This window comes from Rousettus aegyptiacus, unplaced genomic scaffold (assembly GCF_014176215.1).
Source record: "Rousettus aegyptiacus isolate mRouAeg1 unplaced genomic scaffold, mRouAeg1.p scaffold_m13_p_1, whole genome shotgun sequence".
In the NCBI taxonomy this organism is placed as follows: Eukaryota; Metazoa; Chordata; class Mammalia; order Chiroptera; family Pteropodidae; genus Rousettus; species Rousettus aegyptiacus.
Window position 1 is genome coordinate 84,813,661 of NW_023416284.1, and position 1,153,433 is coordinate 85,967,093.

The 1,153,433-nt window shown below is 37.1% G+C and overlaps 4 protein-coding genes, 1 long non-coding RNA gene and 2 pseudogenes across 10 annotated transcripts; 3 read left to right on the plus strand and 4 right to left on the minus strand.

Annotated features, from left to right (window-relative positions):
* The first annotated feature begins 240,063 nt into the window (after window positions 1–240,063).
* GMDS (GDP-mannose 4,6-dehydratase) lies at window positions 240,064–829,994 on the plus strand. 6 transcript variants are annotated; one of them, XM_016124269.2, is made up of 11 exons: window positions 240,070–240,372; window positions 365,160–365,204; window positions 373,113–373,200; window positions 374,734–374,843; window positions 492,576–492,768; window positions 493,588–493,692; window positions 524,395–524,522; window positions 697,762–697,880; window positions 729,645–729,741; window positions 829,286–829,354; window positions 829,568–829,994. In XM_016124269.2, exons 1-11 carry the CDS (start codon window positions 240,271–240,273, stop codon window positions 829,628–829,630), a joined length of 1,119 nt encoding a protein of 372 aa, XP_015979755.1. In that variant the 5' UTR covers window positions 240,070–240,270; the 3' UTR covers window positions 829,631–829,994. The 6 variants fall into 6 exon arrangements, with proteins under 6 accessions (XP_036093461.1, XP_036093454.1, XP_015979755.1 ...); XM_016124272.2 differs by having other exon boundaries at window positions 240,277–240,372; window positions 373,113–373,204; XM_016124271.2 differs by lacking the exon at window positions 240,070–240,372 and adding an exon at window positions 364,968–365,030.
* LOC107499781 lies at window positions 645,704–666,010 on the plus strand. Its single transcript, XR_001594352.2, has 2 exons — window positions 645,704–656,179; window positions 662,407–666,010. It is a non-coding gene; the product is annotated as an uncharacterized LOC107499781 (long non-coding RNA).
* LOC118606693 lies at window positions 822,605–822,726 on the plus strand (annotated as a pseudogene).
* Window positions 829,995–839,926: 9,932 nt separating the features above from the next.
* FOXC1 (forkhead box C1) lies at window positions 839,927–844,453 on the minus strand. Its single transcript, XM_016124274.2, has one exon. The coding sequence runs from the start codon at window positions 843,355–843,357 to the stop codon at window positions 841,693–841,695; it is 1,665 nt and encodes a 554-aa protein (XP_015979760.1). The 5' UTR covers window positions 843,358–844,453; the 3' UTR covers window positions 839,927–841,692.
* Window positions 844,454–955,257: 110,804 nt separating this feature from the next.
* On the minus strand, window positions 955,258–955,370 carry LOC118605156 (annotated as a pseudogene).
* A 101,128-nt stretch (window positions 955,371–1,056,498) lies between these two features.
* Window positions 1,056,499–1,061,907, minus strand: FOXF2 (forkhead box F2). Its single transcript, XM_016159495.2, has 2 exons — window positions 1,060,692–1,061,907; window positions 1,056,499–1,057,321 (listed from the first exon to the last, which is right to left on the minus strand). Exons 1-2 carry the CDS (start codon window positions 1,061,905–1,061,907, stop codon window positions 1,057,155–1,057,157), a joined length of 1,383 nt encoding a protein of 460 aa, XP_016014981.2. The 3' UTR covers window positions 1,056,499–1,057,154.
* A 70,654-nt stretch (window positions 1,061,908–1,132,561) lies between these two features.
* Window positions 1,132,562–1,135,244, minus strand: FOXQ1 (forkhead box Q1). The gene has a single exon (XM_016159516.2). The coding sequence runs from the start codon at window positions 1,134,686–1,134,688 to the stop codon at window positions 1,133,513–1,133,515; it is 1,176 nt and encodes a 391-aa protein (XP_016015002.1). The 5' UTR covers window positions 1,134,689–1,135,244; the 3' UTR covers window positions 1,132,562–1,133,512.
* Between the last annotated feature and the right edge of the window lie 18,189 nt (window positions 1,135,245–1,153,433).

The following is a 1,153,433-nucleotide window of genomic DNA, read 5'->3' on the forward strand; positions in this document are numbered from 1 at the left end:
CTAACACTGGTCACCATGTCCTAGTGATTCCCTGAGACCTCACCCCTCTGAACTTCTGGGCCCACACAAGCTGCTTCCAGTAGATTTCCATACAAATGGCTTGTCTTGGCTCATGCTGCAGATGTTCATAAAATCTCTCAAAGTTTCACAAAACCTAAACAAACCTCGGTGTGCCCCGTTCCTCTTGCCGAGCAGCCCCAAGCCCAGAACTAGTGGTAGCTGGCTTCGGTTTGCAGCCCAGCCTCTCAAGGCAAGCCCAGTGGATTGCTTTGTGGCTCATATGCCAGGTGGCCTTCGGCAAGGCACAGGCTACAGCTAAACTTAGCCTGTGGCGGGGCCCTTCCCAGGAGGCCCCAGACTGCATGTCTGGTGGCTGGCTTCAGTCTGAGCTGAAGCACCACCCAGGGTCACATCTAAGGGCGACACACACAAAGGGCAGACAAAGAAGATACTAGAGCCTTGCTAAAGCGAATCTTGTCATGTAGGGCCAGCCCCTGCACAACAGCTCCCCCAGTGGTCATGGCTGGTCATCATCACAATCAATCCACCTGAGAGCTAATCCCTCCCATTGATGAGCAAACAGCAACCAAAGCTCAAATATAATAGGAGGGCAAACACAACCTACACAAGGGACACACCTAGAGCACTGAGCTCAGGTGATCAGAGAAGACTGTGCCACTGGAACCCACGGCACATTTATAAGGTCACTCTACTATGACTAGGAGACATAGCAGCTCTACCTAATATAGAGAAACAAACACAAGTAGTAGGCAGTCAAAATGGGAAGACAGAAAAACATATTTCAAATGAAGGAACAGAACAAAGCTCCAGAAAAAGAACTAAACAAAATGGAGACAAGAAATCTACCAGATGCAGAGTTCAAAAACTTATTATAAAAAAAAAATGCTCATTGAACTTAGGAAAGAGTAGAGGAACTCAATGAGAACTTTAACAAACAAACGAACAAATAGGAAACATAAAAGTGGAGTGGAAAATATAAAAACAACCAATCAGAAATGAAGAACACAACTGAAATAAAGAATATCTTAGGAAGAATTAACAGTAAATTATATAAAGTGGAGGATCAAATTGACAATTTAGAAGATGAGGCGGCGAAAACACCCAGTCAGTACAGGAACGAGAACAACAAAAAGCATAAAAAATAATGAGGATAGTGTAAGGAGCCTATGGGACAACATCAAGCATACTAACATTCTTATCATAGGGATACCAGAAGGAAAAGAGAGAGAGCAAGGGAATGAAAATCTATTTCAAGAGATAATGACCGAAAATTTCACTAACCTAGAGAAGGAAATAGACATATAAGCCCAGGAAGCACAGAGAGTCCCAAACAAAATGAACCCAAAGAGGCACACACTAAGACATAACAAAATTAAAATTCCAAGGGTTAAAAAAAAAAAACAAAGAGAAAATATTAAAAACAGCAAGAGAAAAGCAACTAGTTACCTACAAGGGAGCTTCCATAAGACTGTCAGCTGATTTCTCAACAGAAACTTTGCAGACCAGAAGGGATTAGCAGGAAATATTCAAAATGCTGAAAAGCAAGTATCTGCAACCAAGATTACTCTACCAACAAAGCTATTCTTTAAAATTGAAGGACAGATAAAGAACTTCCCAGACAAGAAAAAGCTAAAGTAGTTCATTACCACCAAGCCAGTTTTACAGGACATGTTAGAGGGGCTCTTTAAGAAGAAGGAAAAAGAAAATAGAAGATAAAAAATATAAAAATAAAATGGCAATAACTACCTATCTAGCAAAAATTACTTTAACTGTAAATGGATTAAATGTTCCAATCAAAAGATACTGTGGCTGAATAGATAAGAAAACAAGATCCTTACATATGCTGCCTACAAAAGACTCACTTTAGAGTGAAAGACACACACCGACTGAAAGTACAGGGAGGAAAAAAGAAATTATTAAAATGAAAGCAAACAAACAAAAAGCTGGGGTAGCAATACTTATACAAGACAAAGCAGACTTAAAACAAAGCCTATAACAAGAGACAAAGAAAAACCCAGTAATCCCACTTCTGGGTATTTATTTGAAGAAAACCAAACAGTACTTTGAAGGGACATGTGAATCCATATGTTTATATCAGCATTATTTGCAATAACTGAGATATCAAGGCCACCTGGGTGTCCATCAATAAATGAATGGGTAATAAGAGATGGTACATATATACAATGGAATATTACTCAGCCATAAATGAATGAAATCTTGTCATCTGCAACAACATGGATGGACCTAGAGAGTATTGTGTTGAGAGTAATAAGACAGAGAAAGAAAAATGTCATATGTGGAATCTAGAGAACAAGATAAACAAACAACAGAAATAAGCTGATAGATACAGAGAGCATTTTTTTTGATAGTTGTCAGATTTGGAGGTGGGAGGTTGGGTGATGGTAGAGGGGATGAAGAGGTACAAATTGGAAGTTACAAAATAGTCATGAGATATAGAGTATAACATGGAGAATATAGTCAATAGTACTATAAGAACTGTGTTTGGTGTCAGATGGGTACTGGATTTATCAGGATGATCACTTCATATGTCACACAAATGTCTAACCACTGTGTTGTACACCGGCAATTAATATAATACTGTATGTCAGCTAAATTGAAAATGTAATAAAATTAAAATTAAAAAAGATACAACATCCATTTATGATTAAAACACTCAGTAAAATTGGTATAGAAGTATCTCAGCATTAAAGGCCATATACAACAAACCCTCAGCTGATATACCCAATAGTGAGAAACTGAAAACTTTTTCTCTAAGATCAGAAACAAAACAAGGATATCCACTTTCACCATTTGTTATTCAACACAGTACTGGAATTCCTAGCCGGAGCAAGAGAAATCAAAAGGCATCCAAACTGGGAATAAAAAAGTAAAATTGTCACTTTTTGCAAATGATATGATTCTAAATATAGAAACCCTAAAAACTCCAAAAATCCATTAGAAACAATAAATAAATACAGTAAAGTTGCAGGACAAAAAATTGATGTACAAAAATCTATTGTGTTCCTACATACTAACAATGAAATATCAGAAAAAGAAATGGAGAAAGATATCCCATTTTCAATTGCAACAAAAAGGATAAAATATCTATAATAAACTTGACAAAGAAAGTGAAGGACCTATACTTTGAAAACTATAAGACATTGTTGAAAGAAATTGAAGAAGACACAAAGAAATAGAAAGATATTCCATGTTCATGGATTAGAAGAATCAACCTAGTTAAAATAGCCATATTACCTAAAGTAATATACAATATAATGCAATCCCCATCAAAATCCTAATGGCTTTTTTCACAGAAATAGAACAAAAAATCTTCAAATTTGTATGGAAGCATAAAAGACCCTGAATAGTTAAAGCAATTCTGAGAAAAAAGAACAAAGCCAGAAGTATCACACTTTCAAAATTCAAATTATACTACAAAGCTACATAATCAAAAAAAGTATTAGCATAAAAAATAGGCATATAGAAAAATGAAACAGAATTGAGAGCCAAGGAACAAACCCACATAAGCAACTAATATTTTACAAAGGAGCCAAAACCATACATTGGAAAAATTGGATAGCCACATGCAGAATAAAACTAGACTGCTATTTGACACCACACATAAAAATTAACTCAAAATGGATTAAAGACTTAAATGTAAGACCTGAGCTATAAAATATATTGAAGTACACATAGGTAGTAATTTATGGACCTTGGTTTCAGAAAGGAATTTATGAACTTGACCCCCCATGGCAAGGGAAGTAAAGTAAAATAAATGGATGGGACTGCAGCAAACTAAAGAGCTTCTGCACAGCAAAACAAACCAAACAAAATGAAACAAACAAAAAACCATCAACAAAACAAAAAGGCAACCAACAGAATGAGAGAAGATACAATCCCTCTGATAAGGATCTGATATTCAAAATATACAAAGAACTCATACAACTCAAAAACTAAAAAACAAACAATCCTGTTAAAAATAAGCGAATGACCTGAACAGACACTTTTCCCAAGGATTCATACAAATGGCCAACAGATATATGAAAAAATTCTCAACTTCATTATCTATAAGGGAAATGCAAATCAAAACCACAATGAGATACCACCTCATATTGTTGGAATGTTTATTGTCAATAAGACAAGAAATAACAGGTGTTGGAGGGGATGTGAAAAGGAAGGGAATCTTCAGACACTGCTGATGGGAATGCAACTGGTACAGCCATTATGGAGATTCCTCAAAAAATAGAGAATAGAGCTAGCATATGATCTAGTGATCCTTTTCTGGGTATCTCTCCCCATATTTGAAAACTTTTATTTGTAAAGATATGTGTACCCCTATGTTCATTGTTCATTATACATGGTCGCCATGACATAGGAAAAACCTAAGTGCCCTTTGAAGGATGATTAGATAAAGATGAGGTGGTACATATATACAATGAAATACTATTCAGTCATAAGAAAAGGTGAAATACTTCCATTTGCTACAACATAGATAGGTCTTGAGAGTATCATGCTAAGTGAAATAAGTCAGATGGAAAAAGGTAAGAACCATATGATTTCACTCATATGTGAGATATAAAAGAGAGCAACAAATGAAAAAACAAACAAACCCACAAACTCATAGACCCAGATGACAGTAGTATAGTTATCAGAAGGGAAGTAGGTATGACGAGAGGATGAAAAGGGTGAAGGGGATCAAATATATGGTGATGGAAGAAGACTAGACTTTGAGTGGTGAGTGTACAATGCAATATACAGATGATGTATTATAAAATTATACATTTGAAATTTATATAATATTATTAACCAATGTCACCCCAATAAATTTAATTTAAAAAGTATCACACAAATCCAGAAACCAAAAAGAAAAGATTGATTCATTTTACTATATAAAAAATTTAAAATTATGCCAAGGAAATAACTTTTATAAACAAAATCAAAACACTAAGCAAAAATTTGGGGAAAAACATTTGTAATTCATAACACAAAGAATAAATTTTCCAAATATATGAAGGACTCCCACAAAGCAATTAAAAAATTCAACAGTCTAATGGGAAAATAAAGATTATTAAAATAGAATTCACTATAAAAAGTTTATATAAATGACTCTTAAACATACAAAAAGATGTCCAATTTCACTCACAGTAAGATAAATCAAAATTAAAACTACATAGAGTTCAATGTTTAATGCAGGAAACTAGCAAAGATAAAAAAATGTAGACAACACACTGCATTGGTAAGAATATGGATGAAGAGGGATTCTTATACATTGTTGCTGTTATTAGGATCGGTTCTTACAGACAGAACTTTGGGTGGAAAATTAGGCCATATCTATGAAAACTAAAAATTCATCTTGTTTTTAACTCAGCAATTCCATATCAGATATTCATTCTCTATATAGAGTCATGCACGTGTAAAATTATGTATGGTTAAATTAATTATGATTCATGATTGTATCCTTTCTTTAATCTCTGTGCACTGATACAAACAATGCTGGAGACACAGTCTTAGGATAAAAAAAGCAATGTGCAGAGAAATATATCTAATGTGCTAACAATTTAGCAAAAGAAAAGGAAAAATTGTCCCCCACACACACTTATCTACGTGTAGCATATCTCTAGAACGCTTGATATAACAAAGTAGCAGCAGAGCTTCTGGGTGGCTGGAAGACAGGGATGGGAGGACAGTGATGGGAATACACTTTTCACTATAAATGTTTTTGTAGTTTTTAATATTCTAACATATAGATAAGAGACATTTCTTAAGAGAGAAAAAAACAAGCATTTGTCTCTTTTGTTCTTTGTTTTCTGATATGTCAAAGAGGACAAATGCTTTAGCAGGAATGTTGGGGAATGAGGGGTTGGGGAGAAAGATCTCACAGGTATGGGAAATACTGGAGGTGGAAAACACATCCATTAATTAATCCAAATATTACCTTACTTTTCATGTGTTCATTCAGTGCATTAGCTTACCAATATTTCATTTACATCATTTCCTTTAGTAGACCTGTGAGTTAATTATCCATAGCATTTTTATTTCATGTACAGCAGGGTCTAAGGACCCCTAGCAGAGATCTAGAGTTTCGCTGCTGGCCTGCCCTGCCTTTCACTCCATCAGTATTTTGCACGATTGTATGCATGAGAAGGAAAGACACATAGGGGAGATATGTATAATGAGTCAAATGGTCTGGTGCTTGCTCCTGTCTGCTATTTCACACTCAGGGGACCCAATATATAGACAGCAAAGCATGAGGCCTGGGCAACTAACAAAGAACGTGGGGTATGAATATTCTCCAGAACCAGGTACCCCAAGGGCTCAACCTGTGCAGTGAAAACACCTGCAGTGCCCAGTGGAGCAGCGTTTTCACAGAGGGAATCTCTGGGCTTTGAATAGCAGATCTCAATGAAAAGGCCAGAGCAGAAAAAAACCTTCTGGAACACAGTTCTGAATTGAATGTTTGTACTCCGTCCCCCGCCTCAAATTCATATGTTTAAGATCGATACCCGTAGTGTGGCTATATTTGGAAATAGGATCTCTAAGGAAGTAATTAAGATTAAATGAGGTTGTAAAGTTGAGGTCCTGATACAATGGGATTAGTGTCCTTATAAGAGGAAACACCAGAGAACTTTCTGTATGCTATGTGAGAATACACAAGAAGGTAGCTGTCTGCAGCCAGAAAAAGAGATCTCACCAGAAACCAAATTGGCCACCATCTTCACCTTGGACTTCCAACCACCAGGACTATGAGAAATAGAATTTCTGATATTTAGGCCACCTTAGTGTATCATATTTTGTTATGGCAGCCTGAGAGGAATAATATAAAAACCCTATTGGAATTCTCACTAATAAAATTAGGGAAACTCCAAGAGGGAAATTGAGGTTCTGTAGTGGTGCAGGCAAAAGCTTCAAAAGAAATTTGATAATTGATACTAATATGATTTCATTGGGGACCACAGATTGGTAAAACCCAAGAGAATACAATATACTATATAGTAATGTGTGGCAACACAGACTGCATATGCAATAAGCAAAAAGTTTGTTTGCAATGATGAAAGAAAATGTTGAATCCAACTATGATGTTGAATTTGATGCTAGTTCTGGGTGGTTTGAATGGATGACAAGGTTCAACATACCGTCCACCCCTAACCAGCCCCCACTGTCCCCTGCACATACACCTGTGTACATGAACTCACTTCCCTTCCCTCCATTTCTCTTCAGCTCTTTTTCCTCCCAGTCCTAACCCCCAACTCTCTCTTCCTCCCAACCCTCCCCCTCCCTCTTCCTTCCTCTCCTTTTTACTATTTCTGTTATGAGCTTTATCTCTCTGGATCTCTTTCAATCTCTACTCTCCCTTTCTCTTCCTTCCCTTTCTCTCTTCCTCTCTCCCTCCTCCTGATATGTACTCTCCCTCTGAGGGCACTGCCCTCCACAGCCCTCCCCTTGGCCCTGAAACACTCATTTGCTCCTACATACACACCTTATCTTTTATACAATATTTTTACTGTACCTTTTTTATGCTTAAATTTGTTTAGATACACAAACACTTACCAGTGTGTTATAATTACCACAGTATTCAGTACAGTAACATGTTATACAGATTTGTAGCCTAGGAGCAATAGGATATACCATGTAGCCTAGGAATGTAGTAGGCTGCACCACTAGATTTGTGAAAGTACACTCTCTAATATTCACTCAATGATGAAATCACCTAATGATGCATTTCTCAGAACATATCCCTGTTGTTGATACAACTGTAAACAAAGTTATCAAAAAATAAAGTAAGATAAATATAAGCTTTTGCCCTTAAAAGTCTATGCTGGCTTTAATTTGCATTTGGTCTAGAAAGACAACTTGAATGTTTACATTTATATAATGAGAATAAAATTATTTAAAATTATTTTTCTAAAATTTTTAAATTCTGAAATAGCTCAAATCACAAAAAAGTGAATGAATAACATAAAAACCACAGTTTTTCACCCAGATTCTCCACTTGCTTACATTTTGCCATGTGTATAAAACTATATATATGAGAGACAGTTTATATCTGCCATATAGATGTGTTTTATATATGTAGTTTATATGTTACATGTATGTGTATATATAATTATAGACATATGTAGTTTTGTATTGTTTTGTTTTTGCTGAACCATTGAAAAATACATCTTAGACATCATGCCACTTTACCTTACAATATTTTTAGTGCATTTTTCCATGTAATCCCAGCACCAATTTGAGTATATATTTGAAAGTAATAAAGAAAATTACCAGTAAGTTTGTGATATAATTTACTCAATAGTTCATATACAAATTTCTCCAGTTGTTTAAAAATTTAACATCTAGTTTTGTTTTTCTATATCCAGTTCAGTCTCCAATCAAGTTTTATACTGCATTCAATTAATTTTTTTTTGGTCTCTATCTGGAACAGTTCAATCTCCTCCCCCACTTTTTTTAAATCCCACATATAAGTGAGATAATACAGTATTTGTCTTTCTCTGACCTATTTCACTTAGCATAATGCCCTTGAATTTCATCCACGTTGCCAAAAGAGGTAGAATTTCTTATTTTTATGGCTGAATAATATTTCATTGTATGTATGTGTACATTACATTTCTTTATCCATTTATCTGTTGATAGATTCTTAAGTTGTTTCCATATCTTGGCCATTGTAATAATACTGCTATGAACAGAGGAATACAGATATCTCCCTGACATAGTGATTTTATTACCTTCAGATATATACCCAAAAGTAGAATCACTGGATCATATGGTAGTTCTATTTTTAAGTTTTTGAGGAATATTTCTTTTGTTTTCCATAGTGGCTGTACCAATCCTACCAACAGTGCACAAGGGTCCTCTTTTCTTTACATCCTTGCCAGCTTTTGTTAGCTCTTATCGCTTTGATGATAGCCATTCTAACATGCTTGAGGTGATATCTCATTGTGGTTTTGATTTGAATTTTTTAAATGATTAGCGATGTTAAGCATCTTTTTGTGTGCCTGTTGACCATATCTATATCTTCTTTGGAAAATATCTTTCAGGTCCTTTGCCCATTTTTTAATTGAGCTATTTGGGATTTTTTGATATTAAGTTGTATAGGTTCCTGGATATTTTGTATATTCACCTCATATCAGTGTATGATCTGCAAATATTTTTTCCTGTTCTGTAGGTTCCTTTTTTGTTTTGTTGATTATTTCTTTTGTTGTACAGGCGCTTTTTAATTTGGTGTAGTCCCACTTATTTATTTTTTATTTTATTGCTTTTGCTTTAGGAGTTATACCCAAAAAGTAATTGCCAAGCCTTATATCAAGGAGCTTTTTTCCTGTTTTCTTCTAGGATTTTTAAAGTTTTAGGTCTTATATTAAGTTTTTAATCCGTTTCAAGTTAATTTTTGTGAGTGGTGTAAAATAAGGGTCTAGTTTCATTCTTTTACATGTAAATATCCAATTTTCCCAACACCATTTATGGAAGAGACTTTTTCTCCATTGAGTATTCTTGGCTCCCTTGTCAAATATTAGTTGACCATATATGCTTGAGTTTATTTATAGGCTCTCAATTCTTTTACATTGATTTCAGCGTCTGTATTTATGTCGGCACCATAGTGTTTTGATAACCATAGCTTTATAATGTAGTTTGAATCAAGAAGTGTGATGTGTTCCACTTTGTTCTTTTTTTTCAGGATTGCTTTGGTCATCCATGGTCTTTTGTGGTTTCATATAAATTTTGAGGTTATTTTTTTTTATTTTGGTAAAAAATGCCATTGAAATCTTGATAGGGTTTGCATTAAATCTACTGATCACTTTTGGTAGTAAAGATATTTTAAGAATATTAATTCTTCTAGTATATAAACATGGGATACCTTTCTATTTACTTGTGTCTTCTTTGATTTTATCAATGTCTTGTAGTCTTCAGAATAGACATCTTTCACCTATTTGGTTAAATTTATTGCCAAGTATTTTATTGTTTTTGATACTATTGTAAATTGGATTATTCTTAATATCTCTTTTGGATATTTCACAGTTAGTATATAGAAACACTAGTGATTTTTATATTAATTCTGTATCCCACAACTTTACTGAAGTCATTGATTAACTCTAACAGTTTTGAGATGGAGTTTTTAGTATTTTCTATATATAAAATCATGTCATATGCAAATAGAGATAATTTTTTTCCTAATTCTAATACATTTTATTTCTTTTTCATGTCCGATTGCTCTAGCTAGGAATTCCAGTACTATGCTGAATAGGAGTGGTGATAGTAGGGACACTTGTATTGTTCCTGATCTTAGAGGAAAAGTTTTCAACCTTTCACCATTGAGTGTGATGTTCATTGTGGGCTTGTCATATATAGCCTTTATTATGCTGAGGTATGTTTCTTCTATATCTAATTACTTAAGAGTTTTTATGAAGAACAAATGTTGAATTTTGTCAAATGTTTTTACGTGTCTATTGAGATGATCATCAGGGTTTTCTCTTTCATTCTATTAATATGATATATTACATTGATTGATTTTTGTATGTTGAATCATCTTTGCATTCCAGAAACAAATCACACTTAAATATGGTTAAACTTTTTAATAAGCTGATGAATTTGAATTAATAATATTTTATTGAGGGTTTTTTGCATCATAATCATCAGGGATATTGACCAATAGTTGTTTTTCCCCCCCTGGCTTATGTTTTTTTTCTGGCTTTGGTATAAGGTCAACGCTGACCTCATAAAATGAATTTGAGAGCGTTCCCTCCTTTTTCAACTTTTTTTTTGATGAAAGAGTTTGAGAAGAATTGACATTAATTCTTTTTTAAATATTTGATAAAATTCACCAGTGAAGCCATCCTCCAATGTTTTTCAAATTGCCTTGCAGAATATCTAGACTTGTCTTATTGTTTACTCATGAATAGAAAAAATGTAATATTTTCTGAAATATGTTAATAGGCTTTTTTCTCCCTTTTGCATTTTTAGAATTGATCTATCACAAGAAGAATCATAATTTTTCCAGGGGGAATTAGAAAGAAAGAGTTAATATTCCACTTGTGACATACAAACATTTTTTTCAGTTCAGAGCAAAACATAAACTGAAAATCAGATTTGTCAGGAGAGAAGAGGAAATTCTAAACCCCTCACCTATCCTTCTAATACATATTGAACAAAACTAAAAGACTCAGACCACTGAGTTTTTTCCCCATGGAGTTGAAAGGAAGCCCGTCTTGAACTTGGGGAAGAGGCTATGAGGCTGGTAACCTAGAGAAAGTAAGCACCTAGAGAAAGTAGAAGGCTAGACTAAGACTGAAGAAGAAAAAGGGGAGACTATGATGGAATGATGGAGTCATCATCAAGCCCCTTTTCTTCTACCCTCGCTAAGGGTCATATATTGGGACTGAGAGAGGAGTCCCCAGTGTTAACCTTAGGTCACTTGATCCAAATAAAAGCAATAACGACTGTAGCAGGTAAGATGAACAGAGTAAGCTTAGGCCCCAAATTCTCCTTTGCCTCCCAGTGATATACATAGCCTCTAGGAGTTCCCATCTGCCCCACTGAGGCTCCACTGAGTGAAGAAGGAAAGGATAAGGGGTACTGGCAAAAGAACTGGCTAGGGAATGGTTACCATGGTGGAGGCAGAATGGCTCCTCACTGAGGGCTGCAGTATACAGCTAACTGTAATAGGATCTGAAGCCAGAAGGGTCATTTCAAACAAAAGAAAGTGGGTAATACTCCCAGGACCAGTGCCCTTGCCTGCAGAGGGAAAATGACACAGCTTCTTTTCATCAGCTCCCTGCCCTAAACTTCAGGATTAAAAGCCAGCAGTACACCTAGTGAACAGACAGATAAAGACCACCCTGCAGAGGAGCTGGAGGGAAATACAAGGAACCCACATGTGTGCCAAAGGCCCTTACCTTCTCTGTCACTCTGGGGCCAGGTAACCTATTCCCCAAATGCCCTGGAGAGGACCAAGTGTAGGAATGTGAAAACCTGAGCATTGACCTGGGAGACATTCAGTTACCTAAAAATGCTGTTTAACTTATTGAAATAAATTTAAATTGGACAAATTTTAGTTTCTTCTCTGCCATCTACAAGATGGAGTCTTATAAGGAAGATCATATAGTTATAAAAAATGAAGACTATTTTTTTGTCTACTTAAATATAGTACAATTTTTTTATCCAAATTATTTTATATATTCATACACAGTGGGGGAAATGTGAAAAAATAGACAAAAACTATCTAGTGTTTCCAACCTCCAGTTTCTAAGCTCTTCATTTAGCTTCTTTCCTACCTATGAGTGCCCTATGTCTTCATTCTGTGCCCTGAAGGCCCAACTAGGTCTGATCTCCTAGCTTTCCTTTCTAACCACACCCCTGCTTCAGTGGCTCAGATTAGCTGAAATCCTTCAGTGTCCCAAAGCAACCATATCACAGAAGAAAGTGACACGGCAAACCTGTTTATTAACATCCGTGATGGAAGATAAACAAAAATCATTTAATATGTAATGTGAACAAGGTTTTATTCTTTTCTTTCTTTTTTTCTCTTTTCTTTTTGCGATATAAAAGAAAATGCCTAGAGTCATAAGCCAAAGAAGTTTTTAGCATGAGTATTTCAGAAGTCATGATTATTATTTGGGTCCTCAACTAACTAGTTCTCAATGTCTGCCAGTCATACCTCATAGATTGCTATGTCAATCAGGGCCCACATGAGAAGGAAATTCAATTTTTTTTTTTTAATCGTTGAGCTTTTAATGAAGAGATTATTTACAGAGGTGGGCAAGGTAAAGGAATAGTCAGGTACTCCAGGAGCAATAATGAAAAATCATTACCACTCTCATCTAAAAGATAAAGCAGACAGAATACTCTCTATAGAAGACACAGCCAAAGCAGACCCAGGACAGGTGTAGGAGTGCTCCTCATGGCAGATATAGATACTAAAGACCCAAAGCAGAGAAATTGTTTCCATAAGGGGCACAGTCAAGCTGGGAAAGTGCTCCACATGATACACTGCAGAGCCAGAGCAGGTAGATAAACTTCCAACCTCTTTGTATTGCATTCTCTGATAGGCAGCTGGTATGGTCTCCCTGTGCACAAAGCAGGCTATGAAGGATGAAGAGTAAATCTGGGTTCCGTGTCAATACATAATGGCCCGCAGAGCCACCATGTGCACTTAAGGCTCAGCTGAACTTCATAGATAGTGTCTTTTTTTTCCTTCAGCGACAGTGTCTTTCTTTTTTTTTTTTCAGTGATTATACCACTAACAGTAGAATTTCCAGTGTTCACACTTATTTCATGTTCATGAGGACTGGTAGGATTTACCCTCTTGCCAGGGTATAAACTAAAGTCACTGAGAAGCTGAAATGTGTTACAGAGAACTGATGCAGTATTAAGTCAGAAAGATCACTTAAAGCATGTCTAAAAGTAAATAAAAATTTAAAAATTACAGGACACCACTGAAAATCAGTGCTTATATGTATTCACAAATGCCGAAATGTCTAGGATAAATTCCATCATCTATAAAACAGAATTGTAATATTCTCTGCAGATATAACAGGGATACAACAAAATAAAATGATGTTTGTAAAAGTTTTTGTTCAATTGGAAAGAATTAGGCAAATATAAGTTTATATTATTATTTAATACATTATTATAATATAAAATTCTATAATATTCTAATGTAACACATTAATAAATAAATGCTATATTTATATTATAGATTCCAAAGAAATTCTTCTTTTATTAAACAAGTATTTATTAAGAACCTGACATGGGCTAAGGCTCTAGAATACATAAACATGAAAAGTCTCAGCCCTCAAAGAATTTATACTCTAGTAAGTACAGAGCTCAGCAAACTGTGGCCTATGGGCTCAATCCAGTCCTCTGTGTGTTTATTTACATCCTATGAGCTAAGAATCATTTGTACAGTTTTAATTTATTTTTAGAATTAAGAGAAGAATAATATGTCATGTAAAAATTATATAAAATGCACATTTTAATGTCCATGAATAAAGTTTTATTGGAATGCAGCCACACCATTTGCTTACATGTTGAATATAGCTATTTTGCACCATAACCACAGAGTTGAATAGTTGAACCAGAGACTGTGTAACCCGCAAAGTCTGAAGTAGTTATTATCTGGCCCTTCACAGAAAAATGTTGCTGAGCCCTGGTCTAGCAGAAGGCAGATCTATAAACAACTGCAGCAAGTTCAAGCCAAATATATAGAGGCAAAGTCAGGGCAAAAAGTAGAATAAGAAGACATCTGCCTGTAGGGGAGGGGCAAAGAGAGGGGATCCAAGGATGTTTACAGAGGAAGTGGGGCTGGCCATTTTAAGAGCAAATTGGTAGTATCCATACAATATTGATGAATTTACACATCAACACGACTTCTTCTAAAAACTGTTTTCCAATGTTGAGGGTAGATTTATACAGGTCCCGCCAAACGTTGGTTCTTTTCCTTGGCAACCAACACCAAGCACTTGCTAAATTGCTAGATTAATACATGACTGGGCATCTTAAATATACTATATCTGGCCATGATATAACCGACTTGCTCAGAAGCTGAAGCTGTGCCAACCTATAGCCTTACTGCCATTGGATTTCCATCGACTATACTAACTAGCCAGAGAGAGAAATGGGGAATATGTGGTTAGAATAGATTCAAAGATGAAAAATAATAAAAAAAGAATTGAGTTGAAAGCCAAGGACCTTAAGTGGAGAGATAACTCTATGAAAAAGCAGCACTAACTGAAGGACAGAGACAAGAGGATAAAGTAAACAATCAAAGGAGGGAAAGAACAACAGACCATGATAAACATGCCCCAAAGAGCAAGTTGTAAGGGAGCGTCTTGAAAAAATATCACACCAGAACACATAGCCTGGTGTGACAGGCCAGTACAAGAAATTCATTTCCTCTCTCCAAATTTCAATAATATAGTGAAATGTTGCTTCCTGACAGGAGCAAGAAGGCCATGCCACTGAGTTATTCGAAATGGACTAATCATTTTGACAAACAAGTTAATTTATGAGAGCTTGATACTGGTTAAGTCTTCTTCTTCCTTTTGGTTCTTTCCAAGTGTTAGCCATAGTCTCTGGCTCACTGCACAATAGTGACTCATGCTGGTTAGAGGGAAGTATCCCTTGCTCAAATCTGGGAAGAATTTCCAAAGGAGAACTGAAGGAAAGTGAGGTCTTGATGTGCAGAGAAGATTCACAGCTACCTGACGGGGATGTGAGTGACTGCATCCCACATCTTTCACAGGTTCAATCAAAAGAGACCCCAAGTATTTAAAAGACTCTCATCTTCCACTTGAGTTCTGCAGAGCCAACTGCACACAGCCAGCCTTCTCATTGTCTGGTTACCTAAAAGTGAACTAAGTTTCTGGCATTGCAACTGGCCAGAATTAAAGTAACCTAGTCGCTGCCTCCATCACACACACACTGATTGCCCAAAGTTTCTCTCTAGTCAATCTTTTCGAATCCCATAATAACAAAGAACTAAAGAAATCTTTGCACAGATCTCTACTTCACTTCTATTTTCTGGAAGATGTGTTCATTTTCATCCTCATGATAAGTGTGTGTTAGCCTCTTCAGGACCCATGGCACTTTGCTAGGAATTATACAGAAGTCTTCCTCAAATGTGTTCCTTGCCTAAGAGGAGATGACTATTTGGTAGCAGTGATATCTCCTCTGTTGTATTTTACAGATTTAAAATGTTTATGTCCTATATAGCCTCACAATAGTGCTATGGGCAGATGATTGTATTCCCACTTTACAGATGAAACAACTGAGACCTAGAGAGGCAAAATACTTGTCCAAGATGATTTAACTAAAAAGTACTGGAGAAGCCAAGTCCTCAGTGATCCATTAGCTCAGGTTGCCTGGAGATACACTATAATTAAAATGACTAACTGAACACAACACACTTTCCAAAAGAGTTAATATTAGAAGTATTTGTTTAAGCCTATTCCAAGAGAGCAATACTTTTCTTTAAGGAGTAAGGACTAGATAGAAAGTGAATAAATTAAATATAAAGCTGCTCATTTGAAAGTGTGTGTTTGTGCACGCGCACACACGCATATCTGTCTGTCTGTCTGTCTGTCTGTCTGTCTGTGTGTCTATCTGTCTGGATATAGGAGTTAGATGTGGGATGTATGTGATTTCTCTGTAGGAGCATATATATGTGTATTATTGAGTGCCTCTGTGTGTGTGTGTGTGTGTTTGTGAGAAAGAGAGAGTGCGTGCACGCACATGTGCACAAGTACACAAAGCTACCTGCCCCTCAAAATGGCAAAAGTAAGAAGGAAAATACAAATTACACTAACCATAGAATTCGGTACTGCCCTAGGTATTCAGAGCAAGCAAGTATATCAGGGAGAATTTTTCAGGGAAAGAAAATCTTGAGTCCTGAAGTATGGGATCCCTCAGAGTGGTATGTGGTTCCACCTCTCCTTTCAGCAAGGACCGGAAGGCTAATCCTTTATCTCACTCCCGATTTTTCATGTGTGTTCCCTTCAATCATGAGGAATTTCTGAGAAGAAGCTGAAGAAATGGATATTCGTTAAAGCAGATCAAAAGTGAGGGTTCTATAGGTTATAGCATAAGTTTTATTGACAATTTCTCTGTGACAGTTTTAATCCTATTGGCATTCTTTACGTTACTCTTCAGAGCATTTTTATTTGTGAAAAACAGCAAATGTTCATCTCTGAAACACTAGATAGTTTTGTGACTCTGAAAATTATAAATGATAAAACTCTGGGCCAAATTTTTTATATGACTCTCCAAGAATTAAATAGAATGGGAATCTGACCCTTTGAGAGTTAAAAATGTTTTAAAGATGGAGAAGACTTAATGTACTAGAGCCAAAGTGCATTAAATCATATTGGTAGTGCAATTATCTCTCAGCAAAGATCTTTGCAGTTTAAGTTCAAGCTGGGGGTCAAGAAGATGGTTGGGGGAAACAGAGTCCCCCTTGTTAAAATAAAGCAATTAGTTTAATATATACTGTAGGGAAAGGAGAGAAGGGACGGGAAATTCCTCTTGTCAAATGTTGAACATTTAGAGTAACGCTTAGAGCAAAAGTAATAAGGCACTCTTCATGAAAAAATTGGCCATATACCATGTCTAAATGCAAACATGTGTGTTCTTTATTTCTTTAATTCATTTAAACTCTGTTAACTGGGAATATTTTTACGTGCATTCTCAGTCATTCCCTTACTCACTCGAACAAAGATGTGTCAGGGGACAGGAATGGTGCCCATGGTTGCAAGTACATTTAGATACCATAAAATATTTAACAGCTCTTTTTAGTGTAGTTAAGTTGCCCCTCCCAAACAACTGAACAAACTTTAATTTACAATTCATAGGCCCGAGCATTCAAAGGGCCATAATATTTTGCTGCCGCTAATTTATATCTCTTAGAGAGACATTAAATTTAAAATGAGTCATTTAGAAGTTCCAAAACCCACATTCATTTTTGTGAAATAAAGATCTCTATTTCTAAGACTGTACATTCTCCTCTCCTAGAGAGGAGCAACATTACTTTACTGATTTGAAAGGTTTTTGCTCCCATAGAGATTCTTAAAAATCAGCCTGGAAAATAGGTGATTTTTACCCAACTGAGATCCAGAGTTTGTTTGATTTGTATAAGTGGAGTGAAATAAATAAACTTCTGCTATTATACACACAAACTGAATGGTTCTCAAAAATATTATCCTTAGTTTTCATTTACCGTAAGGCCTTATCCAAAAGGTTATCTACTGTATGACTTTATTTATCTGAAGTTCTAGAGCAAGCAAAATAATCTATATTGAAAAAAATCAGAACAGTTGTCTGGATGAAGGGAAGAGGGATCGACTAGGAGGGGACATAAGGGAACTTACTGAGGTGATAGTAATGTTTTATATCTTATTAGGGGTTTGGGTTACCCATTTGTCAGAATTCAGCAAATACACAATTAGGATGTACATTTTATTTTATGTTAGTTTTACCTCAAATGAAAATTGGTTAATAGTTAATAGATGTAGTTAGGAGAAGCGCACTTATGTCTATAATTCACTCTGAAATGCATCCAAAAAAATAAGACAGGCTGATAGATAGAGAGATATATGATAAGACAAGTATAAGAAATTTTTAACGATAGGATCTAGGTAGTAGGTATAGAGATATTTCCATAAATCCTTTGACATTCATAATTACGTGAAATTTCTCATAATAACAAGTTGGGGAATGGGTGAAAGAAGGTACTGTTAGCAATTAGATTAGGAACATAGGCAATAACTTGAAACTGTCTCATATGAGCTTGAACATATTGACACCCCACAAAAAAGTAATCTTGACTCTCAATTTAAACCCTCCTCAGATTCAGTTTCATGGAACCAAGATAAGTATTTCCTCTGGATTATCTTAGTGTTAAAATCCTCACGAAGCTACCCAAAAGTCATAGAGTTCCCCTTCTTCTAACATAGAAACTATAGAATTTTGCAGCAAATGGTTAATATGAGAACTAGTTCTAGGCTATGAGATGAGTAGGTGTCTTAGGGCAGAGAGTTCCAGAAAGCTTTTTAAAAAGAAAGACTCAGAAAGCCTGCCCCTTTTCGCTTTTTTGCCCTTTTTCCTTCATTCATCTCCTTTTTTCCTCCCTGAAATATAATACCTGAAGGTGCAGCAGTCATCTTACAACTATTAGAATAAAAACCCACACATCATGGATGGCAGAGGAAGGAGATAGATGGAGCCAGGATATTAGCCCTGTTTCAGCTACACTAATATTTCTTATTACATGACACAAATAAATTCCTTATTTTTAAAACACCTTCAGTATTTTATTTTTTTTTACATTAGTCAAGCACACGCCTAACTAATATCCAGGGTCTCTTAGATCAGCTCTCAAAAGGATTTTACTTTAATTCACATTAACTTGAGAAATGAATACATTGTTTTGAAAACTTTAAATAGGAAGGAAGAAAGGTGAAATGCCATACAACTAAAACAAATGGAGAGGTTATGAAGGCCAGGTGTGTGGGGGGTTTGAAAGCAAATCAGTATGTCTTCCTGTTCCTCCTTTGGTCTCCTTAACATTTTTGTACTGAATCTGTTATAAAATAAAATAAAATAAAATAAAATAAAATAAAATAAAATAAAATAAAATAAAATAAAATAAAATAAAATAAAATAAGATAAAATAAAATAAAAACCGTGAAGGGTAGGCTTGAAATGAAGAAAAGCTATACCAGAGAGCATGATACAGCAGCCTGGGACGGGTGGTAGAAAGAACAGGGGAAATTGTTGCCAAAGAGCTAGCCCTAGGGTTACACTAATTGTGGGTTTGAATATACATGAGGACCCAGTCAAGGCTTTACTTCAACTTCTAACACTCTCCCTCCATTCCCAGCAGATGGCTGTATGGGCTTTCAAATGCTAGGACTCTTGGAATAACTCCCATGCAGTGATGACCCCAGAGACATCTTGGCGATAGTGGTAGGGAGTAAGTTTCATCTTCTTTTTCAGGGCTGGGAGTCACAGGATGTATACTAAATTAAGATAACCGAGTTATTCTACAGGTGTTGCTGCTACTTGCCAACACTAGGTTCTCAGACCAGGTTTAAATATAATAATTTGAGCAGAGTGAATTCACACAGAGTGAATTCATAAAGGAGATACAAACCTGTTCTTTTCTTATGTTTTTAGAAATGGCTGGCTTCCTGCCCAGGGCATATGTAAAACTTTAATCTGCTAAACTTTTAGAAAGAATGTTTGACTTATACTGGTAGGTAGGACACTTTAGATAAGGTCCTTCTTTGTCTTACAGTTCAGCATCTTCATATCATTTTGATATTATTTAAGCCTCCATTTTTGAGCAAGGCAGAAATACTAGGCTGGTAAGGCAGGCAGCTAAGAACGGGAACACAAGCAGAAAACTGTCAGACTCATCGTTCCTGTTGTCCACATGGTGAATTTCACTGGACACTCGCTTATTACAAAACTTAAAAAATATTGTAAACATCTTTTAAAGCCAAATCTTGCCCTATTTCAACAACTAACGTAATGTGAGTGGCCTGTGAGTTTATAAATCTGGAAGTCACAACCAATCACTAGCAGAAAAGGGAGTTTACTTTCATGGCCAAACCTGTTTTCTGCTTATGACAGGTTTTTTTAAATTGCTAGTGAAAATTGCTATGGCACAGATGGAAAATTACCAAGCCAACACTAAATATTTCACTTTGTGGTAATTATTTTGCTCTCCTTTGTTTATAAAAAAAAAAAAGTGGCTTTTTTTGAAATAGAAAAATTGTATTTTCAAGTGTTAAAGTTCTTGCCCTGCCTTGGCTACATGCAAGGCTTAAAATAAGCCATTTTATTTCAAGGAGTGTATGAATATGATCATATTTATGTCTCTGGTTTAATCATTCCAGCTATTACTGAAGCCTTGACTCTTTTGGTTTGGTGAGTACCGCACAGAGACACTCAGATATCTATACAACCAACACATCAGACTCACATGTGAGAAGCTTAGTGCAGATTAATGCAAACATCTGAGCATTTGAGTCTTTGACATTGTTTTACCTTAGCGCTAATGCTCAATATCTTGCAGACAGGGCTTCAGTTACATATGTCATCCACATAAACCCAGACATTTTGTCACCCATTCTTGGCAAGGTGTTAAATGCAAAGAAACATTGTCAGACATCCAGAATTTTAATTAGAAAAGCAATTAAAATATATTTTACTTGGGTCTCTTTTAAATGAAAAGGGGGATTTTATTAATTAAAAACAAACATAAGAGCATATAAAAGACTCCAGAAAGTCTTCTTTCCCAATTGTTCTTTTACTTTTAATGTGTTAGTTACATGTCATCTTTTAAAACTCCTCTCCTATTTTTCTCCAAAGTTGTCAAAAAGACTCCTTCAAGTCAGTTTAAGTCGAAACTTGCCTCTATCCCTGCTTATCCATCCCTTTCTCTTCTGAAATTTTCTGGAAATTAATCAACTCTACCTAGATTCTTTACCTTTACTTTAACCCTGACCAATGGAGGCTCAGAAGTGGAGTAAGTTAAAACAGAATCCACCTCATTGTGTGGGGGTATAGGGGAAGGAGAAATATATATTAATAATTTATCCCATTACATTTATATTGACGGAGATAAAGATTCCATAATTAAGAAGAATATATAAACATTCAAAATGTTTTCTTCACCTAAATTTCAATCTCTTCTCTAGGTAATCGGAACTAATAGTAAATCCCAAGATTGATAGATTTGAATCCAGTTCTACTGCATGTATGTGTGTATGTGTGTGCGTGTGCGCGCGCGCGCGCGTGTGTGTGTGTGTGTGTGTGTGTGTGTGTGTGTGTATTTGCCACTGGAATATATAGGATCAACTCAATAGGTTTTACTCAGCAAATAACTTGGGTAGTCACTTGCTCCTCCATTTTCTTCTGTACCTGGAACAGTGCAGATGCACAAAAAAGAAAAAGAAATTGAGTTAGAAATACACAGAGGATCATATTGCTAGTTTTCTAGTTTTTTTACAACAAAGTCAAATCATTGCTACATGTGTGAGAAATGGCAATGTGAAGTGGTAAGCATCTGATATGAGGTCCCTCCTATTAAGTATTGGCCATGGGTCAACTGCCCTCAGTTGACTCCTTTGCATTTTGTCTCATTATGTGCTGTCGTACAGCCAGCAGATCTCTGCTCTCCTATTCTTTCTGTCATTAATGATTGGCCTTCATTCTGGCAGCTTTTTGGCTTGAAATTGAACATTTTGACAAGTTCTACAGAGACAAAAATTTAGCCAAGGGCTCTTTTGTTAATTAAAACATGTTATCCCACAATTGCTATCAGGGGCTTTCCAGGGCTCATGAGGTTCCCATTGCTATCTGGATTTCAAGAATAAAGAGGGAAAGTGTTAGACCTTCTGAAGTCACAGGAAAAGCAAATTCTTACCATCTTACATTTAAACATCTGCCCAGAAAGGAATCATACAGGCAAGAGAGCATTCTCCCAACTTTTCCATGAGCCATTGTCTAGTGATTTGGAATCACCTAGATAGTCAAAGGAAATAAATCAGATCTAAGACACCACTTCGAGGTTCTAATTGTCCAAATTGGCTGTCTAAGCAAGCTGCTAATTCCAAATGATTCTAATTCACAGGAAAATTGTTGAAACTTCTGTTTCAGCTGTTGAAAGCTGACCTCAAGTTTCTTAATATTGTGAGGATTATATGGAAACTGCACAGACATGTTTCTAAAGCATAATATACTTATTATTATATGGTGATGAGTGTATAACTGAAATTCAGCAGAAGCCTAAAAATGGTTTTTCGCAGCCTAAATCACAACTGTTTGGTATAAAACACCAGGCTGTGTTTTGATGGTCATTTTTTAAAAATTACTTCTTTTATTCAGGTCATATTTCCCTTTTTGAGATGATTTAAGAACTTTAATAAACTGTAATCTGAACACTCTCAGGAAGTTCTTCTTGCTCTTTTGGGAAGAAGACACACAGATAAACCCAGGGCTGAGACTGAATTATGTTCTGAAAATACAAAGACCAGGAGATCCGGTCCATCCTCAGAGCCAGAGTGGCTGATTTACAGTATCACCGAAATCCCCACAGATGTATGATCACTTCCTGTCTCCACTCCTTTGTAAGTTTTGTGTAATTTAAGAATGTTAACGCAGATAGAATAGGAAGCATGCGCAAATACTCACAAATCAAAAAGTTATACCCAAACTCAAACTTTCACTTGCTCAATGCCTCTGAATGGAGATTAACTTTCATTTCTAGCAAGATGAGAAAACTATTAGCTTGCTGACCTATTGGTTTAACTTATTAAATTTCTTCACAAAACTTTGGGTGTGTAATGTGAAACACTTAGGTGAAAACCAACAGAAATTGTGAAGAACCAAATGAGATAGACATGATATGCTGAACTGAATTACCTTGGAGTGTAAGATATTTCAAAGCTAGATCTTGTTCAAAGTTCTCAGACCCAGTATTCTCCAAATTTGTGAGAATTCTTCATCTCTAGAGGTCCCAAGAGAGGTCTAATTGTGCAGAGATAGCTCAAAAAATAGGATAATGGAAAAAGTAAGAAAGGGGATAAATGACTAGAAAATTAGGAAATTATATGCAGAATGTACTCCATTCTGTTCTCTCCTCAAAATGATGAAAAAGGGGAAAATTAAGAGGTCAAATTAAACATTTTCAAAGCTAATTTCTATACAATCCAATTTTATTAATGATATTATAGATTTATTTGCCAGAGTGACTTTTTAGCATAATCTTTTAGGTGTACACTTTCAAAAAATATTTTTAGCACAATCATTTTTTCTATTTCTTGTCTTGTCTACATTAGAGTAAACAGCAACAGTTGAAAAATAGCAACATAGTTATGCTTAAGGACTGAGCAGTCAGGGGGCCACAGAAAAGCCTTTAGCAATTTCCTTCTCAGTTACGATTTTATTATTATTTCAATCCAAAAATCTAGAGAGCAAAACCCAAAACTGCTCCTGTTTGTGTGGAGAGTGAAGATAGTCATTCGATGATAACAAATACACGTTAAATTACAACTATAAATAAAGCTTCAAAGGAGAGGTACTAGGAGATCTGAGATCTTCCAATATGGGCTTGACCCAGTGGGGATGTCAGGAAAGACTTCATAGAGGAAACAGAGACTGAGCTAAGGTGGGAAGGATAAGAAGGGGCAGGAGTTAATAGGCAAAGCTGGAGGGAAATAACTGTCCAGGTAAAGACACTGATATATAAAAAGCAGGCCCAGATCAAAGGGTGAGGTCTGAGTGGGCCTGACATGGGAAGTGAGAGGACCTGCTACGGGGCTGGTGTACAGAATGCAAGAAAAAGAAGGATGGTACAAGGTGATTCTGGGTAATAGGCCACACCACATGAACACGCTTTCACCTAAGGACAGAGAAAAGCTAATGACATGGGTTGGGTTTGATTTTTGACAAAATTGTTCTGGCTAAAGCATGAGAACTCAACTTGAACAGGCAACAAAGGATACCAGTAGAATGGAAAACTGCCTTGGGTCAAAAAAAGACTCCGATGGCCTGGACTGAGAAGTTGGAGATGGGGATAGAGATGCAGTGGGTGTGGTGTAAAGAGCCAGAGAAGACTCTGGTATTATTCACTTGTACCCTTGGTAGTTGTGGTGCCATTTGTTAGGAAGAACTGGGCAATCTCTAAGCTTTCGAGGAAAAAGCTGACTTCGGTTTTGGACATGTCAAAATTGAGCTGCTCTATGATATTTCATAGGAAGTGTCAAATGAGCAGTAAGATACACAGGTCTGGGTCTCAGAAGGAGGTCCAGGCCAGAGATAGACATGACAAGTTATAAAACATGTTAAAGATTAAGTATAAGCATAACTGGCATTACTAATCTATTCACAAATATGATGCTGGGAACAAAATTTAAAGTGATAAAAATATCTGGATACCTCTAACTATTATCAATCACTCTTACCATTGTTCTCCTCCTTTCCTCCCCTCCAGGTTTGACACCATTATAACTCCCCTAAGCCTTTAGTTTTAAAATTGGAATTCTTCTAGGAAATCTGTTTGACCTAGTTTCATACATTAGAATGTTTTCTTGGTTCCTGGTTGAGACAATTAAGATTCTTCAGTTCAGCAAGAGTTCTAATATGTTGATCTCTTCCACTGCCTACTGCTAAATTTCCCCAAGAACTTGAGCTATACATTGTCCAGAGAATTCCTCCTACCTCTTGGAGCACTGGGCACAGGCTGAACAAGAGAAATGATTAAAAAGAATACAGCATTTATTAAATAGTATAAAACTAGTGATTTCCTTTCTCCAATAAAATGACAATTTTCTAGGCTTTTGCCTAACTCTTCTAACTTTCTTAACCATTTTTTCCCTCCCTGGTGTTCAATAGCTTAAATCCATGTTATGTATAAATATTCAAAATATCAAAAATTATTTAGAGCATCTGAGACTCCCACAGACTTTATTCTGGAAAGAGTTTGGCATTTTGAAATCTAGTTTACCAGGCAATAATTTTAATTAAAACACACACACACACACACACACACACAAACACACACACACACACTCACTTTTAAAAAAGGTTTTTAGACAAATAAACAAAACTATAATTTAACTATTAATGGTTACAATTTCATTCAATTCGAATTTAAAATGTATTATCCTGATCTACTCAAAAGCAGCAGTTGTTACAGAAAGAACTTAACTATCAGAAGATCCAGTTTTGGTGCTAGTTCTTCCTCTTTCTTCATTTATGACCTTACAGAAGTCACTCAGTCTCTTTGGACCTCAGCATCTTCATCTATAAAATTGAAATATTAGTACCTGACTTCAAAGGATGGTTTTAAAAACACTATATATCTATATTAACTCTCTTAGATTTACACATACAATCTATTGCTTTATTATTATTTGAATGTAAAATATTATTATTGCTAAAACTTTCAAAAAGAAATCTTTTCTTATAATTTTCTTAATGATCTATCTCAAATCCTTTTATAATTAGCAGTCTGTTATTTATGTGTAAACTTGACTGGGCCATGGAGTGCCCAGATATTTGATTAAAATGTATTCTGGATGTGTCTATAAGGTTGTTTCCAGATGAGATTGACATTTGAATCGATAGACTGAAGAAAGCAGATTGCCCTCCTTAATATGGGTGGGCCTCACCTAATCCATTGAAGGCCTGAATAGAACAAAAAGCTTGAGTAACAGAGAATATGCTCTTTTAACCTGACTGTCTTTGAGCTGGGACATTGTTTTATTTCCTGCCTTCAGACTTAGTTTGAACTAGAATTTACACCAGCAGCTCTCTTGGCTCTCAAGCTTTTGGAATTAGACTGGAATTGTACAATTGGCTCACGTGGATTTCCAGCTTGCCAACTTCAGATTAGGGATTTGTCAACCTCCCTATTCACATGAGCCAATTCCTTATAGTAAATCTCTCTCTTATTCTATTGTGAGATAAACAGATGTTTTAGATAGATTATAGATAGATAGATGATAAATAGATGATAGATAGATAGATACATAGATAGATAGATAGATAGATAGATAGATAGATAGATAGATATCCTATTGATTCTGTTTCTCTTGAGAATCCTGATTAATATACACTCCTTCTTCTAAACGTAAATAGTCAGAGGGCCAGAATGTCTTTACAGCACCATGTGATTGAAAGAATGTGGTCTGTGGAGTCAAGGACACACTAATAAGTTATGTGTTTTTGAACAAGTCACCTAATCTCTCATAACCATGCTTTTCTTATAGTAAACTAATCTTTTAAGACTTTACAGTAGAGCAAAGTGGCTGGCATATAAGAGGCTTTCCATTAATGCTAGTGACTTTTTCCTTTCTCCTTTTTTTCTTCCTAAAGTCTCTTCTAACCCGTGTGAACATTCACTCCTTAGAGAGGGCTGTTTCATAATGCTGGTGGCCATGGGGGAGGGCAGCAGTCCATGGTGGGCACTGCTGATGTGTAAAAATTCTGACCATGAACCACAATTTCTACACGTAGAGCTGCTAAACGTCTTTAGGGAGTTCACTAACCCTAAAAGGCTCCCAAGGCAATTCTGAATCATAAATACATGAAACATCAGAGTTATGTTTCTGAAAACAATTTCTAAATGTTTTTAACTCCCCAGATATAATTCACCCTTACTGCATGTTCTCCTCCCTAGTAGTGCTAGCAGACCCACAGAAGCTGGGAGCTACTGTCATACACCATCCAGCACAACAGGTTGGTGATAGAGCCAAAGCTGTTGGCATGGTTCTCCTTACATAAATCCAGACGTGGGCTCAGTCGCTTGTTTCCTTTCTCCTTTTTGGGAGGTTCCATACTTTCTCTAGCATCCTTTCTAAGCAGTAGAACAAGAGTCCTCGTCCATGAAATACCCTCTCCACATAGTTGCTGGCTGAAATCCGTGCTCTTTATGGGTCTGACCAAATGTAAACACATATGACCCAAAGGGCAGATTGGTTATTTTTGGAAGGGTACTGCTGTTTACTTTGGAGAAAACTCACCATGCCAAGAGTGACAAATACTTTTCCCTTTACTCAGTGATAATTTATTTGGGGCAATTTGGCAATATCCAAGTTTTTAGATGATTTTAAGTACCAGTACTGAACCATAAGTGAGAACTGTGTTTGGTATATTCCTGTACTCCCAAGAGAGATGAAAAATGAATCAGCTTGGAGGAAAGGAAAGGAAGTTGCCAGCACCACTGGAGGCATTGAGTTGTCCCTCTTCATATTGTTACTGAAGAAAATGCAGAACCAAAGAGACAGTGCAGGTCTTCCCAGTTGGAGGAACTCTAATCTGAGCTCCCATCATTTTCTGCCTGGGTCTCCAAATAGCTTGCTCTGATGGCTGACCATCCCATGGAGACATGATCCAGAATGACATTCCTTCAGGAGAGTTGTCTATGCATTTAAGTATGTCGCTATGAAGTGTCATCTCAGTTTTCTACCTGCTTTTCAGTAAAAATTAAAGCTGCTTCGTGTGTACACAGTTTCAATTTGGGAAGATAAAAAAGCTCTGGAGATGGATTGTGGTGATGGCTGCACAACAGTGTCAATGTACTTAATGCCACAGAACTATACACTTAAAATGGTTAAAACAGTGCATTTTATGTTCCATGTATTTTACCACAAAAGAAAGAAAGAAGGAAAGGAGAGAAAGAAAGAAAAAGAAGGAAAGAAGGAAAGAGAGAAAGAGAGAAAGAAAGAAAGAAAGAAAGAAAGAAAAAGAAAGAAAGAAAGGAAAAGGAAGGAAGGAAGGAAGGAAGGAAGGAAGGAAGGAAGGAAGGGAAGGAGAAGAAAGAAAGAAAGAGGTAGGGAGGTAGGGAGGGAGGGCGGGAGAGAGAGAGAGAGAGAGAGATCTACATTATGGGATCTGTCAGAGTATGGTTTGTCCTTATGTCATTGATGCAGAGCTCAAAATATTTTAGTATCAAAAAAATTAACTAACGGTATTTCAGATTGCCACTAAAGTATCTGTCACATTTCACTATACAGTGTTCTGACTTGATGTCAAGTGCTTTTATATACTAGATATGCATCCATCAAAATTAATCTCTCTAGGGATTTATCTCTCTTGTTCCTACACCTAGAAACACACACACACACACACACACACACACACACAGACACACACACACACACAAAACTATAGAAATAAGAATTATTCATGAAATGAGAGAGAAATAAGAAGTTAATTACATAATACAAAGGAATGGAGCTACTATTTTTCAGACAAATGTTAGTAATTAAGCTGAATAAATACTTTGCTCTTGAAGATGGTAGACATAGTGCTCTCAGGTGCTTTAGCACTTGTAAGTCATTCAAACTTCTCAAGAGTCTGCTTAAACTTATTATTTGCTGCTCAAAATCCTTCAGAAACCATTAGCTTATATTAAATGTAAAGCCAGTAAATTCTTTCCTAATGACAGAATCATTTAAAGTGGCTAGTTTGAAAGACGTATAGCTAACTTTACACCAGGGACATTTTATAGAGAAACTAGACCTGGGTGATGCCTTCTTTAAGTGCCCCTTTTCAATCACCCCAGCAGGAGTTGTCTTGGGGCAATAGGGAAAGAAAATTACACCAGTGAAAGGCAATGCTTTTCATTTTCCTTTGGCTCTAGAACTTAATGGCACACCGAAGACTAGCTGTCTTGTTTTTGAATTGTGGCAGCTTAAAACTGTCAATCACTACAGACAACAACGATCATATATTATGTTTATAAACCACTTTTCATCTTCAAATGCTTGGCAGGCACAGAGGAATTATATCAACCACTTTTTCTTCATGTGGCTTAAGAAATTCTTGAAGAAATGCTTGCTTTCTAACAGAATAGCACTAAGTGGGAAATGAATGCAGGTATCATTTCTACCTGTAGAATGAGTCAGGCTTTTAAGGGAAATTTTATTTATATGATCATATCTGAATTGCACGAAGAAGAGCAGAACAAATTATACCCATTCGAGACATGAAAAACGGAAGACCTGAAGCAAAATGATCACAACCAAAATTTCTATCTCTTAACCCAGATATGCCCAGATATGTGCATTGAAAAGTGCCTGCGGGCTTTATTAGCCTGTAATTTCTCAGTGATGTTTTGAGTTTTCCTAGACAACCCTTGATTCATCTTCTTACACAAGAAGCCACCCAACATTTAGGTACTGCATATAGTGACAGGAAAGTAGCAGAAGGAAGAGGGCTTTGCTCTTTGATCTAGAGGAAGATATTCAATGCCACTCGCTCCTCTGTGAGAGGGGAAACTAAAGGAGACATTTTGACATACCACTTCCCTTGGTGAAAATAGTAATAATGATTGATCTCTAATGAGCACTTAGCATATACTAAACACTGTTCAAACGTGTTTCACCTGCATTAACTGATTTCATCTTCACAATCATCTTATGGAATGCATATTATCAGATGGGTTCTATTGGAAACAGAAAATAGGAGTCACAGAGAGGCGAGGTGGCTTGCATAGTTTGAACTTGGCAGAGCCAGACTTCTAAAACAGACAATGTAGCTTCAGAATGGTATTTGTAACCAGTCCTTTGCCCATGTTGCTATTCAGACAGCTATTTCACAAGCGGTCAAATCTCATGTAATTATCAGAATACTTCTATTCACCCTCTTCACCCTGTCTTCACTCTTTGTCCAGTAAGGAAGCAGGATAAGTATCATACACACACACATACACACACACACACACAGAGAGAGAGAGAGAGAGAGAGAGAGAGACCCAAGACCCAAGAGTTTTCTATCCCTGGGAGTTTGAGGAAAGAATGTGTTGTGTATCTATATGTGTATGCCTACAAGCATATGGGTCTCTGTGCAGAGGTAAAAGTCTAAAAATCTGGTGTCCACAATAAAAATTATCTTACTTTATGGGATGTCGCAACTCTGATCTAGTAATAGCAGAAGTAGAGACAGGCAGAACCATGAGGACTTTAGAATACTTGTTACTCATCAAACAACTGTCCACTCTTCTCCTTTCTCTGTCTGGCTAACATAAGTTCATCCTTTGAGTCTTGACTCAAATGTCCTTTCCTCTATGCTACCAGACTCCCAAGGCAAGGTCAGCCCCATAAGTCACAAAGTGACAGAATAGTGGGATCTTTGTAGCAAAGATAGTGGGGAAATGACTGAGAAATTTAGAGATATGGGGTTAGTTGGTCTAATGTGAAATTCTTCAAGGAGACTAGAATCTATGCATCTTCTATTTCTGGTGCCTGGCGTCTCTAGCATTATGAATCCCTAGGGATGGGATGGATACATGGTAAATGTGAATAGAGTTCCCAGGTGCCTATCTCATTCATCTACGGTGTGTATCCACAGTGACACTAAACTTGGTACATCAAGATTCTGGCTTTCTTTAATCCTTTGCATCAACTTTTGTCCAGAAGAGTGATGGGTGAAGATTGTGTAATTTAGGAGTCAGCTGAACTAACTAGGTCCTCCAGGATTCAAATAGAATTGGCTAAACCTCTTTCCCACATCCTGTGGGAAGTCCAGGACCCTACCAAGATTTCTGCAAACTCCATGAGAGTAACATTCCCATGGTCACCTCTTGTTCCAGTTTCCTGCCCTGCTAACCTTTCTGTCTCATTCACAGCTCACCTCTGGTGACTGTTTCTTTCTCTCCACCTTATGTCAACCCAAATCTGACCACAGACCTTTCCCTTGATATCACCAAACTCCACTTATACAAGTGAATGGGTATATAGAAGAGTTTCACTCAAATTAAAGATGGGGATGGAGTGTACACAGAACTGTATAGCAGATGGTTTCAGATGAAAGGTTAGGCATCCCTTGTTCACACCTGCTCCAGTGAATTTCTTATTGGCTGACTTTTTCCCTATCATCCCTATTCTCCCAACATGGTAGAAATTCAGTCTTTCAATTTTCTCACCTCATCTTTGTCTGTTGTATTGTTGTTGTTGCTCTCCACCCACTACATTCTTGTTCTTTTCTGATACCATGAAGTTTTCCCATCTCTTGGTGTTTACTGCCCTCACCTCCATAAAAAAAAAATTATTTAAATATATTTCTAAACAAAGTCAGTTCTCAAGAGAAGAATGCTGAAGTCAGTTCTCAAAGTAATAATTTTCCCCCCAAACTTTCCCAATGGGAGTTATAATGACCCTGGTATCAAGAGGGAAAAAATGAGTAAGGGAGAGAAAGGTGGATAGAGGGTGAGATGTAGCTGTCTTTTCAGGCCACGGACCAACAAGTAGCCCAAATTGTAAATGGCAAAGCCACACAGAGACAAAGCCACCTTTCAGTTGGTTCATAAAGCCCTTAATATGTGATGGTCACAGGTAAGTATTTGGCCTAAAACACAATAAAAATTCAACTCATAATCAAGGCATTTCTTGCCCAGGAGCAGGCAAACAGGCAACACAGTCTATAGTGCCATGAGATCTGTGAGAAACCAGCGAGGCCCAGCATACTCATCTGATCACTAAGGAGGAGAGGTTAGCAAAATATCAGGGTTGTTGGAGCCATGGTTTCTTCCCTTTGTACCAGTCTCTTCTGTTGCTATCATGGAAAACATAAGAATGTACATAAATCTCAGGATTCTGGCCTTTACATTCTCATTCACCTCCATTGTCTATCCCTTCCCCATGGGCAATCAAATAGTTCACATCCTACAAGTCTCTCAATATACTGCACACTGTTAATTGTCTGACCTACACCCACAAATCCCATTTTCTTCCACATTTTATTTTTATTTTTTTAATTTATTTTTTTAAATTTCACCCATCCCCTCATCTCCTCCCTTTGGCAGCCGTCAGCTTGTTCTCTATATCTATGGGTCTGTTTCTGTTTTTGTTGTTTGTTTATTCATTTGTTTTGTTTTCTTAGATTCCACACATAAGTGAAATGATAGGGTATGTATTTTTCTCTGTCTAACTTGTTTCATTTAGCATAATACCCTCTAAATCCATTCATGTTGTCACAAATGGAAAATCTCCATTCTTTTTTATTGCTGAGTAATATTCCATTGTATATATACACCACATTTTTTAAATTCATCCAGCTATCAATGGACACCTATGTTGGTTTCATATCTTGGCTATTGTAAATAATGTTGCAGTGAACATACGAGGACATATACTTTTTCAAATTAATGTTTTTGTTTTCTTCAGATAAATACCCAACAGTAGAATTGCTGGGTCATATGGCAGCTTTATTTTTAATTATTTTAGGAATCTCCTTACTATTTTCTATAATGGCTGAATCAATTCGTAATTCCACCAACAGTATACAGGGGTTCCTATTTGTCTACATCCTCTCCAATACTTGTTATTTGTTGACTTTTTGATAATAGCCATTCTGACAGGTATGAAGTGGTTTGATTTTCATTTTCCTGATGATTTGTGATGCTGAGCATCTTTTCATATGTCTGTTGGCAATCTGTATGTCCTCTTGGGAAAAATGTGTATTCAAGTCCTTTGCCTATTTTTTAATTGGGTTGTTTGGTTTTTTGGTGTTAAGTTTATAAGTTCCTGACATATTTTGGATATGAACTCTTATTAGATGTATAATTTGAAAATATCCTCTCATTCGGTGGAATTATTTTTTTATGGTTTCCTTTGCTATATGAAAACTCTTAAATTTGATTTTGTCTCATTTGTTTATTTTTTATTTGATTTTCCTTGCCCTAGGAGACATATCCAAAAAGATACTAAGATTAGTGTCAAAGTGTTTACTGCCTACATTTTCTTCTAGAAGTTTTATGGCTTCAGGTTTTACATTTAAATCTTTTAATTCATTCTGAGATTATTCTTGTAGATGGTGCAAGAAAGTGGTTAAAATTTATATTTTGGCATGTATCTGTTTAATTTTTCCAGTACCACTTATTGAAAAGACCATCTTGACCCTATTGTATATCTTTGTCTCCTGTGTGATAGATTAATTGACCATATAGGTGAGGATTTCTTTCTGGGATTTCTAGTCTATTCCATTGATCTGTGTGTCTTTTTTTGTGTGTGTGCCAGTGCCATAATATTTTTTATTATTGTAGCTTTGTATAATATTTTGAAACCAAGGAGTGTAATACTACCCACTTTGTTCTTTTTCAAGAATGGCTACTTGGGGTCTTTTTTTTCTGGTATTATATAAACTTTAGTATTAATTGTTCTAGTTCTGAGAAGAACACCACTGATATTCTAATAGAGATTGTATTGAATGTGTACATTGCTTTGGGCAATAAAGACATTTTAACAATATTAATCCTTCCAATCCATGAGCATAGGATAGCTTTCCATTTATTTGTATTCAATTACTTTCTTCAATATCTAACAGTTTTCAGAGTGCAGGAATTTCAACTCCTTGGTAAAATTTATTCCTAGATACTTTATGCTTTTAGATGCAATTGTAAATGAGATTGCTTTCTTAATTTCTCCTTCTGATCATTCATTATTAGTGTATAGCAACTCAACAAATTTTTATATATTAATTTTTTATTCTGCAACTTTACTGAATTCATTTATTAATCTTAGTACTTTTTTTGGTGGCGTTTTTAGGGTTTTCTACATATAGTATCATGTTGTCTACAAATAGTGACAGTTTTATTTCTTCCTTTCCAATTTGAATGACTTTTATTTCTTTGTCTTGTCCGATTGCTGTGATTAAAACTTCTAAAATTATTTTGAAAAAAAGCAATAATAATGGAGATTCTTATCTTCTTCCTCAACTTAGAGAAAAAGCTTTCAGCTTACATCATTGAGTAAGATGTTGGCTGTGGATTTGTCATAAATAGCCTTAATTTTATTGAAGTAAGTTCCCTCCATAGCAATTTTGTTGAGTTTTTATCAAAAATAGATGTTAAATTTTGTTAAATACTTTTTTTGCATCTACTAAGATGATTGTACAATTTTTATCCTTCATTTTGTTGATGTGACGTATCACATTTATTGACTTATGTATGTTGAACCATTGTTGCATCTCTGAGATAAATCCCACTTTGTCACAGTATATAATACTTTCAATGTATTGTTAAATCTGTTTTGCTAATATTTTGTTGAGAATTCTTGCATCTATGTTCATCAAAAATATTAGCCTGTAATTTTTTTTTTTTTTTGTAATGTCTTTGTCTGGTTTTAGTATCAGGGTAAAGCTTGCTTCATAGAATGAGTTTTAATACGTTCTTTATCTTTAACTTTTTAAAAAAGAATTCAAGGATAGGTATTAATTCTTCTTAAATGCTTGGTAGAATTCACCTGTGAAGCCATCTAGTCCTCAAGTTTTATTTGTTGAGAGATTTTTGAGTGTTGCTTTAATTTTGTTGATAGTAATTGGTCTGTTTATATTTTCTATTTCTTCCTGACTCCATCTAGGAAGATTACATGCTTCTAGAAATATCCACTTCTTCTAGATTGTCAAATTTATTAGCATATAATTGTTTGTAGCATTCTTTAACGATTATTTGAATTTCTGTGGTGTTGGTTGTAATTTCTACTCTTTCATTTATGATTTTATTTATTTGGGCTCTATATCTTTTTTTCTTGATGAGTTTAGCTAAATATATGTCAATTTTGCATATCTTTTCAAAGAACTAGCTCTTAGTTTTATTGATCTTCTATTTTAAAAATTTTTTTTATGTTAATTTCCACTCTGATCTTAATTATTTTCTTCCTTCTGCTTACTTTGGGTTTTGTTTTTCTTTTCCTAATTATTTTAGATGTAAAGTTAGACTGTTGATTTGGAGTTTTTAATGTTTCTTGAGATAAGGATGTATAGCTATGAACTTCCCTCTTAGAAGCTTTTGTTGCTTAACATAAATTTTGAAAAGTAGTGTTTTCATTTTCATTTTTCTCAAGGTAACTTTAATTTCCTGTCTGATTTTCTCTTTGATCTATTGGTTGCTTAATAGCATATTGTTTAGTCTCCATGTATTTGTTTTTTTTTCCAGTTTTCTTTCTGTAGTTGATTTCTAGTGTCCCACCACTGTGGTCAGAAAAGTTGCTCGATATGAATTCAATCTTCTTGAATTTATTGAGGTTTGTTTTGTGGCCTAAAATGCGATCTATCCTGAACAACATTGCATGTGCACTTGAAATAAAAATGTGTTTTCTGCAGTTTTGGGATGAAATGTTTCATAAATGTCTGTTAAGTCAATCAGCTCTAATATGGCATTAAAAGACATTATTTCCTATTAATTTTGCATCGGGATGATCTAATCATTGATATGAGTGGGGTATTTAAACCTCCTAATATTACTATAACACTGTGAATACTTCTTTTCATGTCCATTCATATTTGCTTTAGATATGTAGGTGCTCCTATGTTGGGTGCACAGGTATTTATAACTGCTATTTCTTTTACTTGGATTGATGACTTTATGATTATATAATGTCTTTCTTTGTCTTTTTTTACATTCTTTGTTTTAAAGTCTGTTTTGTACCATACAAGTATTGCTGCCCCAGCTTTCTTTTTGTTTCTATTTGCATTAAATATCTTTTTCTGTCCCTTCATTTTCAGTCTGTATATGTCTTTTGATTTGAAGTGAGTCTCCTGTAAGCAGAATATAGATGAATTATGTTTTTTAATTCATTCAGTCACCTTATGTCTTTTTATTGGAGCATTTAATCCATTTACATTTAAAGTAATTATTAAGTATGTACTTACTGCCATCTTCTTAATTTTCTTTTGTTGTTTTTGTAGTTCTCCTTTGTTCCTCTCTTCTTCTCTTAATCTCTTTCATTGTGATTTTATGGATTTCTTTAGTGTTTTGTTTGGATTCCTTTCTCTTTATTCTTTGTGTAACTTTTATAGGTTTTTTGTTTCTAGTTACCACGAAGTTTATGTATATTATTCCATATCTATAGCAGTCTATTTTAGACTGATAAACATTTAAATTCATATATAGTTCTAAAAGAACTATATTATACTCTCTCTTCTAATTTTCATGTTTTTGATATCATATTTTTTGATATTTTTGCTTTGTGTATCTCCTGCTTATTGTTCAAGTTGAGTTTTGCACTTTAGTCTTTTGACATTCATAGTGGCCTTTTAAATTTGCTTTATTTATTAAATAGTTGGTTTTACCTGTGAGACTTTTTCCCATTCTCATGTTTTCTTATTTCTGATGATGAGCTTTCATTTTCTAATTAAAGAATACCCTTTAACATTTGTTGTAAATCTGTTTTAATGGTGATGAATCCCTTTAGTTTTTACTTATCCGGGAAACTTTTATTCTGATTTAATTCTGAATGATAACCTTGCTAGGTAAATTATTCTAGGTTATAGTTATTTTTTTCCAGCACTTTAAAAATGTCCTGCCACTACCTTCTAACTGTAAAGGCAGTGCTGAGAAATAAGCTAAGAGCCTTATGATGTTTCCTTTGTATGCAACTAGTTTTCCTCTTGCTGCCTTCAAAATTATTTACTATTTTTAACTTTTGCCATTTCAATCACAGATATTACTGTGGGTCTCTTTGGAGTTATTTTGTCTGGTGTGGAGTTCTCTGTGCTTCCTGGGTCTGAATGTGTGTTTTCTTTCCGAGTTTAAGAATGTTTTCAGCCATTATTTTCTCAAATAAAGTTTTTGTTCCTTTTTCTCTTTCTTCTCCTTCTGAGATCCCTATGAGAATGTTTTTGCACTTTATATTGGTCCCTGGAACAATCCCCAGTATTTCAATTTTTTTTTCTTTTTGCTCTTCTTGTTTGATTTCCTATAGTCGATATTCCAGATCACTGATTCATTCTTCTGTATTAGCTAAAACGATATTGATTCCTTCTAGTGTATTTTTCATTTCAGTTACTGAATTCTTCAGCTCTATTTGGTTCATTATACTTTTTCTTTGTTGAAGTTCTCCCTAAGTTCCTCTATTCCACAAGTTTGGTGAGCATCCTTATGATTGTTTGAATTTTATCAGACAAATTACCTATCTCTGTTTCATTAGGATTTTATTCTGGTGATTAATCTTGTTCCTTCACTTAAGAGATATTCTTCTGTCTTTTCATTTTGTTTGACTTTCTGTTCATTTATATGAATTAAACAAAATGACTATTTTTCCAATCTTGAAAAAGTGGCCTCATATAGAAGCGACCTCTGTAAAGGGTATGTGTGCCAGGTGTTTCTGAAAGTCCTATTGGATCTAAATGAGAGGCTACGTCATTCAGAATGCTGGCCTACCGAGATGGAGTGCCTCTGCATGGGGAGGTCAAGTGTGTGCAGTAATGACTTGCTGATCTCGTTTGCTTCTGTTTGGAGCTGAAATGGGTTTAGGCAATACATCTGAGAGCATGCTGCAGTAACCTTGAAGATATGCCAGATCACCAGGATGGAGCTCCTGCCTGCGCTATGAAGTTAGAGAGGAATGCATACAATGTCATTCACCAGCACCTCTGATAACAGAGAATCCCAGTAGTTACCTAAGAACTCCTATGCCTCCTCAGCCCTTTTTATACAGTCTCTCTCTCATTTGTTGTATAAAAAGTGATCTCACGTAGAAATGACCACTGTGTAGGCTGTGTGTGCTGGGTCATCTTGTTAGCTCTGTTGGAGCCAGCTGGGGACTTATGGTGCCTGGGGAGGTGGCTTGCCAGGTTGTAGCAGCTCTAGGCAGGGAAACCAAGTTTGTAAGATGACACCCACTTGATACTGCTTGCTCCCTTTGTGCAGAGCTGAAATGGGCTCCAGGCAGTGTGGCTGGGAACACACTACAGCTATCTTGTAGGTAGGCCATAACACTCAGAGAGACTTCTGTCTGTTCTACCAAGAGAGAAGGGGACATAAACAATGGCACTCACTGGCACTTCCAAGCTCAGGGAGCTCCTGCAGATTCCCTGCCTTAGCTATACAGTCTCTTTCTCTTATTCGTAATTCAGAAGCTATTCAGTCACCTCTCAGTTGTCTCTCAAGAATAATTGCTCTCTTTATAGGTGTGTATTTCAGTGTGCTTGTGGGAGGGGACAAGTTCAGTGTCTTCCTATGCTGTTGCCATTTTGGATCTCTCTTTTTCTCTTTTTCTCTAATTTATTCAGGTATCTTCTCCTCCCACAGTGACTTCATCTTTTGGCCCAGACTAGGTCCTGATTTATATTAACCAATCACAATTACCCTCTTTTCACCTGGGAGGGATTAGTAGATGAGGGAAGCCTGCAGAGGGAGCATCTTTGAGTTGTTCCCTTCTCCTCAGGTGGTAACTTGTGTCTGAACAGGTGTCCAGACTGTGCAGCCATTCTGCAGCTGGCCAGAAGATGATGGACAAGCAAGAGGGATAACCTGGATCTCCCATGATATTGTTGAGCTGCTGTTCTGTGAGATAATAAATTACCAAGTTTTTCAAGCCAGTTTGAGCTGGAGCTGTATGTTATCTATGACTGAAAACAACTAATAAACTCAGAGCACAAGAACTATTTCTGCAAATAATAATATTAAATAACATTAATGCTCTCAACAGGAGTAGTGAGATCATTTGAGGATTGTCACAATAATTGGTGGGGAACACTCCACGTAGTTCCTGGAAGGAAATAGGAATATTAGATGTCCTGTAATTTATAGAAATATTGAACAAAATCATCATCTCATATTCCACAACACTAAAATATTCTATTATACCACCATGATAACATTATACATGCCTAGAATAACCCCACCCTAGATATAATCACAAAGTATTTTTGCACAGGCTTAATATACAGCTATCATGTAAATCTCATTATGCTTGTTTGGAAACATAATGAGACTTGAGCACTGTTTTGAAAAATCTCATAGACCAGAAAGCTGCTCATTGTGTTTGACACTCTCACTCGTATTTGTTTGCATTTACACTGTGGCATTCCTGATGATTTTCTGTATAAATATGCTCATCTGACTTCCTCATTATGTTTCCTGATGCATAATATCTGGGCATTTAGTAATTGATCACTATAGTGACTTTTAAAATATTTTTGTAGGTGGATTATATTAGCTATGATTTTTTTCCATGTAGTGTTACAGAATAATTTACTTTCAAAAGAAAATAATGATGGAAATGGTTTCACAGGCATACATATACAAAAATGATCACATTGTATACCTAAAATATGCACTATTTAGTATACTTTCATTATACCCCCGTAAAGATGGAGAAACAGGGGGTCTTAGGTGTGATAAAATTGAAAGCAACTGAGATAGGTAATCTATGAAGTCTTTTCTAAAATTTCATAAAAACATTTTTTTACAAAGAATCTTGAGTCAAGAACTCTGAACACATAAGCCACTTCCAGAGACTTATGTATCTTTAGAGGGCACAGGTTGATCTCTTTGAGTTTCCTCTTTTACTGAAGTATGCCATGTAAGAAGACACTCGATGGCTATTGCCTGATCAGAAGACTCACCATTCTAGTGAGTATCTAATATACCTAACCATTCTATTGCTTAATTTTGGAGAAACCTGAATGTGAAAATCACTTTCAGGTCCTCCATACCCTATCCCTAAATATGATCCATATTACTTCATAAGCAGTTACTTTTCTGTCTGGTTGATTAACATTTAAAAATATAGTAGACCCAAAGTCAGTGATGTGCTAGAGCTAGCTCACACTGTTTTTTAAAGAAACAATTATGTGCTTTTCTTTACAACTCCACATTGAGTGCCTTTATATTGGTGGCTTGATATTAGCCATTGAGAGAGCTTTTGCACCATGGAAATAGGCAAATGCAAGTGCTACCAATCAGGGCTTCTTTCTCCCTGAGAACAGATTATTAAACATTTACTAGCTCACCACTGTTCAGAATGTGAGCAGACACCCTCTTCACGTAGATGTGTCCAGACTGCAAATTGAAACATATAAAGTAGCAAATGCGTATTCTTAAAACTTCAAATAAGGTGTAGCTTTTTTTCTGAATATCAGAATTTGCTTTTACATTGTCATAAGACAGAATACATACTAGGACACTGACCTTTTCTACCAGTAGGTAAAAGATCTCTAGATCATTGGTGAAAAGGTGGGTTCATGAATAGGTGGGTAACGAGAAAGTAAAGATGATGCCAAGTGTGTGTGTGTGTGTGTGTGTGTGTGTGTGTGTGTGTGTGTGTGTGTGTGTGTGAAGAGCAGGGGAATTGGCTTGAAATCAAAGCTAACAAATTTTGGCTCCAACTAATAGATATGACGTAAATGGTATGATTTCTGGAAGTTCATTAGTACACTTGTATTGAATGGGGTTTGGCAGTGGGCTTGCTTTCCATTGGCATGAGAAAGTTAAAGAAGAAACTGCCAACAAGGTTTTTAGCCAACTAGATCACAATCAGCACACTCCACCTGAACTTGGTGCCCACATAGCCATGTCAGTTAAAACCTGGAAGTATCCAGAACTTGGTAGGAAGCAGATAAAAAGATTTGGAGATGAGGAAAATGTGTTAAGGGCCTGGACCTAGAACTCACAGAGACTCAGACTGCAGTCCTGAAATATGAAGCAAACCCAAATATAATGAGATTAGATACATGCACCCTGACAGCAGAAGTCACACTGACAATTAGAGATGTTGTATATCCTATGTATTCTAATCCAAGGAGAGGGCATGAGGACTTTTCAGACATCTGGACTGTGAACTGGATCAAGGGATGTTTACCTTTGTGGTCACCTTCCCCTCTATACTCTTCTCTTCTTTCTATGTGATGTCTCCTTATCTCCCTCAAGCACACATTTATTCAGCACAAATATATCATGGAGCCCAGGAAACCCTATTGCTCTCTCCTAATTCCTCATTAAATCTCACTCCCAGAAAAGGATCTAATGTCAGACATTTCTTCCTTACCTATCTCAGCCCAGTCATATCAAATCAGAAGAAATGTTCATCTTATATACCACTGTGCTGCAGAGACCATAACTCTGGTACATTTTATATCCTAGAAGCATCTGAATTATTGTACATCAGCCTGGTTGAGTTTTGCTTTCTCTACCTAACTGTGGAGTTGACATACTGTGAAGAATTTTCTGGACACTTTGTGGATACAAATAATTGGATTCTGACAAAACCAAGCACTTCTCTGAGTCTGATTTCTATAAATTATAACTTTGTTGTCTTTTTCTGAGTGATTAGGATTAACAGCAAAACAGGGCGTGGGTGGATGGCTATTGAAGAGTGTGTTTCACTCAAAAGATATTAGAGATATAAAAAGAGAAAAAAGATAGTATTTGAACTATTTATATTAGGAAAAATTCTCAGTAATAGAAAATCAGAAAGCCATCACTTCAGACATTATGCTTATGGGGACATTAGACTCAAGAAGACAGTGGGTGGATCTGCTAATCGAAGCTGAAAAATCACCCGTGTTCGCAATTAGTCGGAAACAGTGATGGAGGATGGCAACTGGATGATTCTGAATAGAAGGGTCTATTTGTCACATTAAAAGGTGAAGACTTCTTTATATATCTCTACTGCCATACACATCTGTTCAGGTATCTTTCAGAAACATGTTTTCATTTTTACAAGTATAAATCATATAGGTAAGGTTTCTGTCATATACATATATTAACAGCATTTGTAAAAGGTAAAAATCATTGTGGGTTATGCAAATACAAAATGAAAAATGTCAGACATTTTATTTACGTTGTTAACTAATGAGGGAATCAGTAAGATGTTAAATGAGTTCAAAATACAGTTTAGCACACACACAGACATACAACAAAGGCAATTAGAAACATTGAAGTAAATTTATAAATGGATGTAAAATTAGTCAATATTCACAAGGCAATAATTAATTGCATATCCACTAGACACAATACATTTGTATTTCAATGGTCAAGAATCATTTGTATTTTCATGCAGTTTCTTCAATTTACAGAGTTTTAAATTAGCTCAAAAACAATGACTCAGAGATAACTTGAAAATGTATCTATAAAGGATAATAAGTAATCTCTGCCTATTCCAAAATTTTCAAAAATTTGTGTGTGTGCGTGCATAATTTTTAATTGGATTTTTGTATCAATGGATGAAATCTACTTTTATTTTAATAAGAAACAATTTAGCAATAATTTTTTTTACTAATTTTGTTTTTATACATGTAAATAGGAAGAAACTTTGCTTAAATCAATAAGTAGTTGGTAAGTGAAAGATTTGTTGAGGCAACTCTATTCTTTGAATTTCTGAGTTATATGTCAAAAATTACAGAATGATAGATAATCAAAATAACTTTCAATGATCTATTAGATAATATTTAGGTTTTTTTAACTTTATTGAAAGAAAGGAATTAGAAATAATCTAAGTTGTTACCATCATCAGAGTCATTTACTTTCTCAACACAAAATTTTGAATTGTTACTTACTTTGTTGCCCCCAAGGACATGTACATCCTGGAATAATGCATCATAATAATGTGAGTAAGAAGTATGCCTTTTATAAAATGGGGAAGGGCAATTGAAAAGGAAAAGGAAAAAGAAGCATTACTCACAGTGCTATTTCTCTTGATTCTTCCCATGTCTGGCACAGAGTAGGATTTTTTTAAATTAACAGCAACCAAAAGTATGAGTGAATAAATAAATGTCAAAAGTAGATTTACTATAAGATTAATGAAGCTCAAGTTTCAGGGCCTTTAAAAGACCTGGATAAACACTTCAGAAAAGTATCCATATGAGCATATGTTTCTTAAGTGGGCCTTTAACAATATGCTTATATTTTCATATGTAATAAAATTTTCAAAAGTAAAATAGTTTAACAGCAATGAGTTAATGTCTTTTTTATTCTTATTTCCTGTCAATCACATTCTCTCCTCTTTAAGGTGAGGTGGAGTTGTTGCAGGGCCCTTGGGATTTAGTTAAGGGATAGCTGAGTTGGGGATATAATTAGTTTAGATTTAGCAAAATAAATTTATGGGAAGTTATCGCTTATTATTTTGATGTATAATGGCTTCTAGGAATGTCTCTATTACACACTGTGTCTAATCATCCCGCATCAAGACTTGAAGATGCAAGGCCAGTTCTATAGCACCCAGCTAAGTGTAGTAGAGGAGAAGCAGGTTTTGCTATGTATAGATCCAGAGGCTAGTCTGTGCAAAATTCCTCCAATCATCATTATGTCAAATTGTATGAAGAGGATCATCAATACCTATCAAAACAAAAGTTTATGATATGCTTTCTTTTTTCTTATTTTATGGAGTGAGATATTTGCTACAATACGAAAACATTTTTCCTGCATTTAGAAAGATGAACATTTTAACAAAACAAATGAGAAATTATAGAGTTATGATTTGTATGTACATAAATGTATATCTATGAATTTATTTGGATGTATATTTTCTTTTTTCAAGCTTAAACTTATTAAATAATTAAGAGAAAATTTTGCATTAAATTTAACAGAATACAAACAAAAGTGAAAATTTGTATAATGGAGTCAATAAGAATTATTACCTGAATTTTAACCAAAAAAGTCCAGACCATTCCAAAAACCTTAATTCATCGAAATGAAAATATAAATTCTGAGTAGAAATCATGAATAGGATTGGATTGTAGGAAAATCTAATCAATGAAGATGTAAGAATCATATGAATACATTGGGAAAAGATTTAAATGTCTTCTTGATTTGAGACGAAATACAATGAAGATATCATAAAACTCACAAAAAGTTGCTCTGACTAGCCATTGATGAAACTTGTTGATGCATATCATCAATTCAAGGAAAATTTATGATTAGTCATTGTAAAAAAAATATGAAATGTTCTGAAATTTCACAGTTTATCTATGACAAAAGTTTTCCCAAATTTCGACATTAACAACAATCTTAAAATTATATAACATGGCCAACAATGAGTAGAAAAGTAAAACAAATGAAAGTTTGTAAACTTCAATAATAAAAGCTAAAGTTTAATTAATCATGCTAGAGAGAGTGAATTCTTTCTATTCTCTCCATAGGAAATGGTACTACAAAATTATTCTCTTATGAAGAGGTTATCAAAGAGATTGTGGCCAAAACATGTAGGGAAAAAGCATATTAGAAGTATGTTGGGAAGTTTATAAATAAATTATTTTTCTCAATTTTGTGAAGTTAAGGTATGTTTTAGATTTTCACATTTACAATTTTTTGGAAAGATTTCTATCTTACCACTTCCAATATTTCTCTCATATATTCTCTCTCCTCTTCTGTTGATGTTAAACCTTAATACTATATTCTCTGTCTCTTACCAAACTCTTGCATTTTTCTATTTTTTGTCTCACCATACTTTATTTTGAATATTCTCTCCTACCTAATTTCCAGCTTGCTAAGTGTCTCCTCAGCTAATGACTAATCTACTATTAAATCCAAATATGAGTTCTTAATTTTGCATATTGAATTTTTCTGTTTTGGAATTTGTTTTGTTTTGTTTTGTTTTGCTTTTGCATAGTCAATTTTCTGCCAAAATTCTTAGTATCATCTCATATCTTTGAACATAATAAAAATAGTTATGTTGAAATACGTATTTCTATTACATTTTTTATTTTTATTTTTCTATTTCCATTTAATTTTATTTTCCATTTATTTTAAAATTTGTAATTCTGTGGTCTAGAATCTCTGTGTATCTGTTGTTATTATTGTTAGTTGTGTCAGCTGATGTTTATACACATTATCATGTCTCTTGAGAAGGCTAGTTATTTTTTAATGTATGCTAGATACTATAACCCAAAACTGTTTATAAAAATAATTTGTAGCTCAGGTGCTAACAAAATAGTGAAGAATTACTGGACTAAGATCCAGAAGACAGAATTGAGCCCAGCATTCAAAGCCACCTTTTCCTGGAAGCATTTGCCTGTTTCTGAGAGAAGAGCTGAGTGCCGAGTGATGACACTGACTAACTTATGGGTCCAGGGGATATCCCTAGAGTTCAGGGCTTGCCAAGGTGTGTGTGTGTGTGTGTGTGTGTGTGTGTGTGTGTGTGTGTGTGTGTATGCCAATGACACAGCTCATCGGGACCCCAAAGCAAAGTGAGTGGAGGATAGGGGTACATTTAGTTTGAGTTCATGGGCTGTATTTATGTGGTTCACCACCATTTCCAGAACAATTAGGTTGTTGTTGCCATCCAGGTGCAGACGTGGCTTCCAGGAATGCTCATAGAGCCCATTTTGCTGATGCACCTGGTGTGGTAATCTGAAGGTGCAGGGTCATCTCACAGTTCAAACATGTCCTGCAGCACCTGTGCTGTAAACACTTGGGGAGGGGAAGAGAAACAAGGTTTGAAAACTATGGAATCAGAAGCCAGTCTGTGGAAAGGTTTTCCAAATCTTACAGCTTAAAAATGAAAGTAAGTGTATAGAAGTTATCCAAAATTTGACAAACCACTAAAATTTACATGATGTCAATAGTGAGTTGCAAAGCTAACGGAAATTTTTGTGAACTATCCATAATAAACAAATTTTGATTGATTGTGCTAGAGGAAAAGCTCAATTATCTCATTAGCCTCTATAGAAATAATATTACAAAATTGGAGTCAATAGAAAAGGCAATAAAAGAGTACGCAGCCAAAATATAAGGAAATAAGAAATATAGAGGTGGGTAGACAAGTAATAAAGATATTATTTTTCTGAATTTCATGCTGTTTGTGATATTTCATAAGTTTTGAAAATTGGTAAAACATTGTGATTTATTTTCTTTTTAAGTGATAGAAAATTTATATTTAATTTTGGCTCTTGTCATGTCACCTAAACTCTGTGAACTTCAGCTTTAGTCATCTGTAAAATGAAGGAGTTGGCCTAAAATTTCTAAGGTCAACTGCAGTTGTAAAAGCAGTGGTCTTGTGATGCTATGAATTGTAGAGGCAAGAGATTTAGTGACACTTAGTTCCCTTTGTGACCTTGTAAGATTACTTGTCTTCCTTTGACAGATGATGAAAAAAAATGACCCAGAACAAAAAAAGCACACACACTCACAACTTCAGAACTCCTGAAAGGAGCAATGGAGAAGAACAGGAGTGGTGAGGCAACTCTCAACTCAGCACCATCTCAAAGGTATAAAATGGTTAGCCCTGAAAATAGTAGAAGATAATTTATTTAGAAAGATCTTTTAGAGCCTATAGCATTTTCTTCCATACCCAGAAGAGCTTAGAATTATTATTTTCACTGAAATAGATCTTTTAATTATTAAAATTAAACTGACTAGAAATGATCAGAAGAGACGTGGGTTTGGGTTTTGCTTTGTGTGTGTGTGTGTGTGTGTGTGTGTGTGTGTGTGCATTTAATGTAATATGATTAGAAAAATCACAGGATTTAATCCCAGAGTTTATCCAGGATAAAAAGAGGCCAATATAGCCAGTTTGCAGGAGCAGTCATGAAAAAGAATAAAATTATTTAATGGTTACCATTAAGTTCCACTCTTTTAACTTACTGCTTTCAAAACACTAGATACAGAAATGTTATATAAACTATACACTTAATTTCATAGATAAGTAAAATTTAGGAACTTTTTGAGAGATTGATACTGGGTTACCGAATCCTTATTTTCTCAAGTAAAAATACTTTTAAATTCCACCATCTAAAATTACAAATATTTCATGAGGAAAAATAACTTTATACCAAGAAAGTATGAAAAAGTATAATGTTTATTATCAGAATAAAAAATAATCTTTGAAATTTAATAAATTCAACTTTATTAATATTTATCTCATAATTCTTTTTCCCATAGATAAGTAAAGAATATAACAGACCCGGGTATAGAAGTTTTAAATGAAATGTTTATTGAGGCATTGCTTTTTTATTGTGACATTTCATAAATCAGAAAAAAAAACACATAATGTTCATTTCAATATTTCAAACCTATTTAGACTGACATGATCCACAAACTGAGGCACAGACTTAGTCAAATCTCTTTGATTTTCTCACAGAATTGTCCATAAGCTCTAAAACTTTTCTGGATCCAAGGCAGAGACAGGACATAAGTCCTCATGCAACGGCAGCTGGAGAGAAAACCCAGTGTATCACCACTGCATTGCTTCCACTGACACATGCTGGTACTATTGAAGCTTGTTCTTGCACAACAGACTGCGCCGTGACGGGCCTGCCCAGGCCTCAAGAGGTCTTCAAGAGAAGACAGATTTCTTCCTAAGTATTGCTTGCCACCAAAAGTATTCTATATTTGAGCCCCGAAGTTGCAGCTCTTAAAGATACATTCTTTCATATCACATAAAGAGGCACTTTCCAGAATGCCGGCCAGCCCAGGCCCAGTTCTAACGGCTAGTAACTCACAGATCTGGATCCGCATACCCTTCCTTTCTTCCATATAGGTCCCTTCAAAAGGTGTAGGCAAGTTTTCCTTTAAAACTCTCTGAACACAGATATTCACTGTATTCCCTCCCTGGACATCAGATCCCCTTGTTGAAAAATCACCAAGGACCCCAGTGTTCCCCTCATCTTCTGTTACACAGAGGACAATCTCAGTCATGGCTAGATAATTTTCCACTGAGGCCTCTACTACAGAAAGGCTGACATGTCCCTGTGTAAAGAGAGAACACAAATTTAATTTCTGGTCAGGCAATCATCTGCCAAACATCCTCCTCATACCTTGCCATAGAACCACTGTGGACACTGGAAGAACTATGAGTAAGCCGTGTGGCTGTGAGGCTCTACATAATACAGAAAATATAAGGAATACAGTGGTGCAGGCTGTATTGATGGCAAATGACAAGCAAACAAGGGGACCGGAGCATTAAGGCATAGCCTCACCTCTGCTCAAGACAATCTGGAAGAGCCGATCTAGCCTCACAATCACTGAGGGGCAGGCTGAAGCTTCTGTGCAATCTCCAACAGTCCAATTTCTCTCTTCAGCAAACCCCACTCCCCTCTCTCCCACCAAAGTGGCTTATTAAGAGGACTCCCTAGTAAATGCCCCACATGCTAATCTCAGGGTCTGCTTCCAGGGATGACAAACTGCAATGCTGGCCATTCTCCAGAAGTTCTAGTTCTGCTGGTTGAAGTCCTCAAGATCACAACAAGGAACGTGAATAACTAACTTAGGACACTGAGCAGTTACTGCACAGGAATGTGAGAATATACAGTGGAAGGTGAATGGCCCCAACAGCAGCATGCTGATTCAGTGGCCTCTCCAACTTCATAAATTGGAGAGTAGTGCAGGCATTCTACAGAAAGCAAACTCATCTGTCCCATAGTTCTTCTAGGACTTATTTCCAGTAAAGAGGAATCCGGCAGCCCTGTTTGGCATCTTTAGGTATGGTGTGTCTCCACCATGCATCCCTTGAGCATGGCCCCTGCATAGTTACATGGAGTGTGAGCAGTCACTCACTCTGGAGACAGGTTTGGTTTCGCAACTCTGATCAGCTTGTTACCTGAGCCACAACCACTCAGCCAGCAAAAGGTCAGTGGGAGGCACATTCTCAAAAGGTGATTGTAGACTGGGCAACATCAAGGACTTCTAGACTTCTTTTTTATACCATCCCTGAGTTGGCAGTATAGATAGCACAGTGATTTAGGACTGCGGCTCTGAAGGTGGACCCTGGGAAATCATTAGAAACACAAGTTCTCTGCCCTGGCCCTGGCCAGACCCATTGAACCAGAAACTCTGGAGTAGGGCCTGGCTTTCTGTGTTTTCACAGGCTCTCGGGAGGATGCTAACATTGGAAAACCACTGGTTTAGAGCAGAGTTTTGTAAAATTTTGCTGTTAAGGATCAGATATTAAATATTTTGAGCTTTATGGGCCACATGGTCTCGTCATCACTACTCAGCTCTGCCATTGTAGTGTGAAGACAGCCCCAAGCAGTATGTAAAGTAGTGAATGTGGCTATATTCTAATAAAACTGTATTTGTGGACACCAAAAATTGAATTTTATGTAATTTCCATGTGTCATGAAATCTTCCCTGAATTTTGTCAATTATTGGAAAATGTATGAGAGAACATTGCAAATGGAAAAGTGACAAGAGTAGGAAATCGGAAATTTCTGTAATAGAAAAACAACACACCATCCTGAAAAGATACTACTGAGAGGGAAGATAAGGCAATACGAATTGAAACGGTGTGAGGGTGGCCTTAGATGGACATATCAGATGATTCAGACATGAAATCATGGCTAATTCCCAGGCAGGTAAAAAGACAGTGACACTCCTGGGTTGGGATTCTGGGCACTGGTGACCCTCACACTATCTTCCTTGTGTTCCAGTGGTTGTCTTTCTTCCATTGTAGCATCCTTCGAAAGCCTAAGAAGCATGCTCCATGCTCCTGATTTTTCGCTATCACCTCATGTCACAATGTAAGCGTTTTCTTTGCTCCAGTCTCAGGCTTATAACTACATTGCTATGCTTTTGGGTGCCAATTGCTATTGCTCACTTCTACCAATAAGTGAAGGTTTCTGGCTGTCCATGATATAAAATAACAGAACATGCTAGCAGGGAAGTATGAAGTGTTTGCCTCTAGAAATTAAGAGTAAGAGACAGAAAAAAAAATGGTCTTCCTGGTTTGACACTTTTCTGTTTCCTTGAATAGAAAGTCAGAGTCTAATGCAAAATGCAAAATTTAAAGGCACACATTTTATCTGGACATTATCACATTAATTTATCACAGGAACTCCAAGAGGTAATTAATATTTTTTCTATTCATAGATGAATCAACTGAGGCTCAGTGGGGTTGAGTAAGTTTCCAAATGCTATAACCAAGCAATGCAAGAGCAAAGCTAATAGTCTATTTTGCCCATGACTGTGGGCCAGTGAGAAATCACTCCAAAACAAACTGATGAGCGAAAAAATGAGGAAAAATGCCCTCTATAGAAGGCAACCTTTAAGTAAGGGAAGCTCCCCGAACACTGCCAGAAAGTGACTACATATGTGTCACACTTAAATTGTCACTTCTGTGTGACTTTTTTTTTTTAACAAAATTAAATAATTATTAGGACCAGTTTCCAGAACAACACTTTCTTTATCTTTCAGTTGTCACTTGTTATGCTCCCTGGTAGTTTTTTTCTTTTCTTTCCCTGTGGAGATAACAATTTGTTAGAGGTTGAAACCTCTAACAATTTTATCATGTGAGTGCCTATAATAGCTATTCCTATCCCAGCCCTTTGAGACAAATGCTGTAAACAAACACTATTTTTTCTTCCTCTCTTCCTTTTCACTCCAGCTCTGTCTCAGTTGTCACTCTAGGTTGATTCTGACTCTTGTGTGGGCCAAGGGTCAAGTTGAGCTCTTCCCAGTGCCATCTAGGTACAACAGAGATGAAGGAGGCCACAGCAGGCAGTGTCCATGGAATATCATCTTGGTTAGATTCTTTCCAAGTGTCCAAAGTTTTTCTCTTATCCTGAAGGATTTTTAAATGAACTTGTCAAATATGGGAACTTCCAGTAAAAGTTGATGAGGAAACCAAACTGAGAGCTATAGGCACACACTTCTTAAAGACCAAATAGTTAGACACAGACCATGAGCACAGAAACATCTTAGACAGGCAATCTTAGGTGAAGGAGGTTTATCATTCCTGCTTCTCTCAGTAGAAGCCAATACCGGTAGGAATCCTATCTGACATTTAACTAGAACTCTTAATCATCTTTTCTATACTCTATATTCTGTCTTTCAAACTTTGCAGCCTGATATTTGATTTTATCCCTAATTCAGGGAAAATTCTATGTTAAAGGTGTACTTTTTGTTGCCCATTCTTCTCTTTGGCATCAGATGGTGTTCGTTAATTTTGATGGGCCTCAAGATCTAAACTTATGACAAAGGTTTGCCTGGGCTAATGCTCCTGACCCCTTAAGTGAGTGGAGACTATACCACCTCCCACACAGGCACTCATCATGTTATATATAGTGTGGAAAGTTCTTACTGGTAGAAGGGACAACCAGTGGGGCAGCTCTCAGCCCTGGTTCTCCTTCTCCACTGAGCTCATTACTCACTGCTGACTCAACCCTACCAACTCTCATCATATATTTTACTTCAGAGCTTATCCACAATGTTGTGTTAAATCTTTGCTTAAACATTTTCTTCACAGCTCAGGAAGAGACAGATGGAGGACACTTGCCCTCTGGTCCTGCCAGGAGTCCTCAATGAGGCGTCCTGCTGGCTGGCAGAGGGATGATAGATGTCACCCCTTCCTATGTGTGCAGGGGAGGCTGCCTTTGTCTGATTCTGTCAAGTTAGCAAAACAGGAGGAGTTGCCAAGACAAACAGCTGAGGTATGAAAGTTAACAGCTAGCAATCATTGTGGTGTGAAATGGACCCATGAAATGAGACATCAAGGATGCTTCTTGGAATAGCTTGAATGTCAAACATTCTTTCCCAGAAAAAGGATAGACAATAGCACAACAGCAGTGTGAAAGACATGGGCCAGGCAGGCACATATACATCCCAGGGACTGGGGAGGAGAGCCCACTTCAGATGCTGAGAAATCAGGCATCATGCTGGGAGGTCAGGAGACAGGGCCCACTTTTCACCCATCCCATGTCAACACTCCCTATCACCTCTCTACCCTCATCCAAAAATTAGTTATTAATAGGTCATATCAAAAGAGCCCTTGTAGTTTATAATCATTTTCATCTGGCTTACAAAAATGCAGTCTTAAAATGTCTGTTGGATGACTGCTTGGGCCAGCGAGGCAGGTTTCCATCAGCTAGTACTCAGAATGTGGCAGCAGCTGACAGATGAGGCACAGGATGGTTTATGGTCCTTAATGCTTGTGCTGACATGGAGGATTGGGATAAGATTTATTCTAGCCTCGGGCCATCATCAAACACTGAAAACCAGTCATTATAAGCCAGATGACAACTGGAATGCAGTAATCACTTGAAAGAATATTTATTTGGTTTTTAAGTTTTTGGAGGAATCTGGTTTTCAGAAAATGAGGGCCTGCTAGGAAGTCAGACTATGCCATTGTTACATCCAAACCATTACGCCTTTGCTAGCCAGTTATGTAATCCTATATGGAAAATATAAACAGAAGTTGGGAGAAGCCCCAAGACACGAAGGCTCATTATTGTAGGCCTCGCCACCATCACTCCATTTGTGGTTACTACACACTCTAAATATCGTTAATGGACCAAAAGAATCCAATACTTATAAAGTCTGGGCAGTATCATTAAGTCTCTGGCCCACTGTGACAGTGAATTTGATGAAGTGGCAATACATATTAGACTACTTTTCTTCTGACTCATTCTACTGAATTTCAGGTGATAAATAGAATAGCAAAAATACAGCTGGACATTTTTATTGAGCCCATTATCAGCCTGAAGATTTCAATTAAGCTTCTATAAACACATCTTTTTACACTAAAATCATCCCAAATGTTAACATTTCTACTCTCAAGCAAGTCGTCCCTTGGAATTAATGACATTGACTTGTAACATTTGAAATGATTCTCGCTTCTTCCGGATAAGTAAAGGAAATTGGGCACAAATGACTGATATGCCACTATTTCTATGAAATACAACAAAACACTTCCTGTACAATCTTTAATTCATTCCATCCCACTTAGCTATCTTGTTTTTCTTTCTTTTCCAGAACTCTAAGCAAGCATTTTTCTTGATAATTTTTCTCCTCAGGAAAATCCATCATTTTTCAAGTGAACCAGAAACGAGAAGCCTGGTCTGATTTATGGCCCACTCATCCTCATGGTAGCTGTCATATACCACCTCACATGTCACTTAGCCTGACTCAATGGCCAAGTGTACACAGTCCTGGTGTCTGTGTGGCCAGTGTCCATGATATGAAAATTCATTGAACTATTTGCTTATGGGCACCTTTCTAAGTATATGTCATACTCCAACAAAATAATTAATGCTCTAAATGTACACAAACCATAACCATAGAAGTGTTCTCCTTGTCTTGTGTATGTTAAGTCTAAGATACGTGAAAAACAAATAAATGAAAGACCCTTCAACATAGGCTGTGATTCTGGAGATTTGGGATGCATCATAGTCTGTTGGAGAAAAATGGTGTGACGGTTTAAGGCAAGAGGCAGATATTGGAACCCCAATCTCCTGTCACTTAATTTGCTATTTCCAGGGCCTGTGCTAGATTTCAGGAGTTGTGTCTTCATCTACCTCCAGCTCATTCAACTACCTCTACCTTGTAGGTTTTCAATTTTGTTACATTTGCGTTTAACAAGCTTAAAGAGGAGAAGCTTCAAAAAAGAAAAAAAAAATCTTATCACTATGTTTTTCTTCCAGGGCAATACTGTGTAAGGAATTAATTTTGTTTCTTTTAACTTATTTGAGGATCATTTTTTTCCCATGTTGGTGATCAAAATATTTCTAAGATGGTATTTAAAGCTAATGAATTAGACAAACACAAGCTCGTTTTGTTCTGCAATCAAAACTGTGGGCTTCCAAAGCCAGCACACAGAGGACCTGGCCAATAGCTGCAGCACCCAGCTGTTCTCTGTTCATGGTCTCGATCGCAGCACATTCAGAGCCTGCCCCATGTGCTCTCTGTGTGTCCATCTAGATCTCCTCTGCATCTTTCTCCATACTGCTATGGGGTTGGGAGACTCCAATGGCCCCCATTCTCTGACTTCCGGTTGGGTTTGGCAACATAGAGTGAGGTCAGAGTATTTGTTCCCCCAGAAGGCTTCCTAAAGAGTTGCTCTGACCAGCTATATCCTTTGAACTAAAGTGAAGCTCTTCTCAAGGTGGCCCTCTCCACAGGATTCCCTATAGGCACTGGCAGCTCTCATTCCTTCACACTGAGGGGTGGTAATAGCCCTAGCTGTTATTAGTACTTGTTATTTCCCTGTATCCTGATTTCAACTTTGTAAATAGCCCCCTCATTAAATTCTCCTTAAAATATCATAATTTGAAGATGCCATATATTTCCTGTGGACACCTAACTGATACAGGGTCTGAAGGGAAGCTATTATCATACATCGAATGGAGTCACCACTATATATTGGCTTATCCAGAGGCTGTTTATGGCTATGGAAAAGACCTGTTCTGACCTCCAGTGCAGTCCATCAGGAGTGTTTACACTGGAGGCTCTTGTCAAAGTTTTTGGCAGTCTATCTCCCTGTTCTGTTGTCTATACTCTACTATACTCTACCACTGAACACTATTGGCCTCCTGATTGGAGTACTGGAAAAAAGGGGCCTGGCACACGATAGGCCCACAAAAATATTGTTGAATATGTACCATTCACAAGCGAACCACTTGAATTTCCAAAAAGTGAAAACATATTAACAGCACCCAAGTCAAGAAACAGATGTCATCATCACCCTCCAAGCACCCTCATGCTCCTGATCACCCCACCCCCACTGGTAGCCTTTACACTTACTTTTAGCACAATAGATCTGTTTTTCCTAGTTTTGAACTTTAGATAAATAGAATCATATGGTGTGTACTTTTTTGTGTCTAGCTTTTGTTTTTGTGTCTTACGTTATGTTTGTGAGTTTCATCTATGTTGTTGCATATGTTCATTCTCATTGCTGTATAGTTTTCCATTTTAGGAACATATCACAATGTATTGATTTATTCTATTTTAGAAGAACATTTGGGTTGTTTCTACTTTCAGGGCTATTAAAAATAGTGCTGCTATTTAAAGTCTCGCACATGTCTTTTATTGAACCTATTGCATGCATTAGTGCTACAATTTGTGCCACTTTCTTGCTACCCCTTCTAACTCATGTCTCCTCATAATTAGCACTGTTGAGGGCACACAGAAAAAGAGGAAACTAAGGTTTGAGAAGAGAAAAGGAGATGAAGCATACAGCAAAGCTTAAGATTTCCACAGAGCAAATTTGAGATCGATCAAAGATGGAGGTGCAGAGTTAATCCAGACCTTAAAACTGTCCTGTTGCTCATGTGCACAGCTTTGTGTGCTTGGGCAAGGGGGGTGGGGCTTTTCCATATCAAGTAGACCCAGAAGAAAATGCCTCTTACTTTGCATTACATGACAAAAAGGAAAATAAAAGCACAGGCATCTTATTGAAATGGATGAAGGGGGAAATCCTGAAAAGCTCTATCAGTCAAGGAACAATAAATGAAAAATAATTGTGATGTTCTCATGACTATCAATTTAAGATGCATTTAATGCTACTGCTAACCTCTAACTGGTGTTTTATCTCTGTTTTTCCATTTTATAGTATAGACAACTTAATATGGACTATTATTAGTTTCCTAGGGTTGCCATAACAAATTATGTCAAATCAAGTGGCTTAAAAACCACAAATTTATTCTCTCACAGTTCTGTAGGCTAGAAATCTAAAATCCAGGTGTCAGCAGGATTGGTTCCTTCTGCAGTCTCTAAGGGAGAATCTGTTCCAGGCCTCCCTCTGGCTTGTTTGCCAGCAATCCTTGGCATTTCTTGGCCTGTAGATGCATCACTCTACCATACATAGATATATGCCTCCACCTTTACATGGCCTTCTGCCTGTGTATGTTTGTGTTCAAATTTCCCCCTTTAAAAGGACACCAGCCATATTGGATTAGGGCCCACCCTAACTCTCCATTATAACCTTAAGTTGATTACCTCTGCAAAGACTCTATTTCCAAATTAGGTCACAGTCATAGGTTCCAAATGGACGTGAATTGGGGGGCAGGGGGTGCTTTTAAGTCAGTACATCCCTTACCTGGTTTTTTCCCTATAACCTTAAGATTAAGTATGATTTTTTCCACATTGATGTTCAGCATCATAATTTTTGCTGTTGTGGAGGGAACCCAGATATATATAATGAGCCTTGAGCTGGAACAAGAATGTGAGTTGAGAGTAGAGAAGAGGTCTTGACCCTTCTATGATACATGTAACTCTATCATCATAACTTAGGAGACAGGAGGATGGGAGGAGGAAGCTCAGTGGACCATTTCTGGTAATATTGGCCAAGGTTTTATAGCACAGTGAACTAGCTTATAAACCTGGAGTGGGGAGTGTCCAAAAAAAGAGGAAAATGCAACCTATGCTTAGCTAGGAAGAAACAGGGTTTCCTCTACTTTAGGAGCTAATTGGTGCTTGCCAAAGGCCTAGTTCCAGACAGCCCAAAGCACTCAACTTCCAGGAGAGTAGAGCTTCCATGAAGATTCACAGACACTTATAAATAAAAATCGTGTAAGACTTTTGGCTTTAATCTATAATGCAAAGTTTATTTTCTCCATAAATTTTTCTTTTTTGTTGGAGTGCATACAGCATAGCCTCATGACACCATTGCAGTGTCGCCCATGAACGGGAAGTGGGGGAAGACCACCCTATTCCATGAAATGATATTCCCAGTGTTGCTGAGCAGTGTTCCCAGTGTCTCCAAAGCAACAGCTGGAAAACCTCTGGAGAGCTGGGGAGGGGTCTGCCACTGCTCCACCTCTGATCTCCCTGTCAGCATGACCTAGCGCACCAGAATTGGCAAGCCCTAGTGATAGTAGTGTAATTCTTCTGGTTAATTATGATGCAAACGTACTTTAGATTTCAGGTAGCTGATGAATAATAACCAAAAAAGAGAAAATTGGAGAATCTAACTCTATCGTATACTTTTTTATTCCATATCAAGACAACTCAGATCATTCATCCTCAAAGAAATACATTATTGTGTGTGCTCAGAGATGCTCAAATTACCATAATTTTGAATGATTTCTTTTAAACATTCAGTGTAACACTAAAGAAGCTGAATAAATTATGAATCCTGTTAGCATTACCACTATGGGTAATTATAAAATTCACATCCCGGTTCTTTGAAAAATAGAAACTGAAAAGTGGTGGTCAGATTAGGTCTAACGTTTGCGTAGAATATGGTACTTCTTAGAAACTCTTCACAAGGGAGCCTTTCAGGCAGAGGTTTCTATAATAATTGCACATGTAACAGAGCAGAATTATTTTGTTTCAAATAAGCTTTTACTAAGGTGCTACCCTGAACCATTCTAAGACTGATAAACACTGCTGACTTTTGTTCTGACTTTTGAATACACTCATCTCTTCACCTTGATATTTCTTGGCTAGTGATGGGTATGGGCTGAGTGCAAGCTGAAGTTCAGTAAAAGATTACAGAAACATCGTGGAAGTAGAGGCGGGAGAGAAACACACCAGGAAATTCAAATTCTGCTGAAAGTGCCGTCCATCTGTCTCAATTTTGTAGTGGAGCTGCACCCGCCTGGTGTTTAGCTTCAAAAATCAGTACTTAAGAAAGAAACAGGGTATCACCTGAGCAATCCTCAGAAAGCCCCACATTGGACATATCTTCCACAATTTCCCTCATTGTTGGAAGCACTGGCTGTTTCTGTGGTTGAATGCCAAATAAAGTTAGAGGCCAGTTCTCTTTAAGCCCTAGAGTCACAGTCGATTTATGGGATGTTTATAACATGAGAAACACATGTGGTCTTACCCAACTGACGGCATGATGCATCCAGAACTGCCCACCTTGGTTCTTCCTGGGCTATATATTAACAACTGATCAGTGTTTAATACTGTTTTGCTTTTTGCTAAACTCATAAAGTTGAATTCATAGAAGCGAAATGTAATTTTGATACAACTCTATTTCAAGAAGACATTTACTTCTGAGTGGTGATGCAGAAAATATGTACTACCTACCTAGACTCTTGTATGTGGCATCTATAGGTTTAATCAAAACCAATGAACTGACCCAATTATAGTTACTGATTTAATAAGCTTCTTGGTGGAAGAAACACACCTAGAATTAAAACTAATGAACTTAAATAATTGATTTTGTGAGGCTCTAAACACAAGCTATAAACTATAAACTTTTAAAGATATGTTTTATGAAAGATTATGTTATTGTAAGTTGGAGACAAGCAGGAGCTAAATAAGTGTCATCGGCCTAAAATAATGGAACTAATCAAGTTTTGGGGAGAGAGAGAAATGTAGATATTGATTTTTGCTACTGGATACTGGGCACTAAAATTAACCCAAATATATTTTATTTTTAACAAAGACTATTTTCATACACCAAATAAATAATAAAAAATTAGGATCAATGGATGAAGTTCAAAAAATTTTTCTGACAAATAATTAAAATTAAAAGAATAGAAAACATAGTGATAACTACAGTCATTTATTTTAAAATATTGCCATCTTAAAACAAAATATCATTAAATTATGGATGATTTAAACAAATTAATCACAGAAACAGCTGAAAAGCTTTGGCAAGCCTTGTGATCTTTGTATAATTCTCTGCCCCAGCACTGTCATGGGGGAACCAAATGTTTGAGTGAACATTTTCTTATCCAGTTTTAGCAATTCTTGTTTCCTTTTTTCAAGCCAAACTCTCCCCTCATCTCTTTCTGTCCTGGAACAGACAACAACTAAATCTCAGAACTGACAAAATTTGTCTCAAAATCAAGTCAGAAAAGCTTATAAGACTCAACTGACCTATATGGATAGGGAAAAAAAACTCAAATAATTAAAAACTCTTCCTTGAATATATAATGTTAAAGTTTTGTTCTGGAGAGAGAGGGAAAAAATGAGCTTTGGGTCCTAGGGAAATAAATGAAGTAAGACAGGTTTCCCTCTTTCACGTATTTTCAGGAGCAGCCTATTGCAGAAAAAGAAGCTGTCTCATTTGAAGACTGATCCATCTGCACCCAGCAGAGCCAGAATAAGAGTCAGACCTGGGCTTTTGGTAATGAGCCTCCATCGAAGGTAGATGTGTGAAGGGCTGTGTTTATCATTTGTCTAAGAACAAGAAAATTAAATGCATTTCCCCAGCAATAGAACATGTGGGAGCAAATCTGATTTGTCATAAAAATATTGACACAAGGACTCAGCTTGTCAGAGATACACAACAAGATATTTGTGATCCATCACAAAGTCAAAAGATCACCATAATCTTATCACATGTGCCACATGCACACACATTTATACACGTACCCATTCATACCCACATACTCATGTACACAAGCTCACCTACATACTGACATACACACACACTGCTTCCTTTCCAGTTTACGGATGTGGCATTGTATATACAACTCGTATTTATTCTTGCCAATGTACTTAGTGTTGAGGCATGGTGCAGGGGAAGCTGAAGCAAAGTGCTCATCAAACACAGAGGACTAATTTCTGGTTAAAAGCAACAAGGCTACTGCCGGCATCAACCACACTACATGTCTTCCATTTCTGATCTGGGACTTTCTTAGGGATGTCCACCAATTTCACAGACTGGTGTGTGTGTGTGTGTGTGTGTAACTGTTATGCAGACAGATGCCCACAAGAGCCTGGGTCAAGACAACCAGCCATTCTTTCCCTTCTGAATCAAGCCAGAATCTGAATTCAGGTCTCCAGAGGAGAGACCTTGCCAAACCATCCACTGTAATAATAAGTGTCACATCCACTGCAGGCAGAAGTTCCAGGAACAACAACAACAACAAAAGGCTTAGAGAAGAGAACAGGACTTCAACATTCTCCGTAATCCAAACCAGCATGGTTCCGAAACTCCAACATGGTCCCCTTGAGGGACACTTGTCTATTTGTTTGCATCCCTTGGTTTCCTATTTTTACCGAAAGTCAGAGAAAGAAAAAAAAGACACTAAAAGCAATGGTACATTCTTGCCATATTTCTCATTCATTCAGAACTAAGAAGCACCAGAAATCTTGTGGGAAAGCCACTTCTCAAGAGATTTCTAACTGATTTCTCAACTATAGTGGTCTAGAGTTTTTGTCTCAGTTTTAGATAAAGTCTTAATTCCTGGTTGCTTGTTTGCTCAAATTTCAAATTCTTCTCAGGTTCACATCAATCATTCCAAGAGACAAGCAAAACATTTCACACAACAAAATTCATTGGTTTTTAATATATCTTTGGTTTGAATTTTTAAAACTTCCATGTATTTGAAGAAAAACATATATCTGTGACAAAGACCTCTCTCTCTTACTCTCTCCCCCTCCTCGATCTGAAGCTGCTCTCACCACAACTGCAGACTCACACTGAGCTACTAAGCTAAGTGTGTTCTTAAAAAAATGTATGAGGAAACCACAGAAATGAAGATAATTAGGATAAATAAGATCCAGTGATCAAATATAGCTAATTTGTATCCATAATATTTGGGAGTTACAAAGTCTGCTTCGATTTAAAAGATATCTTCCAGACCACAGTGGTTTTTTTCAAGGGGACTGCCTTTTGCTTTTAATTATTGAATCTTAAGAATTCTTGCTATAATTTGGGGTTACCTTGTAATTCTTGAAATAGGGAAAAAATCTGGCCTATAAATCCTTCTGTATTCCATCTCTTCCAATCATAGACTTTCGTGGCCCAATTCACCATCAATTAACTATGGGAGTGGGTAAAGGCAGAAGGGAAATTGAAGGACTAAGTTCACAGCAAGCATGGCTTCAAAAAGCAGCAGGGTGAATGGACACTCCTTGGTAAAGAGCCTTGGCTAAATAAAATGTATAAGAAATGTCTCAAAAATAGAACATGTACTGAGGAAAAAGTGGATTCTAAATAGTAAGATTTTACCCTTCTGTTTTAAGAGATTTTGAGAATTCCCATAGTAAATAGTAGTTATGTGTTTGATAACATTGCCTACATTTTAGGAAGTATATTCTGATTATTATCAACAATGATCCCTGTGATAGAAGGTAGGGCATGCCCTTGTTTCCACTCAGGTATATAGCAGTGCACAGGGGATCCTTACAATGAATTGTCATTTATCCTCCAAATAGGGCCTGCAGTTATGATGACAACAGACCTCATTCTCCCTATTCAGTAAAATAGGGGGTTAAAACCATATGTCCCTCCTCTTGGCTCTAGATCGCTTTACAAACTCATGCAGTCTCTCAACGCATAGCATCTATTATAAGCCAGTAACAGACTGTATTAACCGTGACTTTTATTGTCTGTATTCTAATATTTTGACATCTTGAGTCCTTGCTGACCCTGGGGGGACTGCCCAACCCAAGGTTAGTCAGTTCCTGGAGATAGTAAAGGACTCATCAGCAAGTGAACCTTGAATATACTAACCAACCAATCCAGAGTCTATGCACTCCCACACTCTGGGCCACTATCCCTCTGACTAATCATGTCTGAGCCAGATACCAGACAACCAGGGATAACCTGATGTCCCAGAGCCCATGAAATCTTTCAGCCTGGTCAATTCTGACCTGCTTACCTGGCTCACCTATTCCTTCTCCCAGAAATCACAATAAAGGTTCTTGCCACAATTTCCCCCTCTGCTTCCTGACAGACCTTGGTGCTTTCCTGTGTGGCCCTGGATAGCATGGATGGTATGACCCCTCCTCTTGAGGTTCGTAATTAACAAACTATCTTCTTTTTTTGTACAGCTTTATTGAAACATAATAGATAATTAGTTGCTCATATTTACAATGTACAATTCAATGAGTTCTTTTTCAATTAGTATAAAATAATATATTAGTTCAGTTGTATAGCATAGTGATTAGAGATCTATATAACTCAGTCACCCCACTAAATCAAGTACCCCTCTTCCCTCGTACAGATTTTTTAAAACATTGTTGACTATTTTCCTTATGCTACATTTTATATATCCAACACTATTTTGTATCTAACCATTTGTACTTCTTCATCCCTTTGTCCTTTTTCCCCACCCCACAACCCCTCTCTCATCATTCTCTGTATCTATTAGTTTGTTTCCATTTTTGTTTTTGTTGCTGTTGTTTGTTTTATTCTTTAGATTCCACATGTAAGTGAAATGATATGGTATTATCTTTCCCTATCTGACTTACTTCATTCAACACAATACCCTCTAAGTCCATCAAGGCAATATCTTTTTCCATCCCCTTCCTTTTAGTCTGTGCGTCTTTTAATCTGAAATGAGTCTCTTGTAGGTAGCATATGTAGGGGTCTTGTTTTATTTTCCATTCAGCCACTCTATCTTTTGGTTGAAGCACTTAATTCTTTTCCATTTGAGGTGCTTGTTGATAGGAATGTAGTTATTACCATGCTTCATTCCTATTTCTGATACATGTTTTTTTCTTCTTCTTAAAGAAGTTCCCTTCAACATTTCCTGTAATACTGGCTTGGTGGTAATGCACTCCTTTAGCTTCTTCTTGTCTGAAAAGTTTTTGATCTGCCCTTTCACTCTAAATGATAGCTTTATTCGAAAGTAATCTTGTTGTAGATCTTGAGTGTTCATCACCTTGAATATTTTGTGCCAAGCTCTTCTGTCCTGCATACTCTCTTTTGAGAAATCAGCTGCCAGTCTCATGCTTGCTCCCTTGTAGGTAGCTAACTGCTTTTCTCTTGCTGCTTTTAAGATTTTTTTTTTTTTGTATTTAACATTTGACATTTGAATTATAATGTGTCTTGGTGTGGGCCTCTTTGGATTCCTCTATCTTGGGACTCTGAGCTTCTTGGGGTTGTGTGAATATTTCCTTCACCAGTGAGGAAAGTTTTCCATTATTATTTCTTCAAATAGCTCTTCGATATCTTGTTTTCCTTCAGGCACCCCTATGACACAGATAATTTTACATTTAATTGTGTCCCACAGGCTCTTAAAATTATTTCATGTTTTTGGATTCTTTTTCTTGTTAGCATTCTGATTGGATGTTTTCTGCTACCCCATCCTCTATATCAGTGACTCAATCATCTGCTTTATCCAATTTGTTGATTCCCTCTAATATGTTCTTCATCTCAGATATTATGTTTTTTTTATTTTTGGCTCATTCCTTTTTATAATTTCCATTTCCATTTTTATGTTTTTTATCTCTTTGTTAAAGTTCTCACTGAGTTCATCTACATTTCCCCTAAATTCATTAAGCATCCTTATAACTAGTGTTTTGAATTCTACATCTGTTAAATTGCTTGACTCCATTATTCCTGGATCTCTGTTCTATTCCCTCATATGGTTCCTGCTTCTTTGTCTTCCCATTTTGACTGCCTTTCTGTGTCTCTTTCTATGTGCTAAGCAAAGTTTCAAAGTCTCCTGGTCTTGTTAGTATGGCTTTGTGTAGTAGATGTCCGGTGGCACAATCTTGAGAGAGTTTCAGTTGCAGGCCAAGTTTAATCCTAGGCTTTGCCCCTCTGGGGCCACCTGATAAGATTTAGCAAGCAATCCACAGATGCTATGCTTATAGTTGTCTCAAGAGGCCACAGCAGCCATTGAAGCCAGGTGCTAACAGTGTAGGGCTTAGAGCTGCTTAGCAAGGGTCATAAGGCACGCCAAGGACACAACTGGATATGGGTAGGGCTGAAAGTTGGTGGAGACAGTGTCAGGGAATCCTTTGCACAGAGCAACCTCTCTTATCCAGCTTGATGATGTCTCAGCTATGGCGGTGCTGGGATAGGGGAGAGCTCAACAGAGGAACAATAGATACTGATAGCACTTCTGCCTGGGAGAAAGCCTCATCTCTGGCCCTTGCTCTAACAACTCAGTGTCCTTCTATAAGACCCTAGTGCTCCCCGTGCAGCTGACCCAGCTGTGGTGCTTTGAGCAAGCGAGTTTGCCACAGTGAAAGTATGGTGGAGGACATGGCCCCTTTAAGAGGAACATCTGCACCTGCCAGCTGCAGCTGCTGTAGCTTCTGTCTCACTCAGCCACCAGGACCAGGCAGCCTCGTGTCTTCACCCTCTCCTACCTCCTCCTGTTGCAGGGTGATTTCTTATTTCTCTCCCTAGTTGTAAGACTTCTGTTCATCCAGACCCCAGGTGACTCTGCTTGATGTTTGCTCCATGTTTCTGTCACAACATTGGTATTGTCTCAAGAGGAGATGTACAAAGCCTCTATCACATCTATGCCATTTTACCCACCAGCAACCAACAAACTATCTTCTTAACAGCAATTGTCTCCTGATCTGTTGGCCTGACCACACTTGAATAAAAATAAAACTTATATTTTAAAACCAGGCATTTGCAGTCAGAGGCATCAAAGGCCCAGGAATTCCTTCTGGAGAAGAGGAGGTTCGTTTTTGAGGAAATAAAAATTTTGAAAAGTAACAAAGAACAAAAGCAATCCTAACTTTTAAAAATAAAATATTTTCTATCACATTGGCAATTAAAATATGTATATTTGCAAGAGTATGCTATAGGAAAATGGGCACTCTCATTGATTGTTGGGGCCTATTAGTAAGAACTTTTTTGTAAGACTATTTGGCAGAAGTATTTAAAGTCTTAAAAATGTGCATACCCTTTAACCCAGAAATTCTACTTTAAGGAATATGTTCTAAGGAGAAAAAAATCTAAAGATTTAGTTAAATGATTTTTAGTAAAATTGCAACAAGTAGGAGGATGTTACTAAATATCCAGTAACAAATAACTGGTTAAATAAGTAATAGTATACACAGAACATAGGTTGCCATTCTGCCATTTAAAATAATAGTGTAGCTTAGTATATATTAACATAGAAGAATGTTCACAACATGATTTTAAGTAAAAGAATAAAGATATTACACAGCAGTTTGTATAAACAAATAAAATGTTTTTAAATAACTATAAATACAGAGTACTCCAATTAAAGATATGAAGAATTTATCACTATATGTTCTCACCATTAGAAAAACAGATACTAGCAAATACTTGCTCTGAATGTCTTGCAATCACAAATCGCCCACCTTCAACCCCTATGTGTTATGGAGAGAAATATCATTTCCATGGTACCCACAGAAAGGTCATTGGAACACTAGGGACCAACATATCAAAAGACTGGAACAGTATACTCAATTTGTAAATAATGGTAATCTCTGGATGATGAAATCATGAATGCTTTTAAATCCTCGTTGTTTTGCTTATTTGTATATCTAATGTTTCTATGATGAACATATATCTTTTGTATTAAAAAATGCTATTTTAACATTTTTAAAATAATCTTTCTTAAGGTATGGACAGAAAGGTCAACTCAAAAGAGATATTGATATACCTCATCCAGAATAAGTTGTCCCATTTTTAGCACTATCAGGATTCCTTTGGGTAAATTGAGTATTATTCAGACCATAAGGACTGGCAACTTGATTTGCTGAGTGACTGTGTCTTCTAGTACAAAGAACAGGGAATATAGTTTGGCAAATGTGCCTGCTTTTTAGAAGTAAGACCATTCCAATTATGACAATCGTGTAGTTGCTGAACTAGTCTAGCCTTCGAAAATAGCAGACATCTACAAGCTCAAGGCTTAAAGGAAAACCAAGCCAAAGAAAAACAAAGAAGAAAAAAGTAAGCAAACATTGTTTCTAAACACTGAAGAGATTGTCCTGCATTAAATTATCACTGAATTCACTTCAACTCAGCAACATTAGGGAGGGTTTCATCTGTGCCAAGCAGATCTGTGTGCGGAGGACAGAGACTCTGTCTGTCCAAGGCAGGGTAGTTTATCTTCTTCTCGTCTAGTGAGCCGCTCATCCCAAAACCACCAGGCAAACCTCGGACACCAGCTCAGAGGAGTGATTACAAAGGCCCCTGGATATGTGAATGCAGTGAAGTCTAGGCAAAACAGCCACAAAGTCAAATTCCAGTGATTGGCTAAGTTAACTATTCTGAGTTTCACTTTCCTAATCTGCAAAATGGGGATAATAACAAATGCTTCATAGAGATGCTGTGAAAATCACAGTTAAGAAGGATCCAACTTTCTATGAACCATTCCACATCCCACTGGACCAATGGTTGGCACCACTGGAGCAGTCCAATCCTGCTCCTCAACCAACTCAGCATTTTCTCCGTATAACTTAGAATTGTTATTTCAATCAGTTCCAAGAGCACCTAGTGGATGTCAAGCATCAGCACCTGTACAGAGTTCTCTACAGTCTTCATCCGATCACATGAATTTCCTAAGAACTATGCCTGCAATGCTTTTATGAAGTAGAATCATTTGAAGTAACCAAAAGAAAATTTTGTGACATGCTTTTCATATGTCTTAACTTATTTTCTATCACATCTTTCTTGTGCACATTTAAGGAATTTTTAATTTTCTTACAAATCTGATTCACTTTTCAGCTCTTCAGACATTCTTTTAAATTGCTGCCTAGGGGTAGAAAAATAATCGATAATGTTGACTTGTCATAGAATTCAAATTTTCAGACTCTTGGGGTTGGAACAGGAGGTTTCTTCAGTGCATCTGCTGAACTTACCCCCTAAACAAGGCCAATTGTTAGTCCCAGTCTCCAAGAAGCACCATGAAGAATGGGGAGAGCTAGGTGAGGCTGGGAGCACAGAGACTGGTGGCAAGGTTTGGACCACTCCACAGTCTAAGGACATTTCCAAAAGGCCATCAGGGAGTTCTCCAGCCAATGTTGCCCATCAGAAGAGTCTCTGGTCTCCCAGGAACTAGTCTGTCTCAGTATCCCTACTGCTTAGTCATTGGCTGATAGCAGCCTGTGGAAGATGGGTTCAGAGGAAGGGTCCATTGCACAGCAATAAATTTCATAGCCCAGAAGTTGGTCCCTGAACCCTTCCACTTCTGGAGTCGAAAGCCTGTGAGACATATTATCCGGGCCACCACACCTACACGGAGGGAAACTCATCATTGTGCAAGTGTTCACACATGTGTTAAGTAGGTCCTCCTATGTCACTAGAGTACCCATAGATAACTCAAGATTTTAATATTACTTTACCATGGTGCTTCATATCTTTCAACAATCTCCTTGTTTCTTCTCAATTAATTTCAGCAAATATCATCTGAGAGCCAGGCACAGTCCCAAGAGGATAAAATGCAGCAGCCGTCTTGGAGCAAGTCCAGCTCAGGACAGTGAGGCATATAAGGCCACCTAGGAAGAGGAGATAGACTGAGAGGAAAAGAGGTCAAAAGAAGAGTGTGGACAAAATCAAAGTAGGGTATATTTATGAAAGCTAAAGAGGAAGAGAGTGTTGAGGGAAAAAGGATCAACTTGGCAGACAGATGGAGAAGATTTAAGAACTTTGAGTCGTAGGCAGGAAAACACTGCACAGTAGTTTCCCTTATCTGTGGGGGATACGTTCCAGGCCCTCCAGTGGATGCCTGAAATGCCCCATAGTCTATATAGTACGGAAACCTATATATACTGTGTTTTTTCCTATATATACAAATATTCTATGGCTTCTCCTTGGCATATTTGAATTGCCAGCATCACTGCTCTTGCACTGTGGGGCCATTTTTAAGTAAAATAAGGGTTACTCGAACATAAGCACTGTGAAACCACAATGGTTGATGCAATAATAGAGATGGTTATAGTGCGGAGAATGTCTACAACATGGATATGCTGGACAAAAGGATGATCCGTGTCCCAGGTGGGACAAAGCAATACTTCTCAGGACTTCATCACACTTTGCAAAACATTGTGCAATTTAAAACTTATGATTATTTATTGCTGGAATTTTCAATTCAGTATTTTTGGACCATAATTGATCATGAGTAACTGAAACTAGAAAGTAAAACCATGATAAGGAAGGACTACTGTATTTCCACGATATCGATGAGACTTGGAAACTTTGAGTGTCTTTGTTTAAGTGTGCACAAGGACAGCATTATTCTCAGTTCTGGGGCTCATTTTGTGAATCTACTATCTAAGCATTCCTTATCCCTCCCCTTACCGTTTATCTATTCATAGCTGTTATTTTCGCAGCAACTCTATGATCTTCCTGGGTCTCCTCACATTGCTTTTCTTCAGATTTCTCATCATTTAAGAGGTGCTACTAAGGCTCCATCCAGCTCAATAGTTTTTGATCCTGCTAGGGAAGATGATATATTGTCATACAAAGTGGGTCTCATCATCTTCAGCAACACCCTATCCGGGTCTCCATTGATCAGGCACCGAGGTTCAGACAAAATGCCAGAAGTTACACAATATGAGCTAATGGATAGGCTTCACTAGAAAACATTATTAGGCCAAAGGTCAACAAGAGAAGAGACAGCATGGGTCCCCCTAAACTTCCTGACATATCACAAAGATATGTGCCCAAACCAAGAGACGGCTTGGTCTTCAGTATGGATTCAGTAGAGAGGCACTCCACAATGTGTGTCTCCCTTTTTGTGGGTCTTCCTTTTTATGGATCCATCACAGCAAAGCATACCTGTCAATGGAGGAATAAAGAGGCTGCTCTGAGCCAGACAGTCTGGGTTTGGGACATCAGCTCTTCATAGGATTAAACACCTGTTGAAGAATGTCAGCCACCCCAAACATGGAGACTTTAGGGGCCTATGGGAAATTGAAGTATCCTCTTCAAGAGGAGAAATCCCCAGTCCCAAAGAAAGCAAAGCTCAGGACACCTCCTCCTGCTGGAAAAGCAGAGGTCCCCTGGTACCAGAGAGTTTATCAATCAGGCAACACAAAGTCAGGCCCAACGAGCAGTTTTGGACAAATCTACTCACTGTATCACAGATCTATAGCCAAAATAACTATATTATACAAGTGACAGGTGGCATTAAAAACAGGTGCAGGGCAAATGGGATGGCTGTTCAAAATAGAAAGAGAGCTTTAACAAGTGATATTATTGGGCAAGTCTTCATAAAAGAGATAGAAAAATTTGATCAGGGCCTGAAGGGATAGCAAAGGTTTGGGCATATAGGGTGGTGGATAAGGGTAACTAAGATGTAAGTTGGAACTAAGTCACAGAGAACAGAGAAGAAAGTTGGAACATGCATCTTATCAGAACACATGTGGCTGTCAACAACTGTAATATCTGAAAGTTGGAATGGAGTTTATGAAAATGTCGAGAACCATTTCCTCTTAAAAATTTATTTTAAAACAGAGAGTAAAATGGTGGTTACCAGGGGATGGGAGCAATAGATGAGATTGATGGTGTTTAAAGGTATAAATTCATAATGAGTTCTAGTAAATAAGCCATGGAGATATAATGCACAGCATAATGAATATAAACAATAATAGTGTAACTATAATTCTGTAATGTGATAAATATCACTACATTGGCAATCATATTATAATATCTAAATGTATCAAAGTAGCAGGCTGTGAACTTTAAACTTACACAATGTTATTTGTCAAATTTATTCAATTTTTTTAAATCTCAGAATGGAACTCAGAAATATTATTTCAATCAGATAGATTATAATACTGGCAATTTAGATTTAATGAGGGCTTCTTAGTGTTTGCTTTGCTTTTCTGTTAGTTTGGTTTTTCGTTCCATTAGAATCCAACATAATTTTTTGGCTTTTCATTGTTTTACACCTCAAATTTTGCTACTTAGTATAGAAATCCCCACGACGGAATTCCTTATTCTTCCCAAATATGCTATTCTTTTCAGCTTAATTTAGATGTTGGAATTCTGAATATTTCTTGACATTTTGAGGCATGCTACCTAGCGTGGAGATGTTACAGGATAAAGAACTTCTGGGGAAAAAATATGAGTTTCTCAACCTGACAAGGAATGTCTAACGAGGGTACTTTTGCACCAGGGAGAGAGGAGCTACAGGTCTGAGCTGAGGTGGCCTAGCACCCAGCTCCCTCTCCTTGCTGTATTGCTCTATTGGCCACCTTTGTATTTCAAGCTGCGATGTATTTCCAAATGACTCCCAAAATGTTTTCCTCTTCTTTATATTGTTTGTCTTGAGGTAGACTAGGTGTTAAAGATAAGCAGGTTTGGAACCAGAATGGAATCAAATGTAACTAATCACCACTCACTTGTGCAAGAAATCCTTTCACCTTCCTATATGCCAGAGCACATCCCTCCTCTGCATTCTCTAAATTTCAGGTTGAGTCCTGCTCCCCCTTACTCCTTCCACCTATGAGAAAATTCCTCCAGTGGATAGCAAATTCAACTCAAGCTATAACACTGCTCTTCAAGCCTATGATATGCCATTATAAAGCCAGAGCTGAATGGTGTGTACATCCATGCTGACTGCTGGTTCCTCTGTCTGGCTCTTGTTTCTAGGTGAAAACAGAGTTTTACTCCAAGCTCTGCAACTAGTTCATGTTGGGACTTTTTGTAAGTCAATGATTCTGAGTGTAGGTTTCCTTATCCATAATAAAAGGAAGTTGGAAAATATGAGGCATCACTACCTCTCCCCATTTCCAGGTTCATAGGAGACATCATTAATCAACCATGACACTGAGCTCCAACATGAACTTAGAATCCTTCTCAACTCAGGGCTCTAAGTGACCACTATCAACCAAATGGTGTTCATTTTTGAAATAAGAATTATTTGCCATCCTGGGACTAATCTTGCTTCCAGATTTTACAGGCTATTACTGCATTAAATGAATGTAATGACAATATAGCATTAAGAACAGTGGATGGACCAACTGATTCTGATGCAAATCCATCTTTTTGTACCTAACATTAAATAAAAGCTGCTTTATTTTCTTTTAAAATAGTGTATACCTTTACGTGAGGTAAAATAGCTCCAAAGTCTATGATGAAATTTAATCCTCTTTGGGTATGACAATAAAATTTCTTTGGTATACTTTGAACTCCTTCCAAAATAAGAACTAGTTTTTTAAAAAATCATTTCATAGCTCAGACAATTGATATCCAGTTATATTATCTAAGTCATTTTCTTCTTTCGAATTGTGCATTTTACAAAATTTAGAGCAATCAAATAAAGACAAATAACTAATGACAAATCTATCTTCAGTAAAATGAATTAAGTAGATCTAGTATTCCATGCACATATAAGAAGGGAGAATGAAATCCTTGGTGTCAGAAACTGTCAAACCTAGTGATAGGAGATTCAAGCTGAGGATCTCCAAAACTTAGGAAATGTTTCTTGCATGTTACACAGTCTTCATCAGTTTAATGCATCTCCCTCTAATGCCTATAAGCTCCTCGAGGACAGAGACCCTGATTTATTTCTCTCTAAATCCAAAAAGTCTGGGACATCAACCAGCCAATCACAGATAAATGGTTTTGACTGAATCTTCTCATTGCTCAAGACTCCAAAAAGCAGACTTAAAAATGTATAGGGGTTTTAGAAGGCAGCCTGCACTCTATCTGTGCACATACCCATCACTGCTAGGTGGTGGAAAGTTCCCAAGAATCCCTTCTTTCCTGGCACATAATTCCTGGAAAAGTGAGTAGAAATATTGTTTCCAGGCTTGACTACAGTTTCTATCAGGCTGATTCAATTTGCAGCCTCTCCAGCGGGCACACAATGTCCAGAGGTGAGAATGGGGCTTCTTTGAAGAATCAATAGCAGATGGTGGGAAAGGCCCAAATTTGGCCCTCGGGCAAAACACATAAACTTGAAATGACAAAACCCCCAAGAAAGTTCATTAAAACATCTGGACACCTTAGCAGGGATTTAATCAAGCTTTCCAGAGTTGATCCAAGGTCTGTTTTCATAAAAATTGCCTGCCCATGAACAGTTTATGCCAAGGATTTTTCCTTTTCTTCTCCTCCTTCTCCTTCTGTTTTTCTTTCTTTTCTCCCTCTTTCTCTGACTTTTACCACTGCAAAAGTTGATTCTGAGATAGTGAACAAGCCTCATATTAACAGGCCTGCCACATACACTGCTATTATTAAACAATTATGCTTAAGTTAACCACTCTATGTCAAAATAAAATAAGTGCAGTGGACATCCATCATCACAGCTTGAACTGAGGAATTAGGTGAGGTTGAATTACCCTCTACTTTTGCAATTGGGTCCTTGGCCAAGACAACATAACCTTTCAGTCCTAATTTGTATAAATAAGAAAGATCTTTATATGTTTTACTGATTTTTAAACTGGAAATTTTATAGCAGTCACATATTTCAATTAACTAACTGTTATTCCTCTGTACTTGTGCCTTGAGATGATTTAACCTAAGAAGTTGCAATCATAGAATTAAAATAAATAATGATATTTCAACGGAGTACTGCCTGTCTATACAAATCAACAACCTTTGTTCATAGCCTTGGGGAAAACAATGTTCTTTAAACAATTAAAATGATATTACCATAGCATCGACATAAACTCCTTCTTTATTTCTCTGCTCTACCCTGATTTAGTTGATATGTTTTCTTTTGTGATTTATTCATTTACATGAATAAATTAATTGACAACAGCAGTCAATGAGACAACAAAAGGGGGAATTTGCAGACTAAGTAAGGGTCCTCAGATCCTGAAATTCTCAAGGGTCCAAAGGGTCTGGAAACTCAAGAGCCCAGGGGTCTAGAAGACATGAAAGATGCCAGAGGCTGGAAAGAGAAGTTAAAACCCAAGGACCTGAAAAACCAACTAATTAAGTAAATTAAAGTGTTCACTTAATTTAAAAGATAAAAAGAGGAGTGGAACTAAATAGGCAACTATATCTTATAAAGGTCTTCTGGGTGATAAAGAAATAGCTGCTGAAGAAAAATAGTGAGATTCAGTCTAATCCACCTTCAAGCCTATAATGGGGATATATATATATATATATATATATATATATATATATATATATGTATGTATATTTTGGTTTTGTTTGAAATTGTATTTGAAATTTTATGAAGTATAGTTTTAATATTTTCAAAAAAATGTTAAAATCATATGGCATGGAATTTTTAATATCTAATTCCTGACTAAGCACCACTCATACTTGAATTAAAGAAAGACTTGGAATGATCCTCAACTACAAACATGTGACAAGACTGGATTTTCTTCATTTAAAAATCGAGCACCTGGCATCCTAGTAAGGTTACATAATACACCAGCAGGTCTTCTGGGTGCCCCTAAATTCTTGGGCTTGGGCTCTCATTCTCCATACCCTATGTAGGCAGAGGAACCACACCTTGCGTGGTTACTGATCTGTGTGCAACAGGATCCATGTCTACACAACTGGAGATTTAAGATCTCTTTGTCCACACGTAAGAGAACAGTTTTAGGCCTTCCATTTGAAGATGACTTGCCTTAGAAATAAGGTATTTGAATTGGATCAGAACATCTAAATGTGGGGCTTTCCACTGGCTTCCTGTTTACTTCTTTAGTACATCATTACTGATGCACACACAAGCTATCACTTACACTTAGTCATTTACCTTGCAGTCTTTGCTATTTCTCCCCACCAGATCTCTTCCTGAGGACAAGGTCTGAACATGGTACAGCCCGTGCAAGTCTTAGTCACCTGTAAGTAATCATGTGGTGGTGTGGTGTGGCGTGGCGTGGTGTGGTGTGGTGTGGTGCCTAGGATGAAGCATTTAAAAGACTTTGTTTCTCCTTGGAGTCCTAGGAAAAAGGAGGGCATTTCCACTTGGTCAAATGAAATATGGAGCTTACTTTAGAGAACATTTATTCCTAATTCCTTAGGTTTTCCCAGAGAAAATGGAATTTCTACACAGTCCTCTCAAGGGAAAAACATGGAAAAGCTCTCTCAGCTTCTCTGCATCCCTCTCTTCTTCCCAGAGAATGGGAATATTATGGAGATATTTGTATAACTGGTTCATTTGGAAGAAGGAAATATTGACATACCAGACTCTACCTGTTCTGGGTTCTCCATCTTCAGATCAGGTTTGTAGTGTTCTGCTCTGTTCTCTCCATCAAGGGATAGATCTAGAGCTGCGCTTGACACTGGTGGGAAAGTTTGGCCATTTTAAGACTTATTTATTTAAAAAGTCTTGTGGCTACTGGTCCAAGCTGCACTTTCCAACAGAGCTGATGATTTTTCATCTCTGTCTGACTCCTGTGTCTTGGCTTGTCTTGTCTTGTCTTGTCTTGTCTTGTCTTGTCTTGTCTTGTCTTGTCTTGTCTTATCTTATCTTATCTTATCTTATCTTATCTTATCTTATCTTATCTTATCTTATAATTACATCCAATCTCCAGTGAAACATGGGGAGAATGTATCCTAAAAAAAAAAATGCAACAGAGTGAGAAAGAGGGAAAAAATACATGTTCAGGGAATTATATGTCCACAGGTCTAGCAAGATGGGAGTTCATGCTCAAGGACCAAAGAACATTCAGGTCTCTTCCCTGGTGTCCCTTTAGCCTGAGGAAGAAATGGAGGGTAATAGAAAGAGCCTGTGGTCTTTGTCTCTGCTTAGGGGCTCTTGGTTTTCCTTATTGTGTCTTATGTCTACATCCCTGTCTCCAACCAACTTATCTAGTACTTGCCAAGCTGTCTTATACAGTATTTAATTTTTCCCTTTTTATTTTTAGCTTACATTTGTATTTCACAAATGTTTAATATATTCTTATTATAAAAATTTGCAATGCTACAAAGTGAATTTGCCACTTAAACTTTCCCCACATCTCTATTCCCAACATTCTTCTCCGAGAACCATCACTCTCAAACACTTCCTGAAGACACACACCAGGGACCACTGCTGCAAAGTGGTCTCCCTTCTCCAGAACACTCTACATACCACCCCTCTCCGGGGGACCAGACTTGGTTTATTTAAAACCCAGTGTAGCTATATCTCAGGGTATGAACTTCCAGATATCTTAATACTTAACCAAAAGCATTGGCTGGTTTGGCCACCAATAACAGAGAAATACATTAACCATTATAATGCAGTTAATAAAATTAAGGTTATAGGACAAATGATAGGACAAACAACCCAGTTTCTTCAACAAAAACATTTGTAGATGAAAAAGGAGAGAGAAACAGAGGTAGGAAAACCTAATAGATTAAAAGAAACATATTGACAAAATGTAATGTGTGAACCTTCTTTGGATCACCATCCAAACAAACCAATAGCAGAAAAATTAAAAGACATCGATGAGACAATTAGAAATGTAAGCAATGACTGGATATTGGATTATAATAAGAAGTCACTCTTAATATTGTTGACATATGATAATAGATTTATATCTTTATATTTATGAGTTATCTTTTAGATATCTAATCTGAAATCTTTATGAAGGAAATTATGTGAGGCCTGAGATTTACTCAAAATGATAGTACAGGACAGGGGAGAGTGTGTGGCAGTAGAATTGAAAGAAGATTGGTCATGCATTGATATTATTAAAGCTGGGTAATGGGTATCTGGAGGTTTTCTTTTGCATGAGCTTAAAATTTCCCATAATAAAAGTTAGAGGATGGAAGGGGGAGCACAAAACTTTGGCCAAGTTTTACTGGCACAGTCCTGAGGAAACAAATCTTTTCTTGCCATCCTCTGGACCTATTGATCTGGGTGCAACTGATGCAGAGGGCTGGTGGCAGGTGTGGGCACAAACCAAGCTGAGAAAAGTCCCAGGGAGGTAGGGTGGTCCTGACCCTCAAAATGAAACTTGACTAGTCTCTGCAGAATGCCAAGTTATGTCTTGCACTCAGAGAGAAAATATGAACAACCTCCTTCACAATGACCCCAGCTTCGAGGTTCCTGTCATTTTATTGAAGGACTAGGTTCCCACACCCTGACTTAATTCAAAACATTCACACACATCTCTTCCCCATTATTAAGAAGTAGAGAGATGAGGGTTTTAAAAGCAGCATTTCTCTGCGATTGCATGGGGGATGTTTTTGCCTGGAATGTGGGCCGCCTGACATGTGATGCTGAAAGCAGATGCAACTAAGCAGGGCTTAGGACTTTGCCCAGGAGTGAAGAGATGATTGGAATATTTACTTTGAAAAGTAGCCCCAGTAAATGGGAAATGATTAATTCATCATGAGGAATTTTATACTCTACAGGGTAATACCCTCAGGACAGAAAGGGCCTCTTTGAGAAAACCAGATTAAGAAGGTCTCTGTTGGTCCCTTCCTCTTCCACACTCATGTGACTATGTGCATTCATAGAGCAAAGAGGCAGCATAAAGAATATGAAAGAAGGAATAAAATCCCTTTATCTCTTTGAAAAAGTAGTAATCATTAAAAGACATTATCAAGAAAGTAAAAAGACAACTACAGAGTGAGAGAAAATATTTTGAAATCACATATCTCATAAGGGTTTAACATCCAGAATATATAAAGAACTCTTACAACTTAATAATAAAGAGACAATTCAACTTGAAAAATGGACAAAGAACTTAGATATTTCTCTGGAGAAGATATACAAATGGCCAACAAGCACATGAAAAGATGCTTGATATCATTAGTCATCAGGGAAATGCAAATCAAAACTACAATGAGATACCACTTCATGCCCATTAGGATGGTTTTTGTTAAAAAAAAAAAAAAGATGCATATTAGCCGCCCTAACATGTGGAGGAATTAGAACTCCCTTACATTGCAGGTGGAAGTGGAAAACAGTTTGTTAGATGCTCAAAAAACTAAACTACAATTACCATATGGCCCAGCAATTGCACTCTTAGGAATATACCCAAAAGAATTAAAAGCAGGGACTCAAACAGATCCTTTACACCAGTGTTCATAGTAGCATTACTCACAATAGCCAAAAGGCAGAAAAAATCCTGTTTATTAACAGATGAAGGTGTATATGTACAATGGAATAATATTCAGTAATAAAAAGGAAGGAAATTCTGACATGCTGAATGGACGAATCTTGAAAACATTATGCTAAGTGAAATAAGCCAAACACAAAAGGACAAGTATTGTATTATTCTGCTTAAATGAAATATCTAAAATAGGCAAATTCATTGATATAGACAGTGTATTAGAGGTTACCAAGGGCCAGACGAAGGGGGAATGTGAAGTTATTGCTTAATAACTTCAGCCAAAGTTTCCATTTTTAAGCAGTTTCTATTTGGAGTGATGAAGAAGTTTTAGAAATAGAGATTTAGAAATAGAAATAGAGATGGCGACGTAGTTAATTACATACTTAAAATTATATACTTAAAATTGTTTAAATGGCAAACTTTATCACAATTTTTTTAAACTAATAATGTAATATACCGAAAACCATTGAGCTATACACTTTAAATAGGTGAATTGTATGCTATGTGAATTTTATCTCAATAAAACTGTACAAAAGATAAATAAGGCAATACACTAAAAAAAGTTGTGACTCCTCACTCATGCTGTTGCCCATCAAGGATGTGGCCATTGGAGAAGGCAAAGCCACCAGTGCCCAGTGTTAAATGACATGATCTCGACCCCATGGGTGCTGTCCCCAGTTGCCCCAGAGTTGCACAGATACCTCCCCACCACCTATGCCAACCAGAGTTGACTTGTTTCCCACCCTCTGGCAGACCTTGATTACAGGTGTAGACGTGCAGTCTTTATATCTTCCAACATTTTAGGGTAAAGGGCTCTTCCAGCTTCTACTCAGCCTCTCAGCCAAGGTTGTAGGAATCCAGTTTGTGAACTGCTCAGTGCATGACTAAGCCATCCACTTGTCTTTAAACAAGATTCAGCAACTAGGGAAAACAGACACCTCTACCAAAAAGTGATTTGGGAAAAGTGTGAGGTCCGGGTCCTCCTTAGGCAAGGCAGGATGAGTGGAGGACAAGCCAGAAGCCCACCTGTGAAAGAGACTGCCATCCTTTCTCTGAGTGAATTACAGTCACAGCAAGTCCCAAATTCCAGTTGCTGCCTTCTCTACTCAATCTCTCTCTTCCTATCCATGGTTCAGCCACACCACCCTGCCTGTTTTTCCCTGAATTGACACTGTGTTTCCTATACCTCAAGACTGTTCAGGAGTTTTTCCACCTGGATTCATGCTCTGCCTCCTTCTTCCCTGGCTAACATCTACTTTGTGTCTAGATTTCAGTCTACCGTTGCTTCATCTTTGAACCCTTTCTAGATCCTCCAAGTCTGAGTTAGTCAGCCTTCCTCTGTACTCCCATCTGTAACACAGAACTTGTATTGTCCTAGTCTATCTCTTTTTGAACCATGAAGTACATGAGGACAGGCCTACGTGTTTATCTCTGTATCCTTCTTGACTGGCACAATGGCGGGCACATGTAGGTATGCTTTCACATATTGAATAAATGAATGAATGGCCACTGCATTGAATAATCCAGGGACAACACTCACGGTGAAGAGGGGAAGGGGCATTCTCATTCCCATAGACTATGATGTAAGTGGGTCCTGGAACTGGAAGAGCTTGAATGACTACCATCTATATTCCTGCAGGTTATGCATTTCCTCAAGTAGGCTCACAACCCTCTCAAGAAAGTATAAGGGTGTGTTCTCCCCCAAAATTTAGATGAAGAAAGTTATTTGTCCAAGACCCCCAAAAGGATAGTTCATAAGTAATCATTTGTCAGCCCTTAATCATGCCAGTTCGCATATCCTACTTCAGAGGTTACATCCCAGATTCTGTACTCCAGGAATCTGGGAAAGGATTTTCTCCCCAAATCTGTGTGTGTATTGGAGGGCTGGAGTGGGAATGGGCAGCAGTGCCAAGGGAGAGAACTTTTGATTTCCTTTTCTCCATTTTCATACCAGCCTCTTTGCATTACCTAATTTGTGATTTCAGTCAAAACCACATAAATAAACTAAATTTTCCAGTTTTCTAGATATTATATTTTTATGTGGAAAGCAATATATATCAGTTGCTATGGTCTCATTTTTTTCCCCTAAAATATCTAGATATCATTTTCATAGTATGATGTGAACTTTATATCTAAGGTCCCCCCCCCCCCTCCAAATTAAAGAAGCTTAACAACGGTAGCTTGTCAATACCAATTTCTACTGCATATTTCTATTTAAACTTGAATTTTTCCCTAAGATTTCCAAACGTGTCTCAGACTCTTTGGCTAACTCCAGTTTATGTCTCTTCGTGCTAATATGGAAATTACAATGAACTGAACATTTATTGTTTTCTTTTTAGTAAATGAGTATGTGTTGGAGATTTTTTTACTACATAATAAAACCAACATAAAATGAATTTGCTCCAGTGTTTCCTCACTCTTTAAAATTACCATGTGTCCCCCTGCTCGTGATAGTCTTTTGTTGGCATCCTGCCCAGACATAACTAGGTTATCAAGCCTTGTGATGGCAGCAGCCCCAAGCCTCAGAAATTTTGCCGAGTCCGAGTGTCCTGCTGTCTGCTCATTTGGGGGTCCCCATACTAGGGGCAGGGACTGTGATCGGTGTGCACCCCAAGGGGGCTTGGCCACTGTGAATATTGCTTTTATAGACTCTGGTTATTTCTGACCCTATGTTTTTTATTACATTCCTTTGCAATTCTAGCAGCTGTTTTTGTCAAGAGTCTTAATAAAGTTTCAACTGCTAAATGAACTTTATGAAAATTGGTCACAGAAGAAGCCTATGTGGTACCTTTTAGAAAACTAGAGGCTAAATTGCCCCATGGCTACCTTTCACACTGGCTGTAGTGACAAAATAAATCCAGCAGTGTGGGTGAAGGAGGGTGATTTTGCAATTAATTTCTAACTAAATTTCCAGACCAGATTGCTGAGAGATTACTCTACACACACAATTAGTTTCTTTAGCTTTATTTACCATAATTTATTTAAATGTTTGGCTGTATGACCCAAATTATGAAGATGCTTTAAGGACCTTTACCTTTTAGGAGAATCATTTCAAGTTTGTTTCTTGTTTTGGAGGATTTTTTTTTCAGGTTCTTCAACTTTATAAACCCAAGACTCATAGAATTAGAGGTTTAGTAGAATTCTTTGCTCTATAAAAGAAAAATAAAGTACCTGAGATACTACTAGCTTATCTCTGTTATTATTTAATTATACTAAAATATCGTTCCATTTTGTTAAGCAGATTAATATGGCCATGAAGTTACCTTGATTCAATAGTATCTACATGCACCAGTAAAGAATTCTAAACTTGTTCTAGACCTGCTTTGAGTATAATGGTTTATCCTCCATTTCACATAACAATGTTATGGAAGAATAACTCACCAACAGACCAAAACTAACTATTCGTTTGTTTGGGGTGTGACTTAATACATTTCCATGAATTAAACAAACTCTAAAAGCAATAAAACCGAGTGTCTCAATAGCTTTAGCCAGGTACCTGAGTACCCACCTCCCAAGTTCCTCTACAACAAGTGGTACTTTATTTAACATTTCTTTAAAAATGAATTTTGCCACCAAAACTGAGAAATTTAAAAATAAAATAAGCTATTAGCAATAAAGTTGAAATAAAATATTTATAGATGACCAATGACTTTAGGCAAGTCCCTTCAAGCTTAAAAAGTGTAAAACTAAGAGGTTGAACTAGATGATCTTGGAAGGTCCTCACACTTCTGATACTGAAACATCTAAGACAGGATGAGAATTCCAGGCAGAGATGAGAAATGGGACAAAGAGGTGGTCACCTTAGATAAAGGCATTGTTAGCAGGGTGCTTTCACTGTAAATTAAACAGATACTTCACCATTTCAGGTGGGCTGGAACAGGAAGCACTTGACACTAAGGTCCATCTCTCAACTCTAAATCAAACTGAAGTTCACAAAGCCTGTGGTTACAGAATCAGCACACGAATCCAGGTTCCTTTTAGTCTGTTGAGAACTGCATTTGATTTTGATTTTTTTCTTTGTCTGTCAGAATCTATTCCAGTGCAAACAAGGGGGAAATATAATCATGGTAAAGAGGCTTACAGACTTTGCAATGACATCATAATGAAATACTTAGTGATTTAGAGTTCTGTTTTTGTTTACCATCTAGTCAGCAAACACTATTTATTTTTTTTGCTATATTTCAAAAAAATAAAAAAGCTCGATTCCAATCACTTATGTCCCAAAATTCTAATGCCTGTGCTGCAAACAGCAAGGGAATCTGCCTTAAGTTGAAATTACCTGCTTTAATGGGTCTGGTTTTCCTGTCGACATCATGAAAGCACATATTTCCCCTTAATGAACAGTGGAGGGTGCTGTTGTATTTGATGTGTTTCTATATTACAAGTTCTGAGGAAATTTTTTCTTTCTAAGGGAAAAGGCCTCTTTCCCATAGTAATAGAAACATGATGTATGATAATGAAAGTAATAACTACATCAACATATTTTCCCCAGAATTTGTTTTTTTTTTTCAGTGTGAATGTGAGGTTCTTACTTATAAGATACAAAAATAAATAGACTTTAGGAAAAGATGGAAAAATATTTTCAAGATGAACATGGGCTTCCCAGATCTTGTAATTTGACAACTTCGACTACTGCATATTACGAGTTTCATTGCATTTCATTCAGCACTATAAAGATAATATAAAAGCAATAAAATATAGCGAATAACAATATTAACATCTGGCCACAATCAACCTGGTGTCATAGAATATACTCCCTGACTAAGTTTCACAGGGCGTGAGCCTGGCAAGAATGATAGCAAGATGCACTTTTAAACTGTCTTGTGACAGCTAAATATTATTTTCAACCACTACAGTTATGATCTGTGCTAGGCACTTCTCCATTCCCCTGCCTGATGCCTAAACTCCAAAGACCCAATTTCATACTTGCCTTTTTCTTTCCCACAGTAAACTTCTGCTTCTGCATGACAATACCTTTTGTGTAGTTTCTCATTAATCAGATACTGCTTCATGTCATGTAAGTAACTTAATACATCAATTTAAGGAGCATAAGCATGCTTATAACAAGCAAGGAAACCGAGCTTTTAGTTCAAGCACATTTTCATAAACCTCTAGGAGGTTTGTCAGATAAAATACAGAACACACAGGAAATTGGAATTTCACATAAACAACAAACAACTTTTATATAAGTTTATAAGTATACCTGTGCAATATTTGGGGTACACTTATACTAAAAAATTATTTGTTGTTTATCTGAAACTCAAATTTAGTTGTTCTTTCTATGAGTTTATTTGATACCTCTAGATACCAGGGCACCCAAACTGAGAACAACTATACTATATGGTCTCTATAGAGCTTCAATTTTAAAATCCTTTTTGTCAATGTTGCATGAACATGTAAAGAAAAGTCTATGAATTTACGAACATTTAAAAACTTGCCAGCTCTACAGCTTTTGGAGAAGATATGCGACAGGTTTTCTTTTCTCTCCTAACCTAGTCTCTTGCCAAAAGCCAGATGGAGTTAATCTGGCTGATTTGCTATTCTGTTTGATGGAACTCAGCTAATGGAATAATGTTTTGTGAAGCCAGGCTGACAGTTAACAACAGCATTCAGCCCAAGACCCACCAAATGAGAATCAAAGACTTAACTACTCTTCTGTAAAACCTAGATACAAACCTGAGGGTCAGAACAACCAGCCCACCCAGTGTAATCCTTGACTTGGCTTCTGTTACTCATTAACTTTGCTTCCATCTTGGTCACCTGAATAGGATATCTAGCTTGAGCTATTTCCTGTTTTTGTTTTTGTTTTTGTTTTTCCAAGAACAAAACTAAGCAGGTGTTTTAATGTGTTTAGCAAAGAGGGATACCTACATTGGAAAGGGATAATGAACCAGGCTTTCTCCAGCAGCCAAGTGAGTTAGGCATTTAGGGATGTTCCATAAGTCTTTCGGACAATGGGAAGCAAACAAAGGCAGTCTAAAATGCACTACAACTCCCTAAGCTGCTGGCTATCACGACTCCCTTAGAAATCCACTTAATACCAGAGAATAAGTAGTTGAAGGACTAAGCAGAGTAAAACCTGTGGCTGCAATTACTCAGCAGCACAGTGAAGTGTAAATTGAAGAGCTCAAGCCCCTTCTGTAATGATGATTATTGAATTCCCTGAACCATCCATCACCAGTCAATTAATTGTTAACTAAGCAAAATTAAGTTTATTTGAGCCTACTGCAGTTAGAAAAAACAGCTCCTTGACAGACACTTAGCGGTGTCTCAGAGGGGAAGTCAGAAGGGGAACTCATATAGGGCTTTGGACCCTAGACTCCTGTCCTTTAAAGCCAGTAATTGAAGCTGATAGGGATTGGGCAAATTTGTGACAGACAAGTTTAGGACTGGTGGACAAAGTGCAGTGAGTATTGATAAGTAAGCTATTGCTTTAATAAGTATGCTGTGTGTGCAGGTAAGCAGACTATTCTCTCTGATAAAGTGATTGTAATAATTTCTTGAAGTGAACAGTGAAGTTATTTTTTCCTTTACAGCTTTCTCTTTCCTGGATAAGTTTCCCTGATACGAATAACCAAATCATGTTGACATCAGCCATCTCAGTTCTACCTTCACGCAGCAACCTTTGGTTTCAATTGAGCCCTGATCTAGAATTATTACTTAGTGAACATCTACTCTATGCCAAGTAGTTTCTATATGTTTTTGTATATGAAGGTAGTTGTTGGTATCCCCATTTATTGATAAGGAAACAAGTAAAAAAGATATTAATTCACAAAATCTTTCTGGATCAATCATTACCTGAAAGAAAAAGATAGCAAAGCAATTCTTATCTGACATGCATAGAAAATGAGGCAAATTTAAAGATGTTGGCCAAAGTCTGCAGCCATTGGGAATGATTCTTAGATACTATTTAAAAGGTGAAGTTGGTTCCACTGACTTCTATCTAGAATTCTTCTTCTCTGATGCCTCTTAATTTAAAATCAGTCTCTTCTGGAGAGAAGTTCATAGTCCGATCTGTTCTTCCAACAAGCTAACTCAGTGTCTACTCTACCTACCTGTAAGATGAATGCCATTGATGCCTTAAAACCCAGCACCTGAGGCTTAGCTCTGTGTTCAGAACATTTTTTCTCTCCAAGGTGGACTTCACATGAGGCATAAGAAATGATCACGTTACTTTCCTAAGGAATTAAATGGGCCAAGTGCTGTAGTGTCTTTTCTTTCCCAGTATAATCCCTTAAAAACATGGCCAAAATCATGATAACACTAAGTCCCAGATTTTCAAAGTAGGACATGAAATTTTATCTCAGCAACTTCCTTTGACCCAAAAGAAAAATGCAAAGCTAGCTTTACTTGGTTTATCTTCTTGTTAATCGTGAGGGAGGAGTGTGTTTAAAACACTGAACAGAATAATGTCATTTTTCAATTTTTTCTTCACAATGTTAGATGTCTCTTAAACTACAGTATTTGTTTAAGTTATCAACTCTAGTGACCTTGCTCTCTATATTTATTATGCTTTGGATAAAATAATATTGTAGGAGTTCTTATTTTTTTAAATTCCATGCTACTATAAAATATACATTGGATCTATCACTATTCTGCCAATCTGTTCATGACTTTGAAATCATAAATGGGTTATCTTTCAAATCTTCTCTTTCTCAGAAAAATAAGATAAACTCTTTCATTTACCTTGGAAAGTGCTAGTTTCTTTGTTTTAAATACACAGCTCAGATTCATGTTTTCTTTTTAATAGAATTTTCTGTTTTCCTTATACCTCTCCTAGATAATCCTCTCTCAAAAACAGAACTGCTTTGGGACAAATACCGATTCCACAGAATTAAAAGGGGATATACTTCTATAAACATAAAAGAGAAGGTTTTCCTTCGCTCTTAATCATAACAGCAGCAATAAAACCAAGAAACTTTAATAATATTCTTCAGCATGATGTTTTTATAGTAAAGATGACAACTTCATTTTAACTGATTGCAAATTATAAATCTATTAGACAAAATAGTGTCTATAATAAATAGGCTAGGATTTGCCATTTTTTAAAAGGTTATATTGATTTTATTCATTTTAGTGGGAATAAACTTAATTTACATAGCTAATATATCAATGTGAACATAGGTGTGATATATATTGGTAAACTATTAGCAATATCAAAGCTAATTGAAATAAAAAAGTTATATTTTTGCCCATTAAGACTGGCAAACAGTTGATGTACAGTTGTACTACTCCCTTATCTAAAATTTGAGTTACCCATGATCATCTACAGTCTGATAATATTAAATGGAAACTTCCAGAAATAAACAATTTATCAATTTTAAGTGGCACACCATTCTGAGTAGCATGATGAAATCTCGTACCACCCTGCTCTGCCCTGCCTCAGAACATGTGTTATTCCTTTGTCCAGCCTATCCTTGCAGTAGGCATCACTTGGTCATTAATCACTTAGTAATTGTCAAGGTTATCAAATCACCTTTCAGAGAGAGATAGGTAGAGAGAGGGAAACATTCACATAACTTTTATTACAGTATATTGTTATATTATTCTATTTTATTATTAGCTATGTTGTTAATCTCTTACAATACCTAATTTATAAATTTAACTTTATCATAGGTATGTACGTGTGGGAAAAAACTAGTATATATAGGGTTAGGTACTATCCGCAGTTTCAGGCATCCACTGGGAGTCTTGGAATGTATCCCCAGAAGATAAGGGGTGACTACTGCACCTATTATTTCTGCCTATCCAGGCTATAGGATCTCTTTATGAGTAAATGAAGTTACAGACTTCGAAACTATAATTAGTGTTAGAAATAGCAAAATATCAAATATGTGACCACTTAAAATAGTGTTTCCCTTCCTATTTTTCATTATCACCTCTCTAAGGACATTTTTCTTAATCAATCCCCCATGAAATTTTAATGCCATAGATAGTGTTTATGGACCATATGTGTATATCTGTGACCTAGACATAAAAAGAGTAAGTTTTTTTGTATACTCCCTCCTCAAGAACAAAGTTTTACTAATTCGGAAGTAATATTACCTCTGCTGATTTTGATGGTTTTAAAATGTAGAGAAATATAGCCGCCCCCACATTCTCACTTTGAAAGAAGCTTGTTCTACTTTTCTTTAATTGGAGCTCAAAGAATGCGCTTAAATTACATTAAGTCCAAAATCATTTTCTGAGCTAGGGTAGGGAAAGAAATTTAGCCTAAGCTAATTTTTTCCTTGAAAATATTAGTTTTATCTAATAACAGTGAATCTATTACTGACTGAAAAAAAACTGTTGACTTTGGTACTCAGGCCTATATATGATCGTAAATCCGCTTCACCCATTTGTTCATTAGTATTCATTAGTTCATTTATTGACTTGTTTATCCAACACTCTCTACCTTAGGAATTAAAGATGCAAAGATGACTAACACTCAACTTGAATTTACTCATCACTGATGAGACCACAAATTTTAGAAGTAGTAAAAAAAAAAATTAAACAGCTTTACAAATTCCAAAATACTTTAGAGTATCTAAAGAAGAAATTATATTATTATTTATAGAAAAGAGACATAATACTAAGTGACAATGATTGTGCATCACAGACCAATTACACTGTATGTATAGACAATTCCATTCTTTTGATTAAGCATGCAGTAAGAAAACAGCCTAATTTGGCAATTCATAAATATATTAATAAAACCTCCTTAAAACCAATTTGCCAAAGTTTAAATTATAACTTCGCAGTGCCTATGAAGGAATGAAGAGATAGTGTCTTGTGGCAGTCAACTTCTGCTTTGAATGTAATTATTTCAACCATTTTAAGTTAAATATTGGTTCTCAATAAGGGATAAGCATGTTTTTAGTTTTTCAAACCAGTCACCTCTTCCATTCATTTTTCTCTCCAGCCAGCCTTAAACCTCAGACACCACTTGCTTTAAGAGTTCAGTTTAATATCTATGATGTAGTGGGAGTCCTTTCAGCTTTGGCAAGCATACAGTTCACTGAAAAGCAACTTTGCACTAGCACACCATTTATTTCTGAAATGCTAGCAAATTGGAAAGAGGCTCTAACTCCACAAGGAGCAATATTTTTCTTCAGGAAAATTGTCAACACAGATAGAATAGCTGTGTGCAAATTAAGAGAAATTAGCTTTTGAGTCAAATTTTTATAATTTGGGGATGATATTTATTGACATAAACATATTCTAAAGTAATAAAAAGTAGGGTTTCCTAAGTGAGATTCAAGGACACTGATGATACTGTATCTATGATCTATTACCCATTTGAGAATAAAGGGGGAAGTCATATCATCTCTAACTATTTGTCTCTTCCCACTCCTGTTAATGAGGGTATGGACTCTAACAATCAAATGGTGGGAGGAAGGTCAACACAGATGGAGATGTGAGGACAAATCATATGGCCACCAAAAAAAGAACTGATGTCCAAAATTATCCCAGAGGTTTGCCTTGCCAAGCTTACAATATAATCTCCATTTTTTTTTTTCTGTGATTTAATAGCTGCAAAGAGTATGGATATTGTGAGAGAGAATTTAGAGAGCGTAACATGAGTATTGTAAGTTTGGGAAAAAGCAATGGAAGAAGGCTCTTTTAGCTAACTAAGAAGGAAAGTATTACCTTTTTAAAATTTTTACTTCTGAGTCCATATTTTGAACTTTGCTAATATCTATGAAAAAATAAATAAATAATGAAGGCTTGCTTTATGCCAAGAGATGAGTTACAAGGGAAGGGTATAGAAATAAGACAAAGACAATAAAAGATTAAAGGCCTAGAACTAGAGTGAATGTAAAAGTATAGGTAGTTATACAGCAAGAGATATTAAAATGTAGTCAGAAGAATCAGACATTTGGGGGTAAATTATTTCTTTAGACAAGCATTTCTCAAAGTATATTCCCTGTACCACAAGTGTACTATATTTAGAAATATGTATTCATCTCTAATTTGCTCTTTTACAATGCACAGTTCTCTATTAAATTCTCTAAGAAGTCCTACAATGAGGGGTATTTTACATTTCATTGAAATAGACTGTTCAATGGTAAACATCAGTCAGGTTGTGAGCTGGCTTGTACCAGCTTATGAGAGCTGATTCTTAAATTTTCATAAATTTGTAAATAGTTTTTAAAAAGAGCCATTATTAAAAAGTATATTACATATACTTACAGTTAAATATATTATATTAAAAACAAAAGTAATAAACACATCCTATACATTTTTTATTTTGGTTATTATATATTTTATTTTTTATTTCCATTTGTTTCAAGTCTGTTCATTATTGCTTCTTGGAACATTTTAATAATAATTTTTCTAATATCTTTGCCATATAATTCTAATATCTGGATGCTATCTTATTAGTGTTTATTGTTTGCCTTTTTCATGACAGTTGAAACGTTTCTAATTCTTTCTATGCCAAGTAATTTTGGGTTGCATCCTAAACGTTTTGGGTCTTAAATATAAGGGAAATGTTGATATTTTTGTTTAATCAACTTGGGTGAGTTCAAGCTGCAAATTAACACACCATCTTTTTAAAACTTATAATTTTAAGTTTAGTTCAATTTTCGAAGTCTTTGCAGTGTTATTTGGATCTGCCCCTCATATGTGTTACACAGTATCTAGTCCTAGACCTGTATGGTGGTCTAGTTGTTAATTCAGTTATCAAAGTCCTTTATGTTCTGATTAGAATCAGAATCATTCATGGCTGGCTCAGGGGTGAGCGCAGGATTTCACAAAGAATTTTACAAGTTTGCTTTCCCAAACTCCTCTCTCTTTTTGTGATCTTGTGAGTACTTCCCAGTTTCCTGGAGCCCACTGTTTTTTACCTCCATCTAGAAAGCTGGGACTTTTTTTACCCACTCTCTTGAGCCCCTCCACAGCTACACCCACATCATGGACAAACTAGTGGAAGAACTGGAGGGAAAAGGTGGTAATCTTGCTGTCAATTCAGTGGTACTTTGAATTCTGGTCTTTTTCTCCAATCCACTTTTCACTACCTACTCTTCAGGGCCCTGAAGTAGCTGCTCCACTCTGTCCAGGTTCTGTAACTACACTTGGTTAGAAGAAACAGCAACAGTTCCAGTCCATCAGGAACCTCCCTACACTTCTGCCAATCCACCTGCATTCTGTCCTCTGAGAGAAGCCTCCACTGATTCCCTATTTCTCTTCAGGAGAAATATCCCTGTTTTTGGATCATGATTCCTTACAATTTATCATTTCCAAACTCCTTTTCACCTAACTCACTTGCCTCTGGATTTTTCCAGATTTATTAATATCTTTCTTAAATTGTAGTACCCATAATATAGAACTATTTCTTCCCTTGATCTGGATACAGTAATGTATTTATGCAGTTTATAAGTTGTTAGCTTTTTCAGTAACTGCATTTCTTATTGGGGCAGACTAAATTTTTGAAAATCCCAGGCCTTTGCATATGCATAACATCAGTTCTTTACTATACTGCTGCCATTGGTCTTTTTCACAACAAATCAAGGAGTTTAGAACTGTTAATGTTATATTTACCTATTCATTATAGTTCATCATTCTTGCCTATTGAAATATTTGGAATTCTAATCCATTCTAGCCTTCTACAGAGAGAATAGAAATTAGTTTATTATGTTCTGAGGGTCCTGGTAGAATAAAAGACAAGTCTACCTCTGCGTTCTGACTTCGGTTAGTAATGCCCTTCCCCCAACACATCCCTTTAGCTTTTTCTGAACATATCTAATCCCATCTGTGGAAGAGTTCGAATTCTCTCCCCTGGAGTTCCTCTTCCCCATGGCAAACAGGGGCTCTGTCTAGATAACTTTTTCACTATATTAAGTGTTTAGCAGACCCACCAGAGCAGAGGAATACCCTACAGTGGCTGAGTGCTTTGACCCATTTACTCTAGAGAAGTTTGAATTTTAAAAATAACAGGACCGCTTTTCTATACACAATTGGGAAAAAGAGCTCAACTGGTACTGAAAGAAAAGAAAAAAAGAAAAAGGAGAGGAAGAAGAAATAAGAAATAGTTAAAGGCAATAAAAATAAGGGAAAAGAAGGGGAAAGGAGGCAAAACTAGACCCAGAAGGGAGGAAGATTTTTAGTCTAACAGAGCCCACCACTGTTCTCTTTAGCTTGTGCTCTTGATGGGGCCTGATCTTTTATACTAGCTTTGACAAAAGCTAGACTAAGAACACACAGACAGACACACATCATAATAAATACTGTCCGCATGTTGAATTATCTTTGGAAAGAGCTCCAAAAATTCCATTGTCAGAGATAGTTAACTGGGCAAAATGGTATCTTTTCCAGGATAAACATTTAGGGTCTAGAAGAGAAATCTATGGACCAACAAACCAGAATCCAGTAAAAGTGGAAAGTGAATCCTGGGGAGAACTGAGGGAAACATTTTTTACGGAAAATTTCAAACATATTCTAAAACAGAATAATGCCATAAACCTCTATGTACCCAACATACAGCTTTAATCATAATTAACTCAGGACCAAGTTGCTTTCACCTACAGCCTCATCCATATCCCCATCATCACCTCAACCCACCGGCTTATTTTGAAGCAAATCCCATACCTCATACCATTTCCTTCATAATTCTTCAATATGTAGAGAGAAGACATTTATACCAGGATAAATTCTATAGAAAGAAGTTATATATAAATTCCAAGAGAAAGTAAAACTTGAAAACAAAAGTAAAGCCATTAAAGAAAAATGTGAAGAGCCAAGTGGGGAAGAGGGAAAAGGAATTCATTCCTAAGAATTATTCTCAGATTTTGATAATATTTTACTTTGTAAATAAGACATAAGATTCTATTACCATTTTTTTCCTAATCATACACTACAGCAAAAATCATTTACTAGAAAAACAAAACTGATGTTGGAGAGGAGGGATCTATCCACCCCATATGGTTAAACATGAAAGAAACATGTTCAAGCTGTGTTGGTCCATGGTGACAACACTTTTTAAAATATATGAGCCGTGACCATATTTTTAAAGTTTATATTTATTTTGATTCATTCCATGAGATGTAAACTGTGCTATTCGGTTATAAAAGGGCATTTTATTGCTTCTGGGTAATTCCCCAAGAGAGGAAAATAACATTCTTCCCCCCACCACCACCACCACCAAAAAGAAGTGATAAATGTTTAATGAAACATCTAGACCTTTCACCTTAAAGTTAAGCATGACTTTTTAGAATATTTTTATAAGAGTCTGATTTCTTCCACCTGAATTTAGCTAATGAATGAGTCAAGGTATGAGTGTAGAAAAAGGAGAAAAATACTTGTGGCACTATTAACAAGACTTACTCTTCAGCAGAATTGTCCTTTCAAATGAGAGTTCTGTCGTTGGGAAGGATCATGGATTGCCAGGAAAAAATACCTACTCAGAAACCACAGATAAGGGTTCAAAATGTTAGATTTAGCTCAAATTGCTAGTTGCTTGAAAAAAATTATGAATGTTTCAAACACAGAGGAGCACATTTACACACACACTCCTAAACAGATTTTCATGCATCGAGCAGTTTTTAACCCAACTAGTTCCAGAGAAGTATAAACCAAAAACAAATGTATATAATGTGTCTTAGAATAAAACAAGTTTTCCAGGCAAGGAAGAAAGGAGGAGAAATTTTGACAAGGTCCACTCTGAGTTTCACCAAGATTAAACCTTTCTTAGGGCTTCCTAGGGCCAGCGACTCTATGTTGACAATTCTGCTCACTCAATAGCATTCATCCACCATCATATCACCTTCATGGAGTGTGGCTGATAAAAATTGTAATTATGAATACCTGTGTTGCAAATGTGCACTTTATTCAAAGTGCGGTTTTTTCCTCCTCTTCTCTCCTTTTATTTCTTGTTATAGTGTTATTTGCTGCCTCGTTTTTATACCTCTGGTTTCTATTAAATAAAAACCAGGAGTAGGAGACTGTAAATCTCTTCCTGTTCTACTCAGCTCCAGGGCAACCAGTCCACATCCCCTACCTCAGGACCTCTACTGCCAAAGCCCACCATTTCAGCCCCAGGAGACAGGGCAACCAGGAAGGGGAGGGAAAGGAGACTTTCTTGCCTAGGGCCTGTTAACCTGAGTATACTTTCCCTTTCTCCCGTTTGTTTTCTCAGCTGGTGGCATATGCTCTGCTCCAGCACCACTAGGTCTAGTGGAAAACAGCTTCCTCCAAGATCTAACGGTCCATTTTAAAGAAGTGGTTTTGAGCTAAGAAGAAGGGAGCTCAGTTATAGCCCTGTGCCCAGCTTTCTCTGTTTTTCTTAGTACATGGAAATATAAGCTGTGTAAACAGTTCATATTTCACATTCCACCTGTAACAAAATCAGCCAAAGCAGACAAGGGAGGCTCTTTGGACCTTTCTCCACCTCAATTACTATATTAGTGTCTTCCCACCACTCTCTTTATTCCCCCATCGCTCTGTTTTTCTACCAAGTGCATGTGCACACACACTCTATTGTCCATATCCCAAGGGAAAAATATGTCTTTTCCCAAAATACTTCATCCTTACAATGTCCTATGACTCACTGACTTCTCCACCCAGCGGCCCCCACTATACATGGCAATTGGAATGCTTGTTACCCATCTGAGGGTTTTATTCATTTTTTTCCTCTCTAACTGAACATCAGTGAATGTTGGTCTTTAAGAATCTAGCTAACAGCTTTCAATTGGGAACTGAGGAGCAGAGAACCATGAGAAGTAACCCATCTTCTTTCTGTGGGTGTTCCACAGCGACCTCTTTCCTTTTATCTCAGCTTGAAAATGGTCCTAGAGCTTTGGTTGGCAAAGAGCCCTCCTGTGTGTCACATAATATACTCAACCATATCTAGAGAGACATCAGTTTGGAGGAGAAATAAGTAAATGATTAGAGATGACACACACCAGTATTTGCAAAGCCCTTTATTAAGGAAGAGATAGAGGAGCCAGTTCCACCTGGCTTCAAGGTCTTTAAGTTGTAACTTAGAGACCTACTCAGAAGTAAGAACTCAGTGGCCTTCAGGGATGCCTACTGGTGAAGTCAAACCCACCCATTAACAGCATCTCAGTCTTGAGGCTAAGCCTAGAGGAAAGGTACTGAGTGTCAGCAATGCTGAATTCTAATTCCAGGTGACTCCTCTCTGGGTTGAAAATGAGAGAGGATGAGGGGAAAGCTTTTTTTGTGCTTTATATTCTCTAGGTTCAGTGAAACGTTGCAAGAAAAGAAATTAGAAGAAAAGAGGGAATGAAGGGGGAAAAAAAGACAATGGAAAAAAGGACAGGATAACTTCCCTTAGGACAGTTAGACTGGTCTCACATGCAGCCATAACACCAGCTTCTAATTTCAAGTTGTCAAGATTCATCTCCCAGAAAAGTAAGAGCCGAAAAGAACATGTAATCTTCTCAAAAGGGACCCCACAGTATCTCCAGATGTTTTGGTTTATTCTGTGGGGAGGGGAAAAGGCCTAGGTTGAGAGAAGCAAATATGTTCAGTCCCTGAAAGGAGGAAGGTCATCAAGTGGGAACAGTTTATTCGCCTTTGGAAGTATTACATTTCAGCAAAAGAAGCCAGGAATAAGATATCATTTGTTAACTTTGCTAATCCATTAAGTATACGTTGGACAACTGAGCTATTATTTGGAACTCTCTGCTATGTGTCTTCTAACAAGGAAACAATGTCCTGCTGAGTTTAGGTGTGGTGTGTGCTAAGACTACATAAAACTTTCAACAGCTTTGTGTGAAGTTGATTTTTATTTTGGGGAACAGCACATATTGAATCAGTAGAAGAGAGAGAAACCATGGCCTTCTATACTGTATAGAAGCAGATGTGAACAAAAACTATCTCCATTTTTGTGACCTTTCATGCTATGACTTTTGACCAACCTCGCTGTTTTAAGCAAGCATATCAAAGCTTTCTAATTGATGGTTATCTGTGTTCCTCAAAACGTAGCCATGAATATTTCTGTTAGTAACACTCAGAATGACATAACGACTGAGATAAATATCAAACTGATGAAAATACTGACCACCAGGAGGTACAGCCCCTGGAGCTACTGCATTCTTTGTTCCTTTGTCCTGTCAATCATTAGTACCTGAGTTACATTATAAAAACAGTACAGTAATGGTAGTCTTTAACAGAGAATAATCTGCACAGAATTGCTACGTCATCTTTTTCCCTCTAGCCCAATCTTCCTGGAAGTAAATTACCCTATAATAATGTCTGCTATATTCTCTGGAGTTGTCTACTTCATTTGTCAGTCTTAAGATACCTTCTCGTTACAGTGGTAGCCATTGTACCTTTGCTCACAGTTGGATACATACTTTCATCAGGAAATGTGTAACTAGTAAATTATTGGATAGTTTAAATGGTTTATGGTGATTTTTATCAAGTCAATCCCGGGACATTAGATTTATATTTTGTGTGTGTGGTGGGTTTTAGATATTTCTAAATGAAGTATCTCAGAATCATAGAAACTTTTTGAGTTAAAAGGAGTGTTTGTGTCCTAGCTTCTAATTCTACTGATAGAAAGTTGGGGTCTAGGGATCAGTAAATGCATGAGTACACAAGTTAATTTGGTGACAGAGCCAGGACTAGAAACAGGGATGATATTTAATAAGACGAGGCACCAACCAGTGAGAACACAGATGAACACAGAGCCAATGTGGCTGTACCAGCACACACTGAGTAAATATTCCTGTCACCCAGCCACTCTAGTGCTCTGACGAATGTCTGCAATACATCTTGTCTTTGGGTTTAGGGCAGTAGCTCTTTCTTTTCTCTGAATATCTCTTCAATCTGTTACTGTTTGGGTGATCTGTGCATTCTTTGGGCAGTCTCTGGGCTGGGCCTCTGTTCCTTTGTTCTCCTGTCACTTATGGCTGACTAACTACCCAACAAATTTGTAGTCTGAGCAGTATTGAAAGGTGAAGGGCAGGATGGGAGCCAGAGTCCTATGCCAGGTACTATGTGGAATAAAAAAGATGCATAAGATACAGTTCTTGGAAATCTGACCCCTCAATAGCATTGTTCTGTATGACTTACAGATGATTCACACAGACTCGTTAGAACTGGTTGTTTGCATGCTCCTTCCTCATTCCCATGACACAAGACAGGGCATGGCAGGTAAAGACAGAGGGCAAATTGAAAATATAGGTTAAAAGTTTCCCTCTCTTTGATGCCCATTCCTTTGACAATGACCCATCCTAGGAAGTGTGTGGCTGACAGGAGAGGCAAACTGACAGATGAAGGGAATCAGAGGCTAAACCACAATCAAGAAAGGGGGGTTGGCCCAGAGCCTCATGGTGTTGTTGCCAACTTAGAGCACTGCCCCAAACCTGTGGAGTCACCAACTCCTCCTTACAATAGACAAATATTATTTTTGCCTGGCCAGCACTCATTTCCTGTTCTGATAACAGTACCTCTCTGTTCCTATGGGAGCCTACCCTACCTCACACTCAGACCTTTTAATGGTTGGCTCAACCTCCAAACTCCTGAGGTGGGCAGAGAACACAGGCCTGCACCATAGGAGCATTCCACTTTTCTGGCCTCAGTGATTGGCTCAGGGGTGAGTTCGTGAGCCAAGTCAGGCCAGAGACTCTATCTGGGGAAGTTTATTGGAAAGAAGCATTCTCTTTCTGCTAAAATTGCCAACCATAAGGTAATTTAACACCCGCGGTTTTAGTGGCCCACCTGAGAGCAAAGCCAACAGGTATGAAAACAGATCTGAGAGCCGGAAAGCCAGAGAAAAGAGAGAAGGGGAGATCTAAATGACACCACCAGAGCCACTGGATTCAATATGCCCAAGGTGAAGTCCAATACTTCTCAATACTTTCTCTTTTTTACAATAGGATTCATAACACCAGTGTCCACACAGAACTCTGGGAAAGGACAGAAATACTGTAAAACAACTGCAAGTCCTGACAAACAAGAAAAGAACATTAGGCTTGATCATGTTCCACTAAACATTAGGCCATGTGTGCTTCTTGGAGGTAAAAATACACAACAGCAGTGGCTGCCATGTTGTTGGCTGCTTTGAATTGAGAGTGAACTGTGCTATGGTGGAGGTATATGCAAGGTAAAATGAAAGTGCAGAGAGAGATAATCTAACTGAGGTTGAGATGAAAGACAAGACTGCACTCAAATGCCATTTGCTGGATGAGGAAAAATAAAATGAGAAGTAGGTTGAAGAGCAGAAGGAGAGGAAGAACTCAGTTTTAGGAATAGTAAGTTTTAAGCTGTGTGCAAGACATCTGAATGATGGTGTCTACTTAACATGTGCATATATAGCTCTTAAAGTAAGGATGGAAACGAAGGTTGGAAACACCAATTTGTAGCCAACAGCATGAAGGAGAAGAGTGCCTAAAACTGTGGGCACAGATAGATGAGATAGTCTAGAGATGAGGATGAGAAGAGAAAGATGACCATGGATAGACTGTGCAGGATAGTGACATTTAAAGGGCAAGACCCAGGAAATGGAACCAGAAAGAAAAAGAAAAAAAAAGTAGCCAAGACGAAGAAGGGCAATCAGTGGGAAATATCACTGAAGCTAAGCAAAAGAGCATTTCTAAAAATGAAAGCAATTGGGAAAACTGAATGCCACAGAAAAGTCACAAAATAGAAAAGCTCAGAACTGTTCCCTGGATTTGGTGATCTCGGGAGCAGTTTCACAGTGTGACGGTAACATGAAGCTTGTCAGACATACTTGTGCTGTCTCTCTCCTGAAACACCCCTCTATTTCCAAGAGAACCCGTGTGTGTGTGTGTGTGTGTGTGCGTGTGTGTGTGTGTGTGTCTCACTTTTCTTTCTTCCTGGTGCCTCCATGTATGTATTTTTGTCACTTCTCTTCATATATATCTCTATGGCAGCACTAATGCAAGGAAATTATTTTTTTCACATTTTTCTCTCTTACTAGCCTACTAACTCCTTGAGACCAGGAGTTATCATTCACCTATTTCTTTTAAGCTATTTAACTGAGGCATAATTTACATAAAGCAAATGCATACATCTTACATACACAGCTCAACTAATTTTTATATATGCCTCCACTTATATAATCTCCAGCCAAATCAAGATAAACACATTTCTAGGACCCTAAACATCTACCCCGTGCCCCTTCCTAGTCAACACCCCAAAGATATGCTGCTACGGACACTCTTGAACATATCTTTCAATGAACGTATTGCTCATTTTAGAGGTATCTGCCCAGGATTGGAAGTCCTAAGCCTGTTCTTTGATCTCTTATTCTCAGTACTTGTCACTTCATCCTATATATCAGGCCAATAGATACTAGTAAGTATAAATTGCCCTTGAAATAATAAACAATTTTTCAACCAATCACTTGTATAAAGTTAAATTTAATGCCATTTACTAAGGCCTTGGTGGTTTTACCAACAAATTTTTTAAATCAATTTCCAAGTAGGCATATCAAAATCTAAAGACCTGGCCAAAAGTTCTATTAGTGGAAGATATTAAGCCCTTCTCCTTAAAGAACTCATAATACAAACTGAAATTCAGGGTTTTTTAAACTACACAATTTCAATAAATAAGGTAAATAGTCTCTGAAATGAATAAGACAGGGTATGAAGAATTCATTTCAAGGAGGACTAAGGAAAGAGATCTGAAGTTTTGTCAAAGGAGAGGATAAGACACATGTTTTACTCTAAGTTAAAAGATCTTGAGCAATGCAACAATTTTTTGCACAAAAAATATGTTTGAGCCTGAGCAGGGCTTCAAGCAGTTGCCTCAACAAATGACCCAGCAATAACATGAAAAGAAAAGAATCTCATCTATCAAGGTACCAAATATGTGTTTTCCTTCTGAATGCCTCCTTCCGTTTTTACCAGTTAGAAGAAGTTAATACCAGGGAAAGTAGAGGAGGTGTGAGAAATGGTCTATCATCGCATGGAGAATGGTGCCTGGACTATGCCAGTGTTGGAGATTGCCTGCCACCCCTTCCTCTTCCTAGTTTCCTGACGGACAAAATCTGACCACAAGTTTGACCTGAATTTGCCTGAAAAGGAGTCAAGTTTTACCTGAAAGAAAGGATAAAAGGAACTGAAAAGTAATGTGACTTCTGGTTTGGTTCCAAGTCTTTGTCTTCTTTTCATCTCACTCTATTCTCACAGCATCCCTGCCCAACCCTTTGCCCTAAGGCATGAATCAAGTTCAAACATGAAGTCAATAGAATTTATTGGTGTTTTTCTAGGACTCCTCCCATCCTCTTGGAAATCTTTCCTAGAGAGGGAAAAAATGACCCCCTGCCTATCTAGGTTAAACTATCAATAAAAGATGATTAAATAAATAATTTAGACAGAGGGAGATGATGAGTATGATTCAAAGCCATTAATCCTCTATGGCTGGCAGACACTGATAAGAAATATGGTACAAGTTGAAAAAAGAATGAACAAAAGAGAAGATTGATCTTTTCAGGCTGGGTCTGCCCCATAGGGAACAAACGAATATATCTCCTCTCGATATCTAACTCCTCTTGTTCAGTTGTCGGGTTAACCATAACGATACTTTTATATATTTATTTGTTCTGTGGTTTCACACATTAATACTATAGAGAGTTTAAGTATAAAACAGCCTGAAAAAAACTTTATTGGAAACATTGACATTGTTTTCACCCGTGGCACAGGAATTTCTGGAATAGGCAATACTGGGGCAGACAAGAGGAGTTAGGAATTTACTCACCCAGGTTGAGATTGCCAACTTCCTGTTATGCCTGCTCGTGAACAGTTCAGAAATTTTAGCACACATTTCCAGGGAGGCACAGGGCAACTTTTTTCACAGCTCCAGGGATACCATCTATATATTGGGTGTGTTACTAGGGAACAGAACAGGAATCGACATTGTAACTGGGATTGTATTTCTGTATTGAACATTGGCTACATGTCCTGAAATATCTGAGACAATGTTGAATTTTAAATTGGATATTTCATTATCTTGGTAAATTTACTCACAAATATCAGGGTGATAAGTCCTATGTTTTGGAAGTACACACACACACACACACACACACACACACACACACACACACACAATGTTAACATACCAGTTGGAGGCGATGGGAGGGAGGTGGCTACAAAAACTTTAAGAAACAACCCTATACCAAGAAACATCACCATAGAATAATCACAGCTAAAACATTCCTCTTGCCAACACCATTGTCCCTTCACTGTACACTGGGGGTTCTAATGGTCAATACACTATAGTTTAGTTCTTGACTAAAAATTTTTAGAAAATGTTAACCAAATGAAAAGTTCCTTAAATGGTATGCATACAACATGGTATAAAATAGATAATCAACAAATAATTTTTATTTTACTTGACAGCGCCCCCCTTTCCTTTTATTATCCTCATTAAGAATTAACTTAGTGTTAAGAGAAATATAGTTTCTAATAACATTAAAAACTTTTTATCTCTATAATATTCTTTATTTTTGCTCAACCCCACTAATCCTCAACTGTAACAATGCTTTCACCTCACTGATATATCCAATCTATTCATATAGCCTCTTCATAGTCCACAATCAGGTGAGGCCCTTTAAACTTCTTCAGTTTAAATTAAGTAGTGAATCACGTCTCCACACATATTTCAACTCTTTTACTTCTTTCTAGTTTGGTCATGCTTCCTTAAAAAACAAACAAACAAACAAACAAACAGAAACACAATCTCAATTATGTCCAACTCTCAATAAAATTAATTCTACCTCATTTACTTCATACTCTAATATCATCCATCAATCATGCTCCTTGATATTCATCCAAAGGAGCTGAGAATTTATATCCACACCAAAACCTGCACAAGGAAGTTTGTAGCAGCTTTCTTCATAATTGCCAAAATTTGAAGACAACCAAGATATCCTTAGTAGGTGAATGGATAAATAAGCTGTGTTATAGCCAGACAACAGAATACTACTTAATGGTAAAAAGAAATGATCTATCAAGTAATAAAAGACATTGTAGAAACTTAAGTGCATATTACTAAGTGAAAGAAGCCAAACTGAAAAGGCTACACACTGTATTTTTCATCTATTTGACATTCTGAGAAAGACAAAACTATGGAGGTTGTAAAAGATTATTGGTTACCAAGGGTTACCTGGGGAGGGATGAATAGTGGAGCACAGAGGATTTTTAACTTAGTGAAACTACTCTCTATGCTACTATAATGGTAGATATATGCCATTATACATTTGTCCAAAACTATAGAATGTACAACACTAAGAGTGGGCCATAATGTACACTATGAACTTAGTGTGATTATAATGTGACCGTGTAGAATCATCAGTTTTAACAAATGTACCACACTGGTAGTGGGTGTCGATAATGAGAAGATTGTGCATGTGTGGAGACAGGGGTCACTTGACAAATCAAAACCTTCCTCTTGGTTTTGCTATGAACCTAAAACTGCTCTAAAAATATAAAGCCTTTAAATAAATATATATACGTGTGTGTGTGTATATATATATATATACACACACATATATATATTTAAATGTGTGTGTGTGTGTGTGTGTATGCACGCACATTTAAATAGCTGTATAGGTTGCTGAGGCTTACCAGAACTAAGGAATTAGACACTACCAGGAGTGAGGATAGAGAATCTGCACTTTTAAGGAGCTCGCCAGGTAATTCATATCCATGCCACATATCCATGAAGATCACACTCTAAACTTTTTAGACTTCAAAATAATGGTTTCAAATATTAAAGTTTTCAACTCTTTCCTCAAATATCAGCCTATAAACTCCTAATAGGTCAAACAGACAAACTCAAAGAACTCTGATTTAAGCAGAAGAGGGTCCTTGGAAACCCTTTCTCCTTGTAGTGGCCTTTGAAGGGACAGTGTTGGCCTTCCCAAGGCTTCATAAAGTATGCAAAGATCTCTGGCATAAGATATAACTCAAGGTCTATTTCTTTTGGGAAATTTTTGTTAACATTAACTTCTTACCAACTCAACCTATCACTTTTCATTCAATTAGACTCTACTAGCATTCAAAATTCCTCCATCTCAAAGATGCTAAGGTATAAAATTTCCCTCTGTGAACACTTTTCCTCCTTCTGCAGCTCCTCTTCTCACTTCCATTATAGGACTTCAGTCTCTCCTTCCCTCTCTTCTGAGGCTACTGCCTTCTAATCATTCTGGCTATATTCTCTACAGCCTCCTCTAACTCTTGCCACATGGACTTTCTTCTCCACTGGCCTGTCCTAATTCCAACCCTGGATCTTCCTGAAAATCTCTTGTTTCCATTCCTCTTCCTCAATTTTCCAAATACTGTGAAAGAAAATTATGTACTCATGTTGACTTGCTCCATTGCAAACTCACGTTTTTCTATCTCAATGGGAGCAACGGTCTTGCACAGTAATCTACGTAAACATCTTGGGTCAGTTAACCTTCCCTTCCCTTTTATGAAGGCCATATGCAACTTTGCCTACACTCTTCGAAATGACAACTCTTTTGCACTTCTTAATAGATAATCCCTTCTGAGCTAACAGAGAAAACAGAGACTATCTGTCACTCTCTCCCTCAATTTCTCTCTGCTATTTTACTGACCTTATTAAATAAAGTCTTTATATTTGCTGTTTCAGAAAAGATGTCTATACTTCCTTTTAAGATAATTTGCTCCCATGCCCCTTAGTCTGTCTCCTCCCTTCTCCTCTGAAATGTTCCTCTATTGTAACTTCTACCTCTTTCTTTCCACTATTTTTACATTCGACTTGAAAAAAAATGCAAAAAGAAAATACATACATAAAGCACTCTCTTGACTCTGCTCCCTCAAGCTACTTATTGTTTCATCTCCCTTCTTCTAGACACCTCCAAACTTCATTTAAACATTCAAATAGCTATCACTACATTCTCATCTCCCATTTACTCCTCAGCCAATATAAACTAGACTTTGTCCCTTGCTTTTTCAAGAAAATGCTCTCTCAAAAATGAGAAATCTTACTTTCTCATTTAATCACCAACCCAGCCCAGTGCCTTTCACATATTGGATTCGACGAGTTTCTAATTTCCCAATAAAACTGCCTTTTGTCACTAGGCTTTATAGGCTATTGAACTAGTCTCTCTCTGCCACCCTAGACAATATTCTTCACAAATCAGCTTAAGAGGTCTTTTAAAAACATGTATAAAACATGGTGAACAGACTTTAAGATTGCCTCTATGAACCCCACCCCCTGATGTTCATGTTCATGAAATCTATGACTTGCTTCTGTCAAAATAATATAAACAAAGCCACTTTAAAATAGATCCAGAGCTTCCATCACACAGGAACAGCCTTGCACACCTTATGCCTCAAATCTTTGGAATGTTAGGACAGAGCAAAATAGCCTTTGGGCTAAAGCAAATGTGTGTCCCAAGAACTATTTACAAAGATAACAAGGAAGCAGTTATTATGACTACTGGACTGAAAATTAAAAACATCATTTATAATTAACATCCCTATGTTATGTTTTCTGCACCAAGAGAAATGCCTTGATGTAGTTGTTCCCCTTCCCTTTCTCAAAAATACCCTTTGCTTTTGTCTTCTAATCAGAACACTATTTGGGCTTCTGCTTAAATCAGTATACCCCAAATAGATTTTCTTATTGATTTCAAATAAATATTTGTTGCCTATCACTTTAGAAGGTCTTATTTTTAAGTTAACCTTCTAACAAATAGAATATGATTACATTATTTTAAAAATATTTTTTTTTGCTAGTAGACTTACTTTATAGTCTTGTTCTTGCTAACTTTGAAGAAACAAGTCATTATGAGTACTACAGGCCCAAGAAAATGAACTCTGCCAACGACCTGAGGGAGCATAAAAGTAGGTTCTTCCTCAGTTAAGCCCCGAGATGAGAACACAGCCCAGCCAACACCTTGATTACAGTCATGTGAAATCCTGACCAGGGGACCCAGCAAAACCATGCCCAGACTCCTACCCACAGAAACTGTGAAATAGTAAATGTTTGTGGTAAGTTGATATAAAGCTTGGAAAACTAATATATCAGATCACAGTACTCCCATGCTCAAACTCTGAGTACATTACATTAAAATACTACCCCACACCTGTAAGAATGACTATTATCAACAAGACAAGTAAAAATAAGTGTTGGAGAGGTTGTTTGGAAAAAAGAAACCTCATATACTGCCAGTGGGAATATAATTGGGTACAGCCACTATGGAAAACAGCACAGAGGTTCCTCAGAGCATTAAGAATAAAATTACCATATGAACCAGCAATCCTTCTTCTGAATATTTATCCAAAAAACTTGAAAACATTTATGCACAAAGATGCACCCCAATGTTCATTGCAGTATTATTCACAGTGGCCAAGACATCAAAACAATGGAAGTGTCCATCAGTAGCTGATTGGATAAAGAAGATGTGGTACATATATACAATGAAATATTAATCAGCCATAAAAAAATGAAATAAAATGAAATACTATCATTTGTGACAACATGGATGGATCTCGAGATTATCATGCTAAGTGAAATAAATCAGACAGAATAATTTGAGAACCATATGATTTCACTCATAAGTGGGATGTAAAACTGAAAGCAACAAATGGACAAGACAAATAAATAAAACCTCATAGACACAGACAACAGTTTAGTGGTTACCAGAATGAAAGGGGAGAAATGAGTGGTGGATAAATGTAAAACAAAACAAATATATGGTGACAGAGGTTTGACTTGGGTGATAAACACACAATGCAATGACACAGATGGTATAGTATTGAATTGTATATTTGAAACCTATAAATTTTATTAACCAATAAATTTAATTTTAAAAAATAAAACTGCAAAAAAAAAAAAAAAAAAGAACAAGAATAAATCCCAAAGTTCCTACCGTGGCTTATAAACTCCCGTAATCTGGCTCCTACACCTCTCAAGATTCATCTTTTTCCACTTTTCCCCTTCCTCATTCCACTGCAGCCACACTGATTTTCATGTTGTTCTTCAAATACCCATATCCATTTCTCTCTCGTGGCCTTTGCACATGGTTTCCCCCACCTAGAACATTCTACCCCTAGATCTTCCCATGGTCCACTCCTTCACTTCATTCAGGACTTTATTCAAATGTCAGCTCCTCAAGGAAGCTTCCTCAGTCCACATCCCTTACTCTAGCCCTTATATGTACCTAAAATTATGTGATATATATTAAAAATTATATCACGGTTTATATTGTACTTATTATACATGTTTATTTATTTGTTATCAGTTCCCTTTACTAGAAAGTAAGCTCCCTGGGGGCAGAAATATTTAATAATGTTTTAGGACAGTGCCTCTCATTTTAGGACAGAGCCTAGGATAATACATTGAGTAAGTGATCAAGCAATTTTTTTCCAATTGGTAGATAAATTCTTCTACCTGACCTACCTGAGTCATTCAATATTATTGGTTTTCTCCTTGAAACTTTTTCTTCTTGCTATTCTCTTGGTTCCCATTTCTTTGAATAATTGACATTTTTCTCTGTTGATCACTTTTCCTCTCTCAAATATCCATGAAATTTCTATGTAACTCTAGCCCTTTGGCCATGAGTAGATTTCCGGAATTCTATCTCAGGAATTCTATCTCAGGAATTTGAAATGCCCCAGTGAAAGATCTTAACAGCCGTCCTACTTTGTGCTGCCAAGTCATTCATTTTGTGCATTCCTCAACACCTCAACATAAACCCTTGTCATTTCTGTGCTTACCTGACATTGCCTAAATTTCTCATTGACTAGGAAAGATGAAGTTCTACACTCGTATTTAAATTTACACCTGAGTTTTTTATAACATAAAAATGGATAAAAGGGTCTCTCATTACATGTGTGCAGTACTCTAATACAACAGGCAAGGCTTGAGTGCATATGCCGACTAGACAATCTCATTAAGATATCAGATTGTGCGGTAGCAGACATGAGTGTAGTGCGACATGTGATAATGTTATACCATAGATAGTTTTTAAGTGTAGATTGTCTTAGTTTATGATGAAGATCATGAGCAATTATTAAGATATTTATTACTTTCTGTGAGAATCAGAATTTTTTTTAATTCTGTGCAATCAAAAGCAAAATTGCATGCTGGGATTTAAAACTACAATCTCTAATTTCAAATTTTTGATGTGTATCATCAAAGCATCTAGTTTTTCTTAGTGTAATTAATAAATGTTACAAATGAGAACTTTTAAAATAACAAAATGCTAATAAAATGAAAAAAAAAATTCTGATATCCTAGTTTAGCCTGATCTAGTTTCTTAAAGGGAACCAAGCCATGACTATCATCTACCATGTAGACCAAGAAAAAGGAAAAGCCAGTCAGTGGAGAAAGAAGCAGGCTTACTCTAAAGGAGAAGAGGGTGTAAGAGCACTTTTTTGATACCAATTTTTTGCCGAGTCATGGCTGCATTCTTGCTCTTGATGTCTATATGATACCATGGTCCTTACATCAAAGCCACACTTTTCACTTAATCCAGACAGAGTTTGTTTCTTTGACTATAACTGAGGCGATGGCATGCCCTGGTTTTCTTGAGAAGTACTAGCATGAAGATTGAGAGGGTCCTCTTTTACTCCCTAAAACATCTTAGTTTTAGATGACAAATTGTATGATTGTTTACTTATAACCAAAGAGTCCCGACCTATATACAAATTATTCTTTCTACTAGATTGAACAGAAATGTTTCCTTAGATTCTTCAAAGTGAATGGGCCATGTGATATAACAATATCTTTACCACAGACAGCCTCAAATTTATAGGATTCTTTCTTATAAAGACCCTCCTATAAGTGGATGATATCACAATAAAGATCATGAAGTGAATAAATCTGGAAATGTATGTTTTAGAAGCCTATTAAAACTGATTAATACTACGTATCCAATATTCTTGCTTATATGATGATGGCCTAGTCAAGGGTAAGGGCTGTGGAGGTAATGAGCCATGCCTCAATTCTAGATATATTTTGAATATCCAGCCTACTGGTGTTGGTATTGGATTGGATATGGAATATAAGAGGAAAGACTACAAAAGATGACTTTAACTTTTGGTTGGAATGTTGATGTCATTTATTGAGATAAGAAAGAAACAGGTTGGGAGGATGAAGTAAAGAATTCTATTGTGATCACATTTACTTGTAAATATCTGTATGGTTCCCAAGTAGAGCTATCCCCTTCATAGTTGGGGCTTATTGGAAGGATGAAAATGATAGTTTAGGTAGTAGATAGATTAGATAGATAGATGATAGATAGATAGGTGATGATAGGTAGATGGATAGATAGAAGGAAAAAAGTCAGAAAGAAAGGGAGGGGAGGGGGAGGGAGGAAGGCCTGAGGAAGGCCGGAAGCCTGCAGAGCCGTAGGACGACGCCAGACAGGCCGCAGGCCTGACGGAGCGGACCAGCCGGCCTGCCGGGCAGGACGGCCGCATTCCCATGCGCTCGCTCCGTCCGGTCCTATACCTTGGAAGGAACATAGTTGACATCTAAAGCCACAAAAATGGATGAGATCACCTAGGTAGAAAGTAAATAAATAGAAAGTAAGTATCAAGACCCTGATGTGCCCCACCATTAGAGCACAGGAATAGCAGCCAGTAAAGGTTAAAAATGAGTGGCCAGTAAGGGGGGAAAGAAAAACAAAAGAGTATAATAGCATGTAATTTTTAAAAAGTTTTGAAATGGAAAAATGGTTAACTTTGTCAAATTATTTAATTTAACTGTGGCTATTTAGATTTGGGTAATCTGGCAGAAATCATTTTGAAATAAATACAGTGAGCCTGTCACTGTAAGAAAACAACTATTGGTCTTGTTGGTAATAATAAAATTTGAGCTATCTAGTAAAAATTAAACTTTTGGAAAACTTGTATCTACCACCATGAGAAGCTTACCAGTACTTGATAAGTTGGTGATAATACTGATGAATGTAACTTTTTTATATTGTAATGAAATATGCCAATGTTTAGAAAATGTAAAAATTTAATGAACCAACATTTTCAAAGTGATCAATAAATGATATCACAAACTCAAACATGGGTAACATAAAGACAGAGACATAGACCAGTGGAATAAAACAGAAAGTCCAGAAATACACACTCACATATATGGTCAACTGATCTACAAGGTATCAGAACCATTCAGTAGGAGAAAGTACAGTCTTTTCAACAAATAGAGAAAACTGAATATTCACATGCAAAAGTGGACCTTTACCTTAAACATGTACAAAAATTAACTCAAAATTCATTAAAAACCTAAATATGACTATAAAACTAAATAAGACTGTAAATTGAAACTATAAAACTTTTAGAAGAAAACAAGAAGCTTCATGACACTGCATTTAGCAAGGAGCTTCCTGATTATGAGACCAAAACCAGAGACAAAAAAAGTAAATTAGACAACTTGGACTATATCGGAATTAAAAAAAAAAAAATGTGTGCATCAAAAGACACAATCAACAGAGAAGGCAACCTATGAAATTGGAGACAATATTTGTAAGTCATATTATGAGAAGGGGCCAATATGAAGATGAAAGACTCTTACAACTCAACAATAAAAACTGAAATAACTCAATTAAAAAATAGACAAAGAACAAAATATAGCATGTCAAATTTATCAAATTAAAAAAGGGCAAAGAAAAAGATGCACAAAGAGCCAAAAAAGACATGAAAAGATGTTCAACATCACTAATCATTAGATAAATGCAGATCAAAACTACAATGAGATATCACCTTATAGTCATTAGGATGGTTATTTTCTAAAAAAAAAAAAAATTAAAAAGATGAAGAAGAAAGAAAAGAACTAATGTTGACAAGAATGTAGAAAAATCAGAACCCTTGTGCTCCATTGGTGGAGTTGTAAAATGGTGCATCCACTATGAAAAACAGCATGGCATTTCTTTAAAAACTTAAAAATAGAATTACCATATAATCCAGTAATTCCACTTCTGGATATCTATCCAAAAGAATTGAGGAGGATCTCCAATAGGTATTTCTGCACTCATGAACATAGCAGCATTATTCCCAAAGGCCAAGAGTTGGAAGCAACCCAAGCATCTATCAACAAATGACTAGATAAACAAAATGTGATATATTCATACATTGGAATATAATTAAGCCTTAAAAAGAAAAAAAAATCTCACACATGCTACAACATAGATGAACCTTGAGAACATTATGCTAAGTGAAATAAGTCAGTCACAAAAGGACAATATTATATGATTCCACTTATATGAGTTATCTAAAGTAGCTGAATTCATAGAAACATAAAGTACAATGATGGTTGCTGTGGGGTGGGGCTGGAGGTGGAAAGGATAAGAAGCTGTTGTTTAATGGATACAGAGCTTTAGTTTTGCAAGATGAAGAAGTTCAGGAAATTAGTCCACAACAATGTGAATATATACTGCACAGCAATGTGAATATACTGAACTGCATACTTTAAAATAATTATAAAAATAACAAGTGTTGGTGAGGGTGTGGGGAAATTGGAATTCTTGTACACTTTTGGTGAGAATGTAAGATGGTATAGCTGCTATGGAAAACAGTTTCTCAAAAAATTAAATTTGGAATTACCATGCAATTCTACTTTGGGATATATAACCAAAAGAATTGAAAACAAGGTTTCAAATGACATTTGTCCACTCATGTTCATAGCAGCATTATTCACAATAACTAAAAAGTGCAAGCAACCCCAAGTATCCATCTATGGATGAATGGATAAACAAAATATGGTGTATACATATAATGGAATATTGTTTGGCCCTAAAGAGTAAGGAAATTTTGACACATGCTACAGCATGAACGAACCTTGAGGACATTACTCTCAGTGAAGTGAACCAGCCACAAAAAATCAAATACTGCATGATTCCATTTACATTAGGTACCTAAAGTAGTTAAATATATAGAAACAGAAAGTAGAATGGTGATTGTACTGTGCTGGGAGGACAGGGGAATTATTGTTTAATGGGTTTAGAGTTTCAGTTTTGCAAGATGAAAAAAGTTTTGTAGATGGATGGTGGTGATAATTGCACAACAATGTGAATGTACTTAACAGAAATGAACTGTGCACTTAAATTTCATGTTATGTATATTTTACAGCAATTTAAAATAAATAAATAAAAATAATCCATGGATAAAAGATTCATTCAAAGTACAAAACATACCAATGATACTGAGTTCATTGTTATAATTTCAGATTTTCTATTACAATTAACTTTTTAAAATTATCATTTAATTTGTCTAAAGACAAAAAATATTTATAATTATTTAAAAGGCTATTAAAATATTCCTCCTTTTGCAACTGCATTTCTATGTGAACCCAGATTTTCTTCATATATTTCAATCAAAACAACATATTGCAACAGATTTAACGCAAAGCAAGAGAATTTAACTGTCTTCTATTAAGCCAGAAAGGAAAAAGATTTGCAAAAATATAAAACGATGTCACTCTACTCACTAATATTTTTGTTTTGGAAAATATAATCATTTTCATAAAACTATGTCATGTATGTCAACATGTAATAGGTTTGCTATTTCTTTTTATTTGAATAAATATTTTAAATTTGCTCAGTTTTAATTTCTCACATGGTAAATATCTATAGAAATACCCCACATAAAGATAAGCTCTTTGGAGTCCTCGATAATTTTTAAGAGTAAAAGGGGTACCAGGGCCAAAAATTTTGAGAACTACTGATTTAGACTAGTGCAACACAGAAGATAAGGTATTTAATACTCCTTGTCTCACTCCTCTGCCCTTGAAAGATTATAGCTTTAATCAACAGAATTTAGAAAATCACATTCTGGGGTCCAAAACCTCGAAATCAGCATCACTGAGTTGACAACATAATGTCGGCAGGGCTGAACAACCACCAGAGACTGTCAGGAATAATCTGTTTCTTGCTTCTTCTAGCTTTTGGTGGCTGCTAGAATTCTATTGCTTGTAGCCACATCACTCCAATCTCTGCCTCGTCTTCAGATGACCTTCTCCTCTTATGTCTGTTTTCTGCCTTCCTCTTCATAGCACTATCTTCTCTTCTGTCTGTTTCTTCTCTTCAAGCTATTTCAAATCTCCCATGCCTCTCTGTTATAAGGACACATAGATACCACTTTCTAACTTTATAGTTTGAGCCATCTCAGCATAATTATATTTGTTTAATCTTTTATGAAGTCCAAACAATGTCGAGAAGAAAAAGTTTTTAAAATGTTTTTCACAGTGTGCTTTGTGGTTGATTTTCTAGTCTTTTCTTAATCCACAATAGAGAGATACTAGTTAGGGTATTAGTTCTGGAGCTCACCTACCCAGATTTGAATCTCAGCTTCATTAATTCTAAGTAATGTGTTCTCAGGAAAGTTAGTCATACCTTTGTGCTGCAGTTTCCTCATTCAAAAAATGAGGATGATGATGATAAAAATGCTCACCATTTAAGACTGTTGTAAGAATTAAATGAGTGGATACTTGTAAAACACTTACAATAGTACCTAGACATTGTAAGCATTATATAAATGTTAGTTACTATTACATGAATAAGGCTAAGAGGAAGAAATTGGGCATGGCTTAGGAATTAGGTCATTGGATTTGAGATTAATATTATTGATATGATTGTTGCTGATGAAGCGTTTGTTAAATAAGACACAGTACACTGGGACCTGGTACCCCAACAAGGCATCACTTTACATTTCTGCACTAGAATCATTTGTATTTTTCAGAGGTTTCCATGGCCATGCAATCATACCCCCTCAAAACATACCCCTAGGGTACACCACAAGGGAACTTCTCTTAACAGTCTCCGAAGTCAGAGAAGGGAGGCACTATGAGTTTTTGTCTCCAGCTTTAGGCATAGCCTCTTTCTGAAAATGAACAGCACATATTTTCAGAGGAAAAATAACAGCATATTTTCTGTGAATTGCTACATCATTTTTATTCCACTTCCTGTTTCCAACATTTGGAGTATTTATAAAGTTTTCCATTTGATCCTTTTTGGGACAGACTGCATTTTTTCTTTTTGAAAAAAAAATAGAGAGACAGAGCTAAATAAAATGGAGTGCAGGAAAGCTATAAATGGCATTGTCAACACCACCCCTCCTGCCACAGGTGGAATGAGCAAGTATCTCCGTTAGTAGTAAAGGAAGCCAGACTTGGAAGGAACATCAAGAATGGGCAAATGCAGCCTAACCAGCATCAGACCTGCGTGGGCTGACAACACACAGCGTGCAGATTTCTTCTCTTGCCTGGAACTCATTTTCAGTCATTACTTGTGTGTGTGAAGAGCAAAGGCAGTTGCCCAGAAAACAGAGGATGGAAAATGAGGGTTATCGCAGACTGTATTAAATAGCTCTGTGGTTTCTCTCCCACAAGAATCCGGAAAAAGAAGGCTCTCAAAAAGCTGTCTCCAGATAGTCTCTAAAGAAAACCTATTAGCAGAAATGAAACTCTAAATAATATGAGTAGTGAAATGACAGGCTGAAAAAATGAAAGCCTAGAATGAAGGGAGAACTGTGGCTATTGGACAGCAAATATGAGGCTACTCGTCTGGGGACCTTTGCTGATGGTCCGTTTCTCAAGGTATAGTGACTTTCTGTGCCTGGAACAAATGATTCATTCCGTTTCCCAGAATGATTTTTCAAGCTGGCTTCTTTGATGAATTGGAGACCCAACACCCAACCCGTCTGTTTGTAACATGCTAATTTCAGGGCAGAGTGAAAGCCACTGATCCAAAGCTAACCCAGAACCAAAATAGAATGTACTAATATGGGGACAGTTTTGAGCTTTCCTCCTCAAAACCCCTTCTGAGTGAAAGGCACTCCCTGCAGCTTGATTCCTCAAAGGATAATGCTTGATTTTATTGAAGTCCCTGTGTGTTACATCATGGGACACAGCGTGCTTTCTATCTTTTGTTGCTTACTTTTAATCTGTCTGACCTTTAAGAAGAAATACCTCAAAACTTGGCTCCCACCCTTGCCACCACAGAAGAACAAGTGCTGGAACTGCCTGCGCTGAGTTTGGCAATGCTGAGGCACTTGCTCATCATGTTTTCTCCTTTTAAAAAATACCTCCATGGCCATGAGTGGCACTTATACAGCTAGAAGAGCTCTGACCTTTCCAGCCAGCACGGCCAACAGGAGAGAGTCCTTGTTAATGGCAGACTCACGTGGTGTTAGAGCCAGAAGGGAACCGGAGGAATACGGGAGCACTGGCCCTGACCAGCTCTCCAAGAGGATCAGAAAAGGTCATAAAATTGCCATCAGGATGCATAACTAGCAAAGGTGATTTTAGAGAAGATTTCCAAGGCTGATAATGAACAGATGTTTTGCACGTGCTCAAATACTGTACCAGAAAGTACTTTTTTTACAAAGCACACAAATGATCTTTTAAAAATTTTATTCAAATGAATATTTTAAGTCATTGCAAAGTATTTAGTCCTATTAAGTAACCAAACCATCTATCTTGGTAAAGGAAAGGGAATTGGAGGTTAACATGCTTCTAAGCATTTCATTCAAGGGAAAAAGATGAGGGAAAACACGTAATATATCTTACAAACAGTAATGTCCTGTTATTGTTAAAAACTGCTGGGACCTCATTAAAGCCTATGAAAACATCATCTGTAAGTACTGAAAGGCAATAAATCTTTAATAGCCAAAAAAGAAAATGGGTAAAGGGAGGGAAAGGCAAGAGGGAAGAAAGAGAGAGCAGAGGAAGAGAAAATAAAACACAGAAGAAAATTACCAACTACAAGTAGTCCCCTGGTATCCACCAGGGATTAGTTCCAGGACTTCTACAGATACCAAAGTCTTCAGATTCTGAAGTCTCTTACACAAAATGGTGTAGTGTTTACAAATAACCTATGTACGTCCTCCTATGCACTTTAAATCATCTCTAGATTATTTATAATACCTAATACAATATAAATGCTATGTAAATATTTGTTAAAATGTATTGTTCAGGGAATAATGACAAGAAAAGAAACCCAACCATCAGATCAGTATAGACCCAACTATCATAGACCTAAATACATAGTACAGGTCAGCAACAACATTAACATTTTTTTTTCCAAATATTTTCAGTCACCACTTGGTTAAATTCAAGGATGTGAAAACCATGGATACTGAGGGCCAACTGTCTCTTTTGATTTTCTCACCAAGCTATGAGCCAGCAATTTTCGTGTTTGCCTGCCAACTGATTTCCCAGAACAATTGTACGAATTCAGTGGCTTGTTGCATATTGATAAGTTAGGAATCTATATTAAATATTTTAAGTAGTTATAGACAATTAATAAAGTCTGTTTAGGATAGTTTGTTTGTTTGTTTGTTTCTTTTTAATTTCCATCATGTAACTTTGTAGTAATCTTGATTTCTTCCTCGGACATGGAAATTCATTTTTGTAAACTATCCTGTGACTCAAGTTGAGTCAATTCTGAATAATTGAACATAAATTAAACAATAAAGTTTCAAGTTGCTAATTTTGGACTAAATAAAGGTTACCTCTAAAGTCATTGTTACTGGCACACAGTCAAAGAGTACCTTCCAGGCAAAATGCTTTTTTCAAGATTACAGGGACTCTGCAGTTGTTTTTTCTTTTATAGAATTGAAAAAATGGTCACAGATAATAATAATAATGCTCTTTTTACAAAAATAAAAGAATTACAACTTCAGCAGTGAGCTATGTGAAAAGTATTAGACAGGCAGAACATGCAGTGTAATCACAGGATCACAAATTTGTCAATAAAGAAAGGAATCTCTTGATAGAGAACATACTATATTCTCTTTTCTCTATAAAAGAGATTGGTTAGTTCTTCAACTGGCCAATCTGATGCTAAAAATTCTTCAATATCTGTATGGCTTTGTGTGAAAAGGAAAAATATTCTCACAATTGTTCATACTATTTTATTATTCATTGACTTTTTAAACACTTAGCACTTCTCTAAATATTTTACACAGCACTTCCATAAACTTAACTATTAAATAATAAACTAAGTTATTACATTACTATTATTGTACATCAGATACCAATCAACTTTTTAGCTCTTTTTCTAAGTAAGACATGGTCTAATTTACTCAAGTCTTTGCTTGATTTCTGTTACTGAGACATTATAACATTTCTTTCTCATCAAATATTAAAATCCATGATATTGATATACAGACACCAGCAAAAACTCATTACCCATTATTCATCTCTCTTTGTGTATAGGAGACTTGGATGGCACAATTCTGATGGCATCCTTCACATCTTTAAGGCCTCAGCTACCCTTCTCCTCCATCTTCCTTTACCTGTAGACTTAATGAAATAAGTGCGACATGGAAATGAGTGATCAGAATATTTTTCAAAGAAATTGAGGAATGGAGAAAAATGATCTCTTTTGGACAGAGTTATTTTTAAATTTCACTTTGACTGAATTTGTTTATATTAAAGATGAGTACTACCTGATTATTATTGTGAAGTTTTGTTATCACATGTCTTATTATTTCACCACAGCAATTTTCTAAGTATGGTCCCTGGACTAGCACTATCTGGAACTTGGGAGAAATTTAAATTTCTGTGGCTTTCTCAGACTAACTGAATAAGAAACTCTAAGAGCTGAACTGGCAATCTGTGTTCTCACAAATCAGCTAGTGCCCCTACATGATTCTGCTGCATGAAAAAGTTTGCTTTGGCATCACCGTTGAGAACTTTATTTAGTCTTTTTATTTTCTTGAATCTGTAGTCAACATATAGAAGGTTATAGTGAGATGTTCTCCAAATTTTAACATTACTAATCTTTGAGGATGAATCAGCAGGAGTGATTACTTACCACGATAGTCTTTTCATGCTCAGAAATAACCCATTCTAAGAACTGTTATGTATATGTACTAGAAATGAAGACTGACAAACATGCTCAATCAAGTCGTAGGTTGGGTTACAATCGAGAAAAACAAATATCTGATTGAATTAAAACTTAAATCAAGAAGAATGAATCTAAAAATAGAGAAATTATGTAGGGAGGAGGATAGGAGGAATGTCAAATAGAAAATGTATACATTGGTATCTGCCCCTGTTTCTTGACACAATTACTAAATCTCTTGGAATTTTTTAGGTGATAGGAGTGACTTTTCCTCTAATGAGGCAGTTCTTGGTGGGTTTCAGAATGCAGGCTCGAACCAGAAAGACCAAGCCATGATTAGAAGCTTGGAACTTCAGTCCCACTCCCCATCTTCTGAGAAGAGAAGAGGGTCTGGAGATTGAGTTAATGATTGGTCAAGTGTACATAATGAAGTCTCCATGAAAATCTTCACAGTACAGGGTTTTGAGGGCTTCTAGGTTGCTGAACACATAGAGGTGCTGGGAGAGTGGCATGCCTGGAGAGGGCATACCTCCCCCCATACCTTGTTCTACACATCTCTTCCATCTGGATGTTAATCTGAATCCTTGATAATATTGTTTTATAACAAACCATGAAATATTTTTCCCTGAGCTCTGTGAATCATTCTAGCAAATTATTAAACCCAAGTTGGTCAGAAGTATAGGAGGACTTGCAATTGGCATCCGAAGCATGGGGGAGGAGAAGCAGCCCTATAGGACTGAGATCTTAACCACTTATGGGATTTGATGCTAGCTCCAAGTAGATAGTGTTAGAATTGTGTTAAATTGTAGGACACCCAGCTTGTGTCAGAGAATTGCATGATGTGCGGAAAATCTACAATTTTGGTGTCAAAATGTGAAGTATGGTAGTTATGTTGTAGTATTGTGAGAATAAATAGAAACAGAAGCTTTTTCCTTATACAAGGAGAAAGTAATTCTATGCAAAAGACTAAGAATTCTGGATTTTAGAAAGCTTTAATCTGTTCTGCACATAGACAATTCAGCTGTCCCCTTCCTGCCCTACATCCAAGCTGGTTATGCTCCTGGAGAAAATCATGTGATAGTATAGATGAATTCCACTATAAATTCTTGTTTTTCAGCATTACTTGAGCCAAGAGTGGATTCTCCTATCCTCCTACTTGCCATTAGTCATCACCTTATTACCTGGCCTTTCACTCTCAAAAAGCAACTTTGCCTCCACTTCAAGGAGAAAAGAAGTCATCAGATCAGAAATCCCTGAAATTTCTGCCATGAAACATGTAGAGTTAACCTGAAACCATACACATCCTTTCTTCTTTCTTCCTTTTAAAATTAATAGATGACTTTCTTCTTCATCTAAAGGTAATAACTTCACCTACGCTCTACATCTGTGCCCTTGGAAATTTCCCTCCTTATCACCCCCTTTCTCCTTTCTCTTTAATACCTCCTTTCATATAGGTTCATTTCCAATAACAAAAGAAAAAATGCACTCAAACCCCTCTTCCTAAAAAAAAAAAATCCTTAATCCCATATTTCCCCCAACTGTTTATATTCTTCCAACTACTTGGCATTCTAGTTGAATCTAGGTAGTCTCTCTGCTAAAAGAGCAGAGTCTACCAGGAAATATCTTTATCCTTCTCTTAGCTCATTCCAAGTTGTTCTGTGGAGTTTGTTCTCATCCTTGCCTACAGGGAATATTGGGCAGACACAATAGCTTGTCTGCTCACATCGAGTTGTAAGAAAAAACAGGAATGCTCTTCTTTTAGTAATTGAGTTTCATTTATTCCATGGAAATAATGAAAATAATAAAGTTTATTTAAAGCTTGTCCCTCTTCCAACTTTTTCCTGGAGGTCTTGAGGTGAAGAGTTTCCTTTTTCTTTCCAAGCTTAATGCTTCTGCTTCTGTTTCCTTCTTTAGAATGTTCCCCTGGTTCCTTCAGGGAGGAAGTAGGAAAAACAGAGCCAGGAAAAGTCTTATTTGACAGGAAGTGCCTTCATATTCTTATAACACCTCTTTGAGTACATACAAAACTATTTTTCTAAGAATGCATTTGTAGATTCTTCAGAGACATTCCTCATAACTGTGGCTATCTCACAAACAGCTTCCTACTTTCTCCATTCAGCCACTTACAACTTCTCCTTGATTCTGATGATCCAGTCAACACATACTTCCTCTGTTGGGGTCTAATTGGCCCTACTGGCAGCCCTCTAATTTAAGGGCCACTTAAATATGATTGCAGGCATTTATTTCTATCAGTATGGTGAACTAGAACCCCTAAATGCCCTTGGGCAACTGATAGATGAAATCTTATACATTCTCAAAAGGAACCCAACCTCACCACAAATCTCAAGGAATTCAAAAGATAAAGTTTCAAGAAAATAAAACAGAAGGAAATAAGGCATCATGAATAAGAAGCAGCAAAACACTTACTACACACACACACACACACACACACACACACACACTGTAGATTGAGTTTTGTGAAAGCAGCCACCAGGACAGAACTTGGGATACAAGATGTTTATTAGAATCAGCAGTTGTGAAAGAGAAGGAATACAAACAATATTAAAAAGAAGGAAAAGTCGAACTACAGTGTAGCTCTGACAAAAGCTTGTCCAACATATCAGAGAGCACTGGCAAGAATATTGTCCATTAGCGTTGTCCTACACTAGGCCAAAATAGTCAAGTCTTGAAATCCTCACTCATTTTCCAGATACAGGCTATTTTGGAAAGGACATGGCCATAGCAAGGGCATTCTTTGCAGATGGAAGCTGCCTTCTGACTTCATTTCTCCCCACAGCTAGGCATCAACAGCTAGGCATCAACTCTCTTCTTGAAGAGAAATATAGGTGTTGCATCTCTGTGTCAGATAGATAGATTAGATAGATGATAGATAGATAGATAGATAGATAGATAGATAGATAGATAGAGAGATAGATATAAAAGTAGGTCAGATAAAAATTATTTTTTATCATGACATTAGTTAACAAAATCCAGTAAATTTCAGCTTTAACTTTAACAATAATGCATATATATATTTGCACTGCGTGTTCACCTCCCATAGTTAGAGTTCTTTCTGTCATCACATATTTGACTCTCTTTACCCAATCTACCTCCCTGCTCCTGGCTCCCCCTACCTTCTGGTAACCATTAGTCTATTGTCCATATCCATGAGTCTCTGCTTGTTTGTCCTGTTCGATTGTTGCTTTTAGGTTCATATCCTACACGTAAGTGATATCATGTGATTTTCAACTTTTTCTGTCTGGCTTATTTCACTTAGCATGATTATCTCGAGGTCCATCCATGTTGTCATAAATGGCAGTATTTCATCTCTTCTTATGGCTGAGTAATACTCCATTGTATATATGCACCACAGCTTCTTTAGCCAGTCATCTATCATAGGACACTTTGGTTATTTCCATGTCCTGGTCACCATGAATAATGTTTCTATGAACATCAATAGGCAAATACCTTTTTGGATATAGGTTTTCAAGTCTTTGGAGTAAATACCCGATAGAGAGATTGCTGGATCATATGGTAGATCAATTCTTTGTTGAGAACTTCCATACTGTTTTCCATAGTGGCTGTACCAATTTGTAGTGTGACTAACAGTGTATGAGGGTTGCCTTTTCTCCACATCCTCTCCAACACTTGTTATTACTTGTCTTATTGATAACAGGTATTCAAGCAGGTGTGAGATGGTATCTCATTGTGGTTTTGATTTGTATTTCCCTAATAGCTAGCAATGTTGAGCATCTTTTCAAATATTTGTTGGCCATTTGTATGTTCTCTAGGGAGAAGTGTCTGTTCAGGCCCTCTGCCCATTTTTTGATCAGATCATTTTTTATTGTTGTTATTGAGTTGTATGAGTTCTTTATATATCTTTGTATATTTAGGCTCTTATCAAAGTTGTTGATTGCAAATATATTTTCCCATTTGGTTGTCTCTTTACCTTGTTAATTATTTCTTTTGCTGAGCAAAAGCTTTTTAGTTTGATGTAGTCCCATTTATTTATTTTAGTGTTTACTTCCTTTGCTCTTGAGGTCTAATTCATAAAATCCTCTTTAAGTCCAAGGCCCTTGAGTTTAGTTCCTACGTTTTCTTTTTTGCGTTTTATTGTTTCAGGTCTTATATTCAGGTCCTTGATCCATTTTGAGTTAATTTTGGTGACCGGTGATAGACAACAGTCTAGTTTCATTCTTATACAGATGGCTTTCCAGTTTTCCCAGCACCAGTTATTGAAGAGAGACTTTCCTTTCTCCACTGTACATTTTTGGCTCTTTTCCCAAAAATTATATGCCCATATAAATACAGGTTTACCTCTGGACTCTCGATTCTGTTCCACTGGTCCATGTGTCTGTTTTTCTGCCAATAACATGCTGTTTTGATTATCGCTGCTGTGTACTATAATTTGAAGTTGGGCAGAGTAATGCCTCCAGCCTCGTTCTTTTTTTGTAGGATGGCAATGGCAATTTGGGGTCTTTTTTGCTTCCATACAAATATGATGAGTTTTTGTTCTATTTCTTTAAAAAATGCTGATGGGATTTTAATGAGAATTACATTAACTTTGTATAATGCTTTAGGTAATATGGTCATTTTAACTATGTTGATTCTTCCAATCCAAGAACATAGAATATCTTTCTATTTCTTCATATATTCTTTGATTTATTTTAATAGGGTCTTGTAGTTTTCATTATATAGGTTTTTCAGATGTTCAGTTAAATTTATTCCTACGTATTTTTTGTTGTTGTTGCAATTGCAAAAGGAATTATTTTTTCCATTTTTTTTCCTGACTACTCATTATTAGAGTATAGGAATGCTATGGGTTGATTTTGTATCTAGAACTTTACTATATTCGCTTATTATTTCTAGTAATGTTCTTGTGGAGTCTTTATGGTTTTCTATATAGGGAATCATGTCATCTGCAAATAGTGGCAGTTTTCGTCATTTCCTACTAGAATGCCTTTTATATCTTTTATATCTTTCTCTTTCTTGTCTGATCGCGCTCACTAGGACCTCCAATGTTATGCTGAATAACAAAGCTTTGCCTTGTTCCAGATCTTAGAAGGAGAGATTTTAGTTTTTCACCATTATAGTTTTTCACCTCAGTATAATGTTGGCTGAGTGTTTGTCATATATGGCTATTATTATGTTAAGGTATTTTCCTTCTATACCATTTTTGTTAAGATCATAAATAGATGCTGCATCTTGTCGAAGGCTTTTTCTGCTTCTATTGATATAATCAAATGATTCTTATTTTTAAGTCGTTTATGTGGTATATCACACTAATTGATTTGCATATGTCGAACCATACCTGTGTGATTGGGATGAAGTCAGTTGATTGTGCTATATAATCTTTTTAATATGTATTCAGTTCACTAGTATCTTATTTAGGATTCTGGCATCTATGTTCATGAAAGATATTGGTCTCTGGTTTTCTTTTTTTGTGTGTGTTATCTTTACCAGGTTTTGGTATCAGTGTGATATTGGTCTCACAAAATAAGTTTGGAAATATTGCCTTCTCTTCGAGTTTTTGGAAGAATTTAAGGAGAGTAGGTACTAAATCTTTGAATGTTTGGTAGAATTAACTGGTGCAGCTATCGGGTCCTGGACTTTTACTTCTTTGGTAGGTTTTTGATGATTATTTCAATTACCATACTGCTGATTGGTCTATTTAGATTTTCCGGTTATTCTTGATTTAGTCTAGGAAGATTGTATTTTTCTAAGTACTGGTCCATTTCTTTCAGGCTATTAAATTTGGTATTATATACTTTTTCATAGTATTCTTGTATGATCCTTTGTATTTCTGCAGTGTCAGTCATGATTTCCCCTTTTTCATCCCTGATTTTGTTTATTTGTGTCCTTTCTCTTTTTTCTTTAGTGAGTCTAGTCAGAGGTTTGTCAATTTTATTAATCTTCTCAAAGTATCACCTCTGTGTTTCATTTATTTTTTCTATTGTTGTTTTCAGTTTCATTTATTTCTGCTCTAATTTTGATTATTTCTTTGCTTCTGCTGAATTTAGGCTTCATTTTTTCTTCCTTTTCTAGTTTTTTAAAGATAAAGTGTTAGTATGTTTATTTGGGCTCATTCTTGTTTTTGGAGGTGAACCTGTAATGACACGAACTTTCCTCTTAAGACCACTTTTGCTGTGTCCCAAAAGTTTTGATATGTTGTACTATCATTATCATTTGTTTCTATGTATCTCTTGATCTCTCTTTTTATTTCTTCTGTAACCCAGTTATTCTTCAGTAGCATGTTGTTTAATCTCCATGTATTTGTGGTTCTTCCTGATTTCTTTTTGCAGTTGATTTCTAGCTTCAAAGCATTATGATCAGAGAATATGGTTGGTATGATTTCAACCCTCTTATGTTTGTTGAGGTTATCTCTGTGTCCCAGCATGTGGTCAAATCTTGAGAATGTTCCATGTGCACTAGAGAAGAATGTATAAGCAGTTATTTTTGTATGGAAGGCTTTGTAAATGTCAATCATGTCCAGTTAATCTACTTTGTCATTTAAGATGATATTTCCTTCTTGATTTTCTGTTTGGATGATCTGTCCATATCTGACAGTTGAGTATTTAGGTCCCCTGCTACAACAGTATTTTTGTCTGCTTCTCCCTTTTGTTCTGTTAGTAATTCTTTTACATATTTTGGGTCTCCCTGATTGGGAGACCCAAATAAGTGTTATGTCTCTTTGGTGCATGATTCCCTTTAATATTATGAAGTATCCTTCAATACCTTCTTTATTTTGAAGTCTATATCAAAATTCTATTAGTACCACTACTCCTGCTTTTCTCCGAATGCCATTTGCTTGAAATAACATTTTCCACCTTTTCACTTTGAGTCTATATTTGTCTTTGGAACTGAGATGTGTCTCCTGGAGGCAATTTATGGTTGGGTTTTGTTTTTGAGACATTCTGCAACTCTGTGCCTATTTATTGCTGAATTCAGTCCATTTACATTTAGGGTAATTATTGAAATATGAGGTCTTCTTATAGCCATTTTATATTTCACTTTCTGGTAGCTCGGTGTTTCCATTGCTTCCTTGTCTTTGTGTTTCTATTGTTTGTTATTTGTTTGTTTGTTTTGGGGAGGGGTGGGTTTTGTGGATTTTCCCTCTGGTTCTTCCTGTTTTATGTTATGTACTTCAGTTCTAAATCTTTGGCCTGTGGTTACCATTATAAACATGTAAAGGATAGTTATATATAAAGTCATACATTTTTTCTACACGTGCCTTATCTCTGTTCCACTTTTCAGTCATTGGTGTCTCTATTTGTGCATATGTATGTTGAATGTTCATTACTATCTTGCTTTAGCAAATCTCTTATTGTTTAAGCTTATAATGCCCTGTTCTTAGTAAGGGTTGCACTCTTCTGTTTCTATCTGCCTGATAGTCACCTTACTCCTAATTATGTATTTTTTTTGTCATTTTGTTTTAGATGAGCTGACATCTTTCAGTATTTCCTACAATGTAGGCCTCATAGTGGAGAATTCCCTCAATTTTTGTACATCTGGGAAGGTCTTCATTTCTCTTTCATATCTACAGGAGAGCTTAGCTGGATACATTATTCTTGGCTGGTAGTTTTTAAAATTGATTCCACTCCTTTCTGGCTTGTATGGTTTGTGCTGAGTAGTCCAACGACAATCTAATGATTTTTCCTTTATAGGTTATGGTCTTTTTTTCCTTGACTGCCCTGAGAATTCTGTCTTTGTCGTTTATTTTTGATAACTTTAATACAATGTGTCTTGGCGAAGGCCTTTTTAGGTTGAGATAACTGGGTATTCTGTTGACTTCTTGAATTCCAGTCTCTCGCTCATTCCTTAGATGTGGGAAATTCTCATTCACTATTTGTCTGAAAATGCTTTCTAGTCCCTGCTCCTTTTCCTCCCCTTTGAGAATGCCCATTATTCTTATGTTTCCTCTCATGATGGTGGCAGCTAGTTCTCGTATTTCTCTTTCATTATTTTTCATTCTTTGGTTTCTCTCTTCTTCCTTCTGATTTATTTCTAGATTTCTGTCTTCGATGTCACTGATACTTTCCTCCATTTGTTGACTCTATTTCTCAAGCTTGCCATTTCATTCTTCCTCTTTTTTAGTGTGTTCTTCATCTCTAGAAGTTCTATTTGGTTCTTTTTGAGAGTTTCAATCTCCTTGCTAAAAAACTCATTCTCTCACCTAGTTGTGTTTTCAATTCCTGGAATTGTTGATATGAATTATTTTGCATCTCATGGAGTTTTTTTCAGAAGTACCATCCTGAATTCTCTGTCATTTAAGTTGCATATTTCTGTCTGTAAGCTAATTTTCTGGAGATTTTCCTCTTTCTTTCTGAGATGTCTTGTCACCTTGGTTGTTCATGGTTTTAAGGGACAATTTCTCTGCCTGGGCATTAGTAGAAGTGTAATCTTCTCCTCCTCCTTCTCCTCGTCCTCCTCGTCCTCCTCCTCGTCCTCCTCCTCCTCGTCATCGTCCTCCTCCTCCTCCTCCTCCTCTTCCTCCTCCTCCTCCTCGTCCTCCTCCTCCTCCTCCTCCTCCTCCTCCTCCTCCTCCTCCTCCTCCTCCTCCTCCTCCTCCTCCTCCTCCTCCTCCTCCTTCTTCTTCTTCTTCTTCTTCTTCTTCTTCTTCTTCTTCTTCTTTTCCAGAAAGAAGATTTATTATATAAAGTTCTCTCTTTAGCCTATTGCTAAGAAGGCACTTTTCTTTTGGTTTTCAGTAGGTGGCATCTAAGCCTCTTGGATCCCTGCTTTACATAAAGCCTTAATAACACCTTTTTTTGGTCTTATATTCAATCACACTCACTACCCTCGGTCTCACTTCCTGTCAGTGTTAGTGACAGTTTTGATAGCCTTTGCTCAGATTTCCCTGGGGCTCTGCAGTGTTCAGTCTTGGAGTATATGTGGGGAAGGGTCATCTGGGTTAGGGGATAGGGGCAGTGGCTCAGCTTCTCGTTTTGCAGAAGTGTCTGGTAATGATCAGCTGTTGCTTCTCCCAATTCATGGGCACTGCCACTGCATGGAGCTCACAGCTCTCTCAGGCAAGGCTATTCGGGGAACCCGCCACACTTTCTCTCCTCCCCCTCTTCCTGTAAGGAACTCTGGGTGCAAGAGCCAGCTTCTTTGTTTCTCCCAATCCACCACTCAACACCCAGGGTTCTGACCTTTGGTAGCCCTTATTTGTAGATCTCTTATTCAGATGTAATTGTGTGCGGATTGGGTGTTTTTTGTTGAATTTTTTAGATGTTTAGCTTATTGTTGTTTCAAGGGGAGAGATCTGAGAACATCTCTCACTCGACCATGCTTCTGATGTCTGGCTTGATTTTTTGAAGACTGACATCTTGAAAACAAAACAAAATGTTCCTTTTACTCCCTACAAGCACAGCTTGCTCTAGCTAAAGAGCCAACAAAGAGAGGAGGAAGCAAAGACTTGCTGCTTATATAGGATGCCCAGAGGTGGACAACACTTTACAACTGGGGATTGCCTATCCTCAGGCAAGTCCAGGTTTAGTAATAACTCCTGAAGAACATCCTTCTCCCTGCCTACACTGATTACTTATGAATTCAAGAATAAAGCCTTGAGTGAGTTTTCTTTCTTTTCAAATAAATGACACAGGCCTGGACTGAACCATTTGACAAACTCCAGTATTTTTGAATTCCCTGTAATCAGGAGCTTCTGCCCTCAGCTACTGAATTACTCACCCACAGACAGAACTAAGGGAAGCCAGGTAGTCTGGATAACACAGAGAAGAATGATTAGCAGACAGATCTTGAGTAGCTGGCTCTCTGGACAATGACGGGAAGCATGAGGTCAATGACGTGAATGAGCATGTGTTCTGCAATAGCAGCCTGTGGCTCCCTGCCAGAGGCTCCTACTTCATGCATCACGTGTCTTGTTGGAGAAAATGAGAATGTCTTCCAGAAATCCCAGCCACCTCGACATCTGGTTTAGTGCTCTTTCCAGCAGCCTAAATAAAATGATATGCTGCTTTCAAAATCAAGTCAAAGTAATAGAGGAGAGGCATGTTTTGACAAATAGACTTCACTCTATCTGGTAAACATGAGAAAAAAAAAACAGGCTAAAGCCTTGTAAAAGGAAACAATGAGTGAGCAGACTGCAGTATATTTGGGTGAGTTAAAAATATTGAAATTCAGGTTCTAAGACAGCTTGTCTGCTGGGATGCAAAACTTGAAGGGGAGCAGCTGTATCTTATAAGCTTGTTTTACTAGGACTTTACTATTATGTGTTTGCCATTTGGAAGGCAAGCATTATATTGTATGTGGTTCTCCAAGAAAATATAAAGTATCAAGGCCCATAAAGTGTCAGACTGAGCAGCTGCAGCCATCTCTGCTATTAAGGGAAGAGAGAGGACATTAATTGAATATCCTTATGCGCTTACATATATTCTTTAATATACTCATTACAACAAAGCTGAAAGGACAGTGTCATCATCCCTAATTTATGAATTAGATTAAGGAACTTAATCGAGTATATACAACTTAGGTAAATTTTAGAGCCACGATCTGAACCTGAGGCTCCAAGTCAGTGTGTTCACAGTATTATAGAGTACAAAGTACTACCTCTAGGCTATGACCACTGTGTTGCCATCTTAGGCCACTTTGTTTTCTGGTTCAGTGGAGATTCCAATGGACCAATAGCCAATCACAGTAGGCTCTTGATCAGAGCATTCTCAGCAAACATGAACCTATAGGCTAAGCACTCTGTTTCTCTTTTGTAATCCTGCCTTTTATTGTATTGGAACTTAGTATATTTTCCACAAAATAGAATATCAAGGTAACTGTATAAAACTCACACTCGCTTGTGATTTTTTTAAAGTTGAAAATCCATATTCCCCATCTGCTCACAAGCCTTGTCTGGAATTAACCAGACAGAGTGATATCCTTACATTATGGAGTGGGTGCAGAGTTAAGGATGTAAATTGAATTTACAGTGGTTACCCTTTTTTGCCAAGAAACTCATCCAACTGGGATTGGAAAACCAATCCTCAAATGTTGGGTATTAATTGGACCCTTGGCCAAGGCAATCACTCTATCAGCCAATTAAGGTCCTTGAAGCAAGAGCATACTGTCATCCAGAGCCAACGCAGATGGCTTAAGCCCTGGTCACACACTATTTCTCTCTCTCTGCTGCCAAACCCTTGACTTTGCCCTTTGTCTTCAGTGACTTGAATTTCCCTTCTTCAGTATGCTGGCAAAATTAGAGGGCTTTTAAAGTTCTCCAGGACCCAGCTATATGTGAATATTTTAAAAAGGAGCCACAAGTAGTTATTGAAATGTATGGAAAGTTCGTGAGTTTTTACCAAAGATCCTGTAGAAGTTTGTATTCTTCTGGAAAGAGACAAAGAGAAATGGAGAACCAAGAGGAATGGGAATTCTAGAGGCCAGAGGATAGGTTGAAATAGTCTCTTATCATTCACTTTTCTAATATATAAAGCAACATAGCCAGGACCTGCAGTCTTTCTGTCATCACTGTTTTCAGCATCATATTTGCTAGCAATAAACATGTTGACCATCGCTTATTGGTAAGACACATAAATCAGAAGCTCTAGTATCCATTAGGCTTAGACTATAATCTAGATTCTGCCACTTTCCAGTTAAGAAATCCTGGGCAGGGAACTTTAAATGCTTAAACTTCCATGCTGTCAACCTTAAGTTGCCAAAATGTTAAGTATTTCACAATTAACACATGATATGTACTCAGTAAATATTAGTAACTATTGTCATTTTTCTCTGCTGACCATTTTTTCAACTCCTCCCTTAGTTGGCAATGCTTCTCCATACAAGAACAAGCATAAAATTGGACATTAATTGGAGACTCAAATCTGGATAATTATTTTTTAACTTAGGCCAGTGACATTCTTATATTAAGATACATGTAGACCAGGTTAAGCTACAGGGGATTTTCTGGTAAATTGCATAAAGTGGAAACTCCTCCCATGTATAAGAAGCATTTTGACATATGACCAGAAAAATGGAGAACTGAGGCAACTGCATTACAATTTTGGCCAAAGAGAGTATTTTCACTTGAAATAGTCCCATGATTAAAGAAAACATGAAGGCTTCTTATGGATTAAATTATCTGACTTCCCTACAGCACACAATCTGCTTGGCAGCCCACTGATGCAATAATATCAGTTTATGATAGACTATACTGTTGTGAAAGTTGGGGAACATTTCCTAGTTGGCAGTTATTAGCTCAAAGGGCTCTCTGGAGCCAAAGGTGGTCATTTGGCTGAGTGGAATTTCTACAAGGCAGGGTTAGTGTGATCCGACTGGCTGCAAGAGAGCCAACTGTGATATTAAAAAAAAAAAAAACAGAAATATTTCATTTTGACCTTTCTGAGAATAATCCAAGATTTGGGACATTTGGCTTTGTCCAGAAAAATTTAGTGGCTACCACAAAGACAACTAATGGAGTAGCCTTTACTTCCAAGCCAAACATAAAGAGTGCTATGGGAAAAAAAAACATCCCTGTCCATCCACTTCTGACTTCTGCTCCTTGACTTCCTGCCTTCATTAATTATCCTCATCATATTCACATTCCTTGACATTGTTCTCTCTCCTAGAACTGTTCTGAGCATTAAACCAACAATGATAACACAGGTGTCAGTCCAACATATATTTTTACCAAATTTGCTTAACATAAGCAAAATAAATGGGCATGAGAGGACTGGGTTATGGGTACACAAAGGGTTTACTGTCAAACTGATTCATTTACCACTAGGTCAAAGTCATATGCCAAAGACTTCGAAGATCTTAACAGAAAAGATCTCACTAAAACAGACTGCAAACTGTGAAATGAGCCACAGGGAATTTATAGATGAGCAAAACATGTCCCTGGAATAAAGACGCTCCAACTCCTCCCTGCCATGTACAGTCTCACCCCCAATGGGTGTCCTATTCTACTGCCAGATCAGTAACTTTCCAACACCTGCTTTGCCCAAGCAAATACTATTAGTTGAACCTTGGTGCCCTGCCATGTCTACTCTGACCTACTACTAGAAATAGTCTTTATATCTTGGTCTAGTATGCAGATACCTAGGGCAGGATATAGACTGTTGCTCCAGAAGACACTAATTCAGAAAACCTAAAACAATCATAACTTTTAATAACTGAATTTTTAAAATTTGTTGCATTTACAAGTTAGAAACTAATGAGTTCCTTCAATAGCATAGAAATAATAGCATTAATAAAAATACCTACTGAAATAAAAGCAGGATATTGCTCAGGTGCACCCTTTGGTATCAGTGTCTGTGAGTGAAGTGCTCAAAACACAAAATCAATCAGAAGACCTGCTTAGTACTACCTGTTCTGAGCACCAAAAAGTCAGGCTAGAGCTTTTAAATCCCTTCTGCTAGGAACACTGGTCTGGGTCCTAGGTGCCAGGATGGTGAAGGAAGGCAAAGGGGAATGACAATCATCTCCATGGCTACTATTACCAAACAGTGGGTACTAAAAGTTTTATATCCATTTCCTCATTTTATCCCATCAATAACCCTATAAAAATAGATATTTCTGTGCACATTTTAGAAATGAGGATCTGAAGCTCAAAGAGACTCAGAGTAACTTGCTCCCATTCCAGTTAGTATGTTGCAGGATTTGGGGTCAGAATCAGAGAAATGACTATTTGGCATATAGTATTTGGCATATGCTATTTGGTATGTATTACAAAAACCCTATCTTAACCATTATATCAATGCATCTCAATCTTGAAAATGCATTTGAGTCACTTCAGAAATCTTGTCAAAATGCAGACTCTGATTCTATAGGTCTGAGTGAGGCCTCAGTTCTGCATTTCTAGCCAGCTCTCAGATAATAGAGATGCTGCAGGTCTTGGACACCGCTCTGAAGATGGGACTGACCAAGGCAAATACTGCCTCTCCTGGCTAAAGGGGGTACCCAAAGTAGGACTATTAAGAAACCTACTAAGTCAATAAATCTCTTTCATGAAATCTCTTAACTGGGAACTAAATTCAACCTCTGTGTATCTATTTCACATATCTTACCTGGAAACTTGGGCCTCTACAGATTGGCCTAATTTTGCATTTTAAGAATTAGCCTCCAAGAACAAGAAGTGGTCAAATTCTTTTCCCCAGGATGAATCCTAAGGACATGGTAACAGCCACAATTAAGTACACCTGAAACTTGCAAGTGTCTTGCCCTATGCACTCTAGCAAAGTGAAAGCTGCTTACCTTTAAGGACATTACAAAATCATCCAAGGTCATACAAGACTGGCTTCTCACCTAGAATGGTGCCCATTTAATGGCACTTGCTTCCTCATAGAGCTTTTTGGAGAACGTTTGTGGAAGTTGAGTTTTATTTTCCCTGAGAGCATCAGGGATGATTCTTGAGAGTGAGGTTAGCACATGAGTGACATTGCAGACACAACTGCTGGCATCTGAAACTCCAGTGCTGCACCCAGGACTTAAAGCAATCAGGAGCACAGACATGTGTATGAGGCTGACCAAGGCAAATACTGCCCCTCCTGGCTTCCTTTGCCATGTGTGGCTCCCTCTTTCATTTATGGGCACCCTTTCTCTTCCTCACACCCAGAGACAGAACCGGGAAGTAATCAATGCAGATATGCCCTTGTTCTTGGCATGAGCTCACTCTTCCAGGAGAAAACATGCAGTGTTGTGACCCCCCTAAAGAGCATGGTGAGGGTTAGGCAAGAAACATGATATGTTTTTATTTCAACTTTCATAAGTCCGTGGCTGGAAATTTTAATGAGTTATTCTTCCATGAAATTGCCATCCATTGATCCATTTATTCAACAAATATTTACTGAGTACCTACCATGTAGTAAGCATAATACTAGATACTAGGACTTGCAAATAAATACTGATGATACATACCATACCTCTAAATTATCTCCAGTCTTGTGTGCAGGGCTGGGCTATCTGATGCTATAATAGAGGCTTGCTCAGAAGTGGAAGGAAACAACAGGAGAGAGCATGTATATTTATCGAGTACCTACTATATGCCAAGTAATTTAGAGCTTTACTTCAGTGTTCCCCTATCTTTTTCACATCACTACTCATATAGAAAATAAGAATAGTCCCTTGACAGGCACAGGTAAACCCAGGAAGCCTAGCTGGAGGCCACCTGCTGGAGGCCACCTGCCCAGACTCCAGCCCTCTATAGACTGCAGGGAACCACATATCAGCACCACCTAACCCATTCTCAGGTGTTTCACTGTGTTATTTAACCAAGTGAAATTACATTGCAATATACCACTGAAACCTCACAACTCTACCAATGGGGAAAGTAAGGCTACATGAGTTTAAGTAACTTTTTCAAGGTCTCTCAGCTCCTAAAATGTGAGACTGAGATTCAAACCCAGGTCTTTCTTACTCAGATTAATGGGGCTTTCCCTTTGGAATTACACTGCCTCCTGCTCTGCCTTGGGGAAACACTTCATCAAGGAGTGGGCCCCAGGAAAGGGATCTTGACAAATGAGTAGTTGTTTGGGGAGAAAGAAAGCGAAAAAATTTCCAAGCTTAGGAAACTGCAGGTGCAAACACACAGGGACATGAAATAGGTTTTTCCATATCTCAAATTAAGAACCATATAATAATATTCATATATGATAAGAATAAAAAATTATTATTATAGCACAGTTTCCCTCATCATCTTTTAAAATAGAAAGGACACTTTGCTAAAGCAAGTTAGATTTCCAGATCTGTTTCACTGATCAGGTTAGGAGATGAAGAGAATGTCAGATGCAGAAAGCAGCCCTTATTCAGGCACTAAGGAAAGATGAGGGTGGAGTTGGGAAGAGAGGTGAATCAGCACTGCAAGAAGGGGACAGGAGGAGCAGAAAAGAGTGAGAGCAGGGAGAAAATGAACTAGATACAAGAAACTGAGAAAGAGAAAGAGAAGAAGCCAGAGAGACTTTAGAAAAGATAAGGGGAAAAAGGCAATTCTGAAGAGACCTTCAGCCAAGGCCTAAAATAGCTCCATGTTTTTAGAAGTCCATCTATGTTTCTCCTAGCTACATCATCATGTCAAGAATGGCTTCGGGGCAGCTTGATACATTTGGATTGCACTTTTGATCTGCAAATATGGTTTAGAGACCTTACTCTGTTCCAACTGGTGTGCTGAGTAGTGACAGAGAGTACAGTGAAGAAAAGCACACAGGCCCGCATTTGTGTGCTCGCAGGCAATCGAAGCATACAAACCAGCACATGACCTTATGAAGTGGCAAGACATTTCAAATAGAAGGGCCAGCACATGCAATCACCCTTAACTTCTTTCCTTTTTTAAATATTTTTTAATTAAGTTAATCAGAGTAATATTGCTTAATAACATTATATAAATTTCAGGTGTACACCTTTATAATATGACATCTGTATACTCCATTGTGTGCTCATGACCTGAAATCTAGCCTCCTTTCATTACCATACATTTGACCCCCTTTACCCATTTTGTCCACCCGCTACCTCCTTTTCCCTCTGGTAACCACCATTGTTATTTGTATCTATGAGTTTGGCTTTTTTATTTGTTTTGTTTATTTATTTGTTGTTTTTTATTTTATATACCACATATGAATGAAATCATATGGTTCTGTCCTTTTCCATCAGATTTATTTCACTTAGCACGATACTCTCAAGATCCATCCGTCTTGTCACAAATGACAATAATTCATCTTTTTATGGCCAAATAATGTTCCATCATATATTGATGCCACTTCTTCTTTTTCCAATCATCTATCAGAATACCTGGATTGTTTCCATATCTTGGCTATTGTGAATAATGTGGCAATGAACATAGAAGGTACATATATCTTTACAAATAAGTGTTTTCAAATTTTGGGGGTAGTTACCCAGCAGAGAGATTGCTGGGTCATATGGTAGCTCTAGTCTTAATTTTTTGAGGAAATCTCCACACTGTTTTTCTTACTGACTGTACTACTTTACATTCCCAGCAGCAGTATATGAAGGGTCCTTATTATCCACACCCTCTCCAACACTTATTAATTCTTGTCTTATTGATAATAGCCATTCTAACAGTGTGAGATGTTATCTCATTGTGGTTTTGATTCACATTTCCCTTAGAGTAATGATATTGAACATTTTTTTAAATATCTGTTGGCCCTCTGTATGTCTTCCTTGAAAAGTATCTATTCAGGACTTCTGCCTAATTTTAGTCAGGTAGTTTTGTTATTGTTGTTGTTGTTGTTGTTGTTATTGTTGAATTGTATGAGTTCTTTATATATTTTAGATATTAGCCCCTTATAGAAGATATCATTTGCAAATATGCTCTCTCATTCAGTTGATTGCCTTCTTGTTTTGTTGGTGTTTTCTTTTGCAGTGCAAAAGCTTTTTAGTTTGACATAGTCTCAGTCATTTATTTTTGCTTTTACTTTCCTTACCTTTGGGGTCAAGTTCATAAAGACCCCTCTGAGACCAAGGTATATAAGTTTAGCACCTATATTTTCTTCTATGTATCTTATTGTTCCAGCTCTTATTTTCAAGTATTTGATCCATTTTGAATTAATTTTTGTGTATGGTATCAGATACCAGTCTAACTTATTCTTTTGCATGTGGCTTTCCAGTTTCCCCAGTATCATTTATTGAAGACACTTTCTCCATTTTATGTTTTTGGCTCTTTTGTCATAAATTAGTTGCCCAGATATACGTGGGTTTATTTCTGGGTTCTCAAATCTGTTGCACTGGTCAGTGTGTCTGTTTTTCTGCCACTACTATACTGTTTTGATTACTATAGCTTTGAAGTGTAGTTTGAAGTGAGGAAGTATGATACCTCCAGCTTCCTTCTTTGTTCTCAAGATTGTTTTGACTATTTGGGGTCTTTCATGGTTCCATACAAATTTGATGATTTTTTCATTCTATTTCTGTAAAAAATGCCATTGGTATTTTCATTGGAATTACTTTAATGCTGTTTATTGCTGTAAGTAACGTGGCCATTTTAACGATGTTAATTCTTCCAGTCTATGAACACAGAATCTTTCCATTTCTTTGTCTTCTTGAATTTCTTTCAACAATGTCTTGTACTTTTCAGCGTACAGGTTTCTCATGTCTTTTGTTAAGTTTATTCCTAAGTATTTATCATTTTTGTTGCAATTGTAAATGAAATTTTTTAAAATTTTTTTCTTTTGATATTTCATTGTTAGTATATGGGAATGCAATGGATTTTTGTATATATTTTTCATATTCTGCAACATTACTGTATTGGTTCATCATTTATAATAGTCTTTTAGTAAAGTCATCTGCAAAAAATGACAGTTTTACTTCTTTATTCACAGTTTAGATGTCTTTTTTATTTCTTTTTCTTGCCTGATTGCTCTGGCTAGGACTTCCAGTGTTATGTTAAATAATAGTGGCAAGAGTGAAGATCCTTGTCTTGTTTTTTATCTTAATGAAAAGCTTTCAGTTTTTCACCATTGAGTATGATATCAGCTGAAAGTTAATATAATAAGGCCTTTATTATATTTAGGTACTTTTCTTCTACACTCATTTTATTAAGTGTTTTAATTATAAATGGATGTTGTATACTGTCATATGCTTTTCCTGCATTTATTGATATGATCATAATTTTTTTATCTTTTATTTTGTTAATATAGTATATCACTTGATCATGATATATTGTCTTTTTAATGTATTGTTGTATTTGATTTCTTTTATTTTGTTTAGGATTATTGCATTGATGTTCATCAGAGATATTGACCTATAATTTTTTTCGTGTATGTGTTGTCCTTGCCTAGTTGAGGAATCAGGGTTATGTTGGCCTCATAAAGTGAGTTATTACCTTCATTTTAATTTTTTGGAAGAGTTGTGGAGGATAGATATTAAACATTCTTTGAATTCACCAGTGAAGCCATCTGGGACTGACCTTTTGTTTGGGGGAGAGATTTTTAATCACTGTTTCAATAGATCAACATCTATTTATGTTTTCCAATTCTTTATGGTTCAGTCTTGGAAAGTTATATATTTGTAAGAACTTGTCCGTTTCTTCTAGATTATCAAAGTGGGGGCATATAACGCTTTATAGTATTCTTTTATAATCCTTTGTATTTCTGTGATGTCCATTTTAATTTCTCCTCTTTTATTTCTGATTTTATTTATTTGAGTCTTTTTCCTTAGAGTGAGTCTAGCAGAGGTTTGTCAATTACAATAATCTTTCAAAGAACCATCTCCTTGCTTCATTAATTTTTTCTATTGCCTTTTTTTCTCTATTTCATTTATTTCCTCTCTATTTTTTATCATTTCTATTCTTCTACTGACTTTGGGCTTCATTTGTTCTTTTCTTAGTTTTTTAAGGTATAATGTTAGATTTTTTGAGATTGTTCTTGTTTCTTGAGGTAGGCCCATAATGCTATAAACTTCCTTCTTAATATTGCTTTTGCTGCAACCCAAAAATTTTGGTATGCTGTTTTCTTTTTCAATTATGTCTATATATCTTCTGGTCTCTTCATTTATTTCTTCTTTGAACCAACAGTTTTTCAGTAGTATGTTATTGAATCTCCTCATTTTATGGCTTTTCTAGCTTTCATCTTGTAGTTAATTTCTAGTTTCATTCCATGGCTGAAAAACATGCTTGGTATAATTTCAATCTTCTTAAATTTATTGAGACTAATTTTATACCTAAACACATTGTATATCCTTGAGAATTTTCCATGTACACTTAAGAAGAATGTATATTCTGTTGTTTAGGGATGGAATGTTCTATAAATATCATTATAGACATTTGCTCTGATGTGTCATTTTAGGCCTATAATTCCTTATTGACTTTTTGTTTGATCTATCCATTGCTGTCAATGCAATATTCAGGTCTTCTACTACAATTGTATTTGGTCAATTTCTCTTTTTAGGTCTGTTAGTGATTGTTTTATATATCTTCCTGCCCCCAGGTGGGATGCATATACATTGATAAGTTGTTATGTCTTCTTGAGGAATTGTCTCCATTATCCTTATAATATGTCCATCTTTGTCTCTTGTTACCTTTTTTGTCTTGATATCTATTTTGTCTGATATAAGTACAGCTACACCAGCTTTCCTCTGGATGACATTTGCTTGGAGTGTCATCTTTTATCTCTTTAGTTTGAACCTATGTTTGACTTTGTATCTGAGATGGGTACCCTGAAGGCAATATATAGTCGAGTCTTGTTTTTTAATCCCTCCCGCTACTCAGTGGCTTTTGGTTGGTGAGTTTGATCTATTTACATTTGAGTTAATTATTGATATATGAAGATTTATTACAGCCATTTTTTGTTGTTGTTGTTTGCTCTATATCTCCCTTCTTTTCCCTTGTGTTTCTGTATGCTACTTTAGTATGGTAGTTTTATATAAATTTTCTTCTGTTTTCTCTATTTTTATGTTATGTCTCAATTCTAGGTTTTTGTGTTGTACTTGTCATTAGATTTATTTAAAAACAATGTTTCATACATATTGCAGTCCTTTTTCTTCTGATTGCATTTTATCTTTACTTACCTGTACAAGTTTTCTTTTTTCTCCTTTCTTTCTGTATTTTTGTTGTCACAAATTATCCCTTTTTATGTTGTGTGTTTCCAAATTGCAGAAGTTATAGTCTTTTCATAAATGCTTTTCTCCTTTAAACTTAATGCTATAATTAAATGTTTAATACACTATTCTGAAGTAGAGTTGCAATTTCCTGTTTCTGCCTGTCTGTCATTTTACTCAAAGTTTTGTATACTTTCCTCTTTTTATTTCAGGGAAAAAAGCTCCCTTCATCAAGTTTTTGTTTGTTTGTTTTATTTTATTTATTTATTATTTATTTATTATTTATTTTTTTGTAAGGCAGCTCTTGTGGTGGTAAATTCCTTCAGCTTTTGTCTGGAAAGGCCTTTATTTTCCCTTCATATCTAAAGGATAAATTTTTTGAATATATTATTCTTGGCTGGGTTTTTTTTCCTCAATATTTTGAATATTTTATACTTTCTTTTAGCTTGTAAGCCTTCTGTTGAAAAATTCGATGGTAATCTAATGGTTTTTCCTTTGTGAGTTTCATTGTTTTTTTCCTGTATGCCTTGAGAATTTTTTGACTTTTGACAGTTTGAATAAAATGTACCTTGGAGAAAGTTTTTTTGCATTGATATAATTAGGTGTTCTGGTAGATTCTTCTATTCTAAAGTCCAATTCTTGCCACAGAATTGGGAAGTTCTCATCAATTATTTTTTTGAGGAGGATCTCTGTTGCCTTCTCCATCTCTTCTACTTCTGATATACCTATATGGTGCTTTTTCTAATGGAGTTAAATAGTTCTCATAGAGTTCTTTCATATTGTTTTTAATTATCAGTTTTCTTTCTTCCTCCTCCTGGGCCCCATTTCTAGGTTTCTACCTTTGAGTTCACTAATTCTCTCTTCCATCTGGTCTGCTCTGTTTCCAGTGCTCTCTAATGCATTCCTTATTTCATTTATTGAGTTTTTCAGCTCCAGAGTTTCTGTTTGATTCTTTTTTATTGTTTTGATCTTCTTGGTAAAGTACTCCTTTTATTCATTAGTTTTCTTCCTGAGCTCATTGAACTGTCTTTCTGAATTCTCTTGTATCTCATTGAGCTTATTACTAACTGCAATATTAAATTCTCTGTCATTTAAATCACAGTCTTCCATGACTTTGAGTTTGGCTTCTGGAGATTTTTCATTTTCTTTCTGTGCTCCTACATTACCTTGGTTGTTCATGGTATTTGATGGATTTGATAGATTATTTCTCTGCTTGCACATTTGAGAACCAGTTTTGCAAGCTTTAAGCTATAACTCCTTTTCACTCATGGTCACTGGCCCTGCTGTGTTTTTGGAGACACCTCTACTGTATCTACCAGACTCTGTCAAGATAGGGGGATCTGCCTGGTTGGATGAGGCAAGAGAGGCAAGTTCATAATCTCACAGGTTCACTTTCCTTCCAGCAACAGCCATGGATGCTGCTGAGCTGTCTGGGGCTTTTCAGCTATCTTTACCAGGCTCTGCCAGGATGGGTGAGGTTATAGAGGCAAGTTCATAATCCACGGCTCTGCCTCCCTTCCACTAATGGCTATCAGTAATGCTGTTATTTTTAAGCTTCCTAACCACCTTTACAATTGGAGAGGGTGGAAGGAGATGCCTTTACTCAGGAAACCACTGCTTTTGCCCCTCCTGCAATCCAGGGTGTAAGGTGAGGGCTGCAGTTTCTGCCTTTTGACTATCATAAATAATGTCGCTATAAACATCCATGCACCCTTTTTTTAGGCACATATTGTCATTTCTCTTAGTTATATACCTACTAAGAGTGGAATTTCTGGGTCACATAGTACCTCTATGATTAACTTTTTGCACTTACTCTATATCTTACTTATTAATTTTAAATATACTCTATCCTCCTTCCTCACCTCTTCTCAAATATAAACTCTATGAAGACAAAAATTTTTGCCTGGTTTGTTCATGGCCATATCTCCAGTGCTCAGAAAATAGGTGTTCCATATATATTTCTAGAATAAATGACTAAATAACTGAGCAGAGGCCTGAGGGTGAAACAGCTTTTTGCAGTCAGAAAATTGCAAGTACTTGAGTATGACTAGATTGTAGAATAAAAAAGCTGAAGGTCAATGCTGAGGTTAAAGAAGTAAGACACAGATATGAAGGACTGGTGAGACTTGCCAAAGAGCTTGGGCTATACTCTGGGAAGAAAGAGAAAGATGTTAATCAGGGCAACGACTAGATTTATATAGACAAGTTCAATTGCAAATTACAGAATGCTAGCTTAAATTAACCTAAGCAAAAAAATAAAAATAAAAAAAGGATTATAGTTGTTCACAAACTTGAAGTCCAAGGTGAGGAGCCAGCTTTACTGTGGGATCTAGAGGTTAAGATGGTCCTTCTTCTCCCTCCATCTACCTTTGTCTTTTAGGTTCCTTTCCCAAATTAGCTTTATTCTTGGTCAGCCTTTCTCTTTGCAGTGGTAAAATGGCAATGGATTCCCAGGCCGTTATCATCCTTTCGGACTGTGTAACCAGATAACAAAACTTCACTGCTGCTACCCCATATCCATAAGCATCTCTCAGAAGGTCTCTGATGAGCTCCAACTAGGTTTCAAATCTCTTTCAGGGACATTTATTCAGCCTGTGGTGACTGGTCCAAGTAACCGAGGGGCCCGCACAATCACATGAAATGGGCGAGTGTTTATGCATATGTGTGCTCACATGTAGGGTGTGTATTTTCACATGTGTGTGTGCATAGATATGTATATATGTGTGTACTGGCAAAATAAAGAATGGAAAAAGTAGGGAGGCAAGAGGGGAGAGGTTAGAATAACTGCTAGACAAAATGATGACTAAGCCTGGAATATCTCGGTACAATGAGGTAGAAAGAAGATGGGTAGAGGGATTTTCCAGGGTCGCAAAGCACCTAGTGACAGGTAAAATAAGCAATTCCTAGGTTTCGGGCTTGGGGATTTCACGTGTCCCCATATCATCAATTAAAATAAGTAATAATGGCATAGAAACACGTTTAATGGAATGGCCTTGGTTTCCTGGTTTTGTTACTCTCTTAGCACATTTTCCAGTTTTGACACTCTCATAACACACATTCTGACTTATTTCTAATTTCAGTTAAAAAGATATGACTGAAAATTGTGACCAATAAGAGATAATGTCATCAGGGCTACTTAGATAAAAAAAAAAAAATCTAGATGCATAGTTTCCTTTTCTTTGAGGTGTGAGAGCTAATGCAGGCAATGTCAAAGAACACCCTGAGATGTCATAAACACAAAACAAAGTTTATTTTTAAAATATATGTGTATATTTTAATATATATGTATATGTATGTAAAAATGGAGTACAGAAATTAAATACTGCCTCAAAGTGAGAATGGTTAGAACTTACGACTTCTTTTTAATTAAGAAACTGTTTTTAGATTTCATAAGATAATTAAGTATGTACAGTTAAAGTTATAAGAATGAGTTTTCAAAAATAGGAATACAATGAGAAGATAAGCATTGAAGATATTAAGATGGATGATAGATAATAGATATAGATAGATAATAGATAGATGACATGATAGATAGATAGATAGATAGATAGATAGATAGATAGATAGATAATAGATAGATAATAGATGATAGATAGATGATAGATAGATAGATAGATAGATAGATAGATAGATAGATAGATAGATAGATAGATAGATAGATAGATAGATAGATAGTTTTTTTGTGGCTACTATAACAAATGATCATAATTGCGTGGCTTAAAATGACAAATACATTCTCTCACAGTTCTGGAGATCAGAAGTCCAAAATCAAGGTTTCAACAGGGCCATGCTCCCTCCAGAGGCTCTAGGGCAGACTCTGTTCCTCGTATCCCAGTGTTCCCTGGCTTGTGACTATATTGCTGCAATATCTTCCTCCATGGTCATATGGCTTCCTTCTCTTCTGTCTATCTCACCTCTGTTTGTGTCTTTAAAGGACACTTGTCATTGGATTTAGGACTTACCCAGATAATCCAAAGTGATCTCCATGTCTGAGATCCTTAATTACATCTGAAAATAACTTTTTTTCAAATAAGGTCACATTCACAGGTTCTGGGGGTTAGGATATAGACATATCTTTTTAAAGATCACCATTTCAGCCCACCAAAAGTAGACAGATAATATACAGGGCTTCCATTTACATATTACATTTTATTTAAATTCCATCCAGTGTCTAATCTTATTTATTCTCTTCTCTTAGTTGCATAACTATTGCAACTTAAGCAACTGTGAGTAACCAGCATTTGTTTCACCATATCATTTAGGGTCACAAGCTCACAAAAGACTACATTTGTAAAAAGATGATTACCGAACCAGATGCCAGAAGTTCTCATGAGACACTATATAATTCAAACCACAGTCTCCTCAGGCTATGTTTTTAGGACGTCCCATAATAAAACTACTGTGTGTACTTCCCCTTGGCCTTCCATAGGCTTAGTCATACACACACACACACACACACAAAACCATCACCTGTGAGCAGGCAAGGTTTTGGAACTTGATAGGTGGACATAAGCAAGTACTGGCTTGAAATCTATCATTCAGCCAAGAAATAGTCACCGTGCTCACAGTCAGTTATATAAGGCATGTTTATGGGGGAAAAAAATTGTTTAAGAATATCTCATTTCTTAATCTCCCATTCCTATTGCTGAAAGAATTCAAAAAAAAAGTAATTTATTTGGGCCAGTGGAAGAGAAAGATTGGGGGTTATTTTTGTTGAATTTCCAAAAATTCAAACAACCAAAGAAAACTTTTGATTTTCTTTGCATGGAAATTTGTGGTATGGTTGTCAGTGAAAGTGTGTTGAATACTGACCCAACTGGCATAAGACAGCATGCCCAGAAGAAAGGGGGAAAAGTAAAAATTACTAGAAAAGTTAAAGGAAGTAAAAAAGGTTTTAACAAGAAAATATTTATATATACTGTAGTGAGGTACAATGACTATGTTTGTTGATTTTAGTTGAGCAAATATCTCTCTTTGTTTATAACATTTTGTTTTTCTTTGTTTCAGTGAAAATTCTGAGTTGGCTTATGAAATAGCTAATAGTGTTATTTATTTCCATAAGCAAGCCATATTTTCACTGATGTGCCAAAATGAAACAGAGAATTATTATTATTATTTTAAAAAACAATTGATTTAAGTCATTGTATAACTTCTCTTTGGCAACAATTAACATAGCTGCAAAGACAAACCCTCAGTAGCTACTTTTATTCAGGAGATTTTCTAACATTTGGCTTGCTTTCACTTTGGTAGGGAAAGCTTCCATTTCATTTTATTTTTCACTTTACATGAATACTTTTTGGATTTTCAAATGTATGCTTGAATATATATATATATATATATAAACTCTGTATATCTATATCTATATCTCTATAGATATAGATATATGGAGACATATCTATAGAGATCTTACCAACTCCTCATTTTGTTAAAGTTTTATCTCTGTAGTATATAGAGATAGGGATAGAGATGATAGAGATAGAGAGATAGAGAGAGAGAGAATGAGAGAGAGAGAGAGAGAGAGAGAGAGAGATGGAGATGGAGATGATATAAAGATAGAGACATTGAAATAGAGATATAGATTAGACATAGACATAGATATAGAGATAGAAATGTATGTCTATACCTATATACCTCAGAGATATTGTAGGTTTGTTTCCAGATCATTGCAATAAAGTAAATATCGCAATAGAGCAAGTCACATAAATTTTTCGTTTACCAGTGCACAGAAAAGTTAAGTTTACACTTTATTAAGTATGCGATACCATTTTGTCTAAAATGACAATGTCCACATCTTAATTAAAATATATTTAGTTGCTTAAAAAAATTCTAACCATCATCTGAGCCTTAAGTGAGTCATAATATTTTGCTGGTTGAAAGTCTTGCTACAGTGTCAATGGGCAATGATTGATCAGGGTGGTGGTTGCTGAAAGTTGGAGTGGCTGTGACAATATCTTAAAATAAGACTATAATGAAGTTTGTCACTTCAATTAATTCTTCCTTTCACAGATGATTTCTCTAAAGCGTGCCTTGCTGTTTAATAGCATTTTACCCACAGAACCTCTTTCCAAATTAGAATGAATCCTCTCAAACCCTGTCACAGCTTTATCAATTAAGTTTATGTAATATTCTCTATATTTTGTTGTCACTTCAACAGTATTAACAGCATCTTCACCAGGAGTAGATTCCATCTCAAGAAAGCATTTTCTTTGCTCATCCATAAGAAGCAATTCCTCATTTATTAAAGTTTTATTATGAGCTTATAGCAATTTAAACATACTTCAGCCTCCACTTCTAATTCTAGTTCTCTTGCTATTGTCATCACATCTGTGGTTACTGCCTCAGCTTTCTGTCTTGAACCCCTCAAAGTCATCCATGAGTGTTGGAATCAACTTCTCCTAAACTCCTGCTAATGTTGATATTTTGATATCTTCCCATGAATCATGAATGTTCTTAATGGCATCTAGAATGGGGAGTTTTTACAGAAGGTTTTCAGCTTACTTTAGCCAGATCTATCAAAGGAATCACTATTTATAGCAGCTATAACATTACAAAATGTATTTCTTAAAGAATGAGACTTGAAAGTCAAATTTACTCCTTGATCCATTGGCTGCAGAATGGATGTTATGTTAGCAGGCGTGAAAGTAATGTTAATATCTTTGTTCATCTCCATCAGAGCACTTGAGTGACCAAGTATATTGTCAACGAATAGTAATATTTTGAAAGGAATCTTTTCCTGGTCTAGCAGTAGGCTTAAAACATTCAGTATAGCATGTTATAAACAGTTGTGCTGTCATATAGGGTTTGTTGTTCATTTATACAACAGGCAGAGTAGATTTAGTATAATTCTTAAGGGCCCAATTATTTTTAGAATGGTAAATGAGCACTGGCTTCAGCTAAAATTCACCTGCTGCATAAGCCTCTAACAAGAGAATCGGCCTGTCTTTTGAAGCTTTGAAGCAAGGTTGACTTCTCTCTAGCAATGAAAGTTTTAGATGGCATCTTCCTCCAATTGAAGGTTGTTTTATCTACAGTGAAAATCTGTTATTCAGTATAGCCACCTTCACTAATTATCTTAGCCTAATATTCTAAATAACTTGCTGCAGCTTCCACATTACTTGCTGCTTTATCTTACACTTTTATGCTATGGAGATGGCTTCTTAAACTTCATGAGCCATCCTCTGCTAGGTTCAAACTTTTCTTCTACAGCATTTTCACCTCTCTCAGAGAAAACCGATGAGAGTTGGAACTTTGCTCTGGAACAGGCTTTAGCTTAAGGGAATGTGAGGCTGGTTTGACCTTCTATCCAGAACGTTAAAACTTTCTATATATCAGCAGTAAGGTTGTTTTGCTGTCTTATCATTTGCATGCTCACTGGAATGGCACTTTTAATTTTCTTCAAGAATTGTTCCTTTGCATTCATAACTTAGCTAATTGGCTCAAAAGGCCTAGCTTTAAGACTATCTTAGATTTCAACATGTCTTCTTCACTAAGCTTAATTATTTCTAGCCTTTGATTTAACATAATAGACATGTAACTCCTCTTTTCACTTGAATGCTTAGAGTATGTTGTAGGGTTGTTAATTGACCTAATTTCAATATTATTGTGTCTGAAGGCATAGGGAAGCCCAAGAAGAGAAAGAGAAACGGGGAAAGGCCAGCCTGTGAAATAGTCGGAACACGCATAATATTTACCAATTAAGTTTGTACTCTTATATGGGCGAGGCTCTTGGGATCCCAAAACAATTACAATAGTAACATCAAAGATTCACTGATCACAGATTACCATAACATATATAATAATAATGAAAAAGTTTAAATATTGCAAGAATTATCAAAATGTAACACAGGGACACAAAATAAGCAAATGCTATTGGAAAAATAGTGCCAACAGACTTGTTCAAGGCAGCGTTGCCACAGACTTTCAAATTGTAAAAAATGCAATATCTGCGAATGTAATAAACAATGCACAATAAAATGAGGTATGCCTGTATATATAATGGCCTTAGGTAGTTCTGTATTTATTTATACATTTACTGGCATAACATTTTATATGAAGAATTAAGAAAATGCTCCAAGTGAAAACCACATTTACTTCTTTGTTTTATTTTGTTTTGTTTTGTTTTGTTTCTAGATATTTCAGGCAACGGGAATTAAATCCATGTAAGTGTTCATATAAGTATCTCCAACAATTTATATAAGTATCTCAAAATTTATCTATATTTTTTATCTTTGTGTCTCTGTTGAAAGCTCCTTTACTTAAAAAAAATCTTATAATATAATATTTTTTAATAAAAATTCCATTAATAGGCCAGAATTATGTAGGAAATAAAATGAGCTAGAACTAGTATTATTCATACTACCATATTATTAAATTTTCAATTCCTATTATTAAAATGACATTTATATCCTGTTCAACTGCCTGGGTAAAAAAAAAAAAAATCAACTCTTAAGAAGTATAAAGTCTAAATGCAAAATAAACTTTAGAATTAATAATGTTTAGAATGTTTAGAATTAATTGCTTTTATTACTCAAAAAAATGAAAAGGATAATGTAAATGAAAAAATTTGCAGAGAATAACTGGATAGCTATTGCCCTCTTGATAGACATTACCTTAATTGTGAAATAATTCCCAAGCCAGTATATCATCATTTAAGTTTGCTTTTCTGTCACTTGTGCAATATTTTACTATTCTGTGTCTAATTAATAAAGTTCATCTACTGTCAATTGCCAATCCAATAAAATAAATAAACTTTATAATTAGCACAAGAAATATGTGTGTTTATAGACATTTATGGTAAATTTTCTGTGCATTTTATAGATTTTACAACCAACAGCAAATCTCTAAATGTCTAAGACAGCGTCTGCCCTGAAGGCATTTCCCAGCTGTTACACTGAACATTAGTCGCTACTTATTTTGTAATATTTTTAAATTAACACATGTTATGATTCTACTTTTAACTGGTACTTCATTCATCCAGTAGGACACTTAATGGGTGCCAGGTGTTATGACAAGTCTGAGGGATATGTAAGATTTTACCAGTGAAGGGCTGTGTTTCCTGATCTCATAGAGAGGGTAGCCAATCAGATGCTGAAACCTTGAGAAAGGTGTATGAAGACGTACTTATTGACTTTTACTTTAATAGTAATTCTAAACCGAACCTCTTTCCTAGGGAGTTCACAAGCCAATTGCCAAAACTAAAATAAAATTATAATTATTACAATAATAACAATAAATAATAATAAAATTTTAAGAACATTATGGATAACAGTACAATCTAGGGAATAGAATTAGGTAACATATACGATGGACAAAGTAAATAGGAGGTAGGACCATTAGCAGCCTAACTTGCATGATACACATACACAGGCAAACATCTTGGGCCAGCTCTCGGAGTGGCTTTCTGTGTTTAAGAATGCAGTCAGTGCTTCCTTAGTTCAGATGAATATATTTATATGTAAATGCAATTGATTCTCCCTATTTGCAGTACACCGAATTAGCCAATACTAAACTAATGTCTCCAGGAGAAATGAAGGGTTGGGTCCCTTCAAGCACCTGGTCATAACATTTTTGCCAATGGACCTATAAAAACCTTGTTTTTTGTGTGTTTCTGTTTAAATATGCCTTCTTTAATACATAGTGTTAATTGTTGATTAAGTAACATTGAACTCATGGCTAGCAACACTATAAATCATGCATGAATAAAGCTCATTTAACATGTGTTTTCTCCTTGAGGCACATCACTGCCTTCTTGTTCTTTGGAAGACTAGACAGCACTTCAGCACTTTGGGGGCCATTTTAAACAGCAAAATCACCAACAAAAAAGGCACAAAAATGGGGCGCTAGATAGACTGTAAATGGACACTTGTTTACAGTATGAGAGCTGAACCAAGGAGGCAGATATTATCTTGCTCAACCTTACTTCATACCACACACATTAGGTGACTCAAAATTTTTGCTGCTGTGAAAATCCATGAATGACCACAAAAGCCCTGTAAGTGTGGATATGGAGGTTACAAATAAATTTTAGCGAGTAGGTGAATGGCAAATAAAAAGAATCAGTTTAATGCAGGGAGGAGGCAAGAGAATTAAAAATGTCAATCAAGCCACTTTCAGAGACTGCAATATGCTGATCAGCCCTACAGCCAGGCCAGGAGGACACATTCAGAACAAAGGAAGATTTCTACTAGATTACTAACAACCCATTCTCCACACCTGTGAAGGGGAAACAGGCACCAAGAGTCATTCCCTATGGCTAAAACCATGGGCAACCTATGGATTAAAGGCTAGGAACTGCCAGCAGGCTTTTCACGCTACATACTCTTCCCTTTCCTCACTGTATGTCAATATCAAAGGAAATGGGTTAACAAAGTCTTTTAAACAATAACTGACAGGAACTACAAAATGATATATAAACTGATTTCCCTGAATACTTGGCTCCTCCTACTCACTGTCTTTCCAAGTGTCTCCTGGTCCCTCTCGCTCTCTGCCTCAGAGAGGAGACAATGCTCTATCTTTGAAGTGTTACCCCTTTTCCAATAAATTTTCCTTTTGACTTTAATTTGGCATGTGTGTTGAATTTTTTCTATACTGTCTGCCAAGGACCCTCTTCTTTTCTCTGTGCAAGGCTTGTTCTCCCTCCACCAACTCAGGGAAATTTGCCCTTCCTGCATCAAATTGTATATGAATAAAACTGTCAAGGCACTCTCAAACATTTTATCATGAAAATGTTTGAACACATAAAAATAAAGAGAAAATTAATTTTTTTTCCTATCTGAATCTCTTTTTTTTCAAAATTGCCTCTATGACCTACCTTTTTGAGAAATTTGGGCTTATCTGTTTCAGATAATAGAAAGATTAGCACATAGCCCATCTGGCTGATAGGCCTATGACCTGGTATTTATGCACTTGAGTCTTTGATGAGAGTCAGTAATGAACGGAAATCATAATGTGCATGGCATAACAAACAAAAAGGAGTGATAATGAAGGAAAATTGGTTGTGACATAAATACATATAAAAAATAAGGCTTTTACTTGAAAAAGCAGGGATTAATAGATGAAAATAAAATTTACTTATTAAGAATATATAAATTATATTTCATGTCGATTTGAGTCCTACATAAGCTTAAAGTTAATGGCACCCAGAAGCTAATGATTAGGCAGCAACTATCCATGTTCAAAAAGCATTTTGGTGGATTCTAGACAATCTAACGTACTGTGGAAAACTGACCTGAAAAAGCTGGCCTAAGTTAGTGTTTTGGTTGGAAATATCAGAAGAGAACCCAAGTACGGGCTAGATGAATGTGAAATTACTACTCTGAGAAATTTTGTAATTTTAAACAGACACCTCTTTATCCAGGGGTTCACATGCTAACTGCCAAAACTAAAAGAAAATTATAAAAATGATGACAAAAACCAAATTTGTAAGGAAAAAAATAAACCTTTTCTGTGAGGGGGGGGGGTCAGGAGATACAAAGAAGTTAAGGATTCTTTTTCTCTAAGTCTCACATTTATCTATTTTTAGATGTGACGTAAAATGGCACACAGCATAGTAAGTACTCCTACCATAAAATCTCAAAGGTAATTTCTAAACAGTTTTGTTTTCAATCTCACATTCCTGAAATGAATACAGAAATTGAAATCTCTGCTGCACGCATGTGAATTTCAGTCCCTGAGCACATACCTTAGCAGACTTTCAGAGACTAACACATCCTTAACCAAAGATTTGGATCACCTTTCCCTCTTCTGTGCATGCCGTTCTCCACAGCAAGAAAATGTATCACATATCATATCATTTTCCCCAAACCAATTTTTCCAAGTTTCATGATCATCATCTCCCTATTCCTGGAACAGAACAGTCATGTGAAATTTGCCAACAGTAATTCAAACTCGGCTGCTAGTCACTTCCTAGACAAGGCTGTCTTGACAACCAATACCTATTTTCCCAACATTTCCATCTATGTAATGAAATGTTGTTGCTCTGTCATGTGGATAGATGTTTGAGTGAGACGCAAGATAGAAAGGTTTATATGTAGCCTCAATTATCTACCCCTGACTGGTCAGTAGAGACAGCGTAATTGGGATAATGGTTTTTGTGGAGGAAAAAGAAAAGGAAATTAAGGAAGCCAGAAACTAACTAGAAAACTGGTCACATGTTAAAATGTGTCTCTCTCTTAAGGCACCAGGATGGGGGATGATGGGTGGAGAGGATGTTAGGAAGAAATAGACCAGGATCAAATGAAGGTGGCTAGCTTTGTTCTTCATCAACCCAGTGCTGGCTCACTTCCTGGATCATTCATTCAATCTTCATATTTCTGGCAGTTGACAATTGCCTGCAACAAGGCATTCCAAAAACGTTATGATCCAAAAATGTCTTTTATTTACATTATGATATTCAACACAGCTCTTATTTCTTAATTCACATAAGTAAAGACATCTTAAACTTCTCATTTTAGCATAAAGCAATATTCTTTGCTCTGATCAAAGACAGTAACTCTTGGGTTCTTTTTGCTTGGTTAATTTTAATACAATGTACTCCTTCAACAAATTAGTAGTTTATAGAAATATTAATAGTTTTAAAGAAATAATAGTAGTTTTAAAGAAATAACAATAGAGAAGAGCAGGCAGTGAACCTGTGATTTCAGCAGGAATCAGCTGAATTTATCCTTGATAAATTTAAATCATCTAAAGATTAAATGTCCCTTCTCAAAGAATCGATAATAATTAGGTAGTGACTATTTTACTCATTCAACTGAGTTACTTTCCTTAGTGACATTTTTATCTTGGCTTGGGAAACCGCAGTATCCAAAGAATTATTTCCTTATTTAAAAAATTTAGTATCAGCTTCGATTTGAGGAAATTTTTCTACCAAAATTAGATAGACGTATCTATTTATGTATAATATCTAGATATTATTGATGCTGAAAAAATTTAGTGAAATAGGAGAGGTTTTTTACCTAAAGAGAAATATCATGATGTTCTCTTTTCCATCTCATCTCTTTCACATTCCATATTCATTATTTTCTAAGTCAAAGACAATGCATACATTATATATTATACATCTGGGAGATCCAGTAACCACTTTTTTGACTGTGTGTGTGTGTGTGTGTGTGTGTGTGTGTGTATTAGAACCCCTATTTATTCCATCAGTTATGTCTTTATTGATTCCTTAACACAACTCAACCATTCACATATGTAGATATATACAGATGTGTAGGATATGTATATCCCTATGTATTTTTGACATGTAGACAAAATCTATGCTTTATCAATTTGATTTACTTGTCCTGAAGGTTCACTGATCACAAGCTGGATTACATTGCTCAGTCTTTCCACTGACTAAAGCTATTGAGGAAGCCATTCGTACTGGTTCTGTGTTCCAAAGGGAAACAAGATATCATAATTTGAGTTTAGCAGAGCATGGCTAGAACATATGTACATTACCCGGAGTACAAGGGCATTTGGCCAGGAGAAGCATATGCTGAGACAGGGTGATCTTTCTACTTGCCCGGCTGCTTTTCTGGGCCTTCCCCTCCCTCCCTTTGACAATAGTTAACTTTTCCTTGATAGAGCCTGCCTGCCTTAATCTGGGACCACTGATTAAGAAGCATGAACAGGAGGATTCACTTGGTCACTTCTTCATATATTCCTTTATTTAAGTAGCATTCTTAAGGGCCTACTATGTGTCAGACATCACAGTGAACAAAATAGACATAGATCTTGCCTTCATAACTTTCACAGCTCAATAGAGGAGACAGACTTTAAATAAATACTATCATCAATTAATTGATAAACTATCATTGCCATAACCACAGAGAACTAAGAGAATAACATAGTGGATGCTCTGTAGCTGTTCCCCATGCTAAATGCTAAAGCCCTCCCGGCATCTGAGATATAAAATACTCCAGTGTAAATTGCTGCAGTACTAGAGAAAGCACTAAGAAACTCTGCAGGACTGAGGGCTTCTTATAACTCAATTATCTTTTCCAGTATCTAAAGTCAAGGTGTTAAATTATAGTCTTGTTTAGAATTCTGTCCTTCAACCGAATTGATTGGTAATAATGTTTTACATATCTATAATGAGAGTTTCGAAGCACTTCAATATGCTGAGTCAGTTGCTTTACATTCTTTTTTATTTTTTGAACAGAGCAGGATATTAACAAATTATCTGTTTTGATCTTTGCAACCATCCTGTGACATAAATAGAAACTATTTTTAAATAAATTATTTTATTTATATTTTATTTATTTATATTATTTAATTATATATAGATTATTGTACAGATAAGGAAATGGAAATATCAGGGCTAGGTGACTAGTTCAATCTACATGGCTAGGAAGTTGGGACAAGGTGTCTTCCCACTACAGTTGTCACTTCTTTACTTGTATAACATCATGGCAGAGTGATTGTGTGTTTGCATGACTTAACCACTAGGTAACAATCATTCATTCTTCCTTATTTTAATGAGGTCGAGCAAGAAAAAAAAAGGCAGAATAAGCAAATAAAGTTATAAACATTTAAATACAAATTTATTTTTTATATCACCTGACTGTGACAGGCAGGGCTTGTTTCTTCCATGGACATACTTTCTTTAAATCTGTAACCTTATAAGTGAGTTCACATCACTCCACTTTCCCCATAATTCATAATAATTTAGGTAGGACTTACTTGCATAAAGTAGCTTTTAGTTTTGTTACAAGGAGTGCTAAAAAACATGTAATTGAGTCCCCGTGACATTGTCCTGCCTTGATTCCTAAGTTCTATCCCAATGAATATGCTAAGGCAGGAAGTTAGATTAAGATCAAATACAGTTATCTCAAATAACACAGTCAAATAAGTATGAGTACAATGGTGTTTGTCAACAAAGAGGAATAAAATGGGCCTGGACACCTTGTACCCATTAGGCTTTATTTATGTGTACATCAAAGTCAAAAGACAATGTTTGGAATTGAGAAAACGTAGTAAGAAAAGCTGTAAGTCTCCTACATCTCTCCTGAGATGATTTTTCCATGCTCTTTTAACATTCTACAGATTCTATCTTAAGTGGTTTTCATTGTAAATAAATTTGTGATAGATCACTTCTTAAATGAGTTCACCACCTGTCCTATATCAGAAAGTGGCTGGAGAAATGAAATTAAATATTTACCATTTGTTTTTAGTTATCATCATCATCACCAATTTATTATAACAGGCAATGATACTTTTAGCATGGATTGTATAAAATGTTTTATATGAATTTTGTGTCTTTGTTATGCCAACGCTATATAGGTTGACAACAATTTATAGCTTATTAAATTGCTGGTTAGTTTGCGCATGTTTACAAAAATCCACTATGATCCAGGAATGCCCTGATATTTTTTTTTCACAATTTTGCCCACTTTTCAGCACTTCCACACACCCAGTAACTTTATCAAGGTATATCTTCCCCAGCCCATAGCAGGTACTCAGCAAATATAGGAAAAAAAAAAAAAAAAAGGACTATCTTTTATAACTGTCTCATATACCTACTGTTTGAAGAAAAAATATTTAAAGAACTAGTTGCCTCAAAGGTATTAATAATCCCTAGGATTATATGCATTTAAAATAGATCTTCCTTGTAGGAAAATTGTTTAAAATGCCCAGGGGCAACTCTAATATAGAATCAACAAGACCAGCTCTAAAAATAATGGATCCGAGGTCAAGATTGGGAAACACTGAATATGTTGACCTCTTTTGAGGAACAGTAAAGGCTCTGAGAAGTCCCACAGAAATGATCCTGTTTAATAGTCCTTAAACCTGGAATTGACTGTGGGACCTTCTCTTTCTTCCTCCCTTCACCTTTTCCTTCCCTTCTTCCTTCCTTTCTTTTTCTCTCCAGCCCTCTTCTTTCCTCCCTTCTTTTATTCCCTTCTTTCCTCCCTCCTTCCATTTCTCCTTCTTTTCTTCTTTTCTTTCTTTCATTTTCAGAGCACCTCACAAGACTAGTTGGGGAACACTCTTTATAGAAGAATCTCATCTTACCAAATAACTTGCTACACCAAAAGAATAGGATCCTCCCTCAAATGGGAAAAGGCCTAGCATCATTCAGAAAGATCATTATGTAGGTGTCTGCTTTCTCCTCTGTGATACCGGAGAGTACCTCACAGGGCATGAGGATTTGCTGAATTAGTACACGTATGATGCTTAGAGCAGTAATGTCACACCTGGTAAATGCTCAATAAATATGAGCTATTGTTATTGTATTATTGTTGTTGTTGTTAGTAGTAGTAGCAGTAATTACTGAGGTTAAACATAGACCTAGCCCTGAATGAACCTTCTTTGAAATATCAAGCAGGGTATATGTTCAGAACACTCTTCTTGGTGGCAAATATTTTTGAATCAACAAATGAACTGGCTGCTCCAGGGCTTGCTATTTTTAACATTTTTTTTAATGACCTCTCTTTCTATTACATGGTGGGTGGGCAGCTGTTTGTAATTACTGCTGTCTATGTGGTCCGCAGGTAAGCCAGGGTTGGGAAATCTGGCTTTTTGAGAAATGTTTTCAAGTAATTTGCTGCCACATTACACTTGGCAGCCAAACCACACCCAATGGAAATGTGCTAAAAGAGATGGGCAGAGTGATTGCTCCCTTAAAAAACAGAAGTGACTCATGCTCATAAACTATCATTACCATGGTAATTCTCTAAACATACTGCCCAGTCTGGTCAGGGAGGGCAGGCAGTGGGGGAGGGCATTTCAGCGAACTGCTTATTGGCCTGTTGTTGAGAATGTTGAATTAATAATGGTCTTCTCATTTGGGCATCCTTATTTTTTATTGGTGTGGCCAGAACACAAGTTGGTGCTGAACCCAAAGGTCTTCTCAGCTGGATAGGAAAGAAAATCTTCCTTGATTGCTACAAACCCGGAAGCATAAGCCTGTTTGTAACCACATGATAACAGCCATCAATGACAGTGTATATGATCAGATTGGTTTTTTTAAATTTTGCTTGATTTTAAAATCATGAGATATTGAAACCAAGCACATAGTTAAATAAAAGATGTCTAGCAAATATGCCCTATTTTCATCATTGTAAAGGCTATCAAACTTTAGAATATGAAAAAGACAGTTTTTGAAAACTATTTGAAAAGAGCGTTCCACTTGTTAAACCCATGTACATTCATATTTCCCATTGCCTCACTGTTCTTCAGTTTCTTATCCTGTTCCTGGCTATGTTTCTCCAGAGATTTTCCCCATCCAGCTGCAGTTGTTCTCACACAAGTCCATGTACATGTATGTGGTATGTGTATGTACACACATGTGTATGTGTGTGCTGAATGTGTGGTGTGTGCACACATGCCTGGTGTGTGTGTGCATTGGGCATGGAGAGGATATATATAGTGTGTGTGCATGCACGTATGTGTAGGTACATGTGTACAGTATGTGTGTTGGGTTGTGGTGGTATCTGTTATGATATGTTGGAGGTATGTGGTGTGTGTTAGGTGTGTGTGTCCATTTGTGTGCATGTGTGTATATGTGTGGTGTACATATGTATGACAAGGGACAGATACTCCTAGCACAAACAGAAAAGATTTCTACTCCAAATAAAAAAATGATAACTCGTATTTTATGCCATCCCTTATAGTCACTGTGAGGCCAAAGCTTCATTCTTATTATATAACACAGGGAGAAGATATTCACATGCGCTGTGGGCACACAACTTAGGAGACTAATAAAGTATACAGATTAACTAAAAGTTCCCAAATGGTTTTTCTGCATTTTATATTATGCTGGCTATATTGCTGACTGTCATATATTAAAATAGTACATCTTTTTTTTACTACTTCTTTCTAATTTGTTCATGTTTATTGTCTTGGAACAGAGGAGAAAGAAGTTGAGAAGAAGGAAAAGTAGGAAAGTAAGGGTAATAAGAAGGAAAGAAGGAAAGAGAAATATTTAAGGCAGAAAACTGGGAGCAGGGCTAATGAGATTGTTGGCCGACATTGCCTACGCGTGCCAAGGAGAAGCACCATATTCTAACTGCCCGGAAACTCAGAACAATTGCCTGAGTGTATCTGAGGATAAATGAATTAATGGCTTCAGCACTGTTGTCACCCTAACACTAGCACATTCTCACCTGTGGCATGTTGGCTGGCTGGGCTTGCAGGTTCAAACTGTAAGTTTTGTGTATCCATTCCCTGGTGAAATGAGTTGGAGTTTCCCCACACGCACACTTTTACATAATTGTTGCATGTTCTTGTGCTTAATGAGAATAACATGATAAGAATGTAAAGAAGCCCCAGGTGGTCTGGAACAGTGAGTGATCTTTCAGATAAGATCTTGGGGTGGGGAAGAATTTTTTAGACACTGCGCCCAAATTCACAATCTTCCCTCAACCCCAATTTTCCTTAAAATGAAATAAAATCAAACTATTATTACCAAACAGCTGACTGGCATAATGACAGTAGCAAGCAATGCAAGGGCTCTTGTGATTACACTACTTTACCCATAAAATGCTGTGCTAAATAAACTTCCAGCTTTCATTTCCATCTGTCTAGGGATTTTATTTTCAATAGATTCATTCACAGAATGTTACAGCAAGAAGGGACTTTAGTTATCATCTGGTGCAAACACCTCATTTTTGGATGAGAAACTAAGGCCCAAATGGATAAAATGACTTGCCTGAGGGGCCTCAGCAGGTTTGCAGAGAAGCAGGTTGGGAACTTAAAGCATGCTCTCTGCACCCAGCTTCCAAAGGAACCTACCAAGAAATGAGTGCACAAATGATGAAGAACACACTGACTCATGACAATTTTATCAAGGAGGGGAGAGGGGATCTTTAATACAGACTTCATTTAAAGAGATGCTTTTAAAAGAGCTCTTGTAAATAACCTTCCCTAGACACCAAGCAGATACCCACCTTCTTGTGCCAATTCCAAGGAAGAGATTGTATGTAGTTTGTCATGGGTAAAGATGCACACAAATTAAACAAGGTCTACCCAAGCAGATCTTACTCATAATACATTTTCTCTAAAATAAATTTTTTGCAGAATAAGATGCCCTTTCCATTCTCATTTGAGGGCATCTGTATTTAAGTGACATGAATGATGAAAAGGGAGAAACTATCATTAAGAAGCATTCTTGAACTTGGAATTAAGAATTTTTAAACTATGAAATATATGTATGCATTTGTCTTGCTCATAGAAAGAAATACGAGAGCAAAGTTCCCTTCTTTAGGGGAAGGGGAAATAGGCAAATATATTACAAACTCAGAGCACAGGACAGTTTGGCAAATACAGACTGGTCTGTCTGCTTTATTACTTTTGAGATTTTGTGAAATCGAGGTGGGTGGCAAAGTGTAACTTCCTCCTGTACTGGCTAAAAAAAACAGTGTAGAGTCAAATGTCAATATACCTCAATGAGCAATGAACTATCACAGAGATGATATTCAGATATTTTAACACAGATCCCAGGCCAAAAGAGAAAAAGCTGAAAGGAAGAGTTTGCAAATATCTCAGTGAAATATTATCAACATATCCATAGACATCCTCATTTTTTTATTCCTCAAAAGTTTCCAATAACCTGAGCACAGACCCTATATTTTACCTGAAATTTTCCTTCTATCCTTTTGGTTTATCTAATGCTACATATGCTTAAGGTGTCAGCTCAAATACAATTTCTTCCAAGATGCTTTTCCTGACACCTAATGTAACCTAGATTACCTCTATTGCAGGATCATAATGCTCGGGCATATCTTCCCACACTTGCATCAAGCCATCTGCCATTCTAGACTGGAAGTTTTCTGAGGGTAGGAAGCATGTGTGTCTCTCATAACTGTCCCCCTAGCAGAATACTAGGTACATAGAAAACTTTCAGTAAATATTTATTGGATGAAAAGATGGACGCACACTCTCTCTAGTTTCACAGGCTATATTCAAAATACCTCTTTTCAAACTATAGAAGGAAATGCTTTTTTTCCTCAAGCCCTGTTTTTTTTTTTTTTTTTTTTTGCCACTTTCATCCAACTGCAATAGTTTTCAATAGAAACAATATTGGAGTGTTGAAGATAAGGCACTTTGGCTGCCTCTTGCATTGGCCAAGAATTTAACAAGTGTTCCACCAAATAGTTGATACATGGAGGATTTGAGACACCTTAGGTTCCAAGTTTTGAAGTAAAGCAGACCCCCAAATTCTAGCTCCACAAAACTTTGAGTCAAGAACAATATCTGATTCATTTTCAGATCCCTAGTAGATTTCCAATAAAATTTTGTAGAATGATGTTCGTTTTTCTCACGAATCAAGAAAACAACTTTATATAACACTGATATGCAAATTAGAAAAATCATAAAGTAGCTTGACTTAGACAATAAATTGTTGTATCTAACTTTATATCAGTGCTAAATCCCTAGCATCTGGTAGTGAGAAGTGGTCTAAAGTACTCCAGAAACAATAATCTGTAATATGTAAACGTATTCCAAAATATCGAATGCCTCCGATTACTGAGTACTATCTCCTGATAAAATACCCAGTTCTGCATTGGGCTTTAAGAGGGCATTAGTGCGAAGACTTATTACCTTAGTTTCAATGAGCTGATAAATGAATGAACGAATGAATGAATGAATACCAGATTGATCATAGAAATGAGGGGTGAGTAAATTATTCATGCAACTATTTTAGGCTTTGCAGGGTTTTCGGTTTTTGTTGCATTTTCTCAGCTTGGTTGCTATAGTATAAAAGCAGCCATAGATAATACATAAATAAATGGGCATGGCTGGGTTCCAATAAACTTTTATTTACGAAAACAGATTGACAACTAGGTTTGGTTCACAGGCTATAGTTTGCCCATCCTGATCTAAATAATGCACTGAGCCAGGTGAAGCCCAGACAATGTAGAGTGTTACAGAAAAACTCTAGTAGTTTGAACAGAGAAAAATGACAGGAAAATATAAATCATTTTGTAAAAGATGATAAAATGGTCATATTGCATTAAAAATTAAAAATAAACAAATCTTGTCAATACTATATTCACACTGAAATGATTGATTAATATATAAATCATTTAAAATATAAACTTGTAATTATAGAATTCTGTAATGTACTTGTTGAATTTATAGTAAAGAAGTTTATACATTGTTGTATAACTGTGCATACTTAAGTATTACAACAAAGGTAATTCATTTAAACTGGACGATACTGTGAGAAATGTTTTTCTTTAAAAGAAGTTTATCTGGCTATTTCTCAAGATTGAAAACAACTGTCCTAGCTGAAATTTACACTCCGTAGACCCTCTTCATTCAAGAAAGCTTGAGAACCAAAAGTTACAGTGAAGGGTCAAAGGCCAGACTTCAAATAGAGAACATGTTTGATGGCACTATTTGTGTGACCACAGCAACAGCTTCGAAATATGAGGAGAGTCTTGATCAGATATCTGATTTCTTTTTGGCCTATTCGGTTTTGTTTCCTTAGGTTTCAACATTTTAAACAGTGAGTTGACACAGAAGTAAGAAAATGCTCAAGTTTCAGGGTCTTTTTGAAGAGAAAACATTACAAAGTTTATGAAGCCGATATCACACACAAATGCACATGAGCCCCAAGCAAACAAGCTTTTGCAGGGGCTCTGGCCCATGCCTGAATTTAGCTTGTTTAAGGCCTCAGCTTTCTCCACAGTTCCAATGTTTCATCATTGAGTATGATGTTTGCTACTGTGGGTTTTTGCGAACATTCTTTATCAGATTAAGGAAATTTCTCTCTTTTCCTAGTTTGCTGGGAATTTTTATCATAAAGGAGTGTTGAATTCTGTCATTTTTCTTCATTTGCCTATCAAAATGATCACATGATTTCCTTTTTTTCCCTAGTAATCCGATGAATTACATTGATCCAATCTTAAATGTTAAACCACTCTGAATTCCTGGAATAAACCACACTCAAACATGATAAATTATCCTTCTTATACATTGCTGATTTAGTTTGTTAATATTTTGTTAGGGAATTTAACATCCTGTAATTTTCTTTTCTTCTAATGTTCTTTTGAGGTTTTGATATTCAGGGTAGACTGGCCTCATTGAAAAAAAAAAAAGCAAAAGTGCTACTATTGAGTGTCGAGTCATGCCAGGCTCTCTTCTGAGCAGCAGGGATCAAAGGATGAGTGTTTGCTCCCATAGATTCAGCTTCTAGTGGAGAAATTCAATAATAAAATTTAACATATAAACATATTAAATGTTTTGAAGGCACAGATGCATTTTATTCTTGGTACAGTGTTCATTTGGTACTCAATATTTAATTGACTATGTGAATGTATTCTTCATGGTTTATAGATGATTGTGTCCTTAAAAATAAATAAGGGTAACTAGCTCAAATATATATATGAATTCATCGTCTTGTAATACAGTATTCTAATTAAATAAGTTAAATTATCTGATACTTATTTTTATTTTTAGGAAAAAACAGAAAATATTACCTTTTTTCAATATTCTGAAAAAGTTTGTGTAACATCATTATTGTTTTATCCTTAAATGTTTGGAAGAATTGTCCAGTGAAACCATCTGGACCTAATTTTATCTCATATAAAGAATCCTAGAAATCCTTGCTTTATTTTTACTACATTTTATGATTATGAAATCCTATTTCATAATAGGACAAAAGTCTACATAAATATCAAGTTATAAACTGGAGCTCCCCACCTCTGATACCTCCCACACGGCACCTCCCAACACCTGCTAGCCGCTCTCTCACTCTTATCTTGTACCCTGGAAGTGCAGGAATGTGGGACCCTATTCTGCCACAGCTTGATCCATGTAAATCCTTCTGCGTATCTCAGCTGCACTATGAGTAACCACGGACTAGTGGAATAGTTACCAAAATAGACTGTTTAACATGCTTCCCTCTCAGCCTCATACTCAAGGGATCCAAATCTTGTAAGACTAAAAGTTCCAAGGGCCCCCGAATGGGTCAGAATAAATCACATTCTGCTAGCAACTCCAGAATCTCAGAGACGTACTCCATCAGAGATATTTTACTTGCTGCCAGGGCATGACCATTTCAGGTCCACTCCAGCTGTGCTCTGAAGGTCCTCTGGGACCCAGACTGATGGAGTAGCTTTTCTACCTGGAGCATCACTTTCATTATCATGAAGGGAAAGGGAGTATGCAGAACCATGTACTGGCTACTAAATTTTCTACTCAAAAGCGGTGGGTGTCACTTCCACTTACATTTCTCTAACTGAAGCAGGACAAATCCAAACAGAAAACAACAGGGCAGGGATCTATCTGTGACCAACAATGTTCTAATCAGATTTAAAGCAGCGATCCTCAATGTCTTTCCTGCCTCCTTACCGATCCCCAGAGGCACATACTAGTCTTGGACAAGTTGCCTAACCTCTCTACCCCTCAGTAGCCACATCTTCTAAGGGAATGAAAATAATATGTTCTCCCTAGGGGACTTCTAATAATTTCCATTTTAGATTCACCATTCCAGTAAGCATTCAGCAAAGATAGTTATCACTATTATTTCTCACTGTGTGCAACAACTGTTAATGGGGATAGGGAGGTTAGAAAAGGAAAGAGAGAAAGAGTAATTTGAAACCCACTATTCTAAAGGTTTTGGAGTCTTAGGTGAAACAAAAGTACTTCCCATCATCATCAGGCCCAACACACGTGTGTGTGCACACGTATACACAGACACACACAAATACGAAATTAGGTTCTACAGAAGGATTCTTCAGACAGAAGAATCCTAAACCTGTCCTAGTTCCAATCCAAATAGCTGCATAAGCCTAGGATTGCTCTAGGCCTCAAATCTCCTTGAGTTCAGGTTGCTCATCAGAGGGGCCATATTCTTTTGGTGTTAGAACAATTTCACTCCAATTAGGAAGAGTGGCTTTCATTTCCTTTGACAGTAGTTCATTGATTATGTAAAGAAAACACCCAAATGCACTTTATTGAATAACTCCATCTAAGCCCAGCTGTTTGGTTCAGCGGAATGGGTCTCTCTCGCTCTCTTTCTCTCTCTTTCTCTCTCTTCCTCCACCCCTTTTTCTCTGTCTTCTAGTATTCATTCATCCATTTTTCTTGTGGGTGAAACAGTACCTTAGTCTTCCTCTGAGGACCTGCTTCCGACCCATGCCAAGTTCTGGTGGCAGGTCCTGACTGAGTTAAATCCATGAATATGTCCCATTCTGGACCACAGTGACAGAGAGCACAACCACCTGAGGTGGTGAGGCTGGGGCACCTGTTTGCTGAGACTTGTGGGGAACAAGAATGTCTCTCCTTTCAGAAAGGGGGCGAACCTCTCTCCCATAGAAGAATATGCTGTGAGGATGTGAACTAAGCAGCTGCCACTGTCATTTACATCAGGGATACTCACCATCAGTTCTATTGATGTTTAAACTAAATAATTATTTGTCGTGGGGACTGTCCTGTGCAACAGAACAACACCCTGGCCTCTACCCACTAGATGCCATAGCATACGTTCGGTTAGGTCAATGAAAAATGTCTCCAGACATTACCAACTGTTCCCTGGAAGGCTAAATCAGCCCAGTTGAGAACCATTGCTTTCTGTTAGACAGTTCCAGCAGAGTTTTCTGTCATTCACAACAAACATCATCTCTTAGAAATATTTTAAAGTGGGATAGTATAAATTTAAATTCCACTTAAAAATTTCATCTTTGCTTGTTCTTCAAGCACTCATTTTAAATAAACTTAAAGCTTACTTTCATTTATAAGGTTCTAAAAGCAAGAAAAGGTTTTACTTCAGAAAACCACTTTTAAAATACTGGTTTGATCTAAATATTAAATATGGTTGGAAAAAGAGACACAAGTTTGAAAGATTACTTCTAAAAACATATTTCCAATTGGTACACAGATTTCAAGGAATTAGCCTATTCGCACAGAAGGAAGAGTAAGATTAAGAAATAAGCAAAGTCACTATGTTCTCTCCTTTCTTTGTAAAGGAATTAGGTCATTTGCAGGGCAAGGTCAAGAAAAAAAGTCTCAGCTACCAGAGGGAGGACTGTGTTTTTGCTTTGTACTTATTATTGACAATCAGTGATCAAGTGTAGATACCTCCTGGGGAGGTTTGAGACCTTGGACTTCCACCATTCTCTTCAGCCAGGGGCAGTGCCCAAGGGGAAGAAGAAGGGTCAGCTGAAGATTGTCAGCTGTCAATGCTATGATAGATCTGAAGGGGGAACCAAGTGGCACAGATCCGCTGATCCGAGTGGCTGACCTGAGTGGGACAGCATCCCCTCTAAGGCTTGACTGAATGTTTAATAGTAAATATAAACCTTGCATCACTAGATTATTGGCTTCAGAAGAGCATGGACCTTGTCTTTCTTATTCATCATTGTATCCTTAGCACCCAGAACAGAGCCTGCACATGGTAAGGGCTTGATTAAAATGTTTGGTAAATTAGCACTGAGACAGGCGGGTATCACTTCACGAGTGCTTCTGTATTGATTATAGTAAATCAGTTTCAGTGTCACTCCAGGTTTCTCAGATGGATTATCTGTAAGAAATTTTGCACTACTAAACCATGTAACTTCATTATTTCTTGCAAGTATTATAAAATTTTACAAATGTAGGTATAAAGTCCATTTGAAATGGCACAAAGCCAACCACCCACTTGCAAAGGCATCTCAGTGCTGATGCCAGGGTACTCTTAAGAGAGAGGTGTGAGGGGGAGTACACAGCAACCCTCAATGTTGGAACAAGGCAAGGGATGCCTCCAATGTCCTTCCTGAGGGACAAGAGGCCTCTTAGCACCTAGTGCATGCCTTTCAGCCAGGCCAGCTGAGTGAGAGAAACACACACTGAGATGGCTGGGGTTCCACTGTGGAAAGGGTGTGGAGAGCATTTTGGACAGCCCTTTGGAAAGCTATAAAATAAAGTGCAGCTCAGAACACATGGTGTTTGATCAAACAGAGCCTCCTCTCAAGTGCCAAGACAGCTGAGGGACTTAAAATTGCATGTTATAGGCCAGCGTTTGCTTCCATATACATCTGTGTATTATTTTGTTCTACTTGGGAAAAGAATCGAGTTGCCAAGATAGGAAGGAGTGTGGGACATGCACGTGTGTGCATATGTGAATGTGTTATTTGTGTGTGTGTGTGCACATATGTGTGTGTGCAAGCATGTGTGTGTGTGCATGCATGTGTATGCTTGCACACGGTACGTTTCACAGGATATTTATTTCTCAGAAAACAAGTCAATACTTACTCATTTTTATTGTTTTTCTTAGTTCAAGTATATTTTCTCCATAGAATTACAGTCTTCACTAATTTCTTTTTAATTTGAAGATTATTATTTGTTAAGTGAGTTACTTTTTTTTAATTTCCAAAGAGAAGTCATCATCAGTCTATTCATTGGCTGACAGGAGACAAATAGTGTGCTTTATTTAAACATATAGTGTAGTGGTCACCAGCCTTCATTTTTTAATTTTTAACTTAATTTTATACGTGAAAAGTTAGTACTTGGAAATTATACATGATTCAAAATCATATGTAAAGGAACTTTGAATTTCTCTCTTCCTGTCATTATCCTCTAGCTTCCCAGTTTCTTTTCTAGAAGGAGGCACTCTTGGGCACTCACTGATACCAGCTTTTGGTATTTTCCTCTTTTTATACAGATGGAAGCTTACACTGCTACACTGTTCTGCACTCTGTATATTCATTTCCTAATATACTTTGGAGATCACCTCATTTCAGTACAGTTTCTTGGCTTTTTTTTTTTTCATAGCTACAAAATATTAGCGCTTAGGTTCTTTCCAATCATTGGCTATTTTAATTAATAGCTTGTAGTTATGTGGTTTTGCACATGTGCAAGTGATGCGTAAAAATCCTTGAAAGGGAACACATGACTCTATAGAGATTGTAACTTCTAGTGATGAATGACTTATTTTTTTACTTTTTCTCCAACAAAGTGTAATTTTTTTAAATCTTTGTACATCTCATAGGTGAGAAATGGTATTTCTGGGGAAAGTAGATGGAAGAATATGACAAAATAAGACTGGCCATCAGTTCATAAATATGGAAGCTGAGCGACGGCTTATAAGTCACAAACTTCAGTACAAGTTTGAAGTTTCCCATAGTAAAAAGTTTGGTTAAAGAGTCATTGATTTGTATTGACTTTTCAACAACAACTGCCTAAATCCTTTTCCTATTTTTCTATTAAATTATTGAAACTTTTTCTGTTGATTAAAAGGGATATTTTAAGTATTAGGAAAATTAGCCCTTTGCTTGTGAAACAGTTCCTACATATTTTTCTTACTTTGTCCTTTAACATTTGAACTTTCAAAAAAATTTTATGTATTTGAATTTAATAATATTTGTTTTGTAACTTATAAGTGTTATATCATAGTTAGAAAGACTTTTCTCATGCCAAGATTTTCTTTTACCATGCTCTGTGTAGTATTTCAGTATTTTATTTGTTCTACACTTAAAGCTATTGTAGATCTAGACTTTAAATAGAGCTAATTTTGAGACAGGGCTCCAGTTTTATTCAGATGTTTCTTCTGTTGCCCTAAAATCATTTATTATATGATCCATTTATTCTTCATGGAGCTTACATTCCCTTTATCAAATACTGGATCTCTGGATGTTTTAAGGCCTATTCATGGGCTAGTGCTTCCCATGATTTATCTGGTGTAGTTAAAATCATGATTTATTTCTCTTATCTAATTGCATTGGCCAATACCAACAAAATGCTAAATAATAATAGTAATTGTGGACATCCTTGTCTTGTTCCTAACTTTAACAAGAATATCTTCATTTCCCTATGAAGCATGATGCTAAGTTTGAGGTGGAAATAGATATCTTTTATTTTAAGGAAGCATGTGAGTATGATTCATTTCAAACTAAACTATCGAACTATTGCTAATTTCAACACTAAATTCTAAATGGCTTAAAAAAATAATTTTGTTTTGTTTTTAATCACTCATATCATTGCCCACTACAGATCATCAGGTAATGTGAGGGCTCTGTTTTCTGTAGTTTCTCAGGGACTTTTGCTCCTTCCATCTACTGGTACTGCCATCTCCCAGAGCCTCGGAGGCATCCCTGGATTCTCCACATCTGGATGTGGGAAAAGAGGAGAGAATATGCAGGCAATTGTAGGGGAGATGTTCTAGGGATCAGGTCTAGAAATGGCTGCTATCCATTCTTTTCACATTTCATTGAAAAAAAAAAAAAAAACTACCTGCAAGAGAAGCAGAACAATTTTTCTTATATTTGCCTAGAAAATAAAAGAACAGAGTTCTGTGATACATACATATTCACATATGTAATTTTATGTATAAAAATGTATAGTTTACTTTATCAGTCTGCACTGGTTAGGTTATGCTGCAGTAATAGACAACATAAATGTCTCGGCTTATTTCTTAGTAAAGATCCATATACCCAGTGCAGATAGATAAGAGGACTGGCTCTGCTCATCTCAATTATTCAGGGACTCACACTGATACAGAGGCCAACTGACATGCTTCCATGATATTTGTGGCAGCTGAAGAAATGGCTAGGAAATCAGGCATAGAATTCAGTTGGCCATAGCAAGTCACAAAGTCACAACTAACTGCCAGGACAAGAAAATGCAATTCTCCCATGGGCTTAGACATAGAGATGAATCAAATATAAGCAGTACTTTTCCCACTTAGTGTGTACAAAGTATAAATCAGTGTTCTAAAGCCTATTCACATCTAATCTATAATTGTTTTCATGTCCATAGACATATATCAATATAGTTGGAAAACATTGAAATGCATCTCACTCCAAGGATAGGACAAAGTATTTAAGAAAATGTTAAAACCTTGGTCTGTTTAGTCAATGCCAATACCATTAGCCACTAAAGGCAATAGAGCCTGTCTAGAAAAAGAGTATCTGCATTTGTTTATTATAAAACCCATAAATCAATCTAAAAAGGATTCAATTAAGCCATGCCACAATCCTGCATTCCAGGGACTAACATTTACTATGGCTAAAGATTTTAGTTCAGTTGGAAACTGTCAAATACCATAAAGAGGCCAAAACTAAACTCTCTACTAATGAAGGTCAAGATACAATAAATAAATCTCTTAAATAGTTACAGTTTCAATGGTCTTCAAATTTTAGAAACAAATTACCCTTCTTTTCTTTGTAGACTATCAGGTAAAAAGTTTCAGGTACCAAGTTTTACTAGAGAGTATTATATTACAGGGAAATAAACCAATTAAGAAATGTGAATGAATTAAATTCCTACTATGGGCAACAGCTCTTGAAATGTGGGTAATTTGTTTCTCCGTTTCTAGTTATTATTCAAGATCTAATCAGAACTTTATTGGTCGTTGGATGGATCAAAATAAGTCAGCATGAAACCTGAGTTAAAAGCGCTATTTGGCATGGATAATCTTCTAAGATTTGTCAAAAAGTAAGTGTAATGGGTATATTATAAAATAATTATCAATTTTGATCAATATCCTTCCCCCCATGTTTTGTTTCATCAGGAAGGATTTTTGTAAAATGTGACTGTCCCGTCACCATATGTTTGAGCAAATGATCTGGGGTAGGCTTTAGACTCTTACGTTAAAGAGAAAAAGAAGGGGGGTGTTGAGAGGGCTTTAGGGAATTCCCCCTTAGTTTCTAGGGTCACATTTGCTTTCCTCTGCTGTTTTCTAGCTTCCACAAGGTTCACCTGTGTCTGCAGTCTGCATTTTCCCCTTACTTGCCCCTTCAGCTAACATTTACTGAGAAGTGCCATGTCTCAGATTTTGTGCCAAGTCATGGAGACACAAAATAGAATGAAAGTTGGACCCTACTTTTGAGAAAGTCAGAATCTAGTAAGAAAATGGAGTTTTAAATGAAGGCAGTACATAGGAACTGCTCCACAATGCTTGGGGTACTGCAAAAACAGAACGAGCTCGAGCCTCCACTTACAGATTGGCAGGAATTCCAGGATCACAAACATGCACTTTCTTGTCCTCTCCTGGATCACCTGAGGATCATGGAGGGCTCCACCACAGTCTTTTTCCAAGTAATGGAAAACCCTGTCATCACCTGCTTCCATTGCTAGCCTGGTTATCACTGTTCCCCACTTTCTCACACCATTCCAGTGCTGACCCCTCATTTGTCAACATTGCTGACCCATACTGCAGCCAGTAGGGTCCTTCGAGAGAGGTGCTCTGCAGCTTTCTACACTCCCTCCCTCTGTGCAAAATCCACATGGGTCCCCATCTCCTGATTTCCCACGGTTGGCTCTAACTACTCAGTCCTTCCGACACCCTTTCTGCATTCTCTTCCATGGCTCCTCTTCCTTGAGGCACACAACTTCAGACCCTTCATGGAGTCCACCACGACTTGAAAATCCCCTCAGTGTCGTGAAAACTTTTCAGTCCTGGAGATACACTGGCTCTATTTCTTCTTTTTTCAGGCACTGTTGCTGCGATGGACCTAGATCTTTGGAATGCCTGACAAGCAAGAGGACCTCTTCCCAGAGAGTTCAGGATCTCATTTTGTGTTCTTGAATGAGGGCCACATCTTACAGTGTGAAAGCAGCACATTGCACAATTTCAAGAGTGGGATGGCTGGGTCAGAGGACAGGTGCACACTGAATTTCACAAAGAAACTGACAATTTTCCACAGTGACTATACCAGTTTGTAGTCCCATTTGTCACTCCTTGTCAATGCTTGAGTCATCCTTCCTTCTGTTGACATTCTGATGGATCTGAGTGGTTTCCATTACAAATATTTCCAAAGCTGGACTATCGATGACACTGAGCTCTTTTCATTTATAGTCAGTCTGTCTTGGTCATGCATCTATGCCTTAGACAACTAATGATTTAGAAATATGCTTAATCTATATGGTATATTTTAAAGATGACAAATAATAGCCAACCCTGCCTCTCTCTCTCATGCAAATATTACTTATTTTGAAGCACCCTAAATGTAACATCTCCTTGGGTCCTCCAGCCAGATTGTATCCAGGACCTTCCCACGGCATGCTCCCCCTACTGTGAGTTAACTAGGCACATCGCCAAGGTGCTGTGGAGGGATGGGATCATAGGCGACATAAGCAGAAGCTTTGCACTGGAGTTTTAAAAATAGGTAGTGTTGATGGTTGCACAATAACATGAGTACACTTAATGCCACTGAACTGTACACTTAAAAATTATCAAAATCATAAGTCTAACGTATATTTCACCATAATTTCAGAAGTCACTCTGGTTACTTTATGGAGAAGTGGCTGGGAAAGCAGGAGTGGAAGCAGTTAGAAGGAGACTACAGTAGCCTAAGCAGGAAACATGGCTGACACTAAAGTGGCAGCAGTGCACAAACGGTGCACCTGTCCTCTGACCCAGCCATCCCAGCGTTGCCCACTGAACATCAGTAATTTGTTCCTGAAAATCAGATGTTCTCTGAAAAACACTAAGAACATATTTCCCATTGTTTACAAGTAGAAAAAAGGAAGTTGTATGACATTGCACAGGAACCCGAAACCCTAATGAAGTTTCAAAAACATAACTATGACACAGTGGAATGCATCTATATAAGTGTAGTTGGTAATCATGTAGCTGGGACCAGCAGCTGAGAGAACAACCCCAAGTCACATTCCTGGATCTCTAAGAAACAATGAGCAAATAGAACCACAATAGCAGGAGATATATTTGCAGACCCAGGGGAAGTCCCTAAAGTCACTCTTGTGTATGGCTTTAAAAGAGCCATCCTATAGTTAACTTTTCCTCATTATGGCAGTAAAAAAAAAAAAAAAAAAAAAAAAAAAAAAAAAAACATCCCTAGGTGGAGATTTAGGATGCTAATGAGGCATATGACCCATGAAGTAGCATGTAGGCACACTGCACAGGCACGGGGAAGGAACCGTCTCAACATACTTTAGGGGTTAAGGGGAGGAAAGAGAAAGGGGTAGCCCCCAATCTCAAGAGCCCATAAAAACACTATTCTTGTAAACCTCCAGGAATCACATCTATTCTCCTCTGGCGTGCTCTCCTTGGTGCACCCAGCTTTCACTTTAATAAACCTTTCTCTCTGCAAAACTAATTCACCCACTCTCTTAGTTTCTGTCCTGGGAAGGGCAACGACTCCCTCATTGGTATCGTCAGTAATGTCTATATATAAGCAATACATACTGTTAGAGTGTAAAATGCTTAAAAGTTTCTTTCCTAATTTCCAAATAATTAATGTGATTCTTTCATGTTACATGATTTGCTAATTTGGTTTTCAGGCAATAATAATATGTACAGCTTGTATACTGTAACATAAACTTTTTGTTTATAGTGGGCCATGGCAAATAAAACACGATAATGAATTCATTTACTTATAAAATGCAAACAAAATTTATAATTAAAAAAATAAGGTTACTTTCCATAATGAACTGTTTCTCACCATATTCACATGGTTTAGGAATTAGGGCATAGACATCTTTGGGGTGGCAGGTAGTGTGGAAGAACAGAAAAAACCTGACTTCATGATACTGAGCGGCTGAACCTGGAATCACCTCTGGATCTCTAACTATATGAAATAATAAAATTCCAAATTATTTAAGCAAAAGATTTTTTAAAAGCCCTTATAGTAGTTTGCTTTGTGGTTTACTTTGCGATATTAGCATCATCATGCTGTATCATTTTATCACATAGATACTTCTCAACAAAATTTACACTTGTGAACACCAAAGCACAGACTAAAAATTCAGGTAGGTTACACCAATGATCCAAGAAAAACAGGAGAAAAAATTTACTTGTCTATTTCAATCTATCAAATTATAATCACTACTTGGAGCATTTTAAAATTAATCTTTATTATTAAAGCACTCTTTTGAAAAGGAAGGAAGACTTTCTCTCTCTCTCTCTCTCTCTCTCTCTCTCTATCTATCTATCTATCTATATATATATTTAAAAGACTGAGGTAAAAATGCTGCCAGTCATATATGGGCTGATCCATATTAATTTAATATGCCAGCTTTTTCTAAGTTTGCTTTTTCTAAAAATGCATCTAAACTAGATGTCTCGGGAGTTCTTAAAGCACTATGTTGCTTCTCAGCAGACGGGAGCTCTGGTGGAAAGGTACCGAAAAGAAGAAAAAAGCAAGGAAACATCAGAGTTTGGTCTGCTTGAAAGGAGGATTAAAAATACCCACAAAAGAAAAATGAGAATTAGAAAAAATATAAAAGCACCTTTTTTTAATCTCTCCTCTTTTTTCTTTCCACATATTATTTAACACAAGTGTTGCTATAATAGGCTCTCATTAAACACAGCAGATTCAGAGAAAGAAAGAAAGAAAGAAAGAAAGAAAGAAAGAAAGAAAGAAAGAAAGAGAGAGAGAGAGAGAGAGAGAGAGAGAGAGAGAGAGAGAAAGAAGAAAGAAAGAAAGAAAGAAAGAAAGAAAGAAAGAAAGAAAGAAAGAAAGAAAGAAAGAAAGAAAGAAAGAAAGAAAGAGAAAGAAAGAAAAATAGAAGAACTCATCAGTTGGGATCATTTCTATGGGGAATAGCAAAGAGAGTAGGAGCATAAATAGTTTTCAAAAATTTACCTCCTCTTCCTCACTCAGCAAAAGCCACACATCTTCCTTATACTCAAGCAGATCATATCTAATAGCTGTAAGAAGTGCCGAAGTCTAATCATAAAGTCGTTTTTTAATGTAAGACTCTAATTTTGAAATCGCATGGACTCTATTGGGTTTTTAGTTTGTATATTTTATGCATCAACAGAAAATATAAAAATATATTTATAGGCCCAAAAGACTATTTTTAAGTAATGGAAACAAAGTGAACCAATTAATGTGTGAACAACAGTTAAAAAAAAAGTTTTAGGTAGTAGAGTCCAAACACTCCCTACTTATTTAACCTCCATCCTAGCCCTGACTCAATGAGAAACATGTTTGATACTGTAGACAACTTAACTATTCAGGATCTCCTGTTTCCAGAACAAAGGCAGGTTGAATCAGGTGGTCGTTACAAAGTCTTTCAGTTCAAAAACAGGACACCATCATTTTAGTGAGTAGTAGTTTGAACTAATGTGTGAAAAAGTACAAATGCCAAGCACTCCAACTAGAAGAAACCACCAAGTAAGAAACCCTGAGCTATTCTGCAAGATTCTTAAAACTTACTTAGAGTCCAAGGAGACAGAATTGCTGAAAATAAGTTATGCTGCCTTATGGATACCAAATCAAAATATGTTTTTAACCAAAATATTTGATTTGTGTGCTCATACAGACATACTTTTAATTATCTAACCCCAACTTCCAATATTACAAATGTTATTTTAAAGTCTAAATCTATAATTAATGGTTTTTTGGGTGTGTGTGTGTGTGTGTGTGTGTGTGTGTATGATATTTTGTTGTTGTTTTTGCTTTTGTTTTTTTGTATGGTTGGTTGGTTGGTTTGTTTTTCAGCTTGAAATTCTTAAATCCTGCCAGTAATACAGAGTTCACTTTCTTTTGACATTTATGCTACACTTCAAGTTACACTCCTTGAAAACTTTAAGTATGGTATTATTATTGTGTTCAGAGTTAGATATTATAGCTGATCTAAAATCATAAAATAAACAAAATCTAAGTTTTCATGGAAATTTTTCTAAATCAACCTCCCACCACACACTTTTAAAAGCATTTGGCCTATTATAACAAATGTTGCTTATATATATTTCTTCCCTGTAGCTCTTACTGTTTGCAAGCACTCTATTCAAAAACAAAACAAAACAAAACAAAACAAAACAAAACAAAAGTGATGTCAAACACAGCCATATTCCAGAGATGGCAGCAAAATCATTTTGCTACATTAATTTTCAAAGTCAAATATGTGGTTCCCAATTCATTTCTTGGGAAGTAAATGTTTTCAGTAAAAGAGTATATACAGATATAAACATCAGGGCCTTTATGATTAAATCAATGTAACTGCATTAAAATAGTAGTATTCCATGTCAATGAAGAATGGATGTAAAGCAGAATAAATCAGGCTCTCACTTTAAGCAGTAGTTTAAGCTTTCTATTCACCAGACACCTAAAGATACAAGAGGCTACTGTAAGGTTCACCCTCTTTTCTTTCTTTAATTTGTTTCCACTATGGGTATATTTTAAAAATGAAAAGACAAAAAAATTGGGACCATGGATATTTACCAAAGCAACTATTAGCACCACAAAGATTTGTAAACTCTCATAAATTTCATAAGTATCCTGGAAATGATTGATAGTTATACATGATCCCAATACATATCCACTCATATTCAAAAAGGTGTCATACATAAGGGCACATTTCTGTGAAAGTCACTGGCAAAGATAAGAAAATACCCTGATATTTAAAAGACTAGAACTTTGCGCCATCCTGCCAGGTGATATATTTTTATGGCATAGTTACCATGTAAAACACAATGTTCACACATATAGCCTTCCTCAATTAGACCAGCAGATGGCGGTATTGACTGCATACCAGAACGGCCTAAACCTGTCTGGCACGTCTCATTTTCAATAGAGAAATTCCCAAGAAATACAAATGAGTTAATCTTATCTGTGTTTCGAAACTTTCAAAGATATTATTCCATCCTAGTGGAGACTACTGTGAACACCCTTTGCAAAACCTGATGATCTATCTATTTATCTTGGCTCCATGTAGAACATTCAAGAGATGGGGACATCTTTCATTTCCAAGTCTTAGTTAACCTATGGGATATACACTTTATCTGTCTCATAATTAGGAAAGTGCCACTGTTTATCTTGTCCAGGAAAGAACTTTGGAACTATAGGGAAATATTCCTACAAACATACAGAGCAACATATAATGAAAGAAAAGCAAGTTCATATTTGGAATTAGAAACATTAAACTACTTACTCTAGGCTGTCTTTGGGTTATTTTACACACTCACTATGATCATTCAAGACAAGGTCTTCTAACAAACTTGTCTTTAATTGTTTTTTATTGTATTTTAATGAGATAACATCCTATCTGTGAATTTTTTTTTTCTCAATTATTTGCTTACTAAATAGAACAATCTCATTAACAAGATTGGTCATATCATCAAAGACACATTTATAAATATAAACACTAGTGCATCATCTGAATAAAATTTTCTCATTACTTTTTATTACCAAAGTTTTCAGGTTTGTTCTACATATTTCTTTCAGTAGGCATTGTTGAAATAAATGCTGGATGAGTTATTTATCCCTTTAAAGTAGAACAGTGTTGGCAAACTTTTCTTCAAGGGATAGATAGAAAATATTTTAGGCTTCAGAGCCAATAGACAAAATTGAGGACATTATGTGGGTACTTATACAATCATTTAAAAAATTTAAAACCATTCTTAACTCAAGAACAGAACAATATCCAATGACAGGCCAGATTTGCCCTGTAGGCTATAGTTTGTCAGTCACTAGAGAATAAACGATCATGGGATGTATGTGTATTTTTTAAAGTAAATTCATAAAGATTCTCAGAAAGATAGATTCTAGTCTGTATATTATGTTAAAATTTGTCCATTTAAAAATGTTTCCCGTTTAAAGTTTGTCCATTGTTCTTTTTTCATATAAACACACGTTTGAAATGCCTCTTTTTCAGACCCCTAAGAACCACCCTCAAGAGAGCACATAATGTTGTTAACTATCTTCTAATCCAATCATAGAAATTTCCTTGCCTTATTTTCTCCCACATTCATGTAATCATCCTTAAATTCCCTCCTTAATTCCATATGTATAAAAGAAGCTGCAAACTGTCATTCTGGAAAACATTTTTCTCAGTCTGTTGAGATCTGCTTCCAGGTGTGCCTTCTGGCTCAAATAAACTTCAATAAACTCTTATGAAAATTTCCTACAGGTCTGGACATTCTTACTTTGACAAGCTGTACAGTAAAATTTGATACTAATCTTTAATATTTTTAAAATATATATTTTATCATTAAGAAATAAAAATCCTAGAACTAAGATGAGAAAATTTGGTCCCAAAGACACTCATGATGCTTACCAGTGGCCTGGGTGCAGTGAGGAGAGTGAGAAATGGGGGCGCTAGAGAGAAAGCAACCAGGCACACCCACAAGTAAATAACTACAGTGCTGCTCACAACTAAAAAAACACAGCATATGCTTTTCAGTAAAGGCTTTAGTTAGAATGTCTTTAAAAACTCAGTGTTAATGAGTTTTCATTTAAAATTTTAAAACCTTCCCATTTAAATTAAAATTTATAATTTTTAAAAATCCTTAGTATTGTAAGCTTTTAAAGAAAAGATTTTCTCTCTTGCAGTCTTTAGACTGTATAGTGAGCTCTCCTGAGGCCAAGACCAAGGAGCATTAGGAAGTGGGCTGGTGTTAATGTCCATCCTCCATGGAGATTTGAGAGGCTAACGAACTGATCTATAGAACTAATAGAACAAAATGTGAATTTAGCTTTGCAATTTCTTTTTCTTCCCTTTTACCAGGATCATGAGTTATTTCACAAAGTAGATTAGCTAGTAGGAAAGGAATGACAAAAAATAACAAACTCAGTCAATAATTACTTTGTCTTTGACTTGACAGTATTGTCAGAAATATTCTCAAAAGTTTGCTTTTTAGAAATAAAGAAAAGAAACCTAAATAAGTATGCTTCCATGCTGGGTCCCAACTTATAGCTCGGAGGGACCTTCAGTATTATTCAATCCAAACCTCCTTTTTTACAAATAAGTAAACTATGGCCTAGAGAACCGATGTGGCTTACTTGGAGTCACAAGGAACTGATTGGGCTCATGTATAGTTCGCTTAAAATAAATTTTATAGTTCCAGGGATAGAGCTAAAAGCAAGTTATTTTTCTTTCAATGAATAGGTCTTTACTTAGACTCACAGATAAGGGTGAAATATAAGATAATTTAAATGCCTTCTAGCATTGTCCAGAGACTCAATAAAAATGAGAAATAAGGGTTACAGCTCTTCCCACTCAAGGCCAGCTCTTGTGCAGACTGTTGGGAGTTATGGGGGTACTGGATTTGCTCAGCCAGCCATTAGATGCTCAGGAACCTGAATGCTGCCTCCTCTGAACAGGAACCAGCCACACTGTATCTAAGGGTCTCCACTCACGGCACAGATCAACAATATGTCTCACTGCCCCACACAGAAAGTCACTGATACCTTTTGTGAAATCAAAGGAAAATACCAAGAGAGATCAGGCATTTTCAAGGCTGGTTCTCTAAACACAAACAACAGACTAACCCTTTAAACTTAGAAAATAAGACAAAAGCCTCACACATCTTCACATATAAATCTATCTAACTGCTTCATTATAGTCAAGTCACAACAGTGAGTGTAGATTTTAGATCTAGGGCTTCTACTTTATGGGACACTCTGTTACTCATAAAAATAAATTTTTTATCGCAAAGCAGTATTTGCTCACAGGGGTTCCCGGCCACTAAAGCAGATTACCCTTAGGCTCCCTATCGAGATGGCCTCAATGTCTAGATTCCAATGTCTAAGACAGTTTTCATTCTGTGAAGGCATTCCACCTCCTAAATCTAAACTTAATTGCCATTCAGCCTCTCCATCTATTCTAGAAAAGAAATAGCATAGGAGGATGACTTTTTTAAATTTCACATTACTTTTTAAATATATTTTCCTAATATGAGAACAGACAAGTGCCAACATTCTGCCAAAATCAATGTGCATATTGGTTTGTAGGCAGCAAATATAGAACCGTCCCTGCTCCCAGCCTCAGCAGGCAGCCCTCTTCTCTTCCACAGGGAAGAGAATCTAACGAAGGCACAGTATGAACTCATTACTACCCTCTGAAGTGGACAATCATTATCCCATATGCCCAGAATAGCACTCCTCTCTTCTGGAAAGTGTTCCTTCAAAATCATGTTGCCTAGAATGGCTGCCATCACAGTGTCCCTCGTGTGCCCCTAAACATTGGCTGAGCCAATCAAAGCCCACCCTAGAACTTTTTTTTTTTAGCTGTAACTTTTCCTCTTTGGCTGCAAGGTCTTAAAAAAGTGAGACTAAATCTCTTGGGACCCCTACCCTGGCACTGTGATAAAGCCTGTCTAGAATAGGAGACGGATACAGAATCAGAGCTGAGAGGCCATGATATGACAGAGAGAGAGAGAGAGAGAGAGAGAGAGAGAGAGAGAGAGAGAGAGAGAGATTGAAGCCTAACAGCTCAGAATTCCTGATTCTGATAACCTCTGGCTTCATCCTTTCCCTACCCAGCTAATAAACTGATGAATATCCTATTTTGCTTAAGGGAGTGTGAATTAGAATTCCAGTCACCTGCAACCAAAGAATCCCGGCTGAAACAGAAACCACTGCAAGGGTCAGTCCACTTACTGTTGTGATACAGGAGTTAGCGTGTAGTTTAAAAGGACAGTAGTTTCACTCCCTTGCCAAATAAAAGAAGAGAGTATGCCTTATCTCTTTACATTTTCCATCTCAAGAAGTCATCTCAACTACTGGCATTTGGAAGGAGAGACAGTCTCTGCCAATGCTGATCTTTCCTTGTGGACTCCTATATCAATTCACTAGGGCTGCTATTTCAAAATACCATAGACTGAGTGGTTTAAAAACAGAAATTTATTTCTCACAGTTCTGGAGGCTAAAGAGTCCAAGAACCAATAGGGTTTAGTTTCTGGTGAGAGCTCTGTTCCACGCTTGCAGATGGCCACCTTCCTGCTATGTCTTCATATGGCAGTGAGAGGGGAAGAGAGACAGAGAGACAGAGACAGAGAGACAAAGAGAGAGAGAGACTGTGAGCCTTCTGAAATCTCTTCTTAGAAGGACACTAAGCCTATTAGATCAAGGTTTCACCCTTATTACCCCATTTAACCATAATTATCCCATAAAGGTCCTCCCTCCAAATACAGTCACACTACAGATTGGGCCTTCGATGTATGAATTTTATAGGATATAGATATTCATTCTCTATGTAAGAGAAAGACTCCTTCAGAAGCACAAAATCCAGAATGACAGCTGTTTTAGAGGTAGGAGGCACAGCAATCAGACCAAACATTGATGAATGGTTTAGTTCAGCAAACATTCATCAATTCTTTGCTATATACCAAGACCTGTGCTAGCACAGGGAATTAAAAAATGGATAAGCTATATGCCTTGCCCTCAAGGCGCTTAACGACAAAGGAAAAATCAACCAACAAACAAATAAATTCAATGTAACACAACAAATAATCAGACTGATAAGTGTTCAAGGTACCCTTTACCCTTCAGGACCCACACATAAGCATCAAAAGTGAGGCTGGAAAAGGATGGAAATGGATTGCACAAGGTGTTTGACCCATGAAAATATAAGTTAGAAAAAGAAGCCCGTCAGGAGGTGAGGCTGGTTGAGAAAAGAAGGGGGTCTATAATAAACTCCTGTTGGCATTCTGGAGGCTTTACGGCGGGGGGGAACTATTGGTCAGATTTGTGTCAGTTACATAATGATTGTGGATGAGTGGAAGGACAAGAGCAAATGTGGGAAGGCCAATTTAGGAGAAGGCTGTTATGGTTCAAGTGATAAGGGTCCTTTCCTGAACTGAAACAGATTTTCTAGAGATGAAGGGATAGATTTGAAAAATATCTAGACTAGAAGGGAAGAAGTTATGTGGAGATAAGGCAGAGATTAGAGGGATGCAGTTACCAGACAAGGAAAGCCAAAGATCGTGGGCAGTCACCAAAAATGAGAAGAGGTAAGGAAGGATTTCTTCCCCAGAATCTTCAGGGGAAGAATTCTCCTACCGACACTTTGATTTTGGACTTCCAGTCTCCCGACCAGTAATAAAACAAATTTATATTGTGTTAAGTTAAAAAGAAAATATTTAGGCTATAAAATGGGTAAAACCTGGTGACTAATGGTATGAGGAGGAGCATGAAGGAGACCAGGAAAATTGCAAAGTCTCCCCGAGTAACAGTATTGGGCAGAGTTATGGACTGGGAGCTAGTGTAGGAAGTACAGGGTAAGCGCAGAGACAAGACTAGCACACAGGAAATACAGTTTACCCAGAGAGTGCTAACCTACACAATATGAACAATAAGCACAAAATGTCCCCTAAACTGCAACAAGGAAGAAGGTGAAAAGTGAATCTGGGAATATTTCTATGATCTCTAAAAGTGTTAAATGAAGACTGGAAAATACCATGGCCCGTCGTGCTGGGGTGATAGACTGGAGGCCTGTGGGCTGAAATTGCCTGCCCATATTCTGTTTTGCCTGCACAATGTTGCTTTGTTGTTTCAGTGAATCAGTTGCCAACATTAAAACCTGGATTCTGGTCTCTCAGTGACAGCGTGTGGGAGTCATGGCACTGAGCCTGCCTTCTCTGTCAATAATAATCTGGGCTGGGAACTCAGTACCAGGCTTTCCAGACTAGTCAGGCACTGTTAGACCTATCTCTAGTAAGTATTAAGAGTTGGCCTTGTTGTCCCACAGCACCACAAAGGTAGGAGAAAAACAACCTTACCATAATCAACCCTGATGAGATGTTCCCACAATTATCATCTAATGAAAATATAAATCTTTCTCTCAAAATGCAAGGTTAGGACATTTTCTCAACCGATGACTGAGCTCTCAAAGTTTTTTTGTTTTAAACTAAATGTAATGAGGCCAAATATTTTAAAGTATTTTTATTCAGATTCTGTATATATACTATACTAGCTATTACTAACAATAATAGTATATCCATTACTTTTCTCTTAATAGTTCAAAGTGTTCTAATAAATCATAAAGTAAAGTTTCCAAAGCCTACATTACTTGTGACCTTTATCTGGAGTCTTCATCAAATATAATGGAGAGGGCAAAGTTATAGACAGAACAGATACAACTTGATTATAATAGAGGAGTCCTCTCAAGAAATACTCCCTCTGATGTGCATTTAATACCACAATTTCATTTGCCGAGTAAGTCTCTATTAAAATTGCAGAGGTAGTATCACAGGGCAGAAAAACTTTTTCGGTCAAGGGCTAGAGGGTTAAGGGCTGTGAAATAGAGAAAACTATGGGTTATTTGAAATGGCTGCCACCTGTATGTGAGGAAGAGGTTGACCAAAAGCATCTGGTAGAAAAAGTAACTACCAGCAATTGGTAAGGATGACCATCTATATTTATGGATAATTCGCACATGTGGATAATTCACCTGAGTGTTTAAGGGCAGGCTGTTGGGCCTTTTTCTCATTCTTTGAAGCATCTTAATTTATCTGAATTGAGGGATTTTTCTTTGGGTGGGCGGGTGTGTGTGTGTGTGTGTGTGTGTGTGTGTGTGTGTGTGTGTGTGTGTTGTGTAAGAAGGCATTTTTTTCCAGCTTATAACACCTACAAGGGTCTTGTCAGTAGTTGGGGCAATGGGCCAACTAGCTGTGTGATCTGCCAGACAGGTTACTTTGGCTCTTGTCTCATTTTTAATCCAAAGCCCTTGTCAAAATGTTCTGCCAGATGTTTTAGTCCAGCTAAAAGGCTAGTACCCATTCCAATTTCTGTTTTCAAATTAGATCTCCAATTTCAGACTCAACTCCACTGATAAAATGAGATGAACATGCTGCTATTCCACCAGTATCTTCTTTAACTCTGTAATGTTGTCCAAAGGTATTTTTTAATCTATCCTAAAAATCTCCTATAGTTTTATCATTTTTGTTTATTTGTTTGCATAATTAAATTACAATCCAATAGGTTTTTACTGGAAATGTTTTGGGTATGACTTCTAGGAGACTTTAATGTACATTTTTGGTCTTTCCTTGACTCTTGTTTATTAAGGAAAGAGAGATCCTATAAGTCCATTTCCGGGTCAGATAAATCCGCTTTTATCATCCAAGATTTAGACTCTGAGGTTCTAACCAACATGGGTTCAAGTTAATATAAGTCAGGTAATCATAGGTCATATGCCCCCCAAAGAATTATAAATTCTTCTGTGAATATTTGCTGGTCTTGTTTGGGTTTGGGGAAATCTTTTATTATAGTTCTTAATTCATTTCAATTTCAAGATTTAAATTCTACACTTTTCTGCTTATCTGACTCATGTGAGGAATGGATATTTAAAGGCAACTGGCATTTGGGTGCTGGGAGGTTTATTTGGAAAAGGCAGGGTGTCTAGGCAAGGGAAAGATGAGGGAGGAGTTGACAGAAGCACAAAAGTAGGGGATCGGAAGGATCATTATGGAGAGGGAGAGCTGATATCAAACAATTCTAGTTTGCTCTTGCTTTTGTTTGCCTAATGGCTCATTAGCTTTGGTCAAAAAATCTTTGGTAAAGCCATTTTTGACTCAGAATTGTATGTGGAGGCCTCTGCATACCAACCAAAGAATGCTGCCTATTGGGCCTGAGAAATATCATTCCCTTTTCTTCTTCTCAAATGATCATTATATTCTAATCAAATGTTCTCCAGAGTGGCTACTGAAGACCTAAATCATCCTTGGTGAGTTATGCCATTTTGAAAGATAACCACAAGAAATAACATTATAAAGAGAGTACATATAAGAAATAGGAGTCTTTCCAGGTAGAAGAGACAATTTAAAATTAGATGATGCCTTGAGAATTGGTAATGGTTGGTAGGAACATAATGCATGCACACCCAATATCTTAGGCTCCCTGCAGGATGCTTGGCTGCCTTCAATTGTAGACCCCATAATCTGTGCCTCCAGGAGGTGCAAAACAGTAAAAACACTTTCTCTGGATCAAAGCTAAGGTCTCAGGACACAAAATCAAACAGAAGAACCTCATTCAGTTTTATTGGTGACTCCCAGCAAAGTTTGTTCAAGGGGGCATTGGTCTGCTGAGAACTACAATCACGCCAGTCTGTGAGTTTAGCTCACACAAAAGGCTTGTAGGGCTTATGCCTGTATTCTATCCTGTGATTCTCCTTCGTATGACAGCACAGCACAAAACAGTGACTCAAAAGAGAGCAAAAAGGGATGAAACAGAGTGGCCTGGCTACACCAAGGATGCCAAAAAAATAGGAACCAATAACAAAATCTGGGTACCAAACTGAGAATAAATAGCCATGGAACTCAACACAGAGAGAGTAAAGTTTAGACCCAGTGCTGACTTACAGTACCATCACTGTGAGCTGCAAAGTACAAAGAGCCTCTGGAAGTTCCACACCTGGCCAAAAGTTGGACCCATGGCAACAGCCAGTACAGACCATATTTCAATGAGACCGTCACGATAACTATGGAAATAAACAAAGACAATCAAATGAGAAAAGCAAAGCCTATTAATTTAGAGCTTGCTCTAGCAAGGGAGTCAGCCACCATCACTTGTGTTTGGCAGAAACTCAAAGGTAGTCAAAAGAGTGAAAAAACTTATAGCGGAATAAGAAGTACAGAGCATGTCAAGGCCAGCTGCTACTTGTTTGGAGTTTGTAAACCTTTCAGAGATTTTAGGGAAGTCCATAGCATGGGCTGAGGCCAGCCACTTATGAGTATCAGCCGCTGAAACAGTTTTGGGTCTGCTGTTGAGCAGGTTCTCAAGAAATAACCAGTCAAGGTGGGGTGAGTTTTATGGAGACTCGGATTTGGTGCCTACCTGCACCTGCAGGCTAGATTGGAGGAGGGCTCGACAAAGGAACAAAATGACAGGAAAGCTGCCCCCCAGCCCCGACTCTGAAGTCAGACAGTTCAGCTCAGAGTGTGTGAACTCGTCCTTGAATGAGTGCCATGTGTGGGCCCTTTAAGAGGATGCCTGGTATTCCAGAAGCTCTTTTTCTAAACCAGATGGAGTCCCAACTATTTTCACAGCCAGATATTGTAGAGATACCCCTTCCCAGCACTGGTAGTCAAGGCTGGGAAGCCTCGATCCTCAGCATGGGTTGCTATGGATGAATTTTCTTCCTGATTCTTAACTGCCACACATGGGTGTGGGACCAGCCTGTTTAGCATCTCCGCCCCTCTTAACAGTCTCTACATGGTTTCTTCTTTATATCCTTAGTTATAAGAGTTCTGTACAGCTAGTCTTCAGGTGATTCTCAAGGGTGGTTGTTCTATAATTTAGTTGTAATTTTGATGTGGTCATGGGAGGAGATGAGCATAGCATTTACCTAGTCTACCATCTTGACTGGCAATTATAGCATTGTTTTTGAGAAACACATTTATTCTATCATGAATTTGGATGTTAGAATACATTTACAGTAGCAATGTGGCTGTTTAATTCAAATTAAATAAGGTTCTTGGGACATTATTTAAAAGAAGTAGTCAGCAGATTTTTTTCTCTAAGGAGCCTGAAAGTAAATATTTTAGGCTTTGAAGGCTATACTGTATCTGTCACTTATTCTTTGTTTGTCATTGTTTTTTATTTTTAGCAACCTTTCAAAAATGTAAAACCTTTATTATTTCTAGAGCTGTGTAAAAACAAGTCACAAGCTGGATTTGGGGTTTGCATAACTTTATCTAAAAGTCAAAGTTCATTGACTTTTTCTTAAGAGGGCATTTTGAAAAAATATTTAAGTATGAATAGCTAAATGTTCTTGAAAGGGTATAAAAGGGACTTTCTCAGGCATAAAAAAAAAAGCAACAAAATAAAAGAGATTGAAGTGACTACTGCCAATGAAATAATGTTCAAGCTTATAGAAAAGTTTTATAAGAGTTTATTCAGCCAAATTTTGAGGACATTCCCAGAAGCAAGACCTCCACGGACTGAGAAAATGCTCCAAGGAATGGAAGTTTTGCAATTTATTTTATACATTACAATCAAAGGATAAGATGTAACAAAGATGCATAAAATCTACTGGTGGAAGATCAAGGAGGAGAGAGAAAGCAAAGCAGAGAAATCTCTAAAATTGGATAAAAATGTAAATTAGAGAAACACACTTCTTTTACTTTGGTGGGTACAGGATAATTAATTAACATTTATAGCACATAGAGACGGTATCCTGCAGGGAACAAGATAACAATGAGGGGTTCTGTGATCCCATGCTCTGATAGGCTTGTGCTCTGGTACCTGCAGTTGTACTTTTGAGGGGTCTTAGAAAAGAAAATTACTATGACATTTTCAAAGATATGTTATCCTAGATACATAAAAAGAATGGACAGGGCTCACTTAAGATAAAGATTGGACTTTGCTAAAGAAGTTGTAGGCATGACACTATATGACTGCCTGCCATAACCTGTCCAGTTAGGAATTCGTGATCAGATCATTCTGTGTGATTATTTCTGGTCACCGAGTCTGTCAGGCCTGCCATGTGGCCTCCCTTGAGCTTGTCATGGGCATTATATAGCCCCTTTTTCATTCATACTACTGAAACTTTAGAATCAGAATCACCTTGAGGACTTATTAAAACCCAGATTGCTGTGGGAGCCAAGTTCCCAAGTGATGCTAATGTTTATTGTCCAGAACCTCATTCTTAGAACCACTGCTGTACAGATGGAACTATCAAATGAAAGCCTCTGATATTTTTATTTTCTGCAATTTTTCCTGTGCTGCATCTCCCCTCAGAGCTGCCCGTGTATTAAGTACTTCATAGATGCCCCCACTGAAACTTCATAGTCTCACCCAACTCTGAGGACAAAAGGAAAAGAATGTTGTCAAACCATTAGCATCCCCTGAGGAGCAGCACTGGAGTAAGAATACAGCAAGTATCTAGGAGTGTGATCCCCTTTGAACTGAGTACTTTTTATTCTCCCTGCCCCCCAGGTAAGTACTGGTATTGAAGGCTGCTGTTCTGTGATAAACCAGAATAGAATACGGTGACAGCCTGTGTAACCTGTGTGACCAGTTCAGACAATCTTCAAGGACCTTAGTCTCCAAGATAGCTGAGTTTCAATACTTTCTTTTCTTTCTATTTTACATGCACTTAATTTATTCTATCCATATTGTACAATTGTTATACAACATTCAGAATAACAAAAACCTAATCCATTTTCCAATACCAGATCAGAGCTAAGTTGCAAAAATGGAAAACAGTACAGTAAGTTACAAGAAGAGTTCGGGTGTTCTGTTTGTCACTCTGCCTGCCACATGATGTATTTAAAGCTTTAAGTATTACCACAGAAGAATCCTTTGTCTTTGCAGTGACCGTACAATTCCTGTGGATGAGGTCTTCTTAGTCTAATGTGTTTTTTCTTTTGAGAACAGAAACATAAAGATTTTGAACAAGTCTGATATGGATTACTTTTACTAAAAATTTTTTGGCATTTTCAACAGAGTTGTTTGAAATAAATCTCGTATAAAAAAATATATATCTTTTTATAATGGGAATAAATGCACCACAGGTAGGCTCTACCCTATCTGGCCTTTAATATTGACAGCCATATTTAAGTTCCAAAATCTGAAAGTTGGGCTTCCTGAGCAAATCAAAAGTGTCTCCCTGTGCCTGCTTGCTCTTCCTTTCCTGAGATATCATCAACATCTTCCTCCCCCAACACATCATACTGCCCTAAGTCCTCTTAATCTTGGCCTTGGTGGTGGCTGCTGTGGCTGGACCTTCGTAGGAACAGAAAGCTCCTTAACTCCCTGTCTTACCCATTCTTCTGCAGCCAGATCAAATCCCTTCAGCCAATCACTGGCAAATAGACTCCCCGGACTAGCAGGGGTGCCTTGTAGCACGTGCTGCCCCAGGAGAAGTGCCACACAAGGTTCCAGGTCCCAGCAAGTGCTACACAGGCTTGTCCACCTGCAGACTCACCTGCATGCCCATGTCCTTGGTGTTCGCCTTGAATAGTCTCAGGCTCAGGTGGAGGTTCACAAAGGAGAGAATGGCCTTAATCTGCCCTCTCTTGTACAGGTCTATGCTGTAGTTGAAGGCATTCATGGACACCAGTAGCCCCTGCCTGGCTAGGAAAGTAGGAGGACTGGTATTTTGCCTCCAATTGAGCCTTTTGTGCTCAAAGAGTCCAGGCTGAGCCAAAGACAGTATGTTTTCATAGCCCTGGTACAAGCAGTCAAGAACACACACAAAATTCTCCATTTGCTCACCAGTGCCTAGGCGCAATATCCTGGTTTAGTTTGTGTCTTACTTTGGACTTCCACCTTTAACTGCTTCTTTCTCCTGATCAAATTAGTCCTTGGTCCTTGTTTAAATGGATTCAGATGTTGATGTTAGTTTGGTTATTAGGGTTACCTGTGAGAAGTTTTGTCAGTCCTTAACCACACTATATGTATGTATTTCCCCTGGGGTCAAATACCAGCTTATTTGCTGAGTTAATATAAACACTTAAAACAGTAGCTGGTACATAACTTGTGCTATACAAGTCACAGGTCTAACCACTTGCTATTATTATTCACATTACCTGGCACAGAGCCAGCTTAGTAGGAGCTAAATAAATATTTTTTAAATGAGTAAATAAATAAATAGTAAGGCGACTGGTTATAAGCCCCATTCCTCTAAGGTTCTTAAAGTTTACCCATTGTCCTTAGAAACACAAATAACACAGGAACCCCATGTGATTGACTTTGGAAGACCCTCCAGACAAGACCTGTGTCAGTCCTAAACATTCATCCAAAATCTTCTGCTGGAACAAAGGTGTTCCTGTGAATAAAGACAGGGAAGCAGCAATTTAAAAAAAGGATATCCCTTTGGGGTATGCTTAAAGGCACAGACACAGGAAGCCAGTGGAGTATCTGTTTGTATTCTTACTTCCCTGTGGTTATGGGTAGTATTTCCAGTTTAAACAATCTGCAGGGGAGGAAGATGGAAGTGGGTGGGAGGAAGAAACAAGTAATATTTTTTAAAGTATGTTAAGCAGCCAATAGAGTGACAACTTCAGTTATTTTCAGAAGGAAAAATGCTGGAATAGCTGGCAGCAGGACTGTATCTGCTCAGTGAGAAAGTTTTAAAAATCGGAGAAGCCATTATCACTTATACTGAGGAGAAAAGAGGATTAGGAAACTGATAGGGTATAACACAACAGAGATGTCCTGTTATCAGCTATATGTAAATTCTAATGGTTGAATACATGCAAGTCTTCATGGTTTCCCAATACCTATACTCAGTCTGACAGAAAATAATGGGTTTCACCAATAGAAGAAAAACATTCAAGACATCGAAACCAAGTTTAAAATGAACAAAGGCTTATTTTAACTGATTTAGTTTCTAATTCTTTCTTTAAATAATAGTTTCTTGTTAATTAAAAAAATTATATGTCCAAGAGCACCGTGAGTAACTCTTGCAAAACCATGCAAAAGTAAACATGGACATAATTTCCACTCTCAAAAAGTTGAGGCAAATTTTGCTTCCTCAGGGATTAAAATACACCAATTGATATATATGTAGAGTGGCACGTTCAATCAAAAATAGGCTCTTTTTAGCATCAGTACTGTATAATTACAGCATTTTAGTCTATGTTCCCCCTCCAGGTACATGGGCAGTGATCCACCCCATAGGCTGATCTATGTAGCATAGGTACCATACTTTAAAGGATTGATTTAGACAAATTGAAAATAAATGATAGCATAGATTGTGTACAAGTTAGTGAACTGTTAACTCAAGAAAACAATATATTTGGAGAATATGCAAATAATATTTTGGCTTAATAACTATAAGTTTTTAATAACTATCAATTTTCCTTACATAATATTAGTAGAACTTCCAAGAATAACCAGGAAAATATGGGCTTTTTAATAGATTTGTTTCTTCTGATAATCATAGTAGTTCTATAGAACTCTATTGGGGGAGGGGTGCTTATTTTCTTTCTCTTCTCCTTTTGGGACTTCATTTACATAATAATTTAGTGTTACCAGAGGCCCATGAGATTATTTATTATTTTTTCATCTTTTTTTCTCTGTGTTATTCAGATTGGATTTTTTTTTTATTTTTCCGATCTATCTTTAAGACAGAATTTCTTTTTGGTTCTTACTTATAGTTTCTATTTTCCTTCTGAAATTTCCTCTTTTCACTTATTATGACTACATTTTCTTTTATATAATTAAGTGTGGTTAATATATGTTTTAAAATCTTGTCTGTTGAGTCCAACAATTTGGTTGTAATGGATATCAGTCTCCAGTGATGGACTTTCTCTTGAAAATGGGTCACATTTCACCTGTCTAGTAATTTTGGATTATACTTTAAACATTGTGAATGATATGTTGTAGAGACTGAAATTTTATTATATCCTTACTGAAGTTTGTTTGTTTGTAAGTTTATTTGTTTGGTTTAGCATGCGGTTGATGTAACTGGGTTCAAATTGTAAACCCAGTCTTCTGGGAAACAGCCAGAATGACCAAGTGTCATGATTTGCCTGGCACTGATTGGGGTTCCTGGAACATGGGACTTTCAGTTATAAAATTATGAAAGTCTTGGCAATCAGAGACAATTTGGTCAAGTTTGTGGCAGTTCAAAATCTAAGTTGAGTTCTTTTAGTCTTAGGTTGGAATTGTTTGCAGTCTGTCCCACATATACATAATGTACATACATGATTCGAGGATTAGCCAGAGATCTGGACAGAGTTTAAAACACAGAATCTTTGCAGATGAGAACTTAAACACATCCAACTTTCTCCAAGAGTACAGATATAATTTACATTTGTGACATCCTCCTCCAAAGAGATTCATTTGATAGACTCATTCAAGACATATAAATGCTCACAAAGGAGCTTATAAAAAGAACATGGATTGCTGCCTCACACACAGTACAGGGCCCCACCATCTTGGTTAAATTCATGAAAATTACTTGATAAGCCAAGGATCACTTCATCCCTGACACCGTCAAGAAAAAACTATTGACTCTTCCAGCACCCATACGAAAACAAACCCAATGTCATTTAGGTCTTTTTGGATTCTGAAGGCAACATATTTCTCATTAACAAATTTTATCTAAGTCCATTTACAATCTTACTCACAATTCAGCCCACCTTAAATGAGACTTTCTACCATGAGAGTCTTTATACTTTGTCCAAATTGAAATACAATGGGCACTCCCATTAGTGCCACATACCAACACCTAAGGTTCCTCCACTGTAGAGGGTTTAGCAGCCTTATTTCATGACTCCTGGGATTTCTAGACTCACTCATAATGGCCATAAGTTGCCAGTGGGCCTCCTGCGAAAGAAACTGACCTCTTCGGCCCCTTGCTACATGCAATTAGAATGTCAATTGCTGGCCACATACTACACTCTCATGAAAATAAAGGTTCTCACAGACCCTGAGACCATGATCCTCCATACCCAGATTCTTACTCTGATTTGAGTCATTAAAACAGCATCCTGAAAACTCAGCATGGCCATAAAGATCTTCTTGACAAAATAAAAATTATATCGATATATAAAGACAAACCATCTCTAGGAAAGGGTGATTTTCCCTGGCCTTGCCAGGGAGTTTATGTGCTTCTCAAATGGGATTGCCACTACACAAATAACAGCCTACTGGAAAGCTGCTGCTTTTCATCACTTAACTGGAATGTTCCTGATATAGGATGGTACCCTACAAGGTTTACATTTGGCTGAACTTCAAGGTGTCAGTTATATTAGCACAGAATGCCCTGGCCCCAACAATGGAACACATCTGCATATTTTTTAGATCCTTGGTCCATTGCCAATGGTTTGACTGTTTAGCCTGGCCAAAGGCAGCAACAACAATTCTTTATTCGAGTTTGTCTATCATAGAGTAAAGAACTCTAGAAATATCATGCATAAATCCTTAAACGTAAATCAAGGTTGTATACATCTGTGCACATACTAAAGCCAAACTACAAATCTTCATTAAGACACACCTTAAACCCCTTTGGAGTTCCAGATATCACTGATAGTAAAGAAGGCATTTGTTTCACTTTTCAAAATGTATAACATGAGCTCTTGAACAAGGCATTCATCAGAAAATTTACCTCTCTTACTGCTCTCAAGCTACAGGCCTCGTAGAGCATCATAATGGCTTAAACAAGCTCTAATTCAATTAAATGAACCATGACACATTTGAGTGTCAGGGATAAAGCAGCCCTCAGCTTATCAAATAATATAAACAAAAACGCTACTTCGAAAATATACATGCACTCCTATGTTTACTGCAGTATTACTAGTAATATCCAAGATGTGGAAGCAATCTAGATGTCCACCAATACATAAATGGATAAAGAAGAGGTGGTATAATGGATTATTACCATAAAAAATAATGAAATCTTGCAATTTGCAACAGCATGGACAAAACTAGAAGGTATTATGCTCAGTGAAGTCTGACAGAAAAAGACAAATACTGTATTTTTTCACTTATATGTGGAATAAAAAAATGAATAAACAAAACAAAATAGAAACCCACACATAAATATGCAGAACAAGCTGATGGTTGCCAAAGGGGAGGGTGGAGGATGGAAAAATTTTTAAATGGTGAAGGGGCAATCAATTATCAATCAATAAAACTGATAAATTTAAAAAACAGAATAATCAAATGTAAAATAAAATAAGTATGGGACTGAGTCATATAGAGAACAAAATAACGAAGAAACCCAAGAGAGCTATGAAATTTGATCAGAAAGGCAAATATAAAGATAATAGGTAAATGGAAAGGAAAGGAGAGAAATGGGGAGATTGCTTATTTTAAAAAAAATAATAATAGCTGAGAACTTTCCAAACCTGTGGAAGGGCATGGACATACAAGTTCACCAAGCCAATAGAAAACCCTATTACCTCAATGCAAAAAGACCTTTTCTAAGACACTGTCAAAGTGTTTTTAAACTGTCAAAAATCGGTGATAAAGAAAGAATCTTAAAGGTAACCAGGAGAAAAAGAATCCCCATTAAGGCACTAGCAAAATTCTCAGCAGAAACTCGATAAGCCAGGAGAGGTAGAAAGACATATTCCAACTATTGGAAGATAAAAACTGCCAGACAAGAATACTTTGTCTGGCAAAGTTATCCTTCAACTTAGAAGGAGAAATAGAGGCTTCTCCAAACAAACAAGATCTGAGGAAGTTCACCATACTAAACCTGCATTGCAAGAAATGCTCAAAAACTTCTATAAGCTGAAATAAAACAAAACGAAACAAAACAAAAATCACACTAATCAGTGACATGAAAATATATGAAAGTACAAACACTTTGGTAAAGGTGAAAAATAGACAAAATGTAACTATATTAGAATAGTGTATTAATCACTTAACTATAGTAGAAATTTAAATAAAAAACAGTATTGAAAAGAACTATAGCTACTATAATTTTTTAAACAAATACACAGTATTAAAAGGAGGAAATAGCCCTTCTACTATGCATTTAATATCACAATTTCATATGCAAGGTAACTCTCTCTCCATAAAAATTGCAGGGGTAGTATCACAGGGCAGAAAGAACTATTTTTCAGTCAAGAGCCAATAAATTGTGACTTTAAGCCAAAAATAAGAGACAAAGACAATTTTGATATAATGATACAAAATCCAATACATTAAGAAGATATAACAATGGTCAATGTTAGAGTATGTAAATATGTTAAGCAAAAAATAACAGATCTGAACAGAGAGATTGACCACAACCCAATCATAGCAGGAAAAGGAAACTTCAATACTCTACTCTCAGCAATGAATAGATTATCCAGATAGGAAATGGACAAGAAAACATTGGAATTGAACTACAGTTTAATCTAAAGAGACTTAATAAATATATACAGAACATTCCATCCATCAGCAGCAGAATACACATTTTACTTAGGTGTACCTGGAACATTCTCCAGGCTAGATTATATGATAGGACCCAAAACGACTCTTAGCAAATATGAGGATTGAAATCATACCAACTATCTTTCCTAGCCACAATAGTATGAAACTAGAAATTAACAATAAGAGGAAAGCTAGACAATGCAGAGATATGTGGAAACTAAAAAGCACACTACTGAACAACCAAAGTCAAAGAAGCATTCAAAGTGAAAATAAATCATTACTTTAAAACAAATAAAAATGGAAATACAACATAACAAATACTACAGGATGCTGCAAAAGCAGTTCTGAGAGGCAGTTTTATAGCAATAAATGCATATATTAAGATAGTAGAAAGATCTCAAATAAACCTAACTTTGTACCTTAAAGAAGTAGAAAAAGGACGAATTAAGCCCAAAGTTAACAAACGGAAAAAAATAATAAAAATTAGAGTGTAAATAAATGAAATAGGAATGAGAAAAGCAATTGAAAGAATCAACAAAATTATGAGCTATTATTGTGAAAAGATAAGCAAACTTGACAAATCTTTAGCTAGACTAACCAAAAAATAAATAAATAAAAGATAAGACTTACAAAATTAGAAATGAAAGAGACATTATAATGTTACTACAGAAATACACATAAGATCATAAGAAACTACCTATGACAATTATATGCCAACAAATTAGAAAACTGAGACGAAATGGATAAATTTTTAGCAACACACAACCTACCAAAATTGAATCCGGCAAAAAAAAGGAAATGTGAATGGATTGATAACAAGTAAAGTGATTCAATCAGTTATCAAAAGCCCTCAAACAGAAAACACCAAGATCAAATAGCTTCACTGGTGAATTTTAGCAAACATTTTAAAAGGAATTAATGTGGTGCCATACTGGCCATTGTGGTGGCATACCGGAGCCCTCCTCAGTGACATCAGAAACATGGCAGAGTGAGAGACGTCTCCAGATCTCTCCCCTTGAAACAAAAATGAGCTGAACAACAAAACAAAACAAAACAAAACAAAACAAAACAAAACAAAGCAAAACAAACAAACAAAAAACAACCGACCTGCACACCAGAATGTCTGAGCGTGAGATCTGTGCGTAAGAGCTACCACAAGTCAGAACCCAAGAGTCAAGTGATAGACTTTGAGAAACAAAGAAGCTTCTTCTTCCAGCTAGAGATCCCTATAGGAGGAGGGGGAGGGGAGAAGGTGCGGTGGGTTCCCTGAACAGCCCTGCCTGGGACAGCTGTGATTTCCATGCAGCAGCTGCGGTGCTCAGGGATCAGGGCAGAAAGCACAGTAGTGAGTATGGCAGAGAAGCGGGGATGGCAGAGAAACAACAGTTGATTATTACCAACTGCAGCTACAAAATGTGAGACTGAGCCTCAGCTCCCATTCCCCAACCCAAAAGGCCCAATCTCCAAATCCGACAAGACCAAACACCGCAGAGCCCAGAGTAATCTGAGCAAACGCTACAAAACTGTCGCTAACACTGACAAGGACTGAAACTGAGGATAATGAGCATGATTGAATATCTATTAGGGAAAAAATAGGCATTATTAAGACTTTATGTAAAGCGGCGACCCAAGAGGATTAGACGCCACTTATTGGAAACCAAAAGAAAAATGCCTTCTTTGAAACAAACAGACCTTTATATAATAAATCTTCTTTCTGGGGAAAAAAAAAGCAGAAATAGGCAGATAAATAGTCCATTAAACACCATGAAAAACAAGGTAACAAGGCATCTCAGAAAGAAAGAGAAAAATATCCAGAAAATAAGTTTAAAGGCATAGAAATATGTGACTTACCTGAAAGAGAATTCTGAATGGTACTTCCGAAAAAAAGTTCAAAGAGATCCACAATAATTCATATTAAGAATTCCAGGAATTGAAACACAACTAGATCCGCAGAATGAGTTTTTTAGCAAGGATATTGAAACCATCATAAAGAACCAAATAGAAACTCTGGAGATGAAGGACACATTAAAAGAAATGAAAAACAGAATAGCAAGCTTGAGAAATAGAGTCGACCAAATGAAGGAAAGGATCAGTGTTATTGAAGACAGAAATCTAGAAATAAATCAGAAGAAATAAAAGAGAAACCGAAGGATGAAAAATAATTAAAAAGAAATACAAGAACTAGCTAATAATATCAGGAGAAGAAACATAAGAATAATGAGCATTCTCAAAGGAGAGGAAAAGGAGCAGGGACTAGAAAGCATTTTCAGACAAATAGTTGACGAGTATTTCCCAAATCTAAGGAATGAGCTGGAAACTGGAATTCAAGAAGTCAACAGAACACCCAACTATCTCAACCCCTCCAAAAAACTTCTTCGATACATATTGTATTAAAGTTATCAAAAATCAATGACAAAGAAAGAATTCTCAGGACAGTAGGGAAAAAAAGACAGTAACCTATAAAGGAAAATCCACATTATTATCGTCAAGCTTCTCAGCACAAACCTTACAAACTAGAAAGGAGTGAAATCAAATATTGAAACTATTAAATGAAAGGAACTATCAACCAAGAATAATGTATACAGCAAAGCTCTCCTTTCAATGTGAAGAAGAAATGAAGACCTTTCCAGCCATACAAAAATTGAGGAAATTCACTACAAGGCCTGCATTACAAGAAATATTGTAAAACAAAACAACAAAAATATACATAATTGGGAGTAAGGTGACTATCAGGCAGATAGAAGAAGAGGAGTGCAACCCTTACTAGGAATAGGGCATTATAAGCTTAAAATAAGAAGAGATTTGCTATAGCAAGACAATAATAAAGCATACATAGGAACAAACTGTGAACAATAACTAAAAACAGGAGTATTGAGAGATTCAAATACACAAACAAGAATGGAGATAAGGCAAGTGCAGAAGAAAATGGAAGACTGTATGTGTGTGTGTGTGTGTATACGAATATTACATATTCGTAATGGTAACCACATGCCAAAGATTCAGAACTGAATTTTACAACATAAAACAAGAAAGACCAGAGAAAAAACCCACAAAACCAACCAAAAAAAAAAAAAAAAAAACCAGACACCTGAGGACAAGGAAATAATGGAAACGCTGACCTACCAGAAAGTAAAATAAAATATGGCTATAAGAAAATCTCATATTTCAAAAACACCCTAAATATAAATGGCCTGAACTCATCAATAAAAAGTCACAGGGTCGCAGATTGGATCAAAAAATAAAACCCAATCATATGCTGCCTCCAGGAGACATATCTCAGTTCCAAACACAAATATAGGCTCAAAGTAAAAGAGTAAAAAATTATATTTCAAGCAAATGGCATTCAGAGAAAAGCAGGAGTGGTGGTAGTAATATCACACTAAATAGGCTTCAAAATAAAAATGGTAAGGAAAGATACTGAGGGACACTTGATATTGATATAGGGAATCATGCACCAAGAAGTCATAACATGTATTAATATCTAGGATCTTAATCAGGGAGCCTCAAAATACATAACAGAACTAAAGGGAGAAACAAAACAAAACATAAAAAAACGTCTCTGCCCTCTCCTTGTCTGCCTAAAATCAGGGTAAACATTTCCCTTGTGAAGCTAATCCCCTTTCATTCCAGGACGGAAAGAACAATATCACAAGACAGATATTCCGTGTTTTCGAATTGGAAGAATCAACATAGTTAAAATGACCATACTACCTAAAGCATTATACAGATTTAATGCAATCCCCATAGAAATCCCATAGGCTTTTTTTTTTTTTAAGAAATAGAACAAAAAATCATCAGATTTGTATGGAAGCACAAAGGACCCCAAATTACCAAAGCCATGAGTTTTTGTATTCTTTATGATCCTTTGTATTTCTGTGGTGTTTGTGGGAGAGAAAATTAGGTTTAGATAAGGTCATGAGGATAGGGCTCCCATGACAAGATTAGTATCCTTTTAAGAAAAGGAAAAGTGTTTATCTAGAGATACATACAGAAATAATTATGAGGGTACAGATGAAATGAGATTATCCATCAATGATAGTTGTTGAAATGGAGTGACAGGTACCTAGTAGTTCTTCATACTATTCTACTAATCTTTTCACATAACAGACAAATTAGTTAGCGCAGTCTTCCAAAAAATAAGTGAATTCATATAATTTGATTCCCTTAACATTGTACAGGAGGAAAAAGAAAACCTTTTTTTCTCTACTCTCTTACATTCAGTGGCTAGGGTCTGTGAATCGAACTGGCAAAAGATTAACAGGAGAAAAAAGTTAATTCTATGAGCATGGGGCAGAGAGTTGGGGAGGCTCACAGAAATGAAGTGAAAATCCCAAAGAGATGGTCAGCCACAGAGGCTTATATACTATTTTATTTTAGCAAAGGGTAATAAATTTCTACAGAAGTCACAACACAAAGGAGAAGTGTTTTGGGCTTTTAATGGCAGTAAATTTGGGAAAGTAAATATATAGGAGAAACTAATAGACAATAAAGGTTATTTAGTGAGGTTCATTTATGTAGTCATGTCTTGATGCTGTCTCCATCTCTTGTGATATTGTTCTTTCCGTCCTGGAATGAAAGGAGATTAGCTTCACAAGGGAAATGTTTACCCTGATTTTAGGCAGACAAGGAGAGGGCAGAGACGTTTTTTTATGTCTGCTTTTTCTCAATTGCTTTCATTTCAAAATAATCCTATGCGAAAGTGGTATATTCAGGGGGTGGGGATGAGGGAGGATATTCTGATGACTTTTAATGTCTTCAAGATAAAAGTTATCTCGTTTAAAGGAATTAGAAATTTCTTTCCCCTTCATATTGTCCTGGGCTTTGTTGGCAGAGGCTCTGTTGACCATTAGGGAACCAGACTCCTTCTACTTTGTTTCTCTGCCATCCTCAAATGCATCTTCAATGGTTTCCACCTCATCATTCATGCTACTCAAGATCTTGTCATGATATCCACAATCTAGACAGCAAAGAGAAGGAAAGGATTAAGAACAGTATGCCTATCTCTTGTTACAATAGCTAGATGTTACAAATAATTAGCTAAATAATTCTCTGCATTAGGTACAAAGTTCTAAGAAATTATCACTTTTTTTCAATAGGCCTGATACACCAGATCCCTCTTGCAAAGTAGGAGGTTTCTCACATTTCCGCCTATGGCTAATATTTTCTGGTAGCAATAAAATAAAATTTCACATTTTCCCCAATCATTTGTGCTATTAGGCAAGGAGAAACATACTCTAGTATTTAAATAAAGTGTCTTTTGGTATGGAAAATGGCAAATCTTATCCCATAAAACTTCAAAACCAATCTAAAATTGGTATAAGAACTGTATAGAGTGATTACATAATTTAAAATGGAGTAGAAATATTAAAATTGAATTTTCAAAGACCAAAAATACATATTATTTTTACATAGATGTCAGTGAGATATTTCAGTAGTACCATCTTGGGACTGAAATAAAATAGGGCTGATGTTTGTTTCTATTCTCATGTGCACTTTATTCTGGATTCTCATCATCTTTAATTTTCTTGTTCTTGAGAAAGGCTTACTCAAACCTGAGGCTTTTTTGATAATAAGACCTTTCCAAAGGTCTCTAGTTCAATGGTACTCAATAAATCTTTGAAAATAGTAAAATTGGAAGCAGCATTTTAAAATGCCCTAGGACAATCATATCCTGTCTCACAAACATTAGAATTAGTACTCAAGAAAGATAATTTTTTATAAATTATTGACTGATCAGTGCAGCATACCTCGCAGTATCCTGGAAGTGATCTCCCTAGTGAGTAAAGCCAAAACTTTCTAAAAAGCTTAGTTATAAGATTATTTTGGAAAATCTAGTCTCTGATTCAACAGTGATTCTCCACTATTAACAACTTGATGATGAGTAGGCTTTAAAGAATAATAAAGAAAGAAAGAAAAGACATTCCAAGCACTTCGGGTGATGCATACCTCATTATTCCAGGCAAAGATGAGATATCTAGCAGTTGAAAGTTTTTATCTGAATTTCAGAAGAACAATAAAATTAATACTTCTAAAGAATGGAGCATTAAACTTATTTGTGGAAAATGTATACTGTTTTACTTTTTAGAGACATTTAGTGAAATAATTTTGTTTCCTTAAAACTTGACTTTGTAGCTTCTAAAACATAATTAAGGCATACTAACTTTACTATTGTGGGAATTCATTTGGACTCCCACACTTGGTACAAAGATTATTTTTAATGGAAAACATTGAGCTACAGAAGAGGTAGAGAAAACAAAAAATCTAATCTGAACTTCCCATGTCTGACTAAAGCAAAGTCTCCAAAAAAAATACAGCTGCCATTAATCCCCCTTTGAGGGTGTTTTCTTTAAATTCAGCTATCATGGGACAGACTTCCCATTTTTATTAGCGTCAAAAAGCCTAATAGAACCTTCCATGCTTTCCCATTAAAACCCTAAACTCCCCCTTGTTAAGTTGATATATAAACCTTTATTCTTGCTATTCAGCGAGTTACTCATTACTAAGCAACTGCTAAGTGCACACATTCATAAGCTTCATCTTTTCTCCTATTGATCTTTTTATTGTCGGTTAATTCACAGGCCCCCAACCATTTGAATCTAAAATGGTAGAATAGACTTCCTCCCACTGTTACCCAAGTCTCCAAGACTACTCTTCTTACAAAGACCTGTTGACTGAAAAATAATATCAGCTAGGTATTTTATCATGAAAAAGGATTCATTCAGGAAAAAGAAAGGGTTGCAAGCCAGGACATGCAGACATGGCAAGCCACACGTGCACTCTGGCCTACATGCCAGTATGGAGGGGTATTAATATAAGGGAAAAGGAAGTTAATGGAAGGGGAAGTTAGAACCATGGAGCTTTATTATAAACATAGAATTCTTCCTGCAGGGTTCTTGAGTTTACTCAGAGTGTGAGAACTTCCACGAGCCCTAGGTCCTCTCATAGAACCTCCTGACTGATTATGTTTGCTTAAAGTTCATTTGTCTTTAACCTACGCTGAGGGTGGGGATAAAATAATGTAAACTTGAAAGTAAAAAATCAATTTTTGCATTCTAAAACAGAATACCTTACATACCTGGCTGACAGATTTGGCTTGATATGAAAAATCTTTTTCCATTTTCTCCTGTGTTCAAACTCTCAAGAGCTATGCCACCTAATCCTAAAGTTTTCTCCAGGAGGGTGATAAAATGGGATTGATGTTTAGGTGAATACATTAAATACATTTATTTATTTATTGTTTAATGAGCTTCTATTTTGTATTTAAGCAACTGAAAATCCAGAGGTTAAAAGACAGTTTCTGCCTCTAAAAATTAAATGTAGGGGAGCAGCGGGAAGAGATTTGCAAATAAAAGGACAGTAGAATTCAGAAATGTAACATTATGGTAGATGTGAGCCTATAAGAGGCACATAACTTGAAAGCTTCTTAGAGAAGGTATTAAGTTAGAATAAAGGGGGTGGGGGGAAGGAAAATATCCTTGACACAGAAAAGAACAAATAAAAGTAAGGAAATGGAAAAAAATACTTTTATTAAATGGCAAGTATTTTAGTAGAGCTAGAATTTAAGTAAAGAAGACACTATGACAGCTATGACAGCTAAAGCAAGATCCAGACAACCTTTCATGCCACAAGAAGTTGGAATTTTATCTTGAAGGTAAAAGGGAAAGCTTTGTGAATAAATCTGACAAATTCAGTGACAAAGTAACCTCACGAGGTGATGTGATCGTAACAAACTCCTAACTGGGCAAGTTAGGAGTGTACTACTCCTGATAGGTAGTCATACCCCAGATTTGTAGAAAGTTAATCTTTGCTTTAAGGTCTGCTCATTGTTCTTATGTATCTGGGTTAACACATCTTTGAAATGACAGAAGTAGTCCTCTTTTACAGACCCCTCAGAGGGGTAACTACCCTCAAGTGAGCATATAAACTTGTTAACTATTCTATTTATTAAGATATCCCTGCTTTGCTTTCTCCACTCTTCCTGTAATCTTCCTTATGGTACCTCCTTAATTCCAAATGTATAAAAAGAACTGCAAAGCTGTCATTGAGCAAAGGATTTGAAATCTTGCTTCCCAGTATGTCCTCTGTTTGGCTCAAACTCTTATTAAAAATTTCTATAAGTTTGGATATTCTTACATCTATAGCTTTTATGTGAAGTAATGAAAACAGTTGACCAACATTATGAAGAATAAACTGGTAGGAGATGAGACCAAAAGAGAAACTAGATAGCAAACCCTACATTAAATACTTCAGAAGGAACTTCATGAGTAGTATAAAAGACCTCATTAATATATTAAATAATCAGATTGATTGTAACATAAAAAATATCTATATAAGGGAAGTTCCTGTCAAGATGGCATAGTAGTAAACATTATGCTCACCTCCTCTTGGAACCAAATCAAAATCACAACTATGCTACAGAACAACCATTATTGGGAGTCACCTGAAGTATAGCCTAACAGAAGTCCTACAAGTGTGGACATACACAAGAGGCCATCTTGTAACTGGAGGGCCACCGAGTCTGGGGCTCATTCTGCCTGTGCTGTTCAGCCAATAGACCAACACAGGAGTCGGGATATTTAGAATAAGCATTTATTGTCAGAGCTCTACTGGTATGAGAAGGCAGCAGGCTAACACTTTAAAACTGCCTTCTTTTCTCATTCTAATTTAGGGTATTTAAGAGAAAATCTGGGCATTATTCCAGAGGCTGCATGATAGTTCCAGAGCATCTGTTGTGCTTCATGAAGGCGTTCCTCTAGCAACATGGTCCTTCAGTGGTGTTAGCAACCCTGGAACAAAATTGGAAGTAGTCTGGAAAGAATGCTAGACCAGAAGGGTTGTGATTAGTAAGCATAAAGACATTAATCATAAGTTTCAGGGCAACTTTCTATAGGAAGGGATGTTCCAAGTTCTGGGTCAAGCCGCAGGGGATGATCTATTGGTAAATTATAGGGTAAGGAAAAGTGAGGCTGGGGACACTATGAGGCCTCCACTACAGGAGTCCCAACCAGGCCCTTCTTCAACCTCAAGACTGGTGGGCAGAGACACAGATTAGGCTGGTCCCATATCCATGCGTAGTGGTTAAAAATTAGGAGGGATCTCTTAGCTACAGAGGTTCCCCTGGAGAAGCAAGGGGTCTAGGCCCCACACCAGGCTCCCCAGCCCAGGGTTCCAGTGCCAAGCAGAGTAGTCCCCACAACTTCTGGCTGTGAAAACCAGCAGAGATTGTAGCTAAGTGAGGTAGAGGGAGGCTGAAGTTGCAGGCATTCCTCCTAAGGGGCATTCTAGTTGACTTATTCACTGACAGACTAACTGGCTCTAAGTTCCAGCACTGGAGCATCAGCTTGAAAGGCACCAGGAACATACTGGGAGGAACTGAATTACCTGGTCTCAGGACGAGCGCTGAAGGGGCAGATTTCTCCCAGTCAAAAGTGCTGGCAGAAACCATTTTTCCTTTGGTGAGCTGTCCCCATGCCCAGTGTGCAGATGCAGGCAGCCACCATATCAGAGACTCCATCAAACTGGTTAACACTGGTTGCCCCACCATGGTAATTTCCTGAGACCCTGCCCCACCCAACTTGCAGGCCCACCCAAGCCATTTCCAGAGGGTTTTCCAGACAAACAGCCTGTCCTGGCTCATGCTGCAGACTTTTCTGAAACCTCTCAAAGGTTCACAAAACCCAAACAAGCAGTACTTGGCCTCAGCATGCCCCCATACCTCTTGCTGAGCAGCCCCAAGCCTCTCACTAGCAGCAGCTGGCCTTGGTTTGCAAATTGACCTCTCAAGGCACTTCCAAGCTCAGTGCAGGTGGAGGCCATTTGCAGATTGCTTGGTGACTCTTGCCAGGTAGCCCCAGGCAGTGCAAAGGCTTCAGCTGGAGCCCCCCCCCCCTCCACAACCCTGCCCAAGGAGGCTCCAGGCTGACATTCCCACTGGCCAGCTTCCAAATGAGCTGGAGCACAACCCAGGACTGCATCTGAGGATGACACACACAAGTGGCAGACTCAGCAGGTACCAGAGCCCTGCTAAAGTGAATTCTGCTTCCTATTATCAGCTGCTCACCAGCCAGTCCTCACAACAGATAGCCCAAGGGTCAATCCCCATCCCTATTGACATGGAAACAGCAACTAAGTCTCAACTACAACAAGAGGGAAAACACAACCCATACAGGGGGCACACCAGGAGCACCTGGCCCAGATGACCATGGGAGACTGAGCCACAGGACCTCACAGGACACCTACTACATAAGGTCACTCTACTAATACTGGGAGAACTAGGAGCCCTGCTTAACACATAGACACAAGCACAGGAAGGCAGATAAAATGAGGAAACTAAGAAATATGTCCCAGATGAAACAACAGAACAAAACTTAAAAAAAAGAACTAAACAAAATGGAGACAAGCAATCTATCAGATGCAGAGTTCAAAATACTGGGTATAAAAATGCTCAATGAACTTAAGGGAAGAGTGGATGATCTCAGTGAGAATGTTAACAAAGAGATAGAAAACAAAAATGAAGATAGAAAACATAAAATGGAACCAGTCAGAAATTAGGAATACAATAAATGACATGAAATCATTAGAGGGAATTGACAAGATATTATTTGAGCAGAGGATCAAATCAGAAATTTAAAAGATAAGATAGCATAAACATCCAATCAGAACAGCAAAAAGAAAAAAATAATAATAATTTAAGGATCCTCTTGGGACAACATCAAGCATAACGACATTCACATCATAGGGGAACCAGAAGGAGAAAAGTGAGAGAGAAAGAAGTTGAAAACCTATTTGAAGAAATAATGACGGAAAACTTTCCTAAGCTGGTGGAGGAAATAGATGCACAACCCCAGGAAGCACGGAGTCCCAAACAGGATAAACTTAAAGAGGCCCACACCAAGACACATCATAATTAAAATGCCAAAGGTTAAAGACAAAGAGAGACTCTTAAAAGCAGCGAGAGTAAAGCAGTTAGTTACTTACAAGGGAGCACGCATAAGATTGTTAGCTGATTTCTCTACAGAAATTTTGCAGGCCAGAAGGGATTGGCACAAAATATTAAAAGTGATTAAAAGTGAGCACCTACAACCAAGCCTACTCTACCCAGCAAAGCTATCATTTAGAATCAAAGGACAGATAAAGAGTTTCCCAGACAAGAAAAAGATAAAGGAATTTATCAACACCTCACCAATATTCAGGAGGACATTCTTGAAGAAGGAGGAGAAAAATGGAGGAGGAGAGGAGTGAGAGGAAAAAGAGGAAGGAGAAGAAGAAGAGATCAAAAATATGAATAATAAAATGTCAATAATGATATAACTAACAACAATTACTTTAAATGTAAATGGTTAAGTACTCCAATTAAAAGATTAAGTGGCTGAATGGATAAGCAAACAAGACCCTTACATATTCTGCCTACAAGAGACTCACTTCAGATCTAAAGACACACTCAGACCGAAGGTAAAGGGATGGAAAAAAGATATTTCATGAAAAAGGAAACAAATAAAAAGCCAGGGTAGCAATACTTACACCACATAAAATAGACTTTATAACAAGAGATAAGGAAAAACTCAGTGACCCCACTTCTGAGTATTTATCCAAACAAACTCACAACACTACTTTGAAGGGACATGTAAATCCATATGTTCATTGCAACATTATTTACAATAATCAAGATATGGAGGCACCCTGGGTGTCCATCAATGAATGAAGAAATGAAGGAGAGGTGATTCACACATACAATTGAATATTACTCAGCCATAAAAAAAAAATGAAGTCTTGCCATCTGCAACAACATGGCTAGACCTAGAGGCTATTGTGCTGAGTGAAATAAGTCAGAAAGAGAAAGACAAATGCCATATGATTTCATTTACATGTGGAAGCTAAAAACAAAAATAAAACAGAAAGAAACTCATAGATACAGAGAACATTTTAATGGTTGCCTAATGGGAAGGAGATTGGGGGATGAGTGAAAAACAGAAAAGGGTTAATAAGTACAAATTGGTAGTTACAAAATAGTCATATGGATATAACATATAGCATAAGAAATATAGTCAATAATATTATAACTATGTATGGTATCAGATGGGTACTAGATTCACTGGGGTGATGTGCTGGCTAGAAAATTACTGCTTGGCTATCGCTCATGAGGACATAACATTCTGGCAATAAGCTTTCTGCTTCTGTACCCCTGCTTGCACAACTGACCTGTGGGCTGACAGTGAAAAGAAGAAAAATAAACTTGTGTTCAGACAGAATGAAGAATGACGTTTAGGGCTTAAAAACCCTGTACCTCTACATTTTGGGGCTGCTTAATTTGGAGTCTGTGTACCCCTGGCAGACCCAACTGGCTGAATAAAGAGTGTGTTTCCTATAACTCACTGATTTCTAGTGGTCTGTGTGCCTATCGGGGGCTGGCGGCTACAACAGTGATCACTTCATAAGTTATATAAATGTATAAATCACTATATTGCACATCTGAAACTAAATATAATATTGTATGCCAAATGTAAATTTAAAAATTTTTAATTTATTAAAAAATAAAATACTTTACAAAAAAATACCCACATAAGGCCATATTCCTATACCTCATACATTGCTTAATGCTCCTTACCATTATCTACAACTTTTCTACACAGATGAATGTAAGGTTGAGAATGAGTCATCACAAGATGTGCCTCCATGATATAATTATTTTGAGCTAGAGGCAAATAAGATCCTGTGGGCTCAAGAGAAACTTCTTCTCCTACTCAACTATTCAGAAGAATTGGAATTAGGGGCCTTGTTCATAAGAGATTATCAAAGATAACACTTGTTACCTATCTATAGGATAGAGCAAACTTCTAAAATTACTAAACATCTACTCTTCTTATCCTGCAATGACCCTTTGAAAGCCCTAAGGTATTTACCTCATTCTTAGCTCAGAATGTCATATATCTACTTTAATTATTTGATTATTATACCAGCCAAGAGAACCTTAAGTCTATGTACAGGCAGCAAAGTTTGATGCTAATTACAAACTCCCTTTCACATCTTTCTTTGAACATTCCATGTGGAAGTGAAGAAACTTTAGAGATACTTTCGTTTCTCTCAATAGTGTTTTGTAGGTTTTGATATAGAGGCCTTATACATTTTTATTAGATTTATTCTGATGTTTTTTATGTTTTTTGAAACTATTATGTAAACTATCTCTTTTTAATTTCATTTTTGCTTTGTTGCTAATATAAAAATGATGTTTGTATATTCACCTCACTTTATAAACTTGTTAAATTTGCTTATGAATTCCAACTGCTTTTCTGTAAAGACTTTTGGAATTTGTAAGTACATCTTGTTGCATAAGATTTCTTTCATATTTTTGTTAATGTGGTGAACTATGCTGATTGATTTTTGAGTGGTAAACTAAACTTGCATTCCTGAAATCAATTCCATTGTATACAGTGCAATAGTCTTTTTTTTTTTCTATTATGGTGACTATGATTAAAGAAATCCAGTAAGTTTCAGATGTACAATTGAACACTGTCATATACATATCGCACTCTGTGTTCAACGCCCATAGTTAGATGTCTTTCTGTCACTACATATTTGATCTTTCTTACCCCATTTACAGCCTCCTGCCCCACTACCCTCTGGTAACCACTAGTATATTGTCAATGTCCATGAGTCTGAGTTTATCCTGTTTGTTTTTTACTTTGAGGTTTATAGCCTAAATAAGTAATATCGGTGGTTGTCAACTTTGTCTGAAAGGCTTATTTTGCTTAGCATGATTTTCACAAGGTCCATCTATATCGTTGCGAATGGCAGTATTTCATCTCTTCTTATGGTTCACTAATATTCCATCATATACATGTACCACAGCTTCTTGAGCCGATCATCTATCATAGGACATGTCAGTTGCTTCCATGTCCTGGCCACCGTGAATAATGCTGCTATGAACATTAGTTTGCAAATATCTTTTTGGATATATGCCTTCAAGCCTTTGGAGTAAATACCCAGTAGAGGGATTGCTGGATCATATGGGAGATCTATTCTTAGTTTTCTGAGGAAACTCCATATTGTTTTCCATAGTGGCTATACCAATTTGCTGTCCCACCAGCAGTGTATGAGGTTCCTTTTTCTCCACATCCTCTCCAACATTTGTTATTACTTGTCCTGTTGATAACAGCTATTCTAACAGATGTGAGATGGTATCTCATTGTGGTTTTGCTTTGCATTTCCTTAATAGCGAGGTTGAGCATCTTTTCACATATTTCTTGGCCATTTGTATGTCTTCTGGGGAGAAGTTCATATCCTCTGCCTAGTTTTTGATTGGGTCGTTTGGGTTTTTTTTGTCGTTTTTGTTGTTATTGAGTTGTATGAGTTCTTTGTATATTTTGGATATTAGGCCCTTACCGAAGGCATTGCTTACAAATATATTTTCCCATATGGATGGTTGCCTCTCTACCTCGTTGACAGTTTCTTTTGCTGTACAGAAGCTTTTCAATTTGACGTAGTCCCATTCATTTACTTTTGCTTTTGCTTCCCTTGTTTTTGAGGTCAAACTCATAAAATTCTCTTTAAGTCCAAGGTCCTTGAGTTTAGTTCTTATGTTTTCTCCTATGTATTTTATAGTTTTAGGTCTTATATTCAGGTACTTAATCCATTTTGAGTTAATTTGGGTGACTGGTGATAGACGACAATAAGTTTCATTCTTTTGCAGGTGGCTTTCCAATTTTCCCAGCACTGTTAATTGAAGAGGCTTTCCTTTTCCCACTATATGTTTTCGGATCTTATGTTGAAACTTATTTGCCCATATAAACATGGGTTTACTTCTGGACTTTCAATTCTGTTCCACTGGTCTATGTGTCTGTTTTTCTAACAATACAATGCTGTTTTGATTATTGTCACTTTGTAGTATAATTTGAAGTCAGACAGAATGATACCTCCAGCCTCATGCTTTTTTCTCAGGATGACTTTGGCAATTCGAGGTCTTTTGTGCCTCCATTTGCATATGATGATTTTTTGTTCTATTTCTTTAAAAAATGCCGATGAGATTTTGATGGAGATTGCATTAAATCTGTATAATGCTTTAGGTAATAAGGTCATTTTATTTTGATTCTTCCAATTTTGATTCTTTTATGTTGATTCTTCCAATCCAAGAACACAGAATATCTTCCTATCTCTTTGTATCTTCTTTGATTTCTTTTAATAGGGTCTAGAGTTTTCATTATAAAGGTCTTTCACATGTTTCATTAGATTTATTCCTGGGTATTTTATTCTTTTTTGTTGCAGTTCCAAAAGGAATTATTTTCCACTTCTTTTTCTGATGCTTCAGTATTAGTGTATAGGAACACTGGATTTTTGAACATTAATTCTGTATCCAGAGATTTTATTGTATTTGCTTATTGTTTCTAGCAGTGTTCTTGTGGAGTCTTTGTAGTCTTCTATATAGAGAATCATCTCATCCACAAATAGTGACAGTTTGACTTCTTCGTTTCCTTTTTGGATGCCTTTTATATCTTTCTCTTGCCTGATTGCACTCTCTAGAACTTCCAGTGTTATATTGAATAATGGTGGCGATAGTAGACAGCATCATCGTTCTTGATCTTAGAGGGAAGGTTTTTAGTTTTTCACCATTAAGTATAATGTTGGCTGAGGGTTTGTCATATATAGCCTTTGTTATTTTGAGATATTTTTATTCTATACCGATATTATGAAGTGTTTTGATCATAAATGGATGCTGTATCTTGTCAAAGGCTTTTTCTGCATCTACTGATATGATCGTATGGTTTTTATTTTTTAATTTGTTTATGTGGCATATCACATTAATCGATTTGAGTATGTTGAACCATCCTTGTGTCTCTGGGATGAAGCTCACTTGATAGTAGTGTACAATCTTTTTAATATGTTGCTGTATTCAGTTTGCTAGTATCTTATTTAGGATTTTTGCATCTGTATTCATGAGAGATATTGGTCCATAGAGTTTTCTTTCATGTGTTATTTTTATTAGGTTTTGGTATCAGGGTGATATTGGCCTAATAAAATAAGTTTGGAAGTATTGCCTCCTTTTTAATTTTTTGGAAGAGTTTGAGGAAAATAGGTATTAAATCTTCTTTGAATGTTTGGTAGAATTCACTGATGAAGCCATCTGGTCCTGGACTTTTACTTTTTGGTAGGTTTTTGATGATCGTTTCAATTTCCATACTTCTGATTGGTTGATTTAGATTTTTCAGTTATTCTTTATTCAGCCAGGGAAGGTTGTATTTTTCTAAGTACTGTTCCATTTCTTCAAGGTTATTAAATGTGGTGTTATATACTTTTTCATAGTATTCTTGCATGATCCTTTGTTTTTCTGCAGTGACTATCTTAATTTCCCCTCTTTCATCTCTGATTTTGTTTATTTGTGTCCTTTCTCTTTTTTCTTTATTGAGTCTAGGAGGGATTCATCAATTTTATCAACCTTTTTAAAGAATCAACTTTCTGTTGTATTTATTTTTTCTATTGTTTTTTTTTTTCAATTTCATTTATTTCTGTTCTAATTTTGATTATTTCTTTCCTTCTGCTAACTCTAGGCCTCATTTGTTCTTCCTTTCCTAGTTATTCAAGATTAAGTATTAGGTTTTTTATTCGGATGTGTCCTTGTTTTTGGAAGGAGGCCTTTAATGATATGAACTTTTCTCTTATGATTGCTTTTGCCATGTACCCAAATTTTTGACATGTTATACTATCGGTATCATTCATTTCTATGTATTTCTTGATCTCTCTTTTTATTTCTTCTCTGACCCAGTTATTTTTCAGTAGTATGTTGTTTAATCTCCATGTATTTGTGGTTCTTCTCACTTTCTTTTTACAGTTAATCTCTTCAAAGCATTATGATAGAGAATATGGTAGGTATGATTTCAACCCTCTTATATTTGTTGAGGCTATCTCTGTATTCCAGCATGTGGTTGATTCTTGAGAATGTTCCATGTGCACTAGAGAATAGTGTATAAGCAACTCCTTTTTTTTCTCCCAGTCCACCGCCTGACTATCTGCCCTGTGATAGTTCTTATGTGCAAATCCCATTCTCAGATGTGCTGGTGTGCAGTTTGAGTGGTTTTTTTTTTGTGGAGTTTTAGATGTTTGGTTTATTGTTTCAAGGAGAGAGATTTGAGTATGTCTCTCACCCTTTCATGTTTAATCCTGGATCAGCATGTTGTTTAATCTTCATGTATTTGTGGTTCTTCCCACTTTCTTTTTACAGTTGATATCTTGCTTCACAGTATTATGATCAGAGAATATGGTTGGTATGATTTCAATTCTCTTATATTTGTTAAAGCTATCTCTGTGTCCCAGTATATGGATAATCCTTGAAAATGTTCCATGTGCACTAGAGAACACTGTATTAGCAGCTATTTTGGAATTAAAGGCTCTGTAAATATCAACTATGCCCATTTGGTCTACTTTGTCATTTAAGGATGTTATTTCCGTATTGATTTTTTGTTTGGATGATCTGTCCATATCCAAGAGTGGGGTATTTAGGTCCCCAATTATGATTGTGTTTTGGTCTTTTTCTCCCTTTAGTTCTGTTAGTAATCGCTTTATGTATTTTGGGTCACCCTGATTGGGAGCATAGATATTAATAAGTGTTTTGACTGCTTGGTGCATGATTCCCTTTATCAATATGAAGTGTCCCTCAGTATCTTTCCTTATCGTTTTTATTTTGAGGTCTGTTTAGTGTGATATTACTACCGCCACTCCTGCTTTTCTCTGAATGCCATTTGCTTGAAATATAATTTTCTACTCTTTTACTTTGAGCCTATATTTGTATTCGGAACTGCGACATGTCTCCTGGAGGCAGCATATGGTTGGGTTTTATTTTTTGATCCAATCCGCAACTCTGTGCCTTTTTATTGGTGAGTTCAGTTCATTTACATTTAAGGTGATCATTGAAATATGAGGTTTCTTTATATAGCCATTTTATCTTTTGCTTTCTGGTAACTTGGTATTTCCACTGCTTCCTTGTCCTTGTGTTTCTTTCTTTGTTTTATTTTTATTTTTATTTTTATTTTGTTTGGGTTTTGTGGGTTTTCCCTCTGGTCCTTCTTATTTTATATTATATACTTCAGTTCTGAATCTTTGGTATGTGGTTACCATTACAGACATGTAGAGGATATTTATATAGAGATTAGTCTATTTCCTTCTGCATGTGCCTTATCTCTATTTCCCTTTGCGAATTTGGATCTTTGAATCCTCTCTTTTCTGTTATTGCTGTCTCAATTTGTCCCTATGTATGCTGAATGTTCATTACTATCTTGCAATAGCAAACTTCTTCTTATTGTTTAAGCTTATAATGCCCTGTTCTTAATAAGGGTTTCACTCCTCTGCTTTTGTCTGTTAGTCGCCTTATTCATAGTTATGTTTTGTTTGTTTGTTTGTTTGGTTTTTGTTTTTGTATTTTCTTTAGGTGTACTGACCCCTTCCAGTATTTCCTGCAATGTGAGCCTCGTAGTGGAGAATTCTCTCAATTTTTGTATATCTGGAAAGGTCTTTATTTCTCCTTAATACATAAAGGAGTGCTTTACTGGATACGTTATTCTTGGCTAATAGTTCTTTTCATTTAATAGTTTGAATATATGTTTCAACTCATTTCTGCTTGTTTGATTTGTGCTGAAAATACTTTCTAATCCCTGATCTTTTTATTCCCCTTCTAGAAAGCCTGTTATTCTTATGTTTCCTCTCCTGATGGTATCAGCTAGTTCTTGTATTTTTCTTTCATTATTTTTCATTTTTCGGTTTCTCTCTTCTTTCTTTCTCTCTTATTCTGCTAATCTAGTTGTTTTCTCAATTCCTGGAATTGTTGATGTGAATAATTTTGTATCCCACTGAGTTTTTTCAGAAGCATCATCTTGAATCTCTGTCATTTAAGTCACACATTTCTATGTAAGCTTATTTTCTGGAGATGTTTTCTTTCTTTCAAAGCTGTCTTGACACCTTGGTTGTTCATAGTGTTTAATGGACTATTTTTTCTGCCTGGGTATTAATGGAAGTGTATTCTCCTTTTATTCCTTTTTTTTTTTCAGAAAGATTTATTATATAAAGATCTCTCTTTAGCCAGATGCTAAGAAGGCATTTTTCTTTTGTTTTCTAGCAGGTTGCATCTAAGCCTCTTGGATCCCTGCTTTATATAAATCCTTAACAACATCTTTTTTTGTATTATAAATATTCAGTCACCTTTGCTACCCTTAGTCTCATTCCCTGTCAGTGTTAATGACAGTTTCAGTAGCAGTTGCTCACATTCTCCTAGGGCTCTGCGGTTTTCAGTCTTGGAATATATGCAAGGGGTAAAGGGAATGCCCTCTGGGTTGCTTGTGGCTCAGCCTTGTGTTTTGCTGGAAATGATAAGCTGTTGCTTCTCTGCTGTCCTCACTTTGTTTTGCTTTCTGCCCTGATCCCTGGGCACTGCACTGTGTGAAACTCACAGCTCTCTCAGGCAGGTCTGTTCATGAACTCCACCATACTTTCTCTCCTCTCCCTCCAGCTGCAGAAAGCTCTGGCTGAGAGAAGCAGCTCCTTTGTTTCTCTCAGTCTACCACCTGACCCCTGTGGTTCTGACCTGTGCTAGCTCTTATTCACAGATACCTCACTCAGACATGCTTGTGTGAAGATTGGGCGTTTTTTGTTGTTTCAAGGGGAGAGCTCTTTCACTCCGCCGTGCTTCTGACCTCATTTGTCTTCTATTTGCTAAAAATTTAAATATTTTTTCTTGAAATTAGCCTATAATTTTTCATTCTTGTATGTTTTATAATTAATATTGTACTAGGCTTATAAAAGTTTTGGTATTTCCTCTTTCTCTATTCTCTGAAGGAGATTGTGGGAATTTGCTGTTTTTTGATTAAATGATTAGAAGAATTCACCAGTCATTAAATGATTAAAAGAATTCATCAGTGAAACCATTGAGTCTGGTGGGAGGTTTTGTGTCAAGGTTTTTAATTATAAAGTTAGTTTTTATGATATATATAAACTTTTACTTCTCCTTGTGTCCTTTTGGTAAGTTATTTTTTCCTAGGGATTTCTAAATGTCATCAAAATTTTAAATAGGATATAATTATTCATCATATTTCTTATCTTTTTAATGTAGAACTTCAGGGACGTCATATTTTTTTCCCCTTTATATTGGCAATTTGTGTCTTTACCTTCTATTCATGATGGCATACTGAAAGCTCTACCAATTTAATTATTCTTTTCAAACAGTACACTTTTTGTTTTGTGTACTGTTTCTACTGAACATTTGTTTTGTTTTACAAATCTGCTCTTATTTATTTCAGTCCTTTTAATTCTGCATATATTTTAATTATCACAAGATATTAAATTATTGCTTTGTATGGGTGATATTTATATTTACTATCATATTATGCTTTTTAAATTTTCTTTAATTACTGTTCTAAGTTTCTATTTTGCTCCTTTCTGTAGAATTACTTTTAGTATTTCTTTTAATGCACACCTGCTAGAAATGAATATTTTTGTTTTCTTTGTTTTAAAATATCTTTAATTTGCTTTCATTTTTGAAGAATAGTCTTGTTCATTATAGAGTTATAGATAGCAATTGTTTTCATTCAGCATTTTTTCAATGTTATTCCATAAGTCTTCCGTCTTCCATTATTTCAGCTAAGAAGTCAATTATTAGTTTTTCTGTTGCTCTTGCAAGTATAGTGTCTTTTTTTTCCGGTTGCTCTAAAGATTTTCTTTTGGTCTTCAGTTTTAACAATTTTATTATAATGTGGTTAGGTGTATTTTCTAAAGTTCATCTTGCTTTGAGTTGGTAGGCTTGGATCTGAGGTGTCTTTGCTATCTTTCATCAGTTTCAGATAATTTGCAGGCATTATTTATCAAAATATTGTTTCTGACCCATTCTTGTACTTTTTTTCAGATACTTCAATTTCAAGAATACATAATACACTTCTGTTTTATTGACTCTTTCTATTCAACCTGCTTCATTCAGTCTACATATGTTATATCTACTTTTCTCCTGGTTCACTAATCTTTTGGTCTTGTGTCATAAATATGCTTTTAAACACACTTATTGAGTTCTTAATTGAAGTTATTGTACTTTTCAGTTCTAATATTTCTATTTGCTTCATTTTTATGAATTCAAATTCTCTGGTCAAATTCTCCCTTTTTTCTTTAGTGTCTTGACATATTAATCATAGCTATTTTAAATTATTTTTCTAATAAGTCTAATGTCTGTGTTTCCTTAGGATTCTTTTTATTGTCCTTTTTTTCTCTCTTATTTTTCACCCATAAGGTATGTTATGCCTAGTAATTTTTATTGAATTTTATGCCTTTTATGTATTAAATTTTTTAGAGGCTCTAGGTATTATCTTTCTTCAAATATTTACTCTTTTCTTTGCTGGCAGATAAAACTGGTAATTTATATTCTGTTAAATTTGCAACTGAGGTGACTATAGACCCAGCCTATTCCAATTCAACCCTCACTCTTTGGGCATAGCCTCCAGGTGGTCTAACTGAGGACATGCGGAGGCCCGAATTCTACTACTTCCCTTCTCTCTCACCACTGATTGATTACAAAAACATTTATTCAACTTTTGATATTCTTATTTTATCTCTAGTCTCCATCCCAGCACAATCTGAAAATCTAGCAAATGCCATCAGGGAAATCCAACAGAGTATGGAGAGCAGTTTCCTACTTCTCTTCTCTCATAAAAATCTATCCTCTACATCTCTAATTATATCTTTCTAGTATGAGACTGTAAAAAGCTCTGCTGAATTTTTTGTTTTTAATAGTAACCATCTCCTCAATCTCTTTGCCTAAATTTTTTGTCACTTGCCCTACACCCAGAATCAACAAATGCCCTGAAGAAAAAAGTAGCTGCATACTGTCAGCTCAATTCTCTGCATGGTTCTTCTTTCTCCAGGGTTCTGTCTCCTTAATTCCTTTTTGTCTCAGTAGCTCTTTGATGCTTTCAAACATATACCTAAACTATGCATTTATCTAACTTTTCTAACTCTTCTTTAAGAAAATATTGTTTGAGCCAAGCTATTCTGTCATACTTGGAAGCTGGTTATCCTTTTTTAAACACAAATTTTATTAGGTTCTCCCCAGCTTGAGTTCTTTATTGCCTACACAATAAAATCCAAATTCTTTACTTGGTCAAACAAGTTCCTTTTTACCATCTGGTACTATTGTACATTTCTAGCTTTGTCTCCTTCTGTTCCCTTTCATTTACCCTATAATTCAGTCAAATTGAACTGTTCATCAATTCTGAAATACATCATCTTATCTCACCTTTTTAAGCCTTTTCATGTGCTATGTCTTGCTAGAAATTTATCTTCCCTTTTTAACTCCTCCCAAGTTAATACTGATAATTAAGGCATATCTTAAATGCTACATCCTCTACTAAAGCCTTTGCCAGTGCTCCAAGACAAAATTAGATGTTCCTTCCTTTATATACCCATGTTTATGCTTCCATCTAACACTTACTTTATAATATCTGTTAAGGTATCTATCTTCTCCAATAGATTCTGAGATGCTTAAAGGCAGGGTATGATATTGTGATGGTTTGTATCCTCAAAGTTCAGAATAGTACTGGACATATAATGTCAGGTTTAGAACTTGATTTATTTTTTTTTCACCAAGAGCCCTTGATTTTTGTTTATTTTTACTTGCCATCCTAAATGTTCCTTTCCCTTCCTGCCTTTTACAACCAAACTTTTGCCACAAATGGTCTACAACCCCACATTAATTACCTGTTTCTCACCATCCAATATTTCCTCTTTTACTGAAATTTGGCAATTACTCTCACTACTTTACAATATCAATATTCTTGAAACCCCCAATAATTTCCGTCTCATTACATACCTTGTTTTAAAATAACTTCTATACAAGACAAACAAATGGACAAGAGGTACATGATAGGTGCTCAACATCACTAATATACAAATTAAAACCACAATGAGATACCACCTCATACCTGTTAAGTGGTTCTTATCAAAAAGATAAGAAAAATAAGCATTACAAGGATGTGGAGAAAAGGGAACCTTTGTGCACTATCAGGGGGATTGTAAATTGGTATAGCCACCATGGAAAACATTATGGCATTTCCTCAAAACATTAAAAATAGAATTACCATATTATCCAGCAAATTTACTTTCCCATGTTTATTGCAGCATTATTTACAATAGCAAGACGTGGAAACAACCTGTTTCCAAAACATCAAGGGACGAATGGGTAAAAAGGCACAGACACACACGTTACTAGAATCTGGGGTAGAGAGCGGGCAAAATGGGTGAAGGTGGTCAAAAGGTAAAAACTTCTAGTTATAAGATAAATAAGTCCTGCGATGTAATGTACAGGATGGTAACTACAGTTAACAATACTGTATTGTGTATTTGAAAGTTGCTAAGAAAGTAAAAGGTGCTAAGGGAGTTAAAAATTCTCATCACAGGAAAAAAATTGTAACTATATGTGGCAATAGATATCAACTAAATTTATTATGATCATCATAATACGTACATACATCAAATCATTCTGTTGTAGACCTTAAACTTCAGCAATCTAATTCCATTTGTCTGGGGTTCAGCCCAGGCATTGGTATGCTTTTAAAGCTCCCTAGGTGATTTTCATGTATAGTCATCACTACTGGATAAATGGTTCTTTACACAGAAATATCACATTTACTGCCACCTTCTCGCCCTCCAGAGACCAGGTGAGAAAGGATAGAGAAAACTCCTAGCCGAAGAAGAGAATTAGGAGTGTTAGTTTTTACCACTCCTGACAGAGTAGGGCATGTGTGCAACATGGAGAAGAGGGGTGGATTTTTCCAACAGTTACCAGGTTCTTGGAAGGCTGTGCCAGAAGGAATCACATTGACAGGAATATTTTTGCAAACACTATTGCTTCAGGCTGTTCCAGGGAGAGGCCATGAAGCTGGGCTCCTCAGTCACATGGGAAATGACTAGGAGAGCAGGAGTAGAGGTTTTGCAGGCAAAAATATGATCAAGCCTTAAAAAATACATAACCAGAAAACATCTACATGCTATATTCCAACACAGAGCTGGAGTCTGCCTTATGGAAGGGTTGAGAGCAGAATGCATCAGTTAAGTTTCTGACAACCAAAAAACATCAGTGCTTCTCAACCCTTTCATTCATTTCATGGTAATAATGGATAGTAGTATAGTTGTCCATATACTGGGTAAATTGGAAAGAATGATGAAAAGGCATCTTTCTGTGTTGGACTTCATGAAAAAAATATTACATTTTCCTTGTATTACATGATTAAAAGAAAAATTAAATGCTAAATATTCAGGAAAATACTAAATATTGAATGCATTTAAAATTTCCAAATAAAATCTGATAAAAATTTTAATGAGAAAATTGAACTTTTTTCTTTAGCACAATTCATTTTTCTTTTGGACTTCAATGGGTTTTTTTATACCCTTTAGTTATATCCTTTGTTCCTGCAAGGCTTACTTTTTCCTTATTCCACTCTCATTGTATGCTGCCTTGTCCCTCACCCCATTGGTCAACGACTCTACTCAGTTTAATGTATATTTTTGGTGTGTATGTGCTCTTATAAAATGTGCTGTGTTGCTTTATATCAGTACTTTTAATTTATGTAAATCACATTGTTATATATCACTTTTTATTCTTTTACTTTGTTTTCAGTAAACTTTGTTTTTTATGCCCTATCCATATTGTTCTGATTATTATTATTATTATTATTATTATTATTATTATTTATGCCTATAGCATCTGGTCTTCCTAGGTGGTTTCCCATCCAAGTACTAACCAAGTTGGACCTTGCTTAGCTTCCAAGATCAGACGTCAGGCTTGTTTAGGGTGGCATGGCCATAGACCATGGACCGTGGCTCCACTAGAGCATGAACCTAGGACCTTCTGCACGTAAAGCAGACGTGCTAACCACTACATTATGGAACCACATGTATTTTTAATTCATTACTTCTAATTACAGTGCAATGTTCCATGGAACTCATGTACATCTTTCACCTACCTACTCTCCCAATTCTGGATACACAGGTTGCTTTCAATACTCTGTCACTATGCAGGAGTATTCTTTTTCTGCAGTTGAGAAAAATTCCTTGCCTATCAATCAACTAGAATTTAGTCCCTTTAAAGCAAACTTATTTAAGTCTAACCATTTCTTCTTTTGAGTGTACTGTCAAATCTAAGTCATAATGCAGTGGATTTTCAATCTAGTTGAATTTTTTATATTAAGTATTACAAAATAATAATGGATCTTTTCCACAAACATACTCTCTATCACATTTGTCATTCTATTATTTTCAACAATTCCATTCAAGGACTCAAATTACAACGCCATTAAGCTTCTTTGGTGAATTTCATTTTACCTACTTTTTAAAGATTGAAGTTTTGCTTTAAATCTTTAAATTTTATCAGTACATGATATTATATATTTTCACACAGCCCTTACAATTTTCCTGTCCTGGGTAAATGACACAGCTTTAAAATTCTTTTGCATTTGGTGCCTGATGCTCATGCCTCAGGTCAGGACTGCTGCAGGGTGGAAGTCCACAATTAGGAAGGCGAGATATAGTTTCTTCTCTCCCTTTGCATTTAGTTTCTACCCTTCCTCCCCTATCTTGCCAATTATGGTTTCTGATCCCTCTCTGAAATGAGGAGAGAGGAAAGGAGAGGCAGGAAAATTTTGTCTTGTATGCTATTGTCAAAGTTGTATTGCTCTCTTGATCTGGCAGATGTTTTTAACTGGGGTTTTCTCATCTACAGTTCCCTTGTTATGGATGATGTACTTTCCTTCTGCTCAAAATTAAGATCTTGTCTCAGCATCTGAGAAACTGATGGTTCACTTCCAGACTCTTTTCGCTGAGCGCCTCTTATCCCTCTAAGCAGCTTTTAGGCGACCTGCATTATGTTCCCTGGTTTGCTCTTGTACAAGACCCATACCTGGTCTATAGGATCCATACATGCATCTCTGCCCTGACAAGTCTGGGAGTGACTTACTTTCCCAATGGAGCAGTTTACCAGCTCAGCTCTCATATCTCACATTGTCCAGACAAGAGGCAGAGACCAGTCCTCTGTCTTCTATACAGAAAAAGAACATACATCTCTGGTCCCAGGGAAACCCCTTTCTGGGTTTCAGAAGAGTTTAGACAATTTTGCCATTTGGGGAGTAAGATTTACACTTGGAAAAAGGATGAGACTCACACATTAGCAATTCTCTCCAAAAATAACCCTCAAATTCTCTTTCTACATTCTTTTTTTTTTTTAAACGCTTATAGCACCTGGTATTCCTTAGTGTTCTCCCATCCAAGTACCAACCAGGCCCGACACTGCTTAGCTTAGGAGATTAGATGATATCAGGCACATTCAGGGTAGTATGGCTGTAGAGTCAGTCTCCACTCTTAATCCCTTTGTGCTCTTGATATAGGTGAGGTATTGTCTAAATGGCTTTCTCTCCCTTCCCTTCTGTATGTCTTACACAACTGTCTGCTTCAATATTCACTCTGACATTTAGTGTCCAGTGTCTTAGGCTATTAGTTGAAAGTGTTCATACGACATTCAGTTGCATGGATGTTATACCACTCCTGCTGAGAGGCAAGTAGACAACCTTTGAAGAAAATGACAGAGACAATAGGAAAACAAAACACACGTACCACTTAAGATTTGTGGTCCATCTAGTCTATGATTCTACTGCTATGACAGCCCCCATGTGAGACTTTATGACAATAGCGTAATTTCTTTGACATTGACATTAAAATTAGATACATCGCAGCTCTTCTTAGTAGCTGGGAGTAGTTCTGTTTATTCTAAACTTAAATCATCCTTTTGAAGTCAAATTCTATTTTTTGCCAGTTTGCAGGAAGAAAGGAAGAGGCAGGGCGAGGTTTCACTGGAGCACCAGCCTGAGCTGCAACAGAACTAAGAACAACAGAGGCAAAGACATCTGACAACACAGGAAATGCCAAAGGGGAACAACAGGTGAAGGGAAGCTCCAGTTAGGAACCAAAAGGTCCTCAATGTTGGGAAGGAACATAGCCAGATTATTGGAAAATAATTGCCTGATTTGGGAGGCACTGAAGTTGACATATGAAGCAGAGCAGACATTCTGAAACCAAGGGTTTGAAATTAAAAATAATGATTAGAATAATATTTTTTATTTGTGAGAATTATCTAGACATTAAAAATAATATAAGCAAATTACCTTAGTATATTTTTACATATTTTAATCAGTATCTATCTATCTATCTATCTATCTATCTATCTATCTATCTATCTATCTATCTATCTTTTATTTGTTATTGTAGCGACATTGGTTAACAAGATACAATAACATTCAGAAGTACAATTCAACAGTAATGCATATATATACATACACTGTGTGTTCACCACCCATAGTTAGATTTCTTTCTGTCATCACATATTTGACCCCTTTTATCCCATTTACCTCCCCCCTCACCCATAACCTCTGGTACCCACTAGTCCATGAGTCTGCTTATTTATATTGTTCCTTTATTGCTTTTAGGTTTATATCCCACATGTAAGGCATATCATGTGGGTTTCAACTTTTTCTGAAAGGCTTATTTCACTTAGCATGATTATCACGAGGTCCATCCATGTTGTCACAAATGGCAGTATTTAATTTCTTCTTATGAATGAGTAATATTCTGTTATATATATGCACCACAACTTCTTTAACCAATCATCTATATCATAGGACACTTTGGTCGCTTCCATATACTAGCCGCTGTGAATAATGCTACTACAAACATCAGTATGCAAATATCTTTTTGGATATATGCCTTCAAGTTTTTGGAGTAAATACCCAGTGGAGGGATGGCTGGATCATATGGTAGATCCATTCTTAGTTTTCTGAGTAAACTCCATACTGTTTTCCATAGTGGCTGTATCAATTTGTGGTCCCACCAGAAATGTATGAGGATTCCTTTTTCTCCACATCCTCTTCAACACTTGTTATTACTTGTTGATAATAGCTATTCTAACAGGTGTGAGATGGTATTCATGTGGTTTTGATTTGCAGTTCCCTAATAGCTAGTGATGTTGTGCATTCTTTCATATGTTTGTTGGACATTTGTATATCTTCTTGGCAGAAGTGTCTGTTCATGTACTGTGCCCATTTTTTAATTGGATTCTTTATATTTTTGTTGTTATTGAGTTATGAGTTCTTTGTATATTTTAAATAAATATTAGGCCCTTATCAGAAGCCTTGCTTGCAAATACATTTTCCCATTTGGATAGTTATCTCTTGACCTTGTTGATGGTTTCTTTGATTTATTCATTTATTTTTGCTTTTACTTCCCTTGTCTTTGAGGTCAAATTCATAAAATCCTCTTTGAGTCCAAGGTCCTTGAGTTTAGTTAATATGTTTTCTTCTATGCATTTTATTGTTTCAGGTCTTATGTTCAGATCCTTCATCCATTTTGAGTTAATTTTGGTATGTGGCAATAAACAACAGTCTAGATTCATTCTTTTGCAGGTGGCTTTCCAATTTTTCCAGCATCATTCATTGAAGAGGCTTTCCTTTCACCACTGTATGTTTTTAGCTCTTTTGTCAAAAACTATTTGCCCATATAAATATAAGTTTACTTCTGGACTCTCAATTCTGTTCCATTGGTCTGTGTGTCTGTTTTTCTGCCAATACCATGCTGTTTTGATCATTGTTGCTTTGTAGTATATTTTGAAGTCAGGCAACGTGATGCCTCTAGCCTCATTCTTATTTCTCAGGATGACTTTGGCAATTTGGGGCCTTTTGTGCCTCCATATGAATATGCTGATTTTTTGTTCTATTTCTTTAAAAAATGCAGATGGGATTTTGATGGGGATTGCATTAAATTTGTATAATGCTATAGGTAGTAAGGTCATTTTAACTATGTTGGTTCTTCCTATTCAAGAACACAAAATATCTTCCCATTTCTTTATATCTTCTTTGATTTCTTTTAATAGAGTCTTATCATTTTCATTATATAAGTCCTTCACATGTTTTGTTAGATTTATTCCTGGGTATTTTATTCTTTTTGTTGCAATTGCAAAAGGAATTATGTTTTCCACTTCTTTTTCTGATGCTTCAGTATTAGTGTATAGGAATGCTATGGATTTTTGAACATCGATATTATATCCAGAGACTTTATTGTATTTGCTTATTGTTTCTAGTAGTGTTCTGTGGAGTCTTTCAGGTTTCTATATAAAGAATCATGTCATCTGCAAATAGTGACTGTTTGACCTCTACATTTTTTATTCGGATGCCTTTTATATCTTTCTCTTGTCTGATTGCACTCGCTAGGATCTCCAATGTTATATTGAATAACAGTGGCAATAGTGGACAGCCTTGTCTCATTCCTGATTTTAGAGAGAATGTTTTTATTTTTCCCCCATTAATTATAATGTCGGCTGAGAGTTTGTCATATATAGCTTTTATTATGTTAAAGTACTTTCCTTCTATATCGATTTAAAGTGTTTTGATCATAAATGGATGTTGTATCTTGTCGAAGACTTCTTCTACATCTATTGATACAATCATATGATTCTTATTTTTTATTTTGTTTATGTGGTATAACAAATTAATTGATTTGTGTATGTTGAACCTCCCTGTGTCACTGGGATGAAGCCCACTTGATCGTTATGTATAATCTTTTTAATGTTGGTGTATTTAGGATTTTTGCATCTGTGCTCACAGGAAATATTGGTCTACAGTTTTTTTTAGTGTACGTGTGTTATTTTTACCCAGTTTTGGTAATATTGGCCTTATAAAATTAGTTAGGAAAAATTGCCTCCTTTTTGATTTTATGGAAGAGTTTGAGGAAAATAGGTATTAAAGCTCCTTTGAATGTTTGGTAGAATTTACTGCAGAGCCATCTTGTTCTGGACTTTTACTTTTTGGTGGGTTTTGGATGATTGTTTCAATTACCATATTGCTGATTGGTCTATTTAGATTTTATAATTCTTCTTGATTCAGTCTAGCAATATTTGTGTCTTTCTAAGTACTTGTCCATTTCTTCTAGGCTATTAAATTTAGTGTTATACATTTTTCATAGTATTCTTGTATGATCCTTTGTGTTTCTGTGGTGTCCGTCATAATTTCTCCTCTTTCATCTTTGATTTTGTTTGTGTCCTTTCTCTTTTTTCTTTAGTTAATCTAGCCAGGAGTTTGTCAATTTTATTAAACTTCAAAGAACCAACTCTTTGTTGCATATATTTTTTCTATTGTTTCTTTTTTTGTTTTCAATTTCATTTAAATCTGCTCTAATTTTGATTATTTCTTTCTTTCTGCAGATTTGGGGCTTCATTTGTTCTTCTTTGTTTAGTTTTTTAAGATGAAGTGTTATGCTGTTTATTTGTGCTCGTTCTTATTCTTTGAGATAAATCTGTAATGACATGAACTTTCCTCTTATTATTGTTTTTGCCATGTCGCAAAAGTTCGATATGTTGTACTATCATTATCTTTCATTTCTATGTATCTTTTCATCTATCTTTTTATTTCTAATCTGACCCAGTCATTCTTCAGTAGCATGTTGTTTAATCTCTATGTATTTGTGGTTCTTTCCACTTTTTTTTAACTGTTGATCTCTAGTTTCAAAGCATTATAATCAGAGAATATGGTTGTTATGATTTCAACCCCCTTACTTCTGTGTCCCAGTGTGTGCTCAATCCTTGAGAATGCTCCATGTGCACTAGAGAAGAATGCATAAGCAGCTGTTTTGGGGATGGAAAGCTCTGTAAATGTCAGCTATGTCTAGTTGGTCTAATGTATTATTTAAGGATGTTATTTCATATTGACTTTCTGTTGCATCTGTCCATACTCCTGATTTTCTCTGAATGCCATTTGCTTGAAATATCATTTTCCACCCTCTCACTTTGAGTCTATATTTGTCTTCGGAACTGAGATGTGTATCCTGGAGGCAACATATGGTTGGGTTTTGTTTTTTGATCCAATATGCAACTCTGTGCCTTCTTGTTGGTGAGTTCAATCCATTTACATTTAGGGTAATTATTGAAATATGAGGTTTTCTTACAGCCATTTTATCTTTTGCTTTCTGGTAGCTTGGTTTTTCCATTGCTTCCTTGTACTGGTGTCCCTTCTCCTTCTTCTTCTTCTTCTTCTTCTTCTTCTTCTTCTTCTTCTTCTTCTTCTTCTTTTTAAATTTTGGTTGGGTTTTATGAGTTTCCCCTTTCGTACTTCTTGTTTTATATTATATACTTCAGTTCTGAATTTTTGGCATGTGCTTAGCATTACGAATATATATGTAAAGTATAGTTATATATCTACGTGTATATATATACAGTAGTCCAGTTTCTTCTGCATGTGTCTTACTCCACTTGCTTTTGCAAATTTGGATCTTTGAATCTTCCCCTTTTCTGTTATTGTTGTCTCGATTTGTCCTTTTGTATGCTGAATATTCATTACTATTTTGCAATAGCAAACTTCTTATTGTTTAAGCTTATAATAAAGGTTGCATTCCTCTGCTTCTATCTCTTTTACTCATAGTTATTTTTGTTGTTGTTGTTGTTTTGCCATTTTTTTAGGCGAGCTGACTGCTTTCAGTATTTCCTGTAATGCAGACTTGTAGTGGAGACTTCTCTCAATATTTGTATATCTGCGAAGGTCTTTATTTCTTCATATGAAAAGATCTTTGCTGGATGCATTTTTCTTGGCTTGTAGTTCCTTTCATTCAATAGTTTGAATATTTGTTTCCACTCCTTTTTTTTGCTTGTGAAGTTTGTGCTGAGAGATCTGACGATAACCTAATAGGTTTACTTTTATAGGTTATCATCTTCTTTTCCTTGACTGCCCTGAGAATTCTGTTTTGTCATTGATTTTTGATAATTTTAATAAAATGTGTTTTGGAGAAGGCCTTTTAGGATTAAGGTAATTGGGTATTCTATTGACTTCTTGAATTTCAATCTCCAGCTAATTCCTTAGATCTGGGAAACTCTCGTCAACTATTTGTCTGAAAATGTTTTCTAATCCCTGATCTTTTACTTCTCCTTCAAGAATGCCCATTATTCTTATATTTCCTCTCCTGAAGGTATTAGCCAGTTCTTGTATTTCTCTTTTATTATTTTTTCATTCTTCAGTTTCTATCTTCTTTCTTCTGATTTGTTTCTAGATTTCTGTCTTTGATATTATTGATCCTTTCCTTCATTTGGTCAACTTTATTTTTCAAGCTTTCTAGTTCATTCTTCATCTCTAGAAGTTCTATTTGATTTTTTTCGAGGGTCTCAAAAACTTATTCTGCTCATTTGGTTGTTTTTTCAATTCCAAGAATTGTTGATGTGAATTATTTTTGGATCTCACTGAGTTTTTTCAAAAGTACCATCGTATATTCTCTGTCATTTAAGTCTCATATTTCTATGTCTGTAAGTTTAGTTTTGGAGATTTTTCTCTTTCTTTCTGAGATGCCTTGTCACCTTGATTGTTCATGGTGTTTAATAGAATATTTCTCTGCCTGGGCATTAATGAAAGTATATTTTACTTTTTTTTTTCCAGAAAGAAGATATATAAAGGTCTCCCTTTAGCCTGTTGCAAAGAAGGCATTTTTCTTTTGGTTTCCAGTAGGTGGCGGTCTAAAGCCTTTTGAACTCCTGCTTTATATAAAGTCTTAATAATGCCTTTTTTTCCTCATAAATATTCCATCACACTCACTACCCTCAGTCTCAGTCCCTGTCAGTGTTAATCACAGTTTCAGTACATTTGCTCAGATTCCCCTGGGGCTCTGCAGTGTTCGGTCTTGGACGATATGGGGGGATGGGCTTTCTGTTGTGGAAGATGGAGGCTGTGGTTCAGCCTTGCGTTTTTCAAACCCAGGGTGGTAATGATCAGCTCTTGCTTCTTTGCAGTCCACAATTCTCTGCTTTCTGCCCTGATATCTGGGCACTGCCACTGCCTGGATCTCACAGCTCTCTCTGGCAGGGCTATTCAGGAATCTCACCACACCTTCTCCCTTTCTCTTCCTCTTGCTGGGAGCTTCAGCTGTGAGAGGCAGCTTCTTTGTTTCTCCAAGTCTACCACTCAGCTCCCGGTGTCTGACCTGTGGCAGCTCTCATTTGCAGATCCCACACTAAGACGTGCTGGTGTTTTTTGCTGAGCTTTAGATATTCGGCTTATTGTTGTTTCAAGAGAAGAGATCTTGGGACATCTCTCACTCTGCCATGTTTCTGATGTCCCCTTGATCAGTTTCTTTGCTGTATCTTTCTCTAGTCAATAGTATTTTTGTGAAGATTTTAATTTTTTATTATCATTATTTTTTTTTTCACAAAATTGCTTGCAAACTGCTATAATGGTGTTTTTTGGTTAACACCTTTGAGATCTTTTCGACCACTTCAATTGATCTTCTTTCTCTATAGATCATATTATTTTCAATGAGAAAATTTCTCTCCATTGGACCAATGGCACCTACCTGGTAAGCTCCAAGCAAATTATGTTAATGCTGGGCATTCTCAATTCCAGTTATTTTAGTATTGACATATGTAACTATTGGTATTGAAATGTGTAAATATTTCTAGTTATTTTAGTGTTAAATTGTGTAAATGATCCCAGGTATCGCATTTTGCCCATGTCCCCACTTCTCACAGCCTTGGCCTTGCCATGAACCTCAAAATGATCAGGTCTAATCTCACCAGACCCTTAATATGTCACTGTGATACAGGTCCAGAATTCTCCTGGAATCTGAGCTCTATAATTCCTTAAATACTCCTTTCTCTGACTTTGACTGTCATTCTTTCAAGCTCCTCAGACCATTACCTTGTTTTCTCTGCAAGAGAATGATAATGGAGCTATATATGTAATTTCAAATTTTCTAGTATTCATGTTAAAAATGTAAAAGGAAACAAGTGATATTATTTTTAATATATTTTAATTTGATATATCCAAAATATTATCATTTCAATATATAATTAGTATAGAATTTACTGAAATATTTTATATTCCTCAAAATCCAGTGCATATTTTACCTTTATGGTACATCTCAAGTGCTCAATAGTCATATGTGGCTACTAGGTACCCAATTGGGCATAACAGAACAGCCTGTCATAGAACCTCAGTACTCAATGTATAGTCCAAAGACCAGCAGCAGCACCACTTGGGACTTTGTTAGAAATACAGAATTCCTGAGTTTGCCCAAGATTTTCTGAATCAGAATCTGAATTTTAACAAGAACCCAGGTGATATGGTTCCACACTAAAATTTGAGAAGCTCTGGTCTTGAAGACATGGTCAGTCCTCAGTAATACCCCCATACTCTTCACTTTTTACTTAGCCTGAACATTGCCTCATCGCTTGGCCTTACTGAAACTTGGCCTTGGCCTGTAAGAACTACTTCCTCTGCAGCTCTCTCAGGTGGTGTCTGTTTTTTCTGTCACACTGTTGTACTCACGAGCCTATAAATGGGGTGGATTCCTCCTTCTTCCTATTTGCTCCTTGTGGGCCATTCTTCTTCCCACCTACCTAAAACCTCACAGATTTGAATCTCATGTTGACAGATTATATCATCTACTTGATCTCATTGCTGCTGTTGCTGTTGCTGACTGAACCACCAAGTCAATTCTCCTAATTCCTGTCTCCTTGTCATTCCTATATGCCTTGGTGGTTTCAGTATCCAATTATCTATCTAATGCTTTGGCTATTTCCATTCTCTTCTCTTCTCTGAAGAGCTTGTTTTCCATTCTTCCTCAAACACTTGCTCCCCTAAGTAGATCTTAGACCTTCTCATTAAAACAAAAACAAAAACAAACAACAAAAAACCTGCATCCTCACCATAACCTCAATTTCAAGCAACTATTCTCCAGCCACTGCTTCCTATTTTCTTTCTCTCCTCTTCTAGCACTCCAACAGTTCTTCTACTTCACCAGAACCCACAATACATTATTCATCCACCATTTGCTGTCCTTCACCCCTTCTTTTGTCACTTCTCTCCTTGCTGAGGTTAATTCCATGGCTCATTATTATCAGCACATTATTTCAAAAACCTCCCTCCTCTCTTATTGGGTCATACTCTTTTGCCAAAATCACAGTCTTAGTTAAATCCAGCTCTCTGCTTGGGCCATACAGTTGAACGTAACCCAAGAAAACTCATATCTACTGACTGGTCTTACTTTATATACACAGTAACTAATCAAGTAATCCCTTAGTGTTGTCAGGCAAGTCCCCTAGTCCATTCACTCTTCTCCTTTCTTGAATGACTCTCTCACACCCTCTCCTCAAGTTTCCAACACCTCTCTTCCATTCTCACTCTTAGCCAATGACCTTATTTTCTATTTAACTGAGAAAATGGAAACAAACAGAAAAAATTCTACAATTCCTCACTGCCAAACCATCTATGTCAATCTGTGTACACATCCTGTGTTATGTCACTATGAATAAGTTGTCTGAATTCCTAGCTAGGGCTGGCCTATGCCTGTTTTCTAGGTAGATGTTATCTGTCTTGTCTCATCAGGGACATAACTCCAGCAGATCTCCCCTTCTCTCTCCTACATCACTAGTTTGGTCCTTCCTAACTGGATTATTCCCACACACCACAAATATGCTATCATTTTACATCATCCTCTGTCTCCTTCCAGTCTTCGTTCTATTTCTCTCCTTTTCTTTAGAGCGAAACTCCTCAAAATCTCTTACATTTGTCGTTGTCATTCTTATCTCCTTCTTTTCTCTTTAACTCACTCCAAGCACCAGTCTACTGAAATTGTTTATGTCAGGGCCACCACCTCCTTAGTAAATCCAATGATCAGTTCTCAGTATTTATCTTACTTAAACAATTAGGTGCATTAGACATGGTCAATCACTTCTTCCTTAAAATAATTTTATTTTTGGCTTCCAAGACACCACACTTTCCTAATTTTTCCTACTGGCTGCTCCCCATTTCTCCAATCTGTTAATGTTGGAAAACCTCAGGGCTCATATGTCAGACAACACTTTTCAAACTAAATTTATTCTCTTTGTATGTCATCTATATGCTGACTTGTATTTCCAGCCTATTCTTCTCCCCTGAACCCTAGACTTAAATATCCAACATCCTGCTCAATAGCTCCATTTAGATGCCTAAAAGGCATCTCAAACTTAACAAGTCTAAAACTGACCTCCTACCTCCCACCCAAACTTGCTTCCTCTCACAGTTTTCTCCAGCTCAACTAATAGCAAGTTCATCCTTCTAGTTGCTCAAGCCCAAACCTTGAGATGATTTTTGACTCTCTCCTCTTTATTTCTACTTCTTTTGAAAATTCTGATTAAACTTAAGGGACATTCAGGTACAGCTGCTTTTCACCATCTCCACTGTTAACATCTTGTTTCAAACCAACATTGTCATGTGTGGTTTTATTAAATAGTTTCTTAATGGTTCTTCCTGCTCCCTACGTTTCCCTTAGTCTATTCTCAACATAGCCAAAATGGTCTTTTAAATACGTAAGGCAGATAATTTACTCTTTTATTCAAATGTCCCAATAGCTTCTTCTCTCACTTAGGGCAAAAGGTAAACTCACTAGGCTACAATTCTCTACCTGCTGCATAACAAAGTACCCCTAAAACTTGGCAGCATAAAACAACATTTTAAAGAAATGTTTATCAGCTCACAATTTTGTATGTCAGGAATCTGAGAACATGTTAGCTGAGTAATTCTGGCTCAAGGTCTCTCATGAAGTTGTGGTCAAATTATTGGCCAAGGCTACAGTTTATCTTGTTGTAGCCACCAGCCCCTGAAAGACACATGGGCCACCAGAAATCAGTGAGTTATAGGAAACACACTCCTTATTCAGCCAGCTGAGTCTGCCAGGGGTACACAGACGCAAAATTAAGCAGTCCCGCAATGTAGAGGTACAGGGGTTTTAAACCCTAAACCCCATTCTTCATTCTGTCTGAACACAAAAGTCTATTTTTCTTCTATTTGCTAACTGTCAACCCACAGGTTGGTTGTACAAGCAAGAGTACAGAAGTAGAAAGCTTATTGTTAGAATATTATGTTCCTATGGGTGATAGCCTATGTTCCCATAGGTGATAGCCAAGCAGTAATTTTCCAGCCAGCGCAATCTCATGCCTCTACTGGAGCTGAAGGATCCACTTCCAGGTCTAGCTCATGTAAGTGTTGGCAGGCTTTGGTTCCTTGCAAGATGCTGGACTAAGGGCCTCAGGTCTTCGCCATGCCATGTGGTCCTCTGATCTTCTCCATAGGGGCTGCTCCAAGCATCAAAGCTGTCTTCCTATAGTACAAGTGATTCAAGACACAGAGAGAGGGAGAGACAGAGAGGATGTACAAGATGGAAGCCATAGTCTCTGAAGTCACATTCCATCCATGGTGCCATTTTCTGTTCATTAGAAATGAGTTAATAAGTATAACTACACTTACAGGAAATGGTCACACAGAGGGGGGAATCCCTAGGGTTGGAGATCTTTGTGGCCACCTCGGAGACTTCCCACCACAGCAATCTTCATACTCTCCCTTCTTTAACCAGATCACAGTGCTCCTGTCTTTCTGGCTTCTTTTCTGTTCTCTATGGAAACCAAATATGCAGTCAGCTCAGAACTTTTGCCTTCATTTTTCCTTTGCCCTGAGAACTTTCACTCCAGATGTCCTTATGGCTTACTCCTTTACTTCCTTTAGATTTCTCTTGAAATGTAACCTTCACAGTGAGACCTTCCTTAACTATGCAGTTTAGAATCACAGCCCTCCACCTTAATCTGCTGATACCCTCTATCCCCTTCTCTGCTCTATTTTTTTATTGTTATCTAACATATTGTTTTACTTACTTATTTTGTTTTCTAAATCCTCTTACTATTGCAACATCTTCTTAACTAGCTGTCCTCCAATCTTGATTTCCTTCTATAACCAAATTAATATGCTATTAAAAAGGCAAAACTGACAATTATTGCTTCCCATTCTAAAATGCTTCAGTGTCACTTGATAGCCTAATGCAGTTGTCTTGTTGGGTGAGATAAGGCCAAGACAAGGTTGGTACTGACTCTAGAAGGATGTTTAGAAATAAATGGGCTATGTAGCAGATAATAGTTCTCTGTCTATATTCCTTGGGGCTTAATACTTCCATATGCTCCAGAACTTTCAACTCTATCAATTTTCAAAGAAATAGTCTACATCTCCAAACATATCAGCAGCCTTCAGAGAAGACTGACAGAAATTGCAGTATAAATACTTCTGTTCCCTTGCCCTGGTGAAATAACTATGGGGTTCTATTCTATATTATTTCCAAGTTTTCCTACATGATTAGGCTTAGTCACCCACAGCAGTAGCTACCTTGATAACATATCCTGCATTGGTTGCCTTCCATTCTTTGTATCACTTTCTCACTCCCTTACTGATATTTCCTGCACCAACTAATCTACTTGCATTCAAATACTGTCTCAGTATCTGCCTAAGGGAGAACATTAACCAAAACAGGGTATGGGGAGTGTCACAACTGGGGATTAGGAGGCCAGGTAGCTAAATGCCTTGCAGTGCTTGAGACAGCACAACCCATGATGAATTGTTTCTCCTAAAATGTCAGTAATACAATCTGGTTCCTTATTATGCCTAATAAGACTCATCATTATCTGTTTTCAACTTTCCTCTCCAGTCTCATTTCCAACTTTCTTTGTTAAGATCAATCCTTTATTTTATCTTTGGATGTAATTTTTCTTAGTTTTAAATCTTAACTCTGTCATTTCAGATTAAATTCAGAGAGACAAAAAGGATAACAAGTCATTTACATCTACCTAGTATAATTCCTATATTCATTCTGGAGAATGGTCCCCCAGGTCTATCCTGATGATCTATATACGGTCTCTGAAAGAATCTAAACATCCGGGGGTCCTTAAAGAAGACATCGAGTCTAGTAATGTCTCTCAACTAGAATGCTCTAGAATGGAACACAATTGATCTAGTTTTGTACATCATGGTTTTTCAAGTGGCAGAAAAGTTTCACCATTAGGTTCATTAAGATTGTGGAGTTATAGCTAATTGTTGACTCACTAAACCAAAGTATGTTATTTTTCACTAATGCTTAGTTTCATTTCACTTAATTTCAGTACCAGTACATTAGGTAATAGAATGGTGCCATGGCTTTGTTTCACTCAAACTTTATGATCTTTTTAATACTTCCTAAGTCAGAATGCCTGAGATTTTCTCATCTTGATTTATGATAAGTGTAGAGTAAGAATTAGAGAGATAGAGAGCTCCTTGAGTTTTACCTAGTTCCATTTCCTATTTTTCTGTTAATCTTCTAGGATAATTGTCTTACTTCTCATCAAAAATATGTAATGTTCCATATTATACTATTTCCTTTAGAAGCTCACTCTTGCAACTAACCCAGCATTAGCAGTTAGTAAATTACAGTACCCAGTATGCAGTACACTTATATTTTCTGAGTGAAGGTTGATTAAATAAACTGTTCTATCAAAGTTTTAAATTTATGTCCCTTTCATCTTTCTTAAACTTCAGCAAGAAGAACACTGCTCAGAATTTTTGTCAAAGTCTTTTATCAAACTTGAAGAGAACACCAACCAAAGGTGCCTTTCCTCTTGACAACATGACTTTTTAAAACATTTAATAAAAAACATGTTTTGTTTTTAATTTTTTATGGCAATCCTGGTTACCCGTGTTTGTATATTATGTAGGAAAGAATACTGAATACAAAAGTTTAAAAGGCTGCCAGAAAGAGTGAGGAGTAAGGAAGGAGAACATTCTTAACTTTAAATATCATAATCTAAATGGATTATATTTAAGCTACTCTCATAAAATAAAACTGTTAGAACAGCACTGTCTTTCTCATCAAGATTCAATTTAGTAAGCATTTATTGAACATCTTTCAAATGTGTTTGAGACATGTTCAAAGAAGTAAAATGCACAGCCCTGCTTTTGAGGAGCTGGCAGCTTAAGAAGTGCTCTTCTTTCTCAACAGTTTCTTAAATCATTAAGAACTCTGTTTCGATTTACTATAATCGAAGAAAGCTTTTGCAGGAAACACTAATTTTTAGAGTTTACACGCTTTAGAGCTTTGAATCCAGAGGCAGAGACAGACAGGGAGGTGTGAAATTTTTTAACAAGAGTTTCCATTCCCTTTAAATTGTCTCTTTCCATTTGGCTATTTCATGTTTTTTCTTCTTCTTCTTTTTTTTTTTTTTCTAAATACTATCAAGGATTTATGCTGCATTCCAAAGAAGTTCATATAAACTTTGCGTATGTAAATGGAATTCTCACCATAGCAGAGTGAGTAAATGCATTATAACTTTTTCCTTTTACTTATTCTCATTGCCCTTTGTACTCCATGAATTAGCCTTTTATGTATTTTTTTTCAGTAATTAAAAAAGACAGGCTACAGCTTTTTACAAATTGCAAACACCATTCTTAGATGACACATTAAAAGGTTCTGTACAAAATTCCAATGTGTGGGAGTGTTGCAGCATCAGTTGGTTGACCCAAAATTCAACTTAATTCTGATACTATATACACAGAGATGGCTTCAGATTTCATAGGTTAAGTGCTCAGTCCCACAGGATTGCCCTCCACTTCAGATGCCAAACACTAGTCCAGGTTGTTACCTGTGCCTCTGACCAACCTGGCTATAGATGGATGGTTCCAGCAGCCTCCACCTTCAGTTCAATCAATTTACCTGTGCAGCTCACAGAACTTAGAAAAGTATTTTATTTATTAGATTACAGGTTTATTATAAAAGGATATTGTTGCAAGAAGTGACATCTGATGGAGGAAATTAGACTTTCAGACAACTTTGTTAGAGGAAGAATTTATTTGCCGGCAGAGTGCATGGGCTCAATAGCGCAAAAGCACGAGTTCCCCCTGGTTAGATTTCTTACAGCTTATATATCTCCGCAGTGTCCATGAAAGGGGAGCGTGATTCCTTTGTCGAAGGTTCTATGTGCACCTCGTGACTCAGGATGGGAAGGGGAGTTTTGAGTGGGGGTTGCAAGGGGGAAGGAATTCCTGGACCACCAGTCCTATCTGTGACAAAAATTTCCAGAAGGCCATTTAAAGATCTATAGGGAGTGGTTAATCTATAACCGGCTGAGTCCATCATTTCTGCAAGCCCTTTTCTTCGCATTTTTCAGATGCCTCCTCTCTTAATATAACTCAGAAACAGCCTGATGGAAGGGATGCAAATGGCAAGGTATGGGGAAAGGATGCAGAGCATCCACGTTCTCTCCAAGTGCACCACTCCCCCCAAACTCCACAGCTCTCTGAACCTGTCCTTTTTATGGAGGCTTTATTACATAGGCATGATTGATTAAACCCTTGACCATTGGTGATTGATTCAATCTCCAGACCCTCTCCCTTCAGAGATCAGGGCGGGAATGAAAGTTCCAACCTTTTATTCATAGTTGGTTCTCCTGACAACCAGCCCCCATCCTTAGGTGCTTTCCAAAAGTCATCTCATTAACCCAGTTGTAGTGGAAAGGGGTTTGTTATGAACAACAAAACACCCATTATACTTTTATGGCTCTGAAGCTATTTCAGGAACTAAGGACAAGAGACCAAATGTTATGACAAAAGATGTTCTTATTGCTCTCACTGCTCAGTAAATTCCAAGGATTTGAGGAGCTGTGAAATAGGAATCATGGATGAAGGCCAAATATATATGAGAAATTTATTTTAGTCATCTGAATGACTATATCTACATTTATTAAAAATCACATCACGCACATTTAACCAAAAACAAAATTAAAAAAATTTGAAGTAGTCATTTTTCATATTTTAGATCAAATTTATTACTAGCTTATGTTTCACACAACAATATTGTATATTTGAAATTTTGTTGCTTAAATACATGAATGAGCTTTTCTCTGCAGATAAATTTTATGGATTTTCTCAGAATCGACTTGGAAGATATATAATAACATAAAGGAAAATTTTTAGTAACATTCTTCATTTAGGATATCAAGAAATTATTAATGTTTGGTGCAATTTATGTCTTAGTTGATTTAAATTCATGCTAACTATAACTGAAAAGAAAATCTGGTTTCATCAGTTTTTAATGATCATAGATTGTTAAGGGTGGAAAATTTTCAAGTGAGCCAACTTCTGCTTACTTGTTTGCTGTTAACCAGGGTGTGGTTAATCTGCTTGCTTGTTTGATGTTAACAAGGGTGTGCTTCTAGGCTTTATAAGCTGCCTCTTTTGGGAGCTCGGGGCTGATCTCCTCTAACCCTGCATGGTAGAGATTCAGTTGCTGGCTGGCTAATAAAGGCTCATAATTCATCTCAACTGGCTCCATAGGTCTTAGAATTGATTGTGCCACAACATTTGGAGGCCCCAGCGAGAACTCTCCAGAGGAGAAGATCTTCTAAGACCTGTGACTCTGGCCACTTTAGGCGAGGACCTGCCCCATCCAGGGGACAACCACTGAGAGACGTCCCTCAGCCCTGGAAGCCAGGCGGACTCACCCAGGAGGGCAGGTGGACAAAAGATTCAATTCTGTAACAATTGGGCACGAGCCATCTGTAGCAGCTTCACCAGTGAGTCAGACTGCACTTGGATCTGTCAGTGGGCCCTAAAGAAAAATAGTGGAAGGCTGGACACGGCAATACGTCCCTAGTTCGGTCAAGGTCTGAGACATCAGACTTGACTTCAGGTATTATAGGTATTCAGGTTTTTGGGTATCTGTCTGTCAGTGGACCCTGAAGAAAGCTAGTGGAAGCCTGGACGCAGCAATATTTCCCTAGTTCAGTCAAAGTCTGAGATGTCAGACTTGACTTCAGGTATTCAGATTTCTGGTTCAGGTATTCAGTTTTTTGGGTACGCTAGCATTTTGTGTTACCTGTAGTTTGTCTTGTCTGTCTGTATTTTGTCCGTCTGTCCGGACTGGTCGAATGTACTATTCTGTATTGTGTCTGTCCAGATTGGTCAAATGTACTGTTCTTGTCTGTCTGTATTGTGTCTGTCTGTCCGGACTGGTTGAATGTACTGTTTTCCTTAGATCTGGCCTCTGTGGCCCCGTCCGATTAGACTCTGGGGTCAGAAGCTAATTCTAGCCCTGGCTTATTTGGCTTTTGTGGAGATTCTCTCTTTTCTTGCCTGTTTTACTAACATGGGCCAGGCTTCTTCCTCGAATCGTCCTACCCCGCTGCGGGGACTGAACCTCAGAAGCCTTTCAGTATAACTGGAAACATCAGAACCCTTCTTTCTCAGAGAAACCACAGGGACTAACATCTCTCCTGGAGACTATCTTCTTTACTCACCAGCCAACCTGGGATGACTGCCAGCAACTCCTCCAGGTCCTTTTTACCTCGGAGGAAAGAGAACGGATCCTCCAAGAAGCTGCCAAAGCCATGTTAGAACCGAATGGGCAGTCCACTGCCGATCCTACCCAGGCCCATCATGTCCTTCCAAACACCCGTCTACCCTGGGACCCCAACATAGAACAAAGTAAGGAGACTCTCAAACGGTATTGCCAGCTTCTGCTCCAGGGCCTCCGGTCTGCCGCCCAATGACCCACTAACTTATCTAAGGTAAGTGGGGTCATCCAAACTAAGGATGAATCACTGGCGGCGTTCCTGGAATGACTCTTAGAGTCATACCGGTTGTATACCCCTATTGACCCAAAAGACCCTAATAATATGAGGGCTGTGAATTTAGCCTGGGGTCAGTCGGCCGCATATATTAGAAAGAAACTACAGAGGATGGAAGGGTTTGAAGGAAAGAACCTGTCTGAGTTGGTCGAGGTAGCTCAACGAGTATACAACTCTTTCAGTAAAAGGTTTATACAAGTCCTACACGTTGATTTTGTGCATCTAGGATTAACACATCTTTGAAATGAGCATAGCCACTGTCCAGAGAGCACATAATCTTACCTATCCTGTAATCCAATCCCCACCTTTGAGTAATCTTCCTTACTTTCTCTTCTTATCTCAAATACATAAAAGAAACTGCAAAATTGTTATTCTCTGAAGCATTTGAGATCTATCTTCCCAGTAATTGTCATTAGTTTTGGCTCAAACGAACTCCTAAAAAATTCTCTACAAATTTGAACACTTTTTATTTTGACAAATATGATAGGGGTATGGTTCTATGATCTTTCTGTGGGGAATATCTGTCTAAATTACCAATGAACTGTTGGTGGCACAAAAGAGAAGAGTCTAATGGTAGATTTGGGAAGGCTGAATTTAAATAGAGAGGTGATTAGATGACAGGAAGGAGATTATAAAAAGAATCTGGGTAAACTTTTTTAAGGAACTGGAATTCTTTGGATGGCCAAGGACATCATATGGAAGAGAGTAAAGTCTTTCATCCAGAACTTATTACTTGGCAGCCATTGGATGAAACACTGCTCTTATCGTTTCGTTATCCCTCACAGTTTTAAAAGGTAGGAAGTATCTCCATTTTCTAGAAAGAGAAGTTGGCTCAAAAGGAAGTTAAGTAAATTGCTTAAAAGCTACTTAGTAAATAATTACAGGGCCATACATAAAATTTAACTGTCTGACATCAATGTCAATGTCCATTAAGTCGATAAATAATTATTGCATGGCTACCACAAGCTAGATACTGAAATAGAGGGTATGATTTAATAGATGCTGCTAAACTGCCTTCAACAACAAAGGTAATAGTAGTTTACATTTCCACTTACAAGATATAAAAGTGCCTGATTTTCTAGCCTGTTCTTCAAACTGTATAACCAATCTAGAATTCTTTAAAATTTGATGATATCAGTTCTAACTTGTTTTGAATTAAGTCAAGCATCTCTACAAATGGGTGTTTTACCATTTATATTTTTCTCTAAATCGTTTTGTCATACATTAAATTGTGTCCCCCTAAAAATGTTCAAGTTCGAACTTCAGGCTTCTGTGAATGTGATCTTATTTGGAAATAGGGTCTTTGCAGTTGTCATCAAATTAAGATGAGGTCAAATTTGAATAGGGTGGGCCTTAAATCCAAAGTGACTGGTGTCTTTATACAAAGAAGGAAATTTGGACATAGACACCCATAGGGAGAATGACTTGTTTTGACAGGCAGAGGTTGGAGTGATACATCTCCAGACCAAGGAAACCCAAGGATTACCAGTGACTACCTGAAGCTAGGAGGAGTCAAGGAAAGATCCTCTTCTAAACCCTTCAGAGAGAACATGGCCCTACTGAGACCTTAATTACAGACTTCAAGCCTCCAGAACTGAGAGCATAAATTTGTTTTAAGCCATCAGTTTAGTGGTAAAGTATAGGAGTTCTAGGAGACTGATACACTGTTGCAGACAAGGTTATTTGACTCTAATTTTGGGTTTAGTAGTAATCGGTGAAACAGATGTAGGCAACACCAGGTTTTTTTATACTTATGAATAAATTCCCTAATATATAACCTTAGTTTTCCAGCATGAAACCAAGCTTAGAACAGAAACAAATATTTAGGGGTTATATAAATAAAAAAGAAAAAAAAATTAAGGAACTATAACAACAAACTTGTTTTCTCAGCCCACCTGGACTCAGGAAAGATAGTTAAATGCATGGATCCCCAACCAGTGAGCCCCAAAGGCTCCAGCATTCCCTGTCAGTGTGCCAGATGATTATATGCTCTTAGCAACCATTAAAATTTTGTGGGTGCCAGGTTCCCTTCACCTCCACTGCTTGGTGGCCTGGAGATATGTGTCAATAAGAATGCATTGAGATGTAACAGAATATTCAGTTAAAGTGGTTTAAAAATTAAGAAACTTATTCCCATAACAAGAAGCCAGGATATAAGAAATTTAGAATTGGTTACTATAGCTTCTCATTATTTTAGGGTTTTGAGTTGCTTCTGTATAATTTTCGACTTTCTCCTCATAGTCACAATATGGCTGCTATAACTCCAGGCATCATACTATCACATAATAATACCCCAAAATGGAGAAGTAATATATATATATTTTTTGCTCATTTCTTTTTATGGAGGAAAAACCTTTTCTAGACGTTCTTAGAAGACTCTCTCTTGTGATAGGCCCACTATCAATTCCTCTATGCCATTCATTGTCTTCCGCACATCGACAGTTGGAATCTAATTTCCTCCCCTTGAGTTTGGGCTAGGCTTACTCAGTGTTTGCTTTAACCAACAGACTGTGATACGAAGTGGTATTTTGAGACTTCAAGGCTGTCATAAGGAGCCTTGAAGTTTCTTCCTAGGTCTTTTAGAACTTTTACTCTTGGTAGTCCTGACCCAATGTGTAAGCTATTTACCATACTGAAAGTACCATGTGGAGAGACAAATGGAGAGAGGCTTTGTCATCTTAGATACCAGCTGAGCCCAGAGTTCCAGCCTTCCCTGCTAAGGCACAAGACTGTGAAGGAAGACTTTTTGGACCCTTTAGACCAAACTCGCCATCATCTGAATACCACAGAGTGAACCCAGTTAATGTCACAAAGAGCAGAACTGCTCAGCAGAGCCCTGCTCAAATTACTATCTTGCAGTATCATGAGAATTTTTTTACAGAGTAATCAGGCAGGATATGGTTGGATCTCTTTCAGGAGAGGCAGAGTACCATCAACACTAACCTAGTATGTCACCTAGGGGAGTTTGGGGGGAAAAGAGGAGACTCAATAGCTGAACAATTTTACCTATCACATCTCACTAGATAGGGTGGCATCACATGTCTCCATAAGTCCTTCACTAACAAGAAGAATAAAATTATCATGATAAGTTCAGAGTAATCAACATTCATTACTGGTGCTCCTTCCCCTGACTACTTGCTGGACACTCCTTTTGTTGGGAATCAGGCCACAGTGTGTGCTATAATGATTACTATTGCCACAGTCATTGTGCCAGGACAAGTGACACTGATTTTGTCCAACTATCTTCACTGTTCACTGACAGCTGAAGTTCTGTCCCCACCAGTGCTTACTGCTCTTCAGTGAGGTTCCCAGAAAAGTGGCTTCCTTTTTTAGAGTTTACAGTTTTCTTTGAGAACCTGAGGCAAATTACCTCAGAGCTGCATCTAAGAATTATTTAGAGGCTCCATCTACTATTACATCAAAAGTGAGTCTTCTCACTAATGATTAGGACACAATCCAGGACAGAGCCCACATACTCTTCAGCCCTTCTGCTATCCTAAATTCCTTAAGGCACACCTCCCAGAGGTTGAAGGAAGATTTTTCTTGGTGGGAAGAAAGGGGCCATTTAATAAATTCATTAGTATTGAACTTCTCTCTACTATTTCTCCCAGGAGGTCTATCAAATTCTCTAATGCAGAGAATTTGTGGTACTTGCCTTTATAATCCTAGTGTTCCTCTATTTCCTGTATATATTAGGCCCGTAGCCAAGACTTTTACTAGGCATATAGGTACTAGGAGGAAGATTAGAAGCCATTAGTAGTCGAAATGGACTCAGCCTGGAGGAACTTAAAATTTATGACAGCATCTTGAAAGTGTTAAACATGTTAGTACAAGAGTAACATTTATCTGGAATTAGAGTGCTTAAAATAAAAAATGAGACCTATATCTTAACCTTAAGGCAATTTTGACATATAATTATCTCTAGTATTTTGTGTTATTGGGTATTTACTTGTAATTAAGCAAGGCTTAAGAAAATGTCACAAAGAGAGGAGTGAAAATTTATGTGTTCTCTAATCCAGCCCAGAGAGTAGAATGCTGAAAATAGGAGCAAAGGAAGACTTAATGCTTCACATACTTCCCCTGCCTGGGTTTGATACCACTAATGGAAAAACAATGTTGTATGCCTTGAGTGGAGATTTTAACTAGATTATAGCAATGATACTAAGGCTCTGCTCCCTAAGAGTTTGTGAATTAAAAACTAAGATTACCAGAGTGGAAAACTTTCCCAACGAGTTAGCTCTTCTATCTCAAAAACTATTAGTACGACTAAAAAAATTAAAAATTAAAAAACAAAAGCAACATGACTACGCATACATGTTCTACTCATTTGCTTGAAGACAGAGAGCTCTCAAATGGAAAATTGTTAAGGGTGAGGATATAAAAAATATGTCTCTTCAATTACTTTGAATACTTTCCTCCTTTTATAAAAACATGGCCTAAAAAACTTGCCATAGTGTGATTCCATTAGTAGAATGGTATAGTCCAAAGTTTAGGTGACACATTTCAGTAAGTCATTACAAACTTCAGAGCTATTGCATCACCTTCCAATTCTGTTTCCAAAATTATGCTGTTTCTGCTATAAATTATACTAAAGGAAACTCACACAATTTATTTCCAAAGAGTAACAGTGGAAAAACAAGGACCTAAGTTGTCTCATCTCTCATAGAGTTGAATTTTATAAGATTTTATTTAAAAATTATTTCCTGAATTGGAAAACTGGTATAAATCCTGAAGTGAAGGGAAAATAAAAAGGAAATGATCTCTGCTTTTCTCCTGTATGTTTTCCCTGCCAATCATACTGCAGTCATACTCACATACACAAATAACCATTTTATTGGTCTTTCAATCTTGGTTAAGAGCCAGGTTTAGAGTTTGTGCCTTGTTTATACTATTGTGTCAAAGTTTTGAGTGGAACACAAAAATCACTGTAGGCATTTTAAGTAGAAAGGGATATAGTGCAAGAAATTCTGTTTATAAATTCTTTGCAAGAAAAAAGTTTGGCAGTTTTTTTTAGAAAATGAAACATGCAATTACAATATGGCTCGGTGATTGTACTCTTGGGCAAAATGAAAACTATATTCACACAAAAACCTATACATGGGAATGTTCATAGCAACTTTATTTGTAGCAGCCCCAAACTGGAAATACCCCAGATATCATTCAATGGGTGAATGGCTAAACAAACAATGGAAATTCACACCATAGAATACTATTAAACAATAAAAAGGAACAAACTACTAAGATACGCAACTTGAATGGATCTCCAGGAAACTTCGGCTCAGTGAAAAACAGACAGTCCCAAAAGATTACAAGCTGTATAATTCCATGTATAATACTTTAAGTGACAAAATTTCAAAGTGGAAGACAGACTAGTGATTTCCAGGAATTAGGGACGGGGTTATAAAAAGACAACATGAGGCATTCTTGTGTTGTCAGAACTATTTGGAATTTTGATTTTGGTAGATGAACAAATTTATACATGTGATAATATAGTATAGAACTAAACACATATACATGCACAAAAGAATGAAACTGGGGAAATCTGAACTAGATCAGTGAGTGAAATGTATCAATTTCAATAGCCTGCTTGCGATGTTACATTATAGCTTTTGAGGATGTGACCATGGGAGAAATTGAGTTAAAGGGTACATAGGATATCACTGCATTATTTCTTACAAATATATTTGAATCTACAATTATCTTAAGAAAAACTTTGGTTAAAAAAGTCTTTGTAAGGAGTGCAGAAACAGAAGCCCGGGCAGTTGATGCCAAGGGCATACCTCTAAGCCAGCCATATATGTCTAAGCCAGAATTTAGGAAACTGCTGCTGCCACCACCCCAACTGGCTCTGTATTCATAAAACTTGTGACTCGATCCAAACTTGGAGTCTAGTTGTTAAAAACTCTCAGGTCAGTTTGACAAGAAGTGGAAAAATGCCTTCCTTTTCACTTTATACCTGTCAGATTAAAGAGGAACGTGTCTGATTGGCAGAACTTAATCTGCTTCCAAAACACTGGGTGCAAAAAAATCTGGGAAATGTAGATTTTCGCACTTCAACTTTTCCTAATAGAACATGGAATGAAGATTGAAAAATTCAATCGGAACACTTATCGTAATCCACTACTAGCTATGTGACCTTGAGCAAGTTTACTAAGCTTTCTGATACTCAATTTTTATAAAACAAGTATTGTTATCACACTTACCTCATAGAATTAAATGAGATATGACACATCTTACATGTGCACTCAAAACCAGATAATCGTTGGTTTTCCAACCTGAGGTATTGTGAAAGAAGATTAGCAAATGTTCCATAAGTGAAAAGCAAAAGAATGAAAGATTAAAAAAGAAGAGAAGATTTGGAGAGGAAAGCAGAGGCATTATTCTTGAACAAATGGCATCTACTCAATGTCAAGAAATGGGAAACAAAGATGTGGAAAAAATTATTCAATATATAATGTACTGTATAAAAAGGTTGATGCTGTGGACTGTACAGTACCTTCCCCAAATTTTATGTTGAAGCCTTAACCTGCAATGTGATGGTACTTGAAGATGGGGGCCTAGAGATAGTTAGATCATGAGGGTAGAGACCTAATGATGGCATTATTGGTCTTATTAGAGGAGGCACAAGAAAGAAAGACATCTCTCTCTTGACCATGTGAGGACACAGCAAGAGATAGCCTTTTTCAAGCCAGGAAGAAAGCTCTCACCATGAACCAAATCAACCAGCAACTTGATCTTAGACTTCTTAGTCCCCAGAACTGTGAGAAATACCTTTCCGTTGTTTAAGCCACCTAGTCTATGGTATTTTGTTTTAGGAGCTTGAGTTAATACAGTTCACTTTTATCCATTGAGAGAACTTGGAGTTTGTGGCCTTGCCCTTATCTTCCACATTTTGCATCATGTTTAAAACAGCCACCCTTTTGACCTCCCCAACCCCCCTCCAAAATAAAAAGCCAAACAAGAAAACTCTTTTTTTCACTTATAGCTGCCTGTTTTGGACTGAATTGTGTCCCCTCCACCCCCCATTCATATGTTAAAGTCCTAATCCCTAATAACTCAGAATGGGACTATCTGGAGATAGGTTCCTTAAAGAGGTAACTAAGTTAACATGAAGATACTGCAATATGACTGATGCCCTTAAAAGAAGAGGAAATTTAGACACAGACACATATAGAATGACATGTAACATGAAGATGACTATCTATAAGACAAGAAGAGAAGCTGCAGAAAAAACCAATCCTAATCTTGGACTTTCAGCTTCCAGAACTGTGAAGAAATAAAGTTGTTGCTTAAGCCTTCCAGTCTCTGGTATTTTGCTATGACAGTCCTAGCAGACCAATATACCATCCTACTACCTTTCTTCAGAGAAGTTTTCCAGAGAAATATCCTTCATTTTTCAATTTTTCACTGTATGTGTGAACTACCATGTCTCTCAGTATTTTGTAATTATTTTATTTATAGGATCTACAATATTATCCATTTTTTAATGGGTCTTCTACTGTCATACTTCTTACTAGAACAGGCAAATGTCCAGAGTTTTGTAGCATGATAGGTCTCCCAGCTGCAAGATAAACTTGGCACATTCTCGAGTATTCATTTTTTCAGAGATTTTGGGGACAGTGTTAATTTATTTGTAAATTAATTCAAGCATATTTATATTAAATCAAATATGTTATTAAGATAATCTAGTAGATTTCAAAGACATTTCTTGCTTATAATGAGTTCTCCTAAATGAAAGTCTTTATTCTGCTCTGCATTAATTAGGGCTTTTTCATTGACCACTCAGTGGGAGACTTCTGTTACTGCTTTTAACACTTATTCAGTCATTCTCTATTGAATGAGCAGAAGATAGGCAACATGTGAAACCTAAGATAAGCCTATCTATAAAGCTAAGGAATATTCCTGAGAGGCTTAGGGAAAAAAGATTTTTAATTTCATCCTGATCTTTTCTGATTTGGGGATTTGTGGTCTGGAACATGTCTTGTGTGCTAGATTGGGCACTCTCCTAGTTACTTAATTTGTGATTTAAAGTTATGATCTGAGGTGATCTGTTGGGGAGAGGAATATGTACAGATAAGCAGAACAGTGAGATAGGAAAATTTCTGTTTCCTCCCTGGATTCTAGTCAACTCATTAGGTGTACACTACACACATCTGTTATCCTCCCGGTGTCTGAGTCACCTCTGTTCCTTTCCCTGTCCAATTGCAGCTGCCACATGGAAGCCAAATTCAACAGACATCAAGCTAGATCCTCACCTTGCATTTAAATTACTTTTTTTTTGAAGTTGGCCAAGTTCAGGTTTACTGACCCGTGCAGTCTTTTCAATATTTTCTTATTGCACCCATGGGCAGAGCTAGAGACTATCTTGTTGCGCCCTGCCAGTACTCTAAATTGGAAGGCTTTCAATCCAATTTCTTGGAACCTCATGTTTGCTTTCTGCGGAAAGAGCCAGAAAGCCAGATTGGAGGTGAGCTTAGTTCTCTGCCACAACTGTGATGCCATTCAGAGGCCTTGTAATGATAGTGCCCTTCAGGAAACATAAAACCAGACTCTCCTCAGAGAGCACTGCAACAAGTTTTCAGAAATTTATCAAAGCCTTTGACTTAGGCCCTGTGAAGTGCAGATGTGGCATTCAGGGCTTTCTCCTAAAGGAAGTCAGCCCACGGTGCCTCCCAGCACCCTCGGGAATTATCAGTAGGGCGAAGTTGAGGACATGGGGGTTCCGTGGAGGCTATGCTGGTGAAGTACAGGTTTACCGATGGCCCGCCCCCTCCACTCTTAGCCTTGCCAAGGGACCTACCAGGAGCGGAGACCTGGTGTCATTTCCTTTCCTGAGATTGCGGGTTAGCTCCAGCCACAGAGGCAGAAGCTAGAGGTAGAGGCCGGCTGCAGGCCCCGCCCCTCCGACGCCCCGCCCCACCGCGCAGCGTCGTCGGGAGGCGGGTCCTCAAGCAGGCGCAGCGAGAGCGTCGTGGACTGACGAGATGACGCGGCGCCCACTAGGGCGCAACCCCGCCACCCGGCAGCCGGTCCGCCTCGGCCCGCCCCCGGCCCTCCCCACCAGCTTCCCGAGGGCCCCTGTCAGATTGTGGCGGCCCGCCGCGCGGTGCGCTCTTTCCCTGCAGCCGGGCGAGGCAGCTAGCGCGCGGGCACACCCCCACGTCCCTCCGGCGCCACTGCCTCAGCGCTGCTCGCCTCAGCTCAGCCCTGCCCTCCTCTGCACGCCCGTGGGGACATGGCACACGCGCCGACACGCTGCCCCAGCGCCCGGGGCTCCGGGGATGGTGAGATGGGCAAGTCCAGGAAGGTGGCGCTCATCACTGGCATCACGGGCCAGGTGAGTGCGGAGGCGGGGGCCCGAGTTGGGCCCGCTGCTGCCCGGGCACGTGTGCGCTTTGCCCTCCGCTCAGGGCTGCTTGCATTTCCAGGAACAGCCTTCTGGCCGTCCCGGAAGGTGTCTGCTGCCGATAGGTCGGAGACAAGATGTAGCTTGTGGGGAGTGTGCTCAGTGCATTGAATGTTTCTGGTCTTCCCTTGTGGCGCGGGAGCGTGTATTCTGCCTGAGATGTGGTCCTTGTACCTGAGTGAGACTAAGATTACCCTCTCTCACCTGTCGGACAGACGTCTGGAGCCCTTGTTTTTCTAAGCCCTCTAGGGTGCACTTGGAATTTAGTTCTTTGCGGATCGCAGTGCCTGGGAGAGAAAAGGACCGTTTATCTGTGAATATATATGTGGAGTCACCCTGCTTTATCTCGGCATAAGGAACACATAGCTGCTAAAGCTTGGGGAGTTGAAAAGAGAATTCCTTGATGTTTTAGTTCCGCCTCACCAGATTTCTATGTAGAAAGAAGATAACAGAAAGTAGTACTGTGGAGTCACAGACCAGGAAATGCTTTTTTTTTTTTTTTTTTTAAAAGCACACCTCAGAAACTTTTTAAATTTCACTAGCTGCTGAGATTCATGTTTACACATGCTAGGGTTCCAGTTCCAAATAAATGAATTCCTTGAGTGAGGTAATTAGGAGGAGTCTCGAATGTTGGAACCCCACGTGCAGGCTGAGTATAGTTTGTCATCTCTTAGAAGTATTGCAACAGGTAGGGGCTGACCAAGTGTCTTATCAAGCTGTGCTGTTTCGATTCACTGCCAATCAAATAATTTTACCCTTGTATTTTTGTTGAAAAAGTGATATCTGTGCCCCTAGAGTCTGGCGGTGACCAATATTACTGTGAAATAAAGGTAATAATAATAGCTAATATATTTTATGTTTATCATTTTTCAGTTATTTGACTGATATTAACTCATTTAGTTTCTACAAATAGTTTTTGAGGGGGTATCCCCACTTTACAGATGTGGAAACTCTAGCATGAGAGTTTGATTTGCCTGAGTGAAGTCTAACAACTAAGAAGTGTCCAGTTGGAATTCAAACTCTGTTCTCAAAGCTCTCTAGCATTACAAAAGAAGTTGAAATAGGCCAGATGATAGAGTCAAAGAAAAATTAGACAACTTAACTATGGATACCTGATTAATTTCTGGTTATTCATGCATCTTACTTTGCTTAAGGTACTTAAAATAAACAGGTGTTTGAAAACTGGTAAGAGAGGTGGTTAGGTCAAGGATCTGAGGTTGAGGAAGAGAACCCTTAAATTTAGGCAAGGACCTATATACTGTCTATCTTTTTGTAACTCTTTAGATGGTTCTCCTTATTACAATTTCTTAGACTGGCTTTGAGGCTCAGATGTGTATTAAGCTTACACAAGCTCTTGAAGGTAAAGTGTTTTTTTTGTTTTATTAAGTATCGTGAAGAAATTAGTTAAGCTGTTAATGTAACTATTGGTATGACTGATACCAGTTTAAGTGACCAGCAGTATGAATCAATGCAGATTAGAAATAGAAAGCTATTTAGATCTTTGAGTGCAGTCATGTGTTTGGTAGGAGTGGTGAGGGATGTGTTGTCTCGCCTCCCCTCCCCCTCAGTTTGTCTTGTAGATGGGGGCGGGGGAAGGTAGTAGTCTTCCTTAAGCACATGTTCAGCAGCTAACCCTCTGACCAGATGTTTTTGGCTCCCCATGTCATTTTTAACTTTAAACTACTGATTGTATTTCAGTCTCTTTTTAACTTCCACCAATGTTTCCCACTTCCTTCCAACATCCACCCTCTGCATTGTCCCTTTATTGGGTGTTGTGTAGCCCCTGACACAGCTGAACTTTGTAGCTGCCACATAAATCCTTGCTGATGGAATTTACTGCTCTACTGTGCTTTGCATTTACCTTCTAGGATGCTGACTCCCAACCCGGGTATCAAGGATCTCTGGAGGACCGTGAAGTTAATACAAGGGGTCTGAAAATCCATACCTTATTGTCCATTTTAAAAATAACACTGGGTGAAAGCTTACTGAGCTTCTCATTTCACTAAACATTTCATATATCTCTAGTTTTACCCCCACTTTAACCCCGGCTAAGTAAGGTTAAATATGTTCCTTGAGAGTGCACACCTTATGAGTGTCAGAGTTGAGATTTGAACTCAGGAGTCGCTCTAAGCAGTTTGTTATACTGCCTCTGTGGTAAGTCACACATCAAATTACAGTTATATGTGTACTAAAACCCAAAACTGTGATAGCTGCTGTCAGGTGGGCATAAAATTCAGCTTTGAGGTTCCTGACAATCAAGACAAAATGGATAAGTGTGAGAAACATTTTATTAGTACTAAACTCTCCGAGGAATAAGTTTTGAACAATAGACTCAGTAACATGATACACAATATTTTTCATAGTAGTTTTTAAAGAAGATAGGGTATCTCTCTAGGACACTCTTATATTATTCCCTAATGGAAGGTGAAAGCACACTTTTTGGTAGGTGGAGACTTTGGGAGAATTGAATGATTAGTGCTTGTGGATTTTCCTATTTCTAGTATCTGTTATTTCAAAGTGGTTACTACCAGGAGAGCAGGCAAGTTGGAACCGTAGATTACTTTGTCAATTGTGTTTGACAGTAAGTTTAATATTGTTTTTTTAAATACAGAAACATTTGACATGGAGAGAGCCTTCCCACTTGCAGGTTGGCCTAGAGTTTCCTTAGGAAGTGGTTTAAATCTGGTCAAACATTTAAACAGGTACCAATTCAGGATTCTAGAGTTCTATACCATGATGTGTGGTGGACAAAGTATCTTTAAATAGTTGAATAGTTAGCCATTGTTAATAGGAGTTAACTCATTTGCAGTTGGAAAACAAACTTTTGGTAAGTTTTGTCTAGATGAAAAATGGATTCTAATTATCAATATCAGATTATTAAGCCATATTATTTTGTTTTAGAATTTTATTTTTATGGCCTTGTTTTTTTTTTATTTTCACTAATTTCATTAATTTCTTTTGACTAATGTAACATAATGGAACATATGTAAAATGGATCACCTGATTCTCTAGGCTCAGGTTGCTCTTACAGGCTTCATTCATTCTCTTCAATTAAGAATTAAGCAGATTGGAAAATGGTGATTGAGAATTGGCAGGAAGTACCATTTCCCCCCCCAGTTTTCCTTAAGTCCTTAAAATACAGCTTCATTTGATTTATAAAAGATGACAGGGACATTACTTCTTTTGATTTTATGTCCTAATCCACATTTAGTTTCCCACAAATTTCTACGTTTCAATATAGGTAAGAGAATCATCACTTGTGTAGATGGAGATTTGTGAAATGTGATTAGGGCTATTGAAACAAGCCCATTTGATTGGTAATAACTGCATGGAATCCTGGAGCCAAGGCTGTATCCAGTTCAAGAGAGAGGCCCATGATTGATAAGTGATGTTTGCCTAGAGAGGGCTTGGAGTGATGGCACATGTGCTATGTCTTTATAGGATTGTGACTCCTTGAGGATAGGAAAAAAGTTTCTTTATCATCTAGCATAACTCTTTTATCTAGCATAACTGTTATAGGTTAGATACCCAAAAGATTTGATAATTAAATTAATTGTAAGTTACTGATATTTATTATCTTGTAGGAAACTTGCCTGGAAATTGCAGAAGTCTGTAGAAATGGAAATAAAATGTTATGATGCATCTCTTTTGTTTGGTTACTTGCAAGACATTGCCAGGGTACTGGAGAGAATTGGATAGTATATACCTGAACAGTCAACTTGCAATTTAGGGGATGAAATGATTTGTTTTTAGATTTAAAGGACTTGGAATATACACATATTATATATACATACAGTATAACATGTCCAGTTCTGTGTGATAGATTTCCTGTTTTTGGACTCATATTAACCACTGAATTAAAAAGAAAAAAATCTCTTGTGACGTTAGGACTGGAGTTAAATTATCATCATGTAGAGGAAAGGAGGCTGGAAAAGTGGGATTTCCCCAGGTCATACAGCAAGTTATGCTAGAGTTAGGATTAGACCCCCAGATTCTTGGCTTTTCATTGTTTTAGGACTGATCAGTACTGCTCTGTACTAAGAAGAAATAGAGAGTAAAATTAAAAAAATTAGTGTGAAAGACTGTATGTAGTAAAATGTATCTTATAGGGTTCTATAAAGTTGAATGACAATAAATGTACATCTGAATAATCAAATCCATTTCAATATTTAAAGAAAAGATAACTTTATATTAACCTTATAAAATTTAACATCTTATTTTAACAAATATTTGTAATCTGAAAGATTGAGAGGCTTAGGGTAATTAAATAGAAATCTCTAGTATTTGATCTATAAAAGAAAGTTAATAAGATTATAAGGGCTAAAGAACGGGGTTAATTTACAATAACATTCATTAGAGAATTTAGGCATGCACTATCCATTCAAGGCTGTATACTGTCCTGAGCTGGTAGCTTCCCTCCAGTGCCTCCAAACTCTTGGCCGCTCATGATGTGAGAAAACCTATAGCTGCATATCTCCTCGTTTGGATTCAGGACTCCAAGGCTGAAGTTGAGGGTGAGTTTTATTAGTTACTAACTTGATTTTTCAGGTGAGCTAAAAAGTCTTTTGATCCTAAATGGCTTTCTGTGAGGTGTAGTGTTCTTGACTTGCCTATCCTTTGAAGCAGTCTTTCCTGAACTTTTATTAGACTAAAGTTATCACTAGAGCAGAATTATTTGGCTGTGATTCCATGTAAAGTATAAGGCTTAAGGGGTGAGGTGAATGTTTGCCTTTAACCAAAATTCTGGCTACTTGGTAGATAATTATTTGGAGGGAGAGTACAGAAATAAATTTACTGACATTGATAGAATGATTATTGTGTGCCAGGCAATGAACCAAGCATTTTATATAAATTATCTCATTATACCCCAGGTGGTATGTATTTATACTTACATGAAACAAAGAAACTGAGACTTGGAGAACTTCAAGCTTGCCTAAGAACCCTTAATGTGCTAGTTTTTTTCTCAGCACCTTCTCCCCTGTATCAGTCACACTAGCTCTGTTGGTCAGTTTGTGGATAAACTGTAGAGATTCACTGCTCTCAAGAAATAAATTCTTTTAAAGACTGCTATGTATTTTGATTAGTGCTTTACCATGACCATTAGGTGATGTTAACATTATTAGTTTGTGTGTCAGAAGAAGTCTGGAATAAGGGTGTGGGAAGGGAGGTGGAAAGCTGTTTTCTGTGCCTGTGGCTCCTTTCCCCAGCATTCTTCTCAGTTCTCTGAGGATTTTTACAGTAAGAGAAGAAAGTGAGTGGAGCACAGTGCCTTTTTCTGCACATAAACTGCTGATTCTTCCAGTGGAGGGTCAAGTGCCAGTAGACCATTCATGGGATCTTCAGGACTGGGTAGGTTTCAGGGGTTGCAGCTTGGGTGATGGGTTGTCTGAATGAAAATTGTTAGTGGAGAGCTTACCTAGGAGCCTTGATGACCACATGCATAGTCTCAGTTTTCAGTTAGTGGAGAGAGGCAGGTGAGAAGCTGAGATGCTTGATTTTGTGGCTGCTACAAATTGTTTGCAGGGACCCTTCTCCTACCTGAATAGGGATCTGAGATTTACAGTTCCCAGTTCGCTTGCTGTCAGTCCCATTAGATACATTTCGTCCTTTCTCTAATGCTGTTTTCCTCTATAGAGTGGGGTTTGTTCTTGCTGTCATGGCCCAGTTTAGATTTTCCTTAGGGGACTCATAAGTCCCCTATTTTAGATACTTGTACTGCATTATGAACAAAGAAGACTCTCTTAACCTTAACATTTTTGGCTTGCAAATTGCTCTTAGCAAATACGTTTGACTTGACGTTTCTTCTGGTGTGTTAATCTGAGATGCTTCTTTGACTTCAGAGTAGCCTCCCTTTTCTCTTGCAATAGGCATTGTATTTGGGCTACTAGCAGTTCTTCATTTACACCTCTCCTACTTTTTCAAGTAGCAATTTTTATCCATGCTTAATTAATCTTCTCTCCCAGAGGCAATTACATTTTGGTTCAGGTCGTCACTTAGTAATAGAAGTATTAATAATCATAATTAATTCATTCAACAAATGTTTGGATATCAACTATATATCAGGCACTCAGGATACAACAGTCAACAAAACAGACAAAAATGACCATCCTTTTGACACTGATGTTCCAGTAACACTGTAATATTGATGTTGTAGACGATGATGATGATGGCGATGATGATTATGATAGATTACAATAATTAACATGTACTGAGCATTTACTTTGTGCCAAGAACTGTTTAAAGGGTTTTATATTTATTAACTTATTGAAGCAACAGAACACTCCTCTGAGGTGGTTTTCTTATTATCCCCAAGGAACAGAGGTTAAGTATATTGCCCAAAGGTCTCCAGAATTTGCAAAGTCAAATTTGAAATGTAAATTTCAGTAATTTTATTTTCTGTTAAGTTTGTAATTAGTATCAATAAATAAATTCTAAGCAGAGGTAAATTGTACATCAAATTTGAAAAACAAAGCATATTTGATTTTTTTTTTTTTTTTTTTTTTGCAGTTGTGGAAAGGTGGATTAAAGTAGTAAAATAAGCATGCATTAATCACTACATTATTTTATTTTATTTGCTGTCATTTGAGTCATATCTTTAGCTAGCTTTTTTGGAGAGCCCCTGTTGATGACTAATCTTATATAAATTCCCTGAAGGCTAAGACTATGTTTTAGGGCAAGTAGAGGATTTCTAGGCCAACTTGAGTTTGAATTACTGCTTAGTTACTTATGAGCTGTGTGGCTTTGGGCAAGTTATTTGCCTTTGCTGCCAGGTTGGAAGAGTAATTCCTACCAAATAGAAATTAGCCTGGCACATAATAGGGGCCTTTGGCCCACTACTGAAATGGACCTTCACAGAGTTAACAAGATAATAAAAGATTTCCTTTAATTCTAGGAAAGGAAGTTGAATGTAGAGGGTATTAGTATTTAGCTTTACTTTGCATGGGGGATCTATTATCTCGGGGCAGAAAGTTCCATAGTATTTGGAATCAACCACAAGGCTATCAAAGTACTCAGAGGCTAACAGATTTGACATCTTGTGAGTCTTACAGACTGTGCAAAGCAGATCTGGGAGCCTGTCTTATCTTCCCATATAAGAGGATTGTCAGCAGTGAACTTTACTCTAAATCTCCCTTAATGGGATTTGTGGTCCTGGGATGAAAGGTTTGGCATAATTAGAAATGAGAAAGATGTCTTGAGTACTATCCTACTTTGATCAAAGACTGTTATGTGGTAGAACTGTTGTTTTTTTTTTTTTAATATATCTTTATATTTAAATGTTATTAATTGATTAAGTGAGGATAGAGCATGGAACTGAGAATCCAAGAGGCTGGGTTTTAACGCCAATTAATGGAATAGCGGCATTTTTTTCTGAGTCTTATTTCTTAATCCATGATGAGAAGTTAATCTCTAAAGTCTGTTCAGAGCGTAAAGGGCTACAACCTTAGGATTGAACACTAAATTATAATTGATTATATGCAAAAAAGTTATTAAGCAGTGTAATCATTTAATAACAGTTTTAAAGATAAGGTCAGTAGGATAATTAAAAAAATGAAACCAATGAACTGTTAACTTTAGTAAATTTATAGTGAAGAATGTAAACTAAGAAGAAATTCAAATATGAGTTGTATATTGCCAGAATTTGTTAGGTTAAAGTGAGAAATCTGAGCTGTCTGCCCTTGTAAATTATACCAGATTAAGTGATCTTTTGCTGAGGAAGGATTTTAAAATTCCTGTTATTTTTTTTCACTTGAAATATTGGAAAATATAAGCATCTGTATTTTGAGCTTAGTGTTTAATAGTTGAGGTTTTATTTGTTTAGTTAATATTTGCTGAGATTTATTCTGTGCTGAGCTCGGTGCTGGGGATATAGCCTCTAGCAAGATGGAAATGATTTTGTCTTCAAGGAGCTGCTAGTCTAGTAGGGGAACAAACAATTTGACAAGTAATTTTATAGCGTGTTAAATGCTATGACAATAATAAATGAGTCATTGAATCACAAGATTATCCCTTATAAATAAAATGCTCTAACGTAACATTAACCCAACAGATTTACTGAGCATCAGTTACCTTGCAAGTTTCTGGTTATATACTCCCTTGTATTAAAAGGGTTAGTTGTGAAGGTTAGTTCTTTGTGTAGGAAGCTGAGCTGCCTAAGAACTACCTATATGCTACTGTATTCTTTTTGACATAGAAGTCTTTTGAATAATCTTATATTTAATCTTATAACCGTTTAAAGATGTTGCTATTTTCATTCTCATTTTTCTCTGTCTTAAAAGCTGATTTCCAGCCTTTAATATTTATTCTAATTGGAGACCTTATCAACGGTTTGATCAGATATATTTATGTATGCACAAGGGGATCATGGCCCAAGTGAAGAAGCATTTGATGGATTCTCATCTTGTGATGCCATAGTTTAGGGGCTAGGTCAAATTTTTCTTTTTGGCTGATCAAATTTGAATTTAACAGAACATTCTCAGTATAGTCCCTAATGGTGAGTTAGTGTCAACCAGGGAATTAATATTTGTTTTATGTTTTGATAACTAATTTTAGAGCCAGTACAGTCATGTGCAGATTAATGATGGCGATATGTTCTAAGAAATGCCTCATTGTGTGATTTTGAGATTGTGTAGACATGATAGAGTGCACCTGACACAAACCTAGATGGAATAGCCTACTACACACCTAGACTACATGGTATAGCCTATTCTTCCTAGGCTACATGCACAAAACAACACGGGATTAAATCAAGCACAAGAAAAATGATGCAATCAAAAGATGTATGAGGCTGCTGCCAAAATAACATGGAATACTGTGTTACAGCAAACTTTTTTTTTTATAAGTAGAAAGAGTACACTCTAAAATAAAAAGTGAGTATAGTAAATACATAAACCAGTAGCAGTTGTTTATGATCATTATCAGGTATTATATAATTGTATGTGTTATATTTTTATACAACTCCCGGTGCACTAAATATGTTTATACTAGCACCACCACAAACACAAGAATAATGTGTTGAACTATGATGTTATGACAGCTATGTGTCACTAGGTGATAGGAATTTTTCATCTTCATTATAATCTTATTGGACCAGTGTAGTGTATGAGGTCTGCCATTGGCTGAAACATCATTATACAGCAGAGGGCTGTAGTGTGACCAGAGACTTAAGAGTATAAAATCAGATAACTTTGTTTTATACTAGAATATTAAGTATTTATTAATTTGAATCAATATACATTTTTAAATGTTCACTCTAGTATTCCTAGCACTTAAAATAGAGTGCCAAACATGGTATTTGGACTTGGGGAGCTTAAAGTAGATAGCAAAGAAAAACTAATGTGCAGGAACTCAGAGAAAATTATGTGCCTGTGGCTTTTAATGGTAAGAGGTCAGTGAAAGAAATGGCTGTGTAGATTGTAACGGGAAAAACTGAGGTCAGTGGAGACTAGTATAGCTGGGAAAGTTCCATGGGCTTGGTCTTGAGGGATGGTCAAATTTTGAGAAAAAGCATGTGGTATATTTGGGGTGTGGCAAGGGGACTGACCTTATTGGAGGGGTTGGTATATGGATGGAGTACTGGGAAATAATATATTGCAAATCTGGATCATGGAGGGCCTACAAAAGCCGGTAGGGGTACTTGAGTTTGATGAAATAGTAGTGAGAAGGCAGAGACCCTGTGGTGTGATAGAAAGATTGCAGTCAGTCTAGAACAGGGATTCAAATCTCACTTTTAAAAAAGTGCATGTAAAAATGTCTGCCATTTACTAGCTGAGTTACCCCAGGTAAGTTACTTGAACCTTAGTTTCCTCTTCTTTAAAATGCAATTAATTATAAGACATTACAGATTGATGTGAGAATATGTATGACAATTATAATAGTGCTTAGCACAGTGCCCAGTACATACTGTTTTTGAAATGATACATATAATAAATATAATGTATAATTAGTTCTCAAGTTGGGGAGAGAAGGCAGTTTGAGAATGCAGTTTGGTGTAGATGTACAGAGTGAATCTGAGTAAATAAAACAATGGAGGCAGGAAGACTTTTTAAGAGCCTCTTGTAATTATAAGGATATAGATACATTGTGGGGAGAGAAAGGGAATCAGAGACAACAGGACTTTGTGATCAATTAGGTAAAGGGAATGTGAGAAAGGGAAGAGTTGGAAATCTCAAGATTATTTAAATTTTGGAGACTGGCTGGATAGTATTACCATGCCCAGAAATGCAAGCACTGGGAAGAAAACCAGTTTTCTGGGGAAGATAGTGAATTCAGTTTTATTCCTCTTGAGTGTGAAAGTGTGAGCTGACATTGTAATGCAGGTGAGAGATCATGGCCATGTGGTCTTTTATAACGACCTGTACAACAGCTGTGGAATGGTAAAGTCCTTTATGTGTCCATTGCTGCTCTATGGTACCCTTCACCAGTCCTCTTGCCCCATCCTCCAGAATTGTCTGTAGCTTCCTCTTCCCTGACATCAAAAACTAACATTTTTCCCTGTAGTTTTATGATTGAAGTTAACCAGGGTATTCCAGTATACTTTAATCTTCTCTTCCTCTTTATTTATTATTTATTTTTATTTATTAATTATTTAAATTTTCCTAATGCCATCCTCTTGTCTAAGATCCCTTTAGCTTGTCTCTCTTTACTTCCCTCCTTGAGAAATTTTGGGACTCCCACATTTCCTGACTAATTGGAAGCAAGGTACTCAGTTCCACTAACATTCCCATAGGAGCTCAGTACATTTGAAAGGACTGAGTGAAGCATACTTGGAAGATAACCTTGTGAGATAGAAAGCTGATTATTGGTAATGTTCTTGGCAGTGGAGCCCCAGTGTGCCAAACCTCGTCTTTGGCAAGCCAGTAAACAGTTTTCTTGCCAAATCTTGTGACTTAACCATAAGTCATAACTCAATTGTTTATATAAGTTTACTCATTTAAATAGCTGCTTTTTAGGATGGTGTTCAGTTGTGTAGTGCTGAGTTACCCGGAATTGAGGTTAGATGATTTTATACACAGTGACTTTGGCGAAGGGCGTTTGACTTATCTTTTTCAGATTGACTTATCTTTTAAGAATTTAACTACTTGTGAATTTTAGGGGATCCTTTCTCTGACTTTAATATTAATGTGTGTGTGTGTATGTGTGTGTGTGTGTGTGTTTTCTTAACTTCAAGAGTGAAACAAAGATATTTACTAAGTATTTATAGAAAGTATTTACACTCAGTAATTACTATATACTTGGAAGTTATACCATTATTGCTTGGTCATATTGTATATTGAATAGTGTGTTTGATTATAATGCTGAAATGAATTGCTCAGTCACATAAAAGAAGCCTATTCCTTAATGCAAAGTGAAAAAGCCTCTAATTTGGACCTCTAGAAGTCTTTTTTTAAATTATTGTAATATGATTTCCTATGTTTTTTAGAAGAGCACTTTATGTTTATAACTTTAGAAGTCATTGATTTTCAGTATTTTTTCAAATTAAATATTTATAGTCACTCTTTAAAAACAATGAATTAGAATTTTATGGATATGTGTAAATTTTCGAAGCAATGGTTTTGACTGATATTGATAAACATAAGCATATTTATTTTAGCTTAAAGTAGAATCTCTCGAAATGTAAACTTGATTGCAAGAGACCTGCTGCAGTGCCATATGCTTCTGTTGGGTTAAACCAAGTCAAGGAGAAAGAGACTGGGAACCACTGTCAGGAATTGTCAGAGGCCCGAGATTTCACCCTGCTTGCAGGCTAGCAAGTAAGCCTCCTACAGTTCTCTGAATGATGGCCTAAAACACCATGCTCCTGGGTCAGAGACAAAGGACTTTATTATTCGTAGCACGGTAGGCAGCATGAATTTCATGTTTGCATCAGTTTGTTTGCATCAGATCCTCTTGCCCCTCAAGGCCTGTGGGGGCAAAATGGGAGATGTTGCAAACGCAGGGGGTGTACAACAGAGTTGAGGAATCTTAAGGTTAGGGAACCCTAATCTTTTATAAGGGAGCTGCTAGCAAACCTGATCAACCTTTGCCTGGAAGGGAGACATTATCTTTATTCTCGGTAGCATACAGCTCTTCCTTTCCTCTGCTTCAGGAAAAGGGCACAATTTCCATTTTAAAAGGCTATATACTTTACAGATATCCTTGAAAAGATAGTACTGAAAAAAGTTGTCAGTGAGTTTGCTCATGAGGCATGCAGAAACAGGTGAGACCCATGAAGAATTGCCTCTCAACATTATTAACTGAAACTCACCAGTTTGACAATATACAGTTTTCCCCATATTTCCCCATACCCATCTATGGGGAGCTTGAACCTTATTTTGGATCCTCATTTTCTTGTATACTTTTTGCTTGAATAACGAAACGATAAGACCTGGACTTAGGTGCTTAGTTTAGCATGGGTGAATAGGCATTGGCCCTGGGGAATGCTTTTAATATTTTGTATGTATAGGAGTGGGTAGTAAACTGATATAAGGAGAACTGACATATTGCCACTGCATATGCAGAAGTAGCTGTAAGACAGGATAGTGTTAAAGCCACATAAACAGTATAAATATGTGTATGGTTATTCTGGGGCATGTCTTTGGTTGGGGAGACAAAGGAAAACTTCACTGAGGAGATGCTTCTAAATAGTACTGTTTAAGATGGCAGAACTTTGAGATGATAAACTTCTGGGCAGAGAGGTATGACCAAAGGCATGGGAGGAAGACACAGGTTGTTCCAGGGATGTTGATAAGATTATTTGACTGAAGTGTAGAGGTCATGTGAAAATAGTGGAGGATACTGCTGCTGCCCTGCTGAGGAGAAGAAAGTGGAAGCAAGAAAGAAGAATCTGAGGAGTCTGATGATGACATGGGCTTTGATCTTTTTGACTAAGCTTCTTTTGTCATATGGTCAATAAAAAGCTGAACTCTGAAGGGGAAAAAAAAAAAAGAAAATAGTGGAGGAAAGGCTTGTCAGGATTGCATAGACCAGATTATGGTGAGCCTTGTAGCTTAGAATCTGGGGTTTGAACTTCATCTATGAGTAGTGAGAAGCAATCAAAAGTTTTGAATAAAGAAGTTTTATGACAAGAATTTTATTTTAGGGTATTAATTGGAAGAGAGAGTGGTAGACAAAACAGTTCGAAGGGTAGTTACAGGAAGAAAGACATTTCTTTAGTGCAGGTGGGGTGGGGGTGGTGGGATAAGACTGAACTAATGTGGTAGTTATTTGTTCACTCAGGAAATATTTAATGAACACTTAATGTAAGCCCATGCAGTAGATAGGAGGGAAACTGAAAGAAAGATTGCAAGAGAGGAATCAAAGGACTTAGCTACAGATCAAATTGTTGGATTGGGGGGACCAAGGAAGAAGTGTTTCTGTCGCTTCTGCCAGTGACATCTATGTCCATGAGTACAAGAACTGTATTTTACTACTGTCTCTAGTATAGTGCCTGAAACATGATGGGCTCTCAGTAAATATTTTTAAATGATATCTGAAATTAATATTTCTTTTGTAAAAATCCTGGATGGAATATTTACTGCATAAAAAAGGCACTGGGAATGTAGGTGTGCAATATATCATACTATATAGCGAGGGTTGACAAAACTACAGCCCATTGGCCAAGTCCAGCTGCTGCTTGTTTTTATAAATAAAGTTTTTTGGAACACAGCCATACCTGTTTCTTTCCTTACTGTCTGTGGCAGCTTCCATATAGAGTTAAACGGCTGCAACAGAGACTGCAGCTTGCAAAGCCTAAAATGTTTATTATCTGGCTCTTTACTGAAAAAATTTGCCAGCCTTTGCTTCTCAGATAAACAGTTGAAATGCTATGTACATAGATGATATCTCCAAATGGGAGACTATGGAGACAGAAGAAATGATAAGTGAAATGGAGAAAACACCTACATTTTAGGATTAGAAGAGCTAACGAGGGAACAGTCCTGCACATACATGGTACTGGTGGTGCAGAGGCTGTCTTCTTTGCCCACAGCAGTGCTGTCTTTGTGGGAGCTGTTCTGAGATGTCATTTTAGGTGTTTGTTGTTCCTGGTTGTGGAGTTTCTCAGCTTCTTAATTTTGCACAATAACTTTAATAGATTTCTGATTCAGTTGATTGTGGAATGCTTTGTATGACTTGCCCATAAGACCTCTAAATTAGATTCCAGGGGGGATAGTGATACTATTAAGTGGTGAGTGAGGATGTGGATAGGGAGATTACAAACCAAGTTTGAAGTTCCCTAAGAGAAACATGAAAGTGCATGTATGTAGATCATACCAGTGAAGTTGTTGTGATTTGATTAGGGTTTTTAAACTACATTTTCTGGTGAGAAGTGTTCAGAAGCAAAGAGAGTATTGTGGCTTGATGTTTCAGAAGTGGCGTTGGGAATTGAGGATAGGTATTCTTACTGTATCCCTTTTTTGGGTTTAGGGAAATGAGTGAATAGGAGTCCTGAATATCAGTAGCTCCTGGATTTTTAGACTTCACAGTATGATAAAAACAAGATTGATATATGGTGGCCAAGTTTTTATTTTGAAAGTAAAAAACCTTAAAAAATAGCAAATTTCTACCTGCTACCATTCAATTAGTTAAAAAGAAGACATTTTGCACACTAACTGTTAAGAAGGATATACTGTCAGAATAAAGAACAATCACCCAATTTTATACTTTTGGCTCTGCGACCTACTTTAGTGTGTGTATTTTTCTCATTTTGTCAAAGAATGGGTTAAAAATGTGGCATAGATAGGCATTAGTGTATTGACTACATTTGGGAAACCCATTGAATATTGTTGTATTTAAAAATCATTCACTCATCTGATTCTGAGAACTCAAATATAAATTTCTTGGTCTGCAGTGACCATCTTTTTCTGGGCCCTAAGATAGGACACATGATCTCATAACTATGTGATCTAGAAAGGAGCTGAATACTGGAAACTAGGACTGTCTGAAAGAATCTGAAGTTACTGTACTTTCTTATACTTTGTCCTTCAGGTACTCATTTAATATTAAGAACCATAAAAGGTGCTTGGTAAGCCTTAGTTGGTCGACATTTAATTTTTTGCTAATTCCTTTGGCATGCTGGGCAGATTGCTTAGCTAATTTTCGTACCTCACACAGAATACCAATAGCTAATAGAGTCAGGATCCACAATTACCCTTACAGCTCTGTTTCTGAAGCTGTCCCTAGTCTCTAATGGTGCTTAGAAAGAATATTCAAATTGTTATACTGGTTCATCTTTAATTTGGGAACCTGAAACTGAAATCAAGTTTTGGGGCGTTTCTGAGTGAGTGGCTTTGACTTGTTTTTTTGTAAGGTTGGTCAACTCCAGGAAAAGTATTGAGTGAATTTCTCAAGGGTGAATGGGAAGATTTGGAGGGGATTTATTTTTGAAGGGTTGTGATATTACATAATAAATTTTTCAGAGAGTTTTGCTTCCCTACTTATTTAAATATACACCTTGAAAAGGAGACATAGGAGTCAGAACGAAATCGAACTGCCTTTGTTGTTTTTTTCTTTCAGCTTTTTTTGTGGACAATAGTGTTTTTTCATTTAACCCCCTCATTTATTTTGCTATTTTGACTAAATTAGGAAGTTTTGTATAATTTTAATATATAGTATTTTCTTTCCACTGAGTTGTATTTTAATCTTTACTGATTTTTGAACATATAGATTTTAAACTATATAAGCACAATCAAAACTTTACACTATTGCCAGGTTGTTAGTATGGGAATTTTGATTTTAATTGCTAAAAACAAGAAAGTGTTTTAGAAGGAATTCTTTTATCTAGACCAGGCAAATGATTGGGAGTCTATCTGGAAATCTTAGAAGACTCTTTGTGTAGGGCACAATGGTTAGTGGAGGGCTTAGGGTTGGGTCCAGGAAACCTGAAATTACTACTTAGCTCTTTAAGCAGTGCAGATCACTTTATGGGGTATGGTTTTTTTTTTCTCTTTAAATATACATTTCAGGAAATAGATGTAAATATTCATATAGAGTAATGACATCTAAATTTTCCTTTTGCTTTCCTAGGTTAAAATGCTTTCTTAGCATGTATAATGAAACCTGGAATTTAGTGGGATATTGACGAATGTTTGGATTTGGAAAGGATTTCAGGAATTAGCCTGCTGTAGGACTCTGAAGAGGAAGGCCAACTGTTGGCTCTTTGAGTGTCATGAGGGCTGTCATGGAAGAGGCAGCAGTGTTGTTTCCATAGCACCTTGGTATGATGGCTGTAGTAAATGTAGTGGCAGAGGCTGCTCCTCAGGGGCCCTGGGAAGGAATGAGCCTTTGAGGTTTATGAGGTAGAGGCCCATGTAGGACTGACTGGGTTGCAGTTTTGTCTTACTCAGGTAGAATATGCTTTGAAAGTTTATTTTATCTCTAAATCGGAAGCTTTTATTTTCTATTTAGTTGCAGTAAGGTTGTGTTAATATGCAAATATTTTTTATCAGGGATGATTTTAAGAAAGTACCCATTTCTGGCATCCCAATCCTGGCTTTGGATTGAGAAATATCTGTTCCTAGAGGAAGAGGAGAGCTGGGTAAACATGAGTTTGAATCCTGACCTCAGTACTTACTGGAGGCCACAGGCAAATTTCTGCATCTCTCTATACCACTCTTATCTGTGCTAGGAAGTGTTAAACCTACCTCAGAGTGCTGTGAGGATTGAATTGTAAGAAGGTGTTTGTGCAGTGATATTCAGGAGATGGGAGCATCATAATCCTAGAGGATCATTTTAGTCTTTTCAGTATACCAAACAGGATTCAGGCAGTCCCTTATCTCTTGACAGACTATTGGCTTATGTCACATCTCTGTCTCCTCTTCCACCCATATCTGCAGTGGAGCTCTGGGTCATCATGGTGGAGCCACAGGAGTCCCACCCTCATCCCCACTAGCAGTCTGCTTTAGGGACTCCTGTTGTTCCCTTCTCTTCCTTCTTCCCTATTACACATAGCCATGGAGTTTTCCCCAGGATCTTCTTGCTGCTATTGTTGCCAGTAGCCTGGCTATCCCCTTCCATCCCCCGTTGTTGACTGGAGCTTGTTTCACCCCATTCTTTAGACATCATACTTGGACCCCCACATGATAAAGCTCTCAACAAGAGTGTGGAGCTAATTCTGGATGGCAAAAGGGAGCTCTACAATACTGCTCAGTTAGATCTGAGAAAGCCACTCCATATAGAACAAAACATTATTAAGGGTTATTCTGAATACTACATATTATGTGTTTCAGAAACCAAATTTGTGTTCAACTTGAGTGCTCTTCCTATGGCAAAATGGGTTGCAAGTTTCAAATAACTGATTTGCAAGTGTAATTTTGGCATGCTTTGTTGAAGCATACCACTTTGATCAACTAGTAATATCAGTTCTAAAGCCCACCAAACAGGTGGAAGCATGGCTACTGTGGGGTTGGGGAAGGGCTACTTTCTTGACTGCACTCCACAACAAGTGTCTCCTTCCTCTTAAGTGTAGTTTTTCCTGGTTAGAAATGGGCTTAGCTAAGTAGAGACGGGTTGGAGTGGACAGTAAAGAGAGAGGGAGAGCTGTTAAAGTAGAAGAGGAAAGGGAGAGGCAGGCCACAGAAGTGCTGAGAAGCATAGAAAGGTTATGTTGGCTTTTTAGTGTCATTTCTCACTATAAATAAATTGTTTTAAATCAGCGATGAGATGTCATAAATATTTAATGCTGAGCGACATGCAAATTAACACGGCCGTGCTGCTTATATCTAAGAAAAGCCATGCACAAACAGGTATCGCCCTTTCTGTTTCTTTAGGAAACATGCTGAAAGTGAATTGTGCCTCTGCTACTCAGCAGGGTACATTTTAACCAGGTTCAGCACTAGCAGGTTTAAGTTGCTGCTTGCTTTCCTGTTATATTGTGTTTTCCAGTGTAGATGCTGCACAGGCCTGGGCTATGCACTGGAGAGAAAAAGGGCTCCCATGGCAATGCCTTAGTTTTCACTAAAGTACAGGAGTGTGCAGATTTCCCAAGTTGTCTGGAAATGCTGCTCAGAGCTGGGAAGGTGGAAACAGGTGTGAGGGCCTGCATTTGGGGAGCTGTAGGTGAGTTTTGGGTAGCTATACACACATGGCCATGGCTTTTGCTCATTTGATTGAATGGCCACTGAGATGCAGTGGCCACTGAGATGCAGTGGCCACTGAGATGCAGTTGCCACTGTGACCCAACCTGCACCTGTGCAAAATAGCCCTTTATTCTGGAATCCCAAGGAAAGAAGCTTGTTCTATCCACCCAGTCCTTCAGCTTCATCCTGATTAATCTATCGCCTTCCTCACTGCATCCATCTTGGTATTTCCTGCTGGGGTTTCTTTTTCCTCTGTTCACTTTACAGGAATTACCAAAATTCTCACCAGAATCAGCTATAACTTTAGATTTTGAGTTCAACCAAAAGAATACTTTGTTTTTAATCAAGATTTTCAATTTTCAATTTTCACCTTTGCAGCTAAAGTAGGAACTGTCTGTAAAGCATAGCTAGCTCTCAGTGTTGGTGACACAATAGAATCACCTGAGTATCTTGAAAAAGTCTTGGTTCTTCCCCTATACAATTTAGTGGGTTTAGGGTGGGACTTCAACTTGCCTGGTTTTAAAAATGTTCCCAGTGATTCAAAAGTGAGATCAGGCAGAGAACCACTCATTTAAGGGGGACTTTGATAATGGCTTGAAGATGAAATGATTTTTTCCCCTTAACATTTTCTCAATTATGAAAATAATAACATGTTTGCTATAAAAAAATTGGAAAGCATAGGAAGGTATAAAAGAAAAGAAAAGCAATCAATATCCATAAACACACCACTCATAAGTAATCACTGGCAGCATTATTATTATTTTTTTCTACTGTTTAAACTGCTTCTGACTTGCTTCACTGCTTTTCCACAAATATTACTGGCCTAGAATAGGATGTGACTCTTAGAGTGGATCTGGAATCTTTCCTCAATGCTTTTTTAAGAGTTAACAAGTACTGACGAATACAAGGGACTGCAGGAGACTGTGGAGCACATCTTTGGGTTCAGGGGTGAGGAAAACCCCATCTTCAAAATTTCTAATTGTGTAACCCATGTAGCACCTCTTTGGCCTCTTATTACAGTTGTCTCATAATAAGACATCTGCTTGTATGTTTTAGTTTAAGTGTTACTCATTTTTATTGGTTTTATATTTTGAGTGAGATGATGTAATTTATGGAAATTAATGCAGTTAGAATCAGAGTTATTTAATTTTTTGACATGATATATGCAAAAACTTAAAAAATTCCTGTGATGTTTATTGAAAATTGCAATTTCAGATATTCATATTCAATTAGTGCTCATCCTGATTGGAAGGTTGTTTACTTTCATCGGTGGAAATTTTACTCTTGTTATATATTTTCAGATAACTTTTGTTAATGATATCTCTGCGTAAGCACTTTATTAATTCGATTTATTAATATTTAAATTCAACTATATAATACATACTGATGGCAGAACTTAGTTGTACTTGAAGGGGTTCAGAACAGGCCTCCCCCCGAGATGTGCCACTTTGGCATATGAATTATTTTGAGCTGAAGGCAATTGAGACCCTGCAGGCTCATGAGAAACTTTTACTTCTCCCTAAAATGATTTAAATTAGGGACCTTGACAATAATAAGAGTTATTATCAGAGAAAACTTTTTATGACCAATCTATAGAGCAGGGCTAACTTCTAATTACTGAACATCTGCTCTTCTTTTCTTCTTGTGAATGACTTTCCTTTCTTCTGAAACCTTAAGCTGTTTTACCTCATCCTTAGCTCAGAATGCCATATATACCTCCTTTTTCCTTTCTATTTCTGAATCTCTTGTGTGTGGGGTCTCTGACTCGCTCATGTATGTGGAGTTCCCGTACTACATACATATGTAATTAAATTTGGTTAACTTCTCTTTTTAATCTGTCTCATGTTGATTTAATTATTACACACTTGCCAAAAGAACATTGGCGAGTAAAGAAACACTTCTCCCTCCTCTTACACTTTTATTCTTATGGACAGTTATATGTAAATCTAACTCCTAGATCCAACTAGTGATTATGATCTCACAGGTCTCCTTGCAGCTCTGACATATTCTTTCAAAGTTTGTGGACTGCAGTTTGGGCAACTACTAACTTCAGAGGTTTATATTATTTCTACCTAAGAACCAGAATTCTGCATCCATGGCCAGTTTTGAGAAAAATTAAGTATGTCCAAATGGCCAAGAAACATATGAAAGGATGCTCAACTTCGCTAGCTATTAGGGAAAATGCAAATCAAAACCACAATGGAATACCATCTCATACCTGTTAGAATAGCTGTTATCAACAGGACAAGTAATAACAAATGTTGGAGAGGATGCAGAGAAAAAGGAACCCTCATACACTGCTGGTGGGACTGCAAATTGGTACAGCCACTATGGAAAACAGTATGGAGGTTCCTCAAAAAACTAAGAATGGACCTACCATGTGATCCAGTAATCCCTTCACTGGGTATTTACCCCAGAGACTTGAAAGCTCATATCCGAAAAGATATTGGCATACTGATGTTCATAGTAGCATTATTCATGGTGGTCAGGACATGGAAGCAATTGAAGAGTCCTACGGTAGATAATTGGATAAAGAAGCAGTGGTACAAATATACAATGAAATATTACTTAACCATAAGAAGAGATGAAATATCGTCATTTGTGACAATATGGATGGACCTTGAGATAATCATGGTAAGTGAAATAAGCCAGTCAGAAAAAGTTGAAAACCAGATGCTATCCATTATATGTGGGATATAAACCTAAAAGCAACAAACAAACAGGACAAACAGACTCATGGGAATGGGCAATAGACTAGTGGTTACCAGAGGATGGAGGGGTAGGGGGAAGGTAGATGGAGTAAAAGGGGTCAAATATGTGGTGACAGAAATCTAGCTGCAGGCGGTGAACACACAATGCAATACATTTATGCCTTACTGTTGAATTGTACACTTGAAACTTACTGGATTTCATTAACCAGTGTCACCATAATAAAAAAAAATTAAGGATGTCATTGGCAAGTGCCTGGAACAGGGTAAGCACTGGGATTGCTCTTTATCCTAGGTGGGTAGAGATAGGGACTCCTCACTTGACATAAGATTGAGGTTCAATCTGGATTTCTCCGTTGTTTTTCTTTTGAAAGTTGGTCTTCTATTATGTAGCCATGTTGAAATATTAGAAAGCGCTAATAAAAAACAGGGTGTAAATTTTGACTGCTAACCTGGCCGGCTGGATGTTATCTTTTAGAAGCTGTCTCTTGTATGATTATTTGTTTTCTCCCACTCTCTTTTTGTTTTCTCCTCCCTCCTATTTTTATTTTATATATATTTTTTTCTTTTCTATCCCCCACACCCTCACTACACTTTCCCCTACTTCTTCAGGTTAGGCCTTCAGAAGTTGAAGTGGGAACAGGTTATTGTTTGGGCACAGAATTCATATGCCAGGAAGTAAGAGTGTGGCAGGAGGGCTGTAATGGTGGTACTTGCCCTCCTGTGGTCCCGACTGATTACCTTGTGAGTGGTAATTATGCCTTAGGTAAGTTTGGAAAGCAAATAGTGGAATCTTATTTAAACAGTTCTGGAAGGAGCTTTAATGATGTAGGTCATAGTCCAGATGGAAACTGGCACTTTTCTGAATCTACCTCTCTCATTTCACCCTTGAAGCATTTCCTTATTCTAATCCATGTTAAGGTTTTACAATCATTCCCTGCAGATCCCTGGCTTAATGTGTAAATTACAGGTGCTTTTCTTCTTCCTTTTTGCTGTGGTTTTGATCATCAGTGTCAGTCTATAGCAAACACACTGATCCGCACGGAAGCCGGAATGTCTAAGGGTTAACAAATGATTGATCATTCACACAGAGTGGTGCAGGACCAACCAGAGTGAACTGTAGAAAAGAGCTGTGATATAGGAACAGGGCTTTCACTAACAGGAGAAAGTATAAATTAGAGGAGCTGTTTGCTCTACCCTTTTGTCTTCAATATAGTCAATGTGATAAAGGGTTATTGAATCTCAGTCAGTGTTTAAAATTGTGCAGATACACCTGTGTTCAGATGGCCTCCCTTCCATTCTTAGTTCTGTGGTTTTGAGGCAGATATTCACTCTTTGCCTCAGTTTTCTCTTTTGTAAAATGGGGATAATAACAGTACCTACCTCATAAGGTGAAGGTGAGATGAGATAATGCATGCTTAGGATGTAGTGCTTGGCATTAATAAGTATACATTAATGTTTTAGTATTAACTATTCTGAACATTAGTCTGCCTTGCCCCAGAATTCTTTTCCTGAAGATATGCTATAATTTTGACAAGAATACTCCACTAACTTTTCATGTCCAAATAAACATGTTTTTATGAAGATACAAATGCTTTTTTCTTTATCAGCATTTGTTCTGAGACACAATACCACACTTGTACATGATATTTCTGGCCACTGATGCCTTTTGCTCCTGTAACTATAAACTTATATGTAAAATACTCAATACACTCTTTTAGAATTAACGTATTTTTTTTCTATCCTACTTCTCCTGCCTCCCACCTCCTCTTTTACCCCCAACCCTAAGCAACTACTAATCTACTTCTCTCCGGATTTCCCTGTTCTGGACCTTCATATTAATCTACTTCTCTCCGGATTTCCCTGTTCTGGACCTTCATATAATATGTTCTCTTTTGGGACTGGCTTCTTTCATAATATTATAATGTTTTCAAGTTTCATCTATGTTGTAGCATGTGCTTCCTTTGGACAGTCTTTCCAAACACAAAACCGAACTGGCGCAGTACTGTCACTGGAGTGATTAGTGTAAACCAATGTTTTGCTTTGGGAAGACTATTTCTCTTTTCTTTTTAAAAAATTATTGGGGCGACATTGGTTAATAAATAGGTTTCCAGTGTACAGTTCAATAATACATCACATGTATATTGATGTACATGTATTATATGTGTATATGTATGTGATATCTGTACATCCGTATATCTACACACACACACACACACACACACACACACACACACACACACAATTCCCTTCCATCACCAAATATTTGACCCCTTTATCCCTATCTACCTGTCCCCTCCCATCCTTCCCTCTGGTAACCACTAATCCATTGTTCGTGTCCATGAGTCTTTGTTTGTTTGTCATGTTTGTTTGCTGCTTTTAGTTTTATCTTCCACATATGAGTGAAATCATAGGGTTCTCAACTTTTTTGTCTGACTTAGTTTGCTTAGCATGACAATCTCAAGATCCATCCATGTTGTGGCAAATGGCAATATTCCATATTTTTTATGGCTGAGTGGTATTCCATTATATATAGATATGTACCACCTTTTAAAAAATCTAGTTATCCATTGAAGACACTTGGGTTGTTTCTATATCTTGGCTATTGTGAATAATGCTACAATGAACACGGGGTCCATATATTTTTATAAAAAAGTGTCTTCAAATTGTATGGTTAGGTATCCAGAAGAGGGATTGGTAGCTCTACTCTTAATTTTTTGAGGAACCTCCATACTATTTTCTTTATTAGTTGTTCCAGTTTACATTCCCAGCAGCTGGTATTTATTATTATTGTCGTATTGATAGCAGCCATTCTAACTGGTGTTAGGTGGTGTCTCATTGTGGTTTTGATTTGCATTTCCCTTATAGTTAGTGATGTTGAATGTGTTTTCATATATCTGTTGGCTCTTTGAATGTCTTCTTTGAAAAAGTGCCTGTTCAGGTCCTCTTCTCAGTTTTTAGTCATATTGTGTGTGGTTTTTTTTTTTTTTTTTTTTTTTTTTTTTTTTTTGTCGTTGTTGAATTGTATGAGTTCATATATTTTAGATATTAGCCCCTTATTGGAGGTATTGTTTGCAAATATCTTCTTCCATTCGGTTGGTTGCCTTTTTATTGTTTCTGTTGCTGTGCAGAAGCTTTTTAGTTTGATGTAGTCTCAGTCATTTAATTTTATTTTTACTTCCTTTGCCTTTAGGGTCATGTTCACAAAAACCCCTCTGAGACCAAGGTCTATGTTTAGTGCCTGTGTTTTCTTATATGTATTTTATTGTTTTAGGTCTTATATTGAATTCTTTAATCCATTTCGAGTTAATTTTTATGTATGGTGTCTGATAGCAGTCTAGTTTTATTCCTTTGCACGTGGTTTTCCAATTTACCCAACACCATTTATTGAAGAGACTATATTTTTTCCATTTTATGTTTTCGGCTCCTTTGTCAAAAATGAGTTGCCCATATATTTTTAGGTTCATTCCTGGGTTCTCCATTCTGTTTTCTTGGTCTGTGTGTCTGGTTTTCTGTCAATGCCATAGTGTTTTGATTATTGTCGCTTTTTAGTATAGTTTGAAGGCAGAGTATGATTCCTTTGGATTTGTTCTTTGTTCATAATAATGGAGCTGCCTCTTTAAGGGGCAGCACTGAGTGTCCTGCTTTCCCTTTTGGCAGTGATTACCAATTGTGGTTTCTTTTTTGTTGCTTTTACTACATGGCACATTCTGAAAGTAATTTTTTGTTTGGGACGACTATAATGTTGCATAAGAATTTCTAATTTTTTTACTCATTGTAAAAAAATTTTTTACTCATTCACTAAGGTTACTGTAAAAATTATATTTTAGATGACACTATTTTTAATAATGTAATATTATGTTTAAGGGAGCCTGATGAATATAGGAAGATAAAATGCAATTGAAGTCAAATGGATGGGTAAATTGTGACATTAAAAGTGAGAACAAGAAATCTAAAGTGAAGCCAGGCATAAAGCTGGAAGGCTGATGAAAACATACCACAAGTTTGTACATCTGTTCTTAGAAGAAGGAAGGCCACAGGTTTTTCCTTAAGCTTTATTGCAGCCAAAACAAAGAGGGATATACAATTACTTGCATAGTGTATGGTATTTGAAGAAAAAAGAGGGTAAGCAGGCTGCTCAGGAGCAGTATTTATTGGTTAGAAGTCAGTGAATTTATTTATTTATTTTTTTGTTTAAGTCAGTGTCCAGAGGTGTGGTTTGTCCACCAATGCAGTCCTGGAACTAATTGTTACTGGTCTGTGACAAGATAAGTACAGAGGATGATGAAACTTTAGAAGCTTTTATAGCAAGGTGACATCCTTTGACATTCACATAGCTGATCATTTCCCTAGTAATTCATTTTGAATTGTATTTACAAAAGAACTAGTTCACGATGGACTAGAAATTTAAAATGATGACAAGGACAGTCTTCACTGCAGCAGTTTGAGAAGCACTGGTTTAGAGGAGACTATGTCAGAGTATCACAAAGTTGTCTTCTCATTGGACATACCTTGCTGTTGGTTGATGGAATTGTCATAGTGCCCTGCAGTTAAAACATTTCTCTGGGGACTCAAGTTTGCAGTTCTCAGTCTTTTACTGAGTTTGCCTTATTTTTTTTTAAATTATTTATTCTTTTTGAATAGACAATAATTTATCTAATTTAAAATACAAAAATTCCAATAGGTGTTCAGGAGAGTCTCCCTCCCACCCCTGTTCCACTTCCCCTGTTCCTCTTCTCAGAGGAGTCACCTGTGGCTTATGTCTTGTGTTAGTTGTATATCAGTATCAGTATCAGTATCAGTATCCTCAGTGAGAACATTTTGAGTTTTGAATAAATATGGAGCAGCAGTGTAGACCCCATAGTCAGCCTTTCTGTGTTGCTAATTAGATGTAGACCATTTTCTTTTGCTTCAGACAAATCATTGTCTTTTAGTAAATGATGAGAAGAAAGTACAGTCTTTTATATTTACTGACTTACCTTTGTGGTAAGAATGGTAGACTCTGAAAGCTGACAGGGACAAGCCACAGAGGTTGAACTCTGCTCTGCATGGAGTTGGGTTCAAGGGACAGTCTCAGGTTCTCAGTAATTCTTCATCTTGGCAAGTAGAAAAACTGCTCTCAAGGGCCCTAAATTTTGCCTCATAAAATATATTTGTAGTAATTTTAATCTAGAAATTTTAAAACTAGATTTGACATAATCTTAGCTATGAAATAATCTCAGTAAACATCTGTGGAACATTTAATTCTGAGCAATTTAAATTCTTGTTAATCTTCTGAAATGTACCCCAAAATGTTCCTAAATGTAGCCTGAGTAACCAAAGGAAAGGACTTGCTATGTAGAGGAGTTAAATATTCTCTTTAAACAAGGTGGTTATTCTAATGACTGTGATGATAATTAATGGGAAATATATGCTGATGAAAAATGCACAGAATATAGAAAGTGGAATAGAAAGCAGCATCGTGTGATATGTAGAGCTTAAGCTTTAGGTCAGATTTTGGGTCTTTGTGACCTTGGATAAATTTTACCCTTTGTGAACCTCAGTTTCTTAATATATCAAATGAGGATAATTAATACTTAATTGCGGGGCTGTAGGCACATAGTTTAGTTTACAGTAAATGGTATGGAATTTATAATCGGAAATGCTTTAAAATGTACACACATTAAAATATATACATATGAAAGATTCAGAACTTCAAATTGCCCATATTTCAATATATGGAAGAATTATGGGAAAAATAAAAATTAAAGATAATGTTAATGTCCTATCCTATCTGAGGTGGATAAAAAAAGCACCTATTTTCCATTCCAGGAAGTGAAAGTATTTGCAAAATTGAATCATTAATTTCTGGCAAAGATGGGCTCTCTTAATCCAAGAACAAATTATAAACTAAAGTGGTTTGTAATTATTGAATGCTCTGATCTAACTGGTTTGGCCTCATCTTGCATGTCTGTGGGCCAAGATGTTTCTATCCCTTTTTTCCCTCATTATGATTAAGATGAGGGAACTTTGATTTGCAATACAGAAAGATAGGATTTTATGTTGTTGTTTATCACTTTTCTTTAACTTCCAAATTTCCAGGGAATGGGTTCTGGATATCTTGGTATTGTTACTGGGACAAAAAAGGGGTCCATCTGCCTGTATACATCTAAGCCAAAGAAGAGATATGTGTAGGCTTTGCAGCAAAGAAAGTAAGGTTTATTAGAGAGTTGCAAGTGCCAGAAACACAAGTAAGCTGTCACTCAAAGGCCTGGCTCCCCAGGTGTTCAGGAGTACAGATTATAGAGGGAACAATCAGTAGTTGTGGAAACTAAGGGAGTTGGGGCTGTGGGTGCTACTGATTGGATGATTGGAAGGGAATGAGGTAAGTGATCATTGTGTCCAGTTCTGGAATAAAACATGATGCCATCCGATTTGGTCCTGTGTCCTGGTCTTGTGGCAGGTGGACTTGTTCTGCCATGATGGGTCTGGGGCTGAAACACATCTAAAGCCAAGATGTTACCCTTAGTCTGAAGTCCAAGGGAACCTATCGTCCTTCTGATTATAGACCTGAGGCTTGGTTAATCTTATGTCCGAAGGTTTAATAATTAGAAGACCAGGCATACAGAGGATAAGGGCCAAGAGTAGGGCGAAAAAAGCAAGTGAGTCACAATGCCATTATATGGGTAAAACCAGCATGAATCAGAGAGAGAGAAAAAAAAAAACTATATTAAAGAAATGAGATTTGTTTGTGGTTACAATTCCCACTTTCTTTCACTCATTCTTTTGTCTTGAGTGAACAGAGGCAAAGACTGCTCTGGCTACTTCCTGCAGAAAGGGGGTGGAATTTAGGGGTTAGAGGAATGAAAATGAAGTTTCCTACATTCAATTGAAAATATTCTTTAGTTTTCGGTTTACCGTGAATACTCTGTTACTATAATGTTTGCTTTTTCTCTGAGAGCCTTGCCTTCAGTCCTGAAGATGAGATTGTTGGTCAAAAACATACAGCCTCTAACAGAAAGCACAATTTGATAAGAATTCTCAATATACTACATCCCTATAATAACCTACAAAGAAGTCTCCATTTCAGAGGGTAGCTAGGAAAAGATTGTCTAACAGGCATTTCTTACAGCTCGTAGCTGAATAGCCTTCTGCATGATTCTATTTATGTGAGTCTCAACTTCTCCAGAGGTGTCAGTGTTGGTGTAACATGTTGTATTAGCTACTGCATGGACTCCTTCCTTCTTGCTTTGCCAGCAAGTAACCTAAAGCAATTATATTATTGTCTAGGACCCACGAGCAGAAGATTCTTAGGTGGTCTGTTGGAGTCTGAGAGCTTGAGCATTATGAAAAGCCAAATGGCTGACTATAGGTTAAATTCCATAATATCAAGTATTTAATAAGAGATATGTCTATGAAAATAAAAGAAAAATAAAGGTTAGTAATCAGAGCAAATTATAAACTAGTTTCAGAGTTTGTAAGGTTATCGGTTTCTAGATTTTCTTTTGTAGTTTGAAATATCCCTGATGATGTCATCAGGTGCTCAGGTAAACTTTCTGCGTGGTGTACACAGCATTGGTCACTGAGATTGTATAAATATGAGCTGTTGTGGCAGTTTTCTGAATTTTATGTTATTTATCTTTAGCTTGCACGGCTTAAAAAAGGCAGCTTTAGTTCTCAGTGATTCGTGGACAAAAAAATATGAGAAAAATTGGAAACATGTTTGGAAAGTCACACAGATATTGGAGGAAACTAGAATTCAGGATCTAGTACAATTCACAGGTAGAAAACAAAACCCAAAGGACAATGAATCTAACATCCACAAAAGTATAATTTCTATTGAAACATATTTTTCTCTCTAATCACCCCATCTTTACCAAAGAAGCCAAATTAAGACTAATTTATTTGCAGAATAAGTCATTTCAATGAATTTGATCTGATCATATGCACAAATCTAGCCAGAATGTCAATAAACCACATAGGCACTTTTAACTCTGCTTTGCTGGATATCCTTCATAAGGAATCTTCAGATTGAATTAAAAGGCCTCACGAGGCCTAAAAAGCCAAGGCAAGGACTTGTCATCAAAGGATGCCTGCATTACCTGTAAATTTCTGGTGAGTTCCTTTCTTCTTAAGGTCCCCCAAATGTCTTGGGATTCCTGTACCTTTCAAGAAGTGACGTTCTTTACCAACATGATAAGGCTGCTGGGAACCATGTAAACAAAGTACTAGGCTAATATTTCCAAGAGCCTTTATTGACTTCCATAAGTCAATCTGAATTCCTTAAAGCTGTCTGGTCATGTCCAGAGTCTATGCATTTCTCTCTCGAACATGATATTCCAGGCAAAATCTTGGTAATAAAAACCAGTTTCCAATGTGTCCTGTTATGAAGAGAATGGATTCTTAGTGAACTTGTATAATAATCACATCACCATGAAAATAAAAATACTCAAGAGTTTTTAAATTCCGGAGGAATTGGTAGGGAGAAAAAAAATAAGTTCTAATTCTGTTAACAAAGCTTTATTTACCAAATTGCTAAGTCTTGGGTGTTTTAAAAAGAAGTTTCCTTTTATTTGGAAAACAAAAGATTTTAAAAATCAGCACTATTTTAAACAAAAATTCATAAAAAATATTATCCTCAGGAGTTCACTCAGTGCCATATAATCAATTTTTACTGATCTTGATCGCTTGCCAGCATTTTATGAATATATTTCCTAGAGTCCTATAAATCTGTCCATTTTAAAGATATGATTTGAAAGTTTACTCTCAAAGGCCTATATTTTGAAATAAGTCAGAGTCTTCTCTATCTTTCTGAAGATGAGACATCTTTGTAAAAGTATCGGAGTAAAATAATGATTGTAAATGACTAAAGCTTAAAATGACATGGTTATAGATCTGATTACAATGCTATTGATGAAGAATTTTTTTTCTCCTGCAACATAACATTTTAATAAACCAACTAGGATTTGAAATGACAATATAATATCTGGATGTTGCAGACTACTGGAGATCATAATCTCCTGAAAATTCACTTTAATAGACTATATGAATATAAATACAACAGAGTTATTTCTTTATTTGACAAAGCTTCTCAGGTAACTTTAGTATGTCGAATAGACCTAATTAGTTTAATTTTTTTCTTTTATAAAGAGAAAGAACAAATCTTTGAGGCATTCCAGAAGCCCACTGTAATAACCCAAAGCCATTTCCAGGTTATGAAAAGTCTCCTTTTACATTCTGAACCCTGGGAAGTTTGTCAAACATGCTTGATCAAAAGATCATATTTCAACCAATATTAAATTATTCATTTACTCAACGTGATAATAGAAAACTTTAAATATAAATGCACAAGTTTATATAATCATTAGCAAAACTTAGTTCTTACTATTGTGGAGATTCACTTAAGTAACCAAGGGCCTCATTAAGACAACATGAAACATAGAAAATTATTTTGATAAAACACAGAATCTGTTTTCCAGGCAGTATACTTTTTCATGATGTCAGTTAGCAGACCGGTAGTCCAGGAAACCTTGTCTTATTTAGCAAAGGGAGAAAATGCAATTCTAATTTTGCATGACCTTCCTTTTGATATTTAAGTTAACTTACTCTATTGAATTTATTTTAATCTTATTCAGCTTGACCATAACTAAAATTTCCTTTCTCAAGATTACTTTTCTACAAGCCACCTACAACTTTCCTAGTTCCTCCTTGTTTTTCTCTTCTTGCTCATTCAAAAATAACCAACCTTATTTTAGAACAAGCCACTTTTTCATTCATTCAAAAATGTATTTCCACACCTTGTACCTTTCTTCACTGAAAACAATCATTTCCACCCATATTAATTAGAATTCATAATCCTTAGAAGCTTAATTTCTAGTGACAACTAAAAGTAATTAGCATTCTTCAGTCTGGCACATTTAGGAATCTGTAACCTTTAGAAACATACTTTCTTTTACTGGCAAAGCACAAAACATTTTCATTATAAGATTGAAATTTATTGTTTCTTTGTAATCAGGGATGAAAAGTAGGCAAACTTAAACTTATGTAAGCAATCAGTGTTTTAGTATTTCATGTTATTTGGAAATGTCTAGATATTCAATGATTTTTATCCTCTGACTTAGTTCTAAAGTTTCAAGTTACCAAAAACAGTTTGGAAAACCATTAAGTACATATACAATAAAGTTATTGCTAAAGAGTTAACCTAAAGAAAACTTTTTATCCTATTTACATTTATTTATTTGTTCCTAACGATTAGTTTTAGATTATGAATGAAAATTTTACCATACCAAGTTATTTTTCTTGCAGACAAATTTTGCATAAATTTATTTGACTAAAAAACTCAGGTAGAATAAAGTTATTTAATTTTGATGATTCTAAAGATATGCCTATTTAACCCAACCAAACTCAGAACCAGCTTTAATATTAAACAGTTTTTCATACATGTGACTTTGAAAAGCATTCGGGTTAGTCTATTATATTTTGAGAATTCTCAAATAAGTGCTTGTTTTTTGTTTAAGCCAATTTAATATTACAAATTAGCAATAGCAGAAATATGTTATATCTAGAACATACATACGTAGAAGTATATACATATACAAACAGAGATCTCGTGGCTTTCATTTTAAAATGCTAGCTTTTATGTCTCTGGTCTAATGCAAACTTAGAAGACAAAGTTGATCCAAAGTATGTTTTTGGCAGATGGACTAATTTAGGATTTTGCTCAGATGTCCAAAGCTTTGCACGCTGTAAGAATTCTTTAAAGACCACTTTAAAATTAATTTATAATCAATTGTAGAATGCATTCCATTGTTTCTGGGAGGCCTGAGAGCCTCTTCTTCGAGAGTGCCCCTTGAGGTGTATTTGTTGACAAACACAAAAACGAGTGTGCACAATAAAGTTTGAAAACTCAGAAAGTAAAAAGAGTGGCTTCAGAACACCTGAAGTTAAAGTGGCAGATTTTCCCAGAGGAAGATGGTGCTGGGCTAGAGCCCAAGCACAAGATGGTGACTGCCACATGTCTGAAGATAAAGAAGATGGGAGAGGGAAAGGAGAAGCATCAAATGCCATTTTACCCCTAAACAGGGGCAAACAGCAAAAAAGAGGAGCTTTTTCTGTTTGTTTGTTTGTTTTTGTTTGGTTTTCTTGATGGCCATAGTGAACAAGACATGAGATAAATTCTGACCATGTACCATATGGATTCTTATCCGGCACCAACAAAATTCAGGTAAGTGAGCCCCATGTACGATGAAAGCCCAGGAGGTGTGCATTAAGTCCCTAGCAGTGCCTCTCTTCTGCAAGTCAGAAAGCTCTCATAAGGGAGTTCACTGAGAAATTCAGTTATTAAAAGTCAAGGCATTTAAAACAAGTAACATTGACAAATACCATCTCACTTACATTCCCACATTTATTTCTGAAGAGATCTATTCTGATACTGCAATGTGAATGCCCGGACATAGGGGATCTCATTCTATTGTTCTTCCCTATTTACAAAGTAGTTCTAGCTGTAAGATGGTAGTGTAATTTAGAGATCCATCCTCTTGTTACCAGTTCTGGGGAGTCCTGGAACTCCCAGTCCTCGGTTCTTGGCATCCGGCAACAAAGAATTGAAGGCAGACGCCCAGCAATTGTAAGCAAACTAGCTTTATTGAAAATGAAAGTACACTTCTCAGATGGGAGAGTAGGTTGCCAATAGTAGTCTAACCTGAAGAAAAGTACACTTTCAGAAGGTTGAGCAGGCTGCCAAGAGAGGTCAGCCCGGAAGCCTCCTGGCTCTGGTTCTTTTATTCTGTCTACAAGGCTTCAGTCCTTCCTTTGCCACCGTGGCCCTTCCTCTATAAGCCTTGATTGACACATAGGTTTCTTACATAACTTTCTCTTTGAGCATGAGTATACCCATAATGCACTTGGTTTGCTATAAGAGAGAGGTCAAAACCAGAGTGTATTTATTATAATGATCGTATAATGAAGCAGAGGTGAATTCACACTAGTAGTCCTTCGGCGTATGCCTATGTTGGGGAATTTCCCTATCATCATCTCGCTATGTGTCAGGTCCTTTGGTTAAGTTCAAGACTAGTTTTCATTTTGGCTGCTCTGAGGAGGGTCCCTAGTATAATTCCTACCTTACTCTGGTCAGTTTTCCCAACTTTTTAGCTCTGTAAGATACAGTGCAGAGGACGGTATTGGAGTATAGAGGTAGAATTACCCATATGCTGATGTTCATTAAAGTAGTTATTTAGTTACAGCTCGAGCAATGTAAACCCTAGGAATTAACAATCACTATAAAAGCAATGAAAAGCAAACAATCACAAAACACAAAGCTTCAAGGCTATTAGCAAAACAAACTTCAAAGAGATTAGGTTTCCTATGTTGTTTCTGCTGGCAGAGAAAGATCTTAAAGAGAGAAAACAAGTAAAAGACCAATAATTACACAAAACAACTGGATCTCCTGCTTTGTTTCCCTGAGTTGGTAGAGTGAGAGACTGGCACAAAACAGATATCCTTCTTCCAGTGGGTTTCTCTGAGTCCAGGAAGATAGGCATTCTTCTTGGGGTCATCACTCGCAAAATCTTACCAGAAAGGCATCTTTGAAGAACCGAAACAGATTCCAAGTCCAAACCTTTTCAAGTTCTTGTTTATCTTGATGCAAATAATAGTACCACAGGTCATTGGTGCCTGGTCAGGGACCGCTACTTGGCCTTCAAGACAAACAGGTCTGGGCAGCAGTTAGATGGGAGCCTGGCGGCCAGCCCAGGTCTGCGGCCAGTAAACCAGCAGGCAAAAAGGCCCCGTGTGGAGTACCAAACTGTTATTGGGACAAGGAGTCCATCTGCCTTTGCGCGCCTAAGCCAAAGAGGAGATACGTGCAAGTTTTGTTGCAAAGAAAGTAAGGTTTATTAGAGAATTGCAAATCCTGGAGATACAAGCAAGCTATTGCCCAAAGGCCTGGTTCCCCAGGTGTTCAGGAGTACAGATTATAGAGGGAACAATCAGTAGTTGTGGATACTAAGGGAGGTGGGGCTGTGGGTGCTATTGATTGGATGATTGGAGGGGAATGAGGTAAGTGATCATTGTGTCCAGTTCTGGAATAAAACGTGATGCCATCCGATTTGGTCCTGTGTCCTGGTCTTGTGACAGGTGGACTTGTTCTGCCATGATGGGTCTGGGGCTGAAACACATCTAAAGCCAAGATGTTACCCTTAGTCTGAAGTCCAAGGGAACCTATCGTCCTTCTGATTATAGACCAGAGGCTTGGTTAATCTTATGTCCTAAGGCTTAATGATGAAAGGAGCTAACATATAGAAGATAAGGGCAGAAAAAAACTAGTGTCACAATGCCATTATATGGGTAAAACCAGCTTGAATTGGAGAATAAAACTATATTAAAGAGGAACACAGGAAAAATGGCATAGATGATAGGGGCTCTGTTCATCCCTCCAGTGATCAAATCAAAGTTGTGACAGAAACAAGGAGCAGACAGCAAGAAAAAAATCTCCTGGGATCTAGATGAACAAGCCACACAACTAGGGAGAAATCTAAGAAATCACTCTGCAATGGCAGAAGGCAGAATGGAGAGAAGAAGCGCGGCTGGCTGGTTCAGAGTGGCTGAGTGGGATGGAGGTGGTGGCAGCTGCAGACGCCTCTTAAAGGGGCCGTGTCAGTGAGCGGACTGTTGCGGTGACAGACCTACTTTCTCTGAGCACCAGTTCTAGTTTGGCTGTACAGGGAGCACCAGGGACCTACAGGGGAACACAGAGTTGTCGGAGTGAGGGCCAAGGCGACTCATTCTGAACAGAAGTGCCAGTGGTATCCATTGTTCCTCTGTTGAACCCTTTACCCCAGTAGTATGCAATAACAGCATAGCCAGCCGTAGCAGGGACTTCATCAGACTGGATAACAGGTCACTCTGTCCAGAGGATTCCCTGAAACGCCTCCTCCTCCAAATCATGGCCCCACGCAAGCCACATCCAGGTGTGTCCTCACTTAGGTTCCCCTTGCTGAGCAGGGCCTAGATTCACTGGTGGCAGCTGGCCTGAGTTTCTGGTGTGGATTGCTAGCTGAATCTTAACAGGTGGCCCCAGAGGGGCACAGTCTGGAACTAAATTTGGCCTGCAACTGAACCCTTCTTAGGACTGTGTCACTGGACACCTACCACACAAAGCTGGCGTTTGCTTGGGTAGTCAGGTGACAAAAAAATCTTTGTGAGGTATCCTCTCAGGCATGAAGCAGTCCTAAGGGATATCCACTGCATCTGGCTCATCTGGAGATGTGCAAGTAAAGGCTGGTTTTCCCAGAAGTTTGGTCGGACTCTACAGGTCTCAAAGAAAAAACTAAAATAAATATGGGAAATCGCGCCTCCAAGGCACACAAGCCCCCGTGACAGTCAGCCTCCCCTAATAATACGATAGCCAAAATGAGGATACTTAGATATCTCTAAATTAATTTTTGGGTTCACAACTAGAAAAAGTCAGCTATAAAATTAGAATAGAAAACATTTGCTTAATCTCTCAAAACTTCAAGAAGAGGATTTATATAAATTAATCAACTTGCGATGCTGCTTAAGTGTCAACCTAATTATTTATTAAAAGCATCTATCCTTGCTCTGGAACTCTTCCTGGGATTTGCCAACCACGTAGCTTTCTTGGGCACTGCTCTCCGTCGCAAAGCCTGGCACGTGAGCCTAGCCCTGGGCCAAAAGGAAGCCAGATGTTCTCTGTGTTAATTATGTAGCTGTCTAAAAGGAAAATTTTATTTTACCCTTTTCATAAGTTATAAAGTTTACAACCTGCTAAACATTTTACCCAAATGTGGGAAAACTGAGTAGAGATGCAAAGCACAACAAAAGAATTATATGAAGACGCACCTAAAAATGGCGTAGGTTATGATAGAGGCTTGGTTAATCCGCCCTTATGACCATATCAAAGTTATTATGGAAACACAGAGCAAACATCAGGCAGAGTCACCTGGAATCAGCTCTTCCGTACCAGAGACATCATCAAACTGGATAAAAGAGGGTAGCTCTGCCCAGAAGGTTCCTTGAAACTTCACCTCTCCCAACTCATGGCTCCACCCAAGCCACATCCAATTAAATCCTAGGTGAGTCTGGTGCTCTTTACTGAGCTAGCTCCAGGCCCCCCACTGGTGGCAACTGGCCTGTTTCAGACACGGTCCCTTGAGGCAACTATAAGCACAGTATCTGTGAATTGCTTCCTGAATCTTAACAGGTGGCCCCAGAGGGGCACAGGCTGGGGCTAAATTTGGCCTGCAGCTGAACCCCTCTCAAGACTGTGCCACTGGACACCTACTACACAAAGCCATGTTAATAAGACCAAGATACTTAGGAGCTTTGCTTAGTACATAGAACAGACACAGAAAGGCAGCCAAAGTGGGAAGACAAAGAAACAGAAACCACAGGAGAGAATAGACCAGAGATCCAGGAATAATGGAGTCAAGCAACCTACCAGATGCAGAGTTCAAAACACTGGTTATAAAGATGCTCAATGAACTTAGGGGAGGTGTAGAAGAACTCAGTGAGAAATTTAAGAATAACATTTTAAAAAACCCATAAAAATGGAAATGGAAATTACAAAAGTGAAACAGAAATAAAGAACACATTATCTGAGAGGAAGAGCATATTAGAGGGAATCAACAGAGTGGATAAAGAAGAGGATAGAACCACTGATATAGAGGAGGGGGAAGCCAAGGACACTCAATCAGAATGGCAAGAAAAAAGCCAAGACTATAATAATAATTTAAGGAGCCTATTGGACAAAATTAAGTGTAAAAATATCTGGGTCATAGGGGTACCTGAAGGAGAACAAGAAGCTGAAAAGCTATTTGAAGAAATAATGATGGAAAACTTCCCTCATCTAGTGAAGGAAATAGACATAAAACCCCGGGAAGCTCAAAGAGTCCCAAAAACCAGGAACCCAAAGAGGCCCACACCAAAACTCATCATTAAAATGCCAAAGGTTAAATACAAAGAGAGAACTTTAAGAGCAGCAAGAGAAAAGCAGTTACCCACAAGGGAGCGCCCATAAGGCTGGCAGCTGATTTCTCAAAAGAAACTATGCAGGACAGAAGGGTTTGCCACAAAATATTCAAAGTGATGAAAACCCAGGATATACAACCAAGAATATGTTATCCAGCAAAGTGATCATTTAGAGTTGAAGGACAGATAAAGAGCTTCCCAGACAAAAATAAGCTGAAGGAACTTATGAACACCAAGCCAGTATTACAGGAAATGTTGGAGGGACTTCTTTAAGAAGAAAAAGTACCAAAAACAGGTATAAAGAATGGTAATGACTACATTCCTATCAACAAGTACCTCGAATGGAAAATTAAGTGTTCCAACCAAAAGATAGGGTGGCTGAATGGGTAAGAAAACAAGACGCTGACATATGCTGCCTACGAGAGACTCAGTTCAGATTAAAAGACACACACAGACTAAAAGGAAAGGGATGGAAAAAGACATTATCCCAGTGGACCTAGAGAGAAGAATTATGCAGAATGAAGTATATCATATGATTTCACGTACATGTTGAATCTAAAGAACAAAATAAACAACAACAAAAAAATAGAAACAAACTAATACAGATAATATTTTGAGGATTACTAGATGGGAGGGGATTTGGAGGGATGGTGAAAAGAACAAAGGAATTAAGAAGTACAAATGGACAGTTACAACATAGACATGGAGATATAAAGTACAGCATAAGGAAAATAGTTAACAATATTGTAATATGTAAGACGGAAGTGGATACTAGATTTTGTGGGGTGACCACCTTGTGAGTTATGTAGATCTCTAATCACTATGCTGTACAACTGAAACTAGTGTATTATTATATGCCAACTATATAAAAAACTCATTCAAATGTAAAATAAAAACTCATTGAATTGTAAAAAAAATAATTACATGAAAATAAAAAAAAACAACCATTAAAACAGTTATTTTAGCTGGCAGCACTTAAAATTGGTAATTTGTATATTTATAAAGTTGCATAGCTTTAAAGTTCTATGGATGCAAGACAATTCATTGCTGATTAACTGTTAGGTAGTTTTAATTAAGAGGAAACTATATTTAAAATTATAACTCAGTAAATAATCCTGGATTTAATTAATTAAAATGTAATTAAGTGACTCTTTTTATCCTTTAGGCTGCATCCTGATATTGTTAAACCTTTAAAAATATTAACATGTTTTAGCTTTCTTATGTAGGAGTCTATTTTCTACTCTTGGGGGAAAAAATAGAACTTGTCATCATTGTCTATATTCTGAGAATGTTTTACTGCCTTGGTTTCATATTTAAAACTTTAATTTATAAGAAGTAAGTTACATAGTCTTCAATTTAAAAAGAGATGAATACATACATGTTGAGAAAAACAGATCTCAAACTAAAAGAAATGTATCAAAACACAACTAGTTTTACAGCTTTAGAGAACTTAATAGTAAATCAACTTTTTTTTTTTTTTTTATTTATTTTTTTTTTTTAAAGTGACTCCTTTGAAAAGAGGGAAGGTCATTTGGAACTTCACTTGTCAAAGACATATAAACTGTAAATGCGTCCAAAATAAGAGTTGGACTATTCTTTTATGAACTAGTGAGTTTTTCTCATGGCTAAAAGGTCTGTTCATCTGTCTCTGTGTGTATATACATGTATGTTATAAATGTGAGATAATTTTCTAACTCTGGATGATACTGATAAATTAAAGGTAAGCACTGGTAAAGATTTGGGTATTTTGAAGTTCTCAGAAATATTGAATGTAACCCAAATGCTTTTCAAGCTCATGTGATCTAAGATTAATCTTTAGTAAATAAAAGTTAAAGTTGTTGATTTAAGTAGAAATGACATGTATTTCAAGTTATTGATATTAAACACAATATTTATTTTACCTAGTTTACAAAGACAAGTCCATGTTAATAACTGACTTTGATGTCTATGAAATATGTTTCTAGAGGATGGTTATAGAGTGTCTTCATAAATGTGCCACACTAAAGAATGGTAATTGCTTACTTCTTGGTTTTCTTTAGAAATTGAGATTCTAATGGTTAAAATCTCAATATATGCAGCAATAACTTTTCAGTGTCCTAGATAGGCCCCTGGAATATCTCAAGAGATTTGTTTTTATGATAAATTGCATTGAAATCATTGTAAAATAAGTAATGAAAAACTTCTAGGGTATGTTGTATGGGTTAACAATGATTGTAAAATAAAATAGTTGGGGCTAAAGAAAACCAAGATGGCCACTTGGTTTTTCAAGGCTCCCTGGCAAACCCCGTTTTTTGTTTTTTGCATTCTTTCATGCATCATAGTGCATTTAAGCTGGACTTAAATTAGGTGAAGGAATTTATGAGCTGACATTATTGGGAGAAACCTTATGCCGTTGCCAAGATTTAATAAAGTCACTTCAAGAAAATGGCGAATAGGTAACTACTTCATTTCATAGTGAGCTCCCAGGAGATTATTGACTACCACCTGGAGATTTTGTTTATTGGGATAGATATCAAGTAAAAAAACTCTCCAAACTTGTTGGAAGGGACCTTATCAAGTGCCCAATCACAAATGCACATTTGCCTTCCTCTATGCCACTTGCCTCTACCTACAATAGGCACCAAAGACTTCTCAAGGAAAAGAAGCCACTGACATCAGAGGCAGACACCTATCCCAAGATACTGAGGAGGTCTGTACACTTATTAACTGATATTGAACTGAGAATCCATTTCGTCTGATGGGCTTTATGAGTTGGCTAATGATATCAGGCATAAATGACAGACACTTGTTCTTTGGGTTTTTCTATACAGTCCAACTGTTTAAGATTACTAAAGATGAATAAGATAACAGTTAATACTCTTATGATTTATGTAAATGATACCCTAGATGCCAAATATAGAAAAAATGAGACAGAATGTGAAAGTCAGATCGTGATAGTGCATAGGATAGAAATGACCCAGTGTTTCTTCGTAATGAAGGCCATAAGACCTGACTATCTTCCATTTACCCGTCCATCGTTTTTTAAGAAAATTTGGCCTAGACTTACATTCCATGATTATATTACACCACTCTCCATGGTCCACCGTTTCAAGAGGTCAATATTTAGACTTCCCAGGAATGAGCTTTCCTAGAGCTGTGAGACCACACTATCCGAACAAAAGGTTATTCCATCAATGCATCCTTGAACTGATTTACAACCAAGAAGGAGAACTGTGTATGAAAAATGGGTTCTAAGGGAGGTAGTCTCACAGAGTGATCTTATTAAAAATTCCTAACTGGGCAGGTCATGGTGAGTTATATGCCCCAGCATTTAACTTCTTTAAACAGGTTTATCTTGCTCTTAACCAAGCCCTGTCCATTGTTTCCCTGCATCTAGGTTAATACACCTTTGAAATGTCTCTTATTTCAGACCCCTCCTTTTAAAGCTTGACCACCCACAAGATAGCACATAATCTTAACTATTCTGTAATCCAATCCCCACCCTGCTTTCTCCCACTTTCATGTAATCTTCCTTACTTCTCTCGGTTCCAAATGCATAAAACAAACTGCAAACTGTCTTTCTCAGGAGGATTTAAGATCTTGCTTCCAGACAATTGTCAGTTTTGCTTAAATAAACTCAAAACTATTCTCTGCAGGTTTGGATGTTCTTATTTCAACACTTTTTATCTACAGCTAGATTTTTCCCAATTGTTTTCTCCCGCCTCCCTCAACTACCATTAATAGATTTCATGTAACTTTCCTTACATTTCTCCTTTTAGTCTAAATGTATAAAACAACCTGCAAAACTGTCATTCTCTGGAGCGTTTTTTCAATCCATTGAGATCTTCCTTCTGGGCATGCCCTCAAAATTTGGCTCAAATAAACTCTTATAATAAAACTTTTCTGTAGGTTTGAGGATTCCTTTGTCAACAAACCCATCCCTTTTGAATTACAGTTCATGTAATTAAGTATAGTAGAACTGCGTGGGGAATTTTAATGTTATATAGTACCTACTTGTTTTTCATTTAGAATCTGTGTTACATTTCTCTGCAATTCAACTTATTTAAAAAACCCAAACTAGATGTGATATTTTGTTATGTGATAAAGTTATACCACCTTTAACATGAATTTCTTTGAACATTTGGATTCAATTACAAAATAGCATTACCTCAACTAAGTGGCTTGAATGTTATGTTCTACTTGGGAAAGTTAGAGTTCAAGAAGTTCTTTCTCAATGACTAAAGTAGGCAAGCACATAAGCATGTTCACAATTTAGAATTTTCCCAAATTTAGACAAAATATTGCTTTAGCAATAAGCATTTGCGGGACTACCATTCAAAGAATTTTGCCTGACAGAAAAAGAAATGAAAATCAAAGTGACAAAAATCCAAGAACATTGCAATTTTTAGATAATACAAGTTACAAGATATTCTTCACACACTTAAAATTTACACTTAAACATGCATATCCTCTGAAAATTGCATAGCCCCAAACTCATGTTTAGCAAAGACATAAAAATGATAAAATTACTATAAAGATTGTGATTGCTGGAGAGAACATCCTCAGTAGCCTTTGTATTAAAAAGGGCCTGCTTACTCTTTTTCCTTTAGTTATTACCTTCTACAGTATACCAAATTTATATTAATTCTTTTTGAAAGACTCAATTAGAAACACTGAATTTACTACTTAAAAATAATCTAAAAATAATCTTGGACTTGTACACCCCAATATAGACTCTGAATTCAGACCATAAGAGCACACTGTCATCTTGAAAAGTATAAAAGAGCAGTTATTTTCTGAATAGTTGTTTTTTATAAAAAATCACTTTACAATTTTAAAAAGAAAAATTTCTCTTTTTCTTATAATTTTTTCTGTATGTTCATGTCATTTTTTACCTAAGGTTACTACTTCCTCTCCAGGTGACTTAAGAACCTCAGGTAAAGAGAATTAAAAAATACTACCCACTATACATTATCTCAGTATTTTGAACACAATAAAAGAAATACAAGTTTTCACTGCAAATCTCAGTTCACAGTATTAGAAATCATAAAACTGTAATGAAAAGCAAAAGCTCATCATAAAGGAGAAAATATCACTCAGGAAAGCCATTTTAGACAATCTCGACTGAAGAATCCCTCAAAATATTTTGCAGGAGGAATTCCTTGATTTATGGTAGTCAGTGAAGCACAGTAAAAAAAACCCTTCTGTGGCTTTAATTTCTTAACATCAGCTGCTAATTAATCTGTTGTTTACTAATGATAGGACCTTAGACCTTAACGAAAAGCTTAACCTGTTAAGCTTCCATTTTCTTCATTCATAAAATGAAGAATACAATACAGACCAATGGTCTTGACAGAGCAGTTGTAGGAATTAAATGAGACATATGATGTGAACTCACTTTGAAAAAAAGAACAAATCAAATACAAGTTAATTTTGTCATAAAGATAAACAAAATAGTTCTATTAAGGGGGAAGGGGAGTACATGTAGAGTGAAAAACAAAATGAAACAGAAGCAGGAGTAGAAGAGATCGCTGGGCTGCACTCCAGTATGGTCACTGTGTGGGAAGAAGCACCATTTAACAAGCAACCCTAGGAGGCAGCACCTCAGGAAACTACTGGTCATAGAGTGCTATGAAAGAGGAAAGAGACCTCTTAGAGGCCACAGGCATGCCAAACTAAGGGGCCTTCTCTTAGCTATTTTCATACACTTCTGAGCAATCCCATCATATCTGAACCTGTAGAGACAATTAGCTAAAGATTTAAATGTAAGACTGAAACCATAAAACTTTTAGAAAACATGGACAGTAAACTCTCTGATATTACTAATAGGTATTTCTTTTTAGATATATCTCCTTGGGCAAAGGAAACAAAAGAAAAAATAAACAAATGGGACTACATCAAACTAAAAAGCTTTTGTACAGAAAAATAAACCATCAACAAAACAAAAAGACAACCCACTGTTTGGAAGAAGATATTTGCTAAGATACATCTGATAAGGCATTAATAGTCCATGTTTATAAAGAACTTATACAACTCAACAAAAAAACAAACAATCCAATTAAAAAATGGGCAGAAGACCCAAACAGATACTTCTCCAAAGAAGAAATACAGATGGTTAACAGACATATGAAAAGATGCTCAAGGTCGCTAATCATCAGGGAAATGCAAATTAAAACCACAATGAGATATCACCTCACACCTGTCAGAGTGACCATCATCAATAAATCAAAAAACAACTAGTGTTGGTGAGGATGTGGAGAAAAGGGAACTCTCGTACATTGTTGGTGGGATTGCAAATTGGTACAGCTGCTATGGAAAACAGTATGGAGGCTCCTCAAAAAATTAAAAATGGATATACCTTTTGACCCAACAATGTACTTCTGGGTATTTATCCAAAGAAAACCAAAACAATAATTCATAAAGATCTATGCACTCCAATGTTCATGGCAGCACAAATTACAATAGCCGAGATATGGAAGCAACCTAAGTGCCCATCAACAGACAAGTGGATAAAGAAATTATGGTTCATATATACAATGGAATTTTACTCAGCCATTAAAAAAAATGAAATCCTACCATTTGCAATGACATGGATGGACCTGGAGGTTATTATGCTGAGTGAAATAAGTAAGAGAAAGATAAATAACATATTATTTCACTTATATGCGGTATCTAAGGAACAAAAAGAACAAACTAATCAAAAACAGACTCACAAATATAGTAGACAATTTGGTAACAAAGGGAAAGAGGTTGGGAGGTTGGGAGGCTGGGAGAATGGGGTGAAGTATTAAAGAAGTACAAATTAGTAGTTGATAGTGGGACACAGGGAGCATGGCAGAGGGAATGTAGTTAGTATGACTACGATGGCTAAATGGAGGGCCAGGGGAGGGAGGGAGCAATTCGGGGGATTGTTTTATGAACATTATAACTGTCGGACCAATGTACTGTATATTTGAAAATAATTCAAATAAATAAATTTATATATATAAAAAGAAATAAACCCACCCTCAAGCACCTTGGAAAAATAACTGATTTCAGATGTAGAGCAGGGAAAATAAATTTATAGTCTTGTCATATCAGAAAACAATGAAGTGAAGACTACTAAGGCTGTATCAAAAAAATGCAGAGGCCAAATGAAAAGATTCCCTGTGGTCAAAGATTAGGCAATTTGAGCATCAAGAAACAATGGACTGAAACACAACAAAAACATTTAATTCTATGAATCTACAATGATACTAAAAAAAAAAGTCACTATGGGAGGATGGTATGGACTAACTCATTAAAAACTGGAAAAGTTTATTTTGCCTTTGATCATTTATTTTGCCTTTTCTTTGCCCCAGGGTAACCAAATACAAGCTTCTCTGTTTAGAAGCAGTTCAGCCTATCAATGAAGAAAAAATAATAGAATCCAATTATTACCACTTTGCAACCTCTAATAAAATAATGGACCTTGATGATCTGCAATGGCTACTAATAAAAGAAAACAACAAAACATTATACGTCTCTTAATGGAAATACACAAGACCAACTATGAAATACTCTTGCCTTTACCTCACCACCCGCCCCCACCAAAAAAAGAATGAACTTTATCAAGCCTTTAAGCCTAAATACCAATTTACAGAAAATATAAGAGATGAAAGAACACCATGGAAATGAAATCAACCAAAGCCAAACTGTTAGATAGGTAGGCAGAGACATGAGCAACTGGAGAATGAAGGCCCCTCCCAAAGACCTCCCTAGAACACTCATTTTATGGTTATAAATTACCCTTGCATCCTGAGGAACAAAGAAGTACAAAGTCATAAAATACAAGCCTTTTAATCCACAAGCACTTGCGAAGTCAGTCCTACGCTAACCTTCCCATGACCTAGCCTCGTTATACCAATGTTACAATATCCTGCCTATACCCTAAAGTCCATAAATCTAATTATAGCAGATTGAACTCTGGGTAATCACAAGTGCAGTAGGCAAAAGGTTATATAATAGCTAAGTGTCAATCAAAATGAACTCACATGCCAGTCACTTAGCACCACCCTTGTAACTGCCCATCACGGCCCTAATACAGACCTCCCCACTTTCACGATGTTACAGCCCTCTTTGCTGTAACCCGTCACTCCTTGAAGTGTACTTTAATCAAACCTGTTTCTCTCTTGAAACATGCTTTAATAAATCTTACTTTTTCTAAATCTTGCTGATCTATAGTTCTTTACTGTGTCAGCGAAAATAACCAAGGACCCATCAATACTAGCAGAGCGACAGAAGATTTCAGGTCATCCCGATGGTAACAAAACTATGAAAACAAGACATAACAAATGGCCAGTATTTTCAACAAATAGATTGTGGGGAGGAGGGCAGTGAGAGGGGAAGAGAGGTAGGGAGAGGCAGAAAGAGGGAGAGAGAGGGAGAGGAAAGAAGGGAGAGGAAAGAGGGGGAGAAAGAGTGGGAGAGGGGGAGGGAGGAGAGAGAAAGAGGGAGGGAAGGACAGAGGAGATTATAACACTTAAAGAGACTTAATCAATTAATTATAAACGTACCTTATTTGGACCTTGATTCAAACAAATTTTAAAAATTATGAGACATTTGAGGAAATTTGAATACTGATACCTGATTATATTATTAACCTATTAAATAGAATAATGGCATTGTTTTTATTTTTTTGAGAATCATTTAGAGATACAGCAGGTCCTCAAATAAGGTCACTTCATTCAAAGTTGTTATAATGTTAATGAGATGCCATGGGAACTTAACACTTGTTTATATCAATTAGGCTATGGAAAAATTGGTTTTGTCATAGGTCATTTTGCTAAAAGTTGTAGAACCTATCAACAAACTTAAATAACTTACTGTGTAAGAAATACACACACCTGTAATAATACGCCTAGAATTTATTGTAAAAAAAGAGGAGGCAACCATGGAAAAATAAAGAGGTTACACATAAATATTGCTACAAGTTAATAATTGTAGTTAATATCTAAGCAACAGGTATGTAGAGGCTCAATATATGTACTATGATTTATATTTTAGTACATATTTGAAAATTTCTTTAATAAAACTGCCTTGAATCATTTTAGCGTTAAGGCAGAATATGAAAAAAATTTAAAAGATTTTGTATTACTAAAATGATTTTTTTAAAGAGGATAAGATATTAAAAGGGCTCATATCATGAAATATTTTTAATTTCTAATTTTATAGAATTTAAAGTTCAGAAATATGTGGATGTTTAAAAAATTATGCAAATAGAATAATACTCTATAACCATTTCACAATTCCTAGATTTATGGTAATTTTGAACATTTTAAGAAAAACATGATCGCCATTTGTTCAAGTTAGTATGAAACAGATTCCAACTTAGAGGAACATGTATGTTCTTCAGGAGACCTGTGAACCTGTATGGTTGTATGGAGGGGTATGTGTGTATGTATGTGAATGTGTATAAGTAAACGTGCATGTATGTGTCTATGTATATGTCTATGTCTATGTGTGTATAAGCAAGCACGTGCACACACTTATTGCATTTATGTTTTTCTATGGGTAAAGATTCAGGTTTGGGTCAAAAGGGTATGTAACCCAAGAAGTGTTTTAAAAGAACACTTAGAAGTGCTTACTGTCAATTCTCATACTTACAATTTTTATTTCTAAGAATAAAAGAGAACAACTAAAATCAGACATATCCCCACCACTACCACACTGCAAGAGGCCCTTTCGCACTGTATAACACATGCTCCAAATACACTGTACACTTTAAAGAAACCATACTCAGCTATCTAACCTGCTCCATGATGCCTTCCCCTTCCTACCATGGTACCCCTATGGCCCAGGTTCATTATTTACCATCACTCTTACTTTGCATAGGGACCTATATGGGTAGTGTCTGTCTCCCCAGTAAGACTAGGAACCCCAAAGGACACACCTGTTTTTAGTTGTTCACTGAGTTCTGAGGGCCAGGCAGTGCCCCATCCAATGCAAAGCTGTGAATTAGAGGTGCCACTCCAGCACCATGGAGGGTGTCTGAGCTGTAATAAGTAGGTAAGCAGCTCAACAGTAGAGAGTGATCATTATAAACCAGTTTCACTGAAGCCCAAGCTGTGGTCACTTGTAATCTGTTTAAAAGCCTTCTAATCCTCTTGCTTCACCTCCCTCCCACCTGACCCTCTACCCTTTGCTTCCATGCTAGTACTCTTCTGTTCTCAATCCCAATCCCATCTCTAGAAAAAAATGTTCTTCTCCCTTTGTTTTCTCTTCTCTCTGGTTTTGTTATTTCCATTCAACTTAATTTCCATTACACCAAGGACTACAGATCACTGTTACACGTGTTATTCCATAAAATAGGTCTGAAGCATATTTTTAATATACTGTAATGTTTTTATAACTTATTTATATAATAAAATAGCATATTATATGTATTTTAATTTTAGGTAAAGGTTTATATTTGTGATTTGTTGTTTAATTTTAAAAGGGATATATATAATTTCAGCAACTTGCTTTTGAAGTAAGCCTTTCACTGGGGTATAAGGTAGGAGAAAGGTCTCTCAACCCTGTTTTAAATAGTAAATATCAAACTGTGCTTATAAAAATTTTCCAACTATCTTCTATAACCTTGTGAGGATTAAATATGCAAAAAACTTTAGCACACGCAGGGCTTGGTGCATATCGCACTCAATATATTTTAGCCGCTATTATTAACCCCAGTAGTAGTTAGATTGTAAGTAAAATGGCTTTCAGTTTTAATAACTGAAATTTCAGGACAGTTTACAGGTTAAGTCCCTGAGTGTAAGATGGCTCTTAATCTTCTCTGAACTCCCCAGGGCCCTGCTGGGTGAACCCTTCTGAAAGAGTTGGCGCCAAAGCCTACCAAGAAATAAGAGACCTGTACAACCTTCTTTAAAAGGGGGAAAGACGAAATTAGTTTTGTTCTGGATAATTAAAAGCCAAGCAACAGTTTAACCAAGTTCACTTAAATTCTGGAATAACTAGCTGTGTCTGAAAGAAAAACTGACTGAAAACAAATGCTCTCAGGTTCCAAAGGAACTGAGAATGGTTTGTAAAACTCAGTATTTACATATGCCCTGTGGGCATGTCCCTGAGTCTCCTCACCACTTTTTACTAGAGCACTTTTTACACTGGTGCTACAATCACCCCCTTGGAGGCCTGATAAGCCATTTTCTTATCTCTTTTTTAAAACATCTGCAGGGTTGGAATGGTAACCTCTGGAAAAAAGGAAAAGAAAGTTAAAGGGTTATAATGAATTCATCCGAAAGCTGTAACCACACAAAGACTTCATTTTTTAAATATTTTTTCTATTTTTTCGACTTTATTAAAAATTAGTTGTATTTACATTGTACAATTCAATGAGTTGTTTTCAATTATAGTTGGCATACAATAATACCAGTTTCAGTTATATAGCATAGTATCAGAGATCCACATAATTAGCAAATCAATCACCCCACTAAATCTAGTACCCTTCTGTCCCCTTAAATATTTATTACATGTTATTAATCATCTTTCCCATGCTACACTCTACATCTTTAAGTCTATTCTGCAACTATCCATTTGTACCTCTTAATATCTTTGCCTTTTTTTGTCCCCCCAACCTCAGCCCATCTAATAGCCCTCTAAATGTTCTCTGTATCTCTGAGTTTATTTCCGCTTTTGTTGTTCTTGTTTATTTTGTTCTTTAAATTTCACATGTATGTGAAATCATGTCATATTTGTCTTTCTCTATTGACCCATTTCATTCAGTGGATCAATACCCTCCATGTCCGTCAAGGCAATATCTTTTTCCATCCCCTTCCTTTTAGTCTGTGTGTGTCTTTTAATCTGAACTCAGTCTCTCGTAGGCAGCATATGTCAGCGTCTTGTTTTCTTACCCATTCAGCCACCCTATCTTTTGGTTGGAGCACTTAATTTTCCATTCGAGGTACTTGTTGATAGGAATGTAGTCATTACCATTCTTTATACCTGTTTTTGGTACTTTTTCTTCTTAAAGAAGTCCCTCCAACATTTCCTGTAATACTGGCTTGGTGTTCATAAGTTCCTTCAGCTTATTTTTGTCTGGGAAGCTCTTTATCTGTCCTTCAACTCTAAATGATCACTTTGCTGGATAACGTATTCTTGGTTGTATATCCTGGGTTTTCATCACTTTGAATATTTTGTGGCAAACCCTTCTGTCCTGCATAGTTTCTTTTGAGAAATCAGCTGCCAGCCTTATGGGCGCTCCTTTGTGGGTAACTGCTTTTCTCTTGCTGCTCTTAAAGTTCTCTCTTTGTATTTAACCTTTGGCATTTTAATTATGAGTTTTGGTGTGGGCCTCTTTGGGTTCCTGGTTTTTGGGACTCTTTGAGCTTCCCGGGGTTTTATGTCTATTTCCTTCACTAGATGAGGGAAGTTTTCCATCATTATTTCTTCAAATAGCTTTTCAGCTTCTTGTTCTCCTTCAGGTACCCCTATGACCCAGATATTTTTACACTTAATTTTGTCCAATAGGCTCCTTAAATTATTATTATAGTCTTGGCTTTTTTCTTGCCATTCTGATTGAGTGTCCTTGGCTTCCCCCTCCTCTATATCAGTGGTTCTATCCTCTTCTTTATCCACTCTGTTGATTCCCTCTAATATGCTCTTCCTCTCAGATAATGTGTTCTTTATTTCTGTTTCACTTTTGTAATTTCCATTTCCATTTTTATGGGTTTTTTAAAATGTTATTCTTAAATTTCTCACTGAGTTCTTCTACACCTCCCCTAAGTTCATTGAGCATCTTTATAACCAGTGTTTTGAACTCTGCATCTGGTAGGTTGCTTGACTCCATTATTCCTGGATCTCTGGTCTATTCTCTCCTGTGGTTTCTGTTTCTTTGTCTTCCCACTTTGGCTGCCTTTCTGTGTCTGTTCTATGTACTAAGCAAAGCTCCTAAGTATCTTGGTCTTATTAACATGGCTTTGTGTAGTAGGTGTCCAGTGGCACAGTCTTGAGAGGGGTTCAGCTGCAGGCCAAATTTAGCCCCAGCCTGTGCCCCTCTGGGGCCACCTGTTAAGATTCAGGAAGCAATTCACAGATACTGTGCTTATAGTTGCCTCAAGGGACCGTGTCTGAAACAGGCCAGTTGCCACCAGTGGGGGGCCTGGAGCTAGCTCAGTAAAGAGCACCAGACTCACCTAGGATTTAATTGGATGTGGCTTGGGTGGAGCCATGAGTTGGGAGAGGTGAAGTTTCAAGGAACCTTCTGGGCAGAGCTACCCTCTTTTATCCAGTTTGATGATGTCTCTGGTACGGAAGAGCTGATTCCAGGTGACTCTGCCTGATGTTTGCTCTGTGTTTCCATAATAACTTTGATATGGTCATAAGGGCGGATTAACCAAGCCTCTATCATAACCTACGCCATTTTTAGGTGCGTCTTCATATAATTCTTTTGTTGTGCTTTGCATCTCTACTCAGTTTTCCCACATTTGGGTAAAATGTTTAGCAGGTTGTAAACTTTATAACTTATGAAAAGGGTAAAATAAAATTTTCCTTTTAGACAGCTACATAATTAACACAGAGAACATCTGGCTTCCTTTTGGCCCAGGGCTAGGCTCACGTGCCAGGCTTTGCGACGGAGAGCAGTGCCCAAGAAAGCTACGTGGTTGGCAAATCCCAGGAAGAGTTCCAGAGCAAGGATAGATGCTTTTAATAAATAATTAGGTTGACACTTAAGCAGCATCGCAAGTTGATTAATTTATATAAATCCTCTTCTTGAAGTTTTGAGAGATTAAGCAAATGTTTTCTATTCTAATTTTATAGCTGACTTTTTCTAGTTGTGAACCCAAAAATTAATTTAGAGATATCTAAGTATCCTCATTTTGGCTATCGTATTATTAGGGGAGGCTGACTGTCACGGGGGCTTGTGTGCCTTGGAGGCGCGATTTCCCATATTTATTTTAGTTTTTTCTTTGAGACCTGTAGAGTCCGACCAAACTTCTGGGAAAACCAGCCTTTACTTGCACATCTCCAGATGAGCCAGATGCAGTGGATATCCCTTAGGACTGCTTCATGCCTGAGAAGATACCTCACAAAGATTTTTTATCACCTAAGCAAATGGGAGCGAGAGCTTACTGCATGTTGCTGAAACTGCGATATTTCCCAAGGCACAGGTCTCTGTCTTAGGGTGCACCTATTTTAGGGTGCCCCGCCTTTGTCTCTGGGGCTTCCGCCATCATCGCTGGGATCAGCTGCATTATTTCTAGACATTTTGCAGTGCCCATCTGTGCCATCTTGGATTTGGGGATCTGCAACAACTATTGTCACTCCATTGGCTGTTCAGGTTGGGGAACTCTCTTTTTGAGTTAAAGAGAGTTCAGGCTCTCTTTTAACCAGCAGAGATTTTGTTCTGACTCTGGGGAATCCAGTTAAAAATCTGAAATTAAAAATTGTTTTTCTGTTTCTCTTCCTTGCTGTTTTTTCCTTTCCCTGGGTTATAACCTTATCCACCAGGAGGATTTTCTTTTTTCTTTCTTTCTTTTTTTTCCCCTGAGGATTTTCTAAGAATAGCTCGAATAATGCCAAGGCCTTACTACCTGAAGCAAGGAGTCCCAGATTCTGTTACTGAACTCAAGGGATTCATTTTACCTGCACACATCAAAGCCAAAAGAGATATGGAGAGGAGTTTGCAGGAAAGAAAGTAGAGATTTATTTAAGGATATGGTGCTAAGCCCCAAGACACAGGTTAGTAGGTACACAAAGACCTGGCTCCCCAGTGGCCTCTAGGGGATAGGTTATATAGGGAAAAACTCAGTCTTGGTAGCTAAAGGCGTTGCGTTCTACTGATTGATTGGGGTTAACGTAGGAGGCAGTTAATCATTGTCTCAGGCTCTGATATCAGTCATGGAATAGTTCTGTCTTCTTTTAAGGGGATGCTGATAGGGTCCTTTTGCCTTCTTGGGGGTAGAAGTACAAGATGTTATGTTTAGTTAGATTGAAACTTTTTCTGTGGTCCCAGACTTGAGGCTTTGTTTGATGCTGACCTAAGGGTTTAATGATTATGGGAGTGGTAGTCCAGTATGCAGAAGGATAAGAAGAGAAAAGAAGCAATTATGTAAGCCTAAGGCTAGTTTGAATCGATGGAGAGAGAGAGAGAGAGAGAGAGAGAGAGAGAGAGAGAGAGAGAGAGAGAGAGAGAGAGAAAGGAGAGGGGAGGGGAGGGGAGGGGAGGGGAGGGGAGGGGAGGGACGAGAGGAGAGAGAAGAGAGAAAGAAGAGAGGAGGGGAGGGGAGGAGAAAAGTCTTTTTAAAAAAGTTTACAAGGTTACAATTCCAAGAGCAGACTCACAAGTTAACCTGATGTGAAGCCAGGGGACACAGTGGGTACTTGCTTGTACCTAGCACTGGATCTGGATCCACAGGGTGGTCCAGAGTAGATTCCTTAGGAATCCTGCCGGCTACCAATTAAATATCAACATAACAATGTCCCAACCTGTAGATAATTTTTATGAATTTATTTGAGCCAAACTGATGATGATTGCCAGGAAGCAAGATCTCAAATGCTCCTGAGAGTGACAGTTTTCAGTTTGTTTTATGCGTTTGGAGTTAAGGAGAGAAAAAAGGAAGATTACATGAAGGTGGGAGAAAGTAGAGTGGGGATTAGATTACAGGATAGTTAAGATTATGTTCTTTCTTTGGGTGGTCAGGCTTTAGAAAGAGGGATCTGAAAAGAAGCATTTCAAAGGTGAGTTAACCTAGATGTAGGGAAACAATGGACAGGGCTTGGTTAAAGCAAAGGTAAACCTTTTACTGAAGAAGTTATGTGGGTGACTTCACCATGACCTGGCCAGTTAAGATTTTATGTGTAGATCACCCTGTAAAGTTACTTTTGTAGAATTACTTTTTCCCCACAAATGCAAATTGGAGAGATAAGTGCTTCCTTTACATTGATGAATACTGGATAGTTAATACTTAACATATATAGATGATATTCAGGCAAAAAGATAACAGTGAGGACTTTTATGGTCTTGTTCTCTGGTGCCAGCAAATGTGTCTTTGAGGGAGGGGTCTCAAAAAGAAGTTACTTCAACATTTCAAAGGTATGTTATCCTAGTTATCCTAGATGCATTAAGAACAATTGACAGGGCTCACTTAAGGTAAAGGCCGACCTTTGCTAAGGAAGTTATAGGCTTGGAATGTGACTACCTGCCATGACCTGCCAGTTAGGAATTTATGATCGGATTATCCAGTGGTCGCTTTCAGCCACTGAGCTTGCCAGCCTGCTATGTGGCCCCTCTGAGCTTGTCCACTTTATTACATAGGTTCCTTTTCATTCAGAGGTTAAATTATCAATAAAAGGAACCTATGTAATTACTGAAAGTTTAATTAAATTTTAAGTGATTAAACTGGGAAAAATGATAGGAAAGTTGTATCTTTAGAATGCTTATGTATTATGTCTTACAAGAGTATTCAATTTTAGATCCTACTTTGGCTTACCTAAAAGGCTAGAGGTTGTTAAATTGGTAGACTTTTTTTTTTTTTTTCAAATTGAGTAAATATTTTATGGGAATTTAAAATTTTATAATAATTTCCTGGACTCATTTCTCATTTTCACCAATGCCTATTTTCTGATCCTGTAGCACAGATGATTTTAAGAATACTAACATAAAAAAATTTTTTTTGCCTTGTATGTTTTTAGGAGTTTTTAAAAAACTGCCTACTGCTTTATTGATGGAAGGAGTTTCACTAAAGAGATACATCTTTGGACATAAGCAGGTATTTAAAAAACATATAGGAAAGATAACGCTCATGAATTGGGCTTGTCTAAAGTTTAAAATGCAAATTAGAGGCTTGTAAAAGAGACAGTAATTGATACTAACTTAATACATTGAAAATAATCAGATATTATTTGAAAAAACAGATACTTTGTCAAATACTCTTGTCAGGAAATAAGTTTAATTACTTCTTCAACAAATATTTGTGGAGCATCCACTATCTTCAGGGCTAGCCCTAAGCCAGCAGGAGCTTGTGGGTCCTCTGGCCTCAATAATCAAGTACTCTGACAAGAGAAGTTACATACGCATCCCAAAAGACATCTTTCCTCTCCCTTCTGGGATGATCAAGGGAATATAGATGTATAATAAACAAGTAAACAAACACAACTATTTTAGGTTGTCATCAAATACTTAGAAAGAGATGAACCACATGAGAGGGTCCAAAGTGGCAAAAGCATTTCCAGGTGTTGTGTCCAGAAATAAAGGTTCAGAAGGAGTCTCCTCTGCCCTTGTCCCTTTCTGTTTCTTTTTCTCTTAGGAGTAAGAAAATCTTTTCAGAAAGCCCCCACCTGACTTCCTTTCATTTCTCATTGGTCTGTACTGACCCATATGTGCACTACTAACCCATCATTGGCTCACTCTTGGGATAGAGTTGCATTGGGGTGGGATGGATAAACACATTTGGGATTTTGTTAAAAAACTTGGTAGTTAACAAGCACCAACCATGGTAATTTTGTTTAATAATAGCTAAAATGTATTAAGTGATTAGTATGTGCTGAGCTAAGTACTCGCAGTACTTTATGTGCATTATTTCATTTAATCCTTTTACCAATATGCGAAGATAGGTAGAGAAACTGAGGTGAATAGAGAAAAAATATTGTATTGTGGACTTGGGATACTAATCCAGCACTCTCATCCCAGACCTTGCAGTCTCAAAATGCCATCTGTGGAAAATAAGAAATGTATTTTTGAAATACATATGTTAATTATTATTAAAGAAGAATTGAGGATCTAAACTGATCACCCATCAGCACCTAGAAAACTCATTATGTGAAGCTTCTTATTGCTCTACAGTGTGGAACAAACAGTTATTATTAATTTTTTACTAATTATATATATAACAGACTACATTACTTTTATATATGTTCAGGCTATTTTGCTTAGGAATCCTTTCATCATGTAGATATCAGCTAGGTTTTTGGGATTGATAGTAAGGACCATATGTTCTGTCTTTATGTGGCTCATGGCAGGAGTGCTGAGATAGGTACTTAGATCACTGAGCCCTTGTTTTCATTGAAACAGCTTTAAGAATATATTTTAAGTTTTGTGTTAAATATTGTGGTAAATCATGTGTTATTTTTCCCTTTAATTTTTTAGTATATTTGTCTTATTTTGACCTTTTTAAGGACCACTTAACCAATTTTTAGAGGTTTTAACCCATTTCTCATTTGCCCCAAGAATACTCACCAGCAGCGCTTGTGGCTGCAGTGTTTACCCTAAGATAACTTGCAGATTATAGTTGTAACCTTACCCCCAAAGGTTGTCATGAAATAGCTCGCTTTTATTATTATTTTCTCATTGCTTTAGTATATTGATAGTTTTTGTAAACAAATAACATCATTCTATTTATAGCATTATTTTTAGTAGTGGTATTTCCATTTACAAAATTCAATAATTTTCAAGTGCTGAAAATGTCAAATCTTAGAAATTGTAGCATTTCTACGGGTAACGTTAACATAGTTCTTGAACTGTTGTTAGTTGAAGATTCATTTTATTAATCCGATTATGTATACATTTTTGTTACATGAGGATTAGGGACAAGTTCTGTTTAGAAATAACTCCAAGAACAGTTTTTATATTTTATTTTCACATTGAAAACCAGTCAGATTTGCTTCATCCTCAAAGAGTGTGTTTATGTAAAATTAAATTAACACTGGCAGCGAACTGCACTTTTTTTCTAAATGGAAAATAGGTTAATAAGTGCATTTTTTTGATAATGATAAACTTCAGTAATTTAAGCAGTAGAAATTTTTCTCAAATTCATTTAATTGTATGTTTCTGTGTGTATGTATATGTGTGTTTTAAAGATATATTTTAGGATTTGAACATGGCTTTTATTTTTTTACTTGGCACTTGTAAAATCTCAGACTATACATGTATTTATTGGTGCCTGCCTGTTATTGAGTAGGTCTTGACTAAGGACACTGGCCTGTTGTGCAGGAACTGCTCCCCCTGGAGGGGGAAGAAATTCTGTAATTAGTCATAGAGCTGAGGAAATGTGAAACATCACACTTGGAAGGGCACGTTTAGCACCATGTATCCCCCCCAATATATGTTAATTCTGGGTTCAATACTGGACTCTTATTTTGTCACCTAAGGATATTTAAAATGAAACCAAAACTAAATAGAAACTCTGCCTTATACTAATACTAAACATGTCCAGTATTTAAAATAAAGGATATTTTAACACTGGGATAGTTAGGAATCTTCTCAGTGGTGGAAGATTTTATAAGAAGTCTGTGCATTGAGCCCTGGGCTTATCTGACATTATCTTAATTTCTTTTTGTTTTGTAATGACCTGGTGAACACTCAGTCAGGGGCTTGCACAGTTAAGAAGTAGGTTCCTCCTCCTTAACAGTTAAGGAGGAAATTCAAAAGTAATGGTAATCCTGAAGTGACAGAAGCATTTTCTAAAACTGAGCCTGAGATTTGGTTCAATGAGATACCTGCTCTGGTCCTTGGGATAGGACCACATTGTCAGGTTAGTGTCTATGCCAGCAGCCGTCACATAATTATAATTATCTATGCTACTTACAGAGTTAGATTACCTTAACCTAAGACACCCTTATTTTTCTTTAAATAAAGATGGTGATTGTAAGTGTTCAGATGGCTGTTTCATAGCTTTCTTAATGTAGTCCACTCTCTAAGACTTAGAATTCATTTAATAATAGTTATTTAACAAAAGTGTTCAGGCTTAACTTGAAGAAAATAGTAAAAAGTGGTCTTTCTAAAATTGTGGATCCCCAAATTATCACACCTTGGGCATGCTATTTTTTAAAGTGCTTTTACTTTTAGGTATTTCAGCTACACTGAGCTCTTCCACAGTCTGGGCTATTAATCTATAGGAAAATGTTTTGAATACTTATATAGACAGCTCCCTATAAGCATCTAAGATATGTGGACTGCCATCAGTACCACCTCTTTGTGGCCTTCTAAAGCAGTGGGAAAATTGTATGTATGTTATTTGTACAACACTAGCCAGTTTTCTTGTGACTGTAAGATGTGTGGACTTGGGGCTCAGGGATAGTAGCTTCTTTTTTCATCTTTGCTATGGATTTAATATTTATATCTATGTCAATTGTTCAGCGTTTCTTTGTGACAATTTTGTCATCTGTAAAACTAGGAATAGTGAATGCTGTTAAGGTAGCTGGACAGTTCAGCTATAATATAGCTGGAGACAGAACAGTTCATGTTTTTAAAATGATAGATGAATTCTTTCTAATCTGGGATAGGGAATACTTGTCCACCTTTCCCAGCTCACTTCTTCCCATCCAGATTTTTTGCATGCCTGGAAAAAAGGCTACTGAATTGGCAAACTTTATGCTTAACTTCTTGATTACCAAGATTTTATATTAGATTCAAATTTTTCCTATCTGGAGGAATTTACTTGTGTAACTCCCTTAGTTCTTAAGAAAATTGCTTTTGGCAGTGTTAATATTGTAGTCTTCCCGGCCTTGCATCACAGTGGAGAAGTTTGATTACAGTTCTAAACTCTGTCATTATAAGCTCAGTATTTTGTTCTCATTGTGACATAGACAACTTTGGTCAAGTTATGCTGTGTCTTCAACTTCCTCATTTGCAAAATGGGGATCCATCTACCTTGGAGGTTCCTGGGAGAATTAAGTGAGAAAAAGTACGTTAAAATGTTTAGAACAATACCTGTCAGATAGTAAATTGTCAATACATATTGATCATTACTATTTTTTTTTGTAAAGCCTAACACAAAAACTATTAATATTAAAAAAAGCTTTTTGTCAAAACATACATACTGTATATTGACTTTTGTTATGGAAAAACAAATGGTCATCATAACTTTAGGCCTTATAGTAACTATGTAGGAGATAAGAGACAGATAGCCCCTGACACAAATATGGGCTAAAAAAAAGTGCTCCAGTAAATTTGTAGAACTAAGTACTTCTTTAAGAAAGCATGTGACACAAATTAAGGAAGTTTGAGCGTCAAATTGTTCAGATACCTCGACCTCACCTCAAGGGAAATTATACCATTCCTCCCTCCCCCAAAGAAAATGTTGAATGTTGACATATGTTCATCCACACTAATTTTACCTAACTGATCATTTTTATTTTTACAAAATGCATTTGGTTTCCTAAGAAATTATGTGACCATTTAAGGTTTTCATTTCTTGTACTGTCATGAAGATGTTTCCCCCACCCTCCTTCCCAACGTTCTACCCTACTACCCTCTATCTAAAAGGACCACTGTAAGGTTTTCTAACAAAATGTAACACCTAGGAAGAAATATGACAGAATCATCAGAATCAACCTACTTATATTTCTTCAGTATACCAGTTAGACTTTATTTTAAAAACACACAAAAAATTATTTTAGAGTCAACCACTTTCTCCAAATCATTTCAGAAAACATTGTAGGGATGTTTTAAAAATCGTTTTAAAAAATCTTGACACATAAAACAAAAATTGCAGCCTAAATGTCACAGCATTATTCATACAGAGCCTCCACAGCGGGCCTACTGTAATATGTCTAAAGAAACTTGGCATTTTGTCTAAGAATAAGTCAATAACAGGAACTCAATAATAAATGCCCTGGTTCCTGCTAATATAGGACTCCATTGCTGACTTGCACTGGGCAGGAGCACCCAAGTTTAAATAACAGCTGGCAGTAAAACCTGACAGGGAGGCAGTATTATTTTTAAATTGGGGAATTGTTTTTCATAAATTTCTTTTCTTACATATTATTTTCTAATTTTACCATCATTTTTCATTTCAAAATTGAATAAATGTCTTCAAAATGACAGGAAAGACTACAACTGAATCAATAAATGTAACTACCTTCAGCCCTCCAGTGGCCTCAAATAGCTTCAGTATATAAGCATCAGCCTTTTATTAATTGGACAAGCCTTCAGAAATGAGGAAAAGTAATTTATGTTGGCAATTTGATTAACAGGCTTCCTATGAACACACATTCTTATAAAGTTAACAAATATGAACCATTCAAGACATACCAAGAAAAGTTCTTAGAAACCTTTCAAATGAAAATAGAGCAGAATACTCATGGCAAAAGGGGTGCACAGGCCTCATCCAGGTGCCTTTGTTACTTTAACTCAAGCTTACTCTCTGTAGAACCTGTCAAGTGTGAAGGCTTGGAATTGCTTCTCCAGGACCGTGCACATGATTTGAAATCCCTTCTTCATTTCTTCCTCTTTTGTAACCACTCTGTTCACTGTGGTCCAGAACCAAAAACACAGCTCATCTTTATTAGAGTAAGGAATTTTAGGTCAGAAGCGGTAGATTCTACTGATAAACCACTTGGTATCATGTTAAATTCAATCGTTCTTCTGTGCCTCCCTTCCTTGGCCAGGATATAAGTCACAAGTCACAAGTCACAAGTCTAGTCTCTGAGCTTGTGGGCTATCGTGACTATTCCTACCTCACCTGGTTTTCATATAACCAGGTCTCTCCTCCCAGGCAAAGGGCACAGAGAGTCTTGAGTAGTCAAATATTTGAGTTGAAACCATATAGTCAAGCACACCAATGTTAGAGAATATTGTATCTGTCAAAAAGAGAGAAATTAAGAATATAGCAGTACTTGTACATGACTGTGTGCAGTTCACGTCTCAGTTACTGAGAGCCAGCTATGTGCAACTTGTATTTTATCATTATGTAATTATTTAAGATTAAATTAATAACAATAATAATGGCTGATAGTAATAGCATTGGAAAGTGCCACATAATAGATACTGAGTTGAGTGCAAGCAAATATTACTATTTTTTAGAAGTTTGTTCTATAAAGCTTAATAGTTTAAGAAAATTTCATTTTTTTCATACAGTATTTAAGTATTTTCTGAGCTAATCTGACATTTTTCTTGTTATCACCTTTAACATCTGCACAATAGGATGAGCTGAATGTTAATGAAGACATGAAAAGAGCTTAGAACCAACACACAGTCTACATGAAGCTAAGGACTTCTCTTGGGGAGTAGTTTTATGAAATTAATACTACTAAATTGTCATCCCAAAAGTTAGGCTGAGTATTGTAAGTGCTTGTTTATAGTTAAAAATGAAATCGCCACCAATTGAGATGATTTATGTTATTCTTTTCAATAAATTAGGTTAAACCATATGAAATTACCAACATTCAATCAACCATTTTGACTCATGAATATGGCATTATATGACTCAAGATTAAATTTAGTTTCAAGATTTTAGATGCCTGCTATTATGTTCACTCATTTAAGAATTTGCTCGGCTTTAATTTAGTATGCTGCAGTGGTATGGCCATGCCTCCTATTGGCCTGAGTTCAAACTAAAAACACATAACACTAAAGTATATACTGTAGAACTTCATGGAGTCTTACAAGTTGGGAGACCCTTGATACCTGAAGTGGTAGCTCCCCAGATTGGGATAAGACAAGCAATAGCCTATGGCCCTGGATTCCTCCAGATCTGGGGTTCTCCTCAAATAGGCTACACTTACTGACAAACTATAAGGGTGCCTCTGAGAGGCTAGTCCCACTTTCTAGAGTATATTTATCTCTTGTGTGAATTCAGGCATCTTTTCTTTCACTTAATTTATTTGAAGCCCTGTCATTGGATTTGTACTCCATTGAGAAAGATTGCTTTGGTTTTTTTATGAAGTCACTTGCTTATCATTTTAAAACGTCTCTCTTTATCCTTGGTAATATTCCTTGTTTTGAAGTCTTCTTTGTCTGATATTAGTCACTCAGTTTTCTTATGGTTAAGATTGTGTATCTTATGGTTGTATTGTGTATCTAAAAATGTTTGTTGTTGAGTTTAATAGTACACTAATAGCCTATGCTATTTATTTAGAGCTTAGACTCCTGGAAATCTGAGTTATTTGGAAAATAGCCTCTATTTTTGGAAAGAACAAAGCTTTCTAAGTCATTAAAATAAGTGCCCTATGTCCCAAACACTAGTTTATAGCAAAGACCCTCACTTCTACCTCAGTAATTGCCAACTAATCTCCCTGCTGTACCCCCTCCTCTCTGTGATCTCTCTTCTATGTAGTGATCAATGACTCTTTAAGTGTAAGTCAGGTCATGTCATCCTCTCCTCCAAACCTTCCAGTGGCTTCTCATTTCACTCAGGAAAAAGCCAAAGACCTTACTATGGTCTGTTAAAACCTTTTAAGAAGTAGTTCCTGCTTCTTTTACCTAATTTTCCACCACTTTTCCCTTGCTGGCCTCAGTCACACTGGCCTCCTTGTTCTTTGGATACGTCAAGCAGACTCCCAGCTCGAGTCCTTTGCACTTGCTGGTCCCACTGCCTGGATCATTCTAGCTTAGATGTCCACGTGGTTTGCTGTCTCTCTTCCTTCACGTGTTTGCTAAAATGCCATCTTCTCAGGAGGCTGTTCCTGAATTTTATTTTAAATGTCAGCCCTCCCTTCCCATTCTCTTTCCCCGCTTTTTTTTCTCTATAGTACTTGTTATCACCTGACATGTATATCGTTTATTATCTATTTCCCTTTTTTATAGTGTACACTTTCCAAGTTTAAGGACTTTGATTATATTTCCTCCTGGAATCTCTACTGCCTAGAATACTATCTGGCACATAGTAGGTGTGCAATGAATATTTGTTTACTATATGAATGAATGTATTCTAGAGCTATCTGTACCTAGAATAAGGTTTCAAGATGACAGCATTCCTATGTATAACATACAGTTAAATACTACTTATGATCTTGTATAGGCTAGAATAGCATTTGCTATATGGTTTGGAATTTTTTACCCTTTACCTTTTGGAAATTCTTAATTCTCAGACTATACTTTACAATATATATATATTTTCTGTATGTGTTCTGTGCTTGGTACTATTTCTGGATACTGCTAAAAAGTGGTGAACAATCAGATGAGTCCTGCTGTTAAGGAATTCTTACTTGAATGAAAGAGACTAAAATGAATGCAGATAATTTCAACAAATGATAAATACCATGAAGAAAAATTTAGGAGTAGAGACTAAATTAGGCTTGTGAGTAGGGTACTGTGTTCACTCATTGGTAAGAAAGCCTTTTGAGGAGGCATCATAGGAGCTGAAAATGGAGAGAAGGAGCCAGCAGCCTGGGGGAGGTGTTTGGGTCGTGGCAAAGAGTGGGAGGAAAGAGAATATAAAGGCTGAAAGTATGTAGAGGACAAATTATGTTGGATTTTGTAGGACGTGGCATCAAGTTTACATCATAGTCCAGCTGAAATGGGAAGCCATTGGAATGACGTATTACATGATTTACATTTTATCAAGATTTCTAGCTGCTTGTAAGTTTGTGTCAGGGAATTAACTTATTTTGAGTTCCTGTTAAGTTCTAACAGAGATATTTTAGTATAATACTTAACTTTTATTGCCATCCATAAAACTAGAATTTTTTCATTACATGGGTTTTAGGAATTTCTCAATAAGTTAACAACATTATGTATTTGTGGACATGAAAGTTAAAAACCAAATAAATTAGACTAAATATTTATACCATTATGAGGAATAAGAGATGAACAATATAGTATTTTAAAGTCTTATAGGAAATTTCATTTCAAATGGTATTTTCAAATATTTAAAGTATTGAAATTGCATTTGAAATGAGTAAATTGTTAGAAATTGGGAATTCAACTTCATTCACAAGGGTACTGTGATCTCTCTTTATGGTATCAGTGGCAAACATTTATCTCACCTGAATTATTGCCTTCACAAATGGCTTTTTTCTGTCTCTTTCCATTCTAAGAAAGGTCGGAGAGACAGACTAAAGGCACATTAAAGACTAGTATAATCTGACCTTTGCAGCTTGTATTCTAGACACCAAGAAGTGTACAGTGCTTAGTTTTTTTTTTTTTTTTTTTAACTCGTTGGGAAGTCTGATGTGGTATAGAAGTTATAATAGTTCTAACAGTTTCCAGTTTCACATAGTTGGTCAATCATAATTTTCTGATTCTGTAAACCACCTTATATCCATAAAATAAAAATTTCCTTAGTTCTTACCTGTAGCTCTACTTTTCTTTATTGCTCAATTTCCTTATTAATTATGTTTCTAATGCAGTGACCTCTGGGTCAAGATTAAAAATTGATATAACTTGGACCTTCTAGTCATTGAAGAGTCCTGCCATGCCTTACTATTTATTGTAGAAAGGAAAGTAAACTGATTGAATGTTGTGTCATTGAGGGAGAAACAAAGTACATTAGTTTATAGTGGTGCCCTCAAAGTCTTAATATTTTGGACATATTTCGTTTCCTAATGAATAACAAGACGGCCTTTTCTTCAGGAAACATATAATCTCTTAGGAATTATATATATTTGTATATGTATACATGACACATGTATGTATATACATATCCCAGTCTCTCATCATGGTCAAGAAAATTAATCCTCAAGCTCCTGGTGCAAGTTCTGCATTTTTTATTCCTTCTTTCATCAACCACTTACTGTTTCAGCTTCCAGTGGCTGCTATGGGTGATGAGGTTGTGGATGATGGGCATTATTTCCTTGTTATAGATGGGGACAAGAATGATTGTGTTGCATCTCCCCAATGGTAAATGTCAGAGCTAGAATTCGACCCCAGGCCTTCTGACTCTAAAGCTCATATCCTTCCATAACCCTTGTTTCTTAATAATTTCTTAAAAAAATGAAAGAAAGACTGAAACTTATACCTACCTTTTGACCTTGCAGACTGACAAGAGACTAAGAGAAAGATGTTTTTTTTTTAGGAGTATTCTCATTTGTCATCTTTACCTTGCTGCAGACCTCATATAAAAGCAGTACCAATATTTGTACATATTGTGACGTGACCACCACAGTAAGTCTGGTTAACATTCATCACCATACATAGTTACCATTTTTTTTCTTGTAATGAGAACTTTTGAGATCTACTGTCTTTGCAACTTTCATTGTCAACTGTAGTCACCATATAATTTATGTCAATTATAGCTCATTAAAAAAAAGGTGGCATTAAAGAGAAAAAAAAAAACAGTGCCATTGTTTCCCCTCACAATGTTGTTTATTTCATGGTAGTGCCTAGAACTTGGAAGTTTTGAAAGTAAAGCCATATTATATTTTGTTAGAGTATTTCAAGGAAATGGGACCCTTTGATTTGTGCTGAGGAAATGTTCCGTGACAATGTCCTGAACCCATGTCTCACTTTTTGATGTATTCACAGCTAAGCCAGAGCTTCTGAAGCCAAGGTGCTCTCCTGTGAGGGCAAATGGTGCAGAACCAGGCAGGCGTTTTTATGGGAAGTGTAGTCGTTTTTATAGACCTGGCCATTGACGTGGTCAGGTTTAGCAACTTAACTCAAGACCACACAGGGAGCTGGAGAAACAGCTGGCAAAAGAGCCTTTGCCTTCCAGCCAAATGGTCTTTTCCTAAAACTGTCTACCTTCCTCAGGAAACTAGTCTTTTAACAGCAGCCTAGACTCTACCAAGAAGCTGGACTGAAAGATGAATACAGCCATCCTTTGAGACTTCCTATTCATTCAGTGTTTCCACTGGGCAAGTTGTGTGGCCTTGAATCACGGGGATGAGTCAGGACCATGAAGGATTTTGATGTGAATGAAGGTGAGGAGTCTCTGCAGCCATGCCTACTACACCTCCCAATAAAATTAGTAATGAGAAGTCATGGTTACAATGTATGTATGAGTGTGCTCCCAGCTTTTCTTTAATGTTGAGTTTTATTGGTTCTTCATTGAAGAGATCACTGAAACGTAGAGGGAGGGATTTGTTTCTCCTAGGAAGGGAGTTGACTGCTGCCGGACACAGAAGTTCACTTCCCTTACCTTTTTACTAGTTAACAGGTTTAAATTGTCACTGATTTTTCGGCAAGCATCCATTTAGAGTCACTATTATATATATAATCCTTACCATCATCATTGTTAGGGTTATCATGGCTATTGTGTAATATATTCTAGCTGCTAGGCCAGTATATTTTAAGATATAAGTATGCTTTGGACATTCTGCTGTTATAAAAATTTGAGTACCTTAATGTATTTAGCAATTCTTTCGGTTGCCATAATCTGATGTAAAAGCAAGAGTCATAAAGATTGGCATTCTGTGTGTTTCCTCTTATTAACAGCGTATATACCTCTTTTATTTGTTGTTGTTGTTGTTGTTTTAACTGTCTCTGAGCACCTATTGCCACCTTGCTGACAGTTAAGACAGTGTCCTGTTAGAAGTTAAATTTGTTCTGTTCTGAACTGCCAGATGTAGGCAAGAGGTAAATAAACCATGGGCAAGTCTGCTGTGTGATCTACAGTTACTTTGAATTTGTTTTGGATTCAATGCTTAGCGTAGGTGGCAAACACTGTTGAAAAGACAAAAACAGTTATAGAGACCTGCTATGGTACATTTTCAGGAGTGAGTTCCATGTTTAGCAACAGTGAATTTTTTTAAGTGCTTCTGAGTAGAGGTTTGCCTTGTGACCTACACTATTACTAAATTTTGGTAAGTATAAATCCTCTTTGGTTTTGGCACCAAAAGTAAAACGTAATGTAGAATCTAAGGTTGTGTGCATGGCATGTTTATCAGTGCAGTGAGAGAAATAAACCACTAGGTGGCTCAAGCATATAGCGTCTGCACTTTTTAGTCCTTGATAATCGCGTTTAAGTTTTGCAGTTGCTTTGTACTTCAGAGAGACTATTTAATAAAAACCCATTGTGAAATTTTTTTTTCCCCACACAATCTTAAAGCGAAAGAATGCCTATGTGAATTGTATCACTGACCATCATTTACACATTTTTGGATCCAAACACTGTTTTGCTTAGATTTATACGAAAGCTTGAATATTATTTCTATTTTTGGCTGAATTAAGTGTCTCAAATTCTCATCTTAGAATTTAATAATTTTTTATGTATTTATTTTATCATATACTTTCCAGTTACAAATAAAATGAATAAATACCTAATTTCATTTTGAAATTTAAACTGTCAACATGGTTTGTGTCATCTTATTTTTATGCTTCCATTCTATAGGAAGTAGAGACACATGGTACCTGAGAAATCAACATACACTTGTTTGTGAAGTTATTTTTTCCCAAGAAGAATTTAAAAGTTTATTTTATTTCATGAGAAGGAAGTTGCTTACTAGCTTCCTACTAATATTAGACAAAAAAGATTAAAATACTAAAATGTTTGTTTTACTTTAGAATATATGTACAATAAAGTTCAAGTAAAAGTAACCCTTGGGATATGTGCTATTTTAGCAGATCAAGACACAGCATCTTAATTTTGGTTCTTATACTTTTTTAATCATAGATTTCCTGGAATTAGGATTTTTTTTTTTGATAAGCTTAAGGTATACTGGAAAGTAAAACACTTCTTCAGCAATTTAATGCCCAGTTTCCTGTTTATCTAGTTCTTTTTCTTTTTGCTTCAATGTTTTTAGACAAAATCATTAGGTACTATTATTTCTGTTATGAAATAGGAAAAGAGAAAAAGTGAAATTTGAATCAGGTTTTTTCCTGATTCAATAAATTGCTAATTCTCATTAAAACTTTCTTGGAGAAAAGATGACATAAGATTTTAAAAACATATTTTAAAATTACTATGATTTAATTTACGCTTGTTAACTTGAGGTAACTGTAGTTACCTGAGTAAAGAAACCAGTCTTTATTGATATTATTAAGCATGTTTTCTTGTTTTTTAGTGAAGTGAAGGCTGATAATTCCAAGGCTGTTTAAGTTAGAGTTATTATGACTAACAGAATAGCATTTATTGAACATCGCTCTACTGCAGTTGGTCAGAACCAGTGTTTACTGCATCTGAAAGTCTTGATATATGTTCAATCGACTATAGTAATTTTTCCTTTTTATACATGATTAGCTATGTGGTAACCAAGAGTCTTAAACAATGAATCTTTGTTGAGGTATTAATTTTTGTCAAGGAAATTGATGCGATTAAAAAAACTTACTGTGTGTGAACAGTGTAGAGGAAGCCGTATATATGACTCCCCCTCCCTCACAATTAGGAAAATAAAACAGCAAAAAAGTGTATGTGTGTGCGTGTGTGTGTGTGTGTATGTGTGTGTAGTGCTTCTTAATCGTAGTTATCTTTTATTTATGCTGGTAGCTTGGTTTGAAAATTGAATCTTTTTATCATAGAATAAAAGAATTAGAGATGCAAAGCAAGATGATTAAGTAAGGCAGTAAAATTGGTAGTAAATGTTTAAAGGTATAATTTAGTATTATAATACTTTTAGATGTAATATTTATTTATTGGATTTAAACAACTTATCGGATTTTAGCAATTTATTGGATTTAAACATACACACATATATGTTGTGTATGTGTGTATGTTTGTGTATGTTTAAAAGAATCCCATGAAAAATTGACCTTTTAGAATCATGAAACATACTTTTCCCCCAACTCTATTTTTCCTATTTCTTTACAAAGTTTTCAAAATTTTTTGCATTGTGAATATTTTAATGCCATTCCTGCTTTAAAATTCTTTTCAGTTTTACTTTGTTGCTTCAGAAATTACAGTGAATTTTTAAATTAAGCTTTTATATGAAAAGAAATACTGAATATAAAAGTGCCTTGATCAGTTGGAGTCTCCCCTCATATATACATAGTCCAAACTGCTGACAAAACTGAAATTAAGTCTGGATTTCCTGAGGCATGTAAATTACCTACCTAGTTGACTTGAATCATGCCAAATTGAGATAGATAGATAATATTTATATGCCTTTTTTTTTCTTAGCACTTTTCACTAAGCTTCCACTATTTCAGGGGTCTTTGTGGCCATTTCATGTGTATTTGATGCCTTTACAGTCTTAAAATGAAATTTATGGATAACATAACTGCACATGTTATTTTTAAAGAAATACATATAATGTTTTTACTACAAAAAAAGAGAAAAAGAAAGTAGTTTGGTGGGAGAATTTGCATTTCTCTATATAAATGTATAGATGCTGTGCATTAGAACATTTGATGAAGCACTCATATACGTTCACCTACCATAATCCCAGAGGTGATGGCTATAGATGGAGATTGTGATACTCGTGGGTAGTAGTGGCGACTCAGTACACACCAGTGGCCATACTTTTGTGTCATAATTTTTTGAAATGATCCAATTTGGTTAACTTTGGAATAAAATAGTGGTTTTCCTTAACACATACTTTATGCCTATATAAAAATCTAATTAAGTTCCATGCTTAGATAATGAGAAAAAGTCCCTGCTCCTCTCCGCCCCCCCCCCCCCCCCCCACACACACAGAGCACAGAGGAATATTCAGCAGGACTTTTGAAAGTTGCGAAGGAAAAAAACCCAATCTTTGGCTGTGCCTCTCAGGTACTGACGTACCTCTAGCATTCTTGGTTTCCAAGCAGCAGCATCCCCCAATGGCTATAACAATCAGAATGCCTCCATAAATTTCCAAAACCCCTATTAGGGCTTTGGGAATGTGGGCTATGAGAGTCAGTTATAAATCCCCAGCGAATTACCTGGCTATGTTCATTCAGCAACACTGTTAAGAATTTTCTTTGTGGTAGGCAGTTATAGGTGCTAGAGAGTAGAGGATGAATGACACTGAGCATTCTTATGTGTGTGAGGACATATACATGTAGTGCAAAGGAAAGTAGGATAACTTGGTCACAGGTAGTATCCAGAAAAAAAAAAATCATATATAGATCATTTAAAAGATGAACTACTTTCCTTCTACCTTTATATTCTCTCTTATATTGTGGCAGGTCCTTAGGATCATGGCCAAGAAGACACTGCCATGAGGAAGCATTTGGTGGGAATTCCAGCTTTGCCTCTTACAAGAAGTGAGATCTCTAACAGAAACTTGTTCACACATTGTCTTTCTCTTTTATAGAAATGAAGATAATGAGATCACCTACATAAGATAACTATAAGAATTAAATGAGAAATGCTGTCTGTGTAAAGGCAGAACTTACGTCTTACAGATAGCATGTTTACTGTAATAGTAAACTTATGTTTGCTCTTTTATTACAAACATTTTCCACCACCTTACTCTTGCTCTTCTCTCTGGTTATCATTGAAAATAAAATATAAGGACTCAGGAAACGTGGTGGAGTGGGAGATGTCCCCAGATCTCTCCCTTTGAAACAGCAATAAGCTGAACATCTAAAACTCAACAAAAAACACTCAAACTGCACACCAGCATATCTGAGCATGGGATCTGTGCATAAGAGCTACCACAGTTCAGAACCTGGGGTGTTTGGCAGTCATCTTGGAGTAATAAAGAAGCTGCCTCCTGCAGCCCCCTGAGCTCCTTGCAGGAGGAGGGAGAGGGATGAAGGAGCTGTGAGTTTCCTGAACAGTGCTGCCTTGGATAGTTGTGGCTGCAGGGCCAAGTCATCAGAGTAGAATGCAGAGAAGTGGGACAGGACCACAGAGGAACAACGGCGGATTTTTGCCAGCTGTGGTTGCAAAACTGAGGCTGAGCCACAATCCTCAGTCCTCCACCCAGAGGGCCCATCTCCCTATACCCTCTGAGACCAATTGCCGTGGAGCCCCAGGGGAATCTGAGCAAACGCTGCCAAGACTGTCGCTGACACTGACAGGTACTGAAATTGAGGGTAGCGAGCGTGATTAAACATTTACAAGAAAATTTAAAAAGCGTTATTAAGACTTTATATAAAGCAGGGATACAAGAGGCTTAGATGTTACCTATTGGAAACCAAAAGAAAGTGCCTTCTTTGCAACAGGCTAAAGAGAGACCTTTATATAATAAACCTTCTTTCTGGAAAAACAGCAGAATACAATTCCATTAATGCCCAGGTGGAGAAATAGTCCATTAAATGCTATGAACAACCAAGGTGACAAGGCAGCTCAGAAAGAAAGAGAAAAATCTCCAGAAAATAAGCTTACAGACTGAAATATGTGACTTAAAAGACAGAGAATTCAGGATGGTACTTCTGAAAAAACTCAATGAGATCCAAAACAGCTCAAATCAACAATTTCAGGAACTGAAACAATAACTAGATGAGCAGAGCAAGGAGATTTAAACCCTCAAAAAGAACTAGATAGAACTTCTGGAGATGAAGAACACAATGCAAGAGCTGAAAAATGAAGGAAGAAGAGAGAAACAGAAGAATGAAAAATAGTGAAAGAGAAATACAAGAACTAGCTGATACCATCATGAGAGGAAACATAAGGATAATGGGCATTATCGAGGGTGATGAAAAGGAACAGAGATTAGAAAGCATTTTCAGACAAATAGTTGACAAGAATTTCCCAAATCTAAGAAATGTGCTGGAGCTTGGAATTCAAGAAGTCAACAGAATACCCAGTTTTCTCAACCCAAAAGGGCCTTCAGCAAGACACATTGTATTAAAATTGTCAAAAATATGCAACAAAGACAATTCTCAAGATAGCCAGGGAGAAAAATTGGTATCTTATAAAGATAAACCCGTTAGATTATCCTTGGACTTCTCAGCGCAAACCTTACAAGCCAGAAAGGAATGTAATAAAATGTTTAAACTATTAAGTGAAAAGAACTACCACCCTAGAATAATGTAACCAGCTAAGCTCTCCTTTAGATATAAAAAAGAAATTAAAACTTTTCCAGACATACAAAAATTGAGGGAATTCTGCACTATGGGGTTGCACTACAGGGAATACTGAAAGGGGTCAGTTCACCTAAAACAAAATGACAAAAACAAAACAAAACAAAACAAAAAAACATCATTAGGAGTAAAGTGACTTTCAGGCAAATAGAAGCAGATGAGTGCAACCCATACTAACAACAGGGCATTATAAGCTTAAACAATAAGAAGAGAATTGTTATAACAAGGTAGTAATGAACATTCAGCATACATAGGAACAAATTGAGATAACAATGACCGAAAAATGGGGGATTCAAAGATCTAAATTCACAAAGGGGAATGGAGATAAGGCACATGCAGAAGATAATGGATGACTGTACATATACACTATCCTTTACATATTCATAATGGTAACCACATGCCAAAGATTCAGAACCATCATATATAATGTAAAACAAGAAGGACCAGAGAAAAAACCTATAAAAGCCAACCAAAATAAAGAAAACAGAAGCACAAGGACAAAGAAGCAATGGAAACACTGAAATACCAGAAAACAAAAGATAAAATGGCTATAAGTCCTCATATTTCAATAGTTACCCTGAATGTAAATGGATCGAACTCACCATAAAAAGACACAGAGTTGCAGAATGGAACAAAACACAAAACCCACCCATATGGTGCCTTCAGGAGACACATCAGCTCCAAAGATAAATATAGAATCAACCACATACTGGGACACAGAGATAGCCTCAACAAATATAAGAGGGTTGAAAACATACCATCCATAATCTCTGATAATAATGCTTTGAAAATAGAGATCAACTGCAGAAAGAAATCAGAAAGAACCACAAATACATGGAGATTAAACAACATGCTACTGAAGAATAACCGGGTCAGAGAAATAAAAAGAGAGATCAAGAGATACATAGAAACAAATGATAATGATAGTACAACATATCAAAACTTTGGAAACACAGCAAAAGCAGTCATAAGAGGAAAGTTCATGTCATTACAGGCCTATCTCCAAAACCAAGAATGAGCCCAAATAAACAACTTAACACTTCATCTTAAAAAACTAGAAAAGGAAGAACAAATGAAGCCTAAAGTCAGCAGAAGGAAAGAAATAATCAAAATGAGAACAGAAATAAATGAAAACAAAAAAAGATAGAAAAATTAAATGCAACAAAAAGCTTGTTCTTTGAAAGGGTTAATAAAGTTGACAAACCCCTGTCAAAGTACCCTATGATAGATGATTGGCTAAGGAAGGTGTGGTACATATGTACAATGGAATATTACTCAGCTGTAAGAACAAATGAAATATTGTCATTCGAGATGACATGGATGGACCTCAAGAGAATTATGGTAAGTGAAATAAGCCATATAGAAAAAGTTGAAAATCACATGATATCACTTATAGGTGGGATATACAACTAAAAGCAACAAATGAACAGGTCATACAAACAGAGACTCATGGACATGGACCATAGGCTAATGGTTACTATTGGGGTGGGGGGTGAGGGGGAAGGTAGGTGGGGTAAAGGGGGTCAAATGAGGGGTGCACTTGTTTCACATTCTACAGATGATGCCATTGGAGTGAATATGTTCTGGAAGTCTATTCAGAACTATAAAGGTAGGAGATTATAAACTGCAAAGTGAGCAGAGTACTGTAGAACAGTGGTGTCTATTCTTGGCTTCTAAATAATTTCTAGGCCCCATCCAGATCTACTTAAATAGGATTTCTTAGGGTGGGGTCCGGGGGTGGGGTGGTCTTTGCTTCAAATTAGCTCCCCGGTTGATTCTGAAAACTAAACCAAAGGTAAGATTAGATTGCGTTTCTAGTTGTCCATTTGATATCTCTATCTGGATGTTCTTCCCATATCCCAGAAATCAACACAGGTTAAAAGAAACATCTACACTCCTGACCCCCACCCCGCTTCATCCTAAATCTGAGTTCTGTTATTAGCCTGATTTTTCTCCTATTGCTCAGGCTCAAAACATCAGTTCCCTTGGAAGGGTTTTCTGCTCCTTTTTACCCCTAAGACCAGTTTATCACTATATATTCCATCTCATTTTTCTGATCAAACCTTGTCCCTTCTCAGCACCACAATTCTTATCCATGTTCTCATTAACCCTCACCTGGTATTTACAGTCTCACTGAGTTTACTGGATTCAATCTTCCTCAGTAGTATATATAAAGATGAGGTTCGTTTTCTTAGAGCATCATGCTGATATTGTGAATTAAATGCTTTATCCTAGCTTTCAAGCCTTTCCACATCAGCACAGTTTTACCCCTTTCTGTGTATCAGAAGTTTGGCTATAATGGACAATTGATTGTTCTTTTACTCTACTGTACCTTTCTCCCGTACCCACATTGTTCCTTCTAGGAATGATGTCCTCCTGCCTTGGGCCTCACCCTGTTGCTCTTGCAGTTTGTCATGACCTAGCTCAGTGTCAGGTATTTGAGGAAGTATTCCTAATTCTCCTTTACAAGATGTGCCCTCATCTACCTCCAAATCTTCTGTGGTGTGTTATCGTTAATTGCTTACCGGTTTATTCTTATTATTGGACATAAAGCTCCTGGAGAACCTATACTTACTCATCTTGATACCCCTGTAGCACAGAGAAAAAAACCTCAGCCATTGTAGATGAGGCAGTAACTATTTGTTGGATTCTTTAGACTTGAGATTACCTGGAAAATATTCCATTGCTGCATGGAATAAGAATTGAAACCCCTTACTACCTTTTGCAGCAATGAACCCAAGATATCAAGATAGAGCATTTATTTTGGGACTTAGGGGGCAGTTGATTTCTGACATTTTAGAATAGTTTCAGACATTTCAATGAGGTAGCTGGAAAGACTAAAAGAAAGTTTTTGATACTGTTTTTATAGGCAGCTTTAAATTATCTTTAGTTGGAAGTAAAGTTTAAATCTGGAAAAGCTAAAATTTTATTTGACTATTGATGAGTTTTAGCTATATCTTTGTGTCAGAGGAGAGAATTCTGAACATTTAGGTAAAATAATCAAATCTATACTCCAATTGTGTGCAGTGAGGAGCCCTTGTGCACCTCCCCTCACCTGCCAGCCCACAATGATTCCCTAACTTTAAATGCCCCCTCTTCTGTGGAAATGAGCACATTATCTCTAAGAATGTAGCCAACTGTCAGCCTAAGAGAGACCCGCCTGAGCGTATAGGTAATTAATTTGTTAGTTACGAATGGATGAGGATTAGGATGCTGATTGTGTTAATACTAAGCTAAAAGCTCTGGAAGGAGCCTGGAGACTATACCTTTCTGCTTTCCTGAGCAAATTACTTGTGGGCACTGTTTTCCACTGTTTTAGAGGCAAGAGTTGAATTCAGTAATTCTGAAATGAGAGTGCTGGTTTCAGTCTATAGTTTTTCTGCTCTTTAGTAATTCATCTTATGGAAAACATTTAAAAATAATAATTGCTCTGAATAAAGTAGTTTCAGCTTGGAAACCATTGCTGTTGCCCCCTAATGTGGATGCTATTTTATATCACTTATTATAATGAAAGAAAGACAGATAAAAACCACAGCCCAAGGTTTAAATCTTTACTGTTTTACTTGCTTCACATGTCATCTTAGGCAAAGGCTTCTTAACTTCATTTTAACTTCAGTGTTCGGAAAAATCAGAATAGCTCTCATAGGCTTGTGGGTAGATTAAATGAAATGATGGATATCAAGCACTTAGCACTGTATCTCTTATGATGTAAGTGTTTTCTACATGGAACACTGCAAGACATTTTTGTGCTTCTTCTATTTTGTGTTTTGTCTAAGAGCTTGGTACCTCTCCAAGGAGTAGCTTAGGTCTACTTGGATGAGAGTCAAGCTTATGACTGTTACTGATGGGGCTATAGGTAAATCAAATCCAGAGAACTAGGAATGCCTGTCAAGTGATGAATAAAAAGAATGGAACTTGTTTCCCAAGTATGTTATAGGTCTTGCTAGTCACTGTGACTTCATTCCAGACCAATGGGGTGGAGCTGAAGTAGAATCTGAAAACATGAAAGGTCTGTCCTTGGCCTGAGTCAGTAATGCTTTACCAGCAGACCTTCTCTCTTGCCCCAGTGCAGAAAGAACCAGTGAATCAATTTATTCATCTGTTTCCTTTGTGAACTTGACATATGAATGAAGACTGTCTCAGGTCTTAAATTATCCCTTTACAAAATCAATAAAGCAGGTATGATACATTTTAAGATATAAAATAAGATTACCTAGAGCAGGAATTATTTAGGATATTTTAATGAGCTGGCAGAGTTTTAAAAATATTTGTCATTTTTAAACAGGGTATCACTAATGTTTAATAGCAGACTTTTAAAGTATCAAATTTGTCACATACATAAACATATATATATATATATTTACTTGTGAATTGTGGCAAATACCCAAGTGAAGACTTCTTTTAGGTGCCCATTGGTTTAGAAAACCAACAACAAGGGGGTTAGCACATATCCACTAATAATTTCAGTTTTATACCTTGATTAGTCAGATCTTGATATAGAATCTATGTAGGCGGTTGTGTGGTTTTAAGTCTTGCTTGACAGAATGGATTTTCCTTCCTTTATATTAGTAAAATCTAAACAATGGTCTTCAGTGCGTATTAGCAAAAATACTTGAAGGCAGCTGGAGGGGACACCAAATATAGAGCTGAAGTTGTTCTAGTATGTTTTAATTTATTGGAGGAAGGTTAGCTAATACATTGTTTTCATAGAAGTAAGTAACTGTAGGAGCTTGTTACAGATCTCCTTCATCCAGGTTGTTTCAGATATTCAAAAACTTAATGTAATTCTTTAAACAGTGCCCTTGGCCTTATTTTGGGAATCAGCTAAACTGAATATGTAGACTTATTCCAGATTCCATTAATTGCCACTTTTGCTATTTTTAAGGGATATGCCCAGTCCTGCATTGCAATAATGTAAACAGGTGCTTTTGAATTGTTGCACAAATTATATTCTAATAACATCATTCTTAAAACATTACAGTGGTCCCTGTAAATTTTTTAAATGAGTATCTTTCATTTTCCTGCATTCCCTTTATGTTTTTGTTCATGTGCACACTTGTTGTTTACCTGATGAAGTTCATTGCTTCATAGCGCCAGTTTGGATGCATTAGAACTAGAACTAGAACTACCAGGCAGCTTTGATAATGGCAGCTTCGGTGAGTTGAAGCCTATCCAAGTTTGAGAATCATTGGTAAGGATATAACACTGTATTCAATAAAATAAAGTTTTAACAAATATATGTTAATTGATACCACATGTATTTAATTCTCAGTTTTCTCAACTGTAAAATGCTAATAAGAGCAATATGGAGAGTTTGGGGGAAGATGGTGTTTTGGTTGAACAGGAGATACTCCTAGACACTTCAGAATGCAGTCGCAGATCTGCTAGTTATATAAATGTGGACCAGTGTGTTTTGAATGGGACTTCATTTTTAATTATGTACTGATGAGGCTTAAGGAAATTGAGTTACATATTTAATAGGTATAACATCATCATGGCCCCAGTTGTCTCAACATGGCTCTAGGGTCGCAGCCAGAATTTTCTGCCGAGGCATTGATTATATCTTTACTATTGATCTAGGAAGGTGAGTAGTATGCATGTAGGGTAGAATAATGCTAGCAGGAGACACTTAGCATAATTTTTGTTGGTTTAGTTGTGGAAATTAGTAAAATGGCTATGAAAATGTCATTATCTTTTGCTCTAGACACTGGTTGAAGATGTAATTTAATTCTTCCAGCATATGTTTTTATAAGTTGTTATTTTGATATAAACATTTGACCATTACATAATGTGTGAATGGTCCCCTGCCAGTTTTCTGGCTTTCATTGTTTCAGTTCTGTACCCCTGAGCAGTCCCGAAGTGCCCCAGTTTCTGTCATTCAAACCACAGACTGAGGAAAGTAGCTTGATCTACCAATAATTAACCTGTACTTCATGATTAGCCTTTGTCAAAAAATTTGAGCCATTATTATACTGTATGTTTCTCATCTTTATGTATGATGAGATTGGTGTATCACTTTAATTTCTGTTCTTAAATGATAATTTAATGGATTTTATTTATATGGCAGTTAATCAAAATTTAAAAAAATGGAGAACCTTAAAATGAGGTTTTTTTTTTTTTTTCTTAAGCCTTTTGAATTCTCTGTGGACATTGATATTGCAACTTCTTGAAGTCAAATTCTAATGATACTTTTAAATTTCTTTTAATTTTTAAAACTCAACTGCCTCTTTCTACAAAGGAGTTATTTTAGATTTAGGTTAGACTTGTTCTGTAAACTTTGTCATATTTTATAGTGTTTATGATGCTTTTCTATGTGTACTGTGGTGGTTTGCGCTTATTTTTCATCTTTTGGATAGATGGTAGTGGTCTTGAAGGCAGCTAGCATTTTTATTCATTTTTATAGTCCACACAGGGAGTAAAATTGCTCTTGTACAGAGTAATCATTTAATGAAAAATGTTGAGAGGTATCAAATTATTCTGTTCTGATAATGGCATCTCTTTTTTTTTTTTAATATCTGGTCATGGTATAAATTATCTTTAAACAAAGAATATGTTTCAGGAATATTTTTTGGTGTCAGAATATCAGTGTTAGTGGAGGAAGTCAGAACATAGTTCAGACATTGGAAAGGGGAATTATAGGAAAACTCTATTAAATCCTGCCTAACAGTGCCAGTGGTGCTTTTATCCATATTATTGTCCAGTAGTTTTAGCTTCGTAGTCACCAGTCCAAAGCTGTTTCACTTTTCTGATCTCTCCAGGTTTTACCACTGACCCTTTTAGCAAAATATCTTCTTCCTACTTTATTGAAATAAAGCCTGCCCTTAAATCACACCTCATCCCTTTAAGATCTCATTGTGGTTTGATGGTTGCTCTCCTCTTTGGTCTCTGAAGAGAAAAATATGCCTCTTTCTTACTGAGATTGGACCTCCCAGCTGTGTTCTTTTTACCTCAGACTATTCTCTCTGGGTTCAGCTCTATTTCTTTTGTACATTTTACTGTTGCTTTTTTTCCCCACTTGCTAACAAACTTTCTGAGATTGTCTGTCTTCTAAAATTAAATAGCCCCTTTGATTCTCCTACCTGCTTAGGTTGTTTCCCTACTCCTCTGCTTGCCTGATGGCCACACCTTTTCAAGGTGTCTCCTTTGTGTCTGCCCTTTCACCTGAGCATCCCTCATTCCTGTTCTCTGCTTGCCCAATGGCCATACCTTCTCAAAGTGTCCCCTCTGTGCCTGACCTTTTTACTTGACTATCCCTCAGTCCTGAGCCTTGCACTGTAGCCCATATTCAGAGCTGCATGCAGCGCTGTTAATGAGAATTACTAGTCCTGGGGAAGGGACTTCAGCAATTGCTTCTAGGCCAATTCCCACTTACACTCCCTGGCGTTTCCAGGAACGTGCTTCTGAGGAGGGAGGTTGCAAGAAGGATATCTCCTTAGGATTGTTCTCTTCCAACTCTCCTGTTTTCATTGGTGCCCTCAAAGTCCCCTCTCCCCAGGTGTAGGGTTGTCTCCATACCTAGTTAAAGTAAGCCATTATATGGTTTCTGTGAATGTTCTCCTGCTTCCTCCTGGTCTCTTCCCTCCGGCTGCCGCCCACCTCCCACTCATTTCCTCCAAACTAAGTTGTTGTACCAGACACTGTGTTAGGGAACTTCATGCTTTAATCCTTGCCCTACTTCACGAAGATCTGCATACCCACTTCACAGATGAAGTATAGGAAAGTGAAATGACTGAGCTGAAGTTACAACCAGTAAGAGCCCAAACCTCTGACTTAAAAATCTGTTTTTCACCATTACTGTAATGCTTTATTGTAGTTTTCTAATGCTTTTAAGTTCTTTCAATGGTGAGATAAATTTTAAAGCAAAAACTTTAGAAAAACTGCTAATATGTAATTTGTTAACAAATACAGTGAATCAGAATTTGTTGTTTTGATACTATTTGTTAATTAGCAGAAATAAAATTTTATCCTGGGTGGCCGATGCGGGGATGTAGGCAGCCCTGGTGGTAGATGGGGAGGTCTGTGACACCACAGTCAAAGATTGCTAATATTTTATTTTGCTTGGAGTCATATTGCTTGCTTTTAGCTACTTGTGGACAAATCAAAGCATCTTTGCTCCGAGGCACTTTGCTATGATACAATTATGTATGTAGGCAGCTTGGTGAGAATACTGCTGTTGCCTCCATTTCTTCATCTCTAAAATGGGGGTAAAAATAGTACCATATCAGATGGAGATACTGGTACTACAAACTATGTGGACTTGTGAGTTAATAAGTATAAAATGCTTAGAACACGTTTTGAGGGCTATATTGTGTTAGATATAAAATAATTATTACTATTATTTTTAATAGAGTCTGTTATTGGATATTTTATTTATGGCAATTTGAGAGGGGCAGTGTGCCTGATTTGTGCATGTGTTAAAACAAAAGCAGGTTAATTTCTTAGGAGCTCTGTTTCTCCGGACTTGGATAATTAGAGTGTGAGTGTGACAGGAAAGTTGAATTTGAATGGGGAAATTAATTCATTGAGTGAAATGGTGCAGTGCTCTCTCTGTTTCTTCACAGAGCTGAAGCATACTTTCTTTATTTCTATCTGCATTAACTCCCACAGGAATATTGCTGGTTAGTGGACCTGAAGACTCTTTTGCTTAACATTCTTTACATGGAAACTTATCTTCCTCAGGTAGCACATCTTCTTGGCTAAGCCATTTTAAAGGTTAATAATATTTTAGTCACCTTAAATTTGTTATTCTTATATTGCTTAAGATGTGCTATTCTCTTTTTGAGTTAATTCTTTTCAAATTAACTTATATTAATAACTAAAGCATCTTTTTCAAGAAGCAGAAATGTAATTATTTCTTAAGTTACTGAATTCGACCAGTTATGAGAATCCTTGGGACATTTTTGAAATGATCATATTGTTTTGTGTGTCTCGTTGCTAGGCTCTGGGTTCTTTGTTGTGCTCCGGTTGAGAGAAGAGAATCTTTTCTATTTTACGAAGAAGGACTTTGTAGCAGCCGTACTGGGTCCTATTGGCCTACCATAGTTAGAGACCTGGCCCTCAAACCTATGAAGCTCTGCCCTCCCCAGCTATAGGCCTTTTGCTATTTCCTGTATTTTGCATGTCATTGAGCTTTTAAAAACTAAGCACCTTTCAATTCTACTCCTACTTGTTATATTGTTCTTTGACTGTTCAAACAATATTTAAGATGAAAAACGAAATTAAAAAAATAGGATGGTCATACCCTACCACAGAAGAATCTTCTTTACCCTGAAAAACATGCAATGTAGGCATTTTTTTTTAAAAAATGAAATGGGTGGGTTTGTACATGAGGTTCTAAATTTTTCTACGTAAGACCTGAAGATAGCAAAATAGAGAAGAATGGGAGTCAAAACAATGATTTATCCTTTTTAAAAAGTATATTTACAAGCATTTACTCATTTAATACCTACACTTATTGAGGTAATAATATATTTGTTTGCATTTTTTGAGATTTGGAACTCTGAGTCTCCAACATTTAAGCATAGAACCTTGCACACAAAAGAGACTTAATACTATTTATGGAATGAGAGAGAGTATCAAAAGTCAAATATCTAGTTAAATGTTAACCAGGAGACTATAATTTGTCTATACTTAGTACTTATAATGTATTGAGATCTGGGATTGGAATCCTGACTTGCGCCTTTCCTAATTATATGGCTTTTGGCCCATTATGGAACTCAGTTTGCTCCTAGTTAAATTGGTGATGCCAGCTTGCCCTCTGGTCCTTAGGATAAGAAGAGATGTTATCCAGTTCCTGACACACTCAGGTGCTTGAGCTAATCTAGTAAAATGTTAGCCTAATACTCAGTGGCTATGGAAGCCATCTATTTTATAGTCTCAGAATTTAGGGTTTATTTTCCTTATGAAGACTGCTCCTGCAGTAGTTCACAAACAGAGATATTTTCCTTTACTCTTCATTATGAAAACTACTAGCAGACACAAACAACTCTTATAGGTAATCAGGTAAATTTGTTTTCCTTGCACAGCTGATGTAAAATAGAACTGTCTGTATAGCTTCAATTTATGCCCACTCAGAATTAATGTATTTATACTAAGAAAAATGGTTACATTTTAAACTTTCTTCTGCATCCTAAGTCTCTACTTTTTGAACCCTTTTAAACTTGTGACATCTGTGGAGTAGTGGATCTGATGCTTTCCTGCCCTCTTTACCTCCCTGCCCTGCTGAAACATGTAAGCATTTGGTATTAGTTAATCTTATCAGTCCATCAGCTGGATACAGGTGGCCTAAAACTGGTTCATTCTGAAATGCGTTGTCTTAAACTATGGACTTATGCTTTAACTCCTTTGATTCCTTACTGTGAATGAAAAATTTCTACCCACTGCCTTCCTTTTAAAAGAAACTATAGATATCAGCAAGTAGACATGAAGATTTTTATTTGTTTGCTTAATAATGACAGACTTTAAGGCTATACATTTTCTTTGGAGTTATCTGATTAATTTCCTAAGTGTTGATAAGTAGTAGTCTTGTTATTTTAGAAATAACCATAATAACCAAAAAATTTGGCTTTTTTTTTGTCCCATGAATTACTTAAGTATATATTTTAAAATTTCTAATTTTTTTTTATTGTTTAAAATTTGTTTCTAATTCTAATGCTTTGGAAATTGAGACTATGGGTTTTATACTGTTTATATTTGTTAGGAACTTTCTGAGGGTTTTTTTTGTGTGTGTGTCCTGATATATGTCAATTTTTAGAAATGTTCCATTGATGTTAAAAGGAAGATATATTTTTATATGTGTTGCAGAGTTTTATATAAATCCATTAACTTTATCAGTTATATACTCCCAGTCCTCTGTGTTTTGTAATTTTTCCAGTGGAATACTGAGAGACGTATGCTCTTCCAGTGCTGTTAGATTTTGAAGGACTAATTTTCCATGCACTTCTAATAACTTTTGCTTCTTATTATTTCTGTTCTTTTTTTTCTTTCAATACAATGGTATTTGACACACAAATTCATAACCATTACATCTTAATCAATTGTTCCACTTAATGCTTTTGCCTTAAAATCTACTTTGTCTTATATTAGTATTGCTACTTGTTCCTTTTATTTTTTTCTGCATGATATTTAACCAATACGGCTATTTTGAGAGATGGTATTTTATTTTTTCCCCTTAATTTGAAAGATTTTCTCTTTAATAGAGGGGAGTTAAATTCATTTATAATGATCATCATGACAGATAAGTTTATACATACTTCCGCCTTTTAAAAAAATGTTTAATGTATTCTTGCCTGGTGTGGGGGCTTGGGATTTAAATAAATAAATACGCACACACACACACACACACACACACACACTGTTTTTTCTTTTGTGTATTTTACAGTGTTTGGAAGATATTTGTTTTTAATTCTACAATCTGAGAAAGCATCTCAAATTTGTCTGCCATTAAAATTTTTGTTTTGCTCTTTTTTGTGTCAATTTTGCCCTTCACTGCTTTCAGTGGGGATTTAAATTCTCCTCTTACAATTTTAATTTCCTTCTTTATTTCATTCACCATCCTTTTTACTTTATATTATCTTTTTACTTTAGCTTGTTTTGTTATGTTTTTTTGCACCTTTTTAAAAAAGACTTTTTTTATTCTAATGAGGCTATTAAAGAGTTTTCTAGTACTGCCTGCTGGTCCTGTGATGGATTGTTTCAGATGATGTGTTTCTGAGTCTTTAGAATGATCTCTTTTTCTTTTTCTCTGCTATTCATCTCCCTCCTCCCTACCTTTCCTGGGAGCACTGTTTTGTATGTTAGTTTTATTTTCTCTTCATTAACTCTGTACTTATTGAGCGCTTGCTGTAGATAAAGAGATAAAGTAGACAGACTGTTTTCTGAGTTAAAGCCTGATTTGATTTTTCTCAATTCAGTTAATTCCATATATCTTATTGTAACCTGTCAGCTATTTTCTGACATATGCTTGTCTGTCAGGGGTAGTTTAGGGGTTTTTTTTGTTTTTGTTTTTGTTTCTATTTTATGTTGCCATCAGCAATGAATGAAAAGCTGAGTGAATGTGCCACAGGGACTGCATTTTATACTTGGAGTTTGATGAGAAAACAGCTCTAAGGGATAGGAGACCCCTGAAAAGACATGTCTGGTTTGTTGTGAGAGAAAACTGGGTTAATCCTTTAAGGTTAATTTGAGAGGGTTATTGGTAGATCCAGTTCTTGGTCCTTTGCCTGGAGAGGGCAGACTGGACCAACACTGGGTGTTGCAGGCTAACCTGCTTGCTGCTGGGGGCCAAGGAACCAGTATGTGTTTTTGTGTAGGCATTTCTTAATACGTAAAGCCCACTTATCCTCAAATATGTGACCTCTAAGCCAATTTCTCCAACACCTGTGTTAAAATTAATGTAACCAGATAAGATGGTTAAAATCCAGATAAGTAGGCCCACTCCTTCAAATAAGAATCTTGAGGTAGGGGCAAGGCCAAGACTATGTATTTTTAACAAGCATCCAGATTTTTTTACCTTTCATAATGGAAATCATGAAAATACAAAAGTAGGGAGAATAGCATTATGAACTCCACATGCTCATCTATCTAGGTAGTGTTTTATACTTCCATCAGGGGATGTTTAATGTCTGGTCTTCTCTATTTTTGTGAGATTTTCTTTGAGCCATTGATATTCATTGTCTAAATCTGTTAATTTATTAAGTGTTGCAAATGGTGATGTTTTAGTTCTGTGTTTCCTTCTTGACCGATTAGCTGTAATTCCTGTGTAAAAACAAAAAAGGAACTTTCCCTTGTTAACTATTTGGTTACCCTAATAAATCATATCATATAGAGAAGATGGAATAATTGCTTGATTATTTATTTACAAGCTTTCAAATTGAGGAGGTGGTATCTTAGTACATTAGTTTGCTAGAGCTACCATACCAAATAACACAGATTGGTAGGTTAAGCAACAGAAATTTATTTTTTCACAGTTCTGGAGATTAGAAATCTTAAATTAAGATGTTGGCAGTGTTGATTTCATTCTGAGAATCCTCTCCTTGGTTGTCTTCTCCCTTTCCCTTCTCATAGTTGTCCTTTGGTCTGTGTTTTCTGTATTCTGATGCCTTCTTATAAGGACAGCAGTCATACTGGCTCATCTATATGATCTCATTTTACCTGTTATCTCTTTTAAGGCTTCATTACCAAGTACAGTCATATTCTGAGATATTGGGAGTTAAAACTTCAAAATATAAATTTTGGGGGGGGGGAGAGGAAACACAATTTACTCCATAACACCTAGCATCTTATAAAGGTGGAATTTTTTTTAAAGTATCATGATGAGCACATTTTGTGTGTTTCAGTCTATTGCAGTTACCATCAGTGATGCTCAAATTTGGCCTCTTGGGAGCCTATTTATGTTATTCCTTCAGATACAATCCCAGTATTCTTGAATAACTTTCTTGCTTTCTTCTGTCTTTCTAGAACAAGATGTTCTGGGTCTGTCTTGCTGCTGCAAACCTACAATCAGATATTTCTTCCTGGAGTCCTGGTTTCTTATCGTGGGATAGAGTGCCAGATGATTCTAAGCACACTAATTTTTGGAAACCTCATGGCTAGGGCTTTTAATTTCCATAGTGTAGAAGACACTATGGCGTAGCAATTAAGAGTGTGGGTTGTGGAGACTCATATTGCCCAGATGCAAACTGGTTCCATTACTTAGAAGCATTATTTACTTGATTCTAGGCAAGGTACCTAAATCTCTGTGCCTTAATTTCATCATCTTACTTCATGTACTCTATACAGACCAGGACTTTCTGTGTATTTTTCACAGCTCAATTTTGAGCACCTAGAAGAGGCCTGGCACATAAGTGGTACTTGATAAATATTTCTTCTATGACTATATCTATGAAATGAAAATAATAGGAGTACTCTCCTTGTAGGATAATGGGATACTTAGGAGATAGTATTTATAAAATGCTTATATCTGTCAAGGACTGTGATGGTTCTAAGATTTTACCCCACTTACAAGCTAACAAGTTGCCTGCCAGTTTCATGGGTATTGGCAGAAGACATAAGACTCTAGGGTGAGAGACAAAGGGCTTTTTTTACTTATAGCAATAGTGACCAAAGGATCACATTTTCTTATCATTTCCTAAACCCCAATTTTTATAGGGCAGTATGAAAATGTGCAACGGGTTGTGTTACGGAAGAAGAACCTTGAGTTTAGGGAACCTGAATCTTTTAAGCAAACTGATTCTGGAAGGAGACACTTAATTTTCTAAACTGTTCACCATATAAACGTCCTTGAAAATATAGTTTGGGACAACAGGACATTCAGCGTCTCTGCCTGAAAGATGTGCAGAAACACTGGAGACCCATGGATAATTGTTTCCCAATAACCAGCATTGATAGATGTAGTCAGTAGGTATTAGTCATGATGATATTGCTTATGATTATCTTGTGCTCATTTTCCAGCGTGAACATAAGTTTTTTTCTTGCCACCTTAATCTAATTCTTTTCTAATCCTGTCTTGCCATCTTTTGTTCTAAGACTCCTGGATTTGTATTTTGTGATTTCTGGCACCTTGACCATAATTTTATTTGTTAATTTCTCTTTGCTTATTAATTTAAAAATAATAGCTCTTTATTCTGCAGTAATCCTCTCTGTATTATAATTTTTAGGTCTTTGTAGCATATGGCTGAGCATGCCTGCTCCTTCCTTCCATTTCTTCCCTCTTCTCCCTGCCTTCCCTTCCTTTTTTCTCTTTGATAAAGTTTTAGTGGAATTTATCTGATAGATTGATAGATTGTGTTAGAAGTGTCATTTTTTCTAGCAGAGTGGCTCCATGATGAACGAATTACTTAAATTCTTTCTCCATCCCCTATTCTTCTTTGGTAGTTATTTTTATTATATTTTGAATGTGTGTAAGAGCTCATCACTCCATTTAATTAAGCTTATAAAACCTTTGAAATTCGTGTGACAGTATCATATATTTTACTCCTTAGACTAAAAGCACAGACTCTTGAACTCATGATCATGAGTTTCTGAATTCCTTTACCAACACATATTTGTAATTTTTAATGCTTTCATTTTGACTAATAGATACTTAATAGTAATACTTATTGTCAGTTGGATATGTATTGGTTTTTAGAGTTTTAGGTCTTCTAGAAAAGGTAACTGGACAAATGAGTGAGTCTTTAATCATGCTTGCTTGCTTATTTATTTATTTATTTATGCTTAGTTTAGGAAATAAGGTAACAAAGATAAAGGAGTTAAAGCAATCTGGAAGTAACAAGATTTTCTTACAATTACATTGGGGAAATGGGACCCGCTATTCTATTATACCACCAAATAGCACATTCTAAACTAGCCCAAGACTCTTCAGGCAGTAATTGGGAGTTGAGCATTGCCAACTGAAGACATGTCTGTTTCCTGAGTTTGTTTCTGAGGATGGTGTTTGGCTAGAGGAGGGGTGTGAGTTAAAAATAGCAGGTCTTGACAACTCTTTTATGAATGTAAGGGGAAAAATAAATTACTCTCAGTGGCTTCATTGAGTTTCTTTTGTGATGATTAGTTTTTTGGTGCCTCTGTTTTCCCAGATTTAAATTTTTTTTTTTTTTTTGCTGCTCAGTTGCTTTAAACTATTATTACTTGTACTATTGTCGAGTGAGCTATTTCTTGTGAAGATTTTAAAACTTTTTTTTAATATATTAACTGAGCTTTTGGTTAACTATTTATAGTGACGTTAACTTCAGTTTCATTCTTTAGTTTCTCAAAGTGCCTTTCAGTTCTTAACTTATCCCTGATTTTTGGCTGGTGAATGTAACACTGCCTATATTTGAAGTTATTTCTGATATTAACAAAGTGAATGATTTTTAATTTTCCCTTAGAAAGTTGATTATGGAGTCTAAAATGAAATTTACAGATTATGTCTCCTAGTATCTTTTTAAAATCCTTTTTATATCTGTGACTTAAAACTTTAAGTATTCACATACTGTAGTCCCTATTCTCTATATTGTGTCTTGTCAATACAATGTGTACAGTAGAATTTAAAATATCAATTATTGTTTATTGTTCTTTTGTTAACTGTAAAGACTTAAAAATGTGAAAATTGAGAGCGAACTTCTTTCTTGTAAATATTCAGAAGTAGAGCTCCTTTAATAATTTCGATCTTGCTTACAGTGGTTGTATTCAACTTATATTTAGAAACAGAGTCTTTATTTGGCATCTACATTGCCCCATTTTGAGTTTTTTTTTTTTTTTTAAGAAAAATAAGTGGTGTTTGTGTTCTGAGTAGTATTTGAAGAATATAACTAATTCATTCAATTTCAGAAAGTATAGCAAAGAAAAGAGAAAGTATATTAGAGATCTAAATTTGTGGTATATGAAATGAGCATAGTTAGGGCGTTTTTGACATAATATCCTCTTTGAATAGTGTACAAATACAGTGTGCTAGTTATTTCACATTTATTTGTAATTCCATAGGCTCTGCCTACACATTCTGAGGCTCACATTGGGTTAGTAGTGAAGTGACCCTTTACTTCTCTCCCAATTTCTTCTAATGATGAAACTTAGGCCTTGAAATGGTGCAAGTGAAACTGTCAGCTAGGAAGGGAGTTTTGGTCTTAGATACTTTATTGTGATAAACAGCAAACCTTATATTCTTCCCTCCCTATAGTTTGCAGAGCCTCCCAGAGCTAAAGAGGGGAAATGGAAAGACTTGAAAAATCAATATTGCGAATACGTATTGGTTTTCGTTCCTTCTGAGGACGGAAGGGAAAGGAGAATGTAGAAAAAACATTCACCTCCTTTTTGATAGCGGCACCCTAGAAGTTTGTATCAGCTCAGTACAGGGGTGAAATAACCTCTAGAAAGTAGAGCCATGCTATTATCTTACTTCCTGCCCCATTCACTGGCTAACATTTACCTTATGGGAATTTCCCGATTTGTGGGACCTTATAAATTGTATAGTCTGGGCTTGTTAGTCATCCAGTCACATGTTTGTTCATTTAAGAACTAATTATTGACTACCTGTGATGTGAATCCAGCATTTTTATTGTGCATTGGAGATACGAGAAAAATGCAAAAATTTTGTTCCCAAGGAATAGACTGATGAAGAGAACAGTGTACATACAACTTAATAGAGTAGGACATTGCTGAAATGGAAGTGTAAGTGACTTGAGATGGGAGCGAGGAGTAAAGAGAAATGCTTGGATGAGTTATTCCACACTGGCAAGCTGGGAGCAGGGCTTGTAGGTAGAGGATGCATGTAAAGATATGAAAAAGCATTTTACACGTGGTGGGTAAGGGAAGGACAATGGCAAGAGATTAGGGGAATGATAAGAGTCTTGTATGTATTCCTATGGAATTACAGTGTTTTTTTGTTTTGTTTTGTTTTGTTTTGTTTTTTTGTTTTTTTGTTTTTTTTTGTTTTGTTTTTTGTTTTTGGTATGGGGAACTTTATAGGGAGGTTGATTTTGATCAGTTTGCAATTTAAAAAGATTCTGGTAGCTTTTAAAAGATAATTCTGGTAGATCATATTCTGGTGAAAAGTGAATTAGAATAGAGAAACGAGACTATTGGAGAAAAGACCAGTTAGGAAACTACTGTAATAGTTCAGGTTAGGGAGTATGAGGAGCTAGATGAGGCCATATAGAGAAGATAAAGGAAATGGGTGCGATATAAGTATCAAGGAGACAGAATAGATAGAATTTATTGATTGATTGAAGGATATAAAAGGCGTCCTCTGGGATGACATTCCCATTTTGCCTTGCGTGACTGGGTAGGTATATTGGTTAACCAAATAAAATGCTGCAAAAATTGCAAGAAAGATAGTGTCTTAAAAATGTCCATTGAATTAGGCATCTTGGAAGTTGTTGGTGAATTCACTGAAATGGGAAAGCTTAATGAGTCAGTCACAATTTAAAATTGTTCGAGAGAAACAGCGGCCTAGAAGATTTAATAAGATTGCTGAGCAGTTTTGTTGATGCAGTTGGGTTTCTGCATCATCTTTATTTGAAGAAGCATTGGGATTTTCCTTGGCCCATGTCACCTGCCTTGGATTAGGAACAGAGAATGTAAACTAGAGGCTGAAGAGGAAAGAGTGGAATGGTAGAGTTGGGGTTTTTTTCAGTGGGTGTAACAGGCTGGCAAGGTGGCAAGGTCTTGGGGAAACTGAGAGAAAGGTCAGTCTTGGCCATGTTTTTACAGATGAAGAAACTGTGAAAATGATGTATGATAGCAGAAAGAACATTGCTTTTGGAATATGATAGATCTAGATTTAAAACTGTTACTTATTGACTCTGTGACCTGAAAAATTTATCTTAAAATCTTTGTCCACATAGAGCTTATCCTCCTATTCCAGATGAAGAAACTAATAGCTATTTATGGGAAGTAGTTATTATTAGTAGTATGAATAAGCTTCTAGGATTAGAGTCAGATCTGCATTTGAATTTCAGATGAGGGATCTTGCATAATTTACTTGAATTTTCTGAGCCCGATTCTTCATCTGTAAAATGAGAATATGAGTTATCTGACTTGTCTGGGCCTGACACACAGTGACGGCACAGAAACTGGCAGCTAACAACAACAATAATAGTAATGTTATTTTTACTATTATTTTACTGGAAATGGAACTTTTTTTCCTAGAAATTTGTCACTTTTTGGAGTTTCAGTAAGATATACTAGGAATGGATTTGCTCTTATTTATTTTGTTTAATACTTGAAACACTTTTTCAATCTGAGGACTGTCTGTCTTCATTTCTGGATAATGTTATGCCAGTGTTCATTTAAATATTCATTTCCCCTATTTTCTCCCTTCTATTTCTCAATATGCTTATTGAATTTTTGTTGCGTTGTTCAATGTATCATTCACATTTCTTAACTTGTTTTATATATTTTCTGTCTATATCTTTATGAATCATTGTGAATATCTTCCAATTTGCTGCTGCTGCTGCAGATGATGATGATGATGATGATGATGATGATGATGATGATGATGATTTTTACCTTTGAACTGGACCAGAGGGGCACAAAGAGGTTACATGAGGTAGCCCAAATGCTCATGATCCCATCCCTGTTACACTGCCATCACTCTTAAATTGCAGAGGAAGATTTTAATAATCAAGTGGATAGAATGACCCATCTTATGGCTATTCAGTCAGCCTCTTACCTTGCCTCTCCTGTCATCACCAGTGAGCTCATGAACAAAGCGGCTATGACAGCAGTGATAGAGGTTATGAATGAACTCAGCAACATGGATTTGTGCTCACCAAGACTGACTTAGCCATGGCCACTACTGAGTGCCCAGTCTGTCAGCAACAGAGACTAACACTGAGCCCCTGATATGGCACCATTCCCCCAGAGTGATCAACCAGCTACCTGGTGGCAGATTGATTACATTGGATTACTTCTCTCATGGGGAGGGGGGTGGGATGACAACATTTACTGGACTATACATTTACTCTAAATGCAGATTTGTCTTCTCTGCATGCAGTGCTTCTGCCAAAACTATCATCTGTGAAGTTACAGAATTCCCTATCCACTGTTGCAACATTGCAGAAATCAAGGAACTCTCTTCATGACAAATGCAGTTCAGCAATGGGCCATTGTTCACGGAGTTAACAGAATTCTGCATGTTCACAATATTAGTGACCTACCAGCAAAATTTTCAATTTCTTTTCCCATGACTTTATGCCCTACAGCCTTTAAGTCTTAGTTCCAGAAGGACTTCCACCAGGAAATACAACAGTGATCTCATTGAACTGGAAGTTAAGATAGCCACCTGACCACTTTGGGTTCCTCATGCCTCTGATTCAACAGGAAATTAAGGGAGTTATGCTGTTAGCTGGAGTGATTGATCCTGACTATCGGGGAAGTTTTACTACTGCTCCACAATGGAGAAAAGGAAGAGTATGTCTGGACTACAGGAGATCCCTTAGAGAATTTCTTAGTATTACCGTGCGCTGTGTTATGGTGCATGGACAACTCCAACAGTCCAATCCAGGCAGGGCTACTAATGGCCCATACCATTCAGTAATGAAAGTTTGAGTCACCCTACCAAGTGAAGAACCATGATGAGCTGAGGTGCTTGCTGAGGGCAAAGGATAATAGACTGGGTAGTGAAAGAGGGTAGTTATAAATACTAGCTATGATGACATGAGCATTACAGAAATAAGGACTATAATTATCATGAGTATTTTCTTCTTATTTTGTTATGAATATATATGTTTGTGTGTATATACACATAACATGTATATGTATACATATACATATATGCACATATACTATACAATATACATATTATATATAGCAAATATCTTTGTTTTTTCCCTTTTTTACCCCCTTATCATATAATTTAAGATATATTGACTTTATATCGGAGTATTTAAATTATTAATTGCTTCTGTTTCTCTGGAGAACTCTGATTCAGGCTATTTATTGTTTGCTTCTCCTGGGCTTGAGAATTCCATATGACATGGCTAATTTGGAGATCTGACTTTTCACTAGTGAGTTATTTCCCACCTGAATCAGTGTGGATGACATGATTACATACCCATTCCCTGGCAGTTTTTCTAGTCCTCATTCATTGTTAGGAAATTTCTTATTGTCATCTGGGCCACACACTTATGCTAATTCAATATTATAAACCTAGCCTCCAAGGCACATGTCAGCAGTCTTGATTGCATCTTAAGAACTTGCCTAAATGCTCCCTACAGCAGTTTCACATCAGCGTGTTAGTGCTGGAATCATTGAGAAAATTAGAGTTGTGTAAATTGGTGGGCTGTTGACTCTCTAATTTTTTATTCATAGATGTAGCCATAGTACATTTAGGGTGATAGGGAAGGATGGTTGCAGGCACACAGAATGGAAGGAATGAAGTGAAATTCCAGTGGCCCTGGAACCTGGAGATTGGGAAGGAACAAGCTGAAAAGCAGTGTGAGTTAGCAGGACATTGTCATCACCTCCACGGTTGCTCTTTCAATCCAAGGCTACTTTTTATAAGTTATTAATCTAGCTAGTCTCAGATCCAGTCATGTAGCAAAGCACTAGGAAGACGTGTGTGTGTGTGTGTGTGTGTGTGCGCGCGCGCGCGCGCGCGTGCGGGGGTGGGGTAAAACATGAAAACATGGTGTATTTGGTTCTATCATTTCAACCAGGAATAATTTTATTAGCAATAAATATAATTATTTTAAGTATGAAGTCTAATTCCAACCCTGAACATGTGAGGCTTAATACACAAAAACAAATCTACTCTTATCAGTTACGGATCAATTGCTATTTGCTATAGCAAACAAGTAGTTTCAAGCTCCAGAGGTGTAAGAAAAAAAAAGTTATGGGAAAGGACTTTGAGAACAGATGTCTATTATTTGATTTTAGCTACAGACAATTGTGGAACACTAGTGCTCCATGAGAGGAGAATTTGAGAACCAATGAACTTGTCTAATCAGTTACTTTTCACCATAATATTCTGCCAAGGAACACCTTAATGACACAGGAAATTGTCTATGGCTGATAAGGTCACTACTCTCAGAAACAAAATCTCGTGAAACTAAACTGGCCCCAGAGCCACACCATGATAGATATTCTAGTGCCAATTTAAAAAAAAAAATAAAAGCAGCCATTTTCCAAGGATGGAAAGTACACCTTACTGTGGGCACCTGAGCTCTACTCACAGTTCTGCCCGAAGCAATGTGACCTTGAAATCTTGAGTAAGTCAATGTATAGAGGCCATTATTAGTACTGGGACACAATTTATGAACAAGGCAGATAGAGCAGTACCCTCATGGAGCTTCAAAGTGTTTCTTTGAGGATTGCTTCCATTTGGATATACTTGAGGATCTGGAAATTCATTTTCAACATCATAACAAATTGTGCTTTGAAACCCTCATCCAGAGGCTGGGAAGACCCCAGTTTTCCACCATGAAAATGGCTGCTTTTATTTTTTTTTTTTAATTTTTTTTTAAATTCGGTTTCTCCATTGAGGTCCTTCATCTTTTTCTCAGCCTAATGTGGGTTCTTTTACTATCCTAGGGAAGTTAGTCTGAGGGTCATGGTGGAAAACTGGGGTCTTCCCAGCCTCTGGATGAGGGTTTCAAAGCACAATTTGTTATGATGTTGAAAATGAATTTCCAGATCCTCAAGTATATCCAAATGGAAGCAATCCTCAAAGAAACACTTTGAAGCTCCATGAGGGTACTGCTCTATCTGCCTTGTTCATAAATTGTGTCCCAGTACTAATAATGTTCAGGATAGTGGGTACTGTAAGTGCTCTGTGAATATCTATTGTCACTCATGTCATTCATTGCCATTTAAATCGTTTGTTTAAGTCAATGAGTAAAACCAACATATACATGGAATCAAAGATTAATTATACTCTATAATTACCTTAGTGTAATACTTTTGACAAAGTTTATTAAAAATGCTTCAAAGAGCTGCAAGGTATGGCTTTTATTTATTTAGGTTGCAAGAATAACTAAAAATACCATCACGAAAGTGATATTTATTAGAATATTTGTAATCTGTTGGTTTAGCAAATTGAGTTGTCATTAAGGAATTAATTAAAATATATTAATATATAAAATAATGAATTTGGAGTTTGGCATCAGGTATGGGTTGAGTTCTTTCTGAGATGGTTTCAACCTATTAATGGGATCTTAGTAGGGCTTACTTTTCAGATCTTAGTGAAGGTGAAATGAAAGAAATTGTGTTTGCTGCATGCTTGCATAGTACCTGGACACTCTTGATAAATGTCAGCTGCTATGGTCATTCTTCTGGAGAAGAATCACTATCCAAAATTCACTCTTCTTAGAGTTCAGATGTGGTATCTGTATAAAAGCTGCAATTTGTAGAGATAAAAGTTATTATAATTTTTTTTCAGAAAATTTAGTCATTTATTATAGTTAGAGATATTTACATTTGTCTTAAAATTTACTTAAAGATATTTAGGCTTAAGGAGATCATAGTTACCTCCTATTAACTGTAAAAGGATTAAATTACATTTGTAGTCAAAGAACTTTTTATTGGCTTCTTTGTTAGTTTATGTTCCTATACATGGTGCTAATATAATGTGACTGTAAAACTGCATATTTGCATATTTGTACATACACTTACAAAGAATGGCCTACGTTTAATATATATCCCCAAAGTTGGTCTTGGTTTAACTTAACAAGTTGTATAAATTTTGGTTGTAATCTGCAAAGTGTCAAAATTCTAAAATATTGAGGGAAAATAAAAATATGGTCAAGTACCTATCTTGGTTATCGCTTACACAGAGTGCATATTATTGATCCTCCCTCTGCCCCCTACTCTTGCTTTCAATGATTTCTTTTCCTGTAGGGTTACTTTGAAGATTATTGATATAAGTGGCTGTATTTGTTTCAAACAACTAAGGACTTGTGAAGGACCACCTCACTATCTGTGGCAGGATAGGGAATTCATTAAGATGGACACACTGAGGGAAAGAAGTACCCGTTTATGCCAATAGAAGGAAAAACTATTATAGTTACCATATCTGGGTGTATTGGTTTGAGTGAAAGTTAGGGGGAGTAATCGCAAGAGATTTCGTTAAGCCCTCATCTTTTCTTTTTAACCCCTAGAAGTCAGGGCAATGATTTTAGCATCAATCAAATGGTCAGCAGGTATCCAGTGAGCTTTTACTAAGGAGGGACAATTGTGATCTGTGATTCTTACTGAGGTTGGGAGTTCCTACATTAATGTCATCTGAAGCATTATCATGTAGGAAGTATCATTTTATTTTGGCATGTAGATGATATATATTTGAGGTTGATTGCAAATTTAGCTTCACACTTCTAATTTATTTTTCAGGAAAAAAAAATTGCAACAGGACATATTTATGCTTTACTTTTGTTTTCTATTCTTACCATACTCTAGAAAATGTTCTCTTACTATAAATTAAGGACTCCTTCTCAGAGAGTTATTTGAATGTGAACTGAGATAGCCTTTTGATTTCTATGTTTCCATTATGTATACATATAAGTTAATGCGTGTATGTGAGTGTAATATTACTAGTACTATGAAGGGAAAATAAAATTTGGAATCAGCAAGGTGATGAAAAGGCCACGGTGGGAGTTGAACATGAAAGAATGGTGCTTTGAAAGAGGAGGGAGGTATTGATGTGGTTCGGGGGCTAAGATTTGTTTTTGTTTCAGCTACCATCTTAGCAAATCAGAACTGTATCAGACAGGCAGGTTTTAATTCCCATTTCCAAACAGAGATGCCTCTCTTCAATATACATAGAAAGGCTAGCATAGACAGTCTATTTGTTCTGCTTTTCATTTTACCTTTGCAGAACAAAAGAATCCTGCTTAACAGTGCCAGCATTAGTTTAGGCTGAAACACATAGTTGTATTTGGTAATAAAGGAATTTAAAAATTCCTAGTTCCTCCCTTCCCCATGGCTCTCTATCACAAAACAGGCTAATGGTGAAATACTTCTGTAAATGTTCTCATTCATCTCTGAGTGATGCAGTATGTGTAGTGGCTTGTAGTTTCCGAATTACTGAAGTCCTAATTTCTTTGGCAAGTTTGTCCTCTGTCTGTAGATTTTTTTTTTTTTTGGCAGCAAAAATATTTACTCACAAGGTGAACACCAGCTTATCTGGTCAGGACATCTGTGTGTTGAGATTTGCTGTAAGACGGGTGATCTTTAGTATTCATAGCACCATCCTTGGTCAGTGGGGCTGAGGCATACATAGAGTTTCCATCTTGTTTCCTGAATCACTTAAAATGAATTCGAGACTGATAACACCTTTGCACCACAAAAATTATCATATCATAATGTCTACATTCAGAAAGTAGAAAAAGAATTTGAATGCACTTAAAACTTGAGCACTCATCCTAGAGGAGGTCTCTGGAACCTTGCTGTTGTAAGTGTGGTTCACAGACGAGCAGGGCCCTTGAGAGCCTGTTAGAGATGCTGTCTCTGGGCCTGCCCCATCCCCATGGAATCAGAAGTTGTATTTTAACAGATGTCACATTATTTGGATGCACAATAAAGTCTGAGAAGCCCTGCCCTGGAACATACCGAGTTTGTAGACAATCTGTGTTTTAACTGTGTGACAAATAGAGTTTTTAGTGGATTTATCACTCATTTTCGCACTTTCCACAAAAGCTAAATTCCTCTGAAATAAAAAAAGGAATAAAAGTTTATTATATACATCAGTAGAGAAAAAAATCTGAATTAGTTCTGTGTTTTTCTTTGATAATAACAATTTGGTGATAATTTTATGTTCTCTTCTACAAGTTTAGCAATGTACGCAAAGCTACGGCGTTTGGCTCTCTTATTTTAAACCTGAGTGCTTTTCAAAGCTTTCTTCTCATTTTAATAGGACATTGAAGAATGTCTTATTAAATGGGTTAATATTTGATGTATGTTAAGAATATAGCACATTCAGAATAGCATAAGAACAAAAATAATATCTACCCCAAATATGTTTTTTTTTTTTTTAATGGCAATGTGTTGAAACATATTCTGTGTTTCTTACCTGACTTTAGGATACTTTGTTGGTAACATTATAAAATTTTAAGTTTTTAAATTTATTTTTATTTTTTTAAATTTTATTTATTTATTTATTTTTACTTTAGTATTATTACTTATGCCTACAGCACCTGGTCCTCCTAGGTGGTCTCCCATCCAAGTGCTAACTAGGCCCAACCCTGCTTAGCTTCTGAGGTCAGACATTGGGCTTGCTCAGGGTGGCATGGCCATAGAGCATGGACCATGGCTCCAATGACACAAACCCAGGACCTTCTGTATGTAAAGCAGACATTCTTACTGCTACACTATGGAATCATATCCAAGTTTTCTTAATTTTTAAAAAACTAAAATATCAGTAGTCTTATTTTAATAGTTATCAAGTATTTTAACATGTTTTAAGACTATTTTGAAAACCCGAAGACTTTTTAGTTTACTGTGAAAGTCAGTGTGTATATGCCTAATTCTCATTAGTTCACTCATTTACCTCATTTATTTATTGAGTGATACTGCAATGCCTGGGCCTTGTCCATTTAGGGCTTAGAAATCTTTATTAGATTTTCTTAGTAAAAAAAAATGAATATAATTTTTTTAGTAAAAACATTTTTTTTTCAAGTTTGCAGTAGTAGGGACATACATATAATGGAATTATCTCTGAAAGATGTTTTTTGAGTGATTGAAAATTTCTCTGCTGCTAATATTTATACTTCATACTTGCCTTGAAATTATGACACACAACTTACAAATATGGGGGAACTAGTTTTTAAGGTATTGAATAATTAATATTCTAAGCCTTAGGACAGAAAGTTGTATCAACTGAAAAGATTTAAAGGACGAAAACACTATACCATTTATTTAGATTTTTCTTAACATTTAACAACGACTTGTAAGTATTCTACCTTCCTTGAATCTCTTTAGCTGTTTGAATTTGCTAACAGGTTGGTTTAAATTATCTTTTTAAATCATTTCAAATTATGGTCTTTGTATTTGGTTTCACATACTTAATTTCAACTCACATTTGTAAAATCTTTACAACTTGATTAAAAAACACCTTTCATCAGAAACACTGATTCTTACCCTTCACTATAGAAAGAGAAAACAACTTGATGAAACTATTGCTTAAGAGGAAATGGGCATTATGGCAGTTCTTCTTGTACTTCATTTTTCTTAAGGATATGGTATCCTCACATGTTCTATTAATAAAAAACTCCTCTGAACATGGTGTCTTAATTTGAAAATTTTATAGCAATTATGTTATTCTTATCTGCTGCTTGAGACATTAATTTTCTCTTGTCAGTCAAATGCAAATTAGGTTGAAAGGTTGAGCTCTCATATATTGGTGGTAAGGAAGTCAAATGTTTTCTTTTAAATGGGAAAACAGTTTATGAGAGGTCCAAAATAAATTTTGGATATTTGATCACAAGATTTAGCCACAAAAGACATCCACCCAAATCGTAATTACCTTTAAAGCCAGTCTGTGAACCTACTTAATTTTTGGAAAATGACCAATTTTCTGATTATTAATTGTCAAATTAAGAGAAAAAAATTGTCTTTTTTTGTACTTTTTATCTCATTTTCTGTTTCATCTGTTAAATATAATTGCTGGGAAATAGTAAAGATAAACTTGGTTATACATAAATTTTTAATTGGTAATAACATAACCTCATGACTAATCATCTCCGTTATATCATATTGGGCATATAAAACCTCATTTAAAGAAATTTATTTCTTTTTTTGAGTTGACAACATTTATTAAGTACTTGTGCTAGTATTATGGAAGGACCTGAGACTAAGCATCTTTTGAGGAAGAGCCTCACCTCTGGTTTGGGAAAAATATTTCAAAAATTTTTTGTGAGTTGAAAAAAAAATGAAATGTTATAAAAGAATCGATTAAAGTAATTGGCCTCATCAAGGTTTAATATTAAGTTGAACCATATATATGAAATAGGTAAAAATCTATACATAAACTATTGAATACATTTCATAGGGTTCAACCTATCATAGTACTCTTAGAATTGGCTGGTTTGGTCTGAGGTAAACTTATTTTGTTTATTTATTTTTTTGCATCTTCTCCATAAGAAGCTTTTAGTGAACTCACCTTTAACTAGGTAACATTCAGCACAGAGTTGGATCTAGCCAGATGTTCTTATCCTTAAGTGATAAATCTTTTGAAAAATGAAGCTCTTCCTTACTCTGATCATTTATATAATTGTATTTCAGTGCATATATTTATTCCTGTGTTAAAATTATTAGTCTAATACAATAAATTTAGAATTAGTCAAGAGAAGAAGTTTTGGGTGGTACCAGACAATGAATATCTGGAAATTGAGTGGTCTAAGTTTAGGTGGAAAAAATCTTTTACTGAATTTAAGTTAGAAAAAGACTTGGTGTACATTTGTGGTCACTGACTTTCTTTCTATTTTATATGCCCAAATTGGAATCATAGATCCTAATCCCAGTATTTTAATGTAATTTTGAGTGTGAGTGCTTCTCAAACATTTTTGTGTATTAGGTGATTAAAATTTCTAATAGCAATCTGAACAGAAAAGAAAATTTAATATGCTATTTTGGTATCAAATAGAATATCTGAAACAGAGATAAAAGATTTCCCAAATAGGAGCACCGTATATATATGTTCACATACCATTTTCCCTTTAAGACTAAATATACATAATGTCCTTTTCTACTTTCATTTCTAAAATCTACCATGAAATATATTTAAAAATATATTTAAACTTGATTATGACTTGGAGTTGTATGCATCTTTGGGAAGAATAGAGAATACTTACATGTTGAAAACATGAAAGCAGCCTTAATAAATACTTTCTTTTATACAAAAGTAATATATGGACAGGCAAAAATCAAACTGTGTAAGAAGTTGCTCTCATTGTATTTATCTCTAGTGCTCTATTTTTCCCTTAGAGTACATCTTTCAGTGTATATCTTTTCAGAAATATTTTTGTGCACATACCAATACATATTCTTTGACAATTTGCATAAATGTTATACTCTTCATACAATTCAGCTTCTTGCTGGAATAAACATTTTTGTTCACCCACATGTATGTAACTGGGTAAAAAGTATAATATTGATATCTTATTTTGATTTATATTTCATTTTGAGTAAGAGTCAATATCTGTGGAGATATATTGTGCATTTATACCTGTTTTCTGTTAGTTAAATACTTGTTCATAACTGCCTTTTTTCCTTACTAGACTATTTGTTTTTCTTCTTAGACATGTTCTTTGTACATGTGGATATTAGCTCTTTTTGTCATATTAAGATTTTTTTTCATTTTCTCACTTGCTTTTTAATTAATTGATATGTTTTTGTCTCTACAGAAAATTTCAATTTTTCTGTAGTCAAGTTATCAATCATTTTCTCTATGATCTGGATTATGTGTCCTGTTTAATATATTCCCTGTAAATATATTTATATATACTTTTTCTAGTATTTTTAAGAGTTAATTTTTAACATTTGTTTGTTGTGCTAGAAATTTATTTTGGTATAAAACATAAAGTAGGGCGGTAGTTTTTTTTTTTTATTTTTTCCTAAATCTATATTTTAGGAAAAATGCTACTTCTCAGCAGCATTTGTTTAATAATCCATCTTTTCTCCATTGGTTGAAATGTGCTTTATCTTAACTATATTCATGTATGTATTTGGGAGAGTCTAGGTTTGTATTATATATTGTGTTTTAATAGTCCATAATTTTCACAACAGGATTTCATCCTTCCTACTAATCTTTTCGGAATTTCCAGGTTATTCTTTCATGTTCGACAGTAGCGTATAATTTTTTCACCTTCTGTTCAAAAACCTATAACCTGACATTGAATCAAACTTAAGGTTAGTTGGGGTATAATGGATATCTTCATTATGTTGACTCTTGTAATCTAAGAGCAAGGATTGTCTTTCAGTATTTTAAAATACTTTCTGTTTGTACATCTTTGAAAAGCTTAAAGCTGTCTATATGATTTCTATTAATATCTTGTTAACTTTATCTTTAGATATTTAAATTTTGTTTCTGGTATAAATAGGATAGTTGCCACAGTATAATTTTCTTACATATTATTTTTAAATTGAAAACTTTTAATTTTGAGTAATAATTTTATAACCAGGTAACTCGATAGAGTCCTGTGTTTTAGGTATACAGTTATATCATCTGCAAAATGATAATTTTTATCTTTTACTTTCTCATCTACTTGCATTCACTAATAACAGGAAGTAATTCTTAGCTTTTTGAATACTTTCCAAATTGACCAATAAAGTATTTGAATGTATTAACTGGATTATAAATAGCCTTCTTAGGAAGATAACTCTTGAATTTAGTTTTCTGTTCAATAAAGGGAATTTAAATACTATTCTTAAAGATGTAAAGCCAAATTATAAGAAGATAAAATATAGATTTAGGTTCTTATTTAAAACATCAATATTTTCATATTATAAAACTATCTTTATGACATTGAAGCTTATGTATATCCTTTAAGTATGGTGGACTTTGTACCAGATGGGAGGTTTAATTTGGAAACATATATAGACTAGCAAATGCCAGTTTAGTTCAGTGTTTCTCAGAACTGTTGGTAAGATAAATATTTTAAGGAGTATATTTTAATTTAATAGCTATATATTTAGTTATCTTAGGGAAAAATTATTTACCCCCATTTCTAGTGCGTTTTCATGTTTGACATTTGCTCAGAATGAGGTTAAAGACACAGCAAAATCATTTAGAGAAAAAAGTAAAAGTGCATAAATGTTGTAGAGCTCTTTAAGAGATTGAAATTTGTACAATTCAGTTTTAGATTAATGATATTGTAAATAATATTTAAGAGATCAAGAGCAGTTTTTTATGTACTCTGTTAATAGCAATGCTTAATAAATAAAACAGGTTTATTTATTAACATTTAATAAATACTCGTACAGGTAATAATAATACTTTTGCAGGTAATAATAATACATTTAATAAGTACTTGTACAGGTAATAAGAATACTGATGATTTTTGTGAACCAAGGATTACACTAAGAGCTTTTTATACATTATTTCACATACTAATTATCAGAATTCATCTTCCTAGTTGTACAGTCTCAAAGAAATGATGCAGCTTACTTGCACAAGATCATATGGCTGTCCTGCACTTTATTGTAAACTTTATCTACCCAGAATTGACTCTGACTCACATTTACATGACATAATTATTTTTGAAAATTATACTTACCTTTAGGGATCTTCAGTTAAAATAAAATTAAGTATTTTAAAGCTAGTTTTACCATGTAGACAAAATATTAAAAATATATTGTCTCAGCACGTTCCAGTATATCACTAATCATTCAGGTGTCTCCAAGGGAAATTTAACAGTGTAAAAGCAGTCTAATCATATTCACATTCAAAATTGCTAAATATTCAGACGAATTAGAAGCTATGAACTTTAAACCGTGATCAATATAATTTTTTGTGGAATGGAAAGAGAAAACTTATATTAGATATAAGGTAATAATTAATCAAAGAAGTATTGATACACTTCAAAATATTTGCTAAATGTAGTGCTTTAAATTTACTGAGTGATTAGACTCTATGTATGGCCAGTGTCTACAAAGTCTGCAGAAACAATCTATTGAATATTGTTTAGTTTCTATTACTGTGAATTTTAATAGGAAAGAATTATTTCATATAAGTAGCAATAATTTCAGAAATTATTTTAGAATTAATTTCTGATTTTATAGATGAGAAAACTAAACCCAAAAGCAGTAAGTGATTTTCTCACAGGACAACATAATAAAAAATAAAGCCAGTTGGATGATGTAATCCATATCCCTAGAATCTCATGGAGATAGTTTTGTATTAGTGGGAGAAGTAAACTTCAGAGCCAGAGGAATCCCACTCAGTGAAATTAGTAATTTATTTCACCTCTGTAGGAAGTTTTGATTTCATAGTCATCCTAGTCATTTCCTACCCAATACTATTAATCTTTGTGTATCTGTTTCTAAAAGAAAATCTTTAGACAAGTTATTTATTCTTCTTTAGTAATATGTACTAGATGGGAGGAACATTTTCTGGCAAAAATAATAAAATACAAATGTTAAGAATATTGTGTCATGCCAGTGTTTGCCTTAAGCACCTGTTATTAACAAAAAATGTTTTAGGGCTCACCATGTGTAGCAAATGCTTTTAACTATTTCTTGTTCTTGGGATACAAGATAATTTTAAGACACTCTGGGAAAACTGGAAAGCCACCTGCAAAAGAATGAAACTACACTGTTGTCTACCACCACACACCAAAATTAACTCAAAATGTATTAAGGACCTGAATATAAGACTTGAAACAATAAAATGCATAGAAGAAAATGTAGGAACTAGACTCAAGGACCTTGAACTTAAAGAGGATTTTATGAATTTGACCTCAAAGGCAAGGGAAGTAAAAGCAAAAATAAATGAATAGGTCTTCATCCAACTAAAAATCTTCTGCACAGCAAAAGAAACCATCAGCAGGGTGAAGAAGCAACCATCCAAATGGGAACATATATTTGCAAGCAATGACTCTGATAAGGGCCTAATATCCAAAATATACAAAGAACTCATACAGCTCAATAACAACAACAACAACAACAAAACCAAACAATGCAATCAAAAACTAGGCAGAGGATATGAACTTCTCCCTAGAAGACATACAAATTGCCGAGAAATATATGAAAAGATGCTAACATCGGCATTAGGGAAATGCAAAGCAAAACCACAATGAGATACCATCTCACACCTGTTAGAATAGCTGTTATCAACAAGGTGAGTAATAACAAATGTTGGAGAGGATGCGGAGAAAAAGGAACCTCATACACTGCTGGTGGGACCGCAAATTGGTACAGCCACTATAGAAAACAGTATGGATGTTCCTCATAAAAACTAAGAACGGATCTTCCATATGATCTAGCAATTCCTCTACTGGATATTTACCCCAAAGACTTGAAAACCCATATCTTAAAAGATATTTGCACACCGATGTTCACGGCAGCATTATTTACTGTGGCCAGGACATGGAAGCAACCGAAGTGTCCTTAGATAGATGATTGGCTAAAGAAGCTATGGTATGTATATACAATGGAATATTATCTAGCTGTAGGAAGAGATGAAATACTGCTATTTGAGACAACATAGATAGACCTTACGATAATCACGGTAAGCAAAATAACCCAGACAGAAAAACTTGAAAATCACATGATGTCACTTACATGTGGGGTATAAACCTAAAAGCAACAAATAAGCAGGACAAACAAACAGAGACTAATGGCATGGACAATAGACTAGTGGTTACCAGAGAGGAGGAGGGAGAAGGGAGGAGGGAGTTAGACGGGGTTAAAGGGGTCAAATATGTGATGACAAAAAGAAATCTAACCAAGAGGTGAACACACAATGTAAATATATATATGTATATATGTGTGTATATATATATATACACATATATGTGCTTTACTGTTAAAATGTATAGCTGATACTTATCGGATTTTGTTAAGCAATGTTACCATAAAAATAATTAATTAAAAATAAAATAAAATAATAAAAAATAAATTGAAAAAGAAAGAAAGAAAAAAAACTACACCAAAAATCCTCAGGACTTAATGCATATAGCTCTGGTTGGGATCTGCCTTGTGTACTCAATCTCCCCACAGCTTGTAAAGTCAGTTAAATATAGTCAGCAAATAGGAAAAGAAGGGAAAACGAGGCTTATTAGTGAAAAACACTTCAAAGTAATTTATTTTGACACTTTTTAAAAGCTTCTTTGTAAATGCTCTTTAAATAGTAATTCTGTTTCTTTGAATCCACATAAGAGCATAAAATAGACTGAATTCAGGAGAACTGGTGTGGGAATATTTTCAGCTCTTTTAACTGCTTGTGTTGGGACAGCTGCTCTCCTCTGCCCTGCACAGTTTTTTTTTTTTTTTAATGGACCTAAATTCAGGTTACTGAAAAAACCATTCTGTGATACACACCTTATGTGCACGTTCGTTGTCTGTGCCTGTTCAACAAAGTTTTGTGGTGGTTATACTGTTCACCTCTTAGCTTTCCAAATGAATGAAACACATAAATGACCCAATATTTGGTAGCAGTTGAGTTAGTAAATAAAAGGTAATATACCTTGTTGTTCTTACATCCATTTTAATGAAGTTAACTAAACTGATTGTCTCTTCAAACCAAACCACTGGCTCTTCAATGATTTTCCCCAATAATTAAGAAAATAATTATCTATTTTTTTCTTATTAGTTAATTACTCTACTAGAAAGCCTGTAACCTCCTTAAATTGTCTGAGGCAACCTTGGACAAGCAAAAGAACAGTATTGTTTTTGTGTTTTAATCTTCCCATATTGTTAAGGTTTTGATTTCCTCACTGGTGAAGTAATTAGATTTAATTGGTCTCTAAGGCCCTCTCCAAGTCTAATTTTATGATTCATAACTGTTTCAATGGTGCCTTGGAAGCCCAGTGCACCAGCAGTATCTTAGGTGTTGCATCTGAGGGGTTCCATTATAATCCACATCAGCAATTTCTTACCTTCTTTTTTACCGAATTTCTACACATTTGTGAATGTTGCTCCTGGGGACTTACTCAGCTTTGGGCTTTTCATGAAGCACAGTTCCCTAAACTCTTTCTCTTTAACAAAGCTGATGCAGCACATCAGAGTGTGACAATAGGTCTTTGAGAAACCCTACTCTCGTCTACCAGCTTTGTAGATGTGAACACAAACCCAGAGACCAGAGGATGCTTTTAAGTCTTGTATTTATACTCTGCTGCCCTACGTATGACTTCAACATGCATGTTGAGTCACTGAATAGATCTCTTAACTGGAGGTTTTCACACTACAAATCAGAGTTTACCACACTCAGCTTAGTCACACCAGGATTTAATTTATTTTGGATCGGCCCCTTTAGCAAGGAATTTAAGATTTTACTGGTTTCAAAATCCTTTTGAAACGTTATTTACCCTGTTGCTCACTCAACATCTGAGAAAAATGTGAAAGCGCTTCCAGGAATAGTAAAAATGTGTTTCAAAACATTGGACTGAAACAGGGAACTTAGTTCTATGGTATGAGTGCCCCGCTTTGAGAATGTCTAATATACAACAACCTTTATAGAGGCTTTTTCACAGGATACTTTTAAATAGGGAATACTCTTAACATATTTCAAATGTGAGTTAATATATAAATATTTTTTTAAGACATCTTGTCAGCAACACATCTATTTCATTATGCATAAAATGTGACCATTTTTAGTTTAAGTTGCTGAATTATCTAGTATGCTCAGGGGAATTTCTTTAAAGCATTTATTTATTAAGCATGGGTACTCTTATGTTTTCAAGACTCTTACAGAAAAGTTCTGTATTTTGTAGGATAATCTGCTTTGTAAGCATCTCATTAAGAATTGAATCTCTGTGAAAAGTACAAGATTGTTGCTGTTCTCTTTTGATAGATGGTGATGGCGTGCATATATGTGGGAGGGGAGGGATAAATTGATAAATGTTGGGGACTCCAGAGTGATGCAGAGGTTTCCAGTATCATAATGCCAGATTAGAGAATTAATTATAGAGTTTCAGAGTTATAGCAATTTTATCTCTTTCCTCCTCCTTTTGGAATATTATAAAAAATATATACATATATTTTTATGATACTTTTAGACTAGGTCACTAGAAAATTTAGGTTCAGAATCTCATGCATCTCTGCTAGGCTAGCAATCAGTTACGTACCACTGTAATTAGGGACTCTCGGCATGTGTGTGTGAGATTGGTCTTCTAATCTTGGTAGAGTTTGCTGTATCAGAGGTTTATGCATTTTAAGCATCCTTAGTAAACTCTTGAGGAACTAAACTAAAATGCAGATCTATTCATATTTCTGTTATTATACTCCTAATTTGGAAATTGAGGATTCTTGCCCTGGTGCTAGTGGCCCTGTGCTTTGCCTCATCTCTACCCTTACCCTGCCGTGCTCTCCCAAGCCCCTCACTCTAGCAATGTCTAGGCACTTGTAGCTGACTGGCTTGGCCAGCTGACATTTTCGTGAGTCAATCCCTTTTACTGAACAGTCCATATTCCATTCTTATCCTCCTGCAAGTTTCTACTTCTCTTTTCGTACCTACTTCAAGTTGCTGCCTTTTCTGTGGAGCTTTTCCTAACATTTCTAGGTGTCTTGTTGTGTCCCCTACTAGGGCTGTACTTTGTCCCTGGTTCTGGTGTTACACCATTGCTGCACTGAGGATGCAGGAGGCATAGAAATTGGCAGGTTTTAAGTCACATAGTTGGATATATTTATATTTTTAATTTTCTGTATATTAGGATGTTTCAACATCTTAATCTTTCTGGTTTCAGAGAGACTGCCCCTTCTCGCGGCCAACCTTTACTTAGAAATAGTAAAGAGCCCAATTGGGAGCATATCTTTGATGTAAAACCAACTGATCCAGAACCAGACGTCTCGTATATGGCCCTGTACACCCAGGAGACACTATTCCTTTGCCTTAATCATCCCTGTGCCAGGTGCCAGCCATCTGGCACATCGGGGGACCACTTCTATAATTTAGAGCCTGCTGAAATTATTCAAACTAGCTGAAGTTAACCTGCTCTGCCCTGTCTTATGTTTCTGCAGGAACCCCAATAAAGGTTCCAGCCTTTGCTTTCCTCTTGCTCCTGCTTTCTTCCTCCTGACCACTCTGAGGCTTCCCCATATGGCTCTGCACAGTGTGCTGTACTTCCTATTCCTAGGACCCGAGAGTATTAATAAATTTTTTTTTCTGAGCTTCCGTGGTTACACTGAACTGACCATCATATAAAAGATTACAAAAGAACTGATTCCAGCCCCCCACCTCAGTTTTATAGAAATATAATTGACATACAGCACTGAACAGAGATTTAAGGTGTATAGCATAATGACTTAACTTATATATATATAGTGAAATGACTATTATAAGTTTAGTTAACATCCATCATCTCATATAGATACCAAAAAAGAATGTTTTTTTTCTTGTGATGAGCATTCTTGGGATGTACTTTCTTAACAACTTTCACAGAGACCATACAACACTATTAACTATGGTCATCATGTTGTATGTTACAGCCCTAATTCCTTTTTTTATTTTATAACTGGAAATTTGTATCTTTCTGCCACTTTCATCTAGTTCCCTACCATACTTCCCACTCCCCTCCTGCGTCTGGTAACCATAAGTCTAATCTAATATCTTTTTCTGTAATTTTTTTTTCAAAGCCCACATATAAGTGAAATTCTAAAGCATTTGTTTTTATCTGACTTATTTCACTTAGCATGATGTCCTCAAGGGCCATCCATGTTGTATATGGAAGTTTTCATCTTTTTTTATAGCTGAATAATATTCCAGTGTGTGAGTGTATATCTCTGTGCATATCATACCTTCTTTATCCATGCATCTGTCAGTAAGCACTTAGATTGTTTTCAGGTCTTGACTATAGTAAATAATGCAGCTATGAACATGGGGGTGCAGATATCCCTTCAACATAGTCAAAAAGTCTGATTTTGGGTGTATACTGTGCTTTTTTCTAGCTGTGTGACCTGACCTCAGCTCCTCAAGATTTTGCTTCTTCATCTTTAAAACAGGGATAACAATCAGACCCTGTTGATTGTTAGGGTTGTTCAGAAGGCTCATGCTTATAGAATACTTCTATCAATTCTGTCCTGTGGTAAATATTGTCTGTTACTTTTGTTATTACTGTTATTATTGCATATACTGATTGACACAACTCTCTCATTTACCACATTTTCATTTCCTGAAGAGCAAAACTTGCCTCTGTAACACTCCATCTAGAATACCAATAAGTATTTGACACATGGATGAATGAAAAAAAACATATGGCAGGGAAGATTGGAGCCAAGGTATAAAATGCCCACATTAAAAACATTTATTTGGTTAGGGTTTTGGGAATGGAGGTGTTAGTTAATTGGGAGTTTTGAGTTCTTTACTAGAAAGTTTAGGTTTAATCAGATGGTCCAGTGGTTTCTAAACTGTGTTTTGAAGAGGCCCAAGTGTCGTGGAGATACATCAAGCTTTGCTAAGGGCTTGGGAGTAGGGGTATGACCCAGAGGGGAGTGGGAGGCCAAGTGCATGGGAGGGACTCTCACCTCTCCCAAATCCCTCCACAGCTACCCCCACCCTCAAGGCAGACTGTTCTGTGGTGACCCCTTTTATGTGTCAGATGTATGCTTATATTTCACTGGAAAAGGAGTTTAGTTATAGTAGTAGCAAAGCCCTGGCGTGCTGGGTGTATGATGGCTTAGAGACTTTAGTCAGGAAGACCAAAGCAGTGCCCAAATGATGTGGATAGAAGGTGATGGCAGCTGCAAATCTGAGAAGTGTCCTAGGGAGCTCACAAGGCACTATAGAGAGCCTGTGGTGCTCTTCAGTTGGCAGTATGGCAGGGAAGAGCCCATTTGTATCTTCATGTTTCAAGATAAGGAGGCCAAACTGATTGATGAGATGGTTTTTGATATAGAAGTTGCAGACAGGGCATTGGCATGTCTGCTGGAGTTTAGTACTTGTGAGATTAGAAACCCAAGGACATTGAATTTTATTTTACTGAGCAGTTATGTGCTGCATGCTAACTACTAGCAGGCAATGTGATTGGTCATGTGAACATGATGAACCTGTGGGTCATGATGAGCAAAGTGGTTGTGGTCCAGTCTTCATGGATCCTAAAGTCAGTGGGGAAGGCACATAATCCATTGTCACTGACACACAATGAGACATGTGACAATAGATGTGAAGGAGAGAGCTGTGTTTTGTTTTTGGCAGGGTTGTGGATCTGACTCAGGGTAGAGCAAATCAGGAAGGAGTTTCTGAAGAAATAATTGTTAAACTTACACGTAGAATTAAGGGAGTAATACTAAGTGGACTTATGAGGGACAAAAGTGGCCAGGAGAATTGAGGAAGAGGGAGCAGCCTGTGTGAAGCTCAGAAAGGGCAGATTATAGAGCCCGAAGAAGGTCAGCGTGGCCTGCAGGCAGAGCACTGGGAGAAAGGACTGGGTTAGCCTTGAACCTTGTAGTTCCTGACAAGGTTCCCTTTAGGGCCTGACAAAGTTCCCTTTAGGGCCTTGTATTAGTTTGCTAGGGCTGCCATAATAGAGTACCACAGACTGTGTAGATTAAACAGAAATTAATTTTCTCATAGTTTTGGATGCTTAGAGGCCTGATCAGGGTGTTAGCAGGGTTGGTTTCTTTAGAGGGCCATGAGGAGAATCTGCTCCAGGCCTCTAACCTCACTTTTAGTGATTTTTTTTTTTTTTTGCGGGGGAGGGGGGGCTGGAATGGGGAGGGGACAGTATTTGGGGAACCTTGGCTGGTGTAAGTAAGCATCACTTCAATGTCTGCCTTCAGCTTCACGTGATGTTCTTCCTATGTGTGTCCATGTCCAAATTTCCTCTTTTTTATAAGGACACCAGTCACACAGGATTAGGGCCCACCCTACTCTAGTATGACCTCATTTAACTAATTTCATCTGCAATGACCCTATTTCCAAATAAGGTCACATTTTGAGGTACATGGGTTAGGACTTCAATATATAAATTTTCAGGGGGACACAATTCAACCCATAACAGGTCCTATTTTTAGCCTGATATTATGTTTTTAGAAAATAGCCCTTTCAAATATGAACATGAATTTTCTCTTTTTTGTCTTAAGGCGTAGAAATAGAAACATAAAATTGAAACTGGCTTGTAGTAAACGTGCAGTAAAATTTAGATAATAAGGTCCTTGTTCAAGTGCCATAATTTATCTCCACCTTATAAGAAAGTACAAGTGCTCATTGTTGGCCATTAACCCATTAGACAGTTGCTTCCAAATGGGTATTATTAGCTTGAAACCAGTGGGATACAAATTTATGCTATAGGAGGGTAGGGGGACAGAAGGAAAAGGAAGAAGGACACAGAGACAGAGACAGAGAATGTAACCCAAACTAAACCCAGACATCCTGGCATGGAAGTAGTGTTTGCACAATGTGCCAAGTAGACACTTGAAGACTGTGGTGCTGCAGTGTGTGGCTGCCGGGCCACGACTGTAGCTGTTGGTAGGTAAATGTCAGATGTCCTGTGTATGGAAGGTGGTTTCCAGGCCACCTGGTCATCCTTCCTTTCCATTCTGTGGTTTCCTAAGACTAGGGACTTATTGGCAATTCAAACAAACGGTTTTTAGGTGGTGGTAATTTTTCTCTCCTTTCTCTGTTTTCCTGCCTGCTCAGAGTTTCTATTCAGCTACAGGTCACTGTTAATAATTTTATGAAGGTAAAAATTTATCTAGTAGGTTCCCACCTGTAGGTATATAAACTGGCAACTGTTTTTGTGGGTTAGTGTCTGTGCTGCACATGTTATTAAGTATTTTGAATTTCACTCATATCTATGTAGGTGTGATAAACAGGTCTGTGACCCATTTGGAGCATGAAATTAGAGTTGGAGGAAGCTTGTTGGTTTTCTGGACTAACTTCCTACTCAGTGTGGATTTTTTTTCCTCCTTCAGCAGTTTAACAACTGATTATACAATCTCCCTAAGAGTATCCAAATCGACTAGAAACTTCTTACTGCAAAAGATCATGGAGGGCTTAATGTTGAGCCAACCCTACCCCCTTTAGTATTTTTTTTTTTTAATTGAATCCTTTGTAGTTAATTTTTTCTGTTTTTGTTTTGTTTTGTTTTGTTTTGTTTTGTTTTGTTTTGCCCTTCAGTTACTTGAAAGTACTGCTATTTTGTCCCCCCTTTAAATATTGTTACCTGGGAACAATACTTCTTTCATTCTTTTATGCCATTTCTTACTTGTCACCCTCCAAAGCCACTTTAGCTTGTCAATGTCCCTGAGAAGACTTGAAACAGCTTCTAGAGGTTGTGATTTCATCAGGGTAGAGTGCAGTAGAGTCTACTATATTGTTAATGGAGTGGCTAGCTCAGTTGGTTACATGTTGTATTTCCCAAAGCAGTGTGTTCTGCCACTTCAAAGCCAGCTGGAATCCAGGTTCATAGTGTCTTACGTCACCTCACCCCTAATGGTTAACTTCTTGCAACACTTCTCAAAAAACTCTATGATTCTGTATCAGTTGAATTAAATGCCTTCCAAAATGTGTCTTAGGTCAGGATTTCCCAGACTTTGTTATTGAAGTACTAGGTCTGCCATTGTTAACAGTGTTTTACCATTAGCCCTACCCCTCAGAGAGAGTGAGGATTCTGCCATTAAATAAATTGGGATGACTTCCTTCTAGATACCTCTCATGCTGATTCACAAGGTATATTTGTATGCTGAAGTTTTTGAGAGATCCTTAGATATGTATTAGTTTCCTCGGGCTGTTATAACAAATTTGTCACAAACTGAGTAACTTAAACAACAGATATATTCTCTCCTAGTTCTGGAGGCCAAGTATTTTCAGGGCAGTACTCTCTCTAGAGGCTCTAGGGGAGAATTCATTCTTTGCTATTCCAGCTTCTGGTGGTTGCTGGCATCCCTTGGCTTGTGGTGGTATCACTGCAGTCTGTTTCTTTGGTCACATGGTCTTATCCTAGTCTGTGTGTCTTCTATCTATGTAAAATCTCTCTGTGCTTCCCTCTTAAAAAGACACTTGTGACTGAAATTAAGGGTCCATCCAGATAATGCAGAATAATCTCCCCATCTCAAGATCCTTATCTTAATCACATCTGCAAAAAATGTGTTTTGATATAAGAGTATTCATAGATTCCAGTGATTAGGATGTGGGTATGACTTTGGAGGGCCAAAGTAACAAAACAGCTGATCATCTTTTGTTCATTCATGACCAAGTAGCACTTTGCTCACACCTCTCACACATATTCCTCCTTGCCCCAGATTGCTTTTCCTTTACACCTACATTACAGGCTTGCCCACCCCCTGGGCTGCAGACTGGTCAGTGGCCTGTTAGGAGCTGGGCCACACAGCAGGAGGTGAGTGGTGTGCCAGCAAATGAAACTTCATCTGTATTTGCAGCTGCTCCCCAGCACTAGCATCACCGTCACTGCCTCAGCCCCACCTCAAAAAGGTTGGGGACCACTGATCTACAACATTTATCTTAAAGCTCAAGTCTTTCTCTTTTTTCACAATGGCTTCCTATCAGTCTTGGCTCCATATTTTTAATTGGAAAGTAATTTGGTTTATATTTTTTTTAACATACCTTGCACCTCTTGTGTCATTTCTCATTAAACTCTGTGTGATTATTGATCTTTGGACATTGAAATAGTGGGCAAGAGTCTCTGGAGTCAGACTGATTAATAGCTTTGTGACTTTGGGTAAATCATTGTGATAGGAGGATAATTCGACTAAATACTTTAAAGAACTGTTGTAAAAAATACATACATAAGTTAATAAGTATAAACTGCTGAGAACACAGCCTGTGACTACACTGTCCAAAACTGTAGCCATAAGCCATATGTAGCTATTGAACAATTAAGATGTGGCTGTCACAACTTAGGAGTGGAATTTTTGGGAGGGGGGAGAAGGGGAAGTAGATAAGGATAAAGGGGGTTAAATATATGGTGACAGAAAGAAATTTAACTTTGGGTGGTGAATACACAATGCAATATACATATGACATATTATTGAATCGCACACTTGAAACATAATTTTTTTAACCAATGTCATCCCAATAAATTTAATGACAACAACAACAACAAACAAGCAATATAAAATATATTTCTGTCAAGCATAATGTTCTTTTGATAGGACTACATTTCACTTTAACTGCTGTATTTCACACAGTTCTTGTTGGTGTCAACTAATTTATTCACTTTGAATGTTTTTTCTTTGTTCTAACAGTATAGTGTGTTTATTTTAATATTTTACACGGGGAACATAACTTACAATGATACATGTTTATCGTATTAAATCAAAATGTTTATAATTTTAATTAAAATATAATTCTTTTTCTAGTTAAAAATACAGGCCAGTTTTAAAAAATTAAAACAAAGGCACTTTACTACTGCAGAATTGAATTCAGATGCAGAAGCTAGTACTACAGTCAGAGCAGTGAAGACAAAAAGAAGCTGGGAAATATGACTACTGGCATTTGTAATTTTCTATGCCACAGTAGAACTGAAAAGCCGTTTGTCGAGTAAAAAAAAATAATTAAAGAAAATAAAGTGGGTAATATTAAAAGTTATTTTCAAAAAAATCCACAGTGGATTTGATAAGGAATTTTCTTTCTAAGGTCAAAAAGAAATTAACCCGTTTGGTTGCCCAAAATCTGAATTAAATATCCCACCAATTTAAAATTTTTAACAGGATGTGAACTTGTAACTTTGGCTACCTGTAAAATGGGTTGGATTAATACACAAAAGAGGAAACCATTTTTATATGCTGAGATAGTAAAAGAAATCATTTTAGTTGCCAAAGCTTTATCAGAAAATTATGAGAAAACACAAAAATATGTTTTACAAAAACTCAGACTCATAATTACCTATAGTAAAATGTTGTAAATTTGTGACCCAAAATACTGAAATATCATAGATATTTTTGGATGTCTTACATTTGATGGATGTGAAAAAACTAATTTCTATCACAACAAATAGTACCAGCTATGTTAGGTCAAATGTACACATTTATTAGAAATTGAAAATGAGAGTGGATTTCTCTTACTTACTGCTTTATTCTATTATATCCTGACACAAACTGTGAAAAGTGTCATAAGATACCTTAGTTAAAATTGTTCAATGTACACATGAAAATCTATGAATCATTGCCAGTTTATACACCTGTTAAAGGAAACAAAAAACAATGAAGGCAGTGATCTTGTGCTCTTAGCCAGCACTCATTAGTAGAGTCATGGATGAGTCTTAGAAAAATTTCTGTAGTATTTACTCCAATATAAGATTTTCTACTTTGAAACAAAATGCTTGTGAAACTGCATATAAGGGGGGACTACTGTACATACACACATTTTTTTTAGTATACCTGAGTTATTTTAAGCAGATATTCTTAATAGCGGATTATTGAAAAAGTAATTAATACTTATTTACAAAGTTATTTTGCACTAAACTATATGTTTTTTATATACATTTATTAGTTAATTGTAAAGCTTTAAAAAAACTCTGGCATCTCGTTTTGGTTGAAATATTTTTATTGTGACTGAAGGAGAAGTATTGTGGAAATAATACTGTAATTAAGATTTGACAAATTGGTTTTGTATTCAGCCAAGTTATCTACCTCTATGACCTTGAACAAAGGATTTAGTTTTCTCAACTTCAATTCTCTAATCTGGAAAAATGGGGATAATATCAGTTACTTCACCAGGATGTTGTGAGATAGAAATGGGAAAAATATTTTAGAGTACTTAGCAGGCAGGCATAAGGAATTATAGAAATGTAAGATATTATTATTTCAGTAGAAATAATAGTATATACTTTGAAGAACATATGCGCTATAATATAAGGTTATGTCTATTGAAAGGTGATACCTTATCTGAATTTTAAGCCTAGTGTTTTGGTGGAAAAAAATACTTTCAATTTTTCTAATTGTGTGATCTAAATCTGCAAAAGTGTAGCTGCTGAACATCTCAAATAAGTCATAAATATTAGGAGAGAGAATAGCTGGGAGACAAAGTAGTAGTTAGATATTTAAATATTATAACATTAGATTGAAGGTGGACGTGATCAGGTTAGATTGAATTAGAGACACTTGTTATCAGTCCAAGACCCTGGCAAGGCTGGAAGTTTGGAGCTTGGTGCTACTGTGACCAAGATGGAAAGTTGTGTACAATTCCTGTTAGGATAGGCATTGTTTTTCACCAGAGAATATCCATCTCCCCACCCCCAGACCCCCTAATCACCCCCACCCCCCCACCACCGCATACACACTCCCCACCTCTGTCTGCCCAAACTCTGGTCTTTCATGGAGTGTAATTTTGACAATGTTTTCTATCAATCCTTTTAAGTCAATATTTTAAAAAGTATACAGTTGAATAACAGCTAAGCCCCATTGCTGTTTGTGAAAGAAAGCAAAATGACAAAATAAAAACTTAAACCAGAAGCCCTATAGAAGTTTGAACTGCCATTTGAGTATCTCACAAAAAATTCCTTTCATCCTCTCTGTTTCTGTGTTAGGACTGAGCTATCTAGGGATGAGCCTGGATTTTAAGGCCTAGAAGGCAGTGGCACTGAAGAAAGAGCTGCAAGTATGATGGAGGGATATACTTTTAAATATGTGATTTCCCTGCCCTAAAATCGGTTTTGAAACTTTCTCTTAGTGGCAGGACCCTTACAGACAATATATAGAACAACCTAACAAATACAGAGATTTCCTAGCCACAAAATTGAGTTTTACCAGCTGAACCTACTCCCAGACTCCACACCTCAGTGAAATCTACATTGTTCATACCTGTTAGGAACTCCATAATCATTCCTGCACCATTTCATTCTTTATTTGTCCTTGGGCTCTGAATGTGAGTTAGCTTTATTAGTTTTATGGTATGCAACTTTCTGGGTGGATGCTTACACATTTCTGCATTTACATTCATGTACATATGCTTCATCTGTCTTTCAATGATTATAAGTTATGCAAATCACAGTTCTTATTTTGAATCTTCAGTAATTTACAGGAGGCTGGTAGGAGACATTTCTGTCATAACATTCACTAACTTTTAGAACATTCTTAACTGAATTGTGCTAATTAATTATATCCCTGAAAGAAATTGGTGTAAAAAGAGCAAGAATATTTATAAATAGTTAAACTCTATAAATCACCAAGGGTGACATTTTAGTAGCAACTTATTAAATGAATGTACAATAAAATGGTGAAAGATATAGTCATCAATTTTTGTTATTCTTATGACCTTTTAAAAACAAAAAGACATTTGTTTTGTCTTCTTGAATCAGGACACAAATTATAAAAAGAAATGTACAAGGAAATGTTAATAAATCGGATAAATAGTAAAATTTCATAATTCTCTTCAGTACCTTTTTTTTCTTCCAAATTTCAGGTGTTTTTTTTTTTTTTTTTTTTTTTTTAAATTTTGGCCTTGAACACTGGACAAACTGCAGTTCTGTTTTAGTTTGAGTACCTGCAAAAAAACATTTCCTCTATAAATCACTTGGATGATTAGAACTACATAAGCATGTACTTTGCAAAGAAACAGACTTTAATTGTATAGCCTTTCACTTTGAGAGAGAATGAGAAAGGGAAAAGGAAAGGGAGAGGAACTCTATTTTAAAAATTTGTACAATTTTAATTTGTATGTGCACATATATATGCACACATATTTACTACAAAGAAATTGTTTAAAAATTTAAAAAATTTCAGTTACAGTTGACATACAATATTATATTAGTTTTAGGTGTACAGCAGAATAATTAGATATTTATATAACTTACTAAGTGATCATCCAGATAAGTCAGTACTCATCTGACACCATATATAGTTATTAAAATATTATTAGCTATATTCCCTATGCTGTACTTTACAGCTCTTTGACTCTTTTTATAACTACCAATTTGTATATCTTAATCTCTCCCCTTTTTCACTCATCCCCTCAACCCCCCCTCTCACCTGGTAACCATCAAGATGTGCTTTGTATCTATGAGTTTGTTTGTTTGTTTGTTTTTTAGATCCACATATAAGTGAAATCATATGGCATTTATCCTCTCTGACTTATTTCACTTAACATAATACCCTTTGGGTCTATTTATATAGTTGCAAATGGCAAGATTTCATTCTTTTTTATGCCTAAGTAATATTCCATCGCATACATGTGCCACCTTGTCTTTATCCATTTGCCTATTGATGTATACTTTGGTTGCTTCCACATCTTGGCTATTGTAAATAATGCTGCAGTGAACATGGGGTGCATATGTCTTTTTTGAATTAGTGTTTTGGATCTCTTTGGTTAAATACCCAGAAGTGGGATTGCTCAGTCATGTGGTGATTCTATTTTTAATTCTTTGAGAACCTCCATGTAATTTTCCAAAGTGGCTGCACCAGTTTGCAATCCTGCCAACGGTACCTGAGGGCTCCTTTTCTCCACATCCTTGCCAACATTTATTTTTTGTTGTTTTATTGATATTCTGATTTCTGACAGGTGTGATTTTAATTTGCATCTCCCTGATGATTAGTGATGTTGAGCATCTTTTCATATTTCTGTTGGCTATCTGTATGCCTTATTTGGAGAAATATCTATTCAGTTTGCTTATTTTTTAATTGGATTGTTTGTTTTTTGGCTTTAAGTTGTGTGAGTTCCTTGTATATTTTGGATGTTAACCTCTCATCAGATGTATCATTGGCAAATGTCTTCTCCCACTCAGTAGGTTATCTTTTCTATAATTGTGCAAAAATTCTTTAGTTTGATGTCCTATTTGTTTTTTTTTTTTTTCCTCCCTTGCCCCAGTAGACATATCCAAAAACATATTACTAAAAGCAATGTCGAAGAAGTACCTCCCTATGTTTTCTTCTAGGAGAAGAAAACTATGTTTCCTTTTATTGTTTTGGGTCTTACATTTAAGTCTTTGATCCATTTTGAAGTTATTTTTGTATTTGGTATAAGAAAGTGATCCAATTTCATTCTTTTGTATGTGTCTGTCCAGTTTTCCCAACACCATTTATTGAATGGACCGTCTTTATCTCATTGTATATTTTGCCTCATGTTTCATAGATTCATTGATCATATAGATGTGGGTTTATTTCTGGTTTCCCTATTCTGTTCCATTGATGTATATGTCTGTTTTTACGCCAGTACCATGCTGTTTTGATTACTGTAGACTTGTAGTATAGTTTAATGTCAGTGGCATGATAACTCCAGCTTCGTTCTTATTTTTCAAGATCATTTTGGTTATTTAGGGGCTTTGCAGTTCCATATAAATTTTAGGATTATTTGTTCTAGTTCTATGAAAAATACCATTGGTATTTTGATAGGGATTGCATTGACTCTATATATTGCTTTAGGTAATATGAACAATTTAACAATATTAATTCTTCCTATCTATGAGCATGGTATATGCTTCCATCTATTTGTATTTTCTTCATTTTCTTTCTTCAGTGTCTTATAGTTTTCCAAGTACAGGTCTTTATCTCCTTGGTCAAATTTATTCTTAGGTATTTTATGTATTTTTTTGATACAATTGTAGATGGGATTGTTTTCTTAATTTCCTTTTCTCATTGTTTGTTACTGGTCTATACAAATGTAGCCAATTTCTTAATATTAATTTTGTATCCTACTACTTTACTGAATTCATTTTTCAATTTTAATAAATTTTTGGTGGAGCCAAGAAATTATTTTTAAGCATGAAGTTTACCAGTAATTTATTATAAACTTCCCTATTGATCTTTACATATCTTTGTCAGTGTATTTGTAGTCCTGAGTTTAAAAACTTTCAGTTAGAATATTGTTCTAAACTTGAGAGGAGTTATTCACACTAGTACTGAACTGGCCAGTTAGGCAAGTCTTTTAAAGGTTTTTGAAAGATATATGCATTTTGTATTTCTCCTGATTTTTTTTTTCCCCACCTTGATTTTATGCGCAAGTATGGTGATTTACTGTGCCATCCAGTATAAAAGGGGTCTGTATGGTATTATTTTATAACTTTTCTTTTATGCATACAGCCTTGCCACCCTCTCTCCATGACTTGTGTATCAACTGGTTTTCCTTGCTAGCAGAACATTTGGATTACAGGTTATCTGTACAGGTTACCTGGTTAATATTCTCATCCTGTCCCCCTATGAGTTTGCTGATGCACATGAAATGTGGGGCCCTCAGCCTGTGTTGAAGCATAATCCTATCTAGGCCAGCAAATGCCTGGGTTCCCAGATACTTCTCATAGCATTAGGGCAGGGACTAAATCTCTTCCTTCCTGTCTTCTATTCTATAAGACCTATATCCCAAGTGAGTATTTCATGTTCATTAATCTGGAATACTTTGCATGTTAATAAATTCTATAAAGACCAAAATTTGTGTTAAACTATTGTAGGCCTGTCATTATAGAGTGAATGATCTCATTAGTGAAGCAAATTGCCAAATAAATAATTCATTACAAATATACACAGTTCCAATCTTTGCTCTGGCTACTAACTGAGATCTTGTATAGTTACTTAGTCTCAATTTACCTCACTTTGCTCATTTGTAAAATGGAAATACTAATAGTGCCAACTGTGTAGGGTGAAGATTTAAAAGTTAGTGTAAAGCATTTAGAGCATGCCTGTTATATACTTAGTGCTATGTAAGTGCTTACTATTATTATTACCATTATTACTATCATTTGTAGTAACAGTAGTTTCTTCTGAAGGATAAAAACTTCAGCATGTCAAGAATGGGAGAGTGTGAGAGAGAAAAGCACAAGAGTGTCAAACTAAAGGAGCTTACATTTAAAAAAGGAAAGAAAATCAGTGGGATATGGTATTCTTTGGGCATACTTTTATTCATGTGGAGTTGTAGCTTTATATTATGTATACCTAGCACACGTGTAGGCTGTTAATAAAATGCCTTTAGATTTGCTTTGAGACTTTTAAAAACAGTTTTTGAAACTATGTTTGGAATATCCCCTGTGTGTTGGCTTCTTTCTAATCATGCAATTAGAATTTTCTTTCTATAATTTATTAATAACTGTTTCCTTTCCTCCCCTTTGTTTTATCTTTTAATCTCATTTTCCTTATAGCATTTGCCTAAACTACAGAAATTTATTTTTGTGGAAATTAATGATATTATAAATGCTAGGTTGTGCAAATATGTCTGGAGTTCAGATTTTGGTGATTGCATTCTTCCTTGCTCATTAAACTGAGTTTACAATAATCATTTGCAATTTGATGGGAACGTGCAATTTAAGCCAGGTTGTTATAGGAGTTCTACCACTGAAAATCTGCTAACCTGTCTCAAAATAGTTTTTGAATGGCTTTTATTGGAGATAAAAATTAGTCAATTTTATATACATTCTAGATGCATGTAAGAGCAAAACAATTGACAAAATACATTAAAATATATTAAAAATATGAGAAAAGAATAAATAATTCCCAGAAGAAATAGACTATGTAGTTATAAACAAACACAGAAAACTCCTCGGTCTTAATACTAATCCAAAACTGAAAAGAAAAACAAAAGTCACTTTTTAACCTATGAAACTGAGAAAAAAAAATTTTCTAAAAATTAACCTTGTGGGTCACTTCTTTCCTCTATGATTTTTTTTCACATGTAAATCTTTTTGAAACATTTGCCATGAACATAAAACTTAACATCCCAATCTTTTGAAATTGAGCATGTTTTGGGGGAAAGAATTCAAGATGCTGTTAGACCAATACGTAGGATGACTGGAGGTATTTGGCCTCTTTCTAAAATATTGCTTTTAACTTTTAACTTTTAACTTTTCAGCTCATCACGATTTACTGGAAGGTCTTGTGTTTGGCAGCAGAGCCATTGCCACTTCTTAATGTATAAAGAACTAATAAGTACCTGCTTAAAGGGCTCTTAGCAGACAGTTAGAGGGGAGGGGTAGTTATAGAAAGAGTATCTTAGCTGCTGGGCACAATCAATTCTTTATTATTCAGAGTTTGTTGATCACATTTCTGGATTCCTGTGTTCCTCTCTACCAGGAACAAAGGATGTGAAAATTAGTTCTTTGGCAACTGCAGCTCTTATGGTGAAATAATTTTCAACATTTAAATACTACAGGAGATGTGAGTTTTAAATATTGATGGTGTTCTTGTTTATTGTCTACCAGTCGATCAGTTAATTATCACTCTACTGGTAAGTGTTGGTGATATTCTTGTTTTTTACTCTAGTAATACATTGGTATGTTTTACTTGGTTTTCAGTTGTAGACATTAATCCAGTCTCTTTATTTTTTAGTGAAAAATTCTGAGGTCTGGGAGTCCGGAGACCTGTGTTTTGTTTTATTTTCCCCTCCATGCAGGTTGCACTACTTTCCAACTGTGACTTTACACTAAACGTTTAACTGTTTTGAATCTCAATTACCTGATCTGTAAAATGAGAGAGTTGGATTAATTAATCCCTATGGTCTTTTGAATTCTGTGAGTCTGACAAATTTTATCCAGTGATTTGTGTTACAAACATGAGCCAGGTTAAAATCCTTTTCAAATATATTCTGCTTCTGGGTTCTTCACACTACAGTGGTTAATATTCTCATTGGAAGTTTTCATTCTAATTCAAAATATCATCCTCTGTTAATTATTGAGGTGTTCGTATGTCTCTTATTGGAGATATAGATTACTTTCATAACTGTAATTGTGATTAGCCTGAAAGATGCTTTTTAAAGAATAATTAGAATATATAGAGTTAAAGAGCATGAAAGGCTGTATAAATTGGTGCTTTCTCTTCTTACAGGAATTTTCTATTTCCTGATGCTTGAGATGGTCTAAACAAAGAAATTCATTTTATTAGTGGCATGCTTTCTTTTGCCCAATACTACTTAATCTTATTCTGTTCAAAGAAGCTGCCAAAAGGTGCTTAGGCAGAAACATACAGTATACTTTAGTGTGTGGTTCAGGGGGATCACGTTCTCAGATCATATATGAGAAAATATCCTGTTCATTTTGTCCTTCTGGGCTATAAGTGAATCCATGTTTGAACAGAGAAGAGAAATGCTAGTCTCTCTTCTCTGCAGGGGGTAGGCTGCTTGGCATGCACTTATGTGTTTGGACCTGGGGTGGAAACGAGGGTCAGTCAGTGCTTATTTCAGCCTTCTATGGCCATTGGGAGATGGAAGAAACTTTCTGTGCTTCCTTTAGTTTTTTATAGATGTGAAATTTTAGGTAGTTTTTATACTACAGCCAAGATATAATTCAATTAATTTCTGGAATTACTCTTAATTTTTATAGCTGTTTAATTGAAACATTTCTGAATACTTAATGAAAAGTATTGAAGAGATACCCATATATAGGGACAGTAGGCACCAAGCACACCTAAATCTGGCCCTGTTTGACCCTGGGCAGTCACCTTGCCCCCTTGGCCCGAGAGTCCAAAACATACATCTACCGCAAATCCGTGTCCACCTCCAAACACTATACTGCTTCCTAAGTAGTGCATGTGCCCAAACGAGACCTGAGAAATCTGTGTCCTGTTTGTCTCCTCTGAACTCTGGAGTGTTCTAAAATTATATGATGTCTCTGGGTTTGGGTCACCTGATTAAAACTAGAAGTACTATTTAATCACTCTGTAATGGAAAATGACTAAAAGAATTTGGTTTAAAAATTAATCCACTTATGGTCTTTTATTATTTTGTTAGATTTTGACATGCTTTGGTAGGTCCTAGGTAAAGGAGGGTGAGAAGGGAGGTTGTTTCCTAAGTCAAAATTATGGGAGACCTGGATTCTAGTCCTGGCTTCATCACTAGTAGTGTGATATTAGGCAGGTCGGCTAAACTCCATGCGCCTCAGTTACCTCAGATACCAAATGACTGCTTGCCTTCTAGGCCTAGTTCTTATAAGAACAAGAAATATTTCTTTCTTGAAAATATTAAAGCCATGACAATTACTTAAAACTACATAGCATTTAGTATGAAATGGGTACTCTTAATAACCGTGTGTAAAAATAAATTTAAGAATCACAATTGGGACATTATTTTTCCAATTAAAAAGTTTTCTATAATAAGAATTGCACCCAGGGTGGAATTTGTATCAGTTTAATTGTGTTCATAGCAAATGAGTTGGAAATTTAGTTCATTAGCTCCTCGATTTCTGAGGAGTTAAGTGTCAGGATTTAATGTTGGTTGCACATTCTCAGGTGCCATGACATTTCAGTTGTCAGTTTGATTGAAGCATTCTCTAATAGCCCTTTTCTTCTAGAGGAGGCAGAAATAATAATCCCTGCTGACTTAGTGCATGCCTGCCTGCTTAGATACTGTGTCTCCCCCATGGAGTCCCCTCAGGGACCTGGGTCGAGGACGAAGGGAGGCCAGCTGGGTTCCCTGGGCCAGAGACCAGGAGACTTCGCTCTGCTCCATTTCCCACTCATTGTGTAGCCCTGGCCCTATCACTTGAGAGACCTGGCAAGGAAGTGAGGAGGAAGTGAATGCCACTGCTGGTTCAGAATGTTCCAGTGTTGTTGGAAAGTTTGAGAAGCAGCCTGGGTAAGAAGAACGAGACCTTACTGACAGGGTTTGGTCCTGGTCAGGTCTGTTTCACATCAGCTTTCTAAATAATCACAGCTCTCCCTGTCCCTATGGATTTCCAGCACTTTCACCTTTGCCTTTAAAAAACAGAGAAACAAAAACAAACAAACAAAGAAAAACATTTTGTGCAACCAAGAAAGAACATAAAGCATTTTAACTTTTTTATTCCAAGAGAAATTATATGACATGGGAAGTATAGATATTGCCTGCTTCAAAATGACACCAAGAAAAAAAAATGAAACAAAATGTATTTTCTAGGGCTTTCCACCCTACTGTAAAATTATTATTCTTATTGTAAATTCTTTTTCTATTAAGCTTTTTTCTCATTGATTGATTTATAAGACTAGCGACTATTCTCACATTTCCGATGGTCATGTAGAGCAACCTGGCTTGTCCTGGACTGAATTATTTAGCCTTCTTATCTGACTTAGTTTCCATATTGGGTATATAAATATTATGCACTTGTGTATATCATAAGATTGAAAGGAAAAGGAATATGCCAAATCTTTTCTCTTCTCCACTTGAGTCTATAAACCAGAATATTTATGTCAAAAAAGTTAGAAGAAAATCTTCTGGAGGTTTTTTTACAAACCACAATATATGTCCTTTGTATACCTTGCCTTATCATCCTGCCTAAGTTTATGCATGCCTTCTGCATTACTGTAGTAAACATTCTCTTGGCAGTCCTGTCACTTTCAGGAGCCATAGGTGTCTCCAATTTCTGCCTTAAGTCAAGTAATAATAATACTAATGCTTTCCTGATTTTTTTCCCCCTAATATATCTGGTAGGAACTTTCGAAGCTCAAAGGGATATTTTAAGCTTTTTCAGATGGAAGAAACTAATGAAAACCCAAATATTCCAAACTACTGTGGAGTACATAAATTGAAGTCTGGATGGGATGGAGAGGACCTACCTAGACTAAAAACAGAAGAGCAGTTATGGGATTACTTGCAAAAAGTCTACACAATTCATTTTCTGAGCAAAGCTGGTGACTTCTTATAGTACCTCTAGAATGATGATTTCTTTTTTTAATAGTTGAATTAGTTGACTCCCATACTTTTCCTAAAAGTGGCACGTGAAATATTTTAGTGTAAATGGACCCCCCCTTACCCAGCAAATTTTTAAAGAATTATTAAAATCCAGTTGAAAAACCTCTGTTTAGTTAGACAGCTTCGTCTTAATGTAGAGATTAACTGCATGATTTAAGAGATATGCAAATGAAATATTTATTATTTTATAAAAGATAAACACCCTCCTTTTATGTAAAGTTCATGCGCATGTACATGTGCACATTCAGTGATAATAATATAAATCTGATCATGACTACCATCCCCCCACCCTGACTCTTGTCTTGAAACCCTTTCTTTAGTGACTTTCCATAATCTTTGGTTAGAAGCAAACTCCCACCAGTGCCTAGAAGGGCTCCCTGCAAAGGTGCTCGCCTTCTTCCTCTCCACCATGGTGTTTTTTTTTTTTTTTTTTTTTTTCCAGTAATGTCAGCACTCTGGTATTCTCTGCCTCACATTGGCCTTGCCCTTTCCCTAAGTCTCCATAGCTACCATTTCATCCCTTCCCCAGTGATTCTTTTTTTACAGTCCCCCAGACTGTCAGATTTTTGTTTTATTTTCCTACAGTACCAAGGTCTTCTGCTTTGCCTCCCACATTTTGCATATTTTACACAGCTAGGAAGTGGCAAAACCGAAACCTAAATCCATCTGATTCTGAAGTGTCATGTTCTCCCTGTTGTCCCATATTAACTTTCTATATTTCAGTTTCTTTCTCTGTGAATATGACTATGATAACACTTTACTATGCATCTGAGGTGCTCAAGGTTTGTTTGCCATGATCCTTAATTTAAGGTCATAAGGTCTCTTAAATGCTTTTCTCAAAACTCTTAGTCTTGGCTGACTTGGCTAGCCATGATGAGTCTGACATTTGTCAAATTTTCTTTTCTTCGCAGGATGGTTCGTACTTGGCTGAGTTCCTGCTAGAGAAAGGCTATGAGGTGAGTGACTCAATGAGCAAGCACAGGCTGGTGGAATCACTTAGACGCAGTGACCTCCTGCTTCCTCTGCTGCCGTCCTCTTGTGTGTGTTTTCCACTGAAACTCTGATAACAAATCAAAATCAGGGGAAGAATGTTCCTCTTGGCTTGTCACCCTGCCAGCTCATTGTACTATTTATCTGCTGGTGAGCACTGATGGCTTCTCCCATTCCTTAGTGTTTAACTGCTTTGCATGCTTCCCACATTCTCAGATAAAGCAGCAACCTACGTAAGCTAAAAGCTTAACATTATTAGGGTTAATTTATGATGTAATTTGTTATAATAAAGTTCCACTCACAGTGAAGTCACTTAATACAGAAATAGCCTGGAGCAATAAAAACTAAGGTGATCTTTGGCAAACTTGAATGAAAAATTTACACTTAAAGATTTTGCTTTCTAATCGGCAGCCATATATTTTATGGAAGCTGAAACTTCTGGGTTTGCTGCTGTCATCATTGCCATTGTTGTATTCTTTTTCTTCTTCTTTTCCTTCAACAATTTTCTGCTTTCATTAAAAGAAACAAGGGTGTTATATTAAATTTTATATGACTTAGTGTGTACATCTTACTTTTTAAAGAACAGTTTTCAGATATATATGTATGTGTGTGTGTGTGTGTATGTATGTGTGTATATATATATGTGTGTGTGTATATGTATGTGTGTGTGTATATATATATATATATATATATATATATATAAATAAATTCATGGTGCACAGAGAATAAAACCTGTACAGCGACCCATATGATCCAGTCTGATTTGGGAGTGTTTATGTTAATAATTTTGGATTCTCTGATTATCTCAATTGGAAGGGCATTATTTAAAAAATGTGCACTGGGAGCAAATGGGTAAATAACAAGGGATTTGGCATCTAAACACCGACAGGATTTGAAGAAAAGGAAACTATTTTCCTTATTGTAACTCATAATCTTTTCTGAGAGCCTTGTCTTTAAGAAGTGATAGTAGGTATGTTTATCACTTTCTGTACCTTTATCTAATAATTAGTTCTATCTTGTGCAGTGAAATCAAAGACTGTATTATACATACACATATGTTCATATACATAGATTGCTACAATAATTGAATGATAAATAATATTCTATAGAGCACTGGATTTTTGGGTGGATTATATATAGTGCAAAAGAGTTGATTTTGGGTGCAGACTGATTTTTATTCAGGCTCTATTAACATAATGTAATAAATCTAAAAGGAAAGGTTTAGCAGAGAGACATAATTACTTTGTTTTCAATGTTGGAACTTGGTAAGAGGGCTAAGAGGTCTTTGGTGGCTAGAGAGGAGTTGTGGTTTGACTGCGTATCCAGAAAACCAAGAGAAGTTGATGAGGTTCAGGATGTGCTACTCCGAAATATGGCACTTTGGCATATTGAATATTTTAAGCTTAAGAACTTTGAGAAAATAGCAGAAGTTTCTCTCTAAATTTGTCTGTTTAATGTAGAGGACAAAACAATTTTCCTCAATCCTCTTAGGGTCCCTGGCCGGGTCTGAAAATTAAACTGAAAAGCATGTAAATTTACTTAATATAAGTTTTACGTGATAGGGAGCCTTCACGAGGAAACGAAGATCCGAAGAAACAGTTAAACCTAAGTATTTTTATGTTAGATTTGATGGAGACTGCACAGTCGTGGAGTGTGAGGTAAGTGTAGTAAGCAGTGGGGAAATTTAGCAAGGTCTTTTTGTTAGAATTCTTTTTGGTATCCCCTTGTTTTCAGAGATAAAGATGGTCCTTTCTTCTGAGTATAGAAAGGGTACCTCTCACAGGGGTGTTTTTGACTGCTTCTGGGGAGAAGGGCAAGGGGATGATCACAGTGGCCTTCCTGCTTCTGCCATTTTCTCAAACTCCTTCTGCTTAAAATATTCAATATGCCAGGTGCCATATCTTGGGGTAGTATGCCTGAATTCCATCATAATCATTACAGTTTTGGAAGAGAGAGATAATATATCAGAAGGAATACTTGAACTTCATGGATGCTGAGATCTACTTCCAAGGTGAACATAGGGGATTGAGACTTGAGGATGGTGGGAACTGGTAGTGTCTGTAGCTAGTCCATAGAAAAAGGGAGTGGCAGTGTGAGATGTGATGGTCTCTCTGATAACATGGTGGACTAGTAATAGGGTCTGGGATTAGTCAGGATATGATAGATGGTAAACGTTCTCAATCATCAGGATGGTGCTGTTAGTGTTATTGCGAAAGGCCGGGAAAAAGACATGCACAGAGATGCAAAGCTCCATTTAGGTGTCTTCTTAAGGAACTAGCAGACTTCAGAAGACAGGTTGTAATATTCCTAAATGGATGCAAGACTTAGAAATTAATGCAATAAAAACCTAGGACTGCCAGGTGATCCACAAATATTGGCATTTGAAATTTTAAGAGCAGATTTGATTCTGATAAAGACAGAGAATAGAAGTCCCCCTTGGCAAGTCTTAGTTAACAGGAGGAATGAATTACTGAAACAATGATTGGCAAGAGAAGAGAGGGTTAAGAGTGAGGTCCATAAATTGATAGAAACAAATACTATAGACAATACAAGTGGAAAGTACAGAGCTACAAAGCCAAACCAGAAATGATTCTTCCTCATAGCACAGAAGAAATGTGAGTTTTGTAGGAACAGAGGGAGTAAAAGGGTATTTTTTTCATACTGTATTCAATTTTAATAGGTTGCTGTGTTCAGTTTTAAGAGATTAATATAATTGGAGGATAAACCCTGAAGAGGAATCTCATTGTGGCACGAGCTTTATCTTTTTGTGCTTTGGTCAAAGTAAATGTGAAAGCAATTTTTCTAAGAGCCTGCATTAGAAAATTTCCAGAATTATCAGCTAGCTGTCCCTAGTTGCTCAAGACCATGAGCAAAATAACAAGGTTAGTAAATTACATGCAATAGGATTAAAGGAGGACATACCTGTCTGTACCTGAATTGACAGGGTCAACATCAGCAGTTTTGGATAAGCGCTCAGTAGATTGTCAACCTTTAGTATGCATCAGAGTTACCCAGAGACCTTTGAGACACAGGTGGCTGACTCAGGTCTGGGATCTGCCTTTCTAACAAGCCCCCAGTTGTTGCTGATGCTGATCTCCTGGGTACTATAGTTTGAGGACCACTGAAACTAAAAGTTCAAATGAAGTAATTTAATCATAAGATATCTTAATTTGTGGAGCTTTGCTTCTCAGAGCTCTCATATTATTTTGAATCTTTGTATAAGAGATATCACTAGGTTCAGAAGTAACTGGAAACAATATACTTTGGGGTAGCAAAGTACGAGCCAAGAACAAATAAACACTGGAAAGAAGAACTACAAATTTTATGAATAGGCTTACTACTGAGACTGAATTCTTCATAGAAAAGAAAGGGGCAAACTTTAATTGGCTAGCATGGCAAGATCAGTCTTTCATTATGAAGATGAGGGAAGCAAAGTGAAGAGTAGACAGCGTAGTGATGATGGAACTGAATAGGGAAGAACAAACCCTGTACGAAGAGTTGGTAGTAGCAGTTAGGTGTTCTCGTTAGGTATACTCCTTTACGCCTTTCCAATGGAAAAAAACAAAGTAAAGGGATAAAAAGTTTGGCTAACCTTAAAGTAAAAACATACATTGGCATATGACTTGAAAAGGAATACTGTATATTAATAGACTGATTTGTCATAGTTAAATACTTTGTATGACCTCACACATTAAATACTGAAGCTTTTTGGCATGGTCATCTAATGTGGACGATGATATCCACACATCTGATCATGTTTTGAGTGAACTGTTTAATGTGAAAAAGTGAAGGAATTCTTCATCCCTGGTCCAGTTCTCATTGAGAAGAGACTATTTAAAGATTTAAATTTAATGATTCTTAATGTTGTTTCTTGATTTTTTCTCAAGATTAAACATTAAGGAGAACATAAAAGGAATGGATCTAACACGAGTTCATTATAGAATACAGGTGTCATTTTATGATGGGGAAAATTAAGAATTGTCAGGATTTATAGAAAATCACCCTTAAAAGTTTATGTATTTAGTTCTACACATTGTTGATGTGCAAAGGATAATTCTCCTTTATACCTTCTCAGCCCACTCAGAGCAAGGGAGGTGAATGAGTCAGTTCAGCTCACTGTGGAGAGGAATCCCTTGGGCTCTGGTGCTGGATAGCCTGTGTCCTCTTTCTGCTCTGCCACTTGTTGGCTCTGTGGCCTTAGGCAAGTCATTGGGCCTCTCTAAGACTTAGTTTCTTCACATAAATAGGGATGTCTTAAAAATTAGGTAATACAATCCATGGAAAACAGTCTAGAGGAATTCTGTGGGATCTGTGGGGCTTATTGATATAGGAGGGACAGATGACACAGTGCTTGATGCTGACAAGCCAAGGGACACAGATTTTGTAGAGGGCTGCTTAGTCCAGTTAATTAGCATTAGCAAACAGCAGGCATGTTACATTGCCTAGGATCCTAGCATATTCCTTGTCATCCTAAGGGAGAAAGGAAACTTGACAGAAGTAAAACTTCTTGCAAAACTACATTCTAGTTTCAAGTGCCTTCCTTAGCATTATTGTACCCATTTTGCACAAAATACAGAAGAAGCCAGAAAAATGAAAGGCAAGGTTAAACTATGTAAAAGCTAAAATTTGTCTGGGAATATATGGAAAATCTATGTTAAAAAACTTGGCAATAACTACAACATAGTGTATTGGAATTGTAAATAAAGAATAAGTAAACTGTGGATTCCCCTTCCAGGAGATGAACTATAACTAGGAGGATCAGGAGAACAGAAAAAAAATGGGATATAAAGATTGTCCAGTTGTTATCTCTGATAAGTTATTTGTTAGAACATGGAATTTCTATGATTCCATTCTTTCTTGATCTGTTAGAATCTTTGAAATACTTTTTCTGGGTTGTTGGATATCCCAGAAGCTTTGGTGGAAAAAAGGCAAACCTTTTTATGGATTTCATTTTGAAATCATACTGAGTGTTGGCACAATGGACCATATTTACCCTTTAATGTGACCACTTACTAGCTGTGTGGTCTCAGGCAGCGTCCTCATCTGTAGAATGGGAATAGTAATAGGAAGGTTGTGGTGAAGATTAAGTGATTTAATGTTTATAAAGAATAGTGTCTGGCACATTGCCATGTAAATGTTAGCTATTGATGTTATCTACATAATCTATACTTTTCAAAAGGCAAGTGGCATTACCATCCCTGGAAGTCATCCTTGCCTCACAAGAAAAATCTAGACACTGAAGTATTTGAAATCCAGTGATAATATGTTCTATTTTCTTGACATACATACATACATACATACATACATACATACATATGTAAATGGAGGGAAGTGGAGGCAGAGAGGGAAGGAAGGAGAAAGGAAGAAAAGAAGAAAAGGAAGGAAAGAAAGAAAGAATGAATGAATGAATGAATGATGGATTTCTTTAAGTATTGCCTAATCAGATTCTAGGTTCTGATGTTAAACCAACTTTGTTCTGACATTGAGAGAATTTGAAATTTTCCTTTTCATCATTTTAGTTAAATGAGACATGAAATTTGTCAAAATACTCCCATTTATTTTAAGACCTCAGTTTTTCAGAATTATAGTTTGTTTTTGAACTGTAATTTAATAATGATTTTGATTAAGCTTCTATGGAGTCACATTTAGTTCATTTATTTTTTCACTTCGGTTTTCTAACTCCTCATCTTATTTCCCCTAGTAATGCTTATAAAAACAAACAAAAAGCCCTACATACATTTCTTTGTAAAGAGAAAGCTACTAATCTCAAATTCTTAACTAGATTATCCAGTTTGCACACATTTTGGCTTGTCTTAAAGTTTGTATTTCACCTGTTTCAGAAGCAGACAGACTTAGCTTTCATTAGTTTGTAGAACAATACTTGCTGTCATGGATTAAGCATTTGGCAGGTCTTTCTTTCCCTGTATACATGTACGATAATTTGGGAGTGAGGGAGAATTAAAACACCTTTTTTTCTATTAAAAAAGGCAACCCCCAAACTAGTGCTTTATGCTCTATTGTCACAAATGTGATATTAAAGTCCTATATTATTTATTTGCTGTCTGATATTTATACTGAATTCATCGATATCATTTAATTTTTATCAGAGCTTTATAGGTTTATGTACAGTGTGTATGTCCGGCATTTCTCTTTGTTTTGGGTTGTTGGGATATGAGTCTTACCCAGAATTCAACAATTAAGAGCAAAAAATAGACTTAACCACATTTTTATCAAGTTTTTCATTGTCAGTTAAATTATCTATTTTTAGATAATTTAAATTCATCTCATCTAATGAAATAAAGTCCCACTTACATCTGAGAAATTTGTGTTTCAGACGTAACTTTGGTAGTAAACCCCAATTTTGCTATGTAGAAGCATATATATGAACTTTTTTATTAAATAACATTAAGTTTATAGAACAGTTCGGCTTTGCAATCAAGTAACAATTTGAAAAATTGGAGACCATTAAGTATAATAAATCCTAATATGTTATTTTCTTCACTTGTAAATTAAGAGGTGGATATGTATACCCAAATCTCAACTTAATGTTTCCCAAATTTTACTATTTACCTCCTTGAATTTCAACCAAAGTTGTTTTGTTCCCTTCTTAAAATATTTTTATGTTTACCAAATTTTCTTGGGTTTAGTTCTTTTGGAAAATAGAGTAGATGAGTGCTTTTCTCTTTCGCTAAAGCAGCTAACCAACAAAATTATTAATTGTGGGTGTGTTGTATCCTTTTTGCAGACATTAATTTCTCATGTATGCCATATAAAGTGATGATGACATTCCTTTCTGTTTGAATGAAAGTCTTATATACTTATAATTTCCCCTTGCAATTGGAATATTCGAGTCATGCCAAGGATTAATTTCAGTTTGAAATAGACATAAAATGATTGAGTTAAAACACAGAAGTATATTCAGCTGCAAATGAAACTACCCAACATTAGAAGGAACACTTCTAAAATAAGTGAAGGATTAAAACTGCCACCAGTAGAACTGGAACTTGGGCAGCAGGTGACATAAGCTAGTATTAGCATTGGCAGCACAAAGGGAGCAATCTTGACACAAGAAGGAAGTGATACCAGGTCTTGAATAATTTCTCTTATGTATCAGACACAAATAGTCTTTTCTTCAGTATTATAACAGGTATACTTTCTTGTTCCAATGATTTTTTTTCATTACACTTATCATGGTTAAGTCAAATATAAAAATAAAAATAAAAATCCTCTCTTCATTTGTGTTTTCTTCATGTCTTTAATCTAGTAGTATATAAATATTGTCCCCAGCCTGTGCTGTTTAGATTTCTTACTTTTCCACATAGTTGCATAATAGCAGCTGTTCTCTCATTTTATTTGTGGACCCAGATACATATAAATAATAGGCGCAGGATACAAAAGTCTGAGGATACTAGAAAGATGTGGTAGCATCAGAGCCTCTTGGCCTCATGTTTTGTGTTAAAGAGGCTGCAAGGCTGTTTTACTGATATGGCTTCATGTGGTCTGTCTTCAGTTTCAAATTTAGGAGATATTTTTGTCAGCAGTAGGATTGTAAGTGTGTGTGTGTGTTTGGAAAAGGAGACATTTGAGTATCTACAACTAAGCATTTGCTGTGAAGTCACATAATTATCTAATTTTGTTGAGATTGGCAGTAAAAACACTGGTGAAAGATGAAGGTAGACGGTACTGGTTCCTAGAGGGCAGTGGTTGGGGAGAATGTAAGCAGTAGAACTATATGTCATAATTTAAAAATAATTTTTATAGATGGTATATATTTTTTCACAAAGCTAAACATAAGCAAAAGAACTTCTGAGTTACTTATTAATTTTCATTACACATTTATAACTTATTCTTATCTTTCACACTAAAAAATGCAGGTTCATGGAATTGTTCGGCGATCCAGTTCATTCAATACAGGTCGAATTGAACATCTGTATAAGAATCCACAGGCTCATATTGAAGGAAGTAGGTAATTTTCTTTTTCTAAAATCTCTTTCTATAACTTCCTACATTAGAAAGTATTTTAAAATGTCATTTTTCTCAAAGTCCATCAAGTTGCAGTTATTTACCCATTAATTACCTGTGTTAAATGCCATCTGCATGTTTTGAAAACCCTTCATTGTTTGCTGCCTCTGGATCACAGTATCATCTTGGTTAGGCTGTTACAAGGATATTGGTCAGGTGATGCTACTCCAGACACCAAGAGTAGACATGGCATCGATCACCTATCTCCAGGTGTCACTATCCCCTCAAGTGAGATTAGTTCCATATTCACAGAGCATTTCTTTGCTTTTTACAGTTAGTTTAATTAAGTTAAGCAATCTTTGTACATTTATTTAATTTTTAAAATAATTTGTAAAAGCAGGTCTAAAAACAAATGGCAGTAAAAACTATATTTAATTGCTTTACAGATTGTTGTCAGTCTGCAGTCATTTGTTATTTTTGTTAATAAATTTGCCTGCATGTAGCTGTACTCTTTACATAGCACAGTCACAGTGTTTTCTCATTTCATCTTTCCAGCAGCTCCCAAGGTTGTGAATGAGACCGTTTTACAGATGAGGAAATGGAGGCCACAAATCATGTAAAAGATGGCTGAGACTAGGATACAGGGATTTTTACCTTCACATGTAGCCTGCTTTACCCATTCAGTTTTTCCAGCTAGCAGGGATGATCTAGTCATCTTGTAAACCGTGATTTTTGTATTCACCTCAGAGCCTAGAATATTACTTGCACAGGTGGTGACATTGTCTTCTAGAAAGATGACCCAGTTGTCCCAGTAAGGGGATAAGATTTATATTTAGGTGAACTGTAATATTTAGGTTATTCATTATATCTTCCTTGGAAATTATTATTTATGTGTAAATTACAGAATGGTACTGCCATTAGATCTAGGCATAGATCAATATTGTGTAAAAAGAACGAAAAGATGAAGTTAGCAGATCATCCGTATGTGTGTGTCAAATTCTTGTACTAATGGATTCAGTGTATGGCTCTGCTTAGATTTAGGGTTAGACTAGGCTAGTTGTCCTTTAATCATTTATGTCACTACTTCAGGCATTTCGTGGATAGCTTAAGGATTGATTATGAAGTACTTAAAAATTCATGGATAAAAGTATCTGAACATAGCTGTCTTCACTTTTATCAATGTGTTAGATTTCTTTGGAGATTATACACATTATGGTGAGATTTTCTTTGAATCTCACTCTTATGTAATACATCTTATAACCACCTGGGAGCCATAAGCTATAAGCTATGTTAATTGTTTAACATCTGTCATGATATTGAGATATTTTAAAAAGTCCATCTTAGTTTTATAAATCCTGTAGAGACAAAGGCAAGAAATATGAGTATCTTTCTACTACTTAGGTTTTTAAAGACTGCTGCCCCCTACCAGTCTGGTTTTCAGAGTTTCAGAATATGTATTTCAGTTTTGATATTTTGAAAAATTGGACTTGTGTTGTTTTCTAATGTCTAATGCTATGTTTTTGTATTCTAAAGACATGAAGTTGCACTATGGCGATCTCACCGACAGTACTTGCCTTGTGAAGATCATTAATGAAGTCAAACCTACAGAGATCTACAACCTTGGAGCCCAGAGCCATGTCAAAGTAAGCCATTTTCATTATCACTGGGTTCTCCAGCTGTGTTCATGAGTCATTCTATATTTTATTTGCTTCTTCATACAGTAATACAACCACTCATCTCAGTCCTTAAGTTTAATCATTAATATTAGTTTGGATATTACTGAATACTAATAGAAATACTAATGTATTTTTTAAAAGTATGTTTTCTGTTATTGAACAATATAGTAAAATCTTCCTGCTAACATTAAAATAGCAGTATTCAATTTGGGGGTTGCTCTTGTAGTTGTGAGCCACACTTGGAAGTATTTTCTCCCATTTCAAATCACATTGTAAAAGAAGCATTTTGTTAAAATTTTGGAAAATGTAACTCATAAAACTTTTAATATAAAATTTTTTTTGGTAGTGGTTATATTACTGGCTGAAAAAATAATATTTTTGAATTTCAATAATATGTTAAAATTAGTGGAATTAACGTTATTATAAGTAGTAAAAAATCACTGGAAGAAAAACTTTGTAGCCTTTAGTCTTCTCAGTATGATATAGCTAATGTTGATTTCTTTTCCTTTATTCAGATTCTAGGTAGTCCATCTACCTCTCTTTAGTTTTTTATTCTGGTACAAATTGCAGTAAACCTGAGAAGCCCGGGCGGATGCCCGGATTCTAGTTGTACTTAATTCAAGATTTTGTTTTGCAATATTCTAGTGCTCAGTTGAGTGAGTGAAATCTGAAGCCTGGGATGATAGGACATCCGTTTCAATCAGAATAGTTCGTGGAGCTTTGAAATAAAAGCAAACTCACTCTTAGTTAAAGCAGCCCCCAAACAATCTCTCTGCAGTTTTTGCTGATGAACAAATTCAACATTCTTTCAGAAAGTATTTAAGGTGATTTGCTTTTTCTCCATATCCTCAACTTTAGGCAGAATGGAAGCTATATGCCTATTTTATATCTCTGCTAGTTTAAGGGAGAAATTATAAACTAGATCAAATGAAACCAGGTATAGAACATAGAGAAATATAATGGTAAGCCCAGTTTTGTAATTGATATCAAATGTAAAAATTGAGTGTAAATCCTCATAACTTTTCTCTAAAATGTTAACCTTGAAGGATCGCGCTTGTGTGCATGCTTGCGTGCGCGTGCGCACTTGTGCACTCTCTCTCTCGCGCTCTCTCTCTCTCTCTTTCTCTCTCTCTCTATATATAATATGTATGTGTGTGTATATATATGTATATAAACTTCTTGATTGTCTGCGGTGTCTCAGAAAAATAAAATTTTTACCCCTTTCTTAAACTCTGATGATGCTGGTTTGTATCCAAGCTTCAGCTTTGAGCTGTGAAAGGTATCAAGGTTAGAGCAGAGTGGGTTTTCTAAATGATTCTAAATGTATTTTCTCATTTTGAAAGGGTATCTTATGCATACTATCCTTTGAGAAATAATCACCCTTTTTTTCTATAGAGAAGCAGTGACTCTTTATCACTCCAGGAATGAAGACTTCATTTATCTCTAATTGAAGTAACCCATCCATCTTCCATATTTGCTCCTTCCGCACTATAAATACATGCATGTCCCCAACGTTCTAGCTGCTTCTTGGCCTTCCTGACCCACCATGAAAGTATCTTTCAGATAAAATAGAATGTTTGGGAATGAATGCTTCATTATTTAATTTCCTTCAGATTAAGAAGCTTCCTCTGTGATTGTAGATAGTTTATCACCTCTGGAAGCTATATAAACTGGCATGGTGTGCGATTCATGAAATTTTATGAAAACTTATTTATAGAAGGTCTCTCCTCTGCCATTTTGGTATTAAATGAGCCAGTCTTCTTTTTATAAAAACATTTTTGTTATTCAAAAATTCTGAAATACTTTTCTCACTTGGAGTAAGCCTAACAGTATCTGGTTATCGTTCTTGGGTGATCATTCTAGGACATTGAGTTTGATTCCTTCTAAGTTGCTATGTATGTGAAGTTTATCTGTTTTTATTTTGTTTTACCTGTTTTGTTTTACCTGTTTCTCTTAAAGTCTGGTTAATTGGCAGAAATAAATTTTGGCTTGTGAGATCATTTACCCCTTTAACAAATATTTGCATGCATCATAGAGTAGAGGACACAGATGCGTAAAACCCACTTCTGTTGTGGAGGGTCTCAGTGATTTGTGGCAAGTGACAGATGCTGGCATCAATATTTTTGAGTCTTTAGAGAAGGAGATTATGCGTGGTATGAGGAGGAGGTTTAGGGAGGAAATTTATAGACACACTTAGTGACAACTGGTAGTTAAAATGGAGGTAACGATATATGGCCAAGAGTTAGAAGTGAGAAAACTTGGGATATGTTTGCAATATGATGAACATTCTAAATTACCTTAGCAAAAAATTTGAGGAGAATTGTGAGGTAAGGGTAGGTAGGACATTGGGCTACAATGGGGCCATTCTCTACATGTTTGAATGGGGAAAAATGGATTCAGAGATGAGTTTTATAGATAATAGTCTAGACGGAGGGCTTTAGAAGAGATAGGAAACTGTTGTATGAAAGTTGGTGGCATTAGAAGTGGGAATGGTGAGGATGAAACAGGATGTCTGGTAGAGCTACTCCTCTGCTGACAAGATATGGGAGCCCGGGCAGAGGGAAAATGGTGCTCCATTGCCCAGGGTACCAGGCAGCTGATGGTACCTATACTAGAAGCAGACATTCAGGGAGGAACTGTAGGAATTGTGTAGAGGAAATGAGAAGTTTCCTCTTGCATACATTCCACTGGTAGTACTTGAAGGACATTCAATGGTGAAGCAGGTCATGAGATAGTTTGAAAAATGTGAGGTTTGTGAGAGATTTGGGGGTACAGGGATGTAAATTCAGTTCAAGGAGTTCTTGAGATGCCAAGGTGGCAGATGGAAAAAGAGGAGTAGAAGACTGAAGATTGAATCTTGGGGACATGCATGTATTTATAGTGTGGAAGGAGCAAATGTAGTCACTGATGATGGGAAGTGTAGAAGATAAAGAGGCAGGAGGCTGGAATTGTGTCACAGAAGTAAAAAAAGTTAGCTCATTCAAACAGGAGGGGATGTTAGCGGTGTTAGATAGTTCAGATACATCTAGGGGAATGAGCACCAGGAAACAGATATTGGCCTTGACAGTTAGGTTAGAAATGATTTATGACTTGTTAAAAGAGCAGTTTAGCACTATGATAGAAGAGTTAGCCAGAGTGCAGAAGACTGGAAGTTAGGGGGTTATGAAGGAAATGTAAATTGAGTGGATTCTTTTCTAGAAATTTCTTGATGTAAGGAAGAAAGAAAATTTAATAAAGCTCACTTTAGCATCAGCTGCAAGTTGCTGGGTCCTTCCCCAGAATTTCTGATCCATTAGGTCTAGAGTGGGATATGAGAACTTACATTTTTAGGATATGTCCAGGTGATGCCGCTCCTAGTCTGGGGACTTCGCTTTGAGAAATACTGCTCCAATATTTCAGGTTTCTTGGTTTATCCATATATAACATATGCCTTAAATGCATTCTTCTTAGGACTTCTTCCTTTATGTATCAGCTTTTGAATCCGATATAGAGTAGTCCCATTCTTTGCCAGTTAATGACTACATGTGCTTTTAAAGCCTAAAACTATATATACCTACAATCAGGAATGATAAGAATGTAGAGAGTTTATGGAGAATCCGACATATGTTTATACCAACATTCTTCACATTCAGAAATCTTTTTCTGAGTAGTCTGTAGTCCATGAGAATAAATGCGGCTTAGGTACTCCTCATATATTAGGGGAATAGTATGAGTACAAGCTGTCAGAAAGTCCTTTAAAAGCCTATGTTCCATGCCACTATTTCTGCTATGATCTAATGTCAGACTGATTCCTAGTTGTGGAAAGAGTGGGTATGGGACAGGGGCTGGCATGATGGCAGCTGGTGATGACAGACTGCCAAGTTACTTGGCGGGGGTGGAGGTCGGGGAGATGAACGGGGGATGTTGGTATGTTTCCTACAACTCCCAAGCTCTGTGCACTGGGTAGCTTGGTAGGGGTTAGGATGGAAAACACATATTTCTTTGCTTGTAATTAATTTATCTGTATTAATCAGCTTTGTAGGATTTATTGCATTCATATACAATAGTTTTTTTAAAAAATTCTGACAGTGGAATGCTTGCAATGATATTAATTAAAATGCATTTCTTATTATTTGGTTTGGAGCCCTTTTGAAAGAAGGTTCTAATATTAGCACACTTTGAATTTAATTTTGAATCTGTGACTTCTAGACTGGGCATTGTTTGTGTTGGCTACTCTTTGCATAGAGTAGTCTTCTATCACTCTCACTTCCAGTTAATTTGATGTGGGCTATGGTATGCTAAAAGTAAGAAAAATAAAATAATAGGAAGTTGGTCTGGTTTCCTGTAGGAAACCAGTGAAGATGAAATTGGTTCTTGGAATAAACCCACAGCAGTCTGGGAAATACTGACTGAAGACATTTTTTTCTGAATCATAAACAGAAAAATTATGACTCACAAAGTGTAGGTCATTGAAAGGCTGATTCGATCTTATGTGGGAGAAAGTGAGAGGTGACTGAAATGTACTAGTTATTAAAAGTAGTTAAACCTAGCATGATGACATCTTTCAAGTAGGAACAAATTATCCAGTGTATAGCGACCATTTTGATGGGGAAATATTTTAGGAGTCTGCTTTACTGTTCTTTTTTTTCTCTATAAATAATATTTTTTAGTAATTTCTGTTTTAAATTTCTTATCTGTTCACCATTCATTACGGACATAATTTTAGATCTTTCCACTTTTCCTCACAACTTCTTTGATAATCCTTTATCACTCTTGAAGTTATAGTGTTAAATGAGATCTTTCCACAATATATCTAGTTCATTATTTCTCCCTTTCATCTTACAACGTCATGTTGGAGCTGCCTTTTTTTTTTTTTTTTTTTTGAAAATTATGGAATCATGGAATTTAACAAGTTAAAAGGAACTTTAGAAATCATTTAATATGATTTTCATTTTATAAATGAAGTCACCTGCTGAAAGTCACACATCTGGCTCCTGGCCAATCCAGGACTAGAACTTAGATATTTGAATTCTATAGTTTATATTAAAGACCATCCAAGAAAATGATTATCACTGCTAGTAACAATTCTAATGTAAGATAGTCCTCACCTTAAGTACTTTCTTCCCCCACATATCTTTCTTTATATTTTTTCCTTGTGTCTTTAGTAGAGACAGTCATTTACACTTCTTTTTTCAGTTTTGAGAAGAATTTTCAAATTTCTTCTCAGTGTTGAAGACCATTCTTAAGTTTTTCTTTAACTTTGTTATATTCAGATTGAAGAACTCCATACTTTTCATTCATTTTCTAACTCTTTATTTATTACTATCCTTTCCAATTCTCTATAAATGATTTGTTTAAGTTTGTTTCATGACAGCTAGGAAGTGTAAGTGCCTGGGAGAAAATTGGGGCATCGCTGAGTGTAAGGGAAAGGGATTTCTTTTTCTAGATGTGTAGAACCAGTTAGCAGATTCTGAACATGGAAGTGTAAGAGCCAAGTCTAAATTGTCCACATAGTGGTACTTATAGCCCAGAAAGCTAGGCAAGAAGCAGAGTTGATTGTGAGCCAAGTAGCTAGTGTAGTAACCAGGTACCAAGTTGGAATCAAGGAAAGATGAGACAAAAAAGCTAGTCTAGGGAATGAAGCTGGGAATAAAAACATGCATGGGAATTAAAGAATGGCTCCTGGGAAGGGGACTGAGCAGTTTAATTACCTGAATTAAAAAATTGTCATCTCCAGTGGCTTTTTTTTCTGGCTGGTTCTGAGAGTTGAAATTTATAGCTGGAGATCTAACCCCTATATTTATCTCTAGGAAGCCTAAACCTCTTGTGGCTGCTCTAATTGAGGGGAGTTGGGTGGGTGACTAAATGCATTGGTAGAATTGCCTTATGTTAGGGAAGGGCAGGTGCCTAGGTTGAATATCTGGTTAGTTCCTGAATAACCCAGTTATAGAACAAAACAAAATTGCAACAATGTGGCTCTTTACTATGTAATTAAAGCAAGGGTTGGGGGTGGCCTATTAAAAACCCAGAGCAAACAGCAGAGAGGACTGTTCTCCTATGTCCTTGCTCACTCTTTTGTTTATTTTGGATCTGGGCAGCCTGACAGGGAGGTGTGAGTAGAGCAGGGAAATGAGGACTAGGCAGGGGCATAGCTGTCAGAACATCCTTAAACGTGGGTGAGGCTCTAGCCCCACATCTCACACAATTGCTTGTTAAAGTTGTGTGATTACAGCTATTAACTCTGGTTGCTGCCTTTTACCAGGCCCTGTGCCAGCAGGATGCATGAAGGGGCTCACAGATGAAAAGCATTGTGATGAGTGTTAGAATAGATGACTGTGTCATGGGGCAGAAGGGAGGAAGATTTTCATGAGACACTGTAGTACAGGCAAGAGTTCACAAATCAGGGGTACACATCAGAATTCCCAGGACACAGTCTAAAATTTAAGACCCAGGCCCACCCCAGAACCTGGGCTTGCTGTTTTCTCTGGCTTCAGATCCTAGCCATGTCACATGCTAGCTATGTGACTTTGACAGAGTGCTCAACCTTTCCGAGCCTCCTTAAGTTGTGGATCCTGTGGGCCTCTGCACTTGCTTTTGTTTGTAATACTCTTTCTGGATATCCACCTGCCTTATTTCCTTAACTTGTCCCAACTTTTACTTAAATATCAGCTTCTTAGCAAGGCCATGCTGACCATCTTATCTATAAGAGTAACTCTCCTAAAAGTGGCTGCATGGTCCAATCTGAGCGAGTACTCTAGGAAATAAAGTAGTAGGAGCTGGGGAAGAGGGGGACAGGAAATGCAAATTGGCAACTCTGTTATGCGCCTCCCCCCCACCCACCCCCACCCCCAGTTCCTGTGTGTTCCTTGCTCATAATTTCGGCTAACATGAGAACATTATCCAGAGAAATGAATGCACTAAGGTAATACAGTGAGTCAGAGTGCCATTCATTTTGGCTTCTGCCTGTGATGGAGGCCTGCCCTTTGCCACAACTGCTGTTTGAAATTGTATGCAAAAATGTTTTCCTCACTCGAATGTCTGTAGTTCCTGCCACTGAAACTTTAACTTGTTATGACATATTATAAAGGGGAAAATGGTGTTTTGGAGCCTTTGTTTTTTATTAAATGGGCCATAGAATTCTGAAGTGAAAGAGATCTTGGCAGTGAGCCAGCTCAAGCCTTTATTTCAGAAAGTGCCGCCTGGAACTTCCATTTGAGGAGCAGCAGAGCTCACTATCTAGGCTGGAACCCAGAGCTGACGCCGCTTGGTTTTCTTGTCATACTACTAATCTGAGACTGACTGGAGGAGGAGGTGTCACTGAAATATGAAGGAAAGATAACACAAAACTCTCATGTTTGAGGTCTTACCTCTCTCATCATTCTCACTATTTATTAGAGTGAAATAAAGTTTTGATACAGTAGATTTGGGTTAGTAATATTGTTTTTTTCCTTGCTAGGAGAACTGGTTATAATTAATACCGTATGAGTAGTGTTTGCATAGCTAGAAAGATCCCCAAATACAACAATACAAGGTGTAATGTTAGTATGTCAGTAATACTAAACTAAAATTAGTATAAAGTTAAGATAGAAATCCACAGTACTAATTCATCAGGAATGATTGCAGTTGTTTTGGTTAGGATAGTTCAACTCAATTCAATATAAATTTTGTATACTGAGAACCTATACTGTCCTGGTGTTTAAGTTTCCCTAAAGACTATGGGAGACTAATGATATTTGCTACTTATGTAATGAGAAGAATCAGTAGCTGAACAACCAGAATGAGTAATTTGTTTCTATTCATATACTTACTTTTAAAAAAGAAATTGCCAAGTCAGTTATATGACTGTACTGTCAGTTAATCTGTTTCCTAAGATTTAAAAATAAACATTTGTTTTAATTATGCAAATATATTTTTGTCCACATATTAGTATACACCAATTATAACTCCATGTTAGATCTCTAAAGATAATTTATTTTGCTTAGTAGATATACAAATTGATATAGACTTATGTATTTTATGAGATTTAAAGTTAATTCTTATGTTTTCATATGCAATTCTTATATGTACACAGAAACATAAAATCACTCTAGATAGCAAATTATTAATATTGAAATCACGAAGGTACCAATGGGGAGAAGGCTTTACTTAGTAAGGAGCAGTGAGTGTAATTTTGAGAACCTAAGTAATAAGGTATGTTTGCATTTAGACCTAATATCTATGCATACTATAATGTGTCTGTTTTTGGAAAAATTAATTCCCTTACAGGTGAATTGAGTACAGTGAATGGAGCAAATACTGGATGCTTTTACTCTCCATAGATAGGCAGCTTGGGTGATAACAAATCTCTACGCTTGCATTTTGCTCGTTTTTGTTCTCTCAGACTCTTTTTCTTCCTGATCAATCTTGTTGTCCATAACTTGGGCAGGCACAGTCCCCTTGATATTTAATAAATTTGGTAGCTACTTTAGTTTGTTACAGAGTGAAAATGCAGTACATAACCTTTAATTTCATAATTTGGTATTTGTGCTTACGGTACATCAACTGTACAAATGGTTCTCAGTAAGAAGTTTAGCATTTTTTATCTTATATTCATGAAGGTAAAGCAGGGCTTTTCACTGCTGGTGGGTCCCATGTCTCATCTGGCTCAAATTCTTCTTGGAAGTCTGTTATGGATTTGAGCAATCGAATTCAAATCTAAAACCACTTAAAAAGTTCTTTATAGTCCATTAGGAATTTATATGAGAGAGAACACTCTATGAAAGTTCTCCTCTCCCTGTTCAAACGGATTGTTTGCTTTATTGGATCTAGGTGGTATTGTAATTTTGATAACAGCTAATAATGTTTGGAATTTAGCTTATAATTAGTGGACCACACAAAGGTATGTTTGTTGGGTTTTATAGTCTTAATCCACTTACAATAGTGACTTGTTTACAAAATAAAATCCAAAGTATTATTTTAGTTTTGCAAAAATTAAGCTGAAATAATGCAAATAGCTAAATGTACATATTTATCTTAACATCAATTTCTAGATGTATTTACAAGCACAAATACTAAACAAATAGTAAGTCAGTGAAGGTATTGCGAGTGAAACCTTTTGTTTTGGGCTTGTAATGATGAATGGAAAAGTGTTTTTGGATTCCCAATTAGATCAGAATATGTGAGTTGCATAAATTAAAATGTAGACATAAATAATAACTTGTTTAATACCTCAGGTTAGATATATCTGTCCCCCTCCTCACACACAAAAAATTTGTGTGTAAATTTAAGAATTTAAACTTAATAGGTCTTTTAAAACACCCAATAGATCTTGATATCAAATGTGATTCCTACTTCATCCTCTTAGTACGAATGGAATTTTAAAAGTTCTCTGTTAAACTGAATTCTTAAAGTTGGTGTAATAAGATAAAATGAAACCTTTTCTATTTCAAAGAAATTTAATGTGTAAAATGTTTTTATTAACTTCTATAAATTGTTGATTGGCTACCTTACCAGTTTCAGCAAGAAATAAATTCTAAGAAAATTGCTTCAATTTAGATTTTCATGTTTTGAAAAATTTCTAGTATCAAAGATTAGTAGGTTTCATTATGTTACTCTTTTTAGTAATATTCACATAATATATACATTGTTTAGAGATATTAATAAAATAATTATCCATGGTGAATTTGAATTTGCTTTATTTACAAGTAAATATGCATTCAGGCTTGGTTTTGCTTGTTAAACTGTGTTAAGTACATTGTATTGATAGCAATTATGCAGTTACTGTAAATGGCAAATTGGTAGAGGGAAGGCAGCTCATGTGAGCTTTTCATTTTGTTTGTTATGTCAGGGTAAAACCTTTTCCTGAGTCTCCTTCCCACTCCCTCGCCTATATTTTTTATTGGTGCCAGTTTATTTAACAGTAAAAAGTGTTTTAGAAATCGGTATTGACAAAATAAACCTTTAAGGAGCATTCTTTAGGACTATTAACACATCATTGGTCCTGATTGGAAATATCAGTCTTTACTGTGTGGCCTAATTGTTAAATGTTTTATCAGAGGAAAGGTTTTTTTTGTTTGTTTGTTTTGCTTAAGGTTCCCATATGGCTCACGATAGTGTTTTTCTTATTTGTTTGTTTGACAGTGATGTTTGTCAAGACAATTCCAAACAAGAATAGTCAGTACTTAAAGGGGAGGTTGAGAGGTTCTCTAGTGTTCTGATATATTTTTCCATTTTCCCTAGAAAAGAAGCAGTCGAGTGTTTGACAGAGGTTAGTTGATTATTAGGTCACATATTTGAGTTATTAGTACTTTAGATAACATAAGTAAATACTTTTACATGGTTGCTTTACATTTATTTCACATTAAATATTGTAAAAGTATTTTGGCTTAGTGATCGTTTTTATCATATCATTTGACAAGATATTTAAATCGTAATTTTGCAAAAATCAATTTATTTTATTGTAACTATTTAATGACTTAATACTTAGCTTTTCTTGTTGCTTTTTTTAAAAAAATCTTAACATTAGAAGTTTCCATATTAGCTAGTTTAGCAATAGTAGTAACGGGAAAAACTGTTGGTTTTGGTTTATGTTAAATAATGCATCTTAAATACTCTTTCAGTTTTAGAAAGTTGCTTCATCGAGAAATAAATAGAAATTCCCGGTAAGCTTCTATATTCTCGTGGGGAAGCAAATTATTCCTAAAGCTCCCCTTGTCATTTGTCTAGAGACGCGATTGTTTTTGGAATCGGGGAAGTTCTGGTGCTTAGAAGAGTGTTGTACTCTTTTATACACATAGATGGCAGCAAAGTGTTATAAGAAAGCGGAAGTCAACCTTGTAGTTATAATGAAAGATGAGTGACAATATAAACTGACTTCTATCAACATAACTGCCTGTGTCCTGTAGTTAAACATAAAATAAAAAGAAAGCCACTATTGATAACCACGAATATAGGAGAATGAAGAAGTCTATAAGAAGCTATAATACACTGAATTTCTGGACAAATCCCAGGTGGGAAATCTTAATCTTTTAAGGTATGTCATCGACTCTTGTAAGATGATAGAAATCAGCTAAGACAATATGCATGTCAAAATAAAGAGACAGAGAAGGGCAGGAGGGTGGTAGGGAAAGAGGGAAGTAAAAGAGAAACCATATACAAGTTGCAGCAGCAAGTAATAGCCTGTTGCCTGTGGGTACTGTAGAGTTTGGCCTGTATGTCTCCTTAGTTAAGCAAGTTACAAAGAGGAAATGTCAGTCCCTGAATCAGGCAAACATTCCATGGGAACATTTGCTCAATGTCAGCATTTTAGAAAATAGAACTACAGTCTATTATGGTCTGGTCCCCACGCTGGATTTGCTACTAAACATACAAGTACAAATATATTTCTTCAGAATGCGTTTGCAATTAACAGGTAATTTTATGTCTTAATTAACATTCCTAAATGATGACATAATCACTATAACATATGACAATCATTATAATTAATATTTAATATGTGTCTGTTTCTGAGGACCTTTCTGTGGCTTCCCACAAATTTCCAAGGTAATTTTCAAGTTTTAGAATTGCATTTGGTAAAATTACAGACATGAGGCTCTAATGAAGTAAAATCATATGTATTAGAAATCTGAGATATGGAAGCATGTTATAAAAAAGCAATTTATAATATTTTCTGTCGAATCATGTCAGTATCTTAACTACTTATAAACATAATGAGGGCTCCTTAATACCTCTAGAGTAATGGTACTAGAGTAATGGTAAGGGATATAGTTCCTTTACCCTTTAGTTTTTTTCTGATCTACTCTCATGCGATTTAGTACCACAGACTAATCTCTGTGTCACAAAATTGATTCCAAAGGTGTGTATAACAACTAGCTTAAATGCAGTGTCTGGCAAGTCTCTCTTGTGACAGCAACTTATTTCTCACATAATTATTTTTTTTTAGTAAATTTGATATCTTAACAACCTTTTCCCTCATTTTTGTGTTCAAAAATAACACTTAATATAATTTATTTCTCATACTTAATAAAGGCTTTCTTGAGAGTATATTGCCGTTCACTTTCTAGCTGCTTCAAGCAAACGAAGTTAGGAGGGAATGTGGTTTGCCAGGGTGTGCGGTGGTTTCCAGCCCCATTTGCTGTGCACTGTAATGGGCCTCAATGTTGTTTTAATGAAGCATAAAACATATTCCGGCTCTTGCTAGTTGCTTATTAATGATTAAATGGTTATACTTTGTCGAACATCAGTAGAAGAAGAAGATACACACATGTGTTCTCTTTTTCTGTTTTAAACCACTATTGTGTTAACTTCAATTTGTGTGCGCACATAAATCTGTCTTACTCTAACTTTTTTAGTAGTGTGGACTGTGTAGACACAAGAACTAAGAACTAATCAAAATTTGAATTTGACTAAACTTGTAATTATTTTATAATTTTGTGGGCTTTCAATTTAATTAAATGGAATTTTATAAGATGAACTTTCACAATAATATAATTCTTAAAACCAAAGTCTAATATTTGTGAATTACAGTTATATATCATTTTTTATAAATCATTTCAAAATATCAAATATATTTGTTTTCGTGATAAATTTTAATATATATAATTTGTTTTAGATTTCATCTGATCCTTGATAACAACTTTTGATTAGAATATAATATGTTTTGCAGTTGATGGCATACTTTTTCTTTTACACTTTTTATTCCTCTTTGGCAGTCATTAGACTGCGTTTTCTCTTACTTGAGTAGTATCAATCAGATTACTTATGCGACCTTTTCACTACCACACTTTTCATATAAAGGACAGTATTGCAGCACTACTTCCTCCAACTGCTCGATTTCATATAATCATGTCTAAAGTAGGCAAATTCAACAAAAGACTATTGTTTTAAAACTTTTTAAACCAATCTATTTGATTTCTTAATATTTATTAGCACTAGCATATCAATTTTTCTTGATAAAATATTGTAAATATTTTACATAAACAATTAAATGTTGAATAATTAAGTTTTTTCAATTTGCTCATAACCTTTTAAACAGATTTTAGAAAGGATTCATGCTACAAATAATTTTAATTAACTTTTTAAACTAGAAAAACAGATTTTATATCAGTTATTTTATTGGCATTTTATAACCAATTGTAATTTGTGATGGCTTTACATTTGTAAAATGATGAATCTTCCACTATAATATGGTGATAGCTTATGTCTTGAATATTTTTTCTAATGTGTTAAATTTCATGTAATTAATTAAGTAGCATCCAGTTTTGATTAATAAAATAGAGTGCACTCTATTGTTTGGAATTATACTGTCCAAATATTTGTGCTTATAATTCTTAGCTTTTCTTTATTATTATACCTGAACAGTGCTTTAAAAAAAAATCTGATAAAATAATTTAAAATAGATAAATGTTTTAAAAATTATTTAAGTTGGTAGATAAGAGAGACTGCAATCCCAAAGCATATTTTCTCTTGCGACTATTGTTTTTTCTGAAATATTAATAATCAGTGGAAACATTAATTTTATATAAATGTCCTAATGTCCATCCAATTTTGGCTAAAAATTTATTTTTTTAAAAATTCCTTTTTTTTTTATAAGTTGCATCTTTATTTTTGGATTAAACACTTAAGTTCATGAATGTATTGCCCATAGTTTGTATTCTTTGAGGGATGATTTTATATAGATTTGATGTCATTTTGTCGGAGGTTCTTTTATATCCCCCTTAGTTCCTTTCTCCCCCACTTCCTCCTCTTTTAGTTTCTTCTTGAGGATTCTACTTATCAAGTTTAATATCTTTTATGATGATGAGTCTTGGTGGTGTAATTTTCTTGGTATAGGATCCAGAGACTAATTGATAAAACAGTTAAAAAAGTCTCCAACGTGTAAATACTAGCTTGTCATTTTTTTCTTGAGTTTTCTCTTTCGACAAGGTTCATTGAATTTTCTTTTTCTTTTATTGTATGTTTTCTGCCATGCTAATTCTGAAAGAATTTATATAGATTTATCATTTGGGAAAAGATGTATTTTAACTGATGACATAAATATCCCAGTTATACAGTTAGTTATCTGGTCAAAGATTTCAAGTTGCAGTCAAAACTCATTCTTTATAGTGTAGCATAAATTATATTTAGTATTTTTCCTAAAATTTTATAGTAAAATTTTGACATTTGGGTATTCACATTTTTAAAAAAGAAATGTCAATCTCAGCTTATATGCTCATAAAATATTTAATAGAAACATTGCAGGTTAATTATATCTTTTTCATAATAGAAGTTTAAGAAGAGCTTTGATTCATCTTACTCATTTTCCTTCACTCTTGAAGAAAATACTAATACAATTGAAAACTTTTAGCGAAATCAATTCTCAGGATAAGAATTACATTTCTATGTGTACAACAAAAATAAGTTCAGAGATTTAATGCTTATCTTTATTGTCAGGGCCATTTTCTTTTCTCCACTCTGGTAATCTTAATTCCAAATGTTAGCACATGACAGTCATGTAGTGTTCTAGTCACATGTTTGTTTGTTTGTTTGTTTTTATGTTATCTCTGTGACCTGATGCTATATGTAGTACCTTGATTTGTCAGATATATTGATTTTGTTACTGTCATTTACTTTTTATTCATAGTCTTCCATCTGTATTAAACTAACGACATATGTTTGTTGCCACATCAAATTCCTTACTGAATAATATGTGTTTTATTTAAATTGAATTGTGACTTTTGACCTTCCTGAATAGAGCTTCATAAAATTAAATAGTTTTATATACATATATTTTAATCAAACATAATTATAGTGATAAAAATATTGATTGTTGGAACATTTAAGACATTAAGGAAACACCTAAACGTTGATAATGTCTGAAAATTTACAAATTGTTTATCTCTTAGAAATTTGTATTAAATATACAAGATAACTACATGGTTGACATGTGAGCTGAGGATTCACTATATTGACAATTTATATTATTTATTTAACCCATTTTCAATTATATAATCTATTATTTCAGCTTCTTCCATCTTATATCTGTGATCGATATATGTAAAACATTCTAAATACTAGCATAGGATATTTTTCTTTATGAAAAGAAATAAATCAGACTTGTCAGAGTCTTAGTGTTTTTAGTTATGTAAAGTAAAACTTATGAAAAAGAAAAATAACTTCTTCAGGCCTCAAGTTCTTCATTAGTAAAAATAGAGTGTAAGACTTTGGGAAGGAGGGAAGAATTAGGTTATACACTCTCTAAAATTGCTTTCAACCCTAAAATTCTATGATTCTATGATATGTTTTTGCAATAGTATTATGCTTATTAATATAAATTATGTATCATGTTTAATATAAACAAAAGTTCATAAAAACTAAAGTTGAAAAGTTCAAACAATCTCTCAAAAACCATACTTTTGGGAAAGAATCAATTGATAGATTTTAGTATATAATGGTTTTCTCAAGAAATATTTGAGATCATTTAAAGTAGGCTTATCCTTTTCAAAAATTTAATACAGAATAGTGGAAACTTTGGGATGGAAAGAACGTTTTGTTCCATTTTGTCAGAAAATTCAGAGTAAAGATGAGTACTTTGTAAGCTGTTGATCACACTCTTACCATGGGAATATCGTATCTAGAGAAAATTAATATGTGAATATTTTCTGTAAAATAGAAATTTGGTTGAATAAGTTGTTTTTCTAAATAATGCATGCTAATTTTTATATATATACATTTTAATAAATTGATTTTGAGGGATATAATAAATATAGGTGCCAGTGTTAATTTATTTCTATATTTCACTTTAGTAGTTATGTCCTTATTTCTTAAAACTTTTAGACAATTTCAGTACAATCTGATGTGTCCCAAATTTGACCACAGGGAAAAATAAACAAATCTATTTTTATACCTTGGATATGTTGAATATGCAGTTTGTAATTATTTAAACTAAGCTTGTAAGTATTATAAGTAACTTTTATTAAAGTACAACTTCCCATAAATTCCAGTTTAATGAATTGTTGCTGTTGCAGGGAGAGGTGGTGGGGAAGGGATTTATTTAGAGAAGTAGTTAAATTTAAAGTGTATGTTTGATTTGTGATGTAATAGAGTTTGTCGCTTATCATTATTGGGGCTCTACTAAATGTTTACTAAATGGAAGTTTATAATGTAAAATATAGTGATTAAATAAAGACACTGATTTTAGAAAACAAAAAGTGAAAGTTTAAAAAAATGCATCTTGAAAAGATAACCTTATAGTTTCACTGACATGGCCCAAATTCATTATCTGGCAGAAAAAAAAAAATTAGATGTTTATTTTTTGTTAATTTTTTATCTGAATAAAGAATTGCTGTTTATTCCTAGAGTTTATAAAAGTCATAGAAAAATACTACATGCTAATAAAACCATGCCCCCCCTTTTTTTTTAGCTATAATTGTATTTAAATATTATATTCCCAAGTGGGAGAATCCAACGTAATGTTATAATAACTAGCATAGAGTCAATTATTTTTAACTCATCCGGATTCCTTTTTCATTTAGAAGCATTTCATGCATTTAAGGTGGCAGACTTGTTTTTAAGCTGGTGTTTTTTTAAGCTTATTGTCAGTCTTATTTTAACCCCAATTGGACATTTCTAAAATATTTACTCTGAGCTTTTTATGTTTCCTTATATGAATTGTGGAAATCGCAGAAGTTTTGTGTAGGGATTGCTATAAGTGTAACTCAAGTAATCATGTAAAAATTAGATTCCCCCCTACCTTTCTCCTGTATAATTGTTGTAAGGAGTTAAGAATTTGTTTTTAAGTGAAGTTATAAATGACATAGAAATTCTTAGATTGGTCTTTATCTTTTGCTATCTACAATAAAAGCTAAACAATTTTTAAATAGATTATTTACTTTATGACTAAATTTTCATTATTTGAAGAGCAATTATAAAAATAATTTACGTGTGATTTTCTTAATATAATCCTAGCTTATTTTTTTTGCTGATAAAAGGAAGCATTTAATCAGCTTTATATTGTGTTTTTTTTTCACGCTTTTGGTAGCTTATTGAAGTTTTTTTTTTTTTCTTAAGCTGTGATTGTAAATTTGGAAGATACCTGAAAATTAATTATAGACCATAATTAATGACAATTTATTTATTTGACTCTTATTTTGTCACTATTCTAACCATCTGGACTGGTGACTGACTTCTTAGAACTGGAAGACCCTTCTTCTTATTCCTTCATTTTACATAGTAGATAACTGAATTTCTAAAAAAAATAATCTCCTTCCCTTGGGTTACCCCAGGTCAAAGAACTAGGTTATGTGGGGCAGAACTGAGACTAAAGTTAAGGCTTTGCTACTCTTCATTTAGAGATAAATCTTCTCTACCCATTGCCTCTCACTTGCTTTGTCAAAGTATGACATGGATGGATTGCTTGGAATTCTTTCAAAGTCTTTCTTGTGTAATAATGATGGCAAAGATCTCAAGCATTTGTCACGGGCCCCTAATACATATTGTGACAGCAGTTTAAGGGAAGGAGCAAGGTGGATTTATTACTAATAAAACATTAAAATTCTTATATTAAAGCCAAATATAATTTACATTCAGTTTCATTGACCTCACTGCTCTCTACCTGTCTATTTTTGATTTAAATTACCACTCTCTCTTCACTGCAGCATACGTACATCCTCCTCCTAGCCATCCCCTACACCACAACGCCCTTCAGTAGATAGGTGGTAAATACAGAGTTGTTAAAAGGCTTTGACTGGAACCATCTGTTTTGCTCTCTCTCAAAAGTAATAGACTGGGCATTATTTCATTGGGGAGAGGTTGGTATATATACACTTAATAATAATAAAATATAAGAATAAAAAATTTTGAGATTCCAAAAATTTAATAATCTTTAAAAGCTTCTTTTGGACTTCTGAGTATTTGTGCAATTCTTTTTTTCATTTATTACCTGGAACTTGGAAATATGTGTGTTTTATTTTTCCATTTCCTTTCAAATAGCATTATTTTCTTTGTAGTTTAAACAGCATGAGACAACATAAAGACGCAACTGTTAAATAGATTCACATTGTCAATATGTATGTACACTGGCAATATGTATCTGTCTTTACTATCCTTAAAGATAAAAAACTTATTCTTTGACTCTTAGATATATGGACATTTTAAAATCTAAAACTTGCAGTCACTAACTTAAATGGTCTCTAGATGTGTATACACACAACTAAAATATAAAGCTGATGTTGGATTGTTATGGCATGTGTTCACTGTGACTTGATTGGGATTTTAACGAGATAATTACTTTAGAACTGTTATCCACCTATTTGAGTTGGGAACCTCCCTGGTTGACACAGGTTGAAAAGGTTTTTACTGTTCCCAGGATATTGAGAATTATTTTTCCCCTTTGCTTTTGATTAGTCCTAGAATTATTGAGCAATAGGTGAACTTCACACCTAGAGAACCTATTTAAATATTTATTAGAAGTAACCATACATTGCTGTTAATGATTTTGAATTGCATTTGACCTAGTAACAGCTGTTAACCAAACTTGACATTTTCTTTAAAATGACAAACCATTGATGCAGTAGTTTCCACTACATTGTTAACATGAAATTTTTTATTTTTGAAATAGACACAGTGAGTGTTTCCTTTTCTGAGTTGTGCTTAAACTTTGCTTAATTTACACAACTGTGTGTTGTGTTCTTAAAATATAAACAAATTCTATTAATGAAAGAAAAATGAGATAAATATATGTATTTTTATTTGGAAATTATGAAATGTACTTTATTTCTCTGTACAGATATTATGCTACTTCAAGACAGCCTGAAGTGTAATTTAAAAAGTAAATTAAGATTATCATTTTTAACTATAAAATGAATGTTTACTTTATAGAATAATTTATTTTGGGATTATTTTTGATAAACTTTGTGTCACTTCTAAAGATTAAAATCTATTCTTTTATTCTGTAAATGAGAGAACAATAATGTAATGTCATAGCTATATCTGATTAATAATAAAGTCAAATTTTCTCTATACGATTATTAGGTATTCTGATGTTCCTTTCTGTGAAATGCCTTTTCCTATCATTTCTGTCTATTCATTTCTTCTATCATTTTTATTGCTGATTTATGAGAATTTCTATAAATCTTTTATCAGTTTTATGTTGCAAGTACATTCTTCTGATTTGTCACTGCTATGCTAACTTTGTGGTGTACGTCACTGAATGTTAATCTTAAATTTTCTATTAAGCTTAAGCCCTTTTTGGAGGGATGCTTTATGTGATTTGTTTGAGAAATTTTCTTTTGGATAGCATGCTTTCTCTATTAGCATGCTGTGAATCTTTCAGCTTCTTTAAAAGTTGGCATCTAGTACATTAGGTATATTGCTGAAAGGATTTATACATTAGATTGAGTTAGACCAAATGAACTCTATGGTTCCTTCCAACTCTACAGTTCAAAGATTTCATATATGATATAGATTAAAAATAAATGGCTGTGTGGTATAAATTATGCACCAAATTTGCAGGAAACATTGTATTTCAGTAAATCTTAAGACACTACTGATTTTCAGATATATCATTATTTTACTTTAATGTACCATTAGGAAAGGATAAGCTTTTCTAATTAAACTGTGACAGAATTCTTTCTTATCACTTTAAATTCTTTGATTTTATACTTATTGAAAAGATCATTTAGATTTTTAAGACATAGATTCGTATTGTATTTTACTCGTGCACACATCAAAAAATAAACTGTAAGTTAAATAAATTGGTTACTTTGTAAGAAAATATGGAATTGTAGACATTCCTCCAGTGATAAATATCTGCTTTGGTTAATACAAAAGTAATGCCCCAGTGTATATTTTAGTTCCTTTTGGTGTACGATAACTTTTTGATTTTACTACTGAATGATAGTATAATTAAAGGTAGCAGTGATAGCATGAACAGCGACGACCAGCTGTGCACATGTTCAGGCATCGACAACTAAAGCATGACCATCACCAGGTGACTGCAGTTGTACAATACCATGGTTTGTAGGGTGTAGGCTGATTTTAGAGATATTAATATGTGAACAAATGTCCTATGTAGAATGTCTGACATTCTGTGCTATGTTTTAAAGCCGAGTGCATATGTTTAGTGCTTTGAGGAAGTGTGCCATCTGTTCTACAGTTTCCAGATTATCACAGGAAATAACCATTTGTCTTATTTTTAATGAGAAAATTCCATATAGAACTGTTTTATTTTCAATGTTGGTAGAGTTGTGGTGCCTATACCATATGTCAGTTGGCTTAGCAAATCTTGAAATCTAGCAGTTGGAAGAGATTTTACAGGGAGTCTAAGTTTTGTCTTTTACATGGTGCAAGATTTTTTCTATAGCTTCCCTGCCTATAAGGTCATTTATGCTTCTATTTGAAAACTCACACTCATGGAGCAAACCGCCTTCACTAGGAAGCCTGCTTTGTGTTTGGAATGCACTGTTGTCAGAAAGGTCTCTATAGTAAATCTGCTTCTTTTAGATCTCTGCCATTTATTCTAGATCTCCCAGATTCCCAACTATACCAAAGTATCTACTACTTTTGTGTAATTTCCACTTAAGATATTGAATATAGCCTTAAATTTCCCTCTTTTCCTTTGAGAGATCTGTTTAGTAATGTATGTTGTAGAATGTGGGTTTAGTAAAGCATATGGTCTTCCAGGGCTACCATTTTCACTTTACGTGTAGTCTGGAATCCTATTTGCTTTATTGGCAGCCGTTCCATGCTTTTGAGTGGCAATTAAAATACCTAAGTTTTTCTCAGGTATTTGGCCCATTAACTATGTTTTCTACTGCCCTACTTTGATAGTTTAATATTTGGACATAGTAGAGGGTTTCAGATTTGCCTTTTTTAGGTTGCCATCTTGTAGATCTGAGTGAAGTTTTTCCAGTTATAATGATTAAACAGATTTAAAAAGCTTTATTCTGTTTTACATAGTTGCAGTCATTTGTAGCATTGTCCATTTCTAATGTGCTCAGCATGTTTTCTAAGCATGTGCCCATTTTACTGATGTTTATTGAACAGAATAGACATCAGCAGAGAGCCCTTGTTAACCCAACAGAATTCTTTCCTATAGATATGTGCACACATTGGTCTTAAGCTCCCTTAGGATGTGGTCATTTAGACAGTTTAAAATCTCCCTGGTTTCTCACAAGGGCCCTGTGCTTCATTATCCTGTCTATATGAATATCATGAAAAACTTTATCAAGGCTTGAAGATTGTTGGAAATTTTTGCAGGATGGTTTCTTGAGAAATCTGTTCCACCTTCAATGTTTTCCCACTATACCAAGTCTTAAAAATTTTTTTTCTTTGAAATTTTGTTCTTCAATTATAACATTAACATAGCATTACAATGAATATGGAAAACTGAAAAGTTACCTAAAATCTTAATACTGGAAACTGTGTTTTGCTGGTTTTTGTTTATTCGTTTTGTTTTTCTTTCTAGTTTACTTACATGGAACCATAATATGTATTCAATTGTATACCTTTTTTATAATTAAATTTTATAAAACTTATTTTTACAAAAAGCAACATTTCAGTGGCTACATAATCTCACATGTATTTCAATTGAAAGAATCATGCAGAATGATTTTTTGACTTTACATGGAGCATTATAATTAAAATGCTTTCTTTTGCATTTTTATTGTTTATTTGGATCTTTTCTCTAATTTTCTGTAATTGGTACTATTATAGTCATTAATTACTATCTCTAGGTAGGATGCTGACCATATCAAATGCCTTGGATGTTACTTTAAAGACAAATTCATGTTTATTTTTCATCATTTTTTTCTTATTTTACAAAAATATAGAGTACGTCATACAAAAAAAAAACACCCACTTTTTGTTCTGCTTATTTGTATTTTTTTCCATGTTTTTAAAATTTTCTTTTAAATATGAAAGAATAGTTATTGGTTTTGTAGACCTATTTTTCTTTGAACATAGAGATTTCTAAAAGCCTGACAGGAATAGCATAGGCTAAATAGGCTTAAATTCAATTTTTAATATTTAGCTACATCTGGAAAGACCAGTCACATTGGAAATAGAATTGATGGTGAGACTATAGATTTCCTGCTTTGTCTTACTTTCATAGTTTTGGCATATTTCAGTGAGCATGTTCAAAATATAGCCCAGAAAATAGGGTAGTGACTAACTTTTGTTCTATACATTTGTATAATCTGATAACTGTTGGCTTAATACATGTACCTCTCTGTATTTCCTGATAACCTTTCAGTATCTTTCTTTATCCATCAAACATTCTGCTTTATTTAGAATATCATTTATCTTGCCATTAAATTAAAAGTTGTTCTTATTTCCAGGATATGTAAAATACCCTATGGAATTCTGGATGAACTTTTTTCTTTCTTTCTTTTTTTTTTTTTTTTTTTTTTTTTACTTTTAAGAGAAGTACATGGGATTCTGAATGTCTCTATTTCAGAGGTATGTTTTTAGGATTTTTTTCTTTCATACTCATTGATATAGAGATCTGTAATAGAACACCTTCTGTCTTCACTGGTAAGAGGCCTTAAAATGTCTTAACATTTCCTAGAACTATAGAATCCATGGTCTTAAAAAGTCATCTAGCCTGACTCTGCATCTAATATTTGACTATTATTTGTATTTCAAAACATATCTGTTGCACTAAAACTATACAGGCACTATACAGATGCCAGGAAAAAAAATTATGGTATTCCCTGTCTTCTATTACCAAGCTTTAGTGTAGGTAAATATTGCAATAGAAGAACACAAAAAGTGCTGCATATTCTTGGATGAGGAAATGATTAATTCTAAAGATGGGAGGGGTTTGGAGGTAAGGGTGGTATCAGAAAATTGCAGAAAGGGGACTATATATGAGCTAGAATTATCGAGGCTATATTTTGCCAGGTGGTCAAAGAAGGGAACTGGTTCAGAGAGAACAGCACAAGTTGAGACCTGATTGTGTGGAGATACATGGGCTATTCAGTAAGAATTAACAAATATACTCTGAGAGTGCAGTTTAACAACTACACTACTACTTGTCATGGCAATCCATTTCATTCTCAGACATTTCTACTTGAAAATCTGTCTCCCTATAGCTTGTTTTATATCCATTGTTTTGGGGGCTTTCCTTAGGAATCCATGCAAAACAAATCCAATTGTTTCATTATATTTCTATTCTCTTAATTTGGAAAGGCTTATTATTTCCATGCAGACACCCTTTTCCCCAACTTTGCCCTTGATCTTCACTCCTAATGGGCATACAACCCTATTTTCCATAGCTGTTTTTCCCATTATGTGGATTTCAGTTCCCATAACTATCTTGATTTTTACCTGCCCAACATATTCTTTTTGTCTTTATCCTTCTTAAGATACTGTGCTTGAAATGAAATATCTTATACTAGGTCGTGGCCTTACTGGTGTGGAAGAAATAAGACTATCATTTTCTTTGTGTTAGTGACTAAAATTCTGTTTTTCAGACCAATCTTGTGAAAGCCTATTTTGGTAACTATATCCAACTGTCCTATCGTCCAGTCATATTAAGTACTTAAACTATACTTTTAGCACATTATCACCTGACATTTATGGGTTCTTGATAGTAAAACACACACACACACACACACACACACACACACACACACACGAAGAAGGAAAAACGAAGAAAAGGAAGAACAGAAACGATATTATTTGAGTACCTGGCAATAGAAAACTGAAAAAATTTTTATCTGTTCTCTTCAGTTGAACTTGTTAATGTATGAGGCTATGTATTACATAGCTAATGGTATTTTGGATCTCCTTTTGATATGTGTTGATTTCACATCCATCCAAACATCTGGTGAAGATATTTCAGACGACATTTGGTTTTCTATCAGCATACTTTAAAAGTAAGCAATTCCAGCTAAACATTATGAAGTCTTCTATATAGTAAACCAAAAAGCAATTTAGTTGGCAACTCAGAAATGGAATGCAGAATGAAAATGAAATGAGATAAATTCCCCCCAGAGGCAGTCCACATTGTACACCCCACAGGCAAGAATGCTGATATTGTACATAAAGTGTGCTTTTATAAAAGCTTGGAATTTCCAAATATTTATCGTGGCAGTGTTTTATACTTAAATCATATAATGAATATAGTGTAATTTTTCCTTTTAGTTCTTTTTGAATGATATTTTGAACTAATAAGTGAGTGATGAGACCTTGAAACTCTAGCTAAATCTTTCTTTGATACTCTAAAGCATATATTTCACTTCAGTTGTGGAAGATTGTTCAGATTATTTTAAGCCATTATAAATATATGAGTTCAGATATTTTAAAATATTTGTTTTAATTTGAACTAGTATCAATATAAATCAAAATACTATTCCAAAAGCTTTTGATTTTTATACCATTATAATTGAGATTGAGAAACAAGGTTTTTTGGTTTTGTTGTTCTAACTTGTGGTTGAAATCCTAGAAAGCAATGTAAAACAGGTCATTTTATAAACTTAAGGGTTTTTAAAATCTATTCAGTCTGTTTATTCAGATTGAATATTGCTTTAAAAATTTAAGAGATTTGTTGATATTTATGATATATATCATGATGAGTAATTTCTATGTAGTCCCTGGTTGCCGGCCTAATAAAATAATTTAATTTTTAATGGTAAATAACTTCATTTACAACTATCAAATGAATATGTTAATTTTAGTTTGGACCAGATCATGCCTTAGTTTATCACAATACTTTATCTAGAGAGAGACTTGAATTCATTGTTTTGTTCTTTATCCAGGGAAATTGTAGGCTAGATTATTTGGATCAAATCTTCTATTGAAACAGCTAAAATTATAGGATAAAAAAATCTTAACCTTCCTTAAAATAACTGAAGAACAAACGAAATAGTAAGCAGTTATCAGGCTAATACATCCTAGGAAAGAGGGGAGATAGGCCATACATTCAGGCTGTTTTAATCCTGAGAGCATTTGTCCATTTGGGAAATTGGAACTTCATTTTGACAGTCTTGTGTGATGAGAGAGGCAGAAATCAAAGGGCTACATCATTAAGTTTAGGATGAATTAGATATAAACCCTATCTCCACTTTCAGGTGATTCTATAGGAAAATTGCTCTGATGCTAAGGAACACAAGGTGGAGGGAAATTTCTGAGAAGATGTGACCACAGTATGCCCTTGAGAAGATTGTAATTCAAAATCATATCACCTGGGTAGTCTAGAAAACTTTAAGCCCAGGATTTAGTTTTAGCAATTCATAGACTTCTAGAACCCTCAGGTTCCTGACAGAACCTAACAAAATTCCTCTCTAGAGGAATTTTACCAGTTATCATAAATAAGCCTCACAAATAAACTTACAAAGGCAATAAGCAACATATAGTAAAAAATAACCAGGTACACAAGGGAAAAAAATTTCTAATGAAACCTCTCTTATCACAGCTTTTCTCCTTACTTCTGCTTTATGTACTATTTCTCTTTTACCTTCTCCTTCTCTTTTCTCTCTTTCTTGCTATCTACCTTCCCTTCTTCTATTTCATAGCAGATTAAGAGTATTTTCACTGAAAATAATCCTCTGCTTTGTAGACTCTCAAAACATTAGTTTTTCATCCCGGTACTATTGCTTTGGCTAAGTCTTTCCTTACCATTTCACAAATGAGATGTTTTTAGAGCCTTCTCGTTGACTTTAATTTCATTTTTTTTTCACCTAAATTCAATAGTCAATCAGGTTTAGGCTAATTAAATCTCTTTTCACAATCCTTCAGTAGTTTCTGTATGAAAATTCCATTTGATTTCCCACTGATCTGGCCATGGCCAAACCTTTCTTTATTATATGAAGGTAGGGCTGAGGTATCGGGAACTGGGAAGTGGTTGAGAGCCATTTATTCATATGATTCATGTCCATAACTAGATTACTATATCACAAACTAATATATAAGCTTTTTGAAGGATGAGAATTCTTTAATTTTCTTTAAGTATTAGTGCTGGCTCTTCATATAGTGATTTATACGTAATAGTTGTCCAGTAAACATTCTCTGAGTGAATTAATGACTAAAAGAAATTAGATAACAGCTTTGCTGAAAGAAATTTTTGAGTTATTAGGAAGATTAAAGCTGATAGGAGGTGCTTTGTGGTTTACAGAACAATTTCCCAGGTATTATCCCTGTTCGTCTTTATACCAACTTTGAAATATAGACAGAGCAGATTCCTGTTAATTGCCTTTTATGGTAAATTAACTTCTGGCCATTCTTTATTTTTGCAAATGAATCACTTAGTTCACTTCCACAGGCATTGACTAAACACTTACTGTATCCCCTGTACTCTGCTTTTGAATGTATTTTTTTTCCTGATCTTGACCACATTTCTTTTACTGATCCTTGCCACTGTCACTAATTTAGCCTTGTAACATTGGCAAGATACTTGACTTTTTTCTTCCATAGCATTCTCATTTGTAAAATTAATACTTCATATCACAGTGTTTTATTATAGTTATTTCTCATTTTGACCTTTTTTTTTAACCACCTCTCTTTCCTCCTTTCCAGTGTATGAATATATTATATTATTTTGCAGACAAGTAAAGTAGATGCACCCTGAATTAATTGTTAAATCTAAACTCCTATTTCAGCTCCCTGGAGTTAGGAAAAACATTTGTTTACATATTGTATAAACAAAATATGTCAACAGTATACACAATAATGTCAATAAGAATCTTAGGACATAAATTTGGGTGATGTAGATAATCTACGTTGATTATATAGATTTCACTCAATCTAAAATTTTGGCAAAAATGAAAATTTCTTTGAATCTTGATAACATTTAAGAACAGAGTCAAACTAGTTTAGGTCTTTGGCTAATTAAAAATTCAAGACACAGAACTTACTTTCAGTTCCATTGGAGAGACAGTGGCAGTCAGGGATCACTATGAAGTCACATGTGGTTAAGTGCTAATGCATATAGTTGAATTAGCATAGTGTTTATTGAGTGCCTACAGGTTACAGGTATTGGGGTCAGTATAGCAATCAATCTGTTCTGAAATTGAAAAGTGAAGATGAAATCAAGGGCCCAAATGCAAATATAGTCTCTTCTGTTAGAGATTTTCTTAGTTAGACGATTTGTACTAAGATCATTTGGAGACAATTCATGGATACCAAAAGATGATTTACCAATGTTAAGCTAACCTCTTATTTTTTAGGTAATTACTACTATTGGTAACTTGTTAACAGTTGCAAGGCCAAATCCTTCACTTTGAGGAAATCAGTCTACAATTAGAATGATGGGAAGAAGGAAAATATACCTACATTTTTCATATACAAAAGAGAAATAATTATTTTTTTAAATAAAATTGTAAGGGCCGGCTACTGGTTTATTAAATGCTCTTTTATTTAGGATTGGGTCATATAGTGCTCTTTCCTTGTCATTCTAATTTGTTCTGTCAGAATTTCGAGGATCCCCCAAATCAATTTATTCTGGTTGGTGGCATCAGTGTTGTATGAAGAGCAATACCAAACATGTGCTTTTAGTGGGAATGGAAAAGCCTTTATGAAGGTAAGGCACTCAGATCCTCATAAATTACATCTGTGGTAATAATTCTTTAGTATTTTAGCTCAACATTTCAACAAGTTTTTTATTTTAATATTTTATTTGGAGCAATATTGTGATTTTCCAAGTGATTTCTCTTATGGAAACTCTTGAGACTACGAAGGACACAGGCAAATATATCAGAGCATTTTTATTACTCCAGACAGCAGCAAACACATGGCAACAATAATGTACTAAAAGGAAAACTATAATAGTCAGCCTAAACTTTTGTCGTCAAAGCCCTTCTTTCATAATCTTTACCATAGAGAGCCTGGAAATGTGCACTACCACCTCTTCATTGTGTTATTTATTCTCTGGCAGCACACAGTCCAGAAGGGAAATAAAACATATTTAACTGATGTGCATCAGCAGAATAAAGTCTATCAACGCTGTCTTTAAATGTCGATTATATGAATCAAAAAATATGTAAATGCTGGGAAACAGCCCTTCTTACTACTGGAGGAAGTTTCAGAGTCCCTGGGGTAAGCTGCAGAATAGCAGCTTAGGGGAGGAGCAACATCACTCTGGTTGGTTATTCTCTTATGACTTACATGGAGATACTTGCCAGTATGCTTTGAAAGGCCTAGATCTTAGTAAAGTGTCTCTATTGTATTAGAATGATAGGAACTCAAGATATGTGGGACATGATTTTCTATGGTGGGAGACCAGATGCTTCTTTAAATTATGTCTTAAAAGCAATGTTGTTTCTAATAAAGGCATGAAAGGAGGAAAGAGAATTCAAGGTTTTCATAGATTTCTGTCAGCAGGCAGAAAGGTCAGTGTTCATTCAGAAAGAGTTGTTGCCTCAAGATGTATAATTGCTGGGTAAATGATCGTACATAAAGAGTTTTAGATTCTTTGTTAGTGGAGAGCTCTTCTAGGTGTCAACCCTGGAAGGAAAGAAAACATGTTGGTAGGACAATGTCTATTTTCCTCTTGGTGGATCAACCAAAGCCTGTTAAGTAGGGGAGATTCTAAAGTTGAATACAGGGCTGTTTGACTACACAGATGTCTAAATTTCATGGTAGATTTTATTCATCTTCTGATGAGATTGACATGTGAAAAAGAGAAATTAGAAGTAAGAGCATATATATGCCTGTTAAAATGTAGGCATATAGGCAATTAATTGAAGGAATGTTATGATTGCATCTTGAATTAAGAACATCATCCGTCATTTATTTCCTTGACTAAGTGAGAAGACAACTTGATTGATTTGCTAGACTAAGCAGCTATATGTGAAAAAAAAAGTGAGAAAAAAAATGAAATAGTATGACCCATGTTACAGATACCCATGGAGATGGATAGAAGAGAAAGAGAAAAAGATGGGGATATGGGAATTGAGTCAGGGTTGTATTAAAGATTTCTAAGGCAAGAAAAATGATTTTTTTTTCATCTTTAAAGGAAAAGTGAATACTTTCATAAATTTAAGGATTCCATGACTTTGGCTAAACATTATTGAATAGGCAAACTTTTTAAATATGAATTTATTACTTGAGGATATTTTCCTAGCCTTCATACACTTTGCCTAGTAAAAACGGTTATAACCTTGGAAAATGATAGGATTGCTAGGTTTGTACTGAGTGCTGGATTTGGTTATAGTTTTATATGACTAATTGCAAGGCTAGTTCTTTCACTTGAATAGTGTTAGAAAGTCTTTGATGAAAGGAATGGCCCTCTCTGGTTTACTCAAACTCTATGTAAACTAGCCCTCTTTCTTCTGAAAACTTGATTTCAAGAATTTTGTTGGAATTATTTTATTGTAGCTGCTCGTTGTAAAATGAAGAGTGGTTGACTAATCTTGGATCTGGTAGCAATTTTTGAAATTGGAAAATTGGATATCCATCTGCCACTTGAAAAAATAAGGAGCTTTTAAAATATATTTAACCAGTTTATTCAAAATTATGTATTTACAGGGCTTCCCCCTGTTCACTGGTTTATTATGATCTGTATGATTTAGAAAGAGTTTTCTTCCTTGAAACCTCTCAAGCTCAGAAATCCTCTACATTATTAGTAGAGGTTTTTGGAAATACATAGGCTTATGTGAAAAGTACCCATGAAGACAAAGGAAAAGGTCGAGGTTACATGATCAAGTGTAACTTCTGTCATCTGACTTGAGACTATGTTCAGGAAAAGTAAGTTACCTAAATTTACCTAAAATACTGTATCTAGCACAGTATTTTACATATCGATGGCATTTGATAAAATATTTATTAATTTGTTTTGCTCTACCTGGAACTGTCCTTGAGACATATAATTATGACTGAATTGCTTATGATTCATTGTATCTTAAATGCTGTTTATTTTAGCACTAGCCATTTCTATTTGCATTGTGTGGGACATTGGAATGCCTACCTCTTCCCCAATTAATTGGAATGTTTTGGCACAAATAGACCTCCACCGGAGTATATCTGTCAGGAATCACTAGCAAATGACAATTATACCATAATTTTAAAATTACTTGATGATGGACTTACCCAATAAACTGTAGTTATATTTAAGAACACTTAAAATGAATGGCATGAAGACTTATGAGAAATCTGAGACCTTATTGTAAAATCAAAACAAAATTAATTTTCTGAGGGCATGGACATGACCTTCAACTCCCAACTCTAGAAAGTGTTGAAGCTATTTTTTCAAAGCAGTTAAAATTAACCAAAGTATAATAAGAGATATATGGTTAATACTCTGAAGTTACATTTTAGTTTGAACATATCTGATTTTATTCTTACTAGTATGTTGTAGATCTTGTTTTTTATGCCCACTTTATAACCCATTAGAATAACTCGAGGTGTTTCTATGGTTTTTGTGTTTTCTTTGGATTGTTGTGGGTACTTGAAGAGTTACAGATTATCTAATAATTCTAGGTACAGCATTTGGATAGTTAGCTTGGTTGTTGTGGGAGATTTTCTATTACTTTGGGTGATCTGGACTCAATCTAAGCTCAAGCTACATGATGGAAAAGTAAAGAAGGTATGAATAAGGACAATACTAGCATTTATTAGGTGCCAGACATTGTATTGTAGTCTTATGTGTTAAATGTGTCTAATCTTGTATTGATTAAAAACCAGTATTTGGTTTCTGGCTTCAGTTTGATTCTACCCTTAGAGCTCAGATTTGCCATGTGATTTGGAAATTTTTTTCCATTTCTTATGTTCAGTTCTCTGAAAAATTTGTGAAATACCTGCATTTTGTGTTTTATACAAATACTGGTGTTTAATGGGACTTAAAAAAATAATTACAGAAAATGAGATTGTGATTTTTTAAAAAGATATCTTATAAAGAATAATTAGGTTGAGTGCTTGCCAGTAACAAATTGTGTAATTGTGGGAAAGTCTTATAACTATTTTGGGCCTTAGTTTTGTTATCTGTCAAATAAGGATCTATGTTTTCAAACTTTTTTTTTCAATGCAGTGTGCAGTAAGAAATATATTTTATAAAGCATTCTAGCAAATGTATGTGTTAAAAACAAAAGTGTCCTCATAAGTACAATATATTTATTTTTTTATGTCCTCCTCTGTTGGGTATGCCTCACTCTTTTATTCCTTGGAGCGGAAGTCATCAGAATTCAGAAATCAAGATTAGACTAGCAGATTGATCAGGCAAGAGTAGAGGCATGTAACATGTACATGCTACCTTACTTTCCCTGATTATGAAAAGAAAAAAATTGAAGTGCATCAGGAGAAGTGGTAAGTGAACGAATTCTGTGATATATGCTATTCAAGCATTCAGTCCTTGGAAAAAGTATGCGTATTTTCTGTGTTTGAGTAGGTGTGTATGTATGTAAAGTAAGGAACACATATTTTATCTTGTGTCTTTTTATCTTAATTCTTTTCTTCATTTTGAATGTTATTGCTATTCATATAACTTTTTTCATAGGTGGGATGAATGGTTTAAATAGTTTTCAACTATGTTAGAACAATAAGGCAGTTTCACATTGTGACTGAATTTCCTGACATTTGTGGCAGTGGTGAGATTGAGTTGAACAGTAGGTTAGTAGTTACACCATTTTTTGTTCACTTGTCCTACCTCTAGGAGTCAGATCAAATACCCATGGAGTGTCATTCTAATACAGCTCTAATGCCCCAAAGCCCATATTCATTTTTTTTTGCACTGTTCTTTACTGTTTCCTTTAAGCAGTTTACCACATTTTAAAACTTACTAAACGAGTAGTGTAAAAGCCAGAAGATGTTGTTCCATCATGGTGCAAAAGCCTGAGAACACATTCTATGTTGGCATTAGAAGACGGAGAAGTGAAGATTAAAAGGGATATCTTGTCCAATATTGTAAGTGACTATTAAGGATTTTGGAGGAAAGCGTAACTCAGGGTTTTCAATACAATCATTTCTAAGTTCATTTATTTACTGAAGGTGAGCATATTTATAGTATTGGAATCTGAAGCAGCATATCATTGATTTAATACTAAGTATGTTCATTTCCCATGTGAATTTTTCACATCCTGGAGATTGGTGCTTTGCCCTCCCTAGATGCCATGATGATGAAGAGTAACTAGATATATTTAGAAAAGATGCCTCCCCATGTCCAGAGCTATTCCTGAGATGTCCTTGTGTACTCAACACAGAAGTGGCATGTGCAGAAGTTAACATGAGTTGTGGCAGGTGGGAGCTGTATTAATTTTCCCTGTGCACTGACTGTCTAATCTAAACATTCCAATGTTGAAAACAAAACCGATAGTTGATATTTCCAGGGAAGGGTCATTGAGCCTCAAATGGATAAAAAGAATATATGCAAAAAGAAAACAGTTTGTTAATGCAAAATATTTGAACCTGAGATAAAGACAGGTCACACACTCATCTAATTTAAGGGGATAGAAATTCACAGATGTGTTTGTGATTTTACCAGCTGTAGAGATCTCAAATATTGAAATGGCATTTGGAACAGGAAGATAGGGTTCAGATTAGAGCGCAGTGAATAACAAAGTGAAAATGTTGTTATTCTAGCAGCTTACAGATACCTCATTGTGTTTGCCTCTGCTAAACCCTGATGAAATAATCTCGAAAGAGTGATGTCTGTTGTTCTTGGCTTTTATTGATTTTGTTCCATGCAGTGTGAAGGATCTGCTGCTTGTCCTAAAATAATGAAATTGAGAGAACATTGATTTTGGATGACTTCCAGTATCTTTCCTTAAACTTCACTTTGCAGAATTGGGCCACTCAAAGATAAAACCATTACTCCCACAATTGACTCCTTACTGCTATGAAACCAAAATTTACAGTTCCCGTACCTAACAGCTTTGAGAGCATTGGAAATTCCAGCCTATTTTGGAGGAATACTATTTCCATATGCGATCAGTTTTCTATTTAAAAAAAAAAAAAAAAAAAAGGTTAGGTCTTTAGACATCCCATCTGGATATCTTGCTTTTCTTCAAATGTCTCATGAAGAGCAGCTATTGAACCTTTGGAGAGTATCGAGGGTTGGGGGTAGGGGAGGCTTTTCTATTTTTTTTAGATTTTAAACATCTTGGGGGATCTAAGTTGTAGAAACTAAATAAGTTGCTTTTAAATAAATTAATGTTGTCTTATGATATGCATTTTCTATTGTGTAAAGGAAAAGTTAAAGAATGTATCCATGGCTACACACACACACACACACACACACTCTCTCTCTCTCTTCCCCCCCTCCGCTCCCCTCCCCTCCCCTCCCTTCTCTTCTCCTCCTTTCTCCTCCCTTCGCCTCCCCTCCCCCTTCCTCCCCCTCCCCTCCCCTCCCCTCCCCTCCCCTCCCCTCCCCTCCCCTCCCCTCCCCTCCCCTCTCCTCTCCTCTCCTCTCCTCTCCCCCACATACATACCACACACATACATCCTCCTTCCTGGCATGAATCTTCTGACTCAAATGTTGATTTCTTCATTAATAAAGACTTGTTCTACCAATTGACAGAAAACTTCACTGTCATTTTTACTTATTTTTCTTTTTGGAGCCTTACTGGTAGTGTTTGCATTTAGAGGTGAAGAAAACGAGGCATGGGTATGTGGTGTGAACTGCTCAGGATCACATTCAAAGGAAGAAACATAGGCATAGGGAGCTTAATTGGATCATCTTGGGGTTTGTATTTAGTTGTTAGCGTAGCACTTGCCCATTTTGCTATCTTGGAGATTTCAAATATGGCAGTGTACGTGGCCGAATGGGGGTTAGGGGCTCGAGTATTCAGAATTCTAGTTCCTTTTAAGTAACGTGTTCCATATGTCATTGTTTTTCACAGCTCTTTTAGTCTTCAATTTAATTGTTCAGAAATATAGAATGCTTATTCTTCATTAGAAATTCATCCTCTGGCACGTCTTTGGTTTCCTGTATTTACTTTGTTGTTCTTTTGGTCATTCAACATTTATTGAGCAGATGTGTGGGGTATATAAATGTGTATGTAATGTTTTTATCCTCAAGGAATTCATTATCTATTCAGCAGATAGGTTCAGGGAAAGAAATCATGGAGTGTGTCACTTAGGCTTGACTCCCCTTGAACTTATGCTAAAGGAATAACAGGAGTCCTTAAGATATCTTAACTAAGCTCAGTTTATCCAAATGAGAAATATATGTAAGGAAAAATTTAAAAAGACCGTTAATATTCCCTGTGTACTGTATCTCAGAAATTTCTAATTTGGCTATTGTAGGCAGTTGAATATGGGTTTAGGATTTGTGGTTTATTCTAGTTTTGGCCTAGTTAACATCTGGTATGTGAAGCTGTTGAAGTGCACTTGCTGAAAAATCAGATTGTTATGAGAAGCTGTGTATATGTGGACAATGAACAGAGAAGGCATTGGGAAAAGTTAGTGAGTGATATTTGCCTCTGCTTGGTGGATATGTTATTTTGGGTCCGAGGGAGTCATTTCTGAAGTAAGAGCATGGCTTCTGTGTGTAGACAAGAGTGAATAAACATTACATAAGAGTAACTGTAGTATGTGGTAGTTGGAGATGAACACCAGGCAAGCCAATCAAGAACTTACCAAGCAGTATTCCATAAGGCACTGGTTCTACAATGCATACTCTGATAAGAAACCTTTGGACATCTCTGTGTTCAAAAATTGGAAAAAGAATTAATGGAAGGAATAAAGATAGAAGTACTGGGAAAATTAGGAGAAAGTACAAGTAAATGTGGGGTCTTAGAAGCCAAGATTCAGGGAGTCTTGGTGGTCCAAGAATGCTAATGAAGTTGAAAGAATTGGGACTGAATAAAGCCTTCAGATTAGAAAGCCTTTGGTGCATTTAGAGCTGGCTTCTGAGATCATCTGACTTTTGTCATATGCTTTTTTTTTTTTTTTTTGCTTTGCTAATCTATTTTAAAAGGCATTCAATATTAAGAATATATATAAATACATGCAAATGTATTTTTGGTTAGTATATTTTATTAGCTTTTTTAGCCTCCGCTCTTGTGTCTTCTTCCATCAAATTGCTGGATCTTAAATAAGAGACAGATATTACTATATTATAAATTTGCCTTTCAAAATATTTCGATAATGGCATTTTTATATAATTTACTTCCTTTGTAACTTTATGTACTTTACTTTGTATCTTTAAAAATATTATTCTGAGAAAGCATCCATATGCTTCATAGATTGCCAAAGAAATCCATGGCAGAAAAACTGTGTTCTGAGTACAGTGGCTTCATGTAGATACTAAACAGATATCTGATAAACAACTAAGGAATGGTGTATGACTAAACAAAAAGCTTTTTCTTCTCCAACAGGAAATACATAATACATTTAAGTTTCAACTTTCTTAGTTAAAATCATATTTTAATAATGACTAGACAGTTCGAGTTGTGGTTCACTAAAATATCCCTGGGTGAGCTCTTTTTTTTTCATTAAGAAGCAGTATAGGGTTGGGGTAAGAGCATGGCTCTCAAGCCAGATTGCCTAAGTCTGTTACTTCCTATGTGAGTGTACTTGGACAGCAAGTATACTTAACATTTTGGACTAATGTTTTCTGTAAAATGGGATGATAAATGGGTATAAAAATTATAGACATTGTGATTATTGTGTATGCTTGTGCAGAAATAACTAGAAGTAAATAAGATGCTTGGAGTGGTAAGAATTTGTGTTAATTTTTATCTTTCCATTTATTTTCTATAAAACCTCTTAGTTTTATAGCATTTAAAATGTGTATCAGATATAAAAGTGCCTCTTGTTGAATTGTTGGCAATAGAGTTACAAACATAATTTTTATGGATTAACTTGCTAATATATGAGCTTATTTAGCAGAAAAGTGAGATGGTAACCTGGGAGCAATTTTGTGATACCTGTTGAAATATGAATGTACTTTCACTTTTATAATAATCTTTGTTTCTTCATTGATTATGTAATTGAAAAGGACCTTATAAAAAATCTTGTCCCCCTAGTTCAAGCTATATCCTAATATATCAGCACCTCTATACAAATATTGCTTGTTCATACCATGATTATAGCAAATAAAATGGTATATTGTGATTGTTTAAGAATTATATATTAAAAAAATAGAATGTGAGCTTCTTGTTACATGAAATTGAGTAGATAAATTTTTATTGCCAAAGATTCCTTTAGTGCCTAGTGTACATATGGTGGGCATTTGGTAACTTTTGAGTGAATTATTTTTATCTACAATGTGGTAGAATAGTTCTAGTTATAAGCTTTCTACTTTATACGCAGCCTTTGATATTGTTAAGTATTTATTTGGGGGAAATTTCTGCATGTGTTAAATGGGACACTTATTCATAGTCTTAATTCTAGAGTAACACAAAATGAATTTTCTCCTATAAACATAAATTGTCCCTCCTTCTATATGTAAACATACCCCTTCCTTTCATTTGTTTCAGACAGTAACCCAGAATCTCCTCACTCTGCATATTTCCAGTGTTTCTTGCCATGCTCATGCACGTCTGCTTAGGCAGAATGGGTTCCCAGGATCCAGCAATGCAAATGCCTCCTTAATCCAGAAAGTGTTCCTCTATTTGTGTGACTTTTAGCTTTAAAAATTTTTGCAACCCCCCTGAAAAGACTAAAATTCTCTGGTCTTTAACATATTAACTGCTGTCAAATCATGTCTCTCCTTTCCTAGATATGGAAATTTATATAATTATGAGTGTCAGATGTTATATTTTCTCTTCCTTGTTTTGATCCAAAGCTATTTAAAATTGTATGATTGATTGATTAGTCTCATTGCTTACTTTGAAACCCAGAGAGGTAAAATAACATTACTACCATCTTCTCTTCAAGAGGCTGGATTTTTCATGAATTTATAATTTTATTTTGTTATTTTTGCTTTCCCGTCATCTATTTATTATATGATTTATATTGTAGGGGAGGCGAAACTTTACCTCTGCTCTTTTAGGGTCTCCAGCTGGCCCTGAGAATTAAATTGCTGTAAGACAGATTAGCAGGAGAAAAGCATGTAGATTTTTACATGTACATGGGAGCTCCCTTGGGAAAATGAAGACACAAAAATGTGTCCAGGCCCAAGTATTTATATACTAGGTTGAACCAAGAGAGGCAATTGTGTGAAAGTAACTAAAATATAAGGAAGATAAAACTTATTTTAACAAGGTCTGTTTGTACAGACATTCCTTGGCTTTCAATTCCCTATTTCTGGTGATGTTTCTTTCCTCCTGATATCAGGAAGTCATCTTTTACATGGGAGTTTTCATTCTGCTTTAAGGAAGAAAAGGGGAGGTCAGAATACCCTTCTTGCACCGGATATTTTTCAGATACCTTCAGCTTAAAATAATACATATGCCAAAGTGGTGTGTTTTGGGGTGGCGTATTCTGCCACCTAGAGTATCAATCTGTAATTAAATAAATATTCTAAGAATTTTAATAGAAAATTATTTAAACCCAAATTTCATTTGTTATGCTTTCTTATTTGGTTTGCTGCTTATATACCCTAAACAGAATTTCAGAGAAGAGAGTTTCAGGGCGTAGAGTTTAGTGGTGCAGAGAGCATGGGGTCTGAAGCTAGATGGCCTGGGCTCAAACCCTGCCTCTGCCACTTTCTGGCTTTTGTGACCCTGGACAAGTCACTTAATCTTTCTATGCCCCTGTTTCCTTATCTATAGCACAGAGATAATAATGGTATTTACTTCATAGAATTATTGTGAAGTTCATAGAAATATAAGTGAAGTGCCTAGAATGCCCCACCCCCAACTCCCCGCCAGGCCTGGCAAACAAAATAAAACAAAAACGCACTCTATAAGTGGAATAATGTGGAATTCCTAAAGAATTATTTGATATGAAATCAGCCTAGCTTTTCTGAAAGCCAGTCTGGGAGGCAAGACTACTTTTCTTTTTTTCCTACACCAGCTGCACTGACTAGCCTAGTACCCCTCAATATACTATCAGAACTTGTGTCAGGAAGTGTAAATGTAGGCAGCAGGGCTGAAGGAACTTCAAAGACTTGGCCTAATTTGGATAAATGGGGAGCAGGAGGGAATAATAAAGCTAGAAGAAATTGTTTGTGAAGAAGAGAGGGCTGCGGGGGTGGCAGGTGGGTTCAGGACCATAAGAAGGGGAAAAACAGACTTTCCCTAACTTGTAGACAGAATGTCTTCGTCAGCCAGCCCCAGGGAGGAAAATAATGAGGAATATTCAGCAAAGAGCTAATTTCCTGGAGGTTTGTAAGTATAGTTGTTTAAAATATACTTTTTTCTTTCTCTTCCTTCACACCTTGTCTCCCTTCCTTTCTCTCCCCGCCCCCACCCTTCTTCCTTTCTCCTTCCTTTCCTTACTCCCCCAGTACTCCCCTACCCCTTAAGTTTCTTTTGAACATTCTCTTGGCTTTGGTATGTCTTTCCCTCATTTTCAATATACTTTGATAAATTTTGACAAACTGAAAAATACAGGAATTAAATTTATACAATTGTGATTAATGGAAAAACTACATTTTAAAAATGTGGAATACTAAAGTAGTTCCTTAAATTACCTTTTAAATAACAGTTTGGCATATGAAAAGATAATTTATAATAAGGTGTACTTTTCAGGTGAAGGAAAATATGAGATCTACTTTGTATTTTAAAAACTATTTCATTAGATGCCATTTGTTGATGCTTTAAATTTGCAAGCTATCTTTTCCATGGTCTGTAATTAATTATTCATTCTTGTTATATTTATTTATAGGTCACCTATTTATATAACTTAATTCGACTATCACCTGGTCATGTAGCTATGCTTCTATCATCTGTTAATTCATGACTGTTTTTGACCACTAAAGTTAGGGGCATTAATGAGTTTCATTTATTGCTGTTTTTTTTAAAAAAACTGTTCAGAGTACTCCTAACCTTCAAACAGCTTTCCCAGCTTGTTCTCTCAGCACATTTGACATGTAACAAAAGTGACTTTTGTCTTGTTATGGAAGTGGGCCAAATTGTTTGACAAAATGACAGGTGGGATATTATTTAGAGCTGCTGAAACATTGGGTTCCACGGGTGCTTTGTTCCCTCTGGATTGTATTTTGACTTGCATGTTTCTGACAGCCATTGTGGCATCAACCTCCTTTATTGAATTTGGAACATGCCTGCAAGAAACAGCCTTATAAAGGTTTTAGATACAGAGTTGCCATTTTCTTGAACATTTATATATTAGTATTTACTATAGTTTGGTTTTGTTGGCAGTACTAGAAGAATTATATATAGCATTTATCATGGTTTGGTTTTTGTTTGTTTATGTAGTTTCCTATTCCGGGAAACACAACCATTGTGTTTATAACTATAAATATTTGTGCTTTTTGATTCCTTGGCCTTTTAAGTCTCAAAGTATGGAATGTCTTGACATGTATTTATTTGCAAATTGGGAAACATACAAGAAATTTCAACCATGTTAGACAAATGAATTCCTTAAGAAATTAAAGGTCTTCCTTTTGCCTATTGGATATCTTTAATATCAGAAGTATCAGAGTCTATTACTAGAGCAGGAAGTAATACAAAAGATAAGGCTAATCTCATCTCTGAAGTATATTAAAATTCTCTTCTTCCTTACAGCCAAAAAAGATATATGTTCAAAACCTTTTAAAGTACAGACGCTGTGCTATTCATGGAGAAGGTAGCAGTGAATCAGACAGACAAATTCTCCATTCTCCTAAAACTTTGGTCTTGGGCTCGTATGTAACAGCTTGTGTCTATTGTTCATTGGGGCAAACACCATGTTTATAGAATTTGACCAAAAACAAATTCTAAAGTAAACTGGTAGTAATAATAACTGTAATTTATTTAGAGCTATAGGCTTTGTGTATGACACCCCTAACCCTTACAAGTGATAAGGAACCATTAATATCTTTATTTTATAAATAAGTGAACTAGGGTCAGAAAATTCATTTTTTTAAAAAATTATTTATTTATTTTAATTGAAGAAATGATTTAAAAAATTTTCCCCCATCTACTTCTTTGCTCCCCCCTAACCTCTGGTAACCACTAATCCATTGTCTATGTCCATGAGTCTCTGTTTGTTTGTCCTGTTCATTTGTTGCTTTTAGGCTTATATTCCATATGTAAGTGATATCATGTGATTTTCAACTTTTTCTGTCTGGCTTATTTCGCTTAGCATGATTATCTCAAGGTCCATCCATGTTGTCGCAAATGTCAATATTTCAACTTTTCTAATGGCTGAGTAACATTCCACTGTATATATGTACCACAGCTTCTTTAGCCAGTCATCTATCATAGGATGCTTTGGTTGCTTCCATGTCCCGGCCGCAGTGAATAATGGTGCTGCGAATATCGGTATGCAAATATCTTTTCGGGCATGTGTTTTCAAGTCTTTGGGATAAATACCCACTAGAGGGATTGTGGATCATATGGTAGATCAATTTTTAGCTTTTTGAGGAACGTCCATACTGTTTTCCATAGTGGCTGTACCAATTTGCAGTCCCACCAGCAGTGTAAGAGGGTTCCTATTTCTCCGCATCCTCTCCAACATTTGTTATTACTTATCCCATTGATAGTAGCTATTCTAACAGATGTGAGATGGTATCTCGTTGTGTTTTGATTTGCATTTCTGTAATAGCTAGCAATGTTTAGCATTTTTTCATATATTTGTTGGCCATTTGTGTGTCCTCTAGGGAGAAGTGTCTATTCAGGTCCTCTGCCCATTTTTTGTTTGGATCACTTGTTTTTTGTGGTTATTCTATGTATGAGTTCTTTCTATATTTTAGATATTAGGCCTTTATCAGAGGCATTGCTTGCAAATATACTTTCCCATTTGGATGGTTGTCTCTACTTTGTTAATGGTTTCTTTTGCAGTGCAGAAGCTTTTTAGTTTGATGTAGCCCCATTCATTTATTTTTGCTTTTACTTCCCTTGCCTTTGTGGTCAAATTCATAAAATCCTCTTTAAGTCCATGGTCCTTGAGTTTAGTTCCTGTGCTTTCTTCTATGCATTTTATTGTTTTCAGACTTATATTCAGGTCCTTAATCCATTTTGAGTTAATTTTGGTGTGTGGTGATAGACAACAGTCTAGTTTCATTCTTTTGCAGGTGGCTTTCCAGTTTTCATTTATTGAAGAAGCTTTCCTTTCTCCACTGTATGTTTTTGGATCTTTTGTAGAAAATTATTGCTAATATAAATATGGGTTTACTCTGGACTCACGATTCTGTTTCACTGGTCTGTGTGTCTGTTTTTCCACCAATACTATGCTGTTTGATTACTGTTGATTTGAAATCGGGCAGAGTGATGCCTCCAGCATCATTCTTTTTTATCAGGATGGTTTTGACAATTTGGGGTCTTTTGTACTTCCATACAAATCTGATGATTTTTTGTTCTATTTAAAAAAAACTGTCGATGGGATTTTGATGAGGATTGCATTAAATCTGTATAATGCTTTAGGTAATTTGGTCATTTTAACTATGTTAATTTTTATAATCCAAGCACATGGACTATCCATTTCTCTGTAACGTCTTTGATTTCTTTTAATAGGGTCTTATAGTTTTCATTATATAGGACCTTCACATGTTTTGTTAGATTTATTCTTAGGTATCTTATTCTTTTTGTCGCAATTGCAAAAAGAATGATTTTTTTCACTTCTTTCTCTGACACTTCATTATTAGAGTATAGGAATGCTATGGATTTTTAAAAAATTTATTTATTTTAATTAGTTTCCAGTATACAGTATGTTGGTTAGACATCTATATAGTTCATAAAACAATCCCCCCAATTGCTCCCTCCCTCCCCTGACTCTCCACCTAACCAATGTATTAATGCTAACTGCATTCCCTATATCGTGCTCCCCATCCCCATGACCATCCATCAGCTACTAATTTGTACTTCTTTAACCCTTCATCCCATTCTCCCAGCCTCACAAGGCCCCCTCCCCTCTGTCCATCACCAGATTGTCCACTATATTTATGTCTGTTTTTGATGTTTGTTTTTTTATTTCTTAGATTCTGCATATAAGTGAAATCATATAGTGTTTATCTTTCTTTGTCTGACTTAAATACCTTCGAGGTCCATCAAAGCAATATCTTTTTCCATCCCCTTCCTCTTCATATGTAGGGGTCTTGTTTTCTTATCCTTCCATCTACTCTATCTTTTAGTTGGAACACTTAATTCTTTTACATTTAAGGTACTTATTGATAGGAATGTAGTTGTTACCATTCTTTATTCTTGTTTTTGATACATGTTCTTTCTTCTTAAAGAAGTCCCTCCAACATTTCCTGTAATATTGGCATGGTGGTGATAAAGTCCTTTAGCTTATTTTTATCTGAGAAGCTCTCTGTCTGTCCTCAACTGTAAGTGATAGCTTTGCTGGGTAAAGTATTCTTGGTTGTAGATCCTGGGTCTTCATCCTGTTAAATATTTTTTGCCAAGCCCTTCTGCCCTGAATAATTTCTTTTGAGTGTTATGGGTGTTCCCTTGTAGGTAACTATCTGCTTTTCTCTTGCTGTTTTTAATATTCTTCTTTTTTTTTTTTTTGTATTTAACCTTTGGCATTTTAATTATGATGTGTCTTGGTGTGGTCCTGTTTGAATCCCTGATTTTGGAATTTTCTGAGCTTCTTGGGGTTTATGTCCGTTTCCTTCACCAGGTTAGGGAATTTTTCCATCATTATTTCATCAAACAGCTGTTTAACATCTTGATTTTCGTCAGTTACACCGATGATGGATATTTGTATCTTTAATAGTGTCCCATATCCTCCTTAAATTATAGTCTTTTATAATCTCGACATGTTTTTCTTGCCATTCTGATTGTCTGTCCTTGGCTTTCCCATTCTCTACTTAGGTCATTTGCTCCTTTTTTAAATTCATTTTTTTATTCCTTTGTGTCTTCCATTTAGTATACTTCTCATCTCAGATAATATGTTCTTCATTTCAGACTGGTTCCTTTTTTTACTTTTCACTTCTACTTTTATATATTTTATTTCCTTATCGAAGTTCGCACTGAATATATCTATACTTCCCAAAAGTTCATCGAACATCTTTATAACCAGTATTTTGAATTCTGCATCTGTTAGATTACTTGACTCCATTATTTCTGGATTTATGTTCTATTCTCTCATATGGTTTCTGCTTCTTTGTCTTCCCTTTTTGGCTTCCTTTCCTTATCTGTTTCTGTATACTAAGCTAAGCTCCTAAGTCTCCTGTTCTTATTACAGTGGATTTGTGCAGTAGGTGCCCAGTGGCACAGTCCTGAGAGGGGGTCAGCTGCAGGCTAAATTTAGCCCATGCCTTTGCCCTTTCGGGATCACCTGTTAAATTCAGCAAGCAAATCACAAATGCTGTGCTTATACTTTCCTCAAAAGTCCACAGCAGAAACCAAGGCCAGCTGCCTTCAGTGTGAGTGTAGGTACTGCTCAGCAAGGAGCAACTGACCCGATGAGGATACCCCTGAATGTGGCTTGCATGGCGCTACGAATTGGGGCTAGCGGCATTTCAGGGAATCCTCTAGGCAGAGCAACCTCTGTTATCCCATTATCAAGGTCTCGGCTATTGCGGCAGTGTGTCCACACAATGGGAAGAGGGAAGGCTCAACAAAGAATAATAGATTCTGCCAGCACTTTGAACAGAGTGAGTCTTGCTTTGGCCCTCACTTCTACAATGTCTATTTGTAATCCCTGGGGACACCTTTGTGGAACCGAATTGGCACTGGTGCTCGGAGCAAGCAGCAGCAGGTCATTAACCCTGAAAATCCGCTCTTGGACGCAGCCCCTTTAAGAGGAGTCTGGTGCTGCCATTGCCACAGCCTCTGTCCCATTCAGCTGCTTGAGAATGGGCAGCCTCTCTTCCTTGCATCTCCTACCTTCTGCCATTGCAGGGCGATTTCTTGGATTTCTCCCTAGTTGTATGGCTTGCTCATCTAGATTGCAGGCATTTTTTCCTTGTTGTTTTCTCCTTGTTTCCATCACAACTTTGATTTGGTCACCAGAGGGATGAACAGAGCCTCTATCATCTATGCCATTTTCTTTCCCCTCCAGAATGCCCATTATTCTTATGTTTCTTTTCCTGATGTTTTCAACTAGTTCTTGTATTTCTCTTTCATTGTTTTTTATTTTTTGATTTCTAAATTTCTGTCCATGGTGCTCACAGGGTATGGAGGAAGAGGCCCCCTGGGTTGGGGGATAGGGGCTGAGGCTCCACCTCGGTTTTGCAACCGGGGCTGGTAAAAATCAATTGTTGTGTCTCTGCCGACACCACTTCTGTGCTGTCCCTGCTTCCCTGCTTTCTGCCCTGATGCCTGAGCACTGCCGCTGGCCATGTGGAGTTCACAACTCTCCCAGGCATGGTTATTCAGGGAACTTGCCACACCTTCTTCCTTCCCCACTCATTCTACAAGGAGTTCTGGCTGCGGGAGGCAGCTTATTGTATCTCCCAGTTCACCGCCCAACACCCAGGGTTCTAACCTGTGGTAGCTCTTATGCACAGATCCCATGCTCAGCCATGCTGGTGAGCAGTTTGAGTGTTTTTTTTGTTTGTCTGTTTAGTTTTAAATTTTGAGCTTATTGTTGTTTCAGGGGGAGAGATCTGGGAACTTCTTTCACTATGCCGTGTTTCTCTATGTTGTTGCAAATGGAAAAATTTCACTCTTTTTTATGGCCAAGTAATATTTAATTTATATATACCATATCTTCTTTATTCATTCATCATCACTGTTTACCCTGGTTGCTTCTATATTTGGCTATTGTAAGTAATGCGGCGGTGAACATAGGATTTTTTTTTTTTTTTTTTTTTTTTTTTGCTGTATTGTTTTGCATTTCTTCGGATAAATATCCCCAAATGAAATTGCTGGGTCCTTCTTTGTTTCTGTTATAGCTTTCATTTTAAAGTCCATTTTGTCTGATAAAAGTATTGCTACCTCTGCTTCTTTTTTTTACATTTGCATTTGCATGAAATATATTTTCCATTCCTTTACCTTCAGTCTGTGTGTATCTTTCAGTCTGAAGTGGGTCTCTTGTATTTGTATAAGGCAGCATATGTATGAGTCTTCTTTTCTTATCCTTTTGATTGGAACATTTAATCCATTTACCTTCTAAGTAATTATTGATAGGTATGTAGTTGTTGCCATTTTATTATTCATGTTTTTCATTTTTTTTTCTTTTTTTTAAATAATTCTCTTTATCTTTTCTTATAATACTTGGCTTGGTGGTTATGAACGCCTTTAGATTTTTGTTGTCCATGAAGCTCTTTATCTATCTTTTGATTCTAAATGATAGCTTTTTTGGGTAGTGTAATCTTAGTTGTAGTTCCATGTTTTTCACCACCAGATGTTTCATTCCAGTCCCTTCTGGCCTGAAAGTTTCTGATGAGAAATCAGCTGACAGTCTTATGGGAGGTTCCTTGGAGGTAACTAATTGCTTTTCTCTTGCTGCTTTTAAGATTTTATCTTTAAGCTGTGGTATTTTAATTATGATGTATCTTTGCATGGGCCTCTCTGAGTTAATCTTGTTTGGGACTCTCTGTGCTTTCTGGTTTTATATGTCTATTTCCTTTGCCTACGTAGGGAAGGAGACAGACATCATTTCTTCAACTAGGTTTTCAATTTCTTGCTTTTTCTCCTCTTTCTGGTACCCCTATGAGCAAAATGATACTCTTGGTGGTGTCCCATTAGCCCCTTAAACTGTCCTAATTTTTTGGATTTTTTTTTTTCTTTTTGCTGTTCTGATTAGGAGTTTCTCTTACCTTGTCTTCCAAATCACTAATTGGATCCTCTGCTTCATCTAATCTACTGTTGATTTCTTCTAACATATTCTTCATTAGAAGTTTAGCAGCCACATAGTTTTTAATATGGTTTGGGTGTATATTCACTAAGAGTATATATATATATATATATATATATATATATATATATATTTATTTATTTATTTATTTATTTTGGTACAGACTGATATGGCTATCACAGTTCTTGGGATCTTTGTGAATATCCACATCAGTCCCAATAATCCTAAACATATAGAACCTTTCTTCCTAATTTTTGCCATAAGCAGCAGATGTTTTAGGCTAGCAATGCAAAAGAACATACAACATATTTATAATATAGATATATATTTTTTGAATTGGATCTACTTATAGTTCTGTGAGACTTCCTAATGCATAGATTATAGTTGACCCTTGAACAAGGGATGGGTTAGGGGCAGTGACCCCCTCGCAGTGCAAAATCTATGTATAACTTTTGACTCTCCCAAAACTTAACTGCAGTTATTCCTTGGTATCCAGTAGGGGATTGATTCCAGGACCTCCAAAGATACCAAAATCTACAGATGCTCAAGTCTCTTATATAAAATGGCGTAGAACAATGCTTTTAGTCATCCCTCCACATCTGCAGATTCTGAACCTCAAGAAGCAGATGCTCATTTTGGACTCTACAGACACTTCCCCAGCACTGTTGTTTTAAGGTGACTGCAGTTGTGAAGATACCTCTGGGCTAGGTGCACGGAATATTGTGTCTCTGGTTTCTTGTGCTGATCTAGGCATAATTGTGGTCACTCACTATTTAGTGATTAACATTTAGTTCTCAATATGTCAAACTCTAGCACTAAGAAATATACAAGCCTACAACTTTGTACTGGTTTAGGTAATAGGTCTTAGAGTCAAAATTCATAGTTAAGAAACATTGAAAGCTTTTAATATACTGTGATAATAAAGAATGGCTAATGATATAGAATTTAAATCAATACAACTCTTTTATTCTATTTTCTTCTGTTGTATTTGTGGCTGTAATAAGCATCCCAACAGAGATAGTTTCAATAATGCAGATTGGCATTTTTAATACTGATCAATATGTAACATAATTTTCACTTTCCAGAATAACAACATACTACACTTGAAGATAGATTATAGGCAACTACTAACCCATAGAAAAATGTTTTCTTCTGTTTCCAAAACTCCATAATCATTTCTTTTTTGATGGCCTCTAGACTCAGAGGTTCAGGGACAGAGAATGTGAGTGAGTATAGTGTGAGGAGATGAGAAAGGCAGTGTACAAGCAGTTGATGGGTCCTATAATCCAGCTTGCTTTATTCTTTTGGGTCTTTCTTGGGTATCACCTTCTCTGGGAGGTATTCCGTTTCCCTGATTAATGTGTAGTCTGCTTATACCTATCTCTGTTCTCTGCCCTTATTTTTCACTATAGCATTTACCATTATCAAACATACTCTATATATTTGACATATTTATGTTGTTTATTGTCCTTCTTTCCCCACTAAAATATAAGATCCATGAAAGCAGAGATTTCTATCCCTGTGGCACCTTCTAGGATGGATTATATTAGAATGGATCTTAGAATGGTGGTGGCCCATAGTAGGTGCTCAGTCAATATTTTTGGAATGAATGGGTGAAGATTTTTTATATAATCACAGAACTTAGAAACTGGCCTCATTTGTTTTTCTGTTAATTTTTAACTGTGTTTATTAAGAACCTGAAAATAAGATAAAAATATTTAAGATGTGCTTCCTGTCAGATAGTCAAAGAGAAAAAGTTATCATCATGGAAGCCTCCTAGTGAGGCAGTTGTGATGAAGAGCTAAGGAGCAGGAGGACAGAGTATTGGAATCTGGGAGGCAGGTTGTCCAAGTACCTTGCTTGGGGGGTTGGTTGTATGACCTCAGTTAATTTTTTATTTGTAGAATCAAAGTGTTTATGTTGCCAAAAAAACTTCTATGGTTTATTGACTAGGGAGAACAGTTTAGAAAATTGAGAACATAGTCTACTGAAAAAATGAGGGAGGTTCATCTTTACTGACATATTCTTCAGTTCTTTTATTTTGAAAAACTTGTGTTATTTATTGTCATTTCATCTCTAAAGCTTATTTTGTAAATTTTAAAAAATTTGAAATCCAGGCTCTAATAACAGTGCTGAAAATGGAGCAGTTTTATTTCCATTTATTTTTTAAAAATCATTATTTTTTACCCTACAGATTTTTCAGGTCAGTGCCTCTGAGCTTTGTTCTATCAGGATTATTTATTATATATTTGAGATTAACAAATTTAGAAAGTACTCAAGGATAAAATATAACTTTTTCTGTAGGACTTGAGCAATAGTGCATTTTTAAGATTTTATAATTAAGTGAATAATTTTCTAGAACATTACTTAAAAGGAACAATAATAAACTCTATAAATAATACTATGAAATATTTAATAATATTATTTTAACGATCAGATATTTAGTCTGCTTCAAATTCAAAGAAAATAATAATTCTAATAAATTACAAATTTTCAAATGTAGCTCTCTTTTTGGTCTCAACAAAACTCTGGACGTGAGAACATGTTTAATGGATGTTGCTACCAACAATTTGAGCTGAAATTAAGAACCTTTAATACAACTTTAAAATATGTGACTGCTGCCTCTATTCTTGTGGACAGAATGGATCTTGGGTTGGATGATCAGGTCTGCTCCCAGGTGTACATTTGATTTATACAACAGTGTTATGGAAACCAGATTCTTTTCTTTTGAGTCTTTTGATCTCTACTTGGGCTTGTAATTTAAACTTTGATGCTTCTACTCCACGTACATCTCCCACTCCAAATCTCTTTACAGTAACATTGAATGTGGTGGTTGGAGATAGTCTTGAATATCTTTCATAATATAGACTTAACTATCTTTCAAGATAGTCCGTCTACCTTCTAACAGCTCTATTTGAAAGCTTCAACCTTCTATTTCAGGCAGCTGTATTTGAAAGCTCTTCCTATGCTCATAATCTGCCTGCCTTTAACCTTTACTTTAATTATAAGAACAAATTAAATCTCTAGCTTCTACTTTAGTTTTTTTTCCAGATGTGATGATGATTATTATAGTCTATCATTATTCGAAGGTAATTACTTCTGACCTTTTTTACAGCTTTCCCCAGGCATAGTTTTGAGACTGCCAATACCGTCTTGGTGTCTTTCCACAAAACCTGTACCAGTTGAAGCAAGTTTTGCTTTTGGTGTGGCACCTGACTTAATTCATAAACTAGGCACAACCCACCAGTCTGGAGAAGGTGGAATGGCCATTCTCTCTCTTATTTTGGAAACCTCTTCTAATCTATATTTAGCTGTGATAACATTAATTTCTTTGGGTAGTCAGTGTCATACTATAGATGTGGCGAACTTCAGTTAATTAAAATGTTTTGTTTTCTTTTTCCTGCTTGTGTACCAATGAATCTACACCGTCAACATCCTATCCTCATGAGGCCTTTTGTTTTTATTTTTATTTTTGGTTTATTGTTTAGCCTCTTAATATTCATTTTCATTAAATGTGTTAGGTATAGACTTTGGTACTAATGCTTTGATATCTTTTTTAGGGATATTATTCATCCTACTTGCTAACCTCTCTTTCCAGTTTTTCTTTTTCTTTTTTCACTGACATACTTGATCTGAGTCTTAATATAAATATTGACTAGGAGGAGGTTGAAAATAACGCCAGTGCTGGGGTTCTGAGGTATACTGTCGTAGTATGAAATATAAACTGGGGGAAAAGAATGTTCATTTGTTCACTTACTCATTCAGCAGTTATTTGTTGAGTTCCTACTGTGTCCTGGCACTGACCAATGTAGAAAAGATATCATCATTGGGTCTCTTCCCTGGAAGGGCTCAGAGTTCAGTGGAGGAGACACAAACAGAAGCAGGTCATTGCAATTTGCTGTATACTATCGTTGAGGTAAGAATGCTCTCTCCTTAGGAAGGCATTACCCAGTGAGTAGTTTCAGCATTTGTCACTTAGGGTGGAAGTTTGACAAAGACACTGATGTCGTTTCCTTTACAAGCACTTTGTTTCATTTCCTTGGTCATGCTAGGCATTGCTATATTTCTGTCATCTCAACGTGCACTGAATACTCTATGGTAATGCTGCATTTATGCAGAAACAGAGATTCCCATTCTCAGCAGTCCCAAATGCACATGGGATAAATTTAAAAACATAATGAGGTTAAATTAAGATTATATTAAATCAGAATACTTTTGGTTGATATGCAGTCAATGTTTTATTATCTGGGTGCAAATCATTGGTGGTAAGAGGTAATGGAGTATGCATTATTGGTGGAAAAATTAAATAATCAAAAATAAAGTCCTCAAAGCTGGTCATGTAGTAGAGTCACTTGTGGAACATTAAAAGAAATGCAGATCCCTCTATTCTACCCCTGGAGATTCTACCCCTGGAGATTCTGACTCAGTCATTCTGGGGTTATTTCTTGGCATCTCTGGCTTTCAGAGCAACTGAAGTGATTCTGATGGACAACCAAGGTTGAAAACCACTGGTGTTTTGTGTGGAATTTTGTAGTTATAGGAACCACATTGTATCTTCTTGTAAATGGCCCTCTTTTTTCACCAGTCACAACCCGATATTCTTGCAGAATTGAGCCCTATTGTTGAACATTTAAAATTAATAAACTGGTAGAACCCAAGAAAAACAGAGTAATTAACATATAGTGGCTAAATAACAAGAACTCTGAGGCCAGGTTTCCTTCCTATCTTTGAATCTTGCCTCACCATTTACCAACTCTGTGACTCTGGGCAAGTGACTTAACTTTGTAAGCCTTAGTTTCTTCATCTGAAAAATTGGAATACTAGTTTTTATCTTGTAGGACTTTGTGAAGTTTAAATAAGCTCATATACATGCCTTATTTCATTGATTCTAAGATGTACACGTTACCTACCATCTCTGAAATCAGGAGGTAACATACAAGCAAGAGAATGTTCTAGTTCACTTGAAAACATTATTTCTTTCTGTGTTACATAAAATAAAATTGTATTTTACAATCGATGATGACGTAGATTCATTTATTTTATGAAGTGCTAATGATTAGATGCACTAATTTTTGTTACATTTTAATAAAGTGAAATACCTTGGGGTCTTCTTTAAACTTACTTATGATGATTATAATTTCAGCTATTTATCAGGCATTTTCTAATTGCCAGGGATGGTGCTAAACACTTAATCTTCATAACAGAATAAAAGTGGTAGGTGTTTTTTTAGATGATCATTTCGAGACAGCTAGAAAGTCACAAAAGTAAGAATCAAACATGTTTTGCTCCCAAACCCAACTTGTTAATTTAACCACCGTGCTGTATTGGCTATCCTCATATTTAATCTGCATATATGTATGTAATGCTCAGAACCGGTTAGTTCTTTTTAGATAATGCAGCAAGAAACATATGAGCTGAAGGAAATCCAAGTTAATGTTTCTACTCCATCAGTAGCTTAGCCCTACTTGTTAACATGACTCCCTGTGAGATTGAGGGATGAGATGCTTGAGAAAGAGAGAAATTAATTTTACATCCTTGAGGCAAGCTCCCAGGCAGTGCAGATACCAGAGTCATCATACCCAGACATGACAGCATGTAGGAAGACTGTGAGTGTCATGTAATAAACAATGACCCAACTGACAATTAGGTAAATATCTTTTTATTATTGGTTTTCATTAGACTGACACACCTATGTGTGGTTTTCTTTGTATTTTTCCTGCTTGATGTTTGCTGAATTTTGTGAATCTGTAAATTAATGACTATTACTCAATTGGGGTATTTAATTTCTTCAGTTCTATATTCTTCCCCCCCGCCCCTCTAGGAGCCCAATTATCGGGATGTTTTAATATTGTGCTACAGGTTACTAAGGTCTTTTCCTTTTGTTCAATATTTCTTTGCTCCATTCCTCAGATTCCATACTTTCTTTTGCCTTATTTTCAACTTTACCCACTCTATCATTGTCCATCTGCTACTAAGCCCATTTGCTGCTTAACAACGTCCATTTCATTTCAATATGATGTTTTATAGTTCTAGAACTTTTATATGGTTCTTTCTTAAATAGGTTCTTTTTCTCTGATGGTATTTCTTTTCATTCATTATGCTGAGATCTTTTCATTCATCATGATTCTGTTTTTCTATACCTCCTTGATCGAAGTTGCAGTAGCTGCTTGAAAATCCTTGTCTGCTAATGTCAACATCGGGATCATCTCAGGGTAAATCTTTTTTGAATATCTGATCTTTGGAGAATGGATCGGATTTTTCTTTTCAGATTCTGTTACATTCCTCCTGACTATTGACTTTTTTGGTTTTGTTTTTGCAAAATATTAATTTAGATGATTGAAACTGCAAACTCTTTGGGCAACAGCTCAAATCACAGTTCATTTCTTTTAGTCTTATCCTGGTTTACATGTCAGCCAGAGATTTGAGCAGTGTTTATACACAGAAGTGTTTATTGTTTTCTCTGTCTCTTTGTTTACTAGGATTCCCTGTCTCTGCCAACCCCATTTCTAGTAGCTGTGGTTGCCCTAAACTGTTCTGTGGTTCTTCAAGCCAGTAAGACAGTGTCTTTTCTGGAGGACGTTTTTCTGCCTCTGCATGGTACAAGTGGGAGCCCACTCTTAGGCTAAATTCATGAAAAGTAGGAAATTCATTAAGAGTCATTCCTTTTTCTTTACTTCAGGTGTAAGCCCCCGTCTAGAATCTTCTTGCTATTAGATACTTTCCAATATTTTTAAGCATTTGTCATTTGTTTTTTCTTGTATTGTGTTCTTTTGTTTTGTTATATTGTCAATGGTCAATGCTGTTGAAATTTATAGTGATTATCTGCCAGTGGTTTAAAAAAATAGGCATTTATTTCTAACTTTGGGCTGCTTACTTTTTAACACCTGCAAATGTTTCTAGTGAGGGAAACATTAAAAAAGCTATATTTTATATTGAAAGAACAATGAAATTTCTGCTTCTCAACTTGCTAGAATGGAGGTTTACAGTTTCTGTTTTCTGTGAGAACTGAATGTACCCTTTTGACACTTTGATGTCTTTGATGAGCATAATGTATGTTGAATTGTGAATGAGCACATTTGATGTGTTCCTTGTAGAAATAATTTTTAATATATGGCAATATTGGATTTGCTAATAAAAGGTAATAGTTTTTACAAATCCAGTGTAGAAAGCTTTGATTATTCAAGGAATTCCAGCGGGTGTGAAATAGTATAAGTAATTTACCCTTGTGTAAAATTGTATATGTAATCATAGGAAAAGTGAACTATGATGATAATTGCCCAGCTATTTACTTGATTTACATAATAACATAATTAGCAATGCACATTTAGCAATAAATATATTTTATTTTGAGTTATTCTTTGATTGCAGTTACAAAATCAAGTGTTTTTTTGTGTGGTCATGTTGAATCTGAAAATTTTTTTTCCTTAGTTTCTTCAATCTTTTATTTTTTAAAATTATCTTCTGTGAAATTTTTGTCTCGAGTAAGTATGTTATTGGATTAGAAATATGTACCTCACTCTTCTATAATTTTGTCAAATTTGAACTATTATGATACAAATATTTGATAGGGCAATTATAAAAAGTTAACAGTTATAAGTGAGGATGTGGAAAATTATGAAAAATAATTTTTTTCTGAAAAATTAAAAGTTTTAATTTGTTTTTGAACTTGCTAATTCTTGAAAATCAAAGGGCCCTAATTCTTATGAAATGCCTCATGCTGGCTCACATCTCGTGTGTGTGTGTGTGCGTGTGCGCGCGCGTGCAGGCACACACACAGATGTTCCTGGGATTTAATCATGTTCACTTTTTGTATTATTTTTAATTCTTTTTATTTCTACTTCATCATGACCAAACAAGAAAACTTTATTTTCAAAAAGAATTCCTATAAGACCAATATTTTTAAGGATTATAAAATGGCAATATATTTTTATGATACTGTTCTTAAATTTTCTAATATTTTGGATTATGATGAAGTGTAATGTATATAAATGTTTTGGAAAAAAGTAAAAAATCTATATTCTTGCAAAGATTATTCAGTTTTTGAAAATTAACTATTCTTCAGCAATATCTTGTCACTTAAAATTGGACCTAAAAAAAAATCAAAAAGTGGATACAAAGAACAGAAAAATCCAACTAAAAGTCCCCTAAACAATGAAAAGTTTATAAATTTACATAACAAGAAGTCTGGGCACAGGGCCAGGTTAGTGGTGTCAATATGGACAGAGAGAGGCTCCTTCCATCTTTTTGGCCTGGCAGGCTTATCATGTTAGCTTGCTTTCTAAGACTTGTTTCCTAATTATCACAAAACGGTTGCTATAGCTCCATACATCCAGATTTTCTTCCGTGAATTCAGTATTAGAAGGGAGAACCTTTTCCTGGAGTTTTCTCATGTCTCCTTGGCCAGAGAAATAAAATTATCATAACTGGCTTGCAGCAATCATGATTTACCTTCTCAGACTAGACTGTGTTTCTGGACTGCACAGCAGAAGGAATACCAGAACAAAATTAGGACTCTGGCAGCCAGCAAGGAAGGGGTAGAGGGTGGAGACTGTTGTTCTTACAAATTTTAGATACCCCCAATTTTTTAGTTCCTTGAAAGTGCCATATTCTCTCTTGCTTCTAGGACCTTCTCTCATTGTTGTCTGGAATGTTTTCTCCTATATCTAACAATTTTCTTCTCATTCTTTAACTACCAGGTTAGATATAACTTTTTGGGGTAAGTCTACCTGAATACCAGGGGGGAAAAAAGGAGTCTTTAAGGCAAAAAGCACTGCTACAGATATACTACCTTCATAATGATAAAGATTCAATTACAAATAGAGATAATAATTATAAATTTGTTTGTACTCCACAACCTAGCATCAAACTATAAAGCATAAGTTGACTGAACTAAAAGAGAAGTAGACAAATCGTAACTATAGTAAGAGATTTAAGCTTACTTTCATTATGGTGTTAGAAGCAGACCAATATTTATATATACATACACACAGAAGAATTGAACAGAATGATTAACTTACGTAAGCTAAGTAATATATCATGTGGCTTGATATATACTTAGTTCAAGTTATATGGTATCAGTCTTATGCATATTGTTCCAGGGAATATAAAAAGAGGGAATAGTCCCCAGCTAATTTTGTGAAGCAGTATAACTTTGATAGTATAAGTTAACAAGAACATTAAGAGAAAAGAACATTACAGACCAATCTGACTTGTGAACTTTCATACAAAAATATTATAAGCAAAATAACTGCAAACCAAAACCAGCAATATATAATAAGAATAATACATCATTAGCCAATTGTTTATTTCAGAAACACAAGTATTTAATATTTTTAAATCAATTAATATATTTCACCACATTATTTAAATAAAGGATATAAATTATATATTTTCTTACCAGAAGCAGTAATTATTTGATAATAATGAAAATTTTAAAATATGCTACAGTGTATATGTTAGTTTCCAATTGCTACTGTAAGAAATCATAAACTTAATGACTTAAAACAACACAAATTTGTTACCTTACAGTTTTGGAGGTCAGAAGTCCAAAACAGGTTAGCAGAGCTATGTTTATTCGGGAGGCTCTGGGGGAGAATTCGTTTTCTTGCTACCAATTTTTAAAGACTGCCTGTATTCTTTGGTCTGTGGCCCCACATCACTCCAACTCATCTTCTGTAGTCACATTTCCTTTTCTGACTTTGACTTTTCTGACTTAAAAGGGCCCTAGTGATTATATTGGGCCCACATGGATAATCCAGGACACTCTTACTATTTCAAGATTTTTAATCACATATGCAAATACCCTTTTGCTATATGGTGTAACATATTCACAGATTTCTTAATCCTAGGACATGGATATCTTGGGCGGCAGTGGGGGCAGGGGGGATTAGTCTGCCTAGCACAGTGTAGCTAAAAAAGTGTACAAAGAAATTATACTTAAATATGAACATTTTTCTGACATAGGAAGTGAGATAAGGTGGCCAAAAGCACCATGTCTATTTGACATTATAATGGAGGACTGATCCAGTATAGTGACGCACATAAGTAAACAAACAAATAATTAAAAAATGAGTTTGGAAAGGGAGAAATCTCCCTTTTTATTTGCAGATGAATATGATTGTGGACAAAGGAAAACCTAAAATAATCTATAGATAAATTATTGTAATTAATAAGTAATTTTAGGAATTGACTTAGCCTGGCCTCTCATAACAAAATACCGTAGTTTGGGTGGCTTAAACAACAGAAATTTTATTTTCTCAAAGTTCTGAAAACTAGAAATCTAAGATCAAAGTGCAACATGGTCTGTTTAGAGCTCTTTCTCTGGCTTATAGACAGCTGACTTTTCACTGTGTCCTCATATGGTGGGACGAGATTGAGACAAACTTTGTCTCAATGTAGGTCTTCTTATGAGGGCAGTAATCCTCCCTCCACCCCCATCATGAGGGCTCCACTCCCATGACCTCATCTGATCCTAATTAAGTTGCAAAGGCTTCATCTCCAAATACCATCGTATTAGTGGGTAGCACTTCAACATAAGAGTTTTGGGAGGACACAGACATTCGGTTCATAACATTCCATCCCCGATCCACCGATATACATGCCCTTCTCACATACAAAATACATTCATTCTATCCCAACAGCCCTAAAAATCTTAACTGATTCCTGCATTAACTCTAAAGTCTCATCTTAATATCTAAATCAGGTATGAATGAGACTTGAAGTATGATCCATTTTGCAGCAAAATTCCTTTCCAGCTGTGAATCTGTGAAATAAGCTATGCATTTCCAAAATACTATTGTGGGAGAGGCATGATATAGACATTCCAATTACAAAAGAGAGAAATCGGAAGGAAGAAAGAGGTGACGGGTCCCAAGCAAGTTCAAAACCTAGCAAGGCAAATTCCAGTAAATCTCAAGACTTGAAAATAAGTCCGTTTGTTTGAACTCTGCCCTCCAGGTTCACTGGAGCAGCAGCATCACCCCTGAGATTCTAGGAGGGGTCTTGCCCTCTGCTGGGCTGGTTCCTGCCCCCAAGGCTCCATGCAGCTTCACCCCCATCGCTATGCAGAATGGCCCTTCCCCTCAAGGCTTTGGGCAGAAGTCATCTGGCCTGTTAAAATCAGGTGGTCATCTGGCCTGTTAAAACCAGGAGGTGGTCCTATTGATCTTAGAATCTCCTTTGGTGTCATTTTTCCTACATCTTGAAGAATCGTGGGTATTCACAGCTGAGTAGAACTATCTTTGTGTTCTGTCAAATCCAATCCAAGAAGTCTTACAGCCTTCCTTTATTTTGTCCTATCTCCATCCCCTTCAGTTCAAACTGGCAGCATTTCTGCTCTTATAATGCCATAAACTTTTTATCGAATGATAGTGTAGCTGTTCAGAACATACTTTCTGAGTATTTGTAATATGGATAGGCCGAGAATTTTCCAAATATCCAGGTTCTGATTTCTTTCTGCTTAACAATTTCTTCTTCAATTCATTTGTCTCTTCTTGCATGTTATCAGAAGCAGTTAGGAAGAACTATGTTACTTCTCCAAATTTTGCTTAGATATATACTCAGCTAAAAATTTGCTTTCATCGCTAGCAAATTCTACCTCCCACAGAACACTAGAATACTTTTCATCCAAATTCTTTGCCAGTTTATGACAAGGATTATTTTTCCTCCTGTTGCCGATACCATGATTCTCATTCCCATCTGATACCTTACCAGATTCACCCTTAATGTTGATATTTTTAGAATACACTTTAAAACTCTTCCAGTCCCCACCCATTATCCAGTTAAGAAACCACTTCCACATTTTTAGGTATTTGTTAGAGCAGCCATCCATACTCAGCACCAAAATCTTTCTTATTCCATGTTATCATGACAAACTAGTGTAGCCCGGGTGGCTTAAACAACAGAAATTTATTTTCTTATAGTTCTGGAAGTCTAAGATCAGGGCAGATTCAGTTTCTGATAAGGGCTTTTTTCCTGTCTTGCAGACAGTTGGCCTTTCACTGTGTCCTCACATGACAGTGAGAGAGAGAGAGCAAGCTCTGTGGTGGTATCTCTTCTTATAATGCCATTAATCTCATGATGAGGTCCCCGCATGTGGACCCTCATGACCTCATCTAACCCTGATTACCTCTGTAGGGGAGAAAGAAACTTTACCCTTCAGTGTTCTAATAATTACGTCTACATGAGACAGATTAGCATGAGAATATAACCAAATTTAATTACATATGTAATATGGAAACCCCAAATACATGAGAGAGTCAGAGACTCCTACGTGCATGAGAGATTTAGGAACAGAAAGTTAAAATGAGGTATACATTGTCATTCTGTAAGCTAAACATGGGGTAAGGTGCCTTGGGGCTTCAAAGGGAAGGGAGGTCATTGCAGGATGATAAGAATAAAATGTTCAGTAACTAGTAGTTTTCCCTGCTGTATATATAAGCCATAAAAAGTTATTTCTAGTGATAAGTCTTATTATGTGTAAGGCCCCTAATTTAAATTCTTCTAAAATTGTTATAGGGCAGAAGGGCAGAAGTTTCTCTTGAGCCTGTAGGGTCCTGGTGGCCTTTAGCTCAAAATAATCTGTTTAACCACAGAGGTGCATTCTTGTGGTGACTTGTTCTGAACCTATTTATCTCCTAAAGGCTCTACCTCCAAATATCATACTTGGGGTTAGGGTTTCAACATATGAAATTTGGGGATGGGGATCACAAACAAAGGCAATACTGTGAATAAAATCAGTTGTATTTCAACACAACAGCAACGGATATTTAAAAAGTTATTGTTATTAAAAAGATATTGTTTGTAATAACAGAAAAATATCAAATAAATATAAATATATGTAATATTACAACAGGAAAAAATATTATTGATAGGAAATTACAGATGGCCTAAACAAAAGGAAGTAATACCATACTTTCTACCATACGTGGGAAGATGCAGTGTCATTAAAATGTAGATTCTCCCCTACTTCATCTATAGATTTATACGCAATCCCAGCACATGTCTGTGCGCAAGTGTGTGCAGAAACTGATAAATCGATTATAAAATTTATATGGAAATGCAGAGGGGACAAGACTAGTCAATATACTCTTGAAAGAAAACATATCATGGTGGGATGAATGGTTCAGTTGGTTATTATGATTTATCTTAGGTCATATTAATTAAAACACTGAAGCATTGGCCTGAAAATAAGAACTATAAGAACTGACTAATGGAACAGAGTATAAAGGAAGGTGACTCATCTTTTCACTAAATGATGTTGTGTCAATTCTGTAGCCATATGGGAAAAAACCTTACACGATATACAATTATAGGTCAATTATAAATCTGAATGTGAAGGGAAAAATAAGTAATCTTCTAGAACATCATATAGTGGAATATTTTTATAATCTCAAGGTAGAGGAAGATTTCTTATACAGCATATGATGAGCCTACCAGATTAGTTGGTTGCTTTTTGCAGTTTGAATTCATTCTCGACTGTTGGCTATCAGAGAATATTAGTAAGTGAGAATATATAAACTTGAAGAATGGTCATTGCCTTAATTGGATACTAGTTTTAAGAGTTTCTGTACTGTCTGATTTTAGAGTTGTTATTCAGTGTAAACACAATGTATAAGCATTTAGTAAATATTGATATAGCTTTATCTAAAAGTTTCTGGGATGGAAGTTTAGTTATCAAACTTTGATACCCAGTTTTCTAAAACTAGATGCAGTTTGCCAGATAGAATATTCTTTATAGGGTAATAGTACATTTTAAAAGAATTCAATATGTATAATCTTACTTTATATGATTTGATTCTTAAATATTATATGAATGACTTGAATATAATTTGGTTTAAGTAAAATCATGCCAAGCCACTTGCTATTTCAGAGGAACTCCATGCTAAATTTTTTTTACATAGGCAAAGATCCCTCTGGGACTCCAGTAATCATGCCCTGTTCCCCATTCTTCCAGTTCATTGTTTCATAAAATTAGATCGGTTGTTTGAGTTTATAAGGCTTCCACAAGAGCTTTGTGCTGAGATTTTAATACAACTCAAATTATTCAAGATCATCTAAAGAGAATTGCCAAAAGATTTGTGTTCTTGTGGATTATATTAAATGTCCATTACAATAAGTCTATAATCTAGGGTGTAAATTGGTATTGGTTTTAGTCTATATATAGGCTGCTTCTGATGTTTAAGTGTCTGGAATTTATCCAAATATAACTAAAAAGTGAACTCTGAACTCAAGATAGACTTTCTAGTAATTCTTATATGTATGCGAGCATGCCAGTGTGCTGCACACACTCGAGTATACACAGTGGAAAAGTATTTCCGCTTCAATGTAAAACTGATTTCTTAAACTACTATTTAATGTAAAGAATATGATGGATTTGGGGGAGGATACTTTTAGTATTGTAATTACTGCTCATATTTCTTTATCAGTCTCCCACAACAAATGTGAAAGCTGCATCAGAAAATAAGCAGGCTAGTGCACCTTATTCAACTATTTTATTACATGTAATATGATAGAAGATATGGAACATTAGTGAATTTCAGGAAAATATGAATTATATAAATTGTTAAAGTTGATTCAAGAAAATTTAAGTAGATTATTAACAGAAGATCTAGTAACAATAATATATATAGCCCCAAAAGGCTCTTTTTCTAGATGGTTTTATAAACCCTTTAATGAATAGATGATTCATGTGCCATTTAACTTTACAGGGGAGCACCAAAAATGGTGAGATAGTTCCTAATTGAATTGTGAAACTAGCAAAGGCCGGAGAACACAAAAAATAAAAAAGAAATTCTAGGCTAAAAATGTCTTAAACTTAAATGAAAAAAGTTATCAACAAACATATTTAACCATGAAATACCTGAAGTATTCCTGTTGTGGAAAAGATCCAAAATCAGACCAGCGAGAAACCAAGCAGCATTCGGAGAGTTGGAGAATTCAGGTTTATTATGCCATTGGAACCAGAGGAGCTAGTGCTCTGAAGATATGGGCCTGGAGCTCAGTTGCAACATTCCTTATATAGACCTTTTGGGCACAGCTTGATTGAGTAATTTGAATTTATGCTGCTACAAAGCAGCGGGAGTTGCTATGGTTGCAGGTAGTAGTCACATTGGGTAACAAGGGCGGGAGTTGCTATGGGCTGCCGGCAGTTACAAAGTGCTACAAGGCAGGGGAGTTGCTAGGGGATATAAACAGTTACATTTGTTGCTTAGATAGAACTAGCAAAGGGAAGGTGAGTCTAGTCAATTTCAAGTACAGCCAATGCAGCAAGTATTTTTACAGAAGCAGAACAGAGAGCTGGTTAGTTAGCCTTTTAGATGAAAAATCCTCTTCATTCCTAATAAAAATAGTTATTCCTTTATTTCCTTTGACAATATGCTGCACGTAAAGATCGGTTTATTTTTTGTTTCATAGGTTAAAATTCTAAGCTAGCAATGCCCCACAGAAATATAATATGGGTAGCATATGTAATTTAAAATCTTCTAGTAGTCACATTTAAAAAAAGGAAAATTAATTTTGATAGACCATATTATTTAATCTAAGATATCCAAAATATTGTTTAACATGGTAGTAGCCACATTTCAAATGTTCATTTGCCTCATGTGGTTGGTGACTTCCATTTTGGACAGCTCAGTGTTATACTACCTACTCTGTCTGTAGCTATCTGTGGCTCCTAAAGCTCTGACTTTGGTTTTCTCTAATTCCATCCAGTTTACAAAGTGTTAAGACTGTTGAGATGAAAATGAGGAGAAGATATCTAAGATTTTATGAGATACTTAGATACTTTTTCTGTAAGATTTCTTGAATTAGCGAAGATTTGTAGGAACCCTATTAAGTCACAGAAACAAAAGTTTTTTGGACATTAGACAGTAAGAATGTCCAACTTGTGAAACCAGGTAAGCTAGCTATGGAGTAGGACAGCTGTCCCTGTAGGAAAAATTCTCTCTGCCCCCATGGACTAATGTGTTGAGTAATGGCAGTAAGTTTGTGCCATGCAATAACCGCTTTGTCTTCAGTTGCTCTTTTTGACCCATGAGACTTGATCAAACCCTAGAGAATTCCAAGAATTCTATCCTAGCTATAACATTGTCTTTATTAGTACTTTAGTGAACCAAGGGAACTTACAGAAAGTGTTATATGAGTGATTAATTTAGAAAAGTGAAGGATGATTATCATCTAAATGTTTTGTTTTGTGTGTGGGGGGGAGGAGAGGGTAGGTGTGGGTGTGTGTCTGTCTGTAAATGTTACTATCACCTATGTAGTATTTTTCATGTAAAGAAGGGACTCCAGGTGAAAAGCAAATAAAATCATTAGTAGACTTCCTTACCATTGGCTCTTCTAAAAATATTAAAGTTCCTATGTTTATGGGTTGTTTTGAAAATGATGAGGGCTTGAGTCTTCTAGGCCAACACTTCTCTCAAAATAGTTTCTGAAGACTACCTATTTCAGAATCATCTGGGGTTCATATTCAAAATTCAGGTTCCTATATTCTAAGCAGGACTTTTATTCAGTTAGAATCTTAACTAGTTACTGTGATGGGGGCAAGTATTCATATTAGGTTGAGTAGGGAGGAAGGAGTGGATTTTAGAGATACTGAGGAGATATAACAGGGAAGACTGATGACAGCTCAGCTATTGGACATTAAGAGGGAGAAATGTGTCCAAGATTATTTTCTCTCCATTATGGATACATTCTAAAACTCTAAACTTTTCCTTACTGTTGCATACTCTAATGTATCTTATCTCTCAAGAGAGCGATTGTTAAAGTTAAGTAGAACAGGTAGGAACACTGGTAAATGTCAGTACATGTGACATTCGAACAAATTTTTTTATTTTCCTTCCACTACTTTTAAAATTTAAGTTATTCTGTCATGATTTTCCACTGTTATCTCATATTATGTCTTTCAGAAAAAGATTTAACTAGTTGATCAGAGTATTTTACCCAAATTTTGAGTGATATCTCTTCCATTAAAATGATTCAGTTGGATGGGATAGAACTCATATATATCTGCGCTATGCGCAGATGTGCCACGTGGATAAACGATCACATTTATGGGTGATATTATCTCCTCTGCTTATGGACACTTTTTTTTTTTCTAAAGGTAGTCTTCACTTTCTTTGTCTTCACTTTGTCCACAGTGCTAGTTTGGGCATATTTTCTAACCTTTTTACCTAAAACTTTTCTAATAGTTTCCAAATCTATGTTTTTACAAAGTCATATTAACATTTAAAATTGATGTTTAAAAAATTTATTAAGCAGTATGTTCAAAAGACACCCCTGGTCCCTACTTACACTTCTGATCTCCTTACCCCCCTCCAGGCCCAAGGATAAGAAAGTGAGGACCAGGGGTGGGATCACCCGTCTGTAGCACATGTTTTAGTGGATAATGTTTTAAAAGTTGAAAGTTCAGTGGTTTGTTTTCTTTAAGCCCAGTCAGAATAGCATTGTTGTCAAAATGGCTCTTTAAAAATGTCCCAGGCAAATAGCTTATTAATTAGATGGTCTAAGGTAAATGTCACCAGTGCTCTTATTGTTACTTCTGATCCTTTTCTTTATGCACCGTACTCTCAAGGCAACTAAAGTGGTCATATTCTCTTTTGTTTCATTGTTTTTTCATTTATTCCTTTTTTTTTGGCCTACAGTCTTTTAGATATTTTATTCCTCTATTTTTTTTCCACTTTTATAGCAGGACTTGCAATTATTAGAAATTTTGTTTATACAGGCATGCATATGTACATATATTTTTGTATATACGTGTACTTCCATTTGTGCCTAGGGCAATATCCTTTTGAGCATTTGTCAGCTTTCCACCTTAGATGCAAGGAGCAAGAATTCTATAAATGAAATTGCTTTCTGTGACCTTTGATTCTACCTCGTGGAGTTCTCTACAGCTCTTACAAGCTGATATATTTTACTTTTAAAATTAATGTATATCTCTGGTAGTAAAGAACATGTGAAAATGAATAATGCTATTAACATGTTTGCTTTAAAGAGCAATCTTTTCTGATAGGTAAGTCCAATAGATCATACAACGGTTTCCTAATACCTATCCTGAATAGTAACTGGGTTCTATTTTTATACACCCATTGATTCTGTCCTTAAATAGCATGCTTACAAAATTATATTCACTTAAGTAGGATTTCACCCAAATGGACAATATGCATGTGACTTGATACTAGTTAATGCTGATAAATATTCACATTGAGCTGTCATCACTATTGAGCTTTTGGTTTAATTCTTCTTGTGGACATGGTGGCCAGGCCCTGACATCATCCTCATTTTTTCTTTTTCTCTGTGGAAAGAGGTGAATATTTTCTGATGTGTCTTTTTACTCTGGTAGTAAGGAACTGTTTGACTCAGAGAAAGTATATGAGCAGAATTCAAGCCCTCCAGTCTAGAAATTCAAATGAGGGACATGTTCTGGAAGAAAAGTATTTGTTAAGGTTAGCATGGAATCATGTCTCCCTTGCACTCCGCATTTGATTAGCAACTCTATGTCCAAAGGTACATAGTAGTTGAAATTCCACATTAATCACATTTTTTTAACTTCAAATTTCATTTTATTAATAAAAGTTGGAGAAAAATTTATGCCCCTGTTTTACTGAGCAGTCATAGATCTAATGAGCATATTTCTGTGGGAATGTTTTCTTTAATCTTGTATGTGCTTCTATGTAGGAGTTTGAATTAGAATACTTTTGAGAAAAACCTATATGAAGAGATGTTTCCTTGCAGATTTTTATTTATGTATGTATATATTTATTATTATTATTATTTTAACATTTGTTTTTCCCTGTATTGCTCTGACATATCAAAGACTTGGTCTTACTGTAAGCTCAAAGAACACTGAGCCATACCAGTCTAGTGTAAGTGGGGGACCATGAGTGAATGCTAAGAACACAAAAGCATAAACCATTCACTAAACAAGCCTGCATTCATTCCTTAGAGTGGCTGTTCTGGCAGTCTTTCTAGCTTTTGCCAGTGTAGCTTGCTTATCAAAGCACTTTATCAGTGAGGAAGGGATGTGGGTTAACCACTTCACTTAGCTTTAGCTTCCCAGCTCACAGTCTGTCAGCAAACAGCTGCTTTTCAACATGTACGCCCTGTGCTGTGCAGCTGATGCAGGAATGGAGACAAAAACAGCATTGTGTCCAGAGGTGGGGGTGGAAGAAAGAGGGTTGGTCTTCAATGAAAAGTGTCTGAGCCCAACTCAGGCTTTAATTTATAAGGGGTTCTTTGGTGAGCCAGGTTTTCTCCTCTCTTTATTTCAATGTTCAAGGTCAACTTTAAAAGTATGGTTTACCAAGGCAGGTAACCTATAGATATATTTTGGCAAGGAGAGGTTGAAGCATTTATTTTTCTAAATCACTGTTGTACTGCTTATAGTAGCTTTTTTTCAGCCACTCCCCCTAACCCCGCTTTCTGTCTTTCCCTTGCTTTCCTGTCTTCATTTACTTGTTATCTTTTTGTCTTCATTCAGGCTACTTTATTTAGAAATAATGTGCAAGTTAGCAACTTTTAGACCTTAGTGGTAAGGGAAGACCAGCCCTAGTGTTTGTAAACACTAGAGAGCAGCAGAACCAAATCCCAAGACAATTAGATTCTCTTTTTCAGGAAATCTGGGCACTTTGTCACATCACAGCTTAATTTGTAGAAATTTCTTTAAAATGTAGTTGAACAATGATGCTGTCATAGATATTTAGTTTTCTTGTTCTAGATACAAGATAGGATTCAACCTCTCTGCTTATTTGTTTTCTGACTTTCCCAAGTTTCTTTTGCTGCCCTGCCCATTATTATGGAAACATGTGTCAGGATGCAGCCTCTTTGTCCATGGGGGTGTAGGATGAGCAAAACCTGACTTGTGAATGATGAGCATATTTCAGTAGGAATGTTTTATTTGAAGACTTTTGTTACTACAGCGTATCATCATAACCTTTTGACTAATTTTACAGAGTAGGAAGTTAATATGGTTTACCTACTTTTTGGACCATTTATAAATCTCCATTCAGATTGTCATCTCTTTCTTACCTTTTTCTTTTTGCAAATAACAGCTCTCAGAAAATATGTACTGAAAGTAATTGGGAGCGGCAAGATCAATTAATGTGAGAGCTCCAAGCTTACTAATTATTGGTAACTAGATAGTTTGAACTGTAAGTCGAGCTACCTTTTATTAGAGAAATGTTGTTGATAATCATGATGCTACCGAGAATTTTTTTGTTTTGTTTTGTTTTAATCTCAAGTGTGCATGTTTTTACCTCAATATCTTTCTGCCTTCAGAAAATAATTCCAGATAGACAAGAAGTAGAAATTGAGGCACCTAGGGAGTATTTATTTCAAACCTTACTTCTCAAAGTATATTTTATGGCTCAAGATGCTCTAAAGTAATTTGTGGCTGTTTTAATTTGGGGGAACACTGCTTACCTTGTTAGTTTCACAGGATATATTAGCATATCAAAGGCTCTGAAATCTTTCTGTAAAGCGATTGTTTTTTTTTTCACCTGTTTTTAAGATTTATTTTTCCTATAGAATAGTCTTCATGAGGTTAACTGCTTGCCCTCGATATATCCTATGTTTACTTCCTGACATTTATAGGAAAAGAATTATCATTAATCAGCATATATGATTCTGTTGTTTTAAACTCTTGGCATTTTGCCTGGAGTCCTGCTTATTTGAAATAGACAAATATAATGGATAAAGCCAGGAATATCTCCATTACTAGTATATACAGTATAGAACCTACAACCGAAGTACTAAGGGATCCTTGAGACAGACCTTCCCATGTTGGATGGACATTGCTTGGATTTCTAGGTAGTAATAACTAACCAACCTGATGTTCAGCAAAAAGACAATGAAAAGCAATGACTTTGTTCCCAGTTAGCAAACATATTAAAGAATCAATAAGGTTTTTGTTCCTGGGATGTCCACTTCAAAAGACAACTTCATAATCTGTTATATTGATATCCTTAGATTTTTATCGAGCCAAAACCTAATTTATCAACACCTTGTTATCTTAAATACTTTACTCCGAAGGGTCATAAATCTTCCTTGAAAGTGCTTTATTTCACCATTTAATTAAGTCTCTCTAATTTCCTTCATTGACTTTAAAAGGGAGTTAAGTGTTGAGTTGATTTTCATTAGGCACACAAATACTTATATTAAATTAAAGTTGGGTGAAAGGAGAACACTGTCTTTTAACTCTTAATAGCACAATAAATTGAAGGCTGAGACACTCCATTAGGCCTGGCCTAAGACATGAGATAACTCATAGTGAGGGTTTTTTGAATACTTTTTTGCTCTATACTATGGTGTTTTCTATTTCCTAAAGAACTTGATAATAGGGAGCACTATTTATAAAATTGATAAATTTTAGTTTTTATTTAGTTCGAAGCTCTGTGGTAAATATGACAGAAATAGACAATGTTAAGTACCATTTGAGGTACAGAAGTGGGAGGTAAGAATAGTGGGTGATTCTTTGGGAAATAAAGGGAGACATTTTTTAAGGAGGTGACTCATTAGTTAGGTTGGCCTTGGAGAATGGATAAGCTTTGAACTTTGAGAGATGAAGGAAAGGGCATCCATGCAGATCAAACAAAGCACTCAAAAGCACCAAGGAAAGAAAGCTTGTGCATAAGGGGAGAACAGTTCATTTGACCTCTTTGCTGTTTCACATTGAGGCCTGCCCTGCACAGTGAATAACCTGTATGAGGCTAGCCAAGAGTAGACAGTGTTTTATATATGAACTTTGGAGACATATGGTACCATAAACATAAAGAATTTTATTCAGCTGCCAGTTACAGAATCCTGAAAAACGGCTTAAGGAAGCTGATTTTTCTCATGTAGTAGGAAGCTTAAAGAAGGAGACTAGAGATAGTATAGCTATTCCACCATGTTGTCAGGGGTGGTAGCTTCTTCTGTTTTCCTCGCAACTATCCTTAACTGGGACTTTCTTCCTCGTGGTCTCATAGTGGTTGCTTCACCTTGAGCATTATGCTCACATTTCAGGCAGGAAAAAGAATTGTTTGGATTCTCATATCTGCCTCTGCATTTTGTGTGTATTGATACCATATGTCATGTAGCCCCTGGAAAACTTCACTGTATACATATGAGAATACAAGAATGAAGGAGAAAAATATCTTAGTATTTTATGATAAAACATTTGACTTTGTAGCCCCTTTGAAGTGTCTTGGGCACCCGCAGGGGTTCCCAGACAACACTTTGAGAACTGTTGCTGTAGCTGAGTGGTTGACAAAGTATGGCCTATGGAGCAAATGCAGCCCCGAGAGAAGAATGGTTGGTATATTTGTAATAACAGATTGAATTGAAATATAATTCACATTCCATACAATTCACCCATTTAAAGTATAAAATTCTATGGTTTTTAGTATATTCATAGAGTTTTGCAACCATTATCTCAATCGATTTTAGAACATTCTCATCACCCTCAAAAAAAACCCCGTACCTGTTAGCTGTTATTCTTCATTTCTCTTCTAACTCTTCAAACCCCTGGTTACTGCTAATGTACTTTCTGTCTCTATCGACTTGCCTTTTCTGGACATTTTGAATAAATGGATCATAAAAAATGATAGTTTTTCAGGGGAATAAATATTGCTGTAGTTTATCAATTTAAGAGCAGTGTAACATGATACTTTGGGGACTTCTCACTTCGTGCTTTACTGTTAACTACATGATTGGGTTTATGGTTTCTTTCAGCAATTATTATAAATTAATGAATCATTAATGTAATGATTATACAATTATTCCATTGGTAGTATGGCTTGGCCTAAATTACAAATGAAAAAAATTTTTTAAATAAACCAGGAATGGAAATGATTTGAATTGCAAAGCCCTCAATCTTCCTTTTCTTGCATGATTATTTATTCAACTAACTACAAGATTTAATATAGTCTTTCCTTTGAATAAATACCACTAGCTTAGTTTAACCACATGTTACATAGGTTTTATTTATATTACTTTCATTTTATGATTTTTAATTTAGAATTTTTAGAAATGACATTTGAAAAATCCCAAATTTGTGTTACAGTTTTTCTCTGCATTCTCTTCTTCTAAGAGTCAGGGAGTTATATAGCAAATTAGTAAGAGAAACTGATTTGTGTCTGTCAAGATGGATTATATTCCAAATGTTGCCACTGTTTTTACTGTGACCTTGTGGAAGACACTTCTGCTTACAGTATGTCAGCAATTTTATAAAGATGAGTGGAGATCTTACTACTAATTATATTGTTGGTTAAATCAGACTTTTTGTGGACTAGTTACTACTTTCTTGTTTGCCTATATATATATTTTTACTTTTGTAAGCTCCTTAAGGACAGAAATCTTTTTCTGTTTTGTTCTCTGATCCATACAGAGCACCTAAAATAATAACTATCGCTTAATAAATATTTAATGAATGAATGGATTCCAGAATTTTAGAAAAGGATTTAAGGAAACTTAAGGAGTGTGATCATACATACAATATGCCAAGAGAAAATAAATTTAGGGTTAGTAAGGAGAAAATGAGACAATTGGAAAATATAGATAGCAAAGTAAGATAGTACCAAGAATGAGATTAGAATATAGATAACATATGTGAAACTCTATAGACTTCCCAAAGAAGGGTTATAGATTTTGCTCTAAGATGTCCAGTTTTATAAGATTCTGTATCAGAAAGATAAAAGGCAAATTAGATTTACTGTTTCTTAAGGCATCCTTGACCTGGGCCACTCTCCTTTCAAATACTTGACATTTATTACAAAGAGACTGGGGAATGGATGTATGTCTCCCATACAAACCTATAACTACCACAAGAAAAGCAGTTCACAGTATATATCTTACAAATGATGAACTAGAGGAAATTCATATCTTATAGATGAAGAAGCAGAGCAAATTCATAGATGGACAACTGAATATTATCTTTTGCTAAGATTTTATTCCATCCTTTAATATTGAAAGATCCATACTTCTACACTTGTTCTATGTGGATCTTTGCATGCACACATTTTCAAAAATAAGTTCTGATTATAAAATTACATATTTTCAATATAATTGAAGCATTTAAAAGAAATTAGGTAAAGTAAAAATACCTATTTTTCTTTATTGGAAAACATTTTATTAAAATGTTAATTGTATTTTTAAAGTCTTGAAACTATAGAGGCCAGAAAGGGATGACTATGGGCTGAATATTTTCTAAGTATATGACTAGTTTTTTAGCATTTCAAAATTGGAAGATACCATGTAAAGCATTTAGGTTTTAAGATGACCTGCCAATCTTTCTCATGCTCTCTTTGCTTCTCAGCCACCTTGCCTCCCTACCAGTCCAGTTTAATACATCAGGAATGCTTTAACCCTTGTTTCACAACTCAGGTTTATTCTTACCCCAGTTATCCTCATAACTTTCTTCTACATCTTCTTCAAGGGTCTCAAATGTCATGTTCTCAGTGAGACTATCCATGGTCACCCTCTCCAAAACTCTGCACCCTCCTCTCTTACACATACACACACATCATCCTTCTTTCACTTCATCTTCTTTCCTGAGCACTTGTCACTAGCTTATATATTTTACTTATTTATCATGTTAGGTACTTCTCTACTATTGTCAAGTTGACGCTGAGAATATGCTCTGTATCTGTCTGGTTCACTGCTATATCTTCAGTGCCTAGAATACCTGGAACATAGACATGGTTGGCATATTCGTTGAATGAATACATTTCCAGCTTCTTTTGAGAATCTGGTCAACACTGACCCTGGCTGGGGATTGTCCTTTGAGGTAAAGTAGCAGAAAGGGAAAAGAGCTCTAGTTCATTGCTTCTTAAGAAGCTTCTTAGAAATGCAGATCTTGGGCATCATCCTGGAACTACTGCATCAGGATGTGCACTTAAAGTGATTCCTTTATGTGCATGAAAATTTGAGGAGTACTGCATGAGCTTACCATAGCCCATACCTGGGCCTGCATCGCTTTTTTACATTATATGCTTGCCCCTGTAGGCTTTTGAATTTGCGACTCCAGTATAGAAGGTAATATCATTTTTTATGTGTAAAAGAGCTGACACAGTAAATCGATTTTGTTTATAATAAAAGAATTGGAGAAAAGCCTTGTTATTGTATTGATATTGAATCACAAGGCTAATACTCTTGTTTTAGGCCTTCACATTTTAGTGAAACGTAGACTATATATCACCGTTTTCAAGTAATATGTTTTGACCTGAAGTATATCCACATTTTAGTGAAACACTTTACAACAGTTTTACTATGTTTGTCTAATGCACACTGCCTTGTTTGGCGCCAATACGTATTTTGGCAAATGTGCTACTTTTACAAAATATCTATTACTTTCTCCATCAGAAAGTAATAGTTCCAAGGGAACTGTTACAGTGAGTCTTATAAATTCTTCTCTGCACACATGTCATCGATCCCTGGAGAGTATTAGGGCCTTTGAGACTTATTGCGGTCAAGTCTGTTGTACAAACTCTGCTTGCTTCTTATCCTTGGGGAAATTTTAGATAAGAAAGCATTTTACATGCATTTTATATATGGAGCAAAGTCCATGTAAAATAAAGATTGGGGCAATATTTGAAGTGGTGTGTCCTCTTTTAACCTCTCTCTACAAGTTTTCAGATACTGAAATGAGAACAGCAAAGGGTCAAGATGGCAGAGTAGGTAAACACTGTGTTCTCCTCCTCCCATGACCACATCAAAATTACAACTAAGTTACAGAACAACCAGCACTGAGTACTGTCTGAAGAGTAACTGAACATAATCCTCATAACTAAGAATTTATAGAAGAAGCCACATTGAGACTGGTCTATCCATTTTTCCACCTGTCTATTCTCATCAACCCATCTTACTTTTTTTGTAATTCAAAGTAGGTTACTATCATATATTTTACCATATATATCATGTGTTTATGAGTTTCAAAAACTTTTAGGTCAAACTTATATACAATGACCCAAACCCTATGGAAATATGGAATATCACCTTATGCTCTTTTTCAGTCAGTCCGTCCTCCACCTCCCCAGAGACAACATCTATTCTGATTTTCTTTCACTGTAAATTTACCTGTTCCAGAACTTCTCATAAATGGAGTCAAATAGTGTTTATTCTTTTGTGCCTGGCTTCCTTTACTTGTAATATTTTGGGGATTGTTTATATGGTTGCATGTATCAATAGTGGTCCCTGTTTACTGCTGAGTAGTAGTTCATTGTACAAAATACCAGGTTCTTTTTAGTCATTCACCTGTTGGACACCTGAACTATTTTTAGTTTTAAGCTATTACAAATAAAGCTTCCATAAATGTTTTCCTATTAAAAATACAGCTTTACAAGCACCGAATTAAACTGCCTTAGTCATCTTTTTCCCACTTCACAAATTTGACACAGGTATTCCCACATACCATCCTCACAAATACTTTAAGAAGTATTTGGGAATATATTTATTCTTGTTCACTCTCTACTTTGAAATCATATTTTAAAAAAGTCCAGACCACAAAAACAGACTCTTGTGAAGGAGATGGACAGTAGCCAACAGTAATAAGGAGGTCTTGCCTGGTGTATAGAAAGTGCAATTGGAATTACTTAGAGTGTGTCATGGTCCCTTTGTGAGCATCCCATTTCCTTCCTCCTTTAACCTGTCCACCTGCCTGGACTGTCCTTATGGTACTTGTTATCTCATGTGGGAGAAACATAGCTAAATGGTTAGATAAAATACTTGCAATCTGTTTTATAATAGAGGTTTGACCAGGACTAGATTAAAATCCTGAAGGGACCTCTGAAGCATGGAAAATAGTATTTTATGCTGAAATTAAAGTCGCTTATTTAAAATATTTCTTTGAAATATTTTGATGTCATAATTCTAGATGGGGTAAGATGTGGAACCTCAGGCATCTACTTATTCAGTCTGTTGTGCGATCTTGACACAAGTCTTGTAGAATGAGCAAGTCGTGTTTTCTAGTTATATAAAATTCGCCACTTACCTATATAGAGAGATTGGGCTGAATTGAAGGTGCAGTTTGTAATCTGGTCTCTCTTCATTATTAGGACAGTTCTTGGAAATCCTCAATTTTTTGGACAACTTGTCGGGAGTTTCTGGGTAGGTAATTTATCTGCTTTTGCATAGTTCTTAGTTGAGGTGCTAAGAAACAGCAAAAGCCCCAGGGATTATCAGTAGATGGTGAGAAGGAACATGAGGGTATCAGAGATAGGGCGAGATAACAAATTGGATAGTCATCAGCTGAGTAATTAAAGATTGTAATTAATTTTATTGTAGTTGAAAAATATCTGATTAGGATAGGACGCGGGGAGAAAGACAGAGAGATGGAAGAAGTCTAAAGGTGATAGCCAAAATTAAATTTAAATTACTATCTGTTAGAATATTGATTGGAGATATTTATGCTTTACATGTATTAAACATTACAATAAAATATTTTTTAGAATCGTATGGTAAAGATCTCAAGAAATCTCTGCCTTATCATTTCCTTTGGTTTAAAAAAAATCTCACAGTAAAGTCATCTTATCCTGCATAATTATCCTCATAAACCTCTAAAGTATGCTTCTCTTCCAAAAGATTATTGGCGTTGATCCTGGCATACAGTCATCACATCAGTAATTATAGCTCTTAACTGGAATATAGTAATCAGTATTTACTAGCCTCTATTATGAATACATAAATCATTTAATAAAATGGTAAGTGGACTTATTACTTGTCATTTTGTTTATGTTAGGCATTCTCTGCAGGTATTCCACATGAAAGTTAAAGCAGTCTGAGGCTCTTTTTGTAGATTGTGCTTATCATTAATAGAAAGCAGCATGTGTGCATCCTGCAAACCCATTTCCTTATTTAAAGTGGGCATCCTTCCTTTCTGAGATGTGCTTCCTCTTTTATTACAGGACTAAAGACCAAGCCTTTGTAAACCCTTAAAGGCACATCCCTTCCAAATGACCTTTTGTCCTGGGCTACTAAGATGTATTGTTTAGTCCACTCAGAATTACATGGGGTGTCCTAGGAATTTTTGTTTTGGTTAATTAAATTTGGAAATGTGTCATTTTTTTTTTTTCCTATTTAAAGCATAAATGAAAGTCCAGTCAAATTGATTTTGGAGTTCTGGTAGAAGAGATAATTGCAGAGGGTAAATGATTTAGAATTTAAAAATATGTGTACCTTTTCTCCACTAAGAACTTGAAACATAAAATTTTAACTTCAATTAAGTTACTCTCTTGTTTGTGCTGCTTTCCACTTCTCAGGGTGTTTTATATCCAATATCCATGTCATATGCTGACCAAATTATACTAAACTGAATGAGACTCTGCTTGAATGAAAGTATTCTTTTTATATTTAAAAATATTTGTTAAGGGAAGCTAAAATAGAGATCTAAAGCAGAACTTATTAAAATATGTAAGATACTGTTTTATCAGTCAGACCTCTTTAGGCCTTTTTTAGTAGTTATCTTTAAGAGTTTTTTTTTTTTTTTTTTTTTTTGCCAGTAATGCTATGTTTTTCTTAAATAATTCAAAGTTTTTAAAAACCTTTGCTTAAAGAAGAATAGAGACTAGAATTTTTTTGAGTCCAAAAGTGTAGAAGGAAAGAACACTGCGGTGGTAATAAGTTCATTTAGTTGTTATCACTGCAGAAAGCCAATTTGATTATGCAGATAATTTCCTGAAGTTCTCACTTTTCACTTATAAATCCATTTTTAATAAAATATACTTTTCATAAACTTTATGAAACATAACTTTATGACTTGTTAAGTCTGTATTATGACATGCCATTTACCTTATTTTTCAATAACTATCATCTACTCTGCTGTCCTCTGATTTCCTTATATTTGTTTCTGGAAGAATCCTCTTTTATTTGCCATTCTGATGTCAGTAAATACTGTTTTTGGTTTGTACTAATGTACGAAATATACTTATTATGTTGATCATTCTTCTTATTCTGGTGCCTAACAGAATAACTCCCTCTATGTCTGTATATCTTATCTATCCAAATAGAATCATCTTTTTCAATCCTCTCTTTAAGAAAAATCACCTAAGCTCACTTTTGAGAATACTAGAAATCAAAGGAGAAGAAAAAAAGAAAAAAACCCTGTACCTCAGAGATTTCTACCTGTTTATCTCCCCATATTGTCTGCCTTTTGTTCCTCCCTTCACCTTCACTTGTTCTCTCCACTCAGCAGAGCTGACCTAGATAAATTCCTTACTCAACATTTGCCCAGTCCTGTCTCAGCCTTGCCCAATGCCCTGTGTTTTCCTCACGAACACTGTTCTCTTCATTAAGCCAGAATGCCTCAACTTCAGAAGGACCTACAAGGATCATCTCATGAAGCCATTTTAGAACAAATCCTCTTGATTTATACTATATTCTCTGGTTTCAGCTCCTAGTTTACCATGGTATTTTTGCTTACATTTTGTTAATATGTATTCATAGTTTCTAGGGTTTTTGTTCATTTTTGGTCTGTTTTTCTTTAACTTTATTACTGTCATTTTTATGTTCTTCATTTAACTTTATTACTGTCATTTCTTATATTCTTCATTGGAAAAATTTATTGACTAATTTGCTAGTTCTTGATTTCATCCACATTCAATAAATTAATGAAGATGTTAACATCCATTTTATAAGTAACTAATTTAGACTTGATTGATATGTACTAATATCCCACTTAATCTGGTGGTCAGGTAGTTGACTGCATCATCCACCAACACTGGATCTATTAAGTTCACTTGCAATATATTCATAGGCATCATCAAACCCAGTCCTTATGAAGAATTCCTAGGAAATACTGAGTGGTTATGAGCAGTTTAGGAAATATTAATGCTAAAATAAAACATTTTTCTGATAACATGTCCAAATCATACAAAGAACAAAACAGACTTCCACAAAACAGACTTCCACAATAAGTTTCTACCAATGAGGTAGAAAATAAAAATGACTACTTCAGATACTGGTGGTTTTGAATGGCACATTCTCATTTACCAAGAAAAAATGGTCTGTATATTAATATTTAATCTTTTAATGTTTCATGTATAAATTGCAAAGGTCTTTTTGCATGACTTTGTGTTTGAAAAAGTCCTTATTATCCTCTTCATAAACTCATGATGCATACTGAAGATGTTTGGATTAGGGCTAGAAAAGTGATGCCAGCAATGAGCAAAGGAGCTAATGGAACCTAGTGAATGTGGAGTGAAGGTGTGTGCTTGGGAACCAAAGCCTTCTGAGTTTAAATTGAGAGAAGCTGGGAGGTTTTTTGCACTGCAAGATAGAGAGCCACATAGCCAGAAGAAAGCCCAAGGGGTCTGTGGCCCAAGACCTGGTCCTCGTCCTTAGACCTTGTTTTGTCTTTTGAGCACTGTTTTGTTTTGAGCAGCTAAGCTGTGCTAATTGAACTTAAATCGATTGTCCTGAGGACTAAACCTTTTACATTAAAAAAGAAAAAGTAAAATTTGAGCAAAACATGCAAAACAATTTAAAAATTAATTTTAAAAGTTATTTTAAAAGTTATGTCAAATTCTAAGGACCACATAGTTAAAAAAATTTTTTTTAAAGATAACATTTTAGAATAAGGGAGACTTTGATAATTTAACATGTGACTAGTAAAATCTTCTTTACAGAGATAGTTATTCATTCAAGCAAGCATTATTTTCAGCATAACTTTGTTAGGATTAAAAATGAACTTGCCCATTTTTTTTGTTTTTCACTTTCCAGATACTAAGTTTACTTTGAAATGTATTTTCACATTGCCAGAAAACATCTTGATCTGGCAACTGGTGACATGGAATGCATCTTTATTCATTTCGAATGATCATTCATTCATTCATTCATTCATTTATAGAGCCAAAGGTTAAGGTTCAAGGTAGAAAGTACTTTCTTTTAAGCCAGCATAGTCATCACTCACGCAATATGTTAGTTGAATTTACTTGGCTAATAACAGCTTGTATAAAGTTAAATAAACACGACATTTTTTTCAGATACAAAAAGAAGTCCGTGTGTGTGTGTGTGTGTGTCTGTCTGCATTTGTATGCGCGCATACACATGCTTTAAGAGTTCTAAGTATTTATTTTCAGTAGGCTCTAAGCTCCTTAAATGGCCATTTTATCATGGCCATTTAATAGGCACTCATTAAATGTCTCTCTCTCTCTCTCTCTCTCTCTCTCTCTCTCTCTCTCTCTCACACACACACACACACACACACACACACACCCATCAGATTTATAGAGCTGATAGTTTTTGAATTCTTCCAATATCTTTTCTTTTAAGACCTTAGTTTGTAGGTTTACCACCATGTGACTACAAATGGAAACAAATTAGATTTCTTTTCAAAATTAAAACAATCAATTTTAATATCTCCTACTTTCTTTGGATACTTTTTCTGTTTCTTCTTCAATTGAATTGTTAAGCTCATTTGTCTTTTTTTCATAAATAATTGTATTGAAGATTACAATCTCACAGTCTTAAAATCTCTTACTATCATTGTGGATTTATCTGTTTTTCCTTGTTTATGATGTTCATATCTTTTTGATGGCTGATGATTCTGAGTGAAAACAAAAAAGGATTAATATTACTGAAACACCTTTCTTTTTTGAAGTAGCTGTTTGGGATTTCTTTTTCTATTCCTTATATTTTCAACCGTTCATTGTCTTTTTGCTTGCAGCATGTACTTATAAAAAATAATTAGGCGTTTCCTTTTTGTAACTTCAGTTTTATTGTTTATCACTTTTATCGAGAATCTAATGTTTACATTTATTGTTATTACTGATATGTAGGTGCTTATTTCAATGTTGTTAATGTGTCATACTTTTTTTTGCTTCTTTTTTCGATTTTTGGCCTAGGTTAGTTTCAATTTTTTATTTCTTTTTCTTCAGTTGCTGGTTTAGAAGTTATACTTTCCATTTGTATTCTTTTTGCTATTATGCTCAGTTTTAAGGCACATACTTTATAAAGTCTAAACTTAATTAATTGTTTTCACTGCCTACTCAGAACATTTTAAGTGTAATCTGCTGCTCCTATGCTCAGATTATTGTCTAGTAATTGAATTCTGCTCTGTTTGCAGATCTTTTGAATTAATAATTATTATTTTTTTTAACATAACTTGCAATAGTTTAGATTTATCCATCTGTTTACCAATTTATTGACTCACCCTTACCTCTTACTTCCTGTTCCTATTTTTTGAGTTTAAGTTTCTTGTTAAAGTAGGTCCTTTAGTGGTAGTTTCAGTGAAGTTGTGTGTTATACACTCCCTACCTTTGTCTGAAAATGTCTTAATTTTGCCTGCACTCTTGAATGATGGTATTGCTAGTTTTTGAATAGTTTTATCTACTTTTCATCTTATCCATTCACATCTTTAATTATTATTTTACTAACTATTTTGGAATTTGTTTAGTGCCTTCTTTAACACCTACTCTACCTTTTTTTTTTTATTGGTGTCTTTACTTCATTATTTTACCTCTTTGAATATTTCAAATATGCTTATCTTAGAAAGTCTTTTATATTCTTATTTTTCACCTTTGAAGTGAAAATTTTTCTCTGTGTTGTAGCTCTGTGTTCTGTGGAGTGTTTCTGTAACCTGTGCTATAGGAGGATCTCTGAAGAGGGATTTCACCTTTACTACTGCCAGCACTCTACAGGTTTCACCATTTTCCACTAAGTCTTTAAGTGTTTTGAATTTTGAAAATTATAGCACAGAACAGTCTATTTATCCAACAAATAGTTATCATGAGGAAAAGACAGAAGTTCTGTCCTTTTGTAGGTTGTATCCATCCTAATTAGCTCATATACATATAAAAATGACAAGAGAAGGTTTATTCTGAAGTCTAAATAAAAATGAATTAAACTTGATAGCCTAAGTACATATTTTGGTAGCTGCCACTGTTTTAAAAGTTAGTATAATTTACATGTGACTTTGTGTATGGTTTTCAATACAATTTAAAATGAAATTCAACTCAGCTGTTTGAAAAATGCCTGAAACACCTCTGGGAACACAGTTTGACAATCACTCACCTAGATTTTAGGACCTAGTTAATATTGCCTGGCATGATTTCTAAATAGGCTCAGGATCTGTGTATTTAAGGAAATAAATTATAGAAGTTAATTATAAATAATTTTTAAATAAACCTCTTAATTATATGTTAAGAACACATAGTTCTTAAAAGACAAATGCCTGGATAGGGTTATTTTTTCTCAGAAGAAAAGTTGGTTAGAATTTTGAGGACTCTCTTAGTGTATTCTAAAGCTTCAGAATTGTTTATGATGCTTTCTAATTGATTGACAAATTATTTACATAAAAAGTAAAATCTTATCTTTTTTTGGAATGTTTTTCTCACAGATAGTCAAATATACAGTGAAATTAAAAAATACATGTATCAGCCTAAAATGTTTCTTTGCACTAGCACCTATGGTAGATACATAATAACAAATATTGTATAGCTAAGAAGCTGAGTTTTATACTGCCTTAAATGTGGTTGTGATTTTCATTTTGTAATCTACATAATTGCTAACAGATTTAACAAGTGATATCATTCGTGATTTTTCCTTTCCTTTTAAAATTTTAATTTTAAAAACAATCAAAGCTATGTATTATTTTAAATAATGCATGTCATCACTATTCTTATTTTTATATTGTGAATCTCAAGAAATACAGAATACCAGAAAAATGCCACAAAAATTATCACTTATTTTCGGTTATGGATCAGGAGCTATGCTTTCTATGCAGGTGTCATATATATTTACCTATTTACATTTAGTATCCTGAAGATTTGCTCTTCATACTCTGGCTGTTCTATTTGCTTTCTATTTTTTTCAGCCCCTTCTTCCCCCAATGAAATTTTTAAAGAAATTTTGCTCCGCTTTGGTTTCTTTAGACTTTCTGTTCTTTACCTTTTTGGCTTTGCATTTTATGGGTTTTGGTATAATATACATGTGTTATTTGTACCATCTTTCCATATTCTGTTGCCAAGCTAGGTTTAGGGAGCCTGTTAGGCCATAAAATAGATATGAAACTCATGTTTCAATAAAAAGCATTCCCTCATCCTCAAGTTCAGCTTTTCTCATCCTTTGACTTAATAGGATTACACAAAGGCCATTTGATGTTGGGCTTGCTATGTTAGCAATTTAATGATGTTGAGAAAGAGGCAGTGGCCAAGTCTTAATGAGACTGTCATTTCACAATCTCTAAATCAAGACAGTACAGCTGAGAAAGTCTGGCTCCTTGCCACCCTACCAGCTGGGTGTTATATGCCTTGTTATTGTCACGTGACAGTGTGACTAGAGCTCCAGAGTGCAAGCTGCATGGTGGGGAGCTATTTCTTGAATGGGTAGGGATGGGAAGTTAGTGGATATATAACTATGTTCTACCCTTCCAAGATGCTAATAATACCTTCATTGCCTTATATCTGGGACTAGAGTTTTAGGAATTCAAGTTAAGATACTACCTAGAGTCTTTCTTACACATTATATTAATTTTTTGGCTCTTTTCCTCTTTATAGCTTTAATTCTGTATTTGCTGTTTCTAGAGACTGAATCCTTGAGTTTTTGGATTCAGACTTTACAAAGTCACTTTCTGTCTATTGGTTGTTAGGAAAAAGGCACCTTGATCTCTTAGTTTGCTAATTTAATATTTTAATGGTTTTAAGACCGCTACAACCTAACATCTTAGCTGTTGATCACTACTGTTATTATTTTAGATAGTAGATAGTTAACTTTTCTTTTTTTTGTCGTATTTCTAAATTTTAAGTTAGTAGATAAAGAGGGTATTTGGATCCTTGAAGTGGCTGATTATAAATAGACCGGAAAATAGCAACAAGCTGGGCTGCTGCTTCACTAATGGTCCCTTTCAAATACTTAAAAGCAAATGATTCATCAAATAGAATCGCTAAAAGCAGAAACCTGCCAATTTGTAGAATTTGACTCTTCTTAATCAGAATAAGGCAACAGGATGTTGAGTTCCTGCTCTGCACCTGATTAAAGCCAAATGCACAGGGAACAGCTGGCAAAGGAGGAAGCACAAGACCATCTCAGCTGGGGGTAGAAGAGCTGAAGAAATTTAGAGGAAAAATGATTTTTTAGAACCTTTCACGTTTGTTTTATTTTTCCAGAAATGCTTAGTAGATAAAACACATATTCAATCTTAACCTTTACAGTTTTTAAAGTAACATTCCATCTGTGATTTAAGGAAAACAAATATATCTATGTATGTTTTAAGCAAAATTTCTTCCTATGTGAGTAGATGTGTTATTTTTAGATAATTCTGTTATCATCCTAATTTGGCAAATTTTCTCTTTAAGCATTTATTGTAGCTATTAAAGGAGTCATTCTTCAAATATTAATGATTTTTCCCATTGAATTTCTATTAAGGGGCTCTCTGATGATTTTAGTTTTTAAATAGTATATACATCTGAATTCATTGTGGTATTTTCTTATGATTATTAAATCATTGTAAAATGTATTACCTATAATTATTTTAATATTTTGACAGAGTTAAGCTAAAACTCTGCTTCCTTAAAAATAATTTTTAAAAAAATTGAAAACGTTCTGTCTACTCTAATTTAAATAGTAGAACCGTGAAAATATTTTTAAAATAAGACTTTTCATATTATTTTAATTTCTAAATCTTGATGTTTAGTATCCTGTATTTTATCTCTGATAATTGGTATATAAATGTGTACATATATTCATATATAGTATTTTCCCTGAAATTATACCCTTTAGGCATATATAGAGAGTGTTGACATGTATAAATAATGCCTATAAAACCTCACAAATCATTTTTATTTATAGTTATATCATTCCTAAGGGAAATTTCTCAAAATATAATTTTCTTGGGATAAATATCATGAATATGTATAGCATCAGTCAGATAAACAAACTCAGCAATTTTCTAGACTTTTGCAAGTTTAAGATTTAGATGAAACTTGTAATTTAAAATATCAAGAACCAGATAAAGACTTCACAAGAAAAACATATCAATATCTCTTTCGAATAGATGCAAAAATCCTGGACAAGGTATTCACAGACTAAATCCAGCAGATATAAAGAGGATTATATCATGACCAAGTGAGATTTAGCACAGGAATGCAAAGTTGGTTTAACATACAAAATTTAATTAATGTTATACAGCGTATTAATAGAATAAAGGACAAAAATCACATAGTCCTTTCAAGACACAGGAGACTTGATATTTGAAAAAAATCCAACTCTTTTTTTATGATGTAACACTCAACAAACTAGGAATAGAAGAGAACTTACTCAACCTGACAAAGGATATCTACAGTAAACCCACAGCTAACATTATACTTAATAGTAAAAGACTGCATGCTTTCCCAGTAAGAAAAGGAATAAGAAAAGATTTTGGGCTCTTTTCACTTCTACTCAACATTGCTCTGGAGGTTCAAGCCAGAGTAATTAGATAAGAAAAAGAAATAAGAGACTGCAATGGAAGAAGTAAAATTCTCTCCTTTAGCAGATGACATAATCTTATATCGTATATAGATAACCCTAAGGGATACAATAAAAAATTATTAGAGCTAATAAATGAGTTCAGGGAAGATTCAGGATATAAGATCAATATACAGAAATCAATGGTATGTTTACACCTTGTTAGTAACCAATAAATACATGAAAACATCATTAACCATCAGAGAAATGCAAATAATAACCACAATGACATGCCACTTTAAACCTACTAAGATGTCTGTAATCAAAAATATAAATAATACCAAGTGTTTATGAGGATGTAGAGAAATCAGAACCGTTATACACTGCTGTTTGTCATGTACATTGGAATAGCTCTATCTACTTTTTAAAAAAAATTTTTGTGACAACATTTAGCATATTTCACTTTTCTTTTAGCATTTTTTATTTATACAATGCAGTGTTACCAGCTAGAATTACCATGTTATACATTAAATCCTCTGACCGTGTTCATTTTATAGCTGAAATTATGTCCTTTTTACCAACCTCTCCCTATGTTTCTCACTGCCGCCAAGCCCCCCTGGCAACCAATTTTACTCTCTGTTTCTATGAGTTTTATTTTTATTTAGGTTTCACATACAGGGTGAGACCTTACAGTATTTGTCTTTCTGTCTGACTAATCTTACTTAGCATAATGCCCCCAAGGTCCATCCATGTCGTTGCAAATGGTAAGATTTCCTTCTGTCTCATGGCTGAAAAATGCTCCATTGTGTGTATGAATTTATTTGTTTTATGTCTACTTTATTCATTCATCTGTTGATAGATATTTAGGTCGTTTCCATATCTTGACTATAGTGAATAATGCTTCAGTGAACCTGGGAGTGCAGATATCTCTTTAACATGCTATTTTATTTCTTTTGGGTATATACCTAAAAGTGGGATTTGCTGGATCATATGGCAATTCTATCTATCTATTTATTTGTTTGTTTGTTTGTTTGTTTATTAATTATGGTGACATTGGTTAACAAAATCTAGTAAGTTTCTATATATATATATATATTGGCATTGTGTTTTATTTTAAATTTTTTGAGTTCCCATACTGTTTTTCATAGTGGTTTTTGAGGAGTTTCTATATTGTTTTTCATAGTGTTGGTAGAAATTTATATTTCTACCAACAGCATACAATGTTGGTTGCCTTTTCTACACATCCTTGCTAACTTGTCTCTCTTGTCTTTTGATGACAGCAGTTCTAACAGATGTGAGATGATAGATTATTGTGATTTTGATTTTCATTTTTCTCATCATCTCATTTGCGATGCTGAGTACCTTCTGTGAAGCTGTTGGCTATTTGTATGCCTTCTTTGGAAAAATGTTTATTGGTTGGTTCTTCTATCCATTTTGTAAAAGTGTTGTGTGTGTGTCTTTTTTTTTCTTTTTTCTTTTTTTGTTTTATTTTTGTTTGTTTTTGCTATTGGTTTGTGTGAGTTCTTTATATATTTTGGATATTAACCATTTACCAGATATATGATTTATAAATAGTTTCTCCAATTCTATAAGTTGCCTTTTCATTTTATTGATGGTTTCCTTTGCTTTATAGAAGCTTTTTAGCTTGATATAGTCTCACTTGTTTATTCTTGCTTTTTTTGCCTTGCTTTTGGTGTCAAATTCAAAAATTATTTCCAAGACTGATGTCAAGAGTATTACTGCCTATGTTTTCTTTAAGAAATTTTACAGTTTAAGGTCTTAAATTTAAGTCTTTAATCCATTTTGAGTTGATTTTTATGTATGGTGTAAGATAAGTGTGCAATTTTATTCTTTTGTGTGTCGATTTTCTTTGGGCTCTCTTTTCTGGTCCATTGATTTTTATGTCTGTTTTTATTCCAATACAATAGTGCTTCGATTACTGTGGCTTTGTAATACAGTTCAAAATCAGGAAGCATGGTGCCTCCAGCTTTGTTCTTTTTTCAAGATTGGTTGGGCTATTCTTATGGTTCCATTCAAATTTTGAGATTTTTTTCTATTTCTGTGAAAAATGTGATTGGAATTTAGAGAGTGATGGCATTGGATTTATAGATTGATTTGGGTACTATAAATATTTTAACTATTTTTCGAATCCATAAGTATGGACTATCTTTCCATTTATTTTTGTCATTCATCCTTAATTTCTTTCATTAATGTCTTGCAGTTTTCAGTGTATAGATCTTTCACTTCCTATTCTTTTTGACATAATTTTAAATGGGATTGTTTTCTTAATTTTTTTTTCTGATAGTTTGTTGTTAGTGCATAGACATACAATAAATATTTGGTTGCAGGAAACAAAAAGCAATATGTAAAAGTAAATTTATCATGCTGCTAGTTCAAGAGAAAAATTCCTATACTCAGTAACAGGGATCCTTCTTTAAAATTTGATGTCTGTGTGATGTCATTTATTCGTTTATGGGTTAGTAACCTCTCTGATTTGAAATGTCCTGCTCATGATTTTCTTCAGCTGTAGGCCTTGATATATATTCATATGTATATCTTCACTTCATCTTTCAGTAAAATGAAAAACCCTAATATATTTCTTAAAATTATTCAGAACATTTTGAAAAACTGAGATCACACTGACTGTTTTTCTATGTTTTCTTCATCTTGGAGTCTGGAGATTACTTTCTTGTATTAAATGGTAATATTCTGTGTTTATATGCACCTATGAGTTGCTTAAAGCTGCCAGTTTCCCCATCATGATTTTAAAGTCATGATGGACAACAGGATCAAATGGTTTTTTTTTGTTTGTTTTTTAATTATATAAAAAAATTCATGGTAAGTTGTGGAAAATCAGACAATTGCGGGGGAAAAAGCCATCTATTAATCAGTTCATGTATTTACCCAGCCCCCATCTTTTAGATGATTAATGAGCTTTCTTAGTTATGAACACAGTTACAGGGCACTGTTTAAAATCAATAATACAGACTGAATTGAACGATTCTCTGGGCTCAGGTCTAATGCATTCGTGAACAGATCCCCTCTGCCTTTTTAAAAACATATCTGTGTGGCACTGCAAAAAGTCCCCGTGACTTCAAGTTGGGAGTCTTGGAGTCTACTCTGGCTTTGCCAGCAATTGGGCGTAAGGTTCCCAGGCAGGCCCGACCTATCAAATTTCTGATTCTCTGGATGCCTAGTTGGAGCCCTTGGGAAGGGCTGTATATATATTTATTTAGACAGAGGTGTGTGTGTGTGTGTGTGTGTGTGTGTGTGTGTGTGTGTGTGTGTGTGTGTTTAAATAAAATGTCCTTCCCCTGTTGAGATTTGAGCTGGCCATTTCTTATCTATAGTTTTATTGAATGACTGTCAATGAGGAAATACAGAGTATAGCATCCTCAGCATGTATGAATGAACGTATGGAAAGTTAAATTTGGGAATAAAAAGCCCAAAATGTGTTTTCAGATGTGAATGTTCGGTCAAGAAGTGGCACAGAATACAAAATTAACCATTTTCCTTATTTATTAAATTAGAATAACAATACCTCTTTTACTGAATTATTGTAAAGATTAAATGATATACTTGATGTAAAGTAATAACAGTAATAACAGCTTACACTTTAATCTTGCTTCCTATTTCTATTTTTACAAACTCGGTTACCAGTCCAGCAACTTGCTTTTTACATAACAACCGGTGAAGCAAATGAGATAGATAGAAAACAGAAACCCATGCATAAAACTGGAAATGAAGGTATCTAACACACTTAGGTGAGCACAGTGGAGGAGCTTGATGTGTATGCCTTGGGGCACATGCCTAGACCTGTTAAGGAGCTGAAAGAACTTCTGGCAAGGTTCATAGAAGGAGCATGAAGCACTAGGTGGTCTAAGATTCATTCAAGTAAAATATTTTGGTCATTTTTCTAAATATAGCCATTTTCTACTATCCTAACCTATAGATATAGATCGAGAGAAATGCAAGCTAAGTTTCTTAATTTTTAGTCATTATTTATAAATATGCTTCTCTTTTTGTCCAGCATTATAGAATAATAGCATTTCAGTCACTTATCTACAAACTCAGTACTAGACTGACAGTTATTCAGCTCTAGTTATGAGTAGATGAGCAGTATTTGAAGGAGCCATGGGACATATTGATGATCAATATCAGCATATTCCAAAATATGTTACCTAACATATTAACTCCACAATCAGGGAAGGGAAAAACATATCATAGGTAAATGTGAGAAATATTGGTTTAAAAAGTTATAAATCAAACTATATTTTTAAATCAAGAATAAAGATAATCTCAGTAAGACTATTTGTATTTAGTAAAAATTATGTCGAAAATAGTTTTCTACTGAAATTTACTGCCAAGACAGAGTTTCTGTCTTATGAAGAACTTATATGCAACCTCTTAATCCAATAATGAGAAAGAATTATATGGTTTCTAATTTAGTTACTCTATTTTATTTCTAAAGCATTTCAGATATAAATAAAGTATGAATTACAAATTTATATTTTTGAAAAGTATTTTGGAAATAAATGGAGTAGAAATGATAACTTTTAATATATTCTGAAATTAAACAAAATAATAAAATGAGGTCATAGTATATTTTCTTTGTAATACATTATAATAAACATTTACATTTTGATATTTCATTTACAGATGAACCTGAAAAGATTTGTGTAACCAAATTCCCAAGAAATGCAAACATACTCATTGGCACAGCTGAATTAACTACTTTGCTGAGAAACCTACCATTATTTGAACATTTCTCTCCCAAAATCATTCATTTAACTTTGAAGAACTAGATGTTTTCAACAGTGCAGATGGCTTCGAACTTCAAATGCCAAGAAATGAAACAAGTTAGGCCCTTTTATGAGAAACCAAGTAAATCTGAGAACATAGTAAGGAAATAGTACCAAGCTATATAATCTCACATCAAGAGGATATGAATGAAAAAACTGCAAGTAGCAAGGGGACGTTAATTAACTTAAAAGGCAAATTTCTTATAGAATTTTTCATTATACATAGCTGAGAGGATAATGTTCTGCAGAGATACATATGCTTAGAATTGTGAAAGAATCTTATTTTTTAAGTTAACGGAAAGTTTATGGTTCTTTATAATAGTACTGTTTGCTTTTGGTCTGGTGTTTCTTCGTGAAGAGTATACTTTGTATTCCCCACCAAAAAGCATGTGTGCATGTGCGCGCATGTGTGTATTGAGGGTGTGGTTTCATGGGATAATTGCACCTCTGAGGGAATCTGAGACACTTCATTTCATACTGCATTTCATACCTTGAAGCGGTCGAAGGATAGCTTACACAATTATTACACCCCATCAAAACTTGCTCAAATCAGTCTATGTATTGTTGAAGTAATTTGTTGTTTTCTATTATATTTTTAAGAGTACAAAACTACTCTATATGAAACTTTCCTTTATCTTCTCACTTTTTCTCTACCTCTAGGATAATTTATAAGACAGGAAATTATATAACAGCAGACTGGTATTTTCCTCTTACATAAAACTTACAGTAAGCGTATTGCTCAAAACACTTCTACATTTGAAGACAAAATATTTGCAGTACACTCTGGAAATATCTTTCCTAACTGCTTTGAATACTGTGATTGAAAACTTTGTGCATTTTGGATTCATATAAATTAATTAAATGTCAAAGTGATGTAATTTGTGATGATTGATTTATTTGGGGGGAAGTGAAATACCTTGCTAACTTTTTGGTTACAGAATGGAAAAGGTGCTGAAAAGTATATTGTCAGTTAATATAGAGAATATGTGTAAATAAAACAGAATAAAAATACTATATCAAAATATTAATTTTTAGGTTTACCTATTAAATAAAAATTCTGTTTTGTGTCAATTGTTATGAAATGTATTGCTATGAATGGAGATTTAGAACTCAGTTCTCCTTCACCCTTGAAGCTAATAGATATGATTTCTACGTTTCTGTCAGTACAACTGGGTGAATGGTGGTGAGAGAAGTTCAGGCAAAGCTATTCTAATGGCAGCTGGATGTGCTTGTCTGGAGCTCAGATGATAGCTGAATTAGAAATGAGGATTTACAAGTTATTAGTATATCATGTGGTAACTGAACATGAAGAAATCAGTCTGAAAGAATAAGGTCTGTGGGGGAAATAAAACGATGGTATCTGGGAATATCGAGTTAACAGTAAGGGCCTAGCTAGGAGTGATGAGGGAAGTAGGAGGAGAATTAAGAGTTAGTGGTGTTCAGAATCCAAGGAAAGGAGTGTATTTCAAGAAGCCTGGTACAGTCACATTCAGAAAGATTGCTAAGTAGTGAAGATATAGCTGAGTTGGGAATCATCTAAGTTTGGTAGCCACATGTTAGAAGTACGTGCCAGTTAGTATATCTCTGTTTTTTTTTTCATGAGATTGAACACACTTGGTTCAGGATCAGAGAAGACCAATGGTTAGATTTGAATTAGATTAATGTAAGATTAAGAAAGTGAAGTATTGGCCCTGATAGAGTGAGTAGAATGATAGGCTACATGATTTAGGACTTCCTGAGTCTTCCAAAATTTCTGATAGATAATAAGCTGAAAAAACTGTCAAACTTGATTTTACATGTCAAAATGCCAGTTGATTTAGGATATTAACTCCCATTTCTGTTCACATTAAGCCACCTAAATTTGTCTTTCTTCTTTCTTTTAAAGAGTTGAAATCATAGAGGGGCAATTGTTTTCTACGGGATAAATGGCCCTGATAGACTGACTCTGACGAGAATTTTCTTGCCTCTAGCTTATACCACACAGTTGAATTCCCTGAATCCTAGTGATTCTTAACATCTTGCACAGGCCTTGTGTTTTGAGGTAATTTAAAACCTTATTAATCCAGGCCTAATTGAGTCAGGATTTGAGCAATTCCAGAACAGGGCTTATTAAAACTCACCACAACAGTCTCTGAAAAAAAATTCCACTAAGCAAACTAATAGTGCAAACAAAACTTTAGCAAGAATGTTCAAACTACTTAAAACAGAACTTTGTTTATAAGCACCCGTAAGTACTTTCTAAGTACCTTAGAAGCTCTCACTTACTTATAAACTATCTATACACTCTTTGCAAATAACCGTTATCTAGTTATTAAATCTGTGGATTGAAACTGTGTAAGATTTTATTAGTTTAATTCCAGTTGCAGTATTTTATAGACAGTTTTCAGCAGCAAATGTCAAACATTAGCTGAAATAATTTTCTAAAGAGCGGTATTAAATCCAAACACCAGAAACCCATTTAAAACTTCCTTGAAATTAGGGTCTGTCTTTGTATTCTTTGCTATTTTATCCCACAGTTCTTATTTCTATCATTCCTGCACTTTTCCCACATAATTTTAAGAAATGTCAGTGGATGAAGTGTTCAGGATTTCTTTTCCTTTTCTTAGGGTGACAGAAGTCTAGAAGTTTGGTATCAGCCAGGAGGCTCAGTGCTATTTTGGAAAGCTGCAGTCAAAAACAATTTTGGACCAACCCTAGAGGGTACAGTCCATGTATCAAGTCCCCTTTTGTATTCCAACTTAACTATTCTGAAATCGTAAGGCAAATATTTTATGATCAAGGAAAATGTTAGGTCCTTTGTAGCTTCCTCATTCCTAGCAAGTCTTACCCTAAGAAATGCCCTTGGAATTTGCTGCTGTTGCCATTTGGATAGTTTTGCTTTAATTTTTATCACAGATTCTTTTGGGGAGTGGGTAGGGTATAAATGACAAATGCTTTCTAAATTTGTGGCTTAATGGGCAGAGTGTTTCCTGGTCATTTGCTTTGGCAGTGCTTTCACTGTGGAATTTCAAGTAAATTATTTTATTTATGGTTTCCCAATTTCCAGAACTAAAATAACATACGTTCTCTCTTTACTTCACAGGATGTAAGGGATATCAGTAAGATAACATTTGAAACCTCAGTAGAGTTCTAATGCCACATAAATATATGGCATCATCGTCATCAATCGATAACATCATTGTGGCTTTCTCTATACCTACATTATGACTAAGCAGTAAATAATCCTATTTATGAACTCTGATTTTCATTCTGACACACCTTTACAAGTATGTTAGCCAAGGATACATGTGCTTAATTATCAAACACTTGTAGAAGATGGTCTTATGTTAGCCAAGGTTATATATATTCAGACAGGAACAGTTCATATTAAGTGTATTCTTATTTCTTTCATGCCTTTGTTAGTTGGAAAGTAGGTTAAAAAAAAATTCAACTTTTCAAAATAAGCTGTACACCAAGAACTTTTCCACAACCAAGTAAGATTAATAGATATTTCTGGCATTATTTTAAAGTGCCATCTAATTTATAAAGGCTATAATCTCTATAGAGATTGGATTACTTTTTAGATACAATGCTCCAAAGATGCTAGATACTCAACAGGTAATTGTCGAATTCAGTTGTATTCTCTAAGTATAGTATTTGTGATTTCTGTTCTAGATTTTTAAAAAATTCTCTTGTATGGTCATTGGGGTCAGAAGTCTCTGATGTTTGTTTTGGATGTACTTTGAAATTATTATGAAATAGAGCTGTACTGTCTTGAACCTTATTCAACATTTAATCCCTCATATTAGTATAGGGTAGGGTTTCATGACAAGATATTTTCAATTTAAGGAATAAATAATAGTAACTGAAAGAACTGTTCATCTTCAGATTAATAGTTTTTCATTATATTCAAAATTAGTTAATTTTAAAAGAACCCTAAGAGTTAAAGAAAAAGATAAAAACTTTGCAGTGGGAAATTTTTTTTTGACAGAATGTTTCTGTTTGCAGTTCAGTTTCTAAGTATATCCCTCATCCATCCTACATTATTTCCATAATGTTTGTCACCAACTGATAATTTTTGTGGATAGCTTATCTCTCTCTACTAGGATAGAGAAGCCATGAGGACAGGGACACTGCTTTCCCCACTATTGTTCAACATATGGTAGGCACTCAACAATATATGTTAAATAAATGAATGGATAAACCCTTGGTTCCAGAAAATGGTAGGTAAAGAAAATGTTATCCAAGAAGTTTATGTAAATCCAATATTCCCTTAAGACCATTTTAAAATAAACTTAAAAACAAATTTTAAACACAGCATGGGTTATATAGGACCTAGGTACGCATTTTTGAAAACCATTTGAGAGTATACTTTAGCCAACAAATTGATGAATCAAAATAAAGAAAATCAGAATGGTGAAAACAGTAAAATAAATTGGTGGTAAAGAGTTAATCAATCCAAATATAGCACAATAAGTGCATTACTCTTAAGTCTTTGATCCATTTTGAGTTCAGTTTTATATGTGGTGTGAGACAAAGGTCCAACTTCATTCTTCTACATGTAGTTATCTAGTTGTCCCTGCACCATTTGTTGAAAAGACTGTTCTTTCCTGCTAAATAGTCATGGCATCCTTGTTGAAAATCAGTTGATCATAGATTCCTGAGCTTATTTTTGGACTCTAAATTCCATCCCATTGATTTATATGTATGTCTTTATGTCAGAAAAGCATTTTATTGATTACAGTTTCTCTTGTATAGTAAATTTAGAATTTGGGAAATGTGACTTCTCCAAATTTATTCTTTTTCAAGATCGTTTTAGCTCTTCTAAATCCTTGTAATTCCATATGAATTTTAGAATCAGTTTGTCAATTTCAAATACCTAAATGTAAGAGCTAAAACTGTAAATTCTTAGAAGAAAACAGAGGTAACTCTTTATAACCTCAAATTTGTCAGTGGATTTTTAGATTTGATACCAAAAGCACAATAACAAAAGAAAAAATTGATAAGTTGGGCTTAATCGAAATCAAAACTTTGTGTTTCAAGAGATATCATCAACAAAGTAAAAGGCAACCCTCAGAAAGGGAGAAAATTTTTACAAATCATATATCTGATAAGGAATATATAATGAAAACACAGATAACCTAGTTAAAAAATAGTCAAAGTTAGATGACAAATGATAATGCAGAAATTCGAGAATTGGAACCTTTGTACACTACTGGCAGGAATGTAAAATGGTGCAGCCACATTGCAAAACAATCTGCAGTTTCTTAAATAGTTAAAAACATAGAGTTACTGTATGATCCAACAATTGCACTCCTAAGCAGTTGCACTCGAGAAATGAAAACATGTATCTACACAAAAGCTTGTATGGGAATAGTTATAGCAGTATTATTTGTAGTGCCCAAAAGCCGAAAGAACCCATATGTCCACCAACTGGTGGATGGATAAACAAAATGAGATATATCCATGTAATGGAATCTTATTCAGCCATAAAATGGATGTAATACTGATGCCTCTTATAACATAGATGAACCTTGAAAACATTACACTAAGTGAAATAAATCACAGAAGAATACATTTACATGAAATGTCCAAAATAATTAACAGAGACATAAAATAGATGAGTAGTTGCTTAATGTTTCAGTGGCAACTGCTATGGGTATGGATTTTGTTTTGAGATTACTAAAATGTTCTAAAATTGACTATAGAGATAGTTGCACCTATCTCTGAATATATTAAAAAGCATTGAATCATACACTTTAAATGGGGAATTATGAATTATATCTCAAGTTGCGAATATGTGAATTATGTTTCAGTAAAGCTAAGATTTTAAAAAGTAAGGCTGAACAACTGAAATATGGCTGCAGAATGGAATGTCAGTATTAACTGTATTAAAAATATATCATCTAACAAAATCGAAGATTTCCTTACCTTTTATAGCATATTAGCCATGGTCTTTAAGTCTTTAAGTGATCTGGCTCTTGGCTACATCGACCTCATTTCACATTAGATTCTTCCTTGTTCACTTCCCTGCACATTAACTTCTTTGTCGTCCCTGGAATTCACTAAAGCCTCTGCACTTCAGTACCCTCCATAGGGAACATTCTTCTCCCATATATTTATATGGCCTGTTTTCTCATTACATTTAGATCTCTTTTCAAATCACGCCTTACCAAGAGGCTTTCTCTGCCCACCATATCTATCTGTGACCTTTTCTTCTCTTACTATACTTAGAGAGTCAATATTATAAAACAAGGAGAACAACCTCAGAGCCAGACTGCCTGGCTCTGCCATCCGTTAGCTATGTTGTAACTTTGGGCAAGCAACTCAACCTCTTTGTGCCATAGTTGCCTTATATGCAAAATTAGGGCTTTAACTATCTCTGCTTCATAGAGTTGTCATGAGAATTAAATGAGTAATATGGGCAAAGCTTTTAGAGCAATGCCTGGTTTGAGGATAGTGTCGTCCTATAAGTGTTATCTATTACTGTCACGATCCAACATATTATAAATTTATTTATTGCCTACAATCTCCCACCTAAATAAATATAAGCTCCATGAGGGCAGGGACTTTATATGTTTTGGTTACTACAGTGTTCCCAGTGCCTAGATTAATAAGTGGAACTTAGACTCACAATAAAAACCTGGTGAACAAATGGATATTTTAAAATCATATTTTATTTCTTTTTTTATTGAATTCATGTTTTTAGTATGAGATGCTTGTTTAAAATATTTTTTAACACTTGTTAAAATGGTAGGGAAGACTTTATTCAATAATGATTTCAGCAAGGGTCTTGCAGTTAAGAAGAGAGATTAGGCTCAACTTCAAATACAAAAATGGCAAGTGGAATTTGCATTCCCCTAATAGCTAGTGAAGTTGAGCATATTTTCATATGTCTGTTGGCCATTTGTATGTCTCCTTGAGAGTAATGTCTGCTTAGGTCCTCAGCCTGATTTTTAATTGGATGGTTTGTTTTTTTATTGTTGACTTGTTTGAGTTCTTTATATATTTTGGAAATTAAGCCCTTATCAGAGGTATTATTTACAAATATATTCTCCCATTCAGATGATCTCCTCTTTGCCTTATTGATAGTTTCTTTTGCTGTGTAGAAGCTTCTTAGTTTGATGTAGTCCCCTTCATTTATTTTTGCTTTTACTTCCCTTGCTTTTGAGGGGAATTCATAAAATCTTCTCTAAATTCAAGGTTTATGAGTGTACTACCTGTGTTTTCTTCTATGCAAATTATTATTTCAGGTCTTATATTCAGGTCTTTATCTATTTTAAGTTAATTTTAGTGTATGGTGATATATTGCAATATAGTCTCATTCTTTCGCATGTGGTATTCCAATTTTCCCAGCACCATTTATTGAAGAGGTTTTTCTTTCTTTGTTGTATGTTTTTGGTTCCTTTGTTGAAAATTATTTCCTCATATATATAGGGGTTTAATTCTGGATTCTCAATTATTTTCCTTTGGTCTGTGTGCCTTTTTTCTTCTAATACCTTGCTGTTTTGATTACTGATGCTTTTTAGTATAAGTCGATGTCACACATGGTAATATCTCCAGCTTTGTTCAATATCTCTCATGAACACAGATGCAAAAATCCTAAATTAAATACTAGCAAATTGAATACAACAACACATTAAAAAGATTATACACCATGAGCAAGTGAACTTCCTCCCAGGGACATAAGGATGGTTTAACATAGGCAAATTGATCAATGTGATACACCATATAAACAAAATGAAGGATAAAAATCATATGATCACATCAGTAAGTGCAGACAAAGGATTGACAAGCTATAGCATCCATTTATGATGAAAACACTTAATAAACTGCATAGGGAATGAAAGTACCTAAACATCATAAAGGCTATATATGACAAACCCTCAGCTAATGTCATACTTAATGGAGAAAATCTAAAAACTCCCTCTCTAAGATCAGGAATAAGACAAGGCTGTCCACTATCGACACTATTATTCATACAGTATTGGAAGCCCTAGCTAGAGCAATCATGCATAAGAAAGAAAGAAAAAAGACATCCAAATAGGGAATGAGGAAGTCAAACCATCACTTTTTACAGATGACATGATTCTCTATATAGAAAACCCAAAAGACTCCACAAGAACACAACTAGAAATAATAAGCAAATACAGTAAAACTTCAGGATACAAAATCAATGATCAAAAGTCCATAGTTTTCCTATATGCTAACAGTGAATTTCTGAGAAAGAAATGAAAAAAAATTTCTTTTGTAATTGCAACAAAAAGAGTAAAATAGTTAGGAATAAATCTAGTGAAGTATGTGACAGACACTCAAAACTAAAAGACATTTTAGAAGAAATTGAAGAAAACACCAAAGAATGGAAAGATATTTCGTGCTCGTGGATTGTAAAAATCAACATAATTAAAATGACCTTATTACCTAAAGCATTATACAGATGTAATGCGATCCCCTTCAAAATCCCAGTGGCATTCTTCAGAGAAATAGAACAACAACCAAAAAAAAATCATCAGATTTGTATGGAAGCACAAATGATCCTGAATAGCCAAAGCAATCCTGAGGAATTATTGTTTATAGTTATAGCTTTGGTATATTAAGAATGATTGAATTATATTATTTCTGCTATGTTTTAAATAGTAGAGGAGGCTTTTAGAAATATAAAGAATTGAAAGATACCTGTATTTCTAATCTTTGGTTATTCAGAAAAATAACCAACTCACTTCTTAAAGTACATTACTGCTGAAATAAGTATTTCTAATTATCGGAGAGCTTAAGGAGCTTAACTATTTTGTGAATCTTTCTTATACACATATTCTGAGAAAAACGAGGGAGGAAAGCCTGAGATTGAAGAGCTGCCTTTATCCACATGTAACAGTCACATTTCTTCTTCCAGTGTAAAAGCTAGCACTCTTGGACAGCTGTCTTCCCCATCTTCCCTCTCCAGTTTATCATGAAAGGCAGATGCAGGGAAAAGTTAGTAATCATCCAGTGCCCACAATGCCCTAGGTACTCGGATCATATTTTTCAATGACTAAACAAGGTCTTCTGGACTCTTTCAAGTGTTCAGAGTAAATCTTTTTCTTTAAATTTAATGTGTCACTCTGGGTAAAAATACTAACATTTGAAAGCAGAACATTTCTTCTTTGGGAACCCCAGGGTTCCCTTTTCACCCCAGTGCAAGCCTTTGGTCTCTCTCTTTTTTAGCTATCCTTTATCACATACTACCCTGGACATTCTGATGTTAGGTGCCACTGTCCCCTAGGGATTTGCAAATGTAACCTCCTTCTCCCTCACAGCCTCTTTACTCATTCTCTGCCCCATTCTTCACATCAAGAGTATGCTCATTTCCTAGCTCTAGGATTCTAAATATTCAGCTCTATCCACTTGTTTTCTCACCATTTTCTGACTGTGTTAGAATTCCTAAAAAGTATTATTGCATTAACCACTAGATTGTAACTATAGGATCTTCCTAAGATCCCATATATCCTTGACCTTCCACTGCACCAGTCCTGTTGTGTGGAATAAATTCTCATAAACTTTTTCCATTTCTATTCTCAGGAATTTTATTGTAAGAAAATTCTGAGATATACCTCTCTCTACTCTAAATGCTTCTTGACTCCTAGAACATCTTCCATAATCTCAGCAGATCACCCTTTCAGTCCTCATTGCTTGCCATTTTCATCATCACTCATTTAGTTAAGCCTTTTTGTCTGCGCAAGTACAGCTTGCCCAGGTCCACTTGGCAGTTCTCTGAGGTTTGTGTTTTTCTTTGTTTGTATTATATTTTTAACTTTTCATGCTATTTATCTATATCCTATTCCTCCATCAAAGCTAGATTTAAAAAATATTAAGATATTTAAAAATCTATTTTTCATGGAAAGATATTGGTTTTATTTTGTTTTTAAACATTAACAGTTTCATTCAATGACTATAGCCATTCTACTCTAATTGCTCATCATATAGTTTAATTTCTTGTTGTTCAGTACATAGGACGTCATTCTTGCCCATGGTATACATGCCCCCAAAATCCACATAAGGGGGTGCTCTACCAATGAAGACCGTGCTTTCAGGGTGAGATGGATGGGGAGCCCAAATTGGAGCACCCCCTAGGCCATGGACTTGGAAACTCGACAAAGGGAGTGACTTTCATCCCAAAGGGATGCAGCCCTAAACAGAGGAGACGAGGGTGGTGTTGGATGAGAGAAGTAGGGAGTAGTTGCAGTGAGGACTTACTATTGAATCCTTTCTTTTTAAAAATTGTTTTTGTGTACATTTTAGCTGCATTTTGAACCAAATAGGCATATGTGAAAACTAAGCCACTATTTACAATAGTGCCTCAATGGCAAATAGAATCCAAATTTTGAAAAACCATTCTAAAAACTGAGATAGGCAATCTGATTGTAAATCACAGCTACCATGTTTTTAGAAAAAGTAAAGCCTCATCCCAGTATCAAATTGCACAGAAAAATTAAGTCACCAATTCTTCGTGTATATATACCGTGTTCTATTTTTACAATTCTTATGGTTATAGAAAGCATTATGTATTATAGAGAACACTAAAAGACTCTATTTGTATGTGTATGTGGTGGTGATGATTTGGTTGTTTCTCTTATATTAGGCAAGCTCTTTAATTTCTCTAGCTTCATTTTTTCCAGATGTAAAAGAGATGCAATAATAGTCTCTGACTCACAGACTTGTCATGAAGCTTAAATGACAGAGTGCTGGTAAAGCATTTGGCCTAGTGCCTGGCACATGGCAAGTTTCATATACTTACTATAACTTCTGTGACTACCACATTCTATTATGATATTTACCTCTTTTACTTTGTGAAGACTTACCTTATTTCAAAGTGCAACCCCACATTCCCCATCTCCATTTCTTGCTTTTCTTTTTTTTTTTCCATACCTCTTTTCACCATCAAACTTACTATATATTTTACTTATCTATATTATCTGTTTTCTTGTCTCACTAGAAAGTAAGCTCTGCAAGGGCAGGGAGTTTTGCTTGTTCTGTTCACTGCTGTATCCTTGGTGCCTTTAACAGTGCCAGGGACTTATTAGTTGCTCTATAAATAATTATTGAATGAACAATAGGAGCACTTTAAAATAATCAAATGATAGTTTTTCAAATATTATGACTCACTATATTGGAAACAAAAAGTGGAAGTAAAATAAAATGACAGAAATTTCCATGTCAAAGAGATAATACATCTTTAGATGGATTTTAAAATTTGAGTATATTTTAAATATATGCATATAGATAGAAAAGAACCAAAATTAGTTGAAAATGGTTTTAAAATTTCCTTTCCCACATTTAGTTTATCTTTTTCCCTTGACACAAATCAGGAAAAACGGATGGGCTATCTTTTTACGTCTTCATACTAATATTCTCTGGTGTTTTTTTTTCAAGTCCCTTTTCTGCCTCTTAACTTTGGGTCACAGTTAAGCTTCTAACATAACTGAATCTGGCTATGTAAGCAGACTCATAGAGCATTGCCATGTTACTCCCCACAGGAGGCACAGCATTATTTCAAACAGCAGAACTGATTCTGGCTCAACTGTTGGTTTACTGTGCTATTACAATGTAAATAGAGAGAGAGGAGCTTAAAATATCTTCTTTGAAAAAATGTGATATATTTTTTCTTTGCTTATCCACCATCATTCTTACCTTCCATCCTCATTCTCAAATCCTATGTAATTTAAAGCTAAAAAGGTTTGAATGATGGTTTGGAGATTATTCTGAAAGATAAATAAGTTTTACCAAATATCCCTGACAGTTCTCTAGATCATTAACTTAACAGCAATGAATGGAGAGATAAGTAAAACTAATAGCAAGATTAAAGTTTCACGATAGAGCTTTCAAGTCCTCACGATTCTCGATTCTCGTGGTCTCATGAGATCACTCCCTCATCCCTCCTTTGGGCTTTATATTATAGTATTCTTTTATGTAAAATCTACCTTAATATAGAAGTTGAGGATAAGCAATTAAATTTTGCAATTAGAAAGCACCCGATTCTTAGAAACTCAAGTCAACTTTCTTTGTTATTTAATTCTTAATATATTTTCTGTTATCTTTAAGATAGTGAAAGACTAGGTTTCATAGGGAAAATAAAACAGAAATAGTTAAAGCTTTTCACAAATATAAGTTTTGAGTCATTGAGGATGGTAAATTTAGAAGCATCATAGTAGTGTCAGAGTCTAGCATTGATGGAGGCACACCGTGTCCATGTTATACTTGTCCAAACTGCACTTTATACTTCCCTGGATAACTAATCTCAAAAGCAACAATAATTTCAACATCTCATTTTAATTTAGAGAATGCTCAAGGAAGGTCATTTTCTCAAATGTTTTTAAGAATACAGAGAACATCATTTACAGATTACCTGTGATTTAGGATATTGTCTCATTGTAATAAATCTTAAAGAAAAGTGATGTTCATTGCATGACAGAAATTCTGAAGCTTGAAATTATTGGCATTCATTAGTTTTCTGGGTCATCCATTTTTCAAAGTGTCGTAAATATGCCGTGTACCAAGCTAAGCTCTTCATATCATGAAATCATGGAAGAACAGAGTGTTTCTACTTATAAGACAAAAATGCACCATTTCCCAAATACCACCTGTGCCATGTACAAATATTGACTTGCCTGCCTTCCTCCAAGGTAGGTTGCAAGGCTAGTAATCTTTTGTCACTTTTTAGTTCTCTAAGATCCCAGAGTTGGTAGTCCATCTCATCATTGTTTCACTACTGATCATCCATCCCCACCTCTCTCCCTCTCTTCACTAAATTTGTATGTTTTCTGGCTACATTCCTGGTACTGTGGTAGATATAGAGGATTAAAGAAAGAAAATGCATCCATTCTTTTGACATCTATTCTTGCTATATTTCTAGGTGTATTTTCTAAAGACCCGTGCCTTTCTTCAATCTTCATATTTTGGTTTTGCTGATTATGTTTTATTTCCAGAATTTTGATTATTTTTCAACTTCTGCTCTTGTTTCATTTTCCCTATTTTTAAAAAAATATTTCTTGTTTTTAGCTGATGTTATTTTTTTCTTCATCTCTGAGATATATTTTAATGTCATTTAAAGATATTAAAGAAATATATTTTAAAGTCATTTTCAGAATGCAATATTATTTTCATTTCCTCTGGAGCAAATTATTCTTTCAATTGTAGATCTTACTGATTGTCTCTTTAACTTTAATATTCTTTTTGAAATTTAGTTTTGCAAGAGGCTCTCCTCCATTTCTATCCTTACCCCTTATTTTTAATGGTTTTGTAGTTGCCACCAACCAGTCTCTAGAATATTCTAGTTTAGAGTCCATTCTCTGCTGGGGTAGAGGTTACATCCAGGTCTGATATTGGAGTTCTAACCTATGCAGCATCTTGAAGCACATCCTCACATGAAAATTTGCTGCCATGTGCCTCTCTTTTTAGATACTTATCTTTATAAAACAAACAAAAATTTCATAGTTTCAGGCTGTCAAAATCAGCTTCTTTCATCTTTCTTTCATGAGCCGGAAAATTTTGCCCCTGTCCTTGGTTTTAAGAAGCAAGCCTAGATCAAGAGTCTCTCCTCACTAGGTACTCAGCCCTATTCACTTTTTACCCATAAGAACTGAAATTCCACCTATGCCTAACTCTGGGCTTGACCACCAAGTGTATAGCTTGAGTCTCACTGCCTTATATCACAATAGCTTTTGTTTGACTCAGGACAACACAGCTATGTATTTTTAATTTTCTTCTCTTAAATTTCATCGTTGCTATGCTTAGAGTGGCATGAATACTGTGTTGTAGCCATAAAATATGGACACATATTTTACCGTGTTGACTTTAATTATTTAAGCTAAGTGTTTTAGCTTAATCTTAAAACTATGGGAAGCCATTACACTTTCACAGAAGTGTGTGACCTGATTAGATTTTACATTTTAAAAAGATAGTTCTGGTAGCATAGAGGCTGGATTTTTTTGAGAGGCTAGAGAGGTGGTTAGGAAAACTGTTTGGAGAATACTGCTTATATGGTAAAGTGTCATGAGAGACCTGAGTTGTAAAGTGCAGTCGATTTACAAAGGATACTAGACTTAACAAGAGCAATATACAGTATATTGGGAAGTATATCCAATGATGCCAGGATATTTCAGTTACTCACTTCCAGGATCAGGCTTGTTTCATGATATCACTCATTGTGTTACTCACTGGCTATTTGGAATAGAAGATTGAGCGTTTTCCCTTGCTTCTGCTGATCTTCAAATCGGTCATACTGATGTTTGCTGGATACATGTGTGGTATCCTCAATTACATGGAAGAGTAAGGAATGGAAAGGACTTTATTTAGAAGAAAGATCATAAGTCTTAGAGAAGCTGGATTTATTGGTTACTGGCAAAATAAGGACTAGAGCCCTAGTGTTTTAATTGACATAAATAACTTCCTGTGCCAGTTTCGTCTTGTTTCTCATTTATCAGTCATATACACAAACATCTTTTCCTTATCCAAGGGAATTACCATCATAACAAATTAGTATTTTTCTGTCTCTGAGAACTCTCAGGTTCTAATTCTTCGTTTTTGTTTGCGTTTGCTAAACTCAAACTTGGATTCTGATTGTTTCCCTCTTTTACTTTGTAACCAATATCCTCTTGTTTTTATTTCCTTTGTTTACCTAAAATATTGTAGGTATAGTCATTTTCTTCCACTCTCTTGTCCTCATCTTTTCTCTCATCAGTTCATAGTTCTCAAAGAAATAGATATCTACATATTTTTCAGCAAATATCATCATGAACAATATTCAAAAGAAAATAAGATGCATTCTGTTCAGTGTGACCTTTGTTTTCTTATAAAATCTAAAAGTTATACTGTACAGAAGTTTTAATGTGGAAAAATACTTGAAAACAGCATTTATTTTTTATCATTTTGAAAGTATGTAGTTAATACCTTGTATACTTTTTATTATACTACTTTAAAAATAATGTTTAATACCACTAAAATACCAGAAGCTTAAATATTAGTAATATTATAAATAATGTTTTCCTCTTGGAGAATATGTTAATACATTTGCTGAATTGCTTTAATCTTAGGCTTACATCAAGTTCATTACATCATTTGTTGTTGTGGAAATGATTCCTCATTAGAACTAACACATGGAATTTAGAGAAAGGCATCTAGGGAGGACAAATTTTGAAATCACTGTCTCTTCTGAGAATATCTGCCATATTTACTCTGCTCTTATTTATTAAACTCTTCAAGAACTGTCACTGAATGTTTATTATTTGCCAGGCACACAGGGGAGACCAAGATGAAGATAGTCAGTGTTATTAAGTTTGCTTTGGGAATTCGTGGTTTATTTTATAATCTGCTTCTTGATAGAATGAGTTGCTCCAAATGGAGCAAATTAAGCAGATTGTTCTTCAGATATCACTGAGTTGAACACAAACTTCTATTTTGTTAAGGTAACGCTTAATTAGAGTTAAACAAAAGGTATGCCTCATTCAAGTCTTCTGTACTCTTAAAGAGCTGGTTTATGATCTTTCTATTCATAGCCTTTATTATTCTACAAAACCTTAGTCATTATGTCCACTTCCTGGCTTAGAGTTCACAAATCGAAGAATCACAATTTTTTTTAACCCTCTCTTCATGTAATAGCTGTTCTCTTTCCTTGAACATTTTTCTTGTGCTCTAGAGATTTTTTGAGTTCCAGGTGACTTTCTTATGATTACCAGGATTTCACTCTCCAGGGTGAAAGAAATACTGTCTTCTACAAAGGAACGCTGCCTTCTGCTCTGTTTGCTTTGCTCATTTTAGTGACACTTCACATTTTCTTGGTCTGAAGACGTGGGTCCAGTCATTCTTGTTTTGCCATCCTGTCTAAAATGCATTATCTTCAAATGGTCCAGTTGGTAATGTCTTGCCATGGTTCAACCTCTTTAGGTAGCTTCATGAGAACTTGCAGCTTACTATTCCTAATGTTACTTTCCACTTTTCTGAAAAAAAAAAAAATAGTAGAAGTATTAGAGATTTTCATAGTGTACCTTCCTTCCCAGATTATTTTTAAAACGTTAAATGATAGTTCATAAACTAGCTACTAACAGGATCTGCATTTCATATTTTGCTCTTTTAGCTTGTATATTTTTATTCCTACTTTTAGCGTTCTGTCTGGAAGTTCCTGGTTATGGTGGGATGGGTATACTGGGGATGGAGCAGGGAGCCCACTGTTAGTGCATTTAAGAGACAGAATATTCTCCCTGCGGCAGAGTTATTGTGGTTACTTTGTTAAATGGACTTTGTTATAGTATTTGTCAAGGGCTTTGACAATCTAGGTGAAATATATCAGGTTTCCCCCTTACTCCTCCTCGCCTATGTGCTTTTTTAGCCCTTAAAAGTAATAAGGCAATACCGATTCACAGAGCCACCCTCATTCTTCCACCTTGACATATCTTTAACTATGCATAGATTTTTCCCATTGCTATATACTTTGTTAGATTTCTCACTGTGAAAGTGGTGTCCAACAGCTTGGAGATTTGAGCTCCCCTTCAGTGTGACTGTTAGTTACCTTTTCACGGATTAAAGTCATATTAGTAATCCGTGGCATTTTCATCACAATGCATACAGTTTTACAATAGCACTCATGACTTCTTGAATGCTCATCAGTCTTAGTGATTTGTCTGCCTTTTAGCTTGTCTCTTAGATCTTAAACTGCTCAGTATTCACTGCCGTTCCTACTTATCTGTTCCAAATAGAGGTTTGAGGATCAGAACCTCTCATGTCTTCCACAGCAAAGAGAGCAAATTCTTGGCAGCTATCTCTTAGGCTTTTCTGCATTCCTTCAAAACCTTGATCTCCCAGCAGCCTTCTCTGTATCTGGATTTGTCCTTGAAATACATCTTGTTCTTTCTTGAACATTATTTAAATTTTATTCCAGTTTAATAAATGCACCTTTTCCTCTGTTTTGCTTGCCAGTTTGCCATACAGTTCTTATTTGTTTTGAGCTCCTGGTTCTTCTTTCCAGGGCTTTCAATAAAATATTTTCAACAAAACATCTAGGTTTCTTGTGAGGGATTACCTATTTAAATAAGACTTTTGTGCACTTCTCCCATGCCTTAGATATATATTTTTTTGTATTATTCCTTCTAAAATGGATACACTGTGCTATTTACAGAAGAGAAAGTAGGTCAATAGCAGTGGAGGCAAGGAAGGATAGAAAACAGTTTACAGGCATCTCTTATTTCTTGAAAGTTCACATTACGCCATCTTCACTTTTACAAAAGACCTATGTTAGTAACTGTTTTTACTGACCAAAAGAAATCCAAAGAGGATTTTTGCTTTTACAAGAAAGGTGAAAAGCGAGAATAGCATTCAACATTTGTTTTACAGCAGCTGTTAGAGGAAGCACATACCCAGAGCAGTGAGAGTGGCCCCACCAAGCTCCTTCCTCAGACTACACTCAGCATCTCAGCATCAAGCCATTAGAGCTTTGAACTGTGCCTGTGAGAATCTGTGCTTTATCTCTATTTTGTGTGTGTGTGTGTGTGTGTGTGTGTGTGTGTGTGTGTGCATCCTTTAGCAAGATCCTAAGGTAATGTACTTCTTTGCTTTATGCCATTTAGGCTTACGAAAGGTTTCACAAGAATGTTCTACTTTCAGATAGCAGGGGAAACCTGTATTACCCACACAACATGTTGCTTTGGTCTCTCTTCTATTGTGACTCACAGATGCTTGCATATACCCATTGCCAGTGGGATTAGAGCTCTCTGAACTACTTATTTTTCCCACCTAGAAACTTTAACTCTGTTTCTTGTCTTAATGAACTCTTTCTATGTGGATAACTGAGACCATGTTGTAGCTTCTCAGATTCATTTAACCGTTTAGGTGAAATCTCATTTTTTTGTTTAAATAGGCTATTAACAGAAAAATGATTAGATATTTAGATGCAAAGGTAAGTGCTCTTTTCCTACTTTAATGTTATATATAGCAGCGGCCACTCCAAATGTAATTATGGTAGTTGTAAATAAAAGTAATGCTTTATAATAATGATGTAGACTAAGATTTTTGTTGTGTTTTAGTTTTCTTATACACTGCTGAACTTTTATAACCTTTTCATTATTTTGTCTGAGCAGAGAACTTTCCAAATTACCATAATTTGAATAATATTGGCAGCAAATATTAAATCCTGTAGTCATTTCTGGATTATCATCATCAAATATTTGTAATCCTTTGGTTCAGTATTTTAAGGCTCTTGGTTAAATACTCCTTATTTAAATAATTCTTCTGTTCACTCTTATGCCATCACCCTCTGCTAACAGAAAGCTTGAACGATGTTAGATCATGTTGTACATGTGTGATCAAATAATTCAGAAGATTAAAGTCATAAAAATTATAAAATAGATCTCAAAGCTAATTTGATTATTCACTTTTTTATTTATATATACAACTCCAATGTTACATTAATGCCTTAGAGTACTTATGGAGTTTTGATTCTTAGTATCGAGGTCAGGAACCTATTGAATGATCCTGATATAGAATAATTGAGGATGTAAAAATGCCTTTAGGTTATATACATCCAAAATCAAAAATGGCTAATGAGAGCTTATGAAAGGTATGGATATGGGTTCTAAGAGATTTAAGGGCTTTTCTCCTTTTTAATTTTATTTAATTTATTTAAACTTAAAAAAAAAAAGTTCACCCATTTCTTTCACCTTCCAGCCCCAGCCTCTTGTACTCTTGTAATCACCCATCTGTTCTCTGTATCTATGAGCTTCATTGTTTTTTTTTTTCTTTTTTTTTCTTTTTTTCTTTTGGAAGAGTCCAAAAGAGAGATCATAACGGTATTTTTATTCTCCATCTGACTTATTTCACTTAGCATAATGCCCTCAAATTCCATCCATGTTATAAATCGCAAGATTTCATTTCTTATTTTTGAATAATGTTCCATTGTATATATGTGTATACATACAAATGTGATATAAATATACACATATACACACATACACCACAATTTCTTTATCTATTCATCCATCAGTGGACATTTAGGTTGTTTTTATATCTTGGCTGTTGTAAATAATTCTGTAGTGAACATAAGGATGCAGATAGCTTTTCTAGTTGATGTTTTTATTTCCTTTAGACAAATACCCAGAAATGAAATTGCTAGATCATATAGTAGTTATATTTTTTAAATTTTTGATGAATTTTCATAGTTTTTTTTCATACCGATTGCACCACTTTACATTCCCACTAACAGCGCACAGGTTTCCTTTTCTCCATATTCTCACCAACGTTTTTTTATTTCTTGTCTTTTGCTAATAACCATTTTGTCAAGTGTGAAGTGATTGTAATTTTTATTTGCATTTCCTTGATGATTGATTAGTTGAGCATATTTTCATGTACCTGTTTGCCATCTGTATATCTTTGGGGGAAAATGTCTATTCAGAAAATGTTCATTTTTTAATAGGATTTTTTTTGTCGTTATTTAGTTGTATGAATTCTTTGTATATTTTGAATTTTAGCTCCTTTTCAGATATATTATTTGCAATCATTTTTTCCCATTCAGTAGGTCGCCTTTTCATTTTGTCGATGGTTTCCTTTGCTGCGCAGAAGCTTTGTATTTGATATAGTCCCACTTGTTTATTTTTGCTTGTGTACTTTTTGCTTTTGGTGACAGATTAAAAAATTATTGTCAAAACCAATGTCAGGGAGCGTACTGCCTATATTTTCTTCTAGGAATTCTATGGTTTCAGTCTTACATTCAAGTCTTTAATCCATTTAGAGTTAATTATTGTGCATGGTATAAGGTAGTGATCCAGTTTTATTCTTTTGCATGTGGCTATCCAGTTTTTCCAACACCATTATTGAAGAGACTGTCATTTCCCCACTGTACAGTCTTGGCTCCTCTGTCATAAATTAATTCACTATATATGCATGGCTTTATTTCTGTGTTCTCTTGTTCTGTTCCATTGATCTATGTGTTTGTTTTTATGTCAGTACCATACTATTTTGATCACTGTAGTTTTTAATATAATTTGAAATTGGGGAGTATGATGCCTCCTTTGTTCTTCTTTCTCAAGATTGTTTTGTCTATTAGGGTGTTTGGATGTGTGTGTGGTTCCATATAAATTCTAGGACTGTTCTATTTCTGTTAAAAATCTGGAATTTTGGTAGGCATGACATTGAATCTGTATATTGTTTTCGGTAGTATGCACATTTTAACAATATCAATTTTTTCAGTCCATGAGCACGGAATATTTTTCCATTTATTTAAAAATCTTCCGTTTCTTTTATTAATGTCTTGTAGTTTTCAATATACAGGCCTTTCACTTTCTTGGTTAAATTTATTTCTAGGTATTTTATTCTTTTTGATTTAATTATAAATGGGATTGTTTCCTTAATTTTTTTTTTCTGATAGTTTGTTATTAGAATAAAGAATTGCAACAGATTTTTGTTTATTGATATTATACCCTGAAACTTTACTGAATTTGTTTGCTTGGTATAACAGTTTTTTGATGCAGTCTTTAGGGTTTTCTATATGTAATATAAAGTCATCTGCAAATAGTCATAGGTTTACTTCTTCCTTTTCAATATGGATGTCTTCTCTCTCCCTTCCTCCATCCCTCCCTTCCTTTCTCCCTCTCTCCCTTCCTCCGTCTTTCACTCCCTCTCTCCTTTTCTCCCTTCCTACCTCCCTTTCTCCCTCCCTCTCTTCCCCCATTCTCTTCACCCCATCTCTTTCCCTGTCTCCTTATCCCTTTTTCTTTCTCTGCCTAATTGCTCTGGCTAGAACGTTCAACACTATGTTGAAGAAAAGTGCTGAGAGTGGCTATCTTTGTCTTGTTCTTTATCTTAGAGGAAAGCTTTTGGCTTTTCACCATTGAGCATGATGTGAGCTATGGGTTTATATATATGTATATACATATACATATGTGAGTTTATAAATATGTATATGCATATACATATATGTGTTTATATATATGTATATACATATACATATATATATAAACCCATAGCTCACATCATGCTCAATATATACATATATACACACACACACACACATATATATATAGCTTTTATATATATATATATATGGCTTTTATTATGTTGAGGTACTTTAATTCTCTATATTTTATTGAGAGTTTTTATCATAGATTGATTGATTTATCATAAATCAATGTTGAATGTGTAAGGTGCTTTTTCTACATCTGTTGAGATGATCATATGATTTTTAGCCTTCATTTTCTTAATGTAGTATATCATATATCATATCGACTGATATGCAGATATCAAACCATCCATTTATCCCTGCAATAAATCCCACTCGATCATGGCGCATGATCATTTTAATGATTATTGAAATGATTTGATTTCCCCACTGGTTTTCTAATATTCCGTTGAGGAGTTTTTTCATTTATGTTTATTGGTGATATTGACCTGTAATTGTGTGTGTTTGGGGTGGAGGGTGGCAGGCATCATTGTCTGTTCTTTTGTATTTGGCCTTGTAAAATGTGTTTGGAAGAGTTATACCCCTCTTTTAATTTTTGGTAGAATTTGGGAAGGGTTGGCATTAATTTTTTTCTTCGAATGTTTGATAAAACTCTCAGTACAGCCATCTGATCCTAGACTTTTTATTGGAGTGTTTTCGATTACTGATTCACTCTCCTTGCTAGTAATCTTTCTGTTAAGATTTTCTATTTTATCATGATTCAGTCTTGGTAGTTTGTATGTTTTAATCTCTTCACTGAAGTGTCTTTATTTCAATGTCCTCTCATTGTTAAAGTTGTTTATTTCTTCTTTAGTCATGATATTTGTCTTCTTGATGTTTAAATGCAGTCCTGCTTTTGCAGTTTCTTTTTTTCATCAGAAGTCATTTCAAATCATTGCTGCTTTCTGCCAGTAAGATGGTGTCATCTGTATATCTTAAGTTACTGATATTTTTTCTACCAATTTTTACTTCTTCTTCCTCTTAATCTAGCCCAGTTTTTCATATAATATATTCTGTGTATAGATTAAACAAATAAAGAGATAAAATGCACCCTTGTCTGACATCTTTGCCTAAAGAAACTATTTTGGCCCTCCGTACTCTGTCCTGACAGTAGCTTTCTGTCTAGAATACAGGTTATGCATCAGGACAATCAATTGCTGAGACATGACCATTTCTTTCAGAGCAACCCAAACTTTCTCAAGGTCCACACCATCAAAGGCTTTACTGTATGTAGTCTATAATACATAGACTAACTTTTTCTGAAATACTTTGGAGTATTCCAGTGTCCAACGAATGTTTGCAATTAGATCTTGAGTGCTTCTTTCTTTTCTGATTCCAGCTCGAATATTGATATTTCTTTCTTCATATAATGTGGAAGTCCTTGTTGCATCACCTTGAGCATCTCTTTACTTGTTTGAGAAGTTAGAGCAATAATTCTATAGTTATTACACTCCTTGGCATCTCTTTTCTTGAAGATTGAGATGTATATTGAATGTTTCCAGTCTGTAGTCCATTGTTTGGTTTTTCATATTTGTTGACATATTCATGTTAGGATTTCGACAGATTCAGTCTTTGCAACTTAAAATAATTCTGTTGGTCTCCTGTTTACCCCAGTGATGTTTTTTCTTTCTAGTACTTTCAGGCCTGCTTCCATGTCACTTTCTAGAATTACAGGTTCTTTTTAATAGAAATCTTCTTCAAAAGTATCTGTCATTCTTTTAGCTGTTTCCTATAAATTTTTATTATACTGTTCGCCCTTCCCTTTATTTTCTCCTGGTTAGATAATATGCTTCCTTGTTGGTCATTCAGCATTGCTAGTCTAGGTTTGAATTCCCCCTCCTTTTTTTTTTAGTCTTCTGGTAGAGATCTCTTTTTTTGTTATTGTTGTCTTCTACCCCCTCACGTTGACTGTTGTAATAGCTCTCTTTAACTCTACATGATAGTCATTGAACAACTGTTGAGGGTTCTAATCCTGCTTTTGTCACCTTTAAATTTTGCCTCTCACCTGTCTTTAACAATTTTTAATGTTTCTTCTTCCATCTTGATTTTTCTTTCCTTTTTACTTCTAGCATTGTCTTTTCACATTTTTTCTTAATAATATTCTAGTTTCAGTCCACAGTTCTCTGGTTCTGAGTAAATTTAACAGCACAAATCTGTTTTTTTATGTATATTTCAAAGCCATCAGGAATGTTATTTACATTATATTTTAACACCGTGATCCCTTTAGTGCTCTTCTTCAGCTTTACAATAATGTTTGATATTAACAGCTTGTGGTCCATACCACAGTCAGCTCCTGGTCTTGTTTTGGAAAGGGAATACAGCTTTTCCATCTCCTGCTTCCTATTACATAGTCTATTTGGTTTCTATATCAATCATCTGGTCCTGTCCATGTATATAGTTGTCTGTTCAGTTGTTTGAAGCATCTGTTTGTGATTGACAAGTTGTTGGCTTCGCAGAAATTCCATGAGCTGATCTCCTGCCTCATTTCAGACTTCTAGTCCAAATTCTCTGATGACATTTATTCTACTTTATTTTTATTTTTGTATTCCAGTTACCTGTAATTGTTAACACATCTTGTTTTGGTGTGTGATCAATTTCTTCTTGGATACTTATGTGAAAGCTTTTAGTTTCATCTTCTTCAGCCTCTGTAGTTGGAGTATAGACTTGAGAGAGAGTTATATTAATAGCTTTTCCTAGAAGTCTGATATATATTATTCAGTTAGACCTTGCATTGTAGCCCCTAACTGCCCGTGTTACATTTTGCTTCAGTATTAAAGCCATTCCATTTCTTCTGAGGTAATTTTGCTTATCTTTAAATGTATGCATGTGTTTTTCTTTTTTTTACCAACTGAAAAGCCTGTAAGAAGTTAGGTCTTATTCATCGATTGTTATGAAATTCTTTTCTGCTGTGTTTGAAATTTTTTTACTAAAATATTTATTCAAATACTTTTCTCTGTTCATTTATACTTTATAATCTAATAGTTCTATTAATATTTCTAGGAGAGTTAAATATATTTTATTTAATTCATTATAAATAAATAGAACTTTTTTAAAAATGGCTTTTCATTTTTAAATTTCAAGTGCATTTTGACCACTATGTCATTTCAGGGAATATAATGGTGGGTAGAAATAGTCAGGGCCCCTGCCCCTATGAAGCTTACAGTCTAGTATGTATGGAAGGGCAGGGAAGGTAGTTCTGTTTTTTTTTTCTTTCACTTTTTGCTTATAATAGATTTCAGAATTTTAAAATGTACATTCTTTTTTTAATTAGTATTTTTAGGTTAAGAGTACAGTATGTCAAGAGAAAGTACAAGGGAGAATTCATGGGCTAGTTCTGATACCGTCTAGTGACTAGAACCATCTGCCTTTCTCTGGATTCCAAAATTTAAATCCTAAGCTAGGGTTTGATGCAGGGTTGTTCCCTGAGGGTTCTTATTATGAGAAACAGAACTAGACCTCGGGCGTCAGTATGAGAGATTCAGGATCAGGGTAAGAAATGAGTTTGAACACTAAAAAGTCTGATGAGTGAGATGGTAGACCTCATCTGGAAAGTTCCAGAATAGTTTCCAGTCAACAGTCTCTCAAGGAATAGCCAAGATCTCAAGTTCAAGGACTGGAATGTTATTTTTATGATTCCTGGGTAGAGAATCACAGTGCGTGACATTTGTGACCTCAGATATTCCGTTTTGGTAATCAGTTTAAGTAGGTGTTCCATTCCCCACCATATATCACTCTGCTACTTGGACACAGTTCATGTTCTCTTATAATAATCTAATATAAATAACATATTAATCGATATCATCAATATATTTTCCTCATTCTACGTGGTTAGAATGCCTTTCTCTATCTCTGCCCAATTTTCATGTGGCTATAAAATGAACATGTATTAAAAAGGATTCTGAAGGGGCAAAAGGACTGTAAGAATGGTAGAATTATCATTCTTATTTGCCTTATCTGATGAGGCCTAGTATAGTGATAATAATCTGATACAATAAAAACACTCCTAGCATTTACATTATGATCTATACACTGTGTAGAATTGCAGTACACACCTTCAGTTTCTGTTTCTGGGTCCCACACAGCCCTTTAGAGGACCATTCCTAATTTTCTTTTCGTTTCAAGAAAGGCCATAATTTATCACTTATATAAGTGAGAGTAATTCTAAGGATATCCATTTATATCTTTGAATGTTAGTAAGAGTAATTTGCTTTATATTTAAACTTAAATTTGCCATTTTCCTTCGACTTTAAATTCTTCTCTGGTTCTTCAAGGCTTTATAAACTATTTTTCTCTGAGACTGTCCTGACAGTGCCTTTGGATGAATATATACCACTACAAGGTCTTTTTATAGTTCAGTAACCCATTCCTCTTACATAATTAATTTTATTAATTATGATGTAACATAATTTACCTTTACTCTGAATTCTACATCTTTATATAATGTAACTCTCAAACCCTTCTCATATTTGTTATACATCTTTGAAATTTATATAGAGTTTTATCTGTGTTCCCCTTTGAAACTGCACCTATTTCAGTACTATCAAATAATCGACCTTTTCTATCAAAGTCTGATAGCCCGATTTCTTTTATACTGCTTTTTGTATTATTATTTTTCTATTTATATATTTGACATTTAAATTCCTTTTTAGTTTACATGTCCTCTGTATTCATTTAACAAATACTGTCAAGCAATGTTTTAGGCACAGAGGATACTGTAGAGATGAAAATAAAACCACTATCCTCAGGGAGCTTATGTTTTAATAGAGAAAGATAATAAATAAAAAGGTAAAGTTAAATGTTAAAGAAGAAATGAAACAGTGCGAGAGTGTGGATAAACAGAGATGACAAGAATTGTTTCTTTTTTATATAGAGAGGAAGGCAAAGAAGGCCTTTCTGGGGGATGACATTTGAACAGAGATGGGGAGGGAGGGAGGGAGGGAGGGAGGGAGGTAGGGAGGGAGGGAGGGAGGGAGGGAGAGAGCTGGTGAAGAAGGAAGAGCATATGCACACAGAGAGCACACAAGTGTAAAGGCTCAAGGCAGGAGCTGGAACCAGTCCAGGGACAACGGAATGGCCAGAGAAGCAGGGTCTCATTGGTAAGAGAGTGGTAGGCAGTGAGGTGGAAAAGTAATTGGAGGCCAGCAGGGAGAAAGACTATAATGGAACTAGTCAAAGGCTAGTTTAGTAGTTCCAGTGAAAGGTGATGGCAACTAAAGATGGGAGTGATGAGAAGTGCTTAGGTTTCTGTGAACTGTGAAGGACCAGAGGAGTCAGCCATGATTCCTAGGTTTTTAATATGAGTAATAGATGAATAAGTACCATTTATAGAGAAGGGAGGGGCCAAAGGAAGAGTATTTGGTTAAGGATATCATAATTCCACTTTGGGCTAGCTCAAGCAATGTGAGATGATATTAAGCATGTCAACTAGACAGGAAGAAACATGAGGCTACTACTCAGGGCAGGGTATTTAAGGGTACTAGAGATGGCCTTTTGGGGTCTTGTGCACAAAGCTGGTAATTCGAGGCCTTGGACTCAGTGAGAAGCCTGTAAATGGGTGAGGAGAAGAGGTCCCATACAGTCTCAGCGTAGTAGTGGAATGAGAGACAGCAAAAAAGCCTGGCAAGTTGCTGCCAATGAAGCAGGAAGAGAGCTTGAAGAGTGTTGTATTCCAGAAGAGGAAGAAAGTAGGGGGAAGTATTTTGTAGGCTTTGTGGTTTTTTTGTTTGTTTGTTTTGTGTGTTTTTTTTAATCAGTCTTATTTTTTTATTCTCATTAAGTGAAATAAGTTTCTACTGTTAACTGAGTCTCCATGCCTCTGAAAATGCAGCTCTGTTCATGATTGGAAACATACTCCATATTCATCCTGCAGTATGGAGAAAATATAGAAAAAAAATGATAAAATTTAAAAAATTACTCAATCTTGGTTTTGAAATATTACTATAATTTTTTGTTCAGGGGCCAGAAAGCCTTTTCTGTAAAGGGTCAGATAGTAAATAGTTTTGCTTGTGTGGAAAATAGTTCTATATCACAACTGCTCAACTCTGCTATTATTGTGTGAAACTGGTCATAGAAAACACATGAGTGAATGAGTATGGCAGTGTTCCTATAAAACTTTATTACAAAAACAGGCATAGGGACAGATTTAGCCCATGGGCTATATGTAACTTTCCAGACCCCTGATGTTTTGGTGTATTTCAGACTCACCCTTGTAACCATTTATCAAGCTACAGAGTATGTCAGTTTTTTTTTTTTTTTAAAGGAAGCCAGTTAATTTGTTATTCTATATTCTAAAATACTTTATGAACAAATAGATTTATCAGCCAGTCTTCTTCTTTCACATTTTGAATATCAAACATATGCTTAATTCTTGGTGGAATTACCTAAAAATCTACACACATGTAGTACCCTACACCCTGCTCACCCCCCCCCCCAACTGCCCTGTCTCATAATTTCTTCAGCCTAAATGCTCTCAATATTTTCCCAGGTTTTCAGTCCTCTGAATAAAGACCTATTTTACCTAAATTCAATTTCCTAGCATAACTAAAAGCTTTTAAGTTGTGCAAAATCTCCTTATCCTGTATTCCAGTGTTTCACATGCTTACACAAGAATTTTTTTGTTATTGTATATGTAACATGTGATTATATATTATATGCTATATATATATATATATATATATATATATATATATATATATGTTTGCTATGGCTGTAATATGTGGCTCCACCACTTCCTGCAGCATCTGTGCCTCAGTTTTAGTACTTACCTATCCTTATGATTAATACACACACACACACACACACACACACACACACACACACACACAAAATCCTTATTAGAATGATGTCTACCCCATATTGTGTACTCAAAAAATGCTACCTTTTCATTTTGTGTTTAGATAGTATGTATATAAGTTTTAAAAAAACAGCCAATGAGAGGAAAAAAACCCAACATGCTCTTAACTGTTCAAACTTGATAGATTCTATCACAAAGACTGAAAATGTTGGATATGAATTTATATAGTGGTTTGACAGATACTTAGTGTTAGAAAGGACCTTAAATATCATCTATTTCTTCATCTATAATCTATGAATCCCTAGGCAAAACTGTATGTGTACACACATGCATGCGTGCACTTGTATGCACACTCATGCATGTGTGTATTTGTTTCTTGTCAGAATGTCTGAGAATTTCATGAGATCTTTACAGAGTCTGGGTCTCAGAAAGGCTGAGCACCATTTCAGGAGTAGAGACTTGCTTTCATTCCCAGGTCTATTGCTCCAGGCTTTTAGTATGACTTTAAAGTGACAAGCAATCTCTCTGAACCTCAGGACCTGTTTCTCCTAGAATTGTTGTAAAGTTCCAGTAAAAGAATTTTGAAATTGTAAAGTGTCATATAAATGTATAATTGTGGCACTATGAGAAAACTATTGCGAGAGAGAGAGTGGTTGAGTGGTCTGCTCAAAGGATACCCATCTACTGAGGCCCGCTCCTGCTCAGTGCATCGTACCCTCAAAATGGGGCCACAGCTTTTCCTGAAAACAAAATGGCTCAGTACTAAGACCATTCATTGGGGAAAGAATAGCCTTTTCAATAAATGGTGTTTGTACAACTTAATATCCTTATGCAAACAATAAATGCAGACCTCTAACCTATACCATATAAAAAAATAACTAAAAACTAACTGGATTGAAGACCTAAATGTGATAAATAAAACTATAAAACTCTTAGAATAAAATCTAGGAATAAAACTTTATACTTGGGTTAAGCAGAGCATTTTAAGTTATGACACTAAAAGTATAAATGACAAAAGAAAAATTGGATGAACTGGACTTTGTGCTTTATAGGGCACCATTAAGAAAGTGAAAAGTGTTTGTATACCTTAAACTTACACAATGTTATGTCAGCTGTATCTCAATAGAGGAAGAATTAAAAAGAAAGTGAAAGACAACCATCAAAATGATAGAAAATTGCAAGTCATATATCTGTTAAGAGATTTTTATTCAGAGGATGTAAAGAATATTTATGACTTAATAATGAAAAGATAAATAACCCAACTTAAAAATGAGTCAAGAATCTGAAAAGACATCACTCTAAATAAGATATACAAATGGCTAATAAGCACATGAAATTATGCTCAACATCATTAGTCATCAGGGAAATGCAATCAAAACCACAATGATAAATTTGTATGGATCCACTTAAGACTTTTAATAGCCAAAGCAATCTTGAGAAAGAAGAACAAAGCTGGAGGCATGACACTTCCCAAATTTAAAATTATATTACAAAGCTATAGTAATCAGAACAGTATGGTATTGGTATAAAAACAGACACATAGATCAATGGAACAGAATAGAAAACTCAGAAATAAACCCACACATAAATAGTCAATTACATTTATGTTGTACATCTTAAACTAATATAATGTTTTTTTGTCAATTGTATCTCAATTGAAAAAATAACACAAAACTCTACCTAGTAGGATATCTGTAATCAAAAAGACAGACTACAACAAATGTTGGGTAGGATGTGAAGCAATTGGAGCCCTCATTAACTGTTGTTGAGCATGTGAAATGGTGCAGCCACATCAGAAAACAGTAAGGCAGTTCCTCAGAATGTCAAATGTAGTGTTACCAAATGACCCTACTCCTAGGTATATATCCAAGAGAATGAAAATGTGATATGTCAAAGAAACCGGTCAGAAAAGGACACATGGTATATGATTCCATTTATAATGTCCAGAATAGGTAAATGTTTAGAGACAGAAACTTGATTAGTGACTGTCGGAGTGGGGATGGGAAGATGAGAAGTTGACTGCTAATGGGTACAAAGTTTATTGTAGGGACGATGACAGGTTCTGGATTAGATGGTGGTAATGATTGCATAATGCTGTGAGTATACTAAAAACCACTGAGTCATAAACTTTAAAAGGATGAATTTTATGATATGTACATTTTACCCAATAAATATTCTTATTTTTAAATATTTTAAAATATTCTTTAAAAAGAATAAAATAGCCCCAATTGTGTTTTCTTGGCTTTGAAAGTGTACGAGATACTTTTTTTCTATTTTACCTCAAGGTTGCCACGTGAGCTTTACTCACAGGCCTAGATGACATGAGTTTAGTGGTCTGAGTTAGGACTCTGGTTAGCAATCACCTTAAGTTCCATAAAAACCCTGTGTATAGACAAGGCTGCAACTTTTGCTCAGGGGACACTCAGGACTAGGCTGTAATGAAGCCAGTAACCTCAGTCACCCTGGAGGGGTTTTTTTCCAGGTGAACATTGAGGTCATTCACCAGGCAGCAGAGAAGCATGTCTGCATTTTGTCCAGCTATATTTGGACATTAAGTAAACCAGTGACAAAGATTTTTAGCCTTGTTATTTTAAGAGGTTTGAATATTAGGTAAATTTGTTTATTGTGCTTATAAATAATTTAGGAAAAAAGCATATCAGTCACATTTATTTTTAAAGAATATGTTAAAAAACTGTAAAATATTGAATTATTTCTTAGCATCCTCTTAGAAATCATTCAATTCAATTTACATTAGTTTCTTGCTGTGTTTAGAGTCTCATAATGAAAAGATTATACATATGTAATATACTAAAAATCATTCTTGTATCCTAATTTAAAATAGAAAATGAAATAATTCTTTTTAAAACTGTGTTCTAAAGTTCATGATCTCAATCTTCTGTGTACAGAAAAATCAACTGGGACTGATTAATAATGTACATTTCCTAGGCCCTCACCCTTAAGAGACTGGTTCAGTCTTTATCTTTAAGGAACACTCCAGTATTCAGCAAAGAGAAGTAGGAGGTGATATGTCTGTTTATACAGTTCTTCATTTTACCACGGATTCTAGAAATAGATGATATCCACATTCTTAAGTCTGCTATTCACAAACATAACTTTTCTAAGTGTGTGAAATTGTAAAAAGTCTTTGTTTTCTCCTGTCAGCATCTTTGTCGCTGTTACCCTTAATGTAGCATTTCCTTTCCTGCTCTTTCCAGATTTCTTTTGACCTGGCCGAATATACTGCAGATGTTGATGGAGTTGGCACTTTACGGCTTCTCGATGCAGTTAAGACCTGTGGCCTTATCAACTCTGTGAAGTTCTACCAAGCCTCCACAAGTGAACTTTATGGGAAAGTGCAAGAAATACCCCAGAAGGAGACCACTCCCTTTTATCCTCGGTCACCATACGGTGAGAACAACATGTGCCACTTTCTTTGTGTGTATGGGGTGTTTGTGTGTTTCTACTTTAATTCTGTTCATGTCTCATGGCTGAAGTCATTTGGGTGTGAGATTAACATTAAGATAAACTAAAGTGACTAGACTTGTTGAGAAGCATACCTTTATACATTGCTAACTACAAGTATTTGCTGCCATTGCCTCCAGGGTGGAATTACCACCTCACCTCACCAATCCATGCTCATTCAACCCTTTCATACAGATCACTTTGAAGGGAAAATTAGACCAAACATGATTCTTTTTTTCTGAAATGTGGGGCTGTGCTGAAGTGATAAGATTTCATGTTTTTTATCTCCCCGATGAAAGCTTCCCTGAGTTCAAACCTTTAAAAAAAGAACAAGAAAGTCTATTACATCTTACATATTTGTAAAAAGTATTCATGAAAGACTTTAGTGATAAAGTTTCGAAGCAGTTAGAATAGTGAGATCCCATATTTTTTCACTTTTTAATTTCTTAATACTAAGAAAAAGAAATAAGACCTAAGAAGGTCCATTTGATACATGGCACACACGGTAGTTGAAGTCAATTGGATTGTAAAAGAAAGAACCATGGATATTACAAACATAAGAAATTCTTAAATATTTCCTTGTGCACATTATTAACTAGCAAAGGAAACTTCATTTTGTCTTTGGCTTTAAAATTTTTTTTTTTACTTGATACATTACAAATTATAATTTGTGTAAGTTGTTACTTGTTTATGATGAATGAAAATCACTGTTTTTAAATAATAAGACCCTGTCTTTTACTTGCTTTTAAAAAATTGTTCCAACAGGAGCAGCAAAACTCTATGCCTACTGGATTGTGGTGAACTTCCGTGAGGCATATAATCTCTTTGCAGTAAATGGCATTCTCTTCAATCATGAGAGTCCGAGGAGAGGTTAGTAAATATATTAATGGAAAACATAATTTCAGACTTTAACAATGACAACAAAAAGTTGTATGTATATTCTGAGGAAATTTTCACCTTTTTTCTTTTATGGATGTCAGAAGTGGTAAATGAAGACATGTAAATCTAGCCTTAATTTCTTATTACGTTTACTAGGTTTTTTTCCCCAACATGAAAAACTGAACATTGTTACAATGTTATCATTTTTATTGGTCTTATCAAGCATGTTTTCAACCCAAGTATTAGGAAGATTCACAATGAATACAAAGGAATAATCAATAAACTAATGATTATCTCCAGAAACCAATCTTATTCATGTAGACTCAACTTGTAGAAGCTATGTTTTTTTTTAATTTTGAATCAATTGGATGTTCAATAGTTTTTCTTTACATTCCACTTAAACATGCATACAGAAATTGCTGTGCTTCTAGAGTATATTCTAAACTAAATTTGAAGTCAGTTCTTATATTTAGAATCACTATCAGTTTTTAAAAAACCACATTCGTTTGCATTGTTGTTCCCTTTTCATAGTTGTCCTTGAGACTGTTAGCAACATACTAGGTCTCCTGTTCCAAAGATTAGGTTTTAAATAAGAAATGTGTATTTTTTTCATTATTTATTGAAGCATGAAAAATCTGCAAAACATATATACTCTTTACAATTTAAAAATTACCTGTTCGATCTAAGAATTTTTGTTAAATTTCACTATAATTTAGCCTTTTATCTTGAGAATAAATGAGAGGTCCAGTGTTATAAGGTTTTCCATGCCCAACAAATAGTAATGTTTATAACTTTTTTCAGTAAAATTTTATGTGACTATATAGCCACATAATTAAACCAAGTTATGAAGAAAGATTAAAGTGACAAATTTATGAAGGCATCTTTAGTGTCAGTACATTTTTAAAATAATATTTCAATGTTTCAGTTACATTTGACACACAATATTATTAGTTTCAAATGTAAAACCTAGTGATTAGACATTTATATATTACAAAGTAATCGCTCTGATAACTCTAGTACCTATCTGACACCATACATAGTTGTTACAATATTATTGACTGTATTCCTTATGCTATAGTTTGTATCCTCAAGGCTATTTTGTAACTACCAATTTATACTTCTTAATCCCTTTGTGTTTTTCATCCATCCCCTCAACCTCCCTCCCATCTGGCAACCATCTAAATGTTCTCTGTATCTGTGAGTCTGCATCTGTTTTGTTAGTTTTTTTTTTTTTTAATTCCACATATAAGTGAAATCATATGGCATTTGTCTTTCTCTGTCTGACTTACCCTACTTGGCACAATATCCTCTAGGTCCATGTTGTTACGTATGACAAGATCTCATTTTTTTTTATGGCTCAGTAATATTCCATTGTATATGTATACCACATCTTCTTTATATATTCATCCATTAATGGACACCCAGGTTGCCTCTATACCTTGGCTCTTATAAAAAATGCTGCATTGAACATATGCGTGCACATGTCCCTTTAAAGTACTGTTTTGGGTTTCTTTGGATAAATACCCAGAAGTGGGATTACTGGGTCCTTCTTTGTTTCTTTTTAAAGCATTTTTTTAAAAGTCCGTTTTGTCTGGTATAAGTATTGCTACCCCAGGTTTTTTTTTCTCATTTTCATTTTCATGAAATATCTTTTCCCCATCCCTTTAATTTCAGCCTGTATTTGTCTTTCCAGCTGAAGTAAGTCTCTTGTAGACACCATAGGTGAGGGTGTTGTTTTCTTATTCATTCAGCTACCCTGTCTTTGATTGGAGCATTTAATCCATTTACATTGAGAGTAGTTGTTGATAGATAGGTAGCTATTGACATTTTATTATTCAGATATTTAAGTTTTTTTTCTTCTTCCTCTTTGGGAAGCTCTTTATCTCTTCTTCAATTTTAAATGATACCTTTGCTGGGTAGAGTATATTGGTTATAGGTCTTTGGTGTTCATCACTGAATATTTCATGGCAGTCTCTTCTGGCCTGTTGAGAAATCAGCTGACAGTCTCATGGGAGCTTCCTTGTCAGTAACTGCTTTTCTCTTGCTGCTTTTAAGATTCTCTCTGTTTTTAACCTTTGACACTTTAATTATAATGTGTCTTGGTGTGGGCCTGTTTGGATTTATCTTGCATAGGATTCTCTGTTCTTCCTGGGCTTGTGTGTCTATTTTCTCGACCAGGTTAGGGAAGTTTTTCATCATCATTTTTCCATATAAATTCTCAATTCCTTGCTCTCTCTCTTCTTCTGATACCTCTATGATGTGAATATTGGTGTGCTTGATGTTATCCCAGCAGCCCCTTAAACTATTCTTATTTTTTTGGATTCTTTTTTCTTTTTGCTATACTGATAGGGTGTTTTCTACTACATTATCTTCCAAATTGCTGATTAGAACTTCTGCTTCATCTAATTTACTGTTGATTGCCTCTAATATATTCTTTATTTCAGTTATTTTATTCTTTGGTTCTATAGTGTTAGTACATTTTTATTTTACAGTTGTGTAAGTTAAAAAATTCCCATGATGTGCTCTTAAAGCATGAGAGTCCATCCTGTCATAATATGCTGCACAAAAGGAAAACAGTTAATAAGCAGCCCGAATCATTTCTTTAATTAACTTCGTGGTTCTGGGTGCCCTTGTAGAGGAAAAAAGAAAAGGAAGAGCTTCACTAGCCTTGACTATAGCATTTGGTATGCAGGATATTCAAGAAATCTGTTCAGTAGATTTCGTATCAAGTTTGGATAGAGAAAAGCATTCTTAGTTGTAGAATGAAAAGAAATTTAAATATACCCTCTGAAAAATTCTATTTACATATCTGATAATGAGAATTATTTTTGTCTTTGTCGATGTTAATCTCTTTTAAAATTTTGTTTTAAAATTAATACTTCTCTTTTATTTAAAAGAAAAGTAAATATTAGAGGAGGATATAAGGAGAAAAGTAAAAGTTTTCTTCCTTTCATTGGCTCCCAGCCCTGTCCTTAGGCCCACTGTTCACATTCTTTCAGAAATGTTCCAAGTATCTTTATTGTCAATGTACAAATAGGGTTATTTTATACATAATCTTCTGTTTCTAGGGCTTTTGGTAAATGTTTTTGAAAACTATTTGACCTTGTAGCATATACCACTTGTTTTATTATCTATCTGGAAATCAATGATATCTCATTTTTTAATTTCATTTATATAACTAAATCATGAAAAATTATAGAGATATGTGTGGAAATGATATAATATTTATTTGTAGGAAATCTGATACTTATAACATTTCTTGAAACTTGAAAATTAATTTTAATATTAGATTAATCTGACAGTAATATCGTGGTTTTGTCACAATTATTTTCTGAGGAGATTCTTTGCCAGATTGAGAATTCCTTAATGGTAGGACTGTATTGAACTCTTAAATCTTCAGGATGGAACAAAATGCCCGTATTCTTATAAGCATTCAATAAATATTAATGAATGAATGAATGAATGAATGAATGAATATTTCATGTGTCAGTGCCTAGACTTGAAAGCTAGGCAGTCTGAATTAAGAACTATAGGAATTTATAGGCTAGTTTTAAATAAATGTTTTCTCAATTTGATAAACCATTTTGGAGATTCAGTTTGATATGCTTTAATAAAAAGGTACAATTTATTTTTAATCAATAATCTTAGTTTGTATACCTATATTGCTATAGTACTTTAAGTGAGTTTATTTTTTTAAGTAGATTGAGCATCAGTCTCTTGCCATGCTATCATAGGAAGCAAACACCATTTTTTCAGACAGTATAGTGGTAAACCTCAATTGAATCTAAAGTATTCAATCACAAATGCCCAATTAATAGAGCTTTAACTGATACAGCTTTTGGGGGACATGTACTTTATCTCTAATGAAAAATGATTGACAAAACCCCTTTTGACTGCATGAATAACATTTCATGAAAATTTCTGACTATAAAAAGCATGGAAGAAGTATTTTCTAATATAAAGATATTTTAGAACAGAAATTGGCAAACTGCGGCTCATGGGCCAAATCTAACCAATGAGCCTTTTTTTTGTAAATAAAGTTTTATTGCAGCACAGCCATAGCCATTTGTTTACAGATTGTCTATGGCTGTTTCACATTAGAGACCTGTGGCCTATAAAGCCTAACATATTTACTGTTTGGCCCTTTAAGAAAAAATTTTCTGGCTTTGGCTTTAGAATAGTTAGATCTTCAAAATCAAGAAATTTTCAATTGAACTTAACATGGTTTTCTCTTAAGCTAGCAAGATAGTCATATAGAATGATTGTCAATAAATATTAAAGTCAAATAGTGTCAATAGTTAACTGATCAATAAGCAGAGTTCCTGAAGCATTTTTGTCAGTTGGTGTTTTGTTGTGCTTTCCGAAGTACTGAGGTGTGGAACCAAGTACACTAGTCACTGACTAAAGATCTGTAGCATAGTTCATCCCAGTAACTCTTGCTCCTAGTTGGACACTTTTTCATTATGTGTTTGGCTATTATATGTTTTTTCTCCATTCTAATCTTTTGTGGTTTTATTTAATTATTTATTATTTATTATTATTATTTATGCCTACAGCACCTGGTCTTACTAGGTGGTCTCCCATCCAAGTACTAACCAGGCCCAACCCTGCTTCCAAGATCAGACATTGGGCTTGTTCAGGGTGGCATGGCCGTAGACCACGGACCATGGCTGCCCTGGGGCACGGACCCAGGACCTTCTGCGTGTAAAGCAGACGTGCTAACCACTACACTATGGAACCATGTCTATTTTGTGGTTTTATTTTTAAGGTACTTATTTTGTCTCACTAAGCGAAGTTTATAATACCACTAAAGATAGTCAGGATCATATGTGATTGGCACAGAAATGACAGGTGGAAATTACTGATCTAGGAAATAAAGCCATTGATCTAGGAATTTGGACTCTGTTTCCCTGGGTCAGTCATCCAGTCATTCTTTTAATTAAGATAGGATGATTGATACACTCATGCTTTAGATTTGCTTTTTGTAAAATGGAGGCACTTTAGTAATATTTGCTATACTTAATATGAATAATAGTTAAAATTCTAGAATTGTACATCCATAAAGACATGAAAATATATGCATCATTATATGTTCTGTGAATAACTATTATGTGTTATATAATGATGCTTACAGATACTAAAAGGTGCTTTTATTCATAAGCACGTGACTTTTAAAAATAAAAACAAAAGTACTGTTCTTTTTTTAAAGAGTATTTCTTTTATGAATAAATTGTACAAACCGACATGTATCTGAAAAACTTTTCCTCTCATATGGTTTCTTCAGATTTGAAATTCTTTATCTGATAGTTTCATTTACATGTCTCTGTATCTACATGTGCACAAATACAGTGTTCTTTTTGCCACAAATATACCTGTTGTGACACCTTTATGTTGGAAATACAGATTTACATATTCTCTATTTAGGTAATGAAGTCTGTGTTTTTTATCTAGAAATATTAAATTTCTCTAAGGAAAATATTTAGTTGTTAAGTTTTTTTTAAAGGCTAATTAGTTAATAAAATTTTGATGGCATAAAGCTTTTCACTATATAAACTATGGAAAAATGAGAAAATTTTTAATTACTTTAAAGTCGCTTGCGAATCAGGATATTAGAATTTCTTTTAAAATATATTGCTTATCAATAATAAAATTTCTTAAATTTAAGATTATCCTATAAACCAGAATATTAAAAGCAAGCCTATTAGTGAAGGTAACAGTAATATTTCCAGTTTTGATTTTATTTTGCTTCAGAAGATAATATAACAGGAATGAATAGTTTATCACCAAGATAAAATATTTTGCTAATTATGTTTTATTCTTATATGAGCAGACTACTTTGGCATGTCACAAATAAAATTTTGCCAACCTTTAAAAATGATAAATAATAACATATTGTAAATCAAATAATCTATTGCAAAACACAAAAATTGTATTTTGTATGATCATTGAGTGAACAAAAAAGAGAGATCCTACCTTCTAGTTTTAGCAGATAGAAAAATTATTAAATTAAATTTGACTTGATTTCCTCATTTAATGACTGTAGCCATTGTGATTACGGGTGTCATGCACATAATATTGAACTTTTATTTTTTGAACATGCCTTTCCCATTTTCAATATGAGTGCAGAATGAGTATTTTGGTTCCTACAGTTAAGGATTGGTATTGGTTTCTGAGAGATTTCCCCAAGTCTGTCCTTGAGGATAAAGCCCATACCAGGAGTATGCTTGGTGGAAGTTCTCTACCATCTGGCGATAGCAGGTGAGGCTCAAGTGTGTGCTGGTTTACAGTAGTGGCACCTGTTTACTTTTGACTCTTATTTGGGTACCACTGGTTTTGGAGAAGGAGTTCAATTTAAGTGTCCCAGTCTTTTTATAAGGATATTTTTCTTATGTTGACTCATCTTAATACGTGGATCATTAGGTCAGTCTGGACAGTATAGTGACTCCTACTTCCAGAATCAACAGAAGAAGTAAAGTTTGGCTTAGTGAACCTACCTCACTGTCATTAATTTACTAGCAGTGAGTTACATGCAAGTGATTGGCTTCATCCCTTGTATACCTTTAGTCCAAGTAAGAAATCACAGTCCATGTTGACAATGTTATTTCTTCTCTTCTCCTCCCACTTTTCTCCTCTTCCTCCTGTCCTCCTTCTCTTCTAAGTGTTTAAGAATGGAACATTTACTCAGCCCTAAATGAAATATTGTCTCTTTGTAGTAGTTTCTTTCATTTTCATTCTTCTTAAGTGTTTGACCTCTAAATGCTGCTCTCTTCCATGTGAAATGTATAACTATACTACCTTCTCTGTGACCATGGATCCTTATAAAGAGACTCCATCACTCCCTTCTTCCTCCAGGAGTTCTTTAGGTGCCAGACTCCCTGTTTTCCCTAGAATTCTAAGAGAGCCTAATGAATACCACTGAGAGGCTGGTGCATGTATAGGCCTTTTTTAGTTTGTATTTCTTCCTCATTTAAGAGGAACTTTTTATAATTTCACAACTGAGGGAATCAGAGTAGTTTGGCCATAATTATCATCATCTTTGTCAAACGTTGTAATAGTGAAAAATATTATACTCATAAGATATTTTTGTTGCATTTGACATAATGATTTAATACACTACAGGAATTTTACAGGCATTTTGACTAGTTTAACTTACACATTATGTGTATTTGAAATTTTATATGTACTTTTATTTTTTCTAATTTTTAAATTTAAAAAATGTGTATTAGCCCATTAGATAATATTCTTTCTTTAAAAGAGCTTTTAGAGAATAGACAGTTAGCATCCACCTGTATGTATGCTCCTCAAATACTCTCAGAATTTATAAGATAGACAGGAATGTAAAGATCATTCTGTGCCACTTTTTTCATCAATGAAGAAACTGAAGCAACATGAGATCGAGTTGTCCAAGGTCACAAAATCAACAGATGTCAATATTGAGACTAGAAATAATCCTGAAGTAGGGCAGAATGACATAAACATCATTTGTATTTATAGAAATAGCATATATATGAATTTTAGAGTTGAAACTGGAGCAAGTCAACCTCCAATGCATAGCTGATGCTTGTACCATGGAATGAAGCAAGTGGAGAAGTCGGAAATTTATCTCAATTGTTCTTGTCTTTTGTAAAAGATATTAGTTTGATTAAAGGTGAAATTTTTTTCAGACATTTAGCAGAAATAATTACAGTTAAACATTAGTTTTCTAATATTAAAATATAAATGTGATATGAAATAAATAACTTATCTTGAGTATGATCAAGAAGTTGACAATAAAGAGAAATAGTACTAATACAAAATACATTGAAAATCATATGACAATAAGAAGTAATTAAGTACTTTAAATACACCCATAATTAGCAGTTTAAGACTACCACAAATGGATGGTGTACTACTGTTGTTTAGATATTGACCCATTTTGAGATGATACAGCACATTCTTTTAAATATGGGCTTCATAAGAAATCATGTATATCAGTCTAAATACAGTATTCACCTGACTAAGAGAATCTGACATTTCAAGGTTCATGAACTTGTGGTTTTAAGTTTTAGACTTGAGCTTTTTCTCCTAGCTGCCAAGTGTTTTGCTTCTTAAAATGTCTAACTACATTTATTACCATAAATTAACCTTTATGTTTTTTAAACTATAATTTATGTGAAAATTAACTACTTAAGTCATAGCAAGATTTTGAATAATTTTCCCCTTCATTTTTTCTAAAGATTTTTAAAAATTCACTGCTTTAAAGATAAGAGTAAAACTCAAGGATAGTGATTCTCATCAGGGGATTGAGAATAAGGGTGGGGAGAGTGTGACTTTGCCCCTCATAGGACATGTGAAAATATTAAAAGATACTTTTGGTTGGTGCAAATGGAGGCTAGGGATGTGCCTAAACAACTTACAATGCACACGACAGCCTTAACAGCAAAGAATTACCCAGTCCAAAATGTCAGTATACTGAAGGTGAGAAACTCCGCGATAGAATTTTACCCTCACATGTTATCATCAAATTTAGATGAATGTCATCTGTAAGTCTAGGATTTTATTTTTCTTTATATATCACTTTTACTTTGTAGTGGATCCTTTATAGAGCTTTAGCAAATATTTACCTTAACATAGGAGAAAAAAAAAATCTGATTTAAATACCTCTGTGTGAAACTATTTAGGCCTTAGGTATTCTAGTCTACTGCAGCTCAAACCCAAGTCAGGGAAGCCCAGATAAGTTATCTCAGGGCTCTCCTAATTATTTGGAGAATTCTCACTTTTGTGACCCACTGGTCCACAGAACCGTGTCCAGGTGGGCTCACGACTCTCCCTTCACTTCCAAAATAAATGAGTGTAGATATCTTTTGTTATAAATTATAACAAGAACAACGCTTTCATTTGGGAATAAGTTGTACAGTCCATGTTCTGGCTTTGCTATAAGACAACCATTAAAATGGATTTGAGATAACCTTTCAATGCATAAGATTGCAGTAATAATGTGCGAGGTTCACTTTATTTGAGAATTTTCCTTTAAAATTATTCCAATTCATATATATTTGAGTGCTTTAGGGGATAATAGAATGCATGATATAAATTATATAAATGGAACTTGTTTTTATTTAATCTCAGTAGGCAGAAAGCTCTCGCTCGTGCACGTGCTCTCTCTCTGTCTCTCTCTCTCTCTCTGACTCTGTGTGTGTGTGTGTGTGTGTGTGTGTGTAAATAAAATAATCTTTTTACAGATTACTGAGTTAGTATTTTCCAGTCCAAGTAACAAATCCAATATTAAGATACAAATGAACCAATATGAAATAGCCAAATATTTTATTTGTATTTCTATCTATTAAAGATACCTTCTGTTTTTTTTTTCAGATGAGTATCATAGTCTTAAGTTGTTGAAAAAAAAGTGTAACTGCTCATTGTGAAATGAAGGAATGAAGTAATCTCATGTTACAGTCCAACAGCACATTATAGATTTTACACAATACAATTTTGTCTGCGTGTAAATGGTTAAATTTTTGGCCACTCATCTTGGATCCACCAGGTTCTAGGCGACCTTTCTGGTTGGATACAAAGCGACATCATTTAGTCTGTAGATTGTAATACTTCACAGATGACATGTACGCTTGGAGCTGTTGCCTATATTATTCTTATTGGAGAGATGAGGTGTAATTGCTTAAACATGAAAGACTTTAGAAGCAATAGTTGGTCTAATTGAGGTGGTTATTACCACTAAACAAAATAAAGTGTTTTTGCCACCTACTGAAGTGAAGCTTCTGGGATTGTTAAATTGATTTCTTATACTGTTTTGTAATTGCTGTGATATTTATATTGAAACCAAACTGATGACTGTCTGGTGTCATAAAGCACAGCTCCCCCAGTATAAGTAGGTAATGTACACAATGGTTAACAGTGCATTAAGCTTCTCAGAGCTGGCCTAGATGGATTCGGCTTGACCACGTTACTTACTCAGACCTCAGTTTCCTCTTCTGCATTGATAATAATGCCTACCTAATAGGTGCATGGTGAGGATAAATGAGACAATATATTTACCTATGGGTTCATAATAAAGTCATGTGTGAAAAAGGAAAATTCAGTGCCTGGTAGATTTTGAACATTTGTTTGTTTCCTTTTTCCCTCTTCTTTTCTTCCATCTCTGTATTTTCAATGCTGAGTCCTACCTAAATATTAGTTTCTTCACTCCTCCCCTCCTAAGGTGAAAAACTGTTGGAACCCTATTTGTGGGATTTTGTGGCTACTGGCATAAAACTAGGACAGCGAGAAATTTGAATCCGGCAGGGCACTCCCATTAGAGATGGTTTTAAACCAAAAACTGAAAACGTATTAATCATGTTTACAGATGAATCAGAGTGGTCACTGAGATATCTATGACTTGCAAAAAGAAAAAATGTATTGAGAATTACTGGAATCACAGGAAAATGAGATTCTGGTAGCTAACCAGTACAAATTTTTATATTTGAGAAGTCAAGAAAAGATCATGATGATATGGAAGGATATGATAAATACCAGAGGCCTATGAAAGACCCTTAGGAAAATTAATGAAAACTTTGCAAGTATTTTAAAAATGATTCAGATATTTTTATCAATGGCCCTTTAACAATCTTATGTGAGGTACAAAATGTTGTTTTGTCAAAAAGTTTCAAACCAGAAAAAAAAACACATTTTTTTTTTTGGTTATACTAAAAAAAATACACATAAGTACAATTATAATCTATATTTTATTGAGTACAATTATAATTTAAATTTTATAGATTATAGGATAAATTGCAAATTTTTTCACAATGGCATTTTTCTCCCCAAATTTAGGTTGAGTCAGAGCTTTCTTTTTCACTATTTATTATGGAATTTTGTTCCCCCTTTTAATTGGTTCAGCTTCAGGTAACAATACAGAAGTATTCAACAGCTTGGATTCAGTCCAGGTTACACCACTTACTGAATGAGTGACTTTTGCAAAGTTTCTAAGTCTCTCTGAGTCTCAGTTTTCACATCTGTAAATAGGATAATAATAGTCTTTATTTAGAGTTGTTGTACAAATTAAAGAAAATATTGTAAGTAAAGTTATTAACATACTATTATTATTACTACAGTCACTGCTACTATTGATGTATCTGGAGAAGAAGGGTCAGTTTATGCCACGTCACAATTTAAAATATAATATTAGTAGCAAGGAGTAATAAAAGGGGAATTTAGCAAAGGGATAGACAATTTACCTTTGCTGAGCAAGTTAAGAAGTTCAGCTTTCAGACCTTGGAAACTGGTAATTAAGATAGATAAGTGTGAAAAAGTAAAAAAGAAAATTGAACATGAAGTATTGGTAAGAATAATGTTCTGCACTCCTGTTGTGTATCGGGTGTTTACTTTGCAGAGTTCATTTAAGGACTAAACTCTACAGAAAAGATTCTTCTAGATAGAAGATTTAAAACACATATTACTCTGCTGTGTTCACCCTTTGCAGAAGGAAACTTATTCTATAAGAAAATACTGATTGCAAAAGAAAAAAGATTACAAACGAGCTACAGCACTCTGGATCCACAGTCAGCAATATGGGAAGCCCAGTGGAGGAATCAAAGCCTGGCATAAAAAGAGGCTGATAATGACTTAGTACTTAAAGCCTGCATTTGGCCAGTGCATAAGCCTATACTGAAACATAATATAAACTTCTGCGAACAAAACCATCAGGGCCGACCAGCCTGCGAGGGGCACAATGAAGAGAATTTACCCGGAACAAAACAGTTCCTTAGGTTAAGATCAGTGTGTGTGTGTGTGTGTGTGTGTGTGTGTGTGTGTGTGTCTGCGTGCGCGCGCACGTGTGTGCATGAGTTGGGATGAGGGAGGAGGTGTGAGAGGGCATTCAACATTTTTACCAGAACTACTGAATATTCTTTATAGTTTGTTAGACAACCATAAATATACTTACAGCAAGTATAGTCTAAGTTCAGCCTAAACTAAGACTAAGAGTAGGATTAGCAATACTTGAAGTTGAGAAATGTAAGTAGATATGAGAAAGAAGAGAGGGTGGAAAGTAAGGCAGTACAGGGCTTTTGTTTTTGTTTTTAAGAAATTTGAGGTTTGAGAACTAAGGATACAATAGATACTCCTTTGGGGATCAGATTGCAAATTGACAGCATGAGTTAGGAAGAGGGTATCCCTCACTTCCAGTTATGAAGTACAACTCATTGAGGGAACTGCATTGACCATGGAGACCTAAAGACCTGTGCAGCTTCAAACTCTCCAGGGAGCACAACCCATGTAGCAAGTAGAATTCTTATGGAGAATACTGGTGACTGGTTCCTACCTCAAGTAGTGTAATGCTAGTAGGGTGAGGATTTTAGACAACTGGTTTTAAGAAAATTTAACATTTCTCAGGAACTCCTTTGTAGTTATAGGTTGATGGAATCCTGGGGCTTCTAGTTACCTAAATACATTTAGTAAATTGTACTTGGATCTTGTCAGAGTTTGGGCTCAACCATTCTCAACAAATTCTTTTGCCATCTTCATATGGTCCTGGTTTAATGAACACTTCCAGGTATTATAAAGACATTCATGGCCTGGACAGATCTTAATGATGGGTAGAATACAGATTCCCAGAGTAAGCAAAAGCTTATGTTAAAAAAGGCTTATTACTGTCAGAATAGGCAGATCATTACAACTTCTTAAATGTCTAGTAAGTTTGAGATTTCTTTAAATGTACTAAAGCAAGATGTACATGAGGATAAGTAGCCCATAATGGGATGCAATTAAGGAAGTAAAAATACAATCCGATCACAAAAACAAACAAACAAACAAGCAAACAAACAAAACACTTCCTGGATATGAGAAAGGTGGGTATGCAAAACATTTTATCAATGAAATAGGGGAAGCCCCAGTGCCCACAAGATATTAAAGAAGGCTGTGTAGAAGTACACAGGAAACATCTCAGTCTTGGCCCAAGTGCCTCTTTAAATCCTAACAATGAATTTGTATTAAAGGAGCAAAACTTTTTTTAAGGAAGAGGAAGGAGTTTCTCAGGGGAGCACTGATTAATTTTATTGGAGGAAGACTAAATGTTAAGAACCTTAGTACTAACATATTTTCATGTAGCCATAGGACTGTACACTCTCAGAAGTTTCTGACAATCTCAAGTGCTAGATATTTGGTAATGTTTCTTAAACCTTCAAAGGGAAATATTCCTTATAGGAGGCAAATATAAGGCAGGGAATTGAAAATACAAAAAATGAATATAATTTACTCTTCTATGTCGAGCACTATAATGTACTAACATACCATATATTAAGGGGAAAAAAAACATGTATACCTTTTTGTAAGAGATAAGCAGAACTTGGTAGACAAGATTATTACCACTATGTTCATTAAGATTGATGGCTATGAAAATGAAGCCACTTTTCTAGAATGGATTTCGGGGTGGGGATTGCAGGAATTGAATGATCCCCATGAGATATGCTCTAGGATCTAGACAGCACCTCCACCAGAAGGAACGACTCTTGGGGGTGGTTACTGATCACTTTGAAGCCTTACCTACTTGGTGTCTAAGGTGGCTGGCCTTCCACATGCTCCTTTCCTTCAGCTGCATGGATGAACATGCCCTGTGGCCACTTCCCCCAATGCCTCCTGAGACTATTAGCTTGATGCTATTAGCATATTCTCTTTTTTTCTTGGCTGGATTCTAAGTCTTCTAAGCCTCAAATCTTTAAGCAAAAATCATTATTGAGAAATATCAAGAGTTCTCAAATTAATAGCTTCCATTTTTAAAAAGTGTTTACTTATGGAGCTGTTAGTGATACTACTGATGGTAAGTAACATAGCGACTAACATTTAGCCCTTTCCATGTGCAGGGTACTCTGTTTTCCACTCAGTTCTTTTAATCCCTATAATAAAACTATTAAGAAGATATGGTTATATCCATTTTATAGGTGAAGAGACAGAAGTTTAGAGGGATTAAATTACCTTCCCATAGTGAGTGAAGGGTACAGGATTTGAACCCAGGCAGTTTAACTGTAGAATCCCTGAGATTATCCATTATATTATGCTGAATCCTAAAATGGCCTGTCTCTTCAGTCACACTTCATTTCCCAAAATAAGCTTTATTCTAGTCACATCAGCCTTCTTTTTTGACCCTCAGATTTTTCTTCAAGACATTTATTCCTGTTTTTGACATTTTATTGTTTCTTCTTTACGTTCCTGGTTTTTCTTTTTCAGTTTTGTTAAATCCTAAATTTAATTAGTGAAAAAATGAAATGATGAAGCAAAGTATGGAAGCAAATTTTTTCACCTGAATTTTGTTATGTAGTTAACATAGAAACTGTGACAATATATGACTAAGCTATCTTGTAACACAGTATTTTAACTTTCAAAAATTATATTTTATGGTATTTAGCTTATAGAATATCCAGGGAATACTATGTCAATAATATGGCTAGATGTTAGCTACCTTATTTTTTATAATCCTTTATACTGTTTATTTATTTTTACATGGTTGTTTAATCTGTTTTTGTGGATAGCGACAATATTTATTCTTAAACGGATTTGAAGAACATTGAGTTTTATAGCTCACAGACATTGCTTTCATGCAAAACAAATACGGGCCTTCAGAGAAATATGTGCAAATCCTAAAATTCATTGCAAAACTTCTTGAACAGAAAAGATATTTGTGTAACAGTTTATCTCCTTGCATGTTATGTTTTAGTGTCAGCATGTCTTAAAAAATCTTATCTAACATTGACTGTTAGGATTTCCAGAGAAATAGAACCAATAGGAGATTTCTATACATATATGAGGTTTATTATAAGGAATTAGCTCCTGGTTATGGGCGCTGAGAATTCTCATGACCTGATGTCAGAAAGCTGGAGTTCTCAGTGTCATTTCTGACTGAGGCTAAAGGCCTGAGAGCCAGGGGAGCTCATGTTGTAAGTCCCAGTCTGACGGCAAGAAAAGACCAGTGATCCAGCTTAATATTCAGGCAGAGAGAGAAGGAATTCTCATTTCCTCTACCTTTTTATTTTGTTTAGGCCTCCCAGGGATCAAATGAGGCCCATTCACATTAGAGAGGGCACTGTGCTTTACTCAGTCTACTGATTCAATCAAGTGCTAATCTTGCTAGAAACCCCTTTACAGATACACTCAGAAATAATGTTTAGCCAAATATCTGGGCACCCCATGGGCTAGTCAAGTTGACACATATATAATTAACCATCATACTGACCAAATTTTTTAAAATCATTACTTAAATTTCTGGAAAATTTACTTAATGCTACATTCCTGGTTCTAGTACGGACATGGTTTCTGTCACCACTCTGGTGTGCCTTAGAGATATGCTGCTACCATCCTGTGTGCTTATCAGGCTCCCTTGGCTGCTCCAGTTGAGAACCTGAAGTAGTTAAAAGAGTCTCAAGGAGGTATAGGTAATGATAGAGGAGAAAGGCTATGTAACAAATAAGAAAATCATATTTTACTTTCCCTGTTTTTTTTTCCTTTCCTGAATATTATACATATATTCCACATCAGCAGTTCAGATGGTGTATACTGACTAGCAGCCAATGCTTATTTCTAGTTCAAACTTTACTTGTAGTTAGTCTTGCCCTTGGATTCTGACTGTTCTTGAAAAATATTTCATAAACTGAAGTCCAAACCAAGTTTCAGCAACAGTTATTAAGGAGGAGATAATGTTACTGGGGTGAAAAAAAATATCATTTGTACTCATTTATTTTTAGGGTATTGCATATGTTTATTTTTTTCTGTGACAGGAAAGAATAACAGAATCTCTGTCATGGGAGTCAAGTAAGATTATAATGGAAGGAGATGCAGTTGCCTCATTTTATAGACATTTGTCTTGTCCCCATTTTCTATCAGATGAAGAATTTGAATTAAAGGCCTTTTAAAGATTTTCTTATTTTGTTTTCTTTACACCGGAATGGCAATAAGCCAATACTGTTTTTGTTTGTTTGTTTGTTTGTTTTAAGTTTCTTCAAACATGAAATTTGTATGAAATGACCCTGCTTTATTTCTTAAATATCGCTTTTGTTCTGAATCAAGATAGATGCTAAAGAAGAAACTTCATTCAAGAGATTTAATTATGAGCATTGACAAACAGAAATACAAACATTGCCATTACGTTACATCACTCTTTATAAATTCTGAAGCCCAAAAATAATGTAGAACAATAAGTCATTTTTAATATTAATAAATGATTTCTATAAAAAGGAGTTGATTTCAGAAGATGACATACATATCTCTTTATTATTCTCATGCATTTTTCATCCTTATATAAATTGAATGCATTCTCCCATGACAAAAAGTTTGGTCCTTCTGCATTATATCCTCATGTGTCCTTTTTCTCTTCCTACCCTCCACCTCTTACTATAGAAATAAAAGTAGTTTACAGAGGTCCTGACAAACATGGAGGCTATGAAGAAATTCCAACTAAAATGTCTCAGAAAAGAGACAAACTGCCAAGTATGATCAGATAAATTTTGTCATTTACTGATATATGTGATGTTATTGTTATGCTTACTGGTGGGTATATCCTTGTAAACCAGTTTAAGAGTTTAATCATTACTTAGAATCTGGAATTGTGGCCAAAGGAATGAAAGTGCTAAGTTCATTTTGTACTAAATTTACTAATGAAAAGATATCTTACCCTTTAATCTATAGAATACCCCTTTCCCATTGTCCTATCAGAAAATGTTTATTGAAAACCTATCATATTATAGGCACTATACTAGACTCTGGTGAAAGAGATGAAGATAATGCTTGGCTTTAAAATTTTCACAGCTGAGATAAGCAAATTAAAATTTACAATGGAGTGTAATGAAAGCATGTAGAATATGCAAAGAGTGATTGAGGAGCATAGAGGAACAATGAGGTGATAGCTGGGTAATGAAATGTGGATTAAAGACGAAGAGAAGAAGAAGGGACTCAGGCGTGCCACGGGACCTGCACTCACTTGGATGTGGCTGAAGAGAGCTGTGAAATGGGAAAGACAGAAGAGGAAAAGCTAGAAGGTGGCAGACAGCAGTCAGACATAAATATTGTATTGTCACCAGTAAAGAGAGATTTACATTTAGAACCTGTAAGGTTTAGAACAGATTGAAGGGAAAAGAGACTCAGGGAAAGAGGAGCATCTGATAACAATGGCAGCAATTCTAAGAAAATAGTAAGGACCTGGACCAAAAGAAATTATTCACTGAGTTGGGGCTTGTGTATCTGAGAAATTATGGTTTAGAAATGGCAAAACTTACATTAGGCTTAAGCAGAATAATTAAATAAAGGATGAATGGATGTTAGACTGTGTGAGACTGGGAAGAATGTATCTAGCATGATTTCAGGGACAACTGAAACCAGAAACTTGGATATCTTCAGGGTGCTCTCTCTTTGTTTTTTGTCTCTATTTTTCTTCCCGTCTTGGTTTTATCTTTTCATATCTCTCTCTTCTGTGACGCTGGAACTAGAGTCACTATCAGCTATAATTCCACTACCCTGAAGGAAAAAATGTTTTCTCCCTCTACTCTACTTGGAAAAGATCTGGGGATGAGCTTTAAGGTCTGCCTTGATCAGATGCCCATCCCTCAACCAATTGCTATAGTGAGGAGAATGTGGTTCTTTGGGTCAAGTTGGGTTAGGCTTATACTCTTAAATAAATCAGTGCAGTCAGAGAGGTAGAGTTGGGCTCTTGCCATTAGGATAATTCAAAGAAGGAAAGAACACAAAAATGCCCCGGGAGAATCTAAAAGTTAGGCAGCCAGCCCAATCGTAGTATACTAAAGGCTGGATTTGGGATCTGTCAAGTAGAGTTAGGACTTGAGCAGCTGACTGGATGATGTGAATGAGAAAAAAGTCAAAGGTGGTGAAGAGGCAGCTGGGTAGATGGTGAACCCATTCACCAAGCAGTGACAGCCAAAAATTCATGTCAACTGAAGTAAAAGAGACATGAATGAGGTAAATGTTTTATGCTCTGAGGTGAACAGGAGAGAGACTTGATTGGAAACTTGCATGTCACATAAAATGATTACTGGGCCGCAAGTACTGCTTGAGTTGGAGACTATAATTAGAGTAGATGTGTGACTTTTCACCCATAGCACTCAGAGGCCCCCTCATGGAAGGAGAGACAATGGTAGATACTGATTTGAGGTTTTGCAGAATCTGTGAAGTGGAACAGTTAGGGGAACAAAGGAATTAAGGGCATTAGCAACAAAATGGCTGAAATGATAGATCACGATAGCAAAAAGACTGGCATAAAGACTGCGGACCCAAGTAATCAAGAGACTGGCAGTTACCATGTGCTTGGATAACAGAGGTATTGCAGCTGTGAGGATAGGCATGATGGTCATGGAAGATAAATTGTGGAATAGAGCGTTTGTTTAAGAACTAAGGGGAGAACAGAGCCCTCAGATGGGAACATCCGCACACTTTTTACCTACATTTGTGCTCTCTCTATCCTCTCTCCTTTGCCTGTGGATGAGTTGTCTGTAGAGCCTACCATTTGTCCACTAACTCCTGTCTGTAATTATCTTCTCAAATATACGGCACCAGTGATTTTCACTTTCCCCTGGATCAATTTCTCCCTATCACTATATCTTTCCCTTTAGCCTACAAAGATGCTACTTTTTCTCCCGTCTTGAAATAAAATCCTCTTAATCTCACCTCCTTTTCTACCATATAGCAAAAGTCTTGAAGAGAGTTGTCTGTACTCCCTCATTCTCTCTTGACCCCTCTCACCCATTGGACTTTTGTCCACATTCCTCTGAAGCTCTCTGAACAGGGTTGCCTATCACCTTGATGCTGCCATAACCAGTGGTCATTTTTCCATCTGTCTTCTGTCTTCCTCCCTGACTTGCAGGCATGGTGATTAACAACCTCCCAGTCACGCACTTTCCAGACTCTCAGGATTCATGCACACTCTTGTTTTCCTTCAGCCTCACTGCTTTCTTTTCCCAGTCATCATTGCTGCTTCCTCCTCATCTGTGTGACCTCTAAACATTGTAGTGTCAGTGGATTCAGTTCTTGGACCATTTCTGTTTTCTTGTTCACTTCCCTCTCTTGGTGGTCTCAGCTGGTCTCAGGACTTGAAATACCATCTACACATCGATGTTTCCCAAATGTGTGCTTTTGCCTAGACCCTCCTTGGGAGGCCAGACTCATATATTCCCTTTGACTTTAAATGAACACTCATACTGTCTCATCATTTTAAAAATATTTCATACTTATTAGTTCAGTGTATCAATGAGAGACAACACAGTATATCTGTGGGAAAGGTTAGCACTTCTATATAAATTAGTCTAAATTTTGTGGGATTTTGCTTTGTCAGAGTTTTGTTTGACTAAGGCGGTGGCCTCAATAGTGGCAGTTTGTCTCCCCGGGTAAAATTTGGCAATGTTTGGAGACCTTTTTAGTTGTCACGACTTGGGAGGGGAATGCTATTAGCATCTAGTGGGTAAGACCCAGGGATGCTTCTAAATACTCTGCACTTCCCAGTACAATCCCTGACAAAAAGGTATTTTCTAGCCTGAAATGTCAAAACTGAGAAACTCTGAAATGAAGATTTATGAATATGAATTATCTAACTATCAGGAGAAAAGGCATTGAGTATTTGATGCAAATCCAAAGTAGTTTGAACCTTTCTCTTTAAAACACATATTTATGAATAGTTGCCAAAAGGTGGTAGCTATCCCAACAGATGCACATTTTAAATGATCCTTTTGTAAGTCTGCATGCTTGTTGGATTTTGAGTACCTGCAGTTAAATAGTGTTGCTCTTGGCAGGACTTGGTGAGCAAATGAGGTATGAGTTCTCTGATCTCCATAGTCTGCTCGGGTAGCTATGACCTTCCCAGTGTCTCTTCTTTCTACACTCTGTCCACACTAAGCCATGGCCCAGGCAGTTCTCAGTGGGGTGGCCAGAGATTACCACAGGGGGAAAATTCAGGGCCCCAAGGCAGAGGTTCATGTGGGGTTCAGGATAAATTGGAATGATTTCTGTTTTCCAAAGAATACTGTCCAAACTGTCTTTGTACTTTATCTAAATCCAAAAAACATCTTTAAATTAAAAGCTTTTGGATAAAATACTAGGCAATGGATAGAATTTTTATTAGAGAAATTGCAGTTACTTCAAATACTAGTTGCATGCTGACAGGGATAAATTTAACATATATGCTCACACACACAATTGCGTGTACATGTATACATACAAACAATAAAATTTGCCACATGTTCAGAGCTACTTTACTTCTTAGGAATTAGATACCATAATTTTAGGGTCATTTTGAAATATATGTTTGAAAAAGAAAGAATTTTGTTTAACGTGATAAACAGAAGAGTTGTCTCTAGGAGGACTTACCATATCTCCCTCAATGTTTCTTCCTTTAGTTCCACTCAGTCATCACAAGATGTCCAATGTTTCATTTTGGATTTAATAAATAAAACTTGTCAAAGTATAATACATTGTGATAAAGATTGTGATTTAAGAGATGAGCTAATTCTTTAATTTTAATAAATATGCTACTATTCATGTCTTAAATTTTAATGCTGGCAATTTAAGGCATATATTGTATAAATTCTGACAGTTCTTTTCCTTCAATTTTTGTTTTAGAAGATATTTGACTGGAAATATTATGTTGGTATGATTTATGACATTATACTGGAAAGATTAATTTAACAAGGTATATGTACATGTATGTACACGCATGTGTGCATACACACATATTCATGTAAAAATTAGACACAAGAACAAAGCCAGGAAATTAAAAATTTGGCTTTAGTTCTGTAACTGAGCTGCCTTCTGTGTGTTGGTACTAGAATGATTCCACAGCAGATCTTCATCATCTGTGCTTACAGGAAGTAAAGCCCAGTATAAAGGAGGAGAACCACAAAGACAAGATGATCTTGTGGTCCAGCATTTCATATGGAAAAGATGTGGTTTGCCTAATATATGAAAAATTATTACAAATAATTGTATAGTGGTTTTCAGTTTTCAAGTAATGCAAAGTGGTAACTTTAATAGGCCTTTAAGACTGCCCCACGTCTTTAATTAGAAGGCTCAGGTTTTGGCCTGAGATAACAGCAAAGTGGTAGAACATAATTGTATTAACTTGGGGACTGTGGAAGGGGATGAAATGTCACAGGGGTTAATATCTTCTGGCTTCTATCAGGAACAAATGCACAGTCTTTCATGAGTAAACTGTTATTCTCAGAGATGTCCTCTGGTTTCTAGAAGATTATATTAGTGAACGTGAGCCCTTAGTGTCACCAAATGTACAAGGAAACATATATTAGTCAAAGTTGGCAGAAATAACAAGAAATTAGCCCTTCAAGAACTTTAAATGTTGGAAATATCAAGTTCAGAATATAAAATTAGTAAGACATAAATTAAAAATAACAGAATATAAAAATATTCAGGCAGATTTGAAAAAGAGAATTTTATGTGTGAAAAATAATTATTGAAATAAAGAATTAAATGGATCCCTTAAATATTGACTGCTGAGGGAAATTTAGATGGATCTAAATAAGTTAGCCAGAATATCACAGAAAAGAATATAAAGATTAAAATTATAAAAGAAGAGATTGGAAGGTAAAATGAAAAGGCCTAATATTCTTTTCCAGAAGTAAATAGAAGAAAATAGAGTAAAGAATAGACAATATTTGAAGAAATGGTTGCTGAGAAATTTTCAGACCTGATATAAGAGACACAGATACAGACGTACCATGTACACAATTCAGAAAACCATGTCTAGACACATGAAATTGAAACTCCAAGGTACCAAAGACAAAAAAGAGCATATCTAAACTGACGAGAGGAAAATAAGATAACCTGCAATGCGATGACAGGCCTCACAATTATTAATAGCAACAAAAGGAAACTGAAAGACAGTGGAATAATACTTGCAGCATGCTGAGAGAAAATAATTTTCAACCTTGAATTGTATAATTAGCAAAACTACCTTTCATAAATGAGCCAGACACTTTCTCTACATTAAAGGAACTTCTAAAGAATTCATTTTCACAAAAAAGGAAATTATATTAGAAGAAAGATTCGGGAAGACATGATGAGAAAGGAAATTGGTAAATACTGGAGTATGTACAGCATTTGCAGTCCAAAGTATAAATAGATGTGTATTCGCTGAAGAAACAAAGCTATTTCTTTTAACTTGCAAAGTTTAAATAAAGAGGAAACTTATTTTATCATCTTTAAATTAATTTTTTACAGTTGGAAACTATTTCAGTATTGTGCTCATAACATATATAATTACCCTTAAGATATTAAAATAATATAACAATGCCTGATTCATGTTTTATCATATTTTTTCAAATACTCTAATCCTTAATCCTTATAGTAGGTTGAATGGTGGCCTCAAAAAGATATGTCTACATTCTACTTCCTAGAACTTGTGTATGTGAACTTATTTGGAAAAGGGGTCTTTGTAGATACACAAAGGTCTAAGTTAAGGATCTTGGATTACCGTGGTGGACTCTTAAATCCAATGACAGGTGTTCTTATGAGAAACAGAGGAGGCTGAGACATAGACACCAAGACGAGAAGGTGATATGAAGATGGAGGCAGAGTTTAGAGTGATGCCACAAACCGAGAATACTTGGAGCCATCAGACACAGAAAGAAAGAGCACTCCCCTAGAGCACCCAGAGGAGCATGGCACTGTTGAATTTTAGACTTTCAGAACTGTGAGGGAATAAATTTCAGTTGTTTTGAGTCACCCAGTTTGTAGTAATTTGTTATGACAGCCACAGGAAATTAATACAGTTCTAAAAGCTTAAATTTATACTCTTCTCAAAAAGAATTCAATTAAAACATGTAATTCACTGTGTATTATAATGTTGAAATCCATTTTTCTAGTTTTGCCATCTTCCCTTGTTTCTCTCTGAGATAGCATCTGAATATATGGGACACAGATGTGACTTTTTGGACCTTGTATCGACAAAGGGGCAATTGACATCCTCAGGTCCATGTAGTACTCTGTGAGCCTGCTGAACTCAACTGCAGAGTCGCTGGTACAATGCCTGATGGCTAAGGAGGTGGCGTTAGTCCCAGAAATGGCTCTTCCTGGTGTCTGCTGCTAATAAAATTCAGATTCAGGGCCTTCTCTTTCCAAAGGACCCTGTGGCAAGTCAGCCTCACTCCATCCCTTACTGGCATATAAATTATAGACCCCACTGCTTCATCTTACATGTGGTTCCTGGCTTAGGTGGTTTTATTTTCAAGGCTCAACTACAAGGCATCCTCCCCTTACCACCTAGGCCCACTCAGGGTCCATGGTGGGCCTGCTGGCTCTCATGCCGCTACTCATGCCTTGAGGAGAGCCTAGCATTACTGCTTAGCATGTCCTGATGCAGTTGCCTCAGTTCGGTGGCATCCTAAGGAGATCTTTCCAGATTCTCCAGCATGAAATGGCAGGAAGGCTCCTCTCAGTGATTTCTTTAATCAACTTACTTGTTATCTCATCCTAAAGAGGCTAGATTAAAACATCAAAGATTCACGTCTCCATCCTCTACTCATGTCTTTAAAATTTCTTTTCTTCTTCACTCGTTTAGAAAGGGTGGACTAGGAACCTCTCCTTCCACTCCTGTCCTTTCCCAAAGGACCTCAGGCCACATGCCTGCCCATCAGAACCTGAAGGGGCATCACTTGTGGGAGAAACTTTAGGCTGTGACCACATTAGGTTTTTGATACATTACAATTATTTACAAAATTACTTTTCCATGAAGCCTTGCTTTCGAACTTACTGTCTTCTTACAGAAACCTATTTTAAATGATAGGGATGAATAGTAACTGTTTCTTTTTGACTATTTCATATAGCTCTTCTAATCTTTCTCCAACATTGGGCTAACTATGGAGATGACCATGTAATGAGAAATGCAAAAGAAAAAAAAAGGCTTACGTTTTAAAAAAAGATTTATCACAGTAAAAATATCCAAAACAGCAAACATTTACAATAGAAGCACTTTACATTGATATAGTATTCTGCAGCCTTTGGATTGTAGTATCTCATTTGTTCCTTAGTATGGATTATAATTCTGGTTTATAGATAAGGTAACAGAAAAGTTAAAACACTTGTTTAAGATAATAGCACTAATAAAAGTAACAGAATTATCAATAAGTCCCATGATGTGTAACCCTACTTCCAGTGTTCTACATGAAAGACTTCTCTTCAGATTGTATATTAAAGCCGATGGCTGTTTTCAGGTACTAAGATGGCATTCCAGTTCTGCTCTCAGCACAGACTTCTCAGTGCCCACTCATGACCTGTGGGGAGGAGCTCCCCTTTCACCTGTTTACTTCACTTGGGAGACTCAGCTTTGAATTTATATAAGTGATGATAATATTTTATCCAGCTAACTTGGTGTTTTTTAGTGTGGCAGTTTTTGTTTGCTATATTGCTGAAACAGAAATTCTGTTCTTTTCATTCTGTCAACACTAGCAAAACACACGCTCTCAACTTTAGAACTAATATTTGGACTAAAATCCTTCTTATGAATATACATTTATGTAAGTACTACATTTTTCCTAGGTTAATACACTTATATTGAAAAAGTAACCTACAGTGATTTAAGAAATGTGCTTTCAGTGTGCGAGTCTTCATACCTGCATTTGGCTGTTGGTTATTTATTTTTTAATTTTATTAAATTTACTGGGGTGTCATTGGCAATAAAATTATATAGATGTCAAGTGTACAGTACTACAATATGTTATCTATATGTGCGTTTGCCCCCCAAATTCAAATCATCCGTGACCATGTATTTGACTCCCTTTATGCTTTTTTACCTCCCCCCACCCCCCTTTCCCTCTGGTAGCCTCCATATTGTTGTCTGTATCTATGAGTTTTTGTTTTTCTTGTTTGTTCGTCTGTTACTTTCAGTTTTATATTTCACGTATGAGTGAAATCATATGATTCCTGACTTTTTCCATCTGACTTATTTCGCATAGCATGATATTCTCAAGATCCATCCATGTCACAAATGGCAGTATTTCCTCTTTTCTTATGGCTATTATTCTATTATATGTATGGATATATTTTATATAAATCCATGTATATATCTCTCTATATATAGATATATAAATGTAGATATAGATATATATATGCTATATATAGATCTATATATATATCTCACATCTTTATCCAGTTATCTCTCAAAGGATACTTCAGTCGTTTCCATATCTTGGCCACCATGAATGATGCTGCAATGAATATAGGAGTACATATATCTTTACAAATAAATGTCTTTAATCTCAGAATTTTAAAATCAGAGAATTAAGAGACATAAAAGAACTAAGAAATCCAAGCTTTCATTGAGGCTTAATTATAGAGACCATTAACATTGTAATATAATAATTACAATAATAGCTAACATTTGTTGAGAACTTGCTAATCATATTACCTAGATTTTCTCACTTAAACATCAAACATACCCATTGGTATTGTTATTATCATTCTTTTACAAACAAGGACATGTTGCTATTAATTCCTTATATTTCTGTAGTGACATATTCTACAACACCGTTTCATCTTTGTTAGTCCACTTTGTGATTTGATGCAGTAAATATTTCTATACTTGTAGTTTACAGAGGACACTGTAATGTCACAGTTATTAAATGGTTTATGCCAAAATTAGCAGGTGGCCTTCAGTTGGTGTGTTGGACTAACTTTTCATTTCTTGTTTTTTTTTTCCTAGCTAGGGTTTTCTAGTTTAAGGCTCTTAGAAATCAAGTATGTATTTAAAATAATTATGGGAATTTCCAATATCCACATGTGTTACAATGCACAACTATACAAGGAATATAATCTGAGTGGGGATACCTCCTGCATTGTACTGTAGGTTAGGTGGGACAGGCTGAGGTAAGGCACAACTACTTGTCCTGACTGTAGGCAGTTTTTCAGCCTCTCTTTGACTCTCTTTATTCACCTGCACATTTGGGATGGTCGGACAAAGTGACCACTAAGGCCTTAGCTCTCATGTATAATGATTTTATATAGTTCTTTCCTAAAAATGAGCAGTCTTGTATGAAAAGGAATAAAAATGAAGAGAACAAATTTTTTAAAAATTATTTTAAACCTAGACTAAGAATTAACTAGTAAAACATATGGTAGCAATAATAATGTTTAAAATAAATCCGAAAATGAAATTAAGAAAACATTACATTTATAAGGAGATCAAAGAGAATAAAGTACTTGGGAACAAATTTAACAAAAGGAGTACAAAACTTACTCTCTGGAAACTACTAAACATTGCTGAAAGAAATTTTAAAAGACCTAAATAAATGGAAAGGCGTCCTGTGCTCATGGATTGAAAAGACATAATATTATTAAAATAGCAATATTTCCCATATTGATCTACAGATTCAGCATAATCCCTAGTAAAATCCTCATTGACTTTTTTGCAAAAATTAATAAGCTGATTCTAAAATTCATATGGAAATTTAAGGGACTGAGAATACCTAAAATAGTCTTAAAAATAGAAGACTCACACTTCTTGATTTTAAAACTTACATTAAGCTATAATAATCAAGAATGTGTGGTACTGTCATAAGGATGGATATACAAATCAACAGAATAGCATTAAAGTCAGAAATGAACCCATACAGTTACAGTTAATTGATTTTTAACAAAAGATGTCAAGACAATTCAAAGGCAGAAAGAATAATCTTTTCAACAGAGTTAGGGCTGCTGTATAGCCACATGCAAGTGAATGAAGGTGGATCCTTTCATCATACCATACACAAAACTTAACTTAAAATGGGAGAAAGAACTAATTGTAAAAACAAAATTAATAATTTGTTAAAAAGTATAGGAGAACTCTTTCACTACCTTGGGCTAGGCAAAACCTTTTTGGGGATGGCACCTTAAGGTCATACTACAAAAAAAAAAAAAAAGAAAGGAAAGAAAGAGAGAGAGAGAGAGAGAGAGAGAGAGAGAGAAATTGGACTTCATCAAAATTACAAAAACTTTTATGCATCAAAGATATCAAGAAAAGGAAAAGTTAACTTACGCAATGAGAGAAAATATTTTGTAACTGATAAAGAACTTGGATTCTGAATATATAAAGAATTCTTACAACTAAGTAATGAAAAGACAAGTAACACAATTTAAAAATGAACAAAGGATCTGAGTAGACATTTCTACAAAGAAGATAAACCAATAGCCAGTGGGTGCATGAAAATATAGATGCTCACTATCATTAGTCTTCAGAGAACTGCAAATCAAAATCACAATGAGATAACACTACTACCCACTAGGATAGCTATTATCAAAAAGATAAAACCACAATGAGTGTTAGGGAGGATGTGGAGAAATGAGAGCCCCAGATCACTGCTGGTTTGAATGTAAAGTGGTGCAGCCACTTTGGAAAACAGTCTGGCAGTTCCTCAATAGGTTAACCATAGAGTTGCCCTGTGACCCAGAAATTCCACCTGTAGGTATATTCCCAAGAGAAATTAAAACATAATATCCAAACAAAGACTTGTGCATGAATGTGTTTAGAGGCATTATTTACAATAGCCAAATGATGGAAACAACCCAAATGTCAATCTACTGATGAATGAATAAATAAAATGTGTCATAGCCACATAATAGAATGTTATTCAGCCATAAAGAAAGAATGAAGTACTAACTTATGTTGTAATATAGATGAACCTTGAAAATGTTGTGCTAAGTGAGAGAAGCCAGTTACAAAAGACCACATGTTATATGATAACATATGAAGTGTTCATAATAAGCAAATCTATAATGACAAAAAGTGGACTAATGATTGCCTAAGTCCAGCAGACTTGGGGAGGAAAATGAAGAATGTCTGCTAAAGGGCATAGATTTTACTTTTGGAGTGATGAAAATGTTCTAAAATTGATTATAGTGATGCCTGCACAGTTTCCGAGTATAATAAAAGCCATTGAATTATACACATTAAATGGATGAATTGTATATGAATTATATCTCAGTACAACAGTTATACATAATATTAAAAATTAAATTTAAAGAACTAGAAATTTCAAATAAATTTGACTAGGCATCCAAGATAACTTTTGGATCTAGATAAGTATGTCTCCCATACCCTTAATATGCCCTTCTATGCCCTGGTAAGGTGAGAGTCTGGGATTAATAGCCACATAGACACTGATTTGAATTCTGTTTTAGAATGGCCAATTTGCATAACTTCTCTAATCTCAGCTTCTTCATCTTCAAAATGGAGATAGTAACAATTTTTAGTTTGTGGGTTGCTCTGAAAATTAAATGCGTTTCTGTCTAAAAAGCTTAGCGCTGTGCTAAAAGCAGTGATCATCAGAGGTGTCCTGTTGTGGTCACTACAAGGTTACATTAGGGGTTTAAAGAGAAAGGCCTGCTGAAAGGCCCTTCCCTATCTTTGCATGTGTTGTTCCTCCTGTCTGGATCACTGTCCCTGTCTAACAATTTAATTATTCCCTTCATGACCTCACCAGGATACTCAATTCAGGCTTCTTCTCTGGTGAGTATTTCCTGACCACGCCCAGAAGCTGTGCTATAGACCCTGAATGTTTCTGTCCTTGCAAATGTGTCATTTCATTTCTGGCAACACTGTTGTATTTGTCTGTGTTTTCTTTTCTGTGCTACTTGAGAGTAGGGGCTGCTGCTTCACTCCTGGATCCCCCAGCTTAGAGCTTGTTGTTTTGTAAGTGTTCATTAATACTGGTTGAAAGAATTACCTAAGTAAATTATTTGAACAAAGTCACATGCTTCCATTTGACTCCTAAACATTATCTTATGGTAAATAGAATAATCTGAACTATTTTGTGCCGGGAACTTCCAGTGATGATTTTGCATCACAAGTTTATCTAGAATCCTTTGGGATGATAGTATAGTCCTGACATTAAAATAGAAAGGTAGACATCAAGAAACCTAAATTTGTTACAAGTCAATAGGAAATAAATATTGCTGGTTGGTAATAGATTGAGAAGGATTGTACCTAATAAACATATCTTCTTTTTGAAAGGCTCTTTTTTAGAAGATCAGTATTTCATAAACTGCCATAGAAAGTTGAAGGTTTTGATTTCTTAAGGTACTCTATGAACTGCTAAGAGAAACTGAAATTTTAGATTTCTATGGAAGACCCATTGTCATTTTTAATGATATGGCATTTTTAATGATAATGTTATAAATGTATATACCAATTTTGTGTAGTAAGTGAATTTAATATGTGTTTGAACTTGCACTGGGCCATATTCCTGCCAAAAATAAGAAAACCTGTTAAGAAAAATTCCCCTTATTCCTGTGCCAGTTTCTCTAGGAGCCAAAACTTGTTGTCTTAACATTCACCTTCCTGCTTTATCTGCAAAAGAACAAAGTTAAAGTTAAAGTTATTGAGAAGTGGTAAATCATGATAGTAATCTATCTAAACTATATGAAGCCATTGACTAGCTCATGTATGTGTTCTTACATTGAGAATTTGGCATTACTTGGTATTTTATGATAACCTTACCTAGATTCGGGAGCATGGATAAAATTGTCTCAGCCGTGTCTTTTAATGTCCTTTTTTGATGATCTTTTAAAAGTAGATAGAGGCTTTCATTAAAGACCAGAGAACATTAAAACAATTTCACTACTTCGATTCATGACACCTTTCATCCATTCATTTCAAAATATTTATAAAGAATTCAGGAGCCCATTCCTGTAGATAACCCTTAAATGAAATTGGAAGGTGGCATTGTAGTTAGTTTAGAGAACTTTTGATTTAGAAATGTGCCATAATTTATAATTAGATTGCTGCGCAAGTTTCTAAATAAAAGTTATAAAAAAGTTAGATCACCACTTATTGACAACCCAAATGCATTTCTTGTTTGTTTCTTTTAACTAGTTATATATCCTTGTGAACTAACTTATTCTCTTCTCCCTCTCCCCATGAGCCTCAAAATAGCTTTATTAATAGGAGCATATGATGTTTATGTTCTTAAAAAAATCAGGATGGTCTTAGATGTCTATCTTCTATTTTGGCATTTCCCTTTTTACAACCTTTTTTAATTTTCTGTTTAAAAACTGGTATTACGATAGCTTTTCTTTGGCCTAATCCCTGGGTCACATATTGCAACAACAAATTAGGAACGTTAAGACATCCCTCAAAGAAAAATGTTTGTTATGAAAGTAGAGTTGATGTGACACTTAGAATTAGAGGTTTTTTACTTGACAATTAATGATCTCTTTCTTTCTTTTTCTTTCTTTCTTTCTTTCTTTCTTTCTTTCTTTCTTTCTTTCTTTCTTTCTTGCTGAGGGAGGGAGGGAGGGAGGGAGGGAGGGAGGGAGGGAGGAGGGAGGGAGGGAGGGAGGGAGATAGAGGAGAGAGAGAGAGAGAGAGAGAGAGAGAGAGAGGTAGCGAGTAGAGATGAGAGGGAGGGAGGAGGGAGGAGGAAGGAGGAAAGGAGGGACTGTGAGGACTTGTCCTTCTTTCCTTTCTTTCCTTTCTTTCCTTTCTTTCCTTTCTTTCCTTTTCTCTTTCTTTCCTTCTTTCTCTTTCTTTCTTTCTTTCTTTCTTTCTTTCTTTCTTTCTTTCTTTCTTTCTTTCTTTCTTTCCTTTCTTTCCTTTCTTTCTTTCTTCTTTCTTTCATTATTATTTTAAAGAGGGGGAAAAAAAAGAATGAAAGGAATGACCAGAGGCTGAGGTTTGGTTTGGTTCACCAAATTGTTAGGTGTCAAATATACTCTACTGATAATACATCTTTTGTCTCTTTTTAGGAGCTAATTTTGTTACTCGAAAAATTAGCCGGTCAGTAGCTAAGATTTACCTTGGACAACTGGACTGTTTCAGTTTGGGAAATCTGGATGCCAAACGAGATTGGGGCCATGCCAAGGACTATGTAGAGGTAGGAACTAACTCATCTTCTTAAAAATACCTGTATCGGTTGGTGTTTTAAATACTAGACCTCTAGTGGAAAAGCATAACCTAGAGGTTGTCTCATGTAAAATTTTGCTAATTCAGAAAAGCACATACTGCTTTCAATTTAAGACTCCTTGGTTCAGCAGTATATATATATTATGCAGAATGTTGCTCGAATGAGGAAGCCTTTCACAATTGTTTAATTATTTAAAATGTATCTGTCAGCACAATTGTTTCTTTAATTATTTATTATGTGTCTGACAGTTTTGTATATGATGAGTGAAAAAAGTGTATGAATGGTGTTCTTCTTCACTTTCTAAAGATTTTTTCAGCTCCCCACTTTTTTTGTACCTTCTCCCTGCCCAATACACATATAACTAACTATAAAAGAATTTTGGGGTATAAAGGTACTAGTTCTGAAATCTTCAAGAAATACTACCAAATTTAAATTTGCATAATATCAGACATTCAGATTTACATTATTCTACTAAATTACTCTAAGGGTAATATTTATATGGAGCTTTTTGTTTCTGCTGCTTAAAAGTCTGGTTATTACCCTTTACACTTCTTAAATTGTGACTTGGCATGCCAATAACTCTGTCCATTAAATAAAGAGAAATAGATGGTAATGATGCTTTTGCAGAATAATGGGCATAGTTAAAAGGACATTTAAATTTTCACTATTGGGATTTATATACACATTAATGCTTTTGGTTTGAATTACATATGATATATATATATATATCATACATTTTATATATATATATATATATATATATATATATATGTTAGTAGTGTGATTTTTCTTTAAACGAATACATTTTACCATGCCGTAATTAGTATGCTTTTGAATATCTATGGTGGTTCTGTGGCCAGACATGAATGAGCATGTTAGTGACATTGTCACTTTCCCTGGAGCCTGCTTTTCCTTGTTTAGATGCTTACAGATTTCCTGTGTTCAGGAGACTATTTCTGTCCTTAATGATTCCTCTCTCTGGGAAACCGGATCTGGCTTTCTTGTTCATTGATGCGATTCAGAAAGAAAACAAACAAGTAGTTAACTTGCTAACACAGAGTTTAGCTTCAACAGTTTATAACAGTTAAATTTTTGTTATAACAATTAAAAATGTTGTGTACTTGAATACCTATAACTGATTTATATTATGGACAAAATTCTGATTTTAAATTTTAAAGAGCACATTTAAATCATTTAAATATGGTCTTCTTAGCTATAATTACAAAGAAGTATTTTATGATAGTAGTCTTTAGATATATTTTAAAAACAGTACATTAAAAATATGTATAAGGCCATAGTTTCAGAGATTATAAGAAAATGAGAGAAAGGAGATATTAGCAGGAGGAGCTGAAACTTTCTTTTGTCTAACCTATATGGCCTTACCTACTTAAAAATATGAGGTATGTTTTGTAAAAGTACATTATTTATTCAATAATATCATTTTGATATATAGACTTCTAGCTATCTGAATATACTTAGAGCTATAGAGAAGGCTATATAGGTATCCGTCTTTATCCAAACTCTTGTTCTCCAAATTCATTAACCATATAGAGCAAGTTTCATTCTATTTTACTTTATATTTTTGCACTGGGATAAAGAAAAAAGCTTGTGTTGGAGCTCAGAAATAAATTTTAATAGTGAGAGAAACACTATATCAAGATGTTAATAATGCTTATTGCTGGTGTTATTTCTTTATACTTCTATATTTTCCATACATTTGACATAAATTATGTATGTATAAACTTTTTAAATCAGGAAACAAAAGAAATGATATTTTAAAAATAGGCCAAAATTTCCTCCCAAAATGCATATGAGACTGGTAAACAAATGCATAAGTAATGAGAAATGCTCTTGTGAGTGTAGTGGATCTGGAAGAAGAACCCTGCTATCATTTTACCCCCCAAATTCCAAGTTAGCACACCGTTCCTGGGTGCAGCTCAAACCTTGGTACAAAGGGCCCTCATTTGTATTGAAAGGGCCCACATTTGTATTCATTTAAAATAAAGGTATTGTATGATCTTTAAAAAGATCTTCCCAAATGATGTCATTTTGAAGATTCCTTGACAAGATGGTGTCAGTACAGCATGCCAGAAGCCAAAATATTCACATAAGAGCGAGATTTTTTGGCCTTTTAGTAAGAATATAAAATTTCCAGATTTCATAGACACACATATACAAAATTAAGTTGTTCTCATTGACATTCTAGATCTGACTTGTTCAACAATACAAGTAGGTTTTTCATATTAAGGAATTCCCCTGGGGTTCTGGTAGTAACACATGTTGATGTAAGAATCATTTTATAGTTCTCATTCATGACTTCTGAAAGAAGTCTAAATTTCTTGATTTCTAAAAAAGTATTATTATTAAGTAAGAATTCATTGTTTTCTGTCTACATTTTAAGAAATATTACCATCTCTTGCATTTCTAAATGTATTAAAATGAGATTACTTCACAGACTTGTGACTAAAAGTAGATGTTGTCAAAATTGAAATCAAAAAGCATAAGAATAAAAAAAGGGAGAAGCGTTGTTTGTTTAAAATATATCTTCATCTTGGCACTGTAATTACAGGCCTCAGAATAAAGAAGCCTTGGCAAGCACAGATCAAAGAACTCATAATAGTATTTCATTTACATAGGTTTTAATTGTATACTCCCTCTCACTTATACACAAACATATTGTATTAGTAAATCTTTAGATTTTTTGACTTATACTTTTTTTACTTATGGATGAATTTCCATGATGAAAGTAGAGAGCATTTGACAGACAAGGTGTAGATGACCCCAGTTGTGTTAGTGATTTTGCTCTTCAGCCTTAGACAGGTTTTATATCTAAATTTACCAATCTGTGAAAAGGCTATAATAACAACCCTGTAAAAAATTAGCATTAATGTGCTGTGCATAATATGATTAGAATCTGCTCTGTCTTATAAACAGCTTGTCAACAATTTATACAAAGCCATTTCCTGTCGTTGAGTCAGGTTCATTAACATCCATGTATAGTCTTATTTCTAGATCAAAATGATTTTTAAATTATCTGAGTGGGTAAGAGGTATTTCAAATTGAAATGAAGAATATAAAAATTATATTGTTATATTCTACTTTGGAATAAGCAAGCTATATGCAGTTATATCTTTTCCAATATTTTATTATAAACAGTTTAAACATGCAGAGTTGTTGAATAACTTTAAACATGAATAGTCATATACCCACCACCTAGAGTCTATAATTAACATCTACAATTTTTGTAGCATTCTCTGAAAAAAAAAGTTAGTATTTAAATATTGCTGTAATGCTAATGGCTCAGAGCTATACTCAATTAACACAAACATGGGTTATCAAAAATTTGCATTTCTTATGTGATATAGTCAATTGACAATTCAAACTTTAAAAATATTTTCATCTTTTTAAAAAGCATCAAATATGTGGTGAGAGAAAGAAATCTAACTATGTACAGTGAACACACAGTGGAATATATATGTGCCTTATTGTTGAATTATATACCTGAAATTTACTGGATTTCATTAACAAATGTCACCTTAAAAAAAAAAAAAGGAATTCTGAGGGAAAAAAATAAATTAAAAAAATAAAGTGAATAAATAATTGTGATACCACACAACTTGTTTTCATGCCTTCCTCCTTCCATATACATCTAAGCAACTCCTTGTATTCATGAGAACATATTGGGGGCTGTATACCATATTTAAGTAAATTCAAGTAGTCAACATTGTACAAGTAGTGCCTAACAACATGCAAGAGAGAACCTCTAACTTCTCTGGGTGACATTATTCCTTTAACATACCTTCCATTGAGTACTTACCATGGTCATTGTTCTAGTTGCTACAATGACAGTCTTCTAAACTTTGTCCAAAGCCAGATAAGCCTTCAAAATGCTATACTGCACAAAGGTAAGCAAATTTCTTTATCATAGGTCCGACTTCTCAAAATTAATGATATGTGAATGTGCACTATGGCCTGCTCAGGTTAATAAAGGGTTTCTCACACTTATTTAACCATTCCACCATTTTAATAAAAAATAAATATTAATGTCTAACAGTACAGAGTTTGGAAAAAGTACCACATGTTTAAATAAAATTAATGGTAACAGTTTGGTTAAAACTAACTGCAACAAAACTGTAGCCAGAATATATTGAGAGATAAATTAATTGATCAGGACTGGGTCATAAGTATCTTTAAGGTTTTGCTACTCACGAGGTGGTCCCTTGCTCTTGGGATACACAGGTAATCAAGTGACCTCAAGACTTTTACTAGGAATTAGTAAAAAGCCATTACTGCCAACAGCTGACCATCCAGATGCTCCTGAAGAGTTCTGCTGGTTCAGAGACAGCCCAGGGGGGTGTTAAAATTGCTGGGTGAGGATGGAGATTCATCTATATTTTAATATTATATTGACAGACACATACCTCTTTTTCTTTCTTTCTTTTTCTTTTTTCGGAGAGCACAGATTAATAACACAAAACTACCTTTAGAAATAAAAATAATAACTGCCAGAAACTTTATACTAAAGACTTTATATACATTATCTTATATAGTAAGTACAACAGTCCTGAAAAGAGAGAGTATGTCCTCATTTTATGGATGAAAGAATTAAGAGTGAGAGAGTTTGGATAACATATTCACCCAAAACCATGGCCAATAGAGGTGAATGAAGCCAGAGAACTGCAGCCCTGGCCTGATACCTAAGCCATGCTCATAACCACTAATTTATATTAAAGTGAGAGGAATAGGGATGTTAACAATGGGATGTGAATAACTTTCCATTTCCCAGAGAGACAGAAAATTAAGCTTCTCTTACTTTTTTTTCTGCCATATATAGTCCAAGGGAAAGAGAAATATCTGGACACTAAGGCTGAGACAGCTATCTGATCTCACCGAACCCATCGGATTGACTGTATTAGGCAACAATGCAAGGGGTGGCGGGTGTTTGGGTAAAATGGGTAGTTAGGTGTCCATCCCTCTGTCCATTGGCTTCTAAACGAGTTAACTTTCATTACAGCTTATAACAGAGACCTGGGGAAAACTGGGAGCCTCTGGCTGTGGGGAAGTAGACTATGGACAGAGTTGGAGAGAAGTGATCATGGTTCTCAAGCCTTTTTTTCTCATCTAGTCTGCTATACTGTGCTGCTAGCATTCTGTATCCTGTGTTATTTCACAGAAATCTGGAAGGAAATGATGCCATTTAAACATTATGAAATCTTATTTAAGGGAAAGCTTGCTTATTCAATATCATCGACAAACTTTTTCTTTTCTTTTTCATATTCAGGAGAGTAGCTTGATTTCCTTGTTCCATTTGAGTTCTCTAAAGTGTTAATGGTACTGGAATCTATTCTTTAGTAAAACCTCACTTAACAGAAATGTGGAAAGTCATAGTTACTTTATTCCCTCTAGCCAGGTCTTTCTTGATCACAGGAGTGGCCATGCCCCCAATTCCCAGAAACTGTAGACCCCGTTTAGATTGTTTCAGTAAATGAAGCCTGCACCGCCTATATTTTTAGGATGGATTATTCATCAAGTTTTCATCCACAGATAATTTAGAAACTTGGAGGTGGGTGGATTTTTAGATCATATTTTCAGTTGTATTTTTAAAGTATAAAATTGAGCATCTGACATTAAATTAGAAAAGTAGTTCATGGCAAATATATGTAAGTATGTGTACGTGAAGTGAGAGAATGACAATGAATATAGAATAGAATTGCTTATTCAGTAGATAGAGGGCCTATGGAAACAGATTATGAAACTTTGTATAAATGCCATTTATTTTCTAATGGATAGCAATTAACAACATTAAGATAGACGCTTGTACTCCACCCTTTACTCACTCCCATTGATGTCAAGTGTCATTATACCACTATGGATCAGGAATGACTGCTTGTACCTAAGAAATTATGGTTCTGTTCCTGAAAATAAGTCCTTGGAAAATTGTGAAAAGCCGCTTTTTCTACTCAGATTATGATGCTTATTCACTTACATTCGAAGTATACCAAGTTTCCTTAAGCTTTCTCCTTCCACCCCCTGTTTAGCCTGCCTAGACTGTTTGCTGATCCTCTTCCTCACTCTCTCCCCTACCCTTTCTCTGCTCCTCTGTTGTCTCTTTTTTCACTGGTGTCTCTCACTTCATATCTGCTTCTGCCCACAAATGAAAACTGGCTATTTAATTTTAATAACAAGACTATACATGTGATACAGATGTAATTACCTCTTATAAAATATGATATCACCCAAATTTTGTGATCATTTTGCCTATAGAAGGTATATATCTTTAATATTAAATGGTTCACTTTTACACTAATGTATTCGGGAAAGGACAGAAAAAGTATTTGCAATCACGCTAGTCTGTCTTTTATTTAACTCATGGCCACAATACCCAGAAAATTCTCTCTCTCTCTCTCTCTCTCTCTCTCTCTCTCTCTCTCTCTCTCTCTCTCTCTCCTTTCTCTCTTCTCCCTCCCTTCCTCTCCCTCCCTCCCTCCTCTCTCTTTTTTTCTCTCCCCATCCCCCCCTACTCTCTCCAACTTCCACCCACCCTCACTCCCTCAGAGTCAAAGTGCTCACTTTTAAATTTGTTTTAAAGTACTTTTTGGATTTATCTTACTTCTCAGTGTTTTATTGCAGGACATCATTTACTAAAATGACATGTTTTTTCCTCACAGAGCCCTGGCCCTGTGTCCCTGCTTTATAACTTTCTTAGAGCACTTGAGTGTCCCTTGCTGCTGTCTCAGGAGCCCAGGCTCCAGGTTTCCAGGCTTGGCCTCAGGGGACCTTTTAATCCAAATGTGTTAATTTTCCCTTTGCACCTAAAGCCATAAAGCAAATATATATATATGTGTGTATATATATATTTATATATATATATATATATATATATATATATATATATATATATATAAAATTTGCAAATAGGATGGCCCCTAAGCCAAAGATATGTAATTTATTTTCTGCTCCTGTTTACCCACACTAGAAAATATCTCTTCTGCATAGTCTCTTCCATGGAATCGTAGCAGTGAAGTCTTCAAGATTCTTTTTATTCTTTTAGGCACAGAAAAATGTTTGATCTCCTCTGTGAGTGTTGTTATTTACATTTATAAAATCTATCTTTTTTTCCTACCTATTTACTTTAGTAAAGCTGGCTTTGTGTGAAGCAGTTAGATCTGAACTTGGGGACAACTCTATGATAGATACTTTGACCGGTCCCACTGATTCCCTGCTCTCCCAGAGCAGTGGTTGTGAGTCCAAGAGGCAGACACCTGCAGGAGAAGCCACTGCTTTGTTTTGGACTCTTGTTTGGAGCAGATATTGGGCAGGAATAAAATGTTTGACAATTTGACTTGCTAGTTAAATAGTTTTAAAATAGGTCATTGACTTTGTTCCATGTTTTTTATACCTTATTGTAGTTAAAGAGTATTCAAAAACCATTATCCTCTCGGCACCAAATGTTCAAAGGGTTCCCCATGTAGCTTTTAGAGTTGCTCCGGAAACTGGATGTAACAGACATACAAGCTAAATATGCCCCAAATAGATGAATTTGGGGTATTACTAAGTAATCCCCTTTTCATTTTAGCAAATAAGATAGACTTAAGCTTGCACTAAGCCAAATTAATTCACAAGTACAGTCTTACAGAAGCAGAATTATATAAAACCAAAGTTGATAAACCACTTGCAAATTGTCTTTGCATTGCCTCACTTGGAAATTATTAGGAAAGTCACTAAAGAAAGAGATAAACTTGCCGCTTAGTATGGCTTTCCCAGCTACCTCTCAGAGTTATGTAAAACATTTCAGATCATTTTTGCTATGTTTTGTCACATTATAAATAGAATGGTTAGTAAATCATTACTGTTTATTAATTGCTGTATAATCTAAGTAGATTGAGATCTCTGACAAAATCCTCCACAAACACAAAATATGATGTGGTTAGTTATCTTGTGCCAGTCTCTTTTAAAGAAGCTCCTTGAAGGCAGGAACTGGATATTATACCTCTATCGTAATTGTGTCTCCCAACATGCCTGGTAGAGAACAGATGTTCAATAAATACTTAATATAATGGAATCTCCTTATCTGAGCATTTCTTCATAAAATTTATAAACATGACTATGAATATATGAAATGTGTTTTATTCCTCTATTAAAAGATTGCTTTGTCTACCTAGTGTAAGACATTTCCCACTGAATAGGATCTTACCAAATTTTGGTTTTAGTTGTGATAGATTTGATTCCAGCAAAATATTTTCAAGCAGTGTTCTTTCTTATTGCATGCAGACTATAAAGGTAAAATGAATAGTACTCATATATTCTCATACTGTGGTAAGTTTCCCAATTATCTCAAGCTTCTATTATTAGACTTTATTCCTATTTTTAAAAGAAAGATATCTGAGCAATGGAATAAAATAGAAAGGAAGAATGATTCACTGGCCCTGACTTATAAAACGAAATTTTAAAAATTAGAAAAGTAGCATTAGTTTATAGGATTGAATGCCTCAGTGAGACTGATAACATTGACATTTGCTCATTCAGAACCCTCTTTCTTTGTAATCATCACTTCCTCTCAGTTGTTGAGTCTCATTTGATAAAGGATTCTTCTAAATAGAACAAAATTTTCGTCACAGATTTTACTCTAGAAAACTTTCATTTATCACCCTCTCTCTATTTTGTCTCCCAGTCCATATTCCCTCTTACTACCAAACACACACACAAAAATTAGGAAAGGTCATTTTCTTATAGTAATAGTCTTTTTTTAATACCTGTAAATGAATTTCAAGCTCTTAGTTATTTGATCGCAGCTGTAGAAAATCTGTGCAAATTGTGAAGTTAGAAGAAAAGAGAAATATTCTGCAGTATGTTTTTGGGTTCTCTGAGCATGTAATTTCATCTTCTCTTGCTGCATGGTACCCACATGTTCACAGCACAGATCCCTGTTCCCAGATCAGTTCTCCAGTTCTGACTCATCAAGTGGAGTGGTGTACTTCAGCCTCAGGGGTGTTGGTGTGTGGGCTGCCTGGGTGGAGCCTAGGGGAGGCAGGTTGCATTCCAGGAAGGTGACCGTGGGCCTTTCTTCTTGGCCATTTTGTAAACACATCCACACACTACAAATACTCATCTAGGTGTGGCAGTGCACCTCTCTCCTTTTTGCCTGTGCAAAGGCAAAGATCAAAATCCTGGGGGGTTCATGGTTTCATACGGTTTTTCTTATAGTGTCTCTTTTAGGTCAAGAATTACTTGCCAATTTTCATTGGATCTTAAATTTCAAGTTTGAAAACAAAATACATAGAGCTTTCACCAGACCTTTTTTAAATCCCTGAAGGTTATATCCTCTTGTATTTGTTTGCTTTATCATTTACATCTTTGGATTGATTCTCCCAACAAATCTTAGATGATGGTTGGGAAGTCAGGAATTATTATTTGCATTTTCCATATGAAAAAAGCTGACTTTGAAATGAAAAGCTCTGGCCTGAAGTCCTGGCCTTGTACTGAACAGCGGATTCAGCCTGACCACACTTAACTCTTCAGTGTAACCCCTAACTGTGTGATAAAGCACGACTTTTCTGGGTCGATCGTATAGTCGTTCTTGTGAGATTTTAAAGGCATTTTTTCCCACTGTCTTCAAATGTTGACCTTTTAACAACGTATACACCTCACTAGGAATTATAAGTAAGCTAGCATTTTTACTAATGGCCTTCTAGAATCTCTACTCCTCCTGTGAAACGAAGAGCATAGATATGAGAAATTGAGTTAGAAACTGTAAAACATTGAAAGAGCCCAAAAGTTAAAAGGCCAGGTCATATGTCCTAAATAAAAAACTTCCTCTGAAGTAAATATTAATTTAATAGTTGTACAATCATATAATTTGAAGAAGATATCAACTCTGTACAAGAAATACAGGTTTTACAGAAATCATTTCATTAGATCCTTATCTTCAAAAAAAAAACTGAAGAAGTCTGAAGAAGTGGCATAGGTGGTTTAAATTCCATTGCCTTTCGTCAGTGGCAGCTGAAAGCTTCTTTGTAGTTATCTGCAAGAGTCTTTGGGAAACCAAAGCATCATTGACTGGCTGGGCCAAATGAGTCATCTATTAAAATTATCCCTAATGAATTACCGGTTTGCTTGTTTAATAATGCGTGATATAGGGCTCTGGGATGTTAGAAGCCTAGTGGAGCTCAAAGAAATTACATTGGCTTAGTTAAGCATTTCAGTAGTATCTTTCCTAACTCAGCATACTCTGGCATTCCCCCCTCCCTTCTTCTCTCTCTCCTTCTCTCCTTCCCTATGACCCTGCCTTTCCACCCACAGTATCAGAAACTCTTTACTTCAGGTGTTACTGACCTTAGGTTCTTAGGCTCTCTTTGTAATAGAAATTAACAAGAGGCCAAATCAGACTTCAGATGAGATTTATTGGGGCTTATGTTCTAGCAGAAGGGAGATAGCACTGTGAGAGTTCTCTGGCTGGCTCCTGCAGACGCAGTCGACACGAAGCCCTCACGCATGCTTGGTAGCCCAAGATTTTGGTGTTGCTCTTTACGACCCCCCGGGAAGGTCGTATAGGGGTCAACTTGGGTTTCTGCGCACACGGCACATGCGGATGTGGGGGTCGACTGCCTTGGGCAAATTTTGCGGTTGGAAAGTTGTTTATTATCTCAGACTAAAGTAGCTGAACGGGGGTGGTGCGGAATCTGGTGGTTAAGGGAGGGAAGCCCAGCCTGTCCCTGTTCTGTTTCAAGTGTGTTAAGTGTCTTGAGTATTAACTACCTGGCTTTGCACAGTGAAGCCCCTCATAAAGCAAGGTAGATGACTGATGGTATGCCCTGTTCCTTGGTGTGCGCTCAGCACTGTTGAACAGCATGTTGTGAATAAGTGGCTACTGATTTCCTCTCTTTTTCCTCCAGCTGTTGACCATGCAGAATTGGAATAGTGAAAATATGATCAAGGGATAAATTACATGAAAACTATGATTATCACATGAGTTTGTGTTAAATATTTAATGACAGTTTTTGTACCAACAAGAATTTTAAGATTTTCAAGCTCTGCTAACCTTCCATCTTGTTGTGTGTTAGAAAGGTGACTAGCCAGTCTGTATTTGAATAACTGAGAAATAATTCATTGTCTCCCAGGATGACCTTTTATTTTTGAACTACTCTAATTGTCAATTGTTGCCTAAAAGAAAGGTCTTTTCTGAATCTAAATACCATTAATTAAAGTCTACTTTTAGTTTTTATTTCCATGTTTAAGACCCTACTGAGTACTGTGTAAACTATTTGACTCTTTATAAGCTTACTTTCACAATAGTCTAGTGATATAGATGCTAATATCCCTTTCCTTCCCCCAGAGGCAAAAAATAAAACTTAGAGAAAATAACTTAGTTTGTCTCAGATCAGACTTCTGTCCTGTGCATTTATCCCGCAGCCTGTCATTGGGAGTGTGCTCTGTGCCCTGCACTTGGCTGGGCTCTCTACCATCCACATTGCTGCCAGTCACCTTTCTGAAATACAGATACCATCTTATTTCTCCCTAAAAACCATCAGTGTCTCTACTGCAAAATGAAAGCTGGTGATTGGAATATGACATTCGAGGGTCTTGCCAGTGTCCCTCATGTCCTTTTCAGCTTTGTCTACTCAAGTTCATTACTACTTCTCTTGCTGTGTGCCTGGCTCCCATTGGGACTTTGAGCTGAACTCAGCCTTGTTCCTGTTCATTTCTTCTCAAAATTCTGCTCTGCTTCAAGCATCTCCCCGAGCAGCCTTCTCTTTTTACCCTCCTCTCCCATCACCTAGCCAGAAGAATTGACCATTCCTAGCAGATAGCCCTTGATTCACATCCCTTAGAGTCCCTGCCAGAGTGATTATCCCAGTTTGGCTGGCAGCCGTGTCAGATACACAACTCTCTGTTTGACCACCATACTGGCCAACCCCCTTATGTAGACCCCAGTGCCCTTCAGAACACCTGAAACTTCAGGGTGCTTAGCATGTGTTTATTGAATGAATACCTGAGAGTAAATGGACCTCAAATCAGATTGGCTTCATTGATCTATTTTATTTAAACACTGAAGCAACTTTATGCATCATTCTGTTCAGCCCCTTTGTGTAACAGGTAAAGGAATTCATTTTTCAGAGATATTTACTGACTAAAGGTAAAACAGATAGTTCAGAGTTTGAACTTAACTCCAGTCTTTCATGATCTTCCCACTGTGTCTGTCAGATCATATGGTCAGTGAAAGTGCTACATGATACGTTTTGCTATAGCTGTGGAAAGGTTGTCGTCTAGGTGGTTCATACATCAGTTAGGAATTACACTCAGCTGCACATGACAGAGAGTCTACTAGGGTTTACTTTTTACTCATCACCAGGAGTCCTGGGCTAGGTGCAGATGTGATTTATAGATACCAGGGCCAGATCTCTGATTGTTTATTCTCTCCTGACCCCAGAGTGGCAGTAGCCACCAACCACAGCCCCAACAGCAACCACAGCCCCAGCCATCCTGTGCAATTCCTCCAAGTCTTATGTCAGGGAAGAGAAGGCTGCAAATCTCTGGGTGACCAGCACTAGCATTTAGTTAGCCAGAAACATGGCCCATGGCCACTCTGCTCTGTAAGGGAGATCATGAGGCCAGGTTTTTGCCTTAACAGAATTTTTCTCTGGTCGAAAAGGAAAAGAGAATGGGCAATCCAGGAGACACATATCTACATTCGAGTGCATGTTTGCAGAGGTATGACTATGCACTGGTCACAATGAGTGAAGGAGGGACTGAAGTGAACCTGGAGCTTGAGGCTCTTCTCCCTGCCTCCATCCAGAAGTTTGTGTTGAGTGTCTTTTCACTCACATTTAGACTTCGTGTGATTGTGAACAACTACATTAATTAGATATACAAGGAAGTCAGAGTATAGACTGTAGTTACTTTAGATTCTGTATTTAAAGGTTCATTTTTTTAAAAAAAAAGTTTTTATGGTAATTTGTAAGTGCTCAGTCTAACATAAATCGTATGCTATTTGTTTCCAAAATGTTGCCACAGTGCCTATTTAAGGATTGCTAGTAGCTTTTCTCCCTGTCAAGAAAACTATGCAGATCTATGGTATAGATCTACTGTTTTATTTTTCCTTCCCTGTTTTCCTCCCTCTACATATTTACTAGTGTAGCTGGAAAAATAATGCAAAACTATGCTTGTCTCATTTACATAAATCTCCCTGTTAGCTTTCTGTTTTACCATATCTACATTTTTGTCTTTGACCTATTAGGGCTTTTTTGGTTTTATAAAGAAAAAAAGTGCTTCCCTCAGCAGAACCATCTGGCCTCGTTTCCTGTTCCTCAGCAACTATATGTGTATTCTAGCAAGGCCAGGCCTGCGGTTTTCTGAGTGGTGCTGTTACACTGGTGGTCTTAGAATTCAACTGGAGTAATGGAAAAGTTATACTATAGGCTTCTTTCAAGTCTAAAGTTTCCAAGGTGAACAAAATGCATATTATTGTCATTTTTGATATAGCATTTTTCTTTCTGTAACTGGAACTTAGTCTTTTAAAAGGAATTACACCATTCTATTCTTTGAGGAAGAAAAGTTGCTTCTAAAATGGCTTTTAAATAGTGGGCCACCAATTTTGCATGCCAGCAAACTGAGGTGACTGAGAATATAATCAAGACATGTCTAAACATTCAGGTTTTCTTAGTCAATTAACAATAGTAGTAGTCATTGTTTTAATTGAGATGCAATAGACATATAACATATCTTACAAATAATGGCTTGATATTCATATATATCTCAGAATGATTACCACAATAAGTGATTACCACCATACATAGTTACAATTTTTTTTTCTTGCTGTGAGAACTTGTAAGAATTACTCTCAGCAACTTTCAAATATACAATAGAGTATTATTACTATAGTCACCATGCTGTGCATTATATCCTCAGGACTTATTTATTTTATAACTGGAAATTCGTACCTTTTGATCACCTTCACCCACCCATTTCACTTACTCTACATCTGCCTGTGGCAACCACCAGTATGTTCTCTGTGTCTGTGAGCTGGGTTTTTGTTGTTGTTGTTGTTTTAGAATCTACATATAAGAGAGATCATACAGTATCTGTCTTCCTGTCAGACTTATTTCACTTAGCATAATGCCCTCAAAGTTCATCAGTGTTGAAAAATGGCAAGATTTCCTTCTTTTTTTATGGCTGAATAATGTGTACATGATAATTAGTTTTCTTAAAGAATCAAATAAAAACAATGAAGGATCCAATTTATAATAAATAGTTACAGCAAATTTTATAACTGAAGGACTTTTATACTCAGTTCCTATTTTCTATGATGAAAGAGGGTAAATCTACTTTTGAGAGATCATTTGTAACGCTGCCTTGGCCTTTTAGTGCTCTCAGAGATCAACTGAGTGTTGGATATATTTCCAAAAAGGTATGTATATAAGGAGGTGAAATTCTGTATTTTTATGTTGTAACATTCTACAAATTTTGAAATTTTCTAACCAAATGTGCACCTATTTTCCATCTTATAAAGTGCTATTTTTTTAATGTATCATCGTTTTTAGAAACAAAGCAAATCAAAAGACTTTTTAGAATCAAAAGGATTTATTTGTATACAGGTCTCCCTCCCTCCTTTCCATCCTTCCATGCATATCACATGGCAGATCACATACTCAGACTATGGAGAGAAGACCCCATAGCATTTTCTTTTTTCTTTTTTTTTTGTAGGTATCATGTTCATTAACCAGTAGGCACTATGTTTGACACACTTTACAATAATAATTTTGAAATGCTTAACCTAATGCCTAGCACATAGGAAGGAGTCAAAAAGGTTAGAGCCTTCTCCAGAATTCTTTAATTAGGTCATTTCTTTTTAGTGATTAGGAATGATAAGCACTAAAATAATAGGACTATGAAATCTCTGATTCTTTTCGTAAGTTTAAAAAACTTAACCTCAGACTTACTGTTTTTATGGCAGGGTTTAGAGACATTGAAAAAACTCTGCACCAGAGGATTCAGCCTGAATGCTGCTTGAAGGTGTACAGAGTTGAAGGGAATGCTCATTTTTAATTTTAAGAGGAAGAGAAAAAGTTAAAAACTGAAACCAATAAAAGTTAATGAGGAACATCTAAATCTTTTAATGGTTCAATTTATGTTGCAAGTCAGTATGGTTAATGCTATTATTATATGCGTGTGGCAGCATCCTTTTTCTGCTATAATTCTTTTTCCTTGAAAATGAGCCAGTGTAACATGGAAAGTGTATCATACTCTTGTGATTTCTGTTCATTCTTTTGATAAACTACACTTTAAAAAAAATGGGGGGAAGAACAGGCATAAAAATATTAAAATATAAAGCTCTGCTTTGTGTGTGTGTGTGTGTGTGTGTGTGTTTGCCTTTTTTCCCTTTATATGACAGATTACTGAATAAAACATAGTTATCAGCAGAGTGACCATTTCTAACTGTCTCTGTGTGCTTAAAAATTTATTTTAGGATGGGAAACATTCCCCAAACCCAGTGGGTACACTTATTATGCCAGTTTTCATTTGAGAAGAATTACTTTTCAGTTGTAGGTGTTTTGGGATGTAGCCTGACTCAACATTGAATATTAATGGTCCAAAGATAGAACAGCTGAACTTTCTGACTCACCTTCTTTGGGAGACATTAGCATGTAACTGGAGACATTTTCCCTAACTCTGGTTACTGGAGTCAGTATATAAGGAAAGTGTATTACTTTTAGAAACGTTTCTCTTGGATGGTCATCTATTACCCAGATCAAGTATATGGTGTGCACTGCTGTTTTCTTTGCGTTAGAAATGAACTAGACCCTCAGTAAATCCCTGACAGCAGAGTCCAGGCTATGGGAACACATCCTGCATCAGACCATGTTGCAAAAGTACTTCAGTTACTGGGATGAATAAATAAGCCAGACCATATTCGTGTAGAAATCTTCACAATAGTCACAAATATTGTAGAATGATTATCAGTAATGGTTAATGTAGTGGATTTCTTTGTGATAAAATTAATTCATCAGTTACTCTTTCTCCAGAATTATCAGTGATTCTTCTTAAAAACACAATACCAATTTTCCTATGTAGCAGTTTTTTAAAAGTTAATACTCCTCCAGAAAAGATTTTCATTACATATTTCCTAGAAGGCATTGCCCTTATAACCTGCTTTTATTAGAATAAAATATTTGCTTGTGGAACTTATCTCTAAATAGAGTATGAAATCTTGCATGTTTGTACCTACTGTTTTCGCAGCCTGAAGGCTTTTTGTGGTGAGGAGGTTGACTGTCTGGCCTAACACAAAAGGCCATATGCTATGGTGAAGAGCATCTCTCCTGCTCCATTTTGGGCCTTTGGCCTTGTGTTTCTGCTTCCTACCTGTGGAGCTTCAAACAAATCAATTTACCATTCTGAATTTTAATTTTCTCATCTTCAAAGTAAGGGCACTAGAGTCCTATGTAGTGTAAGTCTGAGAATATGATTTCAGTCTAATAAACAGTTTTTTCATAAAAGTCTCATGTACCATCTAGTATGAAATTTATATTGTTTTTTTTTTTTGTAACGTAGAGCATGCTTTTGTGTTCGACATCATGAAATCCCTAAATTGAACAAATCATTTATACAGCTCAATGTCATCTTTTTTTTTCAGTTTTCATTAATTATTCTGGACTAATTTAAGCTAACATTGTTTCTTTGTCCATACCAAGAAAAAAGATGCTGTAGAACATTACTATCCAATAGAAATATTCATTTCAAGCCATACATGAGAGTTATTTTATACAATTTAAAATTTACCAGCAGCCACATTTTAAAAAGTAAAAAGAAACGGGTGAAATTAATTTAATACCATATCTTATTTCACTCAGTATATTCAATATATTCTTTAAACATGTAAAAATATACAATGTTATTGAGACATTTTACATTCTTTCTTTTTTTCCATGCAGATATTTTACACTTCAGAGCACATCTCAAGTCACATTTTGAGTTGGCCCCTACTATAGTAAACACTGCCATGGGAATTCTGTATATTTGTAGATTTAGAATTTACTTTCTTATACATGGAGTTGCATATTCTAAAACCAGCATTCTTACATATAGTTATGGAATTCTGAAGAAGTGCATCTGTGAAATAAGAAAACCTGGATGCATATGATGCCATTTTTTTTGGATAAGCAATTTATTTTTCTCTGTAGTGGACATGTGACTTGACAGTCAGTGCCCCCCCCCCCCATTGTCCCACTGAGTAGCTGATTCGGACCACAGCCAGGCAGTCCTTGCCTGCTTAAAGGGGCAAGCAGAAGACTCTTTTCCTAGTCTTTTCCCAGAATGAGAGTTTTCAGGGAGGTTTTGGAGTGGTTGTAGCCAGCACCCTGCACAGTTGGACAACTTCAGCCTTCGGAAATATAAATTATCCTTGAGGAAAAGCAACCACACAAGAATCACCATGTTATTAGGGCCACCAATTAAAAGAAAAGCAGCTCAAGCCTTAGAGCAAGATCCTTTTGCAATCCAGAGGATCCCAGAATTTTTTTAAATAATGGACCTTAGAAAGCATATAGTTGATGACACAGGATTAACCATAAGAACAGGGTCTGTCTTTGGTTCTTTCATGTAGTCAAGACATTCATTGTAACTCTCAGACAGGAAGTTCAGAAGTAGGTGGGATCTCCATTGTCAAGAAAAATTCTGTACTAACCTAATTTACTTAAGTGCTTTAATTCAGGCTAAGAATTCATTTAATTTTAAAAAACGTTTTAGCTGTATCTTCCTGTATGGGTTATCCCGCCCAATTTTGAAGACTGCCAAACTTCACTAGTCACTAAAACCCAAAATTCTTTCTTTAAAAGGAACTTCATAAGGCTTATGGTGTATTCTTATTGTTAAGGGCAGCAATAAAGGTAAATTAAATATTTATAGCTTTATTGGTGTGACTAATATCATAAATTTTCAGGTGAATCCATGTCATTTTTTCTGTTAACATAACATATTTTTTTCTAACGATCTCAAACCATTTTTCTGAACAAGTTGATATCATTTTCCTAATTACAGAGATGCAGATGTTATAACTCCCCTGGGGCTAAAATGGCTTGCCTTTAAGGTCAGCTAAAATGGCTTGCCTTTGAGGTCAGCTACATATCTGGGATGAATCTGGGATTTTAACCCAGGACCCCTGATATTTGGATTTCTGCTCTCATCTTTAGTTATTTTAAAATATGAAGCAGGATACTACAGGTCATTCCAATGTATGTCCAACTGTGTGAGAGGAAATACCCGTGGCAAAAATCTCAACTTCTCCATATCTCTTGTGTAGCTTTGAGCCCAGGAGCAAATAATTCATATTTTAAATTGCCACGTGTCTGTTTGAGAATCAGAGTGACAATCAGAAGTAAATCAGGAGGAAAGAAATATAACTAAATGGAGTGATTGACTTTTCATGATGTGTTTGCTCCTTTCCGAATAGTTCTGTTAGCTGGGATGATAACATTAAAATGATACAATCTTTACTGATTTTATCTTAACTCAAATTACATGCATCTCAAAGAAAATTTATTTTAAGATTTTTTACCAAAAGAAATTCAGAGCAAAATTGTTTAATACTCATAAACTACATGGCAAAGAAAAACCTTAGATGAAATTATTAAGTGAAATATGTAAGGAAAGGAATGTATAAAAAACGGTATAGCTCACTTATTGATTAGGTTATTATCTCTAATATAGGCATACAACATTTATAACTCCATATTAATTTAAAATTTTATTTGTGTTTTTATAAAGTATACATCCCCACAGAAGCCAAATTGGCTCACAAGGAAGAAGTCTTTCCTGTTTAGTTCTGTGACACCGTGCTTTGTGATAGTGTACTAGTCCCTGACATTTGCTTTATAAAATTATTGGCCTTTTCATTTGGGAAAATAAATACACTATGGCTATATTAAATGGTCCTTGATTTGTGAGAATTCACCCACTGGTTTATCTTCTCCCTTTCCATCACCTGGAGCTTTAAGTCTGAGTTGGTAAAAGAGCAGTTAAAGTTCATGGAGATGCACAGACAGACACAGACACACAAACACACACATGCAGCCACTTATACATGGTCATCTTCCCTTAGAAGCCAACAATCAAATGGGAGAGAAACCGCATATGCAAAAACAGAAAGTAACGGTGAGGCGAGCTTGCATAGGCATATAGATTTGTTACCCTCAACCTCATCTTCCTGTTCACAAAGTGACAGAGAAAATTATGGCTCCTGGCATCATCTGACTAACAGCTCTTCATGTGTTCAGGTACTTAACATCAATGGTTAGGCAGAGGGACACATACCATTGGACACACCACCTTCTCAAAGAATCTCTGTCTGTCATGCATGTGGAGCCCCCTACAGTAGGCTCTCTGCCCCTTCCTGCTGTGTCAGTTGTCATTGGGTGGATAAATGACTAGTGAGAAAGCCCTTGTAGCCTGTGCTTTAGATAGGCTTGGACCCACAGGGAACAGGAAACATTCTATTCAGACACCTTCAATCCTGCTAGTTTCTTATGATTAGGAGGCAGCTCTTAGGGTACAGAGTTCTCCAGCACAGAATGTTACATGAACCCCCTGGTGTGCAGACCCCAGACACTTACATTTAATAGGTCTTGTGTATGTATAGCATTTCTCACCTGGGTCTCCGCAACCTCCAACAGCCTTAAAATCTCTGAGAAACTAGAATATCATAGAGATGTGAAAATAGTTCGATTTCCAAAATCAGTGAATAGATGTATTCAAGTAACTTGGCTTTAGGTAAAAAAAAAAAAAAAAAAAGCCATTAAAATTAGAATATGCTGGATTCGATAACCAAAAAAATTAATTTTGTTGTGCAATTGTTGATGTCAACTGTCATTACTTAATTTACAGCAATTAATGTTTGAATGTGGCCTAAATAGTACCTAAGAATCTCAGGGATTCTTTGGATTTCAAAGTGCAAGGCTCATACCATGTTTGAAACTCACCTGCTAAATCCTGGCACACCACCCCTCAAAGTCAATTGACCATTAGCAGAAATGGGGAATCGATTTTTCTACACATGCATGTTGTTATGAAGCCAGCTATGAAATATGATAGCACGTCTATAAGATCGCTAATGTGCTGCTTACCTAATAATGCCGTTTATGAACTTAAACTTCAAGTCTAACGGTTATATTAATCCTTGTTGTAAGTATTACTCATTCAGTAGTTTTAGTTATAGATTACTATATCTTAGGAAACACTTTTATAGGTGGCTCTGTGAAGAGTCAATGACTACTTTTCATTTCTGTGTGAGGGTGATGATGGCACTTTCAGCCACCTGGGCATTTCAGAAACTTCTGCACACAAGTTCACAGACATCCCTTTAGGGTCAGTCTCACCTAATACCCATAGCATATATCAGTATTATAGACAGGTACATAGGTGAACACAGATGCCGTTTCTTCCTCTGTCCCTGTCTCTACACCTGTGTCTTCAGCACCAGGAGTTCCCCATGTCTAATGTGTTAAGAGCTTTACAAGTGTTTCCTCTCCTCCTCAAAATAGTCCTTCAGAGTGTTTTTATCCTATTTTGCCAATGAAGAAAACGAGGCTCAGCTGATTAAGTAACTTACCTGGAGCACGTGTGAGTAGTAGCTGTCATGGAGTTGAATATACATGTTGCCCATACCAAAGTTTATGGCTTTCCATTTTCTTAGGCCATGGCACCTCTAATCTACTTCTTATGCTCTTATCCCCTTTCCTTTACTTCCCCTCTCCTTTCTTTTGCAACCCATTTTCCTACCATTAGCTCTTTCAGGAAACTTAACTTTGCCTCTCATAATTTTTGACAATTCTCCTTTGTCACCCATGTGTTCCTTGTGACACTAGGCAGAACTATGCACTTAGGCTGCCACCCTACAGGGAGCAAGGAGGGTTTTGTCAGCAGTCAAGGATCCTGTGGTAGAAGTTCCTGCTCTCTCTGTTCTGGTCATTATGGCAGAGCAGTCTAAGCTGTAGAGAAGCATTAGCTGGATTTTCGTCTATGTATCCTCCATCCGTACTTGGGCCCACCATTCTGACATGGCTGTTCTCAGGGAGGTGACAGTGATCACAGCACAGTGTCAAAGCCTCAGCCCGCAAAGGGTATTGCTTATATAGCCTTCATTAGTTAAGTTTCCTAACTCTTTTATCTCTGTTTAAGCAAGAACTATCCCTTCTTTTGACTTATTCTGACTGGGGGGAAAAAAAGCCACGTGGGAAACCAACCCATATTTAATCAGCCAAAGATGTGTGATGTTGCTGAGGAGGGAAGATATCCTGGAGGTTTTTCCTCCCAATTATAAAAGAGAGGCTTGAGTGGACCAGGACTCCAGCATGCAAATGAAAGCTCTGATTAACACTGATGCCCCAATGGGAATTGCCCTTTCCCAGAGATAAGGCCTGGGCTTCCTACCCTGCTGCAATCAGTCAGCTATTTCAGGAACCATTTTCTCTCCACGATTACATTTATTTTGTTTTGTACAATTTTGTGTTATTTAAATCTTAGATATTTTAAAAATGGCTTTCTCAGGGGCCATTCTGAACCATTTGTCCTACAGCCCTCGGAAGTCTGGAGGTCCTGTCCTGACATCACGTGTTCTACATTCAACAGCACTTTTCTGTTCTGAGCTTGCCCTCCTCCCCAGAGCTGAAATAAATCAAAGTTGGTTGAGACTCAGTCGCAATAAATCAAGACCTGTCCAGAACTGGAGCCTGCCCAGTCAAAATGTCATAGCTTGGCTTTCACTGAGGATTAATTAAAGGCTTGATATAAAGCCCAGATGTGCTTCAGGAGAGTAGCAAGCTGCCTAGTGGCTGTGTCTCCCCAGGTTTCTGCCCACCCAAGAATATGCTGGAGGAGGATGGGAAAGGCATCCAAGATTGGGAGGATGCAGAGGGGGAGGGAGGCACCCATCAGCACATCTGAGTAGACTTTATCTAGTTTGGAGGGAATAGAACAAGCTTCCCAACAAGGAAAAAAATCTTATCTATGTCAGGCTATATCTATATCTGTACAGTATGTAAATGGAAGGAAAATGCAATAGCTCTAAAGTTTTGTTTTAATTGAGGAAATAAAAGAAAATGAACCAAGTTTTCATTGTAATAAAAAAAAAACATTGTAATAAAATTAATGCCTGGTTCATACTGAACTTGTAAATTTTTTAGACCAGAGGAGCTGCACAGATAAAACACTTTTGAGGTGTTTTTGTTCACAGAAAGCTGAATTAAGTAGGTATAACTTTTAGATGAGGGTTTACTCCATGTTCTTCCTTGGGTTATGCATGATTCTATATCACCATTTGATTAAATTACCACTAAACAGATTTATATGAAAGTGAAAATGTAAAACGACCTTATGTTTTATATGTACAAACAAAATACTGCATTTGAAATAGATCAAGATATAACTTATAATTTAAAATCATACATAGTTGCCATGTTTTTGTAGAATTTTAAACTTAATAGTTACCACTGTGGCGATTTGATTCTAAAGTTGGAAAAAAAAAAAAAAAGATACCATAAAAGACTAATAATACATTAACGGTCTTTTGTGTGTGTGTGTGTGTGTGTGGGGGGGGTTATATGTATACTTTCCTTAGTGAATATCTGAAATCAGCTGTTTAGAAACTTTATAAATAAAACAAAGTGAATCTTCTGATTGCTATATAATCTATCATTGATAATTAGTGCTAATAATTAGAATACTTAGGAATAAATAAGGTTCTTCGTGACTAGGAGAGTTTACTATTCTATACAGCATACCTTTATGTTAACATTAAGCTTATATTAACATCAGTGAAAAGCTTAGCATTTTTTTCAGATTAGTAGATTTCTTCTCAATGCTATACTGATGTTTACATTCTAGACATGAAAATTGTGTTTCTTTATAAACTTAAATAATAAAACTGCATTTATGTTAAATAGATTTGAGAGACATATTGTGGTCTCAACTGAAGTAATCTGAATGTATTTATATCTATTATTTGACCCAGGTATTTACATATACAACCATATCCACTTATAAGGATTTTTAAAAATCTACTTTTTAATGGCCACATTATAAGTGATCATATATAACTTCTCAATATTTTTTATCCTATAATTAATTATCTTGTGACCTAAGTAATTTAAATAGACTTTTTAGCATGCCTGTGCATTTTCTCAGAAATAACAATTTCAGCTATTTTCCAGATGATCAAATTACATATTTCTATTGAGATTACTGAGGACTGGCAGATCATTTGGGATTGTTAAGGATCTAGCAGCATATTTGGTTTTTTAACTCCTTCCTCAGGGACCTTTTACTTATTTGAGTTAGTTATCTAGAAAAAAATTATTCACTGCAAACTTACATTTTCATTAATTCAGATTTCTGAGAAGTGTTGCCATTTCATGCTTTATTGCTTAGTCCATAAGAAACCTTTGTATTTACCATTACTTGTTATTCTAAATTTAAATTTTACTAACACTGTGTGAAGTTAAAAAGCCCAGGTCAGTGTGTCTCTAGAATGAAGACTGGGTTTTAAGAGTCAGGAAATTTAGAGAAATAAACCTTCCCTGTTGCCTATTTTAAATGCTCTTGCATATTCAACTCTCAGTGTACAGATTATAATTACATACTGCTAGAACTTTCAGCCAATTGGAAATTGGTATATGACACAGCATGTGTTAATATAAAGGAACACCCCCCCCCCACCACGATTTTCCAATCCACTAGGCTATTCTTTTATATTTCAAATCAGAAGAATTTTATCTTTAAGTAAAATTGTACTATTTTATCTTTGGATTGTAATCTTCTCAGCACCCACAATAATCCTTCTCCTCTATCTAGCCTTTCAGTTCATGCAGTCTCCATATCAATGACTTATAATGATTTATTACTTAGTCATTTATGTGTCTTTCTATTCAGACAGATTACAGATTTCTCAAGGGCAAGAATAGTGTGTTTCATTTGGTTTCTTCAGTGTCTAACTCAGTAACAAGCACAAAGGATGAGCTCAATATATGCTGATGACTGAACAGACAGGAGATTGGCATGTGTCTTGAATTTTTTTTCAATTATAGTTGACATACAATACTATACCAGTTTCAGTTATACAGCCTAGTGATCAGAGAGATCCACATAACTCGCAAAGCGATCACCCCACTAAATCTAGTACCTCTCTTCCCCATTATATATTTATTACTTTATTAACCATCATCCCCATGCTACAGTCTACATCTCCATGTCTATTCTGCAACTATCCATTTATACCTCTTAATCCCTTTGCCTTTTGTTTGCTGTCCCCCCAACCTTCCTCTCATCTAGTAGCCTTCAAAATATTCTGTATCTATGAGTTTATTACTGCTTTTGTTGTTGTTGTTTATTTTGTTCTTTAAATTTCACATGTATGTGAAATTATGTAATATTTGTCTTTCTCTATCTGACTCCTTTCATTCAGCAAAATACCCTCGAGGACCATCAAAGCAATTACTTGCATCCCCTTCCTTTTAGTCTGCGTGTGTCTTAAACTGAACTGAGTCTCTTGTAGGCAAAATATGTAGGGTTTTTTTTATCCTTTCAACTACTCTATCTTTTGGTTAGAGCACTTAATTCTTTTCCATTCGATATACTTGTTGATAGGAATGTAGTTATTACCATTCTTTATTCCTGGTTTTGATACATGTTTTTTCTTCTTAAAGAAGTCCCTCCAATATTTCCTGTAATACTGGCTTGGTGTTGATAAATGCCTTTAGCTTATTTTTGTCTGAGAAGCCCTTTATCTGTTCTTTGACTCTAAATGATAGTTTGCTGGATAAAGTATTCTTGGTCGTAGATCCTGGGTTTTCATTACATCAAATATTTTGTGCCAAACCCTTCTGTCCTGTATAGTTTCTTTTGAGAAATTAGCAGCCAGTCGTATGGGTGTTCACTTGTAGGTAACTAAGTGCTTTTCTCTTGCTGATTTTAAGATTCCCTCTTTTTATTTAACCTTTGTCATTTTAATTATGATGTGTCTTGGCGTGGGCCTCTTTGGGTTCATCTTTTTTGGGACTCTCTGAGCTTCCTGGCATTTTATGTCTATTTCCTTCACTGGGTGAGGGAAGTTTTCCATCATTATTTCTTCAAATAGCTCTTCAACATCTTGTTTTCTTTCAGGTACTCCTATAACATGGATATTTTTATATTTAACAGTGTCCCATAGACTCCTTAAATTATTATTATAGAATTCTTTTTTCTTGCCATTCTGATTGAGTGTCCTTGGCTTCCCCATCCTCTGTAGTGATGGTTCAAGCCTCTTCTTTATCCATTCTGTTTATTCCCTGTAATATGCTCTTCATCTCAGAAAATGTATTTTTCATTTCTGACTGGTTCCTTTTTATAATTTTCATTTCTGTTTTTATGTTTTTTATCTCTTTGTTAAAGTTCTCACTGAATTCATCTACACTTTCTCTAAGTTGATCGAGCATCTTTATAACCAGTATTTTGAACTCCGTGTCTGTTAGATTGTTTAACTCCATTATTCCTGGATCTCTGTTCTATTCTCTCATATGGTTCCTGCTTCTTTGTCATCCCATTTTGGCTACCTTTCTGAGTCTGTTTCTATGTACTAAGCAAAGCTCCTATGTCTCCCAGTTTTATGAGTGCGGCTTTGTGAAGTCGGTGTCCAGTGGCACAGTCCTGAGAGGAGTTCAGATGCAAGTCAAGTTTAGCCCCAGCCTGTGGCCTTCTGCTGCCAACTGTTAAGATTCAGCAAGCATCCCCAGATGCTGTACTTACAATTGCTTCAAGAAACCACACCAGAAACCGAAGCTAGCTGCCACCAGTATGAGTCTTGGCGCTGCTCAGCAAGCAGCACCTGACTTGCCAAGAATACAACTGGATGTGGCTGGGTTGGGGCCATGAGTTGGGGGAGGCAGAGTTTCAGGGCATCCTCTGGGCAGAGCCACCTCTGTTATGCAGTTAGATGACGTCTCAGCTATGGTGGCACTGAGTCTACACACTGGGAATGGGGAGGACTCACCAGAGGAATAATGGATACCACTGGCACTTTTATCTCCAAGAGATCTTAACCTTCGACCCTCACTCCGACAACTCAGTGTCCCCCTATAAGTCCCTAGTGCTGCTCTGTGCAGCTGAACCGGCACCAGTCAAGTTTAGCCTTATCTAAACTTGGTGCTCACAGTGAGCAGGTCCTTCACTGTGAAAGTTCACTCACCAATATGGTCCCTTTAGGAAGCATCCAGAGCTGCTGCATCTTCTGTCCCACTCAGCTGCTAGGTACGGGGCAGCCTCTCATCTTCACCCTGTCCTACCTCCTCCTGTTGCAGGGTGATTTCTTATTTCTCTCCCTAGTTGTAGGGCTTGTTCATCTATATCCCAGGTGACTTTCCTTGCTGTTTGCTCCGTGTTTCTGTTGCAACTTTAATTGGATCACATGAGGGATGAGCAAAGCCTCTATCATAATCTATGCCATTTTCTGTCCGATATGTCGTTCTTATACAGCATATAGGAGGCCAGAGCAGATTTCTCTGACAACCCTTCAAAACTGCTATCCAAAAATGCTCCAGCCCTGAGGAGAAGAGCAAACATAATTCTAGAACATAATGTATTTGAGGGAGATTCATTAAGTCTTTCTGTTTGGATGACTTTTACTTTCTGGAAACAGTAATATATGATCCTCAGCTAATCTGAAAGAGTTACTACACTTCTCTAAAATAGGTGGCCTGGCTCCTAGAATAATCTCTCCATTATATGTTTTTCCTTCTCTGTTTTTAATCACATTGAGGTGAAAAGCTGGCTTAACAGACCTAATGTAGTTTTGATAAGTATGAGCATGTATACTTTTACAATAACACTGTCTGTGCTAGCAAGAACATCTTATTACCAAGCACAAGTATTAATACACTATTAAAATTCAGAAAAGACTGACTTTAAGAGCTTGCTGTATTCAAAAATCAGAGTTATGCTCCACAGTTGAGATGAGAAAGGTACCTTAATTAGCACAGGCTATCTGCACCCTGAAGTATTGGGAATACGGTGGCAACTCTAGGCATGCTAGGCCTCGGGATGAGACTGGAAGCAGAGGGATAAAGGAGGCTACAGCTCTGACAATTCAGCTCATCCAGAAACCATGGTGAGCTCTGAGGGCCTACTTGTACTCTGTTGCCAGTGCCCTTCCAATCTCTAATTTTGATTATTGCTGAAAGCACACATTTCTTGCCAGTTAAATGTATGTGGAAATGACCTAGGAAAGGAAAAAAAAAAAAAAAGACTACAGCATAATCTAAGTTTCTTTCTAGTGTAATAGTGTATTATTGTAGCATATTGGCATAAATGAGCTGTCCGAAACACTCTTTAAGTGATATCATCCAGAAGCAGTTTCTTGAAGTTACACAGCCTGCATTTTAATGTATAACATTTTAGACTAGAAGGTACACTTAGAAATTGTCTACTCCAATTAGATGTGGAAATGAAGGTCAAAAGAAGTCAATGATTTATCCAATGTTATACAGCCAAGATTAAAATATAAAATAAAAAAACCTATTGGCCTCTTTGGCTACTGTTTTTTTCTTTCCACTATTGTCTCATATTGTCACATTATTTTAAACATGGGTAGAAAATGACTATAAAAATTCAGGATTAGTTTCTGAAAATACATCTAGCTAATATACTTATAATATGTGTTCTCTTTATTTGTATATCATATTTCATTATAAATATCTTAAAAACGTCATGATTTATGAAATTTGACATACTTGTATGGATTCTTTATGAACATATTTTTAATGATAATAAATGCTTAGCTTTTAAAGTTTGGGGGGTTAGTTATAAAAAGATGGATTTGATTGCTACTCTGTGTTTTGTTCTAAAGTATCAGACAGTTTTTTCCTTCAGGCATCTTTGGTAATGTTCGTTGTAGACTCCGCATGACAAAAGTATTAGATTGTTCAATTTTAGCAGTTATCTACTGCACCTGCTCAGGAACCACCTCCACTTGGGTGGTTGTTCACTCCATGTTAGACCCTTAGAAGGAGTTCACCCCAACAGCTGCACTCCCCACCCCCAGCCAGCTTTGTCAAGTGGGAGGCCATAACTTTTGAAGAGGGCTTCCAAAACACTACTTTGTCACAAAAAGGACTCCCTGCTCCTCAAAGCTCTCTTTCCTAAGCAAGAGACGCATACCTCTCCTGTTCGCTAAAAATGTCTGGGTGGCTATGCGCACTCTCTCTCAGGACTAATGACAGGGTGTCCTGTCACAGGTGACTGTGTTCTCTTTGCCCAGATACCAACTGATGCTGTCTTCAATGAAAGTCAGGTCATACTTAGAAAACAATCTGAGCTAAGGTTCTACTGAAGCCTTCAGAAATTGTTTTTGGCTTTAAAATTTAACATATTTTATAATAAACATTAAAACTTATGCTTTTTTTTTCATCACTTTCTGAGATGGCCCAATGATTTTCTTTCTGGTTTCATGCAGCATTACTACTGAGTTTTCTTAGTGAAGGTCTATTCTCTTTAATAGAGGCTACTCTTTAAAAATCTTTTGGATCACCTTTATCCTACTTTGCCACAATGGGAATTATAACCATACTCACTTTACTCGCTTTCCACATAGCCATGATGCACAGAAACAGTGGTTTTAAATTTTGTCCTAGTCCGAGTCGGATTATTCCAGTTCATCAATATTAGATCAAAGCAGGAAAAAAATAACACTGGTAACATTTAAATCTGACACTGTAAATGTTGTTCATAATAGATGCCTTGCTAACTCCACAGACAGGCTAAATAGATGGAGAAGGAAGAGAGAGAGAGAGGAAAGAATGGAAAAATGAAGCTTTCTTTCTAATTTTATTTGCCCATTGCCATGTCTAGTATCCTTAACAAAGAACATTTGTAAAGAATGTGATAGTTCAAAAAAATGTGATAGTTCATAAAGCACTTTTATATAAATTATCTCATTATTCATGTAATTTCTGGTGATCTTCCTTCTCTACTATATTGTAAGCTCTATTAGGGCATGGCCCTGTCTGTTCTGTTCACTTATAGATCCCCAGCAACTGGCTGTTTCTTAGCCCATGATAGGCTATCCATTAGTATTTATTAAATGAATAGATGATGAGATTTGATTCTCACAGGACCCACACCTTAACTGTAGCTCTCCCAGGAGGTTATTCTGATCTTCCAGTGTAAGAATCCATTTGCAAGCTCCATTGCACATTGTTCTTTATTTTGAAACTTAGAACACTCACAGTAGTCTTTTTTTCTTGCTAGACTTCCAGGCTCAGGAGAGCTTTACCTATGTATGATTCTTCATCACTGAGTCACTAGAACCTAGTGCAGCACAGAGCACATGTTGACTAAGCAGTTGATGTTTGTTGAATGAACAAACAGGTAAAACACCTTCTAGACAAGGAGGACTGGACATTCGTTTTGCCCAATTTATAGAAAATTAAGTTGAACTTTAGAGAGTGAATGGGTTGATTGAGGTCATATGATGTGTGGTGGAGCCATCACTAGCTGTTCTCCTGACTTGATGTCTTGTGCTTTTTCATTGCACCAATCTGATTTGATAGTGTGAGATCTACCTCATGACTACTCTCTAAAGACGACAGTTTCCAGATCCCGAAGAGGCACACCTGTAGCCTCGAGGACGGGAATCAGAAAATAAAGTTGAGTAATGATGGCTGATTCCTCCACATGTCTTTCAGAGTTAGACAGGTCAGTTTGCCCGATCAGGATGACATGCTGCTCCGAATTGTCTCCAACAAGACTGAGGTGCACCTCACCTCAGGATTTAACAGGGTATCGAGTTCTTTTTAAGAATTCCTAAATGTAACAAACACACCTCAAGGAGATTTAGGGCAGTCACTTCTTTTCTCCCGAAGGTGAAGCTGTTGTTATTAAATGTAACATTCAGGCACATGTGCCCACACCTAAAAATCCATCTATCATAAAAAATTTCTTCTTCAAAATTCCTGAAGGGATCCTGCTCCCTGGCTATAATAAACCCTCATGATCAGTAAACGTCACCTGCTGAAAACAGTCATAAGGTTGAGTGAGTGCTTCCTTTGGAGTAAAGAGACTTGTTAACCTACTTTACTGACACACATTCCCACTACCACTGGAGCCTTCAGTCAGTTGTCATCCATTCATTCATTTATTTGCCAAACACTTACTGGTGATCTAAAAATGATTCCTACCTTCTGTATCCAAGAGGATAGAAGTTGATGGCATCCGTTCAGGACTGAACTAGGTAAGTTTCTGAAGTATCTTGTAATTCCAATTAAAAAAATAATAATTAAAATCAGAGGGTTAAAAGAAACCTTACTAAAGAAAAAACTTTAGTAAGTTTTGTTGTGAACAGAAGCAAAGGGAAAGGCCTTGAGAATTTCCTTATGGGGCAGGACCTGCTGTCCAGTGCAAGCCCTGAACAGAAAAGAGTGCAGCAGAGGGCACAGTGTCTGGGGTGGGCGGGATATTCTCAAGTTTCAAGGAGCTTCTTTTTCATGAAAGGCTGTGTAGTATTGGACAGGTCAAGAACATTGGTCCTGAGTACAGGGAATTAGTGCCAGGGTCCCAGTCTAGCTCTGGTAGAGGTACACTTTTTGGCTCACTAGTTCACTATTGCTTTTTCATAAAGAAGTTTGAGATTGTCACATGATAACACTATGTATCCACCTTTGAATTAAAACTTCAAAAAATCTTTTTAGGCTGTGAGAATTATTTATATAGACAGAATTGTGTCCTGGGGAAGGAAAGAGAAAGTATGCAACAACTTGATTTATAGAGAGGGGTACTTCTACTCTTAAGGAGCAGTAGTTTACAAAAGGACTCCTCATAGAGTGCTTTGAAAATCTGAGATCTCCCAGTACAGTAAAAATATAAAGCAATACATTTTTGATCTATACACGTTTTGAAACCATGCATCCTTGCCTTTTTCTGTGCCTCAAAAGATGTGTCACACTATTATGGAATTGAAATGGCCACATTCTGATGTAAAAACATCCAGTTGCCTATGAAGAGAAAGTATCATGCCATAGAAATTGCTTACCAATCATATTTTGCAATACAGTAGTTGGCAAAAGGCATCCCACATCAATAATTAGGGCTTACTGCCTTCTGTGAACCTGTAACTCATCTACACTCTCACCACACTGAAAACAAATGCTGTACTGGCTTCATACCACAATGGATGGTCAGGGCCAGGGGCCCTGCTTCTGGAGTAGTACAAATGCTCATTTCTTCTTTGCTTATGCTGGTGGTTTAAAGCTATAGCTGAAACTCAGCAGTCCTCCCGAAACTTTGCCTCTGAGTTGTACCATCTACTACAACCTGCTTTTTTAGTTTCTTATATCATTTGTCATTTTTGTCCTGCACCAAAAATTCAGCTAAATTTTCACACAATGATATAGTTCGGAAGGCACCCTCATTCTAGCAACCTTAAGACACTTCCCAATGAATTTCTGAAAATTCATATTTCTTAAATGCTCAGAGATATGCATTAAGGATGCAAAATTGGGACTGTTAAGGAGATTTTAGTTGGTATTTATGGTCAATTTTATGTTGTGTTTATATGCACAGATTATGTGGTAATCATTCTAGGTTTGTGTATAAACTGTTTTTTAGATGAGTGATTTTGATAAATCACAGTAGTGAAAAATTAGAAGTTCATACCTATCCACTCACCCCCCTTTATTCAAAATAATTTAGTCAGTAACATGGGTACATTGTAAATGATTCAGAAAACTTTCTATTCATGTTTGAGAGTTTATAAGTTGCTTTTTCTAAGACTTTCATTTTTAATCCTGGTATTTGGTTTTACTTTAAAAAAAAACAGCACCTTTTCTTCATCATATTCTGAATAAAATACAATTACCCTTGAGCTGTGTTTTCAGGCACTTTAATCATACCTGTAAAACTTAAAACTTTTAATATGAATGAGTATACCTGAAGTCAAGCCACGTTAAAGTTATATGCCTTTTCAAACAAAATATATGAAATATATATAATTTTTGTGAGAATTCTAAATATGAAGCAGTCAAATCAAAGAGAAAGATTTCTTTACTAAATCACCTTTCTTGGTATTTTCATGGTGTTTTCAAAAATTAAACTACTTGTCAACTCTTTGCATTGTTTATGTTAATTCCTTATAATACCTTTTTAATGTATACTAGATAGGACATGTTTTCTCTAGAGTTACCCTAAAACTCTAATCTCAATTTAAAACTAAGCAGTGAAAACAGTTTCTTAGTTATTATTATTATTTTTTTACTTTTGGTACTTGAATTCATATGAAAAAGCTTTCAAGTTTTAATGTAGGCAAGTTATAGAAGGAGAGATAGAGAAAATGTACTTGCATTTTTCTTGCCAGATTACTTTCATGAGCATTTTAAATGCAATAATAGTTGAAAGAACATTACTAAAAAATGTTGTTTTATTTTTTAATTACAATTATTAACCACTGGGTAGTCCTAGTCAACCATGATTAAAAAAAATATTTTCTGAAGTTTCTCTCACACCCATGCTGTTTTCGATGGCTCACCTCAAGAGAGCTTTGTCCCCTTTCCAGATATTTTTGTCTTCTGAATTCTATGATAAGTTGAAAAAGGTTTCAGATAGTGGGTTCTTCATGTAATCTGCAACTGAATCCCAGCCTGCCTTATGCCTCTACCACAACCCAAGAAGCTCTCACCCTGAGGTTTTGAGGACCTACTTACTTTCACAGGGTATATGTTAAAATAGACTTTGAATCCATGGCACATCTATGATTTGTGACAACCTTAAGATTTTTAATGGGAAATTGTGAACTCATACCTCTGGGGTACATCAGAGTTGTAAGGTGGACTCAGGCCAGCTTCATCAAATTAGGATTTTGGAAGTTTCGGTGATGGTTTCTAAACTGCTCAATACAACTCCCCTACTTAGGGTACTAGTTCCCTAGACTGTGCAATGAAGGCATACACTTCATGGCCTGATAGTCAAGGCCTCGTAGGGCCTGCACTAACTTCATGCACTTTCAAGGCTTTCATTCATGACTCAGCTGGGCTTCTCCAGAAAAACATAGCAATCCCCAGGGTACAAGGAGTTTTCCTCTCCTATTTTTTTGTGGTAAGTTACCAGCACCACTTTCTACTTTGTAATATTCATTTCTGTCTATGTACTTCATCTCCCCTACTAGGGTTTGTTCTAGAAGGAAGGATCATGTGTCTTTATGGTTCCTGTCAGGGTTTTATACATATTCGATCCTCAGTATAGTTTGATGAGTGAATGCATGTGTCCTCTTGTAGCCTTAATTAATCATCTATTGATGGTAAGTAATCAGAATTGCCCTGAAGTGTGTATGAAATGATAGGCAATCCCTTCATGGTAGGATTGCCAGGTTTAGCAAATAGAATTATTGGAATCCAATTAAGTTTAACTTTAGGTAAGTAGCAAATAATTTTTATTATAAGCATGTCCCAAATACTGCATGAAAATAGTTATACTAAAAAAGTATTCATTGTTTATGTGAAATTCAAATTTAACTAGGTTTATTGCATTTATTTGGTACTCTTACTTTGTAGCCTTGGCCAAAGTAGCACCTGGGCTAATTGTACTCTCTAAAAATGTAACCCTTTCATCTTAAATTTAAGATATATGGCATTTCCTTTAGATGCACATCATCAAGGCAGAAGTCAACCCTTTCTGTTCATAGATAACAGCTTAGTAAAACTTAAGTAGACTGTGTATTTCTACCCATCATCTACCCCATACTGAGCACTGTGCCAGTGACCTTACACTTTAATGAGAGGAGACTCATACTCAGAGATGAAGTACTCTCCCAACTTTGGAGGAATTCAAGCATAGTGCTGTGACAGGGTGGCTGGGACAGGGTAGTCGTTGAAAGTGATGAAGTCCTCCCCAAAGAGGTGCCGCTTAAGCTGAGCTGGATGATGAGACAGAGATAGCAAAGCAAAGAGCCAGTGCAAGAACTTCCTAGAAAGACAACAGCAAGTGCAGAAGCCCTGAAACAGGTATGGGCTTGGGGAATAGAAAGGCATAGTTTCTGCGACAAAGTAAATGAAGAGGAGAGTGATATAGTCCATGTAAGGACACAGTGAGCAGATGGCTCTTTTGAAGCTAAGGAGAGAGGTCTCACCAAAAACCAACCCTGCTGACTTTCAATCTTGGACTTCAGGCTTCCACAATCATAAGAAAATAAATGTCTGATGTTTAACCCATCCAGCCTGGAATTTTGTCATGGCAGCCCTAGAAAATTAATACAGCCTTCTTGTCCTGTCCATTCTCCTTTTACAAAGCCCAGCCTATGGCTTCAACCAGAACTGTATACTGAAACCATACATCTGTCTCACTAGTCCAGATCTCCTCTACCGACTACCCTGCTCCTTTTCCTGAACCTGCCACCTTTGTTTATGTGATCACCATATACATAGTTACCCTTACCAAACGCTGGGAAGTCACCCTTGAGATCTTCCTTTGTCCTCCTCCTTCTATCCTACAGTGAGTCTTGGAGCCCTGTTTATTTTACTTCCAAAAAATCAGTCAAATTCCTTCTCCATATTCATCACTATTTGTGTCACCTATAATTTGGAACTTTGTTATCTTTACCCAGAAAAAAGGCTCCTAACTGCCATCTGCAGTTTAGGTATTTGATCGCACTTGTGGTTGTAGGTCACGCTTGGATGGCATAATGTCTATACTACCATTCCAAATATCTGAATCACGTTATTCCCTTATTCAAGTGTTCTCAATAAAATCTAAATTTGATACAACTACATGCAATATACCAACACGCACAATCTTACTCTGCCTCCGTATCTGTTTCTCTTGCCATTCACACTCCTCTCTCCTCATAGCACCAACTCATTTAACCATTCTATACAATTCCCATATTTTCCCATCCATTCATACTTTTATCCACACTGTTCTTCCTTTTGAAATTCCCTCCACCTTCACCACACCTATTCACTCTACTTTCTACTAGAATTTTAAGCTACTTAACATAAGGACTTTGTCCTTTCATCCTATTATCCATTCCAATTAGCTTTCATGAATTTTGTCGAGTAAAAAAAAAATGTGTTCTAAAGGCCTGTGCACAGTGGTTTTCAAAAGGGGATGATTTTGTCCCTCAGGTGACATTTGGCAACATCTGGAGACATTTTTGATTGTCATATCTAGTAGGTCAAAGCCAAGGATTCTACTGAACATTCTATTATGCGTAGGATGACCAAAGAATTATCCAGTCCAAAATGTCAATAGTTCCAATTTTGAGACACTCTGCCTTAGCTTCTGTCCCTTAAGGACCTGTCCTTCCTAGCCAAGCTCCCTGCTCCCATAACTCTGCTTGTGCCTTTGTTGTGGCTCTTAGGAACTTACTTTTTGATCATGGCCTTACTTTTACATACCCTTCCTAGTTTGTGCTCCTTGAGGCCAGGAACCTTTGTGCCTTTAGTCCTTGCCCTATGGCTCATTAAACAGTAACTGAGTAGAAGAATGAATGAAGAAATAAATGAATAGTAGAAGGTGCTAATGCAAATTTTGCCTCTCCATTTTAAACATGAATCAGTTTTGCACCTCTATATTTAGTGGTTATGATTGGAAATGCAGAGAGGATCCATTTGGGGCATAAACAGAACTGTGCAAGAGCTTCCTTGGCCTGGGCACTAGTGTTACACAGATTCTAGATAACTAGCATGCAAGCTCATTTTGTTACTCATTTCTACTTTGTATAAACTAGATAAGTGAAGGTGAAATGAATAATTATTTAAAGCAGGGGTCCCCAACCTCCGGGCTTCAGACCAATACTGGTCCATGGCCTGTTAGGAACCAAGCTGCACAGCAGGAGGTGAGCTGTAGGCAAACAAAGCTTTATCTATATTTGCAGTCACTCCCCAGCACCAGCATCACCCCCTCAGCTCCACCTCAGATCATCAGGCATTAGACTCTTATAGGAGCACCGGTCCCAGGTGCCAAAATGGTTGGGGACCGCTGACTTAAAGCACTGATGCCCAACAGAGGATTCTGCAGTGTTAGAAATGTACTATATCTGCACGGTCCAATATGATAGCCACATGTGACTCTTGAGCTCTTGAAGTGTGTGTAATGCAACTAAAAAGCTCGATTTTCAATTTTATTAATTTTAATTAAAGTAAACTTAAATGGCCACATTGGGTCTGCAGTTACTAATGGACAGTACAGAGCTAAAGTCTGTTTTTAGGCTGCACCTCTACACATGATAGACCTGGAAATGTTTTGTTAACCTTATTACACTCATCTTGGGGAGGGAAGAATGATAACACAAAGTTACAAAAAATAAAAAAACAATGCAGTAGGGGAAAAAAACAGTTCATTTTTCCAGAGACCTTAATGTTCTGGGTCACCTCTTCAGTGTGTGGCTAATAGAAGACAGGCTTAGCAGGAGTTGAAAAGGATGACAAGCAAGCCATGCACCACCCTCAGACACTCCCAAACTCACAGTTTGTGGTATAAATTTATTCCCAGTTCCAAACCGTGCTGTAATGATATGCTATGAGACTTCCTGGAACCTCTCTGCGTGTGCCATTTTCAAATAGGAATGAGTATAAATTCTAGAAGATCAAATTTGTTAATAAATTATAGAGCCTAATGGAGAGAAAAGAGTGTTTTTTGTTTTAGCATTTACTTTGAGGGGATACAATTTTTTAAAATGGTTTTTAAATTGTTAATAAATAAGCCCAACCAGCAAATATATTTTTAATGCCTATTGCCATGACCCCAATATAAGTAGGTGTTGGAGATCTATTTGAGGGGACTATAAGACATGATCCCCAAACTCCATAGAGCTCAGAATCCTTTGCATAAAAATTTTATTTTTTGAAAAAAATTTTTTATTCCTCTATTATTTCTCTTTAATGTTTTTGGCAAAATAACCTTTAGTACTTGGAATATGTTTATTCCCTTACTAGTGTGAACAAAAGTTTATCACCACCAATTCAATTTCAGCAGCAGTCCCCAAATTTGGGGTGAGGTAAGGGGTGAGATTTTATTCAGTGAAAACAGCTCAATTTTGAAACAGCTGTTGTGTACATCTTGACTGTGAGATGGCCCCTGGGGCAAGGTAGCCTGGGCAAGGTGGCCTCACTGTTACAGCTCCCTGTTTCAGCTCCAGCCAATCCAATGGGGGAAATTGCAGTCTTTCATGGAAACTGAAAATATGCCTCACCTAGACGGAGGTGAAGTTGGCTTATGTAGAGAAGAGTCCCCAACTCTGGTCCCTGATTGGTCAGTTCTCATGCAAATGAGGACTTGAAATCCTTACAGTTTGGTTCAAAAAGCACAGTGTTGATTGGTTGGAATGGAGTTGCTCTGATTGGTTAGTAAAGATATAAATGAGGCTATAGCTGAAAAGGAAAGTCTGATTGGTCAAATTTCAAACCTAGGAGCTCTCCTATAAGGGTCAACTCAGATGGCAGGAGTATAGTGCAGGAGGCTTGAAGAAAGATTTAGGTAAAAATGAGATAAAAGTATTTTCACTTTGAAACTAAAGAAAACACTCAGCAATTTTTAAGATGTATCATTATTTCTTCCTATTCTATTATTGATTTAATATTATTAAATATTTTAATATTAAAGTTAGATGGTTATTTAAGGGAGAAAAGTTTTTACAACCAGATAATTTTACTAGCACAATATTTATATGTCTGTCAACACCTTTTGTTAGTAACTATACCATCATTCTTCCAGTTGGAATTCCTCATGGCTTTTCTCAGAGTGGCAGTAAGATCAGATTAGAAGTGTGAGTAAAATATTATTGCAATCAATTAAAGCATTAGGCTCATAAATCGATCAATAATTTTTCAAGAACATGATAGGTTTTTCTTCATTTTATTGAAGAAAAATGTAATAGCTAAGATGAAAAGACATGTTTATTTTTGTGTCAGGTATTCTGTGATTAGTTAATAAATATTTTCATCTATTAGGGTGACCTCTTGTCTCTCAGCTACATACTGACTTTCACAGCTATGCCTCCATCCTTCTGATTGCAGTCAAGAGAAACCAGATTCTTAGGCTCCTCCAGGCTCTGTCTTATCTAACTTGGGAATGCCTTCGTTCTAGAGGATTCCCTTTGGAGAGGAATATCAGTGAGCTTCTGTGGTCTGAATTCAAAGGTCTCAGGTTTATATAAAGGTTCATGGCAGGTCAGATATTTTTCAGTATATTTTTTAAAGAGTTGCTTGAGCTAATTTAATTTCTTATATTCATTAATTCTTCTCCATCCATCTTCACCCCCTCCTCCCGAATAAACAGCCCTTCACATGAATCCAATTTAGCTTCAATGCACCTTATTCACACTGCCTTTTATTGCAAGCCACATTCCAGCCAGCTGTAAGACTGCCCAGCTGCCTCAGGTTTCCCAATTTAGCTCTGGAAATGATTTCAACATGGCAAAAACTTTTCACTGGCCAATTTGGAAAACAGGATTCAATTTGCGAAGAAAGTCCAAAATGGCAAATGAAAATGAAAAAGAGGTTGGAGAAGGTTGGGACAGAAGAAACAATCGGAGAGAAGAGAAGAGGAACTTTGGTGATTCTTTGCCTGGTGCTCCTTCCTTCTCTCCTACCTGGGCCTGGTTCCACTTTCTTAAATTGAGGTAGGATGGGGAGGAGTTGGGTGTAAGAGCTGAAGCTGAAAATCATTGTTTAGCCTTGCACTTTTCTCACTCTCATAGGGGCTTCTCTTCTTGGCTTCGGTTTAACTGCAACACTGATATAAACAAGGGGCTAGTGTGGAACTCTCCCAGAAGCAGAGGGGGAACGGGCAGTAGTGTCCAGGAATAGGTTTGGAGCCCAGGCAAAATCACATGTCTTATTTGGGAGTAGCCTATAGGAAAGGGAAACAGTTTGCAGCTGTGAGATGCATGTCTAATCAAAGTAGGCCAAAACATCAAATGTTCACATTTACAGGCAGGGGTGGGGGTAAAAAATAGTAACACTTCTACAAACACCATTACATTTAAAGCTACCCTGCTCATTTTGAGTTTGTCTGTTAAATCCAAAGTTTATTTTTAAGTAATTCATATGAGGTAGTAGTAGGGTAATTAAAAGTGTATTTATTGTGGGCTTTGATAAAAGTTATGTTACTGAAATGCACACAGGCAAATTCTAGTTTCCAAAGCCTGATATATTTCAAAGTCTAGAGGATACACTTCTAGGTTAAAGCTACATGTGTCCTTGCTTTTCTCTCTAGGTTTAATACTTCAGTCTCTCTCAAGAGAAAAGAAATATCACATTTAAATATGAGCACAGGTTAATAATAGGTGTTATTTATATGTCTGTGTTGCTTCTGTTATATGGTATTTGTGATATCAAAATAAGCAAGTTCATTATTTGTAGTGGGTTGTGGTTTTTCTTCTTCTGAGAACACTAAATTTTTATTTTATTTATTTATTTTATTTTTTATTATGATGATATTGGTTAACGAAATCTAGCAAGTTTCAGGTGTACAATTCAACAGTAAGTCATATATATGCATTGCATTGTTTGTTCACCTCCCATAGTTAGATTTCTTTCTGTCACCGCATTTGACCCCTTGTATTCTGTCTACCCACTCCTCCCTACTCTCTGGTAACTACTAGTCTATTTTCCATGTCCATGTCTATGAGTCTGCTTGTTTGTCCTGTTCATTTGTTGCTTTAGGTTTACATCCTACATATAAGTGATATCATTTGGTTTTCAACTTTTTCGTCTGTTTTATTTTGTTTAGCTTGCTTATCTCAAGTTCTATTCATGTTATTGCAAATGACAGTATTTCATCTCTCATCATGGCTAAGTAATGTTCCATTGTATACATGTACCACAGCTTCTTTATCCATTCATCTATTGCAGGACATTTCAGTTGCTTCTATGTCCTGACCACCATGAATACTGCTGCTATGAACGTCAGTGTACAAATATCTTTTCGGATATTGGTTTGCAAGTCTTTGGGGTAAATACCCGGTAGAGAGATTGCTGGATCATATGGTAGGTCAATTCCTAGTTTTTTGAGGAATCTGCATACTGTTTTCCATACCAATTTGCAATCCCACCAGCAGTGTATAAGGATTCATTTTTCTCCACATCCTCTCCAATGCTTGTTATTACTTGTCCTATTGATAACTACTATTCTAACAGGAGTGAGATGGTATCGCAGTTTTGATTTGCATTCCCTTAATAGCTACCGATGTTGAGCATCTTTTCGTATGTTTGTTGGCCATTTGTATGTCTTCTAGGGAGAAGTGTCTATTCAGATCCTCTGCCTGTTTTTTAAGTAAATTGTGTTTTTTGTTGTTATTGAGTTTTAAGAGTTCTTTGGAGTTAGGATATTAAGCCCTTATCGCAGGTATTGCTTGCAAATATATTTTCCCGTTCAGACAGTTGTCTCTTTATTTCGCCGATGGTTTCTTTTGCTTAGCAGAAGCATTTTAGTTTGATGTAGTCCCATTCATTTTGCTTTTACTTCCCTTGCCTTCAAGCTCCAATTCATAAAATCCTCTTTAAGTCCAAGGTCCATGAGTTTAGTCCCTATATTTTCTTCTATGCAATTTAATGTTTCAGGTCTTATATTCAGGTCCTTACACCATCTGAGTTAATTTTGGTGTGTGGTGATAGAAAACAGCCTAGTTTCATTCTTTTGCTGGCAGCTTTTTGGTTTTTCCAGCATCATTTATTGAAGAGGCTTTCCTTTCTACACTGTATGTTTTTGGCTCTAGAGATCACTAAAGTTTGAATAAATTCAAAAGCCTAACACCTTCAAAAGTTAGCCATTGACCATAACAATGACCATTTATATATTTAGCTATAGCATTTAGACATAACTCCTAAATTTTGACAGTTGATTGAATTTGTGGAGTAGTTTGGTTTCACTCACCATTTCAGCATCTAGAAGAAGGTCTTGATATAGTTGTATAACCTCCAACATTGATAGCATTTCCCAGGTTTTGGGATCCTCGTCTCTGTCATCCTAGCCCAGAGGTTCTCAAACTTCTAGCATGTATAAGAATGACCTGGAAATTTTTTTAAAACACAGGCTTTCAGGCTCTGCCCCCAGAGTTTCTCATATGGGTCTGAGTGGGTCCTTAGAATGTACATTTCTAACAGTTTCCCAGGTAATCCTGCTGCTGCCGCTCTTAATACAATTGGAGAGTTCCGGTCCTAGCCATTCACCCAAGTCCTGACCCAGAAATAGGAAAGAGGTTTTAAAAGTTTGCAGTTCCGGAGATCTAATATATAGCATGATAACTATAGTTAATACAATATTGTATACTTGATATTTGCTGAAAAAGTAGATCTTAAGTGTTTTCACCATGAAAATAAAAAAAGAAAAAAGAAATAGAAAATAGAAACTTGTGTAAAATGATGGATATGTTAATTATCTTGGTTATGGTGATCATTTCACAATGTATAGATATATCAAAATATCAAGTTCTGTACCTTAAGTATGTATAATTTTTATTAGTTATACCTCAATAAAGGTGGAAAAAAAATTAGCCTGACTAAAATTAGGAGCTCAAATAGTTATACTAAGATGATAGGTTCTTTTTAAAATGTACAATGTTTTCTAATCATCCAGGACGTCCCTAAAATTTTTCCAAATTAGTATATTTTATTCTAGAAGTTCATGGGTTAAGCTAAAAATATAAGTGGGTCCTTACTCTAGCATAGCCATTCACAGCACCATTTTATTCCAGATTCCAGCATATTAGACTTCTCTGCTGTTACTGTGAAAGCTATGATAGCTTGCACTTGGAACAGTTAAGTATGCCAGGTTATATATGAATTTATATATCAACTGTCCTGAAGTCAACGTTAGTGAGCATTTGATTTAAGACAGTGTCATTGAGAATGTAAAGGAAAGAATAAATGAAAACATCTTGTTGAAGTGAAAACCACATGCTTGACAAATGTTTATGCTTAGAAGGCAAAGGAAAGAATCAAAGATGACTCCATGTATCAGATCAGGAGAACTGATGGTAGTGCCAATTTTTAAAATATCAGGAGTTCGCTTTGGTAAAGGAAGTAAGACTTGATTTCCAAAATATTAGCTCACGTATTTATAGTCAATCGATTTTCGACAGGGTACTGAGATAATTCAGTGGAGAAAGAACCTCATACCAAACTCAAAAATTAAATTAAAATGGATTATAGATATGAATGCTATAAAACTGTAGCATTTTTAGGAGAAACCTTGGGGAAAGTCTTCTCAACCTGGAGTTAGGCAAAGCCTTCCTAGATATGACACCTAAAGCACAAGCAACAAAAGGAAAAAATAGATAAATTGGACCTCATCGAAATTAAAAATTTTTATGTTTTATAGGAAATTGTCATGAAAAAGCAACCCACAAAATGGATAAAATATTTGCAAATTATATAAGAAATCAGAATATCTGTGAATATCTATGTCTATCTGTCCATCCATCCATCCATCCATCTATCTTACAACTCAATAATAAAAAAAAAAAACCCAAAAATAGGCAAAGGATTTAAATAGACATTTCTCCAAAGAAGGTTCTCACATGACCAATAAATACATGACAAGACACATCATTAGCATTTGGATATACAAATCAAAACCATGACACACCATTTCATACCCCCTAGAATGACTATATCAGAATGACAGAAACTTAAAAGTGTTGGTGAGGATGTGGAGAAATTGGAACCCTTATTCATTATCGGTGGGGTTGTAAAATGTCTCAGCCACTCTGTAAAACAGTTCCGCAGTTCCTCAAAATGTTAAATATAGGTATATATCTCAGAGAAATAAAAACATGTGTCCACACAAAAACTTGCACACGAATATTTACGGCAGCATCATAACAGCCAAAAAGTAGAAATAACCCCTAATTCAGATAAAATGTAGTATATCTATACAATAGCATATTACTCAACCATAAAAAGAAAGAAGTACTGATGCATGAGACAACATGGGTGAACCATAAGAACATTATGCTAAGTAAAAGAAGACAAACCTAGAAGACGAGGTATTGTGTGATTCCATTTATATAAAATGTCTAGAATAGGCAAATCTGTAGTGACATAAAGTAGATTCGTAGGTTGCCTAGGACTGGGGATGAAGGATAGAGAATGATAGCTAATGGATATATGGAGTTTCTCTGGGGGATGATAAATGTTCTAAACTTAGATTGTTATACAACTCTGTGAATGTACTAAAATCCATGGAATTGCACCCTTTAACAGGGCACATTGTATGGCATGTGAATTACGTATCAATGAAGATATTTTTTAATGAGAGATAAAAATGTTAATCTCAAGTCACCAAAACTACATACAAAGGCAAAATTCAGTGCGTATTTGAAACTTGGGAGAGAGGGCTGAGCCAAAGAGAAACGTTTGAAGCTCAGCATAGAAGAGTGGGTGAAGCTGTGGAAGTGAATCAAGTATCTACGGAGAATATAGGTGAAAATAGTGAAGTTGTAGAAAGCTATTTTTTTTTTAAGCGTCTGGAAGAAGTCAAATGAAAAAATATTCTAAGAGGTAATGAGGGAACAGATAATGGTACAGAAAAGTGGAAGGGAGGGAAAGGCAGATTCACAGAGGAAGTAGTTAACAAAGGAAATGCTTTGGAATGACTAAGTATGTGATTGGCTTTGATGTTTGAGAGACTAATTTTTCAGTTAAGTGCAGTGGAGGTGAAAGCCAGATACAAAGTTTTAACGAGTGAGGCTTAAGGAAGGTAGTAACAGACTAGTTTTTCAAGGAGTTTGGGTGGAAAAAGAAGAAATTATTGAGGGTTGAAGGACATTTCTGATGTTGATGACATTCTTTAGAAAGGATAATCTTAGAAAAATTTAGAGTTAGAGGGAAAGGAGCCAGGAAGAGGAATGATTGATAAGTAGGGCAGAGGAAAAGAAAACTCGTAACAAAATAAAACTCTGGATCTCAGCACTTAATATCCATTCTCATACCAATAGCCCCTTCCTCCCATTTTGGAGGTAGGCATAAACTACAGTGTAAATTTTTGTTGTTGTTGTTGTTACTTAATGAAAAAGATGTGTTTAGCAGCTAATAACTTGTCATTCTGGGAAATGTTGCCAAAATCTGTACCCTTGTAACACTGGGGGCTCTTTTCTATAAATGCCTTATGATATGGTGACCTCAGGGGCCAGCACTGCCTCTTACGAGCTTTGGTACAAATTTGTAAACCTCTCCAAGTATGTAGTCTCAGCTCTAAAATGTTAATAGTAATAACTATTTGCAAGGTTTCTGTTAGGATTGTTGAAAAAATATTATTAAAAGTTGTAGCTGCTAAATAATTGGTAAAAATAATAAAGCCCAGAATAGACTGTCAGTGGGTTCCAATCTGGAGCAAGTTGCTTACCCTCTCTATGCTTTTGTTTTCTTATGGATGAGGTGAGTATCATAGAGGTACTTATCTCATGTGATTGTTATGATGAGTAAATGAAAAGATGCATATAAGTACAGAGCCTGGCACATAGAAAGTGCTCAATAATTTGACAAGCTGTGGAAGCTGCTGCTGCCATTACCACCACTCAGAGTAAAAACGTAAGAGCAAACAGAAAAAAGGAAGAAAAATCTTCTCCAGTTGTTAATGAGAGCTGAGCAATAAAAATGATTTCTACTGATTTAATCATTTATTCAAATTAAGGCCTGAAGCTACTGTGATAAAGTTTACCATCTGCTAAAACAGTCAATTCCAGTCTCTTATTTTAATAACCAAACAGTACCACCTCTGACTTGCAAACTTTAGTCTTTATTTCCCTGTCATTGGTGTTGATAAATGTAATAAAGTAAATGCTGTTTTTGTTCTTGATTTTTAAAAACTACAGTTAATTAAAATGAAGTAGATAAAGCAAAACATGAAATAGTCATTGTTTACTGCAAAATTCCAGAGTTGGAGTAAGATTCAGTAGCAAATAATCCTAATAGTACATTTTCTATTTAGGATGCTATCAACAAACTAGCTGTCAAATTTGTAGGCTACTGTAAATGAACTGTCTTAATTATATAAAGCCTACTTGTGTTCACAACAACAAGGTCTCTAATTTGTCTTTACCTTTCTATCTCTGATATGTGATAAAGTTATTTGATTTATTGCAGAATAAAATTTGTGCCATTTTTGGTCATTATCCTTTTTTCCATTGATATTTTAGTGCTTGTTACAGTCAAATTCCAACAGAATTACACAACCAAGAAAGAATGACTTGATAGGTCCTAAAAGCATATATATACCCTGACGGATTTCTGATGGAGATTGAACTTGATGGCAGTATGTTAAGTTCTTGAAGTTGGAAGTTAATGTTATATTTTTAGGGTACATTCTTGGCATTGGTTTTACCTTTGGGGAGGAGGGGAGAAGGACTATCATAACTTTTCTTCTTTTCTCAGACAAATGACCAAGCAGGAAATTTTTTATGAATTACAAAAACATTCACTTTGAATAGCATGCTGTGATTCCCAGCTAAGTCTCTTTGGTTCAGCCTGTCCTTCTCATTTTTGCAGACAGCAGTAATCAAAGCAGTATGGGAACCATTCACAGTCTGATTTGTCAGTGCAGCTTAGTAAGTTCAGCAGTATCCTCTATTTGGAGGTATAGAATAAGAAGAAAGGGCAAAGCTGGCCCCTCTGCCTGCAGTAGGATGGCCATGCAGTGCCCAAAGCTGGCCTGGCAATGGAGTGGTTTAAACAAAGTGTGTGGGTTCATTCTCCAGACCAGAGGACACACATCTCAGGGAGTAGAAGGTGGGTAGTAACATAGGAGGATGGAAAGGATGGAAACATTGGACAGGAGCAGGTAGCCGGCAGACAGGTGAGATGGACTCTGTTTGCCCTTTGACACCTAGGGAGCCTCAGGCCAAGGAACAATCATGATATTGCCTCATCACTTTCCACTGCGATCTTTATAAACTAAAAACCCAAGAGTATTTTTAACATATGAAAACACTGCTTTGTCCCTTTGCCTTTGTATAGTCTCCAGCCAATGTCAGTTTAGACATATTCCACCATTTCTCCTACTCTTCCTTGGTATGAGAAAGTGACATAAAGTTCAAATTAAACACTTGACTTCTTTACTTGGATTTTCAGACACATTAATTTGATATATGACAAAGATAAACAAGCAGAAAGAGAATGAGTGGGAGAATCCACTTATTCTAAGATAGCTTTTCTTTTCCAACTTCAAAATGAAAAATAATTATATTTATCTCTGTAGCATGAGATAACGAGTCTGTAAATTAATTTCCATGCAGGCTTTTCCAATAAATTACAGAGTTTCACTCTTTTCCAGAATCAGAAGTCCAGTATGGCGTTTCTGGGTCAAGTGCTCTGGGCCTTCTGACCCTAGTTCTTTATAACAAGGGCTTTATCCTCTTAAATCCATAAATTATTTGAAACATCCTTTTAACTCCTCAAAGGAGAGGTGCCAGCTTGCTTAAATATTTCCTGTTTTATCAGAGTTCTATATTCATTTTTCACTTGTTTCCAACATAGTTTACTCCTGTAGTTAAATCAGCATTTCAAAATTTAACATTGAGTAGGGAACTTACAGATAAATAATAGAACTCTGTGACTTAAGTAGATAAATCTTGGGCCACTACCAGTAGGTAAGTAACTAACTTCTATTCAAGTAGTTTGGGAGTGATCAGCTACAAGGTCAAGCAGCTCAGGGCACTGTAGCCTAATGCACTTTTTAATGAGTAAATCATTGCTAACTGGTACTCTCACAATTTAACTCCTTTTGAAAAACATACTGTTCATGAATTATGCCCCTAAAAAGCAAATGAGGTACCCTAAGGGCCAGAAGAGGACTGGTAACATTTACAAATGAGCGTGACATTAATGTGAACCAATGGATTATTTGCATTCCACTGCTTCAGTTATCACTTAGTGGCTGCAGGTTCTGATGGCAAGCCTGTGGACTGCGTTATGTTAGCCTCAAAAATAAATGCTAATATCTGTGATGTTTTCACATTCTCCACCATATTTGGTAAATTGTACTAATTTAGCCCCCTCAAGACTGCCAAGAGTCTTGGCAAAAATGCTACTTTGGCAAAGGCATAACTGACCACCAGTCTTATTTGTAGACTTTCCCTGGTTAATGCTGCATCATTTCCTCCCTAAGACTCTGGGATTTATGCTTTTTATTAAATGTAATGATTTAAGTTGCATATAAATTGCTCTTTTATATCATCTTTTTCTTTGTTGGCCATGTTTTAATCTTTGGATAATTCTAACAAAGGAAGTTCTCAACTATGTAAATTAAAGAACAGTTGTATTAATCTGACTTTCAAATAGGTATTTCATTTGGTGCTTGGTACCAGTTGGTGAGAATAGTAGGATACAGGGGATAGAAGGACAATGACTAATTCAAATTACCACATGGATGTCGATGGTGGCTTCTTCCTTAAAATGAGGCTCTTGCTCTCAACGGAATTCCATTATATCAAAATCTTTGCTACTTGAAAATTGTATGCTAGATATTATTTAGGTAGCCATGTTCCATCTATTTTTAATTCTAAATGAAATGGAACTAGGTAATAAATTCCATAATAATTGGAGAATATTTTTTGATTAAATAAATATGTAATAATGTGCTTGAGCCTTATAAAGGTCAAAATTGCTTTTTGGAATTTTTTATATTTAACATTAAAATTTTAAAGTAATGGTGAAACTTTTTAATTATTTGGTTTAGTAGATGAAGTAATTTATACATAATTAGATAGGAGGAAAAGTCTCTAGGTACCAAGGTGCTGACTTTTAGTCTCATATATGGTCCTTAATCTGTGTGTGTCTATTCAAGTTAAAGACTCATCTAGATTTTTTCAGTAAGATGGAGTTGTAGAATAGATAGATGATATATCTGAAGTCCCTTCTGACTTTTAAAATTTGTTTTCTAATATACATGAAAGATCTTTTTTATTATTTAAATTAGTCTTTAAGATATTTAATTTCTGTTTAATTTTTTCTATTTTTTATTACTAATTTTTAAAATCCACTGATCAATATATTTAAAAATAGATCAATGGACAGTTTTGATTAATTACATAAAATTATATTTTCTATAAATAAAGGCATGATGTATGTATTTATTTTTAATGTCATAAATTGCCTATGTGTAAAAAGAGTGATCCTTTTTTCTAGGTGATGGCATATACTACTACTGCCAGCATAACTACCATTTTATAAGCTGCTATGAATCAGACTAAATGACATACATTATTTCATCTAATCCTCACAACAATGTATGCGATAGATATTATTAGCTCTGTTTTACAGAGGAAAAATCTGGAGCTAAGCCCAAAGGTATATAATTCTAAAGACAGGAGAATTCTGAATTAGATAATCCATACTTTCTTCTATTACATCATGTTGCCTTATCGTTATAATTTCATCTTGGATATCATCAGATAATAAATTCAAGAGCCAAAGAATTTAATAATCCTAGCTGTAGCCTTATTAGTGCTTATTAAAATAATCAGCAACAAAAATTAGGATTCTCTTCATCACTGACTCTCTGTGACTGTAAATCACTTGCCAGATATTGCTAATGGTGTTGAGTTTAAGACTGAATTTGAGTTTTTCCCACAGCCTAAGTTCTTATATAGCTTCTTAATTTCATAGTCTCTCTTCTTTTTAAGTGTTCCTAAGTCATGATCATTCTAATTGCAAAGTATGGAAATTTTTTAGTCAATTTGTCATCCTATTCTAAGAGCACCCAAAGAGCACTTCTAATATACTTTGGTTTATTTCATCCCAGCCTTTTATTAATATTTTAGCGTATGTATATATGCTCATGTGTATACATGTGTATTTTTGTTTATGCTCAACTAAATAGCATTATTTTAATTATAACCAATATTTGTATTTCTAAGTAATATCATATCTCCATTTTAAAAAGCCATTTAAATAGTTATTTGGTTAATCTCACAGAGTTCACCAATATACATTTTTTCTGCCTCCACTTCTGAGGAACTGAGGGCTGTTAAGAATTCTGAGACCCCTGCTGCCTAGTCAATATGCTTAATTTAGCACAAACTGTGTGTTCTGATTTGAAAATGCTACACCATGTTTTCAAGCCATTGCTTTCCTTGGTTGATTTAGATAAGTTCTAAAAATAAAATACCATAAATAAACTCATTTATATGTATGTTGAAAAATATTTTGATTATCTTTTGTGGATGAAGATTCCTTGACATAGAACCTTATCTGAAAAAAGACTTTATTAAATTTTTCTGTAGCTGCAAGAGTTGGAATCATACTGCTTTTGCTCTCTGGGTTCTAGAAAGTTATGCTGGTCTCCTTTTCCTCATAATTCTTGCCAGATCTCTTTCTGACTGTTGGTCAACCTCCCAGATCTTAAGTGATGTCTTTTGCTTCATCCCACTGTGCATCTTGCAAGAAAGCAGATGCTCTTGATCATTTGAGTAATCTGAATCCTGTTATTTCCAGTAAACTCAGTAGGATTTCTGAGATGGTAGTGGGAGCAGTCCTGCTGAAACACAGGACGAGAGATGAGAGGTTTACTGAAAAACAGAACAGGCATTTTTTTGTTAAATAAATTTGTCTCATTCATGTGCCTCTTATTTTAATCACATCTCTGCAGATTTAAGATGAACACATTATTTCTTCAGATTCACTTCCTTTGACTATATCAGTATTGCCCTTATAAGGCTACATAACAGAGATTTATGATGATGTACTTTAGGATTTATTCAAAATCACTTTATTTAAACCTATATTCAGCGTTCTTTTTCTAGAAAGTAAGCCATCTTAATTTACAATCTCAGTTATTTATTTATTTTTAAATCACTCAATGGGGTCTTACAGATTTGATTTTAAAGATAAGGCCTTGGCTGCAAATACGTTAAGGTATAGTGTAAACTATCATAGCTTCTCTTTTTGTTTAATCTTCTTATTTGTTTCTTCTGTGTTCTGGATATACATCCTAAGCTTATTGTCTATTTCGCTAGTTATACTTCTGTAAGAAAAGGCTGTTTTTCTTATGTTTCTAGTCTATTTGATTTTTCTATGCCATTCTTTTTCCTCTTGCCTGTTTTTGTTGTTGTTATTGTTGTTGTTGTTTTGTTGTTTTGTTTTGTTTTGTTTTTGTAGATGGAGTTCTTTACTGTGAACAGAAAAAATACCCATTTCTAAAATTTCTTCTTTTTTTTAATCTATGAAATATACTTCAAGAATTATTTTATCTTTGGTTCAGTCTAAAATTTTCAAGATAATAAGATGGGTTTTTTTGTTTGTTTGTTTCTTCATCCTTGATTTCTACTCTCATATGTCATCAACAGTTTATGTCTTTTCTAGTTTAATTTTTCTACTAAGTTCCTATCACTACCTAATAGGAATATATTTACTTAATTCAGTGTTCACCAACATACAGATAGAGACCTTGTCATTGGTGGGCAGTGTTTGAGATTTCCAAATGGATGTGGTGCATTGTAACTGCTTCCAGAGGTTACCTTTGTTGTTGACGATTGTCTAAGTATATTAATGGAATTTGGTTGGAATTGGGGAAATTCTAAATCAACCATATTGCTGTGTACCTTTGCATTGAAAGATACCATTTAAGCGCACACTTTTTGGTTACCCTGGCAGAAATAACTCTAACAACGGTTTGGATGATAACTGAAATGGCTAGTATCCAAAGCAGTGCACCTGCAGTACAGGGGTGTGAAGCAAGGGTGCTAAGCAATATTGGGTAAACCAACAGTAGTAAGCCCCAACTTAGCCCAGTTAAGTTTTTACAGATTATAACAGTAAAACACTTTTGCATATTTTTCTTCCTTTCTTTTTCATTCTCATGATCCGCCTTCTTACCATTATTTACAAAATCTAAGGAAAGACATCATCACTTACTGTTATTCAGTCTCCTACAAGTCAACTCAAATATTTGTTGAATAATAAAACCAATTCACTGTCTCTTTACTCATATTTACCAAAGTGTTCTCCATATCACAAATGTAGAACGGGCTCATAAGTTCTTGTAGCAAAACAAGTAGTGCCTCTCCAGACCCTTTAAATATAAAACCAGGATCAATAGTGTTGTCACTTAAAGGACTATATTGCTGATGCATATAGCAACTCGCCATCTCTCACAATACTCTCCTGTGTCTTGTGTACAATATCTAGATTAGAAGTCACTACACGGAGACAGTTTTTAAGAGATGCCTTAGAAATGTAATGTATTTCCAAGCTGACCAACTGAAGCCTTCTGTCCTGTACTTGACTTGACAAGTTAGTGGATCAATCTGTCAGAATGTTTACCATCAAGTAATAGATTTTCTGATGCTTAAACACAGAAGTAAAAATGAGAAAAAAATCTGTGAAAGAAACCTCTCTATTACCTTAATAGAAAAAGCTTGGGTAATATGCTGGGAAATAAGAATTTTTTCTCTTCAAGAAATATTTAGTTTCTTATTTAACACAAAAATGCCTATACTGGTTCATAATTCTGAGGTCACTTAAAGTTTACTTACCCAGCCACCTTGCTTCCTTAGCAGAGCAATGTCCAAACTATCCATGCATGGCTTTAAAAAATTTCTGAGAATTCTGAGAAATTTTACCACCTTCCTTCATAGCCTTTTTAGTGAATTGCCCTCTTATATCAAGTAGTCCTCACGTATCTTTATTTTTCTGTTTTGTACTCAGTATCTACTTAAATAATTATTTTCTTTTCCATGTCCATAACTAAATTTTAGAAATAATTCTTGAATTATTTTCCCCCTTTTACTTCATTCACAACTTTTTATAATAATTGATTTAGCAAATATTTATTGAATGCCAGCCATTTATTGATAATTTACTGTTTTACACTGGGAACAGATGACAAGTTAAATACTACATAGCCTCTGACCTCATGAGGTCCAAAGAAACATCCTTACTGAAATCAATTACAATGAGTGGTGGTGAGTGTGATGATAGCTCTGGGCCCGGATATATTTAGAAAAAGTTAGGGCTATTTCAAAGCCCACTTTCTGTCATTTGCTCTCTTGAGTTTATATCAGTTGGGAAAATATTCACCCTTTTAGAGTCTGTTAAACTTTATTCCCCCCTAGATGCTGCAGAAAGTACACTGAGTTCATTTATACTTCAGTTCATATTTCTAGAGATTACATCCTATCTGTTAAGAGCACTATCACATACACTGTTATTTTCATCCTACACCTTTCACAATTCTGTAAATGTAACTTTCTTTTCTCATACAGAGTTCTATGTGACCAGTAGAAATGTTAGTGCACAGCCTGACCGGACCAAATATCATATATCTACAGCTCTACACCCTGTATGATGTCCATAGAGTCAAGACTCCCCCAGTGGTTGCTGGTTACATTCTTGAAGCTTAAAACGCCACATCATCCCTGAGAATACCCACGGTTGTAAAAATGGAAGGATATCCCTGGGGAATAAAATAATGTAGATTTTCATGCATAGCTACCCGAAGGGCTTTTAAAAGAGATGATATTTCTGCATACGGTTTTGTGTTATAGCTACTGGGAACTGGACATAGCTAGTTACATGGTCAGGTGAGATGGAATGTGGGAATAAGTATGGAATGTGAGGTCTAAATCATGAAAGTTTGCTTCAAAGAGCAAAAGCACTTTGTTTATAGGTCTTATATCTTGTATAATTTTGCTCCGCAAAGGAAGCATCTCTCAAAAAATGTGAAATTCCTCCAAATCCCATATATTGGGATATACATGATGAAGCTTGTCATGCCAGGTGGCCAGTGAAATAGTATACCTGCCAACTATTTTAGTCATTAAATCTCTTAATATATTACAAATGACCCATTCTAGATGTGTCTTAATTGCATTTTTCCCACCAAAATGTTCTTTCATATGGAGTATCTAAGGTCTAAAGAGGTTAATGGGCAACTCAACAATAGAAGGTGTGTCTTTCAAGTCCTTATCATTTTTTAGACCCCTTAATTTTTTCCATTAATAGTTCTTCTAAACTTGCAGCAAACTGTGGATCTGATTGTGGGCCTTAAGAAAAGTTATGTGAATGCAATTCCTCCCACTGCTATGTGGAGGTAACCGTCAGTTCCAGCAGTGCAGCTTCTCTGAGGTGACCCTGAAGTTGGAAGATAAAGAGCACAGAAGATGAGGAACTGTCCAAAAGGTGGGGATGAACCTGGGTCTTCTACTCCCAACCACCTCTATTTTCTACCAGCCTAACATCACAGCCTCCCAATAATCTGGGCATATGTTTGTTTCTGTAACAACTGATTACATTTATTATCAGATTCTGGTTATTACATCATGAAGATTACATCCTCAGGTTAAAGATTATCTATATCAATAAGTGATCTCTTTTATGTTTCACTTCAAAGATTTCTTCTTTTCTCATCACCTTTAGCTCTTGGGCATAACAGAAAACATGGTTAGATCATACCTTTAGCTTTATATCAAATTATATTTATTTTTTAATAAAGATACAATAGAAGATTATAAAAAGTTATTTTGCTTACATATTTTAAAACATGCAATTAACAATTTTATTTTTATTATTTTGAGCAAATTTTACTTTGTCAAAAGTTTACTTTGGCATAATATTTGGCAAATAGAAATTGTGAAAATATTTGGCAATACTACAAGGAAAAATATATTTAGAACATCTCAAGATATAATACAGTGATTTTTTAAGAATAATAGTAAAGATTCCGTACTCTGAATTCTTAAGATTTCTAATCTATCTATGTAATTCTGGTGTTTAGAGGTTTCGAGACAGTAATTGAGTCTCGTGGGTTTTATTTTGCGTGTGCGTATGTTAATATGGGTGCATGCATGTGTATTTGTGTGTATGTTAATTAAATGAGTAAGATTTTTATACTATATCTTGTGGTATTTATATACATTTAAAAATCTTTTCAATCGTATCACTCAGAAATTGTGTTGGTACATATCTTTCTAGTCTCCGTGTGTGTGTGTGTGTGTGTGTGTGTGTGTGTGTGTGTGTGTTTAGGCATATGTATATAAATAGAAAAAAAGACTGAAAATAAAATATATTTAGTTAAATAAAATATACTCAAATATTTTCCATAAATAAAACGTGAATCATTAACATTAAAGTTAATATTCTTTTAAATTGGTTAAAATTAGTTAGTTTGAAAGAATTTTTTGAATAGAACTTTTTGGATATTCTTATACTATTTTACAATTTTGTATTTTTTTAATTTTGAAATAAAAATGCCCAAGAAAAAAACAACCTTGAATATGAGACAGTTCCATGTTTTGTAAAGAGAAGAAATTAAAAGATGTTCTAAGCAATCTGAATATTTAAACATGTGGACAAAATAGTCAAATGACTATAAATGTTTAGTTTACTAAACTAAGTACATATACATATTTTAAGTAGCATTAGGACATTTAGAAATATTGACTTTTTTTCCTACTCACATTTTATGCAATGAGTTTATTCAATATTCTCAAATACATCTTTGACACCTTTTTGAGTCATCTGTTTTCTAGAGCATGTCATTTTCATCCAGGGCATTTGAATCCATTGCTGGTGATGCCACAAAGTCCATTCCAAGCCACAAGTCTCAGTGAAAAGTATGAGGACATCTACTGTTTCATTCACCACATGGGTATATAGTCAGGCTCTCCTAACTGCAATAAATTATTTTTTAAAGTGATTTTTAAGCACTATTGGCATTGAACTTATATAATTATGAGGTAATACAATAATTATAGCTAATTTTTTATCCGTCTTTTGAAACGGATTTTTTCACATGATCCCTCGAACCATAGAAATGAAGATTAGTTGGTATTATTTCAAAGTAATATCCTTCCCTCTTACTGTGCCACCCCAACACATCACTTAGTTGTTCAAAATAATATAATTGAGAGATTGTTTCATAATACACAGGATTTTGTTAGGACTCAAATATACGGTGACTCTAGTTTTGCTGAGGGGTATTGGAAGGGATATTTGAAAATTTAAACCACACTGTAAAAAAAATGTTCACCTCTCCACTGTTCTTTCTATATCACTTCTTGAATTTAACATTTCTTCTTTAAGCTTTCCTATATAACCAAAATAAGAAACTTGAAATTCCATCAGGCCAAAGTGAAAAATTAGAATCAATAGCAGAGTGACTCCTAACTTGTGGCGGGGGTGGCTGTGCTGTCCGCTGTGGGGTTGCACACTTTCGTGCCTTATGAGAAACAGTGGTTACTAATTCCCCTGTTTGTCCATCCACCTCCTTTGAGCTGTAACTACAACATGGCTCTCATACAGCTGTGGCTGTTGGGGAATACAAAAGCGCAATTGATTGTTTCATGTGAATAAAACGAGTGTATGGTGTAAGAAGATTTATTGAGTTCTGTTGGTTGCTGGTTCTTTAGAAGAGGTCAACACTTGCCTTTTCTTAGTAAACTGTTGCCTCTCCAAACAAGGTAGGGTGTTGTGTTTTCCTGCTGTCACCAGCTTCTCTTATAGATTGTCTTTTACCAGGCTGGCCTTACTGAGGTACTTGAAACTACAGATAAAGAAGTAGGACCTTTTTCACTTAAAAATAAGCACACTGCTTTGCTCAGATACCTTAGCTTTTTATGTAGTAAACATCTTTAGCCTTCTGTTTTTTTCGGTCCTTCTCCCTTAGTGTTTGTTTCTTCAGTGCTGCCTGAATATTGAGTGCATCAGCTGATACTTCATTTCTAAGTGTCGAAATTTGTTGCATGCCCTGTTTTCAGGGGGAAAGCAGCCCCAGTGTGGGTGTCTCTCTGGGAAGCTATAAATCAAAATTCTATTCCTTTATTGAACAGTTGAGTTGTGGCACTGTGTCCTTCCAAAGGTAGGGCAGGATGGCTGGCAATGGAATTAAGAATGTGGATACTGATTCAGCCCAAGTGAAAATTGTCTTAAGGAAAAGTGGTGGGAGGAAGTCAAAATGCAAAACATGCACAGTTAATGTTACAATAAGTAATAATCATCCTTAGGACTTACATAGATAACTCTTTTCATCTCCGAAGCATCTTAACTAACATTTAGTTGGTTAATTTTCCCAACACCCTTCCTTGTAAGATAGGTTATCTTCACTTTTCCTATAAAGAAACTGAGGCAGAGTTGGAATAAGTGACTCTCCTAAAGTTACCAGGACTGCCCCTCACTGTCTAAGTGTCTCTTTGTCTTTCCTCTCCTGTGAAATAACTCATCCAGACCTATGAAACTTTGGGGATTTCAGCAGTTCCCAGAAACCTGCATGATGCAAGAATCTAATGCCACTTGCTGCTCTTAAAAACACTGTGATGCCTGATTCTGCAGCATTGTGGCTGCTTACAACAGCAAAGCACAGACTGAAAACATGCAAACAGCTGTTGGGGGCTAGAGGCAGGCCAGCAGAGAGGCTGAGTGTAACAGAATAGGCTGCCAAATTCTTGGCTGCCATATGTGCTGTGTAATACTTGTCATCCCAAGTGAGTCATTAAAAGGTTTCCCCTTAATGGGGCTTTGAAGTGCTGGGACAGCTTGAGCGCATCTATAAATTGCCACAAACAGGCCTCTGACTGAGTTAGCTAATTGCTTGCTCTTTGACTTATTAGGATCAACTGAGTTAAATAATTTGTCACATGTGTGGCTCGTAATAAATAATGTGACTAGCCAATTTCTGAGCTGTTTGGGTGATATATTGTACCCCTTTTGGATATTGTCACATGTAGCTAGCAAATGTGCACTGTTTTATCCTTAGGACTATCATATCCCTGCAAAAAGAGTTCTGATAGAGCCATTGGAGGAAAATCTTTTTAAAGAATCTAGATACAAACAAATGTGTTCAGTTCTTCAACCTTTCCATAAAGCATTCATCATCATTATTCCTAGTAATTGGTCATATATGTCACACACATAAAGTCATAGGCAAAAGAATGTAAATAATATTTAATTATTATCATTAATATGGCTTATTCAGTATAGTTACAACATCTATTCCCTTTATGAAAAATAAGATATCCATGCTTGCTTGCAGCTTAGTAGATGTCCTCAGTCAGCTCAGCATTGCATTCAGGCCAGCATGTATGCTGTGGGCAAGCACTGGGCTGGGTGCTGTAGGTCATAGGAAAGGAATTGTCCCCTGTTAGAAGGAAGGTAGAGGGTAATAAGTGGAAAAGATAGGACTATGGGAAAGGAGAGGGTTAATTTGTAAACGATCTGGGAAGATAATTGTCCAATCATAGGTGAAGGAGTGTAATTTACTAGCCAGTAGTTACAATTAAGTTCTTCATTTGCCCAAAAAAATAATCTGGAGCCTGAAGATGCTCACTGCATCACACAGGAAGATGATGTTGCTTGCACATCTGGGCTGGCTGGCTTTGATACCAATATCATATATTTGTTTCCCATTCAGAAAAAAAAGAAAAAGAAAAAAAGGCAGATGCCGTTAACTTTATTGTTACAATATTGTTAATCTTAGTCTGGACTTTGTTCTTGTAGAAAGTATTTCATGAACAATCAAAAAAAAATTTAGCTGTTTGTAACTATTTTTTAAATCTTTAAAAGAATACGTTGAAATTGGGTTTCCTTATTATTAGCAACAGCAGCTTAGAACAGCAATTTTATTGTATTTCACATGGAACAAATATATCTGAAATGAGGATAATTATGCTCTTCTTTTATAAAATTGGTAGATTAGTCCTTTGACATCTCATCAAGAAGTAATTCTATAACAGAGGACAGGAAAAAGCCCACCTTACTGAAGTTTTCTTTTAGCTTTTTATTTCATGTAATGTCATTTATAATTTATTTATTTGTCTGTACTCTCCAAAGTACTCAATTGAAATAATAATAGCCTTAGCTAACACTTGTGGAAATTTTAAAAATTAAAATATTGCATTCTTTGTATATGTTACTTCAAAATCATTGTTCTTCTGTTATTTTCTCTAATGATCTATTCTTTTTCTCTGTTTGAATATATTTACGTAGGGTTTTAATATCTCTATGCTTGCACATTATCACTGAGACAACAGGCAATAAAAATGCCAGAAAGTCTCATTCAGTGAGGCCAAGAAGTCACAAACAGGCTCCAGCTGGAGGGTTTCCCTGCTTGCTCTTCATCTTCTCTCCGCCCCTTTCCTGGCCAGCTCTTTCTTACCCAAGGTACTTGGTAATTCTCCTTTTGGGTGTTTACAGTGTAATTAGGTAATGGTTTAAGTGGAGGGGGGTGAGATTAAGGAATGGGAACATGATGGCTGTATTCAGTTTGGAGAGGATAGGTATTTACTCTCTCATAAGGGGAAACCACCCAAACCTGGGTATGCTTCTTATACAAGATAGTAAATGTCTGTGGCCAACCTTGATGTTTATTTATCCAGCATATGGAACAGGAGACATTATCAGTTCCCTATGCATGTTTATTTTTGCTTACAAAAATAAATTGGTTTGTTCAATCTCCAAATTTATCATGTCTCGCCTTCTGTGAGAAGTGACATAAGGAAAAGCAAAACTTTTAATATGGGTTCATTTACCTAATAGTGTGTGTTTTGCATTTGTTTTGAATACTATTCCTAAATGACTTCTTAAACTTTGCAGATGTGTTTTGGGTGTGATGAACATAATGATTCTGTTAAAAAGAGTATGTGTAAGGAAGAGTGTATTTAAAGATATTTATCTCAAGGTAACTGGCACTGGAGTATATTTCCTCCTCTTGGAAGACAAAACGTGCTGAGATTATCCATACAAAGCCAAGCCAAAGCTTCCTGTATCACAAGCAAAGAGCCACAATTATGATTTGGCTTGGATTGTTTTGCAGCTGTACTATGTATATATGTGTGTATGTGTTTGGGGGACAGGGAAAAAGACTGAGATTATGGGTTGATTGGCACTAGTGTATATCCTGTTTATAAGAGTTGAGCACATAATCATCACTGAAAGCACAAGCTCCATCGTGTACAATGGAAGGTGTGTCCTGGCTTTCTCAGTCATTGTCCATTGACAAAGCAGTGACTACAAAGCTCACTTCTCTATACAGATCTGTCATACCAGTCACAGCATTGTCATCTGGCACCAAAGAGCAAGGAGGGACCAAAAGAAACCAGCATTGATTTCACTGCTTATTTCTGAAGAAATAACCACTCGCAAGGGGCCACTAGATTAAATTTTTGAAGTGCCAAAGATGGCATGTTGGCCGAAACACAGCAGTATGTGGCTGCTCATCATGTCCTTGTTCTCCTCTTTGTCTAGCAAAGCAGACACCAAATGTCACCTACTCCTCCCCACCTTTACGAGAGTAGGCACCACTTCCTCTGGGGACAACTGGTGGCAGACAAGCATAATCAGAAACCATTCTCAACCTATAGCACCTACTCTATGGCAGAAGATCCTTTCGAGGACACATAAGTCCACGTGGATGCCTGCCTCATGCCAGGGTTCGAGGAAACATCCAAGAAATTAATCTGCCTATGTCTGTGACAGTAGCGCACCAGGAGGAAAAACTGGCAGTAGTTGGGGAAAGACAGCTCCTATCCTTAGCAGCTGTCCTCTAGAGTACGAAAGGGTAAAGAGCCCCCTTAATGTTTCAGGACAAAGTTGTCTCTTTCCTGCAGTGTGTTCCAAACATTGGGTTCTGTGATTTCTTTTACTGCAGATCCTCAGATTTTGTTTGATTTAATATTAAAATTTATTTTATACCTATAAGTATTTTTGCTGTTTTCCTCAGGGGTAAGGTGGTCTCAGAATTTTTAGCCTTCCTAAATGTTACTGCATGAACATCTAAAAGCTACGGCTCTCACACAAATCAAAAATTCAGAACATGCACATTCCAGACATTCACCAGGGAGCAAGGTCTTGACAGTCCTCCAGCTTCTGAAATCATTGCTGTGAAAAGAATGACACCATGCCAACCTCTTCCTTGCTTTGTAAACCCTGTATCTGCCTCAAATTAGATCACCATAGAGAAACCACATGTGTGTTATCTCCTTCCACCCTAATGGCATACCCTATGTTGTGATTTCTGTATGCCTTCGCCTTTTATTTAGGGGTGCCATTTTTTTTAAAGACAAAAACCAAAGAAACACTTTAGTATCTGCAAAGACACCTTTGAAAACATTCCCAGTTGTGTTACTCAGTATACATATATGAGAATTCATATGCCTCATGCCAGAGAAAAGCATTCCTGAAGAACTAGTATTTTCCTTGTATTTAAACAGCATGAACTGTAGCAGCAGGTGTCCCTTTTTTCTTCAGTTGCTTTATGCTTATGTGCTTTCCTCCCACTATCACAATACGATTTCAGATCCTTATTTTAATATTTTTTTCATGTTGTTATTTCAGTTGTAGATATTCACGTTGTAAGCTGTCTTAAGTCATTTTAGAAAGAAAGTAGATATAAACTATGAATAATTAATTTAAAATGAACATTTTAAAGTTAAAATACTTACAGAATCTACTGATTTTTTTTCCTTCCAGTTAATTGAAGTATAATTGACATTCAGCACTGTATTAAGTTTAAGATGTGAAGCATAATGACCCACATACATTGCAAAATGATTAACAGAATGCATTTAACATCTATTATCTCATATAGATATTAAATAAGAAAATATTGTTTTTCTTGTGATGAGAACTTTTAGGATCTATTCTCTTGGCAACTTTTGAATATACCAAACCGTACTGTTACCTATAGCCATCATGTTGCACATTACATCCCCAGTACTTATTTATCCTATAACTAGAAGATTGTACCTTTGTACTTCTGATTTTGAGTAACATACAAATATTCCTTTATAAGATTCTGGTTATAGAGCTACATTACCTGGATATTAAGTATCTGGATATACAGTCATATGTAATATATTCTATACATTCTACAGTTGCTAAACATTTAAGGGTAACCTTTGTAGCAAAATATAGCAGAAGAGCCCTCAACTTAATTCAGAGATTTAGGAATAAATCCCAACTCTGCCACTTTTGATACCTGAGATAATATCACCATCTGTAAAATTCTGTAACTGAGTCTTAAAAATTATTAAATGAAGTAAGGAATGTAAAGATGCTTACCTCAGAGCTCTACAAAATAGTAGTCTCAATTTCTGTTCATCCTTTTTTTGTTGCCTTGGTTTGAGGTAATCTTGAGATGAATTATACTCAGTTTATGAAACTAAGTGCATTTAACTCAGATTATTGCTGTTCCCTTACTCATCCCATACTCATTTCATCAATACAGAAGAAATATTTCTCAGGTTAAGTGTTTACCCACTTAGAATAGACTGGTGAATAAATTTATGGGCAAACATCCACTGATTACAGAACAGCTGTTGGAAGATAAAACTAACATTTAGGACCCTGCCTTCCTAAAACTGTCTTACTGGGGAGAAAACACCTACCCATAGGCATGCAGCAACACCTCCAATAACAGGGGCTGATTTGTGATAGTGTTTCTCTTACCTCTAAACGGTCTATCTTCTGCTATCAGTATTTCTGATTGTGTTTTCTTCATAATTTCTCCTCTCAGTGAATTTTAACTATCGAATCTCTCAGACATAACTTTATTGTTATCTTTTAAAACTTGTGTCTAATCACCTATATTTCCCAATAATAGCATAAACAAAATATGTCTTTGTTAACATTTAAGAAGAAAAAAACCTTTTCTTTATAGAAAACATATAAAATCATTTTTTGAGACTTAATCGCTTTCTTATGTAATCTTTATTTTGACTCTATTAGCATGTCCTTTAAGAAAATGCAGTATGTGAATATTTTAAATTTTAAAACTTTTGAGTTCAAAATAATGTTTCTATTTATTAAACAGTTCACCAGAATTAATATAATCAGATGGAAATATATAGAATCTCTATACAATTATTGTAAGGAAATTGAGAAATGTGGCTAAATATATCCATGTAATTTGTCAGAAGCACATTTTTGCATAATCTGAAAGACAACACTTTGTTGTTTTTTTTTTTTGGTGTTCATTAAAAAGATAAAAGTATCAGTGTTTTATAAACTGAAATAATATATTTATGTTATCTTTCAGTGAGTGTGGTGTTCTGGATGATTTTTCTTCCTGAAAAGGACATTGGCAAACCATCCTAACCATGCAGCATATGATGCTTAGAGGGACTTACAGATGCCCTTAGGGCACCTGGGCAGAATATACTACAACAGGTTCAGCAGCCTCTGTCCACATCGTAGGTTTCTCACTTGTTACTGAGGATGATGATGAGAATGTAGTATGGCCCAGAGCTCTTAACCAAACACAGTTCATTGCTTTGCCTTTTCAAAAATTAAGAATAAACCTGTATATATTATAGTTAGTAATGGAAAAAAAAAAACTTAAACGTCTTCTTTGTTATAGTCTCAGCAGGTTTTAATTATTGAACTTGAATAAGCAAGTCAGACGGACCCATTGAACTGACTGCTGGTCAGAAGTAAATTGAGGCCTGCCTTTTAATAAATGAAAAACCAAACGATTAGTAGCAGAATTAGCTCATACTCACTGCTAACTACCTGCTTTCTGTATGGCACTCAGTAGCTCCAACCACTTAACATTTTTAAGCCTTTTCCCCCTCTGTAATATAAACTCCGTGAACCTCAGGCTTTTTTAAAGCTTATACCCTTCACTAAGGAAGCTTGATACAAAAAAATCTTTGTTCTCTGCAGCATTGCAGATTCATATATGTATATATACACATGCACTGTCTAATATTTATCTGGTCTGGAATAAGCATTAATCTTTAATTACTGTATAAACATTTTAAACAGGTGTGGAATAACTGCACTCTCAAAAATGCAGTGTTTATCTCCTCACTGCCTGATGGCATTGGCCCCACTGCCTGATGGCTTTCACCTCCCTAGGCTTGAGGTGGAAATGGAGAGGTAGTGGGTAAAAGGCAAAGAAATGCCCCAAATCCCACATGAATCAGAAATTTCCAGTTATAAATTATGCACCACCATAACATCCTTTACCACAGTTTGTGAGCCAAAAATTGAGTTTGAGGTAGTTTATAGTAGAAAAAATGTGTTTTTCTGTGTGGTGGGGGTAGTGATGAGGGGGTAAAGGGTTGTGTATATATCCATGCATTTTTTTTTTCTTCCTGTGGACTGTACACTCTCAGCTGCCTTTTCTCAGGGCTGTGCACGGAGCCTGTGGTGTGAGGAGATATAAAGCAGCATTTTTCTAACTGCCCTTGAAAACAATGAGAGCTCTGTTAACAAGAGCCCAAACCTCTGCAGACAGCCTCGCTGGTTGGAATGACTGGTGGAGACCAGGTTCAAAGCCACTGGTCTCCAAGTGTTTTAATTCAGCATTATTTTTGCTTCTCTAACCTCTTTTTTTTTTTTTTTTTTTTTACTTAAACCTTCTGAGGTCTCCTTGTTTGGTAGGGAACTGAGCAGTGACTTTTTAGACTTTTTATAATCAGATTAAAGTTAATCAAATGAAGGCTTCGATATTTTTTAATGTCATTTAATCTCTTTCTCTCCCTCTTCCCCCATGGATTTTATCACCCTAGTTTAATTTGTTGTAAAATTTCACCTCATTTTTGCCTAGTTGTAGGTTTTCCAGTTTGAAAAGATAGAGGAAAACAGGTATTTTCAGCCATCTCTGATTTTCTTTGAAATAAACACAAACTCAATTGTGTACTAGATATTGTACCAAATAGTTGTGATTTTCCTACTACTTTTTCTACTATTACAAATCTGCCAGGTTGGAGAATTAAAAAGGGAGATATAAAAGAAAAGGTTCTACAATCAAGGACAAAACAGGGAATAAAGGGTTAGAAGGAAAACCTCAGCTGAGAAGTGTTTTCTACAGAAAGCAGTTTATGTCTGTGCTAAGTGCAGACTGATTAAGTTAGGATATTTTGGTCAACGTAACATGATAATGCTATGAAGAGAAAAGTAATGAGGAAAGGAATTGATGAGCACAGATAATGGAGTTTCTATCATTCTTTCTTGTTCAAAGTTTATATCCTCTATATTATGCTTTACAAATGAAATTTGAAAACAAGGCAAAGGAAATGGTGAGTTCAAAAATTTCTTATATCCAGCATTGTTGTAAACTCTAAATACATATAAAATTTTACTTTATTTAGACTTTATTTAGAATCCTTCTGGTCTGGAGGGAACAGGCAACACCGAGAGGCATTAGGGGTTTGCCTCTTAGCAAACTTATCAAGTGTACTTTCTACTCAGATGTCGGGAAGATCAGGTTTCCAATTTGGTAGGCTGAAGGCAATAGTGTGGTGTGCTGATGGGTCTGGTTCTGATTTTTGAGTGGTGTTAAAAAGGTCATGGTTCACATTTTTTCCATTTTATCTTGAGTTCATCACCAGCCAATCTACCTTTGCCACATTTAGTTAACACTACTAAATGAATGAAGACCAGGAATGGGGATCATAGATTTGTTTCTACCCTGGGTTATTTGCCAACATCCACTATATAAAAAGAAAAATTCATGGCATTGTAGATTGATCCATTGTTTCATAGTTTTAACTGGTAGTCTAATAATTAAAATCTTTAGTTACCATTTCTTATTTATAGTAAATATAAATGATTTACTATTTCAAATCTTTGAAAATGAGTTGAATGCTTTTTATCAATTCGTCATTTTTCATGTGTCTTTTTTTGAATTTACACTTCTATTTTTAAAAGTGCTGTTAGGAACTACATTATGTAAAAACATATGGTATTGACATTATCTTTTTCTCTAATACAAAAGTTAATAATAGCTAACACCAGTAAATCATAAGAACAGTTTTATAAATAACTCTTTGATAGCTATATGTTTTATCTTCTAGAGATTATGAGCTGTTAATAAACTAGAAAGCACATTTCTCATTTTCATAAAAAGTGACTTAAAATTTTTATAAATAAAATGTCATGACTTACCCCTCTTAGATAATTTATTAATCGAACATGACCATTTTTTTTCTTGCTGGTTTATTGGCTAATTTGAATGAAATTGGTTAATGTCTTTTTAAAGGGTACACACTAGAAAATATGTTATTAAATATATTATTTTATTCTGTGATAACTTTAAAGATTAATGATGTGTGATGTTACCAAAATGCACAGATAGTGGCAAAGATAAAGTGATTTATAGATTATCAGACTACTGAATTTAATTTATAAGATTTAAAAGAAGCTTCTAAGAGGTTTCAGAATCTTTAAATTACTATTAACAAAATAGTCCATTCAGTTTATATAAATAATTCTTTGATATCTATATGTTTTATCTTCTAGAGAGTGTTTTTGAGCTATTAATAGATAGCACATTTCTCATTTTTGTAAAAAGTGACTTAAAATTTTTATAAATCAAATGTTATGACTTACCCTAAACAGCATACCTAATAGTTATGCTGTTTAAAAGGTTTTTTTTTAAGGCAATTTAGATACTTTATGTAAATTTAGAGATATTGAATAGGATGTTTTCCCTCCCTTGCCTATATATATTGGAAAACACACACACACACACACACACACACACACACACACACACTGTTTTCCTATATTTAGAGGTACTATGTAAAGAATTAATATGTGGACATAATACATAATACTTTAAAGTTTTATAGCCAAGTGTTTGTAGGTGCTATTTCCAGTTTACTCTCCCTACACAAATAATTTACTAAAACAAATAGGAAAAATATACTATCTAAGGTAAAAATCTTAAATTATTTTCTTTTTACTTGCTAGCATTTTTCCAATGATGAGCTTTCCTCAATATATTTAAAGAAACTAATTGTTATGTACGATTGCAACACCTTATGAGAGCCCGTTGCTACATTCAGTTCATGGTTGAGATCTCTGCCACTTCTTTTACAGTCACAGTTAATAAAGTTCATTGAAGCAACAGATAACAGGCAGAACCTTTTGAATTTAATGTCTAAAATCAAATTCCCTAAAAAAAATTTCTTCCTGTTCTGAAGACTAAAAATACAAGCATCATTTTTTACATGTTAAAAAGTAGAATGATGTAATTAGTTTAGTTTCTAAGAAGTTTCTTATACTAAATTATTTAAACTTCAATATTTAACTTCTAATTGCAGGGATGTTTTCTCAGTGCTTTGTGTAAATTAGTTATGATGTTTATGTTTAGAAGAAAGAATAAAGCTTAGAAAGACTTATTCTTAACAATGTTATAACCATTGTATGCATAAAAATTATCTCTTCCCCAATAGATTTTATATTACGCCCATTATTTTAGCTTAAAGAAAAGTATTGCTCAATGGTGCAAAAATAACAAATCCACAATATTTTACCTAGAAAAATATTATATGAATAAAATGTTAGCTGTTTCAGGCTAATTTGACATTGTCAACTCAGGATCCTGTTGTGCTCAGCTGGCAAAGACTAATCAGCACAAGCTTTAGCAAGTTGTGGAAATATATAAATCATATACTCTTTATGAATTTAATATTTGTTAACTTTGTTCTAGCTAATGCAAGTAACTTTTTGGAGTTATGCATTTGATATATTCAGAAAATTCTTTTTAAGAGTTTGGCGTGCTGTAACCAGCATCTAATACAGCAGTGGGGTATGTTGCCGATATACTTTGGTGATGCCGCCCTGCTGGGCGCCTGAAGCTGTGCCAGCAGGACTCTTTTTGTCTTTTCCTATTGTCTCTTGTTCAAGGTGTGTTTATGTAAAGAGAACCACTGTTTTAATTTCAAATAATTTTTTTTAAACAAAATAATTTTCATTTCTCTTTCAATACTGATGGATTACCCACAGCTTCTAAAATAAATAAATGAGCTTAATTCATCAAACAAAACATTATTTTTATTGGTCTGGTTTAAGAAGAAGGAAAAGTCCTAGTGTAGAAATAGTTGTTCTTTCATCATCATATCCCTTCCTGTTAAAGTTATTTTCTGTAAATCCCAGTTAAATACTCTGAGGTTTAAAGGATAACTAAAACTTAGATTGTTGGGAAAGTGGTTGAAGATCTTCTCTCTGAAGCTTTTTTATTATTTTAAGGTTTGTGTAATTTCCATGTTCTGTTCTTAAACTTTCTAAATAACATCTGCTTTCTGGTTTGAATTTTAACAAAAATCATTTTCAGATTAATATACGAAATGTATTTTGTCTTTGTTATCTAGACTAACTTTTCAAAAGGCAAGTCAAATATGCACTGAGTGAGTTTATCAGCCCCAATACTCACTTGGGATCAAGGACTGAAGTGCACCTGTCCGGATTCTCTCATATGGGCTTCCCATAGAAGAGGTTTGTGACAGCAACTCAGAGGGCTAATGCCAGATCCCTCTCAGTCAATTAGTCCATTTCTCTGGGACCTGTAGGCACTTCTTGGTTTTTTCAGTGTTTCGTGGGAGAAATCATAGTGATGACCTTTAGCCTCTGACATTTCTGCTTTATGCCCTGAAATCAGAGAAATTTGGTTAGCCCGCTTAATGCTAGCAATCCAGCCCTGTAGGCTGATTTTTTTTTTTTTTTTTTTTTTTTTTTTGCAGGAATCAGGCTCTCCTGATTTCCCTTTAGGAGGCAGGACAGGACCCAAAATGCTTAGCCCACTGGCTTTGTCCTGAGGTGTACTGAGCTGGACGGGCCTTTCTTGGTTCCTACTCCCCGCTCTCTGCAACTAGGATGATACCATTGAGATAAGATTCTGAGCCTTCTGAATAACATGTTTTTTGAGATTATTCAACTTTCAACTCCTAGAGTTTCTGAGTGAGTCAAGGCTGACTTGCTGGCCACCAGAGAGAAGTAGGCAGAGAAAATGACCCTTTTGGTGACTGAGGTTAAGGAATCAGCACTGTTTAGTGGTAATTTTAAATACTGCTTAGAAACTTCTTCAATATGTGTTTTGTCCTAAAGCAGAAACTTGAAAGCCACATTTTCACATTTGAAAGGCTGTATTTAATAGAGGATATAGAAATCATCTATATTTTTCCAGAGATAAAAATAAGATCTTCTATGAAAGAGTTTTACTTGCATAAAACGGACTTTTAACAATGAGAGTTTTTAATAATTCAGGTGCAGGGAGAATGGCGGCCTCACATTGATCTTCTAATTTTAGAAGCCTTGGATCTTCAGTCTCATTTGTTCATTATGCACAATCTTTGTTTCATTTTTATATGTTTCATCATCATTTCCCATTTTTATAAATATGTTTTCTCTTTGAATATTAACTTAACATTATGAATGATGAGCTCAGAACTTCAGAGATGTCATTCTAGCATTATGGTCCTTCATATACTGAGTGAGGGTGCCTTCACCTTGGGTGCCTTTTACCCTGCTAATGATTGATCTACTCAAAAGCAGACATCTTATTTTGTTTAACAGTATACTAACTACAAAGTAGAGAAAAGACAGATCTTGTTTCTTCAGATTACCTTCTGGATATTTCATTGCCCTAATGGCAGGGTCTGGGCCAAGACGTATAAATGTGTAAATCCTAACTGACCAGCAGCTAATACAGCAGGATGAGGAAAGGTACCTTGCCCAGGTGGTGTAACCACAATAAAAACTGAAAGGTTCAGATTCTTATCTCCGTCCCATCAGTGTTTGGTTACTGTGTAGGTCAGCAAATTGAAGGACTTAACTTATTTTACCTTCAGAAACTACTGTTGGATTTTACTTTCCTAATGAAGTTCCTAAAAATCCAAACCTATGAACCAGACCTTCTCTTTCATAGACAACAACATAAGACCTTAGACTCTTCTCGTCCCTTTATGAGGCACTATACATATATTAGTTAAGAATATCAGCTGATTTTTTGTGTGTGTCAGGTTATTGAGGTATAACTTACATACATACAGTTAAGTTCACCTTTTTTAGTGTATAGTTCCATGGCTTTAAAAACTGCATTAATTGTGTAACCCTCACCATAATCAAATTATAGAACAGTCTGTCACCCTCAAAATTCCCATTTCTCTCTGTAGTCTGTTTCCTCCCCTTTCCCCACTCTATACCCCTTGTAATCACTGATATGCTTTCTGCCCCATGGTTTATTTTTTTACACAATACCACATAAATGTAATTATACAGCAGGTAGCCTTGGGAGTCTGGTTTCTTTTACTTAGCTTATGCATTTGAGATTGATCCCCGTTGTTCTGTGTATCAGTAGTTTATTCCTTTTTTTTATTGCTGAGTAGTAGTCCATTGTATGGATGAACTTATTTTTTTACTTGTGATAAAAATTTTTTAAGTTTTTATTAAAGTATAGTTGGCATACAGTACTATATTAGCTTCAACATAGTGATCCCACATTTATATACCTTACAATGTGACTATCATGATAACGCTAGTAACCATCCGTCACTGTGCAAAGTTATTATGATATTATTGACTATTCCCTATGCAGTATGCTACATCCTTGTGGGTTATTTATTTTATAAATGGAAGTTTGCTATTCATATTCCCTTTCACCTTTTTCACCCATCTCCCTACCCACCTCTTCTGTGGCATCTATCAGTTCTCTGTTATCTCTGAGTATGTTTCTGTTTTTTGTTTTTTGTTTTTTTAGGTTCCACATACAAGTGAAATCATACAGTATTTGTCTCTCTCCACCTGACTTATTTCACTCAGCATAATACCTCCGGGTCCATCCATGTTGTCACAAATGGCCCCGTTTCATTCTTTTTTTATTGCTGAGTAATATTTCATTATTCACACACACACATATGCATATACACATCTTCTTTATCCATTCATCTATTGATGGACACCTAGGTTGCTTCCATACTTTAGTCATTGTGCTTAATGCTATAGTGAATATAAAGGTGCATATATCTTTTCGAATTAGTATTTTCATTTTATTCAGATAAATACCCAGAAGTGAGATTGCAGGGTCATATGGTAATTCTATTGTTAATTGTTTTGAGGAACCTCAAAAATGTTTTCCGCACTGGCTATACCAATTTGCAATCTCACCAACAGTGCATGAGGGTTCCCTTTGCTCCACATCTTCAACAACACTTCTTATTTGTTGACTTTTTGATAATAGCCATTCTGGCAGGTGTAAGTTGATATCTCATTGTGGTTTAATTAGCATTTTTAGTGATTTTTTAAAACATCTCCCTGATGTTTAGTGATATTGAGTATCTTTTCTTGTCTGTTGGCCATCTGTATGTCCTCTTTGGAGAAATGTCTGTTCAGGTCTACTGCCCATTTTTCAGTCAGATCGTTGGGGGGTTTTTTGATATTGAAATGTTGAGTTTCTTATATATTTTGGGTATTAACCTCTTAATGAATATATCACTTGAAAACATCTCCCATTCATTAAATCGTCTTTTCATTTTGTTGATTGTTTCCTTTGCTGTGCAGAAGCTTTTTAGTTTGATCTAGTCCCATGTGTTTCTTTTTGCTTTTGCCGCCTTTGCCTGCCTGAGGAGACATATCCAAAAAGATATTGCTAAGATTAATATCTGAGTTGACTGCCTATGTTTTCTTCTAGGAGTTTTATGGTTTCAGGTCTTATATTTAAGTCTTTAATCCATTTTGAGTTTATTTTTTGCATATAGTGTAGGAAAGTGGTCTAGTTTTTTTTTTTTTTTGCATGTGTTTATCGTTTTCCCAGTACCACTTATTGAAGAGACCATCTTTACCTTATTGTATGTTCTTGCCTAATTTGTCATAGATTAATTGGCCTTAAATGGAGTATTTAATTTTGAGCTCTCTAGTCTGTTCCATCGATCTATGTGTCTGTTTTGTGCCAGTTTGATTATCATAACTTTGTAGTATAGTTTGAAATCAGAGAGCATGATACCTCCAACTTTGTTTCTATTTCTCAAGATTGCTTTGACTAAAATATTTGTAACTGAAAAAAAATTACATGTAATCATATTAAATAAGATTTTCTAATCTCTTAAAATTTATACTATATACTATTTTCATAAAATAAGAATTTTTATATGTTGGTAGGCATCAAAAAGTAAATTATGATGTTTGTTCTTTGAATACAATCAAGTATTATGATTCACAGTTCTAATGTGGCTTTTATAAGGGCTGTAGAAATCATCTAGGCAGCCTCCCTGATTTTGCAGAGAGGGAATTTCAGAGAGGTCAGGGGCCACTCAGCCATTCACTTGGTAAGAGGGCAAGAATAGTAGACTCTACTCTCCAGCTCTCCCTCTAAGAGTTGTAGTCTTTTGACAGACCTTTCAGAAACAAGCTGTAGGATCATTTTCTTTAATTGAAAATTAAAAAAAAAAAAAAAAGCAAAGATTTGAAGTTTAGTATCGTGATGAGGCATAAACTAGCTAAGGCAATTATACTCATTTCATTGCACTTTGGGGTATCATTAGAGCTGAAATTTTGCAATATTATACAAAATTGAGTTAATTTGTTGCATTATTTTTTGTAATATAACATACTACAGCCTAGCATAATTTTACCTTCTGCCTAAGAAAATTTTTGTTCTATTTGTTCTCTTTCATGAGACACACGTTAGAAAATGATTTGTAAATGATCTTTCTATTAGTAGGGGCATTTGAAGAAAGCATTTTCATGAACAGAACTGAAACATCAGAAGGGTTTCTAGTAGGATTTCTGTTTTCTGATTAGGTATCAATATCTACTGTTGATCTCCTAGGTAAGTGCTGTGTCTAGCTGTCGAAAAGATCATGTACAATATGCTAGTCAATTAATCACTACCAGAGCCTAGACTGAATTGTCATTTTTGTACAGGTCCGAATACAGAAGGTATAAAGTATAAACCAGTGGGACAGAATGTGTCTTCTCAGACCTGACAATATGCCCATAGTCTTGATTTTATCTTAGTACTATGTTTAAAAAAAAAAAAAAAAAAAGGCACTGAAATATGGCTGACATTTTCTCCTTTAATGTAGTCTGCCAACACTTGTAAATGATCTAAAGCCATTAAAATTCTCTTTTTAAAAGTTGAATAGATTTTAACCTCCCATGTAGACAGTAAAAAAATAAAAATAAAATGAAAATCATCTTTGTTGAATTCCCCTATCAGTCGATAATTTTTAATATTAATGATGCCAGGAAGGTCTACAGAAATGTTAAAAATGTCTCTTTAAACTTGTGAGTGAAAATGATAGTGGGAGTTCAGCATTGACTATGGGTGTCAGCAATAAACATTTGAATGTTTCTTTCTCTCTATTATGTTTCTTTTTCTGTTTTTATCCCCATTCAGTAATATATAATGTGCTCCTCAGCAAAAATAACAACCAAAGAAAGTAATTGGAATAAGTAAAATGTAAACCAAATACTAGTGTGAAGTAGTAGAAAAAACGAAATGGAAATCTAGTGACAAGCAAAGCATTGTTATTGAAAGATTTTGGAAAAAAGCCTCTTTCACTTTGCTGGCCCAGTTAGGAAGTTTGGTCCCTGGTACAAAGCCATACAGCTGCACACAATATAAAGGAAGGTTAACAGCATATTTGGTGCGTTTATAACTTCCCTGGGGCATTTTAACAGTAAAAATAGTGATTGTTAACCCAGTCCATCTGAACTTAAATATGAGCTTACTTTGCAAGAAATGAGGGGTAACATCTAAACACTTTTTTCTAGGTTTCATTATTGTTTGAAGATTTTACATTATGGCTTCTTTTTGTCTGTTTTTATATGTTTTATTCAATGTGCTGAGATATTTTGAGTCATAGGCTAATAAGATATGACTCCCAACTCTCAGCTGTATCACTTTACTCTTATGTAGTGTGACATAGATCTTCATAAATATACACACTTTATTGTTATATGGGGTGACATGTTCATAAATACAACACAAGCTTGTGGTAGATGTGGCAGTCGTTTATCTTAAAATTGGCCTGGTGAATTTTCCAAGATCGTGATTATAGATGGCTGCCTCAGTGTATTTTGCTTGCAATCACAGAAATACAATTCTTAACAGTGGCAACTTGTAGACTTTCAAAATGGTTGTAGCCATATTTATGACTTAATTAATAAACAAAACCAAGAAGTCTACACATGGACCACAGCTTAGTCCTGCTATAAAATATAATGAATAATTGAAATAACGTTTTTATATCCCTGGTAATGCAAAAAAGATGGAGACATCTGTCTTCTCAAGACTTTAGGAAATTTGCATTCTGCTAGGTAGTTCTTAGACATACAAGCAGGAAGCCAATATAATCAACCTTAAGAGGCCATTTCTGATAAGAATAAGTTTAGAATCACTTTCCAAATTAGCCCCTACTGTGACCCTAAATCAAGCAGCTGTTAGCCAGAGCCAAACCACAATTTTCAAAGTGTAAGGAGCCGAAGGCACTGGAATGGACATCGTTTTTCAGCCCAAATCCAGCATAAGCACACCATAGTCAGCTGTCTTTGTGTGTCCCCAGTCCTTATTTATTGTTCATGGGTGTTGGAAACTGTTGCTCAAATAATTTTGTGCTTTCCAAGCATGATGGCTGGAACTAAACTCAGTCTATAGGGCTGTCAGGTGAATTCTTGAAATGTGAAAACAGTAAGCAAGACGCAGTTGCATTCACTACAATGAATGTCATGTGTATGTTTTCCTCCATATAATTTTAAGGCCTAGTTATTTTCATACTTCATAATTTGGTAAGGAAGCCAATATTTTCTGAGAGAAAAGCCTCAGGCTGGTCTCAAGAGGATAGATTCAAATTCAGAGCACTGGTGCTCCCATATGTGTGCACAGTATAGTCTAATATTCCCTGTGGAAAGCACAGTGTACTTGAAAGAATCAGAAATCTCTTAGCATGTGGTACAACTGTATTCATTCTGGGACTGATTTCATTTGTTTAATTTCTTAGACTCTGATGTCCCTCACCTCTAAGATAGGCTTAAGGAAGGAGTCTGTCCACTTCTATGTAGCTCTGTCAAGAGTAGTGAAGGAGTTGGTCACAGGGGTGAGATATATAGGAGGGAATATCAAAACTACTAGCCTAATAACGAGCTCTTCTAAAGTAATCTCTTTTAAGCTAGCTCTTGGATCCAAGATGGAGCCCCCTACATGTTGAACCCTGTTGTGAATAAGAGGCTATGTATTCTGTTGCTTTTTGTCCAAATGAACTACAGCTGTCATGTTCTGGGCAGCATGCCAGTGTAGCTTGTCTTGAGCCAAGCTGGGGCATCCCCACCATAAAGTGAGTGGAGTCAGCTGCAGCTGCAGACTATTAAAATGCAAATTGTGCAAATAGGTTAGCTCTCAGCCAATTGAAGAGCTAATGTCTACATCAGTGACAAAGTTTGGCACTCCATATGGTAGCTAGTAATTTTTAAGGCCAGGAGGAATTTCTGATTTATGGAAGTAAAGGGAAAGAGTGTAGGTACTGAATTATAAGTAGGAATAGATATAGGCGACCCCTAGCAGGTAGGTTAAGTACAGTTTTCTGTGAAACGGCAGTAGGTTCGGGTAAATTATAAAAAAGGTTTTTGTTTTCAGCAACTTTATACGTCAGAATCAGGAGGTGACAAGAGTTAAGATATTTTAAACATACGTACACCACCTTTATCACTATCACCAACAACTAACATAGTTGATCCTAACTAGCCATACTCCAAAATACAAGACTTACCTCACAAGGCAGAGTGTGCACTTACAGGGAGGTTTAGATTTCCCAGAAACATTCAAATGTTCATTGTTCAGTCACTCAGAATTCGGTAGGATTTTGAAACTATTGTGGAGAGAGTTGGTGATTTAAGAGATGGATACACAGACACACATAGTCTGTATGAATGTGTGTTTATAAATCCAATCTTCAACTTCAAAGTCTTCCCATAATGTACATACCTGCATCCACATACACAGGTATATAGGAGTGTGTGTGTGTTACAGTAGTAGTAACAGTAGCAGCAGAGTAAAAACAAAATAATATATGATAGAGTCCCTAAAATTTTAGATGTTTCAAATTTGGGAAGGCTGAATTTGTGTATTATTTTTTTTCCTGAAAATACTGTTTCCCTGTCAGTCTGCTAGTTGGCCTCCTGCTATCACACTGTATTTTGGTTAACAGAAGTAGTATTTTTATAACTTACCCCAACTGAATATTTTGTTTAACATATTATCCTTCAGTTCTTTTTCCTCTAATAGTTGACATTATTTGCCACTCCTTCATGACAACTATCAAGAGAATAGATAAAGGAAATCATATAGTATCCTGATGGTGGCATTTGTGGGGGAATAATGTCAACCGTTTCTGAACTCGTGAATTCTAGTTTCTACAATGGTCTATCTCTATTCTAAAACAGAACTTTATTTATTTAGTGTTAACTGCTAAATTTGCCCAGCCTCCAGTTTCTTGCTTTTACTCTTTATTTAATAAGTAGACCTTCTTCTCAATGGTAGAAATAAGGAAGTAAAGGAGTAGAAAATTTGAATTTACCAAAATATGTTACTTGATTGATGGTTTTAGCAAATGGATAGCACCTGGAGAAGATAGTAACACTAATGGTTAAAATGGAATCTGGGATTTCCTTTGAATATATTTGGTTTGTGCTGTCCTTGCACATTTTTCATAGTAGATCATCAAAGCCCCCTAATATATATCCTGACACAAAGTGGGGAGATTGATTAATTAATAGACAAAATATAGCTGTTAGCTATGTGTTTGTCATAGATGAACAAAGTGAATGAAGATCTTTTAAATGCCAAGTGAGTACCTACCATAAACTAGGCACTTTTGGTGTTTTGAGAAAGCTACAAACTCTAGCCCAACAGTACTTCCTCCTATTGCTAATGAAAATGGAAAAAAAATCAGCATTAGTTTCTAGCACATAGCCACATATTTTTCATCTTCCTTTTCTTCCTTTTTTCCCCTAATTATCTCTGGGCTTTGTAAAAAGTCACCCTTAGCAAGAAAGTATAATAATCAAGGAAATAGTCCAGCATAATTAATTTGAGATTTTCAAGCATCTCTTCTGTAAACTTAGAAACACAAATGGTCATTTCAGGACAGTGGGGATAAGGTTATTTGTGAATGAGGTCTACCTCCCTACTAGATTATGAGTTTCCTTAGGAGCAGGGAAATCGAGCTATGGACAGCGTTATATCTAATGTACTTAATGAATAATGATGACTCTGCAGTGGAGTTCACAGAAATAACTTCCACAAAAGTTTCTCATCCTTAACCACTATTGACCTTTTGGACCATATAATTTAATCTTTTCTGTTTTGCTAGAAGCATCCCTGGCTTCTACCCCCTAGGTGCAAACACACAACCCTAGTTGTGACAACTGCAAATGTCTCTAGACATTTGTCCCTTGGGGGACAAAAAGCTCCCCCAGTTGAGTACTGCTGTTCTATGAGGATGGATGTAGGTTAGCTAGTGCTGAAGGATGGTATTAACAGAAGATATTGGAAATTTGTCACAAGACTTATTGTGTTTGATTCTTACAGCAACAAAATATGAGTTTTTAACCTGAAATCCCAATTTGGTGTATATTATTTTTGCCTTTGATTTCAGTAAAATAAAGCCACCAGAGTACATGTCAACACCAGTGGTCTCATCCACACGCACAGACACATATTCATCTTTCTCTAAGTTTTTTTGTCACATATCTATAAATGAGAAATTGGTATACATTAAAACTTAGACTTTTTGAACAAGCACATTTTTCAGTTTTACAGAATGAAATCATTTCTGCTACCAAAGTTTACCTGGGTGTGAATTTTTACAACTGAGATATTAATCCTTGAAAAGAGATTTTTATAATGGAAATGCTGACACAACCTTAGCTGCCCTGCTTCAAATGGCATCATTATATTATTCCACTCTTGACCGTGTCTGTGTTCTGAAAACAGTGGTGGCATTGTCTGCCTCTGAATGGTGCTAAGGGACTGAGGGAGGGAAAGGATTTGGCACTGATATCAGAGTGGGAGAAATAATTTAAAATAAAAAGTACACCTTATGTATGCATGACTCATTCATTCGACTCAGAATTTTCTAAAATGAATAAGTAGGTTTGATCTACATAGGATTTGTGTGTTTCACTGCCCATAGTAAATCGAACTGTTGATAATGCTTTCTGGTTACATCTTCCTGACTCTCTCTTAACTGAGTCTTGAACTGCTAAAATGATTGTCCAATTATATGTTCCCTTCAGTAAACTAATCACTTCGCTGTAGTCTACTTAATGTTTTAATTTCCTAGTAGGACTGTAGCTCTAAACATAGCAAATATGGACAGTTTGGAATAATATTTTTGGTCTCTCTCCATACACATGGTTATCCAAGTGTCTGCTCAGTCGAACACACACACATATACCCTGTTCTCCTTGTGTAATTTTGAGACAACTTTTTACGAAAAGACACTATGCATTGTGCTTGATGTTGGCAATATTGCATGTCTTGGATACTTTTCAGAAGTTTCTCATGTGCACTTGGTGAGGAGGAAAGAAAAGAAATGGAAGGAATTCTAGCAAGGCCCACTTGTTTTTCCCCTTCCTTCCAACAAGGACAGAAATGAGAACATTCTCTAAGTGATAAACAGACTTCAAGGCTGATGCCCATGTCCTACTGTTTTTCCACTACCCCTGGGAAAAGAAAAAGAGTTGAGAGTAATTAATAATGACAGTCAAAAGAAAAATTGAGGATTAAAAAGACAAAATGCAAAATTATCAAAGCATGAATCATGAGGAAAAACATCTTTTAATGAAGAGGAATCTTGTGGAAAACAAATAGTGAAATATTGCTTTTAAACCAGTTTGCCATAGAGCACTGGGCAGAAAATGTGTCACTGAGTCTAAAATCAAGAAGGTACTAAAGGTTTGCCATTTTTGAGTTTACTCACTAAGCAAAAAGCTTTTGTTATAGAAAATGTATTTCAATTTTTTTTGACCCAAAAGAAGCACTAGTAAATTTAATTATTGCTTTATTCTAAGTTCTTGGCACACTACTATACATTTGTGTCCCTACCTTCACTCAAGGGCATTTGTGACCACTTGAGGGAGTGCAGCATGCCCCGCTGAGTTTTTATCAGCTGCTGCTGCTTCAGCAGGTGACTTTGCATTCCAGTTGTCTCCAAAATTGTGGTAATTGGAGTGACAGTTATGGAAGAGACATAGTTCAGAGCATCCACTGTGCCACAGAAGAGCATACATTGAAACAAGCGTTCCATGTCCCCTCTCACCTTTTTCAGAGTGTCTGCATGATTGTCAGTAGAGCTTCACTATTTCTCGTCTGCTGTCAATCACGGCAGGAGACAGTGGGATGATCCGTTACAGAAACAGCACAGGTGATGATTGAACATGCATGTGGGTGCGGGCTCTGTGCTGTCTACTGAGTAAACTTTTTTTCTCGTTTGAAAGTGTTAACCTCCCCAAATAAAAGATGCTTGTTATGAATAAGAAACAGAAGAGGCACTTGGGAGAGGGAGATCCATATGTTACAGAAATGACAAAACACGGTCACCTCGGATTGTCATTAAAAGGATTTCATGTTGTGTGGATAGTTCTAAATACCAGCTTTTCTTTTTTTAATTATTATTTTTAAAAGTATGGTGTTCAGTGGTAAACTCCAGGGTAAGGGAAAGCTCTGTAGCACTTTAGTATTGGTGATCACTTCCTTATTAGTTGGCCTGTATTTATAGCCCTACAAACACATTACCCTTATTAAATGCCTATGTTCTGCCATTCAGTGTGGGGTCTCGCTGTACAATATGTGTGCTTTCGAACAATTAGATAGCAGCACAGGCAGGAATCGAATTCCTGCCCTAAAGCTCCTTTTAATAAAGCATGTTATTTCCAGTAAACTCCTTAACATGGATATAGTATTAGTTATTGTTCACCAAATACATTTAAATATTTAAGTGTTTAAATGACATTAGCAGACACCTAAAACTGATTTCTTATTGTGGTAAAATATATGCATTTTCTCAATCTTATTACTTTCCACAATAATAATAATTAAAAAGCTAATAGACAGCTTTAATTATAGCTAAGCACTCAGCCTTCCCCCTCATTATTTGGAACAAACATGTGTTTTCTAAATATCTTAGCTACGTTGTCTTATGTTCCATTATTCTTTTTTGTTTTTAATCTGATGTGTAAGAAAGAGCGCTGAATTGATGAAACTTCCCTCTTTCCACAACCCCTCCAGTAAATCAAAGTTCTTAACCTTATACAGCCTGCATGATAGAGCATTTGCTGTTGTTTATAGTCTGTTATCCCTTGGATTGGCTTCCCTTGTAATAAAGTACTAAAAATCTCATAGAGTAGGATCAACTTGGGTGTTCTGCGGTTTGCATGGTGGTTGTTATGCCGAATTCCCACAGCAGAGAAGGGAATTAGAGGGAGCATCATAAAGAACAAAAGTTAGTGGGTTGCCAGCTGAGTAAAGCCCTCCCTGTGAACAGGTTTGGGTAATAGCAATATTTCTAAAAGGGAAGGCAATGACACTTAAGTGAGGTTGGTCCTAGGAAGCAGTTGCAGGTCTGGATCCAATAATGTATCATTGACTGCGTCTGGAATAGATCGGCTGGATAAATGGAGTGAACTCTTACCCTGCTGGGAGCTTTTTGGCTGTGTGCTCTGTGCTTATTAGCCTCCTAGCCCCTAGTTTGACCCTGTTCCCTTTTTAAATTAATGCATCTCCAATTCCCTAATCTAGACATTTTTTTTTTTAATCTCATGTTTCTTTGTTTCCACCCAGTTTGAGGAAATAGCTGAGGAGTTTTCAACTGTTTACCCAGAGGCAAAATTAACAGGTGCATTCAGGGTTATAATAAGACTCATCAAATACACTGAGGGCCTGGCCCAATTCCAGTTCTGATAAACAAGCCAGCATTGTAAATTAATTGAAAACTGACAAAGATAGAAAGCCTACTTAGAGGCCTAGATGAAAGTTTTAGTGCGTGCATGTAGAAGAAAGTAACTGTGACACGTATTTTGACACTATGTCCATGGTAATGAGTTTCTAATGAACAGAACTTGGGTAATAATAGAAACTGAAGCTGAACCAAAAAGGGCCCCATTTTTAACACAGTCTGGGAATGTATTTATATCCGATAGCAGCTTGGCACAAAGATTCAGAAGTTTGCCTTCGGTCTGCTGCCAGCTTATGTCTTTATTTGGAGCGAAAGGGCCATGAACCTGCATGTGTATGAATGAGAAGTAGAAAGAATACACAAGGAGAACTAGGATGTCTCTGATAGTCTGCACATAAGGATCATTTACAGAGAAGCAAATGGTAGTTTACCTGCAGCGAATGTCTTCCGGTACAAAAGCTCTTTAAGACCTAACTTCCTTATTCTGAAAAACAAACTTCATATCTTGCAAAGAACACCCACTTTTTTCTGAGCAATTCAAGCTCCCAAAAAGTGTTTTGAAAAGTTTTTTGTTAGAGAAAAGGGATTGCAAAATTGTATCTTAATGAACCCATCGGTGTTGCTGTTTTATATAATTTGGCAGAGAGTTTTGATCTGAACTACTGATTCTCTGAACTTACTAGGGTAATTCTTATGGTATACTCTTTTTAGAATGAGGAGGTTAGAATAAAAATTTAAGAAATTCAAATTTAGGGAAAAGCTACAGCAACAGCAATTCTAAGGTTTGTTTTTATAATAACAAAATTATCTTACTCTGTATAAGTTGAGAACATTTATTGGATATTCAGAAGTTATTCATAAATAAGAAGCCTGCATACTTTCGTACTTATTAACAAGTCAACAAACTTTTCTGCATCTGGAGAGTAGAAGAAATAACAATGTTATTTGCTTTTTAACACTATGTTATTTCTTTTAAGAAAGATCATTGTATATATCAAGTCACTATATTTCCACTCCCTGGTATTGTTTATTCATCAGCGCATGTGGCCTATGAATACATAAATATGAAACTGCTTGATCTAAATGCTTTAGGTGATCATATTCCTTTCTGAACACACATTACCAGATTTTTTTCCTGAAATGTAGCATTTTTTTCATTTATTTACTAAATTTGTATTAAGTACCTAGCACAAGTGCCTTATACATACTAATGCTTACTAAGTATTTGCTTAACAATCTAATCAATGAGTGTCTAAATCACAGGAAAAAAGAAACATACTTAGAACCTACACTTACAGGTCTAGGCCAATAGTTCTCACCCAGTGGTGATTATGACATTCAGCAATGTCTGGAGACAGATTATGGGGTAGGCAGTGGGCAGTACTAGTGGCATCTAGTGTATAGAGGCCAGGAATGCTGTTCTATATCCTACGGTGCACAGGACAGCCCTGCAACAAAAATGATCTACCTCAAAATGTCAATAATGCCACTGCTGAAAAACTCTACTCTAGTAGAAGAAAAAACATATACACACCCATGCCCACCTGCCAGCTCTCTTCACTATACTTTACACACCCTCCCTGAGTGATTCCTCCACTCCTGGGGTTTCCACAGCTATGTGCACTCTAGTTCCAAATTTTTGTCTCTGGTCCAGACCTCTCCCTATGCCCAGCCCTGTACACCCTGCCTTCTAGATATTCTTGCCCCAGTATCTCAAAGGCTATCTCAATCACAGAGTATCCAAAATGGAATTCACCATCTTTTCTTCAAACATTTGCTTATAGCACTCTGCTAGGAACATGGTTGGCACTCATAAAAGTAATGTATTGGTAAATCAAATTGCTTAAGTGACCTATGACAGAGAGTAGTAAATGTCAAGAGAGTATCCCAGTATGATGGGAGTTCAGATAGAGTACTTCCCTCTTTAAGGGCAATGAGGAATTGGAGTGGGGTGGTAAGAGCAGACATCCATGGTTGGATAGTTTATAGAGAAGGTGCCATTTGAGCTGAGCATTGAAAGATACATAGCAAGTTGACTCCTGGGATTCTGGGTGTTTGAAACAGATAAGCCAAGGTATAGAAGCTGGAAAGTAGGACTGTGACCAGAGAATTCGTAGTGGAATGCTATGTTTGGAGGATTGCATTTTTAAGGGAAGAGTACATGAGGTAAATGGAATAACTTAATGCCTGATCATGGAGAATATAAATGCAAAGCTAAGAAGGCTGCATTTTACTCTGTAGGCAGTGGGGAGCCATGAGATTGGAAATTGAAGTGATTTGAGGCAGATTTCAGGAAGATTAAACTAATAGCAGTGCCTGGACCACCCACTGCCTTTCAGCTCACATCCTTGAAGTCTCAGTTTCAATGCCACTTCTTCAGAGAGTCTTCCCCAATTCCAAAGGCTTGGCTTAATGCCCATGCTATACACTCCCATAGTATCTTATGCTTCTCTTTTGTAAATCTTGTCACACTCTTTCTTTCTCCTGTAGTGCTTATCTTCCCTTAACTGTAAACTCTCAAGTCAGGGACCATGTCTATCTTGGTCTACTAGAAAGAATAGTGAGACCAGCACAAATCAGAATTTTAGCCCTGATTGACAGAGTTGTTGTCTATGCAGACACTAAAATTTACCAACGATTAATATTGGGGCAAATTAGGAGAAAGAATCAAAGATGATTCCAAGATTCTAAGCCCTTCTAACAGGGGGCACGTGGTACATTAATAGGAATAGGTAACAAACGAGTTGACATACATCCAGCCGAAAAGAAGCTGAATTCCATACTGCATATTCTGAGGTTGAGGTGCTGGTGAGTGTTTGCACAGAGACATTTAACGAGCATGGGAAATGTGGAAGAAAACTAGGGATGCAGATTTAGATGCAAAAGTCAATTGCAGCAGTAGTATTTAAAAACCCAAGACAGACTGGATAAGCTTCTGCTGTTTTGATCTTTTGAGAAGCAAAGTGTCCCGACCCCACACTAGACTGGTAAGAGAATTCCCCACAACATGTGGCTGTGAAGATCAGCAGAGATTCCATCCGGATAACATGGCAGACTGCTGGAGACCCAAATGTCCTCTTAAAGGGCTCGAGCACAGAGTCAGACACAGATACTCTCCCTAAGCTCTATGAAGGGACAGCAGCTTAAAAAGCATCGAGGATATGCTAGTTGGAATTGAATTGTTTGGCTTTGGGGTGAGGGCTAGAGGAGCATCTGTAGCCAGGACGGAAGTACTGGCAGGTGCCATTGTTCTTTTGTTGAGCCCTCCTTCCACCAGCCTGCAGGTGCAGATGAGTGTCAATTCTGAGTATCCATGAAGACCCCTGAGAACCCCGCACACCCAACTTGCGCACATGCCAGAACCTCTTTCAGTGGCTATTCCTCAAAAATAGCCAATCTCAGCCCACACTGCAGAATTTCCTAAAATCTCTCAAAGGTTCACAAACCCCAAATAAGCAGTATCTGGCCTTGGCATCCCCCTACCTCTTGTTAAGCACCCCCAACCCCTGCACTAGTGGCAGCCTACCTCAGCTTAGCCTCTACCAGGTGCCTCCAAGTTCAGCACAGGTGGCAACCATCTGCATATCACTTTATAGCTCCTACCAGGTGGCCCTGGGCCACGCACAGTCAGTGGCTGACCTTGGCCTGCACCAGACCCCCTCCCAGGAGGCCCCAGAACCAACATACTTGGTAGTTCGCTTTAGACCACACCAGAGCACCACCTAATTAGCTCCACAAATGACACACCCAAATGATGGACTCAGCAGGCACCAGAACCCTACTAAAGAGAATCCTACTACATGGGGTCAGCCCCTGCACAATAGCTCATTGGCTTTAGCCACAGTCATTTCTCACAGCCATTCGAGCTGAAGATTAAAACCATCCACTATGTCACAACAGCAATCAAGGCTCAACTACAACCGGAGAACACACCAACCCACACAAAAGACCTCCCTGGGTCAGGCTACCAAGGAGGCTATGCCAATAGGTTCCACAGTATATCTACTACATAAGGACATTATGTCAAGACCAGGAAAAGTAGAAATACAAGTCCAAGAAATCCAGAGAATCCCAAACAAGATGAACCCAAGAAAGCCAAACACAGGGCACATTATAATTAAAATGCCATAGTTTAAAGGCAAAGGGAGAATCTTAAAAGGAATTTACCACCATCAAACCAATATTCAAGAGATTTCTAAGGAGAAAAAAAAAAGAATAACAAACTGGCAATAGTTACATACTTACCAATATTTATTTTAAATGTAAATGGATTAAATGTGTCAACTAAAAGACATAGGGTGCCTAAATGGATAAGAAAACAAGATATATGCTGTCTACAGGAGACCCATTTCAGATCAAAAGGCACACAGAGACAAAGTACAGGAATAGGAAAAGATATTTCATGCAAATGGTAACAAACAAACAAAAAAAAGCTGGGGTAGGAATACTCGTATCAGATAAGATAGACTTTAAAACAAAAGCTATAACAACAGATAAAGAAAGACATTTTGTAATGATAAAATGATTAATCAAGAAAGAGGATTTAACCCTTATAAAAATGTATGCATTCAATGTAGAGGCACCTAAATATTGGCGAACATAAAGAGAGCAACAGTAAAACAGTCATAGTAAAGGACTCTAACATTCCATTGACATTAATGGATAGGTCATCCAGACAGAAAGTCAAAAAAGAAACAGTGGTCTTAAATGACACATTAAAGCAGATGGATTCAACTGATATTTTTAGAACATTTTACCCCAAAACAGCAGAATACACATTCTTTTTAAGTGCATAGGAAAGATCACATTAGGCCACAAAACAAGTCTCAATAAATTCAAGTCTCAGTAAATTCAAGAATATCGAAGTCATATCAAGCATCTTCTTCACTCTACAATGGTATGAAACTAGAAGTCAATTATAAGAAGGGTCTGAAAACCACACAAACAGAAAAGGACAGATAACACTCTACTAAACAATGAATGGGTCAACAATGAGATCAAGGAAGAAATCAAAAAATACCTTGAGACAAATGAAAATGAAAGCAGAACGACACAAAATCTGGGACAAAGCCAAAGCAGTTCTAAGAAGAAAATTCATAGCAATACAGGCCTACCTCAAGAAACAAGAAAAATCTCAAATAAACAATCTAACCTTACACCTAAGAACTAGAGAAAGAAAAGCAGACAAAGCCCAAAGTGAGTAGAAGGGAATAATAAAGATAAGAACAGGTATAAGTAAAATAGAATCTAAAAAAAAAAGAAGAAAAGAAAAACAATGGAAAAGATCAATGAAACCAAGAGCTAGTTCTTTGAAAAGGTAAACGAAATTGATAAATCTTTAACCAGACTCTTCAAGAAAAAGGAGGACTCAAATGAAAGAGGAGACATGACAACTGACACTACAGAATACAAAGGATTATAAGAAAATACTATGAATAGTTACATACCAACAAATGGAACAACCTGGAAGAATTTGATAAATTCCTAGAAATTACAGTATTTTCAGCCCGATTCAAGAAGAGGAAATCTGAACAGACTAATAATTGCTAACAAAATTAAGTCAATAATAAAAAACTTTCAACTATAATAAAGTCCTGGACCCACATGATTTCAAAGGTGAATTTTACCAAACAATGAAAGAAGAATTAACATGTATTCTTTTCAAACTATGCCAAAAATTGAAGAGGAGGGAACGTTTCAAATTTATTTTACAAAGCCAGCATTTCCCTGATTCTAAAACCAGAGACATTACAAAAAAAATAATAAAATAAAATTATAGACCAGTATCTCTGATGAACATAGATGCCAAAATCCTCAACAAAATATTAACAAACTGAATTCAGCAATAATCTAAAAAGACTATAAACATTGATTAAGTGGTATTTATTCCTTGGATTCAAGTTTGGATCAATATCTGTAAATCAATTAACACATCATATAAATACAATAAAGAATAAAAATTACATGATCATATCAATAGATTCAGAAAAAGCATTTGACAAAATCTAGCACTGTTTTATGATAAAAACTCTAAGCAAAGTGTGAATAGAGGGAACATACCTCAACATAATAAAAGCCATATATGACAAACCCACAGCTAACATCATTCTCAACAGTGAAAGGCTAAAAACATTTCGCTTAGTTTCAGGAATAAGACAATGATGTTGCTTTTATTTAGTATAGTATTGGAAATTCTAGCCACAGCAATCAGACAAGAAAACAAAATAAAAGCCATCTAATTTGGAAAGGAAGAAGTAAAACTCATTATTTGCAGATGACGTGATGCTGTATAGAGAGAACCCTGTAGACTCTGCCAAAAAACTATATAAGGAGCTAATTTATTAACACCAAAAAGACAAACAATTCAATTTAAAAAGAAATGGGCAGAGTACCTGAATAGACATTTCTTTAAAGAAGACTTAGATGGCTAAGAGATACATGAAAAAGCTACTCGACTCCACTAATCATCAGAGAAATGCAAATTAAAACCCCAGTAAAATATCACCTTGCACATGTCAGAATGGTTATCAATAAATAACAAATGGCATATGCTGGTGAGGATATGGGAAAAAAGGAAACTCTCTTGTATTGTTGGTGGGATTGCAACTTGGTATAGCCACTATGGAAAACAGTATGGAGGTTCCTTATGACTCAGCAATCCCACTTCTGGGTATTTATCTGAAGAAATCTAAAACACTAATTCGAAAAGGTATAGGCATTTCTATGTTCATTGCAGCATTATTTACAATAGTCAAGATGTGGAAGCAACCTAAATGTCCATCAATAGATGAAAAAAGAAGAGGTGGTACATATATACAGTGGAATATTTCTCAGCCGAAAACACTATTTGCAACAATGTGGATGGACATAGAGGGTATTATGCTAAGTGAAACAAGTGAGAGAGAAACAAATATTGTATGATTTCACTTATATGTGGGATCTAAAAAAACTAAATCAATGAACAAAGAAAAGAGAAACAAACTGATGGTTGCGTGATGGTAGGAGTTGGGCTGGGGCTGGGTGCAAAAGGTGAAGGGATTAAAAAGTACAAATTGGCAGTCACAGAACAGTCACAGGGATGTAAAATACAGCATAGGGAATATAGTCAAAAATATTGTAATAACTATGTAGGTTGCCAGGTGGGTACTTCATAAATCATATAAATGTTTAACCACTATTCTGTACTCCTGAAACTAATACAATATTGAATGTCAATTTTTTTAATTTATTATTTAAATTTTAAATAATAAATAAAAGCATAAATACAAACGAGTATTGGACAATGAATTGTAAATATGAAATCCATCATGCTTTCTGCCATTAACTCAGTCTATGGACTTACGAAAGCCACTTATTTTTAATGCATAATCTAGAAATCATTAGAGTCAGACAGTGACACTGACAAATTACCTCAATCTCGGATGTAAAATTCTATTTGATGTGAAACAATTTCTTTGGTAACCAGTCACATTCATAATAATTTGAACTAGAGCAAAATATTAAGAATACATTATTTAGATGCATTGAGCTTTAGCAGCATTTACTGAGTAGTACAGTAAAACCTAAAGATTTCTTGAGGCCAAATTTTTATTTTGTTTAAAGATGGCCACTTAATTTATTCACTGTCCATTCACATTAAGAAATATTGCCTTAAGATTACAAATGCAATTCTTTGTTATTAGTTTCTTCCACTCAGATGAAGTTATCTGAGAAGTTAACCTATTTCTAAACGCATATTTGTTTCGACTTTAGTCAGAATTTATTTTGAAATGTATTTTCATGTGGTAATGCTTCTGAAAGTTGCTAGACAGATATTGTACAGCCAACTCGAACATTCATTATCACTGCCATATTTTCCAACAAAAATATTTTAGACATCAAAAAATCAGATTTTTTTTCAGATCCTCCAGAAAAAAAAAGTGTAGGTTGTTATATTTTTTGGTACAAAGTTGATAAAGTTTCTGATAATAAAGACTATTTGTCAATGAGTTTAGGAAAATTCAAAAGAAATGTAAAAAATGCCAAGAATTTTTAAGTTTCAAAATTCGAGTTAAATGCAAGAAGTATGATATAGCAAGAATTTTAAGTTTTATTCTGAAATAGGTAAAAACTGTTTGAGATAAGTTTGCTATTATATTAACTGTTGTTAAAGACCAAAGCAGAATGTTCAACATATGGCTCAAGTGCATATATAATCTGTTGTAATCCATTCAGCCTTTAGCAAAGACAAACCCTCCTCTTTTGGTTTGGGAAAAATTCATTCTATTTGGAGGTTTTATTTTTTAGCTTCTTTTTATTTAGGCAGTTATACCACAATTTGAAATATATAAGGTTTAGACACAAAGTTGCATTCAAACCCAGCTCTGCTGTTTGAGGGCAATAAACCATGCAAGTAGGATTATTGTGAGAGTTAAAAATGGTGGCATATATAAAGCAAGTAATAAGTTCAACACTTGATAGTTAAAATAATAGTGTTGCTTTTGTAATCACCTATATACTCCTATTGAAAATTAAGCCTATGAACAAGGTAAGAAAAAGAAAAACCTGGCATCGTGGTTTACCAGCATTTCAGACAGGCTGGGTAGATAAGGTGGCATCCATCACGCTCTCCATTCAGCGAGGGCAGGCTTTTACAACATGGTCTTTGCATCGGAGAGATACACTGTAGGGCTCTGGTCATCGTGATTTTGTTGCTTTCCCACCTTAACTGTACATTGGTGTAGTTTTTTGTTTTGTTTTGGTTTGGTTTGGTTTGGTTTGGTTTTTTTCTTAGTATAGGAGTCAAGAGACCCAGAGAGTTGACAGATGTTTCCTTTTGACCCACATGGTCATGTCTTGCTCTGTGCATGAATGGACCTGCCTGCTTGAGGCCTCACCTCCTTCCACACTGAGGGCTGGCCACTTTGCTGTGGGCATTGTCCATAATCTATACTGTCCATTATCTACCACCTAGGCAGAATGCACCCATGTAGGAGAGCTAGATATTTTCTTATTAAAAATATACAATTTGAACCTCTGTAACTCATCGCAACCTTTGAAGGCAAGGAACATTAGATAGCTTATCTCTTCTTCCGTCCTAGCCTTACCTCCCAAATTAGGAAATTTTTAGCTTCCAGTAACAGAAAATTTTAATCAAGTTGGCCTTAACTATAAGAAAATATGTTGTCGCACATGAGTTAACACACAGGCAAGCTAAGGCTTCCTGTTGACTTACCCAGAGTTGTCCAGGACCCAGGTTGTCCCCTTTCTGCTATGCACAGTCCACAGCTACATCCCCAGGCTGGTTTCTGAGAGGCTATAGGCCAGCTGTCAGGGCTGCATTCTTCATTTAGAGGAACAGAAATGATGTCCCATGATTTTCCCAGAAGTCCCCAGCACATCTGTCCCACCTCACTGGCTAGTTTTGAGTCATATGGTATTCCTGGGCCCTTTGGTAGTCGAAGGAGTAAGATTGCTCTGATTGTCTTAGAATAGAGCTGTGGTCAGCCTTCCTGAGGCACAAGGGTGAGGATAAACACCCAGACTTTACTGGGATTCTTTTAGGGAAGCAGAAGGGAGACAATCACTCAGGCCATTACAAAATCACCACAGAAGACTTCCTGAAGGAGGGGATCTTTCTACCAAGTTTTAAGGAATAAGTAGGGTTAAAAAGTAAGGAAGAAATTTTAAGTAGATGGAATAGTATGTACAAAATGTTCGGAAGTCTGAAATTACTTGTTCTTTTGGAAGGAACCATAAGTATATGACTATAAAGAAGGAGAGTAATGAAATATGAGCCTGAGAAGGGGGTCTTTATTTGTCATGCCCAAGCTTGAATGACATTCTGAATTACAGGAATATCTAGACCAGATATGGGGAAGATTCTGAATTAAAACAGTGGTAGGGAACATGAAGAGGAAGTGATCTTTAGAGAAATACTTCAGATATAAGGGTTGCAGGACTTCCCAGCCAGTGGGATATGAGGGAGTGAGAAGAAAGGAGCGATGGACCTGAACAAATCCTTGGTCCTCCAGCTTCTGTAACCACCTGTGTCTGCTTTATTTCTCATAGTGTGCCACCCCCCCCTTCCTCTCTCTCCCTCCCTCTCTCTCTCTTTTTCTCTCTCTCTCAGAAATCTTTATCGCAGTGACATTGCAGCAAAAATAGGGACATATTAAATTTTTATTTGTTCCCCTTCCCACTTTAATATTAACAGCTTCCTCCTCTCCAATTTTTGGAAATATTTTAAATGGACAATTTTATTTGTTCGAGGATGCAAAAAGGTGACTCTTTTTAAAAAAGATTTGGTAATTTCTAATTAGCTATGATGCTGATGTTTTGAAAGAATCAGTCATTTAAGAAACCTCAGTATTTGGTTATCAGCTACTCTCGAATTTGAGTTTCATATAACTTTCATTTTGTGTTAGAGTTTGGGAAGAAGCATACTATTTTCAGTACCGTTCCTTACAAATGCTTTGTTAGCCTCATCCCTGCATACAGTTCACCTTTGAACTAAGACGAACCTAAAAATAAGGAACACCTTGAAATATTTAGGGATGTTCTGAAAGCAAGGGATTATATGAGAGGGAGTCCATTTTACTTTTAGCACTTCCAGCACATTAGCACTCATTAAAGATAAATGCCCAAGACTTATCGGCCTTATTCTTTAACTACTTAGGATTTTTTTTTTTTTTACATCACCAAAACATTAGTTAACAAAACCTAAAAAAAGAATTCCAAAGACCGTAAAATGTATAGCTTGTTCCAGTCTCTAATACTGAAATCCTGTATATTTGCCCATTTATCAACCTCGGAGAAACACAAAAGAAGTTTGACTCATAAATTTCAGTCTGCACTATTAATTTTGAATTTGTACTGTGCACAGTGTAGTTTCATTATGTAGCAGTCCGCCCGCCTGCACCAAGTAAGTGGCTGCCAGATCCTGTAAGTACCAAACTGCCACTGAGGCATTTTACCCAACTGAATGCCATTTACTAAGATTACAGTGAAGACCACACATTACGGCTATTCTACAGGTTTTATTTAAAGTCCAGCTGGTTCACATGCCTGTTTTGGCTCCTTACAGAAAACAGGCTTCTGGATCAGCTGGACATCAGAGCCCAGAGTTTCCTTTCAGTATTCTACTTAGAAGTACAGCTGACCCAGACATTGGTTTCTTAAAGTAGCCCAAAACTAGCATCTGGCCCTAATTTAGACTCAGCTTATGGGCTCCCCACTAGTGGCAAATAGTTCCCTCACTCTCTTTCCTCTCTGGCTGGGACTGGGCTGAGGAAGGGGTAAATGGAGATCGGTGATACATGCTTTAGTGTTTTTGTCTCTAGCACTCACTTCCAGTAACTTTCTTGCAGAAACCTGTTTGACATTTCTGGCTGGCGCATCTATCTGCCTTGGTATAGCTGTGGTTATGACCGCCTTCTCTATTTAATACCCATTCAAAACCAGTTACTGAGAACCTCCTATGTGCTAGGCTCATTGTATGTGCATGTGCTCTGGAAGTGTGGCTAGGGCCTGTAGAGCTGTGAGCCCTGTTGTCATTCCCGAAGGCCTGACTGCACTTCCCAGGTGTGAGATCTTGAAGTCTCTCAAAGAACGATATCAGTTTTATCTTTTAACTTTTGATATTTGCCTAATGAGAGCTTTTTTTTCAGGTCTTTTGAGTTAAAGTACATTTCTGAAATGCTAACATCTGAAGAGCACTTGTTCTGTATATCAGATGCTGTAGGAGTTTTAAGGAAGGGTAGGAAAAATGCAGTCCCTGTCTTATGGGTGCTTTCACCTTGGTATGCTGCCTAGGAAACTTGGGAGGAGTTTAAAAAATACACTTCCCAAATCATACCTCAATGAAGTTGATTTCAAACAACCAAACAAACAAAAAAATGAAAACAGTTCCCAAAATAGTCCTTTCATTGTAAGCTAAAGGTGAAATTGGCACTAAAACATCCCCACAAAGGGCTCCCTAGAGCCAAAGGAGCAGCCCACAGCCACTCAACCTGCTGCCTGCTTGTCACACTCTCAGCATGACTCATGACTAGTAGCCCACCCTGCTCCTTCCATAGGTAGCTTCTAGCGACAAGTGCTTTCACCTTTTCCTGACAGAGCTCATTGTGGAACAACATGGTTTTATTTCCAGTTTCAGGGTGAAAATTACAACATCAGTTGGAATCGTATATCTAACTTGGAATTGACGGGAGTGGTCAAAATGATGGATCTGAGATATACTTGAAAGGATAATTGTACACAACCAGTTTAAAAGCTGGTAAATATTTGAGGGTCAGGGGTTAAATGTCAAAGCCACAACGCTTGGGCTCAGCTCCATAAAGTATCAAGAATGACTGCTAATTAAATCCAGGGTATATTTCACCAAAGGGAAATAAATTTGACAGCTAACAAGCAATACTGGATTACCACCTTAACAAAGGTTAGGGATCATGCTAGTAATTGTAGATGGTTTACAGTTTTTAATCCAATAGTAATCTACAGGATGATTGCTTATAGTTACAGATTACCACACTAAACAAAGTTAAGTCTTGTGAGTCAAAAATAAGTATTACCAAAAGGCATATGTATCTGGGTCCCCTGGCTCATTTTTTTGCTTAAAAATAAATGCCCTGTGACTGTTGCAGAGCAAATCCCTAAAACAAGTGTAGTCGAAAGACACCCTTTTTTATTTCCTGAGCTTAACATTTTTTCTGTCATTAATAATTACCAACCGGTGTAATAATCAACTATAAAATTAAATGAAGTTGATTTCCAAACCAATGCAGCAAAAGGAAAGCAGAAAAATATCAGCTATGGGTATAATAGTCCCTTTCCTAGTCACAATACTTAGATACAATATTTTACTTTAGTTCAGCATTCTTAGATGGACATGTAATTTGGATGCTTCTTTAGATGCCTCACTTGGGGGAGGGGGAGCTGTTTACCTTAAGATGAGATACACTTCATGAGCCCTAAGCAAACAGAGTAATTGTAATATTTTAATAGTTGTGTTTACATGCAGATCTTGAGATTATTTCTACATTAGGTGATTTATAGGGCTATATTAAGTAAATCACATTTGGAATGCTGCTCCAAAGGATGAGTCACAAAATACTGCCATTTCCCCTTTCTCTTTTCAAAAGTGAGCTTAAAGGGAAAAAGAAAAGAAATTCCTCTACTCCCTGTACTAGCCTTAATCCTAATCAAGAAATCATCCCATGTAAGTTAGCATTTCATCTATTTTTGATATTAATTTTTCTTGATATGTCTGTTTAAAATAAAATTGTCTAACCTGAAATTTCACAGAGATGTAGAAAAAAATTGCCACAACCATTATGGAAAACCTCATCATCCCTAATACTCCAGCTTCTGCAGGCTGAACTAATTACTGCTTAATCTTTACTTGAGGTTTTGGTTAAATCAATTAAGTCGTTAGGAGTAATTTCAATGATGCTAGTGTTTGAGAGAACTACATAGCAAACATGATTTGCCTTAATTAGACTTTTAAATTCAGAACTCTATCTAAGTCTGGAGCCAAGTACTCTATTTTGAATCTCTCTGTATTCACTTAGTTGCAAGGGGAAATTTTTTAATATGTCTGGCTTTAAGTAATTAGTTTGCAAATTTGTAATGTGAGATGTTGTAGGAGCTTGTGTTGGGGAAGAAAAGCAAAGCCTCCTCCCTTTTCATTTTATTAGCTTTCCCTGTATCTGGAGACTTCCTGCAAGGATGGAACATTCCTTTAAGTTCAACTTGTGGGAGGTTTGTACCAATTGCATAAAAAGCCTTCAGAGAGGTACCTGCCACTGACCTTCATGTACATTTTACCCCTAAAAAAAAATGCTATTTTCGGCCAAGCCTCTCAGAGCCCTCTATGGGCAGCGGCCACGGCCACGTGAGATCATCTGAGTTGTATCTCTCCAGTCTTGTCTCCGCCTCCCTGGGAGGCTTGGGTCTCCGGGGGCTGCCCTCCATGCACATCTTCCTCTCTGAGTGGTAAATGGTAAGCTGGAGATCCTGTTCAGACCTGTGGGAAAGTGCAGAGCACCAGCTATTCATATCATTCCTTTTCCACTCACAGGGAAAGGAACTCCAGACAGGAAGGTTTCATTAGCCTGAAAGCACATCGTGCCTTCATTTTAACTCTTTGGCTCCTACGGCAGTAAATCCTTTGAGGGCAATATTCACATTTCAGATCTTGAAGTTCTTTCTTTAAAGAGTTATAATTGCTTTGCTTCCACAGATATTTTTTTAAGTAACTTTCTTTACTAGACAAGGGTTAATCATAATGCATTCCTTCCCATAGAAAGTTCAGATTTTGGTAATGGGCTACAGTCACACCGCTCTAAGCAATGCCATTAAACATCATCTGTGCAAATAACAGATTAGGAAGCTAAAAGATCACATTGTATCGGAATTTGAATTCTCATTAAAATGTAGGTTAGGTTTTTCCACTCATCAAATACTGTATTTGTCTAATTTTATGGTGACTTACTTACTATATATTGTAAAGAAATGATTGTGTCTCCATTAGAAAGGAGCTCGCTCTCTTTCCACCCACCCCTTGCCCTTTTGTAAGTGCAGAAGAATCACCACAATAATGACATATTATGACAGTAAACATTTAACAATCTGTGCTTTTCCAGGTTTAGCGTATCATCTAAACATGCGGTGAGCCCAAATAGGTTGTGTCTTTTCCCTAAGGTGCAGTATTTCTACACTTTTGAATGCAACTTAAATTTTATTTTTAAAGTCTTACAATGACACATTTGAACAATCTGAAAATTAAACCTTGTATGAACATAATTGCAAACGTTAGCGGAAATTGAACAGATGAAGTATAAAGACTTCCACTTCCTGTATATGAATTTTTAGCCTTTTCCCAAACTTTCTCTATTGTAAACTTAAAACTAAGTGTTATCAGCAAGTAACATAGAGTAGCAGCTGGATACCATTAAATCCCTCTGTCTAAGCTATTCTTCTTCATTACCTTTTTCCTGACAAGCTCTTGCTCTGCACAGAAAATGTAACTTTGTGATAGAGATTTATGTAATTCAGGTGTCCTCTGTTCTGAATGAGAGCTTGGCTGCAGAAAAAAAAGGGATTTGCAAGAGTCCATAGAATTTGATAAGAAGAAAAGGGAGAACTCAACAAAATTCGGTGAAGAAACACATTAATATAACCAGTTGATCAAACATTTTACCCAATCTCCCTTTTATAGGTTATTTTCATAGTAAAAATATTTTCCTCCAAACCGAAATAGCTAGTGAATTCTATTCTACTAGTGCAAAAACATTGACCGCTTTATCATAAAATGCACAGCAGCACTCTCCAAATGCTTGCAGATTCAGTGAAATATCTTTACTTAGCAATGTAGTAGAAAATACGTATAGACCTCTAACCATAAACACAAATTAGAACAAACAATGTACATGCCTTTCTGAATTTAGTGAAATAGTATAACAATTATTAAGTTGGTGGTGACGTTATACACACAACGATCCGAGCATTTAGGTTTGTCTCCACTGGCTTTTATATCTTAAAATCTAACTTTAGTTTTAGGCATTTTCTTTTAATGATACAACAGAACCACAGGAGAAGAGCTTTATCTATTAGAGATGATAACAGACTAGGGAACTGAAAAAGTATATTAAAAAAATAAATTATAAAAATACCCTAATGATCCTCTGGAACATTAAATTGGTAGTCTCTTCTTTCCTTGATATGATACTTATTTTTTACTATTTTACCAAATTGATAACTCTAAAAATTGTTGTACTCAGAAAGCACCTACTACATGTAACTTTATTCATGATTCCTTGCAATTAACTATTCAACTGCTATTTATGCCTACCTACCTGTACTTACTATTTGAATTAGAAAAACGAAAAAAGTCTAAGAACTTATAAAATAAATTCAACAAACCTAAAAAGACACAGATCTAATTTAGTGATTTAAATGTGAATATTAGATGATGATGATAATGATGATGATGTGATAGTGACATATCTCCTTTTGCTTCACCTTTGTTTCACACTATTTTCTGTAAAAGCAGGCTAAAAAATCTTGGAATTTAACAAGTCCCCCTAAAGAATTCAACTATAATCCTAGTTAGGAATTTCATTTCCACTGCTACAAAGAGAGAAAATAGAATGCCGCACTGAACTCAGAACCTACTTCAGCATAAACCACCTCCACCTTATCCCCAGCTATTTGCCCCTGTGTGCTTGCTCTTCACCTGGTTGACTCTTCATTATCCTTCATCTCGCTTAGACATCGGGTCCTCAATGAAAATAATCACTGATAGTCTCCTCCTACTCAACATGAGGTTTTATGTCGCTACCACTTATGCCCATATCACGTATTATCTCATCTCATTTTAGCACTCTGTCCCTCTCTCTCTCAATCAGTGAACAATATATACCAAAAGAACTTTAATCCTTGATGTCCAAGGGGTCATCTATCAGAGTTCAGAAAGAGCTCTGTCACATATTGGGCCTCCATCATCTCTCGAAAAGTTTATATGTAATTGTGTGAAATAGAAAAAAGATCCCGTTCATATACACAAAGAAACTGAGGCCTAGAAAAGTTAAAAAGAACTTGCCTCAGCTCATGCTGATGGTAAATGACAGAGTCTACATTTGAACTCAGATATTCTGACTAAAATATCTGCTATCTTAAATAATTAACTTTTTTTTTTTTTTTTTTTTTTTTTTTTTTTTTTTTTTTTTTTTTACTGACTTACCTAGGAATACCTATGCAACTGTTATTTTGACACCTGGTCATATACTGTTTTGGACCCTTTTTGAGATGTCTATATGGCTTGTCTTTTTAATGACATTATAAGTTCCTAATGAACACTGGTGATTTTTAAAAATCTCCTGCCTGCACCCCTACCCCTACCTTCACTTGATACCTAGGGGTACCAAGAGCTAGATATATAATGATAGATGCTTAATGAATACTTGAAAATATAAAAATTAAAAATAATAAACAGTATTGTTTACAATAGATAGATGACAGTCCAATTTGGGATCAAACTCAAAGACTATAAAACTAAACCCAAATGATTAGGCACACTTAGAGCCACAGATCTGAATCAAGACAAGATTTTAAAGTCTAAAACCACTTTTCTCTGTTTTTATTTATTTTTAGGGAGCAGGAGAGAGGAAGCCTATGTCCATCAGTAGAGAACTAATTGATGTCTAAATTAAAGCAGTTAAATAAATTATGATAAATCTATAATATGTTTTGCTTACAGCTATAGAAAAGAACAAGAACGTTTTCTATGAAACAGAAACATCTCTCAGTTATGTTACGATAAAAAAGAAAGATCCAAATAGTGGGTATAGTGTATTTTAAAAAGGTGAGTGAGGGGAATAAGAGTGCTACCGAGGTTGCCTCTCTGGGGGAAGCAGAGGGATTGGGCAGAGAGAGTGTTTGGGGACTGGATGGAGACAATTTAGCATACGCCTTTTTGAGTTTTAATCATATGAATGCAATATCCGATTTAAAAAATAAGTTATTTTGGAATTACTGCATATGATAAAACTTAATTAGAAATAGCTTTTCAATCCATTCTCTGTAAAAAGAGTAATCTTGTATTTAAATTAGAAGTATGTTCAAAATGAATGTGCTTAAACTAAATCTCATAAAAGCTCTGTAAATAAAGGGTTTGGGCGTGTGTTTTATTATTAAAATGAAAGAGGGAGTTGCTGACTCTCCACACAGATGTCGTGCACTAAAAAAAGATGGATCCCAACTGGGGCCAATGGACAGAAGATGTATCATGGTGCCTCTGACACTCAGTAACCCTGGGATCCCCAGGACCTCAATGCAATTGCTCAGGGAAATGCAGCATTGTAGGTCTGGTCTGTCCTGCCAGATGGAAATTAATATCTTAAAATAACCCAATGTTTTTTTTTCCACCACTGAGAACATTTTAATGGAATCTCTTTTAGATTTAAATGTTTTTAAACTGTCGGTGGACCCCTAATGAAACCTTGTAGAATATCTTCCAGTTTTTGCTACTTGATCAAATTAACATCAGCTGATTTAATTTCAAAGCACACCACACATTTGAACCTGTAAATCCATGACATTTCCCTATTCCATTTTTACTACTAGATTTAAAAATATTAACCCTTAATGATTTAATTAATTATTAAATATAATTTAGCTAAAACCTTAACTTTGCCTTGATGATTCAATGGTGTTTGTATGTATAAGTTTTTTTAATGAGTAGGAATAATGGAATTATCCTAAGAATCTGAATGAATGTACACATTTTAAGGGGAGCATGTTTCCCATTTAGACATTGACTAGAAATAGAGAAAAGTTAAGCAACTACTTTCTAATTTACTTTATTTAAAAACCACGTTAGGTTCATGTTAATTTCTGCCTCCATAAATTGCCTTACTTTTAAATAATGAAGATTTTTTTGCCCACTGCCCTTCCATCTGAAAACTGTTTTTTAAACAACCTTGGTTATAGTTTTGGGTTTTGCTGGGAGAGCTGTGTCATCCAGAATATGAGTGGGGTGTGAAATTTTGTTTTCTGCACCAGGATTGGTCATGAGTCTAAACATTGCTTAAGTAATTTATTGTTTAATTACATTGCATTATGTTCCCCGAGGAAGGGAGGAGAAAAGAAGAAAACTTAAAAAAAAAAAAAAAAGGTTTTAAAATTTTTACTGCGTTCAGGATTTAGATTTCACCTTGTGAAGTTTTTATTGCACTGTCCTCCTCCTCCTCTCATTGTGCCATGAAACAGTGAATCACTCATGGCCATCTCTGAGGACAAATGCTGTTCTCATGTTTTATCCTGACACCTCCAAGATGAGCTTTCCATATGAAGAGAAGGGAGGACATTTGATGCTTCCAATGTTATTCTGGGGCCTCCCGTTCTCTGGGAGTCGCTGACACATGTAGTTTGGGCAGAGAAGCCCAGCAGGAGGTGACTTTAGGCCAATTCCCCTGCTGATTAATGTGCCTGAGGGTCCCTGCCACCCTTTGCCCCCTTCCAGTGTGTTAGTTTTAAAGAAGGAGCCTTTCATATGATCTGCTGCTGGCTGAGCTGGGCAGAGGTCCAGTGGCGCCAACAATTTTCCGTCCTTTGTATGAGTGATCAGAGGCCAACCCCAAGAAACTGACAGTGATTTCACTCAGTGCTACTAATGATCTTCAGTAGCTGAAGACTTCCTTCCTTGTGTGGCCTGAACATTTTGCTGGGTGAATGTGTGATTTGGAAAGAGGCCACAGAGACACAGCCCGATAAAGTTCATTGTAGGAATCTCATGTTCACTGCTGATGTTTTCACTGGAGCTTGTCAAGTCTGCACTAGATGAAGCTCAACTTAAAACAGAAATGAAAAGTTAACTTTTCCATTAAAGGTGACTTAACTTTTGCACTAAAATGTGAAGGCTCATTTTGTTAGTTCTTTTTCTTACTGAATGTTCGCAGACCAGCAAACAATTCATGTGGTAGACTACTTCTAAGACCAGAGAATCTTTGGCTCTCTCTTACCTTGCCTTTCTTTCCTACTTTTCCGCATTTTCATCCTGAACATCCAGTGAGTCCTTGCATCCAGGTTGTTGCTTATTATCTGTGTGATAGGCAGTGGTACCATTTGTATGTCCTTCAGCACACACAAAAAGTCATCACTTCAACCTTTGAGGCAAAATGCTGCAAATAAACATTAACCGCTAAGGAGTTTTTCTATTCTATCCTCTAGTCTTCACTTAGCTCTAGCCAATCCATGTTACATGGTGCTTTTCACAGATGTAGTAAACTTCTAATTATTTTCAAAACCTACTTCTGGTTATTTGTTCTAGGACACAGACCATTAAAAAAGCTCTTTGTTACAATGATTTATTTACGAAAACTCTCATGCGCAGAGATAGAAATGGTGAGAGTAATAGTCACCAGAATTGACCTGTGGCCCTTGCACCCTGGCTGCGTGGAGACCCTGTAATCGATGGTTAATATGGGCTTGAGCCAGCCTCCCATTCATCACACATCTCTTTTTTCAATATGCTTGTTTTCCCTGACAAATACCTCTAGAAGCAAACTTTAAATTCTCAAATAAATAATCCCTACAGGTGCTTGAAGAGCTTTCAGGATTTCACAAAAACCCGAAAAGGGTAGGAATGTCTGTTCACATGAATCCTCAGAAAGCTGGAATTAAAGACTTTGACTATCCCCTAGTGAAGTGATATTCTACAGTGTTTGTTTTTATTTTATTAAATCATGCTTCCCTAAAAAGTGCCTCTGGGATTTACAATTATCATCAATGTGTGCTCTTCCCTAGTCCCTTTGCTTAAAAATGTATAACTGTATCAAAAATACTGAAATAAAAGTGAAACTGGCATCTATTTAGTTTATAATGACTTTCCCTTCCCCAGCCCTTATAAAGTAGGAATTATTACTGTGATTTATCATTGTACTGAAGAAACTGGCAAGCAACACGGGTAAGTGGCAGCCAGAGTCAAGGTCTTCTTGCTTATGTTGCCTGTCAAAGATGGCAGAAGGGACACAGCCAGTGATTTTTCCTTTAGTTTCCGAATGGGAGGGCTTTGACTTAAAGTCAAGGAGGCCAGTATGGCCAGTGGAATGATTCAGAGAGCAACAGCCCTCTGACTTCCTCTAATCCTGAAATGTTGGCCATGCATTTGTGGCCAATCGAGAAACAATTTACAAAAGGCCTTAACAGAATAACTCTGCTGGTTCGTTCTGATTTAGAAACATTAAACTTGTGTCTATATTAGCAATATAAAGGCAACATGATTACCACACGTATATTTGTAGAATTGCTTTTGAAGAAAAATTTTAAGAATGATCATACTTTTGGCAAATAATTTTCTAGATATGAGTGAAAAGGGTTGCATTGTCTCGAGTGATTAGGTAAATTTTCACATACCAGTGTAAAAGTTGAAGTATTTTCAGAGACTCTAATAGTTGTCTTCATTTGTTATCTTTTAGATGACTTAGTATAGTGCAGGGAATTCAATTTTGTATCAAGTATCAAATAACATTAATACCATATTGATAATAATTATGAAGAATATATCTCTGAACAGATCTCAGGTATATTTTATTATTCGCTTCTAGGCAAAAACGACTATATCTAAGTGTATTTATTGTTAGCTTTTTTTTTTTTTTTCACTAGAGAGGAGTCACAGTGGAAAATACTCATTTCTTAGGCTTTTTTCCTGTCTCTCTTATTTTCTTCATTCCTAAACATACATTGAGTACTGTGGCACACCAAGCACTGTGCTTGGTTTTATGGAATACAAAGCTGAATAAACATATTCCTTTTTGTCAAGATATCTAGAGTCTAGAATACTGGTTCTCAGGTGCAATGTCTGGAGACATTTTCAGTTGTCACGACTAGGGGGACACTATTGACACCTAATGGGTAGAAGCTGCTAAACATCCTATAATGCATAGGACAGACCCCCATGACAAAGAATTATGTGACACAAAATGTCAATAGTGGCGAGATTGCGAAACCCTGATTCAGAGCAGCTTATTTCCCCGATGATGAAATGTTCTATATTTGCACTGTCCCATGTGGTAGCCACTAAATACATATGGATTTTGAGCACTTGACATGTGGCTAATGTGACTGAGGAATTGACTTATTATTAAATTTAAATTAAGAAGCTACCTGTGGCTAGTGGCTACCATAGTGAACAGTGCAAGTTTAAGTGAGACTCATGAGTTAACCAGTGGTTACAGCTCCATGTACCATACTCTTAAAACGAAGGTTCCTTAGAGGTGTTATGAGGACACACAAAAAAGAAATCTGAGTTAGAGTCACTTCCCAGGAACATAGCACACAGGAGTTTACTTGAGCTGAATGTTAAAGAATTAAAAAGTACCATACATGCCCACATATAAAGTAATTTGAATATAAGATGATTCTCCCATCTACCTCATGAGAAGATTCACTGAGCAAATGGGTTAAGGAGATAAATAACTTTTTAGGGGAAAATGTCTACTTGTAATGTTTAATTTTTTTCAATTTAGTTATATAGACATTCAAGATCAGATATGTGTGTGTGTGTGTGTGACTGTACATGTAAATATATATACTATGTTTATTTCCAGTCTCATATTTTCTGAAACAATTTTTTCTAGCTCTTAAGTTTCATCTCTGTTGTAGTTGCTAGTCATCGCTAGAGCCCCTAAGTTGTCTACAGATTTTCCTAGAACACTGTCTCACTGCCATTGAAGCTGTTTGAGATATTGCACTTTTAAATTTTTAATGTATAGCACTTTGAAAATCTGTCCTTGGAAAATTTATTCTATATCACAAATACCTACCTGAATGACATTGAAATCCTTAAGATAACCACCTCCTGTATTTTAAGTGAAACTTTAAAAGACTGTTTTTAATATCTAATATTTGCAATTATGAGGCCATGCCTTAAGGAATACAAACTACATCTTCATTAAATGTGTCTCCTTTATTTCTGGTACCGTCAATTGACCTATATAACGGCATTGAGAAGTAACACTGAGTCAAGGCTTTTCAAGCTATTGAATCTTCCTTAAAGAATACTTTGGTGTTCCAAATAAAGTAATTTAGAGAAGGCCCCATAATGTGAGAAAATAAGATTCGAATTCATGAAGGGGGGATGAACACATGCATTTGTTTCTACTATGGCCTTAGGCCCCATTAAAAAGATGGTAAAAGAATAAAAGATTTATATACTCAAAACATCAAAGAAAAGAGCAGACGAAGGATTTTACCTAATTTCTAAACATAGAGCAGATCAAAGAATGTTAATGAACTAAGCTGAATAGAAGAAATTATGATTTAAAATAGCACTTCTCAAACTTTAAAATGCATGTGAATTGTTCTGAGCTCTTCAGTGGGTCTTAAATGGGGCCGAGATTCTGCATTTCTGACAAGATTCCTAGGTGACACAGATGCTGCTGATCTGAGGACCACACATTAAGGATCAAGGACCTAGAAGACATGGGGAGACAGCCCATTTGCCCAGCAAATCCAGAAAAACTTTACATTGTTTTGTTCACATTGCAAAGGAGTTGATAATAATATATCGCATAAGGCAAAAGTCACTTATAGATCTGAAATCAGGAATTAACTAAGGGTATGTATATGAAATGTCTGTATATATCTGCTTTAACCTTTTAAAATCAAAACACTTTTCTATATAATAGTATCAGAATCAGCTCCCTGAGTAGAACCAGCATGGCTGAGGTAGTTTGGATTCCCAAAACTAAGCCTTCATTATTCTGCTCTTTGGTGGAATCTCTAAAACAGCTCACCAGTCATCCAGCCCAGCTTCATATACAGACCTAATACTCGGCTTTCTCCTTTTTTCTTGTCTACTTAAGTATCCACAAAGAGATTTAAGAAGACAGTGCCTCCACAAAACAAGACTTGAATATGGGGAAGAGATAAAAAGCATAAGGGATAAATCCTCACAGGACTAAAAGTCATAGGAGAAAAATTCTTAGGCTTTCGAGAGAGCTAAGAGCCATTAGGTTGAAAGTGCCTGTGAAAGGCTAATTAAGAAGAATGAGAAAGGCCCTCACATACACTCATCATTGTGAATTTCCAAAAGGCCAAGAGTAAAGAGAGGATCTAAAAAACTTCTAGAAAAATAAATACAGGATACCCACAACCAAACAAGGATCAGGCTTACACTGGAACTTTCTGTCAATAACAATGGATACTAAAAAGTATTGAGCAAGACCTTTAAAATTCTGAGTAGAATGTTATCTTTAATCAGGTTTCCCTTATTCAGCCACAATGTCAATCAAGTAGGAAGGCTAAGTCAATCTTGACACATCCTCCTCCTATACCCATAACTCCAGTGAAACAAGAAATAACCCAAAAAGAGAAGTATATGATACAGTTAACAATACGACCAACACAAGCATCCAATGAAAAGAGTTCCTGGTCTGGTGGAGTGATTCAAGACAATTAAGTGACCAGTACAGATTAAAACAGTGAATTCCAAGAAGAATGTCCTCAAATAGACTGGCATGAACTTCAAGCAGATGATAAAATAAATAAGACAATGAAGGGTATAAGGGTTACAGTGATGTTTTATCACTTTATAAATTAAAACTTGGAAAAATAGAAAACTAAAGTAGTCATAGTCTAAATATGTGGCAGGCTAAAGGAGAATTAACTTTTTTTAAACTTTTGATTTTAGAAATTTTTAAACATAAAATTGGGCAGTATGTTATAATGAACTATGACATAATGAACTCTCAAGTACCCATCACTTCGCTTTAAAAATTTATCAACTTATGGTCATTCTTGTTTAATTTATACTTTTACCTACTTCTTTCATCCTTTATTATTTTGAAGCAAACCCCAGGCATGATATTCCACTTGATGTTAATGCTAGCCATATATACTTGTCTTGAGAGGCCTCCTGTACCAACCTGAAATCTTAGGAAAGGAAGTATAATCAGAACACATTACCTCACTTTACAGAGAGCACTATTTTCATGACTGTTATAGTATAAATTAGAATATAAATCAATTTTTGGTTTCCATTATTTAGAGTTAACCTATGACAAAGCCTGGACTACTCAATTATGAGGATAGAACAGAATATAAATGTTCCTAACTTGACAAATGGATAAAAGCATACTGTGACGTTCTTCTTTGTATATTCTGAAACCACTACTCATCTTCATTAGAGATGGTCTTTGATCCCTATGTCTTCTACCACGGACCTTGCTGTTCAGTACTCATTTAAAAAAAAAAAAAAGTTATTAGTGTCATTAAATTGGCTTCACTAAAATGTTTTTAATTTTACTACAAATCCCTGAGTCACTTACAACTATTCTAATTATACTTGGACTCTTAGTCAATCACAATGATTCCTTTATTAACTTGGATGTTTTAAGTATATAAGTATGTAAGTCCAGTATGGAACTCTAAATGTATCCTAGGCATACCAAGGTATATTTTTTTAAAAGTTAAGAAAAATGTATATTTTGTGAAATTTTTAGGTTTTCTGTATCTCCTATTCAAATATTCTCACGAGTCAGATATTTTGAAGGAAACTATGCAAGTTAACCTTTATCAGGAATATTCTCAGCTGATGCTTTGCTTTGGTACATGTAAAAACCTTCCACACTGCGTCCCATGTGCAACTTTGAAATTGTGACTGACTCCCACAAGGGGATTTATTTATTTGCAAGTAAAGGATTTAGATGTTTTAAAAAATATTTTTTTTTTTAACTTTTTGTGGTTCTGCTTTCTCCCGTCTCTTCTACTTCTGTAATTTCTGGCCTCCAAAAAAGTGACTTCAGAAAAATAATCATGTATTTAGTTAGACCTACAATGTGTAAGGCACTTTGCTAGGTGCTTAAGGTGGTTTAAACATAATAATGCATGCTCCTCAACATCTAAAATCATAATTAGGAGGGAGAAGACAACCTACAGTACTAGAATCCAAGGCAGAGAATAGAAGACAGCAAAGTCACTGCATGGGAGTAAGGATGTTAAACTAATAGCTACAAAATGTTGAGCACTAAAAATCCTCATATTTTGGCTGCTAAGTATTATCCACAGTTTAGAACAAGGCTCTGAGTGTGGGAGCTTAGATAGTTTACAGAATACTACTTCAGTTGTCTGTGCTGGAGCTGGGGTTCGGAACTGAAGAGATGTGTGCATGCATATTACTGCAAACAGTATGTCCTACTGCAAGCCTCTTAAGAGAGACACATAGAAGTAAGGTTGCCAGGCATTTTGAGAGGCGAGGATTTAATAGTATTTTTCCAGAACAGAAGGATCAGCAGGAGATGTGGCACAAAGATTTTTTTTTTGTTGTTTGTTTGTTTGTTTGTTTTTAAAGTATGGCTCTATTCAGAGACTGTGAAGAGTTAATTGTGGAAGGAAAAGCAGTCTTGTTTCTGTAGAAAACAAGACAGCAGAGGGAAGAGAAAGGTGCTGTGGAATGCATAAAGGTGGATTCTTGACTGTGTGCTGCACAGCCGCAGGGGACTTCCTTCAGGTTGCATGGAGGTATATTGCATTTATATGGATATGACATGAGTTGTACCCCCTGAAGTTGTGTAACAGTGGCCATCTTGGGTAGGGAGACAGGAGGCAAAATCATTAGATAGTTCAAGAGTCACAGATTAAGGGGGCTACTGGTGGAAAAGGATGAGAGCATTACAGGGAAGCCTCTGGATTCACAGCTAGTTGAAGTCGTTAGGTGATGGGGAAAGGAGGAAAGTCTCAGAGGAATAAAATTTGGTAATATCATAACAAAATAGGGGACATAGGAGAAGCAGCTTTTTCAGGATATGGCAGATGACAAGATGAGCTTGCACTGAAAGTATTGGTGATATAGGGCTATTAGAAATGGTGTAGGAAAGAAGTTTTGTTTTGTTTTGTTTTGTTTTATCTTGTTTTTAAGCCATGGACAACTTTCAATGAAAATTTTAGATTCTTAACAAAAATGTGCACATTTATTTATACATTCTAATATAATTTCAAGAGTCTAACAGACCTCCTAAGTCTATACACTGGAAACATAGATATTTGAAGGCCTATTAATAGACGAATTTACTGAAAAACACTATGGAAAAGAAAGAGGAAGGAAGATAAGGTCACAACTTTTGGAAATGCCTATATGTGGGTGCTGGGAAGAAGGGAGGGAGGGTGTGTGTAGGAGAAGGAGGTAGGAGCACTTGGCCAGTAAAGTTCTTAGAAACCCTAGAGAATCTCTTTAGAGAATGTGCCGTCAGCTGTGTTTAAGGTGATAGATGCATTTAGGAAGACAATATCTGAAAAACTTTTAACTTGATGAATAGACGGTTATTGATTTTTGACATTATTATTCCCATTTTTTAAAAGAACCATATGAGAAGAGGGCCAATTTTAAAATGAAAAGAGTGGGTGCTGAGAAATTAGAGATAATATAGAATTTTATTAATTTGATGTCCAAATACATAATGGCTATCCTTTCCATTAATATCTGACCCAAGAGAAAAAGAATAAAACGTTTAATAGGTACCTACCATTCTGTGTTAAGTTCTAGAGGGTATTTAAATATAAAAATTAGGTGTATATTTTATGAGTAAGTAAATTTTGTATATAAATATATTTTGCCAAATATTTTACATATTTCTAGTATTTATACTAACTCTTCTTAATTAGCTTTAAATTTAAAAATTATGAAAAGTCACTGAAATCAAGAGGATACCTAGAAAAAAGGAAATCCTGTGGTATAAATGACCCAAATATAATATTTCATTTTGGAATAACTAGGTTGAAGTATTTATTTTCCCATCACATTTTGTATTGGGGGAGGGGAGAAACGTGTTTATTTTTTCTCTCAGATTTGTCTTGATCAGGGAAATGTTTAACTATAGTACAACACAAAAATAAAAATACTTGTTACATTATAGATCATTTTAAAGTTATATTTTATTACACTCTGGACAATTTTAAAAATTAATAAGTGGTTGAAATATTAAAGAAGCATTTTATTGAAGTAAAAAATAGATCATTATAGTTTAACTTAATATCTAATATAAGAAAAAGCAAATTTCTGAAAATGTAAATGAATCTCCAACATGCTTCTGTTTTTGTTTTATTTGTGCTCTCATCACAAAGTCTTGAACATAACAGATAATTCTGTTGTTCCTTTTTTCTTTTTTCCTATCTATCTAAACTATTAAGTAATTTTGCTTATCGATAAACATCGATATTTTTCTTGAATTATCTCATCACTGCATATTTTGTTTTTATGATTCCTTTTTACTCTTCGAGTTTGTCAAATTATTACTGGTTCAGAGTTTTTATATGAATTTTTTTTCTCTTTTTAGTCTTAAGGAGCACACTTCCTGTAAAAATAATCAGATTACTGTCATGAAACCAGGAATATATGACCTAAAACTTACCCTAATACTTCTCAGAATGATGAGTTTCTTAATGTGTTTGGGCGTTGCCAAACCATCACATACTTTAAAATATAGCCATGGTTTTGAATTTCCAAAGACATTCACTTTAAATAATTTCATAATGTTAATACTTTTTTAAATGGGAAAATATGAAATAGGTCAGAATGTTGCTTTTTCCATGTATTTTTCATCTCAGGTGATGTGTTGCATCATTTCATTATGCAGAATGCAGTGAACAAAAAGTCACTTGTAACAGACTTCTGTTTCTTGGTAGTTTACACACCAGAAACTGAAATCTGAGAACATTAGTTAAAGGAAAACAAAGAGCTTTACAGTATTTTTTTTTCTTTTCAGGAAAACACACAGAAGCTAATTTTAGCTTCTTGATCAAATTGACCCAGCCTTTAACCCTGGCAAACATTACCACAACACACTTCCAATAGACAATAGTTTGCATACCAGCATCACACTGGAAACAGATGTGCATGCAGAATTGGCCTTTTTTTCCCCTCTGAAGACCGAGCCTGCCACTGTAGTGAAAGCTAAAATGTGGTCCTTCCTACTTAGAGTAAAAACTGGGTCTCCTTTCAAATTTCAGACTACAACCTTTCCTGACTTCTTAAAAATTTATTATGTCACAGTTATGTTTTGACCAGAGTTTCAAAATATCATTCACTAAAGAAACATCTCTCGGCTTCAGCATTTTTATCCTGAGGAGAAAAGAAGAAAAATTGTTAGCAGCTGCGCTATTCATGAGTGATGGTTACACAGTTTATATATTAAAACCTTTGGAATGCGAACAATTACCTCTTTTACTTTCTCACCAAGTCTCCTATAGTTTATATAAATTGCGTCTTTATTACCAAAGAAATCTCAGACTTCCCCTCCTCATCTCTGCCTGTCCCAGCTTTGCCTGGCACGCTCCCTGAAGTGCCCACCCACCCATGCCGTCTGCCCACTCGTCACCCTCCATAGCTCCTGGCAGCACACGCAGCTCAGGCTGAATGGAGCCTCCCAGCTAGGAAGGAACCAGGAATGTTGCCTCAGCTTAGGAATATTTAGCATAGGCTCTACTTGGAACCTCTAGGGAGATACACTAGCTCTGAAATGCTAGAGACTTTTCTATTTTTGCCAGGAAACAAGAAACAAATATCTATGTTTCCTTGAGAAATGAAAAAGAATGTTTCCTTGTCTTGTTTGCTATAATAATTGCCTCTCTCAAGACATCCTTTCACTTTGGGATAGCTATAATTGGGTGTAATATATGCATCCATATATAGAGTACATGTATGTGAGACACAATGAGGTAACTTGCTTTCAGTACTTTCCATAACTGTTTTTGTAAATTCCTGTTGGAAACATACTGGCTCTGCAACTTCACTGAAGTCACAAAGCAAGTTAATGACAGGGGTCTGAGCTAGAACCCCAGGGCCAGATTCACAGCGGAGGCCCTTGCCCATATGTGCAGAAAGACCTAGTTACCAACCATAGAGTGTCCTTAAGGCTTACAAGCAGAGAAATCCTAACAGATAATTTGTATCTATAAGATGTGAATTTAAAGGAATGCATGATTTTTTTAGAAGCTGCAGACTTTATGTTACAGAACATTATGTAAATTATAGTGTTTATTAGAACTTTAGAAATTAAATTAACTTATTCTTCAATGCATTAATAAGTTACCCCCATCTTTAAAACATTCTTCTCTCAAAAATAATTACGAACACCCTTTATCCCTCTAGGTGAATTGTTTACATTAAAACTTAAATAGAATTCTAGGAGATTATAATTACATTCAGTAAATAGATATTGGACCACTATAACAATAGCTGCATATCAAATATATTAAATGCAAAAAAAAAAAAATTCTAAACTTTATAGGGTGCATAAGCAATCATTGGTCAGATATCTATACCAAAATATTGTTTCTTGTATTTGCAAGTTAATAACCAATAGCTACATTTGATCTTTATGAAAGGAATTTAAACTATTTTCCTAGAATTTTTGTCTGACTGCCAAAGGGGAGAAATTCTCATTGCATTTTGATTCTGACATCCAATACTCTTTATGTGTATGTTTTTATTACCAAGGGATTCTTAATCCACATTTTATTTATTCATAATAAAGTTTATGCCTCTTCTTTCAGTATCACATAAATAACAGATAACTACCCTAAGTTCTTTATCTCATCTTTAATTTATACAAAATTTTTTTCAAGTTTATGTTTTATTTCATTAATGCTGAGTCAAAGATATGTAGCTTATAAACTACAATTTCATTAAGTAATGGTTATATTGCCAGAAGGCTTTTATATTAGTACCAGACAGAAGTTTTTGTGTGCTGCATGTATTTATTGTTGTGCACATAATCAAAACAAATACTCAAAATTGAAGCAGTAGTTTCTACTTAGCATATAGATTCCTAACGTGTACCATATTTCTTAGTGTTTTCATTGTCAGAGCAGAGCAATGAGGTTAACATTACCCCCAAAGCTTCTACCTGTCATAATCTTACTCCTGTGAGAAACCTAACCCAAAGTAAAGATTTTAAAATAGATATAAAAAAGTACCTTTCAAGGAGAAGACCTCTTCCATGAAACTTTCCTGGTGTGACATGTTACAGCCAGGACTTTTCGCAAGAAATAATGAAATCTATTGAATAGATATACCTTGATTTTATTAGAATAAGTACCTACTAAGTGCAAGGTATGACACTAGGGCCTTACCTGCATTAACTTTTTATATCTCTTAGTAACCCTCTAAGATGAGTGGCGTTCTCCCTAGTTTGAGACAAAGAAAGGTGAAGTGACTTACTCAAGGCCACATAGATGGTAAATAGTGAATCTAGGATTTAAACCCAGGCTCCCCACCTAAGTCCAAAATGCAAAATGCACTTATGTTGATGATCTAGTGTATGTGTATATGTGTGCTACATGTGTGATATGTGTTAGATACATGATATAAATGTATGTATGTGTGTATAAATATATGTGTGTGTATACTTGTACTAATTTCTACCACAACCACCATCTCAGAGAAACCTAACTTTCAGTCATTACAACAATCTGTCCTTGATATTCTTATTTATAAAATTTATTAGCCATGCCTTCTCTTGGATAATATGTTTCAATTTACCATATTAAGTTTCCTAGAAATGTAACAGATCCAGGAGATATATTTATTTGGGGTAATATTGATATCTATTATCACATTTATACCAAAAGCATGTATTAATGCATTACTGTATATTCAAATGATGTGTTTATGTTCTACAATCTTCTGTTTTTTCTATAGTTTTCTGATGGGCTAGTGATTATGATGTATATTTTAAGACCAACTCTATGTTTTAGAAAACTAAATAGCAGATTCACTTTTTCTCCCCTTTTGTTAGCTTTCTACAGCATTATAATTTTTCTTTCATTTGCAGTTCTTAGAAAAAAAAAAAGAAAGAAACCTTATGGTTTCCTTATCTCCTTTAGAATTTAGGGCATAGGTTGCCTTTTCTCCTATTAACTAGGCTTTTACCCCCTTTCCGAGGTGCAGCTCCTTTGATGTCTTGAGAGAGTCTGGATGAATGGCATGCAGATTGTAAACTCCCCAGAAAGCCAAGGGGTTCTCCTAACCCAGCTTCATCCAGAGCTGTTTGCCTTCAAAAGGACAGAAGCAATTAAATTGTTTGTTCTGCTACAAAGTAAATGGCCTACTGAGAACTTGTTTGTATTTTTATATGTTTTTATGGTTAATGTTTTTGGTGACCTATGTTATAAAGTAAACCATAACTACTGCTGTAAGCATGTTACAGTAGTAAAGCAAAACTGTATATCCCTAGATATTTATATCATTTCACTCAAAGCCTTGGAGTGAAACTTAAAAAAAAAAAAAAGGATTTTTTCCCAAAACATTTCAGTTAGAAACTCAATTTCAGGTCCTTGGCAGTCTTATGTATAGGCTTTCTTACATGATTGTTGAATAACATGTTATTATACGTGGGGGAAGAATAGTTCTTTTGTTGGCTGCATTACATTTTGTGGTGAAATTGGAGAAAACAAATCATTAAGGAAGTCTATTTTGGTTCAAGACATTACACACTTATGACGAGTCTGTTTTTGAACCTTGCCAAGTTAAAAGAAAATGCAGACCCATTTGTATTGGAACAGGAAGGCATGTTCTAGATTGCAATCTGTCAGTAGCATCGTGTGTGTATACGTGTGTGTGTGTGTGGAGAGAGGGAGAAGAAGAGGGAGAAGGAGAAGGAGAACAAGAGCACAATGTATTAAATGTATGTGTGTAGACACCAGCTTGTATATAGTCATGCTGCTACTCTTAGGTATGGTCACTGCTAATTTTCTAATAATTAATTTTCTAAACACTGTTTTAGAAGAAAGGGAAAATATTTTTTGATAACCCCACCCTGGCAGTTTCCATGGTCTTCCAAAACTCTGTCACCATACCTTCACTGAAACTTCCATGAAGCAGCATCCTGTTGTTAAAAAGCAAAAAGAAAACCTTTTACAGCATAAAAAAAAAAAAGTTTGAGTGTATCTCTTTGTTGCACTTAGCATGAGTAGAGAAAAAGGTGTGAAAACAAAAATGCAAACTTTGAACATTGGTTAATTGGTTGAATTCAACTTTATAAGAGGTGGAGAAAGCCACTTAACACTTTTTACACTTCTGTGTTGATTTGTTATAGTAACAATGTATAACTTTCATATTGAAGTTATTAAAAAAGTAGAAAGCATAGCAAAGTAGTATTTTATAGATTACCTATAGCAATCTGACATATTACCTCTCCCGAAGATACCGTATGTTAGAAGAAGGTGACGTTATTGTACATGAATAAATCTAACAGTGATATTTTGTGGAATCACTATAATACAGTCATCAAAAGCTTCTGAGCTTTGAAATAAACAAAATTTGGATGCAGTCATAGCTCAGTCCTTAGTTGATGTGATTTAAGATAGCTAAATAAATTCGTTGATCCTCAATTTCCTCATCTGTATGTAAGTCATAAAAATATCATTTTCGTTAAGATGGTACAAAAATGAATGGAGATAATTAAGCTGCTAGCACATAGCAGATCTTCTATAAACATTGCCAAGCACATAGTAGGCTCTCATAAGTATTGAATGAATGGGTAAGTAAATAAATGATTACTTCTCCACTCATTTTCTCTCCCCTTGCCTTGTCATATCACCAGTCGATGTCAGATCAAGGCCAGGAGTGCAAGTCTCCCACTCAGCTCAGCACTTACATTTATGAGACAATATGCACTCTTGCTCATTTACTTCTCATTGCAAGTAACTGGGATTATTAGCAAGCATAGTATATTAGAGGTAGGAAATGTACTTGGTTTCATGGACAAAGATCTTTCTTTTCCAGTTCTTTGTTTTTCTCTTCATTTTGCAATGTTCGGTCAGCCCACGTTGTCTTGTGAAAGAAATCTGCAGAAGCAAAAACAGGGCTGGACATCAGTACAAGGTATAAAACAGGCAGAGAGCCATTGCAAACAGCCGAACCTATTAAATAGTAAGTTATCTATAGAAATTGGCTTGGCCTTTTTACTCTTCATTTTCTTTTTTATTTAAAAAAATGAAAAAATAAAGAAATTGAAAGTCTCATTCTTTGCCTTGTATGAATGGAAATATATTTTTTTAAATCTCACTTGAACAACCTTATCAACTCCTTTTAATAAGAGATATTTGAAAGCATATGGACCACCACAAAGGAGAAAAACAAACAAGAATTCAGATTTTTTTTTCTTTTTATTTTCCAAAAAATGGCCTTATTCACCAAGTAGAATGAATGTTCCCTTTCAAGTCCATGTTTAAGGCTGTGGCCTATGTCAGATACCATTTCATGTGTGATCAATAAGGTCAGGACCACAAGTGGCCTTCATTTAGAATTTAATAGTAAAAACAAAGGCAATATAATTTTCTATCACAACTATTTTTATCTAATGTTTATCTTATGAAAGTTATCACTTATTTTTCCATGTTTATATATGATAACTTGTTAGGTTAAAAATGTTACACATAGTGTGATTGATGCTCAAAACTTGCCTCAAACCTAAGGTAATTTGAAGTATTTTTTGATTAGATGAATTGCTTTTTTATTGCAGGCAATATGTGCACTAGAAAAAAAAATTGTCTTAAATGATCTAAAGTATTCCAACATACAGAAAAGCCCAGCTTTCTATTTGAAAGATATATACTATGTACATGGGGGACTTAACCCACAGCAGAATGAATTTCATCTTAAAGAGGAATATTTCATAATACTATCATGTATGTTTTGTCTTAGATTTTGGAGTTTTATTGCGTGCCTGCTATTTTCTCCAAATTTGACTGAATTTTTCACACTTAATTTAAAATAAATACCTTTCTTTCCCATAGTACAACTAAGTACGGAACTGTTCATTCTATCATTTTTAGTTGAAACTGATTTTTGCAAAATCATAAAAAATGCAGTAGTTTAATTGGTTTTGTATAAGGAAGTTTAGAGACTAAATTACAAAGCAGAATTATTTAATATATGTGAACTTTGAATACATATATATATATACACACATACACACTTATGTGATTTTTAAGATAAAAACTTAAAATGCCTTTAAATTAAGTCTGCTCATCTTCCACTTGAGAGTTCTTTAAAACTATAAACAGTAAGTGGCTCTTTTATATTACTAAATCTTATATTATTTAAGTCTTCATAATATCCGACATGTTTAAATTGCTCTTTTGCCTCATACGGCACATTGACAAACATAGAATACAGCTTGGGTGGTCCCTGAATGTTCCAAAGGCAGCTGTACTTTTTTTTCCCTCTGGGTACCCTTATCTTTTCATAATGTTCCAATAGCCTTTTGGTCTCAAAATGTATGCTTTTTTTAGAAAGAGAAAAAGGCCATTACAGTCACAGTACTTTGAAAATGGGATGCTTTTTCCCTTTGTGAGAAGTTTCTCTCTTCGCTATAGACAGTCCCATGAAAAAGGAGAATGAAAACCTTCCCAGTCTTGATGCTACCTAAAAACCCAGTAGCAAAGGTAGATTTAATCAGACTCTAACGCTAGCACTGACATTCTGATTTGGTTTAAAATTATGTGGTGAATATTAGTTTTTCTTATCAATACATGAGAATCTGCTGAAATGAAAATGGAAACACGAAAAGGACAAATAGTTTTCAAGTTGCGTTTGAGGACTGAGCCTCGTTTTGAAGGACAGGCACAGCTTCCATCATGGCAGATTTTCAAAATTTGCTGACATGAAATAATTGTTTTATAATTTATACATTTCTTTAATGAAACCAAATATTAATATATATTAAACAATGTGTGGAATTTATTTCGTGATTTTTTTTATTATTTCAGTTTTCAATTATAAAATAGGATAAACAATTCTGTATTTAGTTGACCTGTGCTAAGAAAAATTTTAAAAGTTTTTGTTTTAAATCATACACGAGAGCACAAGTTAATAGAAATATTACTAAAAGTCAGTGAATTGCTTCTTCTCTTACTTGAAGATTGTCAGTTTCTCATGGGGATGCTGTAATTCTTGGAAAGGTGCTCTTATTAAAATCTCTGGAACCCTCTGTGTTTTCTCAACCATACATTATTAGCTATCTAGAACTAATTATTCTCAAAGCACCTCTTTAGAGATTTTATAATTCTATCTCCTGGGACATCATGTAAAGTTTTCAGATGAAAAAGGAAGCCCATAAGAGTTCCTTCTTTTTCTCAAGTCAAATAAATGACTTAGGAATAGTAATTCCTAAAATAACTTCACATTGGCTGTTAAGCTCTGGATTTCCCTTCTGAACTTTCATCTAAAGAAAACTTTAAAATGATTAGTTTATTTATTAGTTATTTATTAGTGTTTATTCTTTCCAGGATTCTTGAAAACATACTGATGGTGAACATCTCATTTTAGAAGCACATAGTTATTGAGAACTATCAGAGATAAAACAAGGAAACCTCTATCAAGGACATGTCCTTTTCCCAATGTATATTCTTTTTGTCTAAGAACTTTACATTGAACTGGAACTTTTGTTTGTTTCAAAAAACAAATTAAGAAAACAGAGTTTGCCTTCCTCCCAGTGAGTGAGAATTCACACCAAGATCCCAAACCTGGCTGCTCACCCACATTAGAGCTACAGAACCCTAGGCTCCTCACTTGTAGCTTCTTGTCAGCCCACCTGAGTTTGGGGACTTGGAATCTAGTTGTCATCCTCCTTCTATTTAATGCCTCTGACCTGCCTTTCTCTCTTTATCTTCTCTTCTCCTTTCTGTCCTGTCATGACTCCCATTCTGTACCTCCTCTCACTCCTCATCCTCTCCCTCTCCCCCTGCCCTTCTCTTTCCTCTGCCCTTTCTTCCTTTTCTCCCTCCGACCCACTTCCAGAATTTCCTGGAAGATCCTACAGCTGTTAACACTGTGAACTCCTGGTTTTCTATTTTTCTCAATTCACTATTAGCTACAGAAAGTCTGAAGGCCTCAATAAGTTATCATCTGTCCCAATTCATTGACTCAAATCTCCCTTTTCATGCAGTCTTCAGGTGAATCACCAAGTACTGAACATTCCCTTAACATTCCCTGCTTTCAGTCCTGTGTTTCTTTGCTCTTCTCATTCACCTTGTCTGGGCAACAGAGCCTCTCTCTGGCTTGTGGATTCCTCTTCATTCTACTAAGTCCTCAACTAAAATTTACCTCTGTGAGTTTTGTTCCAACCCATTCAAAATAATTCCTTTTTCCAATGTGCTTCCATAGCATTGTCTACAGATCTGTGTTTTAGCACTTTTTATGTCTGAATTAAAATTCCCTTCTCCTACTTGACTATGATTTCTATGACAATAAGAAGGTATCATTTTTTTCTATATCCAGCATATACCAAGAACATAATTGCTCAGTAAACATTAGTTAGATGAATCAGATGAATGAATATAATTACCTCCTAATTCTAAACTTATGGAAGCAAAGCATTTTTAAATTAGGTACTTAATTTCAAGTGGGTTTGTGTTATATATCCAAAGATAGTTCACTGGACACAGTCCTTACTTTAATGGATAACCAGAGTTATTCAGAGAATGACAGATATTAGGATAGGAACATAAACCGGTGTGTCACTGCCCTCAAACGTTGAGTTCCTACTGTATATGTTTGAGCATTAGTGCCATTGCATCTTCCAATGAAGCACAGAGGTTGCGCCTGTGGATGTTCCTATGCTTTTTTTAACAGGCGAGGTACCTCTTTCCATTAAGTTCCCAAGAGCATTATAGAGTTCTTTAGTTAAAAAAAAAAAAAATCTGGTCAATCAAAATATTGGTAGTAATTGTACATATAAAATTTTATATATCGAAGTATTAAAATATAATAATCTATAATTAAAAGCAATACTCATTTCTTTCATTTATTCGAGGTGTATTTAATCGCCTACTATGTGCAGAATACCAGTGGAGTTGTGAGGAACATAAACATGAATAAAATTTAGCTGATAATACTTACATGACTTATTTATCAAAATGTCTATTCAGGGCATTTCAAACTTCATAGCTTTACAATGAGTATTAGAAAAGACATCAAGTGTATATTCTTAGATGGCGTCTATGAAACAGGACATATTTCACTTTGACAAAGGTGAAAGTTTTTAAATAATTATTTCATCATTTCAACCTCAGTGAAGCATGAGCGTTTACCCAGCACAGCACTGTCTTTGTAGGTAGTCTAAGTAATTAAAAGACCAAAAGATTTTAAAATCTACCCTCTTAACAGGACAAACTAATTGGCTAGATTCTATTTCATGTTGTCAGAATTTTCCTGTCACCATTACAAAACATTCTATAGAATACTGGAGGGGGTGGGAAATCATAATGAAAAGAGAGAGCCATCAAAACATGTAAAAAGCAGCACATCAGAGCACATGCCTAAGCTATCATTGTTAAATGGACACCTTCTATTTTCACAGAAAAAATTGGACTCTTACATGTTCAGTATGTAAGAAGAATATAACCAAGCCTGTTCTGTTCTAGTTTTCATAATTGCTACAATGATAATTTTTAGTTTTCAAGATTATCCTGTTTAAAAGGTAAAAATGCTTGACTTCAATCATTAAATGGTGTTATAATGAAATTAGTCACAGTGCCGAAACAATCATCTTTCTAAATGCCAATCCGATCTTGTCATTGCCCTGCTTGCCTACAAGGAACGTCTACCCTCTTCTTTGGCAATGGAAAATACCTCATAATTGCCTTTTCTTACCTTCCCCCACTTACCTCTCCTTGTGTGTTCCCTGAACAGACCAGGCTCCTCATGCCTCTTCTATTCACCTTGTTTCACCTGCCAGAAAAACCGTTTCTCTATCCTTACTCCCCCAGTTTCTTCCCACTTGTTTTGCCCAGCACAGATTCTCCCAAGCCTACCTTTCTCATCACCAGCTGGGTTGAGTGCCCTTAGTCTGCACCATCCCATGCCTGGGACCTATATTAGTTCAGGGAGTGCAAATGTGATTGCTGACTTAACTGTCTCCCTCCTCTCCCAGCTGTGAGCATCTGCTGGACTGTGAGCTTCTCCAGCAGACAGCAGGACTGTGCCTTGTTAATTTCAATGCCCAAGCTGCTGGCCTGGGGCGAGCAGACAGCAACTACTCAGTATTATGTGTTGGTGGCATAAACGAAAGAAAGAACTATTAACCACATTTGACAATTGATATTAGTTATTAAAAAATAACCTTCCAAGGTTTATCTCTGTGGCACCTGTTAGATATTAGTGTTTACCCTTTGATGCATTCAAATAAGACTGTGAATATAAACTATATTTCAAGGTGAACCTGAGTTTTGCCTTTTGAGTCACCAGGTGATGGTTCCATTATTTTAATACATTTCCCCTAACAACATAAATGTTCCGTGAATGGTTTTTGCATCACTTACCTTCCATTCCCTTCTTCTCTTTTTTGTAGTTAATCGTGATCTATTCTTAGGATTTCAGTGTTCTTTCACTAGTTTTTTTCACTAGCCCTCTTCTTTGTCACTAGTTTTTTAATTTACACATTTGCTTGGCTGGTCCCTGTTACTTGGCCTACAAATCTGTCCTATGTCGTCTCCTTTGAGTAATTTATAACCTCCATAAAATGCCACGTAGAGGCACTTTTTTTACATTTTTGAGTAATGGTGAGAAAGAATTGCCCTGGGAATCAAAAATCCAATGAGTCATAGATTATTTTGTTATTTATGACCAGAGAGTGGTCATTGACAATATTCGGCAATTTTACAGCTATGAACCTAGGCTATTGTGCTTTAGAATGTAATTTATTAAGCAAATAAAACTCTTAACTGGTAATGGGTCCTGTTAAATCTGAGGAACCACGTGAGCTCCAGGCCAGTACAGCTGTGGAAGTTTCATAGTAGCTACATACATCTCAGATGTCTGGACACTAATATTTTACACTTACTTCATGGTTTTATTTATTCAGTTGCCTTTATATTCTTGATTGGATTCTGACCAACCATTTTGGTTTAAGAAATCATCAGCTCTGAGTAGAGAGGGAGGAGCCTGGAGAAAATAAAATGAATTTATGTTGAAAAGCATAAATCCTTCCTTCATTAGCTATGACATTTAGTAAATTCAGGCTGTGAAGAAAGACCAGATGTGTTTATGGAAAATACTGATGTAAAATCATCTTTGAAAAAGAAAAAGACAAGGACCTAAAATTTAATTAAATGTACCTGAAGGAGAGGTAGATATAGATACAGAGATTGGTAGATATGTATGTATTTTGTAATGCTGGCTTCAGTTTAATTCCAACTATTCTTACCTTTTAATGTTTTGAGAAAATGATAATCTTGACATTTTCAACAGTTACTTGATCTTCTTCTTAATGCAGCCATAAGCTACTTAATGATGGGAATACCTTCTGAGAAATCCATCATCGGGAGATTTTGTCATTGTGTGAACACCATAGAGTAGTGTATTTACACAAACCTAGATGATACAGCCTACTGCACACCTAGACTACAGAGTATGGCCTTGTGTTCCTAGGTGACAAGCCTGTATAGCATGTTACTGTACTGGATACTGTGGGCAATTGTAACACAATGGTATTTATGTATCTAAACAGATCTAACCATAGAAATATTATAGTAAAACTATAATATAAAAGATAAATAATGGTGCAGCTGTATAGGGCACTTACCATGAATGGAGCTTGCAGGACTGGAAGTTGCTCTCGGTGAGTCAGTGAGTGAGTGCCGAGTGACTGTAAAGGGCCAGGACATTACCGTGCACTGATGCATACTTTATAAACACAGTACACTTAGGCTACACTAAGTTTATAAAACAACATGAATTAAATCAAGCATAAGAGAAAATGATGCAGTCAAGAGATGTGGTAAACAGGAGACATATATGCTTCGGCCAGCGTAACTCGGCATACCATTGCACAACAGAATTTTTTTTATAAGAGGAAAGAATACACTCCAGAATAATGATAAAGGATATTGTATAGTAAATATACAAACCAGTAACACAGTGGGTTATTCTCATTATCAAGTATTATGTACTGTGCATAATTGTATGTGCCATACTTTCATACGACTTGGCAGCGCATTAGGTTTGTTTACACCGGCATCACTATAAATGTGGGCAATGCATTGTACCACATCACAAAGATTGCGACATCATTATGCAAAGGGAATTTTTCAGCTCCATTGTAATCTTATGGGACCACCGTCATCTATTCGGTCCCACATTGACCGAAACATCATTACATGACGCATGACTGTAGTGTCATTAGTAAGTACTTATTTTTTGCTGTTGTTTCTTTAAAGTTGGAAGTGTACCTTCTTTGGTGTAATTATTATACATGCATATCTGCCAACATCTAAGATTAAAGAAATTCTGTTACATACTTAACAGTATGAAACACAGTCAAGAAGCTGAGTCAAAAGCCAAACTCAAATACTGATCAAAAAGAAAATTCTAAGAATGTTCCTTCCATTTGAAAGTCAGAGCTGGATGTTACAGTCTACAAGTAATTAATTCAACTTTACCATGGCCATTGCCTCATCTCTCTGTATAAAATAGAGAGGGAAGTAAGACTTCAGTATGTGTGGTAGAAGTGGCACTAATGAAAATAAGGTTGGAAGGAAAAGAAGCCAGTTGTGTAACCTTCAAGGCTGCCTTTGGATTTAACCACACCTTGTCTAAAGCTCTCACTGCCATTTTGCACTGTTACAATTTCTCATTTACTTTTCTGCCTCCCCGATTATAATGAAAGCTTCTTGCCATTTATTTTATCAACGATGTGCGCACAATTCCTATCACAGGGTCAAGTAGCAGGAATGTGCTTGATTAAATATACAAGTCACCCCTCTGCTTGTCATTTTGATCCCACTTCTCAAGACAGATGATGATGTTCAGTCAGAAAATTATTGGGTTCTTGGCTTTTCTTTATTAATTTTAGGAGTTCTTTAGATAGTCTAGAAATAAAGTCAGTTACATAGAATGTGAATATTTTCTCCCAGCCTTTTCACTTTTCTTAGTGATTTCTTTTGATGGGCAGTTTTTAATTGTCATCAAGTCCAGTTTCTCATTTCTTTTTCATTTGTGGTTCTGCTTTTTGTGTCTTCTTTAAGAATTCTTTGCTTATCTCTGTGGTCATGAATATATTGTTTCTTCAATAAGCATTATAGTTTCAGCTTTCATATTAGGTCTGTGATCTGCTTAAAATTAATTTTGCATATGGTATGAGGTAAGGGTGGATTCCTTCTTTTCTCCATGGATATGCAGTTGCTATAGAACTTTATTGAAGGAGAAAAAAAAAAAACCTTCCTTGAATCGCTTTGGTGTCTTTATTAAAAAATTAGAATAGCGTATGACTTTTTGAGATTCATTCTTTCATCCATAAATTTTTCCATTGAATTTTAACTGAGTTCATGTTATGCCATTGTCAAAAGAGGAGTGAAAAACAGACACTGTTTCTGCTCTCATAGAGTTTATAGTCTGTGGTTTGTTTTAGATTGAAGAAAAGAGAAGATTGTGTAAGAGAGTAAAAATCTCTCATTATAAGCACAAGATTTTTGTCTATAACTCTCACTTCCTCTAATCTGTTCTCTGAGTTTAAAAATATATATATATCATGACTAAAACAAAAATAATTACAATACTGAAAATACTTTTCCAAAGCACACAAACTGCTTCTGCTCCCCTATCCACCCATCCACACCTAATATTAAGGTTCACTGGTCTAAATGAAGACCACATATCCAGAGTATATCATTATGACTGAATATATCAGTAATTGGCAAAGCTTGAGGAGCTGAAATATGAGATTCCTTTTGTTCTATGCCCAAGAGGTACATAGAGACTGAATAGTGGCTGTCAACTCTAAGAAAGAACTATTAGCTGATTTGTGAATTTGAGTGGTATTTATGATTCTATTTTTGGAAGATAGCTTAAATAAAACCCTATCTTCAGTTATTTGTATCAGTGTGTGAAAATATCAACAGAGCTTCTTTCCTGTTTTGAAATGTGAAAATACCAAACTTCTAACCTGGGCAAATTCAAATCTTTTATATGTCATTGACAAATACTAATGGCTGTAATTACAGACCGCCTTAGCACAAAAAAATAAAATGGAAGAGTTGGAAATAGTGTTTCCAAAGCCCTGGTTTGTCGAGTTTCAAATGGGCTTACCAGACTTAGAGAATTACACACTAGAGAGAATTATACATTGTGAGAGAATGATGGCAAAGGCATAAAGTTTTTCTGTTATTAGAAAAGTAGTTTTGCCCTCCAGACCAAATAAAAGGGTCTCAGAGACCTCCATGTTTCCCCAGATTATACTTTGAGAATTGCGTCCCTGTACTGTTGGAATGCTTATGTGATTGACTACATCGGGGCAGCATAGCAGAATATAGCTTTATAAAGTGGCATGTACATGGATCTGTTTAATACACAGGAATATATTTTTAATAATATATGCTCCTCCTACTTAAAAAACAAATAGTTTATCTTACAGTATTTAAGTGCACATAGAATACAACAGAAATAAAGCGTGCATTTCAGGCCACTTCTTAAGTCAGCACTTAATAAAATCAAGCAGTTTAACTTTGAACCATGTCAAAGAGCTAAACAAATGAGTTATGTGATGAAAATCTAAGAATATAAAGGTAGAGCTATAAGTTCTATGTTACATAAGAGAGAGCCATCAATTCTAAAACTGAGATAAAACAGGGAAGAAAATTGACATACTGTTATAGATGGTAAGATATCTGTCTTAATTTCTCATTGAAATAGAAAGCTATGGGATATTTGTAGACCAGCGTTTTCTCAAATGAAAACTTTAATTTCGTTGAAGCACTTGTAAAAATACTGAGATCCTAGAGTTCTATGCCTTAAAATTTGGTAGAGATGCCTTTAGCATATGAAATATTAAAAGCAAAATATTTCAGCTGCCAATGGAAATGAGCATATGATGTTAAAGAATTTTAAAAATATATAAAATAAACACATTTCTGTCATATAAAACTTGATAAGGATTAGAAGAGTATTTCTGGTAGGTTTAAAATTTTCCGTTTTATTGGCTTTTTATCTGTGAAATTTCGTATATTAATGAATTTCTGTAATTTCATATGAAAGTGTATACAATTCGTGATAAATAAGAGATAAATGTGTTATTTGGTAGCAGAAGAACTGGTCAGCAAGTATAATCAACTGAGAGGACCAACAGGCACTGAAATTCTGATTGGCAGAATTCATAAAGCAGCACTTTCTACATAAAATCACAGGAGTAACAGAAAGAAAAGCAGAGTGTCAGTGGAAGTGTAGGTGGCAGAGGCCACAGTCACTGGTGGTGGAGGGTGGAGGTGGTCCATGCCGGGTGCAGCAGGCCAGAGACCTTCACCGGGCAGAGTTGACTGAAGCCCCATGGGCATCGACGGCCTCACTGGGTCATGATTTAAGACTGAAGGGAAGGTCATGGGGTTAGAGAAGGGCTTCTATTAGAAGAACAGGGTTAGTGTGGGAAAGTAAACCTTCCAAGTAGCAAGCTTTCACTGCCAAGCTGAACAAAAGGTTCTTTTTGTTTCTACTTCTGTAGAGAAAATGATTTTATTAATCAAATTGATCATAAAATATTTTTTAACTGAACTCAATAAAGTAAATGAATGACAAAGTAATGGTTAAAGTTCCATCTCAGACTTATTCTTGTTATCTGTTTTGTCGTCCTAATGAACAGTGGAGTTATACCTTTCCTTTTATTGAAACCCTTAGGATTGTAGCCACTCTTTCAAAACATGTACTAAAAGTCAGACACTAAATTATTACACCTGTGAGTTAAAGCAGCAAAAATAATTCACTGACCTTATTCACCCCTTCAATTGCAACAAACTCTTTACTCTATATTTCTCTTACTTCCAGTGTGGAGAGTTGGTTTTTACTTCTGACTCTCCCCTCCATTCTCTCCCACCTCATTTCCCCTCAGTGTAACCAAATACTTTTCAGCAACTAGAGGCCTAAACAATCTTGTTAACTTAAAAGTTTTCCTTCAGATTTATTGACCCAGCAGAGTTAAATGGGGTAAGTGTTGATCAACACCTCTCAGGTATTTCTTTAATTACTCGGCTGGCATCTCTAGGGCCTCATAAAAATTTGCACTGTGAGTTAGAAAGAAAGTGACTATGTCTTTATTTATTTATTTACCTATTTATTGATTTAGCGGGAGGGGGAATTGGGGGTTTTCTAAGGGAAGCCTCTACCTTTCGCCATAAATTATAGCTCTAGAATTGATAATACTGTGGTTGAACAATAAGGTTTCCAGGGCAGCTTGCTGAAAGAGATTAAACTGTAATTAAACTACTCTTTGAGTAAGAAGGGATGGAAAAAGCTATGGTTTTCATAAAGCAGAAAAGAAATACATTGACTGGTGTTTACAGCCCAGAGACGTTTTTTGCCTTCTTGACTACAAAACAGTCTTATTTTTAGCCAGCCAAGGTTTTGCAAGAACGCCGTATCAATCCCACAGTTCTGTTCTTTGAAATAATTGCACCAAGCCGGTCCCAAATCAGCAGTAACTAACTGAAAAGCAGGAGGGAAATATTTCTCAAACATACAGTGCCGATGAAATTTGCCATAACACTATGAATTATGTCGGCTGCCTGTATGAAGTTCCACATAATGGGAAAAAAAGAATTTAACTAGATCTTAATTGAACATACAGCTACATAATATCCTTTTGTTTAGGCTTAAAAATGGATTTTTTTTAAACCTCCTTATCAGTGCAGCTATTAAATATTGTGGCTCACCAGCTATCAGTCTCCGATCAGCACAGTTAGTGCATTTTACCTTCCAAGGAAGTGCACTTTGAGCCAGCTGGAGCTCGAGAAATGTAGGAGCTGGAGAAAGACGTAATTGAAACAGGCGACTGCTTCAGTACAGACAGGAAATAAAAGGAAGACTGGCCCTCCAACGGATTAAATTAGATGTTTCAAATTCAGACAGTATCAGGAAAAAGAAGACTTATGTTAGGGGGGAAAAAGGTAACAGTAAGTTCATTCAGCTGAGTGCCCCCCTACTCCCCTCATAACACATGTTTTTGCTGGAATCTCACCGTGCTGCCTGTAGGGTAGAATCACCCAGGCCTCTCTCCTGGCCAAACAACAGAGTAGCAGGTCCCTGTGTTAATGTCACACTATCCTTTCCCTCCTGCCTGCCCTCTCTTTTTCAGAGTCCTTTGGTATTCTATTTCCATAAATTAGGCGTGAAATTACGTTGGGCTGAGGATACATGATTTCAGCTGTTTTATAGTTGGAAAGGAAAATCTTTTAGACCTAAAGCAAAAACATTTTTTAAATATACTTCCTGCCTATTAGTTTGAGATATGCCTATTATAGAAAATACTTGCTTTGTAGAAACTTTTCTTTTTAATCTCACAGAATTCTGTCTTGTCCTTCAGTCCAAGTCAAGTAACTTTTATGGAATACCAACTCTCTACAAGGCCATAGGCTAACTGGTTTGTGTGATATTTATACATTAACTTATGTACAATTCAGATTCTTGAATGAAGACTTGTACCTTTGTTAAAATATTTTAGGAGGTAGATTTTATTTTACATTGGAATAATCAACCGAAACTGTTTCAGCATTATTTTTTTTTTCATTTTCCTTATGTGTTTTTATATTTAAGCAAATACGAGCCTTTGTTTAACATGATTTGCTTAGCAGTTGTTGTTAGCAGTGCCTGAGATGTCGCTTTTGGAAGTCAGGGCCTATTCCAGCATTATAATATCCAATGTTTATATGTGGGGAGGGGGTAACATTAGATGTTTTCTCTATGATATATACATACATACACGAACACAGAAAAACTCAGCAAGCTAAAAATACTATAGCTCACCATTGTCCCCTCTTAAAAGCTGACAAAGTCGAACATTACTCTAGCAAGGAGATAGAATTCCAGCTTTAAAGGTCGAAGATGCCTTTATTTTTCCTACTCTATGGCTCCGTGTTTGTAAAACATAGTCTTAGAGAAATGTGGGGCTACCGCCCAGGGCTGCCTCCGTGCTCCAGGCCTCATTTGCTCAGGTGTACTCACTGTTTTAGCTTCTTGAATTAAGCCCTGGGAAAATTCCCATGCAAACATCTGCTCCATTTGTCCTGCCTCTCCAACGGGAGTGAGGTAGGGTGAGGAATGCATCATGTGAGTGGGTTTTGCATGGAAAATGTTGTGGGTTGCTTCCACTCCAGCTGGACAGCTTTATATAGCTATAAACCTTTACTGCTGTATTAAGGTTCTATTCAAAGGGTATGAATCTATGATATTCATGGTCCAACAAAACTGTTACTAATTACTTATCTACTGAATAGCTACCAGGACTGGCAACTTGAACAACGATAATCTGTATACTTAGTATTGATCCTAACAAGAGACTATTTTTGTGTAAATAGCATGGCTTACATTAGTAACTCAAAGGAACAAATTAGAAATGTATACTTATGTCCCCCATAAAGGCCACCATGCTTAGCTTCCTCATAGAAAGCATATTTCTCCCTTCCTAAAAGGTAATTTCAATGTGAGTCTCAAATAATGGGGACACTTAATAGAGAACTCTGATTTCTAAGCTTTAACGTAGGCTGTGCTGACCACTGGGTCTCATAGTCAGGGCTGTGTTCCAAAGAGTGCCTGGATATACACCGTGTCCTTGGAGCAGAGATAAAGTGGTAGGTGCATGTTGCCGAGATTTGTGACATCCATAGCCCTAAACCAGGACATACCCTTTCAGGAATTACCACTCTCCAGAGCTCCCTCCTGTGGAAGGTCTCCCCCAGAAGTTTGTTCTCATACCTCAACATCTGGTGTGACTCTGTTCTTGGAGGCCCAGCAGTGCATTCGTATGCAAAATTACATCCATTTATCGCATTGCAGCTGTGTGACATGGCTGTGTTTGCTTTATCCAGGTTCCAAGGAGTTGATTGTTATGCAGTACTGTAAAGAAATGATCATTAGTAGGAGCCATAGCACTTTATGCTAACAGTTTATGGAAGTCATCTCCTTTAGCCCTTCTGAGATAGGATGATATTATTATCATCCTTTTACAAATGAGTAAACTGAAACTTAGTGAGTTTAAATAATTTACTAAATCCATACAACTGGTATGTGGACTTGCTAGTATTCATGCTCAGAGTTCTCAGATTCAAAAGCCTCCTCATTTTTATATATCACATACTTGAACTTGATCTTATTTGCTTTGAAACCTCAGTCCTTGTTGTTCAGAAGGAATGGTTTTCTGAAGTCAGCCATGAACCCATAGGGTGTCATCAGCCCTACTTAAGATGGAAGAGAAGAAGGGCTGGGAAAGAGTAAAGGTGAGCCCTGAGCAGGCGAATGCAAGATCATTCTACTCCATTCTCCTGGCCTCCTTCTCTCTTTCCCCACAGCAAAGTTCTGAATCACTGAGACCATTTCAGCTAGTTGTGATTTTAATTATTAAAGAAAAATTGACACTAAGGTATGAATGACCTACTAGCTTCAACCTTGGAGAGTTTGTTAATTCAAATAAATCTGTTAATTCAAATAAATATGTGGGAAGTATTTGAAATAGTGAGTAGGTTTTCTCGTTTATTCAAAGAAGGAGTCCCCAAACTATTGTATGTAGGTATACTCAGCGTAGTTTGTTTAGTGGGATGTAACCCAGAAATCAACGATGGTGCATTAATGATGATATATAGCATTAAATGAATAGTATTTGCATGTACCCAAGAATTATCTTCTCCAGAATCTCTCTCGAATTTTAATATTTCCTCTGCCCTCCGCCCTCGAGCCAATTTCTCTTGACTTCCCTCCTTTATATTCCTTCTCCTTTCCATGTCAGCGTCATGTGATACTGTTTATTCTAGAATATACTAAGGAAGGAGAATCAAGGTGCCATTTTTTGGCCTTCCTTAGCCTCCTTTTACAGTAATGAAGACCTTCAGACTTAAAAGTATATCTTAATCATGGTTTCCCTATCAAAAAATATACCCATCAGAGGTATCGACATTTAAAAATGAAAACTACACCAAAGGTACTTAGTTTTAGTACATCTGGGCTGACAGTTGTGTGAAACACATCATCCTTTGTTAAAATGTACTCCCTTGCTAAAGCTTTGGGCCTTTTCAATATATGCAGTCTAAACCAACATTTCAAGGTCACTTGCTTTTATCATTTGGGGATTAAATCCTGAGAAATTGGACATTTTAAAGAAGACCTGTTTTTTATTATTTGAACATTGAGGGAAAGCAGGAGGAGACAGCTGACTCTTCTGCCAGTGGGAAGCTCTGAACCTGAACTTAGTGTAAAGACCCACTGTCTACACCCCCACCCTCCTCACTTCTATGTTCCCTTTCATTCTCCTCCAGCACCAGCTGCTTGGTTCCACATCCCTTCCCTTTGAACTAAATGATTCCTGAGGATTGTTAGGTATAAAGGTTTTGAAAGTTCGTGTTTAAAAATAAGTAGTGGTGATCGAAATGCCTCTTTACTGGCTCTTGAAGTATTGACTAGGCCCAGAACACCAAATCTGAGACAGAAGTAAAAATGGGGGTTTCTAAGTTATTTGTGTCCAGCTTCCTGCTTACTAAATTCATGTGGCTACTTCCCATAAGAAGCATGTTTTTAAACGGGCAAAATGCAGGTTTGTGTTGCCACCGATGTGTCATAGCCTGCAGTTCACACCCCCAGTGTAGGTGTCAACAAAGCCGTCTCTTACTCTTGAAGGTATATAGTGCCAAAACCAGAAAGTGGGATCTGATTGCAAGGAAGGTGCCGGCAAAATAGAACTTTCTAGTGCCTGGTTCTGTTTGACATTTAGGGGACATTCACTTGGAAGACTCCCAAGCACGTATATACCAAGAGAAGGTATACTTTCTCTTGAAGATTCAGTGGGTTGTGGGCGGCAGGGAGAATTATAAAGCCCTTCTGATAAAAAAGAGACTCCTGCTGCTCCCTTCCACATGTTCCTTACTCTCATTCCAGCTTCCAGAAAGCCTGGTGCTGTTCCAGAGCCTCCCACATGAAGGGTTTGCATAAGACTCAGTGGTTCTACAGGTTCTGCTTTACCTGAGAAGAACTAAGTACAGGAAGATTTATTTAATATGTCCTTAAAGATCTTATTTCTTTCAGAATAACCTAACACAGTCAATTATTGGAAGATCAGAACACAGTGGTATGGAGTTGCGTTTTTCAATAAAAGCTTTTTAAATTCTTAAAAATTTTCCCTTCAGGTAGATCGGAGTATGTGTGTGTGTGTGTGTGTGTGTGTGTGTGTGTGTGTGTGTGCACATGCATGTGTGTAATAGAAGTAAACTCTTAAATCAAGATTGGCCCCCTTCAGTATGAAATTTCTAGCACTATGGAATGAGTACTTTTCTGAAGCTGTTACAAACTGAGTTTGAAACCAAAACTGGGGAAATTTGTAAACTTCTTGTCCTTTGACTACTTTGAAAGAGAATTTCAGGAGGACATTTTTTAGAAGTGCTTTTGAGCATATAAAACCAGGAAATAAATATGTGACATTGTTAGCATTAATGAGCCAAAATGAGTCAGAGACAAAGTTGAAACAGAAAATTAGAGTTCCCTGCCTGTCAATGAAGAACAAGTATTTTGACACGTTACGAGGTCTGTTCGGGGAAACACAAAGGCATGGGGGTCCAAGAGTTATAGAGGGGCCTGAAGGCAGTGCTCACTGGGGCCCCCAAGTGCACAACTTTCCTTGTATTCTATGTGAATGATGTCCTGTGGAGCATAATTTCAGAGCATCAACTCAGGAACCAGACTTCCTGGGTTGATACTAGTTCTACCACTTTCTAGCTGCGAAATGCTGGGGCATCTCATAAGTTCTTCGTGCTCCAGTTTTTCCATTTGTAAAATGAACATCATAATAGTACTTACCTCATAGGATTCCAACGGGTGATTAAATACAATGTATCTGAAATTCGGAAACTATATTATTGAATGTTAGTAACGATGATGATGATGATGATGATGATGATGATGATGATGATGGTGATGGTGATTTTTAAATGTTAGTAACTAACTACGACGATGATGATGATGGCAGTGGTGGTGGTAGTGGTGATGGATTGACATGCACTTGCCACATTTTTTTGCATCACAAATCAGAACAACACAAAATAACTTCCTAAGGAGGAGCTTTCAATCTCATAGAAAGTCACCACAGATAGGAACGAGTCTGTTACTATACTCATTACCTAAACTAAAGAGAGAATTGAGAGAATTCTTTTTACCAGACACATTTTTATCATGCCAGCTATAAAATTATCCTTCAGCACAACAGAATTATGATCTAATGATCATTTGATGTGGGTACAGTAACACCATTCTTTCTACTTTCTAGAAACATTTGGATAAGCATTTCTCATCAGAACCAAGATAAATTTTCTCTGACTTATTATTAGTGAATGAGAAAAGAACCCCTAAGGACATATCAAATGAGTAAAAATCACTGCAATTTGAGGAACGAGATCTTTACTAAATGCTGAGGAAGGGAAAACCTCATTTTCTGCTTCCTCAAGTTTTTTGCTACAAAAATAGGGAATGTTTAGATGGAAAATACAGCCAATTAAGACTTTGTGTTTTTTGTTTTTAATTGAAATGAGGTAAATCAGTGAATTTTATATTGCTAAAGGAGCAAATATATGTAGGAGTTCAATATTTCAAATTGACATAAATTCTAGGATTGCGATTTGAGAAGTTAGTATCCAAGGAAATTTTCCAAAACAGGATCAAATTTGAAATCCCAAACATGGCTTGATTGTTAAGAGCACTTGGGGAACTTTATAAAATTAGAAGTTCCCAGGCCCCTTACCAACTTACCTAATTGCAATCTGCAAGAGTGAGGCCTGAGAATTTGTATTTTTTTAAAGCACCCCAAGTGATTCAAAATACACATGGTAAGAGTATAGTTTATCACCTGAACCAGCTTTGTTTCTTTATTCTATTTTTAGAAGCACTATCTGAAGGAAAAATAACAAATTTTATACCTTTTTTTCCTACATGAGATAAAATGACCAGAGACCCCAATTCTCTGTAAGCATCAAGAAGAAACTTTGAGGCTGGGTGGCCTTCAAGAGCCAGCATTTCAAGGATTTCTTTCCCCAGAGCCCTGTCCGTGGTTCACGACTGCAGAGCCCTCTTGGGGCTCATGATGATTAATAGAGAAGTGTGCACACACCACTGTGCTTATACTCCGAGAAGAACGTGTTCTGACTGAGGTCACAGCTCTGGTTACTGCTTTCTGTTCCATGTGGCTACAAACATCCTGCTAATTCAGCGTAGAAAGGAGACAACTGGCCAGGCAGTGCTTCTCCCACTGCTGACTCCACTGGCTTTTGGAAATAGGGTCACTATAAATGCTGACTATGTTCTTAATGGTAAATGATCAGTACTCACCTGAGTGCTTCTTTAGTGCTATGTTATAAATCTTTAAATCAAAAAGCTATTTAAATTAAATATAATAAAATGTGAATTAATTGTTTTCAGAATAAGAACATCTATTTACATGTTCTTTATATTGCAGAGCTTATTCCAATATTGAAACATTTCATGTGGACTTCATGATTAGACACAAACGATCTTCGAATTTTATTTGAGTTCAAGGTATATTTCCTAATAATTTGCCCATTTATCACTGTATAATTTTTATTTTTAAGACTAAAAGTTTTTTTTTCCAGATTTTAAGTGCTCTCCAATGAGGAAATATGCTATCTACATCCTCTTTCTAATAGTTGGCCTAAAAGATATATATATATATATATATATATATATATGAATAGATTAGAATATTTGGAAAGAAAATCAGTAGATTCTACATAGCCATTTAAGCAGTTAAACTAAGATCATATGCATTTGTGTAATTTTGATGCCTCATGAGTTTTAGAGAATTCCTTAAAAATCAAAAAAGTCACTACAACAGAGTATTTGGTAACATATAGAAATCTTTATATAAAAATACATTCAATTAGACTGTTTAGAATATTTGAGATATTATTAAAATCTAAATACATATAGTCCGTAATGGGATATTTTTATCTCTTTCTCAATGGTTCCAAGTGAATTTTATATACTTGGGGTAAGAATGACAAGTATATCCCATGTAGTTCACCTATGAAAGTCCTTTCACTAAATACATATTGCTTTTAATTAATATATAAATGACTTGGGGACTATTGTTAATATTCAGGGTTGATAGGAAACTGAAAATTTTATCTGATATGATAAACAAACAATCTTTTCATAGCTGAAAGCTTTTCTGAAAGAAAGAGTTCATTGAGCAATATGCTAACCAGTAGAGTACTAGCTCCTGGACCATGAAATCTAAACTGTAACTACTAGGTGGTGAAGGCAACATATCTGCATTCCTGGAGATGACAGGCACTTTTATACGTTGTTTCAGAGAAGATGTAAGTTGTTTTGAAAAAATTTACATAGGTTATAGATAAGGGAGTGAAGGTGAAGCATAGGCATTTCCATAATAAGTGCACAGTCTTGTAAGTGAGAAATATTTATTACATTTGAATGGTTACAGGCAACAGTCCTGAAAGTTCAAGTGTGTATATATATATATATATATATATATATATATATATATATATATATACAGGATGCTATGGTGTCTTTTGGTCACTACAGAAAGTGATTCAAAGCTCAAACTTACTTCCAGGAATATGACCATTCTGTTGTTAGTTGGACCACAGCTATTAACTGGTTGGCTACTCATGTCTCTTTTTCTTACTGTCATGCCTGCTGTAACTTAATGTAGGACATCTCAGAATTTTTTACTTGTCAAATCATTCCTTCATCCTAAGATTATTTACTCCTTTAAGAAGTCAAACTAAGGCCAAACTCTCCCAAGGCTAGTATATTTCCAGTAGCTTACCTCTAATTCTGTCCTTAGACATAGAACCATCATAGTTAGCCACTCCTTGATTTCCACCATCAAACACAGAACTGTCCCTGAAATGCCATAATTTCCTTTCTCTGTGATTTATGCTGATACACATGTGTCTCTGTTTATCAAAATGTTTGGACCACTTGAGCAGTTTATATGATGCTGCAATTTTCCCAATTTTTTCTCAATCAACTGGTTTCTTAGGGAATATCTTATTAGAGATAGAAATCCTTAGAGTAGAATAGATATAAATAAATGGAATTTGAAATGTAATTATTGAATTATGGGATTCTCCATGAGTTTATCGTAAAAAAGAAGGAACCCACTAGGTGTTGGTTATGGCATTGCAAAATGGCTTATAAATTCACTTCAAAAGGTTAGGATAAGCTCATACAGATGTAAATACTATATTTTGTTGTTTTGTTTCATTTTCTCTCATTAAAACATGCCCTCCTAGGATTATCATTCGCTTCCTCACCCTTTGTGACGAAGAATCAATTCCATCTTCTGTCCATTTAAAACTAAGCCATTCCCACATAGCATAGAAAGTCTTTTCCATCTTTTCTCTTTCTGCCATTCTTGGGGATCTCTTGTCCTACCAGACTCAGGCATGTTATACTGTAAGCTGAGTAAAGACATCTCTTCATTTTGGGCTCTGAACTCTCAAGTTTTCTGTTCCTTTAAGTCTTGAACATTTGGGAGAAGCTCTGAGACATGAGGCAGAGAATTTGTGTCATTCAGAAATATTAAACAAAATGAGAGATTCAGAATTCCAGATAACCATAAAATTGCAAGGCAGGAAGGGAAAGGATAGTAATTATCCCCCAGGGGAGGTTTAACTTACTTTGGCATTTTAAAGTAAGAAGATTAGCTGCCTTCACAATGCACTATATCTACTACTTTTGCATGTGAGGTGGTTCAGAAGTATCTAGCTTTCCTAGAATTGACTTCATTCACTTAACACAAGGGCAGACTCATCAAGTTCATGAACATCTTAAGGGCATACATCAGGTTTTCATTTCATCAACTTCTAGAAAGAGGTCACTTATAGTTTCCCATGCTGATTCAGACATACTTTGAAGGAACATAGAAATTGCAGTTTACCTGACTTTCTCCTAACTTCCAAAGACACTTGGAACTCTTAGGCTCACCTTAATCCATATCTGTACTCCTACAACAGCTACGTAGATTCCTAAAACCATTCTAGAGTAGAGAAGTTTATCACAAATGCATAGTCATTTTATATTGGGTTCTCAGACTACTATAAAACGTGGGACATCTGTGTATTTATAATGACCCAGGAAAATGTCCCATAGTGCCCCCAGAGGAAACCTCAAGAAGTCATTAGTTGAGTCTGGAAGAGATCACTGTTAGAGTGAGTATAGACGGAGAAAAGGGATTAAGAACTAAGCCCTACAGCATACCCATGTCATATGAGGACTAGAGGATGTATTGAAAAGTGAAAGCATCTAATAAGCATTTAATAATGAGAGAAAATGGAAAATAGAAAGAAATTATCAAATGCCTATTTGAAAAAAATTTCTGACAACTGAAGAATATGAATCTTGAGATTACAAAAACTATGCGAGTGTCCAGCTCAGTGAATAAACAAAGGCTCACATCTAAGCATAAGATTCAGGAAGTAGGGGTTCCAACACAAAAAGAGGAGAATTCTGAAGAAGGTAGCAAAGGAAGTCCCAGGAAGACATCAGCAACAGATCTAGAATAAATAATCAGTAATTGAAAGTGGAGGTCTTCAGGGTGTATTTCTCCAGGAGAAAAGTTAAAAGGAACCAATAAGTACTCTGACAGTGTGAGAGCATTGACAATTAAATTGTGATGTGTTTTACAGAGAGTCAAAGGACATAAGAAGACTCAGATATACAAAGAAAACTGATTAAATGACAGAAACCCAATCGTTATTAAGTATGATAGGGAGAGGGAAGGGATTTTTAAGAAAGAACTTAAGTCATGATCCATTAGTTGATTCGGGAATTAATAAGATTTCTTTAGAAATTAATAATGGTTACTATGAAGATAGATGTAAACAAAAATTGAGATGTAATTATAAATGTAAAGTAGGGTGAAAAAGTATGTCAATATACTAAAAGTCCCCTATTGCTGTAATAGGAAGTCTATGCTTAAAGCCCAAAGTGGATTAATCAGAAAATAAGAGAATAAACATATCATTTAGCAAAATGTAATAAGTGTTGAAAGGGACTCTGGAAAGTCTTACTAGTTGGGAGGAGTAGGAAACAAAGGATTCTATATTTTATTAGTAGTATTTTATACTATTTAATTTTTATATTATTTACATGTAACATTTTGATTGGTTTAAAAATTAATTTGTAAAACGAATATAATTTTACTATATGTTACACACAGTATTAAAAAATATATTCAGTTTTCATCTGAATGCACATCATATTCTAGGAACAGGAAGTAACATTTTGTTTTTTTTTATCGAGATATGATTGATAATAACATCATTTCAAGTGTACGACAAAATGATTTGGTATTTGTATATATTGTGAGATGATTATAAAACATCTAGTTCACATTTGTCATCACATGTAGTTACAAATTTTTTTTCTTGCAATGAGAACTTTTGAGATTTATTCTCTTAGCAACTTTCAAATATACAATACAGTATTCTTAATTATGATTAGGATAGTAAGATGTTAATTTCATTCATCTGGAGAAAGAAGATGGGGAAAATGTATTAATTTCTTATTGCTATTGTTACAAATTAACACAAACTTAGTGGCTTAGAACAACAATGCTATGGACTGGATCATGTCTCTCAAACTTCGTATGTTGAAACTCTACTCCCCGATGTGAGGACATTTGGAGATGGAGCCTATGGCAGATAATTAGATTTAGATAAGGTAATGAGTGTGGGGCCCTCATGATGGAATTAGTGCCTCCTTCCTGGAAGGGGGATTCTAAATCTTTGGAATTTCCTGATAGAAGCATCATTGTTATTCTTGGTGTGTCCCTTGGACAACATCTGGATTTATGCTAATGAGATGACTATGGTGGGCCCCTAGAAAGCCTTAAGATGGGGGCTGACCATGCTGGAAAGAACCAACCACATGATTAGAGGGCCAGAGCTTTGAGCCATATTAGGTCAGCCTCTGAGGACAAAAGGACTGGAGATTATAATTCAGTCAATTGTGCACAAGTGCCTGTGTGTGTAAAGTGAACACCCAATAAAAACTCTGGACACCAAAGCTCAGTGGAGCTTCCGGGCTGGTGACCATATAGAGGTGCTAGGAGGGTTTCATGTCCCGAGGACACAGAAGCTTTGAATTTGGAAACTTCCCAGACTATCCCCTATGTGTCTGTTCATTTGGCTGGTCCTGTTTTGTGTCCTTACATATTGTAGTGCTTTCTTGAATTCTGTGATTACTTCTAACAAATTATCAGACTTGAAGGGGCTCGTGGGAACCTCCTGAATTTGTAGATGGTTAGTCAGAAGTACAGTGGCCAGGGTACCCCAAACTTGTGGCTGGCATCAGAAGTAAGGAAAGTCTTATAGGGGGCTGTGCCCTTTAATCTGTGGAGTTTTAACTCTGGTTGTGTCAGAATTGCACTGCAGTATTGGACTAATATATTGAGGAAGGTGAAAGAAAATCCAGAAATCTAAGACAGTTAGTTAAAATCAAACATATGGCTTTTGAAAGAGTTAAAATCATTTGACCTAAAATATAGAGTGCTAATTTTCATCGACAGCATTTGAGTCAAATGGAGCCTTGATACTTCTTAACTAGTGAAATTAAAGTTTGGCCCAAAATAAGAGGTAGGTAGTATTCTGACAGAAGCTCTTGTTCTCTTCCATGAAGTAATGATATCATCCATCATCTGCAGCCCTTATTGTCCCCCCTCCATTTCAGGTGAAGTGTCAGAAACTGTCTCTTCCATTTACCATTTCCGTCAAATCTTCTGAGGCATTTCTGCCAAGAGACCCCAGCATAGTCACCCCAAACCTGTGAATGAAGTAACTTACACCTCTTAGGAACCAATGAAAAAATCCCCAAACGAGTCCATTTGTGTGCTACTGCCCACACACTGCTCTTTAATTTTGAAGACACTGAAGAATCCAGTGGAGTACACAGTGCAAATAAAGCATTCTTTTCCTGTGTGATTTCTCTCTGGATACTTTGAGCCCTCCCACCCATTCCTTCACTCCCTGCTCTGAACTCTAGATCATCCTCTTGTCTATGGCCTTGGTGGTAGTCTCCTGGTCCTTACCTTGTGACTCATGATTTCCTCTCTGTGCCTGCTTTTGGCTGCCTTACCAAGCCTCTCCTCATTGCCTGTTCTAACCTCTAGGTATTAATATTCCAAACTGACATCTAGGGAACTGAGACTTAGATAGGGTAAGTAACCTGCCAAGGTTGCAAGGTGAGCATGGAGCAGAACTGGGCTCCCAGCCTGTCTGCCTCAAGGCCGTGTTCTTTCCTCTCTCCCATACTGTCTTCCTACCAAACGAGCCTCTGTTACCAAGTAGAAGTCTTTATTTCAGTCATTTACACATTCAACTTTTAAATTGTTGCATCAGCCACCAAAACCTTGGAGTTAAGAAGTGTACAAAAATATGTGACCTATAAAAAATATTCCAAACAAAATTTCTTTCTTTATGTACTCATTACAGACAGCTTATGATATTTATTTAGGCTTTATTTCTCTCTTCTGTAATTCAGGAAAATGTCTTTACACCTTCTTCACATTAAAAACATCTCAAGTATCCAGGGCTTCTCTCCTTCCTTTTTCAGGTATTTAGGTCTCAAGACTTTACACGTGAATTTTGTTGCAAAAAATATAGTCAAACCAATTAATGCTTAAATGTTTCTTTAAAAATGTAAATCCCGTGGAGCATCTCAAGATCTGTTTTTTTTTTTTTTTCTTTTATTGTAAATGAAATTCCTATTAGTGACAGCCAGGACTGAACACCAATAGAGAATGGGACCTCTTGTTTGCAGAGATGGACTTTTCACATGGTTAGCAGCTGGGATTTATGTGGAGACTCATTAAATAAAACAGCAGTGGCAGCTACCTCCTGCTGGAATACACTTAGAGGTACAATACCTGAATTTTTCCACCCCGAGCTAGTCTTTTATACTGTTTTATGTCTCTCTCATTTTTCTGACTGTTCTTGACATTTTCTGACCTCATAGTACTTTTATTATTATTTTTATTGCTACTATAACAATGATAACTTAAGGGCCTGATTTATATGATGGTAACTTAGCCAACAGGGAGATTATGGCATACCAAAAAACATGCAGTAAATGTTCTACTCTATTAGCCTTTCATTTTTATTAAGTGGGAAACTTTCATTTTGTTTTGACACAAATGAGTTTGGAGAGTCATGAATAACTGCAGGATTGTATATGCTGGGGGCACATTGCTATGGGTGCATAAGCACATGAAATAAGGGAAGACATCTCATTGTATCCATAGCTGATACAGCATACATAGTATAACAATCAATTTACTCATTTCTCTCTTTTTTGAGAAATCGATAGTCATTTTTTCATTCTTTCTTACTTTCTAAAGTAATTATAATTTTCAGAAGATAAAAATGCCACAAATTATTTACAAATTTTCTTAATATTTCAATAATAATTTCAATATGTAACTATCTCATTGGAGAGATGCCAGACCTCCTGTGCTCAGTTCACAACAAAACCAGTCTCCCGTGAGAGTGAGTAGCATTGCTCTTAGTACCTCGCCCAGAGGCTTTCAGCCTCTGTGTGCTTGGTGTATATGCACGGGGCTGTCCATTTCCTACTCCAGGCAGCACCTGGACAATTGCATACTCACCAACAGGTGAGGGCTAAGAATCTGTTTGCTGTCTGAAGATCAGTGTGTAGACCATGAACAATAGGACACTAAGGTCACCCTCCAGCTCATGAAGCCACAGCCTTCCTCTAGGCTTTGCTATGCTTACCCAAACTATGTGACAGGGCCCCTGCCTTGAGTCTTTGCATTCCACTTCCCAAAGCCCAGAACCCTGCTCTTTACCCTCGCCTGCTGGACTTGGCTTCCTATTGGTGCCTGCTGACTGCCAACTTTCTGCAGATCATTGTTCCTACTTTGAGTAGCTCACCAACTAAACAACATCTCCTACTGCCCCCTTGCATCCAGGTGATCCATGCCTATTTCAGAGTAGAACGATGCATCACTTCTGGGACTTCTTCTCCTTCTTTTTCAGTTCAAGGACTGGAAGTAAAGGTCTCTGAGCCCCTAGAGGATGGAAATGTCCAAAAGATGGGAAGGCCTTGATCTCTAAATTCATACATAGAAGACTGTCTTTAAATACCCATTAAATCAAGGAAAGCAAAGATAGAGAGAGAATTCTATTGTGTTAGAACTTTAGCTGGTAGTTACAATGTGGCTATCGAGCACCTGAACTGAGTTTATTGTAAATGTTAACTAGACATTAGATTCCAAAGAGTGCAAAAATAATGTAAAATATCTCAACAATTTTCATATGAATTACAAGTTGAAATGATAATATTTTGTATCTGTTAGATTAAGTAACATGTTATTAAAATTCATTTCACCTATTTCTTTTTTTTTTTTTTTAATCGTGGCTACCAGAAAATTGTAAATTATCTTGGTGGGTGACAATATATTTCTGGTAGGCATGGCTGTATTAAGACACTGAGATTTTAATGTTTCTTATGGCAGCATGCATTACTTGAACAAATATAATGGTACCCTCAAAGGTGTTCTGTTGCATAGTCTACCAGACCAATTGAAGGTCTCACCCTACAATCATATCATTTCATTCTCTTAGAAATTGTTTGATTTAGAATGAGATGTTTTTTACATTTTTAAAGCTTAAAACTAAGTGTTTTTTTTTTTTTATTTGGTTGGTTGGTGGTTGTTTTTGTTAGTTTGCTTGTTTTTTTGTTTTTGAGTATAGTTTTTCCATGCTGTCAGGAATAAGAAAGTTCTACAAAATACCATCATGATCATGGTTAAAATACTATTTTTAAGGAAATGAGGCCTAGTGATATAACCTATTACAACTGTATATAACGTCATGACTTTCATCTGATAAAACTGTTTTTTCTTGCTGCTTGCTGGAATTTTTCTTAACCTACCATCTATATAGCTGTCTTTATTTTGTATACTTTATACTAAAAATTTATCAAGAATACAAATAAAAACATTTTTAATTGTTTTTCAATTATAAACCATCTGGGTTTGTTATGGCCACACAAAAAACTTTGTGAATTATATTTCTAACCCTGTTTGGCATAAGGCTCTGCTGCAGAATAACAGGTCAACTTCTTAGGACTCTAAGTGTTACTGCAGTTTTATTCAGCAAATATAAAAATTAGACAAATTATTAACAAAAAGTCATTCTTTATGCTTTTCTAAAGAAAAGGTTATGTTGTAACAGATCATTTCTATAGCAGAACTACTCTGGAACACTCTTTCTAAATGGTAATGTTTAAAATCGAGTTGCACAATTTTTAATTTGTGTCAGTATGTTGCAGTAATTCATTATTCACATCTGCAAAGGTACATCTGTAATGGACCAGAAAATGAAGTTAGTCTGTTTTACATGTAATGCAAAGAAAACTAGGCTGCTAAGTGGTCAGTCACACATTCAGAAGAAGCAAAAATCCAACCCCATAGAAGCATATAAAAGGGGTTTTATCCTTTTCTGTTGTCTCTAGATGAGGGAACAAAAGGGTACCAACCATATGACACAAAGCAGTGAGCCCTAACTTCACCCATCTACCCAAATGCCAGCAATTTCTCCCCTCTGTCTACCCCAACACTCTGCTCTAAAATTCTACCTAGATCTGACTCTCCTCTCTTACCTTCTGCCTCTGGCCTCTTTGCTCTCCTCTTCATCCAGTATTCTTTCCAGCACCAGATAACGCTAGGATCAGACAAACTGAACATCCTCAGGCAGGGGAAGGAAAAGGAGATTTGTGAAAACTTACAAATGAACTTTTCTGGTCTCTGTCACATATTGTGCGTAGAAAACAGTTTTAAATGACAACCGTAAGTAGCCCACATGTAACAAGCAAAATATGAATTTTATTTCAGCAGATTTAACTTCCTAATATTTTATTGGTGTCAGGGCTCTAACTGAAGTTGAGAAGTTTTTATGTTTTTTTGTTTTTTTTTTAAGCTTAGCCCATCTAGCCTGACCCGATTATCACAAATCCAGGGCTGGCCATAGACTCAACAGAAAGGGACAGGACTTTGTAAGCCACCCAAACTAACTTTAACAGGTTAACATCTTTTCTGTCACTAAGTACCAGAGAGCCTTTTATCCTTCTAGTGTGTGTATTTGAAACTCATTAATATGAATGAATGAGCTGCATTGTCAGATAACTTGTACTAATATTTTCACTTTTCTCTCTTTTGTGTATTTTCAGTGGTAATTTAATTGCCACCTCTATTTATTCCAGCAGCACTATCATTACCCGTATAAACACTATGGCTTATCTCAAGGAAAAAGGAAAAGGTGACTTTATGCAGTATGCATTTTATTATTTGATTCACAACTTTATGCAGATTTTGTATTCCACAGAGTGAGAGAACTATACTTCTCCTTTTGGAGTCTTTTGGACCTGTGGATCATGACCTCAATGTTTGACACTTGTCAAGTCAGGCCCCAAGGATACAGTGGCAAGAGAAACACCCTACCACCCTCAGAATGTGTATAGTTTTGTGTGGGATGCAAAAATAAAGTTAAAATATCAGAGTCCAATAAGACTCTGTACCCATATACCAGCACCCATACAATCTCAGGGGCAAGACTTCCAAAATGAAGGGATGTCAGGGATGCCTGAGTTAATATGTTTTGAATTCAGTAATGAAGTCTTCAGTTACTCCCCAATCAAGCCTCTCTGACCCTAGGTTTTTTGACAGGGAAATAACAGTGCCTCATTTTCAGTGTTATTTTAGAAATTAGACAAGATAAAATGTGGGTGTACATAGTATCTAGCATATTGTATACATTTAGGAAAATTATTTCACAAATATTTTATTTCATTTTGATGCACATTGTCATTTTACCCTTCTTCATTACTTCCTAGTAGATTCTAATATTTTTCTTTGCCAAAATTGAGTTAAAATCAATTAACTTTAAGAATCAGATACTTAGCCATGAGACATTTCTGTCCAAAGCCTCTTGATACAGAGCATTCATCTTTCTATGGGCAATACAAAATTTGTGTTTGATAATGGTTCCATTTTCTCTAAATTCAGGTTTTTATTGGTCCTAACAAAATTGATCTTAAGGCTTGGACTCAAAAGATATAGTTAGAGGATTAAGATTTTGGAGCATTTTGTGGGCTCTGATGGGATAAATATATATATTCAATTGCCTTTACTCGAGATAACTAAGAAAATGAATGTTCTCAAAGTTTGAATCGAAGGTTATTGTGTTTGTTTGGTTGCGTATCTAGAAACAGTGACTCTTAGAACATACCTACATTTGAGTATGTTGATTTGGGTGTTTCGTTTTTCCTTCTTGCTTTTTAAATACATGTAACTAGGTCTTTTGCTAGAAATTTCTTTGGGGCTAGGTTGGAATAAGGAAATAAATGAAAGAATTGGACCAAATTCTGTGAGTCTGTACTAAGCCAGTCCAAATTCTCTTTCCCCCCATGCAGTTTCAATAGAATTCCATTGAATTAATTTTACTCATAATAAAATCAATTGTATTTCAAGCCTGCCTCCAGACTCTCAGATCCTTTTGATCCAAGCACAACAGCCTGTTGCTGTGCAGTCTGTTGAACTTGGCGGCAAGGGATGGTGACAGGGATTTGTGTTTGAAGTTAGCCCATTCTACCCCTGCTCATCAATATTTTAGTACAACTAGGATTCTCTGAAAATCAAATTTTGCCAAAAATAAAAGTTGGTTTGAGAAGATTGTGCTCCTGCTAAATTATTATTGTAATTGTAAAAGGCTCTACAACCATTAAGAATATTGGAACCTGGTGACTAATCTTGCAGTACTAAGTTGAAAGGAAAGGATGTTATGACCAGCAGGGTTCATTCTAGAGGATATTCACAGCAGGACATTATTCTCTGAACTGACAATGCAGTAAGGTTCAAGTCCAAGTGGAAGAGCTGCCGACATATCTCACATGAGGTGACCCAGCTTGGGAATGAGGGTGGCAGGAGACAGCAGATGGAACTAGGCCCAAGAGCTCGTCCTCTGCACATGAGAACTCAAACCCACCTGAAGTCGATTCAGGTACTTGAGCTACTGTACCAACATGAGTTAGATGTGCAGCTTGGGGAAGTGGCTATGAACTGTACTGCATTGATCCTCATGGAAGAGAAAACGAGCAGAGAGCAGTGAGAGGCTATGGGCCCCTAAGGCCTAGCATCCAGCGTTGCCCACTCCTTCCAAGTAGGTAGATAGAGAGGCCCCCTTGCCCGGACTTCTAGGCCCACAGGCTGGGGAGAAGGGAGGAAAAGGAGATGGTTTATATCTGATGGCTACAGGCTCCTAGTGCCAGGAGGTACTGAATATTAAAGGGAGCTTTGAGACAGAGGGGTATAGACTTTTCTGCCCCTCTCCTTTCACGGACCAGTGGAGACAATCCCAGAAGCCTCACAGCCATCTTTGCCACTTGTATAAGCTTTTCAAATAAGAGCAGTTGTTGCCTTTTATGGAATAGATTCTATGTGCTCCCACCATGCTAAGTACTATAATTTAATCCTAACAAGAACCTCTGTGCTACCGCATATTCTCATCCACATTTTACAGATGAGGAAACTGACTCAGAGAAGAAAGTAATCTGCCCGAAGTCATACTTTTAAAAAGATTAACAATAATTATTTAGAAAGCAAAACTTTTACTGAGATATCCTCAAATGCAGTTACTAAATGTATCTTTTCATATATGTCAACAATAGGCTGCAAGTAGAGAGAGTGTATTAAATACACTCCTCTCTTTTTGTACTCGGAGTCCATCCCCAGCTCATCATGGTAATTTGTGTGCGCCCTGAGGGAGCTCTTTAGTAGGATATGTCCTCAAAATACTAAACTCAGAGCAGGAATCAGTAACCGAGGCAGAACTTAGGGAGAAATGATTTTTTCCAGCTGGTTCAATAATTGCCTGCGTGTGCCTGTTGTTCACTAGAGTATACCTGATAATACAGTTATGGGGCTGGCTCCCTTTCAGGATTCTGAGCAATTAAAAACAGACACTTAATTTAATTCATGGGTGACCCGCAATAAATTAAAGAAGAAATTGAATTTGATCAGTGGTGTTTTTATTTTATCACTATCAGTTTTGAAGAACAGATTAGCACACAATATTGAATTGTCCAGCTATATACTATTCTTCAGGATGGATGGGGGGTGGGGTACAACAAAAGAACATTTTGAGGACGTTTCCTGTCATAGGACATTCTTATTTACATAGACATGTCCTCATCAAGAAGAAGACAGATGTCTCCACAGGGGTCAGAGACACTCTCTCTCACTGGAAAATTGTGGGCTGGATCAAAAAGTTTCCTTCCACAGTCAATCTCTAGAAGCTTCTCGAATCACTCAGGGTTCTTTGGTTGCTTTTGAAGAGGATTTGGAAGAAGAGAGCCTGGGTAGAATCCCAGACTATTAGTTCACCAGATATGTGACCTTTGGGCCTCAGGGAATTCATCCAGAAGCAAAGGGAAGTTACTTCTAGCTCCAAAAGCATTGGTCAAGAGACTGTGTCATCAGGTCAATGTCAGAAGAGACAAAATTGGGCCTGAAGGTTGAAGGGGAGCACTGAGGGGAATGAGTGACCCATTTCTGGAGTTTCCCATCCAGTGGCATCTTCGGTCTGGGACAGAATGGCTCCCAGCATTGCCTGCAAAGAGACTTGCCAGGGAAGGGCCGCCTCGGAACCAGGAGGAGTCGTGGGTTACAGTAGCAACCCACCTCCAACCTAGTTTATAAACAAAGTGGAGCTTTTTTTCTTTGAGACCCTGGCCAGGCCTGGTCCAGGAATCTGCCTAGGAGGTCGTGCCAGCCCCTGCAAGGTGACAGGATAGGCCCCTTGAAAGGCCAAGCGCAGCGGTAAGAAACCTGAACCGGGAGGGCAGTGGGGGAGTTGGAGTTGGAAAAACATTTTCAGGCATTTTTCTGCCTTAAAGGAAAAAGAAAAAAAAAAAAGAAAAAAAAATCTAAGGGCCAAGTTCTGACTGTGGAGCTGGTACAGCCCTGGCCCACACTGGTCAGGCCGCTGCTGTCGACGCACTTTGAGGTCTGAACTGCAAACGTCAGCAGGCTTTTTCCTGGCTGGCAGGAAGGGAAAGTTCCCTCCAGTGACAGACAAAAATAATGGATCTGGGGCAAGTCTAGGCCTTCAGAGGTTACAGTGAAAATTAATGGAGGACCACGTTAACTAATGTTACTCTAATCCTGCAGTTTGGGGCATTGGGCTAAATTTCTGTTTTATGGCATGTTTTACAAACTAACCTATTTTAGATGTTGGAACACTCCAGGCTGGAGTAAGTTCCAGGTCAGGAAACTTGCCCCTCCTCTTGAATTCCACAGTCCCTGGGCCACTCCTTGGTGCAGTGCCTGCTGTTCCACTTGTCTGCTATCTCCACTGAACCTTTAACATCAGCTCATTTATCTTTCAGGTGTTATAATCATTGACTTCAATCAGTATTCCATTATCCTAAACAGGCAATTATCTACATTGTCACTTTTGCCTTTGCTCTTTTGACCTAGGGGTCACAGAGGCCTGAGTGTAACTGAATCCAGCAAAATTATTCCCTTACCTGTCATATAAATAGTCATCCCAGCAAAATGAGACCCAAGGGGGCTTTTGGAGAGGTGTTGAGAAGGCCAGTCTAACTCGATCCTTTATTCTGCTCTTTTAGGAATGCAGTACTGTTTTGGCACTCTATCAAAATAAAACAAAGTTCCATTTTTCAGCTTCTTTATTTAAAGTGTGCACCCCTGAGCTTACAAATGCTTCTTTGTGGCTTTCTTTATTGAAATTTCCATTCAGCTCTTCCATCTGTTAGCTGTGTTTACCACTATTTCTAGGGAAAGAATTCAGTATTTCACCTTTATTTGGGGTGTAAGGTCATAAAACTGTCTGGATTATTTCAGCTATATTTATACCAAATTTAATATTGCTTCTTTAACAGGTTTAAAGCTTTTAATTCCCTGGTTCATTATTCATGGTGAGCAGACTGAAGAGAACTGTGTGTGTGTTTTTTTTAATGAGGACGGCATTTTATACCTTCTTGCTATCCCCTCTCCATCTGCCAAAGAGAAAGTATTCTACAAATGTGAATTTCATCCAGAGAACATCAAATTAAACTCCATTTCTATCCCTTACACATGGCTGTTGACTACATGTTATTGCATTCCAGGACCAAAAAATTGCTCAACATTCCCCTTTTTCCTAGAAATATTAATGTCATTACAGTCTGAGAAAATCTCTTATAAGACTCATGATGAAGCATGCACCATTGAAACAAGGCTTCCCAGATGGAGCTGATGTATATCTGTATATATGTAGCCGTATGTATGTATATATGCCTATATGCGTATGCGCGCATATGTGTACATGTATATGCATATATGTGTGTGTGTGCTTTTTAATAAATATATATTATATATTTAAATTTTTCAAAGCAAGATGACCTCAGCCTTCAGCAATAGAGACCACATCAAAAAGAAATATGTAAATAATACAAAATAAAAGTGCAAACAGCTTATTTTTCTTTCTAGAATTGCCACATTAAAAAAAAAATGCTTTTTTAAGTTTCACACATTCCCCATAACAGCATGAACTTTAAGGAAGCAGGGTGGAGTAGTGACATGAACATCACCTTTGAAGTGGGCAGACAGTAGGCAAATTCCCATGCTAAATGGGAGTTGTATGATGTTGGCACAATAATGCATCTGACCCCATTTCTTCTGCTGTCCAATAAGAGCAACACAACCTTTTTAAGTGGTGTTATGAAAATTGGGGCAAATGCATAGTGCCTGGCACATGGTAGATGTTCATCAGTGATGGGCTTTATTATCATTATGTGAGATTTTCTAGGGTAAGAGGTGACTAGAATTTGTGTCTAACACCATTTGTTTTAACACTAATGATTGTCTGACACCTATCTTCTTTGCCAGTTGAACACCTACGAATGTTCTGTGTTGTTGCTTCCTCAGTTGATGAGCCTTGAGCTACATCCCCTCAGGAGTTTGTAGAACTTCATGGAGAAGAGTGTGAATCTTCACCCTTATATTTATTTCCCATGTTAACGGGCTAATCTTAGAATAGGCGGGTTGAGTACCCAGATCAAAAAGAGCTAATGCAATGCTTTGGAGATTTTGTTAAATGCAGGTTTTGATCTCATGAGCCTGAGATAGAGTCTAAGATTCCACATACTGGACTCTTAGGTGATGCCAATGCTGCTAGTCTATAGACTGTTCTTTGAGTATCAAGGATCTAAGATTCCTCAAATGTTGTGTGGGATGTAAAGCTTTGCAATAAGAGGATACCTTAGATTTAAATGGAAATCTATGTATTTATCATAACTTGTTTAAAGAAAGGCAACACCTGCCCCATGACTTTCCAAACTCAAAGGAAATAATGAAATGGTATTTTTTTTTCACTACCCTTTCATGAATGTTTGAGAGAAGTCAGTATCTTCTTGATCATGATGTTTTGTCAGCTCCAGATTATTCATGGTTTTCAGTGTACAGATCGATGGAGGTACTACTGATCTCTGTGTCCAGATGCTTTACTTCCCTGGCTGCCCATGTGATTCCAGGATGGTGGCAGTGTAAAGGCCTATACACTTACACCAAGGGAACGACAAAACATCCACTGTATTGCTCAGGAGAATACTAGCCATAAAACCCCACATACCTCCCAGCTTCCCTCTTCTGATTTCTTAAAAACAAACTTTTATTTTCATCATAAAGTCAGAAAAGAGTATGCATTCATTTTAGAAAATTTAGAAAATTTGAAGAAAAAAATACCTATCATCTATTGCTTATATTTTTGAAAATTGTAGGATAATTTCTGTGTTCTGGAGAACAGTATTTTGAATTGTAAGCAACACAATTTTCTAGAGAGAGAAAAAATGTGTCAGCCACCTTCATCTTATTTCATGGCAACAGGGAGAGTATTTAACAAGGTGCTGTCTCCTTCTATCCCTGGATTTCTGGAGCAGAGCATCAGGCCAGTCAGCGAGTTGTCTGTGTATGCAGGCTTCAAAGAAATGATGTGTTTGGCTCTACTAAACATAGGCTTGAAGAAGCTTCAAAGTATAAAGGGTTTAAACCCACCATGTCCAGTGCGGGTGCCATTCTTATATACAGTTTTGACTTGCATATTTGTTATAACAATAAACTTATTAATACAATTTTTCCACAGAATAAAAGGAAAGAGTACATTTTTCTAATGCCCACAAAGATTCATTTCAGCCAGCAGCCACAGTAAGTGGTAGTGGTTGTCTTAATTAATATTTACATTGTCTGGGTCACTGAAGAAGGTAGAAACAAAGATGAAGCGTGGGGTCTTCCTGTGGTTGTCCATAAAACTCCCAAATGACCTTCAACTGAGGCAATAGCTTGCTAGCAGAAGTCTCCACCTCTTCTCTCAAAGTCTTGGTATTTCTGAAAAACCTCACTCTTGGGTCTCTGAGTTGTTTTATTTACTTATTTTTAATGATCATATTAGGTGTTATGGATTTTAATTAAGTAGTTGTCTCTTGACACTCTTGTTTTTTGGAAGAGGCCAAAGACAGCAGGCCATCTAATGGCCTCAATTTGGAAATCCCCAGTACCCTGCCCCCAGGAATGGGCAATTATTTGCTTGGTCCCAAAGAAATTTCTTTTTTGTCACTCCTGGCTTTGCCTCAGACTAGCTCACTACCTTCGGGTCTCCGAAATTCAGTTTTCTTTTCTTAATCTAAGATCATCTAAGGCCTTCTGATGCTATAAAATTATGTACATTTATGATGCCATCAGAGTTGCTGGTAAAGATAACTTCAGTAATTAAATATGAAAATTTGCTTCCTTATAAGCACAAAAGAAAACTTTGGAAGCTATTCCTTTTTTAGTTTGGGTCAAGTAATTTCTGCCCTAACATGAGTTACCATGCTTTTCTGAACTATAACTTGCTGCACATATGTTTTCAATGTAAGCCATAGCTTAAAACATCTTTCCTAGATTTTTGGTGAGACAGAAGGACAGAGTGTGTGTGCGTTTATGCCTGTCTGTGTCTGCACATTTACACACGGTCATCATTTGGGGATGCTGATGGGCCCTAATCCACTTTTAATAGCCTAGTGAGAGATTGCATCATGTTTTGTTTTAGAAAATATGAAAACTATCTGCAGCTGTGAAGGAATGACCCTCATAATTCATCTGAGAGCCTGCTTCTCTTCCTTGTGGGATCTACTTCCATATCTCATGTCAAGTCATTACTCTGTCCACCCCCCATGTATGCAGAAGACCACATGATAGATGCTATAAAACAGGGTGTTATTTCCACAAGAGGGGGAGGTTAAACCCTGTGACACAGGAGTGATGAGGCACAAGTGAGTTAAGAAGACAGTATATCTCTCCACACCAGATAAAATACTGTCCTTTATTCTGCAGCCATATTTATATTAATAATGCAGCTAAGAAAAAGAGAGAAGTAGAATTCTTATTGTTTTGATTCATTTATTTTTAAGACCTTGTCTCCAGCATTTTCGTTGCTCTTTGGGACTTTTGTAAAAAGCAGAAATGGCCGTGGCCTTCTTCTTTCAAGATTTCCTTTAATTTATTTTTATGTGTCATTCTCATGTTGATTTTGAGTAGTTGTAGTTATTTCTGCACTTTAAATTTAAGCTGCTATTAAAAACTCAATTTAATTCCTATTTTTCAAAAATGTATCATGTATAGTAGTTTCAGGTTTTCACCCAATAATAAATACTTGAACTCTAATACTCATAAACTGTTATGGCTTTGGTATTTCTTAAAAACAATCCATACCCTTTCATGTTAAAATCTCTGTCCCTCACAAGGAGACTACAGTCTTGATTAACTCATTCTTGGAATATGACATGCATGACTCCCTCAATAGAGTTTCTTTCCCACATTCCCTCAAGAGGAGTTGACCACTTAGAATTCATCCATTAGCCATTACTAAGTGTGAGCAGGGCCAGTACATCCAGTAGCAGTCTGGACTGCTTACCACAAGCTCTTAGTCAATAGCTGACCCATTTCAGAGTGAATCGCTCACTTTTCTTGCCTGTGCTGTGAAGTTATCTTACCACATATACTCAGATTTTCCTCTGATGTCACACGTACCTGTCCAAGTGTCAGCCTTCTTTCTTTATTTGTATGACTCTGCTTATTATGGTCCTGAAGCAGCCAGAACCCTTTTGTGAAATAGGTTACTGCAAATAAGTATTTCATACTCGACATTTGACATAGTATGGCACTAATCATTCTGAGCAATGACCAGGGCTTTCATTGCCATCTTAATAGAAGAATAGAGGTGTATTTGAAGAATTATTACTTCAGTAGATGCTAATACTTTCCAAGGAATATTGTAACTATTGAGAAAGACCTTGGTTAACCCAAATAACATGGCTGTTTCTCAAATAGTACACTTATCTTGAAATTCATGCTCTATTTTTCCTTTGAACTTCCCCTGCATTTTTTTTTTTTATCATCCAGTGAGAAAACCTATATCCTCCTTGCCTGTTGCTTTAACCCTGCTGTTTGAGCCTAATGTTTGCAATTAGGAGTTAACAGGTACTGCCACTGACAAATAAGGAAGAATTCGATTTTTCTACCCTAGTCCCAGCTAGCGATCATCAAAAGCTTCCCTGTGTAATCTTTTCACCTATATTGAGCTCTGAAACATACATCCCAGCTTAAACATGAAGAATATCAAACAGGATCATAGAGGTAATGTTTTCAATAAAACTCTCAGAAACTAGTTGTTACTGACAGGCTGACACCTGCAGAGAATTTGAGAGGAAATAAAGAATGTTTGTGTCTATTTTCATGTTCAGTTTTATCTTAGGTAGTATAATAGACCTTTATCAATTCTTTCGCCATTAGGCTTTTCCCGTGGTCACCAGCCTATTTTCAAAATTCTTATAAATTTATCCGCAATGATGTATAATCCTTCATGCTCTATTCAGACTAGATAATCTGGTGCATAGTAGTAGATGATGCTGCCCACAAATTAGTGTGTCTGTCCTCTGAATCTCTGTTCAAGCTTTTTTCATTTTAAGAACTAAATAAAATTTGTAAAATGTTTAACTGCCTCTGAGGAGGCAATCCCAAAACTCATTCACTGAAATTCTTTAAGGGCACCTTGTGTATCTAAAAAGTACTTTTTCTTATCGATATTCAGATTAAAAATATCCACTCAGTTGACTTATTTTTTCACTGGAGACAATATAAAAGTTTTGGGAAAATATACACATCAGAATTTCTCTACATATACTACAAGTGCTTCCCAGTTACAAAGAACATATTTAACTTTTTTCTTAGCATATTTCTTTCTTGTTCTACTCTCAGGGTTGTTTGTTTGTTTGTTTGTTTGTTTGTTTTAAAGCATTGGGTTTTGATTGTGGTCTTCAATTCATTGTCTCCTTTTGTTTTATTTTTGTTATAACTGAAAATGCCATGAGATTCTGGAGATTACAGGGCAGTTTGTACTTCGACACATTGTTGTACTCTTTTCATGAGTACCATTCTCCCAGTCCATATAAGCCCAACCCTCAATAAGACTACAGGTTTCTTCTTGCAGGGCAGTTGTTTCTATTGCTGTTGGAAGTCAACAAAAACCTCTTTGCTTGTCTCTTTTTTTTCTCCTATACTTTTAAGTTTCTCTTGAGACTGATTGTCTCATTACGTGTTCACACTTCTCAGATAGTTCTCTTTTTCCTTTTTCCTGAATATTTACAATGCTAATAGAGCTAGTTCAAATATCATATTGTGCCAGTAGAAGCTGGTAGCATAAGATGCTCTTTTTACTGGACATCTCAGATGTTATAAAACTGTCATTTTTCAGTTGGGCCACTTCTTATTTGTACCACTGTGTGACTTTGGCAGATCAATTAACATCTCTCATCCATTGTTTTTTCACAGATAAAAGAGAAACAATAATATCCGGAGTTTTGTTTTTTTGTTTTTTGTTTTTTGTTTTTTTTTTTAAACTCAGAGTTGTCGTAAGGATTCAATGGCATGTTATGAGAGTGTTTTATAACTATCAGATATTTATGCCTAATCTATTTTGAGTGAATGGCATTGTTAATGCAAATTAATGTTAACTACCATTTTATTGACCTCCTACTATGTGCCAACCATTGTTACAGGCCCTTTGCACTCATTTTCTCACGTATTTTTGTAAAGCCTACAAAAAGGCATTGTTATCCTTATTTTACGGTTGAAGTGCCTTGACTAGCATTCTAGGCATTAAGTAGCAGAAGCTGAAATTCTAATCAGGGGCTGTCCAATGCCCAGGCTTTCCTCATGTTTTCTCTTTGCACCCTAAATTAGGAGAAAGAGAAGATAAAAGAAGACACTTTCAAAGTCATTCTCAGGGGGTTACACTTGAATATAGTTTGTTTGACTGTCTTGAAGTTGACATGCTCCAGATTAATCATATTTTCAAGCTTAGATATTTTAGTTCCAAAAGAATACAGTGTTTGAGTGCCAGGGGAGGAGCAGGTGTTTTAGCTTATAAGGTATAAGGAATAAGTGAGTATCAAAAGTGGCTATATCTTATAAATCGTTTACTTATTATATTTATTTTTAGTTTAATTATTTTATTTATGTATTCTGTGAACCAAATTAAGAAGGCATTAAGTAAGTCAGAGCCCTGTGTTACACACTCTAGCAAAAGCTTCATTAATTGCTTTGGCAGCTTTCTTTATTAAAGGATCATCATTTTAAAAAAATCTTCAAAACAGTTGATTGGATGCTTTCGGTAAAATGATCTATACTCATTAAAAACATAAGTATGGATGCTTCTGATTAATTCTCTTCCTTCTCATTTTTATTTTCTGGTAAATTTTTGTTTTACTACTCAATGGTTGGCTCTCAGAACAGGAAGGCAAGTTTGACTTCATAAAATCAACAACTAACATTTGCACAGTGGTTTACCATTTACAAAGCGAGCACTGTTCACTACCGTTGTCTCACTCCCAGTGCCAGGGGTCACTGTCATAGGACTCCAATTCACAAATGAGGAAACTGCCATCTTAGGAGTACTCTGGAGCAGTTTTACTGACAAGGTCTACAGTTCATTCCATGTCTGCTTCATGGTCAGATTCTCCATTGCAAGGACAGTGTCCTGTATTTCTTGTGTTCCACACAGCTTTTAATACAGTGCCTTAAATTTGACTTTCAGTAGATATGTAGTAGATGAAAGCATGAATGAGTAAAAGATTAGTGGAAATTGTAGTGTTATCTCTGTAAAACAAAATTTTCAAACCTTACCTCCAAAGATAGCCTTTAGGTGATGTCTATGAATCTCCTAAAATCTTGGGCAAAAATGAGCCCTTGTGCAGGCTCACACATAATATTTTTCAATAAAGAAGGTATCCTCCTTATTTTTCATTAGATTCTAAAAGGGGTTCCTGACCCAAATTAAACATATAGCCACAAAAATATTTTAAAATTTTATTTAGCATTTATATAACAAAAGATAGAAGTCATCGGAAAGTTAAATTTAACCTCTGTATTACCTAATTGGTATTAACGTTTCAAGTCTAAGCTAATCAGTTTCAATTTGTTAAAGCTTAAAACTAATGAGGTTGAAGTTAGACTTCAGTCTTCCTATTGACTAATTAATAGTACAATTTTATGGCCATAGATTTCACGGAGCCCTCAAAATTTCCGTTAGATTTTTTTTTTTTTAAATGCAGGGAATTATACTACGCTAATCAATTCCTTCACTGTGTTTCCTGCCTTATTTGTATGTTCATAGCTTCAGTCTGAATATAGCTTATATTTCAGTTGACAAGTAACTCACCACAGGCTAAAATAGATATTTTTCGATTTCTCCCAGGTTTAAGAGAGTTGCTTAATCCAACTTTTAACTTTCAGGAATTTTATTTCTTCACAATTTACATTATAAAGAATCTGCTACACTAAGTGTTTTTTGAGAGAAGGATCCATTTCTTCTTTTTCTCTGTAAATATAATATACAATGCCATTCTATAGTATGTGTTCAGTTAGTGTCAGCCATTGTGAGGCTTTAGTGAAGTAGTTGGGGGCATATTACACAGAATCACCAGGTCAAAATAGAGGACTATTCTAGGAAATAATTACATCAGTAGATCACCTAATTTAAAATGTAACATACTAGCAAATAATTTTTATCACTGAGTACTTTGTTGTCTATAGTAGAATATATTATAATCAGATAAAGTAAATCATTATTCTTCATTCAGGGTATATTATTTTATATCCTTTATCTGTTACAATAGTCAAGGAATATTAAAATGAATCCAAAGTGAAAAATGTCTAAAAGTGTACAAAAATATTTAAAAACATACAGCTTAACTTTTAGTCAGCAAATTATATAATACTTTATAATAGTTATGAAATGCCAGTTTTCATCAATTATGAATACTCAAAAGAAAAATGGTTTTCAAATCAAAGCAAACAATATATTATGGTATAGTAGCTAACAAGAAACATTTATTCATTAAAGAGTTGGTAAACATAGTACTTCCTTGGCTGAAGAGCTCCAAGATATGCATTCAAGTTTGAATTCTTTAATATTTTATTAGTCATATTTTAAAGACAAGCTATATTGAAACCTTTTCTAGAGCTATTCTTCCAATTACATTTTTAAAAAGAAAATGATGAAGTGTTCATTCTTATACTTTTTAAACATTTTTCATTTATTATTCTATCATTCTAAATACAATGTGTTTTTTCAAACATTTGCACATATAATAGGAGGCATATCTTTATGACATTACATGCCTTACTAAACTGACTTTAGCTATTCCCATCTTTACACACATACATATGGTTAATGATTCATGTTACCCATTAAAGTTTTCTCTTTCCAGAATTCAAAGATATTTAAAGCCTGAAATACTGAAATGTTTATTTTTGAGCTCAGGATCTTACTGCTTTATATAGTAACACATAAACAGGCTAAATATTTATTTTAACACTACTAAACCCACTTTTTACCTTCATTATGAAAATAAGGTTTGGTCAACTGAGGTCAAGCTGGACACTCAGGCGTCACTGCCATTGTGGTTGGTGAACTCTGCCACAGAGAGGAGAGTCAAATGTAAACACCGAGCTTTTACACAGCAGCTTAGAGCTGGGATTAACTTGGATCACCTAGTCTTCTGCTTTTAATGAAATTCCCTCCCTTATATTTTCATGTTTGGAAGAGAGTCCAAAGTTATCTCATGCTAATTCAGTCAGGCAGTGCCCTCCGGAGATGTCACAGGCTTCCCTGACCCCTCCAGAGAGAGATCCAGTGAAGGGATGAGGAGAATTAAACATTCCTGAGAAATTGGAAAGCAGAAACCCCCAGAGAATTTGCAGAGAAACTCGCTCCAGACTCAGCTGCCAGATACTCAAGTCACCTTTTCAGCACTTACTTGATGTCTCTCTCAGTCCCATCTGGCTTGACTCAGAGGTCAGTATGGGAACTGGGAGAGGTGGCAGCTCCACAAAGAATTCAAGGGAGGTCTAGCAATAGCACTTTCTGTCTTTGTCATTTGTTGTTATTTGAAATGCATTCAAAAGGGTGAACAGAGCTTAGGGTGACAATAATACTGGATTTTGCTTGGCTATCTTTCTTTTTTTTTTTTTTTTTTTTAACCACAAATTTAGATGAGCTGGTATTTTTATTTTCTAAATAATGGGTTCTTTCATTTTTCGATGACTGAAATTTAAGGGTTGTTATTTTTATTACGTAGGACCTCCGCGACAAATTATTTTGTGATAATATTAGCTATTTTACAAAGGATGCTTTCTCTTGTACATTTAATGAAATTTGGGGCAAGTGAAGTGGCTAGAAAACATTTTAGGTTTTAAAATTATATTCTTTTTGTGGTCCACATTTCCTATATGAAGAATTTCAGAAAAGCAGGAAAACATGAGTACTTTTAAATATGGTATCTATATTGTAAACAAACTAAGAAGCTGAATTTTTTTAGTTTGTCCATTTTATTTTCTGTTGAACTGATTAAAGTGCAGTGTGCCCTGCAGTGATGTTGTGACAAGATTTGGAGATCCTTACACAATTTTACACTTATCTCAGATTCCTAAAGAAAAAATGACACTTACCGGGGCACTGCTTTAGGCCGGATTGCTGAATAGGCAAACCTCACTGTACCAGATCTGTTTGGCCCTTCGACAGGATTTGTTTGGTCCAAGCAAAGTTTTACATTTTTTTTTTTTTTTTTTTTTTAGCTAAAAGTTAAAATTTGAGAGTCGTTTTAAACAAAACTCTCATTTCTTGTCATTTCAGATGGGAACTGTCTGCTGGAGTAGAGTGCACGTTGCCCCTTCTAGAAGGGAAGGGGAAGGTATACTCCACAGGCCAACAGGGGTGAGACCAGCCTTGGGCCTTGGAAGCACTGGAGTTGTGAACCTTATCTTAGACTCTTTTTCCAGTGCCTTATTAAAAAAGAAAAATCACTTTCCAGAGTACTTTTTTCACTAGAAAGTTATTTCTAATTTCTGTATAAAAGCAGATATATAAATATTACACTCATTTCTTCATTGGCTTACTTTCTTAAGATGCTTTTATCTCCTACGTGGTGACCAAGAAAGAGAGTTGGCCTAGAAAATGGAAGGTGTAGGCTCTATTGCTGGGCCTGTCTCTAGCCATCTGGAACATCTTGTTGAACCCCAGTTTTCTTATCCTTAAAAATCAAATGTACATCCCAACTCCTAAGAGTTCACCAATCTCCGCTACTATTCAGTTTTTAGTGATTCAGTACTCAATAGCTTAGGTTCCTTAGGTTCCCTGCCAAAAAAAAAAAAAAAAGGAATCAAACATGTTGATGCACTGAGAGTGTGTTGTACATAACAAACAGTGCAGAGAATCTCTTCGTAATGGTAAGACTGATTGAAATAATCACCTTCTTATTTCATCTTCATAGTTTTCTTGAGGTGCAGCCAGTCTGTGCAGCCAGTGTGACCATAGTTATAGTGGATGTTTGCACTTGATATCTGAAGTAGAGTTATTAATAATGGGATCCAGGGATGCTTCAAAGGACCCAGGTCAAAGACTTTAAAATCCTCAGCCCTTGGTATTAAGACTGAAAAGTGGGAAAGGGAGGAGGGTCCTGTGTTGAGTCTTTGAAATGCCTACCCAAAGCCCTCTCATTGTATTTCTGTTTCCTAAGTCAGTGTGTGCTGAAAGAGTTAAAGGGCTCCAAGCCTTAACTCACCATCATCGGGGAGTGTCTTGGGCACTGGAGAGTATCTGGCACAGGATGTGTTTTCATGGAACTGCTTATCAAAACTAAGCTTCTGCCGTTTCATTTAGACGGGGTGGATTGGGTGGAAAACTGGCAGAGGGATCAGGAAATCTGCCTTCTGTTCCTCATTCTGCTGCTGCCTGACCCTTTTGCAGGTCATTCCCCCTAATATGTCTCAGTTTCTCCATCTGTAAAATAAGACAATGAAATTAATGTTTTTTATAAGAAATGTTAGAGAGATCTATCTGATTATTTTCATCAAAACTATGGCAAATGAATACTTTCAAGGGGGCTCTGCTTTGATCCATTCGTTGGTTTATTCTTGTCTAATGCTTTCTTATCTGTTTGGAGGGGTTTTTCAGGCCACAGCCTTCTTGCTGCCTATTAATGATTATGTTCCCACCTAACCTTCATATTAACACCATCCACCACCACTCTAGAAAGAGAGACAGTGGAGGTGGGAGTTTTTCATGCCAAAATAAATAATAAAGTTTGGAAACACTTAGGCCAAGATAATTAGGAAAATGATGTTGAATAAAAGATGGCATAAGATTTATTATCATGCCGAAGTTCAAATCCAGTTCCCAAAAGCACAATCTCCAGTTAACTGATCTGTTATAAAGGTTTGTTTGTTTGTTTAATATTTCATTTGTTTAAATATGCTGATCACTCCTCAGTTTAGGCTCTACTTAGAATTTTTCTTCATTGAGAAATAATGTTGGAAAAAACTATCAGCAACTATTTACTATTTAAACAGTATTAATTAAACTAACTATTCAGAAAAATGACTTAAAGCTCTTATGAAATATCTACCTGTATAATGCAAATTTATTTTTTTGAAATAGCAGAAATCCACATATAAGATATATAAATTATCAGGATTTTTATGCTCTTTGAAAACTTGATTATAGCTGAACTGTTTTGGGCAAGGAATCAGAAATTCTTAAGGATGGAAATGTTGAAAACCCAGAATCCTTTCTAGAACACATTTTTTAAAAGAATTCATGCTCTGAAAATGCTGTTTTTATGTTAAGTATGATAACAATTCATGGAATTATCACATTGTATCTCAGTGATGATGTGGAACACTGATCTCTTAGGCATTAACCCTGGAATTTTCTCCAATAATATTATCATTTATAATGGCAATAACATTGTACAGATCACGGGATGCTTTCAAACTATTATTTAATGGGATATCTAAAACTCTATAACCTGCGTAAGATCGAGGGTGAAATAAGTGACTTGTTTAAAGTGGCAAGCCTAGAGTCTTAGGACTTCCATCTGAGTTCTTTTCACTGCATTACATTGAGATTGCCCTTTATGACTACCTATTTTCCTATAAAAACACATCATTTGAGGCCTTCATGTCTTGGCTCTGTGATTCTCTCAGCTCTTACATTCTGTGTACAGGTTTTCATTTTGAGTATATGCTTTTGTATTCAGTCTCCCACAACAGGCTCAGCTTTATGTAATTGTCTCCCATTACATACATCTCACAAGTGATCACAAAAAAGGTCCCTAAGCTACCAGCACAGTGTTTACTGTTGGGAGGAAGACCTTTTAAAAAACAAAACAAAACACGAAACAAAATAAGAAACACTTTTTTTTTTTTTCACTCCTTTGCTCTTAACCTCCACTTCCAGTAGTGCTAGGAGGAGTTGAATCAGATGAGAAGCAGGCAGTTCTGTGATGCCTGGTTCTGTTCTACGAAACCCTGAAACTGGCAAGGGGATGCTGCAGAAGAATCTCAGCTGAAGAGATTGGCATTTCAGCAGGTGGCACTGTTTCCTCCAAGTGATCAGAACATCTATATGCCCCCCAGCTGGGGGGGGGGGGGGTCACCATTCACTCTTAGGAGCAAACATCTAATATTTTGTCCTTTTTCTCAGTGGTCCTACCAAAGTTTTAAACTAACACTGAGTTGGAGACAAAAGTGAGTCCTACAAACTGAGAAACTGGCTCTTGTTGCTTTGTAGATCATCAGGCCACCATAATGACTGGGATATCCCACTGTTCCCCCTAAAGCAAACCTGCAGTCCATATCACTGTTAGAAATACAATACTTGATTTCTTTTTTTATCTCTATTAGTCCTGGAGTCAGTCACACATAGGCAATCTATGTGAAAGAAAAAAGAAAGGCAGGAGCAATTGTGTAACTGTCATTACAACCAAGTGTGTTCATTCTCTCACTGACCAAGCTCTTTAATGTCTGTGGACACATGCATCTGAAGGCCTAATCAGATAGTGAGTATAACGCACTGGTAGTAGAGGATTTATCACTTGGCAGCCAGTTTACTCATGGGGATACACTAGGATTTTATCTCCATACCCTTGGAGAATTGGTTGACTGACTCTCTTAAAGACATAATTCACTGGTCCTTCAGCTCACTTGCAGAGCCCTCTTACTAGAGTCTATACTGAATTTGCTCTTTTTCATTTTCACTTCAGAGGATCCATTCTAGAGAATACCTCAAAGTAATGGAGCTGGCCTAGTGGGAGAGGACATATTAGTTTATTGTCACAAGTGTGGATAACCCAGTGGCCCACATTTAGCAACATCTTAGAATATGTCTAAAGTTCCAACAGCACAAGACATGCTCACCCACTTTTGCTTTTTCTCTCTATGGTTTTAGAAAGAGTTTAGTAGAAATGGGAACTAAAGATTTGACATAGATTGAGCAGAGGTATGATTATCACACCAGCTCATTTTCAAGAGCAAGAAAGATATACTAAATATTCTACCTGCACACTTTAAAATGACCAGTTTCTTAAATTATGTCTTTTGAAGCAAACGTTCACTAGCTATTTTTTAAATCAATAATATCAACATTGATTTTTTAAAAAAATATCAACATTACCTAGTATCTCACAGTGAAGAAAAAATCTTAGGAACATTTAAAATTTAGTTTTGAAATGTTATCAATTTGAAGTTTTCTAAATACCTGTTTAGTCTTAAGTGCAATGCAATAAGAACGCCATTGTGTTCTTTGAAAAAAAAAATGAACAGATATGTGAATGTGATGGGGTTAGTATACTTCCTTCTGAAGATGCAGCACATTGCACATCTTCCTAGGAAGGCTCAAATCATAAAGTTAACATCTGTATTTTGTAAAAACCGCTCTCAGTGTGCTCACTTTCTCTGAAAGTTAGAGGCTGAAAGAATGAAGCACAGATCTTCTCCAGGCCAAGAGTTGCATCATAAGCCCTTTGTAATCAATAAGAACATTGTGGTGGTTATTTCATAGCTGATTAACTTATATGTCTACAAGCCAACACTTGACTTGAAAGGCTGGTCTGGTCTCTCGTGGTGCGAGCATGGCCTTTACTAGCCTGTCCTGGCACTGAGCTCTGGGACTGCTCTTTCCTGACCGCAGCCAGGGTGCAGCCCTTCAGTTTCGTAGTGAGTAACCCATCAGCAGGAGCTTGCTCTTCTGTGAAAGGGCATTTTGTCTTTTCGCGCAGTACCACAGTGGCAAGGTAATTAGTGTTAGGGAGGGAAAAAACAATTGAAAACCGTATCAGAAACCTGGTTATGGACTTTTCAGCTTTGAAAAGAGAGAAAATGTGGTAGCTTTAATTTTCTTAATAACTGGGATAAATGCAAACAATTACAGGCAATTGAGCATTTAATGACAAGATGATGCAGAAAGGCATAAGTTAATAAAAATTGCTCATATGTTTCTCAGCTGGTTGTTGAAACATACTGTGCTTGGCTTTTCTGTAATTGGTTTATATGGTATTGTGTTTTAATACATGTCAGGATCTTAGAAATTCTTCTTTAGAGTTTTTGTATTCCTTCTTGCAGACTTTCTGTTTCATTTTTAGAGAAACAAAATCCTTGTGTCTCATAGTTAAAGTATTGTTTTGTGGTATCCTAAATTGCTTTTAATTTCACTAGTTGTGGGGCAAATAAACCATTGTATACTTGGGGGGGTGGGGGGGAATTGGCAGAAAAGCAGAATATGTTAAAGACTCTTGCTTTTCATTGCTAGTGAGATTTCCCAACTGGAGCTTCTCTGTTTTATTTTGCCTCTGGCTAACATCTAAAGATCAGTAATAAAGCTCTATGCAAATGCTTTCATGTATTAAAAGAACAATATTTTGACACTCTGACACAAGCAAAAAATACAACACTAAATTAGTGTTCAGGATAACAATGAAGACATTGTTCATTCATATGAAATGAATGTGAAAAATGTTGTGTTATAGTAACAGAAAAGGTTTCTCCTCAGTTCTCAACCTTTAGCACTTGTTAGATGACATTACTTATGGTGTTGTGTAGTAATAGACAATTGTTTATTGTTAACAATGTATCTTGAGCAGTCACTGATACTTGTCAGACTACTGAAAATTTTAGTCACTGAAAAATAACAGGGTCTGGCAATTTCAGTTAAGCTTTTCTAAAATTTTTTAAAAGTATTTTTGAACATTTTAGAATTTTCAAATACTTGATACTCATAAGTTAAATGTTCTGAAAATGTTAATTCAATTTATCAAAGGCTTCTTTTTCTAGATTGTATCTAGAGTTATAAAGACTCAGAAAAACATCTCCCATTACCATCTATGTATTTTTTAAATAGTTGAACTTTTAGGAGCTCTCTTAAATTTTTTTTTTAACTCAGTGAACATAAAGGAGCTCTTCATTTAATTTTCAATAGGGTGGAGGGGCCCTTAATTAAGGCAAAGTTATCCCTAAATTACTATTTTTATATGTAGTAGAATTTCTTTCCTCCTGTATCAGTGGGCGTAAATATTACTGTTATAATAAATGTTTTCTTAAATATAACTGGCTTCCCTTTTCATCTCTTTCAATCCAGGACATTACAGAGTCAGCATCTAGGAAATAATAACGCTAACAGAAATAGTATACTCATGAGTAAGACCAAGTCAGTAAGAGCAAGTTGACCCCCCCCAAAAGAACAAAGCTTATATACTGTGTATATTGGGGTATTTTTATATTTAGCAACCAAAAATTAAAGGCAGAATGATAAATCTAAATCTAGTCAAACATAGTTATAAGAATATTGAGTGGGAGAGTGACTTTTAAGTTGAAATCCTGATTTTCATGAATGGGTACATTGTAGAGAAATACATTTGAAATGAATTTAAATGAATAAATTGAATGGAACTGTAATTGCCAGTTACAAAGATGGTACATATGTCCTATAGCTTGCAGTCTACAGAGGAGATGAAGAATGAGCAGTCATCAATGCTCTTTGGGATTAAAAAGCAGACTAATAAGAATTCTCTGAAGCTCTTCTACTCCTCTAGTGTGCCTTAATTGTCTCTTCCTTTGTGCTACCTCCTTTCCTGCTAGCATTTATCTCATTAGTCTATGTTATTTTGGTTGGTGGTCTTCACAAGGCAGTCTTCCTTGTGGAGTCTGCAGTCTCAGGTAGTACTTTATCCCCTTTGGAACTGCCTTCTCAGTTCTGAGGAGTACAAGTCATTCCACAGACTCAGACTGTGCAGTCCTGGAAGTCTTGTTTGGTCTCTAGCTATCTTCATCTGAGCTTGTTGGCCCAAGTTGCAGAAACCAACTCAAAGAAGTTCAAGTAAAAAGGGATTTGTCACAAGGAGCTTAGGGATACTTTACAGGAAGTGGAAAGTGAAATCTGCTTTCCTGTGTGTCTGTGCATCTCTTTCCTCACTCCCCCTCAAGCATTGTAGTCTCTCTTTATCTGCTTCTCTATTCATATAGGGGCTTCTCCTGCTCAGTTCTGCAGTGCTGCTTCTGCAGACCTCTCCTTGGCTTCGGCAGGGCCAGGCGACCCTATGCGACAGCCATATAGTTCCAATGATCAGTGCTGTCCTACTTATTCAGTCTCTGGATCTCTTACTACCAGCCCTTTTGAGACTCAGATTGGCCCAGAGTAGTCAAATCTCCATGCGTACTAAGGGAGTCACAAGGCAGGGAAGGTAGAGGGACAGGTCATCTGACAAATATAGCTGACTCGATTCACTCTTTCAGCAAGAGATGTGGGTAAGGATAGTCTTGCTTAAGAGGAAGGTTTTAGAAAGCTTCCATGCCTGATGTCTTCTGGATACTACCTGGAGTTTGTCTTAGAAGTTCTTACTTATATCAAATATCAGACTTTTAAAATCCTTTTCCTATATAAATGTTGGAAATCCATAACCCAAAAGGCACAGCATTTACCTTGTTTATTCCTACCTGGCATGCTCTCAGACTGTAGCACAATGCCTTGCACCTAGCAGGCATTACATAAATACCTATTGACTGGTCAGGTCCCCAACTTAGCCCACGGAAGTCCATGGAGCTATCCCTAGCAACCATTTATAACAGAGGTTCTATCAGAAAATGCATTCCTAGCCATACCCATTAGGAAAATGCACGCTAGTGTAAAGCAATAAAAAGAATGCTAAAAAGGAAATCAAGATTCTTGTCCCAGCTTTAGCACTAAGTAGGTGTATGACTTTAGATGAGTCATGTAATCTCACAGGTTTCAGTTGCTTTGTCTTTAAAAGGAATTGAATTGAATGAGAACATCTCTGAGGCTCCTTCCAGCTATAAAATTCTGTGGCTCTAACAGAATGAGGATTAAATTTACTCCACCCTTTCAGTTTTCCCTCCTCATATGGGTACGAGAGTTTGGTCATGAAGATTAAGTAGATCCTCACGCACTGATAAACCTCTCAAGCTACATAATCATCATTGTCATCATCATCATGATAAATAATAGTCCTTGAGCACTTACTATGTGTCAGGCACTGTTCCAGGCACTTTACATGTATTAACTAATTTAATCCTAAAGACAACCCTATGTGGCAGGCACTATTATTGTTCTCATTTTTCTGAGGCAGTGGAAGATTAAGGAATTTGCCAGTAAATCTTGCTGCTGGAGTTTAAACTTAGGTGGTCTGATTCTGAGTCTGAACTCCAACCACAACACATAGTAGTTCTCACTGTGGTCTCCAAACCAGCAGCATTAGCTTCACCCCAGAACTTGTTAGAAATGCATATTTTCAGGTCCCATCCCAAGTCTCCTGAATCAGAAACTCTGGGGCTATAGGAAGCCAGCAATCTGTTTTAACCTTCCAGATGATCCACACTAAAATTCAAGAATTCCTGTCTCCTCTCTTCAACACTGCATTTCACCATACCCATTAAGAGGTTCTCTATTTATATACTCCCCAAGTATTACAGCTGGGAGTTGGGGATGTGGTATCACTGCCCATTTATACATGAAAGAGGCAAGCATCCAAATGTCAGATGATCATAAATTAGGAGCTAGTTATACTCTTTTTCAACCTCTCTCTCTTAGAGTTGGCATCACTGATTAAATCACTACAGAAAAAAATCAGGAGTTGGAGACAATTACAAAGGAGGGAAGAGAGGACAATTATTCCTTCAGCTGTGCTATAGAGAAGAGGAAGCCTCCTCCATGAAGCCCCAGCACAGTTTTTGACAGGTTGAGCAAACAGGATTAGGGCAGTGCCTCATGTAGTAGTAGGTCCAGATACCCTTTCCTTACACAGGGTGACTAGCCTTGCACTGTCCCATGCAGTGTCCACGAGATACATACATGTGATTACTGAGCATTCGAAGAGTGCCCAGTCTGCACTGAGATGTGCTATAAACACTGGATGCCAAAGACAATGCATGGAAAAATAATGTAAAATAACTTGATAATTTACATTGACATAATAATGTCATATATGTATTGAGTTAAATAAAACATTAAATTAAACTTTGCATTTTCTTTTACTCTTTTAATATTGCTAATAGAAAATTAAAAATTATGTAGGTGGCTTGCATTACATTCCTATTGGGAAGCACTATTCTAGACTAAGCTTTAGCCTTAATGCACACAATATGATGCGTATATGGTTTTTATTTATTGCTAATGATGATTATCAACACTGGAACTGAGATATCTATGGCAAGGCTAAGACCTGTTATACCAGGGAGCCCAGAACCAGCCCAGAAGTTGGATTCCAAAGGTCATAGTCAGACTGAGAGCCAAAACCAGGTGGTCAGGACAGGCTTGAGGGGTAAGGTCATAGAGAAGTCAAAACTGGCTCCCAAGAACATGTTTAGGCAGCATGGCCAGGAACTATGAGCAGGGAGATGGAAAATCAGGTAGTATGAGTGTAAAGTAACTTCCTGCTGCATACCCAGAGCTTTTATATTGTTTCTGATGAGCCAGGAACTAATTTTACAATAGCTTACCTGGGTATGCGAGTGGGAGCAGGTAATTAGAAACACCTGGTTGAGGTAGGTGGCTGGGCACGCTCCAGGAAACAACAACTTCTGGGAAGTATGTTGTGACAGTAATGATGTTAGGGCCAAATTGGAGCATTTGTTAAATTATAGTCACCTGAAAGTGAGTTTCCATATTCCGTGCATTAGTCTATGAATTATTGTTGCCGTCATATAAACCTAACTATCTCTACACAATTTTAAAGAGAAACAGATCCTTACATAGAAACCACAAGCTGAAGGAATTTTTATATTAAAGGCAAAAATGTTGATTACTGTATGAAACAATCAGCTGATATTATAATTATCATAAGATAGTATATTTTTTCCAGAGATGGCTGCAATAATCCCTTCTATCCTGCACATTCTCTTGCAGTGTGACTTTATCACTCTTCTCATAAAAGGGGAGATTCTGTTTCTCCTCTTTTGAATTTGGGCTGACCCTATAACCAATAGTAGACAGAGGAAGTGACACCAGGTCACTTTTTTTATGAGGCCTTGCAGGTTGTGTTTTGGAAAGAACGTTGGGCTAGACAAATGAATGATGAAGGACCATGGGAGGTGAGCCACATGGAGATCTCAGGTGAATTCAGCATCAAGGACCCAGACCTGTGAGGGAAGCCATCTTGCTACTATAACCCCAGCCAAATTACCTTGGCCAGCACCACAGGGAGCAGAAATGAGCCATCTCCCCCAAGCCTTCCTGAATTCCTAACTCATATAATTCTGAGCAACAGAAAAGTTTAAGCCACTAAGTTTTAGGATGGCGTATTAAGCAGGATTGGACAAGTGAAACATCCTTTGTTTGTATGTGCATTTTCATTAAGGTTCTTTAATACATTATTTACATGGTCACATAACTTTGAGACACAAATAATTGCTTAAAATAATTCTTTATACACTCGGAATGTATTATGTTGAGCATATATACATACAGGCTGTAGATTTTTCTCAAATTAATTGTGAGTACTAAGAAGCCCACAAAATGATATTACGTAGGAATGGAAAATATCTTTCTTGATAACCACTTTTATACTGCATAATAGCAGGAAGATGTTGCCGAAGGAGAAACCAATTTTGTTCTCTGTGGCATGGCCTCCCAGCTGAGGGGTAGTGCAGTTTGTGATCTAGGCTAATATAAATTGTGATCAAGGCAGAGGGGAGGCAATAATTACCAGATAGCACCATAGCGACCCTGTGATTTATGGGCTGTTCTATGAGTCACATGAACCAAGTAAGTGCTGAAAAATGATAGCACTCATGTCCTGAAGCAGAGAAAGAATGAGCTTGGTGAGAGGGTTTTGAGAGAAGTTTGAATTGAAGCTGCAGGCTGCCTGCCCTCAGTGCACTTTTCTGCACTCCCTCATATGATTCTTCAGGAAATATCCAGTCTCATTCAAATAGTAATAGTACTTTGAAAGGTAATACCCCATGATCTATACCTGAGGTGGGAGTGGGGAAGAAGGCTGCAAGGAGAAGAAATGATGCATTCATAAAACAGATGAATAGCGCATATTATAAGGACTTTTATTCAAAGAAAAATATGTAGCTGGAGCTCAGGTAATTGTTCTCTATAGATTCAAAGAAATTACAGGTATCATGTTTTAGTTCAGTTTGCTAAAAGCAAAGTGGGAAAATTACAGGCCATGGACCAGTTGCCTATTTTGATAAATAATGTTTTATTGGGACACAGCCATGTCCACTTGTTTCTATATTGTCTATGGCCATATTTGTGCTACAACACCAGAGTTAAGTAGTTGTGTTAAACACCCTGTGACTTGTAAGCGTAAAATATTTACTATCTGGCCCTTTAAGAAAAAGTTCTTACCCCTGGCTTAAAGAAAATAAATGAAAGACTTAATCGGAAGTAATCAGGAAAGACATGGAAGAGAAAAATTCATTTTAGAGATTGAAGCCACATTAGCAATCAATTTTTAAAATAAACGTTACTAAAAACAATCAGATGAACAACAGGAAATCACATAAAATAATATGGAAAAGAATAAGCATGAAAATGATTAGAAAGGCAATAACAGACATAGAAAATAGAAGAGATACAACATGAGTATAAATGGTGTTCCTGAAAAAGAAATGGAACAAGAGATAGAATATACTCAAAGATTAAGACATAAATATATAATTTGAATCTACATATCAAAAAAGTAGACGATATTCCCAGAAAACTTGATTCAGAATTATTAACAGAAGCCTAAGAGCTTTTAGGTTTTATATTATTTCCAGAGATGAGAAAAACTAAACCCCAGCCTTTGAATCTGTAGATTGGATACGTGGCTAGAATAAAAGGATAAAGGGTAAGGCAGATTTTGACATAAACTCTTTCCTTCAGGGGATATATCAATGTAGATGATATCTTAACAGCAAAAATAAGAAGAGCTATATAGTTTTCTCAGTTGTGTTTTATTCTTTTTGTTGTTTTTATTAATTTACTATTTAATGGTTTTTCCTATCTAGTAACTTTGTATCTTTGAAATGTCTGAGGAGTCCTTAATCAAAGGAATTCACAAACCACAGTATTTTTACTCATGAAGAAAGTTAATAGCTTGAGAGGGCCTTAAGGCCAGTTAAGTTTTATGCTAGATGATTTTTTTGATATAGATTTATTTGTTAGTTATTTGGTGGCTGTTTTCCAACTACTCTCCCAGGCTCAACCTCAGACCTACCTACATGGGTCCCACAAACTGTAAGTCCTGGCCTAGCACAGGACTACTTGAAGTCCTGGCCCAAATTGTAAACACCAAGCTGTCATCGTGAAAACAGTTACTGAACAAAGCTTAAAAACAAAATGTATGTGAATGGATCTGTAATTGGCATCCTTTACTGAGAATTTTAATTTCCATTTGTCTAAATTCTTCTGATTTTTGTAAGAATATTTTCATAGACTTTCTCCCTGAAATCAATAAATATAAATATATACATATATTTAATTCTGTTTTAAGATTATTTTTATGACAGTAGCAAAAGCACAGGGCTGGAAAGGCAGCAGTCAAATAATGTAGTTAAACATAACCTTGATTAACAAATCTTGTTATTCATGGATGACAGCTCAGTTAATAAGTGTTTGTGGCTTGGATACTGAAGTGGCGGTTAATGCTGAAGTGGAAGCAATTGTAGAATTCAGATTTTTAAGACAAACATACATCACACCCCAAAAGGCATGCATGGAATCAGGTGTAGTTAGTCGGCTGTGGTGATGTACTTTGGGTGTTCTCCTTCACTGGTCCAGCTGTGAACAGACTCCAGAGCTGCCAAATCAAGGAAATAGGAATGACCCTTCACTGCCCACTTCCGCATTCATGATTTGAATGGCCAAAGAGTAGCTTGTGCAAAAGGAGTATTTTTATTTGAAACTTTTTAAAGTTTTATTTTGACTTCTCTAAATTAGATTTGTAGAACAGATAGTTTAATTACATAGTTACAAAAGACTACATGTCCAAACTTAACTAATATTTATAACTATCTAACTTGGCCTTCAAATGTCAATGGTATGGTGTCAAATTTCTCCCTAAATTTTATGTGCATTTAAAGCAAAATGAATATGAGATATGATTTAAAAACTGCACTGTTCATTTGACATGAAGGGACATTTTTATGTTGAAGAATCTGAAGCATTGGTACATTCCTTAACTGATTGCCTTTCCTCCCTGTGAGATAGATTAAAAAGCAGATTTTTTTCATTTCCACTAGTGAACAGGTCAGCGCTGAAAGTAAATAAGTATCCGAGGAAGTGGATAAGTCAGTCATATCCTTAAAAGGCACTGAAAGAATGTGGGAAGACTCTGTCTTTTTCCTCCTTCATTTCTTGAGAGACAAAGAAAGAAAATTGACATCTAAAACATGTAACCTTAAAATCCTTTCTACAGTTAGAAACCAAAGCTGGGTGGCAATTTGATCACAGATTATGCCCTAGTAGTGTCATGGGTCATATGTTCAGCATGTGAACAGGAAGGTGAGAAGAGGTGAACTTTTGCCTCAGTTGTGCCATCCATCAGAGAATAAATAGACCAAATCAACGTGTGCAGCTGGATAAGGAGATGGGTGGCTGAGTACTTTTCACACAGGGGTCTTTGTGTCCTGGACATGATCTGGCATTATGATGGGATGCACTGGGCCTGGGCTTTGTGGCAAATTACTAACCCATTATCACACCAGAACACAAGATCATTTTTCTTCTAATCCAGAGTGTCACCTGTTCTTCATTTACCAGTCAAAAACCATTAATTATGCTCAGTGGAAATTTAAACAAAACCCTTTCTCTCTGTTAAAACCAGTAAACTATTCAGTAATAACAAATAAATCTGCAGTTGTATATCCTTTCCCTTCCCATTCCCAGACTGGAGTCTGGTACGATATGAACTTTAGAGGAAATGCCTAGAAATTGATAGGTCAAAGGCTGCAGATAGTCTTATGGAAAAGAAAAGAGCAGATTCTTGGCATTCGCTCCAGTGAAAGTGAGAGGCTTCTACTGATCCCCAGATTCCTGCTGAAGAACAAAACAAGCATCAGGGAACTTGTGCCCAGCGTTTAAAGTAATCTACCATTAACCAGTAATCATATTTTCTCTTTTCATTTTTAGCAAGCCTTTACTTTCTTTCACATGACTAAAAATGTGATTTTTTTCAAAACCATTCTAGCACAACATAGTGTTTTAAAAGAAATAAGCTGAGTGGTCCTGAAAGACCCATTTGAAACGTTATTTTTAGAATGGAAATTTGAGTAAAACACATTAAGTATATACACTAATCCCTCAGAAAAATGTTCAAATAGGAATTCTAGCCAGAAGCATAATTTAATTTTTCCTAAAAACTTTGGAAGTATTTTGAAGAAAGCCAAAACAAGTTTGTGTGTGTGTGTGTGTGTGTGTGTGTGTGTGTGTGTGTGTGTGTGTACATTTTTGTGCTCGAGGGAGGTGAGCAGATCAGCTTATTTGGGGAAGGGTGGCCAAAGGGCAGGCTCAGTCTGACTAAACCCAACCATGCTGTGTGCCATTGATCAAGGGAAACCCAGGGAGATAACAGGAGTTTGTTTCAAGGACCAGGCTTGGGGCTCTTTTACACAATAGAGAAGGAGAGGTCAGAGTTCCCACACAGATGAGGAAGAGGGCATTCTAGGCCCTGGTACTGCATGTGCAAGACACAGACAGGAAGAGCAGGTCCTCTGCCAGGCCTCTGCTAGAACCAGTGTGCCTTGGTCCCCATTACAAAGAAGCCCTCTCTGAGGAGCTTAACAACAAAGGGTGCCGGGCACAGGGCTTGGCCAGCAGAGCTGGGCTGCATTTCAGACCATAGTCCTGCTCTGGGCCTATAACGGGTAATAACGTGCAGCGGCCCTGAGTTCAGGAAGCTACAAACTTTTGTAGACTGTGCTGCATGGACTTTCCTGATAAAGAGAACATCTTGTATATTGTGCCTTTTAAACACTGATTGAGCATTCTTATTAATGTTAATAAAATTAATATAAAATTTACAAAGTATTATGATTAAATTCATCAAATCTCTTATTGCAAAATGAAACTACAGATATTAATGTGAACAAAACTCTCCTAGCCAAAACAATTTCATCAGTTATTTTTGAGCGGATCACTAACCCGACTTTTGCCATTGTCCCACCCAGTGTGCCACATCTCTGAGGCATGTAAAATTGCCCAAAGTCTCATCTTCCATAGAACAAAAATATGATTGAAAACAATCTTATGATGGACTAAAAATTCAAAATGCTCACAAGAAGTAACTTCAAGTTAAAGAGAACATTTACTTATTTTTTTTTTATTTTTTATTTTTAGAAGGCCGCCACAAATTAAAATGAACAACAAGGAATTAAGCTTTTTTGGTTTCATTTTCTAAGAGAAAAGCCACCCCATTGATTTTAGCAACTGGCTTTTCTGCTTATCCAGTAGCAGCTAGGGAGATACCAACCAAAATGTTAGAACAAGAGTTCAAGTCATATAATATTGGAGACTGTGTTATAATGAAGTGCCTATTATTTTTACCTATTATGTTTTGAAAAGTATGTGTGAGTGCTTAAAAAAAATTTGGGGGGGTGAGCTTGGACTTTTCTCAAAGAGACATGCTGTTGTCAGATACCAACTACACTTAATTTTTTTTAATCTGCATTTTCGATCTGTGTAAACAGAACCTTTAAAATTAATGTGCAGCTCCGAACTATAGAAACTATAGGCCTGTATCCTGTTGGTAAAAACTGATATAACTCTGTAGAGCCAGGCTGTGACAGTTGCCACACTGTATGTCTTAGACATGCAGCTGCATTGTTGCTCAAGTGAACTTCTCATTCCTATTGAAAAAGTCACCTATATTGAGCACCTGACCTTAAAACACTGCCTGATGAAATCCTTCAGCGATCGCAACCTTTTGGCACCAGGGACCAGTGCTCCTATGAGAAACTAATACCTGATGATCTGAGGTGGAGCTGAAGCTGTGGTGGTAGTGTTGGGGAGAGGCTGCAAATACAGATGAAGCTTCGCTAGGTCACCTGCTGCTGACCTGCTGTGCAGCCCGGTTTCTAAAAGGCCACTGACCGGGTACCAGTCTGCGGGCTGGGAGTTGGGAACCCTTGCCTTAACTGATGCAGATGTTCTCATTGCTCTCAGAAATATTTCTAAAATAGTACTATTCATTACATGATTGTTTTTCCATTAATGATTCTTGAATATTTTCTTTTCAATGTCACCACAGTGGTAACATTTTTCAACTTTGTTGTTAAGAAATTTGGTTCTATTTGGGGGGGGGGGGACAAACATCTGTCTTTAAATGACTTTTCCTTACCTCCCATCCATGATATGAAGATATATTAGACAATACTTTCTCAACTCTTCTTAAATGTGTTATAGAAACATTATTTGCCACAGATATTCTTCAACATCCGATTCCTCTAAATTGTAGTTCAAGGACCTGCTGCATGAGTCATCTGGGATGCTAAGGATAAAGATGCCCAAAGCATGTTCTCTGCTGAGTCCAAACTTCTGTGTCTGTGGCCCAGGCATCTACACTGAAATGTTCTCCACATGATTCCAATGTACATTAAACTTTGAGAGCCACTACTGTAGCCGTTAAAATATTGTATTAAATTACTGGCCATTTTCTAGCTATACATGTTACAGCATTTAAACATGGAGACTATCAGACCAAGGTAGCACTTAATGTTTTGCTAGCCTATGTAAGTAAACCAAAACCTAGACCAGAGTTAATTCACTAAAATCCGAGAAAATGAAACTTAAGAACAGCCAATCACAAGCAGCTAATTTGACTTTCGCAAATAAGACTACTGTATAAGCTATAAACAATCAAATAATTGCTTTGCTTTGCTTTGCTTTGCTTTGCTTTGCTTTGCTTTGCTTTGCTTTGCTTTGCTTTGCTTCAATCTCTACTCTTAAAAACCTTGTCCCTGGCTCTTGGTGGTGGAGCACTCCTAACCACCTTGGGTTTAGCACTGCCCTATTTGAATAAAAGTATGATCAAATAAACACTTCCAATTTTTAATATGCCTCAGTTTACCTTTTAACAGTGTCCATACCCAATTATTTGAGTTTGATAACACTAAATTTTCCATGCGGCCGCTGGGTGCAACTTTAATTTGGATTTACCTCTCTCTCTTTCTCTAGGCTATGTGGCTGATGTTGCAGAATGAGGAGCCAGAGGATTTTGTTATAGCTACTGGAGAAGTTCATAGTGTCCGGGAATTTGTAGAAAAATCATTTTTGCACGTTGGAAAAACCATTGTGTAAGTATAACTGAGTGTTACTATCTGCATTCATCAGACATTTTCTGGCAGGTTGGTATATGTTCTTATTATTCCGCCTTGGTTTTGTCTTTTTTCCCTTATTACTGTCTTATAAAGCATTGTAGGGAGTTTCAATATGGAGGGTCTTTGTTCTTCATTGCATCCAACCACAGTTATGGTCTAAGTGAAATGTTTGTTGCCATCTAAGCAGTCTTTTTAAAATCTCTTTTGTCTTTATTTAATATTTTTTCTTTTTAAAATGTTTTAAATTAATATAATTTAAAATTTTTTATTATAATGTATATATGGTTGCCAATGATGTTACTATGGCCAATATCAATAGCGACACGATCTTACCAGATCAATATGATAGCATTACACAATCTTTTTTTAACACTTTCACTTTATATATCAAAAGTTTTAAACATTAAAAACTTACAGAAAAGTTTCGAATACATTATAAACAACCTTTTTTCTCCGAACCATTGCAAATACTTTGTCTGCCCCATCACCCAGGACTTTTGTGTGTCTTTCCTATAAACAATGACATTCTCTCACATAAATGCAATACAAACAGCAAAATCAGGAAATTAACCATGATAAATTGCTACTATTTAATCATCAGATCTGATTTGAGTTTTGCTAGTTGGGTGAATGCTACATTTTATATCGAAATGATCCAGTTTATAATCATGCACTACTTTTACTACATTATACATTTGAAGTCAGATTTTTATTGGAATATTTGAAAGTTTCATGAGAAATTTTTCATTATAGGTGGAAGATTGGAAGAGTCCTCCTTTTTTGCCATTTTTTTTTACTTTGGTAAAAAATATATATAACAAATTTTACCATTTTAATTATTTTTTAATTTTATTTTAAAATAATTTATTTTGTAATTACATGTAACATTCAATATTATATTACTTTCAGGTTTCCAACATAGTGATTATACATTATATAACTTAGAAAGTGATCCCCCCGATAAATTTTGTACCCCCCTGACACCATATATACTGATTACAATATTATTAACTTTATATCCCTGTTCTAACTTTATATCCATGTGACTATTTTGTAACTGCCAATTTGTACTTCTTAATCACTTTACCTTTTTCACCTAGCCCACCATGCCCCCTTCATCTGGCAACTATCAATTTATTCTCTGTATCTATGCATTTGTTTCTGTTTTGTTTTTGTTTTTAGATTCCACATATAAACAAAATAATTTGGCATTTGTCTTTCTCTGTCTGACTTATTTCACTTAGCATTATACCCTCTAGATCCATTTATGTTGTCACAAATGGTAATATTTGATTCTCTTTTATGGCCAAGTAATAGTTCATTGTAGCTATATACCATTCTTCTTTGTCCATTCATTTTTTTAATATTTTTTTTAATTTTTCAATTGAAGATGACATTTAATATTAGTTTATATTAGTTTCAATTGTACAGCAGAGTGGTTAGGCATTTATATAACTTATAAAATGGCCCCCGATAAGCCTAGTACCCACCTGACACCATATATATTATTGTCTATGTTCCCTATACTTTACTTTGTATCCCTGTGACTACTTTGCAACTGCCAATTTGAACTTGTTAATCATTTCACCTTTTTTAACCAGCCCCTTTATCTCTTTCCCATGTGGCAGACATCAGTTTGATCTCTGTATCTATAAGTTTGTTCTGTCTTGTTTGTCTATTTTGTTTTTTTAGGTTCCATGTGTAAGTGAAAGTAGATGGTATTTGTCTTTCTCTGTCTTACTTCACTTAGCATAATACCCTCGATGTTTATTCATGTTATCGCAAATGGTAAGATTTCATTGTTTTTTAATATTTCCTTGCATATATATACCAATTCTTCTTTATCCAGTCATCTGTCGATGGACACTTAGGTTACTTCCATATCTTGGCTATTCTAAAAAATGCTGCAGTGAACACAGTGGTGCATACATCTTTTTGAATTAGTGTTTTAGATGTCTCCAGATAAATACTCAGAAGTGGAATTGCTGGGTCATATGGTGGCTCTATTTTTAATTTTTTTGAGGAACCTCCATGTTGTACCAATTTGCAATCTCTTCAACAGTGCAGAAGGGTTCCCATTTCTCCACATCCTTGTCAACACTTGTTGTTAGCTGATTTATTGATGATAGCCATTCTGATTTTAAGGAATATCATTTTCATTGTTGAGTATGATATTAGCTGTGGCTTTGTCATCTATGGCCTTTATGTCGTTGAGGTATGTTCTCTATATTCTTACTTTGCTGAGAGTTTTTATCATAAATGAACAGTTTGAAAAGGATCATTTTTCTTTGAATGTTTGATAAAAATCACCTGTGAAGCCGTCTGGTCCAGCACATTAGTATGTTGAGAGTTTCAATTACTGATTTGATTTCATTAGTAGTTATAGGTCTGTTCAGATTTTCTTTTCCTTCTAGATCAGAGACCCCAACCTTTTGGCACCAGGGATCATGGAAGACAGTTTTCCCATGGACCAAAGGTGGGGGATGGGGTGGTGTCAGGATACTTCAAACACATTATATTCATTATATTCATTGTGCACTTTATTTCTATTATTATTACATTGTAATATGTAATAAAATAATTATACGATGCACCATAATGCAGAATCAGTGGGAGCCCCGAGCTTGTTTTCCTGCAACTAAATGGTCCCATCTTGGGGGGATGGGAGACAATGATACCTGAAATATATTACTTATGTCCAGTCTACTCCATAATCTCGTTTTGGTTGCTGTCACTGCAGAAAACCCTGCTTCACAAAGACAGGGTGTTGGAAATGGAAGCAGGCTTTTCAGTACTTTTGTGACAATTTCAGGATAGTCCATCTTGACTTTAATTCAGAATGTATGGAGATTTGAAGTTATCTCAAACATACTTTTAAAGCCACCTTTATTTGTGATCTCAAGCAGTTGATCCTCTTCTAACATGGACAAAGTTAATTAACTTGGCTTATTCACAATTTGGTTGTGGATCCATTCCTTCCCAGTCCAGAGGTCTTCTGTGGTTGGGAAGTAAAGCTCAAACTCTTTTGAAAGCTAAGATACATGAGCATGCACCAACTGGGAGAAAGAAGGCCCTGGTTCAGTCTCTTTAAAAATCTCTGTCAAAAATAGTAATGTTCACTTGTCTCCTCCATAATTCTAGTTTGGCTTTGAATGCAGCCACTTTATCTGCTAACTTGAACATAGTTGTTATTCTACCCTGAAGTGACAGATTGAGTTGGTTAAGCAGGTTGAATATGTCTCACAGGCAAGCAAGTTTTGAGACCCATTCTGTGTCACCGAAATGTGCTGCCAGTGATTATTTGTTTTTCTAAAAGAAATATCTAGAGCGGCCCTCAAAACTCAAAAACTCTGGCCAATGATCTACCTTTAGAAAGCTGTCTCACTTCCGTGAATGAGAGATGTATATGCTCTGCGTCCAACTCCTCACAGAGCTACACAAACAGACGTGAGTTAAGGGAATGTACTTTAATGCGGTTGAAAATTTAATCATATCCTACAAAATGTTGTTAAGTTCAGGTAACATTTTTTGGCTAGCCAGCATTTCCTTATGGATGACACAGTGCGTAGACTGAAATTCAAAAGTGACTTCTTTGACCTCAGTAGTGAAACCAGAAAGCCATCCAGTCATGGCAGCTGCTCTATCTGTGCATATACCTACACAAAATGACCAGTTCAGTTTTCCTGATATGTAATTATTCAAAGACTTGAATAGTTCTGTAGCTGTGGTTTTGGTTGGCAACAAAAGTGCACATAAGTTACAACAAAAGTGCACATAAGTTATCTTCATGTACATCCTCCTGAAAAGTAGATTGACAAAAACAAGCCTTGTTGTCTTGTTGTCAACATCGGTAGACTCATCAACCTGGATTGCATACCACGGTGACTCATGAATCCTCTCTAACAATCGTGCCTCAATATCCTCTGCTATTTCTTCAATTCATCTAGTTACGGTGCTGGCCGAAAGAGGAACATATGCCACCTATTGAACTCAGCCTCTTCTAAATAGTAAAGGGCTTCTTAGCTTTTAGCACTGTGGTTAGCCACTAAGAATGATGCCCTCAGTGCGGACACATTTGATGAAATGGTGGCCTTCAATAGTTGCTTCTGTTCTTCATGTTTGTTTTTTTTCTTTTGAAAAACTCCAAAGGCTTGTCTTTTAATGCAAGATGCCTGGTCTCCATGAAGCGAAGCAGTTTTGAAGGTTTCATGGCTTCCTTGGATAGTCGGTTGCCACATATTATACAAAGTGGGCTTGGAGAATGTGAATCCATAATGAACCCATAATTTAAGTAAGACTCTTATTTTCTTTTCAATGCAGCTTTCTTTTTGTTGATAGTCTTAGAGTCTTTTGCTGTCTCATCACGAGGTCTTTCCCCCTTTTCAAAAAAGCTCTCCAGTGATGTTTGTTTTTTACTCATTTTGGCTAGGGTTAGCTTGTGGGCTTACCAAAACAGTGACTGAGACAAATGCTCAGTGCAGGAATGAGGTGTGATGGAAGTGGTAAATAAAATAATGGGCAGGCCACACATAGACTGAAATAAGTGTCAGATTCTGACTTAAAGCCTGCCACCAGATGCAGCTTAATTGTCACTTGCCACTCACTGATAGGGTTTTGATATGGATCTGCAAGCGATTGATTAATTTGTGGTTTCTCTGCCATCAAACCTCTCTGCTAATGTTAATCTATATTAACAGCCACTCCCCAGTGCTAGCATCACCTCAGCTCCACCTCAGATCACCAGACAATAGATTCTTGTAAGGAGAGCATAACCTAGATCCCTCACATACTCGTTTCACAATAGGGTTCGTACTAACAGGATTCTGCATAGACAATGCAAGGCTATGATCCCTGGTAGAAAAGAAACAAATAAGGTGAGCATTGCAATCAACCTGTTCTTCTTCCTGGGCTTGCTGTCTGGACCGTGGAATATGGAGTAAGAGCTTCAAGCAGAAAACAACTGTGTTCCTAAGTTGAGGAGGAAGAGATCAGAATTCAAAGAGTCTGAGGCATCCGAATTTTGTGGGACAGAGTACTACAAAGTTGGGATCTACAAAGAAAAAGGCTTTGAGGACTCCATTGAATCTTTATTGAATAATAAGGCATAGATATGTAAGAAGAAATTGCATGAGCTTGGACAAAGAACTACCTGTGAGCCAGAAACTCAGTTTTTCTTAAAGCTTACTTACATCTGGGACATGTTTGAATTTCAAACCAGCCATAATAGAGAAATCTTGTTCATTCTCTCAGAGAATGCAATACAGATTCCAGAAGGTCTATGCCTCAATATTGGAGGAAATCCCTGAAGTAAAGACTACTCTAGACTCAAGCTTTCAAAGTTTAAATGCAAACTTCAAAAGAATCGAACTGGACACAAATAACAGTCTCCAGCATAGCAAAGCCCAATGTTCTTCAAAAGAAGACAGTAACATCTAGACTTAATAACATAAAATTTAGAATGTTCAGCATTCAATCAAGTTAGTAGAAGTGTCAGCAAGAAAATGTCATCTATTACAAAGAGAAAACTCAATCAATAAAAACAGACTGGGGAATAATAAAGATGATAGTATGAACACACAGGAAGTTAAAATAGCTATTATAATTATGTTCAAGTATTTTAATAAAAACATGAGTATAGTGAGAGAGAGGGAAATATATTCTTTAAAAGGCCTAGAGATGAAATATTATGTCTGAAATGAAAATTTCACTATTAGCATTGAGAGCAGATTAGACAATGCAGAAGAAAAGACTAGCGAACAGATTATAGCCATTATAATAGAAATGATCCAAGATGAAGCACACAAAGAAAAAGACTAGAAAAAAATGAATCTCAGTGACCCATATGTCAATATTAAATAAGTAACATTTGTGTAATTGGAGTTCCAGGGAGAGAAATGGGGAGGGCACAGAACAAAAAGAATAAAATAATGGCCAAAATTTATCCAAATTTGATGAAAACAATAAAATCACAGATCCCAAAAAGACTTAATGAATCCCAAGCATGGTAAACAACAAAAATCCCACCAGGGTACATTATAATCAAATTACTAACAATAAATGCTAAAGAGAAAATCATAAGAGCACCCAGAGGAGAAAGAAAATTATTTACAGGGAAACAATTACAAGAATCTTTGTTATAAAAAACTATACAAGGTGGAAGACAAAGGAGCAACATCTTTAAATTGCTGAAAACATCTTTAAATTGCTAAAAACAGAAAACAAAAACAAAAACCTACACCCTATAATTCTATACCTAGGGAAGCTGTTTCAAAATGGAGATGAACTAAAGACTTTTTTCAGACAGACAAAGGTGGAGTTGGTTCATTGCCAGTCTTTAATAGACAGAAGAAAAATGATAATAGTTTATCATTTGGAGGAATGAAGAGCAAGAGAAATAGTAAATATGTAGGAAAATATTAGGTTTTTTCCCTCATTTAAAAAAAATTAAAGGTATTTGACTGTTGAAATAAATATAATAATGTTATATTGTGAAGTTTTTAATACATATGAAAATAAATTGTATGACAACAGAAGCACAAAATATGGTGAACAGGATAAGAGCATTTCACCATTATATTGTTTATAAGATTATACACTAGATGTGAATTTGTGTAAAATTATTTGAAGATAGACTGCAATAAGTTAAAGTACATACTTTAAACTCTAGAGAAACTACTAAAAGTAAAACAAAAAAAAATAGCAGTAAGCCAATAGTGGTGTTAAAATGAAATTCTAAAAAGTACTCAATCTAAATGAAAACAGGAAAAGAGGGAATGGGAAAAATAAAAGATGGTACAAATGGAAAAGAAATTGTAACTATTGATAATTACATTCATTATAAATGCTCTAAATACTCCAAAAGAGAGATATGATTCATCTGGATTTTTAAAAAGCAATATACTATCTATAAGAGACAAACTTTAAATATAAATAGATAGGTTAAAAGTAAAAGATGAAAAAAGCAAACATGAAAACACTAATCAGAAGAAAGCTGGAGTGACTATATGAGACAAATTAGACTTCATATGATTAGAAGGAATAAAGAATTATTTCATAATATTAAAGGGATCAGTTCATCATGAAGACATAACAATTTTAAATATGTATGCACCCAGTTATAGTTATTTCAGAATACTGACAGAACCAGTTAAAAATATAGATGGGTAAACTTTATATTTGGATACTGTAACTATTCTTTCTTTGAGACTTACAGACAAGAAAATCTTCGAGGATATGGAAGTCCTGAACAACTTAATAATCCTTCTTCTCCTAATTAGTATTTATAGAACATGCCACCCATCTAACCAAAAACAGAATGCACCTTCAAGTGCACATGAAACATTCACCAAGAATGCCATGAAAGAAGTCTGTATAAATTTTGAGGAATTAAAATTACAGGAATTTTTTTTTCTAAATATAATTAAATTTAATTAGGAATCAATAATGGGAAAATATTAGAAGTCCCTAAATATTTGGAAATAAGACAACATACTTCTAAATAACTTACAGGTCAAAGAAGAAATTACAAGGTAAATTGAAATATATTTTGAACTAAATGAAAATAAAAACAGCATACCAGAATTTGTGGAATATAGCAAAAGCAATGCTTTAAAAGAAATTTGTGGCTTTGAATACTAATATTAAAAAAAGAAGAAAGATACCAAACCAGTTATCCAAGCTTTCATCTTAAGAAGATAGAAAAAGGAGAACAAATTAAACCCAAAAGCAAACAGAAAGAAGTAAATAATAAAGATAAAAGCAGACACTGATGAAATAGGAAACAGAAAACAGTAGAGAAAATCAGTACAACCAAAACCTGTATAAACCTGTATCCAGTCTGATTAGGAAAAAAAGAGAGGACACAAATGATATCTATTAGAATTAAAAGGGGGAACATTATAGATCCTCCAGACATTAACAGAAATAAGGAAATATTACAAACAAGTTTTCACCAATGACTTTGTTAAATTAGAGGGGATAGACAAATTGCATGAAAGACAAATTGCCAAAACTGGCTCAAAAAAAAATAAATCTTAATAATTCTATACCTATTCAACTGTATTTCAAACATTTAAGAAAGAAAATAATATCCTTCTTGTAAACTCTTAGAAGAGAGACTACATCCTAAATTTATGAGGCCAGCATTACCCTGGTACTAAAAACAAAGAAAATAAATGCATAGACTAGTATTCCACATGAACATAGAAACAAAAAGTCACTAAGAAAACATTATCACATTAAATCTATCAATATATAAATAGTTCGTACACCGTGACCAAATAGGATTTATTCTAGGAATGTAAGATTCGTATAATATTTAAAAACTAATGTAATTCACCATATTAAGAAAAAAAGAAAGCCTGATTTTATTACTGGTTTTCAACGTTGTCCTGCAACTCCCAGTCAAATATAAAACAATAAAAGTAAATGAATGGAAAAAGTACGTTTGTCTTTATTCACAGATAACATGAGGGATTACATAGAAAACCTAAGTAATCTACCAAAAGAGTTACTAAAACTAGCAAATTTATTTAGCAATATCACAGGAGACAAGATTTATACATTAAAATTGATTTTATTTCTATTATTGCCAATAATCAATTGGAAATTGAGGTGTTTTTTTTAAAGCACAATATCACAATAAATCATAAAAACATGAAATACTAGATGAATTTAATAAACTATATGAAAGATTTTTACACTAAAATCTAAAAGATATTGATGAGAGAAATTGAAAAAGGCCCTAAATAAATGGAGGAATATACCATGTTCTTGGTCTGAAGGACTGAATGTTGTTAAAATGTTGATTCTCTTCAAATTAATCTATTGATAGAGTCAGTGCAATCCCAATCAAAATCATAGGCTTTTTGAGGGAAGAAATTGATAAGTTGATTCTAAAATGTATATAGAAATGCAAAGGAGCTAGAATCATTCTGAGATCAAAGCTGGAGAACATTTACTCCCTGATTTTACGACTTCTTCTCAACAAATGATTCTGGAATAATGAACAATCATATGGAGAAATAAAAGTGAGACTCAGCCCATTAATCATACCACACACAAAAATTAATGGAAATGAGTCATAGATCTACATGTAAGAGATAAAACTAAAAAACTGTTATATGAAAACAAAGTAGAAAAGCTTTATAACTGTCGGGTAGGCAAAGATTTCTTAGGTAGTTTTCTAATTATTGAGTTAAAAGAGTTTTTGTTTTGCAAATATATTCTCTCAGTCCATGATTTACATTTTTAGTTTCTTAATGGTGCCTTTCAAATAGCAAAAATTTTACTTTTTCATGAAAGTTTATCGTTTTTATGGCTTTTTGCTTTGTGAATGTATGTTTGCATTGAATGTTTAGACCAATTTGAGTCAAAGACAAGGAACTCTTAGTATACTAAAAGCAAGAACCATTAAAAAAAAAAAAGACCAAAAAAAAATACCACAATTAAAAATCTCTATTCTTTGAAAGTAACTATTAAGGACTTCTGGTCAAGATGATGGAGTAGGTCAATGCTGGGCTCATCTCCTCTCTCAGCCACATCAAAATTACAACTAAATTATAGAAAAATCACCCTGGAGAACCACCTGAAGTCTAACTGAATGGAAATCCTATAGCTAAAGATATAAAGAAAAAGCCACTTTGAGACTGCTAGAAGGGACAGAGATGAGAAATGGGCTGGTTCTACACCCGCATGTAGTGGTTATGAATCTGGAAGGATATCTCAACTGCAGAGGCCCCTACTGAAGAGCAAGGGATCCAAGCCCCACTCTGGGCTCCCCAGCTGAGAACACCAGTGCCAGAAAGAGGAGTTCCCACAACATCTGGCTGTGAAAGGCAGTACAGACTCCAGCCAGGTAAAAAAGAGGGATGCTATAGACCCAGGCATCCTTTTAAAGGGCCCATGCACACAGGCTTCCAGACACTCACCCTAAGCCCCAGAGAAGTGACAGTGCTCAAAAAGTGCCAGGAATGTAAAGGGAGGAACAGAATGGTCTGGCTTCAAGGCGAGGGCTGGTGGGGCCTCTCTCTCTGGAAGTAAAGTGCCGCAGGTGACATTGTTCCTTTATTGAGCTCTTGCCTCACGCTAGGTGCAGGTGCAGCAGCAGGCAGGTGCCGAGTCTGAGTCTTCATTAACCAGGCTAAAACCACTCTCACCCCACCCTCATGATTCTCTGAGATTCCTCCCCACCCAGTTCACCTACTCAGCTTGAACCTCTTTTAGTGGCTCTTCCTCACAAGCTGCCAGCCTGGGACCATGCTGCAGACTTTTCTAAAATCTCAAAGGTTTACAAACCCCAAAAATCAGTGGCTGGCCTCAGCATACCCTGTACTTCTTGCTAAGCAGCCCTAACCCCAGCATGAGTAACAGCCAGCTGCTGTTTACAACATAACCTCTCCCAAACACCTCTAAGCTCAGCACAAGCAGCTACCAATCGCAAATCACTTGGTAGTTTCTATCAGGTGGCCACAGACCAGGTAAAAGCAGCAGCTGACCTTGGCCTACATTGGAGCCCCTCCCAAGAGGCCCCAGGAATAACACAACTGTTGGCTGGTTTCACACAATACCAGAGAACCACCCAATTAGTGCCACAAACAACACAACCAAAGGATGGACTCGGCTTGCACCAGAGCCTTATTAAAGCAAATACCCCTCTATGGGGTCAGCCCCTATACAATTTATCTGCTATAGTCACAGCCAGTCAGTCTGAAGGTCAGTACCCCCACTGATGTGCCAAAAGCAAACAAGGATCAACTACAATAGGAGGGTACACCCAATACACAAAAGGGATGCCACTGAAATATCTCATCCATGTGAACAGGGAGACTGCACCACTGGGCCCCACAGGACACCTGCTACATAAGGTGACTCTACCAAGACAGGGAGTCATAGAAGACCTACCTAATACATAGAAATAAACACAAGGAGGCAGCCAAAATGAGGAAACAAAGAAACATGTTGCAAATGAAAGAAAAGGACAGAACATCAGAAAAAGAACTAAACAGAAAGGAGGCGAGCAATATACCAGATATAGAATTCAAAACACTGGTTATAAGGATGTTCAATGAACTTAGGGGAAGAATAGATGATCTCTGTAAGAACTTACACAAAGATATAAGAAGCATAAGAAAGGAGATAGAAAACATAAAAAAGAACCAGTCAGTAATTAAGAATATCATAACTGAAATTAAGAATACATTCGATGGAATCGACAGCAGATTAGATAAAGCAGGGGATCGAATCGGCAATTTAGAGAATGGAGTAGTGGAGGATACCCAATCAGAATAGCAATAAGAAAAAAGAATCCAAAAAACTGAGGATAATTTAAGGAGCCTCTGGGACAACATCAAGCATAACATTCACATCATAGGTGTACCAGAAGGAGAAGAGAAAGCAAAGAATTGAAAACGTATTCGAAGAAATAATGATAAAAAACTTCACTAACCTGGTGAAGGAAATAGACATACAAGTCCTGGAGAAACAGAGAGTTCCAAACAAGATGAATGCAAAGAGGCCCACACCAAGAAACATCATAATTAAAATGCCAAAGGTTGAAAACAAAGAGAGAATTTTAAAAAGCAATAAGAGAAAAGCGATTCATTACCTACAAGGGAGCTCCCATAAGACTGTCAGCTGATTTTTCAACATAAGCTTTGCAGACCAGAAGAACTTGTCACAAAATATTCACGGTGAGGAAAAGCAAGGACTTACAACCAAGATTATTCTACCCAGCAAAGCTACCATTTAGAATTGAAGGAGAGATAAAGAACTTCCCAAACAGGAAGAAGCTAAAGGAGTTCATCACCACCAAACCAGTATTACAAGAAATATTAAAAGGACTTCTTTAATACAATCAAAAATATGAATAAGCAAATATCACAAAGAAAAAAATTCTCACTGACCAAAGCAAACACATAATAAAAGCAGTGGATCAATCAACACGTAAGTTAGTACAAAGGTTAAAAGGCAAAAGTAGGAAGATCATGTGTAATTACAACAGTAAATTAAGGGATACACACACACACACAGAAGAAGTAAAAAATAATGACAAAAACATAAATGTGGAGAGAGCGAGTAAAAAATGGTAGTGATTCTAGAATGTGTTCAAACTTAAGCAACTATCAAGTTAAAGTAGATTGCTAAAAAATGTCTTAATATATATGAAGCACAAGGTAAACACAAACCAAAAATATACAAGATATACAAGAAATAAAGAGAAAAGAATCTAAACAAACGCAACACTACCGAAAGTCATCAACATACAAGAGAGCAAAAGAATAAGGAAAAGAGAACTACAAAATAATTAAATGGCAATAACTACATACCTATCAATAATTACTTCAAATGTAAATGGAGTAAATGTTTTTATCAAAAGATGAATGGATATAAAAAGACATTCAGTGTAACTGATCTGGGAAATGCACATTTTAACCCATTGAAATAACCATTACATTTCTTTTAGAATGGCCAAATGAAAAAGATCAAAAGCGCCAAGTATTAATGAGCATGTTAGAACAACTGGAACTCTCATACATTACTGATGAAAATATAAATGTTACAACCACTTCAAAAATTAGTTTGGCTTTCTTGTAAAATCACATTTATATTTGCCATATGACCAGCAATTTTACTATATATATATATATCCAGATAGAGACATAGAGACTAAGGCATTAATAGAATTACAGCTTTATTCCTAATAAAGCATTGCCTCCCTCAAAGTTTAATGAACTAGTAAGTAGATAAACAAATATGGTTTGTTCATATAACAGAATGCTATTTAATAATGAAAAGGAGTAAACTACTGATCCACGTAACAACATGATTAAATCTTAAAATCATTACACTTAGTTAAAGAAGTCAACCACAAAAGAGTACGTACTATAGGATGTTACTTATATGATATTTCAGTAAAGAATAATTTGTACTTATAGAAAGCCAGTCAGTGGTTGCATGAGTATGACTGAGGCTGAGTGTGGCGTGAGTGACCAGGAAAAAGGACAGGGAATCTTCTGGATTGGTAGAAATGCTTTATATCTTGATTGTGGTGGTGCATACATTTTTCAAAACTCATCAAACTATATACTTTTATACATTTTCTGTTTGTAAATTATACCTCAATGTAGTTGACTTTTTAAATAAAAGGAATAGAAAACAAAGAACTTAAGTGTCCACCATCAAGAAATGTTTAAGTGAATTTGATCAACTGTTTTACAACAACTAAAAATAATGTTAAAGAGGAATTTGAATAACATGAAATGTCATTTTGACAATGTTAAGTGGCAAAAAAACAAGATATAGTTGAGCTCATTTATATGATCTGAATCTCCTAAAATTATGTCTATAAAAGATTAGAATAAAGCACACCAAAAATTTAATAATGGCACATGGTGGAATTATGGGTGACTTTTAGTATTCTACTGAATATATTTCTCTGTATCCAAATTTTGTATAATGAACACATGCTTTTATAGTAAGAAGTCTCCTTACACGTAATTTTTAAAAATAAGAGTAGTATTGTTAATGAATCCCCAGACAAGACTCCCTTTTGAAAAGTATATGCAACTTGGTCATTCTCCCATCTTGAAGAATGTTGTTTTCAGTTACCAAGTCATTCTTCTGTCCTATATTCCCATGGCCAAAATTCCTGTTTTTTGATCTAGCAAAGTCTTTCACAAGCTAGGATGCTATTCCAGGAGATAACGGACTAAACCACAAATAAAACTTTTAGTAGTATATTAAAAATTGCCTTTGAGTGATATATAAAATTTTGGTGACATCAAAAACTTTTCCCAAATTCTTCTGGAAAAGAGAGATGGATGTGAGATGCTGTTCATTCTAAATTACCTTAAGACCTTGCTTTAATGAGGTTTTCTGAGTGACAGTGTATCACACTGGTGGCAGTTATCACCTGTGAGCCCAGTACCTGTTTCAGGTCTTTCTGTGTCATGTCACTGGAGTTGAGAGAACAGAATGTTTACAATGCATACTCTTCATAGTTTGTCTGAAAATATAAAATTCCTTCTCAGGGCCAGATAATAAAATCATGATGGCTTTGTGAATGCTGTCTGCAAGTTATGTTCTATTGTTTATTTTTTTTCAATTTCCTTCCTCTGGATCTTCTTTGGGCTCGGTGCATCAGCATACCGATCTCAGCTGGAAGAAGAACAGGGAGGCCACAGGCAATTCCATGTGCTAGGGCCAAGGCTGCCCCTTGAGCTTCAGAACCCCTTTGCATCTGTGAGCTTTTGTCCAGGCCAAGGAGTTCTTCTTGGGAACAGTGTCTGCACAGTTGGAAGTTAGGCAGAACTGAGCAAAGAAAACATACTGGGATCTGAGCAAAGCTTAGAAGGCCAAGGATAGTATTGTACCTTATTAACTGATAGTTTTATTACAACTTGAGGAAACATACTTTTCTAGACCTTCAGGAGTGCATACCTCTTTCTCTCAATTATGGTGTTTTAATTTATTTCATGACTTGGTCATTTCCATTCCTGAGACATTCATCCTTATGTGTACATAATAAGGCATAATGTCATATGCCATAAAATGCAGTCCCAGCACCACATTCTCTGGGTTTGAATCCCAGCTCTGCAGTTTCTTGGGGAACTTATTTATCCTGTCTCCATTTTCCAACTGTAAAAGGGATATTAAGAGTTCCTACTTCACAGGGGTGATGTGAAGATTAAGTGAGTTAAAATATGTAAAGCACCTAAAACAGTGCCTGATAAGTTCTAAGCTCTATGTGTGTTTGCTATTAATGAAATGGGTAATTGATTGAAAATGACATTTGTCAATAATGACTACAAGGGATAAGTAAAAGGTAGAAACTGTAATATTGGGCAACTGAAGTTCGGAGACAAGAAAAAGTAAAGAAAGTCACACTAATGTTTTATGCTCATGTGACCAGAAGGAATTTTAACAGAGAAAGGCAATTGTAGGGGGAAGAACCATCTTGCCCAACTTTAGTTAAAGGTTGCAGATCTAATGAGCCATCTCTTTGTCTCTGACACCTGACCCCTTCTGAGAAGTAATTGGCCACTTATCATAATTATAACACCTTTTCCTCTCTTTTTTCCTTTAGAGCTGAGGTTCTCAAATTTAGTGTTCTGTGAATCACCTGGGGACCTTGTTAAAATGCAGATTTGGAATGAGTAGGTCTAGGCAGGGTTTGAGATTCTGAATTTCTAACGAGATATCAAATAATGCAATGCTACTGATCCGTGGACCACACTTTGAGTAGCAAATTCTGAGAGAACTATAGAACCTCAAGTTTAAAATGAACTTTGACACTCACCACGTCCAGTTCCTTATCATTTTCAACCTTGTTTTTAGTCCTCTGTGACTTTTAACTTCTCTAGTAGACAAGACGGTCCTCAAGGGCAAAATCTGGTTCTTTCTGTACCTTTCATTCCTCCCAGCACAGTGAGATGTTTAGTGAATAGATCAACAGAATCAATAATGTAAAAAAGTATTTTGGGAAGTTAGGGGATTGCAGGGGTGGCAGGGGGAAGTAATTTCCTAAAAATGTAAAGACTTAAAAATTCTAGGGTTTCCCATGAGAACAGTTCAGTGAGTACCTGCAACTGGTTCAGTCTTTTTTCCTTTTTTCCTTCCATTCCTTCCATACCCAGTATTCTTAAGATCATTTAAATGCTAGTTGAATTTAATTCCAATTGGATCAAACTTATCATATGATAAATTGAGGTAAAAAGAGTTCTCTGGACTTTTTATTCATGCCATTAATAAGTTCAAAAATGCTCACAGATGAGATGAAGACATTTAAAAACAAGTCAAACCTACCCTTTTCTCTTTCACATGCTTTGAAGGAGATAGACCAAAAGAAGACTGGAATCTCCGAAGTATGAGTTTCTGGAAATTGTTTCTGGTCCAAACATAACTAAACTAATCTCTAATCTGAGATGCTATGATTTGCTAATGAGTCACCTCAGAGCCTAAGGAACACTGTGGTTTATCCAGTAATCATTACGTACTCAGTCCCACCAGTTCTTGATGAGTTGGGTTCTTTCAAATGAACTAACAATTTAATTTATAGTTTGCTTACTTCAAAAATTATAATAGCAGTCTGTCAAAATAACTTTGGAAATTGGAGAATTTCTAAAAGGTTATCTTTTTGAAAATATTTAACATGATTTTCTGTAACATTTAGCATTTTAAAACATTTGACGTCGCTTAAATCCCAACAATAACTGAAAATCCATAAATCCATAACCAATATCTTTGTTTGAAGTAGTTTTGAGGTAATTTTAAGAATTGTAATATATAGAGCAAAATTTTTAATTAGAATCACTTTACATAAGTCATTTTTCATTCACCTATATTTTCTCTTCTTCTTTACCTAGCTTCCTGACTTATAAATTTGTTTTTCAGGAAACTATTATTAATTAGAGAAGATTAAGAATGGGAAGGAAAAAATGTAGTCTTTTTTATTTTAAATACAATGTTGGGGTTAAAATATTGAACAAAAATAAAAAGCAGGAACATATTAAATAATCTTTGCAATGCAGTTTAGTGATCTATATTATCTTAATGCCCTCATATTTTTTAAAGAAGATATTTCATGTTTCAAGGAAATTATCCATATTATTTATGGACATAAAAATGTAGATTGTTTGTATTGGTATTGAGGTTGTTTTTTATTTTCATTTTTTTTATTTTAAATTTTTTTAATATAGAATTTATATTGCTATTAAATAACCCTCCAAAGTTTTTTACTGAAATATACACTTCAGAATAAATGAATATCTTCTATAGTGAAGGTAACTTAATGTCTTACTTTCTAAAAATAGGTACATTTTTTGTTTGTATTTTCTTAGGAATTAAGCATGACATTTTATGATTAGGAATGTTTTGTTAAGCTCCAAAAATTATGAAGGATGATATATAAAAATTCTAATTTTTTTAATGTGTGACATATCTATGCTAATAAAACAAAGCCTTAAGCATAATGAAAATATTTATATTAGGAAGGAGAAAAAAGTGAATGAACATTTGTACTAGTCAGAGTTCTTTTGTTTGTTTTTAAGGGACTGAAACTGAACTCAAAGTAGCCTGAGGGACACTTGGGTCCAGGATCTGGAGCTCTATCAGGGCTCCTTGCTTTTCGGCTCTATTGCTCTTGGAATGCCATCTTCATTCCCTCAGCATGTCACTATGGCAGAGGACATCATTGATAGCATTTCTGGGGACACAACCTAATATAGTCAAAGAGGAATAGAATCTTTTTTGATAGCTATCCCCTTACAGAAAACCTGAGGAAGGATTCTGACTGGGGCCATTGTGTCCTATGATCATCTCTAGACCAATCACTGAAGCCAGAATATGGGCAGGCTTCTGGGCCTTTTCCTATTGTCTGGTAGAGAGAATTCTGTGCTAGGCAGCCCCACAGAAGTCCATGGTTTGAGTGGGAGAGTAGCAGGATCTCTACCAACAGGGGAATATTATTTCTAGAAGAAAGACAAAAATTGTGCTAGGTAGACAAAAAGAACATGTTCATCATAACCCAAAGGTATGCCATGAGCTGGCACACCTATCCAATTTAATTCCAGAGCTGAGGGTACTGTTTCACTGAGAAGGAAACTGAGGCACAGTGAATTTAAGTACCCTCCAAAGGTTACTCGGTTAGTATGTGGTAAAGCCAGAATCTAAACTGAGTATTCCTGAATCAAAGGGCCCTTGCTTTTATACTTTTTATCCTTCTTATTTATATCCTTCAAAAAATAAAAAAAAAAAATAAAAAAACCTTCGTAATATGATGGTTTCATACAAACAGTGGAGTCACATCAGAAGCAAACAACTTACCAAATCAGACCCAGGCTTGCATGCCTCTGGGAAAGGGAAGCCTCAACCATAATGCAAAGAGAACAAAAGAAGCTAAATCTTGGCTTTTAGGCATTCGAGAGCCTCAGTTCTGATGAACAAAAGCAAGATTTGAAGGATCTTCCAAGGATAATTTTCACTATATCCAATTTTAGTCTGTCACTAGAAGCATATTCCCCCAACCCCAAATCTGTAGCACCACCTCTAGTTCTTTGAGCACTTCCTGCCCTTTAGGATCTACCACTGTAAGGGAAGGAGATAGGACTATTGTTCATCTCATTCAGCAGTGTGTTCTCAGTGCTGACAGCAGCTGGCCTCCAGTAGATGCCTATACCTACTCACCTGAGCCCAAAAGCCAGCTTGTAGAGAAAGTCTTTTCAAGAATGCCCACGGTCACCCTAACTTCCCCAGGCAAGGTGATAAGGAACTCCTTTGACATTATTTCTCCTCTTGTGGTGGTGACAGCTATAGAGACTCCACCATGCTTTCTATCCCAGGAAGCTACTAAGGAAGATGATAAAGACCTGAATTTATTTCAAAGACATGAAGTTGGAGAGAATGGACTAACCTAAGGAAGTCAGAATCAACAGGATTTGGTGAACAATTGGGTATAGAGGGTGAAGGAGGGCTTAATTAGTACACTGGGCCATCAAATAAGACAGAAAACTTTCTGCCCTCCCATCATTTTTACCTGCTATGTTTTATGTTCTTAAAGGAAAGTGATATTTTCTCTAAACTTCTGGACTTTCTCTTCAACCTCATATTACATGCCTTTCATATTAGATACACCAGTCAATATCTGGAATATTCTCTCTTTAGCTGTTTTAAGATTTATTCTCACTCCCATATTTGCTACTATTTTTGAAAATCTGTTGTAATTTTCACTGAAAAAAACTTGAAAAATGTGTTGCCATCTATATTTAGAATTGGCACAGGTATTTTCTCTTGAAGTCTTGGCATCATTTAAATAATTTTTGCTTTGAAATTTTTAGAAAATAGCACATTCGAGTTTGGATCAGAAGAAGATATTTAGGGGAGCAGATCAATGTCACATGCAATCCCGTTAAAATTTAAGATAATATTTGTCAATTAAATTCCCAATTGGTCATTACTATTGAGAAAACACCCTCATGACAACAAATGTTTTCTTCTAAGAACATTACAGGGTGTATGTTTGTTTATTCAGAGATTGCATTGTTTTTTGTTTTGTCTTGTTTTGTTTTTCATTGTTATGTTTTGCCTTTCGCTTTCTCATCAATTTATTGCTAACATGAAAAGGAAACACTTGTCTCCTACAATTAAAGTGATAGTAGCTTAAACTAAATAAACAAATACTTGTCTTGACAAATTTTTTGTCAATCTTGTTAAATTTTGAGAAGTGAGTTGTAAGAGTAGCCTGCAAACCCTGTGAAATCCACCATCTACTGCTTGGGTTTTGGTGGAGAGAGATTTTTCAGCCAATGGAAACGATAGTTTGTGATACTGTCTCTACGTTTTCAGTAAAAACAAGAGCAACAATTATTATATATTTAAAAAGAAACTCAGATTTCTAAAATCCTCCTAGCTCACATAACAAGACATTTTGTTTTCATGCACATTCTATCTCTAATTGGGAATTGTTTTTTGGTGGGTGGGCTTTCTGGACTCTGGACCCTGAGGAAGAGCCTGAAGAGAGCTGTAAAAAGAGGAAAGCCATTGTATGGAGGTTCTAAAGTGTAAATTCTATATCCCTGTGGCTGAGCCTATGACCATTAGTTTGCATTATGGGAAAACACTTCCTACCAATCATTTTTGATGAGCAGATTTTCCCATGATGAACTTCTAAGGGTTCTTATGGGGAAAGTCAGGAGAAGGAAAATCACTGAGGCTCTGAATTTTTTCCTCTAGGAAGATTCATACCTTTAAATGTGCGTAGGTGCATCTGCTTTCAGATCAGTTATCTCTGAGCTCCCTAATAGCTTTACCTCCCACCTTAACAGCTTGCTATATGTTTCTTTGATGTCCATACCAAGTTGAAATCTGTGCAACTGAGTGATGGAAATATAACTCACATTCAGTCATCACCGCTTAGAATCTGTCATTAGAGCTAGAAAAATCATTCACTGTGAGAAAGCCTGCATAGAAAGATTATTCCTGAATGTAAGTACTATGAGAACTTTCTAGAAATAAATAGACCCGAGCCTTTAAAAGTATATACATAACATTTAGTATTAATAAAGAGATTTGGACTTTTCATATAAGTGTCAACTTACCATTGAAAGAGAATCTCTCCCACTCCCTCCTGCCCTTCTTTCTTCTCTGTCTTTGTCCCCTACTCTGTCTTTCTGGAAATTTAAGCCCTACTATCATTTTATATTTATAACTTCTAAGATACTTAGGGTTTTTAACCCATAAAAAAATATATACAAGAGGGAAATAAATGGCATAGATGATAGAGGCTCTGTTCATCTCTCTGGCAACCAAATCGAAGTTGTGATGGAAACAAGGAGCAAACAGCAAGGAAAAATCACCTGAGATCTAGATGAATAAGCCATACGACTAGGGAAAAATACAAGAAATAACCTGGCAACGGCAGAAGGTAGGATGGGACGAGGGCACAGGGCTGCCCAGTCCTGAGCAGCTGAGTGATATGGAGGCTGTGAGCAGATTTTCCTGGTGATGGACCTGCTCACTCTGAGCACTAGTGCCAATTCAGCTGGGTGCAAGGGGCACCGGGGACTTACAGGGAGACATTGTCAGAGTGAGGGCTGAGGGGAGACTCTCTCTGTTCAAAGTGTTGGCGGTATCCACTGTTCCTTGTCGAGCCCTCCCCCCTCCCAGTGCACGGACACAGCACCGCCATAGCCAAGACATCATAAACTGGATAACAGAGGTCGCTCTGCCCAGAGGATTCTCTGAAACTTTGCCACCCCCAACCCAGGCCCCACCCAAGCCACATCCAGGTGTATCCTGAGCGAGTCAAGTGTTCCTTGCTGAGCAATGCCTAGACTCACACTAGAAGCAGCTGGCCTCCATTTCTGGTGTGGCCTTTTGAAACAACTATAAGCACGGCATAGGTGGATTGCTTGCTAAATCTTAACAGGTGGCCCCAGAGGGGCAGAGGCTTGGGCTGAATTTGGGCTGCAGCTGAACCCCTCTGAGGACTGTGCCACCGGACACCTACTTCACAAATCCACACTAATAAGACCGGGAGACTTAGGAGCTATGCTTAGTACATAAAACAGACAAAGAAAGGCCAAAATGGGAAGGCAAAGAAGTAGAAACCATATGAGATCCAGAGATCAAGAAATAATGGACATAATCTAACAGATACAGAGTTCAAAATACTGGTTATAAAGATGCTCAGTGAACTTTTGGGAAGTGTAGATAAATTCAGTGAAAACTTCAACAAAGACATAAAAAAACATAAAAATGGAAATGGAAATTATAAAAGAAAACCAGTCTGAAATGAAGAACACGTTATCTGAGATGAAAAATATGTTAAATGAAATAAACAAAGTGGATAAAGAAGAGGATCAAATGCCCTCTCTAGAGGATGGGAAAGCCAAGGACACTCTATCAGAATGGCAAGAAAAAAAGATGCCAAGACTATAAGGCGCAAATGGGATACTATTATGGGTCCAAATATCCATCTGATCAGCATACCTTAAAGAAAACGAGATGTTGATCAGCTATTTGAAGAAATAATGATGGAAAACTTCCCTAACCTGGTGAAGGAAATGGACATAAAACCCCAGGAAGCTCAGAGAACACCAAAAACCAGGGATCTAAATAGGCCCACACCAAGACATCATAATTAAAATGCCAAAGGTTAAATACAAAGAAAGAATCTTAAAAGCAGGAGGAGAAAAGCAAATAGTTACCTTCAAGGGAACATCCATGTGACTGGCAGCTGATTTCTCAAAAGAAACTATACAGGACAGAAGGGCTTGGTTCAAAATATTCGACATGATAAAGACTCAGTATCTACAACCAAGAATACTTTCTCCAGCAAAGCTGTCGTTTAGAGTTGAAGGACAAATAAAGAACTTCCAAGAAAAAAATAAGCTAAAGGAATTTATCACCACCACTCCAGTATTACAAGAAGTGTTGGAGAGACTTCTTTAAGAAAAAAAAAAAAAAGTGTATCAAAAACAAAAATAAAGAATGGTAACAACTACATTCCTATCAATAAGTACCTCAAATGGAAAAGAATTAAGTGCTTTAACTAAACGAGTGGATGAATGGATAAGAAAACAAGACCCCTACAAGAGACCCACTTCAGATTAAAAGACACACAGAGACTAAAAGGAAGGGGATGGAAAAAGATATTGCCTTGATAGACCTAGACAGTATTTAAATCAGATAGAAAGATAAATACTATATGATGTCACTTATATGCGGAATCTAAGGAATAAAAAGAACAAACTAATCAAAACAGACTCACAAATATAGTGGACACTTTGGTGACAGACGTAGGAAAGGGGTTGGGGGCTTGGAAAATGGGTGAAGGGTTAAAGAAGTACAAATTAGTAGCTGATGAATGGTCACAGGGATGGGGAGCATGGCATAGAGAATACAGTTAGCATTAATATGTTGGCTAGGTGGAGGGTCATGGGAGGAAGGGAAAATTTGGGGGGGGATCATTTTATGAACTATATAAATGTCTAACCAATGTACTGTATACTTATATGTGTATATGTGTATGTGTGTATGTATATTTACACACAACAGCCAAAAATGATGTGAGCCTTTATTGAAGCCACAGGTTTTTTAATTATTAGCATGTATAAGATATAATTTGCACCCTGATGTCATGCTGTGTCTTGGAGGCTGAAGCAACCTTCATTCCATTTCGTATATAGATGATGCAATTCACTGAGTAGCAGGTCAATTTAAATTCCTTAACTAAGGATTCATCAGATCCTCAAAGTAACTGCTACCTCTGTATGTTACCTGATTAAATAGCCAGCATAGTACCTAAGACTAAGTAAATGCTCAATAAATGTGCTCTCCACCCACTTCATTTTTCTCTCAAAGCTAAACTCATCTAAGAGAATCAAAAGGCATTTTCTTGTCCTTGAAAAATGTAGGCTCTAATTGGGTAACAATAAGAACACATTATTTACAAATATACAGAAATAGATGGTGGTATGTGTATAAATTCTTTATAGCAGTATGAAGTAATAGGACCATAATCAAGATTGGAGTGTTGTCTACAGAAAGGTAGATATAAATGGATCTTTGGCCAAAGTGGGAGATATGGATGATAGTTAAGAAGAAGGAAGGCATTCCAGGTGGGTGGAATGGCATGAGAAAATGCATGGAGGTAGGAATTAGTAAACTCTATGTGGGTGATGGGCAAGCAGATAAACTGGGTTGGACCAGCCTGACTACATTGGGGCACATCAAGAGTTACCCACACCTACTACTCCCTCTGCTTCCCCGTATGCATTCTCTAGGTCTTAGCTTAGACATCCCCTACCTTCAACCAACTTTTGCTAGGTGCTCTCCCTTGTCTTCTAACAGCATTCTGTCTATCTTCTACCATCATTAATACACTATATTGTGGTGGTCACTGGACTTCAAGCCCCTTAAGGACAAAGACCATGTCTTGCTTACTCATGGCTGGCTTAGCTTCGTTCCTGGCATATAGTAGGTACTTAGTGAAGATTTGTGGGAGGTGAGAATAAGGAAAATGCATAGATAAGGCTAGCCAAATGGAGGAGGTACACACGACAGAAGTACCTGAACCATGGCTGAGACTCTCTTACAGAATTTGAGTACTAGTCCTTAAATTGCCACCTTTCCACCGCAACCCCTTAGTAAGACCTCCATATATTTTGTTTACACTTACTCTTATAAAGCAGGAGAAACTCCACCTACATTCTTTGAGAATGGAGCACCACAGCTTGAGTTAAACAAAAATAAAGCAGGTGGCTAGAACATGGTTAGCAATCCATGTAAAGACAGCATAGAGACACTGAGACTCATTTACAAGCTAGCTGTGCATTTGAATTTCCTTTCATTGCCACTTTTACAGATGAGAACAGCCCCTAGCCTTTATTATTATTATTATTTGATCTCCTGAGCCACTCTCATTAGGCACGACCATACAAGGCTTTTACCATTGTGTTAATCATAACAATCTGATTTCCTGAAGATAAAACATAAGAAAAGACAATTTGAAAGCAGAGCCTCTTTATTTCATAGTTTATCAGTGATAGTGATATAAAGAAGAATACAAGGTAAATACTGACTGATCAACAACTCTTATGGAAAATGTTTTTTGGAGCCTCCCTGTAAAAATGAGATGTCCTTTTAAGAGGGCATCCTATCCATTTGGCTCATTCCAACCTTGTGAGAAAGAGGTGTGATCGGAGCCCTTACCCTTGAAAACTTTGTAAATTGTTCAGCCCTCTAACTCTTTTTCCTCCCACATAGAGACTACGGATTGTGCTACCTGCCTGACTCTTGGTGTAGAGATTTATCAGCTGACATTCACAAAGGGCTCATTACATGGAAAGCACAGAAGAAAAGTAGCCATTACTCTAACGAGTAGCATGAACAGCCTTCTACATGAACAGTGTGTATAATGGATTTAAATTTTATCTTTTTGTTGTAGTTGGTTATTTATTAATGAGCTGGAAACTCATTATTTAATAACAATTATCATTATTAATATAAGTATATAAAATGGAGAAACACTGAGCATGGATAGAAACAAAGGAGTTTCCATTTCAAAAGTGACCTGAAAGACTTGTGTGCAACTTAAGTTCTCATATATACAGTACAACCTTTACATTAATGTTGTCTTTGAGAAATTAGAGTAGGTCTTGTGATTAAAGCAGTCATCTCTGAATACAAAAATTATACCCTGTCTTCCTCTCTCCTGTTCCACTAGCATGTCATCCCTCACTCCTTTCTGGGAACAGTCCCACCTCCTGCCTCTTCAGGAAACTATAAATTATCCCTCTCTCCTCTGCCTTCAGCCTCGTTCATAGCTCCTTCCCATCAACATCTTGACTTTTTCAAATCCAGCCATCCTTAAAATTCCCTCTAGGCCCTGCCTTTCCTTTTATTTCCTTCTTCTGCCAAAAGGTACCAAAAAGTCACCCCTCCTCACCGTCTCCCTTTCCTCAGTTTTATTCCCTCTTCACCTCACACCAATCTGCCTCTGCCCCATTGACTCCAAAGTGGCTCTTTCTAACATCTCCAGGGACCTGCATGGTACTAAACCTGATGGTTTAATTTTCGTTCTCAAATCCTCCTTGACTTCTCCCCAGGGTCCGGCAACCTTGACACTCCCTCCCTCCTTTGGCCCACACAGCTCTCTCCTCATTTCCCTAGGTAGAGCAATCTACAGTTTGCCCGCCTCTTCCTAGATGGCGCCTCTTCAGTCTCTGCAGACTTGATCTGTGTGCCCTGTGGTTGGTTTTCTCTGTGGAGGATATGGCAGCTAGAATGTCAATAGCTCCAAAAACATCAGCTCGTCTGGATATCCACAAGGCAGTGTGAGAGGAGGAAATCCGCGGGAAGGAAGCACTAGGTTTTTAAGGGAGATGAGCAGAGCAGACACCTTGGGGCAGAGCTTTGGCTGAGTCCAGGCAGAGGCCTGGCAGGCATTGTAGAGGGAGCTATGAGGAAGAGCCTTGGTCAGTCAGAGTCTGTGGTTTGTAAAGCTCATATTTGTAATGACTTTTTTTCCTTCATTAGGTTTTTTTTTTCCAGTTATTCCACATAATTTAAACTCTAATCATTCCACAGGAATTATCAGAAACCCCAGCCATTTCCTACCTACCTCCATTTTCATAGCTAGTCCTATGCTATTTGGGACATTCTGTGGGCCCTTTCAGTCTGCAAATGTATATACCTTTCTACTCTGGTAAATTGTCTTGATTTACCTCAAGGTATGTATTTGCTCTGCTCTATGTTTTTCTATTCTCCCTCTCTCTCTGGAAATCTTATTGTACTCTGTTATACTGTTTTAGCTGATTATTTTGGCATTTACTTACATCTTTCTAAACAACATTTTTACTGCCGGCTCTCAATTTTTACCCCTTCCAGATATTATCTACTGGCCTCCTCTATTTAATTTTAGGTTAGCTTCATATTTAGTGGTGTATTATCATGACCGATCCAGTAAACAATTACTTTTTCTTTTCTGTACATGTGATTTGTTTACCATAGAGCTAATAATTGTTGTCTTTCACCATTTACTATATTTTCTATATATATTTATCACTACCCTAAATTTTGCTCCAGCTATCTAAATCAGCTTCGAATCAGCCTTTGAGTTAGTCTATTAGTCATGTCTTCCTGTAGCAGGGCCTCTAGAATCTTCTGACCTGATCCCATATGAACTGGCAGAGGGTTGGCATTCTGTGATCTGCCTTCATGTTCATCAGGAGGGTTCTCTTAGCCACTCTTCTGAGTTGGATTCCCTATTTCCTAGTATCTTTTAAAAAACTCCTGGTTTGGCAAAGCAAAATCTTAATTAGGAATGCAAATATTTGTGACCAAGTACAGTAAGTCATCACTTAATCTCATCTATTGGGTCTTGGAAACTATGACTTTAAGCAAAACAACATATAACAAAACCAGTTTTACCATAGGCTAATTGGTATCAGCAACAGTTAAGCTTCCACAGCATATCTCTAGTCACAAAAACATTACCAAACTTCTAAATAGAGACCCAAAACACTTCTAATATGAAACATTGAAATAAATGTGAGCTATGTATACTTCTAAGAAAGATTAATAAAAACAAGATCACCCCACTCATTCCAGTTCAGGGTCTGAGTGGCCATCCCTGCAGCTCAGAGTGCAAGGCAGACCCCACCTTGAACAGGACGCCCTTCCATTGCAGGGCACATCACACACACCCAACACTCACATAGACTGGGAGAATGTAGACACGTGCACAGCTTAGGGATGCTAGAGGGAACCAGAGTACCCAGAGAAACCCTGGCAGATGTGAAGAGAACATGCAGACTCCACACACATAGTACCCCCAGCTGAGAATCATTTTTTTCTTACCAATGTTATAATGAAACAGTGTTGTTGCAGGACCTACTCTATATCTGAAAATATCTTTATTCTGTCCTCAAAATTAATAAGGTGACCGATATGTATTTCAAGTTTGGGAATAATTTTTCTTCAGAATTTTGAAGGCTTTGCTCCATTACCTCTTAATTTAGTGCTACTGTGGGAAACCTGGAACCATTCTGATTCCTACTCCCTGTGTATTCTCTCTGGAAGTCTGTAGACCTTCTCGTTGTCCCAGTGTTCTGAAATTTCATGTAATGTGGGTCTAGTCCCATTTATTATTTAGAGCCCTCTTTTAAGTCTTTCCTTTCTGAATTGCATGTTCTTTTGCTCTGATCAGCTTCCTTGATTTACTTTAATTATTGGCTGTGCTCCATTTTTTTGTGATCTCTGGAAATCCTGACCTCTTGAGGCCATCTTCTGCTTCTCTTCCTTCTGGTTTTACATATCTACATCTTCTTGCTCTACTTTCTGGGAGATTTCTACATCTTTATTTTTAAAATCTTCTCTTCAATATTTAATTTCTGATTCTAAATTTTTTAAATTGTCCTTCATTACATAGTTTCTTGTTTTTATACCTTTGATATATTTCTTTTATGTCTCTGAAGATATTAATAGTGGTATTTGTGAGTTTATATTTGTTTTGTTTAATTATTTTCCTCATTTGTTCCATTTCCTCCAGTTGCTGTTTTTTGATTTATGATTTCTGTCTTTCATGTATGTGATTTTCCTCACATGTCTGTCTGGTAAACCTTGGTTTTCTGCATATGTTTTACAGTGGGGCTTAAAAAGCTAATTGAGAGTTTCTGAGAACATAGAGTTTGTTAAATGTGTCACTATCGTGTGACCAGACAGGGCCATTTAGTTAGAGAATCTCTGATGCCCAAAGAAGAGTCTCCAGTCTCCTCCCTGGGGCTGGCTGGGGAGTCTCAGTATTCAGCATACATACTTTACTTATTTTTCCTACTTTTCAGCATGGCGACCCACCTTTCATTGGGTCTAACCTTCAATCCTAGAAACTTCTCCCGAAAGGGTGAAGCAGTTGCCAAGTGATGTGGAATCTCGGAAGGGATTGGGCATCAAATTGCTTCTCAAGGAGAACTGTAATCAACCCACACTTCCTAAGTATTTGTGGGTTCCCACAAGTGTAAATTGGATTTATTCTCGGCTTCCCCACCACTGGCTTAGGAGTCGGTTTTCTAGGGCTCCTGCTATGTACTTTAACACTCATTCATCTATTGTCCAGCTTCTAGAATTTGGTTTCTCTCCTTTCCTGTTCTTTTAGCCCTTGTGAGTTTATTTCTTTTTTGAAAGGGGTTTGGGGAAAAAGCAAAAGTGTGTGAAAACTACCAGCTTTATCCAAAATCTAATAATTCTTCCAGGACTACTTTATGTTATTTGCTAAGTTTTAGTTTCTGGCAACCTCCTTGTATCCTCACGAAATAATGTTTCTTAAAATAATTCCTGAGCTTTTGCGATATTCACATTGTAGTTACAAGGAGTGCATCGCCCCTCCCCTACTTTAGCTATCTCTTAAACTTGGCTTACATGATTGACTTTGTTTTTTGTTGTCCCTTAAAGGGATTCCTAGTTGAGATTTTAATAGCATCTCATCTTGCTTTGTTGTGCTTGATTCTGCTATTCTTCAGTGCTTTCTATGGCTTTTTAATGTTTATTAGGAGCCAACAGTTTATTTTAAAAATTGAATTATACAGGATCCCTGCTCATTGAAATGTTGATCTAAATTACTGGGTAGCAATTCCTGTTAATTAGCTAAATCCTTTACTCCCTGTCAAGGTACTGTCATTTTATGGACATTGCAGCTCTGCTTTAAGTCATAATATTACTTGTTAGGACACGTTAGCTGTTACCTTTTACTTGTTAATACAAGTGTTTTATATATTGTTGTAACTGAATGTTTTTTGGCTCATGGCCGAAACTTTTGCTTACTGCCCTCATGTAGACCTAGTGCAAATTAGAAAGTGGTTTTGCCAACTTAGTTCTGCTTTGAGCCATTTCCTGGTTACAGTTGATTATTCAGTGAAGCTGTATTAATTGTAGGGGCAATGTCATGCCCTTAGAGGTGGTTTAGACTGTAGCCAGCATTTGCAAAATGGCAGCCCAGCAAATATTCAGACAGAGGCAAAGAAGGCCTGCTAAAAGCTCATACCCACTGGTGCAGTAAGTAGCATCAAACTCAAGTTTAACTTGCAGATTCCTTCCTTCAGTCTCTTCCCATTTCAGCTACTGCTACAGATTTCAAGTGTTAGCATAGGACTGCAGAACAATTAAAGAGAATCAGTGGTAGACAAGAAAATGTAAGCTGATCCAGCAACGCAATGTGTTGGTGTGAATAGATATTAAATGCTTTCCTTTAACTGAGGGTGACAGTATACCATTAAGTCATCCCCTAAGGCAAGGGTGGACAATCTATGGCCTACATGGGAAACCCCACCTGAGGCCTGTTTTTTGCTGTCCTCTGAGGAGATTTTTACAGTTCTAAGGGGTAGTTAAAAAAAAAAAAAAAAAAAAAAAGATAATGATAATAAAGAGAAACAGGGGGAAAAAGAAGAAAAAGAGAAAGCAAGAGGAGGAGAAAAGGAAGAAAATGTAACAGAGACTGTGTGTGATCTGCAAAGCCTAGCTCTTTACAGAAACAGTTTGCCGGCCCCTGGTCTAGACACTGCTAGCCTAGCCTCGTTCCTATTCTGTTCCACATGCTCCTGCCCCAGTCAGGGAAAGGTCTAAAGTTTTTCCCAAGGCTTTATCAACTTAAATATGTATGTGTGTCTGTGTATGGTTTCAAAAAGTTTTAATTATAAATAGATAGATTTGAATCATCATTTCTCAAGTTTGGGACATCTAACCAGATTTACCAGTATAAAGGACAGTGTTACACAATTGTGTACACACAAGTCAGCATGACCCATCATGGTTTACGTACCTAGCTACAAATGGAGCGGGGGTAACAGAAAAGTTATAAACAGTATTTTCATAAACCTTTTTGGTTTAGTTGGAGATACTGTCATAAAGGTATGTGTTGAACTTGTGTCTTTTTGCAAGTATAAAATGTGAACAAAAATAAATTAAAACATGTTTTTATGATACAAGTATCCTTTCATTTACTGAAAGCCTAACCAAAGAAAAAGTTTCAGTTAAACAATTAACTTTAGAATTAGATAAGTATTTTTTTAATTATTACTTTACCAGTTATTCTCACCTACTGTGGATATTAGCCAAAATTTGGACTTTATCAATAACAGACGTACAGGGTTTATCATCACTTTAGGTTTCCTCATTTTACAGCATTTTTAGCCTACATAGTCTAGAACATCCACATACCATTTTCAGGTGAATTTTTCAAGAACTTAGCTCTGATCCTGCTAAATCAGTCTAATCAACAGTAAGAAATTAAACCAATAAAGTAAATTACCAAACATTCCTTTCTGAGTCAATGAAAAAGGAAGTCCTGGAAAAATGCCAGTGGTACCATTTTATATTGTTCAACAAATTATACTATAATTCTCTCGTGTTTTGGGGTATTTTTCATATTTGCCTTGAATCCGATGGCAAATTTAGCATATTTATAAGCTGATTATTTCTCTAATGATGACATATTATCCCTACAGTATCAAAAAAATGAATTTAGAGTAGAACATTCATATGATTACTTAGAAATAAGGCTTGTGAGGCCAGTTTATGTCTCTAATACCAACCTATGTCCAAAATATAACCATGATCAACATTTAATGTTCATCTTTAATAGTACCTGTGAATCACATAGTCAAACAACTAATTTAATGCTTTATTTTTTTCCTTTAATCCCCCTGTGACTTTGATCCAGAGGGCATACAAAATCATCTTGTTGTTATAGGATTCATCTCCAGCTGATAAAGCAAACTAGTTCTGAGGATAAACATTGAAGTCAAGCATTACTTTGTATTTTCTTTTCTTTCTTTGCCAAAAAGCTTCATTTGTAAAAATAATTCAAATTATGTAGTATTTTCTGTTGTTTGGATTCTAGATTGTAGAAATCCAGAGGTCGGCATTAAGCCAATGGCTTTATTTCTCTAAAAATGAGAACATAAAATGCAATTCCAGTGAAAAGCTGGTCTTGAAATCATGAGCATATTCTGTACAGTGCATGGTGTGGACTGGAGGGGCCATTATTGGGATTCTTCCCTGTTGTTAACTGTAGATGTTTAAGGAAGAAACACTTGAGTCCAAATAACATTGTAGCTGAATCAAAGGAAGTGGAGAGATGTTAATATACCCTCTCTTATCAGTAAGTGAACCAATTAATTGTGCACTTTTTGGAGATTTAATCATCTGAGATTTATTAATGAGACCCACTGCTGACTGGATAAAGCAAAGGAATTTATATATAAAACAGAGATGAAATAAATGGTTAATTAGGGTATGAAACTTATTCCAAACCGGAATGCATTGAATTTATAATAAATATCCCTAAAACTACAAAAAAAAAGGAGAGACAGAAGAAAATAATTCATAATAATTGATTTTCTCAAGAATAGCCTAAAGAAGTGCAAAATATTTAAAATCCCTGAAAGTTTCTCAGTTCCTTATTCTGAATAGTTTGTCCATTTCTAAAGTCTCACTTTTGAACCCATCATGGTTTTCTTAAAAAGAAAGGAAAAAAAGAAACCTACCTTTTCTAAACAGATCTGGGAAAGCTTTGAAAGTCACTGTCACCCTAATAACAAGGGTAAACTTCAGCCTTTGTTTCTATAGTTATTGAGCTTACACATACTCCTGCAGAGAAAGGGCTGAGCCATCCTGAGGGACTAAAGCATGACCAAATGCTCACAAGCAATTAAAGGCTGATTGATTAAGTGTTTATCTTTTTTACAGGTGGGAAGGAGAGAATGAAAATGAAGTGGGCAGATGTAAAGAGACCGGCAAAGTTCATGTGACTGTGGATCTCAAATACTACCGACCGACGGAAGTGGTAAGTATTCCTGGCCACCCAGTGTGTAGGCCCATTCTGCCAGCTGGCTGGGAAAATATTATTACTGAATGCCCAAAGCCAACCTTCAAAGATCTCCATTGGGCTCCCTGACATCCTTCAGTTGCCATTTCCCAAACCAGGGTACAGTGAATTAAATCTGAGATGTTATTCTTACAACAAAATCCTTTGTTTCAAAAGGAAAACAAGGGTAAAACACACCCAAGGAAATAGTTCATTTCAGAAATGGAGACTCATATCAATGGCAAATCTCATCATGTTAGTCTCTCATTTTGATGGCAGATCCCAGATACCTACAGAATATCTGACTTACAAGACCTTCCATGACCTGCAGGGTCTTGAGTTCTGGAGGACTCCCTACCTCCTTAGTGCACACATGAACTCATAAGCAAGCACACACATAAACATACTCACTGACGTGCACTCACATGCACACACAAATGTTGTTATAAATGGTCCCCCTATACATTTTTTTAACACTCAGCTCCACTATAGCCCTACCTATGAATCCATTTCTGAACAATATACCATTACCACTGAAATTTCTACTCCTTCCTTTATATCTTCATTATATGCTCTACATAATAATTATATTGTAACACCTATCATAATTTATTACACTCATTTGTTTACATGTCTTTCTCCATTTACCAAACTGTAAACTCATTTAGGATAAGGACTTTTTTTTTTTAATATCTTCAACTATACCAAAGTAGGTGCTTAATAAATATCGATTGATGGGTAGATGGATGAGTGGATAGATGGATTTCTAAATACAGAGGTTCCTGTATTAAGAAATGACCTATAGATTGTTAGACCATAACATCCTTCTTTTTTAAATTTATAAAAACTTCTAGCTTGGTGTTGTTACTATAATGTGGTCCACGTTCTCTATGGTGACAAAACTCGACGTGTTAAGTATACCTAAAGATAATAGAAAGCGGCATTTTCAGAGAGAAATGTTCAAACAGAATGGTTACCTGATGAAATGTACATTCACTCTAAAAATAGAATCCCTCGAACTTGTTTTACCTTTGTTTTGAACCAAATTCCAGTGTGTTGTACAACCTTTCAGAGCTTAAGAAAACCTCATTGAAGAGAAATTGAAAGTGCACATGTCATCAGTAACCACCTACAAAATGTTCTGTTTCAAACAAAAGAGAAAACTTCATTTCATGCACTCCTACAAAGGAGGAAATTAAAAGGAAAGGAAATAACCAGTGCTTAGAGACTAGGGCTGTAGAGTCAAAGCATTGTCCCGGCATAGGGCGTGGCCAAGTCTTTGACACACAGGGAACAATGGTTCCCTGTGCTAATGGCAAGTGGGTGTGCCAAGGAGAGGATGTGCTCTGTCTCTGGGGGAGGAAGATACCAGCACACTCCTGCTGACACAGCAAGGAATGCCTGTCTGTGGAGCCCCCTAGCCGCACTGGCATTTGTTTCCCTGTCCTAAAGAGGTGCCACAAGGGTATCATTTTTCTGGAATATTATGCAGATCACACAAACAGGCAAATCTGTTTCTCTGCTAACAAAAATTGTCATCTCAGAGTGGAAAATTTACTGAGCCAACAGAAACCTCAATCCTTATAACAATTTAAACATGGCTCTTTCTCTCCTGACACCAAAATAGTTTCAAAAGCTAGGAAGTCGTTAAGAATGGCTTGTCTGTCATTCTCACTTAGGCAAGGTGTGGGATTGATAAGAACACAGAACAAAAGAATTTGCTGAACAGGAAAAGGACCCTTAGACTAACAAGGCAGTTCTTGAAGTCCGTCTCTATCTGCCCCTTTCCTGTCCTGATACTGCATCCCTCTTCCTTTCTTTTGTTCATTCAGATGTCACTATCATACCTGTTCTGCAACTACATTTACACTAAAGTTGTTTTAACATAAGAGTGGTGTCTTATTTCATATGCTTGCTTTATTTGTTCACTGATATAGCTCTCACCCCGGATTCCCTTTACTGCTTAATTTTGGATGTTTAACTGCATTTCATCTTTCTAATCCTCTAGGCTGCATTAATTTTGTTCACTCCAATTCAACTGAATATTCTATTGGGCAAGATCTTCTTGTATAGCGAAACTAAACTTTTAACCTCATTCCTCAGAACAAGGAGTTTTCCCAAAACTTGGATCAACTTGACAGCCTTATGTTGAATTGCCTCAGGGGTGATAGTATTCTTCCAATTGAAAGGTGACTAGAACTGAACACTGCTTTGTAAATGAGCTTTCACTTAGGTGTGGGGCCTTAATATCCAACACATCTAAAGAGTCATTCTTTATGAGTTCTGAACAGCACTGAGCTTCTCTGAGGTTTATCAGCACCTAATGTAGGGTAGTCATGGAGTTCTCCCATGTCTAAATTGTATCCTTTCCCACTCATTGTCTAAGTTCACCTTGCAAGTTCCAGAGGCTTCTTTTCACTCTTCCTCAGAATCTGTAAAAGCTTGTTCTCCTAATTAGCTTCAATAATTTGTATTCCCCCAAGATCTTCAGCGCATAGGGCATTCCAAAGCTAAAAGCATAAACTAGATCTTTAGAGTCAAATAATTCCAGAATGAGTGATAGAAAAAAAACATAAAGAAAAGTTGAAAAGAAAAAAGTGATAAGGATATATCAGGTCTCAGAACACCAATACCCTAAAGCAAGACTAAAGGGGCATAGAGCTTTATGTTGTTTTTGAATAAGATTCAGAGTAGTCTTACGAAATGCTTTTTATTCAGCATTGGCCAGCACTAATCCAGAAGAGGCCACCAGTATTTCCATATGGAGCATACCTCCACATGTGCCAGTAATTTTTGTCCTCATTGATTTAGCTAGCACAAAACTTTAAATCTTGCTTTTGTACCAACATGAAAAGTCTCGAAAGTTTTTGTTCTGAGCTAAAGACTCCAGCATCTAATTAGAACTGAATGGAGTCATATATTTTATTTTTCTACCTCTGAGTTTCCTTTGAATATCTAGGAGTTTTGCTACTATGGAGAGAGCGTGATCCTGAAAATTAGACTTTAAATTTCCTATTGCCACTGAATTCCAGTATTTGGTGATGGCGTTATTAATACTTGAGTTCTGTGCCTCTTAAAACTTCTGTCTTGTGCATAGTTTTCTATATATGCTTATGTTTACACACAGATTCATTGCATCATGCATTCATTATAGAGAAGTAGTGTCGTGCTTAAGTGTGGGCCCTAGGGCCAGACTGCCTGAGTTCAAAAACTGCCAATTACTAGCTGTGTGACCTTATTCAAGTTACTGCTTCAGTGCCTCTCTTCCCTCATCTGTAAAAAATGAGATAGATAATAGAATTTCTTCTAAAGAATTATTGGAGAGTTAACAGTCAAGTATACAAAATGCTTATTAGAACAGTATTGGCACACAATAAAATACCCAGTATTGATGCTGTTATTTTTATTTATTTATTCATTCTGTAAATATTTACCAAACACTGTGTTAGACTCTGGGAATACAGTATAAACAAGACAGACACATTCCCTACTCTTGTGGAGATTACAGATATAGAAGTCAGTTACTTAAACCTACTACCTTTTGAAAAGTAAAATGACATCATTGGTGAATTGTATAGATTAACCAGTAAAAAGTAGATAACAAGGCTACTAGCAAACATTAATACGTACTTTGATTTTTTAATTTTTGTTTTATCTTGATTTTTATGCTTTCTTGACCCTCTTTCTAAAGATTAGAAATATTCAGTGGTATGGAAGTATCATGTAAATATATGAAAAATTGATATTGACCTATTACTAACTTTAAAATGAACACAATTCTCTTTGAGAATTTTTAACTTGGAAAATTTACAAAGGTTGTGTTAATGAAGTATTATTCATCCTAATGTGCCAGTTTTTAACCACATCGAATGGTCAATCCATTTTTAAAAAGTAAGATTATTTTTAGTGAAACAAACAGAAATACTTTTTTTTTTTGCATTCTCAGGCCAAAGGTAAATCATATATCTTTCATAAAAAAATATCTCAACTTAAACTCTACTAGATAATGCAAACTAAATTTTTGCTTGCTATATTATTTGTCTTTAACATTCATTTTTCTTGCCATTGTATTTCTAATGTCCTCAATTGTGCTTGGTTTTTGTTTTATATACTAAGATACTTTACATTTACTCCCATTCTTTAGAGATAGTAGAAAAAATCATAAGTTAAAATGTAGAATTGAGAAAACGGTAACTTTAAAGAAGTCCAACACGCTAGTTAGAACACCTTCCTTCGGTGAAAACCTGTGGCCTGTTTCTAATCAAATTACTATCTGCTTGTTGAATTGCCCCCTCTGCAAACTTCTCCTAATATTTTTCTGTAACTTATGTTAAGTTAAATGGCCCATAATTGCTTGTTCTATCTCATAGCCCTGTTTAAAATAATTCTATGTAACACTTTCCAGACCTCAGGAATCTGATCTGTCATCAGAGGACTTGTATAAATACCAGTATAAATACCAGTTAGAGCTTCCCTTAGTTCCATCTCAGTGTTTCGGGGGTCTTGAAACTGTTCCCTTTTATTCCTTGTTCTCACTACGTTCTCATACTTCCCCTTCTGTAGCAAGAAATTAGATCCTCTCTATTCCATCCCTTCATCTTCCCCAGCTCTGTTAGAAGCCAGCTGATCTCTCCCTGTCCTGATCCTCCTGACCCCTAAGCTCTTATCCTACCCTTCCACTCCTGCTTTTCTTTGTTCCTTGTTTTGACTAGTGGGAGCCTGGGTAAGAGGATTCAGAGAGACAAATTAAGGGCAAGTTCCTTTCTTTCTGCATTCCCGAACCTGTGAAAGGAGAGGCTGGACTACTTGTTCTGTAAGGTCTCTTCCAATTTTTATATCCTAGCATTCCTGCTTTTATAACTATCAGACCACAACAGTGTGGAATGCTGTCACTCATCAGAATACTTCCTCTTTTGTAATTATTCTCTGAACTTTTTACTACTTGTATTTTATAAATAGTTTATATCTCTAAATCACTGTTTATATATTTTGAGCCTCTCTCTTAGGCTCTTCATATTAATCTTTATATCCTTCCTTAATCACATTGCCCTTTCCTGCCCTTTTCCTTCCTTGGACTTAACCAAGAGAGCTTTAAATTTCAATCTCTGGTTGATTATCAAATATTCCACTGTATGTTTTCCATACTTCATAGGATCCCATACAAAACCCTCAGGGGTGTATAAAATTTCTCCTAAAGCCTGTGTTCCTTCCTCAGTTGCTGTTCCCCTCAAGAACATTTTATAGCTAATGAAACAGTAATTATGTACTGACTATAATGCCCCCAACTTCCTCCTATTTTTCCTTGAAGATTCTTATGATTAGATCCAGATTAGAATTATGTCATTAAAGATTCAAAAATCTTTATTAGTATACATAACTGTATGTGTTTCCTTACTTAAAATATGTATTTTGTAGTTATCCTTAAAAACTTTCTGGTGTCCTTAATGTAGATGGTTTCATCTCTTGCACCAATAGGGAACTCCTGTAAAAGCTGTACCTTTTTTCTAAAAATGCTGTCTCAGTAATGACTACCCTTATTTATAATTGTAGTGAACTTCTTAACATCTACAAAATAAATTCCAAAATCTTAAAAATTTGTTTTAGCCTCTGCAGCTGCTTTCCTTAGGAATAATAATTAGTATTTGAGTTCAGCTTCTAAACTCCCTCTTATGCAGGTCACTCAAAGTATAGAATTATACTTTGGGATGCCCAAAATATAGAATTATATGGGGGAGGCCCATCCATCACTGATGTGATCACCTGTTCCCTCCTTATTTTCATCTAGCTAGTGAGATCTATATTCTGGAATTTTAGAAAGCTCTATTTGCTGTTTGTTTCTTAAATAACTAAACAACACTTTTCTGTTCTAAAAGCCATATATACCTTCTAAAATAACTATAATTCAAATAATCTTTATGTATGGAGATTTTATAGATAATACTATTCATGGTTTTCTGCTTTATCTTCCCAATCAGACTAATTATTCCTGTCCAAATTTGATTTTTATTTTCTTAGCACATTTTTATTTACCTCAGAAATATATCAGTATATATAAAATAAAATATCCTTATATTCCTATATTGAGGTCTTAGAGATTCCTACCATGGAAGTAAGTCCTAATAACACTATGAGAAATATAAAAATGGATGAGGTAAGGTCCTTGTTCGATAGTAACTCTCAAACAAATGAGTGGAAAACAGCCAGGAAGCTATTTTGATGGTCACAGGCAGGTATAACAAGGAGCTAACTGAACCAGGACAGTGGAACAAGAAAAGCAGTGACAGTTGCTGGGACATTGTAGAGATGAAGACCACAAGATTAGAGGTCAGCTTGAATGGTGATGCGTGGAAGACAAGCATTAGCCAAGGGTGACTACCTGGACTAGAGGCTGCACAGTAAAGGGTGGTAGGGAGATATTGATGCCATCAGCGATCTAGAGAGAGGACTCAGTTTGCAGGAGGAGGTGCTGAGGTCTTTTACATTCATGATCCTTGGGGATATTCATGTAGTAAATTTCAATCAGGAGTGGGAGCTGGAAGCCTGGTGTAGAAGAAAGAGGTCAGGTGTAGAGGCTAGGTGTGCAAGCAGTGAGAGTTGAAGGCCTGACATGAGCGCCCCAAAAGAGAGCATTTAGGATAGAGGTCATGGAGAAGGGCATGAACAAGGAGTTAGTCACAAAGCTAGGCAGGTTTGAATTCCAGGAACACATTTGTCTCAAAAACAAATTTTGAAAAAGTGGGTTAAATATTCATAGAGTTTACAAATTAAGCATGTGTATCCCACAGCCTAGGGCCAGACTAAAGCGTGTCCCACCCTAGATAATTATTCCGCACTTTTAAGGCTCCTCAAAGATTTAAAGAGCAGATGATTATTGTGTTTCCATCCAAGCAAAGCTGAATTTCAGAGTTAAAACAGAGACCTAATTTCAAATTGATGTGTACTAGAAGTCAAGTTGCAAAGCATTTTAGAATTCTTAAAGATCAAAGGACTTATATAAATATAAGGTACTTTTCACTGCATATTATTATTTTTATTGCTGTCATCATCATTAATTATTATTATCATCATTATATACCTCTGAAATCATTAGTTATCAAGAAGCATCTGAAAGGAGACTTTGATTCTTCAACTCCTGGGATTTGTCTTCTATTTACATATTTATATTGTTTCATACCTATTCAACTTCACACAGAAAATTGTTGCTACTTAGCACTACCAGCTCTGTAATTCTTGATCCAATGGTAGAAACGAAGATCATGGTAAAAGATAGGGAGTTGAATTGGTGACCTTCTCTTCTTTTTTTCTTAAATTTATTTTTCAATTACAGTTGATATTCAGTATTATTTTATATTAGTTCCAGGTGTACAGCATAGTGGCTAGACATTTATATAGTTTACAAAGTGATCCCTCCAATTAGTTTAGTACCCACTATACATAGTTATTATAGTATCATTCACTATATTGCCCGAAGTACACTATATATGTGTACTTTACATCACCATGACTATTTTGTAACTACCAATTTCTGCTTCTTGATCCCTTCACTTTTTCACCCTCCTATCTCACAATCTCCAGTTTGTTCTCTGTATTTAAGAGTCTATTTTCATTTCGTTTGTTGGCTTATTTTATTTCTTTAGATTCCACATATAAGTAAAATATGGTATTTGTCCTACTCAGTCTGACTTATTTCACTTAGCATAATACCTTCTAGGTCCATCCATGTCATTGCAAATGGTAAGATTTCATTTTTTTATGGCCGAGATAATATTACATTGTATATATGTACCACAACTTTATCCAATCATCTGTTGATGAGCGTGGAGGTTGCTTTCTGATCTTGGCTATTTTAAATAGCGCTACAGTGAACATAGGGTGCATATATCTTTTCAAATTCATGTCTTCATTTTCTTCCAATAAAAACTCCAAAGTGCAGTTGCTGGCTCATAAGGTAGTTCTGTTTTTAATTTTTTGAGGAACCTCAAAACTGTTTTCCAGAATGGCTATATCAGTTTGCAATCCCACCAAGAGTGCATGACAGTTCACTTTCTCCACATCCTCACCAACATTTGTTGTTTTTGTACTAATTAATGATGGATGACAATTAATGACAGGTATAAGGTGATACATCATTGTGGTTTTAATTTGCATTTCTTGGATGATTAGTGATGTTGAGCATCTTTTCATATTTCTATTGGCTGTGTATTCCTCTTTAGAGAAATGCCTATTTAGGTCCTCTGCCCATTTTTTTATTGGACTGTTAGTTTTTTGGTGTTGAGTTTATGAGTTCTTTATAAATTTTGGATGTTAATCTTTTATCAGATCTATCATTGAAAAATATCTTCTCCCGTTCAGTAGGTCATCTTTTCATTTTGTCGATGGTTTCCTTTGCTATGCGAAATTTTTTAGTTTGATATAGTCCTATTTGTTTATTTTTTCTTTTTTTCTCTTACCCAAGAAGTTATATCAGAAAAAAATAGTGCAAAGAGCAATGTCAGAGAATTTACTGCCTATGTTTTCTTCTAGGAGCTTTATAGTTCTAGATCTTACATTTAATTCTTTAATCCATTTTGAGTTTATTCTTATATATGGTGCAAGAAGGTGGTCCAGTTTCATTTTTTTGGATGTGTCAGTCCAATTTTCCCAATACTGTTTAATGAATCAACTATCTTTACCTCATTGTATATTCTTGACGTCTTTGTCGTAGATTAAATGACCACATAGGCATCAATTTATTTCTGGGCTCTCTATTCTGTTCCATTGCTCTATGTATGTCTGTTTCTATGCCAGTACCATGCTGTTTTAATTACTACAGTCTTGTAGTAAGTATAGTTTGGTATTAGATAGTATGATACCTTTCAACTTTCTTCTTTCTCAAGATTGCTGTGGCTATTTTGGGGTCTTTTATGATTCTATATAAATTTTTGGATTATTTTTTCTATTTCTGTGGAAAATGCCATTGGTATTGTGATAGGGATTGCATTGAATCTATAGATTGTTTTGGGTAGTATGGACATTTTAACAATGCTAATTCTTCTTATCCACGAGTGCAGTATATGCTCTCATTTATTTGTATCTTCTTCAATTTCTTTCTTCAGTGACTTATAATTTTCTGGGTACAGGTCTTTTACCTCCTTGGTTAAATTTATCCCTAGGTATTTTATTGTTTCGATGCAATTGTAAATGGGATTGTTTTCTTAATTTCTCTTTCTAATAGTTCATTATTGGTGTGTAAAAATGCAACTGATTTCTGAATATTAATTTTATATTCTGTTTCTTTGCTGAATTTATTTATTTAATAGTTTTTAGTAGAATATTTAGGGTTCTCTCTGTATAGTATCATGTTTTCTGCAAATAATGACAGTTTTACTTCTTCCTTTCTAGCTTGGATGCCTGTCTTTTATTTCTTTTTCTTGTCTTATTGCTGTGGCTAGGACTGCCTATACTATGTTGAATAAAAGTGGTGAAAGTAGACATCCTTGACTTGTTCCTAATCTTAAGGAAAATGCTTTTACCTGTTTTCCATTGAGTACAATCTTGGCTGTGGGTTTGTCATATAGGCCTGTATTATGTTGAGGTATGGTCCCTCTATTCCCACTTTGCTGAGAGTTTTTATCATAAATGGATGCAGGATTTTTTCTAAACTTTTTGCATCTATTGATATGATCATATGATTTATGTCTTTTAATTTGTTAATGTGATACATCACATTAATCGATTTATGGATATTGAACCAACCTTGCATTTCTGGAATAAATCCCACTCAATCATGGTTTATGATCTTTTTAATGTCTTGCTGAATTTAGTTTGCTAATATTTTGTTGAGGATTTCTGTATCTATGTTCATCAGGGATGTCGTCCTGTAATATTTTTTTTTTTTTTGTAATGTCTTTATCTGGTTTCGGAATCAGGGTAATGGTGGTCTTGTAAAGTGAGCTTGGGAGCCCTCCTCTTGAATTTTTTGGAACAGTTTGAGGAGTATAGGTGATAATTCTTTGAATGTTTGGTAAAACACACCTGTGAAGCCATCTAATCCAGGATTTTTGTTTGTTGGGAGATTTTTGATTACTTATTCTATTTTGTTAGTAGTAATCAGTCAGTTCAGATTTTCTGTTTCTTCTTGGCTCGATTTTGGAAGATTGTATGTTTCTAGGAATTTATCCATTTCTTCCAGTTTTTCTGATTTGTAGGCATACAGCTGTTCATAGTATCTTCTTAAAATCCTTTGCACTTCTGTGGAGTCGCCTATCACTTTTCCTCTGTCATTTCCGATTTTATTTGGTCCTCTTTTTTTCTTGATGTGTCTCATTAAAAGTTTATCAATTTTGTTTATCTTTCAAAACTCATGGCTTCTTTGACCTTTTATATTTTTTTAGACTCTATTTTGTTTATTTCTGCTCTGATCTTTATTATTGCCTATCTTCTACTCACTTTGGGCTCTGCTTGCTGTTCTTTTTCTAGTTCTTTTAGGTATAAGATTAGGCTGTTTTACTTGAGTTTTCTCATGTTTTTAGGTAGGCTTGTATTGCTCTAAATTTCCCTCTTAGAACTGCTTTTGCTGTGTCCCATAGATTTCGAGTCATTGTGTTTTCATTTTCAATTGTATCAAGGTATACTTCGATTTCTTTCGTGAGTTCATTGTTAACCCATTCATTGTTTAGTAGTATATCATTTAGCCTCCATGTATTTGTTTATTTTTAGTTTTTTTTTCTTGTAATTGATTTTTATTTTTATACCATTGTGGTTGAAGAAGATGCTTGATATGACATCAGTCTTCTTAAATTTGTTGAGACTTATTCTGTTGCCTAACATATAGTTTATCTTGGAAAATGTCTTTTATGCCCTTGAGAAGAATGTATATTCTGCTGCTTTGGGGTAAAATGCTCTAAAAATGTGAATTAAATCCCTCATGTCTAGTGTGTCATTTAGGGCCACTGTTTCCATTTAGATTTTCTGTCTGGAAGATCTGTCTATTGGTGTTAGTGGAATGTTAAAGTCCCCTACTACGACTATCAATCTCTCCCTTTATATTAGTCAATATTTCCTTTATATATTTAGGTGCTCCTATGTTGGGCCTTATGTAGTAGGTGCCCTGTGTGGCCCAGTAGCACAGTCTACATGGTCGCCTGCACTGGTTGCTCCAGGAATGTGCATTGCATGGGTCGTGTGTGCTCTCCTGTTGTAGTTAAGCCTTGATTGCTGTTGGCACATCACTGGGAAGTGGGGTGACTCTCAGGCTGACTATCAGGATTGGCCATGCCCATACGGTATAAGCTGCTGTCCAAGGATTGACCCCACAGAGTGCAATTTGCCCGAAGGGGCTTACGTGCCTGTTGAGACCACCCTCTGGGTATACCATTTGTGGGACTAATTAAGTGGTGCTTTGTTGTAGTCCGATGCCAGCCTCCAGTTATGTTGGTTCTAGAGCCCTTTGAGAGGCGCTTTTGTGCAGGCCAAGGTCATCCACTGCCTGTGACCAGCCAGGGGCTACTTGGTAGGAGCGCTAAGCAATCCACAGTTAGTCACTGCCTGTGATGGACCAGGAGGCATGAAGGAGAGACTACACTATAAACCAAGGCTGGCTGCCACTAGTACCAGGCCTAGGGTAGTTCAGCAAAATGCCCAGGGTGCCCCAAAGCCTGAGTCCTCCTTTTAGCTGCTCACAAGAGCATCTGGCAATAAGCAAGTTTGGTGATGCCAGATTCCAGGATGCTAGTCACCAGCAGGGAGTGAGTGCTATTTACCAAGTTGGGGCAGATTCAGATTTGGTGCCAGTGCTGAGCCTGTGGCCACCTGCAAAAGTCTCAGATCACACTGAGGCCAGTTGCTGCTCACCTCAGGCCTACAGACCTCCAAGATCTGTATGAGAAATACTGCAGCTTGGGCCAGGGATAGTTGCATACCACCGAAATTGTCTCTGGAGTTGTGGGAGCCAAGACCTGTTGATTGCTGGTGAAAGAGTCTCCTGCCAAGAGTGCGGGATGGGGCTGGTTTCCCAGTTACAAATATGCATCCAGCAATTCTGGAGTCGAGTGGGCCTGGGTCCAAAGGAGTCACCAAGGTGGAGTGACCAGCGTTCACCAGGCCAATGCAGATTCAGATTTGGTTCTGTAAGGCAAGATGGTGCTTACCCTGAAGCCACATACACAACTCAGTCTTTCACTGTATATCTCTGGCACCTCCTGAGCTGCTGTCCCTCCATCAAAGCCCAGCTTGCATACCTGGGTGAGTGAGTATGTGATGAGCCCTTTAAGGGGACATCTGGGTATCCAACAGCTTTCCATTTCACCTGAACAGTTGGAATCCCCACTGATTTTTATAGCCAGATTTTGAAGGGACTCCTTTTTCCAGCACTGGAACCCTCGGCTGGGGAGCCTGGTGTGGGGTTTAAGCCCCTCCCTTCTCTGAGGGGACCTCTGCAGAGGAGATAATCCTCCCGATGCTCAACTATCACACACAGGGGAGGAGCCATCCCATTTCAGATCTCCACCCCTCCTATCAGTCTCAAAATGACCTCTTCAGCTAATCTTCAGATGGTTCTCCAAGTTGATTGTTCTATAATTTAGTTGTAATTTTAATGCAGTTATGTGAAGAAACAGGCACAGTATTTACCTACTCCACCATCTTGACCAAAACCCAGTGACCTTTTCTTGTAATTCTGCCTAAACTATATGTCTCTAGAAGCTATAACAAGCCCTGACATCCAGCAAGTTCTGTGGCTACCCCCTAGAACATAAGTATCCCTAACAGACTAGAGAGCAGCCACCAAAGAGAAGACATTAAGCCATCATTCATGTTCATGTTCACTGCCAATCTTACCTTTCACTCCTCCCTCAGAAATCTTGATGCAAAAACCTATCTTTGTACTTGTTTATTAGAGCCAGCTGGATGTCACTTTTTCAGTCTAAAATCTATGTTGGTTTCCATTGCTGCTATAACAAACTACCACAAACTCCACAGCATAAAATTACGCAAATTTATTACCTTACAATTCTACAGGTTAAAATCTGAATTCAGTTTCACTGGGCTAAAATTTAAGGGTTGATGGAGCTGTGTTCCTTCTGGAGGCTGGAGAGTTCTTGGACTGTGGGGTATTCTACTGGCAGAGAATACTGAATTATTCACTTTGAACCATAGCTAGAGCACAGTGTTTTCTATTTTTTGGAAAACACATTGTTAATAACTTTGAGAAGAAAGAAGAAATGGAGGACTCTCATTAATTGTCAGTTTAAAGTTTCTTAATATACACACTAAAAGAATCCCATTAACATTCACCTGGACAGCTATAAATGAGGACAAACCATCCTGGGTAAGAGGAAGCAGTGGGCAAAGGGACAAGAAAGGCTTCCTAAAGAAAGGGAACCTTAGAGTGGGGTTTTTTGAAAGGTTTGTGGTTTAAAAGAGAGAGTTGAGCATTCCAGGTTGGGGCAGGATGTGCCCTGGGAATGAACCTAGGGCAGGACCCTGTCATGTGGAGAGTATGGGATGAGAAGGGAAATAATGAGAAACAAAGCTCACCACCAGAGATATTCCTTCCTAGCCCATCTGTTTGTCTGTTAGCACATCCTTTCTTTCATGCCTCCACACTGCCTCCCTGTCTGTACAGCAATTCAACACTCCTCCTCCTTTATTTTTATTTTCTTTTTTCTTCCTGTATTTTTACCTTCTCTTTTACTTTCTCTTTTCTTCCTTCTCTTTTCTTATTGGCAGGAGTCTTAAAACCACTGTTCTTTCTGAGACAACCAACCTCTTTGGTACATATCATCTGACCCCTTACTGGTTCAAATTCTGGAAGTGTCCCCTCACCTGTTTGATTAAGTTAGTTAAACAAGTTTTACTGCTAAACTAGCAGTTCATGCTATTTTAGTTATTAAAAGGTAAAGTCAGGAATGGGGAGGACTTAATTTTCATAAGAGAAATTTGTTTATCTTATAAACATGGGTCCTTAACAGTTCTTCAAGATCAATCTAAATATGCTTTAAAAAAGAAAAACAGATTCTCCAACTTAATATGAAATGTTTCCCTATTTTACAGGTATTTTGTTGAGAATGAAATTAATGCTATTCAGAAATGGTGTTAGAAAGACACTGTACCTTTTAAATTCAGATCATTTCTATTATTTTTGGAAATTAAATCAGCAGAGAAAATATCCCTAAAAAGATCATCTAAAAGTACTTGTTGAACTTTTGGGAATATGTCATATTTTCTCTAAGGCTAGGAAAGAATATGTGGAAGACAAATATTTGTTTCTGAATTTAGTTTATTTTTAGAAGATTAGAGAGTGCCGTTGAAATTTTAAAATTTAAAAGAAAGATTAGTGATAATTTAGATGCGTCCTACTGCTTGCATTATAAATTTATAAGGCATAAGTCTCAACACTTTTTACTCCCAACCCTCAGACGTTTATAAATCTTCTTAAAGCTTTTAAACTTTCCCTCTGTGTTTTCCACTATAACATAACAATGAATATTTTCCCACCAATCTCAATGAGCTTTTAGAAAAAAAACTGATGATTTCTTAGTTTCAAGGCCCTGCACAAATGTCAGCCCACTGGTGAAGACTTCTCCTATTTCCTCAGGCAAAGTTAGCACTCACCTCTTTTGAAGTACTTGTCACATTGTATTGTGATATGTTATTTCCACCTGGGACCTTGGGAGCAGAAAGGACATCTGATGACCTTGAATAGTACCTGGCACATAGTAGGAGATAAAGTAATGAATGCGTATATGCCACATCACTGAATCATCCTCATGCTTTCAACCATCTCCGGTATAAAGTAAATTACTCAAACCAATGTAATAAACTGTAATTAAATTCTAAATAGCAAAACAAGATATAAAAATATGTATTTCTCTTTTTTTTCTATTGAGATTCTATGGCAAGATGAGTGTTAACAGTTCACATCTGTACATTCAGACTTTAAACAAAATTCATATTCCACATCTATCCTTTTTACGTATCCCCTTTTTACTAGTTGTTTCATTTTCCAGCCTTCTCCTGTTTTTGCTGATTTTCTCTTCTTTTTTCTTCATATTTTCTGAATGTTTTTGTTTCATAGGTTCTGATTGTTTCCCCCAATCTCTTCCCTGCAACTTCCTTTTTAATCTATTACTCTATTCCAAACATCTTAAATGAGCTCAATACACTCAAGTTGTTTCAGGGGACCTGCCTTTAGGAAGCACTGCTAATGGCGATATTATAACCTGACTTTAGTGCAAGGTGCCTTCAGGCATCCACATGGTATATTGTGGTTAGACTGTTTTGCACTCCCCATTTGAGAAACCTCACATTGTCTTTGCAGTCTTGGAAGGGCGGCACCAATAATATCATATATGAAAACAGCATATTTTTGTTGCTTCTGTTTGAGGAAAGTACACCTGCCTAACGGAAATATTTTTAACTTTGAGCTGCTAATAAAAAAAAGGCAGCTACCATCTTTCTTTTACCTACTCTAAGACTAGAATAGTGAGGCAAACTATCAACAGTATAAGAGACACCTAATTGTTCCTTTGGCTTTGCGCATTGCACATGTTCCTCTGCTATTCCACCTCCAAAACTTTGTTAATAAAAAAGTGAGAAGTATAGATCAATGAATCACTACAATGACTGATATTTTTACATCGGAACCAAAGTCTGCTAGAAACTTAATGACATGTTATCACTTCCTTTCCTCTCCTCAGTGTTTTTCTTTTAAGTGCAGACTAAAATTTAGATATATGATTGTATAAGATAAGTGACAGTTATTTAGAACAATATTTTTTAAATTTCTGAAATAAGCATTGGGATCACAGAGAAGATTTTCCTAGTAAGTCTTGCAATATCTTCCTCTTTGTGAATTTTGGCGAAAAAATCAGTCCAATGCACTGAATATACTTTGGATATACTTTCTATATCTAAAATATAATTTTCTGTAATATTACATTTCTCAAATGAAGAGAAGTGGCCTGATTGAATATGGCACTCTTGCTAAAAATGTTAACTCATAGTGAGGATGTGAAGAAATAATTCTAATGAGTCTATGGGTCAGATGAATTGGAAAAAGAAAAGAGAGCAAATGTGGATCGAAACAGTTGCTAATTTTCCTTTTAGGTCTTTGTGTTGTGTGCTGCCAAATTGAGATGATGAGAAGCCATTTTCATGCGACTGGCACATCTGTAATGTGTGTGTGTGTGTGTGTGTGTGTGTGTGTGTGTGTGTGTGTGTGTGTTAGGGTGGGAGGGGTGGAGAAGTTTGTGTATCTAAAGTCTGTTTTTCTATCGGTGATATGAAATATTCTCTTCATGAATCAGCACCTCCCACTTGCCCTAAAGGTGGAGTAGCTGTTAATCCAATGCATTGTCTCCTCTTTCAGCTGGTGAGCAAGGGCAGTGGGAGGCAATATGGCTAAAGGGAGGAGACACTGAACAAACAATGGCCCAGCACCCGATCTTGGTGTGAGTGGGTGGTAGGTGCTGGGAGCAGCAAGGCTGGTGCCCAGTCATCACATGTGGTGCTGAACAACCACCAACTGATCCCAGAAAGGAAGTGGAAAGATAACTAAACATACACTGGAGTTCATCGGCAAAACCAGGACATTTCATCCTATAAGGATACCGGTAACTAAGGGAATGGTTTCAATCATGGTTTTCTTTAAACATATTTATGAAAAGGCTCGCACTTAAGCTCCTGTCATTTAGATTTGTCTGGCAAATATAAAACAAAATCAGCTGCTTGTCCATTTAGAGCACTACCATGGTTACGTTTCTTCCAATTTATCAGTCTTACATCAATGACTTGCTGTAGGAAGTCATGTGTTTACAGTTTTACGGCTTTCTAGCTTTATACAGCAGAAACAATTTTACACACCTGCTCCATTGTCTTTATTGTCAATGTATATTTGTCAGCCATTCTGATTCAGCCTGCTCTCTTTCTAGCCCTCCTCCAGCTAAATGACATTTATATTGTTCTGTTACCAACCTCTATTGAAATCCAAACTAAATAACCATTGCTTACTTACTAGAAATTCTCTTCTTTCCTTTTCTGCATTTTTCATGTTATTCTTTTTGTTTCTTTAATAACTCAACCTCTTTTCTTTTTTCTTTCCTCCATCTTTATCATTTTTCCAGGCAGTTAAACTTCACTTTGATACCTTTATGCTTTGTGTTCTGTATCACAGACTTAAAAGTAAAGGATGTATTTGTTTTTAAACATGAGTTGATGATAAGTCCTTATTTCTTCTGCATCTTCTAACATCCTGTACCCCAACTCTCACTATAGACAATAGATTAGGAATGTGTATTTACAGTGATTGTTGTCTATGTAAACATTGGTGATTATATTCATTTCTTCATCCAAAGTAAACCACAAGAAAGATTTTAACCAGATAATTAGGAGTTAAGATAGAATACAGCATTTGAAAGCAGTTTGTTTAGCTATCTACATCTTCATCTTTACATATCATCTCAGTTTCCCTGTCTTCTAAATGAAGGGTGAGTGTGCTAAACTTCACAAAAGTACTAAGAGGTTGATGTTTGTGAAATACGTGGAGATCTATGATCAAAGATACCATATTTGTATAAGTTGGTGTGATATTATCAAGAAAAACTCAAAAAGGAGTCAGGATTAATCTGATTGAATTAATCAATATCTTCTATATCTGCTGTGAAGTTCCAAACTTCTGATCTCTTGGAGTTTTCTCTCTCAATCCTAGAGTCTGTTTCTGGATGCTGGAGAGGATTAAAGAGTAGGTCATGGAATTACAAACAGAGGACATGTGACGAATATTGGTAAGCGCTCAGGTGATAGATTGGAACAGGTTTGCAGGGCATGTTCTGTGGGTGACTGTCCAACAAAGCCACCCAGCAGACCTGTTGTGTATCACATCATGTCAGCCCTAATGTTCATGGTGGCATTTATTATGCCATATTAATAGTCTTTCCACCAAACTTATCCCAAATGGCCAACAAGGACTTTGATCCATACTGAACAGAATCTGACTGAAATGATGGCTTTCCAAAAGATTCCCAAGTCACTTAAAGAGTGGGGACAGGGGTATTTAGGTGGCCTGGAGTCTCAGAGGTGAAGACAGACTGACAGCACAGAGATAAGTGAATCAAAAATTATACCTAGATTTAATGTGTTGCAATTGCAGAGGAATACCATCAAAACTTAAGACTGCGCATGCAACAGGTTCAGCACAAATAGTGGCAAAATGAGTTTCTCCATTTATTTCCCACTTGGTGTCTTTCATTTTGATTGTAAAGGTCAGAGCTAGTATGGATGCACCAGTTTCCCCTGTGTTCTTACAGAAGTGTCCAGAGACCCATTTCTGCTCAGGCAATAAGCAGAATTACAGACATATTTTATTAAGAGTAGCCACCCTAGTTCATGATTCTCAAGCCTGGTGCATTATAATCATACATAAATCTGTTAAGAATATATTTTGCCAGAGTTTATCCTCAAATTTAAGTCGAGCCATGGTCTCTGGGAGTTTGAAACTCTTCATAGCCACACTGTAGCAGCCAGCCTTGAGCTGGGCAGGAGGTCCACAGTTGGAGGAAGCTGCACCCTTGGTCTGCTGTCAGTGAGATAAGGATAGCCTAACTGTCCCTAAACTTTTTGATTTCATTAACCTCTTTGAGAATCAGATAAAAGCTGATTCTTCCCAGGAGAAAAATGCTCTTTTTTTTTGTTTTTTGTTTTTTTGGGGTTTTTTTCGTTTGTTTTTTTGTTTGTTTTTGTTTGTTTGTTTGTTTTTGTTTTTGTTTTTGTTTTTTTGTAGAATTGTAGATAATCGTCATTCCTTTCCAGTCATCTATGCTGAGAAAATCCAAACTGAAGTGTGAAGTCTAGCCCCTTTCTTCTCTAGTCCCAAGTTTTAGCTTAGCTCAAGTATTTTTTTATAGGCTGTTTTATTTTCTAAATACTTATTTTAAGTGATCAATTTTTTTTGTTGTTTAATCTGATGATGTGTAATCAGCCCCTTCACACATCTGTACTTAAGTCCTCCACAAACTCACATGAGTACTTTGGAAAACCATGATGCCTTCCCATACACAATAGAACATGAAGATCTTTCACCCCTCAAGGGAGGACATTCTTAGTACCTGTACATTTAACTCGGTAGCTTCAGAAGATCATGTATGTAAAGTTAAATTGATGGTGAAATTTAGAAATCAAGATTTTGTGTGCAGATAGCCTTGATTTTCCCATACCATCTTCAGGGAGTTACAGCTCCAAGTAAGCCACATTCCAGGAGAAGCTTCCAAGGTTTGAATGCTTTGTGGTGAAGCCCCATTTTGCTCTGCCCCTACATAGTTCTCCGATAGGCTGAAGCTCTGTCAGATCTGGCACAATGACCTGTTTATTCCATGCTAGGTACAGAGCACTTGGCCACAGAGTGCTTATTAACTGAATGAATGCCACAGATATACACAGAAAGGAAAATGAAGGATCGGCTCACTGTTTTAGGCATCTGATCAGTTTGATTGATTTTCTTTACCAAGTTGATGCCTATATCTGCTGTGTTCTCAGCCATAATGTAGTTAAGCTTCTCAGGAATATCCACATGGACAAATGTTTTTCCCTGTCTGGTGGAAGGTAGGAGTATAAAGCAATGTTTAGAGACAAAGTCAACTTGACAGGCATGCTGGAGGTAAACAGCATGACTTCTGCAGGAATGGTGGTGACAAGCAGTGATTCTTGGGAAGCCTCCAGTTGCAACATGGACTCAAACCTCAGGGGTTTAGGCAATATAAAAATAATTTTTTAATATCCGAGTTCATTTACATTGTGAGCTTGTATGCTTTGCTTTGCGGATTAATGTTATCATTTTATATACATGCGCATTTTTTATTGACTATTTACAGAAATAATTCTGCAGTGAAGCCGAAAGCTGTTACTTGAGGTGCAAACTCTCCATTTTTCAGTGCTCACAGAAACAAGTTCTTGCTTTAAGAAACAGAGAGGAGTCAAGGCCTTAGGCTAAAAATATGTGTTTCTACACAATTGAGAGGCGGGCAACAAGTCCCCTTGCTGAGGTGTTGGCCTTTGTCGAAGGTATGGGGTTGGCCTCTGCTGCCTTGCATCTCCACGATTTCTCCAGCACAGAGCCTCTTTGTCACTTCTTACAACTGTTCTGGGAGCATTATCTTCTCTATCTTCATTTCAGATGGGAAACTGGGGCACCAAAAGGCCCACTCACTTACCTAAGGTCACACACACTGTGTAGTAGTGGCCCAGCCGGTTTCCAGACTCTGGTTCCCCATTAATCCTTCTTCTCTTTCCTCCAGGGTCATGTGTTCCAAGTCACCTGGAAACTTTGCCTTCTGCCCCTTGGCGATCAGGGACACCTGCTGTCAATATTTCAGCAAGTTCCCTCTGCTGCAGCAGTAAAAGCTGGCTGGCACTTTGATTCCTTGAAGGTCTTCCCTGGCCTTTTCTCGGTGCAGCTTTTCTTTGTTGCAGTGGGTGTGTTTGCACCTACTTAATGACCTGAAACTATAAACGAAGGGGTAAGAGTCAGTGATATGTTCATAGGACATAAACCTGTCCTGTCTACCTGCAGAGTTGAGGCACTGTGAACCATTCTCATGCAGGGAGTTAATTATACAGCTCTCCCCAGTGCTTCTGAAGATTTATCTACAAGTGGGTGGAGTCCTGGCCCAGCTGGAGCTCATCACCATATCACTTGACAATGACTCTTTGTCCTTTTAGTGTGTGACTAGCACACATTTTACTTACCACATAAAAAAGTCTTCTTGAGCAATGTTTCTGGTTTATGTTTAAAAGAAAAATTAAAGCTATGACATGCAGCACAGTAACATGTGACTACTGGTGGCTTTTTCAAGTGACAGTATTCTTCCCCTGGGGCTCAAAGAAATGTTAGCAAGACCCAAAGACCTACCTGGCAGTCACTGTCCTTTCTTCAATGTGCCCAATACCTTATTTATACCTAAGTCGTAATATTGTTAATATCACACTTCATTATTAATACCAGACTTCATTACACTTACTTATCTCTGAGCAGTTTAGACTTGGACTCATCCTGTGTGGTGTGTTTGTCCTTGTCGCTGTCACTGTACAGACAATGCCCCCAGAGGGGTTCCAACTGCAGGCCTATTCCTCAGTTCCCCCTTCCTTCTTCATCTGCCTTTCTCTTCTCTGAATATGCCTTACAGTTGGCTGGGAATGCTGCCTCTCAAAGAATGACATTTCCAGCATCCAGTGTTTCCCTTTCGACCTGTGAGACATAGAAAGATGCCACATGTTGTTTCGCATATTTCTGTGAACAAATGGCTTGCTCTTTATGGCCCTCCAAGCCTAAGGAGGGTATCGATTGTCACCTTTCCCACTTGGTACTTCTGAATGTTTCCTCTCTCTGCCATTTAAATTGGATGAGCAATGTATTTGTTTATTCTTATTTTATCTTTTTTATACCTTATTTCAGAAAATGTAATTACTTGGGTTTAGTAAGGTCTCAGCTTACTTTGTGAAATCTTTGTGCAATAACAGAGTTGATACTGGAAAATATTTTTCTTTCTGCAGTTAAAGCAGAAATGATATTAGGGCCTCATCCCTGCCCAATAAAAGACTATTTTCTCAATAATATATTTAAAATACTAGTAAAATATTTTAGCTACACCCAGTTATATATTAAAATTGTTTTTTCATGGAAGCACATGTCCTGAGTTCCAAATCTGGGTGCTAACAACGCATATCTTTCAGAAAGAGTGGAGTGGGCAGGGAAGGACAGGCGTCCCAGCTGAGATTCTCTACCCAGAGCTTTGTGTGGTCGACATCTGTGTGGGAGCAGCCCTGGGGAGACCACTTCCAGTCAATGCCTTTCTCCTGGACAAAGTAAGAGGGCTCTGAAACAGAGCCTTTGAGAAAGTTGTCCTCTCAACTACATGGCTGTTTAATCTATCCTTAAAGCCTTTTCTGCCCCTTCTATGAGACCTAGAAATGTTTATAAGCAACAGATAGGTAGATGGATGGAAAGATAGACATATATTTTTTTTTAATCACAATCTTTTCAGCCCATATTTTGACCTCGAAACTTTATGACTTGGTTTTGCTTTCTTAAAGTCACTTGAAAAGTATTGTTAGCAGAGACATGGTTCTAGTGGGCACAATGGAGTTGTAATTTTAATTCCTTCTATTCCCAACCAATAATAATATTGAAATTGGGGGTAAACAGCGTTTGAGAGGTACTGAAACTTGAGATTCACTTAACTGCTAAAATACTACTCTGTTGTCCACAAACCGCCAGTTATAAATATTTCTATGCCCAGTTAACAGTAAGAAGATTTGGAAGGTTGTAATCTAGGAAGTAATAAGAGATGCCAAGTGTTTCCTTGCCTTGCCTAATATTTACATGAGAGTTGCATTTAAAATAATTTTCTTGGGTTAAATATCTGTTGGACAGAGTAATGTCCAATCTTAAAAGATAATTGTGCACGATGCTTCAAATTAACACAATATAAAGAAGTCATTAAAAATTGCATTCATTCAGAACTAGAATAACTCAAGGAAATGTTTGAGATGAAATGTTGAGTGAAAAAAGCAGTATTTAAGAATGCACACACAGTATGATTACAACTATATAAGAAAACCTACACACAGGTGAGAAAAATTTGGAAGGAAATAATCATTTAACCATGTTCCTTAGATATCCCTTGTGTTCCAGGCCTCATTCCAGCATAAATGTTAACACTGACTATGTTTTGCTGATGGGCTTATAAGGGGGCTTTCCCCCTAACATTCTATATTTTCCAGATGTTCACTGATGAGCATATTATTACCTTAAAGTGAAAAGAAAAAGAAACATCTTAATCGCAGACCTCAGGGTTGTTCTCACCAGTTAAAATAAAGAAAAGCATGAGGAAAGAAACAATATTTTTCACAAGGTCTCAGGTTAGAACAAACTCTTTCCCTCCTGGCCTTCCGCCTCTTCAGTCCACCTCATGAATATCCCTTGAGTGCAGCACCTTCCTTCAACGTGCCACCCTTACCTCCCACTTGTATCCCTGGCACTCCCCGACCCTCCCCGCTCACCTCAGAGTCATCAGCTGCGAAGTTGCCAAAACGCTTCTTTTTAAAGCTCAAATTTTACTATGTTCCTCCTGGTTTACCTCCCTCCAGGTGAACTCCATTGCTCATGAGGGCCTTCCTGCCTCAGCACCCACCCTTCTGTCCCTATCTGACTCTGCCCGGGATACTGGGAAGGTCCTGACACATCCTAGGACTTCGATGTGACAGTCGTTCCCTTCACCACCCCAGTTCCAAACTGTTCTGGAGCTATGTTCTCCTCCCTAGTCCCAGGGTCTCAGATTTGCTGGTACTTGAGAAGCTCCCTCAACTTCCCAAGCTTGAGTGAGGTGTTCCCTCTTCCATTCTTCTGTACTACCTGTCCTTCTTCTCAGGTGGCACTTACCACCCTACATAGTCCACAGTTCCTTACCAAGGATTTCAAAATCCAGAAATCTCTAGAAAATCAAAACTTTTCTCATAATCCATCTGGCAGCGAAATCTGGCCTGAACTGATAAAGACAATTCACAGTCTGTCTTTATATTATTTATTGTGAATATTCAAAATTTCATGCTTTTTTTGCAGAAGAAATTTTAATTTTGCTGAAGAAATATGAATATGTTTGATTATGGGGTGCTGCCCAGACATTGCTCGTGGTGTTAAGAAGGATGAGGCTAGGATGACCACATATTCATCCAACTTTTAAGATTAAAAATGGGCAGTGGCCTGGTACAATACCAGGACAAGTATAAATGGGGATTATTTTAGACAGATCAGAGTAAATGTTCACCTGTATGCACCAACAATGTCACATTTGTCTCCTAGAAGCCACAAATCTAAATTCCAAAATGCTGCCTAAAGTTCTCACATAAGGGATTGTGCACTTATGTTCTACTTGCTGGTTTCTATGTCTCTCTCTCCTCCACACTATTTTAAGCTCTTTAAGTATAGGGAAAGTGTTTAATTTCATTTATATCCCCAATGCCTTACTAGACACATAATAAGCTATCAGTATTTATTTTTCGAATGGAATTTAAATATTCATCACTTTGCCTTTTAGTAGTACCTAATAACTGATACAGAAAACTTCTCCACAGGCTTTGTCCATGAGTGTTAACATTAAATGCTATAATACCAAAACCGTGTATACTCAGCTCCCTCAAATGACAGAAGAACTGTTCTCATGTCCAGATGGCCCTAATATTAAACTACAAAGCAAGCTCTACATAGGCAGGGGCTATGTTTAATTTATTTACTTTCCATTGATTTATTTATCTTCTCACACATGGAAATAATAACAACAATAAGGTAGCATTTACTGGGCACATATTATGTACTAGACCTTATGCTAAGCTCTTCTTGTGAATTTTCTCATTGACTCTTTTCAGTAGCATTCTGTGGCAGACATTTTCATCCACCTCATTCACCTGTCCAGGCCATCTTCCTTCAGGGGAGTTCCTTTAATTTCCTGACTTTCTTTCTAGCTAGGTTCACCACTTCAATCCTCTTCCTTCAGCACACCATCTCAAATAGAACTGCTACATTCACCTTCCTTCTTCACAGGCACATTCTTGCCCAGTTACCTACAATGATTCCCATTTGCCCATCCCATGTAGCCCACAATACTCTGCCCAACCTTCAGAACGCTCCAGAGTCTGATTTTCCTATTAATGCATCTATCCTCTGTACCAGGCAGAGCTGTCCCTTCACCCTTCACAATTCCCCACTCCTGGAATCTTCTGTGCCTTTGCCCAGACCTGCATTACCCCTTGGAATGCTCATTCTCCTTTCATGCCCCTATTATGTTTAGAGCCAGCAGCACAAATTTAACACTCGTAAACAGCCTTTTGTTGTTGGTTGATTCTATCATCAGTCCCCTTAGCAAAAATGTTAACTTGTCAGAGTAGAGAACCATGTTTTATCTTCCATGGTGCCTGGCACTGTGACAAGCAAAGGTATGATAGGTGATTAATACTGTGATTGATGTGGCCTTAGGAAATCAGGGTGCAGTGATATTCAGAAACATTTTTTGCATGAGAGGATCACTTCCTTATACTCATTTTTATGAGAAATCTATGTCAAAGGTGAAAGAAAAAGAAGAGAGAGATATGATGACTTCAAGTCCTAAAACAGAATCTAAAAATCAAATTACAGAAGTCCTGTAACCGACTTCACTGCACGTGAAAAAAGCCTTGGCATTATAGCTGTCTGTAAGCTTAGAGTAAATCAAGAGAGTGTTATGGGATCCTCAAAGTGCAGTTCTGCCCTGGTCCACTTTAATGGCAATGTGATGCTCAGGAGGAGCGTCAGTGTCCACACAGACAGAGACACACACACGCACAGACACACTCCATCTCCTTGCTCCTAGGGCAGAACACAGCCACACAGGCACCAACAGACACACTTAGAGAGAACGGCCTGCGTGCAGCCCACTGAATTACTTAGCGTGGGAAAGAGGACTTTATTTCATTTATACAAAATAGTTTTTAATGGACAGGAAAAGTCATATACAAAAGCAACCTTTAAAAACATTTTTTGAATGAAAGTTTCTAAATACTTGAGCTACAGACTCCCTTTTGGTATGACAAGACATGTTTGGATATGTTACATTATCACGTTAGGGTGGAACTGGAGATAAGAAAGGTGAACTCAGGTAGCAACTGCCTGCCTTAAGAATATTTACAAACTATCAGTTAAAACATCTGTTCTCCCTGAGGAAGAGGGAGGGGAGAGGAGAAGGAAGAGGGAGGAGAGGAATTGAGAGAGGAACTGAGGGAAGGAGAGAAAGAGAGAGGGAGAGAAGAAAGTCATAAACAGCACTGTCCATACCTGCTTACATTTTCCCCATCTTGCCCTGCTTGGGCACCAGCTCAGTCATTCGGCAGGAGTTATCAGGGAAGGAGCTCACTACACACACATTATCCTTATACTTAGGAAAGGTTTCAGTTTTCTCAACCAAAATATATTGCCGCAGATGTAACTCAGGGCATACTTTTTATTTCACACTTCAACTTGTCTTTGCATATGTGGACTCTGATCCAACTGAATTAGGAACTTGTCCATGGATAGCAATCTGGAACACGAAAACCAGCAGTCATAAGTCAACGTAAATGATTGTCTCCCCTCTTAGTGTGGCCTGGGACAGAGTTGTCACAGAGACAAAATAATTTTTCATAAGGAAGTGATTTCCCCCAGGGTCAACAGAAGGGCAGTGAGGCTGTGTGTCTAGATGCAATTCGGTGTTCTTGAGCTGTAACACCCTAAGAGCTTACGGCTTAAAGGCATCAGCCTGGAAACCTCCAGAAACCTACCCCTGGTAGTTCTTAAGCCATCACTCCCCTAAATTCACCATAGGCAGACACCACGCTAATTGACAATACTGTTAATCCCACCATGGCTATGGGATTAGCAGAGACAGAGAAGGACAGAGAATGAACGATCATATATATGCCTGTCTTCATTGTGGCCTCTCTCAGAAACCTTTTTTTTTTTTTTTTTTTTTTTGTCTTCTTCCCTAGGGTTCATGTTTCAATAATTTCAAGTGCTGTTGGGAGCCAGGCTGCCCAAAGTCAGAGGAAGCCCCTCTCCTGAATATAGAAACGACTCAGACCTGTAAAGATAAATGTTGTTCCTGACATTGCCCAGGGGACTCAGGTTCTAGGAACTGGAGACAATAGTATAATCCTTTCAAAACAGCTAGCGCTTTGCTCACTTTACCAAGATAGATAAAGAAAGTTAAGAAGTTAAGACGTCTTGTGATTAGGTAACTCCCACCTAAATCTACATGTTCCCTCCCTTAAACCTGCCCCTATATATGTAACCCCCCTACTTACCATAAACGAGACTTGATCAGAAAGCCTGTCTTGTCTCTATTCTTTGCGCCTCTTGTCCCCCTTCTCCTTCAGTCCTAGGACCTCCGTTGACTGTCCCACGGGCCGGGACAAAGTGCTACCTTTTTTAGTGCTCCTTTCCCTACTTTCCTAACTATTCTCCCGCCCGCCACAGTGAAATTATAAAACATAATCGTTGTTAGGAAATGGCTCAGCACATTAACCTCTTGAGTGGGTAAAGGGTGATTTTGATTCAGATTTTAGGTGAAAGAGTGGAGGGCACTATAATGTTTCGGTCCTGACTCTGCCACCAGCTATATATTTTTCTAGCTTTGCTGTGCCTTAGTCTCTTCATCTATAAAACCTAGGAGTTGAACCAGAAGTTCCTACTGTTTTGAATGTCTTTAATTCTGTTAAAGATTCTCCAGCAGTGCCTAAGCTAAGCTATATCATTATAGATAGTCAGACCCACGCTACTTTTGTTAAAACATGAGATTGTGCCAAGTGTTGCTGAGAAAACAACACTGACCATGTTGCACTGCGTACCTTTCTTCAGAATCTATCTGGTATTAAAGGGGGGATTGTGGTTTCAAAGTTGATAATACCCCAGAGAGCTATGTGTTATTTAAAAAGAATCTCTCATACCCCCAACTCAAAAGTCTTAGACTCTTGAGATTTTATAATATCATATCTCCCTATAGAAGCCAAACTCCCATGTTGTGAATCAGCTTTTAGCCACTTTGGGAAAATCATTCTCTCTGAATAAGAACATGTTTTGCTCCAAATAAAATTGTCATATCTGTCATCAGTAAGCCAAAATAATGTTTTTTAGAAATTTACTTTAAGTTTACAGAAATGGAAGAAATATTTATAAAGGTATGAAAATGAAGAAATTTATAAGTAAGTTTATTCATTACTTATAATTAATATTTATATAAAATTTAAAAATAATAAGACTTCTGCCCCAGTGAACTTAGATTTGATGGCCTAATGTGTGGAATTAGAATGGAGTAAGTTGTTTCATTTTTAATTTCGTCATCACAGAATACAAGAGAACATAAGATGTTACTAATTTCTCATAAATTCGAATATATATCCTTTAAATTGTACAAACTATTTTTAAGTTCAAAAATTGCCTTACTTAGGGAACGAGGTTGTCCTGTGGATGACTGAGAGAGACTTTCAAAGTAGATGTGGATCTTACACTTGAAAACCAGTCAGTAGGCAGTATTTAATCACGGAGGGAAACAGTAATTTATAGAGAAGCAGAGATTGAAGGACAGGACTTTTATTTCATATTCCTTGGGAAGAAAACACCTAAAACATTCACAGTGAAAGAAGAGTCACCTGTGTTTTAGAATCATAAATACAGTTTATGTGAAGAATTGGGGTCAGTTGGTTAATTATAACCCAAAACTTAGTAAACACAGTTTACCCCTTTAACAGAATGATGTCCTCCACTACATCCTCCTGCCGAGTGCCCCACTCTTGAAGGGTCATGGTCAGGTGCCTGGTGGTGTTACCAGAAAATCTGCCCAGGATTTCGTTCTTTGCTATTATGATTTATGGACAGGATAAATTACGCTGACCCCTCTCCTTGACTCCTGCCTCTATTCGTCAATGATCTTTTAAAGTACAGTAACAGTCTCAGGTTTCAAGAATGGGGATGGGATGAATTTTTGTGTCTCGGGCACATATGTGCCTGGAGTCCAGTGATAGGCAGTAACTCCTGCAAGATGCTGCCCATAGGTAGAAATGAAAGGCCTCAGCGAGTGTTGTGCTGGCATCTCTGTCTGTCATAGAATATTCATCAAAGAGAACTCAAGTCTGCAAAACACCAAACATAGATACTGTTGCCCTGTGTCTCCATCTTATTCCTAAAATCAGTGTCCCTGATATCCAGGCAGTCTTTAGTTCATTTATTTATTTTTTTGTCTATCCATAAGAATTTAAAATGTGATATAGTATCCTTCCTGTGCAGCTTCTGACTGTTCAGAGTGAGTAGGAGCCAAGAGACTATACATCTGCTTGTTTTCTTGCCCCAAGGGAAAAGCTAATAATTTGGAGTTCATGAAACTTATTCCAGGCTCTCCCTTCTCCTTCAGCTTTAACTGATACTGGGGAAGTCCATTTGATCTGAACAGCAAACTTTCAATTTTCGATTTTCTTCTTTTGTAACGACATGAAAATGAAATCAAATGGTGCCGATAATATTCCAGGAAGCATAAAAATTAAATTCAGAATAAAAATACAATCTTTCAAAGAGTAATTGAAAATAAAAGTGAGAAGTTTTCTTAAATAATCAAACAAAAATTTTATACTCAGATAAATTTAAAGATTTTTTTATTAAAGAAATATTTATTCTATACATTGTAATATTTCTGCCACATCATTAAATACAAAATATTTCAAATTAAATAGTAGCTTCTGAGTGAGTCTTTGAATAAATGGACAAATAGATAAACTGTGATGGATCTGGTTTTTGTGAGGGTTTATACATTGGGGGCCTCCCTTATAGAAAAGAATGCAAACATATCTCACTTTTGAAAGTGTTTTTTACAGACGCATAGGCCATGTGAACTGTTGCCTTGTAAGTGTACTTGAGGGTGCTGAAGCCTGTTACATCGGCCTGCCTGCTTCTGTATGTAAGGAAGCAGCCCATGCTGCACTGCTGCACCTGGGTGTAAGGGAGATGCCAGCTAAGGCACAAGGATTTTTATAACAAGGAGCTGGAGGATCAGCGTCAGAGAAGGAGATGTGATGACAAAAGCAGTGGTTAGAGTTATATGAGGAAGGGGCCACAAGCCAAGGAATACAGGTTCCTCTAGAAGCTGGAAAAGGTGAGCGAATAAATTCTCTCCCCTGAAACCTCCAGAAGTAAACAGCCCTGCCCACACACAGAACTGGACAGGATGAGTGTGTGTTCTTTTAAGCCCCTAAGTCTGTAAGAATTTGTTAGGAAGCCTAGGACACAAATAGGAATTCCATGACTCCAGCATTTCCTTTCCAGCCTCCTCCAACACACCTCCCACTGTGGAGCCATTTCTGAAAACCCATCCTGGCAGCCCCATGCCTTATATCCTGTTAGTCCCTCCTCAGCTTCTCGCCTCTGGCTTCTTTTCTCCTTTCCTACTTCCATTTTATTTTTCTTTTCTCTGTGTTTATTCCCTGACTAGTTCTTTCATGGAAGAACAGCACAGAAGGTTACACTTCTGGAACCCTTAAGGCAACTTCTCTTATTTAAAAGGTCTGGGTGTGCGCTTTTGAAAAACAGACAGAGATGAAGATAGACTAAATGGAGCCTATTGAGCACATGGGATTAACATTTTTTAAAGGTCCTATCTCTGATAGGACCTTTAAAAATAGAGATTAGGAGCTTTTATCACTTTATGATTGTAGACTATTGTGAATGTGTGCCCGTGAATCCTGTGAATCCTCATAGCACTGTCTATTCAGGATACTTTTAGAATTTCCATTTGGCCAGGTGACAAGAAAGCATTCACAATCCTAAGGAGTAACTTTATCTGCTCCTTCCTGAGGAAATGTGCACCCCCACCACAAAAGAAAAAAAAAAAAAAGGAAACCAGGCCCCAGAGTGCCACGGAGGCAGCACCTCCACCATGACACTTCCCTGTGTCCCCAGTCACGGCAGCACACAGCCTTTCTCAGTGCTAGACGCTGTTGCACTGATTGCTTTCCCATCTCAATTCCAGCTTTGTCTATTTGATTTAAAATGGCAACCCTTAGTCAGGAGAGCCGTAATTTCACCTCTTTTTCTAATAAGCAGAGTCCCCAGAGATAAAAGAAGCTACCACAAAGTACTCAACTCTCTGGAAACAGAAGACAGACTGCTGAACTTGCTTGCAAGGAGGGGTGTGTTCTTCCTGATGTGCGTGCATGTTTTTACCACACAGAGGCAGTGGGCAATTTGGGAAAACTGAGGTTACAGTTAAAAGATCTCAGTTCTAACTTCATAGGTGTTGCCCACTTATTCCAGGCCTCGTCTACAGTGATATTCACATTTATCATATATAAATACGGCAACGTATGTACATGTGCATATATACACAAAGCTAAAGTATACACTAACCAAGATAAACTGTGTTTGCCAGGGCTTTAATCTCCTCGGGAGGCTGTTATTACTGGAGTCAGGCCCCAGAGCACCAGCTGAGGAGAGGAAACTGGATTCTGGGGTCTGGGAGGAATATCTCTTTGTCTACCCTTTCCTTTTTAGAGCACATGCTTAAATAGCATTCACATGTGGCCAGAAATGATGCAATATGTATGACTTGTCCCTGATGCCTCTCTCATCAGTGTGGTACTTTTCGGAGATACTTTACACTTGATAATCTCTAGGTAATACTGAATTACAAGGGAGCAGGAAGTGCTTTCACAGGATTTTCGCCGTTCGATTTGAGTAATCAAAACTGGAAGTTATTGATAATGTTCAAAGGAAAAAAGTTTTCTCACATGAGCTTTCACATTTTTATTTTACTTGGCATCTAGTCTAACTGATGGTCTAGACCAATAGTTCTCAAATTTAAGCAAACATTAGAATATTCCAGAGGCTTATTAAAACTCAGATGCCTGGGTCTCATCTCCAAAGCTTCTGACTCATCAAGTCTGTGTTATTGGCCCCAAATTTGCTTTTATAACATATTCTTATGGGATACTGATGCTGTTGGTCTGTAGACCACTCTTTGAGAACCATCAGTTTAGAACATTGGGTTACAGAGGTCCACAGTTTTTGCATTAGTTTCCGCTTAGAAACCAATTATAAGTTGCTTTTTGGTTGTTTTTGTTTGTTTTTTTATTTGTTTGTTTTAAATTACTAGTTCAGCTTCTGCTACTGAAGGGTAACCAGTCATTCTAGTTTGCCCAGGACTGAGGGGGTTCTTGGGACACACAATTTGTAATGCCGAAACTGAGAAAGTACTGGACAACCTGGGAGGAATGAGCTGCCTCCGTTACTGATCCAACTCCTCGAACTGCTTTCCAAAATGGCTCAGTTAAGGTACTTACACAGAAAGGCCCTTTTCAAATGGCTCCCTCCTCCCACTAGAAAGACTGTGGATGTGCTACCCCTGGATTTCATAGGCACCGTAGTAGAAATGGTGACACTTAGAACTTGAGTGATACCTGCCATCTAAGCATTGCAGTGATCTTTAGAGATGTTAATTAAACCTAATGAGTATGTAGGAAATATAAATATGCTGACTTGCGGCATTCAGTCTCACATGGCAAAACAGCTATTATAGTCTTGAAAAAACAGGTACATTGAAGGGTACCTACTACGTGAGAGACATACTACTATGCATTTTCTGAGCAGTAGCTTGTTTCATTCTCACTGCAGCCCTACCAAGTAATTATCATTATTTCTGTCTTGCAAAAGTGGTTGCTTAAAAGGACTATTATATACCCCAGGGTCACAAATGGCTGAGACACAGGTCAAATACTTATTCTTTTACCACATGACCCTAATGAACATTAAATCTGAGTCTTTTTTATAGTAAACACTATTCTTCTAACCACTACATTCTTTTATTTTATTGGCGATAAATGCTTTCTGGAGTAGAGGGCAGTGGGCTAAGCATGGAGATGCCTGGACTTTTGTCCTGCTTTTTTAAACTACTAGCTATATAACTGGGATCAAGTCGCGTTTTTAAGCCCTCTAAGCCTCACTTTCCTCATGTGTAAAATGGGGATAATAAATGCCTCCCCTGCCTTCCACCTTAGCTTGTCTTGAAGAGCACTAGAAATACGGTTTGTGAAGCTGTTGGTAACCTGTCAAAGTGGTAAACGAATGTGCCTGTACTTATTAAGCCTTCTGTGATTCCAAAAGAAAGATTTGGCACATCAGATTAAGGAATATTTACTTAAGTGGAGAAGAAACAAAGCAAATTAAAGTAGCCATTATTAGCAAAGAACACAGAAAAATTCACAGGGGGAAATGGTTCCTTAGCTGGTTTTACAAGGATTAGCAATTTATGTGAACTGACCCTGAGCAGCCTGTCAGGAAAATGGCCCTGGCCAGCGAGGAGAGGGGCAGGGGAGCGGGGAGCAGGCTGCTCTCTTCATGAAACATTCTTTTGCAAGACACAGATTACAGGTGTGCAGTAGTAGGTCAGGCCTGAGCTGTCACTTCCTCAGTGTTAAAGGGTCTCATTACATTTCATTACAGTTATTTTCTTTTTGCTTAAAACATTAGGAATTCTAGAGTACTGAACCAAGAAGATTATAATCATCCTTTTGTGAATGTGTTTGCTTCTGCCTCTCTCTTTTCTTTTCTTCTGTCCTTTTCTGTGTGTGCATAGATTCGACTGCCTGTAACTTCATCGTCTAAGTTAAATCTTGTCCTCTCATTTCTTCCAGCATTGTTTTTATCAAAGCTTCAACTCAATAACAAAAAAAAAAGTGTGTGATTGTCTTTCAGGTTCAGCTCACTTATGGGGCCATGGGCTCTCCTCAGCACTGTTCGTTCTCAGAGCTGAATCACAGGGTTTCAGGTACTGAACTTAAGCCAGGAGAGGAGCACGTAGGACTCAGAAAAGAAGGTGCCAGAATCTCAGGACGGCGGGGCAGTGGCCTAGGCACAGGGATCTTAAAGGGAGAAGCATACATCTGCTCACAACCTCTGGGATACTGTCAAAAGCTACTTCCAGATTCCATTTGTCACAACCAAAGATGTCAATGTTGACTTCAAGAGAGGTTGATACATTAGATGTTGTTTGCTATCCCATGAGAGAACCCTCTGTAATTACTAGTATCTAGCATTTAGAAAATCTGTTCCCTGTATTTAAGGTCACCCCGTATTCTTCTGAAATAAGAAGCATAATTAAACCATTCATATTAAAAATATTACATTGCTACATCAGGATTATAGCATTCTTTGCATTAACATGCCTCTAATTTTTTAGAGAATATTACTGATGTGAGGTTTCAAATGGAGTTACATTTCATTCTACTATTTCAAAACCATTCATTGGTTCAAAATTTTATGGAAGGCTCAGAAATCCGTTAATATATGAAATTAACTGGCTGCTGAGATTTATAATCCTTATCCAAAATGAGGATCCTAAACAGTAGCCTAACTTTTCAATATTCTTCAAATTGCATATTGTACAAGTGGTGACATGTAAATGTGAAAGTTTCATTTTGTTTCACAAAAGCAACCATATTACTTGATCATGTTTTATATATAACTACATGTATTTCAGTCAGCTTTGTGGGCTTTAGAAAATCAATTTAAATATTCATTTAAGATGTAGGACCCACTTGACTTAAGGGAATCACAGCTCATGTTTAACTTATTGCAATTTCTCAGAAGGCATATAAATTCTGCCCTCTGGTAGCTTTCAATCTAAGATAGCCCTTAAAGAGTCTTATCGGCAATGGAAAGGCAACTTGGACAAAAACTCTGGGAATGTGAAGTTGTTATGATTCAGAAAAGAAAAAGGAAGACCTGTGTGTTAGTGAGTGACAGGATCAACATTGAAGTTACAAGTTTACCTGTGCAGGGTTGCCAGAAACATGTTTACTCCTAATATCCGGTGTCTGTATCAGAAGATACAAATGTATCTGATTGAAAGATGTGGGTGTAGTTTTTTTTAAATGATACCTCTATTCAGTTCTACATTAGTTGTGACTCAGGAGGAGTGGCCCTCGATTGCTACATTGCTGGATGACATTAGTCATGAGACAGTTCATTCAGATAATAAAAAGTTACTTTATAATAACTAGTGAAAGCTTTTAAGTACTCGTTGCAAAGTAGTTTTAAAGGCCTACACTTAAGTAATTTTATGGGCCCTCTTGGCTCATGTTTGCAGTCAATGGGCGTGGAGCAAAGTCAAATGAAGAGGAGAGGGAAGTGGTAGATAAATCCTTCCATGATCATATCCAACCTAGTATGAAATATGGGATCCTACACATGCCATTCCTCTTGTGTCTCATCAGTGGTTAAAAAGTATATAGATCTGACACAGTTAACAGCTCAGCTTGATAAAAAGACCGAATGCTTATCTGTCTGTGTTATAGGCTGCTGGTGTCAAAGATAGAACAAAAGTATAGTTTCAGAGGTTTTTCAATGAAACTCTCATAACAATACTATTTTATAAGAAAGTAATCTTTACAGCAATGACCATACAAATACACATCAGTTTGGAATGCTGCCCAGTGCAAATGACGGTGTGTTAAAGCCCTATCATTTATTTACCTTTCAAAGCATATGTGTATATGTGGAGAGCTGATTTTTTTCAATAAACTCATGTTCCTTGAATAGATGCCAAAAGTTGGAAAAAGCACTATCCCAAAAATCTGCATATACTTCAAAAGTGTTAGTTGTCTATTTTTATAGAATTACTATTTTATTTGATACTGATGTCCCTAATGAAGATTATTATAGCAATATCTTAAAAATACTAAGCTATATTTAGGAGTATGAAGTCCTCAGACAAATTCTTCTATTTGGGCTAGTATCTAAGATAGGGACTTTATAGGAGCTGTGGTAGATGTGTGACTCAGCAACTAAAGTTGTGCTTTAAGATCATAGACAGGTTTCAGAAAATAATCAGAGAGAGGTTTTAAAGTGGAAACATACACATGGCTTTAGAAGGTAGAGAGAACTGGAATTGTTTGATTGTTGGAGGCAGATTCAAATGGGAGAAAGAAAAAGAGCTTTGGAGTCAGACCTGTATTCTATTCAGCACTTCCCACCTGTGACATCTTAGCCAGTTATGAAGTTCTCTAAGCCTTTTTTCCATCTGTATAGTGGAAGTAATTCTCACCTTTCAGTTTCTGGGACTAGTAGAAGTAATATGCTTGACACATGGTAGGTACTCAACAAATGTATTATTTTTGCTGAACCCCAAAATCTCAGTCACCTTTGACTCCTCTTTCTCTCACACCCCACATCTGATCCATTAGCACATTCTGTCCACTCTCCTTTGGAAATATATATGCAGAATCCAACCATGTCTCACCACCTCCACCATCACCTCCTTAGACCAAGCCAGCATCCTCTCTGCCAAGGATTCTTCCAGAAGCATCTTCACAGCTTCTGTTCTTGCCCACCTGCAGCTCACTCTCAAGACAACAACCAGAGTGATACGTTTAAAATCAAATGAGATCTTGTTATTTCTCCTTCAAAACCCTCCCTGTGGCTTTTCATCTCACTCAAAATGAAATCCTAAGTCTCTCCAAGGCTCTCCATGATCCGGCCCTTCTCCCCTACCTCACTAAGCTTTACCCCTGCCCTTCTCAGCCCCAATTACCTCTTGTCTGTCACACTGACCCTTCAGACTTCACCCTAGGGCAGGCAGACCCGCTTTTCCTCCAGGAAGCTGGAGAACAGGACAGGCTTCCTCACTCCTTCCTTCTCTTCGTAAATGTCACTCTATCACAGGAGCTTCTCTAAAACAGCAACCCCCATCACAGCCTCCCCTCCACCTTTGTATCTTCCCCCCACCCCCCATTAGAATGTAAGCTCTGTGAGACTGAGCTTCTTCTCATCATGTTCACTGTTGTGTCCCTAACACCTGGAACAGTAAGTACCTGGAACAGAGTTGCTTGATAACTATCTGTTGGATGGATGAGTTAATATTAGCCCCTACACACCATTGAGAGAGAGACCTGGAACGCAATGGAAAGAGTACTGAGCTGAAATTAAGAACACCTGGGGCCTGAATCAGGTTCTGACCTTGATACTCACCACCTGTCTGACCTTGGACAAGATTTAAACCTAGAACATAGGCTTCATTCTCCTTCCCTGTGAAATGGAAGCCTGGGCCACTTCCAGCTCTGAAACCCAATGATACTGTGAAGTGTGAGAATGTGCTGCCCAGCTGTTATCCTTCTGTCTTCCCTGATGGTAATGCCACAGGAAATACACTGAGGTTGAAGCATAAGCTATATAGTTTTCTGCTAATGGAGAAATTCTATCCATGAGATGGGCAGTAAACAGTGGGGAGGTTACTACTGTAGGTAAGGGCTTTACAAATAGCTCTTTTCCTCTTGTCTTGGAAAATATAGTTGCGATTGTTCCTAAAACTGGGGGTGGACTAATACCCACCCATAAAGCTTTAGGTCTACCTGTGATTCCAAATGTTTTCATCTTCCTTTACTTAAATATTATTTGGGATGGAGGAAATGAAATGTTGCAATATTTCAATAGATGGCGCTGCTGGTAGCTGTTATCTGACTATAAAGAATGAATTTCAACTTTACTAAAATAATTAAATTAAAAAAAATTTTTTTTGCATCTCAAAATGATGCATTGATTTATTTAATATTTATTTTATGATACCTCAGGAAACGAATGGTTTTAACCATTTTGTATACGGAAGCCAGCCCTGAAACATGGAGCACCTCAGTTCTAAACGTCACTTACATTAATATGTCATGCCCTTTCACCCAGTGCTGTCATAAAAAAAAAAAAAAGACGAAATACTTAACTTAGAGGAATAGAGAAGATCATGTGCACATAAGTGCCATCCATTTTGGCTTATGACATAAATTACAAAGCAGTCAGTGGGATCTATTTGTCTAGATGCCTTAAATATATACGAATATTATCTTCAATGACGGCACATACAAAGAAAAACACTGAGATTAATTGGGGCATAGAGAGACATGCATGTCTACTAGAGCCTAAGGAGAAAATTTTTTGCAGAGAATGATAGCTAAAGTGTTAGAGATGCCCTTTCCCCACCTTTGTCACCTCCTTCCACCCCCACCAATGTTTCCATCTGATCTTCAAGCGAGATCATTTCAATTATTCAGCCATGCACTTGTTTCTGGGTGTGGTTTCCTTGATTGCATACTTCAGCACAGATTACAAATATTTGGCAGGATTCCTCTTTCTGTGGGAACCAGACAAGTCATAACACCAACTGAACGCTCTATACTGTTGTGCAGGAAAGAACCGCGTCATCTCAGGTTTCAGAGTGCAGAGGCTGACTTGCTTCGAATCTGCTCCCCCCTTACCACCATGTACCTGTAAAAGGGCTTTAATTAGAGTTACAGACTCCCATTCTACTGACACAAGACCCAGAGTCATCAAGAACCAGCCCAGAAATCCCTAACGTGAAATGATGTTTTTGTCTCAGAAAATGACTCTTTATCCTCTTCTTTATGGCATGATCACCCTGAATAGGAAAGAGAAATTAAGATTCATGTATGTGCCAAAAGAAGGCTTCAGTTGTGGTATTTAGGAGTTACTGATAAAATTAAGAAGCTTGTCATAAATTATTAGCTTTTAAAAACTTAAAAACATTATTAATTAGTAAAACCAAGAAATGATGAGTCAAACAGCCATAGTTTTCCTTCAGCCTGAGCCTAAAATTTCCCTTCCAACTACTTTTTCTCTTCCTCATTCCTCTCTTCCTATTGAATGTCATGCCCACATACCTGCCCCAGCCTCTGCTCTTGTTCATCCCCATGACTTTTAGTGAGATTTGAACTTCGGGTGGAGAGTGGAGCACCAGTGAAGCCTTGTGGCTCCCAGAATTGAGGCCTTAATAAGGCTGGAAATGTGAGCATCAGTAATCTGTCAGCATAATTGGAGATGAGGCATTTATGGTCAAATAGCCTTTTAATTGCCTTGTAAGAATAAACAAGGTGTTTGTTTTGTTTTGTTTTATTTACTTTATTACTAAAGCCAATTAGCAAACAAAGAATTGTACTATGTGTATACTTGACAAGAAGAGTAATAACAACACCTGGCATGCCTGTATCACTTTTTATCCAAGTGTCCCAAGGTGCTTTACGAACATTAGTTTAAGTTTCACTACCTTCTTTCTAAGGTAGATAAATAGTTGGAAGGGAAGGAAGGAAGGAAGGAAGGAAGGAAGGAAGGAAGGAAGGAAGGAAGGAAGGAAGAAAGAAAGAAAGAAAGAAAGAAAGAAAGAAAGAAAGAAAGAAAGAAAGAAAGAAAGAAAGAAAGAAAGAAAGAAAGAAAGAAAGAAAGAAAGAGAAAGAAAAGGAAGGAAGGAAGGGGGGCAGTTTTGTATCAGAAGTACTTGAAGGGGAAAAGCAACACTTAAGCCTGAGATCAGCATGGTTTCAGTGACAGGAATGTTAGCACGTATAGGCACAGGGTTATAATTCAAAATGACAATTGAACAGGAAGAGGATTAAAAATTTACTCAGTATATTTACTTGGTACCAGGTACTGTGTTTTGCCTTCCTTCCCTCCACCCAGCTTTAATGAGGTATAATTTATTTAAAATAAAAATCACTCACAGTATACAATTCGATGACTCTTGGCAATGTATACAATTGTGTAGCCATCACCACAACCAAGATAGAAAACATTTCCATTACCTCAGGAAGTCCCTTCCTGTCCCTTTGCAGTCAGTCCTTCTCTCATCTTTTTTTGTCACTATAGTTTTTCCTTTTCTAAAATGTCATATAAGTAAACCATTCATTTATATACTTTCCATTTGACTTTTCTCAACTAACGTAGTGGCTACGAGATTCATCCTTGTTCTTCCAATGTCAGTAGGTCATTCCTTTTTATTGCTCAGTAGTATCCCATTGTATGAATATGTACATTTTACCCATTCAGTAGCTGAAAGTCACTGGGTTGTTACCTTTTGAGATGATATGAATGTTGCTGCTATGAACATTCATATACAAGTTTTGTGTGTACCAATGTTTTTATTTCTCTTAGGTAAATACTTGTGAATGGGATTACTGGTTCGAATGGGAAGTATATTTTTAACTTTGTAAGACATCATCAAACTGTTTTCCAAACTTGTTCTGCTCTTTGGCCTTCCCACCAGCAATATCTGAGAGTTTCAGGTTTTCCACATCCTAGTATTTATATATTATTTCAGTTAATCTTCAAAACAACACTATGAAGTTAGGTATTATTGTTATTTTTCTTATTTTACAAATGAGGAAAATGAGGCCAAAAGAGATCAAGTGACTTTTGTGTAAAATACATAGCTAATAGCTGGAAGATTGAGTTTATACTGAACTAAAATCTATTGATGCCAAAAGCCCACTCTCTTTCTATTATAAAATGCACTGTATTGAAAAGTTAGGAAAACTTCTGTTGATAACCTAGAAGATTTTAGGACAGATGAAATATGATTAATTACATATGAAAGGCCAAGAGCCTACTACTTCATCTCATGAGTTGTAAATACAAAGATGAACGTGTGCAAAGGAATGTTTTAATTAACTGAAAAACAAATTTAGGGAAAACACAAATGAGGTTAAAATGCCTCTTACATCCAAAGTTTTTTATTCCGCAAAATCAGTATATAATGTTATTCATATATGATCCCCCCCACACTCACCCCTTTGAAGCCTATGGGAGTAAATGGTTACACCCTCTTTACTGAAGTTAGGAGGAAAAGCCAGCCCTGGAGCCAGGATTCCTGGGCTTCCAGCATCAGCCTTTCTGCCAGAGTTTCTTGGGTTAACTTTAAAATAGAGCCATCAGTGGGGTAAAATGAGTACTATAGGCACTAATCTCAAACGGATAGGAAATTGATGAAATTAGCACAGTGAGATTTGTGTGCATTTGCCACACATGTGTTTTCTTTCCCTCTGCATTACCCATCCAGTGGTTTCAAATCAGGACCCTCTAGAACCAGCTGGTACTTTCTTTAATTGAATTTAAATATCAGAAGATTTCATAGAGAAATCCAGATTCCTCCTTCTGAGAAGTCAGAACTTCAGCCTTGGGTGTGCATTTTCTTGCTGACACTGTCTGCCTGGCCCCTTGGGCATATTGTGGCCCTGGTCCACACAATTGGCAAAGGTGCCAGAGTGGCCAAAGGCGAAAAACTTGAATCCCTTTAATTGGAGAGTCTTTGTGAATCTGACTAGAAATACCAACAGTTCGACTACCATTGGCTGTGAATTCGGTTGCAAATGAAGGCCTGGAGTCCAAGGAGAACTTGTTTGGGCTCTAACACCATCCTGGCTTTTTCCTATCTAAAACTGTGACATTTTATGAAAGCTGTTGCTAAGATTTTTCTAGACATAGACTTCCTTTTTGTTCTTTGTATTAGTCTTAGAGTAAATTATAAAATAAAATGCATCCCATCAAATTACTTATAATTGCATCTGCGTTGGAAGATAAAATGTAAGTGTTCATAAAATTTCAAAGTTTTAGAAGAAAATAGCATTTTGTGAACCTAGAATATACCAAATACTGAAGCCTGGAAGGTTTGTAATTGAAGGGTCCATAATTTGGTCTTCTAAATCCCATAATCTTTCTACTAAGAAAAGGAGAAATTTCTATGTGAATAATGCTGAATAGTATCCTGACAGTCAGATTCACGACATTCTCTTTATTCAACGTCTAACACTTTATTTTGGTGTTCGAGATCAAAGGGGCTGATGGGATGTGATTGGCCCCCTTAAACCTCTCAGTGAGCACCTTTTTTTAAAGCCCTCTCTGTCAGTCAGGCAGCTCCTAGGTCTGCCACCTCTTCCTCTTCACTCAGAGCCGCATGCTTTGTCCTGAATAAGGAGCCTTTTGTAATTTCTTATAACTTCCGATGCTAAACACCATAGGGAGACTTTTTTCCTGTGCCATTTTGGAACCCTGCAAGCTAGAACACAGCCAACTGAAAAATGAGTGACTTATCCAACAATGTGACAGAATTTGTGGTGTGATATCACGCATGTCAGTCAAGACGAAGCTTTTGTCACATTTGGACGAGTACCAGCATGTCCAGGTGGCAGGACACCGCCAAGAGGCAGATGTGCAGACACATTCTTTTCCCTGCATTGACACACACTCTGTGCCTATCATCTCTTTTTTGGGGGGAGTGGTATGTGTGTGTCTGTGCATGTATGGTACATGTGTCTGTGCATATGTAATGTCTGTGCATGTGTGTGTATGTGTGCCCATTTTGCTTCTTTTTTTTCAGCCTTCCTCCTAAAAAGTTGACAATAAATGTCAACTCCCAGAGAGAACAGAACTACAGCTAAATTTCTTTAGGAAACATTATCCAGGGTGATTTGTCACGAAAAGCAGCAGCCTTTTAGGTTACTTACATTAGTTTCAGAAATGACAAACACTCTTGCACATCCACATTGGATAGACATCTTCGCAGACTTATTTCTGTAGTTTGCCTTATAGGGAACACTCTGAGCAAAGGTAATTACAGGGGAAAATATTCTGTGATTCTAAAAGTACAGGTGTTGCATCTAGAATATATGGCATCAAGGACATGTTGTCTTTATAAATCCCTTTAATATGAGGATCTCAAAGGACCTTATTAATGTGAAAGGTCATATTATAACATAATGTAAGTTGTATTCAGGACTGCTCCCGAGGGAAGGAGTCCAGAAGACAGGCACCATTCCTGATATAAGAAATTGAGCTACAGTAAAGAATCAGAGCAAAATCTGATCTGAGCCTTTGATTATATAGTACTTTGGAAGATAGAAGGTGTAAGAAGAGAAATAGCTATCACAGGCAAATGGGTGCTGATATTTGGGATTGGGAACCAAAATATTTCAATTTAGTCACTGTAGCTCACCTCCTACCTTCTTTAATTGAATTTAAATATCAGAAGATATTCATCACCTTTGCTACCCTGAGTTATGTCTTGTCACTTTGGAGGATGCCAGAAGAAGTCAGGTTTGTGGAGGCCCCACATGTTAGGAAAAAGCCACAGAGAAATGCTTCATGAGTGAAGGTCACCTCCGAGGTTTGGTGACAATGGTCCATTAAACAACTGGATGTTAAATACAATAGATTCTCTTAGGATCTTTGGAAACATGACGGAGTGAGATTCTCAGGCAATAGAATCTTCTCTCTATAACCAACTGAAAATATAATCTTCAAAGTGAGTGTACTTTCAGTTTATGACACCTAGTCTAATGTGTAAAATCATTGACTGGTTGAAATTAATGATCGACTTGGCACAGGCAGTTGTGCAATGTGACTATTGTTTGTCCATACTACAGCATCCAAGAACAATATAGTCTATTGTCAATCTTTTATTTTGTTTTCTTTCCTTTTTTTCCCTTGTCTCCAGGAGACCAATTAATTGTTCAAAGGTAATATATAGAGGAGATTTCAAGAGCATTTACTTTGGCACAGTCTCTGCCCCTTTGTGGTCTGGCTAACAATAAAGCTAAAATTTGTTTTGTAATGATGGTTCTAGTTGGACTGGAATCCCTTTGAAGTTCCTGCAGTTTGCTGTTGTGAGAGCTCAAGATATTATTTGACTGCAATAAGAACTCTCTGTATATTATCAAAATACGGTGCACGCTGAACTGTGGCAACTTGCAGTGGCCAAAATCCCTCTTTGGAGGTGTTGTGCATAAGCGAAGCACATAGCACATAAAAATAAACCATTCTCTACGTCCATTAGTATTCAGTCATTACTCCATTGACCATTCATGGACCTTAAACTCTCTGCAAAGTTGATATCAGTAAGTATAAGAAGCAAAGAGCAAATCTGAACAAATAAACAACTTTAACCAGGACACACTGGCCTGGCCTAATAATCAAGATGGGGAACTATGCCAATTGTTGTAAAGGTTCACCTTCTTAGCTCTTGCATCAGCTAACCTAAATTATTTAATGTTGTTGTCACTTCCAAATAAATATTGTCATTGTTCTGGTCTCTATTTATACTTTAAAACTCTTTCCAACCCACCTCCATGGGCTGAAACAATCCATATGCTTCAATGGAAGAGGGCATCACAAAGCTTCTTGAACAGTTTTGGATCCAGTGCCAAAGTCAGTCTTTGTAAAGGTTACTGCTCCTCTGAGATGTAACTATCTAGTACTTCGGAACAGAAGTATTTGATAACCACTGTCTGTCTGCTCTTGACACAGGATACACAGGCAAAATGGTGTCTTCCTTTGTTTTCATAGTGAGTGTGTTTATGTGCTTGCAAGAAAGAGTACTGTGTGTTTGTATGGGGGTGTGTGTGTGTGTGTGTGTGTGCGCGCGCGCGCGCGCATGCGCTATAGTTGGGGTTACGTGAATCATTTGTAAAGTAGTTTTGTCTAGGGCTGCCATGGTAAACAGTGCTCATTTAGAAAATGTGTTCCTTTGCTATCAGAATTAGTATTAGGTAGTAGAATGTGCTATGGTGAGTGCTTGTCTTAAACAAATAATGATTAATCCTTGTGGTGTTTACTGACAAAGCTGACGGCTATGTTTCATTACTTATGTAAATGAAAATATTTAAGTAATTTTTGTAAGTTTAAATAATTTTTTAAAATGGCTCAAAACAGGAGAATCCCTTCTTTTAGGAATTTATAAATATATCATGTGGAAAAATAACTATAAAAATTTTTAATCATTTACCTTTGAGCTTTTAGTTAAAATGTTCTGTACCCTGCCGTATGTGTTACCTTTCCATGTTTGATCTGAGTTGTATTTAGTTGAAGAGAATAGTAAATTAAACATCCATTGAACTCACTTCTAGTTTCCAGTCCAACACATAAGGAGTAGGGAAGTCATCATCCTTGTCCTCACAACAAGAAGAAAGTGAACGAGCTGAAAATCAACAACTCTCCTTAGATCCACTAGAGAATTGAGGTCATGGGGCAAAACACTGCCCCAAAAACTTGGAAAGAAACATAAATAGAGAATCAGAGATTATCAGGAGCAGAAACTTTCATTGGGCCAGCATCAGGTAGGAACACATAAAGAGTGATTGACTAATTGCTGGAGGCTGAGTGTGGACTAGCTTGGATTCAGCACTAGGAGGCTGCCACACTTTCAGGAGTTTTACCTTCAGGAGTCCTACTGGATGCTCAGAGTGAAGATCAAAGAAAAGTCACCTCGTGATTTTGTCAGGGGTAAAAGAAAAGTAACCATTTTTAAATATAGTCTTAGTTCTCTGTTCTCCTTAACAAAGTCCTTCCCTCAAGGGAAACTATTTACCAGAGTCTAATTGACATGGGGGGAGGCAAATACTCAACTCCAGCCCCCTCTAGCCCTCTTGTCACACTTAAGATGCTGAGGAAGAAAGCTAAAGAGCACTTATAATGGTGACAGCCCAGGGACACAGACCCAGTTAAAGAATGAGAACTAATTACAGAATTACAGAGTATCTTTCCTTCCTTCGCTCGAATGTTTACACCACATCCAACAGGCTCCTGTATAGTAATGGGCATTACAGCTGAAAGAATTGCAAGATTCAGACTCTAAGAAGGAGTCTATAGAGAAACCTAAGGGCAAAAGGAGAAACAAGAGCAAGGGCACTGGAAGAAATTTAAGCTTGAGATACAGCTACAGCAAATGATAAACATTGCTTAACTTACTAGCCAGATAAACAGAAAATCTCACACCAAAGGCTTGTTTACCTTAGTTCATTATCTGATACATCAAGTCCAGCTTTCAACTATAAGACACACGAAAAGGCAAAAAACACAATCTGAAGAGACAAAGCAAACATCAGAATTAGACATAGAAATTAGACATAGAAAAGATTTTGGAATTATCAAACTTTAAGACAGCTATGATTAATATATAAGTGATTTAATGGAAAAAATGGACAACATGCAGGAACAGATGGGTAATGTAAGTAGGCAGATGGAAATGCTAAGAATCAGAAACAAATGTTAGAAATCAAAAACAGAAATGAAAAAGGGCTTTGATGGGCTCATCAGAAGACTGGACATGACCAAGAAAATAATTTATGAACTTGAAGATATGTCAATAGAAACTTCAAAAACTGAAAAGCAAAGAGAAAAAAGAATGGAAAAACTGGAACAGAATATCCATGAACTGAAGGCCAATTACAGAAGCTGTAAAATACATATATGGGAGTAGCAGAAAGGAACAGAAGTAAAATTAGCTGTGATTTTTCCAAAATTAATGACAGACACCAAAACACAGATTCAGGAAGCTCAGAGAACTCCAAGTATAGTAAATACCAAAAATCTACAATGAAGTATGTCATATTCAAACTACAGAAAATAAAGACAAAGGAAAAAAATTATCTCTAAGAAGACAGAGGGCAAAAATATCTTATCTATAAAAACAAACAAGCCTAACATCAAGACTCATGGACATGGACAACAATCTAGTAGTTATCAGAGGGAAGAGGGGAGGTAGATAGGGGTAAAGAGGGTAAAGTCTATGGTGACAGAGGAAATTTAACTTTGGGTGGTGAATACACAATGCAATATATACATGATATAGTATTGAATTGTACACTTGAAACCTATATAATTTTATTAACCAATGTCACCCCAATAAATTTACTGTAAACAAACAAATAGAAAGAAAGAAATTTATTATGTGAATGGTATATTATCATAAGGTGTGAAGAAGCTGGTTAGGAAGCTAATGGAATGGTTAAGCAAGAAGAAAAGAAAGATTAAATTCATAACAAATAAAAATGAAAAGTAAGAGACTGATTAAAAATTTCTTCACATGCAGAAAAACTAAAAGTGAGCAATAAAGTCAAGAGGGAGAGGTTTCAAAGATAGGGTTGTTGAGGAAATGACAGAGCCATTAGTAAGTGAGGAAGCTAGGAAAACAGTTTTGATTGAGGATATGGAGATAATGAGTTCTTATTTATTTATTTTTTAACTTTAAGGTACTTTACCAAAAAAAAAAGGATATTTACAGTATAAGAGTAAAACAAATATAAATGGGAAAAGTAAAACAATCACAAAAACCTTATCTATAGAAGAACAAGGGTAAGAATTATCAAACTTCTTCAGAAATCATGCAGGCAAGAAGAGAGTGAAGTGAAATATTTAAAGTGTTGAAAAGGAAAAAATACAATGTGGATTCTGTATCTAGTGAAATTATCCATCAAAAGTTAAGGAAAAATAGACTTTCTCAAACAAATAGAAATTAAGGAAATTTGTCACCGGTAGACTTACCTTGCAAGAATTAAAGTTAAAAGAAGTTCTCCATAAAGAAGAAACGTAGTATAGGCTATTTTTGTGGATATTGACAAACTAATTCTACAGTTTATATGGAAAGGCAAAAGAACCAAAATAGCCAACACAATACTAGAAAACAAGGTTAAAGAATAATCGAGACAGCATAGTATTGGTGAAAGACTAGATCAGTAAAACAGAATAGAGAGCCAAGAAATAGACCACACAAATATAGGCAACTGGTCTTTGACAAAGGAGCAAAGGCTCCTGGGACAACTGCATATCCACATTAAAAAAAAAAAAAATCTAGACTGAGACCTTGCATCCTTCACAAAAATTAACTCAAAAATGGATCATAGGCCTAAATGTAAAATGCAAAACTAAAAAACTTCTAGAAGATAGTATGGGAGAAAATCTAGATCATCTAGTGACCTTGAAGCTTCTAGTTACAACACCAAAAGCACAGTCCCTGAAAGAAAAAGTTAATGAGACCTCATTAGAATTAAAAACTGCTCTGCGAAAGACACAGTTAAGAGAACAAAAATAATAAATAAAAAATAAAATAACAAACCACAGACTTGGAGAAAAATCTTTGCAAAACATATATCTGAAAAAGAACTAGTATCCAAAGTATACAAAGAACTATTAAAATTCAACAATAACAAAATGAACAGCCCAATTAAAAATGAGCAAATGATCTAAATAGGCACAAAGAAGGTATACAGATAGCAAAGAAGCAAAATTCTCAACATCATAAATCATTAGGGAATTGCACTACACACCTGTTAGAATAATGAAAATCCAAAACACCCAATTTTGGCAAGGATGTCTGGAGCAGCAGGAAGTCTCATTCACTGCCGGTGGGAATACAAAATGGTACAGCCACTTTGGAGGAATGTTTGCAGTTTCTTAAAAAGCTAAATGTAGTCTGATTATTTGAGCCATCAATCACACTGCTAGGTATTTACCCAATGAAGTTGAAAACGTATGTCTACATAAAAGCTGCATAGGAATGTTTATAGCAACTTTATTCATAGTCTTCACAAACTGGAAGCAAGCAAGATATCCTTCGGTAAGAGAATAAATTATGGAACACCCATACAGTGCAATATTATTCAGTGATAATAAGAAATGAGTTATCAAGCCACAAAAAGACGTGGAGGAATCTTAAATGCATATTACGAAGTGACATAAGCCAATCTGAAAAGCTACATATTATATGATTTCAACTGTATGACTTTCCGGAGAAGGCAAAACTATGGAGACAGTAAAAAAATCACTGGTTGGCAAGAGTTCAGCAAGAAAGAATAAGAGATAAATAGATGGAGCACTAGGGTTTTTTAAGGCAGAAAAATTCTTATGTATATTACTGTGATGGTAGATATATGAAATTATACATTCATCAGATCCATAGAATCGTACACTATAAAGAATGAACCCTAATGTAAACTATGGATTTTAGTTAGTAATGCATCAATATTAGTTCCTCGGTTATAACAAATACATCACTCTAATGCAAGATATTAATAATAGGGTAAATTGTGCAGAGAATGGGGTAAGAGAGTATGGTAACTCTGTACTTTATGTGTAATTTTTCTGTAAAACTAAAACTGCTCTAAAAATTAAAGTCTATTTTTTAAAAAGCCTTTTGACAACCTAATTAAATAGCAGTCCTAGTGAGAAACTTGAAGTCTTATGCTCAAAAAGTGGTGAGGAGAGAAGAAGGGATATGGTAATGCCCTGATCACTTAGGCCTATAATTTCAGGGAACCCAGGAGGAGCCCATGGATTTGTTTAGGCATCCGCTGCTGAGGTGGGCAGGCTGGTCGGCCTGAGACATTAGAGAGGAAACAGAGTCGGTATTAGTAATGCCTGAAACTGGAGCGGTCCTCTGAAATCCTAACCCTCATTTGTTTTCACCAGAGTTCAAGCTACAGTGGGCCTGCTTGATCCTGTGCCAGCTGCTGTTGGCTGATCGATGGTTTGTTTCATGCTGTGTTTTAAAATATAGAATTAGGAATTAGATGGTTCGTTCCAAATCCCTGTGAAATGTTTGACTGGGCGTGGTGGGGAACGTCGACCTAGCAATAAGTTGCCTTTCCTGACATACCCAGAAAGGACACTAGGGAACAGCGTTCTCTCCAGCCCTGTTAAGTTTCCGGCTTCTAACCAGCATTGCTCAGAAAGCCTACTAAGAAAGGGTCAGGAGAATACAGCGTGAGCCAGGACACACACACTGTAAAGAAATTAACCCCTGAAATTTATGTCACCATTGTTTCATTACCTGATAAAGTGTTTGAATCCTCCTGAGACCTCTTTTATCTTCTGAAAGATATCAGTCTGATGGCAAAATAGGTCTTTTCCCTACATTCCCACCTGAAACTTCTGTAGTCTGTCATTTCTTGAGAACTTTGAACCTATCTCAGAATTCTTTCTCAGCATCTGATTTTGCTTACTAAGGAGACCAAGAATTGTGAAATGACTCTTTTTACACTAATCTTAAAGACATAAATAATCTAGAGAATATTAGACATAAAACTGGAAATTTCAAAGATACTTTTGTTTCTAAGAATTATCACTGTACTGCAAGAATTACCCAAAACTCTAAATATCTTTATATTTATGCATACCTAAAAGCGTGAGCGCGCACACACACGGAGCCACCTAATCAATTGCTCATGGAATACTTTCTATCACAGCCACCCTACTTTTTTTTCCCACTTACCTCTCCCTCTTTTCCATTCCATTTTTATCCTAACTACCCACCATCCCCTGCCCCTACTTCTTTTCCATTCTCTTTTCATCCCTTCTCTTTCATTCATTCATCGTGACTTGGGCACCAAACCACCTTCATCATTTCGGAAGACATAGTAATGGCTTCAAATTTGCCAGTACCTCTCCAATTACCCACACCTGTCATCTGTGAAGCCGGACCCGAATGTGATTGTAGTGTGTGACTACCAGGCATTGTCTAAACCAGGATAAAACACAATAAAGAAGTGTGCGATGGTATTGGATCGATGATTTTGCCCATTTTAGATTTATCTTACACATTTCTAGGAATGCACAAAATGCTTGCCTCTTAAATCAGCATGATGTCATTTATTCAGTGTTTCTGTTTATTTACTTAATAGTTTGCATTTATATACGTTAGTGACTTTAAGCCTAGAAGATAATGATGCCCTTTATTAGTTTTCTTTGGTAGTGGTGTAGGGTGTTGGTGGTGTTGCTTTTGGCCTCATCTCAGCAGCATGTCATTCGTTTTCCTCATCACTATGGTGTTTCACAGAAAAGCGACCTAAGAGGAAAGCTGTCTTCATTTGCTTACTTACTCTGAATAGGGCATAGAGTGAGAGGCAGCCTTTAAACACATGCACCAACATGAATGTGTCTGAAAAGTCATAAATGAAGATGATAAGCCTGCCACTAAGCTCTGACAGGCTGGCATCTCTGTAGGTCACAAGTTACTTAGGAAGGGTAGTGCAATGCAGCTGATTGACACCTTGGAGCAGTTATATGACTTGGGCCTTTGTAGGTTAATGCGGCTTGCAGGATGCTGCCATCAGATCTTTACCCCCAGTCCCTAGACTTGAGCCTTCTGATGGCCCCCACAGTTGCTGGGAGGTGTGCAACATGGAAATGAGCTTCATTATCTAGAATTTCGAAAAGCCCTGCAGCTATGTGGTGACAGCAAAACTGAGCAAAAGTCTGCCCTGGGAGGGAGGAAAGATGAGCAACTTGTAAAGAGGTGTGGTTCATTGAATCCAGCCTCAGAGCAAGAGTTTTCATGTTTTCAGAATGAATATGCATTTTTTTTTTTAAGAAGTACTAGGTACTCACCCCAGGCCATAGTTTGACCTGCCGATGACTTCAGCTTTTGGAACAATGGAATGCAGAATGAAAACTAAAAATATAACTGAAGACAAAAGACACTAGGTCGTGATTATCTCTACTGAACTATTACCTTAGGAAGATTATGTTTAGAGAATATAAGTCTATTTAATTTTCCTCATTTTAAGTATCCTTTTACTTGTAAAACAAACATAAACTATTCTAGTTTTTCATATTTATGTACTTTTTTCCTCTGGCCTATCCCAGTGTGCATAAACCAATTCTGTTTAAATATCTGAGCTGCTGATTAATTAAGAAAAACTAAGAATCAGTTACCAGCCCAGATGCCTCGAATACAAATCCCATCTTCCAGCATGTGTTACATCGGGTGGAAAAGGTTTGTCATTACCAGAACATTTCCTAAAGCATTCTCCTCTCACTTTTAGTTTAGGTGGAAAAAGCAAACAAACATTTCATACTTTTCAAATCAAAGCAAGAAAGAATTACTCCTGAACGCTATGCACAACACCTGCACACAAGGCACCCTTCTTGCCTCTGGTCCTCATTACAGACATTTAACACCCTCTCCTTTCCAAAGCACCACCCATACTGCCCAAAGGCAACCAAGCACCTGGTGAGGCTTCCTCATTCTCACCCCAAATCAAGTGGGGCTGAAATAGTGCCATGCATTTGATCCTTTCTGGATACTTGATGGGTCTAACAAATGACCATTTATGCTTGCCCCTCCTTTGTAATGCTGCATAGATATTCCTGAGAAGCCCACCAAACTTTCCGGGGGCTGAGGGGTGACAGGGAGCTTTTGTGGTCTTTGAAATCACTGGGCCTTATCAGGCAGGTCACGACAGCCCTTGATGGCAAACTTCCACTTCTAAGTGTAGGCTTCATAAACTCACTGCGAAGTGGTGTGGAATGCGATGACGTTATTTTTCAATATTCACATTTAAATAGCAAGACACACAATGCATGTCATTTGTTTTTATTTAAGTAACAGAGGAAGGCGTTATTCATGAAGTACATTTTTCTCTGTAAACAAATGTGTCCTACATTTGTTGAATCCTAAAGATGGGAAGAATCTTAAAAACCATAGAATCCGAATTGCATCCCAGAGAAAACGTGTACCTTGGAGCATCAAACCAGAATTGTAGAGCCTGAAAGAATCAAAAATGCCATCCCCTCTGAAGTGCATACTTACAGAGGCACAGGCCATGCCCTAAAGAGGCTCATGGAATTGCCAAAAACTAACTGTGACGACACCAAGTCTAGACCCCAGTCTTCCCAAGGAACTATTTCTGTGCTTCCCCTGTTTATCCCATGAAATAAATGTCTTTTATGTTGCCTCCTTCTGAGGAAAAGAAAAAATTACAATAATTCTTTTAATCAGACTAACGAAACATTTAACAAAGTTTTCTTAGACTTCAGTATTAGATGTTTTTTCCCTCTCTTAAAATTTACATTTTCTACCTATTATTTAATTTATAATTTAAAAATTATTGTAATTGATATTTTTCAAAGTAATTTGTATTAGGGTTTATGAATCCTATAATCATACACTTAATTGCTTACCAGTATACTATTTTACCATTTTAGCAGAAAGTGATGGTATCCTGCTTATTTGGAAGCTAAGCCACAAAGTGACTGAATACTCTTTTTTTATACAAATTAAAAAAAAAAAATTACACGAACACTACCAAAGTTGAGCTTCTCTTCTGAAATAGCTTTACAGTGAAGTATATTTATTTACAAATCACAAATATATTCTTACAATTTATAATAGCATTATCCAAGATGTTTGAATGGAGAGAGGGTGTCAGTCTTCATTAGAAGTTTAAAGAGGACAACATGTTCGATTTTTCTTAAAATGTCTAAGTTACTGATAAGTGGGATACTTTCCCCCCCCCATTGGAATGGCCACCTCAGAATAAGCGTTTGATAAAGAAGAAGAAAAACTAATAAAAGTGTTACTTCAAAAAATACGAAAGTGTTTCAGACCAACTCTCCTACCCATTCTTATGCTGCCATTACACCAACTGGTCTTCAGAAAGGACTGTCACCATCAATTTTTCATTCTTAAAGGATTTTAATTCTTTCAGCATGTTCATATGGTTTTATAAAGCCCCAGATACCCAGTAAATCCCCTTGGTGTTGTAAGACAAGATTGCTGTTAAAAAATGTTTAGGCTTAGTCAGCTTCTTCTCACCGCTGACTTCATGAGGGGCTCTGGGAAATGGTGTTTATACTAAGCTTAAATTGATAGGGCAAGTTTAATGCAGTTGGGTCAAAGGTACAACTGCTTAGCTAGTCTCATCAACCACTCAAGTTTCAGCATTGGTTTATAAAGAAAGGTCTGTAATGATAACATCTGGCTGCTTGAGCGTGACTGCATTTTGCCTACTATGATTGAATGGAATTTAATGGCAGGGAGGAGAAAACCTAGGGCAATTTCATTCTTGAATTATGGTTCCAAATAGATAAGGCAAAATGGCAGACTTTGATCAATCAGAGCTTGGCCATCTAGCAGTTTGTTGAGCAGACTTGCTTCTTTCATCTCTACCACCTCCTCCCCCCAACCGCTTGCTGAGTCAATGGCAGGAGCCCAGGGTAGGCACAGCTACAACTAAGCTCATGCTAATATATCCTCAGGGCCTACTCTTTGGTTTTACTCATCTAGGTAAACTCTGACTTGTTATTCTGTGAGGACTTCAAGGGTTCTTGTGCTCAGCATAAAATAAAGTGTTCTTCCTCCAGAAGGTGATTCATAAATGGCTGCTGACCAGCTGGGAGAGTTGATTACATTGACTGCTAGACAGAAGGTGCGCAGCTGAGTTCATGCTGCCAAAGAAAAGAGATAAAGTTAGTTCCTGATCTCAACCATCATTCCCATTAGCTTACATATGCCAAGGTTATAAGGACACTGTGACCTTGGAGACTCAAAATATAAATGTCATGAATCACCTACAGACATTATAGGAGATGCCTGCTACACAGCTCCTCCAGCAAGGGACCAATTTAAATTATACCCCAGGATCTCGAGGGTCCTGTGCATTCTGTGGACACTTAATAAATTCCATTAATGATCACAATACCATAGCATGAAAAGCTGATTGTGTACCTATAAATTAATATTGCTTAAAGTCCTCTAAAGTCTTCTTGACTTTATCGTTGGATCAGTGAGTGTATAACTTTTTAAATTTACAAGAACTTCTTTTTAAGTTAAACCAGTAGGAAGATAAAAACTTAAGTAAATCAGGGCACAGATTTACTTCCCTAGTACAATAAGGCTGAGAAAATGGGAAGAAGGGGCAATTCTCTGATGCTTAACATTTCTCGTATTTGCTCCACAATGTTCTTGGTCTTGGTGCATCTTTAAGACCAATAGGAGAGGAGCCCTAGCCTACCAGATTCATAGTGTAAAATAAAGAGGTTGTAGAAGACACATGCATTGTGCAAGGGAGAGGATCTTGGGACAGGAATTTGATTCTCAGTTTTAGGATCGCATATCTTTCCGACTTTAGGGGTCTCACAGAGCCTTTTCTTCTTTATTCGTAACATGGGACAGATGTCTAATCTATTTATCTACTTATCTACTACATACTTACCCCCTGTTTATGAGAACCAAAAGTGATATACGTGAAAGCCTCTTTGTAGACGCCAACCCTACCTGAATGGAAGTGTCATTATCACTCTTACATTGATGCTTGATTTGGTGGACTCTTGTTGATGTGACCAGAAATCAAATTTAATTCCTCTACATCACTGAAATTAAAAATAAGTTGCTCAGAAGGAAAAGTATGCCAATCATGTAACTCAACTTGATGTAAAATATCCAAATATACCAAACAGATAAATTAAAGATGATATTTAAAGAACAGTCCTTATTTTAACTCAATGGGATCTATTTCAGAGAGCAATCTTCCTCATTAAATTTCAGACATGATTATATGTATAAATGTTCTGTGTTTATAGGGCTTTGGCCATGTGTAAAGCAAGGTACATGTATATCCTTCTCTCCATTTTTCATCCTGTTATTGTCTTCTTCATTTTGCTCTACTTAACTCAGTAGCCACTGACAAAGCACACCTTCAGACAAAATGCAAATCAGAAACATATGATCACCAAAAAGAGGAAGGCCTCCCTGCTCTGGTCCCAGCAAAAGAGGAAAACCAGGACACCAAAATGACAGCAAAATTTCTGCCCTCTACTTTCCTGTCAGGTAGTCATTCCTACCCTAGGAAAAAAAAATGGGTGAAAGTAATATATAAAGTGAGCCTACGATAAGTCTTACTCTTTACACTAAAAGTTAAGGGTCTACCCCCTTTTCCCTCTTTTATTAATATTTTATTATCATTTTCAATTCCTAGGCTGGCCCATTACCCCTCTAGCATGTGGAATTGAAACTCTTTGAAGTAATTGTGATTATACATTTTGTTCCCTTAAAAGCATAAGTCGCCTTTGAATACAGTAGAAAAAAAGAAACAACCAACTGCCAATTCTATGAATCCTCCTCTGTCCACAGGAGTTACAGATGAGGAAGGCCAACTGGGTATGTAGAAGGGTGTGTGTATTTTAAAAGCACATATGTCATGTATAAGCAATTATAATGAACATTATTTAAGTAAAAAATGTTAATTCTATAGTTAGGACCATTTTAACTTTAATTTCAAAATGTTTTTACTGCCCTATACCTTCTATATCAATAAAGTAAAGAAATCTCTACCTGTATGTGCAGCCTCTTTACCATATCTAGGATTTTCCAAACAAAATATTGTGCTTACATATTAAATATTATCATTTTTCTCCTAATTGTTAGGCCAGAACTGCAGCTGATCAGGAAATAGTTTACATGAAGTTCAAACTCTTCAGTACTGGCAGACTTACACATTCATCTGGCTTACACTCAAAAGAGCATCATCACTTCCAGCTTGTGATTGTGTTGTAAATGAAAAGCTGAGCCAGACACAATGGAGTGAGAACTCAGGAGAATGGGACACTCATTCATCCAAGGTCCTTCAAAGGAGTCATGGTCCCTTTCCACTAGGGGAGAAAACTCCCTGTCTTCCCTACAGGTGAACACTGAATGAAATTATAAGAATGCACCTTGCACCACCTTTGATGACACGAGACAGTAGGGTTGAGGGGGAACTAGCCAGTGAGGCAGGGATCATGGGGATAGAGGAAAATCATATACAATTTAGAAATATCTATGACCAACAGGTTGAGCCAGGCTTTTATTGGTTCTGACCAAAATCTGCTACAAGATTCACATATGGAATAGCAGATTCTTGATCTTAAGATCCAAAGTTGGTTTTTATTAGAAGAATGTGTAGCCTTTCAGAATTAATTCAATAAAAGGATTTACCGAAGTAAAAACTCTTTACCTTATTCCTTTTTTTTATTGTAAGCAATGTTTACCCTAATTGTTGTAAAGAAACTATAATAGGTGTTATGTGCATGTAATAAGCATTTATTCAACAAACTCTACTGCCAAGTACTGTTCTAGGCCTTGGAGGTACAAAGTCCCAACTCGTAGGATGCTTACCTTCTAATGGGAGGACACAGACCATAAATAAATGGATATGTCAGGGGAGACATGTGCTATAAAGAAAAATAAAGCAGGGTAAGTGGTGATCAAGAAAGGCCTTTCTGATAATGAGACCCTAAGGAAGTGAGAGAGCAAGCCATGCAGATCTTCATGAGTGCACAGGCCCTGTGGCCGGTGTGTGCTTTGCTAGTTAGAGGAATAGCCACAGAGCCAGTGTACCTGGTGTAGAGTGAGCAAGGGCTGGAGGAAGAGAGGCAGTTAGGGAAATAGCCACAAGCCAGTCACATAAGACACTGCAGGCCATTGTTAGAGTTTGGAGTTCTAGTGTTTATGAGAAGGGGAACCGTGGGGTAATTTTTTGACAGGAAGAACTCTACGGCATGTATTAGTATTAGTTTTATGAAAATAAGAAATTTCGCTTTAGATTTTAACTCTCCCCATATAACGAAAGGTCATATTTAAAAGGAAAGAGTCAGACCCTCTCTTCCAATAACCAGAAATGGGGTGAAGCAGAGCAGGGGAATAAGAAGCTTTTAGTAAAACAAATGAATGCAAACCTATATCCTCAGTCTGACAGTCCCATAGCAAGAATTTGTAGATTGAAAGTTTTTGCTTCTGAATCCTCATTCAGTCATTCATTCAATAAACATCTATTCATCTCAAAGCAGCATTCTTCCCAACTACCTGCCCTCAGCTCTTTTGCAGGAGAGAGCACAAAATGTTACTCAGAAGTAATTGTCAGATTTGCATTGTCATCAAATAACCAGGGAAATACTAGAATGATTTCTTTCAATTCACATTTTTTGAAAAGTCAAGGCATTTTCCTTGGCTCTGATGACAATATATCTAAGAACATAAGATGCAAATGAACCACTTCACCGTGATACATATGAACCACTTCACTGTTTCTCCTTGGATATTCTAGCAAGTTATCTAGGGTTTACTAGACTCCTAAGAGCCTGCTTGCCAGAGATGCACATGGTCCCAGACCTTCCTTCATCTGCCCCAGGTTCTCCCCACTTCAACTGTACTTCCTCATATAAGCTGTCACCTACAGCTGCAGAATTTCAAAATTCAAAGTCCAGCTCCCAGCACTCTCATCTTTATAGCCACTCCAAAATCTGCACCTTCTCCTAGTTCTTCTTGCCTTTTCATTTATTGAAATGCTCCAAGTCCTTCTCTGTCCTGGATAGTGCAGAATGATCATCATTGTCCAGACTTGGTTTGAATTCAAATTCCACCTGAAAATTGACCATTGGTACCTCAATTTCCTGTTTCTAAAATGACGATAAAAATAAAGTGATATTGACTTGGTGGAGCTGATTTGAGGACCAAATAAGTGAATATTGTAAAGCTTCCGATATATAGAAGACATTCAAGAAATGCTGGTTCTCCTCTTTGCCCAGTCCTCCACATTTCTTTTAGCCACCCAACGTCCTTTTCCGCCACTTTCAGTGGCCAAGGCAATTCGTCTATCACAATTCAGTTCTCACTTCTGTAGTATTTCTTTGATTCTCAGTTATCTCCTATATTTTCCCAATGTAGGTTTTTGTTGTTGTCATTGTTGTTTCTGATGAACCTCAGATGATAGGCTGCTCCTGCCCATGTTTACCCTTTTTTCTCCATTTTCTCCTCCCTCAATCACCCACTCTTTAAATATGACATCTAACTTTTCCAGCTCTCTGGCCTGCCTAAGCATTCTCCTCTAGCCAGACCTGTCCGTACACTTCCCAGATGGTAAGGGAATGCAGAAGCAAAGGGTCTGTCCCTCACCCACTGCAGCAGTCACAGCAATGGATTAGCGAGAGCATAGCTCCCACTCTCTTGCTCTCTCTCTCAGTCAAACTCATACTAACTATTCTAGGTTGCAAAGTGATCAAGGAGTGACATTACCTTGTGGAACAGGACAAACAATCTGGGGGCTTGCCTCTTCTGACACTTGTCAGCAGGCCTGCTGCAACCAGAAGGCTCTCGGATGGAGGTGCTTCTGAGCTCCCAACTATAAGGGCTTGGGCCGTGAGTGAGCCAGCTGACCATACACTACTAGCACACCTGGGTGCAAGTTTGGATCAGGTGCGTCTAATTCAAGTTCCCAGACCCATTCTAGGTTTGTCGTGTGGCCTCAAACAAGCCATTTAACCTGTCTGTTTCTTTATATGTCAAATGGAGATAATAATACTTAACTACATCACAGAGGTGTAGTGTATATTAATTAATTAATTAATGTTTGCAAAAGTGCTTTGAAGATGCAAAGCTGGTTACATGTTTAAGTATTCTGATGATAATTCTTGCTTATTATTAGAACCTTCCCAGATTCCTGGACCATCACTCACTGATTATGACTAGGTTCTAATAGCATCTGCTGTGCAATCCACTCAGGGATCTAAAGCACGACCCATGAGAATTTATCCCAAATGGATTTATAATTTGAAAAAGATGTCAGTGAGATCTGTGCCCAAACATTGAGCCAGTTACAGGGCTCCCTAGCAATTCTCCAGAAGCTGAGAGGATAGCATCATGGTATTTGCTGCAAATGTTGCCTGTTATGATGGCTTTCATCTTTTATGTGGTGCTGCTCAGATATAGACTGAAAACTGCTTGCTGGGACTTGTGGTCACCTCAGGCCATATTTCAAAGTCAAGATGGAATAAAATGGAGGCTGTATGGTATGGCTAGCCCTAAGTTATTTGCAAATCCTTGGAGCAATGCTGGAAAAAATAGGAGTCCTGATTGTCTTCCGGGGAGCTCTCTGAAAGATTACAGATGTTGTACATGAATATCCTTTGCCATCCCACTTTCGTGGTTGTGTCTATTTAAAAAGACTTTATAGCAGGATTTGGATTTTAGATTGCCACCATCCTCTGTAATGTCATATTGCATATATCTCACAAAACAAATAGATAGGTTAAATTCAGGTACCAGTCAGCTAATAATCAGAATAGAGAGAATCCATTTCCAGTCATTTTAGAAATGTAGCTCTTATCCAGTTGACTGAAGAGGTGAGCAGAACAGACTGCATCCCTGCTTTAATCACTCTCTGTGCCTGATGACTCTAACAGAGGTATAACTCCTGCACATTTTTTCTTATTAACATACATCTTCCTTTCTCCTACTACAAGTGCCATTAATGACCCCCTTATGTTCTTTTCCTCTTCTGCCCTTCTGGAGAAATACATGGCTATGTCTGCAGTATTTTCAGTTTCAGAAAGCTGAAATGGCATTCCTAGATGTGTTGTTCTGATTGTTTTTGGATGTTGGGTGCTATAAGCCCAAAGACACTGAGCCCCACTTGTCAAAGTTTTGTGCGAAGAATGAACTTTCAATTAAGATTTTTAGATTCCTGTAGCCAAAGTCCTAGGCTTTACCTTAAAAAAAAATTATTTCAGTCCCTGCTTTAAGGCCCCTTGAATTTTAAGTAGCATGTAGATTGATGGCTTTACCTTGCCCTTCCCCTGGTTGCCCCAGATATGATTAGCAGGGGCTTTTCAGGCATGCTTAAGCAAGGAAGTGGAGTGTGTGCATAAAACAGCATGCACATCATTTTCTTCAAGGTGCTACTTAAGTACCTGCCTTAAGAGCACAAGGAAGTTCGTTGTGATAGAGGAACAACGTGATGGACATTGAGGGCATGGAGGCAAGCGCACTGCTTTCACCAAATGTCAGTGTCAGGGCCATCGACACTTCTTTTGGGGGCATACCACAGGGAACCTGAGTTTAATGAGGACTCCCTATTTCTGATGATTTTAACTCGGGGAAATGAGGTGGGTTTAAAATTGATGTTAATATTTTTTTTTAAATAAATTACAATTATCATCTTTTTACTAGAATCTAGCTTTAGTTTCTTGAATATAAAAGTTTTTTTCAAATGATTGAATATTTTTAAAGGCCCTCTGAATTGTACTGTGACAAACTGTCAGAGTATGTGTCCTCTACCTTAAACAGATTTATCATAACTTAAACCTTATATAAAGTTGAGTAGGACCAGGGAAAAAGGAATGTACTCTTCTCTTGGTGCCACCTCAATGACGCTAGCCCTTTGATTCACTCATGGGCTTTCTGTCACCCACCTGCCAATCTCTTCCTCTCCATCCAGCTCCTTTCTTCTTGCCCTTGTTTTGTGGTGTGGCACCCAGGACACTCACAGTGAGGTGCTCAGGCTGTGATGCACACTATCATGATTTGGTGTGCACGATACTGGCACCTCACTAGATATCCTTGACCTTAGAGACTAGTTTTACTTAAAATAACTTCCCCAAGGCCTCTTACTGGGGTGGAAATATTATAAAACTGGTGTATGGTGATGGTTGCACAACTTGGTAAAGTAACTAAAGATCATTAAATCATACAGTTGAAATGGGTAAATCATGTGATATGTAAAACAGGTAACAATGAAGTTGTAGGAAAAAAATATGCCCTAAAGGTACTCTCAGCATCAGTCTCTCATGTTCCTACACAACCCAGCAGTGCTTCTATTGTTACTAGAAAGCATTTTTTTTCTATTAAACTAAAACCTGCTTCCATGTAACTTTTACATTTATCTATCCCAAATGATCCCGATCTCTCGCCTCTGTGAATCTTTCAGATATCAGGCCTCTTCCAACCCCCGCCCAAGGTTCTCTTCTCTAAGCAAACCCTAATTGCACCTCACCTTCCTCATTCCTTGGACATTTTTAACAATGGACTTGACCAGGATGACAAACCCATGCTGAAGTGACTTCGGTCAAGACATGGCCTTTCCCAGGGCTGGTGCCTCAATTCCTGATCTGTAAAAGGAATATTGAGCTAAATAATCTCTCAGATGCTTTCAATATTCCAAATTCTATGATTTTGAGGTGAAGAATTAGGAATACATATGTTGACTTTTTTAGTCTTGCTTTTTTATTCTTTAAAAAATAATTTGATCATTCAAATAAATTGCTTTTTTCTTCATGATTTGTGGACTTGGTGTAATTGAGTATATCATAAAGTAGATGAAGCATTGGGTAAAAATGGAGAGCAAGTATTCCACCTGCCCTATGATGTCTGTGACAAGTTCCCATCTTTACACAAGGTGATTATATCTCTGGGCTCTACTGGAGGTGGAGCATGCATGACCAGCAGTCAGCAAAACTACATGTATTTCTAAAGTGGAAAAGCTGTAAATAAAACGAGATTTCACAAATTGTGGCTTCAGCTTTGAAACAATGAACAAGTTGAAGTATGCTCATTAGAGAAGCAACTGCTGGATAATAACTGGTATTTTCCCTAAATTCCCATAAAGAGGTAGCACCATGTACACCTTTAATATGAAGAATAGTTGTATTATTAAATCAATTCATGATGAATAATCAAATTAAAGAGAAGACAACCCTCAAAATAATGTCTTTCAGTTTAGAATTAAGGGGCACATTTTACGGATCATCTTTTGACTATCCATTTATAAACACAAACACATACCCTTCATGATCCTAGCCTTTGAGTTGTTCCATCGGAATTCTCCAGGAACATTGGACCCCAGCACTGTGCCAGGCAGAACTGAAAAGACAAGCTTAGCTTCCTAGCCCTTGGCAGCACTTCACTATTCACAGAGTTCACCTCATATTTTCCAAAAGGCGGAGCTGAGGGTGGGGATTTACTTATAATTATTATGAGAGTTTTTTGTTTGTTGTTTTTGTTTTTGTTTTTGTTTTGCTGTATGTGAGTCTTCATTACAAGAATATTTTTAAGGAGAAAATAATAAAATTAATGAAAGAATTTTGCTTAACTCTCAACGGAGAGAGGAAGTGATTGAGATAGGAATGAGCAAGTATAGGGTGCCTGCCCTCAACTAGCACTTTTAATGGGAACATTTTACAGCACCCAAGTGATTGCTGTTCCTGAAAGAATACTAAGGACAGGAAATCTGGGCTTATTTCACAAACTCAGATAGTGAAAGAGCCGTGTGAATATCAGTTAATAAATGTGTAGGTCTGTTTTTAACAATGGAGGGTATCGGTGTCCTGCTTGAAAGCATTCCTAAGCTAGTCGATGTTGTAAAATAATACAGAAAACTGACATTTTTATTGTGACACGAGTTACCATAGAGTGGTTATCTACTGGCTCATCTGGTTTTTATGATTCCCCAATGTGGCTGTCATATCGAGCCAACCAGCATCTTTAAGCTCAGCCTCTCTCGTTTCAGCACCTGCCTAAGTGTATAAGTGTCCCTTCCAGCAGGGAACCTAATGAACTCTGTCTGCAGGCCTGTGCCAGACAAGCTCAGTAGCAGCTGTTTCCCTTCATACTCCCACTTGGCTTTATCTAGGGAAACATCCATGAGGCAGAGACTATACTGTCCCCATGTGCATATCATCCAGCCTTCACACTCATCAGGAATCTGGTGGTATCCTGGTCAAATATCTGTGAGTCAGCAAAGAGAGCTGATGCTCCTCCTGTAGCAAAGCGAACCCTCTCAAGTGTCCCCTTCACTGAAGGAGTACGGTGTGGCTGGATGATGTATATTGCCATTGATGAGCCACTTTACCACAGCCTGTTTGGGTAGATGAAGGGCTCAGACTCAAATGGGCACTCTGTACCAGCTGAAACACCTTTTGTGTGCTCCATGAGGGAAGAGGTTATGCCTTGCGTGTCCCCCACCATACTGTGACCCATAGCTGTTGGATTAAAGAATTAATTCAGCATTTTTAATCATTGGAGTCTCCGACAGTATCATGATGAACGACCGTAAATTACATCAGAGTTTTTCACGCCCCAAAACAAATTTCTTCTCTGTGATTGGCCTGGTGCAGAATGTAAGTTTGACTTCAGTGAGATGGGATGCTGGATGGAGCAGAGGTCCTTGGGTGAGATATGTCTTTGGGGATTCGAGGGGTGGAGGAGGGGTGGGGCTTGTGAGATGTGTCACTTTTTGATCCCAGTACTGCACACTTATTTCTTCTGTGCCTGTTTCTCCCTGAGGAAGCCTGCAGCATGGTCCTCTGGGAGGCCAGACTTCAGTCTTTTCTTGTGCCTTGTGAATGTATGGTAGTGACTGTTTCCTAGTGAGGGACTCTTGAAGGAACCCTCAGCCTTTCTCCAGCACAGTCTACTGTATACTATAGACCTTCAGTCTTTCTCTCAGTAGTATTACTATATGGAGAGAAAGAGCTGCAGTGCACAGCGAGGGCCCAACCGAGATTGGAAAGTGTAAACTTATGTTTTCTAACAAGTAAATTAGTCTACCATATGTATCAATTCACCATTTAAGAGCTCTTTGCAGATATTACCTCATTTGAGCCTGAATTTGTGATCTGTGGTTGTAAATCTGCCTGGGAAAGGGTACAAGATTGGGGCAAAAAACATGTTTCTAAAATGAATAAATTGCTTCCTCGTTGACAAAAAAGGATAAATCTGGGTCCAATTTAGTTGTAACTGTGGAGGTAGTAACTTCCTCTTCCGAATTGCACAGCTATGAGGCCCTGTTGCCATCGGACCCCAGGTGCCTTAGCACTTACTTGAAGTGGTCAGGGCCACAGAAACAGCTGAGTGTTCAGAGACAGTAGTGAGGACATTTCTGAAGCTCAAATACCAGTGATGGGAGAACACTGACTCCTAAGGCATTTTGTTTTCTTTTTTTAAGAAAATTTTAGTTAACCTTATTTGAAAAATTGGCCTAGTCATGTTGGAAAATTAATCTTATTAAGAAAATTAACATGCATATTATAAGTGGTGCGGAAAAAAAGATTCAACTTAATGATATAGCAGATGTTGTCAGCTGGCTGGTTTTATGGAGAAAGATGTCCTGTATCCAAGTGCCAACTCCACCACTTACCATCTGTGTGACTTTGGTCCAGTTACTTAACTCCTTGTCTCCTTCTACTTGACATAAAGATGTGACCCTGACTCTGAGAAAATTGTTTACCATAACGACATATACCATAGCCAAATAAAAAGTTCTAGAATGTTGATTCTGGGTGATATATATATATATAGACGTTCATTATACTCTTCTTTCTAGTTTTGTGTTAAAAATGTTATAGGCTTTTAACCTTAAAAATCCTAATGTATGTATTTTACATAAACAGGAAAATTCTCAGTTAAAAAACATGTATATACACACATGCATAAACGCACACACATATATATGTCAATTCTAACAAGAAATAGTAGAATGAGTAGCTTTAGAAATTTAAGAAGAGAATAATCAGAATTTGTGTATTTATCGCTGTACATTTTTTATTATTATTATTTAGTGTTGAGTTCCCATGATATAACCACTGCTGTGCTAGGTGCTATAGTACAAAAATTAAGACTTAAATCCAAACTAAAGGAGTAGCTCCAGTGTGACACTTTTTGAAAAATAAAGGAGAGTTAATGAGTTACTATAATTATAATTTCTTTATTTTTTTAAGTTGAGTATTAATTGTTTTTTACTATGATAAAATACATACCTAACATGAAATTTACCATATTAATCATTTTCAAGTGTACAGTTCAGTGGTATGAACTATGTTCACTTTGTTGTGTAACCATCAGCACCATCCACCTTTTATCCCTCAGAACTGAAACTCTGTACCCTTTAAACAATAAATCTCCCCACCTTTCCCTCCTCATTCCCTGGCAAATACCATTCTACTTTCTGCCCCTATGAATTTGACTACTTTAGGTACCTCATATAAGTAGATTCATATATTTGGTTTTTTTGTGGCTGGGTTATTTCACTGAGCATAATGTCTTCGAAGTTCATCCATGTTGTAGCATGTGTCTTTCTGTTTAAAGCTGAATAATATTTTACTGTATGTATATACCACATTTTGTTTATTCATTTATCTGTTGATGGACACATAGGTTGCATCTGCCTTTTGACTATTGTGAATGATACTGCTATGCATATGGATGTACAAGTATCTCTGAGGCCCTGCTTACAATTCTTTTGGATATATACCCAGAAGTAGAATTGCTAGATTATTATTAATTCTTTTTTATTATTATTTTTTGGAGAAACTCAATACTGTTTTCCATAACAGTTATACCATTTTACATTGCCATCAACAGTGCACAAGGGTTTCAATTTCTCTGTGCCCTCACCAATACTTGTTATTTTCTATCTTTTTTTATAATAACCATCCTAAAGGATGTGATGTAGTATCTCATTGTGGTTTTATTTGTGTTTCTGTAATAACTAATCATTTCATTGGTTATTGGCTACTTTTATATCTTCTTTGAAGAAATGTCTGTCCAAGTCCTTTGCTTAATATCAGTTGAGTTGTTTGTTTAGTTGTTGAGTTGTAGGAATTCTTCATATATTCTGGATAGTAACCTATTATCAGATATATGGTTTGCAGATATTTTCTCCCACTCTGTAGATTGCCTTTTACACTCTCCATTGTGTCCTTTGATGTACAGAAGTTTTCATTTTTATTTAGTCCAATTTATCTATTTTTACTGTTATTGCCTATGCTTTTGGCGTCATAACCATGAAATCATTGCCAGAGCCAATGTCTTAAAACTTTTTCCTATGTTGTTTTCTAGCGTTTTTATAATTTTAGCTCTTAAGTTTAGGTCTCTGATCCATTTTGTTTGTTTGTTTGTTTCAATTTAATCTTTTATTTTTTATTTCTCAGCTATAGTTGATATACAATATTATATGTTTCAGGTGTACAACATAGTAATCAGACATTTATATATCTTATGAAGTGGTCACTCCGAAAAATCTAGTATTCATCTAGCACCATACATAATTATTATAATGTTATTCACTATATTCCCTATTCAGTACTTTACATCTACATGACTATTTTAATAACTGGCAATTTGTTCTTCTTAATCTTTTTTACCTTTTTCACCCATCCCCCAAACTCCCTCTTCTGGGGACTGTTAATTTATTCTCTTTATCAATAAGATTATTTGTTTTGTTTGTTCTTTAATTTTGTTTGTTTGTTTGTTTGTTTGTTTTAGATTCCAGATGTAAGTGAAATTATATAGTATTTGTCTTTCTCTGTCTGACTTATTTCACATAGCATAATACCCTCTAGGTTCATCAAAGTTATTAAAAATGGTGATGCTACATTTTTTTATGGTTGAGTAATATTTTAATATATATATATACCACATCTCCTTTATCCATTCATCTATTGGTGGATGCTTAGGTTGCTTCCATAACTTGGCTATTGTAAATAATGCTGCAATGAACATGGGGGTGCCTATGTCTACTTGAATTAATGTTTTAGATTTCTTTAAATAAATATCTAGAAGTGGAGTTACTGGGGCATATAGTAGTTATATTTTAATTTTTTGATTTTTTATTTTTTTTTTAGGAATCTCCATATTGTTTTCTGTAGCAGCTGCACCAATTAATAATCCCACCAATAGTCCGTGAGGGTTGGTCCCCTTTTCTCCACATTCTCATGGACAGTTATTGTTTGTTAATTTATTGATGATAGCCATTCTGACGGGTGTCAGATGATATCTCATTGTGGCTTTGATTTACACTTCTCTGATGATTAATGATGTTGAACATCTCTTTATGTTTCTGTTTTCCATCTGCATGTCCTCTTTAGAGAAACGTCTATTCATGCCCTCTGACCATTTAATCAGATTGTGTTTTTTGATGTTGAACTAAATGAGTTTTTAATATATTTAGGATATTAACCCCTTATTCAGTAAGCTGCCTTTTTGTTTTTTAATGGTTTCCTTTGTGGTGTAGCAGCTTTTCAGTTTAATATAGCCTCATTTGTACGATTTACTTTTGTTGTCTTTGCCCTAGGAGACATTTCCCAAAAAAAATTGCTAAGACCAATGACGAAGAGTTTATTGCCTATGTTTTCTTCCAAAGTTTTATGGTTTCAGATCATTTAACTGTTTAATCAATTTTTAGTTTATCCTCGTAAGGAGGTGATCCAGGTTCATTCTTTTGCGTTTGTCTGTCCAGTTTTCCTAACACCATTTATTGAAGAGACTGTCTTTTCTCCATTGTATATTCTTGTACTTTTTGTGATAGATTAATTGACCATATAGATGTTGGTTTATTTCTGGGTTCTATATTCTATTCCATTGATCTATATGCTGTTTTGATTACTGTAGCCTTGCAGTATATGTTGATATCAAGTAGTGCAATACCTCCAACTTTATTATTCTTTCTCAAGAGTGCTTTAGCTATTTAGGATCTTTTGTGATTCCACATACATTTCAGGATTATTTGTTTTAGTTCTGTGAAAAATGCCATTGGTATTTTCATAGGGATTGCATTAATTCTGTAGATTACTTTGGAGTAGTATGGACATTTTAACCATATTAATTCTTCCTAGCTATGAATATGCTATGTCCATCTATTGATTTCTATCTTCTTCAGTTTCTTTCTTTAATGTCATAGTTTTTCAAGTACAGGTCTTTTAACTCTTTGGGTAAGTTTATTCCCAGGTATATTTTATTATTTTCGATGCAAATAGGATTTTTTTTCTTTATTTCTCTTTCTGATAGTTTATGATTGGTGCATAAAAATGCAACTGATTTCTGATTATTAATTTTATATTCTGCTACTTTACTGAATTCGTTTATTAGTTCTAATAGTTTTGTTTTGTTTTGTTTTGTTTTGTTTTGTTTTGTTTTTGGTGGTCATCAGAGTTCTCTATATATAGTTATGTCATCTACAGATAATGAAAGTTTTACTTCTTCCTTTCCAATCTGGGTGTCTTTTCTTTCTTTTTCTTGTCTGATTGTGGCTAGGACTTCCAATACTATGTTGAATAAATGTGGTGAAAGTGGATATCTTTGACTTGTTCCTAATCTTAAAGAAAAATATTTCAGCTTGGCGCCATTGAGTATGACGTTAGCTGTGGGTTTGTCATATATGGCTTTATTGTATTGAGATATGTTTCCTCATTCCCATTTTGCTTAGAGTTTTTATCATAAATGGATGTTAGATTTTGTCAAATGTTCTTTCTGCATTTATTGATATGATTTTTATCCTTCATTTTGTCTATGCAGTGTATCATATTAATTGATTTGCACTATTGAACCACCTTTGTATCATACTGTGACACACAACCGGGAATAAATTCCACTTGATCATGGTGTATGACCTTTTTAATGTATTGCTGCATTTGGTCCATTAGTATTTTGTTGAGGATTTTTTCATCTCTGTTCATCATGGATTTTGACCTATAGTTTTATTTTTGTCATTTTTTTTGTAATGTCGTAGTCAGGTTTTGGAATTGGGGTGATATTGGTCTCACAAAATGAGCTTGGGAGGCTTCTTCCTCTTCAGTTTTTTGGAGTAGTTTGGAAAGGATAGGTGTTAATTCTTCTTCAAATGTTGGTGAAATTCACCTGTGAAGCCACCGGTCCAGAGCTTTAGTTTGTTGGGAGTTTTTTGATTACTGATTTGACTTTGTTAGCAGTTATTGGTGATTTTAGATATTTTTGTCTTATCTTGATTCAGCCTTAAAAGATTGTATATTTCTGGGAATTTATCCATTTCTTCCAGGTTGTCTCATAGTGTTTCCTGCTAATCTTTTATATTTCTGTGGTGTTGGTTACTGCTTATCCTTTTTTATTTCTGATTTTTTGGGGGCCGGGGGCTCTCTTTTGTGCTTGATTAGTCTGACTAAAGGAATGTTAATTTGTTTATCTTTTCAAAGAACCAACTCTTGGTTTCATTGATCTTTTTTACTGCTTTTTTTAGTCTCTATTTTATTTATTTCCGCTATGATCTTTATTATTTTCTTCTTTCTGCTGACTTTGGGCATTGTTTGTTTTTCTTTTTTTAATTCTTTAGGCATAAGGTTAGATTGTTTATTTGATATTTTTCTTATTTCTTAAGGTAGGCCTGTGTTGCTATGAATTTCTCTCTTAGAACTGCTTTGGCTATGTCTCATAGATATTTGGGTCATTGTGTATTCATTTTCATTTGTCTCAAGGGATCTTTTTCTCTTTGATCTTGTTGTTAATCTATTTCTTGTTTAGTAGTATGTTACATTTGTGTGTTTTTCAGATTTTTCTTGTAATTGATTACATTATTAACAGAAAATGCTTGATATGATTTCAGTCTTTTTAAATTTATTAAGAGTTGTTTTTGTGGCATAAGATGTGATCTACCATTGAAAAATGTTCCATTTACACTTTAATATGCATTCTGCTGCTTTTAGGTAAAATGTCCTAAAAATATCAATTAAGTTCACCTGGTATAACATGGCATTTCAGACCACTGTTTTCTTGATTAAAGTATTGCTATCCCAGCTTTTTTATATTTCACTTTTATATTTTACTTTTAGTCTGTGTGAGTCTTTCGATCTAAAGTGGATCTCTTATAGGCAGCATATGTACGTGTCTTGGTTTATTATCTATTTAGCCAATCTTTGGACCAGTTATTCCTTTTACATTTAAAGTAATTATTGGTAAGTGTATACTTATTGACATTTTATTAATTATTTATTGATTGTTTTTGTAGGTCTTTTTTCTTTTCCTTTCTTCTTGTTTTTTTTTTTTTCTCTTGTATGATTTTCCATAGTGTTGTGTTTGAATTCCTTTCTTGTGTATCTCGTATAGATTTTCGGTTTGTGGCTACTATGTACTTTATATATACCAGGACATATTTATAGCAATCTATTTTAAGGTGATTATAGCTTAAGTTTGAACATGTTTTAAAATCACTACAATTTTTACTCACTCCCTCCATACTTATGTTTTCCTCATTATTTTTTACTTCTTTTGTGAGCGTGTTTGTGTGTATCCCTTAATTGTAATTACATATGATCTCTCTATATGTGTCTTTAACCTTTGTATTATCTTTATAATTGGTTGATCCACTGCTTTCACTAAGTGTTTGCCTTTGTCAGTGAAGGGTTTTTTTCCCTGCATTTTCTTATTTTTATTTTTGACCTTTTCTATGTAAAGGAGTCCTTTAACTTGTAATGCTGGTTTACCGGTAATGAACTCCTTTAGCTTTTTCATGTCTGGGAAACTCTTTTTTTTTCCTTCGAATCTAAATAATAACCTTGCTGGTTAGAGGAATTTGGGTTATAGATGTTTGTCTTTTATCACTTTGAATATTTTATGCTACTCCCTTCTGGCCTGCAAAGTTTCTGTTGAAAAATCAGCTGCTTGTCTTATGGGAGCTCTCATGTATGTAACTAACTGCTTTTCTCTTGCTGCTTTTAAGATTCTCTTTGTCTTTAACTTTTAGCATTTTAATTATGATATCTCTTGGTGTGGGCCTCTTTTGGTTCATCTTGTTCAGAACTCTCTGTACATCCTGGACTTGGATGTTTATTTCCTTCACCTGGTTAGGGAAGTTTTCCATCATTATTTTTTCAAATACATTTTTGATCACTTTCTCTCTCTCCTCCTTCCAGTACCCCAGTGATGCTAATGTTGGTACACCTCATGTTGACCCAGAAGTCTCTTAAACTATTTACATGTTTTAAAAATTCTTTTGTCTTTTTCCTGTTCCGATTGGATATTTTTCTGTACCTTGTCTCCAGATTGCTGATTCAGTCCTCTGCTTTATTTAATCTATTGTTGAGTTCCTCTAGTATTTTCTTTATTTTTTTTATTGTATTCTTCATTTTTAACTGGTTCTTTTTTATGTTTTCTATCTTTTTGTTAATGTTTTCACTGAATTCCTCTATTCGCCCAAGTTCATTGAGCATCTTTACAACAAGTGTTATGACCTCTTTATCTAGTAGTTTACTTGCCTCAGTTTCATTTAGGTTTGAGGAATTTGGGGAGGGTTGTTTGTTCGTTTGCTTGTTTGGGTTTTTTGGGGGGAGGAGGAGGGTTTTATTCTGTTCTTTCATGTGGGACAGGTTTCTTTGTTTCCTCACTTTGGCTGGCACCCTGTGTTACTTTCTATGTATTAGTTAGATCTGCTAAGTCTTCCAGTCTTAAGAGAGTGGCCTTATGTCAAAAGTGTGCTCTGGAGCCTAGTGGCACAGTGTTTCTGGTCAGCTGAGCCAAGAGGCCCAGGGTGTCTCTTGTGTGGGTCATGTGTGACCTCCTGTTGTAGTTAACCTAGATTGCTTTAAGTATGTCAGTTGGTGAGGTTGACCCTCAGGCTGACTGGCTGTGAAGGCTGGCCATGACTGCAGCAGATAAGCTGTTGTGCAGGGGCTCACTCCATGGAGCAAAAGTCACTTTAGCATGACTCTGGCATCAGTCATGGTCTCCCTTCAGGTATGTCATTTGTGTAGATATTTGGGTGGGGCTTTGTTGTGGTCTGAGGTGGGCCATGGGTGTGCTGAGTCTGGAGCCCTTTGGGAGGGGCTCTAGTATAAGTCAAGGACAGCCACTGCTTATTTTAGGCTTGAGACCACTTGGTAAGAACTACAAAGTGATATGCAGTTGGTTCGCACTTGTGCTGGTCTTGGAAACACTTGGCAGAGACTATGCTGTGAGCCAAGACCAGCTGCCACTTGTACCAGGCTTTGGACCCTTTGGTGGTCACTATAGTATGAGCTGAGGCCAGCTGCTGCCTGTGTGGGGTTTGTGGACCTTCAGGAGATTTTGCAGAGCTGGTTGAAGGTGGCTGCTACTCATGCGGGGCTTGTCGATTTTGGAGAAAGTTGGCAGCGAGAGCTGAGGCAGGCCACTTTTGTGGAAGATGCTCTGAAAGACGCTCAGCTGGGGAGAGAGTTGGGTTGGTCAGGGTCTCAGAGAAATACCAGAGCAGGGTAAATGCTATTAGCCAGCTTAACAGAGAGCACAGATTTGGCATGCACCTGTACCACAAAGGAACAATGGCACCTGCCAGCACTTCCCTCCACTTACTCAAAGTGTATCTTTATGGTTTTAGACAGCTTACACTGAGAAGTGATCAGTTTTAATTTTCTTTTCTTTTTTTTTTTTTTCATAGATTAGCCTACATTTGTCATTCAGGATAAGGTATACAGGCTGAAATTTCAATTTTAATAGCAATGGTAAGAGAAATTAATATTAAATAAATTTGATTTAGGTAAATATTACTAGCAGTACTTTTATGATGCTCATTCCTATGTATATAAAGTTCTAAAAAAAAAAATTACCTAATAGCTTCATCGATGGTCCTCTTTCCCACAGACAGCCAAAGAGAGCATGTGCTCACATTTTGGTTTAGTAGAAAGAGGATAGATTTTAGCTTTAGGCAAGTCTGTGTTCTAACCTTGATCAAACTACTTATTTTCTACATGTGTATTATAATGGGGATATTTTCTTAAAACTTTTCAGTTGTATTTTCATATCTTGTCAATCTTGTTGCCGTGATCCTTGCCCTGCCAATCCTCACCCTGAAGTTAATAAACTTAGCTCTGCCCCATATATCCCTGGCACTTTGTGAGCTGTTGCCCTATGCTGGAGCTTAGCACCAGTGAGTCTGTTCACAGGCTCTTTCAGAGCAGTATTCTCAGTCTCCCATAGTCCTTTGTCTTTCTGGGATGCAATCTCCACTCCTCTTCAAAGCCAGATGTTATGGGGACTTTTCTCCCTGGCACTGATGCCCTGAGATAGGGAGCGTGGTTTGAGGCTAAGACCCTTCACTTCTCAGGGGGGACCTCTGCAGCTGAGATATTTCTCCTGCTTCTTAATCACAACATTGTGGGTATAGACCTGCCCAGTCTATGTCACTGCCAGTCTTGATATGGCTTCTTTATAGCTTCAGTTATAGGAATTCTGTTAAGCTACTCTTCAGATGGTTCTCAGTGATGATTGTTCTATAATTTAGTTGTAATTTTGATGTGATTGTGAGAGGTGAGCTCTGAGTTGACCTACTCTGCCATCTTGACTCCACCCTTCAGTTCTGATCTATTTTTAGTTGATTTATGTATATGATATAAAGTAAAGGTCCAACATCATTCATTTGCATTTGGATATCCAGCTTTACCAACATACATTTTTTCAAAAGTCTGTCTTTTTCCCATTGAATGATCTTGGTACTCTTGTCAAAGTCATTTGACCATATATGTGAGGGTTTATTTCTGGGATCCCTGTTCTATTCCATCAGTCTATTCTTCAGTTTTTATGCCAATACTGTATTGCTTTGATTACCATAGCTTAGTAATAAGTTTTAAAATCAGGAAGTATGAGACTATCAACTTTGTTCTTCTTTTTCAAATTCTTCTGTCTATTCCTAGTCCCTTGAGATTCCACATGAATTTTAGGATAGATTTCTATTTCTGTAAAAAACCCCATTGGTACATATATACAAAGGAATATTACTCAGCTATAGAAAGAAAAAAAAAAGGAAATCTTACTATTTGCAACAACATGGATGGACCTAGAGGGTATTATGCTGAGTGAAATAAGAGACAGAGAAAGACAAATACCATATGATTTAACTTATATGTGGAATCAAAGAACAAAATAAGTGAACAAACAAAACAGAAAGACTCACAGATATAGAGAACAAACCAGTGATTGCCAGAGAAGAGGGTGGTTGGAGGGACAGGTGAAAAAGGTGAAGAGATGAAGTACAAATTAGTAGTTATAAAACAATCATGGAGATGTAGAGTACAACATAGTGAATATGGTCAAAATATTATTATATGGCTATGTATAGTGTCAGACGGGTACTATAGTAATCGGAAGGATCACTTAATAAGTTATATAAATCTCTAACCATTGTACTGCAAAAAATGTCTGAACTGGCCAAAAAAAAAAAAAAACACTAAAGTCCCTCATCTGCATCCATTTTCCCCAAGGTTAGAGATTTGGGAGGGGTAACAAATCTGGCCTCAGCTAAATCCGAGCCTCAGATCTCCTGGGCAAAAACTCCAGTGTGTTCTTAAACCTATTCACATTCTTCCACAACTACTTTTTTTACTTAAAGGAGGTTGCCCACACAGAGTAGCTGGAGCCTTAATTACACAGGACACAGAAATCGAGGCTCACAGAGCATCTTAGAAGGGGGATCCGAGAGATTATTTTCTTCCTTCTCTGTCCCTTTTGTGGAAAGACCTGAAATATAGATCAAAGAACATGCATGTAGGATATTACTTGAGAAAACTGCACTGGGCCTTAGCAATTCAGTCCAGTGTGTTCTCTTAGATCAGTCTGACTTTTTGAACTTGTCTTTCAGTGTTTCTAACCTGTATGACAGGTGTGAGCTAGGACATGATGAGAATAAGCTATGGGATGAGTGTGGGTTACTATCTACGTGCCGCAGCAAGCACAAAGACACCAGCCCCAAAGTGGCTTCTTGCTTGATTAGATCTGAGGGGAGTGTGCACACTGTTAATGGTGGTGAAACCCAGCATGACCATAATTATTTAGATAAGGTACTCAAAGAGGAACATGTACCTATCGAATGCCAAGCCTAGTTTTTATTCCATGAAGGGTCCAGGAAAGCTACTCGTCTGTCTTTATTGTTAATCTGGTTCTGTCACAGACAGTGAAGCTTGGGGCATGACAGAATCACTGAATATTTTTCTATTTCACTTATTTGTTCACTTTTTTCAATATAAGAAGATTGTCATAATGTTTTTAAAACATTTAATCAGTAGACAATGATGAGTTGAGAGGGGTATCCCCCTCCGTACTTGTACTTTATTCTACTTGGCAATTAAAATGATATCAAAATTGGTTAGAAAATTTTTTTGAGTATTTCTGGTTCTGCCTGGTCACTAATTGACTGTGGTGTATCGCATGGATTCTTAAACAGGTGCGACTGTAATAAGCCATCTGATGGGACACTCTGAAAGAGAGTTGCAGCACTTAAAGAAGCCTCTTCCCAGTGTTAGAGAAAAATTAATGTATAATTTCTGGTTGTTGTTATTATTATTATTATTTTGGCATGGAGTTTGATCTTTAAGAATGCTGTCAGAAGAGAATTGTTAGAGCCATGTGCAAAAGTTAATCCTTTCAGTTTTTGCTAGGCTCATTGCTGCCTTGACAGTTAAAATTCTTTAGGTGCAGTTGTTGACATTGTTGACATCTGTTTCTATACAATTAAATGAAGAAAGGAAAAGGCTATAGTTCCAGAGCCAAGAGATGCCTCAGCCATTAAATCCAGCTGAAGGAACTGAGGCCCAAGAAGTTGTTATTTCTTCAAGGTCAGATAGCTAGGTAGTTACTTTTGACCTTTTTCAGAAGGTTAACAACAGATTTACTGTCCAGAAGACATGCTGAAAAGTTCCATTCTATTCTTGTTAGGGCTCCCTAAAAGATGAATTTGGAAAACTATGAAAGACATATTAGAACTATTTTGGCAAAGAGCCAGTAGGACCATAATATCTAAGGGATATCTTTGAAGCATGGTAAAAATGTCTTTATTAGAGAAGGATGCAATAAACTTTTCTTGAAAAATAAAGAAGAAATGCTTTAAGAAGAATAACCTGTAGTAACTGGCTTTTTGTTTGAGATTGGAATGTAGCAAAAGGAAAAAGTGCCCTTTGGCCTTCACATAAAGAAGATGTAGCAATTAGGGCTACATCTAGATCTATTGCATTTGTACTTTGTGTAATGTGCTTTCATATTATAAGGTACAATAATAAAGGATCTCAGTTCTTCTAAGAATCTTAGTTTAATGTATGTATTATTAGGAAAATTTAAACGTATTATTAAATGTGCTCTAAAAAAGGCTAGATGCACAATTTTACAAACATCTTTAACGTTGCTGACATAAGTATGTGTTAAATTTAGAGATTGGGAAATTATCAGATATTATAACCTCTCCAATTAACCTCTGTGGCTGAGTTTTCCCATCTGTTAAGAGTGAATACCTCATACTTGAGCCATGGGATGGAGGTGAGTCATAGCAAAACTATATAAAACCCCACAGAGCAACAGTCTCATTTCTTCCTAGTACCCTAAGAGTGCATCACAATATTATTCTAAAACAAGACCCCCAATGGCTAGAAAGGGTTAATGCACACCACCTGCCCCGGTTAAATTCAACCTTATGGCAAGTGATTTTTAGCATAATCTAAAACTTCACATGAATAGTATTTTGTAGACAGTATTATAAGTCAACACTTTTTTAAAAAATAAGAATTGTAATCATCTTCGTGTGCTTTAAAAAGTTGCTATAAATGTAAACTCATGTTCTTTTCATTTCTAATTCTATAGAGTGTTGCCTTTATAGCCATTATGTATATCTAGAAATTTAGAGTAATAAATTCAAAGAACTTTGAGGAGAAGACTTGTCAGGTTTTAGATTCTTTATCAGGAAGGTCTCTGCAATAGCCAGCAGAAAAATTAAACAGGGAGGCAGCTGGCCAATGATCACTACAATATGTTTACACTTAGATCAATAAAAAGCAGCTACTTTGCAAAACTGATTTCATTTAAAATTCTTAATAGTTACAATGTTTCATTACTTGGGACTGGTAATTAGCTAGACTACCTATGAATTAATGTATTACCAAACTAACAGATCTGAAAATTATGCCAAACAGCTTTGTATTGTTATTGAGGAGGCAAGAACAATACTTTTCCTTAAGTAGAAGAAAATTTTAATGTATTTTCTTAACATGGGTTTAGCAGAACTGACGCTTGTTCTGTATTTTTTTTCCATAAATTCATTGTGTTGCCAGTTGTGGAATTAAAGCATGCCTGTGGAGCAACCCTCACTGGTGATATAAACATAACCCTCGGAACCTCCTGCATTACTGAATTCAACTCCATAGGCAGCATTAAATAAGTAAGCAACTCAGAAAGCTTGACATTGCTGAGAAGGTTTTTTTTTTTTTTGGATCAAGGTGATCCTAAAATGTGCAGATATGTTAGAGATGTGAGCTCCCATCCAAAATAACTTCCTGTGATGCACTTGCACACAGAATAACCACACTGCTTATATTGTCACTTCTAAAGAATAATAGTGGGAAAATCCTGAAAAGAGAAAATACAATAAACCATTGCCCAAATTACAGAACACCAGGCTATTCTCATCAAATCAAAGAAAGGAGCTTGAAACAAGAAATTCGGTCACTCTTTCACTGTAGACAAAATATATACTAAGCTGTGAATGGAGCAGAAAATGAATAAGACAGTTCCTATACTGTTGGGAAGATGCTATAAGGGCAGAACACCTATGCATCGAGGATGCAGAGAACAGAGCTGTGTCAGTGAGAGGAATACAGAGCTACCCAGGGTCAAAGGAAGACCAGATCACTTAGGGTCAGCATGCTCTGGGAGGAGGTAGTAGCTAAGCTGGTTCTTGAGGGATGAGTACCATGTTGGTAGGTCCAGGTGGAGAGAAGGGTGCTCCAAGAAGAAAGAATGGCTGGTGCTTCCCCTTCTGGCCTCAGAAGGACTCAGCCCAGACATCATCTCCTCTGCAGAGCCCTGTCTGTTCCACGAAACAGTAGGTCCCCACCTCTCTGCCCTTTTATCCTCAGTCGTCCCCACCAACCACCCCTGTCAGTATTCTTGTCACACTGGTTTGCAATGATTGGCTTATGTGCCTGTCTCCCTTGCCACTCTGTGCAGCTGGAGCTACTGTAGTTTGTTTCTGTAAACCAAAGTCACAACCACATAGATGCTTCCAGACCCTTTAACCTATCGAGGACACCCTGTGTTTTAAAATTTTTTAAACTGCTTGAATTCCTGTCTCCATGTACCAGTGTCTCCCAATATCCCTGTGAATTACCTAGCTTCAGGGACTTTCCAGCTTCTTCCGAACTCTCCTTCCTTGCTCTGGATCTCCTGCATCTTCCATTTCCCATATCACATGACAAGTAAGATCTTCTGTAATTTTAAGTGTTCGGTAGAGCGGTTATATCTTAGTGAATAAAGCAATTTAAAATCACACATTGGACAGTCTCATTCTTCAAAATCTCTGCTTGTTATTCCCTGTAGAGCACTTGTCTCCTTGGAAGAGGGATAGAACTACTCTCCCCCTGGCTCTTGCCCAGCTCCCCAACCAGGTCTCATTATCTTAACACAAAGCCATTCAGCCCTTTCCTACTGGAGCATGCCTAACCTCCCAAATCTAAGGAAGCTGGCAAGGTAGCCTGCTTGAGAGACAGACTGACAGGCTCTCTCTGACTTGGTTTGTAAATCAACCTCCCGCCCCATGACATTTAACTGTGTATGTCCAGCACCCAGTATCTGAAATATGGCAAGCATTTGATTAATGCTTCTTCATCGAGTTTCTAGATATGAGAAGGGGAAAGGGACTCCTCAGTGTGTACATGCTTCCTGGTTGATCCAGCCTGTTCTGAATGCAAAGTATAGTTGTAAAGGAACAGGAAATAAACCTGGGTGGAATCAAATTGTCAAAGATATTGGAAGTCTGAGTGAGAGTCTGGATTTTTTTGGCAAATAATAGAGACTTCTGACCAGGGGAATATCACAAGGAGCTTCAGGAGGAATGAGCAGCATCCCAAGAGAGAAGGTACCGGGAGGGAGGAGGGGATGGTTCGTGAAGAAAGAGGGTACTATCATCAACCAAGTACATGAGAGCTGAAGGCCAAGAAGAGAAAAGCTGAGTGCAAAAGGTTCTGGAAAAGATTTGGATAATGATGTGGGCAAAACATAGAAGCTAAAGTTGACCATGATTTTAAGATAAGGTATGGGTGGGGAGATAATGGTAACAATGCAATAGGAAAGGAAACAAGTGTATTTATTTGGTGGAGAAGATGTATTGACTTCAGTTTTAAGCATCCCTTTATCCATTCAAGAAATACTTATTGAGTGCCTACTGTGTTCCGGGCAAGTGATAGATTCTGAAGACAGAGGTAAATAAGACAGGTGGTTCTGGCCCTCATGGACCTTGCATTTTAGGGAGGCAGACAGTAGACAATAAACTAATTGACAGAGTAATGATAGACTGTGAAAAGGGCTAGAAGGGGCAAAAGAGGATAATGTGATAAAGAAAAACAGGGTTGTCCATGGAAACTTCTTAAGGGAAGGCTCTCGATAAGTATGGTGACTTTGAGGTACCTGTGGGCACTGGACTGCAGATGTCCAGCAAGCTAGGAAAATGCAGACCAGAAACCTGGGAGAAAGGTGATGGCTGAAAATGTAGACAGTGATATCCTCAGAGGCAGGAATCAAAATCATGGGTAGAAATGGGCCCTCCAAGAGAGCCTATAGAAAGCAGAGAAAATAGGTCAAGAACAGAACATTGAGCTTAGAGGTGGGAAGCGGGGAGGGGCCAGCAATAGACAGAGGGGTTGTGAGTGAGGCAGAAGCAAGGAAAGTAGGGAAACCAGGAGAAGGAAGAGCTTCAAGATGGAGAGACTGCCCATAGGGACCAACAAGAAGAGAGGTCAGAGAGCCCAGCACCAAGAGGAGAGAGTGGAGTGGGGCTCCAGGAAAAGGCAGTTGTTTGCAGAGTGATTGAAAAGTGCTCTTTATCGTCAAGACTGCCTCTGTAGGTGAATTTTAAAGCTGCTGTGTATAAGAAGCCATTCTATGCACGACATGGGTCACTGCAAATGGACAAGATACAATTTCTGCCAACTTGTAGTATTCATTCAATTTGGGAAAGGAAGTACAATAAATAGTTAAGGACAAGGGTTTAAGACTGAAGCGGGCCAGAGTTTGAAGCTCATCCTCCTTGCTCCCACTCATCAACTTTGTAACTCTAGGCAACTTACTCGCTAAACCTCAGTTTCCTCATCCGCAAAATTGAGATGATTTAGTGCCTAAGATTACTAAAGAATTATATGGTATAACAGATGCAAAGCACATAATGAGTATACAGAAGTGGAAATATAGTAAGAGTGGTAGCGCAAATCAGAGAGGTAGCAATGGGTGCAGAGCTGTGAAGGGGCCATGTCCACATATAGTTGCAGGGTCCTGAGAAACTTTCACCCAGATAGTGGCACTGAGGCAGCAGTGGTACCATGAAAAGACACTGAGTGCTGTGGGTTCAGGCCCTGGCTAGGCACTCACAAGCTCTGTGGTCATCAGCAAATCTCTCAACAACACTGAGTTTATTGTAAAATAGGGACCTCGGGATCTCTTTCCCTGGGTGGGAATTTTAGGTGAACTTTTAAAATGGATAGAATTTCAACCAGGAAAACTGGGAAGATAAAAAAAAAATGCAAAACGAGGAGAAAAGAAGGAGCAAAAGAGGCAAAGCCTTAAGTTTATTCAAGAGTTCAGTTTAGCTGCTCTGTGGGGCATGTTCGTGGAAACAGAGAGGAGAAGGCAGGAAGGCTTGGGGGCTGTGCTTGGGGAAGAGTTTGGTGCCCAATGAGGGGCATCTGGATGGTAATTTGCCAGTTCAGCCGAGAGGCCCTTAGTCACAGCCGTAGTAACAGGTAGCTGAGACAGGATGGCAGTCCAGCGTCCACGTGTGTACCATAGCTCATATGTTCCCTAAAGATGGGATTGCATCTCACCTGGCAGATGAGAGTCTTCCGGGAGTTGATCCCTAAGGGAAGGACAGTGTGTCCTCACACTCAGGGCTGTAGGCTGAATATCAGTGCCATGGGGGAGGACCTGTCAGGTCCAGTTTGCACAATGGGAAGAATGTCTTGGGAGTTGCTTCTAGTTACTGGCAGAACAGGCAGGAGATACAGAATCAGGACCCAAGGTGAATGCCCTCTAGGCTGGGCCTGGGGCTGGGAGGATAGGTGTCTTGGGACAGCATGGTGCCGAATGGGGGCTGTTGGCCCTGGGAGTAAGTCAGCTGAGGCAGAATCAGAGCACAATCTTTAGGGAGCGCCCATCTTCAGGGTATTCTTTGCTCTTTCTTAGTGTTTTAATAGGAACTTTACAGACTCCACTGGCCCCTTTATGCCAAGGGTAGCCCAAGGGGAAGATAAAGAACTAGGAGCCCCTAAGAGATGAGAATAATTCAAGCAAGTGAACCTCAAGAGGGAGTAGGTTGGAGATGAAAGTGTCCAGATAAACCATGGACAGAGGGAGCTTCATTTTAAGGTGAGAGACGATTTTTCTTTATAATGCCTATCGTGTACCCAGAAATGGGCTGAGTTCCAGGGACATCAAGCTCAGTAAGACATTTCCCTGCCCTCAAAATGGGTGTGGTCTGAGGAAATATTCAGGACACCCCCACTCAGAGTTTCTGATTAATTCAGTCTGACTAAGGTTCCCACCAAATTTGTTGAAAATCACTGATTTCTCTGAGGAGTCAGATATGGAGAAAAGCAACCAGATAATAAAATGAAAAGAGGTACCTCATAGACACAGACGACAGTATAGTGCTTACCAGAGGGAAAGGGAGCTGGGGGAAGGTAGAAAATATATGGTAACGGAAAGAGATTTGACTTTGGGTGGTGGACACACAATTCAGTATACAGATGGTATATTATGAATTGCACACTTGAAACTTACATAATTTTATTAACCATTGTCACCCGGATAATTTTATTTTTTTAAAAAAGGAAGTACTGAATCGACATGCCTGACGCCCGTCTCCTGTGGAGCTGTGTTCACTCTGCCAAGATTTGAGGGGAGGGCATTTAAGAGCCCCTGAGGAGCCCCCATAAGCAGCTATTTTGACACAGGAGAAAAATAAGGAAAAGCTTAGAGTGAGGAAGGAGTCTATGTGAGGATTAAAGGTAAGGGGTTGCATGTAGCCTTAGGATAGGAGACCTACATCCCACCTTTTGGACTCTGAGGGACAGACCTTGCTGGTCCCCTGCTCTTCCACCTCCCAAGGTGACCAGCACAGCTGGCTCCTTACATCTTTCATATAGATGCTACAAACAGATCATGAAGGCAGGGTTTATAAAGTCAAAATATCAACTTTGTTTCTATTTATAAGGATGAATAAACACACTTTATTTATAACTTGAGATTACTGTCACCACGAAACCCAGTTCTCCATTTTAGAGGACAAAGCCAGATTGTCCTTAACCTTAGGAGAGGGGAGTATTTTGAAGGTATAAAAGGAAGAATTCATTTTCTCCTCCTCAAAACCGAAAACTTCGGACAGATCAGAATAACAATTATAGAATTGATGACTTTGGGCTAGGTTTAAAAGCTGGAACTAGCCAGATTTCAACAGAAATGAAGCTTGCTGCTGTCCACAATATCTGAAGAGCATAACTTCCAAACAAAGAGAGCACAAGGCCAAAAGGAAAGAGCAATGCAGGGTGCTGAAATGCCAAGGGATAGGAAACTATAAGAAAGGACAGTGGAGGTCCCGAAGAGGCAGATGAATCAGGGCTTTCTTCTGGGTTCTGAGGAAATTTCCAATGTGTTTCACACCGTTTTGTGAAAAGAAGATGTGCTGAGATGTTAACAGCATTTCTTTCTCACATTTCATGAAGGCAAGCCGGAGAGATGCAAGGAGTCTCCAAGACATAGGCAAAATATTAATTAGAAGGTTGACCAATATTTAAAAGCCTTTACTTTAAAATAAATAAATCCTTCAAGAGGAAAGGAGAGGGAAAGAATTGGAGAGAGAAAAGCTGTTGAAAATCAGTGAGCTGTGAATGGTGGGCTGCTGAAGCACCATACTCCGAGTCATCAGGACTGTGCTCATCACTGGGATGGCCAGGGGTCTTTTCCACCTCTACTTTCTGTGCCTTCTTGAATACTGTGCCCTTTCTCAGTGTACCAGTCAGAATGATATAGTGTGAGAAACATTGAGTCATCTGATAAAGATCAAAGTGGCCCTTCAAGTTCTGCAACAGGTGGGGAATCAGGTGGGCACTCACTGGGCTATGAGGTGCCCTAACCATCAGTTAAGGTATTAACCTACTCTGACAAAAAGGAGGTAAATCTTTTCTCCTGAAAGACCTCCTCTGTTCCATGACCCAAGCAGTGCCTCTCTACAGCACTTTCTGTGTGACATCATTTGGCAGAGCACATTTCCTCCATTTATCTTTGCTAAAATGGTGACAGTGACTTAGATAATCCCTGATGAACTTAATATATGAGCCCCCACTTTCCTCCTCCAGGAACTCCCCAGTGTGTACTTAGGGAACAGAAGGGTACTCGTGAACCCCAGGGCTTCCCCTGGGCCTGTGGGCTTTGGAACTCCTAACAGCAAGTGTCTGTGCTGCTCTGGCCTCCATCCCTTTCACAGGATGTCCTAAAATGAGTCCAATACAATCACTAGCCCCTGGATGGCCAACAGAGTCCCTAAGGGAACCACCAAGGATACCTGCAGGCAGAGGGTCTGTTGAGTACCTAGAGGAAGAAACGTATCTAGGGATCTTTCTTGGCAATGCAATAAATAAAGACATCTTAAATTCACTACCACCTGTAACAGCTTCCATCACCCAACCTTAGGTGGTACTCTGAAATTTGGGGGTTTCTGACCAGCCAGCTTCCTGCCACCACAGGGCCCTAGCCCACACTGCTCCCTGACCTAGAATGCTTTTCCTGAGTCTCCCATAGCTGGTTCCTCCTTGTCAATTATGACCCTGCTTAAACATTACCTCATCAGCATTTCTGACCCCCATTACTCAATTTTATTTTCATCATGGCCTTTATAACACCTGGTTTCTTCCTTACCAGTTTGTTTACTGTCAGCACCCCCATAGTGGTTCATGAGCTGCACATTTGCCTCGTTGACTGCTGTGTTGGCAGCCCTGGAACACAGCTGTGGGGATACAAAGGTAGATTAGGTATAATAGAGGAGAAGGTTGGAATGAGTTCAAGGCATAGGGAGAGGACTGAAACTTGAAGAGGGACATGAGATGGGGAGGACAGTGAGCATGTGTGGAGGGCCTTAGAGACAAGCATTCACATCATATTCTTATGACAACTCCAGGTTGTGATACGAATGAGGAAACGGAGACTCATCTAGCAAGTAGTGAATCTAAAATTTCAGCCTAAGTTTCTGTGACCGCAGATGCCATGTGTTTTTACAGGGGGACTGTTTAAATAAATGAAGAGGAGGAACAAGAATATTCCAGGCTATGGGAACTAACAATATGATAACATAAGGCTGCCAGTTGCTACAATTAAAGGTTTCTGTAGGGAAATATTAGGCAGTAACTTTGGAGAATGAGCACAGAAGCCTTGAATGCTCATTTGAGAGACCTTGCTTGATTCTCCTGGTCCTGATCAAGACATAACATTTACATTGACATTGGCTGCCATTTATTGAGCACCTGCTCAACCTCAGACACTGTTCTGAACACTTATACTATCACTAATCCTTATCATTGGCAGATAAAATTTAAGAAGTGTACGCATTAGGAAACCAGAGCCCAGCTGGTAAATGACGGAACTGGGATTCAGCTTAAGTCAACTCCAGATTTCATGCTACACTTGTGCTAACTGCTGGGTGCCTGGGGTCTGCACCCACCATGAGGGGAGAATTCTACTCCACCCCACTCCCACCATACCGAACTGCAGTTCCTGGGAGATTTTCTAATACCTTTGTGCCCTTTAACTCTTGTTCCTACATGTGGATGATCTTTTGCCCTTGCTCTTTGCCTTTCTACCTCCCAGTCAATTTTCATAACCCAGGTCAGGAAGCACCTACTCTTGGCAAGATTTCCAAGTCTTTCGGTCCTTGCTAGCCTGTGGTCCCCTCCTCTGTCTCACTGTGGAAGGTAGCTTAGTCCAAGCACTTTTCCCAAGGGGAAGTGTTTATGCAAGCAGCTCGGTGACATGCTTAGCACAGGGCACTTTTAAGGCCCACCACAAAGCTCATTCTCCCCATCTCACATCCCCTTTCAAGTCTCAACCCTCTCCCTACTCCCTACATTCATTTTGACCTCCTTCTCTGTTCACCTACTTTCTGTCACTTACCCCGCACTGTGGCATGCATCAGATATTGCCCTTTGTTGTAACTCTCCAACATAGGACCTTGAACTTTTGAAGACCAGGTGATTATGGCTATTGAGTACATGAATGACTGAATGATGCCAGGATTACATGGTGAAATAGGTCGAAGGTTCTTTTTAAATACTAAAGTGCTATATGGCTGTTGTTTTGTGAGGACTATTACTATCATTACTATTGTGATAATTAGAGGCATCCATTTCTTTCTGAACTCTCACTATCAAACTCAAGAACTAAGTTGATTTGGATAAAGTCTTTAGCTATCCTGTGTTCTCCGGACTTGCACTCCTCATACCCAGGTCCAGTAGTGGTCCCCTTCTCTATCAAGGCCCTGGAACTGAAAAGCTCTGCCCCCTGAGGAATAGCATCCTTCTATTTTCTATTAGTAGTGGTCATGGCAGTGGCATAAATAAGACCAGACAACTCTTTTGAAGTCTCCGAGTTGAAGTGTTTTTATAGAAAAGGGTATTCTAAAGGGGTCAGATACTGAGCAAAGGTCCTTTGGAAGTTTCCCAAATTCACAGAATTCCCATGTCAGGAGTCTTTTCGTATTCCTTGCAGTCCTAGAAAGCAGTGGTTCCTAGAAGAACTCACCCCAAATCCTGATTCTGCCAGAGGAAGTCTACTTGGAGTCTCATGACCTAGTAATGTTGGGGATATGGAGGAGAAAGAATCCTTCCATGGCCAACAGCCACTGGTCCATGTTTTAGCTATTTATAAATATAAAGGCCTTTAGGGTAACCGTTCCTGATGTACTACTTAAGGAATCGATAGTTGCTTTTGAGAAAACTGCATTAATCATATTAACCAAAACAAGATACTTCATATCCAGCCAAGGTTCCCTTTATAAAACCAGCTGTAGAAAGACAATGAATTCATTTTTGCTCTAAATCCAAGGTTGCACCAAACCTTTGTCATAGTGTTCTGCTTTGACAGAGCTACGTGCTCATTTCAGGCTGGTATCTCTTGACATGTCCCCCTTTCTTCTGATTCTTGTGTTTCCACTCCTATATCTGTTCTAATCTATAATCTACACAAGTGATCTAACCAATAGTTTTAGTGTTTCTGAACCTCTATCGAGTAAAAGCAAACTCTTCTATTATATCTATAACAAATTATTTTCTAGGGTACAACTTTATTTTCACCAAGAGTGTCTACTTGATGGGAATGCATGGCTTGGCGTATTGTTATTCTCCTCTCTGGTCAGCTCACTTACTAAAGAGAAGACCCTGAGCGAGGGAGTCCAGATAAATGGGCTAATTACCTAGTCTTTAGAGTCAGAAGAACCTGGGTTTGCATTCAGCTTCTGCCAGGAGTGTCACTGGGCAAATTACTTAACTTACCGGATCCTCACTTTCCTCAGGTACCATGTAGGCTTGTTAGAAGGTTGAATAGTATGAACTATGTAAAGTGTTTAGCATATAACACAAAGAAGGGGCCCAATAAAAAGGTGTTATTGCTGGCTCTAAGGAGTCCCTAGTTTAGAATCCCCACCCCTAAACTAGTCATTAGGCCCAGAAGTTTTACTGACCTCAAGTGAATGACAGCCAGGAACCCTGTCGCATTTAAGTTCTGAATGAACGGCCAGGGATGAGGAGTGGAGGTGGCTTGCTGGCTTACTGCAGAGGAAGCCTCACTTAACAGCTCCCTGAGGAGAGGCTTCCTGACCCAGAAACAGTCTCCAGTAGGTCAGGCCATTTGATTGCACCAATAGAAAATTTGTTTCCTCACTGTCACCATTATTTATTTATCATGCAGGTGCTTCAGTGACATGTGTAACCAGAAAAATAAAGTACCACAATATCCACTTTGTAACCATAAGATAACTGAAGCACTCAGTCTGACTGGTTGTCTGTAATAGTTACCTGAATGTCCGGGGATGATTTCACGGGGAAGTTTAAAGTATTAGTTTCCTTAGTGCTTTGTGCAGCACATCAGTACCCAAATCAGGCTCCCACCCTCAGGCGACTCGCCTCCTGATTAGTGCTCTCTCCATGGATCCACCCAGGAAACCTGTGCCCAGTCTCACTGGGCAGAAATGCAGTGGGGTCAGGGCCAGGAGAGACCTCCCACTACCTTCTGCCAAGTCACTCAGCTCTCCCAACCACCCAGCTTATTCATGAGCAAAATTCAAAGTGCAGTGTTGAGGCTAAGCCAGACTGGGCCCAGCTGGAGTAGAACTTGACCATTGCTACTTCTACTGCCACAGCTACTATGAATGATAAGTAGTCATTCTGCAAGAAGATGTAGTGTGGGGTTCATAGGGCACTGATGCAAGGCACATAGCACTTGCTTGACCACCAGCAGGCCTAGCAGAGTGGCAAACAGCAGCTTAGAAAAGGGACCTTAAAACTCGTCTCATCCAACTATTCCTTCATTTACAGATGAGGAAGGCTCAAGTTATAGAACTCTTGTGGCACGGCCAAAGCTGTCACTTCTGTCCTTTGCTCCCTTCCATGTCATTTCTGTTCCCTGTGCAGAAAGAATCCTGGGAAGATCAGGCATGGGCAGACCTTTTCAGTTAAGAAGTCAAACCTAGAAGGATGTACAATGGTGTTATTAGGTGGCAGTAAGAGGTCCCTCTCCTATGTTGATGGTGTCAGGACCCAGGCTCTGAGCTCTTCCAACGTGGAGGCTCTTTTCTCCTCAGTGGCCACACTGAGCACCAACCTTCCAGAAACCTTCACAAGGCTGTGTCTATTCATGAGTCTTTGAGCCTCTGAATAGTCTTTGTACAACACACTTGAGGTATAGCAGTAAAACAAAGTGACATTAACTTTGAACTGCGTCCCAAGTCTTCATTTTTGCCAGCCTTCCAAATCAGATAAGCCCTTTGTCCTGGCTCAATTTCTAGAATACATCTCTTCCCAAAAACTCAAGGATCCCAGCACATTTGGAGTTGGCGTGACTTTGTAAAGATAGGTCTACTTGCTCTGCTAACAGGTCAGAATTCTAGAACCATCCAAAACTCTGGTCTGCCTTTGTCCTTATTTCCTGTGTTTATTTGCAGAGCACATCATGCACACCAAAGAAGACGAGGTTCCTGCTGGGTGGTTTTATCAAATTATCGAGCAAGAGAAACAATGTAGAGATACAGACATTCCTAGGAACAATTCCTTTAACTACATGAAGAATTCATCCCTTTATTTCCTCTGCCATTTTGAAGTGTCTCTTCTCTGTCAACTCTTAGCCCCCTTAGTTATTAAGAATGATTCCACAGCGGCATACTGCTCTGGAAATACTACATAGGAAAGAGTCCCATCTATAGAGTAGTGTCCTAAAACCAGTCCTAGGAAAGAACAGAGAAGAGCAGATTGATGGATGCAGTATAGGAAGTGGCCTGGAATTGCTGGTATGGCAGTGGGTTATGTAACAAGTGTATAGTTTTTATATTTCTAAAACCAAGAATTTCTCACATCTGGATAGAGCTGTCATTTCCAAAACATTTTCATATACACTGAAGTGTTATTTTAGGCAAACTGGCAAAGTGTGAGCTAAACTCTTGTTTTATCTGTGGACATTAAAGCCATGCTGTGTTGTGGGCAGCCATGAAACTCCACTCTCAGCTTTGTCAGTGAAGGCCGCTCTGAGTGCAAACAGAGCACCTGCCAAGGGTTACTGTGCAGAGTGTCACACTTGGGAGTCCCCACCAAAGCTTTCATCAAAGTCAACCTGATTATTTTCCACTGCATTTTCCTGAAAGGATGTTATGATTTTCTAGATGTTTGGTGGCTGGTGATAAATCAGGCTTTTATGATGTCATGTGAAAGGCCACCTCTCGGACTTCCTTTTGCTACAAGCCATAGATTAAAAGCAGGACGTGTCAGTCGGGCATAATAGACACAGTTTTACTTAACCCTTTTCTTGCTTGTCCTGAAGCACAGCTGAAGCTGTCCACTAGCTAGGGTCATGGAAGAAGCCGAGCTGTCTTTTCCATACCTTCCTTTTGCACGAATAGGAAGGTATGGGGCCTGTGGACACTGAGCTACTTTCTCTGGGTCAACCAGACTTCCTCAGCTAAGAAGCTTTGGCATCAAATCAAGATTCAAAATAAGACAGTGTGTTCCATGAAATGATACAAGCGATTGTAGGTAATTTTACAAAAATAATCTTTGGAAAGTCTCTGTTTCATAATTATGAAAATGAGAGGTTTTCTTGAAAAAGAGATAATATCTAATACCGGTGGGTTGTGATAAAATGTTACATTCATACTACTTTGCTAGTAGCATTGTAAATTCATGGTGCCCTTGAAAGCAATGAAAATGTTCTCATTCAAGCCTAAATCCTATGAGTTCTCTGTGAATCATCTTTCCCTCACCTCCACATTCAATTCATCAGCAAGGCCTCTTTCTGCTTTGCTTCCAAAATAGGTCCCACTTCTATTTTCCTGTTCTCACCACTACCCCACTAGTCCAGGCTGCCACCATATCTTACCACATCTGTAGCCACTGTCTCAGCTGGTCTCCTCTCCTACACAGCCCCTCTCTAACCTAGCACAACACCCACAGTGAGGTCTGAAAACAACCAGCGGAGTGTATGTCTGCAGTCCTTAAAGCCCTTCAGTAGCTCAGAATAAAATCCAAACTCTATACTTTGTGAAGTAGGCTGATAAAGAACTGTGAATTTTGAAGTAAAGCAGGTTTGTAGATGAGTGAACTTTTACACAGCATGTGCGCGCTCGCACGCACGCACACACACACACACACAATTTGGTTTTTTAAAAAAAAAGTTTAAAATCCAAGCAAGTTTCAGTGCTGTGTCTCATTCTTTTGAGATCTGGTAGAGAGGAAGAGAGAGGCTTCTGGCCAGCAAGGAGAATTCGTGGTTACAGTTTCACCCCAGCCAGGATTCTGCTCATGTAGGAGAAAGTGAAGGGTGGGACACCATCTCAGTAGCCCTCAGGAGGTTGAATCTTTCATCATTTGGCCAGAAGAGGGATAGCTTTCCCACCTGACACCCCAGAAGGTGCCAAAGAAGCAGGACAGGCTCTGACCTCTGGCCTCAGGACCTTTGGCCCTGTTTCCTACATGGCCAGCTAGACATAGTCTTGACTCTCAACTGCAGTAGCCTATACCTAATCCCTTCAAGAATAGCCAGATGTTTCTAGGTTGAGTGGCCCAAACACATCAAATAGTGGCAGATTTTTTAGGGAGAAAAGGAGTTTGTCATTAGAGTTGAAGCATGACAGACAAAAATAACTCTCCCATCCTTTTAAAACATAGCTAGAAATAAGTCCCACACTTACTTTCAAAAATTGCATTAGTGTCAGAAAATCAGACTTTTGAACTACATTAAGTTGAGATAGCTAGTTTTATAATTGTGGCTGACCAGCTACAGATGCTCTAAGGAACAATCAGTGACTAGAGAAGAAGTCTTGTGACAACATGGCTTTGCTGAGAAAGGCCTGAGCCCCATTATAAAGATTACCCAGATGTGATCTAACTGACCACTTTTACCTCTCCTACCCTGTTTTGGGCTTCGATCACCCTCGGTCACTCTATCCAGACTCAGAGCCTTCTCTCTGCTCCTCGGACTGAGTGTATTGCTTCCTAAATAAGGCCTTTACACCTATGGTGTCCTCAAGAGACCCTCCTACCCTGGGTCTTCATGCGACTGGCTTTTTCTTGTCATAGAAATCTTTGATCAAATGTTACCTCTTTCAAAAGGCCTTCCCCACCCCACCCCCACCCAACCCTCTCACTCTTTAACAAGCTCACACCCTCTTCAGTCTTCTGCCTAGTGCTCCCCCAGAGCTGAAATGGTCTTATTTGTATCTCCTGTACTCTTGACTGTCTCTCCCTGCTGGGACATAAGCTCATGAGAATGGTTTTGTCTTGTCCATGGCTGTTTCCTCAACATCTGAAGCAGTAAATGTTTGTTAATAAATGATCAAGAGCACGTGAAATGATTACAATGATTGGAGAAAAGTGGAATACAAAATTCTGTATACTCAGGTTACAATTATTCAAAGTGGTGATGCAAAAATAGAAGTTGAATTGGAGTGCAGGATAAAATTAACATATAAATATGAAAGGAAAACTATAAGACAACCCAGTTAAATACCACATTTTCATCCATAATGTTACTACAAGAAATTAAAAGAATAGCTTTTCTTATACCTAGTGACAAAAGCAACAATAGCTAGCCTTAACAGAAAACCTGAATGTAATAAATTAGAAATACTACTAGCTACTTTCCATGTATAATCTTTAATTCTCATAGCATCCCTGAAAGATAGGTGACATTTTCCCCATTTTACAGATTTAAACCCTGAGGCTCAAAAACATTAAGAATTTGCCCCCAACATCACACAACTAAGTGGTTGAGCCATGTTATGAAACAAGGTCTCTTCAGTGATGCCTGTGTGTTGTTGGTGTCTAAGAATATTTTGTTATTAAGCTATAATTTATACAAAGTAAAATATACAAATCTTTATATAGGTTGATCTGCTTTGACAAACATACATTCATGAACCCTACATTACTATTAATATAAAAACATCTCCCAAAGATTCTTTTGTGTACCCTCCCTGTCAGTCCTCTTTCCTAGTAAGCACTAATCTAATTTCTATCACCATCAATTCAATTGCCTGTCCTAGAACTTAATAAATGTTGAATCTTCTCTGACCATCTCTTTCATTCAGCACTGGAATATGTTGATATTTCCACATGTTGATATAGCCTTTATTATTTAGAGAACTGTTTGCCACTCAGATTAATGTAGCAGAAAGTATATGGCTTACAGTACTTTCTGGGGAGGGTTTGTCCTACCGAGCATTGTGAGTACTGGACTAAGAACCAGAAATTTTGGCTTTTAGTCCAAAACCCTACCATGGCTTTGTGACATTAATTGAGTTTGTCTAAATATCTCTGTAGGTGCATTCAGGTGTAGGATTCTGTTGCCTTTACAAAGATACAAAAGAAAGGATGCCAGGTAACCATGTAGTGCAGATATCCAGCAACCTGGTAAAACTCTCTATAAACCATGATAAGAGAAAAACAAATGAATGATGAGTAAATTCATAGAAAACCTCAAGATTCATCTTAATACTCATCTTTTCTCCATGCTTCTCAAAAATCTTATTAACAAATCTCATGAGAATATGAAAATCCCCAGAGAAACAACCAAAAAGCAAGAATTTGAATGTTATCAGTTGCCTGGTTAGTCCTAGAGGTTCTTAAGAAGTTATTGAGGGAATAAATGCTTGAATGAACTTCTGGATATATGTCTGAATGATCCTGTCATGTCATTTCTGTTTTGGTTGGGAATAAGAATGGATGGATAGATGAGTAGATGGATGGATGGGAGGGAGGGAGGAAGGATTATTGAAGTGGGGTGTCTTGAATTTGAGTGACCTAATATATTATATAAGTTGAGGAAAACCCCAAAGGAAAAAATATCCCATTTATATTATGGAGACATTTAGATCATTTACGATATTCTTTAGCACTAACATTCAAAAGGCATAGAGGAGCCTTTTCTAAGTAGTGGAGTAGATTTCCTAACAAAGTGGAACAGAACAAGCTTAAGGAAAATCATTTTCACCTTGTGCGATTAGGTGTCACCTGTGGCCTGAGTCTGCCTTCCCAGATAGAAGGTATTTTCCCTCTGCATGTAGGCTGAAGAAAAGCCAAACAACGGAGTTGGGCTGTGACCCTCACAGATACTTTGTACAGTGCCTACATACCTAGGAATGAGGCTGCCTGAAACAGATACAAGATCTCTTGAGTTGCATTATGAATATGACTATCTGGAGATTTAATTAGCTAACGTATGTAAAGTGCTTTGAGGATAAAAAGTACTAAGTGGCAAAAGGAAAGCAGCCTGTGTCTCGTGCTCCAGAGTGCCATTTGCCAATTATGTCACGACAATCTTTAATCAGTCGACTTAAATGTGCTTTATCTCCTTTCCTTGGGGTTTGTGTCACCTCCTACCAGCATGAGTAAATCTTTACACCCTGGATCCAGTTATTAACCATAACCAGTAATTTCCAACAAAGATGGCGCTGGCTTTGAAGCCTAGAATGCTGAGCTCACTAACAATCTTATCTCCTTTTCATTAACTGGACCTGCCTTACAACTGTGAGTCAACCCCCATATGAAGTGGTTAGGGTAAAGATCAGGGAAGAAATCAGAATCAAGATGGCTTCGGTTACAGTACTTAATTTAACTTTCCCTAGGTTGATACTCCTATAAGCACTATTCTACGGCCATGCCGCCCTGAACAAGCCCAATCCCATTGGATCTTGGAAGCTAAGCAGGGTCAGGCCTGGTTAGTACTTGAATGGGAGACCGCCTAGGAAGACCACCAGGTGCTGTAGGCATAAAAAATTTAAAAATAAGGGATTGTAAAATGACAAGGTCCTTGTAATCTGTGAGGTCAACCAAAGGTTGCCTCGCCAAAGGAAGGAAGGAAGGAAGCTAACCAAAAAAACCAAAAAGAAAATAGCTCTATAATTATAATTATATATGTAGAACAGGTACAGAAAGATATAGTACCTCATAAATGGGTATGATTTAAGACTACATCCTCAAATCTTATTTGCTTATTCTATTTAAAGCACCTATTAAACACCACCTAAAAGTAGACAGCTCCCCAGAAGGTAGAGCTTATGAGAAGTGCTTTTCTCTGCTCAGCCTTGTCAGACCAGTGCCTGGCTAAACAGGCAGTCCCTGAAAGCCTACAAGGCTGAATGGTGCAGATGGCTGGAGTTTGCCTAGAACAAGAGTGCCCTGCTCCTCTTCTCATCAAGGAGAGAAGCTGTGTTTCAGTGTGGCATAAATTGTATGGAATATGTGTGTGCATTCCCCAGAGGAGAACAGACCACTGTCCTTGTCTCTACACATCTCAAACATGTCTGCCTGAAAGGACTTTCTCCAGAATATTTTTTAAGCTCTATTTAAAAAGAAATCAAATGAGTTTATGTCCTACATAATTGTATTGTCTGTGTGTCTTATAGAGAGCCCCTTTTGCCTAACTACATTTCTCTTTTTATGCTAGAAATTTGTATTTTAAAAAGACAAATGAAAAAAAGATGCATCTATATATATATATGTATAGGCTGCACTAAAAATGGGTTCTCCCTTTATAAAGTGAATACTTTATTTTTAACCACATTAGGCTTTCTTTACAAGTGGACATATAAGGAAGACAGTATTCTCATTCACTTTCCAAGAAAGCTCTACCGTGCTAGGTAGACATTTTTCATAAGTGTCTGGGTATACATGTAGATGGATTCCTTTCCCTTTGTGTGGTAGCTCTTAATTGCTACTGATTCCAAATGACAAATTCTACCAATTGAAAATAAGTGGTCCCCAGCCAAGAAAAATGGGATCAAGCCAAGGGGTCACGAATTCCTAGGGACCCTCTCAGGCGCATCCAGAGTTATAACTAATGGGGCCACCAGTGGAGGTGACAGAGCTCAAGCCTAGGGACCCTCTCAGGCGCATCCAGAGTTATAACTAATGTGAGGCCACCAGTGGAGGTGACAGAGCTCAAGCCAGAGTTTCAGTCCAGGTACATGTGTGTCGCCCTGTGCTGATAGCCTCCCAGCAGCCGCTACCCAGGGAATTGAGGACAGGGACACAATGCAGGGCCTGCTCACTCTGTTTTGCTCCCTTTGCCACTATATCTCCATTGTCAGTATACTCTTTGGAGTCGGTGCTGACTGACTCAATTTCCCTGAGGTTGAGCCCGAGCATTATTTGGGCTCTGCCAGCATTCTGTCAGTCCCTGCTGATGGACAGTCCCACTGAGTCCAGCTTCCTGAGCAGACGAGATGGCCTGCCGTTTTCTCCTTGTCTCTTATCACCCCTTGTCATTAAAGGAGATGCCTGGCTTCAATTTCAGTTTATGTTGATATACAGCAGTAAAAGGGAAGAGAGAGGGGAAACGTTCGTTACCGTTACTAAGGCCACTGCATTTCTTACTGTTCTGAGATTCGCTCTCTCTTTAGGAACGTTTCAATCAAAGGATATATTTATGAACATGTAAGAGTTTAAACTGCTCCATAAAAGACATTATATTGCAAACTTTCTGGGGGAAATTTCAGATTTAATTTTTTTTTTCTTGTTCTTACTGACTCTCAGTTGCATATCTTGAATCTTAACTGGGATATTCTTGCAGCTTTGAAGTTTTTTCCACTTTACTGAAGTTTTTGGGTTTGGGTTTTGTTTTTTGTTTGTTTTTGTTTTGTTTTAGCAATTCTGTTTTTCTAAAAAGAAACATTTTCCCAAGAGTAAATCTTTCCTGTTCACTCTCCAATAACATAAAATTAGATCAATAACCAAATTCATTGGCATTTTTTTATTCCCTTGGAACCTGAACTATTTTGCTTTCTTTAAGAAATGTGGAAGGAAAGAAATGAATATGAAGTGCTGCTCACAGTTCCATAGCTTAAATTCTTGAAGATGTTTCACCAGGGTTTTCATCAACCATAATTTTCCTTATTAACATCCACTGTCTATACATCTTCTTCTTTATAGCACTCAAGAGTCAATTTCTTTCAATACGCACATTAGAAATTTAACAACATCCTGCCAAAAGAGCACACAGTCTTAAAATTGTTTCTCTACCTAAACAGATGTGCTTTGCAAACCTTAAAAGCAGACCTGTTGAGGAAACATGGTATCCAACACAAAATTTGAAATATATATTAAAATTTTCCCAATGCAGACTCAAGGAAAGAGGAAGAAAAAAATTGAGACTGAGAACTTCGAAAATATATGTTATATAATTTATTTAATAACATTTCCCACAATTATGTTAGGGAAAGTGGGTGGGTATCAAAGGAAATTAATGTATTAAATAATAATGAAAATAAAATAAGATTGGGGAAAGGAAAGAAAACTAACCAATGTCATTTAAAGATATGTTGTTATATCGATGGAGAGGAAAAGGTACCTAGGAGACTTGAGGAGAGGGAACTATAGTTACAGTAGAAGGTAATGGCACAACGTGGTCTCTGCTTTTCTGGACTTCGTGATAACTACTGTGGGCTCAGAAAGTGGCTTAATGACTTTTCCAGGATTTGGTCTGGCTCTTTATCAGTTTACTATAACAAGAACATAAGCCAGGAAAGCCTGAAAAATTGCTGCAGCAAAACATTCCCTTCTGCTGTGCTGCTGTTTGCAGCTCTGACCACTGGCCTTGGCCTTTAGGGTTTATACCTGGACATAGAGTTAAAGGACAACTCCTAAAGGCCAAACGAGTCAACAGTAGTCATATGTATATGTATAGACACATACATTTTCTCTTGCTCATGCTGTTTTGCTACGATAAAATGTTCAGCTAACCTTAATTGAATTTGACAATAATAAATCACATGTTGAAATTGGAATGGCAAAGGAAATGGTGAATATACCAGGAGCCGAAGTTCAGAAAATGTCATATTCACATAGAAATGCTTTACATTTTTCTCAGAGCTTTATTATCTTCTTTAAAGAAAGGTTCCGGATCACCCAGTACACAAAGTCCGTTTTGGAAACTGTACATAAAATCATCACTTTAATTCAGCTTTTGCCCCTGTTGTCATACTAGCTTTTAAGTTTATAAACAAAGAAGGAACTGAACTTTCAAAAAAAGAAGAGCAAAACAGATGAATTCATTCTTCTCTCTCATCCTTAGGAGCTGATCACACCCTAGTGGAGAGGATTTATGAAATTTGAAAGGAAACTATATTGTGGCCTTATTTTCCCCTCCCCCTGCCTATTACTCCACACAGTCCTATAAGAAAAGCAGTTCCTGGTGTCCTTGTAAGACTACAGTTCCCTGCCGCCCCACCAAAAAAAAAAAAAAAAGAATATAGCTTCCACAATCTCCTTTCTCTTTGGCCTAACAGAAGCCTATTTAAAGAAGTGTTTCCATGTCACCCCAGAGCCACATGTACTTCACCAGGCCTGCCCCGTGCCACCTCTTAAGTACACCTTGTGCCACAAACCTTACAGACTAAATCATTTACTATATTTTTTCTCTAAAGAACACAATAGGAAGAGATGTGAAAGTCCTCTAGGAGCAGCGAAGTATAAAACAGGCTGGGACATCCTTAAGCTTTCCCTAAAAGCTGATTGGGGCAAACATATGGACTACTCTAGATGTTAGCTCAGTTGCAGCTGGCATAAAGAGCTGCTGTTTTGTTTTGATGGAACCTCTCCTTTCCCTTCACAAGGTCTTTTGGTCTAATTAAATTTCAGGGAGACAGAGCCTTGGCAGAAGGTTAAAGTAAGCTGCTAGACTGGAATGTAGGAACTGGGCTCAAAACTAAATTGGGAAATTTAACTGGGTGCGTCTCTGGTTTCAATGAAATACTTTTACAGTGTATGGTAGCAATGTCTGTTTCTAAGCTTTTGAAAACCATTTTTCCCCTAAATTGTAGTTCCCTAGTTGTTTTTATATTATGAGCTACTCGTAGAAAAATACAGGAAACATAATTACAATACAAAGCTCCCTTTCCCAAGCCTACTGAGATCATTTGAAGCCAAACTTGGTTTTAGGGTTTTGCTAACTATAAGTTCAGAGCCATGAATTGCATCCTATGCGATGCTAGTTGATTTACAACAAGTGTTATGTGTGTGATTAAACAATAACCATGTTTCTTTAAGCTAACTGCTATAGAATTTGAGGGAGGGCTGTGTTGTTTCATGACTCCACATTTCACAGCTCCCTCTGGGGAAAAAGAATGAATATCTTTGTGTGACTTTTACAGTAAAATAGAAGTATTGTATAAGTATATACAAGTTTATTTAGGGAAAGGAAAGAGAAATAAATTAATTTGTTTTTCCACTTATATTTCCAGTTCAATGTAGCACTATGTTAAATTACTAATTATTAACTTTCATATCCTACTTTTCCTGAAGAATCTGTGTATGGATTTTTGAGGCCAGCAGAAATAACTTCTTTTACTATGATTAACACTCTAGAGAGGAAATCAGTACTTGAGTGTATTGTGAAATGGAAAGCCTTTGGGAGTTTGATTTATTCAACCCTAAAAAGTAACGATGGGTGATTGAGACGTGAGTCGTTGAATGTACTCTCTTAGAGTACAAATCCAAGCAAAAAGTACAGATATTCTGAAGTAGCATCCAGACACCCTTTGGTAGGAAAGGCTTAGCAGTGAAGGTGAATGCCCAGGATGCCCTTCAAAGCAGGTCCTGCCCAGCCTCGTGTGGCCTTTCTCACTGTCTCTAACAAACCCCCTAGGCCTGCCTCCTTTCAGGGGAGTCTGAAGAAAATGAGTGGGGAAAGTTTACAATTGCAGCTTAGTTATCTGTTACTTTCATTAGATATAACTGATTCCAGGTCATTCTTCAATATTCTGTGTAGCTCAAATAGTGTCTTGATGAGGTATTTATCATGTTTAAAGTTCAGCTATTTTCATACTGCATTCATATCCTTCTGTTTTGAGAACTCATATCTTGTGTACTATCTGATGACTACATTTGTATATGGAAAAAGCTAAATGTTTATCTTATCCCAAAGTGGTCTATTTCAAAGTATTTTGCTTTCTTTTTTCTTCTCTTTTCTTTTTTCTTCTTCTTTCCTTCCTCTCCCCACTCCCTTTCTTTTTGCAAATTATCTTGAAATTCTCACCTCAATTTTCTTCTAACTCAGTCTTCAAGAGCTGTAATGAAAAATTAGTAAGTGAGGGCTGAGATGCAGGATTACTTTATACTCCTCTAATTTTTCTTTTAGCCAGTTTTCCTTCCAAGGAAATCTTTTAAGTGGATGGAAACTCTCCCAAGCCCTGGTGTATTTGCAGTTTCTGCTCAGAACTGGTAAAGCTGAAGGAGCAGACTCTACAAGAGTCGTCGGCGTACTGTTTTATATTTTTCTGCATTTTGATAAGGCCTTAACAGATGGGATGAGAAATTCAAGTATCAAGCAATTGGTGTCCCCAGTCTTTCGTACAGGAACTTGAAGTTTGAAAATTAACGAGAGATTGGGGGACACTGGGCACAGGGAGGAGAGCTACGCAGCTGCTGGGTGCATGCTCTTCAGAGCAGTGTTTTCAAACTGCGGGTTGCACCTCGTTAGTGGGTCGTGGGATGAAGTAAGTGAGTCAAGATTAGCGTTTTCTAAGGAATGGAAAAGAATATAAAATACTATTTTTGTGCCCCTGGACAATCAGGACGAGGACTGCTTCGTGAAACTTCAGTTTCATTTTATGTACATGTGAGTGTGCTGAATGACAGTGTGAACTGCCATTTTACGAGAGTCAAAAGCTGCCCGCCCGGGGAAAAATTGCGCCGGGCTACGGGCAGGGTTAGAAACAGGAGCGCACGGCCGGTGCCTGAAACAAGGTCTCCCAGAACTGCGCGCCTCCACGCTGCGAGGCTGGTGGCTTTGGGTGGAATCGCCGCTCCGGTATAGGACGCGGTGCGTCCCCCTGCACGCGAGAGCAGTTGCGGGCCAGGATGTAGGATGGGGCCGCCGGCGCGGGGAGGCGGGGCGGGGAGGGGGTTCTGGTGATTTACTCACTTCTCTTCTTGTCTGAGAAGTGCAGTAATTCGAAACAGTTCTCACAGTAGCGTCCCTGTCAACTGAGAGAGAGAGAGAGAGAAACACAGACAGACAGAGACAGAGAGACAGAGAGAGAGACAGAGAGATATTAAGCCGTCGGTGGGACGCAGTGAACGGGAGGGTTGGGCGAGCTGTGGACTGAAAGGCTGTCACGGTCCTTACTGGTCTGTGCAGCGCATTCTTCAACGCGACCTTCGCAAGATTTACGGCTGGGCTTGGAGAGCCGAGACAACGTGCCCGGCGGGGACCAAAAGGAGGGAAATCCAAGCCTTGTGCGCACACGGCCGTGGGAGGGCAAGGGTTCCCACGACTCGGGACCCCGCTACCCCCGACCACGCCTGCTTTCTCTTTCCCTCCACCCACAGGACTTTCTGCAAGGAGACTGCAGCAAAGCGAAACAGAAGCTGAACTGGAAACCTCGGGTCGCTTTTGATGTGAGTATCCTTTTTACGGTGGAGTCCGTGGGCTTGCTCGCCCCTGGGCCGGTCCGGGCCAGCCCCGAGGAAAGGGGTTGGCGGGGCAGGCAGCCGGGCGCACGAGGTGGGCAAGGAAGGGCAGGGTGGAGGCCACCATAGGGGAGGAGGTGTCACCAGGAGAGAGTGGCAGAAACTCCTCCTTTACCGCTCACCCCCTGTTCTGGGTCGCAGGAGCTGGTTCGGGAAATGGTGGACGCCGACGTGGAGCTCATGAGGAACAACCCCAATGCCTGAGCGAGGCCGCTGAGCCCTGAGCCGCCCCATTGGCCTTGCTCCCCGCACAGAACCAGCGGGTTCGGGGTCGCAGGCGAATTCCTGGGAGGAGCGAGGGGCATGCCCTTCCAGCGGTTGCCCAGGACTCTCATCGCCGTTGTCCCGTGGTCCCGCCGGCAGTTTTGCAATAGCTGGGACGTGGCATTCCGGGTTCGGTCCACTTCCCTTTAGTCGAGGATTCTTCTGAGTGGTTTTGTGGAATCAAGGAGATGTTTTAATCACATGTTAACTTTACTTGAAAGTATGTCATTAGACAACTGAAATTGTGAGGCTTTCAAATGATTTTTCTCTTTTATTAAAAAATGGCCTTTCTATACACCAGCAATAAGAGTAGGTGTCGATGTTTTCTCCAAGTCTTAAAAGTAGCTAGCTAGCTATAAGGGACCCAAAACAAAAACACCCAAATCCATGTCTTGGAGTGAAATAGCTTCCTTCAGGCCTGCTCCCTTTTCAGAGAGCCCCTGCTGGCAGACCCCTGCCAGGCCTGAGTCTGACCTGGTCAGAGTGTCCTCCTAAGCCTCCTCCTGGGACATTTCTTTCTCCCTCCTGGTGACAATAAGTCACTCTATCCAGCTGATTTGAAAACCCAGTTCCTGCAGAAAGCAGGCATTCACATCCCCTCTGGTCTCTGCTGACTATAATTAGAACCCACTGGGCTCCAATCATCTCAAAAGAAGGTTTTAGAAATAGAGGGGGGTTAGAAGAGAAACTTGAAGGTAAGTAAATATTGTTGAAATATCCCATGCCAAAGCCCCTGGGTTACTCAGAGGTCTCTGAGCCCATGCCTTTCCTTGTGGTCAAAATCTTACACAATACTTATTTCTAACTTCTTCTCAGTACTAGATCACTTTTTAAATCTAATTTTGATTTAGCCATTCAACCAATTTACATTAAGTGCCTAAAATATGCCAGACACAATGCACTTAAATTATATCAGCATTAATTAGAAATTATAATAAGGAAGTTTAAGGCTGGGCCTCAGATCACTGAATCCGGTTTCACTTAGTGCATCATTTAGGTGGCTTGGCTTTGACCTCAGGTTATGTGCTCCTGAACGGTGATGGTATGTCTGCACAGCTTAAGGCAGGTGGACATACGAACATATGGAACTCACAAGCAGCAAGCAAGGATTTGTGTGCAGGTGGATACTTCTGCATGAAATACAATATTTTGCTGTAGAACAAATTAGGTCAAGACTCTTCTTCTCTCCCTCACTCCCCCTCCAAGGAAAATAAAATAAAACTTTATAGCAAATGGAATTCCAGCCTTTGCACATGCTTCTGTGAGTATGGGTAACTATTTCTGAATGTCTTCACCAGCAGGTTTATGATCTGGGGGAGGACCCCGGCTCCAAGGGCTGACTGCAGGAAAGAGAGCTCTTTGTGTGGCTGCCTGAGTTGCTGCGACAGCATGCTGGCCAGGGCCAGCCTCAGCTTTGATGGAGCAGAACTGGGGTGGCCTGAGCTGCATCCCCCCCCCTTCTCAGAAGCTGCCCCAGGACGGGCCTTCTCTCAATCGGGATGCTGCTAATTGGAAACAGATGGTCCCTGGCAGACTGGGCCTCCAGGACTAGGCAGGCTGGTGGGCACACATGCATACACAATCATACATACATACTCACACACTGTCACTCACAGTCTCCGATACATACATCCAAACACAAATACAAATACACACCTACAAATACACCATCTCACTCACTTGAAAACACAACTCACAAACCCTCTGTCACACGTACTCACAAATCTCACAAATAAACACGTTCACACACATTCCCTTTAGCTTTGGCTCTGATGGACAGGAACCCCCTCTGACTCCCTGAAACCCCCACCTCATCCCATACCCAGGCATAGAGGCCATTCAAGGGACCTTAGGGCTTGCAATGGCACCATTCAGTTCAGTGTTTTGTGGCTTGTTAGCCTAAAGACATAATAAGCATTTTAGTGAAGACCAGCAGAGCTTCTAGGCAGGGGGCTACTGGGACTCCAGTGGAGCCTGTTAAATTATTCTTCTCAAAATGTTCTGATGCATCAGGTTTTGAAGGACACGAAATATATTTTTGGTTGCAACCTTATCTCTATTCCTGCATCCTCATGGGGAGGGCTCATTTGGCTTTTAGGCCTTACTGTGTATGTTTAAAAGGAGAAAAAGAGAAGACTTGCTTTTTTCCGTGCTATTAATTTCTTTTGAACATCCTTTAATAATATTCTTATTAAAGGGTTTTTTCTATCTTGAATCTCAACTCAATTTCATTGAATTTATTTTCCCCTTTTTTTCCTGCTCTGCCAGCTTTGGCTATTCATTTTAGATGTGATGAAATATCTTCCACCATGCTTTTTTTTTTAAGTAAAAATTAAGATGATTAAATTTTCAGTACACTCAAATATAATACCAAAGCAGTCAAATCACATGCATGTGCCCCAGATTAGCAACAAGGTACATGGATACCTGGACCACCTAGCAGCCTCACTATCCGGCAGACTGCCTGCCAGACTCTGTCCTAGGCTATGTCTCTGCCTTTTGTCTTTAAAGAACTGAGAGGGAGCTAGGTCCAGAATACTACACCTCTTCAAGCTGCTTAGAGACAAAGGCCTGTCCCTGTAATGTGCAGAATCTTTAGGGAAGTGCTAAAGTATTGAGAAGATAATGCTCCATGCAAGGTGGCTCTTTAAGAAACCTGATTTCAGGTCTAAGTATGTGGGCCAGTACACCCCTACAGAAACTGCTCCTTCTCCTTTAGTTGCCTTTACCAGTACCAAACACTAGATTCCACAGAAAGCTTGGCTGCCTGTTGATCAGCTGCTGGTGAATGAGACCCTCCCTGTGTTGCTAACAGTCATAGCAGATGCCAACACTTTAAAATTTCATTTCAAATAATTTTAATAAATTGTTTACAAATAACTTTCTAAGCCCCCCCCCCAAAAGCCTCAGAGCACCCCAGGCATCTTGTTTGTAAATGGGAATTCCAACCAGGTATTCTCAGTTTAAAGATGTCTCCCAGTTAAGTCCAAGTTCACGGGTCATATATTTTTCATGACCTGAGCTGCAACCTTGAGTAGATGGCATGAAGAGTGGGAGTGTGCAGAGAGCTCCCACCTGGGTTTTACAAAAAAGATCGTGTGTCTGTGTGTGTGGACTTGTCTTACACACAGATATATATACATGTTCCAACATGCCACTGGCACCTCCAAAACTTGTGGGTTTCAATCACTGGGATACCGAATATTTTCACAAACAGCAGTGACAACTGTGACACAATGCCTCTGTGGGAGCTTGCCCACCCTCCGCAGTCGGGGGGTTCCCACCATTTCCAGTGTCTTTTTTCAACATACAGGGTCTGGCACGGATTTCTTCCGCAAATGTGGTGTGAGGTGCTGCTGCCCTGCCCCAAGCAGTATTGAGGCTGAGGCTTCCCCTCAACCTCCCGGCCTCGTTCCCTCCCCAGCGCACAGCCAGGGGCATCGAGCACATTTTGAGGGGGTGTGCCATCAGTATCATTTCCCGCGACTGGACCTCCTGCCGTTTTACTGTCCCGGGCCTGTGAGGCCTCCGCTGCCTCCCCCCGGCCGGAGATGGCCGTTATGGGCTCACCCGTGTTCCCCCGGAGTGCGCTTTATCCCCAAAGACCTCCAAAGACCTCCTTTACAAATACAACCGCAGGGCCCCACCCTACCCTCACCCGTTTCCTCGGCCAGAGCGTCTCTGCTGGCAGGCTGACGACCGACCGCAGGCTGACCCCAAGCCCCACCGCCTACTCCCTGGCTCCCGCCCTTCCTCCAGGGTCAGGAGTCACACACAGCGGACGCCCCCATTCTCACCTGCCTCCTTTGATATCTGCACTCCCAGGCAATGTGCCCGCCTGTGTGCATGCCCAATGCATAAGGCCGCTGGCACTGGGACCACTTAGTTGCTGCTGTGCCGCAGAGCCTTGACGGCGGCTGCAGAGGCCTAGGCTGGTCTGCGCACCCCACTCACTAGCTTCGTGCCCTGGGGCAAGGATCTAGGTCTCTAGGCTTCCCAGCTTTGGGGGAGAAGAAGCAGGCCGAGCTACTTGGGAATGAGTAGCGCCACGCGTACGCATGCGCCAGCAGCACTGGCAGCTCGTCCCTCTGCTCTAGGGCAGCGGTCTGGCCCGCGGACATGTCGCGGCGCCGGCAGCCTCATGGTCCCCACCCGGGAGCACCTGCGTGGAGCTGAGGAGGTGATTGAGAAGTGTCATTAAGAAGAAAACCCTCCACAGCTGCAGCCCTAGCCTCGATAATGTGCCAGTGCACTAAGGGCGCACGCGGGACCGGCGCTCAGAAGGCTGGGGTCCAAAGCCCAAGAGCAGATGGGTTGGTGACCTAGGAGAGGCAACTGAAATTGAGGAACCCCGACTCCCACTATTATGATGGGAGATGGTGAGCGGGCCCAGCCTGTGAAGAAGCCTCATAGCCCGAGGCCTGGGCTAGAGTGGGCGGCCGCCGGTGAGTGAACGTATGTTTGGAAGGGGTCAGAACCTCAGCTGGAATCTGGCTTTTTATGGCGAGAAAGCTGCCTGGGAAGGGCCTTCTGGCGAGGCTTTCCTGCTGTGCCACTTCTCTCAGGCAGAGCCAGGGAGAGAGAAGTCTTATCCTGGCGACACCCCAGGGCCTCTGGCTCCAGAGACCTGTTCCCGGAGACTGAGTTGAGTCGGCTGACAAATGCAGAGCAATGTCATCTTATTTCCCGGTCCCCAAACACTGTAAATCGCTACTCTGCACCAACTCGATATTCCATGGAACCAGAGTGAGAGTGGGAGCTCAGGAAGCCAAGCAGGGCCCCCAAGAAATGAACGATCGCACCCGTTGAGTTCTCTCTAGGAATTTCTAGCGCCTAGGTAGCCCCTGTGGGAACAAAGGTGGAGACCAATCTCCCCTGCTCTGCCTGAGACTCTTGGGGAGAAGGCTCCAGCAACACCCTCCCACCTGGTTAGCTTACCTCCCTCCGCTGGCCCCAACCTGAACCGCAAGCTGCGAGGCTGGCCTGGCCGTTGTCTGCGCGTGTCCTTTGCGCGTAATAATAAGAAAAATCCTCTTCGGAACCACAGGGAAGCCCGGTCCCTGGCCCCGGCTCTGCGGCGTCTGTTGTCCTGTGTGCCCAGGCTCTGGAAAGCTTCCCAGGCGCTGCGGACCTGCCCACCTTGGGGGACCGCTGAGCCCCCACGACACACGGCCCGGCGCAGTAGGCTCCAGGGATAGGCATCCACAGCCTCCAGAGCCCTTACTTTGCAACAAGAAGGATGCATTTTGCTCCACTCCGGAAGAAAGAGTTTTCATTTTTCCTCCACCGGCAGATTTTTAAATATCTGATCGGCGCCTAAACATGTGCTCCCGACTCCTGTCCAGTTTCAACAGCTGTAGCAATTAACAAGACCCTGGCCCAGCCTCCGGGACCAATGACCTGCTTTCATACTTAAGGAAATGCAGAGGACTTAGGAGTCAATGGCGCTAAATGTGTTGGTTTTCCTGCTTTTTCCCTCTGGTAGGTAGCGGCTGAGGGAAGGTCTCTGTCTCTCTGTCTCTGTCTCTTTCTCCCTCACTCCTTCCCTCACCCCTCAATCTAAATCATCCTCAAGTACATTCAGCAAACCCCTTCATTACCCAACCTAGAGTTGAGCCCTCAAATAGCCCCTCACTAGAGCCTCCTCCATTTTCCTAGACCCTGCAAGGCCCCAGAACTGATGATCCAGGGCATCACCACCCAGGCCAGTGAAGAGGCCCCACGGCCTGGCTCTGGCTGCCCACCCACTGCTTACTCCCTGGGTTCACAAATTGTACTCCTATGCCCACCCAAGTAGCACCAAGGTGTGTTGACTTAGAGGGCAAATGAGCAGCCCACGCAGTCTCCCTAGAAGTAACCTGCAGCTAGGAGAAGAAGATGGGCAGTTTAGTCCAAATGACAAGCAATGCTGATTGCCAGGCTTGGAGGAACCCAAGGAGGACCAGAGAAATAAGATGCTGTTTGGTACAACAGAGGGAGGCCTCATCTGGAAGAGCAAGAGGCCTATGAAAGCAACACTGAGGCTTTTGGGGTCACCTTCCCAATGTCAAGTAGGGAGATTCTAAGTTGGAAACAATGCCAGGCCCTCTCAGGACCAAGAAGACCTGGCCTCTCCTCTTGGGTTGTGTTTCCGGTGGAAACTATGCCCTTCCCTCCCCTCTAGAAGCCCCTCAGCCCCTCACTCATATGCAAGGAAATTCAATTCTGCTGCATCTCCTATAATACGCTCAATATGCTGCAAATTTAAAATCAGTGAGGGAAAAATCAAGTAAACAACAAAAAAAATAATAATAGAAAACAGAGTGTTTCTTTGGAGTCAGGGTAAGATGGAAAGGAGCACAGTGAAGATCCTAAGTCGGGCCTTATGCTTTCTACGCCGTATTTTGGTTTCCAATAAGGCAGACATGGTACATTTTGTTCAATTTTCCACTCCTAATGACGTTTACAATGTTGTGGAGAAGTAGCTTTCATTCCTCTGAATGGATTTTGGAGCTGGAATTCATTTAATTAAGTATTGCTCCTTTCCTAACCTGACTTGGACCTGGAACCTGCAAGCTGTGCTCCCATGTGTCCCCAGGTCTGGCCAAGTCCTGGGAGTAAGCTCTGGTCCCCTTCATCTGGACCATTCCCCAGAGGGCCCGCAGGCCACTAAGGAGGCAGTCTGACTAGAGAAAGGACAGCTGGGAGAAACTTAGGGGTTTCAAGGCTGTCTTAGAGGGCCTGGGAGAGAGAGGGATGAGAGAAAGTGACAGAGGCAAAGAAAGGGACAGGAGAATAGAAACACAAAGCTTAATGATTATATTGGATTTACACTCAAAAAAGGGGACAATGCCTTGAAAGTTTTGGCTATGAATATAGAGCCAAAATAGTAAAGAAAGGCCATTAATAAAAGCTCTTTACAAGGAACCTCTTGGCCTTGTTATAAATTGAAATAGGAGCTTTCAGGAAAATGGGGTTTCAGAAGCTAGCATTTAGGGTCCAACTCATAGCATATCTCAGTGGGTTTTTTATACCTGGTGGCCACTATCTGAATAAGTTAGGCTTTGCTTGTTGGGAGCTCTCCTGAGTTTATAGCTTGCCAGCCCTCTCTTCCCTTACTCACAACAGCTTAATGGGGTGAGCACTCTGACAAAGTCTCTTCGTCTGTCCCCCTGCCTCTCCCCCAAAGCTCCCTGCTTGGCTGAAGAATGACTGCTAGTGCTGAATCGTATTCTGACCAGCCTGGCTGTCTTTGCTGCAGGGCCACCATCAATCTTGCCCCTAACAGGACATTTGTTTATGACTGGGTGGGAAGGGCTAATGGCTTCATGAACCAATTCCGAAATGAGCTGAGAGTAGTCTAAAGAGAAGGCCCTGTGACAGCAGGCAGGATCCAGGGGTGGAAACTGAGCTCAGAAGCAAATGGGACCCTTCCCCCAGGAACTCCAAGATGTAGCATGAAGGTAGAAATTATCATTCCAACCAGCCTTGCTTCAAGTGCTACTAATAGCCAGGGAGAATGCTGGTATCCAGGGCCTGGAGCCACCGTGGATGCCTCCTGTCCCCCTTGCGTAGCCTGGCCAGGCACTCTGAACCAACAGAGGGTTCAGGACCTCTGTGGAGTTTTGCACCATTAGGAGCAAAACAAATGGTCCTCCACCTTAAAAACTGAGACCCCCTAGGGAACTAGGTGGGAGAGAAAAGGTTTTATGTCCCTTCTCTGCCTATCAAACAAAGTTCAGGAGATCCTAGTAGGGCTATGAGGCACTCTTGTTTCCTGACCCTTGTTCTGACCCCACGGGAAATAGCCAAGAACTTATGGGCCACCAGCACAATCAAGTCTTAGTCCTCTGCAAACATCAATTATTAATGACACAAACTGTGTGGAATGATAAATCATAAAACACGTGCTTGTTTGCATGCAGTCTGGTGAAAAAAGATATGCTAACTACACAATCCTGAAAACAGCATGGATTCCTACCAGACATGCAATACACCAAATGCAAGTTTTCAGTGACATGTAATATGCTGGCATTTACTTGCTCATGGCATAAATTGTTAAGAAAATAAATGTGCCCACTGCTACCTAAAGAAGAAAATGCTATCCTAAAGTTTTCTACAGAGGCTAATTTCAAAATTAGCCAAATCCCCACTGCTGGGTCCTACCAGGTGTTGCAAGCTAATTTGGTTAAAATATCAAGCTTTCTTAGAATATTTTACAGAAAAAAAAATACCTTTATTACTGAAAAGTACAAATCAAATGTGTAAACCACCAAGGAGTAAGTAGTTCTCCCGGATTAAATAAGGTTGGCAGAATTGATTTTTCTTAAATTGAATATGAGAATCAAAATGCAAATATATTGATAGTAGAAGACATTGCATATGTGGTTTTAAAAAGCAGAATAATGAGAACTTCTGACCTTCCATTCAAACAGCTTCTAAACTACTCTGTAGGAAACTCGTGTAGAAATAACTACCTTTGCTAGAAACATTTAATACAAACACCATCCTAGACACTTATGTCTTTCATGTCCAATTTTCAAACGTTGAAATCGAAGAGGGCGAAAATGATTGCTAAGAAACCTTCCCCTAGCAAGCACGTAAACACTGTCAGGAACTTCGGCAAAAGAGCTCCTGGCGGGCCGCAGAAGCCCGAGCACTGCCCTTATACCCAGTTCCTTCTTCAGTCGCAGGGACTTGGGACGCAGGAAGGAGTAAGCGGCGCCCACAACCCACTCTGCATCCCGACGAGACCTGGGAGAGCTCATCCAGCTTGCGCCCCTTCGGGGCTCCAGGGCTGCTCCCTCCCCAAGCGTCTACCTCTCTTTCCTGCTGCCCACCACTCGGAGCCGCCCGGTCGAGCTCTCGAGGGCCAGGCTGGGCCTAGGCCAGGGGCTGGATGCAGCTTCCACGTCCTGGGGCCACAAATCCGAGGTCTGAGGAGACGCAGAAGGTCGCGGGCACGTGGATCCCGGACACTCCGAACCCGCTGCCGGCCTGCACGCCTCTCATGTTCTTTAGGCCGAGCGCCCTGGCCACTGCCAAGTGACTTGTGGCCTCTGTCTACCGACCGCGGGGACGCAGCTCTGCCGGGGGGGGGGGGGGGGTCTCCAACAGCCCCAACGCTAGACTGGGCAGGTCGGCGCACCCAGGCCGAGGGGCGCGGGCTGAGGGTCCTCCTGCAAACCTGTGGCTGCCTCTGGCGCGGGGCGCGCTGTCACCCAGGAGCAATGAAATGCCTGTGACCTTCCCACCCTGGCTGAGCCCCTAAACACACGTTTGTCTTCAGAACAGAAGTCTACGAGGGAGAGTGTAAACGGGAAGCGCTGTGGTCCAGGAGGCGCGAGGCAGCGAGCGGAGCCCGCTGCCTTGCCGTGGCTCTCCCAGCCCCGGCGGCGAGGACTCTCGTCCCCTCCATGCACGCCCCTACCTTTGCCCCCTTCCCATCTGCGCGCTCTTCTCGGCATCCACGCACTAACCCATACACCTAACCAAGGTCTCCTCGGACTCTATTTTCTCCTCAAATAACTGATTTAGGGAGGAGGCAGAGAGAAGCCTGGGAGGGAGGCGGGGCGGGGGTGAGAGGGAAGACGCGGAGGGAGGAAGGAGCTCCAAACACAAATAAGCCAGGCCCCAGCCACGGAGGGTAATTACAGCTAATTAGTTGAAGAGCATGCAATCCCGGAGCGGCGTCGGGAGGCCGGCGTCAGGCCGGGCGCGACTTGGCAGGGCCGGAGACTCGAGAAACGTCCCCCCGGAAAGCCCGCGGTGGGACGCAGGTCTCTACTCACACCCCGCCCCCATCCCGTTCCAAAAAGTTGAACCCGTAAGAAAGGGAACCATCTTCGGCTGCTTGAGCTGCCTGGCCTGGTGGTCGGTCACCCGGTCTGAAAGGACGAGGCCGTTTGGTCACCTGTTGCCGCTTTCCTTCCAGGCCTAGACAACTCAGCTCCGGCCACCGGACCCTTTGTCCGCAAATCCCGGCTCCACGCTCCGCTCGCAAAAGTGGACAAACGCAGAAACTCTATGAGCTTTGCCATTGGATTCTTTCTCTTCACCTACGCAAACGAGGTAATCTGAGGAAGCTCTCGGTAGCCCCTGGACCTAGGGCTGCGAAAGACGCGCGGAGGCTCACAAGTCCTAGCCGTTCTGACCTGAGGAGACACGGGCGCCCTGAGCCGCTGCAGTCTTCCCTGGCTATTACATTACGACTCTGAGCAAAGAAGACCCGAGCAAATCAAAGGCCACGTAAAGCAATTTTGGACTGAAATTAGAGTGTATTTATTTGCAGCAATCCTTTAACAATGATCAAATTTTGACAACAAGCAACAGCAATTACTGCTAAGTGTTGCCTCTAGATAGGAGCGGCAGATAGCAGGAAACTGTATTATCTCGAAAACAAACTGAAAGGCCCAAAACGACTGTAATCAAATTGCCATCTCCCCAAAGTCTGATTGACAGGGCTGATCACCCTAAGATAATGAATTTATTACATTTCCTGGGTTATTTACAAAGGGGGAGGGCCAATCCGATTGCCCCCTAGGTTTAACTGTAAATTAGCAAGAAAAATTGGATTGAAAAGAAACCACCCGAGAATAAAATGTTCTGCTTTTCTCTCCTTTTTGTTATTGCTTTAAATCTTTTTCAAAAAATAATTGTTCTACAAACATATCTTCTATAATAGTATCCCAAAGATTAAATTTCCCTTTCCAACCCACAGTATTTTTAAAAAATTAATCCTTCTACATAACACATTGAGAATTGTAAATGTGGATGAGTTATATACATACATTTTTTAAAATGGTTTATTTTTCCTCTTGTAAAGGAGTAAAAACAATAGGAAAAAATCTTTCCAGCATTTGGATCACAGGGATAATACACATTGCAATTGTTTATGGACAACACAAGCCAAATATTTGGAGGCACATTCACATTTCTCTACGCACAGGTATCACTGTGTTAAAGACCGCTGCTGGTTCATGGGTTTCAATTTCCAAATCATGTTCTGTCATTACTGAGAAAATGTATTTGTGAATATGCCAGCTCAGATCTGTTTAGAAAAATATTTTTACTAGCCACAAAGCAAGCTGACTATATAGCACATTTTGCAGAAGATGCTGCAGGAAAACAAAAAAAAAATCTAAACAAAAAGAGACTTTTATGTGAAATTTGACAGGGAATAGTCAGAGGGTTTCTCCATTTTTCAGAGATTTAGGAAAAGAATAGATGGTTTCTAAGTGTTTTAATCTCTGAAATCTTTTTTTCTGATAATAATTAAGGCTGTATTAAAGTATCCAGACATATAGGTCTCATTCAAAATGAATGGTAATTTATTAATAAACAAACAATGAATATGTTCAACAAAAATAAAGAAAAGATAGAATAAGATTAATACAGTTTCCCTTTTTATAATGAAAAGAAGCACAATTTAAGTTTCAGTCAATTTAACGTCAGGTTTTGGAAACACTTTCTGGCGTTTGGTCCACGACATCCAACTACAAATTAAAAATAAATTACTATGTTGAAATTTACATTTTAAAACAAGTCCATGAATAAAAGAAAGCGATTTTCATATACCGGGGCTTTCCCCTCCTTTCAACATAGGATAAAATAATATCTTACAGGTGAGAGGTAAAGGAAGGAAAAGGGCAAGGGAATGGGAGAAAGGATGAAAAGGAAAGCGTGCTCTCTGAAAAGCAAGAAGAAACTTACGTGTTATCTGCAGTAACATTGTCCTTTAATAAACCATGATTTTGCTGTCTCTGTGTAAAATGGTTTACGGTTTTGTTTATTTAGATAAGGCAAAATGGAGATGGCTTTGAATTAATCTTAAGAAAATAGTTTTCTTTGTGCTGGTGAGTTGAACTTTTGGAGGGATTCTGTTTGCTGGTTTGGTGAATGTTTTTCAAGATTTTTTTAATTGGATTTTTTTTTTTTTTTGGTTTCGATTTTGCATTGATGCATCTTTTGGTTGTTCCTGCTTTGGGGTTCGATTCAGTTCGGCTCTGAGGCGGGCGGGGGTGTCAAAACTTGCTACAGTCATAGACGAAAGCCCCGGACGTGCGGTACAGAGACTGGCTGGAAGGGAAAGCCATCTGACAGCTACTATTCCCGTTCACCGGAGAGTTGTTCAAACCGATCCTCTGCGACTCGAACATCTCTCGCACTGAGTGGAAGTTCTGCTGCTGGCTCGGGTAGCCCGCTGCCGCCGCCGCCGCCGCGCTAGCCAAGTGGCCAAGATCTCCACCGGCCTGGTTCAGGTACCACGAGGTGAGGCGGCCTTGGTGGGCCCCAGGGTGGTGGCTGGACTCCTGGCCGCCGCCGGCGCCGCCGTGACTCAGGGAGGAAGAGCTGCTGCTGGTGACTGGGGGCAGAGAGTAGTCGGGTAGGGGGTCTTCCACGGCTGAGCCGCCGGCGCCCCCAGGAGCGCCCTGCAAGTGGCCGCCGCGGTCCCCGGCCGCGTACAAGCTCATGGCTTGCAGGTTGCAGTGGTAGGTCCCGGAGCCCCCTGCGCTGCTGCCCCCGCCGCCGCCGCCGCCGCCGCCGCCCCCGCCCGTGCTGCCGGCGCTGGAGCTCTGGCTGCAGGGGGAGCTGTAGAGGGAGCTCTGACCCGGCGAGTAGGCGCCGAGCGCCAGCGGGGGTGCGATGCCTGCGCGCGAGGACCCCGCTCCCGAGGCCAGAAGGCCGGAGCCCAGCTCCGCGGCTGCGCCTTGCGGCGACCCCCGCAGCGACGTCATGATGTTGTCCACGCTGAAGCCCTGGCTGTGGTGCTGCGGCGGTGGCGCAGGCTGAGGAGGGGGCGGCGGCGGCGCGGGCTCCGCGCCGTCCAGGCTCAGCGGCCGTGCGGACGGCAGGCTGCCGCGGGGGCTGCTACCGCTCGACAGGCTGCTGCTGCTGCTGTCGGGGCTTTCGATTTTGGGCACCGCGGCGGCGCTGCCGCTGCCCAGGGCGGCGGCCGGGGATAGGGGTTGGGGCGGCGAGGGGCACGTACCGTTCTCGGTTTTGATGTCCTGGATGCGCACGGGTGGCGGCTGCGGTCCGGGCGCGGCGCCGTCGGTCTGCTCAGGCGGCGCAGGCGGAGGCTGGCGGCCAGGCGGCGGCGGCGGCGGCTCCTTGAGGTGCAGCCGGTCCTTCTCCTCCTTGTCCTTCACGGCGTCCTTCTTCTTGAAGCGCCGCCGCCGCCGTAGGAAGCTGCCATTCTCGAACATGTTGTACGAGTCCGGGTCCAGCGTCCAGTAGCTGCCCTTGCCCGGTTTCTTGTCGTCGCGGGGCACCTTGACGAAGCACTCGTTGAGCGACAGGTTGTGGCGGATGCTGTTCTGCCAGCCCTGCTTATTGTCCCGGTAAAAGGGGAAGCGGTCCATGATGAACTGGTAGATGCCATTGAGGGTAATCTTCTTATCTGGGGCATTCTGGATGGCCATGGTGATGAGCGCGATGTAGCTGTAGGGCGGCTTCACCATGTCCTTGGGCTGCGGCTGCGGCGTGTAGGGCCCGTAGGCGCGGGCCATGCCGCCGGGGTACTGCTCGGCATGCGCTGGGTGCGAGTACACGCTCATGGGGGCCGGCATGGCGGTGTAGCCGCCCCCGGCCGCGGCCGCCGCCGCGCGGTAGTAGCTCTGCTCGCCACCGAGATAAGGCACCACTCCCAGGGAGTTGGGGCTGGACACGGAGTAGCGCGCCTGCATGGCCCCCGCTCGCCGCCGTCGCCGCCGCCCCGCGCCGCCCGCCGCCCCCCACCCTCGCTCAGGTCGGCCGTGACGCGCGGGCCGCCCAGTCCGAGTCCGGGCCCCGCGGAGCTGGTGCCGGGCCGCCTCCGCCTCCCAGAGCCGCCGGCCGCGCGCGGCCTCTCCCTGTGCTCGCTCGGGCTCCTGGGGCGCCTCCGGGCACTTCGGGGCCCGCGCCAGCCGCGAAGGAGGGTCGGTGCTAGGGGAGAGGGCCGGACCACGACGCGGCAGACGAACAGCCTTGGAGTAACTTGCAGAGCCACTTCCAGGCGAGAACAGGGGTGGGGGGAAAAAGCCAAAACTGAAAAACAAGGCGCTCGTCTCGCCACACTGCCTGCGTCTTCCAGGAGACTCTGCCCCGAGCCGCCGGCGAAGGCGGCCAAATCACCAGGGCGGGGGGCCTCGCCGGCCGCCTTCCCGGGCCCCGCGTCACCTTTTTTTCAGTCTCTCGCGCGCCGGCCGCTTAAGGAAGCATTGGAAAACTTCTGAACTTTTAAGCATCCGTCACCCAGGCGAGGACTTTTTTACGCAGTTACATTTTTTCCGGGCAGCGGAGCCCCGCCCCATCGCTGCGGTAGCAGCCAATGGGAGGGGAGAACCGCCTCTGAATGAGCCAGAGGCCGAGCCCCGCGGGCCCGCGCCCAGCCGCGGGAGGACCGCGGGGCTGACCACACGCGCGCCGGCAGGCTGGGTCTCGCGCTCGCGCCCGGCCTGCGCTTGTAGTCGGTTCGTCTTCCAGCGCCCACCCGCCCGGGGCCGGGTCCTGTCTCCCACCCCGGGCCCTCCGCACGGACGTCCATTGTTCTCTCAGTCTTCCTGGGCCCCACGCATACCCTTCCTCCGTCCACCGCTTCCAGATGTCACGGACTCTCGACCTCAATTTGCGCTGGCTCTTTCCCATTCCTCAGCGGATTTGGCCAGCTCCAGCTCCGGAATTTCCCGGGCCCCTCCTCCTTTCCTCCTCACCTTCCCTCTCTCCCCTCTTCTTCCCTCCCCTCCCGCTCGCCCAAGTTACTGGATTCACAGCTGTTTCCAGTTTTCCCTCACCTGGAGATTCTCCTGTCCTGAGCTGGGTTACAAAGGGCATAGTTTTAAGGGCCCAGTCACAGCCGTGCTCTGTTCCTGGTGGGGAAGAAGTTGCCGCCCCTACCTCGCCGTCCCGGTGACTCCTCCCCAGTAGAAATAAGGGAGGAGGATATGGGGCTTTGCCCGGAGCTTCGGGCGGTAGTTCGCCCAGGGAGGTTGTCTCACCTTTCTGCGGGACGCCCTGCTCCTCGACGCCCCAGGAACCTTGGCGGCCCGAGGGTGCTTTGCAGCGCCAGCTGCTAGAGGCGGGAGGATTCCTACTGCTGCCCTTCCGAGAGCGTGCGGGGTCCCTCAGGTTCACCACGCACCATCCCCTCTTGTCGGGTCTAGCATGTACCAACTAAGGAGGGGGTCAGGCTGCGAGCTCAGTGACATTAGCAGGTGTGATGACAAAGAAGCAAATAAATACGTCCAAGAAACTAACGCTTCCCAGTCCAATCTCCATCTTCACAGACGTGGGGCTGCCAGCTCACTAAGATAACGGGTATCAGGGGAGAATGTTCAGAATCCCACCTGCAGGGAGGCTCAAGGATTGGGGCGTGGGATAAGCACCGAAGGCGTATCCTTGTGAACGACTGAAGTTTTAAGTTTCCGAGCGACTTGGATGGGATGGGAAGAAAAGAAATGAGAGGGAAAGAAACGAAGGAGCAGGAAAGAGATGGATTTCCCTCTGCCTGCAGCGCGACCTGTGCATTTGGGCAACTCCAGAAAAGGCCCTCTTGGAGGCTGAACACTAAATAGATTCTTTTCTAGAACCGGGGAGAACTGGTGGGTTTAGGAAACTGTGAAGAGTAGCGTGACGCATTTAACACTTCCACTCCCAAGATTTCTGACAATCTTTAACTTCAAGGACGTGTTGGGAGCCCCGTTTGGCTTCCCAGCTGGAATCTCGGCTTCCTCACTCTGCACAAAAATACTAATTGCAGCTTCAGTTGGTATATGTCTAGGGCGCTGTGCTCCCTGTCACTTGAACATTTAAAAAATATCGTGTTTCAGAATAGACATTTCATGCAGAGAAGAGGACCTGCTACTTCTAGAACTAGCCTGGGGGTGGGGGTGGGGGGAAAGGGTTGCCCGGAAGTTCTGATTCCTGAGGCTGCTGCCTCCTGGCCTGCCGTGCACTTGAGCCACTTGAAACTCCTTTTCCAGGGTGTTTGCAAGGCCGAGTCACTGACAGGTAGGAACACTTGATTTATCTGCAGGAGGCTCTGTACTTGGTTCCTAAACACTGGGGGTTGGGGAGGGGGAAGAGGAGAGGATGAAAACCTCCACACTTGAAAAATGAATTCGTGTCTAACCCCCCAGCCCCGTACCCAGACTTAATCAGCCCCTTTGGCTGAGGCTTTATGGGCTGTTCCACCTTCAGCCTGTAGGCCAGTTAAGTAAGTATTCTTCCTAAACACCTCAGCATTTGGTGATCTCGGTCTTTAAAATAAATGTGTTTCTGCTGCTCTCAGTGTGCAGAGACGAACACTGCCACAGCGACTCGTTTGTTTTCCGAATGTGGGAAATGCCAACGCCCCCGGGTTTTGCAATAGACAGTTGTGCACCGCTGTCCCTCCTCTCGTTCCCTCTTCGGCCCGGGAACGTGTAAACAGCTTGTTATGTAAATCGTAAATCGAATATCAGTGGAGTTCTGGCCTCCCCGCTTCGGGTATAAAAGTTGCCGTTGTGAAATTAGTACCTGGCATGCGAAAAAAATAGAAGTGTGCAGTTTTATAAAGATCAACTTTCTACTGGTTTAGCTCGGGACATTCGCCAGGAAAAGATATTTGCATTTGTGTTTATAAGCTTACTCGGAAGCAGACCTCCAGTAAATGGCTTGATTGTATTTCAAGTACTTAGTGTTGCGAGCGGCGAAGGTGAACATTAAGGCGCAGATATGAGGGCTAAAATTTTTATTTCCAGATTAAAGTTTTTGATGCCCCTTTTTCCTGCTCCACGGTAAGAGGAGCATCAAAATCACCCGTTTTCCCCACCACCTTTGACTCAATTGGCAGAAATGCCCCGCAGGCGACAGCGGTAATGAATGTTTGGTGGAACTATCCTTCGGCCGGTTGCTCGACCCCCATCCGCTCCTTGACCCTCCAGGCGAGGTTACAATTCCCTGGGTCCACCGAAAGATTCTTAGCTCTGAGGGGGGGTCGTGACGTCACAGGGACATTTAAGACAAGGCCTCCCCGGGTCGCGACAGTAGAAAAACACCGGGAAAGGAGAAGTAGCGAGCACTCCAGGAAAACGCCCAGATTCGGAATCTTGGTGACACTTCAGGAATGAGTGTGTGTGTGAAGGAGAGTAGAGCCCTAATGCAGGTCATCAGGAGTCAGGAGCTCGTTTTCTTTTTCCTTTTTCTTTCTTTTCGTTTTTTGTTCGTTTGTTTGTTTGTTTGTTTTTGTTTTTCCAAGTCAAATAGAAGAAGGGTTGGGACGGGGACTCCCGAATCCAGGAAATGACTGCGAAAGAGAGTTAGCCCAGATCTGGGTGCACAGACTGTCCTCCCCATCAGAGACCCTTTGGGAACTTTCCAGTCCTCCTCAGCCCTGGCCAACTGAATTGCCCCCGTGGCGTCCCCGGGCCCGCTCCCGACTCTGTTCCGGGTTAAGCTCGCCCTAGGCTCTGAGCTCAGAAGCCGGCCCGTCGGGGCAGGGGGGCGGGGGTGGCTAGGACGTCTACGAGCCGGCTGGTAGTCCGGCCCAGGACCTGCGAAACAGGAAAGGCAGGCTTAGAAAGTGAGGAAAGGGTCTTTTACTCTAGATGGTGCAGGGAATCCCGGGGCTCTACAAACCCAGAAAGGAGGCTGCACATCCGCAGCCTTCCTGTCATCTCCCCCTTCCCTGCCCGGTGACAAAGTGGAAGCTTAAGGTAAATACCCCGACGATTCAGCTTGAAAAATCCTCACTAGACTGAAATCACAAACAATTGGAGCAAGTCCGTTTTGGGGTGCATATGACCTTTTAAAATAATTGTCATAGTTCTTGTATGGCCTCATTTATGTAGACCAGAAGCCCAGGGGTAAGGGAGACTATGCTAATAACCGTTATTTGTTAACAAACAGTCAGCCTGGCGGGATTCGAATATCTGGGTGACCACAACTCCTGGGATCAACTTCCTTCTTCTCTCTTAATTGGGGGTATCTGAGTAGAAATTCTGTTAACACAGTCCCTCTAAATCAGCCCCCTCCTTCGTAGAAAAATTATTCTTACAATAAATAAAGAACATTTGTTTTTCGATTGTTTTAAAGACAACGTGATCCACATTGCTGTCTACATGATTGAACTAATTGGATAGTTGCCCTCCTAAGGGGCAGCCTTCCTAAGGACGTTTACAAGATGGGATAAGTTAGTATTATCCCCAAAGTTTGCAACACGAGCCATCCACTAATTACTTACACGGGAAAGAATGTGCCAATACCCGCCCGTGGTTACCCCCTTGGGTCGACCCACCTGTCATCCCTCTGTAGGAAAGCCCCAATTTCCCAGAGCGTATCTGGGAGCTCAGAGCCAAGCCGAGCAGCAAGAAAGGGCCACGGGGCTTGCGGGAAGTGAATCTTTAACTTTGGTGACTGGCTATGAAAGACTCAGGGCTTTCTTTGTCCAGGCAGAGGTAGATGGCGTTCCAAACTGCCACTTTTCATTAACAAGCCAAGACAAGTGTACAATTTGTAAAGGGATAGATGATCGGAAAGGTCTAGTTATATGCGTATGTGCTCCCGGGCCGCTCGGTTTTTCCCCACCCAGGTCCCCAGCCCTCTCTGGGCTGCCGCTGCAAGCTGGGGCCTGGAAAGCTAGGGGCCCTGCCGCCTCCCAGATTCGTGACTTGGACTAATTTGAGGTGCGCGCCGCACCCGGCCGGCGGTCCTCCAGCCGCAGATGCTGCCAGCGCCGCTCCGAGACTGCGGGTGCTGACCGGCGTAGGCTGTCAGAAGACAGAGGGGGCTAAGGCGCCTTTCCGGGCTGGAGCAGAAAGCGCGCGCTCCTGCACAGACGCGTCTTGGCTAACGTATGTTGGAGGCAAGTATGATCAGCCGACAGCCCCACAGACAGTTTCAACCTGCAGGCGAGGTGAGGCTGGCTGCATCTTGTTGACCACTGGGCCTGTGTCTTTGCGGCGGCAGGCGTTTCTTGGGGTTCCAGCCCCTCCCTACGCTGGACCCACGTGCCGGGGCTGCTACCAGCCATTTCTCCCGCCCCACAGAGACCTTCGTCGAGCCTCAGCCTCGACAGCCTGGACCCTTTGCGCGTCGAGCGGGCTTGAGCGCTGAGATGTTCCTCCCTAGGTCCCTCACCCCACCAGGGCGCCCCCAACCCGGACGCACGCCCCAGCCTGGTGTGTGTGTAAGACGCGGGCAGCCGTGCACCCCGGACCTTGTGCCAAGCAGCTGAGGGGCCCTTGGCAGAGCAGGGAAAAGGCTAGCACCTCTCAGAGCAGGAACAAAGCTGGCCCCTGGCTCGATGCAAGTCTCCCCGGAGGGCGACTGGTCCTCGCGCGTGCCTGCGGCTGGAAGAGGTAACCTGGTGGCCGAAAGCCCCTTCTTCCTCCCTCCACAGGCTTCCTGTCTTTGCCCTGCGAGCTCAAGGAAGAGAAGGGAAGGTGTGGGAAGTCCCGAGGCCGCTCAGCACACAGGCAGGTCCCCGGCGATGTCCAACGCGTCCAAGGTCCCGGGCCCGCTGGCCGCTCTGGGCTCCGACACCGGCTCTGCACAGGCTCCGAGCGCCTCCTGCCGTTCGCAGCTTCATCTCGGCTGCGCCTCTGCGGCGGTCGGAGGCTTTCCACCCAGCTCAAGCCTGTGCTTTCCAGAGCCTTCCCTGGGGAAGTGGCTCCCGAGGAACGGGTCCTTAGGGGAGGCCACGACACTGGAGCGGGACCCTACAGAGACTGGCTTCTGTTTTCGCACCCTGCCAACCTACCCGGGGTCCAGGCGGAAATAGTCTGATCGTGAAGACCCATAGGGAGAACGTCTCAGACTCCCAGGCACAGACCAAGAAAGTTTTGGTTTCTGAAGCCCGAGAAGACCTGGTACTGGGGCTTTCAGGCACCGGCTACATTCCTTCCAGGCGGCCCCTTTTAATTGATGTGCACATTACAGAAAAAGCAAGGCTGCTTCATCAAGTGAATTACATTCTGGGAGATGCCAAGGAATGTATTTACTGGCAGCCAGGTTTGCCAATAAAAGTTGCAAATGAAGACTGCTGGTTTCCAGGAAAATATACTTCTTTTTTTTTTAACCACTCCTTAGTTTTAATTATGAAAAACTGAACCCCCAAAGAACCGTTTTGGAGAACAGGACTAGTGGATGGCAGTGACAGTGGCTCCTAGTGTGGTCTCACACCATCACATGCATTTACACATCCCAGGGACACCATAGGGCAACACCCACTGTGTACACTGTGGCTTTACCCACCGATAGACCTGCCAATATATACATGGTTCACACAGACACAAGACTAGATGTTGGCTGGCATAAAGGTATGCATTCGGATTAGTGCTATTTAGTTTGGAAGTGAAGATATAAGAAAAGATAAACTATGGCAAATATGCAAATTTCTACAGAACGTTAAATAGAAGTGAATGTATGAAAGGTAAAAAGACACTTGTTCTGTAGTATATAGTTTTGGTTGCCCTAGTATTTTTAAAGTCCAGTAGTTTACTAGAGTTATACTGTAAATTAAGGGCAACAGACAAACCAACTCAGAACTGACTTTTATTGAGGCCCCCTTTTGCTTGTGATCAAAAAAACCCTAGTTAGCATTAAAAAATCTCTCCACTCATCAAATTGGATAGGTCTTTGTTCTCCCCAAAGCTTGACTTCTCCTGCAGACACTTGGTTCTGGGCAGCGTGAATACTAACCAAGGGTGAATTTGTTTGATATGACATTTCTCTGGTCTTAACCACAGACCCTTAAACAACAATACCATGATGCATGAAACATTTATTGTATTGTCATGCTGCTGAGTGCTTTATTTAATCCTCACAAGGACTCTGATGTGGATACTGAGGGAAGTCCTGGCACAGCGGGGCCCCTGGGCACCACTGAGCAGTCCAGAACACTATGGTACTCTGTCCTTGGGAGAGCAGAGCCCCTTGTTCCAGAGAGGTAGTATCCCTCCAGGTCTGGCTGAGGTCTTAGGTCTGCCTCTGGCCCTGTGCCACCCTAGGTGACCTACTTTCTACCTCACTATTGGTCTTTAGATCAATCTTCCAGGCTCAGACTAAGTCAGAGTTGGGCAAGGGAGGAATTCCTAGAAAAGGCAAAAAGGACCATTTCTCCCACAAGCCATGTGGCCAAAGGCCTCCACCCCATTAGAGATCAGGGCCTTGGTGGGGCTTCATGCTGAGAAGGCAGGGTGACTGGCGAGGGAAGGCTGGACTAGACTTTGCAAGTCCTGAGTGGGAGCTCTGCCTCCTCCACCTGAGAAGCGAGTGACTTCATGCCAGCTTGCTACAGTGAGCCTCAGTTTCCCTCTCTGTGATATAAAACAGATCCCTCATAGGGTCTTGGAAGTTAATCATGCCTGAAACTCAACTTCTGCTGCCCAGTCCCTTCCTCAGTCTCCTTCCTCCTGAATCTTGTACGGGGAAGAGAGTAGAAATGTTTGTGTTTTCTTGTAGCATCTTAAGCTTTCTTGGCCTGTAAGTCTAGTCTCTCTGAAAGCAGAGGCAAGGTCCAGCATGGCAGAATGGGACAGGAAAATCATTTCTTCTTCCATTTGTTGTATTTCCTGGATAATCTCCTCAGGACAACTAAATGAAAGGGAGACCCAGGAGAGGAGCCCCCAGACAGAATTCAAGATGAGAGCAAATGAATCAGCCAGCTAGACATTTATTAATTTATACAGAAATGTTTGTGTTCAAATACATAGCATTTCTCTATACCATCACTGCTGCAGGCACCTCTAGAACACATGTAAGTATATATACCAGCCCAATGCAAGTCAAGTATATTAACACATACACAATGGATCTAAGCATTGATATAGGTGAACATTTTCCCTTTGGTAGAAAGTAGGTCACCTAGGGTGGCACAGGGCCAGAGGCAGACCTAAGACTTCAGTCAAGCCTGGAGGTACTCTCTGGTTCCTCTCTGGACCAAGGGGCTCTACTCTCCCAGGGACAAGGTAGCATAGTGTTCTGGACTGCTCAGTAGTGCCCAGAGGCCCCTCTATGCTAGGATTTCCCTCATCTTACCAGTAAGAGCCAGGTGTGCCCAGCCCTGGTGTGTAGATCCCCCTCAGCTGGTGGCCACAGTAGGCATTGGGCTCTGTGGGCCAGACTCCTCGGGGACTCCCCCAGCTACCACCAGCTGTAGCGACAGTCTGGAACTGTCCTGCTTCTCTTCAAGACCAGCCATTGTGGGCATCTGGTCTGCCTTTGTCTGTCCCTGCAGCATGTGGAGAAGGTTCTTTTAAAGTCTGGGCTGTCATGTTCACACAGGCGCACACACCTAATCTTGACCAGGACCTGTGTTTAGTCTATCTCGCTGACGTCCTTCCTGAACAGATGGGAAAAGGAAACGATTCTCTTAGCCATTTTTGCCTTCACTATACCCAGGCCCATCCATCATTTTCTCACCTACTGTCCCTAGGACAACTTCCCTGCAATAGAAAGTCCCCGCGGGGGCTCATGGGAGAGGCTGGCCACCTCCCGCCCACCCCTGCTTTTTCTTCTTTCCTTAACACAAAGGTTTACATTATAGGATGTGCCAATGATGAAACAGGCTCCAGATTAGATAAGGTTAAATTACACTTTTATAAGGTGTCAGTATCGGTTTAGGAGATGTTCTCTTTTTATTTGTGAGTGTGTGCTTGTAATAGTAGTTTGATTTTATGCTTCTCTCTCTTCTAAAGTACACAACATATATATATATATATATATATATATATATATATATATATATATATATATATATATATATACACACTGTGGCTTATTACAAAGAGGACATCTCATTGCCCAAAGCAGGGAAATTAGTTACTTGCCAAGAAAGAGCAAGTTGCTAAAAGTTGCTGACTTCTGGGAACTGGCCCAGTCAGCAAGGCAGAACTGTTTTCCTTTGGTGTGTGGTAATTCTACAGAGTGCCTGGTGCCATCTTAAGAAACACCCCATCGTAGTTTTCATTGTTCACCTTTATGAGTATTTGCTGTCAAAGATTATTTGTTAGGTGTATTTGTTTTAATAAGGAACCCATCCTAAGGCAGGCAAACGTGTCACTGGGAAAATGTTTTGGGAGGAGTCTGGTAGAGGTTTTACATAATAGGAAAACAGACAGGGCTCCACCCTCTTCACATCAAGGCAAACACAATCACATAATTTGTTTAATATCAGTCACATTGTCTACTATCTGCTGGAAGTAGGTTAGTTTTCTAATTAACATTGCTGTCATCAGTGTCAACTGTTTTTGCTGGAAAAGACTCAAAGTTAGATTGTGATGCTTTGCCCACTTTAGTTTGTCTTTAGGTATTTTAAAAGAGAGGGCTAATGCATTGCAATAACACTTACTTTTTAATGAATGTCAAAAATCTGTTTCATATTTCTCCTTTGGCATAGTTTGAATTTTCCTTGATTATGCATTAAATAGAGAAAAACAAGTTTTGTTTTGTTTTTAACTCTTTTTGCCTTCTCTTGCTTTTTCGTACATCGGCTTTCCTGCTGATTTCAAAGAGATTCGATTATCAGATGATATTGTCTATTGTAAATTTCAGTAAAGAAGAGTTGTGCTTTATTTTCTTACTGTGCCAAACATCTTCCAAGTAGGTATTTAGAACCCAGAAAGTGTCCCCTAGCAGATCAGAATACATTAAATACAGGTCAAGTACTGGATTCAAAGTTCTTGGCAATATCCCTTTAAAAACATTTTTTTTCTGATATACTTAGATCTACTTTTCCAATATTAGCATAATGTTCACTTTTAAATACTTTAAGTATCTACATTCAGTGGAAACAGAAAATGACAGGTGCATAATTTGTTTTTCTCTTAGGGAAAGTTTGAATGTTGAATAATTCATTGTAATATATGTCTTGAGTGATTCAGTTCATACTCACTGTTCCACATTTCTGGCTTTTTAATATTATATCTAAATTTTGAATTAAACTCAGTATGGGGGACATAGGAAGAGAGACTAGAGGTGGGATCAGAAAAGAGATCAAACGAGGATCAAAATATTGAAAAAAAAGTTTGATGGGTCTTTCATTGATACCACTTTCTCTTAGAAAGCATAGTGACTACAGTTATGAATTCTCTTATATTTTGAATTATCTCATAGTTTGAAGGTCTTATTAATGATTATATGGGGCAAAGAGTTGACAGGGATACTGCAAGGAAGCTCCCCCTTGACCTACTGGCTAGATTTGGCCTGAGACCCTCCTAGAGCCTCTGGGGCTGTGCCTGGAGACGGGGAGTGGGCCCTCTGTCAGCTGGCTGGATTCTTTCCCTTTATGCATGTTGGGGGCGGGGGTAGGGTTATTTTTGTTCAAGCATGCCTCTTTTTTTTTTCTTTGAAGATACATGAGCTCTCTAACACTTCAGTGCAAATTGCTTCTGCAGCATCTATTTTCCTCCTTTAGAGACAGTGTGCGCCTGTGGAAGGGAAGGATAAGGGGGAGGTGACAAAGAGAAGGCCACAGATGGTGGGGAAGAAGAGTGCTGGAGATGTCCGCACCCCTCCACCTCTTTTCTATGGGCAGGCCCAGTTTGTGGGGCCCTACCAGATCAGTGACTGGATACTGTATGCCACTGGAATTGATTTTCTCAAGAAATTGAGCAAAAGAAACCAAGAGAGAAACCAAGCCTCTTCTTGGGAGCAGAAGAGGACCAGAGGGGAAGGAGGCCTCTTCATCTAGCTTCCCTGTCACACACAGGTACCAGCATAAATGTTTAAGCTTAATAGAGGGCAGTATTTGTATCAATGTTTAGGAAACTTCTGGAGGTCTTCTCATTTTGGCCACCCAAGGTGGGGTGAAGCATGTGTGAAAGGTGGTTCTGGAGAGAGGAAGCCATCACGTACCTGCTGAGTGGGCCAGGAGCCTGCAACCCGCCTGCCTGGCCTGCCTTGCCCTCCTTTTCCTGGTGGGCCAAGATCTGGCTGGAGGAGGAGGGGGTCACTCTACTGTGTTCTGTTTTCTGGGACCAGCGTGGATGCTTGCTGCCATCACTCTCTCTGTGAGTTGAGTGTGGGTGTTCGCCATGAAAATTTTCCATCTCTATGTAGAGTTATATATGTCTGCCTGGTCCAATTTCTGCCCACATACTACAGAATACACCATGAAAGGCCATTTTTATTTTTTGAAGCAGATCCAAAATAATACACATGATGAAGTGCAGGCAGGATGCCTGTGGGCGGGGGCGCGGGTTGGGGTGGCGGTGGGAATCTTCTCCCAGTCATTGCAATGGAATGAAATGGTTGGGCACTGCAAGCAAAATCTGACAGAACTGAAACCTTTCTCCATTTCAGGTCAAGGCATCAGCCACAGAGTAGAGCTAAGGGGGACTCTGGCTGGCATGGGGCACCATAGTGCTATGCTGCACACTGCAAGGCCCGGTAGCTCCAGGCATACCCAAGATGACTAGCACAAGGTGCTTGGTTGTGACTCAGTTTACTGTGTTTTCAAAGAAGAGAATAATACCTGTCTCTTAACTTAAAAATTAAAAGTGAGATTTTTATGAGATGATCTCAATGGAGAACATTTGCGATGCCTTTGGAAAAAGACACTGTAAATACAGAAAATTAAGGAACAGTGATTATAAATAGTAAACGAAAGGTCATACTGGTGCTCTGAAGTTCCAGTAAACATTACTGTGCTTTTGGGTTTCTACCCTGACCAGCACACACTGACAGGAGTTGTGTGTTCAAGTCTGATTCTGCTGAGAAAGGAAGCTGCAAATAAAGAGACTAACGGCATCACGGAGAAACAGGTCAGGTCCAAGAGGCCCAAAGAAATGCTATTCTCAGAGTGCTGGCTTGTATTTCATTGTTGGCAATGGTTTGTGTATGAATCGGCTCACTGAGCTTTACAAAAAATTGTGTTACTGTGGGAAGCAAAGGGAGCTATGAAGTCTAGGGAAAAGGGTCCTTTATGTATTGTAATCGAGATTTCAGTTCATAAATATACATAAATTACAGTTTATTGCAGTGTTTGGGTGTTAAATACAAGTGATGTTTTTAACAGTGCTAACTCTAAAGCAAAACCTTTTTGAAGAAATGTTTGAAGCACACTAGATATCCATTAATAAGAATATTGGGATGGGATTATGAAAAATTATAATTATGAGGACCTTGCATGGTATGAAATGGTGAACCCACTGATTGATACTTTGAACGTCAAAGAAAATAAAAAATGAAAAAGATTATTTTATCTAACCATGTCTAATTATACAGGATTTTAAATTATAAAGTGGGAAAATGGAATTTGGAAAAGGTTTGCTGCTATTTGAAATGTACGTATGATCACATCATAAGAAACATCTCTGGCAAGTCCTCCAGCTGGCAGCTGGGCCTGGAAATTCCCCTGTGAACGAAGGTGGGACAGGCAGAGGGCCTCATGGGGAGGGCCTCATGGGGAGGTGTGGGAAGAGAAAGAAGTGGGTGTCTGTGGGAGAAGGAGAGGTGCAAATGGCCCGAAGTAATTTGGTGAGAGGAAGGGATAAACAAGGGGCCTAAAGTCGCTGGAATGATAAAGAAGGAACTGAACGAAGGAACACCTCAGCTGCTCCCAATACCTTGGGCATTGAGTTTCACTTAAAGCCCTTTATCTTCCTCTGCTCTGATGTTATCTCACTTTTAAAATGGTAAATAGTTTATATAACCTTTGCTGATTCACCAAATGAAGGCACTGCAAATTGACTGAAGACAGAGTTGGGCAGCTCTGGGGGAACAAGCCTCAGGAAGTATTTATTTCCCTCTCATTTTGCATGAATCTTATCTCTCAGGCTTGTGTGGGGATTGTGTGGAAACGGGGAGAAGGTTAGGTGCTGTGAAAGAAGTGGGGGAAGGTGAAGGAAAGAGCAGATTGCTTATGCGCTGTCCTGTTTTTTTGTGGGCTGGGGTGTGCATGCCTGTGTGTTAGTGAGTGAGAGTGTGTGTGTGTGTGTGTGTGTGTGTGTGTGTGTGTGTGTGTGTGTGTATTTGGGTGCCTGGGAAGCTCCAGGGCAAATGGCTCTGGCTTCCCAGTGAGAGAATTTTCATGAGGACTCTTTCTCTTCGCAAACTTCACTCTGTTGTTACCTAGGAAAAGAGTTCTTATGTGATGTCAGCCTTAAACAGAAAAGAGGTTCTGAGAAACAGAAAGATCAAAAAGATTGCCGTGTTCAACAACAGCCAAGACAATTTCTATTGACTTTTTAGCATTCATGGAAAAGAAACTATTTTAAAAATCCATAATCATTTGTTTTAGACACAATGCATTCAACAATATTTTATATGGAACTAAAATGAAAAATAAATTCCACATTTTGTATTTATTTCTTGCAGCTTTAGTAGTCATGGTTTTTATGTATTGATGCTATATATTCTCTCATGAGTTTCAACAAATTAGAATGGAAACTAAGTTTTGAAGACTGGAACTAATGATCTTGGTTATTTCTTAGCTCTATAAGCACGTATCAACCCAAATTATTTACGATTCTCCCCCGACACTACCCCTTTCCCCTGACTTGCCCCCTCGCCCCTCCCCCGGCTTTTTCTTTTTCTGTTTCCCTCCGCTCCCGGAATCCCTGTGGGTCCTTTAGATACCGCCTGCAGTGGCTGTGATGAATCTCTGGCGTCATCTGGTGGTATAAATGAGAAGTGCACTAAGGGGCCTCTGAGAAGCCAAGGAAGTTTCACACCAGCACGGTGAGGACTTGTTAGCCAAGTAAAGTCCTTGAACTTTATGGCTAAATATTCGCAAAAAAATAACCTTACCAGTGAGTAGTTTGGAATGGCAGTGTACCGCGTGGGCCGTACTGCTGGGTTCTTAGACTAATTCCAGCTCATTGGAGAGAAAGAGCAGCTGAATTTTAGTGTCAAATAAGGGTCTGTTTGCTGTGGTTCTTTCTATATGGTGGACAAAAACAAAAACAAGCAAACAAACAAACAAAAATCCATAAATGAACTTGAATTGCTTTCTGCTTTGGTCTATCCATCTACAATGCCAAATATACTGGTGAGAGGCAACTGAGGAAATATTTAAAACGTGGACTGTGCCTCTTGCACTTCTGCTCACATATTTCCTAAACTAATTTTGAAAATACCTCTCTTGAAAGAAGGTCCCCTAAATCAAGCTGTCCCAGTGTCGTATGTGTAGAGAGGAGGAAGGCAGGGGGTGAGGGAAAGAGAGCAGTGGAGCAGCCCAGGTAGATGTTTTAGAGAAGCCAATGTATGAAAGTCCAGGAGCTAAAAGTTGTGTTCCCTAAAGCTCTCCACCTCTAGGCACCTGCTGACAAGTTTTCATTTGGGGTACTGGCCCTCACCACACTGAGCCATCAGAGAGGGTATCTGAGAGGGATGGGGTGATTATCATCTCACCTGATACAAAACTGACTTCCTGAATTCAAAGAGACCTGGCCCAGAGTCCCTGCAGTGGAGGAGATGGACGCATACTGAGACCTAGGGAGAGCCAGTACCCCCTGGCCAGGTCGTGCCCCAGCAGGGGCTGCCCCAAGGTATCCTAGGGAATAAGGCTCAAGCTGATGGGCACCCCTTGGGGAACCCCCTCCCCAACCTAGCCAGCTGACATTTTCTAACCATCCTTGGCAGCTGAAGATTTGGATGTGCTAGTCTTTGAAAAAAATCTCAACTATGGTTCACATGAGGGGCCATGGGAGGCCAGCTAAGTTTAATTTAAATAATTAATTTAATAGGATTATTAATATTCGATAATAATTATAATTTCTATATTAATAAAATAATTTAAATAAAACACAACATTCTTTACTGTTTTAAATGATTCCTGGGAACTATGTAAAGCTCACCTTCACCTATGAGTGCTATAATTTAATCTTTCTGGGTCATAGGTTCATTGGATACAGCATCCTCATTAATGCTTCTCAAGCTTCAGCTTTGTTGTGTTGGCTTGGTTGGTCACCGCTGTGCCCTGCAAATGTCCTTCCATTTCTCTTCTGCTTCCCCTAATACAGAAACACTGTTGAGGGGGAGGCAGTCTCAGCCTAGTGGGACAGCCAACCAGCCAGCAGGAACAGCTTGCAAGTGGTGGTGGCGGTGGTGAGAAAAATTGCTCTATTGACTGAGAGAAGGATGGAGCCTGACTAATTTAATCTCTCCTATGAGAAGGCTGGACTTCTACTGGAAAGTTTTCAGGGTACACATTTACAATTTTAACTTCTAAGTCTCAAAGCTTGCTTCAGTAGTTAGAGACCAACATTCATGGTGACCTAGGCATCCGGGTGACTGCTGCTCTCTCTGCCCTCTGCTTGTGGTCCCGATGGACCCAAGTTGGCATTAAGGTCTGGTTCCCAGGTGGGGAAAAGAGCCCCAAAGCAGGAGTCTGTTGGGACACAGCAGCAGCCTGACGGAAGGTACTGCGGTGTCAGGTGGAGACACTCCTGGGCATTGTGAGGTGGTGTGAGGAACCCAGGCATCTGCCACCCCAGGGATGTGGTTATCTCTCCGCAGACCCTCCCGGCCCAAGTACTGCCTGAGTGAAGTTATATAAAAAGTCTTTATGAGCTGGGGAAGTGTGCAATTTGTTCTGGAAGAACATAAAGTTTGTTGTTTTTCTTCAGCTGTGGGTTACTCTCAGCTCAATTTGCCTATTAAGAGCGCTCACGCCTTTGTCTCATTTCCATGGGCAAATTTTCCATGGGCTTCAGGGAGGCCATTTTTAGACAACAGAATTATAGTCCTTTAATAAAGAGAAAATAGGACTTTCTTTTTCCCCATAATTTTTCAAAATAGGTTTCTTTAAGGACTAACTCTTGACAAGTTTCCTTGTTCCTATATGTTTTAAATCAAATAGAATTCATAACACAACCTGCAAGTTTATTTTTTAATCAGAAGCATTCAGTCATGTTCAAAGGGAGACTTTAAGTGTAGGTACTTTCTCAATTTCGCTCTTTTGGTTTTTACCTTGATAGACTTTCAGGGAAAGATGGGGGCTGACTCAGCATACATCTTACTAGGGTAAGTCCCCAGCAAGAAAGCAGATTCTTCTGGTGGAATATCTAAGTGTTCCGCATGCAAGTTAAGCAGCTGCGAGAAAAATAGTAACTGGGTTAACCTGCATTTGTCAGCAATTTCCTTCTTGGCCAGTCATTTTTTGTGCCTCTGTCTGGCTTTTTCTTTAAAACAGCAAAAAAGAACATGTAAAAAATTAGATTCCCCCCCCCGCCCCCCCGCCCCGCTCCTCACCGGATTCACCTATGGAAACCTTATAACCTTTGTGGCCTCAGCTACCAAGCACGTTCAAATGATAGAAAAATAAATACCCATCAGGTCAGAGGATGCTTCCTTTCAGACAATGGTACCCCAGCACCCCAGGAATTTGCTTTTGTTAAAACTCCAAAGGAAGAAAGAAAATCCTCCAGCACCCCTCTCATTTGCTTCTTTCCCAAAAGAAACTCTTTTCGTTTTCTTTGTTCTGTTCCTCTTTTGCCCTCTGGAGAAACAGCCAGCACAGTTTCCTTGGCTAGCCAGTGGGGCAGGAAGGGAGGATTAAGGTACCTACCTGGGACTTCCTTCCTGTGGAGCAGGACTCAGGTCTTGCATGCCCTCAGAGGCCAGCTTCTCTGGACAAAGATGGCAGGTTCTGAGATTCCTTTGCTTTAGCCACAAGGTGTACACAAACACCGCAGGTTACCACAGGTGTGCATTCATCGGATACGTTTACAGGGTAAGAGCAGCCTTGTAGGGCTTCCAGAAAATTCACCCAAGGAGGAAAAGCTCCTCCTGAGACTAAGGAAGCCAGAAGATGGAGTTTGTGCCTGTTTTTCTTGTACCTATTGTGTGTTTGTACAAGCCAAGCAAAATCCCTTGTTAATCACTTCATTTCTTGCATGCACTCAGCACAGCTCTCAAAGTTGCCCAAGGATCTTTTCATCAGTTCAAAGGAAAAATGTGCTATTTCAGCCTATGAACTTATCTCTTTATAGCTATAGAGTGATCGCATCATGGAATAAGCATGCTGCACCTGGGGGATGGGGGTGCCTAATCATAAAGGTTTTTTTTTAGGCAGTGTATTTTCCACCGAATATTCTTTAAAATCAGATTATTAAGCTGTAAACTTCTATTCATGGGCTGACTCTAGAAGAATGTACTTCTTAAAAGACCGAACAAAATTAATCTTGCTGAGGGCTGTGTGTGTGTGTGTGTGTGTGTGTGTGTGTGTGTGTGTGTGTTGGTTTGAGAGAGGCATGGATAGTGTGCTAAAAGGAAGTAGGAGCATAGATGTTGAACTTTTCTTTCTACAGAACTGAATGTGAGTCTCTTTGGTGGCCGTGAAACTTCACGATGGTTGAATTGCAACAGCTGACATTGTGAGCTTCATTTTGAAGTCCAAACAGCCCCTACATGTTAGCAAGCTCTCTTTGAAGTCAGCAGAAATGGTGTGCCAGGGTAGACTGCGTGAACTGTGGATGATACGGCCAGGGACAAGAGCCAATATTATATTAATTCAGGCCTCATCAAGGAATGATCCCTGAGATTCCTTATAGAAAAGGTAAAGGTACAATGTCTGAAAAATTGTTTGACAATGTCAGCAGATCTTTATAAGATTGTTTGGAATTTCAGTTGTACTTGATTATCATGATATCTTAAACACAGTAGATCTCAATTTAAAATGACTTCAGATGAAATCAACATTTTAGAGCAGCAGATTTGAGATGTGAATAGATTTTGCCTTCTAGGGCTTCATTTGGTTGTTTCAACCAGGAATTGAAAGAAAATTTTGCTGAAGGTAAGAGTAAAAGAGATTTGCACATAGTACTGAGTCAACACGCTGGCCTCAGACTTCATTCATTCAGACTTCAGCACATTTTTCTGTGTGCTCTGTGAGCAAAGACCACCTGGTTGCTGGCCCAGTGCTTCTAGTCTCATCTGAAGGCTTGACATCGTGAGGTACATATACTCATCAGCAACTTGTTCACCTTTCTGAAGTAATCCTGTTCAACTTCAGTAAGACTTATCCTTGAAGGAAACTTTGCTTGTGGCTCCCCAAATATGAGTTGATTCTCATTCTTCACAAATGTTAAGTGCTATAAGGTTACCGTGAATTCTGAATTAGCAAGCGCTGATCTAGCGCTCCTGCGGGAAATGCAGGGTTGGGTTCCTGTGAGTCTCTCTGGTCACAACATTTTCATCAACTGATCAATACATAACCTTACTTGAAGTGTGTTTCTGTTCAAAGACACCTTATTTAATATTTAGCTGTTTTATTACCATTGACCTTATGGCTGACTGGGCTATAACTCATGCCTGAAAAAAGTTCATTTAACATGTATGTTCTCCTTGAGGCACATCACTACCTTCTTGCCCTTAAGAAGACTAGACAGCACTTCAGCACTCTGCTTCGGGGCCATCTTAAACAGCAAAATCACCAACAGAAAGTGCAAAAATGCAAAAACAGGATACTAAATAGACCATGAAAAGGACACTTGTTTACAGTGTGAGCCGAACCAAGGAGGCAGAGCTGAGCTGGGAACATGTAGGGTGACTTATCTAATGTCAAAGCAAAGATAATTTACATTTAAAAAATTAACTGCATTTATACACCGTTTTATTAATAAAGACTCATGTTTGCAAATAGCTCTTTACCCTTCTTTCCCCTGGAAGTTAATGATCTCTTTCTGTCTTGCCTTTCTATGCCCATCAAAAAAATTCACTCATCAAACACCTTCTGCATTTCTAGATATGACCGGCCCTGGTGTCTGTGGAACCACTTTAGGAAGTGGTGCCCTAGAGGGACCACTTTGCCAGTCACCAATGATAGATTTTTGGGATGTTCTAAAGACCTCCTTTGCCAGTCACCAATGATAGATTTTTGGGATGTTCTAAAGACCAGAATTTCATTATGCTGAACTAACAAATTTGAGTGTATTTAATTTACTAGAAGGTATAAATTATCTCACTTGGAGATGGTGTTTTTACTTTTGGAGCTACATTGGAAAAAAATATTTCAAGTAAAGAGCTGAGTTCAAGTGTCTTTTTCATATTTTCATGACAAGGAAGTTTCACCAGTTTTCACCAAAGTGAGATTATGAAAACGTCCCTCTAGGGCACCACTTCCTGAAGTGGTTCCACGGACCCCTAGTAATGTAGATTGTGCAACTGGGTAAATGTGGGAAATTCTGAGCAAAGTCAAACATGTTCCTTTACTGTAGGCTTTCTCAGCTTCTATGAGGTACGTACTGTGTCCCACACATTGTGGACTATGGAATTATCTCCAGGACCATTGTTCTCTGTGTGCCCTCTTGGGAAACACTACTGTAGAAGCTGGAGGTGCACGGAATATACAGAATGTGTCTACAGTGAAGGAGCAGCACTGCCTCGTGAGCTCATGTACTGCTCCAGTGGTAGGTAGATGGCAGCCCGCCATTGGGGGGCAGATAACAATGGAGACTAAAGCATTCTCTCCATTGTCTTGGGTCAATGAAATGATGCTCTCCTTCCTTTTTCTTTCAGTACTGCTGGGGGATTGTTTTCTGGCTTTTAGTTACCTGAAATGGACATGCTGCTCTCTCCATGTGATTTTGCAAGAAGCATTTATTGACCACTGACTGTAAATAGATGCTGCACTATGGGTGAGTAATAAAAGATGAATGGGACTTAGAGTTGCCAAAAAAAGAGAAAAACTATGGTGACTTCTCTTTGATCTTGTTTTTCATGCTGCATTGATAATAATCTCAACATCAGTTACCAAATATGAATATTTCAGGAAGTGCCTTGCAGACGTTCACTGCTCTTTGAACCTCCATGAACACAAATGGAACTGATACCTGTCTTGTAACTACTACTGATGAGATACTGTGGCTTTTTCTTTTTCCATTTCTCACGTAGACAGCATTGCATGTAGAATAACTGAATAATAATAATAACTGTTTTAAAAATTGCCCCCAAGTGGGTTTTTTTAAGGGTTTCAATCAATGGGTCATGGGTTTCAACATCCCTCTTTTACTTTGTGCAATTTGAAGCTCAATATTGGTCATCTCTGTGCATAAGAAAAGTGTGATAACATTATTATCTAGTGTGTGCCAAGTGGATGCTAGGTACTAGGCAATAGTGTAAATGAGATTAAGTCTTGCATTTCTAATTATATAGTAACAATTATAGTTACTAGCTCTCAAATACTCTGTGCCCAACACTGGAACTTTCCAGCCTTGTTCTGAACAAAAACTCTGATATTTCTGGCAGTGTTTGGGACAGAGGTTTTTTGAATGGAACTGACTATAATTGTTGGAGTTTAAATGAAAGTGATGGTAAAGTACCTAGGACAGTGTCTGTCTTGTGGTAGGAGGATAGGAAAAATAGCCTTTATTGTCCATTATAACTGTCACACAGGGCGGTGTCTGTTTCTTATTCACCTTTGTCTTCTCAGAACAGATGCTCAATAAATGTTTGTTAAATAGTGATGACGATTTAAAGAAGGAATGATGATTGACTACTCAGTAAAACAGGATAGATATGAGGTCATTTTTGTACTCTTAGTTTTTAGAATAATTTTTTTTTGATAATTGGGGAACTAATGATGCATGCAAATTGAAGCGGACAATTGAGTTCATTTGTCAGGTTAATTGAGTCAGTGGCATGTATTTTATCTAGAAGATTCATACACTAATATTTTGGGGTCATATGTTATCTGGATAATGACCTCACTTTTCCATTTATTTCATCCAGTGTATTGGCAGATGTTCTGGAACATTACAAATTCTTCCCATGAACTTAAGGACAAAAACGCTCTTATATATGTGTCAGTATTTTATAAGAAGGATTATCATGGCATTCTGAGCATCCAAGATTCTACAGAAAGATGATAGCTTTAGGATATGTATATAGACTTTCTGTGAAGTTTACAGTCTATGTTATATCCATAAAGGTTGCTTAACATAAGCTCACAAACACCTTTTTGGGATTTGATTTTGTAGCTGCCAAGCCAGGTGAGCCAAGCCCTGCTGCCAGGGGACTTTGCTTGGATAAAGGCTGCAGAACTGGCCTTCCCTGCTATAAGCAGGAGCAAGCAGGCTGGTTACAGGGAGCAGTGGAGTCGCATTTCACAATTGCTTTATTCACTTGCTCATAACTTTCTGCCAGATTCTTTGGGACTGAAACCTCTTGTCTGGTGCTGGGCCATGCATGCCCAAAGGTGAATTTTTTTTGGAGAGTTTCTACCAGAGCTATCAAGCCTTCCTTGAGTTAATGAGAAAAGAAATTCTTCATTTGAATTGGTTGGTTTCAGTTCACCAATAAGTCAAAATTTAACTTAGTCACACAAGAAGTGTTTTCTTTCTTTCTTTCTTTCTTTCTTTCTTTCTTTCTTTCTTTCTTTCTTTCTTTCTTTCTTTCTCTCTCTCTCTCTCTCTGTCTCTCTCTGTCTCTCTGTCTCTGTCTCTCTCTCTCTCTCACACACACACACACACACCCCAACACATATACATACACCCAATGTTCACTCACACACCACACACTTGTATACATGACACATGCATGAACACCCACCCAACCAACACATACTCTCACACACATCACACATTTGTACACCAACACATACCTACACACTGATACACACACACACACACACATACGCACACAAGCTCACACACCACACTTACCTCTCAGTCTGGCTGTTGCAAAACCTAAATCAAAGAGTCATTTTTCTCTTGGGGGAAACAAAGACTCTCCCTGTTTTGTTTTACATGACTGGAAAAGAAGGAAACTGAAGAGACAAACTAATCAGACCTTGGCGATTTTTAAGCACAAACAAACACACTCATTTGCCTGCTACTTCAAAATTAGAAGTATGAAACATAAATCAGAAAGGGACCTTTGAAGGCATTGCGAAAATAACAGCAGGAGTGAAGGTTAACCCCTCAGTCATGTTAATTCAACATTTTTGTCTTAACAGGGAGAGAAGAGCACACCCCTAGGTCCTTCAGGGTTTGCTCTTTTCTCATGAATGACATAATTAAGGTCTCTCCCCATCTTGACCTCTGTCACACCCTCTCTAGTCACAAAGAACCTGTATTTATGTACACTGGAGAAAGTAATCACTCTTGGAAAGAAGAGGGTGGAGGCAGATACTTGTAGCTGGAGCAAAGTCACAAAGGTAAGTGACCACCTGCCTGGGTACTGTTCTCAGTTTCCTCCAAACCTTCAATAATCCATTGATTTGATGCTGCTGGTCAATAGTTATAGTCAGTAACAATTGTAATCTCCAATTTCCAGAGAAAAAATACTGGCCTTGATTAAGTGACCACCCGTCAGTAAGAGCTGTGGTTCCACAGAAGCTAGAACCACAACTAACAGCCTTTTTTTTTACAGCCCTTTTAAAATCCTGGCGATTTCTTCAGAAAGGCTCTGAATAGTAATTTAACACTAACTTTACTTGATTTGGGAAAAACTAAAGTCTCACTTTCTGTGTTTAAATGTTTTATAGCCCTGTATAATTTTATTTTGTAAAGGGAAAACAGAAAAAAACAAAGGATGGGAGGGAAAGGCCAAAGGATTTAGGAAGATATATTGAAGAAGAAAAATAGTCGCTGTTAATTTGTTGCAGGGGCACATGGCTACAACAGTAGGAGTTCACTTTTTAGGTATCCTGTGCCTGTTCTGGTCCCTGGGTGAAAACTGAGAATGCAGGAAATGGTTCATCCCAAAGCTGGGGAATGGCGAATTGAGGTGGTAGTCTAGAAACATGTACTTAGAGGTCCTGTTGTGCTTGCACTGAGCGGCAATCCCCAGGTCAATTGTCACTATGAGCAGTTGGCTTTGCTTTGGCAGCTATGAAAGCCCAGAAGTGCATTCTTTCTCAGATAGCCCATGGACCCACTGCTCCCCAAAGAATTGCACCTCTTCTTTTCTACAGACACTTCATGCTGCATGTGCTTTTAGTGAATGTTTTTCTTCTCTTCTGAGCTAATTTAACCTGCACAAAAGCATACAGTAAAGTGTCAGAATGTAGGGAAACTGGGAGACATTCAGCCTTAGCACTCAGACACTCAGCAGGATGGCCTGAGCCCCTCTCCCCACAACATCACCTTTCTAGGAGATATAGCAGTCCAGGAATGTCCTCTCAACCAGCAGCTACAGTCTGCAAAATATTGTTTTCATGCTGAGCAACTAACTTCTAGGAGAGTGGTGGATTTCAAATGATTCCTAGAGTTCCCTGCACAGAGTATAGCCATTTCAAACACTCTGGCTGTTCTTTCTTATCAATAGGCAAGAATGAATAAAGTCAGTATGTGTGGCCTTCTGATATCTGGGTGGCTCAGAGGGTGGGATGTGTTTTGTGTTGGGTTTTTGGAGAGACCTATATGGAGCAATGCATATTCCCATCCTTCTTGAACAACAGCCAACACTCTTGCACTGTTGATTTTCTCACCTCTGTATTTGTTTATGAATTATCTGGAAAGGGGATTTTATGAGCTTACTGAGAGGGATAGTACCCAGAGGCACCTGGGAGAAGCCAGGCTGTGTCTCCACAAGCAGAACCATGTGGGAGAGCTAATAGGATTATTTAGAGCAAGTCCCTTGTTTCTAGTTCTGAAGAAAGTTTGTTTCTGTGTTCCTTTTTTTCCCCCCAAATTGTTGAGTTTAACTTTGCATAGGGACCAAACTCACCGTGTAGGCATTTGGCTTACTAATTTGCACATTTTAAAAAAGTTGACCAAGGTCATAGACAATGTTGGGAGTCAAGGTGTTGACCAGACAACTCATAGAATAATCTTTAAAACAAGTATCACCAACATTTAAGAAATCTTTATTTAAAAATCATAAGACATTCTTGAACTCTTCTTTAAATTAAAATTTGTTTGAATAGGCAATGTATGAACATGGTTTAAATAGGAAAAAGATATAAAAATGTAGACATTGTGAAGTCTTCCTAGCATCCAGACCACCATCCTGTTCCCCAAACCCAGCTCCAAATGTAACTGCTTTTATCAATTTGTGTGTGTGTGTGTGTGGGGGGGGGGCGTGGTATGTCTATTCTGTGTCCTTCTAGTGTTTCATTGTGGAAATAAAAAGAAATAAAAAATATATTTCTTATTTTTCTTTGTTTTACTAACAAACACACCTTACTTTTTCCACTTAATATTTTACCTTGTTTATCTTTCATGAATACATAGGAACCTTCTTTTTCAGAGCTACCTGATGTTCCTTGGCATGGATATGTCAAGGTTTATTTAACCAGCTACAAATAAATGGACAATTGTGTTGTTCTCAGTCTTTTACTATAACAAATCATGATTCAATAAATCAACTTGGAAATTTGTCATTATATATGTATGCAGGAATATGCATTGGGTACATTCCCAGAAGTCAGATTTCTAGGTCAAAAGTAAATCTATTTATAGTTTTGATATAAAATAACTATCCACTGTCGTTTTACCATTTTGCCCTCCTAATAGCAAGGTCATATTTCACATTTCTTTTTCTATAAACTAGTTCTTCTTTTGTCCACTTTTCCATTGGGTTATTGGACTTTTTCTTCTGAATTTATAGAAATTCTTTATGTGTTAGGAAGATTAATTCTTGTCTATGACATGAGTTACAAATAATTTTCCCAGTTTGTAATTTGTCTTTTGACTTTACTCATAGTGTATTTTTCCCTAACATTATATTATGAATAAATAAATCATTGAAAGAACAGTGCACTGGATGAACACCTGTACATCCAGCACCTAAATTTAACAATTGATAGCAGTTACCACTTTGCCTTAGCTGTGTCTGTATAAGCTCGTGGGTGTGAGCACATGCACATGTGAGCATGTGTAATATACACATAAGATGCAGACAACATGTCTTTCTAAACCCAAGCACTTTAGCATGCACCTCATAAAAAAAAATATCCTCACACAATCATCATATCATTATTACACCCAAAACAATGAATAATAAGTCCCTAATATTATCTAATATTCTTACTGCCTATGTTGTCTTTACCATATAGACATTTTATTTTTATATGTTTAGATTAACATCTCTTAATCTTTTTTTTTAATAGCTACTAATTTTTTGAGTCTTAGTTAAAAAGACCTTCTCATTCAAGGCCTTGAATTTTTTTAGTCCCAGCATTTTTCTTGTACTTTTTATGGTTACATTTTCTTACATTTAAGTCTATGATACATTTGGAGTTTATTTTAGTATATTTTGTGAGCAACGAATCCAGTTTATCTTTTTCCAACTAGCAAGCTGGTTGCACCAGTCTTCTTTATTAAAAAGTGCTTCTTTGTGGTTCTGAGCTAGATGGCAGAGTAGGTAAATGCTATGCTTATCTCCTCCTGTGACTACAATAAAATTAGAACTAAATTATAGAACAATAAAACTGGAGAACAATCTGAAGACTAGCTAAACAGAAGTCCTATAACTAAGGATATAAAGAAGAGGACAGATGGAGACTAGTAGGGGACAGAGATGCAAAATGGATTGGCCCCACATCCTCATGTGGCAGTTAAAAATTGGGAAGGATATTTTGGCCACAGAGATCACCCCTGAATTGTGAGGGGTCTCAGCCCCACACTGACTCCTTAACCTATGATTGCAGTGCCGGGAAAAAGAGCCTCCACAAAATCTGGCTGTGAAAATCCACCAGGATTCAGTCTGTTGAGGTGAAATAGAAGGCAGCTGGAAACCCAGACATCCTTTAAAGGTCCTGTACACAGACTCAGTCATTCTCAAGCACTCATCTCGACTGTGGGATGAGGGACAGTGACTTAGGAGGTGCCAGAGGTATACAGGGAAAGACTGAGTTGTATGGCTTCAGGGAAAGAGCTGGAGGGACAGCCACTATTATCCCTGTGTTGATCCCTCTTTCCCCCAAGGCCAAATCCGAACCAGCATCGGCCTGGTGAACTTTACTCCCTCCACTCTGGTGACTCCCTGGGACCCTGCTCCACCAAACTCTCTCATCTCCAAAGCCACTTTTGGTAACTGGGCAACCAGACCCACCCCATGCATGACAGGAGGTCCATATAGCACCAATTAGCAGGCCTTGGTGCATGTGTCACAGGAGACACTTTTGATTGCATGCAACCTGCCCTGGCCTGAGCTGTGGTCTTTCTTGGGCAAACCTTGGGGGTATGCAGGCCCAGGGTGGGTGATGGCTGGCCTTGGTGTGTTCTGAGACTTTTGTGAGTGGCCCCAGGCTTAGCACTCTCACCAAACATGAATCTGCATTAAAGGGATGATCACCACTTGCCCCACCCTTGTGACTCCTTGGAGCCCTGCCTCGCTAAAATTGCCTTTTGCCAGGGAATATTTCAGTGGCTGAGCCTTATGAATAGCTGGCAGGAGGACTCAGGCCTTGGGGTGCTCTGGGCCTATTACTGAGTTACCCCAGGTCCTGTACTGGTGCCAGCTGGCCTTGGTTTGCAACGTGGTCTCTCCCATGCACTTTCAGGTCTAGCACAAGCAGTGACCAACTGCAGATCACTTTGTAGCTCCTACCAGGGTAGATCACAGGCAGCAGCTAACCTTCGTCTGGACCAGAGCCCCTCCCAAAGGGCCCCAGAACCAATACACCCAGAGGCTAGCTTCAGACCACAAAAGAGCACTACACGATTAGCCCCAGAAATGGCGCACCCAAAGGGTGGTCTTAACAGATACATGAGCTTGCTGAGGTGAATCTCATTCCATAGGGTCAGTCTCCACTCCCCCACAGCAGCTTATACACTGTGGGGATGGCCAATCCTCAGCCAGTCAGCCTGAGAGTCAATCTCACCTGTTGATGTGGCAATAGTAATCAATGCTCAATTACAACTGGAAGGCACACAAAATCCACACAAGGACACTCCTGGAGCACCCGGAGCAGGTGTGCCACTGGATCACACAGGACACCTACTACATAAGGATACTCGGCCATGACTGGGAGACATAGCAGAGCTACCTAATACATAGAAACAAACACAGAGAAGCTGCTGAAATAAGGAAACAAAGAAACTTGTCCCAAATGAAAGAACAGTAGAAAACTAAATGAAATGGAGGCAAGCAACTCTATTAGAAACAGCGTTCAAAACACTGGTTATAAGAATGCTCAATGAATTTAGGGAAAGAATAGATAATCTCTGTGAGAGCTCAAAAAAATAGAAAGGAAGCAGAAAAAAGGACACAGAAACCGTAAAAAAGAACCTGGCACAAATAAGACTACAATAACTGAAATGAAGAATACACTAAAAGGAATCAACAGCAGATTAGATGAAGCAGAGGACTGAAGCAGCAGTTTGGAAGACAAGGTAGTAGAAAACACAATTGTTAACAGTAAAAAGAAAAAAAAAATCCAAAAAAATAAGAATAGTTTAAGGGGGCTCTGGGACAACATCAAGTGAAACAATATTCACATCATAGGGGTACCAGAAGGAGAAGAAAGACAGCAAGGGATTGAGAAGCTATTTGAAGAAATAATGACTGAAAACTTCCCTAACTTGGTGAAGGACATAGATATACAAGTCCAGGAAGCATCGAGAGTCCCAAAGAAGATGAACCCAAAGAGACTCACACCAAGCACATCATAATTAAAATGACAAAGGTTAAAGACAAAGAGAAAATCCCAAAAGCAGCAAGAAAAAGGCTGCTAGTTATTAATAAGGATACTCCCATAAGGCTGTCAGCTGATTTCTTAGAAACTTCACAGGCCAGAAGAGATTGGCATGAAATACTCAAAGCAATGATAAGCAAGGACCTATAGCTAAGACTAAACTACCCAACAAAGCTATCATTTAAAATGGAAGGAGAGGGGAAGGAAAAAAAGTGGTGCAGATGATAGAGGCTCTGTTCATCCCTCTGACAACCAAATCAAAGTTGTGATGGAAACAAGGAGCAAATAGCAAGGAAAATTTGCCTGACATCTAGATGAACAAGCCATACGACTAGGAAGAAATCCAAGAAATCACCCTGCAATGGCAGAAGGTAGGACAGGGTGAGGATGAGAGGCTGAGTGAGACAAAGGCTGAGGCAGTGGCAGCTGCAGATGCCTCTTAAAGGGGCTGCATCTGCCAGTGGATTTTCGGGTGATGGACCCGCTTGCTCTGAGCACCAGTGCCAATTCAGCTGTACACAGGGAGCACCAAGGACTTACAGGGAGACATTGTCAGAGTGAGAGCCAAAGGGAGACTAACTCTGTACAGAAGTGCTGGTGGTATCCATTGTTTCTTGTTGAGCCCTCCCCATCCCCAGTACATGGACACAGAGATACCATAGCCGTGAAGTCATCAGACTGATAACAGAGGTCCCTCCACCCAGAGGATTCCCTGAAACTCCACCTATCCCAACTCACAGCCCCACCCAAGCCACATCCAGGTGTATCCTCAGCGAGTGAGAGGCTCCTTGCTGAGCTGCTCATAGACTCCCACTGGTGGCAGCTGGCCTCCATTTCTGGTGTGCTCTTTTGAGGCAACTATGAGCACAACATCTGTGGATTGTTTGCTGAATCTAACAAGTGGCCCTTGAGGGGCAGAGGCTTGGGCTAAGTTTGGCCTGAAACTGAACCCCTCTCTCGGGGCTGTGCCACTGGGCACCTACTTCACAAATCCACACTAATAAGACTGGGAGACAAAGGAGCTTTGTTTAGTACATAGAAACAGACATGGAAAGGCAGCCAAAATGGGAAGACAAAGAAGCAGAAACCATGAGAGAACAGAACAGAGATCCAGAAATAATGTCAAGTAATCTAATAGATGCAGAGTTCAAAATACTGGTTATAAAGATACTCAATGAACTTTTGGGAAGCATAGATAAATTCAGTGAGAACTTCAACAAAGAAATAGAAAACATAAAAATGGAATTGGAAATTATAAAAGGGAATCAGTCTAAAATGAGGAACACATTATCTGAGATGAGAAGTATATTAAATGGAATAGACAAAGTAAATAAAGAAAAGGATCAGATGGCCTATCTAGGGGATGGAAAAGCCAAGGACACTTAATCAGAATGGCAAGAAAAAGGATGCCAAGGCTATACAAATAATTTAAGGAGCATATGGGACACTATTAAAGGTCAAAATATTCATCTGATTGGTATACCTGAAGAAAAACAAGGTGTTGAACAGCTGTTTGAAGAAATAATGATGGAAAACTTCCCTGACCTGATGAAGGAAATGGACATAAAACCCAAGGAAGCTCAGAGAATCTCAAAAACCAGGGATCCAAAGAGACCCGCACCTAGACACATCATAATTAAAAAGCCAAAGGTTAAATACAAAGAAAGAATAATTAAAGCAGCAAGAGAAAAGCATACAGTTACCTACAAAGGAACATCCAACACTGGCAGCTGATTTCTCAAAAGAAACTGTGCAGGACAGAAAGGCTTGGCACAAAATATTCAATGTGATGATGACCCAGAATCTATAACCAAATATACTTTATCCAGCAAAGCTATTGTTTAGAGTTGAAGGACAGATAAAGAGCTTCCAAAACTAAAATAAGCTAAAGGAATTTATCACCATCAAGCCAGTATTACAGGAAATGTTGGAGGGACTTCTTTAAGAAGAAAAAACATGTATCAAAAGTAGGAATAAAGAATGGTAACAACTACATTCCTATCAATAAGTACTTCAAATGGAAAAGAATTAAGTGTTTCAATTAAAAGATAGAGCAGATAAATGGATAAGAAAACAAGACCCCTACATATGAAAAGGAAGAGGGTGGAAAAAGATATTGCTTTGATGGAACTATAAGTTATTTAAATCAGGCAGAGAAAGATAAACACTATGATTTCACTTATATGCAGAATCTAAGGAATAAAAAGAACAAGCTAATAAAAACAGACTCACAAATATAGTGGACAGTTTGGTGAAAGACAGAGGGGAGGAAGTATGGAGGGCTGGGAGAATGGGGTGAAGGGTTAAAGAAGTAAAAATTAGTAGCTAATGGATGGTCATGGGGATGGGGAGCACGGCATAGGGAATGCAATATGTTGGCTAGGCGGAAGGTCATGGGAGGGAACAACTGGGGTCATCATTTCATGAACTATATAGATGTCTAACCAATGTACTGTATACTTGAAGCTAATTAAAATAAATTTTTAAAAAAGAAGGGTAAAACGGAAGAGGAGAGAAAGAGCTTCCAAGACAGGAAAAAGCTAAAGAAATTCATTACTACCAAGCCAGTATTACAATAAATATTAAAGGGATGTCTTTAAGAAGAAGATGGAGAAAAAAGAAAAAAAAACACATAAATATAAATAATAAAGTGGCAGTAACTATGTACCAATTAATAATCACTTTAAGTGTAAGTGGATTAAACTCTCCATTCAAAAGACATAGGATAGCTGAATGGATAAGAAAACAAAATCTATACATCTGCTGTCTTTAATATGCCTTCTTCAGGTTAAAAGACACACACTAACTAAAAGTAAATAGATGGGAAAGATATTTCATGCAAATGGAATAAAAAAAGCTGGGATAGCAATACCTATATCCAACAAATAGAATTTAAAGCAGAAGTTATAGTAAGAGACAAGGACATTACATAATGCTAAAGGGATCAATCCAACAAGGGGATATAACTCTAGTAAACATTTATGCACCCAACACAGGATTGTCTACACATATAAAGCAAATATTGATTGACATAAAGGGAGAGATCAACAGTAATGCAATCATAGTAGAGGATTTTAACACCCTATTGACATCAATGGACAGATCATCCAGACAGAAAATTAACAAGGAAACAGTGACCTTAAATGACACACTTGATCAGATGGATTTAATTGTCATTTTTAGAGTATTTTACCCTAAAGCAACATAATCTACATGTTTTTCAAGTGCACATGGGATATTTTCCAAGATAAACCAAATCATAGGCCACAAAGCAAGTCTCAGTTTAAGAAGAATGAAATTATATCAAGTATCTTCTTTGACCACAGTGGTATGGAGCTAGAAATCAATTAGAAGAAAAAAATTAAAAAACACTTGGAGGCTAAATAACATGCTACTAAACAATAAATGGGGTAACAATGAAAGAAAGAAAAAAATCAAAAGATAACTTGAGATGAGTGAAATTAAAAACACAATGACCCAAAATCTATGGGACACAGCAAAAACAGTTCTAAGAGGGAAATTCATAGCAGTAAAACCACCTACTAGACTAATTGGATAAATCATTTAGTAAATTATGTAAATGTCTAACCACTATGCACTGTATACTTGAAACTAATATAAAATAATATTGAATATCAACTCTAATTGAAAAATAAATACAAATAAGTAAATGGAATAATAGAAGAAGAAAATTAATAATAATAATAATAAAAAACCATGAAGGGTTTGCCTCAAAAGACAGTGGATTAAAGGTGCATTATCCCCGCCTCAAGTCTCATTAAAGTGAACTCCCCAAAATAGATGAATGTGTAAACCACACAATATGCTTCTACATTCAGTATATGGCAAACTGCCATGTGTATGTTTTAAATTTTGTCTTATGGGTACCAACCAATTGGTGGTATTAAAGTGGCCTAACTTGAAAACAAGTGTTTTTTTTTTTTTTTTTATTGCCACAGATTTAAGATGTAGCCTTTGTCATATACTTATTTCACATATACTCTTGACCTTATTTCTGGGCTTTCTAACTCTTTCCCAATAGTCTATCTTTTCTTTCAGTTTTAATTATTGGATCTTTACAGTATGTTTGATATTTTTAGGACTGGCTCCTTCTCATTTTTCTTTATTTTCATATTTTCTTGGTTATCCTTCCTTTTTTTTCATATAGACTTTAGAATTACTTGTCTAGTTCCAGAAAACCCCCCTTTTTAAAATTGATATGGTATTCATATTAAGTAAATTAGCTTAGAGAATGTAGACATCTTTCGATACTGAATCTTCATATCAAGAAAATGGTAGGTCCTTTCATTAAAAAAAAATTCTACCTTTGTATTCTTAATGAGCATTTTGAAGTTTTATTCTAAAGGTTTTCACATGTCTTGTTAAATTTTTCCTAGATGTTTTTTCTTCATTGTTGCTCTTGTAAATAGTGTTGCCTTTACCACTATCTTTTAAAGAGTAGTCGTTGGTATACATGAAACTGTTGATTTCTCTGTGTTAATTTTCTGTTCTTACTACTGAGAGTGTGCATTTGTATACCTGTGTTATTCAGCTGAGAAGGCATGGGGCTAGAACTCAGCTTGCCTTTTCCTGATCAGACATGCTCATGGGGCTGTGACCACCAGAAGGGGCAAAGGCCTGGTAGAGGCTAATGTTGACTCTGCTTTTACTTTTTTGAAGTATTATTTATAGTAGTAGTTTTGGTTGATTTTCTTAAGGTTTCCTGGTTGCATCCATTAACAGTGATAGTCTCACCTTCCTATTAATTTTTATACATTTCTTTCTCATCTTTAATTGCTTTGTCTAGCATCCCAGTAGAGTATTATGATAATGATGACGGTGGACATCTTTGTTTTGTTACTATTAGTAAGAATACCTCTGGTGTTTCTTCATATTCACTTTTTCTTAAGCTAATTTAACCATTTAAAAAATTGTGGTGAACTACACAAAACATAAAATTTACCATCTTAATCATTTTTAAGTGTACAGTTCAGTAACATTAAGTGCATTCAGGTTGTTGTGCAACCATCACACCACGCATCTTTAGAACTTTTTTTTTTTTTTTTTACAAAACTGAAACTCTATACACATTAAACAGTAACTTCCCATTTCCCTTCTCAAAGCCCTGACAGCCACCATTCTAATTTCTGGCTCCATGAATTTGCATACTCTGGGTACCTCACACGATTGAAATCATACAATATTTGCCTTATTTCATTTAACATAATGTCCTCAAAGTTCATCCATGTTGTAGCATGTGTCAGAATTTTTTTCCTTTTAAAGGTTGAATAATATTCCATTGTATAGGTGTACAACATTTTGTTTGTTCATCTGTTGATGAATCTCAGTTTCACTTCTGCATATTGATGCAAATATTTTCAATGAAATGTCTGCTATTGCTCACTACAGTTTACATCATACCTAGCATAGTGCCAGGTACCTAGTAGCACAAAATAGGTGTTTACTTAGTGCATAGATAACAAATCAATATCCAGTTATAGGCAAAATTGAGATGAGAGTTTATAAAGTTACATCTTCCATATATATGCTGCTTTTTGGTATTTAAAGCATTTAAAAATACATATACATTTTAGCTACACAACAACTCTTTGAGGTTATTACCCCCATTTTACCATTTATATTGGTATAGTAAGGAAAATTGAGATTAAGGAAGGTTATATGATGAGCTTAAGGGTTTAATAAGTGCCAGAGGTAGGAGTAGAACCCGTGGATTTGTCTCCAAATTCAATAATCTTTCTTCCCTCCCCCTTCTTTTACTGTGAAATAGACATACACACAGAAAGTGCTATCCTGTATATGTGTAGCTTAGTGAAGCCACCCTCACATCAAGAAATGAAACATTCCAGCACCCAACAGCTTCATCCCACCCCTAGGAGAGAGAAAGAGAGCACCACGGGCTCTCCCAATTGCATCTTTATTCCACTTTGCTGGAGATTCTTGCTTTCCTTTTTATAGTTTTACCATCTAGATATAACCCCTAAACAATATATGGTTTGTGTGGTTTTTGGCTTGTGTTCGAATTTTATGTAAATGAAGTCATATTATCTACTTCTTTATTCCTTGCTCCTTTCTCTTCAACATTGTGAGATTGATGCTTCTTATTGTATGTAGCTGTGATTTGTTGTTTTCATTGCTTGCGATATTCCTTTACATTTATTATTAATTTTAATCCTGAGTTGCTTTTAGTTTGGGGATGTCAGGACCAGTTTACTATGAAATTCTTGCATGTGAATCATGATGCACGAGTTCATGTGTGGGGTAGGACTGAGGTAGAGGAGAATTGCAGTGGCCTCCACAACATCTCCCATGACCCCGATCAGTCTGCTAGACTCTCCATATTTATGGACCCGCTAGCCTTGGAGGCTAGTCTGAAGAGTTACTCACATCTCAAAGACGGTTTGTTTTCACTTCATTTTCTTCTTAGATTGGGGAAGATAACATAACAGAAGGCTAACATAACCAAGGATCACTGTAGTGGGGAAAAGAGGGGAGAGATAAAAGAAAAATAGGAAAAGGTAAGAGCAAGGCTTCGTGAGAGAGGAGATGAAGAGAGATGAGAGTGCATCTATACCAACAGAGATCCCTCACACTCTTCATGGGGACCATTTCTGTTTGAGCTAGTCACCCCTCCCTGGGACCATGTCTCTGACAGCTGACTTTGCTAATCCCAGTACAGGCAGGACAGAAACCACAGTCTCTGGAAACTGCAGGTTATAAATACATTGTTGGTTCTTTGGCTAAGAACCTGGGTGTGGTCTGCAGCTGCCCTGGTCCTGGTCCTGAGGAGAATAAAAACCTTCATGGGGGAGGCCTCGTGATTATTTTTAGGTTGTTCTTGCCCTGGTTGACTTATAGCTGCTGCGCTTACTCAGTGTTTCACGTCGTTTACCCTCCCTTCACTGCTCAGCCTGTCTCAGTAACTCAACTTTGCGGCTCTTCTCTGGCTAGCTTCCAATGTCTCAGCATTCCTCTGAACGTGGGATGCTTCAAACTGTCTGCGGTCTTCTTAAAGGCTAAACTAAGAGCTGGGATCTACAGAATAAAGAAAGCCTTGTTACATCTCAGGCACACAGTGTTTGTTCTCTTTGTATACACCCAGTGTATCATAAGGTTTTTTAAAAAAATTCTTTTTGTGACTGTATTACATCATATATTTTAAGTACTTCACTATTTATTGATATACCTAGACCTTGCCTGGAATCTTTGGTTTCCTCACATCATCTTCCCATTGTTTCTCTATATCTATCATGAGAGCAGGAATTAACTAATAATAATGTGGCCTCTCTTCTTTCCAGGGACCTTTAATGTATGTTCTTCCCAAGTGAAGACATGTCTAACATGGGGTCTCTTTCCATTTGAAGGTGGCTGCACTTCAGGCCAAGCTCTCTTTGTCTGTTGAGGTTGTTGAACTAACTGCAGCATCTCTCTAGAAATTAGAAAGGTTGAATTCTGATTTCAAAGCAAAGAGGGATCACTCTTACCTCAGGTTATGGAAGACTGAGCTATCTGCTATCCTCTTCATTAATTTCTTTTCAGATTTTTCTGCCCATTTCTTCCAATATATTATTTAATCCCCTGCCTCCCCTCCCCCCCCCCCCGCACCTCTTTTAGATCACATGGAGTCTTACAGCAGGAAGCCTATAAGGGCTAATCTTGGCAACCAGGCATCTGAATATCAGAAGAGTTGTGCCTCAACCAGTTATGGTTAGTTAGATTAGAGCAGACTGGAACCCAAGAAGGATGAGCTTTCCTGGCTATTTGTCTAGACAGTTAATAAACAATCAACAAATCTGGATGTAAGCAAAAACTCACTGTGCATTTCTCCCAAATGTCTCATCCTCAGTTTACAAAAAGAGAATTTGTATGATTTTTTCCTGTGCATGGCCACTAGGCTTAAATTCATCATACCTCACCTAGTCTTTGTGGAAAGAGCTGTGGTCATTGACTAATTCATCAATGGATTTATATTCTGTTCAAAGTCTACATAAGAAATGAAAAGAACCATGATAATTTTGTGACAATAGCCAGATTTATTTGGTATGAGATGGTTGCTATAGAGGGACTCTTTACAATTTGTTGGACATGAGGTATTTGAAGCAGTGGAATTTTGGACATGTGGCATTATTGTTTTTGGAAAGATGATAGAATACTCCACTCAATTATCTGTTGTGTTTGGATGAGTAATACATTTCAGCAAACAGAATAGTAGGTTTTTCTCTTGAAAACACTGGATGGTGCTTTAATCCTTCCCACCCTCTTCACATCTTACCCACTTCTCTTTGCAGTGCCTTCTTTGAATTGTTCAAAATCAGGATTTTTCTACATAAAGTAATGAAACAAATGTAAAAAAAAATCCACAGATGATATTTAAAATAAGGTTGCTCTGTGCCTGAGTACTGGCTTCACCTCTTAAAGTTAGATGTCATCGTTGAATGCTGGGTGTCTAGAATCCTCTGGGCCAAAAGTCTCTTGGTATTTATTCCTCCATTTGCCCTCAGGACTCACCGTTCTTTCTTTCCAGGAACATTTTGACAGAAATGGTATTCAAGGTTCTCTTTGTCCTTACTAGTACCATTATTTCTTACACTTTTAAGACCACAATTTTAAAACTAATGTCAGGCTTTGGGGCATTTCCAAATGTTTGGATGGCTAAATTCAAATTTATAACCATTTATTCCTCTCCCTCTTGTGCCCATTTTCAGATATTCTTTCTTATTTGGGACTTTTGACCTATCTCTGGATCCTTTCAAACTCCTTTCTTGGTATGAATGCTCTGGATCCAGAAGAGGAAGGTGAGCTTGGGCGGCTGCTTTGGGTGGAGGACAGGCTGCCTCAGATTGCTGTTACTCTGAGGCTGCTCGGTAGCCCATGACAGATGGCATATGACCAGCCAAAGAGTTCAGCTTTGTTTCCAAAGCATATATTTCCATATCATAAATCTTTCCCAAAGTTGGCCCCTGGTGGTCCAGGGTTCTTGCAGCCTGGCGGTGGACAAATGGACATTCTGACATCATACACTATCCCAATTCAGGGCCGTGGCCACAGGCCTGGGGAGGCCCAGGTGGTGAGTGTTCTGGGAGGAGTGACCCTTAATCCCTTCAGGTGCTGATTATTAGCACTGAATCCTCTTGCAAAAGCTGGAAGGGTGGCTGACCTAGAACGGTGTCAAAAGGAAGCTTGAGTCCAAGGCAAGAGTGTTACCGAGCGTGGGTGCAGACTATCAGGTGCAGCCCCACCACTGAACCCTTGGTCTTTTCCATTTGCTACTTGCTCAATTTGTTGTTAGGCATGACTAAGAATGCATTTTAAAGGATTTTTTCATAGGACTATAAGTGTATTTTAAAATTTTTGCATCATAATTGCTCTGGGTCAAGTGTGTAGAAGTACGTTCCATTTGATCCAGCCCAGAGTTCTGAAACCCAAAAGCTTCTTGTGGCCTGGTGTGGCAGCTGGGTTGAGTCATGATTGCACAGTTTACCTAGGGGAAGTTTCTCTCAGCCCCAACAGGCAATTGCCATGCAGGATGGTGAGCACTGTGTAGCCTCATCTTCCAATTATAGCAGAGCAGAGGGAAACCAAGTTCTGTACATGTGATGTCTTTTGAATGTTAACGAACTAATTTGACCCTTTTTTTCTCTTTTTTTATTGTGATAAAATATACATAACATAAAATTTACCGTCTTAATCATTTAAAAGTATACAGGTTAGTGGTGTTAAGTACATTCACACTGTTTCACAACAGATCTCCAGAACTCTTCATCTTGCAAAGCTGCAACTCATTTCTCTTTCCACAGATTAGATGAAGCAGAGGATTGAATCAGCAATATGGAAGACAAGGTAGCAGAAAACACAATCATTAACACCAAAAAGAAAAAAAAATCCAAAAAAATAAGAATAGTTTAAGGGTCCTCCGGGGTAACATCAAGTGAAACAACATTTACATCATAGCAGTACCATTCTGTTTCCTGTCTCTATGAATTTGAGACTCTAAGTACCTCATATAAGTGATAACAAGTTTAAAAAAAGGAAAAGAAAAATAAAAAGAAAGAAAGAAAAGAAAGAAAGTCCCGACAGTCAAATATGACCATTTGGGATCTACTTGCTTTCTGGTAGTCACCAGTTTTCTTTAGAATCCCTCCCTGGTTCCAATGGGAGACAATAGTGTTCATTCTCAAGGAGCTTTGTTTTCTGAAGTTTCTGGTGGTTAAGTTAGTCATTGAGCAATGATTGATTTTGAGCCTGGCTGTTTCTTTCTTCAGCTTCTCCTTTTTTGTTTATTGTTGAGATGGATTGTTTTGTATATGCACATCATTTCATAAACTGACATCAAAGAAATACAAAGCAAAAACACAGGCTTATTGTTAAAATGATAGCATAGGAATTTTGGAGCTGAAGGTCCGTCAAGGTTTCAGTCCTAGTGTGAAAATACTACAGAAATCATTAGGTATTTGCATATTGAAGTATTAATATAATGACTTATGACTTTAGGGATGCTTAACAATATTTTCTTAACTGTACAATGTTGCTGTCATATAGAATAATTTTACCACCCTTGATTGTCCTGTGGTGCTTCTGTTGTAGAAGGAATCCTAGGCTTTCAGATATTTTTCATGGCTAGTTTTTGTAAATCCCAGGCTGTGACCCTTTAACATTGTAGATCATGACTAAAAATTTTTTAAAAGTTTTAATTTCCTTTCCCACTGGGGCCAGAAGTTCAGAGAAGACAAGGCTGGCAGACAGCTCACTTCACTGGCAGCCTCCTTTTCTCAGACCTCGCCCAGAAACGTCTTTCACAAAGCCTGTTGAAATGCACACTTTCATCATCAAAACTGCATTTCCTGATTGTGGGGAGCCACAATCCTGTTTTCCCATCAGAACAAGGCCAGCCTTTCATTTCCAACTGTGAGCTGGATGGGGACAGTGTTGTCTTTTCCTGCACAGGCTGAGGACTGGGTACAAAGAAAGGTTTGCCATTTTTAGAAGAACTTTTGGTGTTTCTGGAATCCTTTTTTTTTTTTTTTTTTTTTAATTGAACAAATGGAGAGTGAAACCCTGAGACTGTGGCCTCCATAGGCCTTTGGGGAAGTCAGTGTTATGACTGGGCTGAGGCTGGAGTGGGACTGGCTCTTAACTTCAGGATGCTTTGGGCATTATGGCTTTTTCCTGAGAGAGCAAAATTATTGCCCAAATCTTTTAGTTTCCCAGGTAGAAATGGTATCTCCTGTGAGAATGTCACTCAAAAAGTTCTTTCCCCTCTTTCCTTTCACTTTGCTGCTCACAGGTTCAAACTGTGGGGGAACTGTCAGCTTCTTGTGTTTTCTAAAAACCAGACTTGCACTTTTAAACATTTCCCAGGGGAATGTTGAGCCACAGTCTGTATTGGCTGTGAGGTGACATGACTTGGTGGGTTGACAAAGAGCCTGGGAACTCAGAGGTTGTGAGTTTTATAGTCCCAGCTCTACTCCCTCACGAAAACCCTCTGGGTCTGTTAAGAATCTCAGTTCCCACACCTACAGAGAGGATACAGACAAGGGGAGGAGGCTCAGGGTGGGGAAGTGTGCAGACCCAGAGAACTCTAGGCTTCTTCTGTGCTGGTGGGTGGTCATCATCCTGACACCACAGGGCAAACCCATGACCTTAACAGGAGCTCTGCCCTGAGTGACTGGCAGGGATTCATGTTGAGATAAAATCTGATGACAGGGATTAGGAGGAAGGGAACTCATGTTTATTGAGTTCCTAACCAGGGACCATAATACTTCAAGGTGCAAGGAGGAGAGACCTAGTGAGCTCAAAACTAAGTCATCTCTCTCCACATTTTCTAGATACTTAAAAAACCCTGGGAAGGGATTTTCATATATTTTCCACAGATGAGAAACCTGAGACTCCAGGAGGAGGAATGCAGTGCCCAGGGACAGAGAGCTGGTAAAAATTGGAACTTGGCCCTAGGTTTGTTAAATCTTAAGGCTCTGCATTTTCTGCCATGGGAAAGAACTTTCTTATGCCACCAAAAAAATTTCTGAACTAAAAAGTCCATCACAATCTGATGAAAGAACCCATCGTTCATAAGTGAAACAACTCCAGAAAATTGAGGCTCTAGTTATCAATTAATTATGGGGGCGGGGAGGGGAATTATAGAAAAAAACTCTCTAACATGTGTGAGCTCACTGGGTTGGGAGATTCCCCAGAGTGATGGCAAGTGGTTCTGAATCTTATATCTCACAATGCTCTTGTTAATTTCTTTTTGCTGACAATGATATATAATGAAACAGATCTGAGTATAGAACTATTATTGGAACACATCCTGAATGGGTTCCCCTTCTGTGTGTTATGTAATAAACCACCCCAAACTTAGTGGTGTAAAACAGCTATTTTATTATGCTGAAAGATTTTGTGGGTTTGATTTTGGATCAGGCATACCAGGGACAGCTTGCACAATGTCTAGTGTCTCAGCTGGGAAGAATTGAACAGCTGGAGATGACTTGAATGTTTGGGGCTGGCACTTGGCTGCAATTGCTTGATGCCTAGGCTCAGTTGTGTCACTCCTCATAGCTTGGGCTTCCTCACAACATGGCAGCATTGCAATAGTCAAATTCCTTACAAGATGGCTTAGGGCTCCTAGAGCAAGTCATTAGTGAACATTAAGGCAGAATCTGCACAGCCTGATGATCTAGCTTTGAATTTGTTTATTTTAAAAGAAAAATCACATATTCTAATACAGATTGGTATTAAACAAAAGTAATTTCATCTTTCCCTTTATGCTTTTATACATGATTTCTTGAATATTATTCCCTAAATATTATGCTTATGAACATATATGATTGATTCACTTCTGGGATGGTGATATGAGAAACTCTATAGATCCGTTCCTCAACATAACAACCATAATTGGTAAAATTATTTTTAAAATGCTCCAACCATTTAAAACCTTTGGAAATTGTCCTAAGAGAGACAGTAAATGAATAAATATTTATTCAAGACACTCTACTACATCTTGCTAAGAAGAAGAAAAGTCTGTGGTACTGGAACTACAACTTGCACCCCAATCAGCTAAGCATAATGGAAGCTATAATCTAGGTGGCTGTGCTCAAAAACACAGGGCTTCCTTTCTCACCATCTCAGTCAAGGCCTCTTTTTAGGAAGGCCAAACCTCCAGTATTTCTTTTCTCTTCCAGTTCTATGTTGAACAGACTAAATTCCAGGTGAGTGTGGCTGAGGTCACGGAGCTCATTTCCTCCATTCTTAGAGTAGAAGCTTCATCCCAGATGGCAGGCCAAGAGCACTGGGACCCAGCTCGCCTTCATCAATGGCCACTCATAAGGTGAAACCATGCTGGAGGAAGCAAGGTGATAAGACAGAGGTTATTGTTTCTGCCTAGCATGCTGCTCATAAAGAGATGGTGTTGCTCAAAGAGAAGTACACACTGCCCTTGCCCTAGCTTCAGAGCAGTGACACCGAAATTGTGGCCAGCAGGAAGGGTGGGCATTAAGCACAGAAAGCTCTAAGTTCCCCCCAAATGAACTTACTTTATTTAGAACAGAGTGTGAAAAGTTCAAGCCTCAGAGAGCTCTCAAAAACAATAGAGATTCTGCTAATAAGCAAATAAGAGGATACTGATACTTCCATGAGGTTAACAAGTATAGGCCAGCTAGTTTTATCAGAGAGAACCAGGGAAAGAGACAGTTAAGAAGAGTCCTCTGAGGGTCAAAGCAAATCTTGAAGACTAGCCTCAAAAACTACCCCTGTAAAAAGGTACAAATTTAATTGATTGAGATTATGGAGAAGTTTATGCAATAAGGCATTATAAAAAACAATAGAGCTATCAGTAGGCAAGGAGTAGAACATAACAGCTGGATGTGATATCAATAAAAGCAGACAGCTTAACAGATAGGTTGGGGAAAGAAACTGTGTGAGAGAGTTCTGATAAAACCACTGTCGTCCCAGGGCGACTGTACACATACCCAAGGCAGTGCTTTCTGAAGAGCAAACTTAGAGGCTTGACTGTACAGAGAAAATGGACTTCACTAAATTACGTCAACCAAATCACTAAACAAATAAGTGAGCAAATGACAAATATAAAAACAACAATCCTTAAGAGAGAGAGGAAAATCTGTACCCTGAGTTGTTGTGTATTATTTAAAATGTCCAGTTTTCAACAATAGCAACAACAAAAACAACAACGATGACAAAAGAGCAACAACAACAAAAACAACAACAACAAAATGAGACAGTCAAATAAACTGGCAGTGTGATTCATTTGGGGGTGAGGGAGTGGAAATAGGCAACAGAAACTGCCTGTGAGAGAGTTTGGATATCAGATTTAACAAAGGCTTCAAAGAAACCATTACAAATGTATTCAAAGAATTAAAGAAAGTCATGCTAAAGGAAGTAAAAGAAGTAAAGGAAGATATGATGATAATGTCTCATCAAATAGAGAATATCAATAAAGAGACAGAAATTGTAAAGGAGATCCAAATGGAAATTTTGGAGTTGAAAAGTATAATAACTAACATGAAAATTCACTAGAACTCAATAGTAGATTTGAACTACCAGAAAAAAAGAATTAGAAAACTTGAAGATAAAAATTATGTAATAAGGAAAACAAAGAGGCGAAAAATAAAGAAAAATGAATAAAGCCTCAGAGGAATGCAAAACACCTTAAAGCGCACCAACAGTCATGTAATGATTATGCAAGAGAAGGAGAGATAGAAAGGAACAGAAAAAATATTAAAAGAAATAATGGCTGAAACTACTATAGATTAATAAAAGACATTAATCTATATGTCCAAAGCCTCAATACATTTTAAGTAGAATAAATGCAAATAGATACACACCTGGATGCATCATGTTAAAAAACATTGACGCGGATTAATGAATTTGAGTAATTTACCTAGTTCACCAGCTAAAAGGTGAGGATGAGAAGCTCCAACCCAGCTCTGAAGTTAATCAACAAAACTACAAAAAAAAAAAGTTGAACTCCAAAAGAATTAACAGTCGACTTCTCATTAGTAACAATGGAGGCCTGAAGGCAATGTGATAACATATTCCAGGTGCTAAAAGAAAAGAAAAGTCAATGAATATTATATCCAACAAAACTATCTTTGAAAAAAAGAAGATAAAAATATTTACAGATAAACAAAATCTGTAAGATTTTGTTGCTAGCAGACCTACTCAAAAGAAATACTTATAGAAAGTTTTTCAGGTTGAGAGTAAGTGATTCCAGATGAAAATTTGAATTTACATGAGAAATTAAAGGTAATTACATAATTATGGAAGACACTAATAATGCATATTTTCTTCTTCTCTTACTTAAAAAGAGATTATATAAACAGTATGTAAATAATTGTATTGTTGAGTCAATACCATATAGAAATGTAATATATTTGACGAAAACACACAAAAGAAGAGATTGTGAGCAAAGTTTAAATAGTGTAAAGAAATTATACCAAATGATAAATGGAATTCACAGAAACAAATAAAGAGACACATAAATGGTAAATAAGAAGGTTCATATAAATTGTATAAATAGAAACTTGCTCCTTTCTTCTCTCAACTTCTTTAAAAGACATAAAATTATTCAACGTAATAATTATAACAATGTATTATTTGGGTTGACATATATGACAATAAGAGTACAAAAAGAGAAAAAAGGAATGAAACTATGTAGAAGTAATGTTTTTATATCCCACTGAAATTAACATAGTATAAGTCTGAAGTGGATTCTCATAAGCTAATATGTATATTATAAGCCTGAGAGAAACCATTAAGAAAATAACTAAAAGAAATAGAGAAAAAAATCATTAAAAGATCAAAATGCCATACAAGAAAATATTCGCTTAATGCAAAAGGAAAAGAAAGCAGTAGAGAAATAGAAAAACAAACAAAAAAAACCCCATAAAATATAAAATATATAGATAATTAAAAAAAATGGTAGACGTAAATTCAACTATTTTAATACATTAAATGTGAATGGAATAAACAATTTAATTAAAACCCAGATATTGTCAGACCAGATAAAAATAAGATTCAAGTATATGCTGTCTATAGGAGACACATTTTAAATTCAAAGATACAAAAAGGTTCAATGGATGGAAAAATATATATCGTATAGCAACCATAACATCAGACAGAATATAGTAATATTGGACAGAATAAATGAAAATAAAAATGTTATTATAGATAAAAAGGAATATTTTATATTAATAAAATCCATCAGGAAGATATAAAAATTATAAACATGTCAAGCCCCCAAATAAATGAAGCAAAAACTGAGAATTGAAAGGAGAAATAGGCAATTTAACAATAATAGTTTGAGGTTTTAATATCTCACTTTCAATAATGGATAGAACAACTAGGCAGAAAATCAACAAAAAAATAAATTAGAAAACTTGAACAACGCTATATTTATATCTATACAACATTCCCTCCAACAACAGCAGGATACATATTCTTCCCAAATATACATGAAACATTCTTCAGGATGCATCATTTGCTAGGGCATAAAACAAGCTTCAATAAATTTAAAAGGATTAAAATTATGCAAAGGATGTTCTCTGACTACAATGGGCTGAAATTAGAAATCAATAACAGAAAATTTGGGAAATTTTCAGATATGTGGAAATTAAACAACATACCCCAAAATAACCAACAGGTCAATGAAGAAATCATAAGAGAAGTTGGAAATATTTGGAAGTGAATGAAAATAAAGACGCAGCATACAAAAACTTACGTGATTCTCTTAACATGGTATTTAGAGGGAATTTAATAGCTGTTAATGCCTTTGTTAAAAAAGATCACGAATCGGTTGCCCAGCCTTAAGACACTAGAAAAAGAAGAGAAAATTAAACCTAAATCAATCAAAAGAAAAAAATAAAAATCATGGAAGCAATTCATGAAAGAGAAAAACAATAAAGAGAACAAAATCAAATTTTTTTTAAAGATCAATGAAATTGACAAATCTTTAACTAGGCTGACCAAGAAAAAGAGGGAAGACTCAAATTACTAAAATCAGGAATTAAAGAGGGAACAATATCACCAACAGAAAAAAAATGGATTATAAGGGAATATTATATATGACAAAATATTTGATAAATAGATGAAATAAATGTTTAAGAGGTTCAAACTACTAAAACTGATTTTAAAAGAAATAGTCAATTCAAATACACTATAAAAAGTAAAGAGATTAAATTAGTAACTAACAAACTTCCCACAATAAAAACCTAGGCCCTGCAGGCTTTACTTCTAAACTATCTAAACATTTAAAATAGACTTAGTATAAATTCTTTATAAAAAAAAAAAAAGAGAGAGAGAGAGAGAGCAGTTACCAACTCATTTTATTGAAGTCACTATTTATCCCGATAACAAAGTCGGAAAAAGACTCCACAAGCAAAGAAAAGTACAATCCAATATCTCTTATGTATATAGATGCAAAAATCCTTAACAAACTACTTGTAAATTGAATCCAGAAACATAAAAAAGGATTGTTCATCATGGTTAAGTGAATTTATCTCAGAAATGTTGGTTTAACATAAAAGAATTTATTAATGTAGTATACCATATTAATGGAATAAAGGGAAAAAACCACATCGTCATCGGATTTTGACAAAATTCAATATACCCTCATGATAAAAACACTGAAAAATTAAGAAGGGAACTTTCTCAATTTGATAAGAGACATCTATGAAAAAACCCACAGCTAACAAATATATTTAATGGTGAAAGACTGAGTGTTTTCTCCTAAGATCAGGAACAAAGCAAAAAATATTTGCTGTTGCCGCTTCTATTCAACATTATACTAGAAATTCTAGCCAGGGAAATTAAGCAAAAAAACAAAAACAAAAAAAACAAGAATAAAGATATCCATATTAAAAAGGAACAAGTAAAACTATGTCCATTTGCAGATGACACAATCTTATATAGAGAAAATACTAAGGATCCTACTAAAAAAAGTTTATTAGAACTAAAAAAACATATTCAGCAAAATTGTAGAATATAAGATCAGTATACAAAGTCGATTGCATTTCTACACACCAGAAACAATCCAAAAGTGAAATTGAAAAAACAAGTTAATTTACAATAGCCTCTAAAAGAGTAAATATTTGGGCACAAATTTAACAACAAAAAAAAGTGTGCATGTGTGGGGCTATGTACACGCTGAAATGACAAAACATTGTTGACAGAAATTAAAGTCTTAAATAAATGGAAAAACATCCGATGTTTATGGATTTGGAAGACTTTATATTGTTAAAATAGCTATGCCTCCCAAACTGACCTACAGAGTCAAAGCAATTCATATCATTGCAATCCAAGATGATTTGTTTTGAAGAAACTGACAATCTGATTCTCAAATTCATATGGAAATACAAAGTGCCCAGAATAATGAAAACACTCTCAAAAAAGAAGAACAAAGCTGGAGGGCTTATACTTCCTGATTTCAAAATTACTACAACACGACGTTAATCAAGGTTAATCAAGACGGTGTGGTACTAGCATAAGAATAGACATGTAGATCAATAGAATAAGGCTGAGAGTCCAGAAATAACCCATTATATTTCCAGTGAATTAATTTCTAACAAGAATATAGAGACAATTCAACGTAGGAAAGAATAGTCTTCTCAACAAATGGTACTAGGATAACTGGATATCCACGTGAAATAGAATGAAGTTAGACCCCTTTATATATCATACACAATAAATTAACTCAAATAAATCAGATACGTAAATGTAAGAGTAAAACTACAAAATGTTAGAAGAAAATATGGGAGTAAATCTTCATGACATTAAGTTAGCCAAGATTACTCAGACATGACACCAAAAGCACAAGAAATAAAAGTTAACATATAGAACTTCATCAAAATTAAACTTCTGTGCTTCAAAGGATATCATTAAAAATTGAAATGACAACCTTAAGAATGGGAGAAAATATTGTAAATCATGAATCTGATTACATAGAGGACTCTTACTATTCAATAATAAAAAGAAGCTTAACCTAATTTAAAAATAGTTATAAATAATATAAGAATATAAATAGATATTTCTTGAGTGAGTGACTTCAGAAGCATGGTTCAGTGAGTGATTCCCTGGATCTTTCCCCTTAAAATAACAATAAGCTGAACATCTAAAACTCAACAAATAACACCCAACCTATACACAAGCACATCTGAGTGAGTGATCTGTGAATAAGGGCTTCAAGAGGTCAGACCCATGGAGGTCTGAAAGGTAGATTAAGAGGAACAAAAAAGTTGCCTCACATCCCAGAGGCTGCCTGCAGAAAGAGGAGGAGGGAAGAAGTTGTGGCTGGTTCCCCAAACAGTTCTGCCTGAGGGATCAGTGAGTTCCATGCCTCAGAGCCCAGGGATAAGGGCAGAAAGCAGAGCAGAAACTAAGTGTGGAAGAGCAACAGCTATGTCTTAGCAGCTAAGGTTGCAAAGCTGGAGGCTGAGACCTGAGCAAAGCAGCAACCCATATCAACCAATCTAGAGCACACCCTCCCCCCACCTCTTATCCTTCCAGCCCCAGCACCAGCGAAGACCCAGAGGAATTTGAACAAACAACACTGAAACAAAAGCCACTGTCAATACCATTGCCAGGAGGTGGGAGAGAAGGTAGCGACTGAGTCTTGAATATTTAATTTATCAGAGAGCAAAAAGGGCATTATTAGCCTCAAAGTAGAGATCCAAGAGGCTTGGACACCACCTACTGGAAATCAAAAGGAAAATATCTTCTTAGGAACAGGCTAAAAATACACCTTTATATAATAAATCTTTCTGACAAGAAAGAAATCAGAATATGCTTCCGTTAATGCCCAGGCAAAGAAATAGTCCACTGAACATCATGAACAACCTAGATGACAAGGCAGTTCGGAAAGAAAGAGAAAAATCTCCAGAAAATAAGCTTAAATGCACAGAAACATGTGGCTTAAATGACAGAGAATTCAGTATCATACTTCTGAAAAAAAACTCAGCGAGATGCAAAATAATTCAGATTAACAATTTCAAGAAATTAGAAAAAATACACCAGGAAAATGAATTCTTTAGCAAGGAGGCTGAATGTTAAAAAAAACAACAACAACAACAACAACAACAACAAATAGAACCTCTGGAGATTAAGAACATACCAAAAGAGATGAAGAATGAAATAGCAAGGTTAGGAAATAGAGCTGACAAGATGGATGAAAGAATCGGTGATATTAAAGACAGGTATCTAGAAATGATTCAGAAGGAAGAAGAGAGAGACTAAAGAATGAAAAATAATGAAAGAGAAATACAAGAACTAGTTGACACCATCAGGAAAGGCAACACAAGAAGAATGGGTATACCAGAATGAGAAGAAAAAAAGAAGGAATCAGAGAGCATATTGAGACAAATAGTTGACAAGAATTTCCCAAATCTAAGGAATAAGCTGGAGCTTCAAATCCAAGACGCTAACAGAACACTCAATTATCTCAACCCAAAAAGGTCTTCTATAAGACACATTATATTAAAATGATCAAAAAATCAAAGACAAAAAAAGAATGCTCCAGGCAGCCAGAAAAAAAGAAGATTGTAATCTCTAAAGAAAAACCCATTAGACTATCTTTGGACTTCTAATCACAAACCTTACAAGCAAGAAAGGAGTGGAACCAAGTAGTCAAATGATTAAGTAAAAGGAATTACCAGTCAAGAATAATGTATGCAGCAAAGCTCTTCTTTAGTTAAGAAGGAGAAATAAGGATTTCCGGACATATAAAAATTGAGGGAATTCTCAACTGCAATGTCTGAATTACATGAAATACTGAAGGGGATCAATTCACTTGAAACAAAATGACAACAAAATATGTAACTATGAGTAATGTGACTAGCAGGCAGACAGAAGCAGAGTAGCACAATCCTTATTAAGAACAGAATATTATGGCTTAAACAATAAGAATAGAATTGCTATTGCAAACACATATGAACGTTTAGCATACATAAGGACAATTTGGAGCAACAATAACAGAGAAGGGGAGGAATCAAAGATCTAAATTTGCAAAGGGGAATGAAAATAAAGAACACGCAGAAGAAAATGGACTACTATATACATATAACCATCCTTTACACACTCTAATGGTAACCACACACCAAAGATCCAGAACTGAAATACATAAGACAAGAAAGACCAGAGGGAAAATCCACAAAACCCAACCAAATTAAAATAACAGACAGAAATGCAAGGACAAGGAAGCAATGGAAACACCGACTTACCAGAAAGCAAAAGATAAAATGGTTATAGAAAACCTCATATTTCAATAATCCCCCTAAATGTAAATGGTGGATTTCACCAATAAAAAGGCACAGAGTTGCAGATTGGATCAAAAAACAAAACCCAACAATATCTTGCCTTTGGGAGACATATTTCAGTTCCAAATACACGTATAAACTCAAAGTGAAAGGGTGGAAAATGATATTTCAAGCGAATGGCATTAGGAGAAAAGTGGGAGTAGTGGTACTAATATCAAATGTAATAGACTTCGAAATAAAAAAAGATAGAGAAAGATACTAAAGAACACTTCATAATGATAAAGGGAATCATGCACCAAGAAGACATAACTTTTATTAATATCTATGCCCTCAAACAGGGAGCCCCAAAATATATAAAGCAATTAATAACAGAAACAAAGGGAGAAACAGACCAAAACACAAAAAACCGCACAGTCAGATATGGACAGATCATCTAAACAAAAAATCAGTAAGGAAATAACATCCTTAAATGACACATTAGACAAACTGGACATAAACAAATTTTATGGATACTCATCCCAACACAGCTGTTTATACATTTTCTCTAGTGCACATGGTACAGTCTCAAGGATTGATCACATACTGGGACACAAAACTAGCCTCAACAAATATAAGAGGATTGAAATCGTACCAACCATATTCTCTGTTCATAATGCTTTGAAACTGGAGATCAGCAGTAAAAAGAAAGTGGGAAGAACCACAAATACATGGAGATTAAGCAAAATGCTACTGAAGAATGACTGAGTCAGAGAAGAAATAAAATGAGAGATCAAGAGAATATAGAAACAAATTACAATAAAGGTACAATATATCAAAATGTTTGGGGACTTTAGAGGAAGCTGGTGGACTAGGTAAAGGCAGATTTTGTCTCCTCCCAGGTCTGCATTGAAATTTCAACCAAATTATAAAATAATCAACATGGAAAATCACTTGAAGTCCAGCCGAAGGTAATATAAAGGAGCCCCATTGTTTGATAATATAAAGGAGCCACATCAAAGCCGAGGGGCAAAGTCGTGAACTAGGTGGACTGGCACCCGCAGATAGTGGAGAAATACCGGGAGGCAGAGCAAGGCTGCAGGGGATCTCTTGAATAAGAGGGGGTTTCTGGTCTTATCCGGGGGCTCCCCAGCCCAGGGTCCAGGGAAGAGGAGATTCCAATAGTTCTGACTGTAAAAACCGGAGGGGATTCTGGCCGTCTGTGTGAGACGGAAGAAGACTGAAACTGAAGATGCCTCTTTGAAGAACCTGTGCACAGGCTTTTTGACCTGCAGACACTCACCTGGGACATCAGCAATGGGTCATAGGCTCACATGGGATTCATACTGAGAAAGTCTGCATTACCTGGTGCCGGAACAAGGGCTGGAACGGTAGCCACCATTGTGCCTTAGTCCAACCGCCTACCAGGCAATCTACAGACCTTGCCAGCTCCACTGTGCAGACCCCTCCCACAAAGCCATTAGGAATTGCTGGCCTGAGGTGATCAGCCAACCCCACCCAACCTGCAGACTGCCTTGGGTTTTTGTTGCTGGAAGGCTGCCAAGTTGTTCACTGATTCAGGGCCGAGCATTCCCAGCAGGTGGCCAGCACTATAAGCCGTATTTCTGAGATAGGGTCAGGCGGATCACTGCTTCTAATATGAACTTGGGCTGATCGCCAGGATCTGTGGGCCAATTCCATATAGCAGCTGGTCTTGCTATGATCTGGGACTTCTGTGGGAACACAAGAACGGTTACCAAAATTACAGCAAGACTGAGACTGTATTGATCTGACTGCCATTGTCTCTCTGAGACCCTGTACCACCTTACCCACAAATTACTCCAGGCGGCCCACTATCAGTGAATTGCCACAGCCCTGCCCTTCCCCTCTTTTGAACTCCCAATCCATACAATCAACAAACTTTCGCTAGCACAGGGCGGATACCGCATGGAAATCAGTGTCAGGCAGACCTCTGCTGCCTGCAAGAGTTGTGATACTGTATCAGGAAAGTGCAGGGGATTGTGGGATCAACCAAGATGGCAGCTGGTCTCACTGTGATCTGTGACTATAGCGGAAATACCAAGGCACAGAAGTTGCAGCAAAGTTGAGACCGTATTGGCCTGATGGCCCTTGTCTCCCTGAGATCCTACTTCACCCGAGCCACAAGTGTTTGCAGCTCATTGACAGGCAGCCTCTCATGCCCTGCTTGGCTTTGGGGTTGTGCATCCTGTGCAGGCACCAGACCTTGGCTAGTGCAGTGAGCGCATTTCAGGGCAAACAGTAGTGGCCAGACCCCTGCTACCTGTATAAGCTGTAATAGCTCTTGGAATTTCAGGGGTCTGTATTGGCCTAATGGCCCTTGACTCCCTGAGCTCCTGCCCCATCCAATACACAAAGTGCCTGCTGCATTTGATAGGCAGCTGCCCTTGCCCTGGGGTGGCGCATTCAGGCACCACCTTTTGTAGCTGGCCTCACTATAATTGGAAACGTGTACAGGGAGCCGCAGAGACAGCTTTGGAATGTAAACTGACGTGGCAGTGATGGGGAAATTTATTTAATAGACACAGGAGACTCTTGGGGTCCCTGTGTCACCCAACACACATATCACCCAGAGTCTCATCCAGTTTCAGAGACTTACAGGCAACTGATAGGCATTGTCAGGCCTTGAGGAGCACTGATCTCTCTGCTAAACTGCCATAGGTCAGGGACAGGGGATAACCGACCACTGCCTACAGCGTTGTCTTGTCCACTTACCTGCAGATCCAGCATAGACAACAACCATCTACGGATCACATAGGGTAGCCCTGAGCAATGAAAAGCAGCAGCTGACCTTGGCCTACAGGGGAGCCTCTCACAGGAGGTCACAAAACCAATGCATCTGGAGGCTGGCACCAGACCACAACAGAACAACTCCTAACTGGTCTCGTGAGTGGTATACACAAAGGGTGGTTGCAACAAGTACACAAGCCTGCTAGGGCAAATCTCACTCAGTGGAGTCAGCCCCCACACAACAACAATTACCCTGTGGGTGCAACCAATTCCCACAATTAGTCAGCATGAGCGTTAATCATATCCACTGATGTACTAACAACTATAAAGGCTTGGCAATAACAGAAGATCACACACAACACACACAAAGATCACATCCAGAGCCCCCGGCATAGGGGATCAGGGAGAGTGCACCACTGGGCCACACAGGACATCTTCCACATTAGAACAACTGGCCAAGGCCGACAGATGAAATAAATATTTCTGACATATAGAAATAAACACAGAGAGACTAATAAAATGAGAAAACAAAGAAACATGCCACAAATGAAACAACAGGAGAAAACTCCAGAAAATAAGTTAAATGAAATGGAGACGAGCAACCTACTAGAGACAGAGTTCAAAATAATGGTTAGAAGGATGCTCAACAAACTTATGGGGAGAATGAATGAACACATTGAGAATCTCAACAGAGAGATAAGATAGTAAGCATATAACAGGACTTAGAAACAATAAAAAAAGAACCAGACAGAAATCAAGAATTCAATAGCTGCAATGAAGAATACACTAGAAGGATTCAACAGTAGATTGGATGAAACAAAAGATCAAATTGGCAAATTGAAAAGACAAGATGATACATTCAATCAGAAAAATAAAAAGAAAAAAGAATTTTAAAAAAGTGAAGATAGTTTAAGAGACCTCCGGGACAACATGAAGCGTAACAATATCTGGATCATTGGAGTACCCAAAAGAGAAAAGAGAGCAAGGGACTGAGAATCTATTTGAAGAAATAATGACAGAAAACTTCTCTAACTTGGCAAAGGAATTAGACATACAAGTTCAGAAAGCACAAAGAGTCTCAAACAAGAGGAATTCAAACAGATCTACACCAAGTCACACAGTAATTAAAATACCAAAGATCAAAGACAAAGAGAGAATCTTAAAAGCAGCAAGAGAAAGGAAGCTGATTATTTATTTACAAGGGTACCACATAAGAATGCATGCTGATTTTTCAATGGAAACTTTGCAAGAAATAATCAAAATTATGAAAAACAAGAATCTACAACCACAAATACTCAATCCAGCAAGGCTTTCAATTAAAATGAAAGGTGAGATAAAGAGCTTCCCAGACAGAAAAAAAGCTTAAGGAATTCATCACCAACAAGCCAGTATTATAAGAAATATTAAAGAGACTTCTGTAAAAAGAGAATGGAGTAAAAAAGAAAATAGAAATAATAAATATGATTAATAAAATGGCAGTAACTATGTACCTATTACTAATATTTTAAAATTTAAATGGATTAAATGCTCTGGTCAAAAGACATAAGATAGCCAAATAGATAAGAAAACAAGATCCAAGACCCATGCACATACTGTGTACAAGAGACCCATTTCAGATTAAATGACACTCACAGACTAAAAGTTAAAGGATAGAAAAAGTATTTCACAAAAATGGGGAGAAAAAAAGCCTGGGTAGAGATACTTACATCAGATAAAATAGACTTTAAAACAAAGGCTATAATAAGAGACAACAAAGGGCATTACATAGTCATAAAGGGATTGATAAATCAAGAGGACATAACCTTAGTAAACATATACCTACCCAGCATAAGAGCACCTACATACATAAAGCAATTATTGACTGACATTAAAGGAGAGATCAACAGCAATACACACATAGTAGGAAACTTTAACACCTTATTGACATCAATGGACAGATCTTCCAGGCAAAGAATCAACAAAGAAACAATGAGCCTAAGAGACACACTAGACCAGATGGATTCAATAGATATTTTCAGAGCATTTTACCACAAAGCAGCAAAATATACATTCTTCTCAAGTGCACATGGAATATTTTCAAGGATAGACCACATGTTAGGACATGAATCTCAATAAATTTAAGAATATCGAAATCATATCAACCATCTTCTCTTATCACAATGGTAAGAAATTAGAAACCAGCTACAAGAAAAAAACTGGAAAATTCACAAACGCGTGGAGGCTAAATAATGTACTACTAAACAATAAATGGGTTATCAATGAGATCTAGGAAGAAATCAGAAGATACCTAGAGACAAATGACAATAAAGACACAATGACTCAAAATCTATGGGACACAGCAAAAGCAGTCCTAAGAGGGAAATTCATAGCAAAACAGATCTACCTCAAGAAACAGGAAAAGCTTAAAAGAACTTACGCTTAAAAGGGCTAAAAAAAAAAAGGATAGCCAACAAAGCCCAAAATGAATAGAAGGGAGAAATAATCAAGATCAGAGTGGAAATAAACAACATAGAGTCTAGAAAAACAATACAAAAGATTAATGAAATCAAGAGCTGGTTCTTTGAAAGGATAAACAAAATTGACAGACCCTTAGCCAGACTCATCAAGAAAAAAAGAGAGAGGACTCAAATAAATAAAATCAGAAATGAAAAAGGAGAAATAATCATGGATTTCACAGAAATACAAAGGATCATAAGAAAAACTATGAGCAATTATATGCCAAGATATTGGACAATCAGGAAGAAATGGACACATTCCAAGAAACATACAATCTCCCAAGACTGATTCAAAAAGAAACAGAAAATCTGAATCGACCGATTACCACCAATAAAATAGAATCGGTAATCAAAAACCTCCCCAAAAAACAAAAGTCCTGGACCGGATGGCTTCATAGGTGAATTTAACCAAACATTCAAATAAGAATTATCACTTATTCTTCTCGAACTATTCTAAAATTTCAAGAAGAAATTTATGAGGCCACCATAACTTTGATTCCAAAACTAGATAAAGACATTACAAAAAAGAAAACTATAGGCCGATATAGCTTATGTTGATGCAAAAATCCTCAACAAAATATTAGCAAACCAAATTCAGCAATACATTAAAAATATCATATATCGTGATCAAGTTGGATTTATTACTAGGATGCAAGGCTGATACAATATCCGCAAAACAATTAATGTGATATGCAACATTAACAAATCAAAAGATAAAAACCATATGATCATATCAATAGATGCAGAAAAAGTGTTCAACAAAATCCAGCATCCATTTATGATGAAAACTCTCAGCAATGTGCGAATCGAGGGAACATACCTCTACATAATAAAGTCCGTATATGACAAGCCTACAGCTATCATCATATTCAATGGGGAAAGACTAAAAGCATTTTCCTCAAGATCAGGAATGAGACAAGGATCCTCACTTTCACCACTCCTCTTTAATATCATATTGGAAGTTTTAGTCACAGCAATAAGACAAGAAAGAGAAATAAAAGGCATCCAAATTGGAAGGGAAAAAGTAAAACTCTCATTGTTTGCTGATGACATACTATATATAGAGAACCCTAAAGATTCCACCAAAAAACTGTTAGAACTGATCAATGAATTCAGTAAAGTAGCAGGTTACAAAATAAATATTCAGAAGTCAATGGCATTTTTATACACCAATGATGAACTTTCAGAAAGAGAAATTGAGAAAAAAATTTCATTTACAATTGCATGAAAAACTACAAAATACCTGGGAATAAAATTAAGCAAGGAGGTAAAAGACCTGTTCTCAGAAAATTATAGCTCATTGAAAAAATAAATTGAAGAAGGTACAAATAAATGTAAGCATATAGTGTGCTCATAGGTAAGAAGAATCAACATCATTAAATGTCTCTTCTACACAAAGTAATCTATAAATTCAATACAATCCTTATCAAAGTACGAATGACATTTTTAGGAGAGCTAGAACAAATAATCCTAAAATTTATATGGAACCATAAATGACTCTGACTAGCCACAGCAATATTGAGAAAGAAGAACAAAGTTGGAGGTATCAAGTTACCTGATATCAAACTATACTATAAGGCTACAGTAATCAGAACAGCATGGTACTGGCATAAAAACAGATACATTGATCAATAGAACAGAGTAGAGAGCCCAGAAATAAATCCACACCTATACACTTACTTAATAATGACAAAGGAGAAAAGAATATACAATAGAGTAAAGACAGTCTCTTCAATAAATGGTGTTGAGAAAATGAGATGGATACATGCAAAAAAAAAAAAAAGCTGAACCACCTTCTTACATCATATACAAGAATAGACTCAAAATGGATTAAAGACTTAAATGTAAGACCTGAAACCATAAAACTTTTAGAAGAAAATATAGGCAGTAAATTCTCTGATATTACTAATAAGAATTTCTTTTCAGATATATTTCCCTGGGGAAAGAGAAATAAAAGAAAAAATAAACAAATGGGACTACATCACAATAAAAGGTTGTTTTTGCAGCAAGAAAACAATCAACAAAATAAAAAGACAACTGACTGATTGGAGGAAGATATTCACTAATGATACATCCGATAAGGGGTTAATATACAAAATATATGAAGAACTCATACGCTCAACAACAAAAAAGACAAACAAACCAATTAAAAAATGGGCAGAAGACCTGAACAGATACTTCTTCAAAGGTGAAATACAGATGGCTAATAGACATATGAAAAGATGCTCAAGGTCGCTAATCATTAGAGAAATACAAATTAAAACCACAATGAGATATCTTCTTACATCTGTCAGGATGGCTATTATCAGTAAATCAAAAAACAGCAAGTGTTGGCAAGGATGTTGAGAAAAAGGAATTCTCATACATTATTGGTGGGTTTGCTGATTGGAACAGCTGCTATGGAAAATGGTATGGAGGTTCCTCAAAAAATTAAAAATGGATATAGATTTTGACACAGCAATTACACTTCTGGATATTCATCCAAAGAAAACCAAAACAATAATTTATAAAGATCTATGCACCCCTATGTTCATGGCAGTACAAGTTACAGTAGCCACGATACGGAAGCAACCTAAATGACCATCAACAGATGATTAGATTAAGAAACTATGGTTCATATATATCATGGAATATTACTCAGCCATTAAAAAAAAATGAAATCCTACTATTTGCAACAATATAGATGGTCCTAGAGGTGATTATACTGAGTGAAATAAGTCAGACAGAGAAAGATAAATATACCATATGATTTCATTTATATGTGGAATCTAAGGAACAAAAAGAACAAACTAATCAAAAACTGACTCACAAATATGGAGGAGAATGTGTTGACAGACAGAGGAGAAGGGGGTTGGAGGACTGGGAGAATGGGGTGAAGGGTTAAAGGAGTACAAATAAGTAGTTGATAGATGGTCTCAGGGATAGGGAGCATGGCTTAGGAAATGCAGTTAGCATTAATCTATTGACTAGGTGGAAAACCAGAAGAGAGAAGGAAAAATTGGGGGAACCATTTTATGAACTATATAAATGTCTAACTAATGTATTATATACCTGAAACTAATTAAAATTTTAAAAAATGTTTGGGATACAGCAAAAGCAGTAATAGAGATAGTTCATATCATTACAGGCTTATCTCAAAAAAAAAAAAAAAAAAGAACATGCCCAAATAAACAACACTTGATCTTAAAAAGCTAGAAATGGAAAAACAAATGAAGCCTAAAATCAGCTGGATGAAATCAAAATTAAAGCAGAATTAAACGATTTTTAAAAAATGGATAAAATAATGCAAGAAAAAGCTGGTTCTTTGAGAAGATTGATAAAATTGGCGAACCCCTAGCTAGACTCACTAAAGAAAAAAGAGAAAGGACACAAATAAAGAAAATCAGGGATGAAAGAGAAGTTATGACAGATACTGCAGAATACAAAAGATCATCCAAGAATAGTATGAAAAGTATATAACACCAAATTTGATAACCTAGAAGAAATGGACCAGTACTTAGAAAAATACAACCTTCCTAGACTGAATCAAGTAGAACTGGGAAATCTAAATAGACTGATCAATAGTATGGAAATTGAAACAATCATCAAAAACTTACCAAAAAGTAAAACTCCAGGACCAGATGGCTTTATCAGTGAATTCTACCGAACATTCAAAGAAGATTTAATATCGATTCTCCTCAAAGTCTTCCAAACAATTGAAGAGGAGGTAATACTTCCTAAGTCATTTTATGAGGCCAATATTACCCTGATACCAAAACCTGGTAATAATGCAAAAAAAAAAAAAAAAAAAAAAAGAAAGAAAGAAAGAAAGAAAGAAAGAAAAAGAAAAGAAAGAAACGAACAAAAAGAAAAAGAAAATTACAGACCAATATCTTTCATGAACACAGATGCAAAAATCCTAAATAAGATACTAGCAAACTGCATACAGCAATATATTAAAAAGATTATACACCATGATCAAGTGGGCTTCATCTCAGAGGCACAGGGATGGTTCAACATATGCAAATCGATTAATGTGATACACCACATCAACAAATTAAAAAAATAAGAATCATATGTTCATATCAATAGATGCAGAAAAATCCTTTTATAAGATATACCATCCATTTATGACTAAAACATTTAACGAAATCAGTATAGAAGGAAAGTACTTTAAAATAAGAAAGCCATATATGACACATCCTCAGCCAACATTATACTTAGTGGTGAAAGCTAAAAATCTTTCTTCTAAGATCAGGAACAAGGCAAGGCTGTTCACTATCACCACTGTTATTCAACATAACATTGGAGGTCCTAGCAAGTGAGATCATGCACAGAAAAGATATAAAAGACATCCAAATAGGAAATGAAGAAGTCGAACTGTCACTATTTATAAATGACATGATTCTCTATATAGAAAACCCTAAAGACTCTACAAGAATGCTACTAGAAACAATAAGTGAATATAGTAAAGATTCTGGGTACAAAATCAATTTTCAAAATCCATAAAGTTCCTTTACTCTAATAATGATTAGTCAGAAAAAGAAGTGGAAAAAATTATTCCTTTTGCTATTGTCACAAAGAATAAAATACTTAGAAATAATTCTAATAAAAAATGTGAAGGACCTATATAATGAAAACTATAAGACCCTATTAAAAGAAATAAAAGAAGATACAAAGAAATGAAAAGGTATTTTGTGTTCTTGGATTGGCAGAATCAACATAGTTAAAATGACCTTATTATCTAAAGCATTATATAGATATAATGCAATACCCATCAAAATCCCATAGGCATTTTTTAAAGAAATAGAACAAAAAAAATCGTCACATTTGTATGGAAGCATGAAAGACTGAATTGCCAAAACCATTCTGAAAAAAAAAAAAAAAAGAGCCTGGAGTCATCACTCTGCCTGACTTTAAACTATACCACACAGACACAATAATCAAAACAGCATGGTATTAGCAGAAAAACAGACACATGGACCAGTGGAACAGAATGAAGAATCCAGAAATAAACTCATGTTTATACGGGCAAATAATTTTTGACAAAAGAACCAAAAATATACAGTGGGGAAAAAAAAAAGCTTTCAATAAATGATGCCGCGAAATGGAAAGTCACCTGCAAAAGAATCAAATTAGTCACCAAACAGCAAAATTAACACAAAATGAATTAAAGATCTGAACATAAAACCTGAAACAATAAATTGCATAGAATAAAACATAGTTAATAAACTCATAGACCTTTGACTTAAGGAAGATTTTGTGAATTTGACCTGAAAGACAAGAGAAGTAAAAGCAAAAATAAATAAATGGGTCTACTGGAAACTAAAAAGCTTCTGCACAGCAAAAGAAACTGTCAACAAGGTAAAGAGACAGTCATATGAATGGGAGAAGATATTTGCAAGCAACACCTCCAATAAGAGCCTAATATTCAACAAAGAACTAATACAACTCAATAACCACAAAGACACGAACCATCCAATTAAAAATGGGCAGAGAATCTGAACAGACACTTCTCCTAAGAAGACTAACCAATGACCAACAAATATGAAAGGATGCTCAACATCACTAGCTATTAAAGAAATGCAAATCAAAACCACAAAGAGATACAATCTCACACCTGTTAGAATAGGTATTATCAACAGGACAAGTAATAAGTGTTGGAGAGGATGTGGAGAAAAAGGAATCTCATACACTGTAGGTGGGACTGCAAATTGGTACAGCAACTATGGAAAACAGTAGGGAGATTCCTAAAAAAAATTAAGAATTGATTTACCATATGATCCAGCAATCCCTCTACTGGGTATTTACCCCAAAGACTTGAAATACATATCCAAAAAGATATTTGTGTGCTGATGTTCATAGCAGCATTATTTACGGTGGCCAGAACATGGAAGCAACCTAAGTGTCTTATGATAGATGATTAGCTGAAGAAGCTGTGGTACATATATACAGTGGTTTATTGCTCAGCCATAAGAAGAGATGCAATACTGCCATTTGCAACAACATGGCTGGAACTTGAGATAATCATGCTAAGCAAAATAAGCCAGATAGAAAAGGTTGAAATCCACATGATATCACTTACATGTTGGATGTAAACCTAAAAGCAACAAACAAACAAACAGGACAACCAGACAGAGACTCATGGTCATGGGCAATAGACTAGTGGTTACCAGAGGCTAGTAGAGAAGAGAGGAGGTAGGTGTGGGAAAAGGGGTCAAATTTATGGTGACAGAAAGAAATCTAACCATAGGTAGTGAACATACAATGCAATATAAATTGCCTTACTGTTGAATTGTACTGTTGAAACTCACTGGATTTCATTAACCAATGTCACCATAATAAAAAGTAAATAAGTAAGTAAGTAAGTAAGTAAATAAATAAATAATTATAAATAAGAACTATAATGGGAAAATAAATAAAAAGGAAGAAAATTCTGACACATGCCATACTATGGATGAACTTTGAGGACATTATGCCAAATGAAATAAGCAAGTTATAACAAGTCAAATACTATTTAATTTCATTTATTTGAGGTATCTAGAATAGTCAAATTCATAGACACAGAAAGCAGATGGGTAGTTATCAAGGGCTAGGAGTGAGGTGAAATAGAAGTTGTTTAATGGGTATAGAATTTTAGTTTTGTAAGATTAAAAAGTTCTGAAGATTGGTTGCTTAACAATACACTACTGAACTGTACACTTAACTATGGTTAAGATGATAAATTTTGTGTTATGTGTATTTTACCACAATTTTATAAAAAGCAGTGCTGGTACATGCTACAATATGGATGTACCTTGAAAAAATTATGCTAAGTGAAAGAAGCCAGTTACAAAATAACACCAATTGTATGATTTCATTTATATTAAATTTCCAGAACAGGTAAATCTAGAGAGACAGAAAGTAAATTAGTGGTGCCTAGGCATGTGAAAGAAAGTACTGGGGGGAAATGAGCAGTGATTACAGATGGTTATGGAGTTTATTTTTGGCATGACGAAATGTTCTAAAATCGATTTTAGTGATGTTTTCAGAACTCTGTTAATAAACTAAAAGACTGTTGAACATATTAAATGAGTGATTCATGTGGCATGTGAATTATATCTCAATGAAGCTGCTATCTTAAAACTTTTTTTTAACAAAATAAACTTTAAAAATGTTTATGCACACAGGAATCTTACAATGACTTATTTTTTTTTCCCAAGAAAATAATTATCTTCCTAATGAGAGGAAGTTTCTAGAGATGTTATTAGAAGGAATGGAAAGAAAAGGTTTGATTCTTCTGCTTTTGCTCAAGGTGCTGGAATGAAGAAGGGCTGATATGGAGGAGGGAGGAGTCACTGTTTTCCAGTGTGGGTTATTTAGTACATCATCAGTGAAGTATTCCCTCATGCTATGGCTTAGAACCCAGGGTCTATTTCTTCAAAGCAGGCCTCTGGTGAATAGTTTTCATCCTTTCCAGTGTTCTTCATTCTTTATTACAGTTTCATATTTCTATCTATAATCATTATCCTTCAACCCAAAGACCTTCCTTTAGTATTTCCTATAGTGCTAGTTTGCTGGAGACTAATTCTCTTACCTTTTGTTTGTCCGTGAAGTGTCTTTATTTCTTTAATTTTAAAAGAAAGTTTTTACTGTATAGAATTCTAGATTGGTTTTCAGTACTTTAAATATGTCATTCTGTTGTCTTCTGGTTTCCATAGTTTCTGTTGAAAAGTTAACCTTCTGTTTTATGTTACTTTTTTGAAGGTCCTGTGTCTTTTTTTTTACTGTGGTTATTTCTCTGATTTTCACTTTTCTCAGGTTTTTCAGTAATTTGCCTGTGATAAGCCTAGGGATGGTTTTCTTTGATTTATCCTGCATGAGGTTCCTAAGATTTTCAATTCTGTTGTTTGATGCCTTTTCACCAATTTTAGAACATTCTTAGCTATTATTTCTTCTGCTGCCTGCATTGCTTCTGCTCCTGTCTCATCTCCTTCTAGGACTTTGTAGATATATTTTTTGACTACATTCCCCACATGTCTCATACTATCGTTTTTTTTTCCTTTGTGCTTTCTTTTATGTATTTTCGATTGACTTGTCTTCAATTTCACTTTTCTTGTTTCTAGCCTGTCATTATACCTACTCAACGGATAAATCTCAAAAACATAACAATCAGTAAAAATAGAAAGTAGCAAAAAATACTTATAATTTGATACTACTTGTGTAAACCTTAAAAAAATATGCAATTGTGTATCTTAGTTAAGAAATTATACCTATGAATAAAAGCACAAAATACACTCTAAGATGGGTATTTTCCCTAGTAAGAAAAGAATAAAGGAAGTATAGGGGTGAGGCTTTATTTAGGTCAGTAATATTATTATTTTTAAAAGACAAAAGAATAATGATAATTAGATAAAATATGAATGCTTATTAATTTTGTTGGAGGGTAAGTACCATTTCTGCATTTTTATGTATGAAATATTTTAAAATTAAAATAGCATTTAAAGAAACTGAAAAGAAGCAATACTTCTGCCACACAAAATAGATTTTGAAACAAAGGCTGTCATAAGAGATAAAGAAGAACATTCCATAATGATAAAAGGATCAATCTAACAAGAGGAGAGAAAATTGTAAACATTTACACATCCAACAAAGGAGCACCTAAATGTAAAAATAAAATATTGATGGACATAACAGAATAGATAAATAGTAATACAGTAATAGTAGGGGACTTTAACATTCCATTGACTTCAATAGATAGATTATCCAGACAAATGAAAAAGGAAACAGTGGCTTTAAATGACACAGTAGATCAGATAGATTTCATTGATATTTTTAGAGATTTTACTCCGAAGCAGCAGAATATACATTCTTTTCAAACACACATGGAACATTTTCCAGGATAGACCACATGTTAAGTCACATAATAAGTATCAATAAATTCAAGAAGATTGAAATTATATCAAGCATCTTCTCTAATCACAGTGGTATGAAACTAGAACTCAAATACAAGAAAAACACTGAAAAACACACAAACACATGGAGGCTAAATAACATGCTACTAATCAATAAATACAATGAGATCAAGAAAGAAATCAAGATACCTTGAGACAAATAAAAATGGAAACACAATGATCCAAAATCTATGGGACGCAGCCGAAGCAGTTCTAAGAGGGAAATTCATAGCAATATAGTCCTACCTCTAAATGAGGGAAAAACTCAAATAAATAATCTATCCATACACCTAAAGAAAATAGAAAGAGAGAGTAAACGAAGCCCAAAGTGAGTGGAGGGAAGGAAATAAAATAGAGTCTAAAAAAACAATACAAAAGATCATGAAACCAAGGGGTGGTTCTTTGAAAATATAAACAAAAATGATAAACCTTTAACTAGGCTCATCAAGAAAAAAAAAGAAAGAAAGAACCCAAATAAATAAAATCAGAAATGGAAGAGAAGCGAAAACTGACTACACAGAAATACAAAGAATTATGAAAAATACTATAAACGATTATATGTCAATAAATTGGACAATCTGAAGAAATGGATCAACTCTTAGAAACATACAATTTTCTAAGACGGAATCAAGATGAAAGAGAAAATCTGAACAGAACGATAACTACTAACAAAATAGAACCAGCAGCAAAAACTCCCAAAGAAACCAAAATCCTGGACCAGATGGTTTTACAGGTGAATTTTTCCAAACATACAAAGAAGAATTAACAACTATTCTTCTCAAACTATTCCAAAAAATTCAATAGGAAGGAAAGCTCTCAAACTCATTTTGCTAGACCAACATTACTCTAATTCCAAAACCAGACAAAGACATTACAAAAATAAATAAATAAAATTATAGCCCACTACCCATAATGAACATAGATGCAAAAACCTTCAATAAAATATTAAGAAACCAAATTCAGCAATACATTAAAAAGGTCATACACCATAACCAAGTGAGTTTTATTCCTGGGATGCAAGTTTAGTTCAATACTGCAAATCATTAATGTGATACACCACATAAACAAAATGAAAAATAAAAGTCATATGATCATATCAATAGATTCAGAAAAACGTTTAACTAAATTTAGCATCTACTCATGACAAAAACTCTCAGCAAAGAGGGAATAAATAAAACATACCTCAATATTATAAAAGCCACAAATGATAAACCCACAGTTAACATCATACTCAACAGGGAAAAGCTAAAAGCATTTTTCTTATAAATTAGGAACAAGACAAGGATGTTGACTTTCACTATTTTTATTTAGCATAGTATTAGAAGTCTAGCCATAGCAATCAGACAAGAAAAAGTGTATAAAGCCATTTGAATTGAAAAGGAAGAAATAAAACTGTCATTATTTGCAGATGACATAGTACTATATAGAGAAAACCTCAAAGACTCCACCAAAAAACTATTAGAACTGATAAATGAATACAGTGAAGTATCAGAATACAAAATTAATAATCAGAAATCAGTTGTATTTTATACACTAATAATAAACTATCAGAAAGAGAAATAAATAAAAAAAATCCCATTTTCATCAAAAAATATAAAATAGCTAGGAATAAACTTAACTAGAGAAGTAAAAGACCTGTACTTGAAAAACTATTAGACATTGAAGAATGAAATTGAAGAAAATATAAATACATACTGTGCTCATGGATAGGAACAATTAGCATCATTAAAATGCCATACTATCCAAAGCAATCTATTAATTCAATGCAATCCCTATCAAAATACTGGTGGCATATTTCATAGAATTATAAAAAAATAATCTAAAAATTTAAATGTAACCATAAAAGACCTCGAAAAGCTATGGCAATCTCGAGAAAGAAGAAGTCGAATTATCACACTCCTGGTATCATACTGTAAGGCTATAGTAATCCAAATAGCAAGGTACTGGCATAAAAAAGAGAGCAATGGATCAGAATAGAGAGTCTAGAAATAAGTCCACATCTCTATAGTTAATTAATCCATATCAAAGGAGACAAGAATATACAATGGAGTAAAAACAGTTTATTCAATAAATAGTGTAGGAAAACTGGACAGATATATGCAAAAAAAATGAAACCGGGCCACCTTCTTGCACCATATACAAGAATAAACTTAAAATGAATTAAAGACTTAAATATAAGACCTGAAACCATAAAACTTCTAGAAGAAAACATAGGCAGTAAACTCTTTGACATTATTTTGGTAATATTTTTTGGATATGTCTCATCAGTCAAGGAAAACAAAGAAAAAATAAACAAATAGAACTACATCAAACTAGGAAATTTTGCACAGTGAAGGAAATCATCAACAGAACGAAAAGACGACCTACTGAATGGGAGAAAATATTTTCTAATGATACATTTGATGAGGGGTTAATAACCAAAACACATAAGAAACTCATATCACTTAACACCAAAAAAACAAACAAACAAATGAACAAACAAAAAACAACCTGATTAAAAAATGGGCAGAGGACCTGAATAGACATTTCTCCAAACAGGACATACAGATGACCCATAGACATATGAAAAGATGCTCAACAAAACTAATCATCAGGGAAATGCAAATTAAAACCACAATGAGAGATCAGCTCACATCTGTCAGAGTGGCTATTATCAATAAATCAATAAGTATTGTCAAGGATATGGAGAAAAGAGAACCCTCATGCACTGTAGGTGGGACTGTAAATTGGTGCAGCCACTATGGGAAACAGTTGGGAGTTTTCTGTAAAAATTAAACCCAGAACTACCTTATGACTCAGCAATTCTACTGGGTATTTGTCAGAAGAAATCCAAAACTCTAATTCTAAAAAAAATATGTGTCCCTATGTTCACTGCAGCATTATTTATAATAATCAAGATATGGAAGCAATAGGCTTCTATCAATAGGTGTCTATCAATAGGCTGCAAGATAAAGATGTGGTACATATATACAATGGAATATTACTTATTCATAAAAAAGCATTAAATCTTACCATCTGCGACAAGATGGACCCCGAGGGTATTATGCTAAGTGAAACAAGTCAGACAGAGATATTCAAATACCATACGATTTTACTCACATGTGGAATCGAAAAAACAAAACAAACGAAATGGAAACAAACTCTTAGATACAGAGAACATATTTATAGTTGCCATATGGGAGTGGAGTTGGAAGGACAAATGAAATAAGGGAAAGGATTAAGATGTACAAATTGTCAGTTATAACAGCAGTCATGGGACTGTAAAAGTACAGCATGGAAAATACAGTCAGTAATGTTGTAAGAACTATATATGGTGTTAGATGGGTACTAGACTTACAAGGGTGATCACTTCATAAGGTATATAAATGTCTAATCACTACATTGTACACCTGCAACAAATATCATATTGAATATCAACTGTAATTGAAAAAATCAAAAAACAAAAAAGAGGCATTATCTGTGTATAGCTTACATTTTAGTGAAGAAACAAAACAAGCAAACTAATTGTGGTTCGATAAATTCTGATAATACAAGAGACAGTGCTACACAGAATTGCTGTTGATAGCTCAGTCAAGGGGTTTGAGGGCACTTCCTAGAAAGGCGATGACTAATTGAATTGTTGAAAAGCAAGATAAGAATAGGGGTAAGAATGGGAGCGAACACTCCAGCAGAGAGTATAGCCATCCTTGAGATCTTTAGAGTATTAGGGCAATAACACACACTATTAAAAACTTAGGGTGTTGCTTGATTCTTTACATGTGTTACTCTCTCTAATGTTTACAACAATCTTTTCAGGAAGGCATTCTTGTCTCTATTTTACAAATGAAATAACAGGTTTAAACAGTTTGCTCAAGATCATGTAACTCATAAGTGGTGAGTCTCCCACTGAGGTTTGTTGGCCTCTAAAATTTGTGTTCTTTCTATTAGACCATGCAAGACCTAGTGTATCCTTTCCACCAAAGAATTTCAAAGAACAAAAAAATCCTCATCCACAATAATTATAAATTGTCTAATGTCCAAGTCAGGGTATATATTTATCTTTCCAAGTGGCAGGGAAAATCATAAAGCTAAGCAATCTCAGAAGAGGCAATACTGACTGTCATCAAAGATGTAGATCTAACTACCAATTTACAAAAAGTACAGGGGAAATTTAAATGACACTTCCAGATGAATGAATAAATTCAGAACATGGAAAATACTATAGGGCAAATAATCTGTTTTTTTTTTTTTAAATAAATGTATTTCAGGGAAAAAGAGTGGGAAACAAAGGATTGAAAAGGACCTAAGAGACCTATCAGCTAAGTACAACGTATTGACTTTGGACCTATTCGAATAGACCATAAAAAGAAATCATGAAATGATTAGAGAAATAGGAACACTAACTAGGTATTTGATGATGTTAAAGAATTGCTGTTAGGTCTCTTCTTAGGTGAGATAATTATAGTGTAGTTTATTCCGCCCCCCCCCCCAAAAAGTAATTATATTTTAGAATTGTCAATGAATATATTTTTAGAGGAAATGATGTATCATGTATTTACTTCAAAGTAATTAAAGAAAGGAAGTATTAGGTGAGGGTATTATTAAAAAATAAGATGTATTGATGATTGTTGAATTGAGTGAAGAATACAGAAAGGACCATTACAATATTCTCTCTACTTTTTGTGTGTAATTAAAATACTTTTAATAAAAAGTTAGAAAAAGATGGGGAGGCAATAGAGAGTATCTTGTCTAATTTTCTAGCTGATCCTTGAAGCCTCTTTGTTTAATGTCAATTACATGAAAATTTTTGAATTTACCCATTCTTTCATTATCTTTAACCTATGTTTTTCTTTATGGTTTAGCGCATTTTTTTTTTTAAGTAAATATTTATGGTGGACAAGAGAAAGCTTGATTTTCTCAGCACTATTATCTTCGTCTGGAAATTCTTTTGATGATATGGGCATTGTAAAGCTTACATCTTTCAAGTGTAAAATAAATAGCTCATGTTTTTTTTATTTGCAGAGAAAGCTTAAATATTTCATGACACATTAGACTTATTTGACTTGAATAATCAAATAAATGTTGAAATGTTTGATTATGAGTCAAGTTGATATAGTCTTAAGTTATAAGTTAATTGCAGAGCTCTTTAGAGAAAAAGTACTATAGAAAATTCTCAAGTATGAGTTAAATGTTAAAATCTCTTTCATTTTAGCATGTTAGCATTATTTTAGTTTGTAGCTGTCATTTTTATTTCACATTTATTGAATGCTGATTGCAGGAATAATGGAAGAATAATGCAGCCAATTAATTAAGTAAGGCAGCGATTAAAAAGCAACAATATGATGGCCAAGCACAAGGGTCCAGGCAGCAGAGAAACTTGGCTTGTTCCCTGGGCTCCTTTATCTCGAACATCAAATATCATTTTTAAACCTCAGTATTCTCAGGCAGAAAACAAAGGTAATAATAGTTTTTACCTCCCAGAAATGATATGAGAGATTCCATGTGATAATGCATACCTGGCACAGAGAATATTCACTGTGAACATGAGTCCTTGTTAATTCCTGAGACCCCTGTGTATAGTAAAGATAATGCAGGCACCGAGGACAGCTACAGAGAATATGGGAAACATGGCCACCATTCTCTGGTTTATCATCTGGTTGAAAAGCAAGTGATTACTATGCATGGTGCTGCTGTATCCAGTCCCCTGTGCAGTGAATAAGAAACCCAAATCCTGAACATTCTTTAGTACTGAACAGCCACACCAAGCATGAAAGCCCATCAAAGTAGACTTTTACTTAAAATGATATTCCACATGTTTCAGAGCAGGAAATGAAAAGTTTGTCTCTGAAAATGATGAAAAGAAGAGATTTCAAACATGCATGTGCTCACATATTTTCAGAAGCAGTTAAGACATTTTTAGTAAGACATGCTTGTGTTTGTTATCAAATTTTATTTTTAATAAAGAGGACTACAGTTTTTTTTTAAAGGAGGATACAAAAATATATCTGGATTTTGCCTTTAAGTAAACATAATTGCCTTTAAATAAACATAATGCACTTAATCATATGTGACATTTGCATAAAATTATGCATACAGAGGTTTTCAGGAATTGCCTGTTATTTTTTTAAAGATGAAATTGCAGAAGAAATGAGAATGTATTGGTTTTTTAGGCACCCCCCATTTGTTTTCACAGTGTCTTGTAAGAACACATAACTCAGATGGCCAATTCCTATGATGTTTCAAATTTATAAGGCTCATTGGCTTTTTCATGTAGGAAACTTATCTCAAGAATACTTTAGCAAAGTTACGCTAGAGCCTTTCTGTACTTCAATGTTCACAACATGACAGGTTGGTAAATTATAAAAGTGCTTAGAATGTTCAAAATGTGGCTTTTATAATTTATTGCCAGAATATGTTTAAATTCTTTTAATATTTAGTTGATTCCTGGTAAGACAAGCATCGCATACATATGTGAACAAAAAGGTAACACAATTCAATCATTAAAAGAATAATTAAAGTAGGAACAGGTAGATGTCTTTAGCAAGGAAGCCAACCTTCCAATTAAGGAATCTCTGCATATTAAGTTTCAGTTCCAAATCTTAAATGTTGATTCAGTGATACTTCACATCTTTACCTCTTGAGTTGTTAGAGAAAGTGTTGGTTTTATTATTCAAAGAAAATTGAATTTTGGAAATGACACATAAGCACATAGGATTAACTAACCAGTCTGCTTTGTGTTTTTCTTTAGTTTTGTAAAAAGATATCAAAATGTAGATGACATCGTTAATTACCAATAATTATTTCTTTTAATTTTCTAAATTTCTTGGTGCTTTTTGATAATATGGTTAATTGAAGGGCCATGACACCACTTCTGAGTGAGGCAGTTTATAGATTAAAGAAAAAAAGTAATGACTTTGGGAATCGCAGTTAAAGAGAAATATAGCTTTTGAATTTTTAAATTGTTTCTCCCGTTTGTTGAAATGGCTTCTCTTCATTTAGTTTTTCTTTGAAAGTTTCTCTTCAAAATTTTAGGTGAGTTCATTTCTGCATTTTTACCTGCAACATTCTGGGCCAGATGAAAAGTCTGCTGCTGAGAAATGAAACAGAGACCCGGTGGGAAAGCAGGGAGCAGTGCCAAGACCCATTGACAGGAGGCAGTATATGCAAGTCAGGGAGCTTCCCGCTGCCATTCAGCACTACAGTACCTGAGATTTAAAGAAGACTCAGGCACTGTGGAGGTGGCTCTGAGTTCTAGGGCCTCCTGAAAGGTAGAGATGCTTTGCTGACAGATTTGGACTTTTTTTTAATGGAAGAATATCGTCATTGGCATGATAAGCTATTATCTAGTTTTGCTACCAATTGTCAAGTGTTGTGGGAAAGGGAGAGATAAGGAAAACGGAAGGAAATTAGCTTGAAAGACTAGAGGAATGAATTTTCATCTTTCACCATCTCAACCTTAAAATCTAGCATTTCTTCTAAGTCTTCATTTGCTCTGCTAGGGTCAAAATAGTTTTTACTTTATGTGAAAGTCTTTCCCAGGGGAACTACTCTCTGACTCTGAAACTGATTAATGTTCTTAGAGCCCCCAAAGAACCATTAATAAGTGTCTAAGTTACAGTTTCAGAGGAAATTGGATGTGTTTTTGAACTCATCTTAAATGACTTAATGGAGGGTAAATCTCAAGTTACATTTTATAAAAAGGAAAGCCTGTGATTTGGCCAAGGAGAATGAATAATATATCCTAGATTCATGTATAGTGACTTGGTTTAGTGAAAAAAAGGATACAGAAAGAAAGAAATAGCAAAATTGTGTCACATGGTGTATTGCCCAGGTTCACTTGCAGACGACAGAATTCAATCTAGTTAGTTTAAACAGAAAAGGGATTTATTAAAGGATATTGCATGGTTTACAGACACTTTGGAAAGACTGAAGAAGCAGATTCCAAACTGGTTTTTTAAGATCAATGTCTAAATCCACTATGCATAACAAAAGCAACTATTGCCTCTTCTATAATTCAGCAGACATCCATATTTACTTTAAAAATATTTGAAAAAATATCTTTTTGCACATTTGAAAATTTTATTTTGCCCTTTACTCTTTGAACATATATTTCATTCTACTTTCTCCTCAGAATTCTATCATAAGGTAATATATATTCTTGGGGTATTTTTACAGCTTTATTGAGATATAATTCATATCTTGTACAATTCTCACATTTCGGGTGTACAATTCAATGGCTTTTAGTATATCAAAGTCGTGCATGCATAACTACAATCAATTTTAGAAATTTTCATTTATTTCAAAAGAAATTTTGAAGGTTTTAACTATCATCTCCTAAATTTTCCCTCAGCTCTAGGCAACTACTAACCTCCTTTCTGTCTCTATAGAATTGTTTATTCAGGACAGTTCACATAAATAGAAACATACAACATGTGGTCCTTTGTGATTGGATTCCTTCAGTTAGCATAATATTTTCAAGTTCATTCATGTTGAATTTGAAAGAAATTTTTGTTTGAAAAATTTAATGATCATTCTTTTCTGCAAATAAAAAATGTGTATAAAATGAAATTTTAAAATGTTCTCTATTTCCTGTGACCAAGAGACTTTAATTTAAACGTTTTCTAGGTCAAGTCATTACTACAATTATTGCTATCATATACAACTAATGAAAACAACACAAATCTGTTATAAATAGTGACAAATTATTGCTAAACACACGGGAAAAATTTTTATTGAAAACGCATCACTTATGGGATGAATTTCTCTCTCTCTCTCTCTCTCTCTCTCATGTAATAGGATGAATATGCTACTGCCAGAATGCAACATAATTCATCGGTTTTTTAAACCTTATTGAGAAATAATCGATATAATGTACACAATGTGATGATTTGACATACATGTACATTATAATTACCAATGATTATCACATGAAATCAAAATAATTATGCATCACATCTACTTCCTTCTGTGTGTGTGTGTGTGTGTGTGTGTGTGTGGCCTGAAAGCTTAAGATTTACTCTCTGCATCAATTTTTTCCTTAGTTCTTACATTCTGTGGATATAACTGCTGAAAACCCCTGATTATAAAATTAAGGTCATAGAAATGGGAAGGATTTTGTTATAGAAGTATCTATCCATCAATTGTTTCAGTTCATTCAATAAATCACTTAGTATTTATTACCCAAGTTCCCTTTCTTTTTCTCTCACAGGACTCTGGTATCAAAATGATGTGTTCTTTGACAATAGTCGAATGGTATAAGAGGTGACATTATTAAATAAAACTTATCATTACTCTTACTGCCCTACTTCATCACATATCTGAATTCCAAAGATCTCAATACAGGCCAAAATACTTAGTTACTAATGCCAAGCCTTGATCTAACAGAAAGTCACATGAGACACAGAAAGGTGGAAAGGCAGGAGGGTTTATGGTGCCTTGGTTGGTTATTAGGAAAGGCATTTGAAAGTTTCTAAGCCTAGGGCAATCACCTGAGTGGGACTAGGAGGGTTAAGGGCTAATTAATGCTTTCTGTTTTGAAGTGGGTGATGGATGATGATTGTGCACTCAAATATGTGTTTGAGGCAGCAGTATATATGAAAAGTGAGGATGTGGAAATATATTTCTTTAAAATTATGTGTACCACTTGGACCCAGGAGTTAGAAAACCGCTAGATAACAGACCTTTAATTTTCATTCCTAAGGGATTAAAGGGGCTTTGCAACCCGTCCTGATACCTATTGCTGTATTGATTAGGGTTCAGTTACAGAACAGAATCTACTCTCAGTAGTTTGAGCAGAAAGGGATTTTTTACAGGATATTAAGTGGCTCATAAAATCACTGGAGGTGAACAAACAGGATCTAGGCCAACCAAACTCTCAGGAATGACTCACAGGATCCCACATAGCAAGGAGGCTTGTGGCTCTTCCAAGGTTAGTGAAAAGTTTGACACTTTGGGAACTGCTGCATTAGCTGCCTCTCAGACTATACAGCTGTTGCTACGAGCCATGTGGTGTTTAGATTTATGGTCATTGAATAAAGGAAAGCAAGTTAAGAAAAAGATTAAGAGCCAAATACTGGGATGAGGGTAACAAGGCAGATGGTGGCAGAGGTACATAATGGAGGAAGAAAGGAAAGGGCCTTGGAGCCATGACCAAGAGAATCCAACTGGGGACAGACAGCCACAATTCACCTAGGCTTTTGAAAAGGCACCATGATTTATCACTTTCATAATACTTATTGGATTTATTATGTTAAGTGAACTGGTAAGTAGGATGGAGTAAGAGAAGAGGGTAAATGTCTTGCGGCTTGCTATGGTTTGTAGAAGAAACATAATCAGAAGAGGGAAGGAAGGTGGCTTTCTGAGGAATATGGCAATTAACACACCACAGCAGGACTCACTATGCTCATTTTTACCTATGAAGATGACTCTAATGTGCCTAAAGCTATTCTCTGTGTGTGGATACAGACTATGATGGTATGTGCCTGAGAGTTCCTAATTTCCTTCACATCCAAGGATATTTTTTATCCCTACCATTTCCAAAGACCCTAAGAAGTAATTTTACTCTTCTTCAAAGTCTGAGGACCATAAGGGCAGCATTCTTTGATATTTTCTATGCCACTGTATGCCAGGCACATAGTAGTGCCTAGTGAAGAGAAGGTATTGGATAAATATTTATTGAATTAATGTATAAAATAATAAGTTTGTAAAAAGAACCCAGACTCATTAGTGAGTCTGTGTTAAGATTTTTTTCTCAGTGTCTGAGTGACGAATTGCCAGCTCCAAAAATCTATCATTGGTCATTTTGACCAAGTCTGAGATCTGGAGTGAAAAGTAAGGTGTTTCAATTACCCGGGCAACACAATTTTCTTGACATCAAAGCAAAGAGCACAATGGTATTGTATGGCTTTAAAACAACCTCAACAGCAACAATTTAATGAGTACTTACCATGTGCTAGATACCAAGTACTTACTATTCATTATCTCATGCAATACTCATAAATGCCTTGGAGGTAAATTTTATTATTCCTACTTAGAAATGAGTAAACTGAGTCTCAGATAAACCGACTGACTGAAGGTCATTGGATTAGACCCCCCATTTTTACTTTAAGCCATTTAGTCTTACTTCTAAATAGAAACATTGAAATGAAATTCACACGACTTGGTTCTAGACCCAGCTCTGCTGCTGAGTACCTTGGTTTGGTAGATATCACAGTCTCCTGTCCTGCACACTCGGAGATCTGTTCTTCCCAGATACTGCTGGTGGGATGCAGCCTCATGGCCAACTCTGATAATACGGTGCAACTAAATATAACTTTTGTCATGTGCAAGTGGAAACATTTTGATCATTAGCCTCTTTTCTTCCTGCCATTGTGACTGAAAAAAAAAATGTGTGCTCCAGCTACAAGGTGACAGAGCTTCCATCGTCCTTGGTCCCAAAGATTGTATAGAGCAGAGCTTCAGGACAGCCCATGTTGTATACACCCTGTGAGCAAGAATACACATGAAGATTTTAAGATTGTTTATTACCATGGAATAACCCAGCTCATTATGACTCAGGTACTTGGTCAATTCTCTTTAATCCTCCGAGTCTCCATTGTATTATCTATAAAATAGTGTTAACAATATCTACCAGACAATCATGCAGGGACAGTTAAAAAAGACAACAGTCCTTTCTAGACCTAACATTCTTCAAAGAACATCCAGCTTAGCAATATAGCATGCTCTAAAAATAGAGTTTTCTTCATAGCCACAGTATTACATGTTTAAGGTCTTAAAGTCTTCTCTCTCTCTCTCTCTCTCTCTCTCTCTCTCTCTCTCTCTCTCTCTCTCTCCCTCCCTCCCTCTCTCTCTCTCTCTCTCTCACACACACACACACACACACACACACATCTGTCTATCCATCTATCCTTATTCTAGAGATTAAAGTGAATGACTTAGTGAACCATGATATTTTTACTATAGTCTAAATATTTGTGTCCCTCCAAAATTCATATGTAATGAGGGTGGAGTCCTCATGAATGGGATTAAGTGTTCTTATAAAAGAGATTCCCCCCACCCCATGGTATTTCCTAGCTCCTTCCACCATGTGAAGACACAGCAAGAGGTCAACAAACTGCAAGGTCCTCATTCAACCCTGTTGGCACCCAGATCTTAGACTTCCAGACTCCAGGACTGTGAGAAACAAGTTTCTGTTACTTAAAAGTCACCCAGTCTATGGTATCTTTTTTTAATAGTAGCTCTGGACTAAAACAATTTTCACAAAATTCAGCTGTTACATTTCGCTTACTATTAGCTAGCTTAAAAGAAGAGAGCAAACCTTGTTACAGACTTTTCCTGAGATGACATTATTTCTGAGATGAAGAAGAATCAATTATTTTCACTCTGTAAAAGGCTTTTGTTTCTTCATGGGCTTTGTTTCATTTTTGTTTTGCACATAGAAAGAATTAAGTAAGGAGCTTTTGAATTTGGATTAGACAGCTGGAAAAGCAAACATATTCTAACCAAAATCATCTTTGCTCCTCTTCTTACATCAATTTATTGAATCAAAAAGAAACTTCCTCTTACTGGAAACTCAATTCCCGACAGATGGAGAAAAGAGGATGGAAACCCGGAGAAAATATCACAACTCTATGACATGGCAACCTTGTGGTGAGAGTCTTCATCCAAAAGAGAGATGCATGCAGGGAAATTAGAATAAGATTTACAGGATAAATTTATATTGTGAAAAGCAATGATCAGTGAAAACTCATGCTGTGTAACTCTGTAAGGAATCTGGCAAGGAAAACATAATTTCTATCCTGCAGAAACAACAAAGGGCCACAGGCTAAGATTCTGGGGTGACAAGGAATCCCTAGATGGAAAGGGAATTCTGTTCTTGGTTATCAGGTAATATAGATCATGTTTTGCTTGGAGCAACAGCCGGAAAGGTGAAAGATTTTTGGAAAGTTGGCCAATAAACTCCTGTAGAAGTATCAATAAACTCTCTCAAGTAGTTACTCTCTTTCCTTTGGTTAAGTTTTGGCTCCATTGCTTATAAAAGAAAATCTCAAATAACAGTGATTTAAACATGTGTTTTTTTGCTCTGTAAAGCAAATCCAGATATAGGCATTCCTGGGCTGATGTGGTAGCTTCACAACGTCAGCAGGAACCCAGGCCTCTTCTGCTTTCACATCCTCAGTTCATAGTTCCCATTTTAAAGGTAACCGTATGGTCCAAAATTGCTGATGGAGCTCCTGCCATCACATCTACATTCTAGACGGCAGGATTAAAGAGCCATAAATGGGCAAAATGGGCTCAATATCTGAGTTAACTCTCTTTAAGAAATCTTCCCAGAAGACCCACCATCACTGCCTCACTGGCAGAAGTAGTTATTTGGCAATACCTAACCAAAAGGGAGGAAATATAGTCTGTTAGTATGGCATGTTGCCACTCCCAATAAAACTGGAATTAAATAAGAGGAGGAGGAATATTATAAGACAACTAACAGCTTCTCCCACATATTTTATCCACTTTTTTTGTCTATGAGATGAATATTGGGATCAGTTACATATTCAAAAATAACAAAGCATACTAAACTATCAGTTGAGAAAACAGTGTATTGCTCCTAAATTCTGAAATTTCTCATATAACTTAAATAAGTTATATTTAAGTAGTTGTTTGTTATAGACTGGTGTTTCCAAAAGTATGTTCTGTCAACAATAAGTTTCATGGGCAGTCAATAGATGTTATTAGTTGTCATAAATACAATCTGAAAAAAAAAAAAGAAACCAATTCCAGCAAGAAATAAAATTTAAACTGGATTTCCCCAAGACTTTAATATGCTAATGAGCTTTGTGACTCTCCAGAAACAATGACTCTTCCTCCCTGGGCATTCCCATTCCCTGGAATTACTGTTCCATGGAACACACTTTTTGAAATGTCCTGATAGATTATGAGGTGTTGGGTAGGAGCTCTCTATGTCCATCTTCTAACAACAGGATTGGAAATGATAAGATTATAAGTTTCTGAGGACTGGGACATGGTTTTCTATTTCTTTTTAACCTACATAGTGCTTATAATATTGAGTGTACACTGCAAGCAATCGCAGTATATTGTTAATTGCTGCTCAATTAATTGGATGATGATAACCATTTAATTGGGGAACCAAAAATGGAAGATTTGTGCCCTATGATCAAAGACAGATTGGATCCCCGTGTTTTAAAATGTAGGTTTTATTATTATTCAGGTATGTCATGGCTAAGATATCAGAAGAAAATTGCCATTGAAAAAATATTTTATTAGTCACAAATCCAAAGAGAAGGGGGGAAAACTTCACAAATAAAAAGAGAAGTTTATTTGTGACTACTTTTTGCCATTAGGGCCTCCTAAGGAAGCATCTGTGTCAGTTAAGAGGCAGATAGAATGGGAGGAATGAATGGGCCAGAGCCTTTATTGTGGTTTCAATAGGAATGAAAGAGCAAGGCAAGATAAGCAGATGTAGGATTGGCTACTTTGAATAATTTCTGGGGCCTGGGGGCCATTCCAGATTGTCGAGTACCTGGCTTTGAGGTGATTAGGGCAGGGGAATAGTGGCCCAGAGTGTGAGAACTCAAAGACGAGGTTGTGGGGATATAGATCCATTGGTTTGCATATGAAGAATGTGCTCACAGGTGAGTCTTTTGCCATCTCTAAGAACTGGCTATCCCTGGGAGTGGCAGTTTCTCTCTGTCAGTGAGGCCCCAGATGCCGGATCATAAGGAATACAGAAAACAAGAAAATATAGTTAATTTACCATGTAATGGAGTAGGAACTCCTGCTCCCTGTTCCCTTCTTCTCCTTTCCCATTTTAGGCTTATTTCCTCTGCACCTTTTAGTTGACAGATGTGATCTATCCTGGGAGTTTGGCTCCCAGGACTCCTCCTGTCAGAGATAGATTCTTTGACAGTAGTTGAAGAATGTAAAAAGCAGTTATTAAACAAAAATTATCACCCCTTTTCATCATATATCTGAATATAGGACATTCTAACATAGGCAAAATGCTCAGTTTGTCCAACCAGCCTCATCCTTCACAGAGTATAAGACATAAACTCCTTTGATTGTTTCATCATTAATAAAGGCTTTCTGGCTTGGCTCTTAGAGTCCTGTGGGAAGGGTAAGATCATTCTCTTTTGTAAAGTGGTAGAAGGTGATGTGAATTTTCAACTCTGGCATGTTCTTGGTAATGAGCTCAGGTGAGTTGAGGCTTGGGAAACGATTCCTTCCTTGCTATCATCACCCGCCTATGTTTCTCACTCCTTCTGGATCATTGTGGAACAGAAATTGACCTATCCCTGTCCTCCCCTTTGGACAAGGGTCATAAACACACAATTTTAGGGTCCTATTGGGAAGGGTCAATTAGTGAATCAGCTGGGTGGGGGCAATAAGGCATAGGGGGATTTGTGTTTAATTGAAGAGAACATCCCCTGCCTGTTTGATTCAGATTGATAATTTTAAAGCATTGTGTTCCTCAAATCAAGTTCCTGTGCTAAAATGGCCAAAGAGACTTTGAATTTGTGGCCTCCTAGTCAATGTATATTATTTTAATTTATTAACCTTCTGAAGATGGCATTATGCCCATGGTACTAATGGGAAAACAGATTCAGAAAGATGAAGGAAAAGGGGATTTTAGAGTCGGGCAGAACTGCCTTCCAATTCCTACTCTTGTCAAGTACCAAACATGTGACTCAAGGTGGGTAACATGACTTCTTGACTTCAGTTCCGTCTCCATAAAATGTCATGAGACCTCCTAATCCATAGGACTGACATAAGGAAAAGGACAAATGTAGGTAATTATGCCAAACTCATAAGGTTTTTGTAATGATTAGAAATACTACTTAAGCAAAGCATAATTTAGATCTCGAAACCTAGTAGGTCCTCAATAAATAGTACCCGAAATTACTAAAACAAGTTGTAAGTTATGTTTTTCATACCATATTCTCAATATAGCAAAACATCTGGCTATTGAGAATATACCATAGTGTACATATTTTAAAAGTTTATACTTAGGAACATCTGGAGAGTTTGACAACGTATAGGCTGAAATTCAGAGAGGTTAAATGAATTCTTTTAGGTTGTGTAGTGGTAAGGAGAGCTCTGAGAAGTATATGGCCTTGAAGATTTTGAGTAACCTTTTTCTCCAGTATTACAAGCATGGAAGTATCCTTACTTTTTTCTGCAGCAGCCAATAGCTGTAGATTAGATTGACCTCCACTTTAAATCACCCCTTTGTTCACACAAGTGTTAACAGATGCACACAGTAATAAGGACATGTCTTTTATTGAAGTGTCTGGAAACTCTTCAAACCTTGGAGTACAGGTGGTTGCAACACTGAAGGAATAAAAGAAACCAAAGCATGCCTGCCTTCTCCATTGACCAATTAGAGATTTTGCCTAACCGTTTTTTTTGATTCAGTGGACATTAGCAAGGAAACAGACACAGCAGGCTGCCTGGAACTTCTCTTGGTCTCACTTAAGGGAAGACATTTTGGGTTTATTGCTTGTCTTCAGCAAAGCCCAGCCTACTGCTCTGGAAGAGGGTCTATGGATGGAACTTTCAGATCTCTGTTTCTGAGCCTGTGGCTCTGACAAAGATCTTATCCAGAGGCCTTAAAAGAATATAGACAGAGGTAAGTGTATCAGTACAAAAACTTCCCCAGGCCAGCTCAGTCGCCCATGTACATGTGCATACTATTCTTCCCATTTTCCTTCTCCCAGTACCTCTGACCTGGTTCACTCACTTGAAAGAGTATTTGTGTAAATCTCAAACCCTGCACCTGTGGTGCTCCGAGGCTAGAACACAGCTGAGCTCACCTCTTCCCACAATAGTTTCTCACAGCACCAGTTCTACAGAATTTAATCATTCCTATCAGAAAAATTAAAGGTCCCAGTGATGTAGGAAGTTTAGTATAGGAAGCTTTAAGCCTATGTTCCTTTATGAGACACTGTCTCAGTGGGATTGTTGATGGCCACGCAATCAACAGACACAGCCCATGGAGGCTTTAAGGAGATCATCCCAGCATCTGCTTCAAAGCATTTGATCAACAAAGGGAAATTCATCTTAGGAAATTAGTCACCAATGTCTACTAAGCTTCTGCTACAAACTTCATCTGGTATCAGGTACATCAACATACATGTGACAGCAGTCTCTTCCCGCTGAGGACTGAGACTGTAAATGAGGCCAGATCAGCAGGTGAGAAGATGAAACAGGCAGGGCAACAGAGGTGAGGGTGGAATGCAAGGTGCATTCTCTGTCACTGCCCTTGCTTTTCTTTGGTCTTTGTCTCCTCGATGGTTTTGCAAATTAAAGCAATGCTAAGATCTATTTTTTGCTGTTTAAAAATTATTCTTGCTCTATTATTGAACAAACACAAAGAAATGAGTTCTCCAAAACCTTGAGCACTGAGCGCGCGCACTCACACACACACACACAATAGAAAAAGAAAAAAAGAAAACTTGGCAGAGATCAACCAATTATTTTGATCCATTAGACTACAGATACATTTTGTCTGAGTGAATAATCTTACAACTGTAGGCTACTCAAATAAAACATATAATTACCAAATCTACTCAGCGATTTTGCATAAAATTAGAAAATCCATTACTTCTACTGTAAAATGGATCCAAAAATACTTCTTTGCTTCATATTGAAAACTTGTGAGGATTCTTCAGAGCTTCTGTAGAAACATGGCCTAGTTTAAATGCAACCTATTTTCACCACACAACTCCTAATGATATTCTCAAATAACACTGCCCTGGTATAGACAACATTCTTCCTTCCGAGTTTTCCTTTGGTTTGCTTCCCTCCTCTGCATGGAATGATGACCACCCAAGGACCTTGAATCCTGCCACTGTGGCCCAGAAAAATGAGCTCAGAGCAATTTTGAGGTCTCTGTTATTTTTACAAATGGCATAGTTGATGTTGAGAGGAAAGCCAAATTATTTCATTTTTTAAAAAAAGTAAACCTTCATTCCCTTCAAATCATGGAAAAGTTGTTTTTTAATAGAGGGTTATTTATTTGGCAGTATCTGTTATATCTTAGTGTATTTACTTTTAAATTGAGTGTAAGTGGCTTATATAGGCCAATTCCCCCTACCTGGAAAGATTGGGCTCTCTTTAGGTCATAAGGTAGTTCTAGAACTCAATCTTAACTTCACTCTTTCTGAAACAATAGCAGACACAATCAATTTGAATTGTTTTTGGAGAGTTGGGTACATATTATGTAATAAAAGCAGATGCAAGAAATAAGTCTATAAGCACTACCTTATGGCTTGCATGTGCTGGATTTGTTAAGGGTGGAGAGTTGGTTTCTTTGAAAGCAAAGGATCTGACAATTTGGAGTGCTCTTTTTCAATTATTTATGATAATTGCAATTGCACCGCAAAAGAATCTCAAATATTCTGTGCCTACCTATTTTGCAGTTCTCAAAATAGCATTAGGGTATGTGTGAATATATATGCATGCATCTAGACAATATTAGCACAGAGGCGTTTTGGAAATGTGAGGTAGCAAGTAATAGGAGTGGTGCCCCAGGAGGTGAGCAGTACTGAGAATAAATTCCATGGGGACATCAGACTTGTCCATAGAGTCAAGGCTCTAGGAAAATGAGATTTGTACGTGAGGAGATGATGAAAGCTAATGGGCTCTCTCTGTTCCTGGCTGGTCTCAAGCTTCCTACATAGTTTTGCCCTTTATTTTTAAGTGATTCTTGGTCAGATCACAGAGTGAGCAGTGAAAAGAATAAACAGAATATACTGGCTTTGTTGGGGGAAATATCTGGGTCCAGTAATGGATAAAGCTTTAAAAAATAGCACAGTGTGATGATAGTACACTTTTTATCCATGTGGACATATTAAGGACCAGTTGATTATGTTTTTGAAAATTTAACTAAACAGGATAAATTCAAATAGAATAGGATTAGCCACAATCCTTTGATCACCTATGGTATACCACTATGTTATTTGTTTTAATTTAAATGATAGCTTTTTAAAAAATTAGGATGAATTTATTGGAAAATATTTTCAGAAACAACAACAACAAAGTCACCTATAATTCACCATCCAAGTACAACCACTATTAATGTTTTGGTATTTTTCCTTCTGTGTTTTTTTTTTTTTTTTTTTGTATATACAAACTTGAGATTTTACTCTATATACTGTTTGTTTTTTATCTTCTTGTTTCCAGTCAGTATCAAATCAAGAGCATTCTTCTCCCATAGTTGTTATGTTATATTAATATAAGTTAAATCTGTGAAGCATTTGATATATTTTTTTTATGAAACAACCCCTGTGACAGGAAATGAAACTTTGATTTCCATATACATTCATTGTTCAAGGATTCTCAAGATATTTCAATGGGCTATTTCCAACTTTCCTGAAATGGCCTTTGTGAGGCAAGATATTGGCCAAGGAAAAGGCTGTAGAACAACAACTCCTATTCTGATTTTGGTCACTCTAGGTAAAAACCTCAAGTTAGGATTGGAGAGTCTTTAGCCTTGTGACTCTAAGACAAGGAGTTTTGGGTAGCTGGCTTAGGAAATGATGCAGGCTCAGAGGCAGTGTGGCTCAGCGGATTACATGCTACTGCTACCTATTCTCACTTTGCTCCAAGGCACTTGAGATCCATTCTTCTCAATTGTGAGATGAAGGGTAGGAACAGTTAAGAAGTCAAGTGCTCAACTACAGCGAGAGGTAATCAATATTTACTGCCACTATCATCACTGTTGTAAGAGCCTCAAGGTGTCTTCCATTACAAACATCTATTTTTGAGTTTACATTGAAACTAATGTCTTCATTAATCTCACTTAAGAATAATAATTCAAAAGTCTTAATCAAAATAACAGCAAAGAGAGAACAGAAAAAATGGCATGGATGATAGAGGCTCTATTCATTCGTCTTGTGACCAAACCAAAGTTATGACAGAAACATGGAGCAAACAACAAGGAAAGTCATCTGAGATCTAGATGAACAGGAGCACAACAACTAGGGAGAGAAATAATGAATCAACCAGAAATGGTAGAAGGTAGGAGGGGGAGAAGAAGCGAGGCTTCCGGGTCCCAAGCTGCTGAGTGGGATGGAGGCTGCAGCAGCGACAGCTGCAGATGCCTCTTAAAGGGGCCATATCTATTAGTGGACTTTTATGGTGATGGTCCTGCTCGCTCTGAGCATCAGGGCTGAGTTGGCTGCCCGAGGGGAACCAGGGATTTACAGGGGGGGACACCTAGTTGTTGAAGCAAGGACCAGAGGCAAGGCTTTCTTCCAGACAAAAATTCAGCAGTATCCATTGTTCTTCTGTTGAGCCCTCCCTCTTCCAGTGTATGAATGAAGCACTGCCATAGCTGATACTTCATCAAACTGGTTCACACAGGTCGCTCCGCCCAGAGGATTCCCTGAAACCCCACCTCCCTCAACTTGTGGCACCACCTAAGCCATATCCAGGCGTGTCCTCCCTGAGTCAGGTGCCCTTTGCTTAGCAGCGCCAAGACTCACACTGGTGGCAGCTGGTCGCTGTGTCTAGCATGGCCTCTTGAAGCAACTATAAGCACAGCATCTGTGGATTGCTTGCTACATCTTAACAAGTGGCCCTGGAGGGACACAGGCTAGGGCTAAACTTGATCTGCAGGATGGTGCCACTGTATACCTACTACACAAAGCTACACTAATAAGACTAGGAGACTTAGGAGTTTTGCTTAGTACATAAAAACAGACATGGAAAGGCAGCCAAAATGAGAAGACAAAGAAGCAGAACCATATGAGAGAACAGAACAGAGATCCAACAAAAATGGAGTTAGGCAATCTAACATATGCATAATTTAAAACACCGTTTATAAAGATGCTCAATAAACTCTTAGTAAGGGTGTATACATTCAGCGAGAACTTCAACAGAGAGATAAAAAACATAAAAATGGAAATGGAAATTATAAAAAGAAACCAGTCAGAAATGAAGAACATGTTATCTGAGATGAAGAATATATTACAGGGAATAAACAGAGTGGATAAAGAAGAGACTTGAACCACCAATACGGAGGATGGTGAAGCCAAGGATACTCAATCAGAATGGCAAGAAAAAAGAAGTCAAGACTATAATAATAATTTAAGGAGCCTACGGGACACTATTAAATGTAAAAATATCCATGTCATAGGAGTACCAGAAGGAAAATAAGATGTTGAAGAGCTATTTGAAGAAATAATGATGGAAAACTTCCTTCACCTGGTGAAGGAAATAGACATAAAATCCCAGGAAGCTCAGAGAGTCTCAAAAACCAGGGGTCCAAAGAGACCTGCACTAAGACACATCATAATTAAAATACCAAAGGTTAAATACAAAGAGAGAATCTTAAAAGCAGCAAGAGAAAAGCAGATAGTTACCTACAAGGGAACATCCATAAGACTGGCCACTATTTCTCAAAAGAAACGTTACAGGACAGAAAGAAGGGTTTGGCACAAAATATTCAATGTGATGAAAACCCAGAATCTACAATCAAGAATACTTTATCCAGTAAATCTATCATTTAGAGTCAAAAGATAAGGATTAAGAAGTACAAATGGATAGTTGCATAATAGACATGGAGTGTAACATGGGGAAGATAGTTAATAATGTTGTAATAAATATGTAGTGGAGTAGAAAGATACTAAATTTAGTGCAGTGATGCTTTGCAAGTTATATGGATCTCTGATCACTATGCTGTACAACTGAAACTGGTATATGATTCTATGCCAACTATAATTGAAAAAAAAATCTCATTGGATTGTAAAATGTAAATACTAGCAACTAATTGTCTATTATATTTCAACAAAGCTGGAAAAAATAATAGTAAAGAAAATCTAGCAACCCATTAAGAGAATAATAGGCCATACTGAATGGCTTCCTTTTCCAGGGAGGCAAAGTTGGCTCACTAATAGAAAATTGATTAATAATATGCAACATATTAAGAGAAAGGAGGAAAATAACTTAGTCATTCCACAGATTCTTAGTAGGCATTTTTAAAATACATTATTCATTTTTAAAATCTTATATAATAAAGAACTTCAAAAATTCAAAAGCGAACAGGATAGTCTAATGAACCCCCATATCCCCATTACACTGCTTAGCCTATGGCTCCTTTTTTTCAAGCTTTATTGAGGTATAATTGACTAACAAAAATTGTTTATATTTAAGGTGTAGCAACTATGGCCACTCTTGTTACATCTGTGCCCCCGTCCACATGCCTCTCTCTTACATTATTTTGAACCAAATCTAGACATCATATTATTTCATCAGTTGATATTTTAGTACATATCTCTTAAAGGTGAAGATTGAAAAAAAAAAACCTTAATGACATTATCATACCAAAAGATTAATAAAACTTTCTTAATTTCACCAAATGTCCAGTAAATATGCAAATTTATCATTGTCTCATGAATATTATAATTCTTTGAATCAGGATCCAAATAAATCTCAGATATTAGTTGCTATCTTTCAAGTCTTTTTAACCTAGAGGTATCTCCCTGAACCTTTCTCTTCCTCTCAACCCTTGAAATTTATTTGTTGAAAAACCTGAGTTGTGTGTCCTGTAGAGTTCCCTGAAGTCTGGATTTTGCTGATTGCTTCCCTCTGGTATCGTGTAGACAGCTCCTCTGTCTTCTATATTTCCATAAGTTGGTAGTTGGATTGAGAAGCTAGATTAGATCCGGCTTTGACATTTTTTGGACAAGATTACTTCATAGGTGTGTGTTTTTCTATCAGGAGGTACATAATGCCAGGTTGAGTCTTTGAGATGTTAGCAGCTGCTTTTCCTTAATGCTTAGCTAGCTACTTAGATACTTCCTTAACATAAGAATATAAGAATATTAAATATAAATATAAGAATATATTTAATCCAAAAGACAGTCTCAGGCTTAAAAATGCAGAAATATTTGAAGCATTTACATTAAAGAAAGTAGTAAAACAGGAATATGTACTTTCACAAATATCATGTAACACTGTTTTGGAGGTCAGTTAAAAAATTATAGGAGAAATGAGATATATAAAAATTAATAAGAAGGTAAACTAATCATCTTTTGCAGCTTGCATGATAGTTATTTTTTCCCAGCAGATTTTTTGGGGGGGTTTTCCAGGGTACTCTAAATAGTAAAATACTTCAGTAAAGTGACTGGATTTGAAATCTATATAGTATTGTCAATAACTTTCCTACAGACAAATGAAAACTAGTTAGTCTAAGACATAATGAAACAAATCTTCAATATACAATAGCAACTAGCATAAAAAAGCCCACCTAGAAGTAAACTTAGTCTCAATTATAAGAAATATAACTCTCAATGAAATTTTTTTCTACTTGATTAGCAAAGATTAAACAAGTGATAAATATTACGTGTGAGGGAGACAGGCATATTCATACATTGTTGACACAAGTGTGAACTGGCATGGCATTTGTGCAGAACAACTGGGCAATTTCCACCTGTCTTAAAAATGCACATGCCCTTTGACCCAGGAATCCCATTATTAGGAATATATCCTATAGACATAATTCTATTTTTATGAGGTCTGCTTAGGTTCACATAGGATTCTGGGCAAGGTTGCTGTTTTGGTGGATGGTTGCAAAGAGTCCCTGTGCCCAGATTGCTGCCCAAACCCTGCAGTCATCTGCTTACTCAAGGAGAGGCAGAGTTAGGTTCTGTTTACCTAAAACCAGACATTTGTTCAATGCTTTTATTAGGAGACATGAGCTGGGAATAAGAGAAGTAAGAGATGTTCTTGTATTTCAGGACATGACAGTCCAGTGGGAGAGGCAGACAAATGAGCAGGCAAATGTAACACGGATGATTCTTGCTGTGCTAGAAGGAAAAGTAGGGCACAGTATAAAAACTTTGAGAAGTTCAGGAAGGAGATTGTCCCAGGAACCATACCTGATGGTTTATAGGGGAGACTACCTTTTCAGGACAGTGGGAAAGCTTTTTTGGGAAGAGCTGTTTAACATCAGAATAAGAGTACTGAATGTCTGAATCAAGATAAGGCCCAGATTTTCATAAGTAGAAAGCTCCTTATATGCCCAATATCCATGCCTCTGATTTCTCCCCAAGTTTCTTTTCTCATCATCCAAAACGGTCCCTTAACTTCTTCACAAGACGATATGTCCCCGATGGACTGAATATGAACCTACAATCAGGTAGCAATGTCTTCACTAGCTCAAGATGGAACTTCCCCGCTGAAGTCCTTGGTAGTTCAGGAGGGACTTGGTTCTTACTCTGATGTCAGTGGATGCTGCAGGTACTCTGGAACCTCTGATATGGTATGTATATATCATGACTGTGACAGACTGGAGTCCAGGTTTCTATTAGATTCTCAAAGTGGCCTGGTTTAAAAAGCAGTGCTCCCAGATGGTAATTTAGTTTAATCCCTGGAGGCCTCAGTCCACAGTTCTAAGGCAAGATTTTTCAAAGAAATTATACAGTTGGCTGATTGGTTCTTGAAAAGGTGGTCAACTTCACCAATCATCAGAGCTATGCAAATAAAAACCTTAATGAGATATTACCTCACACCTGTTAGAATGGCTATTATATAAAACAAAACAAAACATAAGATAGGTGTTGGTGAGGATATGGAGAAAAGGAAACCCTTGTACACTGTTAGTGGAAATGCAAAATGGTGCAGCATCTTGGAAACAAGATGGAGGTTCTTCGAAACATTCAAAATAGAACTACTATATGATTGAACAATCCTACTTATTGGTATATACTTGAAGGAAATGAAAACAGGCTTTTAAAGAGATATCTGCACTCCCATGTTTATTGCAGCATTATTTACTAATAGCCAAGATATGCAAACAACCTAAGTGTCCATCAGTGGATGAATAGATCAAGAGGATGTATATAAATACTATTTTGCCATGAGAAAAAAGGGCATCCTGCCATTTGTAACAACGTGAATGAACCTCGAGGGCATTATGCTGAGATAAATCAGACAGAGAAAGACAAATACTGCATCATATCACATATATGTAAAATCTAAAAGAGTAGAACTTATAGAAACTGACTGGAATGGTCATCCTCAAGTGCTGGGGGTGAAGCAAAAGGGGAGACATTGGTCAAAGAATACAAATTTCAAGTTATAAGATGAATAAGTTATGGAGATCTAATATATGGCATTGTGAATATAGCTATCAATATTGTATTATATACTTGAAAGTTGCCAAGAGAGTAGATTTTAAATGTTCTTGCCACAAAATTAAATTAAAATTATGTGATTTGATGGAGGTGTTAACTAAGCTATGGTGGTAATCATATTGCATAAATGTATAAAGTCAATAGGTTGTACACCTTAAACTCACACAATGTTATATATCAATTAGATCTCAATAAAGCTGGGGAAATAATCAAAAAGACTACAAGCCTGCAAAGAAATTGTAGAGTGTGTGCTAGAAGTATTGTGTCTGAGGACAAAACAGCTGCATAAAGTAAGCTTATAGTTTGGAACATGTGGTTAGAAAGGGTAACTGTTGAGACCCTGAGAACCCTTAGAAGGCAACTGGCTCCAGGAAGGTAACAGATGTCAACAGGGAAACTCCATCATCTCCTAGGAAAGAGAGGGAAATGGCCCACAACCCTCTCTGGAAATTACTTCTTTGCACTTTCCATCTTCCAGCTCAGTCTCCCATTATATCCCAGTTGGAAGAGATCTAAATCAATTCATAGGCAATTCTAATGATCTTTATTTCTTTTTTTCCTTTGGACCTTATTTTCATCCTTTGCTTTGAAGCAGAGTCTAGAGAAGGATGACAGTGTAGCTATAGGTTATTTAAAAATGCTTGGAGTTTAAGAAAAAAGATTTCACTTGTTATTCAAAAAATGCAAATTAAAATAACCTTTTGAGTTTACCATTTTAAAACTACTACATCAGCAAAAATTAATTTAATTCCTGACAAGGTTGCAGTTAAAAAAATAAAATCAAATAAATAAATAAATAAATAGATAAATAAATAAATAAATAAAAGCTCACTCTAGGCGCTGTTGTAAGTTCTTAAAACTTTTTCAGAAAGCAATTTGTAATTCATTGAAACCTGAGAGTGATTATACCAGTGGATATGGAATTCAATGGAAAAAACAACTGGTCTTCACCATGCTGTGCCTAAATGTCCTGCAATAAAGTATGGCAGACTAAATCTTAGTACATACTTTGGATGGAATAGTATCAAACATGAGAGTTATAATTGTGCAGACTATATCACAAATAGAAGTGGCTTTAAATAATATTAGTGAAAACATTAGATGTCCAGTTGAGACCTGCTAAAATAGGTATTAATATGGTCAGGACTGGAAAATATACAAACAAATGAAAATCATGAGGTTGACAAAGTCACATTGTGGCTTATATATGATGTTAAATTGTTTTATACTGAAATATTGAAAGAACATATTTTAGGAAATACAGCCATGGTGTCTTTTGGAGAAGTTAGAGGGACTGACCAATCTACCAAAAGGATATCTCCAGGTTAAGATCACAGTAGTGAGAACCGAGAATAATTCTGGACACTGACAAGCACACTCCTTCAAAGCAGAGAGAATGTGCACTATGGTCTTCTTTTCACTGAAATTCCCTAGTCAGAATGGTTATTAGACAGAAGACAGAGGAGAAAACAGCATTTCTTCAAAGCTGAAGAGAACTTTTTGGAGGAGAAAACCAAAGATCTAGGGATTTCTTGACATGATTGGTGGCTTTGCGCCAGGAGACAAGCCTGGCTTTGTGGTTGTAAATATGCAGGCTGTTGACAGACGGTTTCCCACCTTGGGACTTAGGCTTGTAGTTCAAGACTCATGGAGGCCTGCCTGAGCCACAGGGCTTGGCCTCTGAGCTGAGCACAGCCTTCGAGAAGAAGCTTGGCCAAGCCTTATGGGAAAGGAAATGCTTGGGTTTCACTTGAAAAAGGGTGTGTGGGGAGGGGGCTAGAGCTGGGAGTGGGAAGGAAAGAATGGTCCCTTTCAATGTGCACAAATGCAGTTTGGCTTAAAGTCAGCATGGTTTAAAAAAAAATCCAAGTGGTCAAATAACATTTAAAAACCTGCACACATTCAATGTTATATTTTAAATACTGCACAAGGGTAGACAATAAATGTGATGGTTTTTCCATCCTGCGAATGTGGAGAGCCTGCCACCTCCCAAAACCTTAGCAGGCATGCATAGGTAAATGTGCACACATGTCTATTTAGGATGTATATAAGCGCCTACATACAAACATAGGTACACAAGCACATGTTGCCAATGGCACACATTTCCACCCTTTCCTCAGAAAGATATCAGCTTAGAGTCGACCTAAGTTTGGCATGGGCTGAAGGCTGTACTTGGAACAGCTGCTTGGACTGATTCTGAGCAGGTGACAGGCTTGCAGCTTCCAAGGAAACAAATTACCTTCTTTATCCTCTTGGTAAATAAAGACAGCCATTGTTAATTTAGAAACCATGCTGAGTTTGGGGTCCAGCCATGTCATGGTCCTTAAGGTTTTGTGACAGAATTGTTCTGCTCATGGCTTCCAATTTCAAATGTCCATTTCATGATGGATAAAATGGCATGGAGAATTGGAGTTATGGGCTTTCCAAGGCTTGGTGAAGAGCTTGCTGCTGGGTGTTCCCAACCTCATGTTCACTCCTTTGCCCTGTGAGCTTATTTGGGTATTTGTCACACCAGTCTATACCTAGAGAAGCAGGGTGGGCCAGGACAGGAAAGGCCGTGGGGCACCTATCTCCAAAGCTGGGGGCACCTCTGGGAAAGTCAGCTTAGCCTGGATCAGTGGGAGGTCTCCATAAACCTGGCACTCACATTTACCTCATCAAACTTCTGCTTAGTTAAATACTGAGCAGTTCTAGGGCAGGAAGTTATGTAGGCTGATGGGCTGCACAGCCTGGTGTGGCCCTGAGGGTCAGGCTGAAGTGGGCAGAGATGGTGCAAGCACAGAGCTCATGGGCCTCCACCTTTACCCAGCCGAGCCACTGGGACAAGTAAGAAGAGGAGAAGGCTGAGTGCCATGTGACCCCTGAAGGGCTACAGGTGGGATTAGCCATCTCCAAGCCTATGGGAGTTGCGGTAGGTGCCCATGGCTGCTGCAGAGCTGACCCGGTAGAATCAGATCAGGAGCTGAGGGAGCAGGCCGAGGCTGTAGTATTTACTTGATCCCTAAATACTGTCCCAAAGAGAGTGAGATGTTCTAAGAGAGAAGAAGAAGTTGTAGTGACCTTCCTGCATTTTGGAAGATCATGGGGGCCTCTTGCTTTCAACTGCATCTTTTTCTAAAAAGTATGTCCTGGGCTGGGCTTCTTCCTTCTAAGACTCTTTTCTCTCTTTTGGTTTTGTGTATGCTAAATGGGGCATGCTGTGCCAGGCTATTTCTCAGAAGGGTGGCCCTGGAAGGGCTCTTAGGGATTGAAAATTTATGTAGGAATTGTCCAACCTTCTCATTTTACCAATGAGGAAACTGAAGCTCAAAGAAGTTGTGAGACTCGCCTGAGGTGACACAGGGACCTGAGAAATGGGCCAGGGAGCCAGGTGTCCTCAAGTGGTGCACTAATCTTTTTACTGCTTCTCATTGTTGGTCCTGGGAATCAGCACTGTCCTGAAGGTGAAGGAGTTTGGTGAACTGCTTGGCAATGCATAAATATTAAATAATGCATGCAAATGCTCATTACTGTAAGTAAGGGTAAAAGGAAAAGGAGAAGGCCAGGTCAGCACACTGCATGCCTACATGCTGGCTCTCTCCACAACTGTTCTCTGCCCCACCCTCCACTCCAGTCCAGGTGGACCCAGAAAGTAGCCCATGAATGTGACTAGAAAGACCTTCAAGGTTACAATTTACCATTTTAATCATTTTTAAAAGTACAGTTCAGTGTCATTATTACATTCACATTGCTGGGCAACTGTTATCATATCCACATCCAGAACTTTTTTCATCTTACAAAACTGAAACCATTTAAACACTAAATTCCCATCTATGAATTTCACTGTTTTAGAAACTTCATATGCGTGGAATCATCCAGTATTTGTCCTTTTGTGACTGGTTTATTTCATTGAGCATAATGTCAAAATTCATCCATGTTTTAGCATAACCACCTTTGATCTTAAACTCCACATATTTTGAAGGCTCTTTTCTTCCCAGCCAGTTTTAAACAATTTAGCAGCATGCTGGCTTGCTGGAAAGGGATCGCTTTGTGCTGGTGCCCTCTAGTGTTACATGGCACTACACTGTGTTTCTGGAGCATTTTGCTCCTGCATTTGAGTTAGTTAGCAATAGATCTCTCAGTGGGTCTCTTATTTTACTGTATTCACACAGGAAGGAGACCTGGGACTCAAGTTAAGTGAAAGGAAATTCTACAGAAGGTAGAGATTTTCATATTCTCTTGTAAGATTTAGAAAGCTAGTATGGTTTAAATGTATTTTCTGAGTTTTCATAAGTTAGCATTAAGTATGCTAGAGAAAATAGTTTTATATGGTCACTTACGCCAGGCTTTAACAATGCCTACATGCTAGAATTTCCTACAGACTGCCATGTCACTATTGCAGCCCTGTACAGTGAAGGTGAAACTGGGCCCCTACCACTGAAATCAGACCCTAACAGTTTTTTTCTCTCTAGTTTCTTTTTAGTGTTTTTCAGATAATACCAGGCCTCCTCTCAGTGTTCTGAAGACCACCAGACTCAAACTGGTCCCAGATGCTTGAGTGGGCAGTTAGCAGCCAAATGACCTTAAACTGACTCTGAGAGCATAACAAAACCAAGGTTCACGAAATTCAAGTAACATAGGTGCTGTTGTTTGCCATCTTGAACTCTTTAAAAATTGAGAAGTCCATCAACAAGGAAGATCCAGTGCCTATGGTGTGCATGTGAGATGCTGGCAGGTACCTTCTAGTTGAGTGTCCAGTCCTGGCCATCTAAAAGATTCCTTTTCTCTTTTTCACACAAGACACCCCTAGAGATTCCCAGAAATAACTGAGTGTAATGTTGGCAGATGAATGGACCTGAGTTGGGAGTGGAGTGGAGAAAGAGTCATGGTTCTAAATTAGCAGTGAGTAAGGCAGAAAGCCAGAGAAATGTGATGACTGTGACCATTTTCCCCTCTGTACTCACAGACTGGTGATCCTAGGGGTGTCCAAAGAGAAGGTGCAGCTTTTCTCTTTCTAGAGTTTATAATCTTGAGAAAGAATACATTTCATTTTTAAGACTCCTCATTCCCAAAGAAGAATGATAATAGAGCTGGTGCAAATGGTGTCTCTGGTTTCCCACAAGAATATGAGATACCTCTAGTCACAGACCTGCTAATCTGTGACACCAGGCAGGTGCTACTGGAATGTGACTTTTCCAGCACTAATAAGACAATGAAGGTTGAGACAACAAAAATCTCTTATTGCTTAATCCCTTTTGACAAACTCGCCTGAGAGCTGGCACAGCCAGACAAGGAAAACACTGCTTATCAAATCCATAGCCTATTTGGCCACTCACCAGTTGCTTGCTGGTACACGCATCCTCTGGTGGGCGGAAACCAGAGAGAATATTCTCATTAGTCATAACGCCAAACTCTCAAAACACAGAGCAAGATGACAGAGACAAAATAAAGCAATGACTTTCTCTGGGATTGTAACCATGCAAATCTTCAGTTTTTTAAAATGACTTTTTCTCTTCTCTTTCACCTTGATTCAAACTGGCCTTGTGCTCACTTGCTTCATTTCTTCCTTTATCCTTCTGCATACTGCATGACCACTCCCTTAATTGTTTAGCCCTTCAATCAGCATCAAACAGTCTTAGGAACAGAGACTCAGGTCTGTTGACCACAGAAACAGAATTTAGGTTAAACTAAAAATAATATCTTCCTGCTCCACATCCACAAAGACTGGACCACCAACCTGCATCCCCTTGAAAACAGATAGAACTACTCCATGACTGACATCAGGACATGATGTAATGATCAACTGTTTCCTGCCCTAGCCCCAACCAATCAGTAGAGCCCATAACTCCAACTTCCTTAGCTACCATTGTTACCAGAGGGTGGAGCTCCTCTCCCAGCTCATTGTTCAGGTTCTTGATGTTTCAAACAAAGAAATGAGCAGGACACGAAAATACAGCATAAAATAAAAAAGCTTTATTAGAAGGGAAAGTACACTTTCAGACTTACAAGCAGGCCTGAGCAAGAAAAGCGTAACTCTAAAGGCTTGGTAACAAAGCCTTTGGGGTTTTTATCCCTATTTGCTGTAGCTGGTTACTTTTCTTAGGTGAATGGGCTTCCTTGATTGATAACTAAGATTGACAGGACTCAGTGGCTCATCATTTATTTTCTGCGCATGTTTGTTTCCAGAATTCATTCCGTTATAATGATATTAATGAACTTCCGGCATATGCATCATATTATAATGATGATATAATGAGGCTCAAGTGAATGGAAGGTCGTTGGAGTCTTCATTATACAAGCGCAAGTGACTGGCTTAAACTGATATTTAATTCTCTTCTCACTTGTTTTTTTCTATTAGTTACTTTTAGTCTAAAAAGCCTCTGGCTTGCTTAATTGTGGGTGGATTAGGGCAGACCCCTTCTAGGATAGGGTGACTCCAGTGTCTTTGCAGGCAGAACTAAAACCCCCTAACTAATTTCCCTGCCTAACTCTTTTCTAAGAGCCATGAACCTCCTTATTATTGGTATGAATGTTGAGGGATGGGAAGTCTCTTCTTCTGTATCTGCTTCCTGCTGAGATGGGTCATAGTCCCTGCCAACTGGGGTTTCATGGAGCTCTTTCCCTTTCTGTCTTAGTAAGGGTGGGTCTTGGGTTTCCTGCTGAAGTGCCACCTCAGTCCATGGACAAGGAAAAGAAGATACAAACTTGTTATTTAAATTATATATCTATTAATTTTTATTATTGACTCGCCTATTAAGTAAGTAAAGGGAAACGGGCTTGGTTAGTATATTTCTTAAAGAGTGAAAAAAAAAAAGACCTTTGGTCTAAAGTCCCCTTTCCTCTCAGACACTAAAGGCCCTGTTTGATCTAACTCTATTTCCACTAATATGGGCAACGACCCTTATCAATAGCCAGAGGATCTGAGTCATCAGTTTCAGGGCAATTATCGGGTTGTGAGGGAGAGGGCCTTTTTTCTCAAAGAAAGGAGGATGAAAACAATTACGTTTACTAAAAAGATTAAGAATGCTGCAAGAGATGTCTCATTTCATTTCCTGCTAAAAGATTAAGAATTTTACAAGTGATGTTCCATATCACCATGACTATTGAGTTTCGCCTATATAATCTATTCCCTAGAGACCATTGAGGAGCCAGGTCTTTGAGTGCTAGCTCACTTGTGTCTCTGAGTTTGATGCCATTTCCTTAAACGAACCTCTACTTTCTTTGCTGCACACTTGTATCTGTGTCCACTTTGACTACAGCTATCTTGGGAGCCATGGGCTAAAGACGGTAGAGATGCTCTCAGCCTGGCTTCCTGGATGACTGCATGGGACAGAACCCCCTGCCAAACTGGAACATTCACTTTGGACTGTTATGTGAGAGACAGGAAAATCCTTTACCCTTTAAGCTCATGAGTTTTGTTGCTCTCTGTTACAACAATTTATTTTGATCTAATATTTCTATTTTATGAACGTTTGGAGAAGATACCAAGATCGCAGAGCTAGGACCCAAATACTGTTTCATCTAATTTCAATACATTGTCTCAGACCAATAAAGACTGAGAAAGAGATTGAAGCTTGGGTATACATAGGACCCCAATTCAGAGCCAACCTGGCAGTTCCGTGAGCACAGTCAGCAGCAAATTCTGCCATTTGGTGGAGATAATTGAAGAGTGTGTAGTTTTTACAACTCATATTCCAGAGAAACTTTGCATAAAAGGTGGAGGTCTTCCTATAAGCAAGAAGGCAATATGTTAACTGGTGCCCACATTACATATGGAGGGCACACCCTCTAAAGGTCATAGACTTTGAACTCTTTCATCTTCCAAATAAGCTATGCTTAGTTCTTCAGAATTTCTGGGCAACTTAGTTCCCAAAAATCTCTTTTCAAGATATCGAAATTGTTATGGGGTCTCAATCAGAAATGAGATCTTTGTTTTTGGTTTCTATGACAACCAATTAGAGAGGCTAAGAGCTGCAGAAATGCTTTTTGCTTTAGCATGAGGCCATCAACCCAAAGATATGGGCCTGGGGTGGATGGCAGAGAGGCTGTAATATGGACCCTGGCCAAAGAAATCATGATCATCAGTGCAAGGGCAGGTGAGCACAGAGGTTGACCTGATGTCTGGCCTAAGTTATGTCCCCTTTAGAACCAAGGCAAGCAAAGGGCACTAGTTGTTGGAACCTGCACCTGAAGTATGAGAAGCTGTCAGATCTCTTGGATTGATTCCTAGCTTCAGGTCACTGCATGATTTAGGTGTCCAGACTGGTATGCCTTTCAGAATAAAAGGGGACAATATTAATGATTACTCTGGAACAACTGGATAAAATAATATTGCCTTGGGAAAACTAGGATGAATGGTCAGTGTATCCCACAATGCCCAGCTCCTCAAAGTGTCTCGAGAGCCTCTATCCTGACACATTGCTTTAAATATGTGAGCATCTCTAAGGATCCCTCACAAAGATCTTTTCCTTATAATCAGCACTGTCTTATCTGTGTGTTTGCTTTGAATCAGGTTGCAATATTATGGATTAATAAAAATAACATACAACATCTTATTACTTTAATACGTGTCCCAAGGAAACAAATGCTCATTTCAAGTTTATCCTTTCTTCTTGTGGTTCTTCAGGGAGAGCTGCTCAGAGCTACCCAGAGTGATAGGATGTAAGATAGAGTATAAAATCTCAAGAGGTAGATGCTCCCAAATCCTAAGGAACTTTCTGACTTATTCATGGGCTAAAACTTGTAGACGTAAGTCTACAGTGTGTTACTTTTGATTTTCAGCAGAGCATTTAGTGTGTCTTAAAAATCTACATTCCGAAAATGTTTCCCAAAGCTAGAAATGGTGATTGCAGGGTCAGTTGCTGCTCTTTGATTGGTTGTGTCACCCATTCCTGCTTCCTTCTGCTTATCCTGCCAATGGAGGTGTGAAGTTGCAATGATACCTTAAGATAGGTGACTGACTCTGGTCCTCTTCATCTTGAAAACAAATTTATTGATCACATCCCTGCCTTGCCTGTTTTATTCCTAAAATATGGAAAATCTCATTGCTCTTGGTGTTCCTGATTAAGGCGGCTTTATCTTTAGGAACTCTTCTACCTGCCACCTTTGATCACTGGGCAGGCTCTAACTGTGCTTTTTGGTCACTCCTTCTCAACTTTCTTTCTGCATGTCTCCTACTGGTGTACACCTTGAGCTCCTGTTAGAAGTTCTGGTGTCATGGAGCAGGGAGCCCAACTAGAAAATGGGTACCTCACTTTGCCTTGAAAGAATTCTCTTACAACGTTGACTTTCTAATAATATAGGCTCTTTTGTGTGCATGCTGAAGGCTGTCAGTTTGCAGTTAGAGTTCAATAAATCCTATGTCCTTGTGTTGCCCCTGGGGTATTGCCATCCACCTCATAAAACTTCTACTTAATTAAGTATGGCATATACAATTGGAAGCCTCTGCTTCTGGCCAAAGTACCAGACCTGAGCACGTAAATGTGCTCTTGCTATGTCTGTGTCATGAGGCTGGTGGACCCCTCATACGACTGCAGAAAGAGTATGTCTTTTTTGCCCAGCTGAACGGCTCTCTCCTAGGGTCATGGAAGACATGCCTAATTGTTAGAGCCCCCTCCTCAGTCAAAACTTGGCTCTTAGAAGCCTCTGAGAGGCTTGTTTTTAGAAAATTGTGTTTCATAAATGTTGAAATAATTAAAAATAAATACCAAAACCATTTCTAATAGGAAGAATTTCCAGGTCAATGGTTATTAGTAATACTATTTAATATGTTCTTTGTTTTAGGAGAACTTTGAGCAAAAGAGAATCTGACATTTATATCCTAGTCATCTGAATTAAAAAGAACAGCTTCTATCTTTTGTAGTGATAGCACTAAATGATAACAACAAATGTCAGCTGCCTCCAACTGAAAATTTTTGAGCACCAGTCAAAAGGAGATAGTATATAATTAAAATTCATTAAAAAAAACCCATGAGATACCTACAGGGTCACAGGATGCTTAGAGGTAGGCTCGGGGCTAAGAGAAGGGCCAATGAAGGGCTGCTGCTGAGTCAAGGAAGTTACAAGGATCACTGTGATCATCTAGGATAATTCAATAGATTATTTTGTTCAGCCTTAATTAAGTTTAAAGTAAGAGTTTACATAGTCTAATGCAAAATATGAGAGGCTTCTCCTGGCTTACCCACAGGTCCTTTCCACTGTGAAGACCTTTATTAGGACATTTAAAATAATGTTTTTCTTCCTGGATGACATAGCATAGATAGTAGAAAGAACATGAGATTATACTCAGATATTCCTGGATTCCAATCCTTAGTTTGTCACTTACTGATCATGTAACATTAACCTTACAGGCCCTCGGTATCTTCAGGGGATTGGTTCCAGGACCCCCTACAAATACCAAATTCAAGGATGCTCCTGTTCATTGTATAAAACAGTGTAGTATTTGCATAGAACCTATGCACATTCTCCTATAGACTTTAAATCATCTCTAAATTACATATAATATCTAATACAATGTAAATGCTATGTAAATAGCTGTTATACTGTTTAGGGAATAAAGACAAGAAAAGAAAGCCTGTACCTGTTTAGTGCATGATGTGACCATCATAGGCCTAAGTACATAGTACGTATCAGCAACAAAGTAACATTCTCCCCCTACCAATATTTTCAATCCACAGTTGGTTGAACTCAAGGATACAAAACCCACAGATACAGAGGGCCAACTATGCTTCCCCTCTAAACCTCATTTCCTCTTCTCAAAAATGGTCTGATATTCCTTATCTTATGGGGTGGTGAAGAGGCTTAAGACCTAACATATAAAGAACCTTTCCTCAATTCACCCAATGCATGTGACACAAAATGTACTTCCCAATGATTATTTTAAAAAATGTGATGGAAGTGCCTGCAGCCCATTGAGAAGCAGCATCTTGTGCCCTGCTTGGCTCTGGAGTTGAGCAGTTAGTGTAGGCAACAGACAGACCTAGGCTAGCACAGTGAGCGCATTTCAAAGAAAACAGTTGTGGACAGACCACTGCTGCCTGTATGAGCTGCAATATCTTTTAAGGGGATTGCAAAGGTCTGTATTGGCTTGATGGCCCTTAACTTTCTGAGCTCCTGCCCCATCTAGTATACAAAGTGCCCACTGCACATTGATAAGCAGCTATCTCTGCTCTGTGCTAGTGAATTTAGGCCAAGGCTAGGGAGCAGTTGACCTTGCTACAATTGGAAACTTGTACAGCAAGCCATTGAGACAAGCACGGGCACGTAAACTAACATTGCAGTGGCAAGGGGAAATTTGCTCATTAGACCAAGGAGACTCCCAGAGTCCCTGCACCACTCAACATGCTATCACCTGGAGGCTCATCAGTTTCAGAGACTTACAGGCAACTGATAGGCAGCATCAGGCCTTGAGGAGCACTGGTCCCTCTGCTAAACTGCGATAGGTCAGGGATGGGGCATAACCAAAAGCTGTCAACAGTGTTGTCTCTTCCATTTACCTGCAGATCCAGCATAGGCAACAGCCATCAGTGGATCACTTCGTAGTTCGCACTGGGCAGCTCTGAGCAATCAAAAGCAATGGCTGACACTCCCAAAAGGCCACAAAAGCAACGCATCTGGAAGCTGGCACCAGACCACAACAGAGCAACTCCTGACTAGTTCCGGTAGTGATACACACAAAGGGTAGTTGCAACAAGTACACAAGCCTGCTAGGGCAAATCCCACTCAGTGAGGTCAGCCCCCACACAACAGCACATATCCTGAGAGTGCAGCCGATTCCCACAATTAATCAGTCCGAATGTTAATCCCATCCACTGGTCTACTAACAATAAAGCCTTGGAGACAACAAAAGATCACACACAACACACACGAAGGTCATGTCCAGAGCTTCCAGCACAAAGAATCAGGGAGAGTGTGCCACTGGGCCACATAAGACACTTTCCACATTAGGTCACCTGGCCAAGGCTGAGAGAAGAAACAAATATTCCTGACACATAGAAAAGAACACAGAGACGCTAATAAAATGAGAAAACAAATAAACATGCCACAAATGAAACAACAAAGAGAAAACTCCAGAAAATAAATTAAATGAAATGTAGGTAAGCAACCTACCAGAGTCAGAGTTCAAAATAATGGTTATAAGGATGCTCAACGATCTTATGGAGAGAATGAATGAACACAATGGGAGCATAAAAAAGGACATAGAAACCATAAAAAAAGAGCCAGATAGAAATAAGGAATACAATAATGGATTGAAGAATACACTAGAAGGATTCAACAGTAGATTGAATGAAGCAGAAGATTGAATCAGTGAATTGGAAGACAAAGTAGCTGAGTACACCCAATCAGACCATCAAAAAGAAAAAAGAATTTAAAAAATGAAGATAGTTTAAGAGACCTCTGGGACAACATGAAGCGTGAAAATAACCAAATCATAGGAGTACCTGAAGAGGAAGAGAGAGAATAAGGGATTGAGACTCTATTTGAAGAAATAATGACAGAAAACTTCCCTAACCTGGCAAAGGAATTAGACATAAAAGTTCAGGAAGCAGAAAGAGTTCCAAATAAAAGGAATTCAAACAGACCTACACCAAGACATATTGTGATTAAAATGCCAAAAGTCCAAGACAAAGAGAGAATCTTAAAAGCAGCAAGAGAAAGGAAGCTGGTTACTTACAAGGGTAACCCCATAATAATGCCTGCAGACTTTTCAATGGAAACCTTGCAGACCAGAAGGGAATGTCAAGAAATATTCAAAATTATGAAAATTAAGAATCTACAACCATAAACACTCTACCCAGCAAGGCTTTCAATTAAAATGGAAGGTGAGATAAAGTGCTTCCCAGACAGAAAAAAAAAGCTTAAGGAATTTATCACCAATAAGCCAGCATTACAAAAAAAAAAATGTTAGAGTCTTCTGTAAAAAGAGGAGGGGTAAAAAAGAAAATAGAAATAACAAATATGAGTAATAAAATGACAATAATGTACCTATCAGTAATCACTTTAAATGTAAACAGATTAAATGCTCTAATCAAAAGACATAAGGTAGCTGAATGGATGAGAAAACAAGGACTCATGCATATACTGTGTACAAGAGACTCACTTTAGATCAAAATAAACTCACAGACTAAAAGTTAAGGGATAGCAAAGGTATTTCACACAAATGGAAATGGAAAGAAAAGCTCTAATAATAATACTTATATTAGATAAAATAGACTTTTAAAAGACTATAATAAGAGGTAAAAAAGGCATTACATAATAATAAAGGGATCCATAAACCAAGAGAACATAACCCTAGTAAACATATACACACCCAACACAGGAGCACCTACACACATAAAGCAATTATTGACTGACATAAAAGGAGAGATCAATAGTAAAACACTCATAGTAGGAGGAGACTTTAACACCTCGTTGACACCAATGGACAGATCTTTCAAGCAAAGAATCAAAAAGGAAACAATGGGCCTAAAAGATACACCAGAACAGATGGACTTAATAGATATTTTCAGAATATGTTACCCCAAAGCAGCAAAATATACATTCTTCTCAAGTGCACATGGAACATTTTCTAGGATAGACCACATGTTAGGACACAAATCAAGTCTCAATAAATTTAAGAAGATTGAAATCATATCAACTGTCTTCTCTGATCACAATGATATGAAACTAGAAATCAACTATAAGAAAAAAAAACTGGAAAATACACAAACACATGGAGGCTAAATAATATGCTACTAAACAATTAATGAGATCAAGGAAGAGATCAAAAGATACCTAGAGACAAATGAAAATGAAAACACAACTCAAAATTTATGGGACACGGTGAAAGCAGTCCTGAGAGGGAAATTCATAGCAATACAGGCCTACCTCAAGAAATGAGAAAAAGTTCAAAAAACCATCTAACCTTACACTTAAAAGAACTAGAAAAAGAACAGCAAATGAAGTCCAAAGTGAATAAAAGGAAGAAAATAATAAAGATCAGAGTGGAAATAAATGAAATAAAGTCTAAAAAAAAATACAAAAGATTAATGAAACCAAGAGCTGGTTCTTTGAAAGGATAAACAAAATTGACAAACCCTTAGCCAGACTTGTCAAGGAAAAAAGAGAGAGGACTCAAATAAACAAAATCAGAAATGAAAGAGGAGAAATAATCACAGATTTTACAGAAACACAATGAAACATAAGAAAATACTATGAGCAATTATATGCCAACAAATAGGACAATCTGGAAGAACTGGACACATTCCTAGAAATATACAATCTCTCAAGACTTATTCAAGAAAAAAACTGAAAATCCGAATGGACCAATTACCATCAATGAAATTGAAACAGAAATCAAAACCCTCCCAAAAAACAGAAGTCCTGGATCAGATGGTTTCATAGGTGAATTTTACCAAACATTCAAAGTAGAATTATCACCTACTCTTCTTAAAATATTCCAAAAAATTCAAGAAGAGGGAAGACTCCTTTTATGAGGCCACCATTACCTTGATATCAAAACCAGGCAAAGATATTACAAAAAAGAAAGAAAAAAAGAAAGAAAGAAAGAAAGAAAGAAAGAAAGAAAGAAAGAAAGAAAGAAAGAAAGAAAGAAAGAAAGAAAAAAAAGAAAAGAAAAAGAACACTATAGGCTGATATCTCTTATGAAGAGAGATGCAAAAATCCTCATCAAAATATTAGCAAACTGAATTTAACAATACAGTAAAAATATTGTAAACCATGATTAGATTGGATTTATTCCTGGGATGCAAGGTTGGTTCAATACCTGCAAAAACAATTAGTGCGATATACCACATTAACAAATTGAAAGATAAATCCAAATGATCATATCAATAGATGCAGAAAAAGCGTTCGACAAAATTTAGCATCCATTTATGATAACAACTCTCAACAAAGTGGGAATAGAAGGACATACTTTAACATAATAAAGTCCATATATGACCAACGTAAGCGAACATCTTACTCAATGGGGAAAGGCTAAAAGCATTTTCCTCAAGATCAGGAACAAGACAAGATTTCTCACTTTCAATACTCTTCAACATTGAATTGGAAGTTTTAGCCACAGCAATAAGACAAGAAAGAGAAATAAAAGGCATCCAAATTGGAAGGGAAGAAGTAAAACTCTCATTATTTACCAATGACATGATACTATATATAGAGAACCCTAAAGATTCCACCAAAGAACTGTTAGAACTGATCAATAAATTCAATAAAGTAGCAGGTTACAAAATGAATATTCAGAAGTCAATGTCATTTTTATACACCAATGATGAACTTTCAGAAAGAGAAATTAAGAAAACAATTCCATTTACAATTGCATGAAAAACTATAAAATACTTGGGAATCAAATTAAACAAGAAGGTAAAGGACCTGTTTTAAGAAATTTATAAGTCATTGAAAAAAGAAATTGAAGAAGGTACAAATAAATAGAAGCATACACCCTGTTCTTGGGTAGGAAGAATCAACATTGTTAAAATTGCCATACTACCTAAAGCAATCTATAGATTCAATGCAATTCCTATCAAAGTATCAATGGGATTTTTCAGAGAGCTAGAACAAATAATCCTAAATTTATATGGAGCCATAGAAAACCTCGAATAGCCATGACGATCTTGAGAAAAAAGAACAAAGTTGGAGGTATCGCACTACCTGATATCAAACTATACTACAAGGCTACTGTAATCAAAACTGTCATAAAAACAGATACATTGATAGAGAGCTCTGAAATAATCCCACGCCTATATGCTCACTTAGCATATGACAAAGGAGGTAAGAATATACAATGGAGTAAAAACAGTCTCTTTAATAAATGGTGTTGGGAAAATTGGACAGATACATGCATAAAAAAGAAGCTGGACCATCTTCTTACACCACATACAAAAATAGACTCAAAATGGATTAAAGATTTAAATGTAAGACTCAAACCCATAAAACTTTTAGAAGAAAACAGGCAGTAAATTCTCTGATATTACTAATAGGAATTTCTTTTCAGATATACCTCTTTGGGCAAGGGAAACAAAAGAAAAATTAAACAAATGGGACTACATCAAACTAAAAAGTTTTTGTACAGAAAAGGAAACCATCAACAACAAAAAAAAGACAACCAACTGTTCGGGAAAAGATATTCGCTAATGATACCTCTGATACTAGTTTCATATACAAAATTTATAAAGAACTTATACAACTCGACAACAAAAAAACAAACAATCCAATTAAAAATGAGCAGAAGACCTGAATAGATACTTCTCCAAAGAGGAAATACAGATGACTAACAGACATATGAAAAGATGCTCAAGGTTGTTAATCATCAGAGAAATGCAAATTAAAACCACAATGAGATATCACCTGACACCTGTCAGAATGGCTATCATCAATAAATCAAAAAACAGCAAGTGTTGGTGAGGATGCAGAGAAAAGGGAAACCTCATACATTGTTGGCGGGATTGTAAATTGGTACAGCCACTATGGAAAACAGTATGAAGTGGCCTCAAAAAATTAAAAATGGATATACCTTTAGATGCAGCAATTGCACTTCTGGGTATTTATCCAAAGAAAACTAAAACAATAATCTGTAAAGATCTATGCACTCCAATATTCATGGCAGCACAATTTACAATAGCTAAGATGTGGAAGCAACCTAAATGCCCATCAAGAGATGATTGATTGGATAAAGAAATTATGGTTCATATATACAATGGAATATTAATCAGCCATTAAAAAAATGAAATTCTACCATTTTCAACAACATGGATGGACCTAGAGGTTATTATGCTGAGTGAAATAAGTGACAGAGTGACGAAGACACATCTTTCTCAAGGTGCATCTCTACCAGGTTTTGGCTACAGCTCTGGTGTTCTGTCCAACTGTTATAGGGGTGGGTGAGAACAATCCTGGGCTGGATCTGAGGCCTATGATAGATTATAGTATCAGAGAGTGGGCTGAACAGCTATGTCTTGGGAAGGTCAAGATCCTCCTACAGAATCTTGGTCTCATCACTGTCTTGTTCTGAATCACAGCTAGAGGTAGTAGCCATGAACTGAATCCAGTTAATGGGTTACCATGCTGTGTACCAGGCTCTGGGGACAAAATAAATGCCGCTATATAAAATAAACCCCACCCTCACCCCCATTGCCATCTTGGGTCTTACATTCTGGTGGAAAGTGACAGATAGCCCATAGGAAGTGAAGTACAGGACTCTATCAGTAAATATTTGCTGTCTTGAACTGAATTATCTACTATTGGGCACTACCACTCCTAAACTAGAGCTCAGCATTTGCATTACTCCCCATTCTCCTCTGGCTCCTCTTTGAGTGGGGCCTAGGTACCTATAAAGGGTAGCAGGAAGTCCCTATGCACACAAAACTTTGAATTATACACAGAAAGCTACCTTCATAGAGTGAGGCCTTGGTGTGGATTACAAAAAAAGGCAGGACTTCTAGAATGATGGTGTGAGGAACTAGAAAAACCCTGTCTCTAGTGAAACAGTCATTTAACTGGTGAAAATCATTTTAAAAAGAAAACACAACCCAATGACCATTAAATCCTCTAGTTATTGTGCTAAAGACACACTGCAAAGGGAGAATCATTTGAGAAAATCTTCTAAATCTCCATAAGGAAAACAAGAGTCTGTGGCATTTGAGCCATAGTTTGCTCCCCCTACCCCCACCTCAAGTTCTGGGTGATGATGTCTCTGCTCTGGGCAGGTGTAACAAAGAGGATGAGGGCTGGCTCCTCCGGCTCACAATCTGGATTGCAGTTTATCCCAGGAGGAGCAGGGATCTGCATCTGCATCTCTTGTTCTCCCAAGCCTTGTGGTATGCAAATAATGTTCCAGGTAAGCATAACGGTGAGAACTTGAGGTCTCTTCTCCACACAACCCCTGTTTGTAGAACCAGGGTTTATCCAAGTGTAACAAGCCAAGAATTCTGGGGCCTTATTGCCTTACTTCAGTTTGTTAATAGGATGGAACTTCCACACAGGAAGGAACAAACTGAGAAGACCGGGGACTACCATTTCTTTTAGTGCCTGCTCATAGAGCAAGGGTGTCCCTCTGGGCCCTGGGGCAGAAGTGGAAGCACTCCCAATGCCACACACAGATCTATCAACAAGAGGCTTAACCACAACTTCTGACCAAACACTGGCTAAACCAAAGGGGTTGCTCTTAGGAAGCCAGGTGTAAAATGAAATCACATTTATTCCTGGTTGTCTGGAAGACTATACTTGCCCAAGGCTACGCTTTCTCAGGAAACAGATTCTCTGAACTACTAGTCTCAGGCTGAATATAGGGCAACATCATAAACTCCCTGAACTATGAAAGTGTCTCCAAGCTACATACAGATCCAAGAAAAAAGGATGAAAATCTAAGGGGCTAAGGAGCTTAAGCACAACATTTAACCAATAAGTGGTTTATGTGGACCCAGGGCAATCTCTAAGAAGCCAGCTCAAAAGATATAAACAAACAAACAAAAATATCTAGGAGGAACATCAGAGGCTACACACTGATTTAGTCCAGAAAAACGTTCATCAATTAAACAACCAAATTAACAAGAAAATCAAGATTCCAAATGAGGGATTCACATCCAGAGTGACTACAATATACTATATAAATATCCAATTTTCAGCAAAAAATTATGAGTCATATAAAGAAATAGGAAAGTGTGCCAATGTGCAGGAAAAAAAGAGGCAATAGAAACTTCCCGGTAGAGACCAGATGCTGGACTAGGTAGATAAATACTTAAAAGCAGGTATTATAAATATGTTAAAATAACTAAGAAAACCATGTTTAAAGAATCAAAGGAGAGTATGATAAAATGACTCATAAATGGAGGATATCACCGAAGTGGTAGAAATTATAAAAAAAGAACTAAACGGGAATTCTGCAGTGGAAAAAAGAAAACCACAAAAACAAAAATGGGAAGTTCGATAGAGGGGCTCAATAGTAGATTTGAGGTGGCAGAAGGAAGAACCAGAAAACTTTGAAGATGAATAGAAAGTATGCAACCAGAAGAACAGAAAGAAAAAAAAAAGAGTAAAGAAAAATAAGCAGAGCCTCAGAGAAATGATGGGCATGTAGGTACACCACCATGCATGTAATGGGAGCTCCAAAAAGGCTGTGGAAGATCTTTCTTTGTAGAACTGTTCAAATATAATTATTTTAGTCACCCTAGGGGTATTATTTATAACAGGTTTTTCAAACTTTGTTGACTGAGAACTATGCTAAGCAATATATTTTACATTGCAATAGTCAATCATATTTTTTGTGTGTGTGCTCACTGGAAACAGAAATTTCATGAAATACTTATCTTTATTGTATTTAATTTACTCTAATTTCAAAAAGTCTATTCTCTTTCTTGATTTTTTTTGATGGTCATATCAACTGAAATTATCTCATGACACTCTAATAGATAGCCTGCTGGATGAAAAACACTAAGCTAGAGGACTCTTCTGGCCACCCTTAACTAATAGATTAAGAAATAGTGCACTGAGCATAACCAGTGGGTTCTCAGTATCTCACTTTTCTTCTTTTGGTGTGCTTCTATCCTACCTGATCTGTATGGTTTCATTCATCTCTCCAGTGAATGAATAAAAATCAATAATTTGTTGAGCACCAATTGTGTACCAGACACAGGCTGTAGGGATACACCATTGAATAAAGTAAACAGATCCCTGCTCCTTTGGTCCCCACAGTTTGGTTGAGTGAAACGGATAAGTGAAATGTGTAGCATGTTAGATGGTAATAAATGCTAATGAAATAAATAAAGTTAGAGAATGGTATAAGGAGGGTTTGTAGGGGGGGGCACTTGAGTAAATATCTGAAAAAGAAGAGGAATAAGCCACAATAATATGTTGGAGAAGAGCCTTATAGGCAGAGGGAATAGCAAGTACAAAGACCATGAGGTGGGAAGCATGCCTGGAGAGTTCAAGAAATAGCAATAAGGACAGAATGACTGGGACAGGTGAGTAAGAGGGACAATAATAAGAGAGCATGTCAGAAGGATACAAGGATCAGATTGTGTAGGGCTTTGTAAAACAAACTTTGGCTTTGTCTTCTGAGTAGTATGAAAAGACATTGGAGAGTTGTGAGCAGTGAGATGACATGATCTCACATGTATTTTAATAGTATCACTCTGGCTCCTGAGTAGAAATTAGACTGAAGGAAGCAAGGAAGGATCCAGGGAGACCAGTTAGGAAGCTTTTGTAGTAGTTCAGATTAGAGAAGATAGTGGTAGCCAGACCAAAGTGGAAGCAGTAGAACTGGTAAGCAGTGGCTGCATTTGGATCTATTTTGAAGGTAGAGCTGATTGGATTTGCTGACGGACTGCATGCAAGAAACAGGAGGCATGGATGAGACTATTGTGATATCCAAACTTGTAGAGAATTTTTTATGAGTTAATTTGAGCCAAACTGACAACATATGCCAGGGATCAAGCTTTCAAATTCTGTGCAGAATAACAGTTTGTAGTTTATTTTATACATTTGAAATTAAGAAGGGAACATAAGGAAGAGTACACTAGGATGGGAGAAAACAAGGCCAGGGACTGGATTACAGGATAGTTAAGGTTATGTGCTCTTATACTTTAAAAGGAGGGGTTTGAAAGGGGGCATTTCAAGGTTATGTGAACCTAGATACACAGAAACAATAGACAAGGCTTGCCTAAGTTAAAAAGATAAAAGTCTTTTATTAAAGAGGATGACTATAACCTGCCCAGATAAGAATTTATGATCAGATCACCCTGTGAGGATACTTTCAACACTCTTTTTCATTCATAGAACCTATGTCAAACACTAAGACACTCACCTTGTTTCCCACCCATTAAATATAAATTTAGCTGGTTGGGGCTGAGGGAGACATTTACATTAAAACAGATGATATCTGAAGACCAGGATTCCAAATTTATGAAGAAGAGGAAGAAGGAAAAGGAGTCAGAGCAGGAGGAGGGAAAGGGGGAGGAGAACTATGATTCCTACAGTTAGATCAGAGGCGTTGGGGTGATGCCCCTGTCCTGATGCCTTTCTCCATCCCTAAATCTCATGCTACTGACCACTCCGATGCTATCTACGTGTTACCTAAACTTATGTCCTAGATAACTATGATTCATGTCTTTCTTTTTATTAAATCTGAGCAAAAGCAAACTGATCAGGGGAAATTGCATATCTCCTCATCTGTTCCCTGCTTCATGTCTGAAAAGAAGGAAACTCAACCCTGTACTTTTAGGACACAACTTGTGCCCTCTTTCTGCTCTGGTCTTCTGTTTATTTCTGTTTCCTGGGGGCAGCTGAGGATCAAAGAGCTCCCCTCAGCAGCAGGCAGGTGGCAGGGAGCCAACATCAGTGAGAACTAACATCACCCCCTGATGTCCTAGCACTGCCTGGGACCTTTTGGATTCTCTGTTCCAAGTCTGGTTCAAAAAAGCCAGGTAACTTAGTTCTTCCTCACTCAGCAAGACTACATGTCTTGTCTGGGAGGGGATACAATAAAGTTAGTGCCCCATTTTTCCATTTCTGACAGACTACTTTTTTTTTTTTTGACAAATATTATGTACTTGTAATCTGAAGGCACTGTCTTTATACAGATATCAGAACTAAATGAACTTTTTCAGGGACTCAAATATGAAATATTGGCTTTAATATCTTCTCCATAACATGCTTAAACATAATTTTATCTTTCAGTTTATAACACTTTCTTCACTGGTCTTTTCCCCACCATCCTTAAGGACTTTATCTGTCCATGGAGGGAGCCATGCTGTTAAAGATGGTCTTGCTGAGAATGATTCTCTTTTCTAAGTCTCAGTGAAAAATAAACTACATGTTTTTGAGTGGACAGGATTAGCCCACCCTGTGCATCAGTCAAGTAAAGGATGCAGCATAAACACTTTTGCTAAGTAGAAAATTGAGAAAGCTTTGTAAAGAATGCCACAAGTTACAATTTATAAATCAATTAATACCCTCCTTTGGAGGCTGTCTTTGTTTCTGGCTTAGACATGCTGATCCATCAATACCATATTCATTAACACTGCTTGGGTATTCAAACAGAAGGTGTGATCTCCTGGGACGTTAGCACAGTCATAGTCCCAAATGACACAGTCCCCTCTCTTACTTCATTAGTGTTTTGAATGGAACAGTCCTTTATTGATGGGTTCTTTGAGTAAATTATCCTTTAGATGGATGGGTCGACACTTATTCAATAAAACCATTCTCGTTAAATCAAAGCCATTCTGAATATGTTTTTTTTTTCCACCCGCGGAATTCATCTTTCTGTATCTAAATGAGATGTTGCAGTGCATTATGCACTGACAAACTACATTTACATTAAGAGAGATGTTATAAAAATGCCTCCCTGATACTGAGGCCCCCCAGACAATAGACTCACACAGATCCTCTGTGGTTATCATTCAAGTCCTGAGTTGGGAAAGGATCTAGCCAAAAGATTTTCAGAGTCAAATAGACAGGTTTTTATTTTTAACTAACTTTGCTCACTTTGGCAAACTTTTTCAATTATAACAGCACATTTATAAATAATAGAGAGAATTGGAACAAGAGAGTGTTTCCTGTTGATATAGTCAGATTTTATTGTTTAAAATATTGTCACAATAAGAGACAATCTAATGTTTTTCACACCATGCATTGTTTCAATATATGTTTTTTGCTGAGTGAATTAGTAGAATTAGGGGATGAGTGTTACATGTGTGTGAGTCTATGCATTTATATTTACGCTTCGCAAATTGAGATGTTTTATACACTAAACTGGACGATTTAAAAATTGATAGAAAGTGGCTAAGTGCAGAGAAAAGTTCAATAAATATGTTAAAAAGCAAGTATGCAAAAATATTTTATTGGAATAATAGGCAGTGAATTTAAAACAATAAAATACAGTTTCATTTTTTTTTAGGAGTCACTGAGGCTATTTGTTGTTGTTGTTGTTGTTGTTGTTGTTGTTGTTGTTGTTATAAGCATATGTGTGGAGTCCAGTCTTTTTCTATAGTAGTGGATCTAAATAAAGTTGTTTGTTGTATTTAGGTACAGAAAACTTGATGAGTCAAAAGCAATAAAAGTGACCAAATATTTTAAAGACTTAACTGGTATACATGTGAAGTTATCCTCACCTAAACTTATCACGAGAACAAAAAAAATAAAAATCCATTAGAAAATAGTTATAAAAAATTCTGACTGTGAGACCTTTGAGGATTTAGAGACTCTCAAATAGGGTTTTATTGAATGGTTTTAAACATTTCTTTAATTTGAGTAGAAAGTGCTCATTTCGAAATAATTTTAGACTTAGAGAAAAGTTGTAAAAAAAAGTAGAGAAAATTTCTGTATACCTTTCATTCAATTTTTCCTAATGTTAACATCTGACATTAATGTATTATAATGATCAAAACCAGAAAATTAACATTAGTCCAATACTATTAACTAAAGTGCAGACCTTATTGATATTATTTATTTATTTAATCTATTTAATTCAATTTTTTTTTAGGTGAGGCAACCCTTGGTTGACCTCACAGATTACAAGGACCTTGTCAGTTTACAATTCCTTATTTTTAATTTTTTTTTTTTATTTTTTACGTCTATAGCACCTGGTCTTCCTAGGTGGTCTCCCATCCAAGTACTAACCAGGCCCAACACTGCTTAGCTTCTGAGATCAGATAGGCTTGTTCAGGGTGGCATGGCCATAGACTTTGATTTTTATTAATGTTCTTTTTATTTTTTGTCCCAAGATGCAACCCGGGGTCTCACATTGCAGTTAGTTGTCATTTATCTTTAATTTCCTACAAGTATTGTAGCAACAATTATTCCACAATGATTCATAATCCTTCATCTCATTCTACCTTACAGTGGATCATCTCAGAAGTGAAAGCTCTGGGAGGTAACCTTTCTGGCACGAAACTGTTTGATAACTTCCCTGAGACTTGCCAATGATCAGGAGAGAATGGGATCTTTCCAGTTTGTGAGGCTATTTGATACCGGAAATGCATTCTTCTATATAGCTTCCCATGGAGATTAGGAAATAAATCATCATATCAATAAATAAATACCAGGAATACCAGGAAATATGCATTACTTTATTTTTCATTTTCTTTTTTTTTTTTCAAATTTTACTATCTTTTTTTTTTTTTACATAGTCCTTGTCTAATTTCTGATCTCTGAAAGATAATTCTAGGTGATGACACTTTAAATTTTTGCAATTGTGGTTTCTTTGACATTACTGTTATAATGATAATTATGGTAATGATAGAAATTGATATTTTATAAGCATTTTTTTCTCCTGGAACTCATAGGGCTTTTGCGTCTATGCTTTTGTTCATTCTAAGACCATACATAGGAAGTAAGAGAGAGGAAGTTGAGCACCACTCTTGAGCAGGAGACATCTCTGTGTCATTTCAATTTGATTTGCCTCTACTCTGACACCAACATCCTCTTCTTGGCAACTCTTTCTTCTTGGCTCTTTCAGGCAGAACATGGTACTAGTTTTGTGTCTTGGTCTGTTCTGCAAACTACTCTTATTTTAATCTTAGTCGTTGAAATTCTAAACCTATTTCATTTTATATAAAACTCTGACCCTTAGCAAGCATATCTGCTCCCATGACTTAGACTTTCATTTATATGGCAATTGCTCTAAACTTCAAGGGGGCAGTGATAATGTCTGCTTACTAATGTACGTCTAGAACATAATGTACAGTTTCTGGTACATGGTAGGAGCTCAAGAAATATCTGCTGAATATAAGTCTGAATCAATCTTCATTTCCAGTCCTGACCTCTCTCCTAAGCTCTAGGCCTATGTATCCAACTACTTACTCCACATTTCCAAATCGAAGTCTTGCAGAAACTTCAAACTAGATATTTCTCAAACAGAGCCTTTCATTCCCCAGGCCAATTCACTTCCTCTACATGATTCTCTTTTGTAGAAAATAACTCTACCATACAAGCCATTGTTCAGGCCAGAATCCTGGAAGGCAGACTCAACTCCTATCACTACCTAAATTTGCACACTTAATCTATGTTCAAATCTTAGTGTTCCTCTTCCTAAATATATCTCAGATTTGACTACATCCCCATTGGCACTCTCCAGATCTAAGGCAGAATTACTCGCAACTGCACTTGTTTCTCTTGCTTTTTAGTTTTACTCCTCACCAGTCCATTTTCTTCTTTGCAACCAAGATAGAACTTTTAAAATGCAATCTGGTCACATTATTGTGACTTAAAAGCTTTCTGTGGTTTCCTAGTGCACTCATAATACAGCATTATTTTCCACATTTTGATTAGGATGAGTAGTAAGAAATACTTCTTACATCTAGATGCAATAAATGTACATACTTATTCACATGTGTGCATGCACATGCACATGTGCACACACACACACATACACACATTTTGATGGGTGAGGACACTAAGATCAAGAATAAAGATGAATAGACTAAAGATAAGGTAAAGAATAATGCTCCAAATCTGTAACGTGGCTTGTGAGGCCCCCATAGATTTGGTTCTTGATTTCCTCCCCATATCACTTCTCCTTGGTTCTTGTACCCTTTAGTTTTTAGATCCTTGAATGTGTACAGTTTTACACGGTGAATACATGATGTTTCCTTCATCTATAACAATATACATCCTCTCTCCCCACCTCTTTGCCTCTTGCCTCCAAGCTTCAGGACTCAGCCTAAATTCTCCTTCTTCAATATGTTCTGTATACCACTTATATAATAAATATGATTTCTTCACTCTATGAGGGCAGGGGTCATGTTCATCTTTCTCACTGCTGTATTTAGAGAGGCTGGAAAAAGACAAGTATTAGATATTTGTTAAATTGTCAGATCCATTAGTCATACCTTTTCTATGTAATGTTTAGGCTTATTAACTTAAAACAGCGAAGACAAAAACATTGCTTATTGATTGGAAAATAGAAAGAAAACTAGGTTTGAATTTCTCAGGTTTCCAGTAGACCTATATCTTATACAGCTCAAGAGGACATTTATAGAACCATAAACTCATGTGCACTTAATGTTATTTAAATGGTCTCACACTAACTTTAATTTACCATAAATGTCTAAATCAAACAGCCCTTGGATTCCTACGATAAAAAACAACAAATGAAATTTTATAATCAAATTGAAAATTAAATTATGGAACTATACAAATATACATGCTGGCAACACTATTTTTACCTTAATTAAATATATATTTAGCTCATATGGTTAAATATATTTAGAATACTAATGTAACTATGATTTCAGTGTGGTTATTTATACATTGCTTTTATTCAGGTAGATATGTCATACCAAAATACTAAAAACTGGAGAGAACCTTATTTATAATGACTTTATTAGTTATACCATGTGGGAATGACACGGAGACCCAGGTTTTAGGTCAAAGATGTCAAATGGTATTATTTAGCTCTTTCTTACTGTTTTATCTTGCAATATTCTGTCTATATTTTATTGTCAAAATCTCTCAGAATAATGGATTCTTAGAAATCCTCTTCATTGCACCCAAACCCCTTCCATAACTCCTCCCAAGCAATTATCCAGTCTGTGCCTTTCTTATTTAGCTCAGGCAGACCCAGGCCTAATGGAAGCTGTGCATTTTATTTCCAAGCAGCCAGAACAATTAGAAAGTTCCTTTTTACGTTGAGTTGGGATCTGTACCTCCATATATAGATTCTGCCTATTGATGATCTCTCTACCTGACTTCTGAGTCTAATAAAACAGGTTCAACTCCATTTCCACAGCCAACTAATCAGGAACTTATAGGCAGCAGAACACATTGGCCCACATCTACTTCCACTGCCCTTGTTAAACACAGTTATTCCTAATATGGCATGGTTACCACACGCTGGCTTGGTCTCCTTTCTCTGGACCTAGAAAGCCAATGCTGTTTTTCAGGGGAAAAAATAATAACCACTTAGGCAGTGTATCAGCCAGGATCCAATCAAGAGATAGAAACCACTTAATAATTTGAACAGGGGAAGTTTGATATAAAGAATTATTAACTATAACAAGGGATTGGAGTTGTGAAGGATTGGCAAGTTGGAAGTAAAATCTAAAGAATGAAGACATATCAGATATTAAAGAAGTAGTCACCACCCCTAGGGCTGAGATAAAGTGCTCAAGAAAGTTCTCCTAGTTCCTGATGTGAGGCCCAGACCTTGTTAGAAAGGTCATGGACATGGCTCCCTGAATAGCAGAGCCACATATGTAGTGTTGTACCAGTGGAACTTTCTAGAAATCCATTCTTCAGAACTTGCTGAAAATCTGCCCTCTAGCTGCCAGAGAAAGCTATTTACAAGGGAACATCTCATCATAGGCTCTCTGCCCAGAAACCACCTAAGGTTGGGGCTGGAGGGGAGCTCCTAGCCATGGGGTCTGTTAGACCTGCTCTTAGAGAAACTTTGTGTGGGCAGGAGCTTGACAAAAGAGCACACTGGAACCAGAAAGGAAGACTCTTTCTTCTGTAATGTTTCTCTAATGCCCTACTGATAAAGGTTAGCATTTTGCCAACTGGTAAGGAAAACATATTTAATAGACCCAGTTTTGTTTTCACAGGCCATTCATGAATGGTCGAGCAAGGGACCTATTGATAAATTGACAATGAGCACAGGTGACTCACAGGTGGCTTACTGTCATGCCATACTGACATTCTCTGCTTTCTACTGAGGCTAAGTCATGTTGATGTTGTTAACACTCTGGAAAGAAGGGGAGCAAATTGAGCAGGCAGACACCCATAGTGAAGGAACATGAGGTATAGCTGTCCAGGAGTCATGGGCTGTGTGAGTCAGGTCACTCACAGGCTCCAGGTGGCATGCATAAGGGAAAGAATACTGAATTATGTAGTCACATTCCCCCCATACTTCACCCTGGCCACCTCACACCCAGTTTGATGACTTCGAAGTAGCAAGATACTTGACCTCTGTAAAATAAAGAGAGCTTCTATTCTGCCTAAGTCCTAGCTATAAAAATGAAGTGAGGTAGTGAGGAAGAACATGTAGGTGTGGCCTGCTGGCATGATTATTTTTCACTTATAATACTAAACACCTTTAAATGGTGGTCAGTGTTGATGGATGGCTTCCTGCTTCTGAGGAAGAGCCTATTGTAAAGTACTCTCATATATTAAATAAAGTGATTTTGAGGAAGTGGGACCTCTTTACCCATTTGCCAGTGCCTCAGCCCCTTTCCTTTCATAAAGCACATATGTGCTTTAACAAACTTTTGGTGGAGACACCGGCCTTAGGAAAAGTAGAGAATGAAAAGTTCTTAGAGATCGCGACAGCTAGTGCAGTACAATCCAATCCTCAGCTATGACCAGGGTATCTCCAAGGCGCCTAAGGTGAGACTGGACATATGGCAGGAAGAGCCTGAGGTCATGGCATGGAAAATGGAGCTGAAGTTAGAGCCAGCAAGTTTACTTTTTTTGGAAGAGTTTGGTAGCACAGTGAAGGCATGGCAGAACCTGAGGCTCAGATGCAAAGGGGCCACCTGGGGAAAGTTAGCTTTTAAAAACAACTGAGTAGGTGGGTCTGATGTTGTGAGGTGGGCTGACAGAGGAAGCAAAAAAAAAAAATACTTGGAGTGGGAAAGGATTCAGTTCTGTTGATGCAAACACTGGTCTGCATTCCTACTCCAAGGAAAGGCTCTTCCACCACAGGCTGCTACAGAATCCTTCACGGCTACTTCTGGACACTCCTGCAGTCTGGGTCTGGGCCATGTGGCCATGTCTTATAGCCTGGGCCAAGAGAGCTGCTTGCCAGTAGTTTTCTTGCTCTACATAAACCAGACTCAGCCTCTGCTTGCCAAGACCATGTTAGTATGTGGAGTAAGGAGCTGGGGCTTGAATCCAGGCTCTGGAAAGGTAAAAGTTAAGCATACCAGTCTGCTGCCCACCCCATCTCCAGCACAGCATCACACACATAATTAACGACAGGGGCTTACAGAGCAGTAAGTAAAATATAACTTCCTTAATGGAACAGTGAATGTCCTGTTTGTCCATGTTTGTAGCGGGTGGGATCCATGCCTAACTTAACAGTTTGATTGCTGTAGCCAGGCTCACTGAGAAACTATCTGTGTTGATGCCTGAAAAAGCTCTGATCAACTCTTCCCTGACACCTGGTACTCTACCTGGTTTTCCATCCCAGTGGCCCTGGCATCACATAGCACAGGTATGACGGAGAACTGCAGCCTGCTTGACCAGTTGTTATCACAGTCCTGAAGATTTTCTTATTCTCCATTATGGGAGGTAGGTCATGATTTCTCATTGTACACAAGGAAAGAGTTCCATTTTTTACAGTTTCTAGATCATTATTGAATGACCTAGACAAGGGTATATAGTTGTTGCCTGTTGTTCATATTAGAGCAATGAGAAATGAATATTTGAGGGTGTGAATTACATACAGGCCAACCTTCCTTTTATAAGGAGGTTGTGATATTGTGATTTATAATAAATATATATATATTGGTCTTTGTCCATGATTTCTGGTTCACAGCTCCCAAACTATTTGGAACTTCCTGAGCATAAGAGTAATGGGAACATTTTATTATAATAGTTGGTCTCTTTCCCTTGGTTTCTGAAATTGTTTTAAAGTCAGCAAAATGAAATGCATGTCTTGTTCTTCATAACAATCTCCATTTCACCACAATTAGGTTTAAGCAGGTAACTTTTGGAAAGCATCTAAGGTTGGGAGCTATTTGCCAGGGGAATCAACCATGAAGAGAGGATTGGAACTTTCGGTACCACCTACAATTCCCTGGAAGGAGAGAGGGGTTTGAGGTTGAATCAATTACCAGTGATCAGTGGTTTAACCAGTCTTGTCTATATAATAAAGCCTCCATAAAAATCCAAACGGAAGGGTACAGAGAGCTTCTTGGTTGGTGAACATGTGGAAATTCCAGGAAAGTGGTATGTTCAGAGAGGCCATGGAAGCTCCACATCCTTTCCCCATGCCTTGCTCTATGCATCATTTCCATCTGACTGTTCCTGAGTTATACATGGGCTTCAGAGAGCTTCCAGATTGGGGAACTGGAACATTTCCATATGCCACCATGCTAGGCTCCCTATCCATGAGGACAGAAGTCCTTTGTTCAGGATCTTGCCCATGTATTTCTTCATCTATTTATTTGGTCATTTAATGGTCTTTGAAATAAAGCAGTAATCTAGTGTTAAAAAAGAAATAACAGGCCCCAAATGGAGTCATTCGTCTCCACGACAATAAACTAAGACTTAATTGCAGTTTCAACCTCTCTCAGGAATGTGACCGTTAGTCAATCTGAAATTTCCTGATTAATATTAATGAGGTGACCTGAATGTTAAGATCACTACCATTCCCTTCCCCCCAAAAGAATCCCAGGTACTGACTTGAAACAATTCTTTCTTTTCTTCTGCTAATAACTTCCTTGCCCCATCCTTTTTCTGCCTGTAAAAACCTTCCATTTTGTACAGTTCTTTGGAGCACCTCTTTACTTGCTAGATGAGATGTTTCCTTATTCATGAATTGCTCAATTAAGCCAATTAGATCTTCAGATTTTCTTGATTAAACTTTTTTTTTTAATATTGGTAAATAAATGAGCTTTTCCAACAAATTATTCCAGGGGGTCATGGAAACCTCTGACTTATAGCCAGTAGGTCAGAAGCACAGGTAACAACCTGGGTTTGTAACTGGCATCTGAAGTATGTGTGTGGGTGGAGAACATACAGTCTTGTGGGACTGAACCTTTAACTTGTGGGATCCACTGCTATCTCTGAGTAGATAGTGTCAGAACTGGGTTGGTGTCCAGGTGGTGTTCGTGGAATTGTTGAAGGTAGGGGGACAACCCCACATTGAAGTTGTTAACTAGAACACTTTTAGAGGTCTTATGGGTTGAACTCCCTCATATATTGAAGTCCCAACTGCCAGTACCTTAGAATATGACCTTATTTAGAGATAGGGTCTTTAAAGAGTTAATTAAGGCCCTAATTTAATATGACCAATGTCTTTAGAAGAAGATGAGAACACAGACATACATAGAGGAAAACCATGTGAGAACATTGGGAAAAAGTAGCCATCTACAAAGAGATAAGCCACAGAAGAAGCAACCCTGCTGACATATTAATTTTGGACTTCCAACTTGAGAAACAGAAATAAATTTTCATTGTTTAAGCTACTCGGTGGTATTTGTGGCGCTTTGTTACAGTGGCACTAGCAAACGAAGTCATACAGTGTTCTAGTTATTTACTGAGGCACAAAAACTACTCCAAAACTGAGTGACTTAAAATAATAACTTTTTTTATAACTTTTACTTTTATGGATTAAGAATTAAGGTAGGGCTCAGCAGGGCAATTCTTCTGCTCTATGTGGAATTGACTAAAATCACTTGGTGGAATTCAGCTGGTCTAAATGGTCTGAGACTCATGCTATGGGGGAATGGCAATAAGGCTGGGCTCTGCTGGGCCTGAAGACTGGACTATATACTCATGGCCTCTCCCATCTGCAACCCCAGGGTAGATGAAATTCTTATATGGTGGCTCATGAATATAAGAGCAGATGTTCCAGCAAAGGGATGCTGCATGGTCTTTTATGATCTCACATCAAAATGTAGCATTATTTCCACCATACTTTACTAGTCAGAGCAGCCACAAACCCACTAAGCTTTAAAGGGTGAGCAGATAGGCCCAATCTCTTGATAGGAAGTCAGATGAAGAATTGTGGCCATATTTTACAACTACTCCAGATGGTACATTGGTAAGATCATGGGACAGCATGTTAGTGCTGGGAGTACACTATCCCTTGTTATTTTAGTAACAAGCTAAATGGTTTGGCTTTAGTAACCACCCTGTAAAAAGATGATATGAGATCACAGGACCTCTGAAATCTTTCCAATACTAAGATTCCAGAGGATAGTATACACATCTAGGAAAGTCTTATACAAATGATATGCTAATGGATAAAAAATATCTTGTGGGAAGTCAGTGACAGAATGTCACTTCGTGTTTGTTGTTGAATGAGTGAGTGACTAACTAATATTTTGGGTAGGGCCTGCCATCTGGTTCTCTCTATAGCTAATGGCTGATATGCTATTGGTAAAGAGAACTGCATGTGGAAAAAGAGGACAGTCTTTGTTTTCACCAGAATGTCTGGGGCTCTGGTATACTACACAGGAGGCCAAAATGTGTCCCAGATCAAGCTGTCAGGGTAAACTGATGACTTTTAGACTAGTGGGATTGGAGTGGGAGAGATACTTGAGTAGGGCCTGGGATACTTGAGTGGGTGGTGGTGACCTCTGAGTAAGAAAGGGTGTGACCTTGTGCTTGCTGTTTTAGGTTGACTAATTGAGAGTGACAGAAGGGTTGGTTTATATTGGATAAAACAGAAAATGTTTGAAAAATTAGAGCTGGTCAGAACAGAATGGGCTTTTCTGAGAGGAAGTAAGAATCCCCCTCTCTGGAAGTGACCTAGCAATAAGGAGTTGTGTAGGTGGGTGGTCAGTTGACTTCTAAGGTCCAAGATTTCAAGATTCTCTAATTTCAAGCCTCAGTTTTTCTCCTCCTAATATAGGCCTATGAATCCAAGACTTTATATAGAAACTACAGGTCCTTCTTTTAGTTCCTTCTGAAAGATTCTGAAGTATGTATTTATGCATTCCCTAAGAAAAGACCAATTTAGGATGGTGGTTTCTTTACCTTCAAATAACAAATGTCAGACTTGCATGGGTCTAAGCTTTTCACTCAGAAATTTGTTCTTTAGGTGGAACCTTTGCAACATATAAAATGCATGCATCCTAGAGGGTGTTGCAACACAGCAATAGCCACTCCACAGATCTAGGAAAAACTCCATTGCTGCTCCCAGGGTGAAACCAGGTTCTACATAGCAATGTGTGCCATGGAATCCATCCTCTCTCAAAGCTGGCTAATGAAATTGCATCAGTCCAGTGACTATCAAACATCTTGTACCACAATGTATATTAAGAAATGTATTTTATATCCCAAGCCAGTACTCACCCACATACAAAAGTTTACAAAATAATACTTTTATTTCTTATCATTTACTCTGATATTTCTAACACATTTTCTGTTATATCTAATGGTTTTCTATCTCATTATAAAACAATGCTGGTCATAATTTATTAAATTGATTTTGTGACCCACAAGTGGGATGAGACCCTTAGTTTGAAAACACTGTTCACGTAGATTAAATTCTGAAGTCGGTCCTAATATTTAGGCATGTTTTAGCCCCATTTTATAGATGATAAAATCAAGACTTTGATGTTAATGAGCTTGCCAAAAGCTATTAAGATTGTCAATATTATTTAGAGAAATGATATCCCAGAAGCTGAGATGTATGTATGTATGTATGTACGTATGTATGTATGTATGTATGTATGTATGTATATATATATGTATGTATTCATTTATTCAACAAACACTGTTGCACCGTTACTATGGTTACTATGTGCCAGGCACTGCTGGACTCTTTGGATACAAACATTAGTAACCCATTTTCTTTCTCCTCAAGGAGCTCACAGTCGGGGAGATGAGAACCAATTCAAGATTAAACTTTTTTTTCCAGCTTCGGGAAATGTGACTTTCACTTGTAGAACAGGAAGAATGGCCTTTGGCAAATTAGTGCCCTGTTGGCTTTGGCTGGGTTTTCACAAAATAAAGAACTTCCAATTCTGCAGCCACCATATTTGGAACCCTACCCTTCCTCTTTGGGATACAAGCATGGTGCAGGAGAGGAGTGCCTCCCTCTCTCTTTGGAAGGTCTTCATCTTTGTCTCCTGTGCTCAGACAGAGGCTAGTGGCCATGTGGGATTTCCTGAGATTTACTAGGAGGGGGGTGATAGGCCTCTGGGCAATCTGTGGTGAGGTGTAGCTGCCAAGGTAGTTCCCAATGGTGAACATGACTCTAGAGGCCGTTCAGAGACAGACAAGCTGAGTTTTCTCTTTAAGGCATTTGCTTTTCTACTCCAATAAGCTTATCACATGAGAAACTGAACCTATAGCCTCAAAAAGTACAATAATAAGAATACCAGGCATTAGGTTCTTTTAGGACTTAGCTAATTCATGCAACAATGCTGTGAAGAAGGTGTAGTGGGTTGCATTGTAAAGATGAAGAAAGTGAATACAGTACATAATACTCAAATCTCACAGCTAGTAAATGGTAGAGTTAGGATATAAGACCAGCTGTAGGATTCTCAGGTCTGTGGCCTTAGCCCTGCCTATGGCAGAGGCTGTGGCTATGATTGATTCCAAGGAAGTGGTGAGCATGAAAGGAAAATAATACCTGGTTGGAAGGCTCTTGGGAGGGGGAGGCTTGAGGCTCCCTTGCCCCAGTCTCTGAATTTTCACCCTGCATTCTGTCACCCTATGTCCCTTCCTTCAAACTGAGGCTGCCAAGCCAGGGCCCGGGTCAGCAAGCCAGGAGACACAGAGCCAGCTCTGCTCTGTACATGGCCCTGTTAAGCTTGCAAACAAAAGTCACTTACTCAGTTTTGGCTCTTAGCCTGAGCAGCTTTCTGCCCCTTCCCCAAGATGCCACTTTAATTCTTGGAAAAGCATTAGTGGGGATCTGGAGAGGGATCAGGCCTGTAGGTCACAGGAAAGATTGTTCTTTCAGTTTTCCAGAAAATTGAGGGTCCACTCTCACACATGCCTTCTGGTGGAATGAGGATGAGTTCTATCTGTGGCAAGACTTTGCTGCAAAACAGCTTATTATCTGGGCTGATGTGGTAAGCTGTAGATGTGCAGGCCATGGGAGGAAGCCTGGGTTTCACTCTGGCTCTTGTCTACTTGCGTCGGTCATTGTCTCCCTGACCTGTAATGACATCAAATACCTGGGCATATGTTTCTTATAAAATGTTTATACTAATGCATCAATGATATACAAATACTCTAATTTCCATATCAAAGTGGAAACATACACAAAAGAAATGTTTGTTCTTCAGGGAGTCCACAAAGTTAGAAGCCAGGGCCCTTTCCCATCTCCCAGAAATTGTTTACTTTGCAAGAGCTTTGTTTAGGAAATTTAGTCATTTCAGATTCTTAAGTCTGCACTTTTTTGCCTGTTTATCAAACCAATAAGTTTAATGTGAAGATCAAACCATTATTGCCAGGCAAGAACAACTGGTCTAAGTCCTAGACAAAACTGTATAGAATTTCACAGATGAGAGCCAGCATTATTTAAAGTTGAACACCCCTACTCTTAATTAAATTTATTTATTCAGCAAACAACTTAGGGAATATATAATTTAAGCTGAAAAACAAGACTATAAAGGATATTATATATCAATCTGGTTACCAAAAGAGGAGGCTACAGGCCAGCTTCTCCTTGACACCATGTGGCTTTCTCCAGAGCCCTGTATGTAAATCCAGAAAGCATTGTGCTGACATAGCTTTTTGATAAGATCAGCCTTAGAACTATGACAATTTCACTTGGGAAAACTAGAAAGACTTTTGCTTTGAATAAGCCATAAGTTTTGAAGAGGCCTCTCCATTGTGCAGAAGCCTGGGGAGCAAGTTCAAGAGCATAAAACTTTGAAGAAATTAGCTGGTATGGTGTTTAATAAAGATGTATCTGTATTCGTGTGAAGGGAAAGATTTTCAGTGTCCTGGATAAGCTATCCCTCTCTTTGTATTATGGGCTAAATTCTGTTCTCTGCTCCCACCTCCCACACATTGAAGTCTTGAACCTCAGTACCTCAGAAACGAATGTATTTGGAGAAAGGGTCTTTATAAAGGTTATTATGTTAAAATGAGGTCTTTAGGATGGGCTCTAATCCAAAATGACTTGTGTCCTTATAAAAAGAGATTAGGACACAGACACACACAGAGGGAAGAACTTGTGAGGACGCAGGGAGAAGATACTCATTTACAAGTCAGGGAAAGAGGGCTCAGAAGAAACCATCCCTACCAATAGAACTATATACAATTAAATACATTATTAAAACTTGAGCTCAAACGTTTAACCTTCAGAACTGTAAGAAAATAAATTTTTGTTGTTTAAGCCACCCAGTCTGGTATTTTGTTGTGGCAGCTCTAGCAAACTATACATTTTGTAATGAAGAACGATCTTTATTAACCAGTTCCAGAGATGGCTTGGGAACATCTGGAGGTGACCTAGGAAACAAATCATTCAATTTTTAGCTTAGAAAAAAATATTTCAGTGTAATGAATGAAAGAGATCCTTTCTTCCTCCCTGCCCCACTTCTGGAGAGTAAGGATAAAAGTACGTTCAGACAAGGGGTGAGGGTCCTGGGTAGAGATGGGTAAAAGATAAAAAATGTTTATTGGGAGCTTTATTCTTATAAAGAGTATGTATGAATCTAAAAATATAAATGCATATAGGAAGGAAATGTCACTTTTCTTTATTCCTTTCAAAATAAAATCAAATATGGGCGTGAGCCTTTATACTGCTGAACTGGTAGAAAATCTTTCACAGTCATTAACAGGGCTACCACCAAGGATTCTGCAAAGGTGACAAGAGTTTAGAAAGCCCTAAAACTTCAGGGAGACTGTTCTGGCCAGCATTGAGACACTATTCCAAGTGGATATATGGTCTGAAAGTCCAGGAGACCTGTTGCCACCAAAACATGGGAATTTCTTCAGGGGCTGAGAGCAAGGGTCCAGGATTTGATCTCCTTAGGTGTATCATGCTGCTGCCCATGAGAGCCTGCCACTGTCTTGAAGCATGACTACAGAGAGTACCTGGTCCCTTCTCATTGTTGAAACCATGGTCTCTCTCCACCACCCTTCCAGGCATGGCGCATTGACATATAATTTTCTCAATGAGTCTAGGCCAGAGGTTACAAATTGGGCTCTGAGACTGGATACAGTTCACACATATATTTTGGTTAGCTAATATGGAATTTAGCTTTTGTTTTAATTAAAATCTACCTCTACAAGTAAAGGTAAACCATGAACCGGCAGTTAGATGAACAGATGGCTAAATATCCTTCCTTGCCTCTCTCCTGATGGTCACCATTTGGCTGGTTGGTGCTGGTAGTTACTACACACCATGGGCTGTGCCTTCTAGTTGCTTCCTTCCTTTATTACAGGCCACCTTTGTAGGTCTTTGAATTGACCACTCAGAGTAGGTTTTCAGAAAAGCAGGAAGAGAGGTTGTCTTCAGGCACCTTTATTCAGCCCTGAGACATAAACATCTTCCAGGCAAGGAATACTGGGACTTGATGACCTGATTGCAATGGAGTCTTGATAAAAATACTAGGAGAGTAATCGAGAGCAACAACAAAATAATAGAAAAAATAATAGAAAAAGGAGCTGGCTCTCTCAGAAGATTAATAAAATTGACAAACCCCTGGCTAGACTCACTAAAAAAAAAAAAGACACAAATGAACAAAATCAGGAATAAAAGAGCAGAAATTACAACAGATGCCACAGAAATACAAAGGATCATACAAGAATACTATGAAAAAGTATATATATCAAATTTAATAACCTAGAAGAAATTGATGAGTTCTTAGGAATATACAACCTTCCTAGACTGAATCAAGAAGTACTGGAAAATCTAAATAGACCAATCAGCAGTTTGGAAATTGAAACAATCATCAAAAACCTACCGAAAAGTAAAGGTCAAGGAACAGGCAGCTTACCTGTGAATTCTAACAAACATTCAAAGAAGATTTAATACCAATTCTCCTTAAACCCTTCCAAAAAATAGAAGAGAAGACAATACTTCCCAACTCATTTTATGAGGCCAATATTACCCTGATGACAAAACTGGTAAAGATAACACACAAAAAAGAACTATAGACCAATATCTCTCATGAATACAAATGCAGAGATCCTAAATAAGATACTAGTGAACCAGATACAACAGAGAATATTTTCAGGGCTACAAGATGGGAGAGGGGTTGGGGGGATGAAAAAAATGCAAGGGATTAAGAAGTACAAATAGATAGTTGCAGAATAGACTTGGAGATGTAGAGTGTAGCATGGAGAAGATGGTTAATAATGTAAAAAATATGTAAGGGGAAAGAAGGGTACTAGATTTAGTGGGGTGATTGCTTTGTGAGTTATGTAGATCTCTAATCACTAAGTATGCAACTGAAATTACTATATTATTGTATACCAACTATAATTGAAAAAATCATTGAATTGTACAACATAAATATACGCAACTAATAGTCTATTCTATTTCAATAAAGCTGGGAGGGGGAGAAAGATTTGATTAAAAGAGCTTGTAAAGGAGAGTGCAAATGTGGCATGTGTTTATCTTTTCATAGCAGCTTTGGTCACATAAAAAAAAGATTATATACAATAATCAAGTGGCCTTCATCACAGGGGCAAAGGAATGGTTTAACATATGCAAACTGATAAATGTGATATATCACATAAACAAAATAAAGAATAAGAATCACATAGTTACATTAATAGATGTAGAAAAAACTTTTGACAATATACAGCATCCATTTATTATCAAAAAGCTTAAAATAGGTATAGAAGGAAAGTACCTTAACATAATAAAGGCCATAAACTCTAAGCCAAAATTGTACTTAATGATGAAAAACAAAATATTTTTCCTCTAAGATCAGGAAAAAGACAAGGCTGTTCACTATTACCACTATTATTTAATATAACATTGGAGGTCCTAGTGAGTGCACTTAGGTAAAAGAGAGAAATATAAGGCATCCAAAAAGGAAATGAAGATATCAAACTGTTGCTATTTGCAGACGGTGTGATTCTCTATATAAAAACTCTTAAGACTCCATAAGAAGACTACTAGAAATAATAAATACAACAAAGTTTCAGGATACAAAAATCAATGTTAAAAAATCTATAGCATTCTTATACTGTAATAATCAATTGTCAGAAAAAGAAATGGAAAAAAAATTCCTTTTGCAATCACAACAAAAAGAATAAAATACCTAGGAATAAATCTAACAAAACATGTGAAGGACCTATATAATGAAAACTATAAGACCCTATTAAAAGAAATTGAAGAAGACACAAAGAAATGAAGATATTCCATGTTCGTGGATTGGAAGAATCAACATAGTTAAAATGACCTCATTACCTAAAGCATTATACAGATTTAATGCAATCTCCATTCAAAAATCTCATCAACACTTTTCAAAGAAATAGAACAGAAAATCATCAAATTGCCAAAGTCATCCTGAGAGAAAAGAATGAGGCTGGAGATATCACTCTGCCCAACTTTGAATTATACTACAAAGCAATAATGATCAAAACAGCATGGTGTTGGCAGAAAAATAGACACACAGACAAATGGAATAGAATTGAGAGTCCAGAAGTAAACCCTGTTTATATGGGCAAATAATTTTTGAAAAAGAAAGCCAAAAACATGTAATAGAGAAAGGAAATAAATAGTGCTAGGAAAACTGGAAAGCCATCTGCAAAAGAATTAAATGAGACTGTTTTCTATCAAAATTAACTCAAAATGGATTAAGGACCTGAATACAAGACTTGAATAATAAATTGCATAGAAGAAAACATAGGTAGTAAACACATGGACTTTGGACTAAAAGGGGATTTTATGAATTTGACCTCAAAGACAAGGGAAGTGAAAGCAAAATTAAATGAATGGGACTATATCAAACTAAAAAGCTTCTGTATAGCAAAAGAAACCTTCAAGAAGGTAAAGAGACAATCATCCTAATGGGAAAATATATTTGCAAGCAACGCTTCCAATAAGGGCCTAATATCCAAAATATACAAAGAATTCATACAACTCAGTAACAACAAAAAACAAAAAATCTGATAAAAAAAAATAGGCAGAGTGCCTAAACACTTATTCCAAATAGACACACAAATGACCAACAAACATATGAAAGGATGCTCAACATCACTAGCAATTATAAAAATGCAAATTAAAACCACAATGAGATATCACCTCACACCTGTTAGAACAGCTGTTATCAACAGGACAAGTAATAAGAAGTGTTAGAAAGGATGTGGAGAAAAAGGAACCTTCTACACGGCTATACACTGCTGGTGGGACTGCAAATTTGTACAGTCACTATGGAAAACAGTATGGCATTTCCTTGAAAAACTAAGAATTGATCTACCATATGATCCAGCAATCCTTCTACTGAGTATTTACTTGAAAACGTATATCTGAAAAGATATACGTACACTGATGTTCATAGCGGCATTATTCGTGGTGTCCAGGACACAGAAGCAACCAAAGTATCCTACAATACATGATTGGCTAAAGAAGCTGTGGTGCATATATACAATGGAAGATTTCTCAGCCATAAGAAGAGATAAAATACTGCCATTTGCGACAACGAGGATGGATTTTCAGATAATCATGCTAACTGAAATGTGCCAGACAGAAAAAGTTGAAAACCATATGTTATCATTTATATGTGGGATATAAACCTAAAAGCAGCCAACAAACAGAACAAACTGATGGAGACTCATGGACATGGACAGGAGATTAATGGTTACCAGAGGGTAGGAAGGGAGAGGAGAAGTAGATGGGATAAAAGGGGTTAAATATGTGGTGACAGAAAGAAATCTAACTGTAAGTAGTGAACATACAATGCAATATATATATATATATATATATGTATACACACTCATATACACACATACATGTATATATAAATGTGACACTGTTGAATTGTACCCTTGAAACTTACTGGATTTTGTTAACCAATGTCAGCATAATTAATCAATTTTAGAGCTGATTTATAGTTAAACCTTTTGGTGTGGGACACAACCTTTTTGTGAGACAGTTTGCTTGTTATATCATTTTAATTTGGATTTCTTGTTACTTATTGGCCCAAATTGAGTCATATGCTCTTGTCTGAACTATTAGTGTTACCAAAGATTGGAACATATTAGTTGATTTATTCTGAATTCTATTCCTTATCCCTGGAATCTAATGGGAGCCAGCTTCACACAAAATCCTTGGTGGCAAAAGGTGGGTTAAAATGAAAATCAAGTATTTACTAAGAAAGGAGTGGTAGATATGGGGGAAGCAATCACAGTGTCCTCTACTGTTGGGATGTGAGAAATTTTTCAAGGGACATAGATTTTCAGAATTCATATTTTTCTTCCAGTACTTTAAAGATGTCATTTTACTTTCTTTTGGCCTCCAATATTTCTGATGAGAAATCAACAGTATTATGTGTTTTTTCCCCCTCTGTCTTATGATTATTCTTTTTATCATTTGTTTTTAACAATTTGATAATGAGATGCTCAGGTATAATTTCATTTGTATTTATCCCACTTGAGATCTGCTCACTTTTATTGGGGGGGGGGAGGGGGTTGATGTTTTTAATTAAATTTGGAAAAATTTTAGCCAAGATATTTTCAAGTATTTTTTTTTCTGTCCTTCATGGACTCCAATTATGTGTAGACTACTTGATTCCATTTTACATGTCATTTTCAGTATTTTTAAAATTATTTTTTTCTAGTTTTTTAGTATAGATAATTTGCATTGAAATTATCTGTCTTCAAAGTGAATGACCTTGAAACATTCTGCATTCTGCAGATTTAAAAAATTCAGATATTTAATTTTTGATTTTGAGAGATTTATTTATTTATTCTATTATTTTAGAATTTCTGTTTTTCTTCTAAAATCCTCTAACTCTTCATCTGTATATCCATCTTTTCCTGCAAATTACTTAATATATCTATTATTTGCTAACTTTGGATTATTTGTGTGAATCTGCTTTGTTGACTGCTTTTTCTCCTAAATATGGGTCATACTTTCCCACTCCTTTTCATGTCTAGTAATTTTGATTGTATATTAGACACTGTGATGATATAGTAGAGAAATTCTAGATCATGTTATATTCATCTGAAAGTTTTTGAGTTTTATTCTGGCAGGCAGTTAATCTCCTATGTGATTTCTTTCTTTGTGGGATTTCTTCCCACCTTGATTTCTAGTCACTGAGGCGATCCCAAACTATGACTTTTTACATTTTAGCTCAATAAGACTGCTGGTTTTGCTTGAGCTCTATTTTCCATGTGGACTGTGAAGTAAGAGCCAGAAGGAAAAAAAAATGCATAAATATGGATCTCACCCTGTGCTTCTGGCAGGCCTCCCCAGATTCCATGGGCCCTGGCTCAGGAGGAAACACTATGCAGTAGCCATGGCCCAATTTGGCCAAGGCACCATGGCCTAAGTCCCATGGTTTGGGCCCAATGCCTTTGTAGAGGGTCAGGGTACTTCCCCTGAACTTGGGGTGGGGGTCTTGCCCATCCAACACCACTCTTGCCCAGAGTCTTTTAACTTGGATGTTAGCATTTTAAAGAGACCACTCAGGAGTTATGGCCACTGACTGACCCCTCCCAGCCAGGACCTCTTAATAAGACTGTAACTAGGGGTGTTTGTATAACCAGACACTGTTTTGTGGTTTAAGGAGAATAAAATTGACTATTTACCTTAAAAAAAAAATTAATTAACCAATAGCCACACAGCTAATCAGTGACGGAAAGGAATTTAAGTGGACAATCATATTCTAAAGCCTATACTATATTATAATTATTATGTGCACTCTACCCATGTATGTGGGAAAGCCTGTGTGGCTCCTAAGCAGAACCCTTTTACATGAGGGACAGAGGAACATTGGTAATGTGAGAACATAGAGAGATGTCATTCTTGATAAGGCATGTGTTTTTCATGAAGGTACCCACAGTGATATAATAACAAGCTACTTTTTCATGGCCACAGATAGGTTTACAGTACACAGCCATCAAATCAGGAACTTCAGTAGGTAAGTATGAGAGGGATGCTGGTACATATATTTGAGATTTTGTGAAAACTTTCATAAAAATACATTGGAGGAAAATTTAAAGGGAATGTATTGGGACTATAACATGTAGTTACTCAGATGGGACACTGAGATTGATAGAATATTGACATATATAGAGTATAATTTTTAATGAGCTGGTGAAATCTGGGGCATTTGAATTTCAAAGTTTTGATGGGACATAACTGGGAACCCAGCAACCATATATAATTATTTCTTGGGGAAATGTGCTAGGCAACTGCCAAACATTTGACTCAAAATAATCATAGTGTAATAGAATAGACATCACTCTATTGGGGCATGTTCTATGCCTAGACTGTGATAAATTTCTTATCTACATTATCTCATTTAATCTTCATAGAAACTCTATATGATAGGCATTGTTATTTTACCTATTTTATAGACAAAGGAAGTGAGACATTGAGGTAAATGACTTATACAAGGTCATACAATTAGTAAATGCTCCCACTAATACATTATATTGCCTATGGGGTTAAGAAAAATGTTTTGCTAGTGTGTGTGTGTGTGTGTGTGTGTGTGTGTAGCTAGTGTGTGTATATATATATATAGCTTTATAGCTGAACTGTATCAGGAAGATGTTTTTTCTCCTAAGAATTTAGAATTGAAGCTAGAATCATTAAACAGACTTGATTAGAATGGAACTGGGAGGACATAAAATTTTGGAACAGAGGAGCAATCATATTTTTCTCTATGCATTGAGAAATAAAGATGGGAGAGGAGAGAGAGAGAGAGAGAGAATGGAAAATGAAGAGAAGCAAGAACAAGAGAACTGTAGGATCCTAGAGAGAAAAATGGAGGCGAGTAGAAGGACTGCTCTGGTTTTATATGCTTTCCATTTCCTGGTTCTTGTTCCTCATAGCGCTTGACTATATTTCTTGTCCTTGAGTTCTATGAGGTTCCCTCTGTTTTCTTGTAGTAACCCATTTTTTTTCTCAATGTACTTTTAATGAATTTTAGTTACTGACAAAACAAAAGAAGAGAGACATATTTATGATGATTTTAGCAGAAAACAGACTGAATTTGAGGTATTAGATATTGCTGTCTAGTAAGTAGCTCAGGACTGAACCTCAGTGCAGACGAGCACAGCAAGCCAGCCTCAGGAAGAAAAGGATCTCTATATTCTGAGCACCTAGCCCTTGGCCAGGAGCATAGTAGCCATTCAAGAGCCATATATTAAGTGAATAGGTAAAGATTCATTTGTTATATAGTAATAGACTTGTTTCCAGAGTTAAAGATTTTGTAATACCTTGACGATTCTTATTTTGAGCATCAGCTTTCTTTTTAAAGTCCTGTTAATAGAGCAGTAGAAGGTACAGGAGATTATCATGTATGGACTGTGGAAGTGTATTTCTTTTTTCCTTGCTAATTCCCCTCACGCAATTGCCAACATTAGCTAATTTTGTTCTGATATTTCTTGTCTTTCTTAAAAGTGGAAAGGGAAAAGCAGTTGTAGTTTAATGTCTCTTTTAAGCATTTGATATGTAAATGAACGTACTTGTACTCTGTACTGTCAGAATGTAATTTTTTGAGTTAACATTGGTTAATAAAACCCTCAGCTCAAGAATGAAGCTCATTTGAATTATTTTTTAAGCTGCTTAATGAATTTCTAAGACACAGTGGCTTTCCAGGTGTTTTCTCTTTGGGCTTCAGGTCTAATATGTTACTTAAAAAACAAATTGGGAGGCATGCACTTATCAATGGGTTTAGTTGGGAACAAAGATTTGAGGTGTGTACAGAGATTTGATTCCCTACAGCTACTCTGAAAGAAAGGCTGAGGAAGAAGATTAATAAAACCAAATTATGAAATTAACTGATCTGAAAAAGACTCACATAGAAGATTGACTAACCTAGTGGTCATGCTGGAGATTAAGAAACATAAATGATTTAGGGCATTTAGTTTGCTATAAAAACTACAAAAAAAAAACAGTTTTCCATTTTACTGAGGGCTTAGAAACTCGACATTCAAAATAAACTCAAACACAATGTGATTAATTTCAAATGTTCTCTCAAAAGACCACATCTGTGGCTCCACGGGGTAAAGCAGCACAAAGTAAAGTGAAAAATTGGGGTCCTTATGTGATCACTCTCTCTCTCTCTCCATATGTGTGTGTGTGTGTGTGTGTGTGTGGACATGTGCTTGTGTGTGTGCTGTGTATGTGTGTGTGTGTATATTAGAATATATATATATATATATATTTTTTTCTATTTTCCTCCAGATGAAGAAATGGTCAAACCCATATCAATGTGACCACAAATGGCCTCTGAAAATGTATGCCAGGTTTTATAAAAACTGAAATGCAAAATTAAACTTGCAAATCTGAGATTTCATTGAGCTCCAGGAAGAAGAGGTGGAAGAGATAGGGAAAATCAGAACATTTGAGGGGAAAGATCTGCTTAAAAATTCCAGAATTTTGTTTGTTTAATTTGGTATTTTACTTTTGTAGTTGTCTATTGGAGTCCTTTTAATGAGGGTTGAGCTTGTCATTTGTCTCACTCTAAGGTACTGGTTATAATACACACATTACCGCCACCCCACCATCACCTCCACTACACTACCATCAACCATAACCATCACCCTCACCACCACAATACTACCATCCCAGGCTAAAAGCAAAAACAAATGTTAACATGTAGAAATCAGTCTACTCCAGATTTATATTATAAACAACCATCTGTTACAAAATTCCTCCAAATCGGCCCTTCTCCCATGTTAAAGATTGTGCATCAGAGTCAGATTAATTGACATTTTAACCCAAAATTCAGCCAAACCCTTACTTAAGGAATTAACTTATTTCAAGTCTGTATCTCATTGATGTTTCTTGAATTTTTACCTAATTTTATTCTTTGTATTTACTTTGGCTGATTCATTTTTGCATAGGAAAGGAAATGGCTCTGTGTTTTCTAAGTTGCTAACACTAAGGGGAGCACTTAATCTTTTGAGTATTTTAAGGAGAAATCCAACTTCAAGACACATTCCAGCAAACACATGGGTTCTTTGGCTGAAATTTTCAGGGATCATGACTAATATGCAGGGCTAAGTACATTTAATGACTAGAAATCACAATTCAGAGTTAGTCTAACTTGTTTCGCCATTAGAAAATCAACGTTTGGTACAATTTTCAGAGATTCTTGTGCCATTTGAGAAGTGTGCTTTCTTTACTTTCTTGGTTACTATGATAACAGGGATAATTATTTAAGTGAAAAGTTTATCAATTGACTTCTTGATATAGGTATTCTGCCAAGCAATTTTAAATTCATAAGCTCATTTAATTGTTCAAAAATATAGGTGGATGAGTGCTTTGCTTAATGCCTTACACAGAAAATGCTGAACAAACTATAATGCACTGGTCCAGAAAAGTTAAATCATGTGCTCCTGGGTCTCACAGTGAGTGAGTGTTAATGCCAGAATTCAGGTCCAGTTCTATGTGATGATGAAGCCTATTTTCCCATCTCTCCAGGAATGTTGCCCTGTGACAATAGATCACATACTTATACTGTGAGATATAAAACGACCAGTATGGATCCAATATTATTCCATTGCCAGACCCCTTTGAGACCAGTGAAATAAAACTAAGAGCCTCAAGGGACTGAACTTGGAATCTTGGATCAGTCCAAGTAAATCCATTATCTATTTGGAGCCAACTCTGGGGAAGATAAGTAGCTGGTAACTCCCTTCTCAGCACCTCCCTCTCCCATAACCCCTCACCCCACATGCATGCACACTTTCACAGCCATATACCCATCCATGCACCACCAGGTCTTGCATTTCTCTTCTCCCAGCTTCCCAAGGCCTATTCTTCATGACTCCTACCAGCATTAGTATTGGTGAGTAGAAAGTTCCTACTTCCAGTAGGAAGACTCTGGACCGCTCAGAGATGGCATTGCTGACCTACAGCTCCAGCAGGAGTTGATGTAGCTGTATATAAAGAGAAAGCTCTTCTCTGAAGTCCTGGAAAAGATGTTACTTCTTCACCACATAGTCCTTGACTCAGAGGATCCTGGTATACTTTACAGATTCTTGATTATCTGGTCAATTAGGTTCTAGGTTTTGTTTTTTGTTTTTTGGGTTTTTTTTGTTTGTTTGTTTGTTTTCAGAAAAAAATTTAACTTCTTAGTTTGAAATAATTATAGGCCCACAGGAATTCCAAAAATCATAGAGTCCTAGAACCTTTCTCCCATCTTCCTCCAATAGGGACATCTTATGCAACTTCTGTATGAAATCAAAGCCAAAAAATTGAAATTAATTAGACCACAGACCTTAAGCAGATCTCATAATTTTACCTGTAGTCATTTGCATGTGAGTGTGTATAATTTTATGCATTTTTATCCTAGATGTAGGTCATGTAACAACCACTGCAAACAAAATCTGAACTCCCACAAAGTAACTCTCTCACCCTACCTCTTTATACCTCCTTATAGTCACATCTTAGTATGGATACTCCCCATCCCTGTTCCCTAGAAACCACTATTTTTTTCTCCATCTCTAATTCTGCCATTTTAATAGTATTATATAATTGGAATCATGCAGTTTGTAGTGTATTCTTCCAAGATTGGCTTTTTTCACTCAGCATAAAGCCCAGGTGATTTAATTAAGATATTGCATGAATTCCTTTTTATTGCTCAGTAGTATTCTATTGTGTAGCGATAATACAGTTAAACCATTCATCTGTTGAAGGACATTTCGGTTGTTTCTCAGTTTTGGTTATTAAAAATAAAGCTGCTATGTGCATTTGTATGCAGGTGTTTTGTGTGAACATGTTTTCATTTCTCTAGGATAAATGCTGAGGAGGGCAGTCACTGCACTTAATGATAAGTATATGTTTTGTTTTACAAGAAATGGCAACACTATTTTCCAACGTGGTTGTACCACTCTATATTCCCATCGGAAATGTCCAAGATCCAGTATCTCTGTCTACTTGTCAGCATTTGGTATTGTCACTATTTTTCATTTTAACTGTTCTAATCAGCATATAGTGTTATCTAAGATATATCATTGTGGTTTTAATTTGCATTTCCCTAATGACCAGTGATGTTGAACAACTTTTCAAGTGCTCATTTGTTATCCACACACCGTCTTTGGTGAAATATCTATTCAAGTCTTCACTATTTTCTAATTGTTTATTTACTGTTGAGCTTTGAGGAGATGTTTCTTCAGAATTTTTTTTTTTGCAAAATTATTACCACAATAAGTCTAGTTAACATCTGTCACATTACATAGCTATAATTTTTTTCTTATGATGAGAAATTTTTAAATCTACTCTCTTAGCAACTTTCAAATCTACAGTGCAGTAATATTAACTATAGTCACATTATATCCTCAGGAATAATTTATTTTATAACTGGAAGTTTCTACTGCTTGACCCCCTTCACTCATTTCGCTCAACACCTCTACCACTGCCCCTGGCAACTACCAATCTGTTCTCCGTATCTATGAGCTTTTTTTTTTTTTAATATGGTATTTGTCATTCTCTGACTTATTTCACTTATTTCACTTTAGAATTTTGATTAGGCCAACACACGTGAAAATACTCCTTCTTCTTAACTTACTCTCAATAAGGATTAAATCAACCTGTCTCCTTGTTTTTCATCTGCTAGGCCCTCTTTCTACGAAATTCCTATCCTTCTATCCTTAGTTTGCCCTGATTTTATTCATACTTAATGGTCTACCTTAAATCCTTTCTCTTCCAAGGAACCTCTCCTAGTGGGTTAAAACCCCATGATCTCTCTTTTCTTGACCTTTGGTTACATTTATAAAGTCATTGCCACACAACCTGATTAAGGAAAATTAAAGATATGAGTATCTACTCTACTAACTGTTTTTGTCTATACGGTGCTATATTTGGAGGCTATGACATCATCAGTTGTAAGAAGAATGTGTTATTCTTTTTTGTTCCACTAAAGAAGGAAAACTGCTACAATTAAAATATGGTACACCATCAAATATAACACATGCTCACTGTAGAGATGCTAAAATGCAAGGGCAATGTGCATCTTTGAATAGCAAAAGAGGATATATTATATAAACCTCACTTTTATAGATGGCTCATGAGGTTTAAACTGTGTGCTCAAGGTCACCTCACCCCTGGTGATAGAGTAAATGTTTCACAGCTACCAGGTTCTAAGCCTAATTCTTACAGTTATTTAATCTTGAATGATTTCATGTACATTGGTTCTGCTCCTTGTGTTATAAAAAGTCTTTAATTTTTTTAATTTCATTAAAATTATTAGAGTAACATTGTCTAATAACATTAATAACATCTGTATATCGCATTGTGTATTCAGCTATATTTGACCCCCTCTACCCTCCTCAACCACCCCTCTCTCCCCTTCCCCTCTGGTAACCATCACATTATTATCTGTGTCTATGAGTTTGTTTTATTTTTTAATTTGTTAAGTTTGTTTATTTGTTGCTTTCCTTTTATATCGCACATATGAGCGCAATCATAAGGTTCTTGTCCTTTTCTGTGTGGCTTATTTCACTTAGCATGACTATCTCAAGGTCCAACCATGATGTTGTAAATGACAGTATTTTATCTCTTCTTATAGTTGAGAAATTTCCATTGCATATATGTACCACAGCTTCTTTAGCCAATCATCTCTCGTAGGACACTTCAGTTGCTTCTATGTCCTGGCCACTGTGAATAAGGCTGCTATGAACATTGATGTGAAAATATCTTTTAGGAAATGGGTTTTCAAGTTTTTGAGGTAAATACCAAGTAGAGGAATTGCTAGATCATATGGTAGATCAATTCTTAGTGTTTTTGAGGAACCTCCATACTGTTTTCTATAGTGGCTGTACCAATTTGCAGTCCCACCAGCAGTCTATGAAGGTTCTTTTTTTCCACATCCTTCTCCAACACTTGTTATTTCTTGTCTTGTTGATAATAGACATTCTAACAGGTGTGAGGTGATATCTCATTGTGGTTCGGATTTGCATTTCTCTAATAGCTAGCAAAGTTCTGTATCTTTGCATATATCTGTTGGCTATTTGTATATCTTCTTAGGAAAAATGTCTGTAGAGGTTCTCTGTCCATTTTTTAATTGAATTGTTTGTTTTTCTTTTTGTCATTGAGTCATATGAGTTCTTTATATATTCTGGATATCAGCCCCTTATTGGAGTATTGTTTGCTAATATCTTCTCCCATTCAGTTGATTGCCTTTTTTGTTTTGTCAATAGTATTTGTTGCCGTGCAGATTTTTAGTCCCATTAATTTATTTTTGCTTTTACTTCCCTTGCCTTAGAAGTCAAATTCATAAAATTACCTCTGAGACCATGGTCCATAAGTTTAGTACCTATATTTTCTTCTCTGTATTGTATCGTTTCAGGTTTTATATTTAGGTCTTTCATCTGCTTTGAGTTAATTTTTGTATATGGTGTCAAATAGCAATTCAGTTTCATTCTTTTGCACGTGGCTTTCCAATTTTTCCTACACCATTTTTTGAAGATGCTTTCTTTTCTCCATTATAAGTTTTATTATCCTCTGTAGAAAATTGGTTGCTCCAAAACATATGCATTTATTTCTGGGCTCTCAATTCTATTCCATTGGTCTCTGTGTCTATTTTTCTGCCAATATCTTACTGTTTTGATTATTGTAGTTTTGTAGTATAACTTGAAATTGATGTATGTATGACACCTCTGGCTCATGATGGCTTTGGGTATTCAGGGTCTTATGTGGTTTCATATACATCTGATGACTTTGTGTTCTATTTTTTTGAAAAATGCCATAGAGATTTTAATAGAGATTGCATTAAATCTGTATATTGCTTTGGGTAAAATGGACATTTTAACTATGTTGATTATTCCAATCCATGAACATAAAACATCTTTTCATTTCCTTATGTCTTCTTCAGTTTCGTTCAGTAGTGTCTTGTAGTTTTCCATGTGCAGATCCTTTACATTCTTTGTTAGGTTTTTTTTTTTTTTAATTTAATTTTTATGGCGACATTGGTTAACAAAATCCAATAAAATTCAGCTGTACACATTAACAGTAAGGCATATATATATTTACACTGTGTATTCACCTTCCATAGTTTGATTTCTTTCTGTCACCACATATTGGATCCCCTTTACCCTGTCTATTTCCCCCATCCCACCAACCCCTACCCTCTGATAAACACTAGTCTATAGTCCATGTCCATGAGTCTCCTTTTATTTACTCTGTTCATTTGTTGCTTTGCAGTTAATATCATGCATATAACTGATATCATGTGATTTTCAACTTTTTCTGTCTGGCTTAGTTCGCTTAGCATGATTATCTAGAGGTCCATCCATGTTGTCACAACTGACAGTATTTCATCTCTTCTTATGGCTGAGTAATAGTCCATTGTGTATAGGTACCACAGCTTCTTTAGCCAATAATCTATTGTAAGACACTTAGGTAGCTTCCATGTTCTGACCACGGTGAATAATGCTGCTATGAACATTGGTGTGCAAATATCTTTTTGAATATGAGTTTTCAAGTCTTTGGGGTAAATACCCAGTAGAGGAATTGCTGGATCATATGGTAGATCAATTCTTAGTGTTTTTGAGGAATCTCGATACTGTTTTCCATAGTGGCTGTACCACCAGAAGTATATGAGGGTTCTTTTTTCTCTGCATCCTCTCCAACATTTGTTATTACTTGTCCTGTTGATTATAGCTATTCTAACAAGTATGAGCTGATATCTCATTGTGTTTTTGATTTACATTTCCCTAAGAGCTAGTGAGGTCAAACATCTTTTCATATATTTGTTGGCCACTTGTATCTCCTATAGTGAGAAGTGTCTGTCCAGGCCCTCTGCCCATTTTTTGATTAGATCATTTGTTTTTTGTTGTTATTGAGTCGTATGAGCTCTTTGTATATTTTTATATTAGACCTTATCAGAGTCATTGCTTGCAAATCTATTTTCCCATTTGGATGGTTGTCTCTTTACCTTGTTGACAGTTCATTTTGCTGAGCAGAAGGTTTTAAGTTTGATGTAGTCTCATTCATTTATTTTTGCTTTTACTTCCCTTGCCTTTGAAGTCAAATTCATAAAATCTTCTTTAAGTTCAAAGTCCTTGAGTTTAGTTCCTATATTTTCTTCTACACGTTTCATTGTTTCAGGTGTTATATACAGGTCCTTAATCCATTTTGAGTTAATTTTGGTATGTGGCGATAGACAACAGTCTAGTTTCATTCTTTTGCATGTGGCTTTCCAGTTTTCATTTATTGAAGAGGCATTCCTTTCTCCACTGTATGTTTTTGGCTTTTTTGTCAAAAATTATTTGCCCATATAAGTGGGTTTACTTCTGGACTCTCAATTCTATTCCACTGGTCCCCGTGTGTGGTTTTTGGCCAATGCCATGCCATTTTGATTACTATTGCTTTGTAGTATAATTTCAAGTCTGGCAGGCTTGAAATTCTTTTTTCTCAGCCTCATTCTTTTTTCTCAGGATGGCTTTGGCAATTTGGGGTCTTTCGTACTTTCATACAAATTGAATAATTTTTTGTTCTATTTCTTTAAAAAATGCCACTGGGATTTTGATGAGGATTGCATTAAATCTGTATAATGCTTTAAGTAATAAGGTCATTTTAACTGTGTTGATTCATCCAATCCAAGAACACAGAATATCTTTCTATTTCTTTGTATCTTCTTCAATTTCTCTTAATAGGGTCTTATAATTTTCATTATATAGGTCCTTCACATGTTTCATTAGATTTATTCCTAGGTATTTTATTCTTTTTGTTCCAATTGCAAAAGGAATTATTTTTTCCACTTCCTTCGCTGACAATTCATTGTTAGAGTATAGGAGCGCTATGAATTTTTGAACATTGAATTTGTATCCAGAAACTTTACTCTATTTGCTTATTGTTTTTAGTAGTGTTCTTGTGGAGTTAGGGTTTTTTATATAGAGAATCATTTCATCTGCAAATAATGACATTTTGACTTCTTTGTTTTCTATTTGGATGTCTTTTATATCTTTTTCTTGCCTGATTGCACATGCTAGGACCTCCAATGTTATATTGAATAACAGTGGCGATAGTGGACAGCCTTGCCTTGTTCCTGATCTTAGGGGAAAAGTTTTTAGTTTGTGACCATTAAGTAAAATGTTGGCTGAAGGTTTGCCATTGATGGCCTTTATTAAGTTAAAGTACTTTCCTTCTATACCGATTTTGTTAAGTGTTTTGATCATAAATGGATGGTGTATCTTGTTGAAGGTTTTTTCCGCATCTATTTTTTTAATTTGTTTATGTGGTATATCACATTAATTGATTTGTGCATGTTGATCCATCCCTGTGTTCCTCGTATGAAGCCCATTTGATTGTGGTGTATAATCTTTTTAATATGTTGCTGTATTTGGATCGCTAGTATCTTATTTAGGATTTTTTGCATCTGTGTTCATGAAAGATATAGGTCTGTAATTTTCTTTTTTTGAATTATCTTTGCCGGGTATGGGTATCAGGGTAATACTGGCCTCATAAAATGAGTTGAGAAGTATTGCGTCCTCTTTGATTTTTGGAAGGATTTGAGGAGAATTGGTATTTAGTCTTCTTTGAATGTTTGGTAAAATTCATTGGTGAAGCCATCTGGTTCTGGATTTTTACTTTTTAGCAGGTTTTTTTATGATTGTTTCGATTTCCATACTGCTGTTCAGACCATTTAGATTTTCCAGATCTTCTTGATTCAATCTAGGTTGGCTGTATTTCTCTAAGTACTGATCCATTTCTTATGGTTATTAAATTTGATCTTATATACTTTTTCATAGTATCCTTGTATGATCCTTTGCATTTCTGCTATGTCAGTCCTAATTTCTCCTCTTTTATCTCTGATTTTGTTTGTGTCCTTTCTCTTTTTTCTTTAGTGAGTCTAGCCAGGAGTTTGTCAATTTTATTAACCTTCTCAATGAATCAGCTCTTTGTTGCATTTATTTTTTGTATTTTTTTTTTGTTGTTTTCAATTTCATTTATTTCTGCTTTAATTTTGATTATTTCTTTTCTTCTGCTGACTTTAGGCTTCATTTATCCTTCATTTTCTAGTTTTTTAAAATGAAGCATTAGGTTGTTTATTTGGGCTAGTTCTTGTTTTTGGGGATAGGCCTGTAATAATATGAACTTTCCTTTTAATACCACTTTTGCCTAAAAGTTTTGATATGTTGTACTATCATTATCATTCATTTCTATGTATCTCTTGATCTCTCCTTTTATTTCTTCTCTAACTCAATTATTCTTCAGTAGTATGTTTTTTAATCTTCATGTATTTGTGGTTCTTCCTGCTTTTTTTTTTTTTTTTTGCAGTTGATCTCTAGTTTCAAAGCATTATGATCAGAGAATATGGTTCGTATGATTTCAATCCTCTTATATTTGTCGAGGCTATCTCTGTGACCCAGTATGTGGTTGATTCTTGAGAATGTTCTATGTGCACTAGAGAAGAATGTATAAGCAGCTGTTTCAGGATAAAAGGCTCTGTAAATGTCAATTATGTCCAGTTGGTCTAATGTGCCATTTAAGGATGCAATTTCCTTACTGATTTTCTGTCTATATGATCTGTCTATATCCAACAGTGGGGTATTTAGGTCCTCTACTATGATAATGTTTTGCTCTGTTTCTCCCTTTAGTTCTGTTAGTAATTGCTTTACATATTTCAGGGTTCCCTGGTTAGGAGAATAGATATTAATAAGTGTTATGTCTTCTTGGTGCATGATTCCCTTTATCATTATGAAGTGTCCCTCCATTTCTTTCTTTATCTTTTTTATTTTGATGGATATTTAGTCTGATATTAGTACCACTACTCCCACTTTTCTCTGAATGTCATTTGCTTGAAATACCATTTTCCACCCTTTCACTTTGAGTCTATATTTGTCTTTAGAGCTGAGATGTGTCTCCTAGAGGCAGCATATGGTTGGGTTTTGTTTTCTGATCCATTTCTGTGCCTTTTTATTGGTGAGTTCAGTCCATTTATATTTAGGATGATTAATGAACTATGAGGTCTTCTTATAGCCATTTTATCTTTTGCTTTCTGGTAGCTTGGTGTTTCCATTGCTTTCCTGTCTGTGTTTCTGTTTTCTTTATTTTGGTTCACTTTTTTGGGTTTTCCCTCTGGTCCTTCTTGTTTTATGTTGTATACTTAAGTTCTGAATCTTCTGTGTGCTGTTATTATTATGAATATATAAAGGACAGTTAAACATATACGGTCATCCCTTTTCTTCTGTACGTGCCTTATCTGCATTCCCCTTTGCAAATATGGATCTTTGAATCTTCCCCTTTTCAGTCATTATTGCCTCAATTTGTCTCTACATATAGTGAATGTTCACTACCATCTCGCTATAGCAATTCTCTTCTTATTGTTTAAGCTTATAATGCTCTGTTCTCAGTAAGGGTACCGCTTCTCTGCTTCTCTATGCCTGATAGTTATCTTACTCCTAATTATGTATTATTATTTTTTTGTCATTTTGTTTTAGGTGAACTGACCCCTTTCAGTATTTTCTGTAGTGCAGAACTTGTAGTGGAGAATTCCCTCAATTTTTGTATATGTGGAAAGATTTTTATTTCTTCTTCATATCTAAAGGAGAGCTTAGCTAGATACATTATTCTAGGCTGTTAGTTCCTTTCACTTAATAGTTTGAATATTTGATTCCACTACTTTCTGGCTTGTAAGGTTTGCGGTGAGAAGTTTGATGATAATCTAATGGATTGTCCATATCAGTTATTGTTTTCTTCTCCCTGGCTGCCCTGGGAATTCCGTCTTTGTCAATGATTTTTGATAATTTTCATACAACATGTCTTAGTGAAGGCCTTTTCAGGTTGAGATAATTGGATGTTTTGTTGACTTCTTGAATTCCAAGCTCCAGTTCATTCCTTAGATTTGGGAAGTTCTCATCAACTATGCTTTCTAATGCTTTCTAATCCCTGATTTTTCCTTGCCTTCAAGAATGCCCATTATTCTTATGTTTCTTCTCCTGATGATATCAGTTAGTTCTTGCATTTCTCTTTCATTATTTTTCATTCTTTGGTTTCTCTCTTCTTCCTTCTGATTTGTTTCTAGATTTCTGTCTTCAATATCACTGATCCTTTCCTCCATTTGGTTTACTCTATTTTCCAAGCTTGTCATTTCATTTTTCGACTCGTGCAGTGTGTGTGTGTGTGTGTGTGTGTGTGTGTGTGTGTGTTGTATCTCCAGATGCTCTATTCTGTTCTTTTTTAAGGTTTCGATCTCCTTGTTAAAGAACTCATTCTACTCATCTAGTTGTTTTTTCAGTCCCTGAAATTGTTGATATGACATGTTTTGGAACTCACTGAGTTATTTCAGAAGTACCATCCTGAATTCTCTGTTATTTAAGTCACATATTTCTATGTCTATAAGCTTATTTTCTGGAGATTTTTCTTCTTCTTTCTGAGATGACTTGTCACCTTGGTTGTTCATGGTGTTTAATGGAGTATTTCTCCACCTGGGCATTAATGGAAGTATATTCTGTTTTTTTTTTTTCAAGAAAGAAGATTTATTATATAAAGGTCTCTCTTTAGCCTGTTGCAAAGAAGGCAATTTTCTCTTGGTTTCCATGGGTGGTGTCTAAGCCTCTTAGATCTTTGCTTTACATAAAGTCTTAAGAATGCCTTTTATTTCCCCTTTTTGATGTTTGATTGTGCTCACTACTCTCTGCCTCAGTCCCTGTCAGTGTTAGTGACAGTTTCAGTAGTGTTTGCTCAGCTTCCCCTAGGCTCAGTGGTATTCAATCTCGGAGGATATAGGTAAGGGGTCCTCAGGGTTGGGGGTTGGGGGATTTAGCTCATCCTTGGTTTTGCTACTGCAGCTGATGAAAATCAAATATTGTTTCTCTGCTGTCCCACTTCTCTGCTTTTTGCTCTGATGACTCTGATGAGTGAGCTCTGCTGCTCATCATGTGGAGCTCACAGCACACCCAGGTAGGACTGTTCAGGGAACTCATTGCATCTTCTCCTCTCCCCATCCTGTTACAGTGAGTTCTGGCAGCTGCGAGAGGCAGCTTCTTTATTTCTTCCAGTCTACCACCTGATACCCAGGGTTCTGTCCTATGGTTGTTCTTATGCACAGATCCCATGTTCAGATGTGCTGGTATGCAGTTTGAGTGCTTTCTGTTCAGTTATAGATGTTCAGCTTATTGTTATTTCAATAGGACATATCTGGGTAAGTCTCTCACTCTACCATGTTTCTCTAAACTCAGTATGGACATTTTAATGTTGTTAATTTTTCCTATCCATAAGCATAGTATATACTTTCATATATTTGTTTCTTCTTCAGTTTCTATCCTCAATACCTTATAGTTTTCCTAGTATAGGTATTTTATATTTTTAGTTAAATTCACTTTTAAGTATTTTACTTTATTTTTGATGCAATTTTAAATGAGATTAAATATTTTTCTCTTTCTGATAGTTTGTTATTTGTGTATAAAAATGCAACTGATTTCTGATCATAAATTTTGTATTCTGATACTTTACTGAATTTATCAATTCTAGTACTTTTTTTTTTTTTGGTGGTGTCCTTAATGTCTCTCTTTATAGTATTATGCCATCTACAAATAATGACGGTTTCACTTCTTTTTCAATTTGGATGCCTGTTCATTCTTTTTCTTGTCTGATTGCTAGCTAGGACTTTCAATACTATGTTTAATCAAAATGGTGAAAGTGGACATTGGACATCCTTGTTTTGTTCCTAGTCTTAAGGAAAATACTTTTAGCTTTTTCTTGTTGAATATGACATTAGCTGTGGTGTTGTCATTTCTAGCCTTTATGATGGTTAGATATATTTCCTCTATTCCAGCTTTGCTGAGAGTTTTATTATAAATGATGTTGTTTTTTCAAATGATTTTTCTGCATTTATTGATATGATTTTTATCTTTCATTTTGTTTATGTGGTATATCACATAAATTATTTTGCAGATATTGAACCAACCTCACAACCCAGTAATAAATCCCACTTGATCATGGTGTATGGTCTCATTAATGTTTTGCTGAATTGGGTTTGCTAAAATTTTGTTGAGGATTTTGCATCTATGTTCATCAGGGATATTGGTTAATATATATATTTTTTATAATGTCTTTATCTGTTTTTGGACTGATGATTATGCTGATCTCAGAAAATGTAGTTGAAAGCCTTTCTTTCTCTTAAATTTTTTGAAATAGTCTGAGAAAAATAAATGTTAATTCTTTGAATGTTTGGTAAAATCCACCTGTGAAGTCACCTGGTCCAAGATTTGCTTATTGGGAGTTTTTTGATTGTTGATTCATCAGTAGTTATTGGTCTGTTCAGATATTCTGTTTCTTCTTGAATCAGTCTTGAGAGATTATATGTTTGTAAGAATTAATACATTTTCCAAGTTGTTCGGTTTGTCAGCATATAATTGTTCATAATATTTTATTGTATTTGTTTGTATTTCTGTGGTGTCAGTTGTCACTTCTTTTTCTCCGATTATTTATTTGGGTAATCTTTCTCATTTTTCTTGATGAGTGTGTTTCACGGTTTATCAATTTTGTTTATCTTTTCATTGAAAATATATATATGTGTATATATACACACACACACACACACATACACACACACACACACACACATATATATATATATATATATATATAGAGAGAGAGAGAGAGAGAGAGAGAGAGAGAGAGAGAGAGACTCTATTTCATTTATTTCCTTCCTTCTACTTACTTTGGGCTTTGTTTGTTCTTTTTCTAGCTTCTTTAGGTGTAAGGATAGATCATTTATTTGAGTTTTTTCCTGTTTTGAGGTAAGCCTGTATCGCTATGAATTTTCTTCTTAGGACTGCCTTTATTGTGTCTTATAGATTTTTCAGTTGTGTTTTCATTTACATTTGCATCAAAGTATCTTGATTTCTTTCTTGATCTCATTGTTAACCCATTCATTGTTTAGTAGCATATTATTTCACCTCTATGTGTTTGTGTGTTTTTCAGTTTTCTTCATGTAATTTATTTCTAGTTTCATACCATTGTGATTGCAGAGGTGTTTGGTATTATTTCAAACTTAAAATTATTGAGGCTTGTTTTGTGGCTTACCATGTTGTCTATCCTGAAAAATGTTTCATGTGTGCTTGAAAAAAATATACATTCTGCTGCTTTGGGGTGACATGTTCTAAAAATATCAATTAAACTTGTCTGGTCTACTGTGTCATTTAAAACTGCTATTTCCTGGTTGAATTTCTGTCTAGATAATCTATCTACTGTTGTAATGGGGTGTTAAAGTTCCCTACCATTACTTTATTACTGTCAGCCTCTTCCTTTATGTCCATCAATATTTGCTTTATATTTTTAGGTGCTCCAACATTAGGGACATAAATATTTATGAGAGTGATATCCTCTTACTGGATTGATCTGTTTATCATTAAGTAATGTCCTCTTTTATTTCTTGTTAAGCCTTTGTTTTAAAGTCTATTTTACCTGGTATACGTATTGCTACTTCAGCTTTTTTTTTTTTTAATTTCCATTTGCATGAAATACCTTCTTCCATCCGTTTACTTTCAGTCTGTGCATTTCTTTTGATATTAAGTGGATCTTTTGTAGGTAGAGTATGAGTCTTGGTTTCTTAAACAGTTAGCTCTGTTGTATCTTTTTCAAAAAATATTTTTTATTTTTCAGATATGGTTGACATACAATACTATTTCAGGTGTACAATGTAGTGATTATACATCTACGTAAGTCACAAAGTGAACACTCCAATAAATCTAGTACCCCTGACACCGTACATAGTTATTACAATATATTTCTTATGCTATACTTTCTATCTCCATTACATTTTGTAACTACCAATTTTTACTTCTAAATCCCTCTCCCCTTTTTCATCAATCCCCTCAACCCCTGTTTATCTGGTAACCCTCAAAATGTTATCTGTATCTATGAGTTTTTTTTTTCTTTTTGTTCATTTGTTTTGTTCTTTAGATTCAATCTGTATGTGAAATCATATGGCATTTGTTTTTCTCTGACTTACTCCACTCAGCACACTACCCTGTAGGTCCATCATGAAATATCTTTTTCCATCCTATTACTTTTAGTCTGTGTGTGTCTTTTTATCTGAAATGAATCCCATGTAGACAGCATATGTAAGAGTCTTGTTTTCTTATTCATTCAGCCACTCTATCTTTTGATTGACGCTTTTAATCCATTTACATATAAAGTAATTATGGACAGGTATGTAGTTATTACTATTTTATTATTCATATAGTTTATCTTTCTGCTCCTCTTCCACTTCCTTCACCTTCTCTTCCTCCTTCTTTTTCAAAGAATTCCTTTAACATTTCTGTTAATACTAATTTGGTGCCAATGAACTTCTTTATCCTTTTCTCGTCTGGGAAGGGTTTGATTTTTTGATACAACCGGTTCCTCTGTGTCTTTTAATTGGTGAATTCAGTGCATTTACATTTATAGGGATTATCAATATAGGAAGATATTCTATGGGCATTTTATCTTCTGTTTTCTTGTAAATCTGTGTCAACATTGTTTCTTTTCCATTGTATTTCTGTCTGTTATTTTAGTTTGGTAGTATTCTATGACTTTTTCCCTCTGTCCCTCTTTTTTAATCTTATGTGTCTCAATTTCAGATTTTTTTTTTCTGATTACCAGTAGGTTTACGCAAAAGAAAGTTTCATACATACAGTAGTGTTTTTTCTTCTGATTGCAACTTATCTCCATTTACGTGTGCATGTTGATTCCTTTCCCTCTTCCCCTTTTGTTTTTGTTGTCACAAATTATCTTTTTTAATGCTGTAAGTTTATTTCTGAGTTTAGTAGATATTATTTTATTCTTTTTTGTTTTCAAATGTTTTACCTCCTTTAACCCTTATGTTATATTTAACTGTTTAACATCTTATTTTGAACAATGTTTGCAGTTCCCTGCTTCTATCTGTTAGTCATCTTACTCATAGTTTTGTATTCTTTTATCTCTTTGTCTCAGGTAGAATTACACCCTAGCATTTTTTCTGTACTGCAGGGCCTGTGGTGGTAAACTCCCTTAGCTTTTGGATGTCTAGGAAAGCCTTCATTTCACCTTCAACTCTAAAGCACAACTTTGCTGGATATGTTATTGTTGGTTGGTGATTTCTCTCTTTCAATAGTTTGACTATTTGGTCCTACTCTTTCCTAGTTTGTAGAATTTATGCTTAAAAATCTGGTGATAATATAATGCAGGGTTTTTTTTTTATAGGTTACAGTCTCCTCCTCCCTGCCCCCTCTGAACCCGGCTTCCTTGAGAATTCTTCTTTTGTCATTAAATCTTGAAAGTTTCAATCTAATGTGTCTTTGACAGGTCTTTTTGCATTCAGAAAATTAGGTATTCTGTTAGCTTCTTGAATTTGAGGATCTAGTTCTTTTCATAAGTTTGAGAAGTTCTCGTTGATTACTTGTTTTAATAGACTCTGTTTCCTTCTCTCTGTCTTCTGGTATATGTACTGTTTTTATATTGCTCTTTCTGTTGGTGTCAGATAATTCTGACAGTATTCTTTCATTTTTTTTTAATCTCAAGTCTCTCTCTTCTTTCATCTGACTAATTTCTAGATTTCTATCTTCAATATCACTAATTATTTCCTTCCATCTGGTATGATCTACTTCCTAAACTCACTATTCCATTCTTCATTTCTTTTATTGAGTTCTGTAGCTGCAAAAGTTCTATTTAGTTCTTTTTTTAAAGTATTAATCTCTTTATTAAAATACTCTTTTTGTTGATTGATTATATTTCTGATCTCATTACACTATCTTTCTGAGTTTTTGTGCATCTCATCGAGTTTTTCAGAACTGAAATCTTGAAGTCTTTGTCATTTAAATCTCACTTTTCCATGTCTTTAAGTTTACTTTCTGGAGAGTAAATTTTTTCTTTCTGAACTACCTTGTTACCTTGGTTATTCATGGTACTTGATGGATTATTTCTGTGCTTGGGCATTTATGAGAATAAAAATTGTTTTAAAAGTATTTTACACTTCACTGTTTAGCAGGTTGTTGCACAGAGATCTTTCTCTTGTTTTCCAGTAGGTGGCTCTGAAGTGCAAGTTTTTATTTTCTTTTAATTGCACTACTGGTGCTGCCAATATCAACTTGGCCATGGAAAATCTCCTGTATTCTCTGGGGAGGTGGGCATGCCTTCTTTGGCCAGGTTCCTCAGTCTCAGGGCACCACCTTTGTGGGGGAATGTAGTGGGCAACGGGGCTCTAGGCCTGTGAGATCCCAGCGCTGCCTCCAGTAACTAGATGGTGCTTGCAGTGCTCTACTATTTAGGATGTTCCAGACAGCTACACAGGATTCTGCTAGGATGGTCGGGGTGAAGCCAATTGGCATTTGTGGCTTTACTCTTTTCCTAGTAATGGCAGCTGTAAGACCTTAACTGCTACACCTCTGTATCTGCACCCCTGTCACTAAGTTTAGGCACAGTGTGAGCTTGCTGCTCAGGAAGAAATGTTTCTGTCTGTCCAGTCCTCAGGACTGCTGAGTGTGTGTACTGTAACTTGACACCTCCACTGTTATAGTGTCTGCTGGGGCCTCTGTGAGCTCTGGAAGTGTGAGGGGAGGCAGCTCCACATTTGTAGCTTTGTTTCTGTTTGGTAATGGTGGCTGCCAGGCCACAGCTGTCACAGCTTTGTGTTCCTTCTCTGTTCCTGTTACTGGGTATAGCCAATTTTACCCCTCTGTTCTAAGAGTTGCAGAGCATGTTCACTGTAATGTGACACATCCCTGTCACTGAGACTGCTAGGGCCATAGTGAGCTCTGGGCTGCATCTGTCTCTGTCCTTCACTCTTCCTTCCTCCCTTGTTCCCTCAGATATGCCCACTTTCAGATGTTTCAATGCAAAGCTCTCTGACTTGCTTGTGTGTTGAGCAGGGAATCCTTTGTTGAATTATACCTGTCTAACTTGTTGTAACTTCAAGTGGAGAGGTCTGAATGTCTCCTTATGCTACTATTCTACTGACATGACTCTCCGTGAGGAAATTCTTGACCTCAAAAAATTAATCATAGTATTACCATAAGATCCAGCAATTCCACTTCTAAGAATTGAATTCAGGGTCTGTAATAGATATTTGCATATGGTCATAGCAGCGTTATTCACAAAGAAAAGATAGAAACAAACCAAGTGTCCACTATGGATGAATGGAAAAACAAAATGTATTTTGTACCTTCACTCTTTAAAAAGGAAGTAAATTCTGACACAAGCTACAACATGGGTAAACCTTGAGGACATGTGAAATAAACCAGTTACACAGAGACACATATTGGGAGGATCCAAGATGGCATAGAAGGTGGAGGCTATGCACGCCTCCTCTAGTGATCATGCAAAAATTATAATAAAACTACAGAGCAACCAGTACATGGAGCCTCCAGAGGGCTGAACAGAAGCCCTAGAACAAGGTCACTTCAAATAACAGGTCACTTCAAGACGGTAGGAGGAGCAGAGACACGGAATGGCTTGATTTTACAATCGCATGTGGTGATGAAGAATTCAGAGATCTATCTTGGCTGCAGAGCCACCTTTTTTCTACCTGAGGAGCGAGAGGTCCCAGCCACACTCTGGGATCTCCTGCCCATGATTCCAGTGCAAGGAAGAGATGTCCCTACAACTGCTGGTTGTGAAAACCAACAGAGGTTGCAGCTGAGTGAGACAGAAGGCTGATGGAAGAGGAGACCTTCCTCTTAAGGGACCCATGCCCAGACTTACTTGTGGACAAATTCATTTGCTCTGAGCTCCAGCACTGGAGCAGCTGCTCGAGGGCCACCAGGAACATACGGGGAGGTGCTGAGCTGTCGAGCTTCAGGGTGAGGGTTGGAGGGACAGCTTGCTCCTGGACAGAGGTTCAGGCAAAAGCCATTATTCCTTTGTTGAGCCCTCCCTACTCACAGCCTGCAGACACAGGTGCCATCAATATGGATAACACAAATTGCTCCACTAACGAGATTCCCTGAAACTCTGCCTCTCCCAACTTGTGCACCTGCCCAAGGCACTTCCTGTGATTTTATTGCATATAAACAGGCTGTCTTGTCTCCTGTTGCAAACTTTCATAAAGTCTCCTGAAGGCTCACAAAACCCAAAGAAGCAGCATCTGGCCCTAGCAAGCCCTGTATTTCTTGCTGAGCAGCCCCAAGCCCCACAATAGCCAGCCTCGGTTTCTGACTTGGCCCTTTGAGGCACCTATAAGCCCAGTATGGGTGGCAGCCATTTGTGAGTTGCTTGGTGACTCTTACCAGGTGGCTCCAGATGTGCACAGGTTGTGGCTGAACTTGGACTGCAGTTGGATCCCTCCCAGATTTGTGTCACAGGACCTCATACAACACCTACTACATAAAGCCTACTACTACAAAGACAGAGAGACTTAAAAGTCCTACCTAATACATAGAAACAGAAATAGGGAGGTAACCAAAATTGGGGGGAAAACAAGCATGTCTCACATAAAAGAACAGAAAAAAAGCTCCAGAAAAAGAATTCATCAAAATGGAGATAAGCAATATACCAGAGGCAGAGTTCAAAACACTAGTTATAAGGATGCACAATAAACTTAGGGGAAGAATAGATGAACTCAGCGAAAACTTTAATGAAGAGATAACAAACATTAAAATGGAGATGGAAAACATAACAGGAAGCCAGTCAGAAATGGAGAATCTGAGATGAAAAATACTTTAGAGAGAACCAACAATGTGGATGCAATGGAAGATTGAATCAGCAACATAGAGAATAGAAAGCAGAGGATGCCTATTCAGAACAGCAATAAGAAAAAAGAATCCAAAAAAAAAATGAAGATAGTTTAAGAAGACTCTGGGACAACATCAAGCATAGCAACATTTGCATCACAGGAGTACAAGAAGGAGAAGAGAGAAAGCAAAAAAAAAAACAAAAACAAAAAAAACCTGAAAACCTGTTTGGAGAAATAATGAAGAAAAACTTCCCTAACCTGGTGAGAGAAATAGACATATAACCCCAGGATATTCATACAGTACCAAATGAGATTAATCCAAAGAGGCTCATACCAAGACACGTCATAATTAAAATGCTAAAGGTTAAAACCAAAGAGAATTTTAAAAGCAGTAAGAGAAAAGCAATTAGTTACATACAAAGGACTGCCCATAAGACTGTCAGTTGATTTCTCAAAAGAAACTCTACAGGCCAGAAGGGTTTGGCACAAAGTATTCAAAGTGATAAAAAACCAAAAAAACAAACAAATGAAAACAAACAAACAAACAAACAAAAAACAGGACCTACAACCACAATTACTTTAGCCAGCAAAGTTATCATTTAGAATCGAAGGACAGATTAAAAGCTTCCAAGACAAGAAAAAGATAAAGGAATTCATCACCACCAAGCCAGTATTATAAGAAATGTTAGAGGGACTTCTTCAAGAAGAAGAAAAAACTATGTGTTCAAAGTCTAAATAAAGAGTGGCAGCAGCCACATATCTATCAATGAATACTTCAAATGAAAAAGAATTGAATGCTCTAATCAAAGAATAGAGTGGTTGAATGGATAAGAAAATAAGCCCCTTACATATGCTGCCTACAACAGACTCACTTTAGATGAAAAGACACACACATAGACTAAAAGTAATGGGATGGAAAAAGATATTTCATGATGGACATAGAGGGTAGTGTGCTGAATGGAATAAGTTAGATACTGGAAAACAAATGCCATATGATTGCATGTATATGTGAAATCTAAAGACTAAAACCAACCAACCAATCAACAACAACGAAAAAAAAAAACAGAAACAAACTCATAGAGAATATTTTGAGGGTTATTGGATGAGAGGGGAGTTGGGAGTATCAGTGGAAAAGGGAAAAGGAATTAAGAAGTACCAATTGGTAGTTACAAAATAGTCATGGAGATAAAAAGTATAGTATAAGGAATATAGTCAATAACATTGTCATAACTATGTACAGTGTCAGATGGGTACTAGATTTATTGGGGTGGTCACTTTGTGAGTTATATAGATGTCTAACCACTATGTTTTGTACACCTGAAATATGGTATTATATGCCAACTATAACTGAAAAATTAAATAATTATTAATTTTAAAAAAGACATTTGTTGTATGTTTCCACTTATATAAGGTACCTAGAGTAGTAAAACTAATAGAAACAAAAAATAGAATGGTGGTTGCCAGGGGCTGGGGGAGAAGGAATGAGGAAGTATCGTTTAATGGCTATAGAGCTTTAGTTTAGGATTATGAAAAAATTCTGGAAAGTTGAATAGTGGTGATGTTTGTAAAACATGTGAATTATTTATGCCTCAGAACTGTCCACTTAAAAATGGTTAAAATGGTCAATTTTATATGATGTATATTTTACCACAACAATTTTAAAAGAAAAGCTCCTTGAGGGTTGAGACCATGGCCATGTTTCTTTAGGATCCCCTAGAGCTAGGCACATGCAGATAATGAGTAGATATCATTGGATTACTCAGGAATAAATCCTTCTTGTTAGGGAGCTTACACTCTTATTGCAACTTTCTCTGATATGCAAAGCTATACATGAAACCAGTCATTTTGAGACAAGACACAGTAAATGTGTGATAGTATGAAGGAGGCTCTGTATTAGGTAATTCTAAGTAAAGAATATTCACTTTTCAAAGTGTAATAGTTTGGGGGGGGGGTGCTTAATGGAATAAATATCTTAGATTAAGCCTTAAAGGAAACATGAGATATTTTAGTGATTGGAGTAGAAAGTGTCTACCTTCAAGGTAGATGGAAGAGCAGATGGAAAAACAGAATTAAAAACCTGAAAGCCCATGAGTTCAAGGGAAGGAAAAGACAGAGGGGGCCAGTGTAGACTGGGAAGGGACTGTGGGCAAGCAGTGAGAGATGGCATAGGATAGGAAGAGGCTGGCTGAGAGAGGATAGAAAGGGGCTGGCTGAGAGAGGGCCTAGATGGCAAGAATAAGGGTTTGTTCATTTATTTAAAAATTGTGTTAAAATGTAAAATTTACTGTAATAACCATAATTATATGTACAGTTTAGTGGCCATCGATCCCTAGAACTCTTTTATCTTCCAAAACTAAAACTCTGTACCCATTAAACAATAATCTCCCTCCTCCCACCATGCACACACTTCTTCCTCCCCTCAGTCCCTATCAAGAGAGGTTTAGTTTTGGACTAAAAATAAAGAATGAGTCCTCTTTCCAGGTGTTAGAAGGCCTAGAGCAGTTGTCTTAAGGTGTTCAGGGTGCAAGTAGCAAACCTTTTGAGCTAATTTAAATAAAGAGCCTTTATGGAGACAAGGAACAAAGAATGATAGGCACCTTCAATACAATCTCAGGATGAAGATGTACTGGAGTAGGGGTCTCAGATCTGGGTTCACATTGGCCCTGGGGGCTTTACCAGGCATTCACATATCCCTCCTCCAGTGCTTTCAGTGACTTAGCTCCCTTCAATTGTCTAGTCAATTAACAATAATTCTATTCAGGTTATAGAATAGTTGCTGCACAAAGACTGCAGTTGGAGTACTGAGGTATAAAACATGGCCCAAAGTGGCTGGGCAGGAGGTACCAGTCACTGGTCAGGGAAAAAGGTATAGGCCTTGAGGCAGGGAGAGCAAGTTTGTCCAGTATGAAGAAAAGGGGATGCAAATAGTGTTCAAAGAAAATTCTCTTGCCCAGCTGTGTTTTAAAAGGACCTGGAAGCCAGGGAGATTTTTTTATAGCTATTAGAGTAAACCCTGTGTGAGAGAGGAGAGCCTGTGCTGTGGGAGGGGCAACAAAGAGAGGTTGAATCCCAGGGATGTGGCAGGAGATTGAGAACTGAGAAGTGTGGCCATGGAGGTTGAAGAGAGGGCCAAACAAAGAGGGAGGGGAAAAGTCAAGGCTGAGGTGTGAACTTGCAGGATCTTACCTGTTACCTGTAGAGACTAACTGTATTCTCTAGAGATCTCTGGCCATAAAATTACTTTATTTAATTCTTGTAATAGCTCTCTTAAGTAAGGCACACCACTCAAGGAAATTCTGGGGGCAGTGGGATTTGAATTTGAATCCTGGCACTCCTACCATAGCATGACCTTGGGAAGTCATGAAATTCTCTGAATCTCAATTTCCTTATTTGTAAAATGTACTAATAACATGTTTCTCTCCATAGAGTTGTTGTCAGGATCAGCAATAAAGAGTGTCAGGTAATTGTTAAGGTACTCAGCACAGAGTAGATGCGTAACAAATGGCAGTTGTGGCATTAGGTGTCACCAGTGTATTAAACCAACTTTTCAAACCTGCCAATCTTTCTTTGCCTAGGCAGAGTTCTAAGATGGCTCTGTAAGATTCTGCTCCCTGGTCACACACCCTAATAGTTTGCTTCTTTGAGTGTAGGGGGACTGTGAATATGGTGGGATTTCACTCTTGTGATTAGGTCAGTTGGTTTTTGAGTTAATCGAAAGGTAAGATATTCAAAGCGGGTCTACAATCAGAGGGTGCATGAAACGACTGGGCTCTTCCTGAAGTCAGAAATTCAAAGCTAGAGATTTCTCCTGCTGGCCTAGAAGAAGTTAATTGCCATGTTGCAGAAAAGGCAACATGGCAGGGAGGGGTAAGCAGCCTCTAAGAGCTGAAGTCTCAGATATACAACCACAAGCAATGAAATTCTGCTAACAACCACTGATCTTGGAAGAGAATCCAAGCCCTTGATGAAATCACAGCCTCAACCACTATCTGGTTGCAGTCTGCCAAGATCCTTGGAAGAGGACTCAACCAGCCTGTGCCCAAAATCTTGACCCAAGAAAACTAAAAGATAATAAATGTGTATGTTTTAAGCTGATTAATTTGTGGTAACTTGTTACATAGCAATACAGTCCTCACCTTTCTCCATTGTCTTCTACCCGTGCAGTTTTGCTGAGTCCATACCTATCAAGGTGTACAATGTCCTCCAATTTGTCCTCCAGTCACAGGTCATGTCTCTTTCCCCATTTGACTCATCTCTGAGTACCACTTAACCAGATACTGACTTTTTTCTTTTAAAACTCTTTTTCCTTTGAATCCTGTGTCCCACACATTTCTCATTTTCTTTCTAAGACACTCTCACTATCTCTTTATCTTTTCCTGACTCATTCTCCTCTGCTGCTCAGTCTCAAAATGTTAAAGTCCTAAGACTTAGTCTTGGGCTGTCTTCTCTTTCCTATCTCCATTTTCTCCTTGGGTGATCTCATCTAGTTCCATGGCTTTCAAAATCACCTATGTGTCAACCAATGACTTAATTGCATTTAGAAACTTGATCTCCTCTATAGACTTCCCAGACACACATCCACACTTGACATTTTTACTGGGTTGTAACATGTCTACCAGAGAATTCTTAATTCTATCCTTGATTCCAGATCTATACCTCCTTTGGTAAATGGCAACATTGTTCACCCAATGACTGAAGCCAAACACCAAAAATCTGGGATAGTCAAGATCAATCTCCCCAGTTAGGATAAAAACTCCCTTCTTTGCCTGTTGTATCAGAGGTATGAAGAGCCCAAAGTGGTCAGGTGGCTATCTTAACCCCAGGTAGGATCATTGTTGCGTCTCCTAATGGAAGAATTATTTCTTCTGGTACAAAGACCTCTAAGCTGCAGAGTGTAAAGCCATAGGAACAAAAATAAATTTTTTTTCCTGGTAAATCACTAAGGTATTGTAATAGCGATTTCCACCACTTGATTCCTGGAACTGTGAATCCTGGCTATGTGAGAAACAGTACCATATAGTGGGCACTGATTAAGAACATATACAGGCTTCTTGAGAATGTGACAACCATGCAAGGTATTAGCACCTAAGCTAGCACTGTAATTGAGTCTTCAAAAGGCCATTCCACTGTTTCTATCAAGCCAGCTGCTTCAGGATGGTAGGAACATGCAGAATTCAGTGAATTCCATGAACGTTGACCCACTGCTGCACTTCTTTTGCTATGAAGTGAGTTCTTCAACCAGAAGCAATGCTATGTGTAATATTATGACAGTGGATAATTCTATCCTTGATTGAAGACATTCTGTAACTTCGCAGATGGTAGTTTTGGTGGAAGCATTGTGTGCAGGGAAGAAAAATCAACATCTGGTGTAAGTGTCTATTTCAGTAAAGACAAATTACTGCCCCTTTCATGATGGAAGTGGTCCAATGTAATTAACATGCCACTAGGTAGCTGACTGATTATCTCAGGAATACTGTCATATTGGGGGTTCAGTGTTAGTCTCTGTTGCTGGCTTATTAAATACTTGGTAATGGCCTTAGTCAGTTTAGCGTTTGAGAGTGGAAGTTCAAGTTGCTAAGTTCATGCATAATAACTTCTGTTACTTTGCTCATGGCTACTTTGCTCATGAGCCCATTGGGCAATGATGGGGTAGCTGGGGAAATAGGATGACTGGTATCTGCAGAATTGGCCACCCCATCTACTTGATTATTAATATCCTCCTCTGCTTTGTTGAGCCAGGACACAAACATCTTCATATCTTTTGCTCAGAGAGGTCTATCCACAAACCAAGTTTTCTTGCCATCAATTTTCCAATTATGTCCCTTCCTTTAAGTTCTTTCCTTTCCTCCTTGTTAAATTACTCCCAGATTCTAGTCTACCAAGTCTATATTTCTACCTCTAAAAAATGTCCAAAGTTAATCCACTACTCTTTATTTCTCTTAGGTGATGTGGCTTCACCTAAGCCACATCATCGTTTCTTCTACAGCAGTTATTTTCTAACTTAGCAGTCTCCAACTATCTATCTATCTATCTACTACAAAAAGAAAGTAAATAAAGAAACTTGATCTCTTCAAATTGGTAGGAGATGGATTAAGTCAAATATATTTAGTCAAAAAAGCATGTCAAAAACTAACATTTATAGAGCACTTCCTCCTTATTAGTGGGGGACACATTCCAAGACCCCTTGTGGATACCTGAAACCATGGTTAATACAGAATCCTTTGTTTACTATGTTTTTTTCTGACACATAGTAAGCACTTTATGGCTTCTCTTTGGCATATTTTAATTGCCAGCATCACTACTCTTGCGCTTTGGAGACATCATTAAGTAAAATAAGGGTTACTTGAACACAAGCATGGTGATGCTTGACAGTCAATTTGATAACCAAGATGACTACTAAGTGACTAACAGGCAGGGATTGTGCATATACAGTGTGGAGAACCTGGACAAAGGGATGAGTCAAGTCCCTGGTGGGATAGAGACATCACAAGATTTCATTATGTTAATTAGGACTGCATGCAATTTAAAACTTATGAATTGTTATTTCTGGCAATTTCCATTTAATATTTTTAGACCATGGCTGACAACAGGTCACTGAAACTGGAAAACTGGAAAGTGAAACCATGGATATGTGGGGACTACTTACTGTACAATGAATCTAGTTCCATAAAAACAAACATGATCTTTATATTTATACAGATATTTATATGATTTATATCTGTTTATAAAAAAAAAGAAAGTCTGGACACACATTTATCAATTTTTAAGAAGAACTTGTTAGTTTTTCCTTAATATACCCTTGTCCTTTGAAATACATCAGAAGACTTTGAAGCACATTGAAAAGTTCTGCTCGCTTTCTGACCATCCTGCCCTGAAAGAAGTCATGGCACAAGGTCCTAAAGTTAGAAGATAAAACATCTACTAGAAATTAATTGAGGATCCTGTGGTGACAGATAATCACTTTTTTAAAATTAAAACCCTTCTCTTGCCAAGACTTTGTGGAAGTTCACAAGTGATTGTGAAGTTCACAGTACAAACAGTAATATTTAATAAACTAAGCTTCAGAATACACAAATATTTAGAATGTTTGGTACCTCTTTATTAACCATCAGATCAAATAGGAGCTTGTGCATATCTGAGCCCTACCAGCTGCCATTTAAGCTGTGGTTCATTGAGGCCGATTCTAGCAGCAGCTAGTGTTTCGCAGACATCTGGGAGGGCTGACATTTTTGTGGGGTTGGAATAAAAGGGTCAGGGCTATGGCAAACATTTGGGACACTCTTATTCTGGTTGTCATATGTGGTTACAGATGGTCTTTCTTGGTGTTCCTACTCTCTCAGCTCTCCCTCTTTTAGTTATGCCATTTACTCTTCTTGATGATGATAATGAGGACATTAATTATTATCTCAGTGTGTAACTAAATTTTTAAAAAGACTATTCTGCATTAAGCATGCAATGCAAAAAACTGGAAACTTGTGTCTGGTCTTTCTCACACAACATAAGTAAAAAAACAATGCATGCAATAGGCTTACTTCAGCAGTCTATGAGAATGTTCTGAGCTTTTTAATTCCTTGTACTGAACAATCTGAATATGATGGCTGGGGCAATTAGGGTGAAGAGACCCAAAGGAAAGCATTTCAGCTGTGGCAGAGCTGGCTAGGTGTCTATCCTCAACTCATGCTTCCCATGCCATAGTGGAGAGTTTCTGAGAAGTTGCTTCCAGGCACAGCACACATTTTCCAACTGCTTTTGAATCTAAGTGGAGTTATAAGATTGACTTTGGCCAGTGGCTTTGGCCAGTGACTTTGACCAAGACCATTTCCTAGTCTAATGTGATTCAGAATGTATTATAGGCTGAACTGTGTTCCTCCAAAATTTACATATTGAAACCTTGATTCCCAGTACCTCAGAATGTGACTGTATTTGAAGACAGAGTCTTTAAAGAGATAATTCAGGTTAATGAGGTAACGAGGGTGGCCCGTAATACAATATGACATGTCTTCTTATAAAAAAGGAAATTAGGACATAAACACAGATGAAAGACCATGTGAAAACTCAAGAAGACCACTATCTACAAGCCAAGGAGAGAGGCCTCAGAAGGAATCAACCCTGCTAACACCTGGATCTTAGACTTCTAGTCTCCAGAACTGAGGAAGTAAATTTATATTGTTTAAGCCCCCAGTCTGTGCTACTTAGTTATGGCAGCCCTAGCAAACAAATACAGACTACATAAGCTTTCTCTGCTTTCTTTCTTTCTTTCTTTGCTCTGTGGGATGTGGATGTCTAAAGCAAGATTGGAAATATTGTTGAAGATGGTGTTAGCCTGGTCTCTGAATATCTCTGTAGATTGGAGTCTGCTATTGGCAACAACCAGGAATAACTATTCCAGATTTTCAGGAAGTGAGAAATAAACTTGTATCATGTGAAGCTATGGAGATTTTTACAACAGCTAGAGTTTACCCTTTCCAAATGGAGAAGCAATCAAAGTAGATAAATGGAGACAGATGGTCACATCTAGAAAAAAGAGTAGTAGTAATGCAAATGTGAAGGTGTTGTCCTGCTTAACACAGAACACTCTGGGATAGCCTGGAAAAGATTAATTAAAGAAACCAAAATTTCTCATTAATTACCATGTGGTTCTGAGAATGAGAGGAAGTTCATGCTAAAACCATATAATACCACAGGAATGATACCATGATCTGGGTGGGACCAAAAACCTTGGGTGAATGATTCTCATTTAGAAAAACTATGGGTGCCATGCTGACAAACAACAGTTGTAATAGAAAATACAAAAAATTTTGTGTTTGTATTAGGTTCCTCTGTTAGAACTTTTCATGTTGAGTGTATTGTGTGCAATGTTTTCTGACTAAGTTGTTTAATAAGTCACCAAAGCACCAGAGTAATGAAGAGGTCGACAAGTAAACAATGCAATTTATCCATGGTTCCTACTATCAAAATGAGTTCCAAGTTTACGAAGTTCATTCAGAGATAACTGAAAACTGGTCTTGGTTGTAAATAAGTTAATAGATTGTCATTCGAACCTGGGAACTCACTGGCAGTATAACAGGCTGTGATGGGAGCTCAGGTCTGGAGCCAGTAGCAGGCAACAAACTGTTCTTCTGCGCCATGGCTAATTTGAAATTCCTCAAGATATCAAAGACACAGTGTTGCCTGTCCATTCTCTTCTCCATCCAAGTTCATAGAGGTGTTATACTTTCCTGCACCCTTGAATTTAGGTGTGGCCATATGACTTATGCTACTCAGTGAAATCTGAGCAGACATGCTCAGACTGGGAACATCTTTTGAGCAGATCCATTTAGAAGCCAACATCTGCTCCTCCAGCTGTCTCTTCCCTTGGTAATGTGATGATAGAGCATGTGTTGCTATACAGAAGCAACCTGGAATACTGAGCTGCTCCCAGGGAAGCTGTTATCTGAGGAGGTACCCTAGACTTGAAATGGACTTTACTAGATCTCATCTTTTGTTCAGTTAGTCACAAAGATTTGGGGGTTCTTTCATTACTGTATAACTTTGTCTATCCTGACTAAAGCTTAGGATAGCCCTTTAAATCTCTCTTAATGTTTACTGAGACAGAGCCTGCTGCTTTACTTGTTCTTCAATATCCATTCCCCTCTTTTTTTCTCAGATTAATAGAGAATTTTTAGTTGGGCATATAGATGTATAAACTAGGATGTGGCTAGGTAACTGAGTACTGGTTCTGGTGTCCACCTATGCCCTAGATAATCATGACTTCTGTTTTTTTCTTCTTCATTACTTTATCTGAGCAAAAGGCAACTGATCAAGGGAAACTGAATTGTCCTCACCTGTACTCTGCCTTGTGTCAGAACAGAAAGGAACCCTCACTTTCAAGATTAAGCTATAAAAATACTGTGCCTTCCATTCTGGTTGCTCCTTCACTCACATGTGCTGAGAGAAGCTAGCTGCTGTATTGTGAGATGCTCTCTGGAGAGGTATATATGGAAAATAACTGAAGGCAACTTCTGGACTATATCCAGCAAAGAACTGGGACCCTCAGTCTAATATCCCACGAGGGACTCAATCTGCCCACAGCCATGTGAGTGAGCTAGGAAGAGAATCCTCTCCCAAGTCAAAGCTTCAGATTGGACTGCAGCCTTAGCTGACAGCTCAACGGCAACTTCATGAGAGGTCTTGAACTAGAAGCATCCAGCTAAACCATATCCAGACTACTAACCCATAGGAATTGTGAAATAATACATATTTGCTGTTTTAAATGGTTAAGTTTTAGGGGTAATTTGTTCGATGGGTTATGCATGGAAATGGCGTGTTCAATGTCTAATACATGCCTTTAAAAGGAAGGGGCATGGCTTCCTCTTACCTTTCCCTGTTTGCTTCATGGCCAGCATATTGTTATGGAATGTTACTGGACCATGCACATAAGAGGCACACCTGAAGCATAGCAGAGCAGTAAGGCAGGAACCTGGATGCCTGACAACTTCATGGAGCTGAACTTTCAAGACAGATCATACTTTTACATAAGAAAGAAATAGGCTTCTTTCTTATTTAAATGATTACGATTTTGGGTTTCTTGTAAGAAAGCTGAAACTATATCATGACTAAAATGTTTACTTGATTCTGTAGGATGGAAAAGCTCCAGGAAGTAAATCAAATGGGACCATGCTTCTTCATAGAAGCTGCAAATGCTCATATTATTAAATGTTTAAGAGCTTTAAAATCAGATATAGAGGAGCCATTTTCTTCTTTCAAAATTGCAGATTATAGAGACCAGTCTCTTAAAAATGATGCAAAGGCTAGACTTAGTAATGTCAAAAAGAAAAACTTGAAAATGGAGCTGATCACTTGGCTAACTAACCACTAAGAGGGAGAGTTCAGGGAGTTGGCAGGCAGGCTGATGACCTGCATTTGTATTTACAAGAATTCTTTTGTACATCAGGCTAAATAGCTCTTTTCAAAATTAAAAACATTGCATGTGATTATGTTTATTTTAAAAACTAAGAAAGTGGCATTTTTAATATGTCACAAACATGTAGCTGCAGAGGAGTAGCTGTAATCTACAGTGGTAATGTGTATTCTTTCTGTAATGCCTCTGTAACAGGTCAGCTTTCCCTTGGGTGAAAAAGGACAGAAAGAGTTTTCAGCCAATGTAAAGAGTTATGGGCTGCATAAAGAAATGGAGTCTTAACTGTAACTGGGACCATTTGCTTTCTAATCTTCAACTTTAATGCTGTAAGTTTTACAAATAAGTAAAATAAGACAGATGGTTTAGTCTCAAGCCTGTCCAGATTGGGACTGAACCAGAGTTCTGCCCAAAAATGTCCTGTTACCTCACTTATCAAAAATGTTTTCATTTCTGATTTTATCCCTGACTTTGTGTGTGCTGAATATGAATAGACTAAATACAAATATCAGGAAAACAACTCATCAGACACAAATAAAGATTTTAATAAAGGGAAAGATCCTTTTCTTGAACTGGAAGACAGTATTATAAAGGATTATTTTTCTTAAATTATTTTATTTAATTCAATATAATTTCAGGTAAACATCTAAACAGAATTTGGGGAGAACTTGGACAAAATTATTCTAAAGTTAATCTAGCAATAAAGATTTGAAAATAACAGAATATCTGGAAGAGAATAATAAAAGAGGAACTGTCTTATAGGAATGTAATACTTTCTTACTGTAATAAAACAGTTACAGTATTAAAACAGTGTGGTCCTGGCCCAAAAATAGACAGGTAGATTAATGGACTGAAACAGCGGAGCCAGAAATAGACTCACATAAATATGAAATGCAGTGCATAAGAAAGTTACCATGTCAACTTAAAAAAAAAGAAAACAAACAACCTAATGAATTTGTCACAAAACTTGAAAACTCACTTAGCCAAAGAAGATATACAAATGCCTAATAAACACATGAAAAAAGACGCTCAGCATCATTAGCTATTAGAGAAACGTAACTTAAAATCACAATGAGATTATAATTATACACCTATTAGAATGGGTAAAAAAAAAAAAGTAAAACTGAAAATATCAAGTGCTGATGAGAATGTGGGGCAATTGGAATTCTCAGACACTACTGGTAGGAATGCAAAATGGTACAGCTACTTTGAAAAACAGGGAGACGGTCTCTTATAAATTTAAGGAATACTTACCATATAATTCGGTAATTCCACTCCTAAGTATTTAACCAAGAGAAATGAAAATGTATATTCTCACAATAACTTGTATGCAAATGTCCATCAACTGTCCATCCAGGCTGCTGTGACAGAACACTATAGACTGGGTGTCTTAAACAACAGACATTAATTTGTCACAGTTCTGGAGGCTGGGAAGTTCAAGATGAAGGTGTTGGTAGATTCAGTGTCTGGTGATAGTTCCCTTCCTCATAGACAGCCACCTTCTTGTTATGTCCTTTAATACAGGAAGGGTGAGAGAGCTCTCTGGAGCCTCTTTTATAAGATTACTAATCCCATTCATGAGGGCTCCACCTTCATGACCTAATCACCTCAAAAAAGGCTCCATCTCCTAATATCATTACACTGAGGGTTAGATTTTCAACATATGAATTTTGTAGGGAAACAAACATTCGATCCATAATAACTTTATTCATAATCACACACACAAAAAATATTCCACATGTCCTTCAAATGGTGAATGAATAAACAAACTGGTACAATGTAATACTACTCAGCAATAAAAAAAAATGAGCTATTGACTCACACACATGACAACATGAATGGAACTCAAATGCATTATGCTAAGTAAAAAAAAAAATCCATATTCTGAGGCACACTGTGTAACTATCTAGATGACATTATGGGAGAGGCAATGCTATAGAGATTGAGGAAAGATCAGTGGGTTGCCATGGTTAGGGAGGGGTTTTAATACAAAGGGGCAGTGAGAGGAATTTGTGGGAGGGTGATGGAATTGTTCTGTACCTCGTTTGTGGTGGTTAAACAACTCTGTGCATTTGTCAAAATTCACACAACTACACCAAAAGTGAATATTACTAAATGTAAAATATAAAATAAATATTAAAAACATCATGTTATATTGGAGTGAAAAATTAATTATCTAATATGCAGGATGTGATAGTAGGCTAGTGATTTAGATAAAAATAGAGGTAGAACTTTCCCTCAGTCTTCACATAAAGTCTAGATGGATTAAGAATTTAATTGTAAATATAGAAATTATAAAATATTATGAGAAAACATGGACAGATAATTTTATAATCTTGGTTGGGAGAAGTCTTTCAAATAAGCATGTCAGAAATTTCCAATGTATTTGAAAATATACAAACTTAAAACTATTGGATAACCAAATAAAATAAGCATGTCAAAACTAAATTGGTGAAGATATTTGCAACCTATATGCAAACGATTAATTTTATTATTAGACAAAAATCTCAAAAAATGAAACTTAAGTAAAAATTTGGAAAGAACATGAAAATATAATTTACAAAATAACCAATGAACATAAATCAATGAGCATAAACCAACCTTCTTAATGGCCAAAGAAAAATAAAAACAACAGTTTTTTAATGTACCACATTAATAGGGGGAAAAGGAATTGATAAAAATTTACTAATAGTATGGTTTAGAAACTGGACTCTCATGAACAATTTGTGGCTATATAAATTTGTGGGTTGAAAACTATGAATACCTTGTTTCCCCTGAGGAAATACTAACACAATTTTTTAAAATTCATTTACTAAAGAATATTTGTTGCAGCATTGTTTATAATGGCAAAATTTTTAGCTGCCATAGATTTGTGAGCCTTTAAAATGCCCGTGTGACCTTAAGTGAGAAATATAATATATAGTAGACTCTCAAAATTTTTCGACCAGAGGAACCCTCTTTTTTCTTCCCCCTAGATGGGTCACCTTCGGTCATAAAGAGGTGATGAAAGGATCGACATTAAAATCTTAACAGAGGTCACATCTGAGATAGTGAGTTTTTTCTTCTTTTTACAGTTCTGTACTATTTGAATTCTTTAAACAATGAGCATTTATCATTTTAATACAAAGAATAATAAAACCGTTTTCAAAAGAAAGAAAAAGTGTCTAGTGGGTATAAAAGAAGTATAACTTAAAACTTCATTGTAAAACAAATCTTTTGTCTAATAGACACTGAAAATATTTGAGTGAATGAAAGACAAAGAGGTTCAGAGTCCAAAGATGAAGTTCCAAGCCCCCACTGAGCTTACTTGCTTATAATATTAGACAAAATAGTTCACCCCAGTAAGCCTTTGTTTTCTTATCTGCAAGATGGGAATCATACCTACCTTGCCTCACAAAAGTGGTTGTTAAAATGAAACTATCAGTGCAAAATTAGTTTCTGGGATTCTTGAAATAATTGTAGGAAGTTACTTGAGTACTTTGAAGAATTTGAGGCACAGAGAGATTAAGTAACTTTCCCCTGTTCTATTTACTGTTGCACACTGCATATACTGTAGATTAGACTGTCACATTTTTAAGGTTGTTGGTCAGGAGACCACATTCTGAGTAGTAAAGCTCTAAAATATACCTATGGACAGGTATCTATAACTTCAGAGGAGGGTTCTGTCTCTCCAATTTATATGTTGCTCCAACATTTAGTGTCAGACCCATGTTTTGGAAAATGTTTGAGATTATAAAGAGTTATGAATGGAGTGAATCCATACCAGAAGAACTGTGGGATAGAGTCAGATTTGTCAATGCCAAAGCCTTACTAAGTTTTTGATAACTTTGGTTTCTCACCAGAGGTTACAACTTTTAATTCTACTGCCACTTCTCAAAAGTTTGCTTGCCAAAGTCAATATTTGTGAAGGACTGCTAAGGGAACAGAAATAGGGCCAGGACCTAACTTGAGGAGGGATGGTGGTGGTGGGCCAGGGCAGGTTCAGGTGGGAAGGACTGTGTCATTGGTGGGTTAGGGCTGGCTCACCAATGGGATAACAGGCAGGGATTCCTTCTGCATGAGTCTCCTAGTCTTGTCATCATGGGGCTTCCTCTCAAATCTTCAAATCCTGGTCTTATTAACCATCCTGACACATTTTACCTTAAATTCATCGGAGAGCTACTATTTAATGGGATGAGGGCTTCTCTCCTCTCAACATCCCCACCCTACTAGGTCACCACTTCATGTCCCTTCATGTCCCAGTAAATGGAGTCATCCTTGGAGTAGGCCAAGCCATGTGCACCTCTCGGTAACACTGATGAGACTTCTCAAAGGTGCATGGAAGCCGCATCACACTGTGTTCACACAGTGATTTTTCTGAGAAATGGTGTAAGAAAGAGGAATATGGGAGGTTAGCATTAGCATGTTACTGAAAGTGTTGCTCATAAAATGATAGCAATCCATATGAGGTCCTATAGGGGAAATGCTTTTAGGGCTTTCTTAAAACCCTGAAAAGTGGTATTTTAGAGAAATTAGTATGATTTTTATCTTGTAAGTCTAGAACATCATGTTTTCTTCTTTGCTTTTGCTGCTAGAAAGCTCACAGTTAAATTTTTGAGGTACATTTACTAGTATATAAAGCCATATGGTACACATTTTTGTATTTTACCTCACCTAAGATTTTATCTTATTTTCTCACCCACATTTCTTATTAATTTATCATTATTACTATTTTACTATTATTTTTATTTTATAATTACAATTGGCATTCAATATTATTTTATATTAGTTTCAGGTACACAGCACAGTGGTTAGACATTTATATAATTTATGAGTGATCCCCCTGATAAATCTAGTACTCACTTGGCACTATACATAGATATTACAATATTATCGACAATATTCCCTATGCTGTATTTGCCATTCCCACGACTATTTTGTAACTACCAATTTGCACTTCTTAATTTCTTCTCTTTTACCACTCAGCTCCCTAGCTCTCTTTTCCTCTAGCAATCATCAGTTTGAATCTACGAGTCCATTTCTGTTTTGGTTGTTTGTATATTTTGTTTTGAAAATTCAAATATAAGTAAAATTATATGGTATTTGCCTTTATATGACTTATTTTACTTAGCATAATACCCCTGGGTCTATCCATTTATCACAAATGGTAAGATTTTATTCTTTTTTATGGCAAAGTAATATTTGATAGTATCTATGTACCACATGTTTTTTATTCAATTGTCTATTGATGGACACTTAGGTTGCTTCCATATGTTGGCTGTTGTAAATATCACTGCAATGAAAATAGTGGTGCATATATTTTTTAAAGATTTTTATTAAAATGTAGCTAACATACAGTATGGTATTAGTTTCAAGTGTATGCCATTGTTATTCAACATTTATATACCTAAAGAAATGATGACCATGATAAGTTCAGCAACCATCTGATATCATATAATGCTATTACAATATTATTGACTATATTCCCTATGCTGTACACCATATACCCATAACTTTTTTGATTTATACCTGGAAGTCTGAAAAACTCAATATCCTTTGTCTTTTTTTCTGTCTTTTTTGATTTTTTAATTACATTTGGCATTCAATAGTATTTTATATTAGTTTCAGGTGTACAGCATAGTGGTTAGATATTCATATAATTTATAATTTATGAGTCATTTCCCTGATAATTCTAGTACTCACCTGGCACTATACATAGTTATTGCCATACTATTGACTATATTTTCTATGCTTTACTTTAAATGCCCATGACTATTTCACAACTACCAATTTGTGTTTTTTAATCTCATCACCTTTTTCACCTCATCTCCCAAACTCCGTGTCATCTGGCAATAATCAACTTGTTTCCTGCTTCTATGAGTGTTTCTGTTTCGTTTGTTTGTTTATTTTGTTCTTTAGATTCCACATTTAAGTGACATCATATGGTATTTGACTTTCTGTTTTATTTCACTTAGCATAACACCTTCTAGGTCCACCATGTTGTCACATATGGTGAGATTTCATTCTTTTTTTATGGCCGAGTAATATTTCATAGTACATAATATTATATATAATATATATACTACATCTTTTTAATCTAATTGTCTATTAATGGGTACATAAGTTGCTTCCATATCTTGGCTGTTCTAAATAATGCTGCAGTGAAAATAGGGATGCATATATCTTTTAGAATTTGTGTTTTGGATTTCTTTGAATAAATACTCAGAAGTGGAATTGCTGAGTTATATGATAGTTCTATTTTTAATTTTTTGAGGAAACTACACATTGCTTGCCATAGTGGCTGCAGCAATTTACAATTCCACCAACAGTGCACAAAGGTTCCCTTTTCTCCAAATCTTCACCAACACTTGTTGTTTGTTCATTTATTGATGATGGCCATTCTGATAGGTGTGTGGTGATACTTCATTGTGATTTTTATTTTCATTTTCCTAATAGCTAGTGAGGTTGAGCATCTTTTCATATGTTTATTGGCCATCTCTATGTCCTTTTTGGAGAAATGCTTATTTAGGTCTTCTGCCCATTTAAAAAATTGGTTTGCTAGTTCTTTTGCCATTAAGTTGCATGAGTTCTTTATAAATTTTGGATATTAACCCCTTATTGGATGTATCATTAGCAAATATCTTTTCTGTGTAAAACCTTTTTAGTTTGATGCCATCCCATTTGCTTTTTTTTCCTTCTTTTGTTTCTCTTGCCAGAGGAGATATGTCAGAAAAGATATTACTAAGAGCAATATCAGAGAGTTTACTGCTTATGTTTTCTTATAGGAGTTTTATGGATTTGGGTCTTACATTGAAGTCTTTAATACATGTTGTGTTTATTCTTTTTAAAAATTTATTAGGAGTAGTGTTTGAAGCATGGCAGAGTGAGGGATCTCCCTGGATCTCTCCTCTTAAAATAACAGTAAGATGAATATCTAAAACTCAACAAATAATGCCCAACCTGCACACAAGAATGTCTGAGTGAGATTTCTGTGCATAAGAGCTTCCAAAAGACCAAGTTGTGGGAGTCTGGAGGGTAGATGGAAGAAACAAAAAAGTTGCCACACGCAGTGGGAGCTCTCTGCAGGAGGAAGGGGAGGGGACAAAATGTGGTTGGTTCCCCAAACAGCCCTACCTAAGGGATCAGTGAGTTCCCCAAAGCAGAGCCCAGGGTTCAGGGTGGAAAGCAGAGCGGGAACTAACTGCAGAGGGGCAATAGCTGTGTCTTAGCAGCTGTGGTTGCAAAGTGGGAGGCTGAGACACAGAGACTAGCAGAAACCCCCACTCAGCACCCCAGAGTGCTCCCTCTCTGTACCCCATATCCTGTCAGATACAGCACCATGGTACCCTAGGGGAGTTTGTGCAACTGGTACTGAAACAAAAGTAAACTGCAGTACCACAGATTAGGGCCTGGGAGTGAGGATAGTGGACCATGATTTGAATATTCAATATATCAGAAAGAAATAAAGGCGTTATTAGCCGCAAAGCAGAGATCCAAGAAGCTTGGATGCCACCTACTGGAAATTAAAAGAAAAATTCTTTCTTAAAAACAAGTTAAAGAGACCTTTATATAATGATTCTTCTTTTTGAAAAATTTCAGACTACACTCACATTAATGCCCAGGCTGAGAAATAGTCCATCAAATGCCATGAAAAATTAGGGTAACAAAGCAGCTCAGGAGAAAGAGGAAACTCTTAATGACATTAAATGACATCAAATGACATCAAATAACAGAGAATCCAGGGTTACACTTCTGAAAATATCAATGCAATGCAAAATAAATAAGATCAACAATTTCAAAAAATGAGAATCAAAATAGGCCAGAAAAATGAGGGGGTTTTTTGTTGTTGTTGTTTGTTTGTTTGTTTGTTTGTTAACAAGGAGATTGAAATTTTATAAAAGCAACGAATAGAACTTCTGGAGATGAAGAATACACTAAAAGAGATGAAGAGTGAAACAGGAAGCTTAGGAAATAGAGCTGACCAGATAGATGAAAGAATCTGTGATACTGAAGACAGAAATCTAGAAATAATTCAGAAGGAGGAAGAGAGAGACCGAAGAATGAAAAATAATTAAAGAGAAACACGAGAGCTAGCTGACACCATTCAGGAAAAGCAAAATAAGAATAATGGGTACACCAGAAAAAGAGGAAAAGGAGACAGGATAAGAGAGCATATTTAGAGAAATAGTTGATGAGAATTTCCTAAATCTAAGGAAATGAGCTGGAACTTTGAATCCAAGATCTTAGCTAAAAGGACACCCTATTATCTCAACCCAAAAAGGTATTCTCTAAGACACATTATATTAAAATTGTCAAAAATAAATAAAAAATAAAGAATTCTTAAGGTAGCCAGGGGAAAGAAGACAGTAACCTATAAAGATGAACTCATTAGACTATCTTTGGACTTCTCAGCACAAATCTTACAAGCAAGAAAGTAGTGGAACCAAATATTAGAACTATTAAGTGAAAGGAATTACCAGCTAAGAAAAGTGTATATAGCAAAGCTCTCCTTTAGATATAAAGGAGAAATAAAGACACACAAAAATTTAGGGAATTCTCCACTAAGAGGCCTGCATTACAGGAAATACTGAAAGGGGTCATCTTGCCTAAAACAAAATGAGAAAAAAATGCGTAACTATGAGTAAGGTTATTAGTATGCAGATAGAAGCAGAAGAGTGCAACCCTTAATAAGAACAGGGTATTATAAACTTAAACAATAAGAAAAAAATTGCTATTGGAGGTTAGAAATGAACATTCAGCATACATAGGGATAATTTGAGACAACAATAACAGAAAAGAAAAGGGATCCAAGATCCAAATTTGCCAAGGGGAATGGAGATAGGCACATGCAGAAGAAAATGAATCGCTGTGTATGTATGTGTATATATGTGTATGTGTATGTATATCTGTATGTGTGTGTGTGTGTGTGTGTGTGTGTGTGTGTATAGCCTTTACATAAGCTTAACAGTAATCACACATCAAAGATCCAGAGCTGAGATACGTATTATAAAACAAGAAAGACCAGGGGGAAAATTCACAAAACTCCACCAAATTAAAATAACAAACATAAACACAAGGACTAGGAAACATGAAAACACTGAGCTAACAGAAAGGGAAAGATAAAATGACTATAGAAAAACCTCATATTTTGATAATCTTCCTAAATGTAAATGGACTTAATTCACCAATAAAAAGGCACAGAGTTGCAGACTGTGCCAAAAAACGAAAAGTATGTTGCCTTCAGGAGACATATCTCAGTTCCAAAGACAAATATAGACTCAAAGGGAAAGGGTCGATAATGATATTCCAAGCAAATGGCATTCAGAGAAAAGCAGGATAGCAGTATTAATATCGGGTGATATAAACTTCAAGATAAAAAAAGTAAAGAGAGATACTGAGGGACACTTTATAATGATAAAGAGAATCATACATCAAGAAGACATAACACTTATAGCTATGCTCTCAATCAGGGAGCCCAGGGAGATGTAAAGCAGTTACTAACAGAACTAAAGGGAGAAACTGACCAAAACTCTATTGTAGTAGGGGACCTAAATACCCCACTGTCAGATATAGACAGATCATCCAAACAGAAAATCAGAAAGGAAATAACATCCTTAAATGATACATTAGACCAACTGTACATAATTGACATTTACAGAGATTTTCATTCCAAAACAACTGTTTAGACATTCTTCTCCAGGGCACATGGATTGATCACATGCTGGTACACAAAACTAGCATCAATATGAGGACTGAAATCATACCAACCATTACGTTATTCTCTGATCATAATGCTTTGAAGCTAGAGATCAATTGTAAAAAGAAAGTGGGAAGAACCACAAATACGTGGAGATTAAACAACATGCTATTGAACAATGACCGGGTCATAGAAGAAATAAAAAGAGAGATCAAGAGATAAAAGAAACAAATGACAATGAAAGTAAAATATACCAAAACTTTTGTGTCTATTTGAGCTTGTTATTATTTTTTTAAGGTTCAATTTGTTGTAGTTTCAAGTGGAGAGATCAAGGGGACGGACCCCTCATGCCGCCATGAGTTGATGTCCTTCCTTGAATTTATTCTCTATATGGTGTAAGAAGGTGGTTTAGTTTTACTTTTTTTTTTTTTGCACGTATCTGTCCAGTTTTCCATTTATTGAATAAATCATCATTACTCCATTGTCTTTTGTCCATTGTCCATTACTCTATTACTCCTTTGTCATAGATTGATTGACCATATAGGTATTGGTTTATTTCTGGTTTGTCCATTCTGTTCCATTGATCTCTATGTCTGTTTTAATGCCAGTACCATGTTGTTTTGATTATCATAGTCTTTTGATGCAATTATTAGAATTGTTTTCTTAATTTCTCCTGGTAGTTTGTTACTGGTATATAAAAATACAACTGATTTCTGAATATTAATTTTATATCCTAATACACTACTGAATTCATTAATTAGTTTCGATAAGTTTTTGGTGGAGTCTTTAGGGTTTCTATATATAGTATCATAGAATCTACAAATAATGACAGTTTAATTCTTCTTTTCTAATTTGGATGCTTTTTATTTCTTCTTCTTGTCCAATTACCTTGGCTAAAACTGTCAATATTATATTGAATAAAAATGGCAAAAGTGGTCATCTTTATCTTGTTCTTGTTCTTAAAGTAACACTTTTAGCTTTTTATTGTTTAGTATGATGTTAGTTGTGAGTTTGTCATATATGGCCTTTATTATGTTGAGATATGTTCTCTCTATTCTCACTTTGCTGAAAGTTTTTATCATAAAGAAATGGTTTGAGAAGAATAGGTGTTAATTCTTTTTGATTTTTTGGTAAAATTCATCTGTTAAGCCATCTAACTCAGGATTTTGTTTTTTGGGAGTTTTTTGATTACTTATTCTATTTTGTTAGTGCTTATCAGTCAGTTCAGATTGTCTGTTTTTTTTTTTTCTTGATTCAGTCTTGGAAGATTGGATATTTCTAGGTATTTATTCATTTCTTCCAGATTGACCAATTTGTTGGCAAATAATTTTTTATGGTATTTTCTTATGCTCCCTTTTATTTTGGTAGTGTCAGCTGTTATTTCTTTTTCATTTCTGATTTGATCTATATGGGTCCTCTCTCTTTTTTCTTGATGATTCTGATTAAAGGTTTATCAATTTTGTTTACATTTTCAAAGAACCAGCTCTTGGTTTCATTAATCTTATGTATTGTTATGTTTAGATTCTATTTTGTTTATTTTTGCTGATTTTCATTATTCCCTTCCTTCTACTAATTTTGAGCTTTTATTGCTGTTTTTTTCTAGTGCCTTTAACTGTAAGATTAGAATGACTATTTGAGATTTTTCCAGTTTCTTAAGGTAGGCCTGTATTGCTATAAATTTCCCTCTGAGGATTGCTTTCTCTGTGTCCCATAGATATTTGGGTTGTTGTGTTTTTATTTTCATTTGTCTTAAGGTATCATCACTTCTTCCTTATTTTACTTGTTAACCCATTCATTGTTTAGTAGCATGTTATTTACCTTGATGTGTTGTGGTTTTTTCAGTTTTTTTTTCTTGTAATTGATTTTTAGTTTCATACCACTGTGGTTGGAGAAGATTTCGACATCATTTCAATCTTCTAGAATTTATTGAGACTTCTTTTGTGGTATAACATGCAGTCTAACCTGGAAAATATATCATTTGTGCCAGAAAAAAAATGTATTTTACTGCTTTGGGGTGAAATGTCCTAAAAAGATCAATTAAATTTGTCTGGTCTAATGTGTCATTTAAGGCTGCTGTTTCCCTGTTGATTTTCTGTCTGAATTATCTATCCATTTAGGTCAATGGGTATTAAACCCCCTTATTATTACTGTATTACTATCTCTCCCTTTTTTGTCCATTGATATTTGCTTTACGTATTTAGGTGCACCTATGTTGGGTACATAAATGTTTACAAGGATTACATACTCTTATTGAATTGATCTCTTTATCATTATGAAAAGTTCTTATTATAGTCTTTTTTTTAAAGTGTATTTTGTGTGATGTAAGTATTGCTACTCCAGCAATACTTTTGCACAAAATTTATTGTCCCACCTGTTTACTTTCAGTCTCAGTGTGCCTTTTGATCTGAAGTTGCTCTCTCGTAGATAGCATATATATGGGTCTTTTGTTCTTATTTATTCAGCTACCCAACATATTTTTATTAGAACATTTCGTTTATTTATATTTAAAGTAATTATTAATAGGTATGTAGCTATTGCCATTTTATTATTCATATATATGTTCTTTTCCCCCTTCTTCTGAAAAAAGTCTCTTTAACATTTCTTGTAATACTGGTTTGGTGGTGATGAACTCCTTTAGCTTTTTCTTGTCTGGGAAGCTTGCTCTTCATCTGTACTTCGATTCTAAAGGATAGCTTTGCTGGGTAGAGTAATCTTAGTCGTAGGTCCTTACTTTTCATCATTGTGAATATTTTACGTCAATCCCTCTGACCTTCAATATTTCTTTTGTAAAATCAGCTGACAGCCTTATAGGAACTCCTTTGTAGCTAACTGATTGCTTTTCTCTTGCTGCTTTTAAGATTCTCTTTTTGTCTTTAACCTTTGTCATTTTAATGATGATGTGTCTTGGTGTGAGCCTCTTTGAATTCGTCTTTTTTTTTTTTTTTTTTTTTTTTTGGAGAGGGCGGACTCTCTGCACTTCCCCAACTTGTACAACTATCTCCTTCTCAGGTTAGGAAAGTTTTCCATCATTGCTTTTTCACATAAGTTCTCAATCCCTTGCTTTCTCTCTTCTCCTTTTGGTACCCCTATGATGTGAATGTTGTTATGCTTAATGATTTACTTAGGTAGATCTGCTATGTGTCTCCATCTTGGCAGGGTGGTCTTATGTAGTAGGTATCCTGTGGGGCCCAGTGGCACAGTCTCACTGATCACCTGAATGGTATATTCCAGGAGTGTCCCTTGTGTGGGTTGTGTGCCCCTCTACTGTAGTTGACATTTCATTACTTTTGGCATATCAGAGGGTGAGATTGTCCCTCAGGCTTACTGACTGTGAGGATTGGCCAGGGGACAAGAGAATAAGCTGCTGTGTGTGGGCTGACTCCACAAAGCAGGATTTGCCCCAGTGGGCTCTGATTCCTTCCAAGATCACCACTGGGTATGCTGCTTGTGGTGCTAATTGGGTTGTGTTCATTGTGGTTTAAAGCTGGCCACTGGGTGTGTTGGTTCTGGGGCCTCTTGGAAGGGGCTCTGTTTCAGTCCAAGGTTAGCCACTGTCTATGACCAGCCCAGGCTACCTGCTAAGAAATAGAAGTGATCTGTGGTTGGTAGTCGACTATGTTGGACCTGTAGGTATATGGGAAAGACCACTCTGCAAACTGAGGCTATGTGTCACCAGTACTGGGCCTGGGGAAGCTCAGAAAAAGGCTTAAGGAATCAGGAATTTTGCTACCATCTTCAAGCTGACCGTAAGGCTCAGTCACTGAGAGTGCTGAGTGGTATTCAAGTTGGGAGAGGCAAGATCTTAGGGAATATCAGGGTGGGCAAGTAGTGTTCATGAAGTTAATGCAGATTCAAATTTGGCAGTAATGCTGAGCCTGGGGCTACTAACAAAAGGGTATATCAAGACTGGCCACTGCCTGACTGGAGACTGTGGACCTTTGAGAGTTTTTAAAGAAAGACTGCAGTGGCATCGAGGCTGTCTGCTTACCATGGAAAGAGCATCTGGTATTGGGCAAGTTGGGAATCACCAAGGTGAAGTGAGCAAATTTCTCCAGGCCTATGTAGAATCAGATTTAACTGTATGGGGGGAAACTCAACACAGGGACAATGGCAACTGTCCCTTCTGTCCTCACTCTGAAGCTACACAACTCAGTTTATCCCTGTATGACCCTGATGCCTCCCCTTTTGTCATCTCTCTGCCAGAACCCAGGGTAAGTGTCTGCCAATGAGTCTATGTGCAGGCCCTTTAAGAGGATGCCTGGGTTTCCAGTAGCTTTTCGTCTCACTTGGACTGGTGGATAAAATCCCCACTGATTTTCACAGCCAGATGCTATGGGAGCTTCTCTTTTTGGAACTGGTACTCTGGGTTGGGGAGCCTGGTGTGGATCTGGGACTCCTTGCTCCTCAGGGGAGACTTCTGCAACAGAGATACTCCTCCCTATTCTCAATTGCCATGTGTGTTTACAGCCAGCCCATTAAGCATCTCTACTCCTCCTACCAGTCTCAACGTGGCTTCTTCTTTGTAGAAGACTTCTGTTCATCTACTCTCCAGATGATTCTTCAGATTGATTGTTCTATAATTTAGTTGTAGCTTTGATGTCATTATGGGATGAAGTAAACACAGCATTTTCCTACTCTGCTTTCTTGACCAGAACTCCTATCATTATTATTATTTTAACAGCTTTATTGAGACATAGTCAATAAACTGCATGTGTTTAAAATGCATAATTTGATTTCTGGCCCATGTATATACCTGTGAAATCATAACCCCAGTCCATATGATGAACATATTCCCCACACCAGGTTCCTTGTGACTTTCTTTAGTGCCTTATCTACCCTCCCCCAATTTTCCTCCTAATGTCAGGCAAACACTGGTTTGCTTTCTCACTGTGGAGTAGTTTGCGTTTTCTAAAATTCCATGCTAATGGAACCAGACAGGATATAAAGTACAGCATGGGGAATATAGTCAATAATATTGTAATAACTATGTATGGTGTCAGATGGGTACTAGACTTATTGGGGCAATCACTTCATAAGGTATATAAATGTCTAATCACTATGTGTACACCTGAAACTAATTGTAGTGTATGTACTGAAAATATTGTATGTTATCTGTAATTTAAAAATTTAAAAATATTTTTAAAAATTGCCAAACTCTTTTTCCAAGTCACAGCATCATTTTTCATTTCCCTTTGCAGTGTATGAGAGTTTCAATTCTTCCATGTCTTTGTCAATGCCGGCTGTGTTTAGCCTATTTAGTTAATAGATGTGTAGTGCTACCTTATAGAGGTTTTAGTTTGCATTTCTCTAATGGTTAATGCTGTTGAAAAACTTTTCATTGCACATTGGCATCCTTATATCTTCTTGGGTAAAATGTCTATTTAGATATTTCACCCATTTTTATAAATTGGGTTTTTTTTTGTTTAATATCATTAAGTTTTGAGACTTTTTATTATATGATGGATATGAGTCCTTTATCATATATATAATTTGCAAATATTTTTTCCCAGTCCATGGTTTGTCTTTCATTCTCATAATGGTCTTTTTAAAAATTCAATTTACTGGGGTGACATTGTTTATAACATTATATAAGTTTCAAGTGTACAATTCTGTAATACATTAATAGTGTGCTCACTACCCAAAAGACAAGTCTCCTTCTGTTACCATATATTTGACCCCCTTTTATCTCTTCAACCACCCTCCACCCCCTTTCATTCTGGTAACCACCATACTGTTGTTGTCTGTGTCTGTGAGGTTTTTTTGTTTTTATTTTTGTTGGCTCATTTGTTGTGCTTTGTTTTATATCCCACATGTGAGTTAAATCATATGGTTCTTGTCTTTTTATGTCTTATTTCAATTTGTGTAATACCCTCAAGATTCATTTATATTGTCTCAAATGGCAGTATTTCACCTTTTCTTATGGCTGAGTAATATTCCTTTGTATATATGTACTATCTATTCTTTATCCGATCATCCATAGAAGGAAACTTATTTCTTTCTTGACTTATTTCCATATCTTGACTACTATGAATAATGCTGCAATGAACATAGGGGTAAATATCTCTTTATGGATAAATGTTTTCAAATTTTTCAGGTAGATACCCAGAAGATGGATTTTTAGATCATATGGTAGCTCCATTCTTAATTTTTCGGGGGACCTCCATATTGTCTTCCATAGTGGCTATACTAATTTACATTCCCACTAGTAGTATATGAGGGTTCCTTTTTTACACATCCCTCTACAATACTTGTTATTTCTTGCCTTATTGATAATAGACATTCTAACATGTGTGAGGTGATATCTCACTGTGATTTAGGTTGGTATTTTCCTTATAGCTAGTGAAGGTGTGTATCTTTCATATATCTGTTGGCCATTGTCTGTCTTATTGGGAAAGGTAGTTCAGGTTATTTGCCCATTTTTACAATTAGATTGTTTGATATTTGGTTGTTGAGTTCTATGAGTTCTTTACATATTTTGGATATTAGCCATTTCTTGTAATTTTTTGTAAATATCTTCTCCCATTTGGTTGGTTGCATTTTGTTTTCTTGATAGTTTTTGTGGTTGTGCAGAAACTTTTTAGTTTTATGTAGTCCATTCATTTATTTTTGCTCTTACTTACCTTGTCTTCGGGGTCAAATCCGTAAAATCTTCTCTGAAACCAATGTCCATAAGTATAATACCTATGTTTTCTTCTATGTATTGTGTTGTTTCAGATCTTATATCTAGGCTTTGACCCATTTTACATTAATTTTTGTATATGGTGTCAAGTTGCAGTCTAGTTTCATTATTTTGCATGTGGCTTTCCAATTTTCCCAACACCATTTATTAAAAAGGCTTTCTTTTCTTCGGTATATATTTTTGGCTTCTTTGTTGAAAATTAGTTGCCCCTATACATTTAGGCTTATTTCTGGGCTCTCAATTTTAATTTTGTTCTTTTTGTTTGTTTGTTTCAGGATTGCTTTGGGCGTTTGGAGTCTTTTGTTGTTACATTAAAATTTGATGACTTTTTGTTCTATTTTTTTTTTAAAATGTCATTGGGATTCTGGTGGAGATTTCATTAAATCTGTAAATTGCTTTAGGTAATATGACTTTTAACAATGGTGATTCTTTTAATCCATAAACACATAGTGTCTTTCCATTTCATTGTGTCTTCAATTTCTTTCAATAATGTCTTATAGTTTTCAGTGTAGAGGTCCTTCAGATTTTTTAAAGTTTATTACCAGGTAAATTATTCTTTTTGTTTCAATTGCACATAGAATTTTTTTCATTTCTTTTTCCAAAATTTCACAGTACATAAGAATGTAATGCATTTTTATACATTGATTTTGTATCCTGTAACTTTATTGTATTTATTTATTGTTTTTAATTTTTTGGTGTAGTCTTTAGGATTTTTTATATAAAAATCAGATCATCTGCAAAACGTTACAATTTGTTTTTTCGTTCCTAATTTGTATGTCTTTTATTTCTTTTTCTCTCCTGGTTGCTTTTGTTAGGATTTCCAGTACTGTGTTGAATAACAGTAGTGAATCAGGTCATCCTTGTCTTATTTCTGATCTTAGAGGAAAAGCTTTCAGTTTTCACCATTGAGTATGATATTAGCTGAGGTTTTGTCATATATGGCCCTTATTATGTTGAGGCAATTTCCTTATATACACATTTTATTGAGTGTTTTAATCATAAATGGATAATAGCAGTTTTTTTTAAAGAAATTGTTTTAAAATTTTGATAAAGTCCTATTTATTTATTTGCCCTTTTATTGGTGTTATGTCTTAGAAACCTTTGACTAATAAATGTCAAATTCGGGGAACGAACCTGTATGTTTACTCCAAAGGCCATTCACTTTTTATTACCCCACATCACGACCATTAATTTGTCAGCAGATGTTGATCAAGTCTTCACTAGAAGCCAGAAACCATCCCAGGCACTGGGGAGATAGTAGTGAACATGGGAAACAAAGATCTCTGCCTTGATGGAGAACACTGCATTCCAAAAGGAGGGAATGACACTAAAGTAAAAATATAGCATAGAATACCTGCTATAGTAAAGGATTAAGCAGAGAAAGGGTGGGAAGTAGGTGGTCAGGGAAGGCTGTGCAAGTACCTGGAGTTATTGAGGACATGAGCTGGGCACACAGGAGGACAATTGTCTCCCACCTGGAGGTTTTCCAAGACATGTGGATGAATAGCACAGAGGCAGATGTGGCTGAGGGGAGTAGAAGGAAGGAGAACAGAGGGAAATAAAGTCAAAGAGGTGATACGGGGAAACCAGTGGGGTGGTGTTTAGGAGTATCTCATGTTGAAGCTTGTAAGTAAAGCAAGGGCTCTGGATTTTCTTGCATGAAAGGAAAAGCATTGTAGGGTTTGAACAGGTAAGTGATATGATCTGGCTTCCATGTTGAGAATACATTGCAAGGAAGTCAGGATACTAGAAGGAGAGTCTTGGTAATAACCCAGGTGACAGATCATGGTGGCTTGGGCCAGGATGGCAATAGTGAAAAGCAGTTGGATTCAGATCTATTTTGAAAATAAAGTCAAAAGAACTTTTTCTGATGAACTAGATGTGACATGTGAGAGAAAGAGAAACATTGAAGTTGACTCTGAGGCTTTAGCCTAGGCAGGTGGGAGTGTAGAGTTGCTGCATTCTAAGTAGGTAGCTGTGGGAGGAGCAGACTTCATTGGGGAGACCAGAAGTTTGGTTTGGGACATTCTACATTTTGGGTCATCTATTAGACAGATCAATAGATGTGAAGGGAGGCAGTTGGTATTCGAGAGAGGTCAAGTTTGGGTATTATTAGCATATAACTTATATTTAAAGACATAGGCCTGGGTGACATGGGGGAGATACCTCATCCCTGATGCTTTCTAATATATATTAATTAGGAAGATGAAACAGCAAAGGAGACCCCAATGGAGGATTGAACAAGGTAAGAGAAAAACCAAAAGAGGGTGGAGTTCTGGAGGCCAGTGAAGGAAGGGTTTCTAAAAGAGAGTGATGGATTCTCTGTGTCAGGTGCTGCTTAAAATGCACTGGGACCTCAGTGAGTGGTGGTGAGTTCAAAGGGGGAAGTGAGGACAGAGATTATAAACTGCTCCACTGAAAGTTCTGCTGGCAGAGAAGAGCAGAGAATGGGTGATGAGGAAATAGGGTTGAGAAAGAGATGTCCTTTTTTAATTAAATGAGAGAAATGGCAGTATGTTTGTATGTTGATGGGAGTGATTCCACAAACAGGGAAGATCGATGATCCCACAGGAAGCCTTGATGTGGGACACCTTGAACTTTCACTATTTTAGTCACTGAAGAGGCAGAAATTAGAAGATTCTTTCAACCTATACTGACTTTGCTGGGCCCAAGAAGCCATAAAAAGAGAGACTGGATGAAAACCAGAAACACTGAATAAAGTAATTCAAAGGCACAAGTTATCTTCTAGTAGCTCAGATAATTTTGCCTCTGTCCACCTGGGACCTTCACATCTGAGGTCCAACAAAATCAGGCCTTTACAGTTCTACCTGAGCTATTTCTTGCAATTTAAAGAGGAAATCATCGTGGGGCAGATTTAGAATCTTCCACATCTTGTTCCTAAGGGCAGGAACCAGGTCTGTGTTCTTGCTTACACTGGATCTCTAGCAGTTTACAGTGTGGCTAGCGCATAGTAAGGGTACAATAATCTTAGTTGAATGAATGCCAAGACTCACTTTAAAAATCTACTTTCCCCAATGCAAATCAAAACCACAAGGTGATACCACCTTACACCTTCCAGGATGGCTATTATCAAAAAGATAAAATAGAATGAATGTTGACGAGGATGTGGAGAAAAGGGAAACCTGGTGCACTGTTGGTGAGAATGCGTCAATTACTACAGCCATTCTGGAAAACTTCAAAAAATTAAAAATAGAATTACCTTATGATCCAGCAATCTTACTCCTGGCTATATATCTAGAGGATATGAAATTAGTACCTTGCAGAGATATCTTCCCTAACATGCAGAATTATTTACAACAGCCAAGATATGGAAACAACCTAAGTGTCTGTCTATCAGTAGATGAATGGATAATAAAAATATTATATATATTTATACATATTAAAAATATTCTCTCTATATATATATACACATATACATGTGTGTGTGTGTGTGTGTGTGTGTGTGTGTGTGTGTGTGTGTGTATAAAAGGGAAATTCTGGCATTTGCAACAACATAGATGAACCTGGAGGGCATTACAGTAAATGAAATAAGCCAGACACAGAAAGAAAAAATTGCAAGATCGCACTTATAAGTAAAATCCAAAATCATCAAACTCATAGAAGCAGAGAGTAAAACAGTGATTTCCAGAGACAGAAGGTAGGAAATGGGGAGATATTGGTCAAGGGCATAAAGTGCCAGTTATGTAAGATGAACAAGTCCAAAGATCTAATGTGCAGCACGAGGACCACAATTAATACTATATAGAATACTGGAAATTTTCTGAGAGAGTAGATTTCAGGTGCTCTTATCACACACAAACACACAATAATAATGATGTGATAGAACATTCGTTAGCTTGACTATAATAATCATTTCATAGCATGTGTGTGTATATATATAATCATTATGTTGTATACCGTATATATATATATACAATTTGTATCTAAAAAATAGTTTTTCCATTTAAGTTTTGATTTGAACACATCCAAGATATTCCACATTTTCACAATAAATTTTTACATAGTTATTTAACAATAGAGCACACACACAAAATAAAAACATGGAGACACACTGGAGCCTACTGGAAACATCCTAATAAAATTTAAAATTAGAAAATTAGAGAACTCAGATTTAATTTGTAAGGGTGATGAGGATGAGAGGACTGGGGTTTTTTTTGCAGTGTTTCATCTTGCTGATTATGATACAGTTTACTTTTGCTTTTTCATATAAGCAGGATTGAATGTTTCTGTGGAGTACATTTTAGTGGGAGTTTTCAATGTGAAACTAATGCTAGTGATCAGACCCTCATTTGAAATTCGAATTCCAAAAATCCTTTTAAATCTTCAGCAAAGTGAAGACAACATGAGATTCAGGTTTTCGCCTTAAATATTTGACTTTAAAAAATAAAATAGTTCCCTCTGAACCACCTCTGAAAGTATTGTACATTAAAGGTGTAGAATTGGATTGTTTGGGTCAATGCAAAAAGCTCTGGGTAGAGGCTTTTAGAAAATGTCTGCTTTAGAGAAACTTTGTGTTATATAAGCTTTGGCCATGAGATGGCAATGTTGTGCTACAAAAGGAAATTTCTCTTTACCTATTGTTCTGAAAAATCCAGCTAGATCAGAGCAAAGAGGTATAGAGGAGAGCAGGTGAAACAGACCAGAGCAGAGAGCAGTCTCCTCGCCCCAAGGCCACCTCTCAGCCATGCTTGCTGCTTTATAATTGAGCTGTAACACTAATTAGCTGTTCCTCAGCCATACTGTTCTCATAGCTGTGCTGTATCACAATTGAGCTGTTTGCAATGAATCAAGGTTCCTTCTTCACTGCACCCCAACGTAGGGATTCCTATAGGTGTTGAATTGGCACCAACATCCATGATCATTGGTTGGCAATACAGAAGTGGAATCATTGGCTCATGTTGTAATTCGATTTCTAATATTTTGAGCAATCACCATGCATGTTTTTTTTTCCCAGCAGATGCACAATTTTACATTTCCACAAGTAATATTCAAAGGTTCCAATTTCTTCAAATCCTGACCAGCACTCATTCAGATCTTTCTTCTAAGCACTGCTAGCCATACACACCTAATCTAACATGGAAAAATTAGTCACCATCAGTTCCTTAGTCAGAACTATTAATAGATATTTCTCTTTTTTAAAAAATTGAGATAATTGACATGTAATATTATACTAGTTTCAGGTGTTCAATGTAATGATTCAATTGGGTATATATTACAAAATGATCACAGCAATAAGTTTAGTTAACACCCATCACCACACATAGCTACACTTTTTTTCTTGTGATGATATATATTTCTCGTGGTGATGTATATTTCTTAATAGGAAACCTGCTTTATATCCAGACATTTGGCAGATTATTTCTTTTAATCAATTTTTCCACCTCTCTTTTTACAAGATGGGTATTTTAAATAAAATTATAGTAACCTTTTTCTCGTCAGAAAAACATTGTAGAGTTGTTTATATTTATTGTTGAAAGCAGATGAGGTATGTGAAAAAATAACTTCAAAATGTTATTTTATTGATTCTCTGGCCAAATAGTGAGCTGAATGAATATTATAGCTCTAAATTCTCTGAAGAAGTCCAGAGAGGATAAGGCACATGCTCTCACAGTTAGAGGCAGCAGAGCGGGGTTTGAACTCAGGCTAGCTGACTCTAAGTCTCCTACCCAATATTCATGGATTGACCTTCAAGGTGTAGACAGTTATCTCAAACTTTTGTGTCTTAAATTTTAGTAAGTATTAAATAGGAATCATAAAGGATTCACTTAGATAATGATTCGTCTACATTATCAAAAAAGCAAGGCTCTGAATTTATACTTTGGTTTTGTTATTTTCCCACATTGCAGGAATTATAACGGGGAAAAATCGTATTTCTTATTGAAATAATGTTTTCTGCTGTAGTCAATTGTAGAGTTAGCCAGCTGATCACTTTAAGATTTATAAAGACCCCTCGTGTCTCCAACCTGTGTACTTGGCTAGGCCCATCTTCCTGTGCATCTGTTCAAGGCATAGTCATAGTCAGGGGACTCTGTCTATTGGTATCTGATTGTTTATATATGAGCACCCAGAGATGGCATCAGAGATACATTATTTAAAAATAAGGTGTGTACTGGCATAAACTGTGCTTATTTTGTCTATAACAATAAAGTGATAAGTTCTGAGTATTATAGTACACTTTTAAAAAGTCGCAAGTTAAAACATGTAATTTTAAAGAACATCTCTTATCTGTGTTACATATATAAAAGATATTTCAGTGAATTATGCATGACTATGCAGAAGTTTGGGAAATTTTTTATTCTAATAAATAGTCTTGGCCTTCAGTTTCTTCATTTCTCACTCCTGAAATGCTGTGTTCACAGGGAGACTGTGCATTCTGGTAAAGACATGCTGAGAAGGCAAGGCCAATGGGAGTATGAGCTCTTTCTATTCTTGGTAAATGATACACAAAGGAGAAAGAAATATTTTAACATAAGAGGCTAATGTCTGAGCTGCTTTTTTTCAAAGTTTTCTTCAGAGATTTTTTCTAAATACTTGAATAGCTTGAAATTCTGTTTTTTTTTCCACTCACCAACTATGAAACTTTAGATTTGCCTAAATTCTCTGGGCGCTAAGCCAAAAGAGGTGACGTGAAGATTATGTGAAATAATGTGTGAAAAATCTTTGATGATAGAATATACTTAATATTCTACCTAGAGGATAGGTATTATTACTCTGAGAGAGAGGGTGATAGCAGTAGAGTGTGATTGTCCATGATCACCAGGCAGAGCTTGATTTGGGAATGTATTCATTAATTCCTTAATTCCCGAAGTGTATTACTCAGGTAGAAAAGAAGTGGATAGATTCTCTTATCCCCTTAACCTTTTCAGTTTCCAAAAGGGTCCTCCCTGGAAATTTGTCAGGGGCTGTATCTTAGGGACAAATAGAGGCTTGAATCATTCTGCCTGCTGTCCCATGAGCAGTTAATCCATTTTGGTGGTAAGTTCCATGCAAAAAAAAAAAAAAATTGACAGTCTTACTTATTGAGATTGATGCAAACAAGGGCCTTTTGTTTTGGGTCAAGTACAGAGAACAAAACTTCATTATGGTAATCTCTAGTAGGCATTTGTAGCAATAGTTTGGAGTGATTCAATTTTTTTTTCCTACAGAATTATCCTGTAGGCATTTAAAAAGTATATATAAATGAAACAATTAAATCAGATATAGCCAGGTACTTCAGATGAACATACTGTCAAGAGTGAATGAAGTTGGCTAATAGAAACACAATGGAGTTATCTTAGTTCTATATTAAAAAGCTCTATTTTATTTTAATTGTGTAGTAGAATTAGTGTTCTGGCCCCAAAGAGGAAAGCCAATCTGTATTTACAACCTTTTGAAGAAATGTAGTCTTAAAAACAATAACAGCAATAACAACTCATAAATAATTAAAAATATGTGGGGTTTTTGTTTATAAAAAGTAGACATTCATGCAGGTAATAAGGATGGGGAAACCAGATGGGTTTACAGATGTCAACTCTGTTTAGTTTCAAGGGTTCAGCTGGTCTTCTCTGAAAACACAGGATTCATGGCCCATAGGATCTCTAACAATGAAATACATTCGTGCGTCCATTATGATTGACAAATGCATTAGTTCACACGCAACAATCCTACAGGGAACGGAAGATGTCTAGGAAATGAACATTCATTCAACTCAGATCTGCCTTCATCAAAATCTTTTCATTTTTCCCTCATCACTAATGATGATAATGTAGGTAATAGGGCTTTTGAAGACTAAATACACAAATACGGTTTGAAATCATCTTATGTAATTCCGCTCTGTTTTCCTCCTTGCCTCCCAAACTGATGGACCTGATTTCAACTATTACTCACAAAAATGCCTTCCCTGTGCACCACACCCTGATTCACAATCTCTGGAATATGCCTGCTAAAGGTTTGTATTTTATCCAGAAGCTGGACTTTCAAGGCCATTAACAATAATAGCCAACACTCATACAGCAGTATGTGCATGCAATGTTCTAAATGTTTTAATGTATATTAAGTCATTAATACAGCTACCCAGAAAGCAACCCACTTCATAGATGAGGCACAGTGAGGTTAAGTTATACCCCATGGTCACACAGCTTTTAAGTGCCAGAACTGAAGCTTAAACCCAGTAGTCAGACTCTAGGGTCCAGGTCGTCAACCACTATTCTTTGCCACCTCTAATTAAAACTAAATTGTAATTCTAAAACCAATTTCTATATTTTTCAAGTAAATTTATTGAGGTAACATTGGTTAATTACATTATATAAGTTTTGGGTGTACAGTGTTATAATACATCATCTGTATATTGCATTGTACGCTCACCACCTAAAAGTCTAGTCTTCTTCCATCACCATATATTTGACTCCCTTTACCTTTTTCTTTTTCTCTGATCCTTTTTCCCCTCTGGTAACCACCATACTCTAGTCTATGTCTATGAGGGTTTTTTTTGTTTGTTTGTTTGTTTGTTGCTTTCTGTTTTATATTCCACATGAGTGAAATCATATGCTTCTTGTCCTTTGCTGTCTGACTTATTTCACTTAACATGATACTCTCAAGATCTATTCATGTTGTAAAAAATTGTAATATTTCATCTTTTTTTTGTGGTTGAGTAGAATTCCATTGTATATATACCACATCTTCTTTACCCAATCATCCATAGAAGGACACTTAGGTTATTTTCACCTCACACCTGTTAGAATGGTTATTATCCATAAGACAGGTAATAACAAGTGTCAGAGAAAATGTGCAGAAAAGGGAACACTCATACACTACTGGTAGGAATGTAAATTGGTTGCAGCCTCTATGGAAAACAGTATGGAAATTTCTCAAAAAATTAAGAATAGAGCTACCAACGATCCCTCTTTTGGATATCCAAAAAATTTGAAAATACTTATTTGTAAAGATATAGGTATCTCTATGCTCATTACAGCATTATCCACAATAATGAAGACATGGAAACAACTAATTTCCATATTGGAATTTGGATTATACTAATCTAAATTTAATCCTGCCCCCTAAGGGCACTATGACTAGATCGCATTCAAGATACCAGGTCTGTTTATTCTTTTTTTTTTTCCCCAAGCAGGCTCAAGATCAAAGAGAAATCTCAGCAAGTCCTCAAATTAGGAAGAAGCAAGGACAGACACAGTTCCAGTGTCTGTCAGCAGTGAGGATTTCTCTAGACTTCCAATCCAAACATTCAGAATCACTTCCATGGCACAGCATAGGCCACCATGCTCAGAGGGAAAAAAATAGCAAAATACAAGATGTAAAAACCTTGAAAGGAAAGAGTGAGTTTAGGAAAACAGTGGTCCTTCAAGGAGCCCTGGGCAAAGAGTGCTTCTTTGATCTATGAAAGGATGAAAAAAAAAAACGTCCTGGACAGAATTTGCCATAAGAAGATATCTAGGTATAAAGGTAGTCTGACTTTTAAGTCACATCTAACCTAATTCTGAGGGGACTGCAGACTGCTCTTAAAGCTTTCTAGAACAGACTTTGAACCAGCAACCATCCAATTTCTGACATATCTCCTGTGGTACACTGGAAATGTGGCCACAGTGTTTTGCAGCAACTCCTGCTCTTTTACTTCCTGAATCTGGGCTGGCCCTGAGACTCTTTGGTGATGGATTGCAGAATAAGTGATGTTTGAATTTTAGAACCTAGGCTTTCAGGGGCCTATGCTTCCTCCATTGCCCTCTCAGAATGTTTCTGCTTCCCTGTAGGGGAGCACTGGCTTAGACAAATTGAATTATGAGAGCTCATGTGGAAAAGGGGGCCCTTCACAAGGTGCCAAGCCTATGAGTGAGGTCATTAGACTTGTCCTGACTGGATTGCCAACTGAGTGCAGCACCCCTGAGTGAGCCAGGCAATCTTCAGAACTGTGGGAAATAATATATTCCTAGTGTAAACCACTTTCTTTGGAATGGTTTGTTACCAAGAGAGATAATGGATCCATCTCCCTAGTAAGAAACTGATGTATATAAAAGGTAAAATTCTTTACTTGCCCTACAAGGCCCAATATGACTAACTTGGACCTCCTCTTTGCCCCATTCTCTCATCCTTCTGCCTCTACTCAGCTCTAGTTCCCTCCCCTACTCTGTCCCTAGAACACATAAGCCTTCCTCTCCACCTCCACACTTCAATGGCAAGCACGCCCTGTTCAAGGTCTTTGTACTGATTGCTTCTTTCTCTAGAATGTCCTGCTCATGGTCTGGCTTCCTCACCCTGTCCAGATCCCTGCTCTATGTCACTTTCCCTGAGAATCCTAACCTCCCCTCACCTAAAATGTCTGGCTCCACTCTCCTCCTCTGCACTACCTTATCACTCCCATGCTTTATTTTTCTTCATCACATTTATCACTACTTGATATCTTTATTGCTTTATTTCTTTGTCTGTTTCTCCTCCTGCCCACTCCTTCATGCCATTAAAATGTAGGCTCCATCAATTTTGTCTTTGTTCACTGTTGTGTCTAGTGTTTGACGATAATAAAAAATAATAGCTAAGACCTGCAAAGCACTTATCCTCAGCCAGGCACTGTTTAAGGGATTCATTTACTCCTTACAAAATCTTAGAAGGTAGACATCCTACGTTCATGGATTGGAAGACTTAATATTGTTAAGATAGCAATGCTTTCTGAATTTATCTACAGATTAAATGCAATCCCTATAAAAACTGTAGCTGGCTTTGTTACAGAAATTGACAATTTGGTACTAAAATTCCTATGGAAATGCAAGGACTGGTCCAGGATAATCAAACATTCTTGAAAAAGAAGAACAAAGTTGGAAGATTCACACTTCCCTATTTCAAAATTTATGAGGAATCTACAATAATCAAGACAGTGTGGTACTGGCATAAGGACAAACATGTAGACCAAAGGAACAGAGTTGAGAATCCTACAGCTGTGGCCAACTGATTTTTAACTAGGGTGCCAAGGCCATTCAATGAGGAAAAGAATAGTCTTTTCACTGAATGGTGCAAAAAAATGAAGTTGGGCCCCCTACTTCACACTATATAAAAAATGCATTCAAAATAAATCAAAGACCTAAATATAAAACTAAAATTATAAAACCCTTATGTAATAACACAGGTATAAATCTTGTGATTTTGGGTTAGACAAACTCTTCTTAGATATGACACTAAAAGCTCAAGTGAAAAAATAATAGATGAATTGGACTTCATTAAAATGAAAAACTTTTGTGCTCAAAGTGAAAAGATAACCACAGAATAGGAGAAAATGTTTACAAACCATATATTTAATAAAGATCTTATAGCCAGAATATGTAAAGAACAACAACACAATAAAAAGATGACCCAATTAAAAATGGACAAAGGATCCGAGTAGACATTTCTCCAAAAAAGATATACAAATATCCAACAAGCACATGAGAAGATGCTCAACATTATTAGCCATTAAGAAAATGCAAATAAAAAGCTCAATGAGAAGATAGCTATAAATAAAAAGACAAATAATAACAAACATTGACTAGGATGTGGATAAATAGGAACCTACATGAACTGCTGATGGGGATATAAAATGGTGATGCCTCTTTTAAAAACTTTTTGGTAGTTTCTCAAAAGGTTAAACACAGAGTTATCATAGGATCCAGCAATTTCACTGCTAGGCATATACCCAAGAGAAATAAAAATATATGTCCACACAAAGTCCTGTAAACATATGTTCATAGCAATATTGTTCACAATAGCCAATAAGTAGAAATAACTCGAATGCCTAATAGCTGATGAATGAATAAGTAAAATATAGTATATACAAACAATAAAATATTATTCAGCAATTAAAGAAATAAAGTGCTTATGCATTGCAACATGCATGAATCTTGAAAACATACTAAGTGAAAAAAGACAGACAAAAAAAGCCCATGTATTGTATGATTCCATTTACATAAAATGTTTCAGAATAGATAAATCCATAGAAACAAAAAGTAGATTATTGGTTGCCTAGGGGTAGGGTTCTTAAGGGGTAGAATAGTGAGCGACTGCTAATGGGTATAGGATTTCTATTTTGGGTGATGACAATGCTCTAAAATTAATTGTGGTGATGGTTGCATAATTCTGTGGATATACTAAAAGCCATTAAATTGCACACTCTGTGTAGCAGGTGAATTATATCTTAATAAAGCTGTTAAACATTTTATTTTATTTAGTTTGTACTTCACACCAGCTGCCTGGCTCTGTAATGGACATTTTCACATGTATTATATAATACATTCAAATGCTTCCCAAAGGAGCAATGATCACCCCCATTTTGAAGATGAGAAAACTGAGGTTCAGTGTGATGTGCCTAGAGTAACACAGCTGGTGTGTAGTAGGGCAGAGAGTCTGACACTGATTTTTAATCTGCCATTCAAAGGAAGCTTGAGTGTGTGCTCTGGAGTCAGTCTGTCCGAAGTAACCCCTCCTGTAATGCTGAGCAAGTCAGTTATTCTCTTGAGCCTCAGTTTTCTTGTCTGTAAAATAGGAATAATTATAACAGTACCTATTTCAGACAGTTGTTGTATGGTTTAAAAAGTAAATACATTAAAGTGCTTTACCTAATATACACTAAGTGTTCAATAGATGTTAATGTAATATCATAATAGCATAAGTATTAAGTGTCACTGCTATATTTTCTGTTATTTATTCAGTATACTTAAGTACTTATGTTGTAATTTGTGGGTATGTATACCCAAAAATACACTCTAGGGGCTATTGGCTAACATTGAATGTGCCTTAATCAGCAATCCACACTGGTTAGCTTTTGAAAGATCCCAATCAAGAATCTACACTGTAGGGACAGATTAAAGATGGCATAGAAGGTACTCGCCTTCTCTAGCAACCACACCAAAATAATAACAAAACTACAGGGCAACCAATATGCGGAGTCACCACAGGCCTAGCTGAACAGAATCCCTACAACTAGGTCGCTTCAAACAACCTCAAAATGGTAGGAGGGGCAGGGATGCAAAATAGCCCAGTCCCACGACCACGTGTGGCAGTTGAGAATCGGGAGGGCTATCTTGGCTATGGGGCCCCCTTCCAGACCTGAGGAGTGAGGGCTCCCAGCTGCACATTGGACTACCACCCCAGGGTTCCAGTGCCAGGAAGAGAAGTCTCCACAACCTCTGGCTGTGAAAACCAGAGGAGATTGTGGCTGAGTGAGATGGGAGGGCTGCGGGAAACAAAGACCTTTCTCTTAAAGAGCCCGAGCACGGCATTACTCACTGATGGACTCACTCACTCTGAGCTGCAGCCTGTGGCAGCTGCTTGAGGGGTACCAGGACATATGGAGAGGTGCTGAGCTGTCTGGCTTCAGGGTAAGAGCTGGAGGGACAGTTTGCTCCTAGAAAGAGATGCAGGCAGAAGCCATTTTTCTTTTGTTGAGCCCTCCCTCCTCACAGTCTGCAGACACAGGTGCCATCAACTCAGATAATACTGGTTGCTCCACCCAAGGGATTCCCTGTGACTCTGCCTCTCCCAACTTGTGCACCCACCCAATGCACTTCCTGTGATTTTATTGCATATAAACAGGCTGTTTTGGCTCCTTCTACAAACTTTCATAAAATCTCTCAAAGGCTCACCAAACCCAAAGAAGCAGCATCTGGCCTTTGCGTGCCCTGTACCTCATGCTGAGCACCCCCAAAACCTTCTCTAGTGGCCGCCAGCCTTGGTTTCTGATTTGAACCCTCAAGGCACAGGTGGCAGCCATACGTGGATTGCTTGGTGACTGTTACCAGGTGGCCCCGGAAGGGCGCAGGCTGTGGCTAAACTTGATTTGCAGCTGGACCCCTCTCAGGTCTGTGCCAAGGGGCTTCACAGCATACCTACTACATAAAATCACTCTATTAAGATTTGGAGACTTAGGAGCCTACCTAATACATAGAAACAGACATGGGGAGGCGGCCAAAATGGGGAGACAAAGAAGCATGTCCCACATGAAAGAACAGACCAAAGCTCCAGAAAAAGAGAAGCAATACCAGATGCAGAGTTCAAAATACTGGTTTTTAGGGTGCTCAAAGAACTTAGAGGTAGAGTAGATGAATTCAGTGAAATTTTAACAAAGAGAAAAAAACTATAAAACCTGAGCTGTAAATTTATAAAAAGGAATTATAAAAGGGAATTGAAGAATATAATATCTGAGATAAAGAGTATATTGGAGAGAATCAACAGAGTGGAGGAAGCAGAGGATTGAGTTACCAATACAGAGGATGGGGTATCAGAGGACACCTAATCAGAAGGGCAAAAAGAAAAAAAAATCCAAAAAAATGAAGATAATATAAGGAACCTATGGGATAACATCAAATGTAACAAACTTTGTATCATAGGGGTACCAGAGGAAGAAGAGCAAGAAGTTGAAAACCTATTTGAAGAAATAATGATGGAAAACTTTCCTAAGCTGATGAAGGAAATAGACATACAACCTCAGGAAGCTCAGAGAGTCCCAAAGAAGATAAACCCAAAAAAGGCCCACAGCAAGACACATCATAATTACAATGGCAAAGATTTAAATACAAAGAGACAACCTTAAAAGCAGTAAGAAAAAGGCTGTTACCTACCTACAAGGGAGCACCCATAAGACTGGCAGCTGATTTCTCAAAAGAAACTTTTCAGGACAGAAGAGACTGGTAGGAAATATTCAAAGTGATGAAAACCCAGGATCTACAACCAAGATTACTTTATTCAGAAAAGCTGTCATTTAGAGTCGAAGAACAAGCTTCCCAGACAAGAAAAAGCTAACGTAGTTAGTACATCATCACCAAGCCAGCATTACAGGAAACGCTGGAAAGATTGCTTTAAGTAGAAGAAAAAAATATGTAGCAAAAACATAAACAAAGAATGGCAATAACTACATATCTATTAACAAGTACTTCAGATGAAAAAGAATTAAGTGTTGCAACCAATAGAGAGGATGGCTGAATGGATTAAAAAAAAAAAAAAAAAGGACCCTTCCATATGCTGCCTACAAGAAACCCAGTTCAGATTAAAAGACACTCAGTCACAATCTAAAACCAAGAGGATAGGAAAAGAAATTGCATGATGGACCTAGAGGGTAATGTGCTGAGTGGAGTAAGTCAGATAGAGGAAGACAAATACCATATGATTGCATGTATATGTGGAATCTAAAGAACAAAACAGACAAACAAACAGAAACTCATAGATACAGAGAACATTTTTAGGGTTACCAAATGGGAAGGGAGTTGGGAGGATCAGTGAAAAAGGAGAAAGGAATTAAGAAGTACAAATTGGTAGTTACTAATAGTCATGGAAATAGAAAGTACAGCATAAGGAATATAGCTAATAATATTATAACTATGTATAGTGTTAGGGGGCACTAGATTTATTGGTATGATTGCTTTGAGAGTTATATAGATGTCTAATCACTATGTTGTACACCTGAAATGAATATAGTAGTGTAAGCCAACTATAACTGAAAAAAATATTATAAACAAATATACAAACAAATAAATATAAAATAATCTACACTCTAGACAAGAGGTGGCCACTTTATTTAAACTATGCTCACTTTAAATAAAATTTATTAGAACATAGTCATGCCATTTATTTACATATCGTGTAAGTTTGCTTTTCTCTTACAGTGGCGGAATTAGGTAGTTGTGACAGATGGTACATCCTGCAAAGCTAAAATATTTGTTATTTGGTCCTTTACAGAAAAATTTTGCCAACGACTGTTCTAAAGGCAGGCAAACCTTCAAATGCCACCATCTAAATATGCCCTTAAGAGATTGTTATTTAGCAAAAAAAAAAAAAAGTGTTAAATTAAGACTCCTTAGTTAAATAAATGATGGTCAAGGTATATGTTAGTCAGAAAGAATATACAAACATGCAGGAAAGGACTTTATGTGCATGGTGAGCCCAGTGGCCTGATACTTCAGGAGAGCACCCTCACACTAGTCTCTGGTTGGCCCTGCATCCACCATGCCCCAAACCTCATGGAAGATTCTGTTTCCTGATCCCACTTGAAAGTAATCTGGCCTACTGCTAGGATATCATTACCTTAGAACACACCTTTCATTCACTACACTCACTTGGATGTCCTAAAGGACAGATAGGAGGAACTTCGTCAAGTTTATAGCAAACTCAAGGAGCTTTGCTAATAAATGTTTGTGTTTGGGTAGAATTGGTAGAAATTGGCTCAGAGTAGTTTGACATGATGGCCTAAGTAGTTACAAGGCACTTAGTGCTGTGGGGTAACATTAAAAAATATAAAATATGTCCTTGCAGTCAAGGTACTTACCAGGCTAGCTGAGACTAAATGGACAGAAAAGAAACCATTAGGGAGCACTCACATGCTAACCTGTGTGATGCATATCACATAGACAATAAACTGAATTGGGATGAGGAAGTTTGCAGCTCATAGAGGAAATAACTAAAGGAAATGTCCATGCAAGGATAGAGGTAGGTAAGAGCATGAGGAGAGAGGGGATTTCTGAGCAAGGAGGGAGATATGACAATGTCAAGGAGGTAGTGAAATTGTGGAGATCACCGAAGAAGGCAGAGAGAGTCACTGGGTTATCTGAGGATATCACCGGGAATGGATAAGGTAGGCAGTAGTGGAGGAAGCCCCAGGAGGCTGTTCACAGGACCAATGGTGATAAGAATGAACAAAGAGCAAAAAGAAAGTTTCTTTCCTCAAAAGCAAACACTTCAAATGGCTTTACTACCAGCCTGGTCCCAAAATCTCATCTGGTGCTAGATGCTAAACCTCACAGGGATTTTAGAGAAGCACTGGGCCAAGCCCTGGGCATATCTTTGCTAACGGATTGTCCTTTTTTATTATTTAGTTTTCACATGTCTATATTTATTTTCCATTGGTATAAAAGTGAGACAGCAGGATATGTCCTGCTATTATGACCTGGAAGCCCAATTCTACCACTTACTTGCTCTGTGGCCACAGGCAACTTAGTTATCACTTTGAGCTTCGGTTCATCTGTAAAAACCAGCCGATGACACCACCTCTGGATGGAAGCAATGGCAGCTACAGAACTGGTGCTCTGTAATTGGTGGTATAGACTTTTGTTTGAGTCACATGCTGACTCTGGGCTAGGAGAATGAATAATACTGATGCAAAGCTGGAAGCTGGGTGTTTAGGAAGGAAAGCTGGATTCTGAGTAAAAAGGAGAAAATACCATGCATTATGTATTGGGTGGAGGTTGCCTGAGTACTGCAGGAGCAGATCCTGGGTCGAATGCACCCAGACAGCCCTCTCCCTACTAAAATGATTGACTGGAACTTCTGCTTAGAGGGGAGATTTGGAAGACATTTCACGGTGGTGACTTTCTCATCTCAGTGCACCCCATCCTCCTCAGTGCTGGGAAGCCTGATCCTGATTAGACTTCTCATGGGTGGTCCATCTTCCAAGACCTCGGGGCTCCTTTCTCTTTGGTGGTAGATGACACTGGCAGGCTTGGTTTTTCCAAGCATATGAAGCCACATGGGGTAGAAATTTGAGAGTTACTTTTCTTTACTGTACAGTCAGCATCAACAGCCTTCTTGTTTACCACTATGGGCAATGACTCCCTGAAAGACCGTGGGTTCCTACTAACCCCTGGCTGCTTCTCTGTGACCTGGCCTGAGCAGACTACACAGCTCATGAAGTGCTTGCAGCACGAGTTCCTCACTTACATGTGCTTCCTGGGGTAGGCTGATGAAAGTGGTCAGGGTATTGTTGTTTTACATGCATTAATAAAAGTTCCTTCTATAAAAAAAAATCAACAAATAGTTGGAGCACATAACATGGTGAAAAGAGAGTGGGCTTTGAAGCATTATAGACTTGGGTGCAGTTCCAGGCTACATCGCTGAGCATGGAGAGTATAGCTCAGTGTCCTTGGGCAAGTTACTCACCTATTCTGAGCCTTTTTTCCCTTATCCATAAAAATCTACCTGATGAAGTTATCAGGAAAATAAAAGAAAATATATATAAAACACCCACTATGGTATCTATTACATGTAAGTTTTCAATAATGGTAACTAGTATAAAGATAAAAAATATCTGTATAATGAATTACTCATTTTTCTTGCCCAGTGAAACTAGGACCAGTAGATGCTTTCTGTCACTTGCATTGGCAAAGATATTTTATGATTCCACATGAACCGGGAGGTTGTGTCAAGTCTTGGAATGAAACAAGGTTGTTTGAGCCACACTCCCCCTTTTTATTCTGGAATTTGAGATCTCAACTTGGGGCCCCATAATTTCAAAAGAAATTTCTGTTCTGAAATCCTGCACTTGAAATAGATTCTTGTTCTCTAGTTACAAAGTTTCAGAGCCAGGAAGAAATTTAGAGATCACCAGGCCCAACTTCTTCTTTGCTTCTGAAGAGGAAAAGCCCAGACAAGAAAAGCCAGTGATGGAGAGCAGGAAATCATGACTAAATTTATCGAGCATTTGCTACAAATTATCTAAATTAACAGATTAAATTATCATTTACCTAATTATCTTATTTAATCTTCACAACAGCTTGTTCATCCCCATTGTATTGTTGAGGAAATAGAAACAATCAAGTCTTCAGTCTTCAATTCTCACATTTTCTCACCGCAGATGCCACCTCTATCTAGCTTTATGAAAGAGCTTTACACTGTAAATATTCAAAACATGCATGAAAATCAATGAAGGCAGCTGGTAGTGTTTTACACTTATGGTCTCAGCCTTCTCGTAGCTCTATCAGTTGGATTGTCCATCTCAAGGAGCTCCAAGAAGTAATTTGCATGCTTTCTGGCAGCTTTGCTAGAACCATATTGTGGTTGGCAATAAAACAACTGAGGGAGGAAACATTGTTTAAGATCCGTGTTGCCTTTGAAAACTGCACAGCCTGATTCTCACCTCCATTCATAAAGAAAATGGAAGGAAATTACAGAAAGAACTTTGCATTTTAGTCTTTCACATGGCAGGAGTTAACCCTAGGACACTTTTCTGCTCTACCACTCAGTAGCAGCTCATCGACAATTCCTTACTCAAAGTCTGCATAGCAGGAAACAAAAATAAATCTTCATTTGGCAATGCTCCTGTTTTACAGTCAAGGTTGGTTGTCTACATGTCCTCAGTAGCAAACCATTTTTGGTGATAGTAGATCATAAGTGCAAGATGAAATTGCCTCAGAAGAGTATGTACTTAATAAATCATCTGGGGGTTGGATGAAGGTTTCCTCATCTTAAGGGGGGGTATGATCTCCACAGTCTCCCTCAGGAACTAGCGGTCTATTATAAAATGCCAATCTATGTTTGGGTGTGCCAAGGCTAGGGGTAAGAATGACTCTCTCTGCCTTCTTACCCTCAATGTGCAAGATCATTGCTATAAAAAATGATTGTCCCTAATACAATCTTATTAGGGCAACCTAACTCTGTCTCAATGCAGTAATGCGTTACTTCCTTCAAATGGCATGATTGCTTTATTAACAGCATCTAAATATTCCTATAAAACTTTCACCTTCATACTTTCAAGGTTTTCCCCCTAAAGAAATTTTAAGTACTTCAGGCAAGAATTCTGGGCTATGAATTGGATGCAAATCACAGCCCTGTAGCTGGTTGTCTTGATTTATTCCCATTTATTTTCAGATTGCTTATGCAAGACAGAACCCATGAACATTTCCATAGGCTGATTAATGCCTTAGTTACATTTATCACTTTGTTACAATTATATAGGCATTTGGACACCTGTGTTTATTTCATGTTTCCTCCACCATACCATGTATTCTATGAGGGTAGGGACCATGGCAATTTTGTTTATCTCTATATTCCAAGGATTTAGGATGCTCAAACAGTAATGAATGAGTAAACTTTAGCACCTGAGTGAACTTGAGTTATGAATAAATAAACTTATAATCCTAAGTTATGGCAGATACCCTCCGATGTCTGCCTGAAACAGCCAAACTTTTCCCCTTACTGTAAAGATGGAAATCTCTTTGCAGAAGTAGCTTTACAACACTCCACAGTTACATTTACTTATGATATGGACCACAATTTAATTCCTTGGGTTTGATCATTGAAAAAGTACATTATTCTTATTCTTAATAATTTAATAATCCTTCAAAGATGTTCCTTCTAGTTGTGCTGGCACGAGGAACCTTGACCCTATAGTATCATAGCGACTTTGTTGTTTGTCCAAGAATCTTTTCAATTTTATTCTCAGGTGATATACACTTATATTACTAGTAGCTTTCTCCTGGTAAAGATGAGTCCTAAATTGTGTGCATGCAACTATGGTCGACCAAAGCATATTTTTCTGATAAAAAATGTGTAATAAAGAGTTTCATCAAAAGTTTTTTCTTTAACTATATTATTATTATTTTAATAGTATTTTAATAAGTTCACAGGTCGAAGACCCATTAATATTATTAAGAATATTTCTTCTAATGTGTTCTGATTATAAAAGTTTATAAAACATATAATATATAAAATAACACTAATTTCTTCTGTTCACCCTTATTTGGACACAAATTATACATCAAAGTTTTCAGAATGGTAGGCTGTCATTTGAATTTAACCTGTAGATGTGTTTTATTTACCTGGCACAGTGCTTTAAAAAGTATGAGCAAATATTTAAAATTTTTCAGATTTTACATAATAATCTGTATTTGCGAGAAATCAACACATCCTCTATATCCACAATTGGCCACAGCTGGGAGCTTTTGATAGGTCATGCCTGTTCCAGTTTGCCCACTCACTTCTGCCTTCCTTACTCCCTCTGTATTTATTGTTTAAATTACTAAAAGTGTGGTATTATAGATGATGTTTTATTGTTCTACATTTTAATAATGTTTCAAAAATGTTTCTATAAACAAATAAAAAGCAATAGCTTTTGAAAAAATTATCATAAGTTTAATCTGTATATATTCTTCTTAGTCAAATGGTACTTCCAGAATTAGTGAAAATTTTAGAATGGAAAAGTAAGAAGAGAAATGAAATGATAGCAATTCAGATTGCCGGAGGCTTTCTTGATCATTTCTTTGTTAGCTAGTTGAGTTATTCCGTGTTTGACTTGTGGTTTCTAGTATTGCCAGATGTAAGAATTCCCTGGAGTAAAGAGGGGGGAAGCAGCCATGTTACAAACATCTCCTTTTTCATCAGGGGGAAGATGAGCCGTCACTATGCTGGGACTCCTCTTGATTCCCCTGGGGTTCATTCAGCACAAACTGCATCTGTATCTGAGATAGATGTTGAATTATCTTGCTGCCATGAATAAGTAATGTTAGAATCCACGATAAACCCAGGGAACTCTGGGAAAATCATTTCATTAAAAGTTCCTAACAATTGCTATCATTTATTTAGATGTTTTCAAAGTCAATATGCTTCATGCATAAGAAGTACCCTGCTGTCTTGTGTATGTATCCCATCCTCTCTCTTGCTGTACAGTGCAGATCTTGCCTGGTGGTTTTCATATTCATGTGAAGCTTCTCCTTTATCTTGTTACATAAATCTGTAGCACAACAAGGAATGTTTCTTTGGGTAGATTTTATTGAGAATATACTTATTTGGGCAATAAGATCTCTAATGATAGGAGCTAACGTGAGTATTCCAGTTACAAAAAGACACAGAACATTTAATCTGGAGGATAGAAGGTGACTACAAAGAAGTATGCTGTCCTTGAAGATATATAACAGTTCTTGAAAACGTTGAAGCAGTCATGGGGATGAAAATTACAGCATAGGGAATGTAGTCAATAATTTATCGTAACTGTGTATAGCACCAGGTGGGTACTAAACTAATTAGGGGTTCACTTCATAAATTATATAAAAGTCTAACCACTTTGCTGTACACCTTAAACTAAAATAAAATAATTAAATATTAACCCTAATTGAAAAATAGAAACAAAAAAAATGTTGAAACAGTTAAAAAGTTTGACTTTTTTATACCAATAGACCAGAATTTCTTAACCTCTGTCAACTGTATATCTTGGGGCAAAAAAGTCCTTGTTGTGGGGCTGTTTTATGCACAATAGGGTATTTTCCGGTATCCTGGCTACATCTATCCACTAGATTCCAGCAGCAATCACCATTCCCTGCAGTGCGACAACCAAAACTGTCTTCAAAGATTGCCAACTGTCCCCCAGGGGGCAAAATTGTTCCTGATAAAGGACCACTACTGTAGATCTTCTGAGATCTTTTGATTTTGCTAGACAGGTTCAGATATTTTGTTTCAAAGATCTCAAAAGGGACTGGTAAGTTAGGAAAACTGTATTCCCTCTCTGGACCCCTGAAGGGCAATGGGCACATATTCCAAATCAAAGTACAGAGCCCAAATTTCTTTCCTGTTCCTTTGGTTACCTGTCCGATTGCCTTGAGTTGAGTCACCTCATCAGTCCTAGCCTCGTGCCCTTTTATTAAGATCATAGGACCTCTAACTCATAAGGCTGAAGACTAAATGAGATAAAATACGTGAACTGGCTGCTACGTCATAGGTGCTTCGGTTCTTCTTATTACTTCCTCCCATGCATGCCTAATTAGCTTGTACATAAAATGATCTGTTTTCAATAAAGCACCACAGTTAGAACAACAGTGTCCTGTCTCTACTTGCAGGCAGCGAACCTTGGCTCCTTGGCTACCCAGAAAAGAAAATCTGGAGCTCTTCTCTCCTTAAGCCTGGGAAGATTTGTTTGTTATTTTCTAAAAGGGTAGAATGAGGACTGCTGCCTGAGTTCACCTGAATGGTAATGGTGACTCAGAACCCAGGCCCAGCGCTTGTCATTGCACCATCCACACCCTCCTGAGATTGCCATTTTATAATGCAGTTCAATGGTTTCTGCATCTACATATAAATAAAGTGTGTTTATTTTCCTCATTCTTGTAAGAAAACCCAAAGCCACAAGATTGTGTTTGAAGCTCCAAAACCTATGACATGAGGTTTCCCTCCCATAGTGCATTCTTCTTGGACCACATGGACACAGCAGCTACACAGATCACTGCTCTATTCTAGTCATGGCCCTGAGGCTGAGAGGCCAGCAGCCCAAGCGAACACACCAGACTGAAAATGTTCTTATACTTCTTCTGCGGATGCCGGAAACCTAACCCAGCTTTCAAAGATGGATGGAATTTCTTTTGTGATCTGCCTTCCACTGCAGTAGGCAACTTGAGCTGTTTGAATTCCTTTGCTTCATGCTACTCTGCTCTCTTTCCAGATTTTGAATCTTATTTGGGTAACAGTCCAGGCAGTAAAAAAGTATCAGTTTCTACACACTAAAATACTAATTTGTATGTGCATATTTGTGTTTTTAAGAAAATTCACAGTTTTTTTTTCCAGCAAGAACTCTAAGGACTCATCAGTAAGTACAGAGAAATAAAATGGAAATTATCAATTTGAAAAAATTTTACTTAGTTTTAGTACATATCAATTTTATAATACAGAAGTTAAATTCATTCTCATGTATATATTTGTATGTGTGTAGGTTATCTCTGAGAGACACAAAGAGAATGAAGACAATGAACGCTTCTTCTGTGAAGAGGGCAGTGCAGGAAAGGGGCTTCGTTTTCACTGTCTGTCCTAATGGATCTACTGCATGTCTGTGATGTGCATGTGTTCATTAAAAAATAAAATAAAATTTAAAACATAAAATAAAAAATTAAAGAATTAAAAATTAAAACAGAAGCTTTCCAAGATAAAGAAGGAAAAAAATAGAAAGTTTGAGGCAGCTTGCAGACATATATTTAACAGAAGAGAGGGAAGTTGGGGGCGAGGTATGTACAAGGCATACCAAACAGAAGTCTAAAGTTATGGCTGGGTTGGGGTGAAGGTGGGATTGAGGTCAGAAATTTTTCTATGGCCAGAGCGAAGAGTGAGATATTAATACCCCTTAAGTGATTTGAAGTGCATAGGTTATAACCAACCAGTGCTTATAGGATATCTCAACGGAGCAGAATATATCCTTAACAACCCTCTTGCAGTAAGCATACTAGTGAAAACCAAATAGTTGCTTCCTGTAAGGTCCCTCAATGTAGATTTCAGGTTAATGCCCAAGTGTAACATAGAGGGGTAACTCAATATGTGTCAAAAATTCTTTACCAAGTCCTTAACTCTCTGGTGGGCTGGTGTGCTAAGGATGGAATGCAGAATAGATGGACTGTATATCTTTGGGTAATCTCTCATAAATGTTATTTCTTAAAAACTAGCTGTTGCTAAGACTTCAACAGCACAGATTAAGGTATATTCTCTGGCAAGAATGTCAGTGCAGAGACTCTAAATTATCCATATGGGCAAATCCATATACTTGGATGATCAGCCAAAGCTCATATCAACTCTCTGTATAGCAAAACATAAAATGGCTAGATTTTCCCTCACATGGAGTGGTACAATGCAGGAAGTGTCCATTTTTTAACCTGTCAATGGCAGGCCTCAGAAAACTGACAACATATAAAAAAGCAGGCTATGCTTTTCCCTATAAAGGCAGGCATGCATCTGATGCAGGAAGCTTCGATGGTGAGCTGCGTGTTTACAAATCATATTCTCCTTTTACCACAAGCCCTGGCCTCAATCAATATTTTGGTTTAGCAGAGCCCACTCTATAGCAGTTAATCAGTGTCATACCCTGTTTTCCCATGTTCCTCTGTCAATCTGAAGGTGGTCAACATCAGGTACCTGGGACCCCAAGGAGAGATGTGCATTTTGCTGTAAGTCCACCTGGCCATAATGAAGTGGTGATGGTAACTGTGGCCTTTAAAGTGCAGGGAGGTTCAACAGCTTGGGGGGATGCTTACATGGCAAAGAAAAGCTGAAGAATTTAATATTTGTAGCCATTTACTGCTTCATATATTACAAAGCAGAAGAGATTATGTCTTAATTACGCACCCTTCATTCTAAAAGGCTGTGTTCATCTGTGGTGGCCACTAGCACTTAAATCTATGGAAAACATGTGTCCCACGGTGGAGGTTAATAATGCGCTGGTGATTTTTCCAGGAGCTGAGAAGTTTTCTGTAATCATGGACAATTGCTACATTGGCTTAAAAAGAGTGGCAAGCTGAATCACTGGACCATAAACAGATTGTGGGGAATGTCTGGGTTGGTCTTGACTTTCTCATGGTGCTGAGGGAGAGAGTACACCAGGGATTTGGTCCCAGAGGTGGAAGGGGGAGGGTGGGTAGAGGAGCTGGGGTCCCTGCAGGGCTGTGGCCAGAGTGCAGGGCTCTCCCACAGGCCTTAACTTTTTCCCCCTCAGAGGAAATGCAGCAGACGTTTAAATATTTCCAAACCAAACAAGACACCCTGAAGGATTCTCCTCCTGTGGCCCCATCATCTGCTTCAGGCCGGATCTGAAAATATCAAACGACGCAGTGACAGAGGCAGCTCAGCTAGGAAAAGGACTGGCAGGAAGACAGGACAACAAAGGATGCCGCTGCCCCTTGCTGAGCATCTGCCCTGAGATTCAGGGGCTGCTTTTAAAAACTACAGAGGCAAGAACATGGGGTGGTCTTCCAGCTATAGTCCAAGGAGGGTTGTGATCTCCAACCCTTCCTCCATGGTCCAGAATAAAAGCCAGAGTGGCCTTGAGGGTTTCTATTGCTATCATTTTTTTTATCTACAGGGCACACTTGCTCTCAGGTTTTTAATGCCTGTATCTCAGAGAGCCTCTTTGTACCCTAATTTGTTCTAAAAACAACAACAAAAAAGCCTCTTTATACTCTCTTTGCTCTCTTCTGCCTTTATAGTTCAGTCGGATCTAATATTTCACCTGGGCTTCGATGATAAAAGAAATAGAAGTCCTACTAGAACCAAACCCTCCGTTCCTCTCTGCAGTCACTTCTCTTTCCATGAGAACGGAGCCTGCTTGGAAACTCTGAAAAGTCTCATCTAATGTCGGTACTGAATTTGGGGAAGAAAAATGAAAGTTGTAACTTCAGCCTTGTTCTGCATGTAATTGTTAATAGAATTGTGGTTTCTCTCTTTCTTTTGTAATCTTGTTTTCCAAATTAAAATTCCTCAGCAACTCAACCTTCGCCTGATCTGAGAAACGGACTCCACAAAATCAGCCAGGAGCCTGGCTTCAGAGTCAGATGGACCTTCGTTCAGGAAAACTGCAGTCCTTGCAAGCACTGGGCCCCTCCCTCTCCAAGGGGCCTGGCAGAACTTGTCTCCTCTGGGCCTGTGGGGACATTTCAATTCACTGGAGGAAATGTTGGTGGCAATGACCCTGTGGAATAGAGTTCAAATCCTTTATAAGGGAGTCCAGGCCAGACTCATCCTAGACATAGGGGCAAGTTCTATGCTTCTCTGAAGCACTTTTTCAGACCAAGACATGCCTCTCAACTCCCTTCCCACCAGGCCTGGGAGTCCTGCTTTTTTTCTCTCTGGGCAGAACAATTTATATTCTGTGTGGGAAGTGGGCCTGAAGGTAGATCAGAGCCTGCTCAGTGTGGGATCCCAGAGAACCACCCCACCACCTATGGTTTGAGGTCATTGGCTGTTTCAGTGTGGTCTGTTCTCACCAGGGAACTTAGGAGAAAGAGTGAGGGTCTTGGAGGCCCTGCTGTCTTTGCCTGGCTTTGTCTGGGCCTATCCTTTCATATGGGGTTGTCTACTATGGTGTGGGCTGTACCTTGGGTAATTTATAAGCTTCCTGGGCAAAAGCACTGACACATGCCTTATGTACCTCATTAATTGCCAGGGTGGATGTTGTGGATGCCTGGCACACTGGGCATGCCTACCCTTCAGCAAAGCCTCCCCCACTTCAGGTGCCACCCTATCTTTTCCTGACCACCCAATGAAGGTGTTTGGAATCCAATGGATTCAGGTTGGGTTTTCAGCCCTCTCAGTTATTAGCTGTATAGAAAACGTATTTAGCAATATGAACCTCTTAGAAATAGAAATAGAAAAGACTATTTGAAGGACTGACAGATCTTACATACAGGTTAGAAAAGAGCCTGACACATTGGGAACTCAACAGAGAGCTGCTTCTCAATGCTCATAATACTATGCAAATCATGGTCAAAAGAAAAAGTCTTTTCCCTGGTCTTCTTTCTCTTTGGGAAGTTGGTCCTGGATGTAGGGCCATGTCTGCTGCAGTGTCAGAGACTACATGACCTCCCACAGGGGACTGTGAAACAGCACCTCAGAGGCTTTTCCCAAAAGAATGTAGGCTGGCTGGGGCTGGGGCTCACCTACATACCAGCTCTAGAGTGTTTTTTAGCTAGAGGAAACAATATCTAGTTTCTAGGCCACTCAATGTTCAAGGGGATAGATGACGAAAAAAGGCTGTGCTCCAATGGCCCAGCTTTTGTCAGCGTTCTTCAGAAAGCTCGCTTCACCTTGGACTGCTGAGAAGACCTGGTTTGAGGACCATAAGAAATCAAGTACATTTCTGTTCATCAGTGAGCTTGGTTTATAATTGTTATGAATTAAATTGTGTTCTTTTGAAAAAGACATGTTAGAGTCCTAACTCCTTATATAAAGAAAGTGTCTTTACAGAGGAAACCAAGTAAAGTGAGCTCATTAGTGTGGGTCCTAATCCACTAGGACTGGTGTCCTTATACAAAGGGGAAATTTGGACACAGAGACAGACATAGACAGAGAGACAGAAGGAGGATGACATCAAGATACTGAGAAGACAGCCATCTACAAGCCAAGGAGAGAGGCTTTGGAAGAAACCAATCATATTAACAAGCTGATTTTGGACTTCTGGCTTCTGGGATCATCAGAAAATAAATTTCTATTGTTCAAACTGCCTAATTTAAGGTACTTTGTTATAGTAGCCCTTGCAAACTAATACAATAGCCTCATAACTTTCCTGTGCCTCAATTCCTCCATCTACATACACTGATAACAGCAACTGATTTCCTGTCTCTATTTAGGACTTAGTTGGGCCTCAATTTATATATGAGATCAGGCCATACCATGCTTCTATGCTTACAGAAAACTGAGGAACTATACCTTGACTTCCTATTTTATATCAGGAATTAACTGCTTTGCAGCTCCTTTAATCAATATTTAAGGTTGGTGTCAGTATTTCAATTGCCTAATTTAGGAATCTGAGACATAGCTAAGTTGAGTAGTGCAGTTGAGTGGCAGGGCTATGATTCCAATGAACCCAGCTCTGCCTGCCTCTGAAATCCCTACTCTTCATATCCCACTCTGCTCAGTGAACCAGGGTGTGCTGTTTGGAAGGGATTCGTGGGGTTAAGGGTAGAGAAGGTGATCTGAAGACATCTGTGGAATACTTCTTTAATGTATGTACATCCCTTCTTCAGGAGCTATTTCTAGGGCATGATAAGGGACAGGGTTTCAACCCTATGGCCTAGAGGAGACTGTTTATGAACTTTCATCGTCTGTCCATGCCACTAGTGAAAATCGAAGCTAGTGCATCATTTTTCGTGTGTTCTTTGGTCAGATATTTGTTGACTGATTCACTTCTAAATTGAGGACTTTCTGCTGGTCACCTGTCTGATTCCTCTCAAGACTTTGGACCTGCATGTAAAGAAGATATCATCAAAAAGGAAGATGGATCTCTCTTTACTACCAGATCTATTTCTATAACTACAAGGGGCACCCAGTGTGTTCAAAGGCTGACAGAAGCAGAGCCTAGTGGAATCTTGTCATTCTGAGGAGCACCCTGGGTATCCTCCAAGCACCATATTGGGTGGGTAACAGAATGGCTGGTCATGGGTGGTATTCAAAGCTCCCAGGCCCTCTACCAGGCACTTGGGCTGTGATCCACTGCTGTATGTATAAATGCTCTATCAGGTACCCACTGGGCCTCCCAAGTAGGAGCATGTTAGCTGATTTGTTATCTCTGGAACTTTATTCAGACACCAACTACTGGCCTGGTTACCTCGCACTTCAATCCAGTAAAGCTATTCTTTTCTAATAGAAGTCTTTTCTTTCTTCTTGAAAAATAGCAGCTAGCACAGATCATCCTGTGGTTCAGCCACTTACCCTACATGATGTACTGATGTTTCTGTCTGTTCAGTGCTGGGATGGATGGATTAAGGGGAGCCAGAATGACATGAGATCATGTAGATGGGCCCTGCACACAAATGGCACCCTCAAACAAGGAGATACACACTGGCTGCCTCATAAATTCACTCCCAGGAGCTTTCCCTGGGCCTTGCCTCCATCTTCTCCATGATAAAATGTGAGGGGACAATAATGGCTTCACAGGCCATGGGAAGAATCCCATGGGGGAAGTGCTTAAGACTGGGAGTGGGAAGGTACTGAATAAAGTGCAATTGACAGTGGCTGGAGCCCATAATGAGTGTGTGGGGGAGTAAACTTTCTCTGTAGATGAGGACTCAATTTTGGGGAGTGGAAGATGAACCAGCAACACCAATGATTGCCAGCAGGGAGAGAGGAAGGAGATCTTCCTTTCCACACACACTGGGGTCCAGACTCAGTCAAATTCAAAGCAGTCTGTGATTCTGGAGGTACTCCACTAATTCTGGAAGGTTACATTAGTGCTGTCTGGAGAATGGAGTCCCTGCCTGGCTACAGCCCGGACCCCATGGGCCACTTTTTATCTGTGACACAGCAGATCCCAGCCTAGAAGGGTAGGATGGGATCCTTCCTCAGGGAACACTGTTAAGGGCGCCAGCCTCCTCAGACCTCCTCTCCTCTCCTACATACTCATACCAAGAGAACTAGTGATTTGGCCCTGGGATCCATACCTCCCCTAGGAATTGGAGAGCTGAATATTTATCAGTTGGATTGCTCTGGACTCAGGGCTCTCTGAACTCCAAAAACACTTCTAGGACTCTTATTTTTTCTCAAATGATCTTAACGACTATGTACTATGGCCCTCCCTGGCCCAATGTCTACATCTGTAGTGTTTTTTCTTGCTCAGATAGTGTTTCATAGAGGCAAATTTGATAAAATGTATTTCCGTTTGGATAAAATATATTAAAATATATTTCCATTCTAAATAAGTTGGTGCCTGTTTTGAATTAATCACCATGAAGCACAATAATTAGGTATATATGAATCAACAGAAGAGTTTTTCTTTCAGGATGGAGGTACTAATTCTATTTAATACAGTACATTGGCATATACTATGGGACTGAAGATTTCTTCCAAAAATCTGACTTCCACTTTCTAAAATGTTAAGTCAAGATTATTTTCCCTAAATTTTCTAGAAGCTGGTGCAGCAGTTCAGAAAATTTGAGCATGCACAACTAGAGAATTCTCTTACTTCCCCAGAATTCAAGAAGGAGCCAAGTAAAACAGAAGTACATGAGCTTTTCAGCCAATGCCTGGCATTGGAGACTTGAAAAGATAACTGTGGCCTCAGAGGAAGGAGTAGAGCTTCAAAGGCTGCTTTGCTAACTTTGAGACAGAAACTTTTGAGATATTTTTCAGATTCCTCTTCTCCAGATTGCTCTCTTCTTTCTCTTTCTCTCTCTCTTTTTCCCTCCCTTCTTCCTCTTTTCTTCCTCTCTTTCTCTCTCTTCTTCTATCCCTCCCTCCCTTTATTCCCATTTCCTCTCTCCCTGCCCCCTTCTCCCTTTTCTCCTCACTATTCTTCTCTCCTATCTCCTCCCCTCCATCACTTCATCCCTCACCCTCTCTTTCCCTCTCTCTCTTCCCCTCCACTCTCTCCCTCTTTCTGTATCTTGCCTTCTGTCTCTCTTCTCTCTGCCACTGCCCCCTCCACCATGGTTCTGCCTGACCTATTTGTATCTAGGGATCATTATTTGTGTATACTGAGATTGCAGCTCAATTTCTTTGCTTTTTCTTTATTCTACACTCAAAAGATTGTATAACAAATAAAGAAATTTCTTTCCCACTAGCTGCAGTCACTGCCCTCTTCACAGAATACCGACATCTTTGGTGTCAGCACCTAGACTTATTTGTTCTACTGAGGCAGGCAGACTTTAGTGATTCTCCCTGACTTTTCTTTGCTAGAATAAAACAAGAGGCCTCACTGCTTTGAATTAAAAATGGTGAGGCTCTGTTTTCTGGTACAGAGTTCAAAATCAGGTTTTGCATTTCTCCAGGGACCAGTTATCAACCACAGATATATTTGGGTGGACAAACTATTTTTCAAAAACTTTTTTAGATCATTGCCTAAGTAATTAATTGTTAGCTTTAACACCATCCATCTGCACCTGTAAATATCTAATTTAAACTGATTTTCTAGACCTGTTGTTTTCAAAGTGTGGTCCCTGGACCAACATCAGCATCACCTGGGAACTTATTAGGACCACTAACTCTGAGCTCAGCCCCAGATGGACTGAATTGAAAATAAGGATGGGATCAGGAGCTTGTGTTTAGCAAGCCCTCGGAGTGATTCTGATGCACACTTAAGTCTGAGAACCCCTGCTTTGGAGTGAAGATCACCTTGGTGCCTGTGTCTGCAAATGTTACATGCTACATTCTTATATATGATGTTGGGGGAAACGTGTGAAATAAATCAATATCAGAAAACATGGGTCCAACCCCTGATAGCCACGACTTAGTACAGATATGTAAATAGGATCAGCATCCCCACATCACAGAGCTATGGAAAAAGCACCACAAAATGGTCATTAAAAAAAAAGTTCTGCATCTTGAAACACCAGTAAATCACTGTGTGCGGAGGTAGGGGTGAGGGGAACTATGTGTCTCTTCTCACCACTAGGGGGCGCTCTGGCCTTTCCAATTCGGTCACTCAGAGACCCAGAGTTTTTTGTCTTTGAGGTCCTGTCATTCTCTGTATAAACAAGTTACGTTCAAGTGTTTAGGATATAAATTACGACCATGCTGGCAGCCTCGGAAGGAATGTAAACACAGCACTGTGGTCGGAGCAAACTCTGAAACTGACTTCATAATTTATAGCAGGCCCCCGAGTAGCTAAGTATAAAAGAAAGAAAAAGTCCCATTTAACTGCAAATATGATAATGGAGACACGTACACAAAAAAATTTTGGGAAATACAGAAAGGAAGTATAAGGATTAGGAAGATGGTTAAGACTTCTTAAGACAAGATTTTTTTTTTTTTTTTTTTTTTTTTTTACTAAGGAGACTGTCTTTGGACTGAAATTCACTTGGAACACAAAAATTTGTGTGAGAGATATCTATTGAGTGGTATTAAGTGCCTTGTGATGGATTGGGAGTAAGACCTTTTAGAGAATGAGGAACAAAGGTGAGTTGCAAAAGCAAAAACGAAACAAAACAAGAAACCAGCCCTGATTTGAGGAAAACCGAAGCATGATTGCAGGTTGAGAACTGCTGCTCCTGCTCAAATCTAAGGTTTCCATTGTTGCCCATTAGTTTGCAGGGCTGGTCAGACACGGGTGGTCTGGGTAAGAAAAAAGTCCTCCTGCCTAGTGGGTCTATATTCTCCTTTCGTCACCCAGAGCTTTGCCAGCCTTTGCCTGCAGCATTCATGATTGGGAAACCTTTAGAGGCCGAGCAAGAAAGGAAAAAGGGCTGTGAGGGAATCCCTGAGGGAATATATCAAATCCTTTGTGAAAAGTAAGGAGGGAGTACAAGGTACAAAGGAGAGAAGTGTCAGGGTTGGCGGTGCCGAAGCTAATCAGGGTCTGCCAGGCTCTATGAATTGGAGCATAAGGACAGAGAATAGAGAGACAGAACATATTGTGAGGGCCAGGTTCTTTACTCTCCAAGTCAAAGAAACCAGCATGCTGGCAACTGTCCACCGCTGCTCCTGCAGCCTTCCCCTTCTGGGCTCTTTAGGGTCTGACCACAACCTGTAACAAAATGCAATCAGCACCAATAACAAACCTGTGATTACAAAGGGGAAGCAGGTAGTGCTTTTTGGGCACCTAACCCTCCCTGGCTGCTCAGCCCCGCCCATCACTCTGTGCTGGTAGAGAAAAGGAAAGCACAAAAAGCAAAACTCTCCTTGGGCACAGGAAAGAGAACAAAAGGGGCACAAAACTTCATTTTTTCAAATTAAACTTTTGCCTTTCATGATCTTACCTGGTTTTCTTTTAAGCTCCTTTTGCCTTCTGGTTTTTGTTTAGCTAGAAAGAGCTGGAGTGAAGGAAAAAGAAATAACTGAAAACGTTCCTTCTCTTTCTCAATCCCGAGAAGACCCACAATCAGAACCTGGCTTTTGCTACTCAAGGCACAGACCCCACACTACGTCAATTATACAACTTGGGGAAAAAAAGTGCAGAGTTGCATTGCTGGCTAGTGGAGAGAACCTGGTGATCTCAGGATGCCGCAGAGGAAACGGGTCTCTAAGATGACTATTTGTTATATATATTTTATTGAAAAAAATTTTACATCAAAATTGTTTGGCAGACTGTAAAAGTATACATAAGTGCAAATATATCCTCCTTTTAAAATACAAGCAAAGTGTGAGTATACATGAGATCATAAAAATATCTTTAAAATACGGTGGTAGAAAACAACCTTATAAAGAACGTTGTATTGTCACAATTCGGAAAACCACATTCTTAAACTAGACACATTGTTTCTAAATACTTTCTTAATAATGTTCTTTGGCACCTGTATCCAAACTTAGTGTTTGGTGAAACAGAACTCTCTCCTTAGCTAGGCAACAAGATGAGGCTTTCTTGACATTTTGTGTTTTAGCACTGCCTTTTTGAAAAGCACACAAATTTTCATAGACGAAGAAAAACACACACACACACACACACACACACACACATCTTGTCTGCGTTTTTCAGACCCTGATTACTGAAGGCAATGAAGATCCCAGAGTTACATGTTTATGTTTTTCGTGTGGTAACTTTTTACCACCTTTGTTAAGAAGCTGAATTCTCAATTACTCTCTCCCTCATTGGAGCCTGCACTAGACAAGTGTCAGTGAACAATGCTGGCCTGGAGATTCTAAGTGACTGGTGTGCTACTTACTGCTATTGGGGTGCACATTATGTAAGTCCACTTCAGTTCATTTGGCCCCCCACAAGGAAAGACCAGCCTTCCTCCCTCCATTCACATGACACAGGGCTTAATATCCTGACAGACGCTCTGATGGTGGTGGTGGTGATAATATGGCCCACTAGCAGAGGGATGGAAAGAAGAAATGCCGTTAAAGTTGAGGACGAAATCTTTTCTGTCACACACTGGGGCAGAGTGATGCTGATATCGAGGCAGTCCCACTAAAAGAAGAAAATAAAAAATTCCTTTCAGAAACAAATTTCTCCAGCTGAGCCTGAGGCAAGACATTTAAAAAAATTTAATTTAGCTTGTGTCTTATTTTAACTCAGGGTAAGAAAGGGGTTGGTTGGTCTATTGCTGTAAAACTGGTAGAACAAAGCGAGCTCTAGAAGTTTGTCAAAGTTTCAAACTACAGGTCATAGCACAACTCTGGGATCTTTAATGTTTTGTTTTGATGTACCCACAAACACAGAGCACCGTTCCCTCTTTAAACCGCGTTCTTATGTGCCTGAATTCCCCTATTACTCCTGGAGGCTAGGACAAGAGATTCAATCATAGAAGGAGCACGGACACCGGGAAAACTTGACACAGGCACTAGGTCCAGATCCCTGAGCACAGGGCCCTTTCCAGAGCCCACGCCCACCTCCCCAGAAACACCATTGTCGCACTCACCACTTGTTCCCCAACTAACTGGCCGGGTCGGAGTATCAGACCACAGCAGGAATATTTCCTGTGTCAACTGTGGGGGGAGGGAGGGACAGAAAACAATCCCAGCGCTAGAGAAAGGGCCGGGAGAAATAGTGCGGTCTTCGTAGGTCCTGGACGACTTAACGTTTCCTCTAGAGAAGCCAGGACTATAGGAATCAGAAAAAGCCCTTCGAAAAGACCTCAGCTGCAGACCCTTCTGCACATCGAGGTGTCTGGCAGCAAAGGGAGCTTTTCAGACAGCCCCGAGGGCGGAGAAGGCCCGCACCCCTCTCCTCGGAGCCGGGGGCTATTGGGCGCCGACCTGCTGCTGCCTTTTGCTTTTGGTTTCTCTGCACCAGCGAGCCCTGTGGCGCAATTGGCCCGCGTGTCTGGCGCACCCTGAGACCTGCTTTTATCCAAGACCGTGCCTTTCTCCTTGCCGGGATGAGTTAGGCCTGTTCGCCTGAGTCTTTCTAGTTATCAGTTCGGTGGGGGACCATAAGCTGCACGTTGGTGCCAGGCCTGATCCCGTTTTTGAGTGCGTGAAAACCATACCTGTCAGCCAGCGCACGAGTACCCTGCTCGCATCGCCTCGGCCTGGCCGCATCCCAGCGCTTACCGAGAGACCAGGATGCTAAGTAACCTATGAATGGGCCTACGTTTATTGCCCGATAACACCTATTGGCGCCCAAAATGCGCTGCACTGCTCTCATAAAGCACCAACTCGTCCACGTGGCTCTGTACACAGATGCGCTTCCCAGCACGTTTACAGTACGTCTCGGTGCCAGCTCCGGGATCCTCATATAGAGGGCCCAGGCAGGACACCAAGTGAGCGCTCACATCTCCGCGCAAGGCCGCCGTCAGCGCTTTGATGTGACCAGAAGGACGATAAAAGCCCTAGCTCCTTCTTGAAAGGCTCCTGGGTCTTAACGAAGGGCACAGGGCCTCCCTGAACACGCAGACCTTGGGTGTCCTGTCCCGAGTGGGAGGGCACAGCCGACATGGGTGTGCTGTATGTGTTTGTGAGTGCGCGCGCGTGCGCTGGGGGGGGGGGGCTGCTACTCGGCCCACAGCCTCACCCCTGCTTTGTCTTGGAGCTCCTCGTTAGGCCCTCGGCTCTCAGTAGGCCGTGGCCTGGTGGACAATACACTCCGAACGAGGTCCTACTGGGCGCCGTGCACCCTGCCCGCCTGAGAGATGACAACAAGGGGTGGGGATAATACTCGAGAGGTACGTGAGCCAGAGGACCAGGGAAGAAGGCACAGAGCGTCAGGATGAGACTTCTGCCGAGCCACGGACTCCTCAGCGTTCCCAGGCTCAGCCCAGAGGTCATGCAAGGCTCCCGGGCATAGGCCCATAGGCCGCTGGGGAGGCCAGCCTGTTGGGCTAGGCAGATTTCGTCTGTTCAAGACAGTAGTGTCTTGATCTCCGCATTTCTGGGGCTTGTGCGTGACTCCGGTGAGTGTGAGGTGGGGAGAGGGCGACCACACAGAAGGATCAGAAGTCTCTTTCTTGTTTTTTTTTTGTGTGTGTTTGTTTTAATTTTTAGGGCACTGCTTCACCACGGCTGTGAAGCCTCAAAGTCTGGGTTCAAGTTGAGTAGGGCCTGCAAGGAGAGGGAGAGTGGGGAGGACAGCCTGTAGTGCCCAGAGAGAGCTGTGGGTGGGCAAGTAGGCCAGTGGGCGCTGGCCTGGAGTGGTTGGTGATTGACAGCCTGTCCGCCAGGATTAAAAAAAAAAAAAAATGAGGGAAGGGTCGTCTGTATTGGTTACTTGTAGAAATCCCCATAAAACTGAACAACACTGCTCTCAGTGGGTTCAGTCAGGCTAAAACTCTCTCCAGTGTGGTCCTGCTGAGACTGTCTTTGTTTAGTTAACCTCTGAGACCCGCATTTAAAAGGCCTATTTGGGAAATTTCACTCTCCAGGGAACCACCGTCTTTTGCCCATTCTGGGTTTCCTTTTTCCCTAATGCACATGGATTCATGAACATAAAATGTATGCATCATCCTGCGAATCATTTTCTAATAGAGGGGAAGGAAAGTAAGTGTAAGCTAGAACACCATTTGATGGGAAGACCGCCCTGATTTTAATTGCGGCCTGTGAGTGCCTCAGAGGGGGTTAATATGAGTTTATTTCCACTTTCTTGATAAACCTGGCTAAATATTCAAATTCCCTCCTCCACTGCAACTGACCCCTTTAACAGAAAGGTTTAGCAAGTCGATAAATTTTCATAAGCCATGGCCAACATAATTTACACCAGCAACACAAATGGCATCGGAGGAGCAGGCATTTCTCAAGGAAGCCACAGTGTAGGCCTCAGGCCATGCTGGTCTAAGACAAACTTAAGTGTCATCAAGGTGGGTCACTGTGGAGGGTGACAGGAGACTCAATAGCCTGTGAAATATCTTGAGACTCCACTCTGCTTTCCTTTCTGCCTCTTCCTCATTTCCCTTTCTCTCAACATTTGCTCTCCCTCCCCACCCACGCCCTCAGCTTACAGAATATCTCCCTTTCTGCATCTACAAACTGAATGAAAATACAGCAAAATAAACTTTAAAAGGGACAAAAGGAAGCAGACAGGGCTCTTTGGCCAGGGTCCCCTAAGGCCACATGCCTTCTCTCCAAGCTTAGTCAGGCCTGAGACCTGAGACCCGCAATCCATAGGAACATCCAGAGACCCTAGGCTGGCGATTATGCACCATCATTCTATCGGTGCAAATTCTACAGGCCCGCCTCTGGGCCAAGGGTAGGGTGAGGGCAGTAGGACCCTAGCCCTCTCCCCTCCGTGATTAAGGATCAGCTTCTCCCAGTTGCACTAGGGCGCGGCGACCCGGTGCAAATTGTAGTAGCCACGGAGCCTGGAGGCCTAGAGGCAAAGCCCCCGGCGGGGCGCGCTGTGTTACCTGAGAGGTCCTCGCGGGCGTTCTGGTGCAGGTAGCTCTGCTCCAGCGAGTAGGAGGACATGCTAGAGTGCAGGCTTGCGGATGCCGCCGGGTTGCTGCTTGGCGTCAGGGCCGGCGGCTGCTTGAGGTAAGGCGAAGCGCCGGGAGAGCTCCAAGGCGCCCCGGGGCTCGTGTAAGGCGAGTGGCATTCGATGGCGCTCGCCATGGCAGGGGACGAAGGCACGGGGCTGCTGCTGCTGTCTGGGCCGTAGTCCCCGCTGCCGCCACCGCTCCCGGCCGCACCTACACCCCCAGGCCCGGCGGGCACGGGGCAGCTGGCCATGTAGGTGGAGCCCGGGTTGGGCGACATGTGCGGGACGTGGTGGTGGTGGTGGTGGTGGTGGTGGTGGTGGTGGTGTGGGTGTGCGTGGCTCGGGGTGCCTGCGCCAGCGTCGTAGCCCGCGGGCATCATGTCAAGACCCCCGTAGCCTCCCTGCCCGTGGCAGCCGAGCGGCGCCGACGAGGGCGCCTGGAAGTCGAAACCTTGGGGCAGCAGGGAGGCCCCGAAACCCAGGCCACTCACCACGCGATGGTACATGGGCTTGAGCGCCTGGCACTTCCGCCTGAAGCCGCGCGGCCGGCGGCGGAACGAGCCCTCCTCGAACATGAACTCACTGGCGGGGTCGATGGTCCAGTAGTGACCCTTGCCAGGCCGTCCGAGGCCTTTGGGCAGCTTGATGAAACACTCGTTGAGCGAGAGGTTGTGGCGTACAGAGTTCTTCCAGCCCTGGTAGGCGCCGCGGAAGAAGGGGAAGCGCGCCTGCAGGAACTGGTAGATCTCGCTGAGTGTCAGGCGCTTGCTGGGGGAGCTCTGGATGGCCATGACGATCAGCGCGATGTACGAATAGGGCGGCTTCTCCGGCCGCCGCAGCCCCGAGCTCGCCTTCTTGGCGCCCCCGCTCCCGGCGCCCGCGCCGCCGCCGCTGCCCGCGCTCTTGCAGGCGGCAGAGGATGTGCTGGCGGAGTTAGACGAGGAGGAGGAGGAGGAGGAAGAAGAGGAGGAGGAGACACACGAGGCGGACGACGAGGACGACGAGGTGGTCTCCAGGGCGGCAGCGGCCGACGGCGGGCTCATCAAAGCGGCCTGGAGCGCGCCGGGGGCCGGGCTGCACGCGCGGCGGAGCGCGGCCGGCGGCGGGCGCGGCGGGGGCGGCGGCGGCCCGCCCTCGGTGGTCATCTGGGACCCAGGAGCGAGTCCGGGCCGGCGGGGCGGGCCGGGGGCCGATATCCGAGGCACGCGAATGGGGTCGGCCCAGAAGCCCGGTGAGCACACTAGCTCACCGCCCGGGCTGCAGCCGTGGGCGCTCTGAGCCAGCGCTTCGGCGTCGCCTCCCTCAGCTCCGTTGAGGCTTCTGGCGGCGGCGGCGGCGGGCGGGAGGCAACGCCCCGCGCATCCCTCCCCCGAGCCTCGAGCCCCTGCCTTGCGCAACGGCCTCCTGGGCCGCGAAGCACAAGCGGCCAGGCGCCCGGCAGCTGCGGCCGCGAGCTGGGACCGTGGCCGGGACCTGAGGATGAGCCCGAAGTCTCCCTTCAGGAGCGCTCCTCGCTCTGTCTCTCAGACTTCCTCCCTCCCGCCGCACCCCCTAGTCGCCCTCCCTCCCTCATTCCCTCCCTCCACCCCTGCCCCGCCCTGTCCCCTCCTTGCATGGCCGCCTCGGGGAGGGCATGCTCCTCCTCGGCACTCAACTCCCCCCCTACCCCAACCTGACGGTAGGCTCCCACTCTTATCTCTTTCCTCTCTCTCTCTCTGGGCCCCCTTCGGACTTTTAATCCCTCTCTAGACCTTTTCCCCTACCTAACCTCTTTCAAATGGAAAGCTCACAGACGAACTCACTTTTTGCTAGGATGACCCACCCCACGCCACACCAAGCAAAACTCCACCACCTATGGCTTTATGAAATCTTTCTCTTTTCCCTTTAAAGCCTGTCCCAGAAACCAGACGTCTCCTACGCTCCGTGAACGGTAGCTCTTCCTCCTCCTGCTCCTCAGTTCTCCTCCGTCCTCCTTCTGGCCCATCCTGGGCCGAGTGGTACTGCTGCTGATGACGCTGCTGAGAGCTTCCTTATAGGTACCCGCACTGATACAATCTGTCAACTTCATTCAGACATTGCAGCCCTCAGCACGCCAGGGTGCCAGACTCCCAAAGGTAACATGCCAGCCCTCCCTTTATGACAAGGCCTGCAGGCTCCACAACAATTGTTAGTGGAGGGCAAGAAGCCAGGGTGCCCTAGTGTCCCAGGATTGTGGCCTGGGGCAATCATGGACATTTGCTGAACTTTGAGAAGAGGGGTTTAGATAGAGAAAGCTAAATCAAGTTTTAGAGACTGGAAGTCTGATAGAATAGAAAACATGTTTACATTTGTTTTCACTTCCTTTTCTACTGAGCGAAGTAAGTGGGATAGCTGTATTTATATTCAGTCTTGAAGGAATGTGTTACTGTTACTAGATTTACATCCACAGTCTTACTGATGTCCCCCAACATATTTGTGCCATCTCAGGGCTCCACACTGGAGTTGAGAACGCTCCACCACTCCACTCCAGTATGGCTAATTCCTCTCTGAGTAAGAGTTGGCTGGGAGAGAGGCTGTGCCCTCGGGAGGAATCATTTCCAATGAGACTGGACAATTAGTTATTGGATTGCACGTGCAAGGAAATGTAGCCTGACCAGGAACAGGGTCTGGAAGTAAGAGTAGGAAAGCAGGAGGCCTGGGAGCTGGCGGGGCCACACAAGGGCTGATGGGGGAGGCCCAGCGGGGAGCTGCTGCAGACCATAGGACCAAATGGAAGCAGGGCTGGGCACACCTCTGCATCTACTTTGAAGGACCAAGGTACAAGCACATATGCTGGGGAGCCTGGGAAGATGGTGGAGGAGGGGCAAGAGAAGGGGACATTGTTCAGGGATCTGGTGAAAGGTGGGCAGCAAAGACCCTTGGTTGGAACACAACCAAGGCAGGCCTCTTGGGGCTGGTATTAGCTATCTGTGTCCCTAGAGCTCCTGGGAGACTGCTCCTGGCTGAATGTGCTGGTGGGGCTGTAGAAGCAGAGGAGCAGGAGGGGTGGGAGGAGTAGGCTGGGGGCTGGGCTGGCTCTGGCCCCAGACAGTGACCTGAAGTTGAGTGGAAGCAGGCTTTTTCCATCAAACCCTGCCTGAATACCACACACAGAGACTGAGTGTCAGTTTACTGCCTTGAGCCGGGCTCCTTTTCCCTAAGCTCCGCAGTAATTAGACAAAGAAAACCTAAATTAGTTGAACAGGCGTCGACAGCTTCCTCCAGAGCACCCCTGGTACCTACATGGGAATGTGTCCGAAAATGGCTTGATTGTAGCCAAGAGTCAGCTAAGAAAACATGGCCAAAATGAACTCAGTTTACCGCTCATTTCCAATAGAAAAAAGAAATAAGTCGCTCTTTTCCGGATGGGATGTTTTGATTGAGTTGGGGTAGGGCATTTGCAGTTGTTTCCACTTCTAAGAATTTCCTTCTGAGTGACTGGTGAGTATTTTTTAAAGATGGGTCTCCATTTACTTCATAGTATCTTTCTCCTCTCTTCTTTTTGTAATTTTTCATGGGCTAATTTAAATATTAGTAATTAAATATAATGTGTTCACTAAATCAATGCTTTTAAGTGTCCAAAAATTAATTAAGTAAAATAAGAAGTGGACTCTATTAACATATCCTTCTGTGTGTGTGTGTGTGTGTGCGCGCGTGTGTAAGAAAGAGAGAGAGAGAATTGGCTAAGCTGAGAAGCATAGAAAGAAGGAACAAAATCATTTGTAGGTGGGGTGTTGGGCAATGGATTTCAGGAAAATTCAGCAACTCAATATCACTGTCATTGACTCTGATTTTCTATAGCATGGGAATCTATGTACATTGGATCTCAGGACCTAAAAGGTTTTAGGACCTAGAAACTGAAGAATAAACAGCATCAAAGCATCAACCCTAAAATCCAGGCAGGACTAGCAAAGATACTGTATACCAGTAGTTACCAGTTTAGGGGTCATGAGTCTTTTTGAGCTTATGATGGAAGCTTTGGAGCCTACCTCCAGAAAATAAAGTACAGGTATGGAGAGTGTACCTGCTGCAACCAGGCTTTTTGCCTGGACTCTCAGGGAATCCATAGATACTCATTAAAATACACACACACACACAACACACACACACACACACAACTACTCTATACATTGTTTGTTTCTACCAATTCATCTGGTTATCAGGAATTTTCAAAGGTTCCCTACCCCATCCAACTGATAGTGATATCCGTTTTACCCAAATTTTCTAAACTTGCAAGAAACACCACTTATAGTTTGGCGAGTGTTACAGGAGGCTAGACAAGTCCTGGAAGGGCGATTGACGTTAAAGAGCAGTGAGAGCCCCAGCCAGGAGCAGGTTGGCTGACTTGGAGCCTTTTTCTCCAGGAATCTAAATATTGCCCTCCACTCCAGAAAGAGATGGAGGTTGGTGAACTTCTTAGATATCTGAGAAGGTAGGGGCTCTCCTCCAAAACTGTTTCTTGGACATCCCACTCCTGCCTATGGAAACTGTTCCCCTGGCAGAGATTCTCACTTCTAGAAAGACGAAATCCTTGCATTTGTTATAGGCTTCACAGGTACAAACCTATGAAGTGCTGAGTGGCCTAAGTATCATAATTCCCCTTTAGAGGTAAGAGAACTAAAGCTTAGGAAGACCAGATGACTCCATGTACACCACACTGGAGCAAGTGACAAAACTGGTCTGTAGTGTAGGCCTGGGGTCTCATTCCCATGCTACTTTCACTATAGCACAGCAAAACCTCTCTGAACTTTGTTTTAATTACCGATTTATACAAATCTTCTATGTAAGAATGTGCGCAGTAACATATTATGTCAAATTCTTTATTCCTGGCAGGAATATCAGAATTTCTGTTTAGCGGATGGTTTAAAAGGAAAGTTTTGTTTGTTTGTCTCTGAAACAGCTTTGCTTAGGACACTTCCCTTTCTTGGAGTCCCTTCTTAAGGTGGTGAGCTCTTCCTGGCTGATTTTCATTGCTTTATAAACAACAAAAATCTCGATTTCTTTTCTTTTCTTTTTCTTTTTTATGGGAAAGAAAAGTATGGCTCATTAAAATGAGTATAGATCATTTCAGGAGCTCCTTGGTTAACCAGAGATACAAAGCCTGGTTGCAGCCGGTACACTCTCCATACCTGTACTCTTTCGCCCTTTGGTAACCATCCCCGTCTGAGCTATGGGTTCCTTGCTAGCTTCAAACCCCAAAGTCCCAACCTCGCTCCTGCGCAGGGCAGTGTAAACTTCGGAAAGCTTGGGTTTCCCTGATTTTGCTCTTCAATCGTCGTTTTATTTTCGGAAATGTCTTCGTCACTGCGGTTTGCATCTTGTGTTTTTAGCATGGGTCCTCTGCTTCCTGGATTTTACATGAAAGAGCTTAGACTAAACCAGTTATCCACCGGCAATGCCTCCGCACCAATGCTGTTTACTGCCTCTAAGATCTTTCTTCCTCCAGGCACTTCTCTTTCTTCTTGCCCCTCCTTTCATTCCTTTCACCAGCCCAGCTGAGCAAAAGCTCTTCCCAATTCAGTCCTAAAGTGACCACTCTATTCATCCTGTGTTTTCATATACGGCATGTAAAGGATTCTCCAACTCCAGCAAGGCCTTTCTGGTTGGAGACCGTGGGGATTCAGTGCTGGGACCCAAGGGGTGTCCGCATGTTTGAGGAAAGCCCGAAGGACCAGGAGCCTGCATGCCACAGAGGCCCCTCTAGAAACTTTCATTTAGGGTAGAAAAACAGGCCAGGAAGCGAAGAAGCCAGGAAGAGGCGCCCAGGCTGGGGTTGGAGAGAGGAACTGGGCTAGGAGGGTTAACAGTAGGAATTCTACAGGCTGCTCAGAGTCTGCTCTCCTTCCTCAGTCCAGAAACCCCCAGACCTCTGGGTTTGAACACCATCCACCCAATTCCAAATGTTTATTTGGATAGATTCTTCCGCTCTCCGAACGCCTATGTCTCAGGCGGGGCTCTTTTTATAACCACCTTCCTGAGAGGTCACCGTTTAGCCCCAGATTTCCCGGGCCTGAAGTAGGCATGACTTGATAACACACATGGCTAGGTCTGAGGTGCTTGCGTTGGTGCTTCCTATCTCTGCGCTTCCCAGATTTCGAGGCCCCGCTTCCCTTCGGTGTGGAGACATATCTTTGGGATGTTCTGAGAGTCAGCCCATCTGCCCGCAGACCCTGACCCGGCTAGCGGCTAGCGAGGCGGTACCAGGAGGGGCACTACGCAGCCTCCGCAGTGGACCTGCCTTAGAATTCGCCCACAGCCTGCTGCGTTTATTTGTGGGGAGACCGAGGCCTTGAGAAGAGGGTTTCCATGGCAGGGATGGCCATTTCTCCTTAAAAGGTAGCTGTGATGACTGCGAGAAAGCGAGAGAAGATGCAATGCTGGAATAAACACCGTGCGTCTCCTGCGGGGGCAGGAATGAATGGGCTCCCAGTGACGAAGGAAAGTGGGTAGCACAGGGAAGCTGTACCAACCACCTCCAACCTAGGGAGATAAAAGACAGAAGCAAGTGTGGGTGCTGGTGCCCTCCACCCCTCCACCCCTCCACCCCCCTAGTACGTTAATTTCGGGTCCTCTTTTGCTTCTGGGAGGAAAATCCCCCCTGATGAGACAGAAACCCGTAGAGCCAAGCTATGTCTTGGGCTTGGGCCCTGGACAGCTAGAGCTCAACATTTCTTCCCCTGCACCCATCCTGCTGTGCCTCTGGTCTGGGTGGCCGCAGACCTTGCGCGCCCCTACTCTGTGGTCCCATGTCTTGGGAAGCCTCACCACTGCTTCTGCCTGTCCATCTCCCCGGGTTGGGAGGAAGGTGGCTGGGCCTTAGGCATAGGCGGAGCAGGGCTGACGGGGGGTGGGGGGTGAAGGCGTGGGGAGCGCCCGGGAGGACTCCTGGGGCCGTGGAGGGGTTAGTCTCTGGCACAAAACGAGGAAAGGTGCGCGTGGGGTGCTCCGGCTTGCCCTTAACCAAACGCGTCCGCCGGTCGCAAGGCGGCTGCTGGAACGCTGGTCGACTGAAAGGCGAGGCCAGTCCGCTACTGGTTCACGAGCCGGTGCCGGGAGGGAAGGCGGGGGCGGCTCCCTGCAGGTCTCGACCTAGCCTGCGTAACATTTTCTTCTGGTGTCTGACTGGTCTCCTCTTCCCCTGCCTTCCCCTATCCCCAAATAAATAAATATCTCCTAGGGCAGCTAACTCCACGGGGCGCCGGGCCCAGCGCACTGCTCTGTGATAGATGAACTTCCTGGAGCATCAAAACTCCCCTTCTGTCCTCCCCGCTGAGCTCAGGATATGGGGCGCACTCGCTTCTCTTCAGAAAAGGAAATGTAGCTCTTCCAAAAATATAAATCAGCTCTGACGTCCAAATATTTCTTTTGTCCTCCAGCATCCTCTGTGGGGATAAATAAAACGTGCTCGGCGCCCGCAGCCCGACTCTGGACCTGGGGGCGCCCAGACGCCGCCTTGCAGGAGCTGCCTTTCGGGAGCCCTCCCTCCGACCCCCCTAGTTACTCCCCTACCCGCCTCCACCATCAACCTGGCAGACAGTCCCTGTTTCGGCATTCCTTCTGACCCTTGGTTGCAGGAGGGGGGAAGACAGCTCTTTGATGCAACCCGGGGCTTTAGAAGGCAAAAGGCCGGGGAGGCCGGCACCAGCAAGAAAGGATTGCACACCGCAACAGTGCTAGGACAGAAGAGGGGGCCTGGAAAGCACTGGAGACCGCGGCTGTCCCGGCATGTGGGGTCCCAGCATCCTAGATGAGTCTCCAAGATGCCTTTCCAAGTCGGCATTGCCTTCGAGGTTTCGAGTCTTACCAAGTTTCCGTGCCCGATTCCACATCGGAGTTCCCACCCCCAGAGCAGCCTCCTCTTTGAGACAGGCCCAGAGTAGTCCATGTTTGGGGCCCAGAGGAACGCTAGTGGGCTATCTCTGAAGACTGGTGCTCCAAGGGGAAGGAAGAAGGCTTTGCAGCTTCAGAGGCTGCGTCTGCAACTTGATCCAAGGGGTGCTGAGTCCATCAGACGGTCCTATGGCTTGAGTCAGGTCATCTTTAGGCCCCTCCCTTCATCTCTCTCCTCCCTTCATCTCCCCACCAAAATCTGTCCAGGGAGAGGTGGACAAATTTTGGTAGAGGCTTCAAAAAGAAATTAAAACCAAGGGAAATCGCATGCAGGGAGTGTGGCTGAGGAGCTGGAGTAGGAGACTAAAGGAGTAAAAGTAGAACATTCCCAGAGGCACAAGATGGCCTGAAGTTGCCTCTGGCACCTCCATTTCCTTCCTGCTGCTCTGACACCCTGGTGGTGGGCGTCCGCCAGCCTTTCTGCTGTCCCCCATCCTCTCCTGACACAAATCACCCTACAGCGCGCACGCGTCACGGCCGGAGAGGCTTCCATGGCGGACAGTGCCAGGCAAGGAGGCCTCCACCTGCCCCCTACTCATCCTCCTCTCACTCCCTCATATTCCCCTGCCCTTGGCCACAAGGGTTCCTTTCCAGGCCTGGGGGCTCCCGGCTGCAAGATGGGAGCTGTTCTCCAGCCGTCCCCTCTCTCTCCGGGGTGGTGGTGGTGGTGGTGACGGGGGGGGGGGGGGTGTCTTTATTGATGAACTGCTTCAAAAACCACCGCCCAAAATATCCCAGAAGGGTTTAGACAATCCATCACCCACCACTTGAAGAACACTTCCTCCCTTTCAAATACAATCCTCGCACACCAGACGGGCTGCGGTGGGGAGGGGCGCGCACTTGAAAAGAGAACAGCTATATAGTCAACGTCAAAGCCATCCCGCAACCTTTCGGAAACAGGGACTCAGGTCAAATATCCCTCCAAATGATTTATGCAGCCCTCCTCACCCTCTCCCCCAGCTTTCCTCACCCTCTTTACCAGCCCTCCTCACCCTCTCCCCCACCCTTGACTTTGACTATTCCCTGTGCTTGCAATCGCGTAGCCGGCAGAGCCAATGCACACCCCAGATCTGCGTTGAACGTCAATATTAAATGCTTCCAGTAATTTGCATCTTAGAAGAATGAGCTTTTCATCTTGAGGTTCGGAGGAAAAGGAGAGTTTCCGCCTGGTCACTATGCTTTTGGAACCTGGTCACAGTGTCTTTGTTGGTGGAGAGCGGTAAACTGGCAAGGCCTGGCATGGTTTTTTGCAGTTGTCAGATGAGTGTCACCTCCCTTCTCTCCGAGAGTCCTCGGATTTTGCGGTGTTGTGTGCAGCGCCGCCTCTTTCCCGTGGGCACCAGCGTGGAAGAAGCAGTTCTTCTCGATTCCGCTGGGTGGCGCCAGGCTCTCGGGAATTGCGGTTTGCGAGGCTGCCAGCGGGAGTCTTATCACCGCAGCTCCACTGCCCAAGGCTCTTCTCACCCGCTGCCCAGGCTCCAGGTCTAGCCTTGGGCCGGCCAGTGTTTGGCTCCCAGGCGGACAGATACCTTTAAATTTGTCGCTTACCGTGTATTCAGTTGGCCACCTTAGGACATATCCTGCTTTTTTTACGCCTCCACACCGTTGAAATATAAAGAACAAAATTAATCACATAGTTGTACGCCTCTATCCGTTGCAAACAAGTGTAGGCCTGGCTAAATAAATTCAGGATTTAGTTCCATTATCTTGGTTCAGGAAGCAAGGGGCAGGGGTCTGTATCTCCATTTGTAAGTTACACCTGGAACTCTTCTGAGGTCTAGTAGAAAACAGACCACTGGGCATCACCTGGCATCTGGATAAGCCAGTTCCAGTTGGTTCTGCAGGGCGATGTTCCCGGGAAGGCGTTTCCTCTCAGCCTCTTATCCATGAAGAGGCTCCAAAACCATTCTTTTGTCTTCTGGGTCTACAGTGACAGGAAGACAACTGTTTGCTTTTATTTCTCATTCCTTTTAACCAAGGAAAGCTCCCTAAACTTGTCCTGGTGAAAGTCTGCAAAATAAAAAGGAACTTTGAGGCTCCTTTGGGAGCGGGCTGGTTACAAAGTGAGGGAGGAATTACAGGTCAGGTAGGTGTAGGCTTGGGATGAGAGAAAGCCAGGGACACTGATTTGGAACTTGAGACCAAAGTGTCACCCAGTGGTCATCCCCTGCAATATGATGTCAGAGGAACTGGGCTTTATCTTTTAGGGAACAAGAAGGAATTCTCCATCGCGACTTAAAAAAAAAAACTTAATTAACTTTATTGAGGTATAATTTACATACAATAAAATTCACTTATTTTAAGAGAAGTTGAGTTTTTATTTTTTCTTCTAATATTTTTTATCATGAAAAGTTTCATAATATGCATAAATAGGGCATACAATAAACTTTCCTTCATATAACTATCACTTAGATTTAACAACTATCAGGATTTTGCCAGACTTGCTTCATTTATCTCTTTTCCATTTTCATTTCCTAATGAAGTATTTTAGGGCAAATGTAGACCTCATATTCTAAAAGTGAGGCTTATTACTTCTCTCCACACCCTCCAGTTCTAGCTTTCTCATACCTAAAATTACATCTGGTGCAGACAAGCACACTTCCTTGAGGAAGTTCGATATTATGCTGGAACATTGTTCTGGGTGTGTTTTACTAACAGAACTCTCTATCCTGCTACTACCCCTGCTCCCGACCCAGTAACTTCCAGACCCCAGTTTCTGGGCTTTTTCTTTCCTCCCCTCACTGGAGCCATGGGTGGATTTTAGCAGTGAGTGGTGAAAAAGGGGCGCTCTGCTTATTCAGTCATCAGAGTTAATGCCACATTGCTTCCATACATGCATACCAGATCATATACATGACATTTATTGCATTGCAACATCACATGTATCCTTTGAATAGATCTGCACATATGTATGTGTATATATATTTATCCATGTGGACTATAAAGTAATTTTCAAATTGTTTACCCAGGTAGTGGTCAGCCAGGAAAAAAAATTTTCGTATTGTTTCAAAGTGACTGCAAGAGGATTTTGGACTGGCTGGTGGAGTGAAGGGGTCCAGGAAGGTGGGCATTGGTTGGCCCATACCTGCAAACTCCAGTCCACACCAGGACTCTGTACAAGTATTTCACAAATATTTGTCCATTTATTTGTCTGATTTTTCTGCTCCCCAAACAGTACATGTTACTGTAGGTATGAGCATTTCCCTCACCTTTGATGCAACCCTGAGGAGATGAATAGGCATGTGGTTGTCATAGATAGCTCTAGATTTTGTTTGACAATTGCACTTGCTTATGGTGACCTTGGGTAAGTCTGTGAGCTTCAGTATCTATTTTTTTTTTAATGAAAACGAACAAACAAAAGGCACTCCCACGGTGACTTTAAAGATGACATAAAAATTGTAAAAAAGCATTAACAGTCATTGACATATACACATTTATACTGTTGTTTTTGGCCCAATTCAATAAAAAAAAAATACTGTTTAAAAGTACTCTGTGGGTATCGTGCATACTTGGGATATTTCTTTTCCTGAGCAATCTCATGCACGTTGATTTTGTATTTAATAATAAAAAAAAGATGTGTCCATTGTCCGTAGGTTTAAACTTGCCTCTTCGGGGCAGGGGTATCTCGCGGTGTGCTTGCGCTGTGAGTGGGGCTGTGTGGATCCACCACAAAACGCGAATTCTCGAGGGATGGGAAGAAATGTTTTCTTTGGTCTGGCTTACCCGGCTGTTGGAGGGATCCGACTATTTCGCATCACCCGGGCCTTGGCGCTTGTCCTCGAAGTGCCGGGGGTCAGCACCCGGGGGCTTGCGCTTGCGCAAGGCAGGCACCGTGACCATGGCGTGTGTGTGTGTGTGTGTGTGTGTGTGTGTGTGTGTGTGTGTGTGTGTGTGTGTGTGTTGTGGAGCGCTGGCAGAGAAGCTCACTCCAGCAGGGTAGAGCGTTAATTGTCTCGAGCAAAGTGTGCCTCGCAGAAGCACCAGTATAATAATGCCTACTCAGGCGGCCGGGGTGTGTGGGACCTGGGCTCGCTCACTGGGGGGTCGAGCCACAGCCAGCTGATATGCACTCTAGGAGTCTCTTGCCCCTGAGCTATCACCAGAAATGCGTGAAAACGCATACAGAAAAACTTGGCCGCGTGCTGCTGCATTAAGCTGCAAAAGGCGCCTGGTTGGTCCCTCGCAGGCGTGGGCCGCCAGCAAAGCAGACCCTCTCGTTTGTTTTGGGCGGAAATGTCCTCCTTTCCACCCCACTCCATTTCCCGTTTATACCAAGTGCAGGCTCTGGACCATCCTTTGGGAGATGGTGAGGCAAGGAAAGAACCCTCACTGCACAGTTCCCCGGGAGCCCAGGGAGGCAGGCGTGGGTCACTCAGCCTCGGGTAAGCCATGGTTCAAAAGGCCACCGCTGGTTACTCCCTACCCCACTCTACCCCTCTAGGGTCGCTCCAGCAGTTCAGGTTCCGAAATGTAACCTGATTCCGAAATGTAACCTGCAATTTGAAATACCAAGGTCTAAGGGTTTTTTGCACATTTAATTTTTTTGTGTATCTCCCCGCCCCACTACATCTTGCACTTACTAGATGCGTGACCTAGAATAAGTTATTTTTGTTTTAACTTTTTTGGAATTCAGTTTTGTCATTTCTACAATTGAAATCATAATAAGAGCCTTGCCAAAGAGTTGTTGAGATGATTAAACGAATTTATATAGGCCAAGTGCGTTGAGCGGTATGCAGTACGTGGGGAATCCTCAACAAGCGTCGGCCGTGAAATTGACGGTGTACATTCCTCTGACTTTGGACCTGCTTTCCCAGGGATGACTTCTTGTTGTAGACAGACGGGCCTAGGGAAAATTGGGCCCCATGCGCCTATCCTTGCCCCAACCAAACCCCTGGGCTTTGCTCTAGTTTTAAGATTCGATCAAGAATTAAGAGTTAGATATAGAGTTGGGAGAAAGTACAAAAAGGCCCAGGCAGGACCACCGGCCGAAGGCTCAAGCCCGGAGCCACAGCGCGCGAAGCAGGTGTGTATGGGAGGAGCGCGCGGCAGCTGGACCGCTTCTGGGAGTTGGGTGTGGTCCAGCTCTCCAAGAAGGGGGCTAGTGGCCGGCATCTGACTTGGTTTAACGATACCTTTCCATTTTTTGGCGGCGTCATCCTGTCCACTCAAAGCGGCCAAATTGCTTGGGGTGCTGGATGCTTTGAGCAGCGGTGCACGACTGAGCCTTCAAAGTGGAAGGGTGTCCTCTTCGGTAGAAGTGGAACGGAAACGAGGCACAGAGGGCGACGACCCGAGAAGCTGGGGGTGGAAAGCGGAGAGCGTTTTCGTTTTCGTGCCCTCGAAGTCGTCTCTTATGATTTTTGGTCAGGTTCCACTCCGGCTAGGACCTGGCTCCACATACTACTTGGAAAAGACAGGCGATAAACGGCCACTCTTCGGTTTGAGATCAGCGCGGGCCTCTGCTGGACTCGGAAGGAGGCGCGTAGCCGAGTAGGAAGGAAAGGCTAGGCTCTCCAGAGGCAAATTGGCTTTCTGCAGCGGCCGCAAGGCAAGAGGCGCGAAACCTCAAGCAGAGCCGCTGCTCCAGGCACTGCGTCTTGGATGGCGTTCAGGTGCCGGTCCGTGCACCGCTGCTCTGCAGAGCCAGGATCGGGGAGTGTGAGAGAGGAAGTGACCTCTTGAACCTCTTCAAATGCAAATCCTATAAGAAGCTTTTTAAGGGAAGAAAAGCCGAAGGACAGAAAAATGGAGACACCGGAGTCCACCTGAGCTTTGAATGGTCTTTTAAGAATTTCAGGCACCTAGGGTTTGTAGACTTCTCTGCGGTAGACCAATTGGTAATGAACTTTGGATTCTCCCTCAGGAGCGTGAAGCTACCAGCTGACTTCCTCCAATATGGATATTTTACATATATAAACACCTTCGCGGTTTAATAACACTTAAATAAATCATTCACATAAACTCTTACTCTTAAAACGATTTGGCACAAAATAGCTTTTCTTTACCCCGCATCTTTTTCTCCTTTTCATGACTGGCTTTTGAAGCTCCAGTTTGTCTCCAGGTTGGTGGCCAGAATGTTTTTATATGGAACGTTGCTGTCTGTTCTATTGTAATGTTTCACCTCACTTTATCAACGTGGAAATAGGATAGATTCAAATTTTTATTTTTCGAATTAGAGGAACACTATATTTTGGGGACGAAGCAAATGTCCCTTTTGTTTGGCTCTTGTTTGTTATTAGCAAATGAGAATGCTGGTGGGGTGGGCTGTTCCATTGCAGCCATCCTGATCAGACACAGCTGTGACTAGTTCCCTGCTTTACAAAAAGACAGATGAACTCGATGAATCAGGTATTCACCTATTTACTCTTTTAGTCTGGAATTAAAATATTAAGAATTTGAAAAAAATGTATATTGTTCCCATTTGTCAACTTCTCATTCAGCAAAAGAGAGGTTGTTGCAGTTTTTTTCCCCTATTGAAATAAAATGGTGTTTGGGAGCATGAATATAAACTAAACCTCCAGAACTCATGCTTTGGAACAAAATGGGTGTGGACAGTTAAAAAGGGCAACTGAGCAGGCAGGATTTGGGGATGGAGCCTAGGTGAAGAGAGGACTCTGTAGGCCTTTTGGACAGTGATGCTCATCTGAATAAGGGGACAGAATGCATTTGAGAGTCTGGGCTGGTGTCAGAAAAGGGCAAAATAAAGAGGGTAGGGAGTGACAGATTCTCTTTAGGGAGCATTTTATACCTGGAAATCAGATTTAAGCACCACCTGTCTCTGGACTGCTGCTTTATATAGGTGGAGAGTGTATGCTGGCATCTGGCTAAGGGGATCTGCCCTACTGAGGTCAGCAAAAGTGGAAATTAATAAACTTTTTTTTTGTTTTGTGGTTTCTACCTATGGAAAATTTCTGCACTTGGAGGGCTCTCAGAAAAGATCTGAGCCTGAAGAACTTTCTATCTTTAAATCAGTTACCAAAAAAACAATGAAGTCAAATTATTGTGCATTTTATGGACATAGAGATTTAATCAAAAGAAAAATAATGTAGATGCACATAGTAGGTAAATATGACTGAAGAATAAGTTTGGTTTTTTTGTTTGTTTTTATTTTCTAGCATCAACATGTCTAAGTACATAGTGATGTGAAAATAATAAATAACTTTGAGTGTCTTGAATTCATTATAATGTATTCCAGACCCTTTATAATTAGGAAATCTTTTCAAGACCAAGATTTGATTGATGTCTGGATGTGTCTACAAAGTGAAGATCCGAGATGGGCAGTGTAGGTAACACCACTTAAAAATATTTATATTCTGGCCTATATTATTTGTACTTTTTCTTCTAGCTTTCATTTGTTATTGTGATATAGTGAGATGCTTGAATTTACTTTCATACTTTGAGTTAGATATGGAATTGAGAATAGAATAAAAGATCTTACTCGAATTATGCGGACAGGTCATTTGCATAATTACTATTACCTTCATTTAAACTACTTCTTAAAGTTTTATTTTTTATTTTTTTCCAATTTTGGCAATTTATTTATTTATTTATTTATTTATTTATTTTAAGTTTATTGGGGCAACATTGGTTAATATAATTATACAATTTTCAGGTGTACATTATAATTTAACATCTGCATATTCTATTGTGCGATTACCACCCGGAGGCCATTTTCCTTCAGCTATCATATACTTGATCACCTTTACCCACTTTATCCTCCCCCAACTCCCTATATCTGACCCCCTTTACCCTGTCTACCATTCCTTCCTCCCCAATTCTCTACCCCGTGGTAACCACTAGTCCATCGTCCATGTCCAGGAGTCTCTGTTTCTCCTGTTCATTTGTTGCTTTTAGGTTTATATCCCACATATAAGTGATATCATATGGTTTTCAACTTTTTCTGTCTGGCTTATTTAGCTTAGCGTGATTATCTCGAGGTCCATCCAGGTCTTCAAAAGTATTTCATCTCTTTTTATGGCTGGCTAATATCCAGTCATCTATCGTAGGACATTTTGGTTGCTTCCATGTCCTGGCCACTGTGAATAATGCTGCTAAGAACATCGGTGTGCAAATGTCTTTTCGAATATGAATTTTCAAGGCTTTGGGGTAAGTATCCAGTAGAGGGATTGCTGTATCATATGGTAGATCAGATCTTAGTGTTTTGAGGAACCTCCATACTGTTTTCCATAGTGGCTGTACCAATTTGCAGTCCCGCCAGCAGGGTATGAGGGTTCCTTTTTCTCTGCATCCTCTCCAACATTTGTTGATTATACCTATCCTAACAGGTGTGAGATGGTATCTCATTGTGCTTTTGATTTGTACTTCCCTAACAGCTAGCAATGTTGAACATCTTTTCGCATATCTCTTGGCCATTTGTATGTGCTCTAGGAAGAAGTGTCTATTCAGGTCCTCTGCCCATTTTTCTATTGGCTTGATTTTTTTGTTGTTATTGAATTATATGAGTTCTATGTATATTTTGGATATTAGGCCCTTATTGGAAGCATTGCTTGAAAATATATTGTCCCATTCGGATGGTTGTCTCCTTACCTTGTTGACAGTTTCTTTTGCTGTGCAGAAGCTTTTTAGTTTGATGTTGTCCCATTCGTTTATTTTTGCTTTTACTTCCCTTGTCCTTGAGGTCAAATTCATAAAATCCTCTTTAAGTCCAAAGTTCTTGAGTCTAATCCCTATGTTTTCTTCTATGCATTTCAATGTTTCAGGTCTTATATTCAGATCCTTAATCCATTTTGAGTTAATTTTGGTATGTGGTGATAGACAACAGTCTACCTTCATTCTTTTGCATCACTCGTTTGCAGGTAGCTTTCCAGTTTTCCCAGCACCTTTTATTGAAGAGGCTTTCCTTTCTCTGCTGTATGTTTCTGGCTTTTTTGTTGAAAATTATTTGCCCATATAAATATAGGTTTCCTTCTGGACTTCTGATTCTGTTCCACTGGTCTGTGTATCTGTTTTTCCTGCCACTACCATGCCGTTTTGATTACTGTCACTTTGTAGTATAATTTGAAGTCAGGCAGAGTGATGCCTCCGGCCCCGTTCTTTTTTCTCAGGGTGGCTTTGGTAATTCAAGGTCTTTCGTGCTTCCATATAAATCTGATGATTTTTTGTTCCACTTCTTTTTATTTTGTTCTATTTCTATTTTATTTAGATGGGGATTGCATTAAATCTGTATAATGCTTTAGGTAATATGGTCATTTTAACTATACTGATTATTCCAATCCAAGAACATGGAACATCTTTTCATTTCTTTGTATCTTCTTCGATTTCTTTTAATAGAGTCTTATAGTTTTCATTGTATAGGTCCTTCACATGTTTTGTTAAATTTATTCCTAGGTATTTTATTCTTTTTGTTGGAATTGCAAAAGGAATTATTTTTTCCACTTTTTTTCTTACACTTTGTTATTATTAGAGTATAGGAACACTATAGATTTTTGAACATTGATTTTTGTATCCAGAAAATTTACTGTATTTGCTTATTGTTTTTAGTTGTGTTCTTGTGGAGTTAGGATTTTTTATCTAGAGTGTCATTTCATCTGCAAATAGTGGCAGTTTGACTTCTTCGTTTCCTATTTGGATGCCTGTTATATCATTCTCTTGCCTGATTGCATTGGTTAGGTAGGACCTCCAATGTTCTATTGAATAACAGCGACAATAGTGGACAGACTTGCCTTGTTCCTGATCTTAGAGAGAAGGTTTTTAGTTTTTCACCATTAAGTATAATACTGGCTGAGGGTTTGTCATATATGGCCTTTATTATGTTAAGGTATTTTCCTTCTATACCAATTTTATTAAGTATTTTGATCATAAATGAATGCTGTATCTTATTGAAGGTTTTTTCTGCATCTATTGATATGATCATATGATTCTTGTTTTTTAATTTGTTTATGTGGTATATCGCATTAATTGATTTGCGTATGTTGAACCATCCCTGTGCCACTGGGATGAAGTCCACCTGATTGTGGTGTATAAGCTTTTTATTATATTGCTGTATTTGGTTTGCTAGTATCTTATTTAGAATTTTCGCATCTGTGTTCATGAAAGATATTGGTCTGTAGTTTTCTTTTTTTGTGTTATCTTTACCAGGTTTTGGTATCAGAGTAATATTAACTTTATACAATGATTGGAAAGTATTGCCTCCTCTTCAATTTTTTGGAAGAGTTTTAGGAGAATAGGTATTAAATTTATTTTGAATGTTTGGTAGAATTCACTGGTGAAGCCATCTGGTCCTGGGCTTTTATTTTTTGGTATGTTTTTGATGATTGTTTCAATTTTCATACTGCTGATTGGTTTATTTAGATTTTCCAAATCTTCTTGATTTCGTCAAGGTAGATTGTATATTTCTAAGTACTGGTCCAGTACTTATTAAATTTTTATTTATATACTTTTTTGGTTATTAAATTTTTTATTATATACTTTTTCATAGTATTCTTGCATGATTCTTTTTATTTTTGCAATGTCAGTCATAATTTCTCTTCTTTAATCCCTGATTTTGTTTGTGTTCTTTCTCTTTTTTCTTTAGTGAGTCTAGCCAGGGATTTATCAATTTTATTAAACTTCTCAAAGAACCAGCTCCTTGTTGTTTTTATTTTTCCTGTTTTATTTTTTGTTTGTTTACAATTTCATTTATTTCTGCTCTAATTTTGATCATTTCTTTCCTTCTGCTGACTTTAGACCTCATTTGTTCTTCTTTTTCTAGTTTTTTAAGATGAAGTGTTAAGTTGTTTATTTGGGCTCATTCTTGTTTTTGGAGATAGGCCTGTAATGATATGAACTTTCCTCTTATGACTGTTTTTGCCATGTCCCAAAAGCTGTGATATGTCGTGCTATCATTATCATTCATTTCTATGTATCTCTTGATCTCTCTTTTTATTTCTTTTCTGACCCAGTTATTCTTCAGTAGTATGTTGTTTAATCTTTGTGTATTTGTGGTTCTTCCTGATTTCTTTCTGCAGTTGATTTCTAGCTTCAAAGCATTATGATTAGAGAATATGGTTGGTATGATTTCAATCCTCTTATATTTCTTAAGGCAATCTCTGTGTCCAAGTGTGTGGTCGATTCTTGAGAATGTTCCATGTGCACTAGAGAAGAATATATAAGCAGCTGTTTTGAGATGGAAGGCTCCGTAAATGTCAATTATGTCCAGGTGGTTTAATGTGTCATTTAAGGATGCGATTTCCTTATTGATTTTCTGTTTGGATGATCTGAACCTATCTGACCGTGGGGTATTTAGGTCTCCTACTATGATAATGTTTTGGTCCGCTTCTCCCTTTGTTCTGTTGGCAATTGCTTTACATATTTTTGGGCTCCCTGATTGGGAGCATAGATATTAATAAGTGTTATGTCTTCTTGGTACATGGGTCCTTTTATCATTATGAAGTGTCCCTCCATATTTTTCTTTACCTTTTTTATTTCGAAGTCTATTGAGTCTGATATTAGTACCGCTACTCCCACTTTTCTCTGAATGCCATTTTCTTAAAATGTTATGTTCTACCCTTTTGCTTTGAGTCTATATTTGTCTTTGGAGCGGAGATGTGTCTCCTGGAGGCAGCATATGGTTCAGTTTTATTTTTTGATCCATTCTGCAACTCTGTGACCTTTTATGAGTGAATTCAGTTCATTTACATTTAGGGTGATTATTGAAAGATGAGGTCTTCTTATAGCCATTTTATCTTTTGCTTTCTGATAGCTCGATGTTTCCATTGCTTCCTTGTCCTTGTGTGTCTGTTTTCTTCATTTTGGTTAGCTTTTATGAGTTTTGCCTCTGGTTCTTCTTGTTTTATGTTATATGCTTCAGTTCTGAATCTTTGGTGTGTAGTTACCATTATGAATATGAAAAGGATAGTTATATGTATACAGTCATCCATTTTTTTCTGAGTGTGTCTTATCTCTTTTTCCTCTTTGTGAATTTGGATCTTTGAATCCTCCCCTTTTCTGTCATTGTTGTTTCAATTTGTCCCTATGTATGCTGAATGTTCATTACTATCTTGCTGTATCAAATCTCTCCTTATTGTTTAAGCTTATAGTGCACTGTTCTTAGTAAGGGTTGCACTCCTCTGCTTCTGTTTGACTGATAGTCACTTTACTCCTAATTTTATATTTTTGTTTTGTTTTGTTATTTTGTTTTAGATGAGCTGATGCCTTTCAGTATTTACTGTAGTGCAGGCCTCGTAGTGGAGAATTCCCTCAGTTTTTGTATGTCTGGTAAAGTCTTAATTTCTCCTTCATAACTAAAGGAAAACTTAGCTGGATACATTATTCTAGGCTGGTAGATCCTTTCATTTAACAGTTTAAATATTTGATTCCATTCTTTTATGGCTTGTAAGGTCTACTTTAAGAAGTCCAATGATAATCTAAAGGGTTTTCCTTTATAAGTTACCCTTTTCTTCTCCCTGGCTGCCCTGAGAATTCTATCTTTGTTGTTGATTTTTGATAACTTTAATACAATGTGTCTTGGTAAAGGCCTTTTTGTGTTGAGATAATTGGGTGTTCTGTTGAGTTCTTGAATTCCAGGCTCCAGCTTATTCCTTAGATTTGGGAAATACTCATTGATTATTTGTCTGAAAATGCTTTCTAATCCCTGTTCCTTTTCCTCCCTTTCCATTTCCCATTATTCTTATGTTTCCTCTCCTGATGGTATTAGCTAGTTCTTGCATTTCTCTTTCATTGTTCTTCATTCTTTGGTTTCTCTCTTCTTCCTTCTGATTTGTTTCTAGATTTCTGTCTTTGATATCACCGATCCTTTCCTTTTGGTTGACTCTGTTTTTCCTGAGTAGCTCCCCGAAATGGCCCAAGTCACCACATTAAATACCTTTTTTAGCTAAAGACAAAAGAGAAATGTTGTGGGGTGGGGAAGCCAGTTAAAATAGGTCATTAGGAAAAATAAACAAGGGTAAGGTTGTTATGTAGATTTAGGTCGATGCCTTCTCCATTTAAAAGAGTTTCTTGTGATTTGGAGTTATTCTTTTCCTGGGACAGAGAGGAAGACAGCAAATGGATATTTGCCATATAAATGCCCTTCAGAGGGTAACTTCTGCTCAGTTCTCAGAGAGTCTCCCATGTCTTCTATGTTTTCAGAATAATCTTTATGTCAAAGAGGAATATTTTGGGATAGCATATTCTATGACCCTTCAGTAAGAAGTCATTAAAATATAATAGAGTGATACAATAGGGAAATGGGCGTTGAGGGGTGGAGGTCAGAAAAGGCTTCCCTGGATAACACTGATATGGGCTTGAAAAATGAGAGGAGCCAGATATGAAAAGATATGGGCAGATGGAGAGGAAGATACAAAGGCCCTCAGGAATGATCTTGGAACATTCAAAGGATATCAGGTGGACCAAGGTGCCTGGACTGACATTCTTCCATTGTGGGTGCCGGTTGCTCAGAATGAGAGAGACAGAGCTAATAAGCAAGGATGAAGTCTGACTTCTGAGCTCTTCTTTTTCTAGACAATCGCCCTGCACCATTCATACCAAGCATTCTGTTATGGTCACATGACATTGCCATAGACCTTTTACAATATAGCACAGTAGGTTACAATACTTTTAATAGTGACCTGACTTCCATTTTCCCATTCACATTTTAGTAGCATATGCTTGTAGGTATGTGGATTTTTTTCCATTTTATCCACAGTGACATTATTTCTAAACTCTGTAGGAACTGAAGTCTGGCTGTGGAATTTGTATAGATAAGTGACAGGTTGGAGGAAATTCTTATTAAGTTCAGCGCTATTCAAATTGCGTACAGGTCCAGAACTTAGAATGCTAGGAGAAGACCTGGAGTCTGTTCAGAATAGAATTATGCATGATTAAAGGAATGAAGGATGACACTGGTGATGAAAAGGTAACAAAGTTGAGGTGCATTCAGTTTTTAAAAAGCTGAAGAGGGATTTTACTTGTGGTCTTTAAGTAGGCGAAAGAGTCATACTTTGAAAATCAAAAGTGGCTTGTTGACTTTTTAATCTATAGTGAGAGGAACCAAGAGTGTTATCAGGATGATTCAGGCTGCATGTAACTGAAATTCTTACTAATACACTAAGTGTATTATCTCATGTAACCAGAAATATTGGTGTAGGGCTGGTTTTGGAGCTGATTGTCTTCGCATCTCAATGATATCAGCAAGGCCTCAGACTCTTTCTGTTTTTCTACTCTGCTGGCCACAGATTCTATTTCATCTTAGAAATTGTTTTTGTTCTGATTTTAAGATATCATCAGCTGGAGCTATGTGCTTCACTATTTCCATTTAGAAGGATATATGTGGGAAAAAGTCTTCAACAAGAATGAAAGTTTTCCTTTCTCCATTTTTTTTAGGGTCAGTTATGATCCTATGCCATAGAATGTCATTCATAGATTAAGCCAATAGTGAGCAAGTAAGTGAGGTTGACTTGGATCACTTAAGACATTTCTCTGGAACTGAGGATGGGGTGAATCTCCCCTGAGTCACATGGTCTCACATGTCATGGGATTAAGAAATGAAATCTGGCTTCTTCAGGAAGAAAGGAGAGGGAAATGCATGCAGAATAGAAAGCATGTATGAGACATTTAGGGTAGATATGAGGAAGAACAATCTAATATAGATGATTTTGAATGCTGGAAAATGTAACATGGGAGGATATGGAATCTCTTTCTTTCAAATGATAGGATTCTATTTGTTTAAAACTGAGACTCTGTTCCTGTCTGGATGTGGGGGCATGGTGGGATAGGAACAAAAGGGAGTGCTTCCTAAAATTACCATTAGAGTTACCTGAGATGCTGGTTAACACAGATTCAAGAGTCTCACTTCAGAGATTTAGATGTGTTCTAGAATGAGGTCAATGGCAGTGAATCATATGAGTCTGATGCAGCTGGTTAGCTGAACTCCATTTGGAAAACACTGGTAAGGAAATAGGATAGAAATATATTTTTTGAGCTGTAAGGAACATTCACAAAAATTGACCATGATCCAGGTAACCAAAGAAGTCTTAATAAATTCTAAAGAATTAGCTTCATATGAACAATATTCAATCCCACAATACAACAAATTTAGGTGTTTATAACAAGGACATAAAGAAGGATAGCTTAAAAACATGTTTGTGAATGCTCAAAAAAAGTACAAAATAATGACTGAGTTACAAAATTTGTCATAAGGGAAATTATGAAATACTGAGAGCTGAAGACAGAGAATGTATTCCATGGGCGAGTTTGATTTACAGGGTCTAAGTCACAGGTGTGAAGTCTAGCTTCAGGACGCTGGGAAGATAAGTTTCTGGCTTCTACCTTGGGAGACAGAACTCATTATATAGAAAATTAACAACACATGGTGTAGGAGGGTGCATGGAAAATCTCTTCTGTGTTCAAGATGGAAGGAAATCATAAAGATAATGGCAGAAATCAGTGAAATAGACAACTCTCTTCTGTAAAATTTCAATAATTTAAAAAAACAAAAAGTATTTCTTTAAAAAGAATGATAAAATAGACACACTTCTAATGAAATTTGGTAAAATATTGATGTTTTACACACACATACACACACACATACACACATACACACACACATACACACATACACACACACACACACACACACCGGGAAATAGCTAAGGTAGCAGGTTTATAATTTATATATGAATAATTTCTCACCAGCTCAAGATTCAAAGTTAAGAGAGAGAGAGAGAGAGAGAGAGAGAGAGAGAGAGAGAGAGAGAGAGAGAGAGAGATAATGATGATGACTGGACAAGTTTGATGCAGATGCCTGCCTGGGTTGGCAGGCACTTGCTCTCAACAATACTATATGCAATAGGAAATATTACAAAGGGACAGCCAACAAATGACAAATATCTAGTACCTGTAATGTGAGTTATTTCATCAGTACCATATTGATGAGCATTTATATTCTTTCCAAAATTTCATTACTATAAAAACATTCAACAAACATCTTTGTCACATTTTCTTTTCCTAGAAGTGAAATTACTGGATCAAGAGGTACAAATGATTTTGTCTTTTGATTAAACTGTCAAGTTATTTTCTCTAAAAGCTGCTACCTATAAGAGAGGGCCCATTTTGTATCTTTTCCAACCTTGAATATTCCATAAACAAAGTTGTATCTCATGGTGGTTTTAATTTTAATTTTTAAATATGCTGGAAGGTAAGCAATTTTACATATATTATCTAAGCTAATATGTGCAACATTTTGTAAGGTAAAAATCATGATCTCCACTTTACAGAAGCAAAAATTGAAGCTCAAGAGAGATGAAAAGACCTTCATTCAGTTCCTCAGTCAGTAGCTGATGTACAAATCAAACATGGGTTTTTCTGACTCTAAAACCTTGATTCTTAACTACTGTTTTAATTCACAAATGATATATATACTTAATTAAATACATAAATTAAAGTATTTGAAGTTCAGAAACAACTGTAGTCAAAGTTTCCCACAGAGTGTTTCAAGAAACACAAGATTTCTCAAAGTCTCTGAGTTACCATGATGACTATGGGTGATGGGGAGTCAGAGTTCAATTCCCCCAAAAAAAAGCCTCTGAGGAAAAAAAACAATTTAATAATTAAAATGTTGGAAAGTGCTAGATGTGTTCCCTCTTGGAGTACTCGTAGTAAGTGTCAAGATATTTAAGGCTTTGAGAAGTCTTACAACAAAGAAACTGTTTAATTCTGTTTAACATTCCAGAAAACTAGAGTTCCAAGGATGATGTTTTTGGAAATGCTGCCAAGCATTGTACTTCTTATTTCTATATCATGTTTTATTGCATTGGCTAGAATGTTTAGACAATAATAAATAATATTGGTAATAGTGAGTATTTTATTTTCCCCATGATCTAATGAGAATATTTCTAGTATTTTACCACTAAGTATTGTGTTGGCCTTGAATTTAAGATAAATATAGTCTTTATTATCTTAAATGAGAATTCTTCCTTATTTTATAACTTAAAAAACAGAAATGTATATTGAATGTGAAGAAATCAGCTTCTCATATAAGGGGGGAAAAGTCAGTAATAGGATATTGGTTCAGTAAATTGACAATATTTTCAATGGGCTAGGGCAGCAGTCCCCAGGGACCACTTTTTGGCACCAGAGACAGGTGCTCCTATGAGAATCTAATGCCTGATGATCTGAGGCGGAGCTGAGGCGGTGATGCTAGTGCTGGAGAGCAGCTGCAAAATACTGATGAAGCTTCAGTCACTTGCCTGCTGCTCACCTCCCCCACCACCACCCCCCTCCCCCCCTGTCCTAAGAGCCAGGGACTGCTACCTGTCGGAGGGCTTCTGCAATAGCATAGCTTTTTCAGTGGGATAGGGAAAGGCACATACATTTTCTTCCAGAAGGGTGAAATTTGGATTTATCGTCTGTAGGCTTGAGAATAGGGAAGATATCTATCTTGCTCATAATTTACTCTGCAAATATTTTTGAGTGCCTATTATGGATTAGGCACAGTTTGGGGTACTGTGTCTCTAGCAGCAGTGCAGCATTTAGCACATGGTGGGTCTAAATGAATATTATCAGTCTAAACCAAGTTTTAAATAACTGGCTTTGATGTGAGCTATCTGCTCCCATGACAAGAGGACCGAATGTGGCAATTTTCTGTTCTCGATCCTTTTCCTCTCTTCCCATTATCTCTCCTCCCTCCCCCTTTCTCACTTTAGCCATGTTGAATGTCTGCTGACTGGAGGCACTGGGACATGGATAAGCATCTTTCTCTTGGAGATACACACTTTGACTTAACTGTGGCTCAGATGTAGCATAAATATTCAAAATGGAATGAGGGCAGGAGGGTTTTTACTAGTCAGGGTATAGGACTTTGCTTTTGTCAGGAAAAATCCTTAGAGATAGACTTGATGATCTTATGTGAGCTAATGAATGAGCGATTGCATTTTAGCTTTAGAAACCATTCTTTCACCAGCAATTTCCTTGTCTACAAGTTTATTAGGCAGTAAATAGATCCTGTGTACATAATGAATTCGACATCATAGGTCTGTGGCACTTAAAAACAGCAGATTAGCCAGCAGTTTTATTTGCAGTATACCCCGAGGCTGCACGACTAGCTTTCCAGGGCCAAATGTTTTATTATAAACTTTACTATAAAACATTCCCTGGCCTTTCCTCTGTCTTCAGTGTGGCATCTTTTTCATTGCCCAAGTCATGTCCTCTCCTACTTCCCCAGGATTATTAGAACGAGATGCAGTTGGATTACAAATAACCTGGTTCAGACACCTGTTCTTCATTTTTGGCTGTAGTGCAAGGCATTTCTTAGGAGAAGATGTGTGATTCTAATCTAAGAGGGTGACAGAATAAGAGCTAGATTCTTAGATCTCTGAGAAAGCCTGATGACTTTTATCTTCCCTCTTGCTCCCTGTCCCCAACATGGGATCCATGAAATTTTGGAAATTTTATTTGAATGAATGAAGAAAATATAAGTTGAAAGATAGGTAGAGGAGGAAGGGCTGGAAATTTGTGATGAAGTGTTTCTTAGTCTTTATGTGTGTGTTTTTGGTGAGGCCAGAAAGGTTTCAAATAGACTAGGATCTAAAACTAATAACTTACCTGTGAGTAGAAAAACCCTCATTTTAGAATTGATAATAATGAAAGCGCAGTGATCAGATTTTCTATCATCAATCCTGTCTTTCCTACACCTAATGCCCTCTGGCACATGAATGAAGAGTTGGCACGATAGGTTAAAGTTTATAAAAGTGAGTCTTATAGTAAGTCTTGTTGATATTTATGAGGTATTGATCACAAAATGTCCAATAATTACATGTTAACCAATTCAGATATAAACATTGGTTTATTGTGGTGAGCATAAATTCTCCCTTCTTCCCCTGTCCAATTTGATAGTGCTTCTCACATAAAATGTTATTCAGAATGTCTCTGTTTTTGCAATTCCTAGATTATAAAATGGTCTTTTATCTTTCTTTGAGAATAGAAAATGTATGCCTAAGGGTCCACCCTTTAAAGACTTCAGTCAGATCATAGGTTTGTGAGGTGTGGATAGGGGGTAGGCTAGTTCAGGATTTTTCCTCTAGAGGTGGGAGGGGGAGGTAATGGGTATCCAAGTCCTGGGGGTCCCCACTTAACAATGGTCCCAGTACATCGGGCTGTCCTTGAGTTGGCTGCTAGCTTGGGTCATGTCTTCTACTCCTATTCCTCCAGAGATGAATACCTGGCGAGATGATGGGTTAATGGTGATGGGTTTCTACCATACAAGAGACTGACAACCTGGAGGAAGTCACTCCATCTTCTGTCCTGCTGTTTTTGGCTCCCATTAATGCAAGTAATTATTATTCATCTAGTGTCTGCTCTGTTCTCTTGATTTTCTCTCTCTCTCTCTCTTCTCTCTCTCTCTCTCTCTCTCTCTCTCTCTCTCTCTTTCTCTCTTTTACTGCAAATCCCTCTCCTGTAAAAAGGCTAGTTTACAAAAATTTTGTTTCCCATTTTAATTTAGATAGAACACACGTTCCTCAGAGTTGTTATTCCAAGGCCCAGAACTACCCTCCTCAATTTGTTTTTAATACCTTGATGAAAGTTTGCTAAGTTCCTTATTTTTGAAAGAATTTCCTCTGTCCTGGTGACAAAGAAGGGGAAAAAAACCCAACCAACCAAACAAAGAAATCAAAGGTTTCCTGCTTTTATAGGTGTTATCACAATTTGAAGGTGAAAATAAGGTTTTCAAATACTTTTTGTTTTGAATGAAATTCAGATGAATGGTCATCTGGCCATTGGCGTTTCCCTAAAGCAGAGGGAGCGTTCTAGGAGAACTTCATACATAGTTGAATGTAGTTGAATTTCCTTCCCCTCTTTTGCCTGGATCTGCACCTCTGTGGTCTGCATGTATAAGGTAAAGCTGCTTTCTTCTTTCCCTAAGGACACGTCTTAGCTTGGGAAGTCTGCAGGCTCCACAGTAGTTTTCTTGGCATTGTTGTTGTTGTTGTTGTTGTTATTATTATTATTATTATTATTTTACAGGGGCTGGGCACTTAGCAAACAATCTTAATGAGGAGCCTCTGTGCACTTGGGGTGAAATCGAACTTACTATTCATTTGTGTGCTAGAGCCCCACCAATCTGAGCTGTGCTGAGGGTGTTTCTTCACTTCAGAGCCACGGTATAAGTTTTCACTTCAAAGTTACTTATTTATTGCAGAAAAATCACCTAAACAAGGCTTCCAAACCAATGCAGACCTGTAAAGCAGGGATCCGAGATTTCATCGACCAAGTTTTTGAAATATGGAAGCATTTTCTTTTGCAAGCTTCTTTTCCCTTTTACATTTTCAAATAGAATTTTTTTTTTCATGTTTCATTGTTGCTGAATAGGTTATCTGTAGGTCAGTGGGTTTTCAGGTTGTTTTCATTTCCTAAAATTGTGCTTTTCCCTTGATTGTGGCATAAGAGATTGCCTGCTGCTCTGTGAAACAAGACTGCCCACTGAGGCCGGCACAATGCTATTTCTGTTTCTGATGCTTCCAATGGAGGTGTTTAACAAGTCTAAAATCATCAGCTTCCAGCCAGTTTTGTGCTGTTCAGAATAAAGTTTTTTTTTTAAGATTTTTTGTTTTTGGTCTATGACCTTCAAGAAGCCAGCTATGTTTTGAATACTTTTTCTTTTGATGAATCATTTTCCAGATACAGTGTGAGGACGACTTTCAGTTTAACTACACAGGCTATAGAACTCCGGATGCTGATGTAGATGTTTATGAGTTCATGTAACAGAAGATATAAATGTCCTGACTTTCTGCATGCCTCAAGAAGCATCTTTTTAATTTTTTTTCTATTTAGAGAGAGGGAGAGAAAAATAAAAAAACACTCACCGGATTTGCTTAATTTCCTTTTTAAAACACTTTTGCTTTAAATGAGTTAATTTACATATAAAATTGAATCACATGAGAAAAAAATTTTGACCAAAAAACATTTTCTTTTAATCTGCACATGCAGATTATGAAAGTGTGTACTTATATGCATAATTACTTATCAATGTAAGAGGCTTTATTTAGTCCATGTAAGGCACTGTTTAAATAAACTTTATTCAGAAACATTGTAAATAGGTCCTAAACTTAATTCTGAAAATGATACTTTAAAAGTTTCTTTAGTTCTTTTATCTTTAAAATAAGAGAAAAGACATTAATTAAATTCATAGACTGATTTTGTTACCACCAAGATAATAGTTAAGGCTTAATAATTCCATCATGTAATAATCTTTTGTCTCTAACACTTTGGGGGTACTTTGTATGAGAATAAATGATGGTTACCTCAAAATAGGATTTTCAGGCTTTACTATTTTTAATCTTTATGATACTGGTGGCACTACAAGTGAACATTTGCAAAACTTTCATATTTTCAATAAATACATATTGAACCATTGATACATGACAGAAACCTTTGCTAAGTGCTATAGACTCAGAGGTAAACAAGGTAGATGTGTTTGGTGCCTGGCCCTTGCTGAAAAACACTGAAGTGATCACAAAGGGATAACAGGAAAGAGAGAGTGGTCTGGGTTGAATCACGTCCCCCCAAATTCAGGAGTCTTAATCCCCAGTACCTTAGAAAGTAATTGTTTTTGAAAATGAGACCTTTAAAGTGGTGATTAAGGTAAAATGAGCTTATATAGTAAGCCTTAATCCTATATGACCAGTGTCCTTATAAAAAGAGGAGATTATTAAAACACAGATACACAGAGGGAAGGCCATGTGAACATATAGGGAGAAGACACTCATCTACAAGCCAAAGAGAGAGTCCTCAGAAGAAACAACCTTGCCAACACCTTAATCTTGAACTTCTAGCATCCAGAACTAAGTAAACGAACTCTGTTATTTATACTACCCAGTCTGTGTTGCTTTGTTATGGCAGCTCTAGCAAAGTGATACAGGTAGAAAGCTTCTTCTTGAAAAAGAAGGGCACTTAGTGCTTAAGGATAAGGGATCAAATGTCAGCTCACTGTCATTCTTGTGGGTCTAATATAATACTGTACACAGAGTTTGTGCTGAATAAATGATAATGCTTGCCAAATAAACTTGCAGTTCATGAGGTGATGTATCACTTCTGCTTTCACTACCACTTTTATTAATAATATTATTTACAGAGCTCCTGAATCAAGGGACTGGTGTCATGTGCTGGATATTATTCCCAAACCTTATGTTTCAGGGTAAGAGAGTAAAGGTGGTACTTGATATCAGTTCTAAATAAAATCATTCTCAACTCTGAAAGGTTCTGTTATGAATAATGAAAAGTTGTTTCTCGCAAGTGAGAAAGGCAGATTTGTGTTGTGAATATTGTTCACTTCATCTCTTTTATTGGGAAGAATTTGAGGTCTTCTTTTTCAGTTACATTTTTGTCTATGGTAAGAGAATAAATGTAATTTGCATCACTCAGTGCCTTGGGAATGTCTTACAGGATATTTCTGGAATGGACAAAGTTCAGCATAGTCTGGAGCCAAAATGTCTCCATTATTTGGCCAACATAGTTCAAATGTTTTTGACCCACTTCTCTATGTGTGTGGTTGACAGTACAGTTGAACATACCCCAGAACCTGAAGGGAAGTTGCAGAGAAGCAAACTTTCTTTGTTCAGAAAATCAGGCCTCTGAAGCTTGATTAGAACCTCAAAAGCTATAGGAAATCCCAGATTCCCTATGCCATGATTATCTTTCTTCTTTTCTCTGGATTCCACCTTTAGGACCAGTTCAATCCAGCATCTCTACAACTTCTGAAAGGAGTCATCTACAACAGTGATTATCAAAATATGGTCTGTGGACCTTTTGAGTCTCTGGGACCCTTTTAAATGGTCTGTGAGGTCAAAACTATTTTTATAGTAATATTAAGACAATATTTACTCTTTTCACTATCATTCTTGCTTAGGTGTATGATAGAGTTTTACAGGGGCTACACAGCATGTGAAAATAACATTGCCCTAATAGCTAATGGAATGTATGTTCATGTATTCCTATGTTCTCTAGAATGCTCTAAATTAGTAAGGTTAAGCTGTACATGTGTGCATTTTCAGAGATAAACTCAGTTCTCAGTATTTCTGTGTTCTTACTAGTTATCTTCTAATATACTTACCAAAATCTCCATAAATTATTTTGAAATCTCAAGTTTCCTTTACCAAAAGCTATTATTAAAGTTATTTACATCGTGAAATATTAAGAATATTTCTCTTAGAATCAGGAACTAAATAGAGATGTCTTATATAATTTCTAGTATTCAGTATTTTTAAAGATCTACTAATAAAAAAAAAGTAGAATTATATTTACAAATGAAAAGCTTATATACATAGAAAATCCAAGCAGTTTAATACCAAACCAATTGAAACTAAACCAGATATTTAGTATAACAATAAGACGAGAAATTTTATTCACAGCAACAAAAAGCTTTAAGGGTATAAATAAGTCCTGAGACAAAGTGTGAGAGACATGACTCTAAAACTTTGATTAGACCAGATCAAGTCTAGGCCCATTAATTTCAGGAAATGTGCTTATCTTTGAGTAGTCCCTAACCTCTCTTGACCCAAATATGATAATTAAATTCAGCTAGCATTTCTTGAATCCTACTAAATTCTTGTCATGATAAATGATGATACAAAGCCAGAAGTTTGAATCAAATTTCAAGGAGCTATGCAAGGGGATAGATAATCGTTGGATCCCAAGAGAGACTCATTTACCACTTTGAGAACTTAAGGGGCAGCATTACATAGGTCTAGACTCAGGCAGGTTAATGATTTGGTGGTGGTGAAGAGGACTGTCTTTTTGGATAGTTTCTACTTTCACTGTGAGACTAAGGATATGGGAGGATATGGATGTTTAAGGGAAGAGGAGGTATGAAATAGCCTTGCTATTTCTTGCTTTTATAAATTATTCAAACTATATCATAATAAAATGAATTGGCATTTAAAGATACAGACACTATAAACAAAAAGCAGGTAAAATCTGTAATGGATAAGAGATAGAAAATTAATACATGGAATGTACAAAGAGCTCATAAATTGAGACAAACTAATAGAAAAATAAGCAAAAGGCACAATTTGGCAATTAATAGGGAAATCCAAATTACACATCAATATGTAAAGAAGCTCAATGAAATAGGAAAATGCAATTTAAATAATGATATTGCTTTCACTTATCAGCTTGGCAAAAATTAAAAAGAGTAAGACAGATAGAATTTAGAGAAATGAACTCTCCAATATATTGTTGCTGGGAGTGTGCATTAATGTACTACTTTTGGAAAACAACTTGGCAATATCTCAAATTAGGAAAAAAAACACCATATAACTTTAACACAATAATCCCACAATTGGGAGTCTATCCTCTAATAAAATCCATATTATGTAGCAATAAATTTTCCCTTTTGTTGAGATACAATTCACATTCTATTCACATTCATTTTAAAGTGTACATTTTGGTGGGCTTTAATATATTCACAAAATTGTGCAAACGTCATCCATCACTATCTAATTCCAGAACAAATTCATCACCCCAGAAAGAAAGCCTGTACTCATTAACAGTCATTTACTACTTCCTCCTTTCTCCAGGTCCTGGCAACCTCTAATCTACTTTTTGTTTGTATGGATTTGCTCATACTGGACATTTCATGTAAAATGAAATCAAATGTTATGTGGTCTTTCATGTTTTACTTCTTTCACTTATGTAATGTTTTCATGGTTTATACATATTGTATCACGTATCTGTACTCTATTCCTTTTTATGGCCAACTAATATACCACATTTGGTTTATCAATTTATCGGTTGATAGACATTTGGGTTATTTATATTTTGGGCTATTATAAGTAATGCTACTATGAACATATGTATCCATGTTTTTGTGCAGATTTAAGTTTTCAAATTACTGAGTCATATGGTACCTCTATGTTTAACATTTTGAGGAACTGCACAAACTATTTTCCAAAGCTAAGGCACCATTTCACATTCCCACCAGCAATGTATCAAGTTCCTATTTCTTCACATCATCACCAACACATATTATTTTGATTCTAACTGACATTCTAACACCAAGTATAAAATATGGTTTTGATATGCACTTCCCTAATAACAAGTGACACTGAGCATCTTTTTATATGCTTATTTGTATACCTTTGGAGAAATATTTATCCAAATACTTTGCTCATTGTTAAAAATTGAGTTTGTCTTTTTTTTCTATTGAGTTGTAAGACTTGTTATATAGTATGAATACAGCCCTTATCAGATATATGATTTATGAATATTTTCTCCCATCCTCTGTGAGTTAACTTTTTTATTTTATTTTATTTTATTATTTTATTTTATTTTATTTTATTTTATTTTATTTTATTTTATTTTATTTTATTTCTTTTATTAAGAAATCATGTGCTTTGAATACAGAAGTTTTAAATTTTGATTAAGTACAATTTATCTGTTTTTACTATTGTTACTTGTGCTTTCAGAAAGCTTTGCTTATCCCAAGGTCACAAAAATTTCTTCAGTTTTTTCCTAAGCGTCTAATGGTTTGGCTTTTATATTTAGGTCTATGATCCACAGGGAGTTAATTTTTTTGGTATGAAGCAGGAAAAGAGTCCAGCTTCATTCTTTTGCATATGAATATCAATTGTTCAGCATCATTTGTCGAAAAAGCTATCCTCTCCCGGCCACGACACCCCCGTTGAATTGTCTATGCAGGTTTGTCAAAAATCAATTGCACATAAATCTGTGGGTTTATTTCTGAACATTCAACTCTACTGTATTGATCTACATGTCTGTCTTTATGCCAGTACCATATTGTCTCTATTACAGTAAGTTTTGAAACTGGGGATAGTGCGTATTCTGACTGTTCTTTTTCAAGGAACTTTGGCTATCCTGGCTCTTGCATTTTCATATAAATTTTAAGATAAGCTTATCAATTTCTAAATAAAGACTATCTGGAATTTTGTTAGATTATGTCAAATCTGTAGATTGATTTGGGGAATATTGAGCTTTTAACAGTATTAAATCTTCCAATCCATGAACATGGGATCCCCTGTTTATTTGTCTTTTAAAAAATTCATCCACTGATGTTTTATAATTTTCAGTTTATAAGACTTACACTTAGTTTGTTTAATTTATTCCTAAATATATTAATACTTTTAATGTTATTGTGAATGGGATGGTTTTCTAATTTCATTTTTTGATGGTGTATTGCTAGTGTATAGAAATGCAATTGGTTTTTTTTTTTTTTTGTACATTGATCTTGTATCCTGCAACTTTGCTGAACTTGTTTATTCTAATAGTTTCTGTTTGTGTGTACATTCATTTCTATATCCAAGATTATGTTAAGTGCAAATAGGGATAGATCACTTTCTTCTCAATCCAGATGATTTTTATTTCTTTTTCTTTCCTAATTGTTATAGTTTAAACTCCAGTGGAGTGTTGACTAGAAGGGATGATAGCAGACAATCTGGTCTTTTTCAATCTTAGAGGGAAAGTATTCATTCTTTCATCACTAAGTCCAATGTTATATGTGGGTTTTTCATAAATGCCTTTATGAGATAAGGTAGAAAAGATTACTTTTTTTTTTACTGCTTTTATCATGAAAAAGGCATTGAATTTTGTCAAATGGTTTTTCTGTATCTATTGGGATGATCATGTGGCTTTTGTATTTTATTCTATTGATATGGTATATTACATTAATTCATTTTCAGATGTTAACTTTACATTCTTGGACTAAATACCACTTGAACATGATGTATAATTCTTCATATATGTTGCTGGATTAAATTTGCTAGTATTTTGTTTAGGACTGTTGTATCTATAGTCATACAAAGTAGTCGTATATAGTTTTTTTCCTTGTGTTGGTTTTGATTTTGACTTCAGTGTTATACTGAATGAGTTGCGAAGTTTTCTCTCCTCTTCTATTTTTTTGGGAACAGGTTTTAAAAAATTTGTATTAATTAGTACTTTAATGTTTGGTAGAATTTACCAGTGAAGGCAAGTGGCCATGGAAATGTCTTTGCAAGGTATTTAATTACTAATTTAATTTCCTTATTTGTTTAAAACAATTTTTTTTTAGAGTTCTAAAGTTAGTTTTGTTAGTTTGTGTCTTTCGAGGAAGTTTTCCATTTTCTCTAAGTCATCTAATTTGTTGATTTATTATTACCTATAATATTACCTTCCAATTCTTATTTCTGTAAAATAGGCAGTAATGTTTCCTCTTGAACTCCTAATTTTAGTAATCGAGTCTTCTTTTTTCGATCAATTTAACTAGAGGTTTTTCAACTTTGTTGATCTTTTCATATAACATCTTTTGTTTTATTGACTTTGTCTATTGTTTTTGTATTCTTTATTTTATTAATTTTCACTGTAATCTTTATAATTTTCTTTCTTCTACTTTCTTTTTGGTTTGCTCATTTTTTTCTTGTTCTTTAATATGGAAGGCTATGTTATTGATTTGAGTTTTTTTCTTTTTTCAATATAGGTGTTTGCATTCATAAATTTACCTTTAAAAACTGCTTTTGATGCATCTCATAAGTTGTGGTACGTTGGTTCTGTGTTTATTCATCTTAAAGTATTTTCTAAATTCCTCTGTGATTTCTTCTTTGACTCAATAATATCTAGGAATATGTTATGTAATTTCCATATATTTGTAAATTCTCTAAACTTCCTTCAGTCCTTGAATTCTAATTTCATTCTATTTTGTTCAGAAAATGTATTTTCGTACAATACCAATCCTTTAAAATTTCTGCAACTTGTTTTATGATCTAACATATGGTCAGTCCTGGAGAATGTTTCATATGTACTTGAGAGTAAAAAATGTGAATTTTCTGTTGCTGGCTGGAATTTTCTAAAGATGTCTTTTAGGTCTAGTTGTTTAATAGTGTTGTTTAATTCTTCTATTTCCTTATGTCTAGTTTTTCTAACCATTATTGAAAGTGGGGTATTGAAGTCTCCAACTTTATTGTTGAATTGTTCATTTCTTCCTTTAACTCTGTCAGCTTTAGCTATATGTGTTTTAGGTACTTTGTCATTAGATCCACATCTGTTATGTTAGGTGTGTATATGTTTATAGTTGTTATATTTTTGATTATCTGACCCTTTTATCATATAAAATGTCTTTCATTATATGTAGTAACGTTTATTAGTCTTAAAATGTGTTTTATCTGATGTTGGTATGGCCACTACAGCTCTCTTTTGTTGTTGCATGTTATATCTTCTTCCATACTTTAACTTCCAACTTATTTGTATCTTAAATGTAAAGTCTGTCTTTTTTAGACAACACGTAGTTGGATAATGTTTTCAAAATCCATTCTGTCAGTCTTCTTAGTTTGATTGGATGTTTTATCAATTTACATTTAATATAATTAATGATAAAGTAGGATTTATATCTATCATTTTACTTTCTGTTTTCTATATGTGATATCTTTTTAGTTCCCTTATTCTACCAGCATCATTTTCTTCTGTGTTACATAGAAATTTTCTAGTATGTCATTTAAGTTCCTATGTTATTTATTTAAATACATTTTTTGATTTATTTTATTAGTGGTTGCCCTGGGATTATAATCAACATCCTAAATTATAACAATTTAATTCAGATTAATGTCAAATAATTTTAGTAGCACACAAAAACTTTACTGGTATATAGCTTAATTTACTTCCCTCTCTTTTGTTCTGTTATTTTAATTAAAATTACATTCTTATAGATTGTATGGCTATTAATACAAATTTGTAATTATAGCTTTATATAGTGTCTATCAAATTAGGTAGGCAAAAAAGAGTTACAATGAAAATACATTTAAATTGTCTTTTATATTTACCTATGAAGTGAACTTTACTGGTAGTCTTTACTTTCTCATGTGAATTTGAGTTACTTTCTAGTGTCTTATTTATTTATTTGTTATTAATTTAATATCTCTCGTTTCAGATATAATCATCCCAATCAATAATAATCACAATAATATTGTACCTTGCATTTTATCTGGGGACACCTGAATAGCTGAATACTCTATGAACATTATTTAATTAGGTCTTATAACAATCCCATGAGAATAACTGGGAAACTGAAGGGTTGGCTTAATCTCTGCATAGATAAGGAAATCTGTCAGGGGGAGCAGGGTAATAGTGCAGAAGCAGACAGGCTGCGACATTAAGTGGAAAAAAAGGATTGATGGCAGATGTTCACTGAGACCTTTCTACCAGCCACCAGTTATTTACTTGGAGAAAATTCTCATATCCGAATCATTTTGAAATACTCCAGTTGAGTTTTATGTTTGTCATTCCAAAATAAAAGTAATATTCTATGTGATTCAGTGTTCTGGGTTAAGTTTTTAACCCTCAAATAGCTTTTATTTATAACAAAGTGGGTGGAGAGCTGGTTTGGTCTTGATGTTATCAGTTACCTACCCAGAAATTGTTTATTTCTTTCTTCTCCATAATTAACAGAACCCTTGTTTTACCCAGGTACTGGGCTACCTTTTTTTCCACTCCATCCCCTTACTCTCTCCCCTTTTGCAACTATTATCTTATTCTTTATGTTTATCAGTCTGTGTCAATTTCGTTTATTCATTTGTTTAGTTTTTTTTAAGATTTCACATATAAATGAAACCATGTGATATTTGTTTTTGTATGACTTATTTCACTTAACATAATACTCTCTAGATCCATCCATGTTGTTACAAATGGCGAGATTTCATTCTCCTTTATTGCTGGAAAAGTGTCGTTTCATTTTAGCCCAAAGGCATCCCCATGGTATTTGTTCTAGGACATGTTTTCTAGTAATGAATTCTCTTAAGCTTTTGTTTATCTGAAAAGTATTAACTTCTCTTTCATTTTTGAAGGATGATTTGCTGGATATAGAGTTCTTGTTTGACAGTTTTTTTTTTCCATTAAGTACTTTAAATTTGTAATTTCATTGTCTTATGGCATTCATGGTTTTTGATGAGAAGTCAGCTGTTAATTTTATTGAAAAGCTCATGTACACATAAGTTCTTTTTTTTCTTGATGTTTTCAGGATGCTCTCTTTGTTTTTGTCTTTTGAGAGTTTGATTATAATGTCTGGGTCTTGATTACTTTAAGTTTTTCTTACTTAGAGTTTATTGAGCTTCTTGGATGTGTAGATTGTTTTTCATCAAATTTGGGGAGATTTTGGCCATTATTTCTTCAAATATTCTTTTTGTCCTTTTACCATCTCTGTTTTTTGGACTCTCATTATGCATATGTTCATTTACTTGGTGGAGTTCCAGCGGTCTCTGAGGTACTGTTCATTTTTCTTTATTCTTTTATCTTTCTGTATCTCATTCTGGAGAATCTCCATTAACCTATCTTCCAGAATTCAGATTTTTTTTTCCTGTCTCCTCAACTCTGCTTTTGAACTTCACTAGTAAATTTTTATTTTAATTTTGTACTTTTTTCTTTCTGGATTTGCAAATTAGTCTTCTTTAAAAAAGTAATCTCTTTATTGATATTCTATATTTGGTAAAACATCGTTCTTGTATTTTTCTTTAGGTGCTTAGATTGCCTTTAGCTCTTTGGACATATTTAAAATTGCAGATTTAAAGCCTTTGTCTGTTAAGTTTAATGTCTGGGATTCCTCAGGCATAGTTTCTTTTTATTGCCTTTTTCCCCACTGCGTGGGAGTCATAATTTCTTGTTTCTTTGCATGTCTCGTAACTTTTTAAAAACTGGATATTTCAAGTAATATAATGTGGCAACTTTGTAAATCAAATTCTTCCACTACTCAGGGTTTGTCGTTGTTACTGTTTGTTGTTGCTTTTGTTGTTGTTTGTTTGTTTAGTGGCTTCTTTGAACTAATTCTAGAAAATCTGTATTCTTTGTCATATGCGGCCACTGAAATCTCTACTCAGTGATTAGCTCATGATAGGACAACAATTTCCTTAAATGTCTGGAACCAATATGTCTTACATATTTGCCAATAAGCTTTTTGTATGTGTTGGAATATGCCTTTAATACCCAATAATGCAAAAGACATCTCTGTCTAACCATTACTTGATGCTTATTCAGAACCCCAAGAAAAACCACAGGTGAGAGATTAGGAACTTCTCAGATCTTTTCTGGGATGTACATAGCCCAACACATGCATGGGGCCATCTAGACTTTCAGGAATGTGCCAGAGCTTTTCAAAGTCTTCTATGGATATCTTAGTCTTCGGCTTTTCCTTTTAACCTTTCTTGGACAGTCCAATTTTTGCTCCACTTTTACCACTGCTCAGGCAATCATGATGTTACACAATTGCTACTGATGTGTCTTTCAAAAAAACCCTGGGAAAAAGATTATTAGTACTTTGAGTCAGGTCAAGTAAAATAGGGTCTTTCAGAGGACCTCCTGAGAAGCCACGTACTGACAGTTTTCTGAGACTGAGATTTTGAGGAAATTTCAACCACCTTTCAGTTCTCTTCAGCAATTGTCAGGCTGCTGGTTTCACCATAATTTTGGGCTTTTTGTTTTCAAGGTTCCAATGTGATAAGGAGGAGGAAATGGGAATAGAACAATTTAAACTGCCACAAATCTTTTTGTCCTTACTGAAACTCAGCAGTTTTACCTGAACAAAAGATGCTTGGATTACTTCAAGCCTTAGCTAATTTCCAGAGATCAAAAAGAATTGATGATAACAATTTTTTTGCTAGTGTTTTGTTGCTCTTAAAGACTATGTAGTGATGTCTACATAGTCTTTAAGAGCAAAAACCTGAAAACAACCGATAACCTGATGATTCATCAACAAGAGAGTTTAATATAGAGCAGAGTGGAACAGTGATGTCAGAAACATGGTGGAGTGAGACATCCTCAGATCTCTCTCCTTAAAACAACAATAAGATGAACATTTAAACTTGACAAAAAACACCCAAACTGCACACCAGCACATCTGAGCATGCGATTTGCACATAAGAGCTACCACAGATCAAACCACAATATTCGGTCAGTAGACTTGGAGAAACAAAGAAGCTACCTCTGGTAGCCAGACACCCCTGCAGGGGGAGGTGGACAGGAGAAAGTGTGGCATGTTCCCTGAACAACACTGCCTGGGGAGAGTTGTGAACTCCACGTGGCCGGCAGCAAGGCCCGGCCCTCAGGGCAGAAAGCAGAGAATTGCAGACAGCAGAGAATTGAGGACGGCAGAGAAAAACAATTCATTATTACCAGCCCTGGTTGCAAAATGAAAGGCTAAGTTGCAGCCCCATCCCTGAGCCCAGAGGGCACTTCTCCCCATTTCCTCCAAAAAAGAACACTGCGGAGCCCCAGGGAAATCTCAGCAAATGCTACCAAAACTGTTGCTAATACTGATAGGGACTGAAACTGAGGGTAGCGAGTATGATTGAATATCTATGAGGAATAAAAATCATTATTAAGACTTTATATAAAATATAGATCCAAGAGGCTTAGACAGCACCCGCTGAAAACCAAAAGAAAAACACATTCTTTGCAACAGCCTAAGAGAGATCTTTATATAATAAATCTTCTTTCTGAAAAAAAAAAAAGCAGAATACAATTCCATTAATGCCCAGTCAGAGAAATAGTCCATTAAACATCGTGAACAACCAAGGTGACAAGGCAACTCAATTGAAAAAAAAAAAAAAACTTCAGAAAATAAGCTTAAAGAGAGAAATATGCAACTTAAATGACAGAGAATTCAGGGTAGTACTTCTGAAAAAACTCAATGAGATCCCAAATAACTCATGTTAACAATTTCAGGAACTGCAAAAACAATTAGATGAGTAGAGCAAGGAGATTGAAACCCTCAAAAAGAACTAAATAGAACTGAGATGAAGAACACACTGAAAGAGATGAAGAATGAAACAGGAAGCTTGGGAAATAGAGTTGACTAAATGGAGGAAAAGATCAGTGCTATCAAAGACAGAAAACTAGAAATAAATCAGAAGGAAGAAAAAGAAACTGAAGAATGAAAAATAGTGAAAGAGAAATACAAGAACTAGCTGATACCATCAGGAGAAAAAACAGAATAATGGACATTCTCAAAGGGGAGGAAAAGGATCAGGGATTACAAAGGATTTTCAGAAAAATAGTTGACGAGAATTTCCCAAATCTAAGGAATGATCAGGAGCTGGGAATTCAAGAAGTCAACAGAACACCCAATTATCTCAACCCAAAAAGGCCTTCTCAAAGACACATTGTATAAAATCAAAAATCAATGACAAAGAAAGAATTCTCAGGGAAGCTAGTGAAAAGTAGACAGTAACCTCTAAAGGAAAATCCATTAGATGATCATTGGACTTCTCAGTACAAACATTATAAGCCAGAAAGGAGTGGAATCAAGTCTTCAAAATAATAAAAGAAAAAAACTACAAGCCAAGAATAATGTGTCTAGCAAAGCTCTCCTTTAGATATGAAGGAAAAAATGAAGACCTTTACAAACATACAAAAATTGAGTGAATTCTCTACTGCAAGGCCTGCATTATAGAAAATACTGAAAGAGGTCAGCTCACCTTAAACAAAATGACAAAAAAAATATACGTAAGTAGGAGTTAGGCGACTAGCAGGCAAATAAAAGCAGATCAAGTGGGTTTTATCCCAGTGGCACAGGGATGGTTCAACATACACAAATCGATTAATGTGATACACCACATAAACAGATTAAAAAATAAGAATCATATGATCATATCAATAGATGCAGAAAAAAGCTTTTGACAAGATACAGCATCCATTTATGCTGACAACACTTAACAAAATTGGTATAGAAGGAAAGAGCCTGGATATAAAAAAGGCCATGTATGACAAATACTCAGCCAACATTATCTTTAATGGTTAAAAACTAAAAACCTTCTCTCTAAGATCAGCCATTATCGTCACTGTTATTCAATATAACATTGGAAGTCCTACCTGACCAGTGCAATCAGGCAAGAGAATGATATAAAAGGCATCCAAATAGGAAACGAAGAAGTCAACTGCCACTATTTGTGGATGACATGATTCTCTATATAGAAAAAGCTAAACACTCCATAAGACCACTACTAGAAAAAATAAGCAATACAGTAAATTTTCTAGATACAAAAATCAATGTTCAAAAATCTATAGCTTTCCTATACTTTAATAATGAAGTGTCAGAAAAGGAAAGGGAAAAATAATTCCTTTTGCAATTCCAACAAAAAGAATAAAATACCTAGGAATAAATTTAACAAAACATGTGAAGGACTTACATAATTAAAACTATGAGACTCCATTAAAAGTAATCAAAGAAGATACAAAGAAATGAAAAGATGTTCCATGTTCTTGGATTGGAATAATCAGTATAGTTAAAATGACCATATTACCTAAAGCATTATACAGATTTAATGCAATCCCCATCTAAATAAAATAGAAATAGAACAAAATAAAAAGAAGTGGAACAAAAAATCATCAGATTTATATGGAAGCACGAAAGACCTTGAATTACCAAAGCCACCCTGAGAAAAAAGAACGGGGCCGGAGGCATCACTCTGCCTGACTTCAAATTATACTACAAAGTGACAGTAATCAAAATGGCATGGTAGTGGCAGGAAAAACAGATACACAGACCAGTGGAACAGAATCAGAAGTCCAGAAGTAAACCTATATTTATATGGGCAAATAATTTTCAACAAAAAAGCCAGAAACATACAGCAGAGAAAGGAAAGCCTCTTCAATAAAAGGTGCTGGGAAAACTGGAAAGCTACCTGCAAACGAGTGATGCAAAAGAATGAAGGTAGACTGTTGTCTATCACCACATACCAAAATTAACTCAAAATGGATTAAGGATCTGAATATAAGACCTGAAACATTGAAATGCATAGAAGAAAACATAGGGATTAGACTCAAGAACTTTGGACTTAAAGAGGATTTTATGAATTTGACCTCAAGGACAAGGGAAGTAAAAGCAAAAATAAACGAATGGGACAACATCAAACTAAAAAGCTTCTGCACAGCAAAAGAAACTGTCAACAAGGTAAGGAGACAACCATCCGAATGGGACAATATATTTTCAAGCAATGCTTCCAATAAGGGCCTAATATCCAAAATATACATAGAACTCATATAATTCAATAACAACAAAAAAATCAAGCCAATAGAAAAATGGGCAGAGGACCTGAATAGACACTTCTTCCTAGAGCACATACAAATGGCCAAGAGATATGCGAAAAGATGTTCAACATTGCTAGCTGTTAGGGAAGTACAAATCAAAAGCACAATGAGATACCATCTCACACCTGTTAGGATAGGTATAATCAACAAATGTTGGAGAGGATGCAGAGAAAAAGGAACCCTCATACCCTGCTGGCGGGACTGCAAATTGGTACAGCCACTATGGAAAACAGTATGGAGGTTCCTCAAAACACTAAGATCTGATCTACCATATGATACAGCAATCCCTCTACTGGATACTTACCCCAAAGCCTTGAAAATTCATATTCGAAAAGACATTTGCACACCGATGTTCTTAGCAGCATTATTCACAGTGGCCAGGACATGGAAGCAACCAAAATGTCCTACGATAGATGACTGGATATTAGCCAGCCATAAAAAGAGATGAAATACTTTTGAAGACCTGGATGGACCTCGAGATAATCACGCTAAGCTAAATAAGCCAGACAGAAAAAGTTGAAAACCATATGATATCACTTATATGTGGGATATAAACCTAAAAGCAACAAATGAACAGGAGAAACAGAGACTCCTGGACATGGACGATGGTTATTAGATGGTAGAGGGTCAGGGAGAGGGAGGAGGTAGACAGTGTAAAGGGGTTCAAACATGTGGTGACAGAAAGAAATCTAAGTATGGAAGGTGAACACAGAATGTAAATACATATATACATACATATGTATACATATGCATACACACACATATCTTACTGTTAAATTGCATACCTGAAACTTACTGGATTTCGTTAACTAATGTCACTAAATAAGTAAGTAAATAAACAAACAAACAAATAAATAAATAAATAAATTTTTAAAAATATATAGCACAAAGTGTTGTGAAAGCTCTCAAAAGAATGAGTTAGAGTTATGCCTTGACTCGGAGGGTTGTTCATATGTTTTAATATAGAAAATTTGGGGAGCGAATGAATACAGCATAAATTTGTACTAGTCTTTTTCATGTATATCACAAGAATTCATAGTTCAAAAAACTAAATGTTATATTGGCTTCATGTTTGTTGGGACTATTTTTTAGACTAAGAGAGATAAGCTATTCAGTTGATGCTAAAATAGCCAGCTGTGCTTATTAGTAGAGATGGCTGAAACAATTGACACGGCCTCTTGCAGCCATTGCTGCCTACCAACCACTTGAAATCTTCAGGATGTAATGAAAGGAATGGGGAAGCTTTTCAGGCTGTCTTGTGTCTGTCTTGTGGAGATTTTTTTGGATTCCTACAGGATATTCTGGTGTCCTGTATACTTGGTCCTAAGATGACCACTCTAAATTCTTTAGTTACTCAAGACCTCAAAGGAATTCACTTTAGTCTTGAGAGGAGGTTACAGGAGAAGCCCAAAGTCCTCTACTGCCTTACCCCTGTTTTTCTGTGTAGGGGCCCTGCCTGTACTGAATAGAAATGCAGGTCCAAGGAGCGAGGAGAGATTCAAAGGAGAAGAGGTAAAGAATACTCCTTGCCTAGTGGACAACTTGGGGGCTTCTGCTGTACCTGGCTGGTCCGTCTTTGGCAAGCCCTTGAACAGTCTCTGCTTTCCTCTGACTCCCTAGATAGTTCACAGAGCAATGACATTTCCCCACAGCATCTCTATGGATTCATTATTTAGTAGGTATGTATGGGGCATAACAGACACTGTAGTACTCATTGTCTCCCAAGTACCACCGCAGCCTCTGTAGTATGGCAATGCCATTTGAGGACCATGTTCCATGCTGTTACTCTTTAATGTTCCTTCTCTTGCCACTTTTTTGTTATCTCTTTTTCCTCCAAGATCACATATCTCTTTTCTTTTGGTTGTAGCAACTACATTATTTAAATGGTGCTATATTCAGGACAGTGACACTGTTCATTATGTTGCCTCAATATCACACCTCATCATAAACACTGTTGTGGTGTTGTGAGGGGTGAGAAGGAGATATGGGTTGGGGAGTGAGATGGCTACAACACTACTGCTGACAGGATATAAGTTAAGATCATATTCCAACTCACCACTTCTCTGGAGAAATTCAGAGCATGTCAGCTATGTGAGGGTTATAATAAGATGTGAATATGCTAGGACATTGACTCAGGCCCATATTGAACCTGGAGGACCATGAACTCATCAGAGCTTCCAACTATCTGAGGAATTTGGTAGGTTACTGGAGTCATGGCCAGATTAAAAACCTTTGAGGGTAGAGTCTGTGACATGTGCACCCACTATAGTCCCAGCTGAGCTGCCTGCCCTCATTAGTTGTTCTTTGTGATGTTTTCTATTATGACAGTGATCACATTTTGTAAACTGTCAACAGGCAACTCAGTTACACACTTCTTATGAACAGGGCTGTTCTTAGAATTTCAGGCATCCATGGGCAGGACAATTATATGTCGTAGCTTACAAGATCAGTATCAGTTTTAAACACATTTCCTGTCATTTTTATGAGTACATTTATACTTATTGAAATATGTCTCAATTTTAAGACTCAAAATGTGCTTGGTTCTATGGGTAGGATTTGTCTGGACACTGTTCTTCCAACTATCTTCTCTATCCTACAGGTTTAATAATGTTGGAGTGTCTGTGCATGCCCATATGCGTGTGGGTGCATATGGACATGTGAGGGGTAGAAGGGGAGAGGGATGGATGCTGGGGAAAAAAAGCCAGATTTTACCTGACTTTGAGGTTAGGAGGATTTCTGGGGTTTTGTTTGTTTGTTTGTTTGTTGTTGTTTTTCTGTTTTTGTTTTTGTGTTTTTTTTCTAGTTTCCTGCCATTTCTTAGTTTACTTTGAACATTTAGTACGTTTATGATTAGGTAAGAAAACAAAATTTTAAAAGTTTCTTCTAAGAGAAGTCACACTTTGGAAAAAGGTCCAGCCACTTTACACTTTTGTGTGAATGAAACAAATTTTATTCTGAGAGTAAGCTTTGGTGTATAAAAGAGAAGATCCCTTTTTCTACACCAAAAATGCTTAGACTTTGAGTGGGTAGAAATGCAAGAGTGAGGCATGGGATTTAACTTTGAGGAGCAACCAGGACTCTAAGAAAAAGAACATGGAGCTCAAAAGAAAGAAAGAATTTTTAAAAAATTATTTATTTAAATTAGTCTCATGTATATAGTACATTAGTTAGACATCTATAGAGTTCATAAAATGATCCCCCCAGTTGCTCTCTCCCCACCCCTGGCCCTCTACCTAGTTGTCATGTTAATGTTAATTGCATTCCCTCTGCCGTGCTCCCCATCCCCGTGACCAACTATTAACTACTAATTTCTACTTCTTTAACCCTTCAGCCCATTTTCCTAGCCCCCTGACCCCACTCCCTGCTGTTCATCACCAAATTGTCTACTATATATTGAGAGTCTGTTTTTGATTAGCTTGTTCTTTTTATTCCTTAGATTCTGCATATAAGTGAAATCATATGGTATTTATCTTTCTCTTTCTGACTTATTTCACTCAGCATAATAACCCATTGGTCCACCCATGTCATTGCAAATGGTAGGATTTCATTTTTTTTAAATGGCTGAGTAATATTCCATTGTATATACGGACCATAATTTCTTTATGCAATCATCTGTCGATGGGCATTTAGGTTGCTCCCATATCTTGACTATTGTAAATTGTGCTGCCATGAATATTGGAGTGCATAGATCTTTATGACTTATTGTTTTGGATATCCTTGGATAAATACCCAGAAGTGTGATTTCTGGGTCAAAAGGAATATCCATTTTTAATTTTTTGAGGAACCTCCATACTATTTTCCACAGCAACTGTACCAATTTGCAATCCCACCAACAATGTATGAAGTTTCCCTTTTTTTCCAGATCCTAGCCAACAATTGTTTTTGATTTACTGATGATAGCCATTCTGACAGGTGTCAGGTGATATTGTATTGTGGTTTTAATTTGCATTTCTCTTATGGTTAGGGACCTCGACCATCTTTCCATGTGTCTGTTAGCCATCTGTATTTCCTCTTTGGAGAAGTATCTGTTCAGGTCTTCTGCCCATTTTTTAATTGGATTTGTGTTGTTGTTGTTGAGTTGCATAAGTTCTTTATATATTTTGGATATTAACCCTTTATAAGATGTATCATTAGCTAATATCTTCTCCTAAGCAGTCAGTTGTCTTTTTATTTTGTTAATAGTTTCCTTTGCCGTTCAAAAAATTTTTAGTTTGATGTAGCCCCATTTGTTTATCTTTTCTTTTCTTTCCTTTGCCTGAGGAGATATATCTGAAAAGAAATTCCTATTAGTAATATCAGAGAGTTTACTGCCTATGTTTTCTTCTAGAAGTTTTATGGTTTTGAGTCTTACATTTAAGTTTTTAATCCATTTTGAGTCTACTCTTGTATACGGTGTAAGAAGGTGGTCCAGTTGCTGCTGCTGCTGCTGCTGCTGCTGCTGCTGCTGCTGCTGCTGCTGCTGCTTCTTCTTCTTCTTCTTCTTCTTCTTCTTCTTCTTCTTCTTCTTCTTCTTCTTCTTCTTCTTCTTCTTCTTCTTCTTCTTCTTCTTCTTCTTCTTGCATGTATCTGTCCAATTTTCCCAACATCATTTACTGAAGAGACTGTCTTTACCCCATTGTATATTCTTATTTTATTTGCCATATATTAAGTGAGCATATAGGTGTGGATTTACTTCTGGGTTCTCTCTTCTGTTTCATTGATCAATGTATCTGTTTAAATGCTAGTACCATGCTGTTTTGATTACTGTACCTCCAACTTTGTTCTTTCTCAAAATTACCATGGCTATTCAGAGTTTTTTATGGCTCCATATAAATTTTAAGATTGTTTGTTCTAGCTCTCTGAAAAATGTCATTGATATTTTGATAGAGATTGCATCAAATCTGTAGATTGCTTTGGGTAGTATGGCCATTTTAATGATGTTGATTCTTCCTACCCATGAATAAGGCATATGCTTCCACTTATTTGTATCTTCTTCAATTTCTTTTTTCAATCACATAATTTTCTGAAAACAGGTCTTTTATCTTTTTGGTTAATTCGATTCCCAGGTATTTTATAGTTTTTCATGTAATTGTAAATGTGTTTATTTTCTTAATTCCTCTTTCTGAAAGCTTATTGTTGGTGTATAAAAATGCCACTGACTTCTAAATATTTATTTTGTAACCTGCCACTTTCCTGAATTCATTGATCAGTTCTAACAGTTTTGTAGTGGAATCTTTAGGGTTCTCTCTATATAGTATCATGTCATTGGCAAATAATGAAAGTATTACTTCTTCGTTTCAGATTTGGATGCTTTTTATTTCTCTTTCTTTTCTTATTTCTGTGGCTAAAACTTCCATTACAATGTTGGAGAGGAGTGTTGAAAGTGGACATCCTTGTCTTGTTTCTGATCTTAAGGAAAATGCTTTTAGCCTTTCCCCATTGAGTATGATGTTAGCTGTAGGTTTGTTATATATGGTCTTTAGTATGTTGAGGTATGTTTCCTCTATTCTCACTTTGCTGAGAGTTTTTATCATAAATAGATGCTGGATTTTGTTGAACGTTTTTTCTGCATTTATTGATATAATCATTTGGTTCTTATCTTTCAATTTGTTAATGTGGTTACATTAATTGAATTTGTGGATATTGTACCAACCTTGCATCCCAGGAATGAATCTAACTTGATCATGGTGTATGATTTTTTTTAATGTATTGCTAATATTTTGTAGAGGATTTTAGAAATCAATGTTCATAAGAGGTATCAGCCTATAGTTTTCTTTTTTTGTAATGTCTTTGTCTGGTTTTGGAATCAAAGTAAAGGTGGCCTCATAAAAGGAGTTAGGGAGCCTTCTCTCTTTTTGACTTTTTTGGAATAGTTTGAGAAGAATAGGTGTTAATTCTTCTTTGAATGTTTGGTAAAATTTGCCTATTAAGCCTTCTGGTCCAGGACTTTTATTTTGGGGGAGGTTTTTGATTACTGATTCTATTTCATTGGTGGTAATCAGTTGATTCAGATTTTCCATTTCTTCTTGACTCAGTCTTGGGAGATTGTATGTTTCTAGGAATGTGTCCATTTCTTCCAGATTGTCCAGTTTGTTGGCGTATAATTGTTTATAGTATTTTCTTATGTTTCATTGTATTTCTGTGGAGTCTGTTTGTTTCTCCTCTTTCGTTTCTGATTTTATTTATTTATTTTTTCCTTGACAAGTCTGGCTAAGGGTCTGTCAATTTCATTTACCCTTTTAAAGAACCAGCTCTCGGTTTCATTAATCTTTTCTATTGTTTTTCTAGACTCTATTCCATTTATTTTCACTCTGATCTTTATTATTTTCTTCCTTCTATCACTTTGGGCTTTATTTGCTGTTCTTTTTCTAGTTCTTTTAAGTGTAAGTTTAGATTGTTTATTTAAGCTTATTTCTTATTTCTTCAGATAGGCTTCTATTGCTGTGAATTTTCCTATTAGGACTGCTTTCTTTGTGTCCCATAAATTTTGAGTCATTGTATTTTTATTTTCATTTGTTTCTAGGTATCTTTTGATTTCTTCCTTGATCTCATTAATAACCCATTTATTGTTTAGTAGCATGTTATGTAGCCTTCACGTGTTTGTGTATTTTCCAATTTTTTTCTTGTACTCGATATCTAGTTTCATATCATTGTGATCAGAGAAGATATTTGATATGATTTAAATCTTCTTAAATTTACTGAGACTTGATTTGTGTCCTAACATGTGGTCTATCCTAGAAAATATTCCATGTGCACTTGAGAAAAATGTATATTTTGCTGTTTTGTTGTAAAATGCTCTGAAAATATCTATTAAATTCATCTGTTCTAGTGTGTCTTTTAGGCCTATTGTTTCCTTGTTGACTCTTTGCTTGGAAGATCTGTCCATTGGTGTCAATAGGGTGTTAAAGTCTCTTATTCTGAGTCCATACTACTAATCCCTTTTTTTATATTAATAATTGCTTTATGTATGTAGGTTCTCCTATGTTGGGTGTGCATATGTTTACTAGGGTTATGTCCTCTTGGTTTATTAATGATGCCTTTATCATTATGTAATGCCCTTTTTTGTCTTTCATTAAAACCTTTGTTTTAAAGTCTATTTTAACTGATATAGGATTGCTACACCAGCATTTTTTCATTTCTGTTTGTATGAAATATTTTTTTCCATCCCTTTACTTTTAGTCTGTGAGTGTTGTTTGATTTGAAGTGGGTCTCTTGTAAACAGCATAGGTATGGGTCTTGTTTTCTTATCCATTTAGTTACCCTATGTCTTTTGATTGAAGTATTTAATCTGTTTACATTTAAAGTGATTAATGATAAGTACATTGTCATTGCCATTTTATTATTTCTATTTGTTATTTCTATTTTCTTTTTTGCCCCTTCCCTTTTTACAGAAGATCCTTTAACATTTCCTGTAATGCTGGCTTATTGGTGATGAATTCCTTAAGCTTTTCCCTGTCTGGGATGCTCTTTATCTCACCTATTTTAATCAAAAGGCTTGCTGGGTAGAGTATTCATGGTTGTAGATTCTTATTTTTCATAACTTTGAATATTTCTTACTATTCCTTCCTGGCCTGCAAAGTTTTCATTGAAAAGTCAGCAGACATTCTTATGGGGCTATCCCTGTAAGTAAGTAGCTGCCTTTCTCTTGCTGCTTTTAAGATTCTTTGTCTTTGACCTTTGGTATTTTAGTGATGATGTGTGTCTTGGTGTAGATCTGTTTGAGTTCCTCTTGTTCAGGACTCTTTGTGCTTCCCGAACTTGTATGTCTAATTCCTTTGCCAGTTTAGGAAAGTTTTCTGTCATTATTTCTTCAAGTAGATTTTCAATCCTTTTATCTCTCTCTTCCTTTTCAGGTACTGCTATGATCTGAATATTGTTATGCTTCACGTTGTCCCAGAAGGATAGTATTAGTGTTTCATAAGCCAATGGAAATAATGAATAAGCCTACATTCTTGGAAAAATCAGAGCACTAATGCATGAACAGTAAGGAGTAACTTTGTTTAGAAAAGTCACAGAATTCTTGTAGGGCTTCATCAGAGGAAAGACATGATGAAAGGGGATGATTATGTGAAATAATCCATCATTAATAATGTTAATTTAAAAAATTATTATAAACTTGTGGCTTTAACACATACATTGTTCCATTTGGTGCCAGCAATGTGTTTATCATTTACTATTCTGCTTTTAAAATAAAATTTTAAACTTTATTTTAGAAGTCATTGAACACTTTTGGGGGCTGGTCGAGTGGAGAAACAGCAGGGAGAGAAGTTGTTAGAGGAAAAAGAGAGTGTGCATATGACAGCGTGTCTGTTGATTTCTTTTTCAGAACACCAGGTGGATGTGATATATTATTCTAAAGCCATCTGAGGATGTTGCCTATAGCCTTCATATTCCACATGAAGTTCACATTTTGGAGTTTTTTGTGGGGCAGAGATGAGTCTATGCTGCCATGTACATTACTTTTTCAAACATGCTAAGTTGACAACATTTGATGAAATCTTTAGCATCTCCTTTAAGGATCATCTTGGCTTCATGAAGGTGTTGGTGATTAGTAATTACTCACTCACTAGTCACAAATAGTTAAGAGACTACTTTACAAATATGCAATTAGGTTATATAAGTCTCACCAGAGTTAAAATGTGCTGCTAGTTAATGCCAGGAGCTGGGGTTGAAAAGCAGACCTCTAGATGTGCTTTCTGGTGGTTATGTCCTAGTTATTAAGAACATCAGAGGAATTTATATAGTCATTTCCTCTGGAGCTTATCAACTTATTTGAACTTCAGGTAATAGCTCTTGGTCCTGGTGAGATTGGTTAATTTATGAAATCATTCAAGAACTCTGTGTCAGGTGCTGTGCAGTTTGCTAGGAATACTGAAGTGAACAAGACAGAAGCTTACATGCAGTCAAGCCATCCCTGTGGTTTCACAGCAATAGGCTGAGCACCATGGCTGCCCTGAAGTGCTTCCCCAGGCAGAGTGCCTTAATGCTTTAATACAAAAGCTTGGGATTTGTAAAACAAAGTTGGTGCAAAATGGTTCCTGGTGCAACAAGGCCTCAGAAAAGTTATTCAAGTTTCCTACATATAGTTTCTTTACAAGTAAAATGGAGAGAATAACAGTTCTGAGACCTAAGGTTATTAGACTATTAAAGGAGATAATACTTGTAAGAACTCAACACTGCTTAGCACATAGTAAGCCCTCGATTAATATCAAGCATTATTATTATTGGACAGAAGCCTGGGGACAGGGGAAAAATGAATTTGCAAAAATTCACTACTACTATTAAAAACAACAGAAATACCATTTTTTTTTTTTTTATGTGTCAAAGACTGCAAATTTGGGCTCGTGTCAATAAATGTCTTCCCTGAATTTTACATCACTTATAGTGACGTAAATACATATTAAAAAAATTAAGGGTTATTGTGAGATTAATTTTGCCCATGTGTATCCTTGGGGCAGAATGCACAACTGAGACTGGGATTGTGTTAGCTGGGCTGAACACTTAGATGGTGACGACTGAAAATTACCACCAACCAGCTAGAGTTGGCTGTAGCAAATATCTCAATTTCAGTAGTGTGACCAAGCAAGAACAAATTACTTGCATCCACATATGTCCTTGCAGTAAGCAGAGTCTGTGTCCTCTCAGCCACGGACACTTTTGGGCTAATCAAGGAGGAGGATCCTACAAAATCCAGTGTTCTTGAGAGTATCCTGGAGACCCTTTTGGATATAGACCTGAGGCCACTGGAATGTGAAAAACTCCCTGGCTTCTAGAATAAGAAGGACTGAAAGAGGGAGTTTGGAGGGAGAGAGTGGCTAGGTCCTCCTCAGGGTGTGGAAAGATGAGGCAGGTTAGGTTAAATTCTTTCTCTAAAACAGCACTCCTCAAAAGTTAATGTGCGTAGAAATCATTTGGGAATCTTATTATGTAGTTTCTGTTTCAGTAGGTCTGTGATGGGACCTGCTACTCTGCATTTATAACAAATGCCCGGATGATGCCCAAACATCAAAGATCACCTTGAGTAGCAAGGTTCTAAATTAAATCTAAACAAATTGATGTTTATTTCTATTTTCTTAAATCACTCTCTCCCTGCTCCCATATACATACCTACTTTAGAGACTGCTCCAAATCAGTGCATTAAGAATATCCTCATGTTTATTTATAAAGACTGCTTTGTATTCCATGACATAGATTTCCTTTATTTATTTAACTTGTTGCCTACTAATGGACTTTTAGGTGGTTTCTCATTTTTGCTCTTGCAAGTCAGACTGTGAACCTTGTTCACATTATATTGCATATATGTATGAAAAGATGTTCAATTGAAGGAATGATACTTGTATGCTGAAAACTATGATTAATTAGTGATGACAATGAAGATCACACTCGTTTGACAGACTTTTCTTTTTTTTTTTTTGGACTCAGATTGAGCTGGCAGTCACCTGAAACTCTGTCAGTTTTATTTAGTCACATTAACTTTCCCATCTTGTTCTTGTGCAATTGTTTTTCTGAAATCTAAGTGTGGGATTGATTTAAAGAGCCTGTTAAATTCCATTTGTTAGCTTCATACTGCCATTCTTATCTGTCAAGACAATTTTGGTTGTTGACTTTTTCATCTGATATTTTCCCAACTCTTTTGATTTTATATTATCTCCACATTAGATAAGCATGCTACCATCATCCATCCATGCATTCATCCATACATACATCTATCCAGTGAATATCTACCAAGTGCCTACAATATGCTAGGTACTGTTCTAAGCTCTTGGGATATAGGAGGAAACAAAACAGAAGAAATCTCTGTTCTCCTAGAAATTTCATTCAAGTTGGGAAGACAGACACTAAACAAAGATGAGTAAGTTTATGTGTATGGTATGGTAATGACAAGGGTCAAGGAGAAAAATAAAGCAGGGAAGAGAGATAGAAAGGAAAGGGAAGAATGTTTTGGAATTTTAGATAGGGCAGTCAGAGAAAATCTTACAGAAAGAGTGAGATTTGAGCAGAAATATGACAGTGTTTTTATCGAATTCATTGGAAAATATGGTGGAAAAGAATTCTTTGATATGTCATAGAGACCTCCCTATAACTTGACATTAATCCATTAACTGGTACCTTTGAGATATAACTTACTACTCCACTGAAATTATCTGTAACTTAAGTATCTAGCTTTCATTTCTCTGTACCATTCTTAAGGATATTTTGAGATATATTAAAACATGGATATTCAGGATCCATGGCATTTCCCTGATCTAAGCTAGTCAAGCTGTTACATAGGGAAATGAATTTGATGTGAAAGTCTATTTTTTCCTTGTCCACTTAGAGTAGCTGTTCGGGATTAGCAAGCACATGGCTGCTGTGGGCAGAGTAAGGAGACAAGGGTGACTTATGAGACATTTTCTGCCCTTATGAGCTTTATGTATAAAGTATAGGTGAAAAAGCTAAATTCTCTTGGGAATATCGTGGGAAATAATATCACAGGAAATTAAACTTTTTTCCTCAATAAACTTTGATAAATGTGATTTAAATAATAAACCACACACTTGGCTCCTTCATTTCTGTTCAGACCCAAAGTTCATGTCTTTATTGCCATCTTTCTACCTAGTTTCTTTTGTAGGGGTTGAGGCCATCAGAAGACCTGAGCCCTTGTGCTGTCAGATAGCTCTATCCAGGTATACTGCTGTTATCTTCAAACTTACCTGCAGGCTGCAGTGTTGCCATGATTATCATCTAGCCCATACACAAGGCTGACTTTTTCAGGTGTACAAACAGGTTAGGTGGAGGTTTCAAATAGACGCTGAATTCATATAGGAGAAAGCATGTGAGGTTAGCTATGTACTCTAAGAATAAAAGTAAAGCCAAGTGCCTTCATTTGGGCCCCCAAATATTTGTAACTAAGCTCACCTCTTGCCTTCTCTGGCCTCAGTTTCTTCATCTGTAACATCAATGGGTCAGGGTAGATTATTTCTAAATCTAGTTCTCTAGCCCTAAAATTCAGGTTCTATGCATTCATTTAATTAAGTAACTGGGAAGTAATGCTTTAGAAATCTGGTTTCATAAATATTTAGTCTGGTGAAAAATAAAATATGTGGCGCATGAGGACAGGGATTTTGCTAATAAGGAGAAGCCTGACATAGGCCTAGAAACCAAGCCCAGCAAGAAGTACAGTGCTATTTTGTGAGCTGAGATCAGTGGAACCAATGGAACACCTGTGATTGGGTGAGAAATTAAACACAATGAGAACAAGAAATGCAGCATCAGGAACAGAAAATCCCCATGACCTCTGTGTTCTGCAGCAAACTCTTTGACAATCCTTTCTCTCCTCCCATCTCCAACCTTCTTTCCTAACCCCATTAACATTCATACAGGGATGAATGTGCAAGAAATGCGTCCTTTCTGAAAAGCAAATACAGACAATATTAGGGTGTCACTGTGGTCAGAATGGCCCTTTGTTATGCTTCTTAATGACTAATTATTATGCTATGAAAAGGGTTATGCAACCTTGGCAGAGTTGGGCTCTCATGCTCGAGCTGCTGGAAGTGTGTAATCTTCAGAAAGCTATGACTGCGGCCTTGGAGTTGTGTAAGAAGTAATTATGGAATCCAGCTGAGGCTTGTTTCTTATTACAGTCTCCAGGGTTTTACCCCCAGTAGCTTTACATGCTCGTTAATATTTAAACTGCTGAGTAGTAGTAGAAAATTTTGTAAGCTTCAGTCATGGTTGCAGAGTTCATTGTGGGGCTAGGAACAGGATAGGCAAGGTAGGAGCAGGGCTTAAAAGAGAATTGATTTCTAACTTGTTTCTCTTAGAGCATTTTGTCCTTCTGTTGGCCCTGTGGTAGGTCTAAACTTTTCTCATTTTTCACAGAAAAGTTAAAAAAAAAAAGACCTCTTAAAGTCTCTGAATTTTTAAAAACCAGTTCTTAAAAAACAACCTCAGCAATAACCCATTATCTTTTAAAATAGACCTCATACGACTTTAACTTTTAAAAGTAAGTGAAAAAAAAATTAATGTACCTTTTGGTCAGCTACCAGAATCTTAAGGGGAAGAACAAAGCTATTTTATCTGGTGAAACTTCACATGCATAAGTGACAGGGACTGACATTCTAATTTGCCCCAGACTCTGTTCTATACTGAGAAGCTCTTGCTATGATCCCTGGTCCTTGGCTTTTAAAGAAAGTCTTTTGACTTCCACATGTCTGTCTCTCCTCTCTGCAAAATCAGGGTGAGTTCTCTTTTGTCTGTATACTTTTGTGGTGCCTATCACTGTGAGATCTAGGCACAGAGACAAAAACATCAGGCAAGATACAAATTTGTGTATTATGGGAGGAAGTGCTGTCTGGCTTCCTGGAGTCCCACTTTGCTTACATTGCAGTAAGGACTTTATCCCGATATGGTTTGCAAAGATCCAGGGAAAGTGTAGACAAATCCAGCGGTATGGTACTTCCTTGTTTTCATTTTTAAAAGAAATAACAAGTAGTGTTTGTGAAGTTTGGTAATTGGTAAAGTTCTAAAATGTGCTAATATCTGTCTCCTCTCCATCAAAATACGTGAAGGGCTTATCTGCTCAAGAGAATAAGAAAGTGTTTCTTCTCTCTCCCTTCCCTGCCCACCTTTCCCTCCCTCATTCACTCCCTTATGCCCTCTCTCTCTGCTCTTTCTTTCTTTTTCCATTTTGTTTTCTTTCCCTTTTAGTAAACTATGCTATTTAAATTGTAAAGTAATGTACATTAATGGTAAAAAAAAAAAGGTTTCTTTCAAATAGAATAAAAGTATATAAGGTAAAAGGATAAAATATTTTCTTTATATCCTCAATCTCTCCAGTTCTATCAGTTACATAGAAGTAACTATACTTTAAGCATTTTTAAAAATCTTTCTAAACATTTACTCTACATGTACAAGCATTCATACATATAGATATATACTTAAAGATCTTTAACATGAAGGGGACCATAGTCAACGCATTGTTCTGCAGCTTTCCCCCCACCTAACAGGCACCTTTTCATAACAGCACACAGAGACCCACCATTCACTTCACAACTGCTTAGTAGTCCATTGTATGGTTGTATTCTAATTAATTTAACTAATTCCTTAAATTGGTGTTGAAGTTTTTTTCCAGTTTAGGGGGATTACAAACAATGCTGCAGCACGCATCCTAATATACATGCACATTTTGCACAGTTGAGAGAGCATATCCTTAGGATAAATTCTTAGCAATGGAAGTGCTGAGTCAAAAGGTATGCACATTTTACATTTTAATAGATATTGCCAAATTGCCCTGCGAAAAGATTGCACCAATTTACAACCTCATTAACATTGCATGAACAGCCTATTTTCTGGCTATACTTAAAGAGTAAAGGAAAAGATGGCAAGGAGCTCCATAGAAAAGTGGAAAACTGAGAGATTCTTGTGGGAAGAGAGAAACAACAATTTTAAATGAGATTAATTGTCTATGTGCATCAACCATGGAGCTAACAGGGCCTGTTTCGACTTGAACAGTGTGAACAACAAAGACAAATCATTGGGCTGAAAAAACCATTGAGCAGATTAATTCTGTTCATCTTTGTTTCATTTAGTTCTGCTCAGGGAGGAAAGAAGGAATACAAAATTTTTTTGTTATCATTTTAACAATATTTCTGGAGTGAATTTCCTTGGTTTAACAGATAAAATTCTTATGGAAAGGCCAAGAAATCTCATTCACTATATTCACTAGATTTTCAATGTTCTTCCCATAGTTCTTTTTTTTTCTTTTTCTTTTTTTTTTTAAATTAAGTTTATTGGGGAAACATTGATTAATACAATTATATAATTTTCAAGTATACATTCCCATAGTTCTTAAATATGTGGGGCTATTTTTCCTTTAAAGATCAAATAATTTAATTGCATAATCAGTAATTTTAGAGATTTATATTTCTTGGCATGAGTGATATGATACACATGTTGGCAAAAACCTACATGATTTTGATTTGCAACATAAATAATATAATCCTATAGGTCAAATTCTAGGTAATTTAGTTAAAAGATAGAACTTTTTGCCCCTAGTGGTCTACCTCGAGGTAGATTGTGTAATTTGTGTAATAATTATAAGTTCATTGATGAGAATTTGATTTCATCATTAAAGGCTAAAGTATAATATCACTACTATGAATACTGATTACCATTTGTGCCATAAGCTGTATATGTACAGTATTCCACAAATAGATTATGTATATGTATTCTAACTTAATCCTAATGCACCCTACATGGTCCGCAAGACCAGTTCCATTATGTTCACTTTACAAATAAAGAAATAGAGGCTTGGGTTGCCTAAGTACCAAATGCCAGATCATGTAAGTATTGAGTAGAGAGCTGAGACCTAACCCAGTATTTCATATTACTCCTTCTGCCAAAGGGAGGTGCAGATACAATGAGGGGTAGACATTTTCCAGTGGAAGTTTAATTCCACATTAGCTTAGGGAATCAAAATTGATTATTCTTTCCCTTTCTGCCACCCTCTTCATCAGATCTACCATATACTTGTTGCTGTGGAAGCCTTATCTCAACGTCCTGAAGAGCCCTCATCTCTGCCCCTACTGATGTTCCAACTGGTATTCCAACTATCTCAAGATAATGCATATGGAGCCCTGGCCTCTCCCAGCCTGGCCATCTTTAGTTTCAGGCTGAAGTGAGAGATGTACAAAGACCAATGGGTAGGGTGGAGGAGGACTGGTAGTGGCTCTCAGACCTCTAGCCACTGGTCACCTAGTGTCTGTGATTAGCCCCTGTGTGGAGGCTAGTGTCTTGATTATAAACGGCCCTCCCCACCCGCCCCCGTCTAGCCCTAACTACTTCTTTTCAAACATCTGTAGCCTCCTTTATCCTCACTCTTTCTGAATAGCACTTAAGAATGTTCAAACATTTTTTTCTTAAAAAGAAGAGTAATCTTCTCTTTATTTTTCCAGCTTTTCCCTAATCTATCTTCTCCCTTCATAGTCAATATTCCTGAGAGTATTTGTCATAGTCATTGCTCTCATCTCCTATCTGGCTCCAAGTCCTATTTCTCTGCAGTGGGGTTTCCAAAGGTCACTGTTGGTCTGTCTGGGAAATCACACTTAATTATCTTATTGGATACCTCCTCTTCGCAAAATGTGATTCTTTTTCTAGTTTTCGTGATTCCACACTCTCCTAGTTCCCTTCTTTTGGCTTTCCTTTACTCAAGTCTTAAATATGAGTATTACATCCTTGGCTTTCTTGTTTTCTCCCTGTGCTTAGGGTACTTTACTATTAGCTTTAGGAACTGTGTTATTCCCCCTATTTCTTCACCCCCTTGCTATATATATATATCTTATATAGGCTCAATACGGTATTTTGTGTATTTCTTTCAACTGCTTCCCAAAGAAGTATGTTACACCCCCAAATTAAGAACTCCGGCCCAGCTCACACTTCCCTGGATGATGTTATCTGTCTCCATGGTTGTAAAAACTATATGCTGATGTTTCCCAATCTACATCTCCAGCCCAGATTTTTCCTAAACTTCGGATATGTATATTTAACTGCTTACCTGATTGTTCCACTTAGCTATTCTATAGGCAACTCAAACTAAGTGTCCTCAAAGTATAATTCCAAACTGCATTAAGGGCAATGGCAGGCTCATATGGTGCCTTTGAACAAATTAGAAAAATATACATTCCTCAAAACACTTTACTTCCATTTGGTAAAAATTGTTGTAGTTGATATACAAAACTATTATGACTGTGGTGTTAATGGTACCTCTCTTTATTCTTGCACTATATTAAGGACTGAACAACTGCATGCTCACACGACTTCTCTCATATGTAAACAGAACTGGCTCCTTCTTGATGCTTTTGCTGCATGGTCAACCTCAAACTCGCCTTCTCCTGTTCCCCACATCCAGTCAGTCTCCAAGTCCTGGTTGCCCACCTCAGAGCTTGTCAGAACCTGCCTACTCTCCATCCACACTATGGGCACATTGATCACACCATTTCTTCTCACCTGCCTTGTTGCAGCAGTCTCTAGCTTTCCTTTGGTTGTGTGGCCCCTGTCTATTCTGTTCTTCACAGAGTAGCCAGAGTTATCTTTATAGGGGACAATAGCAGTTATTTTGCTAAAAACACTCCAGTTACTTCTTCCCATTATCCCTGGAATGACAATCAAAATCCTTCAAGATCTGGCTCATATTTACCTCTCTTTTTGGTCTTCTTTTTTCCATACACCATAGGTTCTGTGGTTGATGTATGCGAACAATTTGCTCTTGCCTGACTGTGCTATACTCTGTCTCACTCCATGCCATTGATGTGCTCTTTCTTTCACCTGAAAGCTTCTCTTTGACTCCTAGCCCTTTGCCTCAGGCTTATTCATGGTTCAGGTTTCAATGGAAATACCACTGTTTACAGGAAGCCTTCTCTGAATCCCTGAGGCCTGGGAATGAGACACTTCTTATATGGCCACAGGGCATCCAAGATTTGCTTGTAGTATAGCACTACCATAGGTACTTGCCCGTTCATGGTGAGACCAGGAGAGCAGGGTGTATGTTTTGCCCTTGTTTCTTCAGTGCTATAGGTGTCTGGCAGATAAGGAGGTCCTCACAAAAGTTTGGAATTGAACAAAATCCATGGAAGGACTTCATCTTACACTTGGACTTCTTATTTATATAATTAATCTGGAATCTCTTTATTTTATTAAAAGCACTTGACAGAACAAAAAGCCATAGGTATAAAAGAAAAGTAAGGCATCTGTTATTTAAAATAGTTTTAACCTGAATCTGGTGCTGTGCAAACCCCAAAACAAGGTAGATCTGCTTTCTAAGACCCAGGTTAAAAAGTCTGCTTCATTGGTTGTGGAATTAAATGTTTCTCTCATCAAGAAGAACCTCTTGCCCCCTCCTCCCTCTCTCCCTTTCTCCCAGGATTCATTCTGGGTATAACTCCAGCTGATGGAAATACAGCATCTTCAGGAGGAACAAAACAGTTTCATTATGCTCTGAGGGTCCTGGCTTATCAACTGCTCACTCTCATCAATAAATAATAATAGCTAACTCTAAGTAGTGTTTACTGTACTACTCTAAGTATGTGCCAGACACTATTCAAAGCACTGCACAGATAACAACTCACTTAATCTTTATAAGAACCTTTGGGGTAATTACTATTATCATCATTATTGTTCCATGAATGAGGAAATAGGAACAGAGGGGTTAAGTAATTTGCCCAAGTTTACAACAGATAATACGTAGAGCTGAGTAATAGGTAGGGCTGAGATTCAAACCTAGGCAGTCTGACTTCAGAGTCTATGCCCTTAATTATTATCTTATGTTGACTCATAACCCTCATGTCAACCCTTGAACTTTAAAAATCAGCTCTAGACACCAGAGCTGCTACTGGGTTGAGGATGTCATTGTAGTGGTCACTGTGAGCAAGAGACCCTACCCCAGGTGACGTCAAGTGATGAGGGTAAGGCCAGTGGCTCAACACCTGAGCACCAAAGCTTGGGGATCCCCTGCCTGCTCTGTGGTGTGCTAGGGCAAGCTTCTACCAGCTCAGGACACAACAGCCAGTTGTTAACTAGGCAGGAACATTGCATCCAGTGTTAGACTGTTGATGACTTGAAATCAGCCATGGTAGGCACGTTTATACCACAGAAATTGGCAAACACTACAAATCAGAGACCATATCTCCAAGCAGTGTCCCTGCTGGAAGATCCCAGTCTTGACTGAAAGAACCTGGTGTGGGCCTGGAGGATGTTTTTTTTACTTTCCCAGGGCCTGGCTAGACTGGACTAGATAAGTTGTTTTTATCTGTGAGGTGTTTTCAGTTGCTGGTATATGCATAAATCTCCCTTTGAAGGCATGAAAAGCCACTCAACTTAACACATGGCAGCCCGGAAATGCCAAGGAATCAACATCCCTCTGCCTCCTCCAACCTCAAAACTTCTTCATCGATGACTCTCTTGTCCCTCTGGTCACTAGTAGCATCTTTTTGAAGCAGACATTTTACACTGTTTCCAGAGTTTCCACATAGGCTTAAGCTCTAGTTATTCACAGTCATAACACACTATTTCTTGCTCTCGATTCATGGGCTTGATTCCTTGTGCCCATTTTGGTATTTCTTGTACCTACCAAATAAACTTGTAGCCAAATTATTTTCTGAGAGTGCTTCTGGGGGCACCCCACCTAAGAGAGGCTGAGTAGATGGACCTTAAACTTAGTGCTGACATGCAAAGATAGATAGTCCTGGCCAAGGAGCTGGGCTGCCGTAGTCCTCCCTCCAGTGCTGGGCCTGCCTCTGGGCCTCTTGTTCTATATTTCAGAGGCTCAGTTCTGTAATTTGCTGGCTCTGGGCCCTGCCTGCCCACCATGCTCCTGCCAAGTGACGGCACATTGCTGACTGCCCAGCCTGCTGCCCAGGGGAGTGCACATCTTTCTAGGGAAGATCTTGTAGCATCTAAAAATGTTTTCCTCAATAAAAGAATGACATGAGCTCATCATGTCCCTGAGCCTAAGTGGATATTGCTTGGGTCTCATTCCAGAGGGACAATGTAAATTTTACTAAAAGAAGTCACCACTCCCTTGGGAGCAGCCATAACAATTTCTAGGGTGATGTTTGGGGAAGCAGTCTATTTGAACTGGTCTGTTTCCTGGATCTGTCAAGAAATTGAGATTTTGAGTTTTCTTTCATACCTAATACCCTCCGTTAGTGAAGTATTAAAGATGAAAGTTTAAGATTGGCAGTGGGAACTTTTTTTTAAGGCTGTTATTTGTGTTGTGTTTGTCTATCGACAGATGTGTTTTGCATATAGACCTTGTGTACTCCAAGGCCAGCAAGTTCACTTGGGCCCCGCAATTACAATTAGCAAAAGTGTGAAGGAGGGGAAGTTGTCTTTGTGTTGGAACAATGATTACCTCCCACTCCCTAGCCCTTTTTCTCTTTTTACCTTTTTGTAGAATTTATGCCACATTTTGTTATACAACTTAACAGAATGAATCAAATGGTATTTCAGGCAAGAGACTGAGCCAGGGAAGGGTAGTGAAGCTGGTGGGCAATCAAAGCATGGGGAGGGAAATCTATCCAGCAGAGCATTTTGGCTCTCTTCATGAATTACTCTGTGTAATTAACCAGTCAGTGGCCCCAGATGTGGGCTGGACCTTGATTCCATTGAATCGACTGTGAGTAAAAGATATGCTAGTTTTAATGTCCTGTGACTCATCAAGAAAGTGCTTTTGGGCAGGGTTTGTTTCTAAGGCCGAATCTGTTAGTACAAGCACTTTGACTCTGCTCATAAGCACAGCTTGAAGAGATGACTTGGGCCACCAGACATCTCTTTTCAGTCATAAGTTATTCTGGGGTTACATATTGGAAAATGTGGACTCAGATTTATCTTTACTAGATCGAAATTGGCTAACTTCTCTTACAGACTTCAAGCTCCTGAGTAAGTTCAAGTATTTACAAAGCAAATGCTGGAGCTGTGCACATAAGTGGAGAAGGTTTAAGTCACAGCCTTTACCATTCTTGAATCTAGGCAGAGGTGCTACATGGGCTTGAGAGTCTGCTTCAGCCTAAATCCAAAACAACCCACATCATTTTGCACTTAACAATGATGAGGTCTTTTATTGCATTTATAAATGTCCCTGAAGGCCATTACTCAAAAAGATTTAGCTAATAAATATGAGAATTAATAATGATCTTATTTTAGATTGCTAACTTATATAACTGCTGTGAGGGGTCAAAAGTATCCAGTTTGATCAACATTTCCCCAGCATTCTGACACTTGTGGTTACAGAATTGGAGTGCAAGTAGGGATCAGAATGCAGACGGAATGAATAGTGTTTGTGTGATGTCTTTCATTTTGGAGCTGCTTTCAGAAATTTGTTGTTGGTAGGTGAATGTGTTTGATAGGTTTAGGTGATGTCGTATAATCCTGTCAGTTCCATCTTGGGTCTTTCTATTGGTGACTTTTCCTTGTAGGGGTGCTGTGCATCTTAGAGTTGGTAATATCTCCCAGGAGTTGCTTTGTGAACAATCCAGTCTTTAGGTAGCAAGTGGGACTGCAATAATGCTGTTTTCTCTTCCACTTGGGTTGTTCTTCTGTGCTTCCTAATTAAGCCAGCTGGCCACATGAAGAAAACAGTGTGTCTAAATGTGAGAAGAACATATACAGGTTAAGTCCTGACATGCTGTCTCTTTTTCATGGTGGTTCTTGAGACTGTTCTCATGTTGAAGTGGAATGGGCAACAATGCCATATACTGCCTTATTCAGAGTGGGAAGGGGCAGCTGGGTGCTATAATGATTTAAGAGGCGCTGGAAGTTTACTTTTCTTCTGAAAATACTCCCTTAACTTGTACATTAGTTGAAATTCCATAAATAAATCTTTATTTACTTTAACTTAAGCTGTTATGGGAAATATCCTTGGTTTAGGCAATATAGTAAGTCTTACTATTCATTCTTTATGAGTTTATTTGTTAGGTCGGGGTTGTTGAAATATAACCTACATACAGCAACATGTACTTTTTAGATGTACAGTACTGAGTTTTGATCAATGTACACAGTCATGAAACCACTTTCATAATCAAGACATAGATTATTTCCATCATCCCCCAAATTACCTTGTGCCCCTTAGAGTACCCCATCCCAGCCCCTGGCAGCCACTAATCTGATTTCTGTCCATTTATGCCTTTTTCAGAGTGTCATACACATGGAATCATATGGATATAACCTGTGAGGACTGGCTCTTTTCATTCAGCCTTATGTTTTTGAGGCTCCCTGTGTTGCTGAGCTCTGTAGCACATGCCTTTGTCTTGCTCAGTAGCCATTCATAGTCCGAGGTCCCTTTTGATTGTGATTTGTCTCCTAGATGAAGAGAGCTGCTTGGTAATGACTGCCTAGCCTCTTACTTCACACTTCCCCCTACATTTTGCATTCCACACAATCTCCCGCTCAGGGTCTGTGGGTGTCCGAGGGCCAGTAAGAAGAGAAGAGTTCATAAAGGAAAAGGAGCAAGAGCATGAGCCATCTTGCCTGCCTTGCACTGTGCCTGGGCTGACTGCACAGGACAGTGAGGTTACCAATGACAGAAACTCAGCCAAATGTGAGCAAAGCAAGACTTAATTGGAAAGATTTCCCCAAAAGGAGAAGAGCCAGGAGTCCCATAGCAGAACCTGATAGACCATTTTATTGGGGCACCAGGGACAAATCACCCCAACTCATGTTTGGTTCTAGAGTCCCTCTGCTACCAATTTGGAGTCCCGGGGAAGAGAAGGCCTGCTTGGCCTGTCTTAGGAGGAGAAGGTCAACCTGCAGAATGACATACTCTAGAGAGAGATGGCTCCTCCTAAGGAAGTCAGGGTACTGAGACCAGGGAAAGGGGACAGATGCTGAGATGGCAAATACAAATGTTGACTGCCCCAGATAAATACCAGCTCCCCTGAATGAAGGTAGGTCTATCTGCAGGTATCCTGTAACCCTATCATTTATGCTTTCTTCAGGTCTGAAAACGTATCTGGAGTACACTTTATTAAATAATAATATTTATTACTATTTGAGTTGGTATTTTCAGGGTTTTACTCTAGTTTCCAGAATTGTCCTCCTTTAGTGTCTCCATATTTATTTTATTTTAGTATTTAACATTAGCATTTTTATATACAAAAATGCCTTGAGTCCCTTGGTGCTAGTTGCATTTTTAGGTTGTATCAACTCTACTACATTGAGAATTGCCTTTGATCTTCGGACTTTGTCTTTGAACAAACAAATGGGGGGCTACTCTGATCTCCTCATACCAGGGTTTGAACACTGGCCTGAGAGCCATCACTGGAGATAGGAAAGCGGCTCTGGATGTCTTGCTTATGATGAAACCTCTTGAATAAAGCTTAACCTCTCTAAGCCTCCATTTGGGGTCTGTGAAATAAGCATGTGTTTTATATCAAATTATGAAAGCTAGGATTTTGTGCAAAATTTAAGTTGTTGAGAGCACAATGAGAAGAAATGTTATGATCCATTAGAATGACAAGATGCATCTATCCACTGCACGCTAATGGTCTCAAATATATTTTGTTGTGTCTATGAATATTTTACTTATGTTGAATAATGCTACAATAAAATTTGTCTCTGAAATACACATTTGATCCCAAGTTGATTGAGTTTAGTAGAAAGAAAAAGTATGCATTTGCATGACATCTTCGACATTCTATGCAGGTTTTTATGGTTGTGAAGTGCGAGGGGAGATGTGTGAACATATTCTAGCTCTATCCCCGTGTACTGGGGCTTAGCCGGATGGCCCACTTTCCTAAGGTCACCCGGCTGTGACAACCAGAGCTAGAACTTAGACTCGGGTCTCTTGCAGTTTTCATTTTAAGTTCTTTCTTGAATGGACCACTTCTGTGATTTTTTTTGAATGTTACCAGACACTTAACTACAGTGAGCATAGCCGGCCAAAGGTGGCAAAACTTTTCTACTTTTCCCTTAATGGTTAAATATTGGCGATCAGAAAAAAACAAATACATGTCAAGGATGTTGAACACATATATTATTTTGGGCTCCAAACAGGTGTGATAGAAAGGCTCAGTTATGGCAAGTCTTCTAAGTTAAATTTTTCCTGGAAAGAACAGCAAAAGGGTCCAGGAGTGGTAAGGGAAATGTTGTATTATGTTAATGTTTGTGTTTGGCTCTAGTTCACCAAAAACAAAGGTTAATACAGTTCTCTTTTCCAGTCTATGTATAAGTTGGCAAATGACAGGAACAACATTTGCTTCTAATCACCCATCCATCTTAATAATGACGAACAGATACAATGAAGAAAGTATTGCACAACAACGAGCATTTTATGACATGGGAATCTTTGCCAATTTGAAAGAGGACCTCAAATCTGGGGAAAGTTACATTTTTATAGTTTTGATCATGATCTTCTTAGAAGATACTTATTTGGCCCATTTGCTGACATCATTAAGAATTAACAAATTATGTTGTTAAAGCATAATAAAGTTTAATGGTTTCATTAGAGAACTATAAAGTCTGTTACTGAAGAGAGAGATATTGTGGTGTTTGAAAGTAGGAAATGTTTACTGAAGGACCCTTCGGAGTTTAATTTCCAGAATCAAGGCAAAGCTCAGTTATTATGATCTAAAGAATTTTTAAAAATAGTAAAACAGATGAGCAATATTTTTGTATATTTGATGCCAATAAAATTTCTTAATATTTAAGAAAGTTGTCAGTCATGTGGGTGCATTGAATAGGCTTTTTTTTTTTAAAGCTAATAATGGAAGGCAAATTATCATAAAAAGTTCTAGTTTCTTTCCAATGTGAGAAAAGGTCATTTTTGTTTTGGCCCTGGTGTGCCCACCTGTTAGTGCTTGCCACCAGAGAACAGAGACTGCTAAGTCACACCCAACAGTCTAGGAGACCCTTCTCAGCACAGACTTTTTGCTACCCTTGGCAGAGGTATGTATTTGGGGCTCTGCAAATGTGAAAGAAAGCAGTGCTAAATTCCACTGTGGCATCATAGGCACTGTCCAATACACTGATGCTAAAAGATCTAATGCGCCCCACATTCAGGTCTCTCAGGCAAGAGGTGGGCATGGCCTGTTCTAGACAAAGACAATTATGGGGAGTGAGGAGAATAAGTTCTTACCAGTTTGGAAAAATCTACCTACCATATAGTAAAAGTAAATTGAGAATATTATCTGAATAGTTAACTAAGTTCAGGCTAAAGTTTGTTTTGGTTTGACTTATCCAGATAATTGTGTTATAGTGGAAAGAATTGTGAACTAGGAGTTGGATTTGGTTTCCACTTGAGTCTGCCACAAAAGAGTGTTTAAGCTATTCTATTGGCCCCTGTTTTTTTTTATCTATAAGATAAAGATCTATCCAAGACAATCAGTGAATTTAATTTTGTATTTTGTGTGGGAATACACATTTCCTGAGGTAAAAAAATATCAAGTTTGTGAAATTGTGCAATAGTGGAACCAGAATAGGCATAGGTAATTCTCCTTAGGCATGCTTCCAGCTTATCAAAGTCAACCCTAGGGTGCTCCTAGAGCAATCTGTCTTTATCTGTTGAGGGTGAGACTTTCTCTGATTTCTTCTTTTATTCTTTCTCTCCCCCTCTTTTTTTTTTGAGATTTCATGTAGGCGCAAGAATCTGACTCACAATTCTTAAGGAAACCTTAGTTTGATTGGTAATCTATAAACTAAGGTAGTTGAAATAAAGTAAGCCGTCTCCAATGGTGGGTGAGGTTGTTTACCATCCTGACTCACACACAGGCAATAGTCAGGGGCCCAGGACCAGGGAACTACCACTACCCATCTCCAGACTTCCAGTGTTTATATACAATGTCTTTGTTGCAGTGGTTCGTTACATGTGGATTGTGAGTTTATTTGCCCTTGTGTGAACTAAATTTGAATTATATTACATGTGTGTAAAATGGCTCCATCAATGTTAAACCTTAGAAACTTAAACAACTTGTTTCGCCGAACTGAAATTGTTTACCCCAAGAGTGAAGTTGTTTTGACCAAGAGTGATAACCAGACACCCATGCACCTGGCTAATAAGACACTGAAGACGTCACCGCTACACATAAAATCTCTAGGACTCTCTGCCTGAATCAGAGCACTTTCTCTGTCTCACAAGAGCATGTTTCTCCATCCCTTGATTTCTTTCTTGGCCCAAGACTGTGCCCATCTAAACGAGAGGCCCCTTCGCCGGTCAACGGTCAACGGTTGATCGACCAGCAACTGACCCAGCATTGATGCGGCGCCGTTCCCATTCCTGCTCATCATGTGTCTGTCTCAGCCAGCATCTCCAGGTAGTCTGCTAGGACTGAAAGCCATCAGGATCTGGTATGAGTAAACCCTAGTATGCTTGCAATCTTATTTATTTGATTGTCTCCTTCCTTACTTAGTTGTTATCTCGCTGGGCTCTGCATATTTAAGTATATCAAGCAAAGTGCTATTATGCTTAAGGGCCTTAAAGAACAAGCGAAGCCACCTGTGCATAAGTCCAAGAAGGAGAGCAACTTGGACAATTGGTGCCATTGGCACGATAGTTTGGAAAACTATCGTTGCATTTGTCATTGGAATTCTAAAATCAAGGGACAGAGAAACACGCTCTTGTGAGACAGAGAGAGTGCTCTGATTCAGGCAGAGAGTCCTGGAGATTTTATGTGTAGCGGTGACGTCTTCAGTGTCTTATCAGCCAGGTGCACGGGTGTCTGGTTATCACTCTTGGTCAAAACAACTTCACTCTTGGGGTAAACAATTTCAGTTCGGCGAAACAAGTTGTTTAAGTTTCTAAGGTTTAACATTGATGGAGCCATTTTACACACATGTAATATAATTCAAATTTAGTTCACATGAGGGCAAGTAAACTCACAATCCACATGTAACAAACCACTGCAACAGTCTTCTACATTATAAAGGGGAGTTTCGATTGATCAGGATGTTGCGTGTCACTAATTAGAGAAGTTTTCAGCCCCCAAATTCAGCAGACTTGATCCTTGGCTTGGGGAGGGCCTGGTGGTAAGAGTAATTGATGTCTCAGCTGGAGCAGGCATCTAGGATGTGCATTTCTGTACATCCACTTGTCCATTGTGGCCTGGAGGGGTCGGTTTTCTAGGGAGCTGAGGTAAAGGGGACTACAAAGTGGCAACGGGAAGGGGAAGGCGAAGGTGAAGGTGGGGCAGGGAGCAGGGCGCAGGCCTTGAAAACTAACTCAAGGAGCCCTAAGTCCACATTACTGGCTTCAGGCAAGCCTGACTGCTGTCAAAAGCCCTTTCCCAAAATAAAAAGGCCCCCATTCCCACTCTGCAGTCCTGTGATCTCCTCTGCCAAGGTTCAGCTGGTGCATGGTTTGTATCCTGGGAGGAGCAATCTGGGGGCTAGGGACAGGGGTGGACTGTGGGAGAGAGGTGGAGTGGGTTAGGGGAAGGGGTGGACTGTGTAAGTGGGTTGTTCTGGAGGCTGAGGGTGGGACAAGTCCTGCCCTTGGCCAACCCTCTGGACGCGCTGAGCATTCCTCTGATGCCACTGAGGAATCCAGTTCCTTGGCTAGAGGGAACAGTGTTGACTGAGTCACACTGCTGTGGCTACTGCTGGAGGCCCAGGTCCTGAGAGCCTGGCAGAACCTCATCGTCGAAGGCCTGGGTCTTCGTGGCAACATGTGTTTCCCGTGGAATTGGAACGTTGCTGGAAGTAAAATCAGCCTTGAAACTTTCTGCTTTCATGTAGAAAACGGGACTTAAACATTTCCTTCTTTTTCTTTCTGGGCTTCTTCCACCCATCAGGGAGAGGGAGAAACTGCTGGGGGCTGTGGGGTATGAAGGAGAGGCGGGAAGGAAGCCACAGAGCCCTGGGACCCTCCTCATCCTCCCCCACCCTTCCACCCCAGGGGCCCATCAAATGATCGTTATTTGGGTCGTGGGAGAAGCAGCTTGGTCATGAACACTGAACGGGGGCACAAAGTTCATGCGAATGACCATTCTCTAGAAAACCCTATGATAACTGGGGAGACACTGAAGGGACCCAGAAGCTGAGGAGGAGACCCCAGTCAACTTGATTCAGACTCCGGAGTGTTCATTAGGAAGGGAGGCTTTTTTTTTTTTTTTTTGAGGGGAGGAGAGATCAGTTGTGATTTTAAAAACATCACTTTGCCTTTCCCTTTTTTACATTGCTTTTTTGAGTTAACATAAATCAGCGGCAATTTAAAAATCTCCATTTCCAAAACTGTCATCATGTACCAACATAGAAATAAAGATAGTGGCTTTACAAAACTGATATAAAAGATAGCATCTAGCTTCTGGAGGCAAGGCACATAGTTGGAGAAAAATATCTGCTAGAATCAGAGATGGGGAAGCATCTGTTGACCATCATTCTTAACGTATGTTTTCAAGAAAACAGCAAAGAATTGAGCATCGGGTGCTGATCATTTCAACCCAGTGAACTCATTTTCCCCTTCCCCCCAAACTGTTTATTTTCTTGTTTAATTGTTGGCTTTGGGGGTGCAAATATCCACTTAAATGCTCACCTTTTGTTATAATTCAACCCTATTATTATCACTCTTCATGACTACTAAGTAGATAGAACCCAAATCAGTCAAGACTTGTTACTTGTTAACTAGACTTAGGGATGTGCTTTTTTCTCCCATTTCTGCCAAAAGACAGCATCTTGAAATAAACTCCACTTTCTTTCCCCAACTCACAATATGCCAATCCCAAATCATCTTCTTGGATGGGATGAAGTCTACTGGAGAATGGCAGGAACAAAAATGAGGACTAAATTTTCAGTCTGAATTTCTCATTGTATGGACTCTTTAGAATATTGCAATCCATAAATTGTTAAAGCCCCACTGCCTTTGAATTTATTGAGAAATAGGTGTTCACACTTTTCTGGTACTTCCTCTAATCAATATGGTAAATCGTCTCTGACACATCTGAGATGGCATATTCTCTTTGGATCACAACTGAAACAGGCCTGGCAGCCCCACATTTGCAAATGCTCTCTTCATACAGTGGGAGAGGGAGGAGAGGGAGGAGAGGGAGAGGGAACTAATGACTGGTTCACACCCCCAAATGGACTTTCTGCATTCCTAAAAAGGTAAAAGGTTTTGTTTGACAAAAACATTCACATTCAAGTGCTCTTAAAACTGCCCTGAAGAAATCTTTGGTGTGTTAAGTTGTGTGTCAAGACTGTTTCCAGCATTTTGAACCCCTAATCAGAACCAAATTAACTGAACATATCTGCTGGACTATAAGCTTGTTAATAACTTGTTTGCTAAAGGATTCTTGAGGCACACACCTTATGATTTGTTCTGGCAACTCAAAAGTCTTACAGAAGTCTTTGGTTTTAAGCTTTAAGAAATCCTATCTATGGAAACCCCATCCTGGATATTTGTACAGGGGTTTATCAGGCGAAGAAACTTGCTAACTGCCTCTACCTTTAACGAATCATTCAAGAAAATATTTTGATGCCCCCATTGGAAGTTTCTTGAGACTCAAACCTAAGCCAATTTTTGGGGAGTGGAGGTTAAAATTTCTTCATCTTCAGCCCATCACCACAAGTGCTAAAGTCAGTTGTTTTATTTTAAAATAAGCAGTATGCCTGGGTTTTATAAAATTTATACACGAATATGTACAGAGATACAAATAAAATATTAAAAATAAAAATCACACTTGGTTTCACGTGGTAGTGGTCCTGGCACCCCATATACATGTTAACTTTTCCTTTAAAGAAATTGTGTGGCTCAAGGAGACCACAGTTTGAGACCACCAAACCACTAATACGGCGGTAGCCCGTTGCCTGCAACATTTTAAACTCAGATTTCAAAAATATATAAATAATTGAGTTACAAAGCTCATCTATATATATTTTTGTATCTTTTGGCACAGTGAAGCATTGGTCAATAGAAGAGAGATGACTGATGATTCTGACACTTCTCTCACATTCAATCATACTTGTAAATGGCACATACGTACACAGAACAGGGGCCCAACAAACCCCAAATAGTGGTCATATGATTTATCATACGGAACGGTTCCCTGATGTGTTTTTCTATTTTTGTAAGGGACAAATCAATGGAAGGTGCGACAAAAATAGTAGGAGTAAGGTGGAGCCTGGGCAGTCAGAAGAGAGGAAAAGTCTTTGTGAAGGAAGGAAGAGCCAAGCTTGATCAAAAAACTCAAACAATTATGAAAAATTGCTTTGGTCCTCTGTAAAATTATAAAAGGTGAAGGAAACATTCCGGACTAAAACACTTCTGTTAAAAATCCCTTAGCTTTAAGGCACGTTTGATGGAGAATTTTCTTTTAAAGTCTCCTTTCCTCTGGACAGAAAATGCAAAGCCCTGAACCTGTGTTCCCTGCTTCCCAGAAGGCGCCCACTCTGGCGAAGTTCAGCGGCTGTTGCTCAGGCTAGGAGCTTCTCCACCGGGTAAGGCAGGTGCGCGGCAAGGCCTCGGGCTGAGGCGGTCTGCAGGGCCGCGGGCAGCCGCAGGGGGCAGTACAGGTGCGCGCCGCCGCCGGCCACCCGGCCTCTAAAAGGTTTGGCAGGAACCGTGGCAGAGAAGGGCGCAAGCAGGACGTGTGGCGCGGAAGGCAACGCCAGCTCTGCGGCGCCGTACGCGCAGAGTGGCAGCAGGGCTCCGCCAGGCGCTCCAGGGAGGAGCGCGGGATATGTCGGCAGAGGCGGACAAGGCGCGGCGCCCCATGGCAGCTGAGGCCCGGAGGCCGTGTCCCCGTTGCTGCGGCTGCGGAAGGGTTTGCTGAGGATGCTGTCTATAGCGAAGGAGCTAGAGAATTTCCCCGCGAGGCTGACGCGCCCCTCTTGGCGGGCGTGCGAATGCGCGCAGGGCGAGGCTGGGGGAGCGGGCGCTGGCGGTGGGGGCGCGGCAACTGGGCTGGTCACGGCCTCCTCCGGCCGTAGCACCGGTGCGGAGGCCGACGCGCGGTGACTGAGGCGCTTTCTTCGGCGGCGGAAGACCCCGTCAGCGAAGGTGTACTCGCTGTTGGGGTTGAGCATCCAGTAGTTGTCCTTGCCCCAAGGCCGCGAGGGGTCGCGCAGTACCTTGACGAAGCAGTCATTGAGCGAGAGGTTGTGGCGCACCGAGTTGCGCCAGCCGGTGTAGCTGCCGCGGAAGAAGGGGAATTTGTCCATGAGGTACTCGTTGATCTCGGCCAACGTCAGGCGCCCGCCCGCGGAGTCACGGATGGCCATGGCTATGAGTGCGATGTACGAGTACGGGGGCTTGGGTCGCCGCGTGTATGGCTTGCCGCGAGCGCCCTCGCCTCCGCCCGCGCTTCCTGCCCCTGGCCCCGCCGCCACGACCCCTGTCGCCGCCGCTGCCGCCGGGCCCTCCTCCTCGGCCGCGGGTTCACCTCCCGCGCTCCCCTCGTCACCTCCCACCAGCTCCCGCACGCCGTCGCCCACCGCTGGGCTGTTGGCCGCACAGTCCCCGTCCGAGCCAAGGGAGTCATCGCCGGCTGCCGACAGAGGAGATGGCGCATCGCTACCGCCTGCAGCCTCCAGGTCACTACCTGGCTTGTCTTCGTGGGCCGCGCGGGGGCCGAACACTTCCAACTTCATGTCCGCGCACCTTGTTCCAGCCCAGTTTTGTACCTCTTTCCTCTACGCGTGGTGGCGATCCGGGACCGGGAGTCCTTGTTTTTCCCTCACGAGAGCTCACCTCCTTGCGAGAGACAGTCACTTTTCCTAGAAGAGTTCTCTTCCGCTGAAATGTTTCTTTGGAGGGGTTGTGCTTATTGAGTGAATTAAGAGGGGCGGAGAGGGAGGAGTTGAGTGGGCGCTGTCTTCAATTCGAGGATAAGCGACTTCGCGAGCAGGGGTGCGGTTCTAACCTGTGCTGCCCAGGCGCAGGGGGCTTGGCATCTCCTGCTGGAGGCAAGAAGCGCGCGCATCTGCTATACGTCCAAGAGACCAAGAGGGGTTCTTCACTGGACGTCCCAGGTCCTGAGTAAGTGTCCACGGGGCAAGTAAATAGTGCAGGCTGATGTGCTGCCACCTTAGGGGAGGTGCTGTGCCTTCAGTCTTAAGCGCCCTTGGAGCTGAGTCCCTGAGGCCTTGGCTCCCACAACGGTCTTCCTGCCCCCAGCCTTCGGGGGAGCATCTCGGCGCTGGACGACTGCCGCTACGTCTCGCCTCAACCTTCCGTCCCGCCCAATATAAACCTGCGGCGGTGGGGGCGGGGGCGGGGCCTGGGCGCTGTCGGCAGAGGGGTGGGGAAACGATGTGGCCTAGGTGGCGGTGGCTCCCAGGCCACCGCGCACCAGGTCGAGACCAAGCGGCGCGGAAAAAAGTCGCTGCGCGCAGGTTGTTTGTTTTGGGTCTGACCAGCCCCGCCCTTCGCCTCCTGCCAATGAGGAGCGTGCGCGCGACAGGGGTTGTGCGCGTGTCTGTGAGTGTGCTTGTGTGCGTGTGTGCTGGTCTCGTCCGCCTGCTCCTTGGCTTAGCTGGGAGGGCCCGGCCGCTCCAGAGGAGTCCCTGAGCTCTGGAGCTCGAGGAAGCAATTTGGGTGAGAGGCCGTGGCTGGGGTCACCTGTGAGGGCAGTAGGGATTTGCTCAGGCCTGTGGCCTTCCCAAGATGCACACAGCGTGTATTTCTCTAGTAGTGAAAACAGTGCTTTTCCAGAAAGTAAACTTTCCTCCCTGACGAGGTGCTGAACATCAGAGATCACACAGGACATACTTTGAAGTAACTTCTTACGGGAGCCACATGCTGTGCCCCCGTCCTACGGTTTCTTTTTGAGGACTATTTTTGTCTTCTTTTCTTTTTTAATGAATAAAATACTGCGCTTGAAATTATATGCTCCTTTTTGGATGACCTTGACTCCTGCTAAATGGCCGCCGACTTTCACTTTTCTTTAGCCTTCCTTTATCTTTTTCTGTACCTGGCTGGTGGCTCTTGGGGAAGAGCCCCAGTGTCCCCTCTTGCCCTGGGGCGGCTGTGTCTGGTGCGGGAAGGCTGGCTCTGCCTGAGCGCGTGTCCCTGCAGAAGCCTCTCCCCAAGCAGAGCCGCGCTATTCGTGGATTCCTACAGTCAACAGGAACGACAGGGAGGGCGTGTCCCAGGAGTGGGGGCCTAGAACACTACGTGTTTGCGGCCATTTTTTTTTTTTTTTTTTCCAGTCCTTGAGGGCTTTTGCTGTGGTTTCGGTGGCACCGGTGTCCGACTGTAGGGAAAGGAGGCGACTTTTCTCCGCCCCAGGGTGTTCGAGCCTGACGCCTACGCAGTGTCAGTACTCCGGCGAGGGGCTCAGTGGTCCCCGAACGGTACATTTCTAATCCGCTGCCCTTCTACGCTGAGTTTTTCTCCCTTTTCCTGCCTTTGTTGCAAATAACGACGGAACTGCAAATACGTGGGCGCTCACCTTTGATGTTTATTTTATTACTTTCCACCATTTGTGTAGAAAACGTACACAATCCTCTCCTGTCTTTATTCAGGCAGTTTTAAAGGCGTTCAGCATGGGGTGGGTAAAATGACTGACCCATGGAAGCCTCTGTTATTTTTGTGTTTGGGGAAATGATCATGTTTGGAGATTAGACTGACATTTATTGCGTGTTGGAGTGGGAAGCTAAGTGTGGAATGACTTCTTTCCTTGGGACGAGCTGCCCTAAAGGGAATCTGCTCAGCTCTAGGAGTTTATGGTCCCCTAGACCTGGAGAGAGGAGGGGGCTAGGACAAGAAAGAAGCCAGGTAAAGAAACAACTATTTGGCTAGAGATAATAGACACAATGAATGTTATATCCATGTTTGAACTTAAGAGGTGCGCAGGACAGGAGGAGGAAGGCTTATTTTATGGAGGAGATAAACCTGGGCCAGTTGAGGTGTGAGTCCAGGTTGTCTAGAGTCTAAGGGAGTCCACTGAGAGACTATAGGGTCAAGGTTTTCAGCCCATCCCCAGTTCCACACACCTGCCCCCATGTAACCCAAACACCTTCACGTTTTTGACAACACCTCCCTCCGTGTTTGCAGAAACTTTTAGTTTTCCTCCCCAGACCTATATGACTTCTTTCACCCTGGCGCAGTACCCTCCTATCTCCTGTCCTCCCTCTCTCCCCAGATCCCCCAGTTCAGCTGCTCCAGGGTCATCAAGTTAGCCTGGGAAGTTCCAATGAACTTTGGCCTGTTGATAGGGATATTCAGAGAGAGAAGAAAACTGCACCTCAATGGGCCTTGCTGCCACATGACCTTGAGGCTGCCACTCACACATGATTACATGACCTTGAGGTTGCCATTGTTCCTTACTCACCTGTAAAAAGATGCCTATCAGAATGGACTAAAAGTTTTCTTTCTGCTCCTGAGCAGTTAATTTTTTTTAGTGCTCTTCTTTTCTTGGGTTAAATGTACAACAAGTGCATTTCTGCCTCTGGGGACTCCTTGGGGCCATTTTTTTTTTTTTGTGAACTCTGATCCAACCGGACTACAGCAGCTCAGGATGCAGGTACCTTGGCCTGATGGTAGAGGGAATAAGGTTGTTGCTCTTCATGGCAGGTAACCTGAGGTCGAGGGTTATATCCTGCAGCCTCCCCTCTCCTGTAGACAAAAGGAGTCCACAAAAGGTCACTGCCAAGGAAGGTATACTCTCCCCATTCCACTTTCCCCTTTTCTTACCCAGCGACTTCCCCTGCGCCAACAGCAGCAGCCTCTTCTTACTCCATTTCACAATGTTAGGCAGGGAAAGGACCTTCCAGTCACTCCTGTGGGATAGGTCTTTTTTCCCTGGCCTCAGGGCTGGGCCACTTGAGGGCAGGTTTGGAGCCTATAAAGGTTTAGGGGGAATGGAGTGGGATAGAGGTGGACGAATTCTCAGCAGGAAAACTTATTCTATTTTCAGAGTGACTTAGAGCATTGGGACATAGTGGACTTTAGAAAAGAATGCTCCATGTGAGAATGACTGGCAGAGGGCCATCTGGAAAGGATCAAAAGATCCCCAGGAACTAGAATGTAAGCCCCATGAGGAGTTTGATGTTTTTTGTTCACTGCTGTATTCCCAGTCCTTGCCTTGAGAATGACTGTCACATTGTGCTACATGCTAAGAATATGTTGCATTTAAGATCAGGAATAAAACTGCTCTTCCCTTTTGTGGTTGATTTTGGTATATTATCTTTAATTGTTATTTTACAGCTGGGAAGTCATTCCTTTTGCAGATATAATAAAAAATGGGAATTTGTGGGAAAGTCCGTCATTCTCTGCACTTCTATCCACAATATCCTCAAGGCTAGGAACAGTTTAAAAGCTCAGACACTGAAAAAAAAATTCACATGTAATATTTTATTAGTTCCTAAGTTCCCCAGAAATTCTGGGAGATTTCTGTTTCCTAATTCTCAATCCTTTTTTATTGAGGTGAGAGAGTCTACTATTGACAGGTAACAATAAAAGCCTGTAGGTGAAGCATGACCAAATTACTTGAAAGTATGAAAGACATCTTGGCTAATTTTGTCCCTTGCCTTTTAATTTTCATGGGAGTAAGTGAGTAAACTGTGGTACAAGATGAGTTTACATTTCCATGATCTCCTGGCCTCCCAGAAGTAGTTTTAGGTAAAGGAAGATAATGCATCTTATCTCCAGACACCAAGAACTAACTTTAAATTAACTATAGTTTATCTGTAAATTTAAGACTTTCTGTAATTTGACAGTGCTTCGCTGCCTTAGTTCCTAGACAGTGATGTGAGAAAGAAAAAGGACTGCCTTTCCATGAGGAGAAGTGAACACATGACTCTCATAACCTTGGGTATTGATCCATTGCCTCACTTGCCACACAAATGTTGGCAAGAATAGGTAGGGCAGGTGGCAAATGAAATCTAGTTAGTGTCCTTGGATATACAAATATGAGGATGTACAAGCAAACAAAACAAAAAAAAAACAAAAAACAAAACAAAAGACTTTGCCAGGCTCCCACTGAGGCCTTCTCATGGGTCAGGGAAGGGTCTGGGTTGTTCCAGCTCCTGAGCCCACAGTCTAGGTTTGTGCATGTGGAGTGGAGGTGGGGTGAACTTCCCCATCATCTCTAGAGAAGATGTTGTCATCTTGGATAGGTGTGGACTTTAGAGATGTTTGACCTTGCGTTTGTATCCCTGCTGTACCAGGCAGGAATACAAACTGGACCTTATTTATTTATTTATTTATTTATCTATTTATTTATTTATTTATATATTTATTTTAATCTAGAAAAAGAACTGTTGTCAGAATTTTAATAACTGAACTACTAGAGTCTAGGCCCTTATTAAGTGTTCTTTGTCGTTCTCATTCCCTTTCACTTTTGGGACATAGTCTTGCAAGGATAGACTATCTTTTTTCTGCCCAAATGGGAAAATTCTCTAGCACTAATTGAATAAGCAAAGTTTTCAGGTGAAAGCTGGAAAAATGAAAAAAGTCCCTGGGTGAATGGGAAACTTCCTGGGGTCATTTAGACCTAGCAGGTGGCTAATGCCTTAGCCAACGTTCTGGAAAAAAAAAAAAAAGAGAAAAGTCAGAAGCTTCTTCTTCCAGAAAACTGAACACAGTTTGATTGCCCAGGGAGGGTAAAACCCATGTTAGCAAATCATGTAAAGAACTCATATAACAACAACGACAACAAAAAACAATCCAATTAAAAAATGGGCAGAGGATCTGAACAAATACTTATCCTAAGAAGACATACTAATGGCCAACAGGCATATGAAAAAAATGCTCAGCTTCATTAGCTATTAGAGAAATGCAAATCAAAGCCATAATGAGATACCATCTCACACCTGTTAGAATGGCTATCATCAACAGGTCAAGTGATAACAAGTGTTAGAGAGGTTGTGGAGGAAAAGGGACCCTCATCACTGCTGGTGGGAATGTAAATTGGTACAGACACTATGGAAAACAATATGGAAGTTCCTCAAAAAATTTAGAATAGAATTATTATATGACCTGGCAATCTCTCTTCCTGGTATCTATCCCTCAAAGTTGAAAGCATTTATCCAGAAAGATATATGCACCCTGATATTCATTACATCATTTTTCACAATGGCCAAGACATAGAAACAACTAAAGTAATCCTCAACAGATGATTGGATAAAGAAGACGTGGTACCTGTATATTACTCAGCCATAAGAAAAGGTGAAATACTGCCATTTGGGACAATATGGATGGATCTTGAGATTATCATGCTAAGAAAATAAGTCAGAAAAAATTAAAACCATATGATTTCACTCATATATAGGATATAAAACTGAAAGCAACAAACAAATAAGACAGAGACTCATAGACACAGACAACAGTTTATTGGTTATGAGAGGGAAACTTTGTGTTAAATTGAGTGGTGAACACACAATACAATATACATATGATTTATTATTGAATTGTACACTTAAAACCTATATAATTTTATTAACCAATATCACCTTGATAAATTTAATTTTAAAAAGACAGAAAAAGAAGATTGTAATCAACCTGTGAAGAGGGTATCTCCTGTCTGTCTGCCTAACATCTATCTGTCATCTATCTATATTTCTATCTACCTATCATCTTTTTATCATGGAAAATTTCATGTACATGCAAAAGTAAAGTGAAGAGTATAAGGAAATACCATGTTACCACCATCCTGATCAGTATTTATCAATTTATGTCCACTCCTATTTTATCTATATCTTCCCTACCCCTACTTTCCACCTCCACTATGTTTTTATGAAATAAATCTAAGATATCATATTATTTCTTCTGTAATTACTTCAATATCTTTAAAAGATATGGGTTTGTATTTTTAAAGTAAAAATATAACCACAGTGCCATTATTAAACCTCGAAGAATTGCCAATATTTTCATAACACCATCAACTATCTAGTCAGTATTTAAATTTCCTCAACTGTCTTTAATAAACAATTAATTTGATTGATCCAATATATGGATGAGAGCCTCTCTTTATGCTTGGTTAATAAGTCTTCTAAGTCTCTTGAATCTATAGCTCTTTCTTCCCTGTTTTTTACCATTGCAGTTTAATTCTTAAATAAGTCAGACTGTTTGTCCTGTGGAATTTTTCTACAATTAGGCCTTTGCTTATTCTGTAGTGTCAGTTAACATATTTTTCTGTCCACTGTATTTCCAGTGAATTGACAGATCTAAAGCCTTGACCATATTCAGTTTCGATTTTTTTTTTTTTCAAGGATACTGATGATGTTGCAGATTTCTGTCAGGAAGTTCATTATGACTGGGTGTTGCTCTTTTTGTGAATCAAGACTAATCAGTGAATTTGGGTGTAAGCTTGATTTATTTATTGTAAAACTCTCCATCAGTTTTTCACTTTATGGTCTTTGCAGCATTGATGGCAATTGCCTATTACTATCAAGAGTTGCAAGATGACGATGTTCTCATTTCATCATTCCTTTCTTCATAAGTGTAAATACTTATATAAACACCAATTTTTCCTCATCGACTATTTGTTATTTGGAAATATAGTTTGTGCATAAAAGAAGGCTACATCCTTGTTTTCTTTCATTTATCTCTTTTCAGATACTTTGATGGACTCATGCACACGTATCTATGTAAGTATCATAATTAACAAATGGATTTTTTTAAACATACTCTGTGTGTTTAAATCCATTCAGAGCTTCCTGAATTTCTAGTATGGCAAGATATTCCAGACTCATTTTATATTTCCTGCCTCATACCTGGAATTATCTATTTATCTAAATAGCTCTGGTTCTTTATAGGTAGAGATAGCATTGAGAGATCAAAATTTGAGTTTTAGAGGTGTCCTTTGCTTCTCAACTGGTCAGTGTCTCTAGGACTTTACAGTGGACAGTGCTATGATTAAAAATTTTTATTAAAGAAGATATATTTCCAATTTAACTATAGAATTATAAAATTTTTGCTTAAGTTTTTGTATTTTATATCTGTTTCTCTTTTATATTATGCTAAATAGCATATCAACATAATTACTTATTCACTTTATCATTCTTGCTTGTTTGTATATGTGTATCTCTATTCTTATTTTCGAGTAGCAATTTCAATTTTATTATTAGCAATACAATAACTGAAAACAGTTTGAATTTAACTTGTAATTTTTTGTTCGTTTGTTTGCTTGCTTGTTTTTGCCTTTGGGAGTAAATCTCATTAGCTACACAGTCAAATTACCAAGTTTTAAAGTAACTTGAGCTGCTTGAACTCTTGATATTAGGTTAACATTATTTGGTGCATTTTGCTTTTTCTGTTTCCTTCTTTGTTTTTAGTTTGTTTCATAATTATATAATATCCTGGTTTCAAAGTCAGAGCTAATACATGAGGTATATCCAGGGCAATTTAATTTTCATCTCTGTTTCTTTCACCTTGCTCTCTTCTCTACTCTGTAGGTAACCGTTTGATAAAAGTTTAAAATTACTCTTTGTATTAGTTTACTAGGGTTTCCATAACAAAACAATACAGATTGGGTGGCTTAAACAGCAAAAATTTATTTCTCACAGTTCTGGAGGCTGGACATTTGAGACCAGGATGTCAGCAGTTTTGGTTTCTTCTGAAACCTCTCCTTGGTTTGCAGATGAAATCAGGGAACCATGAACTTGGCTAGTGAAAATGGAAGCTATGTAAATGGTAGTATATGCTGCATGATATGTACAGGGTCCTTATAAGATGATGTGACCAATTGTTTACCAGAACATGCTGTGATTTAGATGGTGCGATTATATATTAATTGCCCAGAACAATCCCAGTTTCTGCTTGTTGTCCTCATGTCATTATTAATAGAGTGTCTTTCTCTTTTTAAAAGTGTTCCAATTTTAGGCAAGAAATTCTATGGGCACCCTAGTTTTAGGGATCTAATAAATAATAATAAACATATGGGCTCTTTGTTAAAAATACGAGGACTATAATTTTCTAGGTATGGCTTGAAGTTGGAGTTCTACATTACTCCCAATTAGATCTTCGGTTCTAATTCCAGGGCTAAGCCAGAATCAACCTGATCTGAGGCTTCCTCTATCCTTTTCATAAATGATCCCATGAGCCTTACTTAGACTTTGAGATTAATCTTTAGCTGAGAAAAGACTTTTCCTGGTCTTTTGAGCCTAGACTGGTACACTTAAGAAGTTGTCAGCTACCTTTTAATTAAGTCAGCTTCCTAAGATGGAGGCTGTGCTGTTACCTAAAGTGGATTGCATACCAATCTGTTGGTATATTTTGACCACTTGGAAACAGCTGACAGAATTATATAAAGCTGCATCATGAAATGTTGTGTAGAATTCAAACATCAGATATAATGTTCAGAAACCATACTGGCAATGAAGACTGAATAAATCAGCATATTTGCTTACAAAAATAAAAATAGTCTGTCTTGTGTAATATTGATAATAATTCACTCTAATTCACCCTTTTAAGCTTAGTGGAATTTTTATAACTTCTATACTAAGTTCTTCCCAAGTTATGGCAGTGGAGACATCTATCCGTATTACTACTATTTTCATATACAGATAGACTACGTCAAGTTTATATTCTTAACTTTCAAAGTCCTGTACATATCAGCAGTTTTTGCATGCTAATTTCACAATTAACTTAAAGTCTACGAAGCTTACTTTGTTCTCAGGCCAGACTATGATTAAGTAATTCTCTGTTGGACTAGTAGTACCACATGAGGGGAAAATTGAAACCAATATATAATTTCGCCATTTTTAATTCCCTCTCAGGGAATTTGGCTATTTCTTTTCCCTCTTCCTTTTATTTAAGCTTTTATACTTTTAGAGACAACTCTTTTGAAAAAAACAACCATGACACCATGATCACACCTACAAAATTAACAGTAATTTTTTAATATCATTAATTATTCAGCAGGTGTTCAAATTTTTAATTATCTAAAATATGTCATATTGTTTTAATATCAATTCTATTGTGTGTTTTACATAAAATGAAATGTGCCTATTGAAAATGTAGTTAAATGAGTCTTGGCAAATGTATACACTGTTGTAACCACCATCATAATCAAGATAAAAATATTTTCTTCACTGCAAAAAGTTGCCTCATGTTCCTTGCAATCAATGCCACCTCCCATTTCCATCCTCAACCCCAGGCAACAGCTAATATGTTTTTTTTGTCACTTTTATATGCATATATAAATTATAGAAATATATGTATATAGATACATATTTTTTCTGGCCACTTAAAAGATTTTTTGCTTATAATTGGTCTTCAGCAACTTAATTATGATGTTCCTTGTTATGATTTGTGTTTATTCCTCTTGTGTACCTTAAGCTTCTTAGATTTGTGGATTTATTGCTTGCATCAGAGATGGAAAATTTTCAATCATTATTTATGCAAATAATTTTTGTTTTTGCCACCTGCGTTCTATCTTCTTTTTGGACTCCAATTATATGTATGTTTAACTGCTTAATATTGTCTCACAGGTTGCTGAATTTCTGTGTGTGCACATGTTTTATTTTCCCCTCTCTATTATTTGAATATTTTATAATGCAATGTCTTTATGTTTACTAATCATTCTTTTGCAGCATCTGTTTGCTGTTAAAATTGTCCAAAGAAAATTTCCCAACAGGTATTGTATTTTTCTCCTCTAGAATTTCCATTTGATTCTTTTTTTAAAATATGTTTTTCATTTTTTATTTACCTCTTTATTATATTCATGTTTTCCTTTAAAATCTTAAATATATGTATAATAGCTTTGTAAAAGTTCTTGTTTGCTATTTTCAACGTCTCTGTCATTTATGGATCCATTTCTTTTGACTGATTTTTCTTCTTGTTATGTGTTATAATTTGCTGACTTTTTTTTTTACATGTCTAGTAAGCTTTGATTGGATGCAGGACATTGTGAAGTTTATGCTGCTGAATATTTGGATTTTGTTTTCTTCCTTGAAGAGTTTTGAAATTGGTTTTTGTAGATAATTAAGAAATTTGATTTTTAAGCATTTTAAAGTGTAGTTCTATAATATTCTGTATTTTAGGGATAAGTTAGCCCTACTACTAAGGTGTGACCTTTTGGTGTCTCTACATATTGCCCTGAGTAGTCAAGAGGGGGATTAGATATTGGCTACTTAGAATCTATATGTCTCCCAGTCCTGTAAAAAGTCTGGTAAGTGTTCTGAGTATAGTTCTTTTTCAGGTCTTTGTATAGCCTTGGAGATATTTCCCCTACAAATGCACAAATTAGTATTTAGCCAAGGACTCAAGGGCCTCCTACGCAGATTTCTGGAACTCTTCTTTGCATAGTTCAATTCTCTTTTGTGTTTTTCTATGAATTCCAACAGGCTTAACTTTCCCAAACTCCGATCTGATTCTCCTCAGCTCAGAGATTGTAGAGTAACTCTTGGCTTCTTCTGTTCCTTTGCTGTTGTTTCAAAATCACTTTCAGGCAAACATACAATATGATTGTAAAACAAAGCTCCTTTGTTTCCTTTTCTCAGTGGTCACAGTTATATTGCTTGATGTCCTATATCTAAACATTTTTAAAATATGCATTGTATAATTTTCTATTTGTTTTGAGGAGGAAAGTGTTCTGTACTAGTTTCACCTTTATGGCCAGGATTTTAAGTCATAATTTAAAAAAAACAATTTGTATATTTGAATTATGATTCAAATACGGTTCACACATTTTAATTGGTTTATGTGTATTTTTACTTTTATTGACTAATTAAGTCCATCTGTCACCATTCACATTCTCTCCTTTTCTTTACATTTTCTTTTGTTGAAAAAAACCTTCAATGTTTGTCTGTAGAGTTTCCTACATTATGGATTTTACTGACTGCATTCCCACATTCTCTTTTGACATGTTCCTCCATATGCATTCTCTTAATTAGCACTTGAATTTAGAGACTCAGATTCAGATCTTTCTTTTTTTTCAGGACAACTTTAAAATTGTTTGTTTGCTTTTTCATCAAGAGGCACAGGTCTTTTTTTTTGTAATGTTACCAGCCATTGATGCTAAATAATCACACTTATGAAAAGTGGAATGCTTTCAAACTTGCTCAAGGAAAAGTTGACCCACTTTTACAAACTGGAAGGAGACTGGGCTGAATTGTATCAACTTATATATGTTACTTTCAAGATTATGCTCTAACTAAAGTTGGGCTAAAGTGGTGCTGTCAGGAGAGAATTCACCCCTAGATCTCTTCAGTGAGAGGTAAGAATGGCTTTTCATTTCAGTCATAAGACAAGGATGCTTCTTGTAGTACTTAAGGGTAAATAAAAGCTGATTGTAGAGTATATTTGTTCACATATGGTTTTTCATGCTAGTTTATGGAGCTGATTTATATTAGCTATGGACATAGAATTTTCTAAGCAACAGTGAATGTCTGTCCTAACTTTCGTACTAGTAAACATGAAATTATTTATTTTTATAAAGCAGTTTCTACTCTACTCTTTCATTTCTTCTTCCTCATAATTTTTTTTTCTGATATTATTAACCTAATTTTGTAATAAGACTTGGAAACTAGGGCACAGAAGATTCAGAGACTTGGGAAAGTTTATTTACCCAGGGTTCCCTGTCTCCAGTCTCTGGGTTGTTTCATGCCTGTGCTCTATACACTAGAACATAGTGGGAAAGTTCTCTTTGGTCTCCTTATACATCAAACCTGTGGTATAAAACCAATGTTAATACTTTCTGAGTAGTTTTTGGGATAGTTATTGTGGGTCAGGCCTGCTTGCATTTTGCTCTGAACTTCATTTCTCTGCAACGTCTAGTAAACTCTGAAACATTTTTCTAGTGCATTGGTTGATATTCACTGGTATGTTCAATAAGTTGTGGATGTAGGTATACTCCCAAAAGTGGTCTGAGTAACGCAGGCAGTAGGTCTGATCGTTTACACTCATCTGCAGGCAACTCTTTTCCTTCTGAAATGCTCCCAAGATGTTTTGCAAAATTGTAAAAGCATGATATTGATTTCTCAAGCTCTATGCTATTTATTTTCAGAATACTGCACTATTAGTATTCATTCATCCGATAGACTCCAGCTACACCTTAGAGAGTAATCTCCTCCTCTTTAAATTAAAATATTTGTTTAGTGTGGGATTTTGGTATCAATTTTCTGGAAAGTATGTTTAGAAAGCTTCTTTAGTCATCTCAGCTCAGGTTTGGTGACAGCTTCTTAGCAGTGATGTAGCCTGTACTTTGGCTTATTACCAGACAAACCTGTTATTCTTTGCCTCTTTGTCTCACTCACTCTCTTGAGGGAAGAAGTAAAGTTAAACTTGATTTTAACCATTCTTGTAGAACTACAACAACCATATATCCCAGATTTGGGAATAGTTCTATTTCAAAATTTCTGACTAGTTAGCTACACAAACTATTAAGATGCTATGGAATTCTATATATTCCAGTGCTTAATTCATGTCTTCTAGAATATCCCCTTGAAAGTAGAAATGGCACACCTTTTGTAAGGTCTCACATTCTGTTTGTTGATTTTAAAAATATAGTAACCGTATTTTACTGCAGGAAATGATTTGTCTTAACCTGAATTACCCTGAGGCAGAGCCTAAAAGAGAGGCCTATATGCAGGTACTTTTTTGGGGGAAATAGTATCAGGGCTCAGGAGTGAGGAGCAGAAAGAGAGAGACAGGGACAGAAAGTTCCTATAAGATGCATTGTGGAGAGGAGACCAACTTCCAGAGATTTCCTCAGGTGCCATAAGAAAAATACATAGGAACTGTCAGCCTTTCCCCACAAAGGATGAAACATTTATCAATGGCTCCATCTCCCATTGGTTAAGGGTGTCCCAGTGGGTGTTAAGCCCCTGTAGTTTCTGTTTTAGTTCCCAGATGTCCCAGTAGTCATTGGAGAGGCTTGGCATGAGGTGCTGTTGAGCTACATTTGTTCAGGGCTAGTGGCAGAGGCTAGAATGAAATGTGGGCCAAGGGTAGAAGGATAGGTGGATAGGGCCAAGGGGAATGTCAGCGGGGTCAGATATTTTATTGGGAACAGGGAGAAACAAATGCTACCATATGTATCTTTAAATGAAGGTATCTTAAATTTTACCAGATCTCAATTTACATTGATACATGAATAAAGATGAAAGAGAGCCTCTGCATTTATAGAGCTGCTAACAATTCCCTCCAAAACATTCCATCTGGGTTACATTTTGAGTGTGCACTTGGCCCTGACACTGGGAAGAATTACAGGAGCTCATAGTGAATGTACATTTAAACAACAATTTGTAGGGGCTGCATGGTTTACTCCAGGATTGATGTCAGTTCAGGCAAATTGTGGGTCCTTTTCAATATTCTCTTCATCTTTTATTACTTTTTAAAGGTCGTTTAAAGATCACTAGATTGTATGGAGGGACTTATACAAATTAAAACGTACTCAGTTGTGCACAGCACTTAATAACAATCAAAACTATGTAAAAGTGAAAGGCCACAGGGGGTATTCTAATTCATATAGAAGGACAATTTAATGTTGCAGTGGAAAACCAGATTGTTATTATCCATAAATCCAGAACTAAATAGGTATGAGGGCTGTGTTAACTGAGAGATGCTTTCTGTTTTCTCCAAAGTCCTACCAGGGCAATGAAGGTATAAGCTGACATAGGTTTATACCTGCAATTAGGGAATCTACCTTTTACTGAGTACTTACTATATGCCAGTCAGTATGTTAAGCTCTTTACCTATTTTTAATATATCCAATCCTCATAATAATCCTGTGAGGATGATATTATCATCCCTCAGTTTATGAATGATAAGAAGAAATCTCAAAGAGTATGTTCAAGTTGGTTCAGCTAGTGAGTGGCTAAGGTGGTGTTTGAGTTTAGGTTTGGCAAATCCCAAACATGAGCTTCTATCACTTTCTGGTGGTGTAATCTTGTCATGTGACATAATCTCTTGGCAGTGGTGTTCTCACTGGGGAAATAAGAGTTATAATAAGGTTTAAATTAAATATGAAAACAATCAGCTTGGAATAATTGCTCAGTAAATGATGAGGATTTTAGAGGATAAGAGAGCAATTTATGGGAGCTATACATTCTCTGGCACTGAATTCTTAGCAGTTTTCTATATATCTCCTCTGAGAAAGTTCACTGAGTCAATAAGCTGTGACTTGCCTAACCTGGGTGCCTCATGTGAGTTTAGGCCACCTTCATGTTTATAGTTTGAGCTTGGAGATGCTCAGGGTGGGCCAAATATTTGGCTCAGACATTTTACACTACCCAAGGATGTGTGTGTATGTGTGTGTGTGTGTGTGTTTGTGTGTGTGCGCACGCACACACACACCTGCACATGTGTGTATATAGGTGCATGTGTGGGTGCACACATACGTATATTATGTATAGAGGAAAGAGAACTGAAGGAAAGTTTGAGTGCTTGAAGTGTGTGACGATGTTACTGGAGCTCTGCTACCTGATTTCTGGTCTTTTTTGTGCCATTGAAGAGCTATATAATTTTGATCAAGTAACTTAACCTATTTGTACATTTGTTCCATCAGCTGTTAAATATAGGGATTGGACTGGATTTTCCCAAAGAGTCTTTTCATCTTGAACAGTCTATGATTCTAGTTTGAACACTCCAAAACCTAAATGATTTCTCATTGAAAGCAGCTTAAAATGACTGCAGGCCTAGCATGCTGGTGCATTCTCTTGCAGATGAGCTGTCCTTGATATCTAATGCCCTTGAATAATGTGGGGGTACATGTGCTTCATTGTACCTGCTATTTTTGTGTGTGTGTGTGTTTTTCTAATCCTTCATTTTGGCAACATTTATCTTGGCTGCATTTCTGAACTTCCTCCTTAAGAGTTGTTTTTGGTTTTACCTTCTTATCAAGTGGCCCTCAGGGGCTGGTTGCATTGATCAACTTTTACAATTGAACTGAGCTGTAGCAATGACCTATGGGGAAAAGCTGAAGGATTGTGGGAGCAGCACCTACTTGTTGAAGCCAAATTGAGCACCTTGGTGTGTACAGCTGGGGAATCCAGAGCCTCTGAACTCCATTCTCGCCAGTGAGTTGGTCAACATTGACTTAGATCTTGCTGAAACATAACCTTTGCATCTTCCTTCAACAGGACTTCTCAGTTGGTCATGAGTTCTCCAGTAGGTACCCCTGAATCTGGGCTGTGAAAGGCATTTTGGTGGGGTATAGTTTGATGTCTGGATTTACCACCATGGTAACAATGGGGGCACATTCTACAGTATATATATATATATATCTTACTGCTAAAACATACACCTGAAATTTACTGGATTTTGTTAACCAATGTCACCATAAGAAAAAAAGAAAGAAAGGAAGAAAAGAAGAAAGACAGAAAGACAGAAAGGAAGAAAGACAGACAGATAGACAGACGGAAAGACGGAAAGACAGAAAGACAGAAAGAAAGAAAGAAAGAAAGAAAGAAAGAAAGAAAGAAAGAAAGAAAGAAAAAAAGAAAGAAAGAAAGAGAAAGAAAGAAAATGCTGATATTCCTTTCTTCTTGGGAACTGATTTTATTATTTGGGTTTTTTTTTTATGTGTGTGTGTTTTCTTTTTAATTAGAAAAAAGAGAAAAATTGACTTTTTTTTCATCTTTTAGCAGTGTACCTTAAATGGAGATATACATATTGATTTTGCTTATGTAAACTGACTTAGCATTGTATTCCAAGAACACATCATCATAGCTTTCTTCCTTTTCTTTTTTCCTTGTTTGCCATTCAGACGTGTTTCTTCATTCTTCAGTCTATGACTCATTCAAGAAGACATTAGAAACAATGTTTTGCAAGACCTTTCCATGAAGTGGAAAGATCAACACTGTTTCTCCAATAAGATGTATAACATTGCCTTGCTTCATCAATAAAGGACGGATTTCCTACCACTCTGCAGGGGTAGGGTAAGCCAGAAAGAACTGATCAGCACTAGACATTTAGGTGCTATCAACTACTAGCCCGAGGGCCAATGACATTTAACAAAACAAACTTGACTTGTCCTTTGCTTATATTGCTTAGAATCATTGCAGTATAAGGATTCCTAAGGCATCACCTGGCCTTTGTCACTTCGGTGAACACATAAGGGAACTGGGAAGGTGCCATATGCAATGATTCGAGGGATCTATAATACTCCCTGCACCACCAAATGGCTCCCAAATGATCCTATTATCCATCTCTTCCCTTCTTGGCTTGAATTTCGCACCATAAACCAGAATTTCAAAATGCCTTCCATAGGCCTTGCCCTTTGGTGTGTACAATGTTTAACAAATGTTTCCTTCGAACTGCACAGCAGTCCTGAGCGGTAGGCAGTGCAGGACTTATCACCTTTATTTTACAAATGAGTAAAGGGCTCAAAAAAATTGTGTGAGTTGCCTGAAAACACACAGCATGGCCAGGACTGGAATCTAGGTCTTCTGTCTCCACTGGTTTTGTTTTTTTCTTTTGTTACTTCACAGTTCTTCAGAAAGCTATTGCTATCCTATACAAACTCCTTGGACTGCCCTAGGTCTATCTTTCTGTTTCTTAACTGAGACATACAATTTAAAACTGTGATCACACACACACACACACACACACACACACACACACACACACAGAAACAAAAATTTTAAGAAGCAAAGCTTAACTTACGATACAGTGTATTCAGTGGCTCAAGTGTTTTCTTGTCTTTTTATTCCATTCCATTCTATTTTTTAAGAAAAAATAAGGAAGGAAAAGTTTGCCTATGACTCAGTAACTCGACTTCATGACACCTGGGGATGGTCCTCCTGCTGTATGTTGCACCAGTGCACAGCACGGAGGCACTTTGGATTCCTGTGTATGCCTTAAGAGAAATAGGCTACCTGCATGGAGAATGGGAGCAGGGAGGAGCAGGGTGAGATTCACTGTTAGTAATCTCTGCAGAAGGAAAGGGTGGTAGGGCAGAGTTGGGTGAAACAGGTGTAGATGGAATACCTCAAGGCAATGGCCCAAAAGACATTTCATTTTTATGCTTTCCTGTCGTTCTTTTGCACCAAGAATTTCACCAATGGGGTAGGGCCCATGTGATTCTGTAGGGAGGGCTGGTCAGACTTTTGTCTCCTTCCAGTATGGTTGGCCTATCTCTGGGGAGAATCACTGGAGGAAAGGCAGCTTTTCTTTCCTATTGCTCAGTCAAGGCACATTAGCATCACATCTGTTGCAAACAGCAATTGAGGATCTGCACTATGGGCCACATTCCCAGGGTAATTGGCCTCAGGGCTCCTTGTGGTCAGGAAGGGCCTTCAGCAGGCTCTAGTCTAGGGTCCAGGTGGAGTTGCATCCTCATAGAGGAACCATAGAGGCATGTGAGGTCTAGAGTAGAATTCTTAATCTTTTCAGATGACAGATCCCTTTGAGATCTGATGAATACTGTGGACCTTTTCCTTATAAAAGAAAAAACACACGAATGCACATGTGTAAGAAAATTGCATTAAATTTCTTGGATTTCAGAGATGCTAAAGTCAGTGTCTTATCCAAAGCCTTAAATGGAATGTTGATCTAGAGGATCCCAAAGGGTGAAATTCAAAGAAGATAGTACCAGAACATGAATTCACAAGGGAACATTCTTCCTTGCCAACTCACTTTTATCTAGATTACTTAATGAAGCTCATTATTAGTTTACTTTTGGCAGCACAAATTTAGCCTTCTTCATTTCCATATTCTTTCCTAAATATCTTGCAAGCTTTCTTCTTATATTATGCTGTTTATAATTTATGCTGCCACCTAATTTTATAAAGGAAGAACTCGGTCATGTCAATGTCCTTCTCCCATTCACATTATAGGAAGGGCTACTTACAGGGAAGCTGGGTCTCACTGGCTTTATTCTTATCTTTTGCTACAGCCACACTTGTTCTAGATCTGTACTCATATCTGTATAGTAGGGATAAGAATACCTTCCCATAAATTTATTGTGTGGATTAAATGAGATAACGTGTATGATGTGTTTTGCACAATCAATGTTAAGCACAAATCAAGTGTTTGATAAGTGCGTGTTCTTATTATTATCATTATTATTGGCTACCGTCTTCATTTTGAGACTCTATCCATGAACTGTAATATTTCATCTGCATCCAGTGTCAGGATATAACACTCATTAATATTTCTAGAGCATATGGTTAACCATTGATATTACATTTTCACAGAACCTATTTATATATTTTTAAAATTATTATTTAAGACCTTATTAATAAGTGCTTGCAGTTCATTTACTTTTTTTGAAAACATTAAGTTGTAAATTTTCATTACAGATTAAGAATGAAGTTCTTAAAAATCTCTACTTGACTAGATATGAAACAAATTAAAAACGTTTAAAGGTGTATTGAGAAAAACCAGGCTTTAAGAAAAACTACACACATTTATCATTACCAAAAGAGACATTTTTAGGTAAAAATAATAAAAACCCCATGCTGCATATAAAATGCATATTTCTAGTTATCTGGTCAATGGGCAAAA

Bases quoted from the DNA above. Each gene is read 5' to 3' on its own strand.
- GMDS (XM_016124269.2), top strand. From the start codon at position 240,271: ATGGCACACGCGCCGACACGCTGCCCCAGCGCCCGGGGCTCCGGGGAT. The intron at 373,201-374,733 runs GTAGGTAATTTT...TGTATTCTAAAG, and splicing joins ACAGGCTCATATTGAAGGAA to ACATGAAGTTGCACTATGGC. The intron at 697,881-729,644 runs GTAAGTATAACT...TCTTTTTTACAG, and splicing joins CACGTTGGAAAAACCATTGT to GTGGGAAGGAGAGAATGAAA.
- FOXC1 (XM_016124274.2), bottom strand. From the start codon at position 843,357: ATGCAGGCGCGCTACTCCGTGTCCAGCCCCAACTCCCTGGGAGTGGTG.
- FOXF2 (XM_016159495.2), bottom strand. From the start codon at position 1,061,907: ATGACCACCGAGGGCGGGCCGCCGCCGCCCCCGCCGCGCCCGCCGCCG. The intron at 1,057,322-1,060,691 runs GTAACACAGCGC...TTCTTCTTTTAG, and splicing joins CGCCCGCGAGGACCTCTCAG to TGGGACTGCCTCGATATCAG.
- FOXQ1 (XM_016159516.2), bottom strand. From the start codon at position 1,134,688: ATGAAGTTGGAAGTGTTCGGCCCCCGCGCGGCCCACGAAGACAAGCCA.